Source organism: Diorhabda sublineata, chromosome 4, assembly GCF_026230105.1.
Source record: "Diorhabda sublineata isolate icDioSubl1.1 chromosome 4, icDioSubl1.1, whole genome shotgun sequence".
NCBI lineage: Eukaryota > Metazoa > Arthropoda > Insecta > Coleoptera > Chrysomelidae > Diorhabda > Diorhabda sublineata.
The window spans coordinates 27,998,687-29,095,821 of record NC_079477.1 but is presented as its reverse complement, the minus strand read 5'-3'; the positions used below and the strand labels follow the sequence as shown (position 1 = coordinate 29,095,821).

General features: G+C 32.2%; 40 protein-coding genes, 1 long non-coding RNA gene and 3 other non-coding genes across 68 annotated transcripts; 20 read left to right on the top strand and 24 right to left on the bottom strand.

Moving 5' to 3' along the window:
- Nucleotides 1-1,861: 1,861 nt before the first annotated feature.
- On the top strand, nucleotides 1,862-62,564 carry LOC130443126 (CKLF-like MARVEL transmembrane domain-containing protein 4). Its single transcript, XM_056777605.1, has 4 exons — nucleotides 1,862-2,227; nucleotides 53,165-53,332; nucleotides 55,168-55,287; nucleotides 57,485-62,564. Exons 1-4 carry the CDS (start codon nucleotides 2,054-2,056, stop codon nucleotides 57,569-57,571), a joined length of 549 nt encoding a protein of 182 aa, XP_056633583.1. The 5' UTR covers nucleotides 1,862-2,053; the 3' UTR covers nucleotides 57,572-62,564.
- Nucleotides 62,565-66,122: 3,558 nt separating this feature from the next.
- Nucleotides 66,123-85,764, top strand: LOC130443190 (CKLF-like MARVEL transmembrane domain-containing protein 8). The gene is made up of 5 exons (XM_056777703.1): nucleotides 66,123-66,266; nucleotides 71,727-71,856; nucleotides 78,076-78,258; nucleotides 82,240-82,365; nucleotides 82,489-85,764. Exons 2-5 carry the CDS (start codon nucleotides 71,743-71,745, stop codon nucleotides 82,561-82,563), a joined length of 498 nt encoding a protein of 165 aa, XP_056633681.1. The 5' UTR covers nucleotides 66,123-66,266; nucleotides 71,727-71,742; the 3' UTR covers nucleotides 82,564-85,764.
- Nucleotides 85,765-90,020: 4,256 nt separating this feature from the next.
- LOC130443346 (uncharacterized) lies at nucleotides 90,021-117,039 on the top strand. The gene is made up of 19 exons (XM_056777917.1): nucleotides 90,021-90,061; nucleotides 90,246-90,339; nucleotides 90,963-91,029; nucleotides 93,547-93,739; nucleotides 95,256-95,337; nucleotides 97,266-97,424; nucleotides 97,889-98,013; nucleotides 99,157-99,258; nucleotides 99,321-99,441; nucleotides 101,864-101,993; nucleotides 103,701-103,932; nucleotides 103,991-104,200; nucleotides 104,627-104,924; nucleotides 108,122-108,360; nucleotides 109,737-109,987; nucleotides 111,413-111,596; nucleotides 113,546-113,740; nucleotides 114,543-114,856; nucleotides 116,948-117,039. Exons 1-19 carry the CDS (start codon nucleotides 90,021-90,023, stop codon nucleotides 117,037-117,039), a joined length of 3,129 nt encoding a protein of 1,042 aa, XP_056633895.1.
- A 325-nt stretch (nucleotides 117,040-117,364) lies between these two features.
- On the top strand, nucleotides 117,365-131,391 carry LOC130442553 (armadillo segment polarity protein). 3 transcript variants are annotated; one of them, XM_056776751.1, is made up of 12 exons: nucleotides 117,365-117,490; nucleotides 117,815-117,872; nucleotides 118,826-119,116; nucleotides 119,180-119,898; nucleotides 122,023-122,208; nucleotides 122,267-122,521; nucleotides 122,593-122,763; nucleotides 122,846-123,161; nucleotides 123,646-123,797; nucleotides 125,331-125,427; nucleotides 126,782-126,832; nucleotides 129,913-129,996. In XM_056776751.1, exons 2-11 carry the CDS (start codon nucleotides 117,839-117,841, stop codon nucleotides 126,811-126,813), a joined length of 2,253 nt encoding a protein of 750 aa, XP_056632729.1. In that variant the 5' UTR covers nucleotides 117,365-117,490; nucleotides 117,815-117,838; the 3' UTR covers nucleotides 126,814-126,832; nucleotides 129,913-129,996. The 3 variants fall into 3 exon arrangements, with proteins under 3 accessions (XP_056632729.1, XP_056632728.1, XP_056632730.1); XM_056776750.1 differs by lacking the exon at nucleotides 126,782-126,832 and having other exon boundaries at nucleotides 129,913-131,391; XM_056776752.1 differs by lacking the exons at nucleotides 125,331-125,427; nucleotides 126,782-126,832 and having other exon boundaries at nucleotides 129,913-131,385.
- Nucleotides 131,392-133,525: 2,134 nt separating this feature from the next.
- On the top strand, nucleotides 133,526-140,797 carry LOC130442601 (uncharacterized). 2 transcript variants are annotated; one of them, XM_056776871.1, is made up of 8 exons: nucleotides 133,526-133,806; nucleotides 133,857-134,158; nucleotides 134,427-134,665; nucleotides 135,070-135,303; nucleotides 135,845-136,122; nucleotides 136,914-137,240; nucleotides 137,975-138,236; nucleotides 139,091-140,797. In XM_056776871.1, the coding sequence occupies exons 1-8, from the start codon at nucleotides 133,583-133,585 to the stop codon at nucleotides 139,583-139,585; spliced, it is 2,361 nt and encodes a 786-aa protein (XP_056632849.1). In that variant the 5' UTR covers nucleotides 133,526-133,582; the 3' UTR covers nucleotides 139,586-140,797. The 2 variants fall into 2 exon arrangements, with proteins under 2 accessions (XP_056632849.1, XP_056632850.1); XM_056776872.1 differs by having other exon boundaries at nucleotides 133,547-133,806; nucleotides 133,884-134,158.
- Nucleotides 140,788-192,017, bottom strand: LOC130442602 (atrial natriuretic peptide-converting enzyme). The gene is made up of 13 exons (XM_056776873.1): nucleotides 191,856-192,017; nucleotides 166,917-167,091; nucleotides 166,755-166,845; nucleotides 158,679-158,865; nucleotides 156,130-156,343; nucleotides 153,908-154,283; nucleotides 152,917-153,142; nucleotides 150,307-150,513; nucleotides 144,891-145,104; nucleotides 144,531-144,676; nucleotides 144,247-144,469; nucleotides 143,668-143,983; nucleotides 140,788-141,338 (listed from the first exon to the last, which is right to left on the bottom strand). The coding sequence occupies exons 3-13, from the start codon at nucleotides 166,806-166,808 to the stop codon at nucleotides 141,159-141,161; spliced, it is 2,343 nt and encodes a 780-aa protein (XP_056632851.1). The 5' UTR covers nucleotides 166,809-166,845; nucleotides 166,917-167,091; nucleotides 191,856-192,017; the 3' UTR covers nucleotides 140,788-141,158.
- Nucleotides 192,018-193,676: 1,659 nt separating this feature from the next.
- Nucleotides 193,677-198,845, bottom strand: LOC130443028 (pyridoxine/pyridoxamine 5'-phosphate oxidase-like). 3 transcript variants are annotated; one of them, XM_056777474.1, is made up of 6 exons: nucleotides 198,772-198,845; nucleotides 194,573-194,735; nucleotides 194,324-194,423; nucleotides 194,191-194,262; nucleotides 193,935-194,134; nucleotides 193,677-193,880 (listed from the first exon to the last, which is right to left on the bottom strand). In XM_056777474.1, exons 2-6 carry the CDS (start codon nucleotides 194,707-194,709, stop codon nucleotides 193,751-193,753), a joined length of 639 nt encoding a protein of 212 aa, XP_056633452.1. In that variant the 5' UTR covers nucleotides 194,710-194,735; nucleotides 198,772-198,845; the 3' UTR covers nucleotides 193,677-193,750. The 3 variants fall into 3 exon arrangements, with proteins under 3 accessions (XP_056633452.1, XP_056633453.1, XP_056633450.1); XM_056777475.1 differs by lacking the exon at nucleotides 198,772-198,845 and adding an exon at nucleotides 196,441-196,459; XM_056777472.1 differs by lacking the exon at nucleotides 198,772-198,845 and adding an exon at nucleotides 195,112-195,388.
- LOC130443026 (CAD protein) lies at nucleotides 197,038-247,784 on the top strand. Its single transcript, XM_056777470.1, has 16 exons — nucleotides 197,038-197,230; nucleotides 199,514-199,652; nucleotides 202,434-202,710; nucleotides 204,069-204,385; nucleotides 206,495-209,639; nucleotides 209,692-209,796; nucleotides 231,634-231,876; nucleotides 232,051-232,342; nucleotides 233,665-234,035; nucleotides 237,864-238,220; nucleotides 239,552-239,850; nucleotides 241,545-241,795; nucleotides 242,763-242,974; nucleotides 243,905-244,113; nucleotides 244,181-244,355; nucleotides 244,423-247,784. Exons 1-16 carry the CDS (start codon nucleotides 197,125-197,127, stop codon nucleotides 244,618-244,620), a joined length of 6,696 nt encoding a protein of 2,231 aa, XP_056633448.1. The 5' UTR covers nucleotides 197,038-197,124; the 3' UTR covers nucleotides 244,621-247,784.
- LOC130443027 (uncharacterized) lies at nucleotides 212,355-229,178 on the bottom strand. Its single transcript, XM_056777471.1, has 4 exons — nucleotides 228,807-229,178; nucleotides 223,554-223,810; nucleotides 214,885-216,248; nucleotides 212,355-214,014 (listed from the first exon to the last, which is right to left on the bottom strand). Exons 1-4 carry the CDS (start codon nucleotides 229,067-229,069, stop codon nucleotides 213,622-213,624), a joined length of 2,277 nt encoding a protein of 758 aa, XP_056633449.1. The 5' UTR covers nucleotides 229,070-229,178; the 3' UTR covers nucleotides 212,355-213,621.
- Nucleotides 247,778-270,941, bottom strand: LOC130443029 (uncharacterized). Its single transcript, XM_056777476.1, has 3 exons — nucleotides 270,626-270,941; nucleotides 250,714-250,861; nucleotides 247,778-249,762 (listed from the first exon to the last, which is right to left on the bottom strand). The coding sequence occupies exons 1-3, from the start codon at nucleotides 270,669-270,671 to the stop codon at nucleotides 249,603-249,605; spliced, it is 354 nt and encodes a 117-aa protein (XP_056633454.1). The 5' UTR covers nucleotides 270,672-270,941; the 3' UTR covers nucleotides 247,778-249,602.
- A 68-nt stretch (nucleotides 270,942-271,009) lies between these two features.
- On the top strand, nucleotides 271,010-281,615 carry LOC130442767 (uncharacterized). 2 transcript variants are annotated; one of them, XR_008909797.1, is made up of 3 exons: nucleotides 271,010-271,083; nucleotides 281,262-281,510; nucleotides 281,571-281,615. It is a non-coding gene; the product is annotated as an uncharacterized LOC130442767 (long non-coding RNA). The 2 variants fall into 2 exon arrangements; XR_008909796.1 differs by lacking the exon at nucleotides 271,010-271,083 and adding an exon at nucleotides 271,187-271,235.
- On the bottom strand, nucleotides 274,659-284,402 carry LOC130442766 (protein singles bar). The gene is made up of 4 exons (XM_056777117.1): nucleotides 284,051-284,402; nucleotides 277,149-277,331; nucleotides 274,995-275,135; nucleotides 274,659-274,797 (listed from the first exon to the last, which is right to left on the bottom strand). Exons 1-4 carry the CDS (start codon nucleotides 284,186-284,188, stop codon nucleotides 274,720-274,722), a joined length of 540 nt encoding a protein of 179 aa, XP_056633095.1. The 5' UTR covers nucleotides 284,189-284,402; the 3' UTR covers nucleotides 274,659-274,719.
- Nucleotides 284,403-297,775: 13,373 nt separating this feature from the next.
- LOC130442562 (mitochondrial fission process protein 1) lies at nucleotides 297,776-302,196 on the bottom strand. The gene is made up of 3 exons (XM_056776772.1): nucleotides 302,060-302,196; nucleotides 301,883-302,010; nucleotides 297,776-301,547 (listed from the first exon to the last, which is right to left on the bottom strand). The coding sequence occupies exons 1-3, from the start codon at nucleotides 302,124-302,126 to the stop codon at nucleotides 301,263-301,265; spliced, it is 480 nt and encodes a 159-aa protein (XP_056632750.1). The 5' UTR covers nucleotides 302,127-302,196; the 3' UTR covers nucleotides 297,776-301,262.
- A 137-nt stretch (nucleotides 302,197-302,333) lies between these two features.
- On the top strand, nucleotides 302,334-302,405 carry Trnap-cgg (transfer RNA proline (anticodon CGG)). Its single transcript has one exon. It is a non-coding gene; the product is annotated as a tRNA-Pro (tRNA).
- Nucleotides 302,406-302,715: 310 nt separating this feature from the next.
- LOC130442561 (probable 18S rRNA (guanine-N(7))-methyltransferase) lies at nucleotides 302,716-308,181 on the bottom strand. Its single transcript, XM_056776771.1, has 7 exons — nucleotides 307,858-308,181; nucleotides 307,762-307,799; nucleotides 307,529-307,707; nucleotides 306,538-306,612; nucleotides 305,246-305,364; nucleotides 304,377-304,587; nucleotides 302,716-302,923 (listed from the first exon to the last, which is right to left on the bottom strand). Exons 1-7 carry the CDS (start codon nucleotides 307,891-307,893, stop codon nucleotides 302,757-302,759), a joined length of 825 nt encoding a protein of 274 aa, XP_056632749.1. The 5' UTR covers nucleotides 307,894-308,181; the 3' UTR covers nucleotides 302,716-302,756.
- Trnal-uaa (transfer RNA leucine (anticodon UAA)) lies at nucleotides 303,108-303,191 on the bottom strand. The gene has a single exon. It is a non-coding gene; the product is annotated as a tRNA-Leu (tRNA).
- On the bottom strand, nucleotides 303,360-303,443 carry Trnal-uaa (transfer RNA leucine (anticodon UAA)). Its single transcript has one exon. It is a non-coding gene; the product is annotated as a tRNA-Leu (tRNA).
- A 1,841-nt stretch (nucleotides 308,182-310,022) lies between the features above and the next one.
- Nucleotides 310,023-314,572, bottom strand: LOC130443034 (cell division control protein 45 homolog). 2 transcript variants are annotated; one of them, XM_056777480.1, is made up of 9 exons: nucleotides 314,427-314,572; nucleotides 313,992-314,351; nucleotides 313,656-313,829; nucleotides 312,793-313,148; nucleotides 312,490-312,694; nucleotides 312,165-312,359; nucleotides 311,704-311,903; nucleotides 310,940-311,016; nucleotides 310,023-310,223 (listed from the first exon to the last, which is right to left on the bottom strand). In XM_056777480.1, the coding sequence occupies exons 1-9, from the start codon at nucleotides 314,559-314,561 to the stop codon at nucleotides 310,159-310,161; spliced, it is 1,767 nt and encodes a 588-aa protein (XP_056633458.1). In that variant the 5' UTR covers nucleotides 314,562-314,572; the 3' UTR covers nucleotides 310,023-310,158. The 2 variants fall into 2 exon arrangements, 1 of the variants encoding a protein (XP_056633458.1); XR_008909813.1 differs by having other exon boundaries at nucleotides 310,135-310,223; nucleotides 311,704-311,835; nucleotides 314,427-314,556.
- A 45-nt stretch (nucleotides 314,573-314,617) lies between these two features.
- LOC130443043 (NADH-ubiquinone oxidoreductase subunit 8) lies at nucleotides 314,618-315,785 on the top strand. The gene is made up of 4 exons (XM_056777488.1): nucleotides 314,618-314,750; nucleotides 314,868-314,990; nucleotides 315,041-315,255; nucleotides 315,314-315,785. Exons 1-4 carry the CDS (start codon nucleotides 314,708-314,710, stop codon nucleotides 315,572-315,574), a joined length of 642 nt encoding a protein of 213 aa, XP_056633466.1. The 5' UTR covers nucleotides 314,618-314,707; the 3' UTR covers nucleotides 315,575-315,785.
- A 1,279-nt stretch (nucleotides 315,786-317,064) lies between these two features.
- Nucleotides 317,065-318,213, bottom strand: LOC130443042 (transmembrane emp24 domain-containing protein 2). Its single transcript, XM_056777487.1, has 3 exons — nucleotides 318,005-318,213; nucleotides 317,658-317,942; nucleotides 317,065-317,555 (listed from the first exon to the last, which is right to left on the bottom strand). The coding sequence occupies exons 1-3, from the start codon at nucleotides 318,132-318,134 to the stop codon at nucleotides 317,365-317,367; spliced, it is 606 nt and encodes a 201-aa protein (XP_056633465.1). The 5' UTR covers nucleotides 318,135-318,213; the 3' UTR covers nucleotides 317,065-317,364.
- Nucleotides 318,214-318,485: 272 nt separating this feature from the next.
- Nucleotides 318,486-328,587, top strand: LOC130443035 (ras-related protein Rab-35). The gene is made up of 3 exons (XM_056777481.1): nucleotides 318,486-318,691; nucleotides 319,836-320,135; nucleotides 320,787-328,587. Exons 1-3 carry the CDS (start codon nucleotides 318,631-318,633, stop codon nucleotides 321,041-321,043), a joined length of 618 nt encoding a protein of 205 aa, XP_056633459.1. The 5' UTR covers nucleotides 318,486-318,630; the 3' UTR covers nucleotides 321,044-328,587.
- Nucleotides 328,588-331,167: 2,580 nt separating this feature from the next.
- On the top strand, nucleotides 331,168-345,400 carry LOC130443615 (PHD finger protein 12). 2 transcript variants are annotated; one of them, XM_056778396.1, is made up of 9 exons: nucleotides 331,168-331,538; nucleotides 331,798-331,982; nucleotides 333,735-334,015; nucleotides 335,715-335,959; nucleotides 336,614-337,157; nucleotides 340,986-341,281; nucleotides 342,497-342,709; nucleotides 342,767-342,999; nucleotides 345,162-345,393. In XM_056778396.1, exons 1-9 carry the CDS (start codon nucleotides 331,491-331,493, stop codon nucleotides 345,295-345,297), a joined length of 2,181 nt encoding a protein of 726 aa, XP_056634374.1. In that variant the 5' UTR covers nucleotides 331,168-331,490; the 3' UTR covers nucleotides 345,298-345,393. The 2 variants fall into 2 exon arrangements, with proteins under 2 accessions (XP_056634374.1, XP_056634375.1); XM_056778397.1 differs by having other exon boundaries at nucleotides 331,182-331,538; nucleotides 342,512-342,709; nucleotides 345,162-345,400.
- A 113-nt stretch (nucleotides 345,401-345,513) lies between these two features.
- LOC130442847 (protein ABHD11-like) lies at nucleotides 345,514-353,146 on the bottom strand. Of its 2 annotated transcripts, XM_056777215.1 has the most exons (8): nucleotides 352,610-353,146; nucleotides 352,108-352,337; nucleotides 351,274-351,405; nucleotides 350,610-350,707; nucleotides 350,003-350,235; nucleotides 349,721-349,950; nucleotides 348,860-348,991; nucleotides 345,514-345,742 (listed from the first exon to the last, which is right to left on the bottom strand). In XM_056777215.1, exons 1-8 carry the CDS (start codon nucleotides 353,042-353,044, stop codon nucleotides 345,568-345,570), a joined length of 1,665 nt encoding a protein of 554 aa, XP_056633193.1. In that variant the 5' UTR covers nucleotides 353,045-353,146; the 3' UTR covers nucleotides 345,514-345,567. The 2 variants fall into 2 exon arrangements, with proteins under 2 accessions (XP_056633193.1, XP_056633194.1); XM_056777216.1 differs by lacking the exon at nucleotides 348,860-348,991.
- Nucleotides 353,147-353,828: 682 nt separating this feature from the next.
- Nucleotides 353,829-357,420, bottom strand: LOC130442846 (protein ABHD11). Its single transcript, XM_056777214.1, has 4 exons — nucleotides 357,103-357,420; nucleotides 354,442-354,668; nucleotides 354,257-354,388; nucleotides 353,829-354,007 (listed from the first exon to the last, which is right to left on the bottom strand). The coding sequence occupies exons 1-4, from the start codon at nucleotides 357,355-357,357 to the stop codon at nucleotides 353,869-353,871; spliced, it is 753 nt and encodes a 250-aa protein (XP_056633192.1). The 5' UTR covers nucleotides 357,358-357,420; the 3' UTR covers nucleotides 353,829-353,868.
- A 361-nt stretch (nucleotides 357,421-357,781) lies between these two features.
- Nucleotides 357,782-370,149, top strand: LOC130442845 (integral membrane protein GPR155). Its single transcript, XM_056777212.1, has 13 exons — nucleotides 357,782-357,958; nucleotides 358,022-358,174; nucleotides 358,320-358,609; nucleotides 359,107-359,429; nucleotides 359,638-359,759; nucleotides 360,304-360,469; nucleotides 361,537-361,776; nucleotides 362,093-362,301; nucleotides 362,521-362,660; nucleotides 362,729-363,086; nucleotides 363,774-363,972; nucleotides 364,042-364,343; nucleotides 366,197-370,149. The coding sequence occupies exons 2-13, from the start codon at nucleotides 358,080-358,082 to the stop codon at nucleotides 366,387-366,389; spliced, it is 2,637 nt and encodes an 878-aa protein (XP_056633190.1). The 5' UTR covers nucleotides 357,782-357,958; nucleotides 358,022-358,079; the 3' UTR covers nucleotides 366,390-370,149.
- Nucleotides 370,150-376,605: 6,456 nt separating this feature from the next.
- Nucleotides 376,606-570,974, top strand: LOC130443297 (uncharacterized). Its single transcript, XM_056777865.1, has 9 exons — nucleotides 376,606-377,578; nucleotides 519,247-519,376; nucleotides 520,784-521,167; nucleotides 523,230-523,490; nucleotides 524,916-525,277; nucleotides 527,437-527,906; nucleotides 530,276-530,942; nucleotides 533,065-533,180; nucleotides 565,755-570,974. The coding sequence occupies exons 1-9, from the start codon at nucleotides 377,493-377,495 to the stop codon at nucleotides 568,685-568,687; spliced, it is 5,409 nt and encodes a 1,802-aa protein (XP_056633843.1). The 5' UTR covers nucleotides 376,606-377,492; the 3' UTR covers nucleotides 568,688-570,974.
- Nucleotides 570,975-571,883: 909 nt separating this feature from the next.
- On the bottom strand, nucleotides 571,884-757,622 carry LOC130442393 (unconventional myosin-XVIIIa). 10 transcript variants are annotated; one of them, XM_056776460.1, is made up of 27 exons: nucleotides 757,296-757,622; nucleotides 755,869-756,037; nucleotides 748,210-748,494; nucleotides 747,875-748,155; nucleotides 746,905-747,271; nucleotides 733,259-733,396; nucleotides 658,159-658,347; nucleotides 656,343-656,522; nucleotides 654,836-655,125; nucleotides 654,395-654,771; nucleotides 652,417-652,690; nucleotides 650,605-650,927; nucleotides 649,770-650,037; nucleotides 649,524-649,692; nucleotides 649,288-649,467; nucleotides 647,808-648,017; nucleotides 604,803-605,075; nucleotides 600,018-600,107; nucleotides 576,575-576,934; nucleotides 575,450-575,728; nucleotides 575,046-575,361; nucleotides 574,679-574,900; nucleotides 574,181-574,601; nucleotides 573,936-574,121; nucleotides 573,660-573,866; nucleotides 573,434-573,538; nucleotides 571,884-573,020 (listed from the first exon to the last, which is right to left on the bottom strand). In XM_056776460.1, exons 2-27 carry the CDS (start codon nucleotides 756,019-756,021, stop codon nucleotides 572,957-572,959), a joined length of 6,207 nt encoding a protein of 2,068 aa, XP_056632438.1. In that variant the 5' UTR covers nucleotides 756,022-756,037; nucleotides 757,296-757,622; the 3' UTR covers nucleotides 571,884-572,956. The 10 variants fall into 10 exon arrangements, with proteins under 10 accessions (XP_056632438.1, XP_056632439.1, XP_056632448.1 ...); XM_056776461.1 differs by lacking the exons at nucleotides 733,259-733,396; nucleotides 746,905-747,271; nucleotides 747,875-748,155; ... (1 more) ...; nucleotides 755,869-756,037; nucleotides 757,296-757,622 and adding exons at nucleotides 664,339-665,243; nucleotides 677,785-678,058; XM_056776470.1 differs by lacking the exons at nucleotides 647,808-648,017; nucleotides 649,288-649,467; nucleotides 649,524-649,692; ... (11 more) ...; nucleotides 755,869-756,037; nucleotides 757,296-757,622 and adding an exon at nucleotides 607,569-608,282.
- On the bottom strand, nucleotides 686,116-688,256 carry LOC130442394 (protein artichoke-like). Its single transcript, XM_056776471.1, has one exon. The coding sequence runs from the start codon at nucleotides 688,199-688,201 to the stop codon at nucleotides 686,183-686,185; it is 2,019 nt and encodes a 672-aa protein (XP_056632449.1). The 5' UTR covers nucleotides 688,202-688,256; the 3' UTR covers nucleotides 686,116-686,182.
- Nucleotides 694,640-696,763, bottom strand: LOC130442397 (leucine-rich repeat-containing protein 15-like). Its single transcript, XM_056776473.1, has one exon. The coding sequence runs from the start codon at nucleotides 696,704-696,706 to the stop codon at nucleotides 694,700-694,702; it is 2,007 nt and encodes a 668-aa protein (XP_056632451.1). The 5' UTR covers nucleotides 696,707-696,763; the 3' UTR covers nucleotides 694,640-694,699.
- Nucleotides 699,970-702,030, bottom strand: LOC130442395 (protein artichoke-like). Its single transcript, XM_056776472.1, has one exon. It carries the CDS (start codon nucleotides 702,019-702,021, stop codon nucleotides 700,012-700,014), a length of 2,010 nt encoding a protein of 669 aa, XP_056632450.1. The 5' UTR covers nucleotides 702,022-702,030; the 3' UTR covers nucleotides 699,970-700,011.
- A 735-nt stretch (nucleotides 757,623-758,357) lies between the features above and the next one.
- On the top strand, nucleotides 758,358-785,377 carry LOC130442666 (ATP-binding cassette sub-family B member 6). The gene is made up of 13 exons (XM_056776981.1): nucleotides 758,358-758,741; nucleotides 760,276-760,590; nucleotides 760,740-760,939; nucleotides 761,019-761,166; nucleotides 769,269-769,443; nucleotides 771,004-771,182; nucleotides 774,910-775,147; nucleotides 775,248-775,423; nucleotides 777,776-777,981; nucleotides 779,083-779,290; nucleotides 779,357-779,535; nucleotides 779,811-780,066; nucleotides 784,841-785,377. The coding sequence occupies exons 2-13, from the start codon at nucleotides 760,282-760,284 to the stop codon at nucleotides 785,066-785,068; spliced, it is 2,502 nt and encodes an 833-aa protein (XP_056632959.1). The 5' UTR covers nucleotides 758,358-758,741; nucleotides 760,276-760,281; the 3' UTR covers nucleotides 785,069-785,377.
- A 1,135-nt stretch (nucleotides 785,378-786,512) lies between these two features.
- Nucleotides 786,513-791,688, bottom strand: LOC130442803 (synaptobrevin-like). Its single transcript, XM_056777158.1, has 4 exons — nucleotides 791,514-791,688; nucleotides 791,281-791,345; nucleotides 790,193-790,412; nucleotides 786,513-789,481 (listed from the first exon to the last, which is right to left on the bottom strand). Exons 2-4 carry the CDS (start codon nucleotides 791,335-791,337, stop codon nucleotides 789,405-789,407), a joined length of 354 nt encoding a protein of 117 aa, XP_056633136.1. The 5' UTR covers nucleotides 791,338-791,345; nucleotides 791,514-791,688; the 3' UTR covers nucleotides 786,513-789,404.
- A 1,898-nt stretch (nucleotides 791,689-793,586) lies between these two features.
- Nucleotides 793,587-796,027, bottom strand: LOC130442619 (snRNA-activating protein complex subunit 1-like). Of its 2 annotated transcripts, none has more exons than XM_056776899.1 (4): nucleotides 795,662-796,027; nucleotides 795,444-795,590; nucleotides 795,029-795,360; nucleotides 793,587-793,891 (listed from the first exon to the last, which is right to left on the bottom strand). In XM_056776899.1, exons 1-4 carry the CDS (start codon nucleotides 795,835-795,837, stop codon nucleotides 793,644-793,646), a joined length of 903 nt encoding a protein of 300 aa, XP_056632877.1. In that variant the 5' UTR covers nucleotides 795,838-796,027; the 3' UTR covers nucleotides 793,587-793,643. The 2 variants fall into 2 exon arrangements, with proteins under 2 accessions (XP_056632877.1, XP_056632878.1); XM_056776900.1 differs by having other exon boundaries at nucleotides 795,029-795,255; nucleotides 795,662-795,992.
- A 421-nt stretch (nucleotides 796,028-796,448) lies between these two features.
- LOC130442474 (DNA (cytosine-5)-methyltransferase PliMCI-like) lies at nucleotides 796,449-805,183 on the top strand. The gene is made up of 17 exons (XM_056776624.1): nucleotides 796,449-796,879; nucleotides 797,179-797,374; nucleotides 797,604-797,857; nucleotides 798,171-798,299; nucleotides 798,360-798,598; nucleotides 798,753-798,937; nucleotides 799,023-799,258; nucleotides 799,382-799,557; nucleotides 799,643-799,793; nucleotides 799,883-800,132; nucleotides 800,720-800,914; nucleotides 801,479-801,645; nucleotides 801,870-802,138; nucleotides 802,306-802,586; nucleotides 803,444-803,765; nucleotides 803,854-804,080; nucleotides 804,144-805,183. Exons 1-17 carry the CDS (start codon nucleotides 796,619-796,621, stop codon nucleotides 804,503-804,505), a joined length of 3,900 nt encoding a protein of 1,299 aa, XP_056632602.1. The 5' UTR covers nucleotides 796,449-796,618; the 3' UTR covers nucleotides 804,506-805,183.
- On the bottom strand, nucleotides 805,172-834,588 carry LOC130442473 (dmX-like protein 2). 4 transcript variants are annotated; one of them, XM_056776620.1, is made up of 39 exons: nucleotides 834,355-834,577; nucleotides 833,980-834,177; nucleotides 833,844-833,879; nucleotides 832,714-832,954; nucleotides 831,953-832,099; nucleotides 831,022-831,142; nucleotides 830,717-830,899; nucleotides 827,060-827,190; nucleotides 826,268-826,445; nucleotides 825,929-826,093; nucleotides 825,632-825,875; nucleotides 825,009-825,278; nucleotides 824,402-824,873; nucleotides 823,912-824,186; nucleotides 823,424-823,747; nucleotides 822,514-823,345; nucleotides 822,141-822,381; nucleotides 821,636-822,057; nucleotides 820,595-820,811; nucleotides 819,276-819,584; nucleotides 818,916-819,187; nucleotides 818,629-818,859; nucleotides 818,267-818,561; nucleotides 817,912-818,207; nucleotides 817,575-817,820; nucleotides 817,224-817,480; nucleotides 816,745-816,882; nucleotides 816,240-816,517; nucleotides 815,919-816,183; nucleotides 815,422-815,622; nucleotides 813,902-814,083; nucleotides 813,584-813,830; nucleotides 813,090-813,341; nucleotides 811,345-811,428; nucleotides 807,296-807,356; nucleotides 806,944-807,152; nucleotides 806,760-806,829; nucleotides 806,286-806,578; nucleotides 805,172-806,114 (listed from the first exon to the last, which is right to left on the bottom strand). In XM_056776620.1, exons 1-39 carry the CDS (start codon nucleotides 834,439-834,441, stop codon nucleotides 805,917-805,919), a joined length of 9,168 nt encoding a protein of 3,055 aa, XP_056632598.1. In that variant the 5' UTR covers nucleotides 834,442-834,577; the 3' UTR covers nucleotides 805,172-805,916. The 4 variants fall into 4 exon arrangements, with proteins under 4 accessions (XP_056632598.1, XP_056632599.1, XP_056632600.1 ...); XM_056776621.1 differs by lacking the exon at nucleotides 833,844-833,879 and having other exon boundaries at nucleotides 834,355-834,588; XM_056776622.1 differs by lacking the exon at nucleotides 811,345-811,428.
- Nucleotides 834,589-836,629: 2,041 nt separating this feature from the next.
- Nucleotides 836,630-848,426, top strand: LOC130442719 (uncharacterized). Its single transcript, XM_056777058.1, has 6 exons — nucleotides 836,630-836,841; nucleotides 838,244-838,306; nucleotides 840,073-841,095; nucleotides 841,540-841,969; nucleotides 844,694-844,978; nucleotides 848,027-848,426. Exons 1-6 carry the CDS (start codon nucleotides 836,782-836,784, stop codon nucleotides 848,365-848,367), a joined length of 2,202 nt encoding a protein of 733 aa, XP_056633036.1. The 5' UTR covers nucleotides 836,630-836,781; the 3' UTR covers nucleotides 848,368-848,426.
- A 4,807-nt stretch (nucleotides 848,427-853,233) lies between these two features.
- On the top strand, nucleotides 853,234-868,263 carry LOC130443128 (uncharacterized). Of its 2 annotated transcripts, XM_056777607.1 has the most exons (7): nucleotides 853,234-853,370; nucleotides 858,584-859,017; nucleotides 859,074-859,290; nucleotides 860,633-860,854; nucleotides 861,009-861,194; nucleotides 863,222-863,404; nucleotides 867,708-868,263. In XM_056777607.1, exons 2-7 carry the CDS (start codon nucleotides 858,757-858,759, stop codon nucleotides 868,043-868,045), a joined length of 1,407 nt encoding a protein of 468 aa, XP_056633585.1. In that variant the 5' UTR covers nucleotides 853,234-853,370; nucleotides 858,584-858,756; the 3' UTR covers nucleotides 868,046-868,263. The 2 variants fall into 2 exon arrangements, 1 of the variants encoding a protein (XP_056633585.1); XR_008909825.1 differs by lacking the exons at nucleotides 858,584-859,017; nucleotides 859,074-859,290; nucleotides 860,633-860,854; ... (1 more) ...; nucleotides 863,222-863,404; nucleotides 867,708-868,263 and adding an exon at nucleotides 856,196-856,352.
- LOC130443127 (uncharacterized protein CG3556) lies at nucleotides 868,189-942,773 on the bottom strand. Its single transcript, XM_056777606.1, has 8 exons — nucleotides 942,704-942,773; nucleotides 897,255-897,386; nucleotides 879,413-879,680; nucleotides 876,562-876,809; nucleotides 876,160-876,320; nucleotides 874,627-874,828; nucleotides 874,116-874,463; nucleotides 868,189-870,692 (listed from the first exon to the last, which is right to left on the bottom strand). The coding sequence occupies exons 2-8, from the start codon at nucleotides 897,355-897,357 to the stop codon at nucleotides 870,631-870,633; spliced, it is 1,392 nt and encodes a 463-aa protein (XP_056633584.1). The 5' UTR covers nucleotides 897,358-897,386; nucleotides 942,704-942,773; the 3' UTR covers nucleotides 868,189-870,630.
- A 17,660-nt stretch (nucleotides 942,774-960,433) lies between these two features.
- Nucleotides 960,434-975,857, bottom strand: LOC130443345 (gustatory receptor for sugar taste 43a-like). Its single transcript, XM_056777916.1, has 9 exons — nucleotides 975,796-975,857; nucleotides 975,455-975,664; nucleotides 971,636-971,829; nucleotides 968,362-968,787; nucleotides 968,185-968,241; nucleotides 966,745-966,915; nucleotides 964,192-964,260; nucleotides 964,051-964,140; nucleotides 960,434-960,490 (listed from the first exon to the last, which is right to left on the bottom strand). Exons 2-9 carry the CDS (start codon nucleotides 975,630-975,632, stop codon nucleotides 960,434-960,436), a joined length of 1,242 nt encoding a protein of 413 aa, XP_056633894.1. The 5' UTR covers nucleotides 975,633-975,664; nucleotides 975,796-975,857.
- A 5,523-nt stretch (nucleotides 975,858-981,380) lies between these two features.
- On the top strand, nucleotides 981,381-986,301 carry LOC130443344 (uncharacterized). The gene is made up of 4 exons (XM_056777914.1): nucleotides 981,381-981,495; nucleotides 983,251-983,447; nucleotides 984,686-984,802; nucleotides 986,124-986,301. Exons 1-4 carry the CDS (start codon nucleotides 981,391-981,393, stop codon nucleotides 986,299-986,301), a joined length of 597 nt encoding a protein of 198 aa, XP_056633892.1. The 5' UTR covers nucleotides 981,381-981,390.
- A 2,589-nt stretch (nucleotides 986,302-988,890) lies between these two features.
- On the bottom strand, nucleotides 988,891-1,015,435 carry LOC130442903 (fatty acyl-CoA reductase wat-like). Of its 2 annotated transcripts, none has more exons than XM_056777306.1 (8): nucleotides 1,015,215-1,015,435; nucleotides 997,711-998,093; nucleotides 994,801-995,072; nucleotides 994,061-994,170; nucleotides 992,163-992,425; nucleotides 991,349-991,542; nucleotides 990,282-990,539; nucleotides 988,891-989,118 (listed from the first exon to the last, which is right to left on the bottom strand). In XM_056777306.1, exons 1-8 carry the CDS (start codon nucleotides 1,015,225-1,015,227, stop codon nucleotides 989,019-989,021), a joined length of 1,593 nt encoding a protein of 530 aa, XP_056633284.1. In that variant the 5' UTR covers nucleotides 1,015,228-1,015,435; the 3' UTR covers nucleotides 988,891-989,018. The 2 variants fall into 2 exon arrangements, with proteins under 2 accessions (XP_056633284.1, XP_056633283.1); XM_056777305.1 differs by lacking the exon at nucleotides 1,015,215-1,015,435 and adding an exon at nucleotides 999,578-999,729.
- An 18,890-nt stretch (nucleotides 1,015,436-1,034,325) lies between these two features.
- LOC130442389 (nuclear pore complex protein Nup160 homolog) lies at nucleotides 1,034,326-1,050,028 on the bottom strand. Its single transcript, XM_056776455.1, has 24 exons — nucleotides 1,049,678-1,050,028; nucleotides 1,049,522-1,049,627; nucleotides 1,049,264-1,049,471; nucleotides 1,049,080-1,049,197; nucleotides 1,048,747-1,048,939; nucleotides 1,047,260-1,047,447; nucleotides 1,047,047-1,047,201; nucleotides 1,046,451-1,046,726; nucleotides 1,046,244-1,046,392; nucleotides 1,045,909-1,046,123; nucleotides 1,045,622-1,045,794; nucleotides 1,044,370-1,044,569; nucleotides 1,044,135-1,044,311; nucleotides 1,043,792-1,044,013; nucleotides 1,043,594-1,043,712; nucleotides 1,043,361-1,043,530; nucleotides 1,043,200-1,043,304; nucleotides 1,040,894-1,041,197; nucleotides 1,039,733-1,039,935; nucleotides 1,038,376-1,038,511; nucleotides 1,038,002-1,038,184; nucleotides 1,037,770-1,037,936; nucleotides 1,035,779-1,036,018; nucleotides 1,034,326-1,034,507 (listed from the first exon to the last, which is right to left on the bottom strand). Exons 1-24 carry the CDS (start codon nucleotides 1,049,760-1,049,762, stop codon nucleotides 1,034,379-1,034,381), a joined length of 4,221 nt encoding a protein of 1,406 aa, XP_056632433.1. The 5' UTR covers nucleotides 1,049,763-1,050,028; the 3' UTR covers nucleotides 1,034,326-1,034,378.
- A 3,054-nt stretch (nucleotides 1,050,029-1,053,082) lies between these two features.
- On the top strand, nucleotides 1,053,083-1,057,394 carry LOC130442722 (uncharacterized). Its single transcript, XM_056777068.1, has 3 exons — nucleotides 1,053,083-1,054,316; nucleotides 1,056,727-1,056,905; nucleotides 1,056,995-1,057,394. The coding sequence occupies exons 1-3, from the start codon at nucleotides 1,053,244-1,053,246 to the stop codon at nucleotides 1,057,228-1,057,230; spliced, it is 1,488 nt and encodes a 495-aa protein (XP_056633046.1). The 5' UTR covers nucleotides 1,053,083-1,053,243; the 3' UTR covers nucleotides 1,057,231-1,057,394.
- A 1,470-nt stretch (nucleotides 1,057,395-1,058,864) lies between these two features.
- On the top strand, nucleotides 1,058,865-1,061,002 carry LOC130442672 (JNK1/MAPK8-associated membrane protein). Its single transcript, XM_056776986.1, has 4 exons — nucleotides 1,058,865-1,059,257; nucleotides 1,059,314-1,059,526; nucleotides 1,059,579-1,059,748; nucleotides 1,059,852-1,061,002. Exons 1-4 carry the CDS (start codon nucleotides 1,059,034-1,059,036, stop codon nucleotides 1,060,139-1,060,141), a joined length of 897 nt encoding a protein of 298 aa, XP_056632964.1. The 5' UTR covers nucleotides 1,058,865-1,059,033; the 3' UTR covers nucleotides 1,060,142-1,061,002.
- The last annotated feature ends 36,133 nt before the right edge of the window (nucleotides 1,061,003-1,097,135 follow it).

Here is a 1,097,135-nt window from a genome sequence, read left to right as displayed (position 1 = left end):
AGATACTTTTTACACTTTCAAATTGAAGTTTTATATGTTAAATAGTATACTGAAGAAGTAATGTATCGATATCAAAAAAAGAGTTCATAAACAATATAATTAGAGAGAATGTAAAACCGCACTAAGAGTTTGCAAAATAAGGAAGTTGGAACATATTATGTATTTGTCTATAATAAGGTCATCTTGTGGGTGCTAAATGGAATATTTGAAAGTGTGTCAGAAGAATAAAACAAAAATAATATTAGTTCGTTTTGTGAAAATATCTCTAATTTAAAAAAAATATATCTCTGTTATAAAAATGATGATTACTTCTGGACAAGGGTAGTAATATATTCTTTTAGCCAGTATTAATTTGACAATGTAGAAGGATAAATTGTTATGGTTTGAATCTAAATCTAAAGGCCAATTCATAAATTTGACATTCCATTTGCCGTTCGCGGGTAACGATAGCCGTTTGATGTTCGTAATAAATTTTACACCCTTTTCATATACTTGACGTTGAAACCCCAACATCACGTTCTAACGTCATACGTCAAAATCACGTGACAAAAGTAAACGGATGTGATGGGCTCTTTTTTATTGATACGAACGGCCGACTGGGAAAGATAAACATCGTTATGTTGAAAGTCACCAACAACAGACCGATCGGCAAACGGCAACTGAATGGTCTTATACATTTCAATGTATGTAATTTTGTAACAGCAAACGGAAAGTCAGGTTTATGGATTAAACATAACATGATTGTTAATAATATATAATAATAATGGAAGGGTAAACAATAAGCTAATTAGTCTACATTGGGAAAATCAATGCTGTTATATAGATTTATCACATGAACATAATGGTAAATACTCAATGGTAAAGTTCCGATCTTTTCTAATTTCTCTTTATTTTGGTTCATAACCAAACAGACATATAGTCAAAGTTCTATTTGTGTGTCAATTTATTTCAAAACTGAATATGAGAACACTCTGTAGTCGACGTTTCTTATGTTGTTTCCTTGAAAACATACCTACATACACAATAACGCATATATATGTCACGCCAACATTCTTCGCATTACCTCAACGTCCTCAACAGGCTACTAACTAACGGACGGTTTTCCAATAGTATGGTCCCACCTTACCGTAAACATCTTAGTTGACAGCGTTGCCAAATGTGGTATATATAAATCCTAGGAATACTTTTAACTACATGTAGGTGTAGAATATTTACCTGTTTTATAGAATTCTTTAAGGACATTACCTATTAGCTCTTAGGTATCTTTTGTCTTCTTGAACCTGAATTCTCATTTCATTTTTTCACTTTTTAATAAATGCAACTTATTTGGTAATATTATATACATACTAGTTGCTAAAGTTTTGAATACGTTGAATACATGATAAACTTGTTTAAATTTTTTTGTACTTAGGGAAGTACTAAATTAATAATTGATGAACATTTTGGACCTGAAAATATTATAAGACTTTCTTTTAAATAATATTTCTTCATTACTGTTGACATGGCCAAGTGGTTGCAATACTTCATATTAGCTTTTTCCTAGCAATTTGAAACCAAATGGAAACTTATCTAGATATTCTTTTATGAAGACTATGTTGAGTTTAGCAATTATATCCATATTATTGAAATATTTTTTCTGCCTGAATTAACGTGCGTGTTTAATTAATTTTTTTATAGTATGCCATTTCATTGATAATTTCTAATTAATATTCTTTGAAAGGATGCTTTTTACAAGCTCATTACTTACCAATAATTATGAATCAGTAGATTATTCTTTTCCCTACTCAATTCTAAATTCATGTTTATATCGTGAATTCTAATAACATGGCAACATTGCTATCAGGTTTCAACTAACCACTAGCGCGGTCGTCCGCTACCTTTTGAATTGTTTCTTGTCGTTCTTTTTAACAAGTTTGAAATCCCGCAACTCTCCGTGACAACGCGACTCGCGCTATTTCAGGTGTTTGTGTAAAAAATAAACGGGAAAAGGAGAACATATTTCGACGAATCGGAAAAAATTTATTTCGTTTAGAGTAGTGAAAATTTTTGCCTAATGATGACGGAAACAGTGGTCAATGTGCAAGAAGCACCCAATAACAACGCAACTAAACCGCAACCTGGCGGTGGAGCTCCAAGGCAAGGGACAAACGAATCGCCCGTGGGTTGGATAAAAATTAATATCGAATATTTCAAAACTACCCCTGGAATTTTGAAATTAGTTGAATTCGTAAGTAAAAGTATTTCAAAATATAAAATAGTTGGGTTCATTTTTGTTCCATAGCTTCAAACAAATTACAATATTGATTTGCATAACATTTCGCAAAATTAGAAATAGTAAATTTCACGATTTTTGTTTTCATATTGCGTTTTGATTGATTGGTACCCATTATTTATTTCGCTGGTACCTATCTTATATTAGTACTCTATAATTTGACTAGAATCGAGAAACGTTTTTTACGTGTTGCCAACTTAAATATATTCACATTTTATCAATAATATATGTAAATATATATAGCTTGAATTTATATAGGAGTATCTACTATTTTGTCATAAATTGTCTACGTGAATGAACATCTTTACATATAGGGTGTGGCATTATTACTAGGAAGTCCAATTACTCAATTGTTATATGAGATGGGATTGTATATTTTTAGACTCTGTATTAGATTTTGCAATGTTATACAGGGTAGTTTAAATAGTACATAAGCAATAACTTCACTTCTTTGTAGTATTATAGACGTTTGATCAACAAATTTTAGATCTTTACAGCTGAAGAAATTTGAACATAAACTTTTGTTGTTTAAAATGTAGCTTGTCGCCAATAAGTTTTGTTAACATGTAAAAAGTAATTGGTACTTGAGGAGGAGACGATATAAACAGGCATTAATGAAGATTTCGAGAAGATAAAAAAGAAGACGTAGTAGAAGCAATTAATATATTTCAACTAAGAAAAGCGCGAGGAAGAGCCAATCTAATTGCCAACATGATGAAATATACGAATGAAAAGGGAATAAATAAACTAATAGAATTACTTAACGAGGTAATACGTAAGAAAAAAATATCGGAAGAAAGAAATTGTAGAAACTTCCGAGGTACAGCAATAAAAAGCATAGCAGCAAAAATAATGACTAGAATGAAGGAGAGAAGAATAAGAAATAAGATGTGTTTTGGCCTTTGACCACATCAGGAGAGAAGATATATTTAAAATACTTGAATATAGATATGAAGTGATATAGAGCTGATGAGATTAGCTATGATAGAAACAAAAATAATGATAATGTTTCGAGCAAATAACAAAGAATTTACCTTGAAGATAAGTGTTAAACAAGGATGTGTAATAAGCCCACTATTATTCTCACTACTATAAGATAAAACAATAAAAAGAGCAGATGAAAAAAATTAATACAAGGGCTTGGAACCAACATTTATAATTGAATTGATATTTGTAGATGATTTTGCTATTATTAACGAAATTCGAAGAGGATCTATAAGATAACCTAGAAATATTAAATACGGAAAGGAATAAAATGATTATAGAACTAAGTACCAATAAAACTGAGAGTATGGTAATAGTAAGAGAAGGTGAAGTGCATAAAATATCTAGGTTCAATTATAGTATGAGTAATAAAAAACTGACAGGAAATAAAAGGAGAACTAGAAACATTGCAATTGAAGGATCATTCTTTGGGAACAAGAAATAAAAAAGAAATTGTGGAAAAAGCAGCGAGGCCTACAATGCTGAACAGCTGTGAGACATGGACATTGAATAAATAAAAGAAGAAAGTAGACAAAAACTGAAGATAAAAGTTGGAGTTAGAGATGAAATATATGGAGTAAAATTGAGATAGATGCCGGATTCCCGAAAACAGAATACCAAAAAGAAAGTTTTAATACAAAATAGTAGGTAAAAATTATAGAGGGAGACCTAGAAAAACATGAAACATGTGAAAAAAGCAGCAAAAACAAAGGGGATGAAATGGACAGGAATAGAAGATCAAAAAAAAAAGATAGAAAGGCTTTAAGAAAAAAGTATATGTCATAATCCCGTATCAAACAGCGATACACCTCACGGTAACCTGGAAAGTGGAAAGAGAAATATGTACTTGTCAACTTTATGGTATATCATAATTCCTTAAGCATCCATTATACCTAAATGTATTAGTTCTTTGTGATTTTCCTCATGCAAATAGACCAGTTAGCATTGTATGACCTCGACAATTGAGTTTATACATGACAAATGATATTTACAAAATTTAAGACAACAACAAAAATGCTACTCATAGCAAATGTCGCTCAAATCCTAGTTCCGAAAATCGTATAAACTTTGCTGTCTTGAGAGATACCTACAAGCAAACCATAAATGCTTGCAAAGGACGAATTAATGAGAGAATGAAAAGCAAACTTTTCAACTGCCCAATTGGATCAAGGTCTTTCTAGTCTGTAACAAAAGCGATCTGCCGAGGCTTTGGTAAATCAACAAATTCTCCATTGACTGAAGAAGATGGGTCAATTCCAGTGATAAAAATAATAAAGCGGACTTGTTGGGTCGCTTGTTTGCTTCAAATTCAACACTTGATTTGCGAGGAAGAGAATTTCGACATCGAGAAGGCTTGAACATCCATTATGTGACTGACCTAGATGGAATACCACCAATCGTGTTAAAGATTTGCACAGCTAAACTCTAACAGGTCCTCTATGCAAACTATTTTCTCTATCATATGGAAGAGTTCTCTTCCCTGTAAATTGGAAAATTACTCGGGTTACTCAGTGAACATCAATACGGCTTCCGTAAACATAGATCAACCGGGGAAGAAAGAAATACGTGGAACAGGATTTGGAATTACAACCTTCTAAATAAATTAAGATCATACGATTTGTCGTCCTCATTTATCGTAACTTTCTCAAAGACCGATCCATCCAGGTCGCTATCGATAGATATATCTCAGAAAGGTTTGAGGTCAACGCTGATGTTCCCCAGAGATGCAATTTGTCACTACTCTCTTCCTGTACATCAACGATCTACTCGACAAAACTGCAAATCCGATCTATAGTTTTACCGACGATAGCACACTGGTTTCGTGGTTGCTCACAAAAGCTCACAAAAGCTTTGAGCCCTCTTCAAGACCAAAAACCTATATACTTCGCAACAGCTTCTAATTATCTGATTCGTTAATTACTACCAAGCCAAAAGCCCTTTCGAGCTATCCAACATAATCCCACCTAAAGCAATATTTGCCTTCTGGATAGCCAGTGACTCATAAACACCGAGTTCGCGTGAAGACTCCTAAAACGTCAATTTTTTGGGACTTCTGTCTTTGTAGAAGTGCAAGTCTGTGGAATCAGCTACCAAGTCATGTGTTTCACGTCACTACAGAAGTTCAAGATCAATATCCACAGGCATCACCACACGGAAGGTACCACTCGAATCATTCGAGGGTTTACCTTGTTTTGCTTGCTTTTCACATAAAAATAAACAACCAATAATCTCATTACAATCTCTTTTATACTGAATACTATCATATTATATAAATACTAACGTTTAACATTTAGGTAGAACGTACGAAATGGAAAGTAATGATTTGAAAATAAATCTACAGGAACTATTCAAAATGGCTTTTATTTACATAGATGATTAATTCCATTCAAATTGTGCTGTAGACATGGGCGTTGTCTATTTCGGTTGTTGGCTATCAAATTAACATTAAAAACGGTACATATGTCATCGTATCACGCTCATAAATTGATGAAACTTTCCAGCATAGGCTAAATTTAGAAGAATTAAATATTTTGAAAAGCAAACAATGGGGTTGTTGACAATCAAATAATAGTACTGTCCCAAAATTTGACGATAATTTAGCATTACATACTTTTTTTGAGGCAACATCTGTTGGTCCGAATGCACAACAAATATGTTCGTTTCAGACCTCGAAATATATTAAGCTTCGTCGCTTGAAGAGCGAACGGCAGATATTTTTGATATCGTCGAAAGATATTGTGAATACCGTGCATATTTTTCACTGAAATACTCTATATTAAATCAAAGATACTAGAAAAAAAAATGTAAGACCATGTTATATCTGAAAATTGGTAATTAAATAGATGCCATTTACTTAATTTTGTTTTCTACGTTGTAAATTTCATTTGGTAAATAAACAGTTAGTTGTATGTGAGAATATGCCGTCAATTTGTTGGGCGCTTATAAATTTTTTTCAAAGTTAATTAATGTTAATTTATACGTAATAAATAAATAATTAATGTCCCGCTGACCTCAATATTACTAGGACAGGTTTTAAATGCGATCATACAGTTAACGCAGTCAAAATGGACATCCGGTAACCGGGACGTCATAAATAAATACAAGGTACGTCAAAATTCCATCGATAACAAAATAATTATATAGAGTGTAGCAGAAAATAGAAAACATTTACACTTGAATATGTTTTGTGTACGTTATCAATCATGCATTCGTTTTTTAAACTTGATACTAATAGAAAAATCACAAATTATATGAAGGTTGTTTGAAAGTTTTGTGACGTATGTGAAAACGTCCAATTCTATTGAGAATTTCTTCCTCTTCTTCTTGAGGTTAGGAAGGCCTTAGCTGCCAGGACTATTCGGCTATGATTTATGTTTTGTTTTATTTATACTGTAGGTTTGTTTTATGTTTGTATAATGTAATGTTTAAAGCACTTGAAAATTTTAAGATAAATCCGATGTTTTCACTGCTTGAAAATTTAAACAGTATATGAAAATTTATCTTCTGCAAGTGAAACTTTGAGGTTAGGAAACAGGAAAAAGTCGCAGGGGGAAAGATCTGGTAAATATTATACACACGATTTACAAACACAATTGGGGACTTAGAATTCACATTTTTATCTAAGAGCATCCCAAAATACTCAGAATAGGTATTTCTATTTTCTACAATCAATATTTTTGCGTAGATAGCAAAAATATTCTGGATTTTTCGATTTATATATATATATGCTGGAACGATACAAATTAAAACAAAGTAACTTATGGTTTTTAAGAAAATGTGACGGTAAATTTGACAAAAACAAGTCATAAATGAAAATTATAAACCACAAAATACGCGAAAGCAGACTAAAAATTAAATTTTGTAAACTAGTGTTATCAAATATGCTGAATTAATCAACATAATGGAATTAACTTCAACTTTTTTTTGTTAAATTTACCGCTAGAATATCTATTTATATTCTAAAAATACTTGTATGTTATACAAATATTTTGGCGCAACCATCTTTATTTAAAACAATCGCAAATATTTACTTATTTCTACAGAGATTCACTCTGTAAATAGTGATGTCATTTGAAATTTTACAGCTTTCATATATGTGAAAAATAGTTTTAAGAGCCAGATAATATTGTATCTATTATAAAAATGAGAATCATCACAAAAACGGATTTTTGCAAATTGTGTATTTGATTAAAATGCATCTCATCTCTCTAAAATGGAATACTGTGTAAAAATATATTAAATATACAAGATTTTATCTGCAAACATGTTTATAGTTGTTATTTCATAACTCAACAAGGTCGTCTACCTCTCATAATATAATTTTAAACATTCAATAATTTTTCTCTATAATTACCTGGTATATTATGTACATACATACAAATATTGAAAATATATTTCTTCAACACTGCTAATGTAACGGATTTGATTGCCAATACGATATTATTTATTATTGATTACCGTTGCAACCATATCTTGGTAGATGATTGAATTTATTGTACAGTGTGTCCGTTCATGAAGTAACGATATTCTAAATATTTTAATAAACTTCTTAGACATTCTCATATGTTTTTCTTGATAAATCGTGTTGATTTTTGATCTGTTTATATGAAATTTTTTATCTAAAGAGATCTAAAATCAAGATAATTTATCAAGAAAAAAAATATTTAAATATAAACTAAAGGGGAAACACACATCACACAATAAGTCATGGGATTAATTGAGAAAACAGATTTTTTTGCCAAAAATCGATTTTATTCATCAATGTTCAAGAGCAATACAATCATTCTAGCGCTTCTCTAACTTCTCGATGCCGTGCTTGTAGAAGAATTTGTCTTTTGCCTCAAAGATGCTTCAGTTTCAGAAATTGCTTCTTCATTTGAGTTGAATTTCTTACTGGCAAACATTTTTTTTTGATCAGCGAATAGCCAGTACTAACTGGGGGTAAGATCTGGACTATACGGTGGATGAGGATGTAACTCGTTCAATTTAACCATTGTTGCCATCGACTTGTGATTCGGTACATTGTCTTGATGAAACAGTGATTTTTGTCTTCGACATATGAGGCCGTTTTCCCTTGATTTTTGTATTAAAACGATCCTATAACTCTATGTAGAATTCGCTATTGATTGTTTCTCTTTTTTGGAGAAAGTCTATGAACAATATTCCATTCGCATCCCAAAACTACTGAAGCCATAACCTTCCCAGCTAACTTTTGTGCCTTTGGACGCTTGGGACGTGGTTTACCGGCTGCAGTCCACTTAGATGATGATCGGTTAGATTCCGGAGTGAGGTGATGGATCCATGTTTCATCCATTGTCACATATCCACGCAAAAAATATGATTTATTACGTATAAACATGGCCAAACACTGCTCTGAATCATCAACACTTTGTTGTTTTTGATCGGCTATGAATGAACGCGGCACACACTTTGAAAAAAGCTTTCTCATGTTCAAATGTTCATGCGTAAATGTAAACACACTGCCTCAGCTATCTTACGCCATTTCAATTCAAGATTAGATATCGTCAAGTTGTGATGTTTTCTGGAGTCACCACGTCAATTGGACGACCAGAACGTTCATCATCATCGGTGTCTGTACGACAACGTTTGAAGTCAGCAAACCGATAACAAATGGTTTTTTTCGATGAAGCAGAGTTCCGATAAGTCTTTTGAAGCCATTGCTGAGCTTGCATACTATTTTTTCGATGATCAATTAACACACGAAATTGTTTGGAATCCATTGGTTTAAAAATAACAAATATTGCTTCACTTAAATGGCTGTCACTTTGTGCTGACTAAGCAAAATATCATGAAATTTTGCACATAGTCTTTTGAAAATTGGTATGTCATAAACGTCATATGGATTTGACAACGATAGAACCATCTGTGTGTCAGTCACACGACTTATAAAGTGATGTAATTGTTTTAAGTTTTGTTCCGATAACCGTTTTTTTAAATACATTTTATGTGCTCACTAAAAATTTATATCTCTCGAGGTTTTGGTTGTAACAATAAAAATGGGCTTATTCAAAAGGCCACAATTTTGTCTACCACCTATATTCAAAACAAAGTGTTCAAATTTCCATAATTTTAATAAAATGTGAATTACGAAAATCGACAATGGATTGAATTACAGATTAAGTTTTGTTTCCTTTTGGAAAAGTGTCAAATCCTGTTAAAACCTGTTAAAAAAAAACAAGAAGTATCCATTTAAAATCACTAAAATATAATAATAATTTTCGTACGTCCCCGTGAAAAGCATTGAACAAATTTGCAAATAATGCGAAAAAGTCAAATTTTTATAACTCTTGACTGATGAACCAAAAGAAAATAGTGATTCTATTTGCTTGGAATTGAAATCGCCAAAATTGTTAATGGAGATGGATGTTGGTTTTATGGAAATAACCCTAAACAAACATGCAAGAAAGGTTCTCAAGGTCGTGGTCATTTTTTTATCGATTTCAAGGGAATACATACTCATCAGAGATCGTTCCAAGAAATCTAAATTCTACTGAAAAATTGACCAACGGCTTCTTTATTATGACAAATCGCCCTACCCATGGAAATACGAAAAGGATCGACCAAACACTTGAACCGTAAAAAGAAGTCTGAATTATGATTATCTTATGGTAAGATATAACAGAGAGTAGTCGACATTTCAAGAATATATAGATTAAGTTTACTGAAAGAGTTGATTAGGCTTCACCTGCTCTGTCTGATCCAACGAATAAATAAAAATACAAATAAATATGGATTGCCCAATTTTTCCCATTTGACTATTTTTATGTACGAGAGAGTAATAAAACCTACTTACAAATCCAAAATTAAAATAAATTTACCTTAGCTAGTACAAATTTTAGTGCTTTTATTGGACTACAACCATAGGCTGTACAGAACTGTAGAAAAAGGTATGGACTGGTGACTGGTCGAACGAACAGTTCATCATTATATTACTCTCTCATCAATAAAAATAGGCTGTAACAAGAATGTTGTTATTTATATATTAGGATTTCTAGTAGAATAACTTTATATTGTCATCATGAATAAAATGGATGCATTATAAATGTTGTGTTAGCGGAGAATCGTCAAGATGCTGAAGACTGTACTTACCAGTAATTGAGATATACTCAGACAGCTGAATAAGAATCATAAATATTATAAAAACAGGAAAGGTTCGTTATTTTGGGCATATAATGGGCATATGTTGCAAAAATCTATCGTGGCTACGATACATTATAAATTGGAGCGGTCTGGAAGTAGAACAATTATTCCGAGTAGCGACAGATAGGCCTCAATTCAACCAAATTGTCATGAAGATAGCCCACGTAAAATGGCTATTGGTATATTATAATCAGAGCGATTGAATTGGTAACCCCACGCACAATATTTTTGTTGTGTACTTCTATTGAGTAAACCTAATAAGCTTTGGAAAGATAAATAGAAAGAGATGTAATGAAGTTGTTGTAACACTTGAGGAGTAATTGAAAGAGAAAAAATTCTTATTCTCTAGAAGAAAAATGTACTAAAAAGGGAACATTTTGATATCATTTCTGATATTAAAATATTAAATCTATGAATCTTCTGGTAATGGGGATAAATGGTTTATTATCCAAGGGCAGTGCTCTGTTATTTATAATAAAATAATTTACTGTATTCTTCAATCATACCTCGTATTTACTTTTATATTCGCTCTACTGCTGCTGCATAAGAAAAACCGTGTTGGTCGGTTCAATTTTCAATTACTAGACAATGAAAAATGATTTAGCCTAGAAAATTGTTAATAATAATAATACCACACTTTTAATACGTTCAACCTTGTCTTTATAGGCGCAGTACAGCCGAGAATGTTTTTATTCTATATCACCTTTACCTAAAACATAAACTGAAAAAAATATTTTTTGGACTGTTATTAATTTATATAATAATTGTGCAACTGTTTTCGACCACTTCTAGTATCTATGAACAAACAATTTGAGTTATAATAACTCATTACAATCGAATCATTGTTATTTAGGGAAGTAATTTACCAAAGAAAAAAGAAAATACATAATGTAATACAAAAATTAAAACACGTTCACCTCCAGTCTCTGAAGATGTAAACTTCGTTATCGAAACACATTTCTGACAGGGTAATTGTGAGTGTTGGTGTAGAGGTAGCGCAGGATTTAGTACCTCAAGTTTGATTTTAAATAATACATTTTCTGCAAATAATGTGGAGGGAAAAAACTGATAACTATAAGATGTTTGCTTTTTCAGTTTCTCAGTAGGTTTTTTAAATAATCATTTCAAACATTGTATACAAATGTACCAGATTATCGTAGTGTTATTTTTCGTAACCGATAACCCGAATAATTATAACAAAATATTCGTATGTTAATTTTGTCACAATAAAGTGATATCTTCTCATTATGCAGACATTTTTTGCGGTTTCAGTTTTTATATATGTTAAATAATAGTTTTAAAGAAAAACGTACTACGCTGTATTTTCTAAGAAATTTTTACTCAGGGCAAACACGTCGTAAACTCTAGCAGCAATCTTATCCATTATGCGGCGATCCCATGAACCTTGATGGAATTGTTTTATCTTTCCACAGCGCAATACCATAGGTTGTCTGGAAATTTATGTAAATAACTACATACACTTTAACACCACTATTTGTTAGATATTCTGTTGCATTTTGCTTACCAAATAGTACGAAGGTTGCTATTTGGAGTTTGGAGATACATAAATAGAAACAAAACATGCGAATTGAACGCATCAACCGCTTTTGGGCGTTGAAATAGGTTGACAACGCAATTTATTTTTGATCTGCGGGAATTAGAAGAAATCGTCGGGTGTCAGACGAAGACGTGCTTTAACTGATCAAAAACGTTTTTATTGGAACTGATGTGTGAGGGCTCGCAATGTCGTGGTGGAGAATGATTGCTCTTCTGCGATTGGTTTCCTTGATTTTTTCGAACACTTCTGGCAAATAAAGGCTGGTGTACCATTCAGAATTGACTCCTCTAATGGAACGGTGGCGAGATGTCTAGTTATTCCGGAAAAACAGGCGACCATTTGCTTCTAATGGCTTCGTGCGAGAATAATTTTTGTTGGATTTGGATATTCAGTCGATTGTTGTTTAGTTCCGGATTTTTATGCCTAGATCTATGATTTCTCGCCTGTCACGATCTTATAGATGTCTTTTTCCAGCACTTCTTTGCACCAATCGACACGAGCTTTCTTTGAGCGATTGTTAAATTATGCGGTAACCAACGCGAACAGATCTCTTTGACAGCCAAATGTTCATGCAATATTGAATGTATACGACTGGAACTGATGACCTTCATGAAATTCATACTGTAGCGAAGTGTGAACACGATTGAATTCGGAAAACCAGCGAAACACTGTGGCTCGAGATGATGCTTCATCACCAAAAGTCGAAGCGAGTTAATCGGCACTCTGCTTTTTGTTTAATTCACGTCGAAAGTCATTGTTAGCGATTTAATTCCACTTTTTGGCCAAGGTGAATGTTTCAAGTATCTGTAAACAACTCAATTAGCATTCGTATGACAACATGTCCTGAGTACGTTCACCATTAAAAATGTCAAACTTTATGATCAATGTCAGATTTGACATATTCACATCAGTGTTGCCATATCTCAAGATTTAAGTAGAAGTCCTCGTACTTTATTATGTACTAGCAAATATATTTTCTACAACTGATACAAAACTTGTTCATGCTTGAAGTAAATACACATTTCGATACAGTTAGAATATGCGGTTGCTTGGTTCATACCTTTTATTTTGACAGTACAATAATGGTAGTTTTCTTTGGCTCTCCCGATATCGTAGATATTTCAGATGCAAGATTTTGCATTCCAAAATATCAGTCATTACTATATACCACTACTCCTAAGCTTTTTTATTTCCTAGATAATATATTCTTTACAACTAATACAAAAATAGTCAATGCTTGAAGTAAATACAGGTTGTGGTACGGTTTCACTATGTGATGGCTTAACGGATAGTACGTTTGGATAAACTTGAGAGCGTTTTTTGTGTCGGTTACACTATCATTATTTCTGTACGTAACCTTCTTTCTTCAGGGAGATTTTGTCGGCATTAGTTAATTCATTAATAACTAATACTCAGATGGGGTGACTTATTGATATGATCCGATAAATAAACTGAATGTCTTCGTTTTGACGACAGTTATATTGATAAGAGAGCTCCCTTGTAATCTTCTATATGTTCAATTTTCATGACGATAGGCTCCCATTATACCCATGATTACTGTGCAAAACATTTTGAACTATCGCTTGTGATGACTTCGGACTTTTGACTTATCGATTGAATAATATGAATTGTCCACACGATTCAATTGATTATGTGATAGTTATAGATAAAAACATTTATTAAAAAAAAGGAATTCAAAGCAGTTCTATCTAGATTGTTCTGAAAGCAGTAGGACTCATTTTTTTTAAATATTTAGTCATGAAAATACTACAACCGATTAAAATTTTTCAATGTAGCACCATGGCAGATCATTTTTTGGTTGAACTTTTGCTCCAATGATAACACTCGCGGTATCAACTTTTCTTACACTTTTCTTTTCGCTGTTTTCTGTCACGATTTCAAATATTTGGGTTTGGGAAATGCTCATTTTATCAGCAATCATTCTGATACTCATTTTACGAGTACAATCACTGTTTATCAAATTTTCTACACGCGACCTATTTTTGTTGGTATTGCTGGTAAAGGGCATCCATTCTTTTCCTACTTTCCCTACCCATGGCAGCATCACCGTAGGTTTCCCTAATCATGTCTTGAGTCTCTTGGCCCGTTTTACCAAGCTTTACACAAAATTTTATCATGTATCGCTGCGTCAGTAAATGCACCATGTTTCTCCGTGACGAGCTGTTTCGCCAGGGTTTGACAGTACAAGCATTCTGCTATCTTCGACTACCGGGAGCTGACTGCCAATTTTTTTCCTCGTTCCCAATATCCCTCTCCTTGAATTGTGCGTGCGCAGACCGCCTCTCGTTTGCACGTTAGCTCAGAAAAAAAACCAATCCTACTACTCTCAGAACAGACTGTATATATACTATAGACAAGGTGAAGTAATTTGAGTAGTTGAGCTCTTAACTATGGTACTTGGTCCAGCTGTAATCTGACTAGTCGTGGCCTAACTGCAGCGAGTCTGAAAATATATCACGACCACAGAATCATTTAAACAATTGGTAGAAGGTGTTGGTAGAAAAAACGAATCACAAAATGTAATTTCACGAACTAAATATAAAGAATTGTGGTGAGCCATCGAGAGATAAATTCTGGAAGTGACTACATGACAGCAGTGACTATTGAGTCACAATAATTGATTGAATATATAAGATATTTGATGAGGAACATAACAGGTTGATTTATATTTTTCATGTGCTATATTTATTCTCATTTTTTAACTTGATTTTGATATATTTCAATTATAGAAATTTCCATAGAAATTATATAACGTTATAATCGTTATTTATCATAATTTATGAGAAAAAGTTGAGGTAAATTCCATTGTTTCGAAACTTATAAGGTAAAAACCAGAAGATATAAAAGAATATGTTTTTATTAATTACATAATTAAGCGTTGCTAATAAAAGAAAATGATGTCACGCATAATTAAAATAGCTGTTGAGTGATAACAATAAAGTTTAAATTAAATTTCTTTCTTAAATAAATTGCTAACAGTAATATGCATAGCTGCCGAACAGAAAGATGTGAATCTATATCTTTTTTATGACGTTGATGTTGACCACAGTCTAAAAATAATTTGGAATCATTGTCGACAAAAATTTATTGTGTAAGTGACCATGTGCAGACAATAAAAACGATTCTATTTATATAGTGGATCGTAATTTCTCGAATTATTTTTTGAGCACGCTATCAATTTTTTAAAACTCAATTTCCTTATTTGAAGATTTATATATAAAGAAAATATATGGTAGAAGTACCTGGTCTGACCTAGAGATGGCGGTAGTTGCTTGGAAAATACCACTATGTAAGGAAGTATACAATCTATACATTATATGTTTCAAGTTTGAGAACGTCACGTTGTTTAGTTTTTGTTCAGCAGCCATCAATAGTGAACGTTTTCAGTGAATTTGTAAACATGGAAAAAATTGGTCATCGTTATGTGATACAATACTTTTATTTGAAAGGCTTAGACCAAAATAAAAGCTGAACTAGATTCTACTTTGGGTGAGACTGCTTCTTCGTTATCAATAGTAAAATATTGGGTAACATAACTTAAACGAAGCCGTAATACCTGCGATATCCAGAATCGCAGTGGTCGACCAAATGAGGTGACGATTTCAAAAATGTTGAAGAAAATCCTTAAAGCGGTACTGGATGAATATCAACTGAAAGCGAGCGAGCAGCGAGAGAGCAGTAGTAGGCATTTGAAAAAAGTGCGGACATGAGACAGATGTGCGCAAGATGGGTGCGTTTGATTACAATGGAACAAGAAGTGAAGATATCTCCATCGAGTGTTTGGTAATGTTTCACAGAAATAAAGCCGAATTTATGCGCCGTTTCATAACCATGGATGAAAAGTCGATCCATCACTTCACACCCGATACAAAAGAACAATCAAAACAATGGACTGAAAGGGGAGAAACGGTTGTAAAGATGACAAAGACCGTTCCATCTACAGACAAGGTCATTGCGTCGGTTTTTTTGCATGCGCGTGTGATAATTTTCATTGACTACCTTGAAAAAGGTTAAACTATCAACGGCGAGTTTTGTACGAACTTATTGCAACGTTTGAGCGAAGAAATCAAACAAAAATGGCCCTATTTGGCTAAGAAGAAAGTATTGTTTCATCCAGACAATGTACCATCTCACACATCCGTTATGGCGATGGACAAAATTAATGAATTGAAATTTGAATTGCTACCTCATGCACCCTACTCACCAGATTTAGACTCCTCGAATTATTTTCTGTTCCCAGATTGGAAAAAATGGTTCGGTGGTGAGAGATTTTCCAACAATTAAGAGGTGATGTCGGCAGTTAATGGCTATTTTGGGGAGTTTGACTATTCTTATTGGGAAAAGTATATGGAGCTAAAAGGAGATTACGTTGACAAATGAATATATTTCTGCTAAAACGTTACTATGCGTTGTAGACGGGTGAAAGAGGGTCGAACAACGTGTTAAGTAACTCTAATTTTTTATTTCAATGAAAAAACTAGGAAAATAAAATTTTTCAAACTAAGAACCCTTTATCCGCCACTTTTATTTTGATCTCCAATCATCTTTGTTTTTGTTTTATGGGGAATTCCTCGACTATATTGTACGTTATTTTTACTTTTATTTTCTTGTCAACATTCGATAGTGTTTTTAACGCGAAATACGCATCATAGAAATTTGTCTTTCCAAATGCTTTCTTGCCGCCACTCTGCCAAATCCTTTAAATCCCAAGCAAGTTTGAGGTACATGCAGCGTCGTTTCGTGCATGACAAGATTCCTCAAGACCATCGTGAAATATTATGGCCATAAGCTTATCTTCATTATGCGCCGCTCGTATGAAGATGTAGATTGGTTTGATGAAGACGAAGTTAATGCAAGTGATTGAACAATTTCGGAACCCTCTTCGTCTTCTCTTCGGATATGAGTGATGAGGGGGAATGAGTGGCTAGCAGACCCGTGGACAGAGGAGCTGTAACACTAATCGAATTCGTTTTTTTAACCACGTAAAAATAATTATTTAAATGAGATATTTATAATAATTATTATTATAACAAATAATATTTGGTTTTCTATTATTTTTTTGCGACTACGTTTTAATTTGACGTTTTCGTTTCTAATTGCAATTTCATAGGTTAATATTAATATATTATTTCATTTTAAGAGTTTATTCGTAATAAAATAAACTGAAAAAGGAAAATTCGTGAGAAGAATATTGGCGGATGAAGCCAAAAATGTATGTAAGGAGAGGGTTGTCAGCAAAACGGCACAATTAAATGTAAGATTACTAGGAAAACTTTATAAGAACTCGGATACCATTTCAACATATTTTAAAACAAAATATGAATAAATAAAATAAGTAATATATTGCGAATAAGAAATCTCTCTTTATTATTATTACAGCAAACGCTTTTAAAAGCTATTTTAGCCGCTTTCGAGTACTTTGCCCAACATTGTGACTTTTAGATAAAAATCGTCTCTTGGGTGTTAGTGACGATTAGGGAAGAGGGTACAGAAAAATGTTACGGCGCGAAAGACCTCCGAATGGTGAAATTTGAATCTCTTTAATTATAGCAATTTCTGATTGATCTTTATGTTCCGTCTTAGACTTCCAAACATATTTAAAATAACCCTTTAATATTGCTCACGTAAATGGTCTTTAGAAAATGAATTTAAATAGTTAATAATAAACATTCAAATTATGATGCATTAAATACGACAATGTGACCCACCACTGTCCATAGTCGATACCAAACGAAATATTTTACTTAATGCAAATAATGGGACGGCTTTGTTGATATAATAAGCCGGCTTTTTCGACCTAGCGCTTTTAGGAGTATGTGTTCTTTAGTAATTTTTTGATTTTTTACTAAGTTATTTAGAATACGTACACTAGTCAAATTCTTTTATGCTTTTTATTAGCTTCCAAGTAAGAATGAAGTTCTGATTTTATTTTGTTTCTTCGTTATTTAGATTGGGTTATTATTAGTAATATTATATGCGAAATTAAGGCTTAAAGTAGTGGAAAATTGAAAAAAAAAACTATGAATTCTTTATGATGTTTTCTTTGCTTTACGAGTATAACAACTAGTATTTGTTGAAGCTTCCAACATCAAAAATCATCCGATCACACATTTAATTTCAGTTTTATAGGATTTATAAAATCTAATTTAAATCGAGGTTTTGTGAAGTAGCCAAGATTAGAAATTAGTGATAAATGAGTTTATTAATGTTTTCAAAAATGAACTTGAATGTGTTCCAGATACAATAAAATTTGATAACGTATGTCATGTTACATTTCATTCATTGTTTTATTAAGCTAAAAGGCGTAACAAATATACTTTTTTGAAAATACAAAACTAGGTTTACATACGCGTTTTCGTCATTACGAATCTTCTACTAGAGAAGCACGACAAACATTATTTATGTTAAGAAAAACATATTTATTCTGAATTATAAAACTTAACGATATAATCTAACAAATAAAAAACGGAATTAGTCAGTTATATAATCATCATATAAAAATATTCTTCTCACTTTGGGAATAGGAATACAAAAACATAATTAGAAGTAAAATTTGTTTTTATTCAGAAAGCTGCTAGAAAATAATGTAGACGGAATAAATAAAAATAAGGTTCCATTTTGACGTCGTAAGATAGTAATTATCCTTTAAGTACAGAAAAATATCCTCCCTCCACTTACAGATGGTATAAAATTGAGAAATGGTCAAATCGAATGTTTGTTTTGAAGATTTGTTGTCCTTAAAATTATTTTGAAGGTAATATACTTACATCTACATCTAAATTGGCACTATCTTAAATAATTCTGTTTTCACAGAATAAGATGAAGGCGATCATCTACACACATTTGTCAAGCTTAGATCTGAATTTTTCTGTGTAAAATAGACTACTTCACATGTTTGTTTCTACAGTAAACATAAGTCCGTGAAAATTCCATTTCGATGCAAGACTTAGTCGGGTTACTATAAGGTAGTTTTTGTTGGATTTGTCTTCGGAAACAATACACGTGCTGTGCTGTTCTTAAACAGTGATTCACAGCGATTTAATTCTATAACTTCTCGTTTATCGGAAGAGTTTCAAGAAGTAGACAAGCCAAGCGAATAGACGCGCTGCTAACATATTCCTACATGTGGTTAGGTATTCTTCCAATTGTTTAGAAATTACGACTGAACAAAATTTAGGGAAGCAAATGTATAGAATAATTGAATTTCAAATGTTAACCTTATTTTAGTCTCGTTTATGAGAATTTTCACCAGTTTAAACCTAAAACATCAGATCAAACCATAGATTTCGACTTTTTCACGATGAGAATCTCTTAACGCATGCGCAAATATACTGTAGAACCTTGATAACTTGATAACTTGAACCTCTATAGTTTCATAAAATGTTGTGTTCTCTTCCCCTCTTATTACAAAACATTTTTTACTTAAAATACGAACTTTAACGAATAATTTGGGCTTTGCAACTTCAATCATCTGTCAATGAGTGGTTTTGAATGAATTTACAAACAAAAACGGTTCTTTGTAGATAATTGTTATTGTCCATTGCTTATATATGTTTACCAAATGGCTTCATATGTAAACAATAGACTTAAGTCTAAGTACAGTAACTAATTTGCATGTATCAGTAGGTTTTAGCCTTCGTTTCGGGAGCATCTCTTTGTGAGTGAAAATGAATGAACTGAAAGCATTAATACAGAGGATGAAGTTTTTTCTTCTTTATTTAAGATTTAAAATAAAATTGATGTGAAAATTGTGAATAGTTTGAAACAAAAAAAGTTACCGACTTTTTTAAGTAGAATAAAATAAATTTTAATAAATGTGAAATAAAGTTCGTAAATACTCGTACATTTTAAGATTTAAAAGTTTCATTTGCATTAACTCGTCTATCTATATAAGTCATAAACAAAGCTCATATTCCAAAAATATAAATCAATAAAAACTCTTCAACTTGAATCCTTAGTAATTATAAAACTCTATAACTCAAATTATTTAACATTTCCTTTGGACTTCATGTTATCGAGATTCTACTAAATTTCTAAACTTATTTTGCTGACGTTACGGTCTGAAATTTTTCGTACATTTCGATACACTTCGGTTTACACGTTACCGGTGATCTGAAGGTACTTTAAACTTTAACTAAACATGAAAATGGGAATTCCAACCTAGATTTTTCAAATAGCTCACGTTTTTAGAGTTTGTCTTTTATAAAATGATAGTTGGTGAACTCGTCCATATCATCAACCTTGTCTACGCACCAAGAAAACAAAAATTTATTCGTCCTATAATTGAGAACTCTAATCAATAGAAGCATACTATTTGGATGTTGTTTATTACATTCTACCTAGCATATATACCGCTAACAGAAGGATGAAAACATGTTTTGACAGTCACGATGTAGTAAATTTCGTTTGGGTTGACAATAGTAAAAATTGCTGTTTGAATGGGCCATGTTCTAAAAGGAAACGCATTATAATATTACACGCTGTAACCAAAGACGATTTCGTGCCTAATGCTTTATTATTGTCTTCTAAAAACATTAAAAACTGTGCAGCTAATTATCACGAATATATGGCAGCAGAATTATTTGAAAAGTGGTTGAATGAACAGCTTCCACCTAACATCTCACCACAGTCAGAAAGTGTTATGCCTGAAAAAAAAAATTCCTATTCTTGTCAGCGATCGTAAAAAAGGCCCAACAAATAAAGAATTACTTACTGTTATTAAAGGTCTAAAGTTAGAGAAAATTTGATATATTGACAATTTGTGCAAAGAATAGAGTTAATATAGGCAAACGTAAAATCAAAATAACAAAAATGTAATCAGTCTCCAAAACTGAGTAGAGAGGTTGTAGAACTCGTAAAGAAAGTTCTAGCAGCAGATCGCCAAGAGCTTTGGAAAAACTGTGTTGAGCAAGTTATCAAAGAAGAAGATGAGTATGTGGTATCACCCTCTTTACAACCCTTCATAATTCAATCAAATGTCTCTAGTTCAGACGATTCTGACTACCATTATTATTTATAAAGGTACTTCGGAATTGAAATGCTTTTTTTCTTTTGTTTTATTTGTAAATAATTTATTTTCCTTTATGGTTTTTCTTAGAAATTTCGTTTTCCACACAAACACATGAATGGGGTACAAAAAGGGCTCAGTTCACGTCTAGTACCCTGTTTAAACCAAACAACATACAAATGTTTAAACATTTGGAAAAAAAATAAACGGTATCTGGAATGTTTTCCAGGAGTTTTTAAAATTGGCAATTTTATAGATTTTGACGTGCTCTTTCCGAATTTCAACTTTGCCACTTCGTATCTTTGCTCGCACCGCCATATTGGAAAAATGGTGCCTAAAAGCAGTTTTTGACATTAACATATCTTTTTGAAAAATACAGCGGATCTTTTCTTGATTTGTGCTAATTGGATTTCTTTTCATCAAAAAAGATTATCAAAAAGGAGTTTTTAAAATAAATATTATTTCAGTTCAGGCAACATGGATCCACCAAAAAAGTGGGCTTTGCTGAACGATTATGCGCTAAGATATGTTTTTAAAATAAACGTTTCTTCAAAAGCACACGGTATACTCGTATATTCCAGAATGACCACTTCAAACGGCTAAAACAATCAATATCGAATATTATGACTATTTTTGGATGGATTTAATGAGGGTTTGACAGGAAAAAATCACATTTGATGCATTTAGAAAAACCTTTGCATCTGGCTCCTGATATTGTCCATAGCAAAAATCCATGAATTAAACTACGGACTGCTCTGCCGTATTCTGTAAATTCAGCTCCGAGCGACTATTTTTTGTTTTTAAATTTGAAGAAATTGTTCTGCGTCATCACAAAATAATTATTTTGATAGTATCCATGAATTTTATTTTCTAGAAAAAAGAAAAATGGAAACTGTTGGAGAAAATGTATACAGGTCATAAGAGACATTGAAAAATAAAAGAATTGGGTTATTATTTGGGGCGCACCCTATGTTTGGTCATAAGAAATCGAAAAACTACTGTTTTCATTTTTTTACGACTATACATTTCTTCGGCTCATTTAAGTTAAAAATTAGGCCTAAGTTTGGAAACTAAAATTTGCCCGATTTGTCTCAGAAAACTATAGTTGAATAAAATGTCGTATTTTTTCGGAAAGGGCATACAAAATCGAGCAATTTTATACAAAAAACAAATGAATATCATAGTTTCAATAATTTTTTTATCAAAAAAAATATTTTGGATTTGAACTATCTTTTTACATACGTTCTTTGTTACTTTGCGTGAATTTCATAATTATTTAATTAGTGTATCAAAGTTTATTTCATGCTAATAAAAGTAAAAATATGATCAATAATATGATTTTTATAAATAGAAACAAAAACGTTTTGAAATTTTGGTTTTTAATCTTAAATCCGCTGAACAAATAAACAAAAGGGAAAATGAATGATTGAAACTATTAATTTTTCCATTTTTTATGACAGAAATAAGGTGAAACCCTCTTCAAATAATAACCAAGGATTTTTCCTACAAAAAGTTATAGACTTATTGATTTACTCCTGTATTTACGACATTGTTTGATTATCTGAAATTACTTTTAGTTTTTAAAAACGTATACGCATATGCATATATTGTAGTAAACAATTATCAAAATAGTACAATTATTTACACACGAAATTGCTTCCGGAATATGTTGGCTAATGTCGGTAACCGTCTCGAGAATGTTTATTGAAAAGTTCCGCAATTGTTGACAAGGCAATAACTTGTGCATAATTATAAAATAAATAGACCGTCGTTAAGGTATTCGCGACCTATTTCCTATTTTTATCTGCTGTTATCAACACAGATTCTATTTGGAATGATATACTTACGTTATTTGAAATGTATTTTAGTACTAATTTATAGCCCATCAACCATTTTATACAATAATTCAGCTAATTTCCATCAGTTTATGTTAGTTTTCGTTATCGTTTGTTATAATATCAACCTATTACTTATACATTTGTCGAAAGTATTTATTCAGTTGCAAATTCGAATCATAAAATAATGAAAACTGAGTGCCCTCTGTATATTTTGAGGCGCATGAAATTAGAAGAGTTAGAGATGGCAATATTCCATTTCTAAATACATTCAATTTTAAGAAGTAAGTTCTGATTGCAATTGAGTCGCTGCTACTATAAGGGCTTTTCTGAAACTATGATCTAAGGTCAAGTAGATCATCTATCAGCTGATTCTCAATTCTAACCTAAAACCGGATTTGTTTCAAAGTTCGCGAATGTCGCGGTCAATCTATAATTTTCTCAGTTGTATAATAGATTCTGGATGTTTAATAATTCTCATCGAGCAGTTATCAACGATTTACTCACTTATCCGGATTTTGCACTAAAGCTATTAAGCTATATTTTCATGCTGAAATGCCGAAAACTATAAATAAATAGTTTTTAAATTTCAAAAAGCTATGTATAACTGAAACAACCTGTCGGCGGTTCGCATTTACCTACTGGTCTACCAACAACCATGAACGTGGTCCAGTTTCTTTGTTGGTTCATTCAGATCATGATTGAATTAATCCGATCATAGTCTCCGAAAAGTTCTATACACACAGTACAATTTCATGTTTCCTTTAGAAGCTATTTTACGTTACAAGTACATTTTCCTACAGCTACATTATAAGTATATTATTGAATGTAGTTTATAAAAGTCCAGCAGCACAAAAGAACAACTCGCATTGTAGCAGGTGGTTTATTGATTTTTTAAAACATAAAAAGGATATGATGACATCACCTCCTTGAGAAAAATAATTCGCCAATTAAAAGAAGTAGGTCAGAAACGCGTGGGAGTCGGGACGGGAAAATCGACAAAAGGTTGAAAACTAATCTTACAATCATCAGGCTGCCCATTGTCCATAAGCATGATTCTTATAGCTAAAAATAGAAATGAGCTTGTTTTCTAGTAAAATCAATAAAATAAGAATATATTAACGTAAGACTGAACAAAGAATACGTCCCCGCGTTATTATTATTATTTATTTGCTACTTAAGTTTTGAGATAAACAAATAATAACAAATATTTTTAATTTTTTCCATTCTGATTGAGGAACTTCCAAAACATATGATTTGAACACATAAACCGCTTCTTCAGGTGGATAAAAACGTTGAGCTCGCAATTTATTTTTGATCTACGGGAATAAGAAGAAATCATTGGGTGCCAAGCAAGGACTGTACGGCAGATAACGCATCAACTGGATGTTTTGACTATTTAAAAACGTTTTTTTTTAACTGATGTCTGAGAGCTCGCATTGTCGTGGTGGAGATTGAGTCTGCGATTGGTTTCTCTGATTTTTCACTTTCGACAAACCTTAAGTGCCATTCAGATTTAACCATTCAACGTTGCTCTAACGGAACGGTGGCAACATGTCCAGTTATTCCGACCACGACCATTTGCTAAGAAGTGCTTCATGCGCGAACAACTTTTGGAGGATTTAGCTCGTCTTGAAAGACCCATACAGTCGATTCTTGTTTAGCGTCGTGTTCATATGCAAAGATACATGATTCGTCACCTGTCACAATCTTATAGACGTCTCTTGCAGCATTGCCATTGAATTTTTTCAGCATTTATTTGCACCAATCGACACGAGCTTTTCTTGAACGATTGTCAAATTATGCAGTATCCAGGAACAAATCTTTTTGACATCCAAATTTTCATGAAATATTGAATGTATGCAAGCGAAACTAATGTTCAATTATGCCTTAATCTCACAGTATAACACATTACGAACTTGCAATATCAGAACAATCCACTAAACTTGGACAATACCACCAATTCTTCAGAAACAGGCAGCTTCTTATAGAACAGCCGGAGAGATATTTCTTAGATATTGTAGTCTACAAGTTCCAGAGACTTCATCAGATTTTTCATTTTGGAATACTTTCTTGTACATGCATTTGAATATGTTACAGAAAAGTTTGAGGATTGTTGAAGGTATTTTAGAACCGTTCTGATAAGTACTGGAGAGAAATTATTTAAAAAAAATATTTAATTTCATACTTTTCACAGAATACTCTTGAAAATAAAAATTGGTCCCATCAAATTACTGTGCATAATATTTTTTGTACACATCCGTATCCCTATTTTTTGACCTTTTCAATTCGTGTAATTGGTGTGCTTCCTTATGTATTTTCAAGCGTGATAATAAACGAGGGACACGGGACTATGAGTATGTGGTGCATGGGCAAGCATAATCATGCCATTTTTAAACAAAATCTGGTGAATAGAGATGGCTGTGTGTAGGTGCCTTGCCATTGCAGAAGAAAAAGTCTCCTGTCTACCACAAATCGGATCTATTTTCACAAACACTGTTGCGCATTCTCAACAATTCCAAATAAAAAGTTGGACTTGACATTTTGTTGGACAGTCCTAACCGTTGATCAATTGTCATTCAACGATCTGTGAGCACAAGATCTGTTTTTTTTTTAACATTTAAGTAGATGCGTACAGTTGATGGGCGGCCACAACGAAGTAAATAATCATGTCGTCATTTTTAATCGGTGTTTTAATCATCATCATTGTAAGCTGTTTTTAACATTAGTAAAGTAGAAAAAAAATTTCACAACAATATGTTTTTCACTTAAGCTTAGCATCATGAAAAACGAAACAGAAACAAAGTAGCAGTAGTAAAAAAAATGACTTCTGACAGATAGAACAACCCGTAGAGGAAAGTTCCAAGGGCCCAAGCTTGGCCCAGGCTTGGCCCAACTATGTAGAGCTTTGGGCAAAGCTTGTAAGCCAAGCTTGGCCCAGTCTTGGGTATCCCATCCTTGGCCCAAGCTTGGGTAATCATTGGTTTGGCCGAAGCTGAGTTAAGTAGCCTGGCCCACGCATGGGCCAATACAGGTATGCCGGAGCTAGGCTTCCTAGGACTTGTCAAATCTGGGGTTTTCTTTATGGGAAGCAGCTTTGGAGCATGTATCACTTCTGACTTAAGAATTTCTGGTCCTTCGTTTTCATCAAATGCCATTTGTTTTTCTGCTCTAGAGTCATTATACAGTTCCTCGATATACACGTACCAAGTTGCTCGAAATTCTTCTTCATATGTGATTAGTTTTTTAATGTTTTTGTCTTGATAATTATATCATTAATTATGAGAGGAAAGTATAAATGACAAAAAATTTTCAGTTACTTTAACTTAAGAAATATAGTTTCAATAAATTTAATTCACCGTTAGTCAATTTGATTTTACTTCTACTCTCCATGCGCTCATATTAATAGCGGTAATTTCAATTAACTGTTCGATGATTAAATGTAAAATGAAATAAATTATACTTGATACCAATTGACTTGTTGAGTGTTATATTGCGTAATAGGAATTACAATTTCTTAAATTGATCTACAAATGTTTCGTCTTTTTTTCTAACATTTTACGAAGTTGAATAACATTACAAAGAACGACAATTTGAAATTACACACATTTGTTTTGGTTAACTTTTTATTTTATGTTGTCAACACGTGCAAGTATTTATAGAAAATTCCAGGAGCGGTCTATTGATTAATATGTCTGATGGATAGAAATCACTACAATAAGCATTTTTATATTGTTTCTTTCAAATGACAATTGTCATATTTTGAACCATTATCTTCAATGTGTTTTAGAATTTTTTAAAGTGAATAAACGCTGAATTTTTCCAAACAACAAGGGGAAATATTTCGTTTTTTGAATAAACATTGTTTATTGATCGAAAAAAACGTTTGGTTTGAAAAGTATATTGGTAAATCTTCCCCAGAAAATTGGTCATCGTTATGTGATACAATACTTTTATTTGGAATGCCTTAGCCCAACCAATATAAAAGATTAAACGAGGCCAAACGACCTGCGAATACAAATATCGCAGTGGTCAACCAAATGAGGTGTAGACATAGTAGTCATTTCAAAAAGTGCTGTATATCGCATATTAACTGAACATTGGGATGAAACGGATGAAACGTGGGTCCATCACTTCACACCCGAAACAAAAGAACAATCAAAACAATGGAGAACCAGCTTCTAAGAAGCCAAAGACCGTTCCACCTACAGGCGAGGTCATGGCGTTGGTTTGTTGGGATGCGCGTGGAATAATTTTCATTGCCTATTTTGAAAAATGAAAAACTATCAACGGTGAGTATCAAATCAAGCAAAATCGGTCGCATATGGCTAAGAAGGAAGTGTTGCTTCATCAAGACAATGCATCAGCTCACCCAACCGGTATTGCAAGTGCCAAAATTAATGAATTGAAGTTTAGATTGCTACTTCAAGCACCCTATTCGCCACATTTAGCCCCCTCGGATTATTTTCTCTTCCCAGACTTAAGAAAATGGCTTGATGGTCATAAATTTCCTATAACAATGAAGAGGTGATGTCCTTAGTTGAAGGCTATTTTGAGGAGCTGGACGATTCTTATTATAAAAGGGTATCGAACTTATTGAATATCACTGGGGAAAGTGTATGGAGCTAAAAGAAGATTATATTGAAAAATAAAATTTTAATTTCAATACTCAAAAGTATGTACTTATGCCGAAAGTACATTTTCACGTGAACATTTTAGTGCCTATTTTGATGAATTGTTGTGGCCAAAGTAAGCATTTTTAATTAAAATATTATAAACATCCATTCATTTAAAGTGAAGTTTAGGAAGGATTTGAGGTGTTTAAGTGCCTCAAGGTTCATATCAAAATAGATTGTTGATTCACTCACAAACAAACCAATATCGAAGGAAACCTGAAAATTCTGTAAATTTGAAGTTCATCGCTATGTATACTAACGGACGATGTGTTGAAGTTAAAATTATTAATACGTGGTTTACATTTCTGTACCCATATGTTGACCCAATACTTTTTCAACTTTGTCATAATCAGCATCTACTACTATTACTAATAATAAATTGTACCAAGATTTACGCCAAGGCTAAAAATAGGTTAAGTGTAATAATTTATAAGTTTTTTCAATAAAAATTATTCCATGTCCCTGTTGGGATTCTATCTACCAATAATAGGATTTTAGAATCGTTATGAAGTTTGTGAAATCAAGTTAATATAATTATAAATACTATTGTAAAATAAAGAAATTCAAATTAGAACATTCAGTTTCAAATAAAATTTGATACGAATGAAAAACTCATTTATAAAATCGAAAATTTTTCAATAATGTAAATCATTAAATATCAAATGTCTATATACAATTTAAAAATTATTAAATTCAATTTATCTTTGACATTAATTTTGGAATTAGAAATCACCCACAAAATTGTAGAAATTTATTGAAAGTTGGCTGGGATCCAGTTAAATCTTATTTAAAAATAGATATAATACAAAGAACATTGAGCTTTATTGTAACCTAGCTAAATGTATATATAAAAATAATATTTCATCATTAGTCTCGAAGATATTTTAGGTATTAAGTTATTGTATTTAAATACTCTTGAAATCGCATCTTTCAAAAACTTATTATCTAGTATTAGCAGTTGAATACAGTTTTGGTTACCTTATCGTCAGATAACTTGCATGATCTTTTTTGTTTATACACTTTTCTTAAGCAATTTAAATTTAAAACATTTATAATGGATTTTTCTTTCTCGGAAAAATTGGTTTATATTTCTACAAGGCCAACGTTATGATCTTATCGACACCGAACTCCAAATTCACTTCAATATTTCGTTCAGATTTTAAGCTCGGATAAGTTCTCCCAATTCCCAGGGTAGTTTCTTACATAATTCATTTAAGTAAAGATGCAGAGAATGACTCAAAGAAGATCTTATCTAAAACGATTGGCAATAGAATGTCTCTTACCCACCACAGCTACGCTACGCAATTTTTTTACATTTTCTATCTCTATTTATGGTATTTTTTCGAGGCAGAGTAGATGCTCGATTGTCTCTTCTTCTTCGTCACACAATACAATGTCCGGCGATCAATCCAATGATCTTGTAGATTGAGTGTGTGTGATCGTGAATCTTATCATCTTTTTTGCATTATTTTCATTGATCCTTGGCCACATCGCTCTGGATATTCTGCAAACAATTCTATTTGATCATATGTCTTCATGTTTGACTCTGATTGTGTCAATAGTATCTTTTAATTCCATCGGTGGTAGCACTGTTTCTGTCTCTTTGTTCCACCTTTAGCAAGCTTTAGAATTTCCTTTCATTTCATAGTATCTAGGTATCCAACAGAGGCTTACTTACAAGTTCACGAATCCAGGAGAGCGTTTCGCGACAAATCAGCCATTTTCCTTAGGAATTCCATATTTATTAAAACACCTATAAGAACTTTATAAAGGTTTTTAGGTTTTCTGGAGTACTTCTTTGCTCAATATTTCCTGGTGAATCAAGTCCAAACAACTTGCTCACTACTCGGCCAGAAATAGAATCAAACAATCAAGTAGCTTTGAGTTGAGTTTTTTTTTTCAAATTTCTTACCAATTTTTGAAATGTTTCCCCAATTACATTTCGAATGATTGAATGGTACTTGGTTCTGTTCAAAGTTATATTTTTCACATTTTCTGAGTCTGCATAATTTTTTTTGATTATTTAAATTAGGTGGCGAATGAAAAGAAACCAGCCAACATCAATAGCGGCTTTCTTAATGACTAATTCATTTCTTCAAATCCCAAATGAATTAGAGTTTTATCGGCTCACCAAAGACTTTTTCTGATTGTATTTCGTTCCTATCCCGTGATTTCTGATCACTTGTTATTTCGCTGACGTTATAATGTCACACAAACAGAATCTATCTCTATAAGATAATTTTCCGTCTCAAACCATCCATTAAAACCTTTTTCACTGATCCATTAAGCGCGAAACTTTTTCTATCCATGTTTTTGTTTCTCAATAACTGGTTCTTTTTTATGAGAGCTTCTTATTCTACAAGACATTATTTTAAAGACTACTTATGGAACTTGATAAATACTATTATCTGTGTGCAGACAAGAACTACTGCCACGGATTTCTGGGGGATTTTTGCCAGAACAAATCTACCAAGAAAAATGTTTGGATATGATTGTCCTAATTTATTTTCTATAAAAATTTTAATATTATTTCCTTAATTTGACTACTCAACTCATCGAATATGCGTCTGAATAATGAAACGTATCATCAAATAACTCTACAAGATACGGATATAAAGAATATTAAAGATGAAATGAATGGGAGATATAGTACCAGACACCTTATGCACCTACGTTTAGATCTGGTGTTGTTAAATGAATTCTGATAAAATTATGTGGGCGTTTAATGTAGGCAACGATAGCAGAGGATGTGATGCTCATTATATTATGAAATAACTGCAGAGTTGAATCAAGTCACAAGGCGCGTTATGAGGTATTTAAAACGATGAGATTTTATTTGAAAGGAAAAAAGTCTTACAACTCTTTTTACAGGATAGGAACAATCACGAATATAACGAAAGTTTACTATTGAAGGGATTTTACAAAAAAAAAATATAATATCACGTCTTCTAACTCTCTTGGGCATAGTCTTAATTGAAGAATTAATAAAATTGTGAGATAAACTTGTCCAACTTTATATTACAGCCTTTGATAATATATCAAGCGTATTGTTAGGGTGCTCTCAGATATTTAATTATCTAGACATTACTCTCCAGACACGTTTTATGTTTCAATAATCTTGTCTCTATAACTCTAAGCGGTTTGTGTGTATTGTAGTTTTGATTATCACTATCAAGTCTATGTGGAAATTAAAACAAATTCCACCCCAAACGATGATTGTATCTCGATGTGAAGCAATTATCGGAGCTCTGAATTGTTTATTATATCTATGGCTTCGCTATCTCCTAACCAACGTCCATACGTCCATTGCAATTACTCTAGACTCCATGAATAAACAATTTCTTCATTCAGATTTCAGTTGCGGTTTTCCTCGGCCCACTGCCGTCTCAATTAATCCCAGTTACCTGTGAACGTCAATAAACTAGCCATACATAATCTTCTTCTAAAAGTTTCGCTTAAAATTATTGTACCAATGGCCTAACGCAATGCCCTGTTGATTGTATGTGTGGTGTATTACATTTGTGGTAAGTTTGTAGAATTTGATGCAAGATTCTTAATGTCTTCAACCGCATTTATTACAATTTATAATAACTAACAAGAATAAAGAAACATAATATCACAGTTTGTTTTTAAATTTTTTGTTAGGCGTAACAAAAACAGAAAAGACATACACAGAAATAAATTGTGTAAAACTGGTAACTAAGCTAATATACAACAAAACATTTGAATTTATTTTGAGATATAGGATTACGTTGATTCTCGCAATTGTTGAACAGTGTATTTACATTGCTTAAAAAAGTAATACTAGACGGCACATTTAATAAAATTCGTGTTCCAGTATTAAAACGAGATACAAAGAAAGTTACAGTTTAGTTATATCTGTCAAATGCTGTGTCAGATGTTCTTTTGTATCGTGCTCCTTTCACTGTATCACTTATCACTGTACTGGGTTATCTCATTTCATCAATCATTGCACAGTAGAACAAAGATGGGTCTACCTTAGACCATAGGAATAGTTTTGTCTAAAGTTGGCACTTGTCACATTGTTATTGTAGGTATTTTATCACATGTTTTCAATTGATTATGATTTTTTTGTGTGTTGTTGTGAGATTGTCGACAATTATAAAAACAAATGCATATTTTTGGAAGGTTCTGCGCTAGCAAATTAACGATGGGATTTGATCTTGAAGATAATACGTAATATTCATCGAAATCCATACTATATGAAGAATAGTTTCCTTTAAAAAAATGATGCTAACGTATAGAGGGAGATTTCAGATAAAATCATATTCAATCGAAAGTGCAATGCGTATAATTAAACGATTATCTTTCGATAGAGCAAGGATCTATTTCGACGTTTTGCTTGAATCTCAGTTAATTTGTATGGCACAATTCGAAAACTTCTATAGATCTTACTTAATGGTTTTAAACAGCGATATATGGTATCTTTAGAAGGTCCAAAGGAGTCCGATAATCGGCGAGTGTTACTGTACTAGGTTGGTTTTTACTGCTTTCTTCAAGCGTCAAATCTCCACTATTAAAATGATTAAACCAAAGCTGTCTTATTTGGTCATTAACTGTGTCTTGCCTTTCATTTTCACATGTTTTTTTTGCTGCGATGGATAATGTCCTAACAATTGACGAATTTCACATTTTTTTGTAATTATTATCATCAAGACAAAACGAAAAACCATCAACAATATCTAAGATTTTCCAAAATGAGCTAATGTTCAATATTATATAAAATATTGAACAAAAATTGATAGTTAAAATTATTTTTTCTAAGAACGATTACATTTTTGGTTTAAAAAATTGCATATTTTTAATTTTCCACAAAAAAACCTCTTAATTCAAAAACGGTTAGCTTAGGAGACTATGACTATAATCGCATTGATGAGAAAGTGTTAACTCTTTGTTACTCTGTTGTTAACTCTTTTATTATTTTTCTTCTTTTCTTCACGGTAATAAGCATTTCAAGCTAAATACAGGGATTGAAGATACCGTCTTTATACCTGCAAATGTGCGTTCGATGCACCCTCCTCTATAATCTGTGAGGACGAACCACCGTGCGCTTGATGCACGCATTCGTTCAACGTAATGTACTGCGTCCTCAATAAACAATAAGGGAATTAAAAGAATGTAAAGCAATTGTATTGTTTATAGAGTTAGAGACTAGTCCTAACAAGTTACGACATGTTTAAATTGGGGTATAGGAATCTTCACATGTGATAACCGATATTACTTTGAGACACCACTGTACTTTCATATATTTACACTCGTTGTCTGTCTATAAAATATCTCAATCCTACATTATTTTGTCATCATTTGTCAACCGATCATTTTTTACTGTATAATATGTGTATTAGTCTATTGAATCTTCATCAAAAACTTCAAAATTACAATAAGTATTTTTGGAAATGAGAACAAAACATAAAATTTATATTGTCAAAAATAGACACTGGAACTGTTAACTATAATTAATTACAATTTATAGCTTCTAAACATCGATGTATATAAAAAAGAATGATAATTATTATATGGAAGAAATCTTTGGATAATTTATGGTCAACGGTTAAGTAAAAATTAGACGTATAACGGACTTTTTTCAATTAACTGATTACGGTGTTACCAATGAGTGATTTCATTTTTTTTTTGTCTATGCATCCGACCAAGAAGTATTCTGTTAACTAATCTCAATTTAAAAACATAATTATTGATTCTTAAATAATATAGAAATTCATTACTTTAATTAGAATTACACCTTATAATAATGAACTTTTCTTTCAATACATGAGTTCAATAAATTCTTGTACATTGTTAGAAACTTTATTGATGATTTCGTATGATTAAACAGAAAAATTCTGGTTATAGTTCAAAAAGAACTACAAGAGATTAATATTGTATCAAAACTATAATATCAAGTGAAAAATATGCTATTACATACAACTTAGTTGAGAATTCTAGATAAAAAATATCAGAATGCTTCGTTATTGACGCCTGTCAAAGCACCTTGCCAAATTACATGGAACAGATCTGTACCTTTCCAGCAAAAACTGACAGCATTTTTGACAGTCAGACATGAAAAAGCTTCATTATATGCTATGCTATGTTTTTCGCAGTCAATAAATTGAATAAATCTCGCCTTTATGATAGACACAGATTTCCAAGTATCCTTAGCTTCCAAAATTTTTAAAAATAATAAATCCTTGTATGTTTTATGTGGCATAAATTATTAATACTCAAGGGTGGTGGGTATAATCTACATATCATATGTTATATGCCATGCCAAGCATTTTTCAAAAGTGTACAAATTACTTTTGGATACGGTCCTGTAAAAATTACATTCTCTCAATATGGATTTGAATGTGTTACCTACATTTATGACGATTACATGCTAATTCATTCTCAGCCTACAAACTTGTTTATTAATGTTTTTATTGTTATAAATTAGGAAATAAAGTGAAAATGACTTTTTTGTACTTAAGTGGTACTTTCGAAATCTGAAGTAGAGACCCTCATTTAAAATGAATATTTCACTCTTTACATGGTAATATAATTATAATTACCAAAAGAAAATCATTTTACGTTGCTCCAGAAACAATTAATTACTACTACTTACTTAAGACTTTTCAGGTTTAAACGATCAATTTATTTTGATTGATTCAAATGATTCAATTGAACACATTTCCATGCAGTTTTATATTCAAGGTATTTACTCGAACCACAAATTTATAATCAATTACAGGGAGTGTTAATACATGTAATATGTATTTTTACGAATTACCTTGGAAAAATTTACAGGTATCTCTCCATATTTAGTATACACATAGCTTATGAGTAATTAGGTTTGGCTTTCCTCATTTTTTGCACACTATTCAAGGTGGTATGAATAATTGGCAAAAAGCAACTGTATGTAGAAGAAAACACGAGGGCTATTTGAAAGTATGTAGGAAATATTTTGTGCATACGTTGAGAGATTCTTACTAGAATTTCAACCATTTTGTACGCTTAGTTTTTAAATTGGAATTTTTGGAATCTTTCGTGATGTTCTAACAGAACACACTGTTTACACTACCACTATAGTGTAGTGTAAACAGTGTGTTCAGTACGTTTAGTCTCTATTTGTCAATCGCTTCAAAAGACTATGTCTTGATTATTTTTTAGATCGGAAACTTACAGTGCCACTTTGATTAAACTGCTTTTTAGTCTAGTGGTGCCACTACGAGCTTCATTTTTTGCTTCACCTCAGCTTGTCTTTTTCATAAATTGAAGTTTTTTCATTCAGATGCAAACAACTGCGTTGTTTAGTGAGATATTAAAGTATCCGGGGGTCCACGCCAAAAATCCAGTTGATATTTTAGTTTTGTCAAACGAATTTATAATATTTATAGGCAACGAAGTCTACCATTGCATTTAAATGATTCAGACCAAAAGGACCAAACTCGTCTAAACTCGTGTCGAGTCCACTTTTGAGCCCTCGAGTTGGGAAATACGGGTCTACGGTGATTAGTATGTTATCACCAGTAAAAAGCATATCGGGGGGTCCACGCGGACCCTGCCGTCAGCCGCATGGATGTTAACTTGACGACGCCAAAAACACAGTTGATATTTTGGTTTCTTGAAACGAATTTATAATAGTTATTGGGTGCAATTATTTAAGAATAATCTTTCAAATTGGGCACCGAAGTCTAGCATTGCATTTAAATGACCCAGAGCAAAAGGGTTAAACTCGTGTCTAGTCCCTTTTTGGAATTACCCTCGTTGGGCTCCATGCTGAGAAATATGGGTCTACGGTGTTTAGTATCTTATCATTCAAATATTCAATAATTTTATATTTTTTAGTTATTCTTTCAAAGAATGCACTTTTATAATAAACATAAAATTACTGACTGGCAGAATTATTTTTATACCAAAATATTCCATAAAATGAAAACTCTTAAGCCATTTATTAACGTTGATAAACACTTGGATGATCATTTTCATAACGGTTTATCGTTAAAAGGCAGATAATTGCAAGCAACTAGATTATAAAATTAAGTGCTAATGTACCTTAAACTCTGATTATAAATTTTCACACGCGCAGACAAAATGCCTACTTTGTTAATTTCAATGACTACATTGTTGTAATATATTATGTATATTTGCAACAAACTAAACCTAAGTTTAAATCCTACGTTTTCTAGGAAATTAATTGGTACGCGTTCTTAAAGGCGCTTTTGTATGCGGGTTATTATAAATTAATACACAAAATACATAAAAATAACAACATTTATTTTTGAAAATGATGTAAAAACACGTCACTTAAGGAAAAACTGGAATAAACTTGATTTTTTAAAGAAAAACTGCTCCAATATAAAATTCAACTTCTTCACGAACTCTCAAGAGATGATCCGAATATTTCTACTCAACGGGTTTCCGTGGAAATTTTGGGATTATTCTATTCTGTTACGATGTAATGTATTCAATAATTGATCAAAATTCGTCAAAAACTCAGTATATATATATATATATATATATATATATATATATATATATATATATATATATATATATTACTTTTCAATAGATTTTTCAATAGATTTCCATGTGGGGACTATTTTCTGCGATTTCTGAAAACGGGACAATTTTGCGTCCCAAAGTTCGTTTCGGGGAGACCAGTACTCGTAATTATAAAAAGGGACCGTCCCGTTTTGAACGGTCTGGTAACTTTTGAATCCAAAGCATGTTTTTCTAATATCTCTAATAAAATGTATTGAAGCTTTTTCTTAAATGAGAAGTGAGAAACCTGTATTTTGAGTAAGTGGTTTAGGTTTGAAAAGAAATTGAAATATTTAAATCAAATTAAAATGGTGGATTCACACTCTCAAAAAAATAAAAACGAAACAAACTGAAGAAAAGAATGTCTTTCCAAAACCTTACTACATACAAAAGTTAGGTTAAAGTATCATATCAGTTAAATACTTGGAAAATATCATATTATTAGTCAAAATCTACACTTGTATAATATATCAAGTGACCTTTTATAAATATTATGAGAGAACCTGTTCTCTTGCCGAACATGTATAACTAAATAACAAAATATTTAACAGTTACGTAATTCTGAATTTTAAAATACGTTTAGAGATATATTATCATCATGATTCATCATGTTAAATATAGATTACAAAGCAAATCAAAGTTAAGAAAGCATAATTTTTTTTTTTTTTTTGATAAAAAAGGGAAACAAGTGACAAAAGTTGTTATAGTTAAGAGAGGATTTTATATATAGTTTTTTCAACGGTACCATAAAGGTCAATTTACAAATACAAACGCTCACGCTCGCGTTCAAGTTCGCGCTGGGAGGTGGTTAATTTTAATGTTCGACGCTCACGTTCCAGCGACTGGAAACAGGATTTCATTTTTCATAATAATATAGCCCTTTTATTTGTTTTTTAGCCCTATTTATTGAGCGCATTTTGAGTTGTCGATGTCGTTTCCTAACCAAAGCATAGAGGCACAAAATACCAATGATTGCTGCTACCCATGCTAATACTAGGTATCCTTGCTCACAATTTTTATGAAAAAATACAAATCTAACGAGGGTAGAAACAAAGTTACCAAATTTAAGAAATGCTGAAATTTGAAACAAGTGAAACAGATACGAGATTTTTCTTCTACCATGCAAATTAAATGTCTAAATACGAAAAAGTTATGTGGTTATGTGAAATGAGATTTCTGATTGATTCAAATAGTGCCAGCGACAAAGAGAAGTCAAAAACTTTAGTTTCCAACGCGAACTCAAACGTAACGGACACTTCAGAGCGGGCGCGAACATACAATCTTGTCGGGCAGTTTTTTTGAGAAGATTACATCGTTAAGAATCAAGGACAAGGACTAGTAACTCGGGGCGACAAAAGAGCAGATAGCGTTATTTATGAATTTCCGACATGACAAAAGAACATGTGCACTTTCTCTTTATATTTTGTTCTTCGATGCTAGTTTTATCCTCTTGAAAGTGGTCAATGAGGATTATACCGCGAATATCTTGATTTTATTAACTCACTTTATTTCGTTTTGGCTCCAATTCACCCCGAGAATTCTACTAATTTTACCGCTGTGTCTGATACCAAGTTTGATATGAGCAAAAACCATCCATGTTGCGGTGAATACTTCAGCGAAGATGTTATACTTTCATTTATGGTCGATTGTATGAAAACGAGGTTGGTATCTTGCAGAGGGCTCATACAAACCAAAATGAAATCTACTGAACCAGATAAAATTACTATAGCTTCCACAATATAACTAATTCACTTTGATTCTATGATCATCCAACACCACGTGAAATTTTCAATTATTTCGGTTAAAGCAACTTCAAAAATAATGATTTATGATCTTATGGGATTCAGTTTTTTTCCTTTTTCTCCTAAAATCACCTACGAAAGTTGTACCAAAAATAAAGTTCCCATATTTTTTACAAATGAGAAAACATTGTTTATTGTTATAATTATCGTTGAAAAGCTTACACTGTTGTCTATTTTCCAACATAGTTTCCATTTTTCTCGACACATTTAAAGACAGTGCTAAAGCTTTTGTATTCGTAGGTCAAAGAAGTCTCCTGCCAAACCGGTGAAAGCGGTTCTCGACTAAAGTTCCTTCAGCTTGCGGAAGAGGTGATGATAGCTGGGGGCTAAGACCGGTTTGTGTTTGACAAGCGACGTGGGGTTGGCCGCTGTCGTGAAGAAGCACTACTCTCTAGCGATTCTGGAGTATAGTTTCCAATCCCAAAGCACAGTGGCCATAACCTTTTCAGCCAACTGCGTTTGTTTGAATTTCTTTGGTAGTGGTGAACCAGAGCGACGCCACTGACGTTTTATTTCGGGCGTGTAATGAAGCACTTCTCCTATGATAATAGAGTTCAATACTTCTTCTTTTGCTTACCCCCTTACATTGCTGAAGAAAGTTCCGACTACAGTCAAGGCATTGATCCATGTATTCGTCAGTCTGCATTCCAACCCAACGTTTTTGTTAAAGTTCTTTCAATTGTGCCAAGGGAAGCTTCGGTAAAGCGTTCAAAAAGTTCACGGACAGTGACCCTCAGATTTTTTAAGTAGCTTACTGTTGATTTTTTTAACAATCGTATTCGAGGCCGACGGTCTTTCATTCCGAACTTCCGTGTGATCCTCAGCGAAGCTTCGTACCAATTGCGGACGTGCTGAGCGGACACGAAGTCGTCACTTAGTCAGTTGCCGATGAATCTTCACGGGAGAAACCGGATTATGGCTCGAATCTGACGTCTGCCAAGCAAACACTAAGCGACGTAGCGAATTGCGGACGGGTTAGCTCGAGATTAGGGGATCCACTACGCACGGCACTGTTGTCGGATTCAGCCAATACCTCCCCCCCGGGGCTGTTACCCAAGGAAAATCTTACTTTTGGTAGAATCCTCGTAGTTACTATCAATCGATAAAAAAGTGAACTAAATAGCACATCTTGGAAACATTATATCAGGTGTTAAATGACAGATGTCTGTTGACAGGCGCAGTTTTGTTCTTTTAGTTAAGAAACTGGAAATTTGACGGAAATGCTTATGAAAAGCAGTTGACAATCGCGACCAATACTAACGTGTCAGGCGGGATTGAGTTAGTTATCTTAATCAGGCTTCTGGTTTTAGTTTTTGAAACTATTTTCAGACGTCAGTCACTCACTACGATATCTTATAGTGAATAGCAGGTAAAAAAATTCTTATTTATTGTTCGCAATATACCGTTACAAATGTTGAGTATGCTATTTATCATTGATTATTTTCAGTTCCCATCTTGAATAATTTATCGATCAAATGGAGACGAGTATAATATATGAATCTTTTAACAATAATATCTACCCTAGAAACATATGGTGAGTTTGTAGCTTCAAAAACCAGATGGTGTTAAAACCAACGTTATAATTACTAGTTTTACTTCTTTGTGAATTCTAAAAATTTGACAATTACTTTCCTGACTAATACTGCGACGAATTCTTAATAATATTTATGAAGAACGTGTCTTCGACTTTATGACACTAAATGCTCGCGATTCTCTTTTTGAATGTGTTTAGAATTCATAGCATTTTGTTATCTGTTACAATGAATATTTGTATGTATCACCCGGTAATACCATTTGGTTAAAGCTGTCTCAGTGGAATTGTGCGAACAATTGCAATTATATTGTTACGGACAAGTTTGCGAAATGGATCCTTACGCCGGCCCTGTCCAGCTACAATGCAATTTTAAAATTAGGCGAATTCGCGCGGCGTCTTTCACATTTTTTTATAAATAGTGGAAGCGCATTTGATGTGTCCTTGTAGAACTTTTCTTTTAAATAATTTCTAGGAAAGTTTATTTATTTATTTGCTGTATTTCTTTTTGTTCTATAACTGTGCAGAATTTTATTTAGGTATATGAATGAATTGCGTAAACGCAGTTATTTAGTTTTAAATAAATAGTCGTAGTGAATTAGAACGAATTAGTAAAAGCAATGGCAGAAATTATTTAAGTAAATTATTAAAAGTTAAGTGTATTTTATAGTGTATAAATAAATTAAGAACGTAAGAAACAGTGGTTATTAAATTACCCCACGAATAGAAAGAGTGTGAATAAATACGAAAACGTTACCATATTTATAATTACTAAATAGCTTTCACGAATCGAAACTGTTTACCTTAGCTTACAACAAAACAACTTTTAGAAGGATCTTCAGTTTATTTTCTTTTTTTTTTATGAAAAGATGTATCACAAAAATCATATTTTAATTTCACTATAAATCAAACTTGACATCAAGAAGAAATATATAAACTATTAAAAATGTAACATGAAAGATACTCATAGTTTATAAGAAAGTTAAATAACAATATAGAATCAAAGCTATACCAGAGACTTAGAAACCGCCCATTCGGCGGTAGTCTGACGTTCAACTAATCATCTAGCATCATCAATTTATTAACAACCACTTTAATATCATGTAAACATATCATTTCAATTATAATTTTATAAAATTCTAGACTAATCTAAGCAGCACGTCTTTCAAATAGCAAACTAAGCTATATGCATCGATACGATGTTATTGCCGCTAGGTAGAGCTACTATATTGTTCAAATTAATTGAATAGAACCAGATTTAATCTGTTATCTGTATATCGTCTTTTGTAGTACCATCCATCTTAGTTAAACGTTTCTTGATGATAAAAGGTTTTCAAATGGATTGAGGTCTGGTTAAATTACCACGCCAATCAAGCAATTTTAATTTATTCTTTCATATTTGACAGAATTAATCCTGTCTTCAATAGGAACTAAGCTTTCAGTTCTATTTGTTGTGAAAAAAACTCAAAACAACTGTCTGAAAGGATATTTAGTAGTTTGTTGAAAATGTTTCACCTTCCTTTCGTCCAATAATATTTGGTTGATTTCACTGTAAAAACAAATGTATTCAATCACTGAAAATCACTTTTTCCCGTCGTCCAGAAAATGTGGGTGAGTTCGAGGGAGACAAAAGATATATTACGACCTGCCGAAACAATAATGTACCCAATAATAATAAGATATATTAGTGAAATGAGTACTAAAAGGTGGAGAAGGTGGAAAAAAATAAGAGGAAGACGAAGAAAAAACGGTTGGCGGAGGTTGGAAGAGATTTCAGAACAGTGAGAGTGAGGGACTGGTAAAATAAGGCAAAAAAAACAGTAAAAAAATAAAAAAAAGATTGGAAGGTCTCTAAACCGAGAGTCATGTAGATCTGTAGGGCTGATTTTGGTTATTTTGCCTTTCGGTCGACTTTCAAAAACCTTTCCCGTACATTTGAAGTTCTCACTCCAACACCATAATCCAACAAAACCTGTCGAATATCTCTGCTTGTATTTTTACATATAGTTTGCTATTTTTATCAAAATTGTATCAATTCTTGTATCAAGTTGTTTTTTCGTTTGCGCCTGCATTTTCGTTTTTTTTCTAAATATTGAGTCTTGAAATATCTCCAACATTTTTGAAATACTTGATTCTCCTACATGGATAGTCACAGACTTCGCTAAGAGTAATGATTTTAGCACGCTTCCTAGGTAAATATTCGTATTTGAACAATCAAAATAAACTCTAAAACTAGTTAAACAACTTTTTTATTCAAATCAATTCTGCAGACTGCCGCTGGGTAGATACACCCGTTTTTAAGCGGATCTGGACATCACCAGTAATCTTAATCTAACACAGACCAGAAAAACATGGTAGTAGGCTGCAGTTTAGGTTTTATACGATGTCATAATTAGATCATTCACGCCTTATTTTGTACGTTCATTAAAATTTGGATTCATTCCGAAATATAATCAAACACTAATAGATTTGTCGCTTTCACTACCTCCCGTTGTTTTAAAACTCAAATCACGACATCAACGTTTATGTTTATATGTTCGTATATAGTAATGTGGGTCGAAGAAAATGTTTGGTACAGGTGTGTTTCTTTCTTTTGTTGTTTTTTCTGCGTTAAATTTGGCACGGTTACGGTATTCACCTGTTGCTTTTGGTACAATTCCACCAAGTCATTGATATCTATATAAAAAGCGAAACCAGAATCAATATGTTCAATGGAATGGATTTGATATACCTTGAAAAAAACCGATTGGATATTTGTATAATTATAAATAAATTATTAGATATAATAATAAACTAAGTAATAAACTAACCAATTTAGTAAAGGCTACGTTTGAAAATTATAGATTTTGAATATTGAAACTAACGGGAGTAATTAATGAGATTATAAGATTGGTATAGATCTTATATCTTATATGGTATAAGAAAATGTGTTCTATTTATAATAGTCTTTTATTTGTTATTATTGTAATTTTGAATATTGAAAGATATGTACGAGTTTGTTCATCAACAGAATCTTTACACGTTTAGTCGAGTTGGTTACCAATTTTCTCAAACCATTTAAGAGTACAAAAAGTGATCGAAAGGAGCCAGCTAATTATTCTTAACAGGTGCAATGTCATGATGGAACTAAATTCTTCTCAATAAATGCCAATGTTTTTCTTTAAATTTCGTCATCAAAACGGCTTAGCAAATAAGTATAATATTGACCAATTCTCGTTTTTTATCCTAAATAGTACATAAATATTACACCTTTGGAATACTGGGATTTTGGAATTTTGTTTGGTGCAATGGATTTAGTCAAATTCTTTAATGTAATACTTGTAAATTGAGAAGAAACAGCGTAAACTTACCTTCAGTGAAAGTGGAAACAATGTTTATGTTAACTGGGGTAATCATCAATAGTGTATATCGAATTGTCAATATTGAGAGATTCTTAAACACAAAATGCTCAACAACAAATGCGTGGTTTGTCAAACAGTTTTATTAATCGACAAGAAAAACACGATTTTATGATTCGAATGAAATTTTGTCATTCAATATATTTTCTATATACACTTTCATAATTTTTTGTTTGATGTAAATCGCTTTCTGCCTGAGATTTTTGCTATAAATAAGGAAAACCGCGTTATATGAATAGGGTGAATGTTGAAATAGTTCGTACTTTGATTTACTAACCAAAAACTAAACCAAAATTTTTTTGATGATGATTATTTTTACATCTGTTCTCTCCAAAAGATTACAATTACAATTACAAAATTCTGTTTCACTTTTTCTTCCTATCAGCTTTGGGGCCGAAGTACAGGGTTCGTACTACTCTTTAACTTCTTATTTTGATCAAGATCGTGGTGTTAAACTCAATCCTTATCTACAGTTAAAAATAACGTTTTTTATTCTTTTTGAAATACTTCAAATGCTTTTGCTTTACTCATTTTGCACATATATTTCTGTAACACAAAGCTATACCTTAATATTGCTGACACTGTCTAATGAAATGTCTACTGTATACTAAAAATAGTGATACGTCTATGGACTATGAATGCTTCTCCATTTTATTACTCTTTCAATCATCAAAATAGACTATAAAAATAACTTACTCAAAAACCGATTACGATAGTCCAGGAAAGTGAGGCCGACAATTGAATCTATTTTCTGAAAATTATATCCATAATCGAAAATATATGGACCATAATTTTTCTAAATTCTATGATAAATTATTTTTCCTTTTACACAAAACTGTAGGCATAAAAATTGTAGGAAATTTTATGCCGTATAGTATGTTGAAACTAGATTTCCAAAAAAAAATTTTTCAACCCATAAGTTTTCAAAAATTAATGAAAAATTTGTAAATACATATATAGAAATATAGAGGAAATATTTTTAAAAAAATTGTTCGCAAGTTTTTAAAATTAACCATAGCAGTTGCGTAAATTGAAATAATAAATTTTTTTCAATTACTGTTCATTTATTGAATATTAACAGTTTGGAGATGCGGTTTGCTATAATCGAACAGAAAAATAGTTGTGGTTTGATAGACAACATCAACAAATTTCATTCACCTACTTTAAATTATAAAAGAATAGGCCTACAAAAACTCAAACATTTTGTCTTCGAAAATATTTTCCCGAACTACAAATCTATTTTTCTCACTAACTATGGACTGGATTCTTCATTTTCAAAATTTTATCCTCGATTTGTTCAATTAACAAATTTTTTGCTCCAACAGAAATCCAATGAAATTAATTAATGAATTGATAATATTGATCAGAATTTGAATGAAATTATAGAATCAACATACCAAACATAATAATCAAATTACAACAGCTTGCATATTGGAAATTTATCAGTTATAGAAACTAAGTCGTCTGAATCTTCACTTAACTTTTCTAATTTTTCTTTTGTTAATTACACCTTCAAATAAAATATTTTTGTTCTGTATTTTTTCTATAATCAGCAAAAAATTTTCTATGCTTATAGAAAACAAGTTTCCGAAATCTGTTATAATATTTTTCCGAACGAATATCAATGTCCTTAGGTTATTATTACTTCCCATGGCTTCATAGTCAAAATTCCATAAGAAAAAGTATACAATTTCATAACCTTAAAGTTTATTTTATATGTTGTGGTCAGTTATAGGCTGTTGCCTTGGTTTTGGAGTATGATAGGCAGAAAAGGGCACCTAGGCGATGGTGGGCCAAGCCCTGGCCAAATAGAATAACGGAAAACATAAATTCAGCTATAGAATTAGTCGAGAAAACATACAAAATTATATTTGACAATGGATGAAGAAACATGAACAAACTCTTAAGAAAAATAAAACAAAATAACTAAGAAATTCTTGGCAAGAGACGTAATATCAGCAGATCAGAAGCTCATTATCAACAAATTGATAATGTTGCAAGTGGGAGATATTGCATGAAACAATCAGCTGAACTTCATCTGCGCATGCTTTTGATCAAGAAATATTGCGTCTTGCATTGCATTGCATTACACGTTGTCTTGCGTCATGTCAAGCGGTCTTTAGGAGAGTTCTGATTTTGAAAATACCACATTCCTTGAAAACTAATTGCTGCATAAGAGGATTAGTATATTATTTCACAACCGTTTGAAGAGAACTTGAAATTAAAAATTATACATCCCTTTTGAGCTATATATACTTGTCAACAAACCCACCTTGACTGTTTTTAGTGCACATTTACCCCAAGAAACCCACTGCAGTTTGATCTCTGATCTATGGTGGTTAATCCTCGGCGTCCATATTGCAATTTAACAACGTTAAACATGTTTTTATAATGATAATTATTTATTTTTACAAAGAAAAATTAATATTTATTAGCATATCAGCAACATATTTCTTCACAGAGAAACCCAGATAAGCTATTGTTGTGACATAGGTTAGGTTAGGTAAGCTCAGTTTTGTTGTTTGAAATATCTGCTTACATTATGAAACGCCTCTAAGTGTGATGTGTTTTAAACATGGAAATGACTAATAAATAACTGCATAAATATTACTTATATGTTGAACATTCAAGGTTTCAGTATTAGTAATGCATAAAAGCGACTACAATATTTCAATGATGATAATATTCCAACTACTAACATTGCGTCTTAATATTTGACGAATGTTTCTGAAAATATTTTGGGTTGCAAGGTCGATTTTTTACTTTGATCTACTATTTTTCATAAGAATAATTTATGATACAAGATGAATAGCATTAGTACAAGATGGATAAAAATGTTATACGAGGATGACGTTTTATATTTTGAGATACAAGTCTTTAGACTTGAGACCGTTTATTTTTTTAATTTGATAAATTGTTCTGCCTATATCTTCTTCCGTCGTCAAACGTTGAGCAGAAATCACACGTGACGGAATCAGACTAATTAGGTGGATTGAAAAAAATTGTATTCGGCTCAGTAGAACCAAAATCAATGACGGAAAGTAGAATATAAAGACGATTTACCTAGGAAATGTCGAAGACGAATTTATAATCAGTATAAGTCATTGTGTAGTATAGATATGGAAAACCTTTTTTTTTTTCAAAAATCATGCTTTATACAGATTTCAAAGAGTACAAAAATGTAAAAGATAATCACAGGATAGGGGTCGTGTCGGATGAAATTTGTACGTATGATATCATAATTTGGCAATAATAGAATAAAAAAAAATACCGAAAGTATATATCTACATTATTGAATTTATATAAATTTCGATTTTTATATTATTTTGAAATGTACGCGCCACGCTGCAGTCTACTTAACTAAAATTCTATATCTTTTAGTCCAGGAACCAAGGGTTTTAAACAGATACTAAAACCAAAAGAAATGATTTTTGGTATTCGAGCAGTTTTTTCATTTAAGAAAAAACATTATTCGGTACTCGAGCGTCTATGGAAACTGAGGATAACTCCAGAAAATTGGTATTTTGTGAATAACGTGAAAGGGGTTGAAAACATCAATACTATGTATACCTACAAACAAACTTGTACAACGTTAAAATCTGCACAATAAATGTGTCTTCATATTTTTTGCAAAATGCTTCCTGTACGAAATAATGAGCAAATATCAGATCTACGCATCAACAAATCGGAAGAGAAGAATCTAATGACTGGACTTACCTGTTTTATACTAGATTTTTCCTCCAATAAATCTTCTCCCGCGAAAATTAATTCCAGCGGGGAAAAACTCACGTGGCGTGAATCTTCACATTAATTCCTTGACTATAGTGGGCTGTAAGGAATCGACCCTTTGTCCCTATTCAAGCTACTCTTATATCTAGCAATTTCAATGCTTTTGAATGCATTCAATAATTTGTTATTGAATATATTTTTTAACAATTTTACATTATTAATATTTATGTTTGGGATTGCCTAGAAAAATTAAACAAGCTAGACAAGACAAGTAAGTCTCTGAAGACAATAACTTGGTTATCGAAACGCGCGTCAGACCGTGTAATTTGTGAGTGTTGGAGTAGTGGTAGTGTAAACAGTGTGCTCAGTACGAATATCGCCAACGGTCTCAGAAATTCCAACTTAGTTAATAATAATAGCTATAAAGTGTCGTCCAAAGTGATATTTATCTATTAACCAAAGCTGTTTTTGGCCAAATTCAATCACATTTTTCACGTTGTTTTTTAGTTTGCTCATTCTTCAGATCGATGTTTTTGCGTTTGATGTAAAAATTTCAAAGTGCAGTTTCCTGTAAAAGGCCACTTGTCATTCTAGACCCATGACCCAGACCTTTCAGGATATGCGTCTAAAAACGTGCGGTGAGACAGTTTTCATTCATCTTTTTTTACACTTTCCTGAAATTTTCCAAAACACATGGAAATTTTTATGATTAGGCTAGTAAGTCTACTTTCTTGACTGTAGCTTCATCAATGTGAGAATCCGTATTTCAGAACCTGATCTTCCTCACAGTGACCTTAAATTTTTTCTTGGTAATCTTAGGCCACTTTTATTTTGAAATATCAAGCGCTGATTTTTCACACGGTGAACCAGGCGACAGGGAACTCCGAGGAGGCCGCTTTCAATAATTAATTAAATATGATTACTCATCATTATTCAATAAATCAATATATTAATACATCTTCAGTCATTCTGGTTTATACTAGTATTTTTTTCCTCCTATATATGTATATATAGATTTCGAGTCTCGTATACACTGCGACCCAAAGGATCTATTGGATCCCCCTATCTTGCTGAGATACTGGAGAACCCAGATGGATTTAATTGCCAGAGATCTTCGTCTTCTATTTCAAGCACTCCTCCAGGTGAAGTGTTCTATGTTCCTCAGTGTTTCACATTTCGAGAGAATGTGTTCAAAAAAAACGCCCCATTATCTGCTAGGTCTATCCGTCTTCAGGTGTTTTTTGAGGTGACAGTGCCTCGATAGAACTCCTGTTAGTATTCGTAGATTATTTTTACTTAGATACAGCAGATCTACTCTTGTAATAGTTTCTCAGAAAAGTATTTTTCTGTCTCAACCCCTGCAGCTGGTCCAATAATTGGTTTTTTTCCTATCTAACTTCTTTTCCAATGCTTTTTCCATTGTTCTGTAGCTGATACCATAGAAGACTTCGGTTCCCATGAAGAGGTTGTCTGCCCCGTTTTAGCGAGCTTATCAGCTATTTCATTTCCTTTCCTGATGATCTCCTGTTTGCGATAGTTCCTCTCTAGATTGAACCAAACACATTTTTCAATTGCATAGATTTCTGCTTGATAAATGCTTGGTGCGCTGCCCAGCCACTTTTTTTTCCTTCTTTTTCACTTATTTCAGTTCGAAAACTCCAATTTATAATAAACTTCAGTCGGTCTATATGATTTCATCCTTTCTTCTATTTTTAAGAAATTTATTTCAATTGATACGAAAAAATAAAAGGTTTTATCGCAATTTTTTGGAAAAATCATTAATAAATAATTCGAACCGTCAAAGCTGTTTTTATAATCGGGAGCGAATTCACAAATATCAATAGTGTAGAATCGGAAAATCAACTTTATAACAATCATTATGGGAATCTGATTTTAGTCTACTGAAATCACGAATCCACACAGTTACAGCCTAATTAACTTTAGCATGCGCTTCACAACTCTTGCACCAGGGGTCCATTACAGAAAAACAACACTTCAGGGCCACTTATCTCCAAAATTGACTATTTTTCCAAAAAAATTGTAGATAGAGAACTATCACGCTCTAAATACTTGTTTGTATCGAAATTTTCAATACCTTCTACCTTATTGACAAAATACCAATTTTCACAATTTTTCCGGTGATTTTCTCAATTTTTCATGGTCGCTCAAGCGTTTAACATTTTTTTTTTCTTAAAATTCTCTTCAAAAACTACGCGTGTGTCAAAAATTACCATTGTTTTTTAATGTCAGGTTTTAGTAAAATTTTGGTTACAGCACCTGGATTATTTATTTATAAATATCCATAAACATACTAAATTCGGAAAGATATTTTTTATAGAATGGTTGGAAGACTGATTGAAGTTAAAACAACCATATTCGCGATATGAAATATTAAATTAATTAACTAATTGACTAGTTAATTGGCGAATATTATAATTGATTCATATGTTCTCATCAGTAAGTAATCACGCAAAATTCAAAGCGAAATATTTACTGGAGTGTGATATTGATTATAAAATTTGGACCATAGAAATAGAGTGAATTCAATACAGAGTGGTAAAAAGAAAGGTGTTATTCCTGATTCTAATTCTATAAATTTTTGAACGAAATCATTTCTCAAGTTTTTTGTATATTGTTTCACTTAAAATCATGACATATCTATGAAACTTTTTTTAGTTTCATAGATGCAGAATAATTCTTTTTCACATTAGTACAAGTAAAATCGGATTAAGTTCGAAATTAAGTTGGGCACTTCTGATTTTATAGATTCTCAGAGGTTTCAAGTTACTGAATAAGCCTAACAACTATTAACAGAATTATGAGCATAGGTTTTCGAAATTTTGGAACTGGTAACTCAAAACAATTTTGAAATGCGAAAACTAAGAGAAATTCGAAAAAAAACTGTTGAGCACAAAATTTTCTAAAGGGTCTTTCTAAAAGGTCTTTAGTCACTATATCTGAATGAATCTTCCTTAACGCCGAAAACCGGAGCATTTCCGGAGGCGAATTCCCCCCAGTACGAATTCAAGCTAATTTACCTTCCAGGCACACATGGAAACTGCTCTAACTCTTGGAAAACTACTTCGTTTTCAAAAAATCAAAATGCATCATGATAGTTAAGATCTTTATTTTCTAATCGGGAAGCCAGCATAATTTTCGACTTGAGAAATTTTCGAAAATCTTGCGAGATGAAGAGGTATGTCGTCCACGTAAGTACTTGGAGTTTAAATTTATATATTTCATCTCTGCCATATAAACAAGCAAATTCAACAAGAGATTTGTCGTTTGTGTTATTAATATTTTCATGTATATAACACACATGAACTACTGTTTGGTTTCAAATGAACTTTTAGAAAACGGGATCATTAACACTATCTTCGTTCTCGGTTGATTATTGTTATTAGTTTCACTTTCACAAAAATGTGGGTACTCATTTTATGCTCTATAGTTTTGGCAATTTTTTTCGAATTCTACGTAGTTTTTCAAGTTATTCAAGATTCAAAATATTTTTGAACGGTCAAACCCATTTTATAATGGAAATTTTGAGATTAGGAAAAAATTGAAAACTTCTTTGTACAGAATGTTGTGCTCTACATTTTTTGTACCGGCGGTTTGTGTCGAAATCCTCATAGTTTTCGAGTTATCCGCAATACAAAATGTTTTGGAGTACATGAACCCATTTTACGGTGAAAATTTTGAGGCCAGGAAAAAATGCTTGTTACGGCAGTTTTTTTATCGAATTCCTCATAGTTTTCGAGTGATTCGCGTTTCAAAATTTTTTTTTAGTTTCAAGTCCCAAAATTTAACAAATCCTTACCTGAAATTTTGTTGCTAGACTTATTCAGTATTTCAAAACCTCCCAAAATCTAGAAAATCAAAATCACCCAATAAAATTTAAGGTTATAGATCAAAATCGCCTTATTTGCCTGTACTATAATAAATGCCTTGGATGGTCGTCGTAAGTAATAAAAGATTGTAAATAATATTAAAATAGGCGTAATTATTTTAAAAATCACAAGGTCACTGTATATATTACCTATTTTATCGACAATATACTGAGTAAACATGAATGGTGCCTTTGAATTATTAACTAAATGCAGTTGTATTATTTTAAAGTGATATCCAATTTACAAGACGTCCTTGTTTTTGAAGCTGCTCAAATTTGTCTAAATAAATCGGTGACGAGATATTGGTTATATTTACTCGATGGCGTATGCTATTTCAGAACATTGAAATAGAGGTTAGTTTCACATATTAGTCCAGGCAAATTAGAATATAAAATGAAAAAATTGTAACTTGGACTTTAATAACTGTATTGTGATTTACAGTTCAAAAGTGAAGAACGTCGAATAGAAAATAATTTCAAGTATAAAACATAGATTTATTTGTGTGTCATCGCACAAAATTATATTCTATTGAAAGAATCTGCCTATTTTATATAGACTACTACAATTTTCCAAATTTATTTTGTTGGAATAGAGTCGTAATTTACTTGATTACTATGTTTTAATGATCAATATTTAAAGAATTGTATCTCCCAACAAGATTTTAAATTCACCATACAACGACATTCATATAAATACAATTTTACGTCCTTTAGATACATACGCCAATGCAAAGTGATACGTTACCAATTTTGTCGATACTAATAAGGCCATTTCCGTTCTTTTTTGCTCTTCCTTTGGCTCGTGATGCAATAATAAAAGAGAGTGCAACCGCACCTGCAAAGTCTACTAGGTCATCCACCTTGAAAGTTCCGCAGAGGCGTAGCTTGAGTAATTATCAAGGGCAATAAATTTGTTATATAACTTATAAAGCCTCTTATTCTCAACAATTTCGGAAAAAACTGAGTGAAAAAAGTATTTAGATAAAGCTTCAATTAATGAGTAATAAATTTAAAGAACCTTTAAAGCATAATATGGAGAGTATCAATTTCCAATGATCACTTTGTTTATTAAATGATCATATAAAAAGGAAACCTTGATATTCGAAGTATAGTCATTCATATAATGTGATTTTAACCCAACGTTCAGCAAGCTTTTTGACACTCTTTGGAAAAACTATTCTTTGGTTATAAGTACTAAAAACTCTAGCACAGCATTCTTCATAATTCCTTTGGATTCAAATTTTTTCCATGCAAGAAATTCATCATGGAGTTTGGTAGCTTTCAACCGCTTTACTTAAATATTTCACATAGAAATTGAGGTTTTCCGTAATTCTATAATACATTATAGGTTCATTCCAATGCACTTGAAAACCGTGCGTTGCAATTTCCGTTTCTGCACCCAAAGAAAAACGCGTTCAAAAAACGTGACGTTTTATGGGATGAGCCCATGCAAGTATTCCAACTTAATAGGGACTGTTCGAGAATCTCTCTACGAGATATAGAAATACTAAACTGTGTGATTCATATACTTTCTATATTCGAAAGTTGTGTCAACTTTAGAAAAAAAGGCCAGACAGCCAGACACCTTAGACGATTGAGAATTGTGTGTCTCAGTATTAATATATACATTAAAATAATTATATGTAAAATTATTACCATGAATCTTATTAACATTTAATGAAATATAAATAAAATCTAATGCCAAACCACTTTAAATATCTTTTTATTAACCGGTCATCAGTCAAAATTGAATTCTATATAAACATTTTTGAATTCTTATTAAATTCTAATGAACTCCAATTGCACAAATAAGTTTTATTTACCTGCTGCTATTTCCCAAAATAAAACAAAATAAAAAAAAATAAAACAAAACTAAACTTCTTCTCTTTAAGTTAAACGGTAAAAAAAACTATTTTTGGTTGGTAGAAACCTGCTTTAAGAGCTCCGTTTCTTTCAAAATCAGTCGTGTTCTTTTGACCATTGCTGATCTATCAAGGAAAAAACTTTTTCAACGTTTGCGTTATGTCTTGGAATCGCGAAGTAATACTTACAAGGAACTCTGGAAAGCAATCTTGACTACACATCGATTTGAAATAGGCTGCACACTTCTTATGCGCGAACAGTTTCTTGAAATCGATGTTTTCTTCGTTATTGTTCAGGAAACTTTTAAGGTTTTGAAGTTGATCAAAACATTTGCTATCGGGCGAGACTGCATAGTGCCGGAGCATTCGTCACCGTTTGTTTTAACAGGACATGCAATCGAAAAGCCAGACTAAGTTTGGCTTTACCCGGACGCCTGGTTGTCCTACTCTGGTCTAGGGTAGAGCTATCTCCGTTCCATTGTCCGCAGTCTAGTATTCCTTTGTCTATGATTTAGTGTATATACTGTTTGGATTGACTTGAGCGTGAGACCGTTTATTGCTTGTCTTCCGAATTTTAGCTCATTTCTGGTCACGTACGTGGTTCTGTCATTGGATAGCATGTTTTTTAATATTTTTTGTTTGTTTTCTCGATTCATAATTTGTAAATTGAAATTATATTAATTACTACATGACTTATGAATGCGCATTTTGAAAACTTACCAACTTACCTGCTCACAAATCGATCCGTTTCGGTTCTGGGACAATACAAAAACGGAGTGTTGGAACAAACTTTATGTACATCGAATTTATTAGTAGTAAACCCAATTATAAATCACTATTTATGGGTACAGACTTATTTTGTTCCAACGACTTTCAATTGTTACTTATTTTTTTTTATTTCTAGATATTTGGTATTCTATGTATGGCTTTAGCATCACCAGCTTATTACAGTGGTACACATTTTTTCCTGTTCGTTGCTACAACCAGTTTTATTTTCACAATTCTATGGATTTTCATATACCTATTAGGAATTAGAGAAGCATTGAAACTACCAATCAATTGGATTCTGTCAGTAAGTAATATTGAAAATTAATATTCTATCAAAATCATTTAGCGATTTGAAATTTTAATAATGTGTGCTCTGTTCGTCGATTAAATCGATCCTACTTCAAACCTAGTACTGGATAACATCGATAATAAAAAATCGACACCTAACTGTTTATCTTAGGGTGATCCGGGACTTGATGCAAAAAATTCGGGAGTGAGTAGATGATGTGAAAATAATGCTGTGACATAAAAATTCTCATACGACCCCTCGTTTCTGAGTTATAAGCCTTTAAAATAAAGTCACAACTTATATTCAAGCATATTCTCTAAATTATACGAGGGCCGTTTCTTTTCAACCTCCGATAGGCTATAAATAAAAGACAAGTTCATATAAAACAATAATTTTATTACCAAAAGATTAGTACAGCTGAAGTTTTCCCCAATTTCTGCAGCCCTATGGCATTCAGCCTGTAGTGAACGAATCACGCTTCGTAATTCACACTTGGCAGGAACATGTTTACGTGGCAGTAACACAACGCCGACTGACGCTTGAATCTCAACAATGGCAGAGTGTGTAGTGCGAGAGCTTCGCAGTGCATGTCCGCTATCTTTTGCCCGCGTAGCGTCTGCACGGAGCGATCGGATGTTGAAAGAAAAACGGCTTTCGGAAATTAGAAATTTATGAATTTCTCCTTGTTTAACTCGATAAAATTTATGATTTAGGAAGTATGTGTGTATATAAGGCAGAATCTTCGAATGCTCTTCCAAGTTCAATAAAATATTCTCCGTAGACTCCGGAAGTGCAAGTTGCCCACTTCGAACATTTATTACAGTTTTTTTTTTTTAAATTTTTATAACATAAGTTGTAGGAAAACACGTAACACGAATTTTTTTATGTCACAGCATTATTTTGACGTCATCTACTCACTCCTGAATGTTTTGCATCAAGTCCTGGAACACCCTGTAGAAAAGACTGATTCAACGCTCCCAAAATATTTATATTTGAGTAGAAATCGTCAGGACAAGATTCATTTATCTTTATATCTTTCTCGAGAATTTAACAGCTGAGCGATATTTAGCATCTTAGCATCTTTGTATGGCAGTGCTTGCGATCCTAATTGCAGCATTTCAAGATACAAATGATAAGGAAAACTTGTGTACCAGCATTTGGCTCCAAAATGATGGTGCACAACCACATTGAGGCATTAAGTTTAAAGAAAGTTGGATTGGTGGATCAATGAAGTGGTCACCTAGGTCTTGAATTTTTTCTGTAGAGACATTTGAAAATGTCTACGTTCCAATAAAAAAAGTTAGTAATTGAGAGATTGCAATAATGAAACGTATAACTCCGCAGATGATGTAAATCAGGCCCACCATCGTCTTGACCTACGTCAGATACGGAATGGGACACTGTTTAAATAATTCCTTTAAGGAATAATTTTAATTTAATAGACTGCACAGTTAATTTAAAAGGTATTACTAAAATTTAGTTTTCCGTTTTTAGTTTCAGTTTTCATTAATTTTATCTTCCTTTTCTTTTGTGATCTTTCTTTTGTGTCCTCTACTTAAATTATTTTTTTGACTTTTTATTTTTGTGACTTCTGTCAAAAGATATACTATTTTGACATTTTATTCGGAAGTGAACATTGTACGATTTATGAATTTTGCGCATTCATTACAACTCTCTATATGTCATTATCTTTCCATCGAAACGATTCTTATCATTTTTCTAGCAGCGCTTGTTTTTTTTTTCGATTGCGCCATCGCAATCTTTGCGATGGTCCTCAACATCCGATATTTTTCAGTACTGTACTCGGTATATTGTTAGTTTAAATATTAAATTGTATATTTAATTTTCAGGAATTGGTTAACACGGGTTTCTGGGCGATATTGTACATCGTTGCTTTCATCGTTCAGTTAATTATAGCATCAGGAACACACCCTATTTTATACTTTAGAGATGCCTATATAGCAGCTGGGGTAAGTTTTAACCTGTTTATTAAGAACTAGCTAACACGACAAACTTTATACCGCCAAAAAGTCAATAAGGTCGTGTTAAAGATTATCTCAACTTACTAGAATTATTGTTCATAATTGTTAATAATGCGGCTCGAAGGACCATATTTTCGTGTGTAATCAACTGTAAATAAAACTGCTTTGTTTAAATTTAAATAAAAAGTACTAACAAGTACTCGTGTTTTATGTTTTTGAAAATCGTATACTCGACATTTGCCACATTTCGGCGTGCAGTTGGTTTAAATTTATCGGCACTAAACATATTACTCTCTCCGTTTATTCAAAAAATCGTGTCAACTCACAACTGAATACTATACATCTATGTATATTTTGTTTATATAAAAACGTTTATGTGGAGCTTCTTAATATTTTCGTAGATATTTTGTAAAACTGTTATAACTTTAAAGGGGTCTGGGGGGAAAACGAGGCTTTGTCAGTAAAAATGCTTTTAGGAATTATCTTCTTAAATGAAGGAAAAGCTTTCGCAAAAATTTCAGCAAAATCTTTTCGGAACTTTAACTCATTTTATTTTTAATCCTAATACTACACATTTTCTAATACTCGTAGTAATACATTTATTACATATAGATTGATCATTACGAACCTAACAATAATGGAGCCTGCAAATGATCAGTTTCATATTTTATTCCTTATAAGTCGTTAAGAATAATGGATACTTTTATAGTTTCTTTGCATAATTTAATAAATATAAGACCATTAGGTTCCCAGGTAATTTAACTAATAATACAATGTATTAGTATGGATAAATATTAGAATCAGGATCATAATATTGGCAATTAAAGAGGAAGAATACTTGGAAAAGCAAAATGGAAAGTATGATTAGGTTAGGTTAGGTTAAACAACTACGTATTAGAATGACAAAAAATATTATAGATCAAAGAAGAACAAAACAAGAAGATTTAAGACTGCAAAGAACAGTATAAGAGGGAAAAAGAGTTTAGGAAAGGAAGGGACACCAAAGAGTAGAATGTTATTTGTTTTAGCATTGTTAATTTCTTTGATACACTTCATATTTTATCTCTCACATTCAGTATGTACCAATCAAATAGTGAGGAAATGTTTACAGGGACGAATCGTGTATTAATAAATCAGAACTCCTACATCACATATCATAAGCGATCAATCTAGTATAAAAGTGTGTGCAGGATAAGAAGAAATGCATTTGTAATTTTAATCTTTCCCGATTGTTATTATATCTATTTCCTCGTTTTTATTGAAGTTTTTATGGGTTGAGTCGGTATAAACTTGAACACATTATTTATTAATAAAATAAATAAGAAACAAGAAAAAATCAATTCTATACCATCGTTCCCTATCAGGCACATCTTTTAGGTGAATTGAAATATGAAAATAACAAATAATTTTTTAATCCCAAATACTTGTTTCGTATACTAAAATTTTTCTAGTTAGTGGAACAGAATTTTTGTTAATTCCAATCAATTTTGTAGCTAGATTTTAAATAACTTGGTAAAGTCAACATTTGGAAAAAATTACACGTACTTTTGTTATTAATTTTCTAAGAAACGTATAGTGCTGAAGGTACTTCACATGCTGGAAGTAACAATAAGCTGTAATATAAACAGCAAATGTGAAATTTTTAGTTTTAATTGCCACGTCAAAATAATATTTTTGAAGTGTAACTTTTAACACTTGTAATCTAATAATTGGCTCGTTTATGAAATCTTATTGAACATTACCCTATAGTTCAACAGCCTCTCCCCTTTCAAAATCAGGAAGTCGTTCAACAAAATCCTGGTTTTCCTAGGGTAATTCCTTCATATTTATTATTAGTATTGGTACATATAAGTTTGAAACTGCATTAAAGGTAAATTTATAGAAAATTTTGCTAGTTTATCAAAATGTATAGGTTAAATTACTATCGTTTTATAAAATCTGACAGTTTCTTGATTACGTATTACTTTCAGTAACGAGTAAAAAAACTCTATAGAAAAAAATATAAACCCTGGTACAAATCTAAAAATTTTAAGAAAATAAAAGATTTTGAGTGAGCGTTGCCTTATATTGGAAAAAATATTTTATAATCAGCGAAACAATCTCTTTTTCCAAAATATTATGTGTGTTATAGGTTTATAGACTACTGTTTTAGGTGCACATTAAATTTTTTTATTTCTATTTTCAGGTTTTTGGACTGTTCAACGCCATAGTTTACTGCTTCGCTACATATCTTCTCTACGTAGAAATGAAACGAAATCAAACAACGAATTAATTGTTGCATTATTTTTGTTGAATGGTCAAAAATTTATCTTTAAGACAATTTGTACTGTTTTAGATTAAGCCACTGAGTACCTTAGTTATGAATCAATTCACATAAATTATAAATTTAAAAATAAGGTTCCAATATAGAATAAAACTTTATAACCGAATATCAATATCGAGTTTTGAAAAAAACGTATACATATTTTTCCGGTGCTTGGTTTCTGAATTATAGGCATGTTTGTTAAAGTGAAAAATTAGGGACGGTCTTATTTAAACAATATGATGTTACAATTTATTTATTTAAAACAGTTTCTAATTGTAATGTCTTCAGTGTTGTCCCAATTTATATTTTTCGATTCACTGTAAATATTACGGTGTAGTTATTTGTTACATTAGTTGCTTTACAATTTATTAAGCACTTTATGCTCGAAGTCCATGGGTTCGACGCTCATGAGCTTGGTACACAAGAATCAATTGGAACAAACACCGTGGAAGCACTTTTTTGAACTATACTTTTCAGTATATATACCTTCTTAATTAAGTTTAAACAAACACAATTATAAATCTAAAAAAATCGAGTTTGAAATTTTACACTCATAAGCCCAAACATTTTTCTGGTGTTTAAGGAGCAAAGGGAAAACGCAACTGTGCATAATTCTAAAAAACGATAATTTGGTACATATGCGTTTCATGTAGTGCGCACCCATGTGCCCGATTGGATGCTCAATGCTCTGTAATTGCAAAGCAACTACTGATTCATTTTGGATTCATTATACATTGTAGAAGAGCCGAATTGAAGAAAATACTCGTTTCGTTTATTCTACGTAATTATTTTTTAAATGTGAAGTAAGGACTTGTGATATATCTATTGAACGGTATCTTTATCTGTTTAAAAATGTTATCGTTCCTAAATTTATTGCAAAAATTAACAAATTAAAGTGAATAAAACGAATAATATCTTCTATGTATTTGGCTTTGTAATAATATTATTTAAGAAATTGTAACAATTAACTACTATTTTTTAATTAATTCCATTAAGAATTTGAGGAGTGAAAATACTCAGTCACACACGACTCGATTGAATTGAATTGAATATTTGAAGTGAGTTACTCGAGAATGATCCACGCGTCAAAAACTCATTTTTAACTAAAAAGTACTATTGAAGGAGGTACAAAGAACATCGGTTTGTCATTCTCTTTCTCACTTTACTCAATTCTAATTGGTGTTATATGCAATGAATTAATATTAAACATCCAATTAGACTAGATTGAAGAGAGATAGAGAGTAGTACATCGATGTTATTTTTCTCTCTATAAGCAGTTGCACACCCTTGATAAAAGTGATAAAAACAAATGTTCTTGTTAAATGAACGAAGTTATTCGTCTCCAGTATTGTATTGTCTATATCACAATTGAACAATAATATAATATTCCTTATATTTCTTCACATTATAATGTCCGTGGCTGTAATATTTATACTCGTTTATCCTGTATATATGTCAGTCTTAAATAACTGCCAAAGAGTTCTCGGAAATTATCGTCTATATAGGTGGCTGTGACTTAATCATAGAGTTAATATTAAAGATAGAAAGAGCGGCATTTAAGTTAGTATTTTACTATTGGAAGGGCATAGGTTTACCACTCTCTATCTTCTTTTACTCCCTTCTGATTGGTGTTTTAGACATATAATTAATATTTAATATCCAATCAGAATAGAGTAGACAGAGTAGTGTATCGATGATCTCTCTCTCTCTCTCCCTATCAACAGTTTTAGTTTACTAGAACAAACTCCTATAACTCGCTCTTATCTTGAATGTTGATTCTATGGAATTAATTCTATAATGATCTGTACGTTGGGAAAGGAAACGGATCCTGTTAGGATACTGAACGAAGGAATTGGTTCAAAAAGTTATATGATAAGATCACAGATCTCCGATATTTAGATGTCTCATGACTGTGTTATTTGTTCTGAATAATTTTACATTGACAGGAGTGGGCGTTAGGTTATTAATGGCGAATTTAAATTTTGTTAATGGCTTGTAATTTAAATGGATTGATCTACGTGTAAATTGTCAAATTTATGTTGAAACGTTATCTAAAGTTATCTAAAAATATTAAAGTGATTATTTGCTCAAATATAATATATAAATCGGGCTTTGATAATAAAATATAGAGAAGTTTGTTGTAAAATACGTGTACGCCTATAAAGGGTCTACAAACGCAGATAATCAGCTCATAGATTCCGAAAAAGTCTTTGATAACCTTAACATAACAACTAATATCATCAACTGTTTTTTAAAAAACAAATTTCAAACAAAACGCTATAAAACTTTCAGAAAAATTGACAGTTACACAAATATATAATATGTAAATTAAGTTTACTTTTCGGTAGGTTTTTATTTTGCCATCAAAATGATAAAGAATCAAAGAATAGCAAACGCGACGCAGAGAAGGGGCAAGATGATATTGTACACTGACTTTCGAATAAAAAAATTAATACAAAAATAAAAATAGATTAAGAAATTTCAGATTTTGTCACAAACAATGAAAATAAAATATTGTACGATATTGTCTCATATAGAAAATTTTCGACGAAAGCTTTAAAGCGAGACCAATATATAAAGTCTGAGGTTTCAAAATTTTTAAACAAAACTGTAAATCCAAATATAGTTCGTGGCCTCTTTTCGAGTAACTTACTCCATAAATACTTCATAAAAAAAGTTAGATTACTGGGTTCGGTTTAATATTATCACATTTGTAACTTAATATCACAAATATCCTACGTAATGATCAAGAGAGACATATTATTATAGTTTTTAAGGTACTTAGTATAATGAAAAAAACCATGTGTGTATACACATTAGAAATTATACTTCTTTGGCTTAAATAAGCGCAGAAAAAAATCAAAATTTCATCTAGTGTTATGAAATATGTATTTATTAATATTAGACTTGATTATTACAATTATTTTGTACAAACATATCTATGGGTGATATAAAAATATAATGTAATGAGAAATAACTTCAAGTCTATGAACGTACTTAAAAATTATTGTCTTATAGAAACACTTTTATCACGAATATTCATAAAAATTTTCCTTCACCTTCTTGAGATTCCGTCCACATTGTTGTAGACTGATAGTAACTTTTCTGTGCAGCCCAGATTCATTAGAATATTATATAAGTCGATCCTATATTTCCCTTCCATAATAACTTTACCACGAAAAACTAAACTAAAGCCAAAGAAAAGTTGAAAGATAATATAAAGCCTTACGCAGATGGAATCAATTTTGGATCAAGGCTTGTGACAACTATTGACAACTAGAAGGACCCAGGCTCAAGGAAATCAGTTCTAAATTAGTAATAGAAATATGGAAATAAGAAATGATACAGAAAAAGAATTCTTATTCCCATTCCATGAGAGGTGACCCACCTGAATGTGTCAACTACAAAAGAAACTTATTTTAAGCTCACAATTCTAAATTAGAGGTTAAAACAAAAGATAAGAAAATACTTGATTAATTATTTGGATTTAGAAAAGGATAAGTCAATTATGAACCAATTTACATTATGACATAAATAATTTAAGAAAATACAAATACAATATTGATCAGAATATATTATTAATAAACTTTAAACAGGATTTTGATAGTATGAATTAATGAACATATTGGAGTCCCGAGGAAAATGAAGAGGCTGATCAATGGAGCAATCTGCAGAGAAAAGACAGAAGAAGAACCAGCAAAGGAATTTGAATAAGGCAAGGAGATACAAGCACAACTCTTTTATAATATTGCTGTAGATGGAGAATCAAGAAAAAACTAAAACATTGTATCTAGAAATATAGAATAAAGTAATACGAAATAGAAACAAATTTTGGGTAAGTTTCTTTTTCAAAATAGATATCAAGAAAACTTCAGAAATTGGATCAGAGGATATAATCAACTTTATTCAATACAAACCATACCAGTAAAGCGCAAAGATTAAAGGAAACACAAACATAAACAGATATGAAGCAGCGATTCGATTAGTGGTAACCTATGGTACGAATCTAATATAAAAAATTGAAATGGAACACTGTCTAGTTAAAACAGAGAGACAAAGAATAGAGAAGATATTGCCAAATTCATGAAATTACACAGACTTGGATGATACGGACACAGTTACAGAAGAAATGGAGAAGATACACGGAGAAAATAAAATAGTAGAAACCAATGGAAATACTAAAAATGAGATGGGAATAGTTAATACGGATTTGAAGAGTGTGAATATCAAGAAAACGAATAAGAAAATGAAATACTGACATTCTTAAAGAAAAACAGTAGAAAAAACTAGGTTATATTGCAAGATGTGGACAAAAAACAAGAAGCTACAAAGAATTAGATTTTATACCCCTCAGAATCTGTGGTATCTATTTCTAGTACATCCACATTCTCAAGTATCAAATTTTTTGTCAAGCTCCTCTGTAAGTTTAGCATTTGGAGTAACATTCATCAGCAGGAGTAGGTTATTAAATTTGGGTTTCGTGATAGTCAATCTATCCATAAAACAATGCTACCGAACTGTCTATTCTAGATTTATAAATATTTGAATAAATGCATTGAGTATGGTTATTAGTTGACTAATTTACCAACCAACTTTGTGGTGTTGCATTTTGACATAGCGGTGTCGGTATGCATCGTAAAAATTTCTTACCCGAACCACGCCAGAAGAAGTATAACTTCAAAAATGTATTGACTGTATGATTAACAGTCTAAATCTTATGAGTATGTGTAAGATTTTTGTATGATTTTGTATGTTGTAGTAATATGTATTTATATAGTCGTTTTTCACGCATATTCACTATTTTTTGTTTATTATAATGTTTTTGCTATTAGCTTATGTCTAAAATTCACTTTTTTCAATACTAATGTTTAAGTTTTCAAATTTTATCACGAATAACATTGTACCTAATACTACTGTATAGTTTATTTTTAAAATAAATATTTGTTTTTAATGTCTTTAATCTCAATTTTCCTTGAAAACTTTATTTCATATTATATAGAAGATTGGGCATAGCGACGAGGATATAGGACCGTGAAAATTAAAAAAATAGACTCAAAACATCTAAGGGAATCAAAATAATTCAATAATTTGGATTATTTAAATAGAAAAATCCATCATGAAGTTAAAACTGTGGATTTACTAACGAGAATCAGCTAACCCATAAGTACTCAATGCATAAGGAAATGTTTTACATTTTGAGGTTATATTTTTGACGTCACTGCTTCTCCTAATTGTTATATTTAGTTTCCAATTTCAGTTCGTTTTTATTTTATGGTGCTTTTTCTTATTGTATTTTTTCTATTACACAAAGCCCGCATTGTAGTTTACCGATTTTTAAATAACTTTCCATTTTCGTTTTCAAAAAGTTAAATCTTTTAATTATTCATTAATGTGCGTATGCTGGTATTGACTTGAACTAATTATGTGTGTACATAAAATGAAGATAGTATCCAAGAGAAGTTAAAAAATTGAGGTCAAATATGAATCATAATAATCCTATACGAAGATTTTATCTCTAGAGAACCCAAGCAAAACAAAATGACAAAAAATACTATAGTTTAATAATATACTTATTTCTTTGCAATATTTTATTTATTTTGATTATTGTTTTCTTTCGTATATTTCTATAGAAAACTGTTGAAGAATTTCGACTCTACGGTTATTTTCGCAGTGGCCCTCTGTGGAAACTGCAATTTTTCGTTTTGAGTGGTTGGTGGCCCTGCTTGTGACATTATGTGCTGTCATCTTGTATTAAGTTATGTTACTTCACGTGATTCGTTCTGAAGTAATTAAAAGTCGGTAAAACTATAAATCGTGTTGGTCTGCGTTTGCTTAGATTAAAATATGAACATCACATCAACATAACATAGAAATGGGAAATCTTCCTAACATTGATTGAGCATTACATGCGTTTATTTAAAAATACATTAATACCATTGGTAATGATACCAGAAGAGTATCTTCACGAAATTCACGGAATAAACTTGCTTCCAAGAAAGCAAAAACCATGGCGATTTTTTTTCTAATTCCCAAACTGTAACCTTTATTTATATTCTAGAAAAAAGGGAAAGTATGTGGTTCTTCGATCATATCCTACTATCACCTCTCCTCTTATGGTTATGGAACCATCATTATATCATGATATGGTACATTTTCTACCAAAGTCTTTTATAGAGTAGAAGGCACTTTCCAGTAAATATGCCTTCAATTAATGAGAAATTCGGAAAAAGAAATTAAGATTTGATTTCAATTGGCAAATGATTGTGTATTTTTTTCATTGTAAAATATTGAGCCTTTAACTAATTTTGAACGTGGAGTAGGTAGATAAAGGTCGTGCTCCGCTTTCCTATGTGGATAACTGTGCAATAATCTTTCAAAAACTGGAGAACCGTACTTACGAATTCGGTAAACCAATTCAAAGAGAAATAAGAAAGGACGAGTCAATATTTTGAATTTTTTAAATAGTAAATATCTAACCGCTCGTAGTTTGAAGATTCACTCAAATTAAGTCGCACCACACGTACCCCAGAAGTGAAGGGCATATCGGAATTGCGACTCGATAAGGGCATAATAGCTATACTGTGGATAAGTAAGTCAATGGTGGTGTTATTTAATAAAAAAGGCTGCAATGTAGGTATTTTTATGAGATAAAACCTTAGTTTTAGAAACGTTGAAACACAGGAGACGGAAGTAGTACTAGTTCAAATTCGGTTAGAGCAAATAAGCCGAGTGTGCTTAACCTGGAAAATGCAGTGCATGAAAGTAGCAAATCAAACTTTAGTTCATTATTATTTACTATCGCAGTATTTTCTCGCTTAAATTATTTAACAAACATCGACGTTATGAATTTGACTGCAGATCTTCGCTTTCTTCAGAGTCGGTTCTCCCTGCCAGGTAATTCTTCTTTTGATAAGTTGGAATTTCTGAACACATTGTTACTAGACTAACACCACTCGTTTTGCGTAAACTTGCTTTAGTTTCTGAACAAAAAATTGATCATAGAAACGCGCACCAGACAATATAATTAGTGAATGTTGTTTAGTCTTGGGTTTGGTTTAGTTATGGACTCATGATCCATTCATGATTATGTAACGATGTAAATATTCCGTTTTGTAACTATAAAAAACTGATGCATGAGTATGAGCAAACGCGACTTCTATTTTGCACACAGCTTTCTCATGCTCAACTTTTCAAATACTCAATGTACCTACCAACCTATTTCGCGCACTTTCCATAGACAATTATCCACTACTGCTTTCTAGTCTCGTTTAAACTCTGCTTCTTCATTTTTTTACTATTGTAATAACAGACTTACCACAAGTAAAATGCCGTTCAACAATATAACTTCCATCCACCTCCCACATATCTTCTGATAGGCTCTCCTTCTTACATGCATAGGTTTCGTGAAGGTTAGGGTGAGTCATCAGCTCTTGAAATCTTCTTTTGGTGGTTTCGACCTCGATATATTCTATCTCCTTTTGGTTCAATTCTCGGTAGATCAGCTGGGTTCCAATGTACCAAAATACGTTTACTGCTCGCTTCAGGCTGATATTTTGATGAGCTTGACCTTCTTAGGTGGAGCTAAGTCATCAGTTTCAGCTTGAATCGTTTTCCGATGACTCCTGCTAGTCGTCCTTTTGTCTTCGTCCATTGATGCATGAATATCATTCCTTGATCCTGGATTATCGCCAAGTATTTGGCATTGGTAATTTTTTCTCACGCGATGTTTACTTTATCATTTTATACCTCAATCTTTTTTTTTTTGGAAGAATCTTTTGGAGGAATCTTTTCTGCGTTGATGCAAATCTTCCACATTGTACACAAGTTGCCGATTCGGCTCAGTTACCCGAAGTCGTCGTATTACCATCGGTGGTTGAATATTCCTGGTGGCTATGGAAGTGTCGTCTTGTGTATTTATGTTGAGTGCCCTTTTTAGCATGGAGTAGAAAGTACATAGAAACAATGATTTATATTTAGTGCAAAGTTTGCTAAAATATGCTAAAAGTACAGTTTCTATAAATAATGACTAACTGCTACACGAATCTTAAACATTTTTTATATACCTTTTTATTGGTTTTTCAGATTTTTTGAGCGTAGAACTTATGGTGTACATGCTAATTCATCCTCACCATCTGAATTTATCTTTTCAACACAAACTTTACAATATTTTGGTCGTAATTTGATTTTAAAACGTCAAAATTATTAAATGGACATTATTCCCCTTAATAACAATAATGAATTGTACTCATTCGGTCAATCAGTTGATGCAGACTAGTACAGAAGCTTAATATTGGGTTCGTACATAATCTTATCCGATTTTTGGATACTAAGACACTACTACTTGTTCAAAAATAGTTGAATGTTTAAAATATGATTGAATAGTAGTAGACGAAATAAATTTCTGATTGAATGGCGAGAGAAATTAATGTCTTATTTATGCCCACCATATGACCACCTACCTGTGTTTCCTTCGGAAACTGGATTCGTTCCGAATGACATAATCGTCCCGCCTTGAATCAAATGTAATAATTTAAACACAGCCGACGTCTCGCTTTCGAGTGAACGATTACGATTGCAGAATACGCCGCCGCGGTGCAGTTAACTCGCGCTCTTGGCCGGTAAGTTGGTTAATAAACAAAACATCGTGTTCCAATAATAACAGGTGAGTTGAATCATTATAAAAAAGTATCATTAGATAACTTTTATGTTGTAAATGTCTTACTTAAATTGATAAAGATCTCAAAATATTACGCGAAAAGCAAATAAAGTATAAAAATAAATCTTATTGATCCAAGTGGTTTATCGCAGTCGTGAGTCAGGTTTTATTTTTGTGCTACTGATACGTTTAAAAGTGTTAAAATTATTGTGAGGAGGAGTTTTATGTAAGTCGTTTTTTTTTTAAATTTCGATGGAAATTAATAAATTTCGAATAAAAGAATTTATGCATTAAAAATGTCAAGGTTGTTCAAAACTTTCTTGTCTTGAATCCATTTAGATAAAAAATCGATATTAAAGAAACATTATTTTCTAGTTTTGGGAATTTTATACTTTTGCGGTTCCCTCGTTTTTTGGCTCTAAAAAATCGAAAAATCATCTGATTTTGATGAATTTTTTTTAATCTGCGTTGTTTGCGACAGATTCAGGAAACAAATTATGGGAATGAAAAAAAAAGGAACCTTATATTGGTTTCAGGGCTTTAAATGTTTATGCATTTACTCACGTATAATTGTTGATAACTTTTTTCCAAATAATCAAATGTTGCTATATTTCCTTTCATTCATAATCTACGAACAAATTGAAAAAAAAATTATACAAAAATGTTGATTTATCATGTTTTTACAATTAAAAAAATGAATAAACAAATATTTCTCAATTTTTGTGTCTTGTGTCACAAGAAATGCGTTTATGATCATATTTAAAGTCATAAAACCCATATCCAGGTGAGATATTTCCCATATTTTTTCCATGAATCTGCCGTAAAATCGAAGATTTAAAAAAATCATCGAAATCGGATGATTTTTCGATTTTCTAGAGCCGCGAAAGTATAAAATTGCCCTAGTTTTGACTAAAATATAATGTTACACTTTGTATGAACTTATTATTGTGCATTTCTACATAATTTATTTTAGATTCAAAAAGTAAATAATTAATATGCTTTATGTAAACATATATATGGTATGGATACTGTTATCCATCTGATACTAGTTCCAATACTTCCTTTTGAGGTATAAAATTACTGTTTAATTGGACGATAAAACCTATGTTATCAATTTAGTTCGCTAAAAGAGGAAATGAATGTGTCGTTTTATCTTTTTAACCGCTGAATGAGATAGGTCTGTATCGAGTTTCTTGATAGTATTCTTCATTTGATCTGTATCCGTTTCTACGTTTAATTCTTTTATTGTTTACATTTTTCCTCGGGTGCTACATGTTTACTGCATCTTGTTTCTTTATCTTTCCAAAGTGATTTTGCAATACTCAATAGAAGTAACTACCAAGTGGTAATCATGGAAGTAGCTACCAAACATTCTACATATTTCGTAATCATGGAAATAGAAAAGGTAGGGAACGGATTAAATGAGCTTATGGGCGAGTGCAAGTGACGTCTGTATCGCGGCGAGTCAACCCAAGACATGCCGAGCAAATATAAGTGTTTGGAGGTGTTTTTAGTTCTGTCATTATCATTATTTTACAAATGGATTGATATTTTAATACATTTTGCTACTTGTGTATACAACTAAGTAGGAAACTTGAATAAAGTAAAGACAAAACTATTTTTTCTCTAAATGTGTAATGTTGGGACTTGGGATTCTACTCTGACACGGGGTTCTTTCCCATTTTGTCGACTTGTGCTATCCTGTAGTTAGTTACGCCACTGCTCTCTCGCAACAAAATATGGTTATATAGTTTGAATGGAACTATCAAACTCTGATATAAATTTTATGGAAAGGAATATTGTCGTTAAGTAAAATAACTGAGTTTTTTTATATTGAAGCTACGCTAATGTAAGTATTGACCGTTAAACTAAGCAGACTTATTCTCAAGTCAAAGCTTGGATATTTCGAACTGACGTAACTTTGTTTTTACAATTTAATTTAGTTTGGATAAAAATCGATACGATTTAAAATTATTTTTAGATCAATATTACTTGAATTTGTAAACTGGAATACAGATTCGAAATAATACATAACGAATTTTCAACTAATCCTTGTTATTAAGGTCACAAATAATTTTAGCATATGTGTTTATACTACTTATTTATATTAAGAAGATATATGCTTTTAAACCGAAAATTTGATATTATTAGATGTTGTTATTATATATTCGCAACTACCATTTAAAACATTGTTTTGAGGGCTACCGTCAAATGACGACAAAACGCGATAAAACATCTACTCAGAATATAAAAAGCTTTTGAAATTTATTTTTGAGTATTTTGTAATTCAAAATAACTAGCGATGGATCGCAGACCATCTGTGAAGAAGGTAAAAATTCTTCTATATATCGGTATAATCATTTCTTCGATCACAAAACCTTTGGAGGATATTCAAAAGGTTAGATACGCTTTTATGTAGTGTTTATTGTTAAAAATACAGATATCTTCGGCTTAATTATCAGAATGCTTAACCTTTTTTAGGCCAACTTTACAGGAGCAAGGAGAAACTATTTATTTTTACTATGCCTGGGAATTATTTGAGAGCAATTGAATCAAGGAATTCAATTTTACCATTTCTTTCTAAAGCTGCAAATTATATTATTAATAAACTGGACTTACGAACTTTTGTTTGATGCAGGATCCAAACTTATTTGGGTGCGGGTGGAGTTAGGACTTTTTATTCTTTTTATTCATCATTTTGCATACAACTAAAATTTTCAACATAATTCTTAGTATTATTGTTTATTCAAGCACAACCTTTAGTTTTAAACTTCTTTATCATTTTTATTAATTATCTTAAGAAATTAAAAACAGAGAACTTTGATAATTCTTAGGTACCGTGTAGCTTAAGAATCAACTTCAAGTTTCTACTCACGCCAAACGAACAATGGCACAAACTCAGTCTCAAACTTTGGTAAAATGTTATTTACATACATGAGTTCTTATACAATATATAGAATAGGAACGCTCCCATATAATGAATGTAAAGTCGAGTTTTAAAAATGAGGTAAATCGTCGTAAAAATTGTGACAATACTTTCCCGTCGTATCTTCTAATGCCTGTAATTGCAAGTATTTCTTTCTTTCTTTATTGTCAGTCTTGCCAAATCTATATAAGGAATGATATGTCAAGGAACGGCATATATTTTTTTCATCCTGATTAGGAGCTCTTCCCAATCGGTATTAGCTTATCTCAATTTATAAACAATCTTTCCATGAAATGTATATCTCAGAACTCTTGTATTAATCACTGATATTATATTAATCAATGATGATAATGATTATCGACTTCTTATGGATTTTTTTATAAGCATCTTCAGCCACATATGCATAGTCTGCTTGTACATTAATTTTTTTGGGTCTCAATCCTCTTTCTATAACAGAGTGAATGTTTCACAGTCAATTTGTATGCATCCTGTCTCTAAGAATGTTTGTATAATAGTTACCTCGGACATCACACTAAAATTGATCAAGGCGTTGAATTATATGACATTCTTGTTTGTGTAAGTACAGCCATCACTGTACAATATCAGTTCCAGGTCCTCACCTTTCGGATTCTGATTGATGAATTTCCCTAAAGCAGTGACTATTATAGTAGAAAGCTTTTCATAATAAACTATAGTTTTAAGTACTTTATTTCTCAAAATAGCACATGTTGCCCTTAGGGCACAACCGTACTGAACTAAGCATTTTGCGTAGTATTACAAAATGGCGGCCGGGAGTTAGACGACAGCTATAATTTATCGTACGATTAATAGTATATTATTCAATTAATCAGTATTGGCCATTACTCACGAATATTATACTTTATATGAAAATATTACTGCAGTTATTAAGAGGGGTTACCCGTCAACTAAAAGTAGTACTTGTAGTAGTTGTACTAATATTCTTAAAACTTTGTATGGTACAGTTATTTTTGTTAATTACTCTACTTTCTCATTCTAACTTCGTATTCATATTGTCGTTGATACAACCTTCGACAACTGCGGTTTATTTCCACACTCCTAGTTTTATCACAGCTTTGATGTCACTACCTAACTTAACAGGACCTAACCAGTTTTAATAACACTCCAATTTGTTTTCCCATAACAGCTTATTTAACCATTTTGTATAGTATCTTTCTGATAAATGAAGAGTTTGATGTTCCGTGAGGTGGTCGCATTGAAAGACATTTTCTACAAAATCCACTTGACATGGAAAATGATCTAAATATCTTTGTTTTGATGGCAGGTATATTGACTATAGAGCTTCGTTGTAATTTTTTGAATCTACAATTTTCATGGAATGTAACTCATTCGTTCGGCAACTCCCATTGCGCCCAAGATTAATTATATGATAATCGTTTTTGGCGACTTACTATGGTCAGAAGAAATGGATAATCTGGTTTTTCTTTAAGAAATTTATTAATTTTCTCTAGTGGCGTTTTTGTTCGATCGCGTATTAGGAACGCTAGCAACTGTAAATAATTTACCTTGGATGTCATCCAAGGTACTTATTGTCATCGAAAACGACTTTTATTTCTTGTTTAATTCAGTGAAAATCATGAGTAACCTAGTTATAAGATTGGTTACGGATATATTCTCAAATCTAAAGCTGCATATCAAATTCTGTTTATAATATTTCCTTGATATCTTGCCCTGTGGCTCTGCTACCAACATTTATGCTGAAGCTAATTAGCCACCCCTCACCTTAAGACAACAATAACTTCTCGATTCTTCTCATCTTCACTAAAACTGTTCACTCGCTCTTTACTACACTAACTAACCTCCCTATTCTCATCTTCAATAATACTTGTGATGAAAGCATTTCTATAAATTCTATTAAAACAAATTCTTCCTCAATACTGATGTTTTCAAAACTAACACTAGTTTCGGTTGTGTAATAACTTTAAATCAAAAACCAACGGGTTTCTTCCTATCACCTTTGACGTATTAGTTAAACAGGCGAATTTTTGTTACATCTACTGCCCCAAGAAACATATTGCCACATGTACAGATTCTCTTTTCTCCATTCAGCTTATTAAAACTATTTTCACTGACCACCCACTAGTCCAAAACATGCATGACATCTACTTAACTATCTTCTCTGGCTTCCTTCTCATAATGGAAACGAAACAGCAGATTACCAGGCCAAAGCTACCTTCACAAATGATCTCAACACAGCTTTAAAAACTTTAATCAAGATTATAGATGCGATGTATGGAGAAGCTTTACAACAACCAACTATCTACTTCTCATTTCTCCCGGTTAACTGATGTCTTCAGGGAATTTTCCTGTTTGTCACATGCTTCAATGACCGTCATGTATATACTAACCGACCACATATAATATTCTATTACATAGTAAAAATTCCATTTGAATTCTAACGTTACAGAAATTATCAACTACATAACAAAGATCAAATTTTGGTGCTTCTTGAAGTTAACAAGTAATTTAGGAATTTGACATCCTTTTGTTCTGTTTTTCAGATAAGAAAAAGTCGCAATGTCCCACACAGTAACGGTAACTAGGACAACTACAACAACAACTACGTCAGCTATTATCATCAATTCAGGATATTTGAAATCATGGCCAGGATTACTAAAATTAGCCGAACTGGTATGTTTGTTCTAATTATAACTAAATGGAAATTCCATTATTAATTTTAAAACAATTAACACAGAGTCAAAGTTTTTGTTCAAAGGCCAAATACGTTTATCGAATATAGAAATGTTATGCACACCGGTAAATATACGAGAAGATACAGAATTTAAATTTTTCCATTTCAGCAAACTTTATTAGGTATGTGGTTGGATTGTTGATGAAAACCGGAAAGCTTAATAAGAAAGAAAGGTAAAGGTCGCAAACATCTGCGACGGTATATTGAGTTGAAATCTTTAATAAATAGAGACTGAATAGCTCCACAGATAGCTAACCTCCTAGAAGAGGTTCGAAGAACATGATAGAACCATTAGAAGAAAAGAGAAGTTGCACCAAAACGAAAAAAGTTCCGATTCTTCAGTGACCTCAGAATGAACTCCCGACTATACGACGTCTGTTCACAGATGAAAATCGATTTTGTATTCATTCACTTGATGGAAGAAGGAGAAAAACTAGATCGTCGGAAAGACATAGAGAGTGATTTAATTTCACGTCTAGTTTGCAATAATTTTTGTGGATGCAAATACATTTAGTTGTGCTTTGAATGCGTATGGATTATTTACGATAATTTAACCTCTCACCCTCTAACCGAAATACCCTTCTAAAGGACGTTGACTGAAATGCAATTGATTATCCATCATGTTCTCCATACCTTAATCAAATTGACAATATATTGGATTGTTAGGTAGAAGAATAATGAATGCAAAGCAATAACATTAATTTCAATTGATGCTGAAACCTCATAGAGGTTCTTTTATGCGGAACGCTTGGTGAGCCTGAATGTTGTAAATTGGACTCCGTGGACTCGCCTTGCGGGTGACATGAGTTAAAGGCCATCGTTAATTCTTGAAATCGCTCTCACTATGATCTCCAAAGAGAAAAGATGGAAGCTAACGCTTCTAGATAGTTTCGTGCTTACCTATGCTTATTTTAAAAGAAAATAAGTTAAAAAAACATTATTCAATGGAAAGGCCTCTGTATAGTGAATTCCACCATCTGTACGAAACACTGCACCAGTACCCAGTACCTAGAACTTTCAAAAACTAATCTCATTGGGGAAACACTGCCACTGGCGCGGACCGAGGATTGGCGCTGGCGACACCATCGGCAGAAGCTGTACTTTGCGAACAACAACAGCGTTAAATTACAAAATGATTTGAAAAAATCGAAATATACTCGAAACGCACCAACACGTCGTACCTGTCACCCACTAAGCACCCTCCTATGTTTAATACATTGGCTGCAAATATTGTCGTGTTGCTTCTGTTGCCACTTAGTTAGAGGTCTTAAGGTCTGTAATTTAATGTCGCAATGAATCGATGAAAGTAATATTCTGAAAGGAAAAGGAAATACTGCGGCTATGTAAATATTTTCATCAACTATTCACTCCACATGGTGTTCTGAATATAAGTTTACTCTTCCTTATTATTGTGCACTCCTATATATAAGAACAAACAATTTAAGTGTGGACCTTAACTTAACAGTTATATAAAGGGAGGAGTAAAGCTTCAATTCAAAAAAATATTCGTTGAAATATTGCGCGCTCCCCTAATATTGCCAAAATGTTTAGAATGGAATACTATTTTTGTAAATATTGACGATACACTCCAATCATAAAATCCATTTGAAATGTCTATAAATTTAAACTTGCATAAACATGTGTGTGAGACCAAATATCCACGTGTTCCATACGTGACTGTTACTACATTTTCGAATTTAGAATTTTAAAGTTTTAAATTTTGGAAGAAAACATTTATTGCGTCATGTATTTCCACCCACCTGGCGCTTTGTGTAGTAAATATTTATCTGTCGCTGCCAAGCTATCTTTCTAATTATTTTTAATGATTTGCTGGTGTTTTCGTATACACTGTGTATATTTTAAAACTACCCTGTAACCCAAAAGGGGTGAAGTTTCGGTCACCTGAAGTCACTTATATAAGAAAACTTTTCCAAAAACAAAATGTGGAAAAAAGTTCTGCGAAAAGGCAGTTGTTTACAGTAAACAATTACATGAAAGAATAGAATAGCATACCAAGGAACGTGTTCAGGGGCTTGAACTATCTTATCAGACAAAGGTAACAGGTGCACAATTTTCCTATTTCTTGGATAAGTTACAGACTTTGAATAAGAATAAATAGAAGTTTAAAAATATAAAAAAAAACGATTCAATAGTAAACCAAACTAAAAATTGAAGTAAGCGCAGAGTGATAATTAAAAATTATTGTATTGTGGTGTGCTTTACACGATAATTTTATAATAATTCTAATTAAAGCGCAACAATTAGCCCAATTAAAAGTTTTAAAAAATTAATATTGAATGAATTAACTTAATTCAACTATTGAGCTAAATACGCGGTCTGGCGATTAAATAACGAGACTCCTTACGAAATAGAGTTTTATTATAAAAATTATTCTACATTCGAATGCTCCCCTTCAATATACCTCCCTCTCCTCGTCACACACGTTTCCACACGTGTTTTCCATTGATCGAAGTCTTCTTTGGTGAGCGCCTTTGGGAGTTTTTTTCTTTACCGCTCCCATCGACTCAAATCGGATCCCTTTTAAAGCAGATTTTATCTTCGGAAACAAAAAAAAGTCGCACGGTGCCAAATCTGGTGAGTAGGGCGGGTGTTCGAGTATTGGAGTGCGCTTATTGGCCAAATAATTTTGGTCAGGCGTCATAATGTGTAATTCCTCGTGTAAAATTTTTCTAAGCGTTTCTTTATCGGCGTTTACAACCCCAGCAATCATCGAGATGTTCATTCGACGATCTGCACGCACACTTTGGTTGATTTTGGTTACTGTTGAAGCAGTCACAGGGAGACCTGGGCGCTGGTAATCTTCAGTGCTCTCACTAAAGCACTTACACCATTAAAAACACGCGCCCGAGATAGAGAATTGTCCCAATAGGCCTTTAGCAATAATTTATAGCACTCAGTCGGAGTTTTTTTTTTAATTAAACGAGATATTTGATATCTGATTTGATATCTTGCTCCTGTTTTGCATCACATTTTCATTAAATGGTACTTCGCAACAATTTGAAGTTTTGAAAAAAATATTAATATTATTAATAGCAAAAAAACGTCTAGTTTCTTTGCTATTAACGTAGTTTTTTTAGATTCATGAGCTATTATTTATTTGTTAATATTAATAATAAATTAGTTTCACACATTTTGTAATCCTAACACATTGTACATAATGCGTTTACATATAATTTTCTTAAAATTTACAAATATAAAATGATTGAAATAATTAATTTCCATTTAAAATAGAAGAATAGTGACTTCCTAGGCCGGAAAAAATTATTGCTGGATTACATTTGGCTATTTCATAATATAGCCTAAGAAATTCCTTGTAGTGTAAACATACGTCAATGCAATTTTTCTTATTTTCGATAGAGCTTTTTAATCATTTTTTCGTGTTTTGAATTTGTTGAGTTATTTTTATGTATAAAGCAGAGTTTTTAGACTCAAAGATGAATAGTTGTGAATTTAGAGGCAGAGAGTCCGAAAGTTGCGATTGATACAAACCGCAAAAGGCAAATATAAAGATTAATTCACATTCATTAAAAACCATTTTTTTTCTTCTGAAACCTGAAAATCAATGTAAGTTTTTTTTTATTTTTGTAATTAAGAACTGCAAGTAGACGATAGAAACTAATTTTGTCTCTGTTATTGCTATCTCATTTTACTACACATAATTTTACACAATGCTTCCTAATGAAACTTTATCGGCACAGGGATTAAAATCAGCTGATTTTGACATTAAATTAATATATATTAAATTATCGTCGTTGCTTCCCACCAACTTTTTCTGATGTCTCCTATGTCTCCATTATTTTTTACGCGAAAAAACAACTAAAGAAACTGGTACTACGTAAATATAAGAATCTAGGTGATTCATCTCATAGAATGATATTTTAATGCTTTTGAAAGTGACATTATGATGCTGGAAGCTCAGGACCGTCATTTTATTGAAGACATTCAGACAACCAGTCAGAATTCAGCAACAGCGCCTGGAAAAAATGTTATAGCAGAAAGCTGAAGTTGGACATATTTGCAAAAAATCAGAAAAACCAATCGCAGAATATGAAACATTCTCCACCAAGACATCGCGAGCTCTCACACATCACTTTCTGCAGATAAAAAATAAATTGCGAGATCAATATTTTTCTAAACTTGATTTTTGCGTTAAAATCACATGTTTTGGAGGTACCTCAATCGGAATGGTTCAATTGGTTCAAACGCATGCAAAAGTGTGTTAATCTGATTCAACAATATTTTGAAAGTTTAGTGCTGATCCTCATGTGTAGGAAACTGTTTCCATTATTAAGTAAATATAGAGAAAAAAATATATAACATTATTTTTTACGTCAAAAAACAATTAGCGACACTGGTACTACCTAAATATAAGCTTGTAGGTAATGTATCTAATGAAATGATGTTTTTGAAAGTGGCCAAATGATGCTGAAAGTTCAGGACCGTCTTTTTATTGAAGACATTCAACAACAGCGCCTGAAAAAATTGCTACAGCAGAAAGGAATTATTTCAAAGGACATCATGGTGTCACCGAATAACTTTAACAGCATCAGTCTCGTCACGGAATTGCCAGACCTCATAGGAATAATATAGGATAATAAAAAATACAACAAAACATAAAAGATGCTACAAAATATTCATCCCACAACGATAGCACAATTAATAATTATAATTTTTGAATAATAATATTGGTGAACGTATAATACGACGGCACACCTACAACTCGTTTTATGTAATGAGCTATTTTCACGTTGATGAACATTGGTTACATTGACCTACTTACAACGAAACAATTTTATAAGCAAGTTACCTTGAATCATACGTCGAAAGAATATATAATCAATGAAGATTTATCGGGTGAACCTATCTGTTTATATACAACTGTTAAATTAGATATTTTATTAACAGACGTATGTATGAAGATAAAACCTATAGCTACACATAATATAGGAATATGTTAATAGTATGAAACCGCTCCACAAAAATTAAAAATATCATAACCTTCTTACGAGTTAGTTGAGTATTTTTAGAGAAACTGAAGCAATAGAACGTAAAATCGTATTATTCCATCACATGCTTTCAGCACGTTGCTAAAGAAGCTGAAAACGTTCATATTTTTTAAAACATTTCTATCGATATACTAAAAAATACCATATCAAGATAAAAATATTTTGAGAAATATATAATTCCAAGAATTAATTAGGAGTATTAAACATAAATGGTCCACAGATGAGTGTAGAAATACTAAGAGAGAAAGAAGGAGATATTTAATAGTTAGCATAAGTCAAAAAAAAGATCTAGTGTCCTTTCACACTCTCGTCTGTAAAGCATAAAAAAATAGAAAGATAGAAGAAAAGAACAATTTCAGAAATGGACCAATGTACTTTCACTCTTACCAACATAAAGTGATGGTCTGAATCTAGAAAGTCAAGTTTGAGCCCATTTCAGTTTAATTAGCCGCTATGGTAAAAGTAGTTGCCGTTGGATAAGAATCCTGTATAAACATTAACGTTAAATTTGGTTTCAATTTAAAATAAGTAACAAGGAAGCTCACTAAATGTTAAAATCTGTCTTTAGCAACAATTTAGTAACTTTAAAGACTCTTTACAACTGTCATATAGTCTTTAAAAAGTCGGGAAATTTGTGACACGATGTGTGAGGAAGTAGACTTTATAAATGGACCAACGACTTTCTTCTTTATAATAAAAACGCGTCGTACCACAAGTAGTTTTTGATTCGAGAGTTTTAGCAGTTAAAACTTTGTCTGTCTGTTTACATCCATCATTTTCACCAGATTTAGCACCATATGGCTTCTGACTTTTCAAGAAAATAAAAAATGTACTAAAAGGGAAACGTTTTAACATCAGTACATTGAATGAGATATCACGAACTTTTTGAAAAAAAAATTAGAGCAAAACTGTTTTATGTCATTCTCATGGTCAAAATTTTTTCCTGTAACAAAAATTGATATATAAGTAGCCAAGAAATTTCCATTTAAAGCTACTGAGTTGATATCTTTTTTTCCTAATATATAATAATTGCAATCTCCTAATAGTTCCTAAATAGTATTGAAACTTTCTAACATAGTTTCTGAATATTATTTAGAATATGAATCTTTAACAATCTATTTTCTGTTCCAGATTCTAGGAATAGTCACCGTGGGCATAGTGAGTTACTATGTTAACAAATACATACGTTTGGTATACTCACCAGAAATATTCTTTCTCCTTATGGCTGTTACATTCTTAGTAGGAACATTTTTATTATTGACGTCGTGTTTAATATCTATCTCGACTGCTTCAATTATCTCAAAAACAATTTACGTAAGTATAATATTTCATTTAAGAAATTTGGACAATTTTGTGTTCCATAATGCCCAAAATAATATAAAATGGTTTAAATCAACAACAATGTGCAATCATCTCGCTTCAACTTTTGGTGATGAAACATCTCTTCGCTGGTTTTCCAAATTCAAATGTGGTCGTACTTGCGTAAACTGATTTAGGCATACTTGGGCATTAGTTCTTCTCGCATACATTCAATATTGCATCAACATTTGACTCTCTGAAGTTTTTTTCGCGTTGAACAATCGCTCAAAAAAACGTTCGTGCCGATTAGTGTAAAGACATGTCGAAAAAATTCAATCACGGTGCTTCAAAAGACGTCTATAAGATGGTAACAGGTGACGAATCATGGATTTATGTATATGATTCCGAAACTAAGCAACAATCTACTTTCAAGACGAGCCAAATTCGATAAAATGGTTAGCGCACGTCAAATATTGCAGAATATGAATCATTCTCCACAATGTAAGTCCTCACACATCAGTTCAAAGAAAAACATCTGTCGTACGTTATTTGGCACCAATGATTTCTTCTTATTCCCGCAGATAAATAATAAATTGCGAGTTCAATATTTTTCTAAACTTGATTTTTGCGTTAAAATCACATGTTTTGGAGGTACCTCAATCGGAATGGTTCAATTGGTTCAAACGCATGCAAAAGTGTTTTGATCTGTCTAGACAATATTTGGAAAAACAATAAAGCAGTATCCAATTGTCTATCTCATAATTTAGTAGCAACCCTCGTATTATGAAATATCATACCAGACATTGGGGGCTTAGGATTGATAATCAGAAAACTTATACAATTATACAACATTGTAGGATATAATAGGATTATAATTTGAATATATATGAATAAAACTACTACATTCTTTTGAACGAGTCAATATCAGTGTTTCAAGAAGGCTGTTGCTCAAACACTCAAAATAAATATATTTCTTTCCCATAACAACATCTCCTTTTAATGAAGACGAACATTTTTTTACACGGTATACCTACATAGAACATTCTTCAAATTATAGGTAGAGAAATTAGAGCATTACACATATCCTCTTAGCGAGGATCGATAACCGAGAACTCACAATGTAAAAGTTAAAAAGTGAAATCCCAGTTAGAAACATTCTTAAGATAAAAACTGACATTGATTTTTTTGGAAACTACCCACTAAACATTAAGATAACCAAATAAAATCGTAAAACCTCTTTTACCAAGAAGAATATTTTTTTAAGCCATATTAGAGCAAATTGTAGGCGGAGCTCTAAATTGTCTCAAATGAGCGGTTGATCACCTAACATTTACTTGCTGGCGAGAGTGAGCGTTAAAAGAATTAGCGGAGTTTTCCAAAATTTACGTAGCACCAAATATATTATTATCGCCACAGAAGACATGTTGATTTTACTTTAATGTAAATTAGTTAAACACTCCACTAAAATAATCAATAACTTACAAATTATAACCTCTTCAAGCTTTTGCTTTATTTTTTATTTTTCGGCATTTGTTATTATTCACTCCAACGCTCAAATCGCTTCTTAATCCGTTCCACGTAGGCATATGATGATAACGCTCTGGACCAAGTCCAAGTGGAATGCACCATTGGTAAATGCATGATGTAAAGACTACAAGGTGTGTTCTTCCCGAGGGCTCATTTTCATCTCTTTGGGAGCGAATTCTCATTGGCTGCTTCCCAGCTAGTGCGCTATAGCACACCTCGTAGTCTTTACATCATGTATTCAATTCAAATGTTTCAAATTGGCGCGTCGTTTTGGGAGCGAATTCTCATTAGCTGCTTCCCAGCTGGTGCGCTATACCACACCTTGTAGTCTTTACATCATGGGTAAATGTGCTAGTGTCTCTCAAAAAGTTGGAATTATAGAGGCAAGCCGCAAAGTCGAGTAATATGATGTTCTTTTTTTCTAGAGTTACATGATATATACGGCATGAACACACTATTCATATTATCATATTTGTAAAAGAAGTCATTCCATTGTTCTTCTTGTCTATAAGTTGTCAATACTTTACAAAAAAACAGTAAATACATAATGTGAAATAACGCATATTAGCAGTAAGTATCAGATAATATAAAAAGCCTGTATACTGGTCAATGAAATTGTTTACTTCTATATCATTCATGATGACTTCATTCGCTTGATATTTTTATTGATGTATTGTTTAACAAATTAGTTGGCTACAGATATTATAAAAAAGTTCAAGAGTTCAACGTCGTATACAATTTTAGTTATATTAAGATAGTGGTGCTTTGGCTGATGAAATAACCTAAAATAATAATAATTCACTTTGTATCAATGACTATGCACAAGAGGACAGCTCAGTTAGCACGATTTTTTAGCCAAGACGACTGACGGGCTGACGCCACATCGGTACACTGCCAAACGTCATTCATTTAAAATGTATGGTAGTATTGAAACATTATCAATATCAATGAAATGTTTTAAATATTCGTTAATATAATTCTTTTGTAAATATCATGAAAAACATTTAAAAAGATATGACTTTGGAATAGTATACTCAAAATACCTAACAAATCAAACTTCTTCTTCCGTGTATTAGGCGTAGTCGCCTATTCTATCTTCGACATCCTCGCCTCCTATCCTGCTTCAAGGCTGTCGCTTCACCTTTTTCTGGGTCGGCCGGTACTTCTCCGGCCCTATGGGGATTTATCGCGCGCTATTTTGACCAGTCTGTTGTTATCCACATGACTTATGTGCTCATGACATTCTTTCTTTCTTGATAGAACCCATTCGTTGACGTCATCTATTTTGCACAATCTTCTGATGTTCTCACTTCTTTCCCTGTCCAGTAGGGTTTTTCCAACTATCCTGCGCAGCACTTTCATCTCTGCTGTTTCCATCATTCTTTTGGCTTTCACGGTTGCTGGTCGTGTCTCTGCGGTGTAAGTCATTATGGGTCTTACCGTGGCCTCGTATATTCCCGCTTTGGCTTCTATTCCGATATGTTCGCCATATGGTTTCGTTCAAACATGTTGCTATTAAGGTTTTAGTTGTTTGCTCTCTTACTTCGTTCTCTACGTCTCCAAATCCTGAAATCTCGATTCCTAGGTATTTGAATTTCATTACTTGGTGAATTATCTAGTCGTCTTGGAATATCTTACATCTTTTCGGACTTTTTGATGTGCGTTAAATCGCACGTAACCTCACTAGACGCTGCCGATTCTGCACTGATGAATACGTCACGACCGTTGTCCTTGACCGCTCGACAGGCCAAAATTGTTTTTGTGGTGCTAAGCTATCCTCTTGCGTATAGTCATCGACTTAAAATTACAAGTTTTTCGCTTCGGAATATATATGGTTCTTGCTAAATATTCTTAAGGAATAAGCAAAGATTGGTGCCCAGGATGGCTGCTGCAATGGCGGACGGCTATAACCGCTTTAGTATATAAAAATTATTTTATAGCGAAAATACTTGCGTCAAATATCAAAAAAAAAAATCAGAAACACATTTATTGTCCGTTACAGACATGCTAGCGGAGCAATATTTTCAAAATTCAATAAATGACTAGCTTAAGATGAGATGTTTAGTATTGAAATTATCGTATTTTGAAATACAGTAACTGCTTCGTATCATATTTAGAAGTAAATTTTTCTTCGAACTATGGAGGGTAGATAGAAGGAGGAGTTTTTCATATGGGAGTTGAAATAGTGTCCAACTGTATGTGATAAATAACAGTTCAAAAACCTCCCGGAATGGCGCTGGTATACCTCTACTCTCCGTCCTTCGAACGAATGGTTTTTCAGTTATTTCCAACAAATAACACACAGTTTAACAATTATTTTCGAATAAAAGAAGTGAGATCAATTTCAAATATATGAAAACTCTATTTACAACGTAATTTTAATAACCTGTAATTCTAAATTTTATAACTGTAAATTGAAAAACAATTGAAAATATTAGCTAATAATGTCAGTTTTTTAAATTGTTGCAGGAAGTGGTGTACCACGGTTTCGCTTTTATCTTGGTGTTAGCCGCTAGTTTAACTCTAGTTACAGAGATAAATCATAAAAGACAAAACTACTACGGAGGAGATTACGAACCTTATTTTGCAGCCGCTGTAAGTAGTAAAAAAAATAGTATTTATTTTATATTATGATCAAACTTTAGCACAAACTTTATTGACTACATACAATTTTAGTGATAAAAATAAGAAAAAAATAGTAATCAATGTTTTTTGCAGATTATTGGACTTGTTAATGCCGCCCTATATCTTTTAAGCACAATCTTTGCCCTCAGGAGCTACAGAGGATTGTAATTTCTCATTATTTTGTATTTATTTATTTTTCTTTGTTTTTTTTGTTAAATATCTATTTTATACCATTTTTTATTTCATTTTAAAAGTACTTATGCAATTTAATCATCAATTAACTATAATGGATAATTTTCAATAAATCTATAACTTGCATAAAACATTTACTCACAAAGGTGTTGACTGAATCGTTATAATCTGATTATGATATAAATAATCGCGCAGATACTCTCTTAGTTACATTGGTCTCATATTTAACGATTAGAAATTATATTTCCAATCACGTATTCCACATAGCAATTAATACTTTCATAGTGAAATTATTATATGCAACTTGTAGATTTTGAAATAAATCAGGATATAAATATATATGTTGTTCACTTTTTATTTAACTAAAATCGAAAAATTAATAAGATTCAAAAGTTTAATTCAGCAAAGGTTTGTTAAAACCTCTTCTCGGAACGGTTATTGGAAGCGTTTAAATGATATTTTCTGCGCGATTTCCTTACATGCTTGATTCTGGTTTGTTCCCACCCATTAAAAAACCGTCCTTGGTACGGTGACGATTTTGCGCAGTAGAGTTTACGTATTCCAACCGGTCCGAGAATACGCAGAAATTATCATTCAAATGCTTCCAAAAACCATTCCATGAACAGTCCAGATTACCAGGTTGAACGACCTGTTATCAACCAAGTATCCGAAAAAAAAACGTCCTGGAAACGGTTCACGATATCTAAGCTGGAACATAAAACAGAATCCTTCGTATAACGGTAACTGCCCGGTGGGAACACGTAATCTCTATTGCGCAGAATCGTCACCGTTCCAAGGACGGTTTTTTGATGTTCTGGAGTAAACCTAATATATTGTCATCCAAACACTTGGTTGGTAGAGAATAGGTTGCCCAGTAATGTAGGTGTGACAGACGACGTCACTTGTTGCAAAAGATTCGGAGATAATCAGTGTTTATGTTTGATTTGTGCCATTTGTGGTTAACGCGTTGTATCCGCTTTTTTGGTTGATTTTTTTATTCTTTATGAGATATAATAGAGATGATGATAATATAAACTAAAAAATATTAAAATTGGCAACACTAGATTAGTACTATGTGTTGTTATAAAACTATTTTTTGACATTATAGTAGTTCAATAAAAATAGAAAAGCACTTGTATTTTCAAATATGTTTGTTGGCAAAAGAAATCGATTGCTTAATTTTAAATAGTCACTTCGGTAAAATATTTTTACTATACTAATTATATATAAATTTCTTTTCATAAGACTAAATAAGTAATTGGGATAATCATAAAAATGGCCGAACAAATCGACGAAAACCATGCGATTCTTATATTCTAGGCTGCCGACTTTCAACAGCCACGGGTAGTTAGGACAAGTCACCGTGCAACCTATCCTCTACCAACCTTAATCCAGACAAACTAAGCTTTATGAAGTATGCAGGGCAAAGTTGTCAATTTTCTAAAAAAATTGTAAAAGGGAAATATATTTCTTAGGGATATACTGTAGCGGGTCTCTCATAAATAATATCAATTTTCAATGTTGACTTTATTTATTCAATAAACATGCAAGAAAAAAGCCTCAATATTCGCAGTATAAGCCATCGTCTTCTATAATTTCAGAGATCTTGTTAAAACCATTCTTTAAGCTCAGTTGCAAAAAATTGCCTCTGTGTATTGTTCAACATCTCCATTGGATTAAAATTTTCTCCTACGCAAGAATTTCACCATGGATCTGAATAAATAGTAATATGGTAGGAGCTCAATACCACCAAGTGCTTTAATCTTATTCCGCGTAACATCCGCAGTATGTGGTTTTGCATTGTCTTGTTGTGAGAGGACCCGCTTTCCGTCAAATAGATCTGGATATTTCTCAGATAAAACTTTATAAATTCGCATCAGCTGTTCACTATATACCTCGGGCTGATATCTCGATAATCTGGAATGATTTCGAAATACAATAAACCTTCATAATTTCACCAGACACAGAAGAAGACTTTCCGCTCGAATTGATTTCTCTTTGCGATAGATTCTGGTAATTGTCCTTTGTCTAGCTACTGATTTTACATGTTAGGGTTGTTTAGATAAATACATTTTTCATCGTAAGTAAAAATGCGTCTAATAAAATAATCATCTTTCGTCAGGACAAGTGACACCATTTGACAACTTTCATAGATCTAACGTAATGATGTATGGTATCTCTAGAAGTTCAAAGTGAGTCCGATATTCGGTACTGGTACTAGTTTGGTTTTCTACTGATACATTGTAACCTTAATATTCCAAATAGGTGGACAACTATTATCAAAATATAAATAATTTCTTCACGAATTCAATATTTATTGCATTCCATACTATTTATTACAAAACGTACTGCGTCTGCAAAAAAAGAGAACGATTAAAATAAAGCAATTGTACTCTTCATATAAATGGAAAGTAGTCTTAATAAGTTACATGTTTAAATTGAGATGTAGACATTTTCACATATGAAAAACCGGCATTATATATGAAACACCCCTGTATCTGTATTTAAGATGAATTTGAGTCGCAACAGTAAGAATTGACAAAGAATTTGAACTTTGGAAGATTGATTATTGCGAAATGTTGTAAAATAGTATAACCATACTTTGACATTCAAAAGTTAGGTAAAAAGTGAACATATTACGTTTTATATAGATTTTTTTATTAATAATAAGATCTTAATGCTGCCATAATATTGCATTTTAATTGTGCCTTACATGTAAGCTTTTTATATATAAATGAATTGGTAAACTTACAACAACAAACAATAATTCTATTTATAATACTGTATCCTATTATACAACAAAGAATTTTTCGATCATTTCAATAGTAGGTGTACAAATGTAAACAAAAGAAACAAATTTTATCAAGATATAAAAATTATATTTGTAGCGATATCAATGAATAGTTTTCACTAATTATTTTAAGTTTACAATGTTATTTTTTGAAGAATTTAAATGAAACATGGGCATTATTAGTCGCCGAATATTATATAATAAAAATTTCTTTTGTGTCGAATGCACTAATTGTAGATTTAATATCAGAATATTGTGAACCAAAAATCATAATTTATTTTTATCATTTTCATTTATATTTTTGTAAAACATTGTGTACAGTTTGTTAGGTTATAAAATTTGTAATCATATCCATGTCCAATATGTTGAATAAATAGTAAATAACATCTGTATGTTTTATTACATCCTGATAATGTTTTTTTTTTTGGAAACTAGATTTAAAATATGACCAACGGCGATGTTCTGAGAAGAAGCATAAATCTATTTTTAACGAGATTTAATGCATTTCATATGAACAATTGATAATGTCCTAGTAAAATCATTAAAATCGTTTCATCGTACCTCATACACAATATAATTTCGAAATAAAATGATTTTACGTACTTAAATAATTGTTTTGGCACTTAAAATTTTTGCACTATACAAAGTGATGAACGTCGGAACGAATACGAGGATGCATTTAAACAACGTTGCCAAACTTTGGAAGTAGTAAGGAAACTACAGAAATAATAAACAACAAGGTTAGGTTGGTTAGGTTGATATTGGCCATACATTTTCATTTCAATTAATAAATACGAGGACAGATTGAGAGAATAGTGATTTTTGTATATTTTCACTACACACTACACACACAATTTCTATTTTAAACTAACGACCCTAGTTAGAATTTGGCAGTATATTATTTTTGAAAATACAATATAAGTAATGAAATGTCGATATGCAAATCATAATTCACGATAATGTAATATAACATTCGAATCTTATATGGTTTGAAACAGTGCAGGACCGCTTTTTCTTTCGCAGCTGCAACAGACTCAAATCTTGTTCCTTTCAAAGCAGATTTAACAGAAAAGAGCTAGAAGTCGCACGTTGCAAGATCCGACGAATAATGTGGGTGATCTAACACAGGGATGTTGTACTTAGCTAGCAATCTCTTGAGAGACCGTTCGAACTGTCAGATCGAACAAGATTACCAACTTTTCGATATTTTTATCCGCTTTTGAAGTGGAAGAGCGTTCCAAACGTGTCTCAACAACTTTTCGGCCATTTTAAAAACGCTTAAACTATTCAACAACATGAGAACGTGACATACAAACATTGCCATACACTTGTTTCAATAAATTATGAGTTTCAGACGCAGTTTTTTCAAGTTTCATGTGAAATTTCCCAACAATCCGTTGCTGTGTTTTTACGACGATAATTTCTACGGCATAACAAGAAAACATCCCCTATACAAACGAGCGACACGGCTCCACTGATTTGTCTACAGATACGGTAGACATAGCATTCGAAACACTAGGCTACAGGTAAACAGCTGACCGTCTTTGTGAAGTCGAATACCTGGGATCATCATGTGAAATAAATAAAAGAAGTAGAGCACTGGGACCAATAAGTAAGTTAGTAAAATCACAGGAGGTAAAATAAGAACATATTGATTAATAATAGGTCAATAGTTGGTTTGGTTGGGTTTTAACAAAAGCAAAAGATACAAAACTGGTTTTTTAGAAAAGAAAATTTTTGACGAAAATCTTCAGTGCAATAAAAACACATGAAAGGCTTTGGAGAAGAAAAATTAACCGAAAACAGAAAAATCTGTATAAATAACCATCAGTAACAAGTTTCATAGAAATTCAAAGAGTGAAACGGTTGGGGTGTACCAAAAGGATAGGAGAATAGATTTGCAAAAAGGGTCATTGAAGAAGGAAAACGAAATAGAAGAAGAAGAATGAGGTCAAAGAAAAAATGGTTGGATGCAGTGTAAGAAGCTATCAGAGAGATAGAATTGGAGTTCAATAGTGTAGAATCGTAACTGTGGAGAAGAATTGTGAAGACTCATAAGAAAAAAAAATAATTTCTTAAGGCAAAATTACAAGATAATCTTAAATTCATACTAAAATCAACTTTCTGAATTTAGCCAAAGTCACCGTCCCGACTCATAATTACCCGACTTCTAGGCTGTAAGTTTTATTTTTAAAACATGCATTATTACTACAGTGGCGCCCTCCTAACATAATAACTTTTGTCGGACACTTTTTGATATACAGAGAAAGTTCTCCTTACTTTCATCCTCCATAAAGCAATATGATGAAATTTGAAATAACATTTTCTGATATACACAACAATTACTAAATTAGAAATACTGAACACAATTTCAGTAAAATGAAAATCCAAGTGACCGAGAAAACAGAACACATACTTTTGTCAGAAATCAGATAGTGTCAAAACAGAGATCAACACTTGCAAATATATCAAGGTAGAGATTATATAAAAGAGTGAGAGAGGAACTAACCATGGCGATTTTCAAAATGGCAGCCAAACAATACCAATCAGTTATCACTATCATTTAATAAGTAATATGATTAAAAATATGAATGAATTAATAGATGAGATTAGTTTGGAGAAATATTTCAATTTTATCAAGACTGATTTATGAAATTTTCGCTGACATTCAAGAGCAAATTCTAATTCTTTGTATGAAATAACTTATTTAAATATTAAATACGTTTTTCGTGATTTCTTTCTGCTTATTTAATAATTAGATAAATAATTCATAGGACGTTAGTAAAAAAATCAACAAATACTAATTTGATGTTTGAAATTTTGACATGTTTGACAACTTATTTCTGTAGTTTTATGAAGATTTTTTTGGTGAACCGGAGCAAAATATTGTGTTTCTTCAGGAAAAACAACAATAAAAATTTTAGTTCTGGTGTATGAATATAATGGTAAAAAGTTCTACCAAAAGTGAGCAGGTAAAGGTATTTCCTCAAATTATTATTATACATTATAAAATATGCTGTTATTTTGACGTTTAAGGACCATATACAATTTTCTGAGGAAAGAGAAAATTTTTGTTCGGGAAATCTTGATTTTTTGAATTTACGGTGAGTAAAATCTTGTAATAAACGTACATTTGAAAATGTATATATCTTTTACTAGAAACTTACAGCCTGTGATAATTTATGTTTAAACATATGGGTCGAGCTCTGAAAAATGTGAAAACTAGACCGAATTTGTCGGGAGGTTGAGCACTGACTAAGGCACTTTGAACGAATTTGATCAAACCCTTCACTTAAGCTCCAACTGTGTCACCAATCTAAAGTTCGATCTTCGGAGTGTTTAAGATTCATGTTCCGATATCGGATCCAACTTTAAAGGCTGGACCACAAATCGGAACGTAGATGCCCTGGTTTACAAGTTAAAATAGTTTATTCTTAGTCAATAGTTACTTCCAGAGTAAATTTATAAATGGAATGATGATTGTCATCCGATATTGGCTTATCACGTCGATAGATTTGAGGTTTTATAATGAAAAATACCGTATTTAGATACATTTAAGGTAATTCTCAAGAAATATGAATTATCTCTAACATCTTTAGTTAATCTTATAGTTATTGAACTGAATTACGACTCTAAGTAAGCCCAATTTAAAGGTACGAAATGTTCCCAATTCCAGTCGTGGCCTTTAGAGTAGAACCATTTGAGCAGACATCTTTCTACTGGATATTTTGTGGTGGAATAATGAATTTTAGTTCCCTAAATGGTAAATTTAAAGTCATTGAACATCAAGCTTGGAAATCCCAGCCTACTATGATTAAGGCAAATCAAGAGAGATCCTACCAATTACTTTTAAGCTCTAATGATACTTATGGAATTCTAAAGATATCTAAATTATGAAAAAATAATTTTGGAAAAATCTCATTATTTATGGGAAAATCGTGATTTTTATACTATTAGGTTAACTTAATAGTCATTTAAATCCTAACCTATTCGATTTTTGCGTTCGTAATTACTTACACTTATACATATAGTATATATGCATACAATATATATAATTGAGAGAAAGTTAGGAGAAGAGAAACGAAGTTTTTAACATTTATTAATCTCAAAGGAGAATTCGACACAATATAAAAAGCAGAAATATAGAGGTGACTGGATGAAAAGGAAGTACCTAGGGGATTAAATGGAGTTATCAAATAGCAGATATGATGCGGTTAAGTTACAGAAATTTTTTATATTAAATCAGAAGAGGTTCTAATAAAGTTAGAGATAACACATGGGGACAGACAAAACTGAATAATTCCACCTGATAATCGACTAACAAAAAACTGATAATAAATTCATAACTATATGCAAATGACGTAGTAGTACTAGCAAAACAAGAGAAATGAGATACAGAGGCTAAAGATAAAGAAAACATGAAAATTTAGTGAATATACATATGAAATATAATGCAAAGACGGGACACTGGAAAGGATAAAGGCGTATGACTTTCCAGGAACTTGACAACGGACATCAAGGTACATTAACGAAAATTGAACATTGAGAAAGAAGGAAAAAGTCATTATTAAAATATGGAATATATGTAGAAATGAAGAAATTAGACGAAAAATAAACAGAACTGAAACAGACAGGAATAGTGATGGCAGCAGTACTATTAAGAAGAGGTAGACCGAAAAAGAAGTGGATGAATTAAAAGAGATAAAAGATAAGTGAGGAGATTGGATATAAGAGGAACCGGAATCGTACTTCGACACATCAAAAAATAGAAGGAGAACAAAAATTAAATAATATAATAGTGATCTGTAGACAATACGTACAGAAGCTACGATAAATATGATTTCTGAGTAATAATCTTTGTTTTTAGACCGTTCCCTTCCGATCATCCGGAAGGTAAGCAGGACAGAATTCCTAAGAACACAATAACAAGTTTCATAGATCGAGGATCAGGTGACTTGAAGGTAAGTAAATAATTTGATTATTTAGATATTAATACATTTGTGTTAGTCGTACTAATATTTTTCAAACATCGTTCAAAATTATTCTTATTGACTCATTATTTACTACATCAATACTCGCAAATAACTGTATGAGTTTCACTAACCAAGTTATAGTCTTCAATGAGTGACAACAGTCGAATCTTCAGTCTTCGATGAACATTGAAATGCTAATTGATGCATCTACTTAAGCGATGATTTCTTCTTTCTTTGCAGCATTTCTTCCAGGTTTTCAAAACAGCAGTAGTCTCGATGGGTTGGATTTGAAAAATATGGTGGCCTTGAAAGTAGGTTCAGGCACATTGAACGTTTTTTTTGTTATTTCCCTTTTAAATGGTTTAATAATAAAGTTATAATCACATTGACAGAATTTTCATCGATCAGAATGGAGATTTATTGGTCAAGGATATATATGCAAAAAAACCTAACCTAACCTAACCAAAGGTCTATTACATTCCAAAACTTTATTTAAATTTACAAAAAAAAATTAGTGTAGTAGTGCAGAAGTCGTCAAAATAGACCCTGTGTAGTACACACAATACTATTTTTTGTTGTTAAATGTCATCTCAAAAAAAAATTATTTTCAGCACCGCCATTCACTAGAAAGATCTGAAACAAGAAGTTTGGTTCCCAATATCAACAAATTACCAAAAGGTAAGTAAAGAACTGGATAAAAAAAGTGTTAAATAAAAGGCGTTTCAAGCGTTTCAAGGTTGAGGATATCGATTTTGAAAGTTGAAACAACAAACTCCATGGTATTCCTTTTTTCTTACGCTAGAAAAATGAAAATTGAATAAAGTGCTTATATAAAATAATAAAAAATGTTTAAACGACAACCCAATCTGTACGTATCACTGTAATGCATCTTGGTTTCCTTTCAACCAAGTTGTCTAATAATTTTTTTTGTGATTCCTGCTTTAAGCTATCGAAGAAGTTTAGGTTTCTGGTCTTCAATGCACTTGGAACTTAGAGGGCACACGCCTTGGAAAATCGTAATGCATCAGAATTCGATGGAACACTTTCGCAGAATGAATTATTTCTTAAATTTAGGCCGTATTTAACATTTTAGTCTTGTATTGGAGTACTCGACAACTCATCTGCCTGACGTCTGTCACATGTGGCACATTCTTCTTATATCTATACTATAATAAAGAGAATCGACGTGTCTGTCCATTGGTTTGTTTTTCAAAAAAATGATTGTAGGTGATAAAGGAAGTGTAGCTGAACACAAAAATACAAGTTTTGATAAAACTGTCCGTCTGTCTATCTGTTTTTACACGCTAATCTCCGGAACTACTGGACGGACGGATTTTCATAAAATTTTCACTAATGTCTTCAACTTAGCTTGGAGCAACATTTAGGCTATATTAGATCAAAATTGGTTCACGAAAAAAATAAGTTATGTTGATCTAAAGTTTGGCCAAATTTTGTTTGGCACTTCGTTTCGCGGCTGCCTTCGGCGTAATTTGGGCAACATGTAAGTAAGTACCTAGGATGTAGTCGTGCCATAAAAAAATATACCAAAAAATTATTTTAGCTATAATTGTAGTGTTAATATTATAAACACCATCTAACAAACCCATTCTGTATCTATTTCAAGATGTAAGATGTTTTTATGCTATAACATATTCCAACGCTAACACATTATCTCGTATATCACATCTTGATTCGATCAAATTTCTACAGATGGCACTTTTTCAATTCGCGTAACAAATGAAGGCAGACTGTCATAATTGTCACGGGTTTTGTTTTGTGTTTCGTTCGAGGACACAGATAAATTGTATTTAGTGTGGGAAATTATTTTTCTGGTTTTCATTGAAAACTGATAAAATAAACTTTTTGTCTATTATTGTGTATTAAATTACTGGTCATTTACATTTAAAAATATTCATTTTCATCAATTTTGGAGCAAATATTATATTGACACATTACTCGGATGCACCTAACAGTGAATATGCGAGCGCAAATAGGTGGCAACAGCGTTGCACAGATTTTTTCTGATTTATTGCTACAAATTGGCGAGGGCAGACACTCCGAAAAAGATGGCAAAATCGTTTTGCCTGATTATTTATGCCGTAGGGCTTAGTCATTACCAGACCTTATTTCTGCTATTTATTGCAATGAAATTCAAATTCCTCACGCAAACTCTTGGCTTTGCGAAAGAACCATATTGACTCCTTGGAACGATCAAGCTGCCGATATAAAATTACAGATACTCGACTCAATTGAAGGAGAATCTGTTGAGTATGTCTCCATAAACCGAGTTATGGAACAAGACGACTCGATGAATTACCCAGTGGAATTTTTAAATTCTTTGAGCGCGCCTGGCCTTCCTTCGCACATTATTCATTTGGAAAAAGAAGTTCCAATCATAGTATTGCGGCACATAAGCCCACGCAAACTTTGTAATGGTATAAGGCTTAAAATATCGTCACTTCAGCGTAACGTAATAGAAGCGGAAGTTTTGACAGGATGTGGCACCGGCGAGCGGGTGTTTATACCAAGAATCTCTCTCATTCCAAACAACATTTCATTTGAAACGAGTCCAATTCCCGGTTAGTCTTTGTTATGCAATAACAACAAAGCTTAGGGGCAGACTCTACGAGTTTCAGGGGTGGACTTTGGTGTAAGCTGCTTCTCACACGGTCAACTATACGTTGCTCTCTCCTGAGTGAGTGAAGCAAATAAATTATTTGTTTACATCCCGACAAACCAAACGTCCAACGCAACCTTGTCTATAAAGAGGCAATGTAAATACTTATCAAATAACTGTTTTCTTTGTACATATATTATGCTGCAAGATTTGTAAGTATTTTATTGTTTAATATATTGATCTGTTTATATCAAACAATGATTTTATTTATTTATAATAAGAATTTATAAAAATAAACCCTTATTTACGTGAACGAAGTCGCAGGAACAGCTAGTCGTCCATAAAAATAAATTGAATAAAGAATGACGAGCGAGATCATTTGTCTGATGTTTGTAAATTAATATGTCTGAGCGTCCATTTTCTTCCTTCTCTCCATTCACCTCGGCTCTGAACTTTTTCACAGGATGGTACGCTGTAAGGTTTCCTTTTTTAGATTCTTTCATATTTCGTTTCTTTGGCGTCACTAGTTTTACCACACAATATTCTGCTAAATACAAACTTCGATTGTTGCTTTCCAGGTTATGGTAATTTCCATTCCGCTGCATCGACGATACCATCAGAAAATTTAGTTTTGTTATATTCTAAACCACGTGAACCAGATTTTGTTTTTTCTGAACCGATCAGCAGCAACGATTTCCTTTTTCCAAGTAAAAAGAAAACGCGTGCACAAGCTTTAGACGTTGAGTCTGAGCATAGAATGTCAAAATTGAAGTAAGTATAAAACCAATAAAGACAAGACTATAGGGTTAATTACTTCAAATAATGATTTTTTATTATTGAGAAAACATCACTAATAAGTCGTCATATGTTTGTGTTGCTTATAATTTATTTCAAATCCTGCTGCTACAATTTAAGAGTATGGAATCATGATTATTTTTGTGTGAAACACTTATCATAATTTAAATTTGTTCAATCAAACAATCTGTGAATGGAAAACCAAATTTAAAAATAAAAACTCAATACGAGGGTTGTAACTTAAGTTTTGAGATATACCAACACTGTGATTATCTCTAATCTGACACTGCCATCATAAAATTTGACATTTACGTACTCAGAATGTGTTGTCATACGAATACTATTTAAGTTGTTTACAAATACATTCATCCTTATTAAAAAAATGGAAAAGAATCGCGAACATTTTCGAACGATGATTTTCTATGACGGAGTTTAAACTAACCACAGTGTGCCGATCATCTCGCTTCAATTTTTGGGTGATGAATCACCATCTCGAGGCACCCTATTTCGCCGGTTTTCCAAATTTAATCGTGGTCACACTTCGCTACAGAATGATTTTCGTCAAGGTCATTCAAAATCAGCTGTTGTGCCAGAAAACAGCGATGCTGTGCGCAAACTGATATTGAAAGATCCTCATGAGACATACCGTGAGATCAAGATATACTTGGGCATTAGTTCTACTCGTATACATTCAATATTACATGAACATTTGGCTGTCACAAAAATTTGTTCGGGTTGGATACCAGATAATTTGACAATCGCTAAAAAAACGCTCGTGTCGGGAAAATTCAATCGTGGTGCTTCAAAAAGCGTCTATAATATCTTGACAGGCAACGAATCATGAATCTATGCATATGAACCCGAAATTAAACAAAAATCTACTCCGGGCTTTTCAAGACGATCCAAATTTAATAAAAGTTTGCGCTTGAAGCACTTCGAAGCAAAAGGTTACCCGTTTTTTCGGACGGAAGTGGACATGTCGTCACCGTTTCATTAGATCAACGTAAAACGGTTAGGTCTGAATGGTACACCAGCATTCGTTTTCCAATCGTAGAAGACGAATCAGTCTCTACCTTGGCAATGCAAGCTCTCACATATCAGTTCAAACGAAAACGGTTTTGAACAGTCATAACATGAAAACAACGTTTTCTACACCTAAAGAAGTGGTTGATGTGTTCAAATCACATGATTTGGTACCTCAATCGAAATGGGAAAAATGTTTCGACAATTGGTTCGAACGCATTCAAAAGTATATTGCTTTTAATGGAGAATATTTTGAAAAACAATAAAGCCAAATCAAATCATGGATATTTGTTTTTATTTGACTCAAAACTTAAGTAGCAATTCTTGTAGAAGGCTCCATAACTATTGGGGCTAAAAGCCATTTGTAATTGATCACCAGCAAATTGCCATGTATTGAATTTGTTAAACTATCCGAAATTTTAATACCTCAAATTCTCCAAATTTTTCTTTAAAACAGAGTTTAATATAGCTCGCGGGACACCCAGATAGAAAGCGGTACTTTCCCATTTAAATTGACGCCAAGTGGAAATCTCAAGGTTGATTCATCACAGGTGAGAATACAATTGATTAAATTTCATTGCTTTTATAATAGATTATTTCAAATTGGCAACATTATGGTTATTTTAAAATTGTTAATACTACGACATAACAACAGCAATGAAAACCAATACACAGATAGATTACTTACCAAAATGATCCATACCCTCGTTTCACCTTCAAAAACAATAGGATATATACGTAAGATGGTGAAAAAGTGTTGTTGTAGACCTTTCAACTCAATCTATTTATATCTTAATCTAGTCCTTGATGATTCAACGATTGCTTTCGCAAAATTACAAAACCGCTTCTACCATTCAACAAAATGAGAGTGAATCCATATATATAAAATTCCAACTAGAAAAAATTGTCCATTCTTTGGGAATCCACCTAGTTCCTGAACATAATGTATAAGCATCAACAATAAAATAGATTAATGAAGTAGTATTGTCTATTGCAGTTATTTAAATTCAAATTAATCAAACAAATGGATCAACATAGGAAGTATATTTTCTCGATCAGCTATTTGTTCATACATATCATCTCTAGATTCTCTATGAGAGTTTAAAGGAAAGATCAATTCTACAAACCGTACGAAAAGAAATCAAACAAAGCAGCTCTATAGTCTGCCTTGGATAAACAACGCGTTAATAACAATCCTAATAAATTGGAGCAATTTAGTAGACATTAATCAATTATTAGCAATAATAGACGACTACAAAATGTTCCAATTAGAACTCTTCTTCATATAGGCAATAGACAAATTACAGTGGAAAGTAGGTTAACCAGATTATTGACATATATAATTTGAATGAGCCAACAAAGATGACTAGAAAAGTATTGGAGGTAGAGATGGAGAAGATTATGAAACACTTTGATCTGAAGTCAACTAACTTTCCGCAAGCCGCAATTGAACGAAGAGCCTAGCTCTAGTAAAGGGGACATAATAGATCTTTCCCGTACATGCACATCTTTCTAATTGATGTAGTCACTCAGAAAAACTACAAAGATTTTCTTCTTCTTCTTTCTTTAATGTAAGCAAAATGCTTGTATCCTCTGCCTTTTAATTATTAGAGAGGTTAACGCTTCATCTCTTGCGGGGTCTTCCAATGTTTCGGCGCCCTAAGGGCGACTTGCCTCTAGCTGTTTTGACCTTTTTTTAAACGAGGAAAAGTACAGGTCGTTTTGAAAGACTGTTGAAAGTTTGGAATTAATGAGAAATGTAAAGACGATTATCAAACTTCTTTTGTTTAAATGAGTTCTAAGTTTGTCTCCAATGAAGTTTTGATATAGGAGAGAATGTATATTTGCTTTCTAGAAAGGTTTCATTCTAAACACTTCTGAGCACCTATGTTTATTGATAGCAACTCTACAAAAATAGTTAATAATTTTCCTAGCTTCTTGCGGTAGTATCAAACCATATGTATACCAGAGGGATGCATTTCAAGCTTGAGGGATATCTTTATTGGACCATGATTGGCGATCATTAATTCGAATGGGATGCTTATGTCCATCATGATATACACTTGGTCCATTGCTTTGTCAGGTTTTTCTAGGTCCAATAGATAATAGTGAACATGGATCTTCAGATTGGTGTACCAAAGCTATACTACGTTAGAAAAAATATAGAATTATAGACTAGAGGATCTGTCGATGACGCCAAAAATATTTGATGTCCCAGAATTTACTATCTAGCTTTCAATACTGACACTGTGATTCATCTCTCTCATTTGTCTTGATTACAAAAAAATAAGATTGAATTACTGAGCTTTTACTTAGTTCAGTAAATACAGATGTTCACTATTTCGTGAAAACATGATATTGAAACTAATAAAGATTATCAGAAACATAAAATTATGGCTATAGTTACCAAAGTATTGCTTTGGTTTTAATAGAGAAAATAACGACAGCTCACTGGTTTGACCAAAGCATAAATTTCCAGGTTGTTTTTTCTTCGAATAAATTGAGCGTATTAGTAGCTGATCCTAAACTCACCAAAGTAAGTGTACATCCTAAATCTATGAATTGTTGTAATAAAAGTAAAATGGCACAAGATACTGATGCTTCGAAAACATCTGCTATGGATTCTATCATAAGTCAGGTAAGTTTACTATAAATTTTATTTACACTTTTGTTTAATATTAATATAAATTATTACTTCGACAAAATTCCTTTTTATCATGTATATGTACTATCAACTATACAGAGCTTTAGTTGCTAATACTTATGTTCAACAAAGCTCGACTAAAGATATCAAAAGACAGTGTGTTTACAATTATAAATGAATATTTGACCATGAAAAAGATTTTTCCGAAGTTTACCCACAGTCGATTCATAACAACAACATTTTGATGATTCAGAGCAATGCTTGGCCATGTTTACACGTAATGAATCAATTTTTTTTTCTATATTTGACAATGGTTAGAACATGGATCTACCACTTCTCTCCGGAATCAAAAACGACTAATTTTCTGTTTTGCTGAACCCTAAAATTCGTTGCTTTTCAACGTATCAAACTGTAGGGAATTCTTATTAACAAAAATAAATTCACTGTAAATGTTTTAGGCCGGCTTCTCAAGTATAAACACTTTCTTGGGACCCACTCCCATTAGAAGTGGCAATAAGGAAGCATCTGAATATGAAAGCAAGCAGACATCAGAAATTTTGGATCCAGAACTGAATTTAGGAAGGTGAGTATCTATATATAGATATATACTTTCGGTGAAACAGGAGAAAACAAAAATGATTATATATTTATTAGTAAACCATTACACAAATATTGATACTTTATGATAAAATTAAATTTAGTCTTCTAGCTTCTAGAGGACAAATCAATTACATCCCTGTGATGGAACAACATTCACCCCAGACAATTTAGTCGTTTCTAGCCTATGGAGATGTTTTTTAAGGTGGTTTAGAAAAAAGAGTCCTCGAAAGGGTACAAAGATCCTCAATACCACATTTGGTCGTTCTATTTTGGATTCCTCCAGCCTATTGATCCGCCACAACTTTTGCAAAGTCCCATACGGTTATTTTGTTTTTTTGCAGCTCGCAGTTGAATTGAAATGTTGACAGATGATAAAGTGGCTTTTTGGTATCTTGAGCGATGCTGATCTCAATGAATCCATCCAAAAGTGGAATTTTTACAATAATTCTAAAATAAGCTTCAGGATCTTTTGCGTTGTAGCTTGTTCTGTGCTCTTGGCTTGAGGTTAATCGCGTTCACAATACTGATCAAATTAGGATCAATATTGGCTGTTCGCGAATCGTATAGGAAAGTATTTTATATAGTGTCAGTGTGTATGGAAACAACATTTATAAGCAACATAAGGTTATGAAGAAATCATTTAAAATGACTGATCCAGAAAAGAATTACAAATACTGCACAGCAATCTGATCTATAAAATACGACTTCACCTCTAAACTACTAAATCGATTCTAAAAGTTCTTTCGCCATTATTAGGGAGAGATATAAGCACATAATCCCCATTGGCTACGACCTTGGAGATGTTGACTAATTTTTGATTTTAGTTATAACCACGACATTGATATTATGAATTTTAATAAAAAATTAGCTGTCAACATTTACAGCTTCAAACTATCTTTAACTACCAAACAATAAACAAATCTGATGGTCTCTCCAGCTCAATTCATTCAATTCAAGACCCGATCCTACTTTTATCCCAATATTTAGCCTCATTCTGAACTCCATCTCTCATACGATGTTTTTGGCGGTCTGTCTAGTGGTCAACCTTAACTATTAGAAATTGTATTAAAAATTAGGTGGTTAGAAAATATATTTCTGTTGCTAAACTTCTCACACTAACTTTTAGGTTAGGTTATAATGGAACAGACGACATAAATTGGCAAACTGTCGCCTTACCAGAAAAGAAAAATTTATATTTAGAACTCTATTCGCGTATTACCAATTATACGTAAGTGAATATGACGCGATGAATTTACAATTTTATACTTACTGAAAATCTTTGCTTTTCAGAAACGCAGATTGTAAAGTTTATATAGATAATGAAGAATTCAATTGCCATCTCATCGTCCTTCAGTGTTATTCAGAACTGTTCGACGCTTACATAGCAGTTAAGAAAGTAGAATTACCTTCAGTAAGTACAATGGAATCTAAGTAATCAAATAAAATCTGAGGAATTGTTAATATCATGATATTTTTATAAAAACCAGTAATTGTTTCAATATACATGCCTGCCGAGGTTTATTGGGCTGTGCTTAGGTACAATCAGAACATCCAAACCACAATAATTTAAGAAATAATCAAAATAATACATCAGAAAAAGAGCAAGTTCAGCAAACCTGAAATATATTAAAAAGACTTTCACTGAAGAGAGCATCATGAATAATATACTCAAAGTACAATCAGGACTCCTGAACAGCAACAACCGAAAAAATAAGAAAACTTAGAAGTATAATGATAAGCATCTAATAGAACAGAAAACTCTCAGAAGAATGAAGCAAACATGTCGATCAGACCTGAACAAAATAAAGGGCCCTTTATAATGTAGAAGTTTGCTACAAGGTACTACCTGGACTAACTACCAATTTCTTATTGGTTTGCTGAATTTAAACGTGGTCCGATGATGATGAAAGCTCTGTTTGTCCAGAAAACATCAAAAACTGAGGGCGTGAAGATATCAGAAGACACTGTGTTTACAATTGTGAATGAACATTTGACCATGAGAAAGCTTTTTTCAAAGTGGGTGTCGCGTTTATTCACAGTCGATCAATAACAACAACGTTTTGATGATTCAAAGTAGTGTTTGGCCATATTTACACGTAATAAATCATATTTTTTTTGTCGATATTTGACAATGGGTGGAACATGGATCTACCACTTCACTCTGGAATTGAAACGACTTTTTTTCGACTATCTTCAAAGGGAAGAGATAATTGAATACATAAAGTTGTTGGATCGTTTGAATGCAAAAATCAAGGAAAAACGGCCTCATATGTCGAAGAAAAAGCCACTGTTTCACCAAGACAATGCACTGATTCACAAGTCGATGACAATGAGGGTTAAATTGAACGAATTACACTTCGAATTGCTTCCTCATCCACTCTATAGTCCGTATCTGGTTCCCAGTGACTACTAGCAATTCGCTAATCTCAAAAAAATGCTCGCTAGTAAGGAATTCAGCTCAAATGAAGAAGCAGTTGTTGAAACTGAAGCCTAAAAGACAAATCCTCTCACAAGCACGGCATCGAGAAGTGAAAAAAGCCTTTGAATGATTGTATTTGTGTCATTTGTAAATGCTTCAATCTGTCGTGGAAGCTATTTTCATCAATAAAGAACTTAAACTACAATTAAAACCATAAAATTACAAATTGACAAGCTTCCCATACAACGAAAAATGACAAAATGCTCAGAAGCATGGTTATCAGACCTGAACATGATAAAAAGAATAACATAATGAAAAACAATTCAATTAGACGCTTGTTAGATACATAAAACAATTACTGAAGACTGTAATTCATGCTTACAAGAAAATACGAATTCACTCACACTCACAACCTTTTGTGATTGATATTGGATGACTCATTTCATTTTCTCAATTTAAGCAAGTTTTCCCACACATTTACATTGAATAATCATAATTGTCAGTTATAGGCAATGATTTAAAGAACTTTGTCATTTTTTCTTGCATGGAACTTTTTAAAAAGTTTCTTTCCGGACTGATATTGCCTCTTAAAAATTGATTAGCGTTCCATAGACGGCATGTTGCGAATCAAACAACTCCTGCATATCATTTGATTTTATTTGGTCGAACTTATCTCGTCTTATATAATTTTCAAATAAACAGATTCTTCGTCGTCAGAATAGGCTACATTTTCGCATCTTAAGTTTAATGAATATGGCTGCAGTTTTTCTAATTTGTCTTTTATGCCTATGATGCATTTTGGTATAAAATTTCTCCCAGCATTGTCAAACATTCATCTTAATAACACATTCCATATATTCCATAGCATTAGTAGTTTAATGACACAATGCAGATACATTAGGGCATTGCAGCAGTGTAACTTTATCATTTTCTGCATTCCAGATTATCCAATGTGATTTTGGGGGATCCTAGAGCTAAAATGTTGTCATTTTGATATAGGAATGTCACATTTTTGTTAGAATACATCATTTATAAGGATGACCTGGTATATTGGTCAGTTACCAAGTAGCATGTGTAGTTTAATGTCCCAACCTGCAGATACATTAGGGCATTGCAGCTGTGTAACTTCATCCTTTGCTGCATTAAATTCGGGGTCGAACTTTTTACTATTAGAAATGTTTGATATTATCTTCGAAAATAATGTTGTTAAATCTGCATATCTGCATTTTATAATGAGAACGCGAATAGAGGAGGATGCGTGAATAAACAGCTTTCATTTTATTTATAAATCCTGCTAACCCTCTAAAAAACTTATTCTAGTTTGATTATTAACGATAACATTTGAATTTATTTATTAAATAAAATAGGGAAATCATATATTTGAAAAGAATATTACTTCATATTATTGTTCTAGGACAAGTGCAGTGCAGCTTCTTTTGCCTTCATTTACGAATGGATGATAACAGGAGAGCCCTCTTACAAGGATCTTTCCAGAGAAAACGTACTAGATATTTTTATCAGTGCTAAATACTTGAAAATAAAAGGTGAGCCCAAAAATATACTGTAAATTAACGTAATAGAATTCGTTCCTGAAGAATAGCCATCCAATTAAAGCTGGAAAACAAATCAATCCTAGTGGAACGAGCTTCTTGATGTATAAATTCCCCTATAACACAATTATTACATTTACGATCAAATACAAATAAAATAACTGGTAATTGATATTTGAAATTGGATCTATCTTTGTATTTCAAGCGAGACAGGTAGGATTAGCTGATACTCTAGTATGAAGAAGGCACCAATTATGAAGCCTTTTTAAATAAAATACTTGATGAAATATGAAAAATAATGAGGAGCATCAAGTTTATAATTACCGTTGGAAATCAGACTGTTTTCTCACAATCAATAATGATAAACTTTAGTTACTTTATTTCACCAAAAAAAAATTATGAGTATAATCAAACACACAATACAAATTTGACGTATTTAATTATTTAATAAATGCACTTGTCAAAGTACTTTTCATCACCTTCGAAATAATTTTGAATTCGACCGCCAATTCGTCAAAAGTCACTGTTTGTAAAAATGTAATAATTTAGTAATAAAATGATTGCGTCATCCTATGTCACAAAAAAGATCAGTTTGGCTGATAGATCTATCCAAATATCAGATCCTGAATTTAGATGCTTAGCTATTCAAAAAACAAAAACTGCATTGAAAGAAAATAACTATCCGGAAAAAATGATGAATAACGTATTCAAGAAAAGGATAAACAGATACTACAAATGAAACGAAACATCAAAACGAAACATTTTTCCTTACCATATGTACAAGGACTTTCCCAACAATTATTGAATTATTTCAATAATTATTATATTACATTATCCAAATATTTCACTAAATTAAAATCTAAAACATCAAAAAACAAAAGAAGTAATATTATATATCAAGTGCCTTGTACTAATTGTGACGCTGTCTACATAGGGCAAACATCTCAGTATTTAGAAAATAGACTAAGAGGTCATCAATTCGATAAGAAAAATAGAACTGCACTAACGAACCATGAAATATCAAAAAAACATAAATTCAATTATAAAGATTAAAAAATTATTGAAACGAAAAAGAGAATTTTTAGAAATGGTTCACATTCATAAGAAAGAAAAACCTATAAATGATAAAAAAGACCTAAATACTTTAAGTAAAATTTATAGCTCTATTTTGTAAATTCTAATAAATTTAATTGATTACCGCTATATATTTGAGATGTGGAAACCAAGGAAAAATTAATTTTCCTTATTTGAACAAAGGTCTAAGTTGATTTTATTCTTATTTTGATATTCGTGATGAAGGAGATCTATAGATCAATATAAATAAGCAAATTGTTAGTGTCAATATCATATTTTAATAAAGACTTAAAGAAAATTCGAATCATCAAAATTTATCTTTCTTTTAAAAACTATCAAAAAAACTAATTTTGAAACAGAAGAGACCTAAAATCAAGAATATATATATATATATATATATATATATATATATATATATATATATATATATATATATATATATATATATTCATTTAGTAGGCTATTAAGTTTGGTAACTACTTTTGTACATAATAGAGCTTGAAGCTTTTTGCTACGAAGCTTATAGCTGTTGAACCACCATTCTCGAATAGCCTATCAAGATTATATTGAAAAATTAAGTCCTATATTATTGACATGAAGATTTCTGACGTCAATAATTATTTTAAGATTTAGTGGAACAATGTTGGGCGTTTATAGACAACATGGACGTATTTTCCGAAGATACAGCATTCCTATTATACATGGATTCGAAAGAAAAGAATCTACCAGAAGTTCGAGAGCTGATGATGCCTAGAATACAAGGATTCTTCCTTATGTTAGTTAGTTCGCAGAATTGGTTAGAATTAGAAGTCGAAGATGTGAAAAACTTCCTCAATTCTAATTATATTTGTGTGAATTGGTAGGTACATCAATTATACTAGAAGAATAAATTATTCCAATTAAAACGATATTTACAGTGAAATGGAAGTATTTATGTCAGCAGTGAGATGGTTAAAACATGACTGGGCCAACAGAGATCATTATAAGTACGATGTTCTCGAATGCGTTAGGTTTGGTAATATTGCTCCTTGGCAATTGGTAGACATCAAGAGGAATCCGGAAAATCCTGACTTCTTGGAACTAGCTAAAGATCCCAGGATATGTAAAATGATTGACGATGGATTAGCGTAAGTTATATAAATAATCTATCCCAGTTTCCCGACATTTACTTCCAAAACTCCCACCGTGTCGTTTTTCTTTTGGCATTTCATGTTTGATGCAATATTCCTTTTCCATAAAATTCTCTTATGTCGTCAACTCTTAGAGCTTCTTCGTTCTTCAAGATTTTGACTGCTTGTTGTACCTCATCCATCGAGATTCCATTGTCTATGTGGTTGTTTGGGTTTACTGTTTGTGCTTTATCTTCTTTACGTGTCTTGTTTACTTCCAAAAGTGCTTAGGATTATTTACCCCTTTGGTTATTATAACATTTACAAAATTTTACCTTGTCTCTCATTTCTCATTTCTTCAATATTCCAATTCTGTTTATTTGCTTTTTCTCTGTTTTTTTAACATCATTTTTTTAAAATATAAAGAATTTATTTACATTGTAGATACGTCATTATAAAATACTGGTACGGCCAAGAGAATGACGATTTTCAACATTGGAACACTGTTCTTGGGCTACATGAGCCTCCGAATCGTAATTGGAGCGGTGCTGATAAAACTTATTTTACGTATAGAGAGTTTTTGATATATCTTGATCAATATAGAAGGAATCAATTGATCGATAAAAGTAAGCCAAAGTTCGCTACAGAAAAAGAAGCGAACGGAGGGAAAAAAGTAATTAATCAAGATGGAAAGATCTCTCCAAGAATACCTACTATGGATGAGTTTTTGTCAAAGAAAAAAGTAAGTGCAGATTTTAGACAGAAAAAGAAAGTTAACAAGGTTACGTTGTAGGAAGTACCTCAAATTTATAGTGTTAATTTATAAAAAAATATAATTTTTTTATATATATATTTCTTAAAACAATACATATGATGTTTGTGAATACTTTTTTATTTTATGAATATTGGAGAATATAGCATTTTAGTTTATGTTTCCTTCAACTTAAGATGAAATTTGTCGAGAATGGAGGGTTCTCGGGAGCGGACCGTGCGTTGTGCGTGTTAATTTTTACAAAAATGGTAATTCGGTGACTGTAGCGCGTTGGAAATGCGACAGGCGCTCTATTGATTGGAAAATGGGTTGAGAAGTTTTGAAAAAACTTAATCAACATTGGATAAACCAAAAGAACGGTCGAAAACGTAAACAGTCTGTTCGTTAAGAGCCTGACTTGACGTGCATGGATCATCATTACTTCGCATTCTACAAGATATAAGACTTGAGGCTGCACCCTTACAAAATTCAATTGGTGCCAGAACAGAAGCCTCGAAATGCTGGTCAGAGGCTTGACATCGTAAACCAGATTATTGAGCGCTTTTCAATGTTTCCAGCATCTTGCTTTCGATTGAAGCTCGTTTTCATTTTAATGAATACGTCAACAAGCAAAATTGCTTCTACTGGAGTCCCATCGATTCAAAACACAAACATCGGGAATCCCTACATTCGCCTAAAGTGACAGTATGGGCTACGATATAAACGCAAGGAATTATAGGCCCCTACTTTTTTGAAGATGGAAGGTGATGCACAGTTATAGTGAATTCAGAGCGTTATGTGCATATATACAAGCTCATCGTGTCTGTAAACTTTATTGGTTATAACCAAATGGACCGTAAATTTTTTCGCTACTACCGATATTTACACAGTTAATATCGCGATAATTGTTTATAATAAATTATAAGAAATTAGATTTTTATTTCACATTTTCCACATTCCACAAAATGCATTAGAAACATTTTTCTTGGTTAAAAATGAAATTTCAAATTTTTGTAATATTTTTATATGAATAATTAGAAAAATAAATGCTCTAAAATTGAAATGTAAAATGTTTCCTCATGTAAAATTTTCCCTTTAGCTATACCTACCCTAACTTTGTTAATATCAGTAATATCCAGAAACTTCAAGGAGATGTAAAACTATACGGTCTTCAATTTTGATTTGATTTTTTTCATTTCAAAACGATTTCATTGAATTCAATTTCAAATATTTCAATGTTACTTATATTGAAAATTTAGAAACTTACCCAGAATTTGCATTTGAGAACCATTTTCCTGGACTAAATAGTAAGGAATTGTAGAAGAAACAAAGATTTATGCGGAAGAAAAAATAGAAGAGAAGAAATCGTTAAAAATATATAACAGAGTAAACCGTTGACAATAAATATTATTAAAGTTACAGCCATTAATAGAGAAAGTTTTCAAATACCAAAATAAAGAGAATATAACAACTGTAGAATAAATTCTAATTTGAACTTGAAAGTAGAAGGTTCAAAGGCACAAAAAATTGAAAATCATTATAAATAATCACAATAAAGAAGTGGATATAATATTAAGTGGCGAATTAAACATAAAAAGATGACCAGAAAATTAGAAAATCGTGAGAAAATCGTGAGAAAATCAAAGTAAATACATTCATTCACAATAAAAGAATAATTGAGGAAACAGAACATATCACAAATTACTAATAATAACAGAATCATCGAATTGAATGAATTGAAGAGAAACCATAAGAAAAATTTAATCAAAAATATTTGAATACTAATGTAATATGGAAATATTACACAAATTCCAAAAATGTTGCTTAAAGGGCAACAATTCTACTTTCTACTATATACCTCTGGGTCTAAACTGTGAAAAACTTTTAAAAAACTAACAAGTGAAATGTGTGAGTTGATATCAAAAAACATACAATAATAAGTGAGTATGTTTTAAATGGCATTGTATATGTTTTAATCAATATATTTCTTTAGGTCTAGGAAGGCAGAATTGAAACAATCGGTAAAAAGCATGTAAGTGCATTTATTTTTTTTAGTTTCAATTATAATCAACAAAAGATAAAAATGCACTTACAAAGCATTTTATCTTTTGTTGATACACGTTGAATTGTTTCGAAAATATTCACTACAATGTATAATTATGTTATGGAAAGATATTCTTTATAAGCAATAAAATTATTTACCTCAGAGATTTTAGTCAATACTGGAAATCTAATTAAGCTAATCATCTATTAATTACCAATTTGATCTAATTTTTGAAGAATTCATTATGATTATAACGATCTATTTATTACATTGGATGATCCGAAAAGTAAAACTTAGTGTTGAAATAATTTGAAAAAGACAATGTTTTTACTAAAATACACAGTCCAGTTAATTCAAAAAAGTAATTTTTTTCAATATTTCATATTCTTAGTTTCATAATTTGTAAATTTTATTTTGAAAAATAAGATAGATTCAATAGTTTTGCACCACCTTAAATCTCCGTAATCAACCTTATCTTATATATTCAAAAAATTGATGATTTCCATTCCGAGTCCGTTCAGGCGTTCTACCTAACCGATTTGCTTAATTTTTTTTTCAATGAAAGGTATTGATGCACAGATCAGCCATCAACCATCGGATTTTATCTAATTTTCACCATTCTCAAATGTGATTTCCCCCAGTACATTACTTATGGGAGTTTTTCACATACACACGTTCTATCCTCAATATCTCAGGTTCTATTCAAAATAGAGACTTCGTTTTGGTTTAAGAACACTCGCTGAAACACCCTCTTTCTTTTGAGTTTTTGAACACTTAAATCGATTGAGTTGGAGAAGAGCTAGGCGCGGACATTCAATGTGGAGTTATAGATTTTTGTAGGTTTTTGGCAATTTTTCTACATTCAAAGATCTATATCTCAGGTTCTAATATAGCTACAGAATTCGTTCTTTTCTATTATGATGATTTCTGATACTTATTTAATGGATTCGATGCGAGCGAAGCCGCGGGTAAAAGCTAGTATTAATTGAACGAAAGCTCATGCAAAACTTTTGAATCTATGTATATTTATTTATTCAAGAAACTCTACGGAGGTTTGGTACATATCGTATGTATCAAATTTATTCATACTTCTGTTAATGATTCTGAATCAATTTCAATAAACAGAACTTTCTTTTCGTTTTAGGAAACATATTCCACACCTACTTGTAAGTATGGATTCAAGACAAAGCAATTCACTGGGAAACCTTCATTTACACGATCTCAAGCCGCTGTTATTATTCAAAAAGCTTATAGAAGATATAAAAAGTCCCATCTAAAGAAAAAACTCCATTTTTCGAAGAAGAGAAGTAATAGAGACGCCACAAATACAAATAGGGGTGTTCTGAAGATGTTTTGTATGCCAAAGAATCCTTTTAATAAACAGTAAGTTTTCAATACATTACGACAAAAATATTTCAATTATATGTGTTGAAATTTATTGAATTGAATGAGTACTTTTCACAAATTGATTTGAAAAATGCGAATAACAAGTTTTTTAAATCACTATCTTGAAAAAATGGTTCAAGCATCTTATTGGAGAATATGTTTAGTGGTTTTGTGCCGGTTTTTTTTTGAAGGATAAACATCGACAAGGACAATTGTGATATTTTTTATCTTCTATAGCTAAACTTAATTTAAATATAATACTGTGAACATTCTTCTTGATCAAGTAGAATTAATGAAGAGGTATTCAGTTTTTATGTGTACTTTTCAGATCATTGTTAAAATAATTTTGTAATTTTAAACAGCTATGGATACAGGAATGATTTTTTGATGTATCTATAATATTTTCTGTCCTGTTTCATTCAATACTTCTCCTCCTAAATTATTCTTGATACGCCGAGCTTCATCTCTCATAAAATATTTTTGATTATTTGTTTAGGAGTCTCCATATGTTCGATTTCTGTTTTTTTGTCCATTTTTTTTTAGAATTCTTTCGACATGTACTCTCTAACCTCACTTACGTCCTCAACTAGTCTCACTAATCCTGAAGAATTCCTAGTGTTTCTCTTATATCGATTTTTCATTCTACCTCTGAGGTTTACTTCCAATTATGTTTAGCGTATTTATCTCAGTGATTCTCATTATTCGTTTAATTTGTTGATGTCAAATCTCTCCTTTCCGTCATATACATGTTTTGTAGATTCTCATCTTGCTTTGTATATTTATCATTTCGTTTTTCCATACTATTTCTCCCAAATATTGGCTGATCCTGATGCTTTTATCACTTGAGTTCGTTTTTCCACTATTAAATCCCTCTCACTTGATATCTCTATTCCAAGATAATCGAATTTCATTGTTTTTTGTGTTATATGTTGTTGTCGACAGGTAGTTAACATCTGTTACTAGTACTCGTCAAAACACTTTTAATGATCGATCTCCCATTCTGTAATTTGCTTCGATCGATGCTTGTTGACGCTTCCCATGATTCTGTTCATAACAATATTACATTAGATTGATTTTTGATAGCCCCGATGTAGGATTTGCTTCCTCTGCTTTTGAATTGGGGTTGTTTCGCTCGTGTGCACGTTGTTGTTGTTTTTGGATATTATAATTCCAATTTGACTAAATTGGAATTCTTTATTTGTTCCCAAATCAAATTAAGAGTTTATTGTTTGGTCTAAATGATCTTTCACACTGAAGCAATAAAGCTTTTTCATATAGCAAATACTGAAATGGAAAAGACATGCTCATTGCTCATGATGGAAGCTAAATTAACAAAAATTATATCTATTATTATTTATTTATCACCATTTTAGAAATAATGTAAATCGAAATGGAAGTAAAAGAAACCTTCTTGAAACTGGTTCCCTGTTTCATAAAATTAGAGATACGGTTTTGATATTTGGAGGTACAGACACGCATAATCCATGTGGATTTGGTAGAAATACTGGTAAGGATATATATCGTTATATGCCGTTGGGCAATTGTTGGGAGTTCGTTGGAGAATTACCAGAGCCTAGACATCACCATTGCACAGAATTTTTCAAGGGCAGAATATTTTTAGTGGGTAAGAATTTTCACTATATTTTATTTATACCAATTTAAATTGAAGTCAAATAAAGTTTCCCTATTAAAAAAACTACGCATTATTTCATGGAAAATATATTTTCTATCATAGAAACTACTACTTGTTATATGTTTGTATTAACATTTCACATTTTTTTGTACACTAACCTAAATAGTCCGGGGAAGTTAGAAAATCATTATCAGCTTTTCCTCACGAGGAATATTAAGTCGCAAAATGAAAACATGCAAGGCCACGATCAGGCTCGCGCGGAATTAAGTAGAGAATTTAGAAAAATAATCGTGGATTATGGGGAAAAGTTTGCTTTTTTGAACTTACATCCTCGGACTAAAAAGTAAGTACGGCTAAACAAAAATTCATATATAAAAAAAACTGAAACCTTGAATCTTAGAACAACAAAATATGAGCAGAAAATTCATTGGGTAAGTACGGGGAGTAATTAATCATGATCGCGAAGACTAGAACGAAATTAGTCCTACCAGTTTTAAACCAATAATATATTTGAAAAATTTGCATTTGACACCCTTGTATGTATGTATATATGTGGATATTGGGATATCATCATATACACTGTGACACAGAGAATCTATCTTTTTCTTGCTGCGATACTGGGGAACAGCTAATCTATTAATCCCATTCCTCTAAGAAAGTCCAGAATATGGGATGGTTGTAGCTGCCAGAGATCTTCGTCTTCTATTTGGTGCACGTCATATTAGATGCAAAAACATCTTCAAATTTTTCCCACGCCAGATATTTCGATATGTATCTGAATAAAAACTATTTAGACGATGCAAGGTCCAGACTAAATGGGTAGTTCAATATCACCAAGTTCTAGGATCTCATTTCGCGTAACATTCACAGTACCTATGTGGTTTAGTTTTCAAATTACCAAATCTGGATATTCTCAAGATAAAACCTTATATATTCACTACTATATACCTTGGCATTGATATCGCGATCGCCGGGAAGGATTTCGAAGTACACATTCATCAGACACTCAACAAGATTTTCTGCTCGAATCGACCTCTCCTTGCAAAGGATTCTAGTTTTTATCCTTTGTCTAACCATTGATTTTCCATGTTCGGGTTATTTAGATAAATGCATTTTCCATTGAAAGTATCAGTAGCAGAGTAAGGAGCTATTTACACACCTCTACTCGACGTTTCACTTGAGTCTCGGTTGATTCCCGTGGCACTATTTGACATTTTTTTCTTTCTTAGCATACAATGGGAATTCTGCCAATATGTTTATGTGTTGACTAGGAACGGTGAGTTTTGTTTTTGAACGCGAGTAGAATGGGGCAATGGTCTGGAACACCCAGAAACGAAATGAAATTAACTGAGTTAACTATCTATATGTGTTAGTTTGAAAGAGGGTAATTGTATATTTTAAACTTCATTTTTCAAGGAGGAAATAATCCAAGCGTCACGATAAATAGGGATGCCGAAGTTAGTAGTTTTGTTTGGAGCTTTGATCCTGTTACTAGAAAATGGTATCAAGAATTACCATTGTTAGAAGCCAGAAAAAACTTCGGATTAGTATCTTGTAATCAATATTTGTACGCTATTGGTGGACAAGGTAATCATTATCGGTAAGTCATCAACCTAAAAAATGTAACAAAATTGACAAAATAATGATAAAAGTTTATTTAAGTTTTCTAGTATTAAGGGGAAAAATATTAAAAGCAAGAATGGAACAATTAATATTTTTGAACTTCTGTAACATGTTTTTAATAAAGTATAGAATCACTTTCATTAAGAATTTTGTTGAATATAGACTCAGAAAGTGTACGGGGGTTCCACAATTAATAAAGTTATTTTCGTGTTAGTTTTGTTGTGGTTTTAGTTGTTAAAAGTAATGAAGTGACTGTGTTTTTTTAAAATAGAGATTCAATTAAACATACAAAAATTAAATGGATAAGAAAATGAATAGAGTGAGGTTAATAAGTGAATATGGCATACGAGGATGGTCTTAGAAGAACCAAACCCAACAAAGAAAACACAAAAAGTTTGGAAAAAATATTTTTATTTTTTAACATAATCTCCTCTCAGCTAAATACCCTTTTTATAATAAGAATCGTCAAGCTCCTCAAAATAGCCATTAACTACCAACATCACCTCTCCATTGTTGGAAAATCTTTGACCACAAACTTCTTTTCAAAGTCTTTCATTCATTCATTTTGACCATTTTAATAACGGATGTGTCAGCTAGTGCATTGTTTTGATGAAACAACAATTTTTTCTTAGCCAAATGCGTCCATTTTTCTTCGCTCAAACGTTGCAATAATTTCACATAATACTCGCCGTTCATAGTTTTTCATTTTTCAAAATAGGTAATGAAAATTTTTCCACACGAATCCCAAAAAACCGATGCCGTGACCTTGCCTGCAGTTGGAACGGTCTTTACCTTCTTTACAACCGTTTCTCCCTTTTCAGTCCATTGTTTTGATTGTTTCTTTCGGGTGTACAGTGGTGGGTCCATGCTTTATCCATGGTTGTGAAACGTGGAAAAAATTCGGCTTTATTTCTGTGAAACACTCAATGAAACATTTTCACGACGCCGTGTTTTGTTCCATTGTGAGCAAACGCGCACGCTTTGTGGATTTTGGTGGACCACCGCGACGGTGGTCTTCACAAGTCGTCCGGCCTCGTCTAAACTCTGCTATCAAATATTTTACTGTGGATAACGAAGGAGCAGTTTCATCCAGAGTAGAATCTAGTTCATTTTGCATATTGGTTGGGCTAAGGCCATTCAAATAAAAGTATTGTATCACATAACGATGACCAATTTTATCCATGTTTACAAATTTACTGAAAACGTTCACTATTGATGGCTACCAAACAAATACTTATCAACGTAGCGTCTTTAATCTTGAAACATATGAAGTTTATATATTTTGGGACCATCCTCGTACATCTTATTACTAGTTACAAGAATAATTATAAATATATGCATAAAATCTAAGTAATATGTAAAAGTACACAATTGAAATAGCAATTTGTGATATAAATATTAAAAGTATTTAGTTTTTAAGTAGAAAAGGTCGCGAAAGGAGCAAAGTTAGTGGAACAATTTCAAGAACAAAATAAAATTTACTTTTAACAAAAATATAATACAAAGTTTTTCCATCTAAAGTATTTCATTTTGACGTCTTCGATCAGTTAATTATTTTTTGACATTTTAACAATAATTATTTACTATTACATTTGCTGTGAACTAACCACTCCAGTTGATGCTAATTCACCTAAATTTTTAATAATTTTAACTTTATCACATTGTCAGTTAATTTTGAGTTTACTCACTGGCGGCTATTTCAGCTAATTATTAGAAAGTTATAGTTCCTATTTTACCAACTTTTCTTAATATCTATATGCTCCAACTTTGTCGCCAGCGTAGATTATTTAAATCATATTCGAGTTCACATCGTACCGAGATTGGAGCGCAAAAATTTTTTGGTGTGTTTTAAATAAAGTGTAGTTTATCATCATATATATAATTGATTGAATAGATTAAAAGAACAAACGATATTTTTTATTTTAGAGCTTTAGATTCTGTCGAACGTTTCGATTTGGAGAAGAATATATGGGAAAACGTATGTTCTATGAAAACCGCCAGAACTGGTTTCGGTTATACCAGATATGGACATTGCATTTGGGTTGCTGGAGGATTAACTGATAAAAATAGCACCATCGATATTTTGGACTCTATAGAAAGTTACGATTATAAATCAGATCAGTAAGTTAAAATATCTCTTCATCTATAGAAATCTAGATATTTATTTTTATTACTTCAGTTTCCTAGTTCTTAGACCATTTTTAATGTTTTTAGTTAATAAATCGTCCAATTTTTAGGTCTTTTTTTATTGATAGGTATTTGGATATTTTGTTGTAGAATGTTTGTTTAAAATTTTTTATGTCGCTCAAATAGATATACAGTCTTCATTATTTCCTCAGTTTCTGGATACACAAAAGCACCACCTCCAATTTTAACCTTTTTTGATGAAAAAAATTTTATGGAAAAGCAACAGAATCATTAATATATTATGAACGAGCTTATTTTTAACAGTTTTATTGGCTTAAAGTTTTACTAGTAGTGGAATTTGTCGGTTCTGCATTTCTTCCAAAAAACAAACAATTTTGAAATCCCCTATCACTGATCAGACATATTCTTCACGCGAAGTTTGGAGCAACACTTTGAAGCTTTTCTAGTTTTCTTTGAACTTAATTGAATAGATCAGAAGAATAAATAAAAATTCATTTCCATAATGAAGTAGTCTCTAGTCAGTGTCTAATCAAAAAATATAACAAATCTAAAAATATTATTTGACTTCGACTCGGTATATCAATGGCAGAGCGTTATCCTTTAATTTATTAATCAAAAAAATGGATAGTAACAGCTTACCAAATACGTTTTGAATGAAATTTGAATTTTTAGGAGGTGTGCCAATTAAAACTGGACTTGTAGTGTCTTCTTAAACAATTATTAGAATCTAGATTCCAAAGAAGCATAGTACTCTTAATGAGTATTTCCTTTTCAGGTGGACAGAAATAAAATATTCCTTGAGGGTTCCTAGATGCTTCTTCTCCTTGTGCGTTTTATCAGAAAAACTGTATATAATAGGAGGAGCATCTAAGACTGCATCAGATCTATCTGGAAATGATACATCAAGTATTGGTAGCATAGAATATTGGGATAATAAGAAATTCGAATGGAAAAAATTGAATGATCTCAATATTCCTAGACATGGACATGCTGTTTCTTATTTAGGAACACAATTACTAATCGTTGGAGGTGTCGCAACAAAGTATGGAAGAGCTTTGAGTAATACAGAATGTTTTTGTAGTCAAAGGGGTAAGTAATAAGTGATTTTTAGAGAAAGAGGAAAATGTTGTATTGTCAAAAAATTGTTAAAATTTGTAGACAAAACAAACATAAAAATAACTAATTAAAGATACAAATAAAATAAAATTTCGATACACAGAATAATACCACAATGAGTAACAAAATTATAGGTAATAGTAATAATTAATTATTAGTATAGTCCATAGCTAAAATTAAACCAGTATGCAGCATGTCCGGAATTGAATATTATTACAATAGTCGTTTACAGAGTAGAAGGAACTTCTCACTAAATATGCCCTCAAATTATTGCGGAGCGCGGGAAAATATGACATCGATTTGATTTCTATTGGCAAGTGATTGTGCATTTTTTTTGCAATGTAAAATATTGAGCCCTTAACTAATTCTGAACGTAGAGTAGGTAGGTAAAGGTCGTGCTCCGCGTTCCTAAGTGGATAGCCGAGCAACGATCTTTCTGAAATTGGAAAAGGGTGCTTACGAATTATGCAAACGAATTCAAAGATTAATAAGGAAGGAAGAGTCAGAATTTTTAATCTTTTAAAGAAGTCCTAGCAGTTTAGTCTGAATAAATATCAGCTCTCTTTTGTAGTATGAAGATTTGCTCAAATTGAGTTGCACCACACGTACGGAAGGGAAGGTTATATCGGAGATGCAATTCAATTAGGGCATAAAAGACTGTTAAGGAGGTGGATAAGCTCAGTTCTTTGGAAACTGATCTCAGCGCAAAACAGGAGGGACTTAATTTTTTAGATAAGGCGGCAATATTCAACTCCCATTTCAAGGAATTGTCCACAGCGAGGTTAAGTTAGGTTAAGCTAGGTTTCAATGAAGTAAACGGTGGTGTTATCTAATAAAAAAGGCTGCATTGTATTTTTAGATAATAAAACTTTAGTATTAGAAACGTTGAGACAGAGAAGATTAGATTCGTACCATGATTTAAGAGTGATTGGGTCACTAGATATAGTCCCTATTATTCAGCATTGAGAAGCATCGTATAAAGTCACTAGTTCTTAGTTTTTCTTCCACGTAGTGCGCAAGCTGATTTACTGTATATGGAGGCGGAATGTTGGACATTTCCAAAGTACAATTGTATTTTCGTTTTTGTATGGTCGGTCTGCATTGATATTGTCTTTTTTACAGTTTTTGGTCTATTTCTAATATTTATCTTATTCTTGGCAGCAGACTTTTCCAGTATAAGTGTCATTTGTTTGATATTTTATCACAGATAACATTTCTATTGGTGTGTCGTGAACCTGGACTTGAGCAGATCCATGTTCCCAAATTGTAAATGTCTTGTTTCATTTCCCTAACCAATTGGAATAGAGATTGTTATTCACTTTTCAGACTTTTAGTTGTGGAGACTGTGTACATCGTCAATTTTCTCATACAAGATCGTCCATTTCGAGTCATGATCACTTAGAATGTTATATATTTCTGAGGTATTTGGAAAGATGTCATTGTTCTTTTTTAAACAGGGACCTAGAGCTTCGACGTTTTATAGAGGGATCTGAGATTTCTGTAGCTGTGACAGGTTACCTTAATAACATCATATGTGCACATAATGACATTATCAAATTAATATTTAACTTGACGACGTTGTACCTAAATTATTTGTAAACAAAAAAGTCTATGGCTAAATTTTATAATATCGATAATATCATCATTCACAAGTCTTAGATATTTTCTAAGAAAAAATATTTCCATAAAAAGTTTAATCTTCATGTTATCATATATGTAATAGTTCTATATTTACAGTCGCTATAATTGGAAGGTCTACCGAGTAAGTGAAACAAATAGTGTATCGTTCTCTCTCCCCTCCGAGCCCTTCGGTTAGTTCTGCGCGCACGAAGCATGCGCAGTATAGATAAAGTGTCTCGAACGAGGGAGAACATGAATATTGTCGGCACCGTAACGTAGAGACGTTATTTAACATACCCACTGTCCATATAGGAGTATTACATTTATGTATGTTATGATTGGATCGCTGATCTGTATAGTTTATATATGATTGTTGAAATTTTCACAACCACAAGCTACTTATACTACCTAATATTACCTTAATAGTTATTTTATTGATTTTAGAAACTTGGGTAAGAGGTTTGGCATGTTTACCTACACCTTTATCAGGTCACTCGATGGTTACGTTACCCCCAGCTTCCCTTTTGTTGGGTTGATTCACCATTTTTTAAGGAATTTGAATTTAACTGTATCGTTGAGAAGCATTTTTAAAATAGGGATCTATGTTAAAGATGAAAATAATATTTGTGCCATTCAAAAATAGATGGCAGTAAGAACGAAAGTATGCTTTACACTATACAAAATATATTTAATTTATATTTACGTTTTTACACTATGTTATTAATATGTTCATATATAAATAAAATATTAGAATAATTATAAATTACTTTTATTGAACAAATAGTCCAGTTGTTGATAAGAGAACAAATATTGCTTGAATAGGTTATCAAATGTATTCATATAGTGTGAATAGTACTTTAAATTTCACCAAGCGTTTCCATTTCAGTTTAGTTCGGTTGAGTGAATTGGGGTGCGGTGTGGTGTTTATAATATTGAGTATAAATATTGTCGAAAAGTAGAATAAAAATTAGAGATTCTTTGGTAAAGGTAAATAAAAACGTTTACTAATTTTATAACATACTAATTCTCCAATCCATTTAGAACAGTTGTAAAGTTGTTGAACTTTTCTTAATTTGTATACAACATGGAGGATTCTTATCTCTGTGTGTCGTAAGGTGAATCTATCTACAGAGGATTCTTTTGTTTATATTTGAGTTATTTATGATTTTCAATTATTTAATCGCCTTTATTTGTTAGTTTATATTTATCAAACTCTTTGTGTATGAAATACTTTCCATAAATTATATGCTAATTAGAAAAGATTAATTTTGTGACTAATATTTCTGAGAATATGGTTTTTTTATTCGATAGGTGTGACATTCTCACCAAATCACCATGAGTTACATGCAGTCTAACCAAAATAGACCAAGTAAGTTTTTTTATTTCCTATATTAGATAAGTTGTAGTTTGCTTAATTACTAGGTTGATATCAAAAGAAAATTGTTCAAAATTACAGAATAGATGTTGATAATAAGAAATAAATATATTTTACAATTATGTTTGCAAATTCAGAGATATAAATGAATGTAAATGAATAAAATATGACAAATACATAACAATGTTTATCATATTATAAGTGCAGCTTTCATTAATTCTTTAATTTAACATTCCCTTATTGACTTCATTAAATTAATCAGTTATAAACGACATGCTAAATGATGTTTGTTTCGCCTTCTATTTTTTTGAAAAATATAAGTTTTCTGTGTTTCTTGTTGATTGGAATGAAATTTATTATATTGTTTGTATGTATTTGATTCAGTTTCTTCCATATAATAACTATATATATATATATATATATATATATATATATATATATATATATATATATATAATCATATAATGCTTCTTTATAGGAATATCAATTATAGTCGGCTTTTTTTTCATCTTAAGTATTTTAACTTAACATTTATTCATGCCATATAGTTGTCAAATTTTGTAAAACATATTAAACATATTTCTACTAATTGTAAAACTTCAAAAGTAATGAGATGCAGACTTAATCAATTAAGCTCCTTTGTAATCCCCTTCTGGAAAATCTTCGTTGTCAAACATATTCAGTTAATTGCTTCCCAGTTAAATATTTTAGATGGCCATCTGAACTTAATTTCTTTTTCTACTCATCAATTTTCTCTTTCTAATTTGAGTTCGAGTATTTTCTTCCTTCTTGAGACCATCCTTCAATGTTCACCAATAGTTATCATAATTTTGTTCATACGCCGATTAAAAACAATACTTTCTTTGAACAACCTGAGTTTGTGTAAGCTGCAAGCAATGAAATTATTGAACTTCACAAACATATGACATTTAAAAACTTTTCTATAGTGTCTCAAAGCTACCATCAAGGTCCAAATGATTTGCCAATGCAGTCTTCAAAAGAACAAACATTATTGTGGCAACAGAACTCCTACTTGGGAGATTCTGGAATCCAATCTGGGGCTGCTACTCAGGTGCCATCTTTGACAGGAAAGGAAGAAGAAGAGATGGACTTGTTTGATCTGGATCAACCTTATCAAGGTTTTACACAAGATCAAGTAGATGAAATGAATAACCAGCTGAACCACACCAGATCTCAAAGAGTGAGAGCTGCCATGTTTCCTGAAACTTTAGACGAAGGTTAGTTAAAATAAATCTGTCATATTGAATTAGTTCTAATGATTATTTAATATATTTATTTAGGAATCGAAATTCCTTCCACACAATTTGATCCAAATCATCAAACAGCAGTTCAGCGTTTGGCAGAACCTAGTCAGATGTTGAAACATGCAGTAGTTAATCTTATTAACTACCAAGATGATGCTGATCTTGCTACAAGAGCTATACCAGAATTGATCAAATTGTTGAATGATGAGGATCAGGTTGTTGTCTCTCAGGCTGCTATGATGGTACACCAGTTGTCAAAGAAAGAAGCATCAAGACATGCTATTATGAATAGCCCTCAAATGGTGGCTGCTTTGGTCAGAGCTATATCAAATTCCAATGATTTGGAAACTACAAAAGGTGCTGTTGGAACATTGCACAAGTTATCACACCACAGACAAGGTCTACTCGCCATATTCAAAAGTGGAGGAATACCAGCTCTTGTAAAATTACTTAGTTCTCCAGTAGAAAGCGTACTTTTTTATGCTATCACCACACTTCACAATTTATTGCTCCATCAGGATGGTTCTAAAATGGCTGTTAGGCTTGCTGGAGGTTTGCAAAAGATGGTTGCACTTTTGCAGAGAAATAATGTTAAATTTTTGGCTATTGTGACTGACTGTTTACAAATTTTGGCATATGGAAATCAAGAAAGTAAACTAATTATTTTGGCAAGTCAAGGTCCTATTGAACTAGTGAGGATTATGAGATCTTATGATTACGAGAAGTTGTTGTGGACTACATCAAGAGTTCTAAAGGTGAGTAAGTAAGAATATTTATATTGAAAGGATAGCAAAATAATTAATACCAGAAATACTTGACTATATAATATAATCTGAATGCATGGCTCATGGGTATGAAGTAATTTATTAACTGCTATGTAATTTTTGCTTTCAGTAGTTAGTTTGTCCACAAAATCATTTATTGATATTTCCTACAATAAAATTTTAGTGTAGATAACTAGCACTAATATCTGGACGTCAATATAAACATATAAAATTTTGTCTGTTTGATATTGGCTCAACTTTTGTGAAACTTAAACTTTGTGGTATATGTATAATAAAAGTTCTATTAGGCTTCAGTAGTTTTTGGTCCTCTCATTTCTGAAGAAAGTGAATGTTCATATTTTACCACTTCTAAATTTTGATACCTTAATTCAAAATTATTTAAATTACATTTTTTATCAGAAAAATTTCAACTTTATAATTTGAAACCTAAGGTTTCTGTAAGTTCCTTGATTATTTTCAAGGCAAATAATTGTTAATGTTAATTATTCATTTAATAAAACTGCAACCACTTGTTACTTTTGATCACTATATTACAGACATAGAACCGATACAAAGATAGAAACAAAACATATTTTTATGTGCCACTTGTCAGAATGACTTTTGTAGTAATTGGTGACATCGACACTCCCTCTCAATTCTACAAAAGTTTCTTATGTGTACTCACATTGTTCAATAAATTTTCTAAAAATATCAAATTTTACATAAGACAGTGATTTTGTCAATAGATCAGCATATTGATGATCAGTAGGTACATAATTAAGCTTTCCAATATTATTTGAAATTAATTTCCTTATAAAATGCTATTTAAAATCGATATACTTTGATCTTTTCGTTTCAAGTGTTTTTGCATTTTTTATGCATGAGTGATTGTCTTCATAAATTAATATTTGATTAGTTGTTTGATGAATCAGATCTTCCAGAATTTGTTTAAGAAAAAGACATTCAGTTATACAATTAACCAATGCAACATACTCAGCCTCTGGACTTGACAGAGCAACAACTGACTGTTTCTTTGGATTACATTATTATTGAATTTTAGTATATTTTAAAACATAATTTTGGGTTTTCTTCAGATACCGTACCGTACCTTCAAATGTTTCCAGTGACTTTGATCAAGACAATTTTGAAAATGTCTGAAATAAGTTACTGCAAAGCAAAGGTCAGGTCTTGTATCCAACATAACATACATACATGAACCTACAAGTTGTTTGTATGGTACGTTTGCTATAAAATTTTCTTGAGTCATTAAATTTTATTTTAGCTGAATTGGTACATCATACAATCATTCATTTGAAATTGAACCAAAATTTTTCGTATCCATGTTTTTTGGGAAAGTTTTATTTCATTATTTGTTCTTTTAATTTAAATTCCTAAAAATACATTTTCATTTTGATTTGAAAGATCTTTCACCGGAATTTCAAAATTTAACTTTTCTTTGAGTTCATTCACTTCAACTACACAGTTAGAGACAATTATAATGTCATCAACCCAGTTTAACAAATAAGTAGTACCCCTTATATATAAGCATGGATCAGCTAACAACCTGCAATAATTTGTTGCACATAGATTATAAGCAAAAAAAATTCCAATCATATACTACTTTTAAATTATGATAAAGTATGTTTTAATCTTTCATACATATTTTCTATAACACATATTTTTTTCTTATTTTTTACTTTCATTGTCTTTTATCTTCTTTCATTAACATTTTTTCTCTATTTATCCCCAGTTTCTTACTTGGTCTCCCCATATGTTTTTCAATGGTATATCCAGCCTTCTTACGGTGTTCTCATACCAATTTCTTGTTTAGTTTTATTATAAATTCTTGTTACTTTTATGATTTCTTTTATTTTCACTTCTACTCAAAATTCATTCTAATTAAATTCAAAATTGGATGTTAAGAGTATTTGGTACTTTTATATTTTTCAATAAAAAATCCACTTGTTAGAGGATATATTTTCAGTAACTTATTTTAATCTAAAAATATTGTCTGTGCATAACCTTCCTGCCCTGAATTTACTTTCTTTTTGTAGCTACTTTTCCGTAATTCTACTGTAATTACTACATTTTCATAATAAAATATGTCTTATATAGGTGTTATCAGTGTGCTCCAGTAATAAACCTGCTATAGTGGAAGCTGGAGGAATGCAAGCTTTAGCCATGCATCTGGGCAATCCAAGCACTAGGCTAGTTCAAAATTGTCTGTGGACTTTGAGAAACTTGTCAGATGCTGCCACAAAAGTTGATGGTTTGGAAAGCTTACTACAATCGTTAGTACAGGTAAAATATAAAGTAAATTACATATTGTTTTGTTTTCACTATTATTTTGGTATTTTAGGTTTTAGCATCTTCAGATGTGAATGTTGTTACATGCGCAGCAGGTATTCTCTCTAATCTTACTTGTAACAATCAGCGTAACAAAGTAACAGTCTGTCAAGTCGGTGGAGTTGATGCATTAGTGCGTACAATTGTTAGCGCAGGAGACCGCGAAGAAATAACTGAACCAGCTGTTTGTGCTTTACGTCATTTGACTTCAAGACATGTGGAATCTGAAATGGCCCAGAATGCTGTCAGACTCAACTATGGAATACAGGTTTGTTTTCTATCCATAATTTAGTTGTGAAAATACAAATTAATTTTGTATTTCACATAAATATATTGTAGGTTATTGTAAAATTGTTGAATCCACCATCTCGTTGGCCATTGGTAAAAGCAGTTATTGGTTTAATCAGAAACTTGGCCCTTTGTCCGGCCAATCATGCTCCATTAAGGGAACATGGTGCCATCCATCACCTGGTACAGCTATTGATGAGAGCATTCCAAGATACACAGAGAGTAAGTATCTACTTGTTTTCTTTTTTGGAACACAATCATATCGATTTTCTACCAAATTCATATATTTTTTCTAATTTCAAAGCAAAGAGCAAGTGTTGCGAGTGGAGGCAGCCAACCACCTGGAACTTATGCTGATGGTGTTCGCATGGAAGAAATTGTGGAAGGAACAGTTGGGGCTTTACACATATTGGCTAGAGAATCCCATAATCGAGCAATCATCAGGCAGCAAATGGTTGTACCCATATTTGTGCAGCTTCTTTTTAACGACATTGAAAATATTCAACGTGTAGCGGCTGGTGTACTCTGTGAACTTGCAGCTGATAAAGAAGGAGCAGAAATGATAGAACAAGAGGGAGCTACTGCACCATTGACTGAATTATTACATTCAAGGAATGAAGGTTAGTAATTTTAGTTAGTGATTTTTATTTATTTGTCTTATAATACATATAGAATTGAAAATATATACTATAAAGTGCTATTTTTTAGAATTTTGGTGTCTCGTAATATATTTATGTGAATAAAATTGAACTTATACTACCTTGGGTTCTATATACAGGATTTATTCTGTATTAATTTTAAAATGAACTCATAATCTATTATTTATCTCACTTTTTGGAAACCATACTGGTATTTTCTTATGATTTCTGATCGTTTTCTCAATCTTTTGCATAACATTTTTGTTAAACTTTATATGAAGCAATGCCTGTGTGATATGGATCATTCCCAACTGAATGTTTTGTTAAAGGAGTTAATGCATAATCTAACCAGAACTTGATTTTTGATGGAAATACATATTTATCTAATTTGTACTCATTTTTTTAAATCTTATCACAGTCAATATTATTGTTCAAATTTTTATGGTTTTTTATTTCTATTTTGTAGGTGTTGCTACATATGCAGCAGCGGTGTTGTTTCGTATGAGTGAAGATAAACCACAAGACTACAAAAAACGACTGTCGATGGAATTAACAAATTCCTTATTCCGAGAAGAGAACCTTTGGAATCCAGATCTTGGAATGGGTCCTGATTTGCAGGTAACATGATTACCTAGTATCCCAGTCACCTTTTTATTAGTAAATTAATGGATATTTTTATATTTTGTTACAATTGTAATTTCTTTTAATATATAACAATTGATATTTGAAACCATTCATGCATTAAAAAGTGTTAGGACTGAAAAAAATCTCGACGGCTGATTGTTTAGGATTTGTAAAATGTAGTGTTACCTTCATTATTGATCAGTATTTCGAAAATAGTGAAATTCTACTTAGTCACATTTAAAAAACACTTGTATAAAATATTATGAAAATATTATTTTTTTATCCATTATGTTGAAGAAATCAATGAATAATTGCGCATTAAATCCACTACTAATTTATAATTACAAATTATTTGACTACTGGTGGTGACTATATTCTTGGAAAGTGTACATTGATCAGTTTTTAGTAACTTTAAATGTTGATGCTGTTGAAGGTATGTATGTTAATAGATAATATGTATGTCTTTTAGTGGCATGCGTTGATTTTTTTTGTTTAATTTAGATTTGTGAATATTAAAGGTTTTTATGACAGATGTACCTCCATTATCTCTTTTTTATTGCTGCTACTTTTAGTCTGTATACGTCTCATTTTACTTTCTTGGCATTTCTTTTGGTTAGCTTAGATATATTGGAATCAATGCTGATATTTCTACTGAACACACTATTTTCTACTACTTTTCTACTACTGTACATTTTACTCTCAGTTTATAAAGATGATAAATTGTATGTACTACCACCTTGTTCAAATATTGTTCTACTTCATGTTTACACATTCTCTAAATTGCAATTTTTGCAACTTTTTGTGATATTCATATTGAACACATTGTGTACAATAGCACTATACCAACACTCACACTTGTTTCGATGACCAAGTTATCATCTTCAGAGACTGAAGGAAATGTTGTTATAGTGATAGTGTAAACAGTGTGTTCTGTATATCGAATTCTCCTTTTTTTAATTCTTGTGTCCTATATAATTGTATTTTGTACACCTGATTTGAATATTGTTGGCCCTTGCTAAATAGAGGAATATATTGAGCAATAAGTTTCCAAAGAGTGAAAAGAATGTCTGAACAAGTTGGGATCACTAAAACAGAATCATAAAGTCTTTCATAGACTGGGCAGTTTTTTTGGGTTTCTAAAAAGTGGGGTATATAGGCAACAAATCCCTATATGATGATTTGCAAAACTTCACGTCTGCGACACCCCTGAAAAAAATTAATTTTAATTTATCCTTGTGACTATTTTCTTATTTTCCATTCCCACAGCCTATTTTGTGAGGGCAGATTTCAGAGATTTTTGAGCTTGGAGGTATTTAGAGTAAATGTGTTTCATCATTAGTTTCCTCATTTAATATGAAGGTCATTAGATTAGTGAGGTTTTATAAATAGGAGTATTTGAAGCAGAGCGATATTGTATTAACCCTTTGTTTATTATTTAAGTATGCCTATAATGCCTTTATATTATTATTTCTTTAGTTTTTTTTTGTTCTTAGTTTTGTTTGTTATGTTTTTGTTGCTCGTTTTTAGGATATATTGAGTCCAGATCAGGCTTATGACAACATGTATGCTCAAGGTCCACCTAGTGTTCACAGCAGTCATGGTGGTAGACCTTACCAACAACAAGGTAAGTTTTACAGTGAAATATTTTTTTCAATATCTACATCTCGGGAAATGATTGGGAATTTTTGTAAAATTAACTTATGTTTTCAAGTATTCGAAACTGATAGAACAAAAGGCTACAAATTTTTGAATATCAAAACTATTCATACTATTTGGCGGCTCAATTATTCTTTTTGATATGTCTTCATATCCCAGATCCTTACACCTTTGCTGCAGTTAACTAATTCATTATGAACTAGCCCAAGAGTATCTAATATTTTTCCATGGTAAGGTATCAGAGTTTTTCATAGTTTGCAATACATTCTCAAGTAATATCTTGCATAGTTGGATTTTAGGGTGGTCATAAATATTAAATTTTTTGCGGCGCCCTCTAAAAAGCTTTTTGATAAAAAATCATTGGGAATATTTTTTATTTTTTTTAATTCAAAACAACACCTGCCTCTACACGATCAAAGTTAATTAAATAAACGTATATCTAGATTCTCGATTGTCTACTTCGGGACAAGCTTATCCTACAGGATATACAAATAGAAAAACTTGATGGCATCTCTACATATATGGATAAGCTTGTCCCGAAGTAGTTAATCAAGTACCTAGATATACTTTTAATTAGTTGGTCTGCTGAAAAAGAAAAAAAAATGCATCTCAGCACTCGCATGTCTTCAGAGTATAATTTTCCTGGTCTGTGTCTTCAACACTTCAGAAGATGTCTTACATAGAGTTATATGTATATTTATTTAAATTCCAGGCTTATTAATGATATATTTTAAGCCTTCCTAGCAAAAATTGTGAATTTATGGCTGTCTTCAGTGCAATGATAAATATTTTATTTGGGTTTAATCAATTTTTGCAATCTCCCATTTGGATTCATTTCAAAGTATTGCATATCTAAGTAGATAACATATCTATAACGAACTTTCTTAATAAAATGTCACCAAGAGCCATTCCTTTTTAGTCGCCTTTATATCTTCCAAGGGGAAGACGTTTATATCTCCCATACTAATAGTATAGCAACTTTGCTTTACTTTTACTTTACAATGTATGTAAACACATCTGTAGCAATTCCGAAACTAATCAGGGTCCATAATAAACGTTTCATTAAAATGCAAGGGCAATTTGTATCAGAATGGTCTTTACTCCGTCTGAAAACTGAACCAAAAAATGAATCTCCTGGTTCCTGGTTAATTGTTAGTGCATAAGTTTTTAAAAAATAATACCAATGATAGATTTATTCAATACCATAGTGTAACTTGAAAATAGATGTATGTGCAATTGTTTTTACTTACTACAGCATAACTAATTAATTAATTAATTAGGGGTATGGTTTAAAAAAATTTTGTTTTCTGTTTCTACTCCAGAGATGGATTTTAAAAGGAGCATTCTCTTCTAACATCTAACATAAGGTGAATGTACGTAGTAAAATTTTTAGTTTGGTATTTGCACTGTTTTTTTATTCATTTTTGGCATGCCATTTATTGATTTCAAACTTCTCTTTATAAAGACACGATCCAATAATGTTTGTGATCATAAAAGTGTTCATTATTTATTTGGAACAACAGTATTCTAGCTCTTATTAATTTTTAACATTTTAAAGGCCCCATTGTTTTGTTGTGTCACATTAAACATTATATATGGGCAACTAGATATATTTATCATCAAGTTTCTAAAATGCCAGAAATAGAAAGTTTACAGTATTTGAGATTTGGAGCAAATTTATTGGTTCGTGTCTTGTATTTTTTTACCAGCTGTGGAGATCCCAACTAACTATGTGAACGGTAAACTTAACTTATTTATTAGCGACTTTGTTTTAATTTTCTATACTAGAATTTGTTTTACTTGTAAACTAACAGATTAGTATCTAATATATGAATTTGTTGAGACAGAAACAATACTATAATTTTGGTTTCTAATCGGAATTAGATTAGATGAGCAAACGTAAACATTTTTACCTGTTAATTTTTTGTGTACTCCCTACACCCCTTACAAAGCAAGCTACTTTCCTGAGGGTTATGTGTCTTACCTCTTCTGGTGTTAAGAAACGGAAGTACCTTAGCCTTTGTTGATAGACGCACTCGTTCTCATGGATATATGTTTATTGGGGTACCATGCACGTCGCGACCTAAAGGATATATTGTGTCCCCTTTTCTAGCTGCGATACTGGGGAATAGCTGCCAGAGATCTTCGTCTTCTATTTCATACGCTCCCAGATGTAGTGCTCTGGATTTCCGTAATGTCTCACACGTTGATAGAGGTTTCGTCCTCTGTGCAACAGAATCTGTACGCTGCATTATCTGCTAATTCTAGCATCTTCAGGTGTCCATTGAGGCCCTCTTATTCTTAGAAGCTGTTTCTTCTGGCTCCTTTCAGATACAACAAGAGCTGTTGAGAGCTCCTCCCATTTTAATCAGGTGCTATTTCAAAGACCAGTAACTTTCCTTAGCTCTTCTTTGCTTAATTAAAGTACCTTTTGGGTTCAATTAGCAGAATAAGAAAGAAATATCTTCGATTGTTTCAGATCTGAAGTCTTACTCCAATTGTTGATTTCCTTTTGTTCCCCACTTTGTTGTGATCATAGCTTGATAACTTTTTAGTAAACATAAAGTAATTACATCACTTAGAAATTTTGCCCGCTTAACAACCAATATAGAATTCGTACAATTACATGTTGAGCTTGGTAAATGGAGGTTTTTGTGAATTCTCAGTTATTATAACAAAATGAGTACAGCTGATTTTCAAACTTCATATATACTGAATAAAATAAAATATCTGTAAATGTATTCTATACTTTTTCCACGTTCAGTGATGTGCATTGAACTGAAAATTCAAGTAGAAAATGAAACACATCCTCGAACTACCTACTTATGGTTATAATTTTTGTAAAATATTTCAAACAGTGTAATATACCATTATCAACTAAACTGTCAATATCATTATTTTCTTGCAGAATATTAACCCTTTGAGTGCTGATTTATATGTAGAACATGTGAATTGAAAATAGCCATGTCTATTAGATAAAACGCAATTTTTTTGTAACCTTTCACGCATTTCCTCATAACAGGAAAATACCTAGCAGTTGGTGCTGTTTATCAACCCCTCCCGTATCTGTATTAGTTTCAAATACACATGATGGTTTGATAATTTTCTCTAAATTATCATCTTTCTTTTTTCGCTTCCCTGTATCAACTAAAATAATATTTAAATGTTTTGTACTAAATATGTATACATCCTTTTTATCTTTCCATCTTAGTGCTAAGAAACCGTCGGATGATTTTGGCCCCTCCTTTTTTAGTTTGCTCTTTTTGCGTGTATTTTCTGTTCTGTTCCAACCACATTTGTATGTTGTTCCAGTATTTTCAAATATAATTGTGGAGACGAATACCAATTGTCCATGTTCAAAATTTGTTGTGCCTCTTCTAGAACAACACTCTCAGACGCCGGTATATCAGTTCCTGGTATTTTATTTGTCCCAACATGAATTTTGAAACAAATGCAATAACCTGATGAAGACTCGCAAAGTTTATAGATTTTTATTCCAAATCGCTCTAGTTTCGATGGATTGAACTGAATATAATTCAAACGTCCTTTGAACTTCATTAGAGATTCATCTAGTGATATTGCGATCTCTGTAGTATAAAGATTGTCGAATGCATTATTCAGATAATCAACTAAATTTCTAATCTTCTTAATTCTATCATTTTTATCCAACTTTTCGTTGTCTATAAAGAGAAGGAATCTTGTGATATCAAAAAACCTATCCCGTGGCATAGAAGTTGCAAAAATTGGAGTATTTTTAATAGTTCTTTTTGACCAATATGAACTCAATTTTTTTTACTTGAATACATAATGAAATATATTCTTTCATTTCATCCGCAGTTACTGGAAACCGCTTCAGGCTTCGTTTATATGCACCTTCTTTCGCAATTATTTGACTTCATATCTATTCGTGTCTTCTTATATCATTTCCAAAAAAATTTTAGTTTGTTTAGCACTTTCAATAGTGTAGGATTATCACCTAATCTGCACAGGTACAAAACATTGATTCCAGCTATATTTTGAAATTGTTTTATATCAAAAAGATTTTCTTTTTTCTCCCAAATCCATTGTACGATAGAAGATTCACTATAAATGAATTTTTTTAATTCAGACATCTTAAAATAGCGTATCAAAAAAAACGGATAAAATAATTATAAGTGGAATCAATTTTATTTGCAACTGTAAGATGTCAAATAAAAATGACAGGCAATTGTTTGCAATCAACACCAACTGGCTGAGGTACCGCAAAAATCAAAGCCTGCTTCTCAAATTAAGATGACGAGTCAGACTCGTCCACCATAACTTCGATCAAGTAAACAGATGACTAGTCTCACTCGTCAAATGTACCCAAAGGTTTAATGACCATTTCTGTTTATATAAATCTAACGCTTATTTGTTATGTATATTATTTATTATAGTATAAAAATGTATAAATAATATATTTGTCTTATTATAGGGTATGACCAGATACCCATAGATATGCAAGGTTTAGAAATCGGCGGAAATGGTTCGACATATAGTGGAATCGACGCCATGGACGTAACCAGTGGTGATCCAGGTTTAAGTTTTGATACCATTGACCAACTTCCAACCCCTCCACAAGATAATAACCATGCCGCAGCCTGGTACGATACCGACCTATGAAATTTTACGGAAACAGACTGTGTTTTACAAACACTGAATTATGTATTGTTCATTTGAAACTGTCCCCTTTATATTATTTTACTGGAATTTGTTTATATATACAAATTAGATTTTAGGGTAGGTATCATCTTTAGTGGCAATTTTATTTTATTATATATACAGTAAGACCCCGCTTAACGTGTAGGATACATTATATCAAAGTAGAGCGAAACAGCGCTAAAGGAGACTATCTTAACATTTATTTCTCAAAAAAATAAAAACAATATAAACGAATACACTTATAAAAACAAAAAAAATCAAAATCAGATCAATTAGTCTATTCTGTATTTCCAATTTTCTGTCAAGAAGGCACCTAATGTAGTTTGCGGTTTCATTTTGTATTCTGTTGTTGATAAGTGGATAAAGATTCTGTAACACCACCCCGTTTTGCTATTGGACTCCTGTCAAAATTTGGATCATTTACAACAAATTTTTCCATAATTTCAGTTATAGTGACCAATCTTTTAGTTGAAGATGCCAAATTCAATGCAGCACTAATTTGACATTAACGCTCTAATCACTTGCATTTTAGTGTCCATTAAAATGTTTTTTCTGGTTTCTATTTTTTCTTGTTTTTTATTATCACCCATGATGATCACAATACTAAACAAGAAACACTGTTTCCTATATGTTTTGAACATATTTGGAAATTTAGCGATGTGCATAATTTCGTGGAATCCTCGGATTGGAAAAAAGGGCGCAAAACAATAACAGCGTTAAGCGGGATCTTACTGTACTTTTATAAAATTGTTTAGTTGTATTGTTTTATAGCTTCGAAAAAAATCTGGATTATAAAAATGAAACTAAACGACTGATACTTTTTAACATCCAGATTTCCTTTAATTTAAATTTTTTTGTTAATTGTTTTATACTATCCCTATGTTGTCAATTTATGTTGCAATAATAGATTTTTTACATAAAAATATTAAGTGAATTGCTTCAATAATTTACTCTTTCATTAATTTTGTATGGTAGAGACTTGAAATAAGTAAACAGTATTCATAGGGTAAAATATTTATCAATAGAAATTAGTTTTTTTTAATAGAGTAAGTAACATTTCCCTAATTATTTATTTAAATCGAACTGTCTCCCTACTCTTTTGTCTTTCGCACAATAATCATCTCTTTATTTTATGTGAATTTAAGTCAAAACGTTTTTCATATACAGGGTAGAATGTTAATTATATAAAGGCACTGCCTTCTATATTGCATGTAATTTTTAGACATTAATTAAATTTCTGATTGTAAATCAAGAGTTTTTATTCATTCTATAAGCTTCCATTTTCGTGAAAACTAGCAGAAACATATGGTTTGGACAAGAGCTTTTTAGAGTCCTGAATATATGTAAATATAAAAAAAAGTGAAAAAAATAAAATCTCCCGATAAAGATTGGTAATTAGGAGGCGTGTTGAGCTTGACTACTGAGGTATCAAGATAGGAAGAATAGACATTTGGAGCCTTCCATAGTCTAGATGTTATTGATTTTGGAACTTATTTTAATCGGTTGGTTCGGATTTCCTTGATGTACTTGAATATTCTCTTTGCCAAATAATGGTCATCTCACAATTGGCTTTCGATATAGGAAACAAGTGTTGAGATAATTAGTGGAAAAATTAATAATAGGGGATAGGCACGTTATATGAGACAACTTTTTATTTTTGTTGAAGATAGGGGTGATAATTTAATTTTTTTCAAATAGTTTTATATAAAAACGATAGATCGCTGTGTATACATTTTACTTTGAAATGTCAAGTTTATTTGAAATAATAAGTACCTCTTTAAAGCAAGAGAAAAATAACTTATTTTCAAAATTAGTCTTCTAATATGAGATAGTGTGGGCTCCTAATAAAAGACTGTCTCATATTAGGGAACCTCGAAAATAGAAAGGAACCAAAATAAAATTATTGTTATTCTGCTAAAAGTAACAAATATAAGGATTAAAACTGTTATAATACCAAAATCTAACCGAAAAGAAACTTCTTTTGTCCTTGATTCACCATTATCATTGGTGATCCAACTGTCGTTACTCGCAGTGAAAGAAACGGCATAACTAAAATCATATTTATAAGATTATTTACATCAATGACTGTTTGTAATAATTTAATGTGTAATTACTCGTTTATTTTGATGACAAGCTTGTGCAGATTGCTGGTAAGAACTCGGGTCTTACTCGTGACAAGTAACAATAAATATAGGGTATTCAGCCCCCCGGTCATTTTCTTTTTTTTTTCACTCGGCTTTAAATGTAGTCTCTGGAGTAGGCAGAAGGTCTTCATTCACGTTGAGGGCGTTGTGAGTGCGAATCGAGCTCTGAATAACTGTGAGAATCGCTCCGCAGAAGCACTATCCATTAGCCAATTATTGTTATCTTCATGATCTGCATGGGACTGAAGACTTATGCACTGACTGATAATTACTTTCGGAAGGCAGTGGCACCGCTTCTTGATATGGATCTGATAAAAACACATTTGTATACCTCTTGTCCTTGTTGATTTTTGTTCCATTGTCGCATATCTAGGTTTCCACTAGCAGTCTCGTTGAAATTGTGGCCTCATTACCATTCGGTAGTCGAACATGCGCATAGTGAAAATTGACTTCTAGAAGCCCTACCTCTTTTACAAGTGGTTCATATTTGCTTTGCCTACTTCTTTGTTTTGGGGAATAGTGGACCTAGGAACTGAAAAACCATTTTCGGATCTTCGAGGATGATTGAACATATGTTCTTGTGGCATGCAGTTTATTACGGTATATAAGAGTGACTTGATTGGAGTGATTCAGCCAGAACTTGCTGCCATTTTATGATAATCAATTTCTTTGATTTTAGTACAAGCTGAATCGTTTTCCAAATAGGATGTTGTACGAATTGTTGCAACATTATTTAGTGTTAAATAAGCTTTTAGCTTTTCAGACATGAACGAGACTTCCCGATAACTATGTACTTGGAAGTAGTGGAGTACCAAAGACAGAAAACAAATGTTTTTGACAGGAAATCACTGATGGTGAGGAGATATAAATACAGGCAAAAACAAAAGGAAACCTTGTATATTCATCTTATTGTGATTTTCAGAAGGTAATGGTCAAATCTACGTTAATCTCTCGAATGGAGTTGTAGCTTTTATTAAAGTTCCATTGTTCCTATGAAATTTAGGTTCTACTTAGTACATATTGGGCCATCAGATACAATTCTTTATATATATTTTATTTAGTATTCCGATTAGGAGATGAAGATAATTCATTTAAAATAGTTTCGCCAGAAATCCACTCGAAATAGAAATAACAGATAAAAATTGAATTTTACAGATTATATGTTAATCAACCTCAATTCATTATCTTATGTATCTTATCTCAACGTTTACGATTATTCGATATAGATAAACTTTAAAATCTGATTCATAATAATACAAACTGTAGTTAAAGTTGTTTGTATGAGGATAATATTTAAATATGGGTGATTGTTGTTCGAAAGAAGTAGATTCTGATTCATTTCTGGATCCTATGCGGCCAACTAACCAGAAAACTAATACATTTTCTGATATTCGAGTGGATTCAAAGACTCGATACGACGAACTAGCAGTGGAGCTGTTAAAGAGAGATCTCAGAGATTTTCCTGATATGTTTATGTTGAATAATATGTTAATGACAATCATGTTTTTTGAAAATTATCGAAAGTAAGTAAACTATTCACTGATATAGCGAAAAAATATTAGTTCATTTCCAGGGATATACAAAAACTTTCGTTATCTAGTAATAACAAAATAGAAAAAGACATTAACAAAACATTGGTTAAGAACGAGAACATGGAATGTATTTGCCCCGATACGGTATTTGAAACGGTGAACTCCAATTTAAAGTACATGCCCATGCACGGAAATAATAAATATCATTCGCAACCTTTATTACCACGCAGGCTCTATGTTGTTACTGATTGCTTAGATGTTATAAGTAGTATGGATGTTCCACAATACACTTCGATCGATAAACCTGTTTATCAAGTTAGAATAGAGGAATCTACCAGAAAAGGTAAGTGAAATATACCAGAAGCTCGAATTTCATTTCATTAGTTAATGATTGTATTATAACAAGACTAGATCGGTTTTTCTTCTTTTTCTTGTAATTTGGGCTTTGCCTTTATGATTATATAGTTATCAAATATTCTTGAATGCTCTGACTGCGCTTAAATAATCTATAATAGAGATTCGGTTTGGATATAAAAACGACGCAACATTTTAAAAATATTCTTTACTGTCATACTATTACAGAATTTATTAAATTATTCTTAAATGCTTAGGTTTCGTAAGGCTCAAGCAATTAGATCACAGTAAGGTACCAAAAATATATTCATCGCCCTCGGAACAACCAGGGACAAGTAGTTCCAATGTTAATGAGCCTTTCTATGAATACGCTACAATACAGGATCTGAAAACACCAAAGCGACTAGAAATAGTGAAAAACTCTGATCAAAGAGATAGTTTACCAGCCACGTGTTTTACCACACGAAAAATTAGGAAGCCAAACCATGAGCTACTAGTAAGTTTTTTTGAAAAAAAATATATTGAATTTAATAGACGAAGCGAAATTTCTATAACTATTATATAGATAGTAGCATTAATGCTATAGTCAGGAAAAGCAACTTGTCGACCAATATGATGACTATAATTTGACAAAATGTGATTAAGAATCACATTCCGAAAGTTGGAAGTGAGCCTCATACCAGAAGAAAGTCTCGCTTCATGCGCTTTTCATTAATTTTCGCAATGAAAAAATCACTTGGATTAAGTGGTACAGTGTTTTAAAAATATCTTTCCATAAAAATTAAAAAAAGCACATTACACCCCAGCCTTTCAACTATTCTTCGGTTTAATGTTCATTAACTAAAGGAATTTATATATTAATGACTTATTTTGATTTAAAAAATAATTCAATGATTCCAGGATCTTCAAGAAGAACTTGAAGAAAATTCGGAGCTCACAGAGGAAGATTTTTTCGATAAAGTAATTTATGTGGACGCTAAAGGATTTATGAATTATTTCAAAAATGTTCTTTTTCCAAATTCATTAGGAAGGTCCTTGGGATTCCATCAGCATGAAATAGAATTCGCGAAATCTATCCCGGGAACAATATTTTGTAATTTATCCGATAAAGAAGATAATCCCATACCTTGTGAGGTGAGCATGATTTTTATTACTGTATTCCCTAAGATACACAACACTAAAGTTACTATAACAGATTGTACCTCTTCTTATGCTATTGCAAGGCTACAATCGAAACTATTCTTGCTCTCAATTCCTTCTTCCGTTACGCTATTCTTAGAGGGTCAAGTGATGTAAAAGGAACACAGAAAACAGAACAACACAACACCTTTCGTTTGCAATTGGTCGAGTTGTTTAAGTCAAAAATCTTAAATAACGTTCTTTCTAACCTGTAGCTTTCTGGTTATGTCCAGGCTAACGTTGAACCCTTTCATTCAGTGCTCTATCTCAGTATTTTTATAACAATTCTTTTTATATGACGAGATATTTGAGTCAAAACTGATAGTATGCAAAAAGAAAATGATTACAATTGTACTTGTTCTAGCCCCTTGATGCTGAGATCAGATATTTTGGGTTTACTAGATAAAAATAAGGTTAAGTGGGTCATTTGCTTAATCGTTTTCACTACTAATTCTTTCTGCCAATATCTTTAGTGTCAAAAGTCTTATTTTTCCAGGTTATTCCTTCAGTAGCGATAGAGTGGCCAACAGAACAAACATTCGAATTTCTAATGCGAGAAGATAGACCGACAATTACCGATACAAATACGGGAGTACGTTATAAATGGCCTACGGATGAAATGATCAAAGATATAAGAACACTGAATTGTGTTCTTGTACCTAAAGGTTATTGGAAGAAAAAAGGAGAATACTTAGATGCTACTTTAGAATGGGAAATTGCATTTCCTAAAGCTGAAAGATACCTTGAAGCTCGAATGTCTCATGCCCAAATGAGGTACTTAAATTATACTTCATTTCATATTTTATTGAAGGAAATTTTCTGAAAGACTACCATTTTAACAAGTAAAAATTATAATAATTAATGGGTTGTAACCAGATTATACTACATATTTCTTAATCCACCATAGTCAATAATGTTACTTAAGTATTAATCTACAAAGGGGGAATGTTAGGGCGTTAGTACCTCGAACTAGATTGGTCGTAGTTCATTCGGTTGCCTTAAGCCCATTGTATTGCCCTTTATTCTCCACGATTTGGATACTTCTTTAAATAGTTAACCACCTTCTATATTTTTTCCATTTAGAGCTTGATTTTAAGCATTTCCAACCTATAATAGTAACTCCCCATTTCAGGAGTCTTCTACTGATAGTATAATGTCCAGTGACTGCTCTAATGGTCTTCTGGATGAAGTGTTTTGCAAATCTTATTATCTTTTTCATGTTATCTTCATTCCTGTGTCAATAGCATCTTTTAACAATTCCAGTAGTAGTAGTAGCACTGTCTTCTTTTCAGCATTCTCCCCCCGCTCCATATTTAGCAAACTTAACTGCTTTAAAGTTCCCTTCCATTTGATAGTGTCCAGGTACTCAGCAGAGGCTTACATCAGTGTTACGAATCCAAGTGAGTACCTCGTGATAGTCAACTATCACTTTTAATTTTGTTGTTTTTAATGCTATTGATCTGTCTGTGACGATTGTTGTATATCTGTTTGTAGAATAAAATTTTTATTACGAGCGATGAAAATATGGCAACGGCGCATTACCTTCCTATCAATTTTTGTTTTAGGTGTTTTTTGCTCCTAATACTTATTCACAAACATTATATAGAGCCTTTCACTCAACAACAGGGTCTTTTAGTGGAGCACATTAGATGTCACATGTACTGGGAATGTGAATCCAATTACAAAGACTGGCCAGAATATCGACTGGGCTCTAAGTTATTGAAAGTTATTGAAAACTTGATTAAACGACTCGCCAAAAGTGAATTACCCGATTTTTTTATTAAACAGAAGAATCATTTTAGAAATATCCAAAAGAAGTATTTGCTGTTTGCACAAAAAGTATTGCATGAATTGATTCAGTCTCCTACAGTTTATTTGATTAAAGCTTTGAGGTAATTACTTGTTTTTTATTATAAATAATGTAACATCTATTTATTTACCGAAAGGTTATCCTCTTCACACAACATTTATAAATTAACTACATTTGAATCGGTTATTTGAGAAACACCACATATTTAAAAAAGTAACCGTTTGGGAAATAAAAAAAAAACTCTGCTGCATCATTATATATTTTATGAATTAATTTTTCAAATGTTCCTCCAGGGGTTTTTGATATTTAAAAAATTTATAAATATTGTTGAAGACGTGTTGTTTTTCAAATGACTGACTAAACAATACGTCATCAGGTATTAAATAGAAGGTAAAACAATTCAAACTATTGATAAAACTAGTATTTTATTTTTCGAATAATATATACCTACACATTTTCCAAACATTGTTTCTTAAAACAGTCACTGTACATATTTTCCAAACAAAAATTGTTTCTTACAATAGTTCAATGTACACATTTTCCAAACATTGTTTCTTGAACAGTTCAATGTTCACATTTTCCAAGCAAAATGAAGCTGAAGCGTTTCTTAAATAACTGATGCATTTCAATTTCTAGACTTACTAAATGTTACTTTTGACTGAAATATAAACAGAGAGCATGGCCGGACTTGCTCAGATGTTTTGCGATGCAATAATAAACTCAAAATAATAATATCTTCAGTTTGTCGCTTCTTGAGCCAAGAAGTTTATGATAATAAGCAAAATGTTGATTTTTATACGATTATTTATTTTTAAGATGTATACAATATTCCAAACGAAAATTTTATCGTCCATACGATTACAAGGATCTCTATATTAAAATAACACAATTACAAGGTTATAAATTGGTTAATCCCAACTTAGATCGGACAGTCAATTTCAGAAGAATAGTTTATCAAGATCCCGAGACCCAATGGCGACATTTACAAGAATTGACGAGAAGGAAGCAGTATTTGGAAACAACCAAATCAGAGACTGAAGAATTGGATACTGCTTCTGTTGATTCTATAGATTTAGATGTAAGTAACAATTTGAATTTGAAAAATATGGTCATTAATCAATACAAACTTTTTTAAAAATGACATTTATTGTTTATAAAAATTCATATAACTTTGTTGTCAAATAAGGCATAGATTGAACTAAATTGTTTTATTCCATTGATCAGATCTTCATGGCAGTGTGTTACTTTTATTGTGTTTGAAAATAAAAAAAATCATTTACATTTTGCTATACTGGAACTGAGAATATAGGAAAAGGTATAACAGGGACTATAACAATATGCAACTCTAAGTAAGATAGGATTACTAAAAGTTGGACGAGGGCAGAGAATGCAGAAGAGATGGTAACAGTGCTACTACCAATATCCAGAACAATTTGGCCTAGTCATTTAACATTAAGAATTATAGATGAAAATTTAATTTAAACATATTTATCGTACATCAAATTTTACCAGACAATTCGGGTAAGAAAAAAATTTGTGCCAAAATGGTGCTGATAATCATCACAACTGAACAGAAGAACAATGAATGGAACATAATACTTAGAGGAATACCAATGATCAAGAATCCTGATTCAAGTCTTTGAAATTGAAACATGCTTTAAAAGAAAATCAATTTGAAAATTTAGGTAATATTCAAAAGTCTGTAACCGACCAGTTAAAAGCTATATCAGAAAACTTCCAGTGCTGTTATCAGGAAGGGACAACGGATCTATAGGTATATAGAAGCTCGAGGGAACTTAATTGGAGAAAATAACTTTTTTGTTGAAAAACAAAACAAAATAGTGCTTCTCATAATTCTTAAGATAAACTTGCATCATGTTAACAATAAGCTGTATTTACTTTTTTTATTAAAGTATTATTGTTTTTTTGCAGGTAACTTGGACGAAACAGTTGGAGATATTCAAATCAAAAGCCATTTTTACTGAATTCATAACGGCTTTTATCAATATAGCAAGAGACGGCTTAAGAATTAGTGGAAACGGACAACAATCGTTATTTTATTTAAAACAAGCCACATATTTAACAAACATCCTTGAAACAATAGCAGCAGCTTTCAAGCCGGAAGCTCTAGAATTTAGAGCTCAGATTACAATAGAAGAGGAACGATGCAAGAGATCAATGGCTATGAGGATATCAGATGTGCCTCCAGAAACACCAGTCAGAAACTCGATTCAGTTTGACGTCCAGACATCTCAACAACTTAAAAATAATGTACTCAATTTGACTAACTTACATAAAGCATATAATGAGACTGAAGTGAAAATTTCGACTTCTTTTAAAACTGTGTCACCAGTAGCAAGAGTAAAATCTGATGTGCAGCGACAAAGTATAGGAACCATAAAAGCTGTTGCTTTTCAAAGTCCTTGAAAGACATCATTTTTAGTGACAGCCAAACAAGCATTGTGTGATAAAATGAAAGATCACTGCCACCTCAATTCTTAGAACTACCTTAGTGACAAGTGACATACTTATCCTTAAGTTATAAGATAGATGTGTTAATTAATTGTTATGTTTATTACTGCAACATAAAAATTTGACAATAACATTTGTCACATTGAAATAAAAGGTTAGGAACTAATATGTGAAAAAATAAAATGTAAATTATTTTTATAAACTAGAAACGCTAAGCACTTCAATTTTTTATTGATAGGAATCGAATTAACTTCTAATTAATAAATGTTTTCCTTAATTCTATCAGTAAACTTCCGTCCTTTCTATATTTGATTGCTTTTATAATCGATACGTTTGTCTCTCGATTATTCTCCTTGGCTCCTGAAGAACTTTATTAGCTAGAATACTTCGGAATATTCGAAAATCAAGATGCTGAGGCATAGGAAAGAAAAGAATGTAAAATCGGAACTTCATCCGAGGAAATTTCAATTATAAAAATTGCCAAACTCTATTTTTTTAATTTCAAAATTATTAATTGTAAGTATTAAGGTGCGTTGTACGTTGTTTTTAAAATCAAATCTTTTTTGATGACTTGTTATGGTTTCATAAAATGTAATTTTAAATTTGAAGGGATTCGGTGATCTGTGTTCAGACATCCTATTTCCAAATAAATAAAATACAGGTAAATATTTTGAGCTTTTTGTTACGAATTATAGCTTTCCTTTTGCAAATGATCCGATTTTTTCCAAATTGAGCTGAGCATCAGCTCATCTATTCTCACTTTGATGTGGTGAGTCAAATGGAATGATAAATTGAGACATTCATTCAGTTCATTGTATTCTAATCCACTTCTAATGCACTTGGCAATAAAAAAATAAAATTAAAATAAATTCCAAAATAATAACCATCATAGTCATGGTCATCAAATCACTAGGCTCTAATTAAAAAACAAGTAAATATAAGTTCTTTCCGTAAAACAAAAGTCGGTGTTGCATCGGTAAGATATATCTTTAAGCTTCAATAAGTCTTCTATGCTCGAAGTTTGAAGTAAATAACTTTATCAAAATGCTATCCTAGTTAGAGCATAGATATTGAAGCTTATACGGTATTATTTTAAATGGAGAATTCTAGTGATAATTATAAATCTGAAAATATATTGAGGTTAATAAATAATTGAATTAGTAAAAACAGTGTTTTATTTATTAAAATTATATACAAAACCACAAAAACAGTACCTATTTTTAGTGATATCTACAATTATACATAAACAACATATTTACAAAAACTTATCAAAAAATATGGAAGAGTTATATTAAAAACCCAGATTTAAATTTTATTATTCATCATGAGAAGAACAATTACAATGAGATATAAACTATAATCGAATTCAGAATATGAAAATTCAGTCAAATTTTTTTAAAGTTTGCTACAACATCGAAACAATTCAAAAATTATATCATGAGAAACAACAATTTTGATAAATTTATACATTTTCTTTATGTATTAATGGCTTTTTTAAAACTACACTAATCACTCATCTGTTATTTTATTATCGTACTTGATCATTTATACTTTCTTGTATCCATTTCAGATTAGAAGAAATTTTATCATAAGCCCTGGGTCGTTCTATACCGTTTTTGGCACAAGCTATTCTCCAGTTTGTTATCCCGGTTAAAACCCATTTCTCATCATATCGACAGACCAAAGGACTTCCGGCAAATTCTTCTTCCTAAAACATTTAACATATATAACATAGATATTCTACATAAGACAAACTCTAAAAAAATATTAAAATATTGTTAATTGAATTATTAACAAAAATCAAGGGTTTCAACTTAGAATCTTGATATTCTATCTCTCAACTTCCCATTATTGAAGCTTGAGGTACTTCAAACCAACAAAAATACTCCAGAATATTCAAGAACTGCCTGATGATATGAGCAAAGGCCATTTACAAGAAGAAATATAAACTAACCTATAAAAAACATAGCTGCAGAGGAATCTTTTCTATATCAGGATCAAACCTAATAAATGTACTCATCCGTATGAAAAGAACCCAACGAACCTCTCGCTCTTTTTAACAATGTAGAGTGTGTGTGTGTGTTTCATCGAACTAAGAATATTGTGATAAAATTAACTGTAAGATGTGTTTCAGTTTGTTGTTGCTAGTAGAAAGTTAGAGTCTTAAAAAGTTTTTTATATCAAATTTTAACTTAAAAAACTACAATCTGAAATAGGCCACTAAGTAGCCTTATTGCATTTTCTATAAAATACTCCAGCATGGTTTATAACTCCGTAATCACATAAGCAATGGCCAAGTTATAGAGGAAGGAGGAATAACTTAATCAATTCAACATATCTAGCATCGTTACAATAGGTTACGATAACAAAACAAAATACAGTTGAGCCTGGCTAATCCGAACTAATTGGGACCGAACCGTTCGGATTAGCCGAAATTATCAAAATAATCATAAAAAATGCAAATTAACGTATCCATAGTTCTATAATATGAACGACTAATACATAAAAATATGTTTCAATAGTCAATTTACTCATATCTCATTTACTAGTCTATGCACTCCATCCTCATAAGTGAAGAGCCATCATAACTTAAATTTAGTCTGTGGAATCGTGCGTGTTGTTTAAGATACAGTACGGTAGAGTTTTTAGTTTGTTATATTATTGTTTGAGAGATTAGTGTTTTGAAGTGTAAAAGGAAAGTTGAATGGCTACTTATCCTTAACATAACACCTTAACTCTTAAAGACAAACTGGAAACATTAAAACTTTTGGATAGCGGTAAAAGTTTCACAAAACTAGCAAAAGAGTTAAACGTTGGAAAAGCCACAATATGTGACAAAAAACCGTGCGAAGCTTCAACAATATTGCACAACGTCTTGTGAAGCAAATCTTGAAAATCGGCAAACAGCGTCCCATTCAGACAATTAAGAACTTACTTGCGCGAGATAAAGGTCGTCTTTTACCATCAAATGTGACACCTTTACTACATCCAATGGACCAGGGAGTTTTACGGGCGCTAAAGTTGAAGTACGGAAAACGATTTTTGAAATCTTTAATTGAAGATGACACCATCCTTTTGGTACAAAAGATTAAAGAATCAAACGTAAAGGATGTTGTCTATTGGGCAGCTGAGTCTTGGGAAAATGTTACAGTTTGAGCAATACGAAAATCTTGGAATAAACTATGGACATCTTTGAAATTTGAAGAACAGTCTTCAAAAAATTACACAGTTAACCTGATTCCACTGCCACAGAACATTCCAGGTAGTGAGAATGCAGTGAAAGCAGACGTAAATTAATGAATGACATCATTGCAGCTGTGACACATAAGCAGTTTCAGTGCGACGAGGAGGATGGGAACGGCGATGAGCAAGGGTGTGCGGAGGGAGAGGAGAAAGTGTCTTACAATGAGGTAGCAGCTGCGATTTACCTTGCCCATCGCTACTTCGAGCAACAGTCAACTTTCTTTTTAACATAATTCACCCTCCTTTGTCTAGTTTTAACTAGACTAGTGAATTATATTTTCACATTAGTCTAAATTGTATACTGTGTTTACAATTTCTGAACGTGTTCGAATTAAGCGGGCGTTCGGATTACCCGTGTTTGGGCTAGCGGGACTCAAGTGTAATTGATTTGTAACTTTGGCAATCGGAAATGTCAAATTTTTCTATAGTTTTATAAAAAAATCAAAACAAAAATCTTTGAAGACGCTCATTTGTGATTATTTCAAAAACAGTAAAAATTTGATATTTGATCAAATAGTGTCTGTTGTCCCTTTATTGGAGAAGCAATACATTTATAAACTAATGAAGTCTAATAAGAACTGTAATTGCATCTGTAACTAGGCTTTATAGTTTTTAATATCCCAATGATATGACTCGAATTTGGGTTACAAGTTTTTAGAGGCTTGTATGAAGAATATGTGTAATCAGTTTTACACAATATTTTATTTCAAAGATATTTTAATCTATTTCAAAATTACAAAATAAATAAAAATTTATTTATATACCTATTCGCCAAACATGCCTTCAATACTCACATTGCAATCATTCTCTCCATAAAACGGTTCCATGCATATACTGTTGATGCTAGAAATACTGACGTTTTCACATTTTTCTTTATCCACTAATTTCACTTGGACTCGTTGAAGCTGTTCTCTATTCCTTGCCCATCCAAGTGTATTACATTGAATATGTTCTGTTGGAAGGCCCATAGTTTCCGTAGGCAAACATACGTGCCTTACAAAATCATTGAGGATTATAGGTTGATCTAGTTTAATAAGAGCAATTGTACTGCCTTCTACTGGTGATTTTATCATTCCTATAATTCTCCTTTCCTGTTCCCAAGGCGTAGAGCTAAATAAATAAATTAGAATACATTTTTTCAACTATAAACTCTGTAAAATCTGAAGGAGTCACTTGTACAAAATAATGAAGATTTTCACATCTGAAGTCATGTCTAAATATTTGGCAGTCTTCAGTACTAGCAACTTGGTAGTTTTTAAAACTTCTGGATTTGTTAATTTCTTATAATAGCAAAATCTATATTTCTACATGGTTAAACAAATAAAGTTTTCATTTTGGAAAATTCAAAAAACAATTTTATCAAGTGTATATACCTGGAGAGACGAGTAACTCCAAACCTGGCAGTCCATTCCGCTCTAGGTTGTCCTTGAAAACACGAAGTAGTGGTAACCACCCAATCAGCAGAGAGCAATGTGCCATCACATATGTGAACATCTTCTTTAAAAAGAGCTGTATGCCATGGCCAATCCCCATGCTGAGCCATTTTTGCAAGTGATTTAAGTCCCTGTTGTCCATGAGTGGCTGATGTGCCGCATTCTTAAATTTAAAAAAATCGTCCAAGTTATTTGTAAACTACCATGATATCCATTTTACTTACGCAAATCTGAACATGATACTTTTAAAACTTGCTTAGAGGGACATTTGGTTTTAACGAAACTAATTTCGGCAGCAGTGGGATTCCTCATTCTAACGTAAGACACATTCTCTTCAAAATCAAATTCAATTCTCATATGTGCCATGTTTCTATAACAAAAATATTTCAAAAAAATATTGAAATAATAATTATGTTAATTAATTTTGTAAACTGGTGTTTTACCACTACATCAGTTATCAATTTTTTCTGACTTCTTTGTGTTCCATCGTCATACACTTTTAAAACAAAAGTTCTAATGAATATGTCGATATTTTCTAATCAGTTTCAAAACACTAACATAAAGTTTTTGAAATATATACTCACTCATAATTCAATGTTTTACAAAGTGACATTGCTGCAGCTTCTAAAACAGCTATCGTCTGATTGAGAGGAAGACTTTTGTTGATATTTTCTGTACACAATTTTCCAATTTCTCCCTTTTCGTTGAATATCAAGAATCCATCGGAGTAATATCGTGTAGGATGTGGTGTCACTAACTCTGTATTCTTGATTATTTCCACGCTAGGGGCCAGACTCACTAAACAATATTTTTTTTGTGTAAATTAACAATAAAAAATAATATAACAAATGAAATAATAAATTAATTTAATACCGAACAAACTATAATTTATCGATTCATCGGAATTATTAAGAAAACCGATATCCATGAATCCAGGCAAATACTAAAGCGATGACGGATTGACAAGTTTGAAGCTCCTTTGTGCAAATTTCAAATAACGTCCCAAATTTGTATTACGTTCATATTTGAGTACAGATACGAGTAGGTATTTTTATCTACTATAGAAAAATAATTGTTTTCATAGATTTATTTTCATTTTTATAGTTTATGAGTAAACGCCACACAAGTATTTTCTTATTGAGGTACAGAACGTAATTATAAAACTTTTAGAAAAAAATATTTTAACTGTATTACAACTTGAAATTTTCAAATCAAAACACAATTTTTCTGTCATCCTGTATACTGTAACGAAATTAATACGTATGTGAACGAACTGACAAATTGTTCATGAAAAATGGAAATGTTTTGACAAGTCAATTATGTGAGTATTCTCTCAATATTACTTATTCCTAAATTTATGAGTTTATATAATTAGTGGTGCTTGTCAATTATTCTGTTTGCATTTACTTCAATTAACGATGTTGTTTATATAACCAATTTGTGAAATGCAAGTTCTTGAGTTTTAATGTTTTAATCAATCTAACATGGAAAATTTCAATTCACAGTACACAAGTCTTAAAAACTACAAATATCTAAAGTTTCAAAAACAGATATCTTTTACGTCAGGCATCTTCTAATTACTTAGTTAATTATCGATAGGACATCTGGCAACAAATGAAATTGCAACCGATGCAGCGCTTAATATATAAGGTTTCGTACATTTCAAGCTCAGATAGAAAAACGCTTATTCGCTTGTTGGCTCATTGGCATGTTTCAAGCTAAAAAACATGAATAAAATAAGATTTGTTTGAGTCTACACAGCTCATGTTATCATGTTATGTACTACAAAGTTCATTCGACCCAAATCTATTTTAATCAATACAATAAATACAATTTCATTTTCAGGTGCCATCTATGTGACAAACTATGAACTAGTCGATTTATTAGTTGTTAAGAAGAACCATGTTACCACGAGACTGGTCCCAGAAGTTCCTGGCCGAACACAGAGAACAAAAAAATTTTGGAACAAATTGTATTTATTTTTCAAAGTCCCTTATAGCTCCATCGCCTTGCCTAGCGATGATCAATAAGTTCGATATCCTTTTTATCCTTTGGACAAACTTTAATTCATTAATTTTGACCATTGTAATAACGGATGTGTGAGTAAGTGCATTGTCTTGATGAAATAACACTTTCTTCTTAGCCAAATGCGGCAATTTTTGCTTGATTGTTTCGTTGCAATAAGCTCACATAATATTCGCCGTTGATATTTTTTCCATTTTCAAGGCAATCAATGAAAATTATTCCACGCACATCCCAAAAAAAACCGACGCCATGACCTTGCCTTCAGATGGAACGATCTTTGTCTTCTTTGAAGCCTGTTTTCCCTTTTCCGTTCATTGTTTTGATTATTCTTTTGTATCGGGTATGGTAAAAGAGTCACGTATTATTCTATGGATTTTAAACGATGCAAGAATTCGGCTTTAATTTCTGTGAAACATTGACAAAAACTCGATGGAAACATCTTCATGACGTTGTGTTTGTTCCATTGTGAGCAAACGTGGCCCCTATCTGGCACACAGCTTTCTTACGACCAAATTTTTAGTTAATATGCGATGTACCGCACTTTTTGAAATGCCTACTTGTCTGCTAGTTCATGCACTTTCAGTCGATGATCATTCAGTACCATTTTAAACTGCTACGCAATATTTTACTGTTGATAACGGAGGAGCAGCCTCACCCAGAGTAGAATCTAGTTCAGCTTTTATATTGGTTGGGCTAAGGTCATTCAAATAAAAGTATTCCATGTTTACAAATTTACTAAAAACGTTTACTATTGCCAAATAAATACTTATCAACGTAGCGTCTTTAATCTTGAAACATATGCTGTACAGATTCTAATACAGTGCAATTTTTCAAGATACTAGCACCGTCTCTAGGTCAGGTACTTCTGGGACCATCCTCGTATGTTTATGTTTTACTCGTTGGAAAGAACTCTTGTTATATATATATTGGTAAACTATATTTTAAACACTCCTTATATCAAGTAAATGAAGTGTTTAATGGTGAGAAAATACTGTTACAGCTTTAATGGGCAAATAAATAATAGAAACAATGTGTTAATATGTGTCTACTATTTTTTCTTCAGTTAATAATTCAGATACCTTCTAAATTCACGCTGTTAAAACATTTGCTTCCGGCATCCGATACAATCGAATTGACAAGCCGCTTTTCATTCTTAACACAAATAAAACAAACGAATAATCACGTTCTATTGTTTTTAGTGAGTATTGTTGTTCATATCTGATTTTAAATATCAGAAGTTGAACTCAAATGGTTAAATTGAATGGACAGAGCTCAACTTTCTCATTTGTTTGTTATCATTAAGAGCTACAAAGCCGTCTAATGTGCCAATTTGGAATGGAATTTCCAAACAAGCTTGAATAATTTGTTATACTAATTTTTGGGTGTGATAGAAGAATTATCATTAAAAAAATCGAAAAAAAAACAGTTGAATTAAGCACCACAAACAATTTTTAAAATTAGGAGAGTTACTTATTTCACTAATCAAAGTCTAAATGGCTCGCTTCTTAATAAACCAATTGAAAGAAACAACATTGAAAATATATTAAATGGTGATACTTGAATCGATGGAGATTACTAGTTTGGTGAATATCTTAAAAATAAGAATGGCGAACAAAAGGAGAAAGAAACTGTATAAGGAACTACCGTAAAGATTTTGGAAAATAAAAATAAATGCAAATGAAACTAATGAATCCAAAGGAGCGACCAAACGGCTATAGATTTTGGTTGTACCTATAGATCATGTAAAGTATAGTGACTCGAAGAGTCAGCCATATTGTCGTGGTGGACAAACATAGGATTTGTTTCGTTTGTGTGTAGAGAATTAATTGTCTCGAGCAATTTTTCAAAAATGAAAATAATAGTTTTAATGTAAGTAACGTAATGTTTGTCTATATAGTGGCTAATTGTATCATCATCCCGAAATGATCTATTTATGAATACTGGCATTCAACAAAAGGTTGTGTAATCTGATTTTATATTAGGATTGGGTCTATAATTCTTACGCTGCATTAGATTAAGAAGAGAACGATGCTTAAATTGATAAACGTTACCACCCTAACTCAAATGGAACCGTGGGGTTACACATTATTCTTCTTAAGTATGAAATAATTGAGTTCAATAACAAACATTGTTTTTTGAATAAATTACTCTTTTTACTATTCGTAGTCATAATTGTAGAGACAGTAACAGTAGATTGTCCTGTCAGATTGTGACAGAACGTATAGTTCTTCCATTTACAATTGTATGTATAAGAAGTAATCTCAAACTGACATCGCTAATACTAATATGTATGCAAAGTAACAGAACACAAAATAATATTTATTACCCGTATACATTCAAAAGAGACAGAGTTTATTCTTGGTGTGGCGTATAACATTACCGAGAAGTGTGCTCGCAAGATGGAAGAAAGCACGGTCAGTTACTAAGACACCATCTTCATGCTGTAAGCATCACGGACTATTTGGAATGTGGCTGTTGCTTAGAGAGGTTGCAGATCACGTCATCGGTGAGTGCTCAATATTAACACGTGTTAGCTTCGAACATATGATGAAACCTTACATTTTACCCAGTGACGTTAAAAGGTTCCAACCTAGATATTTGATTGACTCCTCCAAGGTCTCTGGTAGTTTTTACAGGACTTGATTGAAGTTCTAGAATCAGTCCTTGGTCAGTTGGGTTTTTAAAAAAATTTGGCTATTTTCGAAAATGAAGTTGGGTAATGACAGTGGACAGATACGTGAGATTTAACTAAAAAGACTTGCACGTACGAATAAAACATACATTTGATTATCTGTAAAGGAAAATAATCAACTATCTTATAATGCAAGCCTAGTAAGAATTGTAGAATTGAGAAAAATTAATAGGTTATGGCATATTTTCCAGAGATTTCAAATTATTCAAATTCATTTATAATTTCGATCTATGCTGTTTTATCGATTCCGCTTTTAACTTGCAATTTTAAATAGACAAACTGTACTAGACTTGTTTTTGATACAAATGTTACAGATAATTCGTAATCAAATGTGTGTAGATAATCTTAGAATTTTGACTGATTAAAATTGACCAACTAATGATAATTTTTTTCCAATAATTGATTATGAATAAGTGGTAGGAATTCTGAAATACGTGATAAGAAACCTGTTATTAATATCCGAACACGTTCTTCATCTACTATTTTTCTTATACCTTTTCAGGTGTAGGACAAGAGTCGCGGTGCCTCTTGTATCTAATGTTTCCATTCTTTCATGTGTCCTTTTCAACTTTTCATTTTTATCCATTGACTTTTCTTGTAAGTCTGCTTTCATTTTGTGAATGTGTCCATACCAATTAAACTATTTTCTCTCCATTCTTCATTATTGGCTCTTGTTTTGTTATTTGTTTTATCTTTTCTTTTCTATATATGTCCTACTCTATTTTTCCCGAATTTTCACTTACATGTTCCTTATATCATAATGGCCTTTTTTTAGTGTGCATTACAATCTCGTTACATATTATTTCTATCTATCGGTATCTCGTTTATTCTTCTTAGTTTTTATTACATGATAATTCTTGGTTTCATAAGGATCAATAACAGCCATTATATTTATTAAGAAATCACTGTTATACTTGGATCCTATGTACCAATTTCAAATCGGTTATATCATCATTTCATCGGGAATCGAATAATTCTCGCGGTCTGCTTCGGATAATAGCAATTTCCAATCGATTATATCATTATTTACGTATACATTCACACGGTAGTCAGAAAAACCTCACGGTCTGCTGGTTTAGAGGAACGAAATTGAGATATTAACAAATTTTGGTGTGCCAACAAAAAAACATTCATATGGTACAATATCTTCACAATTCTATCGAATATTACGCAAGAATTATCAGTATTTGAACCAAGCCAACTGACATGGTTAATCCAAAAAAGTTCTGAAGTTTGTTTAAATATTAACGCCTAAAAATTAAATTGGTTTATTTTAAACTTACAGCAGCCTCTCTCATCACTTCCGTCGGGACAATCAGGACGCCCATCGCATCTTTTTGATTTGTGAATACAGACACGTCCATTTCCGCAATGGAGATGATTTTTTGGGCAATAACTACAAGATTTTTCATCAGACATGTCTTGGCAATCTATCACTCCATCACAAATACGTGGCGAAAAAGCTTTGGATTGCAATTCTTCCACACAGCCTACAAAAAAATATATTAGTTTTCAGAGGATATTTGTTATATCCTCCAAAATAGGGAAAAGGCAAATCAGAAGATCATAGAGAATTTTATTTTGAGGTTATTACCAAGTACAAGGCTCACTACCGAAACCATTTAATTAAGAAGAACTCAATTACTATATGAACGAATGTTTGATAAAAAAACATAATAAATCATTTGAAAAATTAAAATATTCTTCTAATAAGACTCGATTGATGTTCTTCTGGTCTCGAAGCTCACATTTTCTCTTTAATGCACCAATTTTCAGACCTTATAAGACATAAATGAGAATTCTTGCCAATAGATTCTTTAAAATATTACAATATTGAAATTATTTGGATGAATATAAACAGTTTAATACTTTGTAGAGCCGTCCCTGGCCCGTCTTCATGCTGTCGCTTTATTTGGGAGAGTCATCATCAAATGACAAAGAGGTATCGCTTCCCAAATAGCTTTCAACTCATTAGCCAGTTGTTCCAAAGTTTGGGGAGACTGTAGATGTCGGTTCAAGTGCCTGTACGTTTCAACCAAATATTCTCAATGTAACTCATGTCCGGTGAACATGGCGGCCATTCAATTCTTGTAATCTCGTGATAATGTATACTTTCGTGTATAGAGAATCGAGTATTGTCATTAATAAAATTATCTCTCACCTAGTGCATTAGCAAATGGGTCGATTATCGGCTCTATAACCCTGTCGCGATATCTTACGGCCGCCATTGTTTCATTAATTAAAATTAAATAAAAGTTGATGCGTCCATTATAGCATATGCCTCCCCAGATACAAATCCGCATCTTTCTCTCTATACAATACAATATTCGATTATCAGTCGAACTATATCTGATGCACGATGCTATGTTGTCAACCGTGGGTGTGCACGTCTTTTTGCTCTCAAATTACGTGCATGCAATTTTTTCTTAGAATCTGACTATAAATCACCTTCCCAGTAGCATACTTGCAGAAGCTATTTATCCTTGGCGCAGTGTATGTTCTGTTTGTTCTCGCAATCTTGAGCATGAGTTGTGGTTCTCTCTTTTCCTTCCCCATGTGTGAGTGCTGCGAATATCGTCTCTATATACCGATTCCAAGCTCGACTTACAACACTTTGTGACATATTTAGACGCATAGCAACAAATCTTCATGTCTCTATCGTACTAAATACCCCAGCTGCACTATTTCTAATCATTATAAGATGAAATATAATTTTTACAAATACAGTAGTAAAGCTATTTTCAAACCATATTAATACATTGAAGCATCAAAGAGATAACAAGACAAATAAAGAAGAGAAAACATATGAGAACGAACCATTAGCCGTAAATTTGTTTTTATGAATGTATCCACTGTAATTATTTAGGAATATTTTTGGATGCATAATACAGAAGAATAAAAATTATCAATTTCGTTTATTGCGCAGTGTATAAATGCTGCACCTCAATAGTTCCAGTTCGAAACCCAATAAACAATATATAATAATATAATTTTATTGTTAATCAAATCATTATTCTTCGAAAACTTCATTACTCTTATCGATTATCTGTCTGTAAAAATGGATACTATACACATTGAGTTCACTAAAGTCGATAAGCAGTATTGCGAGTGTTCCATATATTCTTAACGACTGAAATATTTGATAAACAATCCAGTTCGAAAAGAAACCGGACGACTTCAGAGGAAAATGAGCACTTAGTTATAGTAAGAAACCGATACCTAACTAATGTTATGATTAACACAGTGTGACTGTATGTGTGTTGGAATGTACATTAGTGACTTATAGAAGATGAATTACATACTTCTTACAAACCCAAACCTAGCTCAACCTGACAAAAGTGTACTCAAGAGAAGGAGAAGGATTTGTACAGATTTGTATTGAAGATCGAGTGGTTTTTGGACGAGATTCGTGGACTTCTTTTGTGTGATTTTGGAAAGAAAAGCTTATTTTAACTTCGTATACTGGCTCGTTCAGACAATTTGACTACATAACGATACAACCAGGTGGTGCTAACAACATTTAATACTATACGCCGGTTTTATAGGGGACTTTACTGCAAGAAACCTCCAGAACACGAACGGAATCTTCAGCGAGGAATCTTCACTTTAAATCTATTGAACATCTAAGGGATGAGCTTAGGAGAAGGGCCAGGGCTAGAAACCATTCGTTGGAAACCCACCAGGAGGTGATAAGTCAGTGAAAACAAAAAGGAAGTTGGAACCTGGTGGCAATATAAGCTACTTACGAATATTTTTTAGCACTTTTATTATAATGAAAATTGTCGTTGGGATTTTTTGCTATAGCACAAGTTATATAATATATACTAAGAATAATACATTTGGTATACTAGGCAAAGAACAAAAAAATTTATAAATGAATGGGTGCGACTCACCTGGTTTAGTGAAACAAACCCTTTGGCCGTATTCGGGAAATTTCGCGCAGTCTAAAGATTCTTTAATTTTGTCATGTTCCAGTCTCTTTCCACAACCTGCCATAAAATCTCTGCAAAAACTTCTACATGGTAAGATCATTTCGTCCTCCGTATCTCCTTTTTTACAAGATGGCTGAAGTACTTGGCACACGAATTCATACGCATGTCTATAACATTCTGCATCAACCTGGTAAAAAATATAAAGAAATTACAATATACAAATATATCTACGAGGGCTATTGAATAATTAAACTGAATGCTCTATACGAATTTTTCGCAGACTTCTTCAGTTATCATGATAAGTGGATACACGTGCCTTTAACTTCAACGGACTTGAATCTTCTTTTTTTAACGTGTCGTTTAAATGGAAATGGATTACCAACTTTCTTATTTATTGCTATTTACATCTTCCAATGTAATATTTCCTTATAATTGCACTTGAAAGATAAGGATTCATAATAACAGCCATCTTTACTAGACTTTTAATGGGCACACCAAAAAGGGGATACCGCCGACACGATAACTCCGCAATTCATAGAGAAATTTTGAGTTATACATCGGGTACAACTTTAGAGACGGTGTTGGGTCATTCAGATTGAAACTTTCCTCACCAAAGAAATGTTCTAACCGAAGCAGCCAAACACTTACACTTCATTACTACTAAGCAACAGCGACAATAAGGGAACATAGCCACTAAACGAGAAGACCTTCTGAAATCTTCCCCAGAACTAGCGAGAGAAGAAGATTACATTTGATTAACGTGACACAATTTAAAATTAGATCTTGTCAGGATAACAGGGTGTGGTGGAATTTCCTGTTTCGCATCCCACCGTGGACTTTCTCATTTCGCGTGTTTGTGTGACAGCTTCCTAATATTCGAAGTCTTCAAATGTAGTATTATAATGAAACGACCGCGCCCTGTATAATTTTTTTTTATAAAATACGTACTCACCAGCTCTCTAAACGCTATAACATCATTTTTCACATCGTTAATACTCCAATGGTTGAATATATTTGGATACGTAGTCACGTTATAACCTAATTTTTTGCAATAATCTAATTCAAGAGGAAGACATCTTCTAGGTGGTTTTGGTTTCTTTGTTACTGCATCGGTAATCATTAGCAAAGTCGTAGAAGTAACTTGCGGTAGCTCATTTTCAGGTTTTACGTCCAAACTTTTGGCGTCAATGGTGAGATTCTTGAAAAATACAGATTCGGATATCGATATTTCTTTAGCAATAATATCTTTTAAGTCTTTTGCTCTAATGTCGACGTAATACGGATCTATATGAATATTGAAATGTACTATCAAGTCTTTATCTTCAGTTCTGGAAAAGATGTGAGAAATTATATCAGTTCAAAGAGAAGCACGTTTAGCTGGAGATCATGAGAAAGCTAGAAAATAATACGAATTGACACACAATCAATTGTTGGACTCAAAATTGAATTTTTATTTCCATAATAAGATAATTTATAATAAAAAATTACAAAATTTTCCAAACCCGTAGCTTGGAGATACACCTTCCAAAGCGAATAAAGTACTGAAATGTAGAAGTTTACTGGCAATTGTTGCAAATATACGTTTCATTATCTTAATCCCTTTAATTCCCTTTTTTCTACAACATCTTGGCTAAATTTGCGGTTACAAAAAAACTCTTCAGTGAGCTTTATTGGGTTTTCAAACAGTTCCATTCTTAGACAATACAATTACATGAAGTACTATTCCTCGTCAGCCAAAAGAAAGTGACAAAACATTTATTAGGAGTAACTTCAAGTAGTTTTTGCATTTCAATTCATAAAAGAGAATAGGAGCACTACTCTACGATTCTTCTAAAACAATTAAAATTGTTCTCAATTCTTGTGAAAGAAATGAAAACTTTTTTCGAATTATAAAGTCATTGAAAACTCTATTTGATTCTTTCGGAGTCATTCAAGGGTATAAGGGAACATAAAATTGTGCATAGCCGTGGAAGATCGATTTGTTATTAGTGTTTTTTAGATATTTTACTTCTTTTGCGGCCAAAGTAGTAGTGTTTGTAGCTGTACGATCGAAAGTTCCATTTAATTGAGAAGCAAATCGTTACCTCACACTTATTCAATATCTGAATTTTCTTCTCTGCTTTATAGGAGAACCATTTTTAAAGTAAGAACCAATTGATCCAATGTAGGTTGTACGGTTAAACTGCTTCTTTTGTCTTTGTAATTTGCTATGTTCTTCTGTTCATAAATGATACAAAATTTGTCTGAAAGTGATATGTTTACGGTGAAAGTGTATTGCAGTGATTTCTAAATGAACTTTCGGGGAATCAAGGCAGATTCGATGGGAATTAGTGTTACTGTAGACGCTACATCTAAACCACCAATATTGTGAAAATGGTCTACCAAAAAAAAAAGTTTGAACAAATCTGGTGTAATTAGTAAATAAACAAATTGTTATGAATTGTTCTTTGATGATGCGATCGAAAAGTTGGTGTCAAAACTTGACAAATATACGAATGTTACTGATGACAACGTTTCAAAATATAAAAAATTTCAAATTTTAATTTGTAATACAGCTCAAGCTCATATCTAAATTATCTTCCACTCAATTCCAAATGATTCCTACTTTAAACATGATCCTCGTACTTTGTAATATTCATTTCTCTCTTTTCTAATTTTATTGAATTTGAAAACACAATTTTTTATTGTTTTCAAGTAGCCAGAGTAAAACTTCCTCGCTTGTCAAACATAATTCAGCTCTTAAGTTTCAAATAGAACACTGAAATTATTAACTTAATGCCCCAAAAGTTGTGAAATAAAAGATACCCAAAGAACTAAACCTAACATGATAATGATTGACTCCAATCCAGATGCAACCCTTATGTAAAAAAGGGCTGCTAATGTATATAATATAGAAGAAAGATGCACGAAATTATATTTGTAAAGATATGGCTCCAACACAGATACAGCAGCTATTGTTGAGGCGCTTACGTCCAGTGGGTATTATAGGGCTGAAATGATAATTGCGTTGATAAACTCATACATTCTTTAAACCTACTCAATCAGTCCTATAATCAAATTATGTATTTTTATTATACTTAAATGATCTCGCTTCTATCTGAAGATTCAGATTCCCCCTGGAAAGAGAGGGTGGCGACATTCCAAACAAAAAGAAAACGAAAAAAAGGAACTCACCCATCTAAAGCTAGTACTTCAGTGCCCATATATCCGTGCCTAATGGAACTTCTTCTAAAGAGAAGATTCAGTCTTTCTCTATAATCACGAGATCTATTTTTAAATTTATTTGTACTAGGATCTGTTAAATCGGTATTAAAAGTATCTCCTTTTACAACACGAAATGTTGCTCTGAATACTTGTTCTTCTGGAGTTTTTGGAACAAAAAATGTATCTAAAACAAATGATTATTCATTCATATTGAAAAATGAGTTAAGAGATTTTCTAAACCTATAGAAATCTTACACTTTTACTTAGATTTGCATATTTATCTTTACGTTAGAAGCTAGCAATGATATTTTAGTTTTTTTATTGTATCTCTAGTTTTTATAAAATCTCTAAGATTTGATTGAATATTTCAGTGGCCGTGTCTTAGTCCAAGGTATTATTTGGTAACTATAATAATTTTAAAAAAAGTGTCACGATATTATTATATTAACAAAAAAATGTTAGTACATAATAATGATGTCGAAAAAAATATGGTATGATTCTGATAATTAAATAAGCATGTAATATTCAATAACTAGGGCAATAAGGGAAATAAAAAACAATCTTTTTTAAGGGAATTTTAAAACTTATAAAGTGAGGTAATTGTTCCATGTTTTTAACGATTTTGGTTGATTTTATGGATCCAAAATCTTCTTTTTCTATTGCTGTGCAAAACCACAGCCGCAGCAGCACATTCTTCTAAAAACTCTAGGTCACTAAACGATCCAGTACTGCTCTCCATAACATACTCAAAGCTATTGAAATTTTTTTCTGTATAAAATTATAGAATAAAATGAGCCTATCATCACGTGGCGTGCTAGAAAAGTGTACACAACAATGTACCACGTGAACCAACGCGGCATGGCATGCGGTGGCATGGCGTGGCTAGTGGGTTTCGACCTTTAGTCGAAAAGGCGATGCAACACAGTTCCGATTTGATTTGGTTTCATTAATTTTTAAAATAGATATTTTGTAATTCATGAGATTATTCCAGTTCTAGATTGAAAATTAATAAATGTATCATATATTATAAGAAATACATGATATTTTTTATTCCATTTACGTTGATAGGTAAATTATACAAAAACATACTGCACAGAAACGGGGCTCGTAGTATATTCCACCTGTTATACTGAAATTTAACTCAGTTCCAGTTCAGTATGTCCTTGGGTTTTAATACATAACACTCCTTATTATTTTGTTATGCTTGCTTTCTATTACAACAAGAGGATTTAATGTCATGATCACAAGTATCACGGCAATTTCAATAGCCTACTAATTTACATTCCACTTAAATCATTTTCGGTATAGTTTCGTGGAATTAGTTATAATTGTTTAAGATATTGTATATATTATCATAAACCTAACTTTTGAATTATTCCGATATAAAATAATCAAGCGGAATAAAGTCGGCGCTTCCGAGAAGGCCAGTTGATCGTTAACAGCTGCAATTGCTTGAATTGATGTCTCATATTGTTAGTACAACGATCTTGCGTTGAAGCACCTGCACTTCTGGGCTCAAAAAGTTTCGTAGCATATCACAATAATAGTCACTATTCACATTAAGGTCGTTGATCTTCATGAAATTACGTACATTTAAAGGACACAGTGGCATAATAGGGCTTTCATCTCGGTTTCTTCTCTACCCTATATCGATAATTTAGCTTATTAAGTTGATCATTTACATGAAAGTATGTACCAAATTTGTTGCTGCAGCATATGAAGACGCATTTTGACAGACTGTCGCTTACACTTCTCCGATTGTCCTGATTGCGGGCTGAACGAGAGCAACCAGAGTTTCGAATTTTGACAGTCTCTTCTGTATTTTTGGATATTTTCTAATTCTCTCGACACTTGGTTCATTGCATAGATGATACTATACACGTTATAAACACTATCAAAAACAAAATGGCAGACTCTACGGAACCCTCAACTGCAGCCTTTAAACGAACAACCGATAAACTTTTTGGACACATTTTATAAACCATATTCTTCTAGATACAATTGAGATTGTTCATAAATTCAGTAGTAACTTGCGACGTATTAATTTTTAGCGTAAATATTCCTCAAACCTTATAATTTGAGAAATCATTAAAATTATCAAAAAGACATTGATTACAATAGTGATGAAAATAAAACGAAGTTAAATAATTCGAATCCACATCCTTCAATGGTATACTTGAAAATATCTCTTCCGCTAACCGTTCCCGTGCACCAAAGATGCCCAAAGAATTATGCTGTGCTACGGCAATGTCATCCCATATATATGAACAACTGTTCAGTAAATTGTTTGCATTTCCAAAGTAACTTTATAGTTTGTTTCAATAATGATTAAAAATTGTAAATACATTTTATCAAAACAACTCACTCGTGAGATTTACAAATTACAACCTTCGTTAGTTTGGATAGAGAGTAAGTAGTATGCATTATTTCAAAATACACAAATCCGTTAATATGTAACGCAATAAAGTGCATCATAATTCTTACGAAATAGCACCTATGTGAATCATTACAATACTTACAACCTAAATAAACGCCTACTGCAGCTAGAAGAAGAAATAGCAGAAATATGGCAATGATGTAACATCCGCATCTGTATTGGGAAGTTAATTTTTTTCTAGTGAACCTAATGTCAGAATCTGATGAAATTATTGAACTGGGAGATCTTCTGTAATGTCGTGAACCTGATCCAATCGAGCTAACAGAAGTCTGAAATAAACATAATGACAAATCATATAATTTAAAATTGATTATCGCAAGATAAATATGTTTATATTTATTTTGTTATTGTCAAATACTTTTTATTATGGAATTTTATCTCATCTATTTTGATGCTTTGACAGTTTTTGTTTAGCCATATAAATACGAGGAGTGATACTTAAATTTTCAGATTGACAAATAATAACAAATATTTATAATTAGATATGTCTTTGTTATCTTTAAAAATATTCTTCACTAAGATGAATACATTTTTGCATGCATTTGAACCAATTTTCTATTCTGATTTAGGTGCCTCCAAAACATGTGATTTAACTGCTTCTTCATGTGTAGGAAAACGTTAACTTCGTAATTATTTTTGATCTGCGGGGATAAAAAGAAATAATTGGGTACCAAACAAGGACTGTACGGCGGATAATCCATCAATTCGATGTTTTGACTGTTCAAAAACGTTTGGTTTGAACTGATGTGTGAGAGCTCGCATTGTTTGATTAAGGATGATACGTCTTCTGCGATTGGTTTTCTTGATTTTTTCGAATACATTTGGCAAACAAATGCTGGTGCACCATTGCTTCATGCGCGAACAACTTTAGTTGAATTTAGCAATTAATTCAGTTTTGTCATTTCTCAAAACTTAAGTAGCAGCCCTCGTGTCAATTAAGGCTTCCATCTAAAATTATTTTTGGCCACGCAGGACGTCCCATAAGCTGAACTGAATTTGTTAAATTGAACACCCTATATTTACTATATGAAAAAGTAAGTCAATTTTGAATAAGGTTTCATGCACCAAAGTTTGTTCATGCTTGAAATATTTTTGAGGAATTTAAAACAGTAATTTAGAATAACAGGGACTATCAATCGTGATATTTGTTGTCTATTATTTCATAATAGGGTTCTCAAATATTGAACGTCTATACGGGTTCCTTCCTTTTCTAACCTTTCTAAGGTTATCTGTATGTGTCTTCTGCATACTGTGTTTGAGGATAAAAATAGTTCATTTTGGTATATGAACTCCTAATCGGCTTTGTTTTAAAAGATATAAAGACATCTATCATTAGCAATGAAGCAAATTAAGAACACTTTTTAGCAGAAAAAGGTACTTTAATAATTTAAAAATTAAAAGGCGCATTTTATTATCTATTTGAAGCAAAAATAATTAATAAAAATTGAGTTAACATAAACAACAAAGCATCTCATTTTAAAAAATATTGCACATTTCACTTTTTTTTTCAATTTATAATTCAAAAATCTTTTCAAGCCATTCCTTTCTGAACAGAATTCGTTATTAACAGTTCTTCAACTCGTTAATTTATTATATGTGCCAAATATGATTTTTTATCGACTTACTTTTACATCTTCATTTTCTTCAGTTTTTAAAAACATTGTTGGCTACTATTAACATTTTAAAACACGAGTCTTTAATATTTGTAAAATATTGTTGCTACACTAAACACACAGCTACAAATAGCTACAAACAGCCTACAAAGTATTGAAGATGTGCACAGCCCACATTGGCATAATGCAATTTAATTAATTAAATTTAGGTGTGTGCATTGGCCTTTTTCTACCTTACTATGAATAACAATTATTATTAAATTCGCCAGTATTTTAAACTATCAATGTCATAAGATTTTGTAACATTTATTCAAAATTTGAGAAAGATATAATTATTAATCAGTACCTAAGTTCCGTCTATATAATAATAATAATTTAGAAAAAGCTACCATAATTTTTATCAACTTCGAATATCAGACTTCGCGTTCGTTTTTGACCAAATCAAACATACAACAAAATACTTTTTATCCTTTTTTGTTTATTGCGCAGTGACCGTCAATTACAAGTTTTCTAATCCGAAAAAAATGTTTATATTTATGTTATATTTTTTTTAGTTTTTCGAGCAAAGAATTTCCGTTCTTAATTATATAATTTTAAAATTCTAATCTAGGAAAAAGAAGCAACAATCAATACGAATAGAGTTATAATTAAATTTCGTCATACAGTCCAGAATTACTGTTTTATCCCTGGGTTAGCCAAATCTTTCTGGCAAACCCCGAAATAAATTTGGCTTTTAATCTGAAGTATATCAAATCGATTTTAGAAATTCTTTTCAGTCAAGAGTTCGAATAAAATTATTTATTTCGGTTCCGGTACTGTTATTATAACATGTTTAAAATGTTTCAGAAATAAACAGCACGAAATTTACTCCGATCTTGAGAAAATTAAACAGAAATGTCAAAGGAAAATGTATTGGAACCTCTCCTATACCTCTTGTACAGTAGTGACATACCTAAACTAGATAATGATACTTTAGCTACCTTTGCAAATGGTACTGCCATACTAGTAGTAGCAAATAGACTCAACAAAGTAGCAGAATAACTACAGATATAAATCAATAGAATAGACCAATGGACAGAACAAAAAAAATTCATCTATCCTGACCAGATCTATATACATAAACTTTACTTAACATCAATAAATCAAATACCATTAAGAATGACGGCAAAGTATTTACGTATCACCATTGATGATAAGCTTTTGCTGGGAAGCTTTTATTCAAGTGAAAAGTGGCTTTATACAAAAAATATATCCTTTATAAACATACACTCAAACCCATCAGGTCGAATTGTACTCAACTATTTGGCTGTGCTACACAAATCAATCAATTATTCCAGTGTCCTAATGAACATCGTGGATTTAACTTTGTAAATACTGTGTACTGTAATTTTTCTCGAACTACTCTTCAGTATCATACCAATGTTGAAATAAATCAGCTCCTTGACACTGCAGGATGGGCGAGAAGAACAATCAAAACAATGGACTGAAAAAGGAGAACCTGCTCCAAACAAGGTAAAGACCGTTCCATCTGTAGGCAAGGTCTTGTGTCGGTTTTCGGGATTATTTTCATTGACTATCTTGAAAAAGGGAAAAATATAAACGGCGAGTATTATGCGAACTTGTTGCAACGTTTAAGCGAAGAAATCAAACAAAACCGGCCGCATTCGGCTAAGACGAAACAGTTGTTCGTCAGATTTGCCCCCATAGGATTTTTTTCTTTCCCAAACTTCAGAAAATGGCTTCGTGGTCAAAGATTTTCCAACAATGAAGAGGTGTTGTCGTCATTTATTGGTTATTTTGAGGAGCTTGGCGATTCTTATTATAAAAAAGGTATCGAACTTATTGAACATCGGCATCGTTGGGAAAAGTGTATAGAGCTAAAAAGAGATTACGCTCAAAAATAAATATATTTTTATTCAAAATTTCAGCATCAATATTATTTCCATCTTAAACAAAGACGAGACAATGTAATATTTAGTGTTACTACATTTCTTTCTAAGAAAGGGGTTTCCAGCTTGCTTTGTTTAGCTGATCGATCTGATCGTAAATAACTAGATCCTGTAGCTTGTAATTTATTCAAATCTTCGTCTATATCAGAGCAACCTACCCATAGGCCACCGGGTGACTCATTTATTAACTTTATCTTTAGCTCCGACAAAAAATATAAAGTATAGGAATAACTTGAGACGAATATATTGAAAATGAAAGAAATGAGAATAAATATTTTGTTCTTTCGCTCAGTTTTCCAACGTCTCCTGCCTACCACTGCGACTGCTACTATTTTCCCTGGTAAAAGGGAAAGACAGAACATTAGTTCTAATATCAATTTTCGCCGTTTTAAAAACAAGAATTTAATTTTACAAATATAGATTCCAATTAATTCATTTCAATTATCAAAAAAGTAAAGAAGCATTACTTTCTGATTTTTTTAGGACTTATAATCGATGTCAATTCCTGATTCTTCTGGAGCAAAATGGTTTCTTGTAAAAGAATCTACAACCATTTTACAAAAATAGTTAAGGAATTTTCGATTCTTTTGGAGTCACTGAACTCAGCCAAAGGAATATACAATCAAGCGTAGTCGTACAAAATCGTTTTATCGTTAGTCCTTTAAGCCAATTTGGCAGTCATGGAATTATATTATCCAAGCGTCAACGCATAATGTTCGACTCACTGCAAGTATTTCAGAGTATAGTTTCCAAATTACTATCACAAATTGCGCAATAATTTTTCTATTGAACGCAGATAAATATTTGTTCAAATTGTTATTCTATACCAATCGCTGGCTTCTTTTCAATGAGTAACATTGTTAACAACATTGTTTATTTTTAATGGTTATGTCCTTGTTACACATCGTACATCGGATGTGAAAGTGGGTCATTATCACCCACATATTGGTGAATTTAATGACAAAGGACGAGTCTTTTATACTAAGAATATTTACATATTAAAGGTACAGTTCAAGAGGCAGAACTTACCCACCTTTATCTCATTTTTAATGTATAATATTTTACATTATTTTTAGGTTATGGTGTCAAATCGGGCATATATTAATTTTATTACAATACAACGCGGAAATAATCAAAAAAGTTTTTACTCTATATTCTGTTTTTGAATTAGTGGAAGGAATTTAAGTTGCAAATCTGCACAGTCGGTTTTAGTGAACATGGCTCGACAACCTCATCTATTTTAACTACGTTATAGTATTAGAAAAGTTTGTTCCGCCTAAAAAGTACTAGATATAATAATAAGTAAGTTATCAACGGTAGTAATCGGGAACGTGTTGAACATTCGCTGGCATTTATGTAAATTGTTAGTTTTTCACAAATGTACTTTTTTTCATTTTGGTTGAATTTTGTTTGATTTTTGTTTAGTTTATTCAAACGAAATTATTTTTATTACTTAACGCGTGTTACGATTCACTTTTATATGTATATACAACTGAACATTATAATTCAAAACTAAATTAAAAATTAAATTAAAATTTTTCTCATTCTTTGACCGAATTCAATCATTTTTCTTCTAAGCCCACAACTTAACGTTTGATCACAGAACACAGTTGATTTAACAAACTTCTGGTCTTGTTCTGTCTCAGATTTTATTCACTTTTCTCACGTTTCAGCTCCGCTACTGTTATCTAGCACAAATTAAAAGCGCTCCGAAACATGGCGTCCGCTCCAGAACGTGTTGGGTTTGTAGCGTATGTGTCACCGAACAATACAACAACTAATGTTTGGATGGGGCTCTTGTCTGTTAGGTTTATTAAATATCCTGTATATATAGTAAGCAACCTTTCTTGGGATATTTTTCTCATATAATTCCTTCCAAAGTAAGCTTTTCAAGATCGTTCTAACTTCTACCTACATGACCTAAGAACTTCGTAATTCTTTCCTCCAGAACAACTCTAAGTATGTTCTTTATTCTGAGTTTATATAGAACTGACTTGTTTTGTCTCCAGCTAGATTACTATTAAAATTCTACTGCAATAAAATATTATGACATGAAAATCACAGTTGAAGATATTTATCTTTCTACTGTTACTTAGTTTGTTCAATATTTTAGTACCTAAATTCATTTTAACAAATATGTCTCACATCCTCATATGTTAAAAGAAATTTGATTCCGTTTAAGTTTTAGTAAGTGCTTTCAGTGTCTGTCTTGAAAAGTATATCTTGAGCAATGTATTAACATTAAATTTTGTTTGGGAGATCTAAAAAGCCCGAAAGGAATAATTTCTCAGACTAGTCTTGACATAGAGAAAGCGACAGCAAAGACATTCCGAAAAAAGTCTTCCAAAAATCGTGTAATCAACGTTGGATGAGTGGAATGTAAGCTAATGCAATACTTTAAAGAAGATTCAGTCTCTGATAATGAATACATGGGTATTCGAAAGCTTGGTAATATATTAGAAATAGTACACTTTGGTATTTAATTTTGTAACGACCTCACTACGAAAACGCTCATAATCTAGCTGGCATAATCCGATATTCATATGTATATATGTAAATGAATCCCGCAAAACAAGATTCCTTCAATGAAACTACTTTATAAAATTCAGTATTATTTTAAATTATATTGACATTTATGATGAAGAGTATTAAATAACGGATATTATATTGCATTTCTTGTGTTTCTCACTTTAGCGTGACGTGCAAAATATTCCCTGAAGTTTGTATAAGAGATTGTTGAAGTACAAAACTATACAATAATAATTGAAAAATTGTTTACATTTTAAAAGTATATGATAGTTATTGGAAGAATCATCTACAAGATATGGCTATTATTGAGACTGACAGTACTACAGATGAAATGCGCTTGCTTCAAACTTCAGCGTGAATCCTTCTATTTAAGAACACAATTCCTCTCGACAAGGTGAACAAATCAGCATCCTGCAATGACATTAGGGTTTTTTCTTGTTCCTTTTGAAAAATGTATGCATATCTTGTGATTCCCACTTTGGTATTCGTACAAAGTATTCCCCAAAGCGTGTAAAAGAGAGGGTTGAAACTAATTTGATTATTGTTAATACAACACTACATAATATTAAATGAAGAACTTGTATTTATATTTTAAACATTAATGGAAAGTATTAGAAGAATAATACCAGACATGAGACTGACAGCACTACAAATGAAATACGTTTGCTTCAAACTTCAGCGTCTTTCGATCATCATTATCATCATCAAACCTTTGAATCCTTTGGATTATGGCTATCGGTTATAGCGCTTTAAAATCCCTTTTTGATGTGGATTACTCCTCGTTTTCTATTTATGTTTTCTTTATAGTTTATCGTTTGTTTTGGCTGCTTTCGTTATTATTTTCCATTCCTTTCGGTTCCGACATTATGCCCTCCAGTTTTCTATATTAAGTGCTCTTATGCCCTCCCCTATTTCGTTTCTTCGAGTTTCTAACCTAACCTAACCTGCCTTTTCTCTTTGGCTACAATGGGGTCGATTACGTTATTCTTTTTGTCATTTCAGTTAGTTTTCTTCTCATTATATGCCCAGCCCAGTTGAATCTTTGTTCTTTTCTTTATCCAGCTCTTTCTCTATTTCATCGTTTTTCTTTACTCTCCTTTCTCCCTCTTGTGTTGTGTTTGTACTTGTTATAGTTTTCATCATCTTTCTCTCGGTTCTTTCAAGTTCTTCTTCTCTTTTCCATCGCATACATGATTACTAATCTTATTAAGGTTTTGTATATTTTTATTTTGTTTTGTTTGGTTTATGTTTTCGTTTCTTTCATAGGCTTGATATCCCTTTTTATTCTTACCTATTCTCTAGTTGTTTGTCCCAACTTATTCCTAGATAGTTAAAGGTCGATACTGTTTCATAATTGTATTTGTTAGTTTTCAATTAGTTTGCTCTCTCTTCTGGTTTTCCCCCTATTTTCATATATTTTGTTTCTCCTGCATTTATTTCCAGTCCTTCCAGGCTTCTTCTTCTAATTTGTTGATCTCGATATTGTTAAATAATCAGTATAGCCGTAGCCTACATTTGCATTAGAGTTGTTTTTTGTATCTAGTGGAAAATATCATGTAGTATCATATAACGAGGTTTTGAGAAATTTCACTTGAAACTTAGAAAAGGCGGATTTCTAACGTACTTGAAAGGTTTAAGTCATTTTAAGTGGTCTGAGAAGACATTCTAAATTATTTGCTTCCGTCCAGGTCGCCCCTCCACGTGAAAAATGGATAACAAGATGAAAAAATCGGTAATATAATTCTAACCGTCGGTTCAATACTTGTACAAAAACTGAAACTGTAAGCACTGATAAAGACACGACAAATAACATTCAAAAAGAGCTCATTGTGAATTGTCTGGAAAGAGGTTTCTAACCAAATTCGGCATACCTCAATCACCGAAGCTTACGCCTTTCAATTTCGATCTATTCTTCCACGTAAATCTGTATTTTTAGTACGTTGAAGGTTTATTCCACAATGGATTTGTAAAGTGTGTGGTGTTGGTCAAATTGTAGTAATAATAAAATAGTAAAATACTACAGCTATAGATATTAAACAAATATATAATATATATATATATATTTACCTTCGAGTCCCAAGAGCTCTTCCTGTGTCCTTTTCTCTCCATGGAAACCGTCATTTTTCGAAAGTATTCCTCAAGAATATTTCATCTTTTACTAAAACACAACCGCGAACACAAATTTTTCACCATTCAACATAAAACCGTATAAATTAAATCAAAACTCACGTAGATAGGTCGTCAACAATTAACAGTTATGTTTACTCTACACGGTGTATTAGTCACTTCAATTTAGTCTAGCTCTAGATTATCGTTGTTTTCTTATTTATTGAAGAATTAATGGATGTTGCGTGAAAATTATAAGTGTATCGTCGTCAACGGTTTTCTCTCTACAAACTTTCACCTGAAAAAAAACATGATCATATGATCATCAAATAAAAACATAAAACATTGGTCATGAATTTTTATTGTTTTTAATAAGTGGTGGCATGAAAATTATGATAAATTTCATTCAAAATAAACTGATTTCAATGTTCTTATCATTGCATATTCAAAGCGACCAGTATTTTGAAAATTTTATGATCATTGCCGTTGATTTGAAAAATTACGACAATTGTTAGGTAGAGGCAATTATTCAATCTGTGATTAATATGATATATTGAAATCTAAATTCCATTTAAAATGAATACCTAAATACACACAAGATCAAAATCACTAAATAGGTAAAAGGTGCCACGCACTCTACCGTTCGAATCAGTAGATTAAAGAACTTTTCGAAAACTATGAAAATGGTCGAGTTAATGTAGTCGCGGTCATCTAAAAACAATTTTTGAAAAATTCACTCTATTTACTATACACTAAACAATAAATCTGACTGAATCTTGATACAACTGGTTTTTAGAAATTATTTGAATAATAGATATTGTTGATGACAAAGTAAAGAACGATAATTTGCAAGAAAAAAATTGGCGCTAATAATATTTTTAGTACATTTTGAATAAAGTGTCAAGAATTATTTCATCCAAATATTTTACATTACTTTTTCTAGTTTTCCTAGAGTTAATCTACAATCTCGCGTCACAATTTTGAATTGCATTTTATGATAATCAAACACCTCAAATCCTCTTGAAACTTAAAACACTTACGAAGATGGTCCCAAAAGTACCCGGCTTTAGTTAGAGATGGCCGTAGTTACTTGAAAAATATCATCGTATTAGAAAGTACACAATCTACACAGAATATGTTTCAAGTTTGAAGACGCCACGTTGTTTAGTATTAGGTTGGCAGCCATCAATAGTGAACGTTTTCAGTGAACTCGAAAAAATTTGTCATGTAATAAAATAGTTTTATTTGAAAGGCTTTAGTCCAACCAATATGAAAGCTGAACTAGATTCTACTCTGGGTAAGACTATTTCTTCGTTATCAAGAGTGAAATATTCGATAGCAGAGTTTAAACGACCTACGAAGACCAGCATCGCAGTGATCGACCAAATGAGGTGACGACTCCAGAAATATTGAAGAAAATCCACTGAGCGGTACAGGGTGATCATCGACTGAAAGTGCCCGAGCTAGCAGATATAGAAGGCACTTCAAAAGTGGGATACATCACATATTAACTGAAAATTTGGACATGGGAAAGCTGTACCAAGATGGGTGCCGCATTTGCTCACAATGGAACAAAAACAGCGATGTATCCATCAAGTTTTTGGCAATTTTTCACAAAAATAAAGCCCTGAAACACGGGTCCATCACTTCTCATCCGAAATAAAAGAACAACAAAACAATGAACGGAATATGGAGAACCGACTTCAAAGAAGGCAAATACCGTTCCATCTGCAGGCAAGGTCACGACGTCGGTTTTTTAGGATGTGCGTGGGATAATTTTCATTGACTATCTTGAAAAAGGAAAAAAATATCAAACGTCGAGTATTTTGCCAACTTATTGCAACGTTTGAGCGAAGAAAAATGGGCGCATTTGGCAAAGAAAAAATTGTTGTTTCATCAAAAAAATGCACTAGCTGACACATCCGTTATTAAAATGGTCGAAATGAATAAATTTTTCCAAAATTTTTCTTTGTATTTTCTTTGTTTGGCCAAGTACTTCTGGTAACAACTTCGTACATAAAATAAATATGTTTTTATCAGTAATATTCTAATTTGATTGAAAAAAGCTCATTTTAGCAATAATAATCAATAATACAACAATAGGCACTAAATATTCCATGTAGTAATGAATAATTTTTGTTGCACAAATATATACTTTCAAAGCTTAATACCAAATAACTAGCCATAATATCAAACCTTTTAGATTTGACAGTTAATATACGAGGTGTATCAAAATGTAAATTCCGTTTCCATTTCTATCATCGGCAGTGCTGTGATCGCACTTTCTAGCATGACTCAAGCAGAAGGAATTAACGCCATTTTCAGATCGCTGCTGCTCACATGTTATTCGTGGTACATCTTTATGATGACAGCCTTTATTGAACTTGTCACCGCTTGTGATATCAGCTCTGGAATGCGTTTTCGGAAAAAATTTAACCAAGAGAATTTTATTGGAAAATTCACTAGGTTCACGGATGACATTATATAAGTGATTCAATGATTAGAATGGACGTGATCCAATGCACAATGAAGAACGATGTGGACGCCCGTCTTTGCTTACTGATAAACTGGTTCACGCAATTGAAGAGAAGCTTAAACAAAACCTTAAGTTAACAATAAGTGATATTGATATGAAATTTCCACAAATCTCACGATCACGGTCATGAGTTTTTGACACGTTACAATGAGACTCGAAACCACTTGTGCATCTTTTTTGGGATTGAAAAGGCGTTTGGCTATCGGCAAACAATTAATGCGCATATTTACAGAGAAACCATTGAGAAATTGCACCACGCAATACAGAACAAGCTCCTATCATTAATATCAAGAGTTTTGTTTTTTTTCCAAGATAATGCCCGACCTCACACTGCGAACGTGACAAAAAAACTCCTAAAGGAATTTGTCTGGGACCTATTTGAGCATCCTCCGTACAGCCGAGTCCTCGTTTCTTGTGACTTTCATCTCTTCTCACAGCTAAAATCTTTCCTTGGTGGTCGAAGCTTCAGCCATGACGACGAGCCGAAAGAACATGTTACCACATGGTTGAAAGCACACGCTTCTATGAAGGAGGCCTAAAAAACTTGTTCCACACTATGGCAAATGCCTACAAAATTTCGTTTTTGTTTTACATATCCGATCAGAGCTTACTTTGCGGATATACCCCGATATCAGATGCTTAGGATTAATTTTACTTTATAATTTTTAAATAACACACGAACTAAAAATATTAATACAATAATATCTGGTTGGAAAATTATACAAACAAATATTAAAAATAATGTGGAGTCTTCTATCTGACGTGAATAAAAAATGTAATTATTAGGTATAATGTATTTAAATTAGCCCGAAATATGAATTAACATAATATAATGTGAACAAACTTATATAACGGAAACAACTGTTTGTGAAACATGTTGAAATATTTGTATCGTGTGAATGATACAAGTTGCAATACGTGTTTAGTAAATTGATTGAATAACTGTTTTTTCTACAACAATTTTCATAACATTTAGAGTATTTTGGGAAAATTCAAACGATGTAACTGTCTAAATTTAAAAATAAAAGACAAAAGTTTGTAGGACGTTTGTGGGAAATTTGAGCAGAAATTTTTTACAACTTTGTGGATCTTACTGGAACCAATTTTTTGAAAAGTGAGTAACTATCTAAGGCCATAATTTCCAAAGTGGTCCAAGGGTCCACGGAAGACTCGACGGGGGTTAAAATGGAGGTCCACAATTGTAAGCGGTGGTCCATAAAAATTTATTTGATTTTGATAGTGGAGAACTAAAATTTTAGCTTCAATTCTCTTCTCAATATAGGCGGATATTATTTTAAGAATCTTAACGACAAATACTTGTAAAAAATTGCATATTCCATATTCAGTACAACGCGTAGAGACTTGCTGTTGCCGCGCCGGCCGCCGTCCTGTCCACCACTCTTGTTCAAACGTACAAATTAATACAACTTGCCGTATATGTGCTAATCTTCACTTTTTTTCGAGAAGTTGGAAGTTGGTAGAAATGTGCCAGCAGGTATTGTGGAAACATCTCTTTCGCTATTGAGTTTTGAGTCAAATAGATAGGAGAGTAAACTAAAATTCATAGAATAAAGCGTTAAACTAGAACTAAACTGAACACACTACCAGGAAAGTTAATACAAAAATGAATTTTTCGCACACGGAGTTTTATATCCCTCATTGAAAATATGTTGACTACTAATTATATTCTTGAATTCTATAATAAATTTACACTATCAAAATTGTAGGAAATTTGATGTTCTTTAAGTTATTAAACTATATTTCCAATAAACACATTTTTCAGCGTTTAATTTTTGGTGAATCAAAAATATTCCTTTTTTGGTTTTTTCTAGATTTATTATTGATTTTAATTTATGTATGTATTAAATTTGAAAAAATTGGCCTTCAAAAACCACACATATCGAAAAAATATTATGTAATATGATCATAAGGACCCCAGATAACGTATCTACGGGCTAACCAATGATGATTGACCATATTCTTTGTGAAAATCTATTTATTATCCAAGAAAATAATTAATTAAACTGGTTTCAATAATCCGACTACCATGTTAAAAATAAGTAATTTGATACATTAACGGAACTTTAAGTGTCTAAGGGACACTTGAAATCGCTTAACTATGACGTTGTTTTCCATTGGGACTGATCAGTATATAATAAATCTTAACGAATACAATAATAAATTGAAATAAGGTAGATTTATGAGTAATCGATTACGATACATTAATGCGCGGTAAAAGAAGGCACACTTTGTATCACTTAACTAGATAATTAACAGATCTTAATGGTTCCTAACACAAGAGGTTATATTCGTGCAATGTTGTCTAATTTTAAATAGGAAATTATTATGTCAGTATAAGGTGATGGGGACTAATCTGTAAATTAATTCATTTCGTCATCTTCATTGCACCATTTTGTATAAAAAGGGTAGTTGTTAGTGTGCCCAACGAATCTAGAACACGCAGTTATGCGTCATTTCAAGGGGAAAATACAACAGATCCATTTTGGAAATAAAAAACTAATATAAGGCCCAAAAAAAAAGCATAATTTCGTAAGGGTGATAATGTACATTTACGGTAGCGGAGCGGAAACGAAAATAGGGTAGATTGGAATCTAGAATATATTTAGTGAATAAATTCTCGAAAATAATTTTAATGAACAGCTTGAAGCTTGGGTTTAATTAATTTAATTGAAAAAAAATCGATGATTAATGATTTTTTGAGCCAATTCGATAAATCACGTCTAAAAATCAATAACAAAATTTAAATTTCCATTCGTTCCGTATTTTTCTTGTATATTTAATAACAACGGGACTGTTACCATAAACATAATTTCTTGATAAATAACACTACTTTCATCAATACAGTGTAGGTCAGTAGAACCCATTAACACCACTTAACTCTAGCACATTAAGTAGCTACGCATGGACAATGGAATTTGTAATTACAGGCCTGAATGTATTGACACGTGATAAACTATGTAGACATTAATAAAATTTATGTATTTGTCTGTTCTTGATCTTGAAAAGATAATTAAAATTGAGTAATTAGTTATTCAGAAAGTCTATCAACACACAACAGAAATGTTTAACCTTTTATTTTTCCCATCAAAATGAAAATATCTAGAAATTGCTTCTTGTACACATTTGAGCGAACCCGTATGTTTCATAATGAATCTCTCAAAGAATTAAAAATTTCCCAAAATCGTTGATCACTGTATAGGTTCAATGGAGGTCCTCAGAGTAGTGACCTCTATACACTCCTCTCTATCTTCTGTTTAGAAGCTCTGGTGGGTGTATATTTGACCTATTATGCAGGCTCAATATTTTACAATGCAAAAAATGCACAATCACTTGCCTATTGAATTCAAATCGTTATTATCATTTCCGCATTCCACAATAATTTGAGGGCAAGTGCCTTCTACTCTGTAAACAACTTCTATTCTAATAAAAATATTTAATTCCAGGTATGCTGCACACTGGATTAATTTTTGTTAAAAAATAATTATTACCTATTACTATTACCTATAATTTTGTTACTCATTGTGGTTTTCTTCCGTATATTCAAATTTTATTTTATTTGTATCTTTATTTAGTTAATTTTATGTTTATTTTTTAGTTTTTACAAGATTTTGTCTACAAATTATTACAATTTATTGATAATAAAGCATTTCACACTCCCTCTCTCTCTCTCTTAATAGGTGTTCCCACTTATTTATTTTCTTTTGGTAACTACTGCTGAATGTCTAGCTATTTTCTCGATCATGGCTTCTTGGCGAGATCTTTTCTGGTATAATACTCTAGCTGCCTCATCTGTATGGTGGGATGGCTCATTGAATCTTCTAGAATCCATGAACTTTTTTTTAATTCAGCTCTTAGCAGGGCTGATGAGTTCTGATTACAAGAGACACTGGTCACTGCTTGTCTGGCAACGATATCTGCTGCGCTTCGACCTACATGATCTGAAAGATGAGGTAGCTCTTCGAACCTTTTCTTTGAGTCCATACACTCTCGAATATTTTTCTAGTTCAACCCTTATAAGTTCTTATTAGCAAACGACGTTCATTACTTGGCTCGGGATGATTTTTTTACGCTTTGAGTTTGTTTAGCAGTGTATCCTCATGCTAGACATACATACACAATGATCGGGATGCAAATGGCCTCGATGACATGGAACTTGGTTTTCAGTTCTAATTTAGATCGTTCTCCTTTTCCTTTCCAAATCTAGTCTACTCGGTAGACTACTTTGTTCTTAAACTTCAATCCTTGGTCTTAATAACTCATCTGATTTCTTCTCCCGTTCTGTCCACACTTATTCTTTCTGAGAAACTTTGCTTGGGTCTTTTCTGCGTTAATGCTAATCTTACATGTCGGTCAGTCATAGATTTGATCCATCCAGAATTACATTTTTTATCGTAGATCACAGTTACGTCTTAGATTGGTGAAATTGTATCAATAATAATGAAAAATGATTCTAATACTTTTAGAAATAAATTTATTTGTACCTTTATTCTGTTTTATCTTTAAAAAAGTAATGACAATACTTATTGCTGCACTTCTTTTCTGTTGAAAATGGAACTATGCTTGGTTTCGAAAGCCAATTGATTTGAATACAGATACAGATACAGATGTGAAAGAATTCAACACAACAGATTAACTGATAACAATTATTTGAATCTTTCTGATCTCCATAAACTTTATGTTAACAGGAAGTGTTGGTGGAGATATCTTACAAATCCAGTGAAAAATAGTATAAACTTCCACCATAATTATATTGAGTATTGCAAATTTAAGTAATCTAAACGTAATATCCTTTTAATAGCATAGACCAAGTCATTCGGTCAGTTATATGCGTCTATAAGTGTACTAGCGAGCCAAAAAAGTATAGGAAACGAAGAAAGTGAAAATCTCACTCAGATTCATGTTTGTAATCAAATTTAAATTGTAGGTATCTGTCTTTACTCAATAATTAATATTATTATAGTATATTTCTACTTCCTGGCCTGTATTGAAGACCGCCAAGATGTTATCCATCATTTCCTCCTAACGGTACCTTCAATAATTTTGTCCCACTTTCATAGTCTTTGCTGTACTAAGTGAAACTATACTCGAAGACGCCAAGGTCGTTACTGAAGGTTAAGCAGAGCGAAAAACAAAAAATGACAGTCATACGTGTATTTTTAAAATGACCCGTCGTGACTTTGTTGATGAAATATAATAATGCAAACATTTAAGATTCAATCTAATCCGAATTGAACTGTCTCATTATTTTTTTCAACTTATTTCCGAGACGCCGAGACTAATAAGGTTCAAATTACTAATGATCAAACTGAATTCTAAGAAAAAAAACAGTTATCGACCAAGGGGTGCAGTGTGACTAATCTGTTCAACATATTTTTTGTTAACTGAATATACCGGTGAAGGGATTACTATAGTTCTTCCAATATCAATTGCAGATTATAAAAATCCTTGTCGACGATTTTGTTTGATCTACCGTAGGCGTAGATACCTCATTTTATAAATTTATTATTTTTATAAATACTTTTAAAAAATATGTATATCTTTTGCGAGAAACTACTCGTTAAAAGGCAATCGAATCATTATGAATTGGATGGCATTATATGCCGTTATTTAGACAGATACACTCAATTGTATTCCTACGTGGAATTTGGAAAAAAATCATTATTATACCTCGATAACTTGATGCAACTGAATATTAAATTATAAAGCTTAAATAGACGAGTAAAATGTACCTGCCTGTTAGGTAGTTTGGTTTAAACAGGGTACCAGACGTGAACTGAGCTCTTTTGGTACCCCATTCGTCTGTTAGAACTTCGGTAGTCTTTTATCTGACGCAAATAATCTTTTCACCATTGAACTATTCGGTTATTGCCATCGGTTTATTCAGTTTTTTGTATTTAAAACCAAATGCTGACAAAACTTGACGCAATGTTTCTAAACTGGTATAATTTTATTCTGAATAATTTACCACCTTTTGCTGTATTACTTCTAATATCGCAACCCTGTTCTCCTTATATAAACTATATATTGTCCTACGTATAAAGTCTTGAGTAGCTTTATCAGCTGATTTCAGTTTTTCTTTACATGTTTTTCGGTTCTGTGAACGATCCACAGTAACTATTCAATAAATGGAAAATATATTTAGTCTAGTTAATTCAGCAATTATTATGATTGCATTATCAGATTACTGAGTATTTTATTTTTTTAACCATTAAAATATATTTAAAATAACTTGCTCTGTTTGTATATCTAAAATCTATTTAAAGAAATTTATGAAATAAATAAATCTCACCTAGCCACACCACTGTTTATCTCAGACTGTCTAGATGGAATATTTCGAAGAAATTGTCTACATACGCCTTTCGACAACTTCGGCCAATAGAAATGCATTTATGTTTACGATTCCATGTTTTCATTTGTAAACAGTGGAGATGATCAGACCACGTGGACTGACGGTGTGTTAGAATTTTATTCGGGGAGTAAACATTATTTTTCATGTCTTAATTTGTTATATTGATTGATCCTCGCATTTATTCTGCAATTTATATTGGACACTATTATTAGTTAGACCATATTTAGAAGAACAACGAACTTCCTCAAGAGCTGCAGTACTTTAAAAATGTTTTGTTATGAAAGCATTTATTGACTAGATGTTTATAATGATCATTTTTATCATATACGAAAGGGCATACGTGATTAAATAATATTTCAAGTTTCATTTACTCATATTCCACATGAAATATGAATTATCCCAACTGGCTTAAGGTATGTTCAAATATAAAATGAACAATTAATTTAATGAATTTAATTTAATTCTTTCAATAATTTATTTTGTTTTTCAGTTGCGATAAATAAATTTAAAAAATAGAATTAGAAACAAATTAATTAGATGGATGACTGATTGACAAACTATATCCAAATAAATATAATCGATTAGACATCAGACGTTCGTCACAATTGTAACCAAAATTGGAAAAAAGTTCCTAAGAAATGCATTGATGCCAAACTGTTTTCGCCCAAATCTAACATCATTCCGGTCAAATTGATCACGAATTAATTGTCAAATAACAAAAATTTCCACAGAAATGAATTTCGTTGAATATATTCAGAAGTTCCCATCGATCCCACGTGTGCTAAAAAGTTACTTAAGGTCAATGATCAAATTGGTTTTTTTTTTCGGAATATTTTTGGTAGCAGTGAGTTTTATGAAAAAATCGATCAGGGCTATATTATTTCAGCATATGTTTTTCATTATTGAAGCAACTTTGAAGCCTCGTAATTCTAAAACCGTGACCGTACCCAAAGTCCTGATTTTTTCCATTATACAAAGATCTTTTGGGAACCCTTCTAAAGAACTCGAGTTTCAATTGTTTCAGATTAAGAGATTTTTTTAACAAACGAGCATAAGAATTTTTCATGATTAAACAACTTTGAAGCCTCGTATTTCCAAAACCATGACCGCACCCAACCTTTTCCATAATACAAAGATCTTTTGAAAACACTCCTTAAAAATTTGAATTCAATATTTCAATTATTTATGACTGAGAGATTTTTTGTACGAGCATAAGAGATTTTCATTATTGGAACAACTTTGAAGCCTCGTATGTATTCAAAACCGTGACCGCACCCAACGTCCTGATTTTTTCAATTATACAAAACTCTTTTAACAACATTGCTAAAGAATTTGAGCTCAATATTTCAATTATTTTGTACTAATATTTTTTTTACTTTTATGTATATTAGCTTTGAAAATGAGATAAAAAAATACGTGAATTAATAAGTATTTGTGAATATTGTAGTGCCAAAGAAAATCTATGAAATTTGTAGTTAATGTTTCTTCAGCTAGGATAACGAAAAAAAGTGAACGGGGTACTATAATTTTATTAAAAGAAACAAATAGCTTCTTGATTCCGTACATTTCTGCAGCTTTCACATCTGCCGTTTACCAAGGGGTTTTGCTGCTATATACCACTCTATTTCGGCACGTGTATTTTGGACGAACGCATATGTTTCCAGGACACTATCCAAAACCCCGTCTCAAGCACTGAAGGTCATACATCCTGAGTGAGATGTTGTATAGTGTACAATGAATAATTAAACACTAGTGAAGACTAGGTATTATTATACTTGAAGAAGCACGTGTATATTTAATTTTTTATAGTACAGTCGTACACAAATACTTTTATTAGATAAATATTAACGGTATTAGGCATTAGTTGTATAACGATAGTTACGTATAACTTTTTATCATTTTCTTGAAATTGCAACCAACTTACTACGCAAATCGATATCTCGTTAGCAAACTAAATCAAGCGTACAGCGTATAAAATCCTAATTGAATCTGCAAACAAACCTTAAAATTACCATTTAGCGACACACATTACTGGTTTTTGATATTTTGGATATATCTCCTTTGCTATAAGGGAGCATTTTTAATCATTTTGGTTACAAGAATTTACAAACATCATTACATGAAAAATTTTAATATTGTGTTAACGAGTAATAGTTACACAATGTACCGAAGTATTTTTTTCTTTTTCATTGAGTTCACAATACGTAACTATGAATCGCCACCTCAAAATTATTTCAAATATTGTAATAAAATTTTATATCATTTCAAGTTTAGTTGTGAAACATATTTATGGATTTTACTTAAAAATCTTTAAAGTAGTGACATAAATTTCTAATCTGTATTAGCAAACAATTTTTTGGAACGATTAGCTTTTCTCTCATAGTCATAGTGGCTTCAACAGTAATCTGCAAGCATGGCTGGCTACCATATCTGTTCTAATAAGGCTTCTCATATTCTGCAATTTCTTGATGAAATCTTGCACCGTAATCATCACTTACTGTACTTATTATCCGTAAAAAAACATTGTATTTGTGATAAAATCCAGCAGCAGTGATTTATAAGTACAAAATTTTTAATATTATAATATATAATAAGTAAAATTTTTTGTCTCAACCGTGTATTTCAATAGGACCGAAGCTCAATAAAAAGTAGGATCTTTGACAAATTTTTTTGGTCGGGTCCAATGATACCTTCTTCAATTTCCTACTCACTTGCTATTGGAAGTTTTGTGTCAATAAACCAAAATCCAGGTCCTTCTTTAGAGAGTGCATTCCTCAGGTTGTACTAATAGTTCTTTTTAATATTTTTTTGGCCAAAAAGGCCAATTTTGTTTTATAAAGTGATCTGAACGTGCTCTTTTATCCCAATAATCATTTGCAATCACAAAATCATAATTTCCTTTTCACTGCTTAACATACATTTCGGCCTTTTTAACTGGATTGATAAATTGAAAAAAAGTTTTTATTTCGAGGGGTCTATTTTTAGAAGATGCGGACGTGGCTGAACAGATGGAACGCGTACAGTAGGGAAAAAGTCAAAGCCGATTATTGCCTACGTTTTTATTTATTCAACTTATATTTACATTCGAATTGGAAATTGTCTCTAGATGTAGTTAAATAGGCCGAGCACGCATTCATTTTCTGATTGGGTTAAGTTTAAATTAGTTTCTATCATGTTATATTTACTATATATACTACATTTTTATGTATGAAATGTAATATTTTTTATAATCTAAAACAACTACGGTTTCGTGTAATTCATAAAATCAAGTTCAAAAATCTGGATTGGAATTCGACCAATCCAATTATTGATAAAATAAAGTATTAATATTCAATAACTGAGACCTCGGTAAATCGATTTCCCGAACTCAAAAACGCCAAATTATCCTATTTATTTGGAGGTTTTTAAATTTTATCAAACGCTTGAGGAATTAGGAAGAGTACCTAGACACAGTAAAAACTAGAAAAATAACTGAGGTTTAACATCACAAAATCATAGATCAATAGTGGACCTCGTGGCCTATGTTACCAACTTAAGGACTGAAGATTCTTAATAAATTAAGATCGTACGGTTTATCTTCCTCACTTATCGGCTGGTTTAGTAGCTTTCTCGAAGATTGATCCATCCAGATCGTTATAGATGGAGAGACCTCGGAAAGGTTTGAGGTTAACGCTCGTGTTCCCCAGGGATGCATCTTGTTACCTACTCTCTTTCTCCTGCACTTCAACGATCTACTCGACAATTTGCAAACCCGATCCGTAGCTTAGCCGACGATAGCACACTGGTTTCGTCCAAATTAACCGCCCAGATAAACTCGGCTAAGACCAAAATCAGTAGGCAGCAACAGATCGCCACTATCAATACCAATCTTGAAAACATTCTGGAGTGGGGTAGAAGTAATTTGATTGAGTTCAATGCAGAAAGACCCAGGCTGCTATTTTAACAAAGAAGGCTGGTAATGCAGCTCAATATCATCATCATCGCAAATTCGCTTGTTGAGTGTTGAGGTTGAGAACAATATGTCCTGGCATAGTCACGTAGTAGATTTAGCCAAGGCAGCTTTACAATAACTTGGTACAATCTTTAAGACAGAAAAGCGTTACACCCTGCAACAGCTTCTAATCATCTACAAGATCCAGATTCGTTAATATTTGGAATATTGCTCGCATATTTGAAGCTTGACTTCCAAGCATACCCTGAAGATGCTTGACTTAATACAGAAATGAGCAGTTAAACTTATAGGCGATCCAGAGTTGAGATCCAGAAACTTGGACTGCTTAGAGAATAGAAGAAAACTCGCCGACCTGACTCCATTTAACTGTTACCACCACAACAAATGCCCTTCCGAGCTCTCTAGCATAATCCCGCCTAGAGCAATTTTTACAAGACCTACTCGACATGCAGACGTAGCTCATGAACACAGAGTTCGCCTTCAGTCGCCCAGAACTTCAATTTATCAGTACTCATATCCTTGGAGAAGTGCTGGTCTGTGGAATCAGCTATCAAGGCACATCGTTGCCGAACTCTACAGAAGTTCAAGATCAATTTCCACGGGTATTTCCACATAGTAGGCACTACTCGAATTACTCTAGTGTAAAAGGATTGTGCTTTTTACATAAAAAAATACAAAGATGAAACTACCTCTATGTATTTCAAGTATATTTGTTAGTTCAGAATTTGTTTTTGAAAAGAAACTACAGGCAAATAAGCAAGTATATCATCGTTATGAACTGAAACTGTCTTCAAACTCCATTTTGATCCCTGATAAACAAGCTCCATTCTTTTTATTTATGCTGATATTAATCCATATCTCGAATCTCGAAGCATAAAGGAGCTGGAATCGAATTTTTTCAATGAACCAATTGTGCGAATTCCATGAGTTTACTTTACATAAGTTTAAAAAAAATTTCCTTTTTAAAATCTGTTCTTTATAAATATCTTCAAAACATTTTTCTACTCTCAACGACTTAGGAACGCGGAGCACGACCTTTACCTTCCTACTCCACTTCAGAATTAGTTAAGGGCTCAATATTTTACAAAGCAAAAAATGCACAATCACTTGCCAATTGAAATAAAAATTTGAGGGCATATTTACTCTGTAAACGACTTCTAATCTAATGATAATATTTAATTCCGAGCATGCTGTATACTGATTTAGTTTTTGCTATGGACTTACATACGACTTATATACAAATTTTATTTGTATCTTTATTTAATTATTTTTATGTTTGTCTGCCTACAAATTGTAACAATTTTTTGATAATAAATTATTTCTCTCTCTATCTCTATTTTAATATTATTTGGTTCATCCTATATGGATTTTGCAATGGTTATGATTTATCAGTCTTACGCTTTTATAAGTAAATTAACTATTATAATAATTAACTAACAATATAATATTTCTGCTCCATAATTCTTTGTACGCTATTATTAAACTCTGTTCACACAATCAAAAATAAATTGGAAATGAAACTTTTAGCTTTATTCTATTATCTCTTAGGTAGGCCATGAAATTATTGTTAGTTTCAATAAGCCATTGAAAGGAGCCGACCACTTTTGTCTGACAATAATCTCTGTGTGTAATAAGAGAAATGATGTGTATGTAACATTGATAACATGATGAACTACAATCATATTCCTGGGTGAGTTCTACAGAAAACAATGAACACTGTTCGCACTTTGAATAGTATGAACGTGTTCAAAAAGTAAATTGTATGAATTTGAATCACAGAACAAACTATGTTTTCTTTCTAGTCCAGATCAAGCAGACAAAACAAAAACAAGATGAAGACATTCATGTTTCAGGACAAATGCGATACATTTTGTTTCTAAATTCCGAGACTCGTGCGAATCGCTAAGATCGAAAAATCTTTACTTTGTCTTCATATTTTATATTAACTTGTTCGCTCATAGTGGACAATATGTGAGGAAGATGTTAATAAAGAGAGAGATTCGTTGGGTATATTTTGGATAGGATGATGAAATTTTTTATAGAGAGGTTCATTGGAATTGGCCCTGATATGGGGGATGCTCCTCTGCATGGCTGAGGTTGTGGTGAAAGGTTTGTAATTACACTACTTCAGGTTGAAAAAAGTAAAAAAACGGACGACCAAACGTGGCTCGTAGAAGAAAAAACGAATGCTCCATAAAAAAACTATTCTTTCCAGTTTGGAGATATTTTGAAATTTTTTTGCTTGTTTTTTCAATTTAATTTTCTTTATTTTTAATTTAACTGGGGGGTAGGCTACAGCTGCATTCCCTATCATCAGCCATTTGGCTGGTGGACTGGTCACCAGTTTACAGGAAAACCACAGAAAATCTGCAATACCGACGTTCAAAGAAGTGTTAATGGTAAAGTTTTATCTAATGGCTCTGAGAAAACCATCTAAGAAGTTGAGGTAGATTTCAGGGAGGTCTAACTATGCTGTTGCACAATCAATCGAAGAGGCGGATAGGGGAGTTTTCTTTTGGGCTTTGAGGCAAGGAGCCGTCTATTGGCGAGCCAGAGGGTGAGAAGAGTTCCCTTAGCTGTGGAGTTGTTTGGTTCAATGGTACAGTCACAAAGAGGCCTTGGAGGTCATTTAGACGACTTGGGATAGGGGTTATGTTTGTATTTTCTGAAAATAGAAAAAAATGAGTATCGAGCAATCATTGAATATTTGTTTCAGAAAGGCCATACGCCTACGCAAATATAAGAAGAGTGTACGACTGTCAAATATTTGGGTGGCTGAAATCAAAAATGACCTTATCAGTGTCGTTGGGAAAAAACTTGGGGGAAAAAACGAAACACAGATAATATTTGGAAATTATTAGAATTGTAAATATATTCTGGAGCTAGTACGAACATCTGTTATTTGATCTTTATCAAGGCTAAAAATGATCAAATAAGAGATCGAGTCGTTGGCTTTTTTAAAAACTCACACAGACAGTTTTTTTTGAGTCGTTACCATTCGGAATTACATACTAAGAAGGACACTAATATCAAGAATTACTAGAAAAATCGTTAGCAGCTATATTGAGGAAGATTTGTTTAGTATTAAATATAAACTATTAAGAATAATTTTGAAAATAGAATGAGGAGTATTAACAGCCAGCATAAGAGAAAGGAGAAATTATACAATAATGAAATAATCTGGAATATGTAAATATTTCACTTCCAAATGGTTTAGATATGAATTTGCAAATTCTGCACAACTAAACTAACAATTTATTTATAGAATAGGTTTATCGAATTTTAAGTTTATTCTTATCAAAAAACGTTATGTTTCCGGACTCAGATGAATACGAGAGAAAATCACAAAAACTAGTGGATAACAATGGAATTTAATATTTAAAATATTTTTCTTGATGTTAAGCATCTAAGGTGATGTGTCCTTTGCATCCGATTCTGAGTTCCGAGATGACATGACGGACCGAAGTTGATGCTTGTTCACACAACTTCCGAGATCCGTTATCACGACCACATAGGAGGGTTCGCTAGATCGAATCCAAGAAAGTTTACGACTTTCTGCTATCTATAGTGTTAGTCACAGTACGCACTGATTGAAAAAAAAGCTCGCGTTGTTATTGTTAATAGTTGAATTTTATCGTGCTGTCGAAATTAATCATACAACATATAAAATACCCTAGTTTCTTTCTTTCAATTAGTATCCACTACTATTGTGTTCTTCTACGCCTTCATATATATAACAACAATGTCAGCAGATGTCGCTTCTCTACTGGGTGAGACATGACAACGTTGTTTCAGCTGCACAATGTTTATTTATAGCTAAAAACTAAAAAACAAGAGTGTAGTGGATAGACATCTTCCGTTCCGCACTTCAGACATCGGACGTAGCTAACCGTCATCCAAGTTCGTATCAGACTGTTGATAAACGCCACGTATATTAAACTGCGGCAGCCATTTCATAGGGCACGATACGGACTGAGCCCATAATTTGTTGCCCAAAAATTAATTTTGTTATTTGTGCCGTTTCGGTAACGAAAAAAGCTACGAATACAGGCCTGACGGCATATTTTGTTGCTAATTTGTTGGTTTAAGATGGTATGATTCAAAAATTCCCAAAGCCCCTTCTCGCAAAACTCACCCCTACAAGTACCTATCCTAAATACCAGGATTTCAGGGTAAACAAAGTAACGAATAAACATCAATTTAATACTGAACGGAAAGTGATAACTGAAATATTAATTCTTTAACAACATATCTTGTCTTAAGATAACATACTTTCTGTAGTTGTTATGTTTTTAATGAGATCAAAATTGATTTGTAGCAAAAACGTCTTTTCATATCGTACTTTCACTTTATTTATAGTAGCTTTGTTTTTGTCGTTTGAAATTTTAATTGGCGCTGTGTTACTTAGGTGAAAAAATTGAAAAGTAAAAGTTCCGATTTCCAATCTAGAGATAATATTGTTAGTAAATCATAAAGTGATAGTTATCGACAATGATAAAAAGTATTAATAATAGATTACTCTATTTGGATTGTTAAGTTTTCTCGTGAAATGAGGAAATTATAATTTCAATTTATTATTAATAAATTTATAACGGTTTAGAAATTGTAGTGCCTTGAGGGTAATAAATATTGCATTTAAATAATAATTGTTTCACATTTGTGTAAAAACGGTGATTTAAAACAATAATAATGATATATCATTATGTATATGATTGTAGTGTGACCGTAAACAATTTTCAAATAAAAAGAAAACTCTATACAATAAGGAATATTATTAGTGAAACAAAAATAGTTACACTACTCTAAAGTTTGTTAGTATGGCTCTGATTCAACGAAATTAAAATATTCATTTTATTCTACTGAATTAAGACAAAAGATTTTTTTCAATAATTTATACGTTATGAAAATAACTCGACCAAAATATGAATAAAAAGAACAAAAGTGAAGGAGAGTGAAACAATATAAGAAAGTATCAAGGGAGGAATTTGGACGTAAAATGGAGGAAGATGCAAAAGTAAAGCAAAAGCATTTTCATAAAACAAGAAAGAATCTAAGATAAAATATGAACAATATGAAATAAAACAATAAAGGAGACAAACGTCGAAATAATAACAGATGACTAGGGAATGAGGCAACGTGGAAGGAATACTTCTACGAACTACCGATTATTATTACACACAGAAAGAAAAAGGAGAAGAATACACGGAGCATAACAAAAGACAAAAACTAATGACAATGGAGAGTATTAAGAAAGCATAGAAAAACTAAAGAGAGTTATATGGGCAGGGCATAACCTGAAATGATAATAAATCTAAGTAGATATGGAAAATTATTGCTATTGAGAATATTTAATGAAGCTTGGAAAATGGTCATAGTCTTCGAGAACTGGAAGACAGGAGTTCTGAATCCGATACTTACGAAAGAAGACACCACGGTTTGCACAAATTATAGAGTCATTACCTTATCAAGCATTGGCTCTAAGGTATATGAAAACATACTAGAGAAAAAGCTGAAGAGAATAGTTGAGGATCAACTAGACGAAGCCCCTAAGCAGGTTTTATTTATTATCGGCTATACAAAATCTAGGTATTTTGAGAAATATATCAAGATGAACATGTGTCTTTTAAAACATCATCATAGAGGAAATGATTCAGAGAAAGAAACCAGAAGCCGAATCGACGGTAACAAATGCAGGCAATAATCGACCACTAATAACATGTAGAGAAACACGATCCTGTTATCTATTAGTCACAAGCTGTAGATTTTCCTTACATTATTAGATATCACATTATATTAGTTTTTTGAACATCTTCTATTTTCAAAGTGGATGTTATAACGTATTGTTACGGTTCGGGGGTCTCCTACTTTATATCTTCGAGAAGAGTTCGGTTCCTATTAATTTTTGTTAACAGCTCGGCAACTAAAACTGCTGAACGAAATGTTTAAAAAGGGTGTTCCAACTCGTTGGTCAAAATGTATGTATAAAAAATACCGAAAGAATTCGTTGTTTGATTACTCATCCCCAGTGGCTAACTAAGCCCGTCAGAAGCTCGGGGCGGCAAAGCTGAATGAGGCCCCCAGCTTTAAAAAATATAGTTTTACAAACTTTTTATTTAGTTCACATTTGTATGTATAAATAAGTGTTTATGTTTATTTCGGTAGAATCTGGCAAGTGAAATTTAAATTTGACTTGAATTATTTAGGCTAAATAAACATATCTACCTACAATATGGAATGGATATGGGTGAAGAAATTAAAATACGAATCGATCACAAAAATAATTAGATCAAATAAATCAAAGATAATTTTTTCTATTTTTTGAAGCGTTTTATATGTGGTTTCGTGCCTTTAATTTACTGAACTCTTGTCTCTTGTATCAGATTGTCAACTGCTACAGCCAGAGCGTCATCTGAAGCTTCTAGCATAAACTTTGTTTCAATAATTTGGAAAATATTATTGATTTTTTTTATGTCCATGTCATTGCATGACAAAAGTTACAACACTGTCTACAATCGTGGTTCGTTAGATCACTAAATACTCATTCAAGGCGTTTAGTTTAGTGATTCCTGTATCCAGAATCATTTTTGGAGACTGCAAATATTGATGAACTAAATTTACTTCCTCCAGTATAGAAAGCCAGAATTGTATATACTCGTAGGTTAGATATATAAAATCATAAATAGCCGGCAAGAGCAGGCTTGCTCCTGATCTTTCTTTTGTTGGATCTTGAAAATGTTCCAAACTACTCACAATTGTGGGGCGTTCAGCCCCTTCCGCCCTCCTGTTAGTCCGCCTCTGCTCACCACATTTATCCAAGTGGATCAAAATGTAGAATAATATTTGACATAAAAGAATATCGTTCATTTTTTAAGAGATATTATTATATTTTGAGAAAACTGTTTGCTTCTAGAAATGTAACAATGTATTTAGTGTCAAAAAATTATTAAGAATTGACTATAGAATTCAGGACGCGTAGAGTATTCCTTTTAGCTCAAAAATAGTGTAATACTGGATGTTCTTATGATCCTTGACAATTAGACATTTAGGTAGCTTCATTGCTTAAAATGTTTCAAAAAATAAGCGGTTTCCAACCTATTTTCGTAAAATTATAATTTCTTCTAGATTATGAAATTAATTTTTGTCTTCAAAATTCACATCTGATATTCATTTAATATGTGGCTCTTCGATTCGAAAATGACAGAATAAAACTAGAATCCTAAATGAAGAATTGACCCATTACATCCCCTGAGGGTAGAAAATTATATATTAAGTACTCCAATTCCAATTTGAACATCACACAATTCATCAATTCGATTCAAGATTTATACCTTATCATTCTACTTTATAGTTACGCCCATATATTTTACGGGGTATGCAGAGCATTGACATGTTACTAGAAGTTTAGATTAAATAATTTTTAGTCTCTGAATCCTATCGATTAGGAAGGCCGATCAACAACGTTAAACAACGACATGCTAAAGGCAGAAATGGAAATGTATTAGACATCTCAAAATCCTTAACCAACTTTAGTCGACCATCCAAGAATATCTGCAGCAGATGATGATTGAGTATCTCATGAACTGTTTGAAGCCAGTGGCTATCTCCATCAAAAAATACTGCAATAACAGGTTTATTTGTTTATTTGTTAATAGAAAAGGGGTTATTCCACACAAAGACAGTTCAAGAAAAAATTTATTAATTTGAGTACTGCCTCACACACAATACTCGCCAGATTTTTGATCTCTATTTATCCCTAGTAACTATAAGGACAATCTTAAAGCTTTAGATGAAGTTAACCCCTATTCATTAGACGGAAAGAACTTTAGTCAGAATCATGTTTTTTATTTTCCACAAGTGTCCAATGTACTTGCACTTCAGATTTTATTTACCGCTTGCCTACATTAAGACACTGCATAGTGGAAAAAACGCACAAAGCCGTGTTTCCAGGAGGAAATTTCCTACCTCTTTTAGTAGCAACTCTTTAAGAAGCAATGAGTAAATAATAAAGTCTAAAATCGAACAAATAAGTTCACAAAATTCACAAAAAACTATGGATAAAAGATTTCTTTACACCACAGCTGGTATTTTTGAATGGGAATTAGCTTAGGTGTTGAATGAGTTTTCTTTGATTTCAATTGGACTTTGTTTTGTAGCAGGAAAGGTGACAGGTGGTTTTAACTTTTAAAAATGTAAATACCTATTAGTATGTGATGAAATTAAACCGTTATTCCTTTTCTACTGACACTAAGAGTAGGAAGAGCCCCAAAATCTCTGGTAAACCACCCCCATTTCAAAACTGTTTTTATGTATGTGGTTTTTTTTTCGTAAATTGAAAGTTAGATTCTAACAATTAAGATCAGACAATTTTTGTATGGTGTAACAGAATGTCTTTGGATATTCATGAGGCAACTAATCTATTAATTCGATTCGATATCAGATTTGTCAATGACATATATAAATTTTCTTATTTGATACATTAAACTCGTTTTGCGTTGTTGTCTAAAAACAGGTGTAACTTTAGAAAAAAACAAATATACATTACTGAATTCGACACAATGTCATTTATTGCAAAATTTTCAAATTCTTGTTATTGATTTCAACAGTCTGTTGACACACATTGCATGAAGTCACGTTTTGATCGAAGTTTGCGTTTGAAAACGAAATAGCAAAAATGTTAACATAAGTTATATACAATAATGTAACTGCAGTAGTTTTGACCTTTTCTTTGTTAGAGAAAGTCTTGCGTCTCGTGTTAGTTTAAAAACAAAGTTATGTTCATTTTATCTATAAATGTATTGATTACTAATACCACACCTCTTTGAGAGACAGGTAGTTACTATTTTATAGGAGGGGAATTTTGATGAATTTGGCAAGGTCAATTTATGTCAATAAAAAAGCATGTGTGCAAATTAACATAATGATAAATATTAAAATTTATTAATACAAAAATTGACATTATTACTGAGATTGTGAGGAAGTTATCATTATCATATTTTAAGAATCAAATTAGCATCAAACAATATTTATTCTTTTGAAAAATTCAGAATTATAATTATATTTATAAAGGCACAAATTATTGCTTACAAAATGTTGATATATTTATAGTGTTTTCCATATTCAAACAAGGAATGAGATATAAAAGTTCCACATACAAGTTGTAGAATAGGACAAGTATTTAAATTCGTAGGCTGACACTTAGATGAGGCTACTATTATTAAATCCAAATAATTATCAGTTAGTTCAAACCTTCAAAACACACATATATCAATTTGACAACTGTCGTACTAGTAGTTTGTGAGTTAAGCTGTTTGAGCAAAGCAGCTTTGGTTAGTTTAAAAGAATGGATGGTAAAGAATTTGGTATGTTGATAAAGCATTGCTTCCCTAAAGGAACGTGTTTGACATATGGTGAATAAATATTGGGGTATGTGAAACCTCTGAAAAATGTGGGTACCGCAACGTAGTCCAATCGATAGTCAAACGAGTAAACTACAAGTGATGAGCCGGCTCCAAAGCGTGGAAAGACGCACAAGGCGTCTGGCACGGTGGTAGCATTAGTCTTTTGAGGTATCATAGCGGGTTTTCCAATAAGAGGTGTTATTTTGATATTCAAAGAAAAATGCCATTTTTTGAGATAAATGATCGGATGTTTATTTCATTATAAAGAGGAAGGTATGCCGTTAATAATGGAACACAACATCAGCCAAATGGCCGCCACGACTGCGTTTATAGGACCATATCCTTTTCATGAAATTTTCCGTAACCAAATTGCAAAGCGGCTGCCCTATGTCCTCGATAGCCTCACCATCTTTGAGGTCTTGAATCGATGCTGAACTGTTGGCGTAGACCTTATCTTTCACGTGGCCCCAAAGGAAAAAGTCGCAATGTATTAAATCACAAGATCTCGGTGGCCAATTGTGATTACCTCTTCGAGAGATAACACGGTCCGGAAACTTTTCCCGTAAAAGATCGATGGTTTCGTTGCTTGTGTGGCACGTAGCGCCGTCTTGTTGAAAGTAAACGTTTTCCAAATCAATACCATCCAATTCCGGCCATAAAAAAACATTAATCATCTCTCGATAGCGCAATCCATTCACCGTAACTGTGCACCAGCCTCATTTTCGAAAAAGTAAGGTCCAATGACACAGCCAGACCATAAACAGCACCAAACAGTCACGCGTTGAGGATGGAGAGGATTTTCAACAATAACTCTTTGGTTTTCCGAGCCCCAGATTCGACAATTTTGTTTATTGACGTAACCACTAAGGTAGAAATGGGCCTCATCAGTTAAGATGATTTTTCGGTGAGTTTTTAGTTTTTATGCAAAATACGGTGTAATGACGTTTGTGGAATGGCTAATTCCAAAGAACGACGAGGAATGGACAAACCTGGGTTTTCTTCAACACTTTGGAGTACAGCAGCTATATTCTCAGTTGTTCTTGAGCGACGTGCACGGGTTTTATTCTTCACATCACCAACTTGTCCTAACAGCTCAAATTTTTCCACCAATTTCTGTATTGCGGTCCGAGAAGGTGCTTCACGTCGACCCAAAAATATTTAAGTTTTACGAACCGTCTCTGCCAAACTTTCACCATTTTTATAGTGAATTTTAATAATTTCAATGCGTCGTTGAAGCGTGTATCGTTCCATTTTTATTAATGGCGTAGTTTCTACTTGTCAAATGTCAAAAAATGACAGTTTCAAAAGTGACATTTACCGAAATAGCGGGCTGTTCAAAATAACACCCCTTATTGGAAAACCCATCACTTACTCGTGAGAAAAGCCCGTCCCTATAGGCATTTTATTTTATCATCTAACGTAAAAATAGAAAAATCGAAAACAGCAGCTATTGCGTACCGTTATTAGTGTTTTTAAAAAAACGAAATCGCGGGAAAACTGCTCCATTTTAAGTAGAAAAAAGTGCTATTCTATCACGACAATGCACTGTTATCACAAATTGAAAAAACTATAACCAAATTTCACGAATTGCTACTGCATCCACATAAACTTCGAGATCTGGCACCCAGAGATTTGTTCCTATTCTCAGACCTCAAGAGGATTTCAACAATTTGCGAATTTATATTAATCAATAAATCACCTACATCATGAATATCAAAATATAAATTTGTTTTAACATGAAAGATTAATTATAATGATTAATTCATTCCTTAGCTTTTACGTTTCAAAAATATGTAGCAGCCACCAATTAAATTATTTGTAGTTGTACTAAAATTTACAAAATAGAGCTATAAATTTTACTTAAATTATTTAGGTCTTCTCTATATTTAATAGTTTTTTCGTTCTAATGAATGTGAACCATTTCTAAAAATTCTCTTTTCTATGTATTAGATTCCTTTCCAAGAATTTTTGAATCTTTGGATTTATGTTTTTTTGATGTTTCGTGGTTTGTTAATGCAGCTTTATTTTTTTGATCTTATTGATGACCCTTTAGACTATTTTCTAAATACTAAGATGTCTGTCCTATGTCGACAGCGTCATAATTAGTACGAGGTACTTGATATATAATATTACTTCTGTTGTTTTCAAATTTTAGACGCCATAATTCTCAATTTACGTAAGACACGTAATACGGTTCATGAGTTCTTAGTTTCATAAAGTAAATTGAGTACGTTCGCAAAAATCTTTATGCACGCGTCAGTGTCAAATCTCAATACACTTTACATTTAGACTTACCAAGGCTTCAAAAAATTATCAAAATCAGCCGAGGTATGGACTTCCTTCATGACAATGCTCCAGTCCACACTACTTCGCTTTCCAAGCTTCTATATACGAATATGGCATCGCAGAAATTGAACGCCTACCATACATCCCTGATTTTGCACTGTTCGACTATTTTTTGTGCTCAAAACTGATTAAGGGGTGAAAAATTTGACAGCGATGATAAAATTAAACATACGATGTACGAACTTTTTTGACTCTGATGATGCATCTTATTTTTATAATAGCATAAAAGCTTTTATAATAGCTAAGTTGCATTTAATATATATATATATATATATATATATATATATATATATATTTTATTTTGTCAAGTATTTTTTTCTTAATTTGTTATTTTCGAATAAAATTTTGTTTGTATCTCTATTAGTAACAGAATTAACTATATTAAATTATCATTAAACATTTATTTTAAACATAAATTCAACCTATTAATATAAATATGAAAATAGAAAATTATTCCTACCTACAAAAATGGACGTAAATCAAAATATTTTCGTTTCAAAAATATCCTTTTATTCACTCAAAAACACGGATTTCTATCGAACTTTCCGTTAAAACTCGCCCGTAACACTAACCGTCAAATATCACCGTTTCGGGTACTACTTCGTCAGCTGGTGAACGTCTGAGTTTGCGATATCTGCAGAAGAATTTCTTGTACTCACGACACCGTTTCCCTAATACAGATTTCAATTTTACTAGATTGACGTTTCAGATCACTGGGTCGGTATTGGTTTTATTGTTAACTTTATTCATAAGCCGCAAAAATTATAAAAATTATATGGATTAGCCCTCACGTACAAAGATAATTTGATTATCTCACTAATATAGAAATGTTTGATATAATATTTGTGGTAATATAATTCTTCTTATTCTTATATAATATCAGGTGTCGAATTATTACACGTTTTTACCACACTTTTCTCTCCCTGACAAAATATAATTGAAATTTAAGACATTGAAGTTGTTCTGTTAGCAAAACAACATCTTAGAAAATATGTTTGAAAAAGATTTCAATTAAACTGAACTTTGAGTTCTGATGTTGTCTTGTTAGAAGTTAGTTTGTGTAATTTTTGAATAATATTTAAACTCCAGCAATGGCAAGTTTTACAGATTTAAAAAAGAGGAGCAGCGAGGTATCAATTGTTGACGAAGAATTCTTAATTCCACACACAAGTCCTGCATAGTGTTTCTAACCTATGTAAAGTCGAAAGAAGTCGATTGTTGATAGAGCTGAGAACTACGGAGACAGATGCAATGACGGAGAAGTCGTTTGGTACCCAACCGAAGAAGGAGAAAAGATAGCTCACATTTACTGCTCTGAAAATAGACACTGTACTTGTTCTGTTCTGTATGAACTTACTCCATCTAAACTCCATATAAATTTTGTCTTATCACACGTTGTACTCAAGTCAAAATTAGTTCGTCTTTAAAATAATAGATAAACTATCTTTAACAAGTGACTTGCTTGTCGTATCATCTCAGTTAAGTTAAGAACCTTATGATGTAGTATAACAACATTGTAAACTAATGTCTAATACACAAGATATCAAAAAAATGTTAGTATTATTCATTATTTTTATCACACAAATCATTTCGACATAATTCATTGATACTGTAACGTTTTTCGTATTTTTTACACTCTTTCTCTTTGTGGGGTAAATTAATAAACACTGTCTCTTACTCTCTCAATTTATTTACACACTATACAATACACATAACAAACAACAAACAAACATAACAAATAAATATTTAGACCTTCCTGGAAAGAAACAATGTAAATAAACCGCTTGCTATAAAAAAATTGTTTATACTCGAACATTAAACGAACAGCTATATGCGCCTCCACCAAATTTTACAATTCCATATAGCTGGACAGGGCCGGCCTACGGACCCATTTCGCGAACTTTTTCGTAACAATACTTTGGTGTGTACTTCATTTTGAACTTAGTTATAATTGTTGGTAGTTGTACAGCATGTGATTTGTAGGATTGTGGTACCCAAAAAAAACTGTGAAACCAAGCACCTAATTTTCCCCTCAGTATAGGGCCCATTTGCAAGTTTTAGATGAAGGCCCCAAATGATTCCACTCCGAGCCTAATAATGCGTTGCATTAGTTTTTGATTGTAATTAATTGAAATTTTAAAAATTGTATAAAGAATTTTGGAAAATGTTGAATGCTTCTACTAAATTCAGTATTTATCAACTATCTGGAACTAGTGCAGATACCAAAGACCATGGGTTGTTTAAATCAAAGGTAAACAGAGGAACAAATGAAAAACTAGAAAATGCAACGATACTTTTATTCAACAAAATATTATTTTTTCAATTTATTATATAATGATTATTTATATTAAACACTCAGGCCGCCACTCGATGATAATCCCAGCAACCATTTTCTTCATTTTTCTTGAATACGATTCTATCTGCAATTTGATCACCTGCAGAATCATAAAAATCAAACGAGAAAGGAGAAATTTCATAACCAGTTCTGAAAATAGAAATTATCAACAACAATTAATATTTGATTTTGAATATATCCTACTGATATACTGGCATCGTCAACGTAACGCCCTCTTCAACCCTTCGGACTAATTCATCATATTTTTGTTTTTGTTCATTCCAGTCGACTATTTCACCTTGCCTATAAATATGAGACCTAATTTGACAATATAAAGGATCCTTTTTGTAATAATCTGATGCCTCTTCGTAGGACATTTTTGTGATAATACCTTGGCACCTTAACTACAGAAATGAAACAATTAAATGGTAGAACTACACTCGAATGATATATCAGATACCTGCCGTGTGATTTGATTTCCATCTTTCGAGTATTTTAAGAGAAAACATGCTGCTACCATTGGATTTTCTTTCTAAAAATAGCAATTTCATCTAATTCAATTATATATATAATCATTACATTATTTGTCTTACCATGTCTTGACCTTTTAGAGAATTTTCGTTAGATATAAATCTGAATTTATCATTGACAAAATCTTGCAGTACCAAAAATCTATTAGACACCTCTCCAGATCTAGAATATATCAAATAATTTTTATAGAACAAATTTCCTATTCTGGCAATTGTTTATTGAGATTTAAAGTTATGAAAAGTGGAGTTAAACTTTATGCCCTATCCTATTTTAGGTCCTTAAACAGATGTATGTGAGTATAAATAACTTACTTTGTGCTTGTTGCCAAATTGAATACAAGTTTGTAGTTTCCATATTTTTTTGCTTCATCAAACCATTCAGCTGTCAGTGCAAAGGGGCTCGTATTTTCTTTAATATCTATATATGCTATTCCAGACCAATCAGTCATTTTAATTTTATTTGTTTTTGATGAACCTGAAAATAAACAAAAATGAATATAGAAAGATGTTCAATGTTTGCTCATTCGGAATCAATCAATCACAAAAAAATATCAAATTATAAATTATAGAACCTCTGTTTTATCTTTGATAAACTATTATGCCATTAGTAAAAAAATAGCACATTATATGTTTTCAGACATCAAATTCTTTTTGATCTTTAGAAGAAAATATTTTCCTCTTGTGGAACCAAATAGGGCAATTGTTTTGAAATCTATCACATGCTTTCTAATTTATCTTTTTCGAGATCATTATTCTCGAGTTTCCGATTCCTTATAAAAACATCTTTCCATCGTCTATAATCAATTTGATTCACGAGCTTACCTTATAGACAATTATAAATGAATACTTACCTTTCACTAACAGAAGTTTTTTAATAAAAGAGTAGTTGGGCAATAATTTGGAAGAATATAAATTGTAGAACATATGTGTAATATATTTTTCATTAAATCAATCTTAATATATTATTTGTAAAAGAACTTTAATTAGTGGCACTAAAAATATAACGCCAATAAAACATCATTAATAATAAGTTAATCCTAAAATGTAAATAATTTCAGTTAAATAAATCATATAAGTACTACTATAAAAATTAAATTGTTTTCACATTTTGACGTGCTAATCACTGTTATGTTGGTTGCATACGTGTAGCACATTCAACAAACCAAACAAAAATATTCTATTGTTAAGAAATAAAGAAATATTTACAAATGAAAAATTGATGTTTAATTTCAAATAATCTCAAAAAATCTAATAAATTTCGAACATAATATAATATATATGCAATCGTGCAATAACTGCATACTGGTTCAAGAAATTTCAAAGTAAAGCCCGTTTCACATTATTCAAGTCCGGCGCTGGAATGGTTTTAGAATACTGTGACCTGCACTGTAATATACGATTCCAGAAATCAATCCAGTCCAGTTGAATAGAATAACAGTTTATTTATTCTAAAGGTACTTCCTAACGATGAAATTTACTGAAAACCAAACTCATCAGTTTGTTTTTTCTTGTACAAAGAACATTTGTTTTTGTACTTGCCCTGCAAAAAATCTGCGATAGAAAGGTTTTACAGTAGAGGATGTAAAAAATAAAAAGTATGCGATCTATTGGAATAATGTGGCTGAATAAGCTCGCTGGATTACTATACTGAAATAATGTGAACCGGGCTTTAGATTGAAATTTGTTTATTGTTTCTATAATTTAAAAATAATGTAGAATTTTATATATTTGAGGACTAAATATATATTTAGGGATAAATATTATTAAATATAAATGCTATAAAATATCCAATACAATTTAAAAAATCAATATTTTCTAAACGCATTCTGCTGCCTATATAACAAAATAATTAAATGAAAATCAACTAATTTATTCTCATAGAAGAAATTCTCGTGAGGTATATAATTCACTAGTATAGAAACAACAAGGTTAATTTTTGAACTTTATCACTTGGTATATTTGTAATATTATATTCTTATATACTCCATCTAAAGACTAAATCCATTACTTGAATAATTAAAAATTATATATCTGTTACAAATTTTACATATTTGCATTAAATACCTATGCATATTTTTAGTAAAAGAATTTCTAATAGAATTTTGATAGAGTTATTACTTTTCATTTTCATTAAAGTGATAACAAAATGATTAAATAAAAAGTAACTTTTTGTTACCCACCTACACTCTATTCAGGTAGAGACACATTTACCGTTTCCGAAACCATTGTCCTTCAAGAGTTTTGTAGACGGACCCTTGGAAGTGATTTCGTTCAAACAATTTCAATTATCTTTATATATAGGTTGTCCTTCACATGTACATTTAGATAAATCTTATAATAGGTCTTAAATAATATAAAGATACTAATTGGAAAGTGAGTTTAACAATTTTGCTTTTCCAAGTCTTCACATAGACTAGATATACTATACAAGAAAATTTTCAAATATTATTGTCAGCAATGATAATTGGAAAATTTTAATTGCCTATTTTTTGATAAATAAAGTTTATCTGAATCCTATAATTTATTACTTTTGCCCACCCACTGAATGAAAGTTTATAGAATAAATTTAACAAAAATAATCCAAGACTTTGCTACAAAGTTAAAATTATTTACAATATATATCATTTTAAATGAATGTCTACATACGTATATAATTGTGATAACAATTAGAAAAAAAAGTTTGTAATTTCAAAACCCGTTCCACAACTTCCATTTCGGGACATGCTGTATACATAAACTTTATTGTAGATAAATAATTCCCAAACACAGCCAGTCAACAATTGACTGCATGTGTTCGTCGATTCAGTACCGGCTTGCGGGATTTGTTTTATAAAAATTATCCAATTTCCAAGTTTTTCGAGAAAATGGCTGATCGTGAAAACTCTGTTCCGTGTTTTTTAGTGTTGGAAGACGGTACAATTCTACCAGGAGAATCATTTGGCGCTCAGACACCCGTAGAAGGGGAAGTAGGTACGAGAAACACGTGTTATATTATCTTTTGAGGTTATGAATGATCAAATAAAGTTAATAAACACTGTTTTGTGTAGCTTCAAAATTCTTTGTTATTATGTATTTTCTTCACACTTATTTAAAATTCTTAGATGTATTTATAAATAATAAATAAATGAAAATTAATATTATTGTATATAATCAGTATATTATAATACCAATTAAAGTAGTACACAGAAATAAAACACAAAATAAATATACGGGAAGTGTGCAAATTGAGTTAACTAAATATATAATTTAATAAATAAATTTCTTTGTTGTTAAAAAGGTTAAATATTAAAAACTATTAACTAGTTAATATTAACAAAAAATGATGCTTCCATAAAAAATTATTATTTAGTTTTCCAATAGATTAGAAAATTCTTCAAATAAAACGAAGTGCTCTATTGAATAGCAATATATAATTTTTTAACAGTAGATGTTAGCTGCAAACATGATTTTTCCTTTTTCCACAGTTTAATAATTTCTATTTGAAAATAGTTTACTGTTAGGTATTCAGCATAAGAGAACTAAAATGAATTTCAAACAATATAATATAAATCAAACATTACACTCTAAATAATAATTCCAATTATGGAATAAAAAAACCATTTGACAGAATTTTTATTTTTGTACGTTTTAATTTTTAATTTGCAATCAAGTATTAGAAAGCAACACTTGATTATAAAATTCACCTACACACTCCCTCCCTCAAATCGTTTCAGACTTATACTTTTTGAAAAATATTTACGTATGTAATCATTCAAGAAATGAAATAAAATCGAAATCAATTGCGTTTGTCAACAAAATATCTCAAGGCTTGTTTGTGTTTATATATTTATATAACTAAGGCAGACGCTTGCGACGCACTATTCCTTGTCAATAGTAGAGTATTATCTTTATTATTATTCAATTAAAACAATTTTTATTCGTCACATATCGAAAATGCCATGTGAAGTTGTTTTTAGTTATTTTCTAAGCAACAAAAAATGTGTAAATCGAGTGATTAGGCTTAGGTAAATTTAAATGTTACCTACTGGTATTTTTAGTAAAAGTTAATTATGAGCGATAGCGATATAGATATGATGGGTTGGATTCGTTTTATAAAACCGTTTATTTCAATAATACCTTATTGATCCAAATCTCGAGATCATCACTTTATATTTTATAACCTTTTGAATATAGCTATTTAATATAAAGTGGTTATTTTATACATACAAATTAGAAGTTAAAAATTCTTGTACAGGTAAAAGATTTTTCTTGGAGTCTACCAAAATTATTACACACAGAAACTTATTGAAATTTAAACTTACACTGAAACTAATTAATCAAACACACTAAATCGTGGAAACTGCTTCTATAAAAGTAAATAAATAGAGCTGGTATATTCAAACCAAATAAATGTGAGCGCAGTTGTATCTGGAGAGAAAAACTACAAAAACGAGTAAGAAAAAACTACATTGTAGTTGAATTAATAAGGATTAAGGATAAAAAAAAATATTAAAGAATATATTTATACCTACTGATGAGTTAGGCTTGAAGGTTCTGCACTAGTGTTAACAGGTCTATAAACAAGCTTTTCCAGACAGTTGTTTTTGTATGTGTATTAAATATATTTATGTTTTGACCTTGTTATTGATAATACCTCTAATAGACAAAATAAAAGATAAACATATCAATAAAGAGTTTAATATACAAGATGTATCAAAACGATTCTATCTTTCTGTTAATAACTACTGTTGTGGTTCAATAGTTTATTTAGTCATTCTAAAAAAAAGCGAAAATCTAGTGTAGCTATTGGAAATCGTTAAATCAATATTACGTACAGTTAGAGGTTGAATGCGAATTATTAGTGGTAAAATAATCTAATTAAACGGAGCAATTCTTCGAGGTTATCGTCACAGCAAGCCTTTTAAAGAATTATGTGTGGTCTTGACGATAGTTTCTAAATATTTTGTGATTCTTAAAGAGGTAATCAAACACGTCTCTAATTGTTGAACGCTTCCTACTGAATTCTTTACCTAAATGCCAAACAGAATATATATTATTAACATCCTCCTTGTCTTCGTTTCAGTTATCGATTGGTAACAACATTTCTGTTATGATGATAATAATAAAGATGATTCTATATTACCCATAAATCAAAGTAAAGATGTATCTAGATTAATTATTAGTTACACTTAATATGTTAAAGTGATTAAAACTATGGAATAAAATATAAAAATCGCAATTTTTGTATACTAAACAAGTGCTATGTTCTTACAGTTTTCCAAACTGGTATGGTAGGATATCCGGAATCACTGACAGATCCCAGTTACCATTCACAGATTCTGATTCTTACTTATCCTTTCATTGGAAATTACGGAGTTCCCGAAGAGAAGAAAGATGAAAATGGTTTACCATAGTAAGTAACGCTGTGGTATATTTCAAAGTTCCTCAAGACGTTCTTCTCAAATTTTAATTTATAAAATGTTTCTGGATTATGTGCTAAGTGAAACTATAGAGTTTAGGGCGGTTTTTAAATGATTAAATCGAGCATAAAAGTCTCATACACATTCATTGTTGGCAGTGATTTTATCTTGTGTTGTGGACGTCATCTTTTAGTCATTTTAGCTAAATTCTCTCAGTAAATAATGAACACGGCAACACAACCTACTAGTTGCTAAACACAAATACATAAATGTATGCCCAATTGCCTATAGTTTATTCTTCAATTTAGTGTTATTCTCTAGTTCAGCTAAAGCTTAGTTTACACGGCTCGAGTAGACGAGCTACTCGGACCAGTTGTTGTTTTGTTTGAGCTCGCCGCAGTACTCGACCAGATGAAGAGAACACTGCGAGCGGTGAAGTCATTCCTGGATGCTGGAGGATAGATATAAGCCACTTAAGGAATATCGATAAATTCAGGGGCAGACAAATAACAAAATAAGTAAAGAAAAGGAGAAATAAGCTCCAGGCCTTTTCAACACCGAAGGAGATACACCATGGCAATATAAGTTTGTTTAACAATTTAGTCTCTAACGTAAGATGCCTTATAAAGGTATTCTTTCTGCTATGTACAGACCTACTACAAATATATGTTTGTCTTTAATTTAGTATAAAGTTGATAAAAAAAGTAATCTTTCTGATAAAACCATTGAGCAATTGTCTCGAATTATTTGGAAATTTGGATATTTATTATTATTATTATTATAGTAGCGCAATAAAAGTAATATTTGTTGATTTGCATCCATCAAATTCTATTTATACTAAATTGGAGGCTATTTTGTAATATAATAGTGATAAAACAATCAACAGAAACTTAAATTTTCAAAATGAACTTTTGTTCATCGGTGGTACTGATAGTTGATAAATGTATAATGTGAACAAAAAAGCAGGTATCTTTATTAGTGTATCGTTTTCGTAGCACCCTCCCCCCAAATTGATTGCAAATTCTTTTTTACATCAGTAAGTAGAATTTAAAACATTCACTTACTATATTTGAAACAGTATCGCCTTTCCCTTTACAAAAATTTTAATGGTATCAAAAGCATGAGCGGTTTCAAGTTCTTTCTTAGTTTGAGGGTTTATGAAAACAAAAAAAAAAAAGAAAGAAAAGGAAAAGTAAAACTGTGATCAGAACATTCCATATGCGACTGCTTAGTTGTCTTCCTTTAATTTCGGTACTTCACTCAATGTGTACCGAATCTTTGACGGTTCCCTAAAATTTTTTCTAAAAATAAGACAGTTTGGGGAGGTCATCATCCCCGTGACCCCCCTTGAAACCGCGCCTGTCAAAATCTCGAAACTAAACAGAGAACAGACGTTTCGCTAGGTGTGGTGAATGGGGTAGCTATTGGGCCGAGTACCGACTCGCCCTGCAACTTAGCGGTTTTGCCACAAAACATACCCAATAAGAAGGTCAACTTGCATGTAAATTTCGGTATCACAAATTTAGTTCTGCCACTTACCAATCGTGACGTTGGTGTAATAAAAATGTGTCATTACTGTCAATGTCAATTGTCAAGATAAATAAACATTTTTTTCAATTTCCCAAACGCTTTCCTGATGTGTGTCTTAAATCAGAAATATTTTGTAAAATTCAATGTTCAACATCAAATTATCGCTTGTGTGAAAGTTATTTTACAAATTTCTATAGAAAAAATTTTAAGCATGAAGCTATTTAATCTATTCCTACCTCTGATCTGCCTTCATTGTCTACTTCCATTTATGAAGATCACAGTTATGCCAAAGTTTATGACTGGATAGTAAACCAAGAACATTCATTTGCTGTAAATACACTGGCATCGAAAATATCCCTTGTTGTTTCTACTGAATAACAACTGGGTTTGCATTTCTTCTTAGGGTATGATCTGTGGGTTAGGTTAGGTCTGTGGGTTTTGCTGACTCGCATACCTTGCTCTATACGTGTAAAAAATGTTTTTTTATTTTTGAGCGTTTGTTAGTACTTTTTTCCATTCAGTTTGGTGTACTATTACAAGTTGAATGTTCACTTAAGCAAAATAACTATATATCGGGTGAATGTGTTTTACCGAAAAAAGCTAAGAAGTTTTGTTTTGATAGTGTGTTTAGGGTTCACGTAACCAATATACGAGGGCCGTTTTTTTTCAACCTCCAATAGGCTATACATAAAAGACAAATTCATATAAAACAAAAATTTTATTATCAAAAGATTGGTAAACTTCTGGAAATTCCGTAGACAAAGCAATAATGGTGAATCTGCGGTTTTCTATAACCATACTGTCAACTCGTTCAACCAGGTTATCTGAAACGACAGATTTGCGTCCTTGACCCCCTTCACATTATTACTTTCGACACCAATCACTCATGAAGTTTTCCCCATACACACGACTCATTCTCCGATAGATTTCTGCAGCGCTATGGTCTTCAACCTGTAGAAAACGGATCACACTTGGCGGGAGCATCAATAATAGCGGACATGCTTACGTGGCTGTAGCACAACGCCGACTGACGCCTGAATGTCAACAATGGAGGAGTATATAATGCGAGAGCTTCGCGATCGCGTACAGCGCATGCCCGCGTAGCGTCTACACGGAACAATCGGAGGTTTAAATAAAACGGCCTTCGTATATCGATATCGTTTTTCTTAGAATAAAGACAGTTGAAAATTTGATGGCAAATTATAATTTGTTGGGGGATTTGCCTAAAACTGAGTTGTTTTTAGTTTTTTCGAATCACATCGTATATGGGTATCAGCATTGGTTGTTGGAGAACATTGTGACTCTCCGAGTCATTGGCGTAGCAAAAAAACATTATCAGAATGGATGAAAGAACAAAATGTACCTGGAATTCAAGGTGTGGATACAAGACAGCTTACTAAAAAAATTCGTGAAAAAGGTACAATACTAGGAAAAATTGTATTCACTTTATCAATACCAGAAGACCCTTGCAAAATTAAAGATCCTAATACGAGAAATTTGGTTGCAGAAGTTTCTGTTAAGGTGAGATATAATATAATTTATTAAGTTCTCCACGATCTCTTCCACACAATGTTTATGTTATAATAGTATAGAAATTTTATAAAACAATCATGAAAACCAAATAGCTCATAGGAAATTGTGAAATTATGAGCAATTGAACTATAAACCAAAAGTGCAACTTATACCATAATAGTATACATAGTACAGTCCATGAGTTCTTGGCCTCATATAGTAGAGTGCGTTCGCCAAAATCTTTGTGCACGCGCCAATGACAATTCTGAACAAGGTTTACACAAAGTTTCAACTTGTTGCTTCGATCCGTTTTATTATAGTAGTGCTAGAATGGCCACTCGGTCAAGTTGTTCTGAAAAATGTCTCGGATTGAGAATTAACATCAACACAAGTCAAAAACAGAATAAAGGTTGATTACGGTGACTTGTGCTCATCATTTTCAACAATTAGAAATTGGTCAAGTTGTTCTGTATAGGACAAGAATCATTAGAAGATGATCCACGTGCGGGAGGTCCTGTAATGATGACTACTACATAATTAGTGGAAGAAATTGTTCCAGTGACCGGCGCCTAAAACCGAAATAAATTGCAGCACAGACCGGCATCTCCAAAATAAGTGTTCTAAGGATCTTATATCAGTATTTAAATATGATAAACATTAGTGCAAGGTAGGTGCAAAAACAGCGACATTTAGAATGTTGTGAGCGATTTTTAGAGCTTTGCCGAGTGGAATAAGAAAGTGTAATCCGATCAATTGCAACAGGTGATCAAATTATGCTGTTTACTATTATTCGACAGGCAAAAGAGATTCCGAGAAGTGGTATCGTAGAGGAGAACCCGTACCAAAAAAGTAAAGGTCACGAAAATCACCAAAAAAGTGATGGCTACAAACTTTGGGGATTGCGAGGGATCTTCTCGACTGACTTTAAGGAATCAAATACAACGCGACATATTACTCTGACTTACTAATGCAGTTGCGTCAGAAAATTATCAAAAAAGCCGCTTCTCAAAACTACTGTACACGAATATGGCTTCACAGAGATTACAAAGCTACCATACAGCCCTGATTTGGCCCTGTCCGACTATTTTTTGCTGAAGGCCAATTGAGGAGAAAACTTTTAACAGCGACGATGAATTTAAACAGGCGGGGTACGAACATTTTGACTCTGATGATGCATCTTATTTTTATAGTAACATAAAAACTTTAGATAGACGTTCTTTTAAGTGTGTGGAAATAAAGGGAGAATATATTGAAAAATAATCACAGTTTTTTTATTTTTGACATACATTATCCACATACATTATTTGTTTTGAATTTTTGAATATAAACGAGCTTTTGATAACAATATAGTTTTTTTTTTCTCACAGAAACCGATAACTTACAACATTGAAGGTTCTCCAAGAATATGTGTAGTAGATTGTGGATTAAAATATAATCAAATTAGATGTTTTCTCAATAGAGGCGTTAGAGTTGATGTTGTGCCTTGGAATCACAAATTTAATATTGATGAATACGACGGACTTTTTCTGAGTAACGGACCAGGAAATCCACAAATGTGTCTGGAAACAATAGAAAATATAAAAAATGTCTTAAGACGAACCGATAAGATCAAACCAATCTTTGGTATATGTTTGGGGCACCAGCTTCTCTCAATAGCTATTGGATGTACTAGCTACAAAATGAAGTGAGTACAATAATAAATAAATTTTAAATAACAACCGACATTTCTAGAAGTTTTTTTTGTAATACAATAAACTGCTGCCGATTCAGCATCTTCGGCGATTGAAGTGTGCCGGATTATTGAAAATCCAGGATTACCGAGCGTCATATGGGAATTCCGGCAAACCCATACTGAATACCAAGTTTATTGTCTTCACTGACTAAAACTGTTTTAGTTTACCTTAAGTCTCTGAAGACGATAACTTGGTTATCGAAACGTGCGTTAGACTCTTTAATTGTGAGTGTTGTGTTAGTGGTGGTATATAAATATCACTAACGGTTCCAGAAATTCCAACTTAATCCGGCAAACCCAGTTTGTAGCAGCGGAAAAACACAGTCTAATACCTGATTTATAAGCTTCGGCGCGAATTTTTTTAATCACCTTTTCGATCGCTCTTCCGGACTGCATTAATATAATTCACATACTACGTTCGGCTATGTACATCTAATGACTCTGATTATTCGGTATCGTTCGGCAATCCACTTTATTTCGATCTCACTGCACTGTTTGCGTTCGGTTGTATAAATTTTTGAACAGATCTCTTTGCTCTGAATCTTGAAAGACAGTGCTCAGATTTGTTTTGACTTTTGACGTTTCAATGATTATCTATTCACAATTTTATGCGACAGTTGTTTGTACCAATGTGTCTTGTGCTGTTTTTGTATATATAAAATCAATAATTTTATTCGTAATGCATAAAAACAGACTGAGTATATTGTTTTACCACCTCCAGAGGTCACGAATTGTTAGTCACTGTAATAAAATTTAGATTTTTACCGACTGTCCATGTCTTAGGCTATGGCAAACTTGGAATGAATCCGAATTTTAAATTGTTGTTGATTTAAATATGTCAGATAGAAAACATTACAAAGAAAGAGAACACTTATTCCCAGGGTTCATATTGTTCTTAATCTGAATTGTTGTTTGGGAGTTTATTAACAGTCAAAGACTAAATATATAAAAGTGGGAAGAGTTGCAGAGCCCAATCATTCAATGCTGGATGTTATAGGATAGAACTTCCAAATTACTGAAGAATCCCTAGGATTTACTATGAACAGCAACAATAAAATAGAAGAAGAAATACAGATAACGTTAACTGCAGCAAGTAGATGTTTTTGGAGCCTATCGAAATTACTTAAAAGTAAACTGCTGTCAAAAAATACGAAAATAGAGAGAATATACACAGTCATAATACTGTCAGTTTTATTGTATGGAGCTGACGTGTGGACACTAACAAAACACAAACAGAAGAAGTTAATAACATTTGAAAATAAAATATTGAGGAGGATATGTGGGACAGTTTTCGAAGAAGTATGGAGAATACTGAAAAACAAGAGAACTTAGAGACCGGAACAGACGACCAGATATTGTGGCTGTGATAGGAAGTAGAAGAATTCATTGGCTGAGCCATGTAAGCCATGTAAGAAGAAGACAACAATAAGAAGAGTGTGGAGAGGTCAACCAGGAGGGAAGCTTCCACTTGGAAGACCAAGAGCAAAATGAGATGACCAAGTGGGTGAAGATGTAAGGGCCTTGTGCAGAAGTAGATATGACTGAGGATAAAAAATTATGGAGGCAACTTGCTGACGAGGCCAAAAATCAACTTATTTATTTATTTCTTCAATTTTATCGAAACGCAAAATTGAAAAAATAAAACAAATCAACTTATAATTTTGAGCTGACAACTGAAAAAAAATCTACAACATAGCAACGATGTAAAACAACATGGAGGATAGAGAAAAGAAGAATAATTTGTGTATATGAAAAGATGCGAAAGGAAGCCCTAAATATTATTTACGCCCTGTACGACTTTTCACACTATTGTACAACACAAGTTGTTAGAAATGTCAATAATAAACTGTTTGAGTCTAAAATGTCATTAAATTCTCTATTCATCTACATTGGCTTCATTCATAACATACCTTTGTCCATACCAGCGCTACTCTGGTTATTTATAGTATACGCTTTTTCAACTTTTATTCCATATCTCTTTCTGCTCTCCACAGGTATGTTGAATCGTTGAACGATCTTTTTGTAACGCTGACACAATTACATTTATAATATTATTTTTAGGTACGGAAATAGAGGTCATAACCAACCATGTATTCACCACGATACTGGCAGGTGTTACATGACATCTCAAAACCACGGTTTCGCAATTGATACGACATCTCTGCCTTCGAATTGGGAACCTCTATTCACAAATGCAAACGACAAAACTAATGAAGGTATTGTACATAAAACCTTGCCGTTCTTCAGTGTGCAGTTTCATCCAGAACATATGGCAGGTCCCCAAGATCTTGAAAATCTATTTGAGGTGTTCCTAGAAGCCATTAAGAAAGGAACTACTTGTAATCTTAAACAACTGATGACCGATACTTTGAGATATAAAATTGATCAGGATCAATCCACCACACCAACAATTAAAAAAGTTCTCATCATAGGCTCAGGTGGACTTTCCATTGGACAAGCAGGAGAATTTGACTATTCAGGTTCTCAGGCTATTAAAGCTCTAAAAGAAGCAAACATACAAACAGTTCTTATAAATCCGAATATTGCTACTGTTCAAACCTCAAAGGGTTTAGCCGACAAAGTATATTTCTTACCTTTAGTAGCGGAATATGTGGAACAAGTTATATGTTCTGAAAGACCTAGCGGAGTTCTACTTACATTCGGCGGTCAGACCGGGTTAAATTGCGGAATAGAACTACAATATCGCGGAGTTTTCGACAAATATAATTGCAAAATTTTAGGCACACCTATACAAGCTATAATAGACACCGAGGATCGTAAAGTTTTCAGTCAAAGAATAGGAGAAATCGGGGAACAAGTTGCTCCTAGTATGGCAGCTCATTCCGTACAAGAAGCTTTAGACGCAGCAAATCAACTAGGTTATCCCGTAATGGCTAGAGCGGCATTTTCTTTGGGCGGCTTAGGATCAGGATTCGCCAACAACAAAGACGAATTGAAAACATTAGCTCTACAAGCTCTAGCTCATTCCAACCAACTTATTATCGATAAATCGTTAAAGGGATGGAAAGAAGTAGAATATGAAGTAGTCCGGGATGCTTTTGATAATTGTATAACAGTATGTAATATGGAGAATGTTGATCCCTTAGGTATTCACACTGGAGAGTCAATAGTAGTAGCACCCAGTCAAACTCTATCCAATAAAGAATACAATATGCTTAGGACAACAGCTATCAAGGTTATCAGACATTTTGGAATTGTAGGAGAATGTAACATCCAATACGCTTTAAACCCCAATTCCGAAGAATATTACATTATCGAAGTAAATGCTAGATTATCGAGAAGTTCTGCCTTAGCTAGTAAAGCTACGGGATATCCTCTAGCATATGTAGCTGCAAAACTAGCTTTAGGTGTATCATTACCAGAAATTAACAATTCAGTTACCGGAGTAACAACCGCTTGTTTCGAACCGAGCTTGGATTATTGCGTTGTAAAAATACCAAGATGGGATCTTCACAAGTTCAGTAGAGTCAGTAGTAAAATAGGGAGTTCCATGAAGAGCGTCGGAGAAGTAATGTCTATCGGAAGAAAATTCGAGGAAGCTTTCCAAAAAGCTTTACGGATGGTAGACGAAAACGTTTCCGGATTCGATCCTTATTTGAAACCGGTAAACGACGAAGAATTAAAAGAACCAACTGATAAGAGGATGTTCGTTCTAGCGGCGGCTTTAAAAAACAATTACACCATCGAAAAATTATACGAACTCACCAAAATCGACAGATGGTTTTTACAAAAAATGAAAAATATAATCGATTATATGATTCTTTTGGAGACTTTCGATCAACACAGTTTACCGAATAAAGTCCTGCTTATCGCTAAACAGATGGGTTTTTCGGATAAACAGATAGCTATCGCCGTTAAAAGTACGGAATTAGCTGTACGAATGCAACGGGAAGAATTCGGAGTAATGCCCTTCGTGAAACAAATAGATACCGTTGCCGCAGAATGGCCTGCCACGACGAATTATTTGTACTTAACGTACAATGCTTCTGAACACGATTTGAGTTTCGAAGATGAACACGTTATGGTACTAGGATCGGGAGTTTATAGAATAGGTAGTTCCGTTGAATTCGATTCGTGCGCTGTGGGTTGCCTAAGAGAATTAAGAAGATTGAATAAGAAAACTATAATGGTTAATTATAATCCAGAAACTGTTAGTACCGATTACGATATGTCGGATAGGTTGTACTTCGAAGAAATATCATTCGAAACTGTCATGGATATTTACAATATAGAAAATCCAACCGGTATTATACTATCAATGGGAGGTCAGTTACCGAATAACATTGCCATGGATTTACACAGGCAACAGACTCGTATTTTAGGCACGTCTCCGGATTCAATCGATGGAGCAGAAAATAGATTCAAGTTTTCACGTATGTTGGATAGAATTGGAATTATGCAACCGCATTGGAAAGAATTAACTAACCTCAAATCCGCCATTGAGTTTTGCGAGGAAGTCGGATATCCCTGTTTAGTTCGACCTTCGTACGTCCTAAGCGGAGCGGCTATGAACGTTGCCCATTCGAATCAAGATCTAGAAACTTACCTAAACGCTGCTAGTGACGTTAGTAAAGAACACCCTGTCGTAATATCGAAATTCTTATTGGAAAGTAAAGAAATAGACGTCGATGCGGTAGCTTGTGACGGCGTTATACTCTGTATGGCCGTATCGGAACACGTAGAAAACGCCGGAGTACATTCCGGTGATGCCACTCTCGTAACACCCCCTCAAGATTTAAATAGCGAGACATTAGCTAAAATTAAATACATTGTTAAATCTATAGCGGCGTCTTTAGAAGTGACAGGACCTTTTAACATGCAACTAATAGCAAAAGATAACGATCTTAAAGTGATCGAATGTAATGTAAGAGTTTCCAGATCGTTTCCGTTCGTTTCTAAAACGTTAAATCACGATTTTGTCGCTATGGCAACGAGAGTTATAGTTGGAGAAGAAGTGGAACCTGTGGATATACTTTCCGGTTGCGGCAGAGTCGGAGTGAAAGTACCGCAATTCTCTTTTTCGAGATTGGCCGGAGCCGATTTTATGCTCGGCGTTGAAATGGCTTCTACGGGAGAAGTAGCTTGCTTCGGAGATAACAGATACGAGGCCTACTTGAAAGCTTTGATGAGTACCGGATTCAACATTCCAAAAAAATCAATTTTACTCTCGATTGGAACTTACAAAGTGAGTGTTGCTTAAAAAAAATCCAATTTTGATTTATGTTTGTTATCCGTAGCACAAAGCGGAGTTTTTGCCGAGCATGAGATCGTTACAAAAAATGGGATACAAATTATATGCTAGTTTAGGAACTGCTGATTTTTACACTGAACACGGAGTGAAGGTGAGTAATAAATTATTAAATAAACAATACTCCTTCGGATAAATCAAACAACGAGCAAAATCATCCACATAGTAATAAATATCAATATTTCCAAAATTTTTCAAATAAGGAAGAAATCTGTGCTCCTTACGAAAGTTGTCTGAAAAGTTCCGACCTAACAAGACTTTTTTTTTTTGTAACCATTTCTCCTTCTACGTCTATATACTCTTTATACACCGAAGCTTTAACCTTTTTAACTCTGTAATTCAAGTTGAGTTTCGCGTTGTTTTAAAATTTTAGACTAAAGAAAGATTAACCCCAACTCAAATCAAAAACAGAATCGAAGCTGATTACGGTGACTTGTGTCCATCATTTTCAACAAGTGAAAAATAGTTCAACTTGTTTCGCTGAGGACGAGAATCATTATAAGATGACCCATACGCGGGAGGTCTTTTGACGGTAACTACTCCAGAAAACGTTAAATTGTTCCAAGTGACCGGAGCCTAAAAACAAAAGAAATGTTAAGGATCCTACTTGAGCATTTAAGGATGACAAAAATTAGTGCAAGGTGATTGATTCGAATTCTTTGCATTGCAAAAACAGCGTCGAGTAGAATGTTTTTGAGCGATTATTAGAGCTTTGCCGCGAGAACCATAAAAGCGAGCGATGAAGTTCCAAAGAAGATTCCGTGGAATGACATCGGAAAGAGCCCGTGCCAAAAAAAACAAACCACACGGAAAGGATAAAAAAGTGATGGCTACAATATTTTGGGACTGTTGACTTTGAGGAATCAAATACAACCTTGAACGAGGCATACTACTTCGATTTACTAAGGTAATTTCGTCTAAAAATTATCGAAAAAGTCGCGGCAAAATCAGCCGAGGAATGGGCTTACTTTATGACGACTGTGGCCTCAGAGATTGAACACTAACCATATAGCCTTCATCTGGTCCTGTTCGACTGTTTTTTGTTCGAAAAGTTCGCGAGGCTAAGTTAAAGTGTAAAAGATTTAACAGCGAAGATGGAACGAAAAACAGGCGGTGTACGAACATTTGATCTTCAAAGATGCCTCATATTTTTATAGTGGCATAAAAGCTTTAGTCAGATGTTCTGAAAATTGTGTAGTTTTTTTTCTTTATGACCTTTGTTTCTATATTAGGCTAAGAACTCATGGACCACACTACGTATCAAGTAATGATGCATAATACTCTCCTATTATTGTTCCACTTTTTTGAAGATAGTGGATGAACACAATCACAAAACTATTCCAAAAAACGGTCGCCATCACTACCCCAGCCGCTGAAACCGTCTATGCCTTTTTTGGAACCGGTGTCATCTTTGCAATCGACTGTCTTAAGTATTTTTTCGTTTCAGGAGTGTAGTGGTGGATCCCGCGTATGGGTCATCTTATAATGATTCTCGTCCTCAGCGAAACAAGTTGAACTATTTTTCACTTGTTGAAAATGATGGACATCCACAGTTATTAATCAACGCAAAAATATTTATTAATTTTGTCCGTGTCAATAACTTACAGTTGCATAATTCTTCAGTGATATGCCGATAGCCTTTCCTATATATCTTACTTAAATCCTACGGTCGTCCAATACCATCTGATGAACATTTTCGATGTTATTGCTTGTTGTTGCGATTCAAATTCACCTTCCCTAAACTATAGGGTCGTAAATGAAGGTGCAGAGTCTGTACACAGTGTCTAACTCCTCTTTCATTTGTGTAAGCGTATTGCCTTTGAATCATACATATTTATTGAGATCTCGATATCCGACGACTCATTTATACAATTGTCAAACAGAAATTTTAGTGAGAATCTCTTAACGCATGCGCAAATATATTTCCATATTTTTGTTGATAAGACATCTTCAATTTGAGGTAGGAAACATTTCAGACAACCTTCGTAGTAAATTGTGACACTTATCTATGTTATTTAACCAAAGTTTCACTCAGTAATATAATTAAGATAGAAAAATTTCTTAGTTACAAAATATATAGATGATATATTTTACGAAAAGTATGATGTCATATTGTTTTTATTATATTATTGTGATAAGAAATTGAATATTTTATCGTTTTTACAATGATTAATTATTATCTTGAAAAACTCGTGGCAATTAATCCTACTCCAATGTAATAGAAGAGGATTTTTCTTTGGCTCGTGTTTGCTTTCGGTCTTTTGTTTTAATATAATTTTGAGTAATAAAAGCATAGTGCTATTACATAATTATTAATATACAGGGAGTTCCATTTAATATAACAAACAAAGTTCGGTAGAACTGGAAGTCTGCCATCTTTGAAAATATTTTAGTTAAGAAGATCGTATCCGAAATCCCAAACGTGGAAATTTTCATGATTTTACTATAAGTGTTTTGCCATGTATAGATAGTTTTAACTCGTTGTAGGACACTTACAACTCTATCTAGGTTATGTTCTAAAATGTGGGGTTTTGACTACAAATATTAGTGACAGTGTTGCCATAGCCAAAAAGATTAATGGCAATTCTAGTATAATACAAAATATAATAAGTTTCATCACTGAAGGATTATGTAGTAAACAGAAACAAAATATCGTAGAAAAAGATTATATTAATGAAAATGATAACATATTTACAACAAAATGAAAATGATCGAATTATTATTCTTAAAAAAAAAACTAAAAAAATTACCAATTTTACAACTTAGATGCGAAATATTTCAAAAAATTAGTTTCGTTCATGATTTTGATTCCGAGATAGTTCATGCACACTTTCCAAATGGTTATTCTGGATTAATTCGGATCCTAATTTTTAGTTCCGTGTTCATGGGTCAACGACTTATCTACCTAATAGTTCTTGTTTTGTCATTATTACAAAATAGTGTGACATAAATGACAAAAAGCAATAGTGAAATTGTGACCTTACGGGTGGATTGTATGAGCACACGTGATCTGCACACACGTATACACAATGTATTTTTGTACTTTACTCAAAACCTACTATCGGGTATCACTGACTAATGCTAAACATCTACAATTGGACATAACTTCATTCACTGGAACTGTTATTTATAATAGTCTTCCACCCGGTCGATATTGCCAACAAAATCTCTTAAATATCAAGGGGTGTAAGCTTGATGACGTTGCTCTTCCGGCGCACCATCTTCTGATATCGGGGAGGACCATGAAACGGTCATCTACCATCTAGCTTATCATCAGCATTCAGCGGAATACCACAGGACATTTTCTGTGGCATGTTTCTTGGCTAATCAACCAATTGTTGTGGCGCTTCAAATTGCTACCTGAATCTATCTCAACCATAGAGTTGAAATACTAAAATTTTCTAATAGCGCAGAATTACCAAAAGTTTCCGATTCACGTCAAAAATTTCTTCGGTTCCAAGCGGTTGGTGTGCCACATCATCAGCTATCCAAATTTTCCCGTAATAGAGCCGAATAGTTGAACGTCTTGAATTCCCAGATAAATTATTGTCTAGGCTCTTTTACACTTAGAGAGCTTGATGGATAAAAGAGTTATTGGATAGAAAAGCATCCTATTCTCGTCGCCAACGACTTGTGTCTCAAGGGAAAATAGTTGGAGAATGAATGATTTGAGTTGCACCCAGCTGATGAATGAGTCTGATCTCTTGGCCAAGCTAGTCATGCCAAAACTATCTTGATTGAAAGGAGAGAAATCCACGACGCAACTGGGTAAACTAAGATTGTTCTCGGTAAAATAAAATTTTGAATTGGTTCGTATGATTTGGTTACGACTAGTCGGTTTTGACTACAACTCGGTATACTTGTGAACAGTGCTACTTTTCAAAAGTTTGTATTCAATGAATTTTAAAGTTGAGGTTAGTCACGTTGATTTTTTGTGATTTTCTATAAATGTTACACTTTTCCTTGTCTTACCCTCATTAATAGCAGTAATCTTTTTAGTATTCGTGATATTTGTTATTGGTACTTTTTTGTTAAATGGTCTTGTACTATTTAAGTCTTCCTTATGTCCGTAATTACTAACACATTGTTTTTCCAGTTCATTTATGGTTTTCAAATGATCTTTCACGTCGTCGGTGAACGCTGGACACTGTTCTTCTAAAATTTTTGCTAAATAATACGCTTGCTTAAGATAAAATTTCGCCCTCATCTTCGACAACTTCAAACCTTTCTTTGCTATGCCCAGGAAGGTGTTTATGAAAAATAGTATCAGGGCTCTTTTCTTGTGTATATCAAAATCTTTTTCACATGTCCACTGAAAAAAAAAACAGCAACTTAATATGAACATGTAATATTTGATAAATCAACATGGTCATAAAATGTAACTCCCCAGTCTGACGGATAGAGGTCGCCACAAATAACATTTTCATATTTTTCCTATAAAGGACCACCTTTCAAATATTTTTTACTGCAGACTAAATGAAACCGGGAAAAATAATTATTAGTGACAATTATTCTATATTATTGGACCGATTAAAAAAGGAATAACAAAGAAACGAACCAATACGCAGAATAAAAATTATTTTCCATCAACACAAAGTATGAAAATAATAGTTATATAAAAGAATTTAACCTCGAGGAATGCGATTTAACGTCATCATGACATTGAATAAATTGATTTCTAACGGAACAGGATCATCATATCATCTACAACCTTATACTATATACTATAACCTCTTCAAACTGGATCTCTATGAAAAGATTTATATTCATTAGGAAACCGGAAACCAAATTTAGTTTATTAATTATGGGTACGATGTGGCTCATTCTATCGCAGACTGGAAGCATCAAAAACACCAATGTGTCAAAAAACCATTCTTAGTATAGCTTTTACATCTCTAAGCAATCCGCTCTAACTACAAACTCTGCAGAAATGTATTTAAACGCCTGGCATGACACAAACAAATGTCTTCTGGCACGATTATGTAAAACGCCACCTCCTTGCTATTGGTATAACGGACGATCTGAAATACCCATGATGCATGAAGGAGGAAGAAACTGCAGACCACGTCAACACAACCCTTACATTGAGCTCCTGGGCAAGCCTTCAAAGCCCTAAAGTTTCAAGCTAAGTTTCCAGATTCTTTAATATGAAATAGCATTTTTTATAGAATTAAATACTTACTTCGACGTTTATCGAGTCAATAGATCCCCTTCGCTTATCCTCCGCTTCTTTTTTCCTCCTCTCTTCCATTTCCTCTTGCTCAATCCTTTGTTTTAAAATTGTTCTCCTCTTTTTAACGTCTTTGAACATTAAAAATGTCATTTCGGGATCGGAATATTTTGGTTTTTTGATGGTTTTAGCAGCGAGTTGTGGATTGGAGTGTTCTATGCCAGTTTTTACTAAAATATCGTAGAGATTTTTAAAATTTAGAGGAGGATAAAAGGTTTTGCCGTTGGTGTATCGAATATTTCTCAGGGCAATCATAAAGTGCATAACAGGTGCTTGTAGAATTTCATCTAAAACCTTATGAGATTTTCTAATTTCTCTATTTGCTACGTCGTTGAGTATATTTTTACCGGAAACGAAGAAGTCGGGAATGTGTGGATGAGCTTTGGAGAGGTGACTATTCAGTCTTTTAATAACTTTAATTAGTTTACTACCCAATCTATGTTCAGGCCAATCACTACAATTTGATTCGCATTCTAAAAGTAAAAAATTTCGAATATGATCCACCGTCAACCCTAAATGTTTAGTTTTAGGTTCGATAAAAGTCTTGTGAAGAGTTATGAGAAGTAACAAACTTTTGATTTGCGAATATGACATGCACGTTTCTAAATATTTTTGTGCTTGTGGAAAGCATAATTCCCATGATATATCCACGTCGTTGCGTTTCCCTTTAGTTTCTATGTATCCTTTAGGTAATAAGACACAATCTAAAGTTTTAATTTCTTCAATCATATACGATGTTGGGAAAACAAATCTTTGCCTCGGTTCGGCATCGCGTTCTCCCTTACTGAGAAAAGTTAAGGTTTGCTCCAAAGGCCATTTTGCTTTAATACAAGGCATTATTTCGCACGGGATGTATTTTTCTTCTATACTAACGTTACAATAAATTTTTTCTTGAATCACTTTTGCTTCGCATATGTCTTCTAAATCGACACCTAATTTTGAGGCGACTTCGTTTAAAATTGGTTCATTCTGAATATGCGTCATAAAGTTTTTCGAATTTATGTATGACACTATTTCAAATAAGTCGTCTTCAGATATATTTTCACCTTTGAGTTCATCGGGATCCCAAGAAATCTTCTTAATTTTTCGGTAAGAAAAACAGGATCTAGGAAAACCAGTTGATTGTGAAGCTTGTTTTTCTAGAGCTGCATTTATATCCATGGGTTTGGGAGTTTTAAGATTCGAAATAGTCGTGTATGCCGTTTCTGAAGAAGCGGAGGAACTCCTAGAATTGCTTTCTATTGAATCTAAAGGAAGTATAGGAGAACCACTATCTCTAATGTTTGTTTTTTTCAGTTCCCTTAATTTGATGTAACCTGAAAAAGATACAATGTATTATATTTAGTAAAAACTTGATTTGAAAAAAATATTTGCAACCAGTAAAGCCTGAATTACGAAACACCCAATTTTTTTCATGACTTTTATCTTTTCGAAATTTCGTCTACTCGTTGCGAAGATAGACATTTTGAAATTGTCACTGATGCATGCAGAAATGACATCAGTTACTATTAAAAACTTATTTTACTATTAAAATACAAGGGGTTGATATAAAGAAAATGAATTTCTGGTGTTGACTATTTTTACGTGGAAAAATTATTACAGAAACGGTTAAAGCCGTATTTGTGAAAGGATAAACGATACCTGGCCAAAAAATAAGCCAAATGCGTTACAATTTAACACCTTAAATCTCGCCAATTGCACTTTTGGTCCCAGCATCTCGAATTTCGAGTTGGTCAGCCCAAATGTTTCTGGGAAAGCCTCGAATATTACGGAAAACTGCAATTTTTTTGATTTTGTAAGAAGTCTCGGAATTATTAAAGTTATAAATGGAATTTATACCTCGAAATAATTCATTACATGTGCGTTTTCTTTGGACCGGAAGAAAAATATGTCAAAAAATTAGGTATGATAATATTTTCTGATATTAAAATTCAAAGTTTCCCATTTTTTTTTAAATTACACGTTGATTTCGAGATACCTCAGGAAAACAAGAAAATCAAAGTTTTTCGCAATTCCGTGTGTCAAATGGTAGTCATTTCATTGAACATTATCTCGGCGAAAAGCGATTACATAGAGACGAAAATAAAAAATGTTCTACAAAGAAAATATTTTCGAAAAGAGGCTTCCAGTTATGGATTCAACGTGGGGATAAAAATAGAAAACTAATCCTCTTAATTTGTTTTTAATTGAATAATTTACCACATTTTTTATGAAACATTCCAAATGCTGAAAATATAATGATCTTCGAATATTTGGATTTAAAACATGAATTGCCAAGGACCTAAATCAGGTGATCGATGGGGCCACCAGAAAACTTTTAATTATAATAATTGGACGAAGCTGCTCTTCAATGTATGTAGGCTTGTTTGAAAAAAAATAAAAATATATATATCTCTATTTAGGAGGGGAGAAGTTTCGATTTTTTATGTTACATTCTCGGGGATATCGTCGGTAGAGCCAGAAATGAGCGTAACTTAATGTTTTCTTTTAAATTTCGATTTCAATGTTCTCTGTTGACTGAATTGTGTAGATACAACTTATTAAAGTATGTATCTCTTTTTTGTTCAAATTACGATTTTAAAGAGTATTGAAAGAATAGTATAAGTAAGGTCAAACTGCTGTGCGGCGTCTGCAAAATCTTGTCGTGTTTTTGACGAAGTGATTTCAAAACCTACTTTTTGTTTTTTCATTCATTTATAGGTAAGTATGAAAATTTACTTTTAAATCATAATATTAAGTTATTAATATATTTTTATGTGGAGGTATACATTTTTCATTTATTCATATTCACTTTGAATGAAGAGTCTCACACTTTTTACTTTTTTTAAGTATAAATTTTGTGAAATACGTGACTAACATCTAAGTTTTGGTATTTTTCCAGATAAATCTCATGTCCCCTTCATTAAACATTAGATACTTGAGAAATGATACGAATGAAATAAATAATAATCCAGAGCTACTAGAGTCAACTAAAAATTGTGATAAATGATAAAAGAATTTATTAATGGAACCATGATGTCACAATAATTTCAGATATTTCCGAACTTGAAAATATTGCACAATCCATTGATGCAGACGATTCTAGGATAAATTTGTAGAATGCAATCTGTCTTCATGACATACAAATCGAAGAAAGTAAGATTAGAGGAAATTACGAGAGCCACAATAATGATGCGGATTCGTAAAGAAAATCTGAAAGAATGAAGTTAATGGAGGAGGTGTGCTGGTTTTGGATTTTACAGATGTACAAAAATCTGTGGGGACATAAAGAATAGAAAATTCAGTTGTGAGAATAGATGATTCCTATGATGAAAATAGAGAACGAAGAGAACTCGCAATAAGTCGTATGACTGACACACAGACGGTGCTGTTATTGTCAAATGACGTTTATGAAGTACCAACTTTCAAAAGACTATGTGTCAAATTTAATGACATTTCGATTATTTAATAAAAAGTGACTGCTGAATTTAAACGTGGTCGTACAGACACCGATGATGGTGAACGTTCTGGTCGTCCAATTGAAGTGGTTATTCCAGAAAACATCAAATTAGTTATATCTAATCGTGAATTGAAACTACGTGAGATAGCTGAGCCTGTAAAAATATCAGAAGGCTTTGTGTTTACAATTATGCATGAACATTTGACCATGAGAAAGACAATGGACGAAACATGGATCCATCACTTCTCTCCGGAATCAAAACTATCATCATCTTAGTGAACTGCAGCCGGTGAACCACGTTCGAAGCTTTCAAAGGCACATCAGTTAGCTGGGAGAGTTATGGCTTCAGTATTGTGGGATGCGCATGGAATATTCTCTCCAGAAGGGAGAGTCGAAGAAAAAACCACCGTTTCACCAAGACAATGCACCGAGTTACAAGTCGATGACACGATGGTTAAATTAAACGAATTACACTTCGAATTGCTTCCCCATCCACCGTATAGTCCAGACCGGGCCTCCCAGTGACTACTGGCTATTCGCTGATGATCTCAAAAAAATGTTCTACAGTAGAAAATCAATTCAAATGAAGAAGCAATTGCTGAAACTGAATCCTTCTACAAGCATGGCATCGAGAAGTTAGAGAAGCGTTGGAATGATTGTATTGGTATTGAAAGAGATTATATAGATGAATAAAATCGATTTTTGCCAAAAAATGTGTTTTTTTTAGTTTTTCACACAGCTTATTGAATGATGTGTTATGTAAGCCTAAAAAAAAGATAGAAATTGGGACTATCTGACAAGAAAAATTAGGAAGTAGATTCAAAAGCAAACCGTCCTAGAATGCTACAAGCTGAATGAAGAACAAAGACGTACATTATTTGAGTTTTATTGTTACATATTATATAACTAAAATTGATACTTCTAAAAAACTGAGTAACTTCAAAAACTGTTACAATTTTTTATGAGAAATCTGTGTAAATCCAAGATAAACAAAAATTAGTAACATTATTAGTAATTTTTATTTGCGGGGTGTGATTAAATTCTTCTACTTTATCTCCAAAAATTTTTCGGTTGCTCTCCTTTAAAATCTGTTTTCTTTGAACTTTTTTTATTTTAACAATGGAAAAATATTTACAGAAAGTTGTTTTATTGGGTTATAAAAAGAATCAATAAAAGAAATTTTACTTCGATAAATATCTCAGTTACATCAGAAGATATGTAGGTATCTATTAGATTGATATCAGAGCATTATATTATAAAAATAAAGCAAATTTATCTTTTGTTGAAACGTAAAAAAGTGATTTAGATAATTATGATTTTTATAATTTCAATAAAGTTCGATTACTATTATGACGAATATTATTTTGTTGGCACTTATTTATTAGCAAATGAAATGGAAGAAATACTTTGTTTTTCTATCTATAATCGCATTACATTTACAAAGGGGGAATGGAATGTAATGTCGTTTACTTAATATAAATTCAAACGGATAAATTTTCAAAAAGTGTTTATTTTTAATCAATAATATTATCATCTTCGTTATCAACACATTTTGCCAACTAGTGCGCTGATTTTCAATGCCGAACCAAAAAAAAAATCAATTGATTTTTGAGTAAAATATTGTTTCCTACTAAGAAAATGTAGCGATTGGAATAAATCGAAACCTGAGGGTACAATATTTTCAAAAGTCTCCGAATACTATTCGAACAAAGATTGGAGGCAAGCTCGGCTTTGTACTACTACGTGGGAATTTGGTCACTACCTTTTACGCTTTGAATCGTCATATAATACCCATTTTTCTATTTCTCTCTCTCTCCAGTAATCAAGCCATCAAAATACGATTCTGTAAAACGCTGTTGAAACATAAAGTAACATGTAACGCATTGATTGGCTTTGTTTTTTTATCTAAAAGATTAAAGCACTACTTATTTTTCCACTTTACTGCAAGTTGATCGACCAAATTGGTTGAGGTTGTTTGAAAGATCCTCGATTGTTGGATTTGAATTGTATGGAGTCCATTCAATTAATTTGGTTTATTGGGTTTCTTGTTGAAATTAAAATGAACAACTGCCTCGCAGTAATAACTATGTGGATAATTATAGCTTTGTCATGAAATCACTAAATAAATTTGTCGTCAAAGGGATTGGTACAAAACGTATCGGGGCACTGTCCAAAAACCAGTTATCATGTTAGATGACCGCGCTTAATTCTCCTCAAATTCAACCAATTCACTCATATCTCAAATGGAAGAGCTTGACTTAAGGAGGGCATAAGTTGAGTGATTTTGAATCGGGGAGAGCTGCCATTAGATTTTTATAAATTTTTTTAATATACAGGATTTTTCGGGGTCCAAGTAGTTTGTTTGACAGAATAAATAGTTTTAAACTACTATCTTAAGGCCCAGGGCGGCTCATTTCAAATGGTTAACAATCCGTAACTTTTACAGGGACAACCTGTACAGTCTAAAGATAGCAAATATGGATTTTTCGATCGATATTTTAACAAAACTACATTCTTTGCTTAACTTGATAAAAGTTATGGTTTAGATCGTTGTACATGCCATGTACCATATTGAAACTTAAATACGATGTAAAAATTATTGATAACAGGTTTTGAAACGATGCAAACTGACATTAACAAATTAAGTCGCTTGCAATTTTTGATTAAATATCATGAAGTAAGTTATTAAACAAGTTTTTCCTTATTCCATCTTCGATATTATTTAGTACAAATGTTTATTTTTTCAATCATTAGTTCTCCAAGAAATGTTTGATTGTGTTTTAATACCTCCTACAAGTATTTTGAATAGATAATTACAATTTATGATAATTTTTTTCAGAATATCTTTTTATGGCGAATGTTTTCCTTGACATGTACAACGATCTATAAATCTCCATATCTCCTAAACCATAAACGTTTACCAGTTAAACAAGGAGTACCTTTTTGTTACATCGATTGAAAAATCATTTTGCTATCTTTAGATTGTACAGGTTGTCCCTGTAACAGTTACGGATTGTTAACCATTGGGCATGTGTCGCCCCTTGCCTTCAGATAGTAGTGTAGAATTATTTATTTCGTCAAACACACTACACGGACATACGTAATCATCTATTAAAAATTTATGATATTCGAATGTATAATTTAGAAGATATACTTAAATATAAGTTCTAAGACCTATAACTCAGAAACGATGGGTCGTATGAGTATTTTTTATGTCACAGCATCATTTTCATGGCATCTACTCACTCCCGAATTTTTTGCATCAAGTCTCGGAACACTCTGTATAGATTGGTTGAAAAAATCAAAATCACGGTAGCATAAAAATTGGAAACGTCATTAACGAACAATAACTGTGCATTTTATAAACCTCTTTGTCATTGTTGTTCTAAGAAATATGATAACTGAGTGGCAAAAATCTCATATAAATAAAATGAATATTTTTTTAAGTTTGTGGCGTCGTCGCCTCGTACATAAAGTAACTGAAGTACTTTGCTTGTCGTGATATAGATTGTTTTTAAATGATAACAGATTGAATCTTTTTTTAATATAGTTTCAAGATAAGAACCTACAGTTTGAGATTGGAGTATTGTGCCTTGAAATATTTCGTTTTAGAAACTTAAGTTCACAGTTATGATGTATGTTTCCAAACCAAACATAAATACGAAGCGAATAAGTGTCACATCAATCATCTTCTTGATATACCGCATCGATTCTCGATTGACTTCCATTGTGTTTAGATTTAGACCTTACGCGTTTAGAAAGGCATTGTAATAAAAGGATATATACAATCATCTAATGGGGATATCTTATAGGGAATGGAAAATTGGGAAACCTATAAATACTTCGGATTGTAACAGGCTAGATTACTGGACCTTAAGAAGACGAAATGTAGATTCCAGACGCTACACAAGTAAAATCACTTATGAAATACGAGTTAAACTCAGGAAATCAATACCTATGCTATGCAATACCTAAAAAGCATTTAGAAGTTAATACGAACAATGACGCCGAAGAACAAAAACCTAAACCAATCAAAGTCATCTAAACATTAAACCATAAAGAAGGAAAAATTAGAGTTATTTGGTCTTCTCATTCTACACTCCCGTCACATATTGAAACTACATGAAATCTTTGAGGAGAAATCAGAAAGCTCAGACGTACATCGGACTACATCCGAGGCGGATATGGATTCGTCTGAATCATGTGAAGCCCACCTCAAGTTGAACTTGGTCGCAAAAATAATGGCACAGCCGACTTCATCACGACTTCCACCAGCTGCATATTGAGAAAGCATTAAATAGATGACTTACTAGAGCAATACTTTATTTCCAGAGACCAAGAAATTCATGAAGACTATTCAAGACCAAATAATCAACACTAACAACTACAAGAAAAATGTGACTAAGAAACCCGACAAAATCAGAAATCATTCAATATTTAACATCTGCTTGTATTGTGTTAGCCACTGTTTGCGCCGACATAGTCACATAATCAACTTCATCAGATGACGAATAATATGACACTGTCGTGGTTGTTAAAAGAGTGAAGGAGAATCTGACCAAGTTCACGATGTCGCCATCTCAGAACTGGGACTACCAAAAGCTATGATACTGAATACTTGCCATTGCCGATAGATAAGTGATACTAGCTCTAAGCTGAGGGGCAAATAAGATTATCATGAATAATATCGTCACAAACATAAAATTGTTAAACGCTAGCTTCTTTCTCTCAAATGTCATATTTTTTCTCTCGTCTACGATACTGATTTTCACTGAGGGTACCTTTTGAAGATATTCTGACATTTTATGGACCATTCGAAGCCTTTTTGTATAGAATCAGCTACCTATTAGTAATGGTGTATAAAACAAGATTCGTCCAAGGGTTCGAACGATTTAATGTTTGTTTTTGTATAGATGATAGTATCCTCTGATAGAGATATAAAGCATGATCCTTCTTGAAATAGTGAAGTATGAGTGATAAAAGAGGTATATTGATGGATGTAGGTTTGACTCATAGTTAATACCTAGCCTAAACGTAACAAGAGTGTTAGTTAAGTAAAAAGACTAAAATAAAAAGAACAACGGACTGCATGGATTAGAAGTAAAAAATGAAAAATAATGTTTATAAACAAGTATTGAACTGTTTTTTGTGATCCACTATGTACAGTAATCGAAAGTAGTACCTTTTCTTTGAGATTCTTCTATTCTAACGACGGCTTCATCATTATTTTCTTCTACTGCATCTTCTGTCGATCCTAATACCCTTACTGTATTGTTGGGCATAAATATTCTTTTGGGAATCAAAGGCTCAGATTCAAATTTTTTTGGACCGTGGTGAGGACGAAATATCGTATTCTCGTTGACAAATTCAAACATATCATCAGGCGTTATGAAATCTTCTGGATTTCTCAATTTATTTTGTAACAAGTTGTCTTTACATCTGCAACAAAAATTTTAATAGAATTAGTAAGAATTCACTATACATTTGGAGACTTTTGGCAAAAGAAATATGTAATTCGTCTTTCCAGACAATCTTTTGCAAAAACAAACGGTAATTTGTCTTTAGAGACTGTCAGTTATAAACCGTCATTTGTCTTTAGAAATTGCCTTACAAAAAAAATCTGTCATTTGCCTTTTTTGATAAAAACATACCATTATTTATCTTTAAAAAATGTCTTTCACATAAAATAATCAGTCTCTTGCCTTTTTATACAAAAACTAACCGTCATTTGTATTTATAAAATATCTTTTACAAATAATAATCTGTCATTGCCGTTAGAGACTGTCTCTTGTCAAAAATAAACCGTTATTTGTCTTTGGAAACTGTCTTTCACATGAAATAATCAGTCTCTTGCCTTTAAAGCTAGTGTTTTACAAAAAGTAACTGTCTTTTGTCTTAAGAAACAAAATATTATCTATCATTTGCCTTTAGAGGATGTCTTTTACAAAAAATAATCCGTCATTTGTGTTTAGAAACTGTTTTACAAATTATAATCTGTCATTTGCCTTTTGAGACCGTTTTTTTAAGAACATACCGTCATTTGCCGTTAGAGACTGTCTCTTTCAAAAATAAACCGTTATTTGTCTTGAGAAACTGTCTTTCACATAAAATAATCAGTCTATTGCGTTTAAAGCTTGTTTTTTACAAAAACTAACCGTCATTTACGTGAAAGAATATGCCATTTGTCTTTAGAGACACTCTTTTACAAAAAATAATTCTTCAGCTGTCTTTAGAAACTGTTTGGTTTAAAAATAAACCGGTATTTGTCTTCAGAAATTGTCTTTGCTTTAAGAGAGTGTCTTTCACATAAACAAGCAGTAATTTCTTTTCAGAAACAGTCGCTTACAAAAGCAAACCGACAATTGTCTTTAGAAACCGAGATTTGCTGCAGAAACTATCTTTACAAGTTATTTTTGTTAAAAATATTCTTTCATGTATATGTAATCTCAGAAATGGCACCACATGTAAGCTTTTTGTGTACTTAATAATATAGTACGAGTACTGTCACTACGAACATAAATAGCAATCGAGGGTTTAGTGCTTTATAGAGGAACTGCTAAACTAGTATGTCAGAAAATGTGTATCGTATAAATAGTTTACGTGGGAGATTAATTGGCATCATGAAAATACTCATACTGCTGCAAGCTTTATAGTTTTTTTCGTCGAACAGAGAATTTGAATGCTACCCCATTCTGCTTATTTTCCAGATCTGATTCTAGTGAATTTGATTTCCGATTGTTAAGCTCCGTTGCCAAACAGCGACAATGAAAAGGACATTTAATAAATTTCAAAACAAAGTTGAGTTGTTTTATCGACCGAACATTTTTAATGTTTTTAGTATGTTTTCAACGTGATCCTCTTATAGAAAATAATTTTTCTTCTCGAAGATTCATAGATTCAACATAATACATCATAGAAAAATCATCTTGTTTGTCAGGCATAAAATCAAGAAACCAAAGTACTGAATTTCAATGTTACAAGGGGACTTATAAAAGTAAACATGTGGTCTACAATCATAGTAAAAAAACTTTTTGTTCGTACCTAGGTCTAAAGTACAAGTAGTTATCCTTGCAGCTACGCACATCTGATATCATTTCAGCAACAATTTATTCGTTGTATGTACTTATTTAAGCTCAATTAACGAGATTAATGCAAAATTAAATAGATACAATAAATCTTAGACGTACCTATAACCAATCGCGTGATCATAATTATCTCTTGATATGTAAATATGATCCAATAATATTGGAAATCGTATACTTGATTTGATACATCATTGAAGATTGATTATATTCATTACTTGCCATATTGTAAAAAAAATTCGAAATTTGTCTACCAATTGCTGCTCAGATTTAATGAGTAATTATTAAGAAATATTCAATATAACGAACGGCTCGAGCTACTGTAACTGACTAACTATTTTTCTGAAAGGTAAAAACAACTATCTTAAATGTTTGCGTTTTTTCACCGCAAAAATATAATTATTTTTCGATCTTTATTAGACAAATAGCCTGGTATAAATGTAATATGTCAAACCGTCATCCTCATCGAAAGACGACCAAGGAAAAAACAACAATTGAAATGCGCGCAGGTGTAGAGAATTTGTAGCCGAGGAAGTTCTCGATGAACTAGCAGCTTCCGCGAAGACAAGATCCGAATAAGATTTTTAATAATTTTTGTGTTCATTTTCACTACATACTTGAAAAAGCCTCGTAAAGAATTTCAGCCGCAACTACTCAAGGTACAAATCCAGGAGGACAGGTAAAATATGTTCCACACGATAAAGAACTAGCGCTCGAGGTAACCAGATACCTGGATTTTAGCGTCAAACCGGCTGGTAGTTAATTAACTACCAACCTCTTCTCCTACGATGCTGAGTAATTGACGATTTTCGATGTGGTCGCACGTTTTTGATAGTTCACTATAAGATGCCTTGTAAACGTGTACTACGGAGGATAAGGTGACAAAAATCGACGATCTCGCGGACCGCCTATTGAGGGTGGGGGAGAAAGGTTCATACATTAGGCACCGAGTACAACAAAACTACCTCATAGCTCTGTTCGATGCTATTTAAGTGCAATCCGAAGTTGTGTCTGCATCATTTCGGGGCAATCAACGAAACAAGGATCCACTGGTTTACACTAGACACCAAATGCTTTGCTATGCTGAATTAATGAGTCGATTCGGCGCAGAACTGAAGAAAAATTGAAAGTTTGTCGCCACGAACGACTACTTTTAATACCTTTAAAAAACATTGTGTAGACGGGTTACTAACAGCAGAAGAGAACGAATTTGGAAGTATATGGATAAATCCGTTTATGTTCTTTTATCAATATCCGTATTGAGTAGATTGTATTTGATGAATAAATATTTAGAGATGAAAGTGGTGGTCAACATACTGCCACAATTAAATGCCACTTTAGACAGCTATATCACATCGAGATACTATGCTTGATATTTCATGTTGAGTTTGCTAAAATATACCAAAAATTCACTTAATTTAATATTCTTTTTGCTATATCAATCTTGAACATATATATATATATATATATATATATATATATATATATATATATATATATAGTTATATATATATATATAGTTATATATATAGTTATATTTTTCGGGCAATAAATACTGTATTATAATTTGCGACGTTCAGAATCTCTGATTGGAATCTTGTTATGGGTTAAGATCCACAATCAGCTGATAAGTGATTTACTTGATCCAGAAGAACAGTTCCCGTAAAGTCCCATAGCCTGATCTATATCTTGTGACTACACTAATTGTTTTATAATTTTTTACAAATCGTTCGTAATGACTGTTACACAAGATTTTAGTGTGAGTACAAGAAACTTCAGCGGTTATATATCATTCAAACCACGATTTATGAAATGAAAATATGAAATGTATTCGAACCCCTTCATAACAAAAACTTAGTTTCCATTGAATTATCCTAATAAAAATATGGACGTGAGCTAAGAGAGAGAGAAAAGAGGTTTCTTTGAATGTATCAGATTGAATAATGGTTCTTCATCGCGGGTAAATTAATGAAATTTATCTGTGGCAAAGTTTAGGTATCTGGCGATGACTTGAGATATTACTTATTTCACCAACGCCTATTTTTGTTAGGTAGAATCTGTCGAGAACAATATCCAATATCAATTAGCACTTGTAGAGTATATTAACACCTTAAAATAAAACTCTAACTAATGCTACTTAACCTTCTCACTGCTAGTATCATTTTATTGACCTTGATGGTGTGCAGAAACTTCGCAGAGAGGAGTTGAAACCCAAATATCCTACTGTGGATGTACACGGCAATTATTAGGACCAATCATCACATGGGACAGTGGTTTGGGGTACTTAAACTAGTCTAAATACCACGAAAAACATTCTCGAAGGTTCATAGACTGGCTTATGTGCAAGCGGGGCATGAAATCACACCCAAAAACTGCACTAGAAGTGATTCAACCTCTCTATATAGTATTGGAGAGCGTGACAAAAAAACTTCACTTAGAATGTTCAAAGACGGAATCGCCAAAGAAAAACCGTCTCTAAATAATGACCAAACCTGGGATATGCCTCAGGATAATCCATCGAAAAAGTTCAGCTTTGAGAAAAAATTTACCTCGATACTTAGCAGAGAAATAAATGGGATCTTAAGAAATGAACAGAAATGCCATTAAATGGTATACGAACGGACCTAAATCAACAGACAGAACTGGAATAGGAGTGTACGGGCCCAGATCAAACACTCTGAAAGTCTGGGCAGCGCACCAAGAAGAAGTTTATGCAATTGAAAGATTGCCAAGTCAAGTAGCCATTAGAGCCTGAAGCTCCAATGTCATAGAATCCAAACTTGTTTTGGATTGCCTAGAAAAATTAAACGAGCTAGGCAAGGAAAATGAAGTACCCTACAATGGATTCCGGGTTACACCGAAGCGAAAGGAAATGAAATAGCTGAAAAGTTCGCTTAAACGGGGGCAGATAAGCCAGTGGTATCAGCTAGTAAAAGTAAATCTAAATAAAGTCTCAATGGTTACCTGAAGACGCTAACCTTAGCAGATAATGCCGAGTGCAGATTTTGTTGTACAGAGGACGAAACCTTTTTCCATATTATCTTGAAATGTGAAACACTACCAGAGCACTACACCAAATAGAAGACGAAGATCTCTGGCAGCTATAACCATCCCACATTCTGGACTAGTGAAGTGGGATTAATAGATCTGCTGTAAACACTGGGTTTCCCAGTATCGCAGCAAGAAAAGGGGACACAATAGATTGTGTCACAGTGTATATGATACATGAAGAGAGATATAAGCAGCAGTAGATCGTTTAATAGATCTTGAGTAATAGTAACCTCCTATGTCATTACATGCGCTTATAGGATATTTGGTTCAAATTTCTTTTAAATAAATTATGAAAAACTCACTTGTTATAATCCTCAAAAAACATCACAGCCATAATCATGTTATTTAATACAAACAGTTCAGGTGTATCACGTAAATCTTGTTTAATATATTCGATATGTTGTCTATCTAACTTATTTAAATTCACGGTACCATTTTTACCACTATCATTTAAATTTCCGATACTATATACATTACTATTTACATTTTGTACACTGTCATCAACTTTTGTAAGAAGATCTAGCTTAGATTGTTCGCTCGTTTTTTTCGATTGTTTACCCCCCATTTTAAACAAACTGCATTGTTTCTAGTTCTCGCTAAGACTGCGGTTGAATTTTTTATCATCAGATACTACTGCAATCAGTATGATACTGGTTCAGATATCGTTTATCTACTTCGACATCAATTCAAAATTTCAAGTACAATTTATTTGATTTTCTACACGTATGTATAAATTGAATAGTAGTAGCTATAAGAACCACAATTTGAAGATTACTGGAATCACTGTTTTGATAGGATGTGATTAATCTTTAAGTATTCAATCTTTCTAGATTTCGAATAGCACCTAAATCCACGAGATTAGGGCGTGATATATGAAGATCATGTCACTTCCGTTTCGAAATCGTACAAAATATTGAAGGTGTAAATAGAAAAAAATTAGCCATAGATTAATTGAAAATTTTATACTACTCTCTCGTGGAAAGTTGAATATTGATTGTATGGACTTTTGATTTCGATGAAGTATACAATAATCACTTGAATGAGCTGTCCTGGGAGCATGTCTGTTGAGATACCTAGGAATAAATAGAAATTGAATTGAAAAATTGAATGGTGAAGTTTCATCTGGAATCTTGTACTGGTACAAGACTACTACTAAATAAATTATACAGGGTATTTCCAAATTGATCTGAAATATTACTGTTGGCGATCCAATATTGAAATTTAAAACCAAAGGTTTTCACAAACATGTGTTACAAGGTATTGAATTATTTTTAATGAATACATTTTGACTGAAATTCATATAGTCTTAGTAAGAAGGAAAAATTAGCTGAATAAAAAATTTTTTAAAATGCATTATGAAAAAATTTGTTGTTAATTTTTGTACAATTATTTTACTTTAAATAATAGATGCAGATGATAACTAAATTTAAAATTATATTGTAAACAAGGACAAGGGTTGTTTTAAAAACTTCGTACCTAACAAATAAAAAACATTTTTTTCCAACTTAGTCTTCTTTTAAGAAACTTTAAGGTTGGGACACTGGATGAAGTCGCTAGGGACCAGATCTGGCGAATACAATGAATAGTCAATCAATTCGTCAATTTTACCAATGCAGAACTCCGAAGTGTGAGAATGTGCGTCCTAATGGAAAAGCACTTTCTTTTTCTTCAATGGCGATCGTCGCTTTTTGCATTTTGTAGGTATGCGCTTAGCCTAAGTGTCCAAAACGGCTAAAATTTTAGTGAGAATCTATCAAGACGAGGCATATACATTTCCGAACTTATTACATCACTCAATAAGTCTTGTGACACACTGATAGCGCTGCCATTGTCAAATCCATATGACGTTTAAGAAGTTACAAGTTTCAAAAGAATATGTGTAAAATTTCGTGACATTTCGATTAGTCATAGAAAAGTGACAGTCATTTAAGTGAAGCTACTATTTTCATTTTCAAAACAATGGACTCAAAACAATTCCGTGTGTTAATTTATCATTGTTTCTTAATGAAAAAATACTGTACAAGCTCAGCAGTGGCTTCAAAGGTGTTATTCGGACTCTGCTCCATCGAAAAGAACTATTTGTTATTGATTTACCTCAATTCAAAAGTGATCGTACAGACACTGATTATGATGAGGTCCAATTGAGGTAGTAATTCCAGAAAACATTAAAAAGTCCACAAATTAGTTATATCTAATCGTAAATTGTAATTGCTTGCGATTGCTGATGCAGTAAGGATATTAGAAGGTAGTGTACAATTATGTATGAACATTTGACCATGAAAAAGATTTTTTCAAAGTGGGTGCCGCGTTTACTAACAGTCGAACAAAAACAACAACGTGTCGATGATTCAGAGCAGCTATTTTTAAACGTAATAAACCACGTCGATATGTGACAATGGATGAAACATGGATCCATCACTTCTCTCCGTAATCAAAACGATCATTTTCTAAATGAACTGCAGCCGGTGAACCACGTCTGAAACGTCCAAAGGCACAACAGTCAGCTGGGATGGTTATGGCTTCAGTATTTTTGGGATCCGTATGGAATATAGTTCATAGACTTTCTCCAAAAGGGAGAGACAACCAATAGCGAATTCCACAAAGGGATTTTGGAAAATTTGGATGCATAAAACGAGGAGAAATGGCCTCATATGTCAAAGAAAAAAACACTGTTCCACCAAGACAATGCACCAATTCACAAGTCGATGCCAACGATGGTTAAATTGAATTGTCTGGCTCCCAGTGGTTACTGGCTATTCGCTGATCTAAAAAAAATGTTCACCGGCAAGAAATTCAGCTCAAATGAAGAAAAAATTGCTGAATCTGAAGCCTATTTTGATGCAAAAGACAAATCCTTCTACAACTATGGCATTGAGAAGTTAGAGAAGCGTTGGAATGATTGTATTACTCTTAAAGGAGATTATATTGATGAATAAAATCAATTTTTGGCAAAAAAGGTATTTTTTTAGTTAGTCACACAGCTTATTGAGTGATGTGTACTGCCTTCTTAAGGTTGCATTCGAAAACTTTACAAACAGCCCTCGTATTAAAGTTATATTGCAAAAGTTTTTTTTCCAACATTAACCGTAATTGTCTTGGGGACCAGATATTAGAGATTATCTGTTTCAGGTTGAATCGGTGCAATGGACGTTCGATTCTATAGATGACAGCATATGTCAGGGAGAGCTGAAACCTCTGGCCGAATTTCTATCTAAAAAACAATTCGATCTTGTTATAAATCTTCCTATGAGAAACGGAGGTGCTAGGCGAGTATCGTCATTTATGACTCACGGTTATCGAACCAGAAGATTAGCCATAGATTATTCCATTCCATTAATTACTGATGTGAAATGTGCCAAATTACTTGTAGAGGTAAGATTATTCAGAAATCCTTGTCGTATCAATTATATGCCAGCCGAAACGGTCCCGCCTCGTGCCAGTAACGAAGTAACAAAGATCCGAAATGGATTCTCTTATTCCTTTTCCCGTCTTTTATACAGTTTATAATGAAGACTTATTTTCAAATAGTGAAAATTTACATTTCAGGCTCTTCGAATAATAGGAAAAGCTCCACCGATGAAAACTCATACAGATTGCATTAGTTCACGTAACATAATTAAATTACCCGGTTTCATAGATACCCACGTACACGTCAGGGAACCTGGAGCTACTCATAAAGAAGATTATCAGTCGTGTACTGCAGCAGCTTTAGCAGGAGGAATTACCCTTATTTGTGCTATGCCTAATACCAATCCTGCAATCATTGATGAGGAATCATTTGCTTTAGTTAAGAAACTAGCGAAAGAAGGGGCTAGATGCGATTATGCTCTTTTCGTCGGTACGTAGAATTTTTGAACTATATTAAAAACTTTTTTTTAAATCAATACTTTTATAACTTCGATGTAGATATAAAAAACAAATAGTAATAATCTTAAGTTAATCTAAAATCATTTAATATCTAATTTAGTATTTCCAATTTCTGATGAGGATTTTTAAATAATACCTATAGAATATTTAAAATAGGAAGCTATACGGTCCCCCAAGTGTTTTTTACGGCCCGTAGAACCTTTGGTGAAATTTTATTCATAGAATTTTTTAGTTAGTTAGTACTTATTTCATATAATTATATTGGAGATTCTCATCATATTAGAATGGTTTCATTGGACCAGTGATTTCGAAAATGATCCAGGTGAACTACCAGAGGTCAATGGGCTCTAGACAGGGGTCTACTAATAGATTTCTTTCTTTAGATCATTGATTCCTATACTGGGCTGGGGTTTAAACAAATTTCCATCAATTATTCTTCGGAATGGTTGAAATGGTGTAGCCGGTATTTGAGAACCTCTATATTTAACAGTGGTCATTATGTTCGTTCACGGATAATGGTTAGGTGGCTGTGCACACTCCCATGGTTAGATTACTCTTTTATATTGAGATACTGACTTATTAAAAAATAAGAAACTTTCTGCTTAGAATGCCCAATGGCATGATTTAAATATTATGCTATTATTACTTACTGTTTATCTTCCGGGCCGGTAGGAAAAACCTCATGTTCGCTGTATTAAAAGTAATAAATACAGCAATGTCGATGATTATTTCCTCTCTTTATGAAACAGCACGATCTGACCTATTAAAATCCATTTTACGATCATTTTGAATCGATTCATACCAGTTAAGTATCACATCATGATTTTTCATGGCAGATAAAGGGTTGTTCTGTAAAAAGGGGAGGCAATCATAACGAAAAGTCGATATTAATTCATATTTGCTGAGTTGGCCTTATATTCTCTTAAGAACCCAGACACTGCAGTACTTATACAGCAAGCAATGGCTCCACAAATCTCTTTCGACTTTTATTATTATTATTATAATTACGAGGTCTGATCTCTTCGGTACGCTCCTAGTCATGTTTCCTTTGGAACGAACTCTGATACCTTCACAAAAGACGAAAATTATGACCATAACTTCGATATTCAACTGTATTAGCGTCAAGTGTAATAATATTTGAGTTTTTCTCGTCTCTTAATAAACGTTTCATTTGAAAATTATCTATAAAAATCTGTACGGAATTCTAAATTCTTCTCCAAACCTTCGATGAGCAATATGTTCCATATAATCAGTTGATGTTGAATCATTTTCTTCATTAAACTTAATTTCCAGGTGCTTCATCCGACAATACTTCTGCAATCTCCGAATTAGCCGCCGAAGCAGCGGGCCTAAAAATGTACCTCAATGAAACATTTACTACCCTTCGTCTCAATGACCTGGAAGTTTGGTCTAAACATTTAGCAAACTGGCCGAAACGTGCTCCGTTATGTGTACACGCCGAGTCTCAAACTACTGCAGCTATAATATTGTTGGCGAGCTTACAAAACAGACCGATTCACATATGTCACGTGGCCAGGAAGGAAGAGGTACTTATAATTAAAGCAGCAAAGGAAAAGGGGTTGAAAATAACGTGTGAAGTCTGTCCGCATCATTTGTTTTTGTCGACCAACGATATCGATCGAATAGGGGCGACAAAAAGTCAGGTAAGTAAATATTTTTTCCTTTTTTTCATTCTATTAATAAAAACTGTAATGGGTAATTGATTGCAATAATATCATATTAATCAATATAATACCGAAAATTGTTCAGGTAAATTCACAGAAGCTTTCGTCTCATATTATAAATACTTTTCAGAAAAGTCATATAAATGCATTGGTTCAAGTACATGTATCTAATCATTAGAAATTTGAATAGATAAATTACTTTTTGCAAGTTACGTTCAATAATAATTCTATGCGAATTGGTTGAAAATATTTGGCCTCGACAGAATTTGTTTTTCTTAGGAATCAATCGATCTTGATTGTCCTCAACCCTTGTAAAAGAGTCGAAAAGCAATGGTGAACCATAGAAGCATTCGTTTCTTTTCCACTTTTTTTTGCAACCAAAAAAATATACATAATCGTGCGATATTGTTTTGACTTTAGCCGTTTTAGATAAACTTCACTGCAAAAAAACCGCACACTTAAATTTGGTCTTATAATTTTGTTAAATATATTAATCTTTTCAATTTATGGTAAGAATTTGATAATTTGGACTTGATTTAAGTCACTAGGAGGGGGATGACGATGTCTAACATGCCTCCCTAAATTATCCCACAAATGCTCTATGGGATTCATATCGGGAGATCGTGCAGGCCAATCCTGAACTGCGATTCCCACTTGATTCAAGTATTCGGTAACAATTCCGGCGGTATGTGGCCGAGCTTTATCCTGCATTAAAATTAATTGCTCACCAATAAAAAGAGCAAATGGGATTACAACCGTTGAAATTAATTCCACGTCAAACCATATCTGATCTTCTTTCAAAAGGCAGTGATTTATGAATAATAGTACATTGAGCAAATCGTTCCCCCGGTCGTCTCCACATTCTGTCTCGATTGTCTGAAAGGTATAGACCAAATCTAGACTCATCCGTGAATAAAACAGTTTGGCTGATAATCGCCTTCCTCTTCGATGCCTTTCCAGGAGTTGGGACACGTGTATTTCGAGTTACTTCAAATCGTTCCCGAACCTCATGAGCCGTTAAATGTCGGTCTCTCAATCCGATAGCGTAATAAATCGATCGTCTACTGCCAATGTTGCCCTTGGTCGCTCACTGTGAGCACTCCTATCGTAGCTACTACTCTCCTGGAGTAGTGCCGCCGAAGTGCGTCGTGAATGGTTGACTTCGCTACCCCAAGCGTTTCGACAATGTACCGTAAACTCCAGCATTCTCTGGCTTTGTCAACATTTGATAGAACCATTATTCTGGACCAAAATAAAAAAAAACATGTTCATTAATCACAGAAAAAGCTTGGTTAATAAATTAAAGATGTTTAAATGTGAGAAAAACTACTTACAGTAAAGAATAGGTTCGACAGGTGAATCAACTTCAAAATAAATGAATCAAATCTGAGTTTTATCTAATTGTTTACTAATCCTGAAGGGACTTAGACCCTATATTCTCTGTAATAACTAGAATACCACAAAAACAAACAAATTGCTGAAAATTAACTCTTAATAAGAAAAAAAGTGTCCGGCTTTTTTGCTTTTGAGGGTATATTGTCACTTTTCTTTATAATATTTTTCGTTATCTCTTAACTAACGTACTGAACTTTGCTGTAAGATTAGTACACTCTATATAACATATGCTTCAATAAAACATACGAGGTGTGATAAAAAAATACCTCAAACTAATTCCCTCAGCTAGCAATTCACTTGTACCAACGTTGAATCAATAACTGGATAGCTTCTTTAAGAACTGGTTTCAATGTTTGTTGACTAAGACAGATGTTAACAGATAAGAAGAATTGTAGCGATCAAAAACTCTCGGAGTGTATGGTATGCCCTCTTGGAAAGTATAATGCCCTCGAAATCTAAGAAAACAATCGACATTACTTTAATGTTCGACTTTTATTGACAGGCCTTTTTAGGTGGACGTCAATCATTGGTTTTCCGTTGGCAACAAGAAATTTTTTTCAGCTCCAGTAACATTTTCGTTTGTTTGTATGTTTCTTTTAACTCCTGTTGGAATTTCTGATCCACTAATGTAAAAAATCTAGAATCAAATTTAATTCAACGTGGATTCGTTGCCGTTTTTTAATAAAATTTATTGCACTTCCACTTCAACATTAACTACGTGCTTCGTCGCGATATAGCAAACATGTTGCAATATTAAATCCAGTTACCTGTAATCTTATCAACAATATTGGCAGGATTTAGCTTTCTTAACTATCTAGGGATTAATGATATCCGGTTTATGTTACAAAATGTTGTAATTAATAACATTTTCTTATTAAAATTAATAGATTCATTGAAACAAATTGTTCTCAGTTGGTTTTAGTTGTTCAGTTCAACTGTTTTTAAAGAAACTAAATCTAGTTGTTTTTGACAAGTGACATATGATAGTTTACACATTTAAACGCATGACTTCCCAAAAAAATCACTAAATATTAATTTGCTTGATAAATATTTATTATTACACATTTTTTTTAAAACAAGCGATAGTAAAATCCATTCATCTGCAATATGCGAAACAGAACAAAATCATTAAGTTTTAGATATGCAATAAGCCGAGACGGTACTTGTTATCTTCTGGTGTTACTTGTAGATTTACTTATACGTACCAAATAGATACCTTAACAGACTACGAATCAAACAGCATCTCAATTTGCGACTGTTTTTAGACATGTTTTTGTCGACAAAAACGTCAATCGTCGTTTCGGTTTTCAAATGATACGTAATTTAATATTCGTCGCGGCATATAGCCAGAAAAGTAGTAATTTTTCATTGGAAGAATGTTCAGTTTGTTTTGGTTCACTATTATTATTTAAAACAGAAGTTACTTTAGAAGTACACCTCTTCATCTAAGATAATTAAATTTTACCAATATATATACCTATAGAAAATCTTACATCACCTAAGGATTCTAGAATCTATATAATGCAGTGACAAAACAATCCAACAAATGCTTGCTATGATGGACACAGACATCCCATTTCTCGTGGGAATCAAAGACTGCCAATCATACTCCATACCACCATGAATTGCTAGCAATAAACATATATGCTCAGGAATGTTTGAATAGAAACGTCGCTAGAAAGTATATTTACATTCTCTCAGAAAGCTAAGCCTTGAAGGCTGTTTCGTAAATGTCTAAGCTAGCTAGAAGTTTGAACAATATCTAAAAGCACTAAAAAAAGATAATAACATAACATGGAATAACTGAAGAAACACTCCAGAACTAACAGACTTCAAAAGATTCATAACTATATGAGCTAAGAAGTCTTAAGGAACTTCTTCAGATGTCCAGAAACGACATTAAATTGGTGGTCGGACTTTTGGTTGGACACTACTCCATAAAATACCACTTTAAGAAGATAAGCACGGAAGGACGACAACTACAGATTCTACGAACAAGCCATGGAGTCAGCAAACCATCTGCTCTGCATTTTAACAAAAATCGTAGGTACCTCTAAAAAGTAACATTAACACGTTAAGATGTGTGACAAAAAACCCAGAAGATACCCTGTGTCGCACACAAACTATATTTCATAGGTATAGGTGCAAAACAATTCTCCAAACAATCTAATTTAATATTTATGATATAACAAGCTTATTATAATATTTCAATATTCATTTGAAATACATTCCATTCGTCCCAATATAAAATGACAGTTGAGATGATCAACCAATGTAACTGTAGTCTTGTAACTCGGCTTTCAGAATAAGTGAAAAAATTTAGTTATTGACTTGAATAAAACCTGCTGCACATACTTTCATCTATGAGTTGACGAAAACCTTTGTTTTCTCATAAGTTGTGCTTCGTTTTAGGTTAGACCAGTTTTGGTGTCTCCAGAAGACCAACAAGCACTTTGGGATAACCTCCATGTCATCGACTGCTTTGCAACAGATCACGCTCCGCACACCATTGAGGAGAAACTAAGTAAAACACCTCCGCCAGGTTTTCCGGGCTTGGAAACTATCTTACCACTTTTACTTAACGCCGTCAACGAAGGTAGAATGACCTTAGACGATCTCATAAATAAATTCCATAAGAATCCTAAGAAAATTTTCAATCTTCCCGATCAACCAAACACGTACGTCGAAGTAGATATGGAAGAAGAATGGGTTATTCCTGATAGTATGACTTACAGCAAATCTAAATGGACACCGTTTGCTGGTAAAAAGGTAATTATATAAAATGCAGACTAATATACTATTAAAATGAATGTAGGATTCAATTTAATTTCAAAAAAACATGATTGAGTTTAATGAAATGTTGGAATTGGATTCTGATTGAGCTTGACGTATGGAAACCTACTTCTTATGCTGAGCGAAGAAGCCTACAAATATCGGTTTCCTCAAAGAAAATGTTAAATATGAACTTAATAATAAAATAAAAATAAAAATTTGCAGTTGTAATTAAGTAAAAAGTAGTTTAAGATGTTGAGAAACCTCCCTATAGTTTATCATTTCCAATTTTATCAAAAGGTTCCCTTTTATTTCAAATAGAGCTTCGATTTCGATTCTCAATCCCTCATTATAGCATATCCCAGACATGTTCAATTAGATAATGCAATTTATTAATAGTTCAGATTATAAAAAAATTTCTAGCAACGTGGCTTTTTTCAATTGCTGTTGCTATATATGGAACCACATTTAGTAAGAATAAAAAGTTGAGATCAGTTGCACCACCTTTACTGAGACGTAGTCCAAATCTGGATTCATTAGTAAACAATGCCCTCAACCATTGATGTCTAGTCCACTTTTTATGTCTTCGAGCCTAATCTAACCTTGCTGCGCGATTGCCATGTGATAAAGGTGGGACTTTAAGAATTCTGGAATATAAATTAGCTGTTAACAGACGTCTCCTCACTTTTTAGGCACTTATTAAAATCTTATGAATGCCCTGAGGTACAGAATCCAATTCAGAAGATGTGGCAGTATTACAGTCTACTAATTCGACACAACAACTTGAATAGCATATTGAACACATTTTTTACAACACCTCTATATCAACACTTCCAGAAATGACAAATTAGCACCTTGTTAAAATCCTAAATCTTTGTTGTCTTCTCTCAATGTATAATTGAATTTTACTACGGAATAAAAGCTTTTTATTTTAAAGAAACACTTAAAAAAAAATTGTGCAAAGTGCAAAGATTGAAAGTGGGGTCATCATAGCGTTTCTAACGAAACGTGTTGTTCAATTGACTAGAATTACACGTTTTTGATTAATCGTAGCTTACAAGTAACCTTATTAATTTTCCAATGACCTTCTAGCTCAGCAGCACAAGGACATGTTTTTAATATTATTATTTTAATTTGATTATAATCGCATTTTTGTTAAGAATATGGCTAAGACGGGTATAGTAATGAATCCAGTGAATATAAATACAAGATATCAATAAACAGATAAATTGTATAAAATGTCACTAGATCATGTTGATGTCTATTTTAGCCAATTAGAATGCCATACTTGTTACCCATAGAGAAACTTAATCATTGACTTTTCCTAGGTGAAAGGTGCTGTACATAGAGTCGTCCTTCGCGGGGAAGTCGCCTATGTAGAAGGACAAATATTAGTTCAACCTGGTTTTGGACAAAATGTACGTGATTGGGAGAAACGTCTCTATGTAACTTCAGTAGAAATGAGTCGACCATCATCAATTTTAGCTCTCGATCGACCATTGTCTCCTTATTTATTCAACAATAGCAGCGATTACGAAAATGATGGACAGACTAATGAGATATTTTCCAAACTACTATCAACTGAAGGAAAAGTTCATTTTGCAAATGAACCTCACACTCTAGATAGGTAAAGTACATAATCCTCAATAAAAACTGTGGAGTAAATTTGTTCCTTTTTATGTTTAAAAACAAATAACTAAATAAGCTACATTATTCGATATTTTTTCTATTTATTTCACCACGTTTTGAAAAACTAAAATAAAATGATTTTCCCTCCACATGTCTTCCGCCTACCACAACATATGAGAAACTACACAACCACATTTCAAAATTGGAAGATTAGTTCGGTTCTGATTTTCAGAACCAGAACGCATGAGCAAAAATATTTGTTCAAGGTTAAATCAGTTATGAATTTCTCCTTATGGATTACCAATTGGTTCTGGTAGTTTTCAGATTTTTTTAGAAGTCAGAACTAGACCGCATGATCAATTCTGCTCAGCGATCTTTGTTCCAAGGTTAGTTCGGTTCTGAATTTTCTTCAATGATTACCAATCGGTTCTAGTAGTTTTTGTTAGGACAAAAGCTCCGTTCAATATCCATCATAATATCAAAAAATAAGCATTAAAATGAAAATCCGGCAACAGCTATTTTTTGATGGCAGGTTTGTTCACATTATAATTCAATTAAACGGTAATTAAACACACAAATAAGAAAAATATTCTTCAGTAGAGACTGGTAAGGTAAAATATTCCTGTAATCCTTAAATCTTTTATAACAGCACAAAAAAGTTCCAGTTGTGACCCTCAACGAAAGCTATTCTAATTCAAATTTGTTTGGAAAATTAAAAAAGTAATTCGAATAAAAATATAATACACTTCCCATACTTAAGAGACTTTAAAAACTTAAATACACTTTTAAATATATTTATTTCACCCCCAAAATCAGCTCTTAGAAGAAATGAAGAAATAAATCAAACAAAATATTCATAATAATTTTGCCCGTTTATCAAGTTTGCCAAGATATGTGAATGGCTCACAAACGTGTATATGTCTTTGAAAGTTCCACAAACATAGAGTGTATGCAGAACAACATATGATTCTGTGATAGCTGGTAATAGATCATCAAGGGATGTGAAATCATTCGTTTGAGATCTTAATAACTCTGCGACGTTTGGGATGGGAAGAATTGCAGCATCAGTCATAGTCTTCCGATGTTTCACCCAGCCTCATTGGCACGATTGAGGAACCACTGCCTAGTAGGCAGTTTACAACAGGAGAGAATATTACTAATGCTGTGCGCCAACAGAAAATTCCTTTTACACATGATGCAAAAAATTCTGAGGCCGCCTCCCACATCGTAAGCAGTGTGTGGTGGAAGTGGCTTTAAGTTCTAGGTTGACGTGTGTTTTCATTGTTTTGCACCGTGAAGGCCATTCATTAGTTAAAATTGTGTCCTTCCATTTGTATATGTCACATTGTCCAACCAGAAAAAAATAATTGCCATAGTTTATAAACCGATCAGTAATGTAAAGATTTCATTAAAAACGTTAACTGTCATTATAAATCGAGCTACCTGAATTCGAAGCCAGGTGAAATTGGTGTTAATTTCATTATCTTAATTCGAAATTTATCTGAGCAACTCGTAAACAATCTCAATTCAAATTATGTTATTGTCAACAACTTTTGTCACATTATCTATCTTTATTATAAAAATAATGTTACAGTGCATTCAACAAAATATATAAAATATCAATATTGAAAGAAAATGTAATTCAAAATATTTTATATTTTTATATCATTTATTCATCGAATTGTTTCTTAGGTTGCTGTCTCCCATACCACCAAGAATACGTACAGAAAGTTTCTCTGCCTCTGGAGATAAAAAACTTAAACCTGAAGGATTAACAGATCAGTCACAAATTCATCATTATTCCCAACATAATCCGCTCCACAACAAACACATTTTGAGCGTTGATACATTTACTAAAGATCAACTTAACGACATATTCAATTTGGCACAAACTTTCAGAGTTTATGTCGGAAAAGATAGACCTTTAGATCAAATTTTAAGAGGTAAGTAGAAGTAAAATGTTGAGTCGATGCAAATTTTAGAAGTATCTAGTTTAAAAATTGAGTTTATTCTTGATTTTTGTATGCTCTGTTAAAATAATGACAATACATTTATTGAAATATGTAATTCACTTTATTTGTCTGAATCAGTTTTTGATAGTCCTTTTGCTTCAACTCAAATGTGTTGTAAAAAGTGAAAAATAGAGCTACAGCTTTAACTGAGCTCCAATTTTTTTACTTTTTAGTGCATATCTATTTTTCTATTAGTAATTTCTTACTTTCAGCCGAGTAATTGTCAATATATAGTTTAATAATGAATATCGAAAATATAATCTAAAGAGACCTTTTACAAAGGTAAAGAAAAGGTATTTTTTCAATATCTTATTATTTTTATTATTTAACAAGGTCCAATCAAACAAGTAGTGATGGTGACAAAATCTTTTTGAGGTTTACCAATGGTATGCTATAAATTTTTTACGAGATCTACTACTTAAGTTTTGATATAGATAAATTAAAAGAAATAAGCATTACTGGATATAGCTTAATTGTTTTTAAAAATATTCTCCATTGAATATTGACCATGGTTTTACTTTCACTTTTGACTTCACGAAGTTTATGTGTGGACGTTGACCATTGGTCTTCCATTCATTGAGCACTTTAAGCTTTAGGATTGATTTAATATCGGCACTGGTTAATAAGTTCACGCACTCCGCACTATCACTATTCAAAAACGTTTTTATTTGAAGTGTGAGGTCGCATGGTCGAAGTGGAAAATGATTCTTCTTCTGCGATTTTTTCCCTTACTTTTGGCAAACAAATACTGCTGTACCAATCAAAATTGATCGTTCTGTGGTGCTCTAATGAAACGGTGACGACATAATAAATAAATTTCATCCATATCAGTGAAGATATACCTAGATAAAATTTAACTTTACGTATTATTTATCCATTTCCTTTTTCTAATTTTAAGGAAAAATTATGGCTTCCATTTTCTATGAAGTTAGTACTAGAACTAGTTGTAGTTTCTCTGCAGCTATGCAAAGACTTGGCGGCAGAGTAATTTACATGGACGAAACAAGTTCATCTGTAAAAAAAGGTGAAACATTAGAAGATTCCATCGCAGTAATGGCAGGTTATGCTGATGTAGTGGTTTTAAGACATCCTGTTCCTGGTTCGGTACTTGTAAGTACAATAATATTAACGCATTTTTTTTCTATTCATATATGCCGCATTTTGGAACTTTGCGTTATAGACATGTGATTGTTTGGTGATTTTTAATCGATTTTTTTTTCGCTTAATACAGTGATATAACTCACATGCGGACGTTTTAAAACACCCGATATAATAATACATGTTATTAGAATTTATAATGAAATTCTAGCCTAGAAATAACTATTAATATTACTATATGGTCAAAAACTAAATATATGTATTCATTCAAATCTCAATAACTTCTTTTTACATTATTATCGTGTCGCAATCATTCTCTTGTCACCAATGGTAAAATTTTGTGTGAATACTAACATTAGCGACCATCCTCGATATTGCATGGGTAGTAAAGCATACCTTCATGTTTTGACGGTCTTTGGGTCCCATCAGCTTCTTGTGTCGATTTAATTTAATATGTTATAGCAACATAAAAACCAACTAATATATTTTTATATGCAACATTAATAACATTTGTTCGTTCACGTGTTAAAAAGTAAATGTGTTAAACGTCCCGTGATCGGTTCAAGATCCACGCTTTAATTTATTTCCAGGCGCAATTCTTTGCGAAAAGATATTCATTTAAACTATATGTGGTTAAATATCATAATAATGTACATGAATGTACATAATTCTTTGCTTTGTTAATTTCGTTAGAAGAAAGCTCTTGGGCAGATTTGACTTTCTGGCAATTCCAACAATTGTCTTCATACTTCAATCAGTTTAGATAAAACCTGGATGAATAATATACCTATACCTTCCTCACGAATCAGTTTATATTTTTGTGAAAACAGAATCAAAATCCTTTCAGTAGTTTTGGAGTTAATAGCGAATAGACAGACGCAGAGAAATACTTGTTTCATGTAGTAATTGAATGTATTAATTTTAACTTTCATGTTTTTCCAGAAAGCTTCGCATCATTGTAGAAAACCTCTCATAAATGCAGGAGATGGTGTGGGTGAACATCCAAGTCAAGCCCTTTTAGATATTTTCACAATTAGAGAAGAAATTGGTACTGTTAACGGTCTAACTATTACCCTTGTTGGAGATTTGAAAAACGGTAGAACCGTTCATTCTTTGGCTAGACTTTTAACTCTATACAACGTACAATTAAGGTACATACAAATAAAACTAGTACAGCATTAAAATTTATATTTAAAAAATTGTAACAATTATTTATAGATATGTCAGTCCTCCAAGCTTGAAGATGCCGGATCACATTACATCGTTTGTCAAGTCTAAAGGAATCAGCCAACAGGAATACAATAGTCTGGAAGAAGTTTTGCCTGAAACTGATGTTTTATATATGACGAGAATACAAAAAGAAAGATTTATCAGCGAAGAAGAATATGAGAAGGTGATATAATAATCTAAAATACATGATTTTTTATTTATTTTATATTTGATTTTGTAATTTATTCTAGGTTTGTGGACAATTCGTGGTAACTCCAAAATTAATGACGAGAGCTAAAAGGAAAATGGTAGTTCTTCATCCACTTCCCAGGGTGTTCGAAATAAGTCCAGAATTCGATACTGATCCCAGAGCAGCTTATTTCCGGCAAGCCGAATGTGGAATGTACGTGAGAATGGCTCTACTTGCTATAGTTTTAGGAAAATGCTGATACGGATCGTTCGCATCTATTATTTAATTTTGATTCACTCCATTTTTATACCAACTTTTTTATTTATATAAAGAAACACAAGATCGAAATCTTAACTATCTCATTCTACTTGTTTATTTCAAGAATTCTTGTTATAACTTAATTTAATAGTTTATAAATAGGCTGGATATAAAAACTTCTTTCAAAAACGGGTCAGATTATTTTTGCCACGCTTTTTTTCCCTAAAATAAAACAAATTCAATTCGTTTCAATATTCTGTTTTATCAACATGTGGTATCAACATGTATACCACTGACAGTTCAATCAACATGTTCACTTGAATGTAATGATTTTTTTGTAGTTTCTTTTTTTTGTTCCAAAAGTACTTCTGGGAGGGAATTGCTTAATTTTTTTCAATACACTTTTGTTTTTTATGAGCATCTCGTAAAATTCATCACAAGAATGATCGAAATTCACTCGTACCATCAACATGGAACTTACCGCTTCGATCTTTAAACGACATTTGTCGAAAGTACCAAGTAACAGTTTTTACTTATTTTATAAAACTTAAATAATTAAAATTTTCGTATTACTGGTAAAAAAATGGGACTTTTCGTAATCCAACGGGACAACTCCAAAAGCCTAAAGTTACAGGACTATCCCGTTTGAAACGGAACGTATGGCCAGCATATACATAAAAAAAATATTTTTCTTTGGATTCTGGAAAAATAGAAAAATATATGAAAACTTGAGCAACTTTTAAATAACAAAATACCATGACGAATGTTACGCACAATCTCTCTCTATTCTAATTGAAACAGTTCCTTCATTTCTGTGTTGAATAAAATGTAAAAATGTAAATTGTAAAATTTGTAAAGAAATAATTTTATATCATTGCCATGTAATTTTTTTCATTCATTTTAATAAAAAAGATTATACGTTTCTTATAATGTCTTAAGTTCGAATCTTTAATTTTCACTTTTGACAGGCTATTCAAATCTCTTTTAAAAATACTCAGGGTGCATTCCACTAAGCACTCACGACAATCACGTTCACGATCTTTAACGTCCAGAGTTCATTAAACCAAAGCTAATGCCTTACAAGACGTTTTGACCATTGAGCTAAATATTAACTAATGACAAAACCGAAAAAAATAATGTGAAAGCTTATGATTATGTTATAATTTGTAAATTATTGAATATTTTACTTTAATTGATATACATTGAAGTAAAATCAAAATATTTTCGGCGGCGATAGTAAAATATTTAGTGGTGAGTCACAAGAATACTTCAAAAGTACCGCATCAAATAATGAGATAGATTCTTATGACTGCAATCTGCGTTGCTTGAGTTTTGAAAATTACGCTAATTCTTTCAACGCTCGCTTCGACCCACCTCTTTACAAGGGTCGTCGTGAACGTTCTCGCCGCCACCACAACGATCGTAGTCGCTATGTGGAACATCCAAAACAGTATTTCAGGCGCTATGAATGCTTATTAGTGGAATGCACTGTCAGTGACATCAAAACTGCACAGTTGCCACTGTTTAGAATGTGATTTCCCCGAGGTTTGTTTTCAATTAAACTAGGAATATTCAAATTTTGTTTAGTCGCTGCTATGGTCACTACAAATATCCAAATTACAAATAGAGAGAAATTTCCACTGGTATATGAGCTTTGTTTTTAATTAAACCAGGTGTATGTACATTTTGTTCAGTGACTGCTAGTGTCGCTATAAATTTTAAATTTAATACAAAAACTATTTTTGTTCATAAGGTTATCCCAGAAAGTAGTTCATTTAGACATAGGAATATTTTATAAAAATGGAAATCATTATAAATATAGTTTTTAACATAAAGCAGAACATTTTGTTTTATTTAAAAAAACCATTTAACTTTAACCTCATACCATTTCCTGTTAGTTAAATAAGATGGTGATAATTGGTGTACTTTTTCCCTAATACCATAAAATTCTAGTTTGGTAAACTGCATTTCTGGTAAACTGCTATTATTGGTCTGTAATTTTGTGGAGCTACCTAAGCTTTTTAACTAACCCACACTATGATTTGCATAAATTTATTTTTTATATCAAAAAAAGAAAATAAATACCAAAAAAAAATTGAAAAAAAATATTTATATCTATGGTGGGATTACTGATTCGGTACCGGTGTATTTATAAAAAAAACTAAATACATTATCAATTGGAAGATTATTTTATTTCTATTAGAGTTTCAGAGGTATGTCCTTACAATGTTAAGGGTCGGAGAGAACTAAACTACCTACTTGGTGTGAAATGTGAGTTTAGTTCACAACATTGGTTTGCTTTAAATGACTTGGAAAAGGAAGACATGAGATCATTTTCAACGCTTGGAATAGTATTCCTGACTCTTACGATTAGCTGAAAAAGCTTATGTTTGCTGTTCTTTCTTTTTTGATTTCACATATATATGAGAACAATATTTTTCAATCATAAACATTACCAAGAGTAGACCGAGAAATGGTCTTATTGAAGAGAACTTGCAATCATGCCATTAAAAACAACAACATATAAACCTGACTTACTCAAACTTAAATTTGGTTTTATTTGGTGTAAAGAAATTAACAAGCAGATTTGGCTCCGTTTTTTTAAATTCTTGTAATGTTCATTTTTTGGCTCTTTGGTGGTCGACTGAAGACAATTGACTAACAAATACATATAAATAAGAAATAAAAATAAAACAAAAGCCTTTTTTGTAGCACGCCTATAGTGAAGGTGATATTGCCGTCTGCCATCATGGGCAGCAAACTTTTGTTTATTGGTTCTCCCTATACTTTTAATTCAATGACGGTGCCACACAAATGTACATGGGTTTCAATAATACCACTAGCTAGTATTAACATCGTAAATGGAGCGAATTTTCAAGAAAAAAAGAAGTTATTGCTCCTGCTTGTATATTAAAAATTTTAATGTTTTTCAAACAAACTTTTAAGATCAGTTCGTATAAATTTATAAGCAAGTAAATTATATATATAGGTGCTACACGCAGGCCTTTTAGGATTTAGATTCCTTATTTCATTAATCATTCTCCTCAGCCATAAAACTGCCTCCTTTTACCGCCTAGTATCCTTCTAATTATTTTTCTTTCCCATATATCTCTTCTTCTGCTTTGTTTTTGTTGCAATGAGCAAGTAAATGAAACAAGTTTATTTTCGTTATTTATTCTTTATTATAATAAAGACAATTTTATACATGTTTATTTACATTCATTTTGGATAAATATACATTTATTACAATGAAGATTGGTTTGCAAATATTCAATACCCGAAAATAACTATAGTATATAGTAGGTTGACAAGTTTTTAATCATTTAAAAAAGTTGATGTACTATCATCATTAGTTACACGACCCAACAATTTTTTTATTATGATTTTTAGGTCAATTATACACAAAATTGAAAAGATATAACGTTTGCTTTTGTTATTATTATAGAAATAATCTAATTTTCAAATTTTTTAATACATTTCAATTAGTTATAATAAATAGGAGAGATCAAAGTAGGGTTTTTACATTCGCGCCGTACCTCCAGATGGCACTCGAGTGATAAACAACGATCAGATGTTTTGTATATGTCAGAAAATGTTCGGACACTCGGACATTTCCTAAAACAATATCTGCCCAAAAAATGGGGTTTAAAATTATATGTGTTCTCTAATTTAGAACCAGATCTTGGTGCTACAGGAAATATGGTGTTTCATTTGGGGGAGTACCAAGAATGATAAATCACATTATTTACTCCAATAATTGGTATATTTCTTAGCAAAACAAGGAATTCACACAGTGGAACTGCCCAACAAAATAATAAATTACTAGACAGAAAAAAATGCCCTGAGGAAGTTACGAAGTAAAAGTACCTACACTTCATGCTGTAGACATGAGTTTTGTGGCTGGGAAGGATATTAAAAAGGTAATCCTCTAATTCACCTATGCTGAGGCTTTACATGTCGCTGTGGTTTCCAAATATGACAAGACAAAAGAAAAAATTTGAATTACTTGTCCATCTATTGTTCAAGAGGACAATAGACATGTAGGAGGTTTAGACCTTATGAATAGTTTTTTGGATGGAAACCATATAACTATAAGGTCAATAAAGTGGTATTTGCGTGATTTTTTCTTTTACTGGATCTTGCAGTTATAAATGCGTGCGTAATTTATAAAATTTCGTAGAAAGATACTACCATAAGAAAAATATATTAACAATGAGCCAATTCTTAAATGAATTAGACTAAACGAGGTCGTCAAAGCATCAGCACCCTTGAGGATAAACTACAATAAAAAATAAAAAGGGTTTTCCAGCTTCTCCACCTTCAAAATATATAAGAGATGGTGCTGAACATTGGCCAACAGTAGATGGGTCACTCCAGTGCAAATATCCTGATTGTAAATTTCTTGCAGTAAATGTGGTCAATTTGTGTATAAATAAAAATAATTGTTCTGTTAATGATGATAGAAATTTCTATCATATTGTTTTTGGTCATAAACATAAAATTAGTTTTTCAACTATTTTTCCTTTAATTTTGAATATGAATTATATCACCTTGATTTATTTTACCAATAAAGAAAAAATCATGCAAAGAAGAGATAACCGATGCTACTAGAGGCAAATTAAATCTGTTCACATTGAAGATAAATTTGTCTTTTTTTTTCATGAATGTAAATCTTGATACAATTTTGTATTTTTCACTACAAGCTATAATTTTTGAAAATAGCCAAGAACTAATGAACTTCATAATCGCCTTAATGCCTACAAACATTTTGTGAGTTTACAATCTGATTTATTTTCTTGCAGGCGCCTAAAAGTGAATGAATATTGCAAAATAACATCTTTGATAAACAAAAACAATAATAATGTCTTTTAATCTTTTGAGTATAATAATTACATAATATATCACTTTTGATTGGTGCAGACCTAAAATGGATTCCAAAGAATTTATTTTGAAAAATTAACGCTAATAATTCTTATGATACTGCTATGCTATATTTCCATTTGAAGTAGAAGGTTCTCCATATTCAATTTTATCCAATATAGAATGTTGATCTTCTCTTATTGCACGGCCAAGTATAACAGGCACTGGAAGCTTCAGTTTCAACAATGTTTTTTTCGGTTTGGACTGCAAATTTTGTAACTTTCTACAAACAAAATAGCATTACTTAATAGCTGCTACCTTATATTTAATTAATTTATATAAATATTATACTCCTCAGGAAAAATAACTTTTTTAAGGTTGATAGATTTCTGTATTAATGGCTACTGTGTAAAACATGTAAGTTTGCTAAAATGCAAGAAGTCATTCATTTTGTCTAAGTACCAACCAGACCAAACCTTTTCCACTTTTAAATTAATCCTGACTTCCACTAAATTCATAATATTACCCCTTAAGAGTGTATTGCATCCATTACCATTGATTCCTGACAAGCAAAAGTGGCACCAAGATTCCATGTGTAATACAGTACAGAGCTTTGTTACATGTACTTTGCTTCATCACGAACAAGAAATTATAGGATAGGTAGACTCAATATAAAGGCAGAAATTGAATCTTTATCAACTCCACAAGAAAATTATAGCAATTTGGACTGGAAAGACTACTAGTGATTTAAGAGTACAAATTTTGCCAATTTAGCAATAATAGATGTATTCCAGTACTGCTCCACCTAAACAGGCACAAAATTCGAAAGGTCACTAGCTTTCTATTCAGTCATTCCGGATGCAGTCTATACTTTATTCATCATGGACGATCCGGAATGTCTCTGAACATGGAGAAAGAAGAAACTAAATTAGACCATGTCCCAATACCCAGCACTTAAATGTGTGAAGAACACTTAGGCAAGCCTCACAATTTACCTTGTGACATTAAAGGGTTCAAGTCAAGGTGCTTGATTAACCTTTCAAAGGACATCTGTGTTACTTGTAGCATAATGGACCTTCCAGGAGGCACTGATGTACAAAGGTTTACGACTGCCCACTGCCATAATTATGAACATATATTTTTAAATAATAATTAATCAATTGCTATATGATTAAAAAAGTAGTAACACAAGTTGAAAGAGATTATGAAGACATATAAATATTTGTAAACTTACTGTTGCCGGCAGTCAATGAATATGGCGATGACAAATAATAAGGTAATCACTATAATAGCTAATATCACAAATATTATCACTGTTGTTAGTTCTTTTGAATCCATGTCTGAAATTTTCAAAGTTACGGAAGGCTGTGTTGTCAAATCTTCTGAAAATAAATGAAAAATTTAAATTAGTGAAAATTTTATACATGTTAATGTTAAGGATGACAAGTAGCTATAATTTACATCTTTTATTGTGTTGAGAAGATACCCCACACTATACATATAATTGTCACCTCTACAGAGTCTCCAATTTAAATTTGGGTTGTTAGCATTGTGCCCTGTTAAAATGAAATTGTAAATGTAACTAAAGGCTATTTACTATTTCAACCAATTATTTATTTCAACACAAATAACAATTGTTCGTCCAGGAACCCAATAATTCAATTAACTGTGAGTTGGTTCTTTAGCAGTTAGAACATGTACTCACAATCTAGAGGTGTCTGCTTTCACTCTAACATTAACTGTTGGATTCTAAATATCTCTACAATGAATCAGTAAAAGAGTCAAACACAGGGCTTAATAACCTGAGAAGTTAATTGTAACCCCCTAATTTATATAATTAGTATTGAATTGTTAAAGACTGCATTCTATGAAATAATGCAATTAAGGATGATTAAGATGATTGAAACAATTTTTTGGAAATAGAATTCACCTGATAGCTTCAACTAATACAGGAAATATCGTGAAAATAATAATAATATTTAAAATGGCAAGACAAAGGCTTCCATTACTATAGTTCAAGTTTACTGACACTCAATTAATTTATATAGTATATTTGTAAAAAATATTAAATTGATTTGGTATATTATTTTTTGACAGAGCAAAATATATCAATCCAGAACATACCAATTTGTAGTTATGTCAAATGACCAATTAAAAGCTACAAATATAAAAATATTTCACTTTTGTATAATTAAACCAAGGCTTACATTTTCTTTGTATTATTTAGTATAAAATATCACGGATATTATCAGATAATTGTTCAGAATTAGATATAAATTATAAAGATTGTATTATCTTTAATAGTATCAACCTTCCAACTGAAAATATCCTATATCTAATATAAAATGTATATTCATTATTAGTATCAATTATTTGATTGTGTAATGAATTGTAAAATTTTTGATAAATATGACTCTCACTTATTAAATAAAAGAAAAATATTGATATAAGCAACTAATAACATCATGACGTCCTAATCTAATATTTTTAGTTCTAGAGATATTTTCAATAAACATATTTTTATATTGATACAATAGTTAGTATAAAAAACAAAATATTACTCACTTAAAGTCCAAATCTGCTTTTTTTATTAGTAAAATTACCATATTTTATAAATTGTAAAATTAAGAATAAATTTCCCACAAAACATCCAAGCATTGCCCCATAACAACATGGTATAGGCCAATCTTGATACGGTTTATTCCAGTCTAAAGGTATCACAACTGCTCCTAGCCAAGCTCCAAACATAGTAAAACGAATATTTGTTAAGAAATATTCTTGCACTTTATTACCATCAAAATCCAATAATGAAGAAAATAATGTATAAATATTATCTGAATCTAGGTATAGACAAACAGGTAATATAGTTAAAACCATCATTAAAGTAGCGAAGCATAACGTTTCATATTGTTCTGATAAAAATGGTGCTCCAAAGAGAATAGCTGCCACATGGAAGATTATAATCGAAACACCACATGTTATCATTGATTTTAATAAATTTCGGATCGTAAATTTTTTCTTTGCTATTTTCAGGGTTCTTTGAAACCTTACGTACTTTAAAATTTCGGCAACAGCTAAGATGAGTTCGATATATGTTCTTTTCTTTCCAAAACTATATAAATTTCCAGTATAATTTAACAACAAAATGATCAAAGGTAAATATAGACATGTTGCAACGTTGTTATAAATCAAAAGTCTGTAATTTTCTACTGATATGTCTACTGTCTTGTACATTTTATATTATTTACACCTTTTTACGAGTCTCAAATGAACTGATTCATTAGGCGTCAAATAGTTGACGTACAACACAATTTAACCAACAGTTGAAACAAAAATATCCAATATTTGTATGTTTTGTTGCCTATCTTTTGCTGGTAAATTGAACATAGAATTTTTTCAGTGAGTAGAACTATATACATTTTTTGCAGTCACGAATTGTTTTCGTAACCTTGATGTAAATTAAATGTAGGTATTTCTTGAAATGGCACAAATGAATAAATAAATAAGTTTATAAACTAATAATATATATGCTTTAACAGTATGTTTAAAGTAACGTGATCAGAGAATTAATTATGTTTTCATCAAAGAGATGCAGGCAGAAATGATATATCCTATAAATTACCGTAATATATTTCAATGAATTCTTTTTCATTTTTGAGATTTTATGAAGGAAAAACTCGTTTTTTATAGTTTTAAATTTTTGTTTAATATAAAACATTTATTTAAAGAAAGCACCAGCTCTGTTACGTCATCTAAATTATTGTATTGAAGTAATTCCAATTCTTGGAACAAATTTGAAACTTCTAAAAGTATATAAAGGCGCTACGATGAATAAATAGTATAACATTTAAGTTGTGAATTAGATATTCAATTGACTGAAGTTAAAAGTATGGTAGAAAACAATTGCGTATTGAATATGAGTAATTTCCTGATGAATGATAGAATGATTCAATTTCTGTGAATCGAATTGATTAGTTGTGAAAATAGTTTTATGAATCTACAGTATTTCCAAAAAAACACTACTCAAGCTGAAAAATTATATAGAAAACGTAATTAGAAGGACATAAGATAAATATTACTTCATACGTATAGAAAATAGTAGCAGATTTAAACTTCAAACATATTGTTACAGTGACATAACTAAATTATTTTCTAATAAACATTTCCTTTGTCGATTGATTATTTTTTAGATTCTTTCGATTTTATTTGGTGTGGGAACAAAAAACGGTCATTATCTGTCACCGATTTGTAGATTATTTTTGGATAAATTTATTATTTAATATGTTCAAAATAACTTATTGAGAATCGCGGATAAAGTTTTGTTTTGCAACATATAGTACAGATAAAATAGGATTAAACTCGAAATTATATTGGGCGGTTCGGATTCTCAGAGGTTCTCGGTTACTGAATAAGCCTAGCAACTCTTAACAAAATTACGGGGACGGGTTTTTGTAATTTTGGAATTTGTAACTCAAAAAAATTTTGAAACGGGAATAGCTCGAAAACTAATAGGAATTCTCCAGTTATTTTTTCGTTGGAGCCACTAATTCTGAGTAAATCTCCCTCAACGCCGAAAGCCGTGATCAGTCGCTCACGAATTCGCGCCAATACAAATTCAAGCAAATTTACGTTCCAGGCGCACATGGAAACTGCTCTAGCTCTCGGAAAACTACTTCGTTTTCAAAAAACCAAAATGCCCCATGATGGTTAAAATCTCTATTTTCTACTCGAGTAAGCTAGCATAATTTTCGACTTTCGAAAATCTTACGAGATGAAGAGTATATTGGCCACATAAGCACTTGAAGTTTCAATGGATATATTTCATCACTTGCCATAAAAACAAACAAATGAACTACTTCTTGGTTTCAAATGAACTAACTTCTAAAAAACGCGATAATGAACACTATTTTCGTCCTCGGTTGATTATTATTTCAATATTAACAGACTTCTTAATAGTTTCTCATTCACAAAATCTAGATACTCATTTTGAAGCTTAGAATCTCAGCTTCAAGTTTATACAAAAACATGCTCAGGATGATATATTCTTATTTTGAAATTTGGAAATGCATAGAAAGTTTAATATTAAGTTAAGTCAAAGCACGTTACACAGAATCAATTGCGAGTCGTGATGTTGTATTCAGATATTTGGTTTAAGAGCTTTCTTGAATCGTGTAACAGTATTGATATTACTGCAGAGTTATTAAATGACGATGACCTAAGTGATGACGAGCCACAAGAGAAATGGCAACGGATGAAAAGAAGGACTGATCCATTATTTTCTCTCGAAATATTTGGGGGACAATTTTGTACACAAATATATTTTTTAAAGTCTTTGAGAACATTATCGAATATTTCTTCCTAATAAAGAGAATTTTTATTACCAATCAATACTTCAATATCTTCCTTACCTTTTCATTTCATCATATAATACTTTTCATATATTCAAAAGCTCATTTTACGGTGAAAATTTATAGGTTAAGAAAAAATAGAATTTTGCACAGAATTTTGTGCTCTAAATTTTTTGTCCCGGCAGTATTCTCGAAATCCTCATGGATTTCAAGTTATTCGCGTTTCAAAATGTTTTTTACTACTTCAACGCATATTACGGTAAAAATTTTGAAAGGAAAAAATGCCTGGGAACGAATTTATGGAGAATTTTGAGCTCTACAGTTTTGACTCTGGCACTTTTGTTCGTATTCTACCTAGTTTTCGAGTTATGCGCGATTCAAAATATTTTTGAGCCTTAAACCTATTTTATGGAAATTTTGAGGTTAATTAGAAAAAATTGAAACCTTTTTTGTACAGAATGTTGTACTCCACTCTTAATTTTCGAGTTATCCGCAATTCAAAATGATTTTGAGTAGGAGAAAGGTAGAAAAAATGCTTGGAGAGCAATCTTTAGAGAATTTTGTGTTCCACATTTTTGCTCCTGCACTTTTTTTGAATTCCTCGTAATTTTCGAGCTATTCGCGATTCAAGTCCCAAAATTTCGAAAATCCGTGCTTGTAATTTTGTTAAGGGTTTGCTAGACTTATTCAGTATCTTAAAACCTCCCAGAACCTAAAAAATCAAAACCGCCCAATTAAATTTAAAATTTTAGCTCAAAACCGCCTAATTTGCCTGTACTAATACATGTATAACCTCATTTCTTAGAGTAACGGCAGTTTTGTATGCGAAAACTAATTAGAAATAGTAGTTTTTCGTTGGCTTTGCAATATTTTTATTATGAATAAACGTTTGCAGTTAGTCATTCAATAATTCTAACTTATTAATGTCCCACTTCCACATAATTGAGTAGATGCGTTTTTGGTAGATATAAAGTAGAAACAGAGATCAATAATGGCTAATACCTTAAGTTATTCAAGGGTTAAGAAGAATCGACCCCCTTATAAATGCCTCTACCTAACTACGCTCATGATTATCAAATAAATAGTTGGTTGAGTCATATGCACTACTCATTATAAATGCTTGATAATATATTAAATAAATTGTGTTTGCTTATCTGGTATAGTACGTAAAAACACACGTTAAATATCCGTATTTTGTTTCACATGATCATAATATTGATATTAAATTCCGCCAATAACTTTTCCATAATTTAATAAGTAATGTCATTATCGATCTGCTGCCATGTATTCTGTACTTACAGAAACTAATAACAGGAACGTTATTATCAAATATTTCAATAGATACACTATTTCCGGAAACATTGGGTTTGGTAATATATATTTTAAATAACCCTTTGTACTGTATATCCCAAATTGGACGCATACCTTTCAATGTTACTACAGCTTCACACATTGGGGCTAATGTTACGTCCAGCGTTCGGACCAACTTGTTCCTATTTAGTTCATTGCTTTTGGCTCCAATGTATAGAGCCGGCGTTAAAAAAAATGTTATTCATAATAACAAGTAGTGATTCCAAAAATACATTTACAATATCAAAAATTTTATTTAGATATTCCACGTTACGTGTCTTACATATATTAAAAAAGGCAACGATCGCAGTTAATGGCATTTACCCACGATATACCAGAGTAGAAAGGATCCTATCATGTGGCTTTATGGCTATGACCCCATTACAAATTTCCAAACGATAGTTAAATGGGTAAAGATTACTTATCGGACATAATATGAATGTGGCTTTATGCCTCTTTTATAAGCAATGACTTTGTGTTGAGGCATGATAACGCACGTCCCCATGGTTCTAGAATATTAGAACAGTACCTCTAAGACAGGGGTGCTCAAACGGTCGATCGCGAGTAGATCTCGAGAAGAAAAAATTTTTTAATAAGTAGGTAGGTAACTCAACTATAAAAATGTATTACGTAATAAAATAACACTGCTTGTGGCAAAAGGCGGCTTTATCAAAGGAACGCACGGCACTTGTCAAAGAAAAGCCGCGTTGTTTATAGACTAGACTGTACTGTCTAGTTTCGGGCGGCGCGTTTGACGGGAACATTCGAGACTTTCTTTCACGCCGATATAAATGTTGCGCCTGCATGAATTGGAGTCATTCTGAATTGTAACTTGATAGCGATACTACGTCGATACAAAGTTTATTATTAAATAGTGGAAAATGAATGCAGTGAAGAAATCTAAAACGTATCATTTTAATAAGGATTGGGAGGAAGAATTTTTCTTTTGTATGGTGAAGGATAAGTGCATTTGTGTTATTTGTCGTGCGTCAGTTGCAATACCTAAGCGTAGTAACTTAGAGAGGCACCATAAAACGGTTCATAAAAACTATCAAAAGGATTTTCCGCCACAGAGTGAATTAAGAAAACGAAAAGTAAGTGATTTTATATCTTGTTTGAAAAAAGAACAAACCATGTTCACAAGACCAGCCAAACAATCAAAAGCTGCTACGATCGCGTCATTTAAAATATCTCATATATTGGCGAAACACAAGAAACCATTCGAAGATGGATCGGTGGTGATGGAAGCATTTATTGAAGCGGGTGAGACTTTATTTGGAGATTCTAAAAATAAAACAGAAATCATGTCTGCTATTAGAGAACTTCAGTTATCTCGTCCGACTGTCACAAAGCGTATTGAAGTCATGAGTCAGGACATCGCAGATAAACTAAAACATGATATCATGGAATGTACATACGTTTCTTTACAGTTCGAAGAATTCACCGATATGACAGACACTGCCCAGCTGTGTATTTTTATTCGGATGGTATTCAATGACATGTCGGCTAAGGAAGAATTTTTGGCAATCATTCCTCTGAAGGGGAAGACCCGTGGCGAGGATATATATGAAGTTTTCTTTAATTTTGTAAAAAACTACGAGCTACCAATATATAAATTAGTGTGCATTACAACCGATGGAGCACCAGCAATGCCTGGAAACAAAAACGGTTTTATGGCATTGTGTCGAGCTAATGAAGAATTCCCTTCATTTTTTTCATTCCATTGCATTATACATCAACAAGTTTTGTGTTCCAAAGTTTTAAACGCGGAGGAAATTATGGGCATTGCAACAAAAATTGTGAATTCCATCCGTGCACGTAGCTTGCAACGTCGGCTCTTTCAGTTGCAGTTGGAAGATAGGGAGTCAGCTGAACACACTGATTTAGTTCTTCACACAGACGTCAGGTGGTTGAGTCGCGGAAAGTTCCTACAAAGGTTTCAAGAATTATTGCTCGAAATTACAGCTTTTCTAGACGAAAGAGGTGATGACACTCAGATTTTGAAAAACGAAAAATGGCTGACTGATTTGGCATTTTTGACTGACATCACAATGCACTTAAACATCGTTAACTTGGAGCTTCAAGGTAAAGGAAAAACTATTATTGAGATGATTAGCGCAGTAAACGCATTCAAAAGTAAATTGCAACTTATGATAGATCAACTGAAAAGAAAGGATCTGAAACATTTTCCGTCTTTGAATGCAAGGATTCCTCAGTTTAATTATGATACGTATGAGGCTGAATTATCAAATATTTTGGGACAATTCGAAATGCGTTTTTTTGATTGCAGTAAATTGGAAAATATAGCATCATTTATGAGTTATGCTTTTTCATGTAAAAACATTGAGGAATTAGCTACTGAAATAGCAAGTCAGTTTAATATGAACTCATGTTCTGTTGAAAATGAGTTGGTGCAGATTATATCAGATATACATCTCAAAGCTACAGCATCTGATACAAATTTCTGGTGTTTTATATCTGAAGATAAATATCCGAATCTAAGGCAAATCGTCATTCAACTGACGGCATTGTTTGGGTCAACTTACTTGTGCGAGTCTGCATTTTCTGAAATGAAGATAATTAAGTCAAAATATGGTAATCGACTAACTGACGATCATATGTCATCATGCTTGCGATTAGCACTTAGTGGTTACGGACCATCTTATGAAAAGTATGCTGAGGACATGCAGTGCCACGCTTCAACATCCAAAGCCACTCTTTAGTTAAGTTTAACACCATATGTAACTCTTTTGTTTTGTAACAACCAATAAACTCGCAATTTTGAATAACTATGAGTTTTTTCATTGATATTGTAGAGAAGAACCTAGCTTAACCTAACCCAAACCTTGACTAAAATAATGTACCTATATTGTGCAGAAAGCTAATATCTATATATGCTACGGTACACCCTACCTACCTAGGTAGGTAGGTAGGGTGTATCGTGTATGTACGACAACCCTGCATCACACATACTTGCAGCCTCTCAGAGTCGATCGTAAGTAGTCTAAAAATATTGAGGTAGATCGCCAGCAGTTCAAGTTTGAGCACCCCTGCTCTAAGAGGTAGATAATGTAGTTTTAGACTAGCCTGCACGCAGCCCGGACTTAAATCCTATTGAACATATGTGGGATAATATATTCAGAAAAGTGAGATCCACAGATTTTATACAATTTAACCTTCAACAGCTGTAAGAGATATTAATGACTTAGTGAGGAATTTTTCAATTTCAATTTAGTTTTAAAAGAATTATTTGATTACTGAGTTCCTTTTGATTTATTTAGTTATCGGAACGTAAGTAAGAAACATTTGCAAAAATGTGTGTAAATAACTGGAATTAATTAATTTGTGAAATAAAAATTAAAAGTGCATGAGTTGAAATTGTGAATGTTATTCAAGCGTTTACGTAATTCATTTCAAGATTTATTTCAAAACGATTTGTTAGTTCGCTGGATAGGTGAATAACAGAAGCGTTCGCGGATGTCGATTAAGAATTATGGGAACTAATTGAGCAATTTTTAAAATAGTTTCTGTAGTAATAATACGTTTGATCATCTGTTCAACGAAGCGTGGCATGGTAGATTGTATGATATAGTTATTAATTGTTATAGTAAGAAAGTGAAATTTTTTTTTATAAAAAATGTGAGAAAATATGTATGGAAGCACTTGAAACAAATTTATTTAATAATTAAACCACAAAAAGCCTATCTGCCATAAATGTAATACTTCTATATGGACAGTTCCTATAAGTGGAAGGTGTTCCGACTAAGTGAAACAAATAGTGTCTCGTTCTCTCTCTCCTCCGAGCGCTTCAGTTAGTTCTGCGCATCTTTTACGCGCATGAAGCATGCGTAATATAGATAAAGTATCTCGAATGAGAGATAAAATCTCTCGGTGTCAGCACCGTAACGTAGGGATGTTTTTTCCCATACCAACTGTCCATAAAGGAGTATTACTTATATGCTACTTGCTTCATCAATTTGTATAACTAAATCATATATATATATATATATATATATATATATATATATATATATATATTTTTAAAAAATTTATTGAGCCAATCGTTACAATTCTTTAAAAACTTTCAAAATAGGCTCCTTCTGCGTCGATACAGCGCTGCCACCGCGATTTCCAAATCTCGAAATGCTTCCCTTTCATCGGCCTTTTCATCGAGGAAACAAAAAAAAGTCCGGGGGGGCCACATCTGGGCTGTAGGGCGGCTGCGGAAGCGTTGGAATGCTGGCCTTAGTCAGGTCGTCAGTGAGCACTTTTGGGACCATCTTCGCGCACACCTTGCGCATATTCAAATGCTCCGTTACAATGTCATGAACCACAGATTTAGGTAAATTTAACATCTGGGCAATCAAACGAATACTTAGTCGACGGTCTGTGTTCAAAACTTTGCGCACACGAGTCACATAGTCGGTGTTTGTCGAAGTCGAAGGTCTTCCAGCACGGTCTTCATCGGCGACCTCTTCCCGGCCCTCCAAAAAGGCCTGGTGCCACCGAAACACACCACTTCTTGCTAAAGCAACATCGAATTTAATCGCGTACCTCTGCTCTAACGAACGCTGCATTTTCGGCTTGCACAACTCACAGAAACACGTTGTTAGCTAGGAACGCCCTCTACCGAATCCAGTCGGTGCGCGCACGCTTTGAAGTACAATCGCGGCGGAAGAAAATCAGTCCTATTACTTTCCGGACAAACCCTGTATATTACGGTAAAAGTAATAAATTCGGTGATTATACATAATCATTACTGAATTTGGTAAATACGATAAATTATTTCATATTTATCAAATTATTTAATGGCCAGACCTCGTATATTTATGAAAGACTTAGCTTCTGGCATGAAATTTACTTTAACAGATATAAAGTAATGAATAACTTGAAGACTTGTTAAAAAAATCCGATTTAAATAAAAAAAAATCTGATTTAAGTCAAAAAAACCATGAACACTGCCAATAAGTCATGATAATATATTTAATTAGTTAATTTAAGATTTCAAATGTATAGTTATTCATTACTTTATATCTTTAAAAGTCTCTTTATCTGTATATCTTTATATCTTAAACAGCATCATAAAATATAATTGAAGTAAATTTTATGCCAGAAGTTACGCCTTTTATAACATCATTTTCAACACTGATGGATGATCAGATTCAACATCAGATCCAAATCAACGCTTATTGGGCCAGTAGAATATAATGCAGGTTTTTTTTGAGTAGTTACTACCTAACCACTGTTTGTTTTTTTAGTATCCATAATATTAAGGAATTTGGAGTTAAAACGGTGAAGCATACCAGCCACTTCTGAAATCAGCGATAATGGATGTATTCAGAAATATTTCTTCAAAATGAAAATTCAAGGTAGACCCAATGATGTCCTCTTTTGATATTTAATATTCGCCACATTATTCGTTAATTTCAAACAAATTAAGTAGTATAACAGGATATTCCAACTAGAAATTTCAGTGAAACTAATTAGAATGACTGATATGCAGGTGCGCAACAATGGGGTGTGTTCAGGGCGCTTGACACCCTCTAAAAATAAGTGGATACCTCTTTTTAGAGTGTCCACCCACTTTTTCCTACAAATCTGCTTAAGGTCACTTGACACAATACAATTTAACTGACAAGGAATTGCCATTTTTCTGCCAAATATAAAAAAAAATTTTCCGATATTTCATTCAAGTTCAATTGTGTAAGAAGAAAGAACAAAAAATTCATGCAATTTCTATGAAGTAGTTCTCTTGGTTAACCTTCTAAAAAATACAAAGAAACAATCGAATCAATAAAAAAGTGATACGGTAACTTTGAAGGAAAAGGAAAAAATTAGGAGGAAAGGAAAGGAATTTAATGATGAAAACAACAAAAAAGTTTATATTTTGAATACAACCACAAAACATTTAAAAAATGTGGAACAATTCAAAGGTTCGCTCTAGAACTAATAACTTTTTGTTTTCTCGTCGACAATGTTGATAATTATCTCATCATCATCGTCGAGCTCATCAAATATAAAGTTCTAATCTTCAATCATTCTACCAAAACCCTTTATAATATTGTAAAAATGTCAACAATATGAAAAATGTAAGTTCGGATCCTCCGATTCATGATAAATTGAAGTTTAAACTACCACCAGACTGCCGGTAACATTTAAACCGAAGTTTCCTAGTAAAGGCCATCTATAAAACGTGAAAAAAACGCTGTAGTTTAACTGACGTTTTAGTTGACTTGTAAAATTTTCTATGTTGATATTAAACACACGTACCTAGTTATTGAATTGGAATCATATAATAATTTCTTACAAACATTCTCATAATGACAAAACTAAATCAATAAACAGTGAAAACCATATTCGTTGAACTGTTTCAAGGTAAAATTTTTTTACTCTAAAATAATATTGTGGACATAAATTAATGTGAAATTGAAGAGTTTTGTCTCCATATTTTCAAAATCGCTAGAAAATTTTTTTCGGAAGCTATTGTTCTAACAATAAAGGCACCAAGTAGAAATATTTTACCGTAATCATACAATAAAAACTAATAAAATTTATCATAAATGGAAAGAATTGATTGAAAATCAAATACAAATTACAAGTTGCTTTAATAATTAAAAAGTAAAAAGCAAAAATTCCTTATGATTTCAATTTTAAACAATATATAAATGTTATAGACCGCTGAATCCAATTATTTATGTCGATTTCTAAATTAAAAATTATATAGATGAAACTTCCATACGCATAGTTATACAATTTTATTACATTATACGTATGTAAAACGTTTCTCTGTGTACATACTGAATACACTGTTTACTCCAACACTCATAATCACACTGTCTGAAGGTTACCTTTAGTCTCTGAAGATAACTTGGTTATCGTTAGACAGTGTAATTGTGATTGTTTACCTTCAGTCTTTGAAGACGATAACTTGGTTATCGAAACGCGCGTCACATAGTGTATTCAGTGTGAATATCACCAACGGATCCAGAAATTCCAACTTAGTTTTTCAGTAATATATGTTGCACCAGTGGATTGTGGCCTCTATTTAATCAAGTAGATGATCTCTATGCTGAACACACTACACTAACAATCTCAATTACGATGTCTGACGCGTGTTTCGATAACCAAGTTAAAATAAAACCTATTAGTTTGACCTATTCTATATTAAACTCTCGAAAATTAATTCCAGCAGGAAGGTTTTCAACAATGACGAATTGTCTTGGGCTGTGGTTCCATCATTAAAACAGACATCTATTTAAATTTTGAATCTATGACACTGAACATAATTTTTTGTAAATCACACCAGTTTTCATATTTTAAATTAGTTAATTTGTGAGTTAGTTTCTTGAAAAGTCTTTTTTCTTCTATTTCAAGGATATTTATTGTGGAGGTATTTGATTTCAAATCCAACCATTTCTTTTTTACAAAGTCTCTAACTCATACTCCAACTTATTTTTTATAAAACCTGGAAAATACTTAATACCAATTTTTTTTTCTTGAGTTACACTCAGACAGTGTAATTGTGAGTGTTGGTGTAGTGGTAGTGTGTTCAGGATGAATAACACCAAGTATTCCAGAAATTCCAAATTAGTAAGTAGATCGCTGTTGATAGTATGGAGAGCAATAGTAAGAAGCTTTTGATTTAATCAAACGTGTGTAGGAACCACAGTAGCAAGAAGGTAAATTCTTAAAAAAGCCGTTGAATTGAAATCCAGGGTTAAACGTGGTAGTAAATGCTTTCGATAACGCAAATAATTGTTTTCAATCCTTAGATATTCAGGTACTCTAGTCGCTAAATATAAACAAACGTTATTATGGAGGGGTTTTAATCTCACAGATGGCCATTTTTTCCATTTCTACCAGGAGACAATCCGCTAGCCCACAAAATTTTTAAGCGGAGTCGGGCAAAATAAAATACAATGAGAAAAGGTAAACTAGGACAAAAATTTTCATATTTCTCGATATTTTGCAATCAATCACGTTTCTTATTGTCAAATCGCATTGAGCATCTTTTTTGAGTGATTGGAAATGTCGTTAAATAATTTATTTTTAACGGTATTTCTGTGTAAACTACACGTGTGTTTAGGTGATTATTAGCGTGAAGAATTCGATGCATCATTTTTCAATTATTTTAATTCAATTCATTCAATTGTTATGATGATCAATTGTTTTTAATCATGGTATATTGAAGACTATTTAACATATCAATCTCTATACCTCCAATTTGAAATTATTTAACACTATACTCGTAGTTTGTAATAACTGAGTTTTGTAGAGACTTGGATCGCACAAAGAATAACATAGAATCAATATTCACAACAGTGGGGATTTAAGATGTTTGAAGAAATGATAATAAGCTTGAAACCAAAATAACTAGCGGTCTTCTACGTTTTCCTAATATATGACCTTATAATATAAGAAGGAAATATCTATTTCACTTCACTGGAGCGCTGGTTCGACTCTCAATCAGAAGCCTACGGGACGCCAAGATCAACAAGAACAGAAGTCACAATTCAACAAGTTAGAGCTTCAGTTCAACGTGTAATCCTGGTCTGTCGACTCGCAAGCGATCAGCCGAACTTGTGGTATCCAAAATATTTTTGCGTCGGATGTTGTCGAAAGATCTGATTTAATTTTAAGACGAGCTTTTGTTGAAATAATGTTGGAACACTTTCAGAATTTCAACAATATTCTGTTCTCCGACGAAGCCCATTTTCACTTAAATGGGCATGTCACTAGACAGAATTGACGTTACTGGGCTGCAGAGAACCCACGTGCTAAATATCAAAAGCCTCTGCATTCGCCGAAAGTAACCTTTTGGGCGGCCATATCAGCGCACGGAATTATCAGACCCTATTTCTTTCAAAATCAATGGGGGATCTGTCAGTGAACGATACATAGCCATGTTAAGGTATTTGAAGCCTATAATCGTACCACAGGGAAATTGATATCTCGCCGTGTTGACATTGCATGGCCGCCTAGAAGTACGGACCTAACACCACCGGATTTGTTTATATGGGGTCTACTCTAATAACCCAGCCACACTTAATCAGTTGAAGACCAACATCCGAGATGAAATAGCAGCTATTCCCCGCGCAATGTCCCAACGAGTTTTTATAAATTTGAGATCGAGATTCGAGGAATGTTTGCAGCGCGGTGGTGCACACCTGGATGATGTTCTTTTTAAGAAGTGAATTTACCAGATGTATATTTTAAATAAAATAAAAAATTGTATGTGGATTATACTTAGTTTTTTTATTATTATTTTTTAAATTCGCAAATGTTTCTGGTCCACCCTGATGGATATGCAATGCACAGAAAGCATCCAAAAGTTAAATTAAGAGTGAAATAATAATAAAAATATCTTATAGTTATTAGAGAAATAAATGTACAGTAATTGAAACGTTCAATGAGTACATACCACTCGAAGCAATAACAAGTTTACGAAAATTTAGAATTTTTGTTATGAAGCGTACTGTTAACAACATGGTGACGTTGGAGATAACACATTTACCAGTCAAATAAAAATTCAACCTCTAAATAAAAGATAATAGAGCTCAGACATATATGTTTATTTACATTTCCCGATGTTATTCATAAATGTTTAACAGCATTTATTTATTTTGTATTAACTATAGCACATTGAAAAATAGTTCAAATACAAATTACACAGTGTGGAATGAATTTATTACTGCAAAAATCCACACAGAAAAAAATAAAATTATGAAATTACCGAACTTCGTCAGCAATCCACTCAAACGCTAAAATTTAATAATTGTTTGTTTATACTAACAAAAAACTACTAATTAGGAAGTAGATCTTTGTTTTGAAAGATAAATAAAAGGATCTTATTGTCCTGAATATTTAAATGTATTTAACGGGATACGTACAGTTCTTAAGGGGTAACACCACTGTATAAATTTGAAAAAGTCAATATGTTTTTTAAGCTAAAAAAAGGGGAATTTTATTTACGTCCTCAAATAATTTTTCGAAAAAAATTTTCTATCTCACTGCGTAGTAGGGCGCGCCCTTTCGCTCGGAAATGTTTACCTCATCCAGATATCCATTAGCGATTATTTCTTCTAGTACCTATGGCTACCTATGGGTGGCACTAGTGAGATTAACCCGGAAAAATTCACAAAATAATTCAATACGTTAGATTTGTGGTATCAACACATCAAAAAATACAGAATGATTTCCAAAGTATAGGGCCCTCTTGGACCTGGGGCCCGGCGCTATAGACCTCCTAAACCTCTAGCTTAATCCCACCCTGTGTATTAGTGTAGCGTCACTTTTTTAACTCTACCACCATCTTTATTCAGCCAATTTTGATCTGATTGATTTAAAACTTTGACAGAAGCTTTATAACTTCTTTTTCTAGAAAACTACTTAGGATTTTATTAATAAATTGAAAACTTTTTGTTTTACGAGCGAATTTTCATGATTTTTTCGAACTTCCGCCAATTTGTTAAAATTAGATATTTTCTGAAACGTACATCTTTTGCTTTTAGTTCAAACGTTAAGATAACACTTGATTTTCATTTTTCAGATCAATAGCTACGACGATAAGTTGGTGGTAGTGGAGGCCTTTCTGAAAACTCCTCTTTTGCTTATAGCTCTGTATTGACGCCATTTTGGTTTTTAACGCTATGGAAAAATTAATTCAATTACTTCAAAATATGTATAATAACACCGTCTAATTGGATATTGCACCTGATATAAAAATTATCTTTAAAAACCGGACTCTACAGTAGTAATACCCCTTCATTTTAAGACATTTCACGTTAACTGTCTATCAGAATTGATCGAAATAATCATTCACGGTCATTCATTCCAGTGGGTAGATGGTAAATTAACCAAGCGGTGTGAAACCATGGAACTTATATGTTGTATCATGGGTTGTTAAGACACCAGAGTAACAAACAACTTTCTTTTTGCAATTGATCTAATTTAATAATCTAAATTGAGCTGATATTAGCAACTCACCTGTTCTAACTTTGATATGGTGGATAAGAGGATATTCCTAATGTAATTCAAAGCTAAAAATCATGCTGACAAGATTCACAGAGGTTGCAAGCTCCAAGATTTTGCATTTCGTGCCATACACACAAGGTTGAATTGAAGTAGTTGTTCAGGAGAAGAGATTCATTGTTTATTTTTGTATCCATATGAAATCAGAAGACGGTCCAGTGAAACTTAACCTCAAAGAACAAAAAAAACTTGTGCACAGGCGCATGTGTAAAGTTCATTAGAAATGGGTCAATTTTACATTGAAGTGCGTGCCACTTCGTACTTTGCCCACGAATTGTATTAGAAATGTACCTTTAATTGGAATAACAAACCAAAATATTCATTCAGCTCGTTGAATTCTAACTTGTCGATACAAAAGTGAAATAATCGACAATATCTGACAAAAGTAGAAGCCTATTCACCTGAATATACATGAATTGATGTGATTCGACCTCATTCGACGTCAATAAACATCAAACAACATAAAGGGACAATCGACCTCAATCGGCTTCTATGGATCGTTAATCTACAATATCTCACAGAAGTAAACGCCAATTCACCTGAATATACATGAATTGATGTGATTCGACCTCATTCGACGTCAATAAACATCAAACAACATAAAGGGACAATCGACCTCAATCTGCTTCTATGGATCGTTAATCGTCAATATCTGACAAAAGTAGATGCCAATTCACCTGAATATACATGAATTGATGTGATTCGACCTCAATTGACGTCAATAGACATCAAACAACATAAAGGGACAATCGACCTCAATCGGCTTCTATGGATCGTTAATCTACAATATCTCACAGAAGTAAACGCCAATTCACTTGAATATACATGAATTGATGTGATTCGACCTCATTCGACGTCAATAAACATCAAACAACATAAAGGGACAATCGACCTCAATCTGCTTCTATGGATCGTTAATCGTCAATATCTGACAAAAGTAGATGCCAATTCACCTGAATATACATGAATTGATGTGATTCGACCTCAATTGACGTCAATAGACATCAAACAACATAAAGGGACAATCGACCTCAATCCGCTTCAATCGATTGTTAATCGTCAATATCTGACAAAAGTAGACGCCAATTCACCTGAATATACATGAATTGATGTGATTTGACCTCAATTGACGTCAATAAACATCAAACAACATAAAGGGACAATCGACCTCAATCTGCTTCTATGGATCGTTAATCGTCAATATCTGACAAAAGTAGATGCCAATTCACCTGAATATACATGAATTGATGTGATTCGACCTCAATTGACGTCAATAGACATCAAACAACATAAAGGGACAATCGACCTCAATCCGCTTCAATCGATTGTTAATCGTCAATATCTGACAAAAGTAGACGCCAATTCACCTGAATATACATGAATTGATGTGATTTGACCTCAATTGACGTCAATAGACATCAAACAACATAAAGGGACAATCGACCTCAATCGGCTTCTATGGATCGTTAATCTACAATATCTCACAGAAGTAAACGCCAATTCACCTGAATATACATGAATTGATGTGATTCGACCTCAATTGACGTCAATAGACATCAAACAACATAAAGGGACAATCGACCTCAATCCGCTTCAATCGATTGTTAATCGTCAATATCTGACAAAAGTAGACGCCAATTCACCTGAATATACATGAATTGATGTGATTTGACCTCAATTGACGTCAATAGACATCAAACAACATAAAGGGACAATCGACCTCAATCGGCTTCTATGGATCGTTAATCTACAATATCTCACAGAAGTAAACGCCAATTCACCTGAATATACATGAATTGATGTGATTCGACCTCAATTGACGTCAATAGACATCAAACAACATAAAGGGACAATCGACCTCAATCCGCTTCAATCGATTGTTAATCGTCAATATCTGACAAAAGTAGACGCCAATTCACCTGAATATACATGAATTAATGTGATTTGACCTCATTCGACGTCAATAAACATCAAACAACATAAAGGGACAATCGACCACAATCGGCTTCAATCGATTGTTAGTCGTCAATATCTGACAAAAGTAGACGCCAATTCACCTGAATATACATGAATTAATGTGATTTGACCTCATTCGACGTCAATAAACATCAAACAACATAAAGGGACAATCGACCACAATCGGCTTCAATTGATTGTTAGTCGTCAATATCTGACAAAAGTAGACGCCAATTCACCTGAATATACATGAATTGATGTGATTCGACCTCAATTGACGTCAATAGACATCAGAAGTCAGTATTTATTTTTATTAGATAATGGAAATAAATACGCTGGGGTACACAATGCCACAGTACAAAGTTAAAGGAAGAATAATGTAATATTTAGCTAGTCTAGAATAAAATTGAATGCAATTATCATATAGAGAACCTTCTTCACATTCAGCATAGTGGTTACAATAAGTTTCCCTGTTTTATAAGTCTTTGGGACAATAGATCTGAGCAAGAGCATTGGGTAAGACGAAAATGGCCATTGAGAGGAAATATGGAACTTGGAAGAAACAAATAGAATCCAGAATTCTTCAGTAGCTCGAGACAAAATTATCCTTCTACCATTACATATAAAACTGGGTATTATAAAACAGGTTGTTAAGTCACTAGATAAAGATTGGAACTGCTTTTTTTTATATTTGCCAATCACTTCCGCAGCTCAATATGGAAAAGATTGAAGCCAATATTTTTGATGACTCCCAAATTAGACAACTTACAAAGATACTAAATTTAGAAATTCTATGACTGAGTTACAACTAAAGGCTTGGAAAACTTTCGTCTCTGCGATGCAGAATTTTCTGTGAAATACAAAATTTGAAAATTATGTTGAAAATCTGCAACAATTTGGAAGTATGAGCATAACTTCATAATCACCTGGACAAGTTTCCGAAAGCAAAGAGAAGAAAGAACGTATACCTAAGGACTTACGCGTCAAGGAATAGCGCTACCAAGGTTTCTGAGATACTAATATGATGACTGACTATTGTTGATCACTGATACGTCATTTTCCAAAGTCTGTACACCATAAAGTTTGTTAGAACTGAAATTTTTTTTTAGTAAAGCTTTTCTTCGTAAATACATTCTTTTTGTTTTATACCTACATGGCTAAAACTAAATTTTCTTCAGCAACAGATGTACTGTAAATTAATTATAATTAATTTGTAGCCCCTAAATCATTTAAATTAATTGCTTTTTTGGGGTTTAAATATTTTATGTTTCTAATAAAGACACGTGAAAATTTTTATTACCCAGAAAAATATTTCTTGTTCAGTGGAAAATATTATTGTGAAATACTAATGAGCAATGAGAATTATATATTTGAAAAACTATTGGTAAACACGTGGTAGTTTCTACAAATCACCCTTAACATTTTGTATTATAGGTAAATAATTTCGCAAATAATACTTACCTTGTAACCACTGATTTACCTGTTCGCTTACGGCTTCTACCATCATAAATCCAAAAATATTAAACACGGAAAAAACATCAAGTCACAATAAAAACTGCCACTATAATTAAATACTCTACGTTTCAAATGTTTACAAATCTACTTTCGTCTCTTTTACACGTAGATTTCTCTTTTCGTTAAATAAAAATTCCGTCGCTACTCCTCGCTGAAGTGGTACTGACGGTACCGACTAATCAATGGTACCGAACAGATTACTAGTAGAGTGTACACATAATAGCTGGCGGCAATGTGTAATCTTTAAGGTAGAATTTATAAATGAGAGGGGAGCTCTGTAAACAAGTCCCATAATTTATTCTTTTTTCATTTAAAGCATTTGATTTTGAAATTTGCTTAAAAGTAACACTGTAAATGTTGTAATAATGCGCTTATGTTTTAATCCAAGAAAATGGGTCTTCTAGGTGAGTTAGTGAAGAATTCCGAATTTTTTGAATCCGGGTAGGGGTGAAAAAGATTAATAAAGAGAGTGATTTTGTGAAAACGGTTGAACTTATAAAAAAAAGCTTCAAATAAAAGTTGTAGATTACTGATGTTTATTGGCGCTTAATGGGTGGTAAGTAAAGCTTGAAAAAATTATATTTTGCTGGAAAAATAAAATTTTAAAACATATTTTCCGAATTATCCAATAAAGTAAGTAGTGCGATCCACGAGTTCTTAACTTAAAATGTGAAGAAAGATCATAAATAAAAAAACTATGATTATTTTTCAATGTAATCTCCCCTTATTTCCAACACTTTTCAGAACATCGGACAAAAGCTTCTATAAAAAAAATGATGCATCGCACGGGGCAATATCAGGGCTATATGGTTGGTGTCCAATCTCCTTAAAGCCACATTGGTGTACAGTAGCCTTGGGATGCGAAACAACGTGTATTAGTAAATTAGAATAATATATTGCGTTCACGATTGTATATGATTCCTTAAAGTCAATAAAAGGAATCCCAAAATATTGGAACCATCACTTTTTTGGTACTCTTCGTGACCTTTGCTGTTTTAGGACAGGCTTTCCTTTCCATTGCTACTCCACGGAATCTCTCTTGGATGTCGAACCACCATGGCATGGCAAAAGGCCATAGTTTTCAACCGTTACCATTGATCGGATGGGGAACTTGGTTGGAAGAGGCAAAATTGCTGAAGACAGTACTGTTATTGCAAAGACACAAAATATTGTAACAAATGCTTCGTTGGCAAATTATTAACTAACCTTTATCAAATGCATTACAGTCTTGTAGTAAAAAGTTGGTGATTCAGCATCTTCAAAGCCTGCGAGGAAATTAACGAAATTTTTAATTGTATTTTTTATATAGATGTAGGTATAGAATTTCCAGATTTAAGTCACTTTAAGTTCCAGTTACTCGGTAGATGTTGAAGAGAGCTTTTCGAAATATAAAATATATTGTCAGATATAAGGCAAAATTTTCGGATAGATAAGTTGGAAAAACACCTCATAAAATATAAAAGAAGATTTTTTTGAGTTTTGCTAGAATAATAAACGAATTTCTCCTTTATTAGTAACTACAACTTACTATTTAAATGTAAATAATTTGTGCTTTTTTAAATCAGTGGTGTCCAAAGTGGTCCAGGTGCACACCTAGGGGTCCACGGGAAGCTCTACAATAGGGTGTAGTTGAATTTCGATGGTTACATCTGATTTTTTTTGACGAGCTGGTAATATGGTGTAAATGTATCAACTAAAACTAGTTATAAATATTTTGGAAGTGGTTTGGAATGAAAAGAAGTTTGGGAACTCCCGTAAATTAAAAATATATGAATTGTGCATCTTTTTATGCTTATTTTGAGCATATTTCGTTATTTTTCGCATTTAAATTTACTCTTTAGTACTAAAGAATCAAAAAAAAATTCTGGGATCAATATTCATAACTTTTTGAACATGTTGGTTTTTTTTAATTGAAATTTTTCAGCGATATATGATTTTTTAAAGCTGTGATTATCATCCTTCGAGAAAAATCATTTCTTATTAATTTTTATTTCTCCCGTAGCCGGAAGATGGTTTCAAAAACTAGTTGCTTGTCTGATGAAAATCTTTCTTCTGCAAGTGAAACGTTGAGGTTAGAAAACAGTAATGAGTCGCGGGGGGCGTAATGATCTCATGTTAATGTTTCAACTTTTTGGGGATGAACATCATTCCTTAACTATCCCAAGAATGGTCGCTCTCAGTTTTCCGGTCAATGGAACCGTTTTTCCTGTTTTCGGAAGAGGTTCGCCATTTACAATCCACATCTGAGTTGATTTTCGGTTCATGAATATAGTGGTGGATCCAGCCTTCATCAAAAATTATGGATGAACGCAAAAAAACGTCGCATTTTACTAAAATCGCGTCAATAAAACATGGGAAATGTTAATCCGAATGCGAATTTGACCCAGAGTAAGCAAACGTCACACCCAACACGCAAATAGTTTAAGAGAGCTTCTCATTAGTCAATCTCGCTGAATCAGTCTGATTCATTTATAATGAAAATAAATTCGTTCACACGTTTCGTGTTTGCTGAACACATCAAGCAGCCATTTCATTTTCAATATTTTTCTATCACAAAAATGAAAACCGTTGTTCGCAAGTAAGCTATACAATTAGCAAATGTCCAAAAATGCCTGTGGGTTTTATCCAGTCAACGTAAAACCATTTTGAACTGGTACAGTGAATCAGCAAAACTGCAACGAGATATTCTCATGCAACATTTTCACTGAACGAACCAAACTGATGATCATTTTGAACTCACGTTCGTTATTCATTCAGATCACTAAATCAGTCAGACTCTTCCATCTCTCTAACCTTAATCCGTTGATCATTCAGTACCATTTCCGGACGAGGAAAAATTGTGTTAATAAGTAAATTACTTTAACACGTGGAAAATAAACGAACTCAATAATCTACGCAAATTGTAAAATGTTCCTAACATTCCAAATGCACCTTAGATGATTATTTAATAAACTATTCGGTTGAAACTAAAATTAATTTGACCTCAATCATCTTGTACTAAATTTAGGCATTCAATGGCGTAGTGATGATCTGAATAAAAACATATAAAAATAACACGTGTCAATATTTTGGAAAAAAGAATGGAAATTTTTGTTTGCAATTCTAATTTGAAGCCAAAATAGTACGATAGAAGCTTGGTTTATGCAGTAAATTGAGGATAATTATAAATTACTGGTAACCCAATAGAAATTCCTTATATGGGTCATTTTTGTCTTACAAATATAGAAAGCTCCTAGCACTATATATCAGTGTTACATTTTCTAAAGGGCTGACTTAAAGACCACGGCGGAAATCGGCGAAATCACAAAATCACAAAATTAAGGAATTAAACTAACAAGTTAAAAGTTGGCGAACTCTTAGTTTAAATTTACTGTTAATTTTCAGCCTGAAATACAAGTACCTTTCTTGTGTATTTCAGCTAATAATGTAATTTGTTAATTTTGTGTTTAATTTTCAATTTTGGCTGCAAAACCAATTTTAAGTCAGGATTTTAAAATATTTAAGGTTCAGTACTCAAAAAATATAATTTTTTACATAATTATTCCATCATCAGAGAGCTCGAATAGAGTAGAATTTTTAAAAAAATGTTAAAAAGCCTTTTCTTAATATTTTTCTATCCTAAACTTTTTAAATATCAATCAGGAAACGTAGAAACGTCACAAACATAACCTAAAAATACCAAATTCTTCAGTATTGATCATCCCTTTTTAATTGATTTCCACTGCGCTAGGTGAACATGGTCCTGAATCCTTAACGCTAAAATAAAATCCTGAAACTAGTCGTAATCAAGTATAGATTGATGATTAGATTGATTAATGTAAGAGTATAGAAAACAAACGAAAATCAAATTTGTTTTAATCGTATTATATTTTTTATACTCAATAAATATTAGTATAAATATCATATTTGACTAGAAAAATCCATTATATTCGTATAATAATCAATGTAAAATATAAATAAATAAAGCTTTGTACAAAAGTCACTTGTACAACTTAACACAGTTTGTTGAAAAAAGCTTTTCATCTAGATACATAATATTTTTAACGCATTCCTTTAAAATATTGATACGATTTGTATCCATCATATGCATAAATGAAACCTAGAATCGTTCCCATCATCTGAAACAACAAAAATTAGTAGCAACACAGAATGGCAACAATAAAAAGAATGGAGAGTTTGAGATAAAAGCAGTGGCGTCATGTTATGTAAAAAAAGCGTATTTTCTCATTTACAAATTAACCTTGGTACTCAATGGTAGTGAATATTGAATTATAATTACATTTTAAATTATATTTAATGATACTCGTATACTTACATACGCGGCACTCATAGCAGGATATACTTGAAAAAATGGCGTTATAACGTACATCGGTTGTAGAAAAGTATACACTGCCCATCCCAAATACGAACATGATCCAAAGTAGCTCAAAGCTGCCACAATATTAAAAAGGGTTTCCTAATACATAAAACGTATAATTATAATTTATTAATCCTTCGTGAACGTAAAATTAGAGAAATAAAAACATGGAAAGGATGGCGTAAATTATTGATTTTTTAATTAGAATTTAAACATTGGAAATAAAAATATATCATTCATTTGACGAATATTAAAAAATGGGACAAATTTCTATATATAAATATATAAAAATATACATTTATATAATGCAGACAAATTACGTTCTCTCGTTTCCATTCGACCTTGTATATATATATTTGGGGGGATATTATCCATTCGAATAGATCTTGATATTTGTATAAATTAGTCTTCAAAAATATATTCCGTAATATATCAACATATATATACATATTTAACAATTCTATTAAATTATTGTTATATAATAATCTTTAAAGAGTTCTTCTTCTTAATGTTAAAAAGAAATAGCGACAAACAAGATTCTATTCATAAGGTTTCATTTTGATCTGCTTTGTTATCTACCATTTTTAACGTTATGGAGCAATCTAACGAATTGTCAAAATCAGCTGATGCCCACTAGAAAATGGCCGCCGTGGGAGAAACAAATGATTGGCTTTTGTGTGGTACATGAAGTTATTTGTTGGATATTAGACCTTTTCAACTATGCAGTATTGTGCTTATTGTAGGTAAGCGGTAAATATACTGAAAAGCAAAGTGTAGTGAAAACATGTGGAAAATGAGCAGGATTTTGATAAAAGTTCTTTTCTTCGGAAAAGAGACTCCACCCAAAACTTCAAGTATATATATGTAATATTTATATAAGGACAGTTTAAATAGGATGGAATGTCCTACTATTAAGGTGCCAGTTACCTCGTTTAGGCTCCGCATGCTTGAGAATGCCCAGAATCGAACTGAAACTTGGGAGGATAGAGAAAGTATTATCATTTTGTCTTACAGCTTCCACTTAAACACAAAATTATTTTGAAAATAACAAAAGTAGCTTCACTTAAATGGCTGTCACTTTTTTCTCACTACTCGCCATGTCATTGATTAAATGAAATTCAACACATAGTCTTTTCAAAGTTGGTACTTCATAAATTTCATATGGATTTGTCAATAGCAGCGCCATCTGTGTGTCAGTCACAGGACTTATTGTGTGATGTGATAAGTCTAAGGGAAGTTATGTCCTACTATAAACGGGCCAACTATTTTCTCACGTTCCAGATACCTCGTTCAGGTTGCGTATGCTTGAGAATGCGCAGAACCGAGCTGGAACCTCGGAGGATAGATAAATCGTAATCATTCTGTCTTCCTTAGTCGGAACAGCTTCTGATAATATAAAAACTGTCCATATAGAAGTATTACATATATGCTTGTACCTCTCGGCTGCCATTGAATTATCATTTTGCAACTTTAAAAAGTACTCACTCATGCTTGATAAACTTGAACGCAACAGTGGAAAGCTTACTTGCAGACTGACTAAAGCTTCAAAAAGACTCAGTTTTAGCTGTATTAGTTCCACTGAAACCGATCTAAAAAGTATCTGTGGAGTCCTCTTAATCCCATAAAATAAAAAACGATTGTTTACCCCATGGCCGCCATTTTCATGTAGATCATCTGTTTTCTTAGATTGACTAATTGTCAAAATTATGATACATTTTATTATTTACATTCAAATATATACTAAAAAATCAGTTTTTCTAATTATATTAACTTCGAAAAATTAAATATCGTCAGCATAACCTGTCATGTTTACGTTCACATTTATTATGTCCAAAAATTCGTATAACGGAAATTATTGTATATCCTGTAAGTGAATCTGACAGTTTTACAACGTTCCGGCATAAAATGTGCAGTTTCTTAAAAAGAACGATAGTTAAGCAACTAATTATTTGACCGGTAAAAATCCGGGGCGTGTGTAAGTAGCCTGGTACCGATAAAATATCGGACCATTTTACACTGACCTTCAAAAAACGATGTTATATATTTTATGGTCTGTAAATCTATTAATCTATTTTTGAATTCTACATATTTGTATTTAAAATAGATACTTACGAATAAAGAAGATCTCAGTAGATTCAAGGATTTCTGAGAACAAACATAACTGAGTAGCAACAAAAAGCTGGTCAACAGACACCAAGAAGCAGTTGATAAAAAGGACTGATATGATGTACCAAGCGTTGAAGAATACTGAGCACCAAAATTTAAAGCTAGACTTTGACAAAAGAATCCTAGAATCTGAAAAAATATATATAAAAATGCTACAATAATTGGAAAATATATTATATTATTGTAATCAGACTATAAGTTTTACACCGAGGCCCATGTTCCGTGTACATCATGTTTTTTATTCTCCTTAAACCCCATTTATCGCTCTCACCTTACATTGCTGGATATTATTACTCGTATTTTACAATATTTTGTGCTTTTTCAATTTATAAATTGATATTTTAATCCAATGGCAATAAAACACGAGCACATAAAGTTTTACAAAAAATTTTATTATGAAACTGATGGTCTATTTCAACGTGTCCATGATTTGACGTATCCTCGGTAATTGTCTGACGTTTAGTAGTTTAGAACCACGGCTACATCTTTGATCAACTCCAACTTAATGAGCTCCTTTGTTAGAGAAATAAAGTTACAGATGGCAGTATCGCATCTAAGAGGATAATAACGAAAAACTAAATTGTCTTCAATCGTGACTTCGTTTTCTTGTAAGCTTCCTACCCATTTCTACCCATTGCTGACTTATTTACGAGTCTAGGGGTCTTTTTCAAATATCTATGTTTCATCTACAATCATTACCCGACTCATCCAGCTTTTGCCATCTCTCTGAATGATATACATGATAGTTTTCTGCATTTGGCTTTGTGCATGGGTATGTACATTCTGGCTCTTTTGGATTTATCGTCTTCTACTTAATCATGCCCCTATCACAGGGATGGGGAAACTACGGCCCGCGGGCCGGAGACGGCCCACGAAGCGTTGAAATCCGGCCCGCGACCACCAAACAAAAATCAACTACAGCTTTCTTATTATCAGATATTACATTCTCTTCAATTGGCAGTAATGGCAGTGCACGTCGCACATAAAACAACATGTGCGAGGGCGGACGGGGATATGAGCGAAAACCGAAAATGAAGCTCGAGAGTAGGTGCGTCTGTCGTCGAACGCTCTACCCATTTGAAGCAACTATTTCTGAACACCAGCAAATTGGAATTTTATAAGTCCTTATATGGGACACAATACCCGAATATAGTTGCCCACGCCCAGAAAATAATGGCTATGTTTGGTACAAGCTATTTGTGCGGACAAACGTTTTCAATAATGAAACTAAGAAAAAATTGTCTTCGTAATAGGCATTCGTATGATCTCTTTTTTTCATTGTTAAAAACTTCAGCATCACAATGGAGCCGGCTTATGATTGAGTCGTGCAGAAACAAAAACAGTTCCAAATGTCACATGTTCCCACAAAGACCAGTGCTCCTCAACCTTTTACTTCGCAGCTAACTTGAGTTTAATTAATTGCAATTAAAAATGTTATTTTTTAATATTGCACAATTTTAGTAAATAATGTAATGCTACTTGGCCCGCCATAAATTTCGTTAGCAAAAATTGGCACGCGAAGAAAAAAGTTTTCCCATCCCAGCCCTATCACATCTATTTTTATTCTTACTGCGGAAAGAAACTATCATTCTCCTCTTCAGAACTGGCGCTATCCCTATCTGAGACTGAAAATGTGTCTACGTAATCTAAACGAACATAACCCAAACCCTGATTCTAATTCTAATTTGTCAGGTATATTAGTTAAAACTTGGCATCGACCTCGTTTACGACTTGTTGTTCACACATTGACCCTTGGTGGAGTTTTGGGTTTTGGTAGAACATCCATGAGTGGGACAAAGGTTACAGTTATAAATATAAATTCTCAATTACACGATTTATATTTTTTAGAAAATAAAATTTATTTGTCGAAATTCATATACCAGGCTTAAAAAAAATTACTATATATGAAACTGCATAAGGAAAACTTGGTCACATGATCATATTTTCTTTTACCATCTGAGTTCAACTTTCTCAAGACCCCACCAAATGTTTAAACTGAAAATACAACCAGAAGATAACCTAAGAACATATCGTAAATTACATAAAAATGTTCGTACTATACACCTCTACTATGGTACATAAAAATAAATTCAATATACTTAGACTACGAAATAAAATATTACATACTGTTCACCATTAAAGATCTTCGAAAACGAGGAAAACAAAAAACTGTTTCAAAATCACAGCAAGCAATACCTAATGCGGTTTTTTATGTAAAAAGCTTTCTACAACTTTCCTACACTTGAGTAATTCGAATGGTGTCTGCCGTGTGGAGATACAGGTAGATTTTGATCTTGAATCTCTGTAGGTTGTAGTGCTCGGGAAAGATGTATCTTGGTAGCTAATTCCACAGGTTTGCACTTCTCCAAAGAAATGAATTCCGATAAATTGAAGTTCTGGGCGTCTGCAGGCGAACTTGAGCCACGTCGAGTAGCTCTTGCAAAAATTACTCTGGACAGCATTATGCTAGACAGCTCGGAGGAGCATTTGCCGTGGTAGTATCGGTAGAACAGAGTCAGGTCGACGAACTTTCGTCTATGTTCAAAGCTGTCCAAGTTTCTGGCTAACTATAAGTCGAACCGCTCTCTTTTGTATTGAGTCGAGTATCTTCAGGGTATCCTTGGGGGCCGGGCTCCAAATGTGCAAAAAGTATTCTAAAGATAGACGAATCTGGGCTTTGTAGAGAATTAGAAGCTGTTGCGGAGTATATAGCTTTTTGGTTTTAAAAAAGTTATAGATCGGGTTTGTACTTTTGTCGAGTAGATCGTTGATGTACAGGTGTGTCCGTCGATAGCGATCTGGATGTATCGGTCCTTGAGAAAGCTACTAAACCAGCTGATAGGTAAGGACGACAAACCGTAACTTCTTAATTTATTTAGAAGGTTGGTTAACGACTTTCTCCATGTAGATTGTTTACTAAAACCGAATAATTCGGAATCAGTGTTACCAACGAAACTCGATATAAGTATATTAAGGCGGTTAATTCAAATAGGGATCATGTGGCTCTGGGATCGAGTGTACCCGCTTTTCCCCTAAACATTTTTGAACTAAATATTGATAAACATTATCCGTCGATATTTCTTGAATTTATTTCCACACTGTATAGTGAAACGTCGATAAGCATTAATTTTAAAACAAACAGATTCGTTTCAGTATTCATAGTTATTTAACAGTGAAAAAACGCATTGAAATGTGAAAAACAAATTAAAATTCATAGTAAAATATTTGGAGTAAAGTACGATCCTAACTTTTCTTTCTTGGAATTTACTTAACTGTATGTATACGTTGAGTTTTGCAAGCATTGAAGCAATGTCAAATATTTAAACGACTTAATAGTGCAAATTTCAATAGATCATCTAATGTTGTTAAGAACAAGTTCGCGAAATGGGCCCTTGGGCCGGTCCTTTCCAGCTACAATGGAATTTTAAATTTCAGGGAATTCGCGAGGCGCCTATGATCTGTTTTTTATAAATGGCGGAAGTGCCTTCAATTGTCTCCTTTTAGAACTTTTTATTATAGAAGGCGGTTAATTTGCAGTTTTTCTTTTAAATAATTCATAGGAAAGTCTATTTATTTATTTCTTCTGTTTCTTTTCGTTCTAGAACTTTGTAGAATTTTATTTAGGTATATAAATGATTTGTGTAAATGCAGTTAAATAGTTTTACAAAAATAGTCGTAGTGTTTAGAACGAATTAGTAAAAGTAATGGCAGAAATTATTTAAGTAAATTATTATAATAATAATAATAAATAAAAGAGGTTTCTTTGATTCGCGGTTATCATCGATGATTAATATTAAACTCATAATCGGTATAATAATACTAAAAAATGTATACAAAAGAAACCGTTTGTTCAAAATACAAACGAACTGGGATTGATTTTTGAGAAATTAGATTCAAATATATTTATATTGAGAAGGTTTCCTTCTCACACTAAACATAATGATAATAAATTGATGATTATTTGAGAATTTTTTGTATTCTTCCCTTATTTTCTGTTTCTTGTTTTGCCACCGTTAGAATGACAATTATAATAAGGAATATTTTTGTTCTCATTTATAGGGAAAATGCCATAGGCTGAACTTCTCAAAAACGCCAAAGAAATTTTACAGGTGACGTCGATATTTTTGAAATTTCCGCGATCTCGCAAGAATGAAAATCGAGGTTTTTTCGTGCGCAGGTAAGTAGCAGAAGAAATATCCGCCATTTTGCTCGTTCATTGAATTAGTGCTAAATAAAACATTGCAAGTTTAAAACATATTTTCTGGTTTGGTTTTTTGAGTCAAAATTAAAAGGAGTACTTTCAAAAATGTAAGTAGTTATTAAATAATCCAATTTTTCCTCAATTGATGATTAATTTTTTATTTTTAGGCTCTCATATTAATCACAAATAACATCATCATAACAGACACGGACCCTCCAAAAAAGATGGAACCTTTCCAAAATAGCAACAATTGCTTTTCATTTATTTCTATTGTTTTTATTGCTCTTTCGGGATCAGGAAATACGTCGATGCTATCGATTCGGTCAGGTTAGGTTAGGTTAGGTTAGGTCCGGTGCGTTTACTATCGTATTTCTATTTTTTCTTCTTTTTTCGTGGCACGAATAGGCCTTTTTTGACCGAATTTTTAATTCCCTATCATTTCTACCTTCCAATTCCTCTTGGCGTTTGTCGAAGGTTTATCCGAAATAATTAAATTGAATTACGTACATGAAAAAAAAACAAATGACGAAATGGATATTTAAAATGATGAATGAAAGGAATATGAGGTTAAGCTGAAAATTATCGATGATAAATATTCTTACACCATGTAAAGTTTGAAATTTAGAATATTTTACCCGGAGTAAAGTGATCATATTTTAAAAATTATAAGTCGCCCCATATAAATCACATGATTTACTTTAAACATAAATGTAAAGTCATTTGCAAATCATTTGTTACACCATAGATATAAATAAAAGATAGATCGCCATCTGGGAATACAATTATCCATACATTATTTCAAGGTCTAACATTGTTTATCTCTACGGTATTCCAAATAATTTGCAAATAATAGTACAATATGTACATAAATGTATTTACGTCTACGCTTAACCGGTTAATTCAAAGTTAAAGATGTTGTTTTTACAATTACAGTACAATTATTGATTAATACTAGTGTATTTTTTAACCAGTATGACCAGGAGAGATTAAAAAAAAATAGTACATTTCAGGTCTTTAAAACTAACTAGTTCAAATGTAAATATACCAGTACCGTACTGGTAAAAACAGTATGGATGGTTATCTTACTGGAAGTTACTATGATGAGACATGTTAAACTATTTTATATTAATACGTAGGTATTATAATGAATAATTTCTAATCGCATTGGAAATAATTCGTGCATTGTTGAGACATTATTGGAAACAAAAGTTAAAGCAGCCGTGATAGCAAAGAAAATATGTGAAATTGAGTGAGAAAATGCAGTAAGAGCGAACGACACAGCGTTGGTTTAATCGTATTAATAGTAGGGCTGGGCAATTATCAAAAAATATAATCGATTATCATCGATTAATCGAAAATAATCAATTTTCGATTATTCGAAAATCGGAGATAAAGCTTCAAAAGAACGATTATGGTTTGATTCCTAAAAAAAACAAGATAAAGAGCGAGTATACCACTAGAAACATACAGAAGACATTATGGTTTGATTCCCAATAAAAACACATCAAATAATGAACCTACAGAAGATATTTGGAAGTAAGTAAGTAAGTTAGTTAAATTTATTATTATATTATTTGATTATTTTAACGATTGTACAAAAAATAGTGTGTATGCCATAGCCGCGAATCTTTTTAACGACTTAAAGATTATCTTGCCTCGGCCGCAAGAGGTCTCGGCGATATTTTCCGTTTAATAGATATTTTTAGATTATTTGATTATTTTCGATTAATCGATTACCGATTATTTTTAAAAATATATATCGGTTAATCGATCACCCGATTAATCGATTATTTTTCCATTAATCGATTATTTTGCCCACCCCTAATTAATAGTAGAAATTATTCGCCTTCAGGTCATCCATCTGCATGGGATATTGAGGTTATAAGAGAATTAGTGAAAGACTAACCTAGTACCAGCACTCGCCAATTATCGGACTTCTTTGGATTTCTTGGAAAGTCTTGTTGTGTGTCTGGTGAAATTATGAAGGTTTGTTTATATAGTGGACTTCGAAATCATACCAAATGGTCCAGCAATTATTATCGAGGTATAGAGTGGGTAGTTGATACAAATGCATGAGGTTTTATCGGTGAAATATCCAAGGAAACAGATCTTACAGCAGTTCTAAACCACGTACTGCGAAAGTTACGCGGAATAAGATTAGTGTTATTGAGTTCCTACCACATCCAGCATTTAGCCTGAACCTTGCACCTTGAGATTACTATTCATACGAGTAAAAATGTAAATTCAAAGGAAATGTTGAAAACGTAGTGCCAACTTGCTGAACGTTGTATACGATGGGCTATACTTCGAATATAAAGGTTGTCTTTTTGTATGATTATTTAATAAACAAAGTGAACATTGGAAATTGAAATTATTTATGAGTCACCCTCTATACTATACTCACTCACAAGGTTTTTTGTTTCATTAATTTTGCAATTTATTCGACTATAAAATAAAAATTTACAAATTAGGATAAAATATAGTTATTAAATTCTCCTATAGCTACAGTTAATAGTAAAATTAAATAGTTTTGTCTATTAGGAATTAGGAAGTATGAATTTTATAGGTTGCCATTTTTAAAAACTCATTTCCGCTTCCGCAACGAATTATCAAAGAAATAATTTGCAACAATTCGACGTTTACTTACGATTTGTGCCAGCTTGATGATTCCTTCTGTACTTTTCAAGACCTGAAACTGTAGGCATGTACAACAGCGACAGCAACAGCAATTTATTCCGCTCTGTCCACTACCATAAACTGTCACTACAGCTGGACCCCTTTTCATATTTGTTAAATCGTTCAAAAAATATCACTTTCAGAAACAAGCTACTTCTATTAATATTCTAAATTTTGAATCAAAAAAGTTTAGAAAATCATTTCCAAAAAATAAATAAATAAAATTAGTATTCAATACAAATTTTAAAAATAATTACCCGATGATTTTATTGAAAAAAATACTTTGAAACAGAATGCGACTAGTTGAAAATGTGAACTTTCTAGGGGCGACGTACCTACTGAATGAACTGTCTCTTCCAATGGGGGTATTCGGTCGAGTTATTTTTGGAATCCCACATACAAAAATATTTAGATCTTCCTGTGTGACATTTCCTGAGAGGCACGAGACAATGAAATTTTATGTATGAGCACACGCCGGCGAAAATTCAGCAATTTGTTCTTCAAAAAATAACAACAGCATCATCATTTCTAATATAATAATTAATAAAACATTTATCATAAATAAATAAAAACAATATTACGTAAATATAATTTAATATAATCAACCCTTAACTACTAACACGTAATCCAACAGACCCTACGTACAATTTTTCCGAAAATGTTTTATTTTTCTAAAAAGTATGTTAAGAAAATTCTGTCATCCTATTTGTATGGGTATATAAAATCAAACTTTGACGTTACGCTCTTAAATAATACACTCGTGGTCAAAAATAACGCACCACTCCGATTTCAGAAAATATTTTTTTGTTTAATAAATTTAAATTAATACTGCTAATTTGCAATAAAACCAATTTTTCTTAAAAATAAAACTTGCATTCTAAACAATAAAGTTCCTTTTTTTAAAACGCTAGTATTGTTTATTTCCGCCTCTGGATGTAATTGTTGCTAACATTCTTCAGGGCATGGTTACAATTAGGTGCTGTATCACTTCTTGAGGTATATTCTCCCATTCCCCTTATGCCGCTTGCTCAAGATCTTTAAATTTTGAGGAGATGGATTTCGACGACGAATGCTGCGTTTTAAAATGTCCCAGACATACTCAATAGGATTCATATCTGGACTTCATAGTGGCCAGTCCAGGGTATGATTTCCTACTTCGTTTAGGTAATTCAGAACATCTGCCGCAACGTGTGGTCTAGCATAATCATGCATTAAACGAAAATCATCACTAATAAATGGCCAAACGGAACGACGTGATTTTCAAGAATGTCAGACACTAAATCTGTGCGAGATGAAAAAAAATCACTTCCCAAAACATGATAGACCCTCCTTGGAACGGCTCCCTGGGAATGATACAAGACTTCGCAAATCTTTCTCCTCGCCGTCTTCGAATTTGATTACGTCCATTTGAACCCCTTAGACTGATTCTTGTCTCATCAATAAATAAAACCAATGTACTAAATTCCAATCTAAGTGCTGCCTTGCAAATCTTAATCTAGCAACACGATTCTGCCTAGTTAGCAAAGTTGCCTGGAGAGCTCTTCTGCTGTTTAGACCAGAATTCTGAAGGTGTCGTCTTATTGATCTATCAGAGATATTTACTTTTCGGACTCCTCGTAAAAGGCTGTTGAGCTCGAGACTTATCGTTGATCGATTTTTTAATGAATTTAATTGCAAAAAACGGTCATCTCAAGGAGTTAAAACTGAAGGACGTCCTTGTCGTGGCCTTTTGTTTAACTAGCCTCGAATTTAACACACCTTGATTGACTTAAATTACTGCTGTACACAAGTTGTACAAAGAAACATTAAAATATGCATAAAATTAAAATTTTAAAAAACTACAAAAAAATTATTTGCTGATAAGAAATTTTGCTACATTTAAAATACTTTCACTTTTTGTGATAGAAAAAAAAAGAAACCCAAAAGATTAACATTTTAGGTTTTGATATTGAAATAAAGGGTAGTACGTTATTTGTGGCCACGAGTTTAGTTTTAATATATAACTCATCAGTATACAGTTTGGCAAATACATGAGTGAATGTCGAGAAACGTACGAAGTTAAAATGAGAAAGTATTCGGATGACAAAGCGGGTGAATGAGTATGGTAAATAATCAAAGTACTAAATTCTGTACCCCAGAATAAAAATATATATTCTATCTCGGTATTCAGTGAAAACAATGAACGTAGGTACCCACGCAGTACTCTTTCGCTATCTAACAGACACAATAGAACTGACAATAATAGTCAAGTATATCTTCTTGAGGGACCGTACTAATCCCTTCTACCATCATCTAGTAACGCGCATTGACGAGCGTGGCTATTTCACATTTATTCTTGTATTTGCCAAAGTGTATGTAAATCTAATTCATACAAATCTAAATCATAATCAGAAGATGAATTGTTGCAACCTATATTCACAATGAGTGGCTCAATCATTTCATCAGTAATATTGTCCAGCTTTTGTCTTCTTTAATAGTACGATTCACTGCCTTTTCCCAGTTTTTAGCGCAGGTACTACTAACCAATTCCACTGTGTCAATAATTTTATATAATTTTTTGTCTGTAAATGATTTAAAACAATTAACTATGAATGGTTTTTTCCTTAATTGTTGAAAGACCGATTTTTCGGTGATTACACGGCCCTTCCGACTTTACCATAATCACCTTAGAATTCACACTAGACTGCATACTGCACCTTGCAAGTTGTAACAAAACTAAACTGTTAATGATACCTGCACCAATTGGACCTCCTCGCTAAACGCAAAGACCTACAATCAAATTTTACGTGAAATTTGTTGAGAATAGATTCTTGGAATTAAAATAAAACAAACTTTCTAAACTTCATATAGCAGGTTGGAATTTATTATCTTCTGTTATGGACCATTATTTGACCCTTTTTTTGTTCCATATAAGTTGAAAAACAGCACGTGCGGTTCAGTTGTGAAACCTTTTTTTATGTTTGTAGAATAGTTTGCTTACTTTATATCGATGATTTATTGCTGATAATTTTGAAAAATGACCGTGCAGACCATTCTTAGATGCCTTTATTCATTTACTTTAAATATCGATCTTATTTTTGGTATTCATGAGATAAAGTTCGACAGAATACTTTCTGAATGTAGGCAACAAACAATACAGCAACGCAATACTTTAAAATATGCTTCGATATTATTTTTATAATAACTAATTATTTAAAAGTTGTTTGAGATATTATTGAGGAAATCTTTTGCTTTATATTGTTCTATTTATTGTTTGTTTGGAAACACCGTTTTATTCAATATAAAAATTATCTAAGAAATTATATAGTCGAAAGAACATCAAATAATCTCAAACACAACAATCAACAAATGTTCTCTACACCGATCGAACTAATTCTATACACTCATGAACTGGCCTACAATGGTCCAGCTCCAGTGCAGCTACCAAGAACAAACCTCACGAAGATCGGGCGAACAAATCCAACAAAACAATGCTGATGTACGTGTGAGCACGGCACATTTACGTGAATAATAATCGCAAGGGGCACGAAGTGAAAGAAATCAACATAGACAATTAGAACGAAGGTAAACGCGCAGATACATAGTCAACAAACCTAGAGATTAAAAAAACTTTTGATGTTACTCAACTCCTTAATGATTGGTTCGTAATTTATCTTAGACGCTATATCTGCTTCACTAGATAAAAAGTCAAGGCTGAAAGTCTTTCTTGACCCATAGTATTTCATAAATGATTTTCAATCAGTATTAATTTTGAATAGCTCCTTCCAGCGGAAGCAGTACTTGAAGGTATTGTTAACAAAATTCTAATGACAATGTTAATATTTGGGTAAATTTCTTTCAAATCGTTCTCTATGATATATTGGAGCAGATGTTTTACGTCTTTAATGGTGTTGGGTGACTTTGGGATCATATTTTGTAACTCTTCATACAACTCATAAGGTTGGAAGTCACTACTCTCACCTACTTGGAGGACTGTGTGTAAATCCTGACAGGTTTGCAGTATCTCCTCTTTTGGAATTTTCAAAATGTCGATTTAAATGAATTTTTTGAATCCAGTTTGTCGGTATGCTTTGATCCAGTTACAAAATGTACTCAAATGTTCAAAAGTAATGCTTAAATGGACTTGTACAGATTGCCATAATTTGTTTATGGTATTGACACGCGTTAATAACTCATACCATATATATAATGATATGATAAATTCCAAACTAAACATTTCGTTTAAAACGTAATCGCAATCATTGAGTGTGTCCGATTGTTCCGTTTGGCATTTTAAGTTTTCTATGTATTCAACAACATCATCAAATTGCAATAATACAGCCATCACCGCCTGGATTCTGCTTTCCCACCTTGTGTCCGATAAAGGCTTCATAGTCATAGATTAAATTTGTCTTTGATTATTTTCCAGCGTTTGTTAGAACTTGAAAATAGCAAAAAAATCTTCTGAATAAAACCAAAAAATGATTTTGCTGCCACCGTAGAATTAGCTGCGTCTACCAACAACAGTTTCCAGCTATGACAACCGCAAGGTGTGAAAAATGATGATTTAATTTTAATTCGTTAATTATAAACAATTAATAAAATAAAATTTCAAAAATATTCTATCAGTTTAAAAGTGGTCTCAGTATTGTTACTTTATTAGCTTGATAAGTACTTTCTCAAAATCGAATGGCGGGAGCAAGAAATAGAACAAGAGGTATTTAAAGCCAGTGGCAAATCTTTGGACATTCAGCCAGACATTAAATAGTAATGTAGCAGAATTACTTAAAGTAAGCAATAAAACAAATAATTTTCCTCATATTTGGTAAGTTTAAAGCTTGTTTATTTATGTTCAGTTTATGTTAAAACCATGAAAAATATCAGCTAAGAAAATAGGCCCGTTACTTATTTATTTCCAAAGTTTTGATTATATTTTACAGTTGCATCTTGCAGTATCCACGTAAACTTCAAGTTCATAACAAAGAAAAGTCTACCTAAACATAAATAAGTAAATATATTTTGAAAAAAATTTCATAAAAATTTGGAACAGCCTTTTTCAATGTTTGAAAACATTATTTTCGCCAACGAAAACGAAAATCAAATAGAATTTACGTTAGTAACACGTTAAAGATGACAGTAATACCGGTTTTTAGTACAACAAATAAATTTCAAGTTGATGACTAATACTGATTCATAGATAAACCGGTATTACAGGTAATTATCAAATTAGTCATTACGGTGGCGGACATCTATCGGTGTGTATTGGATGTACAAATCTCAGTTTCTCTCGAGATACGGTCGAGGTCGGTTGTGTCGATTGATTTGTTGTTAAGGACACGGGTGAACCGGGTGTATAATTTCATTGAAAATATTTTGTGTTGTTAGTTGGATTAAAGGATTATATTCATGAAAAAGGTGAGTCTTTTAGCTTTCCATTTTTTAATAACGAAAATTATACGTTTTAAATTCAATTGAAATTTTATTTTTAGACAATTTAAGTATTTTTTAAATTATAAGTAACAACTTACGCTCTGATTAGCAGTTGTTCATATTCAATTTGCTTTGTAACTACACTTTGATTTCCTTTCCATTTATATTTTAAATTTCTCTATTTCCTTTTAGTTCAAACTAATTTTTTCCAGTTTCATTTGTTTTTATTTTAATATTTCTTTTTTCCTATTATTTATTTTCAATTACACTCTCTTGACAATAACAATGTTATTCAATTTTATAGTTTATAGCTCCTTCGTTCTAATTATTTCTCTTTCTATCAGTTGGTTATCATCTTTTCTTGTATTTCAGTATTTGATTCCAATATTATTTATTTAATAACATAATATTTAATATCATATCTGATTTTTGTTTTCAATTCTTGAGTGTTATTTTCTTATTTTCTTTTATTAGTGCTACGAACTGCTATTGTTATTGTTATTTCACATTCCCTTCTTTTGCCATTGCCATTTTCTGTTTCTAGAATAGAAGTGGTCGTTCTTTTTCTTCGAATAGAAACATATACGGAATCGTTTCTAATACTATTTCTCTTTTAAAAAGCGGTGGTCTTTCTTTTTTCGTACAGAAACACGACCGTCACCATGAAGTGTTATGGGTAATATAGCTCAACCGCGTCTTTCAGACTTGGTTTCAACCCGGGCAGTCGCACCTGAGCTCTTACTCCATACACTATGGGAGACTGCGAGTGTTTTCTGTTTCTTCCCAAACTCCATCATTTCTAATGGTTTTTCTCATTCAAAGAGAAGTGGTCGTTATTTTTCTTCGAATAGAAACATATACGGAATCGTTTCTAATAGTATTTCTCTTTTAAAAAGCGGTGGTCTTTCTTTTTTCGTACAGAAACACGACCGTCACCATGAAGTGTTATGGGTAACATAGCTCAACCGCGTCTTTCAGACTTGGTTTCAACCCTGGCAGTCGCACCTGAGCTCTTACTCCATACACTATGGGAGACTGCGAGTGTTTTCTGTTTCTTCCCAAACTCCTTCATTTCTAATGGTTTTTCTCATTCAAAGAGAAGTGGTCGTTATTTTTCTTCGAATAGAAACATATACGGAATCGTTTCTAATAGTATTTCTCTTTTAAAAAGCGGTGGTCTTTCTTTTTTCGTACAGAAACACGACCGTCACCATGAAGTGTTATGGGTAACATAGCTCAACCGCGTCTTTCAGACTTGGTTTCAACCCGGGCAGTCGCACCTGAGCTCTTACTCCATACACTATGGGAGACTGCGAGTGTTTTCTGTTTCTTCCCAAACTCCATCATTTCTAATGGTTTTTCTCATTCAAAGAGAAGTGGTCGTTATTTTTCTTCGAATAGAAACATATACGGAATCATTTCTAATAGTATTTCCCATTCAAAAAGCGGTGGTCTTTCTTTTTTCGTACAGAAACACGACCGTTACCATGAAGTGTTATGGGTAACATAGCTCAACCGCGTCTTTCAGACTTGGTTTCAACCCGGGCAGTCGCACCTGAGCTCTTACTCCATACACTATGGGAGACTGCGAGTGTTTTCTGTTTCTTCCCAAACTCCGTCATTTCTAATGGTTTTTCTCATTCAAAGAGAAGTGGTCGTTATTTTTCTTCGAATAGAAACATATACGGAATCGTTTCTAATAGTATTTCCCTTTCAAAAAGCGGTGCTCTTTCTTTTTTCGTACAGAAACACGACCGTCACCATGAAGTGTTATGGGTAACATAGCTCAACCGCGTCTTTCAGACTTGGTTTCAACCCGGGCAGTCGCACCTGAGCTCTTACTCCATACACTTTGGGAGACTGCGAGTGTTTTCTGTTTCTTCCCAAACTCCGTCATTTCTAATGGTTTTTCTCATTCAAAGAGAAGTGGTCGTTATTTTTCTTCGAATAGAAACATATACGGAATCGTTTCTAATAGTATTTCTCTTTTAAAAAGCGGTGCTCTTTCTTTTTTCGTACAGAAACACGACCGTCACCATGAAGTGTTATGGGTAACATAGCTCAACCGCGTCTTTCAGACTTGGTTTCAACCCGGGCAGTCGCACCTGAGCTCTTACTCCATACACTATGGGAGACTGCGAGTGTTTTCTGTTTCTTCCCAAACTCCATCATTTCTGCTGGTCTTTCTCATTCAAATAGAAGTGGTCGTTATTTTTCTTTGAATAGAAACATATGCGGAATCATTTCTAATAGTATTTCCCATTCAAAAATCGGTGGTCTTTCTTTTTTCGTACAGAAACACGACCGTTACCATGAAGTGTTATGGGTAACATAGCTCAACCGCGTCTTTCAGACTTGGTTTCAACCCGGGCAGTCGCACCTGAGCTCTTACTCCATACACTATGGGAGACTGCGAGTGTTTTCTGTTTCTTCCCAAACTCCATCATTTCTACTGGTCTCTCTCATTCAAATAGAAGTGGTCGTTCTTTTTCTTCGAATAGAAACATATACGGAATCATTTCTAATACTATTTCTCTTTTAAAAAGCGGTGGTCTTTCTTTTTTCGTACAGAAACACGACCGTCACCATGAAGTGTTATGGGTAACATAGCTCAACCGCGTCTTTCAGACTTGGTTTCAACCCGGGCAGTCGCACCTGAGCTCTTACTCCATACACTATGGGAGACTGCGAGTGTTTTCTGTTTCTTCCCAAACTCCATCATTTCTAATGGTTTTTCTCATTCAAAGAGAAGTGGTCGTTATTTTTCTTCGAATAGAAACATATACGGAATCATTTCTAATACTATTTCTCTTTTAAAAAGCGGTGGTCTTTCTTTTTTCGTACAGAAACACGACCGTCACCATGAAGTGTTATGGGTAATATAGCTCAACCGCGTCTTTCAGACTTGGTTTCAACCCGGGCAGTCGCACCTGAGCTCTTACTCCATACACTATGGGAGACTGCGAGTGTTTTCTGTTTCTTCCCAAACTCCATCATTTCTAATGGTCTTTCTCATTCAAATAGAAGTGGTCGTTCTTTTTCTTCGAATAGAAACATATACGGAATCATTTCTAATAGTATTTCTCTTCCAAAAAGCGGTGGTCTTTCTTTTTTCGTACAGAAACACGACCGTCACCATGAAGTGTTATGGGTAATATAGCTCAACCGCGTCTTTCAGACTTGGTTTCAACCCGGGCAGTCGCACCTGAGCTCTTACTCCATACACTATGGGAGACTGCGAGTGTTTTCTGTTTCTTCCCAAACTCCATCATTTCTAATGGTCTTTCTCATTCAAATAGAAGTGGTCGTTCTTTTTCTTCGAATAGAAACATATACGGAATCATTTCTAATACTATTTCGATTTTAAAAAGCGGTGGTCTTTCTTTTTTCGTACAGAAACACGACCGTCACCATGAAGTGTTATGGGTAACATAGCTCAACCGCGTCTTTCAGACTTGGTTTCAACCCGGGCAGTCGCACCTGAGCTCTCACTCCATACACTTTGGGAGACTGCGAGTGTTTTCTGTTTCTTCCCAAACTCCATCATTTCTAATGGTTTTTCTCATTCAAAGAGAAGTGGTCGTTCTTTTTCTTCGAATAGAAACATATACGGAATCATTTCTAATACTATTTCGATTTTAAAAAGCGGTGGTCTTTCTTTTTTCGTACAGAAACACGACCGTCACCATGAAGTGTTATGGGTAACATAGCTCAACCGCGTCTTTAAGACTTGGTTTCAACCCGGGCAGTCGCACCTGAGCTCTTACTCCATACACTATGGGAGACTGCGAGTGTTTTCTGTTTCTTCCCAAACTCCATCATTTCTAATGGTCTTTCTCATTCAAATAGAAGTGGTCGTTCTTTTTCTTCGAATAGAAACATATACGGAATCATTTCTAATACTATTTCTCTTTTAAAAAGCGGTGGTCTTTCTTTTTTCGTACAGAAACACGACCGTCACCATGAAGTGTTATGGGTAATATAGCTCAACCGCGTCTTTCAGACTTGGTTTCAACCCGGGCAGTCGCACCTGAGCTCTTACTCCATACACTATGGGAGACTGCGAGTGTTTTCTGTTTCTTTCCAAACTCCATCATTTCTAATGGTTTTTCTCATTCAAAGAGAAGTGGTCGTTATTTTTCTTCGAATAGAAACATATACGGAATCATTTCTAATACTATTTCTCTTTTAAAAAGCGGTGGTCTTTCTTTTTTCGTACAGAAACACGACCGTCACCATGAAGTGTTATGGGTAATATAGCTCAACCGCGTCTTTCAGACTTGGTTTCAACCCGGGCAGTCGCACCTGAGCTCTTACTCCATACACTATGGGAGACTGCGAGTGTTTTCTGTTTCTTCCCAAACTCCATCATTTCTACTGGTCTCTCTCATTCAAATAGAAGTGGTCGTTCTTTTTCTTCGAATAGAAACATATACGGAATCGTTTCTAATAGTATTTCTCTTTTAAAAAGCGGTGGTCTTTCTTTTTTCGTACAGAAACACGACCGTCACCATGAAGTGTTATGGGTAATATAGCTCAACCGCGTCTTTCAGACTTGGTTTCAACCCGGGCAGTCGCACCTGAGCTCTTACTCCATACACTATGGGAGACTGCGAGTGTTTTCTGTTTCTTCCCAAACTCCATCATTTCTAATTGTCTTTCTCATTCATATAGAAGTGGTCGTTCTTTTTCTTCGAATAGAAACATATACGGAATCATTTCTAATAGTATTTCCCTTTCAAAAAGCGGTGCTCTTTCTTTTTTCGTACAGAAACACGACCGTCACCATGAAGTGTTATGGGTAACATAGCTCAACCGCGTCTTTCAGACTTGGTTTCAACCCGGGCAGTCGCACCTGAGCTCTTACTCCATACACTATGGGAGACTGCGAGTGTTTTCTGTTTCTTCCCAAACTCCATCATTTCTAATGGTTTTTCTCATTCAAAGAGAAGTGGTCGTTATTTTTCTTCGAATAGAAACATATACGGAATCGTTTCTAATAGTATTTCTCTTTTAAAAAGCGGTGGTCTTTCTTTTTTCGTACAGAAACACGACCGTCACCATGAAGTGTTATGGGTAATATAGCTCAACCGCGTCTTTCAGACTTGGTTTCAACCCGGGCAGTCGCACCTGAGCTCTTACTCCATACACTATGGGAGACTGCGAGTGTTTTCTGTTTCTTCCCAAACTCCATCATTTCTACTGGTCTCTCTCATTCAAATAGAAGTGGTCGTTCTTTTTCTTCGAATAGAAACATATACGGAATCATTTCTAATACTATTTCTCTTTTAAAAAGCGGTGGTCTTTCTTTTTTCGTACAGAAACACGACCGTCACCATGAAGTGTTATGGGTAACATAGCTCAACCGCGTCTTTCAGACTTGGTTTCAACCCGGGCAGTCGCACCTGAGCTCTTACTCCATACACTATGGGAGACTGCGAGTGTTTTCTGTTTCTTCCCAAACTCCATCATTTCTAATGGTTTTTCTCATTCAAAGAGAAGTGGTCGTTATTTTTCTTCGAATAGAAACATATACGGAATCATTTCTAATACTATTTCTCTTTTAAAAAGCGGTGGTCTTTCTTTTTTCGTACAGAAACACGACCGTCACCATGAAGTGTTATGGGTAACATAGCTCAACCGCGTCTTTCAGACTTGGTTTCAACCCGGGCAGTCGCACCTGAGCTCTTACTCCATACACTATGGGAGACTGCGAGTGTTTTCTGTTTCTTCCCAAACTCCATCATTTCTAATGGTTTTTCTCATTCAAAGAGAAGTGGTCGTTATTTTTCTTCGAATAGAAACATATACGGAATCGTTTCTAATAGTATTTCTCTTTTAAAAAGCGGTGGTCTTTCTTTTTTCGTACAGAAACACGACCGTCACCATGAAGTGTTATGGGTAATATAGCTCAACCGCGTCTTTCAGACTTGGTTTCAACCCGGGCAGTCGCACCTGAGCTCTTACTCCATACACTATGGGAGACTGCGAGTGTTTTCTGTTTCTTCCCAAACTCCATCATTTCTACTGGTCTCTCTCATTCAAATAGAAGTGGTCGTTCTTTTTCTTCGAATAGAAACATATACGGAATCATTTCTAATACTATTTCTCTTTTAAAAAGCGGTGGTCTTTCTTTTTTCGTACAGAAACACGACCGTCACCATGAAGTGTTATGGGTAACATAGCTCAACCGCGTCTTTCAGACTTGGTTTCAACCCGGGCAGTCGCACCTGAGCTCTTACTCCATACACTATGGGAGACTGCGAGTGTTTTCTGTTTCTTCCCAAACTCCATCATTTCTAATGGTTTTTCTCATTCAAAGAGAAGTGGTCGTTATTTTTCTTCGAATAGAAACATATACGGAATCATTTCTAATACTATTTCTCTTTTAAAAAGCGGTGGTCTTTCTTTTTTCGTACAGAAACACGACCGTCACCATGAAGTGTTATGGGTAACATAGCTCAACCGCGTCTTTCAGACTTGGTTTCAACCCGGGCAGTCGCACCTGAGCTCTTACTCCATACACTATGGGAGACTGCGAGTGTTTTCTGTTTCTTCCCAAACTCCATCATTTCTAATGGTTTTTCTCATTCAAAGAGAAGTGGTCGTTATTTTTCTTCGAATAGAAACATATACGGAATCATTTCTAATACTATTTCTCTTTTAAAAAGCGGTGGTCTTTCTTTTTTCGTACAGAAACACGACCGTCACCATGAAGTGTTATGGGTAATATAGCTCAACCGCGTCTTTCAGACTTGGTTTCAACCCGGGCAGTCGCACCTGAGCTCTTACTCCATACACTATGGGAGACTGCGAGTGTTTTCTGTTTCTTCCCAAACTCCATCATTTCTAATGGTCTTTCTCATTCAAATAGAAGTGGTCGTTCTTTTTCTTCGAATAGAAACATATACGGAATCATTTCTAATAGTATTTCTCTTCCAAAAAGCGGTGGTCTTTCTTTTTTCGTACAGAAACACGACCGTCACCATGAAGTGTTATGGGTAATATAGCTCAACCGCGTCTTTCAGACTTGGTTTCAACCCGGGCAGTCGCACCTGAGCTCTTACTCCATACACTATGGGAGACTGCGAGTGTTTTCTGTTTCTTCCCAAACTCCATCATTTCTAATGGTCTTTCTCATTCAAATAGAAGTGGTCGTTCTTTTTCTTCGAATAGAAACATATACGGAATCATTTCTAATAGTATTTCTCTTCCAAAAAGCGGTGGTCTTTCTTTTTTCGTACAGAAACACGACCGTCACCATGAAGTGTTATGGGTAACATAGCTCAACCGCGTCTTTCAGACTTGGTTTCAACCCGGGCAGTCGCACCTGAGCTCTTACTCCATACACTATGGGAGACTGCGAGTGTTTTCTGTTTCTTCCCAAACTCCATCATTTCTAATGGTCTTTCTCATTCAAATAGAAGTGGTCGTTCTTTTTCTTCGAATAGAAACATATACGGAATCATTTCTAATAGTATTTCTCTTCCAAAAAGCGGTGGTCTTTCTTTTTTCGTACAGAAACACGACCGTCACCATGAAGTGTTATGGGTAATATAGCTCAACCGCGTCTTTCAAACTTGGTTTCAACCCGGGCAGTCGCACCTGAGCTCTTACTCCATACACTTTGGGAGACTGCGAGTGTTTTCTGTTTCTTTCGAAACTCCATCATTTCTACTGGTCTCTCTCATTCAAATAGAAGTGGTCGTTCTTTTTCTTCGAATAGAAACATATACGGAATCATTTCTAATACTATTTCTCTTTTAAAAAGCGGTGGTCTTTCTTTTTTCGTACAGAAACACGACCGTCACCATGAAGTGTTATGGGTAATATAGCTCAACCGCGTCTTTCAGACTTGGTTTCAACCCGGGCAGTCGCACCTGAGCTCTTACTCCATACACTATGGGAGACTGCGAGTGTTTTCTGTTTCTTTCCAAACTACATCATTTTTACTGGTCTTTCTCATTCAATCTCATTCTTGATTGTTTACAAAATTTTCCTTCATTTCTACTCGTATTCTATTCCCTACGTATTTCTAGATAAAAATAAAAATCAGTTTCGATGTCATGACAGTTAATTCATTATTTAGTAACGAACAGTGCTCCAGTAGAGCGTGGAATAGGCCTACAGGGGAAACCACGTTAAAAAAAACGCGCCGAGTATACTACCTCATTGGTGGTGCGGAAATGTATACATAAAAAACCTTTTCATCAACATTATATCATTCATAAACATTTTATAAGACTATCTTGAAGATTGAGGTTATGTGAATGAAAAAATATGCATATTTTGAAAAAAAGTTTATTCATAAAAAACATCTTCAATTATCAATAATCGATATTCAAATCGTCTTCACAATCAATATATGAATACATAATCTACTTTGTAATTTTCACATAGGAAATATCTGCAACCAAGTAACAACTAGAAAACGTACCATCCCATCCATATATCCTATATTTCGTTCAAATATTAACTAAAAGGAGGTTGCTTTTTGTTTCATTTTAAAGTCAGCTTAACCACCTTTATGTACCAGAAACTTGAACCTTTTTTGTAATAGTTCACGAGTAATATTGTGAAAACTGTTACCAAGTGTTAGATAAAATAAATCCTGATGGTGTACAGAAACTGTACAGGGAGAAATAGGAGTTGTAACCCAACGATTTTACTGTGGATATGCAAGGCAATTGTTAGACCAATAATGACATTGGCTTGCACATAGTACTGGAGAGTCTGGCAGAAATAACATCACTCAGAATGTTTAGATACAAAATCACCAAACAAAAACCGCCCATGAAAAACGAGAAATGAACAGAAATATCATCAAATGGTACATAGATTCTAATAAAGCAGCACACAGAGCTGGAATAGGGCTGTACGAGCCCAGAACTAAACACTCTGAAAGCCTGGGCGACACACCAAATATTTTTCAAGTAGAAATTTATGCAATATGTATCATAAAATCCAAACCAAATTGAGAACGGAGGGAACAAAATAGCTGACAGATCAGTTAAAGTAGAGGCAGACAAACTCTTCATTGGACTTGAACCCTTGCGTGGTATCAGCTACAAAATAATAGAGAAAACATTGGAAATAAAAGTAGATAAGAGTAAAACCAGCTACTGGGAAACCTCCAGAGGTTGAGATAGGCAAAGACACTTCTGGAAAGCTATAACAAGAGAAAATATACTAACAGTCTCGGGAGTCTTATTGGGGCACTGTCACTCCAATGGGCATTTTAAGACGCTAGACTTGGCAGGTAATACGATGTGCAGATACTGTTGCGTATAGAACGATACCTCATTCTCTTGAAATGTGAGAAGTGAACAGAAGATGAAGATCTGTCATCCCACATTCTGAACTTTCTAGGAGGAGTAGGATTAACAGATCAGCTGTAAATACTGGGTTCTTCATTATCGCAGCAAGAAAGGGGGCTCAATAGATCCTTTGAGAAGATTTGTGCATTTAATATCCAACAAAATTATAAAAAAAAATCATAAGATTATTATTCGCCTGAAGCACTCCAAAAAAAAAATAGAAACGCAGTTGAGACTAATGGTTAGTAGTGCTCCATGCACCCAACCTTTCAAACTTCTGTCAACATGTCTACTCCAAGTGTTTGATTCATTGAAATAATTGAAATAAACAAAAAATTATTTCTGGAAATCTTTAAAGAGTCCGAACTAATTTGGAATCAGTTCATTAAAAATATACATTCTAAACGGAAGAAATAAGATTTTCAGATATGGTATAAATTACTAATTCAAAGAAGAAAAACATTTGATCATTTTTCAAGTCTTTTGGCCAACATTCCACTACCTCAATGAACGAATATGTTTATCCACTTTTCTCAAAATTTTATTTGTTTATGAGGTCGAAGACGATTGATTTTTCTTTTAGCGACTAATTGCCATTTTTTTAATAGCTTATATTACTTATAATCTGTGTAATTACTAAATTATCACCATAGACAGATATCAATATCTTCGACATGTTTTTACATGCTTTATTATATATCTAACTATCTGATATGATAATCAAGGTATCAAAAAAGTATAAAATGCTTTACTGGTTTCATAACGGAAAATAGGGTGCAGGGTATCGTTAGTTGCATACCGACTAGGGTAAGAACGCACAGTAGTAAATTTTCAAGTAAAAAAATTTGTAGCTATTATAGATAGACGAGATGGATAATGCACTTGTTGGAAAAATACTGTTTACTGAAGCTGAAGCTGGTTTCACACAAGACAGTTTCATTAATTCCCATAATTTATATTTAGGTGAAGATGAAAATCCTCACAGTACAATTCAAACAAAGAATCAACATGGATCTTGTGTTAATATATGGACAGGAATAGTTGGTAATAATTTATTAATATATCCACATTTTCTTGATAATAACCTGAATGATCAGCTATATTTAGAATTTCTCCAAAATGATTTCCCACCCATGTTACGTGATATTCCTCAATCGCAGATACATGAGGCTTATGTATGTAAGAGCCCCTCCCCACTTCCTAAATGATATAAAAAATTCATTTTCATCTTTAGATTGTAAGGGTTATCCTTAAAAAGTTACGGATTGTAAACCATTGGATATGAGCCACCCCAGGCCATTAAAATTCATAATGTTCGATTGTATAATTTAAAAAATATACTCAAATATGAGATCTGATTTCGGAACTTTAAAAGCCCATTACTCAGAAATGAGGGATCGTATGAAAAATTTTTCTATCACAGAAATATTTTATTGCCATCTACTCACTCCCGCATTTTGTGCATCAAATCCAGTGAGAAGAGTGAAGACTCCGGAAGTGGCACTGGGAAGTGACTTCTTTGGTCCAGAAATAATTCTATAAGCTTCCACCTTAAGCTCTTCAATTTCTACTAGAATAGATAAGAATATTGAGAACCACGAAGAACGATATTTTATCATTGAAAATTGACATTGCCGCTGATGTCGAAAATAAAATTTCATTTTTAAAATCTGATATCAAGAATAAGATGACAATTTTTAACGAAACAATCAAATCGAATACAAAGAATGGATTAACAACGTTGAACGAGAAAATGAAATGGGATTTTTGAAAATAAGATGACTATGATGGGAAATCAGATCACAAGATACTCGAGTAGAAGACAAGAAGATGCGAACATATAATATCCTGCAAACTGCAAACACAACCCAAAACAAAAAAATATTGGCAATTTTATTCGAGTGAAGGCTCCAAAATTTAACGTAAAACAGTTGGAAGCAGCCGCTAGAGTTATTAGTTGGTCGATAAGGAGAAAACAGTGAATTTAAGTGCTGCCCAAATTGAAGACTTTGAACAACTGAAGAAAAGGTTGCGATATGGTCATAAACATCTATATAATATAGTAATACATAATTTTTTAGGTTTAATACATTAGGCAACCAACATTACAATTATAATACAGTTCTGTGTTGGCTGGATAACCCTGATCTGATTTATTCTATGAAAGATGAGTGACAATTGACAAGTGACATTCGAACCGGCTTTTGTTAATACTGATTAAACATTGTTAGTTACAAATACATACATAAAAAAAAACTATGTTCATAATTTGCTGATCCTTCGAACATTTATAAACTTCAAGGCGCTAACAATAATTTTAAATTATTCAAAATTCATCTAATTATTCATCCAATCCATATTAACAAATCAAAAATGCTCAAAGTAATGCTACTTTAAACGATGGTTCTATATTCTTCATACGGATTCATACCTAAATGAGCTTTCTCTAAAATTTGATTATTCGGGTTGATATTTTCTTAAACTCTTATCCATCACTACATCTACATAATAATCTATAGGTTTTATAATGAAAGGAATCGTTACGAGTCCGATTCCAGTAACCAACCATTTTCTATTAGCAATCGGTAGTTTGTGAATTTTGTGCAAACAAAAATTTGATACAGCACAAACTCTATTTATCGTTAAGCCTGGTACAACCACAGATGCCATCAATTGCCATATCAAGGTATCTGCTGTAGTATAAGTAACTTTTTTTATGTGATTTTTTTCATTCTTTGAAGTCTGAAAAAAATAAAAATTAGAAGGAATTATTCGTAAAAGGTACAAATATGTTCGATTTCAAGATGTGAAAAATAGAATATAGTTATAAATAAAGACAACTAGTAAAGATAACAGATAATAGAAAATTAAAAATGGTGATTAAAAATTATGAAGGAATTTAAATTACAAAATCAAAACTAATAATTTAAAAGTGTTATGCAATCAGTAAAACATAATGCTATTGATTTTTTCTTTACAATATATTGTATCAAAAGTTGCATAAGTTTTCAAATTAAATTAACAAATTTATTTTGAATCATGAGTAAATAATAAAATAGTAATGAAAAAATTCTCACTTTATAAGCAGCTATACTCTTGTCTGTTGTATCTGCTAAAACGTAAAGTGTAGCAACTCCATACGAAAAATTTACCCATTTGCTTCCAATTATTGATCTAAAAGCTTCACCAACCTCATTCGCGTAACCTTGAAGAGAAATTTTTCAATTTTGTTTTTACTAATTCTAAACACTTACCCAAGTATCTAATTGGAGTTTCTCTGTATAAATCTACAGCTCTAACATGTTCATTATTTACGTCCATATTTGGATTAGATTTTCAATTGATAACAGTAAGATAACCTCAAATAGTTTCATGTTGTAAAAGTGAAAAATGAAACTACTAGTTTTTGTATGTATGGATTTCGACAAAATACCTAGGAAAAGGATATAAAAAATATTTAGAGTGAAAAAATTTTACATAAATAATTCGATTCCTATTTGTGATAACGATTACACACAACTAACACAAGGCCTGTTGGTCTAGGGGTATGATTCTCGCTTCGGGTGCGAGAGGTCCCGGGTTCAAATCCCGGACAGGCCCAATTTTTTATTTGAATTACCATTCAATATTTTTTATTATGCAATTTTAATTGTTATGTCCAAACTGGAAATTTACAAAAAAGGTTACTACAGAAAAATTTGTAGATTTTCTAAAATTGTGCGATTGACATTTTTTGAGTAACTTATTTGATAGGAATTAGAATTGGCAAATCAGATAAGAACTTCCTAGTTACATCGCATAAACCTTGTACTGATGAAGTTCAGCGACCACAAAATCGGTCTAAAAGTTTCCATAATTAGAAGTAGGTGATTTCAAAATATTGGAAATATTCATATTCAAAAACGTTTACTTTGTAATAATTATTTTATTTTAATTTATTTATACAAAAATCTAAAATCTCCCGCTTCTTTTCCTGCCAGTATATTTAGAATCTGCACGTACTTCTTTGCCTTGTCGCCTCCTCCTTTCTTTCTTCTCTAAAATCCAGTTTCTTCCACTCTTTAAAGACTTTCCACGCTGTTGCTTCAACCTCTCCCTTTTAGATGTATAGGATACGCCTAAAATTAGTTTAACAAAAAATAGAATTTGTCTAATAAAAAAAACAAAAATAAATAATAGTTCAATGATTTCTGTTCTGACAACTTGCGCATAACGTATTTTAAATAAATGTTCGTATAAACCTCATTTTCAATTTTCATAAAATTTCCGAAATGAAAATTTTAATAATAAAAAAACTCTGTCTGTCAGGTGTGGGGTTCGAACCCACGCTCCCTCTCGGGAACCAGAGCTTAAATCTGGCGCCTTAGACCGCTCGGCCAACCTGACTATAAGTAAATATTGAGAAATTATATATATAAGTGACGGACAATGCTCATTTTAACAAAATATACTTTTCCTTGATTTTTTTAATTCACATATTATTTAAAACAAATAAATATTTATCAAATCGCTATAAAAATGAATAAATTTAAACACAAAAAGCAAAATTTTCTTTGTCAGGTGTGGGGTTCGAACCCACGCTCCCTCTCGGGAACCAGAGCTTAAATCTGGCGCCTTAGACCGCTCGGCCAACCTGACGTTAATTCCGGTTAGAGAAAAATCTAACCAAATTTACAGAGTACTTAACATTGCGTGATAATAAAATTTTGATAAAAAGAATGCTAAAATAAATATATATATATAAACAAAATGATATAAAAATTAAATCCATTAAAATATACCATAATAAAAGTTTAATGTTGATATCATGAAATTTAAAAAATTTATTGTAATGTAATGAAATGAAAACACTCGATTAAAAGATAGTGAAGTAAAAATTCTATAAGAAGGAAACATCAATTAAAACGGATTAAAAATTTATATAAACCTACTAAATTAAAATAAAAAATACTACTAGAGCACATTTAAATAAAAAACATCAATTAAAACATGATGAAATAAAAATTCTATCAGAACACAATGGACTGAATAACTTTTAGAACATAATGTAATTTAAAAGAATAGATTAGAACAAAATGAAATACAAATTTTATATTGGATTGAAACATTAGAACATAATGAAATAAAACATTTAATGAATCACAATGAAATTTAAAACAAAAACAATTGGGAGTATAAGGAAAAGAGAAAAATAGTATAGAATATAATGAAAAAAAAAATTCAATGGAATCATTAAGAAATTAAAAAAAAATTAGAACATAATGAAATTAAAAATGTAAGAAAAAATCTAAACTAAATAAATTGGATAAAAATAGTAAAAGAAACATTTTTCATTTTTGAGCAAAAATTCAATTTCCTCAAATATCAAAATCTCTCAATTTCTTTCTCTAAGATTATTTTCAAAATGAAATCAAAATTATATACTTCTAAGATTATTAAAACTAGCATTTATTGAATAAACATTATTATAAGCAAGGATTATGATAATTCCCACCAATAGTGAGTCATTACAGATAACTAAAAATAATCTGTTCATTATTTCTTAGATGAATGAATTTTTTTGTTGCTTACCTTGAGAATTTTCTTCACTATCGAGTCCTTTAGGAAGGGGTACGTTACCTCCAGTCATCAATACCAAAAAATATTTTTTTGCTTTTGTACTATTAGGATAATCAACTACTACACCTCCATAAAAACCAGCTTTCATTGCTTGCGAAGTTACAAGCTCCATTTGTTCAGCATTTTCTGGATAAAATTGAAAAACAGCTCTAGCAGACCGACTCTGGAAAAATAATAAACTAATTTTTAAACACAATCTTTAAATATTTTATTTATAATTTCATCAATTACATTCCAATACATAATGTGCACTGAAATTAATATATACTTTATACTTTACTGCAAATTAATTTTTATAGCAGCAATTATTTAAGCTGCATTGATTTCAATTAGAATGTCTCATATACTTATGTGTTTATACAAGAAACAATAAGCGAAAACTATTTTTACTGTTTTGAAAATGTGACCAAAGGTTTTATGCTTTATCATGACAATGCACTATAGCGAATTAAAAATCTTCCTGCTTGTCCAAGTCTACTTTACTTGACTGAGTTACCTTATTCCAGACATTTAGAATGCCAAGATAGAGTACACCAAAAAAAGAAGTTTTCTAGAAATGTTAGAAGTTATGGATTCAACATTAGCAAAAGTGAGTTGTTAGCCAAGTGCCAATTTTTTTAAGGAAATTAATTTTACTTCACTATATTTTTTGTCACACCTCCTAATCTATATCTAATAGTAAAAATATAAGCAATGTTGTGTTTTTTTTCTCACAATTTTAAAATATATATATATATATATATATATATATATATATATATATATATATATATATATATATATATATATATATATATATATATATATATTGTATTACTTACCAGACATGCATATAGTGTGCAGAAAAATTTATATAACCTTTGCACAGGTTTGTGATGTGATTTATCAGCATTACATAACCACTGAAGAGCTGATATACTAATAGCACCATCAAATGAGCCTAACAATATAACAAAAAATTTATATAATTATAAATAATTTATAATCAGAATCAAAAAGTTTTCTATAAGGTAATTGTCTGGTATAGAACTCAGTATCTCTAAGTTCATGGGTGGCATCATAAGGGCTATTCTAATGAAGGAACTTTTATATTTCATTTAAGATCTATAGGGATTCATCTTTCTCTTTGAGGTTCTAGTAATGGTTGTAATAGAGAATTCTCGTGTTCTTCAATTCATTCATGATATTTACTGCTATGCTTCTGAATTCCTTCTGTGATGTATGATATGCCAAGTACTTTGTGGAAGTAACATTTGATACATACCAAGTTGTATTCACCATGGCACAAAGTATCTTGGATTGCGACAATAGAAGGATAGAAATACTTGATTTACTGGCACAACCCCACAGTTGTATGCCATATGTCCATATAGAGTTTTATCACATATGAAAATCTTGTTATCTTCTTATTCTTTAACCAGCTCTACAGTCTTTTGAGGGCCTTCTCAACAATTGACTGCCAATCCTTTCTGTTCTGAGCATGGTGCCTCCAACATTGAATCCCTAGCTGCATCAGGTTCACTTTAACGCCAACCTCCAGAAATTCCATAAATGGCTCAGCACGGGTATCTATTAGAAGGCATCCTCCCCATGTGTCCCATCTACCTAAGACGCGCCCTTCTGATGAACACCACCAAAACTGACTCGTCATTCATCCTACACGCACTGCTCTCAAAAGCAGGCCAAAAATCTTTCGTTGAACCCAGCGGTTCAAAATCCGCTCACTTGTCATCGTCATAATCCTGAGTCATGGATTATGACCCGTCTGTGACTATGGGATGGATTATTTTCTTGTAAATGGTGAGCTTCGACTTTCATGAGAGCCATTGTTATCTATAATCAATTTAAATTTTCTTCAAATTGCTTTGAAGATAAATATCTTATAATCCCCTAATATCCATATAAAATTATGGATGACATTTTCTACTAATACAAAAATTGTTATAAATCACAATGAGATATACTACAATTGTTGTAAAAGTTATGTACAACAAATATTGAATATCAAAATATCTGGTAATAGTAATATAAATAACTAAAATTCAGAAATGTCATTTCAAGTTTGGTTTACTCAACCTAAATATATGTATTTTATATTATTTATTCATCATACCTGCTTTAAAAGGACAACCTTGCCCCATATCACTTAATATAACATCACCCTCAACTTCCCGTTCTATAGCTATATCTACAAAGAACAAATGTTTGTTAAACAAATAGATTTAGAACAAAGTTTAACAATCTAAAGAGCTAAATTCCAGGATTCTAGAGCAAAAAATATTTTTGGATTTTTTAGGTGTCTAAAAATCATTTGATATTTGCAGTTATCAGGAACCGCAACTAATAATATTGTGTTGTTATTTGTTATTTTTGGTCAGGAAAAATCGTAAAATTGATATTTTCAATAATTCTTTTCATTTTATTCATTTTTTTGACGCATTTAATATAAAAATGATACTCAAATTTGAAAATCAAAATTTCAAAACGTTTTTGGGCAATAAACAATGAAAAAACCATAAATTCCCCAGCTTGTCTTGAAAATTTGTATTTATATTTTTTTTAGAATGTTCTATTTTTTCCTGAAAGTAAATACAAAAATTAATAATTTGAAAAAGATAATTAAATATCATAATTTAAACAATTTTTTTCTTGTTAATAAAAGTAATAATGATTTTCTTTAGGTTCTTGAACCTAGGTCTCATTTATATTTCATATGCACCAGAAGAATGAGCAAAATGAGAAAACATTAAAAATATCAATTTTTCTTGACCAAATAGGGTTTGCCATATAAAAAACATGAACTTTCTAGTTTGTAATAATAGAGTCAAATTATATTTTCTCATCTAAGATAGCTTGCGATTTATCCATGCACATCCAAAAAGTGTTCAAAATTTTAGTTTATAAACTTAGGTGCTATTTTAATTTTGAATGTGCCGAAAAAATAGCAAAATGAGAAAAAATATTGAGAATATTCCTTTTTCGATTTTTCATCACCTAAAATAGGGTGGACCCCACTTCCAAACATTTACGAGGTAAAGACGATGCACTTGCAGATTTGTAGTAATAGAATCATGGGTATTCCACTTAAAATTATACTTTCTTACCTAACATAGCTTGAGATATATCCATGCCAACCCAAAAATGTCCTTGATCATCTAAAACACTACCACTAAGACCTGATCCACAACCAATATCTAATAGAAAACATGACTGGTCCTCAGGTAATAATAATAATTCTATTGCTCTTTCAGACATTTGTACTTGAATATCAATAATTCGAGAACTAAAAATGATGAATATTAATTATTTTTATTTTATAATCTGTTTTTTCACATACTTTTGCGTATATTTACGAGCTTCATCTTCATTGTAGAACTAAAAGAAAAGTAAAGAAACTATAGTAATTTTATTTTAGCTGAAAATAAATACTTACAATCTCAGGTGGAGCCAAATGTTCCGGTCTAGACATTGTTCATAAATCTTTGTACTAAAAAAAAAGAAAATCAAAATATTTATTAAATTTTGAACATAACCTCACTAATACAGCGTGTGAGAGAAATTGACAATTAACTCCTGACACTATTGTTTTAACATACACTTTTTGAAAATCTGCAAAATAATCTTTTTAATCGAAACTAACACTGAAAATAGAAATAATTATTGTGTCTACTTTATAAAAAACATTTCAAGAAAGAAAGTATTGTTTTTAAAACTATAAGTTTTGTCTCCGCCTTCCTAACAACAATAAAATTCTTTATGCAAATATTAAATTTCGCAAAGTAAATAATTTTATGTTGGTAGTGCACGGTAACTTATTATTCTCCGAAAGTAGAAATTATCTTGTTGTTGATTCACAGGTAATTGTGCAGTAACTTTTTTCATTTGTTTGGTTTAATATGGAGAATACCTCTATATAAATATTGTCCCTTTTGGACTCTGTGGATTCCTCTTGTGTGATGAATCCCTCCGCTTTGAGTTTTATTTGTTAACTCTCCAACTTGTCACAGCTTCTTTCTCCCCTTTCTCAAAGTTTACAAACATTACATGTCCTTGTTCCATACCGTGTTCATAAAACTTTTCTTTTGTTGTATCATAACATGCTGACTCTAGAGCCTGGCTGATAGCCTCAAAGTTCCGATTCAATGTATCCCGCTAGTCTATCTCTTATAAGAAAGCTCAGAATTTTATAAATTGTTTTTAGCAGTGTTATTATCTATGACTGTCACGGAGCTTGGGGTCTCCCTTTTTTAGGATTGGATTAGAGTCCCATATTCCATTCTGTGGGCTTATTATTCTTTTCCTATATTTCCTTAACATTGATATATTTTGTAATCAGACTTTCTTCTACATTCCTCATTAAATCATATGTAACGTCATCTGGTCCTGACACCTTTCTCTGTCTCTGCCGCCCAATTACTTCAAGATATTTTTCATATGATGGTGCCTCTTCCTTAGCATCTTCGTTTGTTCACTCGTTTCTTTGAAAGTTTAAAGGGATGAAGAACAACTTGGGGTATATTGATCTTGAACATCTCAATGTTTGGAGAAAACGTGCCTTTCTAGCTAATTCTACAGGCTCACACTTCTCCTAAGAAAGCAGTCCCAATAAGTTTACATTTGCAGACGAACTCTGTGTTCAATAGCCACATCTGCCTGTCGGTAAAACAGTCAGGTCTGCGACCTTTCTATTTCCTAAGCTGTCCAAGTTTCTGATCAACTTTGGATCGCCTATAAATCGAATTCTGTATTGAATTGAGCATTCTCAAGTTATGCTTTGGAGCTGAGTATCAAATGTACAAAAGATGGACGAATCTGGGCCTTGTAAAGGATCAGAAGGTGTTTTGGAATATATAGTTTTTGGTCTTGAAGAGGGCTACAAGTTGTTGAGAAGCTGCCTTAGCTAATTCGGCAGGATTTGTTGCTTCCAACCTCAACTTTTTACTTCTTAGACCTATACGTTTTCCTTAATAAATCGTCCTGATTTTAGGTCTTTTTTGATAGAAAATTAGTTTCAAGAAACAGGTACAGGTTGACCCCATGACTATAGTTCTATATATACATATATATATATATATATATATATATATATATATATATATATATATATATATATATATATATATATATAATATATATATAAGAATAATAAATATTAATCATAAATATTAATCAAGTTATATATTACCTTTTGATTAGAAGTTTTCTGATAATTCTCTTTCAGCATTTGTTTTTTAATTCAATTCAAATCCCATGAATGAACTAAGTTGGAGTTTTTGGAACCATTCGTGATATTCATATTAAACACGCTACCAATATACCAACACTCACAATTACAGTATTTGACGTGCGTTTCAATAACCAAGTTATGATCTTCAGAGACTGAAAGTTGTGTGTTCAGTACCCTTGCATGAAGTAAAGCACCATCCCTCCATCCAAAAATTTCAACTGCTTGTTTATAACAAATATAAGCAAGTTATTTTAAGAAGACTTCGCGACTGATTTACAATCCAATGTTTTCACCAGAAGTTTGAAATGGTTTAATACCTTCACTTTTGTATTATGTTTATGTTTAGTGGTGAGAGATTTAACTAACAAAAATCACTTTTATACTTATTTTATTAAGTCAATTCATGATTCTAATGTATAAAAATATTTACAAATTAAAATAAATAATATTTACATTTCTTGTCTTAATACAATTTGTACTTAATTTTAAATTATTAAAATAAAAACATCAGCTGAGGAGTGCTGTCAGTGCATCAAAGAATCTTGTCCTATCTTTTGTATGAATTTCAAAATCTGAAATAAAAAATATAAAAAGACATGAAAATGTTTTACTTAGGAAAGAGAGCGAGGCTTATTTTTTTACGAAATTTATGTAGAATAATTTTAGATAAAGATTTAGATTTTTGTTCAATAAAAAAATCATTAAACCATACTGGCTTTTGATTCAAAAGTTGTACAACTATCTCTTGTCGACTCCATGTCCATAGCCATGTATTGAAGTGCACATACATACAACTAAACAGTCTATGCCTTATTCAGATCAGTTATTTGTCGACGTTACTTTTAATAAGATGAACAATATTCATTGCCTTTTACTCTTTTCAACTTTGGAATGGAGGAGAGCAGAGCTCTTTGATTAATCATTTTGTACTTCTAATAAGGAATGCAGATCGAGATCTCATCAACAATTAACTGTCTGTATGCGCACCCCAAATAGTAGAATCGGGGGGAAATTGTTGACCCCATTGATTTCGACTGACTAGTTGGGTATATAGACTATTCTCGATATGTATTTAAAAAATATTTTTTTTATTGGTATTAGTATGCATATTTGGGATCCCATGGGACCCGAAATTCTGGCCATCTGCCCCCCATTTGATAAATATCATGGATCTATCACAAATGAGAACTTCTGTTCACCATTTAGCGTGCTATTAGCGAGTGTGTATTAAAAACTGTTGAAAATTTATTAAAAACAGGAGACATTCATAAAACTAACAAAAACTTACAAGATGTGTCAATAAAGTCACAGGATGAATCACAATTTATACGTTCAGCCGCTTGTTCGAAGGCTTTTCCAAAAAAACTGAAAACAAAAAAATTAATAAACAATAATTGACATTCTAGAAAAAAAAGTATTTGAAAGTTTAGACCACATGCCTTCAGTAATAAATAACTCTTCCTTCAATAACTCAATAACTTGATGGATATCTGAAATCTAGCTAGGATCCTGAAGCCGGGCTATTCTATTATACTAATAGATTATAAAGTGCGGTGGGCAATTCCCAGAAGAATGTCTATTTACATGATTTTTTTTATATGGAGGCAATTTATTTATATTGTTTTTTATAACTTATTTACAGTATGTTGAGGTGATAGAACCGAGGCCTTTTTATTTGTTTAAATTAATTAAATGAATATAAACGAGTCTCTAACAAAGATGGTAGACAGTAAATGATTGGATGCCATAGTGAACAGATAAGAATAGTAAAAAGTACAAGGTGAATTTAAATAAATTTTATAAGTTAGTGAATAGTTAAGTCTTAGTGGATCATTTAGTGTATCTAGTATAAGTGTAAAGTAATTTGGAAAAAGCATTACAATTTGAGAGGGAAAATTATGAAATGGAATGAAAACCAAGAGTTGAAAAAGATATATAATTACATGGAAACTGTTCTTTATCAGAAGTGGGAATAGAAGGTGTAATGGAATGTATTCTTCGATTTGTATATAAAATATGATTTAAATTCTATTGTGTAACATGCAAACTTACTTTTTCGGAGAATTTTCACAGAGTGGAGGTATTCCAAGTAATATGCAAGTTCCTGTTTCCAAATTTTTGGGCGCGGAAATTATAAGCGGTAGAGTAGCTGCCTTCCTGTTTCTGGACATAGCGACATATGCCCTAAGAAGAAAATGTGCTAACATCAGCAAAATATGTAGATGTGAAAACATATACCAGTTGGGGCATCCCTTCAAAAAAAGTAAGAATGTCTTACAATCTTTTAATACACAGTGTACATGTAAACATGCCAAGCCATAAGATACAGCGAGGAGCAATTAAAATTTTATATTTCCCATATTGGCAATGTACAGTCTTCAGTGATATGAACAATTTGTGTTCTGTTTAATTGAACTACCCTTATATTTTTATAATTTTCTATTACATAGCGATTATCAGCCAATATTGATAATTATTGTGAAGAAATTAGCAAAAAACATCACAAAATTTACCTCTTGTATAATAAAGTACACGAAAGGACCCGCGGTTATTATTTGTTTCATGTCTAAGGCACTTTGGACAGTCTTAAAAATAGTTTTTGAAATATCTTTAGCTCTGTCTATGGCGTCATTGAGAATTTCTCGTTTTGTTCTTGAAAGACAGTCTAAAGCTAAATTAAACAATTCACTTGGTTTTTTATCCATAGGCTGAAAATTAAAACTAAAAGTAAGTATATAATGTGTAGAATATCTGCTGAATATTTCAATACATAGAAAATATATGAACCTTTGATACTGTTACCATTGGTTTAGGAAGAAATCTACATTAAATACTTACTGATGATTCAAGTATTGCAAGTAAAGCGAACACAATATCTGAAGCACAATATTTATTCCTGTATCCATACTGAAGAACAAATGAGGCGTACACAATGTCTTGAAGGCCGTACTTTTCTGAGAGTTTTTCTAGTGAAGGTCGAAATTCTTTCCTAAGTTGTAAGTCCATACTATGAAACGATTGTTTACTTTGAATTAATGGAAATCTGAAATATATAGTCCATATTGATATTAAAGTAGAAAAATAATTTTAATAAATTAAAGACAGGCAATGTACAATCATTTTGATCACTAGACACCTTACCCCATATCTGCTAACAACTCGTGCAACTTTTTGTCTCCTTTCAATGACCAAAGCTTCATTTTGACAGCTGGGAACATGGAATATTTTAAACTACTCTCAACAGACCAATGCCTATACAGAGTAAGCCTTAAATCATTCTCAAAAGAAATTTTAAGTGATGTCATAACGTCAGTATCATTAGTCTTGTTTTGTAAACGAGTTGCATGGGCTTGCAAGGGACCTATTTCTAAAGTATAATGAGTGTTTTCTATTTTTCCTAAGAGCATTTGTTCTGTTAAAGCTACTATGGCCAGCCAGAGTAGATCTTTGTCGTCTTTATTGAGTTTCCAAGCCAACTCAAAAATTCTTATAGCACTCTAAAAACAAATCAAATACAATGGTATCAGTAATTTCAATTGTAGAGATTTGTAAAAAACGTCATAGATAATTGCGAAGTTTTTTTGCTAAAACAACTTAATAATTCTAATTCTAAAAATTAATAAAAAAATCTAATGAGGTGATCATTTTTTTTATGTGAAAACCAAGTACAAGAGGGTAAAGCCTATTACAGTCAAGTAGTTCAAGTAGGGCCTCCCTGTAGAGATGCCTCTAGATATCGATCTTGAACTTGTGAGGTTGTAGTGTTCGGGAAAGATGTATCTTGGTAGCTGATTCCACAGGCTTGCACTTGCTATTATTTTACTTCAAAGCAAGTCAAAATATAAATGGAATTATTTGAAAGATGTAGTCAAAAGAAGAGCTTAAAAAATGAATGTAGTAAAGAATGCAGTTTTATAGAGGGAAAATATGATTTCATATGGAAAAGTTCAAGAACAGATGAAACAATGTGTTTTTTATTATACAATATTTAAATTTAAACTTACTGCCCGAGCATGATATGTAAATTGACAATACTCAAACATTAGTTTATCACGATTGTCTTCCCACAGTCTTTTTTCTCTTCTTTTTATCAACTCTTCTTCATCTAACCTTCTTCTTTTTGCCGCCCTCGTTTCACCATCACTATCATCAATTTCTTCATCATCTTCATCGTCAGACTACAATATTACATTGAATGTAAATGTAAAATAATTTCTTCTTTAAGCAACTTAACTATATATATGAAAAATTTAATACTTTTATTCATATTAGACTAACAAACTTTTTTAATAAAGTCACTTATAAATAATAGTTCTGTGTTCATCTGAGGGTATACTTACCTCTTCTCTAAAGACGTCATGAAATTCTGGAACTGCAACATCCTCCTCTGGTGTTGAAAGTAACCTAACCTGACCATTACTGTAAATATTACATAAATCTGTAGGCCTATGACTATCCAAAATAAAAAATGTGATATCTTCCTCAGCTTCTAATTCTTCAACTATATCTATAGTACCTCCACAGTTTAATAAAACGAAATATTTAACGTCATTGCAGTTTTCCCTATAAGCCACTTTGAGATCTTCTTTTCCTTTTACTACAGCTAATGAATATAAAATATGCTTATACCTTAATAAAGATTGGAGTATTTTACATGCACATATACTATCGATATCGTAATGTACCATAAGAAAAATTCTCTGAAAATGAAAAATGTTTTTCAGTTTCAATGAAAATTAAATGATAATTAAATAACTTTTAGATGAAGAATATACCTTTCCTGATAAAAATTCATAAAAATCGTTTTTTATATCATCCACATACATTGTAAATATATACACAAATTCAGTTAAACTAACATTATAACCTCTTTTAAGTAACCGCCAAAACAGATGTCCAACTTCAAACATCTGTTCAAACTTCAGCTACCAGCCGTGAAGGATAATTTTGCCAACTTTTCATAGATAATTAGAAATCCCCTAAAATGTATGGAGATTGATCTATGTTTTGAGTGGTGACATAACGTGATAGAAATCCATAATAATAAAATTTCAAAATGAGTTTAGGACTTAATAAACTGTTTTCTATTGCAAGGACAGGTAAAAATTATATTTTGTCGTTACTAAGATGATTCAGTTTGTAAATTACTATTATTTCAAAATAAAGTATTGTTATAACCTATGATCCCTTCAGTAAGTCATACTATTTAATTATAGGTTCTAAATATATGAGACCAGGGATACAACTTGTAGGTAACCGATCTGCTTCTAGTGGCTCAAAAGATGGATATTTCTACGTTAATGATAAAGAACCTAGTATGGAATTTGGAGATATTACAGGTAAGTAGTTCATCATCTTTTTTCATACATATTTAATTTTTAAATTTAAGATCGTGCTGCTCAGACATTGTTCTTCACCGAATTAATTAGAGGTTTTGGCGTCACATTGGCACATATTTTCAAAGAACCTGCAACTATTAATTATCCATTTGAAAAAGGACCACTTAGTCCCAGGTTTAGAGGAGAGCATGCTCTAAGAAGGTATCCTTCTGGTGAAGAGCGTTGCATTGCTTGTAAATTATGTGAAGCCATTTGCCCTGCACAGGTAAATTAATAATAGAAATTTGGAGATAATTAAAAGATTCACATTTTTTTTCTTCTAGGCTATCACTATAGAAGCTGAAGAGCGTGCTGATGGGTCTAGACGAACAACAAGATATGATATTGATATGACGAAATGCATCTACTGTGGTTTTTGTCAAGAAGCTTGCCCAGTAGATGCTATAGTAGAGGGTCCAAATTTTGAATTCTCAACTGAAACACATGAAGAACTACTTTACAACAAAGAAAAGCTATTGAACAATGGGGATAAATGGGAGTCAGAAATTGCTGCTAATATCCATGCAGATCATTTATATCGTTAAGAAATTGTATTGCAGTTTAGAAAAAGTTGATAATAAATATGTATTGTAGGTTTTTGTCCTGATATTTACTTTTAAACATCATCAATGGCATGTCATTTTTGATTAACTTAGTCAAATCCCTCCATCAGTATCTCACCATTAAGTTTTGGTATGAAATTTTTTATATTTTTTTGTGTACCACCCAAGTAATAATAAAATATATGAGATCTTGTAAACTGGTACAAATTTTCAAGAGGATTTACAAAAATTATCTCTACTCTAGAATTATTAGAAAGGCACAAATACTATGAACAAAGCATAATACTTTTTTTATTAACATTCAGTTGAAGTTATTTTTACAAACTTGATATTAGCTCTTGGCACTTAGCACACTTGCCACATATTACTTCATTAAGCTTATTTATGGGCTATTTAATGTATACATCTCAGTAAAGAACTATCCAATTTATTACATATATTTTTCATTTGCAGCTAACACAACATCAATTGTATGGCTTTGTAAACTCTTCTGATGCTTATAGTATAACCAAAAGCATTTATTTTTTCTTACCTGACCCTTATTCATAATCAGATAGTTTCTCCCAACTGTTCAACTCCGGAAACTAGCCCGATCAAGCAACTTTGGGTTAATAATGGAACCAGCAGTTTATAGACCATAGTTGAACGTTGGTAAGAAAATATTTGCAATATTAAAATTAGACTTCAATGAAAAAGAGTATCAGAATATAACAACAGCTACGAAATAATTGTAGCTGCAAATTTTCTCCATAAATTACTAATAAATAAAACATGTCTGGATACCAAAAAGCCGATAGAATTAATTAAGTAGGACTATCAACAGAATTACTGGAATCAGTTAAAATAACATATAAGCATAAATATGAAAAACCTTTTTAATTTGATAAAGAAAACATTGAGATTGATTAATTAATGATTAATGAGAAACAATAAATATGAGGCGGCTGAATTTGGATATTGGAGAGTTAGCAGAAGCAAAATGAAAAGATGTAGTGTAAAAAATGAGACTCAAACTTGAAAACATAATAAAAATATTTTCCAGAAAATTCAATCCTTTATCAATAGATGCTTCCGAGTAATGTGAAAGATTTATCGAGAAATAACTGCAACAGATAAACTCAACATGGAAAGAGATTACAGAAATAGAAAAAGCAGATGGAAATTGAGAGCAGTCATTAAAAAAAATTGGACAGAACCCATAAAACGATGCATTAGGATACCGACCTCATCATTTTGCCACAACTGATCAGATGCCCTTTGTTCCCCTGTTCCAGGTAGACTATCATGTATATGTAAATAAAAAAAATGTTTATAAGCACCAGGGAAAAGGTAATAGTTTCTTAAAATTATATGAATTGAAACCAATACATTAGTTATTTTCATGTATTGAATTATTGGAGTTTCTTTAAATATATTCCCTATTAAAAATTCCATGTTGTAAATGATACAAAGGGTTAAGTGCTAATTAAAAGTAAGGTTTTATGTGGCTTTATTCCCAAAATATAAAAAAAATAGAAACTACACAGAAATTTATGTACAACTTTTGTTACAAGAACTTTGAAAACTGAAATATAAAATTTCTTAATACTTTAATAACAGATCTAGTACCAATATATTAAATTAATATGTGAAATATTTACATCCATTTAATGAATCAAACATATTTTAGAAACTATACTGAAGTTAAACCACATTTCTAAATAAATTATAGAAAAAGAAATTTTGAAATCAAAAACAAAGGAACAGTTCAACAAAACACTCAGTCTTCATAGTTACACAACTCTTCGAACTTCAAAGAACCTCTTTAGATAGTAGATTTGTCCTATTGTCATAGCAATAAGAATTACAGCTTCAAAGAATGACCACAAAACTACTCTAGAATTTGTACTTTCATTGATACTTCTATGAATTCTATCTCTAACTTGCATGTACTCTTGTTCTTGTTTTACTCCAGACAATGAATCTAAAAAAAAAAGAAAAGGCAAAACGTCAATTTTATCTATCTTTAGAAACAAAAAATATACCATTAAGTAATTGGCATAAATTTACAGTATATAAAACTCACTTGTGAGTTCTTTAATCATTTCTTCTAATTTATTAGCATTTTCCCCTTCTGGATGATCTTCCCCCTTTGGAGATTCCCCAATGGCCATATTAAACATTACCACCTTGGGAGTCATAGTAGACATTTTATTTGAAAAGCAATAAGTATAAGTACCAGAAGTATGGGCAGCAAATGTGTATTTTCCTGAAGATTCCCTTTCTCCTTGATATATAAGATTACTCTTTGGATCTAGAATACGAACATCTATATCGAGAAATCCACCTTCGGCTATTTCAAATGTGAGTCCTAAAAAAACATCAAGATTCAAATAACACAGGCAATTTGAAAAGTATCTATAAAATATGTACCCATTTTTGTGCCAGCTTCAACTTTGTCAAAGAAACATTCTTCTGCGTGTGCATCTACTGTAATAAAATAAGCCAAACTTTGATTGATATATAGGCATATTATTGAAATAAGGCAACAAAACGTATTCATTATTATTTTTCTGATATAAAAACGGAAAGTATCAGCCACGTAACCTCACCTATACGTTAAAACAGAAAGTTGACAAATAATGATACCGTAAAAAAGAAGAAAGTAACCAGGACTTTCACCTTAAAATGCTAAATGTCCTAATTTTTACAAGTACTGAGCAAGTAAAGAAAATGAAGTAAGTTAAATTAACCATAAATGTTTACCACAAACCACGTTTAAGCATTAAACTTTGATTTAAAATGGATTCAAATTTTAAAATTGTGATCAATACTCCTATGTCGAACTCCTAGGGATTTTATTAATAAGAAGCGGGCTATTGTGGTATTCTGAGTCTTTTTCATTATTGACATTAACTGTCATTTCAATTTGTCAATCGTGAGATTTGACAAAAAGGAAAAGTAATTGAAATCTGTTTTTAAACAAATAATTTTATTATAAAATTAAATATTATTATTAATGTTTGAGATAGGAAACGTATAATCATAAGGACGCTAAAATGCAAAAGATGGCAAGAGATTACGACCACTTATTTAAATTACTTATAATAGGAGACAGTGGTAAGTTAAACTGTGGGTGGGGTTTAAATTAATGTTCAAAAGTTATATTATTTTCACTTTTACTAAATTATTTAAAAATGATTGATACTAATATCTCTTGGTATTTCCATATACTCTAATAGTTACTAATGTACTTTGTTTTACTGCATTCTATGGGTGAGGAAGTGACATATCTTTGTTTATTTCATTGATATTTAAGAAAAGGAAATGTAATTTAACTGTAACCTTAAATTAGAATAGATTCATAATTCACTATATTTTACCATGTATTATTTATTTTTATATTAAAATGAATCAACTATTTTTTGTTGTATAATATAATTTTTTTTAAATCAATTGTACTTATGGTAGATTAGGCGTTTTAAAATGGATTGTAGTTATATAATTATTCATTAACAAGTTGAGCTCTTCCCTTCCTTAATTATGTGGAATTTTTCAAAAATGTTGAGTAATTGAATTTGTGTGCATTCTTCTTGTCAAAATTTCATTTGAAAAAAACCTAATTTATTCTCAGTCTTTCAATACAATCTATTTTCAGTTTTATGTTCACCTATTGAGTAATGTAATTTTTCTTCAGTAGAACTTTTAGATCTAGCATTGTATCAATACAACATACTTGAAAGTCCTATTTTTTTGGCTAGGGCATTAGCTATCCATTCACTCAGAGAGAAATTTATTTAGAAAAGAAATTAAAGGTAAAATATTGGCTGCTTCTATCTAGGACCCATTAATACATTTATTAGATTATTTGTCATGTGTTAGAAAGAAATTAAATACTGCTTTCTGATGTATTCCAAGAGGAAATATGTTTGTCATAGATGAGCTTTTAAATTAGCTTCTTATTTTGTGTTCTATATTTTCAACAGGAAACGTAAAAATGATATAAATTTTTGTCTACTTGTTGAGTTAAGAACATTAATTTGATAAAAATTATGTGGGTGGCTAAACATTATCCATGAGAGAGTATGTATGATATTTTGTAGTTTTTGAACTAAAATTTGTTTGGGAATCTGAGTTGAATTAACAAGATTATTCTTGTGCTACTTATTTTTCAAATACCATTGTGATTGTGATATTATTAATTTGTTTTACTTGGTTATTATGAATTAGGTTGGATATGAGTTTTTTTTTGATTAATTTTTAGGTGTTGGTAAAAGTTCATTATTATTAAGGTTCTCTGACAACACATTTACAGGAAGTTATATAACTACTATAGGAGTAGACTTTAAAATAAAAACTGTTAATGTCAATGGTCAGAAAGTGAAGCTACAAATTTGGGATACTGCTGGTCAAGAGAGATTTAGAACAATCACCAGCACTTATTACCGAGGTACACATGGAGTTATAGTTGTATATGATGTTACCAATGGAGAAAGTTTTGCAAATGTTAAAAGGTGGCTTCACGAAATTGAACAGAACTGTGATTTAGTTAATAAAGTATTAGGTGAGTTCTAAAAATTATAATCAGAATTGTTATGAGGAGAACTTGTTCTGAGTATACAGTCCACTCTAATATTTAGTCATTAGACTTCATGGAAATGCCAAAACATGTCAGAATTTTCTTTGGCCTGACTAAAATTAATGTGTTGCAATATGGGCTCTTTATAAAAGAATGAATAAGTGTGTTGCTGCACAATTTTTGCAGTGTATGTACATACCATCATAAGAGCTTTTTAATTTTCATTTTTGGCAAATACTCAAGAAAGTATTCTTCTTGGAGTTGATACATTCTCATTTGGTTTCATTTGCTCCTCTTCAAAATATTTTGATTTTGATACTTTTTGTTATTTTTCTTTTTTTTTTTTTTCATTAATATTGAGGACATGTTTTATTTCACTATTTCATTTCTTCAGATCCTCCGTGATCTACTGTTTTGTCCTCTCATACTGTTTACTACCAATATATTATATTAATTTAAAATCACATTGTCTGACACGTTTTGATAACCAAATTATCATCTTCAGAGACCAAATAATTGTTAAACATTGTGTATGGTATAATTTTGTGGGGACCTGCTTTATAATCTTGTGATAATATTTTGTATGATTAACATTCCAATGAAACATTGTAAATGATTGAATGTAAATTATTTCAGTTGGAAATAAAAATGATACTCCAGATAGGAAAGTGGTGCTTACAGAGGATGCTCAAAGATTTGCCGATACAATGAACATTAAATTATTTGAAACATCCGCGAAAGACAACATGAATGTTGAAGAGATGTTCCTATCAATAACAAAATTAGTGTTACGCTCAAAATTGGAGATGCAAGAAAGACAGAATATCAATTCAAATGATACAGTCAATTTAAGGAAGTCTAACAAACAAGGGAAAAAGAAAAACTGTTGTTAGCCTATAACATTTCCAATTTACATTTAGGTGTGGATGTATAAAAGGATGAATGGATCTATAGCTATTTTTTAATATGCAAATATTCAGATCGTAGTCTGACATAGCTTCAGTAAATATTTGATATGATTGATCTTCAGGGTTTTTTTTAGTTAGTACTGGTTTTGTGATTTGTTGAAAATAAGGTCCAATATTTATTTTTTAAATAAAAGTGTACTGAAAAATCATACCACTAAAATTAGCAATAAGTTATATGAAACATAGGGCTGAAATAGTTACTTTGTTTATTAAATGTTACTCTTTCCATGCAGCTGATCAATTAATTTTGTAATGTGTCTACTTATTGACTACTCTCTGTCACTATCTTTTTTAATCTTATGTTGTAAAAAATATTAAAAAATTTGTCCTTGGATTATGTAGCAGAAATATTTGATAACTTTGAAATATTTGCAACACCTCTTATTAGTTGAAATTTTCTATTTAAACCATTTTTGACCTGAGACTTTCATATATTTCTGATTTTTTTTTCATACTGAGGCAGTAGAATTATTGGTTCTTCCAGCAACTACATCAATAGTTATTACAACCAATATGTATGGGAATATCTATTTAAATTAATTGCAATTGAAATAATTTTTGGTGCTCAAATTAGTGTTCAAGCTATAAAACTAGCTATTCAAAGTCCTGGACTTTATTAAATTTATACTTCCTGTTTTGGTCTGTCATCTCTTTCAAGATTCAAATTTAAATCCCTTATATTTGGTCATTTATGTGTAGTTTTACTTTCTTTTCAAAGAGTAGAAGCATTTTTTCTAGATTTTTTTTCTTAGAAGTACCACATTAACTGCAAAGATTTATGTTTTGTTATTGTAAATCATAACTCTGGGTTCGGATGCCACTACTTCTCAGGATCATTTCTATAAACAAGTTAAAGAGCACTGTTGATGGTGGATCTCCTTGCTTTACATCTCTCACTTTGGTAATCAGAAACAAATGGGAGATTAGGATATAGTTTTTTTTATTAAAAATATATAATTTGAAAACTATATTAAATTAAAAAATTACATGAGCTTACACAAATTATTTAGAACATTTTAAATTAATTATCAAGACAATAAAACAATCTTTGTTCAGTGAACAATTTGATCCAAAAAACTTTCCATATTCCACTATATCTAAGGTAACAATAAACATTTATGTAAAATTTACAATTCATTTTAATTGCATCATAAATTACGTTATCTCATTTTGCTACATTTGCCATTGATTTTGGATTATAAAATTTAAAAGACAATGCTTTTTCAACACTATGAAAATTGATTCATGTTTAAACTCAATACTAACATTATATTCAACCAAAAGGTATTTAAATAAGCTTTCAGTCAACACATGTTTCGAGATAACTATTGTATAGATTTTTACAAAAAACATATTTTTATAGTTATTCAACAGCAATCAGAATTTTCCATCAATTAACCCTACCTTAGTTCCTTCCATTGATAATTTTCTCCACTGTTTCCCAAATCTGCTAGGCATCTTTACTTTCTGTGATATTTCTTTTGTATTTATGTTTTTATTTGATGATGGTGCGTGTTTCTAATCATTCTGATTTTTCATTTATGTTGTAACGGACTGTTGTGACTTATATGGGGTATCCAGAAACTCTCCTAAACACAGATACTAAATTTAGTTTTATCTCCATCTAATTTATTTATATTAAAAAATTACTATGAAGAGGATGACAATTATTAATATTGTGAAATATTACTACTGAAAATTAATGAGAAAATTTGATTAAAATTATGAATCTGCTCCAAAATGGGTTTATTTAAATTATTTGGCAATAAAAAATTGCTTTTCAATTCAAAACATGATTCATAACTAGGAATAGCGAAAGGATTGGAGAAATTTAAGTTTGTACAAGAAATTAGACCCCAAAAAGACTCTTTGCATTCCAAATACATCTCATAACCAAAAATAATCACGAAACTGAAGATATTGCAAGATAAAGCATGAATTTTGGCATTTAAAATATTAAAACCATCACAATTATTAACATTGTGAACTGTTGAATGTATTACTACTGAAAAATTATGAAAAAATTTGATTTAAAATTGTGAATCTGTAATTGAACTCCAAAATAGGAATAATAAATTTTAGCTTTGGAAATCTTAGAAAATTGTGAACTACACAAACGAATTTTTTTGTTGTATAGGATTACATATGTAAAATAAAATTTCTGGTTATCAAATATACCAATTTATAATAACTTAATTCTCATATATATAACTGAGCTATGTCATATTATGAAATCGAATTTTAGTTTAGAGGTCCCTGTATATAACAAATTTGTATATACAAAGTTGTTTATTTATAACAGCGAAAATATTTTTACAGAGCTCTCTAAAGTCGCAGCAAAGACCAAAAAAAAGCAGAGTGATATTTTATAAGAGCTATTTGTTTAATAAAAAAATATTTCTATCATATCTAATAGTTCAGACGTCAGGTTTTAATGGTCACATATTGAGTATTATATATTTTTTTACATCTGTAGGCTATTCATCATTCAACCCTTGTAAGCTATTCATTTTTAGCCACCCCTTAGCCGCAATAATATTGTCAAGTTGATTTATAAAAACAAGAGAAGCTTTCTTTTCCTACCTGAATAGTTGGTCGCTGGTGTACACAGAGTAATATAAAATGGTATATCAAAGTTTGGGTCAATATTTTCTATTTTGTTTCCAAAAAACAAAAACATACCTTCCAATGATCCAGAACTTATTATTATTTAATCAAAGTATATTTTTTTACATTTATCTAGTATTTTATTTCTATACATTTAATTCCCGCCTTTTCAATCGCCATACCTGAAATTCTCTTTTGCAGCAATGAAAAGCTGCAACAGTGATCAAATGTTATCTAAACTCCTCTTAGTGTGAACAATAATTTTTTCAAATTCTGTAAATCGAAATAAAAAATGTTGGAACAATGAAAATGAAGTTACAGAGCCTACTCAGTCTGCTGGTAAATCCATCACTGGATATTATTTAAACAAAAACAATTTTGTTCTATATCTAACAATAATAAAACTAAATACTTGTTGCTTAGACATATGGCAGTAAAATATAATGCATCTAAAATTAGAAGAACTACCACCACAGGTATATATCCATTTGATTACACAGTCAGGCATACTTTATACAAATGCTCAGGTAGAATTTTTGGTACCAATGATGATTTTTATTGAATGCCCTGTTAATTAACACTATGCCAACACTCAAACAATTAGAATTTTTGGTACCAATGATGATTTTTACTGAACACACTGTTAACTACCATTATACCAACATTCAAACAGTTAGAATTTTTGGTACCAATGATGATTTTTACTGAACACACTGTTAACTAACACTATACCAACATTTAAACAGTTAGAATTTTTGGTACCGATGATGATGATTTCTACTGAACACATTGTTAATGATACCAAAACTGGTATGCAAGTAATAGAATCTTCCATTGATCTTTTTGAAAGGGTTTAATTGTTTTTGTAAACTTCCCTTCTTTCTAATATCATAGATAAGTCGATTGCAATTGGTTTTTAATATGAACGAAAAATATTAAAATTCAGAAAAATACCTGGCGTCTGAGCTAAAATGATTTCTGCAATTTAAAGTGTGATAGATGAGTTAATAAGTGTGTTTGTACAAATTATAAATAAAACCAATGATAATTCTCAATGTTAGCCAAAATTTTTCCAATTTTTAGTAAGATATCTACTCTTCCATTTTTAAATTTTGTTATGTCTGTATCGTTTTTATTATTTGTATTGTACATAAGAATTTTTCGTATCCACCCATAGGTTTTAACCAATTAAAACGTTATGTTCAGTCTTTCAGTATTGGTGTATATTTTGACAGGGGTATAATAACATTAATAACTGTCAGAAGAACTAACTGATTGACAGGTGTAGCTGTATTATGTAAGTAGGTGTTGCGAAGATTGCGTATAGCTGGAATTTAGCGAAGATTACGTCAGGTTGATGATTGACGAGGGTAAGACAAGGCCCAAACCTTGAAGCAAAGGAATCTGACATGCGAAGAATGCGTACACCACCAATATAAGCTGTTGACAAGAAATTTTGTACTTTTGTTAGTAATTTACACTAATATTATTATATATTAATTATAGTTAGTAAGTTTTATCAGTAAGAACTGGTTTGTTGTTGTAAGTCAGCTAGGGGTGTTTCTTAATGGTATATGCTTTCTTCATCTGCCACTTTCCGCTGCCTTAAAGGTTAGGTTTTGTCTCACCCTTTAAACATCAACTTGGCGTAATCTTCGCTAAATTCCAGCTATACAAAATCTTCGCATATTTTCTAAGTACCCCGTTATGAAATATTTTATGTAGCTTATTGTGTTATTATATGTAAAAAAAATGTAACTATTTAGAAAATACTCTAAAAGTTAGATACAAAAAATGCGGTCTGGATGGATGTAATGAAAATTGTTTATGAAATTTATTTATATACATCAGTGGCGTACTCTGAAATAATTTTCGGGAAGGGGATTAGAAGGAACTGTAACAAAAATTGGTACTTGGGATTTACATAGATAAAATATCTTAATAAGTAAAACGTTTTACTAATTAAAGATGTATGAATAAAAAATTATTCCGTTTAAAACTACATCCACAGTATTTTAGTTTACATAAAGAACTGCCGATCTCTTCCTTCCCATATTAGTACGCAAATGTAATTTTAGATATTTTAAATTTTCGAAAATAATCAAAAATATTTGTAAAATCCTTTTTATATTATATTATAAAATGGTTTAAATCACATTTTGAATACACTTTTTCTGGAGATTCCTTCAATTACTGCTCGTGATCAGTTTTCAATATCATTGTATTGGAAAACTTTTCAACAGAATCTTTAATTGTATAAAAATTTTCACCGTCTAAAAATGATAATCTCTTATTATGTCAATGTGATTTAACTTCAATATCATATTCCAATAAAAAATGTTCAAAAATATTTTGGAAATAATTTGATGTGTTTCTTATTTTCTTGATCTGCCAATTTCAACGCTTTTTACAAAGATTTAGATGAATTTTTTGAAGTATTTTGCTCAAGGAAAGTGAATAAGCATTTAACCTTTTCAACCGCATTATGCGCAATCCGTAGTTTCATTTACTTCTATATTCCTCCTGTTCTAATAGGAAAAAATGGAGGCAGAAGTTCAGAACACTCACACTAATCATGTTTGGGTTTAGGTGTTCTTTCAGCTTGTGGAAAACATTGTTGAACTTATGCTGAACATCCCACACCAACCTTGTTTGGGTTTATTCTTTCAGCTTGTGGAAAACATTGTTGGACATGTGCTGAGCATCTCACACCAACCATGTTTGGGTCTACATGTCCCTTCAGCTTGAGGGAAACATTGTTGATTTTATATTTTCGAAAGTTTTAAATCCGGATTACAAATGAAGTCCTATTCGGATGCTCCCCGGACGCCCTCTAAACTAGAACAAATCCGGGGAAACCCAGATGGATGGCAACTTTAACTGTCCAAAACAGAATACTGTTGAATTTTATATTAAAAAATATAACTTGAACTCTCAATAAATAATTTTTACTCGTCATTATGTTAGTACTATTAAGTATCCTTAAGAAAGCAAGTCATTTTGCTAGTTGATCATCCAACTAAACTTAGATATTTAACTGTTTACAATCTACAATAATATTGAAGTAATAACGAGTTTACAATAAGTGCCAAAACTATGGCTTGGTTATTATATTTATTTTCGTGATAGGTACCTAATAATTTATGTGAAGTAGTTATTTTCAAAATAAAATTCATTCAATATAGCAGGTGTTGGTACAGTATAATTTTTGTATCCAACCAAAAAAACTTCCTTTCACTCTTACATTCCCATAGAAAAGAGGTACTACACTATTGAACCCCAGTTTATGTTCAAATGATCCAACTGAAACACTACTTGCCAAAGAACTAGAATGCTTCTGTCATTGGTTTGTTTTCGGAAAGGTAGTGGCTGTCTAGTTACATTACATTAAAGAGAAATTAGTATTTTTGCTGTTGGAGAAAAATATTGAACGCATTGCCCCTAAAATTTAGAATAACAATTTTTCAAAGAACGTGTAGTCATGGATACAATTAGTTCTTCATACTTTTCTAAAGAAAAATTCAAAAAAGTTTCAATTAAGTCTCTTTTTACTACTATGAATATAGGTTTTAAAAGTTTGGATGGACTCTAATTTATTCCTTTTTTTTTTAAACAAAACTCCTATTTGTTTCAAGTTTTGCTTCATACATCATCTTTATAAAGCATGTATTCACTGTAAAAAAATTGAAAATATGAATTAGTTCGTTTCTGATAAAATTTTCAAAACGTATAGGTTTTGTTTCTTTATATTTTTAACTGTGACTGTCTACAAAGGAAAAATGAAATTGTCAAGATGTCAGTTCAATATCCTGCATCCACTGCTATGTAACTTGCAGCATTATTAATATTTAGCAGTGGTACTAATTAGGTCATAATTTATTTATAAATCATGGTGTTATTTCTTTATATATCTGGCAATTATCCATGAATTTGTTACATTAGATATAGAAGAAATCTTCCTTAAGGTTGGAAATAAACAATATTTTGTATACCACTTGTGGAAAACGATTTACAATTCGAAAATTTCGGACACATATCAAGAATACCACCATGAATATTAAAAACTGGATATTTTAAGGCAAAATTATATAATTTTAAAGTATAACCTAAAATAGAATGGAAATTAATCAATTCAAGTAGCTGGTTAACAAAAATGAAATTAGATATTACATTGGATAGAAAACTTGTGATGTGGTTCCAAAAGCCTTCCTACACCTTGTTTGTTCTACCTTTATTTTCATCGATATTTCTCAACTGATTTTTAAATTCTAATTTTAAAAAAACATAACATCAGTATATAACCACTAAATGATGGCAATCAGTAGCTTACTTTAAATTTTATCCTGTTCCACTACTATTTTAATCTATTCTCATTATGAACCATTATTAAGAAGCTTTTAATCAGTATAAATAAAAAAATCTCCAACCTTTTACTTCTTAGACCTGCGCATACGTTATAGGTGATGATTCAACTTGATTTTAGCTCTCTTTTGATTGAAAATCTGTTATTTTGAACTGATTTTCTATAAAAAGAAATATATCATCACAAGAAAAAAAAATCTTCATGGTTAAATATATTGGGGATGTTTGAATAACTAAATTAATATACTGTTGCCGAAGATCTATGAATAGTTAAAAATTTGAAAAATTATAATGTATTTGATATATCTTACCATTTTTACATTTGAGTGAACTCCTTGCTATAAACAGGAAATTACTGATTTTTAGAGAGCATATCAATTTGCTGAGAATCATCCATTGACAATATTAGAAATAAACTTTTATCCAAGAATGCATTATTTTAATTGCAAGTGTTGAAAAATATGTGTACCCTGTTTATTTAAAAATAAATTGTATATTTGTTGTAGAGTAGTTTTTTATTCCATATTTTATGGTACTCTGAATCATTGTAGTTAAATCCTGACTATTAAGACATTTTTCTTATCTGTGAACAAACTTTGTAATATTCTCTTCACAAAATTCAGCCGCCGATTATTGGAAGTGAATTGTGACGGATTTAATTCAGGGAACAAAATGAAACTCACTCGGTACTAGGTGGAGACTGTATGATAGTTGTTGGAAAATGTCCCATTGAAATTGCTAAAGGAGTTGGTGGATTACAGGAGCGCTGTGGAAACGGGCATTGTCGTGGATCAAACAATTCCAGAAGTCAGCATGCCCCTTCGTTTGTTTTGAATAAGAATAGCCCTCCGTAAGTGTTGAAAAGTTTTATAACATGAATCTTTATTAATTGTTGTCTGGGCTACATAAACTCCACAAGCAATACATCTTGTTGGTACCAAAAAACAGTTGGCATAATTTTACAGCTATTGAAAGTTCATTTGAATATTGTGGGGGGGGGTTCCGTTGGAGAATTTGAGTGCATCCATTGTTGTAATTGTCATTTTGTTTCAGGCGTGTCATACAGAATCCATGTCTCATCACCTGTCATAATGGATTACAAAAAATCTCCATCAGTATTGTATCGGTCAATAACTATTCATTAACACTTATATGCTTAACCACTCACTAATATTTAATTGATGTTAACACTTAACAACTAATTTATTTTAAATATACCATTTAGTTGATTTTTGTATTCACTTGTCACTGTTTTGATGTATTCACTATGCCATCAAATTGTTGACTGATTTGGGGCTTTATTTATTAAATCGAGCTTCTAGAACCTCGAGACCAACAAAAATTCCTTTTGAGAAGTTATCTATAAGAAAAATCACAAAAAGGTAGACTTTTAAAAAAATACCTCACTCACTCGTCAACTTTAGTCTTTAATAGATTATAATAGGACAGGACCAGCTTCACGGTCTATATCACTGGGAAAGTTCGCGACAGAATCATATTACAAACTTAAAATTGTATAGGTTCACTTTTTGATTTTATAAAGTAACAAATATAACTCTTTGAGAAAAGTGGAAAAAGTGTCCAGCTGTATACAATAAACAACAATAACAAAACTTTGTAGACAAAGGTGATGGTATTAATATATCAATTGTAGACGACTTAAAGTATGCAGAACTAAAAAATTTAATAGTTAAAATTTTCATTAACTTGCGTTGCACCTGTTGCGTAAATAATCTTTGTCCTTACCTTCAAATTTATCCTTATGCTAATGTGGCGTCACTCTTATTTTACACATTTGTATGGAGGATAGAAAGAAGGAAAAAAATCTGTGTATATTAAGAATGCCCGTCGAAATGCGTTGAATAAAGATGGCGCCACATTAGCATCTGAGTAAATTTTAAATATTATTTACGTCCAGGGCAACTTTTCCTTTTTAATACAACGTTAAGTTGTTGCAATGTTATAATAAACTATAATATTAAATTTTTTTAAATTTGCATACCTCAATTAAACTACATTTGCTACATTCATACCATACCATTTGTCCTCAGCAGCACCATTCTGAAAGATTTTTGAACGTGTACAGCTGGACACTTTTTAACCTTTCTCCTATAAAATATACTCCTCCTTCTATCTAACCTCCATACAATTTAGGAGCAATTTTTTTCATATACACAGATTGTTCTCCTTTATTAGGACACGCAGTTGCATAATCAACAAACCTACAAATGCGAACTTTGACCCCTGATTAGATTTTTATTGGTAGTCATGTAACGATAATATTAGGTTAATTTCTTTAAATTTTCTAACACCACACGAATTAGGCCTAACCTCTTTTAGACTGTTGAGTACACTAAATAAACCTTGCAACACTATTTTTTAACTAGTTGGGTAATTTTTGCACTTCTAACCAGTACATTTTATTTTTGTAGATGTTTTATTTATGAAGGGTGCTCTCTATAGTTTTTTTAATTACGATTCTTCCTCTGGATTTATTGGCTGATTAACTACCAAGACCAATGGTTGTCAATTGCCACGGAACATAGGCTATGTTTTTAACAAATCACAAACTGCCTAAATGTATAAATATCATAAACTAAAACAATGTCATCTATGTTAACCCCTAATTTTTTAGTTAGAATATTGTTTGCATTATTAATCAATAGTTGTATAATTTAAGCTGCACATTTATTTTCGTACTGTTAATAAAATTTTCGTTCCGTGATGGATATATTTGCAAAACTTATGGATATAAATTCCAATCTCTAGTATTATTAAAATTTTTAATCACTTCTAAACATGACTTTTTAATAGATTAACTATAAAATAAGACAAGAAACGTAATGCTTGTTATTAGGTGCGCTCTTTTCAATTGGCGTATTTGCTCATCGTTTTATTTTTATGTAGTCAATAAGTCAAATGTAAATATTCTGTTTGGAATGGTGTTTTTGGATAAAACCAAAATATTCCAGTATCAATATGGTAAGAGATATATTTATATTATTTAATAATCAGTCGAACTGCTGACACTTTTAAAGGTTGACCAGACGATAAGGGGAGAGTAGATACAACGCTTATAAATTGGATAAACTGCACAGGCGCTAGAATGACGTTCTTAAAAATGAAAATGGTAGCATCAACAACGGCGCCAACGATGTGAAATGTCATATATAAATAATAAATAACAAAATATTGAGTCCAGAAGCAGAAATAATCAAGATTTAATCAATTAGCTAAGTAAACCAGTGTTCAATGTATTTACGTCAGACGATAAATAAATATCAACAAGGTAGCTTGAGAAATCGTCGGTTTACTAACTTGAAAAAATTTCATATTTAGAAAATTATCCTGGACCACTGTGATGAATATTTAAAAACAACTTAATCAAAATTGTGAGAACAAAATGACTACAATTAAATATGATTTAGATACCTCTGGAGGGCTAATGGATGTAAGTTCGACTGCCTTTTGTTTTTGCATGAAAGTTAAGGCTATAAAATGGCGGAGTGTCATTATTTGCAATATCCGGAGAAAACTAGCATATTTTCTATAATTGAGGCTCGAATAAAGCATTTCTAGGTCTATAATTTTGAAAATATCACAAACTGATAAGCCACAATGAGGTCAGGATCTCATTATGTTGATCCATAAACTGTTTTTCAGTATATAAAAATGATATCAATGTTATAAGGCTGAAACGTATTTTTTAGCAAATTCAAGCCTTAATAGCACCTCCACAAAGTGAAAATGGTGATGGCAAGAATAAAAAACCTGAACATCCTTACTATAAAAGACCTGGTAAAGGACACAATTATGATAGTTGTGATGCTTGTGGTGAAGGAGGAGATCTCATTTGTTGTGATAAGTGCCCATATAGCTTTCATTTTGGATGTCAGTAAGTGTTTGCATATGTTAGATAAATACAAAACTCATTTTTTTCTAGTATATTTGACCAAAAATGTTATTTACCGAGAACAAATTTAACAAATAACAAAGCTTATTCTTTTGCTTGGATTTGAACTATTATCTTTTGTAAATAGTTGAGACAAACTGATATTTGAAGTGCTTGAAACTTATAAAAAATTTTGTCATTAATTAAATATTCTGATACTCTGAGAGAAATTGTAACATCACTACAATGCTTTTATATATTTCTCCAGATTAAACAAATCTTCCTTTTTTCCTGTTAAAAAAATACAAAAAAGCTGACTGTAAATATATTTTGAGCCTGATCTGCACTGCAATTGGTTTATTTTTATTTTATTTCTGTTTGTTGTAAAAAAAATGCTAGCACCAATCCAGCATTTGCTAAATGCTACCAAGGGAGAAAATTTTTCAACTGATATTTATTTTAAAAATGTATTTAACACAATAGTCATGTTAACAGAAAATTTATTCAGTAATGAATAGATTAAGTCTTAGAATAACATTTGTTTTATTGTTACTGCTTTTCTTTTTACTTTTCATTGTTATTAATTCAATTCCTATCTAATTATGTTAAAAAAATGTGGGTGTATATTGCTGCTTCCCTTTGTATAAAGTAACTTTTTCCCATCAGCTTAGCAGCTTTGGGTAAAGAACTAGAAATTGAGTCCACATCTGCATTCTAAAAATTTTATTAAGAACGGATAGTCTATTTAAAACAATTTTGTTACTAGTCATAGACAACTTAAAGTACTTCAACTGAAACCATCTGGTTAAAAAACTCTCATATTTCATAAACTCAATTTCCAGAAAATTAAGTTTCTGTATATATTTCGCCTCAGATATATATAGTTTACAATAAAATTGTGCCATGAAAATCAATTATAATGCAAATTGGTACATTAAATCTAATTTATTTTGTTAATGTGAGAAACATTCAAATGTTTTTGTATCATTAATATTTTAAAATTGTCTTAAAAATTCTTTGTCTTTCTGCTGTGACACTAAGTTAATTTGTTACCTACTACCAGCTTTTTATTTTAATGATATTTTGTTGTAATTATTCATCTCTATTCCGAAACCTACTCAAGCATTGTCATAAAAACTATTTAAACTTCACTTTTTCATGTCTAATTGCAAAGTTTATAGTGTTTTTTAATTATATTATTCATGAAACATGTTTATAAAAATATGTCCTGAAACTGTCCTGTCACGACACAAACTACAGATACTAGATGTGATTACATGTCCATCAAACCTAATTCACTTTTGACCAAAAGTTTCTACTAACGTTCAGAAATGTGGCAAGAAACCCTAGCACAAGATCATGAGAATCCACTAGTAGCGCGGGATGACTCATTTAAAGAATATGCCAATGTACTTTCATCGAAAGGCATCACTAGGTATCAGAAAACAGGCCGATATGGAAACTTTTGAGGGTGCTTTTGTTCAGAAGAAGTGAAAGAGTATGTTGGTAGGATTATTGAAGTTTTCTAATAATATATCTATTCTGCTATGCCTATACTATATAATGTAAATATGGCAATTATAGAAAGTATAGAAAATACTTCTCGTACAAGCTTTAAATAAAATATTCTTTTTTATTCTAATTTAATTTTCTAATAATTCTAATTTATCAAGCAAGTTTCGCATTTATTGCAATTTTATATTAAAAAAATGCTGGAAATATATTGTACATATTCACTTATATTTTTTACCATAGTGATCCACCTCTTGAAGAAAAAGATATACCTATGGGAGAATGGCTTTGCCAATCGTGCAGATATGCCAAAAAACAGGAAAGTGCAAATGCCAGTGCTCCTCAACTTAGAAGTAAGAGATCTAACAGCTCTCCACCTGACTCTTCTATCATTAAAATACCCAAAAAACAAAAGTTGTCCCCTATGGATGTACTGATTGAAGCTGCAAACTCTATGAATCCCAAACAATTTGAATTGCCAAGGTGTATGAGTGTACCTTGTATATTTCCTGGAATAGATAAGGGTTAGTACACATTATAGTTGATACATAATATGTACAACAAAAATGCTGTTTGTTTTAAATGTTTTTAACGTACATCAAAGCATGCATATTCAAGAAAAAACTGAAAATAATTTTGGAAATTCATGAAGTGTGAAAATGAAAGTGAGTGAGCTTTATAATTATTTAAAATTGATGCTGAGATTTGGTGGACGTTATTATCTTTACGTTGTAGATAAAATCGGACACATATAGTTCAAAGTATAAATTCTTTTTTTTTTTCTATTGAATTTCACAAAAATTTTTCATGTGTCGTAAATTTCCGCTGGAAAATACGTTGTTATTTAACGACTCCTGATTCTAATTCATAATTTTACTAGTTACAAATAGTTGAAATATTGTCTGTTTTGCTATGATTAAAAGAATAATATCAAAAACCGTATAATTTCACATAGAACAATAAATCTTTTTTGATTATGTAAATCGAATTATTTGTTTTTGAAAGATTCAATGCGCTTTAAATTGAAACATAAAAGTTTATTCTTCCAATTTGTTACAATAACAAGTTGATAAACAATTATCAAAGAAAGTTCAAAATATGTACGATTCAATTGACAATAATTTTGCTTTTTATCTCATCCTAGAACCATTTCAAGCATCAGTATTAAACTCCATGATTTTTTTAACCAATTTTTACATGCTTTTCTGTCCTTAACAATTTCCTCCAGGGTTTTCCTTGTCTTTTATCCTCCATCCATTGTTTTCTTGGTCTTCCTGTTTACCTTTTTCTTCCTGCCTTAGTTTCTAACCATTCTTCATACTTATTTAACTAAATATTAACTATTTTATAGATTGTTGATGTTTGTCCTGTTTTTTCCCTCATGTGTTTGTTTTCATTTTTAATACTTCAATTTAAACAGAAGTTTCTGGAAAACTTTTTATATTTGAGTCTATAGAATGTAATCATCATATTTTCAGGCATATACTATGATTTGGTGATTTTATATTTTGTACCCTACCTTCTTTTTATTTTTGAATCATAATGTTTATTTTAGTTCAGTGAAAATTGTTTTAAAGCTGATTTCACTGTTTTTGTCTTTAGAGCTAAACTTCATACCTTTTTCAATGTATCAAAATGAAAATTAGTGTTCTTGGTCTATTAGATTTGATAAAAGTTTGAGAATTACCTCAATATTTGATTAATTGAAGGAACTTTAAAGACATAAGTTAATTTGGAAATAAAATAATATCACTTGAGTGATATGGATTTTGAAAGAACAAGTTTTAAATGTAATATGATCACTGGATAAGAGTATAAAAGAAATGATGGTAGTAAAACACAATTTACAGATGAAATAAGGACTAAGAGTAGTCACAGAATACCATTTGATCGAAATACCTAGCGAAAATATTACAGTGAGGTCCTGAAGCAAGTAGAATTGTTGATGGTACACGTTTCATTACGCATCCTTCAAATCTTCATATAAATTCCTATATTAAATACTGTATACTGAAAATTTTATCCTTATGATTTAATTATAATTGAATATTAAAATTAATAGTGACTGATTATTAGTGTAATTATGGTTAGGATATTTGCCTGCATTTATTTTAGTCACCTGTATATTTCTTCAATTAAAATTTTTAAATACAAATTCTGTATTTAAATTATACTAATTGAAGTAAAATGTTATTGACATATCTAATTGATAATATTTCTTAGATATACCATATTCTCAATTGGGCAGAAGAATTCCCAAAATATCCAAAGCTCACGAAAAGGGACCAGGTGGAATAGTACCTTTGCCGGCGAAAAAATGTAGTGAATGCAGAAGGTCCTGCAGAGTAGCACCATTGATTGCCTGCGATTTTTGCGAATCTTTTTATCATTTAGATTGCTTGGATCCACCCTTAACTAATCCTCCTTCTGGTATGTGGATGTGTCCTCTACATGTTGAACATTGTTTAGTAAGTATATTCAATTATATATTATTTTTCCATATCTCTTATATGAGCCCTTTTAGCTCAGCTTAATATTTAGGAACAGTGGGAGCCAAGTGTAATTTTAAATGAATAGTAATTGGCCATAAGGTACATATTTACTTTGTCTTTCCTATCCTAATAGCTTACAAAAATCTAAAACTATTTCTAAAATTGATTAAACCGGGAAAAGTATCAAAATGATAGGCCTAAAAATAAATTAATACATTAATTAGATTATATTCATTAATAGAGAAATATAAAAAATTTCTGTACTTTTAATAGGACCATGTCCTGTTTATTTCTGAACATTTAGCCTTATCCTCAGGTCTTCTTGAGGCGCTGAGCTCCAGCTCTCATACCATCTTTTTGACAGTCTTCTTTTATGTTTCTGGTTGCTTGCCCATTTTACCAATCTGCTTTCTGGCATTATTTCAACCTCATTAACGTTCTGACATCTGACCACATCCTGAATTTCTAGTTCTTTTCTAATATCAATATATTTGCAATTTTTTTACTTGAGAGTAAGAATTCTTATAGAGACATACCATGAAGTTTTGTACCCCTGATTTAGTCTATTAAGTATTGTTAATAAAAGAAAATTTGATTATATACACAACTAATTAGTGTTTTTTGCTTTAGGACTCTACTTTACTCACATCAGTATCAGCGACGGAACGAGTCAAACTGTGGGATAAATTTACTGGTCCAGTAGATCAAGATTCGGTAAAATTACAATTTTTTCGGAAAATACATAGAAAAAACCCCCCGTTTCGTATTAAAACCAAACTACCACCTAAAAATTCAGTGATGGTACCAGATATGGTTAAATATCATTATAAAAAACCTGTTAGTTTACTTCCAAGGCTCCGAGATGTTTTAAGGTTAGAATATGTTGAAAATAGACGACACAATATAGAAGAAAACATAGTAAAAGTAGAGGATGTAGAAGTTTGTGAGGACAGTGTTAAAACTGAAACAGAACATGACGAATTTCTAGAAGTAAATAATTGTGATATTAAAAATAAAAATTACGAGGACAGTTCTAGTGCTAATATTCAAGATTGGACAGTTGTGAATGGTTACCTAAAAAATGAAAATTTGAATGGAGGATTTTTTGAAAAGGAACTTATTAAAAAGGAGCACAATTTCATTAATGATATGATATCTGGACTGACAACTGAAAGTGAGTATTGATCATTTTAATCTCATTTAATTAGCATTTTCCATAGCATATCTCAAAACTGCTAATTAAAAATAATTTATTAATTACATGATAAAAACATATGTCATAAAGATTATCTTGGGTGGTGCTCCATTGTCATGTCTTAGTCAGCTAGCCGATTCTTTGTTTGTTTAAAAATTCTAGAAGAAGATGAAATAGATTTAATTACATCATTCTATTGTGTAATTTTAAATTTTAAATTGCACTGTAAAAAAGCTAATAAGCTGTAAGTTGGTTTTACTGAGATCTAAATACTAGCGGTATTAGGGATTTTAAGGAACTTTTTGCAGTGATGTAGTCTGGAAAGGCTCACAGAAGAGTGCATTTTGCCAATAAAAGACTTTCCTGTGTTAGCTTAGTTATTTAATTTCCTATTTTTTTTGGCACGCTCATATCCATTGATGACATGGAACGCTGCTTGACTATCAGTATTAATTGCTATGTCACATTTTTGTTAGCTTTTTCCAGAAATCTTTCAATTGCAAGTATTTCTACCTGTTATCAGCACCAAATACTATAGTGCCAGCTATTATGGTTGTTTTTAAAAAATATGGGTATCTTTTAATATTTTTCTATATTGAGTTCCTTTTTACTTAGCATTTTGGTAAAATTCTTTTTGATACTTATGATTGTTTTATCGCTGAAAAGAACAGCTGATTAGAGAAGTAATGCTTTACATAATTTCGAAGTTGTGGAGTTTTATCTTCTGTAATAGGATTTTGTAATTATACAACTTTGATCTCAATATCTAAATTTTACTTTTTAAATTTACTAGATGCTGAATTGTCTTTATTTGAAAAATGATTTGAATCCAAGAGTCAAAATCTTTTTGTATTCTAGCAAAAAAATTTCGTTTTCCTTGCAAAATGCCGTGACATGAAGTGTAATTGAAATATTTCTTATAATTTGTCTTATTTTATAGTTAATTTTATATGAAATCATGAAAATTTTTACATTGCTACATTATACTGATCTAATCGACCAAAGAATTTTTAAGACAAAGAGTATCTTCTTATTATGAATATGTCTTTGGTAAAATATGTTATTAGCTGACTCAACATAATAACCTGCATTTATTCATGCATTGTTTATGTTCAGCTAATCAAAATATGTCTTTATCTTTCTCCATTGCATACCAATAATTATCAATATCAATCATGAGTAATGCTTCAATATAAAAATATAAAAAATCAATTTTTAAGCTTAGTTAGTGATTTATTGTGAGTTGTGTGTGAACAACTGGTACAATGGAAGCTTGTAAGGATATTTTTTTTATAAATTCGTTTACATTTAAAATACTACTATATTATATGTAGGGTTATCTATAAAGAGTGGTTACTGGCAATGTTTGATAATTTTAAGAAAAATTTGGATCAAACAATGTGAATTGAATTATTAGTTATGGCAAAGTATTACAAAAGAATCGTGAATTTCAAAATTCTATATAACAAGTAATTACATTTCATTGAGGGATCCAAAAGGGCTTCTACCCAGAGGATACATCAACATATATTTTATTGCAATTTTTGTAATGATGTTGTATGGGTTATTCAATTTAAAATTTTCTTTTTTTTTTCTCTGTAACTAAGCATTTGCCCATATGATTATGTAGTTATCGATTAATGTGGAATGTTCTAAAATGTTTTTGAACTATTTTAAAAAAAGAAGTTGACCAACGAAAATTTCAAAAAACCGTTAAAATAGGAATTATAAAATTATAAACATAAATTTCTTTCTAACCTCGACTTTTGTTTATTAATGATTATCAAACTGAACGCTTTTTCTGCCAAAACTTAATATTTTACTAATCTAGTACTAAGTACTTATTTTCCAACTTTCTCGTACTATGCTTTTAAAGTTAGCTCTAGAATACTTTTTATGGAACATTGTAAAATATGGTATCATATTAGCTGAGAAAAACCCTAGCCCTGCAGAGGAGCAATTCTTATAACAGGGTTACCCTAACATACTCTTCTTTAAAATTTTTCTTATCTTACCAAATTGTATCTCCAATTGAAAAAAAGGTGATAAAGAATGACCTTTCCAACTCAAGAAGTTTGCTAACATTGTTGCAATAGTTTTAAACTGTATATCTGTAAGTCGTTTTACCTTCACTAGGAAGAAAACAATCTTAATCTCAAGTGTATCAAACTAGATGGGCAAGATATTAAGTGGAAAACAGAAGGGCAATATCTGGAACTCACACTAGATAGTAAACTCCTCTGTAACAATCATGGCGTATGGGGCAGTAGTTTGGGGTACTAGAATTAGTGTGGACACCACAAGGAACAATCTCTCAAAGGTACAAAGTACAAAAACTGGCATGCATAAGCGAAACTGGAGTAATGAGATAATGCCCAACAGCTGCATTAGAAGTGATGCCACCACTCCATATTGTTTTGGAAAGCGTGGCAGAGAAAACGTCACTCGGAATGTTCATAGAAGGAATTAACAAGGAAAAACCTTCCTCAGAAAATGACCAAATCTGCCTTCGGAATGAAATACAAAAAAGTTTTGACTCAATACTAAGTTGTATACAGCATATAGCTAGCTCCAAAACTGGATTAGAAATGTACAAGCTTAGTAAGCCTGGGCAGTACACCAATAATTTTTCAAGCAGAATTATATGCAATTGAAAAATGTGTCCAGTTTAATCTAAAAAGGAATTATTGCAAAAAGGAGATCATCTTCGTGCCCAAGAAGTCATTAGAGATCTAAGCTTCAATATTATAAAATTCAAACTGTTTTGGGAATGCCTGAACGAGCTAGGCAAGAAAAATAAAGTTCCTTGCAGTGGATTTCAGGACACACTGGAGTGGGAGATAACAAAATGGCAACGAGGGACCTAGGACCAATAGAAAAAGCACTCTTGAGAAGCTATAACCAGAGAAGGTCTGCTGAATGTATCAACCTAAGTAAGAAAAATCTACGAATACTAACAGAAGTCTTATCCGGGCCCTGTCGCCTCAATAGACACATTGAAGAAGTTTATTTATTGATATTTTCTAACTGTTTCAACTCTGTGTGTAAATACTTCTATAACTAAACTACATAGGATCGACAATGTTCGGAAAACACAACTAAAAACGATTTAAACAAAAAAAAACTATTTAAGAAACACGAGAAATACAATCCAAACAATGCCAACCAAAGGTTATGTTTGCCTCCCAGCGGCCATATTGGAATCATAAAGTCAAAGTCTTGGAATGTCCTAATCCAGATTTCTATAACATAACCTCTTAAATCAGGAGCGCATCTGTAAGCTGGCTGTGAAATTGTAATAATTTAGGTTGGTAGAAATGATGTACTAGAAGAAACAATTGAATAATTAACATAAGTTTGAATTTTGAATTGTTTGACAGATATAAGATCGACTGAAAATGAGAGTTTAATAGATTTTGTATAATATTTACTTTGATATAAGGATAAATATCATTAGTATAAGGTAAATATAATTATTATGCAAATGTAATTCTGGTAAAATATTTTAAAATAGCCATTTCGACTTGTTGGTTATCTGCCAAAACAAAACAGGTAAGTTTAAAATTTGAACGGATCATAAAAATTAGTAGTCTATATCTAGGACTTCTTTGGAAAAACATTAATCACTGAATTATTAAATTTTTCCCAAAGTTTGTTAAATGACGACAAAGGAACACTTTTTAGAATAAAGGGAGTGGAATATAATTGAAATTTATTTTCTCACTCTACCTATAACTGTCAGTATTTTGAAATTGACTAGTTTATATAATATTTGTAACTAAATTAAAAAGTATTTTCCATTTGCAGTTGAACTAGAACTTAAACAACTTGATGACAGACTGATTCGATTACTAGCCTATCAACGTATTCAGCAATTATTGAATTCCCCATCATCAACAAATAATCTATTTTCACCAAGTGTTAGAGAAAAATTTCGCCATATGCCATTACCGAGTGAATTATTAACTCCTGCTGATATCGATAGGATATCTAGGGTATTTTCAAGTCCTAAAAAGAAAACGAAATCCAAACCTGCAATTAGAGCAAGAGCAATGATGTGTCCTGTTGTTTCCAAACATTTTTACAACGTTCGCACTACAGAGGTAAGCATAATATAGAAGAAGCTGAGTAGTTTTTGCTTATTTTTATTTAAATAAATAATTGAAATACTTTGAGTCGCTTTTATTAGAAATTAGAAAATTATGATAATACAAATCAAAGTTTTATAATTTTTAATTAGAATTAACTTTTCTATTTGTTTGATCTATTAGGTACTATGCTTTAGTTCTCCAGTTGTTATGAATAATGTCAATTACGATAAAATTTTTATTTTTCTACCATTTGTTGAAGAAATATAATAAAGGTTTTAATTCGTTTATGAACATGTCCTATTAGGGCTGTTGGTGGTGGTGATGATCGATCTGTAAGGCCATTTTCAGAATGATCAAACAAAGAGGGTATAAAAAAATTGGAAGTTTGATCATCTCTAACCAAATACATAAGCTAATATCTTATCAGTGGCGATATGATTATAAAGACAGGCATCGGAAAGAACCTTATTAAGAAAAGAGACTGGGAAATGGGATCCACCACCCAAATTTTAAAACTAAATACTATTAAATAATACACACATTATAAAAAAACCTGACGTTGGATTATTTGGGGCTGGTACCAGATACTCATTATGAGAATATTTGTATATAAATGTCTTGCATACAGGAATACTTGCAGTTGATAGATTTGTAGGAAGAAACAGATAGATATGTGATATAGCCATTCATTTTGGGCAGTAAAGTAGCTTTGAAAGCCTCCTATGTTACCGACTGGCATGAGATACATAGTTTCTTTTTTTTCTGATCACACATGAATTAGTGGTAGCCAATAGGAAAGAAACATAAACACTTTTTATTAGGAACATTCGTGGTGTAGAAAAATGTATTTTCAAGAAAGACATTCAGAAGAATAACATAAGTAGTAAGATTTTAACACAACAAGCTAAGTCTATTACCTGTTGCCTCAGATAATAATAGGTCTGATGGAAAAAGTCAGCAATCATACAATTTTAGAATGCTTGGCTGTGTCATGTGAACCCAAAAAAATGTATGGGATAAGAAACCTGTAGGAGCGAGGATCTAACCTTCTTAAAGACAGCACCGATACTGGAATTATTAGAACTGCGTTTTTGGAAGGTATGGTAAAATAACCTCTGGTAAAATGCAATGCAATGTATTTATGTATCTAAGGATACTAATACTGTAAATATTAGGAAATAAAGTTGAAAGATTTCTATTTGCATAGCTTAAGAACTCTAGTTTTAGAATTATATATTGCAGGTGGATCCGACAGATGTACGGCATGATGCCAGTTTCATGGGATTTAGACCCACAGTTTCGTTGCGTTTTCCTGAGGCTGTAGCCATGCGTTATAGGGTACTGAACGTGGGAAAAGGCTCCGCTAACGAAGTCAATTTGGAGAAGTTTGGGTATTGTAACAACATTGTTCCAAAACACGCAGTCATATTTTATGATGAGGTATAATTTTATAAATATAATTATTTTGTTCTTATTATTGATTAAACATGTTTTTAGTATACAAAACATTTTGAATTAATAAATTATGCACCACATGGAACCTACGTGAATAACATATTATATTCCAATAATATTTGTACAAAACGTCCAGATTTACATGCTTCAAACGAAGAAAAAAGTGCCAATATAGAGATGCAAGTTAGAGATATAATTGACAAAAAGAGGAAAGTTAGTAGACCAAGAAAATCTTCGTTTGAATCTAAGATGTCTGCCGTCGATTGTATAGAAAGGTATTGAAAATTTTTTTATATAGTAGCAATTCTAATGTCAAGAAAAATGCAAAAAATTTCCTCGTATTGAGTCTTCCACTTAACAAGAAGTTCAAGATATGAAGTATGTATTTGATGGCTACAATTTCAACTTTAGTAGCGATTTTTGAAAACATATTTTTGGTGTTGAGTTCAAAAAAAATCGTACGTATTTATTGGGATCAATTACATATTTAAAAAAATCTGTTATCTTGTTTTGCTGTCAAGTATTTGCAGATGCTTTATCGATAGCAAATAACGAACCAAACACATAATCTTCTACATCATTACATCTTTCAACATAAATCGTAGTTTGTTAATTGATGATCTTGCTTCTTTAGTTGATATGAATGGTGTTCAACATCTAAAGTATAATCAACATCATTTTGATTAACTGTGTCAAGAATTCCAATGTTAGTAAATGTTCCATGTTCCAGTGAATGTGATTTCTCCATCACATGTCACATAATCTTTGAAAAGAACTTCTGCATTTTGCAGCTTATTCGAATCGGCTTCAATGTCTATATTCGGTTTACGAGCTTTTTTTGATGCTTCTTGTAATATCAAGAAATCACAGCTTTTGAAGGAGTTTGAAATTATAATTTCAGATACACTTCCTAAGCTATGTTTGCTATTCTAATTATATACGAACTGTTGATAAGCGAAGCAAACTGTTATTCTATATCTCTTATCATTTTCTTTCTGTAACAAGTTTTTGATTGTTCCTTGATCTAAAGGCTATCGCTTGTATTGGGTAGTAAAAGTTTAACTGTCACAGCTTTCATTGGCGGAATTAGGTTGTGAGATGTACGGAGTATCAAACATAAGGTGGCCCATATACTTGAATCACAAAAGTTCTTTGTATTTAAGGAATTTTAGATTATTGACTTTTGACTTCATACAATTCTTCAGTATTGAAATCAACTTTGGAATTTTAAATGGAACACCCTATATTTCATTGCGTTTTTTGATTTAGTAGTAAAAACAAAGGTAACTTTCATAAGACCCTAATTGATTTTCGCGCGGTTTAGGAAATATTTAAGGTTATTTGAATGTTTATTAAAAAATCATATTTGGAAAATTCCGCAAAATAAAAATGAGGCTAACTGGCATCATTTGCAAAATGAATTTTTAAACACAAAACTTAGGTTTATTGTATTTTCGAGTCTAGAATCATACTGAGTGTCTTTTTTTTACTGTATGAGTTTAGAATTTTGTAAAATATTTGCAAAGAAATCAAATATTCAATATACAGATTGCCGCAACATTATCGAGACATGATTTTTTGGCAAGACAGTAGTCCATATCATTGTGTTCAACCTGTCATAAATTATCTACTCCAGCATTACAATATAACTATCTGTAGAAATGGGACATATGCAAGTCCTGCTTTAACGCCGATGGATTTTTTTTGTGTGGAACTTTAAAAAGTAGAAATAATTATACAGTGGCAGAACTGAAAGAAAAAATTCGAAAGGAAAGGCAAGGTATTCTACCTGCATTGCAGAAAATGGGGGGTAGATAGAAAACAAATTGTAAAATGCTGGTCTTTAAATATGATTAGGGTATTTCAATTGAGTATGTTTTATTAATATTCTGTATATTCATACTTTAAATCTCTCGAGATGTAAATAAAATGTTTCTTGTTTTATAATCAAACGGGCACATGTTTTTCTCTGGTCTTCTGCAATTTGAGTTGAATGCAAACTCTTATATCATGAGAGTACATTGCATGGTTATTTATGACTAGTGCTGACCACATTTTTCGTGAAAAGCACAGAATATAGGCATGACGTACAAATTACTCAAAATTGCCACAAAGCGAGTTTTAGCAGTTTATGTGATTACTTTTATTCGTGTATTCTTTACCTTTATTTTTATTTAACGACTCCACAAGAGCTATCAAGAAAAATTAACATTCTTCGCCGCTAGTATCAAACGCAACACTCTTAAATACACATTTGCCAATACTGATCCATAGTAACATATAAAAGAGATAACTGTTATCATAAACCCAATAAGCAACGGTATTTCCAGAGTAGAATGGTTGAGAGCTCAATTTTCACTCAAAATTTGTGTATATAGTATTAATATCGATTGATAGTAGAACAATTTTGTTTCTGATTTAAAAAAACTTGTTGTAGGTTAGAATGTTGTTGTGCAAACAGTCCAGATGATTTAAAAAAAGGTTGGGAAGGATCTGCAATATTGAACCACGGTTCGTTGCTTCGTTTTGGATGCGTCTCCTTCGTCTTTTCAATTGTTGAAAGTACAAATTAATGAAGTTATTTATTGTAAATAAATGTTATTTTTTGTAACTAATTGTATAATATTAAACATCAGCCATTGATATTAAGAATAAAGTATTTTTATTACCTCTCTGTTTCAGTTATTTTTATTTTATATTGTTTGGTAATTCCCGATCTGACAGCAATGTTATCACAACATACAGATCCTTTACAGGACATTCAAGTAACCGGGTGAAAGGAAAAAATATTTGTTCTATTAATTTATTGTTCAATACGAATATATCATAGCAACATATCACAGTTAATTAGACGTAGATGACTTGAGTTGGGTGGCGTCAAAACGTCTATTGAGAAACTCTAGTGTAATTGATAAAAACTCTGCTGGTTTTTCACTATGTAACCAGTGACCTGCTCCTTCTATATATTTCAACTCCGCATTTGGAAATAGTTTTAGAATTCTTGGAAAGTCACTTTTCCTGGAAAACAACGAAAGTTATATGTAATTTGATTTGATACTATATAAGAAAAAATTCAAAATATTTTTCTGGCTACTTATATGATTTACCTAATATTTCAAACAACTGATCAAATCTTTACTATTCGCTGCCTGTTGGGAAAGTGCTATGAGCACCATATTTCCGTACACCTGCTCTTCATAAATTACAAACAAGCTTATGGCAGTGTTCATCGATCTTACCTCTACAGCACCCTGCATCTTTTTGGCATTCCTTTGAAACCTATTCGCCTGATGAGACCGAGAACAAAGTGAGATAGCGAGACCTCACGAGAATTCCAAATAGGACGAGGTCTCGCACGCCCTCTTTAACCTGACACTGGAAAGAGTCATCAGAAATATCGAAGTTAATAGAGTAGGAATTCTGCTCAACATCAGTAGAGAATTGTGCAATAGATCCGTTTTTCATTCAGTAATCGTACGACTTTAGTCGGAGACTGAAGTATGCTCTATTGCCCGCATTCACACGTTTTTCTTTGATTGCTTCATCCATTTTCATTAAATGTTGACAGTAAATATCAGAATGCTCGTTTGGTTCATTGCAAGCAGCTCAAAAAACAACAACACCTTTGTAATCTCACCAAACTGATAGCATGAGCTTTTTTGTTGTTTTTCAGCTTTAGATATGGTTTGTGCTGGTTAATGTGATGATTCTTTTCAAGAAAGGGTCGGTTTTATTTCGTTTAAGGTAAATATCGCAAATGTCGATTCTTTGTGTTAAATGAATTCGTGATATACCCAAATATCAAGCTTTTTAACTAGCCCAAGACATTTTAAATATTTTTCAATTGTTGTGTGCGATACATGTAGCCTCTTCGCAACCTTTTGAATAGTTATATGACGATCCTCTTCAATTATGACTTTGATTTGGTCATTAACTTCAGTAGGATATCAATAAATTGAAAAAATTAGAAGGAGGAATAGGAAAATATTCTAAATGGAATTGGTGGTCATAGAACAGAAAAGGTTAAGAAGAAATGTTATAAAGTAGATGGAATCAAAGAAATTTCTGCAAGAAATAATGGATACAGTGATGGAATTAGTATGGGACATGAATAGTATTATGAGAATTGAAGTATTGATAATTATAAATGTGAAATTTATGATAAATTGCATAATAAATTTATACAAAAAAATATTAGGAATGCCAGGAATAAAGAAATGAAGATATTAGAATAAAGAAGTTACAGTAACGATGAAGAAGCAGATAAGATTAAGAATGTAATTGAGGATTGTAACAAGGATAAAGAAGATTAAGAATGTAATTGAGGATTGTAACAAGGATAAAGAAGATTAAGAATGTAATTGAGGATTGTAACAAGGATAAAAGAAGTGTTGTTAAAAATCGAATTAAAGAATATAATGGATTAATAAATAATGAACCGAGAATAGCCAAGAATCACATCCACGAACTTAGGTTGAAAATATGGAAAATTATTAAACAAAAACCTACCATGTACCTTAAACCATTAGGTCTGAATGTGGATTACTCTTATTTCTAAGTAAGATTTTCATGTTTAATTTTACATTTCATTTGATTATTTTACCCACAAAGTTCTTATTAACTCAATAAGTGACATATTTATATCTTGTATTTATTTAAATTGATGTATACATCAAGCTGTTATGTATTGTAATTATTTTGATACATAAAACGGAATTGTTAATATTTGTAATTTTTATATTATTTTCTTAGAAAAATATTATTGGTTTCATTCATATTAATAAAATTATATGCACAGAACTGGTATTATAGTTGATACAACACATTGTATTATTCATAATAAAAGATTCCACAAACTTAAGGCCTACATAATACATTTTACTTCATTTTCAACCTTCCAATAATAGTACGTTTATTCAATTGAGGTATTCAGTAAATTACATGTACAAAGACAAAATAAATCTTAATAGATATTAACAATTTTAAATTCGTATAAACTCAAAAATGTAATGGAACTAAAAAATATGTCATAATAAAATAGAAAATTAGCCCAAAAAGGTTTAAAATCTAACTAATAATATAAATAAAAAAGATTTTATTGTAACCAGAATAGCAGTTTGAAAAATTCAGTAAACCTTCTGTGAAGTCGAAAAAGAATCATTATTTTAATTGAATTATATATAGAGTGTAGACATTCGACAGTATGTAATGGATAAAATCAGAAAATTCTCGACCAATTTTAAAAATTCTTTCACTGATGGAAAACTAAATAGGATTAAAAAACAGATATACTCAAGTGAATTTCATTGTAACCCCAACTGAAGTTTATCTATCCAACTACTTTTTCGAATTATTATTCAGCACACGTTGAGAAAACGATTTATGATACATAAAATGATGCACTACATGTTTATATTTCTTAAAAAGTCAGAGACTGTAAGTCTAACTATTATAAATACAAAAACAATATTTGTTTTTTCTTGTAAACCGCAAACAATACTTTATTTTAATGAACTTTCAAACGCTCTATATAAAAAGCTACCAACTAGCTGCACTGTAAAAAAAGATAAAACCATCTACAGGAGTTAAAACAGGAACTGACACACCTGGGAAGCTATAACTAGAAAAGATCTGTTAAATTTATCAATCAAGGCAAGAGCAACCCTACGATTACTGTACGGGCACTGTCGCCTGTGTGGGCACCTGAAGACACTAGACTTAGCAGATATTGTGATAAGTGTGAGACACTACGGAACTCCAGAGCACTACACCTGGGAACGTATAAAATAGAATCTTTGGTAGCTAGAGGCATCCCAAATTCTGAAATTGGACTATAACATCTGTAAACACTGAGGATCTCAAATATCACAGCTAGAGAAGGAGACACAATAGATTCTTTGGGTTCCAGTGTACATGGTACCCTAATATATATATATATATATATATATATATATATATATATATATATATATATATATATATATATATATATACCATCTGGCTTTATATAAATTGTTTCAGTTTCAATCTGTTAAAATTTCTTTTGTTATATAAAATTTAAAAGGGAGGTTGAAAGAAGCCGTAAATTTTGTATTGGAATTTTCCAAAGAAAACTTATATTTAATACTGACTTACTGAATGTGATCTGATTTTCCGCCTCCTAAAAATAATGTGGGTCCATCAAAAGACAAATTAAAAATAGCCGGAAACTTTGACATTACTTCAAAATGATCCAATAGTGTTTTAGTATTAAACCTCCAACCATAGCTAAGATAAATTCATTAAATTAATTATAATTATTATTAAGACGTACTTAGTATTGAAACTATAACAATGTGACAAAAATAATTGTCACTGATTCACTTTCTAATACAGAAACCACTAAGAAAATATCAAATGAGATTTGGTTGAATCAAAGCCATATACATAGTATGGAAAACCTAACTGTGAAGATCTTTAAACAAGTATTTCTAAAAGAAGTTTCTACATGCTTATTTTTGACAATAATCAATAAAAAGATTATGAAGAAGAAATAGGTTCAATTACTTCAACAAATGAGAGCAATAGTCCAACATAAAATACTGTTCTGGTAAAACAGGCTTTCCTCCAATGAATAGCTGCGGTACTCAAACTGTTTGGTTGGTCTATTGAAATATTTTAAACTTACAGATGTTAAATACCTTCCAGTAAGTATGAAATTTGAAATTTTCTTACTAAACAATACAACAATTTAAGCATGACAAAGTCTATTTCATACGCATACAAAAAACTATTTGAACACGTTTTTGAAAATTGGTTTTCAAATAGATCGACCAGGATCGGTAATTGTTGTGAACACAATATAACAAAGTAGAAGCAGCTGCAATAAAAAAAATATGTAATGACTCTATAATGAAAGTTTAATTAAATCTTTATATCCATAACCTGAGAAGATATGCAGTAAAAAATTAAAATATTTCTTAAAAATGTACAAATACTTATTTTTAAAATAAATACCTTCCATCACTTTTTTGGACAAGATTAGTGAGTAGTAATGCCAGCATTAATTTGTGTCGAATAACGTTGTATAAATTTTCTCCTATTATTTTTTTAGCTTCACGAAGAGATTTATTTGAAGGGATATGTATACGTTTTAAACTACTTAAGACATTGGGAATTATTTTGGTCGAATCACTGGTCGAAACTGGTGACACGTCAGCTACAATTAATCTTTCAACTAAATCAGGCTGAAAACAAATGTTTATACGAATTTTGAATTATTTTTTTAAATATATTTACATATTTTAGAGCAAACAGCATGGCTGTTCGACCACCCATGGAATGTCCCAATAGATTTACTTTTTTCAATTCCATTTTTTCTAAAAATCTTTTCAAATCTGTTGCCAAGCAATCGTATGTATGTTCTTTGGAATGAGGTGAATCGCCGTGATTTCTGGCATCTATTGCAATAACTTTCGATTTACTACTATGATGAATCTTTTTGCACATGGTATTCCAATTATTTTTCGATGCTAAAAATATATTCTTTACTTCTTTTATAAAAAAAATATAGAAACAGTCTTCAAAATATAGATCTAATAGAGAAGGATGAAAGTTAGTTAGATTGGAAATGTGAAGAATATGAAAAGAGAAAAAAGTAGAAACCTAATAATTGAGTAGTTTAGCAATTTGAGAAATAAGGAAAAGTGTAACGGACTGCACTTCATCATTCAAGACAATATTTATGGATAAGACCCATGGAGACAATTGACAATGATTCATCAATATTTGAATGGATACAGTACTTCCACAACGAGAGGTTGAAGTCATTTACTTAAGAGAAAAAAGCTAAATGACAAATCATGTTTGTCATTTGAAAGGTATAGAAAATAATGTTCAATTGTACCTAAAAATCCATGTAATACCACCAAAGGGATTGGTTTAGAATCTTCTGGTAGATAACTTGTAGTTTCATATGAATTATAGGCCAGATCCAAATTTTTGCTGTAATCATTGGTCGATTGAAAATTAAATGCAAATGTTTTGGACGAGGTAGTGAAGTTCTTTTTTACAGTTTTCACGACGGTTTTTACATGATGATGAAGATACATGTTTAATGAAAATACACAGAAATTTTGACACTAACCTATAAGCATGTCATATATGACATAACAAGGTGATAGTTTCAGTTTTCTTGAGTCAAATAATTTCGCTTTTTTATTAAAAAAAAATTGTTAACTGAAAAGTTCGTAAGCTTGAAAAATTGAGAAAATGAAGTAAAAAAGGAAAATATACAATTACACTCCTTTCAAGAAATTAGATTGATGTTATTTAATATGAACAGACAATGTAATAGTGCAATTTTGCTGCATATCAACCATTGTATTAATTTTAATAATTTAATTTGACTCGTTAGTACTTGTATCAAACCTTAATTTGTGGATTCTATCCATTATTTAAAGTAAAGCAGTTTCTTATATTGAAATAATCACAATTTTCATTTAGGCAGAATGAGTTAAATGTGTACAACTTTTTTGGAATTATGTTTTTACTCAGATAAAAATACTTACGGTACAAAATCTGATTTCCCACCAGCCAAAAATAGAGTTGGACCTTCATATTGCAAGTCATTAACTATTGGAAATCTAGTGACACAATTAAAATTAGCTAATAATCCATGGATATTTATTCTCCAATGAAAACTGAAATTTTAGAAATAATATCTGAAATACTTCAATAAAAACTAATATTTTAGAAATCATATTAGAACTACTTCCATAAATGATATATCAGCTAACTCACTCGCCAGACTGGGATGCATAATTCAATCAATAAGCCTAGAACCCATTCATATTATAGCCAAAATTGATGCTATAAAATCTCTCAATGGTCTACTTGCAAGTCAGGCTTAGCGGCAATGGGTAGACATCTGGCATGAGATAAGCTGAGGCAAACATAGATGGGTCTTATGCCTCTATTAACATACAACTGCTCCAATTAAATAAGCGCTAAATTATATTAGTACTGGACTTTTAACTAGACACTGTCATTTAATATAAAATCTTCACACTATGGACCACTGGTACATGGAGGAGGAAGAAACTACAGCCCACATAATCTATTAGTTAGTTAGCACTCACACAAGCTTGGTACAAACACTTAGGCAAGCCTCACAGCTTGTGGGGGCACGACAAGCCTATGTGCTTAAAGGCACTTGGCCACCCACTATCCTACTATGAACTATGATTTTTGGAATTACAGATACATATTTAAACATTTGCGTATAAAATTTCAATATAGGTTATTCTTATAGATGAAATCATACAATGAGTGATGATATACTAAAATTACCCAATAAAAAAACATTGATTCACAATTTTTTTGGATTTTATCATTTAACATACCTGCCCTTATTTTTTTCAACTAAATTAGTTAACAAAAAATCCCTAAGTCCCTTATCTTCTATAGATTTAGACAACTCCATATCTACTTGTGATCTACATTGTGACATAGGGATGTTTGAAGGTAATTTAATATTTTCCATAATTTTAAATAAATTTGGAAGAGTATGCATATTTGGACTATCACTTATAGGAGAAATATCAGCCACAATCAACCTTTCAACAAGTTCAGGCTAAAAATCCAATTAGACTCGTTAGTTCTGCAAAAAAATCCCAAAACACTAAACAATTATCTTCATTAAGTAAACATATTTGTATATAATTATAATATACGAACTGAAATAAATTTAAATACAATCACAATTTTCTTCATCTGATATATTTTTAAATATTATAAAAAGTAATGATCAACATTGAATATGCCTGATTTTCAGTTACCTATTTTATCAATTCACCCAAAATATATCATGAAATTTAGCTACAAGAACTTGAAATTACAACTTACATATTTTAAAGCAAATAACATAACTGCTCTTCCGCCCATGGAATGTCCCATTAAAACAGCTTTCTGAATATTTAATTGCCCGTATAAAGATTTTATGTCAGCCGCCAGATGTGCATAGGTATGTTTATCACTATGAGGACTATCCCCATGATTTCTCGTATCAACAGCAATGATTTTTCTAGAAGGGTTAAATTTTTGATTGTAATACTTACATATACTATTCCAATTAGATTTCGAACCGAATAAACCGTGTACAATAATAAATGGATTACTTTGTACAATTTCATTACCAGTACTTTCATAAGTTGCATAAGACATATCTATTGGTTCTAAAGTTTCTGTACTGCTAATGCACCTTGATATAATTGATTCTGTTTTTGCATAAATCGAAAAGAAAAAACGGGAAAAGTTGTTTTGATTTTTAATTGCAAACATTTTGTTATTAACTGTAGATTATTCTAATATTATTTTACAGTTTGGTTATGTTATTTAAAAATTATATTCTGATTACAGGTTCGGGATCGGAATGTTCGGGAAGTATCGGGATCACGTTCACTATTGTTCAGAAACTGATCGAAGTAATCGGATCACAACCAAATCATAGAGTAAATATTAAAGATAGAGAGAGTGAGGTTGTTCAAGCTGGTCCTAGCTGCTAATAGAGAAAAACAGAACATCGGTATACTATACTCTCTCTCTACTCTATTCTGATTGGATCGCCATAACAATTTTAATAGCGAGTAGAGAGTGGTTCCAAAACTCGTTTTCTCTACCTTTAATATAGGATAAATATGATCAGCTGACGGGTTGATTCGTTTGTTATTGTTTTTTTGTACTTTAGAAATGAATAATTCCCCTTAATATATCATTAATGATTAATTCTTATCACCGTAATTGACATTTTAATGAGTCTTGTAGTTTTTATACTTTTTATATGGGCGTGTAAGTTGGTGAATCGTTTATAACTACTCAATTGTTAGGCTAGGTTAGAATCGACAATTGTCTGATATGTGATCTCGTTAATCCCTGATCATAGTTTCCGAAAAGTCCTATTTTATAAATAATTGTTTTCGGTTTCGAACATTGTGATCACAGATCACCTATATAAAGTAGGTGATTCGTGACCACTGATTTATCTATTATACGAGATTGTTTATAAAGGCAATTGAAAATGATTTATATGGACTTCAAATATAAGACTTTTTATTAACGACAGATATTGACAATTTCATTATGAAAAATTGGAATAATTTCAAGATTTATGACCTGTTTAAAAATTCAACGGTGATATCCATAAATTCTTGGGGTTTATCGAGATGTAGCCAATGGGTTGCACCTTTTATGTATGTAAGTTCTGCTTTTGGAAAATATTTCAAAATTTTTGGCAAGTCACTTTTTCTGTAAGTAAACAAATAATTAAAAAAAGCGACCATACATGTTACATATATAAGTCAACGTCATTATCAGATTTATTTGAAACGGACATAGACAGAGACGTACTGAGGTAAAATAATAAATAGATAATAAAGTTTTTTCCCAAAAATTTTGTTGAAATTTTGTATAAGGTCTACTCAAAAAGGCATATTAACATAGAATAGAGTTAAATTGGATATTAAATTAAACCGGACGAATAAAATATATACTTACGGTACAAAATTCGAGTTTCCACCAGCAACAAATAGAGTAGGTCCCTCATATCTCATAGTGTCATCTAATGGAAAGACGCATAAATGCTTCAAATCTTTGGCGAGTACGGTTAAATTAACTCTCCAGCCGTTACTGAAAAATCAACGCTATATTTCTTAATACAATTTCGCACCACCAATAATCACCTTCCGTCTTGTTTTTTAACAATATTTGACAGGAGAAAATTTCTCAATCGACTGCTGGCAATCTTCGGAGTTAAATCATTATCCATCATTTTTACTGCCTTCGATACTGGTACACCAGATGGAATTTGAGCTGCCAAAAGTATATCGAATATTTTTGCGAATTCGGCCATATGCAATCCTGTGATTGGTGAAATATCGGCCACAATTAACTTTTCCACAAGCTCCGGCTAAAAGTATTAATCCTGGCTCAAAAAAATGACATTTAAACGCACTTTATTTTGAAAATATACAATGCTCCTATCACGATTATTTGGCCGAATCTGATTAAATCTTATACCTTTATAATAAAAAATGAAAACCACCCAAATCTACGGACATAGTTAATATTAAAAATAGAAAGAACGACATGCAAGTGGGATTTTACTTTTGGAAGAGATATAAAGAGTATCGGTTTGTCACTTTCTCTACGCGCTTCTGATTTCTTTGCCGTTCCCAACACTCGAAACTTCGACGTCATGGCGATCCAACCATAATAGTGAAAGATAAAGTGTTATACCAATTTTCTCCTTTTCTCTATTAGCTGTTCAGATTCACTTAAACTCTTGGATCAAATTTAGCAGCGCTGTAGAGACGTCTAGTAGGGAGAGGCGAAACTACATACGACGCCAATTACACAAGCAGGGTACTTCGAAAATGTGCTCAAACTGTAGCTACACATCACCTATGGGGTGGTACATTTCCCTAAGCACTCACGACCACAATATTTCCCGTTCCTTTTAGTCCAGAGCGTTATAATCGTAAGCCCAAGTGGAATGGCCTACGAGGCGTTTTGAGTGATAAATATTAACGAATGGCAAAAAACAACAGCGAAAGCTTCAAGAGGTTATGTTATAATTTTAAGTTATTGAATTTTTTGGTGGAGTTCTTAACTGATTTACATCAAAGTAAAATCATAAATCTTCCGAGGCGATAGTAAAATGGTGGTGCGTCACAAGAATGCTTCAAAAGTTCTTATAATATTCCATTCCGCATCAAATAATGGGATATATTCTCGTGGCTGCAATTTGCGTTGCTCAAGTTTTGCAAATTCCGCTAATTCTTTCAACGCCCACTTGGACGCACCTTTTGACAAGGATCGTCGTGAACATTCGTCGTGAACATTAGTCATAACGTCATCAGTGATGTTGTAGCCGCTATATGGAACGCCCAAAAGAGTATTTTAGACGCCGTGAACGCTTGAAATGCCTCCATATTAGGTGGTTTGAGGCTGTAGGACCAAACCAACCCCCGCCTAAATTGTTTTTATTTTATTTGTTGTTATTTTCATATTACCATGATTATTGCGTTGTTCTCGAAAAACATAATTTTATTCATTTACACCGTTAATTTATGGTAACTTATAGATCTAATCAAGTTAACTATTGTTTCTTGTAGGATATCACTCTTCTTCTACTGCAACAATAAGCTCTGAAATCGAGTTTGGGGTAGAACTCTAGCTCGAATATCTTCTTTTCAGCTTATCCGATTAATGTTCTGTTGAATTTAGGTCCGGACTGTATGCCGGCCACTCCTTAATCCGAAAACCGACTTCTGCAATGTAATCTTGTACGATTCTCGCGGTGTGCGGCCTTGCATTGTCATGCATAAAGGTAAATTAATACTCAATGTAGTCGACGTAAGGTACCACATGCTAAAATCTTCTGGATATAACTATCAGCCGTTAAAACTCTTCTTCCGTGAACACGGTCGGCACTACGAATGAACACAGAGTCGGCTTGGGCTCCTGTAGAAATTGCACCCCAAATCATGCAGGAACCACCTCTGTAAGCACTCCGATCTTCGGTACACTTTCCTTTTTCGATCGCTACCATGAAGACATATTCTGGTCTCATCCCCATTGTTCTAATGTCCAATTCAGATGATCCTGTGAAAAAAGCAGGCGTGCTTGCCGATGAGCTGGAGTTTTGGACAAATCACAGGTCTTTTAGAGGTCAAATTATGTTCATGCAGTCTTCGTCTTACTGTCCACTGACTAATAGTCACTCCTCGCACCTCACGGAGATGTATTTGCACTTGAACAGCATATTAAGGTGATGATTTCTTAATGTTTTTATTACAATAAAGCAGTCATCACGAGAGGTTGTAAATCGCCTTCTGCCTGTTCCAGATCGCCTATGAAAGGATCCAGTCTTCTCATAACGCTGGCATACTCTTCGAACCGCTACGCGGGTCATATTCAATTGTCTAGCAACGGCTCGCTGACCAAGTCCATTTTCGATTAAAGCAGGCGGTTTTTTTTTTGGTTTAGTATGCATCAAACTAACAAACTTGAACACTATCAAGATTATAAAAAACGAATAATGTGCAAATTGCCGTTGCAGACGCAATAATTATATTATTCGCCAAATTTGTTATTTTTGTTACAATCTACACATAAACACATTTCATTTCTTTACCGATTGCTACGCATATAAGCGATAAACTGGAAAATTTATACTCAGACTAAAGCATTTTTTTATGTAATGAATAATTTAAGAAAAGAAATCAGTTCAAGTTTAAAAAAATATTTCTATGCACGCAAGTATATAATCTAAGTTAAAAAAAATAATGTGGAAAAACGAAACAGATTTGCTCGTTTACAGCTATATTCAACATACTTACGTATTTTAAAGAATACAACATACATGATCTTCCCCCCATTGAATGTCCTAATAAAGCTACTTTTGTAAGAGAAATCCGATCGAATAGAGCTTTCATGTCTGCTACAATATGTTCGTATGTATGAATATTTGTATGAGGGCTTTTACCATGATTTCGACTATCTATAGCTATTATTTGTCTGGGGGGCTTGGTTTTTTTACTATATTGCTTACATTTAGCAAGCCAATTATTTTTTGACCCAAGTAAACCGTGCATTACTATCAAAGGCGAGGCAAAATTATCAAAGACTTCGTATGATACTTCCACCGATGTGACTTCATCGTTACTGGTAGCAGAGCTCTTCTGTATTGAGTATAACTTTGAAAGATGTGTTAATAGATCTGGAATTTTATTTTTAATATAAAGTGGGAACATTACTATGTCATTTTGGCATTTTCTGGACTTTTATTTGATAATATAATCCTCATGTACGAACTTACAAGTCTACGTAAATAAATAATGAATAAAGTTTTTATAGCTATTTGTGCAATCTATCTATAATATAATATGAAAGTAAGATCTAAATTCATTATACTTCTTTAAAATGGTATTCTGCTATATATATGTAGAAGGACGATATTAGTTTTTATATAAAATAATTTTATAAAAATTGCCTAAAAAAAATTCAGTCGAACTCAATGTCACTTTCAAAATAAAAAATCCCTATAAATATTTGAATTATCATGTCATGTACAGATGCTTCGTAATATTTTTATTATTATCCAAGATTAACACCATTATTAGTGTTACAAATAATGGGATTGAAATGAACATGGACGGTTAATTGTAAAGAATACAAGGATTAATTTATTGAAAAGTATTGTGATTTGCTCACGTAGGTGTTTGGTGATGTATACGAAAATATTGATTTTTCTTTCAGGAAGCAGAGTACCTAAAAACTATTTTATACTTATGTAAGCATTTCAAATTCCAAAGCAATGGATTCAATAGATGATCAGATAAGTGAAACAAATACTTCTTTTGAGAATCTATATCCAGCACTAACACAATGCTTTGTTATTATAATTTGTGGGTAAGTATAGTAAATTTAAAATAAACATTGAATTATGTATTAATATATTTAAGTTACTTTATGATGGAGTATTTACTTACCCGTATTGTTTCTTCTTTTCAAAATAAGTCTATTGATATAGTCTATATATGATAATTAATTACAGATATTTTGCTGGACGTATGAATTGGATATCAGAAACAGAAGCGAAAGGATTAAACACTTTTATAGCAACTTTTTCTCTTCCCTCTTTAATATTCATGTCTCTAGCCGAGATACAACTTGGGCAAGTGAACTGGATTTTTTTGTTATCCATATTATTAGCAAAAAGTATCGTATTTTTTTCTGTGATAATAGTAACGCTTTTGGTTGGAAGACCCTTGAATTTAGGAAGGGCTGGCATTTTTGCCATTTTTTGTACACAAAGCAATGATTTTGCTATTGGATATCCCATAGGTAAGAATGAATCAACTTATTTTATATTTGTATAAGGCTCTATTTCAAATTACTTAAAAATTATTTTCTGAGATTATTAAATTTGATATTAAATATTTAGAGAATCATTTTGATACGAAGTGTGTAATACTTTGGAGAAAAATTGCTCTAAATTGAAAATTAATTGTGTTTGAAATTTGTTATGTCTATTAAATTCATATTTGTTCTTTATAAGTAGAGTTGAAGTTTATAGGGTAGATTAATGTGTGAATAGAATATTTATAGTTATAAGTTGATCAATGTTTACAAAAGAAAATAATTAGTTTATGTAGACCATAACTTGAAACTTATTTGAGGTAATTGCAATTTTATTAAAATTATCGTAAATTTAGTTAAAAAGTTGTTTTTTCAACTATTTTCAAGCTATCCACAATTAATTCTATTGAGTATAGTGCTAAGAAAAACTAAGGAGAAATTTTCTGTTTAGGCTACTTCAAAATCATAAATTTTTGTTCTAGTTGCAGCATTGTACACCAACACCCATCCAGAGTATGCAACATATCTTTATTTAATGGCTCCAATAAGTTTAGCCATTTTGAATCCAATATCATTTATACTAATGGAAATTGGTAAAAGGAGAAATGGTGAAAGTAGAGAACAACTTATAATGGATGGGGAACTAACAAATGGCTCAAATATGCACAAAGAGAGGTTGAGGATGGCAATTTCTGTGATCAAAAATATTTTTTTGAACCCTATTATACTCATGACCATTTTGGGAATTATAGGAAATTTAATTTTCAAGCACAATGTTCCAGTGTTTCTCAGTGGAACACTTCAAGTAGGTCCATGTTTTGTTTATTTTTAATCCTCGGTAGTTGAAAGTTGTAATTATTTATTTGATCATTAAACTGTAGTCAAGATGTTAATTGTTTCATCAATTTCCTCTTATTTATTAACAAAATAATGGAAATAAATTGTTATAAATGTTAATTCCACAAAAATTCAAACACACACTAATTGGTTTACATACAAGTTTATTATTTTAGGTCTTAGGCTCAGCTTTTTCAGCAAGCGCCTTATTTTTACTAGGTTTGAGAATGGTTGGAAAGGTGCACAAATTAAAAGGAGCTACTTTGGTAGTACCTGGTATTTTGATTATGGTGAAATTGTAAGTATATGAAATATTCACTAAAATCCAACTAGATTAAATAAAATTTAAAATTTAGTAAAATTTTAAATAAAAAGCTTGCTGAAGTAATACATCTTACAGTATTGGAAAAATCTTTATGGAACATAGGAATATCAATGTAGAATATTTAATCAACTGAATTACAATCTGTTAGTGTTATTTTCAGTAGATCATCTCAATCAATAATAAAAAACTTTTTTTGGTCCACAGTTTCCTACTAAATTTTACCAGAATGTGGTGAAAATGTGTGAGGATTGATCTTTGACTCATATTTACTTTGACTGATTAATTTCAGTTCAGGTGTCATAAGGTGCAAACTTCTAGAAAATGATTTTATACCATTGTTTTTAAGACTAAATATTCCAAGAACTATTTCCAAAGGAGGAATTTATAGTGAATAATGTACATTACATTGTAAAGCAACAGGCTCTCAAAATTGCTTTAATTATTTCCAGTTTCAGCTAGTATTTAATTTCATAATAATTGTTAAATATAAATATATATGATTTATATGTATTTTTAGATTGGTTTTGCCACTCGTTACCAGAGAAGCTATAAGCATTTTACATCCCGGATATAATGAAACAGAAACTGTAGATTTGAGTACTTATGGATTTTTGTATGGTACTTTTCCATCTGCCCCAACAGTTTTCGTTTTTTCAACGCAGTATTCTATAGATATAGATCTGGTTAGTTTTAACATAATATTTTTATAATTATTGAACAAAAATAGGGTTCTTAATATTAAACCTGCTTTATGTGTCTGTAAGTAGTCATAGTTTCCACAACAACCCCTATGATTGAATTAATTTAAATATTTAAGCAATCTTATACCCACCAATATATAACAATTACAAATACAGTACTGAAAAATATACATTTGATATAAAAGTAGCTCAAATGTCCTGTTTTATCGCACCTGTTTTAATGGTTAATATTATACATATTCCAATAGGAGACACATTAAATTGATGTTGTGAATGGTACATTGGGAAATTTGAATAAAAAGAGAATAAAGAAAAAATAACTTGATGAAATATTAGAATGATATAAAACAAAATATGTATGGGTGTAAACAAGTTGCTACTAAACTGAATCTTCATAATCATATAAAATGAATGCATCAAAGTTCCCATATAATAAGCGAATACACATTTGATATAAAAGTAGTTCAAATACCCTTTTTTCATTTCAATAGAAGACACATTAAATTGTTGTGTGTTGTGAACTGTACATTTGGAAATTTTGAGTAGAGAGAATAAATAAAAACCGATGTAATAAAGTATTAATGACTGTATGAGAGCTCCCATATAAAACATTAAACGCTGATCTAGAAAAACCATAGGAAACCGAAAAGAAACATTGCAAAACCTTGTTACTGTATTAGAAAGAATTTTAAAAAATGAAAAAATTTTAAGTATTCTTCCAGGACTGGATAACTTCAAAAAGTTCCTTCCCAACTTAAATGCTATATGATTTTAGGACCATCTGGATCTTATGAAAATATGCAACATCTTGTTGCTGAATTCTCTGGAAGCATCTAACGAGACTAGTATTAGCAGGCACTGACAAATACAAGTTTTGCAGAGGAGAAACTCAGTGTCATCTAACTTTTTTGAAGCCAGAACTGGCAATGGAAGTCATTAGAACTTTTATACTGTTAGGCGACCTAAGGTGTCCCGACTATATAAACTATTATCTTACTCTTTTGCTATTTTGAAACTCTATGATATATATTTATAATTTCATTTTTTAGATAGCAAGTGCAATGGTGGTTTGTACCTTTGTCAGCGTACCACTGATGTTTGTATCTGCAAAAATGATCACCATTACAAATTGTGATCCTTCCGAATATATAAAAGAGCTTGATTCATTTACCTTAGACATAAGTATCATTAGTCTCGTTGCTTCCTTGTGGGTACTGATGGTTCTGATAGTTACCAAAAAAATTATAAGAATACCCCATAAAATTACAGCAGCTTTAGTTATATCACAGGTATTTCCATTTTTTCATATTTATAATTTTACAGTAAATGCTTCTGAATTTCGATATTTAAAGCAATAGTTAGTATATTATAACATCAGATTAGACTATTCGCTTTGATATTAGTTTCAATAATACCAGTCTTTGGATTGCTACTTGGTATCTTTGTTATTGCAGAGACCAATTATGATGCTCATAACTATTAATTCAATTATTAGTGTAAAATTTGACTTTTTTAAAGTCTTTATAAGACTTGAGCTAGATTACATTTTTTGTATAATTAGTTTGAAAAAATTTATCAGCTTGTTTGAAATTGAAATTTTTTCAGCTTATAGGCTGTTTGGGAGCTATTTTATGGAATACTTTACAACAAAAAGAAGGTTGGGCAGGCTACTTACAGTTTACACTTTTTTGCACTGGAGTTTACAGTACTAGATTGTGGACTATGATTTTAGCTATCACATTATTATTTTTACAATGCAGAAGTTTGTGTTACGTAATAAAATTGCAACCGGCATTTCTTCTTTTAGGTTGGGGGTAAATATTATTTATTAATTAATATATAATAATAATTCTGTACAAATATATTATACCTTTTGATTAAATCAATTATGTCTAGTAGAGAGTATTTGTTGTTCTACTGTAAAAAAAATAATGTATCCTTTATAATATGTATTTCGCTAGATTTTTTGTAGGATGTTGAAATATACATAATTTTTTTTAGATTACCTGTTATACTAATATAAATTTTTTTAGATTACCCATTATACTTGCTGCTTTACTGTTAGCATTTGATAAATCTAGTACCACGCCATTTGACAAGAGAAATCCGAATTTTGTGTACGGCGCTTCACAAGCCATTTTAGCAGTCTCCTTACTGGTGCTTTGTTTCATAGGTATGTAGTAATAATAATATTAGAACGAAAATTTATAAAATATGTATTGTTTTGTTTTATGTTAACAGTGACTGTAGGCTGTTTGATACTTCACCAAAGATATCGTAGACGCTTAACCCGATATATGGATCTTTCTCATGAGATAGCCTCAGATCAAGATCAGTATCAATCTACCCCTGAAGCTGAAACTGCTACAGATACTGCTGCTCTAAATCCCAATCCCAGTACCAGTTCAGACTTTTTAGCCACTGGTGTTTTAGATAGTGTCCAGACACAACAATGTTGCAGTTTACCTACAATTGTTGAAGGCCGTAATGAAGAAAAAGACAGTCCAGTGACTGACATTGAAGATCTTTTAGATGATTTTAAAAAGAAAAATGGTAGTCCTGATATTAAAGGATATTTGACAGTTTTAAGTGACGAAGGGTAAGTTTTAATATATACATTACAATGTTATCAATATAGGGTGATAATAAAAAAAATAACTTCAAGAACTAAGTTGGAATTTCTGGAACCGTGAGTGATATTCATACTCTAAACACTGTTTACACTACCATTCAAGGTAAACCCAACTAAACTCAATTTACCTTCAGTCTCTGAAGACGATAACTTGGTTGTCGAAACGCGCATCAGACAGTGTAATGGTAGTGTAAACAGTGTGTTCAGTATGACTTCAAGAATATTTTAAATAGAAGTAGTTATGGGATGGATAGATCCAGAACAAAATCGAGCAGTATGTGGGATCACTCTTGGAAATTGTTTACCTTCATAGTAATTTTATTTACCAAATAGGCTTGGAAAACCACCACTGGAATTTTATTGAAAGTTTTGCATTACAAGTATTTTTTATATAACAAAGTCTTATGATATTAAAGAGATATCTGTTAAACAACCAACGAAGTTCATTCATTGACAAATTATAGTATTGAGAAGTCATACTATGCTCTTACAAGACTGTCCAATTTAGTTTATTCTGATGATACTGCAATCCGTTTTATCAAATTATGATTGCTATTTAATAAACATAATTGTAACATGCATATTTGTTGTCTTGAAAGTTTTATTAGAATATTTATAAGTGAATTTGTTGTAGTAGTAAAATAATTATTTTAGAACCAGTCCAAATGGTGAAGGCATTTGTCCTGTAAGATACGGTTGCTCTGGACGAGAAATCTGCCATGGTATTATAAATCAATACCAAGAACAAATAGATGATGATTTGGAACTTATCGAAGAGGAATCTGAATCACATGAACCACAAATTTTAAGACATACAGTATTGTTGATTTTACTACTTTGTTCAATGTTTGTGGTAAGAATATTTTTTGACTATTTGACAGTTGCAATATTTGCTTAATAAAAATAAAATATCTTGTTCTAGGGACTTGCATTATCTATTTGGACTTTGGTTATGGAACATATGTCAGGTATCTACATCGAATTATCATTCTTAGATGCCACACTTAATTTCGGACAAAGTATTATAGTTTTCGCTATTTTCGGCTTGAATACCAAAGAAATTATTTTACCTTTATTGAAATATTGGAGAAAAATATGGTATGGTGCTAATACGTTGATCTTGCCTGCGTGGGATGAACTTAGCCCTGAAACGAAACATATCTGTGATCAGTTTGTGACTCATCATATTCAAAATTGTAGAACAGCTATAGCTATAGATAAAAGGTGAATATTCATACATTTTTTTCTCTTGAAAATTAATATCTATAAACTATCTTATCACACTTGAGTCAGAAGTTGGGGAACAACTATACTGACCCCCGCGATAAGAAGGGGCCCCTGTAGCTAACTTCTTCTGTAACATATTATACAGAAGCACAAACGTAATTTATTATGCAGGGTGATGTCAATAAGATGTAGTTATCTATGGCGTCAAAAAGACGTTCTGGCATTATACAAGTATTAGTCTCATCTCAATCTTCATCATCCGAAAAAAATTAATATGAATATAATTTTATTTTGTCATTTTTTGTTCGAAACAACAATGAATATAATTTTATTTTGTCGAAACAACTGAAATATTAAATCTTTTCTCTTTGTGAAACTTTATTGGCATATATTGGGGCAATATCACTGAGAAGTCTGCCTACCTTTTTTATTAACTTTATAGTTATCATTATTTTGAAAGATTCCAGCCTTCAGATACCACTTTGGGTTAGGATTAAATTTTTTTTTGACAGTTTTAGAGTAGTTCTGACAGATTTGTCCTCATATTAGATATTAGATTGCTGTTTCGTATTATATTAGCTGCTACTGCTTTCCATTTACACCAAAACTCAGATTATTCTCACTTGTCATAACTCAGTCAATGCACATTCCTTTTCAGTCTCACAACTGAGTTTTTACCTGCAATTTGTACCGTGTGCTTTAGTGAGTTTTGTGAACTCAAATTGATAGTTAGGTTGAGGACATTACCTTGTAATTACCTTTTGTCATCAAAATAAACGAGTAATTAAAGAACACTAAAGTATTGCAAACAGTCATTGAAGTAAAGATTGAAGTAAAGATTCTTATAAATTTGGAACTTTGAGAAAACAGTTTAGATCTACTGTAATGTTTTTCGTATTTATTTACACTCTTTCTATTTGTGGGGTGAATTAATAAACCTCTCTTACGTTCTTAATTTATTTAAACACTATGCACACACTTTAAAAAAAATAAAGGAATAAAACAAATTAAATAAACAGACCTTCCTAGAAATTATTCAAAAAAAAACAATGTAAATAAACCGATTGCTATAAAAATTGGTATAAAAACAAAGATCAAACGAATTCCGTGTGTTTCATCAAAGGCGGTGTCTTCGCCGAATTGTTGTGATTAGTCGAAACCCAAAACATTATTTGGGGTATTTTCCAGAGATCTGAAAATTGGTATCTGCAATGACTGACCCTATCTGGTTGTTGTTAAGTAATTAACATTTTTTGAAAACTTTTTTGTTCAAAAAACTAATATTGCACATTATTTGGAGCCTAAAAACAAAATTCTTCAGAAGATTATCCATATGTCTAAAAATTGGTACATACAATTACTGACCCTGCCTGGTTGTTGTTGAGTAATTAATATTATTTCTGATCTTCATTGTCTAAAAAACTAATATTGTACATTATTTGAGGCATAAAAAGAAAATAACAAAAGATAATAATCTCAAATATAACATTATTCGGTTTCATAATATTTTTCCATTTTTCCTTAAAGTCCAATGCAAGAGTATTTGTTGAAAGCCCTAATTGACTCAATTGTCAAGTTGAGGAGTGAAACTGAAAATGTAGACTATGATAAAAAAACAATTTGTGGTACTCTAGATGAGGCAAAGGGAAAGAATCAGTTCGCTTTATTACAATCACTTGCAAATTTTTCATCGCTACTGTATATCTGTGTAACCAGTGATTAAACATTGATTATTTGTATCAGTCTATGTTATTTATTCAGCATTACATATTTTTCAGTGTATGTTTGCAAAATGTGTTGTTATAATTCATTTTATTTGTGCAAACCTAATTAATGGAATGGTTTTTCAGATGGAGGTTGAAAATCTACAAAAACGTATTTTCTGGTGAAAGATTTGTTGACTGGTTAATAGAAGTTGGTCTAGCAAGGGACCGAGTGGAAGCTGTGAATTATGCAAGACATCTTATAGAAGGGAAAATTTTAAAACATATTAATGGAGTATATCATTTTTACGATAGAAATTTATTGTACACTCTAGTTTAAATTGGAGCGATTTTTTACAGTAACTATAAAAATGATCTCATAATATGTTAACATATTATGCTTTGTCAAAAATCCGTATTACAGCTAAATATTCAATTTAATTTGAAAAGTATCCACTGGATCAAGATATTCCTTTTTTTGTTAATTGGTAGTAAAACTTTGATGTATATTTAATATTTAAGATATCGTAATGAAACTGATTGTTACTATTTTTATGAGACATTATTTATGTTTAATATTGAAGTTACCAAAGTCAAGTTACAAATTGTTATCATCTAGATGTAGGTAATATAGTTAACTGATGTAGATATAAGGTATAACACTTGATATAATGACAGAAATCAGACATACTTTCAGTCAGTCATTATAATGCTTATGTTCCAACTTATTAAAAACCCTATTTTCATTCATCAATAAATGTTTATTAGTTGTTACTGAAATGCAAGTAAAATTTTGTGGAAGGGATTCTAATAAACAATAAAATTGTTCAAAAACCAAAAAATCATTATTTGTAATAATTGTAATTCTGTTTACATAGAACTAACAACACAATACTTGGAAAGTAGATTTAAAAGATATGCAAAATAGCAGTAAATAACCTTAAAATAAATGAAAAAAATGGAATCTTTCAAAAATAATCTTGATAAATAAATTTAAGAAGAATATGTGATTCCATTTTATCATTTTTTTATGTATGTACATCAATCATTTGAAAGCTACCACATTTTTATTTGCCATTGGAAGCACTGGTCTAAAGTAAGTTCTCCAAAATGTCTGATGTCACTGTTTGTTTAAACCCTTAAGGCTAGATTCGAAATGGTTTTAACAAACATTTTAATGTTTTAAAAAGGTATTTGTGACCCTTTGGATCCTTACTAACCACTATTTTATATCTGGTACATTTATGTCCCTTTTTTACAGAAAAATCTGCACGACACTGCGGTTTGCTCGATATTTTCTTTAATATTGCACGTTACTAAAAAATGTAAAAAATTTTAAAGTTAAATATAAACTATGCCACGTCATGAACCACTTGATGAGGTTAAGTCTAGCAGAAACTGATAAGTATAAATTTTGTCAGGAGAACTATGAAACTGCAGTTCACCATTACAAGCATATGAAAAAAATGATATGGACAAGATGCCCTTTTTGAAGCCAACTCAAATACTCGAGTCCATTAGTACTTTCCAATATGTACGGGGTATTTTAAGTCAACTAAAAATTTAAGTTTAGATCTGTATCTTATTATGGTTGACTGAATGTCTTGTCGTTCTGTCTAAAATGTTTCAAATATCGAAAGTTATTTTGGTAAAATATTTATAGAATGTGATACATAATATTAATTTTTAATTATTTACACAAGATACAAAAATATTGCCAAAATATGCATTAAAATATATGTAGCTTGCCTTAAAAATTATCCATTGAATGCCTGGGCAGCTTATGTAAGTGGAAATTTTGATACATAGTTTAAAAATTTGTATTCAATAAGTTAACAATCATTTGAGAAGAATGACAGAAGAAACTACAAAATGAATCATTTTTGGAGGATGGCTACATACGTTTAATTATAAATAATTATTAAATACATTTCCTGCACAAACAAAATTATAGATCAACTTCATTTTTTATTATGAATTAAATTGTGAAGAATATTGTTGAAAGAGTTGGAATAATTTTTTTAGATGTCACTAATTCTAACTTCTTAGTAAATATGTATATTTCAGGTCGGATCTGGTGGAAAGAGAACTAAATAAATGTCAAAGTGAGGCATCGGGAAATTCCAAAAAAGGATAATAAAAAACTTAAGGAGGGAATCCAAACAGAGTAGATATAAATCAGCGAAGGCCGGATAAGACAAATATCAGTGGATGAAATAGAATGAATATGGAGGAACAAAAAAAGAAAATAAAGAAAAAATAAAAAATTTATGACAAATATCGTATAAGAGTAGATTAAAAAAGGAAACAATTGCATTAAATAGGAAGATATAAAAATAGAAACAGTTGATTGTAACGAGCATCAATGAATGAAAGAGAATGGACAGAACAAGTAGAGGAAAATAGAAAAGCAATAAAAAGTTTGCAACGATAATCGTATAAGAGAGGAAATGCTGCAAATATGAAGGAACGAAGAGATGGAAAAAAAGAAGTTAAATGCGACAAGTATCAGTGGATGTAGCAATAAAAAATGGTTAAGATCATCTAAGAGAATAGTGGATAGCAGAAGAATTACATCCAACAACATGTAGAGGAAGACAGAGAAGTAGAGTGAAAATATGTGAAAAACTTTGATTTCTGATAAGGTAATCTTAGGAACCAAAAATTTAACCAATCCATTAAAAATATGCATAGACACTAAGTTTTTCTTTACTTTTGCAACAATATTCTGGGTAAAATTATTTTATTAAGCATGAAATTTAAAAATGTTAGATTATATTTTTGTAAATGTTTGTTGTTGCTATTTACAAATGTGAATATTTAAATATTTATATAATATTTAAAAACTGATCATTTCATACTGCATGCAAAACATTATCGCTTCGCAAGCCGTTATTTGTACATAATAGGTTGCAATACATTAAATATTACAGGCCTGTTACAGGACTAGCAGAAGGCTTATGTTTTTAACGGCACTTGGTCGCCAACTATTTAGCTATGAACTAGGATTACAGTACTCAGTTGTAGTTGTAGGTTACACATGATTTTATTTTACTGATTTGGCATTTTAATCCCTAAATAATATACAACTACAAACAATCCACATTTGCAAATTATAGTTTCAACAAATGTAATCAGAACATATTTCAATTGACTAATAACTACAGTTTGTTTCCAATATTTCTTGTTTGTTTCATAATTCTTTAAAGTGGTCACCTTATTCCTCTTTTAATCGTTTTGGTTATCGTACAGCAGTTTCTCTTTGTTTTCTAGTTTTCTTTTATTGGTTTTTGAAGTGAACAGGCTATCATCTGAATTCTGAAATTCTGCTTATACAATCGAAAACCTAGTTATTACTGTTAATTGATACTGCTTTACCAATTATCTTCTTCATAGTCAGAAGTTAAAAGAAAAATATAAAAGATTGTATCAATTCAAACCATACATCCTTTGCCTTTTATTTAAGATTTTTATTTATTTTTATTTTTAAACTGACATTTTCATTCTGTTTGGTATGAGCTTGGTAATATTTGATTTTTCAAAATACCCATGTTCCAAATCAAACCAAATGCTTATTTCAATAGACAAACTTTATTTCCATTATAACTTATACAGTTACCAAAAAACTGTTTATCAGTCTAAACAGTAAATAGGCTATGAAATATTTCTGATGAATTCTCCAATCGAAATATGAAATTGGGTTACGTAAACCAAACTTGAGGTATTCCGTTTGTGAAATATAATCGAAATTTTTATTCATTATTTAAAAATTATTGTAATAAGTACATACTTTGGGAATTGAAATTATTTCGATTATATACAGAATTACAGCTAGTTGTTTTATCATGTTTGATGATTTTGCAGCCTACAATAAGTTGTTTCAAATTTATTTGTATATGATTGTGCAGCCAAAAATTATATACAAATTAATAAACATAGGCTGAAGTAGAGACAATATGGACATTAAACCAGTTTGGAAAGTATTTTGTAAAAACTGTAGGTTTTGTAAATTATGCAACTGAATTATAATTGTAGCTCAAAACACATCGCTTATTGTTTGATATGTTGTTGGTAAAACAATAAATGTTACATATAAAAAAGTTTTTAATTGGATAAGAACACCAAAACTCCTTTGTATCCTTCAATACCTTAAGAATGCTTTCCATTGTGTTGAGAAAAAATATGTATAGTAATTTAAACTGGGAAGGTAATATCGGATGAACTAATAAGGATTATAATAAAGAGAAAGATTTTGCAATTAACAGTGAGGAATATGAGCGACCCAGACATTAACAAATACATACTTTCACAATTCTTAATGAACTAACAAAAATTTTGGTTGTGTGATACACCGTGGAATTATGAATGTGCATTATTTTTTATTCAAATTCCCTTTAAAGGAGCTGTTGAACCTTGACATTGTTGAGTGATTCCAGCAGTCGCCATCCTCGGGTGCGCCTGTATGGGCAGGAAAAGGGAGCTCGGTGGCGGCATATTTTTTTAGTCTTGAACGTTGCAACATCACTGGTGCTTAGAAAAAAAGGTCAGGAAGGTCAAAGCTGTCCAGACAGCTCGGGGCTTAACGGACCTAGATCCTAAGGTTGCCTCGATCTCCATGCAGTGCTTCCAACCCCGATAAAGTCTGTTAAGACCTCTCGAACAACGAGTTGGCTCCAAAAGCTGTCAAAATGAGAGAATCTGCAGCTAGTCGTCACTAGAGTGGAACAACCTGATACCGGCTTCACAGAAGAAAACCTCTTCGGTTGATGAATTAAATCCTAATTTGACAAAAGGTTCTAGCTAAAGCGCTTGATGGGCTTTTCAAAAGATATCGGTCTTTGGTAATTCCAAGTGGAGCTTAATGGCTTCAACTAAAGATGTTGAACGAACTTTACAAAAATTGACAAAATATTATTTAAAATTGTTTAAATTTTACACTGAACTTTAGGAAAGTGGAAATTAAACTTGAATTATTAATATGTATAAAATATAGAATTTTTCTTTATATTTATAATTTACTTTTTTTGTTGTGTTGTAAATTGAAAACAAAATTTTTGTTTGAAGGTTTGCTGACGTGCATTTATTTATATAGGTTATATCGATAGAATTATGCAGCACACTCAACAGTACCAAACAGGTAACGCAAAGGAATTTAACACACCGAACAAAAACATAGTTTCGCAGCCGCTTACGGATCAATAATTTATTCTACGTAAAAGTAATTCTTATTTCAATTTCACCGAGGTGCTAATTTCGCATTTATTTCAAACAAAGTGATTATAATTTGATTGGAATCAGTAGACTCCTGACATTCTGACTACTTAGATTTTATCACATTAACTATATTAACTTTAGGTTTTATCTTTTTTTTAGAATTTTATTTTTATCTTAGAATTATACAAGTTCATATCGCACTTCCGCTCAAAAAGTATCATAAATCAAAAAATTAGAAAATTAACATATCTTATAGCTACCAATGGTACTAGAAAACTAGAAAAATATAATTTTCTATGACAAAAATCAAATAATTTATATCTCGCAAGATGTAAGTAAAATTTGATTGTAATATCAAATGCCATCTTATAAGAAAATGCTAGTTTTATTATTTTTTTTTAAATTTCGATTTCAATTTACGCATGTACGTAATATAAAGTGACACCTTTAGTAGATAAAATGGACCCGAATCAGCCCCCTCGGAGGTTCCGTGGACTTATGTCCTGACCCTCCCGAGCATAATTCTGGGCACGCCACTGGAGCGATGGTGCTATACTTCATTAAAGAAGTAAATATTAGAAAACCTATATTTTGAATTCCCTCTTCTTCTTCTAAAGGATGTACAGGTACAGATGATGTTAAGAAAACTAAAAATGGGAAGATGGTGTGCTATTAAAATTGCAATAAATTCATATTTGTAGTATAAAGGAAGAATATGTAATGAGAACTTTAATAGACTATGAAAGTGCTGACGTCATCTATGTTTCAGCTCTGTTGGTATTATTGGATTAACGTCAAATGTCCTTTATACGAAATCTAAAGAAATGGCATTTGTTTTTATTCATATATTAAAAACAACTCACATTGAAACATATTATCATCTAAAATAACTTCATATTTATTGATCACTACTTTATTCTAGAACAAAGCTGTCCTCAAATTGTTTTATGACCTCACATGCCCCTATTCTATAGAAGTGTGAACAGCTGACATAACACAGATCAAGCCAGTGGCATGAATTGAAATTGTGTTAAGCAAAATAAACTTTGAAATTTGAGAATTGATTTGGAAGTAATATAGGTATTAAATGATTACACGTTACAAATGTTACATCACATTTACTGTTTTTATAGACTATTTAGTTTTATTATAAATATAAGGAGGCGAGATTCAGATGTCTTTTGACGTAGTTTTTTCAGAGTTTTCTTAACAAAAAAATACTGATTTTGTATAAATAGATAATTAGAGAAGAAGCCTGATTAGTTGGTTGAAAATATTCTGAAAGCTCTAGGAATATTTGAGCAAAATCTATATTTTTTTGTGGATTATTCAGTCCCTAAAGTCCAAATTATTTACCAATGTATCCCACACATTTATCAAATAAAAGAAAATCTGAAAGTGCATAATTCACAAAATTAATAACATCCACATCAATGGAAAAATGACTTGATAGCAGTATTATAATAGGTTTACATTTCGAATTTAAATGATTAAAGATAATAAATTATACACAAGCCATATATGTTGCTATAATCATTTCATTCAATCTGTAATTAGGTACATTACATTATCACGACATATAATTCCCGATATTTTGTGGTATTGTGTACATACACAAGCTGCACAATACATATTATTTCTCTTCCCCAACCTAATATTTTGATTTTAAAAGAAAAAATAGAAGAAAAACTTTAACAGTGTAATGTTAGTTGCCTACATTTTATATATATAGAGTGTTTCTAAATTGAGATGAGTCTTTCTTATAACGAAATTTCTTCAACCTACCTCTTTCAGGTAATTATCAACCTTAAAAGGTGTTTACTAAAATTGAGTTTTAATTTTTTTTTAAATTTCAATAAAGCTAGAAAATTCTGTAATTTTCGTATACTTGTAAAAGACTTGCCGGTATATTTTCAATATCCCTTAAACGAGGGTGAAATTAGAAACCCTTAATTTATTTCAAATCAAAAATTTTTTTCAAGATGGAGTTTTATGCAATAAAATTATAGTTTGAAAACTTTGTTTTATTCCAAAATATTTTTTATTGTTAAATTATAAATTATGGTGTTTTTTTTTTCGTCTGCAGCTATTGGTTTTGGGAAAAACTCCATTTTAGTCAGTACCTTCTAATGGTGATATTTTTTAAAAAGGTGGGCTGAGGAAATTTGGTTATGAGAAAGATTCTTCCTAATTTCATACGAGCAATCACCTCCTGAATTTTGTCGTATGAATTTAGAAACAACCTGTACATATTGAAATGTGTTATTAAGAACAAGACAAAGTGTGTTTATTTTTCATCAATAATTTTCTGAAAAATTTCTAGCGCCTAGTCAGTTTATCGTATAAAAATATCTATAAAACAATTTATTTACATTTTACATATACATTTCCTTTTGTTTCTCATTCTTTTGGGACAATATGTATATCATCGCGTTTATTTAAAGCATGAATAATGTGAAGTTACAATGTTTACCAGTCTCTCGAAGACTTTTATTTGAACAAAGTAAATCAACGGCAAACAATTTGAAGTACAAAGATACACAGCAGCTGCGCTTGTCATTTAAGCTACATAATTAAGCAAAAACTAGTACATACTTTGTAAAATAAACTAACAGCATATATATGATTCTTAATTAGAACCTCTTAGCAAATTTCAAGTACCCACTGTTTTTAGAAAGCAGAACAAGTTTTTACAAACATAACGTTATACTCTTTACGTATTTATAATAGGTATACTAAAATACCACAATTTTTCGTTCATTGTTATCTCTAAGTTTATAAAACACATAGTTTCCTTTTTTTATACCCACCTCCAATAATCATCTTATTGTTATCCTTTTATTTTTTTTAAAATCCAATTCGTCATTTGGGTTGTTCAGTGTGGACGTTCCAAATCTGCCCCTCTTATTGTTCTCATACGTATACGTATAAACGTATACGTCTTCTAACAATGGGCTTCATTGTTTGTTTTCGATAAATAATTTAAAAAACGAAGTATTCAAAACAAAATGTGAAGCAGAGACTCGTGATATTACAAAAATTGAAAAATATTGTTCCGCCGTTAAGTCAATATTGTTCGGTTTTCATCGTGTTTTTTCGTGCTTCGAAACAAAAATGCCAAATACCTATATAGTTTCATTAAAAAATTGCAATATTTTATAACAAACGAAATTACTTTTTATTAGTTTGCCGTTTTTTAAATTACATTCTACTTCAATTTGTCGAAGGTTTGTTTTATATTCGTTCATCTCCTTTACGTTCAATTTGTATATTTCTTTCAAAGCTTCATTCATTTTGATATTATCTATGATACCTACTTCTCATTTCTCCGTATATTTTGAAACTATTAAAATGATCTATAATTGAAACAATTATTTGTCATTGAATTAATATCGATTTTTTTTATAAGGAACAAAATAGTTTTGAAAACGACATTTTTTAGAGTAATCGCAATGTACAGTGTTGCTTCATTGAATGTTAACGATATTTTTTACTATTCCACTCTTGTATCGAAACATCTAATTATTTTAGTACTGTAATAGAATGAATTAATTTTTTTTGATAATGTTTACTCGTCTGGATTCGCGATAAAAATTGATTTAGATTTCACATTTTCAATTTAGGTGTAAATTGACGAAAGTAGTGGACGCCATGTTTTGTGATCATGACGTCTGTTGGTTCTGTAAACAAATATTCATTGCCTATCTTGAATAAATTTCACAATATTTTAGATAAAATATGTCGTATTTTGGGGTTATTTAGAAGTTCAATAAGCTATATAGTGATAAGTCAGATTAAATGACAGTATGATGTGATATTATGTAGGCTAATGCTTCGCATATAAGGCTGTTGGACATGAAGACAATTGAATGTTGTTTAACAGTGTCGATAGCTTTCCAAAATTAAAATTAAATTAAAGCCAACAACAAGAAGGTTAGATTTACAGCAGAAGACGAAAAAGTTAGTTTTAGAAATGTGCTTAAATATAGTTTGCCTGTAATGTGGAACTTTTCAAAATCAAATCGGTTAAAAAAGTTGACAATCAACTACCGATTATTTTAAAATTGATTTTATTTTATGATCAACATTTTTTGACTGCATGTTGCTTAATCTGTCTTATTTGAGGCGGTCTAAATTATCTTGAAATAACTGAATTAACCCCAAAGTTGACAGTGCGGATTACACTGGGAAAAATATTTTAACCCATCGCACATATCCAAGATCGTGGAATCAGATGATATTAAATCTTCTAGACTAGCATCTAAGGGCTTTTATTAATCGAAGAAAGGGAATTAAAAGTAGACCTATATAGGTACGAAATACTTATGACTACAAAAAATAATCTGTTTCTTGTTGACTATTTTTATATGAATTCAGTAACGCTATATTTGAAATTATTTATTCTGTATATACATGTATGTTTGTAATTTTAAGTGTCGCTTTGATGTATTTTGAGAAATAGATATCCCATGACATTTTTGTGATGTATGTATATCCTGAACACATGCCTCGTTTTGTTTATTCAATAGTTTTTTATCGTAACTGAATAACATATTTTCTCGAACAAACGTAATTTGATGAAATGGAAAAAATAGTAAATTAAATAAAACATTGATTACACATGTTATGCTATCGTTATCATAGCTAATTTGTAAAATTGCAATAAGTAATTCTTATTTTTCATTTATTACCTTCTGAATTATCAATTTTTGTATAAAAGCTACCTTCAAAACCTTTTAAAAATATGACTGCATAAAATTTTTTGAACGCCAAGCAAAACAACGTAACGATCTATCCCCTTTAAGTCGAACTGAAGGATATTTCATTCCTGAGTGCTTACTTTGTAAAATTTCAAATTGTATTAATTTTTCATCTAAAATAATTATTATTTATATATATTTGGCACATATACAATAATAACTCCAATTCACAGGAACATTAAACAATAGGGATACATGTCATTTTGCTCTAAATAAAAGCCTTATCAACCGTGATGAGTAGAACATTTCTATAAAGCTGAAAGTTGAAATTAATATAAAACATAGATACAATATAATGGATCTAATTTCTTCCATGGAAAAAATGAATAGAATGGTGGGTGATCTGTGTTTTATGTAACGTTTGGTTTTTTAATAGTAAAACACTTTTACAGTAAGGCAATAAGCAAAAGTTAAAAGTGCCTATTTTTTTCAAAAAACCATCGCATTTGAAAATTACAAATACAAAACACAATTTTTTACGTCGTTCTTCTAGTCTATCCCCTTTAAACTAACAGTCGTGGATCTATCTCTCTCTTACACACGTAGAGTAGATCTAAAAATGAAAAGCGAATATACTCAACTGGATTCGAACGCTTGTGAACTCTACGAAATACGTCATTTATTTATTATAATAACTAAACTTCCAGAATGATGAAAATTTAAACAAAATGATTAAATATTTCACTATTTTAGTTTAACTTGTGCAGTTTTTGTTCTTTCGATATGATTTTTAAATAGAAATATTTGAAATGTAGAGTTATTAGAGAGGCTGGGTGACGTGGCTTCCATGGTTGAAGCAGCTGCGTCGTGTCGTTGATTATTTTACTACTCTCTCTCTCTACACTAGCGGTCTCCCCTCGTGCTCGCCAAGATAGACTATCCCGGACCTGTTTTCGTGCGATTCACGTTAAACCTAAACCAAGATGTCGAATATGGCGCTATAGCAGTTGAATTAATATAGAAATTGTATTTTGAAGTCAGGAAAAATACGTAAAGTTCGGGGTGTATAATTTTATAAACATTTTTTTGTGATAAAATTGGTGACGAAGTGTATTTTCCTGAAACGACGGTAGTTGTGAAAATAACGGTTTAAAATCTAACACGTTTTTAAATTACAACACGTTTTTTCCTTATTAATTTCGCTGATATTGTGATAAAATGCTTTTATTTATTATTTACAAAAGACGGTAATATTTTATTTCAAGATAATACGTGGCAAACTACGAAATTCCGTATCCATAGTTCCAGTGTTTAGTATAAGCTTTTCTACCTTATAAATAAACCTTTTCAAACTAATTATTCGTTGAAATAGAACTCTCTACAATGTGTATTAAGTAAATTAGTTGAAAGATACTTATACAATTAACATTAGCTTTACAAACGTAAACGGTAAATAAATATGGAAATAATGTGAATATTTGCAGTGTTGCTGTGTTTTTCATAATAAATTGTGCTTAAATGTGTATGCTATGGAAATTCATTCCATGAGGATTGATCATGGGCCAGTTCAGACTAATACAATGTCATACCCTCAAAGGCAAACCCAAAATCACAGGTAAGTTTTAAATTCAATTTTTTCGACGGAAAATTTCAACTCATAGTTTTTTCTTACAACTTAGTAATATGTATTTTTATTTTCGATTTTTAAGAATAATTGTTAGGAAACTAAATGTCTATATATAATGATTCACGGAAATTGTAACAAAAGGTAAAAGTTTCATGAACAAAAAGAATATCTACTTATGCCTTAATTTGTTAAAATTATGTAGATGCGTATTTCTAAAATTAAATATTTATTTTTAACACTGTAGGTTTGGCAACAATTTATTTAAACAAGAAAATGTCAAAATACTTTGAAATAAGCACTGCAAAAACTTAATACGTTACCGAGCGATTTAAAAAAAAATCTGTTTTTGAATAGTTAATTTCTAATAGATATCAGTATTTCTTGGAAATTTTTATACTTTAAAGGAGTATGTTAGTAAAATGATATGGTAACTCTTAACTACAGTGGAAACTTCTATTTCTAGTTTTCTACCCAATTAACTGAAATTGCTTACTTAAAATATGGTACAATAGATAATAGAGTTAATATTCAAATTCACATTTATGTTTTGCCTAGAATTAAATTATTCAATTTCGTAAAAGAGTACGAAGTAAAGTTTATTCCATAATACAAAAGTAGTATTTTTGTAGTAATCCTGTATTGATATCAAATAGATCTCAAATTTTTTAATTATTAAAACTTCACCAAGCTTCATCGCACTGAAAACCAAAAAAAATATTAAAGTTTTAATATTTCAAAAAATTATCTCCCTCGAAATATTCTGATATTCTTCAAAATCAAAAAATAATTTCATTTCTCGAATCAATATTTATACATTTTCTGCATTGAAGTTTTTTGTAATGATTATTTTTCAAAAATATCTAGCTCGAAAGTGCGTATCATTAGATACAAGTTCATTATTCTTAATTGAAATTCAAATTTTAACCAAATCTGTTATTCGTGTTACTTTCTTTATTCATTTATGAAAATTCAGATATTTTCCTGATTTTCACGCTATAAAATTTTTTTTATATAAGTATTTACATCTTGTGAAATCGTTTTCCACTTTTTCTTTTAATAAAAAATTAGCTAGTCTCCCTTGATTTAACAGCTACTAGTTTTTAGAAATAAAATAAGGATTAATGTATTAGTTTGAAGTACTATAATTTTGGACTAAATTTTTTATTACTAAAACAAGTACCTATTTAAGTCTGCAGTATGAATATTCCATTTGCAAGTATATGATAGATACAATGAGGTTTAGTAATGTATTAAATGACTTTGTAGTCATATTAATAGTGAAGTTATGTTATTTTTCATGCCAATTCCTTCTGTTATCTACTGTGGTTCTAATAATCTACTTAAACTTTCAAATACCATCGTATTTTATAATTATTGACAAGTACCAGCTTGCTAAATTTGTCCAATTTTACTTGATGTTGGATGTCCAACAATTGCAGCAGGTACAGTTATTCAATTTAACTCTTGTTAAATGAACCCTATTAAAAGGTATGTATGTTTGTAATACATCACTCAGTAAGTCGTGTGACCAACTAAGAAAAATCGATTTTATTCATCAATGAAATCTACTTCAAGAGCATTCCAACGTTTCTCTAACTTCTCGATGCCGTGCTTGTAGAAGGATTTATCTTTTGCCCTAAAAAGGGCTTCAGCTTCAGCTATTGCTTCTTCATTTGAGCTGAACTTAATACCGACGAGCATTTTTGGATCAGGAAGTATTTTGAAGTGGAATTCGTTCAATTAACCATCGTTGCTATCGACTTGTGAATCAGCGCATTGCCTTATTAAAACAGTGGTATTTTCTTCGATATATGAGGCCGCTTTTCCTTGATTTTTGCATTCAAACGATACAACAACTCTATGTAGTATTCGCTATTGATTGTATCTCCCTTTTGGAGATAGGCGATGACCAATATTCCATGTGCATCCCAAAATATTGAAGCCATAACCATCCCTGTTGACTGTTGTGCCTTTGGACGCTTCGGACGTGGTTCACCGGCTGTAGTCCACTCAGATAATGATCGTTTTGATTTCGAAGTGAGGTTATGGATCCATGTTTCATTCATTGTCACATATCGACCAAAAAATCTGATTTATTACGTGTAAACATGGCCAAACACTTCTCTGAATCATCAACACGTTATTGTTTTTGATCGACTATTAGTAAACGCGGCACCCATTTTGAAAAAAACTTTCTCATGGTCAAATTATCATGTTTAATTGTAAACACAATGTTTTCTGATATCTTTATGGCTTCAGATATCTCACTCAATTTCAATTTACGATTAGATAGAACCAATTTGTGGTTTTTTTATGTTTTCTGGAGTAACCACATCAATTGGACGACCAGAACGTTTACCATCTTCGACTACGTTTGAATTCAGCAAATCAATAACAAATGGTTCTTTTCGATGGAGCAGAGTCCGGATAACACTTTTGAAGCCATTGCAGAGCTTGTATATTATTTTTTTTTTTTCGTTAAGATCAATGATAAATTACCACACGAAATTATTTTCAATCCATTGTTTTGAAAATATTGAAAGTAGCACTTAAATAATTGTAACTTTTTTCTGACTAATCGAAATGTTATGAAATTTTTTCAAATAGTCTTTTGAAACTTGGTACTTCATAAACGTCATATGGATTTGACAATGGCAGTGCGATCTGTGTATCAGTCACAAGACTTATTCAGTGATTATATATAATATTTTTTGATTTGTCTTTACACTTTATATGTTGAGGTAATTTGAGGTTATTTTTTAAAAACTATTCACTGAATATTTGTGTAAAGAAATTGTGAACATGGAAATACTATAGTTTCAAAGAAATTTGATAAAAAATTTTGCATTTTAAAGAACATTGACTCAATTATTAAACATACAAAGAAATTTTGTGATTTTTTTCTTTTGCTGTTACGTTCTGCTAAATTTCTAAATATATAGAAAGCAAATGAATTTATCATCACATAGTAATATCAATTTATTAACTTCTAATTGGGGCAGTTACCTTTTTTATAGGTTAAAATTGAAATTTACAATATATAACAATTTTTGAAATAATTTAATTCTTATTTATCTAAGAATATTTAATTTGAATTGCAAACTTTCATCAACAAACCAAATGTGTTGATAAAAGTCATGTTTTTAAGAATGTAATTAAGCTACATTAATTGGTGAAAGTTAAGTGTAAAGTTGGTGTTTATAATTTTTTAATTGCTTCATTAATGGCTATAGTTCAATTTTATGAAATATCATTTTTTGTAGGTAATAGGCATTATACCCCAAAAGTAAAAAAAGGTTCGTGAATCCAGAATTTAACGCACATATTATGTACATTACCCATTAAATATATCGCTCCTATCTAATGGAAAATTTGTTAATTAATGTGGTTGCTCTAGCATCAGAATAAAATTTTCCTTGCTTCATAGGAAATATGTAGGGTCATTTGTAATTTTTTTTCTGATATATTTTGTTATAATAATGGTCTTTAGAGCCCACTACAAATAGAAACAAGAAATCGGAGAGTTTTTTCTACAAAATATTCCAAAAAGTAGCTTTGCCAGCTTATTAGATATCATTATTTATATATTTTGTTATCTTGAATTTGTTGCTCATGCATTTTGGAATTACCAGGAATTACATGGAAATAAAAAAAAGTTTTTGAGAAAAATATCGTTAAAAATGTCTGAGATTGTTTGGAATTTGTTTTTATAATCATGGTCTACAGAGCTACCAACATAATAAAAACTAGAAATAGAGAAAAATTTTCCTGAAATGAGTGATGTTCTATCAAGGCAATGTACCAGCTCGCACATCCGTTATTGCAATGGCCAAAGTTAATAAATTGAAGTTTGAATTGCTACCTCATGCATCCTATACCCCAGATTTAGCCCCCTGGTATTATTTATTGTTGCCAGACTTGAAAAAATGGCTCGGTGGTCAAAGATTTTCCAACAATGAAATGTGTATGGAGCTAAAAGGAGATTACCTTGAAAAATGAATAAATTTTTTTCCAAAATTTTTTTTGTTGGGCGAGGTACTTATGGGACCATCCTCGTATACAAAAAAAAATCGTTTTCTGCATCATCTTCATAATTTGATAATTTTGTAATAATGTTATTTGAGAATTCTACTTCTAATCTTGTTATTTGTTCAAAAAGTGTCTTATTTCTCTTTAGATGTATAAAAGTTTTTTGGAAAATAATGTTTTATCCAAAAATGATGTGATGGAAAAGAAATATTTTTAAATTCAGGTATGACATGTTGTACATTATATCTGGTTAAGTAAGATAAAACTTGTTCTATAGATTAGATAATACATTTAAATAAACACTAAACATTCCATAATTCATATCAATGCCTAGAATTGAAGTTGCTTTTCGAAGTACCTACATTTATTATCAGCTTACATAAAAGTGTCAGAAATTTCCGCTGAACCAATTCATTCCAAGAGAAAAAATTACAATAATTTAACAGGTTCAACTGTAATTCTTCATTTAAAAAGTCTCCTTCAAGGTTTGGATCCGGCAACAATGTATCATAGATAAATATAGTTGTATTTTCGACGACACGTGTAGGTCAATATTTTAATTATTTCTTTTTCACTTGTGACCTTGATTATGAAGTATATGAAAAGGATAGTTTTTAGTCTGTCTATCCTTGGTATAAGCTTTGTTGGTGTTTGTCTGTTTTTAGTTTCTTGTTAAAAAATTGATAGTTAATCAGTTTTTATTAAAGTAGTTATGTGTAGTAGATCACAAATAATATGAAATTTTTTGTCTCTTGGTAGTTGTATAGTTAGTTTCAATCGTTGTTTTTTTACGTTATAATAAATTTTAGTACCATAGTGATTCTATCAATATTTTCCCTTCTACGCAGTAACAGGGCTCTACTACAGAAATAAATGTCTTTCAACGTTCTGTCGTATATACAATTTCTAAGCTCTATCTCTAAGGTAGCAGTGTGAAATTAGCAAAAACCAATAAAAAAATACGCAAAATTTGTAGCTTTTTTGTTGCTATTTAGTTACTGAAACCGCTATTTTATTGCTTAAGCCGTGTTAAATTCATATAAATCGAGCATAAAATTTTGATAAATCAATAAATATCGAGTCAACTAGTGAACCAAAATTTGTTGCTGCAAGTAAGTGCTACCGAAAATTAGAATAAAAAAAGCCGGACGAAGTAGTAATAGTAATTTTTTTGACACATGTTAGCTTGAACTCGACTTGTTACACGAAAAATTTTTTAATTTTTAAATGTGGTCCTTTTGAAATAATTTGATTGAAAATTATCAAATAATTAACCCTACAAAGCAATCATTTCTAACATTTTTTTTTCGAAAACTGTTAATTCGTCGCTGTTGCTCAGCTACAACGCAAGTTTCCATAGATAGATCTAATCTTTGTTTCGAGATTTGGAAATTGCAAAATTTTGAAAGTGGTCTATAAAACAAAAAAGTTTGGGAACCAATGCACCAGAGAATTATAATATTCAAAGATTACCAAAGCTAGCAAATTCGTCAGATATGAATCTTGTTGAGACCATGTGGGATTTGGTGATATAAGCAATCTCAAGTAGAATTAATCCTCCTATCACCCTTCAGAAACTCATAACCGCCACGGTTCAAAAAGAATAAAATAAAGGATACCTATTAATGCCCTTATTGTTTCCATGCACAGGCGAGTTAACTCCTGAATACTGATAAAGGCACAACGAATATTGATGCATTGTCAATTCAGCTTTCAAGTCGTTGCCTTCTACATTTCAAATTCTGTTATTATGTATTATTTTCGGTTCTTTTTGTTTCTACCAAGTTGGAATTTCTGGTTCCGTTGGTGGTAGTCATACTGAACACTATATTTGTACTACCACTACATCAACCCTCACAATTACACTCAGTTTACCTTTACTCTCTGAAGATGATAATTTGCTTATCGAAACGCGCTTCTGACAGTGCAATTATGTGTATTTGTGTAGTGATACTGTAAACACTATGTACACGTTGAAATTAAATGTCCTTTGTACCCTTGTTGTATAATAAGAGTGACTCATTTTATCAAACATAAGGGTGTTTAAGAATTTAGGCGTGTTTCCAGAAAGAAAAACGAAAAATTTTACAACAACGTAAATACGGACATATAACGAAACCTTAAATAAAACAAAATTTATAAAAATCGTGCACGTCGTGACGAACCTATTAATTTATTTAATTAAAATGAAATTTAACAAGCTGCAATAAAAAAATTAGGCAACTATTATCAGTTTTTATAATAAATTACAGTCCGAGGTGGGAAATATAAATGTTTAGACAAAAAAAGTGTTTCAACATTCATTTAAAAAATTAACTGCTACGGTCTTACAGTTCAAACCTCACAGTCGACAAATAAAAATTCAATTCACGTTCACATTTTCAACATCTATCTAATAATCATATGTATTATTATTATAAAACATTGACCTGTTCGTTTCTCGTGTTTCTGTCGTCCTTTTATTCTATACATGCAAAATATCTCAACATTGAATACAAAAGCAACTATAACATACAATAATCTTATCAAAATAATGTATACATACACACTGTGTATTGATAATGGTGCTTCAACATAATTAGTATTAAGATGTCATCGACTCCGAAAATACAGAAAAATATTTTTATATTCAAATATTTAGTACATATATTGTTTATTGTTAAACGAAATAATCGAACAATTAGAACTAGAATTTATCAGTTCATTAAAATTTAATCAAATATTTGTTCATGTTCTTCTATCTGTGAAGAAAAACAACAGAAAATATGGAGATGTAAAATTCAAGGTAATTATCTTTGAAAGGATATTCCTGACAAGTGATTCCATTTCACTCTTTCCTATTTTTTGCTTCCATTTTTTTTGTACCATCTTTCCCTTGGTCTTATTTTCTTCTTATTTCTCCTTGTTCTATGTCCATCATTCTTCTGTTGATCTAAAATCTGGCTCTATCCGCCATTCGATGATTCAACAAATCCTGCAAAAGACTTGTTTGTCTTTGCAATCACCTTCTTATTCGTCAAACAATTGTTGAAAGCGAATAATCACTTCTAAATAATTCAATATAGGGTTTCAGGATGATGATTCGCAAGAATAGTGAAATTTTATTGCCAGTCATAGGGGAACAATCACTTAAATACATTAATTGACTAAAATGGACCCCATTGTGGCTAAGGAGAAGAGGCAGGCCTAGGAAGATTTGGAGAAACGAAGTAGAGGAGGACATAAGAACACTTAATATAGAGAACTGGGAGGCAAAATGCCAGAACCGAAAGGAATGAAAAATAATAACAAAAGCATCCAATACAAATGATAAATTGTAAAGGAAATAAAAATAAAAAAGAGGAGTAATCCACCTCAAAAAAGGGTTTTAAAGCGATAGCAATAATCCAAAAAATTTAAAGGTTTGATGATGATGATGAAAATTGCCAGAAATTGTTGAAAAAAAAATATAAATAAATATACAAAAAAGGAGCCATAATAAATTATTCGTTTAAAAATCGACGAGAAAGCTCAAAAATTTTATTATTTATTTTATAAATATCAAATTTGGAAAAATGAAAGTTTTGATTATTCTATAGATACGAGATTTCTAGTTTTAATATAATAAATTATATACAAAACGACTTTATTTATTCACAAAAAACAGAAACGCCATAATCCCATAAAATCTAGATTGTTTTTCCGTACAGAAAGTTTTGTATAAAGACTCTACTATTCTGATGTTTCAAATTCTCAAACTACTTCGAATGAAACAGTTAGGGAAGGAAAAAAATGGAAAATCTAATATCCGCTCCACCATTAACTTTGATGGAAAACTAGGGGTAGAAGGCACCGCCAAACAAAAAGAAAATTCGTAATATCGCCAAAAAATTGCCTTCCGTTCATGCATTTCCTTGTAGCTTTCAGCGAGAAATCAATATATGAACAACGAAACAGAGTTGCATTAAATTATTTCTTACAAAAAAGGGGGAACGATAAGCGCAAAGCTTTTCAAAATATAGGGTGGATATGAAAATTTTTATACAAAACGTCCTATTTTTATAATTGTGACAAGCTTACCTAAACTTTTACGAAAAATTTTTAAAAGAGGAGATACATAAAAGACTACATAATTTTACTACCAAAAACTGAAGTTAAAAATTTTTAAACACTTATTTTTGCACATATTTCATGATTTTGAACAGAAAAATAAAAGAAATTAGTTTTCTTTATAACACCATATTTTTTATTGTTCCTTCACAAAGTCCCAAACCCCAAAATCGAAACTAGAAGCCTGTATTTGTTGTAACTAACAAGCACTGTATAAACATGGTATATTTCAAATTTCATTCAATTTGAACCAGTAGTCCGCTGATTGAGCGATCATCAAATCTCCAAGGCACTCCTAGCAGACATAGAAGATTCGAATTTTGAATACAATAATTCTTTAGTGTATAAATCACGGAAAAACTAAAATATTTTGCAATTTCAGTTCAGTTTTCTAGATACACCAACAAATAAATACTTGAATATTAATGGTTCTATCGATATAGTGCAAAAAGAAAAGGAACATAGAAAAATAATTACTTTTAATAAAGATCGTGTTTATGAGCTTGGTGCAGTCAAAACTATATTCGAAATTTTTATTTAAGCTTATGTTTATTGCGAACAGTTTCCCATATGTATAGCATATGCTATAACTATAGACAAAAGTCAGGGCCTAATTCTCAATAACGCGCTGATGGATATCGGTTCTGAAGTATTCACATCCAGTCACTTTCGAGAGTTACAAGTCTGAGCTGGTTACATCTGATTAATATCAACTTTGGTTATATATAAATAATATAAAAGCGTAGGAATCCTTAATTTGTGAATACTAAGAAGCGTCGGCCGTCCAGACTTGTCAAAAATTGTAACATCAAAAAAAAAAACATAGAGACAGGGAACGGGCTTTGAGAAAAATTGTGACTGAAGCTCAAGAAGTGGTACCGGAAAAGAAAAAGAGGAAGACTACCTACAAAGATAAGAAAAGCTCATAAGACAGAGAGTTGTTGATGGTATTTAAGAAGTAGAGGGAAAAGTTCTGGAAAGGAAAATCGGTTGATTTATTCAGTCTCTGCTTAAGGGACCTCCTGTCTTAGTTATTACATAATTAACTAATCTTTTATGTTTTAATATTATTTACTATAATATTTATTGCATGTGAGTTACATTGTGTTTTCACAGATTAGATTAGATCAACCGACTTGGTATTACATGGATCTCACAACTTTTTACAGTAGAAGAAATGAGTTGCGAGTTTTGTTTGCTGGCATAATATTTCAATCTCATATTTCAAGTTTTTGAATATACACATACGTACAAAGAGCAGGAGCTTTCTGTACAATTAATCAATCTCATGTAAATTTGTTACTGTTTAGGCTATATCTAGCTTGCATTATGTGGTGTATTGTTCACTACTACTTTTGATTGTTCAATTTCTTTTTTCTTGCAAACCTATACACTTAGTCCAATTTTTTCAAACAATCCAAAAAGAATATCGTTCACAATCACCTCCTCATTCATTTGAAATCCACCAAACCATTGTTAAAAGCAAAAAATTACTTACAAAAAAATTTAAGTAGGCGCACAATATCAGATAATATTTACTTAACTTTACTTCGATTTCTTTATCATTTATTTACTAAAAATGTAACATGATTATTGACACTTATATCTATTTGTCGAATTTATATGAAATTTTATCGATTTCAATGCAGCTACCTTTTGCAATTTACTTGCTACTTACCTCATACAAAATTTAAATTGCTAAATATATTAGCATGATAAATATTTTCGTAGAAGTTTATTTATTTTATACTTCAGCAGATGCACACTTGACCTATTTCAATATGTCTAATTTAGAAATTTTGATTGATGGGGAGACTATAATTAATTTTTATTTTGGTAAATTATTTGATGTAATTGATGCGATGGAAACTCGAAGTAATTGATGATCGTTGTATTTGAATTTGACATTGAGATATTCCAGTTGAATTTATTTAATTTTGTGTAGTTTTCTAATTAATAAAACTTCTTATTAAGTATAACATTTTTAGTCCACATTAAACAAAAAATAATTCCTTGAGTAATTCGTCTGTGTATACTTTATACTAAAAATAACTTTTTCTTTAAACTTCACATGAAAATCTGCAGTTTCGGTATTTGTTACAGATTTTGTCTTTTCCTATTAAAGTATGTATTCACTTATCATTTAAATTGCAAAATACATTTGGAGGAGAGTGGAAAGACATTGCACTAGATTTTGGAGGATATATATGAAGGATTTCGACAAAGAAACAAGACTTTTGTCTAAGCTCTAAAATTCTTTCCACCGATTGTAAATTTCAAAACTATAATTGTTCGAAGTAGTTTAAATATATTTTTTTTTCTAAAATGATTTAATATTTTAAATTAAGTGAGATCCTTGCGCTGGATATTTGCTGCACAGATATATTTTAGCTTTCAATTTGGTTAGCTTCAAGTCTCCCCGTTCTGTTAGATCCAGTGAATCATTTACAACACTAAATCCACATTCAGCTAAATATGAAAATAGAATCGGTAACAACAGTTTTCTTGTACATTTGGTTGAATTTTGGAATTTGATATCTGTTTCCTCTCAAATCAAAGTTTCAACTGACTCATTATTTTGTATTTCCGCCATTTCGTTTTGATACTGCATATTTAATGTATTAGACAAATCCACTAAGATCGTCTGCATCATCCGTATTGAATAATCATTTGGTTTTAAATCAGAAAATGTTTCATATAAATGAATGACAACTAGAAAAAATAAATATTTACAAATGAAATATATAATAAGTGAATTTGGCTCAAAGATTCAACAATAACAAAATATAACCAACAGAATCTTTTTTTGCCTCTCAATCTCCGTGAAAATTTATTAAAAAGAAGCCTAAATTATTACGAAATCTGCGACTAAATACACGTGGCTATGAAGAATCTCAGATTCAGACTGCATTGCATTTAAATGGTCCAAAGCAAAAGGGTTAACCTAGTGTCGAATCCATTTTCGAATTGCCTTCTTTTACAATCAAATTGTCCTACTGTGGGCAGTGGGCCCCACGTTTGGAAACACGGCTCTAACCTTTTTTTAACCATTCCAAAAGATAATTATCGACTTTCTTTTCAAAATAGACGTTTACATATGTTATAACGTTCTCGCCTCCTGCAAATGAAACTATCAAATTTAACAGTGCAAAGCAACCAAAATTGTTCAAAATTTGTAGCTGTATATTAATATTTAATACTTTCTTTTAAATGTCACTGTTAAAAAAATTGTTATTTATTTTTAATGTTTAATAAAAAATTGATTGCTTAAATCTACGCATTAAATTTTCAATATTTTTAAATTAAATCAAAATTTAATGACTGAAAATTCAATTTTATTTTTATATTTATATTTATAGCCTTCTTCCTCCAAAATCCCTTCAATTTTAACCAGTCTTCCAACATCTTCCGACATCCAAAACATCGAACCTCTGCAATGCTTTACAGTCGGGATTACACATGAATCCAACATCCGTTCTTCCTTTCATCTCTACACAAACACTGAAAGTATAAATAACAGCACGTTCTTGCGTCTCACTGGAAAAACTGGGACTAAACTACAATCATAAACGCCTAAGAAATAATTCACAGATAAAGAATAACAAACAAATTAACTGGTACATGCAAGTTATAACTTGTAAAACTCACCGACCAAATATAAACGTGCGCACTTGTTTTTGATTAGGAAGTTTGGTTAACAATATGGAAGATAAATTTGTTAAAGTGTATTATTTTGATATTAATTATGGTGTGGGCAAAAACTTTTGACCGGTAGTGTAAGTACTTTATAACTAATCAATGATATTACTTTATTTTTGAGCGAAATACAACAAGTAAGAACAGTGCTATACTTAAGAAAAGTCAGCTCGACAAATGAAATGTATGGCTGTTGAATTTTTAAAATTCTAAGATGTCACAAGAGGCGTTGCAACGAAGACAAAAACTTAGTGTTATTTAAATCCGTTGAATTAATAATGAGCGTTAGTTCTAGTTTCATTTTGAAATAGGGAATTTTAAAAGGGCTTTATAGAAATAATAATACCTAGGACATTTTTAAAAGGAGGAGGAACTAGAAAATTTATGAATCTAAGACATGCTATGCTAACTTCGCATCACGAACATCTAAATGTGTAAATAATAAATACTTGGTCATTAAGTGTATTTCCGAGAAACTGACCCCGTTCTATTTGCAGTTTGTTATTATAATTTTATCTATTATGAAAAGATTCTTGTCAATGTACAGTTATGGTAAAGTAATGCACAAATTTAGAAATAGGAACAGAACAAATTTCATTGACAATTTTAAAGACCAGAATTTCAGCAGCGTGTTTGGATTGTGAGTGTTTGAATTGAGACTCTTTTAGAAACAAAATCAGAACATTTCATTGGTAGTTTGCTAGAGCAGAACATCAGTAGTTACGTGCTCGGATTGTGAGTGTTTGAATTGAGACTCTTTTAGAAAGAGAAACAGAACATTCCATTAGTAATTTGCTACTGCAGAATATCAGCAGCGTGTTTGCATTGTGAGTGTTTGAATTGAAACTCTTTTAGTTGGCAATTTGCTAGAGCAGAATATCGGCAACGTGTTTGGATTGAGACTCATTTAGAACCAGGACCAAACGCACAACAAATATACTAAAACACCTAAGAAGAGAAGAAGGGAATTAATAAAAAAACTGAATAAACTTGAATGCTGCATTTCTGGATCCGATAAGACGATGCACCACCACATAATCTTTGTTCTGGGTTGTTTCAAGTTTGTTCTGAAATAGTTTGGTACTAAATTGGTTTCATAAACATGCATTGAATATAACACAGCCAAAATCAGCATTTTCATTCAAACTAAATATTTTATATGCAAATATTGAGGCGATTTATTCGAAATAGTTATCCCGCCTTTTCGATCTAAACGCACGTGTCTTTGAGCGGAATTTTGATTTCCAACTGGAGAGTTTATTGAATGGATACGACCGAAATGATGTTTTTAATGCTAACGAAACGCGACTATTTTTCAAAACATTAACATTTAAAAATTAAAAATCTCATGGAGGGAAATACAGCAAGGAACGACTAACGATTCTCTTTGTACAAGTTCTACAGGCCCACAAGATCCACCTACGGTTATATCTATCAGCGAATAAGGAAAGATGTAAACAAGAACTTTTGTTGAGTTATGCGGTAATACAGAGGGTGACGTTTCCTCTTCTTTATTTCAGATTAAAAATAAAATTGATGTAAAAAAAGTTTTGAGACAAAAAAAATACCGACTTTTTTATAAAATAAACTTCAATAAATGTATCTTTAAATGTAAAATGAAATACGTATGGACAATTTTAAATTTCAAAGTTTCATTTGCATTTAATCTAGATCGTCTATCTTCATAATCAAACCTCCGTAAATAAAAATATAAACCAATAAAAAATTTTTTAACTTAAACCCTCTATAACTCAAATTATTTAACGTTCCCCTTGGTCTTTATCTTATCAAGGTTCTACTTTAGTAGAATTCCTTACTTTTGTCATACAAATCCACTTTTTAAAAATGTCCTCGTCAATCAGTTTCGCGGTCGGAATTCTTTGATATTTTTTAGGGCCATTCTACACGAGCCACAAAAACGTGACCGTCTGCAGCCACGCTTGCGTCCTGGTCGCGGCGACACGAATGCTGTAACCAGGACACAGTGATGTATTGTTATGTAGGGGGCCATGCTTGCGACCAGTGACTGCGACTCATTTTGAAAACGTCTTATGAGCGATGTCGATGGTCATATTAGCTCTCCAATCGCGGCGTTCGATATTTCAAAACCAATCGACCTCGCTTTGGAATGTAAATTTGAAGGAATATTCTAATAGAGACATCAAGGGAAAATTGTGGATTAAAGTAAACAATACCAGGATAAACTTAGTATAAAAAAAACTTTCTTCATGATTTCTAAGAAGAAGTAAGTAACGTGTGAAACTGTCCACATTAAGTCTCTGCGTTAACTAGATAAATACATATTTTCTTTTCCTCCGCCTTTTCCTTAAGTTTCTAGAGACAGTAATTGTCGACAGTGCATCATCTTCCATTGTTTAATCTGAACTGAAGTAGAAAAACGATTAAGCGTGGCCATGTGCGAAGAATTTACAACACGGCGACCTGATCGCAACGTTCGCCGCGATCGGGACGCAACCATCTCCGCAGACTTAACAAAAACATAGAGTTTAACTTAAGCATTCCACACGGGAGTTTTTCCGGTCACGTTTGAACGTATCTGGTAGTTTCCAACGCATGATGTTGCGTAAAAACAACCTGTCATTGTTGTGGTTTTTGTGTATAGTCCACTATTTCAGTTCGTACCGTGTTTGTGTATTTGCCGTAGTTGTGCATTGTATGTTGACCGGTATGTTTAATACAGAAAGGTTCATAACTATTGGCACAGTCTGCTCTTTATAATTTTGAGTATTTGAATCAAGATTTAAAATCGAAATGTTGGATAAAGGTTGATGAAACTATCAATGAGATGAAGAATCTGTAAGCTAAAGCGATTCGAGTGGGTGTACACACCAGCGCCAACCACAATCAAATTTGATGCGTTTTGTCGATAGTTTAGAAAAGTTAGTCATTCACCCGCCGAAAAAAAAATCGCTCGTGTCGAATGGACAAAAATTTCACGCGTTTGGGCGATTAAACGGTCACGTTTTTGTCGCTCGCGTAGAATGGCCTTAAGAATAGATGAACTACAATTTACTTTGTCGAACATACAAATGCTTCAGTCATTACTGCATCATAACTACCAATTTTGTTTTCCTTTTTTTATTAAAATTATTAATAATAATTAACATTATCGGTTTGAAGGTCGTTAATACACGTCTTTTATGCAATTGTGTTAAGTATAAATATACCAATTGACTGTTGTGAAAATTTTAGGTGTGACTAAAACTCTATGTTACCGTCGTATAATTATAGGAAAAAACAAGGTTTGGCTTTTTTCTAACATTCCAATTACATGTTGAATTTTATAAAAAGTTTAAACTAATGAGTAACAATTAAAATGTTATTAAGAAACATTTCATGCTAAATCTCAGACAAGTTGTATTGAAAGTAAAAAACATTTTTGTAATTGGGGCATCTGCTACATATTATTGATTCAGTTGAAGAATAATTAGAATAATCTTCTTCTCTAGAACGCTTTATGCCCTTTCGAGCATCAAAATATTTAGTTTTTATTCTCTCTCGCCTATTTTTTTTTTCCACATTTTCTGATCCTTTGCTACTACATTAATTAATTATATTCCTTTTCCCTATCTTCTTCTTTCGCGTTCTACTTGTATTAGTCAATTTTTCCAGGTGTTTCCTTTTCTTATGCTTATTACTTCCGTCAGTTTTCTTGTTATTCTCTTTGTGTCCGTACGAGTTTATACATATATTTAAACTATTCTGTTCCCTATTGGTTCCCGTTTGAGCTTTTTCACAATTACCTCATTACCTGAGTAATGTAAAGAGGACAGAGCAGAATAATAGCAGCAGAGATGAAATCATTAAGGAAAATAGAAGAAAACGAGCATGAACAGGAAAAGATATGAGGTGATGAGAATTATCGAGAGTTTTTACAATTAATAATATTAATATAAGAATAGAATGATCACTGTTTAAAGCTTTTAAAACCGTGACATCAATGTTCTGTTTCATTTGATTCTTTTTAAAACTTCGTGGACCTGGCAACGATAGTGGTACGAATTTATGAACTTATTGTATTGTCATCGATCCTGTATATATTCGAATATACGAGGATGTATTGATATCTAATTAGCCTAGACCATTTCCATGTATAAACAATACAACAATAACTTATTAGAAGTGTCAGTGTAAAGTTTGACGTCAAAAAAGTAAACCAGAGCTACGCAATGAATTGAAAGAAAAAAGGTGTCCACCGAAATTGTGAAAATCGAAAAATTGGAGTATCAAGCAATCATCAAGTACCTGTATTTAAAAGAGTTAAGAGGTAAGTAGATTTACGAAAATATGCTTAATACCCTTGGTGATCAATGTCCTTCGTGAAAAATTGGACTACAAGCTTCAAAAGGGGTAAATTTTCCATTGAAGATGTTGACCGATCGGGAAGGCCAGTTTCTGTGTCAGTCCCCGAAAATATCGATGCAGTTCATGACATGATTTTATCAGACCGTCGAATTGGGCTAAAACAGATATCTGAATATTTCATACGAACGTGTTCATTATATAGTTTACGTCAATTTGGACGTGAGAAAAATTGCTGCAAAATGGATCCCCAAATGTTTCAATGTTGACCTGTGCTCAATTTGAAAAGGATGTAGACTTCTTAAACCAAATTGTTACTATAGATGAGACACGGGTACATTTCTACGATCCAAAAACAAAGCAACAATCGATGGAAGGGCGACACTCTGGTTCTCCAAGACCTAAGAAGTTTCGTGTCCAAAAATCTGCTGGAAAAGTTCTTGCTTCAGTTTTTTGGTATTGCCATGGAGTAATCATGATTGATTTTTTGAACAAGGGTAGAACAATAACTGGAGATTACTATTCGACATTACTGACCACTCTACGGGAAAAAGTTAAAGAGAAAAGACGCAGAAAGCTATCCAAAGGTGTTTTGTATTTGCAGGACAACGCCCCTGCACACAAATCTCATGTTGCCGTGCAAAAAATTCGTGATTTAGGGTTTAAATTACTAGAACACCCCCTTATTCACCAGATTTGGCTCCGTCCGACTATCATCTCTTTCCTCAACTGAAAAAAAGGTTAAAAGGTCGTGCATTTTCTTATAACGAGGAAGTAATAAAAGCTGTGGAGGTCTGCTTTGCAAAGCAAGAAGAAACATTTTTTTGGAAAGGTCTAGAGACGTTGCAGGTTCGCTGCAATAAATGTATCCAATTAAAAGGAGAATATGTTGAGTAATAAAATATTTTGTCGTTAAAATTTTGCTTGGTTCTATAGTAGGCTGAAAATTTTTCAATATATCCTCGTAACAAAAAATATGCTGAAAATGTAGAAATGTGGCCTTTTTATAAGATGATCTATAAATTTCGGTACTTTTGTACTGGTATGAAGAAAAAGACAACATATGGTATTAAAATTTATTTCTAATAAAGATCATGAACTGATGTTCCTAGAACTTTTCGATAACTCTTAGACATATAATCATAAATGGACTATAGTTTTCAGTTTGTCCCCGTTGAAATTCCATACGAAATCAGCTGGAGATAGGCTTAGGCATACGGGAAGTCCTTGGGGATTATCTTCTTCGTCTATTTTAAATTCGGATGTATGGTGATCGAAACCTAGCTTGACCGAATAGAGTCTGCTTGTCTACATCCATTGCAGTAGGTTGACCGAATACAGCTTACTCAACTTAAGAGTGCCCAGTTGTAGTAGGTTTTGCCGTACCTGCCTCACCACTAGATTCCTCGGTGTCTTTGAAAATTTTTATTGAGATGAATGGTTTGCTGAGCTGACCTAAGGTCCCCCGCTACCAGGAGTTCTCCATTCGAGTATCCCCGGCAAACATGAAGACAAATAGGCACGGCTCGACTAACGCCTTGGTCTTACAGTAGGGTTGCATGCATTAAGGAACAGATAAATAGATTAAGGAGGTATAGGTGATAGAAGAAGTGGAAGCCGTACGAGCAGGTAGTAATGAGAGGAAAGCGTGCAAGCGTTAATCCCTCTCAGAGATACTCTCTGAAACTAAGTATACCTTCAGTATCTGAAAATGATAACTTAGTTATCGAAACGCACGTCAGACAGTGTTATTGTGAGTGTGGGTGCAGTGGTTGTGTAAACAATGTGCTCAGTACTCTTTGAAAACTCAAGCCCGGAAACCAAGACAAGGTCCTTGCACTAGAACAGGGAGGGTACTCAGATCTATTGGTGACAAAAAGTAGTTAGTTTGACAATGTCATAGAAAACACCGTACTTGTGTGGCGTTACTTTTCTTATCAGTAATTTTATTGTCATGCTAACAAACATTTTTGCATTTGATTGTTGCTAAAAGCGTGTTTTTTAGTTTCTGTCTACTTGGAGAATGCGTCTAGGCGGTATAACACGAAAAAATAATTATAATTACTAGAGAACGTCATGGTTTGCACTACTACATAATTCCAGAAATTATATAAGAATATAACGAGCTATAATTATTTTATGATATAATAAGAATCTTAAGACGCTCTCCCACTTTACCACACTATTATTCATGTTACCAGTTTCTAGGTCACTATTAAAAGGTGTTTTCCGTTAAGATTACTAGATGCTGTATAATGTTTATAATAGATTAAAGGAATTCAATCAAAGCTGTGCGTTCTTACAACAATTATTTTGGTTTTCAATTATTACTAGTTAATTTTTGGGATGCACTATTCGATTTAGCTAGATCGCTTTTTTCTTTTCGACTAAGAAATTGAACTTCCTCTACGGTATTATATTGTAAATAACAAAATTTCACATAAATCTACTATATTGATTCCCGAAGTAGTCCTGGTTAACCCTCAGAATTTCATGCAACGCTAGACAGAGATCTAGACAAAGGTCTCATCATTAGATCAGTGATTCTTGAAGTGGTCCAGGTAAAACCCCAAAGATCTAGCTGAGAGATATTTAAGTAAATTTTCATGATTAAATTAATAGGTTTGTTACAACTGATTGTCTGTAACTACGCGATATGAACATAGCATTCCAACAGTTTCAAGTAACAATAATGAACAAAAAGTTTCACGTTCCAGCAACAAATTGAACTTGTTCAGTACTAGTTCGAGTCGAGCAGAAATTTTTTGAATAAATTTTGGAAAACATGGATCCACGCATGTCGGCACAAACCTAATATAAATTTTCTATTTATACAGATAAAAAGTCCGCAATAGATTTTGGTTTCGATTCAGATATTCGTTTTTTGCTGCTTAATCTCGTATTCGTTTTAAATATAACTGATTAGCTTGAATTGAATCATATTCTTGTAGCTACTCCAATCACAGCATTGCGGACCCTAGGCAGTATAAATCTTGATCTTCAAAAATGCCTTCCCATCAAAGTTCCAATCCTCTTCTTGGACGAGAGCTATGATGTCATTTCATATTTGAATTCATATAATATATTCATGAATACATGATCACAATCTTCAAATCCATCCAATCCTAAAGAATATAGTTTTTACGAGGAAAATAATTAAAGAAACCGACGTAAAGTTATATAAATACAGTAAGCACCAGAATTCAACTTGTTTGGTGTAATAAAATTTAAGAAATAGTTCATCTCAATTTTTTCATGAGAAAATGCAAGCTTGGCTCTTGTTTTTTAGATATTGATGTTTTTCAGAATAATCCTTTAAAGACAAATAAATATAAGAATTATTGACCTATTTTAGTGCTAAATAACCTAGACAAAGTGTCAAAACACTCAATGCATTGACTTATTTTCTGGAAAGAAAATTTTTTGGATGGATTATTGAATTGTATTGCAATATTTCTTGACATAATAAAAGCATTCGACACCGTCTCTCTCTCTCACAACATTCTACTTGACAAGCATTAGAGCTCTTAACAGATTATTTATCAAACAGGTGACAACTCGTAAAAGTATGTGATGCAAAAAGTTCCAACTCCATTTTAAAGATAGGTGCTCGACAAAAAACAGTTTTGCATCCATCTTTATGATCATGATCGGAATAAAGCATTATTCAATATCTATACAATATAGAATGTAACATTACATAAAGTAGATACCCGATTTAGGAAAATCAAACAGGTTTTAATGCCTAGGTTTTTCAGGTGTTGATAAGTATTAATCTTTTACGTTTATACCAAAATGAATATTACTTCAACATTGAAATAAATCGAATTTGAGTTTGATGCGTTTAAAATCTATGTATAATCACCTTGCAGTACTATCTGGGTGGTATGTCAATCGGTTTTCCTTTAGTATCATATTGCTGATGCGTAACCTGCTAACATTGATTTACTCCGGTTTATCCGAAATTTTTTGATAAAAGTTACCATCAGCACCATATTTTTCGTGTGAATACAAGACGTGTAACTTTAAACCCAGTCTATAAAAGCACTCCAAAAACACTCGACTGGATATTATAGTTTTCTATGTAACGATTTTGGACACTTGAACAAAATAATGCTGATTTTTTATTACTTACTGAAATTTTATTGAAATGTTCTTCCTGAACAGTTTTCGTATTTATGGATCAACTAAAACCCCCCTGGGTACTGTCTCATCCATTGCTTTATGTAAGGTTTAAATGAAGATCTAGGAGTATAATTTGCTTGAGTAGTTCATATAAAACCAAATGTTTTCCAGATTGAAGTAATTAGCACACATGCTTCTCTAAGGCCTTTTTTATGCAGTGAAGGTCATACAATTAAACCTAAAATGGTTAATAAAATCCTAGTACATTGACCGATATGACTTTTCAGACTTGAATTGATCATTCTATGTACTTCCGACTCCTTCAGGCCAAGCATTCACATTTTATGACGCAATCCGTAGAAAATGTCACTTAATAGGTTCGCTCTGCCGAGAAGAGCTCGAGCTGGAGTTCGTAAAATTTTATGACAAAGCTATAACACGTGTTCACTGTTTGGTAATAGTTTTCTAATGATGACTTGATCCACGTAATTTTGTTATTCGAAGAAATTTTGTAAAAAGTTTCTTGTAATGCCGGTCGACGGTTCTTATTTTCATTAGTGATGGGTCATATTAAGAAACAGTAGTATGCAACGATATACTGAAACAAGTTGTACAGTAATTAGAATGTTGTTCGACCGAAACAGAAATTTCTGCCGTCTAATTAATAATATTCAAACAAACTCGGTCTATTTCGAAATTGGAAATAACTGTCTTCATTAATTACTCGTGAATTTTTGTTTTGGTAAAATAAAGTCGTCAGTCAAAATTTTATTAATGAACTAAAAAGTAGAACAGAAGTCTGTAGACGAGGTACGCTGCCATTTGAAGAGATGCCAATTTTCAACCTACGAAATTGACGTTACCCGAATTGCATATTTGCAGACTTCGACAAAGTATTTCCTAGTATTTGTTTTTATTTTTATTCGTACCAGTGCGTTATAGACACAAATAACGACCATAATTCCTGCATAAACAAAGAAATCTGTTTGTAATTAATTAAACTGTCGCAGGACTTTAATGTATCATACAAATTTCATCTTGTGTCTTCTTATTTGGTTGCCCTTCACAGAATATACCCTAAATATAAATGCAAACTTAGTTGTTATTCAGTGGAAAGAACATGGCGGATTTTCGATACCAGTGTCCTCTATGGTACGTGGCAGAACTAATTTATTTTCGCGGTTCATTTAAATTTACAACACAGAATATCTGTTGTATTCTATGTTATTCATTTCCACCCAGTTCTGATTTCACAATATGAATTCACGATAAAAAAACATTTTAAAACTGGGACACGTTTATTTACAAAATAATATTTACATACATTTTGAATTAAACCAAAGAAACTCAATTACAATATCACTTGAAATGAAAACTGACTAAATACAAATTTTTCTGAAAACAAAGTGAAAAGTATAATCTGTAAATACATACTAACAAGTAATAAAACAGTAATTCTGTTGAACAAATTGCACATTATTACAATGATATGGCTCTATAATTTTGGAATCGAAAAAAATAAATTGGTATGAATACAAGTGAGCCAAATAACATAAAAGTTTGTTAATGAAAATATATATCAAGGTACGTTAAATGATTTAAGTTGATCCACCCACCAACATATTTCAAAAATGAGCAATATTTATACCAGAGATACATAAAATATCATAGCACTTTAGTAGTAAAATGACTAAACTATATCAATTTAAATAAAAGGCTGTACAAACTCCTTTTGTACATAATAAGAGCAAAAGTTTTATCCTTTATAGTTCATCGTTTTGCAGTACCTTGTCTATGTATATTTTTTAACTGTGAATTAATGAATTTGTCGTTACTTTCTTCTGTATACTCAAATGTTCCAATTTCACACATCTTCAATGTCTTCAACTGCTCTTTATTATTCTTCAAACTGTTTTTCAATTTTGATATTTTGGCTATTGTATTCCGATAAATTTCTCTAGGTGTTAAATTGTTTTTACTAGTTCCAGCTACAGTCAAAAAAACCCGATTCTTCTTTGTCAAAACTACTAATTTCCTCTGTAGCAATAGCAACTGAAAATTCACTTGAAATCTCAGTGGCTTTTCAAGTAAATTGCCAGGTATGAAGACATGAATACTAGGGTTGTCAACATGATGCTTTTCGGCCATCATATACCTGTGTACAGCATATGAATGTTCTTGGTTTACTATACAGTCATGAACTTTGGCATAACTGTGATCCTCATAACTTTCCAGAAAATGATTTTCACACAAGCGATAATTTGAGCATTGAATTTCACAATTTAGAAAACACATGAGACAAGAGTTTGGAAAATGTTTATTTATCTTGACAATTGACAGTGATGGCACACAAATTTACTTGTTGTCCTTCTTATTAGGTATGTTTTGTGATGCCATTTATACATATGGTCTGATAATTCAAATTCGCTTTTCCATATTTGATTCTTTTTCCTAAATCATCTTATTCTCTAAAGTACACTCTTGACCTCTACAATTTTTTTATCGTTAGAATTTTTTTGGTTCGAAAAAAGTATTAGTAGAAGAGTGATGTTTGATATGTTGAAAAATTTAGATTGTAATAAAACCTTATCGAATATTTAAATATTAATTCCAACAGTTTACCGCTTTGTGTGGGAGAAATGCTGGCAGTTTGATAATAAATATTGAGGTTATTGAATATTCTTTCTGTGATGTCATCGTTAAGGTGCGACTAATACTGTGTAGGTTTAAAAATGGATTTTTTCATATTTCAAATAGAATTATTATGCATTTATTTTATAGACTTTGAAAATGGTAAAAAAGAAAAAAATAGTAGTACGATTAAGCCAATTGGAAAAGCAAGAAAATACAGGGTGTTTCAGGATTTGATGCCCAAAATTTGGGAGTGAGTAGATGACTTGAAAATAATGCTGTGACAAAGAAAATTTACAAAATATACTTAGATATAAGTTCTGATTTCGCAACTTTGAAGGCCTATAATTCAGAAACGAGGGGTCGTATCAGAATTTTTTTATATCACGGGATTATGTTCACTAATAACTATCGAATTTTTTTGTAAAGTCCCGGAACACCCTATATAATAAAAATGAAAGGAAACCTAATTTACGTGTGATCTGTGGTCGGAAAGTGGAAGGGGGTGAATCACAATTCTTATTAAAAATAGTTAAATAGCAAAGTTATACATCATAAAAAATTCTACAACTTTTGTATTTACACTTTTCTCACATAACTTCAAAATTTATGTGAAAAATTCATATATCCTTTGGTTTTTATTCTTATCTTTAAAAAATGTTTTTTACGAAATTCTGTGGAAAATTACCTTTCTATGTTTCAAACAATCGAAAATTCTCCCGTCAAAATATTGGATTTTTTAAAAAGTCCTTGGACTTTTTGTTCATTGAAATATCTACTTACTATAGGGGTAAAAAATATAATACACTACCACTTTTTAGTCAATTTTTAGCTAGTACTACTATTTTTTTTCTCAAAAATTATCGTCTATTTATAGATTTTAAAATCCAATTTATTTTTGTAAAATATCATTGAGACTTATACTTTTCTTTGTTTCAGGTATGTACTTTAGTTTTTACCAAAAAAAAATCAGTAAGTATCTTTGATACATATTAGTTTCTTTAAACAGGGATGAAATTCACCTCAAAGTTAAATAATTAAACATATGATGATACATCAAGTCTCAATTTAATATGTAAACGGAGTTGGAACTGGAACTGCATACTGTGGAACATCGTGTTACTTTAAATAAGGAAAAATTGAAATGTAAAATTTACTACGACTTATCAAAGAGAACCCCCCCAAAAAACCAAACTAGGTAATTATGCAGTTTAACCCCCTCAACTCCGATCACCTTGAAATTTTAATATGTTGTACATTTTTTCATGCCGATCAAGAATATATATATCATAATAAAGAATTTCTACTATTCACCTCTGAAATAATTTCGAAAATCAATATTCCGGCGTTCTTCAAAGGAGAAAACAACTACTTTCCTGACTAATGCCTTGACGAATATTGAATTACAACCCCTCTGAAGAGCGTAGTGTAAATCGACCGTGGTGTAACTACTGACTAGTTTCGACGTTATTACATCTCATCAGAGAAGTTTAACACCCATGATTCTGCGTTATATTGTCACAATGAAAGTTATTATTATCAATATCTTCGAAGTGTTTCCTTATGCCAAGAATCTGATCTTCGATAGTATGTAGTATAAATGTTTATTTATTTAATCATTGGTTCTCCAAGAAATGTGGGATTGTTAATTGATACGTATTTTCAATAAATAATTACAATTTATGATAATTTTTTTCGGAATGTATCTTTATGGCGAACGGTTTTCTTGGCATGTACAACGATTTTAAAATGTACATATCTCCAAAACCATGAGTTGATTTATCGAGTTAAAAAAGTCGTCTGAAAAATTCATTTTTAGAATTGGGGCTCCAGGCAAAAATCGTTCCAAAAAGTTTTTCACGCAATGGGGGTTGTTTCTGAACGTACAAATAGTAAATTTAACCTAACCAAGATGGTAATTATTTAGAATTGGTTAGGTTAGGTTTTATTGATTTATCATATGTAAGTTCTACCATGTAATGTCTGAAATAATGGAAATAGTATGTCCCCTGCCTTAAATTTACTATTTGTACCCTCAGAAAAAACCCCAAATGCGCGAAAAGTTTTTGGAACGATTTTTGCCTGGAGCCCCAATTTTAAATAATTACCCATTTTTGTTATATTTAGATTGTACAGGTTGTCCCTGTAAAAGTTACAGATTGCTAACCATTAGGCATGAGTCGCCCCTGACGTTTAGATAATGATGTAGAATTATTTATTCCGTTAAACACACTATATGGATATACGTAATCATTCATTAAAAATTCATAATGTTCGAATGTATAATTTAGACAATATAGTTGAATATAAGTTCTGATTTCGTAACAGCCTATAACTCAGAAACAACATTATTTTCACGTCATCTACTCACTCCCGAATTTAATGCATTGAGCAATGGAACACCCTGTATAGGAGGAGAAATATATTAAGGAAAACATCAAAATAAGTATACTTCTTGAAATATTTTTTTATCCTACTCCTATTTTTATCATCTCTGTCGTGTGTGTCTAGGGTCACAAGAGACCACCCCCTCAACTTTCTAAAATAAAAACCAAAGCAAGTGGAACCACATTATTTGAGACCTCCAGTACTGTTTTTATTTTATTTTTTCAACCGAGAAGTTTTTACAGCGTTGCATATAAATAATTTTATGGTACTGGCACGATTTGACAATGCCGAATTACAATGGCAACGTTGCGTAAACATTTAAAGAAAGGCCTGACCCAGCTAAGCTGAACTAAGGTTTTTTTTTTTATCTGTGAGAGAGAACGGAATCATTGTTTTGCTTAGTAGTGGCGTACAAGGTCTTATTGTGAGAACCCATTTGGTCCAAAACAACAGTTTTTTATTGTAAAATATTTTTATTGCCGCTGTTAAATCAAACCGGCATTTGTGCAAAAGTTGAACTTTTGAATTTATTTCATAAAAAAAATGTTTCCCGTCTATTTTTATTAGGGATGTTACCGAGATTCGACTCCGATTCCGTGTGTACATTCTTCTGATTACGAAGAATTAAATAGAGTAGAAACTTAAAAGAAAAGCGCAGTATAGTCTTCGACGTCTCTCCAATCAAACAAAAAGCAAACTACTCTTAAAATATTTTGATGAAGAATCAAAATGTTGCAGTTCTAATCATAAATCAATGGGAAAAGACTGATTTCTGAAATTATTTATTTGCAAGATCTTCCCTTTTGTTTCGTAGAAGGCATTGGACATCTTATACTGTTCGTGGTGCCGAATTATCAGTTAATGGGAAGACAGTTTTACATTTAAACGACATTTCGAGTTAAAGTTATTTTGAAATGTCACACATTTAACATAAGACATACAGGATACCTAATCTAAGAAAAAATTAATGAAATGTTAACCGAATGAGAAATCAGAAATGAAAAAATACACTGATTTCTTTGTTAAATATAATTGGCTCCAATTATTTACAATTTGTATAAGATTTAATTTTTCATTGAACATTAGACACTACTAGACTCTTAACTAACGACTTTACATATAATAAAAGAAGGCTGAAAAGCTGGAAACACCTTATGAATTAAATCAAAAATAAAAATTAAACAATATAAAACTATCCCCCGACACGATTATTCAAACTAATATTTATTGCTAAAGACAATAAAAAAAGTTTTAGCAACAAATAAATTTAATGAAAATAAAAATACTAAATTCGCATCAACTGCTTATCCAAAAGAGCACAACGTATAAAAGCAGTTATAAATTGAAAAAAAAATTAAAATTTATTTATATATCAAAAATAAGACTGGAACTTATCTATGGAAATCAGGGATGGTTGCAGCTCTCAACTGGATTCCCATGGATGGATGGAAGTGACTACTGTGCAAACAATAGTCCAAAACATTCACGACATTTACCAAACTCTCATTGCTCTTGATATAACATCATGTCATATATCATCTGGCTTCCATCGTACACTGGAATTGCTGGAAACGAACCTGCAGATCCTCCTGAAATCCCAGTTCAGCTTACCAATGATCTGAAGACTAACTTCAAAAATCTTGGCGCGATATATGAAGCAAGAGTACTACAGCATTACATAACATCCACCCATCTACTTCTCACCTTTCTCTAAACTTTTTGAATAGGAGAGAAGCTATGACAATAAGAAGACTCCGCATCAATTACACAAAACTTACTCGCAGCTATTTGATGTCGTCCCAAAGTTTTCACGTTCTTGTGGCTGTTAAGCAGATCCTCACCGACTGCAGACAATATTCTACCGCATACCAGCAGTTTGATATGAAACCCAACCTTAAGGAAACACGGAAATGAAGAAAATCATAGAGTTTCTTAATGCCACGAAGCTGTATGAGAAAATATAAACAATTAACGTATTGTAATAGATTTTGTAACAGTCCTTTATTTAACTTATGTATCATATGGTTTTTTTTTGTGTGCCAATGACCAGCGCTGTCGAGGCACGTTAAACTGAAATAAAAAAAAATCCGAAGTGAACAAAGGAATAATCAAAATGTTTGAAGAAAAACGTAACAAGCTGAATGGCATATTACAAAATGCACAGTCAAAAAAAATGATTGTTTAGCAGTTTAACATTGTCGTTATAAATCTATAATACTACAAAAGGCATATATAATGAGAACGATTGATTTTCTAAACCTCCATTTTCTTCGGCCGTATTTTATCTATTTGTTCATTCACTTTTCATTAGTTGATAACAATAAATACATTCTAAGGTAGATGTCAAAAAGATTCCGACTCCGACAACTCAAATTTACAAACTTTGACTTAGACTCCGACATAACCGTTACATTCCTGATTTCTATCATAACGTACAGTTGAGTCAAATTGGTCAAATGGCGTTTGGCCGGTATGCATTTACGTGGAAAAAGCTATTTCGTGATTATTACGAAAAATCATATAGAAAAAATCATTCGTCTTCACTACAGATATCAAAGTTTTCGGTGGTATATCAATGTAAGCAAATCTATCAGGGAACTTCACTAATATTATCTAAAAAATTCAGGAATCAGATACTTGCAATACTTTTCTCAATTCATACAATCTTTCTTTTTTCACACCGAAGAAAAATCAGTGTGATATTTGTCTCGTATACCAAAATACGACAGAATATGGAGAAAACACATTTTAGAAAAAGGCTTATCCAGACTGATAAAGAAAAATAAAATGAAAATCACAGCGTCGTTGGCAGACAAACCTACAAGCAGTACTGTCATGTCAATAGCAAGAGACATCTTTCTAGTACTACTAGGGCTCATGCCAGCATGGCGACATAGCGACAATTGTCGCCAAATCATCAAGAAATGTTGCCAAAATCATACACATCGACGACAAATTTGTCGCCCAAAATATTTTTAAAAAAACCTATGTTTTATATTTACTGTGCTGTTTTTGCATAAAAGAATTTATATATGCCGTAAAAATATGTATAAAAGTGTGTGTAGCATGCATATGTTAATTTTTTTACTTTTGTCTACCACGTTATATTTTTGGACCACTAAATCATAACCACTAAATTTTCATTGCTGGTGGAACCATAAGTACTACATTTCAAATAGTCGTTTACAATATAAAAATTTCTGAGTTAAAGGGCGACAAAACTGTAAACTGAATAAAAGTAAAAGGAAACGTGATTTGTATTAGAAGCTGTACTGACAAAGCTGACTGTCCAATAGACGTCATTTTTTACAGCGAAAATTGTTGTGAAGAAAAACTTCATGATGAATGATTCTTTCGATACGACATAATATTTTTTTCTCACGTGCTCACGTGAAAAATACGCTTTTTGCAGATATGCCGGTTTTATTTCACGGAGACGATATCCTAATGAAAAATGTTACTTTGGTAAAAAAAATTTAATTAATCTCCTGTAAACTCAATAGGCGTAACTCAATGAGCTTCTTTTTTTTTGTATCAATCCGTAAAATACGCGTTTGTCCATGCCATTTCCTCTTATTATTTGTTTTAATTCCTTCTCATCAAGTCATTTTTATAAGATTAAGAAAGGAATTGATCGGAAACAGTCAGATCAGATCAAATCGTGTAAGAAAATTAGGAAAATCCTGGAATCTCAAAACTCTGTGGCCTTATTATTCGAATGAATTGACTCATTTGAATTTACATTCATTTATATTTATAATTTAGTAATTGTTTTATTTATTTTTTCAATTTATCACTTTGTTTGAATGATAAATATGAACCAAACGACGTTCGTTCGACATGGACCGGGCTTTTCAGACTTGCTGCCGATCCGTCCATATTTGTTCCTTTTTCTTCGCGTATCGGATATCCTTGTCTACTCTCAGTTTTCAGACAACGCTATGGTTGGTTGAAGACGGTCTCTTTTTCGTCTCTTGAATTCGAGCTTACGCTTCACGGCGTATTTTTGTGACATAGAACAAATACATTGACCGAGTTCTTGTTTGAGAATTTATGTGCTTTTCAATTTTTCAGACTCTCTATCGAATTATAGAATGTATTGGAAAGAAAATGAAAGTTTTAAATACCAAAATTCCAATTTGTTAGAAAGATAAGTCTCATTCTAGGCGGAGGAATCCAAAATTATTTCTAAATTTATTATGAAACTTTACATTATATATGCTTCAGTTTAACAGCATATATACCAGGGGGGCTCAAATTAAAAAGTCTTGTGAGTATAATGAGCTGGGAAACGACATTTGGATTATGTTATAGAAAGAAGTACTTTGTAACTTGAATTTAGCAATTAATTTAGTTTCTGTAGCATTTACAGTTACTTCACAATTAATTATCTGAATTCGAATCGCCGATCGCCTGACTAGAAAATTAGTCTACTCAAAATATTTTATTATGTAAAATTGTACAATTAATACGACAATAATTACACCAAATACTGTGTCAAAAAGATAGATAGTACAGGAAACAGTCTTGTAATGGAGTAGAATTTGACCTCTTCGCGATACCTTTGATCTTTAAATACTTAATGGAGGTACCTATTGTAGACAATGTTAATTTCGACCAACAGTTCACTATCATCGGTGCCTTTACGACCGCGTTTAACTTGGGCAGCGTTTGGTAAGCTTCGCCATATCCAAAGAAAAGAACCATTCTCTGTAACTTGAAAAGGAAAATATAAGAATCATTTATACTTCTTGTAGCGATATACGGCCTCGAAACAGTGTCACAAAAAAAAACGTTAGGTCGATTAAGAACAACACAGAGCTCAATGAAGAGATTTATGCTGGAAATTTTGTGCAGAGGTATGATCCTTAAGGAGAAAATCAGAAGGCGTACAGGAGTCACAGACATCACAAAACGTATAGCTTGGTAGTGTGAAGTCGTATTGGAAGAAAGATGAACCATAAAGATCACAACATAGCGACCAAGAGAGACCAGAAGAACAGTAGGAAGACCCCAGAAACGGTGGCTTGATGATATTCAGGGAATAGCAATCAATGGCGCCGCCAGATTATGAGTAAGGAGGCGATATTACGGAGGATAAAAAATATGAACGCCTGGTATAGTCGAGAACATAAAGCGTTACACTTTGGAAGTCTTTGCCTCGATGACGATTGTAAAAAGAACGGTTCTAATATCAATATCACAATCCTTCGACAGCACAATAACTAAATCAAAGTTTTAAACACACTAATAATTATTTATTTTAACAAAAATAATATTTAATTAAAACATAACTTGCGGATATTTTTTGCAAAACTTTCAACCACTTTATCATTAAAATTATTTAGGTTTTTATTCACTATAGTGGACACTCATCATGACCAGACCATTAAGGCGACCTTCTGCCATGGTGCTTCTTAGCCATGTTTTTAGTCTTCTGGGGCGTCTAAAGGATCGCTCTACTGTACAGGTCGTGCATGGTAAAACGATCAAAATTTTTAATGCTTTTTGCGTTTCAAGAAAGCAGGAATTTGTTCCTTTTATGACATTAACAACTGTTAGATTAAGTCTATCATGCCACAATTGCTGCCAATGGTCGATTTCATTTTTTATGTTCGGTAAATCATAAAATTGGGCAATAGATTCACAAGTTTGTTTCAGATTTTCAGTTGTCACCTTTCGCATCTGCGCCGGGTGTAACTTAGATAATGCGAATGATGGCGTGTTTTCTTCGGCAAAACGTACTTCAAGAGAGGTGATAATTGAATCCAAGTGTGGTATTACTAAAGACCTCTTCCAGTATTCTGAAGGGCTTTCTGCAGGCTGATTGCTTGTATTACGTTGTTTCCCCGTAATACGGGGGATTTATATAATGTCCGACTTTATCTGCAACAACAGCTGCTTCCTTTATAATTTCGTCTGTCACTTTTTCTCGATTTTCACGGTGGTTTTTAATTAAAAGTAAAATACTTTTAACGTGTTCCGAGGCTTAGACCACGTCCAAAGCTACAGATTGGAGTTTGTTGACAACGGATTCCATCAAAGCCGAGTATTTGGCTACCCATAATCCCGAGTATTAAAGAAATTCTGGAGGTGGCCGCATGCAGTTGGAAGGCGTTTTTGCGAGTTGCACTATTTCCTTCCTGAGATAATGTTTGAAAGCTTCCAGAATTACTGGAAGATTTTCTTTAAAAACTCTGATGGTTTTGTGTTTTTCACTCTATCTTGTCTCGCAAAGTCTGGAAATATTAGGTATCAATTTTATAGTATCTTTGGTGGTTTCCATGACATTTCTAATTTATTTCAGGAAGTGCATTTAGATAATTGATAACTAGATTCAGTTTTTGGGACGAGCAATGAAAGTAGAGGGCTTTGGAGTACCATCAAAATCAACGCATTTTAAAAGCGGATATCAAAATAATAATGTTATTCTGAATATTTAATACTTTCTACAATATACATTAAGTCTTAATTTGTCATGCGATGCGGAATTTATTAATAGGTAAGGAAGTCAATTGCTCGCACGACCTCAAGACTTCGGTCGCTTTCCCACTAGCTACAATTGATCTCTAGGGGAGGGCAACTAGCCCCGTTGCCTCCACTTGGCGACGCCCTTGGAAGCAATCGATACTGCTTGCAGATGACACAAAACAGAATAATGTGGAAAACATTACGAGGAGCCTATGTCCAGAGTGGATTCAAAATGGTTGATGACAAAGACCTTTTTTCACAATTTTGTTAGTTTTCAGCTCACCGCGAAAAAAATTGTCTCAATAAACGATAATAACATAAAACAAAGCCTTTAATTTATCAAAAATTCGCTCAATTTTTGCTGTCAATTCGAATATTTTGGGTCGTTATTATTAAATTTATTACTATTTAATAGTAAACAACAATCGAAACATTTTGAAATTTATTCGTGCATGTAAATGCGGAGCTCTTGTTTTAATTAACTTTAGCCAGATTCTTAGACAGGCATCAATAACGAAGCAGACTGATACAATATACAGTGCTTTTCAGATAAAAGTATCCACCTTTAATAACTTTTGTAATACTGGTATTTAGAAAAAATCCAAAAACACATCAATTTATGTTGGAAGGGGCAAGCATTATGGCTTATTTAAACTTACTGGAAAAGCCACCCCCTCACCCCTAGCAGCATCCCCTTTGTTTTCTTAAATTACTTGTCACATTTTTTATGTAAAATTTGGATATTCCTCTTTGAGCTGATTTCAAAAATGTATAATACTTGTAGGTTAAAGTGGTTAGTTTATGAGATAAACAATTTTTCTTTTAAGAGCACAAATTTTACTTATTATTTACTTTCACCTTATTTGCCTGTACTAAAATGGGTTGTACAACAGTTCAAACTCTTTAATCTTTTTAACTGTGCTATTTATTATGAAGTTACAATAAGTGTTCAAAATGAGTACCATTCACTTCCATACAATGGTATAATCTATTTTGAAATGCCTCTCTGACATTGCTTAATACGGCTGGATTTAATTGTAGACATTCATTTTCTATCCTCTCTCGTAAATCATCCAGAGATTCTGGTTGGGTAGCATAAACTTTTGTTTTTAAATACCCCCATAAAAAGAAGTCTAGGGGTGTTAAATCCGGTGACCTAGGTGGCCACTCCATCATCTGCCCCCTTCTACCTATCCAACGAGCGGGGAATGTTTCGTTTAAAAATTGTCGGACAGGCATAGCATAGTGTGGGGGAGCTCCGTCTTGTTGAAATACCAGTAAATCTTCGGAAAGGTTATCATCATTTTCTATTATTGTTGTAATACGTGGGTCAACCCCTTCCCTGAGTAACTCAAGATATGATTCACCATTTAAATTTCCGTTGATGAAGAAAGGTCCGACAATGTGGTCACCTAGGATACCACACCAAACGTTTAACTTTTGGGGATGTTGTGTATGGAATTCACGCATAATATGTGGATCACTTTCAGCCCAATATCTACAATTATGCCTACTTACTAAGCCATTTAATGACCATGAGCATTCATCAGAAAAGCAAATATTGTTTAACAATTGTGGATTGTTATTGATAATTTGCGTCATTGATTCGCAAAACTCTAGACGACGATCAAAATCATCTTCATTCAACTCGTGCACCAACTTAACTTTGTATGGGTGGTACTTGAATTTATGTAGAACTTGGAAAACTGTAGAAGATGTAACACCGATTGCTCTACTTATTGTTGACAACGATTGAGGTTGTTGAGCCTCTAAGCTGACTTGCCCTAAAATCGCCATTTGGATTGCTTCGTTATTTACGAGTCCCTCTCGCTTATGCACTTTATTGCAAACAGACCCTGTTGTGGTAAATTTCTCCATCAGTTGAATTACATACTTATGAGTTGCATATCTTCCGTCATGTAATTCGTTAAATATTCTAGCAGCAGCTCTTGCACAATTATTATTTTGGTAGTATAAACCTACAATTTCAATTCTTTCTTGCAAAGAGTAAACCATTTCAGAGAAACAAAATAAATAATGTATCAAATTACACTATCAATAGTGACTACAAATTCTAGTTGACAATGTCAAACTTTAATAAAAAGTAGAGTTTTTTGTTGTTTGGATTTTTTAAGTAGAATAAATAGCACAGTTAAAAAGATTAAAGAGTTTCAAATGTTGTACAAACCATTTTAGTACAGGCAAATAAGGTGAAAGTAAATAATAAGTAAAATTTGTGCTCTTAAAAGAAAAATTGTTTATCTCATAAACTAACCACTTTAACCTACAAGTATTATACATTTTTGAAATCAGCTCAAAGAGGAGTATCCAAATTTTACATAAAAAATATGAAAGGTAATTTAAAAAAATAAAGGGGATGCTGCTAGGGGTGAGGGGGTGGCTTTTCCAGTAAGTTTAAATAAGCCATAATGCTTGCCCCTTCCAACATAAATTGACGTGTTTTTGGATTTTTTCTAAATACCAGTATTACAAAAGTTATTAAAGGTGGATACTTTTATCTGAAAAGCACAGTATAGAAAGAATAATTAAGATGTATATAATTGCTTATTCAGGTTTTATCTGATAGTCTGCAGTATTTCTGTTTGTAATATAACCAGAATTATTCTGTTTATCGTAATTGTAAACCACGATGAATATTCGGGAAAATTGCCGTCCAAGATACGGCTCTTTACCTATTTTTATCAGATAATAGTGATGAAGAAAATTTATCAGAATGTGTGAAGATGAATCACATCGAGGTTGTTTCGGCTTATGAATCAGGTAGTAAGAATAAGGTTTCTACTTTGCCACAACATCTACCTCCAAATAAAAACGTGCAGGTAAATAACTATGTATCTCCTTGAAGTGAAGAACAGGGCCGTAATGGAATTGATTATTATACCATCACGTACCATACTTCGCGGAAGTAGACCTTCAGCTACACGCACGTGCAAAAATGAATAGATCATTATTGTTGATTTTCGACTTTTATTATAAACTCCAAATATTGACATTGAAATGAAATGCGGCGAACACAAACACGACATGTGTCATAAATGTCAAAAATTTCGTATTTTTTTAGCAAAACGTCAACTTTTTTATTGATTCTATGTGTGATTAACTTTTTTCAAAGTATTTTGTTCTAATTTATTGTAGGCAAGCATTACAAAAATTTATCTTTAATTAGAGGGATAATTATGATCTCAGTCAAAGACACGTAAAATATATGATTATGTAGGTAATGATAATGAATAATTAAATTAAATAATAATATTATATATTTGCTAATGAATAATTTAAAGAAAAGGAAATGAGTATTTCATTCAATAAGCGTCGAAAAATAGGGGTTATGAAACAGAATCATGAATAAATTTAAAAAAAAATAGAGTCGAATTTAGTTTGTTTAATGAAAGAATTAATTTTTATATGGTGTTTCTTTATATGTATATAACAAAATCATTAAAATTGCTTGTATTGCTTAATTGTATAATTGAATAACATTTTACGAGAATGTATATTCGTAGCAACTCAAATATTTAGTTTAATAACCACACCCTGTATAATTGAGTGTTGAAAATAAATGTAATTATTCAAATGTATACATTCAATGAACTTTTTATCGCTACTAGGTATATGGAAGTAAACAAAAAGTAATTATATATTATTTTTCATAAAAGCTTTTCCTTGACAGTATACAAGCAATAACGTATTAAAAGCGATTGCAAACATTGTTAAATTAAAAGGAAATTGCTTTTTCTCGTCAATTTGTCTTTTCAGTATGAAAAGGTAATGATAATTATCGACCTACTAAACTGATATAGATAACAAGAACAGTTTTAATTTTCAAATAGATTTACATCATAAATCAATATATAAAAAAAAATGTTTTTCAAGGTTTCAGATTTCTGTGCTTAGAGAGTTCAAAATGAAACTAGACTAGGTTATCTAAAAAGTTTCCAATTTCAACCTAAACTTGTAAAGTACTTACGTAGTCCGGTCCTTCATATAGTAAATAGAGTGCGTTCGCAAAAATCTTCATGCTCGTATCAGTAACTAGTCTTAACAAGTTTCATCTTGTTGCTTCGATCTATTTTATCATAATAGAGCTGGAACCACAACTCATGGCTTTGAAATATGCCTAATGAGTTTCGTGCTGGTTGGACTAAAGGAGAATTAACACAAACTAAAAATGGAGGTTGTTGACGACGACTTATGACCATCATTGTCAACAAATGTAAATTAATCTAAGTTGGTTCGCTTGGGACTAGACCATGCCAGAAAAGCAAAGATAACGAAAAGCATGTTTACAATATTTTGGAATTGCGAGAATATTCTTTAAATCCACCAATTGAATACAACCGTGATATCTGACTTACTAGCTAGTTGCGTTAAAAAATTATCGAAAAAAGGCGCAGTAAAATCAGCCGACATGTGCGCTTGCTCCATGCAATGCTCCAGTCCACACTGTTTCGCTTTCCTAGGCTACTGTACACGAATGCGGCTTCACAGAGATTGAATATTCACCATTTAGCCCAGACCTCGCCCCGTTCGACTATTTTTTGTTCGCAAAGCTAAAGGCCGGGTTAATGGGTGACTTAACAACGACGATGACATTAAACATTTGGAAATGGAACTGGATGACTGTCAGATTAAGGTTAGAGAGATAGAAGAGGCTATCAGAGTATCAAAAGAACGCATTTGTTATATATACTACCTAAAGAAAGATAATTCCATAGCCTATCCGTGCATTGAATGTTGCATTTGCCACTTTGGACCAAAAACTCATTCGAAAGAACATTTCCCAGTCCTTATTGACGCATTTTAATCAAAATAATTCGTTTTTGTTTAGCGATTCATAACTGTAGATACAAATTAGATTCTCCACTTTACTCCTTGAAGGAAAAAAACAGTCAAGACAGTTGATTGCAAAGGGCGAACCTGCGCCGAAAAAGACAAAGACGGTTTCATTGACCATAAAAATGACGTCGACCATTTTTTGGGATAGTTATGGTTAACAATTTTAGAAATGTTAAAACAATAACAATTGGCCATTATTGCTTGGTAACGTAAAATGAGAACTTGCAAAAAATTGACCGGAGGAAAAAAAACTCCTTTCTATTAGGAAAACTTACAAAATGTACTTCGAATTGATTGACCACCTCTCGTATTCACCAAACTGAACCCCAGCAACTTTTTCTTGGTGACTAACTTAAAATTTTCACTCGAAGGAGAGATATTTTCATTTGACGAGAACGTTATTTTGAAGGGAGAGACGGCTACTTTTATTTTCTAGAAAAAGTGGTGAAATTATCATGAAAAAAAATATCTTGCTTTTTTGTTAAGTCGGAAATATTCCAGACAACCTTCGTACCATTAAAATATCATCATTAGAAGTAATTTTCTTCACATTCAAAGATTAACCCCCGACTCGATTTTTTTATTACATTACATTGTTGTAATATGTGAATTTTGAACAATCATTAAAGATAATTTCACATTATACACCTGATAATTTTTTACCGAAATAGGTTACGCCCCTTCTAATTATAGTTACAAGGTTTGTTTTGCCGGATGCGGATCTTTTTCTTTGGTAAGATTTTTTCATTTGATCTTTCAAAATAAATTTCTACACTTGTACACTTGTTCTTTTCAGTTTTATTTTTGTTTAATGTTCATGTGATTATTTCAATCGAGTTTAAAAGTTTTTATAAATTGAAATATTTTAATACGAAGGCCACTGTATATACTTTTTGAGAAGCTACAGCCCCTAGAGCAAAGGTAACTGGTAACTGAATTTTTAAAAATCACCACCCTTAAGTAGTGTAGTTTCCTTTATCTCAAAATATGTTATAAATTAAAGGTATGGTGGGTTCATTAGTGAATGATCCTATCGTGGGCTTATTGTAAAAAGCTGTTAAGTCCAGTTTTGTTAAATTTCCAACTAAAAATACAGTTAAGTACGAAAACTTATTTTGAATGCTCTTAAAAAACCCTGTAATTCCATAAAATTGTTTAATATATTTTTATAGCATACCATATCCTTTAAGTCCAAGAAGCAATATTTTTAAACACCCAAAATACTATAAGTGCTTTTTACCGGTACTTGTATATCCATTTACATTGTTTACTGTTAAAACCTTTTAAAATATTTTAAGAAATTTTGTTTGTAATCTAGAAATTGTGTCCAATAGTGTCCAAATTTGTAACCTGAATCAAGTACGTTTCTTCTTGCTCTGCAAACCAGACCTCCACAGCTTTTATTACCTCCTCGTTGGAAGAAAATGCACGACCTTTTAACCTTTTTTTCAGTTGAGGAAAGAGATGATAATCGGACGGAACCAAATCTGGCGAATAAGGGGGGTGTGGCAGGGGCGTTGTCCTTTAAATACAATACACCTTTGGATAGCTTTCTGCGTCTTTTCTCTTTAATTTTTTCCCCGTAGAGTGGTCAGGAATGTCGAATAGTAATCTCCAGTTAATGTTCTACCTTTATCCAAAAAATCACTCATGATTACTCCATGGCAATGCCAAAAAACTGAAGCAAGAACTTTTCCGGCAGACTATTGGACACGAAACTTCTTAGGTCTTGGAGAACCAGAGTGTCGCCATTCCATTTTTCGGAGTAAATATAAACTTTAAACTCAATTACCTAGAAACTATAGATTTTGTACATAACGGGTTTTTACAGTAAGCCAATAAGGCATAGTAAAATGTGTTCTCATGAGTTTAATGATAAGACAAACGTATACAGACGAAAATACAACCACACAAAGCATTGTTGAAATATATTTGCCAATTTTTCATTACAAATGGGTCGGAAACATCTTCAACTATAAATTGGAGAGCTACGGTTTTGATATAACGGGACCATATAAAATGTTTTATATTTTAGTCATCTTTTTAGATATTCCGCTCCAATAAATATATCTTTGGAAACATACGGAATTGTAGTATATCCTTATTCAAAATTAAATCTTTATTCCGTGCAAATAGATATAAATAGAACCGACCACATATCAACAATAGATTTTCCTTTAGATCACGACAGTATTTCAACATATATTCCAATTTCGTGCCGTAATCCGTTGTTTACGCCCTTTGTTACCGCCGGCGTTGTAGTAGACGCAGGGGACTGTCTGCCAGAGGGAAAGTTTCAACATATACCTCGAAAACGGAACATAGTATTGATTGATGATGACCATGAGATATTTGGTTTACAATAAAGCTTTCTACCTGTTATTCTTTTTTCAACAATTTACTTAAATATAACAATGATTCCATCCAAAAAAGTGTGTCAAATCCACAAACAAACTTGTGAGTTAACCGGATGCGAGCTATAAATCGGTACAACAGTATTATTTTTTTAAAAATATCTCGAAAATGGATATGTTCACTTGTAAGGCTGACATACACATAACGGTACCGGGACGAGTCCGAGCGAAAAGATGTCGCTTAGTTCCTTCTCACAACAAGACCGCACAAATGACACGAGGTACGGCGGCTAGCGCAGAGCACTCAAAAATGTTGTGAACAAAAAGATGAATTATAATTTACTCTAAACCAGCGTTGAACAAGGGAACTTAATTGAAAGTGGTAATCTTTTATGCTGAATATTTCGTATCAATTAAGGAATTGCTTTTAGATTTTAATGCTGAAAACTGATATTGCGAAAGTACAAAATGTGGCAAAAAATCTTCAATGTCAAATCAACTAACCTTTTTCAAAATGTATTACAGTTTTGTAGTATTATTATGATTGTTTGACAATAGTAGGAGGTTAAAAAAACCCGATGAAGCTATTGTTTTATAAGTTTAAAAATGAAAGTTTTTCAGAATACTGCTCACACTTTTTAGTCTACTATAAGTAGTAGTCTACTATAAGTGGTGTACAATTTGATTGTTTGTAGCTGAGTGTCCAGCATCAAATATGTTCTTGAAAATATTTGTATTTGCAGCAGTCACTGCCTCTTCTTCTAATGCATTACACATATACACTATACGATTTGTCAAAAAGTTCTTCCGGGGCAACTTGCAGTTTCTTTCCTTAGATAGTTTTCTTGAATGCCCTCTTAACTGCTCTTTTGTATTCATATGGAAAGTGCCCAAGTCGCAAGTGTAGTTATTCATAAGAATTTTATAGGTTTCTATTAAGTCTCCTCTGAAGCGACGTTCTCTGAGGGGGGAGGGTGTTTCAGTAACCCTTCGCCGAACTCGTTCTAAAAGCTCAATATACTTTACAAAATATGGATTCCACACTGAATGCGCAAATTCAAGCTTTGGTCTTATATACGTTTTGTAAAGAAGTCTTATCATCTCAACTGAGTGATCCTTTGTACCATATAAGTACCATTTTAGGTTTTCGGTCACTATAACTCCAAGATCACATTGCTGTAATAATATCCACACCTTTTAATGTATAAGCTCTTCTGGTATTGTTTGACTCAATGTGTAGGACACTACATTTTGTTTCATTGAGCTTCATTTTCCAGGTGTTTGTCCATTCCACTACTGTGTGCAAGTCATCTTGGAGCCGCTCAAAAGCATACATATTTGTTTTAATGTTCAGAACAAGATCACTAATGTAGATCACAAATAGAAGGGGACCCTTGAGGTACTCCACTAAGAACCTCGTGCTTGATTTGTTCGAGTGCGTCATTTTCATTAACTTTGATTTCTCCTCGTTTACTTCTTGGTTCGCTATTTCTATGAAAACCGTGCACGTACTTTCCAATTCCTTTTAACTTGATAAAATTACCACATCATCTGCATATGCTAGCATCTGTGTTGTTTTGTTTTTGTTGTTCCCGTGGTGTTGATTCCGTTTCTTTGTACTATCCATTCCAGTATTATATTGATCAACGTAGTAGTCCTATATGATGATATCCGTTTTATTTTAATTTTAGTTTGAGTGTCCTCAAGGGTCATTTTCGTGAGTCTTATCAGGTTTATTGGTACTTTGAGGTCTTTCATTATCTTATAAAGATGTTGTCTTGTAAACTGCCTGTTAAGGATCTTCCAGTTCGATATCCGTACTGGTATTCTCCCGACAGGTTAAAATTGTTATATTAAAATTAAAAAAAATATATTCCAAAAGTTTGGTAATTTAGTAATAAAAAAAGTTTAACTGTTTCAGAATAAAACATCGCCTACAGCCCACGAGGAAATTCACGAAATTTTGAATGAAAATTCATGCCTGTATAGAATTTTTAAATTTAAGACACTCTAAATACGCTATCGGTAGATGTTGGAAAGTGGTTTCTGAATTTAAAAAAATATTGATAAATAAAACGAAACATTTTCGGATAGATAACTTGGAAAACCCCATATGTAGGTATCTGCAGTTTTTTGAATAAATGTAAATAAATTGAAATCTTTTGAATAAAAACTATAAAACACGTTAATTTTTTTAATTATTGTGCTTATTTTGAGCATATTTCGTCATTTTCAGTGTATATATATCTACATATTTGATCGAAATTTTTCCCATAGGAAGTCGCTCCTTAGAAATATAGTTTAAAAGCCTAAAAAATAGTGTAGGGGCAGCGCCGTTACGTGTGAGTCGCCCTTTATGCAATATATATACGATTATAGAAAATCCATTTCAAAGTTACGTGGAAAATATAGTTTTTTTAGTTCCATAAAAAGAAAATAATAAATTCAGATGTTAGAAATATCAGAAAGCTCAATTTAAAACCTCGAATAGAAATTGATCAAGTGCATTTCCTATTGCAGTAGACGAAACCGGAAGTTTAAATGCATCGGTGCCTCCAATTCGAAAACTCTCTTTTCAGATGATAAATTACACTGAATTTTTTTTAACCGCAATAACAATAGATTGCCCAGAACAATGATTTATTTCGACATTCCGAAACAATGATGACGATTTTACGGGGTGTGATCAAAAAGTGGATGACTTTTGACTGTTGCTACACCAAGATCCGGTTACAGAAGAAAAGAAGCGATGAGTTAGCTAAAGTATTTGTAAAGTACGTTCTTCTTCTTGCGGTGCTTTTTCATGAGGAATGTTGCCGATCATCATGGCGATCTTTATTCTGACAGCAGGCTCTTAAGCCACGACTCTCGTATTTTTCAAGTATTCTACCTCGCAGGATGCTTTGGAGCAATGCATATATGGATCCTTTTGACATTCTGTGGCTAAAGTAGGTACTTGTGTAATTGTCTATTAGTAGACCGCCAAACAAACATTTTAAAAGTAATATTAGAATTACTAAGTTTATAAATTCATTCGCGAATCTTTTAATATGTCCATGTATGGGCGTGGATTAATTCACCAGGCAATATCATCACTGGTTTATTCACTTATAGAGTTCAAGGACTACTGTGTTGTAGTGCTGTGTCACTATCTTGCCGGAACCGAGTCATTTAGTCATAGCTTGGAAAATTTTCAAAAGCTTGGTTACAAAATTACCTTATCATAATAGTGTAGACTAATCCTTGTCTATTATCTATGATTATTTTTCACAGGTCATCTGTGCGAAGGTTGGTAGAGGCCATTCACATAACAATACGCAAGAAAGCGACCTTCATCGCGTCAACAGTATTGCAAATCTAGCTTTAAACTGTTCTAAATGGGATAATTTGCAATGCTTATGCATACTTATAGCCCGACCGACTGGATTGTCGTATCCCCCAAAGCAGAACAACGAGCGACAGTGCGACATTGTCGAAGAATGAGTAAGAGGCCTACAGAAAGATTTTTTATCCTGCAGAAAACCGAATAATAAAACAAAATGAGCGAGAAGGGCAATCAAAGTGAGTTGATACAGCCGTCATAGTTAGTTGCGTTCAGTTGCCGGCATGTTGGTTAGCAGACAACTCAGCTGTGACGGGTGATCGAAAAGCAATACAGTCAGCTGAGGGTCTTAGAGGCTATTTGTGAAAGTTGGGACTCAGTAATTAGTTCTGTAATGCTGAAACGACCAGCAGCCAGTGACACCTCTGACCTAGAGGAGGTAGACACTACTTACAAACTAGCTTATGTCATGATCAATGGATCAGCTGGCTAAAAAGATTTTAAAAGTTTGCTTTATGCAGCAAATATGGTACTAGTTTTTATAAAAACTTTAAGCCAGCATCCAAACATAAGCAAATGTCAGAAATTGTTACCTCCAAAGTGATTGAAATAATTCAGAATGAGTTGAGTGACACAACCTTGCCATGTTTTTCAAACTTTGCTTGTCAAAATTTCACTTGATCTATATAAGATGTTTGTTACATTCCAACTCCTATGTAGGCTAAGACCATACATTAAGTATTTGTTTTATGATCATTAAATATTACTTATCTAATTTTATCTGTATTTTCATTTTTTCCCTAATCAATATGTCATTTAAACACCTTTAAACTTCGGGGAAACGTCGCAAATCCACAAATAATGAACAAAAAATAATGTAATTCCTGCAGATTTTTTTTAAGGTATTTTGAGTCGGTTGCAGAAAGACCAAGAACATTCTGTTTTGGGGGTCGTATCACTATTTGTCCAATTTTTCGCTGGCGTTTTAACAGATTTCAATTGATGTTTGCGCCATTTTACACTAGGGCAACATTATAAGGCATGCCACAAATTGAAATGTGCGTCTCCTTGTTGCTTGCTACAAAGCCAAAGCCATATTCTTCAAATGCGATTTTTTATTTTCCAATGAAACCGTCTGCTTTTTTCGAAACAGATTCGCCTTATGCAGTCCACTGTCTTGACTGTTTTTTCCTTTGAGAATTGTAGTTTCATCTACAGTTATTAATCGACTCATTTTGCTTAAATCGCGTCAACGAAGCATGGAAAATGTTCGAATACGCTTTTGCTCCAAAAGGAGTAAACGCAACAACCAATTTGCGAATATTTCTTCTGTAAGTATATGGTAAATACGTTCTGTTGATATGCCGATAGCCTCTTCTCCCTAACCGATGGTTACCCAGTACCGTTTGGCGTCCTTTATCGATAATATCGCTAGTTTTGATGTCTCGAACGCTTGTCTTCAGTCTGATATAGCTACGTTTGAATTCAGCAGTCCAAAAAGTTTACAGTCATAAATGATGATGCAGTGTCTAACTCCTCCTTCAGTTGACTTTTAATATGATACGGTGAATAGTGCGCCACGCTCGGGTAGACTCTAAAAAAATGTTTTTTACGCTCACACTTGGATGATCCTTGTATCGACAAAATTTAGAAGGATGTTAGGACCGATAACAGAATCAAGTCACTATCAGTAGCGATGAAAAATTTAGTGAAGATAAAAATCGATAATCTACGATAACTCAATGGATATAAGATGTTTACAAAAATGGAGAAATCAAAGAAAAAAAACAAGGAAAGCTATAGAAGCACAAGAGCGAAGAGTGAAAAAAAAAGAATCAACGAATTAGATCCTCAAAAAATTTTCTTTTGCTCCTCGTATCGGTGAAATATAACTGTATTATATCAAAGAGCTATATTGAAAGTGTCACTTGCATTCGTAGGCCCCTATTGTAAAATCACTCCCTAAGTAAGGAAGGTTATGTAAATCCGCCTATCGATTCGACCACCCTCTCCCTATTAGAGCTCACTACGACAGAATCTCTCTGAAGGGCGGCCTGTCGTACAACGCAAAAAAATTGAATTGATGTTTGATTGAACAGACAAATTGGGCCTTGATTATATAACTATAGCGACACAAATTACTTATTCATGCAATGTCTCGTTCTACGGATTGATTTTAGATAAAAAAATATATTTTGTATGCAGGAAGTCGCCGAAAATATGATTAAAACATAGTTCTGAGTAATTCGTCGAATTAATTATCAAGGAAAATCTCACGCTCTTTTCTTTGTAATTTTTATTGTCTTCTTTAGTATCTCCGCCTTCTGTATGTGCTTTCACATCTAACTATGTACTTTGATCCCTTTGATAAAATCTCTAGAATATTGTTTAATTCTTAATGGTTCCAGTTTCCATTTTTCAGTTTTCTTGGGTCCATAGATTTATCTTTATATAGTTTGGCGCTTAAAACAGACCAACGAGTTTGGATCATTTACAAGGACTCTTCACAACCAAGCTTAAATTAAGTGTTTCTGTAATTTAACAGTCAAACTAAGTTTTTCTGGAGGTTAGATTAGGAATAATTAAACATTCCGTACTTTCTTGATGGTATGTTTCTTTAACGAATACATTATTTGTGTGTGAGGAGAGAGAAAAATATGGATACAGGTAAACATGACAAATGAAAGGAGCCGAAGAGGAAATTTTGAGAGGTTACGGTCTATATACGATCACAGTTAGCAACTCTATCAACTTTTCTCTAGGTCCCTTCACATATTTGTATTACTGGCAATAAACTTGCAAAGTATGTATCAGAATAAGAATCATCTTCATACCTGCTGACCGAAATATCAAATTACCCAACGATAAGAAAACTTTCTTCAGAAAAGGAATCTACTCTTCAAGGTTAGGACACTGGACCAGAATCCCTCCAAGTTATCCGAGATTCAGGAAACCGTCAAACTATTTCACTTTCCATAGTTAATAAGAAGAAACAAAATAATTATCTGGATATATTAAGTTAACCTACAGTTCAGACCATCTTCAGACCTACATGTTTAATGCCTCCATTTCAGAAGCATGTCAAACACTTGCTCATTGATTACTAGCAGTACTAATCGAACAGAAGAGAGTTTGGATTCTCTAACACCCTGGCAGAAATTAACCTATTATATCGATTTGTTTATTACATACGTATTTTAAAGTCTTGATTAGATAGTTTCTCCCTCCCTCTCCCGTCCTTCCTACCACCGATAATAGTAAGGCCTGTCAAAAATAATAAAGTCACCTGGTAAACACACCCCAAAATTAGTAAGTTTTTCTCGCTTGAAGAACAATCTATTGTCTTCTAAAGCATTCGTTGTTATGAAATGTGAACTCGCGATACTCATCGAAGCCATAGAAATGAAGTAAGCTCAATCTGCTCAAACAGCAAGATTCCATAACGATGTGCTCTAAGCTTGTACTGGAGTGTGACAAAGCCCCACAAAAACTGATGAGTAACGGCTGCATGATTCAGCTCGTTGGTGCCAGGTCACTTTGTGCAACAACGAAGCGGACTTGCTCGCCAGATAGGGATTGGCAATCACATCAATTCTAGAGTACATTCTTAATGTAACTAAAAGTGCTGCTATCACGTCTCACAACGGTCTGTTTGCAAGGAAGGCTCTGTGGAGATGGATAGAGACACTTGACATGAGACAAGCTACCTCTCTTACACAACGACTGGTAACTGGATTTTTAACAGGGCATTTCACACTATGGGCATCAGGGATAACTTGGAGTACCACTGGGGAATGGAGGAAGAAGAAACTGCAGACCTCGTCATCTGTGAGTGCCAGGTACTCACACAAATGCGGTTCAAACACTTGGGCAAGCCTCACAGTTTGCTTGGCGAAGTCAAAAGGTTCTAGCCAAAGGCTTTTGATCAAACAACAATGAACTATCCGTCTATAAACTTTTTTTTATCAATCTGTCAGAGACAAATGTAACGTGTTATTATTTTGTGAACCTATATACTTTGGTATATAAAATAATAATAATAATAAAATTTTCCACAATATTCACTTTGAAATATGAGAGAAAACCACGTTTAACTCTGTTGGAAATGAGGTATAAGCGTCTGGGACAAAATTCAGGTATGAATATATCGACCCCTGAGATAATTGGGTGCTCGTTGACAGCTGCTACTATATAAAAGAAACTATTTCAAGGACATTATATGGGTGTCAGTATATCCCAAATTCCTTGAAGGATTCTCAAACCTTGAATTTGAATAATATAATTCATTCAATCCTGAAATAACTCATAAGGTACAGATTTGTTGATATATAAATAGCACTTATTATATGGTCCTTTTGTTTATTAAGGATGTTTTGATGTTGATTATTAGAGGGAATTTTTTTGCTTTGAATAGAGGGTTTATATAATAAACTAGGTCTAGGAAATTATTGTTTTGAGAAGAACCACGCACTGTTTTTAGCTTTGGGCCCACCAAAATAGAGACTTGGCAAAAGAACTTACAAATTAACGACTTTTCTCCGCAGTTTTTTGCAGTTTCGCATTTTTTTTTTTGGAAAGAAGAAAGTTTCCGAAAGACAAAACTTTCTTAAAGCAGTGGTTAGTCGACACTCGCTTTTACCTCTTCAAAACATTTCCGTGATTTATACAGAATTGGATAGAATGGAAAAAGAGATTCAGATATGCTTCATAGATTTCAAAGAAGATAAAAAACATTAAAATTTAATTTCAGATTTATTTTGTTGTGCTCAAAAAAAATATAACAGATTTTTTATCTAGGTCACTTCAACTACCGTTATTACTTACAGAAGACACATCATTATAAATGTTTACAATTTTATATATATAAGCCGGGGTCCTTTAAATAACCAATGACATTTTCTATGTTCATATCTTTACCTATAGTCTCTGCTTTATTCACTTAAATGTCATATTTCTTTCTTATGGCTTCATATTGCTAAATCACAGGTTTCGCATCTTGGTGAATCCGTGTTAGATTTTTATGAGTTAAATTGCTATGACCCTGGTGTAAGCTCGATATTCTCACTAGGTGTTGTCTGTTTGATGTTGGCTGGGGCCAAGGATTAAATGATTGTTTGATTTCTTTCGGATTGTTTTATGTTTCACCACGCACTGAAAACTTTGGATTTAACTTCACATTCCATTTTATGAAACGAAATTTTGTCTATTCGGATACAGCCCTGGTTGTTTGGTACTTCCTCATTTTCATTTCAAACTATTTCTGCTTTGATCAGTGAGACATTTAGATTTTTTATATATAGGTGTTGGACAGTTTGAAGTGAGTTAAGTGAATATGTTGATATTAGCGATACTAATTTTGGGTATGGAAATCAACCAGGAGTTTGAATTTCTGTTTGGAAATTGAAATTGTAGATTGTTCAGTTCAAAAATGGGCAAACTAGATGGACCATAGGTTCTTCAGGAAATTTGTAAATTAGTAAGGAAACCGTTGGTAAGGAGATACAAAATTATATTTCCACCATTACATACCAAGTTTGGAATGATAGAGAATTTGTCAGAATGTTGGACAAGGAAGAAACTCGTTTTAATTAGTTTCGTAGTTTCAGAGACTCAATATGGAAAAGTTCAAAGAGTGGAATATTTGATGATCCTCAAAAACGACAAATTATGAAGAAATTATAAAAAATATATCGATAAACTTTCAGACTCTAGGAGCAGATATGAGTATCAAGTTTCTCCGCAATCAGCTTTCCGGGAATTTAGGAAATTATAGTGGAGAACAATGGTGGCAGATTACTGTTGGTCTTTAGCAAAAATTTTCCCTTGAAAAATTATGAATGAAAACATATTGAAGAGTTTTATTGAAATATAATGTATTCGGCATTTTTCTCGTTATTTTATATCATGTTGTCCAATGTTGGTAATATGAAAAGCGAATAAATATTTTAAAAAACAAGAGCAATCATTTTAAGATAAATTTTAATGGACTAAAGAAAACCAGCGATTTCAATGGTTCTATTTGGCTGCTACAAAGCAATACGGCGAGTTTAATTTGCCAACAAATAAATTATTTCATGAAATTGCGATGTTGTCGAGTCAATTCAGTTTCTCTAAAATAATTATTCATATCAAAGCGTAGTCGACTGTAATTTCGTGAAGGTTTAAAAGTTACACAACTTTTCGGGTCCGCGTTTATTTATAGTCAAATTATAAATTATTACCGACGCCTCACGTCACCTTGAACCTCGAATTTCATTGAAGTGGTGACTGTAATTTTCTCCCGTCCTTGTGCTTGAATATTATTACGTTATTATACCGCACTGTAACAGGAAAACTGGTTTAGAATAACAAAAAACAACATATTTTGCACTTTATATGACAAGATATATGGAAAAAATATGAGATAAGATCAATATCAAATAATTGTTATGCTATGTAATGCATATTATTGATGTAATTGCCATTTTTCTAATAAACCGATATAAAAAAAATATTGGTAGAGAATTCAACCGCAATCTATAAACCAAAAAGTACATTGACCAAAAAATTAACCAAAGCTCAGCTATAAAGAGTGTCTCATAAATAATAAGTATAGCCGATTGTATTTTATAGTTGAGCAACCTATAAGAGACTTAGGTATAACTATTCTTTTGGGCTTATAGTTTATTTCAGGAAGGAATAGAGTAATAAAACCTCATTAAGTATGCAAAGGAACCACAGAGTAACCCAACGAATATTTAAGCCACTTTCATAGTTAGGTGCAGGTAGTACCATCCGAGTTGGGGTCAATATTTAAGTTTAGCCTATTGTTATCAATTCGCAAACACTGAAAATAATGTGCCATAGGCGTGCCGATAGGATACTCGTAAAAAGGAGAGAATTTTATCATAACAGAATTAGGCATTTTGTAAACGGTACCTGTTAAACGCAAAACGTAATAATCTACTACACAATATTTCTATGTCTACTACACCTATGGCCGACACCGAAATTGAGCCGAACTGGAGGGAATTCCCCATTTTATTATTCTATACCTTTCTTAAATAGACTATAGATGCAAAAAATTGTCGCATTGCGTTTTTAACATCTCTGGATTAAAATTTTTCCTTTCGCGAGAATTTCGCAAATCTGAATAAATAGTAATCTGAATGTGCAAAGTCCGAACTAAATGCTGGAACACACAACAGGACTTTCTACTCTAACGACCTCTCTTTGCGACGGGTTCTGGTAATTATCCTTTGTCTAACAACTGATCTTCCATGTTCGGGTTGTTTAGATAAATCCATTTTTCATCATCTAATGAAACGATTATCTTTTTTTTTTTTTTTCAAAAAATCTCACTGAGCTTCTCAAAATATTACCTGTCTATATTAATAGGAGAAGTCAAACCAACAATTTAGTTCTTCACTATCAGAACCAAATTTATTTGCATAGATCCCCGCTTGTCATAGTGAAGCCCCATTTTTTGTCACGGCCAACGTAGATATGGTGGTTCGTCCACCTGGACCACTTCGGAAATTAAGGCTCAAAAGGAATATTTAAAAATAATTCTGTAGAATATCTATAATAATTAGAAAAAGGTTGAATATAATTTTTTATATTTACTTTTATATTGTTAACCTAGAAGGAAAAGGCTTTTTTATGATAATCTTAAACAAATTTAAACTTTAACGTAAATGTTTTTATGATTATTTTTAGTTTGTTTGAAGTTTAATCTAAGGCAAACTAGACACGTGTACAATTTGAGACAGACTTATATATATGACTGCTAGAGGGATACCCATGGGGTTACTTGCCTTAGCTTTCATTTCTGACAAATTATGATGAAAATATTTCCCTCCGAATTTTATGTGAATTTTTACATTTTTCCACTCAATAAACTTGAACCACTTGTTCTAAGAGTAAACCTGTCAGTCACAACGTACTGGTGCTGAAAGTTTTTGTTAAATAAAACCGTTGATTTCGCTCTTGGAGGCATTAAAACTGCATAATTCAACATGTCTGACTTGAAAGGGATTATTACTAATTACCACTATCTTTAAATCTGAATGCAATTAAATTTAACAGAGCATCGCAATCAGGTTTGGCAATTATATTTGCGCTTGTCATAAAATAACGTCTCGGTAGAAAATGAAGGATCATTTAACCTTGTTAATGTTTTGAGGAGTTTCCATATGGAATCGACAGACTATCAATTATTATTATTCATGTTTTTTGTATTTATCATTTGTTGTTTCACTGGAACGTAAGATGAGACAAATTATAGTTTGAACAAAAAACATTTTTAGTAATGATCAAATTAAAAAATAAAAAATAATTCTTGGCATGAGAAAAAATTAGTGATGAGAACAGTAATGTCACTGTTATAAAAGCGTGGGGCGTTTTCCATGACATTTGTAAACTAAGTTTACGTTTTGTAACCAATAGATTACATTACCAGTCCATGGACTGTCCGAATAATTTTTTATATTATGGAACTTGAATATGTTATAGAAAGCACCCCACGCTATTATAATAATGTCATTAATTTTCTCATCAGTAATTTCATTCTGATGACAAGAATAATGATTTGCTTGATGTATGTATGTATATATTGGGGCATCATATACACTATGACCCAAAGGATCTATTGTGACTCCTTTCTTGCTGCGATACGGGGGAACCTAACCCATTCCTTTCAGAAAGTCCAAAATGTGGGATCGTTGTAGCTGCCAGAGATCTTCGTCTTCTATTCCATACACTTCCAGGTGTAGTGCTATGGATTTACATAGTGTTTCATAGTTCGAGACAATGTGGATGGAGGTTTCGACCTCTGTACAACAAAATCTTTAGGTGTCTATTAAGGCGACAGTTCCCCGATAGGACTGATGTTAGGATTTGTAGATTGTTCTTATTTAGGTTGTACCAATAATTGATTTTGCTTCTATCTACCTTCTCTTCCAGCGCTTTTGATTTATTGTTCTGTAGCTGATACCACAGAGGAGTACAGGCACCATGAAGGGCTTGTTTGCCTCCGCTTTAGCGAGCTTATAACCTAATTCATTTCTCTTCACTTCAGTAGGATAACTTTTTTTCTTGCCTAGCTCATTTAATTTTTCTAGGCTATCCTAGACGAGTTTGGATTTAATGAAATTGGAGCTTGAAACACTAATGACTGCTTGGTCATCGATCAGGATGATGATCTCCTATTTGCGATGGTATCTCTCTACATTGAACTGGACCCATTTTTCAATTGCATAAATCTCTGCTTGAAAAATGTTTGGTGTGTAGCTAAATCTCTCAAAGTGTTTGGTTCTGGGCCCTTACACTCCTATTCCAGTTCTGTTTTCTGCTTTAGATCCGTCCGTATACCATTTAATAGCATTTATGTTCATTTCTTGTGTGGTGTTTTGATCCCCTTTACTTCTACAGTTTAGAATTGAGATAATTTTTTTCTCAAAGCTAAACTTTTTGGATGGATCAACCTAAGGCTTGTCCCAGGTTTGATCATTATTTAGGGACGGTTTTTCTTTGGTGATTCAGTTTCTAAATATTCTAAGTAAGTTTTTTCCAGTACTATATGGAGAGGTGGGAGATTTAGAATCACATCTAGTCCAGCAGCTGGACATTATTACATGGCCGTAGTTGCACATATGCAAGCTAGTCTTTGTAAGGGGAAAACGAGGAAGACTCCAAAAATCTTGGCCAGATAGTGTCGATGATAGATTTAGAGGACGGCAAATGGGAGGACAAAGATTGAGAAAAGGGAGAGAGCAGCAGCCTTAAAAAACTCTTTGGAGAAAACGAGTATTAGTGAATTTTCAATTCAATCTTTATGTCTACCATCAGCGTTTGAGGAGAATGTTGTAAATTTAAAATAGATTATCTGTCATACATTTCATAGTGGGGACAATTCGGTGGATCTCAGGAACCAAGGTAGGGGATGAATTTGAGCCTGACGAAAGTAGACTAAGGTTAATTAGGCTAGTTTATTCAGTTTTCCAAGATTCGAAAATGCAAATAATATCGATTTTAAAACATTAGCTAAATAAATAAAATATCATACTAAACATTACAATATAATTTATACTTACACAAATTCTACTGATAACACTACTATAAATAATGTATCTTTTCATTTAACCTTAGCATGACCCTGTTAGTATACATTAAATTTCGATAAATATTTATCAAAAGCCACAGTTTTTTGGGTGAAAACATTATATTTATCTTCAAATTCTACAGTTACGACGTATATCCAAAAAGTAAGTTTCCCGAAGTTTTCCCCTTTAAAGTAATCGTAATTATATGCTAACCAGTCTCGTATAAATAGCTGCCAATAGCAAAAGTACTACATGTCAGCTATTCTATCTTTTTGCGCCGTTTGCTGGGAAATACAAAGCATTGAGCCCATTAAAAACCGCCCTTAGGTCTATGAGTCGAACATATAGAATTAATAATAAATATAGAAAGAGACAGAGTTTGGGATCTGGCTCAAGTGGGACTAAACAGCTGATAAAGAGAGAAAATATATCGGTATACCACTCTCTAGATCTCTCTTCTATATTTTGATTGAAATGCTAGCTAATAAGGACAGATAGAGAGTAGTAAACTGATGCTCTCTCCCCTAATAGTACAATTCCATTGTACATGCTGCACTCTCTACCTTTAAAATATCCTAAAGTCTTTACGGTATTCATGATGGAGAACGCAGTGAGCAACCATTTCTCATAAATGAGGATTAATATGCAAATCATTTAGTCAAATTATACACAAAAATTTTGAAAATATGCACGCAAAAAAGTACTCTCTGTATGGCTCAATCTATACTGATGCCGAACTGACTTTTTTATTAATAAAAATGAAGAATAATCTAACTACTACAAAGCCCAAATCGATGTTACCTATTTAAAAGCACGAAATAAATAAGAGCCGACACAAATTGGTCTACACCCTATGGAGACCGCTCAACAAAACTCCTAGGTTAACGGTTTTAAACGACTTATTTTGAACCGTTTGACTAACTGCTTCAATATTAATTTCTTAGGAACTGCGTTTAAAGAGATTGTTTCAAAACAGCAGATTCATAAAATAGTTTTTGTTTTGAAACGCCTGCATGTTAAGTTTTCTTAATGATGGTCTTGTTGAGTTTGTGCAGTAGTGCGTGACGGATTACGCAGCTGAGCGACCATTTTTTCGCAAAAATCTGTCACGCGTTGGTTTTATTCACAAGCGGCAGATTTTCACGCTAAAAGGATACGGAAATTACGATACGATAAGTTTCTCAATTTGATCTTGGTTGTTGCCAATAAATATGTTTCTGAAAAAGTCAATTCTATCTTTTTACATAGGGTAATTTACTTTCTAAATGTGCCTCGTATTTGATAAAAAAAACAATTTCTTCGTGTACACATTTCAATAAACCACATGGTTTACTAGCTTCGCAGAATAAGTATACGTGAAAGGCATTGTAAACAAAAAGCGACGTATCTTTTCTAGAAACAAAACTCATATTGCCAATAAAGTCCTTTTATTTAAAACTTTTATTACCCCTCTGCTATTCATTATTCCATTAAATGCGTCCTAGATTTATAGGCAATTTGATCCTTAAACTGATCTCTGGTTGTTATTACCAACTGTTTTCTAAATTAAACGGTGTCACTACAACAAGTCGAATAAAAACAATCTCAAGCGTACAGGATGTCACACTTATCTAATAAAACTTTATAAATATTTTATTTGATTACGGTTTCTATGTTTGTGGTTGATTTAAAAAAAATCAGGAATTTCTAAAGGATATACAACTCATGCCAAGTTGGTGCGGTTAAGAACGATAAGGAGCACAATCCAAATATAAATTTACCAAAACCATGTGATGTGGTCGTACAAAAACCCATAAATTATTATATAAAGAAAAAGTCTTAAGATTCTTCGTATGCTAAGTATCAAATTAATAATTATTCACATCTTTTTTTAACACGGTCAAGTTCTTGGAAGACTTCCAGATGGATTGTTACGAGCTCTAGCTGCTCTGTCAAGCATCTCCAGAGAATATTAATACAGTTTATATCAGGGCATAGAACAGGCCAATCCAAACGTTTTAGCTTTGATGCACTGGTCCGACAAGATGGCTTTATCGTATATAAAAATTAATAAATCCCCAATGAATTATGTATCTTGAACTTGAATATATCGGTTCAGTTGTTGAACATAATATTGGACGGGACGAGCATGAACAACTTCCAAAATTCTTACAGTTGATTCATTCGCTTCCAAGTCTGCGAAACAAAAACTCCGGCAATGACTAATCGGCCGCAGCGCTCCCAGACACTCAGTGTTGCCAACCCGCTGAGCGTCACCACGAGCTACCCAAAATTACTGTTTGGCGACCACTGTGTTATATGAATGGAGTCCACAGCCGACTTTCATTTCCTAAATCCATACTAATACTCGTCCATGGTTCATTCTATCTTATCTTTTAATATCTTATTCCTTTGTAGAAGACACACACAAGTCGTTTCCTTTTTTTTTGAGTTCAAATACTTATTTCTATTGACGATTTATTTGACAGGTATTCTTTTCTTTATATTTATTTCCCCAATTTACTTTTTTACTAGTCTGGTGGTGCTTCCGCCGTTTCTTCCGTTTTTGCTTCTATATCTCTGTTGTAAATGGTCTAGTTTTCCGTTTCCAACTTTCTCTCTTCTATTTTTTGCTACATTAATTGATTTTAAGACTCGAATAGTCTGGAGTTGTCTCAATTTCATCTATTTTTTCTATTTCTCCATTATTCAGTTCCAAAATAAAATATTAACAAGTGAAATAGTTTGAACTAAACTTTGAAATCATATAAAATGAAATAAGTGATGTAATTGATGACATTGAAAATAGAATTATGATAAATTACCTTGTCTACAACACTTTATTTCTATTAAGGTTCATGTGCCGTTACGAACTTCTGCTTCTACGTATAATAATTTATCATAATTAATCCTGTTCCATGTCCTTTTCTGTTGATTTGAGGAAATATTTTATTTGTTGTTTCATATCAGTAGACAATTTTATGGTCAACTTTAAAAGTACATTTGGCAACAAAACTACATATTGAAATATATTAGACTGGAAACGTCTAAAATTACACCTATTCTGCCTCTCGAAATATCCTGTTATAAATCCGGTACCATATTTTTCCTTCTGGTTTTCCTCTCCTCAATAAATGTAGATGTAAATTATGTCTGTTAGTGTTTCCCTATAGATATATTTTTTATCTATATAGTTGATTACACAAACAACCTCCTTCTCTTCTTTGATCTTCCGACTCAAGTGGAATTATTAATTAAACTCTTGACTTGGCAACGTTGTATCGCGTACGAGGAAGGGGTTCGAAGAACTAGAGCTGTATGCGAGAATTTATTAGTTTAGTTATGGTAAAAAGCACTCAATGAATTTCAAATATTTTTGTATAAAGTAATAAAACGACAAAATGAACTGAAATCTTTTATAAATAACGAGATCTGGTTACGAAAAAGGGTTTTATTATAAAAATTATTCTACATTCGAATGCTCCCCTTCAATATTAATCCCCTCCCCTTGCCACACACCTTTCCATACGTTTTTTTCGTTGATCGAAGCAGAGCTGGAAGTCTTCTTTGGTGAGAGCCTTTAGGAGCTCTGCTCTTTTTTGCTTTGCCGCTTCCATCGACTCAAATCGGGTGCTTTTCAAAGCAGATCTTTTTCTAACCTTTCTAAACTGTCATGGAAATCTGACCAGACACGTTGACGCAAGAACTTTTGGTTAGGAGTCAAATTGGCACAGACTTGACATCATGTGTAATTCCTCCTGTAAAATTTTTCTAACCGTTTCTTTATCGGCGTTTACAGCCTCGGCAATCATCAGGATGCTCATTCGACGATCTGCACGCACAATTTGGTTGATTTTGGATTTCAATCATTGTCTCTTTTCCACGTGGCCGCTCCCTTCAACTATTTCACGGATGTTGTATCCTAGCTTCCTCATAATGTTTAAAACGCATATTGGTCTGCATTGCCTTATTTTTTTTGGTCTGGTTTCTACTTTTCTATCAACACCTGTCTGGCTAACTTTCTTCCAGATATAAGGGAAGGTCCATTCTGAAAAGAGTTTATTTATTGTGTTTGTGATAATTGTTTTGATCTTTTTGTTTTCCTCATTCTGTCCTAGTTTTGTTCATGGAAAATAGTTTCTTAGTAATGTCGAGTTGATCTTCATCCGATACCAATTGGTTCCTTTAAATTTGCGCTTCAGTGGCTTACCCATCGTAACAATAATAAAGTGAACGCTGACTCATGTTTGAGCCATTTCCAAACAAATTGATATCACGGAATATCATGGATATCTCTCATTTCCTTATCTGTAGCTAAAATTTTAACTACTACTAATGTTTACTAGATTCGTATGTGCACTAAAATTAAAAAAAAAAAAACTAAAAATTGTTATTTTATATCGAATGACTTTTATAAGATACTTTTCTAGTTTTTTTGTATGCCCCTCTGTTTATTGTGCTTACCGGTACTGCCAGATGTACGGCTTTTATTTCAAAAACGTCGTCGAGCGGGAGAAAACATAATAAATATATTTGCGTTTATTGGCGGACTTTTTTGTTATCTTGTCTACGCCAGATGTGTGTGTTTAATTTTCATGGACGGTGCACAGATAATCAAAATCTGTTTTATATAGACAAAAAGAAATAGGGGAGGGTATTACGATGATTAAAATTGCCAAACGTGTTTTCCAGTTTAACGTTTTCTATCAACATATAAAAAAACACAAATAATATTTGCTCAAGTATAAACTGAAAATGAGTTTCTGGAATTGAATCCAATAGAATTATTTTGGAATAACTTGATAAGCAGGAACGAAAACCTCTTATAAGATGTGTGTTGCGAATAAAATTATTGAAGTAACAGCAAAAGATGACTGAAGTAACTTGAAAAAATTAATATTGAATTGAGTCATTGCGATTGTACTTAGTAATGTGATTCTTTTATAATTCTTGCAATTTTTTGTGTTCCCTTTCTTGTATATTCTACTTGCCAATCGTCAGACGCTTTCCGAGTGCCATATATTCTGTTCATTATGGTTTTTACCATGCTTTCGTTATTTGGTCTATTCGTAGGGCCTGTTATATTTTTTTTGTACTTTCTGTTACTTCTATTTGTTCTTCATTCCCTTAGTTTATATCCTTTCCTTGTAAAAGATCTCTAAAATACCGTCCCCACCTTTTCTTCATATGATAAGAGTTATTATTTTTATTTGTTTTTCTTGAGTTTTTAATAGATTTTAATTTTCCTTGTAGACGTTTGTCATCTTCACTCTAAATTCTCGAAATCACTCTTGTTTCTGTTTCTCAATTTTTCTTTCAACTTTTGTCCTTTCATTTTGGTATTTTTCGTAGTCTGTGCTTTATTTGTTTGTTCTCTTGTGTACTTATTATTATTTTTCCATTTGTTTCCGCTGAATTTATTATTATATTTTATGCACATATCTTCCACTATGCGTTGATGTATTTAATCACTTCCTTCATCATTACTTGGAATCTGTTTTTATTTATGATTTCTCTGAGTTTATAACATCTAATTTTTTCATTTGCTCTTTTTCTTTTCCGTCTGTTATTTTCATTCTATCATCACCAGTACGTGGTAGTCAATTCCAATATCCGATCACATTTTGACATTGACATTCTTAACATTTTCCAAATACTTTTACCTATTAAACGAAGTTCTCTCGTCTGATTTCAAATTCTATTGTTATTTTATGCCCGAAGTATCGGTAGATAAAGCGTTTGCGGAAAATTATAGACGATACGCCTCTGGTTTTACATTTTTTTTGTCGGGATACGCAACGATGTTTGTTTAGATAAAAATAATTGACATCATTTATGTTGTTGGGTTATCTAACTTTCGAAAAGTTCAGCGAGAGTAGGAGTTCAAACATACTACGCATAAAAATGTGAGTACTATGAACTCATTTCGCTTTTATAGTTTCTGGTATTATTCATTGAATATTTTTGTCTACATATTCAAATAAAAAACTGAGAATTATTATATTTCGACATGTTGATAATAGTACTTATTGGAATTTGATTAAAATGTATTTCAAAGTACCTACGTATATTTTTAAAAATCTCTAAGATCTATCTGGAATCTGCCCATTGGTTTACAAGCATAAAGCAACATAGTGTAGCTGCAGTTGATGATCAAGTTTATTATCTATATCTTGAATTAAATTGGATGAAGTCCCAAATGAAGTATATTTTGGGATATACAGCTTCATATTAAAATTATCTAGCTCCTTTAGTTCCTATATCAATAGACCAGTACGTAAATATGTATTAACCATGGAACGCGTAATGAGCTTGTACGAACATGCAACTGTACCATCTTTGGTTATAACCATTAAAATTTTGCAACTCAGTCACGAAGAAGACTGCACATAACGCTTTGAGTTAACTGTAACTGTGCGTCTCCTTTCATCTTCAAAACAGTAAGGGCATATAATTTGTCGCGCTGAAATCGCAGCCCATACAGTCCCTTCAGGCGAATGTAGAGGTTTCGGATGTTAGTATTTTGGATTGATTGTACTCCTGTAGCGGCAATTTTGCTTGTTAACGTGTCCATTAATTTAAAAATGAGCTTCATCCAAAAACAAGATGTTGGTAAACGTTCGAAAACGTTCATTTATCTGGTTTACGAAGTGCCAGCATCCTGAGGCGTAAATACTTGTACTAACTGTATTTTGTAAGGGTGCATCCCCAAATCTTTGAATAAAATGCGGAATAGTGATGATATTTGCACGTTTAAAGCAATAGCACGTTTTCAATAGACAAGTCAGGATCGTTACAAACAGACCGAGTAACACTGTCTACGTTTTAGACCGTTCTAGAAATCCCTTCCAACTTTGTGGCTTTAAGGCGATTCCTCAGCTGAGTTTTGTTAAGATTTACTTCTACTCTTTGGGCATAAACGCTGGAATGCAGTAAAGTTCAGGGCAAAAGCTCACACCGTCAAATGTAGAATATTATGATATGATTGAATCGAGGAACGGCATTCCTTGCGTGATCTGAGTTATTTGTTCTCTGTTGTAGTGCACCGATGATTCTGTTCAGTCGAGTTATGAACAGGCCCCATGAATTCTTGGATGAAGTTTTTCTTTATGTACAGATAAAAAAATATTATTAGTTTTGTTTTCATGTATTTATATCATTGGTGTTGAAGTATTACGTGATAAGAACAAATATTTCATTGATCATGAAATAATGAGATCAGGATAAATTCTCAAGATCCGGGCTACCGATTGACAATAAACAATACAAAGTCGAACTTTTGAGACACATTGTATTATTCATTCGTCGGATGACGTTCACGTCAATTTTTACATGAGAAAAATTGCTACAAAATGAATCCCCAAATGTTTGAATGTTGACCAAAAGCGTGAAAGGGTAGAAGCATCGCGTTCGATGTGTGCTCGATTTGAAAATGATATAGACTTCTTAAACCGAATTGTTACTATGTATGAAACTTGGGTACATTTCTACGATCCAGAAACAAAGCAACAATCGATGGAATGGCGACACTCTGGTTCTCCAAGACCTAAGAACTTTCGTGTCCAAAAATCTGCTGGAAAAATTCTTGCTTCAGTTTTTTGGGATTGCCATGGAGTAATCATGATTGATTTTTTGAACAAGGGTAGAACAATAACTGGAGATTACTATTCGACATTACTGACCACTCTACGGGAAAAAGTTAAAGAGAAAAGACGCGGAAAGCTATCTAAAGGTGTTTTGTTTTTGCAGGACAACGCCCCTGCACACAAATCTCATGTTGCCATGCAAAAAATTCGTGATTTAGGGTTTGAATTACTAGAACACCTCCCTTTTTCACTAGATTTGGCTCCGTCCGACTATCATCTCTTTACTCAACAGAGAAAAAGTTTAAAAGGTCGTAAATTTTCTTCCAACGAGTAGGTAATAAAAGCTGTGGAGGTCTGGTTTGCAGATCAAGAAGAAACATTTAGTACAGGTACTAAACACTACACTGTCTGTTCACACGGCCTAAAATTAACTAAATACTTGCTCACTAAACTCGTGTAGACGGGCCTTTAACTTTGCCATTGTTGAAAAATATTCTAACTGCCCAGTTACAAATATCAATATTTGAAAGATTTTTTTATATTTTGTTAAATTCAAGTTTATTAAACTTGAACTACATTCATGTGATAATAGTTTAGTATTTATTAATAATTATTATTTTTCGTTTCAGGTAAGCGTGAAGTTACAAATTTCTAAGAAGAATAAATTGACTGTGAGTAATCAACAGATTTGGATCTGCATATTTACTTAACTTACCGTAATAGAAACTAGTAAATAAGCCAACTATTTAAGTTTCTAATTATAAATATTTGCAAGGTTAGTCACAGGAAACTGATATTAGCATTTTCCTCAATACTCTCGAAATAGAATAGACGTTTTTCAATTTAAAAACTTGAGTGAAATTTTTCTGACAAGCTATGCTAGAAATTTTTATTTAGCAGGTTATGCTCCTCACTATTTGTGTGTCCGAAGAACATCTACTTACCTCGAATTTATACGTTTATTTTTGTTGATATTTCTTGAAAAAAATTTAAATTCAGTTTAATAGGATGCAAATAACGACGTATGCGTGTATACAATGAAATTTATGCGGAAAAACGAAACGCTGACTCTACTTCATAACAAAAAGTCTCAGAGGCGAGAGAAAATAAAACAGAGGGAAAAAATATAGTGAGACCCGTTTTCGTTTCTTTTGTTTCGTAAGCAAAACATTGCCAAGTTTGACGTCAGCCGTTTGTTTTTTTTTATATATCTTTCGACAGACATAAACATCTATTACATATTGGTTAAATCAACCATCTATTCATTGAAGTATCTCTTTTTGGTAATGGTATAATACTGTTAATGTCATGCACCCGAGTACTGTTTGTCTAACAACTAAAGAATAGATTTAGGACATCCCACGTAATTATCATATCAAAAATTTGCTATATCTAGTTTCAAATTTAGATGGAAGATACTTTCCCAGCAGAACCAAATATTCGATTTAGCTAAATACGTAGAGTACGTTCGCAAAAATCTTGCACGCGTCACTGACAAATCTCAACAAGCTTTACACAGTTTCAATATATTTTATTATAGTAGAGCTTGAGCGACCACTCAATCGAGTTGTTTTGAAAAATGTCTCAAATTGAGTTTCGCGCTTTTATAAATTTTTTGTTTAAAAAAACCTTAGCACCAATACAGATAAAAAACAAAGGCTGGTTACGGTGACTTGTGTCCGATCATTTACAACAATTAAAAATTTGTTTAGCTAGCGACGAGAATCATTAGAAGATTCTCCCACGTGTAGGAGATCCAGTGACGATGACGTTCAGAAAACAATAAATTAGTTGTTAGAGTTTAGAGCTTTGCTGCGAGGACCAAGAAAGAAATCCGATGAATTATAATGAGTGACGAAACTATGGTCCTTTACGATGACCCGAAATCCTAAAGAGATTCCATGGAGTGGCTTCGTAAAGGAGAGCCCGTATCAAAAAAGCAAAGGTCATTAAAAGCACTAAAAGCACTATAAAAGTGTTAGCTACAATAGTTTGAGACTGTGAGGGTATTGACTTTAGGAATCAAATACAACACGGTATAATATTCTTACTTATTAAAGCAGAAAGCGTAAAAAATTATCGGAAAAAAGTGCAGCCCAGGAGTGCGCTTGCTTCATCACAATGCTTTGGCCCACACTGTTTCGCTTTCTAAAGCTACTATACACAAATGTGGCTCCACGGAAATTGAATATGGACCTAATCTGGTCCTGTCCGGCCAGTGTACGAACATTTTAACTCTAAACATGAATCATATTTTTATAGTACCATAGAAGCTGTAGACAGACGTTCTTAGGCTAAGAACTCATGTACTGCATTACGTACAAGCGTGTGGATCTCATAACTCTCCTCTTCTCACGAGAACTCTAAGTAAACAGGGACCACAGAACCCACTATCCTCAAAGCATCGGTTTCTATCGATATCAAAGCTCTGATCGAAGCTTTTGGCAAAGCCGGGCCTAAACGCTGCAACATCAGTAGTGCGGGTGCTAAGACGATCTGTGTTTAACGGTTCCGGATCTTAAGTTTGTCTCGACCTTCAACTCTTGTCCATCCAAAGTTTCCAACCCGGAGGTTCCTATAAAACCTGTTGAGAGGGCAAGAACCCCAGGTTTTACGCCCCTCGAACAACGAGTTGGTTCTGAAAGCCGTGAAACTGCAATCGCAGTATGGTCCGGTGCCAGCCATGCGAAATCGGAGAGACGATCGAATCTGCAGCTGGCCGTGAGTCGAGCGCTACAACCCGCTTCACGAAAGAACGGTGCTGGATTTCATTGACGCTGTGAAAGCATGCGACCTTCATCCGACAGATGGAACAAGCCACTGCAATTTCTCCCTCTTGGGCTGATTAGGAATCATATTCCAATTTGTGTAAAGGTTCAAACCAAAACGCCTGATCGGCTTTCCAAAGGACATCGGCGTTTGGTAATTTCAATTGGAGCCTATCAGGAGACCTGGTGCTTAACGGCCGTTGGCCGCTGACTACGACATATTGTCGGTTTAGAAGTAATAAGTCAAGACGAAATATATTGGATATATATAGCATGAGATACAAAAAACTTTGAACTGAATTTGAAAAAACTAATACTTTTGAAAAAAAACATGATAATTCACTCCAAAGAAACAGTACTCATGATAAAATAAAAAATACAACTCAAAACATATAAAATGGCTTATTGAGACACATCCTAGCTTTCTATATATTGAACTATTAAAAACAAATGCATAACATTATTGTAATAACGTTAATTATTTGGGTTTCACAAGAAAACTATTAAATAAAATGTACCTTCCATAATTAAAAAAAGCGACACATTCTTCTCGTTGTTTTTTATCTCGTCATTACGCATCATAAATATGCGTCATTTCGTTCTTATATTCAGATTTCCATCTCATCTTGTTATGAACTGTAATGTGATGCATGTCTGAGCATATAATCTTGATCAGAAAGGCATTCATATCCAATGTAGACAGGCGTAGAAACTAATAATATATTTTTGATATTTATTAAATTCTACTAAACACAAATCATAGCTTGGAGGATTAAGTTAAAATTTGTTAGTTTCAACAGTGAGCGTGTATTAAATTCGCCCAGATATCAGGTAGATGACCTTATGGTATGGTAAATTGGTAAATTCGGCCAGAGATATTTGGGATAAAATATTGGTACATTGGCCATATTTTAGGGTGATATTTTAATACAAAAAAACTGGAATAGATATGAAAATATTACAAATGGATAAGAAAAACAAAAAGACGTAAACCGGTAAAATCCATTACTTTTGTCGTGCGAATTGGTCGCGTTATTTTGAAGCTCGCTCTGTTACATAAGATGGTACAATAGAACGTGCATAGTTTAATATTTAATAACACCATCTAAATGATGATCCTTTCTAGGACGACACTGCTAATTTCTGCAATTCCACAATGGATATTCTCTTTGAGCTGAATGTTGTTACTCCGTTTATTTTTGAAGACTTTGTATTTAAGGTATCTCCACTAAAAAGTCAAGAGGGATCAGATCTGGACTAGGAAGGGGTCATGGAATATTACTTTTTTCGAAATCAGTCTGGGAATATGTTTCACAACCACCACGGAGTCATTCGACGTATGACAGATAACTGTTGTTGTTGAAACCAATTCCTTGAATTCACTATTGTTGAAGTTTCATGTTCTGGAACCAAAAAAACTTCCAACATCGCAACATAGCGTTCAGTATTAACACTGACGTTTTACCCCCGCGTATTTTAAAAAAAAGGACCATTTATTAACCAGTAATTCCTTTTACCTCAGTTTGGAATATTCTCAGTTTGTAGTAACGACAATTTTGACGCTCTACAAACCCATTGATTTGTAAATTGACATCATCAGACAAAATTATATTGGAAAATAGATAAACAAATGCGAGCTTCTTTCTGAAATCACATTTTTTCAATTGATTTGTTAATTGCAGCTTGTATGGATGCAGTTTAAAATCTAAGTTTGAAATTCGTTGCAAACTGTAAGAAAATATTGCATAATACTCTCAATATTGTCTTCGATATTGGACGAACTTTTACTTGTGGTTTAAACGTTGAATCAGTCTCTTTAAAATTCATGAGCGTGTCTACCCAACGGTACTAAGCTTTCTACCCCGCAGAAGGTTGTGTAATATGCCCGTTCTATTGCGCCACCCCGTATTGGTTTTGCGGTCGTAACTCCTTCGAACCTTTTATAATTCTTCAAGTTAAGATACTACTACTAACATTACTGGTGTCTGCTATTTTTCATTTCAAACTTAATGCCGTTTATTTCGTTTATCTTAATGAAAATGATATTAATAGAGTGGATTGTTTAACTTTCAACTTTAAGTCAATATTCTATGTTATATTCCTGTTTTTAACATGAGAGCTGCTACTTAAGTTTTGAGATGAGAAGTTTGACATTAACATACTCAGAACGTGTTGTCATACGAGTGCTATTCGAGTTCTTTACAGATACTTAAACGATTCAATCGACGTCGTCCAAATCGGCTATTGTGCCAAAAAACATCGATGCTATGCGTAAACTGATATCGCAAGATCGTCATGTGATATACTGTGACATACATTCAATATTGCATGAACATTTGGTTGTCAGAAAGATTTGCACGCGTTGGATACTGCATAATTTGACAATTATTCAAAATAAAGCTGAAAAAATTCAATCGCGGTGCTTCAAAAGACATCTATAAGAACGTAATCCATATATATGAACTGAAAACTAAACAATAATCGGATGTAAAGGGTCTTTCGAAACGAGCCAAGTTCAACAAAAGTTGTTCGCACACAAAGCACTTCGAAGCAAATGGTCGCCTGTTTTTTTTAAATAACTGGACATTAGAGCAACGTAGGACGGTAAATTCTGAATAGTATACCAGCATTTGTTTGCCAGAAGTTTTTGAAACAATCAGGGAAACCAATCGCAGAACAATGATTCTCCACGACAAATTCGAGCTCTCTCTCACACGTCAGTTCAAACAAAAACGATTTTGAACAATCAAAACATGGAATTGACCCTCCCTACACACAGTCCTTGTTTTGCACCCAATGATTTCTTATTATTTCCGCAGATGAAAAGTAAATTACGAAGTCAACGTTTTTCTGCACTTGAAGAAGCGGTTGATGCGTTCAAATCACATGTTTTCGAAGTACCTCAATCTTAATGGAAAAAAATATTCTTCGACAATTGGTTCAAACGCATGCAAAAGTGTATAGATTTCAATGAAGAATATAACAATGAAGCCATAGACAATTATAAATATTTGTTTTTATTTGTCTACATCAAAACTTTAGTAGCAACCCTCGTATATTAACAACATACTCTATTATACGATTATAAAGCATAACAATCGTACTGTTAATTCTTATCGTTGGTAAAAATAAATTGACAGTGCAGTTGTTTCCTAACAAGGTATTTGAGTCCGCGACCTTTCTTCGTCCTAGCTGTTCCGCTGACTAGTATAAAATAAATGCATAACTAGTCGTATTTTATTACGCAGGCTGATATCTCCTGTTCTCTTTCGAATTATGTTTTCTACACCGGTTCTAGTCCGTATGTCGAAATAGCTAATAAAAACTAACACAGTCGATAGTTGTTTCAAATGGGTATTAAAAGTTGCTCTTAACCGGGTCTCTCATACTTGATGACTTTGATTATCATCTCTTCGTATAACGGTTATTTATAATTATATTTTTATCATGGTTATTAGAATATGATGATAGAATATGATGAATAGAATCATTTAAAAAAAGATGTTATTTGTCTAGAAAAGGTAACTTGAACATTTTAAAATGCCTCTTATTTTTACAAACTACGGTTACTATGATTGCGCGAATTCAGATGAAAATATTTTCTGATAACTACGTTTTATTATTGTGGGAAATCTGTCGATTTAAATTTGAATTTTATCTTCCCTTTTCCCATTTTATTTTGATTAATACTCTTTCTAACTCAAATGCAAGAAACTTTTATCATAGCTCATTTTAATGATTCATTTTAGTTCCTTAGAAAAGTTTCTACCCTTTTTTTTGAAAAAATTAATCGTCTTCCTGTTATTCGAGTTTAAAATGTCATCTACGAATAGGCGACAACTTTTCTTTAATCTATGTTAAATATAACAATTCTAAAAGACTGGTCGAAAACCCAGTTCAAAAATTACAACATACATATTATTTAATGTGGATCATTATTCAGAAACCTCAACTTCTACTGTTATGATAACATCTAGGAATTCATCCTCAAATTGAACGTAAGTCTGTTTTTACAATATATTGTAGAAGACACAAATTTTACATTTAGTTTGATTTTTTAACTTTTTTCTCCATTTATATTGTAGTTTCCCTGATGATGGCAACAACACTTGGTTTTCTAGTTTAATAAAGAGTTTTCATTTTCCAAAATTTGCTGCAATCCCCTGCAATATATTGGTGTCTTATTAAAAGAAACGTGTATAGATACAGAAAAAATATTTATTGTGTACAAAAAACTATTACTAGTTTCCGAAATTTTTTAGGCGGCACTTGTCATAGCATGCTTCAAATTTTTGTTATCCTCTTTCATAGAAGCCTGTATTTTCTACCATCTGGTAAGATGTTTTTTCAGCTCGTCAACATGACGATGTTTATGAGGGCCGTCCCAGTTCTCGAAATTTCAGTTTACCTCCAACCTGTGAAGACGAGAACTGTGTATCATTCAATTCCATGAATAACTGATCTTGAGATTTGCGTAAATTCCATGCAAGAGCACTAATTGTAAACTTAGCTGAGAGTCCAAAATTACTGCCATATTACTAATAAACTCTCGACCTATGTGCCAATAAATTTTCCAGCTTATATAACGAAAATATTGAAAAATTCGTCCTTTTTATGTAAGTGCTTCTAGTTTGAAAATGATTTGAGGTGTTTCAATACCTCAAATTTCAATTAAAAATTGTGTCACGACAAACAAAGAAGCAAAAGGAAGAAAAGAATGTGAAAAACCCTCTGGTAGAAAACCAAATTCCATCACAGTTAATATTATTGATGACGAGACCCAAGTAAGTCTTAACTGACCGGCCTCTAAATTTCAACCTATTGTTGACATCGATATCGAGAAAAAATCTTCGTAGGGGTATTTAATATCTATCGCCGCACACTTGGATCGTTGGTGTTGCAGGTTTCCTGCGGTTTCCCTGCAATCTGGTGAACCGGTTCTCCAGCCAAATGGAAGACGATAGGGAATTACTCAGCCGCAGCTGTTCACGCCCGCCCTCTTTTAAATTTAAAATAAACACAAACAATGTCAAAAATAAAAAATAAATGAAATTTTTAAAAAAAGGACCGTTTTCGCTTACAAGCTCTCCAGGAAAGCGAGCAAACCACCCCTGCAGAGGAGCAATTCCTATATCAGGGTCCACTCCAACAAACCTTTCTCCTTATAAAAATCCTCCTTATCCTACCAAATTTTATCAAACGAATCTCTTATCTCTCTCTCGCCGCATACAGTCAGTTTCTTTCGAATAATGGTCATCTTTATGATTCTAAATTATAATTTGCGAAATAGCAATCATCTAAATATATATTTTTGTGAATAAAATACGTGATGTAGATTTATAAACTTTCCGACAAGTAAAAATGCATCTAACTTTGTTTCTGATAAACATATGGGTCGCAGATGTGTGGACTTTGAAAAACAATCATTAAATAAACCCTATAAAAAATACCACATGGGGAGAGATCGTTAAAAAAATGTTTTTATTATTTATACAGACCGAGTGAAACACAATTAAATGTAATTTGTCGAATAAGAATAAACAGAAAACTTTACTACACGTTTTCTGTGTTGTTAGAAAATACACGTGCCCGTCACGTGCCAATAAAGGCTGTTGAGAAGTTGAACAAAATACTGATATAAGGAAATTTCGTTATAATGAGAAACGATCACATCAGTCCTTGATAGAAAATTAGATTTGTGCGTCAGCAAACGACAACCTTATTGAACGTCAATATTCGATCAAATATTTGTTATAAGAACTATTCTGTTGTACTCAAAAAGAGGCTAGTTAAAACTGATTAGCATTTCATTATAAGAAAATTTAGTTATAGTTCGAAATGATCACTTCAATCCATATTTGAAAATTCAAAACTGCCTTATTGGTCATCAGTATTTGACATAAATAACTATTATGTAGTGGTTCGAACCGATAGAAGCTACTCTCTGCCGTTGGTCTAAGTTTCTTCGACATCTATAAAAGGTTCATAGATTAATCAATGCCAAAGGAAGAAATGATATTCACAGAAGATCCTAAATCAAAAAATTAGATACGAAGATGGTGCCAGAAGTACCTGGTCTGATATAGAGGTAGCAAAAGTTGCTCCAAAAATATCACTGTATTAGAAGTACACAATCTATGCAGTATAAGATTCAAGTTTGTTTACTTTTACGACCTACGAAGACCAGCATCGCAGTAGTCGACCAAATGAGGCAACTATTTCAGAGATGTTGAAGAAACCCCTCAAAATGATGCTGGATGATCGTCGACTGGAAGTGCACGAGTTAGCAGACATAATAGGCATTCGAAAAAGTGCGGTACATCGCATATTAACTAAAAATTTGAACATAAGAAAGCTGTGCGCAAGATGGGTGCCACGATTGCTTACAATGGTCAAAGGTTTTCTAACAATGAAGAGGTGATGTCGACAGTTGATGGCCATTTTGAGGAGCTAGTCTATTCTTATTATAAAAAGGGTATCGAACTTATGTATGAAGTTAGAAGAAAATTTTTGTGTTATTTTTGTTGGGCCAGGTACTTCAGGGACCTTCCTCCATCTGTGATTAGTAACATCGTCCTTTTTGTTATTGTTAGTCAAAAAATAAGACGTACTACAAGTCACGTTTACGAGTATTACCTACTTAAGAATTAGAAAAACTTGACCATTAACTATTGTTAATGTGAAATATTTATTTAGGTCCAAAATATTTCAAAATAATTTGAGGATTTAAAAATATTTGCTAAACAATTTTTGAATTCAGTTAGATTCGGCATATACCTAATAATATAATTCAAGCTGAAAGAATTCATGAAAATTTGATTTTGATTGACGATATTGAGTTTGGTTTTCAATTTTTTGAGTCAATTTTTTCGGTTGTTAAATCACTTTCTCACTCTTACTCAATTTATGATAATATGAGGCCAAGTAGTCATGGAACGCACTACGTATATCTCAAGAAAGTTTTCACTATTACTAAAATCTTTTTATTTGTTATTCTTGAAATTTTTCTATTACAAGCCTGCAAGTTAGTTATACATATTTAATTATTTAAACAAACATCAAAATTAGTGGCTCTGTGCTGAAAATTAATTATATCCACGGTTCACAAAATATTACAGTTATTAAAATGTTTTAAATAAAGTATAAACATCTTCATATTTAACTTCTCTATTAATAGTACCTTGCACTCGATTTTTTTGAATTATATACCAAATGTCGTATTTCATCAAAACGCGAAATGGGATAATGGAAATTATGAAATTAAAACCAAGGGGAGGTAATTTTCGAATGCTGTATTCCTAAAGATTTGGATATTGATCACATTATTGCCAACTGTACCGAATTTCAAATCGAAATCACTTCCAACAATCTGCCCTCAAGAGGGAAAGTTTGAAACAGTTCATAGAGGAAGCCGAAATACAATGGCAAGAGCTGTATCAACTAGGTGGTTGCCACTAGGCCTAGCCGTTGAGAAGATTTAAAAATTTTATCCTGCTCTTGATTTGTATTTTCTTGCTTTTGCGCCCAAATGCGTTGAAACAACTGCTGGGCTTAGAAGATTTCGACCAAGATCAAACAAAATTATTTGATCACTCGAAATCGTTGTATTTCTTGCTTATGTATGCGCCAACATATAAAAACCGACGTTGCACCGTTCAAACAAATTATTGTTAAGCAACATTTGGCAACTAATTAGATAAGCATTTCGACTTTAGCGACGATAACCCTTTTCTTGTCTTGTCTATCTATGAGAGAGTATATCTCCTTTAAAAGCCTTTTAGAAGCTATCACTGCACTGGACATTGAGAAAACAAATCTCCGTAGATTATCTATTCGATAAACATTCTATTGTAAAACCAGCTTTTGCTGAATTCGGTAAGCGTTCAACTTTGATAATTCAGGAGAAATGGGGTCAGATTTTTGTTAATACCAAAGAAGCGAAATTGGATGCGCTAAAAACCGTTGTGTCCTGCGTACTGAGGACGTATCCTTCCTTCTACTGCCACGGCAGCCGAACTTCTCCTAACTTTAAATTCAGAGATGAGTTGCAGCACTGATTTTTGTCTAATTCTAAACACGTCGCAAAAAAATATTACTGGGAAAGTAGCGACTGATGAAGAATGTTGAAAATACTGCACTTTTTTTTTCATTTGACAATTTTTTGAGTTTATAAAATGTAATTATTGATTTAGGGATCAGGATTTCTGTCGCCCGGGGCTGATAACCCTGATTGATCCTGTATTTTCCACTTTCAACCTTACGAAAAAAATTCGTTAATTTGATTACGAGGGTTGTTTCAAATTTCTTCCAGAAGTGCTTTCTATTCGGACATTCTTGATCACGCCATTTCCTCGGTAAAAAATAGATTCACCTTACCGTCCGAGTGATATTCTCTTATGAAATTGCAAATAAATTTGTTTCATTATTTATAAGTGACAAGTCATAATGACCTTAAAATATCTGACACGACTTCGAAGTATCAATAAGCTGATAATCAAATATCGACATACAAACGTAGAACCGACATTTCTTTCCACTCACTTTTATACTTGACGTGAATGAGCTTATTCAATGTACAAATGTCTAAATCACCGTTGAAACTTACCTTGTACGGTGAAAATGCACAAAAACTTTCTAGAATTTATATTTAAATCTACGTCTGGTTACTTTACAACATGCTTCATGAAAACAAGTCGTAATCCAGTCATTTGAGGTAGATTTAAGTGAAAATACTCAGTTTTTGTTTCTTATAAACTTGTACTTTGACATCATAAAATTGTTTTCAAAATGGATCGATGTAACAACTTTCAAAATCAAAATGGGAGGTAAAAAGTCACGAAAATCGATATTTCGCACATTTTTGCAACTATCTCGTTTACACTTATTGTATTTCTTATAAATATTGTACAGAATTAAATTCTAAAATCACTGGACTATCAAGAGTTCAAACCCCAACAATTTTGTATGAAAAAAATACAGATTGCCAGCTAAAGGGGTGAAATATTTAAAAAATATAATGCGAAGAATAGGCAGACTGATTCCATGAATCATAACGACCTGTCAATCAACTACTTAATTCAATAACCGGCAGTTGATGTGGGTATTCTATATTAGAGAATATTTGAAAAATAGCTGAGAGCAGATGGTGCAAAATGAACTTCGAGACAATTATTATTCCAGTTTTTGTTTTTAGTGGATTATTATTTCATATTTTTAATTTATATACCGTATTTTTTCATCTTCAGAATATTCTAGAAGTTTGACCTGCTGAACAAGAACAAAAATAAAGCAAACGTCGTTAATAAATATTAAATTTTTTCGAGTTTGATACTAATTACTTCAATAATTGATAAGAGCATTTCTTTGGAAAAATCTGGATTGTTAAAAAATATTGGATCGTATATAGTTCGTAGGTTTGGGCGGCCGTAAAGCCGTTGAGCACGTATAGGCCTTCAGATAGGCCCGTCGTGCCCATGTTGGATCGTTGTTAGATAGATTATTGATATTGGTTAATCTTCAACACATGGACTCATAGAAATAAAGGAATGTCTCGTGAGTTATGACCTTGTTGTACCGAGAAATCAATAACACTGGGCTTACAAGAACTTAATTAATTGTTGAATTATTTCATGATCGATTCAAGGAAGTTTTTGTGCTATTTTCATGTTACTTAATTACCAATCATAAAAAAGATATGTAAATTCCTACAAAAAACATTCAACATAATTCGCTAGGAGCCAGATCTGGTGAATACAGTGGGGTGGTCAATGAATTCGAAGTGCAATTCCTGAATTTTAGTCATGGCGATCAATGTAGACTGAGAAAACGCGGAATCCTCTCTTTTTCTCCTTATTGTTTTACTTTTTTAAAGATAGTCGAGAAATACTTGACTATAAATATTTTTGTGAGTTTAATTCATTTCAAGAAACTTTTTCACAGATAACCTCATAATATTCCTATAGGAATCGGCATCTTTAGTTGATATCTCCTTCAAGACTAGTTCTGGCACACCAAAAGTACTTCTGCGTCTAATCGAATCTCTAACTCAAACTCTATTTTTTCTGTTTTATTGTTTGCATACTAAAATTTTTATCAAACTAAGTTGCAACAACATTGAGAGCAGAATCATTTTCATTTCACTACTCAAGGCCAGTAAACTAGTCAAATGTAAATGGGCGGTAGTAAATTACGCCAAATAGCAGCTAGATGACCTTTTGGTGTGGTAAATTCGGCCAGAGAAATTGGGATTGCAATATTTATACATTTAAACTAATATTTCCAAAAATGTAGGTACACATTCATAAAAAATTTGAAAAATTTAAATTAATAAAAGAAATCTAATCTAACCCAGTATTGTATGAGAATATTCATAAATAGTCCTGTATAATATATTCTAGTTAATTATTTTGTTGGTTTTTCATATCCTTTTGAAATTCGCATAAATCGCCATAGAACTGAATCACTTCTTCAATCGCGATATGTAACTTAGAAAGAAGTTACTCCAAAATATTATTAAAGAATTATCTACAAGACCGACCTTATTATCTATCAATTTCGTTTCTCCCTAGTTATGAAGGTATTCAGTATCAGTTGGAACTGTCGTGCTAAATATATTAAATTGCAGGAAAGTAGCAATTTCTTTCAAGCATCACTAAGTACAAAATTACTGAGTCGTTAAGAGAATTCCAGTTTCATAATCTAGGGTGTATCAAAAGTATTGAAAAAGGAAGTTCTATTTAATTATATACAGTTTTGTGAGAACACCCTATATATTTCGATTGATACCGTACCTTACATGTTAATTAAATTTTCAATTTTTTATCTTTTATAATAAGGCCCATTGGGGTTTTGTAGAAAGTTATTGGTGAATGTTTTGGTTATAAACAAATTAAAGAAAATAATATTGAAATTATTTCATATTTACCCTTATACTTTAAGTCGAAAATATCCAAATTCAAAATAATTCAAACTCAAAATATGTTAAGTAGAAACAGTGGAGGTCTTCCATTTTTAACAACTCAGTAGAAATAATCGTTTTTATTTTTAGTATTATATTTACAAGTTTAATATCGACAAATTCAGCAAAACTATTTATAAAAATATCGATATACTGAGTGAATAAGGATAGGTTATAGATCTAAATAGAATATTTAAACAGTTTGAAAATCAGCGTTTCGGTAAATATATTAACAACAACAACAACAGAAACAAGACAGACGGTTTTTCGAAAATTTCTAGATAGAACCCAAAGCCCTTTACATATAGGGTACCTGTTACTTTTCATTGATTTTCTTCGCTCTTACTTACTTACTACTCAACTTAGATATCAGCATATAAAAGCTATAATTTATCACATTCAAATTAAAAATATGCAGAAGTTTTTGTATTCTAAAACTTTCATTATTCAGAACCTTATGATCAAACTTACATTACATTAAATTACCAGTTTTCTAAGAATTTCAGATACCACACTATAAGCAATTGGTGATAAAAAAACTATATAAATAATACTACGTGCACTGTGATGTCTAATCCTAATTTTCCTTAATTTAAAGGTTAAGAACATGGCACGATTTTTTTTGTATTATTATTCCACATGTTTATTTACTCAATTTGTAATATTGCTAATAGTAAGAAAAAGTCAAAATAGTTCTTACGAGAACTGATTTTATCAATAAATACACGTTCAATCCAAAAATTCGCTAAAAACAACACAATAAACAAACTTCACATAACCTCAAAATGCGATAAAGTTAAATTTAACTGACCCTAAGAAGAAATGCGAACTTAGTTGTTATTTTTTTTACTCACAAGAAAAAAATTCTTAGAACTGGGACACCTTTACTCATAAAATAATATGTACACACATTTTTAACTAAACCAAAGAAAGTAGATATGATTATCACTTTTAAAACGAAAACTGACAAAATACAGATTTTTCCAACAAAGTAAAAAGTATAATTTGTAAATAAATCCTAACTAGAAATAAAACAGCAATTCAGTTGAATAGATGGGAATGTGACAAAATCGAACACCAAAGTGTGCTAACTCTAATTCTTCCCATTTAGAAACACAAGATAAAAGTGTTTGAAACATTGGAAAAAAATGTTTATCCATATTGATAATGGACATTGACAATAATGTCACATTTTTATTACACTAGCGCCACGGTTGGTAAGTGGCGTAACTAAATTAGTGTTGCCGAAATTTACGTGCAAGTTGACCTTCTTATTGGGTATGTTTTGTGAATTGAACTATTATAGTCTATTTCAGAAAGGTAGAGAGTAATAAAATGGGGAATTCCGTACAGTTCGGCTCAATTTTGGTGTCGGCCATAGGTGTAGGTCTTGAAATAGTATTATTTGAAAACATTAAAGTTTCAAGTAATTGTGTCAATTAATAATCGAGGGATTACTTGGGTAGTAGATTATACAGTTACGTTTTGCGTTTAACAGGTACCGTTTAACCTTCTATGTACATAATGCCCAATTTTTATTCTGTTAAAATAAAATTCTTTCCCTTTTACGAGTATCCTATCGGCACGCCTTTGGCACACTATTTTCAGTGTTTGCGAATGGATAACAATAGGCTAAACCCATATATTGACCACAACCCGGGTGGTGGTACTATCTGCACTTGATAAAAAGAATTTTACAATGAAATAAACGCCAAACTATGAAAGTGGCTTAAATATTCGTTGGGTCACTCTGTGGTCCCTTTGCATACCTAATGAGGTTTTATTACTCTATACCTTTCTGAAATAAACTATAGTTAGTTATTCATGTTACGCCAATTATATCGTTGTCTCATTTCACAATTAATACTGTCAATTTGAAAAAACTATTACGTATGTCTTTGGTAGTTGGTTTTCTGAAGAAGACAATCGATCTTATGTTGTTATATTTGATTTCTATTGATTATTGATAGAAGAAGAAAGTATTTAGAAAATATGTGTTCGATAAATCGTAGATCGAGTCACGTGATGACCTCCACCGTTTTTACTATATTTATGTATTTATTATTAGCCTTCAATAAAATCTGTAATAAAATAACAATACAAAGTTTGAAAATGGCGATGTTACGCCACCACAAACGTAGTATGAAAAAATTTATCCAGAATTTCAAAACGAGAATTTCACTCAAGGTATGTCATAACAAATTTAAATTTTTTTCTTATATCTTTTTTATCCTTTAATATATTTCATAACTTTACGATTACGTAAATTTCTATTTGAATAAATTTTCTCGATTCTTGTATAATTCATAGGTAAGTGAAATTAAAATAAATCCTTTGTTTCATTCAACTCAACCTATTTCTAACGTTTAGTATATTACAATATCGATCGAAATTTGAATTGTACAATTTGAAAATATGCCGGGTTCAGCTACGCCGTATTTCGTAACCAACACTACAATTACTACAAACTGTAACTGATGGGAAATAATAATAACCACCAGATCCAAGCAGGCCAAACTACACGACAACGAGAAACATCCAACTCCCACGAATTTCCAACGGTGCACGACCTACGACGTTGCCATGTTTACAAGGCACTGCAATTATTAGTAAACGTGACAACGCAGCGGCATAATGTCTGGGAGCGGTAGCCAGGCCGAGAATTTTTATATCCTTATCATTTGCGCCACGATGCCGATGTTAATGCAGCGTTGCTTTTACGACCGTCGGCTTTGAAAATAACAAAAAGCGACCTTCATTCAGGTATATGTATCCATCCTTATTTTCTCTCGCTCTCTTTTAATCGATCATTATTATAGAGGGTATAAACAACAGTTGATTTTTAATACGGACTAGTAAGATAAACAGGGAACAAATTTAATGTTGATTTTATGTGTTACATTCAATTAAATAAATTTTTTCGTTTCTATTTATACATTTTACTATAATTCAATTCATTTAAGGGTATTTTTGGAATAGTTAATGATTCTAGAGTAATAACAATTTAATAAAATCATCGTTTCGTAACTCAAAGAAAGTTGGTGGATAAAATAATATAGTATTTGTTAGGATAGACAAATTAATACATGAAAAACACACTAAAAAATATTTTCAAATCGTAAGAATAGTCGATAAACATTGAAAAGTTTGAAATTGTATATTTATCTTTCATTTTTATTACGAGACAAGGAATAATGGGTCATGCATAATTACGATTTTTTTATTTAATTGCAAATATACAATCTACTAAAAAGAAAATACAGCGTAATAATTAAATGATATGGGTCAACGTAGATCACTCTATGAGACTTCTGGTCAGCGTCTTTTCAATCTTCTCTGTTCTATTGGATCAGTGTAAAGTTGGGATATTAGTGGATTTTCGAGGTTTTCGTTGCGGTTTTTGTGTCTTATCGCTGATATCTGAATAACTTTATTGATGGTTGGAATACCGAGGTCTGTGTGTAATGTGTGGTCGCTTATAAACCATGGAGCATTAGCTATTATGCGAAATATTTTAGATTGAAAAGTTTGCAGTATCTTTGTGTTCGATGGTTTACTGCAAACCCATAGCTCTATGCCATATTGGTTTTAGGATGATTTTGTACTTTAATATCTCGTGATGCCAGCAACCATAAAGCGGCAAAAATATTTCTATTCGTTGTTCAGTTTTTCGATATTACTGAAGGAATTTAGTCCAAACTGTTGAGGGTGAGTTCCCTATTAAATGAGACATCTGATGAAATTTCAGCATTTTGTTTAAGTAGTATGGAAAGGTTGGCTCTTGAAAAAAACAAATGTGTCGCATTTTGTGGAGACAATACAAACACCAATTTCGGTGGTTTAGAAAGAAAAGACAAAAATAACGATTTACTAAATTAAAGGCAGCATTGCATCAAAATATTGAGGAAATAGGCTGCCCTGCACATGTTTTACATAATTGAATACAGCTGCTGATACTATGAGCTGTGATATTGAAACTATCATTGTCAAAATATTCTCGTACTTTTCTATATACACCGTTAGAACCGAAAGGCTTAAGGAGTTTTGTGAGTACGTAGGAACTGAATATATTACAATAATCTGTCACTCGAAAACTTGCTGGTTATCTCTATTTCCAGCAGTTGAACGAGTCATCAAGCTGTTTGAACCCCTAAAAGAATTTTTCCTAAATTAAAAAAAAAGCCCCAAACATATTGGTTCAATTTTTTAGCAATCCTATCAGTGAAGCTCATTTATGGTTTATTCGCAGTCAACTTAGCACGTTCCAGCATGGAATAAAGAAAATTGAAGGGAGCACGAAAAGTGTAATAGAGATAGTGGATGTCCTGAAAAATGTTCTTGAAACTGTTACCAGGAGAAAAGAAGAGAATTTCATCTCTTCTAATGTTAAATCAGTTCTTAAAAAAGCAGAAGTATCACAATCAGTTGAACAAAGTTTTAAAGAGGAAGTTGTTAATTTTCGATTGGATGTTATTGAAAAAAGTGCCAAAATGGGAAGTCTTGAAAATACAGTTGCTTATTTGAAAGAGAAGCAAATTGAAATTGACGATTCCATTCTATTTGATCAGTTTGGAATACTAAAAAATTTCTCTGAAGAAAACCTTCAAAACTGGAATGACAGAAAAGGAATCCCCATTATAATGTCGTGAGAAATGGGTGAGTTTTTTTAAATATTGTGACAGTCCTCTCCAATACTCCGAGATTGTAAAAATTGCACAATATCTGTTTGCAATACCAGCCCACAACGCAAACGTAGAAAGAATTTTTTCTTTCATGACTATACAATGGACTGGTGAAGGAAACAGGATGGAAGTGGAGTCCCTTGAGTCAATCTTACAAATTCTCTACAACTATAAAATGGACTGAGTAGAGTTCTACAATTATGTTTTGAAAGAAAAGGAAATAATTAGGAAGGCCGGAAGCAGTACGAAATACCCCTTCCTTCAAGATAGAGATAGAGCCACTCCATCTATTGGCAGTTTTTTCTGAAAATGATTTGGTCACCCTAACTTAGTTGCACTCACTGCGCTCGTATAAAGCTAACAAATAACGGAATTTTTTTTGTAAGACACCGTTTCGACCTTCGCTTGACAATATGAAAGAGTGATAATAATTTGAGAGATTTTATTATTAATTTCTGATGTTTCCCGTCAAAATTTTACATAAATCTAACATATTGTTTAGTTTTAATATTACCCATAGAAGGAAAACTTTGAATTTAAGTTTTGATTAACACTTACCCGAAAAAACAATTCAAAAACGAGGAAAAGTTAAAGTAAATATCATCCTAGAAGTGCTCTACCCTATTGAAAGTTTTGTGAGTGGTTTTCCACTTATAAAAGTAGCTATATAAACATAGATAACGCTGAAAGTTTGAGATCGTCATGTACCGAACCTTCTTCAGAAATTGTTTATATAATATTGCAATTGAAAATTATTTTATAACCACAGTTCATGAAAGAATAAAAATCAATAGTTATTTATGAAAATTTACGTAAAACAATTCAGTTATGTCCCAGCTGTCAATCCTTTTGAAATTCTATTCTAAAAACACTTGTTTCTATTTTCTTATAAACGAAAAGAATTAGTTCAATCATTCAGGAAGTTATTTCTGGGTGGCTTGTTTTAAAATATAATTCTAAGAAACTCAATCTCAAATGACTAACAGTGTGCAAGTAAGTGCTTGTCAACTACTTATACAAGGTACATGTGTGTCAAGAATTTTAAACGAAAATAAACTGTCTAGAAATAATCGCTAATTTGTCCATAGTCTCTCCTCTCGCGAGGTGCCACCTAGAGGATATTGACACCAGTCTTGGCGAGGGAAAGCGACAGTATTGCTAACCGTCCACACTCTCGATTTATTCCATATTCACGCCGTCACTTCCTTTGAGTCGTACCCGAAAAACTGAAAACAAGCAGATAACGAGATCCCGAAACATCATGATGCTGCGATGGTTTTTGGGATTCATTTCCATATGTACACCATGTTGCGCGTTGCAAGTGGGGACGCGTTTTTACGTGCGCTAGTAATAGTTATACTGTGTATATGATACGGCTACAGAATCGTTGGAAATGTACCGGAAATATTCTGTATGGGGACTTGAGTATATGAGTGGCGCAAAGCATTCAGCAAAGATCGTAAAGTCGTCGAAAAATTACCCAATCTGAGTTGCCTATCCAACTCTGATAACGACCATCAAAAAAGTTAAGGAAATAGTGATTGACAGCCGTTGTGTCGATGTCCGAGAGATTTTCACCAGATTTGTCTCTCTATAACTTTATCCTCTCTTCCTCTTTAAGTCGATCCCAGCCGAGGCTTAAAAATGGAAAATTTGATTAACACTTACCGAATTTGGAAGTAGTTCTCTTGGTAAAAATGTGCAAAATAACAAAATAAATTACTATTTCAACGCAATCGGTTGGAATTTCATTCAAATAATAATCTTTATTTTGTTCTTTCTACCTGCATTTACTGTTGAAATTCTATTTGTCACCACACCGTGACTAACCTACATATACCTTCTAAATGGATAGGACTACCATTAGTTCAGGTAAAATATTTTCTAAATGGGACGCAGTTCTCCGTAGTTATCTTTGTTATACGTTAAAACTTCCTCAGTAAGCAGGTGAATCAAATTTTTGACATTCATATTAGAATAAATGCGAAAAAGCAGTTGTGAAGTATTTAGAGATACCTACAAAATGTTGTTGAGTCTCGATTTCTTCGTTAAAACATGTTTTTGTTTGTATTGAACGGAACTGAGCACGAACGGTGTGTACAAAGCTTCAATTTTCACCGAACACATAAAATGGCTGTAAACAAATTAGAAACGAAATTTAAAACGTTTGTAAACATTTACTGGCGTTCGGTGAGTTGTGACTGCGCTGCATTGAACGTTTTGTTGGAATGTATTTACAGCGTCTCGTTATTTATTCAGAGACTTTATTGTTGTGGGTCGGTGATCTGACAACGTCGATATCGCTACGTGTATTCAATATTTTTTTCAAATACGAAAACACTCGGTCGGTTTTACAGATTTTCTGTGGTGTTTATGTAACTTGGTAGGTAAACTCATTCATCAGCTAAATGGCCGCGACAGGGAATAATACGGCCGCTCTCATACACACCACGTGCTCAATAGCCACCAAAAGCTCTTTGGTTTATGGAGTCATAAGTATATGATTTTCATTTGCAATTTAAAACCGTATTCCACGTTAAAGTTAAAAATCACGCAATTCAAAAATAATTTATTTAACAGAAAAATGCGTAAAAATTATAATTTGTACCAAGTGGGTCAAATGAGACCTACTTATCAATTCTTTTAAACTTCAAGATTAGCTTTCGTGATTAAGAGTTGGTTCAGCGGTCAACTGTCCTGGACTAGACGCTGAACACTGAATAAACTGTTCTGCACATCGATCTGTTTCAACTCGACCTTCATTCTAATCAATTATGCATTTCCAGAACGTAAATCTTGAAATCATTTACCGCAAGACCAACAACAATGACTACAATAGGCTGTTATTAGCCATACAAATAGTTTGATGTCAGATGAGGCGCATTTAAATCCAAGAGCACGCACCAACATCAATTGTACACATGTATTGTTAGGTGTGGTGTAAAAGCCAATATTTCGAATAGAATGAAACGATATCCGAATATTTATACAAAGCAATGATGGAAAAGTTTTGCGATCAACGGAACAGAATCCTCATTCGTGGTTTCAACAAGAACAAGCAAATGCTAAGCAAATTATAGAGCTGCTGCAGCAAACTTGTGGCTAACGTCCAATTTAAACTCGGATATCTGAGTTAGATATTGTTCGCCGGATGCAATTATTATGTATGTTAATAAATCAGGAACTATTTTTTAACAAAAATTATTAGACGCTTTTTTGTCTAAATTCTGAACCGAAGACAGCTCTAAAAATTCAAAAACACTTTGAAGAGTTCCTCAACTCATCAGAGATGCCGAATTAATCCAATTTATTGAACGATAAAGTTTTTCTTGGCCCACTAAAAGTTCTAAATTACTAATTATAAAACTAACAACAATTTAATAACTATTACACACCGCCCAGATTGCCTTTCTATCCTTCACCACAAATCTCCAATATTCAGTCTCTCATCGAGAGCTCCTGCCTTATATTTACTTTCCGTTCTAGAATTTTGGTTCCCAAACTTTTTTGTTTCCTAGACCACTTTCAAAATTTGGCTGGTTCTAGTGAGACTGTAGCTACATTACTACCAATTTCTAAATCAAGAAAAAAAATAAAGATAGAAGATTGGTTCCATTTATAGAGACTTTGTACGTTCTGGTTGAGTTTCAAAAAACAGTTTTCGAAAAAAAGAAAGATTAAAATTAATTGCTTAAAATATTATCTGTCTACATTGATAGGAGAAGTCAAGCCAACATCCAGATTAATTTTCATAGATCCTCGCTTATGATTTTGGACCCCCATTTTTTGTCACGCTTCGTCGAGCCTCTCGTGGACCTTGATAGACCACTTTTTTAATAGATGGAACCACACGCTATTTCTTGATAGTTTCCACTACATTCACTTTATCCACGTCACAATATTTCATTAGATTTAATGAAAGATTGATGGATAATTATGGAAAGGGACGGTTTCGTATAAATACACTCAAACAACTTGTAAAAAATGACAATTTCCCCTCAATTAGTATCGCATTAAAACAATCTGTATCGATTCTCACTCTAGCATTTTTCTTTTTTATTAAAATACATATTGTTATTAATAATAGTTGCGATAACTATAATTGCATACGTTTTCAAATATTTGTTTGTAAATATTTGTTTACTTTGAAAATTAAGTCCAAGTACCCGTGTTTTGCTGATATGTGTAAATTAAATTGTTTATAGTCTAATATAGAGGCATTTTTTTTGTCCTTCATTTTTCAAAGTTCAAATTGGTAATTTGACCTTTTCCATTCTTTGCTATTTGAAATAAATTTGAATGCGCTCAAATGACTTTCAACACTCTAATAACTTTTTATTTAGATTTTGACTGTCACAATTGAATTATTAATATACACAAAATTTTAAATCTAAGAATGACTAGCCCGTATGAATGATTATAAATGATCACATGTTCCAGTATCAACCTTTTTTTAATCAGGAGAACCAAAAATTACAATTTACAAGATTTCAAAGTTACAAAGAGCCACAAAATTTTTTGTTGCCAATAATAATTAGTACTCGCATAAATAAAGTTATTTGGTGAATAAACTAATCTTTTATTCATAAGAAAAAATATCTATTTATCATAGTGTGAGCGTTGGCTTTGGATGGTTTTAGAAATTTCGGATATATTTGCCTCGTAACTCGTATTTTCAGTTTCAAACATGAATCTAAATTAGTTAATTATATTCACGCATTAATATGTCGATCCAAAGATAGCACTCCAAATGGCAACTTCTTCACCTCACTGTAGCAATCTGGAAGACTTTTCAATGCGTCGAATTCAAGAGCCTCAACTCGCGGAATGTCTTTTGTTGTACATACATTTCTGGATCTCCAACTCTTCTAACTTGCTTTTCAACTCCAACTAAATTTTCCACTCCACAAAGCTTTACTTTTTAAATCGATCAATTGCATTTCTAGAGATGCAGTTTCAGTTCTCAATAAGTCGTTACTATTTTTGCTGAGAGGTTTTACTATAAATGCTAGTTGATAGTTGTTGATTTTTATTTGCTCAAATATATCAGCAAATTCATCTTCAATTTTTTTATAAGTGTGCTGGAGGATATCGTTTTGATAGTTGCTTATGTTTTATCACGATATTACTTTAAAAATTGAAAATGGAGTAATTTACCGCTCTGAATATTTTCTGCAAAAAGATTAAGCTGGGTTTCCATCTCCTTTCAATTTTAGATTTAGTTCATTTAATTTTGATGTGCAATGAATTTGCAACCATTTGTCGCTCTTTCATCCAGGTTATTAATGTCTTTTTCATTAAGGAATGTATTTATTCCATTCAAGCGCAAAGCAAAACGTTTCGGCACTTTCCCTTTGGAAAGCAATGGAACTTCATTATGAAGAAAGAGATCGGAATACTGAGTCTCCATTTCGTCTAACAATTCTTTAAACTGGCCATGGTAGAGTGCTTTTGACAAGATGCTATTAACGATTTTCATTACCAAATGCTTAACTTCAATTATTTCGGCCGGAAATGCATAAAGCGCTTCTTGGTGTAATATGCAGTAAAACTTCAGAATTTCGTCGTTTATTTTGCTCTGTAGAATCTTTGTTGTCCCTTTATTTTTTCCTCTCATACTTCTGGCTTCAGTTGCTATCGGATTGATCCCATTATCTTTTTTGCAAATAAACTGATGCATTGAGAGAGAGGAATGATTAAGTAAGTCTCTTTCATATCAGACCCCGGCACTGAAAGACATTTGTTTCCGTTGTATTGGAAGACTGCTTTCAAGCTAGTTTTTGAGGAGTCAATGAACAATCGACAGTGACTTTGATCATATTCAAAATTCAATGAATTCGTCACTTCAGGAATGTTATTACAATAAACTAAATCATCTGCTACACAAAAGGTTTCATTTCATCGTCACAATATCGGAAATTTTCATACCAGGAGAAAGTAAATTCCAGTCGTTTAATCTAGATCAAAAACTCAGCTTTTTCTTAACAAATCATGTACTAAATCGTTTGAATCACTTTGTATCGGGTTGATTAAGAACAAATTCCGGACTAGAAACAGAATCCTGACTTTCTGTTTGATTTGGAGGCTTAATTAACGTAAATACGATCGTTACACTTCTTCTTCTTAGCGTGCCATATCAAGTCCCCTTGACCATGGCGATCAGCATGGCAAAACTCTCTCTATCTTCAGCTAGTCTAAATAACAGTCCTGCTTCTCTTATCCCAGTCTATTCTCTAATATTCTCCAACCAAGAGGCTTGTTGCCTTCCAATTCCTCTACGACCTTCGTTTGTTTGCATAGCCTCTAAGCGATTAATGGTAGATATTTTTTAAGTCGATGCTTCGACACCATATAAGAGTACTGACCATATGTAACATTTGATCATCCGTTTCCGGAGTTGAAATTTTGAATTATCATTAGAGGAGAATGATCTCATTTTAAAAAATTTTGTAAGAGCGACCTCAATTCTACTTTTTATTTCCTTATCGCGATCCAGTTGTTTAGTAATGTAGCAATCAAGTTATTTGGAACCGGACACTCTCGGAATCGTTTGTCCGTTTATCTGTAGCTGTGTCTCATGGTATGGCAAGCAATTAAATTCCATATATTTTGTTTTAAAACAGTTAATGTTCAGACCCATCTCTCTACCCACTCTGTCAATGGCGTTTAAAAGGCGTTGCAGTCTATTCAAGTCATCTCACAGTACAACTGTATCGCCTGCGTATCTAATTTATACCTTTACTCCATATGATAAGTTGTGTCTAGCTTGCTTAAAGGTCTGATCTGAATACAAATTAAACAGAAGTGTTAAGAGTATGCAACCTTGTCTAACTCCTCTTAAGATTTTGCATTCTTCTGTGGATTTTCCGTTGATTCGAACGCCCGCTCTTTGGCGCCAATTGAATTTTTCGATGATTCTTAAGTCGGAACTATCAACTCCTTTTTCCCTTAATATATTTATTAACTTGTCGTGTTTTACTCGATCGATTGCCTTTTCCTAATCGACAAAGACTGCAAATACTTCTTTCCGTTAGTCCCGGCATTTTTGTAGTAATATATTCAGTGCAAAAAGTACTTCTCGTGTTCCCAGCCCATTTCTTTATCCGAATTGAGTTTCGTCTTGATTTTCTTCGCACTTATTTCTGATTCTAGCGTGGATGATTCTTAAGAATATTTTTAAAGTGTGACTCATAAGACTTATTAGTCTATAGCAAGTCTATGGCAAAGTTATGAATTTTAACCAGTCTTTTGGAATTTCAGCGGTTGAATAAACATGATTGAAGAGTTTGACTAATATTCCTATGTTTTCTTCATTTATAAGCTATAGCATCCCCGTTGGAATGTTATTAGGTCCAACAGCTTTCTTGTTTTTTGCCAACTTTATAGCAAGTATCACTTCTGACTTTAGTATTTCTGGTCCTTCGCCTTCTTTAACTTTGTTCTTCTGATCTAGAGTCATTATACACTTCTTTGATATACACTTCTTTGATATACACATACCAAGTTGTTCGTATTTCTTTTTCATCTATGATTTTTTCCCTCTTGAATCCCTTAAGGTATGAGGAGTCTTCTTGTTGTATAGGCCAGATCTTTATACAGTCGCCTTGATTCAGTTATTTGAACAAAAATATGTAAATGAGATCAGAAAAAAAGCTGTTACAAAAAAATTAGATGTGACTGAAACAGAATAATATTTTTTTAATGAGGGTACATCAAAACATGAAAACAAACAAAAATGATCACAAAGTTCGTGTGACAAAAATAGTGTTTACCAGTGTAATCTATCGCTTATATTTTTAAGAGCTTTAAGACGAGAGACTACATACTATTCTGAATACAAAACTTTTAATAGAAGAATCGTTCTTAAATAAATCGGGAGAGCTTAAGCAGATTTTACATATGTTCATCGGGGTGTTATTAATATTATTTCTTCGAATTTGTGATAAATGTTTGTTTGGTCGAACGCGTTTATTCTCCGTTATAGAATACACAGCTTATATTATAAAATACAATTACTCACTCAGCTGTTCACAAAGACGACAGAGTCGGAGATTAGGAATCCATCTTTAGATGGCGTTTTCCATAATCCATTTGCTGAAGTGGTACTGAACCTAGTACTTTTATTACCCTACAACGACAACAGGGGTGATGCGTCACCCCTCGTAGGTAAATTTATTGTTGCTGTAAATGGTAGTAGACCACGTGTGATATTGAGGTTTTTAGTATTTCTTTGTCAATCTTACGCAAGAAACTGGACTTCGGTGATTCCGAGTGTTTAAAAAAAAAGCACGGGGTGAAGCGTTACCTCTGTTGTCATTCTTGATCAGTTTATTTTTTGTTTCTTATAAGGTGTAAAATGTCCTAATATTGTTATGATATTATCCTAATATGTCCAATATACTGTTATCTCAACTTTAATTCACTTTTCATGTAAATACCCATGACATAATAATTACTTTACTTCACTTACATATCAACGCAAGATGAGTTGCATATTTTATAGAAATTAAATATTTAGGAAGGTACACATTAATGAATTTTCATTAATATTCTGAATAATATATTGATTAACATACAGTCTACCAGTATACAATAAAAAAAAACAAAAAAAAATTAATAATCAAAAGTTATAGATATGTCACCCCATTTAAAGCCGTTTAGTTTGTGTTTTCGTCGTAGGGATAACCAAATAATGCTGGTATTTCAAGCAATTATCTATTCTAATGACTTAGTAATAAATAAATGTTATTGTTTATTACTTATATGAAAAGTCGCACCGTTTTATTGACACCACAAATCATCCACATCATCAATACCGAATTTCGTTATTGTTAAAAACATCAGCTTTATTATCAGCTTTGTTCAAAAAAAGTTAGATACCTCCAATTCAAAATCTACATCAAATTCTCCGAAGAAATGTTTCAACTTTATATTCAATTATATATTCAGGGAAATTTTTTCGTCTGCTTCAGTTCTTTTATCAATTCAACTTTGTATACTTTGTATAGGCACGCAGATGAATTTACGCTGCAGAAACTTCTTGAAATTTGATACTAAATTGTGGCTACAGGATATGCACCGTCTGTTGAACCTTTAACTTGATATTTTTTGTTATTCGTTTTATTATTGGTTATTTTCCAATCTCCTCAGAATTAACAGGAATTGATGGAATTTTAGGAAAAGTTTGGTAGAAGATCCAATTTTCGATAATCCAGGTGCAAATTTTAGATATTAAGATTTCACAGGGGTATCAAAAATTATATTCACCCGAAAATAATGTTTTTCTTAAAAAAAAAAACATTTATCATAATAATTCAATATTTAATAATAGGAGCTGCTGAAGTGCACTCAGAAAGAGTTGCTTTAATAGTCTTTCGAAAAAGTAACCTTGGAACTATACCTCTTATGAGCTACGTGAATTAAAAATAGTTAATCTACACAAACTTGAAGAAGGAATTGTATTATAAAAGCTCAATTTGGTTTTCGAAATGGATTGTGTAATCGTGGAGCATCGTTAACAACTCAAAGATGTAGAGATATGAATCACGACGTTTCTAAATGTGCTGTCAACAATATATTTTAAGCTTATGATACTATTTTAATAGTAAGCTCGTTGAAACAACTACAGATACTCATACTCATTGTTATAGGTTTTAACTTATTTCTATAGCTGAGCAAATTGAGCGCGAACGATCTTAAGTATCAAATCTATATTATTAAAACGATTGAACTAACGCTGTATCGTTTGCTCATTAACTGTGTCTTCCCTTCCAACTTCACATTTTTCTTTTTCTGCTACGACTTTTATTTTCAATACTGTTTTCTTATGAAAATGTCAGTAAACAAAAAGAATCAGAATCAGAAAGCCGGTCCTATACGATGCGTCCAACGTTTGCGCCAACATTTATGAAGGCTGAACATTGGACGAAGGCTGGAACATTATCTAAAGAAATGGAAAAGTGGCAAAAGAGTGATGGAACAGTTATGCAGCATTTTACAATAACTTATTTGTCTTCAACTATCGGTTTAACATGTTTTCTTATGGTGGAGTTCTGTGCTATAAATATTTATTAATATAAAGCCGGTACTACACGATGCGTTTGCGCCAGCATTCGCGTTACAACGTATCGGCTTGACAATAATAAATTTTCAGACGGCGGGACATTTTCTGTTTGTAAAATGAATTAACAATTTTTATAAATAAAGTGATTTTATCTGATTCAACTGTCTTTTTTTAGAAACAAAATATGAGGATTTAACTTGAAAATATTAGCTCGTTAAACAATTATCCAAATATTAACGTTTTTTAAGGTCACTTATTGTTTTTCGCGAAATTCATTATTCTCCAGACGACTAAATGTATATATAATAAGAAAATATGAATAAAAATGTATTTATCACGACCGAAACCATCTATTTCTCAAGCCAATTCTAAAGAATTTCTCAAGTACTTAGTCCGTAAATCATAGGCCGCAAAATACATTTTAATGACAATTTAATGATGTCGATGCCGCAAGGCTTTTTGTTATTATTCATGCATTCAGAATGGAAAGTTTCTTTCCATTCGGAGTAAAAGGAATCAGACTTAATTGTTTGTATTGTTGTATAACGAATTGAGAGAAAAATATGCCGGTTCATTTTAGTGTATATACCAAAATTGTACCGAAATCAAATCAAAAACAATTTTTTATTTATTTAGTTTACTTTATCTATATTATGATTAAGCCGATACCACACGATCCCTCCAATACTTCCAACGTTGGACGCTGGTATGATTGGAAGCATCGTGTGGTCGTAGTGCGCATGTCGACGAATGTTTTGCTTCCTAAGTTGGCATTGTAACGTCGGGTTTTTTGAGTCAAAGGAGTACCCAATATTAGAACGAAGTTTGCTTTTTTGCCACGTTTTCATTTCTATAGCTAAGTTTAGGTAAAGTTCCAGCCTTCGTCCAATGTTCAGTCGTACGTTGGAACGCGAATGTTGGTGCAAACCGTTGGACACTTCGTGTAGTACCGGCTTCATATTAATGAAGATTTCTAGCGAGTAGGCGGGTTATAGAAATGCACAGAACTCCACCATAAGAGAATTATTAAGCAGATAATTGAAGACACCTAAGTTATCGTAAGATGCAGTTTCTTGCTGTAATATAAAGCTGAAAATTGCCAGAAACCAGCTGAGATTTTTTTGTTACATTAAAAAAATTGAAAAATCACATACATATTTGTTACACATTCGGCAGCTTTTTTCTTTTCATCCACTGAACAATGTTACAACTGACACACCTCACCTGGGGCCCGCTGTTGTATTTATCTCCGATTTCAACACAAAAAATAAGTCTCTACTTCGCTGCCCGTTCACTATGAATTTTCAGTAAATGTTATGAAATTTTGCTACCGTCATTTCTGTCGTTAAAAAATTTATTTGAACTACGTAGAACCAAATAAGAGAATAAATAAATCCACTTTATAAAATATTTCTGCTTACAAATACATACCAATTTAATAACCCTCATCAAATTTACTAACTGTGAACAAAAAAGGATCTACAGAACATATTGAAAAGTGGTAGGTATAAGAAGTCTATGAAAAAGAAAGGTAGAGTTTAATTACGTGAACTCAGAAAGGAGTGAAAGGAAGGGTTCAATGGAATTTCACCAAATCTCACATAAGCCGAGGAGGAATAATCGAAAATCTCACGTCAACTTCCAATAATAAAAAAATATTACAGATATTAGAGAAAAATTATTTTAAAAATTCATGTTAGATGTTGTGAGACGTGTGGCATTTATTTCGCTTCGTGTGTGAAGCTGCAGAAGGACATACAGCTCTTCACGCAGTCCGATTTGAAACTGTAGTCAGCATTCAACCATTGCGTGTAGTCAAACGTCGTGCTAAAGAGCTGCTGTGCGTTTTGGATGAAAGTTTGGAATGGATAGACGAAGAAAACATAGACATTTCCCGTGACTGTTTTCTAGCCCTACCAAAAATCCCAGATGACATGTGTCCAATTATTCAAATCGAAAAAGTACACGAGTCTCCATGGATTGAGTAGAAAATTTAAAAAAGTTTTGTTTTTATCTGTTTTTACTTTGAATTTTATTTAATATTATTAGAGTCAATCTCACGTAAGGAGAGGGAGGGTCCAGGCAAATCTTACTAAATCTCATTTAAGAAGGGGGGAGCATAGTTCATAGTCCGTAGGTGTGGGCGGCGGTAAAGCCGTTAAGCACATAGGCCTTCAGATAGGCCCCACTTGACGTCATCAAAGTCCGATGTCCTTGAGAAGCCGTACAGGCGCTTTGGCTTGAACCTTTTGACGTCGTTAGGCATGTTGTGGAGTTTGTCCAGATGTTTAAGCCGCGACCATGCGAGTGCAGAGCACTCACAGATAAAGTGGTCTGCAGTTTCGTCCTCCTCCAAGCACCAGCGGCACTCCGGATCATCCGTGATGCCCGTGGTGTGGCGTTAGCATATTGTTGAATTAGATTTTATTATCTAGGGGCTCACTGTATAAGTGTTTACCTATTTCAATACAACAGTTGGGGAATTTTTTACTTAACAACAATGTACAGAAGGAACAAATAACAACGAACTTAGAATAAGATGCTAAATTGAGTCCGTTAACTACAATTTTTTGATCGATCATTTTATCATTCAATAATCCTGCCGAATCGCTCTTATTTCCGATATTATTGGGTTCTTATTTGGTATTATATCATCAAGTTTCAAACGAATTTCTTGGCAACCTTAAAAGTTTTTAATCTACATATTTACAACGAGAAATATTGTTTAATGCTGAGCAATTAATTTCAAACGTTTCATAAAAATGTGTTTTTTTTTGAGTTCATGGAATGAAGGAATTAATGATACGCACAAAATTAGGACGCTCGTTACGTCATTTTCGGGAGACATTAATATTTTCAATTTTATTTTCGTTTCAAAATTTACAGTCGACAAATTCCTACAGTTCGGTTAACTATTGGAAGTATCTCAACTTTAATACTTTTCAAAATTATAAATTTATCTCGTAAACTAATTTAGACTTTGAGCCGATTTTTAATAATATAAATAAATCTGAGAAAAGTTTTATCTATCAACCGGTTTCGACAACACAATGACGCGTTCGAAATGTCTAATGAACAAACCAATACATGTCAGTAAAATTAGCAGAGCAATATGAGCAGACAAAAAACAATAAGCGAGAAATTAAGTGCCATATTACGAAATTTTCCGAATTTTTGAATAATTGACTGCTCAGCTTACTTTAGTAAAAAATTAACAGAGCAATGCAAGTTGAATGTGCAAAATCAAAAGATAATTGAAGTAGAATGGTTCAATTATTAAATGCCCCGTTGTTCTATGATAGAAAAAAAAATTTGCTATTGTTGGACGTGTGGCTTCATTAGGTGCTTGATTAATGTTAATTAAATGCTGCGGAAGAAATGAATACTTTGGAGATGTCACGAAAAAAATGACTTTTGCCGAGTTTTCTACACTATCATTGGTGAAGGATTATGAACTCGTGTGGCCTTCTTATGGCGTGTTTAATTAAGTGCTCGACCAATGACAATTAAATGCTGCAGAATTGATGATTTTTCGGAGACGTCACGAAAAAAATTACAAACTTATTTCGTTAAAAAAGTACCGTATGCACTTTCGATAAAAACACCTTTCTAGTGGATAATATACTATTTTCTCAATGCACGCATGAAAAAAACAGCAAATCTTACTTCTTCTGCGGGGCAAATTAACTTTATATTCTACGTTTTCGTGTCATCTCCAAAACATTCATTTCTCCACCAGCATTTCATTAGCATTCAATTATTAAGAACCTATAGAGGCTACCCATGGAGTTCTGCATGACATTTTTTCGTGACGGCCCGAATAATTAATTTCATTCGTAGCCTTTAATTGGCATTAGTCGAGCACTTCATTATACGGGTACTAACGAGTCCGCACGAGTCTATAATTCCTCGCAAATGATAGTGTCCTGCCGAGAAAACTTGGAAAATGACATTTTTTCGTTACGTCCCCGAATAATTAATTTTATTCACAGCAACTTTAATGACATTAAAAATACACGTGCCAGAAGACGTTAAAGCACTTATACTTGGGAACCAAAAGTATTGGTAGTCGCATTTTATTTAATTTATTTGTCTTTACAAAGTTTGGGGTCATTTAATGTGTCAACGCTCGTTGAGTGTTCATTTTTAACACACTGTACTCGTATTAGCTCAATCGTTATCTTTTGTTTGTAGAAGCTTGTGTGATAACAATTATTTATAAAATTTTATTGATTTTTCATACTGCAAATAAACATTATAATTATCACGATTTCACTCTATTAAATTACGTTGAAATTGTGATGATATTGTATTATTCCCAGAAGAGGTATATTAGAATTTGTCTTTTTATCATTAGTTGAAAAGGTTCATTTTGTATAAAACACGTTACTAAACGGATTTGTTTGATTTGGAATTAACGGTATTCAAGGTTTTTTTTGGCGATAAGATTTAATGTTATCAACAGGCATTTACTACGCACAACTCAATTATTCATTTTGAATCGCAACTTAATACTGCGTATGCGTTGTTTTTTTTTATAACGTTTAGATAATGTATCGATATTTACGGAAAATATCGAAATGAGTTAGAGAAAACAGAAACATAACGTTAGTTTTCCCGAACCGAACAGACCAGAGAAAGCGCAGCATCACCACATACAGAAATAATCGAAAACATCAAAATAATAGCTGCGGAAATGACGCATAGATAATATAAGAAGATAACTAAGTAAAACATAAAAAAGATAGTATAAGAGATGGAAAATCCAAAGGACATAAGACAATCTGAAATAGAGATGTAAGACTAGACGATTTTGTGCTCTGGTCAAAAAAAATATAAAAAATGTTAATCATATAGCTATCCCCCAATACAAAGAGACAATAACACACAGTATACATTGTATAATCAAATTTAGTTCGTGTATTTTAACTACGCGCGCAAATCGGATCGGTAACACCACTTTTTTTCAATGCTAGAACCTGTTTTATGTTGTGCAAAAGTTTTTTTCGCTTACCTCCGACCTATAGAACGGCAATCATACAGCATCCTTCAAATTTCCAAATATATCTTACCTCCCTTATGTACTGATTCTATTTCGTCCAAACAATCTAATGAAACCACTTTCACCGACCACTCAGATAGTTCAAATTATTCGTGACATCTACCAAACTCCCATTACTCATGATGTAACAGTATCTTCATCTGGATTCCATCGCACCCTGGAATAACTAGAAAGGAATCTGAAAATAGCTTTCCTTTGAATCTTGGCGCTATATAAAGAGCAACAGTTTGACAACATCCATCCATCCAAGTGACGATAAGAAGATCCCATATCAACCAAAGTAAACTTGAGGTTATTTGAGGTCTTCAGAGAGCCAAAATTGTCACGTCTAGGCTTGTGCTAGAGTGTAAGATAGTTCTGAGTGGTGGCAGCAAGATCCAGTTCGTTTGGGTACCCAGTCACTCGGGCAGCAAGAGCAATAACGTAACAGATTCTCTTGCCAGATTAGGATCGGTAAATCCATCAATGGGCCCAGAATTCAAACTAAGAGTTTGCAAGACAGGGTCTGCAAAGATACATAAAGACATCTCATTACAAAATAACTGATAATAGTCGTCTATTTTGCCCAGAGCATGTGCTGTCTCAACTTTAAACCCGAAAATCTTATGAATCAATTTTCTTATTGGCGCAGGAAATGGAAGGTGACTCCTTAATTCCCAAAAGACCCAAGCCATCGTCTTGAAACATCCTTGTAAAAAAACATCAACCACAAAACTTCTACTTTACACTTTGGCGAGAGAGACTCGAGATCCGCAGAGAAGCAGTTTATCTGGGAGTGAAATTCACTCACACTCTAGACAGAGTACGGCGAGTCTGCCTCATCAAAGCAGTCGGAAGAAAATTCGGACGAACCCACCTTCACGTCTAACTCCATACGTATAAAACATCCTCGAATATAGAGCAAACGTCTACAGCAACTTACCCGACTACCTCCTTAAATAACTTTTGACCTGCGAACTGTTCATTCTCAGGTATATATCTCCATATTTACAAAAAAATACATCTCAAAAACTGGAAAGAACCGTCTTATTTTTTAGGCTGGAACTTTCCCTATTTTTTTCAAAAACCGTTTGGTCGTTCATTTCTTCTTTTTTTAGTCTAAGGCAATGCAACCACAAACAACTCTAATCCTGCAGATAAGCCAACCTACTCAACATAAAAAATTTCCTCACCCCACCCAGAATATACCCAATCTCTATCTCTCTCTTTCTCTCATAGTCATCTATAATAGAATTTCCTATTTTTTTGTTTCTTTGCTAAAGACAAGTCGGATTTTTCATTTTTGAGAAGAACCACGCACCGAATCTTGTAAAAAATACAGAAAAACTTTCATTGTCTGAAAACAGTTGAAATAAAAGCGACATTTGCCACGTCGCATTGTCGTAATGAAGAAGGAGGCCAATGCGAATCTCGTACTTTCTTCAGCAAATAAGTACTACAGAACAATTGTACAGTATGTATTATTAGAGCTACATTACTGTTTTTTCCCACACAACATTATAGATCACAATCATTATTTATAGTTGATGATTGTATACAGAGTTTAGCTCATATTATTACAAATAGATTTTTCGTTTGATGTGATTGTATAATTGTCTTTCTAAGAAGTTCCTACTATTCCTTAAATGCCCCTGAGACGATCAATTAAATTGATAATCAGTCTCATTGATTGATAATGTCGAAAGCGACGGTTGAACAATGGATTGACGCAGATTGAAGAATATTTGATTGGAGATCATTGAGCGGTTCGATTGACGTTCGCAATTGATCGTCTAATCGAGCGATTGACAATTGTTCAGCCAGTTGCCTCTCGGTCACGCCTCGTTAGACCCGTGGAATATTGAAACATCGCGGATGATAAGTTTTTGGTGTTTTTAATACAGTATTACAGTATCTTGTTGTTCAATATTTGGTCAAATCAATGCTAACAATATATCAAAACTGATTTAATCCATTGGGAGAATATTCTGGTTTAGTATTTCGTTCAACTTGTAGTAAATGTTAATGGGTAAAGAGGCTTCTAAGTTCATACTACTTATTCGACTAGCGTCTCCTCCTCTTCTCTTTTATCTTGGCTTTTTTTGATCGTATACCGACAAAAAGACCCAACGACGTTGGAAGCCATACAATTCACAAACAATAAACGACTAGAGAGACTCACTGAACAACTGACGATTGATAAAACATTGAAGAGTTCATTGTAGTCTCGCGATGGTCAATGTAATTGTCAATTGATCGTTTTAGAGCTGCTAAGCTGCACCAGTAATTAAATTCATATAATTAATGCATGGTAATAGTTTTATAACAGACCTTTATTCAATTTTTTTTTGCTTCTGTGACATTGACCAGCGCTGTAGAGGCATGTTAAACTGAAAATGTAAAAAAAAATATCGATTTATTTCAAAACTAGTAAATGAATACCTAAATTGACACGTCAAACAAATAACGTATCCAATTTAATTCCACACGACTAGTATTTCCTTTCGGGATGGCATTTATCCTGAAATACACTCATGTATATTTTACAGGCGAGCAGAGAACAAAATAATAATAATCACGCAAATGTCAATAATCTTACTCGTTGCTAATACTAAAGTCATGAAACCAGTGAATTTTTTTTAAACGTTGAAATGCCTCTTGGAGATTGTGAGTAATGACAGGTTTTTATGCGTCGACAATACATTGTTGCAATGTTAAATCCATCATTCGTGTACCGACTGACCGGGGAAGCGTGCGTGTAAAATTATATGCCATGATTACAAAAAATACCCCATCATTTTAGGCCAACTAAACACGCATGAAAAAACCTTCGATCGAGACTATGGTTTAAATTGGTGAATATCGCAATTATATTTGAGAGAAAAAAATAATTTTGATACAATTTGGTACGGAATAATTGGCTCTTAATCTAAAATAAAAAGTTTTACTGGATATATGTCCAAAGAAACCAAAAAATACTTCAATTAAATCAATTACCTTCTATAGTTGTTCAAAATTTGACCTTTTATATTGAAAGCGAGGTAAAAAGGGGCTAGCAAACGACGTAGAAAAGGGGATAGCAATGCCTTCTGTTTTCTCCGGAGGGGCCTCCGTCAGAATTCGCATGGTGATAAATCTGGCCGGTTAGACGGAGTAGGAAAACTTTTTTAGGTCAAAAAATCTCTAATCAAAAATGATTCATTACATGGCGGGTTGCGCCAGAAAAATAAGACACCAGATGGTTCATTTTTTAAATCTTCTTCATTATGATCGCGAATAGTCAATCGCGTGCTCTAAATTATAAGTTAAATTATAAATATAAATAAATTATAAATTTTTTCCACATAATCAACAATTTTTGAGATCAACAGAGGACCCTTATCTAATTGATTCATTTTCATTCCTAAAATTGCTCATACTTGTAAACAGTTTTAAAAATTATGTTTATTCGATGGTGTAACTCCTCTGTTAAGCTTCCTAGGACCGTCTCTAAAACTAGTAATTACTTTATTTCTTCTTCTTCCTTTAATAAGGAAACCCACCGGCTTCAGTTTATATGAATCATCTTGATCGAAGTATAAGATTCTGTAGAACTTTCCACTCTGCCCACAGAATCTGCAAATCATCATTTGCCCACTAGTTTCAAGTTTCTTGAAGTGTCTATTCGGATATTTAAATTCTTGTTAACTTTTTGTGCAGACTTGCTAGAGAAAATGTATTATTCCGAACTCTTCTGGTCATGCCTAATAGTTTCTTTACTTGTGTCAGCTCTTCTGTAATCTCAATAGTTTAATATTTTTTTCGCTCCTACAAAAAGGTACTGGACCCCAACAGGTTGTTTAGACCTCTCTTTGCTAGTTTATCAGTGGAGTCCAGTGGGATTTTGTGGTATATTTATGCAGCTATTTCTTTTCCCTCCATTATTCCATGCTCTGGATTTTGAGAAAGAAGCTCGTTGGATTTGATGGTTTTTATTTAGTTAGCAGAAGTATTTAAAGTAGATTAATTTTAGATAGTCCTAATATATTTTGATTTATTTTTTCTGGGTTGTGATTCTTTTAATTGAGTTACTTCTTATGGGGTCTCAAGAGTATCTTGAGTTGAAACTACAGATGTGCCCCGGTAAACATAGCACTGTAAGTTTTGTTTCCTTAATTCGGATGCCTAAGCATTACTATATTACAGAATAGTTCAAGGCTTTGTTTTTTATGTTTCTTGTTTGATAATGATAAATTTTCAGTTGGAAAGTAGTCGAAATTTTACTCAAACTTATTGTTAAAATCTCATACACTCGTATCCCTGTTCGTTCATTTAATTTCAATACATACTTTTTAAAGACATTATTTCTCTGTCTAATAATTGTGTAATTTATTGACGATAGTATTTTGGGATGGAATAAGGAACAAATTAAGTAATGACAAACCATTGGGAAAGAGCAAAGTGACTTATCCTCAAATAAAACATATTTTAAACAATCCTATAGATAAGGAATGTTTGAACGGACTCGAGGCCATTGTTGAACGTAATAGGTCAAGGTCAGTATATATGAACTTTGTTTTAATAAAAAAAGTTCGCTGAATCTTAAATGACGCATAAACTGATAATTTTTTAAATTATTACTCTCGGAATGTCGTTAATAGTAGTCATCAAATAAGTATTAAGTATATTTTGTATGAATTGTTATTAACAATTATTAAAAATGATTATTATAATTTTGTTTGTTGAAAAAATATTATTTCGTCATATGATGACTAAGTCTATGTAATATAAGTCGTGTCAATCGTTAATTGATATAAAATTAATAGATCAACGATGAAAATTGATGTGTGTGCTTACAAAAATTAAAGTAATCAAAGTAACTAGTTAGAAAATTAAAAATTACAAGGGAAAAAAAGATTTAACTAGAAAATAGAAAAGCGTCCAGTCTATTCTTAAAAATATTGACAGACGGTGCCGTTACAATATCTTCAGGTAGATGATTCCATGTTGAAAAAACACAGGTTAAGTTAGGTTAGGAGACTATGATTATAATTGCTTTGATAAGAAAGTATCAATTCTTTGTTACTCTGTTGTTAACTCTTTTATTATTTTTCTTCTTTTCTTCACGGTAATAAACATTTCAAGCTAAATACAGGTATTGAAGACACCGTGTGAATGTGAGATATGTTCTAGTACGTTCTTAAAGCCATTTAAAATGTTCTTTCTCTACGAATCTAGCCACTACTATCACGGTTTCTTATTCAGTTTCACTATATTATAAAAATTGCCATGAAAAAAGAAAACACATTGTATTCAAGCAAACGTTTATTTAAATTGAATAACATACAATGGAAAATTATTTAGAAAATAATATACTTTAATTGGAGTATTGATTTTGATTTATCGACTTTTAAGAAAACCGCATAATAAAAATCAACTGGAGATAAGTCTGTATTCTGGGATGTCATGGAATATCTCCACCACGCGATATCAATTTGTTTAAGAACATTCCTTAACCATGATATACTCTCGTTGGTTGTGTTAACGTGCCAATTGTGCTCTTTGAAAATATTATCGTCCAAACCGACTCTTTGGAAAAAGTCAAAATATTGAAAACCAATAAGAGCAAGACGTTAGGTTAGGTATTAAAATGTCTAATGGCACTCTATTAAATACTCGATACAAATTTAAGTTAAGTTAAGAATGCTTCATCCTATCACAAAATGGAATGCTGGAACTGCGGATTACCCTGATTGCATCCGAGGTACCACCCGCAAAATTCCAACTAGGATGGAAATCATCCTCGTGAAGTGCGTGGAGGGACGCGTCAACTGCATAGTACAAGCATTTCAGCATTCGTCGTAAAGAAAGATTTTTCGAGAGCATTGCCGACCTCTGTATACATTTTATTTAAAATTGTACTTATTTTACAATAACTATTTTTGTTCACGGAGGGTGCAAATCTACTCCTTTGGTTATCCAGATTGTAGTTTATTATGACAATATTAATTTTCAGGTAGGGTATAACTATTCTCCAAGAACATCCGTTATTTCGTTCATCATGAAATTTCACCATTTTTAGTTTTCCTTATGTTGCATAGATTTTTAATCGTAAAATGTAGATTACGGGCTACATTGTTTAGTAACCTGAATGTTTATTCTACCCCCTGTAATAATTGTTGCCACCTTCATCTCCTCCTTCAATTCTTGAGTTGTAATGAATGAGAAATATGAATTTCGTAAAAAATTATAGTTGTGTTGAAGATATAGCTTTATGAAGTTCTGGGAAGAACATGGTATATACCAGAGGTGGGGAACCTTTTTACCATTAGAGGCCACATTTAAATTAGGCAGCAATAAGAGAGGCCGGATAAGCTGATTGACCTAAGAAAGTGACTTTTGTGAAATTATTATAGTTTTTCTATAGATTTAACAATTTATTGCATTAAATAGAAAAAATAAAATATAATACTACAAAATTTTAAATATAATATACATATAAAATATTATAAAAAAGACAATAAAAAATATTTTTTTATTCACTAAGTTAGTGACTTATTTGGCTTTTTTTTTTGTTTGACAGTAACTGTATATTTGGATCAAGCTTCGTAACACACAGCTTTAATTAATCCTCTAAATGTGCATCTGTAATTTGCGTTCTTAAATTTGTTTTTAATTTTGACATAAGAGAAAATGTTGTCTCGTAACAGCAGGTACTTCCGAAGCATTAAAGTAAACGGCGAGCATGTTTTCTATGGGATCCTTTTTAACGTTAAAAAAGGATTTGATGTTACTATCTTCCCCTAAATCAATTAACTTCATTTGTAGGACTGCAGAAGCCTCGGATATATCTATTAAATGTGGTTCAAATGACAAAAGAAAAAATACACACACACACATAAGCCGGCTTTTTTTCGTTTAGTTCATTCTTAAGGCAACTTGGGGGGCGCTAAAAACTGTTTAAAAAATTAACATTGAGTGTCCAAGACTGAAACGGATGGTCTGGGTGCCAGAGCCTCGCTCATGCGTGTTAGGGTCCGTTTCAGACTAGTATTCTGACGTCATGTTACAATATGACTGTCTTTGGCGGGATTTTTCGCGCAACTGTCATGGCGTTGATGTACGATAGTTGTTTAAAACGAACTCTATGTTGGTTAAGACAATGTATCAAAGCCTCTCCTACTTGGTCAGAACGGTGTAGAAAAGCAACATTAAAATAGATGGGCACTAACACAAATCTTACTTTACCTACTACCAGGTCTTTCAAATTCGTATCTGAGGAATTATAAATTTAAATCTATAGAAAACAAAAGGAGAACGACATATTTCAATTTTGTGACGTCTCGTGTTAACAGGGGACCCATTCTTTGGAAACGGTTTTCCGTGTCGGTTTCGTGACAATTTTTTGATATTCAATAATTCTGAAACAAGCCGACACAAATAGTGATAAACGGAACTAATTTTTTTATGTTTGTGTCTAATTTTGTGGAAATAATGGTTTTGTTAGACCTAGGCACCAATTCAAAATAATACACTAGTCAAAAAATGGATCAGTGAAACTTATCTATAAAAATGTAAAAAGTAAATCCATAAAACATTGGGCTGAATATATAAAATCGTCGATACGATGTATAACATTATTATTGTGTTTCATCTAATTGGAACACCTTGTTCAAATCTATTGTCATCTTTAAATGTTAAAAATTTTCCGTATTCAACAATGAATCTACTTGTCTGAATCTTAAATGAGACATGTGTCTAATAGATGTCGTATTCAATGATGAATTCAAATTTATTGAAAACATCCAGATATAAACAAAGTTGAAATTGATTGAAATGTATTATTTCTATTGCGTCTTAATTTAAAAATAGCCTTTAAGGAGTGGATTTCACACTACACATAACAAGAAAATCCACACGCGTCGATGAATCATTATTCTTGCATACATATTTAATGAAAGAATTATTTTTTCCTTGAAAAATGTTCGCACTAACGACGCGGAAAAGATTTATGTAACTTTGTATTACTCTATCAAATTCATATAAGCCAATGGAGTTAACATTCTCTAGTGCCTATGTATAAAACTGAGTTCACCGTTTTAGTAGCACCCGCACCTTATTCTACACTCTCCGTCTCTTTTTCTCTCTCTCCGACATCGTATTGCTACTGTCCCCTCGCGCAGATGTACCTGCATGCGCGAAAGGTTTTCGATTTTTCCCCCTTTCTCCTCCCTCACACTAAATGCGAGGTTGTTTACTTTCATTTCGACGTTGTCATCTCGCTATAATTATCTTTATAAATATAGAAACCTCTTTCTTTAGTAGATAGTTGAGAAGCAGAAGATTTCTCGTCTCTACAGAAATATTTGGACTTTTTTATAAAAAGAATTTCTCACAAAATCTAAATTCTTCTGATCGGCGTATATAAATTATTTGTCGATGCTATCAAAAATAATAAAGAGCATTTGGCAACACCGAAGTGTATTTTCTTCTAGAGCAGGTAGAATGTGGAGTTGAGCATATCCTGTTGTAAATTTCGTTTAACCGTTATTCTTTTTTAACATGATGAGTAATCAACAGCGTGTTCGTGTTTTGTTGAATTTGATACTTTTTGTTTGAAATAAGAATTTTTCTGGCTAATGATACTGATTCTGTGGACATTAAGTATGACATTTATTTATCTATAGGTACAACTTCGGATTCTATATCGTTTTTTTCCCAAAAGAATAAAATCGTTCATCTCATCTTTATAATCAGTTTAAATGAGATGTTTGCAATCATTTTGTATGACATCGTTGTGTCTTTGATAAATCAATCTTAAAGTTGGTAATTCTACATTTGGTTGTTACTTTGGAACTTATTGTACACTATAATTATATAAATTAAATGCAAAAGTAAAAAGTCTTGTCATTCTAGCTGAGGATCATGGCGACTTGGCTGATATACATTAGAGTGTGTATGTCTTCTATATTAGCGACCGTGATAATTCCGGTTCCTTCCTAAGATAAGATATTTTCATCTCCGTACCCGAATAATTACTGAGAACTTTTCTGATCTAATAAACAACAGAGTTCTTTTTTCGAAACTTTACCAAAACATAACAATTGTCTTTAATATTCGCTGGTATCACATTTACATTATTATTGATATTACGATCATAAGTCTATTCGTCCATTTTTAAATCAACTGGAGATATTAAACTCTTCCGGAATTTAAATTGAGAGATCCTTTAGGGCCCTTTCACACCAAACGAATCCGAATTAATCAAAATCACTCCGAATCAAGTTGAATCTGATTGACCAAGATTCGGCTTCGAGCGCCGAGTTTAAATGTAAAGGGACTCTTTTCCCGCCTTCAGACCGGACGAATCTGGTTCAATCAGCTGGTGTGAAAGAGTGGAGATGACGAATCAGATTCAACTTGATTCGGAGTGATCCAGATTGATTCGGATTCGTTTGGTGTGAAAGGGGCCTTAGACGGTTTTAAGAAGCACCAGACTTACTTCATATAAAAAGACTAGTATTTTATTATATGAATTCTCACATTATTTTTAGCTTTTTTTTATTTACCTAGCCGATTAAATGAAATATGTCATCATTTTACTTTAGATATCATTTTTAAAACGTTTTATTCCCAAACAATGCGTATACTAATTGAAGAATACATTGTTAATACCTGTTTTTATGCTTATTGTTTGCAGAAAAAAGAGGCTTCTTTCATTTCTTACCAATTTGAAATTTCTTATTTTTATTGTGCTAAATCAGATTCAACTTGATTCGGAGTGATCCAGATTGATTCGGATCTATTTTCTTAACTTTATTTTTCTTTTGTATTTCATTAAATTCCTTGAAACTACGCTCTGGTTTTGGTCTAACTTTTTTTTTCCTGTTTTATTTTTTTCAATTATTTTTGTCTGTCTCTCTTTTAGTTCAATTTTTTCGAGTGTATCTGTATATATACGGGATTTATCCAGTTTTCTTCCTTTATAGGTTTTTGGATATTAATTTATTATCCAGGTTGATTTAATAAAAAATATTTTGTTAGAAGTAGTATACCATAAAGGAAAAAATATGTTTTGTGCATTTTATTCCGTAAAAAACTAGTTTTGATATATTGGTGGTTAATAAATTCTAAGTAATCTAAAATCTGTCTATGTATAAATTTTAAATTAGTTTAAGAAATAGAAATAATAAAAGCTCAAAACTAACAATGTTAACTATAATCAATCATCATAATTTTGTTAAAAACATAAGAATGAATTCTAGTCAAAATTACGAACTATATACAGGTAAAAAAATTCACTCTGCTAGCAACATGGTGGTCAGTATGTCTAAGTCCACAAACAAAGGGCGTTTAATTTTTCTATTACACAAACTGTAAAGACCGATTGACATTGACAAATCTTTACAAAGATTTCTTAGTTATCTTATGTTTTATTTTTCTTGGAAGTTTGTCAATGTTTCTTCATTCATTCTCAAATATCATTTTGTATGTATTCTCTACTAATTCTATAGCTGAATTTATGTTTTCTTTTATTTTATGTTCTTATTCTTTCTGGCCAGGGATGGGCCCACCATCGCCTAGGTGGTCTTTTCTGTCCATTAGACTTCAAAAGCAAGGCAGCAGCCTATAAACTGACCACAAAATATAAAATAAAAGTTGAAGTTAGGAAATTGTTCACTTTTTCTTATGGAATTTTCATTAATGGCAACCATGATGCAATGGGATGCAATATTCGTCTATGTAATATTTTGATCTACCAAGAAATTGCATGCAATTTCTTGCACGTTGTCTTGCCGCGTGTCAAGCGGCCTTAAAAATGTGCCCCGCGTACGAATGGTGACCACTTTCCCCTAAGTACCAATTTTTTTCGATTTAAAAACATTCTTCTCGGTCAATAAAATGGTTATACGAAGTTTTTCTGTTTTATATGTCTTTGGGACAGTAGGTACCGTCTATTTCCATTTTCACCCATATCAGGCTAAAAGTCGATTGCTTATATTGCCTTTATTCGTTTTCTGAAGCGTAATGTGCATTTAACACTAAAATTGTGTCATATGCGGGAATGTCGTTTTTATTACGCAAATTCACTCGATCGACTTTTATTACAGAATTGAAATTTCTGTGTTATGGTGGGTCCACACGATACAGATTTCAATAAACTTCTATAGAATTTTGTCTGTGCAAACTAGACAGTACCGACAAATGTCGGTGCGATCCAAAAGTCGGAGTATGCATGTAAGTCTGCGTGTTTTTCGTAGCTAAGAAATTTAAATTGTATTTTCGAACGAAAAGTAATCAAAAGTCTGTACAGACATTCTATTCAAATGTTTGGGTAAAATTTTTTACTCCGATTTCATAGTCTGTACAGATATCTGTACGAACAAAAGCCTGTAGGCTATATAAACAGAAATTTCAATCTTAACTAAAATTGTTGAAAATCTGTCGATGAGAAATTTTATTAGAGATATTGAAATTGATCTTGAATTATATATTCCGCGTCATTTTTATGAATTCTCTACACCATTACATTAGGGTTTATCTCCTGGGTTAGTAAAATTGTGGTATCAACCTTTCACAAAGAAATTGTACAGTATATCTCATTATGTTTTTTTCTTTTTCAGGTAATTGGCAATTCATTTATCTTCAATGACGATTTTCGTACAGAGTAAGTTATGAAATTCAAAATTAGAAGTAAAAGCTAAATTATGACTGGACTACTCATCTGAGTGCATTCGGTTTAGTATACCCCAATAGAATCACGTTATATTTTCTTAGACGGGAGGGACCTCTCACTTGTCCGCTTATAATTAAATAACAGACATCATCTTCGTTTAAATAGCATACATTATTAATTTTATTATGTATTCCAATTTTGGACGGACGTTATGCAAAAGTGAATAAACGCAATGTATCTATTTCAATTAAAAAGGTGATTAATTTTTGTTAATTCCGAGGTTTTCGCTATGATATTAGCAGATTGTTGAATATTACCTTTTTTTAGACAATGATAGCGAAATTTGATTCGTCCTCATAAAAATTACATCTATATAGAAAACGGATTCTCGAGATTTAATTTCTGCTGTCTTCAAAGGGAAAATAGTGGGTTGTGAAGACTGAACCTATTTCGTCGGTCAGAAGGATTATTGCGACCGTGGAATTTTGCTCATCGATTGTTATAAGAAGTACGAGGGTTGTGTCAATAGTAACCTTGTCATATTATTTACAAACAGAAAACATTGTCTATTGATATTAATTTATACATCGTTGAATACCTCTTACACTGTTGTTTATTTTTCAACATTTTTTCGACACATTTTTAAACACGGTACTCCAGCTTTTGTATTCCCAAGTCGAAGAATTCCTCTCTCAATCCATTAAGGGAAAGTGTGACCTCGTATTTGATGAGCAAACTCCTTCCGTCAGTCGTCCTCCCTTCTAGATAGTTCCCCGATCGATGTTTCATAATACTGATATGAACTTATTGTCTTTGTTTGAATTTCTGTGGTGATGGTGAATCACAGTAACTGTACCGACGTGATTTCTTTGTTTCTTGGATGTAACGGAACAGCCACATTAAATTTCCTGAGCCGATAACTTGTCCTTGTGTCCGTTAGTCAGCATTCGGGGGATTCAACGAGAACGTTTCTGTTAAAGCTCTTTCAATTGTGCTATGATCCTCCGATCTTTGATCAGCTCGTTGTTGATCATCTGGACAATCGCGGTCTTCCACTCCGTTCTTCATTCAGCCCTCTACTATTTGCGGACGTACTGAACGGACATGGAATCTTCACCATGGGTGGACTTCCTTGCGTGGAGAAAGTGGATCACTGCTCGGACCTCGCATTTTGCACAACTTCTCCCTATTCAGTTATTGAAATTGCTAAAATTCATTAATTCCATTTTGAATTAGTCGATTTCGCACCCTATAATCCCCTCAATGAATCCTCCCCTTTTTATAATCTAAAAATTGATTAGATAACAAATATTTCTATTAAATGCGTAAACGCCTAACTTGGTGAGAACGTTATTAAGCACTATTCGGAATTTTGTAGAAAAAATTTACTTGAAAAATAAATTTAATTTTGAGAAATATCGCTTTGAAATGTCGTAAACATTCCAAATACCCCTTGTATAATTGATAACATATTTTTCAATTTTTAATTTGAATAGGTACATTTATTCTCCATAAAAACATTTTTATGCTCTGTTACATACTTTCTAATTCTGTTTTAACTCTAATAAAATCATTAATTTGAAAATATTATTTCATGATTTTTTTCATAAAAGTGTCTGTTATCCATCCATTAATGTTATTCGCAACATCGACCTCAATATTACATATCCGCTTATAATAAAGGAAGACGTTAAGAAAAGATTTTGTTAACACAACAGTTATTAATTTCATAGTAGTTTCCTACAAACATCGTCGAACTTGTTATTTATGTTTTATGGGAACGTTTCCAAACGATAACGACAAAATGTGAATCTTCGTCCAATGGCTATTAGTGTCTCAATAAATAACATACACACTGCCATTCAAAATCACACAAACACATATTTCCAAGCTTCGAGGATCGACCTAGTGTACTGGAAGATCATAAAAACAAATTTTTGTAAACAACACCCTATGCATAAGCCAACCAACCACTCAAAAACTTCGTTACGATCATCAAGGATAGAATGACAGCATTGACCCCTTACCATCGTTTAAACTATGGGCGGAGAAAACGTTATTTTCTGCGCATCATAGTGGGAAAGTTCTCTCTATTCATTGGTCTACGCACGGCGGCCATTTTTATAACTATCCCTACTACAAGGAAAATATTAACAGAAGGATGATAGGAGTATAGCTGCGCTTGCGGAACAAAAGAAGAAAGAGATAAGGAGTTGTATCAATGAGCATCTGTGTTGTGGTTGTAGAAACGCATATTGATATTAACAACAGTTTTTTTTATATAGAACTGGACTGGATTCGGTGGGTACATATCAAGTCTCATGCAAGTAATGCAAGAGGGGCTTCGCTACTGTGATACGATTTCTGCTAGCATTTTTATTATATCTCTTTTATTGAAATATAGGTATACATATAGCAGAGAGGTTTATAAAACGATCAATATAGAAGTAAAATATGTCTCGTTTCCAGTATTTACTTTTTATTCTATATTTATCTATGTTCTTTAACCGGGTACATATGATACAAATATTATTTCACGTGTTTACTGATAGAATCATTATTAGTTCGTGTAAATAAAACTGCAGTAGTAATTCTATTGAAGATGAGGTAGAAGGAAATAGTGTATCATCAAAAAATAGAATTTCTAAACAACAAATATCTTTTTTTTGCTACAACTATAGTCTATGTATGACAGAGTAATAAAATAATAAGTATTCGTAATCCGTAGCTTCTTTAAGGGCAGTTGAAATATTTTTTGTTAGGTATGTGAAGAACATTGTGTCATATTGGTTATATTGGTTATATGTTCATAATTTTAATATAAAATTTGCCAATTTAACACATTATTGACCGCCAATTTTACTGAAAATTTATTTTATTATCACCGGCTATTATTTCGTAATTGGATGTGGAAGTAAAACAATAAAAATAAACTTTAATAAACCTTATTTATTATTCAACTTTCAATATTTCTTTTTCGTATGGTAAGCAGTATAACAATCACCTACGTGTAATGGTACACAACAGCATTTACAAATATATCGAGTTTCTCTTCGTTATCCCTTTGAATAGTATACTCTACACGCTCCAGTCGGATTTGCTTTTCTGTCAGTGACTATTTTTTCTAAGACGTGGTCTCTTACTTGTCCGGAAAGCCTGAAAGGTGTGTCTTTATAATGAGCTGTTTTAGAAATTCGATAAGTGTCAGGTGCAATGCTACATTCTTTGAAATCCACACTTATCCATTCTGTAGCTACTTCCAGTAGAAATTTTTTGTATCTTGTTTTATTTTCTGGCAGATAGGTACAGTACAGCTTATAAGCATTGAACAAGGTGCAGTTTATCAGAAAAAATGCTAATTTTTGTACCACTTTACAGTTTTTCGTAAAATTTGGGTTTGATTGTATCGTCTATATAATTTCTTTTTCGATTTCCACTTGATTTCATGGAAGCATCATGAATAGTTGATATCATCCGTACTATTCTTTTATCCTTCCAAGAAATAAGGATAACAGGTCCCTTCCGTAAAAAAGTCATTTCTCCTCTGTGCAGACTTTTGGATTTTGCGAAAAAGCATCACGAGTTTACTCGTGACCAGTCAGCAACGTTCGGCCATAAAAACACGAGTTAACTCGTGACCGGTCAACAATGTGTTAAGATCATCCGAAGATCAAATATTGCAGCCAATATTCAGTGGTTCGATCATTTTATCAATGTTGTCCAACTTCCCCATTTACTCTTATTCTTTAACCCTTCTTTGAGTGACGAACCACCCGAGTACCTTTAGCCTTTTCAAATTCAAAGTATGTTCTACGCTTTGTATGTAGCTGTGATTTCATTATAGGTATATCTATTAATAAATTACATATTTTTTATTGTTTTGACTCACTCAAACATTTTTTAATAATAAAGTGACAAGGAAAATGGTTACCTCTCTGTGTCTTGTACGACAATGAAAAAGTATAATTCCGTACAAAAATGAAATAATATTTATTTTTATGAAAACTACAAATTCTTTGTTTATGCGGAATAAGCACAGCTTTCGAAGCAAGTGTTGTTACCTGTAGAATCTCTTTAGTTTGACTTATAGAGGTTGTAGAACCAGAAGGAATCGAAAACCTTATTTCTTTGGCAAGCACATCCTGTATTGCAGATGTCACATGTAATTTTGATGCCACAATGCAGTTTTCTAGGTGAATTTGTACTGTCGAGGCATTCTGCAACTAGGCTTATCCGAGTTTCATCTTCCCTAGAGAATCTGCAAGCCCAGGTACCAATCGGGTGTTTCTCGAAGCGTTAATGTACTATAAGAAAGTCAGTGAGGAGGTGCAGCATATTTTGATGAGGTTCAGATATTTTTGGGGTTTTGATTAAACTTTCTCCCGAAAATCTTCTTGTGGCGGCAATTTATTGTTATTGGTTTCAGTCTGGTAACTTGCACCACTAAAACTATATTTAAATGTTTACGTCATACGTTTTTTATTGTTTCATATACCAACGGTCATTTGGTAAATTAGAATAGACAGGAAGTTTCTCGAATAAATATTGACCGATAATATATTTACTCAGCTACATACATACATATATATTTCGTTGGCGTTATATAAATTTATATGTAAGTTCTTGACCTTCGTTAAAAATAACACAATGACGTTTTTAAATTACATATTTTTGTTGCAGCTGTAATTAATTGAAAGGCTACCTTGGTAAATATCTATTAAACACAACATTCTATTGAAAACGATTCGTGGTGTACTTTAAAATGATTGAAATCATAAATTACAATAGCCATAAGGTCAAACTAATAAAATAATCAAAAAACTTTTTTCGAAATGTCACAATTCGAATTTATAAACTATACTGTTAAATTACGAGTTACATTATACATCTCCGAGGTAATGGAGCTATAGTTAGAAAACTCTATTTACAAATTTTGTTTTTGGAAAGCAAAACTTTCAAATAGATCGAGTTGAAATCTGATAACAAACATACCATAAACAATTTATTTAGAGGAAATGAGGTCAAGGGTAGTGATCCCTTTGATTTAGGTAACTATATGAACTTCACATGTCTAGTGTGGGTTTTTATAATTCTGAAATCATTTTTCGTTGTTCGATATAAGTGAACTTGGTGCTTGAATTGATCTTCCTGAAATTGCAGCAAAACTTTCAGTATCTCGACACAAAGATAAAAATTCAGTGGCTACGGGATCAACTTTTAAAAGGTATGGTTATAAAACTAGTATAACATTTAGTATAACGTAAATATATAAACAGGATGATGAAAATATGGTTCTCTTCAGTGATGACTTTATTTACTATTTACTCATCTTTGAATATGTTTGCCTAATTCGTAAATCTCAAAATAAGTAACACAAAAAAGGTATGCTGGGATTCCATTTGCTACGAGCTTTTCAATGATGCTAGATATACTTTTGCATGAAAAAAAATTGAATAGGTTACAATTCTGAGAGTTCAGAAAATCACGATCAGTATCGTTAGTAAACTGTTTGAAGTAATCGGGTCATATGATCAGATTCTTCCTATTCTAGTTCATAGTTACATTGTGGGCGGCCAAAGGGCCGTTGAACACATAGTCCTTCAGATAAGGCCACCTTGCCCCACTTAACGTTACCAAAGGCGGATGTCCTTTAAGAAGCCGATCAGACACTTTGGCTGAACCCTTTGATGTCTCACAGCTTGCCCAAGTGTTTGAATCGCAATCGTATGAGTGCAAGGCACTAAATACAACCCAACCTTATTTAGATCAACTATCAAAGCGTCAACGATCAGACACCACAGATTTGGAGACAATAGCCACTAAGGTCTCGAAAATTACATTGTTTAATTTGGTCGCACTCGGCGTTGTGCGGTATTGTCAATGTCAAGTAATGCCGCTTCTTCACCAGATGGTGTAGAGCCAAAACCGTGGATTTGCCAGCATGATAAGGCATGTTGGCATTGTTAGTTATGTAATGGTCTTGCGGCCAACATATTTTCCTTCAAATACCGATCCAGCAACCACTCTAATGTTTTCACTAGGAAACTTGTAAGGCTGATGTGCCGATACGCTTTGGGAAGAGTGGAGTCGCTCCTTCCTGGTTTTGGAATGAACACTATCTTCACCTCTTTCCATTGTTCGGGAATATACTTACGAGGTGAAGAGCAAATCTTCCCAGTGGATGTTGTAGAAGACATGAATATATGACATCCCAACCCGGTGATTTTTTGGAACGTAAGGGCTTAACAACCATTTCGTTTGTAGTATACAAGTGTCCAAATGCGATCAGCTGACGAGTTGTTTCGTTCCTTTTTGTTTATTCTAATCCCTAAATGTTATGAATCCCTACACATGTTTATTTGTTTATTCATTCTTTTAAACCAGCTTATATTTTTGGTATTTTGCCTCAACAACATAGAAATAGCTAGTTGGTATCAAAGTTTGGTGTAAAACTTTTTTATAACAATTATTAAACCCTAAGAATATCTTATACGACCGAATAAATGTCTATAAACAAAGTAAAACTACAGAGATGTAATAAAAGTTGAAGGTTTTTATAGATTTAGTTTTAAATTTTCACGAGTCACGTTCTAAACTTCGATAAAAATCTTCGTTCTGGGTTAGATACCGCAATCAGCTGATCTATTTGACCCAGAATCATTGTTTCCGAAAAGCACTTTTATCTGAAGTAGAATTACTTTTCCTGACGCTACCACTAAATAGACGCTATTATAAAAATCAATCTTTTTTTATTTTCACTGGTGTTTAAACAAAAAAATGATAATTATATTCTTTTTTTATTTAAATAAACTCATTAAAAATCTTATCAAAATAACTAATCAGAACCATATCTTGTCTACATATTTTCTAACATCTCAACAAAGGTTATTTCAACATTTAATTAAAAATCTTATTAGCGCAAAGTGGTAAACAATAACCAGGTGCTCGAAATAAATTATAAAAAGCAGTCTAGAATATCCTTGAACATTGTTTATTAACTCAAGAAGATATTTAGTTGAACTTGCTTTATACAATAATAGTTTTACAGAGGCTGCTTTATAAAAAATTGAAAGTAGTAACTCACGAAGACATTGTTGGAAACAAAAGTTCAAAATAGCCGAGACATCAAGGAAAATATGTTGAGTTAATGAGCGAAAAGCACAGCGTTGGTTTAATCAGTTAAATAGTGGAGTCATCCACCTGTGTGGGGTATTGAGGTTACACGGGAAACAGTAGAAATCAAACCTAGTTACTACAATTACCGATTATCGGACTTCCTTGGACCCCCTAAAGATACCATACATCTCCATTTAAAACCCATAGGTAAGATGTATGAAATTTGTCGAATAGTGTCAGACGAATTATCCCGGATTCAAGCAAAATATCGATTAGAGGTGTATGAACAACTCCTTGCTCTGCTAGAAGATAATCGTTTTATTAGACGATGAAAAATGGATTTATCTAAACAACCCGAACTTAGAAAATCAGTGGTTAGGCGTCCATTAGACCCTACAATAACATTGTACAATATATTTTATTGTATAATAAGATTTAAAGGCACAATTGCACAATAAACGAACTGCTGCGCAATGTTTTCGTGTTTAGTCGAAGAATAGTGTTAGTCCCGTGTGCACTGTGCTTAAAGCAATATGTCCGAACAAGATTTAGCTGCTGATTTAGTTGTGTTGCTTGTGGTTAAACGTAAACGTAAACTAACACGTCGGTGGTCGAAACATTGTTACAAGACAAGCTTCTTCCGGTAGTTAGTTCTCAAAGAATTGAATTTTTCTTCACATCATCTTCGCTTGCCCATGGAAACATCTCATGATATTCCTTACTCTTGATATTCCACAAAGATGGCAATTCTCTGTACAGTTGGATACATTCGACGATAAACTCTTAACTTTTTCATTCTCTTTTTCCGCCATCATGCAAGCGCGCGTGTACTCGTCAAGACGAAACACTAACTAAAAAATATTGCGCAATACAAACCCTACACTTTGCAATGGAAAAATACGGTGCAATAAAAATTAAACTCACTCAAACTTTTGTTCAATCATTGTGCAATCTTCAATATTAACCCTGGTCAATAATAGACATAGAACAATTACCAGAACCCGTCGCAATGAGCGGAAATGCTTGTTATCTGTTTGGTGGAATTATAAAGGTTTAGAGTACTTCGAGATCAAACCAGTTATCAATGCCGAAGTATATAGAGAAATATTTCTTACAACAAAACATCATACTCCAAATCACATACGCGGAATAAGATCGATTGACTTGATTGTTGAACTCCAGCATTTATTCCGGACCTTGTACCTTTAGATTAGAATTATTCGGATCCATGGCGAAATTCTTGCATGGGAAAGAATCTGAAACCAAAGGAAAATGCAGTGCGACAATGTTTTGCATCTTAGCCCTAAGATTGATTTTACCAAGGTCTCAAAAATCCTGCTGAATCTTGGGATAAAGCCAGAAAATGGGGTTTACTTCGAATATTAAGACTTTATTTAAGCATGATTCTCAAATAAATTAAATAAAGTAAACATTTGAAACAAACATTATTTATAAGATGCCTACTATATTATCATACGTTCAATTGCCTACCACGTGAAAAAGTGTAATTTCAAAAATTTACCAGTGTGATAAACATTTTGAAGATTTTTTAGCTTTTGAGAGAATATATTTTAATTTATAAAATAGTATTGTTAAGAATTTTTTAGAATTATCTCCCGGGTAGGTGCAAAAGAGTAAAAAATTCTTTTTTTCTGGATTTTAGGAAGAAGAATCTTTTAATTTTGGAAAAAAAATTCCATCAAAGTTTTTTTGATACTATTGATATTTACAAAGCTGCTTAAAGTTTTTTTGTATAATTTAGAACATATTGAACCATTTTTTTATATTTTATTATTCGCTTGTTAGCTCAAATGACTATTTTCAACCCTTCATTAATATGTACAGATGTGTTGATGGTTGTATTTCAATTTTGTAAGTCTGGGTTGCACTCTTAATAATTCGCTCTATCTTTCTGACTGTCATGCAAAGGATACAAGAAGAAATTTAGTAATTCTTGCGATCCTAGGCAGGATAATCAGATATTTTGATCGAGAAAATGCATTGCCGTCAGTCTTTGACAAGTGTGTTTAAAATGAAAGTAGATCAAAATCGATGTCGAAAAGTCAGTAACAAATATATAGGTGAAACTAATAAAAGCGTGTTAAAAAATATGAAAAAATTAGATACTACTTCTTTGTTGCCTATTTTGAAACTATTTGTTGTTTGTTCGTTTTACCATCTCTTTTTATTACCTTTTCATTTTGTTAATTTGTTCTTTGCCCTATATAAAAATAACGATTAAAATAACAATCTTCAAACTTTTACCAACACATAGTGAAATTTTCTTCAAATATTCAATACGAGGTCTGGATATCAATTTGTTTTTTTCTCGAAAACCATGTTTGATGAGGAACGTACTAATCTCAAATTTCTCATTAAATTGAAAAAAACTCCGACTGAGTGCTATAAATTGTTGCAAGAGGCCTATGAGAATAATTCTCTATCTCGTGCGCGTGCTTTTGAGTGGTGTAAGCGCTATAGTTAGGGCCGAGAAAGTACTGAAGATGACCTGCGCCCAGGTCGCCCTCTAACTGTTTCAACTCCGGAAATAGTGACGAAAATCAAATCAAATTGTACTTGCATATCGTCGAATGAGCATCCGGATGATTGCAGATAAAGAAATTGTTTTACACGAGGAATTACACATGACAAAAGTCTGTGCGAAGTTGGTGCCAAAAAAACAGACTCCTGACTAAAAGCTCTTGCGTCAACGGGTCTGGTCAGATTTCCTTGAAAGGTTAGAAAAAGATCTGCACCCGATTTTAGTCGATGGAAGCGGTAAAGCAAAAAAGAGCAGAGCTTCTAAAGGCTCTCACCAAAGAAGACTTCCAGCTTTGCTTCGATCAATGGAAAAAAACGTATGGAAAGGTGTGTGGCGAGGGGAGAGAGATTAATATTGAAGGGGGCATTCGAATGTAGAATAATTTTTATAATAAAACCCTTTTTCGTAACCAGTCTCGTTGTTTAATAGTCAGACCTTGTATATACTATACTATTGAAATAACTTTTTTTAACAATATTTCTACAATTATATACTATATAATCTAAGACAAGCTATTTATGGTGATTCAATTATTGTTGTAACCCTTACCAAATGAAATTATTACACAATAAGCTAATTTAAAAAATTAAAATTTCTCTCTCACTCCCATGATTTATTACAACCGGTTTCCCATAATTAATTTCGCCATTTTCTAATTAAATTGGTACCAAGTTTTCAGTGTGTAATGTAATGACTTACGGCTTAATGTATATTTGCATCTTTATTATGTTTTCCATTGCAAATATTTCTGGAAAATTTGTCATGTGAATATTTCATAACGTCGATTATAGAAACGAAAATTATTTTCTAAGAAATATATCTACTGATTAATATAACTATGAAAGTTGTTAATGCCAAGTCGTATTTTCATGACGATCGTAAGAGGTGGAAACGAGACCTAAAATCAAGACGATTTTCTCACTGAACAATAAACTGTTGACACGGAGTATTATAGTAACCTAAAAAGACACGATGAAATCTGTCTACATATCAAAACGAATCGATATTCCAAACCGTAGTGTGAACGAATTGGGTTGGGAAACACTGAAACATCCTTCTTATAGTTCCGATTTATCGCCAAGCGACTATTACTTATTTGGTTACATGACAAGCCGTGAGATTTTTACGAAAAAGGTATCCGAAAACTTCCGGAGAGATGGCAAAGGGTGTTAAAAGTATGACGAAAACTATCTAAAAAAACTGTAAAAAATTTTAGGTCTCTAACTTGATAATGTTATTTTGTTATACCAAAATTCCTGTTTTTATTTCAACTACACTCTTACGTGAATGATTTATTCTTTTTTTATTTTCATTCATATTTTCCTAGATCTAATTATACAATTCTGTTAAAGCGTATCAAACCAATTTCTTTATTTTTCATCCTGTTTATTCTTCTTTTCGTTGGCTGTGTCGTTTTAATCTCTATCCATATTTCGTCTTTGTGTTTTGTCTTCTTCTAGTCCAACTGATTACCTCAGGTCGATGATGGACTCAATAGCTTATTGTCCTGTTAAGATGATGCTACGTATATAATATCTATATTTTCCATTATAGGTTTAATGGTAGTGTGTTAAGGAATGTGTCTTGTACACATCTCTCCTTTCTTCTATTTCAACGTTATCGTTGAGTTTCGCAGCTTCTAGAATAGACAAATTCTTATCTAACTTACAATTAAAGACCGGATCCACCTGCTGAGACTGTCTCTACTTCGGCTCCTGACAATCTTCAAGTTACTGTAAACCTGCTTCTAGCTGTCTTTGCGCTATTTTACCCATGTATTTAGTTTACATTGCTGTGAATATTACATCCCACTTGGAATGTTATATTCTTTACACACAAATTCTAGTCCAAACCATACTCTTTCAGATTCCACCTTTAAAAGCACGATGGATTTTGGGAACTACCACCCTTTTCATTTTCATCAAGTATATACCATGCACTTTACTCATTTGCTAGTCTCTTGCCTTGGGTTCCTGGCGTAGTCTTTCCTGGTGTAATCAGACAGATTCTCCAGCTAGATGTTGGAATGGGTTCTCAGCTCTTTTAATTGACTCCCGACAATGTCGTCCATGATTTCTTCTGCTTCTTTTTTTTTGATAGGTCTGCTTGATATACCAAGTTTAACTCCAGCTAATGTTCTGTTTCAACTAAGAACTTTTTGCGATGATCCTTGGTAGTGCATCCTCACGTTGTAGATGCGTACAGCATGTTGGGATAGCCGGATACTCTTCTAACTTAAAACTTATGAAAAGCTAATAGACACTAAACTTGTAGCGAATTTAATACTTTTATAATGGATAACAAAACGATTATAGATGAAACAGATTTTCATAACTTTTAAACTTTAGTATCTAAGGATCTTGTGAGCCAATATTTGGAGTGCTTAAATACATTTTCAGCTTATTCCTTTCGATTCAGAGGTTGACTTCAGTTTTAGTTACTGCACTATGTCCTCTGTACCAAATAACTCTTAGAAAATCTATCGAAAGTTACTTGGCCATTCCCTGTCGATTCGATGCAGCTTCTCGCTCCCAATTTTGAAAATCGCTGCTTAATTCTTAATAAAGTTTTGAATGACAGCGACGCCGCAACATATCTATTTTTGTCTGAAGACGTCGTCATCTGAGAGTTAACCTCAGTTAACCCGGAAAATATCGAACGATATATTGGAAGATTACATAATCGGTTGTGTACAAAGTTAATTTGTTGTTCTATACACGATACCAGAAGTAACATTGTTCAATATAATATATAATGTAAATAGAAAGTGATGAAAATGGCAGACGAACTATGAAAAACAGAAAAATAAAACTGAGTTGTTTTTCCCATATATGTATTGAAATAATCAAAAATAACTATCTACGTGTGACATAGTAAATATAAGTATTAATTACAGTGGTTTTTTTATATATAGAAAACGTTGTTTGAAATGTGGAAACATGGATTAATAAAAACTAGAAATTATGTAAATATTTTTCTCATCAACTGGTTCTTTTTTAATTAAAAATATATTAATATTAATAAGTTTTTACCTATCCATCGGTTCTATTTAGTATTTTTTATGTGTTCGAAAATGTTGGAAAGAGCCGTAAATAAAATTTAAATTTTAAATTAATTATAAGTACATAATTTAATGAGATTACAACAGCTAAATGAATATCTAAAATATTATAGCCAATAGGAAAATTACATAAAAAAAACTATCAAGTCAATATTTTAATGAATAAAATTCAACTATATAACTATCAGCGGCGGTCCTCCTTAAGTACACATGTAAAGCCCTAAATTGATTGCCCAAATTCTTTCTAAATCATAAATCGCTTATTATACCCAACAAGAGAAATCCAACCCTTGGTGTCGCGAAGATTGTGTACATCCCGCTAGGTTGATGATTGACAAGGGTAAAAAAAGGCCTGACCCTCGAGGCGGCGGAATACGACAGGCAAAGAAAGCGTACACTACCAAGAACAACGCCTAGTTGTTGACTTAAATAACAAATAATTTCTTACTGATTACATAAAACTTTCTGTATTAGGGTGTGTAACTAACTAAAAGACTTAGGGTTATATCTTTAGGTTTTCTTCGTCCGTCTGCTACGTGCCAGTCGCGATTTCATCGGAATATTAGATCTGAGTGGTTTATAACGACGTTTATAGTTTATACTAGTCCGTGTGCACATGAAATCAGTGCACTTGTAAATTTGTATCAACAAATAATATTTATATCAAAACAATAAATTATTATTTTAAGTTATATTAAATAAAAATTGGACAAAAACTAGCAACAAAAAAAATCTATTATATTCTCTGAAGAGTTGTTTTTTTTCTGAGCCTTTCTTTTTTTCTTTTCATTCTATTTAATGTCACACCACTCTACCCTCCTAAATTCACTACAACTCCAGCCCCGAAGAGGAAAATTGACCAACAGAAGGGCCAAATCTAAAATATTCCACACCACACATAAACAATCTCCCCATCCCATTCATACACAATCCAACATACCTCTCTATCATAAAAAAGATTATTAGTTTTGCTGATAGAGCTATCCAACTAATAGATCCCGATTTAGATCCATAGCTATTGAAACTACATTAAAAGAAAATAATTATGTAATAAAATTGGAGATGACAATCCACTAATATAACCAATTAACAAATAAAATAGATCCTGAACATATCCTTACCATATGTACAAAGATTTCATGATGAATTCAAATTATTTTATCATAATGCATATTCAAAATATTTTAGTTAAAAATCTAAAACAATAAACGTAGTTATATATTAGTGTCCCCTAGATTTTGCTTATATGGGACCGACAATACACTGTTTAAAAATTTTATTAAGAAGCCATTAAAATGAACGAGCTGCATTAACAAACCATGAAATAGCAAAAAAACATACATTTATTTTTAAAAAGTCAAAAGTACATGAAACAACATCTATAAAAGAAATTCTTTTATATCGAATTGATCTAAGAGAGTTTTATCAGTTTTCCCTGTCCCTCAAGTAATTATTAGGTCAAAATTATCGTTAACTTCAACAGTTGCTACTAATGTTTGCATATTATTTCACGTCTTGAAAATAATAATTAAAATATTGATTTGAAATTTTATGAGATGAATATTTGGCAGCAACGTAAAAACAAAGAAAATTAAACAATCGATTTGTATTAACGACACGATTGTTCTAAAATTTCAGAATAAACAATTAACATTTCATTACGGACGTGAACCGTGAAATATCGTGCTAAAGATCATCTTTTGCCAACGAACTTCGGTGTTCAAATTCTATAAATAAACCAGAGTTCCGCGAAAAGTAGTAATATTGGTTATAGGGCGGGATTTGCGCGTGTATCCATTTATATAGTGTGGGCTTTTTTTATATAGCGATCTACAGAAATTAATGACTGGACTATTAATAGAATAGATTCATAAAATATATATTTTTACAACTAAATAATCAAAAATAAAATTAAGAAATTTAATGCATATTAATTCATAAAATCAATCGTTAACTGAAAAAAAGAAATTGAGGTGATACATTATAATGAATGTACGAGGATGGTCCTAGAAATACCTGGCCCAACAAATTTTGGGAAAAAATATATTTATTTTTCAACGTAATATTCTTTTAGCTCTATACACTTTCCCCAGCGATATTCATTAAGTTCTATACATTAATGAATTATTCTTTGAAACTTAAGCAGTTACGTTTTTACATAATTACTTTTCATAACAAATATATGAAGGTTATAAAAAATGTGACTTTTCCTAATGTCAATGAGTAAATTTGATAGCGGAATTAGATAAATCTTGTTTTTCTGCATTGTAAAAGAATAATTTACATAGGGGGCATATAAGGAATAAAAAAAAACAGGAAAATCAATAAAAACTGTAACCGTTCACAATCTGACGTAGGTCAAGACGTTGGTAGAGCTGGATTACAGAGATTTCGATACTTATCATTCCATATCTAATTAGTTCCGATGAATCTTCTAAAATCTATTAACGTAAACCCGACTTCTTAAATGTTCCCACATAAAAAAATCGAGGGGGTTAATATCAGGTGAACTAGGCGACCACACAATCCAATCGCATCCAAACTAGATATTCAGAGACTTTCGAAAAGTAAACCATAATGTGGTAATGCACCATCTTGTTGGAACCAAGTTTTTTCTATTATTTGGATCTCCGGAAAAGCCGCATTTAGGTCAGAAAGTACTGCCACACGAAGATGTTCCAAATATCTCTATTAAGAAAGTTCGGATTTCATCACAATGCCGTATGAAGATTTTACAAAACTTCTATCCGGATCATCTCCTGAGAGTTTGTTAACAAATTTAACTTTGCATGGGTGGCGCTTTCCTTTCTTTAAAAAGTGGTTAGAACAGATTCTTCTTTTATATTCATGTTGTAGGGGTTTTATTCATCAATATAATTTTGCAAGTTGTTAATGTCAAGTAATATTTTGATAAAGATAATTAATAAAGATAAATAAGCCGAAACGTCAAAATTTTTACCTGCCTTGAAAAAAATTTATCTAATATATGTTAAATTTGAATTAATTCTATTCAATATCCTTAAATTAGATTCTATATAATTATAAAAAAATATATTCGAATTTCCTCCTTGTATGCAGCTTTTATCTTGAGGCTAACGACAAGAATTAATAAAATAAGTAATGCGGGTACTACACAAGGTCATTAAAAGAAATGAGAATGTAAATGGCCTCAGCAAGAACTTCAAACCCTTCAAAAAATATACATACTACTCAGTAGCGGCTTGTAGTAAAAATTTTGTTGTTGAGAGATTTTTCATAAATGTAATGTTATTATTTATATAACCAATATTAAGTCTGGAGGGATGACTTTATACACACGGTGAAAACTACTCACGTAATTTATTCATGCACTAACTATATTCACTAATATTTAATTTATGTACACAATTAACATCTAAATTACGGTTCCTAGACTCGCTTTATATATTAAAACCGCTTTCTGGAACCTTCAAATGATTGAAATCTGTAGATTACTGTAAACAAACAGAAACGTTTTTTTGGAAATGGTTTCTATAAACACAGTCACAAAAATGTTAACAGTTCTAACAAAAAACAAAAAAATACCTGGCGCATCGACCAAATTTTGATAACATATTAGAACAGGACCGATTTCACGGTCTATATCAGAGCGAGTTCGTAATACTAAACTACAGTATGCTTAGTGACTCAATTTATATATAATAAATATACTATTGCTACCATCATGTCCACTGGGACATTAGTCTTGATTATTATTATTATTTAAGTTAATGAATAATAATTTTTTTCTAGTTAATTTTTCTAAGTACTGCACTGCGGCGTTTATGCACTAGCCTCCCTGATATCATTGTAGTTTTAACAAATGTTTACGTAAACCAAAAAAATTAGTTTCTCGATAATTCTTACACGATATCTTAACTCGTTTAATTTTCTACTTTGTACCAATCTCAACTTCTTGTCCTGAGGCAATTGTAGACAAATGATTAACTGATGTGGGTGCCATGGCATTAAATAAAAAATGAGAACGCAGATGGTCTCGCAAAGAATGATGCCTTACGGCACTTTTAATGGCCGTAAACCTTATGTTCGTTTAACAGAAAATAAATAGAACAAGTCTCACTAGGGTACAAAAATGTTTTTTTTTTTGTAGAAGGTAGACTTTCTAGCATATTAGTCTAATTCTTAGAATTTTTTGATCCTTCTCTCATAAATTACCATATCGTTTTCTTCCTTGATTAACAATTTTTTAAATGAGATTTCATCAGCGGACGGAAATATAAAGAAAGCAGGGAAAATCGGGAAGTTATATATTTCTGGAAACGTTATATTTGAAATAAATAAACTTCTTAAAGATATTATACAGGAAATTGAAGTTACCACTGAGGAAATTGGAAAAGTATTAATTATTTAATAATTTTTTTTTTCGGTGTAATTAATTTTGTTTATTTGATCATACACTTAATTCTATTAAGCTGTATTTAGAAAAAATAGTTTATAAGGTTATGGTAGGTTAGGCTAGTACAGGTAACCACGATGTGGATTGGTCTTGGTTTACTGGAACACAATATGAAAACTCAACCAACTAACCACCAATGTTTTGCTTCAAGACAATAGATTGCGTCGTCTCCCTGCGTTTTGTGAATTACAGAAACCGGTAGAGTTTTGTTTCTTCTCCGTTATACTCTTTGCAATAGTTGGAGTCTTGTGACAACGGTACAAGGATCAGTTATCACTCCAATGGTCTTCTGGATTAAGTGTATCGTTTTCCCCTTAATAACACTGTCCCAAATCGGTCTGGATAACGTGCAAACGCTTCTGTTTGGACATATATCCAGATATTTGTGTATAATTCTCTTCGGTATCCTCTCATTGTTCCACGTGATATCTGCTCTAAAGTTCTCTTTTATGCCCGATATAAATTTTGCGTTATTAGTTATTTCATGTGTACACAATAAAGCATTTTGTCTTGAACCTGTGTCAGGTTTATTTTGCAGCAACCAAATGGTTTTGTAAGAATTCAAATAAGTAAATTTCTATCTACGCTTTATCTTCTTCTTCAAGTACCATATACTTTGCAGCGTGTAGGTATTCTCTTGTCCAAAACTTCCAATTTATTATCTAAAGACAGCCTTCTATTTCACGACGAAAAATTGTTGCCGCACCAGTTTCTTATATTTCGTAGCCAGGAATGTTGTTCACGCCCTGGTCCTCTCCTTCCGTCGATCTTTCTCGTCAGTATGAGCTTGAGAGTTGAATATCCCGGTCCGCGCAGGACGTGTTCCAAATAAGATACTTTTCGTTGTTTAATTACCGCGATCAATTCTCTGTCCACGCCCGTTCTTCTCAATACTTCTTCATGCGTCATGTGCTCGGTCCATGGGATCCGCAGAAGTCTGTGCAACAGCCACATTTCCATTGCTTCTATTCTGTTTAAGGTTCTCACTTTCAGGGACCACGTCTCCACACCATACAAAAGGATTGCCCAAACAAAACGTTTTATCTATATTTGAAATTGAAATGTTTTAACTGACCAACATCTTATGAATCCGTTCAGTTGAAAAATTTTCTCATTATTTTTTTCAATAGTTTCGGGCCTTTTTAAATACTTAATTAATTATTTAATCCATATGTTTAACTACCGTTTCGAGTGTAAAACGTGAGGTTGAGTTTTTTTTGAAAATTTTTTCCATCGGTCCTGAGTTTGAGGTAGTACCTTGTGTAGTTTCTTCCCTCTGTTCTCAGTCGCTTTTCTGTTCGAACCATCTTAGTTGATTTTTTTCATGTATCTGCAGGTTTTGTCTTCAATATTAGCATATATGTTTGGTTACTGATGTGGTCTATCAATTTTCCTGGGATATCTCATTTTCCTTGTTTCTCTTAAACAAGTTTATATTAGCATCACCTGTATGTGGGTTTGTTTGTTTGTAACTCTCATTTGGATTTAGAACAATTGGCATATTTAATTAAAATTTCGTTCGACAAAGGATTTGAACTTCCGATCTCCGTGTTGTAAATTAAGCACTTCGTTCGACAACCTACTAATTACTAATATAGTTTTAAAAAACCAAAAAAAAAACACTCTTCATAGCATATGAAACTAGAAATTTAAATTTTTTTTTTTTTAAATAAGTTTAAAACAATAATGAATGAAAAATGGTAGTAGTGTGAAAAAAGCGTGTGGCGCTCGATGTAAGACAAATATGGAACAAAGCGCCCCACGCTTTTTTCACACTACTACCATTTTTCATTCATTATTGTTTTAAGGAGGCTCCCGCTTCTACCAAACTAGATTGAAATTTAGCTTATTCTTACGCTAAAAAATCTTAAACTAATTAATTACACTGGCCGACAAGATTTTCGTACTAAAGGCGAGACCTTTATTTTTAAAATGGAAATAACCATCTAATAATAGAAAAAATATTTATTAGGCCCTAACACGTACCACTTTTCAATAGCTTAATTATCATTGTTTACATTAGCAGGTGGGCAATTTTATAAAGGGGCGGTTAATATCGGTAAATTTTATAACCGAAAAAATAATATAATAACTGTATTATTCAGAATAATAAACATAAAAATAGCATTCAAAATTAGTATTCTGTTGAGTTTCATAGCAAGTGGGTCTCTATTCATAGTGCAATAAGTTATTATAAAAACGAAATATCGAGTCAAACGCGCCGCAGTTGCAAAACTTCTGACAAATTTTACTATATTTGTGGAGAATTTATGGTGAAATCGCAAGCCAGGCCAATTTCACAAAATGTTAAAATAGCCTATTTCAAATATTTTGGTACTTTGATTGGAGACCAAAACAAGCAGGAGGCCCCCTACGCTTAGTTGTAGTGTGTCATTGGTGCAGTGGATGAATGCGAAAAAAAGCATGTCTTATGCATTTTCAATGGTATGGCGGAAACCTAATAACCATTTTGACAACTGCTATTTTTATCTAAGACTGAAGGTTATTCTAAGAAAGGAAAGCACAAGATCGAGTATCCAAATTTGCCATCTGCTAAACGACCCGTTCCCCATAACGAAGATTTACCAGAACCGATTGCGCCTTAAGATACGCAAAATATTGTTTTAGAAGATGCTGGAGACAACGTATCATCAGGAAGCTCTGAAGAACAATACACCGACCCTATTTTCACTCCAAGTACAAAGTATTTGATTGTTCAAAGTGAGTTGAATGATTTAGCGCGTGATTTGGGGCTATCAAAGCAACAGTCTGAACTTCTTGCTTCCCGTCTCAAGGATTGGAACTTGTTACCCAAAGAGACAAAAATTACGATCTTTAGAAAAAGAAATGTTACATTTTATGCACTCTACAGTATGGAAAATTCGTTGTGTGCGTGTACGAATATTGATGGTCTAATGAAGGAACTTGATATTGAACATAATTCCAGTGAGTGGCGCCTATTAATGACTCGTCTATATACAGTTTAAAAACAGTGTTATTACACAATGGAAATTCAAAACCGTCTATACCAGTTGCTCATTCTGTGAAGATGAAAGAAACTTGTGAAAATATTCGCTTGCTTTTAGACAAAATTAACTACAAGTATAAGTGGCAGATATGTGGGGACCTGAAGGTGATTGGAATTTTAATGGGATTTCAGGGAGGGTTTACGAAACATTGCTGGTGCCTTTGTCTATGGGAAAGTCGGGCAGTAGATCTGAAAATGTTAAGCTTATGCCCCTTGTAGAAACCAAAAATGTCCTTCTGCCTCCCTTCACATTAAACTTGGATTGATGAAAAACTTTGTGAAGGCTATTGATAAAAGAGGGTGATGGCTGCGAATACCTTAGAGAAGTTTTTTCCCAGTTGAGTGATGCCAAATTAAAAGATAATTATTTTTATTGGGACACAAATAAGAAAATTGATGGACGACGACAATTTTGCAAAAAAGCTCACCAGACAGGAACTTAGAGCATGGAAAGCATTTGTTAGTGTAGTGAGGGGATTTTTGGCAATAATATGGATCCAAGCTACCAACTGTTATCTGATGAATTTCTAGACGCATAAAAATCCCTAGGTGCTCGAATATCATTGAAAATTCATTTCCTCCAATCCCATCTGACATTTTTTTCCCTAAAATTTGGGGACTGTCACTAATGAACAGAGTGAAAGGTTCCACTAAGATATTAGAACGATGGAAATTCGGTATAAAGAACGATGGGATTCGACCATGATGGGTTATAACTGTTGGTTTTTAAAAAGAGAAAGGAAAAAGTAGAGGAAATTGATTTTTAAAGTGATATTTTTAAGTTTTTATATTTAATAGATGTGAGGCATATTTATAAGATGTAAACTATAAATATTGTCAATATATACGATTTAAATTTCTTAATAAATATTAAATACTTTACCAATGAATAAATGGTTCTATAAATGTAACATAAGAACCTTACGTGTTACAATTATTTTTTCCATATTTTCATATTTGTATTGGTCCATTTTATCATAATATGCTATTCATTTTTGTATTACTACAAAAAAGTTTTTTTGTCCACCAGTGTTATGAACTAACACAATGCATAAAAATTGTAAAATATCAGCTAGTCTATAACGTCATCGGTTATTTTAGTTGTTTGTTACAGTGAAATATATTTAGTTTGTGAGTGCAAAAATGAGCCAAAATAAAAAAATGTTAAACTTCGCGCGCTTTCCTTGAGTGACAGAAACAATATGGCCGTTTTCTAATTTCCGCTCAGTTACTGGATATGCGTTTAATTATAACAATTTGTAGCTAACAACTCTCATTTTTTTCCAATAATCACTACAACGACTGACACCATTAGAAAGATTGATTTTTTCCAATAAAATCTACATACCTACTCATATATCGCGGCAATTCTGAGCTCATGTTAATAAAGCGATCTTTGTACTCAATTTTTTCTAGATTTTGATTGATAACAGTTATTTAATAAAAAGATTTTTATATATTTAGTTTGACGCGCTTTAAAAGCTTGCTTTTTAGTTTTTTTGAACTATAGTTTTTCCTGTGGCTTTCGGTCGTTGTCCATGCCTCGGAGCCATATCTTAGTATGGATATGTTGAAAGTTATGGATAGGTAATAGTGATTATTAGGTTTTATATTTATAAATGAAATACACAGTGTTTAACATTCATATATTAAGTCTTTATTTAAAAGACTACGTTTTCGAAGAAGCGTCCTCACGCTTGAAAGAGTCGGTTTGTACTAACTAAAAACTAATAATAAAAATATTTACAATGAGGTCTAAGCCTTTCTTTAAGAATCGTAAAATTACAGATGTTTTACTAAAATATATGCATTACTCCGAAAAGTAAAAGAGTCCTTTGTGTGACCCATGTGTCCGGCGTCATAAAACAGAGGTAGGACTTACTTTTCCTTTTCTAAAATATCTTTCAACTAAATGTTAAGTTTCCTTAAACATAAAATCTAAACATAATGTTAAAATACTAAAAAAAAAAATAATTTGTAAAATAGGATTCAATTTTGCTCAGAGAAATTCAACAGGATATAACTATTCTTTTATTTTCTAAAATTATTTCCTTGAATATTTTCTGAAAAAAGATGTTTCGCTGTTCTTTCGGTCTATATCCATCTGAATAAAATCAAAATTTCCATCCGAATCGCATCAAAATTTCTGTGAACTCATTAGAACTAATCGTTATGACTAATATTCCAAATGTCGGCCTATTAAAAATTGGTAATAAAAAAGAAATTTAATTTTCTTAATTGTTTGTATTTTGATAAAAATATATCTATAAACTGGGTGAATAAGTTACGAAATCCAAAATTAATATTAGCCATGTTGGCTTATTAATGGAGAATTGAGATGACTTTGATTTTATGTAAATAGGTGCATATAGTTCACAAAATAACGTAATATTTAGTCTTATCAACCGGGCTTCCTCTTAACTGAATCAAAATTACATTTAATAAACTGATTTATATTAGGAGAGTTAGTAGATTTACACTCGTGTAACGTTGATTTGGCAGATTTTTTTACCATTTTATACTCTGTACTTCCATGTCTTATAGCGCTTCTCTCCAATTTTCATTTGTAATTTTCCATATGGATTTTTCCTCCTTTTCATACTAATATTAAGAAATGGATATTAAAAGTAATTAACATATATTATTAATACACTGTGATGGGAAGTAATCTTTTATTGTTTTCTCACGTAAAATTGCTTTACTCGAAAAACTCTGAGTAAACTGAAAAACGTTGCGTACATCTCAGTATGGGCAAATCTTGAATTAAACCGTTTAAGTATCTAATTTGTTTGGAGGAATGCATCGACCAGCAGTTTCTGGCGGGTTATAATTAGCACTACTATAGTCATCCGTCTGAATCAATCAAAAAGCCTTTACATAAAAGAAGCTTAAAGCGGTGAAAAAAATAAAACCTTTTCGTTCAGACTTATCATATTATGTGCTCTCTCTCTACCTGCAATCCCAAATACTTGTCATGTTTGTCCCTAAAACTGCACCATCATGATATCAAGTTGAAAATGACATCGCAAAAACTAAACATAAATTGTACAAAAAACTTTTATTCTCATAAAGGTTTAATTATGTACGGTAAAATATTTTTTGATAGGCTAAAAAATAAAAGATAATTATCCATTTTCAAATTTGTATACGTTAAAAAATTCTTATTAATACAGAGTTAATTTGTATTTAGATTTACTGGTGGTCTGTCTTCCCAATAGAGAAAAAAATGCAAGGATAATTTTTGACATTTAGTTTCAACTTTGGCTTTTATCAACATATTTTTTGGTTCTTCATCGATTTTTATGTTTATTTTGCATAATTTTCAACCAGGGAAAAAGATTAGAATTTGTACAATGTATAACTGTGTGTCCTACTCCTTGGATTATCTGTCAAATTTGTATCCATTCGAAGCAAACCATTTTCGAACGAAAAGCGAACGTAATATGAATAGATTTGCTTTGCAATCAAATTCAAAGATATCTTATAAAGACATTTTTAAAGAACCATAATTTTCTTTCAGTGTTATGATACAAAAAGAAAACTACACACAATTGAATAATTTGTATAGCATGTGTGTATAATAACAATAAAGCAAATTCACTAAGAATTTTCACATTATTCAACAGATGGTCTTATTTTATATTTATTTGTCGTTATAAAAGTAAAAAATAGTTGGAATATAAACCTGCTTATGCTTTTGAATAGTAGATATGTCGTAGGTCAATAGACAAGTTCGGATTTTATGATGCAGCTTGTTCAAATTTTAACAGGAGTCGAACGACATATACCTGTTGATAAGAGCAGGATTTTCTTCCAAGTTTTATTCGTAAAGTCTTCGATGTATTGACTCTCTCTCGTAACAATTGCTTTGGCTTTTGTAGTTTGCATACCAACCTTGTTACTGCTAATCGTGTACAAAACGCAAATAAATAAAATTCGCATGATCTGTTGAATAATCACATTTTGTAGTATATACATAAATTTTTCGCTTTATGTGAAGTAATAAATGATTATCATTTTAAAAATAACGAGATGTAATATGCATTTTTAACATTTTGTTAGAAAATTTCAGCATATAACTGGCTATTTACTCGATAATTTTAAAGACGTTTATTGTTATGACGCAAACTCTTAACTCAGAAAAAGAAGATACCACTTGGATATTAAAGTTTCTCCATTATTTATAACGTAATACTTATAAAAGATGTCCTTCAATTAAGATATTTAAGGCCGCTTTATATGGAACATTGAAAGCTTAAAATATTATATATTATTAATCTTGCATCCGGTACTGGTATACGAGGGTTTTACTTTTTGCATCATGATTGAGATGAAACCCAACCTCCAAAATTCAAAGAGAAATTCACCTAAAAAGACAAAAAAAATCTCCAAAAATAACTAGATTCCTACATAGAAATGCAGTTGCAGAATTACAGGCGTACATATGTCATGAAATCGATAAAATTGGAATTGTAAAATCTTCTAGAATAGGGTTTCATCTTCGTTTACTTATGATCTTGACTTATCGATGTCTTCCTACTTATTAGGGCCCTTTCACACCAAACGAATACGAATCAATCAGAATCACTCCGAATCAAGTTGAATCTGATCAACCAAGATTCGGTTTCGAGCGCTCCGTTTAAATGTGAAGGGACTCTTTTCCCGCCTTCAGACCGGACGAATCTGGTTCAATCAGGTTTGATTCGAGGTCCCACTTGATTCAACCTGTCAGATTCCTCGTCCGGTCAGTCTTGAATCAACAACCATACGAGATGGACGTGGAGTTATTAATTTTAAAAGTTAAAGAAAATAGTGCGATTTATGACGACTACGAAACACTATTGCATTTAAAACAACTGCGTCCATGATGATAGCTCAAAAGCAACTAAAAGAAGGAAAACAAAAAGAAGATGAAAGGATTTTTATAGATTCAGGCTGATTCAGCTGGTGTGAAAGAGTGGAGATGACGAATCAAATTCAACTTGATTCGGAGTGATCCAGATTGATTCGGATTCGTTTGGTGTGAAAGGGGCCTTAGACGGTTTTAAGAAGCACCAGACTTACTTCATATTTAAAGACTAGAATTTTATTATATGAATTCTCACATTATTTTTAGCTTTTTTTTATTTACCTAGCCGATTAAATGAAATATGTCATCATTTTACTTTAGATATCATTTTTAAAACGTTTTATTCCCAAACAATGCGTATACTAATTGAAGAATACATTGTTAATACCTGTTTTTATGCTTATTGTTAGCAGAAAAAAGAGGCTCATTTCTTAACAATTTGAAATTTATTATTTTTTATTACCTTATATTTTCCATTACTGTTATTTATTCATTTCATTAAACTAATTATTGATCTAGTCATTAAATGTTACTAGTTAGTGTTAGTGTTAGTGTTAGTGTTACTAGTATCTTTAGACGTATCGCATATTTATTTTGTTATATCGCGTAAGATTATTTTTTTTAATAATAAACTTGTTATCATTATGAAATATTAATAGGGACGTAGACACAGCGAAATATAATAAATATTCGGTTTAGCACAGATAAAAATAGAAAAAAAATTAAAATTCAAGAGTGAGACGATAACTGGTTAAGATATGTTTGCTTACCTCTCACTGATTTATCTAAATGGAAGTAGTTATAGTGTACCCCTACCCATGTGGCAGGATAGTGGGAAGATATCGATATCGATACATGGCGACCCTGTGCCATAATATGAAGACATTACTCAGAATTATCTATCCACTTCTCACTGTATAATAAGCTCCGTATTTTCTGACATTTTTTTGTCGTGAAATGTTGATTGTCCTATTTATAAGAGGAAAACTTCTTTCTTTTAATGCAAAAAATTATTTTATGTAATTCTCTCCTAGAAGATTTGATTTCCACTTCCTGGATAAGCATAACATGATACTTTATTTCTTGTTGTACAAGTTGCAGCCCAATCGGATCGGGAAATTATAGTTTTTTAAGAAAAACCCTCTCGTTTGCTATATTAAATGTTGTGTAACTGATAAATCCGTAACAATAAATTATCTCATATAAATGTACTAAAACACCACACTTTTGTTTAAAAATTGCCAATTTTCAAATATTTGTTACATCCTTTCGTTTCTAATTATAGCATTTTTGGAATAAAATGGTTTGAAACTCGAATGACTGCATTTTTAACATATTCTGGCAATTTTTCAAGTTTATTATTTGTGAATATAGAAGTTGTTTATTTGAGATTATGAACCATGGTATAACATAAATCTGTCACTGTCAAATAATTTAATAACACTTTTAGATCTATTGACATAATCGTAAACGTCTTTAGAACAAATATCTCAAATAAAGATCATAATTTTTTTTTCGTATTGTACTGTGAAGTCCGGAAAATGGCATTTTGAGTACGGTATCATTTTCATCAGCACTTTTTACATCGCATATTCTTTTTCGTACCTTTTCGAAGACTTAATTGGATTAATTTGCCCTACTGTTCCCGCACCTTTCTCAGCAATTCATTCGGCAAAAATTTTTTGTATTTCCAAAAATTCAATATGTTTGCCTTTGTTTACAATGTTACCTTAGTGACTATTATCACGGTACTCGATTAGATATTCTTGATTCGACTCCTTCGTCGCCTCGTCCATAAACGTCTATCTCGTACCGTACTAAATCACTTCCCTGACTTATAACGTAAATAACTATTAATATATTTCTATTCTACCTGTAATGTGAGGATTTATTTTAAAACATTTGGTACCTATAAATCAAGTAAGTTTGCTGACTTTTAACGAAGGTGAAATTGTTAAAAGCTCAAATTTCTTGAACAATTAAGAATTTTTTTGGAGTAACCTAACCTATCCTATCCTAATCAACCTAACCCAAACCACATCCAATCTAAAATAACCTGAAAATCGTGTTTTTTATGAAACCCTGTAAAACATGTTTCCCCCCTTTATTTGATTCATTCAATTTAAACAAAATAGTTTCCAGGTGAAGAAATATTTGTTGAAGCGACCTAACCTAACGTAACCAACCCATCCTAACCTAACCTAACCTAAAAATCATATTTTTTTCGATGAAACCCGGTAAAACATGTCTCTCCCATCTTGAATTATCTAATTTTACGCATCAAAATGGTTTCCAGATGGAGAAATGTTTTTTGAAGCCATCTAATTTAACCCAATCAACCTAAACAACCCACCAACCTTACTCGTCCTAACCTAACCTAAAAATCGTGTTATTTTCGATGAAAGTCCGTAAAACACGTCTCCCTCACCTTTAATTATCCAATTCTATCTAATAAAATAGATTCCAGATGGGGAAAAATTTTTTGGGGTGATTTTGCTAGGGTTCCGATTCAAAATAATTATCTCTATTATTAAGACTTCTTATATTTTATATTTTTTTACTATTAGTACATGGTTATCAAGCAGCAGTCTTTTTTTTATTCCCTAGTGACTTACATAAATGAGTAGTAAAACTACGGTTCTCCAGATAAATAACTAAAGTGAAGACAAACTTAAAAACCTTTTTACGTGACTCGATATTATTTAATTGAATTGTCAAAATGATTCTGTCATTACTATTCCATATTCTTCCAGATCTAAAGTCAAGGAAACTTCGTAAGTTCCAGATAATATTTTAAATATTCCATTTCTTTTAAAACTTCTGTTGAGGAGATAACAGAAATAAAAGAAATGGAATAAAAAATACGATGTATAATATTTTCTAATTAGAAACTTGTTTTTTATTAGCTCGTATTAAGATAAATGCAGGCTTATAAGGATAATCAAATTAACTGCCTACAATAAAACTTATATCTTAGATGATTAAGATTTTTATAACTGTCAAATATTTCAATACCTTAATTAAACAACATTATTCTAATAATAAGTTAAATTGAAAATTTTCCTATTCAAGGAATTAATCATATAATATAATCAGATATATACCGTTAGATGTACAGATGTTTCATATTGCATATAAGATAAATGTTGCATTGTATGATATTATGCACTAACCAAAGCTAATTTTTCATTTATTGTGTGGCTGCCAAAGTAAAGTAAATATATAGCAGCAACAAGAAGGTTTGCTTCGATGACTTATTATTGTCGTGTAATTATGAGTCCGTGTAACACCAACGGTTCTAGAAATTCTTACTCAGCTCTTCCTTCTGGGTATTAAAAATTTCTCATGATTTTATTCGTTATTTGCATATGGATGTAAAGGAGTAATAGAGACGTAAGATGTTATTGATTCAAATGTTTGCCAAAGAATAATCAGTTCATAAAAAAACTTTCAGCAATCCACATCTCGTCTCTTTTAAGTCTTCTATTGATTGAAAACCATTAGCCGGAAGTAGTAATTATTAGTAGTCATATTAGGCAAATGAGGAGGAGACTATCAATAAGATTAGATGGTCTTTTAATAGCTTAGATTTTCTTCCATAATAATTTTTATTTTGCAACATAGTCTCTTTTTAAATCCATACACTTGGTCCAGCCGATGCTCTAACTTTTCTAGCCCATAAAAATAATAGTTGCGTCCTCGTCTAATGGAAATTTAAGGTGAGGAAATAGGAAAAAGGCGCTGGGAGCTAGATCTGGTGAATACTTTTCCAGTCTTCGCCTTTTGGTTCTCCATTTGCTATCTACTATCTTGAAGTATTTTTTCAATTTCAATTCAGGAGAGTAGTGGTGGATCCAGGATCCATCCACGGTTATGGTTTGATGCAAAAAATGCCTCATTTTGCTTGAACCGCGTTAATAACCCGACACTCAACGCATAATTCAGTTAGCCAGCTTTTTCAAATGGTACAATTTTTCGATGATATTGCTGGTTGTCGCGGATTTCGGCTGTCTCGAACGCTCATCGTTAATCAAGCCGAAACGCATACGTTTTAATTTAGATGTTCAAAATTTTACGGTCGTAAATGATAGCGCAAAAAAATATTCAGAACGACTCACTTACGAAACAATAACCAGGTGTCCAAAATGGCAAGAATTTTAGTAAGAATCTTTCTATGCACGCGCAAATATATTTCCAAACTTATATCTATAAATTATGATATCTTTATATGCACATTATCCGATTAAAATGGAGACAATGCAATTAATAGCTTATGCATGTAGTTATCATTAATACGTACTTTTATATTAGGAAAAACCAAATGTTGTGACCGAAAATAATATGGAAAAGCAACTTCCGCGCTCAAGAAACCATAACGAAATTAAATCAGCGGTGGGAGAAAGAAATTTAATATTTTTTCAATGTTGTCACATTATAACAAAAACACCGAGTTATTTATAATTATATAAAAAAAATAAAGATTGCTACATCAATTACCTTTCAAATATAATAAAATTTTTTACGTAGTCATAATATTCAGGCTGCGAATTTTTATTTTTTCAATTTTCGCTCGAGTCCATTTCTCATATCAGCTAAAGACTAAACAAAGTTTAAATAGGAGTTAAAGTCAAGGTCTGTCGAAGATGTAGGTCGATTTGTCGTGCATTCACACAACAGCCTTCACTCGACCGACGAAGCTTTAACTTTGTCGAAGTGAGTATGTCTCACGCATACGGAATTACTTGAGGGTTTGTTTTCTATTTTGGATAGACAGAGACTACCGGATGAAACAAAAAGATCGTCGATTTCGAGTACATAACGGCATGAAAAAAATGCAGACTACCTTCTTAAACTTAAATATATTAACTCTAACGTATTTGGTAACCATAAAAAGGTTTTATTCATGACAGTAATAATATACTATGTATATTTTACCTTTATGTGAATATTCAAGAATAATCTTATTTTGTATATAACAATAATTTATAAAATCCTTTTAAATCCTCGTTGTTAGCACGTTTTATTAGTTTTACCTGTATGGGTAATTTTGCACACACACCGATTTTGGACAGCCGATTTTATACAGGTCGTCCAAATTCCATTAGTGAACCACATGTGGGAATGCCGCTAGAATAGCCGTCCAATGGTGTCGCAAGTACCAGTTTTGGTAGCGCGTGCTTCAACTTCTTATGGAGTTCGTTGAAGAATGCAATAGACATTCTTAGAAATTGAAAAACTTACTACGCCTTAGTTCTTCAAACAAAGTATGCAGTGTTCCCGCGTGTTCTCTGCTGTGATCCAGAACTTGCGCTTATTCCTACGGCACTTAAAACGTCGATACAATAACGACATAGCAACAACTAGATCAGGAATCACGATTATTCCATCACTTCGTGTCACGACAACAAAGTAACTGATTGTTTGACCGGTAAAAATCCGGTGTGCAAGAAGCCTCCTGCCGATTATATATCGGCCAATTTTATACTGTTTATGTTTTTAACTGACTTTTTTAATTTCGATTTTGGCCTACGTTGTCACACTTGTCAAAAACTGACGAGAATGCAATAATACGATCAAAATATCTGTTTATCCTGATTAGATTTGTCAGAATGTGTAAATTCCTTTTAGTATTCTTTGCATGAGTTTAAAAAAGATGGAGCTAGGCTAGTGGGCGAACACGCTTTTAGTTTAAACAAAAGACAGTTTTGATTATTGCTAAGAACGTGTTTATTTAGTTTTTTAACTGTCATTTATTCCTCAGTAAGAAAGAAACAAAACAGAGAATACAAATAAATTACATTTATTGACTTTCAAAGTAATTGCCTTTGTTCACCACACACTTTTCACAACGTAAAATAATAAATAAATCGTATAACGGATGTCACATATCTTTTGATGATCGACTAGTTCACAAAACGTGTCCTTTTTCAGGACCTTCCTCACACGAAGAAATAGAAAGAAGTTCGCGGGCATTAGGTTGGGAGAGTACGGTGGATGATCGAGAATGCCTCGCTGAGCCATGAATTGGCTAGTGCGGATCGCAGAGTGAGCAGACGCTTCATTTTAAAGCAGGACCCACTGCCAGTCCTGCTTAACTGTATTTTCGAAATCCTGATAGATAATTTCATACTTGACTTACACTTTTGACTGTGATTTTTTATAGAGACCTGGAATTTGGATCGAACTTGTAGCACTAGGTCTCATCCCTTGTGTCGATAAGATTCCAATATTATCTGAGTCCATAAGTCCTGACAAGAACTGTTTTAATTTTTTAATAAAACAATAACAAGAACGTAAGAAAGAACAAAATGGTCACTATTTGTTTACAATTTTTATACAATTGTCAAACAAAATCAGGAATCTACAGAATTACCAACTTAAATTCAATCAGTCCTCCTAGTTTAAAAACAGGGCATAGTTTCGAATAATATTGCCAAATCGTTCTCGACCAGTCCCTTAAATTCCTTATAGTATAAATAAGTATTAAAGCCAACATTTTCTACGTTCTAATATTGTATTAATAAACAAGTTACTTCACATATACTCGTATAAACTAGATTTGTATGTAAACTGACGTTACCGTTAATATAATATCTCGAATCTGTATTTTAATTTATAGAACAAGAATTCATTGGCGTTGGGCATATCGATTTATTAAACATTTTGATAAGTTTATAGATACATGTATATCATTAATTATTATTTTATTGCCGTCAAGAGATCGAGGTTGACTTTAATTTGTAAAATAACAACCATAAACTATTAAATATATATATATATATATATATATATATATATATATATATATATATATATATATATATATATATATATATATATATATATATGTACAATAAAAAGAGCTAAAAATATGATCTATACTGTTTTTATCATACCCAACATTTTTTATATTGATCATAAATTCATTATATCGTCACTAAAACTGTAAGTCTTGGAATATATTATGTCGTTTTTTTTGTTAATTCCTAGAATTTTTTTATGGTAAAAGATCAATTGAAGAAACCGAAAACTTGGATGGAGTTTGTCAAAGTTACTGAAAGCTTTTTGGGTAATTAGGGATCTGCTTAATATTGTGACCTCATGAAAAAAATGCTCAATGCATATTATGAATCGGGGTGTAATTTGTAGTTGAAAATACACTTTTTACATTCCCACCTAAAGTTGTTTCCGGATAATATGGGCGCTTTAAGTGCCCAGCATGGAGAGCGCTTTCATCAAGATATTGCAACAATCCACTAATGCTTGCAGACTACTGTTGGTCTTTAATTAGAGACACTCCCAACATGTTTTTTGGGTCATAAATACTCAAGATTTTTCAAAGTAATAACTTTTATATCTCACTTTTTAGTGGCTAGAACTAATGTTCTCAAGTTGTTACCTTTATATTGAATGGATCACTATCGTCAAATGCAGAGCTTTATGGATATTTCTTGCAGCACTATTTCTAACAAATAACAACATTTTTACCGTTTTATAACTCATTATTCGTATTTGCCATAGTTCTGATACTGTTATGATTGCTTTTCTGGTATTTTTCTGTGTATATTATTTACATTCCATCTACATGTACCATTGTTTATTTGTATTATTCAACTTTAATTGTTTAATTGTTAACTTTTATGTATGCTTTTCCCACCTTTTAATTGGCATTTGTGATGTAGGATGGTATAAATAAATAAATTAATTAATTAATTTAGATCTAAATTAAAATTCGAAGGAATATTTCAACTATCGAAACAATGGACAAGAAACGTGCTTACCAGAAAGTAAAAAATCTGTCAATGAGGTCATGATCACACTGGATTCTAAAGGTTAAATTTATATAGAACTAGAATTATGAAGGGGCATTACTATGATGATTTGTTGACACGTTTTGATGTCGAAATCACAAAAAAACATGAACACATTAGTTAAGGAAAATAATTTTGCCCATTTTCGGCTATTGACGTAGAAAAATTTGCTGAACTGTCTCGTCCGCCATATTTACCCGATTTAACTCTGATTACTTTCTGTTCGCAAATTTGAAAAAATTGCTTTGTGAAAAGGCATTTCAAACGACTAAGGAGATGATGGCATACGAATGAGTATTTTGCGGAATTTCAAAGTTTTTTTTGGACCAAGTGCGTTTTGTTTTCCGCGTTACATTTTTGCATTTCTAATAAATATAAACTAACCTCATGTATAGTTGTTATATATATTTTTTATAATACAAATAAATGTTTAAAATCAACAGGTAAACAATTAAAAATTTGGTTGGTAGGTTAGTTATGAGATGCAGCAACAAACGGCCTTAAAAGCTACCTTAATAATACGATAACAATCATAATAATTACTGTAACTTCTTAAAATAGAATAGAAATAATTGTCTTTGCTCAGTTTACTGCATTTGAATCAAGTTCAACAAACTTGCGTGTAAAGTTTTTAAAATGTGGTCTCGTGCTCAATTCGATCCGCAGCAATTAACGATATTTTTTCGTATTTTACAAACTAATCAAGTACTCTATCGCTTGATAAAGTACTTTTAAACGAAACAATTTCATTATACCAGCTATTTTGGTGAAAAGACTTATGAAAACACGCAAATCGATGTATAATAGTTACAACTGACATTCCGATTGTAGCATAGATTACAAGACACATTCATCCAGCGCCTGATCATTTCTTAACACGTTATCCGCCACAGCCAATTTAATCGAAACATATATTATTTAAATATCTAATTATCATCAATTACTTGCTTTTACTTTTAATAAAGTTAACTTTAAAAATAGAGTTCCGACTTTTTTCAGAGACATAATTTAATTAAAAGATATTATCAAAGTATACTAAAACTTTTTTAACAAATTGTTACGATAGCACGATACAAAACACAAACAAACTCGAAGCAACTACAAATAGGACTAATAATTGAAACCGAAAAAACAGGACGAGTAAACAAACTGTAATAGAGAATGATTAAGAGAAAGTAAAGTAATTTTACTCTTAAATTATATATCATTATTATAAATCACTCTATATAATCATAGCAGCTAAAGCCAAACCGTCCTCGTATTAATAACGTTAGTAGGAAATTATTGGAATTTTATAAAAAGGATCCGGCGAATACTTCCAGGACAAATAGTATTCAATTTATCAATTCAGTCAGCGACAAGAAAAATATGAGTTTCCTTACAGAAGACTAACACGAACCATCATAAAATAATCAAGAACAGCTGGGTTAAACGTTGAAACAAAAAAATATCAAGTTCATTGTAGTAAACAGATATAATCATTTCTTTAGTACAACCTTTCCGCTTGTACCGGCATGGTGAATACCACTGATACCGCAAAGATAATAGAGAATATACACAAAGAACATTCTCCAACATCAATTCTTCGCGTTGAATAATCAAGAGAGGAATAATAAATAACCCACCTCGTAAGAAATGATGTTTCCCTTGATAGACAGATAACGTTAGTTACATTTGCACGTTGCAGTTAACGATAGCGATACGTTAAATTAACGCTGCGATTATTTTAGACATGGTTGTAGTATCGATGTTAACAATCACGGTGTGCGATAATATCAAGATTTATACTAGACGAGAGGAATGTATGTGGAAATTTATTCAAAGCAAAATAGATCTTTTCAAAGCGGAAATTGAATTGCAAAACATCAAACTTGATATTTAACCCTAACTAGCAACCAGTCTCCTCGTTTGAGGACAATAAGACTCTCGCGTTTTTGTTATTTTACAAAATGAAGACACAAGTTTGAGAACCACACGTTGTTTAGTATTTGTTTGGCAGCCATCAATAGTAAACGTTTTCAATGAATTTGTAAACATGGAAAACATTGCTCATCATGATACAATATAAAAGCTGAAATAGATCTTACTCTGGATGAGACTGCTTCTTCATTATCAACAGTAAAATATTGGGTAGCGGAGTTTAAATTAGACCGTACAACCTGCGAAGACTAGCATTGCAGTGGTGGACTAAATGAGGTGACGACTCCCGAAATGTTGAAGAAAATCCACAAAGCGGTACTGAATGATCCTCAACTGAAAGTACGCGTGCTAACAAAAATAGTAGGCATTGTGCAAGGTGGGTGCCGCACTGGAACAGCGTCGTGAAGATGTCGATCATCGAGTGTTTTACAATGTTTTACAGAAATAAAGCCGAATTTTTGCGGCGTTTCATGATCACGAAAGAAACGTGGATCCATCACTTTACACTCGAAACAAAATAACAATCAAAACAATGGACTGAAAAGGAAGAACGGACTTCAAAGAAAACAAAGATCGTTCCATCTGCAGGCAAGGTCATGTCGTCGGATCTTTGTGATGTGCGTGGGATAATTTTTATCGACTATCTTGAAAGAGGAAAAACTATCAACGACGAGTATTATGCGAACTTATTGCAACGTTTGAGCGAAGAAATCAAGAAAAAATGCATCCGTTATTGCAATGGCCAAAATTGAAGTTGTACCTCATGCAACCTATTCGCGAAATTTAGTCCCTTCTAATTATTTTCGTTGATCAGTCTTGGAGGAATGGCTCGGAGGTAAAAGATTTTCCAACAACAAGAGGCGATGTTGGCAAATGATGAATGTTCTGATTTGTATAAAAAGGGTTTCAAATATATTGAACATCGCTGGGAAAAGTTTATGGAGCTAAAATGAGATTACGTCGAAAAATAAATAAATTTTTTTCCATAATTTTTGTGTTTTCTTTGTTGGACCAGGTACTTCTGGGACCATCTTCGTACACTTCTCATTGAACAGAGATTATTGCAATAACTGTAACTTTGTGTATAACAAGTTTTCCAAAGTACCTTAATAAAAATTATTGATAAAAATTAAACATTACTATTTTAGCCCAAGAAAATTTGCAAATAATGAATGTATCAGTTTTTTTTTGAAACCAAACTATTTAATACCTGTTTCTTTGGTATTTCAATTATTGTTTTTGCATGTAGCGACGACATTATGATTTCATAATAGAAAGTACAATCTTTTAAAAGAAAATAATGATAGTTATGTCAACTGTGTAATAGACGCTAAACACAAATAAAAAAGATCAAAAACAGACAAAAACCCAGTAAAACGTACAACTCTAACCTAAACTTAATGGCAAAGATTCCAGCATGACGTCATGCAGCATACTGGTGTGTTGGTATATCGTGGTCAATACGGAGCTGCTCCGAAAAATTAAGGTTATAATATTTAGCGGAATTTTTTAAAGGGTCAAAATTACCACATTTTTTTGTAATGCAATATGTCATATTATTTCTATAATATAATCGCAATACTGATACAGCTGCATACGATTTATTTCATACTGCATTTTTTATAAAGCGACTATCGGACAGCCTTGTTTTACACCATTGATAACATAAAAGTTTTCTATAAATCCAATTTAAAAAAAGTTATTTTTTTAAAAATCGATATTCTCAACCTTAATGTATATAATTACATTGTATTAATTCTTGTAAACATATACTAATATTATTAATTTGTTTCAGACCTAACCATAGCAGCCAAACGGCGACGCATTCGGGCGCCGACATTTATAAGCCAGCCAGATCCCCTATTTCGAATGCAGCCGCTCGTTATCCCTACCCTTCGTCACCTCAGCTGCAGCAACCGCCCCAGGTAAGGATTTTACTCGTTTACGAGCATTTGAAGTAGTAAAATTAACAATGTTCCTAAAGTGTACACATTTAGTTGAATATGATGTAAGGTTATACGAACATTTTACATGAAGACGAAGCAGTATTTTTAGAAACATTGTATGTATACAGATACGTAGTGAGGTCCATGAGATCTTGGTCTCTTATAGTAAATACATTGCGTTCACAAAAATCAGCATGAAGGTTGGTTACGGTGACTTTTTTTCATCATTTTCAACAGTTGAAAATTGGTCTAATTTGTTTTGCTGAGGCCGAGAATCATTAGAAAATAACCCACGTGCGGGTGGTCCTGTGACGGTACTCGGCACCAAACAATAAAAGAAATTGCAGCACAGATCGGAATTTCCGAAACAATGTTCTGAGAATTCTACATGAGTATTCAAATACGACAAAAATAGGTACAGAAACAGCGCCGAGTAGAATGTCGTGAGGCGAATTTTAGAGCTTTGCCGCGAGGACCAAGAAAATATAATAACATCAAATGTAACGGGTGATCAAATTATAGTCTTTTGCTATGATCCGCCATCCAAAAGAGATTCCGTGTTGTGACATCGGAGAAGAGGGTCCCTAAAAAGTAAAAGCACCAAAAAAGTGATAACTATAATCTTTTAGATTTTGAGACTGCGAGGATATCCTTTTGATTGAGTTTGAGGAATCAAATACAACCGTGAACGCAGCATATTACACTCACTTACTAGAGCAGTTACGTCAAAAAAATATCCCAAGAGATACGGCAAAATCAGCCGAGGTATGCTTCATGACAATGCTCCAGTCTACACTGTTTCGCTTTCTAAGGCTACTGTACACGAATGAATCTTCACCGAGATTGATCACCCACCATATAACCATGATCTGGCCCCGTTCGACTATTTTTTGTTCGCAAAGCTGAAGGAATAAAAAATTTAACAGCGAAGAAGAAATTATTTTTATAGTGGCATAGAAGTTTTAGACAGACGTCCTAAAAAGGCAGAATATATGGCAAAATAATCACAGTTTTTTAATTCTTGACCTCTCTTTTTAAGTTAGGCTAATAACTCATGGACCATATGACGTAACACAAAAAAAATCCTTAAATCGACTATTTCTATAATTCTCTAGTGTCCACTGCAGTTTCTTGTCACTCACGAATCTCTAGAGACACTTTGTAACCGTTCTTATTTTATATAAATCACGTTTAAAACTTAATAAACTCTCTTTTTAAACAAATAAGCGGCGAATTACTACAACCACTATAACTACATGTAGATCGATTAAATAAGAAACAATGCAAAAATCCACAAACTTTTTTGATTCAACTTATCACATTTAGAACCAAAAAATGTGTTGGTTTTATTATTTATTAATCAATGGTATTATCGTATGTTTATAGGCCGCACCTCCACCTCAACGATATCAACCCCAACAACTCCCACAGCAACAACAACCACAGCAACCATCGGTCACTCCGGTGCCGGTGGCAGTATCGCAACCGGCACCACAGCCCATCATCTCAAATGTCTTCCATCGCGACTACCGCCAGAATAGGATATCACTGTTGCATCCGGAATACGGATCCGGAGGTCGGCATAGGGATCAGCTGCAATCCGTCCAGCAGCCACCTCCGACAATGGTCTGTGTCGACGGAGGCATCGGTGGCATCGGTATTGGAGGTCCTGGTGGCGGTGGAGGATTCTCGAGCGGCCAGCAACCGCTGAAGAAAATGAGACTTCAAGATAAGGAAGGCGTACATCAGCCATTGAGGATAGATACTAGGGTAAGTTGATGGAATTTTTCACTCATCGAGAAAGCTCCTCACCAACACGAACATGAAATAAAAGAATTACTTGTAGTCTAATTTGAAATTGATGCTGTATTGAATGTTAAAATAATTTTAACTATCGTAAGTAATTAAAAGTACCACTAATTTTTTGACAAGTTCACTTTGTAATTAAAATTGAAAATGATCGACATTATTTAAATGAAGAATTTTTTTGTATTTATCCTTCAGGTCTGCTTCTATACTTACTCGAACTTAGATTAACCAAATCGTGTGGTTAGGTTTTCTTGAGCCTTGTTTGATTGTTATTATTTAAAGTTAGAAAACTTTCCACGATTTTAGGAGTGCATGGTTTAAGATATTGAATTATAAAGACTTTCAAGTAAATCCTTGTACGGGAATTGATAAATTAATTTTGATGGTTTATTATTATAAATTCCTATACTTGTTAGGTTCTAGCAAACTCATCAATTTTTCATTAACATGTTGAAAATTTAGGATAGTTTGAACTCTTTCTGATTGTTTCTAATTCAATATTGTTGGCATGTAGGGTCATCATTTATCTAATACACTTTCTACCTTTCAGCAGTTTTGCTTCCTATTACTTTTGATACGTTTATAAAATTTATTTCTTACATGGGTACAACTGTTTGCAGATATGCTCATCGTTTAATTTCCAAATTTTCTAATACCACCGGTATACATGACTCTTTCCAATACACTACATTAACTTTTATAGTTCTGCTTTTATTTCTTTCCATTTTCCATAAAATTTCTTTCTGATTAGTAGGTAAAAAAGCAGAAACGTTGGAAGGTTTACTCATCGTTTAACTTTCAAATTTTTTAATACCCCCGGTATACACGACTCTATCTAATACACTACATTAATTTTCATAGTTCTGCTTCCACTCTTCCCATTTTCCTATAAATTTTTTTTCTGATTAGTAGGTAAAAAAGCAGAAACGTTGGAAGAAATGGTCATCGTTTAATTTCCAAATTTTGTAATACCTCTGGTATATAATGCCCTATTCAATACTCTACCCCCGTTTTAATAGTACTGCTTTTAATTCCTTTGATTTTGATTAGTAAATAAAAAGGCAGAACTACTGGCAGGTATGGTCATTGTTTATTTCTCAATTTTCTTATATCCCTGGTATATACGACTCTATATAATACACTACATTATTTTTAATAGTCCTGCTTGTATTTCTTTCCGATTTTTGATAAATTTTCTTTCTGGCTGGTGTATGAAAAGACAAATTTTGGCAAATATTGTCATTTAACTTTCAAATTTTGTAATAACCCTCGTATACACTATATCAAATACACCACCTACCTTGTAGGATTTTCGTTTTTGTTTCCTTTGGTTTGTTTATAAAATTTATTATTGAAGAATAAATAGAAAGGCAGAATCGTTGACAGATGTATTCATTATTCAACTTTTAAAATTTGTTATTCCCCTGGTATAACAATACTCTATCAAATATACTGGTTCATTTTAATAGTACTGCTTTTATTTCCTTTGGTTTATATACGTCTTTATAAATATATATGTTTATAAAATGTCTTCCTGACTAGTAGATAAAAATGCAGAACCGTTCGCAGGAATGTAATTGTTTAATTTTCGAATTTTTGGATAAATCCTGTATATACTATATCCAAAACATCTCCTATCTTATAGTAGTTCTATTTATATAATTTCTTTTTTATAAAACAAGTTATGACACAACCATATGTGATTTCTATCCTATAAGCCAATTTTATAGGCAAATTTCATAGCTGCTGTTCTGGCAGTGTCTTAAAATTATTATTTATACATATTTCTTCTAAAACCTCAAATAAATATCTTTATATGTTATTGGACCAAATAGCATTTTTGTTCTTCAAATTCACTTCATTTTAAATCTCATTTTCTGTCTCTGCATAACAAGATATTTTGTACTTTTTGATGAAGTCTGGCGAGTTGAAGGATACAAGTACTAAATAAATGATTTTTTTTTATTTCTCGAAAACATCTGTTTATAAAAGAAGTGTAAAATTTGATATTTTTATTCAACAGCCGGGAACGTATAATCCGCAAGTGGAAGCGATATCACCGACGTTCCCCGATCAACTAACTCAGGATGACCAGGCATTCCGAACAACAAAAGACGAACTCATCCAACAGATCGGAAAAGTAGATAGAGAAATCGCAAAAGCGGAATCGCAGATAGTTATACTTAAAAAGAAACAAGCAGAATTGGAAGAAATCGCAAATAAACCGGCTGTTAAGTCTGAAGTGCAAGAAGATACGACACCGAAACATCAAAGTTTACCACAGGTAAATAAAAAAATTTAATTTAAAATTAATTCAATTTCATAATAAAATATTTATGGTTAATTTTTTATTTTAACTTTCTGTTTTGATTCCTTCTTGGTTAATGTTTCTATATTCTTAAAGGTACTTAAAACACATATTTATAAGAATTATTATACATGTAAATATGATTGTAACATAAAAATAATAAATTTAAATATTCTAGTTACTCTCTACAATTATTGTTATCTGTACCCCCTCGGTAACGTTCAATTTATTCCACATATCTTGTAATATCAGTGGAGTTCAATCCAAATAATCTAATGTGTCTCTAAATGAAAAAATCATATATCGTATTATGTCCCAAGAGGCAATGGTCATTACAAGTGTCATTATTACCAATACCATCAAGCCATATGTTTATTTGGTAAATTTCTTTCTTTAAAAGGCTCGATATTACCAATACCATCAATCCATAAATCTTTTTGGTACAATTCTTTGTTTAAAAGTGTCATTATTACCAATACCATCAAACCAAAGATTATTTGGTGGTACACTTCTTTCTTTACAAGGCTCGATATTACCAATACCATCAATCCAGAGATATTTTTGGTAAAATTCTTTGTTTACAAGTGTCATGTATTTCGTCATAGCTGTTGGAAGTTTAGCTTGCAATACCCATACACCTTGTGTTAATATCATTTGTACTTTTGAGTAAATCTGGCTTTCCACTTAGACCATGAATGACTTTCTGTTCCCTTTTTTAGATTAGCTTCGTTACAATTTTTTTACATAATTGGTTCTATTGTATTCATTTATTTTTTATAATGTTTTGTTATCCAAACGACGACATTTATGACCTATGAAATTTGACATATACCTTATGATGGGAGCTTGGTTGATTCTATAAATAAAAAATAAAACCATTTGCCTGTTTTGTCATTATTTGTCATATTAAAATTTTTTCGTGATTTTATTACGATCTATCAATAATGGTACGTTGATAAAGGTAAATGAAACTATTGGAATCCTCATTAAAAATGAGTTAATGTATGATTTCATTTTGTTGGGGTTTTTTTCCTAAATCCATAAAAAAATATTAATTTGAAGTATGAAGATTCTTTATAATTTAAGGGGAATGTACTTCTAAATTTGTAAAAATGGATTATTTGGTGAGTACCAATGTTAAAAAAAGTATTTATAACTGAAAAATTTATTATTAGGATAAGTTTGTTGAGAATGTTTGAATACAAATGTAATGTATGTACTTTTAACAACATTGAAATTTCAGTTTCAACTTTTTTTACTGAAGATGTTGAAGATAAAAAAACTAAGTAATTATTTGGAAAATTTTTATATAAATAATCAAAACCCCCTATCAATGACCATTTCAATTTATATTTAAGGCCATAATTTAAGAATTTGATTGACATTTTTTTTAATTTTTAGAAAATCTACGCGGAAAATAGAAAAAAGGCTCAAAATGCCCATGCCCAGTTAGATGCGTTCGGTCCGAAAGTAGAATGGCCTTTATACAATCAACCCAGCGACGCCTCAGCTTATCACGAAAACAAAAGGAAGAATGTAACGTTCAAAAGGAGGCTTTTGGAATATTTCAAAAAGAGAAATTTAGAAAAGGAAACCAGAAATACCTATTTGACTGAAACTTATAGCAAGATGATGCAAGATTGGTTGAGAAAAGTAGATAAAATCGAATCAAGTACAAAAAGAAAAGCAAAAGAAGCTAAAAATAGGGAGTTCTTTGAAAAGGTGTTTCCGGAATTGAGGAAACAGAGGGAAGATAAAGAAAGGTAATAATGAGTTTGTTACTTCTGAATTTTCTCTACCATAGTTATGGTAACTTTCTAGTGGTACACCAACACTACAATTACACTCCCATTTCGATAACCAGGTTATGGAATTCACTGTTTCAAAACATTTCCGAAAAATGAATTTATTATAGAATTTCATGGAAATGTTTCATTTTAAAATATATTTTATATACAATTTTTTCACCGCAGAACTAATTATTTCCCTCTCATCTTGAAAGCTGGTTGTCAGGCAATTCCACTACATTACAAAAACTAAGAAAAATGAATGTTCCTTATATAGCATCCATCCTCTTTAAAAGCAAAGGAAATAAATCAAGTGTATCTTATTTATTACCCCCATTTTTTTTATTTTTCTCCAAGGAAAAAGGGTTTTCAAAACAACATAATCAACAGATTAAAGTGAGAGTGTCTAGACTCCAATGGATGACTTTAGAAGTGATTACTGATTGCTATTAACTAGGATTTGTCATGTCTCCATTATTCTTCATGTGCATGTAATGAATCATTTATTTAGAACAGTGCTACACTTGAACTGTAGCTTCTGAAGAAAGCATTAAATATGATTGTCAAAATCAACTGCCTCAGGTGCTTCTTCTTCCTAACTTTCACTTTTTTCTAGTTTGTTATTTTTAATAAATCATGTACCTTCCATTAAGTCAAATGCCCCCTTCTTTTGTAGTCTACTAGTGTTGTTCGTTTGATGTAGTGATTGTAATCGGGTATTTGAGCGATTTTCCAAATTTGTCGTGTTTTATTCTTTGGATTTTGACGATATCTTTAACAAATGATGTCCCAAGATCTTCTTGCAATGTTTGATTCGATACATACCAGGGAGCATTGATGAACATACATAAAATTTTCTACTGGCTTCTTTGTATTATAGCTTTGGTATCCCCATACTTCTTTTCCTTATAATCATCTTGTTTTTAACGGTCGAGTTAGATCTTCCTACCAGCCAAATTATCTCATTGACTTTTATATCAATTTGTATTTTAACTATATATATGCTACTTCCAAGCAAGTCCAGTAACTATGGGTAGGTTGAGGTATTTTGTACTCCATGCTCTGGGTAGGTAGTTCCATGTTGTTTAGTTTAATTGGCAGATACTGATACTGATCCCTTCTTAATTTCTAATCTACATGTTTAGGCTTGCTAACATTTATCTCGATTTCCCATTTTCCCTTGTTAGATTTGGTCTAGTTGGTTTTGAAATATGCTAGAAGCCTATTCTGCATTGTCATGCATCGTTGGTATTACTGTGTCATCCACTAATGTTCAAATGGTCTCTGCTGACACTGGTAGGTCAACCGCATAAAGAAAATAGGGCACTGGTCCCTGGGGACTCTTGATGTTATGTTAAATTTATCTGGAATATTGTAGCTTAAATTAATGCTAAACTGTTTTTGGGAGAGGTATGATTTTAAGATACTAAAGTACCTCAGGTAGGGTTTCTTTAATATTGTAGAGAATTCCAGGATGTCAAGCCTCATCGAATGCCTGCATCTTGTCCAAGAATACAGAGGTACAATACAGTATTTATTCCATTGGTTGATTGATAACATAACTTATTCTGCATATTTGTTGCGGATTGCCTTTGTTTGTACTCCAAATTGATGAAGGGGAATCCACATATCAGCTGGTAGATCAATATTTTGTTGAGTAACAGTTTTTCTGTCTTGGGATTATGTTAAATATATATTGTTGTTAGGTCTAACAATCTGTTTTAATGACTCAGACGAATGATTAAATTAGTGACAACTACAAGTCATAGCATCTGTATTGTTAATTGTTTTGTGTGCATATATTTTGTTACTTTGGAGTTATGTTATGTGAAAATTGTGACAGTCAAATGGTTTTGTAAGAAAATTCATATAAATCATTCTTTCTACATTCCCGCATTTCAACCAAAACCATTTGAGTACTGCAATTGTTAATTATAGGAAAGTTTATTAAAATACATACCAGAACAGTGGCTACAATTATATTTCTTGTAGTCATCTATTTAAGTCATCGACAAGACATAAGATAATGACTATTTCAACCAAACAACATAGCTATTTATTATTTTCAATTATTTTTTCAATATGAAATATGATATATTTTTTTATTTATTATTAAGTGATTCAATTGATTTCAGGTTCAATAGAGTTGGTGCTAGAGTAAAATCTGAAGCTGACATGGAAGAAATTATGGATAATCTTCAAGAGCAAGCTCTAGAAGATAAAAAGATGCGTAGTTATGCCGTTATACCACCTATTCTTCTCGATCAAAGGGAAAAGAAAATTAAATACGATAACCACAACGGTTATTTGGAAGACATGGAAGCGGTATATAAAAGTAGACAATTCCTCAACGTGTGGACTGCCACCGAAAAAGAAATTTTTAAAGAAAAATATCTTCAGCATCCGAAAAATTTCGGTCTTGTAGCGTCGTATTTAGATAGGAAGTCAGTTTCCGATTGTGTACAGTACTATTATTTGAGTAAAAAGACGGAAAATTATAAGCAGTTGATTAGGAAAGCGAGGCAGAGAACGAGGAGCTCTAGAAACAACGCTCAGAAAGTTAATAGTAATATTAACACGTCCGTCGTTGATATTTTAACAACGGGTGAGTAATAAAAGGTGACAACACATTATTAAGTAAAGCTGAAGCTTTCTTTCACTCAAATTTCAAATAAAATCTGGAAATTACAAGATCCACTACTCCATAACTACTACCAATAGGTAGAGTAATTCACCAGGAAAGTTTAGGTATATAATTTGTCAATGATTTCTATGAATTGGTTTATTGGTATTATAAAGTCTTCAGCTGCATCTGTATGCTATGTTCAACTCAAAAACTACCGAAAGAATTTTTATATGGTTTTCAATAATATAAAGTTATTAATGAGGAAGGCTTAGGTACATAATATGTCAAGGTTTTACGTGACACTACAAATTAAAAGTCTTTCACTGCGTCTGTATGTCTGTTAGGTTAACTCCAAAACTAAAAAAAACGGATTTTCATGCAGTTTTCTCGAATAGAAAGTTTGAATATATAATTTATCAAGGTTTTGAGTCAATTTTTGGAATTATAACGATAATAGTCAGTGCAAATTGAAAATCAGAATCTTTCATCAATTGAAAGAATTATTCACGAGGAAGATTAGGTATATGATTTGTGTCAATTGGTTGAAATATGACGATATCAGTTGGAAGAGTTAAGCCTGAAAGGTTTCATTAAAAACGCTACTGGACCCCTTCTGAGAACAGCTTAGTATATGCCTTCTATCTTCTAAAATCTACATATTGTGGGATAAATGGAAATTTATTTATAGTCTGGTCAATTTAGATATTCGAAGTTACACAAATTCCCACCGAGCTGAAAATAAATTGAATTGTTTAAATTATAATTAGTTCTCCATCATTTCCATATATGGAAAATGAGTTTTTCGCGATTTTCAGCAAAACGATAAGTTTTATCATAAAAATACCTCAGACAAAAATTGTAAATTAAAAAATTGTTCACAAGAAACGTATTAATACGTTTTTTCCTACGAGCCACTGTTTCTGAGATATAAGGATTCAAAAAGTGGTAATCGTCATAATATGTACTCGTTTCCTCTCTACCTATGAGGTAGTATACTTAGCGCTTTTTTTAACGTTGTTTCCCCAGTAGGCCTTTTCCACGGGTTTGTTGTGATCATGATTAATTTGAAACAATTGCAAAATAATGGAAATTAGCATACATTGAAAATATAAAAGTTATTTAAATTAAAAAGAAGTAAAATTTAATCGCCCTAGTCGTAACTTAATTTTTTTGGTTTTTCATTGTATCTTATTTTTTCTTAATACTAACTCACACCCTCTAATGTGCTCTTCTTCATCTGTTGTGCGAAACTTCTTTTTGTTTGCTTAAAACTTGCTTTTGTGACATTTGCTCATGCTTCATAGCCATAGGTAGAGATTTGTGTAGTAATTCAAATATTTTTGCTTTTTATGGTGATCAATTATTGAATAATTTCTGAATTCACTATAATTTGTTCCCTAATCTTCCATCTTGTGCTATGATTTGAGTTTAAATATTTGATCTGTCTTTCAGGATCAGTTGAAAAGTTAAATTTTTGTGTTATTTTAAACTGCTTTTCACTGCAGTTACTATCATCATGTTTGTGCGATACAAGCTTTCAATAAGTAACACCAAATCTCATCATATACAGCTATGTATCATTTCTTTTGTAATTACAAAAGTGGGGCCTTTTTTTCTTACCCTTCCAAAGTTTCTTGTATATTTCCAAAATACTTCCCCTTTTTTACCTCTCACAAATATCTATTAATTGAAAATAATAAATAAGGGTTTTGCAGTGAAACTTGTGTATCCATCTTCACTAATAACTTTTTCCAAAAATTGTAGGAGATTCTTTTTAACTGACTATTCTAATTATCCTCTAATAAAAAAATATACCAAGAAATTATTATATACAATAAAATAATGTATTGTGGTAGGTCCACAAAAATTGTTGATAAAGTAGATTACTTGATAGGTTAGACAAATGTTCCATTAATCAATATCATTTCATGATTGCTTTTAGTTCTGAATTTCACTAAAAGATGGATCTATAATATAAAACATTGGAATTAATTCCGTTTCAACCTTACAGAAAAATTTTAAAGTTTCCTGGGAGCGTGTAACATGTATTGATTTTTTAACACTAGTTTTTATTTTATTTTCAGGATGTTGTATTTACCAGAAGGAAGATATATAGTTATAAATATTTTTTTCAACTATTAAAATTATCTGCTAAAAAGCTATGATCCATAATTACAATTTTTAGTATACAGTATGTGGGTTTCAAAAATTGTTTCCTCAGTCTTTATCAAAATTCCACTCATTATCATTTCTTTTCTTCTAAACAAGGGCACATTACTTGACTATGATATAAACGGTTTTATATATTGTTTAGTTCTATAAAGTATTTGAATTGTAAATTTTTGCAGGTGTTACTACCCGCCTCCAACGAGAACAGCAAGCAAGGACAGTGGTACAACCTTCGTCTCGAACCGAACCAGGCGGTAGTCAACTGCAACCACCAAATGGTGAACCACCCGCGTCGGCGGCTACTCCACCAACTGCGTCTACACCAACTCCTGCCGCTACGACGACTACGCCCACTACTTCATCGGTTGGGAGTCCTCCGGGCATGGCGACGACAACGCCTACAACGGCAGGCGCCATGCCCACAACTTCACCCACAACGGCCACCACTTCTTCGGAGATGGCGTCCACCAGCACTTCTGTGATTTCAAGTAGTACCAGCGGGGCATCTTCGGTAGTCGTTACGGCTTCCGTTGAAGGCGATCAAAATGCGGCAGCTCAAGAAATGATGTCCACGTCCAACACTCCTACCATTACGTCGTTAGAGGATGCGACGAAACCAAAGAATTTCCTCGGATTCTCCGGAACGCCAGTGCCTACGACGACAGCGTCGGATGAGTTAGCACCCTCGGGTAAAGGAATTTATTCTTCTGGTAATGAAGAGGGTATGAAGTTAGGTAACGGTAATACGAATGTAACAGGGACACTACCTGATGGCACCAAGCACGAAATTTCCACTGATGGAGTTAACGTAAAGAAAGAGATCGAATCTCCTCAGGAAACAATTAGGTAAGTAATTTACAATTGTTATTAACTGTCTTTGAGTTTTATTTATGGATAAAATAATTTAATTTTACTTGATGAAACATTGTAATAGTTTTATTCTTTGTATAATTATCAATATTTTTTTAAAAACAAATTACTAGTATAAAAAAAAGGAAGTAATAGATTAAATTGAATTCTAATTGTAATTTTCTAACTGCTTTCGAAAGGTATATTTGATTAAAAACGAATTGGTATCAGTCGCAATTTCGACATGTAATAAAGTGAAGAGGTGGCTCTGAAGTTTACTTAATATAAGAGATATTAAATTCGCGTTCTGATATTTGTGATTCAATCGGTATAATTTTAACAAACAGAATTTCGATTACAATCTAGACGAGTGTTCCGACCGCTTTATGTACCCGATCCCGTTGGGATATAGTCTTACTGCATCAATGCACAATTATCCATACCAATTTTGTAAATTGATTATTGTGATAGGGTGAAATTTTTAAAATGAGTTTGGCTTCTGAATTTTCATGTTCTGATTTAATTATTTGCAAAATCAATACAGGGGTATTTTTATAAACAATCAAGGTCTACCAAAAGAGTTATGAGAATATTGTGCATCAAAAAAATATTGAATTTAATGTAGTACATTGTGAGGATTTGGAACAGAGGCAATAAAAATGGCAAATTGGAAATAATGAATGATAAAGGAGGAAGCTACTTTTTTTGAGAATTTAGGTTGATTCAATATATGAAAAAAAATTTTATCGTTAAGTAAACTATTTACTTTAATACAAATAATATTTCATCTATTTGATTTTAAATGAGTACTATACTACCAACAAATTGTTCTTGTAGCTTGTGCATAAAATAAAGAAAATTTTGGTTTCTTTGAAATTGTATTATAGGTGCCTATGAACCACTCCTTCTCTCTGTTTTACCCAATACTTCTCAAGAAAATAAATGTTAATATCCTGTCGAAATATTTTTTTATAATTTACTTTATTTCCACGTAACGTTCCTATTTCTACAGGATTTTTTGTTAAATCATTTACCTATATTCCTAATATATCAAAAATATAATTTTCTTTTATTTCTTAGACCTTTTTTAAATTATTTTGTTGATAAATTATCTTGATTAGGTTTCTTATAATTTACAATTTTATTTAAAAGTATATAACCTTGACATTTTGTCTATACATTGTGACCCAGTGTTTACAGCTGATCCATCAATCACATTTCTTTCAAAAAGTACAGAATGTGGGGGACTGTAGATAATAAAGATATAGCAAAATATGAAAAAGATTTTCAGATTTTCTTAAAAAAACAGTAACTTCAGTTGCATCAAAATTTGAACATAATTTTTTCAATATTGTCAACTTAAGTTTCTCTAAAAACTGAATTTTTTTTTGATTCCCACAAAATTCTGAATTGTCATGCAACTCTAGTTGCAGTTGGTCACTAATGGGTTAATATTCCAGCGACTAAGAGAGAGATGCTCATTGAAATTGAAATTTCCTGAAATCTCTTTTCGATTTATACATAAAAGGTCATCTGTACATGAACTGATAAATATTTGTCTTTTTATTGCTTTTATTTTTTCTTTAGAAATGAACCTATAAGATTTTGAAAACGTTTATTTTTCTATTAATAGAATTATTGTTAAATTGAGAGAAACAATTTTTAAGTTTGAGGTTATTACTCACAAATATACCCAATAACTAACAGATAATACCGATTTATCGTGTCATGTCCCGGCGTCCCCAAGATTTCCGTGGGGACAGCCAAATGTCCCGCTTTAGAAGTTTGATTCAAATTTTGTTGTCAAGATGCTTGAAAGGAGCTGTAAGTTCAACAATTTTCGTTTTAGCTTGATTCTCAAACTCATTAAAAAAGTTTTTAAAAAAACATTGTGCCAGGTAAAAATGAAGTTGAATAACAAAGTTCTTTTCAGACCAAAACTCGGATTGGTGTCCCGTTTTGGTGTTTCAAAATCACATCTACTACATAGTAATGTTTTTCATGGGAAACTTGTATGAAAACTACAAGTAAAAATTGAGAATGACAAACTAGATTAATTTTATTTTTTCATTTCAACTTCAATAACTCAGCTTCTAATTTTTTTATGAATTTGTTGCAGTGATCAGAACATGACATCCAGTGGTACTTTAGGTGAAACTAAAAAGAAGAAAGAAAGAAGAAAAGAAAAAGATTCCGTTATTGAAACTAGTGATGAGGAGACAAATAACAGGAATGGTGAGTTTTTAAAATGTATCTAATATTATACTGTATATTTTGTAAATAGCGATGGATGACTAAATAATTTTTGTTACGAAAATGTACATATTTTGTATAATTTATTATTTGTTATTAAACAATCTTTTGATAATATGCAATCTATTATATATTATTATATACAAACCAGTTTTATGGCATTATTGTATAAAATATCTCTAGCTAACTGCGATATAAAAACATTGTAGGGGGAAAATTCGAGAATGAAGATTTAGAAAGTATTGAAACATCTAAAATATTCAAAACAGGTATGTACATCTGTTAAAAGATTTGAAACAGATATGTACATCCGTGTATGAGATATACCTCTAATTAATATAGTTTTCAAAGCTTTCATTCGAATCATGCTATATAACAAAAGTTTTCTCAAAAAGTTTGGAAAGTAAAAATGAAAAAAATCAAGAAAAATATGATATTTTTTTTGTAGAAAACTATAAAAGATTTTGAAAGTCATAAGATATTATTTTAAGTTAAACTTTAACTGCAAATAACTTTTAAAGCGGAAAATTATTTCAGACCTTTTTTTGTAGGCCGTTTAATTTCCTACAAAAATATCTATTGCTATTTTTCTGTACAATAATTCGTTGAAATACATTAAAATTCCAAAAAGAAAAATTCCCGTTTAATTTAAATGGAAAATATTTATATTAAAAGCTCAAACTTTACCAGAATTTTTTTTCGTCATGTTGAACGATATTTTCGTAGAAGCTAAAAAATTTTTTTTTATCCACTTTATGCCTTTTTATGTCCTGGTTTAATTAATCTAATTTCGTAATGTTGCAACTGTATTTATTTCATTTATAATTTTATAATACATGATGGTCGGAATCATCTGTTCGTAAAATAATTACAAAATTGTGTTTAATCTATTAATCAATCAACGTATGATGTTTATTTTAATTGAAATTATTACATATTTACGAACATTGTTCTAGTGGAAACGAACTGCGGTAATACATACACTTCTATAATGAAAAAATTTGTTTAATTGAATGATTTCACCCTGTATGTATATATCAATATAATAAGTTACCATATACATTAAATATATTTTAAATATTTTCTTATTAAAAACAAATTAATAAATTATTTCAAGCCAAGAAAATTTCAAGATATGTTTTGAAACTATTCAACATTTATGAGTCATTCTATATAAAATCTGTCTAAAAATAAAAAAAAATTGTCGCCAACACTTTTTAGATTTTGGTGTAACTTTGAAAAATTCTTGTTTGATTTTTAAAAGCGCGTACTTTCGCCTATTCAAATAAACACTTTTAAAAATCGATATTTTCATACTTCAAATTTTTTTCTTAGAAGATATCGGTACGATCAAGACAGAATTCACAGTAGAAAAGATAGTAGCTAAAGTGTAAATGCAGATAATTGGATCGGACGATCCCTTTGAATAATAACAGCGTGCTGAAAATTAGTGTTTTTTAGTCATTTTTCGAGAATTCAATCGACTCTAGCGTCTCAACTGTTGAGAATTAAAAACTCATGCTCGCGCGAATTAAGTATACATATAGATAAAATTCGACCACAAGTTGACTTAACAGACCACTCTTCATCGAAAAAAAACTTTGATTAATGTTTTGAAATTTTAAAAAATCACAATTTTCAACTTATGAAACGAACGTGTCGATTGCGAGATTACTCACAAGATCTACTGTTGTTACCTTCAACTTACCTACGACTACATCACTTGTTTTGTTATTTTCAAAACTACTAGTAATTTAGAAAAAAAAATTGGTTGATATTTGCTGTACAAAAACGTCTCGTACACGAAAATTTGAAATTATAATATCTATCGATAGTAGCTCTGTACTCTTTTCAAGCAAGAAAAGCTTTAATGTACTGCATTTCAATTTTACTACTCAGCCTGCTGGTGAATCCACCACTGCTCCCAATTTGAAAGATTCATGGTTATTAGTGACGTTTAATAAGTCTTCAAGGTTAAATTGAAAAATTTACTTGCATTTCTTCATTTAAAAACAGGATATTCAGTTGATGGGATTATTTTGTAGTGTATAGGCTTCAATATAACAAAGGCCACAATGGAAATTTATCTTGGACCAATCTATTGAAAAATTTCTTCTGTTTTTAGATTCTAAAAGTGGATGTAATATTTATTAGCACTCACTATTTTCCCATTTCACTATATATCGTGCACTTTGATAACCAACTAACATAAAACTTATTAATTTCCGACCCAATTTCACATTTAATTATTTATTATATTAATAATTAGTTAATACGGAAGCACAGATAGGACCTTTATCTCTATTTAAACTAGTTTTACATCTGACAATTTCAATAATTTTAAATGTATCCAACAATATATTCATGTCGGGCGACTGTGATGGGCAAACCATTACTTTCAGTACATTCTCCCTTTCCAATCCTTTCAAATACTCTATGTGCAGCTTCGAGGAATGCTTGAGATCGTTGTCATCCTGGAAGACAAATTTTCTGTCGATCAGGCGTTGTACAGAACGTACTACATTCCTCCAAAACATCCCCAAATCATCACAGAGCCCCTGCCGTTTTTTACAGTCTGTACACATAGATCTAACATCCGTTCTTCCGTTGACTTGCGCACAACTACTTCTCTTATACCTGAAAACCTCAAACTTTCATTCATCACTCCATAAAACTTTCTCCCATTCTTCACTCTTCCAATTTTTGTTTTTTAGCCCACTGCAACCTCTTAATTTTATTTTGACGTCTTGAAAAAGATTTCTTCATTGCCACCCTTCCAAAAAGAACAACTTTTCTCAATTTTTTTTCTCAATACGTTTATCTTCAGCGGTCAAGGGTTTTAGAAGCCACACCGAACGTTTTCTGTCACCAAAGCTTCTGGTGGATGCATATTTTTTCACGTTAGTACGTCGAGGTAGTTTTAATTCGGCAGAAATGGTACAGGTACTTTTGCCTAGACGACGAAGACTTGCGATTGGTTCACGTTGAAACCCTGAATTTTTGAAAACGAGAATAATACGTATACGACCTTCACAAAAAGATGTCTTGGTCCAAAAACTATAAATCACATCACGTTCTAGCGTTTCGCACAGCTAACTGGAACTAAACTAGTCATTAATACCTAAGAAATGATTCACAGTTGAAAAATAATGAACAAATCATCCGGTACCTACTTGCAAATTTTAATTCACTAACCGCGCTCGTATAACAAATAACAAACACTGTTATTTTTCGTTTCTAAAATACCATTTCGACCATCCCTTGACAATATGAAAGAGAAATTTGTTAAAGTGTTTGAAATTTAATAAATGTATTATGAGGTGGGTAAAAACTTCTGACCGATAGTGTGGTACATTAGAGGATACAGGAGGTTTCCTGTGGGATTCCTGCAGATTATCCATAACAAAATGTTTGACTTTGAAAAACTTTGAGAACAACTTGTAGTGGAAAACGTGACATACTTGAAACATTTATCTGTATAATAAATTTTTATATTGTTTAGCTAAAATGCGTGGATTATTTTAGCCTTTATAAGTTTTGTCAATATTATATATGTGATTTGTATCACTATTCCTACCTAATCAAATGACCTTGTTTAAATTATCAATTTCCTACATTGAACGTAAGTGATTCGCCCTTAAACTTTACGACTTTTCGTCCTTTTCCTTTTTTTATCATTTAGTTTCTGAGAAGAATCTGTAGTCTCTCTTACCTACGTACGATTTATACATTTTTTTAATAGTTTCTCTCTAAGACTCAATGCCAAAACTATAGTCTAGTTAGTCTAGACCAGTTCCATGCATAAACAAAATATTGCGTTATCATAGCAAAGAACAATAACTAAGTAGAAGTGTCAGTGTAAAGTTTGACGTCAAAAAAGTAAACCAGAGTTACGCAATAAATTACAAGAAAAAACCTTTTCCACTTTTTAGCAAAAAAATTTCTTATATTTTTTAAATAATTAATCATAATTAAAACAACTGATAAATACTATAATAATATTTATTTATATTTATGTATTTTGATATGTCTGTTTCGTTTGATTATATGTACAATTATTTTTCTGAATTAACTGCTTCAACGTCAATGGCGCTGCAACTGCTGTCGGTATTTTCCACATTTTCCGGTACCATTTCATTGTTTTTATTATTATTATCTGCCATTTCTTCAGCATGACACAGTTTTCTATGTTTGTGAACGAAATAGTAGCTTGGAAATTTACTTCCACAAGTTTTACAAGGATAATATTGAACGTTCATGTCCAATAATTTTACCTCTCTCTTAGATTCTTTCGGGATCGCTTTTGGTTCTATACTTATCGGATTAAGGTGTCGCCTAGCGTGTTTTTGATAACAGTACTGCGATTTAAAAGTGTGATTACAATAAACGCAAGTGAAAACTTCATTATTTTGGTTTTCGGCTTCTTCATCCAAACTATCTCTTATATTTTCATTCATCACTTTATTGAGAACTTCGTTCTGGTTTACTTCTGCTCGTTCATAGTTGTCCCCAGTCGGAATCATTCCATAATTTTTATTAATAACCCTGTGAAACTTTACAGGTCCATCACAACAAGCTATATCTATAATAACTTTTTCATTAGAAGTTCCTTGACGCTTCTTGTGTTTATGTTTATCTGATGATGCTCTTTTCGGCGGAGAAAGTGGTTTAAGTTCCATGTCATTTACTATATCTTCACATTTCGAAGTTGATGCCTTCTGCTCTATTACTTGTTCTTTTGAATTAACCTCTTTGAAAGGCGTATCTTCGGATTTATGTAAAGCACTATACATAGGAGGGTATATCTCTTGACTAGGTAAAGCAGCTTTTCTACTGGGTATTGGTTTAATGATATTTGTTCGCATCTCTGGTGGTTGAGATTGTAATAAAAACGATCTACATATTTCCAATGCCCTCGGCATATGAAGAATATGCGTAGCTAGAAGAATATTGTAAATATTCCCTATATTCAAGTCCAAATATCCTGTATACATGAAAGTCAATAGAGAGGAAAATTCGTCAACGTTTACGTTTGGGACCAGCAATGGCGAAGAGCCTAGAAATAAATGAAAAAATATTGGAGAATAATAATTTTTTCGACTGAATCATTGTATTTCAATTTTCCAAAGTAATTTTTTAATATCCATATTTTCGTTATACATATTATTCTGTTTGATATTAATTTTTAACAATACAATACAACTCGTGATCGTGGTTGTCATGAATATTATACAACTCGTGACGGAAGATTATGCAGCTCGATATTTTAATTATGAAATTAAAAACAAAAATGAAATCTACAGTGTATTTCACCTAACCTAACCTTGACACTTTTGCTATTTCCCAATTTTTAAATTTAAAATAATTAATTGCAAGCATCTTGTTTCCTCGCCGATTAAGCATAAAATCTACTACTAATGCCATTTTTAACTTATCACAAATACCCACACCACGTTATCTGTTTGAAGAATGGAGCAACGAATTTATTATTTTAATTTGAAAAAGGTGAATTAGGTACTAAATTCAAGGTAATACTCTTAATGAATCAGTCACGAATTATATTATGTACCTTTTCGTTTACCTGAAATATCCCCGTCACGAATTGGCGCATCCTTAACTCAACGGATTGAAAATCGTCACGAGTTATATTGTAACACACCCTCTTTTAAAACATAATTTTTATTGCTTTCCTTGCTACCAGCTTGAAATATTATTAGAAATAATTTCTGACTAGTTTATCTTCATCATCTTTACTATTGAAATAGTCACGGGCTCAATATTGAACCTTGTGGATGACCGGTAATATTTAATTACATTTCTAGTATCCAAAACTGTGAAGCTATTGTGGTGAAATTCAATTAAGAATTGATGTTTATTTCACAATTAATAAAATTGAAAATTTCACTTTGAATTTATTATAAACCGATATTATTTCATTCCAAAAATAACTTGATCGTTAAAGTAATAACAAAATTGCTTTTATATTATAATTTCCATTGAACAATACCTAATTATACATACATAAATATATATAAATATTGAACTTGAACAAATTATATATATATGCGTTTACGATTATCGAGGATATTTTTTAATGAATTTGTTAACCTAATTTTTATAATGTGTATTATATCATTCAATAAATTGCTCATTTGATAACTTTTTATAATTTTTTGTTTAAAAGGACAGAAGAGTAACATTTCTGCGCATGTCGATATTTAATTGTCATTTGTCAGCTAATTGTGTATTTCGAGGTCGTGTTAAAGACATTATTGTTCACTTCTAAATAATTGGAAATTAGACTTTTTCTTGGAATTTGGCGTGAATTGTACAGTCAAATACCAAAAAAGCATATCCGGCATTTTATACTTTTTGTGTTCGCGACCAAAACCATTTGCAATGTCAAAGATTATCTAAGTTTATCTCTTTGACTCGTATCGATCAGGAAGACCATTAGACAACGGCATGCTAAGAGCAGAAGTGGAAATAAATCCATGAGGAAAATTCTAACCTTAACCAACTATCAAAGAACAGTTGTAGCAGAATGGAAAAATAATAAAAGCAAATGTTTGGCTTCCACATAATTTGTCGGACGAGAACAAAGTCAACGGTTTCATCTTATGCAACATATAGCTTCATAGCAACATACAGAGCCGTTTTATCATCACTGGAGACGTAAAATGAATCCAATGGCATTGGCTCTCTCTTAATGAATCATATTAAAGTACCGCGAAGTCAGATTTATATCCCAAAAGAGTATTTGGTGAAGTTGCTCATTTTGAAGTGCTAAAACCTGGACAAACTGTTAATGCTGTAATATATTGCTTCACACCATTATACAGAGCAGTTTTTGATCACTGGAGACGAAAAATGAGTTTAAAACCGTTGGCTTTCTCCAAATGAATAATCACGAAGTACTAAGAAGCCAGATTTACATCGGAAAAAAGTGTTTGGTGAAGTTGTTCATTTTGTATTGTTGAAACCTGGATAAAATTTAGCAAAGTTTTGTTAGTGGTTACAATTTTATTTGTTTGAATTCAATTTAAGAAAGATAATTACTTTCCTAACCCCATTGCACAAATTAGTGAACTTTTATTTTCTGAGATGCAATGACAATATAATTGATAGTTGTTATGATTTTTATACCAAGAATATTCTAAAAAATATATTAAAACTTAGTTTCATATATTTCATCAATAATTTTTCCCAATTTATTATTTATTTTCTCTATGAAATAATTTAAAAATTAAATTCTCACCATGTTGATTCGCTATAGCAGCTTTGAAAAAACCACTGTGGGTTGCCAGAACTACTTTATGAGCAGAAAATTGAGTTAAATTCGGTCCAACTTGCAACGAAACATCAGGGATTCCCGGTAGATTTGCTGATGTTGATAAATTGAGAGGGGTAGCAGTAGGCATGGCTGTATGGAACGTTGGGATACCTCCGCACGGTGCCAGCGACAACCAAGTTCGATAGAACGAGTACATACTTCCAATTAATTAAACTGAAAGAAAAAATAAGTTTTTCATTTTATCAATTTATTTGATTTTCCCCGCAAAGTGAAATACTTTTAATTGAGATGCACAGATCAATACCAATAATACCAAATATGACATTAAATAATATTACGGAGGTTTATAGTATATATATGCCTGATGCCGATTCAAACATCTGATATATCACAAAGTGGCATATTCAAATTTTCATAAAGGTGGGACAAGTTTTTACAAAATGTTTTTTCGAGAATAACTGTTAATCGTACAAATACAAAATGACTGAAGAGTTAGTGAAACAGTGGCGACAATCGAGAACTCGAATCGCGAGCAGTGAATATAAATTAGTTATGCAAAGTGTGCAAAGCTGAAATTAATTATGATATCTCAAAGTAGGGAAAATCAAGCCAAAACGTCAGTTATAAATGTGGCGACCACGCTATGTATCCTTGTATTTAAAAATACATAATACAGGTATACATTCATTCACGACATTTCTCATCCTTAAACCGTTTCTCTGACAACTTCCTCAATAAAACAATAACCATTTGAACCCGGGAATTCCAGTTATCTGGTTACCATAGTATGCAATTAACTTATTTCTCTCCGATATACCTGGTACCTGTTTTAGGAAAACTAACATACCTACAGTCCTGTACCTTCCTTTATCTTTAATATTGTTTTATGTTTTTCTATACCCGACTTACACGAACCCTGGCGAGACGTTTTGAACCGAAGAGAAGTTCACTTTTTCTCGTGGCAACAATGCGAGCACTCCTCGAACCCTTAGATCTCATCGGAGCTACGCTGCTTCTAGAGATTAGACACGCGCGACTTGGTTTAATTTTACGTTTTACGTATAAGTATATTGCTTTGTTGGTATATTTATATATATGGTAAGTTTAAGTAATCGAACTTTGATTGTTGTGTTTTCACCATCCTCGACCCTAATACTATCGCCCATACAAACATACAGGAGAATCTAATAAAAGCGTGTTATGAAAACAAAACTTGATCTTGCATGCGTGGTCTTGATCTCGGTTTTGGGTCTTGCGCTATCATACATAGTCTTGATCAAAATTTGAAATTTCAAATGACGTTCATATATTTCCCGGTATAGATTTATCCTGCTGAATTCTATTCAATAAACGACTAGTCGTGTGCTTGTCGAACGAGGTTTTTGATATTGATGTTTATGTACTTAATCACCTTTTATTTCTGTGCATCAATCAAGGAACGAAATACTACAAAATCATTGATCTCCCGTAAGCCTTTCATCACTTTATCTTCATCTTGTGAGTATTAATTGCTAAAGAACAAGATCAAGACCAGTCCTGCTCATTACTAACTAAATAATTGCAATGATATATCTTGACTTTAGGTCTCTTTTCAGGGAAAATCAGTTTAAAATAACAGGTAAAAAAGAAAAGTGACCTAAAATCAAGATAAAGCATTACAAAAAAAAATTATTGCAATCAGACATAGACGTCAAATCGTCGTATTTTTTGGTTGTTTATTTATCTTGTGATCCTGTTATCTATTACGATCATTTAATCTTTCGTTATTGACGTTTATTGTAAGAAGTTTTTCGTGTGCAAGCCTCTTAACAATTTACTAACACCAAAATTGTGATTAGCTTAGGTACTTTCGTATACGCTTTTTTGAAATTACATGTTTCAATCTAGCTTCAATTTTACGAGTATAATGGTTGAGGAATTTTTCAATAAATTCAATGATAATTCGAGCAAACAATTAAGTTGTTGTCTATGCACATTACTAATATCAAATTACAGTTAGACCTACTACTATTCCCCATATTCTCCCAAGCAAACGAGTAGAGGTAAAAAATTTACTAGGACGTCAACGAGTGCTTCCTTTTTTATCCAATGATGCGTATTCTTTTCGTATTTTGATTATGCAAAGGAAATTGGAACATTCTTATCTGATTCTTCTAAAACCATTCAAATTGTTTTGAATTATTGTGAAAGAATCGAAAAACAAGGGAATTGATAATCGTGCGTAGTGGTGCAGGATCGTTTTGACGTTAGTCCTTTAAGATGTTTTGCCATTTTCATACCAAGATTATAGAAATAATCTCGTATGAAAACTACTAAAAAGATTATATGATATTTACTGACGCTTCCAAATCATCAGATTGTATATTATATGCCAGTACTAATTTGTAACATCACATCACAAATGGATAAAGTGCAAGTCACAAAACAATTTGAAAGTAATCAAATCTTTGGCTTCAATCAATATCAAATCGATCATATTATCATAAGAAAGAATATCGAGCTTATGACTGGTTCACAGCAATTTATTGGGTTACGAAGATATAAATCTTGATCTTAAACATTTATCAATTGATTGTTAACAATATGAAGTCACGAGAAAGAAGTACATTTCAATGAATATAACGGAAGTTAAAACATTAACATAGAAAATATAATTTGAAGCAGGGATTTACGGATTAGGTTCCGCGGAAACTGGGGGCTTCTTAGAATAGATATGGTTTCCTCAAAATTGTCATAGATTTTGATTCATCTATGGATCTTCTAAGTTGAATGAGTTGTGGGTTAAGTGTGAATACCCTTAACATTGCTTCATATTCGTCACAACGTATCCTTGCGAAACAGACTTAGATCCTTTTTCTTGACGTTTATGTTAGGCTCAAAGGCCGAAAACGGTCAGTGTCCGTTTAAAACAGCCACAACGCGTTCTGTGCTCCTTGTGGCTGTTCTGATATAGCCAGAACCGGAATGAAATTATTTTGAATTTAGAAGACGTCAACTCACGTAATATAATGCTGCTTATTAATAATCATATCGTAACAAAATAATACAACATTCACTAGTTGAATAAATGTTTAATGGCAACGTTTTTATGTATGTTTTATATCCATATAGTCAATAGTATATATAACCTAACCTAACCTAACCAAACCTAACCTAACCAAACCTAACCTAACTAAACCTAACCTAACTAAACCTAACCTAACTAAACCTAACCTAACCAAACCTAACCAAACCTAACCAAACCTAACCTAACCTAACCTAACCTAACCTAACCTAACCTAACCAAACCTAACCAAACCTAACCTAACCTAACCAAACCTAACCTAACCAAACCTAACCTAACCAAACCTAACCAAACCTAACCAAACCTAACCAAACCTAACCTAACCAAACCTAACCTAACCTAACTAAACCTAACCTAACCAAACCTAACCAAACCTAACCAAACCTAACCTAACCTAACCTAACCAAACCTAACCTAACTAAACCTAACCTAACCTAACCTAACCAAACCTAACCTAACCAAACCTAACCTAACCAAACCTAACCTAACCTAACCTAACCAAACCTAACCTAACCTAACCAAACCTAACCTAACCAAACCAAACCTAACCTAACCAAACCAAACCTAACCTAACTGCGTCAAACATAAAGTTCAATGCAATTCAAAATGCCACAACAATTCCTCATGCAAAAACAAATAGGTGGATATGCAGCGAAGATTGATTTTAGTAATATACTTTTTTACATTAAAACGACTGTTATTAATTTATAATATATGAAACATATAAAAACGTTGTCATTAAACATTTATTCAAATAATAAATGTTGTATTATTTTGTGAAATAAACCAATAATAATATCTAAAAATTGCAAATAGTAAAATAAAAAACAACAGGGTAGTACTTTGAACTAGTTACTATCTTTCTTTGGCTAATTATTTTCAAATCTAATTCTGGATGTGTTTAATGGGGTTGATTATGTCTTAAGTTTATAAATATCACAGCCAAATAAATATATTTTCTTTATAAATATAAAGCCATATATTGGCTTTTATAATATACTATGAAATTTACACCGTTCTCAGTACGTTTTGAAGCAAATATTTTTGAAATTAAGTTTGAAAACTCAAAAAAAAGGCGGTAGGTAAACAAGACAATAAAATTAAAAGACTGTAAACAGTTTAAAAATAATAATTGTTGAAACTATTAAAGTGAAATAATATGAAAATAAGTGGCAATAAAGCAAATGATAAATATATGGTAAAATAAAAATGAAATATAATTAAATAACAATAACAGGTTTTAATGGAACGTTTACTGAATAGAACATTCTTAATGACAAGACATAATCTATTGATACATAAGAACAATGAAGCATTTCTTGTAAACCATTGAATCATTAATAAAAATGAATAAATTCAATATATATTTAATATTATGAGATTTGCGACACCCAAAAAATTACTAAACAAATAAATTTGTATCATAACAGGAATCAGAAGCAATTATATTTAGATTTTAAGGAATGTTTAACAAAATGACTCTAGATTGCTCAATATTATGAATTGGAAGAACTTTATAGTTCCATCCTCGTATAAATAAACCAAAGAAAATTGATTGTTTATAATATTATGGAAAGTATATGAAAAAACACAAATATTAAAATCACTTACATATTCAACAAAAAACGTTAAAATCCATTTATTGTAATTTATTTCACCAAAGAAAAAACTTTTTAGTTGAATAAATTTTTCGAGATCGCGCCACAATCTAAAGTTGCTATCATACTGACAGACATCTTGATGATATGTCAGAACTTTATAGCCATAATTCAAATATTACAGCCCATCTGTAAAGCGTTCGTCGTAGTGGTGGGGGGGCGGGTTCTCACCATTTCAAAGGCTATACGGTGGCCGTTTGAATTCTTTGGTTTCCGCGCATTCCTGGATGGATATATAATGGAGAACGATTGTGAGGGTTAAATTGATAATTACTATTGGAAACGCTCTACGAACCGTTTTTCACGTGTGGATGATACTCGCGCGAGTTTGATAAAGACAGCAGTAGAGGGATTGAAAAATCGAGATTAGTTGTCAGCATTAATAAATATAATTGATTTTTTTCGAATGATCTTTTGAAACAATTTTGCATTGCTTATATTGTTAGAAAATGTAGTTTAATCAAATTTTAAAACAGGAAGAATTACATATATTGATACCTTCATATTCTAATTTTTACTAGATTATAGTAAAACTACTTTCAGAAACTTCGAATATAATTAGACACTGAACGGTCCTAGGGATGAAAGGGTGCGTTTTAGGGAATTATTTTTACTCTGCCCACAATTTTGTACGCATTTTTCCGATTATTTCCAAATAATTTCAACCATATCTGTCAAAAACTTCTAATTGGACTGTATATTTTGAATCAGCACCGAGGGCGATGAACACAAAATGGACTCCCCAAAAAGGCTCACACCTTGAAAAACCAAAGTCTACAAAATAATATCTGATAACTGTAAAGTAAAGCTGATTAAAATAGCTGACACCTTAGAGATATGAAAGGAATTTGCTGGACATATTGCGAATGAATATTTGGGTAGTTATGAGAAAGATCTGTTTACCGTAGGTGTTGCGGGTGCTCACAATCGACCAAAAACAACAACGTATCGATTATTCTGATGAGTGCTTGAAGTTGATTCGATTGAAAAACGTGTAAAGACGCAATAATTTGCTTGTAAGGTTTATGGCATCAGTATTTTGAAATTCGCATGATATAATATTAATCGACAAGGGAAAAACTATAAACAGCGACTATTACGTAACGTTATTAGGACGTTAAAGCACGAAATCGCGATAAAACGGCCCCGTATGAAGAAGAAAGTGCCTTTTCATCCAGACAATGCACCGTCTCGCAAATCAATGAAAAAAATAGCAAAATTGCATGAATTGGGCTTTGAATTGCTTCCGCGTCCACTGTATTTTCCAGGTCTAGACACCAGCGACTTATTCTTGTTTTCAGACCTCGGAAGATGCTCGCTGAACAGAACTTTTGCGCTGATGAAGAGGTAATCGAGGCTAAGACAAATCGTACTATATTTATGGCAACAAAAAAAGGTTTTTTCTGTGCTAGCCTATCAGTTTTTATTCTTATCGGTGACAATAATATCAATCTCATTTATTTCGTTACAGACAATTTCGGTGTTTGATTAATTCAACGAAACGCCCTCTATATTTAAACTTCTGTTCAATTTAAACTTCTGTGATTAACTACCATAAAATTAGCTTTTTCCATTTCCATGTAACAACACAATAACGACTATAAAAGAAAAACTCTCAGATATTATCTACGGAACGCTCAAAATCGTTTCGAACTGTTTTAGAACAATCAACAGTGAATATCCCCTGAGGAAATATATTATAAACGTCTAAATTCGTGTGGAAAATCTTTTCATTATATGTCACCACAGCGGCATCGCTTTGGTTTAACAATGAACAGAGTGGAACTTTATTTAAAAAGATTTTATCAAATACATATATTACACAAGTTGTAATGTTTGAAGACAATTTTTCTTTCTTTCCTTTCGAAAATAAAAAATAAATAAATAAATTACAAATTGTTAACGTATGTCGCAAAATTTAGCAGTCTACAAATATAATATTAAAACGCATTTGTAAAACAAAAAATTGTTTATTTTCTCGAAATTAATTAGACAAGTCCTTTTTGTCAGTTGCACTAAATTTTAAAATAGTTCGCATTTTTCACAACCAAAATATTCCACGCCGTAAGTTTTATCGCGCTCTAGCCGAATGTGAAGAAGAAATACCATATCTTCAAACCTCCAAAAAAGTGGAAAACCAAAAAATTTTACCCGAAAAAGAGCGGAAAGATTGGTAACAAATACAAAAAATAGAGTCGGCGTTTTCGTAAGAAAATTAGAACGCGAATACCATACTTCTCAGAGTACCTTATCTTGGGAATTAGGAAGAAATTATGAAAAATACCGAAAAAATCTTAAGTATCCTTATTATATTCTAAACCAATTAACACGGATCGTGTCGTCAACAAATCGAAAAAGAAATGATTATTTTTATACGGAACAATATAGAAAAGTGCCCTAATAATGTAAAACTAAAGATCTGATCTGGTGTGTAATTTCGACATGAGGGATATCCACACTTTATGTGAGTCGAATAAGGAGGGAATCTGAAGACTCTGAATGTACAATAACAAATGCCTCACTATGTAAATTAGTTAATTTTGTACGTCAACATCACGTTGGAGACGATGTAATGTTTTGGCCGGACTTAGCGTTCTGCCTTTATGCAAGGACGATTCAAAATTGGCTACATCAAAATAACACCAAAACAAGATAAAGCACTTTTATCTCGCAAGGTGTATGATGGAGGGTGGCAAGACTAAAATGAGGAACAATTACGACGTAGAATTAGTTAAATCCCTTTTATTCAATTCAAGTTATTAACTTTGTTAGTTACTAAGCCGTCAATTATGGCAAATAAGAAAAAAATATACTTATTACAATAATATATGGTTAAATATTTTGTGCCAAAACTATTGGGAATCATACAAATATGAACTTAACATTAATACAAATAACAAAAATATTTTATTTCATGCTGTTGATATTTATGAAAAAGAAACAACTATTGAAAATACTCATATACTAGATTCAATTATTTAGGACAATTCGAATTTTTTTAACCTCTCTTATTTTAATCAATTAACAAATGTTTGTTATAAAATTAAATGAATCTAAAACATACTTCCATACAAAAAGATTGCTATAGCGAATTTCGATGTATGGAGAATAGAGATAAAGAAAATTATCTCATTTGCAAGAAAAGTTGAAAAAGTATCCAATTGTATACGATACATAACAATTTATGCACCATCTAAACTAGCGCTGGTATAGATGAAAGGTATGGTATGAATGTAATAATTGTAGGTGAATTGAAGTAAGCCAAATTGAAAAATTTTATATCATTTTTGACTTACAAATGTAGTACATGTAGTAAATATAACTTGGAAGAATTATTATAAAATTTACCCCGATTCTAATGTGGTGCCATCCCTATTAATCACATTTAGGTGGTTTTCCTAACATCTACCTTATTTGGATGTAACGCTGAGTTGGGGTGTATTGAATGAATAATTTGTAACAAAGTTTTAAAAATCCTATGCACATGTTGTAACTGGAGTATTTCACATCCACACCAATGCTCAGCAACTGTGGCACCCTTTACTTTTTGTTTAGTAGATAAGTAAGCGTTTACGTTCCAGAGTTGAAATGGTTAAAATAATTGTGCTCCAAAACGTTCCAGCGTAAATTTCCTTGTAAGGCGTTTTCACAGACTAATGAGAGATCAATTTACCAGCTCTTACAAGAGTCGGTAGTTTTCCGTCGTTCAAAACAGTAAGATTATGAGCAGTTCAATACCTCGTCCATCAGTGGTTTTACCTCCCCATAGCTCGTTTTTGGAGTTGTAATCACCGGGGACAATCAATTTTCTATCAAAGTTTCAAACATTATTAATAAAAACTAATATTAAAACAGAAGAGACCCGAAATCAAAAACATTTAGAAGCATTAATAATAATTGATACTAGTAATAGTAAATGTCGGTGTCTCTCTACCTTTAGCGGTGATATAACAATCCCTTAATTGTTCTTTTACCCAAAATCTATTGCATTTAAAGATGCTTTCAACAAGCTAACCTAAACTACAACTTTTGCTATTATGTAACAACGTCTAAAACAACAACAAACTATATAAAAGACGACGATGATAATAACCAAAATATAAACCTTTTCTCTAGATTATTCGGTATAGAATGATCAAATTTTATGTGTGGTCAATTTTACTGTGGAATGGAAACATGGACATTAAAGATATCGTCCATCAATAAACTAGAGGTCTTCGAAATGTGGACCCTTCGAAGAATGTTGCGTATACCATGGACAGACTGAATGAGGAACGGAGATGTACTAAGAAGAGCGGGGACTGAGAGAGAGTTGAACAACTTGATCAAGGTACGAAAGGTTGGATACTTGGGACACGTTCTTAGAAGAGAAAGATATACAATACCCAATTGATCATACAAGGAAAGAGAGGCGTAGGCCGAAAACAAATGTCACGGCTACGCAATATAAAACACTGGACTGACATAAACAACACCGGTGAACTGTGTCATGCCGCTATAAATAGATGTCTGACCAAAAGATAATCGCCAACGCACTGTAGGTGCAAGGCAGTAGAAGAAGAAGAAAGATATGAAATCGTACTATAATCATACCTATAATCTAAAGCAAAAGATCTTTTACTATAGGCTTATTACGGTACTGGTGATAGTTTAACAAGGCAAGCCGCTATGTATTTCAACAGAAATCCTCTAGAGATTCCTAAACGGGAATAGAGAATAAGGGAACAATACGTGCCCTCTTCTATTATATATATTTTGTTTGTATACCACTACTCGAAATATGTTCTCCTCATGTCAATCAACAAAATTAAAATGAAAGAAACAAATATAATGTTTGTTATTTCATTAGAGGATTGGATCAACATGCATGTATTTGAATTGTTTTTAAGTGAAGCTCTAAAAATTATTTTAATCAATTCCATTATGCCCCATTCAGATTAATTGCTGTTGTGGAAGTCGAATGCTTTGAGTCGTTATTGTCCGGGACTGATCGTCCCATAATTTGTTATTTATTTCTATATTTGCACAGACATAGAACAACAACAAATCATGACCACCGAATCAAAGCTGATTGTATAATTCTAAAATCCGGGCCCAGAACCAAACACTCTGAAAACCTGAGCAAAAATCTATGAAATTGAAACAAGTCTCCAGTTCAATGTAAACAGGAGATCATCAACGTGTCCGGTAACCAGGCAGCCATTAGAGCTTTAAGCTCCAATATCATGAAATCCAAACTCGTCTGGAATTACAAGAAAAATAAAGTTACCCTTCAATGGATTCCGAGGCACACCGATATAAAAAAAATGAATGATAAGCTCGCTGAAGCAGGCAAGCTCTTCATGGAACCTGAACCCTTTTGTGGTATAAGGTACAGAACTATAGAAAAAGCATTTTAAAAGAAAGTAGATAGGAGTAAAATCAATTATTAGGGCAACCCAGTGGGGCTGAGATAGACAAAGACTCTCCTGAGAAACTAAAATCAATTAATCAATCAACCTAAGTAAGAACAATCTCCGACAGGAGTCCTATCGGGGCACTGTCGCCTCAATAAAACCCAAACGAGCCAGACTTCGAAGATAATGAGGCGTGCTGATTTTTTTGCACAGAGGACGAAACCTCTAGTTACTATTTATCGAACTACACCGTATGAAATAGAAGACGAAAATTTCTAGCAGCTACAGCTGTCCCACATTCCCCACTTTCTAAAAAGGAGTGTGATTAACAGATCAGCTGTAAACACATAATGATGAAAGGCACTCTATAAGCTTTCGGAAAGTTCTCTTAATTTCCCTGAGCACAGGCAATATTTATTTTCCTGAATTGGTACAACCTATTTTGATGTTAAGCCACATCTCAATTAGTGAATGTTTGTCAGCTGTTTGTTTGATATGCGAAAAGTTTGTCGGGCGATATTGACTATGAAAAAAGTTAAACAAAGAGTTGTTGGAAAATTTTGTGTTTCCAATGGAATTACGGCTTTCAGGAGTCTAGTTTCCGCGAACTAAAGGATTCGAGTGACACAAAGCACACAAAGCACACAAAGTGAAGGTCGTCGTTGCCAATCCATATCTTTTAACCAAGATAACATTGAAAAGTTATTGTTTATATCATTACTGTTGGCATGACGAGATGTAAGTACATGGAAATGACGTCTAAAATATCCATCAATCTAGATTCAAAATTGACCCAAAACCAAGGAAACCACGTCGAAGTGGGTAGAAAATCAAGATAATGCCCTTCGTTTTCGATTACCGTGATGTTGTTCTCAATAAGATCGTTTCAGAGTTCTGTTTTGAGGCATCTACGTAAACGATTGGATTAGTGGGCAGGCAATTCATTGATTTATTGCCATTATAATGGGCCGTCACATTCCAGTATGATTATTTGGCCAAACACCTAACTAGAATTATCGCTCAGTCAACGTATTGGACAGATTTATCTCCCTGTGACTTTTCTATCATTAAATTTCAAAAATACGTACAGGAAACGCGTCATTGGAACCGTAAAAGGTCATTAGTATAAAGCACTGAATGCCATCCCAGTCGAGGTTTACAATAAATATATGGAAAATTCGACTTGCAGATTTGCAATAAAGAAGTCGGGATCCGGCTCAAATTTAATCACATGGTATATGTTAGTGCAATCGGTTTTTTGTTATTTCTCGATAAACTAGTTGAAATATTTTAAAATATTTTCCTTTTTTCATCTGACGTGTCTTTTCGAACGTTCCACTGCACTTCATTAAACTATTATAGTTTCTAGCAATAAATATAATAATTATCCAGGATAATATCGAAAGTTATCTAGATCACTTTCGCCTCCAAAAAACAACGAATAAATTCTTAATAAGTGTATCACGCATTACTTTTTTAATTTACTGAAAATGTATCTAATACACATTCCCTTATCTACTATTATTTAATTAATAATACCCAAATTGTATTTAAATTTACCCTTATCGATATAATAATTAATATGTTCTTTTAACAAAATCAATTGGTTTTATTACTGTTAATATTTTTCATTATACATAAACATCTATATATTGTAGAGCGCTTATCTTTAGTACTTAATCGAAATTACATTGAATAGGCATTACTGTATGTATACAACTAATATTTTTCTAAACGTGTTCAATATAGTCCCTTGTGTTGGAGTAACATTAAAAATTAACTGGAATGAAACATTATTGCTTTCGATAATATCACCAATTTTATTATTGCTTCTATTATAGATTGTCAATATTAATTTCTGCTTTTTTCATTCCCTTTCTACATTTTATAGTTATTTTTGTATTTAGTTCACGGTACATACATGTTGCTGATTATACGAGGTCTGGCTATTAAATAACGAGACTGGTTACGAAAAAGGGTTTTATCATAAAAATGGCTCTACATTCGAAAGCCCCCCTTCAATATTAATCCCCTCCCCTCGCCACACACCTTTCCATACGTTTTTTTCCATTGATCGAAGCAGTGCTGGAAGTCGGTCTTGGTGAGCGCCTTTAGGAGCTCTGCCGCTTTTTATTTTACCGCCTCCATCGACTCAAATCCCTTTCAAAGCAGATCTTTTTTTAACCTTTCAAGGAAATCTAAACAGACCCGTTGACACAAGAGCTTTTGGTCAGCAGTCAGATTTTTTGACACCAACTTCGCACACACTTTTGTCATGTGTAATTCTTCGTGTAAAATTTTTCTAACCGTTTCTTTATCGGCGTTTACAGCTTTGGCAATCATCCGGTTGCTCATTCGACGATCTGCATGCACAATTTGGTTGATTTTGGTCACTACTTCCGGAGTTGTCAGAGTCACAGGGCGACCTGGTCGCTGGTCATCTTCAGTGCTCCCTCGGCCCTCACCAAAGCGCTTACACGTGATAGATAATTGTCTCCATAGGCCTCTTGCAACAATTTATAGCACTCAGAGGGAGTTTTTTTCAATTTAACGAGAAATTTGAGATTGATACGTTGTTTTTCGCCATACATGGTCTTCGGCACGAGAAAAAAACACGTTCGTTTCAAACCTCTTCTGCACAAATACTATAATAGTGAGGGAAATGTGTTTTGGGACGTGCATAGACAAGATATCTAGTTATCCAACGCACTATTCGTTCTCCACCCCACCCGTCTAGGGCGCCCTCTAGGCGTGCAGTCTCGTTATTTAATAGCCAGACCTCGTATATGATTTGCTATTTCAAAAATATTATTAGAAATTTTCATCAGCTCCAGTTTCTGAGTTTTAACTAAAACTTCGTTTTAATGGTCTTCTCTGATATGTATACTTTGGAAAATGAAGTATCAGAGAGGCACAATAATCAGACATCATATTCGTATCTCAGAAACCCTGATAGCATTCTTCCGAAAAACTGGTTTAGACCTTAAAGAAGTATATTTAAGAAAGTTGTTATCTTTCAATTTATCAATACGCTCTGAAGCACTTTACAATCACAAGAAAAATTTCTTTATAGATATTGAAAGCCGCGTATTTAGAAAAATAATCCACACAGCTTTGATAAAATTCAGTCTATATTCTAGCAGAGATTATAAGAATGTTTTTGCTAGCATTTTTATTCAGATACGATTTTTTATATACTCTTATTTCTTTCACCTGTTTGTATAGTTTGTATTTCGATTTTGCCCTACTTTGTGCTATGAGACTTAATTTAAACTTTGCACACTTATTAAATACTTACGACAATGCAATAATTCTACAAAATATTTGATTATACTGAGTGAAGTCGCCAGGATTCTAAATTTCTTTTTGTATCCTCTGCACAAGAATAAAAAAGATGGAGGTAGTTGGCGAACTAAAAGACCGAGATGCAACGATCAAGAGGCTTTGAGAGTTAGTTACACTAAACAGTGAAAAATAAATTATCAATAATCAAACTAAAAAATAATTCTTGGAAAAAGAATAAAATTGCTAATGATAAAATTTATGTTATTATTATAAAAGCGTGGGTTGCTTTATACAACTAACTTTGCGTTTCGGATTGAAACTAGTAAAAAATTATAACGAGTCCTAAATTTTGATATAACAATTTTGATCAAGTTAGGTAAATGGGGAATAAAGGAACGGAAATACCTACTTAGGAAATAATTTTCGGTAGCACAAAAATATTTCGAACTAATAATAGGAATCGAATCCGAATCTATTGGTTTCGCGCTAGAAACTTGATCAGTTAAGCTATCCTAGGGACACCGCATTTATATTTTAGTCACCTACGTTAAAAACCAACAGAAAAACACTCCCGTCCACCTTACCGTAGATAGCCATTTCGAGGTTATTAAGAAAAGAAACAAATAATGGAAACTCACTACTCAGTGAATAATTTTCAGTAATCGAAAAAATTTCCTGGACTAGATCAGACTCAGATCTACTGGTTTAAAAACACAAAGTTAGTTTAAAATTACATGCTATGGTTAGCGTTGTATTTATTATGTTTGTAACCTACCTCTGTGTGACAACATTAATTTGTCGCCAGCAGTAGGTATCAAAATTGTATGTATTTCTTTATTAGCTTTTCCGTCTAACACATCTCTGTTGTTTAACTGATTGCTATACACGAAAATTGCATGTGTAAGCAAATGTATATAGCAAACGTTTATCAATTAGCAAAATGCGAAGTAATCGAAAACAAATCAAACATAATAACTGACCGGGATATATGCACTGGTAATTTTAATCACGGGAAAATTTATTAGCTTTATATAAAACTTTGTTAAAACAAATAGAGTAAATGCTTATTATTACAATTGCAAAACTGAAAATTTTAACGAATAGTATATATATATCAAATGTTGTACGTCATTTATTTTAAACCACACATTTGCGACCATATTAATGGGTTGCATCGAAAAGTTGCATCAAAACTATCTTATTCACATTACAGTAACGGAACTAACAAACTAACAAGGAATAAGATCTACTCAAACCATTCCTTAAAAACAGAAAAAAATTGAATAAACCACTTGACAAAGTAGACAAGAGACAACAGAATACACGGAGAGGCGGCCTGAAGTCATAGAAGAAATCAAAAATACGAAATAGAAAACTACGATAAAATATCTAGTTATCATAAGATCTATAAATAGATAAGAAATTTCTGAAAGGTAACAGAGCGATAGGGTCGTTATCAAAAATACTGAGAGCAAAAAACCTTCCAAGAGCAATCAAATAATAGTATTTTAAGGACTATCAACTTCAATAATTCCATAATCTAATTGATCCCTGCTCGAATCAATATCTTTTTCCAATCAAAATTGTTACATCGACTAATTAATTAGAACGAATATTCTATTTGTATCTAGAATTTCTATTTAACGTTCTCTGCGATTTAAATAAGCAATAATTCAATAAGCAGCATCCCTAATTATTTTCCATCGACCTTTTCTCGTGTTGATATAATCGAAAGGTTTTCAATTAAAAGAGGCAATCAAAATTTGTCTAATAAAAGATCCGATTTATTTACATAATGTCCCTTATTAATGTAATAAAGTAAAAAGTAAATACGGAGCGGTGGTTCATTCGGAAAAAGTAGCTGTAGGCGTATTTCATTTGAGTTAGTGGAGATAAAGGAAAATGGTATTTTGTTGTTTGTGTATTAAAAAGAGATGAAGAAAAGCTGCCGGTTATTGCCATAACTCTACCAATCGACTTTGCAACTATATTGAAACCAATTTATTTAAATAAAAATTGAGACGTGAATCTAAATAGTATATTGAAACTCTGCAAATATCCATAATTTACTTATTCTTTTTATTTCTTCTATCACTGAAAACACATGATTTTTCGTATATAATTTCTACAAAAACGGCATCTCCTGAAAACAGTGGTAAAGGCATTTCAAAATTCCATCAAGGTACTTCAAATTCGTGCTTTATGATTAGTTCGTCTGTATTTTGTGTACTAGAGTAGTAACAGCTGGCATTACTGCATTGTAAATATCAATATCCTTAAGTAGCAAGCTCTGACTGCAATTGAGTTCCTGCTACCACAATTTATTTGTAACTAAAATTAACGAACTGCCCCCAGACTCAAAAAAAAAAAAAATTCATACTGAACACACTGTTTACACTATTACTACACCAACACTCACAATTACACTGTCTGAGGCTAGTTTCGCTAACCAAGTTATCCTCTTGAGACTGAAGGTAAACTAAAATCTATTAACTGCTTTATACTAAATTTTCTCACCAATAAACCCGCGAAAAATAATTTCAAACCTCCTTAGCGCGAACCTTCACATTAATTTCTTAACTACTAAACTATTATGTAAGAAATAGGTCCTTTGTCATTATTCATACTATTCTTACATTCAGCAATTTTAATTCTTTCAAATCCATCCGACAATTCATTATTGGATACATTTTTTTTATTTCATGATTAGGACTGGCAGCATGTTCGGCAATACTCGATTTTGCAGTCAGTCCATATTTTAAATGAGTTTATGCTCTTTAAACCGAACATTAACGGATCTCTTAGTTTGTCCGATAATAAATACCACTCTTTTCCAAATTTGGTATTTTATCCTTAGGATTGCCCAACAATTTTTTTAATGCATAGTTGGATTTATAAACCAATTCTATTAAAAATTCCTTCGAATCCTTTTGTATCAACAGCATTGAGAGGTACCAGAGCAAAAAAATTAATATAAAAAAGGTAAGTCAAGTTATTAGGTTTTAGTTTACCTTCAGTTTCTGAAGACGAAAACTTGGTTATCGAAACGCGCGTCGTACAGTCTAATTGTGCGTGTTGGTGTAGTGGTAGTGCGTTCAGTACGAATTCTATACACGAAATATATATAACATTTTTGTTTCACAAAAAGAACGTATTCCACCAAGGACTATCGAAGTTTATTTTTTTTTTCCTTTGACTTTCTTTGAAAAACTAGCACAAGAAGTTTGTCGAGCGTAATTAACTGTTCGCTAATTAATTGAGATCGTTAAAAATCGCATCCGCTGCAGATGTTAATTTTCAAGCTCTTGCCGGGTTGCGAGACGAGGCCGTTCAAGCTCTTCAAGCAGCAACATGAAAAGTGTGTATTTTAATATTTACACAAGACTCTTAATTAATTTATGTTTCTCAGTTAGATAAATTTAATGTACAAAATAAATACACAGTCAGTATACTCCTCCATTTAATTTAGGTAATTATGTGAAATTATGTTGTACGTATTTAATATGAGGAATTGAATGATAATTATACTTACCACATGATTCAACTATCCATTCAAACATTCGTTTATATATATTACTGTATGACATACGAGGTCTTGCTATTAAATAACGAGATTGCCCGTCTAGAGGGCGCCCTAGACTAGACGGGTTGGATAAAAAATAAGTAGTGCGTTGGGTATCTAGATATCTTGTCTATGCACGTTCCAAAACACGTTTCCGTCACTATTATAGTATTTGTACAGTGGCGGTTTGAAACAGACGTGTTTTTTTCTCGTGACGAAAACAGGAGCAAATTTCTCGTTAAATTAAAAAAAAACTCCGACTGAGCGCTATAAATTGTTGCAAGAGGCATATGAGGACAATTCTCTATCTCATGCGCGTGTTTTCGAGTGGTGTAAGCGCTTTTATGAGGGCCGAGAGAGCAAATTAAAATTCAAGGCAATGTTGATCGTTTTTTTCGACATTAACGGTATCGTTATGTCTGAATGGGTTCCAGAGACTGTCAACCAGACTTATCATCTATCAGTTTTGGCAACACTTCGAGAACGAGTTTGTAAAAAACGGCCCGAGTTGTGAAAGAACAACTCGTGGATTTTACACCAGAAAAACGCACCTGCCCATAACGCGCTAACTGTGAAGTAGTATTTGGCCAGTAAGTGCACTCCAGTGCTCGAAACACCCGCAGTACTCACCAGATTTGCCACCGTGCGACTTTTTTTGTTTCCGAAAATAAAATCTACTTTGAAAGGAAACCGATTTGAGTCGATGGAAGCGGTAAAGCAAAAAACGACAGAGCTCCTAAAGGCACTTACCAAAGAAGACTTCCAGTACTACTTCGATCAATGGAAAAAAACGTATGGAAAGGTGTGTGGCGAGGAAAGAGGAGTATATTTGAGGGGAGCATCCGAATGTAGAAGAATTTTTATAATAAAACCCTTTTTCGTAACCAGTCTCGTTATTTAATAGCCAGACCTCGTATACTAAAGGAAAATAATAAAAGGATTATCTACCAAAAAAGGGTCTGATACAAGTAATAAATACAAAAGCGTAAAACCCATAGAAAACAAGATATTTTCAAAAAATATAAAATATGGATATTTGTGACCTTTCACCTCTGACTTAAAAACTTGCGAATATGTAATTATATGTGAATTTTGGTAATAGTTTTAGGTTGCCAAAATACAAGTTTTTACGTGGTAATATACTGGGTATGACGATTTTCCGAGATATTCACCTAAGTTGACCCAAGATGACTGGACTAAGAAAGGATCATATCAAATGACTGCGACTCGATTAAATTCGATCAGTTTCCAAACAGCAACGAACGTGATCCGGCTTAGTTTCCGAACATTTAGATCATGATCACGTTAACTCGATCATGGCTTACGAAAAGTCCTGTAAGAAACTAAATGAACGAAAACCGAAACTAGCTCTATTGGGGTCGAAGGAGAAACCAGTGCAAGTTTATTACATTTAAAACAGTTTTTATTGATGTAAAATCTAATTAATTTGATTTGATATTTAAATTGAATGCTCTGATTTGAATTATTCTAAATTCAACTACAACCACTATTAGATAATTGCATAAGGAAATAGTACTCTAGTGAAAATATTTCATTAATGAAGTTTAAACAATAAAATGAGAACTCAGGAAATAATCCGTCGGGCAAATTAGAAATTGGCATAGAGATTTGACGTCTCTCTCAACTATATCCTCCGTGTAACCCTAATTACGTGATAAAATCAACATCGAATTCCCAGACTACTCGAGATGTAACTTACTAATTGCTCCAAGTGCAGGTAAACTTTCAAAGTAGATCTTATTTATATAACCATTAGATACAGGGATGTCCGGCCGTTATTGCTTTTAACTTGAATGTACAATAGGAGATTCTGTTTAACCTACCCAAGTCAAATAGTGAATTTGTTAAAGCCAAGTTTTGTTACCGTTCCTGAATCACTATATTCAAATTATCTCCTGGGGGGATTACCATCTTATCATTAATCAACTAGATTTTATTCTCGTAAAGTTATCTATACAATCCGTAAACATTTTTATATATTTGATCGTTTTTAACTACTTTGTCTTTAGTTACTTCGTCTATTTGTTGACTTACTACTACTTAACCCTCTACATCTAACATCACTCCAAATTTTGGATTTTTCTTTGAATTTGCATTCTAAATTTTTACAGTCCTTCAATACCCTATGTCATGAAATATTTGTAAACAAATTTATAATTAGAATTTGTCGGCTTTAACGGTATCTACTGCTGAAATCCACAGCATCTTCGAAATGCAGGAATAATTTCTTCAATGGTGATGTTTGGATATAAATTATGATGTAATTTGCAGTTTTCAATAAATGAGGAATTTTTTTTAACTACTCCCAATTTGTCAAATTTACATCTATCATTTCGTGTAGAAAGATCATAAAATCTGATGTATCGAATCAGAAAACGAAAACTATTCTAAATATGTCAAGTCCTAAACCAACTGCTGCTCAAAATTCAAAAATCAGACAGATTTTGATGGCTCCTAATAAAAAACACCTGCTAGATATAACAATCCTAAAAATACTCGAAATTCAATAATATCAGCGTCTCTACAATGCGAAATATTGTCACCAAAAAACTCTTGTACATTTTTCTTATTTTTTGCGTTTCACCTAACTATACTGGCAATTTGTTTGGCCGTGTCGTGTTTGTCTCCAAGGCTTTTTTCTCTTTCTTTAGCTACAGAATTTTATTTTCAGAAAACAGTTGGCTAATATAATATCTTGTACCAATATAATAATTATTGTCTTTTTCTTCAATCTTCAATTTCCTCATTTTCATTATCGCCCTCGTGTTCAGAATCAGAGTCGAAAGGCCTAATTTGGACGTTATATTCTATAACGTCTTCTATTCATATTTGTATTGTTTATTGCTTGAACAAACCACACAAAATCCAAAACACATCGAAATGCTTGAATACATATTTAATCACTCTGGGACTATTAGTCCCAAAGCAAGTGTGAACGCATGCTTTGAGGATTTGTAAAACAATAAAACTAAACCACTTTATGAAACTCAGACGAAGAATTCACAGAAGGGTAGTTTGAGATGTCTTAATTGCACATGCACCTAGATGAAAAAATTTTTGTTTAGTGAAAAATATAAATTGGAGTTCGCGACAAACCTAGGGTTAAGAGTCGCTCTGCATTACTTTTGGAGTCGCAATTTATGATTATTTAGTCGTAAAACTTAACAACAAAATCACATACTTCAAATACATAAATTCTAAAGTTAAATCAATGAAATTAACATCCACTGAAGATTAAAGACGAAATACTACAACAGTAGACATGCTGCTTTGACTTATTATACGATATAAATACTACTACAAATTCTTATAAAAATGGAATTTTGATATCAAAAATATTGGATTTAAGTCTTAATGCAGCGTCATTATATACGCTCGAAACATTCTGTTTAAGCGTAATCTTCGTCTTTCTGCATCTAGTTACCAACTAGGCTACACGTTCACTCTTAAACCCATCGATATTAAGTTAAGCTAGAGACTGTTATTGTGTAACCAGGTCCACCGAGGACTAAATCAAAGACATCCGCTAGTTTACTCTCAACTATCAAAACTGATAAAGAAGTATAGTTTTTATAATAGTGCTAGATGGAAATCGAAGGAAATGAAGAGGCCTAACACTCACTGGAAGAGAAACAACAATGTCTTTTATTAGCCCGTAGATTTTCTGTAGTATAGGAATGTGTTCCTATAAGAAAGAGTTTCAAAAAACGTATTAGAAGTGCTCTGGAGGTGGAACATGTAACTTTCACACTGCTAGATCTAAAAAGAATAATATTAGATTTCGTAGAAACCAGACAGCACTAGAATGCTTTAGTATTGCAAATAAACGCAATAGATGTTTTTGACAAATACCTGTAGAAACTTTAAAATACCCTAATTTTTTTGAAACTGGTGGTCATACATTACTAGAATTAAAATAATATTTGTATTGAGAAATAACCAAAATTATGAGCTTAGTAGAAGTACAAATGTATGTGTATGACTTTATGTACCTCTAACGTAAACTATATTTATAGTTACAAAAAAAATTATGAAGAATAAAATAAATAGTAACAACTAATCGAATATGATGAAAAACTCTATGAATGTTTCATATGATGTAGATATTCTCTCGGAGGTAGAGATGTAATTTCGAATAAATTCATAAATGAAACGGTTTTCATTACGTCCGAAACACTTAAATGTAATAAAATATTCTCAAAGTTAAGCGCACAGTACGCTGCCAACATCTATTATATGGCCAGACTAAATTGGATATAAATATTTAATTTAATTACAGAAAAGTGTGTGTACTCTTCATCTGCCCGAACTTGATTTGATTCACTCACTTTTTTCATTTTTCATCCAGAATTTATCGCTGTGAAATGATGAAAAATGTTTAGGGTGAATTCAATTTGAATTTTGGTGTGGTTTTGCGAAATTCAACATTTTTATTACTTTTTAGGTCGTGAATTGAAAAATAATTATAAATATAAAATTATCTAAAATCTATATCGAGAGATGTTACCGAAATCAACTATTTTTTACGTAGTATATTAAATTAAAATAAATTTGAACAAACTATTAAACGTAGAATTTCTCCCGCACGTGTGATAAAAAGGAAAGCAATTCTTATAGCAAATTATTTTAACATAAAATCCATACTCAAATTCAATTTCTTTGTAATTTCATATTTTATTTTCATTTCGATTGAATCAATTTATTTTCTTTAATAAAACCCCTCATATACTCTATATTAATGACTTTCTCCTTATTGGCGAAAACAGTGAAGATGGAATGAATTTTGATAACGGTAAAGTTCCGAATTTGAACTATTGTTGATAGTAATGAAATTCCAAATGCTGCTCGGAAAGACAATAAAGTTGTTAAGATGGTCTCGAATTTCGTATGTGAAACGTTATGACAAAAAAATTAAAGATACGTCAACAATGATCTCCCCAAGAGAGTTAGTGAATATACAATTCAATACATGGCTGGTGTTACTTAGGGGATACTATAAAATCTTAGTGTTAAGTAAAAGTTGGCATTGGCAAGTACGTGGATTCTATCTATCATCTATTAGATTTCACAATGGCAAAAGCGAGGCTTCTATACCGGCCAGTGAAAAATGCATCAAAGAAACCATGCAAAAGACACGTCTTCGATAGATAGATTTCAGACTCGAGGTACCTGAAACTTTGTGCAAACGTGGACAGAGAAAACCAATCAGTCCAGAGCTCTTGCGTCACATTGGCCAGTTTGTTCCGAAAAAAGGATTAAGTACAAATTTCCAAGTGTACAGGAGTTCCCCAAACCATTGTGGTATACTACAACAAAAAAATAACTGCTTCATATATTTCTACACCACACAAAAAGGAATATTAGCTCGACATGAAAGATATATCAGTTTTCTTCTGTAATTAACGAAAAAATAATAAATATATTGATTTTACAAAAAAATACGTGTTTTATTGTATTTAAAAATATTGTATATTTTAAAATTTATGGTTGTGGGTTACAAGAAGTTAAAAAACATACTAAAAATGATTTCCAAACACGTTTAACAATCAGGTTTATGAAATAGCAGATTAAAATGGAACAATATTTTTATTTTTCCTATACATTTTGAATATAGAAACAGATATAAATGTTGGACAATTTTGTTCATTTATTCAAACTAAAATAATCCTGTGCGGAAAACCAATTTGTAAAAGATCAAACCGAAACGATTAGCCGGCAATGAAATGAAAAACTTGACTATAAATGAAATAAATCTTTCATTTAATTCATATCAAAAATGAGATAATACCAAATACTAATGTATTAGTCAACCGCCAATCGTCAACTCCCAGGGTGAATGTGGCTATGTGTAAAATGTTCCAAACTATGCAACGCCATCATTAATCACACAATCGAGTAATTAGTAATATTATCAAATTTACAATACGCGAGATAATCGTTATAACTACAAACAAACGAACACAATACATATGTATACCATTCCTATTGGCATATCAATCGTACAATATCGGTAATTGTCATACGGGCTATTTGCGAAAATGCCAGCCATAGGGGATTCGTCCCCGTTAAAATTTGATTACAATCTCAAAATCCCTTGAAACGTACTGCAGTCAAACTCTCAATTCCTATATTCAATGACAATATTCGTTTACGTGTCATACTTGGTTTAAAATGAGACTTTACTTCTATACAACCATTTACAAGAGATCACAATATGTATAGTTCTTCCAAAATCAGTTGTAGATTATTGCCGACAATTTTGTTTGATCTACCATAGGCGTAGATTCCTCATTTTATAAATTTATTATTTTTATAAATACTTTTAAAAATATGTATATTTTATGCGAGAAAGTATTCGTTAAAAGGCAATCGAATCATTATAAATTGGGCGGCATTATAGGCCGTTATTTAGACAGATTCACTTAATTGTAGTCCTAGTTGGAGCTTGGAAAAAATTCATTATTATACTTACTACAACTGAATATTAAATTATAAAACTTATATAGATGACTAAAATGTACCTGTATCTGTTTGGTTTAAACAGGGTACCAGACGTGAACTGAGCCCTTTTTGTACGGCATCGGTTTTTTTTCTGGAAAATGAAATTTAAGAGCAAAAATAATAAGGGAAAATAAATTCTTTGCAAATAAAACAAAAGAAAATTTTCCAATTCCAAAGTATAAATAATAATGGTAGTCAGAATCGTCTGAACTAGAGTCATTTGATTGAATTATGAAGGGTTGTAAAGAGGGTGATACCACATACTCATCTTCTTCTTTGATAACATGTTCATCACAGTTTTTCCAAAACTCTTGGCGGTCTGCTGCTAGAACTTTCTTTACGAGTTCTACAACCCCTTTACTCAGTTTTAGGGACTGATTATACTTTCGTAATTCTGATTTTACGTTTGCCCATATTAACTCTATAACGTTAAATATGCAATAGTAAGGAGAAGAGTTTGACCTTGTTCTTTGCACAGCTTGTCAATATAATAAATTTCCTCTAACTTTAGACCTTTAGTAACAGTAATCAATTCTTTGTTTGTTGGGCTTTTTCCACGATCGCTGACAGGAATAGGAATATTTCTTACAGACATAATAAATGCTAACATTTGAGCTTTGTTACTACTACTATTTGGTATCTTAAGGAGTTACCAGTTTTTATAATGCGTCTTCTTTTAGAACATGGCCCATTCAAACGGCGATTTTTACTATTGTCAACCCAAACGAAATTTACTTCATCGTGACTGTCAAATCATGTTTCATCTAAATAAATTATGTGTCTATTAGAACTTCGGTTGTCTTTTATTTAACGCAAATAATCTTGTTGCCATGGGACTATCCTTGACGATTCGGTTATTGCCATCCGTTTATTCAGTTTTCTGTGTTTAAAACCACGGGCTGACGGAACTTGATCGCAATGTTTCTGAACTGATATAATTGTTTTCTGAATAATTTGCTACCTTTTACTGTATTACTTTTAATTTCGCAACCATATTCTCCTTATAAAAACTATAAATTATCATACGTATAAAATCTTGAGTAGCTTTGTCAATTGATTTCAGTTTTTCTTTACATGTTTTTCGGTTCTGTGAATAATTCACAACAACCCCTTTCGATAAATGAAAAATTTATTTACTTTAGTTAATTCAGCAATTCTTATTATGATTGCATTATCACGTTGTTGAATATTTTCCTTTTTAAACATCCGAATACATTTAAAATAACTTGCTGTGTTTGTATATGTAAATCTTTATTAAAATTTATACCTGTCTTTATTCTCACTACACTGTGCAATTTTATTGTCTTCATTCGCCCATGGTCTTAAGACCATATTCCTATTTATTTAAAGAAATTTATGAATTCAATAAATTTAACCAAGCAACGCTAATGTCTAGCATTCAACTTCGGCCCATAGAAATGCATTTATGTTTACGATTCGATGTTTTCATTCGTAAACTTTATATTGGAAGAACTATACTATATATGGCAACGTCGAATATTGAACCAGGGAAATTTAAACGATTATTTTTATACTTTTTCATAAAGTAATAAAAATTCGTTCTCTTTAGCTGATTTTTTTATAATTAAACTTTTCAGGCATAATTGAACTGGAAATCGAATTTGTTCCTCGAGTTTGCATAATAATTTTTAAGGGACCATAATTTCCACTTTGTGAATAAAGTTTCTTTTAACAGGAAATTTGCATTTAATAAAGTAGCTTTCAAATATTCTTCAAATACCAAGTTGATCATAACTCCTTAATTTTTGTTTCAGATACGCCGTTACAAGGAAACTGTGTTGTATGTCAGGCCCAATTGGGTCCGCAACTCCATTCCAGGCCGTTGGGTCCCAGTCAGGCATCATTATACGGTCTTCGTGAAGATCAAGTGCCGCCCAATTCAAGAGTATGCAACACCTGTCGCTGCAAATCTGTTCGATCTCGTTACACCCATTGTCCTTTGCCTTCTTGTCCAAATTCTCGTGGTAGAGTGAAACGATTACGATCATTTCCAGAAAGATTACAAGAACTACCTGCAGATGTCAGAGATCCACTGTTCGCAGAATTTCGAATTCCCAGTGGAGTGACTAAATGTTGCTCAGCTTGTTATAGTAGGATTCAACGTAGGCTGGGTCCAGTAGAAGATTGGTCTGAAGAAGAATTTAATAAGCTTAAGGCAGCTCTTACTGAATTGGGTTCGAATTGGCAACTGCTCGGAGAACGATTGAACAAACCACCACAAAAAGTTAAGATGTATGTTGCCGCAAATCGAAAAAAACTCAAGGGTTGCTTAGGTGAAGATCGAAAACCAGCTTTATCCACAGACGAAGAGAGCGGTTCGAGTACATCGAGTTGCGAGGAAACTTTGATGGATGGCGATAGACATTCGAGTGATACGGCCAGCGCCGCCGAAAGTCCTCCTGTACAGGGCTCGAATGAAAATACAGCAAAGAAAGTAGATTATGATTCTAGCGCAACAGAAACTGCAGATGAAGCTCAAACACCGGATCATTATCAAGGAGCGGCAACTATAACACCAGTTCCAAATGATACACAACCGTTAAGTGTAAAAGATCTCGTTTTGAATGTGATAGAAATTTCTTTAATGAAAAATACAGGTCAGCAACAAAATTCTTCAAATCCCCCTACTAGCGGTATGGCTCCGACAATTTCTTCTATTTTGAATAACGATTCCAATGAAGTGACGATAGTTAGCGAATATAATCTCAATAATATGAATAATCAACAGAGGCAACAAATTCAACAACGTTCAGATTTGAATTTGGCAAAATTAGTTACTCCTCTCATAGGTGCTACGATAACACCGGTATCCGGACCTATACAACCCCAGCCCCAACCAGAACCTATGCAGTCATCTAGAGACGATTTGATAGTCTTACAAGTTCCAGATGGTAGGGAACCGGAAACTTTAGATTTAAGCATAAAGAAACCTAGAGAACCACCTCCATCTGTTCACAGTAAACACCAACCTCAACCACAGCAACAAATGCACCGTTCCGATCCGTACATGTATCATCAAGAAAGAAAAAGTCCCGCGTTCACTATTAGGTCTCAACCTAAACTATCCAGTCCCAAACCTGCTAATCCAAAATCGGGTTCAATTACACTTGGAACACCAATAATGTCCCAACCACGTTATGATGTATTACGTCAAATTCCAGAATCCAAAATGGGATCGATAACACAAGGAACACCCGTTATCCCGCACAATATGCAAGAGAAACGAGTTTACGATTATTTTAATAAGAGAGGTCCGGTGCCGCCACAACAGACTCCGAGCCAGCAAATACCGTATCCAGGGCAGTATAGACAAGCCTATAACGTCGAGCAACAGTTGAGTTCTAGACAAATAATTATAAATGATTACATTACGTCTCAACAAATGTTGGGCAGAAGAAACGAAAAGACTCAGTATTACTCCCCTAATTCTCCTCATCGAACTCCCCCTCCTCCTCCTCCTTCTCAGCCTAATCAACAACAGAGACAAGGTGTTATACAGCGACACACTAGGCCACAGTATATTCAACCAGGTCACGAAGCTTTGTCTTCTTTGGTTGATGTTGCGGTTCAGCAACCATCTCTTCCAGTACCCAGTGCACACGAAGGACTTGGTAAAACTATGGCTGACAATATTCTTGAACAGCCGCATAGGTATCAAATTATTCAACAACATCAACAACAACAACAGTTGAGGCAGCAGCAACAGAGAATGGATGAACAAAGGAGGGTTGCATATCAGCATCATCAACAACAACAGCAGCAACAACAACACCACCACCACCAACAACAACAACAACAACAGCAGCAGCACCAGCAACAACAACAACAAAGCAGACAACAGACACGTCCTGATAATAGTACTTTAACAGCAGCTAGTTTGATTGATGCTATAATAACACATCAAATAAATCAGACCGCCGAGGGAGGTCGAGAAATTGTTCCAAATACAAGAGAGCAAAGAGCGGGAGATTTGCTATTTCAGAAGTTCCATAGAGGTGAACCACCTCCACAGCAAGTACAGGATAATGGCGAAAGGCCCCCATCTGTTATAAGTGTTGATCTCGATGGAGATTCAATCAATAAGAATCTTACTGTGAAAGAACTAACAGATTCTGTCATTAGTCACGATTTTAATGCGAGACAGCCATATTATCATCTACAAGATAATATGAACGAACAGTGGAAACGAAGGATCCAGCAACATCCGATTCATAATGATGATAAACGATCACAGACTCCTCTACAAGACGAAAGACAAATAATTAGAATCGCTCAACCACAACAAAAATATATTGAAAGGGTGGAACCAGTGTCGCCTCCCGAAAATAACCATTGGCCCGAACCGAATTTCCGAAGGTATCCACAAAATCAACCGCATATATCTCCTTTTGATTATGTTAAGAACAGAATTGTGCAAGTAATGAGAACGGAGGACGACAATAAAAAGGACCTTCAAGAGGGATCGCATTCCCAAGAGAAAGAACGAAGTGACAGTCCAGGCGATATGGTTATAGATGAAGAAAAACATGAAAATGATTTCAATCAGCCACAACAACAAGTACCTCAACAGCAAAGTGGTTTTTATTCTTATGTCCACAAAGATACCACTGCCAAAGATAGTTCGCGGAATAATGAACCTAAACCTCTACTAAGTTCGCAATATGATCCGCTATCTGATGAGGATTAACATTTGAAGATATCTGTGGTGTTTTAGACTATGTATTTAATTAGGCCCATTTTGCATTTTACTACATGGACCTCTTTTAAAGTTTCTTATTGTATATGTAAATATTTGAGTAAGTGAAATTTTAGGATATGTTTAATGTTATTTACACTTCAAATCGGCCCTTGATTCATTCAGGTATTATAAGTATTTTTTTTTTGGGGTAATTGAATTATTTTTTACTGAATATTTCGAGATTGACCTTCTAAAATCATTTCAGACAGTGCCTACAGTTGTTTCCATTTTTGTTCTTTTTTTTATTAAACTTTTCTGATAGTAATTCTTTTTTTCCTTTTCATTTGTGAATTTTATGAATATTGTAATTCAAAACTTGGAGCAATGAAGCGATGAAAGAGTTTGTGAAAAATGACAAGAAATCAATCTGAAAATGTACAGTAAATATGGTAAACAGTGTGTATTGATCTAATATGGACTATTCTCGAAACTGTGTTGATACATTTAAAAATAATAATTCATATAGTTTTCAATTATATTTACGGATGATAACAAATAATTTGGCAAAATTAAATGCAAATCATTTGATAGAAGGCTGTTAATGTTTATAAGAAATCACAAAACTACGATGTAATGAAACGCTCAATTTACCTCGACTTTGGTTCAATCTTAGTATAATTCAGTATTTACCGCACCCTGTATTATTATCCTAAAGTGATCGAAATACACATTTTAATCATTTTTTTTAATTTGTTATACGCAGTGTTAAATAGGTTTGACACAACTTTAATGCTAAAAGATATAATTTTTTGTTTTCTAAGAAAAATATGCGATATTAAAATTGATCAACTCTATATTTTCTCAAATTTCAAAATTCGAGACAACATACGTTTTCTCGTTTTCCATGAAAAGCTCCAACAATATTTCAATTAAATTGTATATAAAGGTTCTTCTGAAAAATTTTTTTAAATCTTGGTGTGCTTTTTCTCCATTTCCACATACAATTTATAGAATGTGTCTGAACACCGTATCAATAATTTCAAATAATATTTTTCTCATGTACATCTGCTGGAATCATTTCTTCTATATAATAATATTAGAAGTTACCCTTTTTTATCTGTAACATTTCTTTTTGGCGTCAAATTTTCTACAAGATAAACAGAAAGCTCTTTGGTTATGATTACACTATATTCAAAACACATTCATACTCATAGTCATACTTTTGGTAATGTATTTTTTCAAAACTTTTTTATTCACAGAGGCATTAACATATAAATATACTTATGTAGAGATTCATTACATTGTATGAATCATGAACTTTGATTATTAGATATTGATTGAACCTCTCATGGCATAATTTTGATCTATTGTCAGCCTGTAATAAATGTGAACAATTATATGTTTGAAAATGTGACATGATATGTTTCAATATATTTGAGTCACAATAAACATTTTCATGATTTAGTATACGTTTTGCAGTTAATCATTACAGTTTCGTGTTTACCTGAGATCCATATTGGATGATATGTACACATATAATTTGCTTTATTAATATTTGATAAAGGGTCTGAATGTAGCGTCCAAGATTAGTAATTTTTTTTTTAATATTGTAACTTGTAGATACATATATAATAATTTTATTAACTGAACACGAAACCAGACTTTTAAGAAATGATGTACATATTATGTGAAAATAAAATCGTGAGTGTTAAGGCGATCTACTTTATAGAGATATGATAACGTTTAAATTATTTTTGATTGGTTTTTATGCAATTGTGTCCAGTTTTTTGCATTTCCAATGTTTGTCATTTATTTTTTTATTTTTTTATGAATGATTAGCTCTATGTCGAAGTGAGTTTTAAAAATTTGCGCTAGTGCAATTCACCTTTCCGCTATTATTTTTTTAACTTGTACATTTTTTTTCTGTAATGTGTACATGTTGGTTCTTATTTTAAATATATTTTTGGGAATGTAAATAACTAAAGTATAAGTATAAATATTTATAGAAATATAAGGAATCCCATTGTAAATATTTGTGAATTTTTTTAATTTTTCTGTTTCAAAATGTAATTTAAGTCTTTACGCTTTTGGCGTCTAAAAATAGACGAACTGATCATTTTTCTACACTATAAAAGAAATGCTTCCAGAATATGTACACTGTCAATTTTTTTAGTTCGTAATTTTCAGATAATGACTTGTTATTTTGTTGAAATAAATGAATATCAGTTGGATTTTTTTATGAGTAATACACCTATCTTCAGTCAGAAAAATCTAGTATCATTAGAACTACCCATATTTAATATTAAGAAACTGCATTATAATTTTTTTAGTAGATGATGATCTCAAAAGCTTAAACAAAAAATCGTAGAGAAGGCGTAGCAAGACAACTGCTTAATTAAAGATTATTTCAGCCCATGGGAAGACACTATGGTAATAAGCTTCTTGAAATTGTTTCACAGAAGCAGCAAATGTTCATCATATTAGTTTATTGGTTGCTAAGTAAATTCTAAGCTAATCACTATTCTGAGTTTGGTACAAATGATCACCGTTAGAAGTAAATAATTTTAAGTATTGTGATTATTTTGTATTAAATAAATATAAGTATCTGCGGTATATTGATAACATTTTGTTGAAAATGGAAAAATATTTGACAATGTGAGAAATTTATTTTTTCTCCCACAGGGATGAAAAGTTCTATATTGATCCCTGGTATGCCTGTCAAAAGCGAGGTATTCTTTCCTGACAAGTGCTTCATTTGGATTCCTGTATCGTAGCAACTTAATTGTCGAGATATTTATTCTCGATGACAGTTTTTATCTTTCATTGTTATTTAGAAAATAAATTTTGATGATTAAAGTGATAGTAAATCAGAAGAACAAGAAAAATTTAGAAGATGGAAGACAAGGCCCTGATCTACTCCATACCAAATCCAAAGCGCAATTCGAAAAACGATATAGGATTTCATTTGATGGAAACAAAAGTAAAATTCATTTTTTTCAAAACTATAATTAAAATAAATGTAATTATGGTCATATGATATTATTTATACCGAAGAAAGAAAAAATAGTATACGCTCCAAGAGAGAAAAATCACGGACGACGATCACTTTTTTCTTTAACTAAATATTACATTACGCATCATGTACTATTTAATGAACTAGCTGGTTGGTTTATATTGATCAAGGGTATATTAATAATAAACAGAGTTCTATATAAACAGTTTTAATTTCACAACATTTATTTATATCTTACAGACAATATGGTAGAATTTTAGATACATTGACTATAAAAATTAAATACAGGTCGATATATTACATTAATTAATTACATTTAGAAAAGCCTATTTACATTTATTATTAGCCTAACCCTATTAAACAATATTTACGAAGACATGATCTCTATTTTTAAAGTTTCTATAATTCAAACTATGTGATCATTTTATGTTTATTACAAGTAGATATTTTTGAAAACATATGTAGCAGAAATATAGCATCGATATCGGGTATATAATTTGTCTGTAAATTTTTTTATCAAGTTTAATGTAAAAAAAATTAGCTGTACCAGAAGAGGTCTCCAAAATAGATTAAATTGTAACAAGAGAAAATAATTCGATGTCACCGTGAATCAAATTTCCATTTAAAATATAAAATATATTGAATAGAAGAGAACTAGTAATATTTATTATGAATTGTCTAGGTATATAACATTTCCATATTTGATTGTAAAACGAAACAGTTTCTACACTTGACTGAAAAGAACAATAAATTGTTTATTGTGCACATTCAAAAATTGGTTTATACTGGTAGCTCCACAATTGCGTCAAAGTATCCAATACAAAGAATGGCGAAATCAAAAATAATGCCATAATATTAATATTTATTCAATAAAACCTACTTGTTTTATTAAATAATTGAATTGAATCTATGATGAATATTAATTTGGTTTATAACATGAACTTTGCGTGTTTTTTGCAAACTTTCAATCTAACGTTTATTAACTTACAATATATGTTCTACTAGCTCACTTTCTCAGTTAAGTAGTTAAGTATGTGGGTATATACCTTGGGTAATATAAATGTCGTCTTCAGTCTTATCACAATGTCTACAAATAACAAATTATAATCTTGGGATACCTATCTATAAATAAAACAGTTAAAGGTATAACAAAAATAAATCATTAATATGCATCAAACGTACTCCACTAATGCGTTATCGATATCACCAGGTTCCTCTTTTCTGCAGAAAGTCATTGATATGGTTCTGCAGATGTTCACTGCTACTCAGGTAAACGACGGATCTTTCCCTAGATTGCTGGAGGTACTAGAACGGCTCACATTTGATAATCTAAAAAATATAAATAGACAATTTGATAACGGCTAGTAAATTAACTCAATTACGATTTTATACCAGCTATAGGTGTTTTCAATGATACCACAGTTGATTATTAATTATTACTGTTTCCTTCATACCAGTAGCAACTATATTCTGAATAAATAAATTTTTGTGTACATCTTCAATTTCTAGGAAGGTATTGAGCAGGTAAGAGATTAAAATGTATCAATAGGCCAACTAAACCATTTAAATAACTTAATTTTGATTAGAAAAAACATTCACAGTAAAAGTAATTCATTAAGATTATATTACAACTATTCCAAACATATAACGGAGTCATTGAAAAGACCTTCAATCACCGTGTTTCAAACGAATCGTTTCGGATTATTTATTGATTGTATAATAACAATGATAATAGATCCTACCTTCTTGAATCAATAGCAGACATCTTTTCTATTTTAGGAGACAGTGGTTTGTGATTGGATAAGTATTTATTTACTGAGTCATCAGAACTGTAGGTTTCTTGCTCACTGGAAATAAAAAAATAATCCTTTACATGCAATTACAAGTAAGCGTAACTTCACACAACTCTTGAAACCATATCTACCTCCTGCCATTAGCTCACCACTATATGAAATTTATATCTCTCACCTATCAGAATTATCTGAAATTGTATCCTCCAAATCTCCTTGAATGGCGGACTGCAAGTCTTCGATTCTCTTCAGGGCTAATCTTAAGTCGGTCCTAGCAGTCGAACACTCAGCTTCCAGCAATTCGCACCGTTTCTCTAGTTCTTTTTTCTTGATGATCACTTCAGATTCTTTAGCTAAACTTTTATTCAATTCTTCTTTAATTTCCCTAAAATAAAATTCCATTAATCAAATAATAATGAGATTATATTGTTATTCTTATTTGAAAATCCCTTACCGTAATTGTCGTTGATGTTTTCTTATTTGATCTTGAGCTTGTTGTTCTTTTACTTTAGCATTCGTCACATCATTTTGTAGCTTTTCAACAGCTTCTTTTAATCTGCTAATCTGTACTTCCAATCTTGATCTGGTGGTTTGTTCTAATTCTAGTTTTGATTCTAATTCTTTAACCTTCAATTCAGACCTAAAACATATTCAATTATGTAATTAATTACATTACAATATCCAAAATTTTAATAGTACCTTCTTACTAGTAGATTTGATGAAGATTCTCCCATACTTTCCACAGATTCTAATTTGGTGGTAAGTTCTGCTAACTGTTCTTTCAAATGATTTCGTTCTATTTCTAATTCTGAAACTAATGATACCTGTTCTTGTAATGCCATTTGATCTAAAGACATTTGCTGTACAGTGCCCTTGAATTTTTTCAATACTTCCGCTAATTCTTCTTCGTTTTCTTCCAATTGTGTTTGTAAGTCACCCTTTTCTCTAAGTAAAGCATTTGCGCGTTCTTCCGCATCTTGTTTCTGTTTATGAGCTTCTTCCAGAAGAGATTGCGTTTCTAAAAGATCCGTTTCTAAGCTCTGTTTCGCTTTAACGGCAACTGCCCTAGCACATTCCAAGTCTTCTAACTGATTCCTTAATTGGCGGATTGTAGCTTTTCCTGAAAAAAAAAAACAACTTAGTCTCCTATTTTAATTGAATTAATTTTAAAATGATTTTTCATTATAGAGGTCATACCTGCAGTTTCACTTTTCTGCCTTTCGAGCTGAGCTTGTGTATCTCTAAGTAAAGCCTTTGTTCTCTTCAAGTCCCTCCTGAGTCGTTGTAAAAGAGCTTCGTCTCCAGCTCTATCGTGTCTTTCTAGCTCTGCAGCTGCTGCTAGTCTTCTCTCTAATTCGTGTTTCTCCCTTAATAACAATGTACGTTCCTCATGTTCATTTTCTAATTGCTGTTCCAAAGCTAAAATATATAGAAGGTTTTACAATTAGACAATTGTTTCGTGTAAAAAAATATTCGATAAGGTGACATTCTGAAATTCTAAGTACCAGTTTAATCTTTGGTGATGAACCTGAGTATTATAATTATCCAACTAGATATTTGTTACCTTTAACTTTTTTGTGGGCGTTACATCGAACTTCCTCGAGTTCTTCATCTCTCATTTGGGCTTCTTTTTTAGCTTCTTTCCTCATGGATTCCAAAGTCATTTCTAACCTGAGTTTGGCTTGTTCCAACAATTGAACTTGTCCAGCAAGTTCATCAAGTTCTTCTTCCTGATCTTGAAGTCTTCTTTCGCAATCTATTTTCTGTTTTCTTAAAACAGTGACTTCTTCTTCAGTCTTACCACTACAAGTTACTTCATCGAATTCACGTTGTAGAGCTAGAAGTCTTTCTTCTTTAAGTTCCAGCTCAAGTTTTATATCCTGCATAAATAATAATTATCAATACTCAAAGTATTATTTTATTTTTGTGTATTATTAAATTAATTAATGACAAAATTAATTCACTTACTGCAAGTGTACTTTCAATGGCATACTTTTCGGCCATGCATATTTCTTTTTCTCTTGCAAATCGGTCTCTAGCTTGTTTTTCTTTTTTTAACTCGTCTTGCAACATCTGCGTTTCGGAATCGAATTTCCTTTGTTTCTTTTCTAATAAATTATTTCTTCCATTCTGTTCTTCCAGTAATAGCTTAAGGTCGTTCATTTCTCCATTTAATTTTTGAACTTTTCGTTTCCATTGACCTACGACTTGTCGTTGTTCCTCTACTTCTTCGTATGCGTCTGCCAACTATAAGAAAACGTGTAATAAATCAACCGCAGTCTTAGTACTCTGTTCGTTATTCTGCATTAGCAGAAAACAAATAAATTATGGTGAGTTTTTGATCTTCTGTATAAGAGGATGGTACCAGAAGTACCTGGCCTGACCTGGAGATGGCGGTAGTTGCTTGAAAAATATCACTGAATTAGAAAATATAAAATCTATACAGCATATGTTTTAAGGTTAAAGACGTTACGGTTATAAGTATTTGTTTGGCAGCCATCAATAGTGAACATTTTCAGTGAATAAACATGGAAAAAATTGGTTATCGTTATATGATGCAATACTTTTATTTAAATGTCCCTAGCCCAACCAATATAAGAGTTGAATTAGATTCTACTCTGAGTGAGACTGCTCTTTCGTTATCAACAGTAAAATATTGGGTAGCAGAGTTTAAACGAGGCCGTACGATCTGTTAGGATCAGCATCGCAGTGGTTGACCAAATGAGGTGACGACTCCAGAAAACAGCGTCATGAACATGTTTTCATCGAGTGTTTGACAATATTCCACAGACATAAAGTCAAATTTTTGCGCCGTTTCATAACCATAGATCAATCGTTGGTCCATCATTTTGCATCCAAAACAAAATAACCAATCAGAAAAATGGACTGAAAACAAAAAACCGGCTTCCAAGTAGGTAAAGACCAAAGATATTTTATTTAATAATATTTTTTGTTTTCTTTGTTAGGTACTTCTGGGACCATCCTATTATAAAATAACCCCTTATTTCCTATCAATTTAAGTCATTGCAGTGAGATGAGTATAAAAACCATTTTTAATATAGTGTCACCAAAAAAATAAAAGACAATACTTACTTTCTTTTCCAATTGTTTCTTCAATCCAATAAGCTGTTCCAAGTCATCTTCATGTTGTTGTTGTAATCTTCTCTTCGTAAATTCGAGCTCTTTGATTGCCCTTTCGTATCTTTGTTTATAGACCCCTCCATCGCCGTCTCCATCTTCATCCTCTTCCGAAATTCCATTTAGATCCGACCTAGCGTATAACAGTTCGATTTCTAGTCGTTCCGAAGATTGTTGTAGCTCTTTATTTTTATTTTGTACTTCGGATAGTTCTTTTTCTAATTTGAGACGTTCGGAGGTTTCAGCGTCTAATCTCTCAGCTGCTAGTGTGGCAGTTGAATGCTCTTCTGCAAGATCCGCCGTCATTTCAGACAACTGAAACACAAATAAAATAACGTTGAAGATAACTAGTTGATGTAAAAAAATCAGGATAATTGTGTTAAGCTTTTTACTTCGGAATGTCCAAAGTATCGATTATTATAATACTGCAGAACGATCAATACACGAGAAACAATTTAATATTGTACAATACTAATTTCGAATATGAAAATATGTTTTAAAAATCGGTGTCTTGAAAGTAACCATTGATTTTGTCTTTGCCGCTGATATTATCATATTGAACTTTTTTGCTGTTTTGTGAAATTGGTACAGTAGCCTTTGCAGATCGTCCTCGTTCTCCGCCAACAGTACCGCATCGTCTGCATAGCACAGGATTTTCACCTCTTTATTTCCCATTTTGTATCCTCTTAGTTTGTGTTTGTTAAATAGGAGCGAGCTGAAAGAGTCCTCTTGCCTAATGCCCCTATTTGCAGGTATTTGTGGGTGATCAATGTCCTTCGTGAAAAATTGGACTACCAGCTTCAAAAGAGGTAAATTTTGTGTCAGTCCCCGAAACTATCGATGCAATTCATGACATGATTTTATCAGACCGTCTAATTGGGCTAAAACTGATATCTGAAGCACTGAATATTTCATACGAACGCGTCCATCATATAGTTCACGTCAATTTGGACATGAGAAAATTGCTGCAAAATGGATCCCTAAATGTTTGAATGTTGACAAAAGCATGCAAGGGTAGAGGCACCGCGTTCGATCTGTGCTCGATTTGAAAACGATGTAGACTTCTTAAACCGAATTGTTACTATAGATGAGACTTGGATACGTTCCTACGATCCAGAAACAAAGCAACAATCGATGGAATGGCGACACTCTGGTTCTCCAAGACCTAAGAAGTTTCGTGTCCAAAAATCTGCTGGACAAGTTCTTGAGTTTTTTGGGATTGCTATGGAGAAATCATGATTGATTTTTTGGATAAGGGTAGAACTGGAGATTACTATTCGATATTTCTGACATCGTAAATTTTCTTCCAACGAGTAGGTAATAAAAGCATGGAGGTCTGGTTTGCAGAGCAAGAAGAAACATTTTTTTTGAAAAGTCTAGAGACGTGGCAGGTTTGCTGTAATAAATGACATTGAAATTTTGTTTGGTTCTATAGTAGGCTAAGAATTTTTCAATATATCCTCGTAGTGTGTAATTTTGGTATGTACTGCTACATTATAAAAAAGATGTGGTTGCAATAAGCTCAAAAAATTCCACAGAGCATAGTAAAGCTTTTAAATGTTTGTATGTATTGTGTGAATATTACGACGTGAGTAATACTAAATTAATTATAGTAGCTGTCTGTTTGCTATGACATCTTTAATATGGATTACTCTTGCAGCATATTGGAATTTTTTTTAACCCCAAAATATAGCAAAAAACCTTACTTTGTAAATTTTAATATTATCTATTATTTTTTGCAATTAATTCTTGTGTAGATGTCTCGGCAATAATATTGAATTGCAAAGAACAAATGGACTTTGGCTAGAAGATATTTTTGGCAGATGAGGCTATGGCAATTAAATAAAACGTAAACAAATTAACTTGTTTTGGAATGTCTGAAAAATCAAAGTACTGGTACAACCAATGCTGGAAGATTACAAGCAGATGATATATTGTTGATTGTTGATCTTACCTACCTAATAAGAACTACTATTTTTGGATTGATAATGATATAATAGAACAGATTATACCTATACTAGTTAAAATCACATTCTTCTCGATTTTAAAACAGATTTGTTTAATTATAACTATAAATTATAGAATCCTGTCCGGACAAACTCATTTAACGAGCGCTTTTGTAAACAAATAACTCCAAATTTTAAATTATTATTAATTTAATCGACCGTTAAAACGTTATCAATCGACCAACTTTATCAATATGCAAATCGAAATTAAGCTGATACAAAACAGTATTCCAAACATTTTTTCAACTTACCCTTGGAAGTATTACATCACAATTAATAAATATTATACAACTACTAGTGTAAGTCACCATCTTTTACATTAGTTTGTGGTTAGGTTCAGTTTTAATTCTAAACCAATTTCGGAAGTATACTGTTTGATAAAATATTCGTGGAATATTCGATAATGCACCTCATTAAATAATAATAATAATGACATTTATCTTTTAATTATTATCATAAATCATTAGAGTGTACTTATTAGAGTATATTCTATTCATTTCCAAGAATTGGAAATGAACCAGTATTAGAATATATAGAAGATATAAAAAGACTATATGAAGAAGAGGATGTTGAAAACAATCGCTTATTAATTATCCACAAAAAATATTCACACATTTTGATTTACCTCGTCGATTTCCGCTTCAGTTGCATCATCTGATTCTCTAGTAACCGAAGATCTGGTGACACTATTTGCTCTACTAAAATACTGGAAACCTTTAATCATAATATTTGTAGCACTTCTTGATTTACCAATTTGTTTTGACCTACTTCTTTTCATTCTCAAACTATGTTGCTCATCCTCTTTATGTCCCTTACTTTTCCATTCGTCCATTACGTGATCAGTTCTCGATAAAAAATCTGATATTTTGTTAGATAAAGCATTAGAAGCTGTTTGATTATCTTGAAAAGCGGGAATAGGTTTCACGTTCTGCTTTAATTTTCCTTTACAACCAAGAACGAACGTTAAGTTGGCATCAAATACTATAGGAGTATCTTCCTTGTCGTCTAAATCGAGATCTCTGTTTCTAGGATCGTAAGCTTGTGGATAGATCCTTCTCGGAATTCCATAACTGCTTGATCTGTTCGAACGGAAACTACTTACACTGTAGTTGCTTGGAGTGGGACTAGGTGATCTCGTTGTACTGTTTTCTCTAGACGGACTATCAGAAAGTACTGTTAGACTTCTTAGTGGCCTAGTTTGAAACATAACCGGTCTTCTATCGCTAGGTACATCTAAACCTGCCGAATAAGCTCTTCTAATATTTGTATACTTTCTGGGACTTGATAAGTTTGATGGTGATGGTGGTAAGCCTCTTAAAGGATTCATGTTAAATGTTGAGTTGGCAATGGAGGAGTTGTAGCCATTGTAAGATGTCGATGGATAAAAAGAGTCCATTTTTCTAGACGGTAGCAATATGAATAGTTGATGGTGTCTTCTCGTTTTTATTCAGCAATTTTGAATATATTTTTTTTTATTTACACATCTTTATTGCAACAGTAATTCAGTAGAAAATTCAGTATTATTGTTTGATCAATAGTTATCGAATGGACATATATCAACTAAATAAACTTTTAAAACAAACTATACAGGAAACGAAAAAAGATATGATGTGATTAAGATTCATTAAGATATTTTGTGAAATTCTTAGTTACGGTACAAAATAATAAATTGGTTCGAATTTCAGTAGTAGTATGTCAAAAGTTAAATATCTGTTTACTAATTATATTTTTAGTTCCAAAATTATATAATGAGGATAGATTTTAGAATGTCAGTTCAATATAGATTCTACTGTGTGTTATTTATTGAAAATTCAAGGTTAAATTAATTGAATTTTTCTTTACGGTATTCTGGATCAAACTTTACGCAGTAATAAGAAAAATTCTAATATAGGATTTGATATTATTATTCAATATAATAGCCATCGAAACCCAATTCATAAAATTTTGGTATCGTTTACATCGATTTGTGGCTTGGTGCATTGTCTTAATGAAACAGCACTTTTTTCTTCTTAAGCTGGGGCAGTTTTTATACGATTTCGTCCTGTAATAACGTTACGTAATATTCGTTGAACTCTGATGTGAAATGATGGAACCATGTTTCGTCAATTGTCTTATATCGAATTAGGATTTATGACGATTAAACAGATCCACACAGTGCTCTGTCATCAAGTCGTTATTATTTTTGGTTGATTGAGAGCTCGGGCGCACCCATTGTGAATAGAGTTTTCGCACACCTAAATATTCATTCCCGATATGTCGAAAATATTCCTTTAATATTTTTGGAGTCTCAATCAGCTTCAGTTTACTGTTATCCGAAATTATTTTGGAGACTTTGAGGCATCCATTGCATCCATTCCGCCTCGTTTAAACTTAAACAAACAACGTCTCAATTGTAAATTTCTCGGGGCAAATTCCAAATATGTTTATCAAGCTAAGCTCTGGCTTCAATAATATTTTTTGCCAAAAAGCGTTGCGTTATTATAAAAAGAAACATTTTTTATCCATTTTTTCAAACTAACAAAAGTTGCTTTAGTTGAAATTTTATAACTCTCAAACTAATAGTAGCAGTCAAATTTATACATGTCTCTTTTGAAGACTAGAGCTAACTGAACATTATATGGACTTAATACTAGTAGCGCCATCTATTTGCCACCTCACCTAATAGCAATTTTAGCAAAATACAAAGGTATCTTCTACATGGAAAATACGAAAAAGTTCCAGCTGAATGCATCTTTAGAAAATGTGTGACATGATACATCAATTGATTTTTATTTTTCTTTCCTTTTATATACCATTTTAAAACGACCGACAAGTTTTGGGCGCAATCCCTTGAATAGTTTGTTTTATAATTTTTTTAAGGTAAACAACTTCTGAGTGCTTTCCAACAATAGAAAAAACCCATTCCAGGTGTTAATTAAGGATTTTAATTAAAAAGAAGGCTTGAAAAAAGTTTATGTTTATTTCCAATTTCTTATCGCGTTTTTTCACAATAGAACAAAAACAATGAATCCATGATTCAGAGAGCTGACAAAATCAAACGGGTTTATAGTGTAGGCAGTGACCATAGACTAAATCTGGATTCACTAAGTACTCCGTAAAGATTCTCTATAAACATGTCACCATATCCATCATATTCTCCAGTTCTGAATTCCAGCGATTACATTTTTAGACTTAAAAAAATTTTCCTACTGAAGAAATATCATTCAAATGAGAAAAAAATTGCTAAAGAGAAGTCTATTTTGAGACCAAATAAAAATAAGCATTGGACGGATTGTACTTCTCTAGAACACAAATTTTCTCTTTACCACCCATGGACCTATTGATCATTAGTTGATTTTTTGAAGTTTTTATAAATATACAGATTCCTTTGAACTTATTCTTATTATATTTTGGAGCCGATCCTTCCTAGTATTATTTCCTCATATCTTGTTCGGTAATCTATTAGTTTCGATTATACCGATATAGTTCTTATCACGCATATAAATATTCATTTGCTGTTACGATATATTCGCTCTCTTTAGGTGACACGTTCTCCGTACATTTAATTTTCAAGGTATCAAAAACGTACAGCAAACTTGCTTTTTTTAACACAATACAACTAAATGTTACAACAAAGGCATGGTTTAAAACGTTACTAGAAACATTAACAGAAGTAAATAGTCTGGAGGGTATCTAAAACATGGCCTAGACTTCAAATAACATCTTGAATAACCAGGAATAACTAGTAAGCAATCATGATACATTTGAATGGGTTAAATACCCATACAACAAACTGATATTCTGTTGAATGTATATCCTCAACGTAGGTTTTGTCCACTTTCTTCTTTCTTTTACGAAAATAACTTTAATCGGTATGCTCATTTTTTTTACAACTGATTCAGAAACTCGGTTTAGACATCAATTTAAAAAATTAAACGACTACAATCAACAGCAGCAAATCTTGGCATGTAATTTCTTCATTTTTATATAGTGTATGAATCAAGTTTAAAGATATAAATAATGAATGTATGGTGCAATAAACTCAAAATCTGTATAAAACTCGAAAATAAAATTTGTGACGTAAATGTTTGTTAATGAAAGCATGCCTAAAAATGATTAGAAAAGAAAAAAAAAACAAAATTTTAAATTGTGTTACAAATATAATGAATAATGGACATTAAGATAGTTAAATTTGGTTTTATTCATTCTTATTCTACTATTTTAATAATTGATCACAAAATTTCAAAAAACCACATTCATTTCGTGACACCAATCTAAAAATGCATAGATACCGTAATTCCTAAACTTATTTCTTTTCAATACCTTTTAATTTTAGTCGAGAACAATGATAAATTTATTTGGTTCTAATCATAAATATTTATTTGAAATTGATATAAAAAAAGAATTCGATAAACAGTGACATACGTTGCAATAAATTTGTGTAATCAAAAAATATATAATTAAAATGTCAAGCAAAACAATACAACACAAAAATATTGGATACTACTTTTCGGAGTGCCACATAATTACGTTTAGACACAAATTAAAAAAAAAACACTAAACTATAATAAAACTACGAAAAACTAAAAAGAAAAATGACCGGTTAACCGGCTGCGTAAAGAGCTAGGCAACCACTACAGGAATATGTGTTTAAATTATTTTCGAGAGCAACATGTAGCTAAAGATATCCAGATTACTACAGTGGCGTGAACGTTACAAAATATCAATGTATTTAAATTTCTGCCACATAATTAACTTCCAATAAAATGTAAAATACACTAGAATTTCTGCCAACGAATACGTCGTAACGGACAACTACAAATAACCAATAATGATAATTCTAAACATCGTCATTAAAATTGTTCTCGAAATTGTATTTCGGTTTTTAGAATCGTATTGGAAGCAACAGCTATAAATAGAATGCCTATACAATCAGAAAATATATAAAATGATTATTTTATTCGAACCAAAACACGGAGGCTGATGGAAAACTTTATTATTTATCAAAAGAATGAATAGTAAAAGTATAAAAGGACGAGATATCAAGTTTCGAATAGAATAAATCACATTATAATTCTACAAACCAGAAGAAATGTATAAACATTATGTCATTAACTGTGAGACTAAAGAATATCCACTAGACAGATTACAGAGAAATAATAAAACTGCGTTAAGAGAACACATCTAAAAAATAAATGATGTTTAATATAGAAGTTAAGGCCGCTATGCAATGCAAGATGCAATATTTCTTTATTAAAAACGTGCGCAGATGAAATTCATCTGATCGTTTCGTGCAAAATCTCGCACTTGCAGCATTATCGATTTTGTACACTTTTTATTGTGTGAAGTTGCAATATTAGGGAGAAGTCTAGTAGCTTTTCGCGTAACAACCAACCTGTCCATAGGGCTCCAAAAACAAGGCAGCGGCAGATATCATGTTTGCCAGTTATTCACAGACTTTTTTCTTGTTTACTTCACTTAACTTTGTTATTTTCATCTTTAAACTGCCAACAAAATGTTGAATAAAGTTTGAGGTTAGGTATTTGTTAAATTTACTTATGGAATTTTCGTTAGGAGCAGCTATAATGCAGTGGTGTGAAACTGGCATAATTTCAAATGACGTGAAATATTAATCTATGAAATATTTTGACTTTTGAAAAAATTGCATGCAATTTTTTGTAAGTTGTCTTGCTCTACGTCAAACGACCTTTAAGAAAGAATTCATTGTAGGCACTCTTACTGTGAAGAACTAGTAATAACTAAGGTTGATTTTGGGAATATACAACGCATTAAGACAAATGTAAACTACAGGGTGCGGCAGCATAGCTTTCTTTTTTTATTCGGTAGGTAGATGTAGCAGAGAGCTACTGGTCTCGTGAGAGAGGCGAAACTATAGTTTGTTCAGTCACGTTGGAACAATGGGAAATACGCGTTTTCCCTTGAGGCCTCCTCTCAATAGAATATAACCCAACGCGACTTTCAGAATCTCTTTATTTTAGCCCCGTTTGCCGTTGTTCCGTACCGCAAATCGATTGTTGAAACAAATGCAAGTGTGATCAAACTAAGATCTAGAATTTTGAGGCAGAAAGAGCTTCATTGTTGACATCACCACGGCGCACTGCGCTCAAACATGTATCTACTCTAGGAGTTTCTGATCGTTCTGCGAGGAGAATTGCTCCCTACAATTCCATACATTCAAGATAGCGACATTGCAGGATCTTTCAGAACGTGATTACAATTCTCGGAGAAACGCGTGTGAGGTTTTTCTTAAGAGCGCTATTTTTTTTTATAATGATTAAGCACATTTCTATTTGTGTGTGTTTATGAATAAACAACACATACGTTACTGAGCTTACACAAATTCTCGAGAATGACATGACAGACTTTTGATTCATTTAAAGTTATAGTGAGGTTTGCAATTTGCTCAGCTGCAATTATTGGATCCTTGGTTCTTTGAAGACAATGAAGTCGCGGTGTCACTGAATTCGGGCAAGTATGTTAACGTCTTATAGAATGCTAGATGTCTTGTACTTGGGGGACATTTGGTTTAACAAAACATTGCAACTGTGTAAAAGATCAAAGGCTGTATTAAGAGAATACTCAGAACGCGTTATTTCAATTTTTCGATTTGTCTCATTGTGATTTTTTCTATGTGTTTTTTCTCGAATCCTTGAGTTCATATGAACCATCCAATGACCCTTGTTTTAAGGAACAATATTCAGGAAGAATTTTGAAAACATAACCAGTTCTAGTTTCAAAGATTCGTAACAAACGTTAGAAATCGTTTCATTCAATATTTCAAACTTTAAGTATGTACGATCTGGCGCCCAGCGACAACCATTTGTTCCTGCACTTGAAGAATCACCTGGGCGGTCAGCGTCTTCAAGACGATAACGAAGTCAATTTTATGAGGAGGGTATTTAAAAACTGGTGCCACGTTATGACAAGTGCCTCAATATTCACGGAAATTATGTAGAAAAGTAGATTAAGGTACAGGCTTTCATGTAAAAATAAAATTATTGCGATATCTTTGCACTTCTTTTTTTAATTCCAAAACGGTACTTACTTAGAAAATATGCCTCGTACCTAACCAAATAAAAACTCATTCATACAGTGAGCTCAAGTTTTGAAAAAAGGAAGTATATAAACGTTTTCTATCGTGAAAAATTCCGCTGTTTGATGATTTGAAAAATTTCTACTTAATATTTTGATAATTACTAAATACATAATATTGGTCTCATTAACTTTAAAATGAGAATTTGATATAGTCTTAATAAATTACTGTGTATAAACAAACATATTATAAAATTTTATTTTTAGAGTTTATGAAAATCGACAAGTTGCGTTTTTGAAAAAACTTCCTATGTAACGTCACTGAATGTCCCGAAATTAGACCAATTCATTATGAAATTTGTTGTTGGCAGCATAAATGAATCGAAATGCATCAACTTTTTTTACGATTTTCAATGTTCCGGCTAGTAGTCATTTGAGAAAGTAAACAAGTTTATTGTATCGTTTTAACAAATTCTGGCACTTTAACTGATTTAAACACATCATTTTGGCAAGGAATATTCATGTGTTATAATCTAGTGGGTCAATTCTGATCAGAAAATTAATATATTACATAACGAGAGGAGCGATAAATGTGTGTGTGTCAATGTTGTGAACAAGACGCCAACCGAGTGGCACAGATTTTACTTTTTATCGAGTTATATGTAAGCTACTTTCCAGATAAATTGCATCTTATTTTTGTAAAAATTGTTATTCCATTTTACACAAAATCAGTTGAAACTTGTTCCCTTATAAAACACGCGGATGGAAATCTATAAATACCAAAATCAACACTTAGTTTCTTCACAAATGGATACCTACATACCAACAATATATATTTATTTTGGCCTTTTGGTCACTGTTAATTTAGATAGGATTGGAAGTTCTTTGGGTATTGGTACAAGGTAATGTTAAATTGTAATTTTTCATTTTTACCTACAATTTAGACACCATTGAATTTGCCTTGAATGAGATATCAAATATAAATATACTAAATAATTGGTTTCGCTTCTTTTCAATAGACGCTTATGTTTCCAGGCTTTATCAATGATTTTAAAAACCGACATGTAAATAGAATTGAGGTTATGTTTAATTTGCAAAAAAAGGAGAGTATGTAACAAGGTAAATAACCATCAATTAATGTCGGAACGCATAGGAATAGAGACGCTAAAATAAGGAATTGCTTTCCCGGTAAACCTGACTACAGACACAAATTTTCTGAGCAAAAATAACGGCGAGCCACTATTGGGTGGAAAAATCAAAATACGGAAAAGGGCAAATCGTTCAGTTGATACGTGTTGCGACCCATGATTCATTGGCCTCATATAGTAAATACGTCGCGCTCTCAAAAATTTTTATGCACGCGTCAGCGACAAGTTTCAACAAGTTATAAATGAAGTTTGAACTTGCTATTTCTATTATAAAAGAGCTTGTACATCCACTCATTCAAGCTAGGATGACATTATGTGTGTGCTCTAAATATGTTTTGAGATCATAGTAATAGTACTAAGGTCATAAGGGCACCGAAAAAGCTAAGTAAGTTGCGTGAATGATATTCATTGATTCGTAATCGTTATGCAGCTTCTAAAAACGAATGAAATATATCTTTAGACCAGGATGAAAGAGATCACATGTCAAAGAGAAACGAATTCGTTAATATTAAAACAAATACCAAAATTCACATCAAAATACTAGTGAGTCTGTTATCGAAGGATTGAAAGCTTGATATAGATATGAAATTTATGTTATTAAGAGAGGAATCCTCTTGCTTAGTATGGATTATGTCTACATGGATAGTTCAACAATGGAATCATTTAAGACGACGTCCCATTGAAGCAGATCCAAATTAAATTATATAATTGATATACAAAATCGATATCTTAAGATAATTGGGTATTTAATTTTTTTTAATTTCGATTTAATAACATATATTATCAAATACCAATATAAAAAAACACAAAAACGGCTATGGCACTCTACCAAGAATTTTTTAATTTAGATGATTCGGAAGATTTGACTAGACAGTTAATTGAAATAATTTTGGAGGTAGCGAAGCAGTAGTCAGATGAGTGAACATAAATCTGATGGGTACGTATTTGACAAAGGCATTTACATTTAACAGAATCAGTTGATGTTAGACGCCAAATGATCCTTTATCTAATCGCGTCTTATGCAAGCAGGGTTTGAAAAAAAAATAATATAAAAAATTTTGGCACATTTCCACATTGGAAGCTGTTTTAAAATCCATTCTAATTGCAGACGTGAAGTTTATGTATTTCGTTACAGTTAAGATGCGATGTCTTATAGTTACAGGCGATATATTTGAACCTATTTAAAAAAATGTTATTTATATACATGGAAGTACTTATAGACGTAAAGGAAAAGAACGATATCAAACAAATGGAGTCTGAATAAATGAACTTGAAGCAAAACCTGAAAGATCGGATCAAGAATCTTTACAACGATTAAAATGGACAAAATCATTGACTATTTTAACTCGCATTTGAAATGCCGTGTGTAAATAGTGAACTTAGTCCCTTGTCACACTTGTCAGTCTAAACGGCAGCTGCTTACACGGATATAAGTTTCACAAATACACGATTTTTGTGCGGTTTCTTATGATTCTAAATGGAAGGAATTAAGTGTCTTTTATACCATTTTCAGGGACCTCCGAGGATACGAGGACAAGTTTTTTTTTATTTATTTAGAGAGTCATTTCTACCTTATACACGCTTTATACGAGTAAGATGTCTCACAGAACTTGATGAGTTTGTATCATCAAGTCGATTTCCATTTGATAAGACACTACGGAATTAACAAAATTAAGTCTGCAGAAAAATACAGAAAAAGAACATTTTTTTGAAAATCGCATCTCCCCCATTTTCTAACCGGGAGCGCTAAATATTTGGAAAATTGTAGAGGCTATTATAGTGTTGTTTATATGTGCAAAGGCGGTTGATGTAGGATTGTTAGTTAAATCAAATTCAAAGTTTGCAGTGCATTTTTTTTGTCGGCCTCAAGTTCGATTATAATTTCTAAAAAAGTTAATATCGTACATTATAAAACGTATACTTCGGTTTGATCAGTTTTTTGGAAACGAACGAAAAATTCTCGTATATTATGATACAATCAACTTAACGACTAAGACCTCCTGCTTGGCTAGGTTCTTTACACTCAAACAACGAGGGACTCTGATCGTACCATTTTGGAAGAAAAACATAATTTTCCTATTTATGGGACCTAATTATCCGATGGGGGAACGGAATTTTTGATAAATATTCATATTTTATATATAGTTTTAAACTTATAAAAAAAAATACGAAAAACTAATTTTTTGTAATCTTATATATTAAAAAAATTGATGATTTCCATTCTGAGTCTGTTCACGTGTTCTACCCAACCGATTTGCTTAATTTTTTTTCAATGGAAGGTATTGATGCACAGATCAGCCATCAACCATCGGATTTCATTTAATTTTCACCATTCTCAAGTTATACTCAAATGCGATTTCCCCCTGTACATTACTTATGGGAGTTTTTCACATACACACATTCTATCTTCAATATCTCAGATTCTATTCAAGATAGAGACTTCGTTTTGATTTAAGAACACTCGCTGAAACACCTTCTTTCTTTTGAGTTTTTGAACACTTAAATCGGTTGAGTTGGAGAGGAGCTAGGCGCGGACATTCAATGTGGAGTTATGGATTTTTGTAGGTTTTTGGCAATTTTTCTACATTCAAAGATCTATATCTCAGGTTCTGATACAGCTACAGAGTTCGTTTTGGTTTAAGAACACTCGCTGAAACACCTTCTTTCTTTTGAGTTTGTGAACACTTAAATCGGTCGAGTTGGAGAGGAGCTAGGCGCGGACATTCAATGTGGAGTTACGGATTTTTGTAGGTTTTTGTCAATTTTTATACATTCAAAGATCTATATCTCAGGTTCTGATACAGCTACAGAGTTCGTTTTGGTTTAAGAACACTCGCTGAAACACCTTCTTTCTTTTGAGTTTTCGAACACTTAAATCGGTCGAGTTGGAGAGGAGCTAGGCGCGGACATTCAATGTGGAGTTATAAATTTTTGTAGGTTTTTGGCAATTTTTCTACATTCAAAGATCTATATCTCAGGTTCTGATACAGCTACAGAGTTCGTTTTGGTTTAGGAACACTCGCTGAAACACCTTCTTTCTTTTGAGTTTGTGAACACTTAAATCGGTCGAGTTGGAGAGGAGCTAGGCGCGGACATTCAATGTGGAGTTACGGATTTTTGTATGTTTTTGGCAATTTTTATACATTCAAAGATCTATATCTCAGGTTCTGATACAGCTACAGAGTTCGTTTTGGTTTAAGAACATTCGCTGAAACACCTTCTTTCATTTGAGTTTTCGAACACTTAAATCGGTTGAGTTGGAGAGGAGCTAGGCGCGGACATTTAATGTGGAGTTATGGATTTTTGTAGGTTTTTGGCAATTTTTCTACATTCAAAGATCTATATCTCAGGTTCTAATATAGCTACATAGTTCGTTTTGATTTAAGAACACTCGCTGAAACACCTTCTTTCTTTTGAGTTTTTGAACACTTAAATCGGTCGAGTTGGAGAGGAGCTAGGCGCGGACATTCAATGTGGAGTTATAAATTTTTGTAGGTTTTTGGCAATTTTTCTACATTCAAAGATCTATATCTCAGGTTCTGATACAGCTACAGAGTTCGTTTTGGTTTAAGAACACTCGCTGAAACACCTTCTTTCTTTTGAGTTTGTGAACACTTAAATCGGTCGAGTTGGAGAGGAGCTAGGCGCGGACATTCAATGTGGAGTTATGGATTTTTGTAGGTTTTTGGCAATTTTTCTACATTCAAAGATCTATATCTCAGGTTCTGATACAGCTACAGAGTTCGTTTTGGTTTAAGAACACTCGCTGAAACACCTTCTTTCTTTTGAGTTTTTGAACACTTAAATCGGTCGAGTTGGAGAGGAGCTAGGCGCGGACATTCAATGTGGAGTTACGGATTTTTGTAGGTTTTTGGCAATTTTTATACATTCAAAGATCTATATCTCAGGTTCTGATACAGCTACAGAGTTCGTTTTGGTTTAAGAACACTCGCTGAAACACCTTCTTTCTTTTGAGTCTGTGAACACTTAAATCGGTCGAGTTGGAGAGGAGCTAGGCGCGGACATTCAATGTGGAGTTATAAATTTTTGTAGGTTTTTGGCAATTTTTCTACATTCAAAGATCTATATCTCAGGTTCTGATACAGCTACAGAGTTCGTTTTGGTTTAAGAACACTCGCTGAAACACCTTCTTTCTTTTGAGTTTTTGAACACTTAAATCGGTTGAGTTAGAGAGGAACTAGGCGCGGACATTCAATGTGGAGTTATGGATTTTTGTAGGTTTTTGGCAATTTTTCTACATTCAAAGATCTAATATAGCTACAGAGTTCGTTCTTTTCTATTATAATGATTTCTGATACTTATTTAAAGGATTCGGTGCGAGCGAAGTCGCGGGTAAAAGCTAGTAGATTATTATTAACTATCTTTTACCTAATCGCACCATCGATTTGCTCCTAGTTTTATTATGGAGCAAAAATTATTTTAAGTTTTTAGCATAAATATCACGTAAATTCCATTGTGTTTTATGAAAATTCAGTTATAACTCAGAAATACTATTCACTAGCGTCATCTATCATTTCTATATTATCACATCGTAAATAGAGAGAAACGGATTTGTGCAGTTTGAAGACGATAAATGCTTTTATTTTCGAGCAAAAATATTTTAAAACTTCTATATATGACAATAATTCCATTATTTATGAGAAAATTCGTTAATCAGTGAAAATAGTTGCAGAAATTCTTTAGCGCCATCTACATTGAGGATATCAAACCATCCAATTGTATCGGGAACAGATCTTTGATAAATTACTGTAAGGTACAGTTGAAAATCGATAGATGGCGGGAGGCAACATTTATTTGGTAAATATTTTAAATGGATTAATGTAAATTACAATATTGAAAGTTTGATGTGGTTGTAAATAAATCATTATAATAAATATATACGAATTTCAAAATACATATTTCATACCAATACACCAATAATTGAATAATATAATAATTCTTTGTAATTTTTCTTAGTATTATTTATATGAAATTTATTAAATCTGTAGACTATGTTTTTGTAGAAATAAAATTTCTCATCATTGTTTTATTGACGTGTTGTTTTCAAATTAAGTTTCGCGTTGTTAAAAAAATTTTTGACATCATAAACAGAATGGAGGCTGTTTACAATGACTTCTCTCCATCATTTTCAATAATTAAAAGTTGTTTCTTTGGTCACGATTATCATTAGAAGACGAGCCACGTGCGGAAGGTCCTGTGACGGCCACTATTCCAGAAAACATTAAATTCGTGGAAGAGTATTTGAATAAAATTAGAGCAAGGTGGATGCTTCGAATTTTTAGAGCTTTGCCGCGAGGACCAAGAAAGTGTAATTTGTAACGAGTGATGAGAAAAGATTCCATGGAGTTACATCGGAAAGGAGAGCCTATACCAAAAGAAATAAAGGTCACGAAAAGGACAAAAAAGTGATATCCTTTGGATTGTCTTTGAAAAATCCAATACAAACGCGAATGCGGCATATTACTTTGACTTACTTCGGCAGTTGCATTGCTTGCCAAGGCTACTGTACACGAATGTGGCTTCACAGAGATTCAACTCTCATCATATAGCCCAGATTTGGAACCATCAGATTTTTTTCGCAAAGCTCAAGGCCGAGTTAAGGCGTGAAAGATTTAACGATGAAATCAAACAGGTGATGTACAAATATTTGGACTCTAAAGATGCATCATATTTTGTAGTGGCGTATAAGTTTTAATCAGAAGTTATGAAAAGTGGGAATATATTGAAAAATAATTACAGTTTTTTAATGACTTTTTTTTTCTATTTTGTACGCAAAATTTCAATGTGGGTCTGTGGGTCAACTATTTTTATCCGGTATTGGTCATTTCGATGCGAGGGTCACTTACTTAAATAGGTAATTAACAAACCTTTAAACGGTACAAAGGTGTTGATAATTTATAAAAGGTACACGTTTTGGGAAGTAAAACAGTGGCATAACGTATATATGCACAAGAAATAGAACTTTCAAAGCTCCAATTTGTGTGGACAAATCAAAGTCTGTTGTTTTGAAGTTTGATAGAGGAACAGAAATCGCCAAACGAAAAAAAAACGGAAGGCATTGGTACGACTTATGGTAATTATTAATCCCGGACTTTCTGAAACGTTTGGTTTATATGTACCGACCAAAGATATGAAAAGTATAAGAAAATCTTTTTATCGAAACCGAAGAAGTGTGCTAAAGTCGATCAAACCTTTAAACGGTACAGAGCTGTTGATAATTTATAAAAGGTACACGTTTTGGGAAGTAAAACAGTGGCATAACGTATATATGCACAAGAAATAGAACTTTCAAAGCTCCAATTTGTGTGGACAAATCAAAGTCTGTTGTTTTGAAGTTTGATAGAGGAACAGAAATCGCCAAACGAAAAAAAAACGGAAGGCATTGGTACGACTTATGGTAATTATTAATCCCGGACTTTCTGAAACGTTTGGTTTATATGTACCGACCAAAGATATGAAAAGTATAAGAAAATCTTTTTATCGAAACCGAAGAAGTGTGCTAAAGTCGATCAAACCTTTAAACGGTACAGAGCTGTTGATAATTTATAAAAGGTACACGTTTTGGGAAGTAAAACAGTGGCATAACGTATATATGCACAAGAAATAGAACTTTCAAAGCTCCAATTTGTGTGGACAAATCAAAGTCTGTTGTTTTGAAGTTTGATAGAGGAACAGAAATCGCCAAACGAAAAAAAAACGGAAGGCATTGGTACGACTTATGGTAATTATTAATCCCGGACTTTCTGAAACGTTTGGTTTATATGTACCGACCAAAGATATGAAAAGTATAAGAAAATCTTTTTATCGAAACCGAAGAAGTGTGCTAAAGTCGATCAAACCTTTAAACGGTACAGAGCTGTTGATAATTTATAAAAGGTACACGTTTTGGGAAGTAAAACAGTGGCATAACGTATATATGCACAAGAAATAGAACTTTCAAAGCTCCAATTTGTGTGGACAAATCAAAGTCTGTTGTTTTGAAGTTTGATAGAGGAACAGAAATCGCCAAAGGAAAAAAAAACGAAAGGCATTGGTACGACTTATGGTAATTATTAATCCCGGACTTTCTGAAACGTTTGGTTTATATGTACCGACCAAAGATATGAAAAGTATAAGAAAATCTTTTTATCGAAACCGAAGAAGTGTGCTAAAGTCGATCAAACCTTTAAACGGTACAGAGCTGTTGATAATTTATAAAAGGTACACGTTTTGGGAAGTAAAACAGTGGCATAACGTATATATGCACAAGAAATAGAACTTTCAAAGCTCCAATTTGTGTGGACAAATCAAAGTCTGTTGTTTTGAAGTTTGATAGAGGAACAGAAATCGCCAAAGGAAAAAAAAACGAAAGGCATTGGTACGACTTATGGTAATTATTAATCCCGGACTTTCTGAAACGTTTGGTTTATATGTACCGACCAAAGATATGAAAAGTATAAGAAAATCTTTTTATCGAAACCGAAGAAGTGTGCTAAAGTCGATCAAACCTTTAAACGGTACAGAGCTGTTGATAATTTATAAAAGGTACACGTTTTGGGAAGTAAAACAGTGGCATAACGTATATATGCACAAGAAATAGAACTTTCAAAGCTCCAATTTGTGTGGACAAATCAAAGTCTGTTGTTTTGAAGTTTGATAGAGGAACAGAAATCGCCAAACGAAAAAAAAACGGAAGGCATTGGTACGACTTATGGTAATTATTAATCCCGGACTTTCTGAAACGTTTGGTTTATATGTACCGACCAAAGATATGAAAAGTATAAGAAAATCTTTTTATCGAAACCGAAGAAGTGTGCTAAAGTCGATCAAACCTTTAAACGGTACAGAGCTGTTGATAATTTATAAAAGGTACACGTTTTGGGAAGTAAAACAGTGGCATAACGTATATATGCACAAGAAATAGAACTTTCAAAGCTCCAATTTGTGTGGACAAATCAAAGTCTGTTGTTTTGAAGTTTGATAGAGGAACAGAAATCGCCAAAGGAAAAAAAAAACGAAAGGCATTGGTACGACTTATGGTAATTATTAATCCCGGACTTTCTGAAACGTTTGGTTTATATGTACCGACCAAAGATATGAAAAGTATAAGAAAATCTTTTTATCGAAACCGAAGAAGTGTGCTAAAGTCGATCAAACCTTTAAACGGTACAGAGCTGTTGATAATTTATAAAAGGTACACGTTTTGGGAAGTAAAACAGTGGCATAACGTATATATGCACAAGAAATAGAACTTTCAAAGCTCCAATTTGTGTGGACAAATCAAAGTCTGTTGTTTTGAAGTTTGATAGAGGAACAGAAATCGCCAAAGGAAAAAAAAACGGAAGGCATTGGTACGACTTATGGTAATTATTAATCCCGGACTTTCTGAAACGTTTGGTTTATATGTACCGACCAAAGATATGAAAAGTATAAGAAAATCTTTTTATCGAAACCGAAGAAGTGTGCTAAAGTCGATCAAACCTTTAAACGGTACAGAGCTGTTGATAATTTATAAAAGGTACACGTTTTGGGAAGTAAAACAGTGGCATAACGTATATATGCACAAGAAATAGAACTTTCAAAGCTCCAATTTGTGTGGACAAATCAAAGTCTGTTGTTTTGAAGTTTGATAGAGGAACAGAAATCGCCAAACGAAAAAAAAACGGAAGGCATTGGTACGACTTATGGTAATTATTAATCCCGGACTTTCTGAAACGTTTGGTTTATATGTACCGACCAAAGATATGAAAAGTATAAGAAAATCTTTTTATCGAAACCGAAGAAGTGTGCTAAAGTCGATCAAACCTTTAAACGGTACAGAGCTGTTGATAATTTATAAAAGGTACACGTTTTGGGAAGTAAAACAGTGGCATAACGTATATATGCACAAGAAATAGAACTTTCAAAGCTCCAATTTGTGTGGACAAATCAAAGTCTGTTGTTTTGAAGTTTGATAGAGGAACAGAAATCGCCAAAGGAAAAAAAAAACGAAAGGCATTGGTACGACTTATGGTAATTATTAATCCCGGACTTTCTGAAACGTTTGGTTTATATGTACCGACCAAAGATATGAAAAGTATAAGAAAATCTTTTTATCGAAACCGAAGAAGTGTGCTAAAGTCGATCAAACCTTTAAACGGTACAGAGCTGTTGATAATTTATAAAAGGTACACGTTTTGGGAAGTAAAACAGTGGCATAACGTATATATGCACAAGAAATAGAACTTTCAAAGCTCCAATTTGTGTGGACAAATCAAAGTCTGTTGTTTTGAAGTTTGATAGAGGAACAGAAATCGCCAAAGGAAAAAAAAACGGAAGGCATTGGTACGACTTATGGTAATTATTAATCCCGGACTTTCTGAAACGTTTGGTTTATATGTACCGACCAAAGATATGAAAAGTATAAGAAAATCTTTTTATCGAAACCGAAGAAGTGTGCTAAAGTCGATCAAACCTTTAAACGGTACAGAGCTGTTGATAATTTATAAAAGGTACACGTTTTGGGAAGTAAAACAGTGGCATAACGTATATATGCACAAGAAATAGAACTTTCAAAGCTCCAATTTGTGTGGACAAATCAAAGTCTGTTGTTTTGAAGTTTGATAGAGGAACAGAAATCGCCAAAGGAAAAAAAAAACGAAAGGCATTGGTACGACTTATGGTAATTATTAATCCCGGACTTTCTGAAACGTTTGGTTTATATGTACCGACCAAAGATATGAAAAGTATAAGAAAATCTTTTTATCGAAACCGAAGAAGTGTGCTAAAGTCGATCAAACCTTTAAACGGTACAGAGCTGTTGATAATTTATAAAAGGTACACGTTTTGGGAAGTAAAACAGTGGCATAACGTATATATGCACAAGAAATAGAACTTTCAAAGCTCCAATTTGTGTGGACAAATCAAAGTCTGTTGTTTTGAAGTTTGATAGAGGAACAGAAATCGCCAAAGGAAAAAAAAACGGAAGGCATTGGTACGACTTATGGTAATTATTAATCCCGGACTTTCTGAAACGTTTGGTTTATATGTACCGACCAAAGATATGAAAAGTATAAGAAAATCTTTTTATCGAAACCGAAGAAGTGTGCTAAAGTCGATCAAACCTTTAAACGGTACAGAGCTGTTGATAATTTATAAAAGGTACACGTTTTGGGAAGTAAAACAGTGGCATAACGTATATATGCACAAGAAATAGAACTTTCAAAGCTCCAATTTGTGTGGACAAATCAAAGTCTGTTGTTTTGAAGTTTGATAGAGGAACAGAAATCGCCAAACGAAAAAAAAACGGAAGGCATTGGTACGACTTATGGTAATTATTAATCCCGGACTTTCTGAAACGTTTGGTTTATATGTACCGACCAAAGATATGAAAAGTATAAGAAAATCTTTTTATCGAAACCGAAGAAGTGTGCTAAAGTCGATCAAACCTTTAAACGGTACAGAGCTGTTGATAATTTATAAAAGGTACACGTTTTGGGAAGTAAAACAGTGGCATAACGTATATATGCACAAGAAATAGAACTTTCAAAGCTCCAATTTGTGTGGACAAATCAAAGTCTGTTGTTTTGAAGTTTGATAGAGGAACAGAAATCGCCAAAGGAAAAAAAAAACGAAAGGCATTGGTACGACTTATGGTAATTATTAATCCCGGACTTTCTGAAACGTTTGGTTTATATGTACCGACCAAAGATATGAAAAGTATAAGAAAATCTTTTTATCGAAACCGAAGAAGTGTGCTAAAGTCGATCAAACCTTTAAACGGTACAGAGCTGTTGATAATTTATAAAAGGTACACGTTTTGGGAAGTAAAACAGTGGCATAACGTATATATGCACAAGAAATAGAACTTTCAAAGCTCCAATTTGTGTGGACAAATCAAAGTCTGTTGTTTTGAAGTTTGATAGAGGAACAGAAATCGCCAAAGGAAAAAAAAACGGAAGGCATTGGTACGACTTATGGTAATTATTAATCCCGGACTTTCTGAAACGTTTGGTTTATATGTACCGACCAAAGATATGAAAAGTATAAGAAAATCTTTTTATCGAAACCGAAGAAGTGTGCTAAAGTCGATCAAACCTTTAAACGGTACAGAGCTGTTGATAATTTATAAAAGGTACACGTTTTGGGAAGTAAAACAGTGGCATAACGTATATATGCACAAGAAATAGAACTTTCAAAGCTCCAATTTGTGTGGACAAATCAAAGTCTGTTGTTTTGAAGTTTGATAGAGGAACAGAAATCGCCAAAGGAAAAAAAAAACGGAAGGCATTGGTACGACTTATGGTAATTATTAATCCCGGACTTTCTGAAACGTTTGGTTTATATGTACCGACCAAAGATATGAAAAGTATAAGAAAATCTTTTTATCGAAACCGAAGAAGTGTGCTAAAGTCGATCAAACCTTTAAACGGTACAGAGCTGTTGATAATTTATAAAAGGTACACGTTTTGGGAAGTAAAACAGTGGCATAACGTATATATGCACAAGAAATAGAACTTTCAAAGCTCCAATTTGTGTGGACAAATCAAAGTCTGTTGTTTTGAAGTTTGATAGAGGAACAGAAATCGCCAAAGGAAAAAAAAAACGGAAGGCATTGGTACGACTTATGGTAATTATTAATCCCGGACTTTCTGAAACGTTTGGTTTATATGTACCGACCAAAGATATGAAAAGTATAAGAAAATCTTTTTATCGAAACCGAAGAAGTGTGCTAAAGTCGATCAAACCTTTAAACGGTACAGAGCTGTTGATAATTTATAAAAGGTACACGTTTTGGGAAGTAAAACAGTGGCATAACGTATATATGCACAAGAAATAGAACTTTCAAAGCTCCAATTTGTGTGGACAAATCAAAGTCTGTTGTTTTGAAGTTTGATAGAGGAACAGAAATCGCCAAACGAAAAAAAAAAAAAACGGAAGGCATTGGTACGACCTATGGTAATTATTAATCCCGGACTTTCTGAAACGTTTGGTTTATATGTACCGACCAAAGATATGAAAAGTATAAGAAAATCTTTTTATCGAAACCGAAGAAGTGTGCTAAAGTCGATTGAAACAAGTGGCGCATGCTGCTGTGATAGTTATAAAATGAAATTGATGCGCAAAGCTTTCATAAGAAAAAAAATCCAACATGTCCGAACGTTTTCTAAATATAGGCCAATATAAATATCTTCAAGTAGCTTATTATAAATTCTACGGTTACATGCATAAAGTTTTCCTTGTAGCTCCGTGGTTTCAAATGAATGAAGTGGAATATTATTCTTTTTATTATTTTTCGGAGACATTTTCGTTTTAACACGCTATAATTGAATTCTTTACATAGCAGCATGTCCGTTATAAATAAATGGGCGCCTCATGCCTAAAGCGTGTATTTATTTTTGTGTAAATACGTGAGTGGTTTTCAAACAGTTAATTTAGATCGTTCGAGGTGGTCAGAAAGGAAATTTAGGTTAATATTTATTTGTAATATCAATGACTATTGATTATTAGTTTATACATACTGAATTGTATTTATTGTACTTATTAATCAAATATAGTGATGTATTTCAATTATTAAGCAATCGTGAATCAAAAGAAACAAAAAATTTCATGTAAAAATTGATGTTCATATGTAATCAATATTTTATTGGAATATTTAGTATGGAACACACCGTTACTACTACATAAAAGGCCAAATCAAATTTGACTTCCCGTTTGCCATTTGCTGTTACAAAATTAAAAAAAATTGCGCGAGATTCTTGGGTGAGACATGATACGAAACTACTTAAAAAGATAGCTGTTTACCAAGTGTAGCTGCGGAAAATGAAAGAAATGGAGCTTACTAGTTTGATCTCACTGTTTAAGGAAAGACAGTTTATGATGCAGAGATTCTATATGTCTGTCCACATAATGTTTGTTCACACCGTAAGCTCTAAGTCGTAAGAACAGAATAGAACTTCCAATTCTGAAAACGGTTTCGACCAGTTATCACGAAGGCATTTGAATGAAATGTCATTTTAATGTGACGGATTTTCAATGTACTGCGGAAAATTCTTCCATCGTTCTGATATTGCGCGTGAAGCCCCATTAAAATATTTTAACTTCGGCGTAATGATTCAATGATACAATACGATGAAATTAATAACATAATTAATAATATTAATTCCCGTAACTAATTTGAGTAACTAAAAACTTGTATATTTTTATAAATCAATGCGATGTAAAAACACTTACCTTGGCTTCAAGTTTATCGTTATCGTGTTTCAATTTTGTTCGTTCGCTTTCCAATTTTTCCAATTTCTGTTTGATCGCTTCAAGCTCATTCTGTAACAAAACAATATTATAATAAGAAGTGAATTTTTCTTATAATCTATTATCAAGATTAATGATCAATTCGATCGAGCATTTTTTTCATTTCAGTTTCTCAATTATTGAAGGAGTAAAAGATATACTGGAAACGGCTAATGAAGGCGTATTTTACTAAATGAATCTATCCATTGCCACAAGTCAAACGTTGACATGGAGGTTTGTTCTTCTTCACAATTCCGCCTCCGAACTTAGTTTTTCATAAATAATATTATCTATATTTTCTTGTTCTAGATCATTCATCCAGTTCTCCTGATAATCTTTATTCTTTTTTAGATTAGATTTCATTGATTTTCATTATAAAAATTAATCATAAGTATTCGGGTTTCACTATTTTCAATACTTTTTTGATGCGGTATGTGAATTTTGGGCCAGTGCAATCCTGTTTTATCACAACATGGTTCAACGGACGAATGAAACAGAATCGATTCAAGTTTTCGAAGAGAAAGTACGGCGAAACCGTAGGAGAATGAAAAATTTACAGCAGGTGTACAAAGAATATCAAGAGCCCTCGAACTTTTTCTAAAAATTTATTGTTTCATTTATTTTTTAGTCAAATATACTTTATATGCAGTAATGTACAGAGTTGGCCCCAGAAAACATATCTGTCATTTAAGGAAGTTCAAATCTATAAATATTTTTTATTCCAATAGATTGTTTTCGATGAGAAACGATCTCTTCGAGTCGACGATCTTGGTCCTCTTCTGTTCTTTTGCTCATGGGCTATTCGCAACAATTCTAAATTATTGTAAAGTAACGTATACATCTTTTTCAATAAATTGTGTGTTCTGGTGTAAATTTATTATGGTGCAAGAGGGATTATTGAAACATCAATAGTTGAACATTGTACAAATATTCAGTTAAATAATAACATATTTCCTTGTACCTTCACAACACCTTTTTACAAAAAAAAAAAATATAACTTTCATTTTAAACACCGTAAAGGTCAGTAACAAGACTACATGCTTGAATGGTTTGAAATTGACCTAGAAAATGGTTTAGAATGCTTTCACAGTAACAAATTATTACCAATCATTTCGTAATGACTGTTAGTGACTTTTAATTCTAACGATATGAGTTGAAAAGGAATTTTTTATGGTATTAGTGACAAGTAAATTCGTTTTAAATTGATCACAGTGAAAGGTGGATCTTAAAAAGAAAATATTGGTACAATAGAGATGTGACTAATTAAAGGCGGAACAAATGGAAAATTCACTAGAAACCATAGGATTATAAAAGAAGAAAACGTCAAATCATATGAATAGATAACAAGAAACATGTTGGATGAGGGGAATCTATGTCACAAAAAGAAGAAACTTCCATTTTTGAAATGACTATGGTTACATAGAAAGTGGCCAGGGCGAGTTGTCAAGGTTACCGTCATGTTCTCCACTTCAAAGCATTTGAGTCGCCATAGAACAGTGGTCAAAACAACACCGAGCGTTTGCTGCGAAAACGTTTAACCCAACCGGTAGCTATGTAGCAACTCAATGTCGTTTTTGTACTCATTTTGTAGTTAATCGCAATCATCCAGTGTCTAGTGTTACTTGGGTATCAAATTTTGAAAATATCGGTGCAACAACGAGCCGAGCAAAAGTGATGGCAGTACGAGATCCGTTAGATCTCTGAGAATATTGCAAGTATTAGGTTTGTGGTAGGAAGAAGCTCGCCAAGGTCAGCGCGTCGGCAAAATGCCGTTCTTGGGATTTCGACGAAGGATCTTAAGGTCAGATTTGCATCATCAACGGGGATTTGTGAACAAACACAACTACGGGTACTGGAGTAATCAAAACACTTATTAACCTTATCAACAAACCTTTCCACTGAATCAAATTAACAGTTTGAGCCCCGTCCTCATCGTGAATTAGAGTAGTTTGTTACTATTGATCAGTAGGCGGTTCTACCTCCCAAAATTTTACGAAAAATATCATCAAATCGTAGACAGACGATTGTAAAACAGGCACAAATACTTGCTCTTGATATATGCATGGAAATGCGATATTTCGACAGCCAGGCCGATGTAAAAGCTTCCAGATCATCGTTTCAAAACTGATCTAGCGATGCCGTATAATATTAATTGGCCTCATGTTCGATTTGGAGCTCGGTTATTCGATAATCAATATGCTCGCTAAAAAAGTAGCATAAACACCTTTTGTTGACCCGGTATAAAAAGTTGCACTTATAAGGAAGATCGGGAGATGGAAGAATTCTTCCAGAGCTAGGTCACTCCAAAACTTTCTTTGGGAGATTTAAAACTGTAGGAATTAAGAAACATCTGTATCTTAGTAAGATGCTTTTAACAGAACTGCCGCTTCAGAAAGCACCTCATGAGGCTAGGTCTAGCTGCAAATGATTAATTCAGATTCCGTAGGAAAGAAGTTAATATTTATACAAGGGATGTAAGTAACTTTTACTAGTCGATAACGAGCATTAGGAGAAATTGAAATTATAAATTTGTGTAACAGCAAAATGGATATAGAAGAATCAACAAATTCTGCTTGTCTGTCGCTGCAGGCAGAAAAATGAAGGAATAGGTATAAAGCAAGGTATCAATACCTCAAGAAATGGTGCCAAACATAAACTGTTACTGCAGTTTTGGAAACTAATGCTAAGCCATCACAAGTCATCGCTGAAAATCTTTTCGGCAAGAATTTTGTAGGAGTCAGATACTGGAATTGTTTGGAAACTTTGAAATTAGAAGGTATGCAATGTAGTTAGTCCAGAGGCAAGGAAACCTGTGATAAGCGAGCACAATGGACCTTATAGATCGCTGTCTATCGTCACCTCAGTAACAATTGATAGTCTTGTTAAAGAAGTTGGTCTGTTTAGAGTCAGTGTAAGTTTTCGCCTGATCATTCAGGGAAATGTTGAAGGCTGAAGATTGAGGGTCGCAAAAAGCTATCAGGGCTGCAAAATATTAGAAATTAGAACGGAATATAATTTTTTTGTCATGTGGTTGGTTACTTTTCTTTTTTTGCAATTATCAAGTCACTCACATCGACGAAATAGTCATTTTATAAGAGAGTTCGCATTAAACGGTGTAATTCATGAAGCACATTAGGTAAAAGTGTTTTAATGTTTTTTCTCTATTCTTCGAAGACGTCTCGTTTATAACGGTTGCATACTAATGTGATAAAATACATAACAAAAACAGTGTTGCATAAAAAAGCATTAGTGTTAACTGCATAAACACACCTCGAGTAATAAATTTGAATTGTTAAATTTGTAAATTTCAATGAGGAATTTGTCGCCTACAGATATTGATGACAAATCGGCAAGTTGTTGATAAATTTATATGAAATAATTACCAGTACTACCTATTTCTGTAATTATGAAATACGGACTCTAGTGGGCAAATGGAGATATCTCCTCGTCTTCCTAAATAGTTAAATTATTTTGATCATATATTTCAATCCCAACTTTGAATAAGTTTCATGTAGTTAGGTTTCGCTGTTTATGAATATAAAATAATCCGAAGTTATACAAAGATGGTCCCAGAAGTATAAAAATCGTCAAGCTCCTTAAAATAGCAATTAACTGCCAACACCTCTTCATTGTTGGAAAATCTTTGATCACCGAGCCATTTTTCCGAGTATGGAAATAGAAAATAATCCGTGGGGGCTAAATTTGGCGAATAGGATGCATAAGATACCAATTCAAACTATAATTCATTAATTTCGGCAATTGCAATAGCGGATGTGTGAGCTAGTGCATTATCTTGATGAAACAACACTTTCTTCTTAGCCAAATGTGCTCATTTTTGCTTGATTTCTTCGGTCAAACATTGCAATAACTTCGCATAATATTCGCCGTTGATAGTTTTTCCTTTTTCAAGATAGTTAATGAAAATTATCCCACGCGCATCCGAAAAAACGAACGTCAGAATCTAGCCTACAGATGGAACGGTATTTGGCTTCTTTGGAGCTGATTTTCCTTTTTCAGTCCATTGTTTTGATTGTTCTTTTGTTTCGGATATGAAGTGGTGGACCCACGTTTTATCCATGGTTATGAAACGGCGCATAAATTCGGTTTTATTTTTGTGATACACTCAATGGAAACATCTTCGCGACGCTGTTTTTGTTCCATTGTGAGCAAACGCGGCACCCATCTAGCGCACAGCTATTTCTAGCCTATTTTTTTATTCTGACGATAATATTTTGTAGCGAATGATGAAACAATATTATTTTCTTCAAACAAGAATCGTAAAGATTTTAACCATATGCGAATACTATGAAAATATCATTCTGGCTAGACTTCGTGCTCCATATGGTATTGTTTTTACAAACTGAAATTATTTTCGATGGATCGAGCATTTTGGAAAATCTATGCAAGCAAATTTTCAGAACATTAGTCCCAATACTTTGCCATATGCACGTCGATTAAGCTCGTCGTGAAGAACCCTGTACACTAGTGAATAATATACCCTGTACACTAGTGAATAATATATTATTATAACATCAGAATGGTTTGGAATATAATAATTGAAAATCTACCAAACTCTCGGAGAATTGAGGTTTATTAGAATTCAAAAGATTGTTTTGGTAACCTATTCTAATATTATTTCGGAAAAGTTTGGCTTTATTTAACAACAAGAGAGACATTAGACGAGTCATTGGGGAATCTATAAGAAATTTTAAGAATTTAAACACCTACCGTTTTGATTTTAAGCTCCTCTTCCGTTCTATAAACGTTCAACAACGGAGTAACCCTCACCAACAATCTCCACCATGGCCAATCCCTCACAGCTATAAACTTTCTAACGTTTCTTTGGATACAACGCACCGCTAAATCTTGTAATTTCTTCTGCGCCAATTTCTTTCTAGCCAAGTATCCGCGACAGTGTGCTTGAAGATGGACGACCATACCAGCGAGACGTTCATCGCGTTGAGTTTCGAGTTGAGATATAGCGCCATTTCTGAAGAAAATCTGAAAATTTATAGAAAATGTTTTTTTTTCTATCCAGATGTACCCGAATTTAAAAGTATTTAAAAGACAGTTGTTCATATATTTATTTTAATTTTGATTACCTATTTCTCGAAAAAAAAAGTTGCAAACTTTTGGTATTGGACTAAACTCACCTCATAAAAGTTATTTATATAAAGAAACAGTATGGTTTGAATCGGTTATAATCACTGTTGATGATCATTTCAACAATGACAGCCGGAAAGGGGAATATCATAGATTTATCATTATTTTAAGTGGCAGTCTGTGTAAGTTGAGTTTAATATATCCATTCGAGCTGTACACTGTATTACAATTTGCTCTTTTTAAATAAAACTTTTCAAAGATACATTAAACAAACATTCGATTGTAAGAATGAAAAAAAAGCAATGTAATCTTGAGCAATGGCACAAACACCAACAAATTTCTAAAGTTTGTATCTATGAATTAACCGCATTAATATTTTCATATATTTCCAAGTATTATTTTGTTTGATAATTAAAAATACGGCGACGGGACATTCTGTACAGTAAACTTACGGCGCGATTTCAATATAAACGTTTAGTTCTTCCAATATCAATTGCAAATTATAAAAACCGTTGCCAAAAATTTTGCTTGATCTACCGTATGCGTAGATACCTCATTTTATAAATTTATTATTGGAACTAAGAAAAAAATCATTATTATCCCTCGTTAACCTGCTATAACTGAATATTAATTATAAAACGTAAATAGACGAGTAAAATATACCTGCCTGCAAAGGAGTTTGGTTTAAACCCTGCTCTCCTTTTATAAACTATAAATTGTTCTACGTATAAAATCTTGAGTAACTTTGTCAGCTGATTTCAGTTTTCCTTTACATGTTTTTCGATCCTGTTAATGATCCACAGCAACCTCTTTCGAGACTACTCGATAAATGAAAAAATTATTTATTCTAGGCAATTCAGGAATTTTTATTATTATTGCTGAATATTTTCTTTTTTTAAACATCCAAATATATTTAAAATAACATGCTGTGTTTGTATATCTAAATCTTTAGTATTAAATTCATACCTGCCTTTATTCTCACTACACTGTGCAATTTCATTGTCTTCATTCGCCCATGGTCTAAAGACCATATTTCTATTTACTTAAAGAAATTAATGAATTAAATTAATCTCACCAAGCCACGACACTGTTTATCGCAGACTGTCTAGTAGGAATATTTTGAAGAAATTGTGTACATACAGCTTCGGCGAATAGAAATGCATTTATGTTTATGATTCAATGTTTTTATTGCTAAACAGTGGAGATGATGATTCCACGTGGACTGAAATTTTATACGGGGAGTAAACATTATTTTTAATTTTTTTAATTTGGTATTAGTGCGGTGCGTATTTATGAAATATTGATTGTTCCTCGCATAACTCGCGTCTTCTGCAATTGATATTAGAATAACTATATTTCAAATCTATCAGTGTAAATTTCAATATAACGTAGTTACAATGTTTTAATGAATTCCCAGTCTACAATTTATCAGAATCGAAACCAAACAGTACGAAAAGAAAACCTGGAAATAATTTGAAACCAAATGGTTACCGTTGTTTCAAAGTACAAATAACTAGTATAGAAAATATTTCCAAAGTCTAACATTGAACGAATGGAATTATGAATAAAAATAATAACGGAAGGAGATTTTTAGGAGTCTACAACAAAGGCCACTTCTGAATTAATGGACATTTAAGGGGAAATAAATATTTACAGAATGGAACTATGAAAACAGAATAATTAAGTAATTTGATCGATTGGTCTCTTTTATCGACAGATTTATATTCAAATGATGTTTTTACTTTGTAGTCATTTACCTATTTTATGGACATAGCTATACATTTTAATAAATTTAGAGAAAAAGATAATAAAACTTTGTGGTTGAATTCTAGCTAAATTGCTGAGAGACAGACTTTTGATGATCTTTTGAAGAGGTTTTTAATATCACATGATATCTGTCTCCATCTCATATGTCCATTAGACTTTTGATGAAACCCGGGTATGGGAATTAGAAAGACAGGCAGCACATTCGTGACAGTACAGGCTTGATATAGTTCTTGGACAGTTTCTCAAGCCATTAAATACAGTGTTGAATAGCGCCCTAGAGGTGATAATCACATGTTGAAAGACTCGAGAGCTTGTTGGTTGTCGCTGCTTGGTACCCATACATTGATATTCAGTGAGAAACTCTAAAATTCGCGTTCACTGTCTCATTTTTGTGGACATCTACACGCTCTTGTTTTGATACTGATCTATTTCGATTCTAATAAGTAGAATTGTCTAATGGAACAGTTAAATTTATAATTGAACTTTACATTGGTAGACTAGAATTGATAGTTGATTCCTCTAATTTTTCATAATTTAGGATATTGGAATTAGTGATTTCCACAATAGAATGTTTGTTCATATAAACATAACCTAGATATTTATAATTAGTGAATTTAATAATACCTTATCGGGTCTATGTTTGTTTGAACTCTGCCTCAAGTCGATTCCACTATCTTGTTGATTGAACGAAATGTTCGACGTAGCATTCGTTGGTTCCAAACTTTTCATGACGAAGGATGACGAATGAGAATCTTCACAATCGATTTCATTTTCGTTAGAAATATTACCGGAATCATCTGAATGATCTGAATTATAATCTAAATCCTTTTTTACGGCGAGACTGTTTTTATGCATAATTTCTTCTTTTTTGACGTAATCAATTAGGTTATCAATTTCATCATTGTTGAGGAAATCATCTGGATCTAGCTCGTATTTGTTTTTATCTAATTTCAATTTTTCTAGAAACTGATAGGTGTTCTTATAGTTCAGTTTGATGGTTTCTGGAGGTTTTCTTCTATAAGTAGATTTGACGTTTTTAATTTCGGGTTCCACTTTGGAATTACTTTTAGGTGTTACTTTAAAAGTATCTGTTTTAAGCAATCTCGGTTTGACTATAGTGTCCTTATTTTCTTCTAATTGTTTGATAACAGTTTTAACTTTTTCTTTTGCTGCTTTTATAACGACAAATGTATCCTCCGGGTTCACATCTTCAGTTTTTCCTATTGAACTTAATTTTTCAATTGATTTCGATACTGAATTATGTTCTGCTTTAACTCTTTGTATACTTTTAGCTCCAGTTGGTGGTTTTATGTAAGTTTTATTAGATTTTTCGCTACTAGTAATATTTTTAGGTAATTTTGGACTAGTAGATGTTTCATTGTTTTTATAGTAAACTGGTGTTTTCGAAGCTAAATTCTGAACACTCTTGTAATTATTGTTTTTTGTTAACGTGTTTCTTGGAATAATTTTGTTTAAATTCTGTACACTTTTCGTAAAAGTTTTATTTCCATTAAGAGTTAAGTTTTGCGTACTTTTCCCTTTATTCATTTGGGTATTTTTGTTAGATTTTTGTAATAATAACTTGGAAGTTGTTAAATTTTGGCTGCTTTTGGCGAGTTTTCCATTCAAAGTAGTTTTCTTTGTACCAGCACTACACCTGTCTGAATCTAAACTGTTTAGATCGCAGGGAATGCTTGGGTATGTTTTCCTTAAAGTTGTATTAACTGGAATCTTACTCGCCAAATTAATTTTTGTACAAGTTAGATCCATAGTGCTCTTCGCTTTTGATACCACTTTCTCGTTTTCGCTATCAGTTAAACTATTCAATCTTTTAACCATTTTTTTGACATTTCCTGTAGCTTCGACGGTTTGATCTTTTTTATCATCCTTAGATATATCGTTATCTAACGCATCTTTGAATTCTTTAAATGTTTTTTCCGTACTATATATATTGTTCATACTTTTAGTTTTAATTTTAAGATCGTTGTTGGTTTTATCGGTAGATAGTGGTTGGGAATTTGCTTTTTTTAAAATACATTTTGATTCGATAATGCTACATGTTTTCGCTTTAACCAATTTTGGTATTTTGGTATCGTTTTTATTACTATTAAGTACGTTTTTATTTGGAGTAGACGAAGCTAGAGGTATACTGTTATACTCATCTAATATTTTATCAAAATTATTGATAACAATTTTCAATTTATTAGATTCGTTTTTATCGTAAGGAACATCTATCAATGTCACGTTATCATCCCTCTTGTTGAAGTCTTTATTTCGAGCATAGTCAACGTTTTCGTAAACGTGGTCAGTTTTTCTATGGATAATTACGATATCTCTCTTAACTTTAGCTGCGTTCTTATCGCTGATTAACCATTTTTTTTGTGAATCACAATTTTTTTTAATGAAAGATGTAGACGTGTTCTTGGTATTAATCTTCTGAAACTTCACGGAAGACATCTTGTGTCTCAAATTTAACCACAACACATAATTAAATAAACTGACTTTCCCTTGCCCGCATATATCAGATGCGCTCTACTTATTTGTTGAACAATTAAATGGCTCTTCTTCACACCAAAATTCAAATCAAATCTTCCTTTGATGTAGGTTAGTAACACAATGCTATGCAGGTTTATTTTCGGCGTGTTATTCGCATCATTATGCAAATTTTATATTTTTTTATTTAGTCAAGTGAATATGTTACGAAATCTGAACCCACGTGTCAGTGCCCACAACAATATTATGCAGATACAGAATATATTGAACGCCTCTCCGAACGGAGGGACGAATTTTTCTTCAACAAATTCTTCTTTTAGATCCAATGTGAAAGATTAGTCCAACCTAAAATTTAATGTTAATATATAGGGTTGTGATAAAGAAATGCATAAAATTCATAAACGTCAAACAGTTCATTTTAATAAAAATGTAAGTGACCTTAATTTTAGAAATAACTTTTAAATTAACTGAACAGCCTGTTGAACAAAAATTATTTCTAGTAGGAATAGTTCAAATTGGGTCCCGTTCACTATCTGATATAGGCCAAGAGGATGATAAACCTTATTTACAGTGTTTGTTCCATTGATTCTTCGACATTGACTGGTCGGTTAACGTAGACCCGACTTTTGAAGAGTCCCGACAGAAAAAAATCAAGGGGGGTAAGATCAAGTGACCTAGATGGCCTGTCCATTGATCCACGTATTCCAATCCATCTTAATGTGATGGTTCACGAAGTATCGCACGACGCTATTTTAAAAATTTGAGGGGGTAGCTGCTGTCAATGTGTAAATTTCTTATCTTTGTCTAAAATAACAGAGATTTCTAAGGGGGTAAGACAGGGATAAGTTGTTTAGAATCAGAATTTAGATCTATATACCAAACTTAATTCATCGACCAACTAATTTATGTTTATTTCACTAATCAAAGACTAATATTTTTAATTAAGACTACCGTGGAAAAACAAAGTTGTATCCGTAACAACAGATTGTATTCAAATGTATGTTAACATTAGAGGAAAAAGGTTATGGGAATTACTGTTATAGAGCCGGCGAAAGATCGATAAATATGATTGTAGCTTGGTTCAGGGAAAGATATAGAAATACTGCAATGAACAAAAGTACTGCTTGGCGTTTGAACGAAAGGTTTCTTACAACATTCAATGTAAGTAAACAGATACAAAAGCTCACGACGAAACTGATTCAGGAGCTTTAGTTTCTTGAATGTCAGTAGAAGCATATACCAAAATTACTCATAGAAGTATAATTACAAACATAAGTAGAACACATTTACGAAGAACAGTCAAAATTTGTCATACTTAAAAGAAGGCGACGAAGCAAGGCGATTATAGTTTTTTTTTACCAAAAATGGAATGATGTTCCGTTTTTCCAAAACTGTTGATATAGAAGCGAAGGCAATCCTCACCACGTAATTAAAGCAAAAAAGGAGTATTTAAAAAAATGTGTGGTATGCCGTATCATAGAACATTAAGAAAATTTATTCCCCAATTTTTAGAAGAATTATTGATGAACTTCTTTTAAATATTTGAAAGTTTCATTTCTTTCAACATAACGGCTACCCTGCTCATTACATACAAAGTATAAATGGCTAGATAAAGTTTGGCAGCAGATGGTTTGGGAAATTGTTGGTCAGCTATATCCCCGAAATTTTACAATGATCGATGATTTTTTTGTTACGGGGAAAGATGATACAAATAGTTTAACAAGAACACATTCCGAATAGTTTGACAAACAGAATAAATTGATCAATTACTACAGAACAAGCACAGGCAGTTTTTGGACCATTCCAAAAACGTTTTGAAAAATGTCCAGTGATAAGTTACTACTAATAAGCCAAATAAATATGGTATATGTGCCTAGATGTTGTTCTTAACAACTTTTTTCCACAACTTTTGTTCATATTTGCTACATAAAAGACACATTATCCTACAATAAAATAGGTTACTTCTGAAACGCACTGGAAATTTCAAAATTCAAATTATTTTGGTAATTAGCCAAATAAGTTTAGAAGTATAAAAATAAAAATTGCAATCTTACAAGAGTCGTTTCATTCTAGCCACCTAATTCTCCAGATTATATTTTCAAAATCTTTATACTTCACGCAGACCCAAATTGTACTACTCCAGAAGAAGACGATGGTATTTTCTGCATTATATGGGAAATTTAAAATTTCACTTGATATTTATAATGCTCAGAATTGTTAGAATAAAACAAGTATATGTTTATAATACTACTTTCGACTATATTAAATGCACATTATCAGAATATCAAACCTATACAAACAAATTACAAAATAAATTATAATTTTATTAGTAGTAAAGTTTTGATTCTTTAAAAATTCAGACAATTATTAATTAAACGATGTGATTTTCTTTTAAATAATCGGGACTTCATACCGTTCAACACAATAGACACCAGCACTTAAAATAGATATGAAAATCATAACAGACACTATTCAAAGTACACGTTTTTCATTACATATAAAAATTGTTGTCTAAATTTGGATTTAAAAATATCAAATTATTTTAATTTCTATTAAAACTTGGCCGTCATAAAACCGAGTCGGACGTGACCGTGACTTAAGTATACCGATCGAAGGAGAAGAAGCGACTAAAGTAACGTATGCATGCAAGAAGAACTGCAGGTGACTCGCAGTAGTAGTCGTAGACATACAGGATGGTTTACAAGACTTGTTTTGGTTTACAAGTCATCATTGATTCCGTCAAATTTGAATTGAAATAGGCAGTACTTGCCAACAAATCAAAATTACGTACTTTATCGAGCTTTTCTCGGTCAATAATTTCTGTATTTATCATGTTTTAAAGATTTTGATGCTATTTAGATAACAATAAATCATTTCGAAGAATTTGGAAAGTACTTTCACTTGAGAAACACATTGATATCAATGGTTAGAATGGAATGAATTTTTTTAATTGAATTTTAAAATCAATGTTTGTGTAATATACTTTAATTGATGGAATGGAATGAATGGATAATCAAATTTATTAGATTATGACGATAATGAATATTTTAAGTTCCGTACAAATTTTTGAAAATAAAATTATAGACTTGCTGAAAGTCTTTTTTCCATTTTGCTTCATTGCTTATGAGTCAATTCGCAATCTCGGAATACAATTTTGACTCGACTTTTGAGGTACTACCCTTCAAATCTATTGAAGTTTATTTGAAATGGTTTTTTGTGTTTATATTTTATATAGATTGAAGAAGCATTATGATTCCCAAGTGAAAAAGAATAAGAGTTTTGATGCTTGATATTAAACTATTTAAATTCAATATTTAATATAATTCTTATGTTCAGGACTAATTTTCGAATTTGATACATTTTACTTACGTATTGAAACAAAAGGAAGGTCAAAAACTCATTTTTATATAGTATTAAATAAATAATACCATATAGAAATACTTTTTTTAATCATTCTCCCGCGTTGATTCAATTACTTTAATAGTGGAGATTTAGTGCTTGAGGATCGTTCGAGGAAGTTCAGGGGAATCAGTAGAAAGCCCACCTAGTACCAACACTTGCAGATTATCGGGTTCCTTTGGACCTTCTATAAATATCATACTTTGCAATATAAAATCATTAGATTTTTCGTTATATCTATTTATCATTAGATATGTGTCGAATAGTACCACACGAATTAACGAAGATTCCAGCGAATCGTGGAGTCGAAAGCTAATGCGAATGTATGAGAAAAACTTTGTAGTATTGAAATAGCAGATTCAGCACCTAGACTGGACCTTGCACTGTTAAATTACTATTTATTCACATACAGAGTGAAGAATTCACTTTGGAAAGTGTCTGAGACTAGGATCTGAATATCTTTTTTCTATAAAACCATCGTACCCCTTGCACGCTCGGTAGAAAATCCAGTGGGATCCATAGCTTGAATTTCCACTCATTCGTATCTTTTGCTTTTTAGATCTTAATATTTTTCTGCATATCATATTTTCTCTCATCTGCATTTTGTTTTGTTCCTACTTATTACATGCTCATCTTTTGTTTTTTCACTTTCATTCACATCGTTTTTCTGCTTTGTCGATTATCCACGCTTTGCACCATAATTCGTTATTATTTACAGCATATATGGTTTTGTATTTTGCTCTCGTGATACTCATCATATATTGTCCCAATATTTCCTTCATTTTCATGAATTAAGATACTCTGTCTCCATTGTTTTTACGAAAGTTCTGCATTCCTTTCATTTCCTTTTCAGTATTATTACATTTTCAGCGTGCCTTTTATATCCATACTGGTTCTAAAGATTCTTGAATATAGTAAAATATTAAATAACATCACGAACAAAGGCCTGTGTTGATGTCTGAACTTCTTTTTAGTTTGTTGCTCTATCATTTGTTGAAATATTCGTATATAATCAATTATAATTTCCATTCATCCTGTCCTAAACTTTTCAGATATCACAGATCTGAATCCACATTGACCAATTACAAATAAGTTTTATCCACATTCCTTCTCTTTATGGTTTTAGCCATACTTTTATACGCTACGTCCAGTATCTCGATCTCTATATAGATTCTACTTTCTTCCGTTTTGCTTTTAATTTTATTTTGCTTGTTGCCCCTTTTTACATACTTCTCATAAATTCGTAGTTTCAATTATTATTGCGTCTCTGCAATATTTTATCAGATCTCTTTCTATTTCTTCTTCTCATAATGATTTGTCGTTCCTACTTTTCTGTATTACCACTGAAATTTACTCTTTCCGTGGTTGGTGATATTCCTCTGTCGATCTATGTCACAATTTCCCATTTTTTTTTTTCAATTATATTTGGTACAGTTAATATTTTATCGTGACAGGCGCCCATGATTTGTTTTTCTAATTAAGCATTACTTTTCTTGGTCATTCCATCAAAAAAATATTTTTAATCTCTGCACAGATGTCCGCCTGTAAAAAACTTCGTTTATAAAGTTATGGTTTGTGAAGATTAACTCTATTTTTGTTGCTGTGAATCAGGTAAAACTGCTCCTCGTGCAAATCAAAATGTTTTTGGTTGATGAGTAATTTAAGCTACAGTTTGAAGTATACACAGAAATTCTGAAATTCCACTTGTAACAGCCTTTGTCTTTATTTTTAGTGGGGCATATATAGAGGTGAATGAAATTATTCACTTTCCATAATCATGGATTAAATTATTTCTAGCACAGATAAAAGTTGAAGGGATATAATTTCAATCATAGTAATTTTTCATTTCATTGTCAACCGAAATTGGACGAGGGCGAGGAAATTTTTTCTATTGTTGCAATTTGTTGAATTTGCAAAAGACATGTTGAAAATGCGGCGATTTCTGGCATCAAAGCTCTAAGAATGATTTAACCAATGTCTCAATGAATTTGCTGAACGTGGGGTAAAAACCATAGAATACGATGGGATTCTTCGAAAATCAATTCTTTTTCTGCTATTATTATTTAATAAACAAAATGAACATCTAAAGTCGACATTATTGATTAGATATCCTCTATATTTTCAAAAATTTGCACAGTAAAGTTTTAAATTCCATAATAGCATAGTTAATGAAAATTGTATTCACCATAATCTGACGTCACGTTTTATTAAAAATCATATCATATTTTTTCCATTATTATCAATAAAAATCACATAAAATATTTGGTTATTATTTTTAATAAAAAACATCACAAAATGAAGTTAAAAAAATCAACGAAACTGATGACTTTAAAGTTAAAACTGACTTAATTTGGTAAGTTGCAGCATTAAATCTTTGCGTACTTTGAAACACTGAAGCCTTGTTCGACCGTGTATGATGTTGGAATATCTTCAAGGTATCTCCTACTATACAGTATACTGGGTTTTATTGTCACACTTTAACCAGAACATTTCATAGCCTTCATTGAATTTCTGTTTAAATTTCTAGTCTGTACTAATGATTATAGACGCTAGATAGCATTCATTGAAGCATTTAGATTATTTAGATTTAGATTCTTAAGATTCTTTAGATTTCAATAAACTAAGCATTAGCAGCATCCATCAAGATAGATCTTCCATGTGATATATGCATTAACTTCATTAACTATCTCACGTATAATTTTATCCACAATCTACATGTTCAAGGGCATGGATTTTATTATTTCTGGTGTAGTTACAACAAATAATAGTCCTGATTGTTCCATATCATGGTCAATTTTTAAAACAGAAAATTACTTACAAACTATTCCCATGGAATGTTGACGTAACTCCTTCTCGGTTTTCAATAGATTTTTTTTACCTATATGTACCCAACAACGGAGAGTTTTTTAATATGAATACCGAAACTAATCTACCAATCAATCAATTTTTTATAGCCTCTTTTCGCTCAAATTAGTTTAAGCTTGTCTTACTCGGATTTTTCGAGTTTCACTCAGTTTTGTACGACATAAAAAAGAAACTTGATTGACCTTCTATTTATATTAAAAATGAAAAATAAATGGATTATATTACACAGACTTCAATATCATTATTGGGAACACAGCAAAGAAGAAGAACCAGTTTAAAAAAATTATATCCTATCACCCAAGCAATATTAAAGTTGAAAGAAACTGAATGAGAAGAAGACCAGTTAGTTTACTTTTTGACCTACCTAATTAATAAATAAACAAATGTTTGTTTTGCTGGCAATTGTTATATATTCAATTTATAAGTATTCTAATAAGCGAACAATGGGCAATTAAACATTTAATTGAAGCTATGAACAATAATGAAATGTTTATTAATTTATAATAGAAAAATAGAGAAGTGATTAACATAATTAAAATTCAAATATTTATAATGTATCCAAAACACCAATAAATGAAAAGGTATATAGGACAGAAGCAGATATGTGTGAAAAATAGGCTAAATGGACATATATAGCAAAATAAAACAGCGTTAACAAAGTATGATATAGCAAAAAACGTACATTCAATTATAGGAATACAAAAATCCTTCGAAAAGATTTAACCTTTTGAGAAATTTACGGAGATTCATAAACATAAACATTTATGACAGATGTAGAATGCAGAAGAGAAAAATAATATTCAAATTAATTCATTGTTATTGTGAAAGTAGTAAGAATACCAAAAATAAATAAAAAACTGGAAGAGGTTATAGGCCAACGTCGAGGACCGCTCGTGGCTAACCAAAAGTAGGCAAATAGTCGTTTATGCAGGCCATAAAAGTTAAATTGGCCAGTGGCGCAGAATTTGCATAACTATAATTATCATAATATAATTTGCTTTATTTTGCATAAATAATTTCTAGGATTAATTTATCAAATAATTGCAAGCATAAAACAAAAAATTAATATTATAACTTCAGATTCATTCCGAAAGTAGACTCAAACAGTATTTTTCAACGTATCCATCAGAAAATTCTACGAGGAATAATCAGGAAAAAAGTTTTGCGCATTTGTAAACAACATACTGTTGATAAATTCAGTTTGCCTAAACTGGAAACAGTCAAAATCTTACAAGATTAATCTCGCGAGTAAGTGCGATATTCACATTGAAATCGTGGAAATTTATATGAGGGCCGTTTTTTTTCAACCTCCGATTAACTATAAATAAAAGACAAGTTCATATAAAACAATAATTTTATCACCAAAAGATTGGTACACTTCCGGTTCCTTTTAGACATAATCACCGAAGAGATTGAGACATTTGTCATATCTGTGGACAAGCTTTTCAATACCCTCTTCGAAAAAAGTTTCCGCCAATATAATAATGGTGAATCGGTGGTTTTCTATAACCATTCTGTTAACTCCTTGAGCCAGGTCATCTGAAACGATAGCGTCCTTGGCCCCCTTTATCATGCACATCATTATGGCCATATTTAAACTTTCGACACCATTCACTCACAACACCATAACTTATGAATTTTTTCCCATCAGACGTTGAAAAAAAGGCCTACGTAATAAAGAAACGGTAGGCAAATAAAATCTTCAAAAAATTGCTATAATAATTTTCATAAATAGATAGACTTCAATCAGAATGAACTCGTTAATTAATTGCTCATAAAATTTTAACCAGGTATTATTCATAACAATTTTACGAGTAATTAAGTTAACCGAGTAGAAATTAACACTTTATAATTTTGCATCATTTTTATATGCAACAAAAGTGTCATATAATTTGTTGAAAAATGTCTGTGGCCAGTTAAAACCGATAAAACGTGATAACTCGGATGTGTTATCCGCTTTATTATAGGTTAGGTTAGGTTGGTATAAACAACCTTGAGCTAGATTGGTCGGGTTTCATTCGGAGACCTGAGGCTCATTGTATTACTACTTATTTTTAGCAGATGCTCGATCGTCTGTTCTTGCCCGCCGCACTTGCAATAGTGGTCTGCTGTTACTTCTCATGGAATTTAGTGTCAACAATATTATGTCCAGTGGTCACTTCATAGTCTTCTGGATTGAGTATTTCGTGATTATTATCATCTTTTTTTGGCTTCTGTGCATTGATCATTTATCAAACTGCTCCAAATATTGTGTAATCACTTATTATCCTGATGCTTGGCTCTGATTCCTATGCCAATAAGATCTTTCATCGGTTGTGGCACTGTAACTGTCTCCTTGGCATCCTCTTCTATTTACTTGGATACTTCATAGTCTCCAGGTACCCAGCAGAGGTTTGTTTCACTGTCAAGAATCCAGGATAGTGCACCGCGATTGCTCATTACTACTCTTATATTTGTTTCTTTCCATGTTATTGTTTTTAAAACCATTTCTGTGGATTATAGTGTTTCTGCTTGATTCACTACTTAACAGCCTGGTAATTTTCCCATTGAAAAATTTCTGTTTAAAGGATGTTACATTCAGTTTTCTGTCTGTTCAGAAAACACTTTTGATTTAGATTAATATTTCCTTAATTATCAATTTCTCTTCCCAGTTAAAATTTAATTTTACTCACATCCTTTTCGAGGCGAAAACATTGAAGAGGCTGCACTGTATAATAAGTTTCTTGTTGTTATCAGATACTATCATCTAATAAGTTATATTTTTGACGTTTGGTAACATAATGGTAATAACAGGCATAACTTCTATTCGCAGAAGCTACAGTTAAGGTTTCTCTGTTAGATTTTATTGAAAAAAAAAAAAAATAAAGACATATACCTGTACAGTTCGGATTATCCTCACTCCAGTAATATTTTGATGGAAGATTGAACCATAATTTGTTTAATAAAAAGTGAATCGCGATTATATAAGTTCTACGAAATGTCACTAAACTAGATACGATGTTCAGGATCATACTCGTTGAGTTCTTAATATATTTCAAGTTCGTACGGATGGTAATTTTCAGAATACGTAATGCCGATCGTTGAAATAAATATTTCTATGTTCGCTGCAATTTGTCGTGAAATATTTTAAGGATTGATACAATATCGAGTTTCACGTTTTCTGATTCCTTAGAACATCTAGCATTTCAAATATTCTAATATGACTAGTTTCTTCAATTTTTTTCCTGGCTGATATTTGCATTAAACGAATCGTACATTGCTACGATTTTGAGTTTTGTTTTATCTCGAAATCCTATGAAAATTAAAATTTCTGTGCTTTGAGATTCACTCAAAGTAGCATAACTCCATTTAAAGTAGTATTATTTACTTCTAAAACTTGAAACTTGGTATATCAGACAATATGATTTTGTTGATAAACTATCTTGATTGAATCTTGAATATGTAGCAGTCATTAATTAAATTATTCATAGTAGTATTAGAATTTACAAAATGAAGCTATCAATTTTACTTATATTATTAGATATTTTTTATCATTTTCGTGGTTCGTTAATACAGTTTTATTTTTTTTTATCGTATGATCTTTTAGTCTATTTTCCAAATATTGAGATGTCTGCCCTATCAGAAAATATGTTAACTAATTTTTAACATTAAACAGGAAACTTGCTTCTATATGTTAATTGCTACTGTGTTTTTCTGTATATTTTTTATCTTTATATGTTTTTTTATTAAAAGATAAAAGTTTATCAAATACTTATTGCGTTTTACTTGTGGAATTTAAACAACTCGGAATCACTATCAATGCGGCTTTTTATTGTGAAACTTTAAGACGTTTGCAGATGTTAATCCACGACAACGCTATGCAGTCCTGATTTAGCATCCAACGACTTTTACCTTTTTCCTGAACTGAAGATCCAGCTAAAAAGACAGCGCTTCCAAACTATGATTATGATGAAAAGTAACCCCAAGTTTGACCAAAAATTTTGGTAATAAATTGAACGCTTTCCTTGATTTTTTACTTCTTAGACCTTTTTATATGTTTTTTATTCCATTTTCAACTTTGAAGTAGGTATGTTATTTTAAGTGTTAGTTCTATAGCTTTGAGAAATTCGTTTAAAGGTATATCGGTGTAATTTTTAATTCTGTCGTATTTTTTTATTATATCTTTCACGGTAATATAATGTACATAACGAAATACATCTAGCATATACCGAGTGTTTCGAAATAGCACTCCAATCTCTCTGGAAATGATTCTATAGGTAAATAAAAGGAAAAAAAATTGGTATAACAAAACTTCCAAAAACACTTCGTTACCGAGTTATAGTGAGCGATAGATTTCGCCCGGATTCCTGATTCACCAATAATAGGAAGCCATAATCAATGGAAACAAATAATATTATCCACAACGTAACACTTGCCTACATTATTTTTGTTTTAATTTTCATTCAGCAGAATAAAGATATTTTTAACTTGCATTTACTTTTTATTAAGGTTCTGAAAATCATTCTCTTCAGAATTAAATTTTTTATAAGTTTGATTTGAAAGTTTAATGTATTTATTAGGCATTTAACGAAGTTATTTTACTCTAAACGTAAAAAAATGTATTTTGGTGTTGAAGTTTTTGTTTTTTACATCAGTACAAACTATTACAGTTACAGATCTGAGTTTTATTCAATTTTTTTCCTTATATTTATCTAGAGAATCATTTCTCGAGAGATTGGAGTGCTATTCCGAAACACGCTGTATATTCGTCAGGAATTGTGATATTTTTTTCTTGAAAACCCTATATTTTTGATAATATATTTGTTTGATGTATTATATGAGTTCATCTTTTACTTATAGCCCTTCGATTGTTGAAAAAAAAAAACGCCCAATATTAGATAATTATACCCGCCTCTGTTTCTATAACTGTGTCTCGGATTCACCCATAGCCATCAATCGTTCTTGATGCGTGACTGGTTTTTGAATATCTGCGGTTTAATCTATAGTGGACTGGTTGCAGGTTGATCACTTGTGCATTTGTTTCGAACTCGTTCCAATCAATTACCGTATATTTCAACGGAACCATTGAATACAAGGTACGTTTAAGGATATTTTCATCAGGAATGGACCGACAGGTGAAAACATATTGGACGATGATATTTAAATATGTAGTTATTAACTGTTACATACTTACTTTGATTTATGTAGTAATGTTATGTCAGCTCTATTTCGTTATCATAACAGAATTGTTGCTGTTAACAATCAATAACTGAAACTAGGAAAACGTGATGGTCATCTATATTAAGTTTGACATAAATATATAGGAGAATTCAATACAGAGACTTTAACAAATGAAGACTTGTTTCATTACTTCTCCCAGAATCATATAACCGGAAGAATTTATAGTAAAACCATTAAATCATGCCCCTGCCCTCACAACTACTATCAGTGATTGGTCTGAATTACTAATTTATATTAGAATTGTTTATTAATTGTTAAACGTACTGATGTTCAAAATGATATATTAATGCGTAAGATGTTATTAATTTATCATTCTCTGTTAATGGAATTTAAAAAAAAATCCACCTTTCATTAACAAGACCGAAGACGAACCTGACGTTAACGTATAATCTTGTGTTTTATTTTCTTTATGGAATTATCAAGAAAGTAGCTATGCAATTCCAATGATATAACATGTTTGTAATGTTTCCTCGGGGGTATCGGGATATTTTTGTTTCCCAAGACAGTAATTTTCCACTAGCCTCGATCCAATACGAAACAATCTATTTTTATATGCTTCATTGTAATTTGAAACAGTTACATCAATCGTTCGGTATTTTTTAAACGTTTGGTTGTTGTTTTGGAATATGAAATCCTTCATTTAACACAACCCTTCAAAATGAGTTACCTGTATTATCACTTTTTAGTTTCATCAGCGGCGTGAATTTATTATTTGCTTGTTTGCAACTAGGTATTGAAAAACATAGAAACAACGCGTAAGTCCATAAATTTGTGTACTTTTGAAATTTCCATGTAAAGGAAAGAAAACATACAAAAAACGAATGTTTATTCAAAATAATGAATATGAAATGAATTTAAAATAAATTATGTCATCCAAGTACCCGCCATCTCGCAGTTGGTATTCTAGAAACCTTGTACTCAGATTTTCCAGAACATTTAGATATTTAGGCCCATATTTTAACGAATATTTTCTTTTAATTGGGGTGTGGTTCTTTGTTCATTAACTTTTGAGAAAGTCGCATGAAAAGAAATTAGCTGAAGATAGGTTTGGACTGAATTTGCTGAACTCTCGTTGGATGTTTCATCCGTGTTCTATTCTTGTAACACTCAATGTAACTTTGGTTGAAAACTAATCTCGTAGCATTTAGAAAAAAGTACGTGCCAATGATATCGTCCAAACCTTCACATTTTGTCGACTCCAAAATGCTCCAACATTGTACGGACCAAAATTTGTCTTAAAACTATATCATTTTCTTTGAATTATCTCGCTAGCTGTATCTTAAAGGGATGCAGTTGTAAATAGATGAAAGTTGTCAGGAGTATTACCAAAACATTTAAACGCTTTCGTGTAGACAAATGTGAATTGTACCGCATGGACTCGTTTACTTGCACCTCGGCCACTTCGCTTCTTCAGCTCCCCAATTTTTGTTTTTATTCACATTCACACTTTGATCGAACAAACACTTTTCTCCGCGTGTTTCCTACGCTACACCGATTACAAAGATTTAAAAAATTTATGACCCACCGTATACAATTGCCCTAATTTGTAACAGGTCATAGAAAAAACTAATGAATCTCGTAGCAGGTCATCAATTCCTAATCTATGGATAGAAGAACGCGACACATATCAAAGAAAACAGATTCAGAGGATCGTCTCCACGTTTGAATTCTAAATAAAATATGAAAATTGGAAATCGGAAAAATTTTGATATTTTGCACTGTTACATAAGCTTCTAAGTTGTAGACACAAATGGGATCAAAACCTCATCCTAGAAATAAACAGAAAAGCCATCAAATGGTATACTGGCCCCAAAATAGTATATGCAACTGGAATAGGAGCGTACAGGTACAGAAACAAATACTCTGAAAGTCTTTCCAAGCAGAAATATATGCAATTGAAAAATATATCTTGTTCAACTTGGAAAAGGAATAATAGCAAACAGGAGATTATCATTAAGTAAATTATCATTAAGAATTTATGGAACCGTTGGTAATATTCATTCTGAAGTTAAACTCAGTCTATAAAGACGATAACTTGGTTGGGTTTTGATCGTGAGTGTTGGTGTAGTGGTAGTGTAAATAGTGTTTTAAGTGGGAGATTATCATCTTACCCTCCAATAGATTCCGAGTCACATTGGATGGAGAGAAACGAAATAGCTGCCTATAAAGTAGTGGCAGACAAACCTATCATAGGAGCTGAACCCTTATGTAGAATCAATTACTGAATAATAGACAAAATACTGGAAATTAAGGTAGATAGGTGTAAAAGCAATTACTGGAATAATTTACAGGGGTGAAGACAGACGAAGTTACTCCATGGGAGTAACTATAACCAAGGTAGATATGTTGAGCTTTGCCATTTCAATGGACACCTGAAGATACTAGATTTAGCAGAGGATGCAACATGCAGATTCTGTTACGTAGAGGATGAAACATCTATCCACATTATCTTAATTTGACAGATTACGGAACTTCAGAGCATCGAATCTGGGAGCGTATGAAATAGAAGACGAAAATATCTAGTAGCCAGAACCATTCCATGTTCTGAAGTGAATGTAGACACTGAGAATCCTCTGTGCTATAGCTAGAGAAGGAGACACAATAGATCCTTTGGGTTAAAGTGTACATGATACTATAATCACATACATAAATACGAAAACTGCTACTCTTTTCTTTTCTCGCTAGCAAAAAGAAATTGACAAAATATCTATCGGGAATAACGTCACCTAGTGACTAGTTTTCCAAAAATCGATTCCGATTAATTTTATTTTAAGAAAATAGAAATCATTCGTAATTCTTCTAAAACAATTAACATTTTTTCAAATCTTGTAAAGGAATCGAAAACAACCAAACGAAAATAGAATCGTAAAAAATCGTAAGTTTTTTCAGATGTTCTGCCTCGCTCAAAGCAGCAACTCATGTAACTATATGGTATGAGATTGTAGTAAATGATTGATATTTTTCCAATTTGTTTTTTTAATCAAAACAATCTAATTATTTCTACTTTTAATAATGTTTCGATGGCCACAAAGGTCTCTAATGAACATCACTACTATATTTCAGTAACTCAGTTCTAAAAATGAGAACTATTCAATGTTCATTCTTGGGACAGAGACTTTCTCTTAGATTCTGACGTTCTGAAGTACAATTGAAATTTTCCAATTAAAACATTTAATGTAGTAGCTACAAAATAAATTTTAATTGGATTTATTTAACTTAATTGAAGAAATATATTTTAATTGATCTTTTTAGGTCAAAAAGATCGACGAATCGACTTTAATCTTTAAACTGACTTTCCGATATAATGAGATGCCCTGGAAAGTTAGCGATCGAGCCGTTCAATAATTCTAATCGCATTTATAAAAAAATTGAAGATATTTGTGAAAACGCGTACACTTTATTGCATCCAATATATGTTCTAGCCTATCATTGTGTGTAAATGGACACTTTTACAAATGAGCGGTCAACGTCTTCAGGAGTTTAATCTCCTCACTGAAATGAAATTTAATGTATTATGCGTTCTCGCACTTTTTTATATCACCTACGATGTATCTACTTGTAAAGATTATCGCCAATAATATAGGAATTTCGTTTTATATTATGATCGTAATACATATTTGTTTTATTAATTTAGAAGCAGTTCATACGAAATGATTAATGGTCAACATGAGGCAATCAGAATTTCAGATGCAACTGAAAGCTGTTTATTTAAAGATAAAAATCATAATAAAATATCAAGTATTTGAAAGGCTATTTTCTGTAGTGCAATAATCGTTTATTAATTTTTCGATGGATTCAATTAATCCTTGAATTAACATTTGATTCTCGATAAATAATCAAAACTATTACGAGGTTTGTCTGAAAATTTTTCAACCTAACAAAGAAACTAGGCATTTCCATAACTATATGTAAATAGGTGCAAGAGGTACTTTGAAGTTAGTAAACAGGACAAAGTCGCTGGAGGCCAGATCTGGTTAATGCGATGGTTGGTCAACCAATTCGAAGTACAATTCGTAAATTTTGGTCGTGGAGATCACTGAAGTGTGAGAAGATGCGAAAAGTACTTTTTGTTTCTTCAGATGCTGTCACTTGTTTGCAGTTTCTCCCTTTACCTTATCACTCACTGATGCGTATCACTATTCTAAAAAAATAATCGTTATCATTTTTATTAACGATAAAACCGTCTAAAGTTAAACTTCAGTCTCTGAAGACGATAGCTTGGTTATGGAAACTAGCTTAAGGCAGTGTAATTGTGAGTGTTGGTGTAGTTGTAGTGTAAACAGTGTGTTCAGTATGAATATTATCAACAGTTACAAAAATCCCAGCTTAGTAGAGAAAAAGCAGTTGATTTGACACTGGCACGTGCAGAGGATGGGGGGAGGGCAATATAGAAAAAAATATATGAAATAAATACCACGGGACAATAGAAAGAGAAGAAGACCAAGAGTGGTAATTAAGCATCGTTGTAGGATCTCCACAGATTCGTTGTTTTGATGAAAAGTGTAATAATCTTCATTTGAAATATGTATATCCTTCTCATTCTTAACAAATAAATTCTTTAAAATTGTTCCAACGATTTTTAATGAATTTATTATTATTATTAATCGAATAATGTAACGATATTCTTGACTTGAAAAAATAGAATAAGACAAATACCTGAATATACATTTTTCTAATCGCTAATGATATGTTTTTTGTCGATTCATCGTCATGTACAGTGGAATCTCATAACTCGAGCCTCGTTAAGTCGAAATCCTCGGTAAATCGAAAAAAAAAAAAAAAAATTCTCACTTCGAATTCCCCAAAATAATCTATTGTGATTGTATTGTTCGTTAGTATTTAAATCGCGCCTTTGTAAGTCGAAATTTTAGCAGTTGAATCATGTATCTCGAAGTTCATATTAAGTCGAAAGCTCGTACTGAGACTTTGTCCTACTCCGCAAAATCTCACAAATTTAAACTAGTCCTAGATTCTTTTTTAAACGAAAAAAACATAATCCCAGCTAATTATTTCACCACTCCTGATGGGAATTATTAAGATCTGTTAACCATATATTAAGAAGTTATGTAATGTGCCCCTTTTTTGTGCTCGAATTATCTAATTTTTGTCTAATATTAATGTGACTGTAAAGAATCATAAATCTACCTTAACTTTTATTCTATTGTATTCGTTAAGATTTATTGTAAACTGACCGTCTTCTGACGGGAACCATCGTCGTAAGTTAATCGATTCCATATGTCCCTTAGACACTTGAAGTATGTTTATAAAATATTCGATCTTGTTTTATTATTATTTTATGAATGTCTTTTTGTGCAGTATTAAATACGATTTTATTATATTTTATGCATACCTCTCGCTCTGTTTATATTATTATATAATGGGATATGATTTTTCGTTAGCGCGATAGATGATCTAAATCTAAATCTAAATACGGAAAAATCTTAAATACGGAACCAATCCTTTCCCAGCGATTCCGGATTTACGATGTTGTACTGTAATTAATTATAGCTTTTGTATACTATAGGATTAGTATTTAAGAAAGCATATACACGAACAATGTTTTCTTAATAGTCTTGAATTTGTGAATTATTTAACTCGTTTGATTTATATATAGAAACTAGATTGATAAATTCTGAATAAGTGACAGGATCGCCATCAATACACAATGCCCGGCGACTATTTTCGGCGCCTCTTTTTTGTTTGGATCGTCGTAAACTTTTTCCGCTTCTCTTCCTCTACTTAAGTAAATAGTAATTTGACGAAGATAATTAGTTTGATTGACCTGTTAGATCTATTATCATCCTAAAACTCCTAGTAGTAGTGGTAGTGGTAGTAGTTTATTTGTACTAAATCTCACGAATAAATAGCTAAACACCAAATTCATTATAAGATATCATCAAATTAATATAGGTCGTCAATTAGATAAGAAACTCATCAATTTTATATTCGTTAATCGTTTAAAAACTCGCCTGTCGATTGTAATAAAAGAACCGTAATGTTTTTTTCTATCACTTTTATTATTTATAAACGTTATCTTATTAGATGTTGTTGGTATACAACCTTTCTCTTCTTTATATGTAATGGATGGCCCAAAAGAATTGAAGACCTTTCTCTTAAATATCACGTATTATTCATTACGTCTGATCCGATTTATGATTCAACAATCTAAAGAAATTTCTCTTGTATAAATTAAAGATATTTCAAGAAAAAAACTTTGTTTACAAGACAAAAATTTTACGAGATCGGTTTGAAAGAAGAGTGACTTCCAGATAGTTTCTAATTTTTTTAAAGAATAATCTTCTGCGAAATACGCATTTGTCTCCGCCATTTTTTAAAGCAGATCTATTCATAGCATGGAACCCTTTCAGGACAATATTTACGTAACTTTATCTCGGTTTTTTCACGTAAAAAATAATGTTCATTAACATATAAGCAATAAAACGAATTTATGTGTTGTTGGATTTATGTGAAATTTCATCAGATAACATCAGAAATATAGAGAAAAATGCCGGAATATCGGTAGACACTAAATAATATATATATATATATATATATATATATATATATATATATATATATATATATATATATATATATATATATATATAAATACAGTCTTAGAATTACTGCCCATGATTTGCACTTATCTGGTAGGTTGCAGTTTATGATTGTATTCTTAAAATTAACAGATGTTTAAGACGGTTAACTTAAGTAAAGCTGGAGATTTTAATACCCGCCATAAAATTCTAGCTCGTGATCATGGTTGTCATGAAGATTAGACAACTCGTGATGGAATATCTAACTTACCTCCATCGGTAAGACACTTTGATTTACATCCTTCTACTGAGCAGCATCAAAGAATTCTGCTACTGCTACATTTTTTGTAATAACGGTTTTTTGAATATAAAATCATTTATTATAAGCAATTTTTTTCCCTGATGACTTATAAAATCTACTAATAATGCATTTTTAACACCCAGACCACGTTAGCTGTTTTGAGAATGAAGAGCGGATTTACTAAATTAAATTTGACAAAGGATTGTGGAAATAGTGGGGGTAGAATCCAATTGCACAAGTGTGCATTATTACGTTATATGAAATTTTACAAACTACGGCTTTCACAAATTTTGAAAATTCATTTCTCTATTGTATATTGTTGAATACCTACCTAATGTTAAAATGTCATTTAAAAGATTTCAAAATACTAGGTTTCAATTTTTGGATTTTCCAACTTTGCAAAGTGGATCAGGTACCTATTTAATTCTAGGTAACACTCTTAATGAATCCGTCACAAGTTGTATTCTCTCGGACTACCTTTTTATTTACCTGAAATATCCCCGTCCTGATTTGGCTCATTCTTATTTAAGTGATTAAAAATCGTCACCGAGTTGTAACGCATCCACTAAAGAGATCTTCTCAAGTTGGTCAACTCAAATATATTTGCTTTATTCGCAATAAACTTCTAACTGAAGATAAAATAGTTGTAGTTGATCGTGGAATGCCAAAATTTAATCGAGGCTGGTGTCGCGAGAGGTGATGAGTTTACTTAGTATTTAAGATCTAAAGAATCCGTTACAATACACATAGATTGCAGAGAATCATACACCTGGAAAACTTCAATCGTTGCAGTAAACGTGAGGAAAAACAGTCTAGTACATCAAAAATAAGTCTAAGTCCACCTCGTACTAGAACTTGTGAATCAAATTTTTGTTTTAAATAATATGTTTATTTTTTGATAATGAAGCCAACGAACTGAGAAAAAGAAAGCATAGCATCTTGGAAAAAAAATTTGTAACGTGACTACACTAAAATTCAAAGAATCCCTGTTGAAATTAGCTAAAGATCCTTCTGATGATGATTCAAAGGCTGTTCTTGAACGTATAATTTTGAGTATGATTTAGTCATTGCTGATGCAAAATACCTTCACAGTTGTTACAAACCTTTCTTATAACTTAATACTGGTAGTAAAATTGACCGTCCACAAGATAAAACTGTAATTTCTGGGATGAAGAAAAGTTTTCAATTGATAGAAACAAGTGATGAAATCAAAACAATAGTTAACCCAATAATCAATATCAATAATTAATAAGGAAATATCTAGAGCTTGACAGGTATTGCTCTCTCAAATTATCCTGAAATTGTCATGTCAGTGTGAATATCATGTTTAATGTGACTCTTATAATTATGATATCTTAGGAATGGTGACTCTTAAAAAATAATGAAGATTATTTTTGTAGAGAACTTTAAGATCTACAACTTTTGTTTGAGGTTTTTTTTTGATAAAACTCACCGTTTTTGAGAAAAATCCAAAAAAAACTCATATTTTTACTATTGATCCCGAATAACTTTTGTAGCACATATAGAATCGATGAGGATTTTTAAAACTTTATTTGTAATGGTATATCACAGCTCTCCACCAATATTTGGCGGGAAATTTTTGCTTTTTTAAATATCTGTATCCGGATTACAAATATTCTTGTTCTAATAACATCGATAAAGTATTTTGTGTTAATCTCAAATCAATTTTATTCGTGAAAATCTGTTTCTAAAATAACAGTTACAACTTATATTACCGCAACCGAGACTGGTCGTTCAGAACACAGGTAGTGTCTCTCAAGAACTTCACTGTTTGAGCTTGATGAAACTCACCGTTTTCGAGAAAAATCCAAAAAACCTCAAATTTTTACTATTGATCCCGAATAACTTTTGTAGCACATATAGAATCGATGAGGATTTTTAAAACTTTATTTGTAATGGTATACCACAGCTCTCCACCAATATTTGGCGGGAAATTTTTGCTTTTTTAAATAACTATATTGAGCGGACCACAAATATTCTTGTTCTAATAACATCGATAAACTATTTTGTGTTAATCTCAAATCAGTTTTATTCGAGGGACAATCTGTATGTAAAATAACAGTTAAAACTTGTATTACCACGACGGAGACCGGTCGTTTAGAAAACAGGGAGTGTCTCTCAAGTACTTTACAGCTTGAGTACTCTCGAGATGCTCTCTTTAAAACGTACAGGTGTATTATACGGATTTTTAATAGAGGGGTCTTCTCGTCCTAGTTTTATTTTTCTTTCAAGAAGATTTACTAGTTGAATTTAATTTAATGAAATATAAATATAATTTATAATCTTGTGTCAACGATTCGATCTCCATTTAACAGAAGATATGGAATATAATCAAGCGTACAATCGTCAAAATAACGTGTTATCATAGAAATAATTTTTGACGACTCAACTTCGAGGTTATCAAAATGGTAATTAGTTTTTGGGGTCAATTTTTTAACTTATTACTTAGCCCAACCTAACCTTACTTATTACATTGTTGATGTATAGCCTTAGGTTTAATTTTAAAGATAGAGAGAGAGTTACGTGTAATTGGAATAGTACTATTGGAAGAAAAAGAAAGAGAATCGATTTACCACTTCCTGTTTCTCTCTACTTTCGATTAAAATTAAAACTTATTATTCTACTCTATTGTTGTTCTCAACACTCGAAACTTTCAAAGGCGATCCAATCATTATAAAGTAGAGAAAAATAGAGAGTGGTATACCGATATTCTTTCTTTTTCTATAAGCAGTTTGGGCACACTTGAGCAAGCTCCCATAGCTCGGTCTCTCTATCTTTAATATCAACTCTATGAAAATAGAATGGTAATCTATGTTATCTAATTTAGAATTTCGTAAACAGGTGACATTTTTAATTTACAATACGGCCAAAAGACACTCGGTGCAATTTGCATATACGTCAACAATTGCAGTTATACAATCGTCGAGAAATCGAAGGGTGTGTTTGGAATGGAAGTTTGGTACTACTTTCTAGGTTATGACCGTTATGAAACTAATATTAGTTAATAAAATGATTAAATGCTACTAATTGACGAACGAATCATTTTTTATTCATTTTTTTTTTGTTAAAACTTTCATCCAACCGGTATCGCGATCATTGCACTGCACCGACCGCGTCGGTAAGAGTGTCCTCGTAGACCTGTTTGTGTAAAAAAAAAGAAGAAACCACTCGTTAACTTGCAATGTAGGTATGTATTGTCTGTTGCTCGGTACTAAACTCATATCAAGCTTTCACCGCGATTGGTTTGTGCGAAAAGCTTTTTTATGTTGGCTTCGTTAATACAGGTGGCTATCTAATAAATTCAACGAAAAGCCAATACAGCAATAAATTAAATTTAGTTCCATATGGTGCCTCCGTTATAAAGTATGAAATAATGTCTGTTCGTCCACTAAATATGTCCATGTTCGATTTTCACCATTACTTAGATATTTTTGTACGTAATTAATATTAGTACAGTTAATTTTAATTTGGCTACAGTAGACTCTCGTTAATACAGCAGATATCAGATTAGAGAGGGCCTCTTCCCTACTTGCTGGAAAATGGCTAGGCTGGTACTACTACGGAAACCTAATAAGGACGGGCCTAGCCCATCATCCTTTAGACCTTTATGCCTACTGGACATCTTAGGGAAACTCCTAGAACACTTACTATCAGAAAGGACACGCAAAGAGCTTGAACACAAGCAAAATCTTTCCAACAGGCAATTTGGTTTTCGAAAGGGTATGTCTACAGTAAATGCCATAGAAAGTGTTTGCAACTTTGCGAGAGTAGAGCTGCGGAAGACCTTTAGAAATAGACAATTGTGTGCACTTGTTACAGTGGATGTTCAAAATGCGTTTAACACAGCAAACTGACACCATATAATAGGTGAACTGGAGAGGAGGGACATATCTCCTTACATCCTAAGAATGGTGAGCAGTTATCTTTCTAGCAGGTCTCTCTGTATAGAGGAGGATAAGATGGTACCCATTACAGGTGGAGTGCCACAAGGTAGTGTTATGGGCCCATTGCTGTGGAACATTATCTATGATGGGGTTTTAAACTTAGGACTAATGGAAGGAGTATCGACAGTGGCCTATGCAGATGATCTCGCAGTCATGATCAAAGCCAAAACAGAACAAGTTCTAATGGAAAGGTGTAATGATGCTCTGGAAGAAATAGAAGCTTGGATGAGGTCAGTTGGACTTACGACAGCTCCCGAGAAAACAGAAGCTGTGATGATAGTTGGGAAGAAACGTCATGGCCCAATAGAACTTAAGATCGGAGGTCTCGCCATTCACCCAAAGAACCATGTGAAATACCTAGGTGTAATCATAGACAGAAGGCTCAAGTTCACTGAGCACCTCAGATATGTGAGTAACAAGGCGAACGTTACAGTTTCTGCTCTCAGTCGTCTAATGCCTAATATGGGAGGCCCATGTGAAGCAAAAAGGGGGATTCTGGGGTGCGTGGCGGAATCTATACTGTTATACGCAGCTCCAATCTGGGGAAGTATTCTAGAGATTAACAAATATAACACCGTAGCCAGCCGAGTACAAAGAAGAGTAGCGCTGAGAATATGCAGGGGCTATCGTACTATCTTAACCGAGGCTGCAAGAGTACTTGCACGAATAATATCTATAGATCTTCTAGTTGAAGAGAGATCGAGAGCGATAGGAATGACAGCAGGTGAGAAAAAGAATCTTCGAAAAGAAACGGTACAGAAATGGCAAAATAGATGAAACGCCAGCGACAAGGACGTGTGGCTTCACAAACTACTACCAGATATTACGCCGTGGTATGAGAGATCCTGTGGTGAAATTGGATACTATTTGACCCAAACAATGACAGCCCATGGCTCCTTCCAAAGTTATGTCAGGAGAATAGGTAAAGCTGAAAATGACCTCTGCCTATACTGTAGCTCGGAGAGAGATAATGCAGAGCACACAATTTTCAGATGTCCTGCGTGGGCGGATATTAGAAACTTGTCTAAAATAACAGTAAGAGCTGAGTTACGACCAGAAAATATAGTACAGATCATGATGGAAGCAGATTTTAAATGGAAAGCTGTTGAGAGTATGGTGGAAAAAATTCTAAAAAGAAAGGAACAGGACAGTAGACAAAGAGGTCCAAACACACAGCAACATTAGAAGATAATAGATAGACCCAAACTCCTCATCCCTACATGCAGCAGTGGAAGGGAGACGTAGGGAGCAAAACAGAAAAGAAGGAATCACAAGAAAGGCAGCTCATCACTATGAGGAAATATTTGTTAATGGTGCCATAATGACTAATGAGCGGAGTTCAGATAAAAGCGACTAACAAAGGACATACAATCCGTCCGAATCCCACCGCGACGCAGGAACCCGCAGTGGAGGTGAAAGTTTCCCAGCAAAACTATTTGCTGTGGAAGTGCGATAAGTCGTTTAAAAAAAATATGATTAGGGTTGTACCGGATGAGTGAAAACGCCGGATTACTGGAAAATCATAGTAAAAATACACAAAAAGTACAAGAGAAGTCGATTTTTATTTTTAAGTTTTAAGTAAAAAGTACATATTACAGACAAAAAGAATTTAATTGTCTCGTTTTAAAAATTCTGTTATGGTGGACTAGTCAATTGGAGTAAAGGAAATGTCAAATTTCTTTTGCTTCTTGGCTTGAAACGACACTTTTAACACATTTTCTTGAAGCCTCTTTAAAACACGAATATCATTTGCAGAATCATCATTCTCTTCTGCCCACTTTCATGTCGATTATCACCATCTTCTCCTTCTCCCCTATTCAACATATCTTTGATTATTTCGCCGTCTGACATAAAATGGCCGTTTTCTTCTTCCTTGCCGGCTAGCCATATCATCTGAAGTTAAACTTTTACTTTCATCAACAAGTTTTTAGGCGATCGTTTTTCTTAGTTCTATCAGTTCACCATTAACATTTTTTTCAGGCTCTTTAGTAGCAACTTCCTCTTCTACATCTTGAGCATAATTTTTTTTTATTATTTTCTTTTTTTTTGGCTCTAACAATGTCATATCCGGCTATAAGTTGCTCCATGAACAAACAAGGTCTTTTTCGGGTAGATTTTCCCAAACGTTCGCAAGTGAAAAAGCCACATCTTTCAAGTTCGTTTTTTTAATGAATAATCTTCCTTTGATAAAACTTTGTACAGCAAATCTTTTTGTATTGCATTTTCACTGCTTGGATGATACGCTAATCTATTGGTCGCAAAAGAAGAGTTACTTTAGGGGGCCAAAACATCACTTGTATGCCTGGGATTTTTTTGGTTGGCCAGAGCAGTTATTCAAAATAAGTAGAAATTTTTTTACTGATGGCACGAATATTCCATAACTTTGGTTTTTATAATCAACAGGTAGATTAACATTTTTTAATGGAGTGGGTTTTTCGCCTTTCCAATCACCAATTTATGTGTGCCACTTGCATTCCAACACGGCATAAACGTTATCCTGTCTTTCGCCAGTTTTCGGTCTAGAGCATTTGTTTCAGCAAGATGGACAAATGTTTTTTTAGACAAAAGCCGCCAAAATAAATCGCTCTTATCTAAATAATAGATTTGATCAGGAGTTATGCCTAGTTTTATGACGATCTTCTTAAACTTATATTTATATGGGTCGGCCGCTACGGCATCACAAGATAGTTTTTCGCCCGTCATACTTAGCAGACAAATTCCAAAACGTTTTGCGAATTTTTTAATTCATCCTTCAGTGGCTTGAAAATTATCTTTCCGCAATATTTTACCGTAGAAGAATCTGGCCCTTTCTTTGACAACTTGTGTATGCCTGTTCCGGTCTTGGAGGAACAAGACATACATGAGGAAACTCTCCAGTTTCCAATATTTTTCTTGAGTTTCGTTTTGTCCCTGTTTTTTCGTATGTTGTGTATCGTAGCACGGCCGTCCGAGAGCGCCGGATTACTGGAGAGCCGGACTAGCAAAGTACTGGATCAGAGAGGTTCAACTGTACTTTCGTCTAACCATAAATTTCCTACTGAGTCAACACAAAAATTAGTCCAAGGATGAAATATATGGAACCGTTGGTGATATTTATACTGAACTAGATATATGCAGGGGTGCTTAAGCTTAGATGAGTGCGCACGCAAATTTCGATAGACGTTGTCTTTGTATGAGTTACAACGTTGTCAAGTTTCTGTTATGACATTATGGCGCAGGTGTGTCAAAATAATCAGATTTTCTTCCACTTTTTACTTTTAATATCTTTTTATGTTTTTCGTGATCATTTGCTTAACAGTTTAAAATAGCATGTAAACATTTGACTTTATCATATTTTGATAAGTTTTGACCTACTTCGGTATTTGCTAACATTCTCAAGTGCTAAATGGGAAATAACTATTGAGTATAATGTAGAGAAATTTGTGGAATGAAATAATTTCTTTATTTGATATTCTTTGTAATAAATTTGAAAACACTATATTTCCGCAACAGTTGAAAGTATCTATGGACCATTGTACATGAATTATGTCTATAATTTTCTGAGAAATTCAAAAAATGAATAATATACATGGGTTGCGTTTAAAATAAGAAAGATGATATTGGCTACTCTCACCTTTATATACATATATATTTTTAAAAAAAAGTGCATTTATAAAAACAAATCGATGTGTCCACGTATTTTCCAAACCCGCCCCCGTCTAATAAAAATTGAGAATCAAATTTGAGTCTTCCACCCAGTTTTTCCAAGTTCGTTTTCACATTTTCACGGTTGATATTTCGTGAATTTACTACACTTTTTTATGATGAGTATTTATTTTAGAAAATACAAGTATAATAAAACAATAATACTAATTCTTGCTCCATTTCTGCAAGCTGTTTTTGGTAGTCTTCAACAACTTTTTTCATTTTCGTTTCCAGTTTTTCTTCATGTTTCTCTAGTTTTCTTTTTTTAATTTCCAGCAAATATTGTGATTTTGTGTCTTGTTATACTATCTATTTTTTAGTCCACCAATTTTTTAGAGAATCGTAGACTAATCTTTTGCCTATTAATGTTTCTTCTTTTAAATTCTTAACCAAAATTTCCTCTCTCTGATGTTGCATTGCCATTAAAAATTATTAGAAGTTGCATCTCTTTTTTCACTACAACTACTGTTTTCGATCATTTCCATCCAAAAATTATCTACTCTATCACATCGGAATAGTTTTTCATCTTATTTAGGGTGGATTTTATCCGTCAGAATATCTCTAAAAGCCCTGAGTGCTTTTTCCCATGTATTGGCGGCGTTGTATCTGTTTGTACTTAACAAAATGTCAAATGGTTCAGACATTAGTTGCACGGATTGTTCTGGATCGTTGTCAGTTACATTGGGATTAAGGAAACTTTTTGCATTACTAAGTTTAAATGCTTAGGTGCAATTTTCCAACAGTTTGGAAACCGTATACATCAATCAGTTTCTACAATCCTTGGGAAAGATCAACACGTCCTTATCTTTGATCCCAATGCATTTTCTCAAAGCTGCTCTTCCAATATATTCTAAATCGATATCTGGCACGTTTTTGAGGTTGCAGAATAAACTATTGGCATCTGTTTTGAAAAAGTTTTATTTATAAGTAGGAATGTTTTGAAGAATTTCGTCTGCAATGAACCGCCTCATCAAGTTATTCAGAAACGAAATATATATAAATTCATTTCTTTTCATATATTAACTAAAAGTTCTAAGAAATACGAAATTCATTTCATTAGAGTGCCCTACTCATTCTATTGTTCTGTCAGCTGTGAAGATAAATCGTAATTCTATGTGTACAGATCAGTAGCTCAGGCAGTGTATGTAGGCCAAAACAGGGTAATTTTGTCTTTTCGTAGTCCCCTCGTTTTTTGGCTCTAGATTTCAATTTTTAAATCTTCGTTTTTATGGCGGATTTATGAAACAAATATGGGAAATATTGCAGATTTCATATAGTTTTATGACTTTAAATGTGGTCATAAACGCACACATTTTTTTTGTTAATCTACACAAAAAAAACGAACATTTCAGAAACCAATATAAGTTTTTATTTTTTTTATTCCCATATTTTTTTCCTAAATCCACCGTAAAAACAAAGATTTAAAAAAAATTCATGGAAATCGCATGATTTTTCGATTTTCTAGAGCCATAACACGAGGAGACCGCGAAAGTATAAAATTATCCAAAACAGTGTTTTTTATGCTTTAAACGATTTTTATTTGATATTTAAGTACATTTTTAGCAGTAGAATGTTTTACGTATCTAATACAGAATGGATGATTGTGATTTTTTTTCTTTTAAGCACTTAATTTGTGAAACCATTCCTGTTTATACGTTTCAAATGTTTTGAAACATGTTTTAAACTTGTAAACAAAACGTTTGAATCAAAACAACCCTGACCTACAATACCTAAAAACTAATATGGAACATATAACATATTATTCGGTTGCTTACCTTAATTACACTTCTTAAATAAATAAAACAAAATGGTAGGTAACATTGCAAAAAATCTAAACTTTACTTTAAAAAAATAAAATCTTCAGGGGAATCCCAAAAAGGGCGACGTTAGAGGGCGCTAGTTGGGCAACCATAGGTACGTGAGCCCGTAAGAGTGCAGTTACGAGGGAGGTTCAACATATTGCTTCGATTGGATGAATCGATTTCACGACTCTACAAAAAAATTTTCGTTCTTTGTCCTAAAGTTTATACTATTATTTTCCAGTTAGTTATGCACAAAAACGAAAAGAAAATACCTTTTTTCGGTATAAAGTTTGCTTTTGTGATAGTTATAATAATAATACTCATTTTTCAATTTTTTCATAAATTTTAATTGATTTTAATATTTTTAAAAAGACCGCGCGGTGAGACTGGGGTATTAACGTTTACACTGTGCCGCTAGATGGCACCCGAGTGATAAACAACCATCGGGTATTATTTACAAGCCCAGAATAACTTAAAATGTCGTCACGAAAGTGCAAATACGATGCTGATGCATTTTGTTTTATATGTGGTCAAGTTCGAGACGTGAAATATGAACTAAAGACATCTCACGTTCTCTGTGAAGCCTATGAAGCATATTTTGACTGTCCTGTACGGAATCAAGATAAGCCATGGGCTCCACATGTTGCTTGTAGTTATTGTAAAAGGTGTTTGGAAGGTAAGCAATTTTTATTTAATTAAGCGATGAATCCAAAATAATAGACATATTAATTTTTATTTTTATATTTTTAGGTTGGTATCGAGGTGAGAAAAGGTCTATGAAATTTGCAATACCAAGGATTTGGCGAGAACCAAAAGACCATATTACTGACTGCTACTTTTGTATGGTGAATCCGAGTAAAAGACGTAGAGGTAAAAATGCAAAACCTATTGAATATCCTGACTTCGAATCTTCTTCTGCTCCAATTGCTCACGACTTGACACGACCAGTACCTGAGCCACCAAAAAAATTATCGCAGAAAAGTAGCTCATCTTTTAGTTCTTATAAAAGTAATTCCGAACACAACGGAAATAAATTTCCGTCTCTTCCAATTGCTCACTCAGTACATCTTAAAGAAAATTATGAAAGTGTCAAAATTTTGCTTGAATCTGTAAAGTATCGTGAGTATAACTGGGAGCTGATTGGAGATTTTAAAATGGTGGGATTTTTAATGGGGCTACAGGGTGGATATACAAAGTATCCGTGTTATTTGTGCTTGTGGGATAGCAGAGCGGATTCTAAACACTATATTCAACGGTCATGGCCTGTAAGAACAGAATTGTGTGTCGGAAAACAGAACGTCAAATTTGAGCCGATTGTTGAAGCGGAAAAAGTGTTAATGCCGCCTTTGCACATTAAGTTAGGGTTGATGAAACAATTTGTTAAAAAACTGGATGAAACTTCAGAAGCTTTTGGATACTTAAAAAAAAATTTTCCGAAGTTATCGGAAGCAAAGGTTAAAGCTGGGGTTTTTGTTGGTCCGCAAATAAGACAGATTTTCGCCGATGCAAAATTTCCAACGTTGCTGAATCGTACTCAAAAAGCAAGTTGGAACAGTTTTAAAGCAGTAGTTTCTGGATTTTTAGGAAATAATAAAGCTGAAAACTACGAAAAGTTGGTTGAGGATATGCTTACAAATTTTAAGGCCATGGGCTGCAGGATGTCATTAAAAGTAGAGAAAGTAGCTATGAACATAAAAGAAAAAGTAAAAGTGTGCACTTTTAAGTTATTTTCCACTTTTCTGTAAGCTAATTTGATAGTAAAACTTAATAAAAATAATAAAAATTTTTATTTCAATAGTTTTATTTTCAATCAAAAATTAAAATCCGAGATTTTTAAAAATTTCGTTCAATCAGTCTTCTAAGCACAAAAGCAAAGTTTTTCATGCCATATATTTTTTTTTCCGTCTTATTACGACCTAAACTACCGAAATTTAATGCTTTGCAATCAAAGTCAAATTTCATGTTGACCCGTGTTTTCGACATCAGTCGGAAGATTTTTGAGCGATACCAACACCAACCTACTATGCCTGGTTGGCTCACTCAAAATTACTGAAAATTCCTTTCGAATCCCCGGTTTGCAAGGCTCCTAGACACTGTGGTATATTATTAACGCATTTATTCCTTTTGGCTTTTCCACACCGTATACTTCTATGAGTATCGAATTTAATGATTCAAAGATATGGTGAATTAATATTTTTAGTTTGAGAAACGTTGTTTACTAATGAAATTACTTTACAATTCCAATATTACCCTCACCTAATTGCTATGTATCTATTACTGATTTATAGTAATTAAGTGATTATTTAATTAAATGAACTGTTAATAGCATACAATTATAAAATAAAATTAATAACTTGTAAGTAATAGTGGGCAACAAGTTACTGGTAATCATTTGAACATATGATTTATGGAATAAAGAAATCTATTATAATTCACGTAAACGTTTATCAATTTAAAAATGTGTCTACCTATACAGATGTTTGAACAATTATTTCTCTCTTTTTATGAAGTTAAAAAAAACTAATTTCCTGATGTATAAATCAAAGTTTATTACCGAATAGTGAAGTACTGTTATGCAATGTGTGCTGTAAGAGAAACGAGATGAGCTACAGGATGTTTACGAGCAACTTAGTTTATCACGATGTGAAGAAATCCTCATATAATTAAAAGAATTTGTATTTCATATATTGATTCTGTTAAAAAAATTATTCATTAAAACAGTTATAAAATTAATATCATTTAATCGCAAGAACAATTTAAAAATGTTCAAGAATTTAGATACTAGTTGATTTGCACAAAATTGTCCGCGTCATATAAGAGAGTGAGTCGTAGAAGCAAAAGGAACCCAAACCACAAACTTTGGTACTCACAGAGCTAATTTGAAACCACGCGGAGAAAACCAGGAGAGACATTGTGATGATAATGTTTATATAACAATTGAAATGATTAATTTTAAATAAGATGTACATATATGAAACTAGTTTTGAGAAGTATTCATTTAATTAGCACTGACAATTACTAAGAATTGAGGTTAAGTTTAGACACTGACATTTATCGCTAGTTAAAAATATAATTTACGGTCAAAATAAAACGAAGTGTGACACTTGTGAGTAATAGAAAAATCCAGAGGTTAGTTATATTCAGTAACACAAGAAAAACAATTTATTTGATTGAGATACAAACAATTGAATTGTGAGTAAAAAAAATTGGATAGAAGATATTTGTGACCTGTTTTTATATTTTTAGAAAGCGGTTTTTTATTTTTTTAAAGCAAACTAGAGATTTCCAGAATTCGAAGATTCTAGAATGTAGCCGTAAAAGTTAGTAAACAATTTGATGTCATAGTGAACACATCGGAATAGTGAAAGGTAAACTAAACGATGTATTTAAATAAATTAGATGTTGACTATCAGTGAATAGTTAATCGTGTAAATGTTACTGAATAATTCATATATTTTCCAGAAGTCCTTTGATAAAGTCCAACACGATAAACTTATAGAGAATTTAACAACTATTAACTTAGATCCAAGCGATATACGATTTATCAAAAATATATACAGGGTGTCTAGACCTGACGTGCATCTCAATTCCCGCAGTTTTCCCGCTTTTTCCCGACAACTTTTTCTAATTTTCCCGATATTAGTAAACCAATTTTTAGTAATATTCAATAAACAATACAAAAAAAATAATTATCGCTTTTTTATTGTTTTTTTATAAAGAATGATACATATTAGTTACTCATAACAAAATATAAATGAAATATATTATTGAATTAATGACTACTTATATTAATAGCGAATCACAATATGTTCATTTATTTATTCTGTACTAAATTTTTGATTTGGTCATTTAAAGCTGATGTTTGTTCTAACAAGTTCTTTCGTTTTGCTTTCAATTCTTCAACTTCTTCTGCTTTTCTTTTTCTTTCATTAGACTCCTTTTGTTTTTGTGCATCTTCATTTTTTTTATTCTGACAGAACTCCACATATCTACTATGCGCCATTCGCACGTTCAACATCATTTTAGATGTGATAGATACGTGTTTGATGCCCCCTGCCGCAGTAACTGCATCATAAATGATGCGCAAGGCAACTAGACTGTTTTCCGCCTGATTTACAACGATTGCCTCTTTGTTTACGGAAAATCCGCGCTCAACTGATGCATTTCCATGAGATAAAATGAAAATTATTTCTAGAAAATTAATCAAGTTCGGGCAGATCAAACCGGAATCTTCTATCAATTCTATCCAAAATTTATCAAGCCTTTTTACACTTCGATTATATATCTTCATGGATTGAATGGTGTTAGAAAATTGTAGAATATCTCGATACTCTTTTTTTATTTTGTCAGCCGTCGAGCCAGAAATCAACTTGTTCGTGTCAACCAGAACAGCCAAGCAAGAGTCAAGTCGGTGTAGAGCTACGTTGGATTGATGTGCGATTAAATTTGGATTCACACAAGTTATGTACTTTGTAAGTTTATACAATAGAGGTGATCGTTCTTGAATTTTTTTAATAATTTTAACGAAACAATTCTTACAATCAATCATGAATTTAGTCAATAATTCACCAGAGGGCTTGATTTTAGCATTCTTCAATGCGCTCTTAGTTGAAAATCCTATATCAATTTTGCTAGCAGGAAGCAAATTATGTATTGAAACTACAACTTTCTGTGCATTTCTCCGAAAATTCCCGATCTCGAAAAAAAATCCCGTTGTTTTCCCGTCTTTTCCCGCTGCCAAAAAATTCCCGCTTTTTTCCCGCTATTTCCCGATGGCTAGACACCCTGTATATATTACAATGAAACGGCAGTAGTGTGTGTCGAGGACATGAAGGCAGCCGAAATTGAAATTCAAAAAGGAGTTCGCCAAGGCTGCGTCCTTTCTCCACAATTATTTAATCTATATTCTCAGTTTGTATTTCAGAAAGTGCTGGAGGAGAGACATGAAGGGGTAAACCTCGGAGGAATATTAATCAACAACTTAAGATTCGACGATGATATTCGCTGAGAGCGAGGAAGATCTTCAAATTCTATTAGAGAGAATCAACCGAGAATGTGAAAATGTAGGACTCACTATAAATATTGAAAAAAACTAAATTCATGGTTATAAGTAAAAACCAAAATATTAATATTAAACAAATAGAATGGGTCGAAAATATAAGTATCTTGGTTCAGTCATGAACGCTCAAATGGATCCAAACGAAGAAATCAAGATCAGAATTTAAATGGCTCGAAAGGCATTTATCAAGTACTCCACAATGTTTGCAAACAGAAAAATAAACGTCCAAGTCAGAATAGGATTCATGGAATGTTATGTGTGGTCGATAATAATGTACGGAGTAGAAATTTGGACCTGGAAAGTTCAAATGTTCAAAAAACCTGAGATGTGGCTCTATAGACGCATCCTGCAGATACCCTGGACTAACAGAATCACCAATGTCGAAGTACTAAGACGTATCGGTCGCAAAGGAAAGCTGTTGATAATTATTGAGATAAGAAAAACATTTTACATAGGACACATCTTATGCAACGACTAATACCATCTGCTACAGAACATAATGCAGAGCAGAGTAAAGGGAAAGAAAGGCATCGGCAGGAAGAAGTACTCCTGGCTCCGTAACATAACAGAATGGACAAATCTCAGTGTCGGAGAATTGTCCCATGTTGCGAGGGACAGTGAGGCATTTGAAAATGTGGTCGCCAACCTTCAATATGAAGACGGCATGAGAAGAAAAATTAGTGTCTAAATAAGTTACGTAAAACTGTTAAAATTACATTACATTATTTTAATTTATTTCGAATTAACCAAAAAAAAAACACAAAATATATTAAAAAGTTAGGTTAAAATCCGTCCAATGTGGGAAAGAGTTGTGGCGACTATTCCATGTATCATCGCATTAAAAAATACACTTTCATTCACGATATTTTGATTTCTTTGATCCGCGGTTAACGTTCCACAGTTGCTGATCCAGCCTTCCCAGAAGGCGCGAGCGACCATCCCAGCTTTTTAACGGGATTAGGTAAGTCAATTCGAATGGGAGTTATTTAGAACACTCAACCGCTTCAAGGATCATTGTTTTATTGAGGAAGTTGTTAGGGAAAACAGTCGAAGAAAGAAAAATATCTTGAATGAAAGCGTTCCTGTATTATGTATTTGTAAATACGACGGCACACGGTTGGTTGTCACAAACTTGACAAAATACAACTCATCGGATGCATGGGACACCGGCCTTATTCACAATTGTATACTTAATAAGATGAATAACGTATTTTTAATTATAAAAACACCTTCAAGAATAATTAATTACTTTAAAAAAAAGTTTTATAACCTAAAAAAATGATATATTGACAGTTGGACAAATGAACAAACTATAGGTGTGAATATTATTCGTTTTGCGAAATTTTTCATCTATATTCTATTTTTTTACTATTTTCAATTAGAACCTGAGTTTAGCTCGTTCAACGACGCAAAAAAACCATTTATTATTTAATTAATAGTATTATAAACCAGGAAGGAAATAAATATTTTTTTTACAATCACATACCAAACGGTAGAAAGTTTATTAAATAAAAAGTCATGTGTATAAATATAAATTAAATAAAACAATTACAATCATTTTGAAATATCCACAAGCTGTTTACATGAAGGTCACAGTCACTTAATTGGTATTCTATTATAAATAGTTTTGTTATTAGAAATAATTAACGTTTCATCAATGAAATATTACTTCACCATTTCATCAATTTCACCTAATCCAGCTTTCATTTTATTACAAATGATCATTAATTAACGTTCCTATTGGAATTGGAGACATAAATATTCATGGGTTTATTGTATAGAATCTTGTCGATTCGTTTCGCTTTAGACACTTTTAAATCGATCGATTAATTGGATTACATGTTCCTTGTAGCCTTTCTAATTCAATTTAATTGCTATTTCCATATAGAATGTATGATTTTCTATACAAACACTATTTTTGCAAGAAATATATTTTTTATATAAAAAGCAACCCTTTTTCGAGTGGTGCCTGCCGAATAGAAATGCCTATGAATATTGATATTGAACTTCTACAGGTTTTAGTGTTCGGGAAAGACGTGCCTTGATAGTTAACTCCACAGGCTTGCACTTCTCCAACGAAAGGAAATAAATTGAAGTTCTGGGCGTTTGCAAGCGAATTCGGTGTTCATGGGCCACGTCTGCCTGTCGAGTAGATCATGCAAAAACTGCTTTTGGTGGGATTATGTCAGACAACTCAGTGCCGTGGTAGTATCGGTAAAACAGAGTCAGGCCGGCCACCTTTCTTCTATGTTCTAAGCTGTCCAAGTTTCTGATCAACTTTGGATCGCTTATAAGTCGAATTGCTCTCTTTTGTATTGAGTCGAGTATCTTCAAGGTATGCTTGGTCGCCGATCTCCAAATATATGAGCAATATTCCAAAGATGGACGAATTTGGACCTTGTAGAGGATAAGAAGCTGTTACTGAGTATATGACTTGTTGGTCTTAAAGAAGGCTCCAAATTTTTATGAAGCTGTGGCCCCGTGACCACGCCAGGACATATTCCTTCCAACTTCAACACCCAACAAGCGAATTTGCGGTAAGGGTATTTTATGTACAGACAGGACCAAATCCTGAACTGCAGTGCCAGCTTTCTTTCTTTGGGTGTTTGCTGAGTTTATTGGGGAGGTTGATTTTAACGACGACACCAGGGTTTGCAATTTTGTCGTATGGCAGATTCTAGTATATAGAGTAGATCATCTTGAAGTGTAAGACTACAGAACTCTCAAAGATTATATTTGAGAGTTTGAAAAAGAAAATGATTGCATCTAGAGTCATTCCAACATCTGGAGTTTCTTAAAAAAGTTGGGATTAGATCAACTATGTATTCTGAGGATTCCCAGTGCAAGAAAAGAGCCTCAGTGTACATAACACCCCGAATTACATACATACATCACTGTATGTGATTATGACTTATTATGAACTGAAGTTTGAATATCTTCAGGACCAGTTTGATTTTGTACAACATTTTTTTATATTAATTTTTATAATAATATTTGAAATCTCGCTTAAATTTGGCTTGTTTTGTAGGCCCTTTTTTTCGCGGGCTTTGTATACGTCATTTACCACGTCCAGTATTTGTTTACGGCCCATTCTAAACGGATTCACCCAGCAAAAGATATCAATGTATTCGATTTTTTTCAAACTTCAGGATATTATTCTATATTCAATTTGAAGAAATTTGGCCACTTTAATTTTTCCGAAAAGCATTTTTCGAACCCTGTGGCGCATGTGAAAAAGTCTACGTTGAGAATACGCTATTTAATCATTTCCAGGTGGACACTCATTTCAAACGGCCGCCATTTTGTGTTATTGTGCGTTATTTACTCTACTTTCAGCTGGTGTTTTCAGATTTAATATTGAATCAAAATTTTTTACAAAAATTTTCTCAAACTCTCCACCCTTAATTTGCGCGAATTTTGGATATGCTTTTCAGGAACCCCTGACCTACCTTTTTGACAAATGGCAGTTTAGCAAAATGCCCCGTTTGGAAATTACGGCCCCGCAATGAAAATGTCGGTTTTGACCTATCCAAGCCTCACATACGTTATGTATTTCACAGCGCTTATAATGTAGGTTTTATCGTGAAACTAACATAAAAAAATACATGGAAAACATATGTCACTCTATTTAGAAACATTTTTAGTGGCATTTAGTTTATCCGACAAATAAAAATCGTTAGAAGATACTTATTTATAGTTTTTCCAATATCAATTGCAGAAGATAGTTATGCGAGGAACAATCAATATTTCATAAATACGTACGGCACTCGTACCAAATTGAGAAATGAAAAATAATGTTTACCCCCGTATAAAATTCGATAAACATCTAACAAACCGTCAGTCCACGTGGACCTATCATCTCCACTGTTTAACAAAGAAAACATCGAATCGTAAATATAAATGCATTTCTAGCTGTCGGAAGGCGTGTGTACACAATTTCATTGAAATATTTCTGCTAGACAGTCTTCGATAAACAGTGGCGTGGCTCAGTGAGATTAATTTTATTCATAAATTTCTTTAAATATATAGAAATATGGCGTTTTTTAGCGTATGGGCAAATGAAGACAAAGAAATTGCACAGTGTAATGAGAATAAAGGTAGGTATGAATTTAATAATAAAGATCTAGATATACAAACACAGCAAGTTATTTTAAATATATAAATATGATCGATGCAATCCTAATAAGAACTGCTGAATTAATTAGACTAAATAAATTTTACTCTCATACCATTTATCGAGTAATCACGAAAAGGATCATTCACAGAACCGAAAAACTAAAATCAGTTGACAAAGCTACTTTAGATTTTATACGTAGGACAATTTATAGTTTACATAAGAACAGGGTTGCGACATTAGAAGTAAGTTCCAAGTAGGACTACATTTAAGTGCATCTGTCTAAATAACGGCGTATAATGCAGTCCAATTTATAATGATTCAATAGCCTTTTAACGACTACTTTCTCTCATAAGATATACATATTTTTTAAAGTATTTATAAAAATAATAAATTTATAAAATCCAGCATTGTTTCCAAAACTTGTAATAATTTATATTTTTGGATCATGTATTTTGCAAAGAATTGATAGAAAGAAAAAAATAGTAGAGTGATACATGTTTTTCATGTATTTTTTCATGTAGAATACGATGGAGTTACTAAATTTACGATAAATCCTACATTATAAGCGATGGGGGTGAAATACATAACGTATGTGAGGCTTGGATAGATCAAAACCAAAATTTTCATTGCGGCGACGTATTTTTCAAACAGGGCAGTTTGGTTAACTACCGTTTGGCAAAAAGGTAGGTCAGGGGTTCCTGAAAAAAATATCCAAAAATCTCGCAAATTAAAAGTGGGATTTTTGAGAAGTCGGTTTTTGCAAAAAAAAATCATTTTTTAGTTTTTCGGGATTTCCCGGAAAATGTTTAATTCAATGTTAACTCCAGCTGAAAGTAAAGTGAATAATGCACATTTAATTGGTCTCACATTGGTCTCGAAAGGTCAATTTGGGAGATAATGACTGCCGTTTGAAATGAGTGTACCACTTGAAATGCTTAAATAGCGTATTCTCAACGTAGACTTTTCCACATGCGTCACAGGGCTCAAAAATGTGAAAAATTAAAGTGGCCAAATTTCTTCAAACTGAATATAGAATAATATCCCAAAGTTTGAAAAAAATCGAATACATCGATGTCTTTTGCTGGGTGAATCCGTTTCTAAAGGGACTTACTTTAAGTGTTACAGTTGCTTTGTCAAGGTTTTACGTTATAATTGCTATAAAAGCTATGAAAAAAATTTTATAGGTATTGTACTGTACCTTCTAATTACAAGAAAACCTCATAAAGTGTTTTTTCAGGTTTCGAGATATGAGAAAACAAGAATGCAATGGTATAAAGTTGTGAGAAGATCAAAGATCTTCTCACAAAATCTAGATCAAAGACTAGGTTTCAAAATAGGTAATCAGTAATAAAAATCGATAAATGAACAACTGTCTATACAAGATAAATTTTAAATAAAGCATCAGCATAATGAATCACTTACCTGACTGAGACCAATTCTGTAACTAGACAGTTCCAAATCGAGTGCAAGTAGCATATCTTCAACGGCCTTCCTTTCGTCTAATACGGGTGCGGAAGCTTTGCAATCTGCAGTTAAAAGATGGAACTTTCTTCTAAATTCGGCTAATGGTAGAAAAGTGGGGAATCCTTGTTTGTACAGTCTCACCGAATCTAATATTTGACCTCCACGAATCTGTAACAAATATACACACTAAATACTAATGTTATTTACTATAGTTCCAACTAAACTCATGTGCAAAAAAATCGACTCAAATGTCAAGTTCGCGGTCAAGAATCTCTATCAAAAACTCTGTACCTTCCATTCTTTTTCTCAAATGCATTAGTCTAATCTTTATAATAAGTGATCTAATAATTTATTTGAAATATACCTATCAATATTTAGTGTTAGTTTTTTTATTCGATATTTTTCGATGCTACCCCATTCTTCATTGAGCGTCGTTTTGAGGTCCAATTTCGTGATTGGTGCATGATTTCTGGCCCGAACTTTTCTCTGAAGTTCATCTCATAAATGCTTGATAGGACTACGCGCTGGCCTATTCATAGCTGCTATTTTGACATTCTTTAAATACTGCATTACAGAATTTGCATCATGTGGATGAGCATTGTCCTGCATTGAGATGATAAAACTGGTATAAGGAACAACGTGATTGCCTAAAATATCGCCTTTAATCCACCCGCACCACGGCCAATTTCCAACCAACGCGGTTTTTGCTTCCACTGAAATGCCCATCCAAACCATCCAGAAACTTCCTCTAAAAGCTACTTTTTTTATCCAACATTACACGAATCTTTCTCTATGCCTTCTGTAGACTCTTCTGTCGCTACCATACATTTCGTTTGAGAAGAGAACGGAGTTCCATTGTTCGTCAGTCCATTTAACCAGTGGTTGGCCTTTTTGTCACAAGGTTAGTTGCCTTAAGTCTTCTTCTGACTGTCCAGCCACTCACAGTTACTCCTCGCGTTCCTCGGAGCTCTTGTTGAACTTGGAAAATCAGTAAGGGCCCGATTTCTCAGCGATATGTTGACAAAGAGTCGGTCATCTCTCTTGGATGGTCACCTTTTTCTTCCAGAACTACGTCTTTGATTACCAGTCTCTTGGTTATTGGCTAGAACAACTTTATGACTTGTGTCTGTTTTTAGGTCTCATTTCAGGTTTCATTTGATGATAGTGGATATAAAGATACTTATTGTTTCTTCTTTGGCGACACATTTTCAGATTGTGATGGTGAGCTTTTGATCACCTTCACTTTAAGCACTACACAAATAAGAGATAGGGGAATCTCCTATAATGAATGGATTATTACGGCTCTGACATACAATTAAACGTTTCTTTCTTTATAAATATTTGATTGATTCCTAACATAATTCAGTAGTAATAATAATTTTTGACAACATAAATGTGAAGATTAAATTTCAACGCAACTTATTAATTTTAAACTTACTTGCGATCGAAGAAGTGGAACATTTATTAGAGCGTCTTCTTGTTGTCCCGTAGTTTTCACAGCCAATAAAGAAGCGTTAGATTCGCACAACCCAGCATTATGTTGAGGTAAAATACACTGGACGAATCTAAGTTTTGTTCTTCTTAGAGTTTCGATTAAGCCATCAATAGTAAATTTAGTCTACAAAAAAAAGATATTTATATAAAAGGAAATTACTAAGCTGGTATGTAACTTACTTGTAGGCAAACACTTTTCCTTTTAATTCCGGCCGCACCACCTGTGAAAGTTCTTCTAATACTGGAGGCTCTACGCAATGATTGAGAGCCATCTATGCCTACAATTGAACCGCTGAAACTTGATGCACCTAGTCCTCGAACAGTAACAAATAGTGCACTTAGATCCTCCCTGAAACAAATGATGATTTAAAAATTACACATAAATACATTATTCATTTATAAATGGAGGTTAATGTGACAACTTACTTGCAGCTTTCCTGTAATAGTGTTACAGCCGCTCTCGATATTGGATTTTCTCTACTATACTTCACCCATCCTTTAGCATAGTAAAGAACCGGATTTGTACCTTGTAAATGTTGGATAATAAATTGATAATTTCCCGGTGCTTTCCTGAGTAATAACTGATGGTCTCTCTCGCTATAATGAGTGAACAATCGTTCTAAAAATGATTCATCTGAAGAGCCAGGATAAATTGCTTCTTCGTCTAGCAACCACAAAAGACCTCGTCTATCCCCTAAAACAAAAAAACTATTGTTACGAGCTCATCTCCGCCCTGAGGCCGGTTCTACTTGGATATAGTGGAATTAAGAAATTCGCCATTGATGAAATACCCGGAATTCGTTAGACCTTTAATTTTATACAAGTTTTTTATAGCCAGCGGTTTATTTACATTGTTTCTTTTAAATAATTTCTAAGAAGGTCTATTTATTTATTTGTTTTGTTTCTTTATTTTTCTAGATATTTTGAGAATTAATTTTGGATATATAAGGAGTTTATGTAGCACAGTTAAGTTCAGTTTTAATAAATAGTCGTAATGAACAGAACGAATTAGCAAAGTAATTTAAATCAATTATTTGAATTAGTAAAGTGATAGTGATAAGTGAATTATTATAAGTGAGGAGTTAAGTATAGTGTATAGTTAAAAAAATTAAGAACGTAATAGACAATGTTTATTAATTGACCTCATGAATAGAAATAATATAAATAAGAAAAACATTACATTAATTACATTATAGTTAATATAAAACGTTAACATTTCTATTGAATGAGTCGTATAAAAATCATATTCAAATATACTAACCTTCATGTAAATCAGTCTGAGAAGTTCGGATCATACTATTCTGAGCTGTCTTGTCCAATAAGTTAACCAACGGTGTGGGATTGATAAAATTTTCGTTTTCATTTTCATCAAAAGTGAATTCGATATTTTCTTGTAGGTATCTATCTTTCGGGGCTACTAAATTGGTATGGTGGAACAATAATTGGATTCTTTCTTGGAGATAATTGTGACAAAGATCTTCAAAGGAAGCTCCAACTTGGCGTCCGCATGTGGCCGGATTTTGAAAACCTGGCGTATCCACTAGAAGAATGGAAGACACTGTATATGTTGATGCTGATATTGATCTAAAATTAAAGAGGGTTTATTATTTTCAAATCTTATTTTAGGAAATCCATTCATGATACCATAGATTCAAGCAATATGATAAATAAAGATTGGTTTAAAATAATGAGCAAATAGTTTAAAATTATTTTGATGATTCAATCGCAACGTTCTGACTCTTAAAGATCGTTCGTGATTTTGTTTTGGTGGTACACCTTCCCAGATTGCACTGCTGCATGATAATCAAGTTTTTTCATTGCACCACTTTTAAAACATTAATGGGACAAACCAAATAGAGCTATCTTTTATAGAACTTAATGACATACATGATTACAAGATTGTTGTTCTTTTCCTTTTTTACTGGTAGTTTTTTTTTAATTTTTATTATTCTTCTCCTTTTTTTACTTGAATTTCTATATTATTTTTTATTCTTCTCTTCCTTTTTTTCTGGTAGTTCTTTTTCATTTTTCTTTTCTTTTTCTATAGATAGTCTCAGTTCTGGTTCTTTCTTATGGTTCTTTTCTTTTTTTACAGTTAGGTCTTTTCCATTTTTTATAGTTCTCTTCTTTTTTTCACTTGTAATTCTTTTTTTTTATGTAGTTTTCCTTTTTTAGAGGTAGTTCTTTTTTAGGGTTATCTTCTTTTCTTACTTTTTTTCACTTGCAATTCTTTTCTATTTTTATAGGTCTTTTTCTTTTCTACATGTAGTTTTTTTATTTTTTTATTGTTCTCTTCTATTTTTTTACTTGTAATTCTTTTTTTATTTTCTCCTTTTTTACTTGTAATTCTTTTTTTGTTTTTCTCCTTTTTTTACTTGAAGTTCTTTTTTATTTTTCATTCTTCTTTTCCTTTCTTTAATGGTAGTTCGTTGTTATTTTTAATGTTCTTTTATTAACTTGTAATTCTTTTTTATTAGTCTTTTCCTTTTTTTACTTCTGATTCTTTATTGTTCTGCTCTTTTTTTACTTATAATTTCTTTTTGTTTTTTCATTGTTTTTTTCATTTTTTCGCTAGTAGTTCTTTATTATTGTTCTTCTTTTTTTACAGGTAGTTCTTTTTTATTTTTTATTGTTCTCTTCTTTTTTTACAGGTAGTTCTTTTTTATTTTTTTATTATTGTGCAGTTGAATTAGTATCTTAGTAGATCAGGAACAACTCCTTTTAGAATCTGGTAGGTTGAATGTGAAGTAATAAGTAATAAATAGTGGGAGTCTAGATGAAAATTAAAAAAAAAAACCTTTGTGGTAGACATTAATACAGACTACCTTTTTGTTTATAACTTTATATTTGAAAATTTCTAATCTATTAATTTAGTTTATGTGCTTATTGTTTAAAAAATAATATATAATAAATTGTAATAATGAATATGAATCTCATTTCCATATTATGAAAATAATAAAAATAGTGTTTAATAATTTAATTGTTCCTTGTTCATCGTTCAAAAATTTTTGAAAAAAGGTTCAAAGAAATTGATAATTGTTTGGTAAACATTTAGTTTTAAAATTTAACTCACCTATTAATTAGCGAAGCCACACAATTAAAAACTTCCGCGTAGAGTCCAATGATGACACCCTCGACGGCTTCTAGACCAACAGCTTCTCTATCTAAACCTTTATCGGTAGGAGAAGGTGTTCGAAATGGAGCTCTTGGGGCGTTAGGTGTACACATTCCACCCGATGCTAAGCCGAACATTACCCTTGATAATTCTTCTACAGTTGTACCTAATAGGTTAGCAGCTCTTTGGGCACTTTGGGGGTTAGCAAATTGGTATCGATTGTTGTTTCCAGCTATAAAACATTTTCAAATACTCAGCAATAATGTTCTGTTATATATACTGTTAATTACCACAGTATAATCATGATTTTTTGAGTATATCCTAGTTTTAATCTATCTATTAAGAGTCTTTTGTATCAATGTACGATAAAACAATGAAATAATTAACTTCAATTAAGTTACTGTAAAGTAATCGCGGGCGCGCACTTTAGCCTCGCGTAGTTTGTTTTACAACTAAGGGTTGAAAACCTAATTGGAGGTGGTCAAAATGTTCGTATTGATTAGCACTTTAAGCTACTATAAAGTGAATCTCGTTTTTTTTTAAATTTATATACCCTTAAAACACTTATAAACACTTATGTACATTCAAACTTCTGTTACTTTTTAAGAAATAATATTTAAAAGGTCTACCACATCTCATTTTGAAGCTCAAACTTTAACGTTAAAATGAGCTGCTTAAAATATTTCTACGTCATGTAGGAACCAAGTGATGACGGATAAAGTGAGAAAAAACGTCAATTTCTTATTATATTGACGATAACTTTTTAAATATTGATTTTTTGCAAAACTGTTTTATTTAGTTTGAAATAAAATATTGTCTGCAGGCTTATTAATTATTAATTTGTAAATATAAAACGACTGTGACGTGTAATGAGGCATTAGGCTTTATTTATGCATGGTAGGCCTTGTTAGTGACCACAAGCCTTATTAAGTATCGTCCTATTTGGTATAGGATTATCATTAGATATTTGTTAATTTCACTAACTAATTTATCAAATATTGTTAACGGGACCAATTTATTAACCAGCACGACGCTTACAGATTTATTCTTATTCTTATGATTCTGAAACCGACTCGGTGAACCAAGGCCCCGATAAAGTAGCTCTAGTTCAACATTCAGATAAACATAGGTTGACCACCATTTCTAAAACAGTCTCTATATCTGAATCTCCGCGTATTTCCATAAGTCACAGAACCTTTTTGGATAATTATTTTCTTTAAATGCAATTTTTGCTTTTTGAATAGCTAAGCATCTAAGTTCAAGATGTGGATAGATCTATCAGCCAAACTTATTATCACTAATCTTTTTTGTGACATAGGATGACAAGAATTGAAGTTTAAATATCTTGAGGACCAAGTTTATTTTCATGTATTATTCTGTTCTTATGTTATTATTAATTTGATATAATGTGACAATTAGAAAATTGATTCTGTTATTTTGCCCCACCCTTGATTGTAAATTGAAGTTTTTCATGATAAGAATTGAATGTTTTATTTATATTTTCAATTTGATTCTTTGGTACGGCAGTACATCTACATATCGGAAAAAGAATGGAATATTTATATCAAGTTTGCTTAGGACCGTTTCCTCAAGATCTTCCATTACTAATTATGATATAACACTTGAAATGTAAGCCCCCATAGCACAACCATCAATTTGTTTGTATTCTATATTCTATAACTTTTATAAATTTTTTTTCAAATAATCAGAAAATGGGGTAAGAGGAGTTTCGACTACTTGAGAGAATCGGTCGAAGGGGAATGTCAGGTTTGTGCAGTTATGGTAAACCATATATTTTAGGGGTAAGGCATTGTGAATTTTCAATTTTTTTGCACCTGTTATATATGTAAATAGTGCTGCATGGTGTATCTTTTTCGAGTCTTCATAAGACATAAGCTAAAGGGATCAATTTAAGGTAAATTTTAATGATATTTACCTTTAACAGCTCCCGCACAGCCCAAATGAAAAATGGCAGCCAAAACAGAAAATAATAATTTCTGTTCGTTTTCGGTTACTCCCAAAACGTTTAGGGCGTTACAAACTTTGACAAACTCCATCTGCGCTCGTTGCTTATCTTCGTGTTTTTGTAATAACGTAATGAATGGATTGTTCTCGTTTCCAGTAAGGTTATCAAGAAATAGATCTTTTCTAAGGTTGCCTTCGATTCCAGAAAGCAAACGTTGCATTATGTGAAACGTCGTTTCATGTTCTATTTTCTTTGCTATTCGTACTTTTTCTAACATCAGAACTTGAAGACTCGCCGAAGCTATCACGCCACTTTGATCGAAATCTAAACTGAATATTTGAGTGAACCTAAAATTTGAAAAACGTTTTATAGCTGTAGATATCTTTGAGATTGATTTGATTAGATACTAACCTCGTCGCATTCGTGTTCATTACGGTTTTGCAATTTCCGAAGCTCTCCAAAACAGTCCAAAGAGCGCTTAGTTTTTCCAAAGGTAAAACTTTATTAACGCACCCCGCTGCCGTAACTAGATACTGTACGCAGTGACGGAAATTCGTTGTTTTTCCCGAACCGGATCTACCCATAAAAACAATACTTTGGTCACGTCTCGTAGATAACATCGCGTGGTATGAAGATTGAGCCATGGAGTAGATGTGAGGTGGCATGTCTTCTGTTTTACACCCTTTGAAGAGGGAAACCACCTGAAAAATGTTTTCAAATAACTTGTACGTGGAGTCAAGTATGTCGGAAAATAATTTTTAGCCATAATTAAATTTATAATAAATTTCAAAAATTAGTAAAAAAAACTAATTTTAGAACAGAAGAGACCTAAAATCGAGAACATTAGAAGAATAAACATATATAAAAGGTCTAAGAAATAAGAAATTAATAATAACTACTGTGAACCTAATCTGGATTAAACAACGGACGAACATACAAGGGTGGTACGATAAGTACTTAGCCTATAATTTTTTTTTTTCAAAATTTGGGGATATATTTTTTAATATAGTAAATTTTCGGTACAATAGACTTGACTTTACAAAGCTTCAGCTTCTTTAATCCGTCTCAAGAATACATTTTTTCGTTAGCGGTGACTCATATTACTACCAGGAGCATGATTTTCCAAGTTTGAGAGCAAAAATAAATTGCACGGGTCCAAATCTGAAGAATAAGGTGGTTGGGGTAGTAGTTTGTAGCCACAATTTTGTCGTATTAAGAGTGGTGGTTGGAGTCGGTACGTATCATGGTGGAATATCAATTTTCTCTTTGCTAAATGGAACCATTTTTTATTCAATCGGAACTTGGCATAGTACAGCCGTGTGACCGTTTCTCTCTTCTTCATGTAGTTGTTGGAGATCACACTTTGTTAATGTCGGATAAACGATGATCACCATCTTTTAGACCGTTAGAGGAGTACTCGTCTTCTTTGGAGCACGTTATGAAATCCACTGTTTGTTTAATCTGTGGAGTATACCATAGGATTCATTTTTCTTCGATTGTCACGAAACGAAGCAGAAACTTCTTTTGGATTGTACTCAAACAGTGTTAAAAATATCTTGTATTGGAAAACACATTTTGGTTGTTTCCATAAATTTTTTCCTAATAATGCTCTTTAGTATCGACACATCTACAACTGTACAGGAATTGAATGCCAAAATCTCGAACTCGCTACAAGCTGTGAGGAGATATTGCTGCTACAGAGAGACGAACGGACAAAAGGACGAACAAAACGCTAGTAATAGAGCATTTTTTACAAAAAATGACGTTTATAAACGAATTATTAACATTTTTTTAGAGAGGACAATCGATATAATCATTTTAAAGACGACACCTTGAATATGGTGATTATAAAACATAAATATATCATATATTCATAATATTATTGCAATGGCACGGTAATTGTAAATTAAAGGTTTACCTTTTCAGAGTATATAGCAAGAGGCGCCATCGGGTTGATAACTAACATGGTGCTGCATCCGGCGTAAGTATGGATGAGGTTCGTAGCGTAACGTTGCCTTAACGTGTGTAACACGCTTGATTCGTTCAGGTGTCGTAACGATGCTAAATCCTCAGCTCGATCGAATTGAGGTGGATTAGCCTGTGGTTAGAATTCCTTTTATTTATATATAAACAACAAAATATTCTAAATATTTAAGGCAAAGTAGAATTATATTCGAGGTATATCCACCAATGTGAACAGATACAGAAAAAATATTTATTGTACCCAAATCTACAACTATTCAACTAATTTTTTACATAGCTTTCGAAATTTGGTAGACACAAGTTTTTTTTATGTCTTCTTCATAGGAGGTTCTTTTCAGCTCGTCATCATCATTGAAGTGTTGACCACCAAGGAAATATTTTAGGTGTAAGAAAAGATAAAAGTCGCTAAGTTCTAGGTCCGAGCCGTACGGAGGATGATCAAATATTATTCTGTATTGCGCGACGCAATTTCTTAATGGTCACGCAGATATCATGTGCATTGATTGTTTGAGCAAGTGATTATAAATCCATCAACAAAAAATAGAGCACATGAATTTTAGACTTTCTTAGGTTTAATTTTCGTTCGATAAGTGACTATACATTCCATTAATTTCATCACCCGTGAATATCCGAGAAAGAAAATGATCATTTTCTTTATTATAGCTTGTTAAAAATGGGAGTGCACTGCCCATACGTTGTTTTTTGTGTTGTTCAGTAAGAATGTTGGGTACCCAACGTGAGCAAAGTTTTCAATAACAATTTCATGTATTAGTGATCATGGCATTTGCAGGAATTCCATAGCAAGTGCACTAATTTTAAACTTTTAATGCGTGAATTAGATTATCAGTAACTAAAAACAGGCTTTCTCGTGCACGAGATCGCGTGAAGTGGATCTTCTAATCATTGTATCACTCATTTTCCCATACATTTCACTTGGTTTAACTATTTTTTCCATTTAAAGAAGGAATCACAGATTTGATTCCACAAGCGGTGGCATTTTCAATTAAGGCTGACATCATAAAGAAGCAAAACAAAGAACATGTCGGCATTAGCAATCTGAAACTGGCGTACATTTCTTCTGCTCGAGTTTAAGTACGTCCCCGCGGATAATCGGAACTGCGACCGCAGCGTTGCCACTGATAGAAATATAAATGGAACTTACATTTTAGATATACCTCGTACACCATTTATAAATCAATTTTCAAGGTAATATGGCCGTGAATACCTAGGGCATGTGTTCATTTTGGAATTCTTGATAAAACTAGTTCGAGATTTTCTGGTATTGATACTATTCATGGCAATTTTTTAATTAACCTTACAGAGTGTCTAATGTATCACTAGATGTCATAAGGTAGATATGAAATAATTAGCAATTGTTTCTTATTAATGAATTATGATAAAGAAGTAGAAAGTCGTATGTTATTTTGTACTGAACGCGTTTTTTCATATTACCATATCCATACAATGTTTGGTCCTTCGAGTCGGGTATTAATCAGCGATTAATGGAAGGTTTGTAAATATGAGACAGTGTATATGTGAGTATTGGTAATAAACAGTGTGTTCAGTACGAAATACTTTGGAGTACTGTTTACAGCTCCTTTTACATAAAACGTAGTTCATCATAGTAAAACACTATTATTTGTTTCACTACAAATTTATATCAATGAAACATATATTTTATGTTTTTTGATAAAAAATTGATATTTATTTTCTAAATGTTCAATTATTTCCGAAATAATTTTAAAATTTACTTTTTCAACGTCATCTTCATCGACAGATAATAATTCTCCAGTAGCCTCTAGCCTTAATTTTACTTTTCCAGGTTCTTGATCGGCGTCGATTTCTCTTCTTGAAGCAGCAAATCCACCCCTGTGCATTAACCACAATTTTTCTGTTTCTAACCATAATTTTTCGTTCGCTAAATGTTCCTCGGTTTTAGCCTGAAATAAAAATACATCCATATTTAAATACGTAGAAAACATGGTTTGATTAAATTTTACTCGAAATGGTGGATTTAAATCGTGCTTAAATTGAATCCATAACACCTTTTTCAATACGTTTTTATTAGTTTCACCTGTATATTTGTAACTTTTCAGCTTCGTTTTTGCCCTACTTTGAACACTTGTTAACGACTGACGACAATGTAATAAATCGATCAAAATATCTGCTTATCCTGAGTAGATTTGTTATGATTCATAAATTTCTTTTTGTATTCTTTGCATGAGGGTAGGGAAGATAGAACTAGCGGGAGGCAGTAACTTGGGAAGTCTAGTTTTAGTGGAGTGCCCAAGGGTTTGGTCCTCGGACAATTGTTACAATCAATGAGTTTTTTTGGTTAAAGAGGCATTTTCTTTTTTAAACTATAAATGGGCCTTCAATTTTTCGATTATTCAATTGAAAATGTTAGAAAATTAATATTCCAGCATATAATTTAACTTCAAATAGCATTTTTTTATGTATACGTCGAATTTGACTCGAATAGGTATAGAAAATCATCTTTTGGAGATAACTGTGATTATGAAGGATCGTAGAAACTTTGGACAAGGAGTAAAACGTGAATGGAAAGGAAAGAGGAAAGGTTGAAGGGGTGGCGGTGGCAGCGGCAGCTGCAACGTGCAACTAAACGGATGTCTTCTGGATAGTTTAGTTATAAATGATACGTATCCTGTATATGTTTATGTTTATAATTGAAAGTTGTGTGATTTCATGAAAATTTGCTATTTGTTGCTAATTTTTCATTTTTTCGTTTGATTTATATTTGATAGAAAAACTTGATATTATAGAATTGAATAAAAAGTATAAAAATGGATAAGACGCGATAAATTTTGTTCCTTTTTATTAATTATAGGTTTCAAAGAATAGATGAAACATGTACCAGTACCATGACTGGTGAGCATAGTTGCATACTATGTAAAAAATTAGGCTCCAGCCGCTCCACTATTTCAGCGAACACAAGTTTTTGAGTGACACAAAGCATTCGAAGAAATTCGTCTAAAACTTGCCTCATGTCAGTCGCCCATTCATCTCTGTTGACGACGGTAACATCAAAATAATTGAGGAAAAGGTGTTCGAAAACCGTCATGCTGGTACTCAAGATAGAGCAGAGACCGTTAACATCTCTCAACATATTTTAGTTAATGTTTTGGATATGAAGTGCATCAATGTCCTGAATCTTTTCAGATACAATATGGGACGTCCAAATCGAGATGATGTTCATAATTTTCTTCGATTACCGCAGTGTGATCAATAAGGAGAACTACTTGTTCATTTTGAAGTGATCACGTGAAGCAATTCATCGTAGACTTGTGAGCAGACTATGGGAATTTCATCACTATAACGCGTGTTACATTCTAGTATGATTGTGACTAATTTTTTGGTCAAATACGAAACAAGAATCATCTTTCAGCCAGTTTTGGATCTGTGTGAATTCTTCTTCTTTTGGAAACTCCAAATCTGTTTCGGGGAGCATGTCAAATTTGTTCACATGGTATAAATTGTATCAAAACCTTTCATTTTCGTGAATTATACACATACACAATAAAAACTTTAATATTTTGCAACAACTTTAAAATATGGTGAAGGCTCTTTCCACAAATTTGGCGGCGGTAGACACAAGGCCTTTGAAATATTTACGTATAAAACTTTAGGACTTAATTCTTTAATATAATGAAATATGATGAGTAAGAAACAATGTTTTCACCATTGAGTAGAAGTAGAAGACATTAATTGCCTTGCACAGATTAAAAATTGGATAATTGAGGTCAGTAAAAGAGAGATTGCTAGATGAATTGAGTGCCGATACGTAACATGACACTTCAAATTAAATAAATAATGTGTTGGAAGATATACTAATATCACATACTTAAATGGACAACGGATTAAATATGTAAAAATATAGACGCTATTAGAATTAATTAATGCAATATTTTATTGAATGAAACGAATCTTTAAGTCATTACTTGGCTATAATTTATACGGTATCGTAAAAAAATTTCGAAATTTAGATTCAGGTTTTCGATAATCAACTTAAACATCAACTTTTTTTATTGGAAGAAAAATCAAATAATTGGAAGTAAAATAACAAGATAGATGTGGAGTTTGGGTAGTCCCAATCTTAAATTTCCCTTTCGGTGGAAAATAAATCGTATTAGGAGGAGATTTTCACCATTCCCTGGCTGTACAGCCACGTGCTTATAAAAGTTAGTTAATTATCAGATCTATCATGAGATGCTCCTTATGGTCCATTTTTAAGACTTTTAATCTAGAAGAAAATATGCGCGTTGATATAGAGCAACAACAATTTTCTGATAATTTACTATAATTAGGCAACAGCGAACTGATCCTTAATACTATGGAAGAAATTGAATTACCACAGAATATCATTTCAAGCATCAATATTATTGATAAAATATTTTGTAGCTGATTATACAATAATAATTATGAGAGGATGGATGACCGAGCAATACTCGCGCTTCATAACAAAGATATTGAAAAAATTTATAATGATATAGTTGCCAAACTTCCCGGAGAGTACAAAATCTACCACAGCTATGGCTCAATGAAAGATCGTCCTGAAGGAACAGTTCAATTTACAAAGACTTTCTCAATAGTGCCAGCATTTCGGACTTGCCACCACACGAATTAAAATTGATTAAAAAATGTTGTAATTTAGATGTATCAAAAGGACTATGCATTGGTGTGAGACTCATGGTAACAAATCTGTGACTTCACTTAATAAAGGCGAAAAGTGTTACTGGTGAACAATCCGTGCAATCTAGCAAAGAAGTGCATATGCCAACGATAACCCTTAACTCATAAAAAGGGCAACAGGATGCATGACTGTCCCCCAAGGGGGAGGGAGGTTGACTTGAATTAAATTCGGTCTTCGTGCATGGCATGCTAAGCGACTAGCTACGTTACAAGTTTATCTTCCAAATTAAAGCTGCGATGACAAAAATTTAAAACTAATTTTTATTTAAATATTTTTATTATTATCTCGGCAAGATCGAAAAATATTATTCATATTTCATCAGTATGTAATTCGTAGCGAAGCTCTGTCATCCAGGTACTAAGTACTAACTCGTTACACCTTGTTATGCCTATCTCTTACGAGGATGGTCCCAGAAAGTACCTGGCGCAACAAAAAAAAAACATAATTTTGGAAAAAAAATATTTATTTTTCATTATTAGCTCCATAGACTTTTCACAGCGATGTTCAATAAGTTCGATAACCTTTTTACAATAACAATCATCAGGTTTCTCAAAATGCCGACATCACATCTTCATTATTGAAAAATCTTTTACTACAGAGTCAATTCTTCAAGTCTGGAAACAGAAAATAATCTGAAAGGGCTATATCTGACGAATAGGGTGCATGGAGTAGCAATTCAAACTTTATTTCAATAATTTTGGCCATTGCAATAACGAATGTGTGAGCTGGTGCATTGCCTTGATGAAACGACACTTTCTTCTTAGCCAAATGCCGATGCCATGACCTTGCCTGCAGATGGAACGGTCTTAGCCTTCTTTGGAGTCGGTTCTCCCTTTTCAGTTCATTGTTTTGATTGTGCTTTTGATTCGGGATTGAAGTGATGGAGACATATTTCATTCATGGTTATGAAACAGCGCAAAAATTCGGCTATATTTCTGTGCCAAACACTCGGTACAAAAATCTTCACGACACTGTTTTTGTTTCATTGTGAGCAAGCGAGGCACTCATCATATGTACAGCTTTTTTATGTCTAAATTTTCAATTAATATGCGATGTAACGCACTTTTTGAAATTCCTACTATGTCTGCTAGCTCGCGCATTTTAAGTCGACGATCATCCAATACCGATTTGTGGATTTTCTTCAACATTTCTGGAGTCGTCACCTTATTTGGTCGACCACTGCGTTGCTGGTTTTCGTAGGTCGTACCGCCTCGTTTTAACTCTGTTGGCTAATATTTCACTGTTCATAAAGAAGGAGCAGTCTCATCCAGAGTAGAATCTAGTTTATCTTCCTATATGGGTTGGCCAAAGGGTTTTCCATGTTTACAAATTCACTGAAAACGTTCACTATCGATGGCTGTCAAACAAATACTTATCAACGTAGTGTCTCCAACCTTGAAACGTATGCTGTATGAATTGTGTACTTTCTAATACAGAGGTATTTTGCAATTATCTACCGCCATCTCTAGGTCGGGCCAGGTATTTCTCGTACAATAAATTACGATATTACTTTGTGACGATTTCCTTAAAACTTATTTTTATGAGCGAATGATTGACTTGAGGAATAATCATAATTCCCTGACAAGATATTCTCTTTATTATTTTTAAATTATGTTTTCCCAATGTTTAATCAGCTTTTATCTTAAATCGTGTAGCCACAAGCAGTGAAACTAATACACACTTCATATATTTTTTTTTTGTTTATCTGTTTATCAATCTTGAATAACATAATAAAAATGTGCGCTCCGGTATTAACATAAATTAAATTACAAACATTCTTCAAAATCTTGTGCAACTAAAATAATCATATTATAGATGAATAATGATGATTTGTTACGAGGTGACGTAAATACAACTACACCTTTTCGAAGAATATTAGATCGTGCCTTGAACAACGTAGTGATATACATTTGAATATAAAAATTAATGAGCATATCAATAGAATTGACCAAAGAAAAATGGTTAGAATTGCATCCAACAAATCACCATTAGGTTCCAAAAACTTAGGATGCCTCCGAAAACGATGGAGCAAAATATTAGAAAGGAAAGAAGAAGAATAATAATTAAAAACAAATAGTTATCTAAAACGGTGGATTTTGAGAAAAATTAAATAATTAGAATGTTAATAGTGATGGCAGAACATGTAAACGTCGAAATCACGTTATATTTTGAAGTAAACTTTAAGATCATTTATTCTAAAAATGTGAATGTGATTAAATCTTGAAATATGTCGTGCCTTTTTCATTATAATATCTATTTGATGCAATTATTTATTTCAAACTTCTTTCTTTCCATGAATCATTTATTTGTGTTCACAATTTTAAACAATTTAATTATGGTTTAAACAAACTAGAAAAACCCACTTTTAGCAATAATCAAAAAAAGTAAAAAAAATTAATGTGAATATTATAAAAGCGTGGGCATGATATTTTAAAAATAACTTTGCGTTTTGTAACCGATTCTCACTCCGGATGATTTTTCGATTGCTTAAAATCATTCTTTCTATTATTCTTTTCCCATGTTCTCAATAGGCTCGAAGTAGAGAAGAAATAAACAAAAAAAGTGAATAACGAAGAGAAACAAAGGTAAAACGGGAAATATAAGATGTTGTATTACTACTTCCCGAATCAATAGTTATTATCCTTTCTATTTGTTATTTCTTTTAACTCTTTATTACAATCTCTTGCATCTCCTTAGGCGTCATTGTTTTTTTACGTTCATTGTATTCCTCAGTTCTTCTTTCCAGTCTTTATTTAATACAGAGCTTTCTCTTTATTCGTACATACATCTAAATATAGTTTGTAGTAAACAACAGTCAAAACATTTTTTTTTATTGAAGTAGAGCGTTCGTACAACCAACATCGGCTGTGTCTAGATGCTTCGACAGGCGTCAATAACGAAGCATACTGATAACATTTTAGTTAGGATAAAAGATTAATTCCCTAAGCAGTTATTCTGTTTTTCCTATGATTAGAATTATTTCATGTAATAATACAGAATCATCAATAAAATTTCTAATAACGTAAACGTATTTATCTGACGTATTGGAAGAAGAGAATGTTTGAAAATTTCATTTTTATATGGTTTTTTTTAATATAAATGTGCTAGGGGAGTAGCAAAGGGATTAGCCCTAAAAATTTTAATTATTCATGATATGATAATTTTCAATTACAACTTTATCAATATTTTTACAATATCATCGATTTTTGAGTACACTTACCTCTATTTTATGATTTGTGATCAATTCCTGGTAATCCTTGAAACAATCGTTTGGATCCACTTTTACGAAATATCCTGGAGATTTTTTATTAGCGCTCATAATCAGGATTTCGTCAATAGTTTTCAACTTTGAGGTCTTTTTATTGAAGCTTTTTCTTAAGCTATTTCTTAACGGTTTCCTTACAAGTCCCGTTTCTACTTTCTTTATACCGTTTTCGGCATGTCCATTTTGTTTAATTTCGTGATTTGAATCGATGGATTTTCTTATTAGAGACCCGTTTCTAGATCTATCGAAAGCGGTGTCGTATTCTGAACATACTTTTTGTTTAACAATTCCATCGTCGTTATTTTTTCTTAATCCTCCGATCCAATTGCTGTCTTCCACGTCGAAAATATCCAGTTGTCTCATTTTTGCTGTTTTAGCAATGGATGACTTGGTTACATTGTTGAATAGTCTGCTGACAATATTGTTGCTCTTTTTCGGGGCTTCATCTGTGGTATCTGAGCTTTTAGTTTTGTCACCAAGAGAATCCAACGAATCAGATTCGCTAAAATTCTCTGAGCTGATACTTGTAGTCTTCTTTTTCTCGTGTTTCTTAGCAGATAATCTTATGGACGAAGTTCTTTGAAAGGAACTCTTTTCAACAACACAAGAATTTAAAGATTCACTTTCACTCGCATTTTTACTAGTATTCGATTTCTTCGACCATCTTTTAGAGTTATTCCTCTGAAAAGGACTGGAAGTATCTGTCAAATCACAATCCTTTTCATTGATGCATCCATAATTTCCACTTCCGTGTGCTGTTCCTTTACAAGAGCCGTGCTTTTTGGGGACGGGCAAAGACACATCACGTCTTAAAGAATTTTCGAAAGAAGAAGCGACGTGCAACATACCGTTGAATTTTTCTAGCAGAAGGATATGAAGTTTATGTTTTTATTTTGGTACGAGTTGGTAAACAGCTCAAAAATAAGATGAAAATTTTTTAACAATGACTTGAAAAACTTCCAATTTACAGTAATTTGAAATCATACAACCAATCGATATTTCAAGTAAACCAAAAACAAATATAATCACAGATTTCGGAGTATTGCCCAATTGGAAATACTTTTTACATAATACACCGACAAGTTTTCAATACTTGCGATCATTTAACGGACACCCACGGTTCAGTGACACTTACTATAAGTAAATTTCACCTTTTAGTCCAGTGAACAACGGTTTTTACCTCAGGTTTCCATCAAAATGCGTCGATTTGCTTGAAATTTTATCAATATATAGTAAATACCTTAAAAAAACAAAGTCTATTCTGTTCCGATAAGTGTTTTTACTCTGGAGATGAATACCACCCCAACTAGATGGTGATATTTTTCTTGTTTAAGTAACCGTGGAATTCGATAGAAAAAACATTCTAAGCACAAATTGTTCTATGGAGTTTATCCCAAAAATTAATATTTTTTGATTTATTTGTGATTGAAATTTTGACTTTTTGTTACACAAAAAGCATATCTTTTTTTCAGAAATAACTCACAATCTTTAGATTTTATCGAAAAAACTGTGAAAAGGTTAAATGTAGATATAAAAAAATATTTTTATTGGAGCTTATTTAGTGAGCTTTTGAAAAATTGAATAAGTGGAAAATGGTCAATTTTTCGAAAATAATGTATTGAATATTTTTTGAAAACCTTTCAAAAGATACTATAAGAATTTGTGATACATAAGAGAGTTATGACGTCCTCCTCTGAAGAGCGTGATGTAAATCGACCTTTTTGTCGATATTAACAACTCAAATGGCTCGCAATTGCAAGAAGAGGTTTGTAACCATTGACTAGTTTCGACGTTATTATCTCATCAGAGTGGAATAACAACTTTCGTTCGTTCTTCTCGATGAGACGTAATAACCTTGAAACTAGTAAGTGGTTACAAACCTCTCCCAGCAATTGGGGACTTTTGGGGTAGTTAATATCGACAGAAGACAAAAAGGTCGATTGACATTAAGCTCTTCAGAGGCGACGTAATTCAATATTCGTCGAGGAAAGGAAGGCCAGAAAAGTAGTTATTTTCTCCTTTGAAAAAAGACAGAATATATTTTCGAAATATCAATGAAAAAACCCGGTATTGCGCTTTATTTTAATCCGACAAATTTTTTTTTTAAATTTCTACATGCTTTAACTTCCATTTTAATAAATCTTGATTATAAGAGGTACAATAATTTGCACATATTGGCATAGGGTAGATTTTAAAGTGAAGGGTGAATAAAACCTAATTCCAAAATTTAACGCAAATCCATGCGTCTTGATGGAATTTTGAGGTGATCATATTTTTACCGTTGTTTGCTGGACTATTTATAAAATAATCTATACTAAAAATATTGAACTGCCCACATTAACTCAACAAATTCCACGTAAATTAATTAATTGATCAATATTTTTTGTCAACAGAATAAATAGAAGTAAATAATATATTCAAGGTCAAGGAAAGCAAGGACCTACGTATTATTGTACTAGTTAGAGCAAATTTCAATAACAACATGAATGAATAGTTCAAACAATAGATTATTGAATAAATAAAAAAATGAGCAAAACATTTTTCTTCCGTAGTTTTTGTTGAATCTAGTCATGTCGACCATGATATCAACTGTATGATAGATACGGTATACCATATTAGATTGATAAATCATAGTTGAATACGGTTAAGTACCTATTTTTTATTGTCTATTCTATTTGTCTTTCTAGATATATATTGATTTCCGGCAACAACGGAAATTGTTCGAACATGACAGCAATAGAAATTAACGCATGTAACTAATAATACCATGTATTCTTTGAGGGTTGTCTGAAATTGTTCCGAGCTAACAAGGAAACAATATATTTCTTTCCATAATAATTTCTCCGTTTAAATCCATACATTTTTCCCAGCGACGTTCTAACCTTTTTAGCCCTACCAAACAATAGTTGTGTCTTTCTCTTCAAATTAGGGATTCACGTAAGCGATAAAGTCCTCGGCTGATAAAATTCTCTCTCTTGCAGTTGAAATTTTAAGGTTAGCGTTTTGTAACTGACAGAGGAGACAAGCCTGTTATTGTTCCTTTCAATCATTGACAAAATAGCTAAAGAAGTGAACAAAAAAAGGGAAGAAAACACAGAGAGAAAGAAAACAGACTGACCACTCTACATAAACGATGCGGACGACCTATCAAGGGCTTGTTCCATAAAAAAACCGTCCTTTGTGCATTCCAACCGTTTCTGGTTAATAGTAATAGAAATAGTAATACAAATAACTGTAAATGCTTCCAATAACCGTTTCAAGAGCGGTTCAGATCAGCAGGTTGGATCAAACCTTATAATATTCGCTAATATAAAAGAAGAGCTACAAAACAGAATAAAATAGTGAAGTGAAGTGAAACAAAACAAAAAAAATCGCTATGCAAAAACAAGAACTGGAAAAGAAGAATGTGAACTACCTAAAGTATCTAGGGACGATAGTAAGACCTGATGGAAGAATCGACGAAGAGGTAATCAATAGAACAAATAAGACAATATCCACATATGCAGTTTTCTACATAGTATTTTAGACTCAGTACTACTGCCAATGCTGATCTATGGTTGCGAATCCTGGGTGCTAACCAACAAATTGATGCAAAAAAATAACAACGTGCGAAATGAAAATATTGAGATAAATAGCGAAGAACCTAGACGAAATAAGGAACGTCACAATCAACAGTTAAGGTGATATAGGAATTTGAAACCAACAAAAAGAAGAGGCAAACTCAGAAGGAAATGGAATACACAAATAGCCAATAACCTAAAAAGAGAGGACTGGACTGGAGACGGTATGAGCAGGAAGTAAATGATGGAATCAAATGAAAGAAGAAATACCATGTTTCCACCTATAGTAGAAGAGGTTGCGAATCAAAATATTATTAACACTTTAATGTAAATGGTTCTATTTAAAACGGTAATCTTTATTACAATAATAATGCCACGACGGTCTATAGACACCACTGTGAATCGTGTACATAAAAAATAATCACCGAAGGCAAGAGATTAATAATTTGACTATGGACACAGTAATAAAACAACACCTCCGTTAAAACAACAAACATATTACCTGATTAGATATATAAAATCAATCGTACAAGGTGTGGTAAACTCATTAACACGACGTAGTCTTGTTCAAACAGCCGTTAATGTTGCATCTGTCATTATCCGTGTTTTCTCTAGGAACGATGACCATTGTAAACAAATCTTAATGGGATTGGAAATTTCGTGAAAGTCGATTTTATGATTTTGAAGATGTATTAATAGAGAAAAACTTTCGTAGCACAAAGTTTTAATTTAATTAGAAGTATTTGAAACGTGTGAATGTGAAATTAAGTGGTTTTTCTCGTTTCAGAGCCCCAATTTTCAGAATACATTTTATAAAATCGAAATACTCCCAAAAACTGATTAATAAAATACACTCCAATTTGATTTTTTCGATTATATTTGATAAATGTTATAACTGAATTAACTATTTTAATAAAAGTACTTATTTTGTACTAATTAATTCCTTACGGCGAGTGTCAGCTGTCAATTAGTCTGTTTACTTGAATAGTGAAGTGTGGAAATCAGTTTATTGCAATTTTATAACGTATTAAAAATTATGCAAGAATGTGTAATTATTAATTGAAATGCGCCTTTCTCTTGAAAATTATCGAAAATTTCATGATAAATTTAACTGAATATAAGTGAGAATCAGTACTACTTTCGAATTTCTAGTTTTCTAGAACGAATTAATAACAAAATATACAGAATTCATTCTCTCGAGGATACCCACCAAAAAAATATCAACTTACGAAAACTTTATATACTAAAATAGAGAGGAAAATTTTCCCCAAAACCCTTTCACTTAACTTTTGATTGTTGTGTTTGCCCTTGAAGCTCTAATAATGCGGAGGGATGCATTAGAATCCCAACCGAGCTACCTAATCCATGTGACAACTCGAAAAAGGGAACACATTCCAAGAAAAACCAGACGAAGCTGGATAACCGATCATAGCACCCTTGTGAAATTATGAGAGCCTTGTTTTCATATATAAGGTTGGAAACTAAGTACCTTTGTACTAAGTACTGATTGAGAGCGTTGCTTTATTTTTTGAATAACTTATGTTTGTGCTGTACTTTGTCTTTTGTCACGTGATACTGGTCACATTGACGTAACTTTAGAAGCAAGTAGTGCGTGATTTTTATTAAATCTATAAGTTGTGGGTTAATTTTAAATGGAGTGCAGGAACGAACATATTCGGCATATTTTCCTTTTTTAATTACGTAATTAAAGGAAAGAAAGCTGCAGCGGCTCGAATAGAAATATGTGAACTTTATGGTGCTGTTTGCTTAACAGAGCGCACGGGTCAGAATTGGTATAAAAAATTCCGGTCTGGAGATTTTCCCCTCAAAAATGAGCAACGTTCTATTAGGCATACTGAAGTTGATGATGACCAAGAGGCTACATGTATCGCTAACAACAATTGAAAAACACTTAAAATATCTTGGGCTAGTTAAGAAGCTTGATATTTGGGTACCTCACGAATTGAAAGAAATGTATTCAACACAAAGAAACAACATTTGCGATATGCACCTCAAAAGGAACAGAGCCGATCCTTTCTTGAAAAGATTCATCATTGGTGATGAAAAATCGGTACTGTACAGTTATATAGTTCGAAAAAGATCATGGAGCTAACACGATGGATCAGCACAAACCCCATGAAAAGCTGAACAACAACAAAAAAGCTCATGCTGCTTGTTTGGTGGGATTACAAAGGTGTTGTTGTGTTTTTTGAGCTGCTTGCAAGAAACAAAACGATCAATTCAATTTTGGCTGTAAAAAATTAGTGAAACTGGATGAGAATTCTTTAAATGGTCAAACTTTCACAAATGACGATGACCTGGTTCAGTTTTTTGCTGATACGCACCAGAAATTTATGAGCGCGGAGTCATGAAGCTAAAAGGAAGATGACAAAATGTCATTGAGCAAGATGAAAAATATATAATTGATTAAAAGTTATTTTTTGTTGAAAAAGTGATTTATTTCATACTACAAAACCGAAATCACTTTGTCGTCAACTCAATAGTAATGATATAGGTTTTCCGGGTCCGAGTCCTTTCTCTAGTATTTTACATGGTCTGTTTTCGGTAATATTTGATTTCTCTACATTTTGTGAAGATGGTTGGGAGTGGTTTTAATTCATTAATTCCCATTTCCCAGATACTTCATCCAGTCATTTATTTTGTTTAGATGTTGTTGTAGATATGCTGCTGCTAGAGAAGGGTTTGTGTGGTTTACCAACATTGCTTTGTCATCGGCAAATAATACTGTAGTAGTATTTCCAGTAAACAGTAAGTGTAGTAGTTTCATTTTTCTTTGTTGTATTTTACAAATCATGTTACGCTAGCTTCCTAAATCCTGGTTGATAAAACTTCTAGAGGAAAGCCATATTAAATTAATTATCAAAAATAGCAACAATTTAATCATGAAACTCACGACATTTTTGAAAATAATGTTTGATATATTCACTTTGTGCATGTTTGTATTCGTTTCTTTTTCAAAATAAATTTGCATAATTACTTCATCAGGGATTATTTTTAAAGTTTCTACGTGAAAGGATATAACAAAAAATAATATATTTTAATTAGAAGTAGTGCTAATTAATGTATTAAATTAAAATATATATTAATTTGGGAGTATCTTTTAAGTCAATAGGAGTATAAAAAAATCGAACAAAGGAGATAATATAGTTTATAATTTTTAAATAAAGATATGGGTATCATTACCTAGACAGCAGGAAATTATAGAAAAAAATTGGAAATATAGATAACTATGAAGCAAAAATTTAAAAAAAAATGACTAAAAATAACTAATTATAAAGGTGAGAAGACCTTAGGAATTATTTTCTAATTTTTTTATAAATTGGAAAATACGTTTCTTCATATTATTGAAAAAATAATTATCATGTAATTGCCGTAATTTTTATTTCGTCTCTCGAGCAATTGCCATGGGTCCGATTTGGTTCAAAATTAGCATACATGACTTTTTTGGCGGCGGATTGATGTTATTAGAGTTTGGTTGAAAACAAATGAATATTTCGAGGGGTCGCAGTGCAAAAAAGTGGTTTTTGACCTTTGCTCACCTCTGCAAGTCAAACGAAAAGCGACTGAAAAATGAAATTTCACATGTAGGTTCAATTAGTTGCGAGATGATTTCCTGTCTAAGATCGAAACTTTCCATCTCCATCCCTCTCCATTTTATGGTCATATTTGTTATATTTTCTTATTTTTTTGGCCAGAAAAAGTTTAACTAGAGGGTTCGACCTTCGCATGCAAGTAGGGGTGATGTTGAAGAATTGTCTTTCTAAAGTTCAAAGTTTTCTTCTTCAGTTCTTCCAACACAAAACGCCCGAAATCATTTTGATCGTTGTAATTGTTGAACTGGACCGCCTCCTATTTAATGAATAATACGAGTATGATCGTTGCTAGGGTGATTTTTTTTACTTCCCATTTTCGAAATTTCTTTTCATTATGACAATTTTTTCTTTGTTGTCAATTGGAATTGAACAAGAGGGTTTGAGACCACCGGGTATATTGAAATTATGAATTTTCATTCGAGAGAAAGAGTTAACTTGTGAAATGAAAAATTATTGAGAAATAGCAAATTTTCCATATAAAGAAATAAGATTGAGAATTGATATCATTTCCAAGAAATTCATTTTATGGAAAGATTTGTTTGTGTATTAGTTAAATTCTTCATTCGACGATAAATTCGACTTTCGTGATGGAGCTCTGCTGCTCACGGCTTTTTTTTATGTTAATATATTTCTCGTTATTAATACAAAAATACCAAGTATGTACTACAGTTGTATTGAATAATGAATAGGTAGCTTCCACAGAGCTTTCAAGTTTTTCGTAAATTCTGGACACCCTGTACAATAAATAAATTTACATAGTTAAGAAGCTTTATCAAAGAGTCAAATAGTAATAACAAAGAAAGGACTTTTATAAACACAATAGGTTATATTTTGAGAATCATCGATTAACAGCGCAATCTTGAAAGGATTTTTTGCACAAGATGCTTATGCAACTTCCTGTATTAGAATTGCCGATATTTTCAAACTATAATGTAAGCATTGAAATAATATCAAGTGCAATTACGATACCATTCACTGTAAGTCTCTTGATTGACAGCTGACAAGAATGTAACTTACGTTAACCAGATCTCTTTCGTTATCTGTTCGTCATCCTCCAAAGTATTAAAACCATTAAAATATAGCGGACGTGACATATAACATTCCACACCTTTAGGCCGACGAAAAGTAGCAGTCTCTTATACAAATCAGAGATTAAATGAAGTGATTTGTAATTATGAATCGTGTGAAAGTAATCGCCTTGATCGAGCTCATCTTAGACTACAATTGGAGAAGTTACAGATGATGTGTATCGTAATTTTCTCCTCCAATCTACAAAACCGGGTTTCCAGATCGACTGCCCTGTTTGTGTTGTATCTATGATAACACTGGTAAACACTGTTTTTGTTACACAAACTTTGGGATGATTTTTGTTTTGATGTATCTTCAATCAAAAAAAAAAATATTATTTTGTTCTAGTCACATCCAGTTTTTTTTGACGACTATATATTCTTTTCTGACCTCATTTACTTGTTTTTGTTTGAATTACTTAATTTAGGCGAATGTACAACGATTGCATATAACTAAGTTACGTTTGTTACATTATAAATAAGCCGCGAAAGTGTTCTAATAACCCGGATATTTTTTGTTATGTGGGTGGAGAATTAACTTTTACATCTCAGCGTCGAAAATTTACGTCATTAATTGAAAAGTGCTAATCAGACTATTTTCGTTTTCCTGTGCGCCACCAAGATAAATCCTGGGCCCCATATAAATGTTGTGTATCGTGTGTGTGACTCCTATTAGGTTGGGCTAAACAAGAATCTAAGCTTTTGCCTTTTAGTATACCAATTATATTTGGACGAAACCAAATATCATATAAGTGATTATAAGGTATGATAAGGAGTCACAACCAAGTCCAAACACACTGTGCATTACCCAATCTTGTCATCGGTCAACAGACCAATTCTACATAGTGCCGAAGCATCCAAATCAAGCAGAAAGTCGGGATTCTAATACGGAATTTGTTCTTAGTCAACCCAGTAAGGTATCTCAACATATATAAAGTGTATGTATAACATGTATAAAGTGATTTTAACGATTTAGTACGTGATTTGAATTTATATAAAAAACAAGCTGAGCTTTTGGATTCTACATTAAAAGATTGGAATTTATTACTCCTGGTACGAAAACTTCTTATTTCCGACTTCGTGACGATGAAATGAAACATTACTTTTCTAAATCAGATTATTTACTATGTTGTAATAACATTAGTAGTAGTGATGAATTTATTGAATTCTGAATATGAAGTGAATTTTGAATTCAATGGCGGTTGTTCATTGACTCATCAAAACCTAGCTTCAAAGCAGCGTTGCTATACAACTAATATGAAAGATAATTACGAGATAATGAAGTTCCTTCTTTAAAAAATTTGGAAAAATTGTGAATATTTTAAAGTCATTGCTCTTTTGCTTGTGCTGAAGCTTTGTTACACAGAATATTGCTGTTTCATTTGCGAATGGGACAACAGAGACAGAAAAAGTCACTACACAAGCGGACCAAGCGTAGATCACTTACTCCAGGGCAGAAGAATGTTAAAAATGATCCTTCAGTGAATCCTGACGACATGCTTTTATCACCATTGCATATAAGCTTGGCCTGATTAAAAATTTTGTAAAAGCTATGCCTAAATATGGCAGTGGAACCTCAAACCTGAAAGAGAAATTTCCCAAACTCAGCGAGGCAAAAATTACAGATGGAATATTTATTGGTCCATTAATGAAGGATACAAACTTTCATAGGATGCTGAATGATCTGGAAAAAGTCGCCATAAAGCGAAAAATTACAAAAACTTAATCAATGAGCTTGAAATTTCATACAAGACTTTGGGACGTAATATGTATTTAAAAAGACACATTCTGCACTCTCATTTGGATTTCTTCCCAAAGAAATTGGGTGCTGCGAAAAACTTCATTAGGACATTTCCTTAATACAAAACAGGTTCAGGAATGCTAGCAGATTACTATTTGAGGAACCTACTAGAGGCCATTCACGAAAATCATAACTATTCATTGTACATTACAAAATATTTTTGTGTTTTTATTTTTGTACTTTTTATAAAAATATTTGTGTCAAAGAAACCTGATGAGTCAATTTTTTCTATTGATATATTATTGTTTGGTGGCCAAGGTAAATTCAAAGTTTTCGTGTAACATAAAGGCCTACAAAAGCCTTTGCTTCTTTTTAGCTACAATATTTCTGTCTCGTAGTCTGTAGGGTTTGTCTCACCTATGAAGGTTTTGATCTATCTACAACCATATGATTGGATTTAGTGACTCCAAGCTTGGCTAGGTTGTCGGCAATTTTCTTGTATCCTAGTCTCCTATGTTCAGGAATACAGAACAGCTCATTGTAAATTTTCTTGTTTAGCTACCGGTGGCGCGGTATGTAAGATCAGGAGCTTGGATTGTATAACAGAAGTGTACCTTTCTAGGGTGGGAATGAGTACTTTATCCCCTCAGCGCTTCTATATTCATGTTTCAACTTTATTCTATAGAAGTTGTTGTAAATAATCTTTCATTTGATGATAACTAGCGCGGTAGATCCTTAAATGGAAAGATAACGATATGCCCCCACGTCCGCCTCGTAATATAAAATCAGATAGTTTATATTTGGTAAATTGGTAATTTTAGCTAAAATCCTAGGAGAATAGAAAGCGCTTGGTCATTTTTCGACGAATAATCTATTGTCCGGCATTTAGCTAATACTCCGGGAGAGTAGGCATGCGGGGCGCGCCATTAGCCAACTGCCTATTATCCTGGGATATTAATTAAAATCCCAACTTGTCTATTAACCTACGACATATACATATGCTTATCATTAATACTATGAATAACAAAATTGGAAATTGTTAATATTCTCAAAATTGGATCAAGAATTGTTTGTTTGTGTTAAATTGAATCAAAAATAACCACAATGACCAAAGAAATCGACATGGTTTAGAATGAACTGAATAAAATGATATAGTTTAATAGATTTTATATAAAAAACCAATTAACGTCAAAACAGCTCGTAATTTTATTGCTAAAGAGAGAAATGTAACTAAATGCATACACCTACTCGTCTCGCCTTTATAAATATTTATTTGTTTTCAAGAATTAAAAATCGTTAAATGGTGTCCACTCACACTCACAATCATTACGGATTATTCAAATTTTTAATTATCTATTCTCGGAATGGTGTAAGTATTATGTCAAAAATTCCAAAAACCAGATGTAAAATTTACATTTGATACAATAATTTGACAACTACAAGGTCACGTGTGAAAATTATTCACATAGCGACTATATAAAAACTGGATGAAGAATTTGGAATTTTTATACACCAACGAATTATGTACAGGTTTACTTCGTTGTTGATAATTTCACAATGAAAATTAGATTTTTCATTTCTACTGACGTTTAGATTATACTTATAAATATTTTTTAGCAGTGTACGCCCCAGCAGATTATAGCTGGACTTTGGTTAATAGTTCGGGAAAGTAACGTTGTAATATCAACATCAGTTTTTCTGAAAAATTATGTCCCTAATTTCGCAGTTCGAATTAGTGTGAGTAACGAAACTACAAGGCGGCAGCTTAGACGTCTTGTTAGAGGGAACAACACAACAGAGTAAATTCAAAAACCCTCAATTGTGTTAATTTTACTATAATCACTTCACATGAATAAATTTTTGAACAATTGTTGAAAAAAGTCTTGTCATTTACTAGTAGTTAACATGAAAAGCGAGAAAGTATACGAATTTTTCATAAAGTTTTCTTCCTAAAATGAGCAAGTTAGAAAAACTCAAAAAAATACAACCAATCATTAACCGAAGGAATATCCTATCAAATCATCAATTTGGATCTAGACTTGAGCAAACAACAATCGAGATCATTTGGTAACTAAGAAATAAATGAAAAATAAAGATTTAGAAAATATAATCTTTCCTAGATATCATGCAGGCACTTGACAAGGTTTAGCATGAAGGCTTTTGATTTAGAATCAGAAGATCCTTACCTATCAATTATTCCCAAATCCTTCACTTATACCTCAAAGATAGTTATTTTTTAGTTAGATGCCTTGATGACCAAAAATCACCGATCAAAATAAACTCTGTGGTGTTGCTCGAAGCAGTGTTCTGGGGGCGCTACTTTAGCAACTCTTCAAGTTTGATCTACCAAATGGCAATGACGTATTACCAGCCACATTTACATACGACATCACCATATTAGCATCACACATAGATCTTATCGTCGCATCAAACACACTTCAGCTCCACCTCAATAAGAGAGAAAATTAGTTAAACAAATGGAGAAATAAAGCAAATGAATTGAAGTCTGTTTAATCAACCTTCACCAACCATAAAGGAAAATATCGAGAAGTCACTGTAAATAATCAAACTCGACCACATCGCAAACAAAATCAAACATATGGGCTTGCACCTATGTTAGCTCCCTAACCTGGAGAAAAGACAACTTTAACTAGGGAAAACAATTGGGATTGAAACTAAGAGATTTATATTGTTCTGTTATATGTATAAGATACTAATCTATGTATGTACGTATAGATTTGGGGTCTCGAATATACTGCTTCTTAAAGTATCTATGTGTCCCCCTTTCTTGCTTCGTTACTCGAGAACCCAGTGTTTACAGCTGATCCATCAATCCCACTCCTTTTAAAAGGTACTGATCTAGAAAGCAATCCCATTTGGACATACGATATACCAGTGTGAGAATCAGCAGCTAGTCTCAATATTAAAATTCAAATACATTGACATCTAACCTCATGGAACAACCAGTAACCCAGAGTAGACTTAAACCACATGAACCGTACGACCTAATTAATAGGTTTAACGAGTGTTACTGTTTTCCCAATATACAAAACTGATTGATCTACTTATTGTAAAAGATAAATCACTGGAAACGCGTCTAGCATACCAACTGAATTGTATTCACATCATTTAATTTTTATAATAATTATTCTAGATTGTAAATGAATAGGAATAGGAAACAATGGAGGTGTTTTTATCTTAAATGCGACGCACTGTATATTTTCTTCAAAGAATTTCTATTCGACTGGAATTCCGTAGGTGAATTGAATAATTGTGAATTTTCCACAGCTACCTTTTCAATAAGTAACCTCAGATATTTTAGGTTTCGATATTAAAATTAAAATTATTAATTATCACATTTTTGAGCCATCTACCAACAAAATGAACAAAAAACAAAAACAAACAAAATCCTCTCATACTTATCACGTAATTATCAAGATGCCTTGTAATTATTTTTCACCATTAGCATCACAACGCACTAACACCAACAATAGGCATAAAAAAAGGTCCACACGAAGATTTCCGGTCAGCCCAAAAATCACTACCGCCGCAACGTCTCACATGCAAACGTAGTTCAAACACGGAAAATAAAATAGAATCGTATCACCATAACAACGTTTGCTTATAAACTGACTTAAGTCGGGTCTGTCTAGCGAGGCACGATAATCCTTGGTGAGACAGAACATGCACAATGAATTCGACCGTCGAGCTTCTCATAACACGTGAGGAGAGTTGTGACTTGTAAATGATATTTATTATTGTTACCTAGGCAAAATGTGATTACAAAACTCGATAAACGAAAGTAATAACTGTGTACGATGAATCTAGAAAATGGCTACCTACAAGGGATACTTTTAACAAAAACTTTACGTAACTTTGTTTGTGTATGGATGAATGCCAGGTCAAAACCAAAATACATCCAATTAATTTTTTAAATTATCTTTCATGATAATATATTTGACAATATTTAGAAGTGGTTGTAAATATGCAATAATGATGTATTTTTAATTAATTATATTTTCATTAAAATTTAAATTTAAACAACAAATAAAGATGAAGATTAAAGCATCCCCAGAAAAAGTCAAGAGAAACATCACGTATAAATAGTGGGAAAAATATATTATATCTTGGTTGGAGGAAAAGCACAGGAAATTTAAAATTGCTAGGGTCACTACGTCAAGATAATAAAATGTATGGGGTGTATACTTTGGGGAACTACTGCAAGAAGACCGAAAAAAATTTAAAGAATCTTAACACACCCGGATCGGGTCATAATATTAAGCACCTTTGTCATTTGTACTAACTTCCTATCCCTCAACTTCACCAACAGACGATGACCATTCGTCCACTATCATTATCCGCAGAAAAATCAGCTGCGTTACGATTTGCGGCGACCACGCTATGTACCCTTGCATTCAAAAATATATAATATCCAAAACTTTTCATTTACAACATTTTTCCGAACAACATTCGACCCCTGACTGGCTGATACTTAACCCAGGAAAGTCACTTTTCTTGTATAACCTTTTTAATGTTCTAAAAGCATGCAATTAACTTCAAACCCTCGGACATATCGGGTAGCACGTTTTAGAGAAACCAACATATCGATGTCCTTCTACCATGCACATTATTTCATGAAGCCCCCTCCGATTTATTACTTAGCGAAATCAGGTAAGACGTTGGATCGAACTGTTTAGGGCCATCTTCCTCGGGACGGGAAGCGAGGCGAACGCCTAGATCTTAGCGGGACTACGCTGCTACTAGAGATTTGGCACGCGCGAGTTTAATTTTATGTTTTGTATACGTTTTTTGAACTAAACAGAGGCTATAAACCACAGATTCACATAATCACTTGATGTGACTCCTTCCGATTTCGCGTATTTTAGGGAACTTCCGAATGATTATTTTTTGAGTAGTTTGAAAAAATTGGAAACTCGTTGGACAAAAAGATGTGGAAACTTTAAAAAGTCATTCCACTGTTCAACCGTGTTGTTACAAACGATACAGGTCGGAGTATCAGTTACCATTGAAAGAAACCAGAAATAGACTTAAATTTTCAAAATGTCTCGTTTTCAAATTCAACATTGAGCATTTGCATATCGTTACACCCCTTAATGAATAACATTCCTAGTTGACACGATGACAAATTTTATAGTTTTTAATCATGTAATTCTAAAAATGTAAACAAGACATATACAACAGAAATAAATCAAATAGTATGCCATTAACATTTAATAGAATCGATTGTAAATACACGACTAGAGAAAATACGCAATTCATAGTGGTACTATATGATTGTTAAGATGTATAATCAAAGATAACAATCTTTCTGACATTATGTTAGCCACATTCATATATAGAACCTTGATATGACTGAACGGTCCATAAGTAAAATGATGTTATTGAAAGTACGATCGACATTATAGCGTTTTAAAATATATGATTTACTACTCTACCCAGAATTGAAGAAATTTATTGATTCACTTTATTAAAAAGTGAAAAATAAAATTTTTGGGGTAAACATTGGAACTACAGCAAACACAACAAAAACGAAGAACATGATGAGGGCAGCAGAGATGAAAACATTGAGAACTATTGAAGGAGTGATCCTTAGGGATCAAATAAGAAGCAAAACTATAAGAGAAGATCTGCAAATTCAGTACGTTTCACGAGATCGAGACGACGATATCAGAGAGACCACGTCGACAGAATGATGGAAGATCGATGGGCTAAATGGACATCTACTTCTCAAGACATTGAAGAGTAGAAAAAACAAGACTTACAAGTCTTAAAACAACGGAAAGAAGAAGAAGAAGAAATGAAGAGTTAATATTAATTAATATACTGGAAATCTTAAAAGTGGTACATTAATTTTTCTAGTTGAAACCAGAGGAATTGAGACAAACTGTGAAAGAAAACTGATTGAAGTGATGAATTCTTCTTGAGATGTTTCATTTAGATTGTGCAGAACAAATGATTACATTAACGCTATCCGATAACTACGAAAATGTTACTCGACAAAAATTTCAAAATTGTTTCAATTGAAATGACACGGGACTCGTAATTTCTAATTTAGGTAACTAAAAGAGACATAAGGTGCGGTTGTTATTTGCAGAATTTCATATATACGATACGTCACCTGATTTATAACGAATACAATTGATATTCAAAGTGAGTATTGCCATTCGTATTTGAGTATTCAATCATTTGATCCGGATATCAAATAAATCATGCATAATTGCGTTTTCGCACATTAAATTTATCGGCTTCTCGCTCGAGTTAATAATTCAACAAACAAGATATATACCAATACGATTTCGAACGAAAGTGTTATTAAATCATTATCTGCTATTAACTCAGCGTACTATATATTTACTTAATGGATAAGATTTAACGCCCACAAAACGAATTCTATGAAATTATAGGGTGATTTTTTATATATACAAACTTAATGTTAAATGAATTTTTGTCATCCTTAAGGTTAATAGGTTCGCACGTGGAAATCTGATAACTAAATTTTTTTTACCACGCTCCAGGCTATACTGTTATGGCAGTAACAGTCATACACACAGCACTGGATTTGCCGTCACACGTTTCCATTTTGAGGGTTACTATTTAAGTTTTGAAAAAGGCAAATAAAAACAAATATTTATAATTGGATATGGCTTCATTGTTTCCAAAAATATTTTCCATTAAGATCAATACACCTTGGGAAGCGTTTGAACCAATTGGACCATTCCGATTGAGGTACCTCCAAAACATGTGATTTGAGCGCATCAACCTCTTCTTCAGGTGTAGAAAAAAATACACTATTATAATATATCAACAAAACTATGTAAATATATATATATATATATATATATATATATATATATATATATATATATATATATATATATATATATACATCGATAGATCAAACTATGTCGCGCAAGCTAAGTCTCCGGAAACGGCGCAGTTTCACTGAGATCTCGGCATTTGAGATCTGATCGCTTCGCGGTCTCGAGACAGAATAAATTTCTCCACGATTCCAAACGCCTCGTCTGAGTTCATGTATGGAACAAAGATCTTGTAGAGGTTTTTGGTTTTTACAAATTCAGGTATTTTGAAGGAATAATTTGGACATTAAGAAGGTTACTTGAAATTTCCTGGATCAGGTATCGGTCAGTTAGGTATGGATAAATTATCGTTTTATTGAGCGAATTTATTCGGAGTAATGTTTACCTGTATTAGGTATTTTTTAATGCAAGGTCACACATGGTCACCACAAAATCATTAAGTACCAAACAAAGTCTGTACGGCGATCGATATTTCGACTGTTCAAAAACGTTTTGGTTTGAGCTTATATATGAGATTGGTTCTCCTGATTTTTTCGAACAATTCTGGTAAACAAATGCTGGTGTACCATTCAGAATTGACCGTTCAACGTTGCTCTAATGGAACGGTGGCGACATGTTCAGTTATTCCAAATAAAAAAGCGACCATTTGCTTCGAAGTGCTTCGTGAGCGAATTGGTTGGATTTGTATTTTTCATAATATATTTGTATCAGTCTTTTTTCTGAGCGATTGTCAATGCATGCGGTATCCAACGTGAACAAATCTTTTTGACAGTCAGATGTTCATGAAATATTGAATGTAAGCGAGTGAAACTAATGCCCAAGTATGCCTCAATCTCATGGTATGTCACATGACGATTTTGCAATATCAGTTTAGGCACAGTATCGATGTTTTTTGGCACAACAGCCGATTTTAAACGATTGCCACCAAATTTATTCTGTAACGAAGACCACGATTGAATTCAGAAAACCAGCGAAACACGGTAGCTCGAGATGGTGTTTCATCACCACAAGTCGAAGCTACTTGATCGGCACACTGCTGTTGGTTTAATTCGTCTCACGGAAATGTTTGTAAAATTTAATTCCATTTTTTGACCAAGATGAAAGTATCTGTAAACAACTCAAACTTTATGATGGCAATGTCACATTTGACATATTCCCATCAGTGTTCCAATATGTTAAAATTTGAGTAGCCACCCTCTTAATAATTGTGAAATGTCTGGTACCGCCATCGCTGTGTTAGGCCAGTTTCACACGTAGCCGAATCTTTGTTTCTCACATGTAGATCGTCGAAAGTTTCAAAAATGAGAAGAGCGCCTCCTGATTCAATGAACTCAGTGAATTCTACGTTTTCGTCCCTGTACCATATCATCAACGCCCAACCTATCGATGAAGGTTTGATTGGTTGTAGTGACAAATTTGTATTTATTTAAAAATTTTTGATATTATTCTCGGTCAACAAAGAAACCCGTAAAAAAATTTAGTCAAGAATTCATTAGTAGCTAGTGAAAAATTATACTTCCATCAATACATACAAAACTGGGCATCATAAAACAGTTTATTAAATCACTAAATAAAGACGAGGATTGCTTTTCTTACATTTGCCACACATTGCTTCAGCTCACTATGAAAAATACTCAAGCCGGTATTTAGAATTTAGAAAACGAAAGATACCAGATTTAGAAATATTATGACTGAGTTAGAACTAAAGGCTTGGATAGTTTTCATCTCAAATATGAAAATTATATTGAACTTGTAGAACTTCTGCTACAATTAAAAAATATGGAGTGCTATAGAGCATTTGTCTGATACGTCTTTTTCAAAGTCTACAAATCAGAGAAGTTTTTTGGGTCCCAACGATTCATTTTTGAGTGAAGTTTACCTTCATGTTTGTATCCCTTTTATATCTACATATATTAATCAAGAGCTGATGAAAATCTTCTAATTATATTTAGTGAGAATACCTTATCTAGAGCTAAAATTACTTCGGCAACAGATGTACTCTAAACTAGCGTTATCCAAGTTTTCACAATAAGCTTTTGCCCTAGAAATGATCAAATCCAACAACTTCTCTCGGACAACTGTGGAAATATTTATTTCAGTGAAATTCCTAACTGAAATTCCTGAAAGAATATACCAAAACCAAAATCTGAGATTGGCTCGATAAATTTGTCAATATCTTTTGGTGCAGTTGAGGGATTTAGAGGCAGTGGAGTAGCTGAACGTAGACGATGTAGATTCTCGTCCACGACCCCGCACTTATAGAGCCCTTCAATGTCTCTATAAAAACGATAACATCAGATTTGATCAGAATCCCAAAAAATAAGGAAAGCACGTAATATTATCGAAATTTACCCTGGCAAAATGGAAGTAAGTTGGAAATGTTGGTAATACTTTCAAGACGAAAGTTTCAATTAATTATAACTAATGATTTAGCAAAAATATGACTTACTCGTATTTCTTTTATTCTTATTTTTTTAAATTGGTAAAAGACAAGACTGCTTTCAAAAAGTAACTATATCTCTTTTTTACGCTTCATGGTCGGCATATTTTAAGCATTGATACACTTGTACGCTTTCATGATTATATATCTTCGGTATATTTAATTTAAAAAAAATTAATATTCACTTCTATTAATATATGTACATATTTTTTACTTTTCAACAAGTTCTTTGAACTCCACTAGATATAATTATTTATTACGGATTTATTACACATTGATACAATTATTTGAAAATATATTAACCTCCTTATCAAACATATCTTCCTAAATATTTTCAAGAAGCATGTTTTCCGCAAACGTATCTGATCTATTGGCTGATCCATATACTCTCTACGAGGCTCCACGAGTGCGAGAGTGTGACTAAGTGCTCACCTTCTCTCGTCTCCGCTCCTATCCGTGGCGGTTTTTTAAGCACGCGTCAAAGAACGCTACGGCATGAAAGTATAATATATCAATATGAATGGCTCCAATATCATAAAATCCAAACTTGTTTGGGATTGCCTAGTAAAATTAAACGAGCTAGGTAAGAAAATTAAAATTACCCCATAATGGATTTCGGGACACACCGGAGCGAAGGGAAACGAAATAGCTGATAAGTTTGCTAAAGCGGAGGCAAACAACCCCTTAATGGGACCTGAATTCTTCTGTGATATATGAAGATAGATAGGAGCAAAACCAATTATTAGGATAACCTACAGGGGCCGAGATAGGCAAAGACTCTTCTGGGAAACTATAACCAGTGTAAATCTGCTGAATGTAGCAACGTAAGTAAGAATAATCTACGAATACTAACAAGAGTTCTATCGGGGCTCTGTCGCCTCAACAAACACCTGAAGACGCTAGACCTAGCAGATATTGCGGCGTGCAGATTTTGTTGCATAGAGGACGAAATTTCTATCCATAGCCTCTCGTAGTATGAAACACTAAGGAACTCCAGAGCACTACACCTGGGTAAATATGAAATAGAAGACGAAGGTTTCTAGTAATTAAAGCCATCTCACATTCTAGACTTTTTAAAAGAAGTAGTATTGATGGATCAGATATAAACACTGGGTTCTCCAGCAAGAAAGGGGGCCACAATAGATCCTTTGGATCACAGTGTATACGAGACTCCAAATTCATACATACATAGATGGTTAGCACACCTGTTGCTTCCGTTCGTCGAGACTTATATCGAGAGCCTCTAGGAAGAGCTTCTTGAAAGTCTAGATCGGGTATATAACGTATCGATCATATGCAACCCGGACAAGTTCCGCCTGCCAGTGGCCTGGTTCGAAATAAAACTAAACGCGAATACACCAAAATGTATGAAAATTGATGTGATACGACTTTAATCGGCGTCAATAGAAATCAGAAATTTTCAATCAACATAAAGTGACGATCGACCTCAATCGGCTTCAATGGATTGTTAATCAACATTATCTGACAAAAATTTTTGTGAATACGCAAAGCACTGCGCCAGCTGAATTTCATCATCAACTCTGTCAGGTGTAAAGTCATCAAAACGTCCATGTTGTCTCGATGATAATTTTTTTGAGCGTGAACTGTCACTTCTCGAATCCGAAGCTGACTAGTTATTTCAATAGCGATTTACTCTACCATTACCATGAAAAGTAGCCTCATCTGTCCACAGAATCCACAAAAAGTGTTCCAATATCGTCGTGTATTCTTTGTTTGACGAAAATGTAGGTTTTTACTTATATTTTCTGCTTTGATTCACTGGCAAACAAATATAACAATATAATTAAATAAAAGACACTTTAACAAAACTTACTTTATCAGCCTAATGGATGTATGACTTAGTTACTTTTAGAAGACCTATTAAAAACGTTTATGCTTCTATTTCATTTTTTAAGAAAAATTACTGTATCTAAAATATTTGAAATAACGCCCTCTAGTATTCACGTTGCTAATTAAATCGCTTGGGATTTATATATTTGGTATTGCTGAACAAAAGTTTTTTTAAACAACATCTAGTATTTAAAAATCGGCTAAGCAGAACCGGACTTAATTTTTCAACAAGGTTCCCACCTCTTATTTGCTCCAGTGGCGTAAAAAGTAGGGGGATAAAAATGACAATTAACCCTGACAGTACACCACTGGTAAATTTTTCCAAAGTTTGTTCATGTCAAAATATTACTTTATTAAGGAACATATCGGTCACAAAATTAAAAAAAAAAATTAAAGGTGTTTCTGATTTATAGCAAATTTTAGATTTTGACTCTAAATTTTAAAATCCTATATCTCAGCAGCTAGGCTCCGTAAAGGTTCGTATGCCTATATCAAAATGAACAATTTATTGAGATCTATCTGTGGAGATCTAAGGTTGGAATCCCCGAAAGCCACTTGCTCTTAGTCCAAAGGAGAGTTACAAACAGGTGAGGTTAATATAAGAGTATTAAAATCAAATGTATATTACAAATATCGTTTATTAAGTCATCATATTATAATAACAAATAAATAATTAATAGTAACAATTTAATCTCTGTACCCGCTATAATAAGAAGCCGAAATGAGAGTTTGTAAATTTTCACTGGTATAATTAGCTAGACCAGCTTTAGGTTTAATATAAAAATTGAAGTTTATGAAATCGTCATGAACTTTTGGGACAAAATTATTACGACTCATATCAACGAAAACTAAATCTTCAACATGTTCGAATGCCTGAGGTTCCACTTCGGATATTTCATTACTGGATAATACCAAAAATCCTATTACGGCGTTTTCGAACATACCTTTTTTAATATTTTTCAAAGTATTATTTTTAAGATTCAACGATTTTACTTTTGTAATTTCAAACGTGCCCGGTTCGATATTATAAATACCGTTATCGTCTAAACTTAAATCTAATTGATCGTTATTGATATCACCTAGAGATGTTCGAGACAAGTTGCCGAGTTTATTACCCCCTAATAACAATTCGCGTAGTTTTGGTATATCAAAAGAACCATTTTCGACGCTAGAAATACGATTTCGTTCAAGATTTATTTCAACAAATGGTAGGCTATTGAAAATACCTTGACTAATATGAGTTAAATGGTTATCTTTTAAATAAATAGTAAGAATGTTTGATCCCGCAAAACTATCAAGTTCTATAGAAGATATACTATTATTATTCAAATTAAGAAGTACTAATTTTTGTAAATTACTGAATAATTCTTTTTGAATCTTTTTAATTTTATTATTATGAAGATCGATTTCTTTCAAGTCTCTAATATCACTAAAAACATGGTCTTCGATCTTACTAATTTTATTATTGTCAAAATAAAAATAGTCGATGTTACAATTTTTGAACATATCTGCAGTAAGTTCTTCTAATAAATTATCACTCAAAGTAAGCGAAAAAATGTTTGAATCTTCGAAACATCCTTCTTCAATGGTTGTTATACGATTTTTACTCAAATATATGCTACTTATACTTTTATTGCTGAATACCCCTTTTTTCAAAACTTGAATCTTATTATTTGCTAAATGTAGAGATTGTAAATATAATTGATTGAATGCCCCGGATCGTATAACACTGATATTATTATTTTCCAAATACAAATTCAAATTCAAATGACGAGAATAACTATCCATAATTAAGAAATCTGGATGCAATTCTGGAAAATTGTTGTGCGATAAAATGAGAGTATTAATAAATTTCATCCCCTGAAACGCATCATTTTCTAACGAAACGATATCGTTATTCGAAAGATTCAGAAATGTTAAAGGTAATTTATTAAAAATACCTTTTTTGATTTCACCTAAATGATTATCTTGTAAATATAATCGACCTATATTAGAGAATTCAAAACTTTTGGTATGAATCGATGTTATACTGTTATTCGCTAAATTCAATTCTGATAGAGTATCTGCGTCCTTACAAAGATTCTCGTCGATTGTTTCGATTAAATTATTGCTCAAATCGATACTGTTCAATCCGAATACCCGTTGAAACGTACCATTTCTAATTTCTCTAATAAAGTTGTCATTCAATAGCATTCTTTCTATCTTAGAATCTCTAAAAGCTTCGGGATCAATGTCTTTCAATTTATTCATACTGAGACGTAACGATGAAATTTCCGAATTTTCGAAAGCGCCATCTTCAATTTTCGAAATTGAATTATTTGTTAGTGTTAGATCCCATAATTCCTTATCGTTGAAAATATTTTTGGGTATCACTTCGATTAGGTTATCGTCTAAACTTATGGAATTTATTGTAGATCCGTCAAATGCACCGGCTTCGATTTCTTTCACTTCATCTTCTATCATTCGAAAATCAGTTAACCTTATACCATCCAATACTTTATTCGGTAATTTCGGACAGTACTGTTTGGATATTTCGACGACATACAGATGACCTCTATTGGTTAATGCAGTTTTTAATTCTTCTATCGATGTTAGATTTAAATTTTCTTGATCTGGATAATAAGGATTAACACTTACTGAGATATTGTCACATTTAGAAAAAATGAAAACGGTAGATAACACTAAAATCACTGTTTTCGTTAACATTTTTAGTAATATTGAACAGTAAAGTAACAATCCAACAATTATTTATAATGAGTGATAAACTTTGGATAAACAGTCAGTACCGGCTTAAGGCTGGGGCACTTGAATCATACAAACTTCCAATCATAAAGTCGGCCGAGTGTCCGGAAAATAAAGGTCGGAACACACCCATCATGCATCCCTCCGATCCGATTACGATCACACAGTCGGACGACTGTCTAAGATGGAAATGATACTAAAGGTTGAACAGCGTAGTTCACACCTTCCAGACACGTGTCTGATTCATCTCTTATACGACTCTGATCATGTATCACATAGTACAATCTATTTGTTTAACGATTGCAGGACGCGTCTGTTGGAATCTGCAATATTTGTTTTTTTACTAAATTGGTTGTAACGTCGGGTATATAACCAGAAAAGCTTATTGAAGAAGTTAAGAAGTATCCAGTACTGAATGATGATCAGTACCAAATCGCCGATTACAAATAAATGATCTGGAAAAAGGTTTGAAGGAACTGAATTTCTAGGGTACACTGCAGATTGAAATATTATCCTTACTTATTGTATATGAAGTAAAAGAATAAACACAATTAATTAAAAACAGAGATAAACAATTTTATTGAATGTGCCCAAAATCTGGATTTTCCTCTGTTATTCATGGAATGTCTCTGGTGTTCTTCATCTTTCTCTTCTGAACAAAGTGCCACTCTGACTAAATCGTAGCTGACATTTTTGAACATTTTGCGCACAGAACCTTTCGCGATTGTAACTGAATCGAGGCGGACGAGAATGGCGGTTGTATCGAGCTAGAACTGGAAATCGGAAAGTGTGCTAACCCCTTCAGATTCCACACCGATTCGTTGGTGTATGAAAAGTGTTAAGTTGTACTAGACTTCAGTGGTTTCCGAACCTTCTCCGATCATGCCCAGATTGTGGAATTAATTCATTGTATCGTGAGGTAGGTATCGCTGAAAACTTTTCTTGTCTATGTAGCAATTTAAAATTACTGGGAGATTGTTGTCTTGTCGTCCAACAGATGAGGTAAGAGTGTGGAATACTTTCCACATTGAACATGAGACGGGAGCTTGTCATCGGATCGGAAGTGAGTATGTTATGGTTAGGGAAATAACTGAGAAAAGTGGGTAAACTGCAAAGTCTTTTAATATGTTGCTATATCATGCATTAACTTGAATTTGAAACCGTTATAAGTACTGCTATAGCTGCTTTGAAAGGATCGTATTTTAGTTCAAGTTGAAAAATATGCCGAAGCAGCTCAAGTAATATCAAAATCCCTCTGTGGTGTTAATGTAATAACTTTTATGCCCAAGTCATGTGATATTCAAAAATTAGTTAAAAACTTTCTTCGATCTCTAAAAGTTGTCAAATATTCGAGAGCTTCGTGAAGAAGTTTTATAAAAGATTATCTGCATCCTAAAGTTCTACTTTAAACTGATGGACGACAACAAGAGAATCGTGATTCCATTTGCTTCACCTTTGATGCGAGATATATCCAAAAATAATATTCCGTTTGGTTATATAAAAAAATGTGTACAGATATGGAGAAAATATTTATTGTGCAAAAATCTGAAAACTGTTAAATTTTTACGCAGCTTCCGAAATTCTGTAGGCATTTGTCATAGGGTCGCAAAAGTTTTTCAATGCCTTATTCACAGAAGGTTGCCGCCAGTATGTTCAACCAAAACGGTAACATGTTCTTTCAGCTCGTCACCATGATTGAATTGTCGAAAGAGAATATTTTAGGCATGAGAAGAGACGAAAGTCGCTAGGAACGAGATTCGGGCTTTTACGGACCAGACCAATTTTTTATTCGTAATGTGACTTCGGGAATTATCGTGAAAAAAGAACTACACATTTTGACAGTAATCATCGGTACTTGATCTGCATTGCGCAGCGCAATTTTTAAAGGTCTCGCAATAACCATAAGCATTTATTGTTTGGTGTCGTAGTAGAAAATCAATCAGCAATATGCTTTTTTTATTCCAAAAAACGGTACAAATATTGTTGAACTTGCAGAATCTCTAAAAATCACGTTACTAAGCCTTCTGAGTAACTGCACGCACGAATTACAGCCAATGGATAAATCGGTGTGTCTTTCTTTTAAATACCACTGGGACGATTAGTTGCAGCGGTATTAGAGACTTAATTATGACAAGAAGTTATAAAAACTAATTTTGGTATCGTATTTTCAAAAGTTGGCCAAAAGCGACAACCTCCTCTATGGTGTCAGTAAGATTTTGGGTATATATCCCTTGATCTATCGGTAATACCAGAAACAGTATTCACATCTTTAACACTATCAGAGATACCTCTAGAGAACTCTCATCAAAAACGTCTCTGACGTGTATCATATGATGACGGATCATCGGGATCTTCCTATCCTTCCGTAATGAGTGAACCATCAAACAATGAGAACGATGCCAACAAGTCCAAATCGTTAACTAATATATTGAAAACAAATAAGTTACCTGTTAAGTCCAAAGCACCACCAAAAAAGCTTTAAGCTTTCGAGCTGTCGAGGTAATTAAATCGTTGTTTGCCGCAAAGAACTCTTTAGAACAAATGGCAAAATCATTAATTAACAAGACGCTTCAGTCCGAACAAACAGGCAATTTAGACGAACCAATATGTAGTAACAAAGCAATTCCTTTAAAGGAATCTTAGTATTGTTTTATTTCTCTGTCACACTTGGCTTTACGGGGAATGCAGTGTACTGACATCAAGAGACGTCACACCCTCTAAGTACCCAGAATACGAAGCCAGTGACTGATTTAATTTTGATTTTACTTTATCTTAAATGTAGAATGTCAATTTCAATTAATAAAATTATTGAAAAATAGAATGCGCATGTTTAGGTTAATTACCTTAATATATATCCTATTAAATTCGGACCTGTCTAATTTAATAAATGTCAAAGGTTGTTACTAAGAGCACCCATTGATATTAGAAGAATATTGTAAATAAGTATTAATAATTTATTGATAAAGATATTTGAATCACTGGAAAGAAAAAAAAACTTAATTACATATAATTTAAGATAAAGTTATTTTGAAATATTTATATTTACGCATATTTATGTAGTAATATGAGTTTGGAAAAAAATATTTCATTTTTAATTGGTAGGTATGATATTGAATCCAAAATAAATTATTTATAATGTTATTTAAGCGAAAAGTAGGTCTAAAATGTTTTTCTTATGTATTATTACGTTAAATTTCACAACTTTTCACATTTAGCACTTTGAGCTATAACTAATCTTAAGCCGGGTCCACATCTCACATAAAGTCTTGTGTTGCGTAGCATTCGGCAAAATATTTTGCGATGCACATGATTTAGAATAGTGTAGACACGCACATTTCCTACGTAAAAAATTTTGTCACGCACGCTATCCGGCATTTGCTGGTGTTTCAACCAACGTCAAAGAATCCGCGGGCAGAAGAAAGCGGACATGCGTTTTAGGCGACTGCGAATCTCTCGTGCTGCACACTGTGCCATTATTGACATTCAGGCGTCAGAAGGCGTTGTGCTAAAGCTACTTAAACATTTCCGCCATTATTGAGGCTGCCGCCAATTGTTAATTGCATTAAGCCGTGGCTACACGTCCATTATCGCGATAATAGATGGGATTTCTCGTTAGTGTGGTCCCAAAGTTATGAATCACCTCACTACTAAAAAGAAGGAGAGAAAAAATTCATTTTCAGCACATTCGTTTCGTTTCGTTTACTCTTTCCGAGAGAAATGAATGGAATCGTTGTCACGCTGGAAGATAAATTTACTACCGATAAGGAGCTTGCCTAAATAAACTGTGTTTTCTTTAATTCTACATTTTTATGACATTCTTCAAACTCCTTTCAAATCAGGTCTCTAGCCGCCGTTCCACTAAAAAATCGTTGATTCTCCGCCGTGTTTCACATTCGGGACTACACATGGATCTAGCATCCGTTCTTCCTTTGACCTACGCACAAACACTCGTCTCATAGACCCAAAAACCTGAAACTCGCCTTAAAATTCTCTCCCATTCTTCACGCGTCTAATTTTTTTTCTTTAGACCACTGCAACCTCTTGATTTTTTATTGACGTCTTGAAAGAGGTTTCTACAGTACCACCCGTAAATCTCCTTTTCACTGCAGAAGTACTCAAAAGCAAATCCGCAGATCCAATGATCCGAGCAGCTATCCCTGGGCTCGTGAATCGTGGATCACGTTTACTAATCAATACATTATGGTTATATTCAGCGGTGGTGGTTTTCCAGACCACTTTCAACGTTTTCTATCGCCAAGACTCCTGGTGGATGCATATTTCTTCACGTTGTAGTCCACAGTACGTCGAGGTATTTTTAATTCGGCGGCAATAGTTACTTTTTACTATGAAGATTTACGATTAATGTACTAGTTTCAACCGATAGTTGCTTGGTTTAATCCATTTTAATACTTTAAGTCTGAATTCGCGAGAACGAAAACAAATACACAAAAAGAATATGTCTTGATCCAAAATGTATAAATCACATCATGTTTTTGCGTCTCTCAAGGTTAATAGAGACTGATTATTTTAAAATTTAATCGTTGAATGATGGGGTTTGAAAACGCTTTTGAACAATAAGCTTAATCAATAAAATCGTTATTGATAACAAGTTTGTAACATTTGTTTTATTTTTCCGAAGATTTTTTATGCTTCCATTCTAAGGACTGTAATTATGTCACTGGATAAAATTATATCACCATGTATGTTGGAGGCGTCCAGAAATGCTAAGGCTGTCTCCATGCGCTCACCTTCATAGTAGTTTGTTAACATTTTTGGCACCCATTTTGCATGAACATTGTGGTAACCTCGCTACTAATTTCAAACAATCATTCGTGAAGCTAGTGGAAAATTAAGTGTAACCTTAACTGTCATAACGTTCTGTTGTCCACGTTTCTCCTCATCGTGAACTTGTTAATTCCCGTGCCCTTAGCAACAAGTAAAATGGATCTTGCGATAAATGGAAGCAAGTCGAAATATAAAACGCCAAACTAACCAACGATACAATTTGGAAATTATCATTTAGACAACGTTATCAAAATCTAGTGTCAGTTATAACAACTAATAACGATATTAACCAAGAAGTGGCGCAGATCAACCAAAAGATTCCTTTAGAAAGCATACATATGCTCAGTGCTAGCTTGGATATTTGAACAATTCCGGAGGCTCTTGAAGAACAAATAAAAAATGGACTGGACATGGAAGAGGGGAGGAAGTCGAAGAGCAATAGCAACAATACGAACAAATAGTCGAAGCCATAGAATAGTTAGAAAATAATAACAACAATTACAGGTTAAAATACAAGGAAAAATAGGCGATTTTTATAATTTATTTCAGAAAGGTATAGACTAATAAAATCTCATTAGGTATGCAAAGGGACCACAGAGTGACCCAACGAATATTTAGTTTGGCATTGATTTCATTGTAAAATTATTTCTTTTTATCAAGTGCAGGTAGTACCACCCGGGTTGGGGTTAATATATGGGTTTAGCCTATCGTTATCCATTCGCAAACACTGAAAATAGTGTGCCAAAGGAGTGTCGGTAGGATACTCGTAAAAAGGAAAGAATTTTATTTTAACAGGATAAAAATTAGGCATTATGTAGACGGTACCTGTTAAACGCAAAACGTAACTGTATAATCTACTACCTAGTAACAATATTTCAAGACCCACACCTATGGCCGACACCGAAATTGAGCCGAACTGGACGGAATTCCTATTACTCTACACCTTTCTGAAAAAGACTATAGTATGAATTAAAGAAGGGGATTTCGACTATGGATCTAATGCATATCAACATAAATAGTTGAAAGAAGCTTGTTAAAAATACTGACTCCAACTTGATTTTTTTCTTCTTGCATTATAATGTATCCACCTTTGTCTCTTCCATTCTGTAAAATTATACCTACTTGTCCTTGCATTTCGCGTAACTTTTCTTATAGGCATTTTTCGTTGTTCCCTAAACTCGGTCTATGATTTTTGTTATTTTTTCTTAGATAATTTCCATGACTTCTGATCTTTGTTCTCCCCAACCTTGGTGAATAATTTTTGTTTATCCTCTTGAATTATTTTCTTGACTTTCGACCTTTTTTTTGTATTTTGTTCTCTTCTGCCGCATGTTTTTCTGCTGCATTCAATAATACTAACTCCTTGAAATTTATGTATAATTTCTTTACAGTCTTGTTTTCGTTACTGTCAATTAGATTTTCATTCAGGTATTTTAGATATTCGATATTTTTCTTTCTCCCTTTCAAATTTCTAATCTTTGGATTCAGTTTTTGATCACAGTTTTGTTTTCTCCATGATTCCATTTTATTACCAATAAGAAGATAACTTCCAATCTCCATACAAGGAATAAGAAATGGATGTGGGTAAATAGGAATTGGAAAATTAAATAAATAAAAAAATAAATCAAAAATTTATTGGCGTGGTACATTTTTGAGTTACATTTCAAATATAATTTTTTATTCCTCAATATAACCAGTTGTATAGGACGCTGATATAAGCTTTTCTATAGTTTCGCTAGTATAATTTCCTAACCCCGCTTTAGGCTTAACATAAATATTGATATCAACAAGATTGTCATTAACTTTAGTTGTAAATTTATTGTAACTTAAATCGACGAATACCAAATTTTTAACATCTTGAAAAACATTTGTTTCAACATCATCAATTTCATTTTTCATTAATACTAAAAACGCAATATTGGCATCTTTAAACATTGACCTTTTAATTGATTTAATAGTATTATTTTTTAGATCCAATGATTTTACTGTAACTGTTGCTAAAGAACCGGGTGCAATGTCGCTTATCTCATTGTCATCCAAACTTAAATCTAATTGATCGTTATCAATAACACCTAGAGAAGAAGGAGAAAGGTTTCCAATTTTATTGCTTCCCAATTTTAAATCTCTCAAATCTTTAGTCGCGAAAGCTCCGTTCTCTATGTTTGATATTTTATTTCTAACTAGATTTATATTAATAAAAGGTAAATCATTAAATACTCCTCTTTCTATTTGAGTTAATTGATTACCGATCAAAGAAATAGTAGATATTTTAGAATTTGCAAAACTTCCTGGTTGGATATTTTTAATTTTATTATTATCCAAAGACAATTCGTGTATGTTTTTTAAATTATTGAAAACCTTTCCCACATTTTCAATAAAATTATTACTAAGATTAATACTACTCAATTCGGCAACTTGTTGCAAAGTTCCGTCTTCAATATGTTCAATTTTATTGTTATCCAAATTCAAATTGGTAACGTTAGCTCCTTTGAACATCGCAACTGTGAGTTTTTCTAATAAATTTTGAGACAATGTTAATGTTTGAACGCGGAAGTTTTCCATAGCTCCATCTTCAATGTTGGATATTTGATTATTTGAAAAATCTACATAATCTATATTTTTATTTTTAAATACGCCAGCTTTCAAAACTTTGATTATGTTGTTTGTCAAATGCAAAGAGCCGATATTGATTTCATCAAGCGCTCCTGGTTCTATATTATTCATGTTATTGTGATCTAGATAAATGACCAACATTTTACGTTCTATTCCAATCAGGAAACGAGGTTTTAATTCTTCGAGTTTATTATATGATAAATCGATATTGTAGACATCGGTTAGATCGGCGAAACTATCATTTTGAATAAACTCGATTTTATTATTTGAAAGATTCAGATATTGCAACGGTAAATGATTGAATACATCCCTATGAATTTCAGTTAATTCGTTGTCTTCTAAATATATATACCTTAGAGGCGAGTCCGAGAAACAATTCGGTTGAAGCGACTTGATGGAATTGTTTGATAAATTGATATCCCATAAAGTTGTGATATTTGAAAAAGTTGTTCCGATATCTTCTATAAAATTATTATGGAGATTCACATTATTAATACTTTCCATCTCGTGAAAAATACCAGGATACAATTCTCGCATTTTATTACCCTCCAAGTTTAAACCGTAGATTTTCGCCTTATTGAACGTTCCCAAAGTGAGAGTCTCTATTTCGTTGTTACCAAGATTAACATCGCTAATATCTGATGATTCGAATGCTCCTTCTTCTAATACCTTGATTGTGTTATTAGTTAGAACTAAATCATACATATTTTTGCCTTTAAATATATTTCCATGGATAACATCAATTTTGTTACCAGTTATAGTGATTGAATTGAGACGTGATTCATCGAAAGCTCCTGGTTCAATTTCTTCCAAATTATCGTTAATCATACGCAAAGAAGTAACGTCAACATTTTCCAAAACTTTGTTGGGTAATTTAGGAACATTCTGATCGATAATTTCAATCGTTCTAATATGGCCAAACAACACATTTTGTTTCAGTTCTTCAATTTGGTTTATTGTTATATTATCTGGGCCATCTCCATAATATCGGACGAGTCTTACAAAAATCTGATCACAATTTGAAAGAGCTAAAAGCGATAATAACACCGTTACTAACAGCTTTGTCACCATCGTTAATATTTCACTTTAATAAATTACTCGAGAATAAATTATCAAATAACAAACATCATATTTATAACATTATGAAGCGTTTTCGAGCTTAGTAACAAATGAAACAGAACCGGTGTCGCACTATTGAACTCAATATTTAACATTCCATTCAATGAATTGGATTAACAATTCACTTATTAACTTAGATGGCATCACATAGAACGAATAACAAATACAAAAATTACTATATTATACAAGGATGTATTGATATCTAGTTAGCAACAAAATATTGCGTTACCATAGCAACGAACAAAAACTTATTAGAAGTGTCAGTGTGAAGTTTGAAGTCAAAAAAGTAAACCAGAGTTACGCAATAAAAGATGTCCACCGAAATTGTGAAAATCGAAAAATTGGAGTATCGAGCCATCACCAAGTACCTGTATTTAAAAGGGTTAAGAGGTAAGCAGATTTACGAAGATATGCTTAATACCCTTGGTGATCAAAATGTCCGTCGTATGCGACCGTGAAAAATTGGACTGCAAGCTTCAAAAGAGTTAAATTTTCCATTGAAGATGATGACCGATCGGGAAGGTCAGTTTCTGTGTCGGTCCCCGAAAATATCGATGCAGTTCATGACATGATTTTATCAGACCGTCGAATTGGGCTAAAACGGATATCTGAAGCACTGAATATTTCAAACGAACGCATCCACGTCAATTTGGACATGAGAAAAATTGCTGCAAAATAGACCCCCAAATGTTTGAATGTTGACAAAAGCATGCAAGGGTAGAAGCATCGCGTTCGATCTGTGCTCGATTTGAAAACGATGTAGACTTCTTAAACCGAATTGTTACTATGGGTACATTTCTACGATCCAGAAACAAAGCAACAATCGATGGAATGGCGACACTCTGGTTCTCCAAGACCTAAGAAGTTTCGTGTCCAAAAATATGTTGGAAAAGTTCTTGCTTCAGTTTTTCGAGATTGTCATGGAGTAATCATGATTGATTTTTTAGATAAGGGTAGAACAATAACTTGAGATTACTATTCGACATACTATACGAGGAAAAATTAAAGAGAAAAGACGCGGAAATCAACCCAAAGTTGTTTTGTTTTTGGAGGACAACGCCCCTGCACACAAATCTCATGTTGCCATGCAAAAAATTCGTGATTTAGAGTTTGAATTACTAGAACTCCACACTTTTTAACTAGATTTGGCTCCGTCCGACTATCATCTCTTTCATCAACTGAAAAAAAGTTTAAAAGGTCGTAAATTTTCTTACAACGAGGAGGTAATAAAAGCTTTGGAGGTTTGGGTTTCAGAGCAAGAAACATTTTTTTTGAAAGGTCTATAGACGTTGCAGGTTCGCTGTAATAAATGACATTGAAAATTTTTTTGGTTCTATAGTAGGCTAAGAATTTTTCATTATATCCTCGTAATATTTACCCTACATAGTTTAACCAGGTAACTAGAAAAAACTACAGAGAGATAGGGCTATGTGCCTTTTTAGACAATATAGATGCCTTCTCCAAAACATTCCATCCATGAGGCACCTGGAAAGAGTTGAATAAAGCGTGGTGGCTTGAATTATGGCAACCCTGGATAGTGACATTATCAATAACAATCTAGCGGCTACCTATCGCCACTACTATGGTCATTACGAGATATTATAACACTGATGTGAATGTGTCAAAACTGACATGGCTACTACCATAAAGTTTGACATTTTTAGTTGTGAACGTACTCGGAAGGAACGTGTTGTCATAAGTTTACGTTTACGGATACTTGGACAGTGACATTATCAATAACAATCTAGCAGTTGAGTTGTTTACAAAAAATGGAATTAAACAGCGAAGATTTTCTATGACTTTAGACGTGTATTCAACCACCAGCAGTATGTCTATCAATTCGTTGCGACTTTTGGTGATAAAGCACCTTCTCGAGCCATCTTGATCCGCTGGTTTTTCAAATTCAATCGTGGTCGCACTTCGTTACAGGATGAATTCGTGAAAGTCATCAAAAATCGGCTGTTGTATCAGAAAACATCGATGCCGTGCGTAACGTGATATTGCAGGATGTCATGTAACATACCGTGAGATTAGTTCTACATTTGGTTGTCAAAAAGATTTCTTCTCGATGTATACCGCATAATTCGAAGCTTTTTTAAAAAAGTCCGTGTCACTTGGTGCAAGGAAATGCTGAAATCAATCGAGGTGCTTCAAAAGATGTTTATGAGACCGCAGCACCAGGTGACGAAGCATAGATCTATGCATACGAACCCGACGCTTAACAACAATAGACTGTATGTATCTTTCAAGTTGAGCGACTTCAACAAAAGTTGTTCGCGCACGAAGCAACTGGTCGCCTGTTTTATTCGAAACAAATGTTCATGACATCAGTTCAAACAAAAATGTTTTTGAACAGTCAAAACATCGAATTGATAAGTCATCCGTTGTTTAACACCCAATGACTTCTTCTTATTTCCGAAGTTCAAAAATAAATTGCGAGGTCAATGTTTTTCTACACCTGAAGAAGCGTTTGATGCGTTCAATTCACATATTTTCGAAACATCTGTTTCGAAAATTGGTTCAAACGCATGTAGAAGTTCTTAATAGAGAATACTTTCAAAAACAATAAAGTCATGTTCAATCATAAATATATGTATTTATTTAGTAGCCATATTCGTTATAGTCGGTAACTGCTTATAAATCTATAAAGTGCAGGATAGACATTAAAACCAAGGATTGAAATGGCACGTTAAGCATTCAGCAAATGGAAAGCATCTCTTACGAATAGAAAATTCACAGTTCAGATGCGATCAAGAGCACTCCGCTGTTACATATGGAGCATTTTTTTGTACATGGACATCATGAATAAAATAGAAGTGTTTGAGGTATTGTATGTACTATCGGAGAATCCTCAAAAGAATGGAGAATTACTAAACATGATAAAACAAGAAAGTTTATTTATTTCGGGCTAACCCTGTATAACTGAATGTAATTTTCTAAAGAGAACTATAAAAATTTGATATAAATTCCGTGATGCATGCTTACAAATAAATTTCCAATTTTCTAACCCTAAATACAGACCTGTAAAATCGAAATGTATATAATAACTAATAATAAATTTATCTTTCAAATTGGAATTGACATTAAGAAAGTATCGTTGAAGTTCAAAGATAATTAGTAAAATAAATAAATAATAAATTTTTCAACCGCTCAAGAACCTTATCTTCATTCCAAAAATTGGAATATATTTTTTTATTATGAAACAAACATACACATACTCTGAAAACTAAATTTATTTCACAAATATATTACAAAAATTAATGGAATAAAGCATCTTGGAAACCTTCTCCACCAACATATGTAGAGCGGATAAGTTCACGCAAAATTTCGCTATCGTATTTATACAATTTTGCGCCGGGTGTTATATAAAATTGTATGTCAACCATACCCTTTTTTACTTCAGTCGCCATTTTATTGTAACTCAAATCAACGAACAATAAGTCTTTAATATCCTCGAAAGCACCACTTTCAACTTTGACGATTTGATTTTTAAACAAAATTAGAAATCCTATTTCGGCGTCCTCGAACATATCTCGCTTAATATATTTCAACGTGTTATTCTTAAGATTCAACGATTTCACTTTAACGTTCTTAAAAGTACCGGCTTCGATGTCACCAATATCGTTATCATCTAAACTCAAATCTAATTCCTTATTATTTATTGCTCCTAGAGAAGACACTTTCAGATCTCCAATTTTGTTAGTTCCCAATTTTAATTCTCGTAAAAGATCGGATTCGAAAGCTCCATTTTCGATTTTGGAAATTTCGTTATTGGATAGATCTACGTTGTTGAAATGCAAATCGTCAAAAACACCTTTAACAACTTCGGTTATTCGATTATTATCCAAAAAAATATTATTTATTTTTGATCCGGAGAAAACATTAGCAGGTAAAGTTTTAATTTTATTATTATTTAATGTGAGTTGAATTAATTGGGGTAGATCGTTGAAGATTTTACCGATATCCTCTATATTATTATAACTAAGATCGAGGTATTTCAATTCGGCTACTTCTTTAAACGTACCGTCTTCGATTTCTTCTATTTTATTTTTATCCAGTTTCAAAGTTGTTATATTAGATCCTTGAAACATTTCTTTAGTTAATTTCGTCAAATAATTTTCTGTTAACGTCAAAGTTTGGACATGTAATCCTTCTAACGCGCCTTCTTCAATTTTAGAAATTTGATTTTTTAAAAACGACACTGAAGTTAGTTCTTTGTTAACTAATACACCTTTTTTCAAAACTTGAATATTGTTATTAGCCAAATCGATACTGGATAAAGTAATTTCATCGAAAGAACCAGGTTCGATGTTGTTGATATGATTATCTATCAAATCTAGGTGTAAATACTTTGAGTTTATCCCGATAAGAAAACCTGGTTTCAAATCTCCGATTTTATTATGAGATAAAATTAGAGTATTTAGAGTTGGAAAGTCAGCGAAAGCATCATTTTCAATAGCTTTGATACGATTATTAGAAATATTTAGAAACGATAACGGTAATCCAATGAAAACGTCTTTACTTATTTTCGTTAATAAGTTATCACCTAAATTTAAATTTGATATACTGGAACCAGTAAAACTCTTCGGAGATAAATTCTCTATAGTATTGTTCACTAAATTCAGTTCCCATAATGTTTCCAAATCATTAAAACAACTCCCGATGTCTTTAAGAAAATTATTATTCAAATGAAAATTTCGTAAACCGAATATTTGTTGCAAAGTACCGTTTTCTATATTTTCAATTTTGTTGTCGTTCAGCACTATATTTACAATTTTCGAATCTTGAAACATACCCGCTCGAAGCTCATCTAACTGATTATTGTTGAGATTTAAAACACCAAAATCCGAATTTTCAAAAGCTCCATCTTCAATTTTCGAGATAGAATTGTTGGCCAAAGCTAATTCCCATATCTGATTATTATTAAATATATCTTTAAGGATAATGTCCAAATTATTATCGTTCAAATTTAGTGAAGTAAACGTGGCCCCATCGAAGGCCCCTATTTCTATTTCTTTCAATTGGTTTTCATTTAAACGAAGCTGGTTGACGGTCACACCTTCCAAGAATTTCGCCGGTAATTTTGGGACACTCTGTTTGAGAATTTGTACATCGAAAAGATGTTGTACACTTTCCAACAAAACTTGTTTTAAATTTTCTATAGAATCAACGTACACTTTTTGGTTGTAATTGTAAATTACCGATATATTGTCACATAATGCATGAGATATAAGTACAAACAAAATCAAAACTACCTGCTTCGACATCGTTGCAGACTAATCAATAGTCAGTAAAATCCAACTATTTATATTTTATGAAATGATTTTTTAAATAGCCTTGTAGCAAACCTGTACTGGCCCGGTGAATAAAACTCTACGGGAATTTTTAATATCAATATTTCTAAAAACCGGAATAGCTACTTCGTGTTTTTATCAAAACAAGTCGATTCAAGTGATCAGATCGAGATATAGGGTCAGTCACCCTTTTAAATATTGGCTAATAAACTCCCATTTTTAAACAAATTTCATATGAATTATATAACAAAAATTTTGAGAAAATATTTAAAATTACATCGCCGTTTTTATGGAAGAACAGTAACATGCAAAAACTTCAGTTTTACAGGAAAGTAAAAAAGAACGATTGAAAAGGTTATAAATAACAGAAAATAATTGTACATAGTATGGTTCATGAGGTTTTAGCCTCATACAGTAAATAGAGCTCGCAAAAATCTTTATGCTCGCGTCAGTGACAAGTCTCGACAAGTTTTAGACTAAGTTTCAATTTGCTGCTTCGATCCATTTTATTATAGATCTCGAACCACCACTTCGCGATACTTAAAATGTTTGACCAAACAAGTATTAACACCAACACAAATCACAAACAGAACGAAGGCTGGTTACGGTGACTTGTGTCCTTCATATCGAACAATTAAAAATTGGTTTCACTAGGGACGAGGATCATTAGAAGATAACCCACGTCCGGGAGGTCCAATATCGGTGACACCACCATTAAACATGGAAGAAATTGTTTTAAATGACCGGCGCCTGAAAACGAAAGAAATTGTAGCGTAGACCGTCATTTAAAATGACAAAAATTAGTGCCAGGTAGGTACCTCGAGGAAGAGCCTGTGCCAAACAAGTAAAAGTCACGAAAAGCTCCAAAAAATAATATCTACATTATTGTTCGACCTCAATTACAAGACAAGGTGTGCGCTTGCTTAATAACAATGTTTCAGTCCATAATGCTTCGCTTTATAAGGCTACTGAAGACAAATGTGGCGTCAAGAAGATTGAACACCCACCATATAGCCAAGATCTGGCCCCGTCCGACTATTTTTTATTCGCAAAGCTGAAAACCAAGTTTAAAGGTAAAATATTTAACAGCTACGATGAAATTAAACAGATTGTGTACGACTATTTTAACTTTAAAGATGCATCATATGCATGGCGTTGAAGTCATTAGATTTTAGTTTAGCTTAAGTCTCTGAAGACGATAACTTGGTTATCGAAACGCACGTCAGACAGTGTAATTGTGGGTGTTGGTGTAGTGGTGGTGTAAACAGCGTATTCAGTACCACCAATGGTTTCAAAAATTCCAACCTTCCTTTATATGTTAGACTCAGAGCTCATGGACTGCACTACGTTACTCAGCTTTCATTTTCGAATGATTAGGATTCAATCATCCTAATTCTAACCCCTAAATCAAGTGGGATTCAATCCACTTTTTCTTTCAAGTTACTTTCGAGCGCTTCTGAGACATTAATAACAGCTGATATTTCAACTGAGTCCTGAGTGGAACTATGCCCATGATCTCCTGTAAAGTATTTCTTATATTGACTATAGACTCATTTTCATTCACCACATTTTTGGAGGAGTCGGTAATTAGTACCAAACTTCATTTAACTTATTTTGTCAGTTTGTTTGTTTGTCTGTTTAGATGGAATTTTCTAAATGGGGTATAAAATTGTGATATATTGTTTGGAACATCTCTTTATTCTCTATCCAAAAATGTTATTGTTATCAAATTTCTTGCAACAATTTATAACAAAATAAAATATTATGATCGAAGAAATTCGCTACAATACAATCAGAAACAAAAATATAATGCAAAAAGTAATAAAATGTAGGACGGTAAAAAGAACTATAAATTTAAATAAAGTAGATGTTCAAAATGTTTACCGCTAACGTTTTGACAACATCGTAATCTTAAATACGAGAGTTGTTTGAATAATTTCATACTTAACAAAGAAACAAAACCGTTTCAATACCATACACTTGGTCCAGCGACGCTGTTACATTTGCAATCAATCTAAATAATCTTTCTCATCAAAATAAGTGTTTACGTATGCGATAACATTCTCGTTTGGTGAGAATTTCTCTCCTGCAAGTGAAGCTTCAAGATTAAAAAACAGAGGTGCCAGGTCTGGTGAATACAGTGGGTGGTCAACCAATTAGAAATGCAACGCGTGAATTTTAGCCATACCAATCACCGAAATGTGAAAAAGTGCCAATGCACTAAGCACAATCCCATGACTATCTCAAAGAACGATCTCAATTTTCGAAATCATCGGGGTTTGCCCATTGCAATCCATTGTCTTGAGCGTTTTTTTTTCTTTCTTGTTTCAGGAGACGAAAAAATCCGACTCATTTTGCTTAAATCGTGTCAATAAGACCCGGGAAATATTCATTAAAATACGATTTCAATTCAAAGTGTTCAAACGCGGCACATTTGGCAAATGCGTTGTTCGGATATACCGCTAACCTCTTCTAATCTCTTTAATCTTAATCCAACGGTCGTCCAGTACCATTTAGTAAACTTTTCTGGTCGTCCAGAAGCTGATACGGCCACGTTTTAAATTCCTGAAAATTTTACTGCAGTAAATGAATGTTCAGAGTCTTCGTACACAGTATCCAACTCCTCTTTAAGTTACATAGCTATGCGAAATCCATTTGAAATCTTGAACATTGTGTAGGTACAGAAATATAAAAAAAGTTGGTCATATAGGAACTATTATTTTCTAATAATTAGCTGAAAAATATAATATTGAATAAAGTGAAAAATCATTGTGAGGGGTACTAACGAAAAATGTGATGAAGATAAAGTTATTATAAAAATGGTTGTAATAGATACAATAATAGTTTAAAAGTAAATGAACATAGTAGTACTATTAAGAAAACGAAAACATCGGGGGAAGTTGCGCAGAGATAACGTACACAGTCACAGGACGATAATATCTCAAGCAGGCTTAGTAAAGAATTCGCCATATTTCTAAGATTCGTTCTCTTGTGGTTACCGACCGTGTCTAAAACTAACGAAGTAAACTATTTTCTTCGGATGTGTGGAGACTAAAGATGCTAAAATCTCGATGAGAGATGTTAATCTTAATACTATTAAAAATTATAATACATCTTCCCATGGGAGGAGCGAAGGGATCAGTCCTTGTAATTATATAGAAAAGATAATGTACAGTAGCAATGCCTAGCTACGGCTCTGTGACATATTCAAAGCAATTTGTATCACAGCCTTGGTTATTATACGTGATATTATATTGGATTTTACCATAAGAATAAATGAGGAAAACACATAACGTACACATAACGTGGGATTTACTATACAAAAAAGCGAAATAAAATACAAATGTATATATACACTTATGTTGATAATAGTCAATTTGAACATATTCCGAATACATATTGAATATCTTCTTTTCGTGTCAACATGCGATATGAACGTCTAGTTTTACATTGTTAAGCTCTTTGGCATATCTAAATACCTCCAATTAACGCTATTACTCAATACTTATGGTAATAATCAATAGATAGTAAAGTTTTGACGCCTCTCCGTCAATTGATTTGACTTGCTAATTTATGATGATCGCCCACCATATTGGTGCCAGAATAATTATTAACTATTTTTATATTATTTCTTCGTACTATACCCAAGGTTGGATGCACTCATCAAATTTTTATTATATAACAAATAATTACAAATAATAAGGTTTTTCTTTATGTTTATGATATACTATTGTGGATTGGAGAAAGAGTTTCTATATTTCCAAACCTAAATCAATTAATGTAGTAACTTTTAATATTGCTAAACTTTTATACATATTTTTACATTGTACTTTGATCATAATTTCAGTCCGCGATGATGAATACATTAGTATTCGGAAGCTCGGAATATATATTAAAAATTGTACACTTTTGGTTTAATTTGCCACACTCCCACAACGATATCTATATATATATAACATAATATCTATTTACACCTACTATTTCAAATTTGATGATTCGACTTACCGTTCATCAAAAAAGAAAACAACTACTTTCCTCCCCTCCAAAGAACGTGATGTCATCGACAATCCGCCTAAATTGGCATTCCTAATGGCTCGCAATTACAAAGAGAGGGTCGTAACCACAGAATACCACGACGTTTCTGCGTCTCTTCGGTGTGGCATTCGTCAGTAGACGTCTTCTGTTGACATCTTCACTTCGAACTGCGGATTGTCGATGACATCACTTTCTTCGGAGGGGATATACTTCAATATTCTTCGTGGTATTAGCCAGGAAAGTAGTTGTTTTATCCTTTGAGGAACGGCAATCCAACATGTCGAATCATAGAAATCGAAATAATAGGTGTCAATAGATATTATGTTTTTTAATTACTGAGTATGCCACATATATCACTTAATAATGTAATTCATATATATATATATATATATATATATATATATATATATATATATATAATCGTTTCACAAAATGCCCTGATGATGGGAAGAACACTTCTCGAAAGCTTGGAATTATAATTTAATAAAGAATTCTCATTTTCCAAATTTGCTGCAATCCCCAATATATTGGTTTTTTGTAGATTAGCTTTAATATATGTTTCGAGCTTTCGAACACCTATCGTTTGGGAAATAATTAATTGAGATTTGAGTTAGTCTACTTTGGCGTTTTACTGCCACGTTCCCAATAAGAAAACGCTTATAATATAACTGGCAAAGACTTTGTTACGATTCATTGTCAATTTTTCTCTGTTGCAATGTATTGAACATTCGTTGACAGTTTTCGAAGAAGATGCTGTTTTGGACTATTTATTATGAATTTTTGATATATTCTCGTATTCAGATGAATTATAAAAAAAGGGTGATACTAGAACGAAATGATATTTAAATAAAAAGAGATTAAATTCAACACATGATAAGCGAACATCGAAACAAAGGCGTTATTGCAGTCAAACAAAAGGTCATTTGTTCATATGGTCGTGACAATAATAAGTAAGAGTGGGTGAAATGATGGATACGATAAAAAATTTAATCTAAATCTGACAACTTGGTTAGTTTGGAATATTCAGGAACCTAAATTTATAGGGATCGAACCACATGCTTCACTTTACCATGGTGTTATATTAAGGATTAAAAAGAACAAATAAATTCGGATACTGGAAAATGGAAGATAGTCGAATTACAGAGATACTACAAAGGTAATAGCATAAGATGAAAAATCTTTGAACTTCTGTAGATTTTTGTACGGTAAATATTTTTTCTGTATCTTTAGACATACTGTAGGAAAATATATTTTTTAAATTTACTAGTTTCAATTCTTTTCCACTTAGTTATCGTTTTTTGTTTTCTCTTATCTCTACTCTTTAACTAAGTACCCAGGGTAACGTTCGTGGTAGCTGGCGACATATTCTGTAAATCCGAAAGACGCACGGTTTCCAGAAAAGACGTATTTTGTTTAAAGACGTAAAGACAACGGATCGCTCAAATCTGGAATTAGCTGTGTGGAGAAAAAATTGTTTTGTACCGTTACGTTTTTTTCTGTTTGAACCTCATATCGCTAAAGTTTTATCTGTGACATAAACTTTTCATCTAACCTGCTGACTTTTATTCTAAATAATACCCTAGAGAAGACGAAATAAATTAAAGCCTTACTAATGAATGAATTTGTGAATATATTTCGTACATAAAGCACTTACAAAACCGAGAAAAAAAGAACGAGGGGAGTTGTATACAAGAAATAAAGATAGCAGAAGAAATACCAGAAATAGAATGGTAGAAAATAGAACGAGAAACACAGGATTGGAAAGAATGGTGAAAAGTTATAAAATCATCAGGAATCAAGTAAGTAAACAAAGTTAAAACAAACAATCACAGTAATAAGAGAACAAAGAGATATATTTAAAATTTATTATTATGGAAAATGTTCAAGTGATTCTCACACGATGAAAAGAAAAATTTGAAATCATCATCCAATCAAATGACTATTTTATTATAGCTTAACAAAATAATTGATAAGAACAAAGAAATAAGGTGAGAATATCGAATGTTATATGTGAAACACATAAAAAACATCGACTTATAGCCATTGTTCGGCCAAATATGGCTAATTTACGTCCACGCATTACTAATCAAATTAACGTTTAATTAAAAACGGGACGTGAATAAGGCGTTTCAAAGATGAAATGAAATTCAATTTAAAAAGCCGGTAATTACCAACGAACGCTTAAACTAGCAGCTATAAAATTGTTGTTATGTTATTAAAATTATACATTTTTTGTTTAATTAAATTTTTTTTATTAAAAAGTTATTAGGAGTACCACACAAGACGTGAGGTTTTTTATACATACATGAATTTTTCGTAAAACTGTTTAATAAGGGAATTAGGGGAAGAAAGAAAGCAGTAAAATGAGTGGAAGTTCCGTTATAAGGAATTTTTAAAGTGCTTTCTTCGAGAAAAAGGGTGTAAAGTGCCCCATATGTCACTAAAGAGCAATTTGAGCAGACAAAAAAAAACAATAAACGGAAAAATAAGTGCCAATTAAGTTCTCTATTATGAAATTTTCAGTTTTTTAGAAATTGGCTGTTCTGCTAACTTTAGAAAAAAGTTAGTTAACTGTGAAAAATCAATAGAAAATGAAAGTAGAAGGCTTCCATACTTAAATACTAATTAAATGTTCCCTTGTTCAATTATAAATTTTTTTCCTATTCTTCTTTTCGAGTTTTCTCAGCAGAACACTATCATTTGTGAAGAATTATAGAACCGTGTGGTTCCGTATAATTAAATGCCTGCCACACGAGTCTACTACTAGTACTACTACACCAAAGATATGTTCTACTGAGAAAACACGAAAAAAGCACGCAGCGTTTAATTAACATTTAATTATTCGGGCCATGAGGCCACACGAGTCATATTCTTCTTCAATGACAGTGTTCTGTGGAGAAAACTGTGAAAAAGTGATTTTTGTTTTCGCGGCGACTCCGATAAATTTATTTTTTTGTCTGTATTTAATTAACCACACGACTCTACAATTCTTCACTAATAATATTGTTCTAATTGTAATTTTTTTCGTCACGTCCAAAAATAGGATAAAATTTTTTATCATTAAATAACGGAGCATTTAATTATGGAAGCATTCTATTTTAGAACAGAAATTTCTCGAAAATTTGTACAGCTGAAAATTTCGTGATATGGCACTTAATTTTTCGCTTATTGTTTTTTCTGTCTTCTCATATTGCTCTGCTAACTTTAGTCGCATGTATCCCATAGCAAGTGTAGGTAAAACAAAATCTAATTTGGTCGAGAATTTGCTTTGCTATATTCAATTTAAACAAAAATCTGCTTTTCTGAGTTAAAAATATGATCAATAATTTTTTTGCAATTACTCTGGCCATGCATTGTTTTTTCTGTCAAAACCCTTTTTTTCTAATTAAATTGGTTAGAAATTATTTTTTTCTATTTTAAATTTGTCGAAAATCTCTTCTAATTTTGATTTGAAGTCATTGTAAATCAATTTAGTCAATAATCAGGTTTAATAGGATCCAAAATTTATTTTTCTAAGAATACATTAGTAGAAAATTAGCCTCCTTAAGTAATTTGATCAAAATGTTAATATCGTTAAATTTAAAGTGGTTTTTCCTAATTGAATTCAATCAACAGTGATCTCTTATAATTTTAATTGGGTTTGATAATTCTAATATTTCTATTGAAGTTCAATTTTAACTTTGGCACTATTTTGATTTCGAAAGTTTAATTTGAGCAAAAATTGAAGTTTTACTAATGATATTCACTTTTATGTGATTTTATGAGGTTAACTTTATCAAAACTTTCTTATTCTTGAAAAAGAACTGTTTCGACTAAACGGTAATAAGAAAAGCCACATCAAATTTAGATTATCCGAGAAATTTAATTTGAGATAGAATAATTTATTGTCAAAATAAACTAAAAAAAAGTTTGAACAAAATTAACCCCAGAAAAGAAAATATCAATTTTTCCTCAAATTGAACTTTGAAAAGCAAACTATGCCAAAATTAAAGTTGGGAAAGTCAATTAGAGGCCCAATTCAACATGAATCAACGGATTTTAGTTTACATCAAACATTTATTGATAATTTGTTTTTTCATGTTGAATTTGGCCAGTAATTGGCTTCTAAGTTTAATTTTGGCATCGTTTTGCTTTTCAAAGTTCAATTTGTGCTAAAATTGGAGTTATATTAATGATATTTTATTTTCTGGGGTTAATTTTGTCAAAACTACTTTCTTGGTCTTGAAAAACAACTGTTTCGTAAACTGTAACAATCAAACTTAGAAAAATTATCCTATAAATTTAATTCGAGATAGGATAATTTTTTTGCCAAATGAAACTGAGAAAGTTTTGATAAAATTAATCCCAGAAGAAAAAATATCATTAATAAAACTCCAATTTTTGCTCAAATTGAACTGAAATTATGCTTGGAAAAGCCAATTCGAGGCCAAATTTAGCATGGAAAAACAAATTTTAGTTTAGAACGAACATATACTAATAATTCATATTTTCATGTTGAATTTGGCGTCTAATTGGCTTTTTCAAGTTAAATTTTGGCATAATTCTGTTTTTCAAAGTTCAATTTGTTCCAAAATTAGCTTTCCCAAGGTTATTCCTAAATATATGTCCTCTTCAAGATTAATTTCAACCGAAACTCGCTTTATCAAGTTAAATTTAGTCAATAATTCATTTTTTCCAATTTAATGGCACAATTTTTCTTTTCAAAAGTTCAGTTTGCCCAAAGATTAAGGGAGTTGTGTAGTAAATTGACTTTTCTGAATTTAACATGGTCAGAAACTGTCTTCTTCGTTTAAATTAGTTAGAAAGTTTCAATTAATGAAAAGTGGTTTTTCTTTTGGTCATTTCAGTCCAATATAAATATTTTATGAGTTTATATACCTCAAAAATTTCTTTTCCCAATACTAATCCAGTAGAAATTTGCTTATCTATAAGAAAACTCGATTTTGAAAAATTCGATTTTTAGTTCCAATTTTCCAGAAATTGACTCTTCTGAGAGTTTAAGTGAGTCTAAAATTATCTCTCTCATCTTGATTTGGTTTAATTTATTGGATAATAGTTAAACTAAAAATATAGTCCACTGGAAATTGATAAATAAAATAACCCCTGACATCGTAACAATTATTAATGGTATAACTACTGTTAACGACAATATTATAATGACATTTCTCGAAGTTAATTAACTGTAATTGAAAAAAAACAAAATCTTAAATTACGATACACCGCCCACGTCATTTTACCATCAATTCATTAACGTACAAAGGAAAGATACAAAATGAATATTTTTAATTTTGTTATTAAATTCCTTTAAGCGACTATTTTCTAGGTAGCGCTGCGATCGCAGTTCCAAGCATGCGCGGCAGTTACTCTGACTCAAACAGAAGAAATTTTCAAATCACTGCTGTCGACGTGTTCTTGGTATTGCTTCTTTAAGATGAAAATGTCGCTATTTTGAAATCGGATCTGTAATTCGTTTTCTAAGTGCAAAGAAACTTAAATCCAGTGAATTCTATCGGCAAATGTTTACGGGCAAAATGCTATAAGTGATTCCTTGATTAGAAGATAAGCCAGATCAATTCAATGAAGGACTTAATCAAGTGCATAATGAAGAACGATATGGACGCCCGTTTCTAATAGTAAACTGGTTCAGGTATAAACAAAACAGTAAGTTTATAGTTAATGCTTTTGCTATGGAATTTGTGCAGATCTCAAGATAACTAATTCAATTGCTCATAGTAAATACCCAAAATTCTTACTGAACAATAAAAAAACGGATAGTCACGAGGAATGACCCTTTGGTAGCTTACGACATCCCAAAAACTAAACGTCAGTAAATGGAATGGAGGTTCACTACATCCCCAATGAAATTTAAGCCTAAGCAAATCTTGATATTCCGAAAACTCATATACACCGTTTTCTGGGACAAAAAAAAACATTTTGCTGAGTCCCCCAAGGATTAAAGTCAAAAGGTGTTTTTTATTTCACAATAATACCCGACCTCACACTGTGAACTTGACAAAAAACTATTTGGCTGGGACGTATTCTCCTAGTATCGTCAACACTCTAATGACGAGCTGAAAAAACGTGTTACCACACGATTCGAAAACACACGAAGCAAGTTTCTGTGAAGAAGACATACAAAAACTCTATAACAAATGCCAACGAAATTTCTGGAGCTATGTAGGAAATTAATTTTAGATTTTAGTACAATAAATATGTTTTCTGTATCTATTCACGTTTTTTATATAACCAACGTGAAATTATTTTGTGGATTTACCTCGAATAATACTTGAAAATGGAAACATAGAATGTAACAGCAGTTGTAAGTTATCTATACATTAGGAAGGGAATATATTTTTACAAAAGACCTTGCGCTGTAAAAATCTATATGAACGCCCATTTGTTTTATTTTGCATTCATTAATTAATGCACACAACCACGTAATCATGGGCGCACAGTCCTTGGAATGATGAATATAATATTATTAACAATTTTCACAGGCGCGAGTTATCAATAATTTATACTTCGACATAAATACCATTGACGGTCTCTTAATTAAATAACGCCCCGTATATATACAAGATTGGCTCGCCGCAAATATGTATCGTAATATTAGAAATACCATTTAATATAAGATGTTCAATTAACTAGTGAGCCTATGAAATTTGTTATTACCGAGGAATGCGAAAGAATCAGATCAAAATATGAAATTAAAAACAGCGAAAAAAAATAATTTTAAGCATAAGAATAAAATTATTGCTGAGACAATGGTATTATTAAAGCGTGGGGTGCTTTGTATAAACAACTTTGCATTTTGTAACAAATAGTCTGATTCCAAGACCGTGGACTGCCTGAATGATTTTTTCGATGACTGAAAATGATTCACTGTGTAGGACTTGACCTGAAGGATCTAATCAGGATATATAAAAAGATATTTTGATGGAATTATTGTATTGTCGTCAGTTCTTAACAAGTGTGAAAAATTGAATATGATCACTCAAAGTATGGAAAATCGAGGCCATGAAGACAATTACAAACATACAGGTGAAGTTAATAGAAGCGTATTAATGACTGGAGATGCGACGAGAAACAGTGCAATGACTTGTAATACAGAGGAAATCAAATTCAAAAGAAGTATTGAGTGAAATTCAAGGAAATTCTCAATAAAACTAATTACAGTTGTCGTGACACACAAATGGCGCTGCCATTGTCAAATCCATATTTCGTTTATGATGTATCAACTTTCAAAAGACTATGTGTAATGTTGTATGTCAATTTATTATTGCTTCTTGATGAAAAAAAAATGCTTTACAAGCTCAGCAATGGCTTCACAAGTGTTATCCGGACTCTGCTTTATCGAAAAGAACCACTGGTTATTGATTTGCAGAATTTAAACGTGGCCGTACAGATACCGATGATGCTGAATGCTCTGGTTAGGTTAGGTTATGTTACCGATGATGGTGAACGTTCTGGTCGTCCAAAATGAGGTGGTTAAAACATCAAAAAAGTCCACAAATTGGTTATATCTAATTGTAAATTGAAATTGGGTGAGATCGTTGAGGCCGTAAAGATATCAGAAAACAGTGTGTTTACAATTATGTATTTGACCACGAGAAAGCTTTTTTCAAAGTAGGTACCGCGTTTAATCGCAGTCGATCAAAAACAACAACGTCTTGATAATTCAGAGTAGTGTTTGATGAAACATGGATCCATCCACTTCAGCCTGGAATCAAAACGATCATCATCTGAGTGAATTGCAGCCGGCGAACCACGTGCAAAGACACAACAGTCAGCTAGGAAGGTTGTGGCTTCAGTATTTTGGGATGCGCATGGAATATTGTTCATCCAAAAGGAAGAGATAATCAATAGTGAATACTACGGAGTTGATGGTTCGTTTGAATGCAAAAATAAAGGAAAAACCATTGTTTCATAAAGACAATGCACTGATTCACAAGTCGATGGCAAAGATTGAACGTTACACTTCGAATTGCTTCCTCAACCACTATATAGTGCAGATCTCGCCCCCAATGTCTACTGGCTATTCGCTGATCTCAAAAAAATGCTCGACAGTAAGAAATACGGCTCAATTGAAGAAGCAATTGCTGAAAATGAAACATATTTTGAGGTAAATCCTTCTATAAGCACAGCATCGAGAAGTCCAAGAATCGTTGAAATGATCATTGCTCTTGAAGGATTACATTGATGGGGAACTACTCGTATGCATATTTCAGTCCTTTGTTAAGGTTAAAAAAAAATTAATATTGATTTTTTTCGTTCTGTTTTCTCAGTTGAGAATCAACGAACTTTGTGAAACTTTAAGATGGGGGAGATAATGAATAAATATCTAGCACTACGCAGGTGCAGCTCTTTATTAGGCCAGTGTTGCAAGATCGGTCGTAGTGACTTATTATTATTGTGACTGATTAAATTGATCTTTTATTTTCTTGTTTTCAATTAAGAACCAACGAACTTTGTAAAGCAAGTCTCACACATAACCTAAACGATGCTCGACTGCATTGAAGTGAGGAGCGACAGATAATTGTATGTCGCTATGCAGGTGCAATTTTTTGTTACGCCAGTTTTGCCAGATATGTCTTCAGAGTTCATGAAATGGGTATTTTAATTGTTCATTTTCCTGTTCTCAATTAAGAACCAATGGACTTTGTAAAACAAGTCTCACACGTAACACAAACCATGCTCGACTGCATTGAAGTGAGGAGCGACAGATAGTTGTATGTCGCTATGCGGGCGAAGTTCTTTGTTACGCCAGTGTTGCCAGATATGTCTTCAGAGTTCATGAAATGGGTATTTTATTTGTTCATTTTCCTGTTCTCAATTAAGAACCAATGGACTTTGTAAAACAAGTCTCACACGTAACACAAACCATGCTTGACTGCATTGAAGTGAGGAGCGACAGATAATTGTATGTCGCTATGCAGGTGCAATTTTTTGTTACGCCAGTTTTGCCAGATATGTCTTCAGAGTTCATGAAATGGGTATTTTATTTGTTCATTTTCCTGTTCTCAATTAAGAACCAATGGACTTTGTAAAACAAGTCTCACACGTAACACAAACCATGCTTGACTGCATTGAAGTGAGGAGCGACAGATAGTTGTATGTCGCTATGCGGGCGAAGTTCTTTGTTACGCCAGTGTTGCCAGATATGTCATTAAATGGATATTTCATTTGTTCATTTTCCAGTTCTAAATTAAACACCAACGCATTTTGTAAAATAAATCTTCCACGACGTTGGACTGAACTACTATGAAGTGATTGGCAGATGGTTGATATCTGTTAATAATCGGATGCAATGGTTTATGTAGACAGTAGACAGTGTTGCCAGATGGGCCGTTTTGACTTCATTTCTCGACCGAATTATAAAATTCACGAAAAACATGTTACTCTTTCTTTTTGTAATATACATTTTGAAATGACAATCTAGATCCAGGAGGCTGAAACAGAAGAGGAAACAGGTTTTAAACCTATCATACAAGAAGGAAGAAGAAGTTTTTGGAATGAGAAATATATCTGGTTTTGGTTATTTCTTTTTTCGTTGCTTAAAGTGAAACTCGACAAAATTTTATACTACCCACAGCATGAAAGTTTTAGAACATAAAAAATGTTATTTTTTTTAGTCTTTCCATATTTTCAACTTTTATTGTTCGCTCATTTGAAACTTCCGACTTTCGGAAAACCCTATATAAACAATACTCGAATTTCAAACAATGCGGCAAACAATGAAAAGGTATATTTAGTAGTAATGGCCTCAAGGTGACATAGCAATGAAATTATTATGCCGTACCAGTAGCTTATCGGATGAATTCAGAGAATTTGTCGCTTATTCAGATACCGTACGAGAATATGAAATTACTCACATGTCGAAGGTGCTCAACAAATTATAAATAGCATAGTCACGGGGTGATTTAGCATTGAACGGTTAATTCAATTACAGATGTCTGTTTATAATGTTTCTTTTTAAGTTACCGGAGAAGCTAAAAAAATGAATTTATAAATTATATTTGACGAAATAAAAAACCCGATTCTCTCGTGAAAATAGTATAGATCTTTGACCTGCAGCCCTGATCGTAAAATGAGGTTTAAGCCCAGATCACAAATTGGCTTGCCAAGGAAAATATTAAATTCAACGAACCAATTTTGAAGATCAAATATGAAGTATGTAGTAAATGAAATTGCGCGAGAACGGGGCGTAATTTTACTTCAATTGCCATTCTTCGAATGTGTATTAACCCGCCAAAACTTAAATGTGATCAAATACAAAATGAAATGGCAAGGAACGACATTTCAAATTAAATGACGTAAAAACTCTGCTTAGTAGTGACGTCAACAATGTAACCGCATAGTCTTGTAGTAGGTGGTTAGCAGTATATGTAAATCTCGATAATTGCATTCAAATTACAATTACTATCGAAATATTTAGCCGTGGATCTAGGCGAAGATACTACTGATGGATCTGAAGATGATATAGACGACTCAGATTAGCAAAAGGTAACTTTTATCTGCTAAAATTTTAATATTTATTATTGCCGCTCGACTCGATGATTTTCTTTCCCCTTGGACCCGTGAAAATATGAATCACTTTATACATTTTTAATATTCTACTATATACACAAATAGGCAAAAAAATAAGACTCAGGTGACAAGCCTGCAATTGCAAGCCACCCGATTCAATGTCAGCACATCACAGAGAAATCGGGTCCTCACTGTTTAAGTCCAACAAGAGATCAGAACAACGCGAGGAGTGGCTGGACAGTCAGAAGAAGACTTAAGGCAGCTAACATTGAACCGAAAGGCCAGCTACTGGCTCCAAATTAACCCCCAAATTAGCCACTGAGCAACCTGTCTATGATTTGCTAGAGGACACGTTATTTGGATTGACGAATTATGCGGCTCCGTTCTCTCCTCAGACGAAAGCAAAGTGTGCTTGCATGGTAGCGATAGAAGAGGACGAGTCTACAGAAGACTTGGAGAAAGATTTGCGCGGTTTGCATAAAAGAATACGTGACTTTTGAAGGGGGCTCCTGGATGGTTTGGGCGGGCATTTCAATGGAAGCAAAAACCGAGTTGGTTTTCATTGAAACCGTCGGCGTCGGTGGAGCGGAGGGATTAATGGCGAACGGAAATTTTAGGGGATCACATCGTTCCCTACGCCAGTTTCATCGGCGAAAACTTAATCTGATGCAGGACAATGCCCGTCCATATACTGCAATAGTTAGAGGATGTCTAAATTGCCGCTATGGATTGGCCAGCGCGTAGCTCTGGCTTAAATCCTTCCGTTCCATTCATGGGATAAACTCAAGAGAAAAGTTCAGGCTAGAAATCCTGCATCAGGCGGATCTCAAAATGGCGCTCATTGAAAAATGGGATAACATCGAATAAGATAAATATCGATAAGATTAATTTCAAATAAATTATTATTTATACGAATTAAAGCTCGTATCTTCTTTAATGTTAATTATAACTCTTTTTTCATCATTTAAGATTCCTTTTCGATTGATATTTTTCTTTACCTCTCAAATAAAACACAATAAGACTAATGGCTATGAAATACTAAAATCAGAAATACAATGGAGGCTACAGATTTTTTTCTAGAAGCTTTTGACTGCGAGCGTGCCACTCGAGTCGATTTTTTGCTCACTAGTGTAGTTACACAAAATTTTTGATAGTGAGAAAAACACGATTCCGGCTCTGGTGATGTTTATGTTAGAACTAAATTCATTTAACAATAACACCTGTATTACTGTTTAACGAGTAGGTAGCATCGAACAATGCAAACGTCATATTTGTGATTTCTTTCGGTAAACAATGCAGCACAATCCAACCACCTGATGCCCTAAAGCCAATCGCCGTTGTTTATAATAACTGGCATTAAAACCAAACAGAGAAAGTGGTTTCAAAAGAGAAAAAAACTCTTTTATCAACAACTTAGTTCACTCAGAATATTTCCTTTTATAGCAATATTAAATTATTTAAATTTACAAAATGAGAGTTATTACGACTGAAAAAAAAAGAAGCCTAAAAACCTAGGACGAGTACGTTTAGTTCAGTGAACAACGGTAAAACATTAAATCACCTCAGAAATATTGGAATTAAGTTCTATTTACCCTTTACTGCAAAATCTACATTTAACCTCCTGACAATTTGTGAAAAATCGATTCAAAATTCGCTTTTTTGCAACAAAAATTCAAAATTTCAATTACAAATAAGTCAAAAAGTATTGATTTTCCGAAAACACTCCATAGAGTAATTCTTTTTTCTATCGATTTCTACGGTTAGTTTCAACAAAAAAAATAGCACATCCTAGTTGGGGGTGGTATTCACCCCAGGAGTAAAAGCACATATCGGGATTGGATAAACTTGAAATTTCAAGCGAATCGATGCGTCTTGATGGAAATCTGAGGTAAAAACCGTTGATCGCTAGACTAGTTTGGCGCAATCCTTAAATTACGTCACATATTAAGGGGGTGGAAGAGTGTCGATGAAGTGTGACATTGTGTGACAAGGGAATGGAACTATTCCTAAATTTCGAGACGTTATAATTCAAAATCTATTATAATCTAAATATTAAAACACGAACTTTAAATTATTATTACTTTACAAAACCTCTAAAGTTCCACGTCTTCCAATCCACCTATTGGGAAAAACTCGTTTGAATAATTTCTAACTGTACATGCAAAATGCGATGGAGCTCCGTCTTGTTGGTAATAAATAAATAGATCTATCTCATTTGGATGATTAACAACAGGAAAAAGTCTTTGTAATGTGGGCAGTACGAAGTTAATCAATAAATCTAGATAAACCTCACCATTAACTGTGCCCTTAAAAAAATAAGGACCAATAATTTCATTGTTAATGATACCAGCAAAAGCGTTCACTTTTTTAGGATATTGAGTCGCTTCAACAGAAAAAACTATTTTGTTTATGAACTGCAACTGCAAATCTGCGCTCATTCTGTCCATCATCAATTTACAGAATTCTTGCTTTGTATCAAGATCATCTTCATGTAACTTCTCTCTAGAAGTACATCTAACTTTTTTTCATCAGTAAATTTTTTCTTGATGTTTAGTAGAATAGACACGAAAATACCTGATTATTTCTAAAGTATATTTTAACAGACCAGACAATATTGCTGATTTAGAAGTTGAGATAACGGAAGAAATTAACAAAATAACCCCTGAGGTTATACAAAATGTTGTACGAGAATTCCAAAATCGCCTCGATTATTGTCATTTTAAAAATGAAATTTAATTGTTAAATACATTCTAAATATTATGCGGTATAATTATCTTCATCCTACGTAAAGTTTCGTGATAGAAACGTTAACAAAATTTTACATCTTTAAAAATAATTTTCACAATTATGATTACACCAAATTTAAAAAACTTAATATTACTGAATAGAAAATTAAAATCCCTTTCCAACAAGTTGCCACGCGACCCCCTTTCTCATTTACAATTTGCGAGGGGGTGCTGGAGGAGGATAACATTTTCATACTGTAAATTGCCAATTTAAGAATAAAAATCGATTTGTTTGTTGTGTATTTATAGTTTTTATTAAATGAAATGTACCTTCATCTTCTTTGGGTGCCCTCTTCTAACGAAGATTGACGATAACCCCAGCAAAATCATTTCTGGCCCTTCTTATCAGCGTCTGATAGTTTACGCTGGTCCACTCGCAAATATTCTTCAGCCATGAAGCCTGTCGTGTGACAGGACCACGTTTTTCCTCGATTTTCCCTTGCCCTTCTCCAGGTGGTCGGACTGTCTTGGCCATCTCTGGAGTACTTTCGGACGGCTTAGATTTTTTTACTACTCCGATGTGTATCAATAGATCTATGTATTGAAACTCTTTTGTATTGTGCATAAACAGCATCAATCATTGCTCTAAAGTGATGTGACAGTTGTGGTTATTATCCTGAGTGTGCAAATACGCACACCATCGCGCAGGTAACTCCTTAATTCAAAAATTTTATGCTGGCTGTGATAAACGCGATCTGTTGAGATGCCTAGTGTCTCAGTTAACTTGTTCATTTCCAATCGGTGGTATACCAATACGAGAATGTGAATTTTCGTCACGTTATCCTCCGTGGTAGCCGATTTCTTGTACCAAAAACCGACGTGCGACAATGTTGTGCGGAGATGATTGGATTCGTAACGTCGACAATGATAAAGTTCCACGTAAATGCGCGTCGCAGGCCAAAGTCAAGTCGAAACGCGGCAACAAAGTTGCAAAATTCTGTATTTGTCATTTCTATAAATATTTATGTCCTAGATACGAGGTTTTTCGAGTTTTTATCAATTTTATAAATTTCCTGTCAGTGCCTATTCTTCGTTACTGATATGAGCGGTCCAGGGAATTCTCGGCATCCTTCGAAAGATCCACATTTCGAAAATCTCTAAGCGCCTTAGTGAGTTCATCTTAAATGTCCAAGCCTCCGATCCGAACAATATGTGCGGTGCATATACACACATCCATTATAGATCATACACCACCGCGAATTCGGCAAAAATCACGGTCCGTCGTCCGGTGAAAAAACGGACGTCTACAAGCGCTCTAACGCGGTTAGAGAATAAAAAATACCATCACCAATGACACAGGCTGTTCAAAAAGTGTTCAAAATGTGAAAAGTTGTCCAACATTTTCAGAACTTCCGCTCAAATATTCAGCCTTTGTTCAAATAAATCCAAATAAACTGAAAGATTTCAAGGAATTACTACCTTTTATCCTATTTATCATGGGTTTCACGGGCAATTAGGTGTAGAAGATGTTCAATTGGTACCACCGACATTATACAAAGATAATATAGAACCATGGACCTTAATAGGGGAATAGTTTTTTTAGTTTATTTTGTGTAATGTTAAGAGAATAATTACTTACGATATAACAGAGCCTAACTATTAAGTTAAAAAGGGCAATCAGGGCCGGATTAAGATTTATAAGGCCCGGGGCTAAAATAATGACGGGGCCCCCTTAAGGAATCCGAAAACCCGGAAAAATTCACAAAATAATATCAATACGTTAGATTTGTGGTATCAACACAGGATCTCTTGGACCTGGGGCCCGGGACTATAGCCCCCCCAAGCCCCTAGCTTAATGGCAATAAACCACTTTTTTCCAAAAACTACGTAAATTTTTGTTACCTAGTAATATTTTCTTGTTTTGTTTGATTTTTTTATACATTTATGTATAAATATAGTACTGCAAAATAATTTTTGTGTATGATTAATAATTACGATTTCAGAATTTGCTTAAAATGCAAAATTTTAAAAACTCAAATATGTGACTTGTGGTTTTTTACCTCTTCCTCCAAGCCCGTCAATTGGTTACTCAATTATATAGCCAATTAGGACAATACCCGTCATTAATAGCCGATATTAGATAAAACATCACGATGTTATTTGTAAATACCAATTATATTCACGAAAGTAAAAGTAAATTCCTTCTTGAAGTAACTAACAATAAATTATATAATTCTTCTAGAAATGTTCACTGAATATATGCAACCGTACACACATAATTCTTTCAATAATAAAAACAATGTGGAATAATGTTCCTATTATAGGCAACCAGCATTACAAAATTGTTGTTAATACATTTGCCTAGCTAATAGGAACGATTCGAAAGTAATAGATGAGAACCAGTGGCGACGCTATACATAAAAAATTACTGGCATCAATTGATAAATTTCCGTTTGTCGGAAAGGAGGTGGTTGATCTGCGGTCGGCCCTGCGAGACTATATCAACGTTAAATTCTTTTATGACAGATCCAATCTCTATCAACATAAATTAAATTCAAGGTACGATTAAATAGTACCAATAACTATAACATTCCCGGCATTCTTCGTTTAATGGTACTGAGATCATCGTCTATGTGTTTATATAGGTATCACATCATCAGACATTTTAGAATGCGGTAATTGCCGATGCATTTAAATGAAATCTAATTGAGAGATGGTGTAATATTTGTTTACTAGGTATAAACAAGTGTCTAAAGGAGTGAAATTTCATTTCTTCCCGCAAAACTGTTGATTTCAAAAAAGGAACAAACTTATGAAATTATAGCGACTAGAGAGAGATAGAGAGTAGTAATCCGATATTCTTTCTCTCTCTTTCAATAGTACAATTTCACTTACATTTCTTCAATATTAACTCTATGGCCCGAGCAGACTTTCATCAAAAAATAACAATGAAGTAAATCATTTTTTACAGTCTCTAAACTGGTGATGCAGTGGAAGTACATCCAGAACTCTCTCCTTGATTAGTGACACTGGAATAAGCCTCTGCTGCATACTTAAGCCGTATGAAATGGAAGGAAAACCTGAGGCAGATAGGCTAGCTAATGGTGAGACGAGGTGAGAAGGTGCCGAAGAGACAGAGTAAGTGTGCGGTCACTTTGGCAAAGCTCAAGCGGCGAAAATAAGCAAGTCTATTTCTATTAAATTCATGAACGCCTTGTATTTTTTTGCTTGTCTTTAAAATTAGCCTTCGCAGTCGTGTACATTCTATAAGTAATAATCGTTTAGATACCAAATTCATATACGTCCTTTTGGTTCGACACCTAGAAAATAACTAAAACGACGCTTAATCAATTTGAACAGGACATCGCTCGACGCTCACTGCTTGAGCGTCGCCAATGTGAACGCACACCAACAGTGCTACTACCGATGGAATTGCCAAAAGATACTATTGACACAGCAAACCTCAGTGTATATGAGCAAATAAAAGTGACTGAGCGATATCCAGAGCTATATGAACAAGGATCAATGAAGGGAATGGTACAAAAACGATAATAGGATTCAAGAAACATTCAATCTAGAAGACCATTGGAGTGATCACTGGATTTTATTGTTGGCACCTAACCAACGCAAAAAGTGTAACGGAGAAGAAGATACGATCGAGCATCTGCTCTGTCTGGACAGAGAAACGACGTCAAATGCTGAGGACAACACACTAGATTGCTTCGAAAAAATAGCAAAATTAGGAACGGAGAATGTAAGAAATGCTTAAAAATAAGCTATAAAAGGAAAAAAGATAGGAATGTGGCTAGTTAGTTAACTAAGTTTCCAGATAGTGGAAAATGAAGGGTAACATAATGGGCCTCATGCCTCGGACTGAATCACGACCAATCTAGATCGAGGATGCCCGTACTAACCTAACCTCAATACATGTGAAATGTTTATTATATGTGTTCATTAAGTCGCGTGATTGTAAGCCAACCTCTTATAATTTTAGTCTAATGCCTTTTTGGATTAGTGGAATGGGAATTACAACATGGTGGATTTTAAGTGGAATATAGTTTGAGTGTCAAACAATTGGACTTGCGAAATGGTTGAAAAAGTCGCTAACACTACCCTTTTATTCTAGTCGAATAGTTTATGTTCAAATCGAAGTTTTTCAGTCATTTGAGATCCGAGTTATTTTTGTTCATGATTCAATTCATGTCGCACCTTTTTTTATTATTATTTACACAACTTTGTAAATAAAAGTATAGTATTTGTTGAGCTTATCAGACTTGGCAACAAACAGATTTAAAACGAACAAAACCATATGATGTAAGTTTATATTATATTTTGTTGAATGTTTCAAACGATTTGTTGTAATGATAATAAAATAATAACGGAAAAGAGAGAATGTCAACAACGTTGTGACCTGCATAATACTGTAATTGTATGTATGACGCATACAAATGATGGTTTTGGATACAATTCAATTATTTTAGAAGAATAAAACATTAAACATGTACGCTCACCAATCAAATCGAAACAACTAGGAGTCAAAGATGTTTTAGCACCCAGATTTTACAATATAAGAATGAAGTGCATCATCATAGGAAATCTGACAATAAATTCCTGAAACATCGTTAGTTATAGATAATCATAAATAGCAGCATATGCAGATGGCATCAATAAAAGAAGCGATTGAGCAGGATTGCAAGGATTAGAGAAAAAAGAGACAGCATATGAACCGGGTATGGACACAAGCGAAACGTTACAATAGAAGATGATAATCTGGAAATAACAATAGATTCCACAAATCAGCTTACCAAAAGTGGAAACGAAAACACAGATATCAGAAGAAGACGCAACCAGGCAAATAAATCATACTATGCTTTCCTGTACATATTTAGATATATAGAAATACATACAAACAATAAAGTCAGAATATAAAAGACCTATAATAACGCAAGATTAAGGAGCGTGAATCTTAAAACAAAAAAAGGCAGTTTACAAAAATTCATCTGAAAGGAAGATATTAAGGAATTTATATAGCCTCAAATGTGAGAATAGAGCATGAAGATCCGGATATAATTATGAGTTCTATCAAAAATACCAAGAACTACAGATTTCAGAATTTATCAGAGTAAAAAGATTGCAATTACTTGACTCCAATTTTAAAGGGCGTAAGATAATTGGAAGAGCTTGGAATAGGAAGAAGTCGCAATTAGTTTCCTAAAGATAAGCAATTGAAAAAAGGCAGCTTTGAACAGGAACAACTGGACAATAGAACTAAGGCAGATGAAGCCCGTAGCACCATAGAAGATAAAGAAGTGCTCTGGGCTAGATTTCCACAACTAGCTGCTCTTTAAACTTATATGAAAAAGAAAAAATAAATATTAAACATCAATATATCACCAGTCATCGATATTTACATAGTGTAGTCCATCAGTTATTGGCCTCATATGTTAAATATGGTGCGTTATGCACCGCCAGTTACAAGTATCAACAAGCTTCACACAAAGTTGCAGCTGTTGATCCAGTTTATTACAGTAGAACTCGTACAACCACTCAGTGAAGTTTCGCACTGTTATAAATTAAATAACACGGACACAAATCAAAAACAGAATGGAGGCTATTTACGGTAAGTTAATTCTCAACAATTGAAAATTAGTCTAAGTTATTTCACCGGGCATGAAAATGAAGATAAACCACGTGCGGGAGGTCCTGTGTGGCTGACTATTCCAGAAAAGATTAAATTAAATTACTCTGAGAGACTGACGCCTAAAAAAGCAAAAGAAATTGCAGAACAGACCGGCATGTTCAAACAAGGATTCTAGGGATTCTACAAGAACATTTGAGTTTGACAAAAATTAGTGAGAAGTGGGTGTCTGTATGAGCGATTTTTAGAGCTTTGCTGCAAGGACCAAGAACATAGAAGATATCTAGAAGAGATTCAATGGAGTGGCATTGGAATGGAGAGCCAGTGCAAAAAAAGCAAACATCACAAAGAGCATAAAAAAGTGGTGCTACATTATTTTGGGACTGCGAAGGCATCCTTTTGATAGACTTTTAGAAATCAAATACAACTGTGAACGTGGCATATCACTCTGACATACTAAAGCAGTTGCGTCATAAAAAAATATCGAAAAAATGCGTGGCAAACTCAGCCGAAGTTTGTGCTTGCTTCATGACAATGCTCCAGTCCATACTAATTCGCTTTCCATGGTTAATGTAAACGAATATGGCTTCACAGAAATTGAACAACCACCATATAGCCTTGATTTGGTCCCGTAAGAATATTTTTTGGTCACAGAGCTGAAGGCCAAGTCAAGAGACAAAATATTTATCAGCGACGAGGAAATAGAAGCTCTAGTCAAACGTTCTGAAAAGTGTGTGGAAAGAAAGGGAGAATATAATGAAAAATTGTTCTTTCCTATTTACGACCTTTATTTAAGAACTCACCGCACTATATACTTATATACAATATGATCACCTTCTGTTCCAAACTGAAATAAGCAAATTATTCTCTATCTCTACTAAAGCAAAGAACATTTAGAGATTTAAAAAACCCCTAAATAAATTGTGATGTACACCACTGCCTTGTTCAGGTGCATTAAAGAATGTTGGTCAAAAACTTGATTACAAAGGAAGTAATCAAAATTATTGAATTGTAACAAATAACAAACGAACCGTCAGACGATATAAACAGTTAACTTAAAAGTCCGACGAACAAGGACGTCGTCGCCACTGTCGTCTTCGTAATTTCTAGACGTTATCAGTGTGATCGTGATCGTTTCGCGATTCGTCGATACATTTTCATTACGAACGATACCGTTAGTAATTATATACAGTCAGTAGGTTAGAGGGTAATCAACGTATACGAAACCAGTTAACGATAAACAGCTGATTGCGGGTCAATGTTTCACCAAATAAATATCACTCAACTATAAGGTTCGGAAATTTAGATTGAATATATCATTTGATTTCTACTATAAATAGTTTTATTTAAAAAAAATTGAACAATACTGATTCTCTAAGCAGTTATAAAACACAAAATTTGATGATTACGAGGTTTGTCTGAAAACTTTCCGACGTAGTAAGAAACAAAACTTGATGCTTGCTCCGTAGATATTTTACATTGGGTTCCAATTGCTTCAGTCTCATGTCTTCACCTTGTTTTACGAGGATGGTCCCAGAGGTACCTGGTCCAACAAAGGAAACACAAAAATTTCGAAAAACCTTTTAGCTCCATACACCTTTTCAGAAAATAATCCAGATGAATCAAATATGGTGCATAAGGTGCATTAAGTAGCAATTCAAACTTTAATTCATTAATTTTGGTCATTGCAATAAAGGATGTGTGAGCTGCTGCAATGTTTTGATGAAACAAAACTTTCTTCTTAGCCAAATACGGCTGTTATTGTTTGATTTCTTCGCTCAAACGTCGCAGTAAATTTGCATAATAATCCCCCCTTTTTCAAGATAGTCAATTAAAATTATCCCATGTGAAACCCAAAAAACCGACACCATGACCTTGCCAGCAAATGGAACGGTCTTTGGAAACAGTTCTCCCCTTTCAGTCCATTGTTTTAATTGTTTTTTTTTTTCGGGTGTGAAGTGATGGATTCACGTTTCATCCATGGTTATGAAGCGGCACAATAATTCGGCTGCATTTCTGTGAAAAATTGCCAAACGATGGAAACATCTTCTCGACGCTGTTTTTGTACCGTACTTTTTGAAATGCTGCTAGCACGCGCACTTTCAGCCGACTATCAAGCAGTAGCGCTTTGTGGATTTCTTTCGTCAACTCATTTAGTCTGGCCTTCGCAGGTCGTACGACCTCGCTTAAACTCTGCTGTCCAAAATTTTACTGTTGATAATGAAGGGGCAGTCCACCCAGAGTACAATCTAGTTCTGCTATATTGGTTGTGCTAAGGCATTTCATATAAAAGTATTGTATCAAATAACGATGACCAATTTTTTCCATGTTTACAAATTCATTGAAAATGTTCACTATCGATGACTGCTAAACAAATACTAAACACCGTGACGTCTTCAAACTTGAAACATATGCTGTATAGATTGTGTACTTCGTAATACCGTGGTCTCTAGGTCAGGCCAGGTACGTCTGGGACCATCCTCATACTTAAATTACAATATCAACTTTCTATGTTGTGATTGTTTTTTTTTTGGATGAATCATCATTCCTTCAAGCTATTTATTTAATTTGATTCGTTCCAAAATAACAGTTGCGCTATTATACATTTTAACCTTGACATTATTTTGCGGACTAAATTGAAAGCTTTGCATATTTTGTGATTGCCACATTTATAAGTTCACAACCAATCATCACTGTTTAGAATGAAATATGACGTTCTTTTGATGATTCAAGTTTTAAATCAATCTGCGAGCCTACGGCACGTAAAATTTTATAGTGCTAGATTCCGAAATGATTTTCATTTCTAACTAAAATTCAATATTTTCAAAATTCATCCCCTACAGAAGATTTGTGGGGCTCTATAGATGTAAGAAATCCCTTTTCAATATCAGGTCAATAATAAATGAATGATATTTTGTGATTTGAATTACATTTAGAGGTTTTCAACTGTCTCGGACTCCCGGACTATTATAGGTGTTGCTTTTCCAACTATATACAATTAAAAGTGTTATATAGATACGTTAAAAGGTAAGATTGCTATCTATTACGTGATTGCTTTACAAATTAGTAATGCCTAACCTTAAAATTTTAACGCTTTATAGTCGTTGTTATACGAGAGTTATGTGAAAAATTTACAACTCCTACCTGAATATGGGAAATATAGTCGAGCAAACCTTGAGAGATTCTCACTAAGATTCCAGCCATTTTGGACGCTTAGTTTTTGTTTGATATCGTTGGAAAAATAAATATTTTTTTTTCCAAAATTTTTGTGTTTCCTTTGTTGGGCCAGGTTGTTCTGGGAACATCCTCGTAGAAGATGAAGATGATGATATATAATTCACAAAAACTGGATGAAATAAAAGGAAAACTATTGACGTGGTGAAATGGTTTAACTGATAAGTATAAAAGTGAGAAAATAGGAGGCCCTAAAAAAATGCACATGATATAATGCTAAGCGCATACATACAACTTTCCATCGACTCAACTATTGATGGGCGTTCACGATTTGAGCTCGACTCAACTATTTAGTTGTGTAGGATGCGCATATAGACATTTAATAGTCGACGAAATCTTAATCAGTCCTCATTCCTTAATAATAGTACAGAATGTTTCATCTAAGATCTCTGGCCAGTGCTCTTTTCCATTCGGAGGATGAAAAGAAGACAAGAAGATCCTCTGTTCATCCTATTTTCAACAACAGATTACTAAATGGGACATTCCACAAGATACATGTAAAAATTACCCTTAAACATTTTTCAGCGTTTGTAGAATGAGTTTCAATGAAATCATTTCGGGTCGCGTTATTTCGGGATTACCCAAAATCGTTAAAACACAACTTTAGTTGTTTGTATGCGCACTTCAATAGAATGTTATGGACATAAGGGCTATCGCATACATACAACTTTTATTCAAAGATTATATACAAGCTTTTAGTTGAACAATTGTTGTCTATCATATGTTTAGAAGAATATTTCAAAGCGTACATACTGTCAACTCGATAGTTGCTCGGCAAAATAGTTAAAAATCGTTTCGCGACTGCCAGTCTGTTATAAGCATTTGGAGCGGCGCCACGTCTCTTGTTACCATGACACGGAGGAGTTCATTAATAGCGTAGAAAACTATTGGCTTTACTTAAAGAGTCTGAAAAAGTATGCAACAATTTGAAGAAAAAGGTATGGGAGGAAATTTGCATGGAAGTCGTATCTGGGTGGTTGGAACTAGACTAGAATTTGAAATAAATATTGAGCGGACCAATTAGCGAAATAATTTCTTCAATTTACCATGTACCGTGTGGAATTTTCAATGTTGTAATCTGTTGTTGAAAACAGCATAAAAAGATTATCTTCTTTCCCCATTCATCCTCCAAATAAAGGAGAGCACTAACCAGAGCATTTCGATTAATCATTTTGTACTAGTATTAAGACACAACTAAATAATTGAGTCGTGGTGACATCGTTGACGCTTATCGATTTCGACTCAATGGTCTAGTCGATGGAAAGTTGTTTGTATACGTCTAGCCTAAAGTCGACGAGGGATAGTTATCCAACTTTTAAATCAAAAGCAAATCGATAAAACTTTTTGACTTTTTTGTCGAGCAACTATCGAGTTGACAGTATGCCCGATTTAATATACGACGTTGTATTGATTGATTACACTAGAAGTGTTAGTGTAAAGTTTAACGTCAAAAAGTAAACAAGAATTACGTAATAAATTAAAAGAAAAAACGAAATTTGAAAATCAAATAATTGAAGTATCCCGCCATCATCAAGTACCTGTATTTAAAAGGGTTAAGAGTATGCTTAATACCCTTAAATTGTACCTGCAAGCTTTAAAAGAGGTAAATTTTCCATTGAAGATGATGACCTATCGGGAAGGCCAGTTTCTGTGTCGGTCCCCGAAAATATCGATGCAGTTCATGGCGATTCTATCAGACCGTCGAATTGGGCTAAAACGGATATCTGAAGCACTGAATATTTCATAGGAACGCGTTTATCAATTTGGACATGAGAAAAATTGCTGCAAAATGGATCCCCAAATGTTTGAATCTTGACCAAAAGCATGCAAGGGTAGAAGCATCGCGTTTGATCTGTGCTCGATTTGAAAACGATGTAGACTTCTTAAACCGAATTGTTATTATGGATGAAACTTGGGTACATTTCTATGATCCAGAAACAAAGCGACAATCGATGGAATGGCGACACTCTGGTTCTCCAAGACTTAAGATGTTTCGTGTCCAAAAATCTACTGGAAAAGTTCTTGCTCATTTTTTTGGGATTGCGATGGAGTAATCTTGATCGATTTTTTGGATAAGAGTAGAACAATAACTGGAGATTACTATTCGACATTACTGAACACTCTACGAGAAAAAATTAAAGAGAAAAGACGCGGAAAGCTATTCAAAGGTGTTTTGTTTTTGTAGGACAACGCCCCTGCACACAAATCTCATGTTGCCATGCAAAAAATTCGTGATTTAGGGTTTGAATTACTAGAACACATCCCTTATTCACCAGATTTGGCTCCGTCCGACTATCACCTCTTTCCTCAACTGAAAAAAAAGTTTAAAGGGTTGTAAATTTTCTTCGAACGAGGAGGTAATAAAAGAGTGGAGGTCTGGTTTACAGAGCAAGAAGGAACATTTTTTTGAAAGGTCTAGAGACGTTGCAGGTTCGCTGTAATAAATGTGTTCAATTAAGAGGAGAATATGTTGAGTAATAAAATATTTTGTCATTGAAATTTTGTTTGATTCTATAGTAGGCTAAGAATTTTTCAATATATCCTCGTATTCTCTTAAACATATGATAAACAACAAAACAGTTTTTCAACTAAAAGTTGAATGTATGCGTTCGCCCTAAGGATGGAACTAGAAAAGAATTAAGAAGATAGTGTTAAGGAGACAAAGATTCACAAATGTTCCAAAAAATGATATTTTTCTAAAATTCAAATATGTGATTTGAAAAATTGTGGATTTGAATTTTTCAATTGAATAATCTATTTGGATCCTGCAATAAGCAGCAGTGATTAAAACCGCCCCTATTATATTTGTAGATGTGGAGTTCTATTTATGAATTTGTACATTCATGTAGGAGATAAAACTTTTCAATGGAAAACTTCGTAAAACATCAAGTAATGACAATTTTCTTTGTGTAATAAATGCATATTCAGGTTTAGTTTAGTACCTACCTATGAAAAAAAAATTAAAATGCTTGTTTATTCTAAAGTGAATCAATAAATTGATGTATGAGATTTTTTTTTAAATATTTTCAACATTTTTGTGCATATTTTGACTAAATGATTCATGCGAGTATTTTGGGTTTTCCATTTGCATACTTTTGTTACTTTGATGACGATAAGACGATTATTAATGAAATATAAATATATATAAGGAAACAGTAAAGGGTTGAAATCGACAAGCCTAAATTGTTTGTTATTGTAAGTATTTAACTATACAGACAACATGTCACGTACTGTTTGGCAATGCAGTAAATTATCTACATCAACACCCTCTGCTATACATAAAATGAAAATAGATTACAACATTTAAATAGACTTTATGTGGGTAAATTGTGTGAATTAAACATGAAGAGAAACAAACGCAATTATTGTAATTTATGACGACGGTGTTGGTGCGATTTTTTAGCGCCACCTGTTCCGAGAAATATTACAACTTGAAAAAAATCCATAAACTGGTTTTGCTAAATAAGATTTTCTATTCTACCGTTTATAAATATGTAAAATGCTTAACGTGAATATAAAAGCACGACGTTAAAGGTTACCGAGTAATACTGTCAATACTTTTGTTTATTTTTTCATCGAGTCGCTTCTATTTCCCCTCCCTTTGATCTTTAAAGAGTAAGATGATGGAATTGTAGCACGATTTTGCATCGGATTTGACTCTTAAAAAATATTATGTTAAAAAATATAGTTAAGTATTCCAAAACAACCCTTTTCATATCGGCGCATCATCATCAATTACTTATTCATTATTATGAACTCTAACATTAAGTTATCGTTACTATAAATTGTCGGTGTGTCGGTTTTTTGGGATGCGCTTGAGACTATCTTGAAAAACGAAAAACTATCAAACAATGAGTATTGTACGAACTTATTGCAACGCTTGAGCAAAGAAAACAACTAAATAAAAAACGGCCGCATTTGGAAAGTGTTTCCTTCGTCAAGACAATGCACCAGCTCACACATCCTTTATTGTAACGACCAAAATTAATGAATTAAAGTTTGAATTGCTACTACATGCACCCTATTCGCCAGATTTAACCCCATCGCATTATCGGACTTGAAAAAATGATTCGGTGGTCATAGATTTTTCAACAATGAATAGGTTATATCTGCAGTTAAACGCTATTTTGAGAAACCTGATGATTGTTATTATAAAAAGAGTATCGAACTTATTCATCATCGCTGGGAAAAGTGTATGGAGCTAAAAGGAGGTTACGTTGAAAAATAAATATATTTTTTTCCAAAATTTTTGTGTTTTCTTTGTTGGACCAGGTACTTTTGGGACGCAACAATCAAAACAATCCGAATTTTTTTCCAAAAGTTTTAACGCAAAAGTTCGGTTTATAGTTTAATAAACGAATAGAGATCAATTAGTGGAAATTAATCAAAATTTGTAATAGTTTCATAAATAAATATAAAATAAATTCATAACAATGTGAAAATATCTTTCTTATAGTTTATTATAATTAATATCGAATTGCTGAAAATTTGTTACGGTTTTCAGAAGGTATCTGCAGCTTTTTCTTTGGAAATTTTGCTTGATTAAAAAATAAATAACGTTTAATTCAATATTAATTTCATTTGTATACATATATGTATCGAAGTACTTCAATAACTATCTCAAAATTAATTTGTTTTCCGAAAAATGCATCGAATTCTCGGAAGTTTCATAATTATTAATATTTACTTTTAGATATTCATAGAATAAATAAAGAAAATCTTCAAATTACAAACGGATAAACATATTGCCGATGAAAGTGATAACGCTAATGATGGAAGTGAAACTTTCTGACCCTGATATTTATTTATTTAATTCTCTTATAAAATATAAACAAAATTGAAGATATCTGTTAGAGAAGAAACAAAAATTTGTTTAGAGTTTAACCTCGATTTGTATAAATCTTCATAAATGTTGAGTCAAAAACTGTCTGTATAAAACACTTTTTTTGCTAATAATTTATTGGTCAATTTCAACAGTTATAAACTAAACAATAGATATCGTTTACCTATTATTAAAACGAAAAATGAAGTCATAGGTAAAAAAACTTACCGTTGCGGTTTTATTGAACCGTCTGCTCCCTGACCTTCGTAAAGTGCCGCCGCGTATGTTCGAATCGTCTAAATTTATTTCACCCCCATCATAACCCGACCGTCTACTTAACTCGCTTAGTTCCGCCACGGGTTGAACCTACAACAATAAATGTTAAATACATTTAAAAGGTCGTTTATTATGAGGGTTGGAAAGGATGTTGTGTATTAGTGTGAACTGACAGCTCATTATGTTTTACTTCACAAATGGACTACTGTTAATGACTCACTAGAAATAGGGTGTATGAAAAAATCGATCGTCCATTGGATGTACGAGATTATTATGGAATTTGATATGATATAAACGATATCCGTTTCTGCCATCGAGATGAAGGTATAGTTTTTCCAATATCAAATGCAGATTATAAAAAATCTTACCGACAATTTTGTTTGATCTACCATTGGCGTAGATACCTCATTTAATAAATTTATTATTTTTATAAATACTTTTAAAAAATATGTATATCTTATGCGAAAAAGTATTCATTAAAAGGCAATCGAATCATTAGAAATTGGACGGGATTATATGCCGTTATTTAGACAGATGCACTCAATTGTAGTCCTACTTGAAACTTAGAAAACAATCATTATTATATCTCATTAACTGAATATTAATTATAAAACGTAAATAGACGAGTAAAATGTACCTGCCTGTAAGAGAGTTTGGTTTAAACGGTGTACCACACGTGAGCTGGGCCTTTTTTGTATCCCATTCATTTTTTTTTTCAGGAAATCTAAATTTAAAAGCAAAAACCACGAATGAAAATTCTTTGTAAATAAAACAAAAGATAAAAACGTTTCAATTCCAAAGTATCTTTATAAATAATGATGGTAGTCAGAATCGTCTGAAATAGAGTCATCATTTGATTGAATTATGAAGGATTGTAAAGAGGGTGATACCACATACTCATCTTCTTCTTTGATAACATGTTCAACACAGTTTTTCCAAAGCTCTTGGCGGTTTGTTGCTAGAACTTTCTTTACGAGTTCTACAACGTCTTTACTCAGTTCTAGAGACTGATTACATTTTCGTAATTCTGATTTTACGTTAACTATTATCAACTCTATAGGACTAAATATGCAATATTAAGGAGGTAGTCGGAGAAGAGTATAACCCTGTTCTTTGCACAACTTGACAATATAATAAATTTCCTCTAACCTTAGACCTTTAATAACAGTAATCAATTCTCTGGTTGTTGGGCTTTTTCCACGATCGCTGACAGGAATAGGAATATTTCTTACAGACATAATAAATGCTAACATTTGAGCTTTATTACTATTATTATTTGGTATCTTAAGAAGTTGCCGCGAGTGGTAGGATGCGTTGTCCATAACGATTACTGATTGTCGTGGAATGTTACATAAAAGCTGTTAATTCAACCACTTTTCATATAATTCTGCTGTCATACATATTTTCATGATAATCAGCTGCACAGTTTTTATAATGCGTCTCCCTTTAGAACATGGCCCATTCAAACAGCAATTTTTACTATTGTCAACCCAACCGAAATTTACTACATCGTGACTCTAAAACCATGTTTCATCTAGATAAATTATGTGTCTATTAGAACTTCTATATTCTTTTATCAAACCCAATTAATCTTGTCGCCATCGAACGATCCTTAACGATTCGGTTATTGCCATTCCTTTATTCAGTTTTTTGTGTTTAAAACCACATGCTGACAAAACTTGACGCAATAATTGTATTCTGGATAATCTGCTATCTTTTGCTGTATTATTTCTAATGTCTCCAAATATAAACTAAAAATTGTCCTACGTATAAAGTCTTGAGTAGCTGTGTCCACTGATTTCAGTTTTTCTTTACATGTTTTTCGGTTCTTTGAACGATCCACAGTAACCCCTTTCGTGACTACTCGATAAATGGAAAATATATTTACTCTAGTTATATCAGCAATTATTATCATTGCATTATCGGATTACTGAATATTTTCCTATTTTAAACATTCGAATATATTTAAAATAACTTGCTGTGTTTGTATATCTAAATCTTTATTATTCATACTTGTCTTTATTCTCACTACACTGTGCAATTTCATTGTCTTCATTTACCGATGGTCTAAAGAACGCCATATTTCTATTTATTTACAGAAATTTATTAATTGATGAATCTCGCCAAGCACCGCCACTGCTTATCGCAGGCTGTCTGGCAAGAATATTTCGAAGAAATTCTGTACATACGGCTTCGGCCAATAGAAATGCATTTATGTTTAAGATTCGATGTTTTCATTGGTAAACAGTGGAGATGATGAGTTCACGTGGACTGATGTTTACCGAATTTTATACGGGAAGTAAAGATCAACAACCGTAATATTTGCCAAACCGAGCGCCAGCGAATTTTGCTCATTACGCGAGTTGAACAATATTATTATTATTACGGAAGCAGGTCTTGAAGTATTGTTACTATTGAAGCAAACAACGATTTTTCAAAATAAGTCAGAAGTAAATACAGATAGCGAATCAGACATTTCATTTGAAATAAGAGAGTCTGCAAATGCTGCAATGGGTAATTTAATACATGAAAAATCAAGAAGTAGATACGCATTGGCCTACCAAAAATTTTAAAAATATAAAGAACGACTTGCTTATTTTGAAAATTTTTTAACATTAAAAGCGTCGACTTTGTGGACTACATATTCAATGATGCGATTTTGACGAAGGAGAATGTAGAAAGATTAATAAAAGAGGCTGAACACAAAAGATTTCTTTTTGCAAAATTACGACTTACTTTACGATATGCTTATAATTTATTATTAAATAAATCTGTTCCTAAGGTCGCAATGATAGTAGAGATTGCGGAAACCTGCAAGAAGGTTGAACTGACGTTTCTACGAGAAGGAGACGTATTTGATGAAGGCACCTTTTTCAAAATTCAAAATTCTAGAAAACAAAATACACGTTATTCAATAATTTATGATCAATGCTGGAAATATTGTTGGTGTCAATATTGTTGACCTCGTTAAGACTGGATAAATCAACCAACAAGAATGTGGCACAGACTGATAATAGTAAACATCGGCAGTTCAAACGATTTTGTTGAAGGTGGTTTATTGACTGTTGAATCTACTGGTTTCGGCAACGACCATGAATCGTACATGAATGCTGATGTTTTTGAAGAATAATTCGAACAAATCTTCTTCCTCAGAACTGTATAATAATAATGGATGGTGTACTTGATCACTCGAGACTTTCAGAAAAATTGCTCACCACCAAGTGTTTAAAAAAAGATTTACAGAATTGGATGAATTCAAAGAATAAAAATCTCCATACCGGTTTATCTCCCCGTATTAACTAAACCTGATTGAACTGGTATGGGCAAAAATAAAGGGAGAAGTTTCAACAAGAAAAAATGAGTGATGTTAAACAGTTGTTTTTGATGGCTGTAAATGAATTTAACACTAAAAACTGGGAAAAGGCGGTTAATCATCCGCTTAAAGAGAAAATGTGACAGTTTGACAGTATTACTAACGAAATGATCGTGGATATTGGTTGCAACTCATACTGGTGAATTTTTATATTGAAATTATTATTTATGTACGTAACATTATTTGGAAATCGAACTCTAAACCCTTATATTTACAACCAGTATGACACAATCTTCTCCATAACTTATGGGAAATTTAGAAAAAATTGCACTTTTTTACCTTCAGCTGGTTGGAGGTTATAAGGAGGATTAATTCAGTGAAAATATAAGTGTGTACCCGATATATAAATTATACTCATACAAATGTTATTTGATTACGAATGCTTCATCATTTTATTACTCTCTCGTTCAGAAAAATAAACTATAACAGTGTCTTCCCCTTCAATTTCACTTATTTTTCTTACTGCTATTACCGCTTTAAACTTTAGTCCAATAACGTCTTAACAATGCACGAATTTTATATTTATCGCACTCCATACTATTGTTACGAAAAAGTCGGCCCTGTCCGGTTATAACAGAATTGTAAAATTTGGCGCATACGCCGAATCGTTTGATGTTTGTCGGCACATTTAATGTATATTTTTTTATAAACAGCGACCAGTTGTTTATGTAATGTTTTTTGATTGAACTAATTTGTAGGAACTTTTGTTTTTGTTTGCTAATTTTCTAGAATTTTCAGTAATTCGTTTTGGGTATATAAACGAGTTTGTTTAACGGAGTTAGTTAGTTATAATTTAAAGTCATCATGAACGGAATGACATAGAAAAGTAAACGGTGAATTTACATAAATTACATAAGAATTACAAAAGACCGTGTATATAAATTTACACCATCGATAGAAATAGTATAAATAAATAAGAAAAACAATACAATATTTACTATAAAAACTACGTTGTTGTTAATCAGAGAGCAAATGTTCTCTTCATAGATTTAGAGCCTAGTCTTCACGAGTTACTAAAGTTTAAATTGGACACCCTCTGTATATATATACCGTAATTCGAAGCACGCAAAGTACAAAGCCTTTTTAATCTTCTGGTCATTGATTTATATTTATAAAACCTGCAATTTTCTTGTTTAAATGCCGTGATGCAAATAGTTATTTATATATAAAAAATAATTATCTCCATAATTATATTCAATTGAGGGGTTCGAGATGGTTCATTTTATAAAATACCTACTTAAAATATATATAAAACGGCGTTTCGGAATCTCTTTTGTATTTCTATTGTAGGTGATTACACCACGATAAAACTCAATAGTACAGTCATTTTAGGTTTTTTCTGCGGAAGAATTCTTAGTGAGCTAAATTTTCGTATACACCTTTATTATGGTGTTGTTGGAAGATGTTGTATATATATCATGACGATGCACTAGTTTCCTCACCATCTACGAGGTAGAATGCAAAGCGCGTTGTTGTTTTTGATCGTCTGTGATTAAACGCGGTACCCACTTTGAAAAAAGCTTTCTCATGGTCAAATTTTCATGCATAATTGTAAACACAATGCTCCCTGATATCTTCACGGCTTAGGCTAACCCACGCAATTTCAATTTATGATTAGATACAACCAATTTGTGGATTTTTTTGATGTTTTCTGGAGTAACCACTTCAATTGGACGACTAGAACGTTTACCATCATCGACTACGTTTAAATTCAGCAAACCAGTAATAAATGGTTCTTTTCAATGGAGCAGAGTCCGGATAAAACTTATGAAGCCATTGTTGAACTTGTACAGTTTCTTTTTTCATCAAGAAGCAATGATAAATTAACACACGAAACTGTTTTGAATCCATTGTTTTGTAAATAACTAAAGCAGCTTCGCTTAAATGGCTGTCACTTTTCTCTGACTAATCGAATGACATGAAATTTGACATATAGTCTTTTGAAAGTTGGTACTTCATAAACGTCACACGGATTTGACAATGGCAGCGTCATTTGTGTGTCAGTCACACGACTTATTGAGTGATGTTATATATTGAAACTAAATTTATTTTTCAGTATATACAAAAACTGCAATCAGTAAACGGAGTCGTTTATTTACTATGAAGAATTAATCTGTTATACCACAGAATATAATAAAAAATTTCTTTATCTTTAATTGGTTAACATCACGCGAAAATGTATGCGGAAGCCGTACAAGGTGTGGTCGATATACGACGATAATGTTATTCGTATACGGATGACTCAAGTTCAAAGAAGGATAAGCTTTTTTATTTCCTACTAGGTTATTTCAAAAAAACGAGGGTTGCCTGATAAGTTTCCGACCTCAACCTAAAGATATCAAGACCTATGAGTTGGGAAATATATTTGCGCGTGCTGAAATCGCACACCTTCTCACACTTAGATGATCGCCATGGCCAAAATTTACGCATTGCGCCTCGAATGCTGCTTCGATCTATTTTATTATAGTAAAGTTTGACGCATACTCAGTTAAGTTGTATTAACACCAACACAAATCAAATAATTTTCAACAATTAAAAACGGTTGAACTATTAAAAAAAAAGTTGTTTCGCAGAGAACGAGAATCGTTAGAAGTTGACCAACGTACGGGAGGTCCTGTGACGGTGACTACTCCAGAAAACATTAAATTAGTGGAATCATCTACAAGGCCCAGATGCGTATATCTTCGGAGTACTCATCGCAGATTTGTGGCTCGGCTACCAAGCATACCCTGAGGATGCTCGACTCAATATAGAAAAGAGCAGTACGACTTATAGGCGATCCAAAATTGACCAGACAGTTTAGAGCATAGAAAAAAGGTCGCTGTCCTGACTCTGTTTTACCCAAACTACCACGCCAGATGCTCTTCCGAGCTGTCCTACATAACCCCACCTAGAGTAGTATCTGCAAGACCTAATCGACAAACAGACGTGGGCCATGAGCTCCGAGTTCGCTTGAAGACTCCCAGAACGTCAATTTATCGGGACTCTTTTCTTTGAAGAAGTGCAAGTCTGTGAAATCAGCTACCAATGCACACATGTCCCGAACACCACAACATAAAGAAGAACAAGATCAATATCAACAGGCACCTCTATATACCAGCACCATTCGAACTACTCGAGTGCAATAAGGTCTGGACTTGCTTTTTACTTACAAAACGGACGAGCATTTTCAAAACAAGTAAGGATCCTACAGGAACATTTAAATATAACAAAAATTAGTGTGAGGTGTCTCGAATTGCTCAGTGCAAAGGCAATGTCGAGTAGAATGTTGTGGGCAATTTTTACAGTCTTGCCGCGAGAGCCAATAAAGTGTAATCAAATTAATTGTAACGGATGATGAAACTATGGTCTTTTACTATGATATGACATCCAAAAGAGATTCCACAGAGTGGCATTAGAAAGGTATGTGAGGGTATTCTTTTGATTGACTTCAAGGAATTAAACTAAGGTAGTTGCGTCAAAAAATTATCGAAAAAAGGCGAGGCAAAATGTTCCAGTCCACATTGCTTCGCTTTCCAATACTATCGAACACGAATGTGGCTTCATAGATATTGAACACTTACCATATAGCCCTGATCTGGGCCCGTGCGACTATTTTTGTTCGCAAAGCTGAAGGCCGAGTTGAGGGGTGAAAGATTTAACAGCGACATATGAAATTAACCAGATGGTATACAAACATTTTGATTATATTTTTATAATGGTACAGAAGCTTCAGTCAAACGTTTTAAAAACTGTGCGCAAATAAAGGGAGGATATATTTAAAACTAATCACAGTTTGTTTTTAATTGATGAGTAACATGTGATGGACCGAACCCCATAACGAATATTTTTTGATCGATTTAAGACTACATGAATTCTCTTGGGGTCAAAACTGTCATTATAAGGTATAAAAAGATATTATTTATTCAGATTTTCTTGCACACGATCAAAAATTTCTTATTAGCTGATATTTAGGTACTTTATTCAAAAGATAAACTGATTGTATTTCAATTATTAATTATTTCGTACTTATAGCTACTTATAAATATTAATAAACGCATTTGTATGTTTAATTTCTCATAACAAACGATTAAACAGATGTATGTATTACATTATTTATTATTATATTCTTCCTAACTGAAACAACAGTTCAATCTAACGACACCGTACATTTCAATAAAATAGCTTCACTAAGTAGGCGTTTTATTGTACAAAAAAATTAGTATGCGTGTAATCTAACATTGCGACTCAATTTCGTCACTTTAAATTCGGTTATTCGGTCATATGCCACATCCGTTTCCGTTAAACTACTGTGTTTTCCTAAATGCATCAAAAGATAAATGGAAAATTTATTTGAAAGTACAATTTTTAATAATTGATGTAATCAACAACATTTTGTTATCGAGAAAACAAATAATTCTTTGTGATATGTGATCAGAATTGATTTCAAAAGATTTTAAGATATTTGAGGTTAGGACTACCAATTACATTATGGAATACTTCTATTGTACTTCTCAATTTTGAGCCTTACAGGTTCGTTTTTCTACACTGTTTCAAAATTGTGTTTGAAACTCTGAGGTAAATTTTTCCGACAAGATAAGTGATGCGTTCACCCAGTCCGACGACCGAAACACTTCAATTTTGAGCCTTATTGGTTCGTTAGTATAACACTTACCATTGTTTCTACAGTGTTTCAAAATTGTGTGTGTTAATACCGAGGTAAACTTTTCCGACAAAATAAGTGACGTGGAATGGTAAGTCACCCATAAGGCTGAAAATTGACGTGTTCCGGTCGTCGGACTGGGTGACGCGTCACTTGTTTAGTCTGACATATTTACCTCGGTGTTTCACACACAATTTTGAAACACTGTGGAAACAATGGTAAGTGTTATAACGCAGAAGGCTTAAAATTGATATTTTTCGGGTGCTGGATTGGATTTTGTCTTTCGCATAGTGGTTATGCTACATAGTCTTCTCATTTAAATTAAAAAAAAAAATGTGTTATCATCACGAACCCTGAAGGATGAAAAATGACATGTTTAGGTAGTTCGTGATGCGCGGTATCAATGTTCGTGGTATACTGGTCAAGAGGAAGGCCCTTAAATAGGTTTTAAAAGTGTTATAATCATGAAGTCGACTTCATTGATGACTATCTGTTTATACTGCTGAATTTATATCATCTCCACTTACGAGAGTTGCTATTTAAGGTTTGAGATATGGCAACACTGATCTGATTATATCAAATTTGACATTGCCATCATAAAGTTTGACATTTTTAAAGGTGAACGTACTCAGAACGTATTGTCATACGATTGCTATTTGAGTTTTTTACTTGAAACATTCCTGGGTCAAAAAATGGAATTATATCTCGAACATTTTCGTGCGGAGATTTTCTATGACTAAAGGTCGTCCAAAATAAGCTAGAAAACATCGATGCTGTGCGTAAACTGATATTGCAATATCGTCATATGACATACCATGAGATTGTGGCATACTTGGCCATTAGTTTCACTCCAATACATTCAATATTTTATGAATATTTGGCTGTCAAAAAGATTTGTTCGCGTTGGATACTACATAATTTGACGATCTCTCAAAAAAAAGCTCGTGTTGATTGGTGCAAAGAAACGCTGAAAAAATTCAATCGAGCTGCTTCAAAAGTTATGAAAGGCGACGAAATGAATCCGAAACTAAATAACAATCGACTGTATGGGTCTTTCAAGAAAAGCCAAATCCATCAAAAATTGTTTGCGCACGAAGCACTTCGATGTAAATAATCGCCTGTTTTTTTGGAATAAGTGGATATATCGTCGCCGTTCCATTTGAGCAACGTAGAACGGTCAATTCTGAACGGTACACCAGCATTTGTTAGCCAGAAGTGTTCAAAAAAATCAGGGAAACCATTCCATGTAGGAGCCCCCAGACTTGAAGGAAGGAGTTTTGCTTGGGCCAACGCTGGGATACCCGACCTTGGCAAACCAATAATGGCCCAAGCCTGGTTGAAATCTGGGTAACTTAGCCCCGGCTATTCTATAGTCAGCCAAGCTCGGCTGAACTCTAGGTAACCCGACCTCGGCCATTCTATAGTCAGCCAAGCTCGGCTGAACTTTGAATAACTATATAAAGTTTTGTTCTAAATATCTTGAGATTAAAAGTAATAATTTCTTATAAATGAAATTCTTTTATGCATAAATAACAATAAAAAATATTATTTCTTTATAGAGAGAGAGAGAAAAATGGTTTATTGTCAAAAAAATGAGTACTATGTGTAATTATTCAACTAATTTTTTTATGTATATTAATTAGTAGAGTGCATTAATAGAAATTTGTCAAAAAACTATAATTTTATCAACAATATCGATGGTTGAATTGCGAAAGCTCGTAGGTCGATTTGTTGAAATTTTATAGGAGGAAGTCTACTAAAGAGGTTTCTTTCTTTATATATTTTTCATATCAATCTTGCTAACTTTTGTAATTTAACCATCGATATATTAAAAATCTATTTTTACAAGAATCCAGCCTGGCCCAGGGTTGTAGATCAGTCTTGGGTTTTTCCAGGCAACCAGGCCTGGTCCCGGCTTGCAAACCAAGCGAGGGACACCATTATCATCCCAGAGACCCACCAAGTCTGGGCCAATAATGGCTTCCAAGTTAGGGCCAGAGTTGTACATACTTGGCCCAAGTCTGTGCTGCTATACTAGCCTCATCGTAAAATCCTATATGGGAATCGTACAAGACGAATCATTCTCCACAACTAGAAAGTGAGCTCTCACACATCAGTTCAAACCAAAACGTTTTTGAGCAGTCAAAATATCAAATTGATGGATCAGCCTCGCTACAGTCCTTGTTTTGCACCCAATGATTAATTCTTATTTCCTCAGTTCAAAAAGGAATCGCGATGTCAACGTTTTTCTACACCTGAAGAAGCGATTGATGAGTTCGAATCACATATTTTGGAAGTACCTCAATCGGAATGGAACAAATGCTTCGGTAATTGGTTCAAACGCATGCAAAAGTGTATTGATCTTAATGGAGAATATTTTTGAAAACGATAAATACACATCCAATAATAAATATTTCTTGTTATTTGTCTATATCAAAGCTCCAGTAGCAACCCTCGTATAATAGGAAACATTAACATTTAGCTCTAATCTGGGTACATGTAACTTGATATGTGAAAAGTAGGTGTCTACTTGTTTTTAAATTTCAACCTAGTTTGCAGATACTTTGTACGGAAGCGAATACATTTGTTTCTATTGTTTTTCAGATAAAAAAATCTACTTGAAAAGAACGGTGTATTTAGACCGAAACGGTTTAGTACTCATCGTAGACATTTAAAGAAATTTATTACCTTTCATGTGGTTTTCTTATATTTAAACTATATAATTAGAATTAATTCGTATTTTACAAACTAATAACCAGTATACACGATTTAATTAGGCCTAAAGATTGTTTTCCAGCCTCGGGGGTTACGAAACTTTATGCACGAAGGATGCTGATAAATAAAAAAGAAAATATTTGTAAGTTCCACTCTATATTAAGAAAAATACAAGTGCGTATGAGTTAATTAGGCCTAAATAATATTTTTCAACTTCAGGAAGGTTAAGAAACCTTACACTGATTTAATTAAGACCACCCTTCTTCTTCATCGTACGTTAAGACTTAGTTCTGTGTCTGCATCAATTAGTGTCTAGCTGCAGCTGGGATGAAGAAGACCAGCTTTCATACCTTCTTCCTTCGCAATCTTTACCTACCTGTCATCTGACATTCTGTCCACGTAGTCTCTCCATTCCCTTCGTCGGTTTCTCGTCCATCTCACTACATCCTGGATGTCACATGTCTCCTTTATGTCATCATTTCTCTTGTGGTCAAATAATAGATCATATGCCGTAGGTGTGGGCGGCCGTGAAGCCGTTGAGGACATATGCCTTCAGATAGACCCGTCGTGCCCCATTTGACGTTACCAAAGTTCGATGTCCTTTGAGAAGCCGATCAAGCGCTTTGGCTTGAACCCTTTGATGTCGTTAGGCAGGTTGTGGGGTTTGCACAGATAATGTGGTCTGCAGTTTTAGTCCTCCTCCATGCACCAGCGGCACTCCGGATCATCCGTGATGCCCATGGTGTGAAGGTAACGTCTTAGATGGCAGTGGGCGGTTAGAAGTCGGGTCACTAGTTTGATTTCGCGCCTATTTAGCTATAGTCAAATAATGTGTGTCCCTCTATTGATCTCAGCGTTCGCATTTCAGTAGTTCTAAAAAGCCGTTTAGTTATGGTGTTTTCTGCTGTTATGGTCTCCATCGCGAATGTCATTACTGGTCTTGTATATTCCGACTTTGCTCCTGGTAGTTATATATTTCTTCTTCTACTTTCGCGTAGTCGCCTTTTTTATCTTCGACATCCTTGCCTCATATCCCGCTTCAAGGTTGTCGCTCGACCTTTTTCTGGGTCGGCCGGTACTCCATCGGCCCATTGGGGATTTATCGCGCGTTGTCTTAACCAGTCTGTTGTTATCCATACGATTTATGTACTCATTCCATTCTTTCTTTCTTGATAGAACCCATTCGTTGACGTAGGGTTTTTTCGACTATCCTACGAAACACTTTCGTCTCTGCCGTTTCCATCATTCTTTTGGTTTTCACCGTTTCTGGCTGTGTCTCTGCGGTGTAAGTGACCATCTAAGATTTGTCAGAAAACAGAAAACACGTTATTTGGACTAATGAAACGAAAGCAGAGTATGCCTTCATGGTAGCGATAGAAGAGCGCGAGTCTACAGAAGACAATATTCGCGCAGATTTGCATAAAAAGAACGTAGCTTTAGAGGAGGTTTCTGGAAAGATTGGGCGGGCATTTCAATGGAAGCGGAAATTTAGGGTATCACGTTTTATCGGTGAAATGCAAGACAATGTCCGTCCACATACTGCAGGTTTTTTACGACAATATTTTCAGGATGTCGAAATTACCGCTATAGATTAGCCAGCGCGTAACCCGGACTTGAATCTTATGAAAAATGTACGGGATGAACTGACAAGTTCGAGCTAGAAATCCTGCACAATCCACGAAATCAGACCTCAAAACAGCGCTCGCTAAATATCGATTAAAAAAACTTTTTCAATCCATGAAAAAGCGATTGGAAGTTTTTATTAGGGCTAGTGGGGATTTTTTGCTAGCAACTTTTGACCGCGATCGTACGACAAACACCAAAACAAAATTGAAACAAAAATTGTATTAGAGAGAAAAATGATGAAAACAATGCTGGAACTAGAGATTACAGTTAGAATTATGTATATTATCCTATTTACGTTCATTATTTTCTCAGTTCGATTCCATTTAGTACACGCTTTCAATTAGGAAATCTAAGGGAATAATTTTTTGTGTAATGTTGTTGTTTATCTATACTTTTAAATGATTCACTGATTGCGAAATTTAATTATTTTAAAGCGGACCTGGTCAAGTTGTTTACTATTTAGTTTGCACTGCGGCGTCTCTTATCTCTTTTTTTTTAGAGGTAACATTTTCGCTTTCCAAAGACCGATATAATACAATCACAACTAATTTAATGACACTCTAAAACTAATCAAACTAGTTTTAAATATACAATTTCTAGTCTGTACACAGCTTCCAGGCAGATATAACCATCCAAGTAATTCGTCCAGAATAATATTAAGGAAACGCAAGCGATCAGGAAAATTACAAAGTTAATCATGATCTGGTGTAGACAAGGAGGAAAGTACATTAAAGATGGACCATAGGAATAAATAACTGGAAACAAAACGGCGAAAATAGTTGGAAAAGATAAAAGTAATAACTAGAACCCACCAGAAGCTGCGAAACAATAGAAAAGAATTAACTGCCACCTCAATAAATAATTCAAAACGTGATGCATTAGCATCAGCTATAAGTCGTAGGGGTTGAATATCTGGTAAATCTGTAAAAAACGTATAAACATCTAACCTTCTTCTTCTTCTTTTTGATGCAGTAACCATTTTGTAGAGAACTACCTATTACACCCGTTTTTATAGAGACGATTTCTAACAAGAATTTTTTTTGTTTACAGCAAATAAGAGATTTCCATGAAATCGAAGATTCTAGAATATAATGATACTTCATAAGACGAGCTTCTAGCAACCGTAGGTAGTCAGCAAACAATTTGATGTTTATTTAAATAAATTAGTTAAATGTTAGTGAACTGTAAGTGTAAAAACCTATAACAATTGTGATTAAATAATAAGAAGATTATAATACATACCTTTAGAGTAACGCTCTCGCCAGACGCTTTTATAAGATCAATGATATCTTCTCTCGTTCTACCCTCAACAGGCGTACCGTTAACTTCCAACAGTTTATCGCCCGGTAATAAACCGGTTTCGTTGTTATGTTGCACTATGGTACCGGGTTCGGCGAATATAACGGCGCGCATGCTCACTTCCGCGACGTCACTGTTCGCGTTGTTCGTACACCTTTCGAGAACCATCGCGCGACGTAACGAAAAACCGAAATCGTTCCGAGGCGGTTTTTGTCTTTGTATCGTAAGGGTGCGCGGTTTGGGTAATACTAAAGGTACGATATCAGGTAGAGGGAGATTGATGTCATCGAAATTGGCTGTTCTCGACCATCTGGAATTAGTTACGTTTAAGAAAGGTTGTTAATCAATTGAAGTAGTTGTTATTTGATTATATATATTAATCTATTCTAGTGGGTGTTTGTTTAATAACGGCAGATCTAGAGAGGTTACAATCAGGTCAAAACATCTTCCAACAACAGATGAAAACCCTTAGATCAATAGCCGGAATAACCCTTTGGGGCAGAAAACGCAGTTTTGACCTTAATCAGGACTGTGACCAAATAACAGATGTATATAAATGAGTACGGAAAACAAGACGTGCGTGGATGGCACACGTCGATAGAATGGGTGAGGATCGGCAGGCGAAATAAACATTCGAGAAGAAGCCACCACCAGAAGATTAGCAGGCAGACCTCCAAAGAGATGGGCCGAATCATGGACATCAACATCCCAAGATAGAGACTGGAAAAACTGGAGATTACAGGGCAAGCCCTGAATAAAGTGGAAGGAGAAGATGAATTGACACTTCTGGTTCATTTTATTGGTTTGAGCAACCATTTACCATGCGCTACCATTTTAAAATGTCAACCCCACGAATAAATAATGTTTCATGTTATTTTTTACAAAATACGAGATAAATTATTCTGTTACTTACCTGTGGAAACCTTGAGATTCTCCCACGGGACTTAGAGAAAACGGCGGTGTGGCGAATGATGAATTCGTCGTATCTGTCAAACTATCGGCACTCGGTGATGTTGACGTTATCACCAATAGTTGCGAACCCATATTTTTACCGTTAACGCCATTTTGCGTGGGTAAATTTTGGTAAGTAATCAGTTCATTTTGAAGGGTGTTTCTAACTAAATTGGAATGATTATCTGTTGAATCGTAACCGTTGGTTTCAACTTCTTGTGGACTGTCGTGAGTTATGCTAACCTAAAAAACGTTTAATGAAATTCTAACAATAACTTTGATGTTGCCAAAACCAACCTTTGGCGTTTTGAGGATTCCTCTTTTAGGAGGTTTAGGAGGTAACGGCGGTACGTTGTTGTGGTGGTTCTGAAGAGAGTTAAGACTCGTTTCGGAACTGTCAGATTGCGTGTAACCTTCATGGGTATGATTTGTTGACGGGTGAGGTGATCCGGGGATAGTTGATATTGGAGAATCTGTACGTTCTAAACTTGCAAGAAAATCGGCAGTATAATCCGCAGTTATGCCGGAAGGAAGTTTTTCTTTATCCTTTCGTCGACCTCTAATTTTCAAAGATCGCCTAACCTGGGTATTAAAATATTAGGTTAGGTTTACAAAGACGATTACGCAGAAGATTGTAGTGTTAATGAGAAGCTGAAACTATGATTGGACTAAAATTACAAAAAAAAACGACGCCCGAACAAAAAAAATATCTACACGCGCTATCGAACTACTTGATCTCGATATTCCACCATCGACATAATCTACTGTAAAAACCGGAAAATATTATTATTCATAAAGTTCCTCGTAATAATAGTGGTGCTATTTACATAGGACAGACATATAAATATTTACAAAATGGATTAAGAAGTCATAGCAAAGTTCTTTCTCATAACTGTGATGATATTTCATCTCAATATTTACGAAAAATATTAAGAAGTCATATAAAGGTTCCTTGTAAAAACTGTGATGCTATTTACATAGGACAGACATCTCAATGTTTACAAGATCAATTTAGAAGTCATAGAAGAGTTGTTTGTGATAATTGTGATGCTATTTAAATAGAACAGACATCTCAATATTTACAAAATAGATTAAGAAGTCATATAAAGTTTCCTTGTAATAATTATGATGCTATTTAGATAGGACGGAAATTTCAATACTTACAAAACAGATTAAGAAGTCATCAATAGTAATTAGATGTAAACCCGCACCATGAAATAGCAAAAAATATATATAAATCGGAAATCCTTTAAAAGGAATAAAATAGAAAAAAGGAGTATATTTAGAAATGGTTCATATACAGAGAAATCGGTTAAAATAAAAAAGACCAAAACAAAATTATCAGAATTAGAGGCATAACATGTTACAGATTGGTGTAAAATGTATTATGATATTCATGTTTACTTTCGATTCAAACAAATAATTGAGCTGTTAGGAAGCCCATGTCTCAACAATATCGAAGGCTTTATAGAAATCGACGAACAGTATATTACATTCACTACTCACAGATAAAAGCACCTCAGCAATGCCTCAGTAGAAATCCTCATTCAATTGAAATGAATTTAATAGAACTCTCCATTGGTTGAATTTAGTCCTAATAGATGATTTGTCATTTTTTTTTGCTTGGAAGAAGATTAGGCTTTTTAGTCTATATAAATGGAAGCATAAGAAAAAAGTCAGTTTTATAGAATCGATCGAAGTTGATGAGTCTGTCATTTTTTGTAAGGGGAAAATATCAAAATAGCAATGTTATTCAGGACGTTATTTAGAAAAAAACTGCGTAGAAATATGGTGGAACACACTTATATAATCATATTAAAATTGAGTGTTGAACTACGTTATAATAATACATAATGGTGTATAACTTTCTCTCAACATTCTGTTTTAAACGTTGAAAGCGAACTTGCAACAATGTGGGTAGAGATCCAATTTTTTTGTATGAAGCACAATTAATTTAGACTAATTTGTGCCATTATTAAATTTGATTTGAAATATTAGAGATTTATTCTTGCAGAAAATTGAAAATGGATTAATTTATTTTTTGTTTTGCAATTTTATAATCCAATAGATCGTTTTGAAGTTGTCAATGCTCAAAATTTAATGAAAAATATGAAATTTTTTGGTTTTGTAATACGGCAGATATTATAGTGGTATTTACATAGTTGTCAGATCTATCGTTTTTCTGGGAATATAATGAACTAAGATATTTCAAAAGGATAACTCTATATTTTTTTATTATTGAAATGCTGAAATTTATTATATTTTGGAAAAACTGCTGAAGCTAAACATCAAAGTAAACATTAGGTCTGTTAATTTTACACATAAATGATCTTTTAAATTTTTCGCTGATACTGATATTTACAGAATTATGGTGATTGGAGATTAACGGATGACTAATGCGTCACAACATAAAAAAAACCGTTCATACATTTTAATTTCAGACGAAATATTATTCAATATGTTTATAAATGTGTTGAATTGGAAAAAAATTTCAATATTTTCTGAATTATGGAATAAAATCCAAAGTCCAAAATTGTGTGTCTACCGTTGATTAAATCAATGGGTGGCATTACACAAAGTATGGTTATTCTTTGGACCTTAGATTGACTTGAAGTCAATTCAAGAAATTCCTGATAAGTATATCATGATTTTCCTATGTAGCGTAAGTACGAGGATGGTACCCGAAATACCTGGCCTGACCTAGAAAGTAAACAATCTATACAGCACATGTTTCAAGGTTAAAGACGTTACGTTGATAAGTATTTGTTTGACAGCCATCGATAGTGAGCTTTTATCAGTTAATTTGTAAACATGGAAAAATTGGTCATCGTTATGTGATACAATACTTTTATTAGCCTTAGTCCAACCGATATAGAAGATGAACTAGATTCTACTCTGGATGAGACTGTTCCTTCTTTATCAACAGGCCAACAGAAATATTGGCCAACAGAGTTTAAACGAGACCAACGAAAACCAGCAACGTAGTGGTCGACCAAATGAGGTGACGACTCCTGAAATGTTGAAGAAAATCCACAAATCGGTACTGAATGATAGTGGACTGAAACACGAGCTAGCAGACATAATAGGCATTCGAAAAAGTGCGGTACATCGCATATTTACTGAAAATTTGGACATGATAAAGCTGTGCGCAAAATGGGTGCCGCATTTGCTTACAATGGAACAAAAATAGCGACGTGAAGATGTTTCCATCGAGTGTTTGGCAATGTTCCACAAAAATAAAGCCGAATTTTTTCGCCGTTTCATAACTATGGATGAAACGAGCTGCAAAGAAGGCAAGGACCGTTCCATTTGCAGGCAAGATTATGGCGTCGGTCTTTCGGGATGCGTGGGACGGGGGTTAATTTTCATTGACTATCTTAGAAAGGAAAAACTATAAATGAGAACTTTTGGCTAAGAAGAAAGTATTGTTTCATCAAGACAATGCACCAGCTCACACATCCGATATTGCAATGGCAAAAATTAATGAATTAAATTTTGAATGCAACCTATTTGCCGAATTTAGCCCCCTCGGATTCATTTCTGTTCTCAGATTTTCTAACAATGAGGAGGTGATGTCGGCAGGTTGATGAACTTATTGAACATCGCTGGGAAAAGTGCTAAAAGGAGATTACGTTGAAAAATAAATATATTTTTGTGATTTCTTCATTGGGTCAGGTACTTCCATCTACTACTACTACCATCCTCTTATCCATAGTTCTGTGGCTCCAGAATTTCGTTCGCCGAGAAAGATAGAATTGTAAACTATGGAGTGTGAAAGTAAGGAAAGGTATCTCATATGGAAGGAAAGTTTAAAAAGTGTTAATAGGTTAAAGACGGCACTGTAGAAAAAGAATTTGATACAATTTATTTTTGCTTATTTTTGAAGACAAAATTCTTACCAATAAACATCCTGAATATTTCAATACTTTTTTTGATCTAAATTTTATATTTTCACTGGCCAACCAAACACTTAAATTGATAAGCAATTTGTATCATTATTTATAAATATTCAAATTCTTTAAACACACTATGATAAAATAAATACTTCAGCATATTTTTAAAAAGATTTTATAATTTTATCTTCCATTGTATTTCTGATTTTAGCATATCAAAGTCATTAGTCTTAGCTTTATAATGAGTAATTTATTTTGTTAATGAGTTTTTTTTGTAAGTAGTAAGTAGAGAAAATACGACCTTAAATTGGTCAAAATAATAATTTATTTGAAATTAACCCATCAATATTTAGTGGTTCCACCCTTGGCCTTAATAACAGCTTCCCATAGTTTTTTTACTGGACAGTATTCGATGATATCCTTTGCTTCAATAAGTGCCGTTTTGGGATCCGATTGCGTGGTTCTTGCAGGATTTCTAGCCCGAATAATGACAAAAGCATTTCTGCTTGAAATTCTTTATTCTGTGGCAAAATTCTACAATTCACCATAGACTCAAAACACTGGCATAGTTCAACTTAGTGTGGAGTAAAATTTTCTAATGACAATAAAGTTTATTTCTCTCTCTAAGTCCGGGCTAATAGCTAGTCAATCCATCCTGTAAATACTGCCGTACAGAACCTGCAGCATGTTGACGAGCATTGTCCTGCAAGAGGCTGAAGTTTTCGCCAATGAAACTGGCATAGGGAACAATGTGAAATTTCAATAAAAAACCAATTCGGTTTTTGTTTCCATTGAAATGCCCGCCCAAATTATCCATCCAGAAGTCAAAAGCCACGTTTTCGTTTATGCAACACTGCGCTAATCTTTCTCCATGTCTTCTGTAGACTCGCCCTCTTCTATCGTTAACATGCAAGCTCACTCTGCTTTCGACTGAAAAAAGAATGGAGCCCCATTGTTCGTCAGCCCAACTATCGTGTTCTCTGGCAAATTGTAGACGAGCTGCTCAGTGAGCTGGGGTTAAATTGGGTTCAATAGCTGGCCATTTTAGCCTAAGGTTAGGTGCCTTAAGTCTTCTTCTAACTGTCCACTTCACTTCTCGCGTTCCTCTGAGCTCTTGTTCTTGAAAATCAGTTTTGTTTCAGTAATGTTGCTAAAGTCAATTTTTTTGCTCGCGAGTGTATTTTAATAAAGATGTTTGGGCAAAACTGGAGATTTATAAAAAATCACGTGGTATCTTAAAATAAAGGACTTTTTTTAAAAAAGTATATCTGTTCTAATAAATATTAGTTACAATAGCGGTTTTTGTGTTTTTTAAACAAATATGTTACATGTAAGCTCCTTGTTTGGTAATTTACATGTTATTTTAATAAATTTTAATGCACATTATGATATATCAGTTTCTGTTTTATTTTTTTCAACAACCTGTCCTTGACCTCAGAGAAAATGAACCACTGCATGTCTCTTGTCTGGAAATTAGCATACGTAAATTAAAATTTTTTCAATATTTGCCATTTCAGTTAAATATTTGAGTTAATAGGAAGACTTTTGGATCGTTTCGTTTTCCTTCTTTCTGCTGGTTCACCTTTGCTTCAAATATATGGATTATATTTTCAATGAAAATATTGTTATTCTTTCTAAAGAGGATTTCAGATCCACTTCTTCTCAGAATTTCAATTTCTTTTCTATATTTTTATTTATTTTTCTTATTATTGCTTTTTGTTTTAGTTTTAGTTTCACCTCCCTATATATTATCCTCTGTATTCTATTTCTATTCTATTTTATTTTTCTTATACACTTATTCTTCCTTGAAATAATATTATGTATGACTATAACAAACAAAAAAACTACACAATCAAACATGTAAATAATAAATGGTGTGACACAGTTTTTGTATTATTTGATTGAAAAGTAAATAGTGTTGAAAGTTATGAATAACTTGAATTGAATAATTTTTTTGTATAAAAAACTTAATACTAAACTTTCTCCCTGAGATATTTTGTTATGTAAACTAGTGTATTGAATGAGATAGTTGTTAAAAACATCAACAAGTGAATGACTGTAATTGTATTTAGTTTTTTCTTCCCTTTTTTTAATGTGTAGCTATAAAGGTATTTCACATTGTTCAATATATGATTTCAAATGTATGTTATTGAAGGTTAAGTTATCTAGTTTAACATAGTTTTGATACTAGAAAGTAAAGCTTGGTTTATGCAGCCAAAATTGAAAATTAAACATTAAACTTAACAAATTAAATTGCTAGTTGAAAACACTGAAATGGTACTTGTAGTTGATTTAGAAAATTAACAATAAATTTAAATTAAAATTGAACTAAGACTTCGTCGACTTTTAATTTCTTAGTTTAATTCCTCAATTTTGTGAGGTTATAAGCACAGATTACGTCAGGTCGGGAATTGGAGATATTGTTTTGCTTACAACATCTTTGTTCTTTGGCTAAAAAAATATTTCTCGCTTTAATGCGCCGATTTGTTTTTAAAACTGATATCAAAAAAATAGGAAATAGCAATGTCTGAATGTCAGCAATGTCCTTCAAGGCTGCTTGACATGATGCAATTTATTGCAAGGTCAATATATTGCATTGATGAATACTGCGTGTCACTAGACAATATGCAAGTCTCTTACAACATGGTTGCCACTAGTCTATAAGTAAAAGCATGATGTAAAGACTACAAGGTGTGTTCTTCCCGAGGGCTCATTTTCGACTCGTTCTGCGCATTTCTCAAGAGCCAATGAGAATTCTCTCCCAAATTGGCGCGTTGTTTTGAGAGCGAATTCTCATTGGCTGCTTCCCAGCTGGTGCGCTATAGCACACCTTGTAGTCTTTACATCATGAGTAAAAGTAATCAACTTCCTAACCTCACATTTTATTTAGTATTTGTGTGGGTTTTAGAAATGAAAATAACAATGCTAGATGAAAGACGATGGTGGACCAGGCCCTGGCTGGATAGAACAAGGAGAAACATGAGTTTGGCTATAGATTGAGACGAGAAAACAAAAATTAGTTGAGAATGGATGAAGAAATAGTTGAAAAACTTCTAACGTAAGATAACTAAGAAATTCTTGAAGAGAGACGTACTATCATCAGATCAGAAACTCATTTCTCCCTAGAATTGCAACATGCACGCAATAAAAATGCCATCAAACCGATCATATTGTAAGTGTGAAATCTTGCAGGTAACAATAAGCTTAACTTCATCAATGCATGCTTTTGATCAAGAAATATTGTGTCTTGCATTGCACGTTGTCTTGTACCATGTTAAGTTTCCTTAAGTAAAGTAAACAAGAAAAAAGTGGTTGTTACATCACTCGGAATAATTATATCTGCCTCTGCCTTGCTTTTGAACTCTGATGGACAGTTTAGTTAGAGAATTAGACGAGAAAGCATAGAAAAATTAGTTGAGAATGGATGAAGAAACTCATTTCCTTCTAAAATTTCAACTTAACGCAATAAAAATGGCACCAAATCGATAAAATTGCAAGTGCGAGATCTTGCATGAAACAATCAGTTGATCTTCATCTGAGTATGCTTTTAATCAAGAAATATTGCATCTTGCATTGCATGGCATGTTGTCTTGCTGCATGTCAAGTGACCTTTAGACGATGGAACAGTGATAGAAAGTGTCAGGAGCTTTCCACATTTGTATAACAAAAAGGACGCATACAGGGAATTTCTATTGACGACTACAATCCAGAAGGAGAAACCACACAGGAACTTAGAAATCTTCTTCCACAACTTTGGACCGAAATGGATCACTTGGTTGAAAGCATGCCAAGAAGATGTGCCTCTGTGGTACATGCAAATAAGGTTTACCCAAAATATTGTTTAAACATTATTTTTTATCAACTTCCTTGATAGATTTTTTTTTGTATTAGCACTTGATTTACTTTTTAGTATTATTAGATATAAGTTTTTGGCATTCAACGATTAACAAATTTATATTAAATTGCATGTTAATCAAAATTATCAACTTTAACACCTGTTTCTGTAAATTAGATTTCCTCGAAATATTACCGCACCCTATATACATCCAAATAAAATTTTTACCTCGTCCAATCTTAAAAGTTCTTCGGCGGACATATTAGCACGTTCGCGTTTTTGTTTTTCTTTCCGGTCCTTTTTGTCCCGTTTCCTCTTTTCTTTATCGTCTTTGTCCGAGGTCACTCCGGGAACGGTAGCTTTCTTTATAAAGTTGAACATTATCTTGACGAATGAACTGAAACAAAATGCATCAATGAATTTATCGATTGAACAATGAATTATAGAAAAAAATGTTAATTTTAAATAAAAATTTTCGTCACGGTATATTATATGTTAGATAATGTTAGACTCCAACCCCATCGTAAAATGATGCTCAGATTCAATAACAGTAATCGATTTTAAATAAGAAATCGCATGTTGACAAATGAGGTGACAAAAATATCATAATCACCTGTTTTGTGTCTTGAAAATAATATTATATAAGAAAAAGTTCAAATTGTGAATAGTACCAATGGAAGGATGGGAAGTTAGTAAAACTGTCTTGATTGTTAACTCCAAAATTAAGGTCCTTTAACCTCCAATCTGCATTTGAAGTCAGCTACTACCGAATCAATAAAATAGTATTTTTACAATGCTCTACGCGACTGAAATGATTGCTCACGCACGTTCGTAGACTATGTACATTAAAATCACACCGTGTGCGTAGGCCCTAACGCAAAGGAATTGTTATTATGGGTCTTTTGTTTTATTTTTTGAAAAGTTTTTGAGCGAGCGATCAGGTCGTAGCATCAATGCTATGGCCTCTTTTGTTGCACCTCTGTTCATTCACTTTTTCAAAACAATAGTTTCAAGTTGTTTTACATAACTTAATTAATGAAAAGTGGGTGAATTTATTTTTAGATATTCCTAACCTTATCAATTATTTCTTCATAAAACTAAATTGGCACAATTTTAAAATATTTTTAGATAATATATTTAAAATAACTTTTGTCTTTCCTGTATAACAAAAACATAAACATACTGAAAATTTCTAATCCCTTATGGATTCAATACCAATTGAATTAATGAAGTATAGATTATTTGAACAGTAAAGAAGTAGTTTCCGTGAATCCACAACTTATGAATATTTATTTGAATTTTTATAAGAATTATTAAATAAACAATAAACAAATAGTTTTTGTAGTTATAAAATTGGTATTTTAAAATACTCTAGTGTTTCATTAACCTTAATTAATTTAAACAATATAGCTGGAGAAGCATATGTATGTTCCAAAATACTGCAGTCTGCAGCTCCTTGCAGTTGTGACAAAATGCTGATATTTATTTAGGCACATAATGAAAAAGGTCTGTTTGAGGTTAGGTTGAACAAATCAATAAAAAGGCAAGGCGAGAAACTAAGAAATTCAAGGCTTAGAATGAAAAAAATTCAATAATCAATTGAAACTTGCTACTCTTTAAAGATTTAAACGATAACAAAATATTAATTTACACACCTTTCAATGAAACAGTTTCCTTGTTATGATAAATAAACAACACAGATAAAAACGAATCCCACTGTAAACTTAACTTCCACTTATCACATGTTAATTATCGTTTATAAAGTTATTGAAAAATTAAGCGACCGAAATAATCCGATTTTTGTTTTGACAGTTTGACATGCACCTACAAACATTCGACGTCAACTATTTTAATTTTACATTCACTACTTGATTTACACTTACACTATCATATCGAAAAAAAGTGTTATCTCTGTTGCACCTTCATTATAGAATTCCGATTGACGTAAGGTGAGAATCATTTAAAATATATGAATTTAATGTAAACATCGTTTATAGGTGGAGCCACATTCCACGCAGACTGGTTATGCAACTCTTTTTATGATGCTGAATTGTTTACATATACATTCAGTAACTATGATATCCCGTTAAACTTTGACAGGTCCGGCTTGTGCACATTATTCCTGAAGTACATAAAATTTCCTGATGGATACGCGTTAGAAACTAAAATATATCCCACTATTAACTATATACAAATATTACATATAGTTCTCATATATATTGTATATGATTTTATAAAGCTATTGTATAAGGTACCGGATTGTTCACACCGCGAAATTTACTGGAGAACATATAATATATAGAGACATATTTCGTTGGAGTATTGAAGATATAAATACACTATTCAAGCTTTCCCATATTTACAACTTTAATATTTGGTACATATATAAACATATATTGAAATTCTACATTTTAAACGCGTTTCATTCTATGAACCTAGCTTATTTTTCCATAAATACTTTACTTAACCATTAATTTATGGTAAATATATAAATAATCATGTAGTAAATCATATAGTGTTTCATAATAATACCAAAAGTCCCATTCAAATAAATGCTTTTATTTACTTAATACTTATAAATACTGTCTAATATTGGCTCTATTATGGGTAATTAATTCTAATTTTCCTTTAATCGCTTATGTGCAAACTGGAATTTGTGTAATTTTTGAATATGTAGAAATATTTTTGTAGTGTATATATTTAGAATGTTTATAGTCAATAGAGCAAGAGATCAAAGTCGGATCTGTGGCATATTTTTAAAAAGTTAAATAAAATGATTACGTTTAAAATAACAAAAGCGTTTAGTTGCGTCGATATCAATAATAATTTGAACATTTACGTTTTTTACCACATAAGACAGTGTTTAGATATTTTTATTTCCTGGATTGTTTCTTATTTTTTATAAACTGTTAGCTTGTACCGTGACAATTAAAATTCGCATTATACAGGAAAGAAGAACGTAACCTAAATATTATCCAATTTGAACTTGAATCAGTACACTATGACTAAACAATAAAGTTGAATTTTAATAAGGATTAAAACCACCGTTCCCAAAAATTTAGCAATAAGTTATGTCAGTTGATGTGTAAATTATTATTGAGGTAAGTTTAAAAAATATTCATAATTTTTAGACATGAAGAGTTTTCCTACAATTGTTTGTTTATAACCATGATTTCCGTACACATCTTAAAATAGTTGTAAAAAACATACATTTTTAGTCATATGTAATTTAGTTTATATTTCAATAGTGACCCTATTGTTACATATTGTTGATATTAAAATGTAATGAGCAATATATACTTAGTTTTTAAATTTATTTATGTAATTTGTTGATAAGAACTACATGTTTTCTTTTGTCGGTCCCTAGTAATATTGATTATTAGGTTTTTGTGTTTGGAAATAGATATGATTCAAGGCCGAATTATTTTGAAATTTTATCAAAAGGGTTACATCAAAACTAGATAAAAATTTTTAATATTTCTTAGAAAAATAATTGTTTTCTTGACGTTTCTTTAATATATAATTTTTTCGTATTTAAAATTAGTTGAGATCATAATCATAAAAAATAATTATGAAGTTATGAAAAATGTTGATTTTGGGTGTTATTATTAATTAGTATCATTTAATTGAAATTCTAACATCAGTGGTAGATTACAGATCGGCCACCTGTAAGCTATTAATCTTCTGCCACCTCTAGTGACCTCTGAAATTCAATACCTTAGTTAATAATTATTCAAAATCCATTTTCTATTAAAAAATTTAAATTCGAAAACTAAGAATTTGTATAAAATCCTTGATAATTTCCATTACAAAAAACTGTTGAAAGTAATTTCAAGCAAATTGAATTAAGTACCATTTTTAAGTTAAGGTAAACTATGTAAGCTTTTTAACCCTTTATATCAAGTAGTGTTAATGCATATTTTCATTCCACTCACAATTAAAAAACAAAATCATTAATTATATTGTTGTATGAAAAATTTTTCATTAGGTCTGACTATGCTTAAAAGAGTTGAAATGTTAAGCTTTCTTGACTCAATAGTCTCTGACTCTGGTGCACACAGAATAATACAAAGTAAAATATGAAAGGTAGCCTTAAAAGTGTATCCATTCCTGAACTAATTCCAATTTGAAATAATTAGAGTACCCATCTGTTAGAGAGCCGATGGTAACAAACCAACTCAATGTTATAAGAAATGAAAATTTCAAGCCAAATTCATCATGGGCCTCTAATATGAGACGAGAAAAAATGTATTAACTCTGAAGTAATCACTAGCAGCCATTCCAATATCTTCATTAGGTGCTCCATCAAATCTTTTTTGTTGTCTTTTCTCACGTATCCAGTATATGTTTTGTATACATTTAATTCCATCGCCTTTCCATCAAAATACTTGAAATTCTCTTGATCTGCTCATCAAAACTCATTTTTTTAGTGTGGTCAATAATTTTTTCAATCTTATGTATAGAAATAAAACATTGAGTCCCGTCAACTGTATCGCCTACTCAGCCTGCTGGTAAATCCACCACTGTAGAAAATGTTCAACTATGACCCTCTAACAACCATGTTACAATACTGATTAAAAAACAGATTTACTCAATAATCTATACTAACGATTCTTATATGTTTTATTTTTTCAGTTAAAGATGTTATTGAACATATCATATTGTCAACCAAACATTTCTATATGGGATGTTTGGGTGAATAATGGAATATCCCAATGCTTTATGAATACCTGGTCTCCTTCAATATTGGCAGGATATATACTAATAGTTGGGTCAATACAACTATGTATTTATAGAAGATTTGCTAACCAAGTCTCACCAGTTTATTTACCAACATCCAAATTATATAATCTTCAAATTGCTGCAATATTGTTTATACCAATTTTAGAAGTTGTTAGATTTGTTTTAAGGTTAACGGTTTATGATGATAAACAACTTTACGGATATATGGTAAGTCTACAATGGGAAGTAATTAAATATATTAAATTGTACTTTGTGCAATATCATTACTGTTAAATAATCTTTTGATTTTAGTATTGTCTTCAAATCTGAAGATACAGAAGATATGAAATTTGTTAATTGTATTATTTTTTTTTCAGATAGTTTCATTGTTGTTAACAGTATTTGCTTTTCCATTTTCACTTTGGGTTGTAAAAGTTGAACGATATTATTTATTACAATCAGTTCCAAATAGAGGTCATGGGATTGGGTTATTAATTTTTTGGACATTGGCATTTTTGTCAGAAAACTTGGCTTTTCTAAATTTGAGTCAGAAGAGTTGGTGGTTTCAACTTAAAGAGTAAGGCTTCATTTAGATAAACTTTTTTTGTGATGTTTGAGGTTCATCATAATTTATTAATTATTTTTATAATTTTTAGTTTAACTGATCGACTAGAGATGTCCCTTTTTGTATTTCGTTATGTTACTTATCTACTTATATTCTTTTTGGGCATGAAAGCTCCTGGAATAATACAAAATGTTGATTATTTTAGTCTAAATGATGCCCAAACAACTTTTCCCAATATGGTGAGTCATAATTTTATATTCAGACCATTTGATAAATAGAATTGTTAGAAAAATGTTTATTTTTAATAAGTTCCCTAAAATATTTGTTATTGAATTTTTACTTTCATATATTCCTGTATAGTAGAAAGATTGTTTTTTTTATCATGATACTCAACGTAGTGATAAAAAAGTTGTAAAAAAATAGGTGAGAGATATGTATTATATGAATCATTTTATTGCAGTAGAATTGAAATGATGAGATAAATTTCCTGCTAGATTCTTGTATTTTAATCTAAGTATGCTAATATAAAAAGAATAAGATGAAACAACTGTTAACTTGATTTAAGTTTTATAATATATACAATTAATCCAATTCAAGCTAATAACAGCATCACATTCTGATTTCTCACTTTCTTAAAAACAAATATAGATTGATAAATCCTCTACCTTGACTTTTGCTTATAGTAAATGGACAACAAAAATTCCAGTGTTTGTGCTACAGTCACATACATAACATTTTGATATATGTTCTTGTAAGATAAAATTCCAAAGCAGGTGAAATTGTTCTATAACCCTTTATTCCCCGGCAGGAGACTCTTTCTCAATAATTAATAAATCTAAGGTTTATATACCTATAACACGCAATGTTTCACTATTTACAATTTCCGAATTTTTTATTACAATTAGAAAATTTTCTTATTATATTGTGGACACTATTATGTTTATATTATGTTGAAATATATTAGAGAATAATATATATTCAGTTTAAAGACCATATATTTAATAAATTTCTCAAATTTTCTTGATTTTACCTGTTGAGATCTTTATCAAATATCACGTGTCACTAACAATATCAATAGATCACCTACACCATGAATATCAGAATAGAAAACTGTTTTAACAAGAAAAACACATTTTTCGTTAGTTTTTACATCTCAAAAATATGTAACATCCCTCACACAGTCATACTAGTTTTCAGTTCAGTTTCAGCTCAGTCGAAATGTCAATTTTTTCTAAATATAAAAAGAAAAAAACTGAAAAAAAATCCAAATTGAGGCGTAGAAATGACGAGATGGATCGACCTATTTGTTTTATTTCAGTTTTAAGGATTCCTTTGATAAACAAACTGGTTAGGCTGATGCTGATGCCTCAGTTTGGATCTGTCTGTTCTCGGTGGGTATTGACATAAGGAATTTTTTTGAGGTACCACCCTTTTGATCAGGTATATAGCCAGAATGGAAGAAGAGAGTTGGATAAAAAGGTCTTTATTAAAGAAGGACGAAAGAAAAGAATAGGAAAATAAGGCTTCCACGGAAAATATTGATAGAGGCATATAGAGAAGATTTAGAAAGATTAGTAATAGATTCCATTCCAAAAATTTTTGAATCTTTATAATAATTGTGAGAAGGTGAGAAGAAAAGTGATTTTGTAAAAGAATTTAAGATTCCTCTGAGTAATCTCTCAACCATAATAAAGTACAAGGAAAAAATTAATGCTGCTCAAACTGCTGGAGTACGGAAAAGAACTACTAAAGGTGAATTTCCTCGTCTGGAAGAAAGCCTGGTCATTTGACTCAGACATTGTAGAGGACAAAGTATCTATTAGCGGAAAGTTGTTGAAGAAAAAAGCATAAGAATTCGCGTCTACTCTAAGTATCAAAAACTTTGTGACACGTGAAGGGTGACTTAGAAATTTCAAAAAGAGAAATGGAGTTCTGTTTAAAAAAGTTTGTAAGGAAAGTGGAAGCGTTGACGATGCAGTTTTCTTAGATTGGACCGGTAAATTGAAGACTTTGATTGAAAACTATGATGCCCGAGACATTATTAATACCGATAAAACTGGCCTATGCCATGGGGGAAAACATAGTAAAGAGAGGTTGACAGTTAAAACCCTTAGTGATAGGAAAAACATTGAAACCGCGATGTTTCTTATGAGTAAAATTGTTTCCTACTGATTATGGTGCTAACAAAAAAGCTTGGATGACGAAAGAACTTTTTAACAATTGGCTTTTAACAATTAATGGAAATTTGAAACGACAAAAGAGGAAAATTTTACTATTTTTAGACAATAGCACTGTCCATAACAGTTTTCCTACATTATTCAACGTGGAACTCCATTTCTTTCCGCCAAGTACAGCATCCAAATTGCAACCATTGGACCAAGGGTTCATCCATAATTTTAAGACGTTATATCGCAAAGAAATTATAAAGCTCATTTTAGAATCTCAACGATTATCAATTGCTTCAAAAAATCCGGTTTCATAAAAGAAGATCTTCCAATACTTATGGATGATGAAGAACCAGCAATAGAACCATTAGTTGGCATCAGCATTGTGAGTTTTTCTAATTTTGTTCAAGTGGATGAAGATGTTGCTGTCTCAGGTTCACTAACCGATACAAAGCTTCGGTCTACAAAACGAAAGTGATGAAAAAGCATTTCAGATCATTTTTTTCTTAAAAACAGTTATTGAGCAGCAGCAATGTACTTTGAAGCAAACCAGTATAACAGAGTTCTTTTGAAAGATTAATTCACATCATGAATACATGTATGTACACGGATGTACCTCTAAACTTGTTTCAAAAAAACATGTTTTGTACTACAAAAAAAAGAGATCCTCTCAAATACTTCAACCACAAAAAATTCGTCCTGTATTTCGTACATATTTGAAAAGTTGAAATTTTTTTGAGAATTCCTCGTATAACAAATGCACATATAAAATGATTACACTCTCAAATACGTAAAACTATTATGACTTCAGAGTTTATAAATTATGAACGTAAAAATAATGCAAATATATTATATAACAAACTATTTTTCGCTACAAATTTTTTCTGTTGGTTCCTAATTCGAGCGAATCATTTGGTCGCGCTTGCGTTCAGTTTAGTGTTACATTCCCGTCCAGTGTTCTCAATTATTGTGGTTCATCTGTTTACGTGAAATCAATGCCAGTTCTATTGATTCTCCAATAAATATTTTTTGAAATCAACGAAGCAATTAAGTATAATTGAAAAATATAAATAGTAACGTTAAAAAATATGATTGAACAGGACCGTATTCAGTTAAGATTTTATAATAAAAAAAAGTTCCAATTTTCAAATTATATCGTTATGCTTACAAAAAACCTCGGTACACCTACTATACTTGATAGTGACATTGTTCTATATTCCAGCAGCAGTTTTTATTTTTATAAATTCATTTGTATCTCGTTTGTGGTTCACAGTTATTCAACATTTTCTGCTAAACACAATATAAAATCAGTTATGCATGATAATATATTCTGTAGTAGTTTATCCTTACAAATAAATTTAATGTCGAAGGTCATCTTATCGTTCGCAAACATATACACTTGAATCAAGTGTTATATATAGTGTGGAGCATGTATTTACTTTAATCGCTAAACCCGGTACCGCACGATGCGTCCAATGCCTTCAGTGTTAGTCGCTGGTATGATTGGAAGCATCGTGTGGTCGTAGTGCGCAAGTCTTTCGACGAATGTTTTGCTTCCAACGTTGGCCTTGGAAAGTCGGTTTGTTTGACTCGCGTTAAAGGAGTACTCAACATTGGAACAAAGTTGGAACCAACATTTCTACAACTACACACACTTTCGTCCTTTTGCGCGTGAGATTGCCGCGTGTTTTGTATGAAAAACCAAAGTTGCCAGTATCATCCAGTTTATTTCAGAAGAGTTTATAACTGTTATATTCAGTTTATCCCTTTTTGTCATGTTTTCATTTCTTTAGTTCTTTAGCAAGTTTAGCTAAAGTTCCAGCCTTCGTTGAATGTTCAACCAACGTCGGAAGGTAGATGTTAAGGCAAACGCTGGACGCATCTTGTTGTTGCATCCAGCCTTCCTTCCAATGTTCAGTCGTACGTTGGAACGCGAATTTTGACGCAAACCTTAAACGCATCATGTAGTACCGGCTTTAGTTTAGGTAAAGTTCCAGCCCTCGTTGAATGTTCAACCAACTTTGGAAGGTGGATGTTAAGGCAAACGCTGGACGCATCTTGGTGTTGCATCCAGCCTTCCTTCCAATGTTCAGCCGTACGTTGGAACGCGAATTTTGACGCAAACCTTAAACGCATCATGTAGTACCGGCTTTAGTTTAGGTAAAGTTCCAGCCCTCGTTGAATGTTCAACCAACTTTGGAAGGTGGATGTTAAGGCAAACGCTGGACGCATCTTGTTGTTGCATCCAGCCTTCCTTCCAATGTTCAGTCGTACGTTGGAACGCGAATTTTGACGCAAACCTTAAACGCATCATGTAGTACCGGCTTTAGTTTAGGTAAAGTTCCAGCCTTCGTTGAATGTTCAACCAACGTTGGAAGGTGGATGTTAAGGCAAACGCTGGACGCATCTTGTTGTTGCATCCAGCCTTCCTTCCAATGTTCAGTCGTACGTTGGAACGCGAATTTTGACGCAAACCTTAAACGCATCATGTAGTACCGGCTTTAGTTTAGGTAAAGTTCCAGCCCTCGTTGAATGTTCAACCAACGTTGGAAGGTGGATGTTAAGGCAAACGCTGGACGCATCTTGGTGTTGCATCCAGCCTTCCTTCCAATGTTCAGCCGTACGTTGGAACGCGAATTTTGACGCAAACCTTAAACGCGTCATGTAGTACCGGCTTTAGTTTAGGTAAAGTTCCAGCCTTCGTTGAATGTTCAACCAACTTTGGAAGGTGGATGTTAAGGCAAACGCTGGACGCATCTTGGTGTTGCATCCAGCCTTCCTTCCAATGTTCAGCTGTACGTTGGAACGCGAATTTTGACGCAAACCTTAAACGCGTCATGTAGTACCGGCTTTAGTTTAGGTAAAGTTCCAGCCTTCGTTGAATGTTCAACCAACGTTGGAAGGTAGATATTAAGGCAAACGCTGGACGCATCTTGGTGTTGCATCCAGCCTTCCTTCCAATGTTCAGCCGTACGTTGGAACGCGAATTTTGACGCAAACCTTAAACGCGTCATGTAGTACCGGCTTTAGTTTAGGTAAAGTTCCAGCCTTCGTTGAATGTTCAACCAACGTTGGAAGGTAGATATTAAGGCAAACGCTGGACGCATCTTGGTGTTGCATCCAGCCTTCCTTCCAATGTTCAGCCGTACGTTGGAACGCGAATTTTGACGCAAACCTTAAACGCGTCATGTAGTACCGGCTTTAGTTTAGGTAAAGTTCCAGCCTTCGTCCACTGTTTAGCCAACGTTGGAAGGTGAATGTTGGCGCAAACGTTGGACGCATCGTTTAGTACCGGCTTAAGCAATCTGATTATTAAGACTGAAAAATAGTGTGTTAAATGTATTATCGACAATAGTTTAACACGCACCCCCATATATACTGTAATAAAGGCCGACCAACATAACCCTCAAGATATTGCATACAATTTATGGCAGGTTCAAAATATTGCCCTTGATGATTAGTCTTACTTGTTTGATATTATGCAGAGCTTTTGTCATGAACAGTAAAATTAAAAATTTTTTCCCAAATCATGAATTAACAAAGAGTTAGATTTTCCATAAAAGGTTGGTTTTGAAACTACTGATCTAACTCTAACTACCAATACGACTGTTATTTGGTGGATTCTCAAATCATTTTTGATGAATGTTGCACGTTTTTTCTTATTATGAAAGGCTCTTGCCAGTAAACTTCTTTTTTATGTGGCTTCTCTTCCTCTACAATTAAAAGTAAATGCAACAAACCATATGTTGATCTGACAAATTTTTGGTGGTGGTTATTCCAAATATCTCCTTAGGCTTGAAACTTTCTTGCTATTGAAATAGTACCAAAACGATTAAGTTCTAATTGACATGTTGATTCTGGCAACGAGTTAAAATTGAACTGATCAAATGATATTTCAACAAAATTAAAAATAAAATTGAAATGGAAGAAAAGACAAAATTTTAAAAAATACAATTTTTCTCCCAATATGAGCCTGATTTAAGAATTGAGAAAGTTATAGACGTAAAAAGTAACATATAATCAAGAGGTCAATGAACTTTTTACCCGGAGAAACCAGAGTATTAAAACCTTTAATATCTGCAAAATATTTAGCGTATATTATATTTGTTTTGTTGTAACCAAACGCATAAAAAGTCTTTTCTTACTTCTTCTAAATAACATATTAATTGCCTGTTTAGCCTATGTATATATGGATTTGTGGTCTAATATATACTGCGACCCAAAGGATCTTTTGAGTCCCTCTTTCTTGCTGTAGAACCCAGTGTTTACAATTTCACTCCTTTTAAAAAGTCTAGAATGTGGGATGGCTCGGGTCGGGAAGGTCCCCGAGTAAACCCCGTGAATTCTGACTTTCGCGTTGTTTTTTGACCAGAAGAATTTTTGGGAACCATATTAAATATTCTGAAAACGAGACAAAACGATGTATGACTGTAGCCAAGCTTCATTTATAGTGCCAAAATTAAGAGACTCTTGAAAACCCGTCGTTATTGCTGCCATTAAATAAAGACTACTACCTCCTCCTCTTTCCATTATCCTCCAAAGGATGAAGTGACACCATTTGATTTATCAGTTGTTTCCATGCTTGCCTATCATGCAGTCTCATATTTACTAAGAGTTTTGTTTGGTCTACTTATTTAGCTGGAGATCTGCCTTTTGGGCGTTTGCCTTCTACTTTCCTCTCTATGATTAATCGTTCCATTGATCTCCTAGCTATATGTCCCAGATATCTGCGGTTTATTCTGGTTAGCAGTCTTGTACGTGGACTAATTTATTGCAATACAGATACGTTAGTTCAGTGTTCTGACCATGATACTCGTAAGAGTAGTCTATGAACCCACATTTTGAAAGCCTCTATTCGGTTTTTATCTGCTTTGTCTAAAGTCCATGTTTCCGCTGCGTACGTGCAATGGGGAAGATAAGAGCATCAAATAGACGGAGTTTCGTTGTTTTCGTGATAGATTTGTCTTTCATGTTTTATTTAACTTGGTAGTCGCTGATCTTGCCGTAGTCAGACGACGGCGTATTTCGCTTTCGCAGTGTTTGTAATTAAGGAACCAAGATAGTTAAAATTGTTTACCACTTCGTATTTTTCGTCATATTTTTCGCTGATAACAGACAGTCTGGTCATAATTTCTCTCATCTAGAACCTCTCTCATGACTTATTCGCTATAAACGTTAAATAAGGTAGGTGAAAGAATGCAGCCCTGTCTAACTCCTGAAGGTCCTCGAGTAAAGCTCGTCGATTCTGACTTTCGCGTTGTTTTTTGACCAGTTTTTGAAAACGAGACAAAAAAATGAATGACTGTTGTATGACTGTAGCTAAGCTTCATTTATCGTGCCAAAATTAAGAGGTCCTTGAAAATCCGACGTTTTTGCTGCCATCGAATAAAGACTATTACCTACTATTCGTTTTATTTAAGTCGATTGACGTGAAATAATAACGCGCAACTCGGTTAATTTGGGTCTTTTAATTTGTAATTTTCGCTGTTCGAATTTAGTTGGAAGTGTTTTTTATTGTGACCCAGGAGGGATAAATTACCATATGCACGTTATTTTTTGCTGTATCTTGAGCAACTTTAACACACAAAATAGACATAGACAAAAAGATAATTTCGTATATATAGGAAAAATAATGTGTTAAACGGTTTAATCCAATATATTTGTTTATAACGATACAGTCGGATAATCCCCCAGACTAATTTCGCTGAACGATCTGATATGAAGCATTGTTTTCGCTCGTTTAGAATTCCGCTTCGTTTTATAATCTAATCCAGTGGTCGGTCGCGGCAACTACTTAAATCTGCTACATCAATGAATGAAAATCTTTTCATATAAAGTTATAATAATTTTTTGTATTCACTTTAAAGAAATTATTTATGAAAATACAATAGAACATCTGCTTGTTTTAATTCATATCATTCGCTAAGTCAATATAGTTAATACTAAGTTTAAACAAAAATACCGACAAATATGAGTGGCAGACGTAGAAGACCAGATACCCATTACGAATTCACAAGACTCAACATGAAAACAAAGACAGAAGGTGAACCTGACAAGAAACAGAAAGAAAATGTCAAATTTGATAAAATTTCAGTTAATTTAAAATTTAAGGTATTTTTTATTAAATATTCTGTATATTTTGACAAAAAAATATTTATTTATAACTGTTGATTCAGGAATCGGACAATAGATCGACATGGCACAACTTTTGGAAGAAAGTGAAAATTTTGTCACCCTTCTTGTGGCCAAAAAAAGATGTTACTTTACAAATGAGGGTGTTGTTTTGTTTTTTGTTATTGGCAGGAGGAAGGGCCATCAATTTATATGTTCCTATTTATCAAAAACTTATCGGTAAGTCCAATTATTTTGTTTCATCATTACATTAAAAAATTTCTCATTTAAATTAATAAGCACGTTTTATTCACCCCGTATTCACTTTATAAAACGATCAAAACACCGACCACCTATTTTAAATAGTAAAAAACTAAAATATGTGTATTTTGACATTATTTCTTTCGAAAGTTGACATTCCCTCGTTTTTTTAAACAGTCAAGATCAACAAATATATTTATGACATTCCAAAATTCTTCTACTCTTTTAAAATTTGCGTTTCAGCATTTTTGAAAATGGTCTTTTATTTGAAGTTTGAACAGTGAAATAAATAATATTAACGTTATTAACTTCTATTATTGCCTATGATATATTTTAAGAGAAATCTTTATCAACGAAAACAATTCATCATATTTCAATAAATTATGATTTACATGGAATTATAAAATTCCGTGATGATATTCAATTAAAATCAATTAAAAGAAAATAGAAGAAGTTATTTGTGGTGATAAACCAGACTCAGTATAAACCGATTTGATTGAAATAATCAGTTAAAATCGATTCATCAGAACAAGTTTCACGAGTTATTTTTTTTTTCGTCACTACTCACGTATCTTGTTTACTTCACAGTTTCTGTTCGCTTTGTTTATTTGATTGGTTTTTCTTCAGCTTCTTACTTTATTATTTACAGAAATTTTTAATTTTTTTGTAAAATATTCGTTTTTGTAATGTTAAATTTATTATGTCTTCTAAGCCAAAACTAAAAAATTTTATGAGCCGTCTTATTTATTCATGAACGTTTCATTAGAGTATGAGTAACCAATCAAGAAATTATCAAAAAGAAATCAAAAATGTAAAAAAAACAAAATAAAAATCATTTTGATAAATATGGAAGTTATTAACTCGAAAGATGTAATAGCTACACCAACAATAGGTTCTGGGCCCATTGGTGGTTTTACTGATCTCCTAATCTGGTGAGTGAATCAGCCTCGTCATTGCGTTTCTTGCTCAAGTGACCAGGCACTCAAAAAAACTGGACCTTGCATTCATCATTTACCAGTTCTTGTAGTACTTTTTTCTACTTCAGAACAAGTCTAGAGTTTGCCGTTTCATAGGTTATGGCTTTTATGGCAGCTCCACTGTCTGATCAAATAGAAACCTCCCACCTTGGTATTCTTAAAATCAATTAATTTAGGCTTGTTTTTAAAAAGTTTAACGATATATTCAATAATTACAAGTATTGCTAATCAGAGACCATTTGTTGGCAATATCGCTTTCCTAATTTGCCTTTTTTATTATTTCAAAAAAAATTATATTCCTTGTAGGCTTTAAGTGGAACGTGGTCTAAGTGTATATGATATAGTTTTGGTTTAATAAACCTTCTAATATGAGAATTGGATAAAATATCAATTTCTTGTTTACTTCTTACTAAAATTGACGTATTTAGAACATAGCCACTGCCATAATCCAACTTTCTATGTCACACTATTGCGCCGTATTTGGTTTTCTCTGATTTTGGTAAAGCCAAAAAGATGAAGTAATATCATGATGCCTTAATAATAATTCAATTTTTGTTTTCAGTTGATAGTTTATCTGAAACACCGCAAAGTGGACCTTTAGCTTTTCGATGGGACTGGGTTTTAGTATATGTAGGATTGAAATTTTTACAAGGAGGTGGTACTGGAAGTATGGGTTTTCTAAATAATTTAAGATCATTCATGTGGATTAGGGTACAGCAATACACCACAAGGGAAGTGGAAGTAAGTATCACAATTACCATAAAAATAATATAAATTCAACTATTATTTGATTTAATTTGAAAACATTTGTAAATTTTATAAGATAATTAGTTTTTTTTTCTATATTTCTCAATCGTTTCTTGGTTTTCTTTCACGTGTATTTTCAATCTACGGTGTCATATACACTACAACTCAAAATATGAATTGTGTTACCTTTTCTTGCTGTGGAGATTCTCAATATTTACAGCCAATCTGTTAATCCTCCCCTTTCAGAAAGTTTAGGATGAGGAATGGATCTAATAGTCAAAGATTTGCATCTTCTATTCCATACACTCCTAGGTGTAATGCTCAGGAGTTCTGTAGTCACTCACACTTCGAGAGAATGTGGGTTGAGGTTTCGTCCTGTACATATCATAATCCTCTACTAAACTCAGCTTCTTCAGGTGTCCACTTAAGAGATAATGCCTCGACAGGACTCTTGTTACTCTTACTTAGATTGATACATTCAACAGACTTTGGTTGTAGTTTCACAAGAGTATCTTTGCCTATTTCAATCTCTGTAGATCGCTCCAATAACTGATTTTTTATCATCTACCTCCTTTTCTACGATTTTCACTATTGTCCTGGAAAGATTTTATCCGCCTTGTTTTAACAAATTTGTCTGCTATTCCATTTATATCTACTACAGTGTGTCCAGGTACCTTTTGGAGGGCAATACCTTAGCAGTAGCTGGTTATTAGCAGCTATAATGCAAAAGCAACAACTTTGCTTAACAACATACAAGACCCATCACACAATATTTGACCATCAAGAGATTACATGCAATTCCTTGTACCATTTCTATCTGCTACAGTGTGTCCTAGTACCCGTTGGAGGGTAATTCCTTAGAAGTAGCTACATATTTAAATTTGTAGAGATTTTTATTTAAAAAACGCTTGACATTGAGTGATGCAGTGCAACATGCATTTATAAAAAGCATATGCAGATATAGCTCAGTTGATAGATACATACTTGCATCGGTTTGGTTCCATTTTAATTGCATACAAGCTTAAGGAAAAATCTAGTTACTTTTGGATTAACTTTTACTTAGATTAGCTGGTTATTAACAGCTATGATGCAATGACAACAACTTTGCTTAACGACAACAATATTTGACCAGCGAGAGATGGTATGCAATTTCCTGTACCGTATCTTATTCGATGTCAAGCAGCCTTAACAAATCTTAATATTATTTATTTATAATCTTTTTACATCTCGCGAGTTGTAAATTTTTCGAACATTTTTTGATAAACATGCATGATGATAACATGACATCAAGATAATATCTTTATGATAAAAAGATGATTTCAAAATTCTCGTCATTGTTATAATTGAGATAGCGTCATATTTACCTTATCTCGAGAACAAATAGAAAAGTGTTTCAATTGTCATAATAATTATTTCTTAAAAACACATAGGTACATCATAAATATTTATTCAAATTAAATATTTACATATTGGATGACGTAAAATAGAGCTCCTTCTGAAAAAATTCAAAGCAACTACTTGAATTTTGAAATAAAACATATTACTGACTTCACATAATTTCTCGAAAAATGACCAATGACCATTAGTGTGAATTATTACTGAATACACTATTTACACCACCACTACACCAACACTTACAATTGAAACTCCTAGAATAAAAATCCGCCAAGTCCATCTCAAGAAATTTTCGGAAAAGTGGAAAAAACTGTCACAAACAAACCAATCATAAGAAATTATTAATTTTTATAGCAAAAAATCAATAATTTTTACTTTATAACAGAGACAATGATCGAAATCCCCAAAATATTTAGAAAGGGGTTGAACTTGAAAAGCTATATCAATTGTTATTTTAACTTTTTTATTCTTTAATTACGTATAGGCTTAGTAGAACTAATCTTTAGTAAAAAATCTTGACTTTAATTATTACTAAAATCACACATAAGATCACACAATATCTTAGTCAATTTCCTCATCAACAATAATGCTTATTCTTCATTGTTGAGATCTTCGGCTTCTTGGTTTTACAAATATTGATAAAATTTTACCATCTCGTGGTTTCTCCACCCTTGTCCAAAGTGCGTTGAAGGCTTTTGGGTTTATGTGAGACATATTAAGCTTTGCTTTTGTAACTGATTTTCTCGACAAGTTCCAGTTCTATAAAAGACTTCACCCTGGACCAGAATGTAATTTGTTTCTTCTTGTTCTTTTTTAGCATAATCCTTTTTGATGGATTGAACCTGAAGTGCCACAAGTTCGTTTTTTTGCACTTTTTCAGATTCAGACTTCCAGTATTTAACCGGGACAGTGACTTCAACATGATGAACAGTTCCATGTTTCCTATAACTTCTTCATACTCTTCTGGGTTAAGAATAGTTTCCTTCTTTTTCAAATATTTCTCAACCAATCCAAACACCCTGTGGAAAGAAGCATAAAAGGTATGCAACTCGCAGGATTGACGAAACTAGACGCTTCTATTGGCCGATTTGGATTTGGCGGATTTTGAAACTGAAAATGGCGTAACTGCCTTTAGACTTTGCGAATATTGCAACTTAACCTTAACTTTGAGCTCAAAATACACTAGGATGTAGCGGAAAAAGGGTCCTTGACCCTTGCTGCACGTCTATGATAAAAACTAGAAATCATCAATTCATGTTAGATCAAGTAGTTTATTAACCTGATAATCGTCAAAAAGTTTCAATTACAATCCATCACACCATTTGAAATTTATCTACAAAAAAAATCGTTTTATTTTTAAAACTTTAATAACCTGTATTTTGGAAAGGATGCGTTTGCGGACATAAGTTCCCAGTCCCGATAGGCATAATTTAGGGACACCCTGTATAAATATGAAAAAAACAAACTGTATCCACCAAGGTGTCAGCCATTTTAGATTCAGACTACTAATGGATCAACCATTCCATAGTAAAAAAGGCTAACATACTACTGATCGTTTTTTTTTCAAAATTTCACCCTCTTTACCATTGTCTGCCACCCCCTATGTAGCCACTGACTTGTAAGCCCTTTAGTATCTTTTCTAGTTATGCCAAGTACTATAATTTGACAAATTTTCAGGCATATTGTCTATCGTTTATTTTTCCCGAAAAATTGACCACCCTCGGAAATATCCCTTGTATCCACTAGGGTGTCAGCCCGCTTGGGAAAGTATCTAACGACATCAAATGAATGTTTTACGATGGAGAAATTCCATATTACCGATCATTGTGAAATTCCGGCTTTAGCTCTTAGACTATAAAGGAAACTTTCATTCCTATGAAATAATATGAATTTAGATGTGTAATATTCGAAGATACTACCAACATTTCTGAAAATAAATCTACCGATAATTAATTTGAACGATTTTGTACCAGAAACTCTGATACACCCTCTATTTCTTATTGGAAATGAAATGCACAACTTTTAGTCTGGCATAGAATTGTATTTTTCACAAGTAGAATTTTCCAGTAGATTTTTCATCAGTACCATGATTCATAGATTAAAAAAAAATAAATTTGATCACATTTTGCACTGCATTTCTAAAATATAGATGGGGTATTCACCTTTGGGATGAATTACTTACCCTTCTTATAATATTGAGTCTCGTAAACTGGTATTTTAAAATTCTAATTCTCTTGTAATGGACATTCAAATTAATTCTCTTAAAGTCGACGACCAGATTTCACCTTTAGTTTATTAACAATTTAAAGTAACGTATATATTTCAGGTAGAATTATTCCGCCACTTACACAGCCTTTCGTTGAGATGGCATTTAGCCAGAAAAACAGGAGAAGTTCTTAGAGTTATGGACAGAGGAACGGACAGTATTAATAATTTATTGAATTTCATTATATTTTCAATTTTTCCAACCATAGTGGATATTTTGATAGCTGTGATATATTTCATTGCAGCTTTTAACATTTGGTTTGGACTTATCGTTTTCGTTACAATGGTGTTATACATAAGTAAGTAGTATCTAATTAATGTTAACATTATTAAAAAGCTTCTGCTAAGCAATTAATTGTGTAGTAAACTAATCATTCGTATTATATTTTCCAATTGTAGCTTTAACAATTATAATAACGGAATGGAGAACAAAATTCCAGAGACGGATGAATTTAGCTGATAACGAAACTAGGGCTAGAAGTGTAGATTCCTTACTCAATTTTGAAACAGTGAAGTATTATGGAGCAGAACAATATGAAGTTGATGCGTTCAAGGAAGCTGTTCTTAAATACCAGGTATAGGTACTCATAATATTGGAATACTATGATAAAAGTTATATATACTGTACTCCTTTATATATACGATTTCTATTCGTGAGATGAATTAATAGACACTGTCTCTTTTGTTGTTAATTTATTTAAATATAATTCACTACACTTAAATAATTTATATAATTCGCTTAAATTCTTCTATTATTTTCTATTTCGGTCTGTTCACTACGACTATTTATTATAAACTGAACTAAACTGTATAATCCAAAAGAATTCTCAAAACTTCTAGAAAATAAAGAAACAAAACAAATAAATAAATAGACCTTCCTAGAAATTATCCAAAAGAAACAATGTAAATAAACCGCTTGCTATAATAAAACCACATACAAAACACAAACATCAAACGAATAGCAATACAAACTAACAATACAAAAATACTGTCTAATAAAGTGACCAATACAAAAATACTATCTAATAAAGTGAATTGTCTTTGAAGATTCAACAGTTCTAAAAGTGAATTGATATTTGTTCATTATTCATTAACATAATTCCATTAATTATGATTGGAAAGTTTTTATAAATGTAAACTTCAGTAGATTCGTTAAATTTATTATATGTACACTAATATTTTACCCTCAATCAGTAAACTATTACCACTTTTTGGACCTAAGTATATGAAGTAAGTTTTAGGAAACATTTACAGTGTTTTGTAGTTGAACAAAAATCATGTTTAAGTATATAATAATACATATGGAATTTTTCTACTATATTAATATAGTCGAATATTGTCTACTTCTCTCAAATATAACATGTAATGACCTTAATGCTCTTATATATATGTCTCCTTATGTCAAGACTTCATAACGTAAACTTTATTCAATAAATGTTGAGTACATTGTTATTAAAAGATATCTGACTTATTTAATATTTCTTAATGTGATTTGTAAACCAGATATCTGTACATGTGGAAGTGTTATTTCAAATTTTAATCTATAATAATACCCAAACACTTGCAAGTTTTGTCCTCTTTTCAGAGAGTTGTCATTTATTGATTTGTTAATTTGAGGAATATCGTTTAGATTTATTGGTTTTAACCCATTAATGCCCAAAACTTTTTTTAAAAATGTTATAGTTATACCCAAACAACTAAAGTTACTTCTGATTACTTAAGGAGTAATTTCTACCAAGCAATTCTGGATAATGAAATCAAATAGTTTGGCAATTATTTTTATCGATCAAAAAACTTATTAATCTACAGTCTGAATTGAAAAAAGTTTCTTATTAATATATTTCTCAAGGTGTTTCTCCAAACGTCAATAATTTATATATTATTTTAGATGGTACCCAAAAAAACATTCCACGTAGAGTGAAAGATTGCATTTCGTACATGAGTAAATTGTCAAATTTTTACATGATACACACAATTTACATTTGCAAAAGGTCTCTATTAGAAAAAATAAGGCCACCACTTTTTTGAACCTTATTCCAATCCTAAATGCAGATATGAATTGTTCGATCTAATTGATTCCTCCCATTTGAACTAGAATCATTTGAATTAAAATTCGCGAATTTTGGGGGCTTTATCAAAACTGTAAGGACATTATTGCCATTTCTTCAGACCATATTCAGTTTCCAATTCCTCAACAAACAATTATTATTATTAATGTGTGCTTTGGTTTCTAGTTCTACGAAATTATAGCAGTGATCATCGTTCGTTCTCGTCACAAATTATTATAGCCTCGTCAACAATCAAACATGATTGTTGTACCAGGATGTATTAGACGCATAATAACCTCTTAAAGAATATGTGCAAGTCTTGATGGAACAGGCTCGATAAAGAAATCTTTGGTTATCAGATCTATCTCACCAAATACCCATGATCCGACCCCAATGATATTTCTGTCTACCAAGGATTGTTTCATCAATTTGGACAGTATGATTGGGCCCACCAGTGCAAAATTGACAAATCTTCACTAAAAAATAATGAAAATTATGATACGTGATACATCATTAGATAATGAAAACATGCGAAGCTAAACTGTGATGTATAAAATATTTTTCTTTTTCTGGAACTTCAAAGTTGAAAAACTATATGAAATTTTACTTTCCGCACTCTATATTCTTGTTCAGTAGGGATGTAACCTAGTAAATTGAAGTTATAACAATTTGTCTGAAAAATTAAAAATAATATTTCATTTTATAGGACTTTGAAGTTGAAACTGTCCCATATTTTGCTTATTTTATACCAATCTATCTGAACATCATGAAGTGTTAATATTGAATTCAACTTTTAAATAATCTTAGTCAATAAATTGAACAATTGCAGGATATATAAAATTGTTATGTTATACATTAACAAGTTAATTATTGTTACAGGAAGAAGAATTTAGATCCAGTGTCACATTAAATATTCTGAATACAATGCAGAACATTTTAATTTGCGGTGGATTATTAGCTGGAAGTTTACTATGTGTGTATCTTGTAGTAGTACCACATACTCTACTTCCAGGAGACTATGTTTTATTTGCTACTTATATTGTACAGCTTTATGTACCCCTTAATTGGTTCGGTACATATTATAGGTACGTTCATTATTATATCGTATTTTTCGTTTATTATACACTCTCCAGCAAAATTATCGTATTTTGACTGAAAATATTCCTTTTATTTAGGATTGTTAATTACTTACCAATTATTTAAATAAATATTTTGTTTTAAAACCTAATCTTACTTTGAGATTTGATTGAAATTTTAAAATGAAGCATAACATGCGACAAAATCTTAATCTTACCCCCGGAAAGTGTGCTGTAGTTAATGGAATGTTTGGAAAAGGCTTCTCACAAGTTTAACTGACAAGTGTCACAATCATCAGTTTCTAAATCATCGAAAAGAAATAAAAGGATACCAGGTTAAAACGGTGGAAATTTATTACACTAAGAACAATAAGTAAGAACTTATAGACTTGGACTTCAAGCCTAGAGTGTCTACAACTGGTCCTCCATTAACACGAGCATGACTACATATTACTAGAGAAACCAACCAATGATCGAATGTATTTATATTAAATTAGTTTATTGGCAATGTTTGACATATCCCAGTATACAGAAGAATCAAGTTTATTGAGGTTAACACAACCATGGTGATCATTAAAAGAGATTGTCTTGATGATTGTAGGTACCACAAGTCGTAGTTTTCTTCATTTGTAGTATATCACAAGATCTTTCAAAATTACCACATTGAGATCAAAATCTAAATCATGGTAATAGACCTTGTTGTAATGTAATTAATGGATGCATGGGAGCCTCCAGATAACGATTTAGATCAACTGTATAATATAGTTATAGCAATAAGCTATAATTGATGCAACATACAAGCTATTAAAATAGGCCTCTTCTTAATTTTTTATATTTTGTTTAAAACTTCTCATATATTTTTTGAAAGTTTCCATTAAGTTTAGTGTGTCCTTCGCATCGTAGTAATTTTTAACTCATATTGTTGCAATATTTTTTAAATTAAAAAAATCAAATTATGTGTTGTTTACTGTGGGGTGTATTCTGTATCTTGTACTAATTTTAGTTGTTAATTATGCATATAAACCTTCCTATAGTTGATTAATACCGGTTAATAAACAATGCTGACTCCTTCATATTTTCGACAGTAATTTCTAATTAAAAATATTTTAGACAAATCCAAAAGAATTTCGTCGATATGGAAAATATGTTTGATCTATTAAGAGAAGAACAAGAAGTTATTAATGCACCTGGAGCACCCGATATGAACCTCAAGCGAGGAGGTGTGGAATTCAATAATGTTAATTTTGGATATCTTCCAGAAAAGTTGGTGTTGAAGAATGTTACATTCTCGGTTCCTCCTGGTAAAACGGTCGCTTTTGTACGTATAAATTTACATTTGGGATTTAAATACAGCAGTTTAATTATGGAATTTTATTTGTTACAGGTAGGACCTTCGGGTAGTGGTAAGAGTACAATAATTAGACTCCTATTTAGATTTTATGACGTTGAGACTGGATCCATTGTGATAGATGGACAGAATATTAAGACTGTTTCTCAAGAATCTCTAAGACGAGCTATCGGTGTAGTACCGCAGGATACGGTACTTTTCAACAATACTATTAAGTAAGTTACACAATTACTTTTTGTGGAATGGATCTTTGTTGTTATATTGACTTTGTTTTATATCATTTGAATTCTCGATAATAACATATACATTAATTATTCCATTTAACGATTTTACGTTGATATTCCATGTTTTCTAAAAAAAATTCTCATTTTTTCTCTTGGCAATCATGTATAGTTATATTTGGAACAACACAAAAAAACCCTTTCTGTAAAATTATGAATATGTAGATATTATTTAAATAGGTCACCTTTTATAATTAATTGGTTTTTAGGTATAATATTAAGTATGGTCGATTGACTGCAACCGATGCAGATGTAATAGAAGCAGCTAGAGGCGCAGATATACACGAAAGAATCTTAACGTTCCCAGAGGCATATGAAACGCAAGTAGGAGAAAGAGGACTAAGGTTAAGTGGTGGAGAGAAGCAGAGGGTCGCAATAGCTAGGACGTTGTTAAAAGCACCTGCTATTATTTTACTAGATGAAGCTACAAGTGCATTGGATACTCAAACTGAAAGAAATATACAAGTAAGATAAAATTAATTAAATATTTTGATCCTTGATACTACTAGACAAAACATTGTTTTTTATAGACGAGCGGCGCACCCCCAAATAGATGCACAAAAAAATGAGTTGACCGACCACTACAAAACGCAATTGGGCTCGATTATGTGATTAGGAACAAAAACCTTTTGTATCAATGGTCAATAATTTGTTATCAACTAAAAACTAGAAAATTACGAAAAATGAAAAAACCGTTTTCGACTTATGCTCAATTTAAAATCAAAAATCGACGGAAAAGCGTATGTTTAAAAAAAATTTCTCGGCTTCTACCACAGTTTTTTGAAATCAACAAAATGCGGATTATTTTTTTTCGTTGTGCTACTTTTTTTTACATTGAGAAATGTGTCTTAAAAAATTTACGAATTTCGAGGCGGTGACCAAGTACGAAACTATTTATTAATGACTAATGGTGTTTTTGGCCATTTGTATTTTTCATTATACCACGTACTGTCGAAAATAAGCCTTATCGAAATAGAACTTCTCTCAATTCTGCAACAAAATGTATGTGTACCAAAAAAAAAATAAAAAGTGGATGTTAAAGTATAATGTATAAGTATAATTTCAAAAAAATAAACTGATTTATTTACATAAAATTACATTTGTATATATACATATGTTATCATAGAATCTACTGTACTTTAACATTGCAACTAGTATGTCTGAATTTAATCTCCAGTCTCACTGTCACAAGTTTTTCTTTTTGCACCGATAGATTATAAATTTTTCTAATAAAATAATGAGTGGGGATATTACTTAAAATAACTAAAATTATTATCTTTAGATAAGTTGAACTAAATCATAGTCAATAAGTAGTCATGGTAGTAATAAGTCAATAGTCAGATAAGTCAATTTTTTCCCGCACTGTTCGAATAAAAATTTTCTAAAATCAATCAGAACAAATCTCTGTAAGCTATTTTCTTCGAATTCAAAAATTTTCCTGATATTGCTACGTTCATGAGAATTGTTATTATCGTTACTCGTTTCATGGTTTTGAGAATTTGACGTTTATGCTCGCGAATTATGAATTTTAATATTCATGACTTCTTTTTTGCTGCTAGGAAAAAAACTATTGCAACATAGACTTTTGTGATAAACAGCTTCTACTTCTGCTAAATCAAACTCACCAAGAAGTGCCAAAATCGTAGCGCTAAGTCATTTTTTACTGCAACTTGTAAAAAGGTATTTTTCAAATTTTCAATAGGAGATAGAGAACAGAATTTCCTTTCTTTTTCTTGCAGCCAAATGAAAAACACAACGATTTAAAATCGAAGTACTTTCTTCGGGTGTTAATCTTCTGTCGAAATTTCAATATTCTTTTTTCTACAGGGTACGTTTTCCTCATCGATTATGCGATATTTACCTTGTACTATCTACTAACTAAGTATTATTCAGGGTGAGTCGGGAGGAGCGTACCAAACTCTAGGAGTGTATTATACACGAGAAAATAATGTAAAAAAACTCATATGTTCTTATTAGATTTTCATTTGTTTTCAAGTTATAGCGTATTAACAAATAAACAAATTATCACATAAAAATTTTCTTAATCATAGTGTTCTTTCAATAAATGTTTAATAATACCGCCATTGATTTCTAAACATTTTCTGCTTCGTCTACGAAGAGCGTTTGTTGCTCTCCCAATTGATTTATTTCTTTCTTCTTTAATATGGGCTGCAGTATTCTCAATTTTTCTAATTGGTTCATCCCGTGTGTCCACTTTTATTTTGTAGACTTCATTTCTCATCCAGCCCCATAAACAAAAATCTAGTGGTGTGAGGTCTGGAGATCTTTTGCAGGCCAATTAATGGAACCTCCACGACCAATCCAACGCCCTGGAAAACGTTCGTCCAAATGTTGCTTACCATACCACACTACACGTTTACAGAAAACCGATGTTGAAAATTGCTTTCGACTGTTGCGTGGGGATTTTCGTCCGATCATACATGATAGTTACGAGTATTATTCATGCCATCACGGGTAAATGTAGCTTCATTCATAAAGAGTGTACTCGATACAACATGATGATTATTATTTATCCACCGACAAAACTCCATACGGTTAGCGTAATTCTCTGGTTGTAGGTGCTGTACTCTGTACGTGATACGTAGAGTGTGTTTATCACCCTTTTTTGTGGAATTGTTGTTGCATCTTCTTCTACTAGACGCAGAATATTTTTTATTTCTACCAAACCTTGTCGAGTAGCGCGTTCAGATGATATGTTAGCACTGAGAAGCTTACCAGTCTATCACAATTTGTTAAAAACTTTAATAAATATATTTATATCAGGATATCTTTGGTGTGTAAAATGTCGATTTTCTTCAGCAGCAGTTGTAGCATTTCCATTACAGAAACCATAAACAAACACTATATTTGCATATTGTAAATTTGAATAAATATCTGGCATTTTGCAACACTAACAATCACATAAATTCGGAATTAAACGTTCAGTTACTGTACACCGACAGTTCATCAAAACGTCAGAATTGTCAAATGCCTTTGAGCCTCGAACATGGCATACTTTGATAATGTTAAAATTTAGATATAAGTGGAAAGCTAGATGAACATTTTTAATTACTCCATAACTTGAAAACAAATGAAAATCGGATAAGAACATATGAGTTTTTTACATTATTTTCACGTGTATAATACCTCCTAGAGTTTGGTGCGCCCCTCCCGACTCACCCTGTATATTGATCAAATTAAATGTATATATTATTTTTCTAACCTACAAATTGTCAAGCAATCAATGTTAACATACTGGCCCTAAGGCACTTAACGAAAAATGAATTGCGACACTGTCGCAGACGTAGAAATAAATTAATTATACATTTTTGTTAAGCAACAACTATTAACTTTCCCCCGTGGACGCATAAAAAGACTATTACAAAGTAAACGTACGATCGACAAACTCTTGGTTTGACTATGCGTGTTTGTGCAAGTTTAAACAAGTGAAAATCGCACAAACAAGACGAGCGAATCTGAATTAGTTAGAACATCTGTTTATGAAACAATGTTTATACAAGTATAGTTTATTTATATATATTTTTTATTAATTTACGTTTACATAAAATTGTTGATTGATCGATGAAAATAGATATTTGTGGGATTGAAGATTGCTCGGTTTGGGAAAAGCTTCTTTTCGACAGTACATGGTATCAACAACAAACATTAGCCATTAATAAATAGTTTCGCGCTTCGTCACCGCAAATCCGCCACGAAAAACGTAAATTTTAAGAATTTTGCAATAAAAAATTGTCACATACAAAAAAATGTAGCATGAAGAAAATAAATACTGCCTAAAAGCTCATGTTTTAACGAATAATTTGCATTTTGTAAATTTCAAAAAGCTGTGATAGAAACCGAAAAAATTGTTTTTTAAATATACGCTTTTTCGTCGATTTTTGATATTAAATTGCGTGTAAGTCAAAATTGAGAATTTTTCGAAAAAATACTATTTGAGAGTAAGAAAGTCTTTTATTTTGATCCATTTTACCCTAGAAAATGACCAGCGTAACGATTTTGTCATTTTTCGTAATTTTTTAGTTGATAACAAAATACGGACCATCGAGACAAAAAAACTATTATTGAGGTCTTTTATTCCTTATAACACGATTGTTTTTTTCTCTGCGTTTTGTATTGGTCGGTCAACTCATTTTTTGTGTATATTTTTGGGGGTGCACCGCTCGCCTAAAAGGGTTTTTTTTTGAAACTAACGTAAGAAAATTGAAAACAATTTTTACTATCCATTTTCTATATGTTATTTATGGACTGTTTAAGAATATAAAAAAAAATTGAGAAAAAACAAAATTTCAATAAATTATAGGCCAGTAAATAAACGATTCACCCGGGTTGACATGGTTCCAGCCCTTGTAGTCTTGTAGTGAACTGGAGCCAATAAATTTGAAAATTCTTAATATATGAAGATGTTGTTATCGTATTGACCTTATCCAAAAACAATTCATAATATGGCGTCGACATGAAATATCAATTTTTTTGCCCCTTATTTTGATCTATACGAATTTTTTAGAAATACTCCAAATTGAATTTTTTTTAAATCCATGGCAGACACCAATTTCCACCAAATTTCAAAGAAACCGGTCAAGTAGAGCTTGAGATATCAGGCCAACCATTTCAAAAAATGCATTTAAAGTATAACAAACAATTCCAGTAGAAGAACTCGTTCCCGGTTTTGACGCTACTTCACAAAATCTACTGTATCTCCGAAAATAATACGAATTTTCAATAATTCATTTAAGAACATATTGTTAAGAGTCTAAGCTTTGAAAATATGCGAAAAAAATCGATTTTTCAAATTTTTAGATCAGAATACCTCCTTAAAAGTATGTACAGAGTCTTATACTTATACTGATTCTAAAATCCTTATTATAAATACTATATGTAGTCACTCAAAAGTGAGCTCTCTTGACACTGTATTTTTGTTGGTAGTCAGCCCACATTTTACCCTATTTAATTACAGTTTATCACATATTTTTGCAGCTTCGACTATTGTTCTCCATTTTTCTCTGTCCTGCATCTGTTTCTTCCAGTTCCTTGTGCCCTGTCTTTTTTCCATTCTTTTAATGCGCCCATACCATTGTATTCTTTTTGCTGTAATTGTATTTACTATATCCTCATTTTCTAATATGTTCTTAATTTCATAGTTCATTAGTCTTCTATATCTTCTCTAATGATTTATATATCTGAAAGATATATTTTATTGACATTTTAATTATTATTTTAGGATTCCTTGGATAGAATGTGTACGAATAGGACGACAATTATAGTAGCACATCGCTTGTCTACGATTATTCACGCTGATGAAATATTGGTACTACAAGAAGGTGAAATAGTCGAAAGAGGTAGACATGAACATTTAATAGGACAAGAAGGTGTATACGCCAACATGTGGCGACAACAATTAGAAAGCAAAGATAAAGATTCTTTAGAGAGTACTCAAGATACGCAATGAAAAGTTTTGTTGCATAGTTTTTCAATTAATTATTATATTAGATTTTTAATTCGATTAAATTTCCTGATTTTAAAGGACTATTTAGTCTAAAAATTTAGGACAGCAACAATCTTTGATTGTGAACAATGTTGTAAGATATTCCATTTATCTTTTATAGAAATTTTCTTAGAATCAATTTTATTCGTTTATATTGATGAATTCTATCAGAATATTATCGTAAATTGATTGTATTCAACAAATATTCAAATTATTGACTATTATATAATAATTTTGATTATGAAATAAAATGTTCTACAAGTAATTTATAAATAGAAGTTTTCTTTTACTATCCACTCTTACAATCACGACAAAAAAGTAACTTTTCTCAACTGTCTATAATAGATTACACTGTATCATTCATGCTATCTATCTCATAGTGTTACTAAGGAAGGTCCGCTCCCCTCTGCCCCTCAAGATTGTTTGGTGGGTCAGGTGCTATCTGAATACCTTAGGATATGTTATGTGGGTTAAGCGGTCTCGGCTGTTCTCTTCGTAACAGACCAGTCTAACATCCAGTGTAGCCACTTTTACGACACTAAATTTTTCGCGCGTTTATTAAAAAATTCCGATTTATATTTGAACCAATCTCTACTATACATGCAGTTCTAAAGTCTATTATGTACCAAGCGACTGTAATACGACATTCCAGAATCAAAAACCAACAATGTACAGACCTCCAAACTAATTACACCAAAGTTTACTTTTACATTGAACGTATTACTCGTCAGGATATTGATAAGAGTTAAAAGGGGATTAGTTAGACCGACTGTCTACGATGCAACTGTTTTGAAACCGAGGTTGCAAACCAGTTGATCTTGCAACAGTTTTGAAATCAAAATAAAACTTTTTTAATGTATTATGACTCGGATGAGGAAGACTTCATTGATTATTATCAATACCTCAAACAACGCAGGGTACAGAGGAATATGGAATCTATCCATACCTAAGTCATAATGTGAACTCGTAGACTGTTCGTAGCAGCACAAGAACTGTCTCGAGACAGTTTCACTCATATAAAGATGATTCTTTCATTAGTAGACAGATCTACTAAGACAACCGGTATTAAAATTATGACTCAACTTTGGGTTGATCCGGATTTAGATAAAGCTTACTATATTGAAAGTATGTTTCGTAACAATTCAATTTTCCACAAAATTTTTATCGATTTTCCCAGAAAAAGGAAGAGAAACTTGGCAATCAGCAACTAAACAAAAGGCGATAAGAAAAACATTTGATAAAGCTGCTAGAGCTCATACAAATAGCTTTACAAGAAGACAGTAGTAATTAAGTCAATTTCCAATCCCAGGAATGAGATAATCAGCTAGGAACAAATTTTCATGTATATGTTTGTCAGTTTAATGTCTACAACAATAGCCATTAATGAAGAGAGAAAATAACAAAAACATTTTTGTAAATAAATATTTATTAAGATAAATATAATTAAAAGTTCCTCTATCAAATAGACATATAATTAATTCTAATTGTAAAGATAAATTCCCATCCAAAATGTTAATAGTCATATAAAAGTGGCAAAACATAATACTAACAACAAATATGTATTGTATGTAACAATTAGTTTATAAAATAAATCAAACAAAAATTTTTACTATAACCAACAGTATGTTTTTGTTGGAATTCGTAAGGCTGATAAATTGACGATAAAGATGACAAATACTTGATTAATTTCAATTTATAATTGGACCAATAAATTTGTTTTGGAAGTTTAATAGCTATGTATTGGTTTGTATTTCGATATAAGATAAGCTGAAAAATTAGACTGACATTATAAAAGATAGATATTTCTTTACCTCGTTTCTTTAACTCTTGTCCCTGATTACCAATATGAGAAAAATATTGAATCAATCCAAGGGATGATTTTTACTAATTAATAAACAAAAAGTGAGCACACTTACAGGTTTTTCTCACAAAATTAGGACAATTTTCTAAAATATCTGCGTATAGGTGTTAAAAACCAGTAGAATACAAAAATAAAACATTTTGAGGTTCATATACTGTTGAGTTTAATAGAATTATAGTTTTTATTTGATTTATTATGTACAAATTCTACAAAGAAATTCAAATCATCACAGTTACTTTGTGCAGGTTGTCCATATGATGGTGTTATACGTTTTATAAAATATATAAAAATTCCACTTAACCATATAGATGAAAGAAAACTCCTGCATTGTTTGATAAATGTCATTGCAAGAAAACACTGAAAATATTTTCAACAAAACTAGTTCTTCATTCTTAAAGGAAAAAATATTTTTAACAAATTTAGTATAGAAAAACCAAAAGAATATTTTTATATGGCAAACACACCAGGGAAATAATGAAATAAAAAACAAAGTTGTGCTTCATTGTCATCTAGGAAAAACATTGAAATTTGAATTAAACTAAAACTGAAAAACGGGGGATAGATGCAAATATGGACAGGAAGTTGGTAAATAGAACAAGTATCGAATAGAGGGACACAGAAATAAAGTTATGAAAACTGGGAATAATCAAACAATTGTAATGAAGAGAAACAATAAATGATATGGATTCATCAATTAAAACATAAAGATAAATTCGCCTATGCAACCAGACGCTATTATTTGAGTGTATGTAGTAACATATTCTTCTTCATACAATATGAAAGGATTTTGTTCAATATTTTCTTGTTTTAATAAAACTTCCCTTCATCAACAAGTTCTTTTTCCAAATTAAATACAAGTAATAAACAAACTATTTATAGAAATAGAATCAAATTAACCTTGACTATTCGAACTAAAATATTTCCTATTGGAAAAATTTGTTAAAGTACATATGAACAACCGACAATTAACTTCCATTTTTTAAAAAGAATGACCATATCAATAAAGATAAACAAACTACCTGTTTCGATAAAGTTTTCATTTTGCTCTAATTCTACAATATAACAAAAATAAACATATAACATCTTGAGATATAATATTTTAAAATTTGTGTGAATTTAAGACAAAACCATAAATTAGTAACTAGATTTCTGGGGCCTCTTATAGAACCCAGAGAGAAGTGTGTGCAATTTATGATATTTTTTGACTAAAAATTTCAATGAAACTCTGAAAATACAATACAATACTTCAAAACTAGAGATATCATAAATTTAAAAGAGAAAAATTCACATTCAAATGATTAAGAATGAAAATACAATGATATATTCAATTTTTTAGTGATAATTCATCTTTTTTGTAAGAATAAAGACTAGCTTTGATATTTCGATTGATTACATTATATTAAAAAATTCATCTCATATGTTTTATATTTATTAATATGATCAGTTCAATATCAAAAATAGATTTATATAACAAGGTAATACTTTCAGAATTTAGACATTTTACTATAGATTGTAAGTGATTGTCTTTCAATATATGAAGGCACATTTTAAGGCTTCTACTTAAGTAGCTACAGAACTTCAAAGAACCAAACACTTTCTCAAAGTGACAAATAATTAATAATGAAAGTCTCAATACTAATTTGTAATTTTTGGATCCATTGATTATATCAATACACATTTTTTACTAACTCTATACCAATACCAACATTACAAGTCTAGCCTTCCAGCAGGATAAGTATCAGTGACCTATCAAAGGCTCTCGAAGTACTAGACAGGGTAATTGTGATTGTTAGTTTAGTGTAATCAACAATGTCAACAGAATAGTCTCAGTATGTGATCAAAAATGTTTAAGGTGATATGCTACAATATATTAGGTATTTTTCAATATATTTGCCTTTCAAAGTATTATTATTATTATTATTTAGAAAGGGAATTTCACTTATTATTAAATAAATCTTGATCAAAAATATATTATTGGATTTCAAATTGAGAAAGTGTGTTTCTTTGCAATCAAGAAGATTGGTCATCATATTTTTTTTTTTGGTAATTTGACAAGATTAGTATACAACAAATTACAATAATAATCATAAAGTCAACAATGTATGTTGAATTTAATTCAGATTATTGAATTTTTTGTTCAATTGACCTACATTAGAAATAAAAGTGGAGTCAGTTCCATCACAACAAGTGCTATTATCATATCATAGCACTCATTTTGTTATGGAACCAAAATCTAAATAGGCCCTGTTGATGTTGAGCTTTTTGACTTGATCTACGAACTATTATACTACTATATTAATTAAAAAATATGTACCAATACAAACACATTTTGAAGGAAAGTCAGAACCAAGCACATGTGTTCCTAAAGTTATTTTGATCTGTTATTTTATAATGATACAGTAACATAAAATATTCAGTTAAAGGATATATTAAAACCATTTATGATGATGGTGCTGCTGTAACTGCTTGTGTAGCCGGTGCATCACTGTCATTACTGAACGACTTGGCAATTGATACTATAAAAAATGAAAATAAAATGAATAATAAAAGAATGGTTTAATTATAAACCCATTTTCTAGATGCAGTTTATCAAATTTTATGCATTTGTATTTTTGTATTGAAAATGTCCCACTTTCAAATTGATGCTATAGGAAATTGCTAAACTGTTTGTACTAAGTAAACATGACCAGTTTAAACCAATTTAAGTAGTTCAAGGTCAACTTCCAGTTAATAGGAAATATGCAGCTCATTTTATAAGAATAAATTTACAGGGTGATTAATTATCATTGGAAGGAATGAAAGGATTCTGTTATATATCATATTTCTATACACATGTATTGTTATTTCTAGATTTTATTATTATATGATCACATGTTCCAAAAATAATTTTATCTATTTTATCATCTCTCCTTACTTTATCTAATATTTGGGTAATTTAATAGTATTATTGAATGTATGTACCAGTTTTATTTTTAACTTAAAAAGAATAGTAAAAAAGAAAGTAGTAGTTGATGAATATATTTATATTAGTTAATTAACTTTACATTCTTTCCCACATGCAAAAATTGGATAGTCCAGTAATAATAGGATGAAATTTTAATTATTTCATAAAAGATTATAAATAAATTTATTAAAACCATTGATAAAGACGCTCTAATAGTTAACTTAATAGAATAACTTTGTTTTAGTACAAGTAATTTTTGTTTAATATTTAATATGTGTCTTACCAATAATAATTATTAGTATAACTGCTCCAATAACTCCCATAATAATCATCATCTTGATATTTTTCCACCAATACTTCCTTTTCAACTTCTGAGCTTGCTGTTCAAATCTTTTTCCACCTTCCTGAAGAGCATCTGCACGACTGTCCAGCTCTGAGAGTTTCTGATCTCTTTCCAAAACTTTTTCAACATTCACCCTCATAATACCAACCACTTCATTTACCTATACATTGATTTATATAAATAAAATATAAAATTCAATACAATTAGAAACAGATTAGTAAATTTGGATTATTCTAAATGGAGGTTTGATTTTCTTTCAAAAAGTCTAGTTGAATAAAAAATCAACCTCTACCACAACAATACAGTTCACAACTACCATCACACAGTTGGCATGTTTAATCTAGCCAGTAGTGACCCAAGAAAAAACAATTTCTCTCATATGAAACAACAGATCGTTTGATGTTTAACATACAAGAATTATTAGAGTTGTGAAGATATGAAAAAACAGTTTATTAGATTCAGTCAGTTACAATATAAAAAGATTCCTGTAACATTAGAAAAACCCAATGGTAAACAGTTTGTCAGGTGTGGAAACAATTTCCGATGTTATTAATAATATAGAGAACACAGAAGTTATCATGGAAATAATTGATACTTCTTCATGGCAATCTGAGGAAAGTAGTGATGAAGAGTTCTCCATTAAAGCATCCCATAGACAATTTTAATATAAAAAAGGGCAAAACTCTTTGCCTACTGTATATAAAACATAATGAAAGGCCTAAGGTTACTGAACAGTGGATAAAAGTACTTTTAATACTTGTAGATCTCAAAATAATAGATATTATTAACACTACGAACACATGTGTTTAGCAAAAGCAAATACATTTGTACAAGATAATCTTGTCAACTTCATAATAATAAGTTCAGATCAACAGAACATATGCTGTCTGAAAAATTATATCAATAGAAGTTACATATGAGAACATTCCATAAAAACAAAATTGTATACAGCAAATGAAAAGACATACAATTTTGTAAAATGTTTTATGGGTGACAATCATAATACAACAGACGGCAACTTTATTTACCTGTTGTTGGGTTTGTTCCAATTTGGAAGGCATTCTGCTTGCACTTGGATTTTCCATTTCTGCCTCTGGAAAAAAGTAAGTAGTACTGGGCATTATTTTGATTAAATATCTAAATATAGATAACTTATCAGCTCTACAGAATACATTAAATTAAATATGACACAGTAGGATTTCGATAAGAATGACAAATTGACAAAATACCATAACAAATAATATTTTGCTTGGAAACTTACATGAAAATCTTATTCAAATAAAGGAAACAGTAGTATATATTCTGAAGATGAAATTTTCGTGTATCAACTTATTAAAATTAAACGAATTGTGTGAAATAATTATCACAAAGAATAAAAAAATATGACGTTTGAAATTTTAACATGAAACCATATTCATTAGTGACGTCATTTTATTAATAAATCAGAGTCGCCAACCTAATAAAAGAATCATACGTGTAAGTTAACCAACAATCAGTTCATGTATTTAGGAAACATTTCTACTAATTATATGCCCTGCTTAGGTCTATTTCAAAGATGGCAAAGATATAATATATGTTGATAATGAGCAATAGTCTAAAATTTCGCAAGATCTCGCAAATATCAGATTATAGCATATTTTATGGAATAACCACTAACAGTTATCAACGTATAAATTGAAATTTTAATGCAATCTCTTAAGATAAATATGAGGAAGTACGTCATTCTCACAATTAGCTAAGATTGATCTAGGACCCGAGGTATGAGTATTGAAATATTGACACAGAAGACTACTAATAGTATTAATTTTGTGATAACAGTTGCATTCGGCGGACGAAACCGCTGTGCAACAGTTGTATAACTCTATCGAAACCAACGCCATGTTTTGGAGCGCTCTTAATTTGTGCTAGGTAGCGGTAGCGGAAGTAAAATTTGTTAAATCTACTGTGTTCTGTGATTAAACGTCAAGTTGTAACCTTTCTATAATTTCATTTTGAATTATAATGACAATTTTTTATACATATAAAAATGGGTGAGTGATGAATAGACCTCGTAATTCTTCGAAAAGGAACTAGACAACCTCCACATTTACCACTTACTACAATACTTGTTAAGTTTAATAAAAGCAACCAAAATAGCCTGTTTTGAAAATACACCTGTCATAAACTAACAAGACACAGAAAACAAAAACAGTCTTGACAGCGAACGCTCAACATGTTCCCGATCGTTACCGTTACTGATAGGTAGCAGTAACAATATGCGCTACATTCACTGAATGCGACCATAAAGGATAATTCATGCGTTACAATTAATTTTTCTTATCTTGATAAACGAATTCAATCATTTTTCTTCTAAGAAAGGTTACAACTTGACGTTTGAGCACAGAACGCAGTTAATTTAATAAATTTCACTTCCGCTACCTATCACAAATTAAAAACGCTCCGAAGCATGGCGTCCGCTATAGAACGTGTCGAGTTTGTAGCGTATGTGTCACTGAACGATTTCGCTAGGGTTCTACAACAGTTTTGAGTTGATTTTCATTTAAATCATAGAACTCGTAGTGTCATGATTGACATGTTTGATTGAAACGTACCCAAGTTGTTTTTAAATTAACGGTTTTTGTATTTACGTAGTAAAATCGTGATGTAAAAAAACCTTGAATTCATTTTAATATCTGCGATAAATGCCTTGTACTTACAAATTTCTAGAAAAAGTTTACAGTATGATTGCGTTGGCCGTACTTAGTTGGTAAAAAATACGTGAAATTTTGGTTGTTTGGGAGTGTAGTCCGACCATGTTTTCATTTATTTAGTTTGTATAAAATTTTAACGTTTCACTCCTCGATTGGAACATTTTCAAGAGAAAATGATAAGAACCTTTAATGAAAATACGTTTTGATGGGAACCGTATTATTTGAGGCTGACACTAAATGCTCCTACGAAACTAATCAGCGAAATGCGACTTAAAGATCTGCTGCTAAAGCATTGAGTTCCAATATGATACATCAAAGCTGATAGATATTAAGAATTCTATAGGAAACTTAGTGAGCCATGCAAAAACAATGTCGTTTAGTTCGATATCCTGGTCATTCAGGAATCAATAGGAAACGAGGAGGTCAAAAAATAAGCGCAAAAACTGTCAACCAGCCCAGAACCTTTCTTAACATATAAAAATGAACTTCAGGAAACGGATCTTGAAAACAATTACTCTGGAACTAGAAAGACAGTTTTAGATGATCCGAAGTCAGCTGTGAAATGAGGCCATTAGACCTTGAAAGATCAACATGTCAATAGCTTCATATGAATTCAAAAATATGATAAAATGAAAAACAGATGATTCATTTGTTTTTTTTTTATTAAAATAAACTTTATCATTATTTTATCACAATAATGCCTAGTTTGAATCACTTTCATCAGTAGTATCAACAGCAGTTTTAACTTTTTTAGACGCTCTGTACACCGCATTTTTATTCAGCATTGCTTTATTTTTGATAGAATGTTTGGATGTCTGAATTTCACTTTTTTTTACTGTAGTCCCTTCATTACTGTTCGAATTCTTCCCGTCGTTTTGAAAATTTGTATATGCAGCTTGTATTTCATCAATTAGAGTACTTGAAAATGGTTTTAATTGAGAACATTTTCCTAAAAGGTGAAAATTATTTGAAAGCTCAAGTGCTGTATTAATAGATAAATTTGGCGAAATATGCTCAAATATATGACTATCGTCAATTATGCTTAGTTATTTATTATGAATTTCCATTGTTACCTACAGAAAGAAAACTTCCCAAATTTGTGTAATTGAAAGTGAATTTTGATGAAATGTAAATATATTATGTAAATTTCATATAATAAATTGCATCAATGGCTAATGTACAGATTTACCACTTGTATCAATATTGTTGCTTGTTTGGGGAGTTGTGATGGCTTTTCAGCTACACTTATACCTAGAAGATATTTTGTACAAGACTCTGAATCTCATTGTTCTGTTTCCAAAATACTTAGACTCTTCCCAAAAGAGACTATGTTTCTGGGGTTTTCATATCCCACTTCCCAAAGTGTACTTCAATGTACTTAAGCCTTTGAGTGAAATGGGCAGAAAATTCGCAGAGTAGATGCTCTTATGTTTCCATGGTTTACTCGAAGAATCTGCAGTTGTCGTTCTCTGTCATGACTAATATTCATAAAGTGATATTAGACCTGTGAGAAGATCTACCACTGTTTGATATCGTTTGTCATCATCAAGAAAAGTTCTTGAGACTTCTTAGTAGATATGGCTATGAATCTCTTAAAAATTATAACTAAATAAGTGTAAAAATAATTAACATTCAATTCAATCAGATGGCTGTTACAATATTATACAAATTCATAATCATCATGGTAGGTATATTTCTCAAAGCCTTTCTGTTCATGTAGAGACGTTTGAGAAATTTCAAAGTAAACAAAACAACTACTAAATCTTGGAATTTCTATTTAAATATATAAAAATTTGATAATTTTATGCGAGGTGGACAAACAAAACAACAAATTCTAGTATTTGATATTATTTGTATGTTTGTGGATGGAAGAGATTGGATTTCATCTTTGACTTCCAAATGAATAGGAGCACTTTTAATAAAGAATTGAGTTGTCAGTCCTATTCAAATGTACAAGTATTATTTCCCCAGTTTTCAAGTTAAATAAAAGGAAAAGTGTTGAGGGTATTACATTTATAATTGTAACCCAGTTTGGAAATAATATGTATTTAAGGACAAAAATAATTCATAAGAAAATATATAATACCTGCATATTTCTGAAGTAGTTCAGAATATTCTTTATTGGTAGATTCAATTTCTGAAATTAAACCAGATTTATCTTGTAAGTCTTTAAACTTTGTAATTGCACTTTGTGTTTTTGAGTACGTGAAAGTATCATTTATATACATTTGTACATCTTTAACAAACCTATCTTCTGGGCCTAACGGTTTACGATGAGCTACATAGAGAAATGCTCCTTCCGACTGCATTTTACTGAAAATGTAGCAAACATCAATTTGCTGCCTATGACTCATTTCTGTAATTAGTTCATATAATTTCTGATATTCATCAAAGGTTAATCTAATTTTTACCCAAGTCCTAAAATAAATTCTTTTAAGATTTGAATCACAATTTTATGTATACAAAAATTAGAGGGTTTTTAAAAAAAATTGTATACTAACCTTAACGGTTGTTTATAATAAATTGAATATAATAAATAAAAAGCTCCTATTTGTGTATATAGTGTTCTTGGAAACATTATATATTTTTTCACCACGTAAAAACAATTTTCACAAAAATCTCGTAATAGTAATGCATATACTTGTCCCCTAAAAATAATATTAGATAATAGTAATTACTACAAAAAATTTATTTATTTTAGATAGAGTGCATAACTTACGCGAATATAAATGAAAATTTTTGTTGGTGCCACACTTGCTGAAAATCCATAAATCTAAAAGACTGATATTTTTCAAATTCGTCTAGAAATATTTCACAGTCTGCTTGAAATGCTGAAGCTAATTCTTTATCATACTGATACATAAGCGCTTTATTCATAAACTTCTGTCTTGACATTGTTTACAAATATAATTTATTTAAATAAATACATTAATTAAGCACCTCAAAAATATATACAAATATATTTTGACAGACGAAAGATACAGTACTATACTTTCCTGTAATTTCGTTGATACAGAAACACTAAGTTTAGTTGATTTATGACTTAGACAGACAAGGAAAGACGAGTCTAAGATCTATGATTTGTACTTTGACAGCTAAGGATTAGGGATTTTCAGAAACAATCAGGTTAAGCAGATCATTATTTGAATATTCGAAAAATAATCCGGATCACTTTCAGTGTGCTTCGGAAACTCTTCGAAGTAATCAAGTCTTGTAATATGATAGGATCGGTTCTAAATGCAATCAGCTGAGGAGGTTATTTTGTTTGTTTTTATTACTATGAACTTATAAATTCCTATTATACAGATATCTATGATTAATTTTTCATGATATTAGGTCTTTTTTGTTAGAAAATTAGTTTCAAAAAATAGGTAATAATTAAAGTTTTGACCTATTTCGAATTTTATCAGAATGTGATGTGACATTAACAATTTACATAATTATATTAATTAATAGATCACGATATGATATTGAAATAGCTGGCAACGTTGTTAAGTTATTACCCTGACAGTTGAGAATTTCATAGAAGGCATTCCCGCCAAGAATTTACAAACTTAAAGTGATAACCTTAATTATTTTTTTATTTAAGAACTAGGTTTTTCATCAGTTTTTTTTTTGTTTTCATTTGTTGAGAATAGTGTTATTGAGAAAGTAAAATAAATAGTTAAATCCTAAAATGCCAAATAATGAGAACTGTAATGCAAATAAAAAAATAAAAACTGAAAATAATTCTGCAAAAATTATAAAAAATAACAATAAAATCGTTACGAAATCTGAAAGATGTATAGTTTGCAAACAATTTTCTGACTCTGTTTTATATTATGGAGGTCATCCGAATTATTCCAATGATGAATTTATTGCTCTTACAGATGAAAAACTATCCTTATATACAGGAAAAGAGCAACTGTATAATGATGATGATATTCCGACTCATAAGGTAAGCTTAAAACATTAATCTCTTACCTATACTCTACATATGATTCTACCTGTTTTAAAAACTACTGTCTTTAAAATTTTATAATTTTATCACATTAATGCTAATATAAAATTAACAATTTGAATTGTACTCGCTACTTTAATCACAATTTGAAGACATTTTCAACTTTTTTATCTATAAGGTAGGGAATTTATTTTAAAATGTAAACAATTTTCATTTTACCTAAAAATGGAGAAACTTCAAAAGTTGTTGAACCTTTGAAAACTATTGATAAATAAGTAAATTAAAAAATTTTTTAGATTACTTATTTTACTGTTTATGACAAAATGGGGCATCTGTGTTCATTTGATTGTGGTTTAATTGAAAAAAACGTTTCACTGTATTTTTCTGGATACATCAAACCTATATATGAAGAAGATTCTAGTCCAGATAATGGTGTACCAGCACATGATCTTGGACCCATTGATGAATGGTGGATGGCAGGTTTCGATGGAGGTAAAAATCAACATTTACTTATTAAGTGGACTAGATATTAAATTATGTTAAATCAATAATATTTGGAAAGACCAAATTAATATATTAATACCTTTAAAAGTCTCTACAATGTCTTTTGATCATGTTATTCAATAAGAAGTAGCCTTATTATATTTAGTTTTAATTATTTTCAAAGTTTATATTTTATTTTTAATTTCACTATGAAAAAAAATGTTTTATAAAATTTTAGGTGAAAACCTTCCAATTGGATTTACAACTCAATTTGCTCACTACTATTTGATGAGTCCATCTAAGGAATATGAGTCTATATTTAGTAATATTAAAGAGAAAGTAAAAATAGCAAAATATGTAACTGAGTATGTTTATGATCATGCATACGAAAATCCAACATATGAAGACTTAGTTGAGAATATCAAAGGTAGTGGAGAATTCAAAGATGTAGAAGATTTGTTGCTCCAAAATGCACAGTTCATTTGTGATCAGGTATTTCTTTTTCATTATTTTAAACAAAAAGTAGATAGATAGATAGATAGATCTAGCAATTCTTTGCACAAAATTATTTGCTTCCAAGCCATTAAAATTTTCTAATCTTAAATCTCCAACATATTTTCTGACCACCTTTATAACAAGTAACAATGTTCAACAAATTTTTTGAGTCTATTTAGATAAGTTAGAAATTCATCTTTAAACATTCTTAAAACTATTGGTGCCATATCTTTATGAATTCCCCTACTGGTATTGGTATTACTGAAAGTATTGGAAAGTATTGAAAGTATAATTTTTTGAATTATTTTAGGTAACTGGTATTGATGAGACAGCTGAAGAAGATGACCTACAATTAATAACACTTCCTTGCATAAGATCTCTGATACAAATAGCTGGTGTAGCATTTAGGAAACGTAGAAAAGTTAGAATAATTAATAAGGTGATTATAATGTTCTCCCTATATGTAACATTATTCTATTATAGACTTTCCTGTATTTAGATTTCAAAAACAAAACATACTATGACTAAAGCTGTAACAACCAAATTAGTGCAAGATGTATTTGAACAATTCTTTCCTGATCAAATTAACAGTAATGTGGAAAACAAAGGACCAAAGAAGAAACGTTGTGGTGTTTGCGAGCCGTGTCAGTCTCCTGATTGTGGGGAATGTAACCATTGTAAAGATATGTTGAAATTTGGAGGAAGTGGTAGAGCAAAACAAGCTTGTAAGCGTAGAAGGTAATTTCCATGAAATTTGGTTTCTTAATCATTTATTTGCTTTTAGCTTTCATTTTAATGTAAAATGTAGTCGCGACTTTTTGTGAACATTGTTTAAATTATTTCTTGATGTATGCGAATTGTTAACTATAAAATTGAATATTTTTGAGTGTAGATGTATGCAAATGGCAATAATTGATGCAGAAATATCTGAAAATGAAGAAGAAAATGATGTCGAAGATGAGCAAAAGCATCAGAAAATTAAACATTTATCAAAAAAAATAATACATAGAGTTGAATGGAAAGATAAAGCTGAAAGAAAATATAAAGGATATGATTGCTATAAATCTGCAGAAATAGGTAAGTTATAAATTATCTTTGGTTTTGAGTAATATTTTCTATTATTATATTAGGAAAGTGAGTTTAATGGATCATATATTTGCAGACAATTTTACTGTCCAAGCAGGAGATTATGTTATGTTAAGATCGGAGAATCCAAAAGATCCATTAGCAATTGCTAAAATTGTTTACATGTACGATGAGTTCCCTAAAAAATTCCACGGTCAGCTTATGTATAGAGGAACAGATACTATTCTAGGAGAAACAGCAGATCCAAGAGAATTATTTGTAGTAGATGAATGTGAAGATCTTCTCCTTGGAAGTGTTCTCAGGAAAGCAAATGTAAGTGACTCCTGTTTATTTCATAATAGAATCTATAACAATTAAAGAATCATAAAAAATTAGTATTTGATACGTTTTAAATCGAATGAGGATTTTCAAATTTTATTATTTTCTCTTGATTAGGTGATATATCGTAAAGTTCCAGAAGACTGGTCAATTATAGGAGGAAATTTAAATTTAGAGGAACCTCTTGAAGATAATGGTAAAGATTTCTTCTTTAGCAAAAGATTTGAGACCAATAGATTTGTAGATATTGTTTTTGATTCTGAACATAACAGTGATGGCTGTGAATCTTGCAGGTAATTTTCATTTTAAAATGATGTTAACATTGTAAATTATATTTAGTAATAAGAGAAGGATGCAAAATTGTTACTTTTGTTATAGAAGGCGGCAAAAATTGAATGAGATCAATACTCCAACACTTGTAGATAATTGTATTAGTTGGAGAAATGAAAGTTATACGATCGGTACTGGGGTATTTCTACATCCAGATGTTTATATTTTTGAATACATCCATAAACGTTCAAATGAAAACGTGAGTGACCTGAAAATTTTCGACATATATTTAATGTGAATTGTAATTAAGCAGATAATTTTTGAATCTAATATCAATGATTATTTTAGAATGGAGATATATGTGATTTAGATTCTGCAGAACTGTATCCAGAATATTATAGGAAAAATTTTGAAAAGGTAAAGGGATCTAATGAAAATACTCCAAATCCATTTGTTATTGGCTCAATAGAAGACATATTCGATTCTAAAAACGATATCAATATTAAAGTCAGGATATTTTTTAGACCCGAAAATACTTTTGGCATGTTATCTTCTGCATTCACCAAGGATATAAATTATTTATATTATAGTGACGAAAGTGAGTATATTGTATGAATTATTTGACTGCATACTTTTTACTACTAAGTTGTATAAAGTGACTCAATGTTATTTTGGCTTATAGACATTATATTAATTAACGCTAACATGTTGAATTCAAATTCATCATTAGTAATATCATTTCAGTTAGTTATGCTATGAGTACTATGAGTAGTATGTTAAGTGTTATATAAATGGAACTCTCAAAAAAACAAATTAAAGATTGCTTTAATAATTTTTTCATCCTGAATATCCTGTTTCTTATGTATGTACAGTTGATGTTATGTACACTGAAAGAAGTTTTGCACTCTTTGCACTTATTTTTTTTACATATCACAGTGTAGAATATACTATAAATTGAATGATTTTATGGAAAACATTCAATTGCCTGGTATCTATTCAACAGAATTGTCTTCCCCTGTCTATCATTTTGTTTCCTTTTCACTTTTTTGACAATTGCTGCATGTTATGGAATAAATTAAATTCCTTAATATTTATTCACCAGAATTGCCTTTCTCTATGTATATTTTTTATGCAAATGTCGTATTTTTCAATATTCCTATATTTTCAGTATAATTTTCTTTCTAGTGATAACTGTATCATTTGATAAAGTGATGGGTAGATGCTATTTAGCTTATGGATATAATTTTGCATCTTCAACTGAATGGTCAGAACAAGGACCATACAGATTTTATTTTCTTGAAGCTTATGACGCTAAAAAGCGTAAAATATTCGATTTACCCGCAAAAGCAAAAAATATTGGTATAATAGGAAAAGGAAAAGGTAAGTGAATAATACAAATAAATTTAATAAAGCCAATCTGCCAAGACAAATTCATCTTGTAAAAGTTAAATTTTACCAAATTAAACTTAGAAATAAACTTAATACAGAAAAACCAAGTTGTTAATTCAAATTTATTAGGGGGAAACCATTTTTTACCAAGGTTCACCAGCTTTTTGCTCAAGATTTTTCCTTTTGTTTAAGTTTTTTAATAACTGGTGTTCTTGATTGCTTATAAACTTAGAAAAGTGGAGCCTTGTTCAAATTGAACTAAGAATAGCCAATCTACAACAAATTTAAATTCAGAACAGCCAAATTTTGACCTAGTAGAATTCAAAAATGGGAGCTTTTGACAAAGTTATATTAATAAAAGTTGATTTTTGAAGAATTCAAACTTGGAAAGAACAATTTCATGTAGAAAAGTCAATTTTTGATCAAATTAAATTTTTGTTAACTGGTTTTTATTTCAATTTCCGAAATCAATATTGTTCAGATTGAACATAAACATAAATAAAGGTATCAGAAAAATATTATAAATATTTTTTAATGTTATTTTTTATGTTGTAGGTGGTGGTAAAATAAAGGGCATGGCAAAACAACGGATGCAATTTGCAGAACTGCCAACAGATTGGGAAAAAATTGAAAGACCTCTAGCAACAATGGATGTATTCGCTGGTTGTGGTGGTTTGTCTGAAGGTCTTAAAATGAGTAAAATTGCAGAATCTAAATGGGCGGTAAGTGATTCGAATACTCTAGATCTAAGAATTTTCAAACTCACAACTTCCAATTTGATCTTAGAATTCAAAGTTAGGGTAATTGTCAAGAGCTCGAATCTATAATCATTTTTCTCATTAACTCAAAAATATCTCCAAATTTGTATAAGCAAATCACACACAAGTATTGTGTGTAACATGATTAATACTAGTGTTAATTTTTAAACACCTATATTTTGTTTTAGATTGAAAGGGATGTAGCTGCAGCTAACGCTTTCAAACAAAACAATCCTAGTTGTCGAATGTTTATAGAGGATTGTAATGATATATTAAGTTTGATTCTAAGCGGTCAAGCCAAAGATAATGGATTACCTGAGAAAGGTGAAGTGGAAATGTTGGTGGGAGGACCGCCATGTCAAGGATTTTCAGGAATGAACAGATTCAACTATCGAAATTATTCTTCCTTTAAGAATTCTTTGGTGGTTTCATATTTAACTTTCTGTGAATATTACAGGTACATAAATGGTTTATAATGAACTTTCATTATAGAGTTAACATCTATGCATTTTAAAGTGTATTTATTTCATAAATCCAAAAAAATACTTAAAAATATAAAATACATAAAGTATTAAAAATTGAACTGTTATAGCCCTAATTTTCACATGTTTTTGGTTATTTTAGACCAAAGTATTTCATCTTAGAAAACGTGAAAAATTTCGTATCTTTCAAAAAAAGTATGGTTTTAAAATTAACGTTAAGATGCCTGCTTGCCATGGGTTATCAAGTGACATTTGGGATTCTTCAAGCTGGACAATATGGAATTCCACAAACAAGAAGACGGCTAATTCTGATGGCATCAGCACCTGGTTATGTTCTTCCAAAATACCCCGAACCTCAACATGTGTTTAATAAAAAAGTAACTCACCTAAGTTTCTCTGTTGATGGAGATATTTACTACAATGGTAATTACAAATACTATTGTAACTATTAATGAAACATTTATTATTTGAATAACATTGCCAAACTAATTCGAAATTTGTCACCAGAAGATTATTTGTATCTGACTTGTGATGTTTTGATTCTTGTTAGTCTTTGTGAATAAGGATCACGATTGTGTATGATTTCAATATAATATTTTTTCTCATTTCACTATGGTTTGATGTGTGTGTGTGTGTGTGTGTGATTTAACATGGTTACATAAATTTTTAGAATGATTAATATATTTCGCTCTTACTTTACTTCCCTTAATGTTCAAATAGTTTGATCTATATGTAAATGTGGATGTACATTGCACTGTATTCATAAGGTTTATTGGGGTTCCTATCGGAGTTGTTTTTGATATCTATAGCTCGTCTTCCAGTTCAAATTATGTCCAGTATCTATGCCAGCTTCAATGTGGTTATATCTTCCCTTCTATGCGGCGGCAGTGAATTGTAGACTATTGAGGGAGTATAACTTCGTTTTACTGATAGTTAAATATCTTTTGTGATGATCCTGCCTAGAAGGAACTCAGTTCCTTCCTTTTTTAAAAAGAAGTATTTTACTACCCGGCAGAAAGATTCTGTGCCATTTAAAGGCGTTCTCGGACCTTTCTTGACGAGTGTGAGTGTACTGGCCTGTTTGATTCCTGTATGACCAGAGGCTAAATTCTAAGAGAATATTGTTTGTGTTTTAATAAATTTTTTTTTGATCCCCTCATGTCGATTAGTTCAATCTTATAATTATTTATTGAAAAATTTGTACAGCTAAAATAGTAATAAAACATCTCGTAAATGTTTCATTTATTTTAAAAATAAACGTCCACGTGTTTTTCTTTTAGAGTGTTTTTGGACAGAGTCCGCCCCCTACCGCACAATAACAGTAAAAGACGCTATGTCAGACTTACCCTCTATCAAAAATGGCTGTAGTAATGTTGAAATGGCTTATAATTGTGAGCCAGAAACCCATTTTCAAAGAAAAATGAGAGGCGTTGCTGACTCTGGCTTACTGCGAGATCACATTTGTAAAGAAATGTCAACTTTAGTTGAAGCTCGGATGTCTCATATACCGACATATCCAGGTTCTGATTGGAGGGACTTACCCAACATATCCTTAAAATTATCAGATGGAACGATTACTGTAAAATTGAAATATCTGTACAGGTAATAACTGTAATAAATATCCCCCCCCCCCCAAAAATTAAATTGTCAATATTACATTATGGGGTTAATGTGTAATCTGTAATTTTAGAACAAAGAAACAAAAACCAGAAGATTCACCTCGAGGAGTATGTCAATGTGTAACTGGAAAACCATGTGATCCAGCAGATAAGCAGAGTAATACTTTAATACCTTGGTGTTTACCTCATACAGGAGATCGGCATAATCATTGGGCGGGATTATATGGAAGATTAGAATGGGATGGATATTTCGGCACTACTATTACAAATCCGGAACCTATGGGCAAACAGGGTAGAGGTAAGAATATTTAGAATTTATGATATTGATATGTGACAGTGTCCATATTTTTTCATTGTTTAGTTTTACATCCTAACCAGCATCGAGTAGTGAGTGTGAGAGAATGTGCTCGATCTCAAGGTTTCAGAGATACGTTCAAATTTTGTGGGAGCATTTTGGACAAATATCGACAAGTGGGTAACGCCGTACCTCCTCCTCTGGGAGCTGCCATCGGTAGAGAGATAGCCAAAGCTTTTCAACTTACTATGGATAAACATCCACCAGAACTACCAAAACAACCACTCACACCACCAGTGCAACCAGCCACACCATCAGAAAATGGACAATTTATACAAAGTTCATCAACATCACCACTTACACCAGCAAAACCACCAAAAATTGAGGACTGTGACCTCACAATAAATAATAGTTTCCCACTTTTGTAACAATGTTTTTATTTATATTTTAATATAGAAATTTGTAAGTTGAAAATTGATTCAGACAATTTATTAGTGCGAAAATGTAATTTTAAATTTAATGTATTATTTAAAAGTATTTGTGGATATGATATTTTTTATATACAAATCAATCTTTATATACACCAATTGACCTTAATACGAGTATAGTTTCTAACTATGTGATAAATTTTATACAATTTTAAATTTCATTTTATTGCTAAACAGCCTAAATCGCTCCACATGTCCCAACCTTATCAGCTTTATTGCTCTCCCTAACCATCCTGTGTTAACCAAATCAGTACATAGTTCTTGTAACATCTTATTTTTTTCTCAGTTTTTCTTCTGCCCTTTGTTAAATGTTATGCAGGTGCATTTGCACAATCTTAACAAGTGTATTTCGATTTCTTTTTTCAACTAGTGCGCAATATTTATGACGATATATGGAAAATGTGTCTAGTAACTTATTCCCCTATATTTACTATATTGTGTTAAGCACTTTCCATAAATTTTTCTATGTATCTAATAGAAAAGACCTTTGGAAATGGTGGTAACCCTCAAAGGTTGAAACAGGTCAAGTTTGGCGCAACGGTTCTAAATATATTTGAAGACTTAATATCTAATTGTTCAGATGTGTATGTACAAAATAAAAGATAATTTTGATTAAAATTATATAATTTACTTTAGCCTAAATTACAATTCTACATAATCACAATTATTGTTTAGATATACATTTAAATATGTTTTAACAATCAACAATTAAATAAAAATAAGCTCTTAACGAGTGCTAATACTTTCAGCAACAAGTTTACAGTGAATTCACGAAATAAAGTATTGATCTTTGTAGTTCCATTCATTTAGTCAAAGTTTCAATGCAATGTCCGAAAATGAAATATAAAAAATTAAATTTTACTTAATACCACAAATCACTATTTGATGGACTCTGCGCATTTTTAGATATTTCGATAATTTAATGAAATATTCTTCGAACGATCTTCGAGAACAAAATTTATAACAAAGGTTATTATCTTTATTTTTGCTTGAAATTTCAATTATACTCTGTTGAATGCTTATTTCATTATCGAGTTGAAGATATTGAACCTTTCTGTTTAATTGTGGCATATCACAAAGAGGAATAATTTGTAAAATAGAAAATTATTTTCTATTAGATAGAAATACAGCCAGAGAGAAAAAAACATAATGGGCATCAGTATTATTTTTGAAAATTGCGGAGTCTTAATGCAAGGAGAGGAAATACAATTTCATAAATATTCTTAAACTAGCAGTTTTGAAATTATTAAACAGAATCATCGATAGATTATGTAAGTAGGACTTTTAAGTCTTGAATTTTAGGCAATGCAATAAATGACACTTAAATATCAACTAGGAAATTACAATATTATTAATGATGATTCAGTAAATTTTCTCTATCAGGTAATTGTCTGACTTTCATACTGCCATCAGCACCACAAGAAAATAGTCGATTATGGGTATCGATGTGCAGCTGAGTAACACCTTGGCCTATGTTCTTGAAAAAGCTACTCCTGGCATGTTCCGCTGGTAGTGATAATAACACGTTTGGAACGGTTACACCCCAAATCTAAGAATAAAAAATTTATTGGAACACAAATCATACAATATACATAGAGAAATTATTTCATTATAATATATATATATATATATATATATATATATATATATATATATATATATATATATTATGAAGAGCTGAAGAGCTAGTATCGTATTGAAATTATTAAAAATATTTCACCTTTATGTCTCCATCTGCTGATCCAGTAGCAAAATAGTCTTCATGTGGATCAATGGCTATACATTTAACAGCATTTTCGTGTGCAGTGAATTTGTGTCTAATTGCTTTTGACCTAACATCAATCAGACAAACATCACCCTTCTTACCAGCTGATATTAATACTTGGTGCTGTGGAGCAAATACTAAGCTACTAGATCCTTGTTCATGGCAGGTAAATGCAGTTACTAGAGCTTTCCCATGTGGTAGGATAGAGTCCCAAATACAAACGTTTTTACTTTCCGAACTGTGTCCCGCTAAAATAAAATAATACTACTATTAAGTATTTTGTTACACGGAATTTTGATGAAAAACTGTTGTTATGGAGCATTGGTAGATCAAAAAATTGTTTTCTAACAATTATTGTTTTTTTTTAAATAGAATTTGTAATAAATTATTAATAATACTGTAATAATATTTAGTATTAAAAATACATACCTGTAGCTAATAAACTGCAAGAACCAAGAAATACAAAATCACTTATTCCTTTGTTGTGGCACTGAAGAGTCTGTAAATAATTAAATAATTAATCTATTTTATAATTACTAACTATATTATTATCAAATTATGACCATTCTATCAATAAAAGAATTTATTTGGTTTAGAATTTTCACAAACTTACAAAGAAAGGTCTTGTAGCATTAGAACTTAATCCAACTTGGAAGAGACTCAAATTTCCATCAGAATCTGCTACTCCAAATTTGTTACCGTGTTGAGAAAATCGTACTCTTGTTACTTTTGCATATGTTCCTGGTGGTCTCGGAACTGCTACAGGTTGTTGATGTCCCCACTCCCAAAGATGTACTGAACCATCTTGACCTCCTGTTAAATCTAGAAAAGAAATAGATATCTAAGAGATTCATAGAAATACATTTTAAAAATTATATAATTTTTTTTAATATTGTTATTTATGTTAAAGGTTTCAATTTCAATGAAGAACAAAAACTCTTTTGAGTTGCAATATAAATACTTACATAAAGGCAATAGAGGGTGTGCTGTTATTCTTCTAATACCATCAATTTTGTGTTTCAGAACCTGACGACAGAAATGAATGTGAATAAAATTATCATTTCGGGAGGTGTGGTTCATCGATAGGAAAATAATTTGCAAAACAACACTAATCATCTACAAAGCAAGGTTGCGAATATTACAAAACACAAATTCTCTTCAATTGTCAAACTAATTCACAATCACTTTTAAAACAGTAACAAGAGATATTTATATTCAGGTACATGAGCTGGTGCTGGAGTATTTGGAGATAGGATCAAATATTCACTATTGCTTGCCTCATGCCTCAGCATCTTATAGACAGAAATACTTGCTATTGATACATGAGTGGATAGAAACTATCAGAAGGTAATTAATTAATTGTTATAGACAATAAACTATCACAGTATTTAGTTCCCATATCATTGACTTAAAGTAGAATGTTAAAGAGAACTTGATTAGGTAAGAATAACAGTCTATTTAGTAAGGATTCTTGACTATAAAACTATCAAACTTAATTCGGAGACTAATACACTTGACTTGACCGGAAAAAACATACAAAAGCCTCTTTAGTATATGAAAATGTATTTGGTTTGGTTTCCTCACCGGATGAGATTAGGTCTAGCAGAAACTGATGACAGTGTTCTCAATAATTTATCTCCCTAAAGCTCTAATCAAAAACCCTCAAAATCCCTACATTACTAGGAATTCCCTTAAAAAACTTTATCATTTATAAAATAAATAGTTAAATAACATTAAAAATAATAATATATAAAACAAATACTAAATTCAAAACAATCAATGATTAATTTCATTGGGCGACATCTTTTTTTTTGAAACTTCAAGTAACAAATTATTTTCTTCAGATTCTGATTTTTTAAAATCATACATATTGATTATAGATGTATTAAATAATTTCAAAATTTTTGCGGATAGTTGAAATTATGTACATGATCCACCATTCCATGCAGTGCGGATCGAACCATAATCAGATTTTGTAACATTTCAATCGATATTCTGTTACACAACTTTTTCCTTACAATGTTATATATCGATATTTGAAGTTATAAAAATCCCTAAAAATATCCCATCCCACATTTTTTCTCTTCAACTTTGAAATTCCCAAAGTTGGGTACCCTGACTGATGACAGTAGATTCTATAGGAGGAGAGATGAAATTCCATTTTACCCAGTTCTAAAGTGTCTCTTCACAAAGACCATACACAAAAAATGCTTTGGATAAGAAACCTGTAAGGGAGAAGATCTAATATCCTCGAATTAGAGTTTTAGAATGTGAAGACGACCTGTAGATGCTGAAAGCAGTTTCGATCGGTGGGACCAGTAAATCTTCTGATTGCAGTGTAATGTACAGCATAATTAAATTTATCTCTCTAGATATTTATGGTTGCATTTGAAGTGGATTTATGTTTCGAAAATAATTTATATAACAAAATTAAAATATCACCACATATGATACTAAACGCCAATAGAGTCTACATATTTACTTTAAACTAAGATACATTCCCTTTTATCAATTTATGATAACTAAGTTGTACAGTGGAAAAATAAATGTAAACTGTCATTAATTATGTGTTTCTAAAAGTATGTTATGATTATTTTTGAATTGGTCATTGGATCACCTAACCAGACATCTGTTCTACGATTAAATTATTTATAGTGGAATGAGAATTATATTTCTTTTGAAAAGTTCTAGATAATTCATGGTTGATTGGATAGGTTGTTTGACCAATACCTTTCAGTATTGAGAAAATTCAGTACAGTATTTCAATTCAACTGAAGACCTAAGATTAATAACAAGGTGACCTCCAAATATTTATATAGTCATGCTGACTATCATAATTACTATGTTGTTATAATAAATTAGTTAGATATTTTTGCGAAATACAAAGGATTGGAACTTTTCAAGGAATTAATAAATTTTAATACATAGAGTTATAAAAAAAACGATGATGTGGAACAAACAAGAACTAGAATATGTTATATTAGCAAATTACACAGAAACTATTACAGCTTTTTCATTTGTCACTGTCACTAAAAATATTGATTTGTTTCTGTAACTAAACAACCATATAAATTATTTCAAAAGAGATATCCAGACATAAGCATTTCAGCTAAAACATTTATATTGCATGCTCCAGATCAAATGCTATTTAAATTTAAATATATTTACATAGATAAGGAAGCATAAAAAATTTTATGGTTCAAATGATTTATAGAAGAAAAGAAGTAACAATTTGTTATTGATTAATTTAAATACATTAAAAATGAATGGATACTATTCACAAGAACTAAGAAAATTAGAATATACATGCAATTTAATACTTTCAAGTAAGATATTGTCTAAATATTTTGAAAAGTAGTATAAATATATGAAGTATTCAGAAATAGTGAAAATTTGTCCAGATTTATAAACATAACACCATTGACAAGAACAGAACAAAGTTACGAAAATGGTGATACAGAATTATACAAATTAATTTCTACAGTTGATAGTATAGTCAAAAATAAAGCTACTTTTTTATGTACATTGTTTCTTATAAAACTGAATAATAAGGGACATACAACCCTTATAAAGTGTGATTTAAAAACTTTATTTCATTCCAAATATTTTTGTTTAAGGAGTTCAGATTTTGCTACATTAATCCAATCTTATATGAATGCAGAGTAGCTTTGAAAACAAAGTGAGGATTATAACGTTATATGTTTTTATATTTTTTTGAGCAGATAAGCCTATGGATATATTTCCTACCTTGTGCTCATATGGAATCCTGACAACAAAGGATTACATACCCCATTATTCATTTTCTAAAAAAGTCTACATACAGCAATTATACAGTAAGACCCCGCTTAACGCTTTCTCGTTTAGCGCTGTTTTATTTTAACCCCGGGAGACCTCGAAATTGTGTGCAGCGCTGTTCGAAACAGTCTAGTTGTGTTTCTTGTTTGGTGCGGTGCTGTATGGTCGCATTTCTATCCTGTGAAGAGAAACCAATACCAGGATTTTAAGCTGTAAAAGATCGTTTAACACTTCTACTGTGTGGAAACGCATGTGAAGATTTCAAAATTCAAACCACTATTATTTTATCCCTCCAAAAACCTAAGAGCGATGAAAAGCATATCTAAATCAACTTTACCTCTGATTCGGTAGTCTGATAAGTATGAAAATTTTCCAGGATTGGTTCACTGAGCATTCTGCTCGTCAACAAATTTATCAGACTGAATGATATGAATTCCAGTCGAAGTGGTGTATTGCCGCCTAAAATAACTGTCCTACTCTAACCAGTGGACTAAGACGTTATATCCAATTTTAAGGCTTATTACTTGCGGCGAACATTTAAGCAGATAATAGTGCTTTCGAAGAAGAGCAAAAAGAACTTTAGATGGCATTTGTAAAATGGAGTTTGACCACTATAACTGAAATTCTGGACCAATTCAAAAGCAAGATGAGGGTTTATATATGCTTTATCAATAACTTCTAACAGAACGCAAAATGCAACCACAAACTACATTAGATGCTTTTTAACAAAAAGGCAGAAAATTGGTAACAGTTCCCAGACCGATCTTAGAATTTTATTTGTTTTTATAAGTATATTCGTTTATATTGTTTTTATTTTTCTAAGATAAATACTTTTTATTTTCAATAAAAACCATAATTCCTAAATTTGATACATAACTAATTTTCTATCCATATTCCCCTAACCCCTTTATTTGCATATTAAGATAGCCTCGTTTGACGCTGTTTTGCACTACGCTCTACTTTGATGGAACGTATACTACGCGTTAAACAGGTCTTACTGTATGTATTTTTGGCCATACTATTATCTATCAAAATTAATGTACATTATTCTGCTCTAGCTGGTATGATCAAAACTAGAAATCGTTTTACAGAACGATTCATCCAATTAATACAAAGATGAAAAATAAATCTGTAGCAAGCATTACCAAAATCTACAAAACAACACAATACACATAATTAGTAAGCACTAATAGAGATAGCAGAGTGTTAGAAAACACACCGGTCGAAGCATGTGAGCTGACCGAAGCAGAACGAGGTGGACAAAACTGGCGTCATGACAGCCCGGGAAGCTTAACCCCTTCATCTACACATACATATTACCTCCGTCAGATTTTTGTACAACAATATTTATAAAATAAGAGCAATAAAAATATATCTTTATTATATTAATTCATTATTTTAGTTGGGGGTAAAAATTCCAATTAAGTACCCTTCAAGAATTTCTTATTAAATTACAAACACATTTTGATAATTATAAAACAAATTTGTAATTCTTGAATAGATAATATTGGCTATGATGGTGAAGTCTATGAGTAAATCCAAACCAATTGATTTGTGAGATTTTTATAAGTTTTTGAAAACGTTTCCAGCTATTACATGATTACAAAACCAGTTTATTAGCTAGACAATTTTGTTTTTCTATTTTTAAGTAACAAATTCCCCATTTTGGAATATGTAATATAATAAATTATATTTATATCACTCCAGATGAAAAATCCATTCATGCCGTAAACGGTGACAAAATATAAACCAAAAGTAGACAAGTATCTTAGTGAATGAATGAATATATCAAAAAGAGACAGTCAACTTTAATTTCTTGTGGCATCATAAAAAACGGAAAAATAATATTCAGATAAAATTCTTAATAGAATTTTCCTTCTAGCTTGAAATTTATTGACTAATATATTTATTATTATATAAGTCACACCACTTTATCTGGTAATCAGTTCGTGAGGCCTTCCTCAAACTGTTTAAGGATGGTACAGGTAATTATAATATCAAAAATCAGGAAGCCTGGTTTTCTCTAACCAAATAGATAAATAAGTACCGAAAAAAGTTTTACTACAATTAAGAAAATCTTGGAAAGAGAGGCAAATTTTTAAAATAAATAGTATTAAGTAGAACTAGAAAAAACTATCATAAATATGACATATTCAAGTAATCATCAAAGTACTGAGTTTCCATAAAGTTGACTGATATGGGAGTACCAAAAAAAAAACAAGTGTATGGTCTCTTTGATCTGGGGTCCTGGCAACTAGCAAACATATTTTTTATAGACCCAGAGCCTATCTATAGTGTTGGTAATGCTCCTTATGTAAGATTTTGGAAGAAAGGGTAAACATAAAGATAAAGACTCTAGCGATACCTTTCCTAACTATATCACTGGAAATTTCATCTGAACTTTGATATTGATCGATTCAAGTATTTTAATGTAAGCAAAAACAAGCTAGATCTTCTCACTGGCATTTCAGAAAGCGTGTGATGGGATTTGATTTGCCGAAACTGACGAGTGTAGCTTCAGTAAGGAAGAGAATGAAACTTCAGTTCAATCAGTAATATAATGCCTTGTTATTGTAGGTATGAGTGAAAAATGCTTTGGGTAAGAAACTTATAGTAGCTTCCTTGAATACAGCTCACATATTGGAGTTTATTAGAATTCCAGAGGATTAAAGGTATATAGTAGAAAAATATGGCTACTAAGTTACAAGTCTATTTTGGATTTTTAAAAGTTAGAGAGAGAAATTATATGAAAATTTAAGTTATGAAAAATGATGTTAATATATTGGATTTAAGATTTTTGTTTCTGTTAATTAGTATCTGGAAGATTTTCAACATATCAATCTACTAAAAAATTCATACACCTACATATAATCAAATCCAATATCATTCTATGTTTTCAATATTATTTTTGAAATTTATAAACCTTAAAAACAGCAACTAGATGAAAAAAAGTGTAATTCTTACAACGCTAGCTCCTCTTCCACTTTGTCCGGCACCTCCTGCTTGTGGACTTCCCGGTTGTGTATCCTTACCCTTATCATTGGCACTTTGAATAACTAAAAATGGAGGGACGGTAGGATCTGGTACGTCTTTGTTTAGGTTGAGGATATCCAGCTCACACTCGTCCTCTAACCAAGCTGGTAGTTCTAGCAGGAGAGATATATCCATTTCCTGGAGCTCCCTCGGGGTGGCAATGGCAATCAAGCCTGCATTAACCTTATAAAAAAATTTGAATGAATATTTTGTTGGCACATTTTTATACCCTAGTTAGTTTAAATAATGAACACACTATTTACACTACTACTACAACACCAACAGTCACAATCACACTGACTGACACTTGTTTCATTAACCAAGTTATTTTCTTCAGAGGTAAATTTCAGCCCCTGAAGATGATAGCTTGTTAAGTAATTGAACTAAAAAATAAAAAGCATATCAAAGGGCATAAACAAATATACCTGATTAAGACAAAATGCGGCAATTGAGTCTTGTTCTTTGTGAATGATTCTGACTGGTTCTAGGATAGGTGGTTCCGGATAAGGAAGGACTTCTTCGATAGTACCAGAAGACCTTCGTTTACCAAAAACGGCTCTAATAAATATATCTTGGACGAGCTCCTGGTGTACTAAATATGTCCATAGGTTTCTAGCAGCAGCAGCCGAGCTTTTGTTACTGAATGGCGTATTCTGTGGCTCTAAAAGTTGTCTAAACAGATAAATAAAGTTGAGATATTTTCTCAAACAAAAAAATTTGATTTTAATACAATGAAATTCTACCTATATTTTTGAATTGCAGGACCAGTCGAATTCTCAACGAAACATCCTGGTATGTATTCAGTCGGCGTTTGCCTACTTTCCAATTCTTTTCTCAAATTTTCTTGCCAACAAATCAATTTTCTGAGACTACTGTGTATCATTGGACTAGCTACAGGTAATTCACTTGCTTCCAATCCTGCTACCTGCAAATTAGAGAAAAATAAAACAGTATTATTGAAGAAAGATACTTAATAAAGAGAAAACATACAGGGCTATCCAAAATTATATAATTTTTGTTGAGTTGATGGAATGTCCAAAAATATGAGTAGTTTTTAAATACACTTTTTTTTAATACGGAACAATAAGGGAGATACAAGAATTGTGGGTGAATTGAGAACCTTATTTTTCAAAATATCTGTCAATTTTACTTACTGAGTTAAGAATTGGGGGTCATTATAAAACCTTAAGAAACTACGATCTCAGGTTTTATTATTTAGAGCAAATATTGTTTTCTTAGAATTTTGTACACAATCAAAATCATTTGACACATATTTGAAGATATAAGATTTTCACATCACCCCTTTAAACGCTTTTATCTTCCTAATTCAGTATCAAAATTGTATGTTTGGATGTACTATGAGTACTAAGAAATTAATTCTGGATAACCTTATATTAAAAAATTTAGTACATAAGAAATAGCCAATTAAATTTTTGTCAAACACCATTGGTAAAAGACATAAGGTTGGAGCTGAAATAGCATGATTATATACAAACCAAAATTTTTTGTATTTCACAAAAAAAAAAACGTTAAAAACAAGAATATTATTTTTATATAGTACTATTTTGTTTCAGTTGTTATTTTGGTACTAGTATTTTTTAAATTATCTGCCAACTTTTCCCTTTGACCATCATGGTCTGTTTTATAACCAATTGGAGGTCTTAAAATATTTTTTTCTTCAGAATATTTCAGATATTTTACAAGTCTATAGATACTCCATAACTGCCCAATCATATGAACAAAATTAATGTATCTTTGGGCTAACCAATGATGGATGACCATATTCTTTGTATTAAAACTACTTTGTTACTTAATAGCCAAAATTTTTATTCTTAATATATAATCAACAACCGTCTCTTCGAGTTGATTGGTTAACACCAACAAGTTAAATAATTCAGTTCACTACTTTGGAAAAAAGTATTTATTGAACAAGAAAATAATTAATTAAACTTGGTTTCAATAATCTGACTAGAGTAGTACACGAATGTCATATACGTGTACGAGCCGCCTTAAAAACTAAATACTATCGTTTACAAAAGCTATAATTAATTATGGGATGGGCATATATGGTCACTCAAAAATTAGGTAATCCGAGATGATACGTTAATGGAGGGGCACTTTGTATCACTCGACTATACGATTAACAGATCCTAATGGTTCCCATTAGAAGTGGTGAGATAATTCTCACACAAGAGGTTGTATCTCTGTCTGGGTAACATTTGAGCAATGTGCAATGTTAGAACACAAAGGCCAGGTTACTTACATTCAAGAAATCATTGATTTTATTTTGGACAATCCTTAATGTTGCTAATCGTAATACCAACCACGAATATGAATTAGGATCTGAATGTTCGTTGTTGACAGTTTTGATAGTTTTGGTTGTGGGAGCATCAAAAACATCCTCATCTTCTTCTTCTTCCTCTACGTCGCTTTCTTCTTCTTCGATGTAATCAGTTGTAGCAGGCTGAAAATACAACTTCTTTTGTTTAAACTTCTCTATCAAAAGTAAAAGAATGATCTTAAAACCGAAGAAGAGTATATAATAGCATTGTAAGAACTAATAAAATAAATTGAGTAAGTAGTACTGTGGATTATACAAAGTGAAAGGAAATATGATTCTAATAAAACAGACATCTCGATATAAGGAGGCAGAGCTAAAAAAATAGTAAGCACAATTTCCATAAAAAATCAAGAGCTTTATCACAACAAATTCTTCTTCTGAACTAAAATTAATCTATGAGCTTTAATAAATTTATTTACCCTTTGCAGCAAGTAGGCCAATATACTCATTTCTGGAGGAACAAATTGTTCTCTATAAGTCGGTTTATCTTCTTTCATTATAGAAGGCTGCTGACCCAATAATTTGGTATTTAGTCTTACTCTTTGCTTATTCAACCAATTAGCAGGACCACTACTTTCATCAGGGGTTTGGACACTTTGCTGGGAAATGTAATGAGGATGATGGGGATTGCTTCCGCTTAGACTTGCAGTTCTGAGAAGTTTTTTAATCCCTCCACCAAATAATCTTAAACAGAAAAATATATGATATGTTCTATTATAAAAAAATTTGGTTTAAAATACCTGCCCCATACATCTGAATCGAACGAATGGGCGTTTACATGGAATAAAATAACACAATCATATGTTACCAATCCGTAGAGTACTAGAGCTAAATATACAGCTGTAAATGCTTCGCATAACATTACTGTCAATCGGGGAGTATCTTCATCTTTTTCTCTGGCTAAAAGAGCTCTTAAACTCGTTACACCGGGCCATTTGGATGGAAGAGTTATAATATTATGGCCTTCGTTTACGGATACTCGTCTCTTGCGCCCTACTAAATGCGTTGCGCCAATTTCCTATAATTAATATCTTCATTAAATAAGTTGGAAATGATATAGAGCTTGATCTTAAAACTTTGCACTAAAATAAAATCCAGATGTTTCTAGCTCTTTTAAAGTTTTTTAGTGATGTTACACTATTGATTGTATTATTGCAAGGAAGATAACACAGTTTCTTAAAAGCATCCAAAATGTTCTAATGCTGCTTTTTTTTTTAATTTTTAAACAAGAAAATTTAGACTTACTTGACCTTCTTGTATAGAATTCTTGAATGTGTCGGAATCACATAATGATTGGTAAATGCAGGCAGACAAAGCTATTGCCAAATCCCTTATCACCAACAGTTGATTTTGTCCAGTATTAGGCTGATTCAACTCTACCAACTACAACAAATCACATAATAATTATACATTTTTAATGGTTTCTAATTGAAGAGAAGTTGATAATTACATTTGAACTACTCATGTAATGAACAAACAACCTGAAATTTTATATAATTAATTGTTATCTGAAGATACATACTATTATCTAATGGGGTAGAGAAATAAAACTGTACACATTTTTATCAATTGAATAGATATATGAAGGTGTATTTGAACTAATGTATATCATCTCACAACACTCCAATTATTACTATAACTGTAACTTCATAGACTGATACAACAAAAGTGCTATTTATATATTTGAATAATTCATTTATCCAGATTATATCAGTATAACTCACCGTTTGTAACATATCATGGGTAAGACATTGTAAATATCTGATTGGATCAGCGATAACAGTTTTACTGCTAGCAACGCTAGCAGCCAAAAGAGGCAAACTTGTAGGAAATGGTAGAGGACTTAATAATTGTTGGTGTGTTTTTTCCTGCTGCAATTCTTGTAATAGAAGCATTAGTTCCATTCTAACCGAAGCCAGACCTCCTGTCGCCCCGTGTAGAGAACAATAACTTAAAAGCGTCCTTAATAAAGTTTCATTTGCTGAAACAAAGGTTTAATATTGTAGATAGTTCTAGTTAAATTCTAAATTACACGAAAGTACATGAAAAATAATATGCAGAAGAAAATAACGGACCTCTTAACCAGCGTTTTCTTTTAGCTGCTCTATGTACCTTGGCTTCAAAATCAAGTTTTTCCTGGATTAATATTTCGTGTAAAGTTGGTTTAGTACTAGTATCTATAGTAGTTGTGTTCTCCGGTTCTGGACTTTGTTCTAAATCTGTTGTGTCTGAAACTTCCGAAGATGTGTAATTACAAAGTTCTCTAAGAGCTTCAACTTCTCTTTCTAACCACATATACAGTTGGTACCTTAATTGTCCACCTAAAATTTTGAATCAGTTATATGATTATTTGTCGAAATTTTTTACAAAAACGTATATATGTATGTATATTTTTAAATGTACAAAACATACCGTCAACTTCAAATCCTGTCGCCAAAGTTGATAATTCTTCCATCAAAATTTTTAGACAAGCAACAAATTTCAATTGTTGTGCCATGATATCAATATGTTGTTGTTTTTCCTCCTCGTTTTCTCCTTCATTCTCCTCAGTTTCTTTAGATTCTTCTTTTCCTTTTTTACCAATAGTCATACTCAAACCTTCGTCTGAATCTTCCGAGTCTTCTTTTTCATCATCACTCCATTTTAAATCTAAATCATCTGTTTTCACTTTCAAGTCAGAAACTGGAGCTCCCCAATCCAGATCGGTGCTGAAAGCAAGTTATACTGCTAACTGAAGCTAAATGGCATCCAATCAGCACAGTCTTACCTTAACTGTGGTTTACTATCCCATGAAGTAACAGTACCAGTGTTAATATATGAATCATCGAGATTTTCAGTTTTTTTAAAATCTATAGATTTCTGTTTAGGTTTTTCAGATACCACGTACGGAAGTTTAGATAGAACTTCAAGTGCAAGAGCGGGACAACCAGCTCTAAAATGTCCGTGAGCTGTAGCAAAATATAACTGTCTTTCCAAAGGTGTTATCCATTCGTCTACAACGATTTGTTTACCTCCTGGTACCCACACTTTTCTTTTACCATAGTTGGCCAAATGTTGACGAACTGAAATATGCAAATTATTATGAAAAAGATGTTGGTGACTATTTGTCTTAGACTATTAAATGCATACCTAATAATGGATGAGTTCTAAGGTAAACATAGAAATTAAATACATTAGGATCTGCTTCTTTAGTTTCTCTAGCTTCGTCGTCGTGTGCTGAATGTTGTGTTCCAGCGTTACCTACTAAAAGAGTGTCTAATGAATCCTGGTACTGCTTTAATGTCCATAAAGCCATGGATCTTAAGAATGGATCTGGATGAGCTTTAGTCATATCTTGATTTTCTCCATTTTCATCACACCCTATGAGAAAATAATGTAAATATATAGAGCAGAATACAATGTTAATAGTAGAATACCTAAAATTTCTTGATATAACAATTTCTTCAGATATTCACAATCTCCTTGATAAACTCTGATGATAATGATTGCTAACTGTAGGTCTTGTAACCGATTTAAGCAAATTTCAACAGCGTCTTTGAGATTACCCGCTAACAAGAAGAATGCTGCAGCATGATCGAACCTCTGTTTACCTAACAACGCATATGCATTTTTCAAAGCGGCCTTACGCCATCTGTCTTCCGAAAAATTATTTGAAAAGAACGAAGTCATTCTTTCGTCCCGCTTCGATCTTAAAAATAAAACAAACGATTTATATTATTTTAAATTAGGATGGAGATACAAAAATATTTATTCTAATGCAGATTTCTATTACTAACCTATACAATCCCCATAACAGATTCTTCTTGTTCAAAGCCAAATAATATAATGCAGCATCCATTGGATCTTGATTAACCTGATAGGCAGCTTTTGCTAACACTTGAACAGATACTTTGAGTAGATTGAGGTTTCTTATCCACCAACCTACACCTAATTCTCTCAACTGAGGCCAGGTAGGTTCTCCTTTTGCGTAACTGGGTATCAAGTTTAAAAGTTCCTCTTGGCTTTCTGAATGATACGCCCAAGCTAAATTGTTATTACCTACTCCTTGCTTTTGGAACTGAGTTCGCTGAGCTAATGGAAGGCACCTTAAAAATAATAGATTTGTATGTTTTATAAAATATGTTGCTCTAGAATATCGAAAATATAAAGGAGTTTCATTCTTTTTTGTTTGTGTCAAGGTATAATTTTTTAAATATAACTAACTTAGGATTATTTAATCACATCTAGAGTAACGTACGACTTTAAATTACATGCAACATTAAAAGTTTATATGAAATAATATATTTTTAACATTTTCTGGTTAGCTTGAAGTCTTTATGTTAATAACTTTGAGACTTGTGTAACTTAAATTTGAAAATAAATTTGTTTTATTTCATAAAAACCTTTAATTAAGTTAGCAGCAGATGGTTAGTAATAACTGGACTCAATTTATTTGAAACGTAAGCGAATCTACCATAACATTGTTTAAACAGTATGGTAGAAAGATTCTTCGCTATAAATAACTGACGACGATAAACAAACACATTAAACTATACCACACCAGTAATTTTTCCGGGCGGACGTACGTATAGATGCATTCAACTCGCGTTTGGTGCCAAAGCTGCAAGTGAGAAAAATGTCAAGAACAAAATACCCTAATCCCACATTTAAACGGATTAGTACGGAGCTAGAAAAAATAAAAGCACTATATACTTTGTTTCCTAATCTTTTGAACTCAATGGTATTCACTGTATAAGATAAATGTTGCAGATTAATCTACATTTGATATGATTGGATGGCTCAAATAAAAAACTCAGATAATAATGTGTAAGCGTATGAAGGACCTCATAAATTCGGTATTTAGAGTTAAAAATTTTAAACATTAGGAAAAATAAGTTTTTAAAAAGAGCATCATTTGATAGTTTTTATATTTACAGTTTCCCTTTTTTCTCGTCTATTCATCAGTTTATTTAAACAATAGTTTCAATACTTCCAAAATTATAAAATAAGGATACTATAATAATATAAGGTTACTAGTTGAAATCGAAAATGTAAAAGAATTGAAGATACTTCCCATCTAATAAACCCGTTTCAATATCACAAACTATCAAGTTACCTTAATAAATATCCATAATGTTTCATGGCCAATAAAAATCTCAAACCACAATCATCCAAATTATCTGTTATTAACTCTTCTTTTTGTCCCATTAAATTTTCTTTTACCATCGCGGATTTGGCAGCATCGATAGCGAAACGTTCTGCTAAGTCAGTATTGCAGGTTGACACTGTATCAGCTAGGGCCAAGAGATGCATTTGATCCAAACTGGATAAACCTACCAGTATAAAAAAAACATTACAGTTATTTAGTTTTTCGTAGATTCATTAATAGCTATTACATCACTCAATAAGTCGTGTGACTGACATACAGATGGCGCTGCCATTGTCAACGTTTATGAAGTACCAACTTTCAAGACTAAGTGTAAAATTTCATGACATTTCGTGTGCTAATTTATCATTGTTTCTTGATAAAAAATGGTTATGTTGAAAGAATTACACTTCGAATTGATGCCTCATCCACCGTATGGTCCTAATTTGGCCCCTAGTGACTACTGGTTATTCGCTGATCTCAAAAAAATTCAACTCAATTCAGCGCAATTGTTGAAACCGAAGCTTATTTTGATGAACAAATCCTTCTACAAGCACGGCATCGAGAAGTTACAGAAGTGTTGGAATGATGTATTGCTCTAGAAGGAGATTACATTGATGAATAAAATCGATTTTTTGTCAAAAATATGGTTTTCTTAGTTAGTCACACGAGTTTTGAGTGATGTGTTTATTCATTAACAAAAGGAGCTTCATTCCTCAGACTCATTGGAATATTGAGTGAAATCAAATAACAAAATGAAATTTTGTTCTATATTCCTTTCTGTGTGTGACCATTCATCCAGTTAGAATGCAAAAGTAGTATCATTGAGCTTAAGAAACATTGTTTCTTCCCATTTTTGCAAAGGTAAATGTGGAAAAGTATATTTTAATTAGTACAGAAATTGCAACGTTTTCCTACATAATCAGTAAAAAAAAGCAACTAAAACTTAAGATGATCTCTTTGTTGTTGCTTTCAGTTTTTCTTGTACAATATTCTTAATAATTAGCTTACCTGGTAAATGTATATGAGTCAAAAGCCTTGACAACACCCTTCCTTCCTTGGGTGTAAAATGCATAACACCAACATTTCTTTCAGAAGGTCGACGTTGCTCTTCCTGATCTTCTAACAAATTATCCAAGCTATCTTCCATTACGATGTTACTATCAAATAGTTCATTATAATCTTTCTTTTCTTCTTGATTTACGTTCGATTCTTTATCAGCAGCGAGAAGGGTATATAGAGGCAGAGGAGGTATATTGTTGATTTCGTCATAATCCAGATTTATTTCCCCTATACTAGTTCTGTGTTCAGGACTACCTGGCGGATAGCTCACTGATAATGTTCGGCTCCGAGTCCAGCCTTGTATTTCTTCCGAAGCGTCTTGGTTACCACCTATACATTTTACTAAGTGAGCCAAGATTGCTTTCACCCATCTAAAAAAAATCAAATGAAATAAATGGATAACAAAACGAGTAACATAACAAATGAAAAAGGAATATAAGGATCAATAAATTACCTTATTTTTCCAGAATTCAATAATTCCATAAGCTGTTTGGGATGGTATTGAGGTAAAACTGGACAAGCTATTCTAGAAGCTTCAAACAATCCATAATCAGGCATGTAATCCGAATTTTGTTCTTTATTTCTTTTTCTATCTAGAATTTGTAGATTAACTGAGCTGATTCTACCAAGAGTAGGAACAGCAGCTAATTTCTTCTGATTCTCTTGCGTTAAAGTACGGAAATCAACATCTCTACCTGTTGTTAAAATTTTGTCTTAATATAAAGCTCTTATTCAAACAATTCTTAGAGAATTAGCAAATGAAATAATTTTACCAACATAGCGGTCCTAATAAATATATTTAGTAAAAAAAATTAATTTAAGCTCACCATTTCGCCCATCTGCTTCAGACGTTTGATTTTGTTGTAGAGAAGGATTTTGAGGTTTCCACTGTGTATATACATGCATTTCTGAATCCATTCCAACCACTAAAATACCATCTCTCACCCAGCTGATTTGCATAGGTAGAGCAGGTAGACCATCAGCTGTTTGTAACTCAATTTTTCTTAAAGTCATCCATTTAAAATCGTCCACAAACATGGGTTGAGCCAGAGAACTGGCTTTCCTTAATATAGGTCTGTAGTTGTTTAAACTTTCTTTCATAGCTTTAACGTTAGCTTGAGCTAAATCTGTAGATAGAGGAGTATAGAGCATAATTTTACTTCCAACTGCTACAGTCAGAACATGTGAACCATCTTCATTTGATACCCAATCTAATTGGACAATATGTTTTTGTGTCAAAGGACAAATATTACCCATTTCAGAAATAGATTTTCTTAAGGACTGTAAAGTCGTGAAGCTTGGTACAGCTAATAAAGTAGATTTGATACTAGGCTCTGTAGCTAAACTTTGTCGGTCATCACCTGTGAAATTATGTAAAACTTCGTTGATTCTCTGCTTCTTTTTTAAAGTTCTTGAATCGTACAAGTAGCTTAGATCTAAATGTTTGTTTATATCTATACGAGGAAGATGGATATTTTTCAGATGGATAACATCTTCCAAAATCCATTCACTACCTCCAGTTGATTCGCATTCGTAAATAGCAACACATAAATTGATAAATCTTGAATCTTGATCATTTTTATTTGGTCTGGTGAAGCTCTTTCCATATTTATAAGCGCACGCCAATCTTCCAGAATAGGCCACACTAATATTTAGAACCTATAAAAAGTCATGAAATATATTTGATATTTAGAAACGTTTCCAAAATTTTTTCTTTATTATATTAGTGTAACTAACCTGTCCTTCAATTTCAATGGCAGATTCCTTAATCATATTCCATTCGGTCCAAACTTGGCCAGTATTAACTACTGTACCATCTTCTTCCAACATCAAATGATTAAATTCTCTAACTTGGTTTGGGTTAGAAGATACTGTCCAAAATCGTATAACACCGTCGCTGCAAGCTGTTGCAAAACAATATGGTGCTAGACACGCAGGATAAATAGAAGCTGAGCTCAAATGACCAGCAGCTGGTGTGGCGTGTACTATTTCTATACCATCAGCCAAAGGTAAGATCTGTTTTACTTCTCTACTTACCATTAGGTTAATATGAGGACTTACCTATAAAATGTTAAGTGACATATAGCTTCTATAAATGGTGACAAGTGTATATTCTTGTAGTAGATAATAATGTTCATATGATTTCATCAATACATATATATTTAGCTAGTTCATATATTTTCAAATTAGAGGTTAAAAAAATTTAATAAAGAGTATTTTCTTACTTTTGAAGGTTTCAAATGTAACGATTCCATGCTATTCTTTCTTGATAGATCGTTTTCGTCCTGAACCAATACTGAATCTGGAACATACATCTGACTAGCGCTGAGTGAGTATTCTGTATCAGTGGAAGCAATTGTTAATTTCCACATATGAATTATAGTGTTTTGGTCTGTACAATCCAATAATACAATGAAGAATGGTTCTTTGAAAACGGACGCTTGTTGTAAATCGACCATAGCGTCGTTTCCAGATAGATTTATCGGTGTACTTTTTTGTCCTAAAAAGAAGATGAATAATATATCAATAAGAAATAAAGTAAACCATGTACTTCTACAAATATTATAAATTTTAATGTTCTTGCCATCACTTAGACCTGAAATAAGCTATCAAATAATTTTTTGGTAGTAAAACCTGTCATAGAAATCATTATTATAAAAAATATTGGTAAAACATGTCATAGAAATCTTTATTATAAAAAAAAATATCTTCTACCTGTGATCAGTTGTTCTTGATACACATGCAAGAATGTAGTATTCTGCCATTTTATCGCCTCGGAAATAGTTTCCAGTTGAATAATACAACCAGGTCTTGAAGTGCTCTGTTGTGAAACTATATTTATATTCTCCAAAATACTTTCTTGGTTAATTGAGGATAAGTCAGAAACAGTTTCATTGTCTTCGTTATTTCTGTTTTCTTTAAAAGACAAATCGGCTAGCAAAGTTCTTGCATCGATAACAGCCTGGTATACTCTCAAACACTGACCGTCTGAAGCTACAAAACATGCACTGGGAGAGTTTGATAAATTGCCCAAAGTGCTGGATGGAAGAAGTGTTGGGATCCAGGCTACATTACTGAAAGCAGACGGTTCTGGAGAACTTATTCGGGCTAATTCGCATATACCTCCAGATTTTGATAAAGGACCAACGGCGTCTACTTTCCACAGGATTAGTTCGCTACAGAAGCCCTAAAATATTTATTGGAAAATAGTTTTTCTTTGAATAAACACTAGAGTTGATCAAAGAATTAATCCATAAGAAGAGAAATAAGAAGATATTGAATCATAATTTTTTAATATAAATTATATAGAATAATAACTCACCGTTCTATTTTGATCTTTACTCATCTGATCTATTATATTATGATGGCTGGTAGTTAAAAGTAGAGGCAGTACCGGATGGCAAGTTATATCATTGACCCTAAACCTATGACCAGAAGCTCTGCTTTTATGTCCAATGCTCAATACTTGACTGAATTTACTCTTATCAGCAAAAGTTATTTGCCACAAATTCAGAGTGCCATTATCATGTTTGGTTACTAAAGATACTACAGGAGCTGCTTCATTTTGATCTTCAGGAATTGGTATGGGAATCTACAAGTTAAAAAATTGCAGAAGGTAATAGAAATATCTACAGGAATCATAAATGAACGGAAAATATTATGACGGCATGTTTAAATGCAAGTTTATAGTAAATGAAACGACCAAAATAATCGTTTTATTGGTTACAAATGCCAAATTTAGGAGCATTAGCAACAAAAATCATTGGTATTTCTGATTAACAAATTCTCAGATTTGTTACTTACAGTGAAAACCTTCTATATTGACAAGAAATAGTATTAAAAGAAGCCAAAGATATAGTATAATGACGAAAAAAATGATCTAATCTAAATCCGATAAAAGAAGAAGTTTTAATTGAAACAAAATGTGAAATGATATCAACTTACATCTTTTTGTGATTTGTTTTCATCTTCTTCCTTAACACTAGCTAAATTTCGATCACATACAGTTTCTTTATGAATAGCATCTTTAACTAGATGTTTTAGTAAGGGTGTTGTGTTATACAGGCTAACAGTTGTCGACATACTCATAGAATCACCTAATGGAAAAGCAGATGGTATACGGGTCGAAAATGAAACTTGAGCTTGTCTAAAAGACCCAGGATGAAACTCATCTAACCATTCCACAACCCTGAAATATCGTATAAGTATATTGTATATTTAAATGAATATGACATATATTACCAAATCAAGAAGCTGCCATCGACTGGATGAATGCTAAACAGTAAATCAGGACTGTGATGCCAGTCTCGTAGGAAGCTTTCTATACGAGCGTCTACTCCATCTGAACTTCCAGATTCCATTAAAGGTTCTTCTGAATCTTCTGATTCTGGATTATCCACTACTGGTCTACACAACAAAACAAAGATAAGTATAAAAAAGATGAAAGATGTGGGTGTAATAAGATAACTATGAATTGAAAGAAATCATGATTGCATAAAAAAAACAAGTTTGTATATAATACAACTACTAAAAACATTACATGAATATTATGTATCATATCGTCATTTAAATAAGTCTTACCTAGCAAACTCTTCCAAAAATAGTTCAGCTTGAAGACTGAATTGCATTTCTTTGTTATCCAACCAATGTAAGACAAATGCAGGTTTGGGATTGCAGTAACTAATGTTTGGTACAAGAGGTATATCGGTTTCAGCATTTACTGAAGCAGCCAAATGGAAATGGAGACCTGGAGTAATGCCTACAACATTGAAAGACAAAGTGGAAGGATTAATAGAAATTCTAAATTTGGCAGAGGAAAATTTCAAATAAAATAATCTTATTATGAGAAGATTTTCCCCTTTTAATATTATCAGCATTTTCTGTAATGAATATTCAATTTTTTCTGAAATTTTTTGAAGTTATAGTGCTTGTATTATCCGATAGGTATTATAAGAAGTACTTATTATTTGTTGTGAAAGATCCAAATAGGGATTTTGATCTACAAATTTGTATAAATCAAAAACCATAACAGATAAAGTACTACAATGTAGACAAAATGCTATAAGTCAATGAATAATGCATTCCTTGATTGCATGAACTTGCAACTACCATGAATTGGGGTAAATAACGTGTGGTTCACCATTAATCATTATGTGGTTATAACTAGAACTTTTTGGAGCCTATCATTAAAAAAGTGCACATATTGAGGTTAGTATCAATTGAAGTTAATAAAAGCCTAACAACAGCTTGAAAGCTTCAGTTGAAACTCTATTTATAAAGAAGTAATTATTAAATAAAAAAGATGTAATGATAGTAATCTCAAACAACTTTTCACACAGATACATACGCACAAATTCTTGTGTCACAACTTACCCGTTCCATGATAACCATAAGAATGGAAATCATGTACACTGTAGGTAGATGGTAATGTAGGGATTGGTGGTGATGGTCCTCCCAAGCCAATTCCTTGGTGTTTCGCATTACGTCTTATATGGAAGCAGGTCCTGAAAATTTGGAATTTTGAATTAATATAAGCAAAGATTACAAAAATGCAGTGTCAATTGGGCAAGTAATGATTTTGTAAAGAATACAGATTAATTTAAGTTATACATTATAAGGATATGAAGAAATAAGTCAAGAATTTGACTTGATATTTAATTCTTATAATTTGGTACTTTTATAATGTCCTAGAAATATACAAAATATATTGTCTGTTGTATAATAATAGTGTACTGAGATTTGAAAAATATAAGAAAGTTTGGAGTAAATACTGAAGTTAAGCTTTAAAACGCCAAATACAAACAGATTCACTGCGATTTATTGAGACAATACTTAAAAATTACCCAATCTAGTATTTTTCCACTTAAAATAGCTCAAATAAAAAATAATGAAAATATTACATGCTGACACGAAGCATCACACATAGCATTGTACAAATTCAAAGAAAAAAATGTGATATATGGACAAATAAACAGGGTGTGTAAAAACTATTAGATGTGATTTCATATCCATCTTATCTAATTTGCCTTTATCAAAAAGTTATTCCTAACGAAACCCTTTATATTTGAGGAACAATGGGTAATTTTTGTTAATTTTTTTATATATCAGCTTCTTAATAAATTTTACAGTACATTAGAAAACTCCAAAGAAAATCTTCTTCTTGAATTCTCTATTATTTCCAGAAAAACCAATTTTAATTTTTTGTATTCAATATCATAAAACTAAAAGCATCACCTTCAAAGGGCGATAGCTCTTTACGAGAAAGACAAATTGAGTGAGATGGAGGTAGAATCGTAATTAACATCTGGATCTATTGTGTCCCACTTTCTTGCTTTCGGTGCAACGTCTTGAGGCATGTCCCAGGGTTGTTCATTATTTAGGAACGGGTTTTCTTTGGTGATTCCTTCTCTGAATATTCTAAGTGATGTTTTCTCTGCCACGCTTTCCAATACTATATGGAGAGGTGGAATCACTTCTAGTGCAGCTGTTGGCATGATTTCATGACCCTGGTTACACATAAGCAAGTCAGTCTTTGTACCTTCAAGAGATTGATCCTCATGGAGCTCAGACTAGTTCTAGTACCCCAAACCACTGTCCCATATGTGATGATTGGTTTCACAATTACCATATACATCCAATCTGTAGTTTGCATTTGGCAGAAGAGTTTCTGAACATCCTCTTGTTAAATTACCTAAAAGTTGATATTCCAAATACTTGCAATAGTTTTATGAATTTTATTCGTCTTGGTCATTTCTAGTTTTTTATTATCATCTAAAAAAATTTGTTTATTTTAAAAGAAAATTACACAACTTCCAAGTTGGTTTTCACGCCGGTGAATACACTACACGTTTATAATGACTTTTAATTATATTGTATTGAATATAAGAGGATGTATCGCAAATAAATTACAATTTCATTTAAAAATGGAATCAAAATACTTCTTGGTAAACATCTAAATCATTAAATTTTTCATCAAACTTGTACAATAAAAGCGACATATTAATAAGTGTTATTTTCAAACAATACGAACCTAATACGTTTGAAGTTTCTTAACGTTTATATTTAATAGTAATCTGAATAGGCGTCTTAAATTTTCTGTTTGAAATTAACAAAAAGCTCTTAATGATGTAACTACATATTTGATGAGCAAATGATAAAAAAGTGTGTAATATTCAAGGGGGAAAACACTAGAATTATTTTATTCAATAATGAACGATTAATTTGTATACGGTAGACGTGACATGACCGAAAATTTATAGAGGTGATTAGCTCTTGTTGACATTACACGTGTTTAAGTAATCTCTAGATTAGGCCAAGCGCCAGGGCAAAAAAAGTAGATAGATAACCTTACACTGGAATATAACTCAGAGACCTACATTATTTTGACCAAGTTGTTCGTGACTCTTAGCAAATTTATTTATTGTATGGCTTCACAATCCCGATGGAGTGAGTTAAGTATACCATTGACAATATAGTACTGTGTAAAGAGAAAAAGATATAGTAACTTAATTGTTTATAGTTGATATAAAATGAGAAGGGATGCAATAAAAAGGGATTAATAAAGAATATAGCTGCATAAGAATGTTATTGAATATCTACATAATAAACTTATGTTCAACTCCTTCCTCTTCCGTGATTAATGCCATTGAATTTTCAAGTGAATACATGTATTACCCCCTGAATGTTGTCTGTTAAAAATAAAAAAAACTGTAAGCTATATTTTATTGACATCAAGAATAAAAGTCAAAACTATGACTGTGACTTACCCACACCCACATAATGTCCTTGTGTTAATTTTTAAGCAACATAAAAACGGTCTGAAATCATTCAAAAGGTGCAAAATGTTGATGTAACTGTGATAGCTAACGAACAACTAACACAAAAATGATTTAGTGGAAGAAAACAGTGACAGTCCGTTACTTAATATAATCTAACAATTATAACATTTTATAAAAATCAACATTTCTTTTATTGCAAATAATATTTGTATTTTTTAATTTTTATGTTGTAAAATAAAAATACAATGCGACAACCTGTGTACGATAATTGAAATTGGACTATATGGAATTTATAGAAATGGATAATTTGTTTTAAAACTTAAGCTGATAATAATAACAAACTTGAAAGGCTAGAGAAACTGTAAGAATAAAATATTAAGACAGTATTTGAGAAAAAGTAACAATATCTGAAGATCGTGTTAGTCTACTAACTGAAAACTAGAAAATATATGCAGAAATTGCTGAGAAGAATGACAAAGTAATTAAAGAAGAATCAATAATAGAAAAAATAAACAATAAACAAGTGAAAACAGAATGACAAGAAAAGTAATATAGGTTGGAAACACCATTAAAAAATAAAGGGAAGACAAAGAAGTGGATAAATTGAATTAACGAACTTGGGACAACAAAGGACAAACCTTAGAGAAATTTAGGAAGATAACAAAAAATCAATACAGTAGATTAAATAGATCAGAACTATATTCTGACATATGACTTATCAACTCCGTTATCACTAGCTGGAGAAAAAAAGTTTAGTGCCAAATGTTTTATTTCAAATGTATTCCTAGCTAATGTTAACTGTACAAGGTGTTCCATTTCTTTCCGATTCTTCCATCAAATTACAAATACAACTGTAGATATCATATATCATTTTTTGAATGTTATTGGGATATAAAACATGAGAAAAAATATACATAGAGAATTATTATTTCAATAATAAGATTCCAAGTTCCAATTGAGGTGTATTGCAGAGAAAATACATAAAAACTATTATCATTACACTATATTATTTCTCTTACGACCCATTAGAATCGTACACAAATTACTCTGTTATCAAAGAAAATTAATTCTAACTTAAATCTAAATGTTAAAAAATAAATTTAATCACTACTAAGTGTCATTCTTCAATCTTAATAAACCAATCTAAAAAAGTACAATGATTGTTAACAAACATGCAAGTGAACATATTTCCAAACAAACGAACTATCAATGTTTGACTCTCACTTAATATTGACATTGTTGATAAACTTACTTCATATGTTTCAAACGTTGCATGAAACGATGTTTGTGCCTGTGCGTTCTAAATTTTGGATGATGTGCTTGTGGATCAAGTTGAGACAAATTAACTAAACCGTCTTCTGGTAATACTGTTTCAACCCACAGACGACAAATATTATCCTTACATGAAGTGACTAGCATGTTCGATACTGAGCCCCTAAAATAATAATAATTAATGTATCTGTAAGCTTTAATTCTGTCTAATAAAGTTGATAATTGAAAAAAATAAAGTGATAATGTTTCATATTAAATATTTGATGAATTATAATCAATACTTACTTCGGCATGTATTTACTAGTTGTTCTCCAAGAAATATGAGTCACAGCCCTTGGATGAGCAATGTAGACAAAACTGTAGTCCAATTCTAAATGGCCCTCAATACTTTTCGAAGTAAACAAAACTGAGAAAAAAAACTTATTTTATACCTATATGTAATTGAAATTAACACATTTAACTCTTTTTTAAATTTTGTGATCCTCTTTTAAATGATATATATGTTTGGAAAATATTCAATATGTCTTACAGCAATGTAGAAGAATGTTTACACTATAAGAAACAAGGTCGAGTCTGGAAGTTTTATTCTATAGGATACTTTGGCCAAGTCAAAACTTAATACCAATTAATTGTATGGGATAACATTTGAAGTACCCACAATTTAATAAGTAATCACAAAATGAGTTTTAAAAATATTAAAGTCCAGCAGCAGTCTCTAAAATCTTTGGAACAGATTGAATATATTTTTAAGATTTATCAAATTTATACAATATATTACTATACAGGGTTAGATTATTTAAAATCGCTTTTACTTTGAAATAATTTCATCTTGGTCTGTCTGATCTCATATTTTTGCCAGCCTTAATGAAAACTCGTCCATGCTTCTAAAGGGTTGCAGAATCTGTATCCTTGCAACTGATATCATCCTACAAGTGCTCAACAGCGTTAAGAACAGGACTTCTTGCGGACCAAACTAGAGCTGCAATTGTCTACTGCTCAAATTTCGTAAAAATTTGTCTCCTATAAAAGGTGCATATGGGATAAAGAAAATATTTAGTCAGAGGTAACTAAAGAACAGGAGAATTATTAAATAGCCAAAAGATTTACACCAGATATCAGTATAATAATATAATAGAGAATTGATATGTTTATCATATATTAAAAGATTATTCCTGCTACATCTTGTGAAACTAATCACAACATTTTTGCAGCTTACCATGTCGATTTTCATACCATATTTTAACCAATCTGTCATTTTCACCACAAGTTGCGAAAAGGGTTCCATCTGGACTGAAGGCTAGATGTTGAACTGGGATAGCAGTATTTGCTTTCCAAACACATTGCCACGAGGTTTGTTCTTGTTCTAAAAAACATACTTTCATTTATTCTTTTTAGATCAATTCACATTATAATCACACACATACTTATTTGCTACACAATACTTGATTGAAATGTATCTATACTAGTTTAAGATTAGAATTATTATTATCATCCTTCTCTGAAGGAATTGATTTTCGGAATAATTTTTTATTAAGGAAAGTTTGAGCATAACAGTAATTCTTTTCCTTTTTCAACAAATCAGTTAGAAATATGACTACTGGAAGATCTTCTAGAACTGTATAGGCTGCAAGATTTGAGCATATCCTGTCATCAGATATTTTATTCTAGTTTTTAAAAGTGTAGAAACATAGGGAAAGCTATATAAAATGTGTGTTATAATATAGTATTAATAATGAAAATAGCACGATTATATCATTTAACAATTTTCTTTGGGTGAAATATATAAAACCCCCAAGAGAATTTGATGCCATAAAAATTTCATTGACTTAAACTGATATTTTGTAAGCAACTACCTGATGGACGCATACTTTGCAAAAATTAAAAATAATATTCGAAAATTGTGAAAGTTCCTCAAATAATTGCAACTTCCTCAAAGTGATTCTTTAATATTTCAAACAAAAAAGCCTAAGATCACACCTTGAGGTTTTTCATGTTCCTCATGGGTATCTTCATCGCCTCCATCATGATGTCCTCCGCCTAGAGTAAAAGTAACAGCAGTTTTTTGTTTGGGATCGTCATCTGTTTGAGATTTAAGATGCCATAATTGAACGTGAGCACCTGCTGTTAACAGTCGGGTACCTTCTAAATTCCAGCTTAATGCACGGACAGGAGAATCTGTTTTCAAAGTACCTGTTTGTACCCATCTATAATCCAAGCCCTAATAAAAATATAAAAACTAGGTGATTCCTAATTCAATTGCCATCATTTGATTGTGTAGAAAACATACAATCTTCTTTATTTCTTTTTAAAAAGTGTGTCAAGACATTTGTGTTATAGTCAACTTATTAAAAAAAAAAAGATTAATTGAATATATTTGTGTGCATAATTAAATGGGAATATTTGTTAATAAATTTTAAGTGTATAATGGTAGTAGACTGACGAGTATAAGGTACTCAGAGTAGACAATCTTAACAAATATCGACAACTTTGGAGGTTAGTAGCCTTTTGTAAGAATTTGTGGTGTTAAATATACTGTTAGTATTGAAATCATTGCTGTTATTAAAACTATCCTTGTGTATCATAATATGTTTATTATTATTATTATGATTTTCAACTTCAAGCTTTCACAAGGTATATAACACAAGAGTAAATGAGATTTAATCTGCGTGTTTTTTACTACATGTTATAGATTTACCAGGTAATTTTAAATCTATAAGGAATAGAGCTTTAAGCCAGTCATTGTGTGATAATATTACTTTCTTTATTATTCTTATTACAAATTGTATTATTTGTTGTACAACAAATCTTAAACTCAATGAACATGCTATGACTTATTGCTGTCCTATGAATAAGATTAGTCACTTACTCATTGATTTTGCACTCATATGAGATGTGTATTTGTTTAAATTGAAATGGTGATGTTAGTAAAAACACCTAAAGCCTTCTCATGCAATTATCAAAATGTGAAATTGAAGTTATGATAAATTTCAAATGGTCAAATCAAAGTGAAATTATATAAATCACAGAACCACTGCAAGAAGCATTGTTTCCAAGCTTAAAATTTTATCATCAAACAAATTGAGCACACATTATTTTAGTTTGTATACCTTAATTTTTGAAGGTTTCTTTATAATATGTTGTCGCTAAAATAAAACATTGCGGTCATTGTACTACTAAATTCTAACAATTAAATCTGTAAATGTAAAGGATTATACTGAATATTGAAGTTTAAAATAAACTTACATGTGCAGAAGTATTATGAATTAGAGGAGTAGGTTCGTATATGCACACAACATCATCATAAGATGCAGCTATTTTTCCTGTATCACTAGAACAATCTACAGATGTTATTCTTATGTAGTCATGTATTGCTCCAGGAATTATTTGAACCCTCTCAAATGTAGATGCGAGAATGACAATATTACAACCAGCTGCATATGCCTAAAATTGATACAAATTACAAATATCTTTGAATAGTACTAGTAATATGAACAATTTAATTTAATATATATTAATATAAAGCAGGGTAATAAATGTGAGATTTTTAATTGAAACATTTGTTGTATTAAGCAAATTATTTTTAATTTTAGTATTAAAATATATAATTATTTGACTCACTGTAAAGGGTACACCTTCAACTGATCCAACAGCAAAACATTTATCGCCTGCATTGCAAGCTCCACTTACAATCTGATGTAAATTCATTATTGTTTACGAATATTTTATATATATTCACACATTTTTAAAGTTCTTTTTCCTTTTAAATCCGACGTAATATTTTTAAAGGGCAATCAATTTATTGATAATATATAAAAATTGTGTCAGTAGTCAATGTCAGCTGATTTTGACGGCGTGACAGTCGTGCCAACTAATCTTAGATAAGAGAAGATGAAATAATCATAGCACAAATCATATATTGTACTATTAGCAAATGATCTGATTTATTTCATACTGAGCTGATAATTATCAACTCACCTGTTCTTACTTAGATATGGTGGGTTAAATGGAATAACTGAGACATTCATTCTAAACCAAAATACACTTGTCAATACAAAAGTAAAATAAAAATAAATTGGTAAATCTCAACCACGATGTTAATCATTAGGCACTGATAAAAAACAAGAAGATATACCCTCAAACTTTAAGCTACATTTAAATGAGTTCAAATTATTTGAGATTTCATACAAAAGAGACGCAAGGAGAATGTTGATGCGTTCAAATCATATGTTTTGGAGGTACCTCAATTGGAATTGAAAAAATGCCTCGACAATTGGTTCAAACGCATGCAAAAGTGTATTGATCTAAATGGAAGATATGTTGAAAAACAATAAAGCCATATCTAATTATAAATATTTGTTTTAATCACATTATTATACTCTTTCAGTTTTTTTTCGGCTGTATAATGATATGATAATCCTTATGAATTTCCTATGAATTTTCTAACTGTATTTTCTTCCACAAACTTTTCTTAGTTAACACGGTCAGCGCCCCGGTTTCTAAGAAAGTCTTCTCAACAACAAAGTTTCTTCATAATTTGCTACACCATATCGAAATGTCTGACAAACTGAGATATTATTTCGATTAGCCAAAGGAAACGTGAAATAAACCCAAAAAATTGCTTGGTTCACATTTTTGAGATAGGCCTAGGGTCAAAGCAATTGGTAGTGCGGGATCTCTGGTACTTTACTACACAATACAGAATAAGTCTACTTACGATTAAGGGGAGTTTACACAGTGCCAGTTGCTGGGCTGGTCAGTAAACAGTAGCTGTACTTGGCGAGTGGGGACCAAAATATGCAGTTGCTCACCCGTTTACACCTAGTTAAGTAGCTGTACGGTATCAAAATTCTACGAGGCAGTGAGCTTGCGCCATTCCGCCATCTTAAGAAGTTCGGCGAGCGCGCCGTCGCCTCGCGTCTACTGTCTAGCAAGATACTGTACTCGCCGTTCAAATTAAACGAATAGGATGCGAGCTACTGGCTTAATGTCTCGTGGGGGAAGGCAAGTGGCCAGTTAAATCAAAAAATCTTGGAGTTACTCGCATTCAGTAGCTGCCCATCCTTGAAGAGACAGTAGCTCGGCGGATCCATTTAAACGGTAACAATAGCTGGCATACAGTTACTTGCCGTCTCAACTGACCCGTTAGCTCGCACCGTGTAAACTCGCCTTTAGGAATAGATAGGCGAGTGTGCGAGTGTAACCAAACTTCAAGTAGTTACATAATGTAAAATTGTCTTGATAAGCCTAATTCAAAAAAATGTTTAAATACATATATGTAACAAAGTGTTGAGTTATGAAAATTATTTCTCCATTATTAAAAATGAAATTTAAATGTTTTCTTTTTCCCTCGACTATCTTGAACTAATGATTGGTTTTTGTTCCGTTGACAGTACTTCATTTATATTTGTGCGTATGTGTATCGTGTGGAGAGCGCATGATCTCTTGCATGTGTGGAAGAGCTCATGAGGACGACGTGTTCCTTGACAGGTTCAGTTCTATGTAACATGTTCTATTGTAAAGGTGTTTCTTTTATTATTCTTATTAACAGACAATAAAGCCTTTCTTATAACGAGTGATTTGTTTGATTAACCACGTACCTTAACATGTTTTATCTAAAAGACGTTCTTCAAAACGTGAAGATCACAATCTAATTTTTTTTTAATGTACAGATCAAAAAGTTAAAAATTAGATGATTTTATTTCAAAAGTGCGAAACGAAATTCAAACGAATGTTTGAATACAAAGTAATCCACGTTTCGTAATATTTGTGCGGGGGTTTTCTTATTGGGATTGAGTTAGTTGCCATTGATTAATCATTATGATAAAAAAATTGCATGGATATATCACGAGGAAGTTCCAGTTAATGATACTGTATGCGGTTTCCTCTATAATTCAGATAAAATTATTCATTTACACTGTTTCATCACATATGATTATTCTTATTATGCGAATAATTGTATCTAAAAGCGTTTTTGTTTTGTGTTTGTTTAGTAGATAATATTGTGTATACTTAGAACTAGTCCAACCACACCATTAGCAATTGAGGATGAACTTAAACAAAGTAAGAATTTTGAGCGAGGAACAATTAATAAAAGCTATAAGAGAAGTAAGTTTGAATTTATATTATTGTTGAATATAAAAGTTAGCAAAAAATGGAGCGATAACAACAGTTGTAGTTTTTTGGAGATAAATAGAAAAATTAACACATTCATTATAAATTACTTAACAAGCATCGTTATTATTGTCTATACAGCGTGTTACAGGACTTGATGCAAAAAATTCGGGAGTAAATAGATGACGTGAAAATAATGCTGTGACATAAGAAAATTTTCTCATTCTTAGTTATAGGCCTACAAAGTTGCGAATTCAGAGCTTATATTTAAGTATATTTTCTAAATTATACATTCGAACAGTATAAATTTTCAATGGAATGTGTTTGTCTGAATAAATAATTCTACATTACTATCTGTAGGCCAGGGCGGCTCATGCCAAATGGTTAACAATTCGTAACATTTACAGAGACAATCTGTACAAACGAAAGATAGCAAAAATTAATTTTTAAATCGATTTTTTAACAAAAAGAAAGATTTTTAGATCGTTGTACATGTCAAGGAAACTGTTCGCCATACAGACATATTCTGGAGAAAATTATCATAAATTGTGATTATTTATTGAAAATACATACTTACAGAAGGTATAAAAACATAGACAAATATTTCTAATTGAATTGTATACTATCGAACATCGTGTTACTTACATAAGGAAAAATTTAGTTGGTTAGTCTACAACTTATCATATGAGAATTTTTCTTATGTCACAGTAATATTTTCATGTCATCTACTCACTCCCGAGCTTTTCACATCAAGTCCCGAAGCACTCTGGACTATATATTAACCTTTAGAACCCTTGCAACCCTTTTGTTAATAAAATTGAAGATAAATTATCGAATTATAAACATGGCAGGAAAGAGAAAATCGCGGTAGGACACCTCTTTTTGCTTTTGGCAAATCTTATTTTCCCAGGAAAATGGGAATTCAAAGAGTTTCCTATTAATCGTGAAAACTATATTACATGTACGAAGTGGGTACCTTGCACTTCTACACAGTTCCAGAGACTACAGATGATATGTCTTTGAACTTGGAAGAGCATTCCAGGATTCTGCCTGATAAGCGTCACAATGGAAGTTTATTTTATCGATCATTCCGTTCCTTTCGTTTACCGGTGTTGCTTATACCTAACTTTTAAGGTATCCCCAAAAAACTGGATCCTTTTTATTTGATTCAGGGGAACGTGGTTTCATAGCATCTTTTCATCGTCACGGTTCTGAGTTAAAGGACACTTCATTCCTTAATAATCTATTTTCTACGGACAACAATAACGATGAGAAGGGGTGGGTAATACAATATCTACCCGGGGTATATAGCTTACTAAAAATATATTCTCTATTCCCTTTGAATATGTTTGTAAGTAAGTAATATCCATTTTACACCATGAATTTTCAATTTTAGAATGGGTATGAAGGAATTGCTAATATTTTAGAAAATAAAGGACTTAACGGACACTCATTTTTGGTAAGTAAAGATATTTAAAAAATGTAAAGAAGGGAAAAAATGAAACGCAATTTTCTTTAACTATAATTTTCGTTCTGATCAAAGAAACTAAGATCTTCACAAGCAAGGATATTTTACAGTGTTAACAGCTTGCAGGTGATGAATTGAGCCCGTTTTCATTCCTATAATATATATTACGAATAAATAACACCAAAAACATTTTTATCAATCTTTTAGTAGATAGTTGAAATATTTAATAAAGTTATACCTCTAATATTTTCGTATGATATAACATTTGTACAAATACAGAGTGAGTTTTATGTATAGAACGCCTCAATTTTTGTGCTCAAGGGTTTGTGTCATGTTAGAAGTAGATCCACATTTGTGAAGTAGAGAAATTACGAATTTTTGAAAATATACTGTAAAGGCGATTACAGCAGATGTTCAAAATGTTATCCATTTATTTCAATACATCAATCAATGCGATTTTTGAAACTTTGCAATACATTTTGCAACATCCCTGACTGCTGAATTCTTCTGTGGTAATGATATCTTTTAATTCCTGAATATTGGCAGGTTCTGTTTTATAAGCGATGTTTTTTAATTGACCCCACAGGAAATAGTCTAAAGGATTATTGTCGGATGATCGCGGGGCCCATTCGATAAAAGCACACCTTTCACCTATTTTCCAATAATTCTAAATACGCCGGACCATTTAGTTGCTCTCAATGAAAAAGGGACCAATTATTTTGTCGTCTATTATTCCAGCCCATACATTCAGTTTTTCGGGATATTGGGAGTGGGATTCACGCTTCCAACGGGGATTGTTACGTGACCAGTATCTACAATCATGCCGATTTACGTTTCCATTAATTCAAAAAGTGGCCTCATCGCAAAACTTAACATTACTTAAAAATTTGGATCGTTTAGATTGTAACATTCTTCCATCATTAGGTCTGTAAATTCTTCCCGTCTATCAAAATCGTCATCTGACAACTATTGATCCAACTTTACCTTGTATGGACGGAATTTATTATCACGTGAAATTTTTATTACAGATGTTTGCGAATTATCGAATTCCTTGGATATTTGGACATATAACAGGACACAAACATCTAAAGATTTGTTTTCAGTTGATGCAGTTTTTCTGCAATAGTACACATAAACATAGACAAAATTATTATTGATAAAAATTGAGATAATTGATTCGAATTTTTGTTTATTTTCTGCTAATTCAGCAATAAATAGATTCTTCATTCCATTGTTTTTACAGTTTTTTTTATAAATGTTTCTATTCACTACTGGAAATTTTGGAGCTCATATAAGATTATTCATTACAAATAATGATAAAAGAGCTAAATACGAGGGTTGATGAAGAATATTATGAATTAATTTGTTTAGAAAGTCAATTGTCGTGATAGCAGTTTTTAAGCCCTCTTAAGCTCTCAAATAGTCAATCGCTTGTTTACACAAAACAGTTTTCCAACTTTTTGAACATTTATACCTGTTTTCGAGGTCGAAATTGCTTATACTACTTATAAACAGTCTCCATACTTACTACTTCATCATCATAGACAAATTTTAACATTTCTTGAGCTACTTAGATGTTTTTTCTAACTTGTCTCTAAAGAGAATGTAGTAAGAGTGGTTTAAAATTTGTCTCATGTTCATTATCCATACTTTTTTATCAGACATCTTACAACAATTTTGCAAATCGAGGGTTTGAAATTAAAATAACAGAAAATGACCCATGAAGATTTTAATTTTATTGATTTTTTTTATTTTAGGAGTGTAATGAATTACAAACTATCAGCTGGGGGTTATCTCGGTTTCAAAAAAAGAGTATTTTCAATTTCATAAATGAAGTGAAATCAAATCCAGCTATTCTAGTGAAATCAGAATATACAATACGCCAAATTAAACCCAAGCCTTCCCTTCCTTCTACACCCAAGCCCTCCCTTCCTTCTACACCCAAACCTACTCTTAGATCAACACAACAGAAAAATGTGAACCTAACCTTAAAATCTAACTTGATCACTAGTAAATCATCGGTTACTAAAAGACCACAAAATAATGCTGATTTGCCGGTGTCACAATATAAGGTTTCTATTAATAATGTTGATAGTAACGAAGTTAAAAGAAAAATTAGCTTATTCTCATCGACCCAATCACCTAGTGCCCAATTCAATGAGATTAACCCAAACTTTCAACACCCATCACCATCTGAACAAAATCAACCATTTGAACGTATAAGAAAAACTGCAAGATCTCATCCAATCGAACCTGAAGCTTCTGAAAATAACGAAACATCCAAAATTAATAAACCATTTCTACCAGAACCATCTTCAAAGGCAAGACCACCTTGCCCTCTGCCAACAAAGAAATTTGAAGAAAAATTAATATCAGATGGTGGATATCTCACACCTACAGATCTAGACATTGGTAACAGTCCCACTGGAGATGAAAACTCTCCCAAATCATTTTTAGGATCAACATTCTTACATAAAAATAAATTTCGGGGAGACACGGATCCTGATGATGAACCAGACGCTATATATGAATGTCCTCCAAATGAACAGGCTTCGACATGTTTTAAACATCCAATACTACCATCAGTAGAATCAAATAAGTCTCCAAATATTAGTAAAAGACCTTTGCCCAATTATGGAATAGAAGCTCAGAAAATTAGCCCAATTAATGTAAAGGTTCCAGTAGAAACCGTTGATGATGATGATGATGATGAAGACCAGCCGAATATATATGATCAAGTAGAGGATCAAAATGCCACTAATAATAATCCAAGACATATGGTACGAATATTCTCTACTCAATAAAAAAAAAAAAAATAAAATAAAATTCGTATGTAATGCAACGTTCTGTTCTTAATTACGTATGTTTAGAATTGAATTCAAGATACGAGAGAATTCCTTAACATTCTATAACATTGTTCCTCCGCTCATGAATACGTTCCACGTTTGTAGTTGAAGGGTAAATATATGGTGGTTGACTTCTAGAAATAATATTTCAAAACATTTTGATTGTGATTTTATGAATAATATACACTTTTTGGTTATTAGTTTCTCCACCTTTGTGCTTAAAGAGGTAATAGTCGCGATTTCAAAGTGTGAATCAATAGAACCTTGCATTGCTTTGGTGCTTTTAATACAATTTATTTACTTAAAAATAATCATCAAACTCTTGTGGGGATGAAAGATTTTTCAATGAACAAAAAACAATGAAAACTAATGTTTTAGAACTCCCTGGCAAATATAAAAAACGAACAGTCATCAAATACTATACAAAGGAAATATACCTCTGATGTGAATGTGGAAAGAGACAAACGTCCACTTAATTTCCTCGGAAGCTTGGGAAATATCGGCAAATATATAGTGGATCGATACAAATCGACAAGAGATACTTCAAACTACGAAAATCATACTTTTGAAACAGAACATACATCTCATTCAATGAATAGTTATTCTTATAAAGATCGTCCTCTACCGGAAATACCAAATACTGAAGATTTTAATGAAATTAAGGAAAGTGAAAGTGTTAAAAATGCTGATGTTACGAGAAACTTACCTAGAGAACCATTGCTTCATACACAAGACAACGATGCAGAAGAGGAGGGAGATGATATGGTTTATGAAAATCTTAAGGAAAAAACAAGGAAACTTTGTTCATGTAAAGTATACTTATTTGAAATTTACTCAATTCTTTGAATGATTTTATCTACTAGTACACACTAATTTATGTATTAATTCTGCTTTTGTGTAATTTTTTCTTGTATTCACCGTGCATGTAACAACTGTAGTTATTAGTCCCAATAACAATAAATAATATATTGGGTATTTCGGGACTTGATGCAAAAAAATTATGATAATTTTACTCAGAATGTTTGTTTATGGTGAACGGTTTCCTTGGCATGTACAACGATCTAAAAATCTAACTACATATTTTCTAAACCATGAATTTTATCGAGTACAGTAGTTTTGGTTAAAAAATCGATTAAAAAATTCATTTTTGCCATCTTTACATCATAACTTTAAAGGCCTATAATTCAGAAACGAGAGATCGTATGAGAAATTTGTTTTGTCACAGCAATATTTTCATATCATCAAGTCCCTGTATATATAATTCTTATAAAATATATTAGGTTAATACAATTTTATTTCAGTATATTGACTAGATAAATATTTTGGAATCAAGCTTTTTTTCTTCTAGGAACTGAATCACTTTATTCAATTGGTATGCTAAATTTAAAATATCTTTCAAGTTCGATATTATACTAATAGACGGAGAGTTATTCGACGTTCCTGGAAATTTCTTTCATATCCGACCAGCGCTGACTTTAAGAACTGCCGTTTGGTGATGAAGTTTGTTCTTCCGGTTTACAAACTGAAGCCGCGCGCACCTGAACGACCACATTTTTTGTAGCTAGCTTTGGTGCTATAAGGCCATAACGTCTCGTGGCATAGTTTGGATACTTAGACAGAATATATTTTACCGTAAGCTTCGTATGATAATGTTTTGGAGGAGGAGCTGCTGACATTGTCAAATATAATGTCAATGTCACACATAAGAAAGCAGCTAATATACTTCAAAATGGCAACTAAACTTAGTGAATGTATTGACTATTGATTATTGAATGAGCCGAAGTAACTTGATTCCAAATATTTTATCTGGTATTACGATTTAGATTTTTCTTGCAAGCTTTTACGTCTCCATATATTTGGAGGTTAGTCATGGAGTTGAGAAAGGTGGCTTCTTTTCCGAAGCAATCGGCTTTTTCGTTACCTATAATACCAAAGTGAGCCCATTAATAGTTTTTGGAATATTTTGATATTCCAGCAGTTCATATTTGTCATATATTCTGGAACTAAAGGATTTTTGGTATAAGCATGTTTGAGATACCAAGACACCAAATAGTTTAACAAAAAAAAAACGGTATAGAAAGAGAAAATTTTATAGGATCGATGTGTTTTTCTGATGATGTTACAGAGCATGTAGCTCCAGCTACGATCTTTGAGGTTATACTGTTTACTTTTCAATAATTCAAGAGTAAAACATATGCAACTTATGTTACTTGTTTATTGAATTTGCTGAGGGATAGATCATATTGAGGTGGAGTTTTTTACCAGGATGGTATTTTCGAAAGTGGTATGGAATAAGAATATTTTTGTTGGTCTGACAAAGGAAGAGGACGTGCGATTAAATTACACGGAGGCTCTAAATAGATGTCGAGTTGATGATATCAAAGAATACATTGGATTTGAGGAATTAAATAAGATAAATGCAGTATAGAAGAGGAAGGAATATTGCCATTTGATCCAGAGAGGAAGTTCATTGACTTCACAATTAAGGCTTTCAGCGGGGCTTCTGTACAGAGTAGAAAAGTTTTAGCTGGGATTCAATCATTTGCAGACATGTAAATGATGCTCAATATCAATCGAATTTAGACGGGTTAGTGTTTTGAGCAATTAATAGTAAGGATAAACGAAGAGATTAAAAAATCATTATAATGAATTGGATGAAGCAAGAAAATAAGGAGTACAGCTGTCAGGACTGTCGACAGAAGAAGAATGACATAAAAGTTTTTGACATTTTGTACAAAAAAGAAGTCGAATATTTTGGCGATTTCTGTACTTTCTCTATCTGAAAGAAGAGAAAGTAAAAAAACTCCAATTACATTAAAACACTTTAAATAAAAGGTTTCTTGTAATCTTGAGGTGACATTGCCCGCTCGAATAACAATTAACAGATTGGTGCTGGAACGAAATTTCAAGTGGATTAGATTCTTCATTACATTTACTAATAATAATAATAAGTGTCTAGTATTGAAGAGCTCAAATTTTCATGGAAAACACACAAATAAAAACAGATAATTGGTGATAACACTTATCAGGAACGACTTTCAAACTATAGAATAGCTCATAGACATTGAAGATGAATGTTTCAGTGACTGCAGCGCCTCAAACGACCTTCCAGCTATTTATTATGGAGGCGCGAAACCGTTTTTTAAAAGAGGGCAAAGATACCCCAGAGGACAAAGTCACACCACTCGGTGGTATTTCCATCAAGTCATCGTGTATAGAAAATGCATTTTTGATATATTTTAGAGAGCTTGGCGCTAAATATATAAAATCTTTTCGTGTCAAAAGTACCCTCAATATAAATAATGGAGTTATATAGTTAAAAACCAAACACTTTTACGACATAATTCAATAGTTTTATAAACGAAGCTCCTGATGAGAAATATCTAGCAATATTGATAGAAGATCTCACAATAAACAAAAATAGCAAGAAAATTATGATTATATATAATTATACTTTGGATTTCAAAATGGTTACTATCAATGGTATTTATAAATTTTGAACAGAATATTTGATACGTTTTTGGTATTTTAGATGAACCTGATCTGTATGAAAACAACGAAACTGTACGTTGCTCTAGAGACAAATCGCCTTTACCAAAGCACCAATTTTTGAGAGATTCATTAGCTCATAAACTTTCCAAAGCGCTTAAAATGAGAGATTTGACAATGAAAGCCGAGAGTTTGTCTAATCCTGAACCTTCTGATGAAGAAGAGCAGTGGACATACGACAATATTGATGAAACTGATCAGCCAGAAGCAGACGAACCTATCGAGGAAGACACAGACGAAGAACAAGAGGAATATATTGACTCAATATGTGAGTTTATTTTTTCATAATTCATTTGTTAGTGGTAATTTGGGAATGTAGAGTAGTAAAGACATCTATTTGTATCAATTTTCAAAGATTTGAATAGTATGTCCGTTCAGAATTCAAACACTAATGAATGAGAGAACTGGGCCGCACTATACAACATCGAAACTTGTCAGCGATTTACGCATCTCTTCATTATAGTGATAATATGGACGAGAAAATCAATTAATTCAATATTCGTCGTGGCATTTGCTAAAGAAGTAGTTGTTTCTTGCTTCCCTAGAGCGCTTCCAGAGCGCTTGTACAATCATCACTGAATGTACTAAACCATAGATTATACTTTGTGTAGATGCTTCGGCAGATGTTAAAACGAATGCTATTTTAGTTTGGATAGAAGATTCACTCCTTGAACATACTCGTAAAGTCATCTTTATCTACACTATCTGACAACGTTTGACTTTCTTGATTAGCGCCAAACGTATTTATAATAAAATTTGTATGGAATTTATGAATGGTCACCTCAAAAACTCAAAAAAAAACAGAGAAACAGGTACAAACATAAAAAAAAACCGACTGAGTAAAATTCAGAAGGTTAACAAGACAGATGTTAGGACCGATTACAGAAATAACCAGTTATAAAACGCTAGAGGAGCAGGTCTGTTTCTTCGAAGAAGTACTATCAGAAACGATCAAGAACAAAGTAATACGATGATTGTAGCAAACAAATACGGCAAATGCAAAAATATAGGTGACGACGATCTAAAAAATTTGATTAAGGAAAAAATCGAATAGCTAGAAGAGTCCAAAGGACACAAAACCCTGAAGAAAAGAGGAGAATCAGGGATATAAAGAAGGAAATTGAGGAGCAATTACGGGAACACAGGGCAAGGAAAGGAACAAGAAGGATAAAGGAATTGAATCCGCAAAAACTCGACATATGGAAATATATTGGAAGTCCTCAGGGAAGAAAGGAAGATGATAGATAAAACAAAACATCAACGATTACCCAGCCGAGGAGGATCAAGAAATCCTAGGATTTGTAACATCGATGAAAATAGAAGAGCACTAAGAAACATACCGAAAAAGGTAGAATATCATTTGAACATAATAAACGGCATGTTATGGACCAAGCACTTCCCATCGAGATGGAAACAAGCAGATATCATCATGCTGAGAAAAACCGGAAAAAATCTCACTTTTCCGCAAAACTGCGGATCAATAAGTTTGCTACATGCCATGAGTGAAATCGCAGAGAGAGTGAGCAGAAGAGTTCGACTTAGAGAGAAACCACAGCACCGAACAGCAAATCTTGAGTCTAGTAGAATATACTATTCAAGGAACGAATCCACAGGGGTAATCTTCCTAGACATAATTAAAGCTTTCGTTCGAGTGGCTTGCTTTAAAAGATAAAAGAGGTAGGATACACTGAGTCGCTCATAAAACTTCTAAGCACTTCCTCAAAGACAGAAAGTTTCAGGTTAAGGTTTTAAACGAGAGATCGGAAGTCAGAAAGCAGCTGCCGGCAGTACCGCAAGGAGCGGAGTGAAGGTGAAAAACATCAGGAAAAGACTCCAAAACGCTGCAAACGAGATAGACGAATGGTGTAAAACGTGGAAAATAGAAATAAAATTCGAGAAAAGACATACCATTCTCTATAAGAAAAGAAGGAACCACCGATCAGAATATAAGAATCAACGACCAAGAAATTCAGTGGCCAAATATCTAGGCGTTACGTTGGATAAAGATTTCACTTTCAACGAACACGTGAAAAATACAAAGTGAGACAATCGAGAGCAAGACTCTGGGAATTAATCGGTATAGAAAGCAAGCTAAAGACGGAAACAAAACTCAGCTTTATTAAGAGTAAAATAATACCAATTATGATATACATATGCAAATCGAACAGGATAAAACACTGAGACAAGCATTGATTGTCCAAAAGCCAATAAGAAGCTAGCAACTATACGAAGAAATGGGACCGCAAAAGTATTGGCAACACGAAACCTCACACAAAAAAAAACAATAAATAATACAAAAAAGACATAAATATAAATAATAAAAAGAAACAAAAAAATTTTCTTCCAAGATCCTAGATCTTCCGAATCAACCCACAACAGGACACCCTTGGTAACTCTGTACTTCATAACCAAGTGCCGAGTTGTACATCGGGAATATCTGTAAAGAAGGGGAAGGACCACTCGGATTAGATCTTTTCTTGCTGAAGAATGTTGGAAAGGGTTTATCCGAGGCAGTGAAAACATACACCCGCATGAAGACGTTCAGACATCCAAGAAGACCAGAGTGTATATCCAACAGGTTAGCTTTTAAGAAAAAGAGAAGAATGAGTCTACGCCCGAAACTTCGACGCGAACGAGGATGAGGACCTCTCAAAATGACAGGGGGTGGTGGAATGTCCTTTGTATCCATCTGCGGGGATTTATCCGGGGTAGATGCTTAGAGGGACGAGCTTCATCACTAAAATTGCAGCTAATTTGGGAGAAAGGTAAATGCTAATTTTGAGGAGAAACTATATCATATATCATATATAACTATATCAGTAAAAAGGTTTACTGAATTAAGTGTATCGATAGAACTACAAGCATTTCGATGTATCTCTTTAATTTCTTCAATTTCTCATTTCCTAGATCTTTTGATATATTAATGCATCCAAATGTTCTTGATTTTAGGTCTCTTCTTTTTTAAAATTAGATTTTTTTTTATTTTTGGAGGAAAGATAATATTTGAAGTTTCGACTTTTCGAATATTTACTTTCAGGTGGTTAAACGTAGGAAATAGTTTCATTTGAACAATTTGATAAAGAATATTTTAAGAGATATTTATTATAACTAAGAAGGTTCAAAAATAGCTCAATGAGTTTAATTCAACATTAAATATTCGAAGGAGTGATTATTACCTTTAAGAGATTGAAAAAGTTACAAAATAATTTGTTTCATGTATGATGAATTGACTACAATTATTTTTATTAAGATAAAAAATCAGGCATATTGTCAATTAGTTATTTTTCCACTTTTCTGAAGTATTTTTTGTTTTTAGTTGACATCAACAACGAACCGTTCTTCAGAAATATCGATCGAAAGGGTGCCAAAAGACTTTTGGCGAATTTAACAGACGGAGCTTTCTTATTTCGTCCTAGTGAAAAGTATTTCTTAGTGTTAACTATCAAATTCAACGGAAAATTCCATAATTTAGGTATTGAACGAACAGTTGATAATAAAATTCGTCTTAATGCTGATATGAAAAGCATTTCACCAGAATTTGGAACTATGAGGGCTTTTGTTGATTATTTCACAAAAGAACCAGTTACCTTTAAAGAAAACAATGGTAATTTGGTGGAAATTTTTTTGAATCCCGTTCTTCCTGTAGATATATTTTGAATATCCAAAATTTTATTTATAATGGATATTTGGTATTGAAATAAATGTGTGCAATTATGGTCTTTTGTTTTAATAAATATAACCTAACAAATCAAAGAGAATAAGATAAATGATATATAGAAAAGAAAACGCTCATGTGCAAGTGAAACAAGTTCAAAATTACACAATGAAAACGACTTTTATAGGTTGCAAAATCCATGAAATAAAACGAGTATACAAAATTTGCTATAAATCAGCAAAAGAATTTGTTAAATCACAATAATGTATAAATAGAGAAATAGAGAAAAAATTCTGTATGGGAAAAATCTTATTTTGATTAATTTTTTACTAATAATACCCAAAATTTTTCTCGTTTCGGTACATCTACAGCTTTACAGGAATTAAAAGCAAATATCTAGAACTTGCTACATATTTCCTTTAAGGAGATATCGATGAAGCGCGCGCACAATAAAGCGGTTAAAATTGTCTTTAAGCACTTTAAATTCAACTATTAGAATATTTTGCGTACTTCACTTTACTTTCAGAATCTCTTTTTAATGCTTCAATTCACGTTATTATCGTTTTTTGGAAGATTATTCAAATCATGTTCATGTTATTGCCTTAACATTGAAGACATATGAATAACTTTAAACCTCTTCGCAAAACCTTCTCTAATAGTGATACAAGCAATGTAAATCAATCAGCTTGTAGTTGTATAGCAAATTCCAATGAGACAGTTTATAAATACGTTCAGTCATTATAGAATTAGCGACATTCTTTTCTCTATATGCTAGAACATTTCTACCATTATCTTAAAAAAGATAAAGCAAGAATAATATCTGCCTTTCATTCATGTTTTTCAATATTTACCCACGACAAAAACAGTTTCAATTATATAAATTTTAAAGTTAACCCATCGGTAAGATCTACGTATTCTTTTGACAGATAACATCAGTAACATGGCGAAAGCTGATAATACAGAATAGCCCGAAATAAACAGTACAGAAACTGAAATATAGGTGTCACTATGTGCGCGCTGTCAAATTCAAGTTAACTAGAATAGACCTGACAAAGCTCTGACTTGTCAGCAACGCAAAAACGGAAAATTACATTTTCTACGACCGTGCGATTTAATCCACTTTCCCTCACGCATTCTAGTTTTGAAAGTGTCACTTTCCCGCACTAGTGCGAGAAAGTAAAATTATGCAAATTTTGACCTTATTAGATAGTTTTTTACTTTGAGATTATAACTATTGTTACTACAGATAAATAAATATTTACGAAATAGTCCATCAAATAAAAATTAAACCTTTTCTAGCTTTTAGTAGCATTTTTAATTTTTTGAAAATATAAAATAATACAGATATTTTTTATATAACCATGTAATTGTTACTAAAACGTCAAAGTTGTTCAAAACGTCTTGGAAGTGACCGAATAAGTGCAACTTTCTTCTAAATTAAACCACATTAAACCGAATCCGATACAATAATATTAATGGATTCATCCGACGAAGAACTTCCCGAAACCGTTTTGAAGGCTGCAAATGAAACTAATTCTGAGCTGTTGTTACCTGCCAAATGACTTAAAACCGTTGCCGTCACCGTCATCGTCATCTTTATGCGACCTGCAACCGATGCCATCCTCATTGACGTCATCTACCTTCCAGTTGAAACCAAATAACTCCACTGGACCGGCAATTCTTACTAGTCTACAGAATACAACAAATTGTGTTTTCAATATTAATATTTATAATAATTAGTGGATTTTAGTTAAAGTTTTGTATATTATTATGTTTGTTGGAATAAAATTATTTTTGAAAAACGGGTTGGTATACTTTTTTGTATATACGGTCGTAGAAAAAATAATGTTCCTAACACATGCGTAAAGTGTCTTTCCCGCCCTTGACCGCTTGCCCGAACTCCGCTCCGCGTCGTTCGGGACAACTGCAGTTGCGTGCGGGAAAGTATCACTTTCCGCACTTGTTAGGAAAATAACTATTTCTACGACCGTGCGTTTTAACCCACTTTCCCGCACGCATTTTAGTTTTGAAAAATTATGCAAATTTTGACCTTAGGTCAAAATTAGGTTAGGTTAGGTGTTAGGAAAATGTGATGCTAGTAACGCAATGAAAATAGTTACAATATATTAATTGTTAGGGTATTGAATTGAAAAGAAGTGTTATGAAAGTAGAAGCGTCACAGGTGTGACATATAAAAGTTGTATGAAACTAGTAATATTAAGGAAGGCATTATGAAAAGAAAAGTTATGAAAGTACGAGAAATAAGATTAACTAAAAATTAGTGGGTTAGGTTACTTTAGGTTAGGTTAGATGTTATGAACGTACTAGAAATAACATTAACTAAAAATTAATGGGTTAGGTTAGGTTGGGCTAGGTTACCTTAGGTTAGGTTAGATGTTATGTAAGTAGGAGAAAAAACATTAACTGAAAATTATTGGGTTAGGTTAAGTTAGATTAGGTTAGGTGTTATGAAAGTAGAAGCCGTCCGAGGTGTAACACAAGGAATATATTACATATATTAAAAATGGAGAAAATTAACTCGTTTATTATTTATTTGGGCTTTTTCACAATATTCACCCTTTAGCACTTAATAAGCACCTTATTTTATTACCCCAACAATCAATGTATTGTAATTATTTTCATTGCGTTGCTACCATCAAGTTTTCCTAGCACCGCAGCTTTGAGTATTCCGTTACTATGAAAATACAAATTTTTAAACTTGGCACCTAATTAGCACCTAATTTTGGCATTTCCTAAATGGAATTTCCCGACTTTGCGTTGCTGGCGAGACGGAGCTACCTGACAAGACGAGAGGAGAAAATATTTCTAGTAAAGTATAATTTTCGCTTATACAGAATCGGCCAACGTAATGGTGCTAGATTGCGATACGTATGTGATAAATTCACACAAAAGTTTGATAAACGTTCTCCAAGTAATGCTGTCATTTTAAAGGTTATTGAAATTTTCAAAAATACGGGTAATGAATTATGTCATCGAAAAGGAAACTCGAGGCGTCCGAGGACAGTTAACACCAACAATAATCATGAACGTGTTTTTGAGCGAATCTTAGCTTAGAAAATCCGAATGCCAGCTAGATAAGGATAGCGTTCCATTTTGGCTTAGAAAGAACTTCCTTGTAAAGAATCTTGTAGGAGCTGAGTGCATTTTCGTATGTGATTCAGGTACATTAACAATTACAGTATGAGAAACCCGAATTTTTGAAAAATGTATCGATTTCAGATGAAACACATTTTCATTTTTCGTTGCACATTTCGATTTCTGGGTTTTTACAGAACACATGAGGTTCAAGAAGTGCTTTGTGCAAAAGTGAGTGTCTGGTGTGCGGTGTGGGATTACGAAATTATTGCTCCACACTTTATCTATCAGAATGGTAGGCAAGTCACGCTTTATCAACATAAGTACATACAAATTTTTACACGCTTTATCTCTGATCTACGTCAATTCTGACGTGCACTGGCACTTACAGCAGAACGAGGCAAATTGCCATACTGCTACTGCATTTCTTCAATTTCTTCTGGAATATTTTTCCAGCATATTCATTTCACAATTTACTGATTTCCTTTATCCTTCACATTCTCTAGACCTCACATCTCCAAACCTAACCTAATCTAATCAATATCATACATTTGGAGCATGGCTAAAACTGCCGTTTTTAAACGGACACCACATATTATGAATAAATTAAATAGTGTCGTTAAAGTCTTCTTCGTGGTATGAGACAACTCTTATTCCACAACATGACGAGAAACTTGGATAATCTGTATGAAGTGTGTGTTAGGCGAGGAGGAGCACATTTGAAATATGTAATGAAGTGTCAATAATATGTATTTCTTGAAACATAAATAGGGTCGTTTTTTTTTCAACTTCCGATATGCTATAGATAAAAGACAAACTCATATGAAACAATAATTTTATTACCAAAAGATTGGTACACTTACGGTTACTTTTCGATTTAATCACCAAAGAGATTGAGACATTTGTCATATCTGTGGACAACCTTTTCAATACCCTCTTCAAAGAAAGTTGTCGCCAATGAATTCAAGTAGAGTACAAAACAGACCTTGAAACTTCTGGAAATTCCATAGACAAAGCAATAATGGTGAATCTGCTGTTTTCTTTAACCATTCTGTCAACTCGTTGAATCAGGTCTTCTCAAACGACAGATTTCCATCCTTGGCTTTTCAACATGCACATCATTACGGCCATCTTTAAACTTTCGACACCATTCACGAGCAACACCATAACTCATGAAGTTTTACCCATACACACGACTCATTATTCGATGGATTTCTGCAGCACTATTGCCTTCAACCTGTGGAAAACGAATCACATTTCGCAATTCACACTTGGCGAGATCATCAATAATGACGGACATATTTACGTGGCAGTAGCAGAACGCCGACTGACGCCTGATTGTCAGCAATGGGGGAGTATGTAGTGCGAGAGCTTCGCCTACAGCGTATGCCCGCCTTTTCTGCCCGCGTAGCGTCTGCACGGAGCGATCGGAGGTTGAAAAAAAAGGCCCTGGTAATTAGGTTTTCATTATTGTTTATTTCGGACTATAAATCTTTATAATTATTCTGAAAAGTCACGATTTTATCTAATTACCCTAGTAATATATTATAGAGGACTTCATGAATGAAAAATTTGGGAATATTTCAACAAGATGTATTTCAAATATACCAGTAGACAAATTTAACCTATAATAAATTTTTATATTTGAAATATTCACGAAAAATTCCATAAGCTAATGTTTTCCCTAAAGAAGTGTGGTCACTATTTCAGTTTGTGGTTTCCTGAAAGTTGTGATAAGTATTGTTGATGATTTAAATCTATATCACAAATTCTAACAATTGATATCAAAATATTCAAGTCATCGTATTTTTTAAACCATAGTGGTAATCAAGTGCTAAATTAACACAAAATGTTCTTAAATAAATTACAGCAATTGGATAAATATCAATTACTTAAAGTAATAAAAGATGTAAGTACTTAATGTTTATGCTTCAATTTTTTATTAAGAAATAGATAATGGATTTAGGGTTTATACAAAATAATTGTAGTAGGGATCTGTTCCCATATAATTATTACAAAAGTGGTAATAAAAAATCTATATTCATAAGAATTCGATATACTAATTAAATGAAAAGTGAGGAGCAATAAACAAAAGTTTGGTGAGCAGAATGGCTGTTGCGTAAGGTGGAGAGTGAAGAAATATTTTGTGGGAAGTAATACAAAAAGTGAATAGAATTAGAGAAAAATCATTATTTTCTTAATATAATAAATTGAATGTTTTCATGATACAATTTGATTCAAGCTTAAAAAAATAGAATCTAGTAATTAATAAACACATGCATAGTTTCTAATTAGAATAGCAACAAGCAACAGTATCTTTAGATTATTTTTCTGATGCAAAGTAATGAAATGGTTATTTTTTTCAAATTTCTTCGAATATTTTGTTTTATTAGGTGCAAACTAAATATTTGATCACCTATATCTTCCATTATAGTGAAGATGCAATTTCATGCTGACGCCTTTTATTGGCGTAAATCAATATTAACAATCAGAGAATTTTTTATTGTCAACACATTATTACAATTTGTAGTCAAAAGCTTGTAAAAACTAAAAAACAAACTAAAAAACAACTAAATAAAGATAAAAGAAAAGAAAATTAAATTTCAATATATAAAAGAAAACCACAATGAGTAACAAAATTATAGATAAAAGTAATATGTAATAATTAGTATAGCAAAAATTAAACCAGTATGCAACATGCCCGGAATTAATTAATTATTATTATAATAAAAGTCGTTCACAGACTATACGGCAATTTCCTGTAAATATGCCCTGAAATTATTGCAAAATGCGGGAAAAGATAATATCGATTTGATTTCAGTTGGCAAGTGATTGTGCATTTTTTGCATTGTAAAATATTGAGCTCTTAACTAATTCTAAACGTGGAGTAGATAGGTATAGGTCCTGCTCCGCGTTCTTAAGTGGATAGCCTTTTGTCCTTTCTGAAACTGGAGAAGTGTGCTTACGAATTACGCAAAGTCCTTGCAGAGAGTCCTGTTGTTTAGTCCGAGTAAATATCTAACAACTCTCTTTTGTAGTTTGCGGGTTATTTGTAGTTGAAGGGCATTTCCGAGATACGACTCAATAAGGGCATAATAGACTGTTAAGGATATGGGTAAGTTCAGTTATTTAGTAACTGATCTCAGCGCACAACAGGAGGAACTTAATTTTTTAGATAAGGCAGCAATATGTAATTCCCATTTCAAGGAATTGTCCACAACAAGCCCTAAAAATGTTACAGATTCAACGACCTTAATGGTGGTGTTATTTAATAAAAAAGGCTGCAATATATGATAAAACTTTGGTTTTAGAAACGTTGAGACACAGGAAATTAAAATCGCACAATGATTTAAGGATGATTAAGTGACTAGATATGGTTCTATGAAGTGTCGTGAGATCAGGGTTGTTCTAGGAGAAACTAGTCTAGATAGGCGATGTCATTTATAAACAAAAGAAACAAAATAGAGCCTAGTACTGAGTCTTGGGGCACTCCACATTCTGTTGGCTAGCTAGAAGACATCGTTGTACGAGAGGTGTTCCCCCGAAATCGTAGTGCTGCAGTTTGTTTATTAAAATATTATGATTAACACAATCGAAAGTCTTAGAAAAATCACAAAAAGTTGGTTGCAGTGGAGTAATGGTTGTTTAGAGTAGAGTAGACACTATTATCAAATAGAAAATAATCAATACATGTACAAAAACAGTTTATGTTAGCAGCTGTTTACTCGTGTTTTCAAAAAATGTGTATTAATGGATTATTATTCATTGAGGTTTTGAACGGTATACTTGAAGATCTGTGTGTGTGTGTGTGTGTGTGTGTGTGTGTGTGTGTGTGTGTGTGTGTGTGTGTGTGTGTGTGTCCTCTTTCAAATCTCCCTCGTCGATCGCCGGTGCTGCAAATTTTCTTCGATTTTCCTGTGATCTGGTGAAACGGTTCACCAACCAAATGGCCGACGACAGGAAAAAATAAAAAATTTATCAAATTCTCCGAAGAGCCGTTTGTTTATTACTTGTTTTTTTCCTACTAATGCAGTTCACATCAATCTACCATTTTAAATCCACCACAACTTCAGCCCTGCGGAGGAATCTTTCCTATATCAGGGCCAAACCTAAGAAATCCCTCACCTCATGTAAATAATGTCACCATTCCAATTATAAACAACCCAACGAACCTATTTCACCCTCTCTTTCATCTATTGTGATAGCCTTTAGCAGAGAGGCAGGTCGGCAAGGCGGTTTGGGTTGCCTCGGTCCCTTCGATTTGATATATAGATAGGTAGATAGTTATATAGCGGGATTGAGAGGGAGAGGAGGAGAGATATATATTGAGAGAGGGATCGAAAAGTAATGTCATTGTCATTTAGTTAAATTCAAACGAATAAATGTTTAACAAGTTTTTATATTGAATCAGTAATGTAATCAATTTCGTTTACAACAACATTTTGCCATCTAATGTCGAGATTTTCAATGCTAAATCAATAAAACTTACTTGGTTTTGGTTGATATTTTATCATTTAGTTCCTCACAAGAAATTCCTTGTAGAATGTTTTTGAAAAAGTGAAAACTACTGTGCGGAGGATTATACACAATTTATTTTAAAACTTTCAGCCGATACTTTTTAATTTTTCATAATGTACGATTCTATGCTTTCATATATTCACACTCATTGTTCTCATCGGTCTTGTGTATACAAAACTAACTTAAACCAACTTAAGGTAGATTTTTGTCTTTTAGGACACAAATATCGTATGATCTTGACCTTGAAATACACGTACTCCAACCGATTGACGGCCTTCTTTACTGAAGTTAATCGCCAATATCCATTAGCCATCGACGACATGCTACACCTGCTAACTGATTCTATTTTACATATGTAATCAAACTAGTGAATAAATACACAATATGTAATCTTTTTTATATTTTCCCTGTAGTGCCTCGTCGCGAGCGCATCTCCATTTTCTTATATATATTATTAACATTTTACCTTGTACTACATACCCCAATGTAAAGGTCATCGGAAAGTTGTACCCTAAAATATGACTATGCTAATTGTTGTTGCATACGAAATTTTTGAAATATTTTAATGGCCTCAAACTGGTGAAAGAGGTAATTCACGCACTTTCCAAATAAACTATATTCTAATTTATACCATGTAACTGCAATTGACGCTTGAATCCAGAGCCGAGAGTCAACGTGGAGTTGAACCTTTGCAGTCTTATCATATCTAGCGGTTTGCGCTATTACTATTCAGAAAAAAAAATCATTGTAAATTGTATCTTCAGCGTTACTGTTCTCGTCATAAACCCTTGGTGAAGAATTAACTGGCTGCAATGAATTATTCCGGGGTGGCTCTGGACAGTTTGGAGCAAAGCTGTTAGACATATGCTTGTATTTTGTCAAAACTCCCATGATCTCTATTTTGGCATAAATTTTTTAATCTGGATGAATTTAAATCTCCAACTAGAGAGAACTCAGTAAATTCTCTGCTTTTTTGGTCCAAACATTACATGACGATTTTGAATTTCACTTATAAATAACTGTGTATCAATATCCGAATCTCCCAATGATGCCATGATGATACGAATAAGCACCTACGTCCTCTTACATTCGTGTCTCGTTACGGTCTGAATTGCGCGCGAGCTCCGCTTTGAGGAGGGTTGCAATCCGCTAGTATGAGAAGGCACTTAGACTATTTTCAGAAACGACCTATTTTTATCATTCAAAAACTTGTTTCAGAGTGGCTACAGTGATATAGCGAAAATTCTATTTAGACAGAATATAAACGGTAAATTATTTGTAGTAAGTCATCAAATCAAATAAATTAAACAATCGAAATTAGATGTAATCCATAGTCTCCTTTGACTTGCTAGGAATTGTGATATTTGCATAAATTTTTGTCTGTGTTTGACCTTACTACGTTTGGTGTGACTACTTGTACTACATTCCGATTGCGGAGGGCCTCCGGCCGAGGGGTTACCAACATGATGTACATATGTTTTTATCTTGGTAAAAGTTATTTCGTGTAATTTTGGGGTTATGTTTCAGTTCGTGACAAGCTCTAAAGATTTTAAAAGTAAAGAAGTGGTGAAGCCAACATACGCCTCTTTCATCAATTGTTGATGAAGAATTCTTAATCAGGAAAGACAGTGTAAACTTAAATTCTTCAATTTTATTTCTGTTTTTAAAGAATCAAGTCCCGGAACACTCTAGGATTTTCTGCTTCTAATTTATTTAATGGTAAATCAGGTGTTTTCTCTTTGCTTTATGATGTTGCCAATTCAATCCACGATCTAGATGGATGCCAGGATATTTAACTTATTTATTTGATTGTTTATTGTTAAATTTTTCGTAACGATTTTCTGTTCTATTTGAGAGGGTTGTATGAACTGATTTACTCTCATTTGTTTTCATTCCCCATTTTTTTTGCCAATTTTATATTCTGTTAGTTATGAGATGCCTTTGTTGTACCTACATCATGGTACGGTGGTTAAGTATGTTAAAGTCTAGGTTACAGAACGTACACTAAGAAGAAATGCAAACTTAGTTGTTATTCAGTGGAAATAACATGGCGGGCTTTAGATGCCAGTGCCCTCGATGGTACGTGGCAGAATTAATCTATTTTCGCGGTTCATTCAAATTTACATCACAGAATATCTACTGTATTCTATTTTATTCATTTCTACCCAGTTCCGATTTCGCAGTTACTTGAATTCAAGTGGGATGCATTCTTGAATTGGTTTTTGTACGTGCATTTTGGTTTTCATTTGAAAAGTTTTTCAAGTAAAACTTTAATAATTCAAACATGTCAAAGAGCAGATTTTTTTGGGTTTAGATTATAGCCCCCAATGGCAGACCTTATCGAATGCTTGTGAAATGTCTAAGAATACTACGTAAATCAATAATGTAGTTAATTTTATTTTTAGTTTTTTGAATAATAATGAAATTTATTCAATTTATTCAATCCATATTGACATTGTTTTCATGATTAGAAGTATTTTAAGTACATTATATCAATGTTTTCTTTTCTTTGAATGGATTAATAGACAAATCACTTTTGAAACTTGAAAATAGAATTTTATTCATTTAAAATAATTTTATTTTGAAATTTCCCCATATTTTCAGAACCTCAATGAGATTCAGATTCTCAATTGGCAATTTTCTCCTATGATAAAAAAAGGATAATCAATTTCATTAAGGAATTTAGAGAAAATCCGTTTATATTACAACTTTCTCCCTTATATATTACATCTAGAGAGTTAAGTCCCGCTGTAAAAAGTTCTCCGATTCCTCCGTTGATGAAAAAAATCCTACCCCGTCCACCCGAACTTAAAATTCCCCCAATACCTAACAATTTTGATAATAATGGTAGAAGATGCTCATCTTTGCCCGACGATAAAATGGATTTTCCAATAAAGAAGGATATAAATTTTCTTCCTCTGCCTATTAATGATAAAAAAAATAAATCATTGAATGATTTAAATATTAATAATAATGATAGAATTTATACTGAAGAAATTCGAACAAACTCTAAGCGAAATAGAGGATATGATGCAATAGTAAGTAGTATAATAAATAGAACAAATTTATAGCCCAATAAATATTCACTTTTCAGATAAATAAATCTTCTTCTGAAAGCTTGAAAGGAATGGAATATCCTGGTAAATATATTGATAGTTTTCATCAAAGAACAAACGTTAATAAATCTCCTGAGCAAATACCACAAACCCATGGTAAATTCACAAGGGATTTGCCTAAATTTGACAACAGGAGTAACTTCTCAAGTGATGAGGAAGAGTTTGTTTCTTATTTTTCAAAAAAAAACATTGCTGGTTAGTATAATTTCGTATTTCAATTGTAAATTATTATAATCTCATTTAGCTTGCACCGAATAAAAATTAGACTTATTTGTGCACCTTTATTAACAAAAAGCAAAACTATTTTGTTGAATTTATTCCATATATTAATTGTTTCAATTACAATTTCAACACATTATTAGTTTCTTCACTTTGCTTCGATGTCTGCGATTGAATCCGCTGTCTCTCGCCATAATTCGAATTTTGAGCAACTTACACAGCTCAAATGTTTTTCAAACCTAAAGCACTCATTAAAATGAGCCACAATAATTACTTTACATTGAGACACTCAATAAGTCGTGTGACTTTTCAATAGTCGTTTTTTTTATGAATGTAATCTCCTTCAATAGTTATACAATAATTTCAACACTTCTCTAATTTCTCGATGCCATGCTTGTGGAAGGATTTGCCTCAAAATAGGCTTCAGTTTCAGCAATTGTTTCTTTATTTGAGCTGAATTTCTTACCGGTGAGGAATTTTTTAAAATCAATAGACAGCCAGTAGTCGCTGGGGACCAGATCAGGACTATACGGTAGATGAGGAACCAACTCGAAGTGTAATTCGTTCAATTTAACCATCGTTGCCATCGACATGTGTTTCGGTGCATTGTCTTGGTTAGGTTAGGTTAGGTGAAAAGATGTTTTTTTTCTTTTAAATGTGAGGCCGTGCTTCCTAGATTTGTCCATTCAAATGATCCAACAACTAGTATTCGCTATTCATTTGTCTGGCGCTTCAGAAAGTTATATTGGTTACTTGGAATAAAATCTAAATATAAAATTGTAAACAAAATTTTAATTTAAAAGACTGATAAAACCCATATTGACTTATGGCGTAGAACTTTGGCGTTGTTATCCTTCAAAACTTTCAATCCAATTTGTACATTACAGAAGAAATCCAGAAGCATATCAGAAAATATCAGGAACGACTAGAGGGACATCCAAAACCATTATTAGAACTAAAAAGAGAAAGGTGACTCAAATGTGAGATGAAATATAGAGGTCCCTTCACTGAAAGCACCCTTATTAGTAAACACCAAAATATTCTGTAAAATTGAATAGGCAACCGCGGATATCTTGATGCGTTCGAGGTACTTTGGATAGATACTTCGGTAGGCGTCAATAACGAAACATTGTGATAACTTTTATATAAAATGCGCAAATAAGTTGTATATAATTGCTTACTCATCACTAATATTTTCACTTAATGTATCACTGTTTTATTAACGGTATTTATAACGTTTTGGTTACGAATAGCAGGCAAAATGAAATTAAAAATAATGTGTAAAATTGAGATTGAACGAAGTTTTCTTTGCTTACAGATTATTCTAACCCTGTTTATGGAAACTTAGAAACTGCAACGTTTACACTAAAAACTAAAATGAAAAGGAATATACCTCCAAGTTCTTCCCCAAAAAAAATCAATTTGAAGCTAGGCTATGGAATAGAAAATGGAGCATATACATTGAAACAAATAGCGAAAAGTAATCCAAACATTTTTAGAGAAGAATTACAATCAAAGTTAGAGCAAGGCTACGAAATAGGTAACAATCCTGAACATTAATATATATCTAAAAAAAAATAAAGCCTACTTTTAATACCAACAAATATGTTCCATAACCAATCATTATGAATATCCTGTTACAAAGATTTCGAATAAAATAATTCACACAACTGATTTGAAATAAAAATCTTCAGGTATGAGGGAATCATATCATTATGATGAATTAGAAGAATTATATGACGATACAGTATATACCAATGAACCGATTTACGAAAATATCGATGAAATTTTTATCAAAGACAAAAATTTGGATGATTTAATTGTTAGACATGGCGACGAAATGATGTTTAATGGTAACGAATACGAAGAAACTTATACATGTAAGTATTTTTTTAGACTAAAGTGGATCTGAGTGAAAGAGACGTTAGAGAAATTTTAAATCTACAGAAAACAGCTCTTATAGAGGAATCGAATGAAATTTGCGAGGGAAATTTAATTTCCAATATTGGGAAACGACGCAGAACAGTTGGAAGAGCTAGAGGGGCAATACAAAATTAATTTTCATTTTGTAGTATTATGGTGGTAATGTTAATACAGTCTAACTTAGATAAATTGGGCATTTTTGTCGAACCAAATTGTTGGCAATAGCGGCAACAAATATAAATAATTTTGTCTTGCTAATTCGAACATCAAACAACGTTTAAGGTCACTTCATAAACTTTTACGCTCATGTCCACGGCGACGCCCTCGTTCGCGTTCAACATACATTAGTACAAACGCACGCAGTAGCATTCAAGTTCACGCCAAGCTGGCGCTGAGAAAGATATACAAAGCAGCATTAACCAAAATCAATCATAACTAGGATAAAAACAACATTAACAAATCTATAAAGTGCTGAAACTTGAAGCAATTAAAACAGAAAGGAGATTTTCTTGTACCACGTAAATGAAATATCCGAAAACGAATTAGTATATTACATTACAAAGACCGGAAGTTGAAGAAACGCGCAGGACCGAGGTCTCAATGTTTGGCCCGTGTAGTGTATACGATTTTTCTTTATAGCAGTATGAAAGTACGCCGTATGTAAGTTTAATATTCATAAAAAAATACAAAAAATAAGAAAAAAATGTATCTTCCAAGATCCTGACTTTTGAAATGGTTTATCCGAGGCAGCGAAAACAGATACACATTAAGACGTCCAGTCCAAGAAGACAAGAGTTTATAGCCAACAGGCTAACTCTTAATAAAAAGATTAGACCTCCCAGAATCTCCCGTAGAACTCAGAGAGAACGCATCCATCCGCGGATATATCCGGGGTACACGCTCGTTTTATACTACACTGGCCAAAAAGTGAAATCTCGGTCCGGTACGTCATGTTGGGCGAAATTTTTAAGCACTCTCGGCGCGAGAGACTATAGCGCATTTTTTAACGTTAGCAATCTGTGAATATTTACAAAATCGCGCAACCTTACCTTATATATGTAGATGTATAGATAGATTTTTTAATTTATCTCTTAGATCTTTATTTAAAGACGTTTCGACCTGTTGCGGTTTTTATCAAAATATTACTTGACATTAACAACTTGCAAATTGATATTGTTTGTTTGAGAAAAATCACATTTTGGTTAATTTTAAAATCTTTATATTTAATACATTAAGGTTTTTTGTCCCCGCGAACTCCTCCTAGACTATTGACGTTAGAAAGTCAAGTGGGGTATCTTTGGAAAGGGTTAAGTCTCAGGGGTGGCCAGAAGCAATTTTTCTTTTGATATCTTCAGGGGCTCTCGAGATATGAGGGGTTAAAGGTCAGAAAATGGTGCATTCTAAACCCCAAGAAAAAAATTTTGCACATCTACAACTGTACAGGAATTGAATGCAAAAATTTCGAGCTCGCTACATACTTCCTGTAAGGAGATATCGCTGCTACAGATGGGCGGACGGACTTTTTTGCGTAAATTCTGCCACGCTTGAATAAAATTCCTTTAAATATAGTCCGTTGTGGTTTAAATGAAATGCAGTGTTGTTATTTTCAGTCGGCTTGGGTTCTTTGTTGAGAAATGATTGATTGATTAACAAAACTCTTGCTGAACAATCGTCGGATTGTTGCTCAATACTTAAAAATTGTTAAAAATACAAATTGGAACACGTTTGCCGGTCACAATATTTGTGTCATACTTTCACTGTCACTCGAACATATCTAAGTGTGCTTATCGCCTAAACTAAACTAAATTAAAAATTAATATAAACATGGTTACCAACTTTGACTCTATATAAAACAAAATAGTGTGAGATAGAGATAGATCGGATCAGCTCTCAATTTGATCCATTCTCAACATGCAGAAATATTAAAATATGCTTTATATTTTTTGGTATTGTTTCACCGACTCACGCTCTATATCTATTGTAGACCAATTATCAACATTTGATAACAGTGATTCTTCACCAACTTATAGCAATCAATACGAGTTAGTAGAGAGCCAGACAAAAACACATTTCTTCGATAATATTATTAACACTGACGACCATGCGATTTACGAGAATATTAGAATGTTAAAGAGAACAGAAAAAGATACAAAAGATGAAATAATAAGTAAGTATAAGGTAATTTTTGATGTTATTCTAGTAAAACTGGAAACCTACTGGTTTATAAAAGTCTTTATTGGGGCAAAACAGTTTTAAATTGTATAAATTAATATCGTAGACGAAAACGACTCATCAGATGTTCTACATAACCCAGGAATTCACTTACTGGACATTTAGATATACATAAATGTGGTCTGTTCACAACATTGACTTTTGTGTCAAGAAAATGTATCAAGAAAATATGGAATAATCACAAAATACCAAATACATTAACGATCGTTAACGCGCTTAAAATTTTATTCGGAGGATGAAAAATGCGATAGAAATTGCAGACTGAGATGTCAACTTTCCTATAGACTATCATCGACATCGATGTTTTGCATAAGTTCATATGTGGTTCTTTACCATTAACATGCAGAGAAAAGCTTGTGTTGCCATAATTTTTACTTTATCGTTAAAGAGTCGATTAAAACGTTGATGTTAGATGAAGAAATGGCTAAAAAGTCGTAATGACACTTGACACTTTATTGGTAGAAATTGATGATAATAATACAGATGACTACAAAAATTATTTTAGAACGGATAAACGAAAGTTTGGAAAATTGCTGCACATGGTGGACCTTTTTTACTGAAACAAATTGCGAAACTGTTTATCCGTGGATGTACACTAAGATATCTGGCTATCAGCAGAAATTCTGATAGAACCAACTTCAATAAGCGTAACGTAATGCTTATTGAAGTACATGCACCATTCCAAAATGCCAGTAAAGTTCCATACAGTTTAATAAATTTTTCACCGTTAAGGTTATCAACACTTTCATTGTCCATGACGTGATCGACTTCATCATTGTGAAATTTCGATTATATAATTCTTATGAGTACTTCTGTAATAGAAACTAGAGCGGAGAATACAACCACTAAACGGCTCCTAAGAACAAGAGAAATGCGAACTCTGAGATCAATAACAGGACATACGTTACTCGATCGGAAGATAAATGAAGAAATAAGGGACATGTGCGATATTCAGGATGTAGTAAGATGGACAAGAAGCCGCAGAAGAGAATGGAGAGACCATGTTGACAGAATGCCAAATGAACGGTTAGCGAAAATTGCAAAGGAAAAGAAACCAGACACAACTCGACCTCCTGGACGACCACCTATAAGGTTGTATGAAAGCTGGTCATCAGCATCCCAACTACTCCTGGCGAACCCTTGATGAAAATACAGGACCTAGTCGTAACGTAATAAGAAGAACAAATGATCAATATTCTTACTATTTTGATGTATAACTACACAAACCTCTTAATGTATCCTTACTTTAGTTCTGAGAGATTTGATTAAGTAGATCTTTCTATTCTTTGTAGAAGACTCCTTGAGCAGAATATTGTTTAATTTCCGTTAATTCAAATCATAATCGGTTTGAACTGACCATAGTTTTCGAAAATTCCTTTAGTTAGACCGTAGAGATAACGTCCGAACTTTATTCACATAAAATTGGACTGTAACATAAAGGTAGTAGGTTATTTACAAAATATGTGAGGTTAGGTTGATGGTATGGAGGGTAGAGAGAAGTAGGAGTTTCTCTTTAGGAGAAAAGTTCAAAAAGTGTCTACCTGTATACTATGGATAGCAGCTCAAAAACTTTCCAGAATAGAGTTGGTGTAGACAAAGTGTATAGTATGAATGTGGATGAATATACGGAGTTAAAAAATATAACCTAAGAAAATAATTATCGGACAAGGAACTCATTCCAACGGGCACAGTTTTTTCCATCCATATGTAATGATATTGATATTTAAATTCGTATAAATGTATGATTTTTTTACTAATGAAGATATTGAAGATGAACAGCTTACGAGGTGAAGTTATTAAATAACGAGACTAGTGATATAAAATATTTTATTTTGATATTATGTTTATTTATTTATCATCGTTTTCCATATGTACCTCTCCTATATCCTTACATTGCTCCATGCGAATCTTCCAGTGTTCCAAATAGTGCAGGAATTCTTTTTCTGTCAGCTCCTCATGACGTGCTCAGTTTTTGCTTTCACCGATTCAATAGACTAAAATATTGTTCTTCTAATGCAGACTTTATGTGGTTGTAGTTGGCTAGAAACCTCTTGACGGACACTTCGGAATGAGTCACCAGTTTTGCACAAACTTTTCGCATGTTAAAAAATTCGCATCGTAAAATTTGCCGCAAACATTTATTGACAATTCCTATAGATTCAGCAACGGCACGAATACTTTCCGCTTTTGACGTGGAAGGGCGACCCGAACGGGAATCATCTTTAACATCTCGGCATCTTGAAAACACTTAAACAAGTTTAAAACACGTGGAGGCCATAAATTTCAATTTCTAAAGTCATTTTTTAAGCCTCTTGTGAGCTCATTTCAAGTTAAGTAATATTGTATTAGGTAATTATAATTTATTGATACTTGGATGGCATGAAACTGCTCAGAATTATGTGGTAAAAAATAGCACCGCATAACCTCACAAATGTTCGTTTGAATGAATCTTGGTACTGGGGCGGAATGGGTTTGGGCAGAATGGGACTCGTCTCATTATGCCCAGAGGTATCTTTCTGCCTATTCTTTTGTGTTGACTGTGGTATCTATTGTTTATTCCAGATGGTAATTATATTAACAAATAAAACGGCAGGAGTGGTCCCTTAACGCTATGGAGCAGACAATCAATAGAGACGAGGTTTAGTTGAAGTTTATCTCAATTCAGAGTAATAAATTCAACATTAGGTCGATATGTCTAGAAAAGACGAAAAAACGCAGCCTTGGAAGTAGATAAGAAAACTGGAAGACTCAGGTGTGTCTTCACAGATTAAAAGGAATTCGAGTTGGCAACCTTAAAGATATGGATAAACACCTATTTGGTTCATGTAAAAATGATGAACGTCCACGTCGATTGGTATACTAGTTGCAAACTAGAAATAATATTCCCCACAAATTTAAAATATTGGATAAGTGTATTTTTTAAGAGACACCTTGGTAATAGTCTACGTTCACCAGACGCCAATTCTTCAATGTATTGACAAATATAATCTAAAGGCTGACAAGTTTTTCAACTATGATGGGAAGGGCACAGTGAATTCATTTTATTTTAAAACTTTCCCACGTAAAAAAAGGCAGCAAGAGTTTGAATTGGATCCGCCACCTGAGCGACGAGCTGAAATGAGTGGTTGGTAGACATTTAAAAGTTTTCTATCCTGGTCCAAATAGTTCATAATTTTGTCAAAATCTAGAAAGGAATCACCTACTTTTTGACGAGCATGCAACGCACACAAAAAATATTGATCTTGCTCGAGATAATGGAGTGATTTTAGCTTTTGCTTTTTACCTCACTGCTCTCACCGCATTCCACCTAACAAACCTAACCTAACCTAACCAAATTTCTACTTCATTTGGAGCTGAATTTATTTGAACTTTCCCAATGTAGAGCTCTTTCAATGGCTTCAGGAATTTGGACTCCTGATAACACAGTTTTTACTGATGACGATTTTCTGCAGCTACAACAGAGATTGAGTTAGTTGATCAAGATCAAGCTGCTAACGAAGAATTCCACAAGGAAATTACTGAAAATGTTAAATCAAAAGTGACGAGTGATGGCTTGTCCAATCTACCACAATGCTCTTGGATGACAAATGTAGCAGTGTAAACCACATCATATCTAACAGCGTCTCCAAAAAATGTTAAGTCCATACCGTTTAACAGAATAAGAAAAGAGTGTCTGAAAGAAAAAGAAGCCACTAAATTCAAGCGTCCCAAAAGAGAAATATCCTTAGAGTAGAACGTCATTGAAAAGAGTCCAAAGAACAGAGAAAAAGAGACATTGCCAATAAGGAAAATACCTAAATTTAATAAACAATTTGATTCTTTAGATTCAGATTGTGAAGAGAATGCAGAGTGTTTATATTGTCTGTACTTCTATTCTAAATCAACTGAATGATGGCTACCCTGTCCATTATGTCACAATTGGACTGTGCTGACGTTGATATTTATAATGATTGATTTTTTCGCTTGAAGAAAGATTCATTCGGTCCCGCAGGTGGGGCGGAATGAGAAATCACAATATTTCAAAATATCTGAAATTTTTCCAAAATTTTGCACACTATAACATCAATTATGGATTATTCGCTCTATTTGAAGTAAATTTGAATTTTCATATTTAAAACCGAGTTTAAAGCTAGCCGTCTCGTTCCGTGCCGCCTTTCCCTAGTTATATTGCAACAGTACTAATACTGAGATCTTTGTGCTCGAAGGGGCGTAAATAAACTAAAATGTTTTATTTCCAGTGAACATCAATTATGAACGTTTCTTCAGAAATACGGATAGAAAAGGAGCGAAGTTAATATTGAGGAATTTACCAGATAGAGCATTCTTGTTTCGCCCAAGTCATCGATTCTTTTTAGTACTAACAATAAAGTATCATAATAACATCATTAATTTGGGAATAAACCAAACACCAGATAAAAAGCTCAGTCTTGATACTGAGACAGGTGATTTTCCTATGAAGTTTGATTCTCTGACCGATATGGTTAGTTATTTTACAGATGAGGAGATTACTTTTATGACAGATGGAGAGTATTTGCAAATGCGTTTGAATCCTGTCTTACCACCTGATTTATTTTAGAGCAATTGTAGAATATATCCATTCTTCACTTAGATCATGAAGAATTTATCCAAAAGATGTACGCAATAATTAAAAATTGAAAGACAGTATAAGAGGATCTCTCCTCTTGACTATAGCAGTTCAAGTATATTTGAATAAAAGACTTTATCAAACTTAAGAATAGTTTATTACTGTCCGTAGTATTTAAAAGCCAGATATAATAAAAATAAATGAATTTTTAACAATTTTTCTTTGCTCCTCGTTAACAATTGAAAGAACTAATATCGTCTACAAGGCTATACCTATAAAAACATTTACAAAAAATTCAAAGTATTGTCTCATAAAAATGCATGTTATTAAATACTTTTGTTTTATATCTAAAAATTTCACAGGAAAAGTTCCACGACAAACAGTAGTTTGATATTAGATCTAATAGCGTTATGTACTACATTAAAATGTATAAATAAAAAAAAATGGTAGTGTACATGTGGTAAATACAGAGGATCTCGATATAAATCTATGTGTGAATATTTAACTCACTTCGTCAATATTTTACATTGCAAAATTTCTCTCATATAATGTGTTTATTCATTGTTGGTTCTGGTAGATCATACACATAAATTAGAAGTGAAAAATATTAATAGTCGATTCAGAAAAATGATCAAAACTATCAAAAACGTCTAAGAAATAAGTCAATACTTTTTCCGAAGGATGATGCTGGCCCGAATTAACTAGGCGCTATTTTATTTCAACCTACAGACAATGCATCAGGGATTGTTGCGTGTGGAAGTCATTCGCTTACAAAAGCGTAAAAAAGTTACTCTCAAGTTGAAAAAGAAAGGTGTAACGTATTTACTTACTGCGGAAACATTTTAGAGTGGGAGGAACCTTAAGCCACTACTTGAGGATATTGGACGAATCGAGAACCCTTCCCAGGTTAGAGCGCTTGCGAATGAAATTACAGAGCTAAGATGTTGTGCATAATTGTGAACTGCCAACCCTTCTCATTATTTAACGCGCCATTCCACAGAGCCTCCCCAGAAGACAGAGTTTGTTGAGAGGTTAGCGACTCAAATTACAGGGCCACGTCTTCGACATTATTGAGAGATTAGCGGCTGAAATTACATGGCTACGACTTCGACATTGTTGAGAGGTTAGCGACTCAAATTACAGGACTACGACCTCGACATTGTGCGTCGTCCAAGGACTGACAGCCCTTCTGATTATTTCACGCCCCATCCCACAGCGCCTCCTCAAAAGACAGAGTTTGTTGAGAGGTTAGCGACTCAAATTACAAGGCTACGATTTCGACATTGTTGAGAGGTTAGCGACTCAAATTACAGGGCTACGACTTCGATATTGTTGAGAGGTTAGCGACTCAAATTACAGGGCTACGTCTTCGACATTGTGCGTCGTCGAAGGACTGCCGACCCTTTGTTGAGAAAACCCTTGCAGAGCCCCGGTGTTGGGCTTGTTTGAATTAAATTGAATAGTTTGTTATTCACAAATAGGAGGTGCAGCACGAACGTTTGAAGTTAACAACATGAATAAAATAAGGGCGTTCGAGATGTGGTGTTATCGGAGAATCCTCAAGATCCCTTGGAACGCACATACTAGTAATGAAGAGATACTCAGACAACTGAATGAGTATCAATAGCTCTTAAACATTATAAAAACAAGAAAGGTCAGTTATTTGGAGCATATAATACGACGTTCGAAATCCATTGCCTGATTATAGTTGAGGGAATAGTTGAGGGCAGAAGATGTATAGGTCGAGAAAAGCTATTGTGAATTCGGAATACTTTAAATTGGACCAGGCAGGGAGTAGAACAACTATTGCAAGTAGCGACAGATCGATAACAATTCAACCAAATTGTCATGGACGCTTGACGACAGACGCAGCACCGAAAGAAAACGAAGAAGACAATTAATACCTGAAATTTTTTGCAAGCGACACTGCAGTGTAAACCATGCTTTCTGTATCCTGCATTGCTATGAGGTTTTGCATCTGCCAAGTATCATATTCATGATGCTCGGTAGGCCAGGTAATAGAATCATTTATGGGGACTAAATGCTGTTCTTTCAGTTCCTATACCCAATCATGGGGATTAACGCCGTATTTGTCCCCTTAAAAGTTTCAGAAGAAATACCAAAAAATTTCCTGTAGAAATGAATTTTGACTTGAACTTTTATTTTACGATTTGTTTAATGTTTGAGGTAGAAATATGTGAATTTAATAAGTAAATATCTGTATCCAATTTTTTTGGTGGATGAATTAATCAAAATTTTGTTTTCATTGGATTGATACTCGATGAAATAAATCTTCGACCTGAAAGATTACAATTAGAATCACACGATATTATTTTATAATTTCGACAAGTTCTATATTTTATTTTAGATATTACATAAACAATTAGAAAAATCTTCTCCATAAAATTGAATACTCTTTTCTTCTTCACGCCAAGCCAAAAGCCAATAAAGCTTCCAAAAATTTGACGACCACAAAGCTTCAAAAATAAATAAAAAAGATATGATCATGGCACATGTAAATTAATATTGTAAATGTTCATCAAACCGAAAAATAATGTATGTTCCACAATATTTTTTTACAATTTCTTATACCAGAAGAGATAATGGTCACCCTCTTCGATTAAAAGATCGTCCACACCTGAAAAGAAACAATTGTTTAAATTCAATAATAAAGATCGTCAGTTACCGATTAAAGGTAGTCACGCACTTGTCGTCATCGGACGGAGCGTTCGCAACGGACGGATCGGATTTATTTCAACGGCTACGCACAAGGTACGTACGCTCCACAAATTACCGATTCTGAGGTCTCTCACCAGTCGTGAGTTTGAGGAGCATCCTGTTGCTGTGGAAGTCTTGTGCGTTTGGTTATTGACTTTGTTTATTATAAAAATTTTGATTTTTGTGAAATGTGAAATGGATATTGAATTATAATAGTTTCTTGCTGGCTGGCAGAAGAAGAGAGAGAGCATGAGATGGCCAGAAAACCCTCAATTTGGGTTCATCAAATCAATCAGAAGAGATAAGAAAAAGTACTTCAAATAATTTTCATTATTATTATTACATAATAACATAATCATTGAAATAAATGCATTGTTACTTACTGGGATGGTCATCCTCCTTCCTATCTCTTCCCAAATATTGTCCCTGCGCTGTTGATTTGAGTATTGAGGGTTCCTCAGATTATATAACTCTTCATACTCCAGCACGGTCACAATTAACTGAGCTCCATCCATCTCAGGTAACAATCGAATGAATAATATATAGATAGACGACACGGGGTTCAACACGTGCTAAACGTCGGACTGAATATTCTAGCAACAATCGGCGGGGAGAAAGAAGGGGGCGCGCAATTTCCTGGAATTCCTGATACTGTTGACACTCCGTACGAATGATTCGGAATGAATGTCTTTTTTCGGATTCTCGTCGACATTGCCGATCTCCGATACGTACGATTTGAATCAATGTTTTTAATCACAAGGAAAATCCGATCCGTCCGATTCGTGCGTGTGCTCCTTCCGATGAGGACAATTGTGTGACTACCTTTAATGAATTATGAACGAAGCGACGAAAAGGACGTGCTCAAGGGTGAATATAATGATATATTTATTTAAGTGCATTTTTTGTGATTGACTAATAATTGCAAGCACTTATATATGTTTTTAGGGAAGGGCAGCTAGGGCTACAGCCACGAGGGGTCTCCAACAAACCATGTACATGTAAAAAATCCATCCATTTTCTTGTACTATTCAAATGGTTTTGTATTAAAAATGTTTAAAACTAGTGTTATAACAAGAAGAAAATTTTATTAAGCATGAAAATGTAGTTATAATTCAAATAATGGAAATTAGAACATACGGGGTATCTCAAAAACTTTGTTAATATTGAAAATGTACGATTAGTTCTGCCATATTATCTCTTTATTAGTATAGTAATTTGTTACGTTTTTAATTCTTACATTAGAGTTTTTGAAAAAATTAGTTGGTTATCGATCTCCCACTTCATTCGGGGAATTTAATGAAACCTCGGTATGTATTATAAATCGCTCTCTATTCTATTCGTTCTGTTCCCTAAATAAATAGAAAATACGAGTTTACATGAAAACTATTATACAAAAATTGCTTAAAACAAAAGAAAATTGTTAAAGATAACTAATTTTGTAAGTACTTTGATATAAAAAGCAAAATTAAAAAGATATTTAAAAAACTTATCAATGAATACGAAGGATAATATCACCACAAGTTTTACTAATTTTAAATCTATTTGTTGTAGAATGTAGACAGATAGAGAACGATGCCAATATTAATTAATAACTTCAAAGTTCTTAGAAAAAACCAGCTTCTCGTTAACATCTTTGCTTTTTTTCCACTGTTCTTTTTTCCCTATTCTTTTGTAGTCGATTAGTCTCTTCAATTCGTGAATTGAAGAGACTAATCGTGAAACTACAGTACGTTTTTGTTTCTTATCAACACAATCTTGTTTCGGCGACTTAACTGATAGATAGCGACTTAGAATACACACCGAGGTTTCTCGAATGAAGTGAGAAGTCGATAACAAACTAATTTCTTCAAAAATTCAAAGCTGGAATTCAAATAGAAGTGACTACTCAGCCACAATACGTGAACAAATGAAAATTCAAAATATTTGAAGAAAAGCCGAATGGAATGTTACGTAGTATAATTAATTGTTGTTAATTGCATTTGTATCACGTACAATGCTGCATCTATAGCCGTAAAATTATTAATTAAACTGCCCTTTGATACCTACTATACAACTTATATTTGAACTATTTTAAGACGCTCTGTACAGTTTAACAGGTTTATTCCATCGGAGTCAGTCAAAAACACATATTCTTATGGTAAAAAATATGGTCAGTTATTTTCTCAAAAGCACAGTGAAAATGAAATGAAATTCGAATTCTTTGTATTCTTCAAATTACTGACCATCTGATGATGATCCATCTCAGGACATGTGAAAATGTTACTATTTTAGTGAATTTTTCAATTTCAAAACGAGCCGTAAATAGCAAGGTGCTAAATTTGGTGAGTAAGCTGGATGTGTGACCTTGGAACGACCTCTGATCGTACTACGATTACATAGTTGCATTTGAGGCCTTTAATAAGCTCTCAATACTCAACTGATCATTTGAACGATTAAGTTTTCGTTTATTTTTGAGCTCGAAGAACATCCCGATCTTTCACAGCCCTTTACTGACTTATATTCACTTCTAACTCGCTCATATTACTCATAATAGTCTCCAAAGTTACTGCACTAGAACCATCGACATTTTTTAACATTTAGTGGACTTACAATTTCAATTCTTTGTATTCATCAAATTACTGACTTTTGTCAATGCATTTACGATGTCAAATCCCTCTCTTGACGTGTTAAAAGGTTACTATTTTAGTAAATTTTTCCATTTCAAAACTAGTCGTAAATAGCAAAGCGCTAAATTTGGTGAGTAAGCCGAATGTGTAACCTTGAAACGACCTTTGATCGTACTACGACTTCACAGTTGCATTTGACGCCTTTAATAAGCTCTCAATATCCAACTGATCATTTGAACGATTAAGTTTTCGTTTATTTTTGAACTTGAAGAACATCCCGATCTTTCACCGCCCTTTACTGATTTATATTCACTTCTGAATCGTTCATAACAGTCTCCAAAGTTACTGCCCTAGCACCATCGACATATTTCAACATTTAGTGGACTTCTTTGGTACTTTCTCGTTTTCAATTTTAAATAAAACTCAATGTTAATGCATTTTTCAAGTTCTATATTTTATTGAAGACTGCAAAGGGACTATAGTACCAGACAAATCGGAAAGGGTTCAAATTATTCACTGCTAGTCTCAATACATAAATATATGAAGAACATAGTTGACATGGATGCATAATACGTAACTGCTATTATAAAAACCCATTTTTTTCATCACACATTTCATACCTTGTACGATATGAAATATTTTTAAACTAATGATATAGACGCAGCTTAATTCCTATTATAAAAATTAATTCACTGTATTTTTTTAACACACTTAGTATAAAATATGTTGTTATTTACCCATGGGAGCGACAAGTTGATTAGCTGGTGGTGTCAGAGGATCAGGTAGCTCTGGTAATCGATACAGCAGCCAATAATGGTAGCCCATTGGTTCCTCTTTGTAACCAGCAAGGGTATGAACGTAGTGTCCGTTAGGCCATTCTGATGCTTCGAATGCGAAATGAGGATCAAGTTCCATAGCTAGCTGCATTATGTTGTAGAAAGATGTATTTCTAGGTGCAGTGACGCTTATTGTTGCATTTTCAGTTATATTCGAACCTACCCACAAAGTATACGTTACCGTTACGTTGCGGATCTCAGAATCGTTGCCATGGTTGGAAAGAGATTTTGTTAGGCCGTCGATTTCAACTGAAATGATAATTATAAGTGAGAAAAAAGGATTATAAATATTGTTTTGGAATTAAATATTGGCGAAATTGTGTTAACTGGCTTTCTATTGCTATTACTTTCTTTCCATATTCTAAAACATAGATAGATATATTACGAAGCTAATAAGTATCCATTATGTTACCGTGATTGTCCAAATCGCTGTCATACTTTCCGCAATCAATATTTCTAATATGTCCAAGGCCTCTTTCTGATAATGCCAGAACAACTTCGGCAGTTAAATTGGGATCTGTGAATGCTCCATCTGGGTCCTGTTTAGATTCTATATACGCCTTGGCAGCACTTCTATTCCAATGATTATTTATTTCATTCATGTCTTGCAAAGCCTAAAAACAAATATTCCGTCTACAAAGTGAGGAATATCCCTAATCTTTGTGCCTGGTATATTGAGTAGTATAACATTAAAAAATCCTTCTTTAAAACATCTCAAACAATATTTATTTGAAATTTTATATCAAATTAGATATTTTTTTGGTTATGCAAAATAAATTAAGTAGAAATACATAATTTTTCTTATACTTTTACCCAATCTTTCAATTTTAAAGACAAATGATGAAAATTTCTTACCATAAATCATTTATATTTATACGACTATGTAAGTTAACTGATCATATTTGCTTTCCACATCTTGATACAAAGGTTGATATAAATCAGGCAACGAATTTGCATTAAGAAAAAAAATGCAGCGTCCAAATTAATTTATTAAAAGAAATTATAAAAGGGATTCGAAAAAGGTTTACTGTAAGTGTTCAAATTGATGCCCCTACTGATCAATGCTTTTAAGAAAACGTTTCTCAACGGAGAGGCAAGTCCGACGAGGCATGTCAAACTGTCCGCATTTTTTTTTCAATTGCAGTTCAGAGGTCATGGAGATTGCAAAAACGTGCTGCTTGGTAAGTCCCCATAGGAAGAAATCGCAGGATGTCAGGTCACATAACCGAATTTTCGTCTGCCTATTCGTTCTCCTGAATGAACATAAGGTACTCTTACACAGATGCGTAGTGAGGTGAAGTTCTATCTTGTATGAAATGATGGTTGTTCGCGAATGTTGGAGCTTGAAGGCTGCTTCGCCGGACCATAAAATTGAAAGCTGGTACTGTGGGCCATCCTCACTGAATCCGCTCACGAAATCTGCGATCGAAATCATCCTCGTGACCTGCTTGAGGGGCGCGAAAGGTAAACTTAATAGTACATGCGTTTCAGCATTCGTCGTAAAGAGCGATTGGATATTTGGAGTTCTCCCGATAGCCGCACTGCAGATTGGTTCAACTAACGCCAGCGCCACTGTTTTCATATCTTCCAACCTAGCCATTTTTTCATGTAAAATAGTCTTCCACTCCATCCAGACACTTTTATTATTCAAACTTCGCAATTTCTGTGGTGCATTGTTGGAATGTAAAATTTAGAAAATATACTTAAATATGAGTTCTGATTTTGCAACTTTGAAGGCGTATAACTCAAAAACGATGGGTCGTATGAGAAAATTTTTTCATGTGACAGCATTATTTCCACTCACTCCCAAATTTTTTGCATCTAGTACCAAAATACACTGTTTGGCTCTTGTTTTTTTTTATTAGTAAGACCAAATCGAGTGGACTCCACCAAACCATTTACCTGAATTTAAATAATAAAAAGGGAATAAAATAACAGTACTCACCTGTAACGTCAGTGCTGTATTGTATAAATTACCAAAACCGCCGTCTTGTTGTTGTTCTCGTGCTAAGCTTATACTAGGCCTTCTTAAAGAATGCTGTAGGTTTCGATGCCTGTGATCTTTAACTATACATCGCAATGCTAAAATTGTCATCGCTACTGTATCTACAACATAAATACTATGTTTTTGCCACTTTTGTTTATGCTATGGGTTCGATAATAAATCGTTATCACTCTTCTGAGATAAATCAGAACGAAAAAAGATCAGAAATTACTAGGAAAATTAGTAAAACTAGAAGAAAAACTTACAAGTAAGTTCCTACAAATAAAACGTACATTTTATCATTGCTGCACGTTAGAAAGTCCCATTTCCCACTTACTGGTTTGAAAATAGAATACAAATTACCTATATTATGGTCCTTTGCTGTATTAGCAATATCCAACAATCTTCTGATTTGCTTCTTTCTTACGTGTGCTCTAGCTGTGCACGATGCCAGAGTAGCGTAAGCAAACTCAATATCATGAATTGGTTCATGGTGTTGTAAACTACCGATTAAGTCGTGTCCATGAAATTGTCTAGGATCAAAGCACATAGCCGATAGAGCCAGACAATATTGAGCTAGTTTTGGAGGTGTTATTGGTACTTCATGGTGTCTGAATAACAAAAAAGAGCAGTGAAAAAAAATATATTAGACTTAAATTGAAATTTCAGTGAATCAGTGTTTGCTTATCTTCATAATTAACATGAAAAGTACTATCCATTTTTAATTTTTAAATGAAACTGAGAGAATGAGGAAAAAGACAAGACGAATGATCAGGTGAAATAGAAAAATAGTCATTTCTGTTTCAAGAGAAGAAAAGAAATTAGAGAGGTGTTTATATAAATTCATGTCATCTGCGGATAGAAGTTGTGAGGATTTAGCAATAAAAGTGAAAAAATACAGAGTTCACTGATTAGCAGCTGGAAAAGTCAGAACAACAGGTATGTTGATCTAATTCTTCAATTGAAATTATTCAGAACAAAATTTGAAGAAAATCAGATAGTTTCTTCGTTTGCTTTTATCTCTAGTAGAAGTAAGATATAAAATATTATGAAAATTATTTCACGTACACTTATAATGAACCAAAAATACCCAAATTGAAAATAACATAACCTCAAAATATTTATTTTGATTTTATTCAATAATCATGGGAATTTAAGACAGCCTATAGTGAAAGAAAATTAAGACACACAGTTGGAAATTTATGGAAATTGGACTGCTAATTTTTGTGTTTCAATTTTCTTCTCTCTCAGATTGGAAAATGGAAATGAGAAAAAATTTGTCATTTAATTTTAGCGTTATTATATACTATATGAAAAAAAAAACGTGAAACAGGTCGATTTTTATTCTTAAATAATTGACAATTAACAGTATGAAAATATTATGCCCCTCCAGCATCCCCCCTGAATTATAAACACCTCCTCGAAAATTTTAAATAAGAAAGGGAATCGTGTGGCACTTTGTTGGAAAGGGATTTTTTTTTTCAAATTTGGTGGAATCATAACCGAGGAAATTAATTTTTAAAATGGAAAATTTTGATAATATCACTATCACAGAACTTTACGTAGAAAGAAGATGATAATGTCGCATAATATTTAGAATTTTTCGAAATTTTGGAATTTTCGTACAACATTTTGTATGACCTCAGGGGTTATTTTGTTAATTTCTTCAGTTATTCTAATTTTTAAATCAGAAATATTGTCTGGTGTATTAAAATATACCCCACAAGAAGTAATCTAAAGGAATCAAATCGGGGAATCTAGCCGTCCATTCGATCTTCCCACGTCTTCCAATTCACCTTGCTTAAATAATTTTAACTGTACGTGCAAAATACGGTAGAGCTCCGATTTGTTGATAGTAAATGGATCGATCTATCTCATTTGGATGATAACATCAGGAAAAAGTCGTTGTAATGTGAGCACTAAGAAGTTAATAAAAAAATCTAGATAAATAGAGAAATCTCTAAATCAATAATTATACCCTCAAAAAAATAAGGGCCAATAATTTTATTATTAATGGTACCAGCCAAAACGTTCAATTTTTTGGAATATTTAGTTTTAGCTTCACAAATTTATTGAGTATTTTCTTTGCTACAATGTCTACAGTTCTGTTTATTAACCGGCAGAAAAAACTATTTTGTTTATGAACTGCAACTGCAAATCTGCGCTTATTCTATGCATCATCAATTCACAGAATTCTTGCGTTCTATCAGGATCATTTTCATTTAACTCCTGAACCAATTGAACTTTGTAAAGGTGGTATTTTTCTTTATATAAAACTCTTAAAATAGATGATTTACTTAGGTCATTGTTGGCATTTTTGAGCTGTTTTATGCGGGTTTTCCTCAATTTCTAGCATCTTATTTTTTTCATCGGTAAATTGAACATTGCGAAACGTCTTGACCAGGGTATTTATTATAAAAAATTTCACAAATTTTTTAGTTCTTGTTTTATTACCACAACCAATCATAATTAAAATGTCTATTTTTTGAGTCTCGGAAAAATTAGCAATAATTAAATTTACTATGCGCACAAATATTATACTACTAGATTTATATCAATTGTTTATTAGGCTTTTTGACTAATACTCAAGTATCTTCCAAGATTTTTCCTAATGCTTAGCAGAACAGATACGAAAATCGCCTCAGTTATTGTCAAGAAATGAATGGTGGTCATTTTCAACGTTTAATTTAATTAAAACCATTTCACAATTTAAATTTTTTAAGTTCTATTTGGAGATCCTACCAACTATTACATTTTGGAAGTATGAAGGTTGATTCGAAATGGAGAAAATAATGATAAAAAATGAGTTTTTCATCATATTTAGCCTTTTGTGCCTATTCGTGAGTACAAAGTGTCAATCCAGTAGCGATTAATCTTTGACAGGTTCTTAAAAAATTCTGTTCTGAACTAAGACAAGAAGACGTGTAAATATATCAAACTTTTCGGCTGGGGTTATTTAAAAAATTGAAATTATTCTGGAGAACTCCAGCTTTCGATCACAACATAACAAATTTTCGTTTAAATGTGATGTTATTCGAATAGAAGGGAAAATATATAAACAATTTTAAAAAGTAAGTTTCACTTTATTCTTCAGCAGCAATTTCTACAGTCATATTTTATCATATTTTAAAATCTGTAGATAGAATCCTAACTAATAAATACCGGTACATATATTTTTTCAATATTCTAATTGTGATTAGAATTATAAACTTACCTCCATAATAACACGACAATCTCCACTTCCATCTGTTTGAAAGACAGCTGCATCTCTACAGAATCCATCGTCTGCCTAGGAGATTCGTCTCTTGGGGCTAGCTGTAGAGCAGTCAATACTTTAGGGGTATCATTTCTCCAACCCCAATCACTTTCCCTCTGTGTCACTAGCCACGATAGTGCCTTTAGGACTCTCGACGTTTCGGGTCCTTTGTCTTTCTCTAGGGAATCAGTCGGTGTGGCGGTTGTACGCAAAGCCTCTGTGGTTTCTGTTAGTGATATAAAAAAACTTAAAAGTTCTTAATGGACAAATCATAATGATCGATTTATAAAAAGAACGTATAGAAACTTGCAATAAAAAATGAATTATTAATGCATCTAAATATTTTTGACTTTAGGTCTCTTCTGTTTCAAAATTTCTTTTTGGAAGAAAGATTGAGATTTGGACTTTTCCTTAAGTCTTTATCAAAATATGATATTGACACTAACAATTTGCGTATTTATATTAATCAATAGAATACCGACATCATGAACATCAAAATAAGAATAAAATCAAAATAGAAAATGTTCTAATTTCAAAAAAACATAAATTCAATTATAAAGATTCAAAAATTCTTGGAACGGAATCTAATACACGAAAAAGAGAATTTTTAGAAATGGTTCACATTCATAAGAACGAAAAAGCTATAAATGATAAAAAAGACCTAAATAATTTAAGAAAAATTTATAGCTCTATTTTGTAAATTCTAATAAAACTACAAATAATTTGATTTGTTAAGTACTGCTACATATTTAAGATGTAAGGACTAGAGAAAAATTTATTTTTTTTATCAGAACATTTTCTATTTTATTCTTATTTTGATGTTCATGATTTAAGTGATCTATAGATCAATATAAATACGCAAATTGTCAGTATCAATATTATATTTTGATAAAAGATCAAAAAATAGTCAAAACGTCAAATTTTATCTGGAGACCTAAAATCAAGAATATTTAGATGCATTAATATATCAAAAGGTCTAAGAAATTAAAGAAATTTAAATGAATTATTCGGTACATCATCAAGAAGATGTCTACATCTTTTATTTATTTACATTGTATTTCTTTCTTTTTTTGTCAATGAAGGTTTTCTTTCAAAAACGTCATTATGTTTATCATGTTATTGTTTGAATTGAGTTTCACTCTGTTATACTAATTTTTTAGATCACCTATTGCGGATACTAACCCAGAACGACTTTTTTCGGTAAAAAATTAAAATTTAAATACATGATCTTCAAAAAACCTTGGATTTTTATTTTTTTCCATGCTATTTATTTAACATAAGTAAGTAGTAAGCTGCCTAGTATGCTCTCATAGACAATTAGAAAAGGTGAACCTATAATGTTTAGATTTTAAGAAAACATTAATAAACGAAACAACCTGTGAGCTGATCGTATTTATCCACTCGTCTAACAGGGTAGGAAATATCCTATCATATGAGTACGACCTCATTAACCTGGTCAGTTTCCGGATAACAGTGAATGTGATCGGGATTAGTTTCCGATCATTCAGATCATGATCGGGTTAATATTCTCATAAAGAATTCCACTTTTATCGTTTCTATTTCTTGTTAATGTACATTTTACTGGAGTTACTGTTAACGATCATTTTCAAATTAATTTTTGCGAAAAATCAGTCTTATCATTTATAGAAATATGTATTATAATTTGAATAGTCATAAATGGAATTATAACCAGCACATGATATATTATAAAAAACCTATTTTCTAACTAAAAACAACTCTCTACTTGAAGATTTAAAAGTGCCCGTTAAAGTAAAAAACAGAACCAACATTTTTTTTTCCTTTTTAGTGCCTTTTTAAATCTTCTTCATCAGCTGCGGCTGTATCGTTGATGAACGGGTTCACCAGGTTACAGAAACCGCAGACAACTTCAACACCGACGATCGGTGGGGTTTGGGAAAGGATTCTTAGCTTAATCATGTGGGGTGAGGGGTATGTTAGGTTTGGATCTGATACAAGGAAATTTTTTTCTCCAGGGCTGGAATTATAATAGACTGAAGCTTGGTTTTTGCAACCACAATTAAAAATTACCATTAAATTAACAAATTGAATTACTAGTTGAAAGACATCAAGATGGTATTTGTAGTTCATGCAGAAAATTCAATTAAACTAAGAGTTAGCTAACTTTTAACGTTCAATTACTTAATTTTCTGAGTTTATGAGCACAGAATACGTTAGGTCAGTCTGTTTTTGTGGTATTGTTTTGTTTACAACATCTTTTTTCTCTGGTTATACAAATATTTTTCGCGTTATTGAGCCGATTTCCGCCGTGATGTTTTATTTTTAAAAGTGATCTCCAAAAAATAGGAAAAAGCAATATTTAAAAGTCAGCAATGACTTTTAGACAGTATTCCTCATTTCTATGACAGAAATATGTATTGGTTTATCAATAATTTTTAATTATCCTTAATTTACTGCAAAAACGTAAAAATTACCACCAAGAAAGCTTAGTTTAATGTTAATTTAGTTTTAGTTTTGGCTATATGAACCAAGCTTTAGTTTACCCTATTGTCGGCCATTTTGCTGGTGAACTGGTTCACCAGATAACAGGGAAATGCAGAATACCTGCAATACTGACTAAACGAACGAATATAATTACTTTTAAAGGATTAATTTATTACTACTAATTGCCCTGGAAAGGAATATTTCCTATATAAGGACCAAAGCTACTAAATCTCGTTCCTCATGGATTTAATGTCCTTATCCAAACTACAATAAAATCCAACGAACCTCCCCTTCTTTCACTACTAATTGAGTAGTTAATTTGTAGATTTTTTAATCGATCCATCTATTTTCATCAACATTAAGTAAGCATACAAAAGTTGGTGTAATATTGATTACACAATTTATTTTATACATTTAATATCTGGAACTTTTATTGTAAACTAGATTTTGTTGAAAATTAAAGCAGCAGTATCTAAACTACTCAATTCTAGGAAAATAGATTAATTTTTCATGTATATGTCATATTTATTTTTATTTTATAAAAATGTGTCAGAAAAATGTGACAAGATTCGCAGACCGTTAACAATGACATTTTCAAAGGTTAGTACTTCGTTCTTTAAAAGGTCAATACTGACTACATCGCTACAATTTGTGAGAGGATGACCTTATATAACGTATAATATTCTTTTATTGTTAAAAAATTTGATATTTGAATCGATAATGTAGTAGTAGTATCACGGTGAATAGATGTAGTAGCTAATTTTGTACCGTTATTTATGAAACATTAAAAAATCAATAAATCTGCTATGAGAAGCGACAGATATGTGTCAAGTTCTCTATTAACTTGTAATCTCTTATCTACCTCGATGTGCCACTAATACAGATGCTGAAATATGTTTGTAATTCTCTTAATAACACGATATTAGGTTCGTTCCAATATTTATAAACGCCCCCAATAGCCGTTCCATGGACGGTCCTGACTAGCAAGTTGGAACAAACATATCAACATATCATCTAATAAACTTAAGAAAGAAAGCAAGAAAGACTCTACATCTCATCATTCTGCTTTCAAAATACGAAGACTCCTCCCAATGCTATTTTTCTGAGGTCCTTTGTCCTACTTTCGAGATACTTTTAGCCTTTTAATAAAATAGACAGGAAATTCTTAGTTTTGTAGAGTAGATTTGCTATTTCTCTAGCATGTTCCTAGAATCTGTAATTGTCGTCTTCTGCCATGCCTAACAGGTTTGTATTTGACGGAGCAGTGACCTGTCCGAAGACCGACCACTAGTTTAATGTCATTTCTGGTTATAATGTTCCTCAGAATTCTTAGCAGGTATGGTTATGAATCTTAGTCTTGCAATGTTTCTTTATTGTGGCTACATATAATGAAGACGAAGGACCAGAAATACTAAAATCAGAAGTGTTACATTCTACAATGTTGGCAAAAAACAAGAATGCTGTTAGACCTGACAACATTCCAGCAGAGATGCTAAAGCTCATAAATGAAGAAAACATAGGAATATTAGTCAAACTCTTCAATCATGTTTATTCAACCGCTGAAATTACAGAAGACTGGTTAAAATCCGAATTCATAACTTTGCAAAAAAACAACGTATCACTGTAGCGACTATAGACAGATAAGTCACAGTATAAAAATATTCTTAAGAATAATCCACGCCAGAATCAGAAAATAAGTACGAAAAAGATCAAGACGAAACTCAATCCGGCTTCAGAAATGGGTTGGGAGCCCGAGAAGCACTTTTTGCACTGAATATATTACTACAAAAATGCCGAGACCAACGAAAAGATGTATTTGCAGTCTTTATCGATTACGAAAAGGCATTCGATCGAGTACAACGCGACAAATTAATAAATATATTAAGGGAAAAAGGAGTTGACAGTTCCGACATAAAAATCAGCGAAAAATTATATTGTAAAGGTAAAGTGTAAAGGGCCCTGAGAGTTCTAGCCGGAAATAGAAGGGGAACTCTCCGAGAGCTCCTCCTCTTTCGTCACAGTAGCAGGTGTAAACCCTTCTGAGAGTTACTCTCAGAAATTCAATTCGAGTTTGACTTTCTGAGAGTACTCTCAAGAATGTCATCACCAAAAAAATGGACGCACGAGAAAGTTTGCAGACTCATCGAAGCATATAATAGAATTAAAAAAAACCTAATTCTTGAAAAGCTAGCCAAAGACTTTGAGACAAATATAGTGAAAATAAATAGAAAAATACACAAATTGAGAAATCAAGTAAGTTTATTTCAGATATACAATAAAAATTGTACATTTTAATTAACAATTCACAATTTATCAAACTTTGTTTTTGTAAATAATTACAGGTTTCTCAGAAAAATAAGAAGAGTTGAAATGGAACTAGTGAAACGAAATCTTGCTATTGGTGCTATTTTTCGCTATTGAGTTTTATTGTCCCATCTCTTGAAGCCGCTCCTTCTCAATTTAATCTAGTAAGTTTTTCTTAGAGAATTTTTACAGAAAATAAGGTATAAATATCGGTTGGAATGGAAGGAAGAGCTTAGACAAGAATAAAATTCTGTGGAGACACTTGGTTCTTAAACCCACTAATTTCAATTGGTATTTTCTCTGAATTTGACTTGGTTTATAATTCAAATGTGCAAAAATCCAATAATTAAATAAATAATATGCATGATGATTCAAAACTTAATCAATTGTGATATTTAAAGTGCACTAATAATGTATATCAATTTTTAGATACCTCCTTCAATTTTTTTCGAGCATATTCATTTGGAAATCTCTACAGTTTCTTCGAAAAATTATGTGCGAAGAAAAGAAAAAAATAATATTTGGACAATGACGGTGTCACTAAAGCAGCACTAGAGGTGCTCGCTAGAAACCCCGATGATCATGACAAATTCGGAGAGTACGTTGCGTGCGAACTAAGATCGATGCGTATTTGAGTTTTCCTGTCAGCTGTTAATATGTCATTATTTCTCCACCCACCTTTCCACCTCCGACGACACCTTCTCCTTTGCCTACAAATGCCATTTAGCCCGAAAATAAGAATAACCCTCCATCCCAAGAAATTGTTGAGTTGTGTGATTTTGTACATTTATAACATTTTATTTCAATCAAATACGTTTTTATTTATAAATCTTTTGAGCTTCTTTTAAACAGAAATTGCTTCTCTCATTGGAGTGTTCTTTTTAAAAATTAATGGGCTGACTAATTGTTCCAATAATTCAACTTCCACACTTGAAAATCTACAAAAATTTCGAAACTGCTGGGCGTCTTCTAGTTCCAATTCACAGGTCAATGTGTGGAAAGCGTCTAAATTATTCTGGCCCAAGATCTGACCCATTTTTTTCTTCCTCTATTCGTTTTTCTTTGACATACACAAAATCAACAAAGCCATTGCTATTTCTCGTTTCATTGAAGACATCTTGAATAATGTATATGTTGAATAAAAACGCTACAGCTGATAGCACTGAACTGAAATCATGAGATGTTAACTGGCTTAAGTCACTCTCAGAACTAATAGAAATCGCCCGTGGCAACAGTCTGAGGCTACTCTCGAGAGTTGCCATGGCGAGTAACTCTCCGAGAGTGGATTAGGGTTAATTTCACTCTCACATGTAAAGGACTCAGCAAGAAAATCTCGAGAGTACTCTCGGCGAGTTCCTCTCACGTATAACCGCACCTTAAAGATTAATAATAAATAACTAAAAATAAATATCTTATTAATGATTGTAATCTTCTCACTATTGGCGCTTCGAATGTTTGTATGCAGCTGACTAATTTCATTTTCAGTTTATTAAACTTTTTATTTATTCCGTGGTAATGATTTATCATTAAATCAAAGAGAAAATCTTAACGATGTTGTAGTAGGAAGAGCAATATTACTAATATTTTATAACACGAATGTGTTTCATTTATTTTTTCAAACAATTCTGTGAGACGCGAACGAATTTATTATTCTAAATCTGAACACGGAAAGGCCCTAGAGGCGAATTCGAGACGATAAATTTCTTGTTGGATACGAAGGTTCCTTTAACTTTTAATACTCCCTGGAAAGAAAATTAATGGAGGTTGTACGGAACAAATATAAAGTTGATAATTAATATTATTACGCCATTATTTTGTTGTATATTTTTTATTTGCGCTGACATGAGCCGTTAAAAAGGCAAATATAAACGAGTATAACTGGCGTTTTATCGACGTGAACTGTACGAGGTTTGGCTATTAAATAACGAGACTGGTTACGAAAAAGGTTTTTAGTATAAAAATTATTCTACATTTGAACGCTCCCTTTCAATATAACGCCTTCCGCTCTCCATATAACTTTCCATATTTTTTTCCATTCATCGAAGTAGTGCTGGAAGTCTTCTTTGTTGAGTTTCTTCATCGGCGTTTACAGCCTCGGCAATCATCCGGATGCTCATTAGACGATCTGCATGCACAATTTTGTTGATTTTAGTCACTGTTTCCAGAGTTGAAACATCACAGGGCGACCTAGGCTCTGGTTATCTTCAGTATTAACTCGGCCCTCACTAAAGCGCTTACATCACTCAAAAACACGGGCACAAGATTGAGAATTGTCCCTCTTGCAAGAATTTATAGCACTCAGTCGGAATTTTTTTTCAATTTAACGAGAAATTTGAGATGGATACGTTGCTCCGGTGTTTCGTCACACGTGATTTTCGGCACGAGAAAAAAACACGTTCGTTTCAAATCGCTACTGCCTAAATACTATAATAGTGAAGGAATCGTGTTTCGAGATGTGCATAGACAAGATATCTAGATACTACTCTTTTTTTACCCCACCTGTCAATGGCGCAATCTATGCGCGCAGTTTCATTATTTAATAGTCAAACCCCGTACACTGTGTCCCATTTTGGTTGACAGCACTGTACTATTATTAAAGATATAGACATGCAGTTTTCGCGACCCTGTATCACTTTTTTTGTAAAAGTTAAAACCGCAAACAAAAATAATCCAACTACTTTTGTTCCTGAAATACAAGGCGAAAAAAAATGTTCACTTTTGGGGTTGTTATTATTTTTCAGATCCTGTATAAGATAGAAAAAAATGAAAACTTCTTATAATAGATATTTTTACAAAAAAGTCAGTGGCGTATTTATAAATTTTTTTTAGAGAATTGTTTTTAAGATTGAGCACAAACTTGGTATTTTTTGATTGGATACCCTGTATATTTTGACGTAAAATTTTTGCAATTTTTTTTCTGAATACATTCATGTATCACAACCTAATCAATAAATTTCAGCTCCAAAAATCAAAAAAATCCATATTTATGTTTGTTTATTTAATAGTAGGCCAAGAATTTTTTCACACATGCATTCAATTATTATTTTCTTGAAACGTCAAGGGATTTAAACGTATCTATTTAATTATATTCTATATATAAACTCAAAATATCACTCTTTTACATAAACCTAAAAATGTTGAAAACAAGGATCGAATTAGAAAATGAATTACAAAAATCAAAAAAAAAAAACATAAACATCTAATAGAATCGTTCAAACTTTCGTCCATTTTGTCTTATATATAAACCACATACAGTTTCAATTCGCCTTAAGGCATTTAAATTTTTAAAGGGTTACCTTTTTAAGTTTCTGAATGCTTCTTAGGTTGAGGCTCTATCTTATTAGATATGCTGATTTTGATAAATCTTATTTTATAAATCATTATTTTGTAATATATGTAATACAAAACATGAAACACTAACCAAACTAAACTAACTAACCAAATCGGCCTTGTTGCTGTGGTTCAAAATTAATATGTTCGTTTTTTTGATACCAATGTCTTGTAAATTTGCCTATTGAATATTCCGCTGATGCTTGTATGGTATTCGCCAGACCATAATACCTTTTTTGCAAAATCCGAATCTTTATTAGATTTGGTTAAAAACCAATTTGAAAATTCCAAGCGATTAAATGGATCGTCAGGTTGCAATTCTTGAACAATATTTACCTTATACGGTTTAAAGAGACAGAGAGAGAGAGAGAGAAAGAGATTATGCTCGACGTAGAAGCCTTATTTCTTAAATAATTCACATGGACCATGTTTCTTCATAAATATCTTTGTCTTGTGATAAATTTTTCCTGTATAATTCAACGTAATTTTTGAAGAAGACACTATTCGAGAATTTCCTTAGGTGAGATAAAGATCGCATGTTCTTTGCAGATATACGTAAACCTTAAGTGAACAAGGGTTTATTTTGATTATTTTTAATATGCCTGAGAGGAAAAGAAGTGGGTACTAGACTAGTAAGTTTTTTTATGAATCTAGAAAATTCGAAGTCTACATCGCCAGTCAGTTGTTTGCAACGGTGTTTGAAGTTTTAAAAACTTTTTTTCATGATCGGAGAAACCTGAATTATTAAAGACAGTAAAGTCGGTGGATTCTGGATCATATCATGACACGACATAGTCTATAGCAGGGCTTCTTAAACTGTGGGTCGCGACCCCCAGGGGGGACGAGAGACTACTGAAAAACGGTCGCAAGGATCTGATACTTTTCAATCATTATAAATAAAATTTTAAAATTAGTATACACACTACGTACAAATATAAATACAAATAAAAATCATTGTGTTTTATTACGACCGATATCCCGTCAACGTTTCCAATTATATATATGTGAAATGAATGGGTACGTATTTTTTAATCCTTATTTTATTTACATTGTAAAATAGTGCGATATTACATCTACATCTACGGTTAATAAAATATATTTCATTATATGGAGGAGGGGGTCGTTTAAAATTTCCTAAGCTTGAAGGGGGTCGCTATATAAAAAAGTTTAAGAAGCCCTGGTCTTTAGTACGAACTGGTCTTAGTTATTCTGGTTGTTGCCGTTATTTGCATGACCATACCAAAAGATTAACAGCATACCGAAAATAATACAAAATCAATTTTGGAATATATCTATCTGAGATAAACTTGAATTTACTGAATAAATGAATATATTTCTCATACTATCAAGATTTTTGATTATGATATCTCACTTTATAATTTATATATGGCTATAGAAACAGTTGATTAAAGTGAAAATGCTCGAACTGGCAAAGGAAAGATATCTCAACTTAGTGACAGGCAATGTGAAACGGAATAATCCATGCAAATACTAACGACATCGGATATAAACTGACCCAATTAGTAGGATCACTGAACACGGCTTCGATGTCAGAAGATTTGTATTTCCCAGTGGACAAAATATTACATGGAGACTGGAAATAAATATTGAATATGTTAAAAGCTTCGAATGGAAAAAACATCGCGTTGAAATCCTCTTAATTACTTGAAAAAGAATAAAGGGATAATGAAGTTATGCTTGTAATTTTTTTTCACTCAAATTTCCATTCATTCATTAATTTTTATATTTTAGAACTAAAAATTCTGAAAATGAATGATACGATCTTTCGTTTCTGTGGATATGCTTTCGTTTTTTGCACTACCCAGTACAAAATATCAATTTAATATTAACATTATTCAGTTTTCTATATCCGTAACTTTCAATTCATCGGTAAACAAGATAACGAGAAAAACTTGGTATTAATGGAATAAAAAATGTTGATTATTGCGTGTTCATAACAAAAGGAAATTGATATTAATTTCATATATTCCAAAAGTTTCATGAAAAATACACGGTATGATGCGGTACAATTGTCCAAATTTTTGAACAATAAATTTATTGGAATTTTATTTATGAGGGTTTTCACTTTTTTGTAACTTACGGTGTGAAAGCTATTTATGGAATGTTATTACGAGTATTTATGTCTCCATTTTAGAGAATTATGATAAAAGCTTATGGTAAAAACGCCGAGAAAAGTCATTGAAGATAAGTTAGAAGACACGATATACGGCTTCAGACCAAACAAAGGGGTAATAGATGCGAACTCACTAATAAGACAAAAAACCCAACCTAAGGAAATCAGGAGAGACGCATCTTTGCTTCATAGATCAACAAAAGGCTTTCAATGAGATAGGAGTAGACGAGATAACAATAATCGGATTCAAAGGACTGTATAAGAATATAGCAGGATGCATGAGAGTTTGAAAGAAGCCAAAACATAAGCAACATAGTACAAGTTGAGACATTGGAATAGGAAAGAGGTCAAAGTGTCGGAAATAGCATATGTTGATGATTTAGTACTAATCGCTAACGACCAAAGAACTGTAAACGAAAACTTAAATATTAAAATCTCAACATGGATATAAATGAGAAGAAAATAAAGATACTGACTATAAGCAACAATATAAAAGTGGAACAAGTGAATAGCTTTAAATACCTAGGCTCAGAAATAACGGAAGATGGAAGAGTCGAAGAGGAAATAAAGAAGAAAACAGAGCTAGCAGAAAAACTCTTTGAACGTATTAAAAATACTTTGCTGGCAAATAAAGAGAAAGATAGAAATAAAAACACAAATTTTCTAAAAAGTGGTCACTCCTATACTCAGTTTAGGGGCAGAAACCTAGATAGCACGGAAATGAGATATCTGATAAAGATAGAAGGAAAAACGAGATTGGGCAGGATAAACACATAGAGGAAAAATCTAGAAACTAGAATAGAAGCACAGCTAAGATGGTTTGAACATGTTACAAGAATGGAAGAAAACAAAATGGTTAGACAAGTATACAAAACAAGAGCAGTTGAAAACAAATAATAAGGAAAACCAAGAAAAACATGAAATTAGAAAGTTAAGAATGAAATGAAATAGAGTAAAACGGAAAATACTAGATGGAAAAGGATAGAGAAGACTTTCCAGATACACCTGACAACCGCAGGAGTAGAAAGGCCGACGTATCATGTTTATTGAAATACCTTATGTTTTCAAATGCTTCTTAATGATATTTAAACAGCGTGATGCCTAGAAATTAAGCTACTCACTGAATATAACATTTTTCTTCAAATTAAGCCTAAAAAATAACATTAAATAATACCATAAAAAGTGTTAAGGGAAATACTGCTTGGCTATCTGATTTTCAATTTGGGACAAGCTCTCCCTTGTTTAATTCTACTATATTCCACATTGTTGTCATTAGGATTAGTAGGGTTTGGGGTAAATGAAATAACATCTTCTACTACAAATACGGTTCTGTGTTCTGCTATCAATTCCTCAAGTTTTCCATAATACAATTATCGTTTTTGATATGATTTCATGGCTTCCAGTGGTACAGAGTTTGATTTATGAATACAAATAAATAATTGAGGTAAAATTAACTACTATACAAACAATAACATTCGTAGAAATGACTTCAGTTTTCCCAAGAGTATTGAAATTAAAGAAATTGTGAATGGAATAATTACGAATCTGTCTGTATAATGATGATCGTCCTAAGTGTATAGATTTTCTAGAGAGATGTAACAATGCAAAAAATTTCAGCTAATTATCACAAAAATTCTATACTATTGATTGGACAAAACAAAGTATTTGTTTTATTGAACACTTACACAATTTTATTCAGAAAATAAGAGGTTTATAGAATCCACCTAGAGGTCTAAATAAACTGCTATCCAAACTAACCGAAAGATAAGGTGAAATGAATAATTGTGCAATCAGAGAAACTTTCAAGAAGTTTTTTTCTCATCCATAACACATAGAACATTGAGAGTGAAAGAGAGAAATGCTTTATCAAAACATTGTTACAATTTGTGAAGAAAAGCTTCTGAAAACTGAAAAACAAACATAAAAATAACTAAATAATGATACAAATAAAATAAAATTTCAATATAAAGAAGAAAATCACGATGATTAACAAAATTATAGGTGATAATTAGTATATAAGTCATAGCAAAATTAAACCAGGTTGCAGCATGCCCGGAATTAATTATTATTATTAGAAGTCGTTTACAGAGTAGAGGGCACTTTCCAGTAAGTATGCCCTCAAATTATTGCGAAATGCGGTAAAAGATTTGATTTCAATTGACAAGTGATTGTGCATTTTTTTTGTATTGTGAAATATTGAGTCTTTAACTAATTCTGAACGTGGATAGGTAGTAAAGGTCGTGCTCCGCGTTCCTAAGTGGATAGCCGTGTGAAATTGGAGAAACGTGCTTACGAATTAGTCAAATGGATTCAAAGATGAATAAGAATTTTTAATCTTTCAAAGAAGTACCTGTAGTGAGCCGCCCAAATCTAGTCGCACCTCACGTACCACAGAAGGGAAGGGCACATCGGAGATGCGACGTAATTAGGGCATAATGAACTGTTAAGGAGGTAAGTTTTTTGTAAGCTGATTTTTCCGCAAATCAGAAGGAACTTAATTTTTCAAATACGGTGGTAATATGTAACTCAAGGAATTGTCCACAACAAGCCCAAAGAATTTTACAGATCCAACGACGTCAATAGTGGTTTTATTTAATAAAAAAGGCTGCAATGTATTTCTATATGATATAACTTCAGTTTTAAAAACGTTGAGACATAGAAGATTAGGATCGGACCATGATTTAAGGGTGATTAGGTGACTAGATATAGTCCTATGCCGTGAGATCAGGGTTGCTCCAGGAGAAATGAGTATAGTCTGCACGAAGACATAGTTTCCCACTGATGTCTAGATAGGCGATGTCGTTGATAAACAGAAGAAAAAAAAAGGGCCTAGTACTGAGCCCTGAGGCACTCCACATTCTATTGGGTTGCAAGATGACATTGTTCTATGAACCCTTACAAGCTGGTTTCTGTTTGTTTGACATAAGCCATGCGAGAGGTGTTCTCCTGAAACCATAGGGGTGCAATTTTTTAATTAAAATATTATGATTAACACAATCGAAAGCCTTAGAATAAATAACAAAAAGTTGTTGCAATGGAGTGATAGCTGTTTAAGCTACAGTAGACATTATTTAGGAGGGAGAATATAGCATTATTTGTGTATTTCTTACAAATTAATGGGCAGTAAGTATTTTATATCTGAACGATAATGATAAAAGTCTCTAGTTGATCATTTGTAAGATACATTTGAACACTATAATACAGTAATCACGTTAGTCTAATTATGAGCTTTTTTTGTTTTTTTTATTTTCGGAAAAAAGCTTTAATTTTGCGGCGAAGTTTAAAAGAGTGGAAGTACTCTTTCCTCATGACTGACACCTGACTGTTAATGAATGAACGTATTTGAAAGTTTTATGAGTTGGCGAAGTGTTATTTCTGAGAGTTTAATTATGATGCAGCATGAAAAATTGCCGAAGTTTCAGGTACGCGAATACAAAACAAAAAACTCGTTATTTAATGTTTGGCATAAAAATTAGCATCTGGTAATTACCTACTCAGAATATTTCGCAAATAAGGTAAAAATACCGAGCGAGAAAAAGTTTAAGAAGTTAACTTATGTTGAGTTTATGGCGTTTTAAAACTTTTCTGTGAAATATATGGGCACGTCAACGAATAACGCAAACTTGGCCCATTATCATAAAGCAGATGGTATATTATCATGAAAAAATTGCGTCAACTATTTTTAACGAGACCATAGTTTATTCATAAATGCGGCAGGGCAATAAAGTTTCATGATACTTGCAAAACTAATATAGGATGAATCGTCCAATTTATATCAAAATATTATCGTGAGCTTCAATTTTTTTTGTTATTTTGTACCATTCGCGCGGTATCAGGTTGAGTATAGATTATTCTATTACTCAGAGATTAAAAGTTAAGTTGACTTAATATTATATTGAGTAACAGATAAACTGAAATGGTTGTAAGGCACAGATTTTCAAATTATGATTATATTACAAAAAAAATAATTTGTATGAATCACGTAATCATTTAGTATAATAGTTTAAAGAATTTTTGTAATAAATAAACTGTAAAAACTGTCACATAAGGCAAGTAACAAATAAATTAATAATAAAAATAGTTGTTTAGGTAATATTATCTTTGTATCGTGCTGGAACGGTTCATCTGCGCCATAATAGGAGGAAGAATACTTGTTGATGTTCATAATAACTGTTTCAACTGGAAAACCTATTTCGAACAACTGCACGCAGGTGCTCCCGAAGAGGAGGGAAACGAAGAAAACAATGAAGAAGATGAAGAAAACAATGAACTCCTCGAAATATTAGAAGAAGATAGAACACACACAAAATATCAAAAACAGGAAAGCACCTGGATTAGATAATATACCAAATGAGTTATTGAAATACGGAGGGCAACAAATAATGGTAGAACTTACAAAGCTTTTCAACAGAATACTATCAAACAGAGAAGTTCCTAACGAATGGAAAAAGAGCATAACCATTCCTATATTCAAGAAAGGGGACAGGAAATCTCCAGAGAACTATAGAGGTATAATCCTTCTAAACACAACCGTGAAGCTTTTTACAAAAATCATTGAAACAACAATAAATGAACACGTTAACACATCGGAAGAACAACAAGGATTTAGGAGATATCGATCAACCATAGATGCCATCGTCACAATCAGACAAGTAGTTGAAAAAGCTGTAGAATACTGCAAGCCCGTATCACCAACGGATATCCGACAGGCAGACTTCTTAAGCCCGCAACTGTTCAATCTAATAACGGACGAAATAATAAATCATGTCAAGAATACAGCAAGAGGATATTCACTTACAACGGGCGCAATAAAAATAATCTGTTATGCCGATGATGCTGTAATTGTGGCAGAGAGCGAAGACGACTTACGGCATCTCCTATATTCATTCTACGGAAAAGCTAAAACCTTTCATATGCAAATATCCACCCACCGCAAAAACTAAAACCCTTGTCATCTCTAAAGAGCCAATGAGGTGCAAACTCGCCCTAGAAAATAAAACCATAGAACAGGTAATGTTATTTGACTACGTAGGCACACAAATCAGCGCAGACCAGAACAGAATAAATGAAGTAAAAGGACAAGCAAAGAAAAGCTAGCCGAATATCAGGCGCACTCCGGTACATTATCTGGAATAATACCAGTAAGAACAAAAGGGCAAAAATTAAAATATACAAAGCCTGCGTTGTTGACATATGCCATGGAAACAAGAGCGGACATCAAAAGAACTAAGAACATCATTCGAACAACAGAAATGAAAATATTCAGAAACATATGCGGGTACACACTAAGAGACAGAAAGAGAAACACAGACATAAGACACGAATGTGAGGTTGAAGACATAGTTAGATGGGGACGTAACCATAGAAGAGCTTGGAACGAATACGTGGACAGGATGACCAGAGAAAGATTAGCAAAGTTCGCAAGAGGTAAACCAAGGACACGACGACCTTTAGGAAGACCTCCAAAAAGATGGATGGATTCATGGACATCAACATCTTAAGGATGACAAGTTGGAAACTACAGGTGTACAATACGTTGAAGAAGAAGAAGAAGAAGAAGAAACTGACTTTACTTATATATATTTATTTCTCCTTTATTCAAGGCATGTGTATGAATAACTAAAGTCATAACCAATCACTGTATATCAATCGCTTTCAATGCACATTACGCTTTATATGAAACTGTGAGAAATGTTGAATAATTTTAGTATGTAATGGAAGGAATGGAAGTTATTCAGCTCAAATCAAGTATTTACACATTATAATTTCAAAAAAATGCTACTTAGATCTTGTGAGTGTTATTTATATTTTAACTATGGGAGAGTAATTTTGTGAGTATTACGGCGATATTACTCACATTAATTTACTTTAAAAATGTATTCTATGTCTTCATTATTGAACAATATTTAAAAAATAATGAAAGTTGGGGGAGACAGTTCAAAAATTTCGAACAAAATCTGGTCGGAATATTGTTTCAGCTTCAATTTCTCTATGTCTCTGTTGTTTTTGATTTTCCACCTTCAAATTTTACATTTAAAAAATTTTTTATAGGCTGGTTTTCATCAATTCTCTATCCCAATTGGTAGCGTCAAGTGTTTGTAATTTATAACGAGGATCCAAAATTAAGACAACGGTATAAATCCAATTTGTTTTTAGTCGAATTTTTCAAGGAAAAATTAGACTATTGCGGTAGGCATGATAGAAGAAAAATGGGGGGCACATCATTTTTCCCATGTTTTGAAACCTCCTGAACATGATTATGATGGTTTTTCGAATGTCTGTAGTTTATATATATATATATATATATATATATATATATATATATATATATATATATATCTGTATATCTGTTTAAGTTACAATTCTTATTTTCGTCTCTCGAGCAATTGCTATCGGTCCGATTTGGTTCAAAATTAGCATACATGGCTTTTTTGGCGGCTAATTGATGTTATTAGAGTTTGGTTGAAAACAAATGAATATTTCGAGTGATCGCAGTGCAAAAAAGTGGTTTTTGACCTCTACTCACCTCTGCAGGTCAAACGAAAAGCGACTGAAAAGTGAAATTTCACATGTAGGTTCAATTAGTTGCGAGATGATTTCCTGTCTAAAGTCGAAACTTTCCATCTCCACCCCTCTCCATTTTATGGTCATTTTTGTTATATTTTCTTATTTTTTGGTCATAAAAAGTTTAACTAGAGGGTTCGAACTTCGCATGCAAGTAGGTGATGCTAAAGAATTGTCTTTCTCAAGTTCAAAGTTTTCTTCTTCAGTTCTTCTAGCACAAAACGCCCGAAATCATTTTGATCGTTGTAATTGTTGAACTGGACCGCCTCCTATTTAATGAATAATACGAGTATGATCGTTGCTAGGGTGATTTTTTTTACTTTACCCATTTACGAAATTTCTTGTCATTATGACAATTTTTTCTTTGTTGTCAATTGGAATTGAACAAGAGGGTTGAGACCACCAGGTATATTGAAATTATGAATTTTCATTCGAGAGAGAGAGTTAACTTGTGAAATGAAAAGTTATTGAGGAATAGCAAATTTTCCATATAAAGAAATAAGATTGAGAATTGATATCATCTCCAAGAAATTCATTTTATGGAAAGATTTGTTTGTGTATTAGTTAAATTCTTCATTCGACAAAAAATTCGACTTTCGTGATGGAGCTCTGCTGCTCACGGCTTTTTTTAGAATATTTGGATGCCTGGAAGCCCATAATATTGTGGTTACAATAATATTCGCGATAATAAGAATCATTTATTAATATTTGCCGTATTTATCTGGTCTACTACTACACTACAGGGAGATTTGAGACGAGACTCCCACGAGTATCGTCTCGAGTCTCGTCTCTCTGACCACTAATTTTATGTATATTTTTCAGAATGTATGATGGATATGAACCTTACTTTATAATTTTTGAATAGTTGATATAATAAAATGAAACATTTGGTGATTGTCAAACCAAATATAACTAGATTTTTCTAGAATTGGAAAAATTTGACAAAATTCGGATTGTGAATTGTGCATGGCGTTTTGATTTAAGTCAAGTAACTGAACCTGTTACCTCTAAATGCGTAATTTGATGTGGAGGAATGCTGAAGATCTAAATCTTGAGAATATCCAAAAGCAACCAGTGAAAAGCCAACTACTAAGGGGAGGTAAACCATTGTGTTGTTAGCAAAGCACCATAAAAAATCTGCAACAAAAATATATATTATTAGTAACGTTTTTATTGGAGTAGTAATTCAGCCCAATAGACTATCGACTAATATTATACAAGGGTGGTTTTATCGGAAGTCGACTGTATTCCTGGATGTGTTAATATGTTCACTTTTCATAGCAGAAAACCAATTACAAATAATTTCATAGCATGCACCAGTTTTAGGATATTTATGTAATATGTTTTGGGTCAGATTTATGTGAAATTTTGACAGATGACAGCAGAAACATGACGTAACCTAACAATATAATCACTGCAGTGAAAGTCACATTCCGTTAAACTGTACTCGTATAAATTTCTATTACCAGATAAGATCTATTTTGAAAAATAATGATAATACAAGTGGATTTATTACTAAACGATTATTTTCTGATTTTGTGATAATGAAATTAACATGAGGCTATATTCAAAGAAAATTCATTTTACAATGAACGATAAATATTTTAAGATTTTGGCAAACAATTTGTAAAGCAACGAATTTAACACGTAAAAAATGGGGTAAAATGTGGATTGCAGAGGTGGAGCAGAGAGTGATGAGTATTCTCGGTATTAAGCGAGTATTACTAAGAAAAGATGTCACTTGTGTTGCACTGGCTTCCGAAATGTGTACAAAAATTTTTTTTCTATATTTCCAATTAGATTAATTAATATATATTAGAGGAGGAGCCAAAAATTCAGTTTGCCGTTGAATATGAAGCTTAGTTTACTTATAATATTCGAGGTCAACCAGGGCCGGATTAAGCTAGGGGCTTGGGGGGTGGGGGGGCTATAGGCCTGGGCTCCAGGTCCAAGAAGGCCCCATCATTTGGAAATCATTCTGTATTTTTAGATATGTTGATACCACAAATCTAACGTATTGATATTATTTTGTGAATTTTTCCGGGCTTTCGAATTCCTTAAGGGGGCTCCGTCATTATTTTAGCCCCGGGGCTTATAAATCTTAATCCAGCCCTGAGGTCAACATAGAATATGGGCACCTTAATTGTCATGTAACTGGACAAACACATCAGAATGTGAGAGAGTGCATCATAACTTCCAAAGATACTAATTTTAAAAAATGTACTGTTTATGTGAAACTGTATATGTAGGTATATTTGTTTTTCAGTCTGGTATCGAGGAGATAAAAAGTTTGATGTTTCTAGATAACTTCTTTTCTGTAGATACTTAATCCACGCAAGCACAAGATTCAATATCCAGATCTACTCAATACTCTCTTCAATATACATTTTGCAATCGGCCTTTTAAGTTTTTCTTCAAATATTTATTCCGTTGTTTACTTATTGTTCTTCAGTAGTCACTTTCGTTTAATTATCAAGTTTTTAAACAAATTAATTTGTTATCGACGTCCTACTCCATTCTAAAAGTGCGATAAAATCTAAAGTTTAATTTTAAAACGTCCTTTTTCTACAATACCTACTATAGGTTAAAACCAAAATAATTTTCAGTGAATTTGTATACATGACATAACTACTACTCGCTGTTTTACAACTGCTAGGTAGGAGTTTGGTTGCAAACAAAGACCCAGCCGGTGTTCTACCACCTCATAAAAATCATCTACGACAACTTGGGATTCCATTGAGGGCTGTAGCGATCCCGGTTTTCCGTAAATAAGTTACTGTTCTTATCTCTAACATATTTGAATTTTCTTTAAATTTATAATTTCTTTTTAATATTTGTTTTGTGTATTATCTACTGAAGCATTTTTTATATTGTTAGCAACAATTCATATTAATTTGGAGAATCGTGTTTGGAGATTTTCTATTTATTCATTCGTCAAACAAAATTGTTTTTTTTAAATTTAATTCCGAGCATTTTCATATTTATTCACCTTTTAAACCTTCTCTGGACTTCCATAAATAATTCAAGACCAAAATTAGCCAAATCGATCCAGCTGTTCTCGATTTTTAGCGAGACTAAGAAAATCTCAAAATACTCATTCACTTATATATTTAATATGCGAGAAGCATCTTATATAACTTTTAATTACAATTGTATCCAAATTTTATTAGAATATGGAAATCAAATTGAAAAGTACGTTTTCTCTGTATAAACATGTGAATTCTGTTAACGCCAGTTGAGCTTGCTTTCATTTATGATATATATATTCGAGCATCCTCAAATAGTAAAAAAACTCATTCTTTTCCAGATAAACTGAATAATTCTCTGAGGGATTCTACAGGCTTCTCTTGGGGATTGTAGAATATGGGGATAAAGATTTGTGGAAGTGTTTTGCAATATATCATGTTTAAGAGTTTCGAACAATGATATCTATACTTTGTTAATGTCTTCTAGAGATTACGAACGAAAAATTAAAACAGGATAAGATGTAATATAAATACTGCAGCACTTAATTAGATGATTTAACGAGATATGAATATAAAGAAGAAAAAAAAAACAAGTTGAAAATATGATATTTCTCTCTGCTGTACAATACATAAGATGCATTATTGTCATAAAGATATCTTCATGGTTTCACTTGATTTCTCACATATAATATAAAGTATTTCAAGTATTTTCTAGTCTGGAACTCACCTTTGAAACAAAATTTTTTTTTCCACACCAACTTACTAAATTTCCTCGTTAAAAATAGGTGTGACTTCATTTTGCATATTTTAGATTTTTCAATATCGTTTAACGTTATTCTGTATGGTTTCGTATGTGTTTATTTTCATTCCATATTTACTAAAGTATCTCATTTACAGTCTACGTATCTAGTTTGTTGATTACATATCTTCAATTCACAACAATCTCTGTCGTCGTTATTTTGAGAATCGTTTTCATACATTTCAGTCAAGAGCGGATCGTATTTTGTATAAATAAGTTGAAGCTAGAAACTCGAGTTGCGTAGCAGTTATTAAATTACAATTTTAGTAGTATTCCAAGGATTTTCATTAATTTAATTAATCAATCTCAAAATGACTGTATATATTATGATTTTCGTGAGGCTCGAAACACCCTACGGTAAAAAGTTTCTTGGAAGTGTTATAAATATTACGAGGAAGGCTACCAAAAAGATGGCAAGATGAGGCCTCAAATCAAATCAGTGAAATACTTCAAGATAAATGAAGTGTTCTTCTTTTTTTGATAGCATTGATGTTAATGAATCAAATATCGCATTTTCAAAACAGCTTAGTGTTTTTAAAATCACCTTTCGACTTTTCGGAAACTTCGTCGATAATGATCTGAATGTTTGGAAACTCAGGAAATTGATCGGGTCGTAGTATTATGTTATGATCTTTTCTACATAGAACGGTGGGTAAATGCGATCAGCTGAAGAGTTGTTTCATTTGAGTATAATATTTTTGAACTTTGAAAGTTATTTTTCCCCCAAAATTGTAATTGTAATTGAAGAAGTTTTGGATCTTATGCGTCGTCTAAAAAATGTTGTGTACGCCGCGGATGAAATACTACTTTCTTGGACTTGTCTGTTCAGTATTCAGACTCGTCCAACAAAGTAGCACTTTCAGTCCAAATAACTATTGATTTTAAGTCTCTTTTGTTTAAAAATTAGTTCTTTTTTAATAATTTTTGATAGACAGATAAAAATTGACGTTTCGACTTATTTTATCTGTTTTAAAACAGAAGAGAGCTAAAATCAAGAACATTTAGATGCATTAATATATCAAAATGTCTAAGAAATAAGAAATTATAGAAATTAATTGTATTAATCCAAGGTTCATTCAAAAATGAAATAATTGTTATAATTCTGTTTCTTTCCTTACTGTATACTCGTTATCGCCATTTTTATTCTGTAGATTCTTAAATAAGATTGGAAATGCCAAAGGGACACAATTTTACATCCTTCTGGTGATAAAGTTCGGACATTTACACCCGGTTTATCTTTATAGTAGTTTGTTGATCCTGATTTGTTACTTAGGTTTCCTGAAGTGGGCGATTCTTCTCTAGAAACGTCTGAATAAAAGGTAAGTCGATTGCAATAAAAGAAGCACTTGTTTTAATGGAATTTTATCTGAGACAGTTTAATCAATAGTGTGGTGCTTTTTATAAAATGAAAAACAATTTATCAAGTGTTTGATCCCAACATCAACTGTACGAAATATCTTAAATCAGAAGCGTAGGTAGTTTTTGATTGATGATATATAAATAAATTGATAGTAAATAGTTTTATCATCTCGAGACAATACCATAATTATGATTATTAAATCCGATTGTATGTTGAATGGCCTTTCTTCTACTTAATTTCAAAGAAACGACAACATTTCTACAAGTTCTATAAGTTTTATTCGTAATATTGCATAAGACCTAAAATTTTGTACTAGAAGCTGCCATAGGGAACTAGAACAAGTCTATCCACTAATATGTCGACTATGAGAAAACCATGCAAATCGCGCAGACCTATCGATAAATTAATCGATAATTTTCGATATACTGTTTAAACTGAATCCTGAAACTACAAGCAACCCAAAGATGCTAGTATATATTCCAATAAGTACTCTGAGGCATTTTATAGATTGAAACAGCAAGCAACGTTGTGGAAATGATATATTTCTTGTGTTACTTTCATGTTTCTAGTTCTCTATGAAAACTACGTGCCTCAATTATACTACTTAGTAATTACCAGGGGGGTGAAAGAAATATTTGCTCATTTGTTGAGGGATTTCACTCTTTTTGGAGGCTTGGTTTCTGTTTGGCAATCGTATAGGTGAGTAGTTGTGGAGATTTTAGAAAATAGTATCTAGTCAGTAAATATTTGTTATTGGGAGGAGTACGCTTACAAAAATGAAAGAGAACTAAGACCTGGAGATTCTGCACTATCTACGACCGTGAAATTTTGGACGGCTTTATTTAAACATGTCTGCAACTGCAACAACTAGCAGCGAAATCATCGAAAAAGTTCACCAAAAGGTACTGAATTGAAGCTAGAGAGATAGAAGAAGCTATCGAATCCCGAAAGAACGCGTTTGCCATATAATGACTGAAGTATTATGCATGTGTAAGCTATCTGCGTGTTGAGTGCTGAGTATGCTCTATTTACATTCGAATGAACATCTTCTAGGCCTCTTTAATGCGGTTTGAGCAAAATGAATCGGATTTTTTTCCATCGAATCATAATCTTAGTTGAAACCTAGATCCACGACCATAATCATGAAACGACCCAATCAAGACAGTGGATTGCGAAGGCAGAACTTGCTTCGAAAAAGGAAAAGAAGGTTTTATTGGCCGGAAAACTATTTTAAAAAAGGTGGAACAATAATGGGATAGTATTGCTTGATAAGGTAGATGGAGAAGTTGCAATTCATCGACTGCCTTTGAAGAATTCATCAATCATTAGGACAACGCACTTTCTCACACTTCGGTGATCACCATGGATATCATTCTCGAATTGCACTTCGGGTTGGTTGCTCTTGATTTAACCTCAAAGTTTCACTTGTGTGTAAGAAATTTCATTCGACGAGGACGTGAAAATAGAAATGATTATGGAAAAGCAATGTCTTGTTTCTGTGTTAGTTTTCAGACAACCCCCGTATGCAATATAGTAACTAATACCTGTTATAAAATATAAGAGAAAACAATTACTTTAATTATCAATATAAAAATATTATAACTAGGAAACACAAAGCTAGTCAATATTGAATTAGTACAGACAAAACTTAACTAAATTAAACTATTAAGCAGATAATTTCAGTTGTACTGTGAACCAAAATATGAATCGAGTTGAGTGAATCTCGAATGCAGATTTGTAGATTATTCTGAAATTTCGTTCACTCTTGTGTTAGTTTCACGCATTGAATGCCGCAACGTCATAAAAAACACGAGTGGTGGTTATGAAAGCCGTTGTTCGTGTCTAGTGAATAATACATGATGTTGAATGTGGTATATTATTACAAAAATGACAATAAAATTAAAAAATATTCATTGTGAAATACAGAAAAGTATAAAAACATGTTTTTCAGTATCCATCATGAGAGGCCACTTATTTGAAGAAGGTTATTGAATCGAAACAAAGAGGAAATCAGTTGAAAATATTTTAATAGCAAAGTACCAAACATTTTTTAGGAAAAAAGAAGTAGGAGGAGATATAAAAACAAAACTATACAACTCGACTACTGTACCCACGTTAATATATGGAAGTAAAACTAGTAATGAAAAAAAAGATACAGAAAAGCGGCAGCGGGGATGAAGCAATTAAGGAAAATATTATGGAAAACGAGGATGGAAAGTGTGTGGCAGCAGCGATGAAGCAACTAAGGAAAATAGCGGGGAAAACAAGGATGGAAAGGACGAGAAATGAGATAATTTTAGAAAAGCTCAAACAGGAACCAATAGAAAACTAAATAATTCATAATGAGATAAAATAGATTTATAGTACTTGAGGAACTTTTGTTTTTATAAATCGTCTTGATTTTTCTAGAAAATTATTTTTAAAAATAGATAAAAAATGACGTTTCAGCCTATTTTAGTATATGATGATACTGCGAATTTTGAAATAGTTTTTGAAATGAATATATAATTAAAAGTGTCTAATCGAGACTCCTATTTGCATTTTTTCCTAAATATCCTCCAATTTCGATTCATAATGAGATGAAATAGATTTATAATAATAGTTGAACTTTCGTCTTAATAAATCCTCTTGATGTTTCTAGAAAATTAGTATAAGAAGATAGGTAAAAAAAAGACGTTTCGACCTATTTTAGTTTTTATCAAAATCAATAGAACACTTACAACATGAATATCAAAATAAAAATTTGTTCTAACCGCAAAAAATTATTCTTTTCTTGGTTGTTACAAAAATATGTAGTACATCAATTAAATTATTCGTAGTTTCATTAAAATTTATAAGCTAAAACTATAAATTTCACTCAAATTATTGAGGTAATTTGTTACTATTAAAAACTTTCTCGTTCCTATTGATGTGAACCATTTTTCTCTGTTGGTTTTTCAAATGTGTCTCATTTTCTGTTTAATAAATCTATTACAATTGTGATGGGAATATAAAGAAACTACATCTAAAGAAATAATAAATAGTTATCTTCAAGTTTCTACTTATTAAACTTTTTCCGTGATAAATTGTCTTGATTTTAGGTGTCTTTTCAATTTCTTCTTTGAAATTCCATGTATTTTTGGTATAATTTAAATTTATTTTGATATAAAATGTTTTTTTAATCAAATTTCTATCAAAAGCGAACTAAAATCAAGACGATTCATGAACAAAAAGATCTAAGAAGAATAAAAGGAATTTGAAAGAATTTTCATATGTTTTATCTATCTTTTGGTAGATTAAAATATTTACGATGATAAAATAAATTCATCTCTTTAGTAAATTTTGTGATACGTCTTTGGTATTTGTATGTACAAAATAAAAACATCGAATGCCACCTGATGAGCACTTTGAAAATAAAAAAAGTAATCACACAATGGTTGAATCGTTTGAGAGATTGGAAACGGCCACCTGTCTAGTTAAACGATTTTACTTGGGAATGGCGTAAATAATAATAAAAATAGGTAGAAAACGTATTTTCGCATCTGTTGGTGAACAGAGAAAAGCACCGCGTGGTGATTGTTTTTTCATTAGAAAACATAGTTACATTGTAGAGTAGAAAGTTTCTAGTGCGAGTATCTAGAAAAAAAATCAGTAATAAACGATATTTGTCATTATAGTCGCCAATAAGATTAACAGTTTTTTGTATTTCTAGTAAAAATATAGTTTATCGATTTGATCATTCGGAAGCAGATCTAATTTTACTAATTGATATAGTATTTAGAATCCAAATACTCTGTTTACAATAATAACAATTTGAGCTAATATAATAAGCTCCTTTGCGAACACTTGTGATTGTAATATGTTGAACTGAAGCCGATTGTCAATATTATGGCTAATCGTGAATCATTATTATGCTATAAACAGATACTCAGTGACATGGGAACCAGCATTACAGGTAAAAATTATTATTTCAGTGATATTGAGCACACATATCAGTTTTAATTTGTGAGTGACGATAATTTCGTCCTTGGTGATTTTTATCAATACATTACTACAAATGTTTTGTTTTTTTTTTCATCTACAACTCAAGAGAATCTTAAGTTAAACTACTAAAAATAATAGCTTAATATCATAAATTCGAAACTAAATATATCCCTGGAACCAAGATCGCTGTCTCAATAGGCTTAGACACTTCTAGTTTCCAGGCGGGATACATACTTTATTCTCACATGCAATGCAAAGATATTTATCCTATTAGATACTAGACCACACGATTCTCATAAAATTTAATCAAATCTAGCATGGGTTTGCACCCGATATTTTTTACTGTTAGCAAACAACTTGGGTAACTGGCCACACTGGATTGCGGGGCAATTAACAAGCTGATCCTCTGGCGAAGAAATGCGGAATACATCTTTTCATACGCCCACAACCTTTTATAGGTTTCCAAAAATCCATAGGGTCATGGACGTAAAAAGTGGAAAAATAAGAAGTAATCAGAAAACATGGAATAAACCCGCAAGTATAAAACAATCGACTCTTATTTTACCAAACAAAAACACAGTTTACATTCAGTTTCTGATGACGATAACTTAGTTGACCAAACACTACAGGTCTTCTTGCAAAATCCAAATCAGGGCAAATAAGTTGGAATTTCTGAAATTGTTAGTAACATATACACAGTTTGCTCTCATTTTTGGACTTCGGCTTCCAAACATACGCTGAGGATACTCTACTCAATACAGAAACGAGCAATTCGGGTAATAAGTGATACAGATGTGATCCAACTAGAGTAGTATTTGCAAGATTCACTCAACGGGGAGACATGTAGCTATTCATCTGTAATGGAGTTTACCCACTTGTGGTTGCTTTCTACATATAAAAAATATCCTGAAAAGACTGGACGGAGACTCTATTTGTGTGTGAAAAGCCTGTTTTTATATGAAACTAAAAACTAAGATTGGTTAAATTTTTTCAAGAATAGATCGTTTCATATTAATTTTTAATCGATCATCAACAGCGATAATAGCTTTTGAAGTCAGTTGTTTGAAACGGTCGAAAGCAACATATTGTTTTTGAGTAGCTGAAAGTATCTTTTTTGGTCCATCTGATTGGCTATTAATAAAACTTCTACACTTGCCAAACTCACCGTCACCAGAGTTAGAAAATTCAACAGATCCTTCAAATAAACAAATCATATTATATAACAAACTTCTGTGAAATTTCCAAACTTTCTGATCGTAATTAGTTTGATATTACAATCTCGTATTGGCAAATTATGAAGGTTCACAATATCCAGATAAAAGGGACAGGAACCAGATGTGTTCCATTGATTTTCATTTATAAAGGGAAATTTATAACAAGACTTTCAGGTATAAATAATTTTAAAAGCTTTCCGGATCGATTGTGAATTAATAAAATTCGTAATTGATGTGTCGTTAAATCAAACTACGAGTAACGTTCTAGAATTGATAAAATACACTATCAGAGGTGGAAGTATATTTTAATATTTTAGATACACCCTGTATATCAATGAAATTTCATTCAATATTATCGGTAACTACGACTCGCTTTACCTGACTAATTTTTAGTAATTTTAGTAATTTTTCCAGTTAAAAAATACTATTGAGGCCTTGAAAACTTTTTGATTTAATATTTGAGAACATAAATTACTATTTTATGAGCGCAATTATGAGAAAAACAAGTATTAAATCACTAAAGGGATTAGTATTTACAAATACATTTGTTGTATGAATGGTCAACATCCGAAATTTTTTCGTTGGTAATGTCGGTTAGAAAGGCGTCGGATTTTTCCAAATAATTTTTTCATTCGACCAAGAAAATAGTCGAAGAGGTACAAACGAGTTTTGGAAAATATTGGTAAATGAATCAGCGTCATTTTTATATTTTTTCCAGAGAATTCCATAGTAATTACCCAGTGGCATTTCTTTCAACTAATAATTTGATTGAGGGATAACTCATAAGAGGTTGAAAAGCGTTGGGATGGGTTTCAATGCAGTGGAGTGAGACATTTCTTTTTTAAATGACTCAATTTGAAGATCACAACCTGTTCCGTACATACCATGGAGCATTCACTATAATTTTGAGTACTTTTGACTGAAATCGTTCTAGAATTGCTATACTTGATTTGGATGCAGTGCCCCATAGTTGAATATCATAACTCCAGATGGTTTTTAGTGTCAATTTATATATTAGCAGCTCTACTAATTAGGTATTCCATCATTTTTATTTTTCAGTTCTTAAGTTGCTTAATTCAACTTACGATTTTGACTGTAGCGTCATCTTAAATTGATGCAGCGTCTGGATTTTCGCGCCATTTCATAAATATGGATAAAACGTGACAGTCAAACAGTCAAAATAATGAACCGAAAAGTGAGAACCGGCTCCAAAGACAGTTCCTTCTGCGCATGGGATAATTTTGAAAAAAGAGAAACCGACGGTGAACTTATAGCAACCTTTAAGCGAATAAATCAAGCAAAAACAGCCACATTTGGCTAAGTTTTGTTTCATCAAGACAATGAACCAGCTCACACATCCATTATTGCAATGGCCAAAATTAATGAAGTTTTGTGTTTTTATTGTCAGGCCAGGTACTTCTGAGACCATCCTCGTACAGCAAAAGACCTTAACTTATATATTAGCTGTTTACTATTCTTTTGAACTTTGAACAGTTGTTTAGTTGCTTTAGCTTACTTTGGAATTTCACATATGGATTTCTTGATCAAATGATAAAAAAATCAGTTTTAGATGAAAATCGAATTTGTAGAATTTGTATACTCTGAGCCCCCCTCTTTTCACGAGTATGGAAATACAATTGTATGTTTGATGAATAATGTATATTTTATTTTAATATATCAAACTTTTCAATTAGATTTAGAGTTTATTCCTGTCACAAAAACGAGACTTTATACTACGGAAATTTTACTAGAAAGAAGAAACTAACTGTTTAAAACATCTAAAAGAAAGGTAAGCCTTGGAAGTTTCGGAGGGTTCAATGTGAAGTATTATAAGTTGTAACGAAAGAAACTTTGTCAACTTTAAAACTGAAACTTAAGCAGCTCTACTATTAAACCAAATGTAAGAAATATAGGTGTCTTTAAAAAGAAACAAATTTAAATTAAAAACATTTCACCGCTCACAGAAGAAGGAAAGAATACAGTCAGAGACAAAATTTTAATTACTTTTAAATTGAAATGTGAATAGAATTGAATCTTTATTATTTTGTTTGTGAAACTTCTGAAGAACAAATATTTCATTTCGGAAGGAATGGTGTTTTGGGTCTTGACAGTCCGAGTAGTTTAGTAGTTTAGCTGAATGGAAGTATTGAATTTTTCTGTTAAGTTATAGTACAATATATTAATAATATAGAAAAACTTTTTAATTTAATTTAAAGCCCCAAATAATAGTTTGATATGAATGTTTTATCTATACTACCATCTTCTTTGAAAGTAATAAACTTGTTGATTTAACTGTTTGTGTCAATAATACTTAACATCTTTATGATAATCTCGACATTATTATTTGCTGTGTAAAACCAAATTGTGTCAATTTGATACACAAAATCCTGCGAAAAATAGAAATCCTTACATGTTATTAATGTAATAAAAGATAGTAAAAAAATATTTGAGAGAGAATCTACTCAAAAATAATGGTGCTGAATCACGGATATACTTACATAAATTATCGTTTAAACAAAATGGATACCATAGTTTCAGCATTAATCAAATTGTGAGGTGAAAAGTAATTCTTGGTATAAGAATGAATCAATGCTTCTAAATGTTCTTGATTTAAGGTCTCTTCTGTTTTAAAATTAGTTTTTCTTAAAAATTTTTGAAAGAGAGATAAAAATTATTAAAAAAACTAACTTTAAAACAGAAGAGATCTAAAATCACGAACATTTAGAAGCATTAATATATCAGAAGGCCCAAGAAATAAGAAATTAGAGCATGCTTTTGGTAACCAATAGATTTGAGTCTGATTCCCAGACCGGGGATAAGCCGAATGAATAATGGAAATGTTTCACTGAGTAGTATTCCTTCCTTTGCCGATTTGCATAATAAGCTCGAACATTTGCTCTACATTGCTCTACAAACATACTAACATACAGGTGAAACTAATAAAAGCACGTTAAAAAGTCATTTAAGGCAAATTGATTTGAAGCGTAGAAATATTACTTTTAAAAGATTGGTAGGGTGAGAAGTTCATGGCGGAGAATGCGAGAAGCATAGTAGGTTTCGATGATAATACGTAATAATATTATTTATATAAAACACAGTTACCAAATTATAAGAAAACCTCTCGTTTCATAAGAACTGTAATCAATTTCCTAGGAATTCTTTGAGTATACTTCTAAAAGCCCCAATTAATATATTTTTTTAATTAAATGTTCTAGCAAACTAGAAAGGCTTTGTTTAGTTGTGAAAATTGAGAAAAGAATTTGCCCAAGTGGCGCGAAAAATAGGGCCATAAAAGTGACAGATAACCCTGACAGCGCGCCACTGGTTGAATTTTTCCAAAGTTTCTTTATGTCAAAATATTACTTTATTGAGGAGCATATTGGTCACCAAATTTGAAAAAATTTAAAGGCGTTCTTGATTTATGGCAAATTTTTGATTTTGATTTAAAATTTTGAACACCCTATATCTCAGCAACTAGGCCCCGTAAGGGTTCGTATTTCTATATCAAAATGAATCATTTATTGAGATCTATCTGTGGTAGAGCGTTGTCGGTAGAATATAGAAACACCCTGTATAATTATTCAATTCGTAAAAGATTCCCAGAATCTGAATTCACATCTGGATTTGAATCATTTTGAAGCCTACAGCTTTAAAGATATCATGGAGACTCAATCAGAATAAAATTTTAATGTATAAGATCAGATGTATTATGTTCAAGATGTAAGAATGATCAAGTTAGACATCATTATAGTGCTTGTTAACTTAAACGTTAACTTCTTGGAACACCGCTAGCTAGACATTGCGATCTGAAATCGATTACCCGAAGAATCGATTCCTTGGACCAAATAGATTTTTTTAGATCAATATGTTGATTCAGTGAATCGATATTTTACATATGAAAATCAATCCGATTTTTTCTGTTTCGGTAAAAACCATAAAATTATTTACAATTAGCCGAATGTACTTGTAATATTCCGGTGTTGCCGGTTAAAAGGTTAATTACTCAAAAACTCGCGAGATGGCTTTGTGCTTAGTTTCCATTGCTTGTAAAGAAACAACTTTCTACATGTAATTCACTTGTACTGAAAAGAACTTAACGAAGAATTCAAACATTATTTATCGCAGGCAGTGGTGCACATAGAGTTTAATCCTAAATTTTACTGGCAATAACAAAAAAATCTAATAATCACCATCCTCACTCAATAGCCGTGATATATAGATAGATATATAAATATATTTTATGAGTATCGTGGGATCATCTCTTTCTTGTGAGCGCCTTTTTCAATTGCCGGCAACATCGCAAGTTATGAGCGGATCGGATCCCTGTAAACTTGACAGACTGTTGTTTTTAAAAATCTTTGTTATTAAGCAATGAGAGCTGTATTATCAATTTCTCAACTTCTCAATGTAACAAATACATTTAAAAATTAACTAGCTTTTACCCGCGGCTTCGGTCGCATCGAATCCATTAAATAAGTATCAGAAATCATTATAATAGAGAAGAACGAACTATATCAAAAATCCATAACTCCACATTGAATGTTCGCGCCTAGCTCCTCTCCAACTCAACCGATTTAAGTGTTCATAAACTCAAAAGAAAGAGGGTGTTTCAGTGAGTGTTCTTAAACCAAAACGAAGTCTCTATCTTGAATAGAACCTGAGATATTGAGGATAGAACGTGTGTATGTGAAAAACTCCCATAAGTAATGTACAGGAGGAAATCGCATTTGAGTATAACTTGAGAATGGTGAAAATTAGATGAAATCAATACCTTTCATTAAAAAAAAAAATTAAGCAAATCGGTTGGGTAGAACGCCTGAATGGACTCGGAATGGAAATCATCAATTTTTTCAATATATAAGATTGTCTCCTCTTATACCTGATCTGATATTTGATATGGTAATAAAACAATTGTTAACAAATTCCCTGAACTAAGTGGTCCCAGAGATTTTTTATTATGGTATCCTTAATGTTTATCATAAAATCGATTCATATTTACATTGTGAATACACAATTTAAAAAAAAATTTTTTAGTAATCGATCTTTTGGACTTGGATCCTTTTTGGAAATAATCGCGAATCCCGCCGCGAATTAAACATATTTTTGATCAACACAACTCAAGCCATACAGCGAATAAAATCCTATATCAGGGTCATCCAAATTCAACAAAATCCCACTTCAATTAAACGAATAAAACGAGTACCGTTCTCTACGATACATCTAGCATTATGAAGTATTTATTAAATATTTAATGAAAATAATGATTTTGCAAAACGATGATTCATATCCTCATAAATTTTCATGTGAATATAATAATTTAGAATTGATTTTCAGCTGATTGCCTTCTGTTGTGTTGTTAATCGATCAAAACGTTTATCGAGGTCTGCTAAATGTGCAACTGAAAAGGCTTTCGAAATTGACCCAGTTCAACGTTATTTCCACGAAAACAAAAATGAAAACCCTTAATTAAAATACGAATTTGTATTGCTTCCCATGCCGCACATACGAAACAATTTCGAGGTTAGAATTGTTGTGATTAAAATGGAAAAAAATAATTGCGGGCCAGAATAGGTTGTCTTTGTTTTAATTTAAAAGTTAAACAAAACAACTTTACGAGATAGCGATCTTGGGGCTTAGATTTGATATTAAAACTCGTTTAATCAAAAGCTGGTATTAAATATATATGATAATGAGCTTGAAAACGGTGTAACCCAAGGTAATGAATCGTTTATAATTTCTAAATGGAGAGAGAGAAATGAGGTATTAACAAACGGGTCAGTTTTAAATACGAATATGTAATTTTTTTTAAATTTTTGTATTAAAGAGAAGATAAAAGGGTACATCTCGATCCAAATTAGACGAGATATTGAAAAGAGGGTACGATTTTATAAACCGCAAAGAATTAATTGGAATGGCAACAAATGAAGAGTGTCTCATAAATAATGCCGTTTACTAATGTTCACTTTGTTAATAAATAATTATACAATAGTCCAGCCATCTTAGGCCCAATTAGATGAATATTTCGGAAAATCGACATAACCAGTATATTACGACGTGAATTCTTGTATATTGGCATATTAAAACTATTCTCAAAATTCAAATATAATTTGGATGATTGCAAGTTTTAAAGTCAGGAGTGAAAGGACACAAAAATCGATTTTTTTACACTTTTTGCAAATATCTCGTTTTCTATGAGTTTTACGCTAATGGTATTTCTTTTCAATATTGTAGAGAATCCAATTTAACATTTTTGTATACCTTAAACTATTTTCGAGATAGAGGGCGTGAAGCGTGCGGTCAGAGAATTATCTGATGTCAACTGATAGTCTCGATCAAAAACTGATAATATTAAGGTTATAATTTATTGCTAAATGTATAATTATAATTTTTCATTAACTTTTAGATTGAATTCATTTCTTCTTGGTTACTTATCTCTTTTTGTCATTTTAAATATTTAGTATTATAAAAATTAATAAAAATTTCGAGAGCAAATTCTACTTTCAATTCTTTTTTTCTTTTTCTTCTCCATCATCGTCGTCATCGTCAGTCTGCTGCAGAATTTCAAGTTCCTCTTCGTTACCGTCTTTAATGACGTTTTTTATTCATGATTTCTAGGTCAAAGGTTCTATTATCATTGATATCAGTCTGATATGGTACAGCATTGAGACAAGATTGTTCAATATACTGATCGCGAACTAAAGAGCACTGGAACCCCGCTTCCCTGCATCCACATTTTGAGTCACAGGTACTTTTACAGTTTCAGAATTTTGTACGAGTAATTCATCTGGTGCAGATGGTAAAATAGTCATGATAGGTGACAGGAGATCGTTTCGCATTGTCCAACCCCATTCCTGGGATTCTAGATGATGCCCTGAACAAGTTTGAATTTGATAATAAACACGATTGAGCTGTTCCAATCGTTGGTGGAATATTTGATAACTGTACAGATTTATTCGACTTCATTCATATCATGGGGGTCCGATTCGCAGATATAATTGTTAAAGTTGTGAAAGAATTTAAGAGTTTACAGATTCTAAATAAGATGTAATTAATTATTTTCGAGTGCTATTAGTGTAAATTAGAATATAATTACAATGTAATTAAAGTATGTCCCTTAGTAATTCTTCAATTATCGAAAGATTATGATTGTTATTGAATTGATAAATTTAAGAATTATCAGAGAAAAAGATTGAATTCAATCTAAAAGTTGATAAAAAATGATAATCATATAATTAGCAATAAATTATAACCTTAATATTACGAGTTCTCTATCGGGACTACTTCAGATAATTCTCTGACCGCGTGCTCTACGCCCTCTATCTCGGAAACAGTTAAAGGTATAAAAAATGTTGAATATAAAAGTAATAGAGAATAGAATTTACTACAATATTGAAAAGAGATACCATTAGCGTAAAACCCATACAAAACGAGATATTTGCAAAAAATTTAAAAAAAACTGATTTTTGTGACTTCCATCCAATTATATGTGAATTTTGAGAATAGTTTCTGAAAGCGAAGATACAAGTTTTTACGTGGTAATATGTCGATTTTCCAAGGTCAACCTCTTATAATGACTGGACTACAAGAAGAAAGCCTTTATTGTGTGGAGTATATAAAAACATGTCGCAGTGTATTTTCAACATCTCCTTTGGATTACAAATTTTTCCCAGGCACCAATTTCGCCAGGGATTAAGAACTACTTCATTTTAGACAGACAAATTGACAGAGTAGTTTGAAAGAGTGCGAAAAGAGTGAGAAAAGTTGTCACAGATACATAAAAAAATCACACCAGGAGCTGTAAAAAGATAATATGGACTTATTATTTATCATTATATATATACTATTGAAGGTACAGATGAAATTTCTCGTAAAATGTACGCCCCATACAAACAATGGGTTTAAACTTACTTAATGGAAAAAATAACTTAAAATAAGCCATTGTTTGTAACACCATTTTGCTTGCATATCATTTTCCTTTTCAACATAGCTATATAAACTCTTGTGGTACGCCATTTGATTAAGTATATATTATTTGGCTCACAAAACAATTATCTATTTTCTTTTTGTTTTAAGGGAATTAAGTAAAGATAAGTCATCCATGAGACATTTCTAAAACTTATTTCAAGATCGACTAAACGATAGTTTCTCTTTAAAACCGCATTCTCCGCATTTTTAGCCACTAAACCTCAGATCTCGAGCGAGACAAACTTTTTTTAATTCCCAGTAATTGTTCGAATTCTCCATTACAGTGATATACTTCTGCTATTATCACGCCTTAAGGTGGATTAATCCCCATTCTGTTGGCCCTGCATTTAATTGAAAATAATTTAACGGAAAATAGAACTCTACCAGAGTAGGTTTTGGTAAAAATGTTCCTTTACTGTGAAAAAATACTCACATAGCTATGAGCTCATTAACAATTTTCAATAATGGAAAAAAATCTGAGTCAAAATCAATAATTGTAACATCTATGCTTTCAGGTTTAACATTAATAAGCAATACGAAATCATGAATGTCAGAGTACTATTTCAAATTGTCTTAAAGTTAAACTACTTTCAATAGATCGAACATTCTTCCTCAAGTAATAATCTGTTGTTTTATGCTCTAAATATACAAATAACAATTATGTGCTTTCGAGCGCAAAACTATTATTTCGAAAAATGATTTGACCTGCTATAGTTGGTTATATTGGTGATATGTTACTTGTTCTGTCTTATTTAGGGGGTTAAATTATGAAATTTTCCAGCAAAATATGACTTACCACTATGAATCTTTTCCATTAACCAAACCAAATATCAAATATGTTGCTTGAATGAGAAGTGGATATTCCAATCGGTTTGACACAAACAGTTTTTTATAATTTACTTTCATAGCCATCGACAATATTTTCCAATATCAATTTCGATTAATATTGAATACTATAATCTTTTTAAATAAAGATAAAGTACAATACCGAAATAATGAACGTTTTTTCAATGGGTTTTGTTTCTGTTTATTAAGACTATTATGACTCAATTGAATTAAGGAATAGAAAGGAATCAATTCTATGAGAGGCAACACGTAGATTCGTTTATCATTCAAGATTTATTTTCGATCTTTTTTTGTTCAGTTTCCTTTCTAGGATCATTAATAACTCAAGTGTACTCGATAAAGCATCCCCCAGACAATTACTGTTACCCTCACGTGTCGTTACAACTCAGCAACTTCAACGTTTCACGTCAATTAAAACCCTTGTCTCGCCTAAAATACCCCTTTTCACACTTGTGACACTGCTTATTGATCACACCTCGTAGTATGTCAGTTAGGAATTTGAAGTGAATTCCTGCCGATGAATTAGTTCTCTCTCATAGGTGTATGCTACGTGACATAATAGAAAAGGAAATAGAAAGGATAACTTTTTCATTAAACTGAAAAAAGTTAATAAATTGTGAAAAGTTCACATTTCATTTGTCGAAATTGTAAATTTTTTACAGTGTATGCTATCAAATGAATTAAAGTTTGAGAAAAATTAAAAAAATTGACAGACTAAAAAGTAAAAAAATGATTCTCGACATTCCACTTTCCAATTTTTTGCTTCCATTATTCCAGTTCTGAATTCTTCTCTCTCTTAGGTCTTCTATCTTTTCCTTGGCCATCCTTTTTTTCTTTTTTTTCTTGTTCCTCCCTGTTCTATGTGCATCATTTTTTTGTTGCTCTGAAATCTGGTATTCTTTGTAAGTAACCCAGGCAATCTATTATTTTGCTTAGTTCTGCTCCTACAAATAAATTCCGTATTTCATTTTTGTTTTTCACCCCATAGTATCCTCCTGAACATTTTTATTTCCCATATATCTAATTTCTCTTCATATGCTTCGTTAAGAATCTATGTTTCGCTTCAGTAACTCACTGTTGGTCTTATTATTGTTTTGTATAGATGTAATCGTAGCTTCACCTTTCTGGAGATTTTTTTGAAACTTATGATCGCATTCAGTGCTTCCAATTGTTTACTTTCCTTCGTCATCCTTGCTTCCAGATATTTTCCTTCGTTACTTTCATCCTTGATAATCACCCTAAGATATATATAACTAAGAACTTGTTCTAAAATTATTTCTTTTTCTTCATTCAATAATAATGAAAAACTCCTCGTTGCTCTTTTTCTTTGTGGTATTATCATTATCATAACTGCGATTTATCTTCGTTGGCTCGTACATTCTCTGTCTCTTTCGTTTCTATGAAGGCACTGCGAACTTCCTTCCTGAACTACATTGTTTTTAGTGTTCCTGTTCTGTCCAAACCGATTTTAAGTACTATCCATTCTAAAAATATATTAAACAGCGTAGTGGATAGCGGATCTGCCTTTTTAATTATGTGTTGCTCTGAAAATATTTTGATATTCTTTAGTTTGCCTTCATTTTCGTTTTTGTATATTCGAGTGTCATTTTTGTAAGACTAATCAGTTTTTTTGGAAAACCATACCCCCATTGGTAGTCTCCGAATAAATTTTCTCTATATTTTCTTATACTTTTATCTATGGCTTCAGCCATTATTTTGTAGACTGTATCTAGTAGTACCTGTAGTTTCTGCATTAATCTTTTTTCCTTCCCTGTGTATTGATACCATTGTTGCCATTTAATACGCTTCTGGTATTGTCCTCAATTCCCATATATCACGTATTAGATAGGTTTCTAGTATTTCCTTCCTCAATGGTGGCAATATATTTTCGTTATTATTCCAATCTTGGGTTGTGGGCTCCTTCTATTATCCACCATCGTTTTCTGCATTATCATTTCTTTGAAGTGCTCTTCCCACCTTTGGATCATTTCTGTCTCATCCATTATTATTTATCCATCCATTCCATATATTTTTTATGGTCCTCTGCTGAAATTGCTCTTTATTGTATTTCATTTCTTCTATGCGCCTTATCCAGCTTTTCATTCCTTCTTGTTTCTTTGCTTCACACGCCGTTTTCGTTATTCTTTTTCGCTCTTTATACCGTTTTTTATCTATATTCTGTCCCGGCACGTAACATTCTCTGTTTGGCTTATTTTCTCTTCTCTCTGTCGTATTATTTTACTTGCCGTCTTCTTAATAGTTTTCTCTAAATGTTTCCTTTCGTCATTAACGTTGTTGTTGTTGTTGTTCTGCTAGACTTTTCTCTAGTTATTTTTCGTATTATTACATTGTTGGTTTATTATCAATGAGCCTTTCTTACCTGTAGTCTTTTTTTTCATACGATTTTTCTTTATTTGTTTACTATTTGGTGCTGTTTTTACGGTTATTAAAAAATTCTTGACATGAAAATAAAATATTTTGATGGAATTATTCCATTATTGGCAGTCTTTAACGAATCTACCAAATTTAAATTAAATTTGATCGTTCAAAGTAATGTAAAATCGAAGCTAAAACGTTTTAAAAAAGAATCACCATGTCGTATTGTATTTATATATTTATAATATAGGATGGAATCACCCAATTATATTTGCCTTTTATACAAAAACGTGACGTAGCCTTTTTTGCGTGAATCAGTTTATTTTTTACCCTCACACACGGATGATGATGACTCATCAGAATTTGTTTATTCCTTCCGAATCGTTGATAATTGATAATATGGGGGATTAAAATGCATTGCGTGAGTAGTTGCGGGGGATGATTCCTGCTTTATATTTGATATTTCAAAAACTGCTCCTATTGAAATTAGAATATTTTATTTCATTATTTTTTTTACTTTATTATTACTTCTGATATTGTTTTTCTTTGAACTAGTTGTATAATGATGGACAATAACATAATAGTTATTTACGTTATAAGTCAGGGAAGTGATTTAGTACGGTACGAGATAGATGTTTATGGACGAGGCGACGAAGGAGCCGAGTCAAGAATATCTAATCGAGTACCGTAATAATAACTGTTTTAGGTTTTCAAATAAAAAGCAAAATTATATTAAAATATGAAATGTTATATTTGACAATTTTACCGGAAAGTAGCTCCTTTGATTATTCTCTTATTATTTAAAAAAAATAAAAATTAACAGAAGTCACTAAGTTAATATTGTAAACAAAGGCAGACATATTGAATTGGGATTGGGACAATTTCAGAGTACTGTAAAGTACAAGGATACCGTAAAGTGCCATTTTCTGGACTCAAATTAGTACTGTAAAATCGACAGTACAGTATGAAAAGAAAATTATTTACGGTGATTCAAGAAACATTTAAACGAAATTCAATATTTGGGCATTCATCCGTAAGTTGTTAAATTGAATATAGTGAGGAAGTACTGATATAATCACAGAAACGTTTTTTAGTACGCCGCACTGTCGGCGTCGATGCTGTGCTTAGCCTATATAGTCCAGTCAAAGAGGTTTGAAAAAAATATGCTTTTGAAGAATATGTAGGAGAGAAGTAGTTTATATTGAAAAATCTACACAAATAAAGATTATTCATTGAGCTTTGTCAATTATTTACGTCGCAAATTGAAAAATATGGAATTTAAGTTTTAGTGAATAGGGTACTTGAAGGTTCTTGATATAAAATAATGTCAGAAAGTGAAGTACTTAATTAGGAGTGAAATAATATTTTAATATTTGATTGAAAATCTTAAAAATTTCAAATTTTTGACTATATAAGAAAACGATTCTCATTGGTTTTCAGTTGTAACGTCATAAGTTTAATATAAACATTGAGCAGTTGTCTGCTTGATAATCACGAGGTTATCATTGCCGGCAACGCAGCGTGTGCTGTTAAAATACAGTTTTTATCTATTAGTTACGAATAAATAAAACATTTTTCTATATATAACAATAAAGTTTTTACCTTATTAAATAATCACGTTAAAAATTAAGAGCATAATAAACTTAATCACTATAAAATATTAAAATAAGTTCAAATATTGACAGAGTTAAAACAAAAATTATAATGAAAGTTGTATATAAACAATTCAAAACTATTTTTTTTTCAAACCATGTAAGTACCCTATTATTAAACATCACTTAAAAAATAATATGACACAAGAAAGGTGTACAGATTTAGCCATCATCTCTATCGACGTTCATTTTGTTTTGTAGCATCCACACTCTTCTTTATTTACATACCTCATTTTCAGACTAATTCGATTTCAAGTATCTCAAAATCATCTTCTATACTCCGGTGCTTTAACGATGAAGACCTATAAAATAACCATTCCCTTCCGAGAGATTCTATAGCCTGTAAAACTAAGCTCGGGGAATATGGAGTCTTTGAAGATTGAATCAAGGATGCAGTAATGTAAAATGATCTTAAATGTTTCATGTAGGTAATTTTGACTTCATTACGTGAGTGCAAACACATAGGATAATAATTTCGTATTTAACTTTTGATGTGAAATGTGTATTAAAACTGGTTTTAAGAATAAAGAAAAATATTTCTTTTTAGCAATATAATCAAATTTAATAACAATTTAGCGAAGACGACAAATATATTTATCGATGAAACGTTTCGTAGCTTCGTCTTTATATAAAAGAGAGAATGTGATTGAAAATTTCCATAAACTACATTTAATGATGATTGACTTGGTCTAGGAAATTTAGAAAACGATCGTTTTTAAACTTCAACGAACGAATTCATCATACGACAATAAAAGCTGACAAAGATATTTATTATAATAGGAGACTCACCAATTTTCGTAATGTTTCTAAAGAAACATGTTCCATTGTGAATGATCTAGGGAATAAGGAGTCTTTATCGAGCATAATCTCTACTTCATCTGATAATATTAATGATTACTTTGTGAATGCAGCCAAAAATTTATCAAATTCTATAACTGCTTCATATCTTCCTGATGCTAATGCTAGCTTGAACAGTTTTTTCTTTATTCCCGTGTTTTTATGGAAAGCTTCGCAGTACAATTAATAACATCAAAAAGAAATACTCATCTGGACCTTAAAAAATGTTTTTGAGTCAGTCCGATTGTACATCGAATCACCACTTGCACTCTCTCCACGTTATCTAAGATCATAGAAAGATTGGTCAAAAGAGGCTTCTATCATTTCTAAATAATGTCTACTCTAGCCTTTACAGCCATCACTCCACTGCAACAACTTTTTGTGATTTTTCTGAGGCTTTCGATTGTGTTGATCATAATATTTAAATTAACAAATTGCAGTACTACGGTTTCATGTCTCGCACGGTTCAAATTATACCTTACAAAGAGAAGCCAGCTTGTAAAGGTTGATACAACGATGTTTTTTGTAAGCCAATAGAATTTAGAATGCCCTAGACCCTATTTTGTTTCTTCTGTTTATAAACAACATCGCCTTTCTAGAAATCAGTGCAGACGATACTAGTTTCTCCTAGAGCAACCCTGATCTCACAGCAGGACCATATCTAGCGATTAATCATTCTTAAATCATAGTGCGATTCTAATCTTCTCTGTCTCTACGTTTCTAAATCGCAAGTTTTATCATATAAAAATACATTGGAGTCAATTCTTTGAAATGAGAGTTACATATTGCCACCTTATCTAAAAAATTAAGCTCCTTCTGTTTTGCGCTGATATCAGTTCCCAAAGAACTGAACTTATCCATCTCCTTAACAGTCTATTATGCCCTTATTGAGTCGCATCTCCGAAATGCTCTTCCCTTCTGGGGTACGTGTGGTTTGACTCAATACCTACTCCACGTTCAGAATTAGATAAGGGCTCAATATTTTACGGTGCAAAAAAATGCACAATCACTTCCCAATTGAAATTAAATCGATATAATTTTTTCCCGAATTTCGCAATAATTTGAGAGCATATTTACTGGAAAGTGCCCTCCATTCTGTAAAATACTTCTATTCTAATAATAATATTTAATTGCGGACACGTTGCATACTGGTTTTGCTCATAATTGTTATAATCACTAACAATTTCTGGAGCTTAAATTTTTGGTTACATCATGTTTGCTTAACAATGGTTTAGAGCGGAAAACAAACCTGCTACTATGCGTACATTTCTTCGTGACTTTGGTATCCAAATTGTCCATGATTAGTGCATCATAGGATAATGCACCACTGTCGATAAAGTTTGAACTAGTGAATAAGGAAGAGTCCGCCGATATAGCGACATGAGAAAGACAATTTTCACTGTTCTAATAACCATTTTCTAATAACCATTGAGGGAGAAAGAAAGAGGGGTTCGTTGGGTTGTTTGTGGTTAAGAAGAAGATATTATTCAAGTGTTGTCAGGAATTTATTGGGCTTAGTTCTGATATGAGAAATATTCGTCTGCAATGCTGGGTTTTGTGATAGATGATAGAGTATTGTGAGCTGCAATATAATAAAAGACAAGAGTAAGAAGAATAAATAAATACCGTATAGATTAATGGTACTTTACAGAGTGGGTGACGGGTACAACTGAGACACTATTATTTCCTGACATCGGCCATTTCGTTGGTGAATTGGTTTACCAGGTTACAGGAAAACCGCATCGGCGATAGTAAAAATTTCAGGTATTCTGCTTCTTATATTCTATCATTGCTTGTGTTTATCTAGGGCCATAAAACAATGAGGCGTTTTGTTATCGATGAATTATGAATAATTTTACTCCTTATTTCGTCAACTGGTCATCTAGCATGTGCAGGCTATGATCGCACGGAACAAGAAGTCAGATTCGGGATTGTATTCAGCTATGGAGTTTTCATTTAATCGTTAACCGAATATTAAGGCTGGCCTACGTACATGTTATTATGTGCAAATAACACATTTAATAAATTCATGTTGTGAGTTATTAACTAGCGCTAATTTATTCACTGATTAAAAAGTATATTAAAAACCTTCTATTATAGTCGTTTTTCTACAAAAAATTAGAGCTTAAAAAACAGTCCAATATTGCCGCTCAAATTGATGATCCGAGACAAGTTACTTCAATATAAATACCGGAAATAAATTAAGAGCTAAATTCAGAATAGAAACAATTGAATATGATTGATTTCACTTCCATTATTTTGGATTTTTTGTGATTATTTCGGACATAAAATACGACTAGGGCTTTGCTCGATCGCTGGGGTTTTTGATTGAGTGAAAAAATGCGTTTTCCTGCTTTAAATCTTCCTTGTTTATTGTAGTCATATTTCATGAAACATTTGCAATTACTCTCCTATATTGAAAGTGACATTTATATCCGTGGACTCAACTAAAATAAGCGGAATATTGAACTACGAATATGTAACGAATGTTCCGAACTTAAGTTAGACTTCGTTGATTATTATAATGTTATAGCGATTCTCATAAACCTGGTAAGGTATGTCGATTCAATCCGTTTCCATCTTCTTTTAGATAAATGATTATAGTTAACACTCATTTAAAATTTTATAATGATCAATGAATAATTATTTTAAAGTCAGACTAGGTCTCACATTTTGGCTGTGATAAACGGATAGTCATTATCTATACCCTCTCTTTAGCTTATTGGTGATCTTCTTCCTCTTCTTTTTCTTGTGGTGTTATTCTTTGACTCCCATTATCTCCCCCATTCTGTCATTTCTAATCCTGTCTCTCCTGAATTTACCGGCTGATCTTCAGAAGTGCATTTCGGTAGTTATTAGCATTGTTTCTGTAGACTGTTAGGAATCGTGTTTTTCCAGAATATTTCTCTCTTTGATTGCTGTGTCGAGTGTACTTGTATCGCTCGTAGTATTTTATCAGAAATTTCACAATATATGAATAAAGTGAAATGCATGAATGATACTGAAATGTATTTAATCACGTGCCGAAACCCAATACAAGCCGACAAAGACAGTTTGTAGTCTATACAACGACTTGGCGTCTTGTCGGCCTAAATATTTGATGAACAAGGGCTGTGACTCATAAAATAACTCGAGGGTTCTTACCCTTCCTGATATAAAGTTCGAAGCTCAGAGTTCAAGTCTGAATTCATACGATGGTAATGAATTTTGCCACAAGGTAATATGCAGGTGTAATTTAACGGTATGGAATTCGGTGAAGGTTTCTATTTTTAAATAAATTTGGGGCTTCGCATAATTTAGTATATTAGACGACATTTTTTCCGTGAATATCTTTATATGAAATTGGATTTTTTATGTTACAAAGGGAGTACGAAATTGCTAAGTTTTTTAGAAAGTTTCCGGAGCTAAATGAGATAGACAGAAGTAAACGTTTTACCTTTTTTTTTTGAACAAAATTAAGGTCGAAATACATATCAAAAATTACAAAGCTGAATTACGACTTTCATTAGGAAAATATTTGTCAATATCATGAGAAAATCTTCAATCCTTGATTCAATGGAGAGTTCACAAGTAGTACAAAATACAAATCAGTTAGGAGTTAGAGTCGTGATGTTTTATTTGGTGGTAGTAGGAAATTTGTAGATGGAAGAATAAGATGAAAACAGTACATAATGTAGGTGTATAAAGTTCATACTTAGTGATATTCATACTGAACATTAAATCTCTATATCACAGAATAGTATTCCAAACATTTGTCAGGAAAGACAGATATACAGACTATAAGTTCAGACAAAAAACCCAGCAGTAATAACGCGGGGGAACAATCTAAATTAGGTTGGGAATAAATGCTAACCAACACAGCCGAATTGGACTGTGCTTTCTAGCAAAATTTTACAAAAAGGAGAGTGGAATCGCATTTCGAGGGTGCAAGGTAAAAATTGTAAATTCCTATAGGAGTATCCTATCGAAATGCCTTGACCATATAAGAATCTAAGACGTACACCCGATCTGCTGGAAACTAACCCCACGGGATCTCTGGATAAGCTTTAAAAAACTTTCTTGGGCATTTTGTTTCTGAATCTATTGCCTTGTTAACATTTTCTCTTAACACGACAAAGATCCTACAAACCAAGTAAAGTCATTGAACGCTTAATCAAAAACAGAATATGGGTTTCTACACAATATAATTTAAGCAATATATCTCGCCACTCAAGAGAAAACTTCAGACTACAACGACATTCTGTAACTCAGCCTCAACATTCATTTCCATGTAATCTGATGATCTCTCATCAACAAAATAACCGACTAGTGGGAATGATGCAGCTTCACCCATCTCCCTATTCCAATCTAATGCTTCTTGCTAGTTATTTTTGTGTCTGAGGTGAATAAAGTACCATAGGAGAACCCGATACGGACATATCAGACTGCAGAGGAAACAAATCCTATATCAGGCCCATGATAGTATAAGATTTATTATATCTGTTACTGGTTTCGTTCCCTATTTTTTGCACTCGCACTTTTAGAAAAGCCGAGCGGAATGTTCGATAAACTTTACATACATTAACTCGGATTTTCGATGTCCCAAACAAAGTTTTTTATGCCTCTCCTGCCATCTCATCCATTTCAATATTCGTCATTTAATGTTGTCAATTTATCATATGTTCTCTGTGAAATATTCCAGTCCATTGATTATTTTCGATCCTTCTGTGTTTTTTCATCTTTGAGTCTCGATAATATCTTTCTAAACAGTCTCTCTATTCTTCTACTTCTTTCAATATACCTTACAAGGACATTTCGGAAACTATAACCCGGATTATAGTATCATCTATCAGCTGAATGACAATCGTAATCCAAGACGATATTTAGATCACAGTTTCTAACCGTGCGTCGCGTTGAATTTTCGGTGGAAATTTCAAATTCAAAACATGATTCGATTTATTAATTTTTTTGTACGTTAATTTGGTACTAAAGTTTGATAAAATATAAAAACTGCACACCTCAGTAACCTAACAATTATGCTGCTCAAGAGAGACCAGTTAAGAGGAATACATAATTTGTTCAAAAGTCATAGACAACAACCCATCAGCTTATCGCATGTACCTACCGGTTTATAAGAAACAGAGAGAGAGAGAGATTCGTTGGAAACATATATGTGATACTCCTATAAGGTAAGGTAAGTTGGTATGGGAAAAACCGTCCCTACGTTACAGTGCCGACAAAATTCATTTTTTTTTTCTCGTTCGAGACACTTCGGAGGAGAGAAATCGTTGCCATTTTGGCTACTACTTATAGAAACTATAGAAAAAAGTATTACATATAGGGTTATGAAGAATTTGGTAGGATAATGAAAAGTTTTATAGGAGGAGGGTTTGTTGAAGTGCGCCCTGATATAGGAATTGCTCCTCTGCAGGGCGGTTGCTTGGGGTTGTGTTTGCTAACTTTTCTGGAGACGAAAAAGCGGAGATTTTGGTTTCTTGGTAAACCGAAAAGAGAGCTTGCAAGTAAATTGTAGGAAAAATTTTATTTTTTTCTAATTTTTTTCTTAATTTTCGAACTTTTCGTTTTATTTTTTCATTTAAATTATAAAACGGGGCGGGCGGGTACAGCTACGGCTACGTTATTCTCTATCGTTGGCCATTTGGCTGGTGGAACGGTTCACCAGGTTTTAGGGTAGAAGGGATGATTACTACCCGATTAACCGGGTTAACACGATCATAGTCCGAAATGCCTTACAGACATACGTTGCTATATATTATATAATATTCACAGGATTTCTAGTTTTCATATTTCGAGTCACAAAATTGTGTTCCAAAGGTGCTTTAAACTCGTAGAAGTTTTCGGTTACTCTTGGCTATATGTTATTCCAAAACTGTTTTTCAACAATAACAAAAGTAAGACCGATAACTAGTAGATTAAGTACTTTAACTACTACTTTAATTCTACTATATTATATATTATTTCAATATCCAATTAATCTTTAAATTAGTTTTGCTATTATAATACGCAATTCCAAATGCTTGATTTCAAAGTTCGAATCTAATAAAACACGGCAAATTTATTTCTGTTTTGATAGAAGAATTTTATCTACAAACTATCTCTTTAGTTACTTCCAAGATTGTTTTGTTTCAGTTTTGTTGCGAACTTCGAGGAAGTTGCATAAGAGAGTGTAAAGTTTAAACTACATTATTAATCAGGCCGTATAAGATGAAAACAAATATATACTTGGATTTGTTGTTGAAAAATAATAGCGACAGAACACGCAACTGTTCTTCCGTGTATTCGTTAAACTTATTTAATGAATGTAATTTATCGATCTCGACATACAGCCCTTTTGAGATTATTGTCGCAGGCCCCTTTATGTTAGTCTCCACTAAATTTTCTCAGATTAAACGTGAAATTAGTCAGTTATATTATAGAAACATACAAAGTTCGATTCCAGCCTACGGTATTGTTAAACTGCTCTTTATATTTTAGTTTCGTTTAAATATTGGAGAAATTATGATGACATATGTACATAATACCTAGCTACTTATTTATTGTGAAACCTGAATCAAAATGTAGCAACTGCAATTGCAAATCGCAGAATGTTCATCTATTAACTCAGATCATCAAATCTACTACTCGGAACAATACGTGAAATTTTAGGACCTAAATACAATATTACTTACCTTAAAAATTACCTCAAACGGATCTCGATCATAAACTTGATTTAACAAATATTTATAGATAAATAAAATACTTAATTTTTACTGAATCGCTAATAACCAGTATACGGTTGATGCGAATTTTGTAATAAAAAAAAATAGAAAGTAAAGTAGGCTTTTATTAAGAATGGTATTAATTGTTTCTCGTAATTTGGCAGTTAGGCCAGAACCAGCTATAAAAACGTTTAAACTGTTGAATTTAAAAATCTTCTATTTTAGCATGTATTTGAGAATAATACATTTTAAATGAATCTATTGATATTCTAAGACAAGTTTATGATTTATCGGAATCATAAAATTCCTCCAAACACCATCCTCTGAGGGTAGTAATATTGAAAGCTTTTTATAAAGACACTTATAATCTTGTTTTTCATGAGAATTTCAATTCAAGCTCAACTTACCCTCTTTTACGAAATCTTCCATGTACTGAACCGGGCTCTTTACATTTTGGTGTAAACGACACCTTATAGCTAAAAAATTTAAAATCTCAGATTTTATACATGTTTCGGGTGAAATATTATTCGTAAATCTGTTGAAAAAAAAATAATCTCAACGATTTTTTATAATTGGAATTTAATCAAAACTTTATTTATATTTAATTGAGAATATTTAGTCAGTATTTTTATGAATTGTTTCAACCCTTATGGAAGCCACCTTCAAGGACCACAAATTTCAGCATTGTAATTAAAATTTTTTATTTAGAACATAATTTGAAAAACAATTTTCAATAATTATATTCCATCATCACTAATATCTTCTTCCTCTTCTCGAATATAAAATGTTTGTAATTGTGTCATCTGGTTGCAAAATCGACCAACACCTCAAATTCTGGAAAATCTCTGTTAAGATCCTTTACTAACATTCCCACCCATTTGCAATGAGAAACCTTAACAAAACCGGTCAAGTCCGTGCGTTTTGGAGGTTAAAAAACCCCAATGTGCTGCAAAAGCGGCCACATCCACTCGCTAGTGTCTTACAAAACCGGTTATCTCCAAATTCAACAGGTAGCGCTTATCATATCACGTCTTGACGATAGTTTAGTTCGTTTACATATTTTGTAGCTTTGTTGTGTTTGAACATTTAATAATGGAGAAATTCGTTGATAAAGTTCCTGCAAATCAAGCCAGAAAGAGGCAGAGAAATCCTTCCAAATTTTACCATTGTACAGGGCTCATGAAAAGATCCTTTGGCACGGAATAACGTGTTCATATACACTTGGAAAGAGTATAAATACCCCAAAGGTTCAAATGAAATTGCTTCCGGATTATTCCACAGGCTATATAATACATATTTTGATGGGATTAAAGTCCTCAGATGTGTGTAGATGGCTGTGGCGACCAAAATAAAAATACAACGATGTTTATAATTTTCCCCACTCCTGGACATTCATTAATCCCTCCTGGGTTTTCGCTCAAATTGAAAAAAGGTTGAAGAGAATAGAGACTCTCGTTGATCCTGCAGCTCATGGAAGTATTTTAGCTCAAATTGGAACGGTGTTTAAGCCTGGAAGAGACTACACTGACTACAATTGGAAGCAGGCCAACGATGTATTCATCAAACCACCTTTACAATGGCATTTCAAATTCGCCCCGACGAAAACAACAAATATGTTTTATAACAAAAAACAAGGATAAACCGTTAGTGCAAGGGGATGTATTCTACAGAAGTCGGAAAGTTGGTTGTGAAATGAAATATTATGTGCAGCAAGCTTGATGCCTTAGCGACACATATTGTAGTAATAAAACCCATAAAAATACGTGATGTCAAAAAATTACTGACGAAACATTGTGGACTAGATTGGGACAAAGACGACCGATTAATTTTTTACAGTAACATTTTGGCTGACTTGGGTGGTAACGAGGAAGTCTACAAGGAAGAAGATGACGAATCCTCGAAGATAATGACGCCATCATGTGCAAGCCTGAGGATTTAGCCCCTCGAGTGTAAAATTTTGTTTCAAATATATTCTATACAAATATATTTCTTTTATATAAGTTCACTCAACTTGAAATGAAGTTCAGTTAAACAGAAACATTCTGAATGATTTTTATAGGCTAAAACTCGGTAGTTTAATGTCAATTTTGTAGATATTTTATTGCCAAGCCGGCCAACTACAAGAAGAATTGCAAAGCCAGCCAAATCCTAACTATACTTTTGAATTTTCTCCTCCCTGCACCTTTCCCCAGCTTCTCTTATGGTGCCTAAAAAACTTACTATCCTAGTGACATATTAACAACAAGTGATTTAGATCCTATGTCAATTTCCCTAGGTGTTTATCGGCTTTGCAACCAGAAGACACAATTATAGTGTAGTAACTATTGTTTCATATACTGAAGTTGAAATAATTGAATTAAAACGAACAATTTGTACGGATTTCCTCTCCCCACATCCTTATGTTTGCGAAGTAATCCAATTGCTTTGATGTTTCGGTTGGTCTAATAATGTGTGTTGTGATAGTAACCATCTTTTGATTTTTCAGTAAAAATCTTAATATTTTAATGAATCGCTTCAATGTTCAGAAATAAGCGACACAATTGAATCATTAACGCCTCTGAATGGAATTTGGAATCAGTTTTTAGCCTTCATACAGAGTTAATTTTGTCAAAGTCGTATATTTTGACTTACATAGTCAGTAATTATCCCGTATTGGATACTGTCACATTAATAAGTTGCAATTTCCCATCTCTCTTGATAGGATTACGCTATTTTCAATGAAAATTCACATAATCATTCCCGTATTAACAATTAGTAGATCATTTCAAATTCACATATTATCATGCTAAAATTGTAAAATACTTACAATCAATGTCATCAGCTTCATTATCGTTTGCAATAGATTTCCGTATATTATCTAATACCTTCTAATTTAGGTTGAACGCTGGTGTTGTGTTGTGGTGTTAATTATGGGTAATTCAGTAGCTATACAACACTTTTTTTACTACATTAACATTTCATAATCTTCACTTATGTTTATATATGTGTTTCGATTTTTGCGAAGTAACTGTTTGCGCAGTAAGTGAACTAGTAAATTAGATGAAAATGGTTTCGAAACATCCATTGAGAATATTTGTAAAATAGGAAATACGGATGCTCGTTCGGATATTTTATTTCTGTCCTATATTCAATTGGATTGGATAAACTGATAAAGTGCTGATGTGACGTTAATACGAGGATGGTCCTAGAAATAACTGGCCTGACCTAGAGATGGAGGTAGTTATTTAAAAAATTACACTTTATTAGAAAGTACACAATCTATACAGCATATATTTCAAGTTTGAAGACGCCACGTTGTTTGGTATTTGTTCGGCAGCCATGACTAGTAAATGTTTTCAGTGAATTTGTGAACACGGAAAAAATTGGTCATCGTTATGTGATACAGTACTTTTATTTGAAAGGCCGTAGCCCAACCAATATAAAAGCAGAACTAGATTCTACTCTGGGTGAGACTGCTTCTTCATTATCCACAGTAAAATATTGGTTTGCAACGAGACCGTACGACCTGCGAAGACCAACATCGACCAAATGAGGTGACGACTCTAAGAAAATCCATAAAGCGGTACTGGGTGATCGTCGACTGGAACTAACAAAACAGAATCATGAGGATGTTTCTAGCGATTTTTTTGCAACGTTTTACAGAAACCGAATTTTTGCTCTACGGATGGAACGTGGGCTCATCATTTCACACCCGAACTAAAGAACAATCAAAACAATGGAATAAAAAGGGGGAACCGGCTTTTCTATCAACGGTGAGAGCTTATATCAATGTTTGAGTGAAGAAATCAAAGCAAAAACGGACGCATTTGACTAAGAAGAAAGTGTTGTTTCATCAAGAGAATGCACCAGCTAACACATCCCTTATTGCAATAGTCAAAATTAATGGATTGAAGTTTGAATTGCTACCTCATGCACACTATTCGCCAAATTTAGCCACTCGGATTTCTTTTTCTAGAATTGGAAAAATGGCTCAGTGGTCAAAGATTTTTATTTTAATAACTATTTTGAGGGACTTGCCAATTCTTATTAAAAAAGGGTATCGAACTTATTTCTGTTTCTATAATGAGATCTTATTACGATTATATTGTTTAATGTCATTCACAAGAAATGTTAACAATACGAGTTTTGACATTTACAAAAGAACAATAATTTATTATGAAAAAAAACCACTGATACAAACTGTAGTTTTAGTGTATAACCAAAATTTATTTGGGGATTTTTTTATGTCTGGTCTTGTTTTCGGGTTTCCTCTGTATTTGTCTTTGTTAATACGAAGGTTTCCCAGCTTGATTGAAAAATCTTCTCCTCTAATTTAATTTTAATCCGAAAATAGATTGCTCCCTGTGTAGTTTTATCATTTTACGTACTGGTATACCGGAAACGGTCGCATCATCTGACACCAGAATATCCTTTATCGATTTCCTCTAACTTGACATCAGATGCTTTTCATGGAAATGGAAGAGGAAATGCAGGCATGTACACGAATAAAAATAATCAATGATAAATATAGGAGAACGTGAAAATTATTTAGTTTTTGATGGTTGTATAAACTTATATTGTGAATGAAATTTAATGATGATTTTAATTATATTCTTGGTATTATCTCACAGTAATCAAGAAGTAAAGTGTATTATTATCATATCTTAATTCCAATTTATATGCATTTTTAGATACTCAGTCGGGAAAGTGACCTTTCTGATTCAATATCCATTCAAATTTGATTCCATTAAAGAAAGTTAATTTTCTTTTTGCTTTGACATCGAATTCTATGTTAAATGAGTTTAAGTTATTCATTCTTTCTTCCGAAAATTTAACGTAATCTTTATCTTACTTTACCTCGAATCACGATTACCAAACTTGTTTACTCTCTTTTTAGAGTCATGCCCTTTTCAAATAATCATAACGTTTTCTGTAAGTGCCAAGGGATTTGAAGTATAAGCTGTACTCAAGAAATGCACGGGAAAAAGAACTTTTCAAGGAAAAACTTCGAATGTAGTCAATTATCGGAAAATACTTCGAATTTCTGTAATTTACGAAGGTCGCTATTTATATTTCTAGTCTAGAAAATCAAGAAATTCGTCTTAAGTCTTAACACGTTTTGTTTTATAGCAAAAAATAGGAATGACTAAAAGTGAAGTGAGCCAATTATAGACGGAAAAACAAACTAGAACTCACAGATACCAATTTAATAAAATTGTAAGGTCCAGAGGCGGCCTTACCGAAAGTAGATCTAGTTGTTTTATTTAGGCATTTGTCATGTTTAAAGAGAAATGCTAAAATTATACAAATAAATTAAATTTGAGTTTTAGAATATTTTACATTGGAAGATTTACAAAATTAACAAATACAGAGATGATAAATTTTAAAATTCATGTTTGCGGCTTTTCCTAATACTAAAATCTTTTATTAAAGTCCAATAATCTAACGAATAACCTACGTCATTTTCGATAGAAAGAATAGCAAAAAGATCTTGTGTCATCGAATTCCTCATATATGTTTTAATAATATTAAGTCTCAAAAAACTCCTTTCAACAGACGCAACTGTAACAGGTGTGGTGGCAATAATTCTCAGGACTATTGAGTAGTGGGGTAAACTTCAGTTAATTTTTTTTATTGTGTATTGTAGCATCAAGATAATGTCATCTTTTCTTTCATACACACGGCTGAACATATTCAGTTCTTCGTACAATTCATGTCCCATCAATCACATGATTCTCCTACTGTCATAGATATTTGCAAGTCACTGCATTGCTTTAAAAGTTCACTATAATTAATTTCCTTTAATTTTTTTATATTGTACATGAAACCAAATATGCTTTCATGATGTTTAAGAGCCTCAAACCTAGGATAACAGCTTACGCGCACATTGCCGATAATGACATAAAAATAGGTTATTTTGAAAATTCCTTCCGCTTTCAATTCATGAGCTTCATCTCACCCTTCATAATCAAAATGCCTTTTTTACGTTGTCTTCTAACTTCTTTGAACTGTCTCTCAATATATATAAAAATATAGTTAAGAAATTTTATATTTTTGGAAATTTGCTTGGGTTGTTGCGCGAAGCTGGTATCAGATTGACTGACTAAACAACAACTAAGCTCACAATTTTAAAATTAAATCACAAAATTGAATTGACAACAATTTTTTCACTTTAAAAGTTTTCTTAGCAACTCAAGTTTAATTGTACGAGGTCTGGCTATTAAATAACGATACTGCGCGCCTAATGGGTGCCCTAGACGGGTGGGGTAAGAAACGAGTATTGCGTTGGTTATCTAGATATCCTGTCTATGTAAGTCCCAAAACACTGCAGTAGCGGTTTGAAACGAACGTGTTTTTTTGTCGTACCGAGAACCATGTGTGACGAAAAACAGGAGCAACGTATCAATCTCGTTAAATTTAATAAAAAACTCTGAGTGCTATAAATTGTTGCAAGGGGCTTATGGGGAGAATTCTCTAGTTCGTGCGCGTGTTTGTGAGTGATGTAAGTGCTTTAGTGAAGGCAGAGAGAGCACTGAAGATGACCCAGCGCCCAGGTCGTCTGGGTCCTGTGACTGTTTCAACTCTGGAAGCAGTGACTGAAATCAACCGGAGGATCGCCGAGGCTATAAACGAAATGGTTAGAAAGGTTAGAAAAAAAGATCTGCTTTGAAAGGGACCCGATTTGAGTCGATGGAAGCGGTGAAGCAAAAAACGGCAGAGCCCCTAAAGGCGGTCACCAAAGAAGACTTCCAACATTTCTTCGATCAATGGAAAAAACGTATGGAAAGTGTGAGGCGAGGGGAGGGGAGTATATTTAAGGGGAGCATTCGAATGTAGAACCATTTTTATAATAAAACCCTTTTTCGTTACCTTGTTATCAATAACAGTCTTGTTATTTAATAGCCAGACCTCGTAGATATAAGTACAACAGCTACTAATTTCAAAATTCAAATTTCACATCGATAATTTTCTGACTTGATTATTGTAATAATATAATTCTTCAATATCAAATCACCGTTTTTTCTGTTATAGAAAAATTGTGTAATATAAAAAGGAAAAATACTAGATTTGAACTTTCGGTTTTGTCTCAACCTCAAGGTAAGATCTAGTACTTTCCCTTGTATAATTAATAATTATATTTTGTTCACGTGATTTCTAAGCAAAAATAGATTTTCTTTTGTTGTCTGATTTGAATATTCGCTTCTCGGTAAATGTGACATATTTTTTAATAAATGTTTACAACATATGTTTCATAGAATTTGTATACAAAAATTTTTTCCACATAGGCTCCGAAAATATTTTAATAATATATTATATGTAGAGTCTGGTGGACTCTGTGTCCTTATTAACTTCTAAGAATTGAGGTTAGTAGTTGAGGGTTTAGAAAAATAAAAGAAATGAAATGTTTAACGTTCCAGTAAGAGGTATTTTCTGCTTTGTTCGGTACTACTACGGGTACAAATCTATTGGTTAGAAGACAATCAAAAGCAAGGAATTAATAGGTCATTAGCTGTATCTTTTATCATAAATACAAATTATTATCAAACCTTTTCAACAACAGTTCTTTTGCTCAAAAATCACGTTAATTTAATCCAATAAGAATGAAAAAAAAAATGCTTTCTAAATTGCATTGATCTCAATGGAGATTAGGTATTTTAAAAATTGAAAGAAAAAAAAGCAGTTTCAGCTATACATCATAGATTTTCCATTATCCTTTGACGTGACTGTCATGATGATTTATGAATAGCTTAGAATAGCAGATGAGTGCCAATATATTTATTTAAACATCTTCTTTCACGACAGAATTTTAATAGATTAGAAAAACAATAAGTATCTCACTTTATAGAAGAAAAACGTTGTATCTGATGTCTTTGTAATCTTTGTCAGCAATCTTTTTGAAATCTGATATAACCATCGACTTTGAGTAAAGATCTTAATAATTAATAGTGAACGTTATCATTCTAGAATATTAAGATATTATAATACATGTACTTTGCGTATTATAACAATTCAAGGATTATACAGCATGGACATTTTTTTGAAATTATTATATCAACTATTGTTCTTTTCCTTGATGTAGTCTGTTGATTTAATGGTCAATCTAATTTGCTTTCATAGGTTTAGAATATTTTAAAATAAAATAAAAGACAAGAGAGAGGAGAGTAATCTAATCTTACTTCGTTATAGTGTATATAAAAATGAATCCATCTCAAAAAATAAATTCATTTATCACACTTCGCACATTAAAATTTGTTTTTCTTTTATTAGCATATAAAATTCTGCCATCCCAAAAATATACATATAACGAGATTACTAATAAATATGGAGACATAATCCGCTCGTGAGAATCTGCATAATCTTTTAATGCTTATCAAAGTTGCTAGTTCCCAATAGCCAAAGAAAATATCACAAGTTTAAACTAGGACAGTGCCTATTCGATTTGAAATATTCGTACTGCAAAATACGAATAGGTTTATAAAGCGTCTATGAATATTCCATGAAACCTTTCATTTATTATATAAATTGATAATGAAAAAAATATAATTGTAAATTTGTTGATATTTCTAAATATCATTATATGCATTTTTATTTCCTAACTAATTTCATAGGTTGATTACGCTGGAATTTTGATAATTCTCGACGTTTCGGCTTCCACTTTGAAGCCATAGAGAGAGGGATGGGGGCAAGGTGGTTATTCGTTCATTTGACCAGAAAGGCTCCGATTCCTTGGTCTCAATCTGCTTACTCCAAGCAACGAATCAACCCTTTTTTTGGTTCACTGCAACTTCGTCATGAAATTTTTGGTATGGGAAAGTTATCAGTGTAATCACAATCATGAGACCACTTAAGAGCAATGTTTGACACAGTTCAAGGGCAATCCGAAGAACTTTCCTCGTCGTTTGATGACAGACGACGAAACAAGGATCTAATGATACACACAAGAAACTAAAAAACAGTAGGAATAATAAACTTCACTCGGCAAACTTGCTCCAAGGAAAGCGAAGTCTGTTCTACAAACCGGAAAAAGGATGGCTAGCGTTTTTGGGGTTCACTACGTGAACATCGACATCCCGGAGGAAATTAAGACGGCCCCAAGGCTGTACTATGTCGAATTGCGAAACTCTTCGTTAGCCCTAGTCCCATCAACGTCTTTTTGTTTTCACACTTGCAGTCACTCGCAAGGCAAAAATTTAAGTTTAATAAGGAAGTCATCGATCGCCTCCACGGCGGCCTACTTTTCAGATCTCAATAAAACGTATTTTTTAGCTGGGTTGAAGAAATCGCTGGGTTAATTGTAAAGAACCGAAGGGTACTATATTACAAAATAAATTGTAGGCTATGTACAATTCGAATCACTTTCGTATATTGATATTGAAGACTATCAGGAAATTTTGATTATAATAAACTTATGGTTTGTCAGGCATGAACCTTAGAAGAAAAGATTTTGACACCGTGAATCATGGTTCTCAACTGCTCATATTTGTATTGTGGTATTAGATGTAAAATAGGATTTTTCTGAATTGAATTTTTCGAAAACTTCTCGCTTTAGTTTCCTTCTCAATATTTTTTAGATTCATACTAAAAAGCCTACAAATTAAAATGTTTATGATTACCTGAAACAGGTAGATCTGTTCACGGCGCAACGCACTGCACAGATATTGAGTTAAATGAAGATAACTAATTAGGATAATAGTACAGGTACATTAGGCGATTTTGAGCTAAAACCTTGAACTAAATTGGACGGTTTTGATTTCCTAGATTCTGGGAGGTTTTGGGATACTGCATAAGTTTAGCAACTCTTAACAAAATTACGGGCACAAATTTTAGAAATTTTGGGACGCGAATAACTCGAAAACTATGAGAGATTCGAAAAAAGTACTTGAGCAGAAAATGTACAGCATAAAATTCTCTACAGATTTGTCCTCAAGTATTTTTTCCTTACCTCAAAATTTTCACCGTAAAATGGGTCCATGTACTCAAAAACATTTTGAATTGCGTATAACTCGAAAACCAAGTAGAATTCGAAAAAAAGTGCCGGAACCAAAAGTGTAGAGCACGAAATGAGTACTCATATTTTTGTGAATTAGAAACTATAATATAATTAACCGAGAACTAAGCTAGGTAGATAGATAGATAGATAGATAGATAGTTCCTTTGCAGGCAAGAAGTAGTTTACTTGATATATATATATATATATATATATATATATATATATATATATATATATATATATATATATATATACATAAAAATATTGATAATAACACATACGACAAATATCTTGTTGGATATGCTTGTTTATATGGCAAGTGATGAAATATATCCAATGAAACTTCAAGTGCCTATGTGGCCAATATACCTCATAATCTCACAAGATTTTCGAAAATTATGATCTTACCCGTGTAGAAAATAGAAATCTTAACCATCATGATGCGTTTCGATTTTTTGATAACGAAGTAGTTTTCCAAGAGTTAGAGCAGTTTCCATGTGCGCTTGGAACGTAAATTGGCTTGAATTCGCACTGGCGGGAATACGCGAGTGGATGCCTCCGGCTCCGAATTCCTCTTAGTTTTCGATTTATTCGCGTTTCAAAATTGTTTTGAGTTACAAGTTCCAAAAATTTCGAAAACCCGTGCCCGTAATTTTGTTAAGAGGCTAGGGTTATTAAGTAACCGAAAACCTCTGAGAATCTAGAAAACCAGAAGCGCCCAATTTAATTTCGGGCTTAAACCTATTTTACCTGTACTATAAGCAAAAATGACGTATTTAGGTATTAGTAATATTATATATACCTAGTTAGTTTTAAACGAAAATTCTCTAACTTTCTTTCATAAACAATATTTTCGTAGGAATATTATTATTTGTGTGAATTAAATTAGAAACTGCTTATTTGGACTTTATATATATATATATATATATATATATATATATATATATATATATATATATATATATATATATATATATATATATATATATATATATATATATATATATATGATGTCCAAATATTGCACACATTTCTGGCATCAGTATTTGTGAGGTATCTCCAAATATAACAAAATAAATGTTTATTTTGATATTCATATCATTTCTGTACAAACAGTACAAGAATTTATAGCAAAACCGCTCTTTTTATAGAAATAAACTCGTATTATTCAGTCTGGGATTGTAATAGAGACGTTTGGAAGTCTAACAAATAGATGCCACGTGACTTTAATAGCGTCAACGTTTTTAGCGAGAGGGCATGTGGCGTTTTTGTCATTATCCGCTGCCTGGGTCCTTTCAGTTTGTTGTTCTAAAGCTTGTTACAAAACACAGGTTAATTTAAATTTAACGGATGTATCTGGTATGTGTCGATATTGGCCTTAGGGTATTGACAGTCTGTTAATCTGACATTTAACGATAACATACAAGCTGTAATTTAATTGACAAATGCCGAAGATTGGTGATAAAAATTTTACATCTATTAAATTTTAGATGTCTGTACTATGTTTAAAAGGCCTTTTTCTCCATGGGGAATAATTGTAAAATTTTGTGTGCAGTAGAGTCATAAGCTTCATCATTCTATCATGGCGATCACGTTCAATTTGAGCTCAATGGAAAGAAATTCTGATTTTGACTAAGAATCAAGTATTTCACCATCGAATTTCGATTCACATAAATCTTTAGAGGATAAAGATCATCTTCTCAATAATACTAGAAATTAAATCTGTTCTTCAATGCCGAAACAGAGAAAGCTAAATTTATGGAGATTAAGACCCTTTTGTTAAAATTTTTCAGGCTTAGGTTTTTATTCGCGGTAAAACTGTGTAAAGTATTTTTTTGAGAAAATTAAGTAAAACCACCTTCTTGATATTGTCGCAGCTGTATTTTGTATGTATGCTTTTAGATAATGGTTTGTTCTTTTCAGAAGATCAAACAAGGTGAAACTCTCCAAAATGATAACAGAAAATGGAGTCTTTATAGACAATAGCGAGAAGAAAATTTTTGGAAGATTTATTGTGTCTCTCAAAAAACTCCAATCCAGCAAATGGAGAAAAGCACATAGAAATTTAGAATATGCATACACAACATTAAAAGGAGAAACAATCGAGGTAAAACCCAACAAGTTATTTTCTCTTATGGGGACTTGCAACCATACAATAAGCAAAATATTCATATGACCAATTGATGCGAAATCAACAATTAACAACAAAATATAAAAGATAAAAAATAGAGAGAAACTTTTGATTCATATTCATATGGTTATACTGATAAAGATCATACAGAAGAAAACGTGGACCCTGTAGATATCTGGAGATGGTCAAAAGGATAATATTGACGAAGAAGATGCATATTGAACTTTGTTAATGTTCCTAGAATTTATTCTCTTATATATATTACATATATGAAGCCACATGTTTTTGAAAAAAAGTTTTTCTTCTTTAAAACGCTGTATAATTAATTTTTTTGATAGTATGGTACAAAATTTATATTTTTACAAATACTACCCATAGATTTATAAATCTATTTCACGATTTGGATGGAATATTCAAGTCAAATTTCTCTACATTTTGTGGCTTGTCATCATCTCATAGTCAATATATCTTTTACCAAAATAATATCTAGATCGTTTATCTTGTCAAGTGAAATTTGTAGAAAATATCTTCCCCTGCGATCACTTAATGCCATAGCAAACTCTTGGTTCTTATGAGCAAACAAATTAATGTATTTCTAAAACTGGAAGATCTTGAACTTCATTCAGAGCAATAATTTCGTCTCTCATTGAGAACAATTTGTATGACGGACACTATGTTGATTGACACCATTCGATTTGTGGCTTGAGCACCTTATTCCACCGAGCACTCCACTACCTCATCCAAGTTGTTTTTCTGCCTTTTGGCTCCCGTGACAAAATTGTGAATATTAGTTCCCAGCGGGATTGTTTCTATTATATTTCCAGTCTAATGCAGTTAATATTCGTTCAATCTTTCAAGTTGATATATTGCCCCGCTTTTTGTTTTTGGGTTCGTTTTATATTTGTGCTTATAATTTTCACAAATGTAAAAAAGCTGACATTTTATTGATAATCTGACTCACAAAGTCAGATTATTATAAAAGGAACCACGTTATTTATTATTCTGTTGAAGGTTTACATTTTACTATAAAATGAGGTAATATCGTGACAGATTTGGTTAGGTAGACCGTCCTATTCTTTGTGAAAGAGCCCTTGTGTATGTTTTTATTATATTTATACGTACTTCATGATCTAATCTATAATATCTTTTTTCGCATTTTGCAGGAATTTGAAGGCATATTTACTGGAAAATGCCTTCTACGCTGTAAACGACTTGTAATCTAAAAAGAATATTCTATACGCTGGTTTAATTTAATATCGACTTTAAATACAGATTTTTACATATTTTAGGATTACCGTGTATTTTTTAACTGATTTATTATAAAGAATTCTTCTCTCTCTTTCACTCTATCTCAATGAACATTATTATTATCGTTAAAATATCAAAAAGTGTAGTAGGATCTACTCAGTCTCCAGCGCAACTAGAACCTCAACAATGATTGGGAAGCTCAGTACGTTTCCCCATCAACCTCAATCTTGACTAATATTTTGTTTACTGATAATTTATTGAACCGAAGCGACCTAGAATTTGTTTACTAATAGAAGAAGTTTTTGACGCTAGGATTTCGAAAAAATTCTCCTGAAGAAGCGGCTAATAATTGCCGATGAAACATTCAAAATGAATTGTCCAATAAAATTGTTATAACGTTTCTTCTGAAAGCAGTTTGTTATAAAGAACCACTGCACCAAAATGTGTAAATTCTCTTTTTTTAAATATTTTGTTTCCATCGTATTCATCAATATTTATTCTTGTCGAATTAGAAATTCTGTACATTCTGATAATCCTTTGGAATATCCTTAGAAGTATATTGCTAAATGTTTATGATTCATAGTAAAACAGATGCTCATGAGACTTGGAAAAATCATTTGAGTGCAGTAAATGCACTACCAAAATGTACGTGAATACCTTTCGGCACCTTCACCGGCTCGAGCTGATCATCTGTCACGACCTTCTCCTCTCTGCACTACAAAATTATGGAACCTGATAGAACACTTTGAGAAAAAACATGATGTGAAAATAGAAAAAGAAGTGTTCTTATTTTCTATTTTCACATCAGGACTCAGAAGCAATGAGTATTGATACCGATGAGGGTATTTGCAGCGTTTACTCCTGTAATCGCTCAGGAATGTATAAGAAAAAAGGAGATGGGGTTAAGCATTTAAAAATCCAATGGTCAAGATAAATCTAAGGGACTTTCCCAACAGAAATTAAATGCCTTGTTGATGCAAATGGTTGATTCCCCGTGAAAATCATCAAATTCCTATCACATACTTATAATAAATTTTGTACCTGCCAAGAAGATTGAAAAATATTATGGCATTCATTAGAATATTAATATAACAATGATTCTAGGTAGCTATTAAATTTCGAGAAGTACATTTTCATTGAAGGCTCTTCCTAATAAGTCATACAAGGTGTAGCTCTTAAGTAACGAGACTATAGCTGCTACAGCTACAGCATACGCCAAATATTAACGACTGTAAGCTGTTTAGCCTTAAACCTACATCTTTCGAATGCGATGTCCATTGTGTCTGTAGACGAACCAGTGTAGCCGTGATCTTTTTTAGTATAGAGGCTGTTTTTTGTTTGTCGTAAAAATGATTGACATAAAAACAGAGTTTTGAAATTTCACATGAAATGTGGAAAAATTGTAATTGAAACTTATAATTTATTAATATGAGTGTATGGCAATGATTATTGAGAATGATTGATATTTTTGATGGATCTGAAGATTGGCTAATTGTATTAGTGCGCAAATTTTACACTTTAACATACGAAAAGTGTATATCCTAACTGATTGATTGGTCGAGAAGGACCCCAACATTGGCCTCCTCTATCTCCTCAGTTAATCCTTGTTATTTCTGTTTATGAGGTTACCTTAAATCATAAGTCTACACGACAGCTATAGTTGATATGACCGATTTGAAGAATCGTATTCAAATAGCGTGAGACATATTTCTTCTTTATTTGCTTTGCAGAACAAGCTTCTGTACTACGAGCAAATATGTAATTTTTCTCACTTGTTACACAATAATCTAGTTTTAAAAAATTTTCACGGTATAAAAGTTTTTATTACATCTTTCAATTCATTTATTTTCTCTGTTGTGTAACAATCAACTTGATCTTTCCAGTTTTTCGTTGATGCACCCAACTTTTATAATTTCTGATTTTTGATTAAATTTCATCATATTAATATGTGGCGTTATTAGGTTCTGAAAATTTGGATATTTCTTAAGAATTCTATTGTTTAGAAAACGGTTTATTATATCTGATTATTACGTATTTTCCAGCAATAAAAGAATCTACAAATTATTATTATTTTTCACTGTTTATAATAGCCATTTGATATACCAAATGAGTTTATTGCTTATAAACTCATATAATCATATCATAAACTGAATCAATAGAAATATTTGGCATCACAACGGACGGAAATGTAAAACAAGTTATTGAAAAGCGTATAAGATAAATGATCCATTGTATATCACTGTATTTACCTTCTTGGAATATCAAAATAATAAAACGGATGATTAATTATAAAAGTTACTGAAAGAAAATTCAATATTAATATTGTATAAGTTATCCCGTAACGTTTAATAATGAAAAATCCCTTGAATCATGCAAGTATTAAAAACAAAAACATCATACATATACATTCCAGGAAATATTCTACTTACATATCCGACAACTGCGATTTTCGCGAACGAACTGTTTGTGTGGTGTGGTCGAAACAGACTGAAATGGAAAACAGATGAAAACCCTAAGCGCCACCTAGATTTGAGTGTTTTCCAGGATTTTATCGATTTTCTCAGTCCATTCATTTTCAGCCATGTAGACTCTACGACTACTAGATCATGAACGGACAGTTTTTTTAGGGATGTAAGTAAGGGGTCTATACCAGAAAGGATAAGGAAATGAGATGAAATTATTTGGTTTATAAGAAAACGATAAGAGTGATTTACAAAGAAACGATCAGATTTTCTGAGAGTATTTTACACTTTAATATTTGATGCAGTTAACTGTTTATAGTATCGATCTGAAAAATGTATTTACAGACTGTTTTTCATAGTATTCTTTCAATTGAAGGTAAAAATCAATTCTCCATCTCATGCTGTTTGCACTAATACAGAGGTCGACATAAGTCAATCAAACATTATTCAGGCAAGCATTAACAGAGAAAAATGTAGCGTCGAAATGAATTTATTGAAAGGAATTATAAAATTCGAAAAAGAGTTATTGTAAGTGTACAACTTGATGCATTTAAGGCAACATTTCTCAACTGAGAGGAAAGTCCGGCGAGGTATGTGAAGCTGACCGCGGAGAGTTTCAAATTCTTCTTCAATAACAATTCGAAGGTGAAGAAAGTTGCGTGGTCACATTGCAAAAACGTGGTCCTTTAGAAGACCCCACATGTCAGGTCACATGACCGTGCGGGCCACTCAACGAGTCCTGGTCTGCCTATCAATTCTTAAGACTGAACATTAAGATATTCCCATATACATAACGCGTAGTGCGGCAAAAATACATCCTGCATAAAATGACGGATGTTCTACATTTGCCCACGTAAATTTTCGAGCATTTCCAGATAACTTGTGCCCGTTCCGTTATACTCAAAAAAGTACTGACCCACGAGACCTTCCGCATGAATACCTGCCCACACATACCCAGAAAAGTTTAACCAGGCATGGTTAACCAGGTAGGTTTAATTCTTCTTCTTTAAAGACGTGAGGATTCTGGTCGTTCCAGTACAGGTAGTTGAGCCGATTGACCGTACCGTTCAGCTTGAAGGCTATATCATCCGATCACAAAATGGAATGGAATCCGAGGTACCATTCGTAAACTCGATAGTGCATGTGTTTCAGTATTCGTCGTAAAAAATGATCGAATAGCCGCACTGCAGATTGATTCGGCTGCTCAACCAAAGTTATTGTCACTGATTACATATTTTAGTTAGTTGTTACAGATACCGGTCGTCCAGAACGCGGCGCGTCGGCACCAGAGCCCATTCTTAAGAATTTTGGGTACGCCTTCCATACTGTTGAACAATTTGGTAGCGGCGAGTTCGGATATTATTGTTGAAATTCGGTAAAGATATATTTGTAATCCGCGTTCATACGTAGATACGTCGTAACGAAAAAAACTCTTTCTTGAAGCGTGAACTTGTATCAGTTAATCATTCTGAAAACGCGTCTACTCAACTAGCACGTGTTATCATGACACAAACACAACTGTCTGAAGCACTACCATGCTTGGTTTCAATCCTTTTCGACCAGACTCATAAGCGTTGTTTGCTCAATTTATAATTTTTTCTTCTATAAAAACTCAATCTTTCTTGCGCTTGATAATAAATTGAAAACATGATGATTTCCTCATGCACGGCTGCACCATTTTTTTCTCGAAGCAGTTCAGGCTTAAATAACAATTTAAAATAACATGTAAACATTTTCCTCAATATTGATAGTCACCATAAGATGTTATTAGGTTAGCTTATTACGTAATAACTGTAGGTAGAATAACCCTTAAGTAGGAATCGAATAAATTGATCAGCTTGATTTAATACGGATCTTAGAACTTTGTACGATGAAAGAACCGAGTTTACAGTTATATTTGATGACATCTACTTACCTGAATTTGAAACACCGGTGATTACTTTAAATTCAGTAGACGTCGAGACAGCACGTCTCAAAATCTCCAATTTTCATCATAAGCTCAACTTCAGTATCCATTTTGTGATTGTCGGTATTGCAGGTTTTCTGCGGTTTTCCTGTAACCCGTTCACCAGCCAAATAGCCAACGATAGGGAATCAAACAACCGCAATTGGAGCCGTATTTACTTGAATAAAGAAAAATGTTTGGTTCTTCGAGTAATTTTTTGTTCCTATTATTTCAGTTGACACCACACTACCCTCTTGTATCCACCTATCTGACTTATAAAACATCTTTATAGTTTAAAAATTACTATTAAAGTATTCATTGGGTATGAATGGACATAAACACAGCCGCACACTATCCACCGGAGTTGGTCATATTTTAATATAGTATAAAGATAAAAGGTATCAGATCGTGGATATCGATTACCAAAATTATCTGACCTCTGTCCAAATTTCTGACAAAGGTAGTGATGACAATGAGAATAATTGCGCTATCAAAATAAATAATCGAGAAGCAATGAAAAATTAGTGATTTTTTTTACTATTTTCTTTCACATAGTATATATTACATACTACTTGTACTTTAGGTCTTTTTGTTTTAATGTATTTTTGTCTAAATGAATCGATTTTAATCAACTATTTTCTTTCACGTAGTATATATTACATACTACTTGTACTTAGGTCTTTTTGTTTTAATGTATTTTTGTCTAAATGAGTCGATTTTAATGAACTATTTTCTTTCACGTAGTATATATTACATACTACTTGTACTTTACTTTAGGTCTTTTTGTTTTAATGTATTTTTGTCTAAATGAGTCGATTTTAATCAACTATTTTCTTTCACGTAGTATATATTACATACTACTTGTACTTAGGTCTTTTTGTTTTAATGTATTTTTGTCTAAATGAGTCGATTTTAATCAACTATTTTCTTTCACGTAGTATATATTACATACTACTTGTACTTTAGGTCTTTTTGTTTTAATGTATTTTTGTCTAAATGAGTCGATTTTAATCAACTATTTTCTTTCACGTAGTATATATTACATACTACTTGTACTTAGGTCTTTTTCTTTCAATGTATTTTTGTCTAAATGAGTCGATTTTAATCAACTATTTTCTTTCACGTAGTATATATTACATACTACTTGTACTTTACTTTAGGTCTTTTTGTTTTAATGTATTTTTGTCTAAATGAGTCGATTTTAATCAACTATTTTCTTTCACGTAGTATATATTACATACTACTTGTACTTAGGTCTTTTTGTTTTAATGTATTTTTGTCTAAATGTGTCGATTTTAATTAACTATTTTCTTTCACGTAGTATATATTACATACTACTTGTACTTAGGTCTTTTTGTTTTAATGTATTTTTGTCTAAATGAGTCGATTTTAATCAACTATTTTCTTTCACGTAGTATATATTACATACTACTTGTACTTAGGTCTTTTTCTTTCAATGTATTTTTGTCTAAATGAGTCGATTTTAATCAACTATTTTCTTTCACGTAGTATATATTACATACTACTTGTACTTTAGGTCTTTTTGTTTTAATGTATTTTTGTCTAAATTAGTCGATTTTAATCAACTATTTTCTTTCACGTAGTATATATTACATACTACTTGTACTTAGGTGTTTTTGTTTTAATGTATTTTTGTCTAAATGTGTCGATTTTAATCAACTATTTTCTTTCACGTAGTATATATTACATACTACTTGTACTTTAGGTCTTTTTGTTTTAATGTATTTTTGTCTAAATGAGTCGATTTTAATCAACTATTTTCTTTCACGTAGTATATATTACATACTACTTGTACTTAGGTCTTTTTCTTTCAATGTATTTTTGTCTAAATGAGTCGATTTTAATCAACTATTTTCTTTCACGTAGTATATATTACATACTACTTGTACTTTAGGTCTTTTTGTTTTAATGTATTTTTGTCTAAATGAGTCGATTTTAATCAACTATTTTCTTTCACGTAGTATATATTACATACTACTTGTACTTAGGTCTTTTTCTTTCAATGTATTTTTGTCTAAATGAGTCGATTTTAATCAACTATTTTCTTTCACGTAGTATATATTACATACTACTTGTACTTTAGGTCTTTTTGTTTTAATGTATTTTTGTCTAAATGAGTCGATTTTAATCAACTATTTTCTTTCACGTAGTATATATTACATACTACTTGTACTTAGGTCTTTTTCTTTCAATGTATTTTTGTCTAAATGAGTCGATTTTAATCAACTATTTTCTTTCACATAGTATATATTACATACTACTTGTACTTAGGTCTTTTTGTTTTAATGTATTTTTGTCTAAATGAGTCGATTTTAATCAACTATTTTCTTTCACGTAGTATATATTACATACTACTTGTACTTTAGGTCTTTTTGTTTTAATGTATTTTTGTCTAAATGAGTCGATTTTAATCAACTATTTTCTTTCACGTAGTATATATTACATACTACTTGTACTTAGGTCTTTTTCTTTCAATGTATTTTTGTCTAAATGAGTCGATTTTAATCAACTATTTTCTTTCACATAGTATATATTACATACTACTTGTACTTAGGTCTTTTTCTTTCAATGTATTTTTGTCTAAATGAGTCGATTTTAATCAACTATTTTCTTTCACGTAGTATATATTACATACTACTTGTACTTTAGGTCTTTTTGTTTTAATGTATTTTTGTCTAAATGAGTCGATTTTAATCAACTATTTTCTTTCACGTAGTATATATTACATACTACTTGTACTTAGGTCTTTTTCTTTCAATGTATTTTTGTCTAAATGAGTCGATTTTAATCAACTATTTTCTTTCACATAGTATATATTACATACTACTTGTACTTTAGGTCTTTTTGTTTTAATGTATTTTTGTCTAAATGAGTCGATTTTAATCAACTATTTTCTTTCACGTAGTATATATTACATACTACTTGTACTTAGGTCTTTTTCTTTCAATGTATTTTTGTCTAAATGAGTCGATTTTAATCAACTATTTTCTTTCACGTAGTATATATTACATACTACTTGTACTTAGGTCTTTTTCTTTCAATGTATTTTTGTCTAAATGAGTCGATTTTAATCAACTATTTTCTTTCACGTAGTATATATTACATACTACTTGTACTTAGGTCTTTTTGTTTTAATGTATTTTTGTCTAAATGAGTCGATTTTAATCAACTATTTTCTTTCACGTAGTATATATTACATACTACTTGTACTTAGGTCTTTTTGTTTTAATGTATTTTTGTCTAAATGTGTCGATTTTAATTAACTATTTTCTTTCACGTAGTATATATTACATACTACTTGTACTTAGGTCTTTTTGTTTTAATGTATTTTTGTCTAAATGAGTCGATTTTAATCAACTATTTTCTTTCACGTAGTATATATTACATACTACTTGTACTTAGGTCTTTTTGTTTTAATGTATTTTTGTCTAAATGAGTCGATTTTAATCAACTATTTTCTTTCACGTAGTATATATTACATACTACTTGTACTTTAGGTCTTTTTGTTTTAATGTATTTTTGTCTAAATGAGTCGATTTTAATCAACTATTTTCTTTCACGTAGTATATATTACATACTACTTGTACTTAGGTCTTTTTCTTTCAATGTATTTTTGTCTAAATGAGTCGATTTTAATCAACTATTTTCTTTCACGTAGTATATATTACATACTACTTGTACTTAGGTCTTTTTCTTTCAATGTATTTTTGTCTAAATGAGTCGATTTTAATCAACTATTTTCTTTCACGTAGTATATATTACATACTACTTGTACTTAGGTCTTTTTGTTTTAATGTATTTTTGTCTAAATGAGTCGATTTTAATCAACTATTTTCTTTCACGTAGTATATATTACATACTACTTGTACTTTAGGTCTTTTTGTTTTAATGTATTTTTGTCTAAATGAGTCGATTTTAATCAACTATTTTCTTTCACGTAGTATATATTACATACTACTTGTACTTAGGTCTTTTTCTTTCAATGTATTTTTGTCTAAATGAGTCGATTTTAATCAACTATTTTCTTTCACGTAGTATATATTACATACTACTTGTACTTAGGTCTTTTTCTTTCAATGTATTTTTGTCTAAATGAGTCGATTTTAATCAACTATTTTCTTTCACGTAGTATATATTACATACTACTTGTACTTAGGTCTTTTTCTTTCAATGTATTTTTGTCTAAATGAGTCGATTTTAATCAACTATTTTCTTTCACGTAGTATATATTACATACTACTTGTACTTTAGGTCTTTTTGTTTTAATGTATTTTTGTCTAAATGAGTCGATTTTAATCAACTATTTTCTTTCACGTAGTATATATTACATACTACTTGTACTTAGGTCTTTTTGTTTTAATGTATTTTTGTCTAAATGTGTCGATTTTAATTAACTATTTTCTTTCACGTAGTATATATTACATACTACTTGTACTTAGGTCTTTTTGTTTTAATGTATTTTTGTCTAAATGAGTCGATTTTAATCAACTATTTTCTTTCACGTAGTATATATTACATACTACTTGTACTTAGGTCTTTTTGTTTTAATGTATTTTTGTCTAAATGAGTCGATTTTAATCAACTATTTTCTTTCACGTAGTATATATTACATACTACTTGTACTTTAGGTCTTTTTGTTTTAATGTATTTTTGTCTAAATGAGTCGATTTTAATCAACTATTTTCATTCACGTAGTATATATTACATACTACTTGTACTGTAGGTCTTGTTGTTTTAATGTAGTATAAACTATATTGTGATTGATACACAGTACATGCTCTCTAACGACGCCAATCATAATTTATTATAGTGGAAACTATAAAAGATTGTTGGTAGCTCTATCTATTATTGGATTCAATAGGATCAATATACCGTGTGGAACAGATAAATGGAATTAATTTGTTAATTAAAGTAAATGAGAGCGTGTTGAGAAAAGTGCTTTGACGAATCGTTTTGTATTTTTGAATGCATATTTCTTCCAAAAAATACAGACCGTGGCCAATACGAACTTTCTTATTTTAAACGCTCTGTATATTATTCACATTTGGGATTCTTTAGAAAATTGTAGACATAGCTCATGTACAATGTTCTATACTATATTCAATTGTTTCGGAAATGTTAATTGGAAATAAAACAGGACTTTATTGGTTAGAAATACTAAAAACAACACTTGCTGTAGGCTCAGAAACTAGTCCACGAGGTGAACTTAACATTTTTCACGTATAAAGTGTTTCATAAAAGTAATTTTTTATTCAGTAAACAAAGGCCGTGCAACATTATTACGCTGTACTAATGCAATATGGACCCATAAGCTAAGGTTAGCCCTCATTGGAAAATCCTATAATACGAAGGGTTTATCACAATTTTATTAAAATCAAAGAGCGGCCGGAATGGATCCAGTAATTAAAAAAAATGGTTTTTCGAAAAATTTTTACTTGAAGGTGGAACTTATTTGCTATAAAATAAGAATAATCTAACATCTGAGGCTCTATTATTATTGGATAATGTGCCATTACAGCTTGATGTGAAGCAGATAGATATATATATTCTCGCATGGTTCGAGTCATACTTTACCAACAGAAGTCAGCTTTTTTATTAAACAACATCATCATTGACGTCATTGAATTTGTAAAATTCTTAGGGCTTGTTGTGGACAATTCCTTGAAATTGGAGACACATTTTTCCGCCATAGCCAAAAAATTAAATTCCTACTGCTCTGCGCCGAGATCTGTTTCCAAAGAACTGAACTTATCCACCTCCTTAACAGTCTATTATGCCCTTATTGAGTCGCATCTTTGATAAGCCCTTTCCTCCTGGGATACGTGTAGTGCGACTCAATTAGAGCGAATCTTCAAAATGCAAAAGAGCTGGTAGATATTTACTCGCACTAAACAGCAAGGCTCACTGCGGAGACTTCTTTGAAAGATAAAAAATTCTACCTCTTCCTTTCTTATTCATGGTTGAATTCGCTTGCGTAATTCGTAAGCACGCTTTTCCAATTTCAGAAGTATCGTTGCACGGCTATCCACTTAGGAATGCGGAGCACGATCTTCACCTACCATTATATATATTCCACGTTCAGAATTAGTTAAGGGCTCAATATTTTACAATAGAAAAAAATGTACAATCACTTGCCAATTGAAATTAAATCGAAATCATCTTTTCCCTCATTTCACAATAATTTGAGGGCATATTTACTGGAACGTGCCCTCTAAACGACATCTACTTACTCATAGTGGCTTTCCTCTGTATACTGAAATTTTATTTTATTTGTATCTTATTATATATTTGTATATATTTAGTTATATCTATGTTTGTTTTTTAGTTTTTACAAACTTTTGTTTACAAATTGTAACAATTTTTTGACAATAAAGCATTTCTCTCTCTTTATTTGTATCATATTTGCTTCAGAAACATCTATTGCTCAGCTAATGGACCAAGGTGTTATAGAGGCGTTATTGAAAAGACCTCATGCTTCAACTGCTGGGAGAAACTGACCTTGTGAGGTATGGGCACATCTGATTTTGAAAGAAGAAATTCATTCTGTAGCTCGCGCTTGGAGTGGAGTGAGAGCAACTAATATTGAAAAAGCATTTTGAAAAATAATATACTTTGAAAGGAAAAGACACATCAGATAGAAAAGATACTAAAAACGATATCCCTTAATTGAAGTGAGTTATCTCCTGAGAAAATAAAATTTATAGCCACGAAAGTCAATAGTCTGGAAGAAGTGGACAACAAATAAATACAAGCATGGGTTAAATGTGATCAGGAAGATAAAAGGTATCAGATCATGGATATCGATTAGTAAAATTACTAGACCTCTGCCGAAATTTCTGACAAAGATATTGATGACAATGAGAATAATTGCGCTTACATACTACTTTGGGTCTTTTTGTTTTAATATAATATAAACTATATTGTGATTGATACAAAGTACATTTTGTCTAAATATCTTTTTGTCTAAATGCGTCGTACAAATAAACAAAATAAAAATTTTGGGCAAAAACAGAATGGACTACACTTCCAAATATTTTCCAAAATAAACGTATTACAAAATTGTTAAAATTGTTTGATATGGATACTTTACAAAAAAAAAATCAATAATTTTTATAGTGGATCCAATTAAGAATAAGTATACTCGCAATATCGCATGATAATATGAAGCAAGCACACAAGGAATATAATCAATTAGAAAGAGCAATGAATTAAAACGTAAACCACTAGCACTGTACGTTAGTATAGGAGAGGACTCTACCCTGGTATTCATCTTAATTACTTACCTTCAGCAATGCATTAACCCTTTGCCGACCCGTGAAATATTGCCATTTGGAGTTACAGTAACGTGGGGTCCAATACCCTGACTCGTATATTTCATATTAAGCCAATTTATCCTCTTGTAGGTCTCAGCGCTCAGTTTTGACGATGGAGTTTTCACATGCTATTTGTAGACCGAAAATGTATTAGCAAGGGACAATCGAATTACTATTTTCAGAAATTTGATTTAAAGATATTTTAAACATGTTTTGAATACCGAAAAAAATGCTGTAATTATTTATTTTTTCCACATTTCGATCAACGTATTCAAATTGATTCTGTGGAAGTACAGTTATGTTCGCGATCTGTAAAAATCGACATCATAATATATAGAGTGAGTTTTATGTATCGAACGACGCAATTATCTCTAAAACGACTGTACAATTTTTATAATTTTTTGTGCACAAGGGTCTTTGTTATTTCAAATGGATCGCCCTATGTATTTTGTGTTTTCAGAAATCCTTAAAAAATACAGATTATTTTTCAAGTTACATTGTCTATACCAAAATGCCATAACTTCGGAGTTATAGCTACATTTGCGCTATCTCCGCCGAAGATAAAATAATACATTTAGGTGGCTACGACTGCTACAATAATAAATTTGACACAGAACGAATTGATATTTTAATGATATTAGAATATGGTGATAGGCGTAGAAGTCAACAAGAAACGTATAATATCTTTAATAATTTATATCCTAACCGAAAATCCAAGATTTACTGTCAGTAATTAGTAAAAAAGTTTAACGAAACTGGTTCAGTAAAAGATTTATTCAAAACAGGGCGCAGAAAAACTGCATCAACTGAAAACAAATCTTTACATTAGTCACACTCCACTCGTGAATAATAGATAAAAACTTGATATTACGCAAACATCCGTAAAATTTCACGTGATAATAAATTCCATCCATACAAAGTAATGTTAGTTGTCAGATGACGACGTGAAGAGTTTGCAGACTTAATGACGGAAAAATGTATGTGACGCATCTAATGAGAACAACTGAAAATATAGAAATGAAATTATGGATTCATATGAAACTTCTTAACGGCAGAACTTACTGAACACCCGGTTATAATATAATGAATACTGTAGACATTTTTATTAAATAAAAGCACAATAATAAATGTATGACAGCCAACATATTCCTCAAACATCGTATCTACATTATCGTTAGTCTTTGAAGATTGTTATCGCGTTTATATTACTAGGTCAGATTCATTGGTAGTTTTTGGTTGTGGTAAAACTCATTATTTTAATTGTTGACATTAACCCCATCGGTTTTATCATGTCTTTGTCTATTATTAGGCGAATTAATTAATTTTGGTAACGTTTAGAGTCGGTACACATTAGAGTGAATTAATGGAGATAAATAGAGACAGATACGGAATGTGGAAAATGTTTCTCGTAGTTCAGTCTCATTTATTTGTCCAATGATTTTTGGAGTTCCAAGAATGGACGAAGGGTAGTTGCTTCAAACGTACGTCCATTAATAACATAATTGTTGCACTTTGAGAGAAAAATTGATACGAGAACTTTCGAAAGTGTAACCTAGTTTTTAATTATTCCACCAATATTGTAACTTTCGTCACTTGTCTAGATAAATGAGGGTCTTTACTTTGGTAATACTAGTGTTGTGTAACCTAACCTAACGTTGATCACTGGATGTAATAAATAGACTAACATTTCCCTTTGTTGGCTTCTATGATCTGTTTACCAAAATTTTAAAGAAATTATCTTGCAGATTAAATTTTGAACTCTATTTCAACAAACTATCCATTCCAACAAGATAACTTTCTTTGAATTTGAGGGTCTTATATGTTAAAAAATTAAATGAAGAGTTACTGATATTTTCTTGATAGTAAGAGGCTTAAGTAGAGCTGACGCAAACGGCGTAGCTAAAGCCATCTATCGAAAATCTTTCAAACTTTCGTATACATACAAAAATTAAAAATTCTATGAATCAATAACTATCTATGATCACATCCTATCCTTTCCAACGAGATAACATTCTTTGAATTTGAGGAACTTTTGTATGAAGATGTTATAATCAAAGTTGGATATTGTGAGTTGATAAATTATACTTTCAAACGATGGTAATATAATGAGTTAATTTCATAGATATACGTATATTTTGAATGTTGTTATGCTAGCTACCATTATGTATTTAATATCTTATAAAATGAATATGGTTTTAACTCCACCAACACTTCTATTGGCCAAGGAGAAAGTTCTTTTCTCCGAGTTTTTGAACTTAAAGAATATGTTCATCGTAATGGTATTTAACGCCAAAAATGAAATCATCTCTTAAAAGAATATCTACGAGGGCAATTTTACTGAAGAGTCACTTTTTAGAGAATGAGATTATATAAATAAGAGAAAGATATAAGCTTTATTGTCATAGGAAAATTTTACAATTATATGGACAGAGCCCCGCAAGTTTATATTAGATAAACTTACAATATAACTTAATAATAATAATATAATATGAATATCTTGATTCAAAAATTGAATTATGCCAGTCTATGGTAGATTGTACAATTCCGCTACAGAATAATAAAGTCTTTCAAGAAGAAATGTCTTCATGCTAATTTCAATGTCAATCTTAGGAACTTTTAGTTATGAACTTAGCAGAATGAATAATTTTTTGGCATTGAAGATGATGGAGTGTTTTACCAGATCAGAAGTATATTGTTAAGTAAATTTTTTCTTCTAGTAGAATAACTATGAATGGGTTTATCAGTTACGTTGTGAAAGTATTTGCAAACCAAACAAACGATTCTAAAATGAAAAGAGCGGGATGAGTTTAAATTTTGTATTTATTAAAATAGAATACTACTTAAAGCATAAATGTAACGAATGGCTCTTTGTTGTAATTTGAAGATAGATTCGAAAACTACAAAACCCCCAAATAGGCAAACCATAGCGAAGATTTGATTCGATCAAAGATTAGTTGGTTGTTAAAGCAGTACGAGAATTAAGCTGTTTAGACACAGATTTAATGACAAAGCAAGCAGAAAATAATTTTATCGTCAAGGTTTCTACATATACAGTCTATTGAAAGAGACCGTCAATATATAGACCTAGAAACTTCATCGAATTTGAGGATCGTATTATTATTGTGACATAAAGATTAGTTCATGTATGTAATGTTCATGTAAAGAAATATGTTGTCTTTGTATTGAACATCATATTTTAACGTAGGAAAACAATTAGAGGAACCAATAAAAAGCTAAGTAAGTATTATTCTGAAACTCTTCCATCCCATTGAATGATTTTTAAGAGGTTCCCTGCTCCTAAAAGTGGTCATATAAATACAAATAGTCCTGCACCTCTGTGACCGTCATTTTCTTGTAACTAATTCAAGAAAAGTAAATATTTCAACCAAAGTGGTTCGCAGTATTTAAAAGCAAACATTACATATAAAAAAGCTACCTGTGAAATGGGTCTCGCGATTGCTTAATGCTTAGCAGAAGCTCGCTCACTTTAAAAATTAAAACGACTCATAGGATTGAAAGGATATTATATTGAAAAGGGGATAAAAACCGGGGGAAATATGGGAAACACGGGACCATGGTGCGCTTAAAGGCATCTACGTTTAAAAATAAGAACCTTCTCCGCTTCAAACCTATTGACCTGCTTAAGTACCATTACTGATGAAACTGAACGTCATAAAATTCAAACCAATCGATTAGTAATTCATATATCAGATGTAAAGAAAGAGGTTTTTAATATCAGATGATGCGAGAAAAAGATTATGTTTTAGTATTGAATTGTACTAGAATGAATGTGTAGATGTAGAATGAATGAATGTATGAATTGTACTAGAATATACTAAGTTTCTTTATTTCATCCTGCACTTTCCACGATTCTTTACCAATTTTTTTTATATCTGCTTTTCCCTCTTCAATCCAATTCTCTTTTGATTCTTATTTAGTTTACCTCCTTCTATCTCCTAATAAATCATTCTATAATTATTTATTCGAGAGACGTGCCACAGCCATCCAGCTTATTGTGATCTAAGTACCTGGGTAATTGATGGTTGATCGTGAATAGCCAATAATTCTTTATTTGTTTTTCTCCAGATCCCTTAATTAGATTGAATTCCTCGATAAATTTTTCTCAGTATTTTCCAGTTTATTTTCTACCTCTTTTGATTTCTAGTTCGGAGTAGCGAGGCATTGATTGACGGATAACCGTTTTCTAAACTCTAGTTTTTGAATGATCTTGATAATATTTTGGAATTTACCACTGCTTTTATGGTTCATGCTACGTCGCTTTCCTTCCCTTATCCAATTTTTGTTTGTGATTTCCCCAAGTATTGAAAACAAAAAGTACTTTTCTCAATTGTTCACTTTTATTAATAAGTTACCTGTTGTTGTTTCCGAGTTCCCTACTATTGCCACAAAATTCGTTCATACACAGGTGTTCTGTTGCTCTCACTTCTAATCTAACTCTCTTTTTGGAATAGTCAAAAGTACTACATCGTCCGTATAAGCTATAAATTGATGCTTTTGTTGATAAATAGTCCTTGTAGGATTAATATTACTTTTCCTTTTAAATGCTTCTAATATTATGTTAAACAACGACGACGAGAGTGGGTCACCTTGTCTTACATTTACATTGAAATATTTTTATATTAAACTATCTACCGTTATCTTGCTTGTAGTTTTCTCCAAACTTGACTATCTTGAACGATATACCAAGTTTTCAGTTTTCTTCATACCACTTTGGTCAATGAGCTCTGTTGTACGCTTACTTTAAATCAATAAAGACCCAGTGCAGTTGTATATTCTGCTAATAACTAACATATTGTAGTTGTTTAGGGTAAACACTTGGTTGGGTACGTCTACCTTGCCTAAATCTCGCTTGATCCGCTTCAATATCCAATTTTCTAATATTTCCTAATTATTCTTGATATTATTTCATATGTAACATAGTTTATTTATTTATTTATTTGGTATTGTTCCCATATTTTTTTTTATAAATTGTGTGATATTTGTTAGTAGGTAGTTGTCACCCAATTTCCGGTTCCCTCTACCAATATACCATTCTCTCCAGGCTGAACACAATATTTACAATACCATTACACCAACACTCACACTTTCTGAGGCGTGTTTCGAAAACCAAGTTATCGTCTTCAGAAACTGAAGGTAAATTTCATTTTTACGATAACTTGGTTACGAAACGCGCGTCAGACAGTGTAATTGTTAGTGTTTGTATAGTGGTGGTGTAAATAGTTAGTTCAGTATGAATAGAATAGTAGTAGAATAGAAATTCCAATTCAATACTCTCCAGGGTTTTTTGCTTTCGAGTTTTTTTCAATTTTTTTCCTTTATTTCCTGCGCAATACCTTCTAGGTCCGTTTGATTCAAATTATATGTCTTTAAATTAATGATTCCTTTTACTTCTAGATGGTAAAAAATAAAGGAAAGTACCCTAAGCCGGACCCCTTCCACTGAAGTGGACCCCTGGTCTTCTGGTACTGCATTCTCCTGAACTTTGTCCTATTCAACTGTAAACAGTATTTGATAGTGAAAAAAGTTTTTGAGCAGTGCTACAGTTTTCGACATTTTTTCCATTCACTTTCAGGTAAGCCTTTATATCTGTATATATTCTTAAATGGCAAGTTTTAAGTTTATTGTTTATCATCAAAACGTTTCATTTAGATATTTAGTTCAAAATTAATCGGGTTAACAAACTGTTGGTGCTGAATAAGAAGTATACATCTGCGATTGTTGTTGTTAAATTATGTTTCTGTTTAATATACATTTTGTATCATTTTCTGAGATTGAAATCTTCATCTTATTGTATTATATTGTATTGTAATTGTTAAATTATAATTATATTTGAAACTAGAATGAATATTCTTTGATTTAATACCATTTTTAAATTTTTTTATTGTTATTTCGAAAAGGGGTCCGGTTTCGGCAACCATATCACAAATTGAAGTCTAAGGTTTAATAAAATAATTTTTTTTGTACTGATTTTGAATTAGATTTTTTTAAAGTAAAAGTTTTAAAACATAATTTGTTACTATTTTCTATTTTTTTAATTCAAAAACAAAACAAGGATCCGGTTTCGGACACTCTCCTCTACTAAATATAAGGAGGCGATTTTTATAAACAAAAAATAGTGAATACGATCCTGTTTCCAATAATGTGGACGAGAGAAGGTATCTGATAAGATATTTAAAGGGTCTAATTCATAGTTATAGTGCATACCTAAGCTAAGCTCATATCTCTAAGTGATTTTAGTTAGGCAGACAATTTTTCCAGTTTGATTTTAAATAAAATTATATTACAAATATGGCTATATCCAAATATAGACTAATTACTTTTTATATATTATTATGAAAAATATCTCTTAAATATTTTATTTACGAAAAATGGATACACGCTTTTGAGCCGCGGTTGTCGTTAGTGCGATTAATAATAATAATAAAAAGATACTATACCTGGTATACAAGCAATAAAAAAATCATCATAATCCGACAATTCGTTGTTTAAAGTTCCTTTTGCTGCGTGTAGATGGTGAGTAATAGCAAAAATAATAATAGAGATGTTAACTCGGGCGCAATTAGGTGAATACTTTACGAAAATAAATTGAGAGAATTGAGAAGTCGTGTTTTTCCACAATGACAAATGGTTTTGAAACCAAGATAAGAAAACATAATTAGGGTACATTTACTATATCTTATAAGAAAAAAATTCAATAAAACATTTTACGCTGTTCATTTAAACTATTGAAGGCCGATTCATAAACTTGACATTCCGTTTTCCGTTGCCGTTCGCGGATGACGTTTCACCTAAACTTGACGTTGCCGTTAACTTAAAAATGTAGTTATTCTTTTTTAAGCGTGTACTGCGTGATATTTTTGAGTTTTTGTTTATAATCCAGTATTTGTGGACTATATTATGGAAAATAACAAGTTTTTTTATTGGGACAAACGTGACAAATGCAAACGAATGTAAAAAGATTAAATTCGTTTATGTTTGTTTTTTTCCAGCTTGTCAATCTGGACTGTTCTTGGAAGCACTTAAAAAATATTTTCAGCGCCATCTCCGGCTATGTACGGTATTGCTAATATTTTCTATCAACCAAGTATCCCTACCAAGGACGGTTGTTTGAAGTTGAAGACAGGTTGAAGTAACCTTTTGAAAGTCACCAACGGCAGAACTATTAGCAAACAGCGACATCAAACAGCAACTATGAATGCCCTTTTGCATTTCAATGTTTTTAATTTTATAACAGCAAACGTTATCGTTTGTAATCCAGTATTTATGGACGATATCATGGAAAATAACGAGTTTTTTCTATTGGGACAAAAGTGACAAACGCAAACGGATGTAAAAAGATAAAATTCGTTTATGTTGATTTTGTTTCATCCTGCTAGTCTGGACTGTTCTTGGAACGGTTATCGGAAGCGTTTATAGATATTTTCTGCGCAATCTCTAGCTATGCAAGGTAGTGGTAATAGTACTTTCTATCAACAAAGTATCGGAAACGATTCACAAACGATACTTAAGTCGGTTGGGACACAAAAAAGAATCATTGGTATAACGGTAACTACCCGGTTAAAGCACGCAGAATCGTCACCGTACCAAGAACTATTTTTTGATGGTTTGACAAGAACCTGTTGAAAGTCACCAACGGCAGACCTATCAGTAAACAGTGACGTCAAACAGCAACTATGTATGGTCGTACGCATTTCAATATTTTTAATTTTGTAACCGCAAACGTTAACATGGAAAATGGAAAGTCAAGTTTATAAATCGACCATTTTCATCCTACTAGATTCACGACATTTCCAAGAGCAACAAGTTTATAAACTTATATAGTTTACTTATGAATACCACTTGAATATTTTCTGCGATTACTTTTACTAATTCTCTCTATTCATTACGACTATTTATTTAAAACTCTATCTATCTCTCTATCTAAAATTCTAGAAAAAAATAAATAGATTTTTCTAGAAATTATTTAGAAGAAATACTGTAAATAAACCACCTGCTTCTCAAAAAAATATAAACAAATAAACATAAAACGAGTTCCGTCAATTATAAAAAATGTGAAAAGCGCTGTTCGAATTCGCCGAATTTTCAAAATTCCATAGCTTGACAGGGTTGGCCTAAGGAACCATTTTGCGAACTTCGTAACATTATATAGAAATTTATTTGGATCAACGGCTTTTTTTTATTTCAGGTTGACCAATATAGAGGAACAACGAAAAATATAAACAATATATTTTATACTCTTTTTTTTAATAAATTTACTAGTTAGAAGAAAATTACACTTTGCACTAAAACTTTTTTGTAGGATAAATTGTGCTGTAATGAATCTCTTGATACTTTCACACAATCGTGTATATGAAGCAAAATATCCACTCGTAAACATATTTATGAGTAATTTTCAATTTAAGGATCCTTAAATTGAAATAGTATGACTAAATATGTAGTTACAGCTCCAGCGATCTACAACATAATGTCAAAAATAGAAAATCTGTCTCCCAGACACATTACACACCTTTTTTCAAATTCAATATTGGAATACTATAGTCTAACTAGTCTAACAAATTAAAATTGAAATTAATCAGCTACATTGTCACAAAATAGAAAAGTTTTCCTGAAACAAAAAGGGTTCCTCATAATTTTGAAGATGCCACTGTTACATAGATCAGTAAAAATGAACACGAAAAATTTTTTGAGAGCATTGAAAATTCATCGGGTATAATTTTGTCTTATTCTTATACCAGAGGTAAACATTCATTCATACTTTATTTATAATAATGTCTTTCAAATCCCAAATCCATCTTCAAAATATCTATTTATAAAGTTGTACAAGTGTCTATGTATCTTCATAAACAGTCGAAACAAGTTCAAGTAGAAATAAAAATTATTTTGTGAAGTGTCGAGTGAAAGTGACAATAACTGCAATTTAATTTAATATGGAGAGGAGACTGACAGTATTTTAGAATCTGTTATAATTATATGAAACAGCTTTAGTCTATTTTTTATTCGAGAGAGTGAAAAAATCCACTTATAAATGAAAAATTTAGTACGGTCATTTTAAATATTATTACATGATTATCTAAATCTTAATATTTCCTAAACTTTTCAGAAATTTAATGCAAGTATTTTCGGTCTTTTATAACCGTAAGCTGTACAGAACACTAAAAAAAGGTTTGGAGTGTTCAAAATACGATTTTAGGTTTTTCCATATAGTAACTAAGTTCAAAGAAAACCCGTTCCTAAATAATTACCAACCCTGGGGCATGCCTTAGGACGTTGCATCGAAAAAGTGTAGCTTTAAGAAAAGCTTCACCTCGATAATAAACTGTAAAAGCAAATGGGATCAAATCACTATACAAGAAATGAACAGAAATGCCATTAAATGGTTAGGATGGATCAAAAACAGCATACGAATTTGGAATAGGAGTGTTCGGGCCTAAAACCAAACACTCTGAAAGACTGGGCAGCGCACCAAGTTTTTTTTCTAACAGAAATTTATGCAATTGAAAAATGTATTCAGTTCAATCTAGAGAGGAAATATCACAGGAGATCATCTTCTGTCCGATAGTCAAGCAGCCATCACATCTCTAATCTCCAATATCATAAAGTCCAAAATCGTTTGAGATTGCCTAGAAAAATTGAAAGAGCTAGGCAAGAAAAATAAAATTACCCTACAATGGATTTCGGGAGAACCGAAGTGAAAGAAAATGAAATAGTTGGAAAGCTAGCTAAAGCGGGGGAAGACAAGCCCTCATGGGACCCGAACCCTTCTGTGGTATCAGCTACGGAGTAATGGAAAAAGCACTGGACAAGAAGGTAGATAGGAGCAAAATCAATTAATGGGACAACCTACAGGGGCTGAGACAGGCAAAGAATTTTGAGGAACTATAACCAGATTAGATCTGCTGAATGTATCAACCTAATTAAGAACTATCTACAAATACTAACAGGAGCTCTAACTGATCACTGTCGCCTCAATAAATACTTACTAGACCTAGCAGATAATGCGGCGTGCAGATTTTGTTGCATAGAAGATGGAATGTGAAAAACTAAGGAGCTCCAGAGCACTACACCTGGGTGTAGAAGACGAAGATCTCAGGTAATTGAAGCCATCCCACATTCTAGACTTTTTAAAAGGAGTGGAATTGATAGATCAGCTGTAAACAATAGGTTCCCCAGTATCGCAGCCAAAAAGGGGACACAATAGATTCAAATTTAGTTTAGTTACAAGGTGTAGTATGCAATCTATTGTGAAGTCTAGTGTGATTATGGAAAATTTGAAAGGGCTACGAAAACGCCAAAAAATCGGTCCTTTACCAGTTAATCATAAAACATTAATATCCAATTATTTCAAGTAATTCACAGTCAAACAAATATATAAAAGTGTTGATGATGACACAATGGAATTAGTCAGTAGTACGCTAGGTATTAGGAAATCTACGATTTACCCAGTTATTAAAGAAGAGAAATGTGGCGAGGTTCAAACAGCTAACCTAACCAAAATTTGAAATAGAAAATAATTTGAAAGAAAGACTTCTCGCGTTCTTCTTTAAGAAATAATTTCCGACTGCATTCAAAGACAAAGTTCTTGTCACATTTTGAGATGATAAGGATTGCTCTGGACTAAGTCGAAGCACACTATGGAAAAAATAGTTTTTCGCGGGAAAAAGCATTCCAGAAAGTCTATTTCAATAAAAAGAAACGATGTTGTATTATGGACAAAAAATTACCTAATGACTATAAAAGTAATGGGAAACCAAAAAAGAAATATATTCTATTTAGATCAAACATGGATCAATGAGAGACACACAACAAATAAATTTTGGCAAGTTGAAGCTGTTACAAGTTTAAGATAGGCTTTTTTAAATAATTTATTTACTGATCGAAAACTGATAATAGTACATATCAGCAGTTCAAAGGGTTTTGTTGAAGGTGCTCTACTAAAGGAAGTGATACGCCTATGGATTGGGAGTGCTTTATCATTTTATTACTCTCCAATTCATAAAAATAGACTATAAAACAAATACAGTTATTTGACATAACGATTAATGGCACAGCCTCAATTGGTTCCAATTTATAGAAACATTCATATAGAACTTCTACAAAAATTCTTTGCTTAGTTTTATAAAGGTTATCATAACAAAAATAGTCACTAAATGCTTATTATTGTTTTGAAACACGTTTTGTTTGAAGTCATTTTTAATTCGTAATTATAGTTAAAAATTAACATTATGTGAAATAAACGTTGCAGTGACCCTTCTTTCATATTTATTTATTTTATAATAAAATTTTCATATATATTACATTTACTTCTTCGCTATTACCGAAATTATCTTTAGAACATATTTTATGTTTCTATTTAATAACGTAAATTTCTTGAAATATTAATTTAAGGGTGTTTCTACGAGGGTTGTAGCAAAAGTAAAGAGCTAGAGCCTCAAGGGAACGTGCTAAACTAAATCCGACAACAGTGAAGTTCGCAGTGGTTCCTCTACTCTCGAGCCCGCCCGTTATTTTATTGGCTACGTCTCTCAGCGTACTCCTGGAATTCGTCACCTCCCAGCAAATTTTTCCACGCAATAAAATTACCGCCTCTAGAAATTTTTCGGTAACTGACTGGGATTTATAGTGGCGTTTCTTCTAGACAACATTCGACCCTACGTAAAACACAAAAGCTTTTAAAGAAAATTGATGGCCTGTTACACCCCATTCCCTGGGCAACCTGAGCTTAGCCTCTTAGCGAATATTGTCTTTATCTCAAAGTAAAGGAACATTTAGGTAAGACACGCTTCCTTAACGAATTGGCGAGAGACTTCTTCGACTTAGGAATACAAAAGCTGGAGCACCATCATCAAAAGTACGTGAGAAAAAATGTTGAAGAATAGATAACACTGTAAGCTTTTCAACTATGTATAAATAAATAATAATAAATAATGTTTTCTAATTGTAAAAAATACGGTAACCTTATCCTTGATTCAGCCCTCGTTATTAAACGAAATTTCAAATTGAAATATTGCACTTACTGAAGTTAACAGCGATCTGTTGATTTTAAAAAATCCACATGGAGAAAAATTCAACTTCCAGTTATTCAATTGCATTAATAGTAAAGTTAGCTGAAAAACTTTTATTCAATTTATTTGTTAGAGATACGTTTGGATACTTACTGAATTTTTCACCTGTTCATCAAGTTCGATTATAAGAAGTTCATATATTAAATTTGACGTTTTCTTGTGCTGAAATAATGAGAATATACAGATTTTCATTCTGATATATTTACTAGTAGAAAAACTGAAAAAATATAACTACATTTTGTCATTTATCCAAGTCAGATTCGTACTTATATTAAGTAAAAATATAAAATCGTAACAGTAATAATAGATTTGTTGTGAATGAAAACAATATTGATCATTTGAGGCATTTATTTCATTTTTATCCATAGATCAAAATATGTTTTATATTCAATATATCAAACACAAACTTGCTAAAATTCATTGACCCCCAAAAAGAATTATTTTATCATATATACTTATGTCTTTATGTTTTTTTTTTAATAATAATATCTAATATCTAATATCTATATACTTTTCAGAAATAGCTCCTATATATGTGAGTTGTGTCAGGAAAGTTATCTAATTCAGGAGTTCGAATATTTTATTAACACTAACAGGGAGATGAATCAAATTACCCTTATTCTCAATTCCTATAAAAAAATATTAAGATGATTTCATTAGAAATCAGCCATTTTGGGCTCACTATTAACTATGGGGTATTTTTGAATGATTGAGCCCAACTTATATTGACCTAATTATATACAAATTAGCCATAATTCAGGGTGTTTCTAAATTCATGCGACAAAATTCAGGAGATGATGGAATTAAGATGGGTCTTTCCTATAATAAAATTTTCTCACTCCTCCCCTTTCCGAGATGAAAGCCTTAAGGAGGTTGCTAAAATTGAATTTTTAGTAAAGGTAGAAGCTTGAAACTCTGTAATTTCCTAACACTCGCAAAGAACTTACCACGGGTATTTTTTTCAATATTTCTTTTACATTATACAAGGCTGAAATTAGCAACCTTGGTTTTATTTCATATCAATGCTGGAAATGCAGGAAATAACCACTTCTAGCCAAAATACATGAGCGTAGTCTACGTGTCTGGGATTGCCGTACACGTTTAGAAAAAAAACTCGATTTAGTCCCCACCTTCTAAGGGTGATTTCACAGAAAGGGCTGATGCTGAGAAAATTGTATTATAGAAAAGACCTAATTTTTTCAACATATTTTGTACAAACTATTAACCATGATGACTCTGTCTAAATTATATTCATATTGAACTAATTAGCCATTATAAATATGATTTATTGATGATGTCGACAAATTTTAATGCATTTCAATAATATAATTAATATGTTTTTCAAAATTAAATTAATAAAGTAATGAAGATTGATATTTTCTGTAGCGCGTTTATATTTTTGGAACTACAATAGTGACAATTGAAAATTCATAATAATCAATGCTGTATGTAGATTTCAAATACATCATTACATGTGCGAAATAAATAATAATCAAGTTATATACATTATTGGAAACAACATTCAAGTTATAGTTCTTGTTGACTTGCATTGTAAATAAAATTATTAAAGGACGAAAAGATTGATAGGTAAAGCTATCGTATTATTAGTAATATTATCGTAGGTTCTCCGGTGCAGTGCTATGGAGTTCATCACATTTCGAGAGACAGTACATAGAGGCTTCGTCCTCTAGGTAACAGAATCTGCATACTGCACTCTGCTAAACATCGTCTCCAAGTATCCATTGAGGCGACAGTGTCTCATCAAGACTTGTTAATCTTGTTAAGCTTAGTACATCCAAAAGATGTTTCCCTGTTATAGTTTCCAAGGAGTATATTTGCATGTCTAAACCCCTGTAGATTGTTTTAGTAACTAATTTTATCCCTATATACTTTCCTCTCCAATTTTTACTCTATTAGTCTGTAGCTTATGCCACAAAAGAGTTCGGGTATTATGGATTCGTTTACTAGTTTAGCAAGGATTTTATGACATTGGTGCTGCTTGACTTCCGGACAAGATGATGATTTCCTGTTTTCGATAATTCTGTTCTAGATTTAACTGGATACATTTATACATATATACTTCTGCTTGAGAATTACTTGGTGCATTGCCCATGCTATCAGAGTATTTAGTTCTGGGTCTGTATACTTCTCTTCCATTTCTGTCTGCTTTTTTGAGCCATCCATATACAATTTGATGGCATTTCTATTCATTTTTTGTATATTATCTTGATCTCATTGGTTTCATCAGCTTAGTTTTGAGATAAATTTTTTGATAACGATTTGACCTTATTCTCCAATACTATTTGAAAAGGTGGAAGATTTGAAATCACTTCTAGTGCATCTGTTTGGCATGATATCATGGCTCCAGTTACATATATGCAAGCCAGTCTTAGTACCTTCTGAAGATTATTTCTCGTGATGTTAAAACCAGCTCTAGTATTATTAAAAACATTAAAAAACACTGAAAGCTGTTCACCATCGACATTTTTGTGATTCAAGCAACACTTTGAATCGACGTTATGACGACGACCTTGGGGCTAGTAGGATCTAGTTTATTAGTAGTAATTAGTCTGATTTTTTCCATAATTTTCTTCTGTTATAAGTTATAAGCTTCGTGCTAAACTCTGAGAATCCAAATCAACTTACTTCGTCTATACAAATTTGACACGGTTCAACAATAATTAAAGTCCGTCCTATATGTGCTGAAAGCCATATCACTTCTATCAATATGAGAAAGACGTCATAACTTCCCAATAGTTTCACAACTAAAAAATATGGAGTAACGATCAAATGAAGAAGACAGCTCAGCATTAGGATCTGGAACAAACAAAAAAATAGGAAATACCACTTATTGGTAAATTAACCTGATTCAACCGTTTTAGTGATAAATGTGATCAAATATAAGCCAGACTGACCAATAAATATCCACATTTCCGTAAACTTGTTGTAAGCCTCGGATGGAATGGTTTACGTAAATTAATATTCAAGGCTACAATGAATTCATGGCGCGTTCCACGAAGTGGATTTTTATGTTTGGAAAAAGTCACATGCGGCTAAGCTGGGTAAATAGAGTAGCTGAACAAGTAGCTAAAAATTGGTCATCGGTTGATACTGGAATATGACGACGCATTATCGTAGTGTCTCTCTGCTAACAAATCTGATCGCTTACGACAAGTTGCTTTACGTGGTCGTCTTAAAAAAGGAAAGTAGTATTCCTTATTAACCATCTGATTCTCGGAAACAAAGTGAATAATACGGTAACCGTTTAAAACGATGAACATTACCTTGATTTTCAATTTTGATAAGGTTTTTTACTACGTCCATTAGACGTATCAGTTCTTTTTTGTACAAGTCCAGCATTGATACGCTTATAGGCAAAAATTAACCAAAATATGTTGATTTGAGTCAGGTTAGACCGAGGAAGAGAATTGGTGGAAATAATTACCAAGAATAATGATACAATGTAACAAAAACCGCAGGAAATACTATTCACAATAAGAAAAATCTAAAATTGAATGCACATTTATCATTGTTTTCCTCAGTTTTCTTGCACTTTATTCCACGAAATCTCCCTTACGTCTCCCATCTTCTACCAATATCCTCCCTCTCTATGTTCTTCCTGTTTCCACTTTTCACGGGATGGTTGAAAGTAGAAGAGACGAGAAAGCGCAAATTTTGAGTAGACACTCATCTTCTCTCTGCATCATACCTTGTACGATGATCTTCGGGGAACAAATTTTATTTGCATTCTAAAGACTAGCTTTTCTATTTTATCTAGTAAGTATGAACAATGCAACCGACTGATTAATAATACTAACAACACACTAAATAAGGGCCTTTCTCTTTGGCGGAGCTTCTACAAAGCAGTACACGCCGCTAAGTGGCGTTTCTGAGTTGCGCTGTTTGATAGATTTGCATTGCTTGAAACGCTGTACTTTGTAGTGGAAGTCTGCAGCTAGCAGCGCAGTCCATATAAAATCATATTCCTCTACCAGCTTCGGAAGAAGAGACCTTAAGAAAGATTATAATTGTTTGTTTATTGTCTGTTTATTTCAATTAGATTACAATAAAAATTTTCTAACTTACGTGTATACATAATTCCATAGAGTTGTTAACGATAGCAACAGCTTCTAAAATTTTGTTCTGAAAAATTGATAGCCACAGTAATCTCCTGGCTAAAAAATCGATCAGATTTCAATTGCATCGAAATATCTATAGAGAATTGTAAAAAAAACAGTATTCATAATAATATTGTTATTATACTTTACCCAAATCTGGAGAATCTTTTTTATTAGTAACAATTGTGTTTATATGTCTACTATCTTTAATACTATTCCTTTTAGAATTTGGAATACTGTCATGTAAATGTTGAAGACCAACCATGTTCATACAAAAATTACTCTCTAAATTAAGATCTCTAGCAGCCTTAAGGTTATCATTCAATGAAGTAATCCTTGTTTTTATCAGAAAAATAACATGCCAATAAAACACTGCCATCATTATAACGATAAAATATGAGACGTAGAAGGATAAATATGTTTTCAAATAGTCCAAACGGTCCTTACCCTTCGATTTTAAGATAATGTCATATGTAAAAACAAAAACTGTTGCTATCACAACAGTAGATATAAAATATATGGATGTTTTTCTTATTCTACCACTATTCTTGAATGGAATTATATTATCAGTCTAAAATGCAAAAAACTAATTAGAGAAATTCTTTACACGAGCTTTCTTCTAATTAATTTACTTAACAGCTTTTCATTGCGTAAATGCGATTTCCTTTTAAACTTATTAGTATTACGAGAAAATTAAATAACGAAGGTACAAAAGAATTTCACGTGCACAAGCAACCGATAACAATTATCTAGAAACCTTCTATTACGGCTAAAGTATCTGTTACTAGTCCAAACAAATCAGTTTAGCCGTAGCTTTCCTTTACATCAGAATTATTTTTTGTTTCGCAAGTAATATTTGACAGTAAAGCTACGAGTTCTGTAACTGTAACTTATGATTTATATAAAGAAGAATATAGCACTTTTTTTTGGATGGCTTTAGCGTCTTCAAGATAGTCAAAAGACTTAGATTACGGATATAAATAACGACAGTATCGTGAATATTATTCGATATAATATAATAGTATTCGTGTGATTACTGAAACTGAGGAAATTGATGAAAAATCCGTTGCATACGTTTCGTATATCAAAAGAAACAAGAATTAAGTCGGTTGAAGTTTGAGAAAGAGTACACATAAATGTTTTCTTTTCCTTCGTTAATAGGACCCTGAACACACATCCTAAGCTCTTTTTGAGCTCGTGGCACGTGGAACTCTATCTCTTATACATAGTCTGTGTAGAGGTCTCCTATGTTCAGTTTCAGGTTTTCTGTTAATTTTGCCCGCTTCGACATGATCTCTACAACCTCGTTCACGTTCTCTAGGTCATCTCACCATATTCTAAATTGCTACTTCTTCTTTAATAAGTTAAGTTAGTTAAGTTCTTTAATAAGATTTTTATATTTGAAATTGAAATATTAATCTTTAATACGCCCGCTCGAACTTTATTAAAGGCTTTATTGAAGTCCACAAAATGGCCATATTGGCTTGTTGACTGATTTTTCTATTTATTGATATATGAATATTGCGTTCACAGTTGATTTGTTTTGTTTACATCTCCGTTGTTCTCTAGATGTTGAATCTCATCGCTATGATTTAGTTGAAGCACTGATTTCAATTCAATCAGAATCATTTAAATGGAGAATTCTCTTGAACACTTGTGATTCTCATCAATTGTACATTCAGAATATCCCGTATGTCATTAATTGATATGCTCCATTTTTTGTTTTGTTTTGGGCATTATATAAATGGTCAATTAATTGTAGGAAGTTCTTAAGTAACGTTGAAAATCGTGCTGATAAAAAATGCGGTCATTAATTTTATGTAAAAAGGGATAGAAACTGACATTCAAATTATAAAAGCTTTTTAATATATTAGCAAAAGCTTTTGGGCTGTTTTGCTACCAGCTTTGCTTAATAAATATCATTATTAAGAGCATAACACTTAACGAAAATAGTCAGTGACACATTTATAGAGGGCCCAGTTCAGTAAATTCACTTTTTAATAACATTACCTGGTAGATAGGAGAAATTGTTACAAGAGTAGCTCTACTATTTACTGGTGTATGTAGATGATATGGTATAGATAGTAAATATCCGACATGAGAATATTGTAATGTTCTTCTTATTTATTCAAAAGTTTTTATTCTCAAAACGGGAGGGTGAACTTAAACACATGATGTATCTTTCTCACTTCATTTATTTATTCACTAACCCCTACTCACCAAACTATTCACTAACACTTACCATCTAATTTATTTAAATACACCCGTTCAGTTTAATTTTCACTCCCCTGCTACTAGAGGCTTATTTTAAATACACTATCATTACATTCTAGAATCTTCGATGTCCTCAAAATGTCAAATTTGCCAAAAAAATAAGAAAATAGCTCCTTCGAAATAATCTATTTTTAGCTAGAGTTCTTGTAGTTATTTTTCCTATAGGTGTCTTTTTACCACCTCCTCTTACATTTAGAATCATTTTCACAATTCTCTGCTGTGGAATATCCTAATCGTCTTGCTCTTTGTGCTCTAACTCTCTACTCATAGGTTCTCTGTTTGTACGTCTTCTACTCATATCTTCTCTGTTGTTTTGACACAATTAAAGCCCATTTCATATATTTTAGTTTCTCTTACTAATGTTATTATCAATATTTTAAGCCTTAGGTACCATGTGTGCAGTCTTCGACCGAGAGGAACCAAGAGGAAAATGGGTATTACCTCACAAAATTTCTATCTGTACACAAGTGCTACTTGTACCTGATGGGTAAGATGAATTCATTCTACTACACCTACTGCGATGGAGTGTAGAATGATGTTCTGTACACATGATATTCTGTATGGATGATGTTCTGTATCATGATAAGATTGTTAAGAGAATAGAACCACTGGAATCTGGATTCTCAAAATATCCAGAGAGCTCTGCGCAGTAGTTTGTCTCACTTTCCAGGTTGGTGTTTGGAAGAAGAGGCGAGGTTTTAGTTAGTAGGGAAAGTGATGAACTTCCGTGAAATCAAAGTAATGATCTTGATGATCTTGAATTATAAACACCACCAACATAAATTCCACCAGGAATAGAACAAAAAAGATAAAAAGATAAGAAAAATTAAGAAAAAACTGCTGAATCGGTAAAGACGTTTCCACAGAATGAAGTCACACAGACTTACAAGAAAAGCAATTGAAGCAGGAAGTACTATCAAGAGAAGGAAAGGTAAATCGAGAAGAAGTGGATAGACCAAATTGATATAAGAAAAAAGCATGAATTAAATGAAAATATTAGTCGTAATCTGGAAAGATTGGAAACTTTAGTTATGAGAAGAGCTGAAATCCTTCTCATTTATAAAAAAGCAATTGATAATACTTCAATGAGTGAGGTTATGTTTTATCCTATTCATTTGTAGATTATTCTCCAAATTCGGACTTACCTTGTTAAGGACAATCATCAATTTCCAAATCTTTCTTATTTTTGAATGTACAGTAATTGCTGCAAAAACAACAATGATTATTACGATACTTATATCTCCGCAAGTAACGAATCTAGTCTTTTCATCTGTCATACGTAACGCATCTTTTGGATGTTTCTTAATATCTGATATCAATCCCAATACAGTCGCAACAGCTGAAAAAAGTCAGTATTTCACAGTAATATGAACGAAGACTAGATTTGGAAATTAAAACTTGGTATTTTATATGAATTAATTCAAATTGTCGCGAGTAATCAGATTGATACAGCTAAAGATTGTTATGAACTTTGAATAACATTCCACGATTAGAAAATTCACGATTGTTCAATTGTCAAGAAAACCTGAGCAAATTAAGCACATTAAACACTTACAGTAATTTAGTAACTTAACCAGGATGAAAGATTTTTCACTAAATTGAGGTATATAGGATTGTGCTCCGTTGTTGAATGTGCCCCACTTCACCCTACATTATTATTATTGCTAATCTACTCGCGTAAGTTTTCGTGACGTTGAAATACGAAGAGGAGTAAGACAAGCGTGCATTCTATCTTCATTGCTCTTTAATTTGTAGTCTGAAGAAATATTCAAATAAGTTGAAGAACACTGATGGAGATGTCTAAGTTATCGCTACTACGAACTTTAAATAGCCAGTTCGCTTAAAAAATTACAGAGGATCATAGACTGCCTGGTTATAGTCTACTAGAATCACGACTAAAGCTTGATACAAAGAAAACTAACAAGAAAATGTATCATGAGTAACAATCGTGGTAAATAAGGTACAAATAGATCAAGAAAAATTAACGTAGCTGGGAACCGTAATAAACAATAAATCTAGCAAGCAAGAATAGCCAAATTAAGAGCAAATTTTATAAAACTGAGGCATAGACGCTGACCGAAAAACTGCTCAAACGTTTGGAAGATAAGTTGAGTTGAGTCGAGGTAATTACTAACACCGAGATTATGGAGTTAATGAACGAAAATTTAGAAATAGTGAACACTATTAAAAGGCGTAAATCGAAATACTTTGGTCATGAGATGCGTAACCCTGTGAAATAAGATCTGGTTCACTTGGTAATACGAGGTAGAGTAACGGGTCGGGAAAAGCATAGTTCGGCACACTAATCGTGGTTGAAAAATCTTCGTAAATGGCTTAGGTTTAGTTCTGCAAACTTATTAACTAAAGAGCCAAATCAGAAGATTACAAAAATTTTTTAAAAAATTGGCAGACTTCAATCGATAAAAAAAGATCTAAGCTTTTGTATAAAATAAACTTAGAACAAACAAAAGGATTCCTATTTTTTTTTGGAACAAATGAAAGAAATGCTCAGTACGAATGAAATTTTATTATTTTCGACTAATTACACATGATGTTGTTTACTTACAAAACAGAGTTTTCCTGAAATACTGGCTATTTATAAGGTTTCAATTTGATATTGACAGACACACACAGTTATGATACAATCTGTTAATCAATTTAAAGCTTTTTTATAGACTATATTCATTGTTTTGTTTTGTAGTGCGTTAATAAACAAAGATGACGGTTTTCCGACGCGCCAGCATGTGACGTATAATTTTTCATGCTCGATACAGGGAAACTCCGAGTTTACTCTGCAAACTTCCAACGACTGTCCTTGCGATTTATTTATGGTCATCGCAAATGCCATACGTACCGGAAATTTGGACGTTTAAAATCGAATGGTAAATCCGTTGGAATAATCGGAATACGAGGAATCCAGACTTGCTCTCATTTGTATTTTCTCTTTATAATTGTTGCCTCAATGACGTTATTCATCACCTTTCCAACAGCCAGTCTTGTTCCATTGCACAGTCGATTAATGTTGAGCAGCATGATGACAACTGATTCTACTTTTAACTTCAAATTGTGGGGTGGAAATCCAGGCAACTCCAGTGAATTTCAAAACTCCGTGGGATTGTTGACTACGTCATTTTGGTTCATAACGGTGACGACTGATTTGAATGAAACCAACTATCCCGGAAGAAAATTCTGAATGGTCGCATTAAGATCCTCGATATTTTTTGAGTCTGTGATGTGACAGAAATGTGTAGGTAATGTGTCCACTGCGACTTCATTATTTCCATGTCTAATAACTGCTTCGCAAACAAATTTGCAGTTTCAACTTGATGCAAAAATACTCGCATGTTATCAGTAAAGTATCACTATCACAACGATAGTAGAATGCACTGAGGTATCGATTGACATAGAGGATGAATCGAAATATTAGTTGGTTGTCAAATTTCAAATATTATTGTTGCTTTCAGAAATTAAATTCAAACCTTCTCTGGACTTCCACAAATAATTCAAGACCAAAACGTTCCAGCCGTTCTCGATTTTTAGCGAGACTAACGAACACCAATTCATTTTATGTATATAGGATCGAACAAAGTATTTTGCATCTCCTTGGAAAATTTCAGTAAGTCAGGTTTGTATGTTATTGTTTTTGATTTTGGGCATAATTCCAAGCTCTCATCAATAAGACCACCCTTGATCATGTTTATGCTTGAAAAAGATTAATCTGACATATTCGTAAAATCGAAAAGGAAAAGAACCGCAAATACGAGCTTCTTCAGCTGATGGTAAGGGTCAGGATTATTATTTCACGCGTTGAAAAAGATTATGTGTTCTTTCTCCAAGTCATTCAAAGCAGATCATTTTTTATTCTCCAATATTTCCAATTCAACACAAATGCGATCGGTTTCACAGCGCTATATATTTGATGAAAATTTCAACTCGAAAATTGTAGCATTAAGAGGATTTTTGACATATGTTAAAGCTGCTCCGCTATTTTCAAATACCTAAAACTTGCTGAGAAATGCTTACCTCCCCGGCTCGGAAAGTGAAACAGTAGTTCTCTTTAAAAATCCAAAGCAAAAAAGGATAATTTGTTTTCGAATGTTATTACTTCTTCTAAAATCGAAAAAATTACGTTTCCTTTCCCTTCTAGTTTACGATTAAGATGATATTATATAGATGAGACGTAACGTGCATAATGAAATAAAAGTTTTGAATCCCATGATCTGTTAGTTCTAGATTGTGAACTAATTCCATAACTTTACGATTTTTTTTTGAAATATTTGCGCACAAAGCGCTTCTTGGTGATTGATACAATGGTAACAAAGTTTCTAGTCATTAATTTTTCCTTCCATTCTTCTCATACTTTTGGTCCCATCTGTTGAAATCGACACAATTGTATGGAGGGGAATATGATATTTTTTTTAATGAAAATATAGAGCTTCCGTGGATATTTCTGACAGGCAGCTTTTAAGGAGCTAAAGAGTGTCATGCGGCTGTGGAGCCGCACTTTGTCGACCACTGGTTTAGGAAATCAACAACTTATTTTTATAATATATAAAGCAATGATAGTAAGTGAGGTAGATAACATGGAAGCCAACGATCGATAATGGTCACGGTACGCGAAGAAGAAAGTATATCAGTAGTAAGAAATTTTATAGTACAGTTTGGCAAATACAGGAGTGAATGTCGAGAAACCCCATAATAAAATATATATTCTATCTCGGTATCCAGTAAAAACAAGGGAAATAGGTACTCGCGCAGTGCTCTTCACTATCTAACAGACACAATAGAATTGAAAATAGTAGTCAAGTATATCTGCTTGAGGGACCGTACTAATCCCTACTACCATCATCTAGTAACGCGCATTGATGCGCGTGGCTATTTCACATTCATTCCTGTATTTGCCAAGGTGTATGTTATGTTTAAAACACAAATGAAATACTCGTCGTTAATGTGATTTCACTCACCCAATACAAGTGATAACGTATAAGTATATAATCCATAAGCAATAGACCAGTTTAATCTATATGTTTTACCATCATTCGTATAGGTGATAGGGAAAAGACCGAATAATCTCGAAGTTACAATTAGTGGTTCCATAGCCTCAAACACAGACACAGAAATAACCAGCTCATCAACAATCATCTTAATGTCTCTTGCAGTTTTCACCAAATAAACTGTAATATTTTTAAACTGCAATACATTACGTACAGATTATTTTAAAATATGGTAATTCTTCACACATTTAATTTGTGTTAGGCGAATAGTTTGTATAATATTATCTATTTACATAGTTTCAAAGACTCACCTATCTTGAAATTGCAAAAATCCAGTTCGATTTCTATATCAGTTGCTTCTTAATAATAGCACGTCACTTCCAGTGAACATCTGAAAATGTTTTTAAGCTCAAATGTTATTGAATGAAATCAAAACAAAACAATGGAAAACGTATAGACATGTAAGTATATTTTCCGATTCCTATCAATGCAAATATTGAAATGTTCGAAATGCTTTTTAGAGACTGTCGGATAGGTGATTGAAGCTTATGTTTGGTAAATATTTCAATGCTTTCTTCGTAGTACGACGAGAATACAAATGCTAGTGAAAAAAAAAAAAAAATAAAACAAATATTTTAATATCAAAACACATTCGTAGGCGTGGTGATTTCTTGAACTGGTCACGAAAATATTGGAAAAATAAAAAGATATTTACTGATAAGGAGTAGTGCCATTAAAAATGTTTACTGAAAGAAAGTAAACGCCTACACGCTAACGATAGTAATTAGGATATTGATGAGAGAAAAGCCTCTGATTACAAACACCGTTCATATATACAATTTAAATTTTTAAATCATACTTTATTTAAGATGCAGTGAAAATAAAGAATTTAGCATTAATCTTAATAAAAATGTTCTTCAACGACGATTTCAATAGTAGATGCTGATGATGACAAAGTTAAAAAGGTATAATGTGAACCTACAGGCAGAGTAATTTAAAGGAAAGTTGGTTAAATAGGTTAGGGTTGATTCCTCTTTAACTATTTGTTGTAACATTACAATTTTAACTTTACTCAATAGCGGATTTTACAGTCAATTATTAAAAATAATGATTCTCACATAACCAACTTATATTTTTAATCAATCAATCAATCAATATTATCAACTTTGTAATCATCAACTCTATTCTTGAATTCCATTTCATTCTTCTAGTTTTTTGAGAATAAAATTAACATAGAAAAAGGTGTCTTCTAGTACCCCGTATGAAGCTATCATCATCCAGAACCAGCCCCTGAAGGATTTACCAACAGACACTCGTACCTGGTGAGTATGAGAATAGAGAAACTAAAGTCATCTAGAAGCTCGTCGTGCTTCGCCCTTACTGACCACTGCTAACCCGTTTGTATTTTCTAATACGTCAAGGCAAAGCGCAAATTTCACGACAACGCCTACCATCGCCGTAAAGCTTGAAGAAGAAACAGCTAGAGTGCTTCAGAGCACACTAGTAGAAGCCCATTCCACGGTATAATCCAACGGTGAACCATTTATAACATCATTGAGGACTAAGGACTGGCAAATGAGCTACGATGGAACGGAAGCCCGCTCCCTACTACGAGAGACTTGATAGGATCCTTGAATCTCAAGCATTTCACCCGTCTGGCTCTTCCAAGTTATGCCGAAGCCAGTGCTGGGGTTTCTAAACAACTTAACTATTAGGCCGGCTGGCAAGTTTTTTACTCCGCCTTGCGAGATTTTTTCTTTTCGGTCAACTAGCACTTCGTCTTGGAAGTAACCAACACTTTTATACCGATATGCAAACTCTCAATGCCAAAGTGTAGATTTCGTGTTAGGCAGTTTTTTATTGTGTTATGCTTCGTCAGTAAAAAAAATAAAATACTCCAGGAGTGACCAAAAAAGCTGAAGCTAATTGAAGAGATTGTACTTGTTCTCATAGATTGGTAACCTGGATATTTGCTGATGATATTCCTCACGAAGCTTTTCAGATACGAAGTCCGAGAAGAAAATGATACAATGGTTAAGAACAATGCTCTTTGTTAAATATAAAAAAACTAAACATGAAGATATGAACTTACCGGAAAAAGCAACGATACAAAGACCGTTAAATACTACGTGTACTACATAGTAACTGCAAAGTGAGGCACAAATAGGTGCTGAGCTCTCGGAAGGTCAAAGCTCTACGGTGAGAACTGCAGTTCTCATATTTCGCATAAGAGCCTTCATCAATTCGGTGTCTTCGGTAACAATTTTCCAAATTGTTTTCTCCAGAGAAGAATTGACCTCATCCATATCCCTGATGAGATTCACTTTAACAATTCGGTGTAGAATGGAGAGAGCGAAACTATCAAAGACACTATGTAATTCTCTTAAAAAAATTAATTTGGAACTACTACAGAAAAAATGACGTGAAATGTTACCAAAACTCTATTTTGGACTAGAGGATGAGAAATGATCGAAAAAGAAATTACAATGTCATTGGATTTGTTAATTTTCAGTAACCTGAGTTAACTATGTTGAGAAAATTGGTTTATACAAAGGTAGACAATTGATTATGTATATCGTATAAACTTGCCAACTTTTCAATAAATGATGTCAATTTTGTGTATGCTTCAAAAGAATAAAACTATTTTTTCCCATACTACTTACGTGAAATGTAATCGACATAATTTTGAACTCATTTTGAGTAATATGAGACGTGTAAATGCCTGGAATAAAAAAATTGGGAAACGATAGCTCAAGACCGGATACATTAGAGTGTAACTGTGACAAATTTAACCCCACAAGTAACTGTAATGTAGTAAAAAAGGGAATGTGAATTTGGTCGTCTAAATTTTCAATAACCTTTTCTGCTATTTCTTTTTCCATGATCGATTGCTATAATTTATATTCAGTTTCTCATTGTATATTCATATTTTTAACGGTATTTGTGCCTGATCCTTTTAAAAAACTAATTTCTATTGACAATTTACTTACAAATCAATTCCGACATCATCTTGTAATAACAATGTAGTTGATAATTTATTTGGTTGACGCTAATTATACGACAAATAAAAGTGATTTATTAAATATTTTCTGTTAAAAGCTTCAGCAAATCTTATACCGTGTAATTCTGTTTTAAATATAAGTGAATAAGATGCTCCAGCAGTGGCGATCCGCGAATTTAAAAGTAGATTTTTTGGTATCTGAACGTCTCTAATCTAACCAATTTTACTTCTTCCATCGAATTTTTTTAATAAAGGAAAAACAGCTTTTGGCTCCTGATGTCAACATAGTTTTGGTGACTGAAATTTGTATGAGTTTCAATGTTTTTGCAAAAATAGTATAATAAGTTTCCTCATTAAAACCAAGAATAAAAAACAGAATGACACCAAAAATAGCTCTAAACTTCTCCATTTTATAAATAACTCTTCTGTTTTTAGCCCATTTCAGATCGAAGCTACATTGAAAGACCCCCCATTCCTTGTAGAAGTCAATAAGCTCGCTTTGCGTGCCAAATCAAAGCTGGCCCGACCGTACGTAGTGTGGTCCATGAGCCCATGAGATCAACGTAGAAAGAAGGTCATAAATAAAAAAAACTCACTAAAGCCTCTATGCCACTATGAAGATTTATCTTTAGAGTCTGGCCTGTTTAATTTTATCGTCGATCTCAATATATTAGGACGGGACCAGATTAGGGCTGTATGGTCAGTGTGCAGCCTGGGAACCTATATTCGTCTAGAGTAGGCTTGAAAAATGTGCACTGGAACATTGTTATTAAACAAACACACACCTCGGCTGATTTTGCCGCGTCTTTTTTTCGCAGCACTGCCTTAGTATGTCAAAGTTATATGCCGCTTTACGATTGTATTCAATTCAATAGTCAATCAAAAGGATACCCTCTCACTCCCTAAATATTTTAGCAATCTCTTTGTTGTTGTATTTCGTGACATAAATCATAGTAAGAGACTATAGTTTCATCACCCGTTACAATTGGTCGAATTACACATTGATTTGTGTTGGTGTTAATACTTCTTTGGTAAATCATTGCGAAATTCAATTTGGGACATTTCCAAAACAACTTTTCTGAGTGGTGGTGCAAGTTCTACTATAATAAAATGGATCGAAGCAGTAAATTGAAACTTTGATACTACTTGAGTTTTGAGAAATGGCAACACTGAAGTAAATATATCAAATTTGATGTTATCGTTAGAAAGTTTGATTTTTTTTAATAGTGAACGTAATCAGTACATTAATCAGTACATTCATCTACGTAAAAAAATGGAATTAAATTTCAAACAATTCCATGTAATGATTTTCTACGATTTTAGACGTGGATTAAACCAACAGCAGTATGCCGATCAAGTCGCTTTGACTTTTGGTAATGAAGCACCATTTCAAGCTACCGTTTTCCGAATTCAATCATGGGCGCACTTCGCGTTTTTGTTCGCGTTGGATACCGTATAATTTAAAATTGCTAAGAAAAAGCTCGTGTCGATGGGTACAAGGAAATACTGAAAAAACTCAATAGCGGTGCCTTAAAGAATTCTATAAGATCGTGATCATGGACGTATGTATATGAACTAAACAACAATCAATTGTATGAATCTTTCAAGTCGAGCCAATTCCAACAAAACATGTTTGCGTACGAAGCACTTAGAAGGAAATGGTCGCCTGTTTTTTTATGATAACATGTCGCCAAGATTCCATTAAAACAACGTAGAACGGTCAACTCTAAATGTACACCAATATTTGTTTGCTAGAAAAATTAGGAAAACTAATCGCAGAAGACGAATTATTCTCCACTATGACAATGCGAGCTCTCACACATCAGTTCAAACAAAAACTTTTTTGAATAGTCAAAACATCGAATTGATGGGTCATCCGCTGAAAAGTTCTTGTTTGGCACCCAATGATTTCTTCTTATTTCCGCAAATCAAAAATAAATTGCGAGTTCAACGTTTTCCTTCACTTGAAGAAGCTGTTGATACGTTCAAAGGTACTTATCGGAATTAAAAAAATGCGACAATTAGTTCAAACGCATGTAAAAATGTGTTGATCTTAATGGATAATATTTTAGAAAACAATAAAGCTGTATCCAATTAAAAATCTTTGTTTTTATTTGTCAAAACTTAAGTAGCAACCCTCGTACATGAGATGAGGAATTTTGTACCGCACTACTTATATGTGAGAAGGACTGTTTTAAATTATTAAAGGAAAAACCTTCTGATATTTTTCTGATATTTTCACAGGTTATAAGTGCACAATAATATTTTAATATTTCGAAAAATGATCATGGAATTATTTTTTTAAAATTAAATACATTTAAATTTGTTTTCACGATATATCGATAGAACAAAAACATTATCACTCAAAATATTAATCTTTATGACCACATTATTATGAAAGAATAAAGCGCAATACTTAATTTGAGTTTGTATATGAAACGAATAGAATTTGTTCCACGATATTATCAATATTTAACTGACAAAAAAGAATAAGAACTAATTTCTCTAATTTATTGTTCAGGCAGGTGCTTAGAAGTGCATTGAGTGAAATAACATAGCAAGTGATTGCTTTCTAGCTAAACTGTCTGTTAATAGGAGTATATTGGATCTTTCTGTAGTACAGTTTTTCAGTTCTGGATTATTTATACGTATCATACTGTTAGGAAACAACTGACCTGAACATGTTGCATATATTACGTTAATAATTATTCGAATAAACATTGGAGTAATAAAAAAGTTACACATTCCTAAAATATACAGTTTAATTTTTCAATTACATATTTATCCATTTTATTAACATAGTTTACCTCCCGGTCAAGACGCTAACAATCTAGAAGAAAAGAATAAATCACTCTTCATTTATTTATACAAAGAAGCCACGCGAAGGTAAGAAAGACAAGAAAAGATGATCATAAATTGGCTTCCCATTTTAATTTTAACTTCAACTGTAACTGGCGATCACCGATTGGTTAAAAGATATTTATTATTTCCGAGATATACGCAGATGCAGGTATGTCATTTAATAATTATTTATGCAACAATTGCAAAAATAAAGTGTATGGCACGCGATGTGAATTTGTTTGCTGTTATGCAGAGTTTGACAACACGTCGAGTGCAATAAACCCTTTTTGATTGAGATGCATATAATATTTATTTACTTTCATAAAAAAATGTTTTCTTTAGGAGTAGAAAAATAAAAATCCAGCGTAATTTGAAAGCAAAATATTTAATAATTAATCATTATCGGTTAACATTGAGGAAGTTAGGTACTAGTGATTACTAAAAAATTGACTAAAAGTAAATATACAATATTTGAAATTTTAAATATTTTAAATATTAATATTTCTTAGTGAATTGTTTTTAATTTTTTTTTGTGATTTCTCTAAATATACTAGTACTTGGTATCTGTAAACTGTCGTTTTCTTCTGCTTGAAATATTTGTTTTCCAACAGTCAGTGGAGGTGGAGTCATCAATTCGTTTTGATCCATTGTGAACTCGCGTGGCCTCCACTTTTGAACAGAACTATGGCATACTTAAATATTCATCCACGATATGCACATATTCTTTTGATATCTTCACGATCTCAATCAGTTTCACTTTACGGTTTTCGGAAATTATTTTATGTACTGTTTTGATAGTTTCCTCGGTGCTCGTTTCAACTTTAATTTTAAATTTAACAAGCCGTTATTCAACGGTTGCTTTCCCTTGGACAAATTCCAAATAATGTTTATATTTTGCCATTAAGCAATGCTTAAGTAATTCACAAAATTTTTTTAATACATTTTTTCAAACTTAGAAAATGTAATTTGTATTACATATCAAAATAAAAATAAACTAGAAGTGAATTTAATTTGATAATTCCATTTTAGAAATTACTTAATTCAACTTTTCTTCAAATTTTTATAGATAACTTAGTCTTCAATATGGGTGAAAAATAACTATAAATTTAACTCTAATAGAAAACATGAATGTGCTTCTTGAACATTGTTATGGTGAAGCTCAAAAATGCCCCAAAATGATGCAATATGATGAAATTTCTATTAACTATTGCTTAATAACAAATAGCAAAATAACAAAAAGCATGCTTTTTACGATGATGGTAAGGTCCACGTCACAACTTTAATGGCAAAATTATTTGTTTTGTATTTTATCCCAAGCGAGTATCTCCTACAAGTGAAATTTTGAGGTAAGGAAATAGGAAAAGTCACTAGAGGCCAAATCTGGTGAATACATTGGGTGATAAACCAATTTGAAGTGCAATTCATGAATTTTAGCCATGGCAATGATCGAAAAATGAGAAGGCGCGTAGTTCTAATGGAAGAACATTTTTGTAATGATGCTTAATTCTCATCTGTTATTGATTCGCTTTTTAGAAATAGTCGATTTACACAATTATAAGACTATCCCAAAAAACGGTCACTTTTTGGGCCAATGAAACGTTTTGACAATTGTAAATCTTTGGAAAATCTGGAGTTCTTTCTTTTTAGAGCGAAAAACTTTAACGATTTTCATATGTTTTCAAGGTCGATGGACCTCCTTAGAGTTCCTCGTTCTTAAATGACTCAATACCGTCAGTACATTACTTCCATAGATAAATATTCCAAAGTTTCTTTATTGAACTTGAAACAAATCTGTTATATTAGCAAACAGACAAGCCAGAATAGATTCAAACTTGGCACTACTTATCTGAATACATAAATGAAAATATGAGGCCTACTAATTAAATTTCTTCATCGCATTAGTAAACATTTTTTTTATTTTCAGTGCAGTATGGGGTTATCGGTACCGTTAGTTTTACCAAGGCGATCGATAAATTTCAGTTTAGTAGCTCAAGCAAATTATTATACTCCTTACAATGTATCAAATTTCACTCCTCAAACCATAGAAGCAAGAGAGAAATCGTCATTCTTCTATTTAGGAAGAAAGACTGTATATAAATATATTATGGAGGTATTAGATGGGTGAGAATAAACAATATAATTTTAGGCGATAGGATTAAAGAGTTTTTTAAAGTTTTTGATGGGTTCAAAATGACAGATTCTTGTGATTTTCCCTTCTTCTTTCATTTAACCAATGAAACGTAACGACTCAGTCGCACCAGTTGTATGGAATATGTTATAACTGCAGATACATTTTATGAGCATTAGAGTAGATGAAAAACAAGATGAGTTCGTCCTAGGAAACGTAAAATAGACTCAATAAACTTTATTAGGGGATAAGTTATGAAGAGCGAATAGAAAACTTCTGAAACTTGCTTCTCATTTTCCCGAGTAACAACATCCATGTTTGTAGAACAATTCGCCTCCTTCAGCTCCAAAATCGTCCATACATATCCAGATCATTATGTTTATATGTTTTACACATTACATTACACCCCGGAAATTAATGAATCAACCTGAAATTTGAATAAATTTATCGAAGCAATTTATTTTTAAACTATTTAATTATTAAATATTATTAGGGCATTAGATTCACTGAATCAATTCACCGTTGAATTCGTTTTTCACCTAACATTTGACTAATTTTCTGTGAGGAAGCTTCGGTGTTTTATGAACCATTTCTCGTACCAAACTTTCTTATTGTTGTCGAAGAATCATGGCTACGTACTAGTTTTCCAACCAGTATCAGACCAACTTCCAAATGTCTTATACAAGTCGTTCAAGCAGAAATTGCATTTTAAGTTTTTTCTGACCAAATCCTTTTTTTTCTATCTTAAGTACATACTTCTCAGTACTTATTGTCAATTACTTAATGAACAAAAATTAGATATAGTCTATAACAAAGCTATATACCGGCTCTTACCGTATATATCTCAATATTCTGGAAAGTATATACCTTGAAAACTCTATTTGAGCTACTATATTAAAATTCTACAGTTAAACACTGACTTAGACAACTAGAACAGCTGAATTAGTTCTATGTATTTCAGGTCCCGTTGTTTAAAAAAAACATCGTAAAATGTGTAGACAGACATACAAATATCGTCAAATTAGTATACAAGAGTCCTTTATAGTAACTTATAACTATCAAATTCCAATATCGTAGATCAAATAGGTTTCTAGAATATCTTCTAACCAACACCTATTAGAATACCTTGTAGAGAGTTCCAAAATTGTTAAACACTTCATAAAATACAATTTATTATTAGATTTGTAAAAAAAATTCACTTTCATTTAGCATTAGGATCGTTAATTTTTAGCTTTGGTCTTGATGGTGAACAATGCTTATTGAGGACTATTTGCGAAATACACGAAACTCCAATGGACATTCAAGAAAGAGAAACTCTGCTCGAAAAATTGGTTCATTTCATTTTCACGTAAGTATTTTCTATAAAAGAATATTAGTGCGTGATAAAACTATGAGAAACCAAAAGAAACTAACTAAATGGAATGATAAAATATAAGATACATTTAATGTACCTAGACTTATGGTAACATCATAAAAAAATTTTCTTTCCTTTCAACAATTAATTAAATGGAATCGCCTTTAATTAGTAATGATTTTCACTAATATACATAGTTCTTCCAATATCAATTACACAATTACAGAAGAATTAAGGAATGAAATATAATGTTTACTCCCCGAATAAAATTCGGTAAGCATTTAACAAACCGTCAGTCCACGTGGACTTGATGAATGTGTGTCATCTCCACTGTTTACCAATGAAAATATCGAATCGTAAACATAAATGCATTTCTATGGGCCGAAGCTGTCGGAAGGAGTATGTACACAATTTCTTTAAAATATCCCTGCTATACAATCTTCGATTGGCAGTGGCATGGCACGGTGAGATTTATTAAAAAATACATGCATTTTAAGAGTCGCGAAATTGCGGATTCACTCCCAACCAAAAAAACTACTAAGCAAAGTAAAAGAACACTGTAATAAGAACAGACATAATGAGGAAAATAATACAATGGATTCCACTATGATCACCCAAATGAGGCAGATAGAGAAAGGCCTGGAATAACATGTAAGAGATAAATATGAAATTATAGATAAGAGAAATGAAGAAAAAGAATACAGAAATATAAGAATAAACTAGAAACATGAAAAAACATTGGTTAAAATAATTCCCTCTACTCCAAAACGGAGAATTAGAGACGATTTAAACCATTAGCATAAAGTTAGCGTTAGATAAATTTGATTTACTAGAAAATCAAGAAATATTCACCTAGCGACTTTAACTTTTAAAATGGCACAATTTCTAAAACAAAATTTACTATTTAGGTAAATTAGACCGGGGTGTATGCTCAATAAGTGGTTGTGAGAGAGTACGTAACCACCACAATTACTTAGATGTGGAAATCAATCATTTATAGAAGCCCAAAATGTCAACCCGCTAAAGCAAATGCACCCACGATGTACTAAAATATAAAGTATTATATGGCACAGTAGAGGTAAAAATATCAAATCTGCAATTTTTCCTTTGCTTGCTTGAAGAAGATTTTTTTCCAGAAGTTTCATTCTACTTCTTTATAAACTGTAATTGTATATTGTTATTACATTTTTTTAATATAGAATTTTATATATTTGCTATTGGTGCTTTAATTATTTGGAGCAGATTTGATCAAATGACAAAAAAAACAGAATCATAATATAATAAATATGATTTCTATTGTGTGTGTATGTTATAGGCCATCTTCAGATCTTCAAAACGTTTCGAATAAAAAAGGCAATAATACTGAAGAAATATTAACTAAAAAATTGTTAGAGGCTGAAAAACTTGGAAAGAACGACGGCGATTGTAGCGATGCTTATCCAGAGTGTCTAGTATCTTTAGCTGATTTATTTACAATGAAATTTAATATTTAAAATGCGTTTTATTTTGAAAAACCCAAACATTAAATTTATTCGACTTTGATTATAGCACAATACTCATAAGTCATGTGACTAACTAAAAAGTTTTTTGCCAACAATCGATTTTATTCATCAATGTAATCTTTTTCGAGAACAATACAATCATTCCAACGCTTCTCGATGTAATGCTTGTAGAAGGATTTGTCTTTTGTCTAAAAATAGGCTTCAGTTTCAGCAATTGCTTCTCCATTTTGAGCTGAATTTTTTACCGGCAAGCATTTTGTTGAGATCAGCGAATAGCCAGTAGTCACTGGGGGGCCAGATCTTGACTATACGTTGGATGAAGAAGCAATTCTGAGTGTGATTGATTCAATTTAACCATCGTTGCCATCGACTTGTGAATCGGTACATTGTCTTTGTGAAACAGTGGTTTTTTCTTTGATATATGAGGTTGCTTTTCTTGATTTTTGCATTCAAATGATCCAACAATTCTATGTAGTATTTGCTATCAATTATCTTTCCCTTTCGGAGAAATTCAATAAACAATATTCCATGCGCATCCTAAAATACTGAAGTCATAACCTTCCCAGCTGAATTTGGACGCATCTGACGTAGTTCACCGGCTGCATTCCACTCAGATGATGATCGTTTTGATTCTGGAGTGAAGTGATGGATCCATGTTTCATCCATAATAACATATCAACGCAAAAAATCTGATTTATTACGTGTAAACAAGGCTAAACACTGCTCGGAATCATCAACAAGTTGTTGTTTTTGATCGACTATGAATGAACGTGACACACACTTTGAAAAAAGCTTCCTCATGGTCAAATGTTCATGTATAATTGTAAGCACACTGTCTTCTAATATCTTTATGGCCTCAGCTATATCACGCACTTTCAATTTACGATTAGATATAACCAATTTGTGGACTTTTTTGATGTTTTCACCATTATCGGTGGCTGTTTTCATTGGCTGTTTTCATTCAGTAAAACAATTGTTCCTTTCGATAAAGCAGAGTTCGGATAACACTTTTCAAGCTATTGCTGAGCTTTCACAGAATATTTTTCTACAAAAACCAATGATAAATTAACACACGAAATTGTTTTGAAAATAACAAAAATAGCTTTACTAAAATGGCCGTCACTTTTTTTCTGACTAATCGAATTGTCATGAAATTTTACACATAATTGAAAGTTGGTGTTTCATGAACGTTATATGTATTGAACAATGACAGCGCCATCTGTGTGTCAGTCATACGACTTATTGAGTGATGTAATATATTCCAAAATTAACCTCTTTAATTTTTAGTCATTTTAGTATTAGCAGTGGCGGATCGTGTAAAAAATTTTTGGTGCTCTCCAATGTTTTTTTTTAAACTTACTTTGTGAAAGTTTTCTTGTCTTTCAAAAATTTCCATTGATTTTGTCGGCTTCTTACTTTTTTTTAGAATATATAGAATAGAACAATTATAGCATCAGTAACCCAACCATATTGAGATTTAAGCAACATTAAACAAAGGTATGCTTAAGGATTTGTTGCATCTAAATCAGTAAAAACATTTATAGGTCCAAGAAATATCGTTTTCATCATGTATGCCAATTCAAATGCACCACAAAATTTTCTACAATCCATTTGACTTTTTGACTATCTATAACAATTTTTCTACAAATTTTCATTTTATCTCCGTATATTCAACCAATAAGTAGAATATAATTGAGCCTACTATTTCAATTCTTTTTTTTTGTATGAATATTCACAAAATGGTATTTACTAAGTCGAAAAAAACTTTCAAACTGAACAAAATCACACACCCTCTACTATAGTATATTGTTAATCAAATTAAATTATTCTAATATTCGTTCCTTCTTCTTCTTCTTTCTTCCATAATAGGTCTAACATCTGTTTCTTCTTCCATCTTAGTTCTTAATTGACACTCTACCTCTTTCGTAGTCGACCTCTTCTCCAGGTTCCAATTGGAGATTAAAATCATCCCTAACTTGGATGGATCTTTTACAGTTTGGTTCAAATTTTTAACTTATCAACTCTGAGCAGATCTAAAACTTCCAAACTCTAAACTCTTCCAATAAACCCCACAATTAATACTTCATTGAAATGTCAGAATTGTGCAATTAAAATGTGTATCCAACATTTCTTGAGCGTTTCGAAAACAAAACAAACTTCAAATTGATTTATTTGAAATAAAAAAACGTTATATTTGCAAGAAAATGAAAAATCTGACAACAATGTTAATACCACCATTATATCGATCATATAACAAACCCAGTCTAAAAAATCTCTCTGTATGTGATAAGAAACCTATAGAAACTATAAATAAAAATCTTTACAGTCATTAGATTTAATTTGTACGTTAATGTTAAATATATAATTGTCTACTGTGGCTAAAGGACTAAAAATCCTGCACCGATAGAACTTCATATAGATGCAACTCCATTAAATCGAGATGCTCTATTAAATAACTACATGGATATTCATTTATAGTTCTAAAAACGGAAAATATACTGTTTATTACTAATTCTACTTTTGCAAATAACCGTTTTAAAACCTATCCGGAGAAAGTGGGATGAAATAAATAAAGATGGATGCTATACAATTTATATATTATTTATCACTTTTTTCTAACATTATACAATTAATTTCCTTATATTAAATAATAGCTACCTTTTTATATAAATTACGATTTTATCTCCAATTATTTCCAATTTACTTAATTAAAACGAAAAATTCAAAATACTATTTACTACTATCCACAAAAAGCTCAAGAATAATAATGCACAAACAGTTTTTACAATTTGATGAGCCCAATATAACCTGAAACAATAAAAAAATGTTTACTGCACAATGTATTGCTTTTTCATTTTATGATTAAGACTTTTTATTAAAAATATTCAGCATATGAACTACACGTTTATATTTGGACTATGAAAATCTTATATATTGGGTTCATATTTTAGAATAAAACGGGACGAACCATATTCTTATTGAGAAATTAAGACAAAAGTTTGCTGACACTGTTGCCTTATCAAAAACGAATCCAGTAATCAGATTTACATTTGGCCTAAATAAGACATTTGAAGTTGAATGGAAACAAATCAGTTCATGTTAACTTTATCATTTATAAAAGGAACCGAAGTAGTCAAATATCTATCAACAAGATCAATTTTACACAAGACAATACGCGTCCACGCACAGCTAGAGTAGTACAAAATTACTTTTTTAATCAATACTATGTAGCATAAATACCAGGACACAGGACAAGATCTTGTTGAAATATGGGATGATATGAAACCAAAATGATTTTTTGCTAATGCAAGACAATGCTCGAGTATTACAAAATTACCTAGAAGAAGTAATTAATACTTTGTGATAGCTAGCACGAACACCAGGTCTTAACCCCATTGAGCAAATTTTATTGTAATCTAAAGAATACGGGACAACATCTTATTAAAATATGAAATGATATTGTATATAATGGCATAAGATATACAAATAACTATTGAAACACGCTAAAATTGATGTCACTAATAATTCAAAGAATTTGGAGATTGAAATCGGCTTCAATAGCTTGTAATAAAATATATTAAGATTTACTAGCTATTAGGCGGAAGCTCCAAACTATCCTAACATAACAACTGCTTATTTATAAACATATTATATTGAAATAAGTTTGGACATATAACAAGCATCTTTGGGGTGTGCAATATAAGATTGTCTCCAATAGAGTTGATGCAATGTCGTAACCACATTGATAAGTAACCAAACTTTGAGGTTATCTAGTTTCTTAGAGAGGGTCTAATAGAACAGAGTCATACGAGTTTGTGGCTGGGTTAGGTAAAAACAGATTATTGTCGGCATGTCGTGAAACCAATATTCAATAATAGTTGTAGTATTAGTAAGTATGATTCAAGGGTTGTTTCCTTCAGTTCTTAGTTTTCGTTCAGATCTTAATTATAGAAAAAGAAATGATATTTTACCTTTTCCATCTGACAATAGCTTGAGGTAAAGTTTCCATAGGATCATTCACCAAATATATTCTGATACCTCTAATAAAATGTTTAGAATATTCGTCCCAATTTATTTGACTTAAATCGCAGAAGAATATCTCGTTGTCTCTTTTACTCAACTTTTTACAAACTCTCTGAACGTTGTTCGACTTGAAAATCCAAGTTTTCTTTGTAAAATAGGAAAGAACTCCAGAAAATTTATGTATCTTTCTATATACATTGTACATTCTGGAAAAAAATTTATAATATTAATACACATATCGATGAAAAAATATCTATTTATTCTTAGAAAGCTAGTAACTATGTAATTTCCACTGATTATCTCTTTTGATTTACTTGTACAACTCTGATATTAGCATGATAATGCTGAAATTGTTAATTAAAATATTTATCTAGCACTACAATTGCAATTAGTTTAGTACACCCAAATTTCACACCATAGCTTTTCTCATGTTTATTTCAGTTTTTAAGTAATCCATTAACCTGCCTTGTGAGACACTGTAAATAAAACATGTTCGCTGACCCCTCCAACAAACAATATTTGCCCTGTTATTTTTTGAACCACTTAAATCAAATAGAAATTACATTGAAAAATTAGTTTCCTCAGTCACAAATACATTTAGATGTATGACATTAGACTACAGAATTATTCCAAAAAATCAGTGGGTTAGAAACTACTAATGTTTCGAAGATGATAATCACAATGTTATTGATAAAATTATTAAATCATTGTAAAACCGAGGTTTGTGACAAACTAAACATTGCCAAATGTACAAATATCACTTTTTTGTCATGTATAGTGAGTAATACATTCAAGCAAGTCAATATTTTGTATAAAGAAAATAGTAATGATATACTTCTTCTGTATGAAAACATAAATTAAAATATTTGATAATCTACATCAATTAGAATGATCATATTAATATTTTCTTGAGAAATACAAAACCTGATAATGGTTAATTTATTATCAAAAGAGATTTTTAGTTCTGGTTTATTTAGCTATGATAATTGTAATATATGTTGCATAACCAACTTACTTGGGTTTTTGACCCATGCACAACAGAGCTCCATCTACAATGTACGCGGGAACTGTATGTAAAAAGAACCTAAATAGAAGGTACAAGAAGTAATTTGATTGCAAACTAAAACAGAAATACCATATAGCTCTGGAAGACGGTACGTTTACGCCATATTTTAAATTGGTTCCCATGAATTCGTTCCAAGTTATAGCCTGAAAAATTAATAATCATATGATTAGATATATTATTTGAATTGACATCGTTTCATTGTATTTTCGTCCTAAATTAAACGCAACTAACTGAACAGGATAATTTGAGTCAAAGATTTCAATATCAGAACTACTTCCAGGATTTTCTAGTAAAATAAACAAATTTTGGAATAGTTATTGTTTTAAGAAAGTGGTTTGGAATCTGCCTCTTTACTTTTCATCAATATTCTCCATCATTTCATTTTATTTTTAAATTAATAAATATTAATAATGTAAAATTGTTAAAAAAAGTATCCAATAATGTATTGTTGGATGCATTTGAAAGCATTGAAATTGCTAGATGTAAGAGTGGCTTAAATAAGAACAAAGGACCAATTCCTTAGATCTCTCTCTATAGTTTAGTAGTCAAAGATTGAATATGAAGGAATTTTTTTCCCGCTAAAATTAATTTTCGCGGAAGAAGATTCAGTATAAAAAAGGTAAGTCAAGTTATTAGATTTTAGTTTGCCTTCAGTCTCTGAAGACGATAACTTGGTTATCGAAACGCGTGTGTAATTGTGAGTGTTGGTGTTGTGGTGGTGTATTCAATAATACGGAACTATCTATAATTCTGTTCAACTTACACATTCATTACTACTTTCAAAATTATAAACAGGTATTTCATATTCCTTATTTTGAGTCTTAGCTTCGATAAACTTCTCGCTGACGTCCCAAGCAGCTGTTATCATGGAGTTTACACACATATCTACTGGTACAACATTCGCATTCACATTTCCATCACAATACATTGTTCGTATTAAACCCAATCCGGCTCCAGCTACCATACCAGTACATCCATACATATTATTTATCCAAGCTTTTACTGGTTCCTTGTAAGTTGAAATCACTAGAAATAAATCATAACTACAATGTTGTATGGTTATTATTAAATAAGTTTAGTTAAAGTCTATGGTCTCTATCAACGATACAGAAAATATTTAATAAAAGCGTGTGAGTGGATTTCAGTTTTTGTACATCTACTATATTGATATCTCGAAAAATAGTTTATGACTTCTGTTTCCTGATAACTCTCTAAATATTTCTAATGTTAATAATTTTTCTGACAATTTTATTAATTTGGTGGGTCATTACGTTTTTTTATCTACTCGTGAATCTAGCTCTGTTAAATTAGGTGTTTTAGGTGTTTATCTCTGAACTATACTAGGTATCTTCCTAATTCATGAGCCCTTCTTATGCCAGGCCAGTCTCGAATATTAGGAGTATTATTACAAAGGATTTGAGCCCGGATTGCGATATAGTGCGAAATAGAGATTGCTCGGGCAACTTTTGATAATATGAGATGCTATTTTTGCAAGACGTGTACCCTAAGGGCCAATACCAGTGGGGGATTTACCATCAGGCTGAGTAGGCTGAAGCCTAGGGCAGCAGATTTCAAGGGGCGGTAAATTTTGTTTTATTTCTATTCGAAAGATACTAAATAATTATTTTTTGCAATGAAAAGATGAGTTTGGATGAACCGCGCAAGAGGATTTCAAGTATTTTGAAGAAAAGGCATTAAAAAGTATATACTGGAGAAATGAGAATAAACAACAAAAAAAAGATTTTATGGGAACACTTGAAGAACGTATAGAAATAGCTGCTAGTGATTACTTCAGAGTTAATACGTTAGCAGGCCTATATCGGATTTATCTAGAAATTCTTATTTCTCATAAATTTGTGTGTTTCTAACATGAAAAGTTCCTGATAAAATTGTACATAAATGATGTAGAATCGGAATTAGTTCAGAAGGTCAATAGAGGCGGCAAAAGATAAATAGCCTACTAGCGGCGAACTTGTTAATCCGCCAATGGTCAATATGATTAGTCAAGGCAAAATTCATTGATTGAAAAATGGAGGGGTGTTGTGCAGCTGGAAGAAAGCAACAGTCGTGGCTTGACCGACATAAAGGCCGCTTGACATAATACAATACAACGTGCAGGAAATTGCATGCAAGTCTCTGTAAACAGTAAAAGTAAACAAATTGCTAACCTCAAATTTTATCTAATATTTTGTACCTAGTTTAACAATGGAAATAACAAAGCTATGTTTCACGAAAGTCAGCTGATTTGTTAAACCACAAGTAACTATATTGCAACTTGCACGCAATAAAAATTACACAAAACAGGTAATGTCCAGATCTTGCATCAGATGAACATCATTTGCACATGCTTTTGATCAAGAAATATTGCGTCTTACATTGAATTGTACGTTGTATTACATCATGTCAAGCGGCATTAAAAAATGCTGATGAAATTTTTCGCTAGGCACAGGAGTACAGCTTTTGCCAAGCTGATCGCCAACGAGAAATCGAAAAAGACACATGAAAGAAAAATGAGAATATATATTTGTATATAAGTAACAAAAAGCAGCATAACTAATGATAACCTAACCAAAGGGTGCTCCTGACAGTTAAATGCCCCTTACAGAAGTCACGTAAATAGTCATAGAAAAAAAAACATTCGTATCTTACAAAAGTACTAACCTACAGAAGGCCTTGTTATTCCAACGGGAAGATTTTCACCATGTGTTTTTACAACGTCTTCTGCGATTTGTTTAGTGAAAGCATAAGTATTAGGATATTTATCTAAAATCCTAAAACATAATTAAAAGTTTTAACACGAATAATAGAAATATTTGCGTGAATATTTGTAAATAGAGTAAACATGACAGTCTATTATCAGATTATATAAGCTATAACACATATGTATGAAGCTTTTCACAAACTTAATCATTTCCATTGTTTCTTGTGCTTCTGCCTTAGGTCATTTGGCTAGCTCCTTTCATGTTTTTTCTTTTCTAATGTCTTTCCTCATAACTCAATTTCATATTCTGCTTGATATTTTTCTTTCATTATTATCTTGCATTTACAGTTATCCAATGATGTCTAAATTAGAAATTTCAAATCGAAACTTTTGTAGTAGTTAAAGAAGCAACTTGGGGACCACAAGCTGCCCTTGAATTGTAAGTTTATGGCCGCCAAAACTCTTCATTTCTGCCTGGCAGATTTAGCACCATGCGACTGGATATTCCCGAAAAATTAAATGTGTTCGAAGGAGAACTTTTTGAAACCATTCTTGACATTTAAAATGATACGAGAGATTGAATAGAAACATTCCAAAAATATTTTGAATCATATGAATTCGACCAAACAAGTTTTTAATGAAGTAATAAGCAAAATTTGATCTAAGTTTGTACTTTATAACCAAATTATTATCTACTTACGTTGGTGTTAAAGTATCCAATAATTTTTCTGATAATATATCGGACATTGTAATTAATTTCTTGTGGTCCATAGCTGGAGGATAAATCTTTTCTTCGATCACATCTCCTGTACAATTTGCATAAGCGGTAGATACGTGTATGAAAGATTTGAGTTTAGGCATACTACGAGCTAGATTTAACATATACTCTGTAGCTCTAACGTTAATATCTACCGCCGTTTTTAATTTCTCGTCGAAACGAACGGTAGCTGCAACATGAAACACTATATGGGTCTAGAAAAAAAAATGAAAAGTATATCAGACACAATATTTTTTTTATATACAATAAGTTTTTGTCGCATTAACTGTAAAGGTTATTAGCAACATGTCAATTCACAGTTTGTGATTCTCGATTAAATAGATAAGAGGGTACTGTAGCCTTAAGTGATCGATTTTCATTAGGAGCGTGCGACTTTCAAAAATTGATTTTCCATGGCTGAACGGATGGTTTTATAGATTTTAATATCGGCTGAGATGTGTTTTACTTAGTTTGCTATTTGCAACGAAATATTGTTCTGATTATCCCTTTGTAGACATTAGCTATCACTTCGCTGCTTCGTTGTAATCTGCTGCTTCTTCGGTATATTGGTCTTTAATTTCCTGGAATGCTGGTGTTCGATGGGACCCAAATACGTTTACCTTGGATTGGTGAATAAGATGTAGTTCAGTTTTAATGTGGAGACCTAGTGGATACTTAAGAAAAAATTGCTGGAGGATGGAGCTTATAGAGTGTGATTATTGATATTTTATTGTATTGCTTTCTTTTCGCGACGATTAGAGCCTGAAATGTGGTATAGTTTTCCAGGGTGACCGTTAGTGTGTGACTTTCATTTGCTAGTACTACTGCTGCTCCTAGGTCATTAGGTGATTTGGATGCATGGGTGTACATAAAATGTGAAGCTTAATTTCGTAAGAGTACGGGATGATTGTGCTATAAAACAATGGTTTGTTTCTTCATTTTTAAAAGAGTTCCTGTACACGTTATTGGTGAGAATAGGAATTGTCCAAGGTGGTATTAATATTAATTAGAAAGAAATCTGGTAATTAAGTGCTAGGGTGTTTAAATATTGGCAAATTTCTCTATAGAAGGAAATAATTGTGTTTAAAGCGATCTGTATTAATGATAAAACTGCTGTATGGTTCGTACTGAGTTGAATTCTTCGAAGTCGGAGGTGTGACTCTCCAGTAAACTCCGAGACATATTTGTTATAAATCACTCCCATCCAAGTCCCGTTCTATTTTGCTCCAAAGAAATCCTATACGATTTCCAGCTCCAGTTCGATACATTTGCCACTTTCGCACGACTCGATTCAATTAAAATCGCGAAAGTTTCTGTGCGCAAAATGTTAAAAAATTTTAGTAGCCACGATTTAGTCATGGTCGCATTTGGTTTAGAAGAGGAAGATGAAGAAAACCAGAGACATTCCATGAAGGATAGAGGAAAACGCAGATTTTAGGTACATTCTTATTTTCTCATTATCGTCCATATTTATTACCGATATACTATATACTATTCAATAAAATTGTTAATCTCTTTTTTAATTAATTGCCTTTACTTTGAATGTAACGAGTAAGGATAATATTTTAATCTGCACTGTAGCTTTGACATTTAATTCCTTCTCAAATTTTTTCACATCATGTCTTTGTAGTTGGCATTTCGTTTCGGATTTGCTCGTTTGTCTGGTCATACACTACTGTATACTTCTTCAATAACCTCCTGTGGTTTTATACCCGACATTATTGCCAATTTACTAAAAAAAACAAACATTGCAAAAACGCAAAAATAGACTGCACGATCGGAGTCTTGTAGGAGTTGGATCGGACACGTGTCCAAGAGGTGTTGACTACACTATTCAACCTCTAGTATTATTTCCATTTTAGACAGTCGTCGGACTGTTTAATCGTAGTCGGATCGAAAAGGTACATGATAGGTGTGTCCCGGCCTTAAGACGGTGAAGGCTTTTAAGGTGTTGTTCGAAATCAGAAGCGATTCTTAATGCAGTGTTTTGCAATATGTCAAATTGTTTAATACATATATGTTTTCTCACATGGTGCTTAAACAATAAAACCATAGTCGATTCTTAATTTTTTGAGTGTCTTATATAATTTTATCAAATATATAAAATAGGCTCCCCATTTATAACTGGAAATTGCTTTTAGTAGAATTGATATATTATTTCTATATAAAATTTCTATAGCAAATTATGCCTAGAAATTTCATACTCTTTAATAAATTTTAACCATTTAAGCTTAGTACAGGTATTACTGAATTTTCTGAGAAAATATTTGCACTTCGTTTTAGTATCTGAGAATTTCAACCTATTGATGTGGAGTGCAGTTTATATATGCGTTTGAGCGGTAGTCACATTTTTACCTTTTGCAAATAGAAGCAAATTATAGGCATACAAATTATATAAATTTATTTGTTACAAATTCTGAAAAAATATATACTAGAATTAGATTTTCAAACTATCGTTAATATTTGTGGAAAAAAAACTGAAACAAGTGAATCTTACTCTTGAGTATTATTTGCAGCTATCAGAATACAAAATACATAAATAAGAGTAAACAGTGGACGCGTAGGTGGTTCAAAATAAAATTTTTCTTCCTAAGTCAATTATTAGAGGTATAAAATCTGTTTCATAATGAAGTTCTACATAAATTCCTGCACTCAGCAAATTTGATCCTACAGTACAATAAAAGAGATTTTTGGAAACCATCATAATCAATGTTATATGAACTCAAAAATTCAAAAATCTTTTCATCTAGGGAAATCGTACATTTTTTTGCGAAATACACTTATTAAACATAGTAAAGATTTCATGTTGATTATTGTGAATATCACAGGATTTTTTTCAAATTCAGAACTCACCTCTTCTATCAATGTTTTCCTATCTTGCGAAGAGAGTCCCAAATCAGGCAACGAACAATCCCCAGCTATTCCAACAATCTTATGTTGAAACTTCGGGTTAATTTTCTTCATTCTATCAAAAAGTACATCATCGAAAATCTCTTCGATTCTGGTATTAACAGTTTTTCCTTTTTTACTTCTAACAAGAATATAGATGGTCGATAAGTTATGGCAAGATCTTAATAATTTTTCTAGCAAGATATTTCCTAAGAATCCCGTGGCACCCGTCACGAAAATATTCGTATCTTTATAAAATTCTTGAATTTGCGTGGCTTCTGTGGCATCGTTGGTATTTCTTTCATTCTGTGTTGTCTCGTAATCAAGATCGGCAAGCCTCAGAGGATCTAGAAACATCATTTTCTTTAAATACGTCAGATAAATTTTATCAAATGTAAAAGCCTTAATTTCAAGCCTCAATAGTATGTATTTTTGCAAACAATATCAATTTTCACACGTGCTTCTTATAATTGATTATTGAGGTTAAAGTGAGTTCTCTTTAATCAAAATAGAATATTAGGAAGAAAAAAAAGATTGGAGGTATACCTTAAAATTCAAAGCAACATTCTGTTGCCAAATTTTGGATACACTCACAAACAAAATAAAAACACATATTATCATTAAGAAGGTTTTTTATTTTGAATTATACAATTGGATAAAATATAAAAGATAAAGCAGATTTTAAATTTCTACAATACCAAAATTCGGTGAATAATTTCATTGAAAATAAAGTAACAAATTAATATAAGAACAAGATAATATTCTTTAACGAATCTCAAAGTATTAAGAACCCAGTATTCGTGTACAAGCCGTCTTAAATACCAAATCCTACTGTATACAAAAGATATAACTAATTATTGGAATGAATATCTATGGTAGTTGGAATTACATCAATAAAAAATAAGTAATTTGATACTTTAATGGAACGTCAAGTGTCTAAGGGACACAAGGAATCATTTAACTAAGAAGGTAGTTCCCATTAGGATTTGTTGGTGTACAACTTGCCTTGAGTAATAAATATTAACGTATACAATAATAGCTAGAAATATTCGGTAGACAAGGGAAATTCATGGTTCTGCACAGTCACATTAATATAAGACAAAAATTAGGTAATTCGAGACGATACGTTAATGGAAGGTGAAATAAGAGACACTTTGCATCATTTAACTATGCGAGAAACAGATCTTAATGGTTCCTATCAGAAGTAGTGAGATGTTTTCCAACTGGAAGACTTCTCTCGGAACAGAGTCCATCTTAACCTTCGATAAAGTACTAAGAGAGTAAATAGGGAAGAGGAGTTAACGTACAAAATAAGAGATAATACAACATATCTATGAAAACAATGAGAATGCAGAAATAACCACATATCAGAAGACTTCACTACAAGAATCGGTTTAAAACAAGGGAGAAGATTAAGTCCATTACTTTCAGTCATATTCATGGACGAGATCATAAAGCGATGATGCACCATTTTAGAAAGAAAAAGAAAATATTGAGGTGTGGAGCAGTTCTAAACATGAGAATGAAAATAAACAAGAATAAGACAAATGTGATGGTGATTGGGGAAGAAGAGACCAAGATAAATATAAGAATCGATACAAAAATTATATTACGCCATAAACACTAAATTCTTAAAGGAAAAATAAATATCCAGAGAAACTAAAGTGAAAATATTCAAAACAATATTCAAGTAATTTTAATATTTTTATATAGATTATATAACAGATTTTTCTCCTTCTTACTACCCTCCTTAATCTTGAGGGACCATGAATTGTATTCTAAATACATTTTGGAAGGTGTTGGTACAATTGAAGTAGGATTATAAACTTACTTAATGAGCGAAACATGAAATAAATTTTAAAAACTGATCTGGAATAACAAACAATCCTCAACGATAGTAGAATAAGACTAGAAACGATTTTGCTAAATAGGAGGTCATTTGAACTTAACGATTTAATTGCTATTTCATCACGAGTTCCCATAGTTATAGCTTTAAATTCTGTTAAATGGTCGTTAATATTCAAATCAATAGTAATAACAATCATGTCGAATTATTAGCGCACTTTATTTGAAAATATTTAGTGCACCAAAATAGCAGTGAAGCAATAAACAATTGAAATAACCTTGAAAACTCAAGTACCTGTTGGATTACGACCCTTACATAGATATACGAGGTACGATCAAAGAATACTATGAGTTAAAATTTGAAACAGAACTCACACGGCATCTATTTGAACCACTGTTTCCCAAACAATCAAACAATTTGATGAAATTTTATTCAAAGCTTAAGTCAAAGACGTTCACGAAATATTAATATCTGTTTATGGTGATGATGTAATTTTGAATTCGTTTACGGGCGTTTCTTTAAAATTTTCCGACCTAACAGAAAACCAAAACATGTTTTTCCTCAATTAGTTTAGTTTTCAACAGTCTCCTTTTAAGTATATATTTTAAGTCCAGTAACTGGTGTAAAACTTCTCAAAATAAGCGTTTATGTATTCAATAACGTCCTCGTCTGACGAAAATATCTGTCTTGCAAGTTAAACTTTGAGGTTAGGAAACATTAAAAAGTCACTTTGGTCCAAATCTAGTTGTACGGTGGATGGTCAATGAATTCAAAGTGAAATCCATAAATTTTGTGTGAAAAAGAGAGTGGTCCTGATGGAAAATCACCTAAAATGCGGCCGTTTTAATATCTTATCAAGCAGTGATCTGTAATGCTCTCCTGTTTTACCTTATTGAAGATAGCCGTTGAATAGAATCCCATCACTATCCCAATAAATGGTCGCTCCAACTTTTCCGGCCGATGAAACAGTCTTTACCTTTTTCTTTTTCTGAGCAGGTTTGCCCTTTTCAATTCACCGTTTTTATTGTTTTTGTTTCGGTAGTATAGTGTTGTACTCATGTTTCATCTACATTTATGATTGGGTGCAAAAAATCCTTCTAAACCGCGTCAATAAGGCTTAGGAAAAGTTCATTCGAATATGCTTTTGTCCAAAGTAAACAAACGTGGTACTCAATTCGCGGATATCATAACTCTTCAGTAAGTATGTCCGACCGTCGTCCAGTACCATTTAAACAACTTTCCCGATGAACTCGGCAATTCTGTTCTAGTGTCGAGTTATAAATCCTCTAAAGGATCTTAGGTCAGAATTTTTCTTACCGAAGAAAGTTCTTCCTGAGACAGCCAATCACATATATTCTACAAGAAGACAAACAACCACAAAAAAAGTTTTTATATCTACCAAAGCTAACCCTTAACAGAAAATAAAACCCACGGAACTAGGAGGAAAGAAAGGATACTACGCGGCAACAATAAGAAGCGAGTGTATTGTACGAAACAAATTGATGGTCGTTTTCTATGTTCTGAGGAATAGAAAATTTACAATCTGCTTAACAATGAAAGCAGATGTTCAAAATATCGTTCTCACATTTCGAATAAGTTTAATGAAGCTGAATTAAACAACTAAATAAAGTCTTAAAAATTTTTAATTACCAAAAATACATCAAAGGATGGACTAAAAATGATTGGAAAATTAGAAAACCTAGAATTAGCTCTAATGTTCCAAATACATGTGCCTATTGGTGGTGACTCTAAAATGTTTTAAGGAGAAATACTCAATATTACAAGAAGAATATCATTTTCAAACACGTAATGTCTTTTGTTCTGTCCGTTGGTCATAATTATTTATTATTGAAAGACAATTCTTGTCTCCATGCGGCTTAACAAGTTATTGTCTACCTACCTGATTTCAAACTCCCTTTACAAGAGTGACCACATGAAATATATGAATCCTGTGATATGGGCATAAATAGAAGATTTGATATCGGAAGCCCCGTCAACTAAAACAAACCTATGGAGGAAAAGTGGAAAAATATTCCACGCGCTTGTGATCAGACTTATTTATAGATTCATCATATATTACTATAAAAAATCTATGGAAAAAATGTTTTTTTTTATCGCGAAATCTATTATTACCATAATAAATTAAACGTGGCTGATTTTTTGAAATCAAATGTACAATTTACAATTATAATGTCGATTCGAACATCTCACTAATTGAAAAAACAAACATCACGTGGATAAAACACAGTAATAAATGTTCTAGTGACACTAATAATTATACTGATTGAGCATTTTTTGTTAAACAATAATTGCGCTATTAAAAGTAATCCAAACAAACAAATTGGTGTTGAATAAATATTTTCGTATTAATTAATTTCAATCCAATTTGCTTGTAGCGAGTTTTTAATTAATTTTCTTAGATTATGATGTCTGATTAATTTAGATTTTTCCAACTATCACTTTACTAATAATATATTTAGACCAGGTACCAGACGATTTCCCCTTCTTAGAGATGAAGATTTATTTAATCAAAATAATCTTGTAGGTCAATAGTTTGACTAATTCTAAGAAAAGTTTATTCTATAATCTTTTTTTTAAATTTGGTACTTTTAGAATCATTAACGAATGAAACTACTCATGTTTTCTTGAAAAACGCATATTTTTTGACAATTTTTTATAAATAACTTAAAAAAATTTCAATTTATAGGCAGAATCATCAAGAACAGAAATGTAGCTAAGAAAAAAAAAAGAGATTCGTTTTTTAAGGACCTCTGTAGATTCATTAATAACTGAGTCATTGTTCGTTGTAGGATGGCTATTTTCGGGGAACCCCAAAATTGAAACCTTCAACCTCAATAACTTGAAATTGATGAAATTTTGGGAAGAAATCTTTTTCAAAGAATATAGAAAAACCTTTAATATGAGCACTGTCGAAAGTCTTTTGTATAAGAGTGGAATGACTTATAACGAAAATAAGGTTTCTTCTTTTTTCTTCTTTGAAAAAATGTAATAATTATACCCTCGCAATTACCACCCTAATTGAAATTAATCATAATCTACTCGTAATTAACTTTATTTATGTATTAATGATATGATTCATGTGATTTGACCGGTTTTGATTTTTTTGAATAAATAATTGATTAAATTGAACACCACATTTCCGTAATCTTGAAAAAATATGAATTTTTCTTAAATAAACCAAAAACTATTCATGTTATGAGAGAATATCAATTGTAGGGTTTTTCATCCAAAAAATTTTTAGCTATTTCAAATTTAGGTATCATAAAAATTGAAGGAGATACATTAGTTTGCTTATCAAATGTGGCTTATTCAACCCCTTTGAGCTGCACCTTGAGCTCAACCGGGTATTAAAAAAAGTTCTAATTGATATGACGTTAAAGTATTTGAAATCTACAAAATATTTTTTTGAAAAAGTTTTTAGTTTAAAAACCGAAGGAGTTATTGTCGAAAAACTGCTTTTTTTCTAAAAATTTTGGAGCACGAATTTTGGAGCTTGGAGGATTGGACAAAGAGAAACGTGGAGCGTAAAATCCAGCAACAGCTGCCACGAACGAGAAAAGGGAGAAGAAGATATTAGTGATGAAGAAATATAATTAATCAAAGTTGTTTTTTATATTATTTTCTAAATAAAAAATTTTATTGATTTTAAAAACATTTTTATTTTTCAATTTCTATAGAAAAATTTTGAAATTGAAGGTGAGTTTCATAAGGATTGAAATATTTAAAAAGAGACTCTTCTTAAAAATGTTAACGAACTATTAATATTCTTAATTCAATAAGAGGTAAAAAAATAGTTTTATTCACCTCAACATTACGTACTTATCTTGTTATAAAAAACAATTACTAATAAATGATAACACATTTTTATCAAATTACTGTATGTATTTTCTATTTAAAAACAATTAGGTAGGTAACAAAGTTTAACATTAATAACCAAAATTAAATGCAGTAAAATCCGTAAAAGTAGGTACATATCTTGGTGGGTACATACATTATGTAGGTAATTTAATGTTAATTTCAAGGATTCGCACAACAAAACTCACAAATTAAGGTAAAGAATCAACAATGTGGTTATACATAGTAGCTTAATCTTAATTTTGTTGATCTTGATTAGAAAAAAAGTCATTAATAGTTGTTCACCGGTAAGAGTTATCACATCCATAGCGCAATCCAATTTCGTGATGGATTTGAGTTGACAAAATTCGTTAATTAGAGGTATTTATACTTTCTCTTGATAGTTGAAAATTCCTTATAAAGAGGAAAATTCGTAATGTAAAGCTATATTTTACATTGACTCTCATGGACAATTTAAGGGGATTACGAAGAATTTGTTAAATCGAGGAAGTCGTTATGTTGAGGTACGTTATATTAAGGTTGCACTATCTATTTTGCCATATACACACAGTTTTAACTCGTCGTGGGACACCTTGTATATACTTCTTAACTTGTATCTTTGAAATGTGGTGTGATGTTGGTATTTTTGATCTTATTAGCGAACAACGCTCATTTTCTCTCATATTTCTAACATTTCCACTCTTTTCGTTTCTTGTTCATTATAAACATTTTCTAAAATATGCCCATTTCTTTATTTTGTACTTTATTTTGCCCACATTAACAGTAAACGGCATTTATTTGTATCAATAATTAATAATGTATCAATAATAACGATATATTTATTTTTATTAATATTGATACTCCTTCTTCTGCTTCAACATGTTTGGTAATATCATGAAGTGTATAATATTCGTTTTCTTCTATCTTTTTTTGCGGTCAACACAATGCTATCAATATAAATCAATCAATGTTTCTGTTCCATTATTACTGACAATTTTAGAATGAACAATTGGATCACCCTATAAAGACAATGAAACCCAAATTCGTTTACATGTAAGAAGAAGCAATTAATCGAAAAATGCAATACCTAATTTTGAAATAATCCACGCCAAGTCTTACGAAACGGTGAGCTTCTTAGTATTCAAATACGAAAAAAAGTGACCTGTAAATTAGCCGATTACTTACATCATTGTTCTTGTATAAACTTGACCTCGTTACATCAATTTTAATGTCTCGAGATCACCTACTTATAAAAAAGTCCAAAAATGTATATGATACGTTATTATTCATGATGTAATGGTTATTTCAGACAATAAGGTGCAAGCTCTAGAACATTTTTAAAATTGAAATACTCTCGTGAAATAAAAAAACAGCCGTGACAGTGGATTATCGGCTCCTAAAAGAAAAGGCAGTTTTACCTTGGAAAAGGTACAACTGAAGAGTATAACCCATAAAGGTAGAAATTGCGAAAAAGCAAGCGCAGTTGGAAAAACGAAAGTCCTTTTTCACGCACACTTCGGTGATCGTCAAGGCTAACTTCACGAAATGCACTTCCAATTGGTTGTCATCCATATTATTAACCCGACCTGACCCCCAACCAATTTTTTCTGTTAACCTCAATATTTCACCAAGAGAAGAGAGATTGTCTAATAAGAAATTTCTTGGAAAAAAAGTCTGAAAAGTCTTCGTAGGGCAGAAAACTTTTCAAACCACCAGTTTATTCAGTCTTCAATGGAAGAATTATTTAAGACAAAATATATTTGAGTATGTATTAACAGTTATATTTCTTAAATTTACAATACTGTATCTTCATCTCACATTTCTGTCCTAGGTATTGGTTATTTTAGCGCATATGGTTGAGTAAAAACAACGGGTTATGACAGTATTGCCACAGGAATATTTACAAAAAGGGCTACATCAGTTGAATAAAGTGTTCAGAAAATATGAGCCATAGGAAAACTCCAGAATATTGAAAACCAATCATCATCTCACTACTTTTTCAAAAAGGCTACAAGTAAATAACTATTATAGAGGCACAACATTGGTAAGGCTGCTATCTATTGGTATATTGGTACAGCTATATGACTGAATAGACTACTTACTGAATCGCAGACACATACACCAACACGAAACTCATTCACAGTAAGTCATGTCTCATTTCTCTTTTGGCGGCCTGACATAAATGATCCTAGGCCATTTTTCCACTATTCACAACTAATTTCAGTTGTCTATCACTGTTGGTATGGAGACCACCCAGGACCATATATTCACATTATGACAAGTAATAGAGAAAAAATTGCAAGCATATAGAAAAATCGACATCGGATTTATAGAAAAAGTTTGCAAGTGCTACCGAGAAACCAAGATTGAAAACAATATCAAACACAGTGATGAAACAATCTTTGTAATAAAAACAATTAATTACCAATCCAACGAATTCAGGATTCACAAAAGAAATAAGACACTAGGTAACACAGTATTAAGTAACACAAATAAATTATCATTAAATACAAAGTTGATAGAAAAGATCTCAAACATAATTTATCAATAAAAACAGAATAAAGTAAAGTAAAAATAAACAAAATTTATGTGACTTCTGCCGATATACCACAGATAAAAGTAACGTTCAGAATATGATCATTTCCCAATTATAATTCGAAACCTGTTCCATGACTCTCCACCGATGATTTATCGACAAAAATGCAAGACTAAGATAAAAGTCAGAATTCCCTCAAGATATTTAGTCGCACATTGTTTTCACAGACCAATATTCCATAATTTTAAATAATAATCGAGTGGAAATACCCATTCGTCAACAACTTCTCAAGAGAATTTAGGAAATGACCTCTCAACCTAAAATTTGTCGCTAATGAACAAGGAAATCAAAATGAAGGTGATTCAGTTTGTATTATTACTGTTCATGATTATTCGACATTTGGTTAAATCTATTCAACTACAACCTAAATGTTTACCTACTAAAAATAACGAAATTTTTATACCGAACCGAAGGATACAGAACGTACTTGAAATCTGTTTTACTTTTAGCGGCACCAAAATCATTGTAGGCCTGTGATTTTTCATTAAGTTAGAAAAGCTCAAATTGGGATTCGGTTGAATTTGGATTCTTTCTTGGGCAGGTCTTGGGCTAATTATTTTTCATAATAAGATGTGTGTGTGCGAGGTATATTACGTTTAGTATCTTGACATGAAAAGGACTCGTCAATTCAAACTATATTAATTGAAAATCTATTGCTTTGATTGCATTTCAGCTTTTCGTCTGTTTAGAGCAAGAATACGTTCACCCCAAACACTACAAAGGAAGCGTTATCTATTACAATAATAGACTCAAACCCCAGCACTCTGCGCCCTATATTCTTTTTTGGTTATGTCAACTTATACTTCACAATCTTATGTCCAGCTTGTCACCTCTAAATAGTATATCTGAATCGTAATCCACCTTTGTACGGAGATCTTTTAGTCGTTAGATTATTGCTTTCTATCAATATCATTTCCTGTTTAGCAAATGTGAAGTTGATGACGCATAATGTGAACAATTAGAAACAAAACCTAGGATTTGTGGTTTCAAAATGAAAAACTGTGTATAGTAAGTTCATGACAAAGTTCCATTGCCTTTTTAGTCGATAATCGACAATATCTTCATTCAAATTATAATCTGCTGGTTGTTTTATGAATCTGTCATCAAGTCTAATCGATTTTCCTCGTTAATGTGTCATTGGTACCTAAACCAAGCCATCATATTCGTTTTGACGTTTAATTCTATGGATAGTACGAGCCTTTAATAAATTTTATATCGATCTAAGGCTTTTGATTTTGAAAATGGCTTCTTTAAATATTCATTAGAGTAGCTATTTGGAGTGTTAACATAAAGTTTTTATGCACCAATAATGTTGATAACTAATTTCTTGTTATGTGATATGCTTTGATCATATTTCTGTGTCAATAATAAATATTTACAAACGATCTCAAATAGCGTGATATGAAAATCATAGAAACTATATTTTTGGAGACGACATTAAAACTAATTGCTTGGATGAATTAATATTTTCACACCCATTGTCCGACTGATTTAAAGTAACAATGAATTCAAAGTATTTTTATTTGAATTTGTTTTGTCCCAAGCTTATTCTAAACACCTTATATACAAAAATAATTTGCTGAATATAGTCGATTAAATCATTTTGAACGTCTATTGAACTTGAACTTAAAACAGCAGATATTACTAGTTTCGCAAGACGTAGAATTATGTTTAAGGTTAATGAACTAAACCAAGATTTGAATAAAAATTTCATAAACTTTTTAGGCTTTAATACTTTAATAAATTTCACAACTACTACGTAAGTTCTTGATCTTGATCTATGAATGAAATTTCCAATAAAACACCCAAAAGATTATTTATTTGCTATAATAATCAACTCCTGATTTAGTTTTAGTTACGTATGAGCAGGATGATATCTATCCGTCAGAATTCGATGACTTTTCAAATTTTTAATTTGTAATACTACTTTTAAGGTCTAACAACTATTTTTGAAATCTCTGATACAAATATGATCTACGAAATTCCATCATAGAGTTAACATTAAAAAGAGAGTACGTCACATGTAAGCGGAATTGTACTTTTGGAAAATAGAGTAAGAGCATCAATTTATCTCTATCTAACTCATGTATCTATACTCGCTTTTGAAACCGAAACTTGTTTACCGTTCCCACTACTTTGACGTCATAGCAATCCGATCAAAACAGAATATAGAGTGGTATACCGATGTTCTTTCTCTCTCAATCCGTAGTTCGGACCAATTTGAACAAGCTCCTATACATCGCTCTTTTTCAGTCTTTAATATTAACTTTATGAATTTTATAGACACATACGATACCATGCTATTGGCGAAAATCACGTGTTACTAGATGGTGCTGGATTTGGCTTCTATTCTTCTTTAGTTTATTGAGTGTTTTTAGTGGTTTTCGTAGAATTTTCTTTATTTAAGAATCGGCTAAAAAACTACGGAAATTGAAGTTACCCTTTTTAACATAATGGAATATATTGGAGTCAGAAGCAGACTACTAAAAGAAGTTGAAGCGATTTTTAAAGCGGGACATATAGTATTATATGGCCTAGAAGAAACAAAAATCATTAAAAGTTTGTGTCTACAGACGTCAGGTCTAACTTTCCAGTCTCATAAGATAACAATTAATCTGAATGATGTAGTTAAACTTTGGGAATGCATTTGTTAGGTTAGGTTAGATCAATAGATTTAAATTGGAGTTATTCCTTTCGTTTTATTCATCTGAGGACACTTGGTGAAAGTTACAAAGAGAAGGATGTACTTATACCAAAGACTGGCTGCAGATGAAAAACGTGTTTTTTAACTATCTAATCTCCGGTAAACAGAAAAAGTATTTTGGGTGTGGAATTATCTTTGATACAATACCAAACGGTACATCTTTTGAAAGATAAAATGACGAGTTTAAATACATCTTGAGAAAAACAAATATAAATCTGTAAAAAACTATGAAGGAACTAGAAATAAAGTGAAAAATTTAATCATGGATACTTAAAAGAGTAGAGAAACATATGGAAAAGTAGAATAAATTTCAGGAGATAATAAATAGAAAGAAAAGGGTTGATGAACGAATGAAGATCATAATTTATTAAGAGAATCAAAACTGAACAGCATAATTCAGTTCAAAGGAATGGGGTATGGAATATAAATATAATTTCAAAGCAACGAAAAAAAGATAACATAGAAAAAGGAAAGATCGTTTCAGGACTGAAAAATGGAGACAAATAATAAGATAGAGTGAAAGGATAATGATTCTTTAAGTTATGTTTAATAAAAAGAATGGTGAAAATTCCAATTTTTTTTTGGAAATTTTAGTTTGAATTTACATCAACCTTCATATTAAAATGTATTAATAATATTTCCAGCTTCTATTCCAAACCAACAATTATTTCTAAAAGTAAATAATATTGATTTCAAGATCTGATAATGGCAATAAAATCTATAATTTATGCAAGGTTCAAGGTGAAGATTTTAACGATTTGTCTAAATCTATTTGCATGAATCATTTGCGTAACATTTAAATATTTAACTTATTTTCATATCGATCGATTACGGTTACGATCAGTTTAATGACTTCACTGTAAGTAACATTTGTTCATCATTCTCTTCGTTTTCTTTGGTACAAAGTATTTGTCAACTAATTTATATTGTAGGACCGTGGCAATTAAATACCAAAGTGTACTCTTTTTATTAGACAGGTTGCTTCGTATAACAGCCGACACAAAGCAGAGGCGTATAGTGGAACCCAATTTAGTACGCTGTATGAGACTTTAATAACTACAAGTAGAAGGCAATCGAACTATTCTGAGGGATTAATCAGGGATAACCTAACCTCAAAATTTCACAGAAGATTCATATACTATGAATAATTTGGTTCTAGAACTTTTTTACTCAGTCTCAAGCAGTGTTCTATATTTGGTATTTTCAAGGTAAAGGGTTGCAAAGACATTAATTTTTTCGAAATCTTGGGCTTTATTTGGAGGCCCTAGAACTCCTCAGGGATGCAGCTTGGTATAGAAGTTAATTGCTCCCAATCGTCATATTTTGGGCTCCCCTATACGCCTCTACTCGGTGTAGGTTTTTATGCGGCACACCCTGTGTATATAAAGATATAAAAAAAATAGAAATTCAACGAGAATTATATTATAATACACTCAAGAAATTGTGAATTAATTTGGTTCAAGAAACAGCCTTCAAAATGATTATGTATATTATATATTTTAAGCAATGTTGGATTCAAATTAATTAAAATTGAAAAAAATTTAAAAAAAATATTATTCATAATTTTTAAACTAATTATAAGGAAGTAAATTAAAAAAATATAGTCCACATGGAAATGTTAGCCTTGGAAGAAATTGTTTATCCAAATTTTTTTTTTGATAATTAAACATTATATCAAATTGGAATGATAATATTTTGATAATGCTCTCAGTCTATATAATATATTAATCGAAGCTGTTACCAAAACCTAATTTATTCTAAAAAAATAGAAATAGAAAAACAATAGTGAAAAAAAAACTATGAAAAAATAAAATATAATAAAGAAATCATGAATGAGACTTTCTATTAGAATGATAAATTATTCATCCAGTCTGAATTTACATCGTAAACATAAACTTGACATTTATGATTCAATCCTCATTGAAATTCAAATCTCGTTACCCGATAGATAAATTTCTCAATTAAAAAATATCAAGTTTACGTTGACAAAAATTGGTTCTATATTGATGCAATACAATCGATTTATGTTCCAATTAAACAAAAAAGATGATTTTCTCTGACGAAACCATAGTTATGAAACAATCAGTGTGGAAAAGCCGTTATAATACATTTAATTATAATAAGTAAATTATCACAATGTCGAGCGTCATCCCAGGATTTAGTGTGGATTTTTTTGATTTTAATGTTTACCCAATTTTTCATTGTTGATTTTCGATATGAAATTAATGAAATATGCTTGATTTTATTGTTTTATTTTCTCTTCGAATGACAATTATGTATTACCCAAGATCACAAATTTCCAAATCAATGTTTGAAAATCGTTTTATATAAAAATGAGATTTTCCACACGAGTTAACGAATTACCTTGTCGAGTCTAAGCTTGCTAAAACAATTATCAATTTCATCATTCCACGCTTAAGGACCTTCACCTTGAAAAATTCTTATAATAATCACACTCATGATTCAACTCTTTTACCGTCAATGTAAAGTTTAGAAAGTATTATTTTATATAGGTATTGGTAATTTTCTTGATATTTGATAGTGAAAAGTTCATTGACGTAACAATGATGTTGATGGTAATAATTATTACTGAATTGATACACCGGGGGCGCTAATCTTTTGAACCTGTGAGCTAATATACCATGTATAAATTTTTTAGTAAGCTTCCAAGTAATACTAGACAATAAAGTACACAAATGGAAATTAACACATATTTGTAGACTCATATCTACAATGCAGCAAAAAGTTAAAATGTACATTTCAATGAAAGGAGTGAGAAACCCTTTTTTATTAATATTTTCTTGGACTTGTTTCTGACTGATGCAGTTGTCCAAATGTTCGTCGGTTAGTCTGTTTTTATATTTGTTTTTTTTTACGAACTTTATACTTAGATAGATGTTTCACACAAGTAGATTTTTCTTTGGGGACTAGATAGCAAATATTTCTACTGGTATAAAGGGTTGTTAGAAACAGATCATTTTAAAATTTAACAAATTCCTTCTCAATTGCAGATTAATCTCCACCAAATGTTTTACAATACAACCTGGAGAGTTGACGAGTTATGCCACAATTAATACACTTTTAAAACATTGTTGGTTATTGCTGGAGTACTGAGAAGGATTTTTTTTGTCAACTATCTGTTCCATACTAGGAACGTGCTTATACTTAAACTGGATAACATTCACCAATGTCTTCATCTTTAAGAAAAGCAGAATCTTGTACTCATGTGAGATCTTCGAGTTAAGTGAGATTTGAAGTTCAAAATAACTTTTTGATATGTTGCAACATTTTACTTCTGCTAAGCTAACGAACCTTTATATAAAGTAAAAGATCACCATGACCAAGGCATTCTAACTCTTCCGCTATTTCCCTGAAGAGGCATCTTTGAAGTGCACACAATCTTATGTTATTTACTATCAAGTCTACTGTTTCTATGGCATTGTTCATAATGTTCATAATCGAGAAGTGTCTACACAATGACTGGTGTATTAAAAATAGTAATACACAGATTTTGGTTTGTCTTTAAGACACACGGCACTAAAACCCTTTTCCACGTCTATAAATACTAGAGGACCATCTGTAGCTAAGCCCAACAACTTTAATAAACTTTTTAGTTGCTAAAAAGAAATAATTTCCTTTAGTAAGTGGTACGACATGTAACAGCTCCTGTTTTGTTTTAAAATTTTTAAATACTATTCTCACAAAATCGGTCAAATGAGCTGTATCAAATTTATCAGTTGATTGATTGAAGGGCATCGTTTTACTGCATGACAATGCCCGTCCACATGTGGCTAATCGGACCAAAGATCGAATCAAATCTTTTCAATGGGAAACTCTAGATTATCCTCCCTACAGCCCTGATCTGGCGCCCATCGTACCATTTGTTCCTGCACTTGAAAAAACACCTGGACGATCAACGTCTTCAAGACGATAACGAAGTTAAAACAGTTGTGATACAATGGTTAACAAGTCAGGCGGCAGAATTTAAGGAGGAGGGTATTCAAAAACTGGTGCCGCGTTATGAGAAGTGCCTCAATATTCACGGAAATTATGTGGAAAAGTAGATTAAGGTACAGGCTTTCATGTAAAAACAAAATTATTGCGATATCTTTGCACTTCTTTTTTTAATTCCAAAACGGTACTTACTTAAAAAGTAATTTTATTAATAAAATGTATTAAATTATCATAAAAAAAATTAGTTTCAACGAAATTTGTAGACAATTTTTCACCCTGCAACTTTAAGTACGATTAAAAACAAAAGTATCCTGATATATTATTTAAAAAAAATTATTTTCGCGAAATATGACCTCGGATCTTTATGGTAAAACCCCTAACGTTCGAAATACCGTATATACAACAAGGCCAAATATGGCCAAACAGGTTGTATTTATATAATGTTATACCCAACAAACATCTCGGTCAAAACATGTGCATTTATCTCGAAGAACTGGTTTTATAATAAAAAATCAAATTACCAAAAACTTGAAGATGAAAATATATTGTGATAGAATGATCAAAGTAAACAAATATATACGATAAACACAGTATTACAGAACGCTTATTACCAATCAGTATCATTAAAAAACAAATATTGAAATTTCTACAGACGAACTGTAAAACATTCAGTCAAGGAAATAATAAACATATTAGTCACTAATAGAAAAGTAGAAAATTACAGATGCAGACAGAATATTTTACACACTATTACAGTACATGCTGAGTGTAGAATCGCCAAATTTTTGTAAAAATGTAAAGTGTCCGTCGTTTTAATGAGAGCAAATGGAGAATACTATTTAATCCAATTCTTAAAGCAATATTTTTGAAATTTTTGACCTCATTCAACTATTTTATACGATTTAGCTTTAATAACCAGAACAAAGAAGGAAGTGTAAAGAGTTACTAAAATAGGTTGCAGCTTAGGAACCAAGAATAAACCAAGAAAAAACAAAATATAAAGCTCTAAACAAGAATGCGGTTGGCTGAAAAGTATACATAAAGATTAAAGCCGGAGACGACGGAAAATATAAAATATAAAAAAAAGTTTGTAAATTTGAATACTTGGGAGCAGCACTGATAAATAAAATGAGGAACAGAGTGAAATAAATAAAAGATTACCAAAAGGAAGTAGAGCCCCATAGGATCATTAAGAAAGTTAATAATATGATGGAAGTTGAAGGAAAGTGTTTAAGGAAACGTGTGAGGTAATAAAAATAAATTAAGGACTGAAAGAACTGAAGAATATTTCTAATTTCCCATCAGCAACAAGTTTCACAAAAGCTGGAGTAGTGATATAATTAAAGCATACTATTTTTGAGTTATTTTTAAAAGAGTTATACAGCTTTGGACAATCTTCTAAATTCATATAGGAGGAGCTCATTTCTCATGAATTCCACAAAAGTCATGTTTCTCTCTTTCTGAAAAGACTGGATGATTGCTGAAGTGGCAGGTACAGAGGGTACATAGCTTACATTTTTTCTAATTATTAAATTCGTCAGGACCTGCGCGTTTTACTACAATAAAAAAAGAATATTCCAACGTACTCTATCAGTTTTGCAGATTCTAAACAACACTAACATAAAATAAAGTATTCTATTTTAGAGTACGATGGGCATCTCAGAATTTCAAGTTGATTATGATAGCAATAAAGTATTAAGTTAGAATATTTTAGAGCTTTAATTGACGAATCTTACAACAAAAATGTGAATTATTTAAAAATAAGCTATCTAATAAAAAAATGTATAACGTACTTCAGTTTGTTTTCATTACCCCTGTCGATAGAGAGACTAGAAATATAAATTAACGAAAATATTTCTAATATGGAATTCTGGAAATTTTGGAAAAAAAAATTAAAACTCATTTCAGTCACCAACTTTTATCTCGTAAAGGGATAGGCTGTGAAAATTTTGGAAAGACCCATCTTAGTTTTATACGAGCGATCATCTTCTGAATTCCACCCTGTATATAACATGAATATATTTACCTAAACGTCATCCAGATAGATTTTACACACCGAAAAAAATTAAATTTTGATTTATAGAAACTGAAAGCTTCAAATATTTCAAGTTCTAAATCGAAAAATCTAAGTACTACAAATGATCGGAAAATTTTTTATAATTTTTTAAGTATATTAAACGAGATCATACAACACTGTCTACATTTGTTAGTTTTGTTGTAGACCATCAGTAAATATTTTTTTCTGCTCGATATGCTCCACAAAATAATTCTGTACGATAAACTTCATTTTACTAAGAATAAGTTACATGATTTGTTTGAATTTATAAGTAAATCAGTCAGAATTTATATTCCATATTTTCCATGCATATTTGTTATACATTACAAAAAAAGAAATCTCTTTACGAAACCTTATTTAAAGAAACCAAATTTTATATGAATAATGATTATTTAGATGATTATAGAGTATTTCAACTTATCATTCTTTATTGTAATCAAACTATATTCCAACTAACCTGGTATAGTCATCCTGAAGTTTAACGTACGCTCACCACTGAACACAATTAAGGATTTCAACTGAAAGCTTGAAAATATTTCGCGCTATTCGTTAGTCTAGAGGTTAAATGCTAACTGGCTGAAAATACTGAAGAAACAAGCTTGTCCCTGTCTACCCAACCCACCTGATGCTTTCGCAGACGTCGGTGATGAACAGAGTTAAGAAATCAACTCGCGAACCTTTTATTCCAAGGTGACAATATCTGGTATTTATATAAACAAATTAAATTTCGTCAATTCTAATTTGTTTTCCAAATAAATGAATTATTGGTGTAATTTCCGATTGTGGATCTCATTATAGCAATGTTTTAATCTTCTATTTTGTCTATTTTAATGAATTAAAATTTATTGGTAAGAAAAAAAAGTTGGTAAGATCATTAAGCGCAGAATAATTATTGCAGAAGTGAAAAAGGAACAAACTATTACTAAACAATGAAAAAACCTTATCAAAATAAACTCAATGGGGTAATATCCGGTGAACTAAAGAGCCATTCTACATTTCCTTTTTCCAATCCATCTATTTTGAAATGTTTGCTTAAAAACTGTTGAGACCAATTGGTTTTATGGCATGAATTATTCCAAAAGCTTCTTTTTTCTTCTTTCTTGTCTAACAATTTAAAAAATTAAATTAAATCCTCGTAGAATTAAAATATAAACTTAAGGATGCAGATGTTGATAAAATTGAATCTCCTCCTCGTAATGGATCAAAGGAAAATGTTTCCAAATTTTTGGTCAATAAAAAGAATAGTAATTGTACCTGCAAAGACAGGTAATAATAATAATAGAAGAAGAATGTAATTAAAATATTTGTACCAAGAATTGATGCAAAACCATGGAGTCTAAATACGCAGAACCTCCATGGTAAGTATTATATATAGTTAGTATATATAGAGCATAAACTATTCATATTGTACCAGGTTCTTTTTCTACAATTTTTGGTTTGGCGCATCCCTAATTTATCTCTATTTTCTTTCTATTTGGCTTACCCTTGATACACTCCACAATCTTGGTAAATTTCATTCAATAATGTGCATACTTGTTGAATCCTCATTATATCTCCAATAGTGCTAGTCAAAGAGCAGAAATTCTGCCATGTTACGAAATGAAGTAGGTTGAGGAAGTTCAATTCGGAAAACAAGAACTAAGACAGAAGTGTATGGGCCTATCTCAAAACGTCCCGAGAGCTTGGGAAATACCCCAAGCTCTATGCGTTCAGCTCAATATAAATAAGAAATATGGACAATAAGACAATAATAATCAGATAACCCTGATGTGGTCAGCTTTCGAATGGTTTGAGAATGCTTAGTCAGAAATAGCTAGGAATCACATAGCTGTTCTGTTGTTGGTACCAGGGCACTTCAGCTCTTATAATAATTGCTATATTCTAAAAATTAATTTTTCGAGGACTTGTTGTGGTTTGAAAAAAGGACGAAAGATGAAAATAAGACTGAAGTACCTTTAGATCTGAAGTACGAAATTGATTTTAACTCTTTCAGTCACGCTTCTAAGCTTTAGGCATTTATGTTTTATCTTAGCACATTTAGCACCAAAATATAACAAAAACTATAGGGAAAAAACTAGGCTTAAGCTTTTGATACAAATTAAACTATAATGATTTCTTGTGTCTTTATTATAATTTTTAATTAACATTCCCGCAGGCAAAACTATTAAAATAACACTGCACGTTACATGTCCTGCACTGCCATATAGTACAGATTGGAGATGCCTTATTACAACAGTTGCAGTATCTTCATGAAGTGGTCCTCGCAGATTGATGGCGACTACATTTTATACGAATTTCTTGGGGTACTGGCAGTTTGTGACGTTTATAATTGCAGGGCCTGGAGAATAAGCCGCGGAACTACGGTTGCTGCTAGTTGCTGATTCAAGCCTCTTTTTGACTTATGCCGGCGCCAATAGGCCGCGGTATACACTTCTTCGGAATTCTTTTAGACTCAGCGAACGTAGATTCGGACGTGAAGAAGACTGTAGTCATAAATCAAAAAGGCATTGACAACACAACAATTAAGAAAGTGGAAAAAATCTTATGCTACCACTTGTGGGATTTTCTGTCAACAGCATAACTTCCTTTCAGTTGATCAAAATTATCGACAACATTACGACAAGCGTTATACTCTATAACTGACCTGGACGGGATACGCAAAAAATTTCGCAAAAATTATTTTTATTTTATCACCCAAGTCAATTTTTACGTTAGTATCCTGCCTACTAGTGTAAGTATCAAATTCTAGGCAATAACCTGGCTGTGTACACATCATTTGAACATTGTACTCTCGCATAGTGAACTTTTTTGGTATATATTGTTTTAGTTTAGCTTCTGTCTTTAAATTTGATCATGCTTTCATCAATATCAACTCTTTCTGATGGCTTGTAATTTCGTTAAAACAGATTTGGCTGATCTTCTCTATTTTCTTCGTCATCGTCATCACGACAAATACTTTCGTTGTCTAAATTAAATCTTCCAACAAGTATTCCGCATTTCTCTATCTTTTAGCCTTTGCGAGTGACATGACATACTGAAAAAAAAACGAAAAATATATCAGCAGTTACATTCAAAAGTTTCATGTACATAACCCGCAACAGTCATGATGGTTAGTTAGCGAACAGATTCTTTTATCAAACACGCGAAAAAACTTCAACTTCAAAATAACTTCAACGCAAATGACGTGTCATTCATTCAATATACAGCCAATCGTTCGCAACAGTCATGAAGACTCTTGAACTGAAGGCAATGATGCTGCGACGGACAAAATATCACCATAATCATGGTGGTAGTCGTTAAGTAGACGTTGTTGCATGTTTGTCAATTGCAATGCAAACATATAACGGAGCATATGAATAGTGCTTTCCTGCACAAGCAGCTCCACACTTTCCTTAACAATTGCACAATATAAGTTTTAAAAACTCAGGTGGAGAAGGTTCGGCTGTGGTGCAGATTAGTTCGAGTCCACAATTGATCTGTAACCAATTCGACTCCTGAGGATCCGTGGCCACGCTTGTACTGTCCTTTCCGTTTGTAGATGTAACTACTTTTTTGGTCATTCATTTTAGGGGAAATGGAATGATAAATTTCCACAATATTATAAAAAGCCGATGTGGTGTCGCAACCACTGAAACAATCTCCCATTTTCACATTTAAAAATCTCAAATAATTATGTTCGCTCCAAAAGACTGGAGACAACAGACTTGAATGCTACGAAAAAGAGTAGACAGTAAAAGTAAACTGACAGTAAAAAAGTAAATAAAGAATTTGTAGATCTAAACACACTCTTAAGTTTAATTTCCGACATTTTTTTGATATCTTAGGCGAGAAAATAGCAAATAACAAATTTCTTTCCCCAAATTTATGATATTTTCGATCGATATCTAAATAACAACGATGGGTGAAAATGTGGTTCGCGAAAAAAGCAACAAATAAGTATTGCTAAAAAATTTTCGTATCTCAACTGAGAACTGATTCATTACGAAAAAACTGAATTATACCCTTTTTAGGATTACAGAAAATCGACAAAGAAATTTCGGGCGATAATTCGAACTTAAGCTTTTTAAACAGCCCATTATCCACATATCAAAAATTCAGCTAGTTCGGTTCATATTTTACCTTTATTTCTGTTATACTGTTTCCGACGTCATCATAAAGGTTATTCACCCTGAATTATAGGTTGGTTTTGAAAAAAACTTATACGTTTCCTCATGGATTCATTGTATAAATAATACGTTAGTCTAGAGCGAACATCATCGTATTTAAATTATTTAATATCTTTTCACTAAAATCAGGATCATAATTTCACAAGTTTTTTCTTGTATAAATTAGGTAGAATTTATTTTTTTATCTTTCATTCACACAAACAAAAATCAGATGTTTCTACCGCTTCGAGCGCTCCAATAATTGAATTTGAAACTATTGATGAATTAATGATGATTGAATAATTATGAAAACTATTAGTACAGGCAAATTATACGATTTTGGGCTAAAATTTTAAATTAAATTGGGCGGTTTTGATTTTCTAGATTCTAGGGATGTTTTGGAAATAAAATTACAGGCACAGATTCTCGAAATTTTGGAACTTGAAACTGAAAACTCGAATAACTCGAAAACTATAAAGAATTCGAGATAAACTACCATAACAAATAGTATAGAGCACAAAAAGTATTTGTTTCTAACCTCAAAATTTTCACCTTAAAATAGGTTTATACTCAAAAATATTTTGAATCGCGAATAACTCGAAAACTACGAGCAATTCGAAAAAAAGGGCTGGAACAAAAAATGTACAACACAAAATTCACTACAGATTTTTCTCAAGCATTTTTCCTAGCCTCGAAATTTTCACCGTAAAACGGGTTCACGCACTCAAAAACATTTTAAATTATGGATAACTCGAAAATTATGAGGATTTTGACACAAACTGCCAGGACAAATATGTGGAGCACAACATTCTGTACAAAAAAGGTTTCAATTTTTTTCTAGCCTCGAAATTTCCATTATAAAATGGGTTTAAACGCTGGAAAATATTTTGAATCACAAATAACTCGAAATCTACGTAGAATTCGAAACTTGTTATCCAAATAAACCAATATTATGTAAAAGAACCTATTATCAAAGGCAAAACTACACACTGAACTAAAGTACAACACTGAAACACGATGATCCATTATGACCTTTCTTTTTTGATATTACTACACTTTCAGTAATAAAATAACTAAATGCTTGCCTTTTTCGCAAATTAGTATGCACTTGCTTACAACTGGATGTTCCTCACAAAAATTCTACAAGGCTACATCACACTACTAACTATTTTTTATATTCTTATATTATCCTTACCTCTTTCAGATTCTTTTCTCCACAATTTCGGCACTAGTTTCAGTCAAAAATCCTGCTTATTTATGTTAAAAACACTATTCAGACATCAAAGTAATGTAGTACATCATCTGATTACTTCTAAACACGTCTTCTGCATACGCGCGTGGTTGTCGGTGACCATCTCTGCAAGTGGTAAGATTACTCATGGGGAAGAGACGAAATGAAAGCTTTAGTTCTCTTAAACTATATCAGAATATAATGTAATATATCGAATGAACTAACATTTTCAAAATTGTAAGAATAAGGATACATCATCCTGAGAATGTTTTTGTATAAACTTGAAGCTGAGATTCGAAGCTTCAAAATGAGTAACCACATTTTTGTGAAAGAGAAACTATTAAAAAGTCTGTGAATATAGAAATAATAATCTACCGAGAACGAAAATATTAATATTAATAATAAAACTAACGATAAATCTTTCATTGGGTGTGCTTGTTTATTATATCCATTGAAATTTCAAATGCTTATGTATATATACCTCTTCATCTCGCAACATTTTCGAAAAATTCTCAAGTCGAAAATTATGCTAGCTTACCCGAGTAAAAAATAGAGATCTTAACAATCATAATACATTTTGATTTTTTGAAAACGAAGAAGTTTTCCAAGAGTTTCCATGTGCGTCTGGAACATAAATTGGCTTGAATTCGCACTGGTGGGAATTCGCGAGCAGATGCTTCGGCTTTCTGAGTTGAGGAAGGTTTACTCAGAAATAGTGGCTCCAGCGAAAAAATTCTATGTTTTACAGTTTTTATCCAAACAGTTCTTTTCGAATTCTTCTTAGTTTTCGAGTTATTTCATTTCAATTTTTTTTTATTTACAAGTTACAATTTTTGGAAAAACCAGTGCCCGTCATTTTGTTAAGAGTTCCTAGGCTTATTCAGTATCAAGCGCCCAATTTAATTTCGGGCTTAATCCCATTTTAACTGTACTATATAGAATGTATTTTCTACGAAGTTTTTTAGATGAAAAATTTGGATAACTAGAAACATATTCTAAACCACAATTAGTAATTATAATTTTGTTTTGACGCAAATTTGTGGAAATAAATACGTAGGTCCTCTTATAGTATATAAATTAAATACAAACTATTAAAGAAACGTATAGGGTGACATAAAAATTTTTACAATGTACTGCTAAGTTTTAATGCCTTTATTTTTATATGAAAATTATTGGTACACCCAATAAAAATTGTTTCACGTCATAGACTGGTAATAATTCTCTTTTGACTACTTACATACTATAAGTGCTATATTGGCCGAGAAAGTGGCAAAATTACAAAACGATTTTGCCCGATTATGTACAGTTCTATATTTCTTTGTCTGTTTTTAAAGACTCAAAAGTAACACTGGTACACAGTTTGTTGGGTTGTACCATATTTTCCTAACTGATTTCTTGAATAAACAAAAAGCTTTTGTTATTTTGGCAAAAAAGGGCCCCTCACCTAAATTTCTTAAAATCATTATCAGCATATTTTTTGCTTCTGTCGTTTTATCTATCTATTGCAAATTGTTTGTGTATAATTGTAAATGTCGGTGTATTGCGAAGACCTAGTTCAGTACGAGGCAGAACTACCACAGCTAGATATGACTGCTTTCTTTCTTCTAGTGATTTAAGAAACTGAACGTTCACGGCATCTTCACTTCTAAATCATCTACAAGAAGTGAGAAATATAAACATAAGGTAGTGGATAGTTCAGAGTCGACTTCATGCTTTTCGAACTAGTCCTAATGGACCGTGAACACTGGATGTTAAGTTGAATTTTACACGATTGCTTGGACAATAGCGGATTGGAGTCGCATACTGTCTTCCCATGAATCCCGATTCTGTCTTATGGGCTCAGATAGACGTGTAAGAGTGTGGTGACGACAAGGCGAGAAATATGCTTAAGCATGTATTACCGAGCGACTTCCATTTGGTGGAGAGTCAGTTATGGTTATCTTTTCATTCATATTGTTGCCCAAAAATCCTCTCAAGACTGTTAAGAATGAGTTTCAAGCTCTAAGTTTTGCATGGTAAGTGTTTCTATAAAATTAATATCGCTATTATATTTTGAAATGTTAAGAGGAAGTGGATTTGAACCACTCACCAATTGTAACTACATCACAGTGTTCACTATAGTGATATATAATCCGCATATTCAACATGCCCAGAAAAATTTTGGAACACAGAAATTGTCATAATGTACAAGTTGAGCCCCTTATTATAAATGTTGATGACAGTAAAAGTTCAATGTCATCTAATGGGGAATAGTAAACTATGTTTATTGAGGTGAAAATGAAGATTTTGATACACATATTTTTTCCGATTTCTCTATACGGTGTTGGCAATAAGATGCTATATATAATCATTTAAAATGTATGTATTCCATATTTTGACAATTCACTTTATATCTATTCCAAATTTTACGTTCACATTGTATATTTTTGTAATAATAATTGTGCATAATGATTCATAATTTATGTTCATCTGCTGTATAAACTGCAAATTATATCTCAAGTGCGGAGTGCAGTCCTGTTACATGCTCGGCTTTGGCGTTATCACCCTGATAACGTACTCTATGCATAAATATGTTTTGATTTACTATTTTTCTCCGATAAATAGTCTTTTGTAGAAATGCGAGTGACTTTGGTCGTAGAGAGAATATAGTTTGTTACTCAATTATTCACGCTAGCTAATACTCGTGTTCATTTTTTCGTTTTTTCTGCCGTTCTAACTTCGTTACAGTATGAATTGTGGAATTTCTTAAAGCATATTCATTATGAATATTATTTTTATTATTTCTTTGGTTTTTGTTAAACTACTGGGCAAAGTATAGTTATATAAATAATCTCACTAACTTTACAGTATGAAACAGACAATGAGAAAACGCTTGGATTTGTGTTTTTAAATTGAATGCGCATTCTTATTTTAAATGCAACCCTCTGTATATTATTTATTATATGAATTTTAGACAAAACTTTTCTTAGCTTAGCAAAAACTACAATACTCGCTAAAATAGCTGAATTGACAAACAAATGAATGACAAATGGAATGAAACTTGCCACCATATTTTACGATCATACCTTGTATGATTATTATATTATTTATGCCGATTTGTTAAGGCGAAATAATAAACGATTTGTATTAAAGACATTTTGTGCTTCATCGACCGATTTCTGATTACATTTCCTATCACATGACATCCTGTCTATTTTTAAAAAAATGCGCATTTAAAAAGACAAATCGACGACTCAAAACGTATTTCCCAACACACCCATATTATTTATTAACAAGTTTATACATCTGGCTATTTCACACTGTAGAATAAATCATTATTTTCCAATGTTCTAAAATAACCGGTGAATCCCCCGGTATACAACGTAACCATATAATTATGATTATTAGCCTATTCCACTGGTTATAAAATAATAATAATAATCTACTAAATGACGCAATTCGTGAGACTGACGTAATTGTTGAAAAAAAAATTCAAATGTAGCAAAATCGTGAAATAAAAAATTTGGTGTAAACATTCGAAAATGTTATCGGAAATCGGCCGATGAAGCACAAAATATGTGCAATAAAAATCGTTTATTCATTATATCGCCTTTAAAATAAGTCCCTTCATAAATAATACAAGGTAGGATCAAAAATAGTTATTTATGCAACAAGTGAGTAAAGTAATACGTTTTTTCACGAGTAGGATGGTTTGGCAATTGCTACGAGTGGAAAAAAGCTACTTTCGAGTTTCATACAAAATTTTTTCCACGTCCGTAGGCTTAAAAAAATTCGACAAAACTTTTACCAATTTTTATTTTGTAATAATAATATTAAAAGTACAACTGTGAACATTATTAACTTGGAGTGAAGAAGAAGTTGAATTACATTGTAATTGGCAACATTTAACGAGTTCAAATAAATAACATCGTCTAGTACTTATCGGATTGTTGGTAGGATCGTAAACATTTACAATGTTCCTTGAAATCGAACTAGCTGTTAAAATTTAAACTGCGGAATCTATTTTGTTTTTTATTGAGTCGTCTACGTAACCCTCCGCAACTTGTTGGATTTCCACCCACTGTGCTTCTTTAGTTGAATTATATCACCACCGGAATCCACTAATAGAGACGATGAAGAGCGTCGAAATGTATGCCCAGTGTAGTTTTTTGATTGGGTAAATTCAAATATGTTGCGATAAGAGAGGAAATTTTTGAAAAGGTATTGATACCTTGGGTTTTGCATTTTCCATGTCTACACTGCAAAAATTTTTTATAAATGTCTACCAAGTTTAATCTATTGTCAGATATTTTATCAATAACAGTAAATCGACGTTGAACATGAGTTTTTGTATCAGGTACTGTGATGATTAAAACATTTCCGGTATTATTAATATCGTTCATTTTATATAATTCCTCCCTTCGCAGAGTTCCTGTGATTCCGAATATTAAAGTAACCTGAAAGATGTTACAAACAATATCTAAGCGCACATTAAAATTTTTTGCTGCCATACCTTTTGCACGAGATAATGATCTTCTGGAGCTTGCAGCAGAAACTTATTAATTTCTTCACGGCCAAATGTTTTAGATTTTTTAGGTCTATATCCAAATGATTTATTTGAGATTCGAGTATTTACCGATATCTACGTTGTTATTTGCCATTAGGGTGCCTTTCAGTTTTGAATAAGTCGACCAAAATGTTGAAGACTTCCACATTTTGGATTTAGTTTCAAAGTAACCTAGTAACACTCTTTCTGTGAAGCTGTTCATGCCTTTTTTAGTACGTCATTCCATAAAAGAATGATATTTTTTTAAATACTGTTCCCTGGATTTCTCAGGGAAAACATTCATAGTCGTTGCAGTTGCTGATTCAGCAACATCTGGTGTGCAGTTCAAACTTATAATTGCATTAAAAAATGACACGATACGGCACTTTTTTAACGCAAAAGCGTGAAAAAATTAACCGCTACGGTACTTTTTTTCAGGCTTTTCAACCGATTCGGAAATTACAAACTTTATGAATGCAAATAAATGAAAAAAAATGTGATTATAACGGACGTAGAAAAAATATACTACATCCCATTCAAGTTTGTCAGTCTGCTACTCAAGCTACTTTAGAGAATTTTTTAGTTTTCAATGACTCAAATAAAGTATTAATTATTGGGGAAATCCGTTTTTTGAGAGAAAACCCAAACGTCCGCTGATAAACAGGCCGTAGAATAATTTTTTACATACAGCAATGTATACAGGTCATACAAATTTAAAAATATGATTTGGATAAATCTTTCAATGCAATTTATTTAAACGAAATTCTATATAAACAATCATATATTGAGCACAACTACAAACTGTCCCTAGTGAATATACTAAAATTAATATACAACTAGCTGTTCAATTCATATCTACCAGTCAGATATCTGACGATGTTGAAATTAGCCAATCATTAGTAGCACTTTTTCTAAAATCACACAAATTATGATATATCTAAAAAAGTACAACACTCTAGTATTCTAGTAGTAACAATCTGTTAACTGCTAACTGTTAACTGTTAACCTAGTACACCAATACTCACAATTATAGTCTGAAGATGATAACTTAGTTATCAAAACGTGCGATAAATATTCTAATGGCTTGATGTAATAGTAACGTAAATGGTGTTGTTTAGTATAAATATCACCTACGTTTCCAAAGTTGCTAACTTAGTTCTAGTAGAGACGCTCAGAAAAAGTTGTGTTGAGTTAGGAATTGTGGGAATGATAGATCCAATAACTCTTGAAAAAATAAATGATGATAAAATGATGGGAAAAATGTTTTACAGCTTTTTGGTTTACAAGATTTCAAACTCACTGAATTTTTTCAGGATTAAGTCCAAGCTATATCAGCTTCAATTGACAGAACGGACAATGCAGACAATCTGTCTTGGCTCATTGTGCTTCTCTTAAGTATGTCTTAATCAATTTTTACTTCGAAAAGCTTCTCGCAGCGAAAGCTTTACTTACTGGTACTACGAGCATTATTCTAATTGTTAAGTAAACAGATATACTTATTTAATAAAATATACTGAAAGAGTTTGCGTTTACACTCTAATTTGTATGGAAAGAATGGCGTTACTTCTTTTCCATATTGAAACCTGTACTAGTCCAAGTTTTTTGCGAGGCCTCATCAAGAGCGATCACCTTCGCCTACCACCGCCACTGCATGGAATATAAACCAGTACCGCAAATAGCTAATTTTTTCCTAACCCTGTACATGCTAATGTGTCGAATAATTTCAACAAGATGATGCTCCTCTTCAGGTCTCTTCATGAATATATTTATGCTATATTTTGAAACAGATTGAAAGTTAGAAGAGGACCTATACCACCTACTAATCTTTTGTAGCTCTTTTAAAAGTGGCTCTCAAGAAGCAAAGTTTTTTTAACATATTTTCAAATTGGAGCATTAATAGAGGGATATAAGATTTTTTTTAATTGATTCAGTATTGTTACGAACGCGCCTCCGCCCTAGAGCCGGTCCTCCCTAGATGTAATAAAAGTTTTTATATTAGCAGGCGCTTTATTTACCTTGTTTCTCTTGAATAATTTTTAGGAAGAACTATTTATTTATTGGTTTTGTTTCTTTATTTTCTATGAGTTTTCTATGAATATCAATTACAGATTATATATGGTTCGAAACCCTTGGAGAAAATTTTGTTTGATCTACCATGGGCGTAGATATTTTATAAATACTTGTAAAAATATGTATATCTTATGCGTATTCGTTAGAAGGTAATCAAATCATTATAAATTGGATGGCATTATACGCTGTTATTTAGACAGATGCACTTAATTGTAGTCCTACTTGGAACTTATTATACCTCGTTAACTTGCTGCTACAACTGAATATTAAGTTATAAAACGAATAAAATGTACCTGCCTGTAAGGTAGTTTGGTTTAAACAGGCTACCAGATGTGAACTGAGTCCTTTTTGTACCCCATTTGACTAATAGAACTTCAGTAGTCTTTTATCTGATGCAAATAATCTTGTCGCCATCGAACTATTCTTGAAGATTCGGGTATTGCCATCTGTTCTTTCAGTTGCTTGTGGTTAAAACCAGATGCTGACAAAATTTGACGCAATGTTTCTAAGCTGGTATAATTGTATTCTGGATAACTTGCTAACTTTCGCTGTATTCCAATAAACAATCAGAACAGACAGAAATAGAAAGTAATCGAAGAATTTAAATAAATTAATGTTAAGTGTTAGTGATACATGAATTATTATGACTTAATTAAGTGTAGTGTACAGTATATAAATAAATTAAGAAGAAAAGAGACAGTGTTTGACCGTATAAATAAATAAGAAAAACATTACACTGTTGAATTTATTAGTAATTACAGATTACTTAGAGTATCACTCTATATTTTATGAAGTACGCGAAAATATTTTATTTCGAATTTTTAGGAAGAAATTGCTTCATTTTATCAGCTTTTTAGGCAGATATGTACTTCTAAGAGCTTTGCAGAATAATCAATGGCACAAAATTGGCACAAAGCGTCTCTGAATTTAATAAAGAATGAATTATTTATTTATTTTAATTTAAATATAGACTGTAAAGATGCTATGCGATTGCTCGGTTCTCAGCAGACATACTAATTCAATAGTAACTGCAAAAAGCAACAAACATGTTTTCAAAATAAAAACAAATTGTATGTCTATGCTGTTATCAAAAGACACCTGCAATATAATGAAAATATATTTATTATCTTTGTAATATAAAATTAATTCTTTTTGTATTTTATCATTCTTTTGCTTGGCTTCAACCGTTGTTGTTTTACTTAATAAACCGATTTGAATTGTTTTTAAAAACGTTATTTCTAATAAGAAATATAAAAATAGTACTTTTGATATTATATATTTTTTTATTATCTATAACAAACAATGTATTTTAATTGCCGAAAAAAGGTGGCCATCATAATTGTTATTTAAATCAGATACAAATAGTTTACCCGTCAATAAGGAAACAATAGACGGACAAAAAATTGTTATTGAATTCTTGTGGTAAAAACATTATAATTTTTTCCTATTTTTTTCTTCAACATGCTAACAACATTCAGTTCACAGAATTGCATTTAGATACAGGCAGGCTTCAAAATTCATGAAATTATTAAAACGATTAAAGGTGGTTTATATTTTCGTGGTTCCTTTATTTTTTCCCGCATTCCGCTAAATTTGGGGACATTTTTACTGGAAAGGGCCTTTTACTCTGTAAACGTCTTCTATTCTAATAATAGACATGCTGCATACTGGTTTTTTATAATGTGGAAAATACTAAGCAATCTACCTGGGTCCTTTTCACTGCATTGAACATTTTTTTTCCTTTCAACATCCAAATAAATTGAAACCAGTAGTATAGAAACCAAATTATCAATTTGTTTTTTGGGTCGTGCAATTCTTGCATCATTGCTGTCACATTCTAAACGGTTCTATACAGGTAGCAAAAATTTATGATCAATCACCTCAACTCTAAATGGCATAAAAATATTATAGCCATATGAATATTTTTATTCTTTCCACCATAAGTGTCGGAATATGTTGTAATGTGGTGAAAGGTAAAATCTTCTAACTAACCTCTACCACCAATCGGTTAGTGTCACATAAAACAGTTTTATGTATCATTGAAAGTACTATAGTCCCGAATGGTTAGATTATATACTAAAACACACGTTTGTTGTTAATTATGGTACAAGTAACACCTGTTGTAGGTCAAATACAAGTTTGCTATGATCTTCTTTAGCTTCAGCTTTGTCCTCCCTTTTACTATCGCAAGCTTCATCTGCTTCTTCTACCTTCTCTTCTAGTGACTACATATGCCATAAGATATTTTATTTTGCCAACTATAACAAAATATAATTTCAATATATCTCATTATAGCTTTAAGGAATATTACTCATTAGGAAATAGTGGGAGTCAAAAGGTATAAAAAACCCAAAATGGCCAATTTCCAACGAACTAGCAACACAAGAAACTTGACCATAATTTCTTATTAGTTTGCTAAATTTAAATAGCTAATCTCCGGTACTTAACAAGGTGATTAAATCGAAAACAGCCAAAGTCCTGTTAATAAATGCTATAAAAATAATATATGAAAAGAAAAACTTAAATGTGATTTTTTTCGTTATTGATTTAAAAATAGGTGTTTCTAGTTTTTTGTAACTATAATTATATACTAAAGAAACCACATACTACGTCACATCATTTAACGTTTGTCTAAAGCCAGTACCACATAATACGTCCGATGCTTCCAACGTTGGACGCTGGTATGATTGGACGCATCGTGTGGTCGTAGTGCGCATGTCATTCGACGAATGTTGAGCTTCCAACGTTGGTCATGGCGAATCGGATTTTTTGACCCGCATCAAAGGAGTACTCAACATTGGAACGAAGTTGAAGCGAACACTTGATGTACAACTACACACACTTTTAGTCATCTTACGCGTAAATGCCGAATGTTTTGTATGACAAACTATAGTTATCAATATCATCTAGTTTAATTTAAAAGAATTTATATCTGTTGTATGCTGTTCATCACTTTTTTGGCACGTTTTCATTTCGTTCGGTTAGTTTGTGTGAGGTTGTAGCCTTCGTCCAACTAACGTTGGAAGGTTAATATTGACATATGGACGCATCGTGTAGTTGCAGCCGTACGTTGATGCAAACGCTGACGTATCGTGTAGTATCGACTTAATAACATACGAAATTCCTTTGTTGTAATATGTTAACCACAAAAAAACGTAGATGTAATAATTTTTGGTAATTTCTGAATTCAAGAGAAAGATAGTTATAGGAAAAAATTTAAATTCGACTATTCATAATATCTAGGAAAATTTTGGTATCTTTATTGTAAACAATATTAAAATTGTTTTTAACTTTCTATCCGTATATCCAACCTCCAACCTGTATTACGAAATATACATATTTTTAGTGGTTTTTGGTAAATACGTAATTAATTGTTGATTCTTTTGGAAATATACTGGGCCAACACTTTGATTTGATGTATGATCTCTTTCATTTATTTGAAATAATCATTTATTTCCTTGAGATATCATTATAATGAATACTAAAAATAGAAAAATTCATCAACTCTCATGAAGTACTACACACCCACGAAACTAAAATAATATTTATATAAAAAAGCGTTTTTTCAAAACCACATGCAATAAAAATCCTCTGGAATAAAGGCTGTAATAAACTGAAAACTCAACTACTGACAACTACACTTTCCCAAAATTTGAAAATGCACTAAATAGTAAAAAATAAGTACAATAGGGGCCGTGGCAGATAAGGTTGGTATGTATGACATCAGAAGTTGGTGATAAAATAGTTTTGGAAAAAGTTTTATTTATTATATACTATTTTTTACTATTCAGTCTTGTTAATCCCAATAATTAGTTATAATTACATTTATCAGAAGTAATTATAGAAAATGTAGCCGAAATTTGTATTTAATGTTTAATATTAATAGCGCCATCTATTGCAATCTATATAGATAGTATAATTATTACTATTGCCATCTATTGGTAAAATAATAACCTAGTCAATTGATTGGTTGACAGGAAATTAGGTAAATATTTGATCTAAGAAAACACAATGGAAAAACTTGGCAATACTACGAAAGAAGCTGCAGCAATGGCTAAGCGCGTATGTAGCAGTGAACGAATAAAATAGGTTTTAACACCTTTATAACGTGCTTTGGAGAAGAACCAAAGTAACCTTTATACCTACCAAAAATCCTGTCGAGAATATGGCAACGACATAGTCATCTACGCATGGAGGAGCTTTAAGAATACACATAGTTCAAAAATGGGTTAACTACATGTGGAGTTGATCAGTGAAACTAAATACCAACCCGAGTAAGATCTACCTAATTTTCTTCTCTAAGAAGAAAAAACTCGATCTCAAGCCCATCAAGCTATTTTATATATAGAAAATTATATCTAATTTAATTATGCATTTTTTTGGTTAAAAACAAAAAAATTTGTTTTATATATTTCCAAGAACAAAATCATTTTTACATTTTACATATTTTACCGAAGTATTCTTAATGCGATAAATTACATTTGTGATTACCAAAAATATAAAATACGGTTTCGCTTAAGAAAATTAATTTAAAGGTTCAATTTCATGTTGACGCTCGACGCTGGCTTAAACCGTCAAATGAGGTCACGTGATATGATTTCGACTGAAGCGTCATCTTAAATTAATGTAGCGTCAAAAATAAGAGCTTCAAGCTCCAAAACTGTGAGAAAAAAAATCACTTAAAATATATCACCTCTGATCAACAGTCTCTTAACCTATAAACATAAAGTATGTTAAATAATATATTCATTAAATAATGCACATGTCACATCATTGTTAAGTTTCATGGCTAAAGTCAAAATTGTCGTAACCTCATTTGACGCGCTAAGTCAGCGTCAACATGAAATTGCACTGTAACACACCAAGAGTGCATTCCATTAAGCTTTCACGGCGCCTAAAATACTCTTTTGGGCGTTCCACCTAGCGACTACGATCATTGTGGTCGTGGCTAGAACATCACTCGTGATTGCAACCATGAGAATCTATCTCATTATTTGATGCGATATGGGATATTGAAGCTTTCCTATGATGCGTTACCAAATATTTTACTATCACCACAGAAGATATTTTGATTTTATTTTAATGTAAATCAGCTTAGCACTCCACTAAAAAAATAAATAACTTACAAATTGTAACATAACTTCTTAAAGCTTTCGCTTTATTTTCTCTGTTTTGCCATTCATTAACATTTATCTTAACCATATATGTAATACTTCTATATGGACAGTTTCTATAAGTAGAAGCCGTTCAGACTAAGGGAGAAAGAATGATAACGCTTTCTCTATCCTCTGATGTTCCAGCTCGGCTTTGCGCATTCTCAAGCTTGCGTAACCCGTACGAGGTATCTATCACGAGAGAGAAAATATTATATTGTCAGTACCTTAATGGTGGGTTAATTTCTTCCCGAAAAAACTGTCCATATAGAAGTATTACATAAAGATCTCAACGCTCAAAACACCTCATAATTCATTCCACTTGGGCTTACGATTGTAACGCTATGGACCAAGTGGAACTGAAAAGATCTTGATCGTGAACGTGATTGACGTGAGTGGCTTAGTGGAATGCACCCCAAAACAACACTGTAAGTCTACTAATGACAAATGACGTTTTCTTATTGGAATGCTTTAAATTTTGCAAGTATATCACATTATCGCCCATGTAGGTGGTTTGTGTTGTATTACTTGTATATGATGTATCACTATGCATTGTGGCATTTATTTGAGGTATAAACATTTGAGTTTTTTCAAGAAACTCGTAAACAATGAGTGTATTGTGTGTAACTACTTGAAATGAACTACACCTTTGCAAAGACTAGTTGCATTCTTCTGTGGATTACTTAATTTATATTCCGTTGGAAGTGTTTTGTTTGAAACGAACGACATTAAAATGCATTGTAAGTGCATTGGGTTGAGATTAAATTATAAGTGGTTTTAAAATGTTCTATTGGACGTGAGGATACTCACATATTATTATTATTTTACATATATAGTTAGAAACATGAAATCAGAAACGTTCACAATAAAAGAAGGAGTGCGACAATAAGGCAGCACGAGCCCATTACTATTAATAGATTTTATGAATGAATTAGAAGTGCTGAAAAAAAAAACTAAAACAATTCATATTGGATTTCAGCAATTAGATAATCGTAGCAGAAAACCATAAAGATCTACAAGAAATTTTGAACAACAAGATCCAAATTCTGACAGAAAATGAAATGAAAATAAATAAAAAGTAAACCAAAGTTATGGTAGTGTCGAATGTAAAAGAAAAAATTCTCAATAGAGAAGAGTGCAATTTGACTTACAGGCGATCCAGAGTTGACCAGAAACTTAGACAGCTTAGAGCATAGAACTGTACAACATAATCCCTCTTAAAGCAGTATCTGCAAGGCCTAATTGAAAAGTAGAAAGAAGCACAAGATCAATATCAGCAGCTTTCTACAAAAAAAAAATAGAGAAGATGAACAAGTTATACTATGCACTAGGCAAGGGGCTCATTAACAAAAAGAAAATTGCCAAGGAAACAAGAAAAGAAAGAAACAAGAGTAAATTGGGAGCAGAAGAGTGAAAAGAGTCACTAGAATTGATAAGAGAAGATTTAAAAGTTGCACCCATACAAGAATTCATAGAAAGGAAAAAACCAAGATGGTGGGGTTTCCTAGAAAGGCCATTTAAGAAAATTGTGGAAAATATAATGCCAGGAAAAAGGAATACCACAAGAAATTAGTTGAATAGTGAAACCCCCACACCCTATATAGTAAAACAAACTAAAGACCATTAGTTTTAACACAAAAATCAATATCAGTGATATAATAAACTAATAAATTATCATCTCTAGTTACAAATAATTACCATTATATATAATTTAGATTTTGCGACAGGTATTAAACTTTAAAATAAGAAAAGTCAGGCAAAGTAGACTTGAATGGACATTATCACTTTTCTCAATGAGACTTTTTATATGATGTTTCAGATAATATTGAATATTCTTTGTATTAGATTTTTTATATCCATTTATACTTTTGAGAAGTAAAATCAGATTTTTCATCTCTTTTTGTTATTGACCTAAATACACATTAAAACCTTTTGTACCTCATGCATTTTTCTGTCGTGTTACTAAAATATTTTTGAAGTTAATTTGGTTAAGTATTTTTCTTAATGTCAGAAAAAATATTCCAGAAAAGTTATATCTTTCAGCACCCCTTTATGAAGTACATTAATTTGTAATAAAGTAGCTATAGCAAAAACTACACTGATAAGAGAAGTTCTTATAATTTTAACTTTATTTTCCAACTAATGAAAGTTCAATTTATGTTTTTAATCATTTTCCCTCCCCTTATGTAATGTTTTGGCAACTCAATTATAAATAAAGACAAACAGTGATCGGGTTTATAATTAGGATTATTTTTTTCTAAGTTTTATTACTAGGCTTTATTAGTTTCAAGTTCCTGCTGACATGAACGTATAAAATCTCGCAAACTTGTAGAAAATCATAGGGATATTATGAATTCAGAACTTTCACATAATTCTCTAACACCAAAAAATAAAATGTTCAGTTTTATGTACTTGGGAGAGGAGTATATTTTTAAAACAAGTAATTTTACTTAAAAAATATTTATTGATTATAAAAAGTGTAATTATAAGGTAAATATTATCTAATATCTGAAGGAAGATTTGTTTTGAGGGATCCTGAAGTTAACTTAGTCTGGCACATCTGGTTTGATACTCGGGTTGCGGTTTCTAAGTACTTGGTGAACAACGATTTCAAATTGTTATATGCCTAAAATAAATTTGAAATCCTTAAAAATAATCTCCACTTTTGATTTAGCATAGCTGATAGATATTTTCCAATGGAACTAAGTTTTAATATAGTTTGTATAGTAAACAAAAGTTCTGATAATTAGTATCAGCTTTGCCTTTAATATTAACATAAGCAACAATCAATGTTAATTTTTAGTCGATAGGGATACTCAAATCTTAACGTTTTCGTTGAACTCAAGATTTAGAGTAAGATACATAGTGTATTAACCAATCATAGAACAGTTATTAGAAAAGGTTGACAAATTTCCTCATTCAAATGTCACAACATAGAAGATATTGCAGAAAAATATAGAAGGGTCAAATATATAGGTTGCACATCCCAAGATTGAACTATTAATATACATTTTCGGCCTGTGTTGGTTAAACCTGTCCTACCACCAAGTATAAATTACATTTACATATTAAAGAAAATCAATTTATGATTAAATTTTGAGATGATTTAGTATTTTCTACAATTGTCTCAATTCAAGTGTCTCTAACGATCTCATCGATCCTGCCCTGCTAGTTGACAATTGACAGTTTACTTCTACAATAGACAGTGTATAACGACAAATGACAGGTTATTAATGTAAAATAATCTGGAAATGACAAACGAAAGTTTATTTCTACAATAGACTGTGTATACCGACAAATGACAGTTAATTTATGTAAAAAAGAGTCTATAAGGACAAATGACAGTTTATTTCTACAATAACCAATGTATAATGACAAATGGCAGTTTATTTATGTGAAATACAGTTTATAAGAACAAATGGCAGTTTAATTCTGTAGAAGACTGTCTCTAAAGACATAAAATAGTTTGTACATTAAACTAAAACCGCAACAAAGTACTATATAAATGGTCGCAAACCATTCAATAATAAAATGATAAATAAAAGTTTTAATACGATCAAAGCCATGAATTTCTTATAAAAATCTTTTTGTAAAAGACAGTCTATAACGACAAATGACAGTTTATTTCTACAATAGACAATGTATAATGACAAATGACAGGTTATTTATATAAAATAGTCTGGAAATAACAAATGAAAGTTTACTTCTACCAAATACACTCTATACCGACAAATGATAGTTTATTTCTACAATAAACTGTGTATAACGACAATTAACAGTTTATGTGGAAGACAGTCTATAATAACAACAGAAATAAAATCTTTTAACCACCTTGGAACATTTTTTATATGAATTTCATTTGATTTGTACTTCATTAGATATTGAATTGAATCTCACCTGTAAATATGGTTGTTCTATATTGTTTGAATTTTGAATATCAAGTTCGTCAATTAATCGTTGGATAGCATAAACTGGCAAACAAAACGCCGGTGACGTAGGTCCTAGTGATTGTGCGAATCCGAACAATTCTTTACCGTATCCCAAAGCGGCTAGTATATATTCATTAACGAATTCAATAGCCTCTTCCAGTCTTCCAGACGAATGTAATAATCTTAGCAGTTCTGCGGGGTTCCTCACCTATAAAATTAAATGAAAGAACTTTACTGCCATCATAAAAAATAACATAAAAATATGACTAATGGGCTTTGTAGTGATTAAAAAAATGGTTTACATAAGAGCACGATTTGGTCTTACGTTACAAGGCAGAGATGACATTTGTTTTAGGTATACAATAAATATATCAGAGCACCGAGCGAGGAAAGCATTCAATCAAGGGGAGGTGATGCAAATGAAATTAGAATAGAACCAGAACTGTAACGAGAACAAAACCAGCAGAATAAAATTTCCTGTAATGTAACCTTTCATCTGTTTTAGTATTATTGCCCTATTTGCCAACTTAGAAGGTTCTTTTTTATCTACACACAAAAAGATTTAAATGAGAGGTTTTTAGATTTTTACGGTAACCTATTCCACTTTGAACCAAGATTCAAGTTATAACTAAATTTTCTACAATTGTCTCTAACCATCTCTGCAGAGACTTTTTTGCTAGCAGACCATTGAGAGTCGTGATAGAAACACTTTTGGCTACACTAAGAATGGGTTCTGGACCCATTGGTGGATTGTAGGAGTTCTTGAAGGACTTTCTTCCACTCCAATAAAGTTTCCTATAAAAATGTTTTGTGAAAGATAGTCTATAACAACACAGGACAGTTTATTTCTCTAAAAGACAATCTCCAAAGACATAAAATAGTTTTTACATTGAAAGATTGCAAACCATTCAATGATGACGTAGAAAGTTTTCATGCGATCAAAGCCATAAATTTCTATAACGACAAATGATAGTTTATTTGTGAGAAAGGCAGATTCTAACGACAAATGACAGTTTATTTATGAGAAAGATAGTCTCTGACGATAAATGACAGTTTATTTATGTGAAAGACAATTTCTAACGACAAATGACAGTTTATTTAGGTGAAAGACAGTCTATAACAACAAATGACAATTTATTTGATATGGAATAGAATAGACATTAAACAGAAAATAAAAGTTTGCAAACCATTCAATAATGACAGAAAGTTTTAATGCGATCAAAGCCATAAATTTCCCATAAAAATGTTTTTGTAAAAGACAGTCTGTGACGATAAATGACAGTTTACTTCTACAATAGACACTGTATAACAACATAAAAAGAGTAAAAGTGTATAAAGACAAAATAGTTTGTACATCCAAAAACCGCAACAAAGTACTATAGACATGAAACAGAAAATAAAAGATGCCATTCGGTAATAGTATAGAAAGTTCAACTGAGATCAAAGTTCTAAATAATGGAATTTCTGCTTAAGTGGGGGTGTGATCTCGATTGGGTAAATTAAACGAAAAATGCATGCAGCAATTTTTTAAGAGAGTTAGAAATTGCAACAGTTATCGAATTAGAATAAACTATATCTCCGTAATCAAGAAGTGTTACAAAGTTTTTTGCTTCGTTTACTATTGGTATGTTTTCGTTATCAATATTTATGCCGAAATTACTAGTTACATAAGTTAGCTGTTGTCTGCTGCAACCAAAAAACAGTAACTTTGCAATTAGTTTTAAATTGTGATTTTCTGAAAATAATTTTATGTTATTCAGGCTGTCACTATATTGCTCCAGAATAATTAGAATTTTGAAAAGGAAACGTATAACTTTGAATCGTCTGTAGTACACTTTAACTAACATAAACTGCTATTGTACAGCAGGCATACATTTCACAGGATATCTTCTAAAATGTTTTTGTATACTTTTTTTAAATGGAAATAAATTTTTACATTATTGTTTCTAATCTACTTACTTTATAGGAAGCCACAAGCCAATGTGGAAAGAAAATTCTCATGTTAACAATCTTTTTAGCAATAATATAATGTAGTGTAGTCATATTGGGTTCTTCGTACTTTTCCAAGCAATCTCGAAGAAATTGCCAAACTACAGCAGCAGCACTATCTCTATTCACTGGAAGATCTGGAAATAAAAAGAATAAAACGTTATTTTTATTTCTTTTGTTTTCATTACATTTATTTTACTACCTTGTAAATCATTTTCCACTAACCAATTCCAGGCACTAGGGTTTTCTTCTTCTGAGAGTATGACACAATGTTTCGTTAATACTTCAAATACACTTGTGTAAGGTAACTCAAAAGTTGTACAAATGTCCAATGAAGTTTTGAACAATCCAGCAGCATTCAATGAAGATACTAATTCTATTGGGCCTGCAAACGAAACTTTCTCTGCTTATTTGTTAACATTAGAGATGTTTTGATTTAGGAAAACAAGAATAGCATAATATGTGTATATGAGATTTGGTAACACTTCTTTTTTTTAATTATAGAAATCTAGATTTAAATAGAATTAATTACAACAATCACTCAAAAAATCTGAAAAATTTGTGATAAAAACTTACTGGTAATATTAACTGGAGATGAAGTTGAAGTGAATCTTGCCAATTTCAGTTTAGCGCTTGCAAAAATTAATTCTTTCTCTACTGTTTCAATATCAACTACTTCCACTTGTTTTCTTAATTTGAAAACTTTCATTTCCTAAAAAAATATAATACAAGGTTCATATAAAAAATTTCAAATTTATTCAAAAATATCAATTATACAGTATTGCAAAAAAATTACAGAACATAGGAATATGATAAATATGATAAATTTAACTATTTCACTCCAATTTACCAGAGCGGAATTGGACATTTGTGAGTCAAAATTTGTCTTTGGTCCTTGTTTGCTTTTGCTGATTAATTTCAAAGTGCCACAAGCTGCGTTATTCTAGTTCTTAAAAATATATACAAAAAAATAGTTATAGTTTATTTTAAATAAAAAGAATTGAGGAAATATTTTCCAAGTAGATGAATGGAGTTTTGTAAATTATTCAAAATCATAATAAATGTAAGTTTCAAAATTATCTGGTACTATGAAGGCTTGTACACACTAGAAGACATGTTGCACGATTTTGGTATCAGAAACGTGTCTAAGGTTGTCTACGTAAACATATCTATAGACATACAGCTACCGAGTGGCTTGGTTCGACTGTTTTTGTGTTCGGTTCTTCATTTATTATTTACACAGCAGTTGGTGAAAATGTAGTCGAACGAGGAGGTTTTAAAATTGATTGAAAGTTTCCAAGCATTCCAATCATTTTTTCTTGTTTCTCTAAATTTTGTTTCTTGCTTCATTATCAACCCTCCGACCATCAGAAGGAACTCCTCAAAATTAGCATTGTCACAAATAGTTAGTCATCATTTGAAAATTCTTTTTTTTTGTGCAGTCAAACCTCCTCACTCTTATTTTGATACTGATCGATTTGAATCCTAATAAAATTAAACAAAAATTAGGGTTCTTAAGGATTGCGATAAGAATCCAATAAACAGTCGCGTTTATAATAATTAATGGGACTTTTCTATTGGAAATTAAATAGGTAGATTGAAATTTAAGGTTTATGTCTCAAATAAATTATTTGTATCACTTTAGTTACAGTGATTCAAACAATGCATCACTGATCTGTTCCTTCAGCTCTTCTATCGTTATTGGTAGTGAGGATACCCAAACAACGTCCTCGATGAGTCTCCAAAACACAGTATTTAAATGTCATGAGAATTCAGGATAAGATAAGACAAGGTCAGCAGTGATATGTTCAAGTGAAATATTTCATTTACAAGACAAATTTTCCAACTTCTGAACGATTCATTTATTTTTCATACATTTGAAGAGAGACTGAACTCGATGAAATAACTTCAAGGTTTTGTATATCAGTATTACCTTGTTTGAACCAGCCAATGGTTGTATGTAAACAACTTCGTCTTCTTCGTCTGGATCGGCTGGTCTAACCACCCAAGCATGTTCGATCTTACATAGATGCAAAACATTTTTGGCTGCCAAATAACATTTTACTTGTTTCTCCAATGCATCAACACTGTTTACATGATTTAATCTAAAAGCCTGTTCGTACATTACTGATGCAGCTAAAACATTTATTTTTATCGATCAATATAAATTATTAGTTTCTATAATAATTTTAAAATTTTGGACATTTTATTTACTTAAGAAGTGCTTTCGATTCAGTAAAAAGAGAGAAAATAACAGAAGAACTAGAAATACAGGGAATTCCAAGAAAATTAAAAAATTAATAGAAATAATAATAAATAAGAGTGACATTAAAGTGAGATTCCAAGGCACAACATCACAAAAGACACACACAAATAAAGGTGTCAAACAGGAAGAACAGGAAGGACCCAATGTTACCAACATTATTCAATATAATATTGGAAGGCATTGTGAGAAACGCAGGATTACAAAATAACAACATTATAACAGAAGTAACACAGATATTAGCATACGCAAGTATGTAACTAGCATAGTAAATGGACAGAGGTAATTAATAAAGGCGATCAACAAATTAGAAGAAGCAAGAAGAGAGAGCAAACCAACTGAAAACTGTCAAATACAATTTTAACCTTTAACTATCTAGAAATAACTTTGGGACAAACAGCAAGAGACAGGATAAAGGAAAGGATACAAAGGGTATCAATTATAGGAAAGAAACAAAATCCTATTAAAAACAAAATAGAAATGTACAAAACTCTGATAAGACCAGTGATGACGTATGCGATGGAAATAACAGTAATCAATAAAAAGTAAGAATAGCTTAAAGAACCGAGAAAACGATAACGAGAAGTATAACAGGTCCAAACATAACACAGGAGGGAGAAAGAAGGGCAAAGAAAAACGAAGAAATAGAGAAACAGCTGGAGAAGGAAAATATAGTGAGATACATAAAAGCACAAAGACTCAACTGGGCCGGGCATATAATAAAACGAAAAAAAATAAAATAAAAATAAAAACTTTTGAGGGTGTAACAAGCAAAAATAGAAATTTTGAAGGATCCTCTTATCAAGAACATCTTAGATTTAATACGCTTACCTAATCTGTGAGAAAGAGGTCCTCTTTTTATCTGATACGAATACAAAAAATCATAAAATATATTATTAACTGCGTCAGTAGCTCTAGCTCTTGTTAATAATATGTTAGTAAAAAATTCGTCCATGCTACCATATGTGAAATTCAACAAAACGTCTAATTTCTTTTCATCCAATAACGTTTTAACTAAATCCCTTAGATTATCCTTCTTACGATCCGGATCTGGATTTGAGTTGAGTGAGTCGAATGCTAATTCATAATGTTTTAAAGCCAGATGATGTTTGAATTTTATTGAATACAACGTTGCCTGAAAAATAAACCGATTAAAAAATTCCAACAGATATAATGTCACAAGATAAATTGGTTTGTTATTTGAATTAGGAGATTAAATATCGGTCAATTACTCTTACGGATGCACAGTGAGTCCTATGCACTAAAAATCTGACCAAAGGTTCAAATTATAAAGCGTTATGGAAAGCTTTTAACCAAAACATAGCTGAACCAGATAAGCTTTTAATATCAAATCAACTTTGAGTATACTAATTTATATTCGGAACTGCTGTTTCTATTCCGGCTCATAATGCCAATGTAGAGAATATATTCTCATTAATTTCACAACTGTGAGGAACGAAGCCTAGATACAATCTCGTCAGTAACTAAAATTTAATTCAATTTCTAAGATTATGAGTGTATTGATTTTTACAAATTTCTTTTATAAGCTAAAGACATTATGGAACTATCAAAAATATGGATAAAAACAATCAAACTGAAAAGTAAAAATCGCAAGGGACTGCGGTTCTGGAAACATATGAACATAGAGGCAATCCAGCTCCTCGATGACACGAACATGATGTAATAAAATATACCTGAAAGGTTTGGTTTTCTCATTTTTTGGTCACTTGGTCATCAGAACGCATCCGACGTTGTTTGTGCAGTGTCTAAGTGTGTAAATCTAAAGAAAATTTTGAACCATCTTTTGGTGTTTTGGAGTTTTGGATATAATGTAGTTATGGGTTAAAGAAATCAAAGTACATTGTTCAATATTATTATAGAAATGATTTTTATTGAAAAATTTCTTGAACCGTTAGCGACATTGATACTGAAATTTATCCAACACTCACAATTACACTGTCTGACGCGCGTTTCGATAACCAAGTTATCGTCTTCAGAGACTGAAGGTTAACTAAAACCTAAATTTTCCCACCAATGAACTTTCTCCCGCGAAAATATGAATAGGGATAAATAGTCAATTCCTTACAACCCACTCTATAGTTTAGTAGTCAAGGAATAAATATGAAGATTCCCGTCGAGGAGGTTTTCCAGCTGGTTTTAATTTTCGCGGGAGAAGATTTATTGGTGGGAAAATTCAATATAAAAGTAAGTCAAGTTATTAGATTCCAGTTTACTTCCAGTCTTTGAAGATGATAACTTGGTTATCGAAACGCGTCAAACAATGTAATTGTGAGTAATCAAGTCAAAGAAAAACAATATTAGTCACACTTAGTTACGTCTTAATTCTTTGTTTAGATAAAACAGCATAGTATATAGAATCTGCCAAACAAACAAAAATTTGCTGCCAATATTTGCTCCTTTTGAAAATATAGTAATTTTTATGTAACGGATATTTATATGCGGTAATTTTGGAAATACTAGAATACAGTAATTTTTTCTCATTTAATGGAATTTTCAGTTAAAACTAGCTTTCATTGGGGAATTCCATTAATGGAAAACAGTGTTCCCAGTTGAAAAATTTATTGTTTATCAATATCATTCTACTAAAACACTTAAAAGTCAAAGTTTTTAAAATAAACTTCCGTGGCATATCATTTTTTTGTATAAACCGCGATTAGAAACACAAGATTTTTTTCAGGAGCATCTTACGAAACCTTGCCATCCACCTGAGCCGGTGGATAATTTTTCAGTAGCACTGCGAAGAGATAAAGTTGTATCTGGGACTCCATCCAATGGTAGAAATACCTCCATGTATGCAGTGAATTGACACTAGTTTTAACTGAAGAAGTTTGTGAGAACTAGTTTTCCCTAGTCAAAACTATAATTAACTGAAAACAGATTTCAATTGTAACATGTATATATACAGTAAATAGATATATAGATATAGACGCATACAGTGACATTGCTATCAATGTACTCAGTGACCAATTTTAAAATATACCAGTGATTTGAAGATATGGTTTTATTAAGAGAGGCTCTCGCTCTTCTAGACCAAATGGCGACTCTTCAATTATTATAAACTTTATGTGTTCTTAAACAGTTACGGATAGTTGTACACTAAAATTATTTGATCTTACCCATAATGGATCATCTGTTTCTACAGAACTTAGTGCTGCATGTGCTGTGTTCGCCACACTAATAACACAATCTCTTGCTTTATGCAATTCAAACAGTTGAATAACCTAAAAAACATATTCAATCATAGTTATAGATAACTTGATATAGTAACAAATCTTACTTTTAAATAATAACCGATATACGCTTTAGTGGGATTGTCTTCATTTCCTTTTAAAATCCTTTCTTGTAAAAAAGTGTCAGTAAAAATACCCTTGGCTGCTGTTTCAAATAAATCTTCAGCTTTGTAGTATTCGCCTGTTGTTAAAAATGCAGCAGCTAATAAAAAATTCCCTAGAAATTGACGATTAAATAGATTTCATTTATATAAACCACAATAGATAGTTATATACTTACTTGTACAACTGTTCCATTCGCACCAGTTGCTCAAAAGTCTAACATATTGTTGTAACCATAAATGCTGACCACTTCCTAATAACCATTCCGCTAGAACTGTACCTCCACTTATCGGCCAGCTAAATATTCGTTAAGGACGATACGATTTATCAATAACTCATTTTTTTAACATACTTTATAGTTATTTTAAAAGGATACATGATGTGTCGAACATGATTCAAATAAGGTAACAACGAAAGGTGCCAATGGGCAAGTGCTTCATCACTACACGTCACTCTGGCAAATGATTTTCTTGCTTCCTGTCCACCAGTAGATGAAATGAAAAGTTCCAATAATGAACTACACATACTAACCGGTCTCAAATTTAAAACAGGAGGTAATTTGAGAGGTGTTAATCTATTTATTGAAGATTCTCGACTCCTAAAAATAATAAACTCATACTAATTAATTTTAATCAGATATTTTTTGTTAAATGGTGGATGAGAGGAGATATTTAAAGAAGATGAGGAAGTTAAAATAACGAAATATCGAATATACTTACGGTAAATTAGCTATACTGGTTAATCCACATAACCATAGCACAACATAACTGGCTTGAGTGAGCACAACTATTTCAGGAGTACAAACTGAACGTACGGCCTCTAATACACCCCAATCAAGACTTTTTTCATTGAGTAGTATATTACATATCAAAAGTAAATTTCGACATATTTGGAATCTAGAAATAACTGTATTTATTATAGGAATTAGTAAAATACTTAGTTAAATACTAGTACCTATTTTCAGATTGTTGTCTTAAACTTTCGGCGACCACTGAAGTACCTAATAAGGAACTAAAATGGTACATTGCATTAGGGTTGATATCATTATCGGGATTAGCCAATGTATTTTCATATCTCAAAAGTTCCAAAATTTTGTGCATAGCTTTGTACAAGTCACCAATATCGTTAAGCATTTCCAAAACATGAGAAGAAAACTAGAACAGAGAAGAAAGACTAGTACCTATTATAAGGGTTAGAAATGACGCATAATTGAATTTTTTTCTCGTTTTCTAAATTATAATTCCATATAAAACTTTTTGTTTATTATTTTTTGATAATAGAGTGTTTTTTCTTCAACATCATTTTATATAGGGCGCCAAAGTTGAAACTGCGAAAATGATAGCCTCCCTCTGCGCTCAGATAATCTCAAATTTGGTGAATATGAAAAAAAAATTCAAAAAGCTTTTTTAAGAGGAAGACAATTTTTCAATTCGATGCAAATTGACACTTGTAATCATCTGTTTTAACCCGTGGGATATTTCAAGTACTTCAGTAAGATCTAGATTAGTCAATTTGAACAAGAAGTTTATGATCAGTCAAAAGACTGTTACTAGTTTTTAACTGACTCATTTTCATTTTTAAATCATTCTTACCATTTGAAATAGTCCTCAAAATTGTATAGATTTCAATAATTTGTGAATTTCTTTGACAGTTTTTTGCAACTTGAAACAAAACTTAATGGCATTGGTCAAAATCTATGTTTCATAACAGACAAAGCAAACATAATATCACTTAAATGACTATAGTAATAGACTAAGAAGCTAAAACTGATTCAAACTCTTGTCGCTGTTTGCTTCAATACATATGAATGTGAATTGCTAATATAAAAATTTATTCACCATATTTTTTATCATTCCTTGTAAGTATGGAAAACATAATAATGGTTTGAACACCTCTAGATGCAAGATAACCAATTTTAAAACATTGTGGACACCACCAGACCAAGATCATGAAATGGGGCAATAAGAGCAACAATGGGGTACATAGAATGAGCTTTTTCAATAAAAAATCTGCATAATAAGAACCAATATGTTTTTACAACACTGCATAAAATTGAAATAGCAGCTTTATAAACACACATCATGGTTAAAAATATATTTTATATACTGGAATATATTCTTGATTACCAGTTTGTTCATTTTTTCAGGTCGCCTGTCTATTGTATCAAATTAATATTTTTTTGTAAAGCTATATCAAAAAATCTCACTTGACAATCCATTTCGGATTGGATTTTCTCCAATAGATTTTCCATCACAACATCTGGTAGCTGAAGATTAAAAAGTTCTTTTTCGAATGCTTGTAGAAAGTTAAGATTGATTTGTTCTTCTAAATACACTATAACTTGGAATAATTTCATTACATCATCTGTGGTTTCCAAATCTAAAACCATATAAAATTTATTTAAACCTGAGAACAACTTTTATTAATAAAATATTAGTTTTTTTAATTTTTAGATTTTTTTCTATATTCATAGATAATTGATGTGACTTATACCTTCAGATAACATTGAAAAATTAACAAACTGATCTCTATATACATCTTCATTACATAATGTCATGTGTTCTAAGGGATCCAATGGTCTAAGAAACGAAAAAGTTGATTTTTTTAGAAACACTGCACCTGATACAGATGGCAGTAGCATCAAACCCAATGGTTTCAAACTTGCGATATGATACTGAACACAACATGAATAAAATTTCTGCCAGCACCTGAAACCCAATTTATTAATTAAAATAATATAGTTTTCTATTGTTAACTAATATGTAGTGATAGTGTTACTTCAAAATATGATTTAAAATTATAAAATTGCCCTCAAGTTTGTTTCTTACCACTCTGCACATTCTAAATATTCCTCATCGTTAACAACTGAATCATTCAACACATTGTGAATTTCATTTTCCACAGCAAGGCATATTCTTTGTTTTAACGCTGTAGCTGATATGTGAGCATCAGATAATATAGTTGATCTTTTATAAATCTGAAATTGGAAAGTTAAATAATTGAAACTGAAAATTACAAAAAACAAAGAAACTTACTGAAAGTGCTTTGCTTATAATATGTAATGGAAACCTTCCAGGGTGAAATATGTATTGCAAATAAACCTGCCTAGGATCACTCTCTCCATCATTAGATGGAGCTTCATTGGCATCTGGTATTGTTTCCAGTATAACCGGAGACCAGCTGCTAGATTTAAAAACACCAGATTGTTGAGAAACTGGAAGACTAGCTGTATATACCATGCTATCTCCATCTTCACATCGCCATACTGACCAAATACGATTTGTTTGTACAGCAAAATCAATAAGGTCATTCTGGAAAGAAGAATAACTTAATCAAAATAATGAATAAAAAAAATTTGTAATAAAAATAATTATTGAAGCCTACTACGCCTTTTAGCTGTGAGACATGGACATTTAAACAAAATCAAGTATATCTTATATAAGCAATGAAAATGAAATTCCTCAAAAAATAAAAAATAAAACAAAAAAGATAGAATAAGAAATGAAACATTTGGAGAAATACAAAAGATAAAAATACATGAATAAAAAAGTATATGTCATAACCCCAAATCAAACAGCCATACAATGTACGACTTAGAATTAAATAAAAATAGAATATTAAGAATAATTACCTCAGGAGAATATAGTGTAACTAATCTGTCAATTGTTATTTCCTGTCCCCTTATCACTGGATTTAAAATATGAAATTGACAGCCACTGGAGTAATTCAAAAATACGGCTAAAGTACTTTCACCACTATTACCATCAACTGCTTTTCTTAATATAGCTGAAATAAAATGAATTTAATCACATGAATCATAATGTTCTTCTGAATAAATAGGTACCTGCTTGTACTCGATCTTTTGTATTATCACCAGTTTTTTCTCTCACATCTATAACAGCAACACATTGCCCTTTACTACATGACCAAAACTTCAAATGTGCATCTCTTGTTAGGGTTAACACATAAGTTTCATAATCCACGATATAAAAAAGAAGACTAACTATTGCATCACCATCTGAGTTTCTAGATCTAAAATTACAATCAGAAATTAAACAAAGGATCTATTGTAATTATGTTCTTGCTTTTGTACAGTATTTAAAATTGATCCATTAATCCCACTCTTTTTGAAAATTCAGAATGTGGGATGGTTGTAGCTGCTAGAGATCTTCATCTTCTATTTGATACGCTCCCAGGTGTAATTCTCTCAATTTCCTAATCTCTCTCACAATGTGGATAGAAGTTTACTTAGCAGAATCTGCTAAAGTACCTTCAGATGTCCATTGAGGTGGCAATGCCCTGACAAGATTCCTGTTATTATTCATATTATTATTCATTTCTAGAGTTTTCTCTATTGTCCTGGAGTCGATTCCTCAAAAGGGTTCAGTTCGTATGAGAGGTTTATCTACTCTTACTCCAGCAATTCTGTACGCTATTTCATTTCCCTCCATTCCTGTGTGCCCTGGAACTCATTGGAGGGTGACTATTCTTTTTACCTAGCTCATTTAACTTGTCCAGGTATTCACAAACCAGCTTGGATCTTATGACATTGGAGCTTAGAGGTATAATGGTAGCTATTTCATTTCTCTCCACTCCAGTGTGTCCCTGAACACATGGGAGGGTGACTTTATTCTTCTTATCTAGCTCAATAAACTTTTTTATGACATTGAAGCTTACAGCTCTAATGGCTGCTTGGGTATTGGACAAGAAGATAATCTGTTTGTGATAATTTCTTGAATTGGACACATTTTTGAATTGCAAATATTTCTGCTTGAAAAATACTTGACGTATTACTGCAGAGTATTTGGTTCTGGACCCACACACTTCCATTCAAGTCCTGTCTGCTCTTTTGGAGCCATCTGTATACAATTTGATGACATTTATGTTCATTTCTCTTATGGTATTTTGATCCCATTTGCTTTTACAGATTGTTTTGAGGTACATTTTTTCTCAATTCTGAATTTTTTTCGTATTTCATCCATAGGCTTACTTAGAATCACTTCTAGTGCAGCCGTTTGGCATATTCTCATGGTCCCAGTTGCACATATGCAAGCCAGTCATTGTAATTTTGAGAAATACAAAGATTGGCTTGGATAAAAAAGTGATTATAAAACAAATCAAAAATACAACTAAAATATATTCACTGTTAAAATGTATATGAAAACTAATAATATGTAGTTACTAATTCGTATTGATTAAATTAATAACTAATAAGTAATTTAGGGTTTTCTAATATTTCTATATAATCTATACAATAAATGTATTTAAAACTAAATTATATTTCATACTATTTAGAGAACATTTTACATGTTTATATTGGTGACTACTAACCTAAATTTCTCAGCAATTCCTGATAAAAATCTGGGTACCAAAGATTCTCCTTTTAATTCAGTACATACAACCTGTTCGTTATCAGGATTTTGCTTTATTAATAACAATTCCGTAGATGGATATGCTAATACAAAAAATGCTTCTTCAGTTTCAGGCAGCAAATAAGAGCTAGCCAGATTTGGTAACTGATCAGCTAAAAATAAATATTAAGTGTGGAAAAAGCAATAAATTGTAAATTCAACTTTACATTTTTATAATATAAAAGTTGAAATATTTTTGTTTTTACAAAAATAAATAGAAGAAAGTTACATTATACAATTATAATTTACTCACTGGCAGTAGTTGGGTTGTTGAAAACATAAAATGTATTAGGATTTCTAGCATCAACTGGTGAAGCTTTTAAAAATATAGAAGGAGCTGCAAGATCCGGATGAATTCCCAAAAATTCATCCTACAATAAAATTCAACTCTGAAAAACTACTAAAAGCAATAACAAGTTAAATATAACGCAACGTACCTGCCTATGAAACCTATCAGGATGTGGAAATATCAGACGATGAACACTACATACTGTTGGTACAAGAACTATAATATTTTCATATGTTTCATGTATAGAAACTCCATCTAATATAGGTGTGTCTATAAACCGGTATCGCACTCTGTTTGAAGTTAGGTTTATGTCCAAACTGTGTTCTACCAATTCCAATACATCATAATTAATTCTCCTAAAACAAACTTTTTATTATATACACCCAAAATAAGGAATAATAAATACCAGTAGATAAAACGGTTTCTTGTGTGGTGTTTAGTTGAATCTTCGTAACAAAAACCATTAGATTTTTCTGCTACTTTTATATCTTGTAATGTACTTTGAGTACCTCCTACAAACAATCCATAGGTAACTTAGAAAAGTTATATGAATGAAACATACCTGTTGTAAGAGTTATTTCTTTCCAATTTTCGAAAACTGTTTGATCTGGTATCACTTCACGATAACTTAAAGTAAATTCAGTCATGTTTAAATCCTGCCCCAAATAAAATAATAAGCTCTTTAAAATACGGTTATGAGATACATAACCTTAAAATTAGGCGCGTATAGTAATTTGAGTTCAGGGTTACCACTTCATTTTTTATGTATAGTCAATGGTATAGTTGAAAAAAAATGTTCTATAGGGTTAGAAATAATTATTTTCTTACGCTCTAGATATCTCTTTATTCATACGAAGTTAGATTTAAACCCTCTCATTAATTGTACAATAATATTTAGTACCTACCCATTCATTTACTAACAAGTTTTTATTTCCTTCCAAAACAGATATTCCGAAAAAAAAATATGCAATAAAGGTACAAATAGAATAAAATGATAAATTGAATAAGTATGAATATTAATAAATAAAAAGATTAGAAGTAACATAATTTTACATTTGAAATGGTTCGTAATTGAATATATCATCAATCTAGTTTTAAAATTATTGCAATTCCAGAAAAGAAAGCATTATCGATAATGAGTAATTGAATAAAATTCATTTCAACATTCATAGAGTCATTTTACTGTGTTCTATAAATGCGTTACGCATTCATAGAACAGGTTGCCAGGTGGCCAAACCTAATCTAACCTAATGGCCCGACACCCTACATTATTGCGGATTTTGTCTCAGTATTAATAGGTAGAGACAAAAAAAATTGTATGTAAAAGCAAGCTTTTTTGATTATTATCATAAATCTTGTTCAATTATAGTGAAATAATAATAAAATCGAATAACAAATGAGTCTTAGGTAGGTACTTAATCGATCAAATAGTTATCAGTCAAAATTTAATTCTAGAAATCTAAACCTATATCGACATATTTAAATTCTTCTTAAATACTAATGAAAGGCACAAATAAGATTCTTTAACTGAAAAAAAATAATCAAAAACTACTTCTTTTCAAGTTAAACGATAAAACAAATAAACTTCTCTTTGAGTTACACAATAAAAATAATTATTCATAGTTTTGGTTTGCCGAAACGTGCTTTAAGAGCTCATTTTCTTTCAAGATGTAAAGGGGCAGTTGCTCCCCCATAGAGATCAAATGTAGCTAGCCGCAAAGCGACCAAAGTCCTAAAGCCGTACGACCAATTGACTTCCTTACCTATTAATAAAGTCCGCAACGCATGACAAATTAAAGTTGTTGATGTCCTAAAAGAAATTCCTTCTTTCCCGAAATGGAAAAAGCATTGAAAATTTTGATTGCTCTTTACCATGCACGACCTGTACAGTAGAGCGATCCTTTCGCAGCCTCAGAAGACTTAAAACACCGCGGCAGAAGATCGCCTCAATGGTATGGCCATGATGAGTGTACACAAAGCTATAGTGAAAAAAACCTGAATAATTTTAATGATAAAGTGGTTGAAAATTTTGCAAAAAATATCCGCAGGTTATGTTTTAATTAAATATTATTGTTATTAAAATAAATAATTATTGGTGTGTTTAAAACTTTGATTAAGTTATTGTGATGTCGAAGGATTGTGATATTGATATTAGAACCGTTCTTTTTACAATCGTCATCGGGCTAAAGACTTCCAAAGTGTAACGCTTCATGTTCTCGACTGTACCAGGCGTTCGTATTTTTCATCCTTCATAATATTGTCCCATTGCCCCCCCCCCCCTTAATCATAAGCTGACGACGCCTTTGGTTAGGTACTTAATTATTGAATAGCTTCATTTCCTAGTTCCTACCTCTATGAAAAATAAAAGTAATTATTACTTATTCTTTAAGCCTAAATTTCAGTACTGTAGGAAGGTAATATTGAGAAAAATATTCCCATTCAATACTTTTGATTCAACATTTGTATAAGTATTTGTATTTCTAGTATAAAAATGAAAAATAATAAAAACGAGTGCGACCCTGTTTCAATGTATTTTTACGTGTCTTGATCAATCAAAACTCTACTTCTATTTTTTAACGTCCAGTCGTATGTTCAACTAAATATTAAATAAATATGAATTTCTGAAAACTAATTTACGTATGAACTGGAATTTCCGCAAAGTATCCCGCGTATACATTGGTCTATCTTCCATTTCACATTCGTGTTGTGCTTCGATCAAGCTAATACTGTAGTTTTTAATAAAACTAATAAATCAAAATAATAGCATTTAATGTAATGCAGATACCTAATCCATAGTTAAGTAAATTTTCCAGATGTTAATTTTGCTTGGTGAGAAGAAGTTAATTACATTTTTTGTTATATTTACGTGCTTATAATTTTATAACGTGAAACATTTCTAAAAAGCAAGTAGTTGCATATTATAATAATTTACAAATTCACAAAGTAATTGGTTAATATCAAAAAAAAATTCTGGATAATCAAGTTTCTTCTTAAATTATTAAATTATGCAAACATGAAAGGCAAACCTACATTGACCTTTTGATGTGGGTACAGGGCTGAGCTGCAGATATGAATTAATAATTTATCTATGCCCATTGTATAATGTATTCATTATATAATTTTGAAATAATTGATCAAATATAGTTATTATAAATATGTAAAAAATGAAATGAAAAGAAGAGGAGTTTTTGTATAGCAGCGAATTTCATCATTCATACTTGATGTGGCGTGGCGTAGATCTGCACCACGTTCATTGAACTCTCTGATATTGCACAATATTTTACAGTATTGATTTAGATTCATCGTATAAGTCTCAAAAACTTTTTTATCATTATGTGTTAAAAACGATAATAGAAATAAAAGAAATTGATTAAATTTAAACCTTTTGTCATGTTTTCCCAACCAGAGGAAGTACTAATCAGTTGCGATGACGTAACTATATAGTAAACTTCCGATTATAGCTATTTAATTCTCATAGTTTTGGCTATCAATGCATCAGAAATTTATTTTCTTTTGATTACAAAATATTTAATATAATGTTAGAAAAATTTTTACTTAAATAAATTTGATCTTCTCAAATATAAATTGAAGTTGCAATCGATAGAGTCTCTGGATGTCTTCCAGCAAGTTGTAACAACTTTATTCGTTCTTTTTTGCGCTAGATTTGTGAATAAATGGCTTGTCAGGTGATTTTATGAAAGTATCAGTACACTATGTACACCACTTGTAATAAGTTTCAAAAAACATTTTATAACAGAAAGAAATATGAAAGAATACCGTTAACTGCTTACAAGCTTATCTACCATGTATTGACGTCAGTGGTAATGATCATTTCAGCAGAATTGGAATGAAGTGCTCTGATACCAGTAGAGATTAGCAATAATTCATAGATATTTGTCATTTATAAGTAGATTTTTCGAATTTTATCGCATCTTATCATGTATTATTCCATCGAACGATTTTAAAAATCTACAGTACATATTATATAAACGTCGTGGTTCATATATATATATATATATATATATATATATATATATATATATAAAACGAATCTGAAAATGTTAATTTGCTAAAATCAACGCCTTCTACTTGAGTATTTTGTGAATAAAATAAGACTTTTTCACAGGTATGTATCAATTCTTAAGAAAACCAAACTCAAATTCGGCATTAGAAAATTGGTCTCCAAAACCAATATGGACGAAAGAAGAACTAAATTTGTTAAAAGAATTGACTTTCTCTAGTTTACCCACATGTTGCGTGGATGATATAGTTAAAAGGAGTGACGCTTTTCCTCTAAAATTCCCAACTACCACAAACAAATGTGCGCATTTAAAACTTTTGGTATCCGAGAATGTATTAAACAGAAATATCAATTCCGCTTACCCGGTTATTCATGCATCGGTACTGAAGCTATGTTGTGATTTTCTGTTATATAAAAGGCAACATGGAAGTAATAGAGAACAAAAATATTATAAAAACAAAAATGTTATGGACTTGATCAATAGATTGTTAGTGAAAAGACCGGCGGTGTTTGTAGGACCCGATGATAAATATTTACTTTTAGATGGTACTCTTGGTAGAGGTTCTTGGGAAAATATAGGAACTGACTATGAAAAACCCCCTCTAACATTAGATAATTATTTATCTTACGATGAATTGAAAATATCGTCTTTGTTGTCAATCAGTTCTTATACTCACTTTATGAATAAAGGTCACCGAAGCAATAGTGGTGTTTACGAAGAAGATAGAAGTGCGATCGAAGGAGAAGGTATAATAATCGGAATCGTAGGTCCAAGACTTCCAAAAACCAACGCTGTCGAAAATCAAGAAATAATATTTTCTAAACAATCGCAAACCAAAGAAAACGGTTTTGGTAAATTCGTAATAAACAGTATACCTAAATTATTCGCGGATTTTTACGGTGAAGAATGCTTGGATTATAAGGAGATGTTAAAAAAGAAAGCAGATGACACGCAAGGCAGATACGTTCTTTTATTAAAACATGAGTACATTTTTGATAATATTTTTTATTACAAAAGACTTACTATATCGATTGATACTTTGTTGGGGGAAGCTAATACAAGAGGAAAGAACGCATCGAAATTTTCATTTCTACATGTTGTCGGGATCGGATTGGGAGTTTGGAAAATTTCTCCGCATCAAGATAAAGCTTTCATGGACGCATTTGCTACAAGAATATTGTGAGTATTTTTTTTTGTATTATTGACTCAAACATCTTTCACCATATAAAATTATTGACAATGAATGATCAATCAATTCTGTCGAGATAAACACAACGTGAAATAACTGCAACAAGGGATCGCCACTTTCTAAGTCACTTTTCTCACGAAGATAAAAATAATGCATCCATTTCAATTAAGTTTTTGAATACTTATATATTTAGATAAACTTTTTGTTGAGATAAACGATAAAATGAAATACAAATATTTATAAACGACCGAATGAAAAATTAATATTTTTTTTTATAAAAGGACATATCCTCAAATTTTCGATAAAAAAAGATTAAGCTTCACAAAGGTTAAATCGATGTTTTGAGCACATAGAGAAAGAGAACTGTTTTATTGTCAAAAAGTTCTTACAATTTGTAGATAAAAGCTTGTAAAAACTAAAATACAAACATAAACATAACTAAATTTCAATATACAGAAGAAAACACAATGAGTAACAAAATTATGGGTAATAGTATTAGGTAATAATTAGTATATGAGTCGTATATAAGTCCATAGCAAAAATTAAACCAGTATGAAAAGATGATATCGGTTTGATTTCAATTGGCAAGTGATTGTGTATTTTTTTGCATTGTAAAATATTGAGCCCTTAACTAATTCTAAACGTGGAAGGTGAAGGTCGTGCTCCGCGTTCCTAAGAGTATGTGCTTACGAATTAGGCAAACGAATTCAAACATGAATAAGGAAAAAAGAGTCAGAATTTTTCACCTTTTAAAGAAGTCCCTGCAGAGAGCCCTGTTGTTTAGTCCGAGTAAATATCTAACAACTCTCTTTTGTAGTTTGAAGGTTATTTTATATTTTATTTATTTATATAATCTTCGTAACCACATTAAATAAATAATAATAATAATAATTTGATATTTATGACGTTAAACTTTTTATACACACCCTGTATAAAATGAAACATTTTTCAACATAGATTCGAATACGTGTGACCTTGCTAAAAGCAACCGAACGGAAACCATTTTCATTTCTTTAAGGGTATCCTCGTAAAAAATAATTTATAAGGGTCTGCAAAAGTCAAATTTTTTACAAAAAAATTAATAACTCAAAAAGTATGCATTTTTCGAAAAAAGTTCTTAGACCAAAGTATACTAAAATTCTACGGTAATTTCAAAAATGTATTAATATACAGGGTTTTCCATTTAAAATAACAAAGTTACAGTTGACCTCCGGTAGAACCGTAAGTCGTCCATCTTTGAAAATATTTTAGTTAAAAAGATCGTATCCGAAAACCCAAAAGTAAAAATTTTCATGATGTTACTATGTATTTTGCCATATACAGATAGTTTTAACTCGTCATGGGACAACCTGTATATTTTTATTCTCCTGACAAACAACTATGTATTGTTTTCACGAACACGTACATTTTAGCCGTTATTTCCGATTTGTTGAAAGACAATATTCCCCTTACAATAAATTTGGATGTTAACAAAAACCGGTTATGCCGCCATAAATATAAAGTAATGGAAATAACATTAGTAACTTTGGAAAAAACTGATTTGATATATGTGAATCTAAGAATGTGTCGCGGCGCGTGGCAGAAATGTAACGTTTTCGTCGGGTGTTTATAGCGCATAATACACACAACAAAATGGATTCCGAGGAGGAAACACTCCTGTTGGCTTTGTCACTTCGAAGACGCCAGAGACGAAAACGAATTTGGGGGGATTAATTAATCGAATTAAAGAAAGCGACTAATTTGTCGTATTTACCTGAGAAAGTCAAGCTACATTTTAAGAGTTGTTGCATCTAATACAAACTGACTTAAGACATGAAGACACACATTTAAGATTATTAGTGACCCATGAAGAAAGTCTCGTAATTACTATAATGTATGTTTTCAATATTAAATAAATACACTGTACAAAATGGCGTCCAAGCTGCTATTCGCAGCGATCTCGTTGCGCGTCTGTAACGAATTCTCTGCGCGCGCGGTGTGATCGTTGCGCGTGCGCTCCTCTTTAAAGACGTTCGCAATCCGATAGTATGATAAGGCCCTAAATGATAGAACGCTTTGAATACTACTTCACGACTAAAAATGTGTGAAGGGGTTAAAATTAATTCTTATGAATATAAATTAATTGTACTATTGGTTTTTATCATCAAGAGGTTATAAGATATCAAAAAGAACGTATGCTATTACCTAAATATGAGTGTATAATTTATGTATTAGAAAAAGGTTTATTGCAAAGTTTGTTTAACTCACGTTTATTGTTAGTGATACCAAGGTGGGGATCAGTTTGATACTAAATGAGAAACTTTTCAGTTTTTGTCTCTTATTTTTTAGTTAAATTCCGTGTCAGCCTATTTGTCCTCTATATTTGGCGAAATTATTGATATATTTTGGTTATTAATATAGATCCTTGGGACCGAAATTACATCATATTAGCGATATATGTTTTGCTTATATTAACGAAACAAAATGTGGAGATTTCGGAAATGGAGAGGCAATTCCTATCGAAAACCATCCAAATGGAGGAATAAGAATTCATATACAAAATAGACATCCACATCAAAAGTTAATAAACGAACATGAAGGTAGTATTAATTTTTTTGTTTGTACAAATTCACTTTTAAGAGGACTAGGAATTTTCTCATTTTTACCAATTATGATATTACTTTTTCAGACAAATTATTGGTGGTGTCATACGCTTGGGATGGAAATTCTCTTCCAGGAAACGAATATTGGTCCGGAAGTTTGAGATCAAGCTCTGATCCTGCAGCAGCATGTTCGACACAAATTACTGAGCTTCATAATCCTCATATAAATACTAGAATATGCGCAAATAATTTAAAAATCGTTACGGAAGGAGATGTTATTTCATTGCAGGATTACTTAAAGACAATTCCTATGTTATTGTAAATTGGGACTTTTCCAAAATATATGAATCAAATAAATATTCTGATCATCAAATTTCATTTGCATTCTTATGAAAAATAATTTTGATTTCTGGTCTATTTTTATCAATAACGTATTTTCTAATATAAAATTATTTGACAATAAAATGTTTTTATTAATTCAGGTAATTTTTTTTATTATTTCAGTTTAACGTTCCTCGACAGCGCTGGTCATTGGCACACAAAAACAATCAAATGATACATAAGTTATATAAAGGACTGTTGAAAAATCTCTAACAATACATAAATTAATTCTATTTTCTCATACAGCTTGGTGGCTTTAAGATATACTAGGATTTTCTTCATTTCTGTCGGGCAGTCGGCAGTTAGTATCTCCTTGAGGTTGGTTAGGTTTTGCAATAGAATATTCTCTGCATTCAGTGAGGATGTGCTTAACAGACACAGGAACATGACAACTTTGGCAGACAGGACGACTTTGTGACGAGGTCAAATAGCCGTGAGTAAGTTTTGTGTGGTTGATGCGAAGTCTTCTTTTTGTCACAGCTTCTCTCCTACTCAAAAAATTTACGGTTAGGTGAGAAATAGATAGGTGGATGTTATGTAATGCTGTATAACTCTTGCTCGATATATCGCATCAAGATTCTTGAATGAGGTTTTTGAAGTCAAAATTCAGATCATTGGCAAGCAGAACTAGGATTTTAGGAGGAATCTTAGCCGCTTCTTTAGCATGGCGATCTGCAGATTCGTTACCAGCGGTTTCAGTGTGTGATGGAAGCAAGATGAGATAGTCTTTTATATAAAGACCAATGGGGGTTTGGTAGATGTCGCGAATGTTTTGGACTATTGGATGGTCGGTGAATATGGTTTTAATTGACTATATGGTTGAAAGAGAGTCAGTAGATAAGGCGATATGTTTATGCAGAGAAGAGAAAAATTTGAAAGCTTGAATTTATTTATTTCCTATAACGATTCTAACAACTGTTGTATATACCCACAAGTACTAGGAGCCTGAAGCCGCCACTGTTATAAATTCATCTGTATAAGTGTTAGGGTGCAGTCACATTGGAAATATATTTTTCTGAAACTTCATTGGCGATGTTATGGAAAAATACAAATTTGACGCACTGGGCCGATTATGTTTGTCGCCCCATAAATTAAGAAAATTTATTAAACCATTTATTAAATATTTACATATATACAAACATTTTTGTGGGGAAGAGCTTCAAGATATTAACTGATTCCAATCTTTATTAAGGCTGGTACAAGCATCGTCCCGGGCTGACCATCGCATAACACAACCGCCCACAACCGCCCCGTAGACTTGTGTCTGTGTAGGCTTTGTTACTGTCTCCCTGTGCTCCTATGGAGACAGCACTGGCTCGACTCATTGGTGCCCCGGGCCATGGCCCTATGATAAATACGCCTCTAAATATCAACATACATAACAATTTTGATAATCTAGATGTGAATACCACTTTTATTTTCCCTCCGGTAGCATAGACAATATAATTTGAAGGATAACATTGATTAGCTATGTATATGAATTTTGAAAAATCTATTGTAAGTACCTTGTGCATTTTAGTTTATCTATGGACTTCTCTTAATCGTGTAAACTTGCCTTAACGCATAATATCAGATGTCAATAATGAAAATTTATTTAAGGTTAGGTGTTCCAAAACGTAAATAAATCCGATATATGGGTTAACTTTATTTCTAAATATTTCACTGGTTATGCTATACTAAATCCAATATTACATTATTATGATTTTCACACTTCAGTTTTTTATCTAACAAACAAGTTTGAAAAATGTCTTGTCCAGGCTTATATTGTGGTAGAACAATATTATCAGATTCACAGTTAAGTGAATGTGGCCCTTGTCCTAGAGGATTCCGAAGAAATGAAACTTCACACATATGCGAATTATGTACTGATGATCCTCTACTTTATGATTGGTTATACCTAGGATTCGTTGTTCTAGTGATGTTAGTTTTACATTGCTTCTTTATAGATATGTTATCCATGAGAAGAAGGTAATATGTACAAATTTTAATTTATTGCTATTTGTACCATTAATAATTGTTTTCAGTTTTACTAAGGATATACTTATTTTGCATTCAGCAGCTTTTATTGAAGTCATTGTAGCAGCCTTTCTGTCCTTACTTTTATCACATCCAATAGGTAGTTTCACAGTATACAGTTGTAGGGTAAGAAGTATCTCTGATTGGTATACACTTCTTCATAATCCTTCACCAAATTATGATAAGAAAATATATTGTTCTCAAGAAGCCGTGTATCCTCTGTGAGTTTACTTTCAGAATTATTCCTTCTATTGCAATAAATAATTTTTTTAGGTACACAACCATTTTTCTATTTTATGGTTTAAGCATGGTATTAATGTTGATATATAGGCCATGGTTATGTAAAAAGTATTTACCGAGACAAAGTAAAATGTCTATATATGCTGCTCTATATTTTATTCCTATTCTCATAGTCATACATGCCTTAATTGGTGGACTCTTATGTAAGTATTTATGTCATTTTTGACACTATTTTTTCAAGTTAATGAGAAATTTTACTAATTTTGTGTGAAGAGAATGATTTTAATTGAAATTTAATTTTTTCAGATTATTGTTTCCCTCATCTAACACTTATACTATCTGTGATTTCTTGTGCAGCACATTTTGCTATTAAATTGGATCAAAGTATTGAATCCTTGATACTTTCAACACTTGTGGAACCACGTAATCTTGTGATTTTAATAGGACATTGGTGTTTACATGCTTATGGAATAATATCGATTACTCAACTTATAAATCCACCTCTGCATGCATCGTTCATTCTTTTGGTTCCACTGCCAGCTGTTATTTATATATTAACAGCAAGATTCACAGATCCAAACAGATTTCAATTTTAGTCTACGATATAATACCAAAATGGAAGTCTGACTGAAGTCTTCTTCCTTTTGAATCTCCAAAAATAGATCAAGTTATTTTAGAATGGAGATAATATCATTTCGAGTCCTTCTCCCTGGACAATTGAGATATTAAGGGAAATTGTTGCTCTCAAATTGATAAATAAAAGAAGACTGACATTTGATGGTTGTTCATTATTTGTATTTTATTTTTTGTGTAGTAGTGTAGATGTTCAATTATTTACAAATGAGGTAGTGAATATTTAGTATAGATTGATGACTTCTTAGGAATATACTGTTATTAGAGATGTAGTCAACACATTATATAGTTAGCAGAGTAATGTGAGCAAACAACAAAATTAGCAGAAAATTAAGTACTAATTAAGTGCTATGTTACCAAATTTTCTGATGTGCAAGTTTTTGATAAATTGGCTGTTCTGTTAACTTCAGAACTGTTAGCAAAACAATGCAAGTTAAATGTGCAAAATTAATAGATAATGATAGTAGAGTGCTTCCATAAAAAAATGTTGCCTTGTTCAATAATAGAAAAAAACTCTTATATCCTTGCATGGAATTGGATACTTCTACACGTGTTTTCGGAGAGTAAAAAAACTTCACAAAAAGACATCACAAAAATGAGATTTTGTCCAAGTTTTCTCAGTGGAACACTATCATTGACGAAGAATTATCAACTTGTGTAGCTCTGGTAGGTCCTAAATCCTTAAGTGATCGACTAATGCTTATAATATGCTGCAGAATCGATGAATTTTTCAGAGACGTCATGAAACAATGAACTTTTTCCAAGTTTTGTCGTTTTCTTAGCAGAACACTACCATTGCCGAAGAATTATCAACTTGTGTAGCTATATATATATATATATATATATATATATATATATATATATATATATATATGTATATATATATATATGTATATATATATATATATATATATATATATATATATATATATATATATATATATATATAAATATATATATATATACCGAGTAACTTTTTTTGTAGAATTTAGTGCTTTTCGATATTTTTTTATTATGTTAGTTGTAAGTTTACCCAAAATAAAGTTTACTTTGATTTAATTAACACAAACAAGTGTAACTAGCGCCCTCTATTAGCAATGTTAAATTAGAGTGCAAATTATGATTTCTCATGCCAAAAAACGTAAGATTGCCAATTTCCAAAGAGAAATTGAGAATACAAAAAATTATTGCGAAAATCAAAATTTAAATTTTGAACACACCGTATCTCGGAAACTAACAATATTTGCATAAGGCATGTTGAGCAGAATCATCATATTTTGAGGTCTAGAATCTACAGTTCAGAGATTGGACATTCTTAATGAATCACCCCGTAGATATATGATAAAATTTGACGTTTCGACCTTTAAGTCATAAGATTTTGATACATTACATATATGTGTGTTTATTCAGCATCTGGGAAAAAATAGAAAAGACCTGGAAATGCATGTTCCACGTGGATAGTGAACTGTAATTTAACAATAGTTATTTATCTTCTAGACAGTAGATGGCACTTACATGGATGTAGAAATAAGACAGATTTACAATAACAAAAATTAACATAAGTCTTGAATTCTATCTATCATCTACTAGATAGCATTTTTTCCAAGAAAATAGTGGCTACATTATGATTATATAACATAAATATACGTATTTCTGTGGAAAACGATAATTAAGTTTTGTTGTATGAATGTATGGCTTTTATAAACACCACTTTTTAACATCAAATTATTTTAAAATTTTCAGAAGCTTCGGTCCTTGTAGTTTAGAGGGCACTGAAATATTATTTGTTACCAATGTCAATATAACCAAGATAATATATTCTCAATTTCTATAGATTCAAATTAATCTAAATAGTAGATAATTTACCAATTTTTTTTTGCATTTCAGGAAATATTAATTTCGTATATTTCAAGCAACACTATGAACCGTATTTGTTACTGAATGTATTATGCGATATTATAATAAAGATAATGTATTACAATTTGTAAATATCCATGATTTACAACGATAATTTTCTGTACTACATTAAATTTCACTTACCTACCCTCGAATAATGAAAGCAGGAAAAAGGGGTTTACCCGTAGTAAAATTAACGCTTTTAATTAACCCCGACCAAATAAATAAGAATGAAGCATCGTCGTGGTGCATATTTAAATTTAATTAAAACACTTGGAACCAACAAAAATGAAAACACTTGAAATACGAACAGACGGAAAACGCAAACAAAAGAATAACAAGTCTTCCGACAATTATAATATTACGACCGGAGAAACTACAAATGATTATAAGTCATCATACATTCCCGCACACCGCACTAGGAAATAATATATAAAAATAAAAAAAAAGTTTTGAAAAATATCCAGTAAACTTAAAGTGTTTTTAAGAAAATTAAATAATATTTGATAAAGTTTTCTTACACTGTGCATTTATAAAATATAACATCCCAAACTCGTCCACGACATGGATCATGAGACCGGTTCTGTTCGGATAATAGTCTAAAATTTGGCGGAAGCGGCGGTTCTAGAAAAGCTTTGATATATTTCTTAAATGATTTTATTTACAGTGGCGATTTGTTTGTAATGTTTTCATAGTCCATTTCTAGGAAGGTCTTTTTATTTGTTTGTTTACTTTCTAGAATCGAATTATCGAGAAATTATTTTTGTATAAATCTTCGCTTGCTTAACAGCGAGGAAGTTAGTGAATATTTGAATGTCATAGTCAACGGATGGAAATACTAAGAAGTAACCGCTGAATTTAAATAAATTATATAAGGTAGTGAGATAATTATTATAAATAGTGAGTAATTTGTTGTTCAATGCATAGTTTATTGTTTACATAAATTAAGTGAGTCTATAAATTCACCTCACCGAATGAAAAAAGTTTAAATAAATTAAAAGAAAAACATTACATTGGTGTCAGATGTGGGGTGTTATAAATCAATAATGACGTAAACATGGCTAGGTGACCTGAAAGTGACATAATTAAAAGTAGAATTGGAGAATCCTGAGTTGGAAACGTCCGATAAGAAGAGTGAATTAGTAGAAAGACTCAATGTTGCACTGGTAAGTGTCGGATTTGATACAGAAACTTATCTATCCAAATACGACCTTGATCTCATCAATTTCTGAAATGAACGATATTCCCACTAAAATGGACGAGAAGATTTCAACCACGAAGAACGATATTTCGATATTAAAAAACGATATTTCTGCCAATATGGACGAGACGTTTTCTATTATGAAGAATGATATTTCTGCGGATATTTTATTATTGAAAACTAACATTGTCGAAAATAAAATTTTATTCCTTAAATCGGATATGGAGAATAAAATGACAACTATGGATTCGAAAATCAAGAAGTTAGAGAGAAATATTGCACTACATATTAATAATTGGCATAATTATACCAGGTGGAACAAGAAATTGATCTGTTGTCTAACATATTGAAAAAGTGTTTGCAATTCTAGATTGAAAATTACAAATAAGATGTAAGACTTAAATTTCGAGGGCGCTAAGGTTTGATTACAAATTCTAGCGAAATTTATTGGAAAATTCAGAAATATGATTGGAGTTAATATAGAGAAAAGATAGACGTAGATTTCTTAACTTTTCCGGAATAAATGTACTTATCTCAATGACAGGAAGTCAAATAGTGCTAAATTTGGTGAATGAGAAGGTTGAACCATGAACTAAGAACACTTTTTGTGGCCATAAGATTGCGAAACGTAAACAACTTGTGACACTTCGCTTTGTAATGATAACGAAGAAAATAGTTAGCCTATATTCAGATTTTTTTCTTCGCATATCATTTCGTAAATTTTCTAGTGTCATCTAGTAAAACTCTAAATTTAAATTTGTAACTAACTAATGATAACTATTTGTTTGGTGCTTGACTCTATTTGAACACATTGCTCTACCGGTTTTTCATTCAGAACACCGTTTTTATGTGTAGGCGTCTGTCCTTTTCAGCTCTAGTAACAATTATGACAAACCATCTAAACATTTTGTTCATTACTCAAAAGTCTCGGAACCAATAGGGCAAACACTTGTCCCATTTATAACTCATATGTTAAAAGGTTTTGCAAGGAGTCTTACGAGATCTTAAGTCCTTCACTAAGCTCTCTAATAGTCAATCGCCTGTTTGCTTTTTAGGTCAAAGGATGTCTCGACTGTTCTTTGTTCTTTATTGATTCATTTCCATTTGTGACCTCCTCGAAACGCGTAATATTTGTAAATAGGTCTTAAAGTAACCACATTATCGTCATGGACATATTTTAAACTTTGGTGAGCCTTTTTGTTACTTTTTCTCGACTTGAAACAAAAGTTAATGTTAAGATCTATGTTTCAAGACTTTTTGGGAAAAGTTATAGCTGCTCCACCAAGGCAATGCGCCGGATGATTCTGTATTATGTATCAGTTCGCTTTATTAGCCGGAGCTCACTCTTATTATTTAATAGTTATCTATTTCTAGAAACATCTACTTGAAGCTTTGCATGATGTTTTTGTTGTTCTTCAACATCTATGGCAGAGATGATGCAGACTTTTTATTCACTACTAGCACAATCAACGATCACTATTACAATGTCTGCCTCACCCTGATTATGCCTAGGTGTCCACTAGATTGTTATTTTTCAATAGACTCATTCAATTTTTGTAACATCGGAAATCTCAATGTTTTGTGTACTTAAAAACAATTAATTTTGATTATCATGGAAAACACAAACAATTTAATATCTTTCTCAAAACGAAAGAAAATAAATAGAGACTTGAATAATGAGGTTTGCCAACCATTGTCGCACTGGCGATGCAAATGAACCCGAGAACTGCAGAGAACCGCAAAAAAAGGAATTACATAGAATAGATGAAATATGATTAGGAAGCTTTATCATCTTTTATACCAGAAAATATTATCGTAGCTTTAATCAACTACTAATACTATCTGACTTATTGGAGGACAAGATTTGTAACATGTCAGTTCATCTTTCAAGGGATTAAGGCTATTGCATGATATAATTATGGAAAGTAGAGAGAATGAGAACAATCTGTGAATATAAAAAATGTTGAATAAGAGCGTCAGTGTAAATTTTTGTGGTAGCGCCAAATATTATTAGTGAGGAAATAAAAAATAAAATAACTCTAGAGGCATGCTTTCTCATAATACCTCTTTCAGGTTATATTTTTTTAACTCTATATACTTCGATTCATTGCTTCGATAGAATTGCTACAATCATCCCCTTTGTCTACTCCAGCACCATTCTGGAAGGTTCCCAATTTGTTATTTATCGTACACAACAGAACACTTTTTCAAATTTTCTCCCATAAGTGATGCTCCTCCTTCTCTCTACCTTCCATGAATTTGATATATTTGGAATTTACAAATCAATTGATTCATTCATAGTTTGGTCACCATCGTTAGAAATCGGCTATTACATTGGAATTTTTCAGTTAACATAGATTTTTATGAAAATTTGGAATAAAGCTTGGTCTTACCATTTTCATCAAAAGTTTATGTTCCCTGCTCTTTAAAGGTGAAAACTTTAACTCATCATTTCCTCGGTGAAATTTCAGATTGATGCCTTGGATCAACCAAAAAAAGGGTGATTCTCGGCATGGAGTAGGTAGATTGAGACTACGAAATCGGATCACTTCTTACCAATGAACGAATAACCACCCTGTCCTTATCCCCTTATCCCCTTGATAACGTCGAGAATTTTCAAAATTCTCTAGTTCTTTTATTCATAATCCTGACGCGGAAACTTTTAGAAACCTCGGAAATATATTAGAGTTAGGTCTTTAATTTTGCCACAATCCCATTATGAAAATTCTCATAATTGAGATGGCAAAGACTTCGTCACAATATGTAGAATATTTCTTAGACCTTTGCTTCTAAATGTTCTTGATTATAGGTCTCTTCTGTTTAAAAATTAGTTTTTTTAATAATTTTAGAAAGATTGATGGAAAATTCTCGTTTCGAGAATTCGTAAATCTTCTACTAATTATGAAAAAAAACTAATTTTAAAAGAGTTTTCTTATTGGGAACGTGGCAATAAAACACAAAGTAGACTAAGTTTAATATATTTTCCGAGCTTTCGAATACTTATGGGACATCTGGGACTGAAATTATGGTCAAATACAATATAAGAAATATGTATAAATGTATAACAATAATAAAATTTTACTTAAAATAATTAATTGATATTTGTGGTGGCTTTAAGTTGTATAAATTTCTGTAAAATTTTTAAATTCATAGGATTCAAAATTCAATATTCAAAGTGACTCGATAGAAATATTGATTAATTGAATTATTAATTCAGCTTACTGTACTATAGGTATTTTTATTAATTTTTAATTGGTTAAATTATGAATTACGTTGAATTTTTTTAAGTTAGATTAGGATAAGCTGTAGTGAATGATGTTCAATATTGATTGGTTAATTTATGGATAACATTAAATTTTAATAGCCTAGGTCGTTATGAATATAGCTGAATATTTATTGGTTCGAATATAAATGAAAATAAATTTTATAGGTGGGGTCGTTATAAGTGAAGTTGAAATTTATAGGTAAGGTGAAGATAGTTGCTTGTTAATGGTGTTGAATTTTTATATTTTTTTTTCAAAATCTAAAAGATATGCATAAATTACACTAAGGTTATTTAAAACAGTTTTCTTATTAATATATTGATTATTTTATGCAATATATGTTGTTCATAATTCTATATTCTAATGAAAAATTTTAATATTGTGCTGTTTAAAGATTGCAGGAAGTTTAGGGGTAAGTGATTTTATATATAGCAAAGGTGTATAAAAATGTGGAATAGAAATGTTAGAAATGACGTTTGAAAATGACGATTCATTGCTTAAGTCAGTGTCAGATGCATTATACAAAATTCGTTTCAAAAGAGGATATGAATGAGTTTTCATAAAAAAGTTTGTAAAGTATTTGAAGATTCTTTTTATGAAATATTGGATCAGAAATATCAAAAACTGTATTTTTCATTTGTTTTATTAAATTAATTTTAGTGTTACGTTGGAGATATGAATGATAACTGATATATCTTCCAGAACTTATTGGTTTTCTATACTAGTCAATTAAAATTTTGTTATCTTCGTTTCTTATAATTTTAGTATCAAGGAAAGGTAACAATTTTTCATTATTCTCTTTTTCTTTAATAAATTGTGTATAAGGATCGAAACTATGAAGTAAAATAGTAAATAATGAATTTCATTATATGGAAGGGATAAAATTATAACATCTACATAATTTTTTATGAAGAATAATTTGAAGGGTATAACAGATATTACAAAGTCCAAAATATAATCCATCACATAAACTACTAATATAGGCGATATTGAAGAGAAATAAGTATTGTTAAAAATGAATATTATTAATTCTAATAGAGTTTCTTTATTAAGTGAACATTACTAAATAGGGATATTACATCCAATCCTAATAATACATAATTCGGTGGTAATATCATATTATTAAAAGTTTCTTTGATTTTAGAGGAGGCTTCTATATGATAATCATAAGATTTAGTCAAAATTTCAGTCAACCTATTTGTAAGGGGCTCAATGTAGGTTTACGAATTTTTGGTAAATTTAGCAGAAATACCTTTATAGTTTGTTACTTTCTTCTGGGTTTCCTTGTTAACTTATTTGTTAAAAACTTTTTTTATTAATTTGTTACAATTATTAGTTGTTTTTAAAGTTGGATCATTAGTAAGTTCTTTGTATGATGTATTATTCTAGATTAATTCTTTGGATAAATCTAAATATTGTTGTTTCTCCAGAATGACTGTGACATTACCTTTGTCAGATGGTATGATGATAATTTTTAGAGATTTATTAGAAAAAAACAAAAAATTTTTAATATTTATTATTTATTTTGAACAACAATTTGAGTCGATAACAAATATATTGTTGGACTATGTATATCTAATCAGATTATCTTCTGATATTTTCCGCATATATCACATGAACAATTTATTCGTATACTTTTATACTCACAATAACTGTAACAAAAGTAGAGTTCAAAGTTTTAGTAATATTTGAAGCACCAGTGATTCGATTATAGACTTTATAATCAAATATCTGATGTGCCGATATAAATTTTAAAGTTGTTTTGAGACACTCGGCTATCTATTTACGTACCTATTTCGAAATCGATAGGATATAAATTCCGTACAAGCAAATATCGGAAAATAGAAAACTTTTTAACGCCCATAAATATTTATAAATTCAAACACATTATCAAACTTTATATTTAGTCGTTTGGAGTTAATCAAAAATACAGTGAACCCATAAAGAATACTTATTGCTTGAAGTTTTCGTGAAAGTTGATATGGCGTGAAGCTGTATTAAACTTTTAAAAAGAATGAAGCTATGAAAATACATAACGAAAGGATAAGTGTGTGCAAAATGAAATCCGCCATGTAACTTTTATGAACTATAGAATATTGTCTGCGTGGTGTTATCTCACAAAAAATTTCAATTTATTTCTAAAACTATGTATTAAACTAAGAAGTTATATAGGTATATGTAATGTACAAAATTGAGAAAGTGTCTAATGTTGAATAATATTGGTAGTGACTCAACGGGAACCGTTTATGCCTCCAATGTTATTTTATTTTGTAAGAAATATTATTTTATAAACAACGTGGCAACGTCGCTTTGGTAAATGTCTTATTACTCTGCTAGGTCATCGCCGAAGTTTGGAGCCACTGTTGAATAGATGTTCAAACTAATTACATTGTTTTATTCCCTTGGTCTTCGAGCATAGATTTTGAAAGAATATTTTTAACCTTGTGAAAAGTAAATTCAACAATTCATTAACACACAAACATTTAACAGGGACTAGTTTGTGATTCGTGTCAATAAGTAGTTTAGGGCAGGTTAATCAAATACCTAATATCAAAGATAATAAAAAGATTGTTAGAAGTTTTTCCAGTTGAGGAAAGAAATAATAGTCGAATGGAGCCAAATCTGGTGAATAAAGGGGTTGTTCTAGTCATTTAAACCCTAAATTACGAATTTTTTGCATGGCAACATGAGATTTCTAAGCAGTAGTCTTGTCTCTTTAATTTTTTCCCGTAGATCGATCAGTAATGTCGAATAGTGATCTCCAGTTATTTTTCTACCCTTATCCAAAAAATAAATCATGATTACAGCATAGCAATCCCAAAAAACTGAAACAAAAACTTTTCCAGCAGATTTTTGGACACGAAACTTCTCAGGTCTTGGAGAACCATAGTGTCGCCATTCCATCGATTGTTGCTTTGTTTCTGGATCGTAGAAATATACCCAAGTCTCGTCCGTAGTAACAATTCGGTTTAAGAAGTCTACAGATCGAACGCGATGCTTCTACCCCTGCACGCTTTTGATCAACATTCAAACATTTGCGGATCCATTTTACAGCAATTTTTATCATTTCCAAATTGATGTGAACTATATGATGAACGTGATCGTATGAAATATTCAGTGCTTCAGATATCCGTTTTAGCCCAATTCGACGGTCTGATAAATTCATGTCATGAACTATATCCTTATTTTCGGGGACTGACACAGAAACTGGGATTCCCGATCGGTCAATATCCTCAATGGAAAATTTCCCTTTTTTGAAGCTTGCAGTCCAATTTTTCACGGTCGCATACGAAGGACATTGATCACCAAGGCATAATTTCGTAAATCTGCTAACCCTTTTAAATACAGGTACTTAATGATGGTTCGATATTCCAATTTTTCGATTTTCACAATTTCGGTGGACATCTTCTTTCTTTTAATTTATTGCATAACTCTGGTTTACTTTTTTGACGTCAAACTTTACACTGACACTTCTAATAAGTTATTGTTCGTTGCTATGGTAACGCAATATTTTGTTTATGCATGGAATTGGTCTAGGGTAACTAAATATCAATACATTCCCGTATTAGTTTCAATTATTTACATCTTAAGTCTAGGAAGATTAGTACAAGCCACTTCTCGATCTAGTTGGTCGCTGTTAATTCGGAGGTCTAAGGTCCATTGAGTTTCCACAATTTGGAAATTAGTAAATTAGCTAACCACCCTTCTATATTTTTTCCTTTTATACCTTATTCATATAATCATAGACTAATTAATCTGATAAAAGATATTAATACCCAGTACAAAATAAAAATCAAAGAGGGTCACACAACAACAGAAGATATAAATGTAAACGCAGAAATCAGACAAGAACAAGCACCCAGTCCTTTCTTATTTAATTTGATAATGGGCAAAATAATAGACACTTTGCCCAGCGGTATTCAAGTAGAAACTATATTCTTCCTGATATGATATCGTCTGCTATGCTGACGATACTGAAGATAATCTCAAAACATGTTCATCAACAACGAGAAGACCAAATGCCCAATGTCCAAATGTCTAAATAACCGATACGATGTAAGTTGGAAATCGACTCAAAAACTATCGGACAAGTGAATCATTTTAAATACCTGGTAGCAGAAATAACGAGTCGCGTAAACTTTTTTGAAGAAGTAAGAGAATATACAATGAGAACATTTGAAATTTCAAGATGCCTGAAAGATATAGTTTGAAGGAATGGATACCTAAATACGGAAAGTAGAATCAAAATATATAAAACGAGTATAAGACCTATCATAGCATATGCAGCAGAAACAAGACCAAGCACGAGTAGGAAAACAGAGACGACAAGAAAAGTCGAAATGAAAATACTAACATAATAGAATACGGAATGAAGATTATGAACGGCAAAATGGAATACATGATATAAGATGGTGGATAAGACAGAGACGATAGACTTGTTAAGAACGCAAAAATAAACAACCCAGAGGGAAAAAGACCACAGGAAAGACCACCTAAACTATATCGGGAACGCTGGATTTTGTCTTCCGGGGAGAACTTGCAGTTAATGAACAGGCAGTTGCCTACTAATATGGCCATCCAGTAAAAATAAGCAGCAAAAAAAGAAAGAAGCTTTTTTCGAAGTATTTCCAACCCAGACCAAAGTTTGCTACTTTCTCCAGGCAATCTATTGTGTCATCCCCCAGTATTTGACGTCGTTACTCCGTCTTTTCCTTCTTTATTATCTTTGTAGCAGTTATCGTTGTCACTTCTCATTTCTAGAGTAGCCAACAGTATAATGTCCCGTAATCGTTCTAATGACCTTCTGGATTGAGTGTAGCGTAAAACTTCATTGATGAATGGCTCTGCATATAGTACAATTTACTTCGGTTTGACCATTATTGTGGTGTTTGACTGTGATTCATATGTCAATGGCATCAAGATTGTTACTGTCTCGTCGTCCCTATTTTAGCAACCTTATCTGCCTTGGAGTTCCCTATCATTTCATAGTGATCAGATACTCAGAGGCTGAGTCACGAATCTAGGAGAGTGCGACAGTTAAACGTAACATAAAACGTAAAAATGTTGAATATCAATTTTCTAAGATAATTCTGAAAAATGTGAAAAAATAGATGATGAATATTTCTAACGAGAACATACAGACATTCAACCTGTTATTATTGATTTACGACACTATGATAGTTTGAAACTTCTGACCATGAAGACTGAAGATGTACAGATTTAATGATTATCCTCATCCTAGTTGGCATGTGCTGTATATATATATATATATATATATATATATATATATATATATATATATATTTCGAAATTTTCTCTGTCATATGAGACGACTCCTATACGAATAAAATTATCTATCTAACAAAACTGTCCTTCGTGTGTTGAGTTCGTGGTTGTTTTAATAATAAAGTAGTTTGAATAGGAAATTGTGATAAGGGTTGTCAAGGGAATAAAGGTGTGTTTACCGCCCGGAGCTGCAATAAAGTTTGTAGCCACAAATCGCTAAATCTCATTCACAAACTTTGCATGTAGATAAAAGATTTAGTACTCTTTGTTATTTTCACATTCCAACTCCACTGAACTTTCCTCAACTTATATCATACTTTAATCATATAAATCCTCTTTGTCTCACAACAATCGCTTCGTTTAAATAATAATCTTTTAGTGAACGAAATAGAATTGATGTCAAGTAATTTCACGACGACTGGAAGTCAAAATCTCTATATAAAATTTCGAGAAATATCCTCACGTATCTAAATCAGTGATTCGTACACCGTCAAAAAACGTTAATTTTTTAATAAAAACGAATTATCTGTTATTGATTATTAACTTTAGGCTGTTACTCACTTAATAACATTTGGAAAGCTTTGTTTATTTCTGACGTTAAATAAATATTCATTATGCTATTGAATGAGCACTAATGACAATGTTCTAGCTATTTCTGTTAATTAGGAAGTACTCGTTGGCGCATTGTTAAAGATTGTAAAATATTTTATCAGACTCAAGTTTCACGGCTCTCTAAATACCTGCCGGGAAAACTTACTGCCACGAGAGAGAGGAATTAATGAGTAATATTGAGATTAATGAGTCACCAGAAATTATGAATAATGAAGAAACTTTTTACCGAAATAATTTTAAATGATATCCGGAAGGAATCGTGTAGAATACGTGGAAAATGTATTGTGATAAAAGTGCTGCTGTCCTCAAGAGAAACACTGCGTCTTCAAAAATTATGTACTTATCTGATTTAAGTAATAGATTAAATTATATCTGGCAAGCATTTTAAAAATGTAACGAGAAACTTATCTTTGGTGAAGATAATATTTCTAACTTTGGTTTTGATTGGTTTCCTTGAATTTGAAAAGTTAGGTTAGGTTTAGTTGGGTTGTGAATCTTCTGATAGGCTTGTTTTGATCCACATAAAACTACCAAAAACGCTACACACACTTAGTTTGGAACCTCTTAACATCACTAGACTATGAGGCTTGCTCAGGAACTTCGCATGTGGGAGTGTTGTGAATTTCAGTTGCAGTCTTTTCAAGTTTCATAACAATTTTTACGACAAAGCCAAAAAATAGCTCCTCAACAAGCGAAGGCTATGGCTGCATGGGTTTGCTCACAGATACGGTTACTTAGAGGCCGAGTCACGAATTTTAGGCATCAGACGAAATACCTGGTAGTCGCTAATCTTTAGCACATGTGTACTTTCTTTGTAGTAGTGCTAGTCTCGTTACTTAATAGCCATACCTCGTATATTTGCATCTCCAATATAGATTTAAAATAAACGATTTTTTTTCCTTACTATGACCATCACCACAAAGAAGAAGAAATAATCATCAATAAATCGATTTATTCACATTATTTTGTGTTTTCAATTTTTCATCACCCCTTATTTGAAATCCCGTTGGCAAATATTTTTGTTTTGAAGGACGGGGTGAGTGATAAATTAGCATTCTCACAGGAAAGCTGCATTGTCTTAGATAAGGATATAAAGACGTATCATGAATATTCAAAATGCAGCTGTACTGTAGTTTCATTCCCTAAAAACCCTTCAGGTGATGTATGATGTAACATTAATGAACCGTACATGAGGAAAGAGAATCCAGTGAGAGGTTAAGGATAAGTAAACCTTTGTTAGGGTGAGGTTTCGAGAGCCATAATCTCAGTTCTCTTATTATATCCGGACTCGATTGTCTCATTACGTTATTTGTACTACGTTACATTTGCAATACCGACTGGTGAATTATATTTAGTTCTCGAGAATACTAATTGGAAAGATTTGAGAACACCATTTACAAAAATGTCTTATATATAGAATAGTCTAAGACTCAAAGAGTTGGTCGCCAGACAAGGTTATGGTTTTCTTGAAGTTATTTTTAAAAACGAAGATTTATGCAGTGACTTTATTACTATACAATTAAATTGAATAAAAAGCAAACAATTATAATTATATGAGGTATATAATGTTGGTTAAATTGTAAAACCTCGTAAGTCAATTTTTATCATTTATCGGTTTTTGATGTGAAAATATTTTATTCCTTTGGATTGCAAAATCTCGTAAGTTCATGAACAGTTTTTAATACTTGTATTGATATAAAGAAAGAAATCATTTAGTAGACTTAAGACGATATGATATTTAAGTATATTTTTATTGAAAAATTAGTGAGGTTATGTTTTGAGTCGCGCCAAAAATTATTTCGCTGTAAGCCAACTTAAGGTTTGTTTTTGTGCCTTAAACGTTCATAAAATCAAATAGTTATGTCAGATAACCATGGTAGTCGTGGTAACTATATTGTGAGTTTAACATTTAACAAAAATATCACTGGGTTAGTCGTTTATTAACCTAATATTACCGTGATTATATATATTATGTATATATTATATAGGTTAAATGTCGGCCGCGGTGTTAGCGGATTCCGGTTGTCAGCTAATCATATTCAAGGACTTAACTCGCCACTTGACTTTCACAAGGCTGAAACTTTTTCTGTATGTTATTTAATATATTTAAACTATAAAAATCAACTTCTGGGTTATGGCAGTTGCAACAATATCCACTGTTTGCTTATTACAAATTTTTTATTTAAAAAAATGTATCTTCACAAATCTGGCATTTGAATATATTTTTAATTGGGCAATTTTGAGTATAAAAAAAATTGCCACACGATTTGCTCGGTTCCAAGTATCTGTAAAGATCGAAAGTTGCTAAGACGGATGATACGATCTTTCAAATCTAATTCCTAAAGAAAATATCTTGTAAACTATTTTGTTTAGGTATTTATAATAAAATATTATGATAAAGGTAATTACATATTTTTCTTTCAATTTCAAAAGCATAATTGTTTATTTACAATATTTAAGAAAAATTTTTTTCCAATAATTAATCATTCGTATCCTCTTCATCAAAAATAATCTCGTCCCTCGAAATTACATCGTCGTCTTCTACATTTTCTTCACTCTCTAGAAAAGAAATTATTATAAATACGTAATATTACATAAATTTTCATACATTTAATTCAATTAATGTTAAAAATTCCTCACCCGAAGTAATATTGTCTAATTCATGGGATTTTAACAAAACGTCATATATAGATGATGGTACATTGAAAAGTATACTTTTCTTCCTCTATTAGTCATCCATAATCGTCTGGTTTCAATGTTGTTTAATATAACAAGTATTAAAAAGAATGTATATGTAATATAATGTTTACCTGCTGATTCACATGAGACCGACGAATATTTTGTCATTATTGCAGAAAAATTTTTCTAACAGTTACTATGATGTCCTGTTGTATCGTTTATTTCATCAGGTAAAACAATATCACTATATTTATGTCTCAGAGATTTTCTAATGTTCAATACCCCATGGCTTTTTGATAAAATCTGAGGTGTGAATTTAATCAATTTATTATTATTGTTTTTCTTACAAAACATACAGATCATTTCTTGCGCTTACATAATTGATGAAAACAAGTTGTTACTTATAGAAAATTATCGTGCACAACTTATCACAATAATATAGCTGAGATGAAGAAAATATACAGTCGACTCGAAAACTGATTCTAAAAACACTCAAATATGAAAAGGATCGGATATTAAACTATCAATTATCCAAAAATAGTATAGTATTTCTTTAGTAAATTAGACGAAACTATGGAAGTCAACTTGCTCCGAAATAAGCAGCGTTGCAACTGACAAACCTAACGGAAATTGGTCTTAAAATGTTCTACTCCCCTACCTATGAATGTGTTACCTGTATGTCAACCTTATAATCAGGTGAAAATTCTTTAGCTGGAGGGTCGACAGAGTCGGTAGACTTTTGTGATGAAAATACTATACTATCCGTTTTAGCAATTTTCGATCCATTTTTCAGATACTTGCAACCGAGCAAATCATCTGGCAATTTTTTTTATACTCAAACTTGTCTGATTAAAAATATACCCAATAGCCATATGTGTGAAGATACATTTTTTTGAATATTTGAATTTCTTTAAATATATTAAATAACATAGAAAAAGTTTCAGCCTTGTGTAGTACCTTAGTCGAAGTGGCGACCAGCTCTCCATCTCCAATAAATTCAGAAATTTCATTTAAAGATATTTTAGAATATTAATCTTAGGTTAGATAATATTGGTACGGGCAGCTTCCATTTAGATTGAAGACCTGAGGTCCATTGTATTGCCTTTCATTTTCCACTATTTGTTAAACACTTTTTCTAAAGCTTAATTTCAAATATTTTCAACCCAGAATGAAGCTTTTACTTTTTCTATTTTTAATTCTGTTTTTTTAGTGTTTCGTGAATCTTATTATATTTTTTATTTTCTCTTTATGGATCCTTGTCCAAATCGCTCTGGATAACGTGAATTCATTTCTGTTTGATCGTATGTTATGATTGGCTATCATTAACATCTTTTGCGGTTATAACTATTATGAAACATTATATAATCTGCTGATTGGATTGCTTCTAGTACTACTAATGCGTTATTTCTGCTTGTTTATTTTTTCATACATTCCATACCATACTAATGAAAAGTAGATGATGATTATAGGCCATATGATTTATGTATATAACCAATACCAACCTTCTATTGTAGTTCCCATTTTTCACTTCTTTCAGTTGATTCATTTTCTATCCTTTCCTGCACATTCCTTTTCCATGAATGTTTTGAATATAGTATGATTCCTTAGTATTTAGCTCGTTTGATAGGCAAAGTTCCTTTCCATTCAATTTTGTTGCCGTAAACGTTAAGGTATTTTCTTTTTTTTTAGGATTTGCAAGATGATCTCGTCTAATGCCTTTTTTATAATTTCGCTAATTGTTTGTACGTCTCTATCCCAAATAAATATTGCTACATTATCTTTTTCCTTAAGAGTTTTCAGAATTTTATTAATCACTGTTAACCATTATAAGGGAGATATCCTCCTTGTGGCGTTCCTCTAGTATTAATTGGACCTTGAAGACGGATAGCAATTAATTAGAAAAATTTCTTGAAACAATTAATGAAACTAAACATTTGTGTCAGTAATAAAATATTTTCTAATATTAGATCACCTAATTAAAACAATTTGGTCATCGTATGGTATCTTGTTCAAAATATCTTAAACCTGTCTTTAATATGTACAGATGTGTTGATGAAGGCATCTCGATTTTGTTAATCTGAGACTGCGCACTTATGTAGTTCGTCAACCAGCTCTATCATTTTTATTCTTATGTTGCAAAGGATACAAAAAATTATGAATCTTAGCGAATCTAATCAGGATAATCTAATAACGTGGAAAACGGTTTATATTTTCAAATTTTACTATCCATAGAGAAGCTGTTTATCCTTCTGGACAAAAAAATCTTTGTCAGTATATGCTGTAGTTATTATTATACTATGAAGTCTTTGTTGCGATCACCAAAGGTAAAAATTTATAGAAAACACTTCACTGAACCCTATTAATTTGAACTAAGAGGAAAATAGTAACACTTAAAATATATTTATGATGAAATTAAAAAAAAAAATTAGACGTAACCTCAAATATCTTAAAATTATGACAGTGACAGTAAATTATTTCAGAAATGATCCTTAATTTTTGATGAAACTAAATTATAGTTCTTAATTCAAAACCCTGCGAACAAAGATCTTAAGCTCAACTTAAAACGGTGCCTCTGGAATACCAGGAGACCTCCCAGAGTATCTAGTCTTAGCGAGGTAAGGGCGCACTGCCTCGCCGGACTTTTATTTCGGCCCTACTCGTGGGATTCGAATGGATATTTCAATTTCTAAAAAATAATAAAAAACGCCGTCGGGGGAAGAACCTTTCGTCTGAGACAGATGCATCTCTGTCCCCTGACAGAAAGAAAATAAATTATGATGAGGAATGTACATCATCCGATAACGATGATGGAAAAATTCTTGATGAGGATTGCAAAGCCGACGAGGATGATCTCGCCAGGGAGCTCTTCGAGCAGGAGCTGATACGAAAACACCAACAAATGGTGCATAAGTCCTTCTCGGCTGTCAAACAGTAGACGACGGTAGAGGAGATAGTTGACGAGGAGGATTCAAGCGACTTCGATTTTAGGAAGTCGGACCTGTTTTCTATCCTGGTTGGGCTAGAAAAAAAGGTCAGCACCCCATACTGCTGCCAAAGTAGCAATACAAAAAGACACCAGGAAAACAAAAGACAAAAAAAGCGTGGAAGAAGGAAAACTTTAAACACAATGAAACTGTTAGCGATGCACTAAGAAGCAAACTTAGTGAAGTAGAAGACATCATCGCTAAAGCAAAGCTAAATGATCCAGAAATAAATAAGGGATGGGAGAGATGAAAACCCTAACGAAAAAATTAGATAGGTCGATAAACAATAGCACCTCCAATAGTTCCGGCACTTACATAAAATGTACAGAGAGCCGAAAATAAAACGAAAAAAAGGAAAGCTGAATTAGCCAAAGCCATCAAAGTGCCTTTGGAAAAAGGAGGCTCCTTCAAGGAATTTGAAGGAATCGCCGATAAGTTTTGGGAGGATCAGGACCAAAACTAAGATCCTGTCTTGAAGAGAGCGAGAGGCGTTGGATAGAAAGGACAGTATGGTCCTAATATATCCAGAGGGCGACGAAAAAAAACATGTATACTCCAGAAATAAAGGAGCTGGCGGAATCCCTAAAATCTGGGGATTACGAGGTTATCGAAAATTCGATAAAAACCTTTCATCAAAAAAGAACTTGGAGACATTATGTTTAACGTCACAAATGGTAGTTGCAACATTATTGTCCACCCAAATACAACTAGGGAAAAACACAACGAGGGAGAGTCGAGGAATCAGCTATTTTTGTTAAACTTTCTAAAGCCCCTGGTGAGCAATGGTCTTCAGTTTCTTCCTCCTTAATGCAATAGTAACATTTCGTATCGTTTTATTTTTCATCTTTCCTAAATGGAGCAGTTGATTAATACTATCTTACTACCTTAGTTTGTCTCATACTAAATGTTTCCATCAATCTCCGAAGAGACTGTTTCGCTGAGAGATGTGATAGCTACAGCTTTGACCACCAAGTAAGAAGTTTCGTTCTTGTCCTGGTTTTTTATGCCTCTCTATAAAGTTGGAAAATTGTTATGAAATGCGAGTAGCTCATAGATATTTACTTATACTTTGAATGAATAAATGTTAACAAGCTTTCTACTTAGACAGTCGTCTGAAGCAAACGAAGACATTTTCATTTCGTAGTTCACTTGCATCTGTTTGTACAAAGTTATTATATTCTCGTAAGTTTATTTGTGGGAATTTGCATGACCGCTATAGCAGAATATATTATTTGAATGTAAATGGCGAATTAGTTATTAAATTTCTTACTCGAGCATATTACTGGATACCGAGTAGAGGATATACACAACATAAAAGGACCAAATGCTTAATTAGTTTATAAGTTAGTTATGCGACATTCCTAAAACTTGCTAGATATCACATCTTCTTGCTTATTAATAGAAGTTCGTAGAAGCAAAATAAAACCAGAACATCGCCGCATACAAAACGGTATCGATTGTCGCGAAACTTTTTAATGAAATTCCTTCATATATAAGCTTAGCTATGGATAGAAAAATAATACAGGAGACAATATTAATAACTTCTTTGAAACTGTTTGATCGAATCCATCAAAAATTATATTCAATCGTTTTTTTACTCTTATTGATTTATATATTAACAACTTCAACAACTCTAGGGCATATAACTGCAATGAAATGCCATGGTGGCTGGCGTAGCTGTGTGATTCAAGCTGCTGCAAGCTTCATTTGTGTGGGTTATGACCTAAATAACCGCTTTGTCCTCAAAAATACCTTGAATAAGTAAAAGAGACCGTTGACTTAGTATAACTATTTATGTGTTGATTGAAAGGAGTCAGGCAAATTGAGCAAGATCAAGCAAGTAATGAGGCAACATTTTGAATAGCGCCATCATCATTCTGGTAATTTGAAAAAGGAGAGTTTAATTTCGCATGAAGTGGTCGCAATGACCTTCAATTTTCATGTAATCTTAATCGGTTGGACGGTAGTCTCCCGTAAAACCCATAACCTGAGCAGCCTGTGCAAAACATTGAAGAATTATTCAAAATTTTATGTTTGATGACTTATGTTGGTAAGAAAATATTGATGATTTGGTGAGTCTTTTAGAAATCTATAGAAGAATTGAGAGAAAGATAATCAGAACAATAATGGAACCAGTAAAAAATAGTTAAGGGGAATATAGGATAAGAACAAACCAAGAAATAACTGTCGAAATCAGCGGCGAAGAGGCTATGGAGAAAGAACAAAGATCGGTGAATTAAGAATGGGGCTTGTAAGGAGTGGTAGAAAAAGACGCGTCAAGCCTGGCACAAAATGGTTGAAAGACGTGGAAGAAGACCTTAGCAGAGTGAGAGTGCAAAACTTTGCAGGATTATTCAAAATTTTGTGTTTGATGACTTATTTTGGTCAGAAAAAAATTGATGATTTGGTGCTCCTCTTAGAAATTCATTCAGTAGCCCCGGTGTAAAAGTCTTGACATTTTATTGTTGCCAGCAAACGGACTATCACTTTAGGAACGTCTGCAGCTTAAATTGATTTGAAGCGAATGTTATGGTGAATCTTCAAGGTGCTTTTTAGCACCGAGTAGAAAGCCCATAGCAGGGTCGATTTCTACTAAAATATACGAGTAACATTTTCAAGAAAAGTGGAAAGAGAAAAATTCACATCAGCCTAGCATTGATTACTTGCGCCCAAAATAATACATAATAATATACTTTTATGGTGGCTTTTGACATCTCAATTGAATGATATCATTCCATGGAATTGTTAATATTATTGAATTGACAAAAGTAAAAACTGTCATACTCTTTTAGTAATAATCAAGATGAGGCTCTAAAAATGACCATTTGAGTTCAATTCGTTCAATTCATCCAAACTACTATATATACAAATAATTTATGTTTTTAAATGTTCTTGTTTTTAGGTATCTTCTGTTTTAGAATTAGTTTTTCTAATAATTTTTGAAAGATAGATAAAATTTGACCTTTCGACTTTTCTTTAAGTCTTTATCAAAATATGAAATTGACACTGACAATTTTCGTATTTATATTGATCAATAGATGACCTTCATCATGAATATCAAAATAAGCATAAAATCAAACTAGAACTTTCTTCTAATAAGAAAAATTAATTTTTCCTTAGTCCTTATATCTTAAATATTAAATTATTTGTAGTTTATTAGAATTTACAAAATAGAGTTATAAATTTTGCTTAAATTATTCAGATCATTTTTATCCTTTATAATTTTTCGTTTTTATGAATGTGAACCATTTCTAAAAATTCTATTTTTCGTGTATTAGATTCCGTCTCAAGAATTTTTGAATCTTCATAATTGAATTCATGTTTGTTTATATTTCATGGTTCGTTAATGCAGTTCTATTATTTTATCATATTGATGACCTCTTAATCTATTTTCTAAATACTGAGATGTCAGCGCTATGCACAAATCATAATATCATTTAGTATGTTTAGAATTCCCTTGACTGCAAAGAGACCTAATCATTAGATAGTGGAAGAATTAAGTGTAATAACCAGACAATCATCGTTATACATGAAGAGAGTGCCGCAATATTTTGGGCATGTAGCTGGGAGATGAGATGATAATATATACAGGCTTATAGTGATATGAGAGGTCTTTTCTATTTGATTTTGCATCGTCTCTTTCTGAATCTATATGTACCACTCTATGAAATCTTCCTTCTATCTGTCTATTTCATTTCCTCCACTCATAATAATACCTTTGTAGTTCTTGTGCTTCTTATTGGATTTTTCTTTTCTTTTCTGATTGATCTTAGTATGTGATACATCATTTTTGCATTACCAACTGCGATTTTGCCATCGTTTTTTCTCCCACGACTTAGCCTCAGCTTTGCGTTGCTCTGTTTTTTGTATATTTCATAATCTTCATCATTTTTGTTATTGATGAGGAGGTATCTGTTCCGTATCTTTCCTCATCTTTTCTATCTTCATTTATATTTCTCCAATTGATCAGTGTATTAGTTCCTTTTGGTTTGTTGTTTTACTTGTTCCATATTCCTCAGTAGCTACATTTCCGACTCTAGTTTTGAACATCTTCAATATTTATTTCGACTGTTCAATTATAATAAATTTGAAACTATTGTTAATAATATAATCAAAAAACAATGTGTATGTTATCACATAAATATATATGTATATATTGTTCAGAATATATATAGTTTATCCATTAAAAGGCCTTTCTCTTCTATAATAGCACAAAATTAATCCAAGGCAATAAATCACATTTCAAGACCGTCCGTATTTCCGAAAACATTGAATCATCCCCGGGTACAGTTTCCTACATAACCGACTTTTTGGACGTTTACAGTCCCACCGCCATTTGTTTTAATTACCGCACGGGAAACAGAGAAATCAGTGGTTTTCCTCGGCACTGTAAAAATTTCACCCATGACCATTCATCTCCCTCGCTTTCTACCCCTTATTTCCTTTAACTCTCCACGTGTAAAATATTGTTTATCGTCGTTAAACAAACCGTTTTATCTCTAAATTAATATTATGCAACAGATCACCTATATTTAGATGATTCACGACAATGTCATTTGTTGTTACCAAATTTTCAAGATATTTTACTTGTAGTATCACAAAAAATCGAAGTTATTAGTTCTAATGTTTAGAGCAAGCATTTATTTCCGTACTCATGTGATATATAAACAAATTGAGTTTCAATTAATATATAATAATAGCCTAAAAAAGTGCTTCCTTTTATTAATGAGGTAAAAGTGAAACTTGAATTGTAGAAAATATATATTTCCAAATAAAAGATAGCATACAAAAATGGACAGCTAAAACAATACATATTAAATAATTAGACCTAGATTAGACCCAATGCATTTAATTCAGTATTGCTCATAACCAGAAGTCATCTATCTGAACCTTCTAAGTCTTTATGAGGATTTGGAAACAAATGCATCACATTAATAGATTCGCAATGTCTTCTTCTTTCTTCCATGATAGTTCTAACGCCTGTTCCTTCTTCGATATCGTTTCTCATCTTGTCTCTAGATTATCACTTCACCTCTTACGTGGTCGACATCTACTCCGTGTTTCAATTGGAGATTTATCACTTGGTATTTCCACCAGTCTATCGTCTGTTATTCAGCTTAAATGTTGATTCCATTGTTTTTTACGCATTCGTTAATGTTATCTGCGTCACATTATTATCTTATTTTTTCGCTTCTCTCTCGGTTTGATAGTGTTTTTTCCTAGGTCCGCCTGTGAATTTTCATTTCTGTGGTCTCCAAGAGTTGTTTCGTTTTTTATGTTTCTAGTCTTGCTCCTGATGTATAAGTCATAATAGGTCTGATTGTCGCTTTTTAAATTTGTGCCTTTGTTCCTTGTGTTAGGTGTTTGTTCCTCCATACTATGTTCTGAAGACATACCGCGAGATTATTTGCTATAGCTACTTGTCTTCTTACTTCGTCTTCTACATCTCCATAACTGGTTACGTCAATTCCAAGGTACTTGAATTTCATTCTCTGATGTTTTATTTGACCTTCTAGTTCTAATTCGCATCTGATGGACATATTATATTGTTTTCAAGTGAGATTAAGTATATTTAATAATCTTTGAATTGAAGATCTGCATCATTTATGACGTAGCACAGGATTTTAATGTCTCTGTCACTCATTCGCCTAGCCGCACCTTTTTTTCCTTGTCTGATACCGCTATTGATTGTTGTTGATTTTGTTTGTTTACCATTAATACGAGCCTGAGCTTGATTATCTGAGTATATGTTTTCGATGGTATGGATTATATTGTTAGGTATGTTTCTATTGTACAATAATATTTAATACCTTTAATATGGTCAAAGGCTTCTGTGAGGTCAATGAATAGGAATGTTGTTTTCTTATATTCTATAGATATATTAACCAGTTGTCATGGGATAAATATCGCATCTACGCAGGATATCTTTCTGATCTGCATCCTTGCAGCTCGTTTCCTAGTGTTGTGATCGAGTTAATTTTGTTTATCTCTTTTTTTAAACATGAGTATAATTGCATTGGTTCGCCATCTGTCTGGTATTTTTGAATCCTCCGTTTTACAGTAATATCGAAAATTTCCATTCTGTGTTCTTTTGGACTTTTCAATTAAATTTTCATATTCTTGTTATTATATACTTTATTAGTCTCCTATATTCTTTGGACATTTCGTTCTCTTTCAACGGTTCGCTTCTTTCACTTTTCGTTCTCTTCTTACCATTCGTTAGTGAAATAATAGTAATGATGTTATCAATGATATTTATAAGTTTTCTATTAAACACCTCTATGATATTAGCGTTTTTAGCTACAATAGTGGTGACTTTGCTCAATAAAATTACACTCGAAGGCAGTTGGAAACACGCTGTGATGTCAAGGCAACAAAGATCAATTTATGAGCTCTATAAATTATCTAGAACGCGTCGTGACTGTTTGAGCATTGTCCAAGAGGCATTGAGGTCACCAAGAAGGCATACAAAGCGAAAAATTATGTCATTTCGGTATTTGGTCGTTTGGTATAGTTCAAAACGCATTGCGGTCGTGTTTTCAATCAATGAGCATTTTCGATGTTTGCACACATATAATGAATGATTCAGTTATGTGTCCAATTTTTCGACTGAATCTCCATTTATACCAGCTGATCCATCACTTCGAAGTTTTGCAAAGAATTATAAAGCGTCTTAAAATCTCATTGAATTGCTTAGGAATATCTTCAGGCTTGGAAATAAGCGAGTACGTGAGATTCTATTCCTGCATTCATATTTAAATTTTCCACTTGACCATTTAGGAAGGATTAATAATGAACAGAGGAAGTGTTTCCATCAAGATTTGAAGATTTTTGTCATCAGGGATCTTGTGATGAAAATATCTCACTATTGGTGTATAAAATGAGGAGCTGACCCAAAATTTATGAAAAGAAGACCAAAATTATGTAATTAAAAAATTAATTAATTAAATGAATAACAGTACTCATACAAATAAATTTATCAATATGTATTCTGATTTCTAGCTTAGAGTCTTTCAATTCTTTATCGATTGACAGAATTCCAAGTGAATGATACAATTGATTTCCATTTTCAAACTATTTAAGGATTTTCTCTTATCATAAATATTTTTAGTGTCAACTAGAAACTTGAACATTTCGTCTTCAAAACTATGATCCGATATAAACAGAAATTAAAGTATAAAACGGCAACAAAACTTGAGAAATTTCATTGAAATTCCACAGATATCTCTTTAACATGCATTTAGTTAGTCCGCCATTCGGAGATCCCTAGGGAGGTGACAAAGTACAGCTTAAGGAATTTATTTGTATTACTCAGTTGCTTCATGCAAGGAATATAGAGAGTTGGTTTTAACTTTATCGCTATTCTGAGTTATAATTGCAACAGAATGGTGCTAGAAGGAGGCGACGTGGGATACAGAGCGGTTACATAAAATTGCGGTTTAGTCCGCTGGATGTTCGATACTAAAACCGCGTTCTCGGTGTTGTGATATTATATACGATTTCGATATTTATGTCATTCGAATTAAATTCTTGGAACTAGTTTATTTGGTATAGTATTGTTAAGATCTATTTTGAAAATTATAGCTGAATATGACAATTTTAGTGACAAGCAACAGTATTAGAAATGTTTATAATACAGTGTTAAAAATATTATTATTTGATTATAACAATAAATTCAGGAATGGGGAATTTTCATTATCAATATTTAACGACGTTCGAAAGATTCAATATTGGATAAGGTTCAAAAATTTAGTTTAGTTGTTAGAGGTTGGTAGAATTTTTTCGCAGTGGAATTTCTTTAAGTAATTGAATGATCTAACATAGCCCTCGGTTACCGTCATAGACTTTCATTGATTACTTCTTCGTAATATTTGCTCCTAATTCTGCTTGTAAAGAAGTTAAGGATCTACGAAAACAGTGTATATTGCTTTGGTTCTGGTAGCTAGAGAAATTCGGCAATACCAGATGGCATTTTTCCAAATGTACTCATACGAACTGGATTGGCTTTTTCATTCATGTGGTTCAGGAAAAAACCACAATGTTTGATAACAGAAGGTCGCAGTGCAATGTACTTACGAAAATAGTCAACTTCAGTTTTTCGTTTTAAATATGCCATTCCCTTGAAATATTTACTAACATCAAGACCGTTTTGTATAAAGCCGTTTGACTTAGTAATTGAGAATTTGATCCACAATGTATTCAAGGTCTTTGATTTAATCCATATAATTCTTCTTTGACATAATCAGCAGACTTGTTGATCGGTGCCCTACCGTAGAATACTCATTTTCTAGCAACACTTTCATTTTTTACGGGGTCAAATTCTCTACTTTTGTCGTACGATCGAAACTCTTTGATACTTTTACAGTCTTTCAAGTCAAAATAGATGAAGTTTAAAAGCTAGTCCAGTTAATTGTATGATAAAATCTTTCTTTTTCTTCTTGTGTTGCCTATTGGTGATCATCATCGCAATCTTTATCCGTCAGAAGCAATGCAAAGAATTGAGGGAAGGTTTTATTGCACCAGATTCTCAGATTCCTAAGCTAGGATGCTTGTCTTCTTCCTGGACCTCTTTTCTAAATATTTTTCCTTGCTTGGAGCAGTGCCTATCAGGATTCGTTTCGCATTATGTGGTAGTGTAGTTTACGAGCTTTTATGGCTATAAAAATTTCTCGTTCTTTTCACATTCTTTCGAAGATTCTACTTTTGTTACTTGGGCGGTCCAGGGGAGTATTCGTCTATTACGCCACATTTCGAAAGCTTCTGATTTTTTACTGATATCTTCGTTCAAGATCCAGAACTCCATACAGCAAGTCAGGGAAAACGTATCAATTCAGCCTTGATGAACTCTCTCGTTATTTTCATTTTATCGGTGTGTCCTCCTTGTATTCTAAGGTTTGGGGATTCCAGTTGAGGTATCCAATTATTCTCAGGTTCTTGATGCTCATTCCTGTTTCCTTAAGCATCTCCATCATTTTTTCATGTGTCATTCGATTGAGTGCCTTTTTCATAGTCTATTAAACATACATATCGCAATTTACGTTTCTGTATTTTTGTCTGGATCTGCACTAAGAACAATGCTTCCCTCGTACAAAGAGCATTTATAAATCTGAATTTGTTGAGATTTTTACACATTTTGTGAATTATTTTGTGGATTACTTCAACAGAAAGGTCAATTTTATTATAAAATACATTAAACGGCTGTTATTTTAGATACTAAATTTTTACTAACAAGTCGATATTTCATTCAAGTGTTCAATGGATCGAAGAATCTGAATTTTTACTTGATGTGACGATGTATTTATTGTATTATTTTTACATAACATAACATCATAACACTGAATATAATTCATTTCAATATTTACAGTACCAATTCTATTTATTTGTATAATTATTTCAACCCTTCGATGAAAATGCTTATTTTAATTTCGTAAATAGAAGTGCGAACTCAATTACATTAGCCGCAGATCATTAACGTTTGTTTAGTAACATATATTCTAAAATATTAAAATGATTTCATATTTATCTAATCGACAAAACTCTATTTTATATCAGCGGACATTTATGTGGATAATTCTTCATTATATATCAGTGAATTGCAAAATGAAGCCAACAGATAAATATTATAAAGACGGTAAATCGGCGACATCTGTGTAAAAGATCTATAGAACAAAGAATAAATTCTTTATTGATGATAAGATGAAAAATTCGATGGATTTTCTATGCTAATTTACTATTTTTAATAAGAGTAATCTTTGTGTTGTGACGTATATGAATGAATCACTTTCTTCTTTTTTCATTTTGTGAACTTATGTTCTTACGTTGATTATAAACATATTTTAAAATTGATTCAAATTGGCACAGGGTGGACACTAAAAATCACCAAAAGTTGTTTTATGTTTATTATGTCGTATAGTCGTAAAGTACGTAGAATAATAAAAATGTTCAAACAGATGGGAAAAACATTTCTTTTTTTTGTCAAATTAAAGGTAGAATTTTTGAAAGAAGAACCTTTTTAGAAACAAATTATATCGTAGGCTATTCAAATATGTGGAATAACGAACAAAAAAATTAAACCCAGAAGATTTATTATTCAAATGGATTAACTTTTGATAGACAAGGACCTTAGAACTCCCAGAGGAGCCCCTTTCCACTGGACTAGGATATCCTACCAGAAAAGTTTTATTATTTGAGTCATAGGATCAAGAGACGATTTTGTCACATGTGATCACCATCACCATATGAATACGAAGATTTTCAAGCAGTAAAGGATTTCATGGACAATGCAAGCAGATAGATGAGCCGTAATTCAAGAATGGTTTACTATGAATGATAAGAAATTAGATTTGAAAACGTCGAAAATAGAACTAGTAATTTAAGTGAGGCTATAGAGAAATAACTTTAGAGCGTATAGATATACGTTTTTCTCATTTTTTATTGAGAACTAGATCCCATTGATATAATTTGGGCTCAAGATAAGTGTGAAGCGGCAAGAAATGATACTAGATGTTAAAGTATTAGAAAAGGAAGCCGGAGAATGAGTGAGGCATGGGAGCTTGTTCAATTGGGTCTGAACTTCTATTGGTGATAAAAAGAAAATATATATACGTGTGTCTATTTCTTTCTGCTCTATTCTAATTGGATCATCACGGTGCCGAAGATAAAAGGTTTAATTTTAATATGAAGTAGAGAGAGGTAGACAGTGGTAAACAGATGCTGTTTCTCTTTCTTTCAATAGTACAATTCCACTTATATGCAGGTCTCTCTATCTTTAATATTAATTCTATAGTTATGAAGAAAAATTAGATATGAGCAATAGAGCACGTAAAAAAAGAGGAAGGAAAGAATCAGTTGAGATTATAGATGATATTCTACCAGTGATAATATTATAGATTCGAGTGAAATTTATGAATGAATATTCCTGAGAATAGATCTAATCATATTCCAATTCGGTTAAATACCTAAATAAAATTCCAAATCTTTTAATTAGTTGTTGATTTTGAATCGTTCATTATAATTTTTTAGCCTATTAGGTGACCTCAAAATGAGTATATATTTGAATATGCATTGAGGGGTTATCACTTAAAATCCAGCCATTTTGGACGCTTAGTTTGTATCACATATTGTTGCTTGATAAATTAAAGGAAGAAACTGCAAAAATGCATTTGAAGAAAAGGAAACTCCTTTTCCATCACTACTTCGAACCTTTCACATTCGTTGATAGCAATATTAAAATTTCTGAATTGCACTACGAATTCACCAGATCTAGCTTTCATCAACTTTTTTCTGTTCATTAACCTTGTGAATTTGAGTACAACTACAAATAATTTAATTTATGGTTGCTACATATTGTCAAGATGTAAAAACTAAGGCAAAATTAATTTTTCTTGTTAAAACAGATTTCTATTTTGATAGTCATGATGTAAGTGATCTATTGATTAATATGAAGCGGTACAAAGAATGAACGCCAGCATGACGTGCTTTAGATGTTCATAAATGTGAAAAATAGTTGAGATAGATAAGAAACTGTGATAACGCACACAATGATCGCACTTGTACATGATCTTGATGTCAAAATGAAGCAACTTTATACATTTTACACGCTTATTGTCACTGAACATCAAAAACATAACTCATTTTTCTAATGTAGTTTGTTTGTTTGGAAGGCTGACAGAATTTGTACGTTCTCATGAGTATTTATATAACTAACAGTCGGCTGGATACAAGAAAACTAAAATTTGGCAGAGTGTATGGAATAATTTTCCCATTTGAAAATTCCATGTCAAGAACTAGTGATTAACATCCTGTTGCAATCGACAGTCAGGTTTTCTTATTGAATGTTTGTTTAAGTCTCTGCTCAATAAGCTCGAAAGTTCATTCATCTATGTTTAAAAAATTTGTCTGGATCTATATCGTTCATTTTAAAATATTGAGGGTTCTCACCAACCAAGACTGAAAGTAGTAGAAACGTCAAATTTTTACCTGCCTTTCAAAACAAAAAGTAATTTCATACCAGAAGAGACCTAAAATCAAAACGATCTATATAAAATGCTGTTTTAGTACGTAAAAACAGGGTTTCCTCGATCACCACTAACCACTAACCCCAAAGAACTTCCCGTTGGAGAATGATATGGAAACTAAGGATTCTCCAAATATTCTAAAAAGTTCCAAAATGAGTTTTATTTATTATAATTGATTGGTAATTTCTAGAAATTTCTGGAATCATCTAGAAAGTTCCAAAATGATTGCAATTCATTATGACGATTAGAAATATTCGAGAAAGTTCTAGAAATTTTTGTAATGATATAAAAAGTTATTAAATGGGTGCATTCAAAAAATCTTTTAGAAATTTTTAGATTGATCTGGACAGTTAATTAGTTTACTCTATTAGTTACTGTATACATGCATGGTAAATGGCCGAATAAGTCTCTCAATATCGTAAATAGAAATATATCCTATTTATGTTAAAAGATATATTCTTATATATCAATTGATGGATTATTTACAATTAAAATTAGATAGTAAACAAAACGTTCTTAGTTGGTTTACGAACAAACAATTACGATAACCTAGAAATTCAGCGTATTTAAGTTACAAGCGCAATTTGCAGATTCCCTACAAATTTGACTATTTAGGTACCTTCTTCGAATAACGTAGATTCTCGTGAATACCGAATAAGTTGAGGTTATAACACGAAGATGTTTGTTTCTAGAATTCAGCTTGGGAATTTAAATTTTCAATGTTACGCCAAACTTCTGACGATAAAATGAAAGTGATTTGAACTTTATGGAAACGATACAGGTAGACAGAGAGGAAATTTAAAATTAAACGGTTGGTTTATGGTAATTTCGTATAACACTTGGAATTGTTTTGATGGAAATACACTATAAAATAAAATACTAAATCTTATTTATAACAGAATATATTTCATTCACTTCCACAGAAAAAGGAACAAACGCAGTTTGTTTCTAACTAATAATTTATTTCAATTGAAATGATTGAATAAAAACTAACTTACAACAAATATAAGATGCTTGTGTTGAAATGAAAGTTCTCTTTATTAGATAGGAAGGAAAATTATAAAATCAACACTTAATTTTCAATTTAATGAAGTTAAACTTCCACAGTATATAAAAAACAATGCACAAAGTTTGTTGGAATAAATTCTGTTTTCTGCAACTATAAATTCTGGAACTTTACCAACAAACTTAACCGCGTTTAGGAACGGATCAGCGATTTTCGATGCGCATAGAAATATTAAAGCGATATTGATTTGAGAGTTTTATTTTTATTCTGTTGTCAATAATCTTTTGAAACTATTTTGTGTATAAAGAATCATAAAAATTTAAGAGGAAACGTTGTAAATTGATTTTTTTCTTTTGTTTGGTGTCTTGACTGATGATTACTTTTGATACAGAATATACTTTCAAAATTGAGGATCAGCTAAAGAGAAATTTAGAAGCAGTATTCGCTCCAATCAAAATGTATTCTAGTGTTATGTTGAATGAAGTAATAAATAATGAAGAAAGTACATAATGAAACTTGTAACCAAAGAAGATCTAGAATAGAGACAATGTTAAACAAGATAGTCACAGCGGGGAAGCGGAAAGGTTCAAAAATTAACGAAAACAAAACAAAAATAATGAGTTTTGGGAAGCAATATCAAGGAAGAACGAATAGTAATTATGTATTCAGCAGAAACAATGACACTAACAAGATATGATAAAGAAAAATTTAGAAGATTGAAAAGAAACATAATCAGAACAATGATAATGGGACCAGTGAAAAATGGTGAACGGGAATATGGAATGAGAACGAGTCAAGAAATAACCGAAGAACTTAGCGGCGAAGATATTATGATAAAAAAAACAATGCCCAGCGAGTTAAGTGGTTGGTGCATGTATAGAGAGAAATCTATAGCAAACAATATGGTGAAATCCTGGTGATAAAAAAGACTCTGCAAGCTCACAACAAAATGGCGAAACAAAGTGAAAGATGACCTAAGCATAGTAGAAGCTAAAAAAAGACGGGAAATAGGAAGCTGTGGCGGAAATTTAGCGAAAAGATGTAGACATGGATTATGGGGATTGATTCACCCCAACAAGAGGATCTATAGAGCAACCACAATAGAGGCGTTAAGCTATTATTATTGTTATTATTATTATTATTATGATAATATTATTGTGTCAGAAGATGGAGCTTCGTAATTAATATAAAATATTGGATTATTAGAAAATCATAGGCTAGAGGACTATAAAGGGAAAATACCAATAAGAAATAAGTTTTCTCTGGAATGATAAAAAAATTACCAAAAGTACAAATACTACAAAGGATAATTATCATCACGAATTATAATTGACAATAAAGAGTAGGAAAGATCAGTACAAAGAGAAGAGAAGAGGTAGGAACATGGAGATCCGCAAAAATACCAGAAAAAAAGGAAAACATCGGAGCTTAAATAATTGGAGAAATCCAGATAGCATAGAAAATATAATAAATTACAAAGAAACCGTATGGATGGGAATGCATTTGATGAAAAGACATCATTTTTGTAGGGAAAAACATACGGAATAAGCTCAGAATAAGGTTGAATACACTCAAAACTTGTAAAAAGAAGGATTCAAAGTGAAAAGCTTTGAAACATGTTGTTATTTGAATTCTGCTGCTGAGCGCTCAGCAATTCAGCCATTGTACTCGACAATTGATGGTTTATGAAGCTTACTTCATATGATTAGCGAAATGTTCTCTCGTGCTCCTTCTTAATATGTTTTGCTAGAATATACCGAAAAGAGCGCATTTGAATAATACGCATAGTGGAGTTTCCTGATCATATTTGCATTTTAGATATGAGCAGTGGTCAGGAATCAATCCGATGATTAAACTTAGTTGATTTGTTTCAAGTTTAAGGATACTGTTCCCTGGTATTTTGAATATCCTTCAGAAGGGTTTTAGTGTGTCGCATACCAGTGGTTTACAGCCACCTGTGCAGAAAGCTGACTTCAGCTCTCCTGTCTATTAGACACTTGATGGAATTGGCGGGTGCAGGAATTGGGAATCGTACTCGTAACAGCCTTTTCATCATCCCATCTGCTCTTCTAGTTTCCTAGACACTAGAATGTTGAAATATCTTTTGCTAGCCGAAATTGTCCTTGTTTTTGTGAAATATATGATATTCATTGGAAATACGAATATTACGTCTCTGCATGGTAAAAGGGTGGGATAATTTCAAATACTTAAGAGACAATTCAAATACTTAAAAAGAAGTAATGAGAGAGCAGTTTAATCAAGATCTTTGTTATAAAACCATTGAATATAAAGTCATTCGAAGCGGCTTTTAATGTGAAAACTTTTCTTTTATAGCGTTAAAAATTTAATTCATCTATCTAAAAATTCCTATATTTATTTTTCTACAAAAATCAATGATACAGATAGATATAACACATCACTAAATAAATAATATTCATCAATGTAATCTCCTTCAAGAACAAGAAATTATTCCAACGCTCATCTAACTTCTCGATTTCGTACGGTAGAAATATTTGTCTTTTGCCTTAAAATAGGCTTCAGTTTCATCAATTGCTTCTTTATTTGAGCTGAATTTATTACCGGTGAGAATTTTGTTAAAATCAATACACAGCCAGTAGTCACTGGGGACCAGATCAGGACTATACGGTAGGAGTATGAGGAAGCAATTCGAAATGTAATTCGTTCAAATTAACTATCGCTGCTATCGACTTGTGAATCGGTGCATACAAACAGTGATTTTTTCTTCGATATATGAGGCCGTTTTTCCTTGATTTTTGCATTCAAACGATCCAACAAATCTAGTATTCGTTATTGATTGTATCTTCCTTTTGGAAATAGTCGACGAATATTCCACGCGCATCCCAAAATACTGAAGCCATAATCTTTCCAGCTGACAGCCGGCTGCAGTTCACTCAGATAATGATCGCTTTGATTCCGGAATGGAGTGATGGATCCATCCATCCAATGTTACTTTGGTGTCGATAAATATTTGGACCCTATCAAAAATATAGCTACACTTTCCACTAACTTTCTAATTCTCTGCTCTCAGGAATTAATTCATCATATTGAGTGAATTTTGAGAGAACTAGAAAGAAACTTCAATTCACTTAGTTGTTGAATGCAGACAGTAGACATAGGCAAGGCATGTTCCGCATAAAACATCTATAGGATCGAAAATCTAGCTTCCTTTAATCCAGCACAGTTCATTAGGAACTTCTGAGGAGGTCCAGAAATGTTATTGAAGGATTGTTCGAACTTCTGACAGGATTTTGCCCGTCAAATATCACCTTAAGATAGATTTGGCAGAGGATGACCCTCGAAATGGTGGTGCTAAAACTTGGAAAAAAAAACCTCCAGAAAAATAACTTCTTTTGGAAGGAGTCTAGGTGTTTTGGAGGCAAAATGATGAAATGCAGTGACATACACAAAATATCTTTTTAAGTTTAGATGCAGAGCTGTTTGAAGTCAAAACGACAATATTTTAAATACTGGAATTGATGCATAAACAAAAAAATTATTCTTTTAATTTTTTTAATAATAAGATGAGAAAATTGCTGGAAATGACGTTTGTAAATTTTACTTTAAGACAAAATTCATAACACAAAACCGTATGATATTTATCTCACTGGAACAACAAAAATTAGATTATCTCTTGAAGAAGCTTTCTTAAATCTCTGTAACAAACTGGCAACCTGTAAGTTCAGCAGTAAATTGCTATCAACCCCACTCAAACAAACACAAATGACTGGAAATCGTAAAAAGTAGAAACCTCAACTTTCACGCGATTCGAAATTTTATCCTTCGAATTAGTACAAAAGCTCTATTCACGTGATTTATAAATTTTCTAAAGAGCTTATTTGATTCACCCAGTACAATTAAAAACTCGTTTCCTTGTTATCCGTAACTTTGAATTGATTGAATAATTCATGCGTCTTTTCGAGTAATTGTTCAATTCTTATTAGCGACATTTTTATACACAAAAAATTATGATGAGCACATATGTGCAGCTGGCTAATCGTCTACCTCTCGTTCTCTGTATTTTTTCAGAACATTAACCACCTGCACTTATGTTATTGTTAAAACTCACCAACGAAAAAATGGGCTATTTCACGAGACACTGAGTGAACTTTCATTTCCAGTTGACTATTAAAATAAATGAAGTGGTGTGGACTCCGTAAACTGTAGCATTAAGTAATGAGGAGCAATTATTTGGGTAATAAAAGATACTTCGAAACAACACCTGGCGTCATTAAATATAAAAAATGACTTCGTTTTTCTAAAAACGCCATCTATGAGAATTACGGTATTATTACGATTGCCACACCACAAAGGCATATAATAATAATAATATGACTTGCATATAGTGTATTGTACACCGAAAGCCGGAGCAGTGGTCACGAAAGGCACTACAAGTTAAAATCAAGACCTCCACTAGCCGCATAATGACAAAGAAGCTTACAGATGGCTTACTAGCGGAAATCTCTTTCCAGAGACTGAAGGCTTCATGATGGCTATCCAGGATCAAGTTATTAACACGAATAACTACATCAACCAACAAACATCAGAGACCATTCAGCATATAGCATCTGCTTGTAGTGTGTTAGCTAATACCGACTGTCTACACCGGCATAATCAAGTGTGCAACATCATCCATCAGAAACTGGCCAACAAGTTTTTCAATATGTATATACCGTATTACAAGTACCACTCGCAGAAGGTGGTTTTAGATTCTACTATCACCAATAGACAGGTGACGAATAATAGACCTGATAACGTAGTGATTGATAGAAGAGTCAATTCAGTCTTTCCTGTCGATGTAGCTACACCTAACACTCATAACGTTCTCAACAAACACCAGGAGAAACTGGCCAAATACGCGGATGTCGCAATTGAGATTACACAGATGTGTCACAGGGAAAATGTGGAAATAGTCTCAGTTATTATAGCTGCACGATCCTTTTGATACTTTGTATTCAGTATAGGTAAATAATACCAGCTCTATGCTGAGTAGTGCATAAATATTTCGCATAATAATAATAGAGATATTCCAACTTTCTTAATGCTGGGTTCTACTAATTTGTTTCCAAAGAGCTCCCAGAAGGATGACCACAAATATACCAGGGCCACTACCTGTCCGTTGTGGTTCTGCCTTGCAATGAATCCCCTATCTACCACGATCAATGATGCAAAGTATGGATTCAATATTAAAGCGAACAGAGACACCAACTATACCATCTCCAATCTTCTTTATATGGACGATATCAAGCTATACGCAGCATATAAGCGTCAAATCAATCACCTTCTCGATATAACACATCGATTCCCCATCGATATACATATGGAGTTTGGACTGTCTAAGTGCAAGACTCTACATATCGTGAAAGGCATTATTATGAACGGAGATGTGTAACTTTCCAACGAAGATATCGTAAAGGCGATGCTGGACCACAAGCGGGCAAAAGCTAGAATCCGGGAACAATACACCAAAAGAGTGAAGGTGTAACTAGGCAACCATTGATGCCAACACAGGATTTTCATCAATTGTATTAATTTCTATGGTACTTTTAGTTGTTTCATAATCTTTCTCTTTTTTGAACTGTCGAAATGAATCTAACATTGATAAATGTATTTGGATTTTTTTCTTCATTATTGGTATAATCATGCCATTAGAGCACTCCTTTGGCATTGCCATACTCTTTCCATGATCTTACATATTCTATGCTTCATGTTATCTATTTAATTTCAACTTATAAAGCGCGGTTCTCACGAGGCGATTTTTATCGGTCAACTAAAAATCGCTTCCGAATAGAACAATATTCGCTTCATGAGAACACTGTTTAAATAAAACCTTTTGTTGACCGATAAAAAGTTGCCCGGCTGTCAACTTTTGCTTTCAAGTCGGCTTAATTTTTGAGCGAGTTGAATCTTGTTGAACGTGAGAACGAGCCAGACCGACTCGAAAGCGATTAATCTTTGTACTTTTTTGTGTGTTACCTAGTGCATGAGCAAAATG

What these genes read in the sequence shown, in the direction of transcription:
- LOC130443126 (XM_056777605.1), top strand. Translation starts at nt 2,054, where the DNA reads ATGATGACGGAAACAGTGGTCAATGTGCAAGAAGCACCCAATAACAAC. An exon ending in TTTTGAAATTAGTTGAATTC is followed by an intron (nt 2,228 to 53,164) that starts GTAAGTAAAAGT and finishes TTTTATTTCTAG; the next exon opens with ATATTTGGTATTCTATGTAT. An exon ending in CAATCAATTGGATTCTGTCA is followed by an intron (nt 53,333 to 55,167) that starts GTAAGTAATATT and finishes TTTAATTTTCAG; the next exon opens with GAATTGGTTAACACGGGTTT.
- LOC130443190 (XM_056777703.1), top strand. Translation starts at nt 71,743, where the DNA reads ATGTCCCACACAGTAACGGTAACTAGGACAACTACAACAACAACTACG. An exon ending in TACTAAAATTAGCCGAACTG is followed by an intron (nt 71,857 to 78,075) that starts GTATGTTTGTTC and finishes TTTCTGTTCCAG; the next exon opens with ATTCTAGGAATAGTCACCGT. An exon ending in AACCTTATTTTGCAGCCGCT is followed by an intron (nt 82,366 to 82,488) that starts GTAAGTAGTAAA and finishes TGTTTTTTGCAG; the next exon opens with ATTATTGGACTTGTTAATGC.
- LOC130443346 (XM_056777917.1), top strand. Translation starts at nt 90,021, where the DNA reads ATGGCAGCAGTACTATTAAGAAGAGGTAGACCGAAAAAGAA. An exon ending in TCAAGGTTGATTCATCACAG is followed by an intron (nt 95,338 to 97,265) that starts GTGAGAATACAA and finishes ATAAATTTCCAG; the next exon opens with GTTGTTTTTTCTTCGAATAA. An exon ending in AGTTTTTGTCAAAGAAAAAA is followed by an intron (nt 104,925 to 108,121) that starts GTAAGTGCAGAT and finishes TTTTCGTTTTAG; the next exon opens with GAAACATATTCCACACCTAC.
- LOC130442553 (XM_056776750.1), top strand. Translation starts at nt 117,839, where the DNA reads ATGAGTTACATGCAGTCTAACCAAAATAGACCAA. An exon ending in CTACATCAAGAGTTCTAAAG is followed by an intron (nt 119,899 to 122,022) that starts GTGAGTAAGTAA and finishes TGTCTTATATAG; the next exon opens with GTGTTATCAGTGTGCTCCAG. An exon ending in ATTACATTCAAGGAATGAAG is followed by an intron (nt 123,162 to 123,645) that starts GTTAGTAATTTT and finishes TCTATTTTGTAG; the next exon opens with GTGTTGCTACATATGCAGCA.
- LOC130442601 (XM_056776871.1), top strand. Translation starts at nt 133,583, where the DNA reads ATGGGTGATTGTTGTTCGAAAGAAGTAGATTCTGATTCATTTCTGGAT. An exon ending in TTTTTTGAAAATTATCGAAA is followed by an intron (nt 133,807 to 133,856) that starts GTAAGTAAACTA and finishes GTTCATTTCCAG; the next exon opens with GGATATACAAAAACTTTCGT. An exon ending in TATTTGATTAAAGCTTTGAG is followed by an intron (nt 137,241 to 137,974) that starts GTAATTACTTGT and finishes TTTATTTTTAAG; the next exon opens with ATGTATACAATATTCCAAAC.
- LOC130442602 (XM_056776873.1), bottom strand. Translation starts at nt 166,808, where the DNA reads ATGACGGTTTCCATGGAGAGAAAAGGACACAGGAAGAGCTCTTGGGAC. An exon ending in GGAGTTACTCGTCTCTCCAG is followed by an intron (nt 143,984 to 144,246) that starts GTATATACACTT and finishes TTATTTATTTAG; the next exon opens with CTCTACGCCTTGGGAACAGG. An exon ending in ATGGAGAGAATGATTGCAAT is followed by an intron (nt 141,339 to 143,667) that starts GTGAGTATTGAA and finishes TAAATGTTTTAG; the next exon opens with GAAGAAGAATTTGCCGGAAG.
- LOC130443028 (XM_056777472.1), bottom strand. Translation starts at nt 195,184, where the DNA reads ATGTTCTACAATTTATATTCTTCCAAATTATTGCCCAACTACTCTTTT. An exon ending in AATTTGGCAACAAGCACAAA is followed by an intron (nt 194,424 to 194,572) that starts GTAAGTTATTTA and finishes GATATATTCTAG; the next exon opens with ATCTGGAGAGGTGTCTAATA. An exon ending in TTGACGATGCCAGTATATCA is followed by an intron (nt 193,881 to 193,934) that starts GTAGGATATATT and finishes TTCTATTTTCAG; the next exon opens with AACTGGTTATGAAATTTCTC.
- LOC130443026 (XM_056777470.1), top strand. Translation starts at nt 197,125, where the DNA reads ATGGCTGATCGTGAAAACTCTGTTCCGTGTTTTTTAGTGTTGGAAGAC. An exon ending in CGATTATGCTCTTTTCGTCG is followed by an intron (nt 232,343 to 233,664) that starts GTACGTAGAATT and finishes CTTAATTTCCAG; the next exon opens with GTGCTTCATCCGACAATACT. An exon ending in CTATACAACGTACAATTAAG is followed by an intron (nt 244,114 to 244,180) that starts GTACATACAAAT and finishes AATTATTTATAG; the next exon opens with ATATGTCAGTCCTCCAAGCT.
- LOC130443027 (XM_056777471.1), bottom strand. Translation starts at nt 229,069, where the DNA reads ATGGGGGGTAAACAATCGAAAAAAACGAGCGAACAATCTAAGCTAGAT. An exon ending in TTTTTTGAGGATTATAACAA is followed by an intron (nt 223,811 to 228,806) that starts GTGAGTTTTTCA and finishes TTTTTGTTGCAG; the next exon opens with ATGTAAAGACAACTTGTTAC. An exon ending in AGAAGAATCTCAAAGAAAAG is followed by an intron (nt 216,249 to 223,553) that starts GTACTACTTTCG and finishes TATCTTTTTCAG; the next exon opens with GTTACATCAAATTAAGGGAA.
- LOC130443029 (XM_056777476.1), bottom strand. Translation starts at nt 270,671, where the DNA reads ATGATGGTAGAAGCCGTAAGCGAACAGGTAAATCAGTGGTTACAAG. An exon ending in GGTAAATCAGTGGTTACAAG is followed by an intron (nt 250,862 to 270,625) that starts GTAAGTATTATT and finishes ATTTATTTTCAG; the next exon opens with AAGATTTGACAACACAGCCT. An exon ending in TTCATTGACTGCCGGCAACA is followed by an intron (nt 249,763 to 250,713) that starts GTAAGTTTACAA and finishes TTTTGTTTGTAG; the next exon opens with AAAGTTACAAAATTTGCAGT.
- LOC130442766 (XM_056777117.1), bottom strand. Translation starts at nt 284,188, where the DNA reads ATGAAAAGGGGTCCAGCTGTAGTGACAGTTTATGGTAGTGGACAGAGC. An exon ending in TACTGAGATCTTCTTTATTC is followed by an intron (nt 275,136 to 277,148) that starts GTAAGTATCTAT and finishes TTTATGTATTAG; the next exon opens with GAAACCCTTTTTAATATTGT. An exon ending in CTGCTATGAGTGCCGCGTAT is followed by an intron (nt 274,798 to 274,994) that starts GTAAGTATACGA and finishes TTGTTGTTTCAG; the next exon opens with ATGATGGGAACGATTCTAGG.
- LOC130442562 (XM_056776772.1), bottom strand. Translation starts at nt 302,126, where the DNA reads ATGGACGTAAATAATGAACATGTTAGAGCTGTAGATTTATACAGAGAA. An exon ending in AACTCCAATTAGATACTTGG is followed by an intron (nt 302,011 to 302,059) that starts GTAAGTGTTTAG and finishes TTTCTCTTCAAG; the next exon opens with GTTACGCGAATGAGGTTGGT. An exon ending in AGAGTATAGCTGCTTATAAA is followed by an intron (nt 301,548 to 301,882) that starts GTGAGAATTTTT and finishes TATTTTTTTCAG; the next exon opens with ACTTCAAAGAATGAAAAAAA.
- LOC130442561 (XM_056776771.1), bottom strand. Translation starts at nt 307,893, where the DNA reads ATGTCTAGACCGGAACATTTGGCTCCACCTGAGATT. An exon ending in AGGTTGTCCTTTTAAAGCAG is followed by an intron (nt 305,365 to 306,537) that starts GTATGATGAATA and finishes TTATATTGTTAG; the next exon opens with GCTCATTTGATGGTGCTATT. An exon ending in TAGTGAAGAAAATTCTCAAG is followed by an intron (nt 302,924 to 304,376) that starts GTAAGCAACAAA and finishes AACTAATTTTAG; the next exon opens with GCGTATCCTATACATCTAAA.
- LOC130443034 (XM_056777480.1), bottom strand. Translation starts at nt 314,561, where the DNA reads ATGTTTGAAGTTGGACATCTGTTTTGGCGGTTACTTAAAAGAGGTTAT. An exon ending in TTACATATCATGCTCGGGCA is followed by an intron (nt 313,149 to 313,655) that starts GTAAGTTTAAAT and finishes ATTTGTTTTTAG; the next exon opens with AGTGCTATAAGAATTTTTGA. An exon ending in TGACTTTATTGACACATCTT is followed by an intron (nt 310,224 to 310,939) that starts GTAAGTTTTTGT and finishes TTTTTATTTCAG; the next exon opens with ATTTTGAAATTCATACAAAA.
- LOC130443043 (XM_056777488.1), top strand. Translation starts at nt 314,708, where the DNA reads ATGAGTTTAGGACTTAATAAACTGTTTTCTATTGCAAGGACAG. An exon ending in GTTTTCTATTGCAAGGACAG is followed by an intron (nt 314,751 to 314,867) that starts GTAAAAATTATA and finishes ATTTAATTATAG; the next exon opens with GTTCTAAATATATGAGACCA. An exon ending in GGAATTTGGAGATATTACAG is followed by an intron (nt 314,991 to 315,040) that starts GTAAGTAGTTCA and finishes TTTAAATTTAAG; the next exon opens with ATCGTGCTGCTCAGACATTG.
- LOC130443042 (XM_056777487.1), bottom strand. Translation starts at nt 318,134, where the DNA reads ATGAATACGTTTTGTTGCCTTATTTCAATAATATGCCTATATATCAAT. An exon ending in TGAAGCTGGCACAAAAATGG is followed by an intron (nt 317,943 to 318,004) that starts GTACATATTTTA and finishes ATGTTTTTTTAG; the next exon opens with GACTCACATTTGAAATAGCC. An exon ending in AATGATTAAAGAACTCACAA is followed by an intron (nt 317,556 to 317,657) that starts GTGAGTTTTATA and finishes TTTTTTTTTTAG; the next exon opens with ATTCATTGTCTGGAGTAAAA.
- LOC130443035 (XM_056777481.1), top strand. Translation starts at nt 318,631, where the DNA reads ATGCAAAAGATGGCAAGAGATTACGACCACTTATTTAAATTACTTATA. An exon ending in ACTTATAATAGGAGACAGTG is followed by an intron (nt 318,692 to 319,835) that starts GTAAGTTAAACT and finishes ATTAATTTTTAG; the next exon opens with GTGTTGGTAAAAGTTCATTA. An exon ending in TTTAGTTAATAAAGTATTAG is followed by an intron (nt 320,136 to 320,786) that starts GTGAGTTCTAAA and finishes AAATTATTTCAG; the next exon opens with TTGGAAATAAAAATGATACT.
- LOC130443615 (XM_056778396.1), top strand. Translation starts at nt 331,491, where the DNA reads ATGACTACAATTAAATATGATTTAGATACCTCTGGAGGGCTAATGGAT. An exon ending in CCTCTGGAGGGCTAATGGAT is followed by an intron (nt 331,539 to 331,797) that starts GTAAGTTCGACT and finishes CGTATTTTTTAG; the next exon opens with CAAATTCAAGCCTTAATAGC. An exon ending in ATCTGGACTGACAACTGAAA is followed by an intron (nt 337,158 to 340,985) that starts GTGAGTATTGAT and finishes TTCCATTTGCAG; the next exon opens with TTGAACTAGAACTTAAACAA.
- LOC130442847 (XM_056777215.1), bottom strand. Translation starts at nt 353,044, where the DNA reads ATGTTTGCAATTAAAAATCAAAACAACTTTTCCCGTTTTTTCTTTTCG. An exon ending in GGTATTACATGGATTTTTAG is followed by an intron (nt 350,236 to 350,609) that starts GTACAATTGAAC and finishes ATATATTTTTAG; the next exon opens with CATCGAAAAATAATTGGAAT. An exon ending in TGCTGTTTGCTCTAAAATAT is followed by an intron (nt 349,951 to 350,002) that starts GTAAATATATTT and finishes ATTTGTTTTCAG; the next exon opens with CCTGATTTAGTTGAAAGATT.
- LOC130442846 (XM_056777214.1), bottom strand. Translation starts at nt 357,357, where the DNA reads ATGCACGGTTTACTTGGGTCAAAAAATAATTGGCTTGCTAAATGTAAG. An exon ending in GTTAAAAAACAAGACGGAAG is followed by an intron (nt 354,389 to 354,441) that starts GTGATTATTGGT and finishes TTGATTTTTCAG; the next exon opens with TAACGGCTGGAGAGTTAATT. An exon ending in GGAAACTCGAATTTTGTACC is followed by an intron (nt 354,008 to 354,256) that starts GTAAGTATATAT and finishes GTTTACTTACAG; the next exon opens with AAAAAGTGACTTGCCAAAAA.
- LOC130442845 (XM_056777212.1), top strand. Translation starts at nt 358,080, where the DNA reads ATGGATTCAATAGATGATCAGATAAGTGAAACAAATACTTCTTTTGAG. An exon ending in TTTGTTATTATAATTTGTGG is followed by an intron (nt 358,175 to 358,319) that starts GTAAGTATAGTA and finishes AATTAATTACAG; the next exon opens with ATATTTTGCTGGACGTATGA. An exon ending in CAGCTTTAGTTATATCACAG is followed by an intron (nt 361,777 to 362,092) that starts GTATTTCCATTT and finishes AAATTTTTTCAG; the next exon opens with CTTATAGGCTGTTTGGGAGC.
- LOC130443297 (XM_056777865.1), top strand. Translation starts at nt 377,493, where the DNA reads ATGGAAATTCATTCCATGAGGATTGATCATGGGCCAGTTCAGACTAAT. An exon ending in AGCTGCAGCAACCGCCCCAG is followed by an intron (nt 519,377 to 520,783) that starts GTAAGGATTTTA and finishes GTATGTTTATAG; the next exon opens with GCCGCACCTCCACCTCAACG. An exon ending in CAGAGGGAAGATAAAGAAAG is followed by an intron (nt 525,278 to 527,436) that starts GTAATAATGAGT and finishes AATTGATTTCAG; the next exon opens with GTTCAATAGAGTTGGTGCTA.
- LOC130442394 (XM_056776471.1), bottom strand. Translation starts at nt 688,201, where the DNA reads ATGTTAACGAAAACAGTGATTTTAGTGTTATCTACCGTTTTCATTTTT.
- LOC130442397 (XM_056776473.1), bottom strand. Translation starts at nt 696,706, where the DNA reads ATGGTGACAAAGCTGTTAGTAACGGTGTTATTATCGCTTTTAGCTCTT.
- LOC130442395 (XM_056776472.1), bottom strand. Translation starts at nt 702,021, where the DNA reads ATGTCGAAGCAGGTAGTTTTGATTTTGTTTGTACTTATATCTCATGCA.
- LOC130442393 (XM_056776460.1), bottom strand. Translation starts at nt 756,021, where the DNA reads ATGTTCAACTTTATAAAGAAAGCTACCGTTCCCGGAGTGACCTCGGAC. An exon ending in ATGAAGATGACGTTGAAAAA is followed by an intron (nt 656,523 to 658,158) that starts GTAAATTTTAAA and finishes TTCTAACCACAG; the next exon opens with GCTAATCCACCTCAATTCGA. An exon ending in AGAAACAATTGGAAAAGAAA is followed by an intron (nt 575,729 to 576,574) that starts GTAAGTATTGTC and finishes GTTTTCTTATAG; the next exon opens with TTGGCAGACGCATACGAAGA.
- LOC130442666 (XM_056776981.1), top strand. Translation starts at nt 760,282, where the DNA reads ATGTTATTGAACATATCATATTGTCAACCAAACATTTCTATATGGGAT. An exon ending in AACAACTTTACGGATATATG is followed by an intron (nt 760,591 to 760,739) that starts GTAAGTCTACAA and finishes TTTTTTTTTCAG; the next exon opens with ATAGTTTCATTGTTGTTAAC. An exon ending in AAACAACTTTTCCCAATATG is followed by an intron (nt 761,167 to 769,268) that starts GTGAGTCATAAT and finishes CTGTTGATTCAG; the next exon opens with GAATCGGACAATAGATCGAC.
- LOC130442803 (XM_056777158.1), bottom strand. Translation starts at nt 791,337, where the DNA reads ATGGAAAATCCAAGTGCAAGCAGAATGCCTTCCAAATTGGAACAAACC. An exon ending in TGGAACAAACCCAACAACAG is followed by an intron (nt 790,413 to 791,280) that starts GTAAATAAAGTT and finishes ATCAATGTATAG; the next exon opens with GTAAATGAAGTGGTTGGTAT. An exon ending in TATACTAATAATTATTATTG is followed by an intron (nt 789,482 to 790,192) that starts GTAAGACACATA and finishes CATTTTTTATAG; the next exon opens with TATCAATTGCCAAGTCGTTC.
- LOC130442619 (XM_056776899.1), bottom strand. Translation starts at nt 795,837, where the DNA reads ATGTCAAGACAGAAGTTTATGAATAAAGCGCTTATGTATCAGTATGAT. An exon ending in TATTATAAACAACCGTTAAG is followed by an intron (nt 795,361 to 795,443) that starts GTTAGTATACAA and finishes AATTTATTTTAG; the next exon opens with GACTTGGGTAAAAATTAGAT. An exon ending in ACTACTTCAGAAATATGCAG is followed by an intron (nt 793,892 to 795,028) that starts GTATTATATATT and finishes TTCACCTTTTAG; the next exon opens with GAAAATGTTCTCAATTAAAA.
- LOC130442474 (XM_056776624.1), top strand. Translation starts at nt 796,619, where the DNA reads ATGCCAAATAATGAGAACTGTAATGCAAATAAAAAAATAAAAACTGAA. An exon ending in ATGATATTCCGACTCATAAG is followed by an intron (nt 796,880 to 797,178) that starts GTAAGCTTAAAA and finishes AAAATTTTTTAG; the next exon opens with ATTACTTATTTTACTGTTTA. An exon ending in CTATAAATCTGCAGAAATAG is followed by an intron (nt 798,938 to 799,022) that starts GTAAGTTATAAA and finishes ATATATTTGCAG; the next exon opens with ACAATTTTACTGTCCAAGCA.
- LOC130442473 (XM_056776620.1), bottom strand. Translation starts at nt 834,441, where the DNA reads ATGAATTTACATCAGATTGTAAGTGGAGCTTGCAATGCAGGCGATAAA. An exon ending in GACAGGATTTGAAGTTGACG is followed by an intron (nt 817,821 to 817,911) that starts GTATGTTTTGTA and finishes TCAAAATTTTAG; the next exon opens with GTGGACAATTAAGGTACCAA. An exon ending in CCCATGATATGTTACAAACG is followed by an intron (nt 816,883 to 817,223) that starts GTGAGTTATACT and finishes GATTTGTTGTAG; the next exon opens with TTGGTAGAGTTGAATCAGCC.
- LOC130442719 (XM_056777058.1), top strand. Translation starts at nt 836,782, where the DNA reads ATGAACTTAAACAAAGTAAGAATTTTGAGCGAGGAACAATTAATAAAA. An exon ending in TTAACGGACACTCATTTTTG is followed by an intron (nt 838,307 to 840,072) that starts GTAAGTAAAGAT and finishes TTTTTATTTTAG; the next exon opens with GAGTGTAATGAATTACAAAC. An exon ending in ATAATAATCCAAGACATATG is followed by an intron (nt 841,096 to 841,539) that starts GTACGAATATTC and finishes CTAATGTTTTAG; the next exon opens with AACTCCCTGGCAAATATAAA.
- LOC130443128 (XM_056777607.1), top strand. Translation starts at nt 858,757, where the DNA reads ATGAAAAAAATCCTACCCCGTCCACCCGAACTTAAAATTCCCCCAATA. An exon ending in ATAGAGGATATGATGCAATA is followed by an intron (nt 859,018 to 859,073) that starts GTAAGTAGTATA and finishes TTCACTTTTCAG; the next exon opens with ATAAATAAATCTTCTTCTGA. An exon ending in TTCAAAAAAAAACATTGCTG is followed by an intron (nt 859,291 to 860,632) that starts GTTAGTATAATT and finishes CTTTGCTTACAG; the next exon opens with ATTATTCTAACCCTGTTTAT.
- LOC130443127 (XM_056777606.1), bottom strand. Translation starts at nt 897,357, where the DNA reads ATGGTTTACCTCCCCTTAGTAGTTGGCTTTTCACTGGTTGCTTTTGGA. An exon ending in AGCAAAGGACCATAATATAG is followed by an intron (nt 876,321 to 876,561) that starts GTAATTTGTATT and finishes TTTATGTTGTAG; the next exon opens with ATACAGTAGCGATGACAATT. An exon ending in ATACAGCACTGACGTTACAG is followed by an intron (nt 874,829 to 876,159) that starts GTGAGTACTGTT and finishes ATTTGTTTTTAG; the next exon opens with GCTTTGCAAGACATGAATGA.
- LOC130443345 (XM_056777916.1), bottom strand. Translation starts at nt 975,632, where the DNA reads ATGATTGTTGATGAGCTGGTTATTTCTGTGTCTGTGTTTGAGGCTATG. An exon ending in CTATGGAATTATGTATACAC is followed by an intron (nt 966,916 to 968,184) that starts GTAAGTTAGAAA and finishes TGTTTGTTCCAG; the next exon opens with ATCCTAATGCTGAGCTGTCT. An exon ending in ACAGATCGCTGTTAACTTCA is followed by an intron (nt 960,491 to 964,050) that starts GTAAGTGCAATA and finishes ATTATGTTGTAG; the next exon opens with ATCGCTGGAGCTGTAACTAC.
- LOC130443344 (XM_056777914.1), top strand. Translation starts at nt 981,391, where the DNA reads ATGATCATAAATTGGCTTCCCATTTTAATTTTAACTTCAACTGTAACT. An exon ending in CGAGATATACGCAGATGCAG is followed by an intron (nt 981,496 to 983,250) that starts GTATGTCATTTA and finishes TTTTATTTTCAG; the next exon opens with TGCAGTATGGGGTTATCGGT. An exon ending in TTGGTTCATTTCATTTTCAC is followed by an intron (nt 984,803 to 986,123) that starts GTAAGTATTTTC and finishes TGTATGTTATAG; the next exon opens with GCCATCTTCAGATCTTCAAA.
- LOC130442903 (XM_056777305.1), bottom strand. Translation starts at nt 999,728, where the DNA reads ATGGGAACTCGTGATGAAATAGCAATTAAATCGTTAAGTTCAAATGAC. An exon ending in GGAAAACATTGATAGAAGAG is followed by an intron (nt 995,073 to 997,710) that starts GTGAGTTCTGAA and finishes TTTTTTTTCTAG; the next exon opens with ACCCATATAGTGTTTCATGT. An exon ending in TTGAAAGTAGTAATGAATGT is followed by an intron (nt 991,543 to 992,162) that starts GTAAGTTGAACA and finishes TTAATTTTTCAG; the next exon opens with GCTATAACTTGGAACGAATT.
- LOC130442389 (XM_056776455.1), bottom strand. Translation starts at nt 1,049,762, where the DNA reads ATGACTGAATTTACTTTAAGTTATCGTGAAGTGATACCAGATCAAACA. An exon ending in CGAATGGAACAGTTGTACAA is followed by an intron (nt 1,043,531 to 1,043,593) that starts GTAAGTATATAA and finishes GTCAATTTCTAG; the next exon opens with GGAATTTTTTATTAGCTGCT. An exon ending in CATTGGCTGGTTCAAACAAG is followed by an intron (nt 1,038,512 to 1,039,732) that starts GTAATACTGATA and finishes ATATTTTTTTAG; the next exon opens with GAAATGAAAGTTTTCAAATT.
- LOC130442722 (XM_056777068.1), top strand. Translation starts at nt 1,053,244, where the DNA reads ATGTATCAATTCTTAAGAAAACCAAACTCAAATTCGGCATTAGAAAAT. An exon ending in GCATTTGCTACAAGAATATT is followed by an intron (nt 1,054,317 to 1,056,726) that starts GTGAGTATTTTT and finishes TTATTAATATAG; the next exon opens with ATCCTTGGGACCGAAATTAC. An exon ending in GTTAATAAACGAACATGAAG is followed by an intron (nt 1,056,906 to 1,056,994) that starts GTAGTATTAATT and finishes TTACTTTTTCAG; the next exon opens with ACAAATTATTGGTGGTGTCA.
- LOC130442672 (XM_056776986.1), top strand. Translation starts at nt 1,059,034, where the DNA reads ATGTCTTGTCCAGGCTTATATTGTGGTAGAACAATATTATCAGATTCA. An exon ending in ATGTTATCCATGAGAAGAAG is followed by an intron (nt 1,059,258 to 1,059,313) that starts GTAATATGTACA and finishes AATTGTTTTCAG; the next exon opens with TTTTACTAAGGATATACTTA. An exon ending in CAAGAAGCCGTGTATCCTCT is followed by an intron (nt 1,059,527 to 1,059,578) that starts GTGAGTTTACTT and finishes TAATTTTTTTAG; the next exon opens with GTACACAACCATTTTTCTAT.